General features: G+C 48.7%; 4 protein-coding genes across 8 annotated transcripts in view; 3 read left to right on the top strand and 1 right to left on the bottom strand.

Moving 5' to 3' along the window:
• Positions 1 to 116,527, bottom strand: part of ABLIM1 (actin binding LIM protein 1) — a 333,708-nt gene extending 217,181 nt beyond the window's left edge. Inside the window, exon 1 of one of the 2 annotated variants that reach the window (XM_077257935.1) lies at positions 116,376 to 116,527. In XM_077257935.1, the coding sequence (XP_077114050.1) occupies positions 116,376 to 116,388 (13 nt within the window). In that variant the 5' untranslated portion in view covers positions 116,389 to 116,527. Of the gene's footprint in view, positions 1 to 18,924; positions 19,116 to 116,375 lie in introns of those variants that run through there. The other variant, XM_077257934.1, reaches the window with a different exon arrangement.
• A 40,133-nt stretch (positions 116,528 to 156,660) lies between these two features.
• On the top strand, positions 156,661 to 196,592 carry FHIP2A (FHF complex subunit HOOK interacting protein 2A). Its single transcript, XM_077257922.1, has 17 exons — positions 156,661 to 156,924; positions 165,908 to 165,986; positions 168,033 to 168,202; positions 174,582 to 174,686; positions 175,812 to 175,934; positions 176,568 to 176,840; positions 176,922 to 177,118; positions 177,972 to 178,086; positions 181,463 to 181,539; positions 181,976 to 182,168; positions 187,761 to 187,930; positions 188,006 to 188,146; positions 190,119 to 190,209; positions 193,697 to 193,840; positions 194,149 to 194,289; positions 195,154 to 195,257; positions 195,633 to 196,592. Exons 1-17 carry the CDS (start codon positions 156,880 to 156,882, stop codon positions 195,736 to 195,738), a joined length of 2,274 nt encoding a protein of 757 aa, XP_077114037.1. The 5' UTR covers positions 156,661 to 156,879; the 3' UTR covers positions 195,739 to 196,592.
• A 28,417-nt stretch (positions 196,593 to 225,009) lies between these two features.
• On the top strand, positions 225,010 to 233,783 carry TRUB1 (TruB pseudouridine synthase family member 1). Of its 2 annotated transcripts, XR_013214393.1 has the most exons (10): positions 225,010 to 225,457; positions 225,955 to 226,047; positions 229,137 to 229,192; positions 229,367 to 229,448; positions 229,709 to 229,781; positions 229,939 to 230,078; positions 230,598 to 230,654; positions 232,550 to 232,777; positions 232,867 to 233,450; positions 233,537 to 233,783. XR_013214393.1 is itself a non-coding variant. In XM_077257921.1 (9 exons), the coding sequence occupies exons 1-8, from the start codon at positions 225,340 to 225,342 to the stop codon at positions 232,747 to 232,749; spliced, it is 819 nt and encodes a 272-aa protein (XP_077114036.1). In that variant the 5' UTR covers positions 225,010 to 225,339; the 3' UTR covers positions 232,750 to 232,777; positions 232,867 to 233,783. The 2 variants fall into 2 exon arrangements, 1 of the variants encoding a protein (XP_077114036.1); XM_077257921.1 differs by having other exon boundaries at positions 232,867 to 233,783.
• A 36,240-nt stretch (positions 233,784 to 270,023) lies between these two features.
• ATRNL1 (attractin like 1) lies at positions 270,024 to 1,037,592 on the top strand. 3 transcript variants are annotated; one of them, XR_013214392.1, is made up of 30 exons: positions 270,024 to 271,254; positions 363,160 to 363,243; positions 365,311 to 365,424; positions 378,809 to 378,937; positions 382,279 to 382,487; positions 433,251 to 433,425; positions 437,272 to 437,368; positions 462,492 to 462,747; positions 467,903 to 468,086; positions 474,475 to 474,629; positions 496,656 to 496,740; positions 501,418 to 501,629; positions 501,730 to 501,848; positions 504,543 to 504,675; positions 504,939 to 505,120; positions 510,859 to 511,072; positions 546,087 to 546,275; positions 556,081 to 556,299; positions 569,460 to 569,597; positions 630,378 to 630,471; positions 658,679 to 658,731; positions 669,292 to 669,386; positions 677,711 to 677,789; positions 684,747 to 684,904; positions 778,064 to 778,125; positions 805,347 to 805,425; positions 907,647 to 907,757; positions 1,004,303 to 1,004,417; positions 1,036,225 to 1,036,978; positions 1,037,051 to 1,037,592. XR_013214392.1 is itself a non-coding variant. In XM_077257919.1 (29 exons), the coding sequence occupies exons 1-29, from the start codon at positions 271,022 to 271,024 to the stop codon at positions 1,036,347 to 1,036,349; spliced, it is 4,098 nt and encodes a 1,365-aa protein (XP_077114034.1). In that variant the 5' UTR covers positions 270,878 to 271,021; the 3' UTR covers positions 1,036,350 to 1,037,592. The 3 variants fall into 3 exon arrangements, 2 of the variants coding, with proteins under 2 accessions (XP_077114034.1, XP_077114035.1); XM_077257919.1 differs by having other exon boundaries at positions 270,878 to 271,254; positions 1,036,225 to 1,037,592; XM_077257920.1 differs by lacking the exons at positions 778,064 to 778,125; positions 805,347 to 805,425; positions 907,647 to 907,757; ... (1 more) ...; positions 1,036,225 to 1,036,978; positions 1,037,051 to 1,037,592 and adding an exon at positions 708,374 to 709,289 and having other exon boundaries at positions 270,878 to 271,254.
• Positions 1,037,593 to 1,153,433: the final 115,841 nt, after the last annotated feature.

The following is a 1,153,433-nucleotide window of genomic DNA, read 5'->3' as shown; positions in this document are numbered from 1 at the left end:
TAGTGGTGGCTGCAGACAGGTTCTTATGTGTCTCTGTATACAGGGAGCTCCCCCTAGTGGTGGCTGCAGACAGGATCTTATCATGTATCTCTGTATACAGGGAGCTCCCCTAGTGGTGGCTGCAGACAGGATCTTATCATGTATCTCTGTATACGGGGAGCTCCCCCTAGTGGTGGCTGCAGACAGAATCTTATCATGTTACATAGTTATTAAGGATGAAGGAAGACTTTAAGTCCATCTAGTTCAACCCATAGCCTAACCTAACATGCCCTAACATGTTGATCCAGGGGAAGGCAAAAAAAACCCATGTGGCAAAGAGTAAGCTCCACCATGGGGAAAAAAATTCCTTCCCGACTCCACATACGGCAATCAGACTAGTTCCCTGGATCAACGCCTTATCAAGGAATCTAGTGTATATACCCTGTAACAGTATACTTTTCCAGAAAGGTATCCAGTCCCCTCTTACATGTAAGTAATGAATCACTCATTACAACATCATATGGCAGAGAGTTCCATAGTCTCACTGCTCTTACAGTAAAGAATCCGCGTCTGTTATTATGCTTAAACCTTCTTTCCTCCAGACGTAGAGGATGCCCCCTTGTCCCTGTCACCGGTCTATGATTAAAAAGATCATCAGAAAGGTCTTTGTACTGTCCCCTCATATATTTATACATTAACATAAGATCACCCCAAGTCTTCGTTTTTCCAAACTAAATAGCCCCAAGTGTAATAACCTATCTTGGTATTGCAGACCCCCCAGTCCTCTAATAACCTTGGTCGCTCTTCTCTGCACCCGCTCCAGTTCAGCTATGTCTTTCTTATACACCGGAGACCAGAACTGTGCACAGTATTCTAAGTGTGGTCGCACTAGTGACTTGTATAGAGGTAAAATTATGTTCTCCTCATGAGCATCTATGCCTCTTTTACTGCATCCCATTATTTTATTTGCCTTTGTAGCAGCTGCCTGACATTGGACACTGAATATGAGTTTGTCATCCACCCATACACCCAGGTCCTTTTCATTGACAGTTTTACCCAGAGTTTTAGAATTAAGCACAGTTATACATCTTATTACTTCTACCCAAGTGCATGACCTTACATTTATCCCCATTAAAGCTCATTTGCCATTTATCAGCCCAAGCTTCTAGTTTACATAAATCCTCCTGTAATATAAAATTGTCCTCCCCTGTATTGATTACCCTGCAGAGTTTAGTGTCATCTGCAAATATTGAAATTCTACTCTGAATGCCCCCTACAAGGTCATTAATAAATATGTTAAAAAGAAGAGGGCCCAATACTGACCCCTGTGGTACCCCACTACTAACCGCGACCCAGTTTGAGTGTGCTCCATTAATAACCACCCTTTGTTTCCTATCCCTGAGCCAGCTCTCAACCCACTTGCACATATTTTCCCCTATCCCCATTATTCTCATTTTATGTAACAACCTTTTGTGTGGCACCGTATCAAAAGCTTTTGAAAAGTCCATATACTCTACATCCACTGGGCTCCCTTGGTCCAGTCCGGAACTTACCTCTTCATAGAAGCTGATCAGATTAGTCTGACATGAGCGGTCCCTAGTAAACCCGTGCTGATACTGGGTCATGAGGTTATTCCTCCTCAGATACTCCAGTATAGCATCCCTTAGAATGCCCTCCAGGATTTTACCCACAGTAGAGGTTAAACTTACTGGCCTATAATTTCCGAGTTCAGTTTTTGCCCCTTTTTGAATATTGGCACCACATTTGCTATACGCCAGTCCTGTGGTACAGACCCTGTTATTATGGACTCTTTAAAGATTAAAAATAATGGTCTATCAATGACTGTACTTAGTTCCTGCAGTACTCGGGGATGTAGCCCATCCGGGCCCGGAGATTTGTCAATTTTAGTGATTTTTAGACGCCACTGTACTTCCTGCTGGGTTAAGCAGGTGACACTTAATGGGGAATTTTTATCACTAGTCATATTGTCGCCATGGGATTTTCTTTTGTAAATACTGATGAAAAAAAGTCATTTAGCATATTGGCTTTTTCCTCATCCTCATCCACCACTTCACCCAGACTATTTTTAAGGGGGCCAACACAGTCATTTTTTAGTTTCTTACTATTTATGTAGTTAAAGAATATTTTGGGATTATTTTTACTCAGGGCAGTTTCTAGCCCAAAAATGACACAGGGCGAGAGTAGGAAATTTCTCCCCCCCCCCCCCCCCCCCGGCACCGAAAATAATAAACATTATTTTTGTGGGCTTGAGTAATAAATAGAGAGCAGGCTTGTATCTTCCCTTTTTTTAATAAATTATAATTTGCCTTTAACTTATATAGAACTTGGGGAAAAGGGACAAGTATGCTAATTATTAACGGTGAGAACAAAGTTGTAGGTAAATAATATCTATTAATTATTTTGGAAACAGATCCTAAAAATTGTAGGTTGCAGATTTATGAGAAACTGACTCTTCTAGATTTAGCCGCTGCAAAAGCATTAATAGCTTCCGAATAATTCAGCTTTTCTGCCAGTTCATTTTCTAATTCCAGGTCACATTTACTAATCTCTTCTAAAAGGAGATTGGCGAGACTTTCCCCAGATGTATCAGTAGCAGGACGATAGCCAATAAAATGTTCCTTTATTGCTACGTGATCATCATCTATATCAACAAATCTTAAGGTGTATGACAACTGTTCAGTGTGACCTGCATCTTGTGTGCAGTCCAACATTATTGAAAAATACTTAGATCTTTTGGCTTTTTCTAGAATACATTTCTTCACCTGAGAGGCCATCAAGCAGATAATTTCATTTTGAATTAAATTTCCACAGTAATGTGTATGGATTTCCTGGGAAGTAATTCGTTTTAAATGATCTCTCATTACTGGTTCAAATTTTCCAAGAAGCTCTATAAGCCCAAGGAAATGTCCATTATTTGGTGTAAACAATGTATTTGACGATCCTCGAAAAGCTAAATTATTGGTTGCCAGGTATACAGTTACTGCCATAACTCTTTCCAACACTTCTCGCCTGGGTGAGGATGCCACCAGACTGCCAAAGATGAGGTAAGTCAGCTGGGCCCCCTCCCGGGTTTCATGCTGTGGGGCATGCCAAATCAGCATGCCCCAAGGGTGGTTGGGGGGGGGGCAGGTGTGGGGGTCCCCATCCAAAAAAAAAGGCTAGCCCAACCCATCCCATCCCTCAGACCCCCTCACCTGTTCAGTGTGTCAGTGCCCTCTGCCCTCTGAGTCTGAGCGCGCTCAGACTGCTAAATGGGGCTGCTGGGAAGGGAAGGACTAATCCATAGGCAGGGGGTGGGCATTTTTGCTATACTGCTACCACTGTCAGACTAGACTGCAGCCTGTCCTGTCCAGCATTGAAATTGGCAACAGCCAGGCAGCCTAGTCTGACAGTGATAGTGTGTGTGCTTAGCTCTTTGATCACTGTCTCAGGGAGCGCCCGTGCTCAGCCGAGAGCGCGGCGCCCCTGCTATCAGTGTGGGAGTGGCCGAGCTGCCTCATCCTGGCTGTTCATTCTCGCTGTTCATCCAGCGCGGAGCGGAGGTGAGTCATACCTCCCAACTTTTGAAGATGGGAAAGAGGGACAAAGTTTGCGGCGCGCTTTGCGCGCCGCGGCAAATTTTAGGCCACGCCTCTGACCACACCCATTCATAATTAGTCACACCCATATCCACATCCCAACCACACCCATTTAGCACTGCCGATCACACTGTTTCATATACAATAATTATAAACAAAAAAATATGGCCACACAGTGCCCCATACTGTATAATGGCCACACATGATGCTCCATACTGTATAATGAACACACATGACGCTCCATACTGTATAATGGCCACACATGATGCTCCATACTGTATAATGAACACACATGATGCTCCATACTGTATGACCGCACATGATGCTCCAGACTGTATAATGACCGCACATGATGCTCCAGACTGTATAATGACCGCACATGATGCTCCAGACTGTATAATGACCGCACATGATGCTCCAGACTGTATAATGACCGCACATGATGCTCCAGACTGTATAATGACCGCACATGATGCTCCAGACTGTATAATGACCGCACATGATGCTCCATACTGTATAATGGCCGCACATGATGCTCCATACTGTATAATGGCCACACATGATGCTCCATACTGTATAATGGCCGCACATGATGCTCCATACTGTATAATGGCCACACATGATGCTCCATACTGTATAATGACCGCACATGATGCTCCATACTGTATAATGACCGCACATGATGCTCCATACTGTACAATGACCGCACATGATGCTCCATATTGTATAATGACCGCACATGATGCTCCATACTGTATAATGACCGCACATGATGCTCCATACTGTATAATGGCCACACATAATGCTCCATACTGTATAATGACCACACATGATGCTCCATACTGTATAATGACATACAGGCACGCAGCTCACACACAGGCACGCAGCTCACACGCACGCAGCTCACAAACACATGCAGCTTTGACACAAATGCATCACACACGCAGCCATCACACACACACGCAGCCATCACACACACACACACGCAGCCATCACACACACACACACGCAGCCATCACACACACACACGCAGCCATCACACACACACACACACGCAGCCATCACACACACATGCAGCCATCACACACACACGCAGACATCACACACGCAGCCATCACACACACACACACGCAGCCATCACACACACACGCAGCCATCACACACACGCAGCCATCACACACACACAGCCATCACACACACACAGCCATCACACACACACAGCCATCACACACACACAGCCATCACACACACACAGCCATCACACACACACAGCCATCACACACACGCAGCCATCACACACACACAGCCATCACACACACACGCAGCCATCACACACACGCAGCCATCACACACACGCAGCCATCACACACACGCAGCCATCACACACACGCAGCCATCACACACACACACGCAGCCATCACACACACACGCAGCCATCACACACACAGCCATCACACACACACACGCAGCCATCACACACACACACACACGCGCAGCCATCACACATGCAGCCATCACACACACACGCAGCCATCACACACACACACGCAGCCATCACACACACACACGCAGCCATCACACACACACACACGCAGCCATCACACACACACACACGCAGCCATCACACACACACAGCCATCACACACACACACGCAGCCATCACACACACGCAGCCATCACACACACACACACGCAGCCATCACACACACACAGCCATCACACACACACACCCAGCCATCACACACACACACACGCAGCCATCACACACATCACACACACACAATCTCCTCTGTGATGCAGGGGCGGCTGATGTCCATGTGCAGCTCTCTGCTGAAGTCTTCAGTCTCCTGCTCACAGCTCTGCACTATCCCGGCACCTCCCCCGTCTCTCCTTCTCTGCCGGGATAGCAGCTAAGAGCAGAAGCCGGAGCTCCGTGCACACACAGCCAGAGGTAGTGAATCGCTGACCTTTCTTCTTGATTGCTGCAGGCTCTCTCCTTCAGCGTGGCAGCGCCGCACAGGGGGCGGGAGGGGGGGGGGGTGTTGCGCGGGCGGTCAGGAGGCAGCTTTTATATAAAAAAAAAAAAAAACAGGCTCTCTCTACGTCCCGGAAGTGGGCGGGGCTTCACCGGCGGCCGCAAATTCGGGATTTTAAATGCCCGAAGCGGGACAGCGGGACCCCGGTGCCAAAGCGGGACTGTCCCGCTGAAATCGGGACGGTTGGGAGGTATGGGTGAGTGGCGGCGCCGAGGTGGCCGCAACCATTATGTGCGGTGCGGGGGGGGGGGCGCGGCGACGCGAGGCGATGATCTGACCGCTCAGCTGTCAGATTTGCAGCTGAGTTCGGGCAGGGCGCGCCCGCGCTCAGCACTGAGCGCGGCATCCGCGCCCCTGACAGCCCTTAAACAGCAGCAGCAGCGGGCAGGGGACCACCGGGGCCCGAGGCCTCTCCTGCGCCCCCCGGCCCCACGGCGCCCCGTGTGGCCGCCCTGCCCGCCCTGTTGAAGAAACGGCCCTGTTTTTACTCTCTCTAGCAATGAGTCTCTCTGTCTCAATCTTTGCTGCCTTGATTTGCTTTTTACAGAATTTATTTAATTTTCTGTATTTATTTAATGCCTCCTCACTACCTACTTCCTTTAATTCTCTATATTCTTTTTGTCCCTTATTGCGCCCCTTACAGCTCTATTTAGCCATGTTGGTTTCCTCCTATTTCTAGTATGTTTATTCCCATACGGTATATACTGTGCACAGGTCCTATCCAGGATGCTAATAAACGTCTCCCATTTTCTTTGTGTACTTTTATGTCTCAGGATATCGTCCCAGTTAATTGCACCAAGATCCTCTCTCATCCGTTGGAAATTTGCCCTCCTGAAGTTTAGTGTCCTTGTCACCCCCCTACTACCCATCTTATTAAATGAGACATGAAAACGTATTATTTTGTGATCACTATTCCCCCAGTGACCCCCAACCCTTATATTTGATATGCGGTCTGGCCTGTTGGTTAATATTAGGTCTAGCAGTGCCCCCCTCCTTGTTGGGTCCTGAACCAGTTGTCAGAGGTAATTGTCTCTCATAGTTGTCAGACCCCGATCACCTTTGCTGGAACTGCAGGTTTCCGTTCCCCAATCTATTTCAGGGTAGTTGAAGTCCCCCATAATAATGACTTCTCCTTGAGTCGCAGCTTCATCTATTTGCTTTACGAGGATATTCTCCGTTGCTTCCATTAGTTTTGGAGATTTATAACAAATCCCTATCAGTAATTTATTATTTTTCCCCCTCCCCTTATCTCCACCCACAGGGACTCTACATTTTCATTAGATTCACCTATATTATCACGCAGGATGGGTTTTAAGGTCGATTTTACATACAGACACACCCCACCCCCTCGCTTATCTGTACGGTCATTTCTGAACAGGCTATAGCCCTGCAAGTTAACAGCCCAGTCATGGCTCTCATCCAGCCACGTCTCAGATATCCCCACCATGTCATCATTATGCTCCAACAACATTAGTTCTAATTCGTCCATTTTGTTGGCGAGGCTTCTGGCATTAGTATACATGCACTTGATGTTCCTCTCTGTACCTCTATTCTTTCTTAAATTACTAACTGTTCTAACCCCACCCCCCATGCCACCGCCACCCCCAACTTCCTTATTTGTGCCCAGGTCTCTATCTGCACTATCTTCCCCTCCTATAAAATGAATACCCTCCCCCCCAATCCCTAGTTTAAACGCTCCTCCAACCTTCTAGCCATTTTCTCCCCCAGCACAGCTGCACCTTCCCCATTGAGGTGCAGCCCATCCCTAGCGTAGAGCCTGTAGCCAACTGAGAAGTCGGCCCAGTTCTGCAGGAACCCAAACCCCTATCTCTGTATACAGGGAGCTCCCCCTAGTGGTGGCTGCAGACAGGATCTTATCATGTATCTCTGTGTACAGGGAGCTCCCCCTAGTGGTGACTGCAGACAGGATCTTATCATGTATCTCTGTATACAGGGAGCTCCCCCTAGTGGTGACTGCAGACAGGATCTTATCATGTATCTCTGTATACAGGGAGCTCCCCCTAGTGGTGACTGCAGACAGGATCTTATCATGTATCTCTGTGTACAGGGAGCTCCCCCTAGTGGTGGCTGCAGACAGGATCTTATCATGTATCTCTGTATACTGTAAATACACCATTGTAAATACACACCTGTGCTTTGTATCTCCCCACCTCATTGTAGATTGTAAGCTCTCACAAGCAGGGTCGTCTTATTTTGCCTTATTTTTGCTTTATTACTGTATTGTTAACGTTGTTACCTATGACTGTTGTGTTTGAAACTGTTAAACTGTAAAGCGCTGCGGAATATGTTGGCGCTATATAAATAAAGATTATTATTATTATTATTATTATACAGGGAGCTCCCCCTAGTGGTGACTGCAGACAGAATCTTATCATGCATCTCTGTATACAGGGAGCTCCCCCTAGTGGTGACTGCAGACAGAATCTTATCATGTATCTCTGCATACAGGGAGCTCCCCCTAGTGGTGGCTGCAGACAGGATCTTATCATGTATCTCTGTATACAGGGAGCTCCCCCTAGTGGTGGCTGCAGACAGGATCTTATCATGTATCTCTGTATACAGGGAGCTCCCCCTAGTGGTGGCTGCAGACAGGATCTTATCATGTATCTCTGTATACAGGGAGCTCCCCCTAGTGGTGACTGCAGACAGAATCTTATCATGTATCTGTATACAGGGAGCTCCCCCTAGTGGTGACTGCAGACAGGATCTTATCATATATCTCTGTATACAGGGAGCTCCCCCTAGTGGTGGCTGCAGACAGGATCTTATCATGTATCTCTGTATACAGGGAGCTTCTCCTAGTGGTGGCTGCAGACAGGATCTTATCATGTATCTCTGTATACAGGGAGCTCCCCCTAGTGGTGACTGCAGACAGGATCTTATCATGTATCTCTGTATACAGGGAGCTCCCCCTAGTGGTGGCTGCAGACAGGATCTTATCATGTATCTCTGTATACAGGGAGCTTCTCCTAGTGGTGGCTGCAGACAGGATCTTATGTATCTCTGAATAAAGCTAGCTCCCCCTAGTGGTGACTGTAGATAAAATTGTATCAAGTAACTGTCTATGCAGGAGATTTGGAGTTTTGATACTGAAAGCACTCACTTTTTGTAAAGATTTATTAACTAGCTTTTAATTAATTATCACAATCCATGTGTTCACCGCTACCATGTATCAGTTTAGGGCCAGGAAGGAACAAAGTACCTAGTCTAACCACTCTGCAGAGATTAGAAGCTCCATACTAGTTCCTATAAACTACAGTGTTAGTCGGGGAGGGGTCAGATCTATGGATTTTATTATGTGACCTTGCAACTATCAGCAGATGGAATATCATAGCGCGATTTATATTACAAAGTGCAGCAGATACTAAAACTACAGGGAATATACAATGTCACTAATAGACTAAACTACAACCTGCTCAGCTCTGCTAAAAAAGCCGCAACGCAGGCGTCTTACCCAGCGGAAAATCCGGCTCTATCCTGAATGCTGTGCAAGGAGACAAAAGCAGGTTACTCCCTGGAGATCTACATGACGTGCACACAATACACGGCACACGACGGTGGATCTGCGCTCCTCTGGAAGGGAACTTAATGGACAGGAGATTTCCATAAGACACTGTATCTGAAGCAGCAAAATGTGCAGCGTCAAAAACGCACCAAAAGCTGATGGTGGGAGCGTAGCCTTACAGATCCAGCAAAGTGGATGGGATTTATAGAAGTCTGGTGCCCACTCTGCACTTTTTAGTATTCAGCATAAACTGATCTGCGGTGCGGGTTTGAAATCTGCATTGTGAACTTGTCTTGCGGATACGCCGAGTTTTATGTGCAGTTTTTCCCCATAGACTTGCATTAGATGTGTAAAATCTACAGGTAAACCATGCACATGCTGCAGAAATGCGCTAAAAATTCATGTAATCTGCACATGATTGTATCAAAATTTTGTCAAAGCAAAATCCCAGGAAGTATCAAATACAAAGCAGCGTAAATTTACAACATATCCATTCTTAATTTAAAACAGGGCAGACAAAAAAAAAAAGAGAAAACCGCAAAAGATGCAATAAAAAAAAGGCACTCAAGCACACATTGAAAAACCTAATTTACCCAACAGGTGCAAAAATGCTGCAGAAAATCTGCAACATCAGATACTCATTGGCGTTTTGTGACCAATCAGGGAGAAGTTTGGACAATAAACCAAAATAAAATACGACGACATATATGCCTCCATTCATGAAACACTTTTCACCAGAGTTCTGGCATAAAACTATTTGAAATATTACATTTTGGCGCAAGTCACAGATGGAAAAAATGTTTCGACTTCGAGCCTTTACGTCGGTTCAGGACAGATCCTTGACCTTTTTGAAGAGTAGGAGAAGCTTATCTGGGAAGGTGTGTGGTCGAGTGTGGTCACAAAATGATCATTTACACCCCAAAAGGTGGCCGAAATTATGACAGAAATGGCTGGAGGACATTTATTATGGTGGGAGACGGCAGCTGAACACTGAGACAAATTCATATTACTCCTGCATTGTCTTCATGAGTCTAGAAGTATCGGGATAATAGCATATCCTGGTAAATAAGAGGGGATGAATAACATTATATACAGATATGGCCAAAAGTGTTGGAACCCTTGAAATTGTTGGAGAAAATGAAATATTTATCACAGAAAATTATTGCAATTACACATGTTTACTTCATATGTGTGTACTAGAACCACTCAAAAAAAAGAGAGAAATAAAAGGCAAATTGGACAACATTTGACACAAAACCCCCAAAATGGGTAGCAGAAAATTGTTGGCACCTTTCCAAAATTGTGGGTCAACAACTTTGTTTCAAGTTTGTGATGCTCGTTCACGCTCACCTGTGGCAAGTAACAGGTTTGGGGAATATGAAAATGACTCCTAAAACCAGATTAAAAGGGGAGAAGTTGTCTCAATCTTTGCATTGTGTGTCTGTGTGTGCCCCAACTAAGTATGGAGAACAGAAAGAGGGGAACAGAACTGTCTGAGGACTTAAGAACCAACATTTTTGAAAAATATTAACAATCTCAAGATTACAAGTCCATCTCCAGAGATCTTGATGTTCCTTTGACCATGTTCCCATGGCGCTGTAGCTAATCTTCCTGGACATGGACAGCAGAGAAAAATTGATGGCAGGTTGCAACGCAGGATAGTCTGGATGGTGGATAAGCAGCCCCAATCAAGGTCCAAAGAAATTCAAGCTGTCCTGCAGGCTCAGGTGCATCAGAGTCAGCGCCAACTCTCTGTCTACATGTGAGTTAAATGGAACGTTATGGCAGGAGATCCCGGAGGAACCCACTGCTGACACAGACATAAAAAAGCAAAACTGCAGTTTGCTAAGATGTAAGTGAGTAAGCCAAAATCCTTCTGGGAAAGCGTCTTGTGGATACATGGGACCAAGATAGAGCGTTTTGGTAAAGCACATCATTCTACTGTTTACCGAGAACAGAATGAGGCCTACAAAGAAAAGAGAACAGTACCTACAGTCAGATAAGGTGGAGGATCAGATGTTTTGGGGTTGTTTTGCTGCCTCTGGCACTGGGGGCCTTGATGGTGTGCAAGACATCATGAAATCTGAAGATTACCAAAGGATTTTGGGTGGCAATGTAGTGCCCAGTGTCAGAAAGCTGGGTTGGCTTCCTAAGTCATGGGTTTTCCAGCAGGATAATGACCCCAAAAATACTTCAAGAAGCCCCCAGAGATGGATGGAAACAAAGCGCTGGAGAGTTCTGAAGTGGCAGCAATGAGTCTGGATCTAAATCCCATTGATCTCCTGGATCTTACAATCGCTGTTGGGAGAAGGCGAAATATGAGACGGGAGCAGATTGTGAGAAGAGTCCAAGATCCTGACTGAGAGGAGTAAGAAGCTTGTGGATGGTTATAGGAAGCGATTGATTGCAGTTATTCATTCCAAAGGGTACAACCAAATATTAAGGGTACTGTCACACAGTGCAATTACGATCGCTACGACGGTACGATTCGTGACGTTCTAGCGATATCCATACGATATCGCAGTGTCTGACACGCAGCAGCGATCAGGGATCCTGCTGAGAATCGTACGTCGTAGCAGATCGTATGGAACTTTCTTTCGTCGCTTGATCACCCGCTGACATCGCTGGATCGTTGTGTGTGACACCGATCCAGCGATGTGTTCGCTTGTAACCAGGGTAAACATCGGGTAACTAAGCGCAGGGCCGCGCTTAGTAACCCGATGTTTACCGTGGTTACCAGCGTAAACGTAAAAAAAACAAACACTACATACTCACATTCCGGTGTCTGTCCCCGGCGTCTCAGCTTCTCTGCACTGTGTGAGCGCCTGCCAGCCGGAAAGCGAGCACAGTGGTGACGTCTGACGTCACCGCTGTGCTTTCCGGCTCTGCTGCTTACACAGTGGAGAGAAGCAGAACGCCGGGGGACAGACACCGGAATGTAAGTATGTACTGTTTGTTTTTTTTACGTTTACGCTGGTAACCACGGTAAACATCGGGTTACTAAGCGCGGCCCTGCGCTTAGTTACCCGATGTTTACCCTGGTTACCGGGGACTTCGGCATCGCTCCAGCGCCGTGATTGCAACGTGTGACCGCAGTCTACGACGCTGGAGCGATAATCATACGATCGCTGCGACGTCTCGGATCGTGCCGTCGTAGCGATTAAAATGGTACTGTGTGACGGTACCTTAAGTTGAGGGTGCTAAACAATTTTGTACAACCTACTTTTGGAGTTTTGTGCAAAATTATGTCCAATTTGCCTTTTATTGCTGTTTTTTTTGGGGGGGGATGTTCCAATACACACAAAGGTAATAAACCTGTGTATAACAAAACGTGTGTAATTTCAATAATTTTGGGGGAGAAATACTTCCTTTTCTGGAACAATTTCAAGGGTGCCAACACTTTCAGTCATGACTGCATAACCCCAATATCTGGAGAGTTGGAATTCTCCAAACTGACCCCCTTTCCTAAAGGGGAACCTCCCTATTGTCTGCGCTGGTTGGAGGTAGAAGTGTGGGACTTTCTATCATCTCCCCTTATCGAGTTATCATCAAACATTGTCCAATTATTAGTCCCTCTATTAATCCGGCGCCCGCTGCAGCCCGTACAAACATGTGACGGGAGCTTCTACGTGTCTGCGCACCACCACCCGGGGGCAGGAGGATGGAGGGTGGGTGCAGCATAGAGCTTCCTCTTATCAGCCACCGGGGTGCAAGGAAAACTCAAGTTCATTGTCAGGTATTTATCAACAAGGAGAAAGTGCAAAGGTGACACACGACAGCGCAGCCGCAGCAACGCACCCACTTCATAAACAGCGGCAATAATCCAGCTGGAATGTTATCACCACACACTGATTCAGAAATCACTCATCTGTCACTCTGCCCTACACAGATACCAGCGCCTGGCACCATCACTGGGCACCGAGCCCTGGAAACTGCAAGAGAGGGACACTGGGAAGCAACAATGTAACCGTCCATAGATGACAATGCAAACCCTGACAGACAACAATGTAACCTACAAAGGATGGCAACGTTTCCCGAGACAGAAGACAATATAACCCGGCATCAAGCAGAATGTAACCGGATACATGACAATGCAACCCCTAATAGATGACAGCGTACCCCACAGATAGAAGTCTAAGCCCTGATACATGACGGCGTACCCCACAGATACAAGTCTAAGCCCTGATAGATGACAGCGTACCCCACAGATACAAGTCTAAGCCCTGATGGATGACAGCGTACCCCACAGATAGAAGTCTAAGCCCTGATACATGAAGGCGTACCCCACAGATACAAGTCTAAGCCCCGGTAGATGACAGCGTACCCCACAGATACAAGTCTAAGCCCTGATAGATGACAGCGCACCCCACAGATACAAGTCTAAGCCCTGATAGATGACAGCGTACCCCACAGATAGAAGTCTAAGCCCCGATAGATGACAGCATACCCCACAGATACAAGTCTAAGCCCTGATAGATGACAGCGTACCCCACAGATACAAGTCTAAGCCCTAATAGATGACAGCGTACCCCACAGATACAAGTCTAAGCCCTAATAGATGACAGCATACCCCACAGATAGAAGTCTAAGCCCCGGTAGATGACAGCGTACCCCACAGATACAAGTCTAAGCCCTGATAGATGACAGCGTACCCCACAGATACAAGTCTAAGCCCTAATAGATGACAGCGTACCCCACAGATACAAGTCTAAGCCCTAATAGATGACAGCGTACCCCACAGATAGAAGTCTAAGCCCTGATACATGACGGCGTACCCCACAGATACAAGTCTAAGCCCTGATAGATGACAGCGTACCCCACAGATACAAGTCTAAGCCCTAATAGATGACAGCGTACCCCACAGATACAAGTCTAAGCCCTAATAGATGACAGCGTACCCCACAGATAGAAGTCTAAGCCCTGATACATGACGGCGTACCCCACAGATACAAGTCTAAGCCCTGATAGATGACAGCGTACCCCACAGATACAAGTCTAAGCCCTGATGGATGACAGCGTACCCCACAGATAGAAGTCTAAGCCCTGATACATGAAGGCGTACCCCACAGATACAAGTCTAAGCCCCGGTAGATGACAGCGTACCCCACAGATACAAGTCTAAGCCCTGATAGATGACAGCGCACCCCACAGATACAAGTCTAAGCCCTGATAGATGACAGCGTACCCCACAGATAGAAGTCTAAGCCCCGATAGATGACAGCATACCCCACAGATACAAGTCTAAGCCCTGATAGATGACAGCGTACCCCACAGATACAAGTCTAAGCCCTAATAGATGACAGCGTACCCCACAGATACAAGTCTAAGCCCTAATAGATGACAGCGTACCCCACAGATACAAGTCTAAGCCCTAATAGATGACAGTGTACACCACAGATAGAAGTCTAAGCCCTGATACATGACGGCGTACCCCACAGATACAAGTCTAAGCCCTGATAGATGACAGCGTACCCCACAGATACAAGTCTAAGCCCTGATGGATGACAGCGTACCCCACAGATAGAAGTCTAAGCCCTGATACATGAAGGCGTACCCCACAGATACAAGTCTAAGCCCCGATAGATGACAGCATACCCCACAGATACAAGTCTAAGCTCTGATAGATGACAGCGCACCCCACAGATACAAGTCTAAGCCCCGATAGATGACAGCATACCCCACAGATACAAGTCTAAGCTCTGGTAGATGACAGCGTACCCCACAGATAGAAGTCTAAGCCCCGATAGATGACAGCGTACCCCACAGATACAAGTCTAAGCTCTGATAGATGACAGCATACCCCACAGATACAAGTCTAAGCTCTGATAGATGACAGCGCACCCCACAGATACAAGTCTAAGCCCTGATAGATGACAGCATATCCCACAGATACAAGTCTAAGCCCTGATAGATGACAGCATACCCCACAGACTAAGCCCCGGTAGATGACAGCGTACCCCACAGATACAAGTCTAAGCCCCGATAGATGACAGCATACCCCACAGATACAAGTCTAAGCCCCGATAGATGACAGCGTACCCCACAGATACAAGTCTAAGCCCTGATAGATGACAGCATACCCCACAGATACAAGTCTAAGCTCTGATAGATGACAGCGCACCCCACAGATACAAGTCTAAGCCCTGATAGATGACAGCATATCCCACAGATACAAGTCTAAGCCCTGATAGATGACAGCATACCCCACAGACTAAGCCCCGGTAGATGACAGCGTACCCCACAGATACAAGTCTAAGCCCCGATAGATGACAGCATACCCCACAGATACAAGTCTAAGCCCCAATAGATGACAGCGTACCCCACAGATACAAGTCTAAGCCCTGATAGATGACAGCATACCCCACAGATACAAGTCTAAGCTCTGATAGATGACAGCGCACCCCACAGATACAAGTCTAAGCCCTGATAGATGACAGCATATCCCACAGATACAAGTCTAAGCCCTGATAGATGACAGCATACCCCACAGACTAAGCCCCGGTAGATGACAGCGTACCCCACAGATACAAGTCTAAGCCCCGGTAGATGACAGCGTACCCCACAGATAGAAGTCTAAGCTCTGATAGATGACAGCGTACCCCACAGATACAAGTCTAAGCCCTGATACATGAAGGCGTACCCCACAGATACAAGTCTAAGCCCTGATAGATGACAGCATACCCCACAGATACAAGTCTAAGCCCTGATAGATGACAGCGCACCCCACAGATACAAGTCTAAGGTCTGGTAGATGACGGCGTACCCCACAGATACAAGTCTAAGCTCTGATAGATGACAGCGCACCCCACAGATACAAGTCTAAGCTCTGATAGATGACAGCGCACCCCACAGATACAAGTCTAAGCTCTGATAGATGACAGCGCACCCCACATATACAAGTCTAAGCTCTGATAGATGACAGCGCACCCCACATATACAAGTCTAAGCTCTGGTAGATGACAGCGTACCCCACAGATACAAGTCTAAGCTCTGGTAGATGACGGCGTACCCCACAGATACAAGTCTAAGCCCTGATAGATGACAGCATACCCCACAGATACAAGTCTAAGCTCTGATAGATGACAGCGCACCCCACAGATACAAGTCTAAGCTCTGATAGATGACAGCGTACCCCACAGATACAAGTCTAAGCTCTGGTAGATGACGGCGTACCCCACAGATACAAGTCTAAGCCCTGATAGATGACAGCGTACCCCACAGATACAAGTCTAAGCCCTGATAGATGACAGCGTACCCCACAGATACAAGTCTAAGCTCTGATAGATGACGGCGTACCCCACAGATACAAGTCTAAGCCCTGATAGATGACAGCGTACCCCACATATACAAGTCTAAGCTCTGATAGATGACAGCGTACCCCACAGATACAAGTCTAAACTCTGGTAGATGACAGCGTACCCCACAGATACAAGTCTAAGCCCCGGTAGGTGACAGCGTACCCCACAGGTACAAGTCTAAGCCCTGATATATGACAGCGTACCCCACAGATACAAGTCTAAGCCCTGATAGATGACAGCACACCCCACAGATACAAGTCTAAGCTCTGATAGATGACAGCGCACCCCACAGATACAAGTCTAAGCTCTGGTAGATGACGGCGTACCCCACAGATACAAGTCTAAGCCCTGATAGATGACAGCGTACCCCACATATACAAGTCTAAGCTCTGATAGATGACAGCGTACCCCACAGATACAAGTCTAAACTCTGGTAGATGACAGCGTACCCCACAGATACAAGTCTAAGCCCCGGTAGGTGACAGCGTACCCCACAGATACAAGTCTAAGCCCCGGTAGATGACAGCATACCCACAGATACAAGTCTAAGCCCTGATAGATGACAATGTAACCTGCCCTTGATGAGAATCTACTACAGATGTCTATGGAGAATACAATATATAAGAATATATCTGATTAGATGACAATGTAATCTACAGAAGGTATAACTTGATCAATGTCGATCACCAACTTGAAACTTATGGGTCTTAATGCAAAATCTTCAACTATCAGAGGTGTTTAATAGTTATAGGGACCGATCCGGATGCAATTGTAACCCCTGCACCTGATGACAATGTAATATCCCTGACAGATGAAAATGTAACATGTCCTCCCCGCATCTAGAGGATACTGAACCCTGATACAGTAGATGTCAATGTCGCTCAGAGAAGACAATCTATCCCATCAGACTGTAATGCAACCTAAAATATGAGGCTATAACCCCGATAGATTCCAGTGTAATCCCTGATAAATGACAACCAGCAATACATAACAATGTAACCTCTGATAAAGGGAGTTCAACTCCTCATAGATGACAAAGTATCTTCTGAGATGACAATGTAAACCCACGGCAGATGACAATGTGCCTCCAAGAGACGCAGACAGTCACTTGTTTGCGCCAGTCACAAGGTCACCTGCTGTTATGTTTGTCCATAGAAAAACACTCAGGTTGCAGCTCTAATGTGGTTTTACGTCACCGCGTGAATGGCCATGTGTCTCCAAGTGGCAGCGACATAATGGGAACTTGGTTTTGTTCTCATTGTAATAAATATTCTGAACTTTTGAAAAGTCTTTCTAATGAACATTTCCATATTGAGTTTTCTCGCATCTTATTAACTCTTATCAGGTGTGCTTTTATTCCATTATGGGAAAGCTGAGTGACAAGCAATGTAGATGTAGCCATCACAGCGTTCCTGACCCAGCTCGCCATGGCTCATGAGTGGCAAGTCTACCCAGCTATGCACAAAGACCCCTTTGATTTGCTGCACATTGATTTTGTCATTCTGAAGCTTACAAAACTCCAACAAACACAAGACCATAAAAATAAATCATCCACAAAGACTGTAAGGAGACCCATGTCTATCAGACAGAGCTGCATTAATTCAAGAGAAAACACAACCCGGGGTGGATGCAGACCCAGGACAAATGGTTTCACTCCTGACACAGGGGCCACAGTCAACTGTATTTACAGAGGAGGTTGTCAGTTTCCACTTTTCCTCCCTGATGCTTTGTACAGGGAAAATTCCTGACATAGAACAAGAAGAAAACATTCCCCTACAGAAGCTCCGGCGACACATGGAGGGTCCACACAACACATGGAGGGTCCACACAACACAGGGGCCCCAACACGTGTGAGCCCAGCTGCTGTAACGTGAGCATCCCCGCTATGTGCACCGCCATCCCTCATATCTACTCCCCACAAATAGGAGGAAAAAAACCATCAGCGCTTCATCTACAGAACACCAACAATGTATCAGTGTTAGGAACCGTCAATATTTTACACTTCATATAGTGATCTTCTAACCTGAGGAAATCAGTGTAAAAAAATACTGATTATTAAAATGAAATATCAGAGCAAACAATAAATGAACAGAACAGCAAACGTTTAACTGAACAGTAACTAATAAAGAAAGGCAAATTCTCTTGTAAAGAGCAGAGTCTTTAATACGGGACAATTTCTTACAGGGGGCTGACATAGGAGACCCCTAATCTGGAAGAACTACACAGTCGGCTGAACTACACAGATCAGTGGCTCTGTGGGGGTCACTTTCTTGCAGGGGTAACCTCAGCTCATTGGGGGTCCTCACAATCATCTGATAAATGCGAAGCAAACTTTCCCCTCTAATTGAGAGAACGCATCTGTTCCTGGGAAAGTTGGGTGACCACCAGTATGGCACAATAGTGAAGAGTTCCCAGGACTCATGTTAGATATTGATCACTTCTCTGTGCTGGAGGTTGCTGGCAGTCAGCTGATGGCTGAGAATTACCTGTTTCGTCTTTCACCATGACGGCGGCCTCTTCCCCGGACACAGGGTGTTCTCTGGTCGGAGCAGGGACAGACCTGGAGCCCAGTGATCGCTGCTGCTCTGCGGACTCTGCTCTGCTGCTGCAGCTGCTGGGGACACATGGAGCATTCCAGAGCCGGCTGCCTCCACCCAGTGCTGGGCCACTGCTGCCTCCACCCAGTGCTGAGCCACTGCTGCCTCCACCCAGTGCTGAGCCACTGCTGCCTCCACCCAGTGCTGAGCCACTGCTGCCTCCACCCAGTGCTGAGCCACTGCTGCCTCCACCCAGTGCTGGGCCACTGCTGCCTCCACCCAGTACTGGGCATTCCTCCACTGCTGCCTCCACCCAGTACTGGGCCACTGCTGCCTCCACCCAGTACTGGGCCACTGCTGCCTCCACCCAGTGCTGGGCCACTGCTGCCTCCACCCAGTGCTGGGCATTCCTCCACTGCTGCCTCCACCCAGTGCTGGGCCACTGCTGCCTCCACCCAGTGCTGGGCCACTGCTGCCTCCACCCAGTACTGGGCATTCCTCCACTGCTGCCTCCACCCAGTACTGGGCCACTGCTGCCTCCACCCAGTGCTGGGCCACTGCTGCCTCCACCCAGTGCTGGGCATTCCTCCACTGCTGCCTCCACCCAGTGCTGGGCCACTGCTGCCTCCACCCAGTGCTGGGCCACTGCTGCCTCCACCCAGTGCTGGGCATTCCTCCACTGCTGCCTCCACCCAGTGCTGGGCCACTGCTGCCTCCACCCAGTGCTGGGCCACTGCTGCCTCCACCCAGTGCTGGGCCACTGCTGCCTCCACCCAGTGCTGGGCATTCCTCCACTGCTGCCTCCACCCAGTGCTGGGCCACTGCTGCCTCCACCCAGTGCTGGGCCACTGCTGCCTCCACCCAGTGCTGGGCCACTGCTGCCTCCACCCAGTACTGGGCATTCCTCCACTGCTGCCTCCACCCAGTACTGGGCCACTGCTGCCTCCACCCAGTACTGGGCCACTGCTGCCTCCACCCAGTGCTGGGCCACTGCTGCCTCCACCCAGTGCTGGGCCACTGCTGCCTCCACCCAGTGCTGGGCCACTGCTGCCTCCACCCAGTGCTGGGCATTCCTCCACTGCTGCCTCCACCCAGTGCTGGGCCACTGCTGCCTCCACCCAGTGCTGGGCCACTGCTGCCTCCACCCAGTGCTGGGCATTCCTCCACTGCTGCCTCCACCCAGTGCTGGGCCACTGCTGCCTCCACCCAGTGCTGGGCCGCTGCTGCCTCCACCCAGTGCTGGGCCGCTGCTGCCTCCACCCAGTGCTGGGCCGCTGCTGCCTCCACCCAGTGCTGGGCATTCCTCCACTGCTGCCTCCACCCAGTGCTGGGCCACTGCTGCCTCCACCCAGTGCTGGGCATTCCTCCACTGCTGCCTCCACCCAGTGCTGGGCCACTGCTGCCTCCACCCAATGCTGGGCATTCCTCCACTGCTGCCTCCACCCAGTGCTGGGCCACTGCTGCCTCCACCCAGTGCTGGGCATTCCTCCACTGCTGCCTCCACCCAGTGCTGGGCCACTGCTGCCTCCACCCAGTGCTGGGCATTCCTCCACTGCTGCCTCCACCCAGTGCTGGGCCACTGCTGCCTTCACCCAGTGCTGGGCATTCCTCCACGGCTGCCACACCAGGGGCCAAACTCCAGCCTGCACGTCACACACCTTCCCTGTACACACCAGGAGTGGGTGAGAAATGCAGGAGGGAGCTCTCAGTTCTAGATTTGGCTTACAAATACTGTAATATAGATACATTGTAACAATCCCGGCAGGAAATAGGCTTGTGCCGCAGCTGCGCTTATCTTACCGGGGATTGCCTAGAATGAAACACTGTAACAAACCAGCTGACTGAGAAGGACGGTTCGCACAGGTTTCTTGCCTCTGAATTAATAGACAAACGTGTTTCTATTAGGCTTTTCTTCTGATTGTTCCTCTCCTGGTTTTGGCTACAAATACTGATGATAATAATAATAATAACAATCATTATTTATATAGCGCCAACATATTCCGCAGCGCTTTACAGTTTAACAGTTTCAAACACTTATACTGATATAAAATACTGACCAAATACTGAATGTATAAACATGGCCTAAAACACAGAAGTGGAGATACTGGTGCAGCCACACAAGGGCCCAACAGGTAAAGGGGCCACTTTCACCTCCAAAGCTGCATGTAGACTCCATCACAGACACAACATACAGGGAACATACTGAGGACCTATTGGACACAAACAGACCATATACTTTTCTTACACAGCGGCCTCTTCTGTCAATATCAACCCCTTAATTAAAGTACGGTATATATAGAGAGCTAGAATGCACCACTAATTGCACAGACTATCCATTAGAGGGTGCTACATTATGTAGAGACACCACTAGTACTACCTAGTGAGGAGCAAATAGTGAGGGGCAAATACTGAGGGGCACCTCGTGAGCAGCACCTAGGAGGCACCTCGTGAGGGGCACCTCGTGAGGGGCACCTCGTGAGCGGCACCTCGTGAGCGGCACCTCGTGAGCGGCACCTCGTGAGCAGCACCTAGGAGGCACCTAGTGAGCGGCACCTCGTGAGCAGCACCTAGGAGGCACCTAGTGAGCGGCACCTCGTGAGCGGCACCTCGTGAGCGGCACCTAGGAGGCACCTAGTGAGCGGCATCTAGTGAGCAGCACCTAGGAGGCACCTCGTGAGCGGCACCTCGTGAGCGGCACCTCGTGAGCTGCACCTAGGAGGCACCTAGTGAGCGGCACCTCGTGAGCGGCACCTCGTGAGCTGCACCTAGGAGGCACCTAGTGAGCGGCACCTCGTGAGCGGCACCTCGTGAGCTGCACCTAGGAGGCACCTAGTGAGCGGCACCTCGTGAGCGGCACCTAGGAGGCACCTAGTGAGCGGCACCTCGTGAGCTGCACCTAGGAGGCACCTAGTGAGCGGCACCTCGTGAGCGGCACCTAGGAGGCACCTAGTGAGCGGCACCTCGTGAGCGGCACCTCGCGAGCGGCACTTCATGAGGAGCAATCAAGCGATGAGCACCTAGGTAGTTCTCTGCCTTAAACCCCTTATTTAGAACGCAGTCTTGCACGGCTCTCATATACCTGCACTGTGAATTTATCAACATGTTAATAGAGCTGCTTGCTGTCACCAAATAGGAGAATCATCATTTGCATCACGTGAGAAAACTCCATACCGACCTAGGAATTCTCACAGATGAAGGTTTCCTAACAATGTGTCATTGTAATCCAAGCTGTGAGACAGGACAGAACTTGGATTTGTGCAGCTCACAGAGGATTGTCCAAATCAGCGAGCAATGCTTTTAGGATTTACTTAGAATTTGACAAGAAAGATCATCAAACATTGACAGTGAATGAGACTGACACACAGTAATGATAGCAAAGGAGTCAGGACCGAAAAAGAAATGCGAGGTCAGAGAACACAAAGAGGTCGTGGGATTGTAACGACCCAACATGAAAAGCGGAAAGAAATAACTCACATCAAAGATGTCAGTAAAACTGCTAAAATGACATTCCACCAGACGAAATCTGGCTATTTATCAATTATTTGATTAAAGCTGCTCTTCTCAGTAATCTTTATTTTTCTGTATCTTAAATCTGCCATACAGCTCTAGAGACATGGACGTTTATATTTACTGCTAATTTTCATAGTCTTTACTAAAGAGAATTAGGTGAGCATTGGGGGATTATAAAATAGTCTACTTGTACAAATAACCAAATATATATCCTTATCCATAGCAGCAGTATTATAGTAGTTATATTCTTGTACATAAAGGCAGTATTAGGGTATGTTTCCACGGACAGGAAACGCTGCGGGTTTGACGCTGCGTCCAGATGTTACAGTATAGTGGAGGGGATTTCATGAAATCCCATGTCCACTATGCGTTCGAAGATGCAGGCGGCAGACCTGCGGAGACAGACATGCGGTGCGTCTTTAAAGACTGCAGCATGTCTATTTATGATGTGGAAACGCTCCATCCCCGCAGCGTAAATTTCCCATTGACTATCATTAGATGTGGTAAAAAATATTACTCATATGCGTAATAACTGCGGAAACGCAGCTTACTATGCATGTGAACTAATTTAAATAATCTCTTACCTTGTGACTGCCAGAAGTCCGTGTCCACTGCAGTTCTCGTGATGATTGAGTTCACCGCGAGAAGTGCCTTGCATGTGACCACCGGGGTTACCTCCGGTCACTAGGCTGGTTCTCCCAATCAGCTGATTGTGAGGACTGCAGTGCAGATGACCACCGGAGAGTTATCTCTCGCGATCATCTACAAGCTCTGCTATATCATGTCAGGCACCCAGATGTAGCAGAGCTGGACTCGTCGTGGGACACTTGTTATTAAGGACTACGTCGGAACAGGGAGTATTTGTGTTGGTTTATTATTTTATTTTTTTGCAGGAAATCGAGGGATTCTGGGAATTAGCAAAACAAAGATGGGAAAACTGTGTAGTGTTTTATTTCATTACAAGACTTTATTCTGGCTGTGTCTTTATTTAACCTGTAACAACTATAGGATTAGTAATGGATAGGCGTCTTATGGACGTCTCTCCATTGCTAAGCTGGGCTTGATGTCACCTTTTACAATACAAAGGTGACATTAACCCCCAAACTATTACCCCACTTGCCACCACTACAGGGCAAGTGGGAAGAGCGAGGCTAAGTGCCGGAATTGGCACCTCTTAGAGATGCGCCATATCTGGGGTGGCTGTGAGCTGGTGTTTGTAGCCGAGGGGGGGGGGGGTAATATCCATGGTCCCTTCCTAGGCTATTAATATCAGCCCGCAGCTGTCTGTCTAGCCTTTGCTGGTTATTAATTACTAGATGGTAGCCCGATTCGCACGCATCGGGTATTCTAGAATATGTGTGTAGTTTATTTATGAAGATTTTAGAATAATACATAGAATACACAGGATTCGGCCGGCCGCGACCAATTAGCAAAGCGTGGTTCAAATCCCGCGCCAATTCGTGGCCGGACTGCGCCTGTCGCTGATTGTTCGCTGCCGGACATGTAGTATATAACAGCCCATGTAGTAAATAGCACAGCCACGTAGTATATTGCACAGCCACGGAGTATATAGCACAGCCCACGGAGTATATAGCACAGCCCACGGAGTATATAGCACAGCCACGTAGTATATAACACAGCCACGTAGTATATGACACAGCCACGTAGTATATAGCACAGCCAAGGAGTATATAGCACAGCCCACGGAGTGTATAACAGCCCACATAGCATATAACACAGCCACGTAGTTTATAACAGCCCACGTAGCATATAACACAGCTCACGTATTATATAACAGCCCACACACCCAGTATATAACACAGCCCACGTAGTGTATAACACAGCCCACGTAGTGTTTAACACAGGCCACGTAGTGTATAACACAGCCCATGTAGTATATTGCACAGCCCACGTAGTATATAGCACAGCCCACGTAGTATATAGCACAGCCCACGTAGTATATTGCACAGCCCACGTACTATATTGCACAGCCCACATACTATATTGCACAGCCCACGCAGTATATAGCAATGTGGGCATCATATCCCTGTTAAAAAAAAAAGAACTAAAATAAAAAATAGTTCTATACTCACCTTCTGTTGGCCCCGGATCCAGGCGAAGCGGTTACCGATGCTCCTTGCGCGCTCCGGTCCCAAGAGTGCATTGCGGTCTCGCGAGATGATGATGTAGCGGTCTCACGAGACCGCTACGTCATCATCTCGCGAGACCGCAATGCATGGAGCGGTTACCGGAGCGTTGCGAGGAGCGGGAAAGGCTGGTTCTGGATACGAGGGGCCAACGGACGGTGAGTACATAACTATTTTTTTAATTATTTTTAACATTAGATCTTTTATTTATTGATGTCACATAGGCTGCATCAATAGTAAAAAGTTGGTCACACAGGGTTAATGGCAGCGGTAATGGAGTGCGTTACCCGCGGCATAACGCGGTCCGTTACCGCTGCCATTAACCCTGTGTGAGCGCTGACTGGAGGGGAGTATGGAGCGGGCACTGGCTGCGGGGAGTAAGGAGTGGCCATTTTGCCGCCGGACTGTGCCCGTCGCTGATTGGTCGTGGCCGTTTTGCCACGACCAATTAGCGACTTGGATTTCCATGACAGACAGAGGCTGCGATGAATGAATATCCGTGACAGACAGACAGAAGGACAGACGGAAGTGACCCTTTGAAAATTATATAGTAGATAAGGGGACCCCACAACATTTTTTGGGGGGTCCTCCTATTTTAAAAAGTATACAGCTGTGAGCTGATATTACTAGCCTGGGAAGATCCATGGGTATTAACCCCTTCCCAGGCTATAAACATCGGCCCCCAGTTGGTGGCTTTCCCTCTGCTAGTTTGAAAAATTGCGCAGAAGCCCACGTCATTTTTTTTTTTTAAATTTAGTAAAAAAAAGAAAAAAAAAAAGAAAGGACATTACATATTCCTGTGTGGCCGGTGTCACACTTGAGAGTGTGATGTGAGAAACTCGCGTGAGTCTTTCGCATCCACACCCGGCACCGGCGTACGCAGCTGCATGTATTTCTATGCAGTCGCACACGTCGGTCCCGAGTGCCAGCGGCAGCAACAGGTGTTGATGTGAGACACTCATGTGAGTTTCTCGCATCACACTCGCAAGTGTGACCCCGGCCTGTCACGTACTTCCAGATGTGACACAAGATTCGACATATATAAATTAATTCCCGCAGTTATTACGCATGCGACTAATAATTAGATGCGGTTTTACCTCATGTAATGATTGTCTATGGGAAATATATGCTGTGGGGACTGAGCGTCTCCGTATCGTAAATAGACATGCTGCGGTCTGGAAAGACGTGCCGCATGTGCATATACGCAGGTCTGCCGCCTGTGTCTCTGAACGCATAGTGGAGATGGGATTTCAAGAAATCCCATTCACTATGCTGTAACATCTGGACGCTGCGGGTTGGACGCTGCAGATGTACGCAGCGCCCAACCTGCAGCGTTTACTGACTGTGTGCACGTACCCCATCTGCAAACAGGAAATCACTTTTTTTTTTTCCTGCCCAGAAGCCAACTTCCAATAAGCTTTATTTCAAGTGACAAAAAAAAATGCATATGGGAAAAAAACACATAAAAAACGCAGGTGACCTGCCAGTGACCTCAGATGCAGATTTCACCTGCAAATCCTGAACAAATACTGAGCCAATCCTGACCGTGGAAACATACCCTTATAGCAGTTATATTCTTGTACATATATCAAAAGTTTCCACACACTAAGATGACTATGCCTTTAAACAATTCTGGACTGCCCATATGATGAGGTCATGTGTTTCGAAGCTTCAGATTTTTTTGGAACATCTGAGTTAATTAGAGACACACCTGTGGATGTATTTTAATGCACATCTGAAACACGCTGCTTCTTTGTGTAGCATCATGGGAAAGTCTCAATAAATCAGCCAAGATATCACGAAGAGAATTGTGGACTTGCACAAGTCTGGCTCATCCTTGGGTACAGTTTCAAAATACCTGTAGGTGCCTTGTCCATCTGTACAAACAATTATACACAAGGACAAACAAGATGGGAATGTCCAGCCAATATACCGCTCAGGAAGGAGATGGGTTCTGTGTCCCAGAGATGAACGTGCTTTGGGAAGACATATGCATATCGACCCAAGTACAAAAGCAAAAGAACTTGTGAAGATGATGGTGGAAGCTGGTAAGATTGTGTCACTGTCCACAGAGAAACGAGTACTGTATCAACATGGGCTGAAAGGCCATTCTGCCAGGAAGAAGCCATTACTCCAAAAGAAACATAAAAAAGCCGGATTCATATTTGTAAATGCACACAGGAATAAAGACAATTTCTGGAGACGTCCTGTTGTCTGATGAAACTAAAATTGAACTTTTTGGGCATAATGACCATTGTTACGTATGGAGGAAAAAGGGAAAAGCTTGGAAGCCTAAGAACACCATCCCCACTGTGAAACACGGTGGTGGCAGCATCATGTTGTGGGGTTGTTTTGCTGCAGGAGGGACTGGTGCACTTCACAAAATAGATGGCATCATGAGAAAAGAAGAGTATGTAGCTGTACTGAAGCAACATCAGACATCAGCCAGGAATTTAAAGGGAACCTGTGCTGCACTAAGAAAATCCCACCCCCCTGGCGATTTCACGGTATGAGGGACAAATTTCAAAAACGATTCTTTCAGCAGTGCCAGGGACCCGAACTATAAGAGCCACCTTGTCAGAATGCAGCATTAGTGCAGCACAAGGTGGCTCTTTTAGTTACAAACGCCAGGGGGGGGTGACAGGTTCCCTTTAAAGCTTGGGCGGAAATGGGTCCAAATGGACCTGAAGCATACTGCCAAAATGGTAACAAAGGGGCTTCCGTATAATAAAGTCAATGTTTTGGAGCGGTCATCACAAAGACTGAACTCAATACTATTGAAAATTTATGGGCAAAGCTGAAAAGTTCCGATGCCAGGAAGGGCCCTACAACCCTGGATCAGTTATACCAGTTTTGTCAGGAGGAATGGGCCCAGATTCCGACCAACTATTGTGAGAAGCTTGTGGAAGGAGATCCCAAACGTCTAACCCAAGTCATTCAGTGTAAGGGCAATGGCACCAAATACTAATGAAATGGATGGAAATTTCTGACTTTGCAGTAAGTAATAAAATGCCGTACAACCTTCTCTCTCTCTCATTATTACGGCATTTGGCAAATATTAATAATTATGGTAATCCTAATTGTCCTAAAACGGGAAAGGTTTATTCTGATTTCATGTCAGATATTGAGAGAAACCTGCAGAAGTGTCTTTATATAGTGGATGGAAACTTCTGGTTTCAAGAGTATCTAATGCTGCTTTATATGCACTGAGGATGGATCTCATAAACGGTAAAACAAGCCAATATATTGGATGTACTGCAGCACAACGCGATCACTATAAACAGCACGTTGTCATGCACTTGGAAATTGTGTTTCCCAAGAACCTACATATTGTACAACCTGAAAAAGTGCAAAACAAAAGGATTATCTCCTATATACATGTGGTGCTAAAAGTACGTACCCCAGCATCTACATTCAAATTATATATGATCAAGATGGCCAGAGATCATATAAAGGACACAAAACAAATATGTATACACGTCTGTAAAAGTGTCGGCACCAGTCACTCGATCACTTAACTGCTAATTGGTGCAGTGCACAGATCTCCTCTCTGTATCTGGTGCAGTGTACAGATCTCCTCTCTGTATCTGGTGCAGTGTACAGATCTCCTCTCTGTATCTGCTGCAGTGTACGGATCTCTCTGTATATGGTGCAGTGTACGGATCTCCTCTCTGTATCTGGTGCAGTGTACGGATCTCCTCTCTGTATCTGGTGCAGTGTACAGATCTCCTCTCTGTATCTGGTGCAGTGTACGGATCTCCTCTCTGTATCTGGTGCAGTGTACAGATCTCCTCTCTGTATCTGGTGCAGTGTACGGATCTCCTCTCTGTATCTGGTGCAGTGCACGGATCTCCTCTCTGTATCTGGTGCAGTGTACGGATCTCCTCTCTGTATCTGGTGCAGTGTACGGATCTCCACTCTGTATCTGGTGCAGTGTACGGATCTTCTCTCTGTATCTGGTGCAGTGTACGGATCTCCTCTCTGTATCTGGTGCAGTGTACGGATCTCCTCTCTGTTTCTGGTGCAGTGTACGGATCTCCTCTCTGTATCTGGTGCAGTGTACAGATCTCCTCCCTGTATCTGGTGCAGTGTACAGATCTCCTCCCTGTATCTGGTGCAGCACATGGATCTCCTCTCTGTATCTGGTGCAGTGTACAGATCTCCGCTCTGTATCTGGTGCAGTGCACAGATCTCCTCTCTGTATCTGGTGTAGTGTACAGATCTTCTCTCTGTATCTGGTGCAGTGCACAGATCTCTCTGTATCTGGTGCAGTATACAGATCTCTCTGTATCTGGTGCAGTGTACGGATCTTCTCTCTGTATCTGGTGCAGTGTACGGATCTTCTCCCTGTATCTGGTGCAGTGTACGGATCTCCTCTCTATATCTGGTGCAGTGCACAGATCTCCTCTCTGTATCTGGTGCAGTATACAGATCTCTCTGTATCTGGTGCAGTGTACAGTTCTTCTCTCTGTATCTGGTGCAGTGTACAGATCTCCTCTCTGTATCTGGTGCAGTGCACAGATCTCCTCTCTGTATCTGGTGCAGTGTACAGATCTCTCTGTATCTGGTGCAGTGTACAGATCTCCTCTCTGTATCTGGTGCAGTGCACGGATCTCCTCTCTGTATCTGGGGCAGTGTACAGATCTTCTCTCTGTATCTGGTGCAGTGTACGGATCTTATCCCTGTATCTGGTGCAGTGTACAGATCTCCTCTCTGTATCTGGTGCAGTGCACAGATCTCCTCTCTGTATCTGGTGCAGTGTACAGATCTCCTCTCTGTATCTGGTGCAGTGCACAGATCTCCTCTCTGTATCTGGTGCAGTGTACAGATCTTCTCTCTGTATCTGGTGCAGTGCACAGATCTCTCTGTATCTGGTGCAGTATACAGATCACTCTGTATCTGGTGCAGTGTACGGATTTTCTCCCTGTATCTGGTGCAGTGTACGGATCTTCTCTCTGTATCTGGTGCAGTGTACGGATCTTCTCTCTGTATCTGGTGCAGTGTACGGATCTTCTCCCTGTATCTGGTGCAGTGTACGGATCTCCTCTCTGTATCTGGTGCAGTGCACAGATCTCCTCTCTGTATCTGGTGCAGTATACAGATCTCTCTGTATCTGGTGCAGTGTACAGTTCTTCTCTCTGTATCTGGTGCAGTGTACAGATCTCCTCTCTGTATCTGGTGCAGTGCACAGATCTCCTCTCTGTATCTGGTGCAGTGTACAGATCTCTCTGTATCTGGTGCAGTGTGCAGATCTTCTCTCTGTATCTGGTGCAGTGTACAGATCTCCTCTCTGTATCTGGTGCAGTGCACAGATCTCCTCTCTGTATCTGGTGCAGTGTACAGATCTCTCTGTATCTGGTGCAGTGTACAGATCTCCTCTCTGTATCTGGTGCAGTGCACGGATCTCCTCTCTGTATCTGGTGCAGTGTACAGATCTCCTCTCTGTATCTGGTGCAGTGCACAGATCTCCTCTCTGTATCTGGTGCAGTATACAGATCTCCTCTCTGTATCTGGTGCAGTGTACGGATCTTCTCTCTGTATCTGGTGCAGTGTACGGATCTCTCTGTATCTGGTGCAGTGTACGGATCTTCTCCCTGTATCTGGTGCAGTGTACGGATCTCCTCCCTATATCTGGTGCAGTGTACGGATCTCCTCTCTGTATCTGGTGCAGTGTACGGATCTTCTCTCTGTATCTGGTGCAGTGTACAGATCTCTCTGTATCTGGTGCAGTGTACAGATCTCCTCTCTGTATCTGGTGCAGTGCACGGATCTTCTCTCTGTATCTGGTGCAGTGTACGGATCTTCTCTCTGTATCTGGTGCAGTGTACGGATCTTATCCCTGTATCTGGTGCAGTGTACAGATCTCCTCTCTGTATCTGGTGCAGTGCACAGATCTCCTCTCTGTATCTGGTGCAGTATACAGATCTCTCTGTATCTGGTGCAGTGTACAGTTCTTCTCTCTGTATCTGGTGCAGTGTACAGATCTCCTCTCTGTATCTGGTGCAGTGCACAGATCTCCTCTCTGTATCTGGTGCAGTGTACAGATCTCTCTGTATCTGGTGCAGTGTACAGATCTTCTCTCTGTATCTGGTGCAGTGTACAGATCTCCTCTCTGTATCTGGTGCAGTGTACGGATCTTCTCTCTGTATCTGGTGCAGTGTACGGATCTCCCTGTATCTGGTGCAGTGTACGGATCTCCTCTCCGTATCTGGTGCAGTGTACAGATCTCCTCTCCGTATCTAGTGCAGTGTACGGATCTCCTCCCTATATCTGGTGCAGTGTACGGATCTCCTCTCTGTATCTGGTGCAGTGTACGGATCTCCTCTCTGTATCTGGTGCAGTGTACGGATCTCCTCTCTGTATCTGGTGCAGTGTACGGATCTCCTCTCTGTATCTGGTGCAGTGTACGGATCTCCTCTCTATATCTGGTGCAGTGTACGGATCTCCTCTCTGTATCTGGTGCAGTGCACGGATCTCCTCTCTGTATCTGGTGCAGTGTACGGATCTCCTCTCTGTATCGGGTGCAGTGTACGGATCTCCTCTCTATATCTGGTGCAGTGTACGGATCTCCTCTCTGTATCTGGTGCAGTGTACAGATCTCCTCTCTGTATCTGGTGCAGTGTACGGATCTCCCCTCTGTATCTGGTGCAGTGTACGGATCTCCTCTCTGTATCTGGTGCAGTGTATGGATCTCCTCCCTGTATCTGGTGCAGTGTATGGATCTCCTCCCTGTATCTGGTGCAGTGTACGGATCTTCTCTCTGTATCTGGTGCAGTGTACGGATCTTCTCCCTGTATCTGGTGCAGTGTACGGATCTTCTCCCTGTATCTGGTGCAGTGTACGGATCTTCTCCCTGTATCTGGTGCAGTGTACGGATCTCCTCCCTGTATCTGGTGCAGTGTACGGATCTCCCCTCTGTATCTGGTGCAGTGCACGGATCTCCTCTCTGTATCTGGTGCAGTGTACGGATCTTCTCTCAGTATCTGGTGCAGTGTACGGATCTTCTCCCTGTATCTGGTGCAGTGTACGGATCTTCTCTCTGTATCTGGTGCAGTGTACGGATCTTCTCCCTGTATCTGGTGCAGTGTACGGATCTTCTCCCTGTATCTGGTGCAGTGTACGGATCTTCTCCCTGTATCTGGTGCAGTGTACGGATCTTCTCCCTGTATCTGGTGCAGTGTACGGATCTCCTCCCTGTATCTGGTGCAGTGTACGGATCTCCCCTCTGTATCTGGTGCAGTGCACGGATCTCCTCTCTGTATCTGGTGCAGTGTACGGATCTTCTCTCAGTATCTGGTGCAGTGTACGGATCTCCTCCCTGTATCTGGTGCAGTGTACGGATCTTCTCTCTGTATCTGGTGCAGTGTACGGATCTCCTCCCTGTATCTGGTGCAGTGTACGGATCTTCTCTCTGTATCTGGTGCAGTGTACATCTCCGGGGTGTCGCACGCACCGGTTGCGCCGTGTCCTCGCCGCCGGCAGCTGGAGGCACTCGGTGTTTGGATCTATTTTTAGCGACGCTGTGATTCAGGCTAATAATAGATGATTCTGCAGTTGTGCACGGAGAAGATTTGCGCATCCACAGCTGCAGGATGCAACGCCCAGTGCCCTGAATAGGAGGCTGGAGCCGTACAGGGGCTGGTGACTGTCAATGGGGACGGGGATAGTAATGGCGGATTACTAGCCCCCTCTCCATGTAACACAGCACTGCAATGTGGCGTCACACAGATATTACAGATATCTGACCCACTTCTGTCCAATCTTACAGACAATGACACTGCGCTGCCATTTACACCATTAGATGTTCTCATCACCATAAAGTACAACCTCCCGAGGTTTGTACTGAGCGGCGCAGACCCTCGTCTACATGAAGATTACAGCACCAAGAAGAAGTGCTAGAATATCAGCAATCACCGGATGGAGCCGTCACTCATCTGTAAATCCAGAGCCATGGTAAGAGGAACCTACGGCCTGGGGGTCGTCGTGTTGGGAGAATGGCTCCTGGGACATTTTTCCCGCTCCCTCCTGAAGGCATCTTCATGGAGTTGCCCACGTGGTCTCCTAACCAATCTCCGGATATCAGAGACCAGAGCCGGACTTATGGACAGAGAGGACAGACCTCCACTCCTGCCTGCGTCGCCATCTTGTTCTGCCCCATGATGGCCGCTGAGAGCGGTGGCGTGAGGTCAGTGGACACCTGTAGTCGGACGTCCGGCTCGTAGCCCGATGACGTGCTGACATCTCCTGGAGGTTTGTGTGGACACTGGAGTCTTAGGGTACCGTCACACAGTGCCATTTTGATCGCTACGACGGTACGATTCGTGACGTTCTAGCGATATCGTTACGATATCGCAGTGTCTGACACGCAGCAGCGATCAGGGATCCTGCTGAGAATCGTACGTCGTAGCAGATCGTATGGAACTTTCTTTCGTCGCTTGATCACCCGCTGACATCGCTGGATCGTTGTGTGTGACAGCGATCCAGCGATGTGTTCGCTTGTAACCAGGGTAAACATCGGGTAACTAAGCACAGGGCCGCGCTTAGTAACCCGATGTTTATCCTGGTTACCAGCGTAAACGTAAAAAAAACAAACAGTACATACTCACATTCCGGTGTCTGTCCCCGGCGTCTCAGCTTCTCTACACTGTGAGCGCCGGCCAGCCAGAAAGCGAGCACAGCGGTGACGTCTGACGTCAGACGTCACCGCTCTGCTTTCCGGCCGCTGTGCTTACACAGTGCAGAGAAGCTGAGACGCCGGAGGACAGACACCGGAATGTGAGTATGTACTGTTTGTTTTTTTTTACTTTTACGCTGGTAACCAGGGTAAACATCGGGTTACTAAGCGCGGCCCTGCGCTTAGTAACCCGATGTTTACCCTGGTTACCCGGGGACTTCGGCATCGCTCCAGCGCCGTGATTGCAACGTGTGACCGCAGTCTACGACGCTGGAGCGATAATCATACGATCGCTGCGACGTCATGGATCGTGCCGTCGTAGCGATCAAAATGGCACTGTGTGACGGTACCCTTAGGCTCAGTATGTGACATCTTATCTCACGAAGTAGAGATCGGATTGCTACGCATTCTTCTAATCTGACAAGACAACGTGGGACTCACCATGAATAGGCCTCCACGAAGGAACGTCACACCAGCTCTACTACCCTGGTGAGGGGGCACAATGCCCGGTAGCCGGACCCCTCCAGTCTTCATTCCCGGTCAGTAACAGCTGGGTGTCACATTGATTTGCTGATGGAACCAGTGGTGCCGTCACTTCTCCAAAGTGTCCTAGAAGCCATTTTTAAACTCAAGGCTGCATGTTCCTCGTACTACAGTGCTTAGCATAAATGAGTACACCCCCCCTATAAAAACTAAGATGTTAATCATTATCTTACTGATCACAAAACAATTCCCAAAATGTTGACAAAACAGAGTTTTATAGAATATTTTCCCCCCACAACATGACAGTGAGGTTATAATATAACTCTCAGTACACAATCCTCAGTTTTACTTAAATTATTTGATGAAAAAATGAGTACACCCCTCATCAATAACTCCTCCATCTGGTATTGTCTATGGCCTCCATGAAGTGCAAGGAAGCACCGAGTCTTCTAGGTCCCAGTTGCACACTTCCACCTGATGTTTTTGATGGACACCCAAACACAGGTCCGGACCTGAATGTTTATTTCCACCCATACGTTTGACACAAGACAGTGAATTCTGTGAGGAATTAACAGAAGGGTCACCCTGTGTCGCCACACTCACACACCCCCACAATGCTCAGAGGGAACCACCACCCTGCCCCGACCCCTCCTCCTAAGAGGACTCCGACACTCAGGGTTAGCTTGTGGTGAGGTTTGAGTAAAAATGGAGGAAATATACACTCCCTGGTCACCTCCCTCCACACGACCAGGGGGACGCGGCTTAGATGGTGCAGGTATATTGGCGCGAGCTGGGCCGACACCGATGAAATTACCAGTCTGTCCACAGTAAAGACATGCCCCCACTCCACGGCAAACCGCAAGCAAACCCGTTTGGGAACCAACTCCTCCCACCTGCATGGGTTCGTCCGCCTGCTCAGGTGTGTCCCCTTCCCTAGCTAGGACTGCCAGGGGCACGTTTGGTGTATGTCTTTCCCTCAGGCGTCTGTCTACCTGGATGGCAAGGGACATGGCGGCCTCCAACGACCTGGGGGCGGCATACTGCACTAGAGTATCCTGCAACCTTGGAGACACACCCTGCCTAAAATGGCTCCTAAGGGCCGGGTCATTCCACTGTGTGTCAGTGGCCCACCTCCTCAGCCGCCGGCCCCCCTTGCTTGATTTTACACAGTCGGGATTCTGCCAGGGTCAGACCATCAGGATCGCCATACACAAGCGCCAAGGCCGCAAAAAACTCATCCACCGACCGTAAAGATGGAGAACCGATCGGCAGGGTGAAAGCCCAGGATTGGGGATCACCCTTAAGAAGGGAGATTATAATCCCCACGAGCTGCTCCTCACTCCTGATGAACGAGGGCGGAGCCTGAAGTACAATTTACAGACCTCCTGAAAAACCAAAAATGTATCTCTCCCTCCAGAAAACCTGTCAGGACAAGATATCTTGGGTTCGGGTTGAGCCTGCACCTGGGCCGAAGCCCGAAACCCCAACTGCTACAGCTGCTGCACCACCTCACACTCCTCGGTGAGGCTCTGAAGCAGTTGAGCAAAGGCCTGCATTTGAGCCATGGCTCACCAGAAAAAATGGGATCATTGGTTATAATGTCACAAAGTGACTATCCTAGCGTGACCGGACGAATGGACGGTCACCAAACGGCGAAACACACAAGCGTTAAAGTGTCCCCAGTGTACAACAGTGAGCCCTGACGGCAGGGAACAGGGAATGGACACCTCCTGCACTCACCTGAGAATGTGCCCTGCTCTTACTATCGTCCCTATACGGTTTCTTTCACCCTGTCGCCGAGCAGGATACCTAATCCCTCACTTGCCCTATCCCTAAGTAGGGAACTGGCAGGTGAGAGCACTGGTCCCACCGCTGCACTAATACAACACAGGGGACAGTTACAGACAACAAAGGGACAAAGCAACAATTAACACCACACTTAGCTTTCTCTACTGCAATTCACCACACAGCAGAGTAAAGCACCTGGGTAGAAGTAATAAGATGTATAACTATGTGCTTAATTCTAAAACTCTGGGCAAAACCGTCAATGAAAAAGACCTGGGTGTATGGGTGGATGACAAACTCATATTCAGTGGCCAGTGTCAGGCAGCTGCTACTAAGGCAAATAAAATAATGGGATGTATTAAAAGAGGCATAGATGCTCATGAGGAGAACATAATGTTACCTCTATACAAGTCACTAGTGCGACCACACTTAGAATACTGTGCACAGTTCTGGTCTCCGGTGTATAAGAAAGACATAGCTGAACTGGAGCGGGTGCAGAGAAGAGCGACCAAGGTTATTAGAGGACTGGGGGGTCTGCAATACCAAGATAGGTTATTACACTTGGAAAAACGAAGGCTAAGGGGTGATCTTATGTTAATGTATAAATATATGAGGGGACAGTACAAAGACCTTTCTGATGATCTTTTTGATCATAGACCTGAGACAGGGACAAGGGGGCATCCTCTACGTCTGGAGGAAAGAAGGTTTAAGCATAATAACAGACGCGGATTCTTTACTGTAAGAGCAGTGAGACTATGGAACTCTCTGCCGTATGATGTTGTAATGAGGGATTAATTACTTAAACTTAAAGGTCCCGTCACACTCAGCGACGCTCCAGCGATATAGACAGCGATCCGACCTAAATTACAACGCTGCAGCGTCGCTGTTAGGTCGCTGTAGAGACGTCAAACACAGCAGCTCCAGAACGATGCAGGAGCGATCCAGTGACGTAATGGCGACTCACTTATCGCTCACGCTCCATGTAAAAACATTGCTGACATCGTTGCTTTTGCTGTCAAACATGATGATACACGCCGATCTAGCGACCAAATAAAGTTCTGGACTTCTAGCTCCGACCAGCGATATCACAGCGGGATCCAGATCGCTGCTGCGTGTCAAACACAACAAGATCGCTATCCAGGACGCTGCAACGTCACGGATCGTTGTCGTTCTTGTTGGAAAGTTTGTTTAGTGTGAAGGTACCTTAAGAGGGGACTGGATGCCTTTCTGGAAAAGTATAATATTACAGGGTATATACACTAGATTCCTTGATAGGGCGTTGATCCAGGGAACTAGTCTGATTGCCGTATGTGGGGTTGGGAAGGAATTTTTTTCCCCAATGTGGAGCTTACTCTTACCACATGGTTTTTTTTTGCCTTCCTCTGGATCAACATGTTAGGGCATGTTAGGTTAGGCTATGGGGTGAACTAGATGGACTTAAAGTCTTCCTTCAACCTTAATAACTATGTAACTATGTAACTATGAGTACGGCACCAGATATCAGTATTCAGCTGAAGAACCACAGCACTCAGCAAGCTCCTGTCTCCAAAAGGACCTGTAAAACCACCAGTCAGCTGATGCATCAGGTGACCTTTTAAAGGAAGGTGGGAGTGGTCACCAGCAACAGATCAGCAGACTACGCAGCAATGTAATTACACCAGGGGCCTCCGGGGAAAAACTGCATTAACCCCCAATGACCTGAAAGGAAAAAAGTTTTAAACTGAGAGGCCAGATCTGCCACAGATCCAAACATGGATCGGAACCGTGCCATTGCTGACAGCATGAAATGGAAAAGGGCTTTCTTTGTGAGGCTACTTTCACACTAGCGTTGTTTGCTGTCCATCGCTATGCGTAGTTTTGGAGAAACGCATCCTGCAAAGTTGCCCGCAGGATGCGTTTTTTCTCCATACACTTGCATTAGCGACGCATTGCGACGGATTGCCACACGTCACATCCGTCGTGCGACGGTTGCGTCGTGTTTTGTGCGTCGTGTTCACCATTTTCGACCGCGCATGCACGGCCGAAACTCCGCCCCCTCCTCCCCGGAACTCACAATGGGCAGCGGATGCGTCATAAAACTGCATCCGCTGCCCACGTTGTGCTACATTAACTCACTGTCCGTCGGTACCTCAGGCCGATGGTTTGCGACGGCCCATACCGACGGACTAGTGTGAAAGTAGCTTTAGTAATCGCCCTCTTATATCACCCATGTGTTGGACACTGGTGTTATGAAGAATGAGACCTGTGGCTGAATTCTTTTTAGAGATTTGAAGCCTAAACTTTGGCTTTGCTCCTAAAACCTTTATTGGGGTGTACTCCTCATGGCTGCATGGTCATTAATGAATTTGTTGTTAGCAAAATTACTTTTTGTGGGTGCAAAATAACATCTTGTTTGCAACCAATGGCTGATATTTGTGAGATTATTTTGTAGTAAGGCGTCCCATAGAAAATGTTGAGTTTCTGTAAACTAAAGGTTTTCTGACAAATCTGTTGGTGTGTACTGATTTATGCTGAGCACTGTATATATATATATATATATATTATATACACACACACACACACACACACATATACACTATAACAAAAGCAGCAACTGCAATGTATCCAGGTGCTGTGTCCCCCAGAAAAGTGCCAAACCTTCTATATATCAGAAAAAGCTAGAGATAAAGGAGGCAAGATTTGTACCCAAGTACTTTGTAGAATGTGGGCATACAGAAAAAAATATGAAATTTTGAATCATTGACCACATACCACCTCTCAGAGGGGGGACAGGATTAAAATTCCCAAAACTAAGCAATTAGGCAATTAGCGTGGATACGTAGATTGTAGGCTCTGAAACCCAATAGTTTAAATGGTGAATACAAATTGGATAGTATTCTATAGATGTTGTTTGCCCTCTTTATCTTCTTTGGGGCAGATTCCCCCCTTCCCTGTGGTGTAGTAGGATTACAAATTCTAGTATACATTATTTTTTTTCTTTATTTTATAGAGATTTTTGAGAGTGAAAATTGATCCCAAATTATGACTCATCCCATCCTTTTTGGCTCAGAAATTTAATAAAAGAATATAAAATTGTTTTTGTATTTTTCATTATTTTTTATGTTTTTTTGTGTTTTTCTTCTATATTTATTTGGGTATTTTTATACTCTGAATGGGTTAATGTGCTTGATTATTAGATAACACTGATATCATAGGACAGTTCCTTAGCGGCTTTTCTACTAAATGTACCAGCCTCATTTTTTAGGAGGGGACTGGGGGGTGTCTATGATCTTGTATTGGCAAATAGGTTCTTTGATACAATATTGAATTTACCTATTCAAGCCTTGTATCGTTTCATTAATTGTGTCCAATAAACTAATGGCCCTTTTGCTTTTTAATGTATTTTTGATATAATATCATTACAGATATGCTACGCGAGCACGGTAAAGGTTCATTCCTTTTACAAAGATGGCGTTTGTGACATCACAGAATGCATTATATGTTTTCTCCTGCACGAGGTGCACCAAAATGCACTTTATCTATGGAGTACTGTCAAGCTCTGATTTGCACTTTATGAATGTCCTGTATTATTTATGGTGATTTTTTGATATATTGAATTAATCCTGTATTGTAACTGATGCACCTAAAAAAGGTGGACATGTGTGTATGTCTGGTGCTTGAGAAAGGCTCCCACTAGGAGCTGAACGCCACCATTAAATAGCACTTTTTTCACCTTTACAAGCTGGTGTGCTGCCTCCATTTATATCTGATATATATAGTAGTATAGTGACCCCTGTGGCAGCTAGGGGGCGCTGTGTGTGCTCTTTGGGATATGCATGGAGGCTAGTGTTGAGCATTCCGATACCGCAAGTATCGGGTATCGGCCGATATTTGCTGTATCGGAATTCCGATACCGAGATCCGATACTTTTGTGGTATCGGGTATCGGTATCGAAACAACATTAATGTGTAAAATAAAGAATTAAAATAAAAAATATTGCTATACTCACCTCTCCGACGCAGCCTGGACCTCACCGAGGGAACCGGCAGCGTTGTTTGCTTAAAATTCGCGCTTTAACTTCCTTACGTGAAGTCCCGGCTTGTGATTGGTCGCGCGCCGCCCATGTGGCCGCGACGCGACCAATCACAGCAAGCCGTGACGTAATTTTAGGTCCTTCAGGATTTTAAAATTACGTTCCGGCTTTGTGATTGGTCGCGTCGCGGTCACATGGGCGACGCGACCAATCACAAGCCGGGACTTCACGTAAGGAAGTTAAAGCGCGAATTTTAAGCAAACAACGCTGCCGGTTCCCTCGGTGAGGTCCAGGCTGCGTCGGAGAGGCGAGTATAGCAATATTTTTTATTTTAATTCTTTATTTTACACATTAATATGGTTCCCAGGGCCTGAAGGAGAGTTTCCTCTCCTTCAGACCCTGGGAACCATCAGGAATACCGTCCGATACATGAGTCCCATTGACTTGTATTGGTATCGGGTATCGGTATCGGATTAGATCCGATACTTTGCCGGTATCGGCCGATACTTTCCGATACCGATACTTTCAAGTATCGGACGGTATCGCTCAACACTAATGGAGGCATATCTGTTGTGATAATGCAGGTGAAACAGTGACTGGCATTGTTGTGAATGGTCGATATATGTTGCAGAGGGCGTCTGCGTGGTAAGTCTGATGTAATGTGGTTGTTCTGGGACCTGTAGTCCCTCAAGAGTTGGTGTAGTGTTGTATAATAGTCAAGGGAGACTTACTAGGCTAGTTGTGTGAGATGGGCGGGACAAACTAGCCACACATCCACTCCCATCCAGGGGAGTGGTTAAGGGTATATGCAGCGCCCCAGCGTCCTGGTCGTTGCAGTACTGTGGCTCCGCCGCTAAGGGGGGCTATGGTACGTCTGATGGCACTGAAGGAGTTCATCTGACCAGGTATCACATACACCAATACATTTCACAGTCGGGCCTCCAGGGGGAGCTAAGGGTGCTATTTATTAGGCCACTCCTCACCACTGTGGGTAAACTGGGGGTCAGGCAGGAAGTTAGGAGAGAAAGCTGACTGGGTTGGACCAGGCAACACCTTGTGGCAGGGGGTGTTGTGGGGAAGATTTGGTAGGGTCCCTGTTAGGTTTGGGACCCTGACAGAGGCCTGGCAACAAGAAAGAACGTCACAGGACCGCGCCTGCTCAGCATAGCGGCGGTGCCCTAAGAAAGGATCAGAAGCGAGATAGATTGTGCTGAGTGAGAAACGAGATCAAAGCAAGAGGAGAAATACCAGTAGGAGTCGTGCTGTAAGACCGAGGCAACATCCTACTGAGGCGCGCAACCGGCGGCCGGAACGGCGAGGAAGTATTTGTATATCTAGCTCCAAGCAATACTTCAAACCAACGGCAGGACAGTCAGTCTCAGGCGGGCTGTCTCACCTAAATCACCTATGCAGACATAGGGGGCAACCTGTGGAGAGGGGCGACTCTAGGGTCCCGGAAGAGCTCCGAGCCTACCCGTCATAAGGGTGCGTCCCAACCATAACACCAGGGAGGGACGGAAGATTAGCAGAACATCATCTAATCGAGTTGTTGTGAGGGAACTTAAGAAACAGACACAACAGTTGTGGGGTACTATCCCGTAAGCACAGCAGGGAAGGACCACAACACATAGCGCTAGCAGGAAGGCACAGATTTCCACCTGCAAAGAGAACTCTGGAGGTGCCATTGGACCGGCCGGACTTGCGCTGCCTGGTGAACCGTATTCCGGACTGAGGACCCAGAGATCTTCAGTAAAGAGGTAAAGAGACTGCAACCTGGTGTCCTCGTTATTTACTGCACCGCACCACCACCACCACTACCATCATCTACATCTATTATTCAACTGTGCGCCCCTCGGCAGGGTCACGGACCGGGGCCTAGCCACCGTGACAACCCCAGAGCAGAGACTCAGAGGCCCGGTACCGGGTACCCCTCGGCCCTACGGCAGTGGGGGCGCTGCATATATAATGTGACCAGGGTGGGGGTCACATGTTCCTGTGTGGGTCCAGTGTTTGGACCTGAGTGGTGAAGGTCCTAGAAGTATGTGTTGGATTTCCTGGGAGTAGGAATCCTGAAGAGCACATGGTGAGGACCGGGATCTGCAGAGCCAGTGACAGCTACTGTGTGGGGAAGCTACTGTACAGTCCTTCGGTGGGTCTGGACTGACTAATGTGTGCCGGCCAGGCAAGTTGGTGATCCCTGTGAGGCAGCTTACCCGGAGGAGTGGACTGACAAGGAGTCAGCAGGTGGAGCAGGAGCTCCCGTCAGGTACTATACAGACTGTTGGTGCTTGTGTTGTTCTATGAACTGTGTGGTCTCCCACGGCAACTGAACGGAGTGAGGTTCAGCGTGTTTAGAGACCGCGACCCAGTGTCATATGCGCTGTATGTGACTTGGGACATTGGTGACCTGTTCGGCGTACGGACACCCATGGTAACTGGGCGACGTGAGAGGGCCAGCATGTTTAGTGTCCGTGAGTCAAAGCCGTAAATGAAGTGTTTGAGATAAAGCTGCAAGTTAATATCACCAGTTGGTGCCTATTGTGTTCTGTGGAATGTATATAATGAACTGTGCATAGCCCGGTTTATGACACTTTAATAAACCGTATAGACTGTGTTTAAGCAAAAAATTGTGCCTGACTACGTTAATTCCGAGCCAAGCGAGTGTCCCCCAATACACTCAGTAAGAGCAATTTTACATATGGTGCTCGAAGCGGGCAACGATCCAGGACGCACATGTGGAGTTAATTGCTGTGGCTCGGCGGGGCCACGAAGCTGACAAGTGTCTTGCTGAAGATCAGCGGGTCCACGAAGGTGACAAGCAGCTTGCTGTGGATCGGTGGGTCCACGAAGTTTGCAGTGGAGCCGTGCAGAGCCTTGTGGAGCGTAGCTGCAGTTGCAGCAAGAGGTTCCGCAGCAGGCGGAGCTGCAGTGGCAGTGACTTGAGGGTTCACCATGTTGTGAGGTGTGAGACAGACTATGGTGGTGACTCCCATTCAGATGATGACGCCAGTGGGAAATAGTGCAGTAAGGCTGATTCAGGTACAAAAGGCAAGTCTTCCTCCCGTCGCCGGAGACGTAAAAAAGGCAAAGGGGCGGAACCAGTTGCACCTTGTGAAGACTTGACGGAAGATGCTGAGGACCTGGAGTGTGTGAAGTACTCCGAAGTCCCTGTGAATCGGGACGAGGCTAAGGTTGTCACTACTGAAGCCCAAGAGAGGGTTGAACCTGTTAATGAAGAAATAGGTAAAACTCTGAAGCAGCAGAGTGTGGGTCAGCAAGTTGGCCCATCTGAAAATATATTTAAAGAAGTGATAATGCGACACGTGCTAGCCAAAAGAGAACAGGATCACAAAATAGAGCTGATTAAAGAGACAGTGAAAGAACATGTCAAACAAGAAAGGGGCCTGAGACAAGTGGCTGAGCACAGGGTGGATGAGCTGGAGAAGGAAGTCTCTGAGCTCAGAGATCACCTGTTCACGTGGCAAAGTGTGTATAAGACCTTAAGGGAAGATGTGGAAGTGCTCAGAGAAGCATTAAGAGGCCCTCTACCAGAGAAAGAGTTGGAGCTAAAAGTGGAACAAGATAGTCACCCGGTTGTGACAGGTGCCTTGATGGAAAGGTCCATGGCAAAGCAGGAGCCATCCATTCCTGAAGAGACTGAGACTCCGCTCTTCAAGTGCGTGATAGATGTACCCGAAGAGGCGCAAGATGCATGTACCCGCGAGGGTGTGCATGAGGCCTTTAAAAAGGCAGTGGAAGCGTCTAGTGTGCACTGGGCACTGGAGACGAAACAGTTGGTGATACTGTCGACTAAGGAAGTCACAGTGAAGCGGGTGGCTGTCCTGAGGGATATGCACCTACAGTGCCTCCGCACGAAACAGATGATCCTGTTGAGGAATAATGAGGCCACTCGACGTTTGGAGCAAGCCAGGAAAGCTCAAAGTCGTCTGGGCTTGGTGGAAGACACAGTCCAAGTGCCCAAGGCTCTGGTGGCGAAAGTCATTGGGAGATTTGGGAAAGTGATGCAGGAGATGGTGAATATATCCGGTGTGAAGAGACTGAGGATTCTGGCTGATGACGAGGCCCAGGTGGGTGAAGATAGGATGGTTCCATTCCTGGTTGTCGGGTCCAAGGAGAGTCTAGGAAATATCCGGATGCTCCTGGGGTATCGCGTGGCATACCTGAAAGAAATAGAGCAGCTAAGACTGTACAGACGGCAGGTCAATAAACAGCTGCAGAACATAAGGTGGCGGCCGCCTTCTTCCCAAGGAAAAGGGAACAAAAGGGACCCTCCAAATAATGGAATGGCTGACCGCCAAGGACATTCAGAGAGACAAAGTGGTCAAATATCTGAAAGTGGCAGTTCTACTCCCTGTACAAAGCTAAGGGACATGAACAGTAGTGGACGTAGTGATGGAGGGTCAGACTCAGATCAGTCGCTAGCCTCGACTGTAAGTGGGACTCATGACCGCACTAACTGTGGGTGGCGGCCATGGGGAGAAAGGCCGGGTAATGGGGCGCACTTGGAAAGTGTGGTGTCTAAAGGTTTGGTGACAAAGACAGACTGTGACTTAAAGACCAAAGCTCAAGGCCTACGTGTTGACCGCTGGGGGCGGGGTAAACCCAACAAGGGTGTGATTATGTGTGATGCTCAAAACCGACTGAGACGGTTCTCTCGACTGGTAGGGCAAGGTAACGTGTGTGATCTGTCTGGAGACCCCAGGTGTATGACAGGTGTTCAACCCCACAAGTTTGAACAGAGGGGGGGGGGTGCAGTGACCCCTGTGGCAGCTAGGGGGCGCTGTGTGTGCTCTTTGGGATATGCATGGAGGCATATCTGTTGTGATAATGCTGGTGAAACAGTGACTGGCAGGGAGTCTGCGTGGTAAGTCTGATGTAATGTGGTTGTTCTGGGACCTGTAGTCCCTCAAGAGTTGGTGTAGTGTTGTATAATAGTCAAGGGAGACTTACTAGGCTAGTTGTGTGAGATGGGCAGGACAAACTAGCCACACAGCCACACTCCCATCCAGGGGAGTGGTTAAGGGTATATAGTGTGACCAGGGTGGGGGTCACATGTTCCTGTGTGGGTCCAGTGTTTGGACCTGAGTGGTGAAGGTGCTAGAAGTATGTGTTGGATTTCCTGGGAGTAGGAATCCTGAAGAGCACGAGGTGAGGACCGGGACCTGCAGAGCCAGTGACAGCTACTGTGTGGGGAAGCTACAGTCCTTCGGTGGGTCTGGACTGACTAATGTGTGCCGGCCAGGCAAGTTGGTGATCCCTGTGAGGCAGCTTACCCGGAGGAGTGGACTGACAAGGAGTCAGCAGGTGGAGCAGGAGCTCCCGTCAGGTACTATACAGACTGTTGGTGCTTGTGTTGTTCTATGAACTGTGTGGTCTCCCACGGCGACTGAACGGAGTGAGGTTCAGCGTGTTTAGAGATCACGACCCAGTGTCATATGCGCTGTATGTGACTTGGGACATTGGTGAACTGTTCGGCGTACGGACACCCATGGTAACTGGGCGAAGTGAGAGGTCCAGCATGTTTAGTGTCCGTGAGTCAAAGCCGTAAATGAAGTGTTTGAGATAAAGCTGCAAGTTAATATCACCAGTTGGTGCCTATTGTGTTCTGTGGAATGTATATAATGAACTGTGCATAACCCGGTTTATGACACTTTAATAAACTGTGTTTAAGCGAAAAATCGTGCCTGACTACGTTAATTCCGAGCCAAGCGAGTGTCCCCCAATACACTCAATAAGAGCAATTATATATATATATATATATATATATATATATATATATATATATATATATATATATATATATATAATTACACACACACTGAGCAGCCCTCACACAATAGATGCTGGCAGATTTGGCTGGGACTCTTACTATACTGCAATCTTTCATACATGACGACTTCCAGTGAAAATATTAATCTTGATATCTGGTAAATGTTCCTATCATTTCTCAGGTCGGCATATTTCAGTATTTGGGAAAAAATTGGCAATAAATTGGTAAAAGATGGAGAAAGTTCTCAGCTATTTTGTATTATGAGTCATTATGTCATAAACATGTGATACAACTATTACAATGTATCATGTGCAGATCCTCCTCCGCAGTCGGCGCCGCTGACCTTCCCTCTGGCTTCCAGGTCACTTGCCTAAACCCATTACCTAACCCCGACCTTTATAACCTGCACTAATTCCTCAATGAGCTAAACATAGTCTGCGGACCTCATGTCGCACTGACCGCCAGCACGTTCCCCGCGGGCAGCAGCTCAGGCCTGAGACTATCGCAGCCCAGACGCAAACTGCGGACTATGGCTTGGTTCATTCTTGCATTTGATGATTTCTTTTGTCTGTTTTTTTTTCCTGTTTTTTAATTGGCGCAAAATTCTTTTCATTTATTCCTTTATCTATTTTAGGTGTTCACTTGTTTTTTATGGTCGTGAATGCAGGTGTGACTTTTGTTTCCTCAAAATTAATGTGCAAATGATCTACAGTCCCCATTAGTGATTTTTTTGCATGAATATTGCCACATTTCAGCAGGATATGCAATTCTTTGCTCTTAAAAAGTGCAAAACAGGTAAAAGACAAAAATAAAGAACATTTTGCCCTTTGCACAATATTTCTAAACCACATGAGGCAATTTGAAGAATTTGTTGCAAAAACCACCATTGAATACAACAAGACGGACAAAAAAGTGACTATAAAAATGCAAATGATAAAATCGATCCTTTTATGTCCATGAAGACTCCGGGAAGCTTGGCGGTGATGGATGTCGTAGGTCTGGCTCTGGACTGCACATTCCTGAGTTAGGCCGCCGTCACACTAGCAGTATCTGGTCAGTATTTTACATCAGTATTTGTAGCCAAAACCAGGAGTGGGTGATAAATGCAGAAGTGAAGCAGATGTTTCTATTAGACTTCTCCTCTGATTGTTCCACTCCTGGATTTGGCTACAAATACTGATGTAAAATACTGGCCACATACTGCTAGTGTGACGGCAGCCTTATAAGCCCTTAAAGCTCACTAACATATAGATCTGAAATGTTACACGGAGCAGAATCCTGCACCCGACTCCATCATGCTTTCCAATGTATTCACTTCAATCCTGGTATTCTGTACATGAACCAGGAGGCCCAGGCTGAGCAGGGATGTAGGCTCCTCTCATAAGGGAGTGCTGCAGACCAGAGCGTCTCGCAGACCTCACTATGGTGAACTGTGGGTCCCTGGCACTGCCGACATCGCACAAAGCACTAAAGTCATAGAGAATCACTAATTCTGCACCCTGGCACAACGGGGGCTCCATTCTTTTATGCCAGGACAGATTAGTAGTCCTGATGCACACTATCACTATCCCTCCCAACATTTATTCACACGATGAGGGATGCGGTGGACATGACTGTAGCGCTCAGGTGTGACTTTCATTTTTTACAGATCCTTGTACAGGGGTGCAAATATAAGGATGGCTACAAAACACCAAACCCCCAAATACAACCCGTTAAAGGGGTCATATCCACAGGAGAGATACAGGGCGCAAAAAAGGCTTCCCTGTCTGAGCTGGTGATGTGGTGACATGAAGAATGAAGTAAGGGTGGCTGGTGTATACAACTGGCTGCAGCACATTGTGCATTGTCGGCCCACATTTTCCTGGTGATATACACCGCTGGCAAAAATTAAGAGACCACTGCAAAATGTTCAGTTTCTCTGATTTCTCTCTTTATAGGTATATTTTTTAGTAAAATGTAAATTGTTATTTTACTCTATAAACTACTGACAACATGTCTCCGAAGTTCCAAGCAATAAATTTTGTATTTTTTTTCTGACAAAGAAAAATGGTCAAAATTAAAAACAAAAGGCATTGCTTTCGGACATCGAATATTGCAAAAGAAAACAAGTTCATAACCATTTAGAAACAACAGTACTAATGTTGTAACTCAGGAAGAGTTCAGAAATCAATATTTGGTGGAATAACCATGATTGCCGCTCCTGGTACAATAATGTCAGCCGTTCTTCTCTGTTTGATGGCTTGTGACTATCCATCTTCCTCCTGATTACATTCCAGAGGTTTTCAGTGGGGTTCAGGTCTGGAGATTGGGCGGCCATGACAGGGAATGATGTGGTGGTCTCTTATTTTTTGCCAGAGCTGTATGTTTGGTGATGGGGAGTACTAAGTGTTGTGGTTCAGCACTGTGCTCTTCGGTGTGGCTGGAGCGCCATGTTCTGCTGCACCAGTGGATTTGCAGCTGCTGGGGAGTTATTAAAGGCAATAAATAATAATAATAATAATAATAATAATTGTCAGTGATCGCTCTCCGGAGCCGTCTATACGGTCGCAGGTCAGTCATAGGAAGCTGAATAACATGACACCTTGTTATCTGCGATACGATGTCTTATTCCAGGAATATCAATGCTTTTCTTATATGTAAATAAACTGTTCAGAACTATTTACAATACTCTGTGAAGGCGGAGCCTCGGGGAGATCTATGACCGGCCCATAGTTCTTAACAGCTCATTTACATATAAGATAAACGTGGATTTCTCTGCAATTAGACATCGGATCGCAGATATCAAGGTGTCATGTTATTAAGCTTGCTATGACCTGCGGCCGCTATAAACGCTTGGGAGGACGATCACTGACAGATTTCCTTTAAGTGCTGCATTGTTTTGTTTGCTTCTGCGGCTTCTTCTGCCTTGATATACTGGTATCCTGGTTCATTTTTCCTTAGCGTGAGTTGGGAGCCCCCCAAAAGTGGCGGGAGTCTATAATAAACTGCCGGCAGCTTCAGGATTCACAGGAGCGGTCACATATCAGATCCAAATCACGGCCGAATTAACAGGCATGCCCTTTCCTCACAGAGCAAGGGGTTAATCTGCCAAGCATACGTAATTAGTTGTATACACTCCGCAGCGCAGGTATATGGAACTGTCACAAGACACGGCAGCCACTAGAGGCAGCATTTTCTTGCTGCACCCTCATACGACTTACAATAAACCAAATGATCTTCTATCATTCAGTTCCAACCACTGATCCGTACAGGTGACAGACAGATCCGTACAGATCAGGGGCGGACAATCCGCATGTGCAGCCGGTGCAGCTGCATCAGGGCCTGGAGGTGGAGGGGGGGCCCTGCAGGGCGGCTAATAATGAGGGAAATCTGTCCTGTTTATCCGGCCCTGAGGCTCCGGGGGTCCCCTGGCCAGACTGCCCTCATGTGCGGTGGGCAGGAGAGATCCCTGCAGCTCTGCTGCCTACAAGAGAAAATGGCAGTGGAGCGGAGCTGAGGCGATCTGTCCTGCTTCCTGCCAGTGCTTCCTGTCTCACACAGCACTCAGCAGCGGCTGGATGACATCATCATTCAGAGCGCGGCTGTGCCAGAGAGAGGAAGCAGCCGGAGACAGTAATGCTGTGGTGGCGGGAGAGCGCACAGAGATGTGAGAGGTGTTGTGTGTGTGTGTAGCACTGCGGGGGGAACGTGCAGAGAGGGCAATGATGGGGGTGGTGGGGGAGAAAGCAATGATGGGGATGATGGAAAGGACAATGATGGGGTGGTGGGGGAGAAAGCAATGACAGAGGTGGAATGGGCAATGATGGGATAGTGGAGGAAAAGGCAATAATGGTGGTGGAAAGGACAATGATGGTCGTGGTGGAAAGGGCAATAATGGGAGAGGAGGAAATGATGGAGGTGGTGGAATGCACAATGAAGGGAGTGGTGGGGAGAAGGCAATGATGGAGGTGGTGGAGAAGGTAATGATGGAGGTGAAGAGGGCAATGATGGGGGGTGGGGAGAGGACAATAATGGGATGTGGAAGGAGAACAATGAGGGGTGTGGGGGATTGGGATGGGAGGAAGGGGGATTTATAATGTATTTAGGAACAGGGGGAGGTGGAGGAAGACGTTATGTCTAACATAGTCCCTTAGTATATAGTGTACTCACTTAATATGTATAGCACAGTCCCTTAGTATATAGTGTACTCGCTTGTTAAGTATAGTGCCATCTCAGTATATAGTGTAGTCACTTTTTAAGTATAGCACAGTCCCTTAGTATATAGTGTACTCACTTATTATGTCTAACACAGTCCCTTAGTATATAATGTACTCGCTTATTATGTATAACACCATCCTTTGTTACATGGCTGTGGAGTCGGAGCTCATTTTGGTGGAGTCGGTATAAAATGGAACAACTCTGACTCCTAAAATATATAATAAATTGGGTACAGTAGTTCAATGCAGTTTGTGGGGAATATTTTTTCACAAGAATTTGGGAAAGTTATGAAATGTGTTATGATCTGGTGACCTTGGAGCCGCATTAAACTTTCTCTGGAGTCAGTGGAACCTGTACTGACCGCAAATCCTGAACTAACACCGCAACTAGAAGTAGCCGTGGGGTGTGCCTAACATACCCTAGACACCTCGACACAGCCGGAGGACTAAATACCCCTATAGATGGAAAGAGGAATGCTACCTTGCCTCAGAGCAGACCCCCAAAGGATAGGCAGCCCCCCACGAATAATTACTGTGAGTAGGAGAAGAATAGACACACGCAGGTAGAAAACAGGATTTAGCAAAAGAGGCCACTCTAGCTAAATAGGAAAGGATAGGACAGATTACTAGGCGGTCAGTATTAAAACCCTGAAAATATCCACAGCAGATAATACAAAAAGTTCCACAATCTAACTAAAGACATGGAATGTATATCTGCCACTCCAGAGAATCCAACAAGACTGAAAAAATACTGACACAATCTAAGCTGGACAAGAAAACACAAAGAATAGCACTGAATTGTGAAGCACACAACATGTGTGCCACAGGAAAAAAAAAAACAGACACTTATCTTTGCTGATTTGGCAGAAAGGCAGGAGGAACCAGGCAGAGGTCCAACACCTCCCAACAACAATTGACAGCTGGCAAGGACTAATGAATCCTGCATGCCTAAATACCCCAGTCAGAACTGCAATCAGCAGATACACCTGACCAGGACTGCAACTCAGGGGCAACTGCATTACCACCTACAACCACCGGAGGGAGCCCAAAAGCAGAATTCACAACAGAAATGTCCTATAAATGTTTGTCCTATTCCTGATCTAAGGTCTAGACTTTTAGCTGAGATGAATCTGTGCTGCAGTTTATGTTCATAATAAGTAGTGAAGCTCCTCCTCTACAGGTAAGGGAAAAATAACAAACACACAGGGAAGGAATGCCTGCATTCATCTCAGAACTTCTGGAGAGAACAGGAAAGCAAGATTAAGGTAAGTAATTCTTAAAGCATATCTAAACTTTAACTAAACTGTGCATAAATCAATAGTCCAGTATATGTTGTCGCTGTATGCTTGATGTTTTAGTTTGTTTTTCCTCTTAGCTCATGTTTGTAGAAATTAACTTCTCTGATGACTTATTTACAATATACATAGAATATAAGGGGAAAAACTTTTTCTAACATCTCAAATCCGGAAATACAGTAACAGGATCGATGAGGACATATATATGTGTGTGTGTGTGTGTGTGTGTGTGTGTGTGTGTGTGTGTGTGTGTGTGTGTGTGTGTGTGTGTGTGTGTGTGTGTGTGTGTGTGTGTGTGTGTGTGTTCTGGAATATGATTCAGCACAAACATGCTCCCTCCCTCCTCCCTTCTTCATAGACTATGAAGAAATATGATGTGAAGCATTAAGTGAGCTTTTCCCCGAGACAAGCCTAACATTGAAAGTTCAGAGTAAAGCTATCTAACAACATATTTTACAAACTTTATACTTATCTTTCCTATTGATTTATGCAAAGATTGTTTTATTTCTATCCTAAATTATAGGGTGCATGATTCCCTATTCTTGCAAGAATTACAATATATCTTTTTTAAAAAAAAAAAATAATAATGTTGACAGCGAATTTACATAAATACAATATGTTGAAGAAGCATCTTATGAAGTCAGCTGTATTTGAGCATTTCACAGTGACTCAAGATAAAAAAACATTTTGTGTCAGTGAACACGTGACCTAGATGAAAACAAATGCTGTGATGCCAAAATCAGTGCAGTGATAAAAATGCTCCTTCAAGTTCTTCCAATCTAAAAATACATTTACAATGCTGCCACCCAAAAGTTTACAAAGCTGTGATTGAAAAAGATCACAGCAGCGCCCAGAGACCAGCACTTACCACCAGGCAAAGGAGGAGGAAAGAGAGTCTCAAACATCAGTTACAAGATATTTTGTAAGTGACAATGTTAGTGTAACAATGACAGCAGATGCGTTTAAGAGACAGCTCATCGAGCTTGTTGTGAAGGACATTGTACCATTATCATTATATTTGCACAACCAGCTTTTACAGCTCTTAATGGAGAAATGGCCTGCAAACTTGGTGTTTTTCTGGAAAGAGAAATTATTAGAAAATTAGTGGTTGAAGAAGCCCTTAACCAAAAGGAAGATCTTAAAAAAGACGCTTTGTGTTTCTTAAAATGGATGCCTGCACACATCACAGAGTGAACTATTTTGCTATCAACGTTCGACATGTGACAACAAAAAAATTGTTACTAAGACGCTGGCAGTAAAAGATACTAAAGCTCATCACAGCAGCCAGTTTCTCCAGACCTTAATGGAAAAAGTTCTGCAAGATTATGAACTAAAAAAAGAACAGGTTCTTGCTATTGTAACTGATAATGCTTCAAACACGATAAGTACAATTAAACTGATGAATGAGAATAATGAAGGTGAACAGCAGCTAGAAGAACATTTCACATTCAGTATGTTGGAGATGGAAGGCCACAGTCCTGTCCCCATATCGGAGGAACAAACAGATATTATTACAGAAGAAAAACAAAATGATTCTTTACAATCAGTTGATCTTGTTGAAGCTGCTTCACACCTCTTTCCTATTCATCACATGCGCTGTGTTGTGCACACGCTGCAGCTGGCAATAAGAGATAGTCTGTAAGAGGGACATGCTGGAACTCTGATTAGCAAAGTGAGGAAATTGGCTATTGCTGCCAGAATCCCTAAAATGGATTCCATCTTTAAGAGACGTGCTGGAAAAGGGGCAATTGTGGATCAAGCCACTCGGTGGGGCAGCACATATTTAATGATTGAGCGATTACTTGAGCTGAAACCCTTCCTTGAAGATATGGCCAACCCTCAGGTAACACTACATGAAGGTCAATGGACACAGGTGGCTGAATTGAAGGAATTGCTTCATCACCCATTTACAGTGACTAAAAAGTTACAAGCTGAGGATTTAACTCCTGGCATTTTTATGAAGGAGTGGAAGAACTTATTGTTTTGCCTGTCCCAAAGAGGAGGTTTAATCGCAGATGGCATCAATGCTTCAATAAAACGGAGAGAGACACTGCTATTAGAAAATAAAATTCTTCTGGCAGCTGTTTATGTGGACCAGAGTCATCGTATATTGCTGGATGATCAACAGCTTACTAAAGGAAAAGAAGCTTTGATTGAGGTAGCAGTTAGGATGAGTGGCTACAGGACGGCCAAGAGCAAGGGAACTCGGGTCCTGCCAGTGCTGCTGCTGCCGTTCCTTCATCCTCATCAGATGAGGAGTTTGATTTTGACAAGTATTTGTATGACATGGAGCAGGCAAAGCGTTGCTGCAGGGAAAAGATTCCACTCCCATAGAAAACAGATTGACCATATTTCAGCAACATTTTTCACTTGCTCTCAAAGAAGTAGAAGAGATCAATCATTCATCACAACTGACTGTGCACGAGGCAATTCCTCTATACCCTGAAATTGTTAGAGATGTCACCCAGGTGGTCACTGCTTTACCCCAACCCAAGTTAGTGTAGAGAGGTTGTTCTCCAGCCTTAAAATAATTAGGTCAGATGTGAGGTCATCTATGGAGGAGGATCTGATGGAGGCGATACTATTTCTCAGAACAAATTCATAGACTTCACAAATGTTATTCAGTACGTTTTTGCTGAAAACTTTTTTCCACTTACTGCAAGTGTATAATAAATTGTAAATATGCAAAAAAAAATTGTTCTAAAGTTGTATTCCAATATATTTTACGTTCTATCTAAATGGCTTGATTATTGTATCATAATAATGATTAAAAGCCTGATGTTACCATTTTACCACAGTATATTTATCACTTAAACTTAAACTTAAACATGGGCCATGTATGAGGGAGTCAGTGTCATGGAAATTGAGGAGTCAGAGGTTTGGCTTACCTACTCCACAGCCCTGCTTAGTTACACTTTCCTCTTTTATTATGTATAACACTGTCCCTGCTGTAAATCATTCAGCTGCCATGATGAAAACTAAATCTCCGAGCAGTCATAAATAGTGATGAGTGAATATACTCGTTGCTTGAGATTTCTCGAGCATGCTCCAGGCAAGTATTTTTTAGTGCTCGGAGTTTTACTTTTTCTTGCCGCAGCTGAATGATTTACATCTGATAGCCAGCATAACTACATGTGGGGATTCCCTAGCAACCAAGCAACCCCCACATGTACTTATGCTGGCTAACAGATGTAAATCATTCAGCTGCAGCAAGAAAAACTAAATCTCCGAGCACTAAAAAATACTCGCCCGGAGCATGCTCGAGAAATCTCAAGCAACGAGTATATTCACTCATCACTATTTATGACTGCTCGGAGATTTAGTTTTCATCATGGCAGCTGAATGATTTACAGCTATTAGCCAGGCTGATTACATGTGGGGTTTCCCTAGCAACCAGGCAACCCCCGCATGTACTCAGCCTGGCTACTAGCTGTAAATCATTCAGCTGCTAAATCTCCGAGCAGTCATAAATACTCGGAGGTCACCCGAGCGTGCTCTTTTCCTGAGCAAGGAGTACATTCGCTCATCACTAGTAAGGAACGGTGCTGTACACAACAAGAGAGGGCACTGTATAATAAGGGATGGCAATATACATAATAAAGGAGACTGTGTAATATATATACATGTATGTGTTTGTGGATATACATATAGCCACACACACATACATGTATATATATTACATAGTCTCCTTTATTATGTATATTGCCATCCCTTATTATACAGTGCCCTCTCTTGTTATGTACAACTCCGTTCCTTACATATCGGATTATATAGAGCCCTGTCTTTATTACATACATATATATAGCTTTGTTGCCATAAAAGGAGGGGGGCCCGGACACATTTCTTGCACAGGAGCCTCAAGCTGTCAGTGTGTGCCCCGGTACAGATGGCGGCGGTGACGGACAGATCCGTATGTCACAAACTGACTCAGATTCCTCAAAACTTTTTCAATTAGATTTGCTTTTAAGAGTCTAGAAAAGTTGCATGCAATCCTGCTATGATGGCGGCCATAAGGGGCATCATCCAGCTTTCCTAGAAACATATTAAAAGTTCTGGGTTGTTACCCCACTTTTCTGGACTCCCGAATGGTAAATCGACTAATTCCCATATTGGAGAAAACACTGCACCGTTCCCACAACCAGAGATATTTGCTCTATTTAACCAAATCTTAGATCAAAGTAGAAGATTAAAATTGCCCAAAAGTTTAGTACCAGTTGCATGTGGTCGCCTATGTCTGGAGTGCGGCTGCGGCACACTCACCCAGTCCTGCCGGCAGGCGGCTCAGCTCCTCGCACAGGTAGTAGTCCTCGGGGTTGATGAAGGGCATGTGCTGGAGCATGCTCTGTTTGGGGATGAGATATAAAACCTCTGCAATCTCCCCGTCCTCGATGATGGACATGCGCTTGACAGCATTGGGGGGCTTGATCTTGGAGGGTGGGACATCCTTGCTGCGCCCAGAGGAGCAAAGTTTCCCAAGGGCATTCAGACTCCAGGGAAAGGTTGGCATCATGTGAAGCAGAGGAGAAGCCCGCAGGTCTGTGCCTTACAGGGGTCTGTCTATAAGGGGGGCACCATGTGAAGCAGAGGAGAAGCCCGCAGGTCTGTGCCTTACAGGGGTCTGTCTATAAGGGGGGCACCATGTGAAGCAGAGGAGAAGCCTGCAGGTCTGTGCCTTACAGGGGTCTGTCTATAAGGGGGGCACCATGTGAAGCAGAGGAGAAGCCCGCAGGTCTGTGCCTTACAGGGGTCTGTCTATAAGGGGGGCACCATGTGAAGCAGAGGAGAAGCCCGCAGGTCTGTGCCTTACAGGGGTCTGTCTATAAGGGGGGCACCATGTGAAGCAGAGGAGAAGCCTGCAGGTCTGTGCCTTACAGGGGTCTGTCTATAAGGGGGGCACCATGTGAAGCAGAGGAGAAGCCCGCAGGTCTGTGCCTTACAGGGGTCTGTCTATAAGGGGGGCACCATGTGAAGGAGAAGCCTGCAGGTCTGTGCCTTACAGGGGTCTGTCTATAAGGGGGGCACCATGTGAAGCAGAGAAGCCCGCAGGTCTGTGCCTTACAGGGGTCTGTCTATAAGGGGGGCACCATGTGAAGCAGAGGAGAAGCCCGCAGGTCTGTGCCTTACAGGGGTCTGTCTATAAGGGGGGCACCATGTGAAGGAGGAGAAGCCCACAGGTCTGTGCCTTACAGGGGTCTGTCTATAAGGGGGGCACCATGTGAAGCAGAGGAGAAGCCTGCAGGTCTGTGCCTTACAGGGGTCTGTCTATAAGGGGGGCACCTTGTGCGGACAGCGCCATTCTTTTGGGGCATAAGACCCCCTGTCTCCTCTGTGCCGGCTCTCTGGAGACAGGCAGGGCACCTGCGGCTGGATCCTGCCTCCTTGGTGAAAGAGATTAAGATGAGATAGAGATTACCAGCAGGAGATTACTGGCCGGGTCACCTGATCCCCACCCTAAGACCACCGTCCGACTGCAGCACCGCCTTGTTACAATGGACACACGACCTTCTCTTTTCTGCCATGCCCGATGAATTAAATGGATGGGAGCGCATGAGATTAGGATCTTGGAGATGCCGGGTGTAGGTAAAATTAAGTAAAAGGATTACACCCAAACGTCTTAAAATAAATTATGATACCCTTGAAGTCGGGGATGTCTGCAGCGGACGGAGACATCTGCGCTGATAATCCACATGGTGCTGCACAGAACTACACCGAGCAAAAATGGAATTCGGAGAAGACATTAAGAAGCCTCTGAGAACAGATCCCGCAGCGGAGCAGATGGAGCGGACTGTGGTGAACACGTCTACAGGATAACGGCACTTTATCAGCACACAAGTGCAGATTCTCCTCCTGTCCATCTTCACAGCAGCAGTGGATGGTGCAGGTCATACGAGAGTCACCGTCTGCGTTATTCAGCCCCAGCACTACTGTTTTCTGGTCTGCATGATCTACATATAATGGCGGCATCCAGGACCTCAGGTTTCATCATGATTTTTGACATTTCTTGCTGTCAGTGAATGAAGACCTTCTTTGTAAAGAGACAAAGTTCAGCTCTGCTGTACTGTGTTAGTTATAATGGCACACAGCTCTGCAGTGAGATCAGAAGAGCCGACTGTCAGCCATTACATGTCTCACACTGGTAAGGCCCCGTCATTTACAATAAGCTCTGGAGGCGGCGTCTCAGGAAGATCTATGCCAAGCCCATAGACCTTAACAGCTCATTTACATATAAGTAAAACGTGGATTTCTCTGGAATAAGACATTGGATCAGACATGAAGTCGTCCCTTTATTCCAGCAGCCCGTGTAGATGGCTCAGGAGGGACGATCACTGACAGATTTCCTTTAAAGGCTAAAAACCTTCAAGTAGAAATCTTAAAAACTGAGAATTCTTCCATTTACATCCAGTTATTTCCATTAATGCCATTTTGGGTTAAATCATTTTTACTATATTTTTGGGAAGGCGGTAACTGAAAACCATCAGTTCTGTTTTGATTTTTCTTTTCTATTTGGTGTTTAACATGCAGTTAAATCATTTTATACTTAGATTTTTATTTGTTTTCTTGATCTCTTACAACTAGTGAGAAGTGAAGCATATGTATTTGTATATTTTTGCATTCATACATTTTTGCATTCATACATTTTTTTTTATCTTTATTTTGATGGACTTGAACCTGCGATCGTTTGATCACTTGTACAATATACTGATCTATCGCGGTGTACGATGAAAATGAAGTTCTCCTATGACGCCAAGGACTGGGCTTCATAGAAGGACCAATATGGCAGCGACAGGGACCTTGAGCAATCACTCTCATGGTAGCCCGATATCACCCCGTCACCTCGTTTCACAGCAGCATTCAAATGGTTAAACAGCAGCAATCAAAGCGCAAATCAACACCTTGCCGCCAGTGTCAAATTCTTCACGTAGACGACCACAGACATATTTTGTAGGATTGCTAACAATTTGGGCATTTTAGAACAAAAGTCGTAAAAACATTGGTCTCTTTTTGCCAAAAATTAAAAATACGATGTGTAAAGGGGTCCCCCCCCATTAATCACATCATCAGGTATGGTGCCCCCCATTAATCACATCATCAGGTATGGTGCCCCCCATTAATCACATCATCAGGTATGGTGCCCCCATTAGTCACATGATTAGGTATGGTGCCCCCCATTAGTCACATCATTAGGTATGGTGCCCCCCATTAGTCACATCGTCAGGTATGGTGCCCCCCATTAGTCACATCATCAGGTATGGTGCCCCCATTAGTCACATGATTAGGTATGGTGCCCCCCATTAGTCACATGATTAGGTATGGTGCCCCCCATTATTCACATCATCAGGTATGGTGCCCCCCATTAGTCACATCGTCAGGTATGGTGCCCCCATTAGTCACATCGTCAGGTATGGTGCCCCCCATTAGTTACATCATCAGGTATGGTGCCCCCATTAGTCACATCATTAGGTATGGTGCCCCCCATTAGTCACATCATTAGGTATGGTGCCCCCCATTAGTCACATCATCAGGTATTGTGCCCCCCATTAGTCACATCGTCAGGTATGGTGCCCCCCATTAGTCACATGATTAGGTATGGTGCCCCCCATTAGTCACATGATTAGGTATGGTGCCCCCCATTAGTCACATCATTAGGTATGGTGCCCCCCATTAGTCACATCATCAGGTATGGTGCCCCCCATTAGTCACATCGTCAGGAATGGTGCCCCCATTAGTCACATCGTCAGGTATGGTGCCCCCATTAGTCACATCGTCAGGTATGGTGCCCCCATTAGTCACATCATCAGGTATGGTGCCCCCCATTAGTCACATCATCAGGTATGGTGCCCCCATTAGTCACATCAGGTATGGTGCCCCCATTAGTCACATCATCAGGTATGGTGCCCCCCATTAGTCCCATCATCAGGCATGGTGCTCCCCATTAGTCCCATCATCAGGTATGGTGCCCCCCCATTAGTCCCATCATCAGGTATGGTGCCCCCCCATTAGTCACATCATCAGGTATGGTGCCCCCCCATTAGTCACATCATCAGGTATGGTGCCCCCCATTAGTCACATCATCAGGCATGGTGCCCCCCATTATTCCCATCATCAGGTATAGTGCTCCCCATTAGTCCCATCATCAAGTATGGTGCCCCCCATTAGTCACATCATCAGGCATGGTGCCCCCCATTATTCCCATCATCAGGTATAGTGCTCCCCATTAGTCCCATCATCAGGTATGGTGCCCCCCATTAGTCCCATCATCAGGCATGGTGCTCCCCATTAGTCCCATCATCAGGTATGGTGCCCCCCATTAATCACATCATCAGGTATGGTGCCCCCATTAGTCACATGATTAGGTATGGTGCCCCCCATTAGTCACATCATTAGGTATGGTGCCCCCCATTAGTCACATCGTCAGGTATGGTGCCCCCCATTAGTCACATCATCAGGTATGGTGCCCCCATTAGTCACATGATTAGGTATGGTGCCCCCCATTAGTCACATGATTAGGTATGGTGCCCCCCATTAGTCACATCATTAGGTATGGTGCCCCCCATTAGTCACATCATCAGGTATTGTGCCCCCCATTAGTCACATCGTCAGGTATGGTGCCCCCATTAGTCACATGATTAGGTATGGTGCCCCCCATTAGTCACATGATTAGGTATGGTGCCCCCCATTAGTCACATCATCAGGTATGGTGCCCCCCCATTAGTCCCATCATCAGGCATGGTGCCCCCCCATTAGTCACATCATCAGGTATGGTGCCCCCCCATTAGTCACATCATCAGGTATGGTCCCCCCCCCATTAGTCACATCATCAGGTATGGTGCCCCCCATTAGTCACATCATCAGGCATGGTGCCCCCCATTATTCCCATCATCAGGTATAGTGCTCCCCATTAGTCCCATCATCAGGTATGGTGCCCCCCATTAGTCCCATCATCAGGCATGGTGCTCCCCATTAGTCCCATCATCAGGTATGGTGCCCCCCCATTAGTCACATCATCAGGCATGGTGCTCCCCATTAGTCCCATCATCAGGTATGGTGCCCCCATTAGTCACATGATTAGGTATGGTGCCCCCCATTAGTCACATCATTAGGTATGGTGCCCCCCATTAGTCACATCGTCAGGTATGGTGCCCCCCATTAGTCACATCATCAGGTATGGTGCCCCCCATTAGTCACATCATCAGGTATGGTGCCCCCCATTAGTCACATCGTCAGGTATGGTGCCCCCATTAGTCACATCATCAGGTATGGTGCTCCCCATTAGTCCCATCATCAGGTATGGTGCCCCCATTAGTCACATGATTAGGTATGGTGCCCCCCATTAGTCACATCATTAGGTATGGTGCCCCCCATTAGTCACATCGTCAGGTATGGTGCCCCCATTAGTCACATCATCAGGTATGGTGCCCCCATTAGTCACATCATCAGGTATGGTGCCCCCCATTAGTCACATCGTCAGGTATGGTGCCCCCATTAGTCACATCATCAGGCATGGTGCTCCCCATTAGTCCTATCATCAGGTATGGTGCCCCCCCATTAGTCACATCATCAGGTATGGTGCTCCCCATTAGTCCCATCATCTGGTATGGTGCCCCCCATTAGTCCCATCATCAGGTATGGTGCCCCCCATTAGTCACATCATCAGGCATGGTGCCCCCCATTATTCCCATCATCAGGTATAGTGCTCCCCATTAGTCCCATCATCAGGTATGGTGCTCCCCATTAGTCCCATCATCTGGTATGGTGCCCCCCATTAGTCCCATCATCAGGTATGGTGCCCCCCATTAGTCACATCATCAGGCATGGTGCCCCCCCATTAGTCCCATCATCAGGTATGGTGCCCCCCATTAGTCACATGATTAGGTATGGTGCCCCCCATTAGTCATATCATTAGGTATGGTGCCCCCCATTAGTCATATCATTAGGTATGGTGCCCCCCCATTAGTCACATGGTCAGGTATGGTGCCCCCCAATAGTCACATCATCAGGCCACCTGCAGCCTTCACATCCATGATCTGGGTGGATTCGCCCTGACGCGGCGTTTGCACGGATTCATTGTTGCACTTTGGCCCTAGATGACATGCATGCCAGTGACCATGGGGTGAACTGCGGCGAGCAGCGCAGAAGTGCAATTATTCCAATCAGATCTGCAATGCAGGAAGATGACACAATATTAATAGGAGCCATTCTTCCACCCGGACGCCGCCCTCCCTGGAGACGAGAGCTCAGATTTAAAGGGCAAGTAGCAGCCAGTTTTCCCAGGTCCCAGGCAGGAAACAAAGCAGGAGCAGAGGCGACAAATCATTTAATGATGCTGATCTATATGTAAAGGTCTAGAACAGCTCTGCCTGTCGTCACCCAGCTTTCCCAGACTCTGGAAAAACAACACTGCTGCCCTCCTGTGTCCTCATAAGCAGTGAGCCCACTGGGAGCCATACTAGTCGTCACCCAGCTTTTCCAGACTCCGGAATAACATTGCTGCCCTCCTGTGTCCTCATAAGCAGTGAGCCCATAGTGGCGGCAATAATGGTCATCACCCAGCTTTCCCAGACACCGGAATAACACCGCCACCGCCCTGCTGTGTCCTCATAAGCAGTGAGCTCGTAGTGGGAGCCATATTGGTTGTCACCCAGCTTTCCCAGAGTCCGGAATAACAATGCTGCCGCCCTGCTGCATCATCATAGGCAGTGAGCACATAGTGGGAGCCATATTGGTCGTCACCCAGCTTTCCCAGGAACAGATAGAACTAAAAGAAAATGAGACGACGCTGGGATTATGGGGACTTGTCATAATCCTGCAGCAACTACTAGAAGAGCAGTCACCAGAGACGTCACGGAGTAAAGAAGAGGCCAGGAGCCCCCGGACATCAGAAGAGAGAGGACAGCCAAGGCGGCCAGGGGCGGAACTGTGCCGGGTGCAGGGGCGGCACTGTGCCGGGTGCAGGGGCAGCAGTCACACACGGCCCAAAGGACAAGACTAACAGCTGAGGGAGCTCAGGTCCTTTCTGACTTGTTACTCGCAGCCCTCCAGCTTCGTATCGGGAGGAGGCGTCTGTGTCGCTCGGGGGACAAAGGAGGATGAAAAGAGGAACATGTCAGATACAGGAGTTCAAAGAAGACCCTCAGAAACACTGTCTACCATAGCAGCCAATTACAGCGCAGCTTTCATTTTACCAGAGCTGTTCAGACAATGAAAGCTGAGCTCTGATTGGTTGCTATGGGCAGCAGAGATTCTTTGCATTCACACAGTTTTCAAAATTGAGTCCAAGTGCGAAATATTCTTATATACAGAAAATGTGAGAGCGGACAACCGGAGGAGACCCGACAACCGGACGAGACCCGACAACCGGACGAGACCCGACAACCGGACGAGACCCGACAACCGGACGAGACCCGACAACCGGAGGAGACCTGACAACCGGAGGAGACGACCTGACAACCGGACGAGACCCGACAACCAGACGAGACCCGACAACCGGAGGAGACCCGACAACCGGACGAGACCCGACAACCGGACGAGACCCGACAACCGGACGAGACCCGACAACCGGAAGAGACCCGACAACCGGAAGAGACCCGACAACCGGAAGAGACCCGACAACCGGAAGAGAACCGGAGGAGACCCGACAACCGGAAGAGAACCGGAGGAGACCCGACAACCGGACGAGACCCGACAACCAGACGAGACCCGACAATCGGACGAGACCCGACAACCGGAAGAGAGCCGACAACCGGACGAGACCCGACAACCGGAAGAGAGCCGGAGGAGACCCGACAACCGGAGGAGACCTGACAACCGGACGAGACCCGACAACCAGACGAGACCCGACAACCGGAGGAGACCCGACAACCGGAGGAGACCCGACAACCGGAGAAGACTCGACAACCGGAGAAGACCCGACAACCGGAGAAGACCCGACAACCGGACGAGACCCGACAACCGGAGACGACCTGACAACCGGACGAGACCCGACAACCGGACGAGACCCGACAACCGGAGAAAACCCGACAACCTGAGGAGACCCAACAACTGAAGACGACCTGACAACCGGAGGAGACCCGACAACCGGAAGAGAACCGGAAGAGACCTGACAACCAGAAGAGACCTGACAACCAGAGGAGACCTGACAATTAGGGGAGACCTGACAATTAGGGGAGACCCGACAACCGGAGGAGACCCGACAACCGGAGGAGACCTGACAACCAGAGGAGACCTGACAATTAGGGGAGACCCAACAACTGGAGGAAACCCGACAACCGGAGGAGACCTGACAACTATGGGAGATCTGACAACCAGAGACGACCCGACAACCGGAGAAGACCCGACAACCGGAGGAAACCTGACATTATCTGTACTCAGTTATCGCTGTGTTTTCTGTGGTGTTACATAGGACTGCAGGTGACATCTACTACATTATCTGTACTCAGAGAGGTATCACTGTGTTATCTGTGGTGTTACATAGGACTGCAGGTGACACTCCTGCCCATGGAGGGATCATGAATCTCTCAGCAGTTCGCCTTGAGGTTATATATATATTCGGCTCTGCTACATCTGAGAACGACCAGTTTGTAATCAGATTATATACTTCCCCTGGAATGAAGTGTGGTTCTGGCCCCCAGTCTCACCTTTTCCGCAGCCCCCAGTCTCACCTTTTCCACACCCCCAGTCTCACCTTTTCCGCAGACCCCAGTCTCACCTTTTCCGCAGACCCCAGTCTCACCTTTTCCGCTGCCCCTAGTCTCACCTTTTCCACTGCTCCCAGTCTCACCTTTTCCGCTGCCCCCAGTCTCACCTTTTCCGCTGCCCCCAGTCTCACCTTTTCCGCTGCACCTAGTCTCACCTTTTCCGCTGCCCCTAGTCTCCCCTTTTCCGCTGCCCCCAGTCTCACCTTTTCCGCTGCCCCCAGTCTCACCTTTTCCGCTGCCTCCAGTCTCACCTTTTCCGCTGCCCCTAGTCTCCCCTTTTCCACTGCTCCCAGTCTCACCTTTTCCGCTGCCCCCAGTCTCACCTTTTCCGCTGCCCCCAGTCTCACCTTTTCCGCTGCCCCTAGTCTCACCTTTTCCGCTGCCCCTAGTCTCCCCTTTTCCGCTGCTCCCAGTCTCACCTTTTCCGCTGCTCCCAGTCTCACCTTTTCCGCTGCCCCCAGTCTCACCTTTTCCGCTGCCCCTAGTCTCACCTTTTCCGCTGCCCCTAGTCTCCCCTTTTCCGCTGCTCCCAGTCTCACCTTTTCCGCTGCTCCCAGTCTCACCTTTTCCGCTGCCCCCAGTCTCACCTTTTCCGCTGCCCCTAGTCTCACCTTTTCCGCTGCCCCTAGTCTCCCCTTTTCCGCTGCCCCCAGTCTCACCTTTTCCGCTGCCCCTAGTCTCACCTTTTCCGCTGCCCCCAGTCTCACCTTTTCCGCAGCCCCCAGTCTCACCTTTTCCGCTGCCCCCAGTCTCACCTTTTCTGCAGCCCCTAGTCTCACCTTTTCCGCTGCCCCTAGTCTCACCTTTTCCGCTGCCCCTAGTCTCCCCTTTTCCGCTGCCCCTAGTCTCACCTTTTCCGCTGCCCCTAGTCTCACCTTTTCCGCTGCCCCCAGTCTCACCTTTTCCGCTGCCCCCAGTCTCACCTTTTCCGCAGCCCCCAGTCTCACCTTTTCCGCTGCCCCCAGTCTCACCTTTTCTGCAGCCCCTAGTCTCACCTTTTCCGCTGCCCCCAGTCTCACCTTTTCCGCAGCCCCCAGTCTCACCTTTTCCGCAGCCCCCAGTCTCACCTTTTCCGCAGCCCCCAGTCTCACCTTTTCCTCTGCCCCCATGCTTTGCCCGGCCCTTCTTACCATTCACTCCAAAGCAAGCCGTGATCTTCTGGGCATACTGACACAGCCCATTGTGCGGCCGCCCATCCTCTACCTGGAGGTGCTCCGCCATGGCTGCACCCGGCCGGACGCTGCGCTCCGCTCGCACTGACTGGAGTCGTCTTCTCTTTCCAGTTTCTGCTTTGGGATCATGAATAATTGACGGGTGAAATCTGCTGAGTCTCCTGAAGCCACTTAAGGACGGAGCTCAATACCAGCGCCGGGGTCTCGGGTGCCGCCTGTCGCCCCCTGAGTCGTAGCCAGCTGCAATCAGATGGACTCAGGGCGCGGCCACGTGGGACACCAGTGATTGATCAGGCAGAAGACGCGTCTCTGAGGCTTCGCTGCGATTCCCGGGGCCAGACGATGCCGCAGCGCAGCCGCCCGGACACCAAACGACGAGGCAGACTTAATTACATCACGTAAAGGCGGCAGTAAGTCAAGAGGACAGCTTCAATAAAAAGGAAGGCTCTGCTCCATGCTCCGCTCCATGCAGCAAAGCGTCCTCGTCACCCCGTGGGACAGAGCGCTGTGGCCCATAGATCAGGACGCTGTGGCATCCTACAGACCTGGGTGATCAGCTCACAGCTGGTAACAATGGCCGGGCAGCCCTGTACACACAGAGAACCAGGTTATGTCCCATGTACGAGGCACTCCGACCAATGTACGGGACACGCCGACCACCTCGTTATATACAGTTGTGCTGAAAAGTTTACATACCCGGCAGAATTTTTGCTTTCTTGGCCTTTTTTCAGAGACTATGAATGATAACACCAAAGCTTTTTCTCCACTCATGGTCAGTGGTTGGGTGAAGCCATTTATTGTCAGACTACTGTGTTTTCTGCAGAGATTTCCAGACGTCCTCACTGTCCCCATTGGGGCTCACAATCTCCATCAGTCTCTGGAGTGTGGAAACCCACGCAAACGTGGGAAGAACATAAACTCTAGGCAGATGTCGCTCTTAGATGGGATTTGAACCCCGGACCCCAGCGCTCCAAAGTAAGAGTGCTAACCACTGAGCCACCGTCCTGCCCGTGTATCACATACACGAGACATGTATCCTTCTGGCAATGAAATAGTCACTAGTCAATAAATGAATCCTCAGGAGAAGCTCGGCTGCACCCGCACTTCCGGGCAGCGGCATTAAAGACTCATACCTTATTGATCGCCAGCGTCTGGAGATCGGAGCATTACCGGGGAACCAAGAATATCTCTGAATGAAAGAACGTACAGAAATCATCGTTTGCTGGAAGGTTCTTTCTAATTGACGGAGTGATAATTAAGTCCTTATTAGTCTCTTCCTAATACTACTCCGATATAAGTATTTTTTACATGACAGACAATCCTCTGTGAGCTAAATGCATCTGAAGCACAACTCTCCTCCTGCGCTGATAGTTTGTTACAATGTAGCAGTTTAGGTGAAGCCAATCGGTCTGAAGTCCAGGTTTACACTGTATACAATCGTAACAAACCCTCAGCTGTGATGAGGTCAGATACGTTTTCGGGTTCGGCCTTAGGGCTCGCTCACACCACCGTGTTATCGGACGAGGGCTATCCAATTATTTGTATCAGACAGCACTCGGACCAGCGTAATGTATTGGGTCAATTACCAGGTTTCCCAGATCCCCCTCACTCTCCCTCTTTCTCCACCAAATCCAAGAGGGAACCTAAAGGACATCATGTATCAGTGCACCCGATGCCGCCAGGTAGCAGCACAGACTGTGGCGGAGTACCATCACAGTATAGCTTACACCACTTCAGTGAATTACCATGAATTCGTAGGTGGATTTGGTCACGATCTGGGCCGCACCAGCTGCTCCCACTTTTCTTAAAGTTGGCAGAGCTGATGGGAAGTGGCATCAAAATGCAAAAAGTTGCAAAATATTTTCAAAATTTCAAGATGCGCAAACATTTAGCAATTTCCACGTGGTTGCAGCCATTGTAACTGCTGATCATCCATCTCTATTGATAGGTGGCCCAGCTGGCTGGCAGTAGGGAAGCAGCACAGATGCTCAGTGTAGCGCGCAGTGTCACCATATGGCACGTCACCCCCATGATGCCTAATTATCCTACACGACACTGTGCGGCTGACACTGCTCACACCTGACACACGGCAGACACCTGTAGTGACTGCCATCAATGTAACAAGGTTCGTTCGCCTCAGTAGAAAAGATGGAAACTGCTGTCTCCTGCTGAGCGCAGATATAAGGGGGGTGCAGATATAAGGGTGGTGCACAGGATGACCGTGCACAACGACAGTGCCAGGTATCGTTACAGGTGGACCCCACAAGAAGAGGCGCCACACACCATCCGGCAACTAAATCATGGAGTATACACCGCCACCACGATCCTGGAATGTGATAGCAGCCGCTCTGTTATACACCTGATTGACCCCCCGGAATCTACCGCAATTTCCTCTAGAGAACAGAGACCCCTCTAGCATAACCTGAAAATGCTGCAAACGGGGGTGTAATTAAATCCATAGGGCCCGCAGCAGTAATGCCCCCCAACCTTCTGACAAACTACTGCATAATAAAAACAGCAGCCACCAAGGGATGAAGCAGCACATATCAGATCTGCAGAGGTGAAGACACAAAGTGGCGAGACCCAAGAGGGCGAAGACATGAAAGGATCCAACACCAGCTCCCCTCTGAAATTACCAAAAAATGGTCCGGAGAATTTTTATGCAATGGCACTTCAAAGCAATTATCACATCAAAATGTCCAACTGTGATTAGACAGTGGACATAAACGAAGAGGACCATAAGATTCAATACATAGAGAAACCTTTATTAATAATCATTAAAATGTCAGTACAGAACAAATAAACACAGAAATACCCAGTAGGGGGCGCCGGACATAAATACTGACCAAAATTCAGGGCTAGGTTACTTGCTCAGGTGAAGATTAACGTAAATAATATAAATATTTAGTATAACAAGTATCCATAGGTTTACATTGAACTGTAAACTCATGGGAAACTGCTGGGGACCCGCAGCTGCAGAAACGCTGCGGATCCGCAGCAAAATCCGCAACGTGTGCACATACCCTAAGGCTGCTTTCACACTAGCGTCGGTACGGGGCCGTCACGCTGCGTCGGCCCGATGTACCGACGCATACTGTGAAAAAAAATGCCCGACGTGGGCAGCGGAAGCAGTCTTAGGACGCTTCCGCTGCCCATTGCAAGGTCCGGGGAGGAGGGGGCGGAGTTTCGGCCGCGCATGCGCGGTCGAAAATGGCGGTCTCGACGCACAAAAAAACTTTACATGTAACTTTTTTTGTGGCGGCGGTCCACCAAAACACGACGCAACCGTCGCACGACGGTTGCGACGTGTGGCACTGCGTCGCTAATAAAAGTCTATGGGGAAAAAACGCATCCTGCAGACAACTTTGCAGGATGCATTTTTTCTCCACAACGACGCATTGCGACGTGCAGTGCCCGACGCTAGCGTGAAAGTAGCCTAAGTGGGAGAACTTGCACAATTGGTGGCTGACTAAATACTTTTTTCCCCACTGTATATAAATGATTCACACACAGCCCTCCATACAATATAATGGGCTCCACATAGTGCTCCATACAGAATAATGGGCCCCAGATAGTGCTCTATAAAGAATAATGGGCCCCACATAGTCCTCCATACAGAATAATGGCCCCACATAGTGTTCCATACAGAATAATGGCCCCACATAGTGCTCCATACAGAATAATGGCCCCCACATAGTGTTCCATACAGAATAATAGGTCCTACATAGTAGCGTCCTCCCGTAGTGCTGAAAACTGCAGGCTGCCTGCCAGACACTGCAGCGGCGAGACTGGTGGGGTTTTCAGCACTACGGGAGGACGCTCCCCGGATGGTAGTGCATCGTTTACGTGGCTGCACTGTCTAATCACAGATCTTCCAAGATAGCAGAGGACGGTCTGCAGCAGCTCATTGTCCCAAGTGGACACATCAGTTCATAACAGTGAGGTAGGTGACTGAGATGTATTCCTAGTCACAGTTCCTCCTGCTAGCGCAGCACCTGTTTGTTCATTTTATTCTAATTTTAATATTGGTTGGCAGGGTTGCACACTACGTGCCAAGGTGCTTGCAGCTGAAGGTTCAGGCCAATACATAGCGCCAGTGTGTTACTTTACAGTGTTAGGTCCTACATAGTGCTCCATACAGAATAATGGGCCCTACATAGTCCTCCATACAATATAATGGGATTTACATAGTCACATAGTGCTCCATACAGAATAATGGGCCCCAGATAGTGCTCTATACAGAATAATGGGCCCCACATAGTCCTCCATACAGAATAATGGCCCCACATAGTGCTCCATACAGAATAATGGCCCCCACATAGTGCTCCATACAGAATAATAGGCCCTACATAGTGCTCCATACAGAATAATGGGCCCTACATAGTCCTCCATACAATATAATGGGATTCACACAGTCACATAGTGCTCCATACAGGATAATGGGCCCCAGATAGTGCTCTATACAGAATAATGGGCCACACATAGTGCTCCATACAGAATAATGGGCCCCACATAGGCCTCCATACAATATAATGGCCCCATATAGTCCTCCATATAGAATAATGGCCCCCACATAGTGCTCCATACAGAATAATGGGCCCCACATAGTACTCCATATAAAATAATTGCCCCCACATAGTGCTCCATATAGAATGATGGCCCCCACATAGTGTTCCATACAGAATAATGGCCCCACATAGTGCTCCATACAGAATAATAGCCCCCACATAGTCCTCCATACAGAATGGCCCCACAGTCCTCCATACAGAATAATGGGCCCCACATAGTCCTCCATACAGAATAATGGCCCCACATAGTGCTCCATATAGAATGGCCCCCACATAGTGCTCCCTATAGAATGGCCCCCACATAGTGCTCCATACAGAATAATGGCCCCACATAGTCCTCCATACAGAATAATGGCCGCACATAGTGCTCCATACAGAATAATGGCCCCACATAGTGCTCCATATAGAATGGCCCCCACATAGTGCTCCATATAGAATGGCCCCCCACATAGTGCTCCATACAGAATAATGGCCCCACATAGTCCTCCATACAGAATAATGGGCCCCACATAGTCCTCCATACAGAATAATGGCCCCACATAGTCCTCCATACAGAATAATGGCCCCACATAGTGTTCCATATAGAATGGCCCCCACACAGTGCTCCATACAGATAAATTGCACCACAGTCATCCATACAGAATAATAGCCCCCACATAGTGCTCCACACTGAATAATGGCCCCCACATAGTCCTCCATTCTACATAGAATAGCTCTATCTCCAGTAAAGAGCATAGCCCTAATTCTACACAGCGCAGAGCAGCCCTAATTCTACACAGCACAGAGCAGCCCTAATTCTACACAGCGCAGCGCAGCCCTAATTCTGCACAGCGCAGCACAGCCCTAATTCTACACAGCGCAGAGCAGCCCTAATTCTGCACAGCGCAGAGCAGCCCTAATTCTGCACAGCGCAGAGCAGCCCTAATTCTGCACAGTGCAGCACAGCCCTAATTCTACACAGCGCAGAGCAGCCCTAATTCTACACAGCACAGAGCAGCCCTAATTCTACACAGCGCAGAGCAGCCCTAATTCTACACAGTGCAGCACAGCCCTAATTCTGCACAGCGCAGAGCAGCCCTAATTCTACACAGCGCAGAGCAGCCCTAATTCTACACAGCGCAGAGCAGCCCTAATTCTACACAGTGCAGAGCAGCCCTAATTCTACACAGTGCAGCACAGCCCTAATTCTACACAGCACAGCCCTAAATCTACACAGCACAGCCCTAATTCTACACAGTGCAGCGCAGCCCTAATTCTACACAGCACAGCCCTAATTCTACACAGCACAGCCCTAATTCTACACGGCGCAGCCCTAATTCTACACAGTGCAGCGCAGCCCTAATTCTACACAGCGCAGCGCAGCCCTAATTCTACACAGCGCAGCGCAGCCCTAATTCTACACAGCACAGCCCTAAATCTACACAGCACAGCCCTAATTCTACACGGCGCAGCCCTAATTCTACACAGCACAGCCCTAATTCTACACAGCACAGCCCTAATTCTACACAGTGCAGTGCAGCCCTAATTCTACACGGCGCAGCCCTAATTCTACACAGCACAGCCCTAATTCTACACAGTGCAGCACAGCCCTAATTCTACACAGCGCAGAGCAGCCCTAATTCTACACAGCACAGCCCTAATTCTACACAGTGCAGCACAGCCCTAATTCTACACAGCGCAGAGCAGCCCTAATTCTACACAGCACAGAGCAGCCCTAATTCTACACAGCGCAGAGCAGCCCTAATTCTACACAGTGCAGCACAGCCCTAATTCTGCACAGCGCAGAGCAGCCCTAATTCTACACAGCGCAGAGCAGCCCTAATTCTACACAGCGCAGAGCAGCCCTAATTCTACACAGCGCAGAGCAGCCCTAATTCTACACAGCGCAGAGCAGCCCTAATTCTACACAGCGCAGAGCAGCCCTAATTCTACACAGCGCAGAGAAGCCCTAATTCTACACAGTGCAGCACAGCCCTAATTCTGCACAGCGCAGAGCAGCCCTAATTCTACACAGTGCAGAGCAGCCCTAATTCTACACAGCACAGCCCTAATTCTACACAGTGCAGCACAGCCCTAATTCTGCACAGCGCAGAGCAGCCCTAATTCTACACAGCGCAGAGCAGCCCTAATTCTACACAGCGCAGAGCAGCCCTAATTCTACACAGCGCAGAGCAGCCCTAATTCTACACAGCGCAGAGCAGCCCTAATTCTACACAGCGCAGAGCAGCCCTAATTCTACACAGTGCAGCACAGCCCTAATTCTACACAGCACAGCCCTAATTCTACACGGCGCAGCCCTAATTCTACACAGCACTAATTCTACACAGTGCAGCACAGCCCTAATTCTACACAGCACAGCCCTAATTCTACACAGCACAGCCCTAATTCTACACAGTGCAGCGCAGCCCTAATTCTACACAGCGCAGCGCAGCCCTAATTCTACACAGCACAGCCCTAAATCTACACAGCACAGCCCTAAATCTACACGGCGCAGCCCTAATTCTACACAGCACAGCCCTAATTCTACACAGTGCAGCGCAGCCCTAATTCTACACAGCGCAGCGCAGCCCTAATTCTACACAGCACAGCACCCCACCTCTGTGTACTTGCGCAGGGCTGAGGATATTTTGTCTTTAGTAGAATAGAACCTTTCTTTATGCGGCGCACCTCTCAGCCCGCCCTCATGCTACGGCTCTTCTCCATTATCTCAGACTGCGACTTACCAATGATGATGAAATATTTACTAGACATTACGAGATGCCCATCCCGCCGTGCAGGATAATAGTATACACTATATACACTCTATATACTCTTCCTCCCCCTCGGGCAGACCCCTCCGCACATATAGCCATTGGCTCAGTATGTAATTCTATACACCAAATATTATCAGAAGAAGAATCGCACGTTCAGCGTCACCTGCAATGATGGCTGCTCGGGCTCTAAACCGATGCCACAACTCAGAAGCTTGTGTTATTAGAGGGGCTGTCCAGTGTGAACGTCCCCTCCTCAGACACTGCTTTGTACCCCACCATAGGTTCCTCCGGCACTACGGCCCTCCAGAGCGGAGCTGTATGGGGAGACACTTCTATTACCCCGGGGTTAGTGGGGGACGTGACTTCACAGCCTTCCAGGCTAGCGGAGGATGGCTGACAACATCTGTGTCCATTGTAATGTGCACCATGACTAGTTGTCGCCAGGGACCTACAACTTCACAAGGGATGAAAGTATCCAGAGATTTCATGTAAGATTTACAACCAGAGAATAGAAAGTTTAGCAACTTTCTAGTATACATATTAGATTTCAATGACTTATTACATGTAAGATCTCTGCTTGCTGTCAGTGAATGTTTCGCTATGTCCTTTCAATGAAAAACCCATCCGACCGACAAGAGATGCAAGAAGCCCACACTGGTCTAAGCAGGACTTTCAGACCCAAGATATAAACATAACATTGTCCTTCCATTGACAGCAAGCAGAGATATAACAATAGTGGGAGAAAGAAGCGCGCACATATCTCAGGAACTTTCATTTAACAATCTATAAAGAGGTTTATTTGCTTTGATGTTATTGCAGATTATTCGCTGATCCAGTTTCCTAACATTCTGGGGAGATATTGAAGCACACAGTTTATTAGATCTCTGCTTGCTCTTAGTGAAGGTGAACAATCTCGTTTTCTTTCCCCGGCAGTCATCCTGTGCACCTCTAGTCCTGATCTCAGGTGAGGATGGGATACAATTGTATCCAGTGTAGACAATGCTCTGTGAGCTGAGCCGAGATGCAGATACAATTGTATCCAATGTAGACAATGCTCTGTGAGCTGAGCTGAGATACAATTGTATCGAGTGTAGACAATGCTCTGTGAGCTGAGCTGCAGATACAATTGCATCCAGTGTAGACAATGCTCTGTGAGCCGAGCTGCAGATACAATTGTATCCAGTGTAGACAATGCACTGTGAGCTGAGCTGAGCTGCAGATACAACAATTGTATCCAGTGTAGACAATGCTCTGTGAGCTGAGATGCAGATACAATTGTATCCAGTGTAGACAATGCTCTGTGAGCTGAGCTGCAGATACAACAATTGTATCCAGTGTAGACAATGCTCTGTGAGCTGAGTTGCAGATACAATTGTGTCCAGTGTAGACAATGCTCTGTGAGCTGAGCCGAGATGCAGATACAATTTTATCCAGTGTAGACAATGCTCTGTGAGCCGAGCTGCAGATACAATTGTATCCAGTGTAGACAATGCTCTGTGAGCTGAGCTGAGATGCAGATACAATTGTATCCAGTGTAGACAATGCTATGTGAGCTGAGCTGAGATGCAGATACAATTGCATCCAGTGTAGACAATGCTCTGTGAGCCGAGCTGCAGATACAATTGTATCCAGTGTAGACAATGCACTGTGAGCTAAGCTGAGCTGCAGATACAACAATTGTATCCAGTGTAGACAATGCTCTGTGAGCTGAGATGCAGATACAATTGTATCCAGTGTAGACAATGCTCTGTGAGCTGAGCTGCAGATACAACAATTGTATCCAGTGTAGACAATGCTCTGCGAGCTGAGCTGCAGATACAATTGTATCCAGTGTAGACAATGCTCTGTGAGCTGAGCTGCAGATACAATTGTATCCAGTGTAGACAATGCTCTGTGAGCTGAGCTGCAGATACAATTGTATCCAGTGTAGACAATGCTCTGTGAGCTGAGCTGAGATGCAGATACAATTGTATCCAGTGTAGACAATGCTCTGTGAGCTGAGCTGCAGATACAACAATTGTATCCAGTGTAGACAATGCTCTGTGAGCTGAGCTGCAGATACAATTGTATCCAGTGTAGACAATGCTCTGTGAGCTGAGCCGAGATGCAGATACAATTGTATCCAGTGTAGACAATGCTCTGTGAGCTGAGCCGAGATGCAGATACAATTGTATCCAGTGTAGACAATGCTCTGTGAGCTGAGCTGAGATGCAGATACAATTGTATCCAGTGTAGACAATGCTCTGTGAGCTGAGCTGCAGATACAATTGTATCCAGTGTAGACAATGCTCTGTGAGCTGAGCCGAGATGCAGATGCAATTGTATCCAGTGTAGACAATGCTCTGTGAGCTGAGCTGCAGATACAATTGTATCCAGTGTAGACAATGCTCTGTGAGCTGAGCCGAGATGCAGATACAATTGTATCCAGTGTAGACAATGCTCTGTGAGCTCAGCTGAGATGCAGATACAATTGTATCCAGTGTAGACAATGCTCTGTGAGCTCAGCTGAGATGCAGATACAATTGTATCCAGTGTAGACAATGCTCTGTGAGCTGAGCTGATATGCAGATACCAATTGTATCCAGTGTAGACAATGCTCTGTGAGCTGAGCCGAGATGCAGATACAATTGTATCCAGTGTAGACAATGCTCTGTGAGCTGAGCTGAGATGCAGATATTATTGTATCCAGTGTAGACAATGCTCTGTGAGAGAAGCCGCCGGACTCCAGCCTGATACATTGTATCACATGGGATTGATAATGACCTAATCAGCTCACAGAGTATTGTCTAGATGGGATACAATGGTAACAAACCCCCAGCTGAGTGTAGGACTCGCCGTGTGCGGGTTTAGGTTTCTGGATAAGGGCGGACATATGATTGGCGCAGCCGCACAGGGGCCCGAGAGGTCAGGGGCCCATTTCCACATACAAAACATTAGGATGAGCTATTGGACTGCGATGGGCCCATATACTGTTCTTACACAGGGGCCTCGCCTCTCGGGGTCCACCGCTGCTTCTGGATGGAAAACAATGTTCACATTCACTAACAGCAAACAGAGATCTTGAGAATCCTGCTACATTGACATATGGTCGCCCCAGCGGATCCAGTACCAGTGACTCCAGTGCGCTGCGTCCGCCCCGGAAGTGATGGCATACCTGTTCTGGGTCACCTGACCATGAGGCCTCTTATTGGCTGCAGTGATCAGGTGACTGGAATGGCGCACCACCGGATAAGCCTCTGAGGACCCACCGTTATGCTCACCTGACCCTGCAGAGACCACTGTAGTGACCGGCGGGGTCCTCGGGGGTGACCATTGGACACATAACAGCTTTTGCTCTTTTTAGGCCACACGTGTCGTCTGTAAGGCTTTGAGAAGGCTTTGATTTCATAAAACCAGTAGCCCCCTATAACTCCTCAGTGCACCCCCAGATGTTTAGGGGTGCCCACATCGCCTGCTTCTGTCTACAGGCTCCACAAGCCGCAGGCTGCATTCTGCTGGCAGAGACGACCTCCCCGGCAGTGCAGGTAGTCGGGCGACTGCCAGGGGCTTCATTACAGACATTGCTCTGGGGCCCAGGACAATGCGGAGCCACAGCTGCGGAGCATTGTGCCTGTGGGTTAAGTCCTGGTGTGAATTACCTTGTGCGTAGCGGTCACTTCTCATACAGACGCCTGCAGAGGCCTGAGGTCCGAGGGGCAAAGACCCCAGGAATTAGCCCAGATTCTATTAATGAGGCAGTGAGTGACCAGCAGGGGGCAGCAGTCACTGATCTCACGCTGCACAGCGCCAGCACCGCCACAGCACAGAATACACGCTGCTCCAGAATGACAACCGCCACATGTACACGGCCGCCACACGTACAGGCGGGCACCGGGAATACTGCCCAAACCCCTTCACAAGGCAATCATTCATTTTTGTGCTTTTGTTTTTTCCTCCCCATTTTCCAACCTTTTTATCTTTCTGCAGACATTGCCATTTGCAGGACAAGTTGCAGTTTTTACTGGCACCGTTCACTTCACCATATATTGTACAGGAAAACTAGTGGTGAAATGGTTAAAAAAAAAAAACACAATTCTGCCATTGTTTTTTGCAATTTGTTTTTATGTTGTTCGCGGCATGTCCAGGTCAGCACAGTTACAACGGTACGGAGAAATGTTTAGTAAAAATTCAGAACTTGGTGAAACACACATTGGTTTATGTCGCCATTTTCTGAGACCTGTAACATTGTGGAAGCAGCCGGGCGACGGCCTGTTTTCCATGCGGCAGTGCAATGTTTTTATTGGCACCACTCTGGGATACAGGTGATATTTTGATTGTGTCTTTTTTTGTGGAGATGCCACAACCAAGAAAAAACAATCCTGGGGTTTAGAATTTTTTCTCTTTATGTAATTGTGCAGGATAATTCCTTCTACAGTGGCATGTAAAAGTTTGGGCGCCCCTGGTCAAAATTACTGTAAGGCTTCCATCACACTATCAGTATTTGGTCAGTATTTTACATCAGTATTTGTAGCCAAAACCAGGAGTGGGTGATAAATGCAGAAGTGGAGCATATGTTTCTATTATACTTTTCCTCTATTTGTTCCACTCCTGGTTTTGGCTTACAGATACTGATGTAAAATACTGACCACATACTGCTAGTGTGACGGCAGCCTTATTGTGAGCAATGAAGAAACTTGAAGATGAAATGTATCTGTAAAAGACCTAAAGTTACAGATGACACATTTCCTTTGTATTTTAGGTGCAAAAAAAAAAAATACAGGGAACACTTAAACAACACACTGTAAGGCCTCTTTCACACGTCAGTGTCTCCGGTACGTGTAGTGACAGTTTTCTCACGTACCGGAGACACTGACACACGTAGACCCATTCAAATGAATGGATCTATGCACATGTCTCCGTGTTTTCACAGACCGTGTGTCCGTGTGCAAAACACGGAGACATGTCCGTGTTTCTCCGGCAGCACGTACAGCAATACGTCCTGCACACGTGCACACGAAGAACAGTGTGCACTCTCCTCCGTGTGCACGTACCGCCCGCAGGAGAGACAGCGCTACAATAAGCACTGTCCCCCCTGTGTGGTGCTGAAGGCGGCATTCATCTCTTCTCCCCCACAGGAGAGAAGAGATGAATGATCAATTTTTTGTTTTTTTTTGTTAAAAATAAAGTTGCTGGGACCTCCCGCCTCCCATCCCCAGTGCGCTGCCCGGCCCCTTGCAGAAGAAATACTCACCCGGCTCCCGCGATGTCTCCTCTCTCCTCTCAGCGCCGGCAGCCTGTCCTGTGTGAGCGGTCACGTGGGACCGCTCATTACAGTGAGGAATATGTGCATATTCCTCACTGTAATGAGCGGTCCCACGTGACCGCTCACACAGGAGAAGGGGCCAGCGCTGAGAGGAGAGAGGAGACATCGCGGGAGCCGGGTGAGTATTTCTTCTGCAAGGGGCCGGGCGGCGCACTGGGGATGGGAGGCGGGAGGCCCAGCAACTTTATTTTTAACAAAAAAAAACAAAAAATTGATCATTCATCTCTTCTCTCCTGCGGGGGAGAAGAGATGAATGCACCACACAGGGGGGACAGCGCTTAGTGTAGCGCTGTCTCTCCTGCAAGGTCCGTGTGGTCCTCAGGCGGCACGTGTGCCACACTGATGTGCCACGTGAGCACACGGACACACGTACACGGATAACTCCGGTACAGATTTCTCCGGTACCGGAATTATCTGGACGTGTGAAAGAGGCCTTACTCTGAGTCCATCCTGTCCAGTTCATCACCGACTATGAATTAATCTCTGCTGCTGTTGTGCAAGTGGAGCAGACAACAGGCAGAAATGATCGGCAATTAGTAAGACAACCCTATAAAGGAGCAGTTATGCTGGGGGGTGACCACAGGCCATTTCTCTGTTCTCATCCTTTGTGGCTGTTTCGATCACTTTTGCATTTGGTCATTGCGCTCAACCCTAGAGGTATTTTTTAGTAGCATGAGGTGGTGTCTATAACCCACAGACATTGCTCAGGTAGTGCAGCTCATCCAGGATGGCACATCAGTGTGAGCTGTGCCAAGAAGGTTTGCTGTGTCTGTCAGCACAGAGTCCAGAGCATGGAGCAGATAGGAGACAGGCCAGTACACCAGGAGACATGGAGGAGGCTGTAGGAGGGCAACAACCCAGCAGCGGAACTGCTACCTCAGCCTTTGTGCAAAGAGGATCAGAAGGAGCACTGCCAGAGCCCTGCAAAATGACCTCCAGCAGCCACTAACATCCATGTGTCTGCTCAAACTATCAGAAACAGACTCCATAAGGGTGGTATGAGTGCCCGAAGTCCACAAGTGGGTGCTGTGCTTACAGTCCAACACCGTGCAGTGCGACCGTCATTTGCCAAAGAACACCAAGACTGGCAGACTGGACATTGGCGCCCTGTGCTCTTAACGGATGAGCGCAGGTTCACACTGAGCACATGTAACAGACGTGACAGAGTCTGGAGACGCCGTGGAGAGCGATCTGCTGCCTGAACATCCTTCAGCATGACGTTTGGCAGTGGATCAGTAATGGTGTGCGGTGGCATTTCTTTGGAGGGCCGCGCAGCCCTCCATGTCCTATCCAGAGGTAGCCTGACTGCCATTAGGTACCGAGATGAGATCCTCAGACCCCTTGTGAGACCATATGCTGGTGCGGTTGGCCCTGGGTTCCTCCTAATGCAGGACAATGCCAGACCTCATGTGGCTGGAGTGTGTCAGCAGTTCCTGCAAGATGAAGGCATTGAAGCTATGGACTGGCCCGCCCGTTCCCCAGACCTGATTCCGATTGAACACATCTGGGACATCATGTCTCGCACCATCCACCAACGTCACGTTGCACCATAGACTGTCCAGGAGTTGGCGGATGCTTTAGTCCAGGTCTGGGAGGAGATCCCTCAGGAGACCATCAGCCACATCATCAGGAGCATGCCCAGGCGTTGTAGGGAGGTTATACAGGCACGTGGAGGCCACACACACTACTGAGCATCATTTCCTTGTCTTGAGGCATTTCCACTGAAGTTGGATCAGCCTGTAATTTGATTTTCCACTTTGATTTTGAGCATCATTCCAAATCCAGACCTCCATGGGATATTAACTGTTATTTACATTGATCATTTTTATTATTGTTCTCAACGCATTCCACTATGTAATGAATAAAGATTTGCAACTGGAATATTTCATTCAGTGATATCTAGGATGTGGGATTTTATGGTTAGATGCCACGTGTCATGTAAAGTTCTATTCTGACTCTGTATATCCTCCAAATATTTTGTGTGAATAAAAGAATCACAGTTCGTGGAGCTGGATTTCCCTCCTTTCTGCATTCTTCACACCTTGACAAGGCGTTTCCGTGCTCCGAACACCCTCAAGATGCAAACATGGTGAGCTGGATTTTACTTATTTTTTTGTATTTTAGAGTTCCCTTTATTTTTTTGAGCAGTGTACATTTTTATCTTTTACATTTTATAAATTACAAAATGGTAAATGTTTCAATTCAAAAGTTTGTGCACCCTGCATGGTTTCTGCCTAGTAGCGCCCCCTTTTGAAAGTATGACAGCTTGTAAACGCTTTTTGTAGTCAGACAAGAGTCTTCAATTCTTGCTTGAGGGATTTTCCTCCATTCTTCCATGGAGAATTCCTCCAGTTTTGTGAGATTCCTGGGGCGTCTTCCAGCCTCTGCTAATTTTAGGTCTTGCCACAGATTTTCAATGATTTTCAAATCAGGGAACTGTGAGGGCCATTGCAAAACCTTCATCTTGTGCTTTTTGAGGTCATCTATTGTGGATAGTGACGTGTGTTTAGGATCATTATCCTTGTGTTGAAGCCATAGAATCATAGAATGTTAGAGTTGGAAGGGACCTCCTGGGTCATCTGGTCCAACCCTCCGCTCAAAGCATGAGTCACTAAATTATCTCAGACAGATGTCTGTCCAGCCTCTGTTTGAAGACTTCCATGGAAGGAGAACTCACCATCTCTCGTGGCCGCCTGTTCCACTCATTGATCACCCTCACTGTCAAAAACTTTTTTCTAATATATAATCTGTGTCTCCTCCCATTCAGTTTCCTCCCATTGCTTCCCTTCTTTTCTTGTGCAAATGAGAATAATGATGATCCTTCTACAATGTGACAGCCCTTGAGATATTTGTAGACGGCTATTAAGTCTCCTCTCAGTCTTCTTTTTTGCAGCTAAACATTCCCAAATCCTGTAACCGTTCCTCATAGGACATGGTTTGCAGACTGGTAACCATTCTGGTCGTTCTTCTCTGAACTTGCTCCAGTTCCTCTTCCTCTTTTCACCTTCATCTTTTTACAGATGATGTTATGGTTGCATCAAAAATTTGTTGAAATTTAATTGAATCCATTATTTTCTCTTCCTGTAAAAAGTTCCCCGTGCCATTGGCTGCAACACAACCCCAAATCATGATTGATCCACCCCCATGCTTAATGGTTGGCGAGATGTTCTTTTCCTGAAATTCTGTGCCCTTTTTCTTCACACATAACTTTGATCATTGAGGCCAAAGAGTTCTATTTTAACCTCATTGGTCCACAGGACTTGATTCCAAAACAAAATATATCAGGCTTGTTTAGATATTTGTTTGCAGACTTATGATGCTGAATTTTATAGTGAGAACACAGGAGAGGTTTTCTTCTGATGACTTCCATGAAGGCCATATTTGCACAGGTGTCTCTGAACAGTAGAACAGTGTACCACAACTCCAGAGTCTGATAAATCTTTCTGAAAGTCTTTTGCATCGAAGCAGGGGTTCTGATTTGCCTCTCTAGCAATCCTACGAGCAGCTCTCACTGACACTTTGCTTGGTCTTCCAGACCTGATCTACACCTCCACTGTTCCTAGTTACTGCCATTTCTTAATAACGAACAGAGGAAAGGGAAACTTGAAAACACTTTGCTATCTCCTTACAGCCTTCTTCTGCTTTGTGGCCTCCACCGTTTTCAGAGTGCTAGACAGTTTCTTAGAAGAACCCATGGCTGCTGTTTTTGGCACAAGGTTAGAGGAGGCTGAGTTTTTATAAAACTGGGAAATTTTTGTCACCTGGCCTTTCCTACTGATGATAGTGAACAAGTCATAACCTGAACTGGGTAATTAAGGGCTGAAACTTTGGTCAAAGTTATCTGAACACACAAACCTTTGAATCGCTCCATTATCCTTTCCGTAATTTTTAAAATATAAAAAATTATATATATGTGTGTATATATACACATATATATATATACATACACACACACACACACACACACACACACACGCACACACACGCACACACACGCACACACACGCACACACACGCACGCACACACACGCACACACACACACGCACACACACTGTACCTATATTTTATTTTGCCCAAAACACAGAGGAAATTTGTCATCTGTAACTGTGACAGGCGAAAACGGAGACTTTGCAAAGGTATTTCGGCAACTTAGGTGGGTAATAAACGCATAACAAACACACTAATGTAATGCCCACCTCTGCCCCTATTTAACGCTATTTTTATCCCATCTTCCAAAAACATGGTGACAGGTTCCCTTTAACCAGGGGTGCCCAAACTTTTACATGCCACTGTACATTTGGATAGATTGTTTTAAAGACACGATGACGCTGAATAGGTTTCTTTCTTTTTTTTTTGCATTTATTTACTTATTTATATAAACTGGCAAAAGGGGAAGATTCAAACGTTCAGAATTTTTTAATAACTTTTTCTATTACTTTATTTTTTTATTCCACCTGTAATTATTTGCTTGCTCGTTCTATAAGGTGCAATACTTTAGCATTGCATAATATAGTGTAAATGAAGCCCACACAGGTGCACCAAGATGGCAGCAGGGCCACGGCGCACAAGGTAACTTGTCGGCACTGCGCAATCACATTGTGGGGGGAGAACATTGATGGGCACCCAAAGTAGTGCACCATCTGGATCACACTCCTTAAACAGGAAAGGGTTAAACAGCAGTGATTAATGAGTCACGCCATCACGCCTCTAGGCCACGCCCCTTTATCATAACAAACAAAACAAGAAAATAATAGCAACAACCACAACAATGAAATAATGGACGAGCATCATAATAATGGAACAATATAATAACATCACAAAATGTAACAATATATAACCTAATCGTAGTTGTCTGCTGATTTTGTGAGCGAGGATTGGCGCAGTGAGCAGAGATCAGCGGCACCGCCCCTCCGATGGCATTTTGTGCTCTCATCATTCTCCAGGATTAGAACAATGAAGCGCAGGGATAAATTATAGAGCAGGACGCGGAGCTGCTCCATAAGTAGCGGGGTGAGTAATGCTGCGGACGCCGGGCCAAGAGACGATCTGCAGGAAGCTTCCATCAGAGCAGAAGTCCTGCCGCTCCGGGCTCCTGGGGGCCCAGGTTATTCCAACTCATGACACGAAAGGTCATTTAATCCAAGTTCTCATTGTCCACAAATTCATATGTTGTAGAAAAAAGGAACAAAAATGTCCAAAATTGGCGCAAGGTTGTAATTATAGTTACTTACAGTGAATAATGCGAAGGGCGACATCTGGGTCACTTGTCTTCACTGGAGATTTGCTTGTAGCACAGATTTGTTTATTGCGCCGTATAAAGGAAACCATCAGCAAGCTGCTGTTCACTGCTGGAACCCTTATTCTAGTTCTCTATTCAGGGGTAAATCTGTCTGGTTAACCCCTGAAGTGCATGAAGTACCTTGTGCAGGTCAGTGGGGGCTGGCGCTGAACTTTGCTTTCATACAGGCAGAAAGCGGCCAAACGCCCCCCGGACTGCGACTCGTATCAATTCACATAGAAACTGAACTGCAATAAGGTCAGTCCCTATCCTGCTGCTGATTGTCCCCAAGTAGTAAGGGATTTCTAAACTAAAACCATCCACACATCAGTTTCTCACGTACAAGGAAAAAACGATCAATTATTTTGATCAGAATGCGATCCAAGTGTCATCATCATCATCAAAAAAAAAGTATATTCTCCACCTTCTCCTATATAACAGTCGGTGAAAATCAGACTTGTGTGAACCTACCCAAAGCTAAAGGGAAACATATAAGGAAGATGTCCCACAGAGGCGGGATACCATCATCATCACAGACGAGGCGCCTCCACACACACTGACTGATTGCAGGGGTTTCTGCAAATGTCCCATTCACCTGCTGCATAATCAGCCGCATTCACACGTACAGCAGCAGGAAACCACCAGTAATAAGCACCAACACCACAGAGAGACTGGGAAACAGAACGTAGGAGAACCCCAGAGGACGCTCAGCGAAACGCATAAATCACACTGGGGCTGCACACTAAGGGATCCTGGGGCTGAACTACTAAGGGATCCAGGGGCTGCACTACTGAGGGATCCTGGGGCTGCACTACTGAGGGATCCTGGGGCTGCACTACTGAGGGATCCTGCGGCTGCACTACTGAGGGATCCAGGGGCTGCACTACTGAGGGATCCTGGGGCTGCACTACTGAGGGATCCTGGGGCTGCACTACTGAGGGATCCTGCGGCTGCACTACTGAGGGATCCTGCGGCTGCACTACTGAGGGATCCTGGGGCTGCACTACTGAGGGATCCTGGGGCTGCACTACTGAGGGATCCTGGGGCTGCACTACTGAGGGATCCTGCGGCTGCACTACTGAGGGATCCAGGGGCTGCACTACTGAGGGATCCTGGGGCTGCACTACTGAGGGATCCTGGGGCTGCACTACTGAGGGATCCTGGGGCTGCACTACTGAGGGATCCTGCGGCTGCACTACTGAGGGATCCTGGGGCTGCACTACTGAGGGATCCTGGGGCTGCACTACTGAGGGATCCTGCGGCTGCACTACTGAGGGATCCTGCGGCTGCACTACTGAGGGATCCTGGGGCTGCACTACTGAGGGATCCTGCGGCTGCACTACTGAGGGATCCTGCGGCTGCACTACTGAGGGATCCTGCGGCTGCACTACTGAGGGATCCTGGGACTGCACTACTGAGGGATCCTGGGGCTGCACTACTGAGGGATCCTGGGGCTGCACTACTGAGGGATCCTGGAGCTGCACTACTGAGGGATCCTGGGGCTGCACTACTGAGGGATCCTGGGGCTGCACTACTGAGGGATCCTGGGGCTGCACTACTGAGGGATCCTGGGGCTGCACTACTGAGGGATCCTGCGGCTGCACTACTGAGGGATCCTGGGGCTGCACTACTGAGGGATCCTGGAGCTGCACTACTGAGGGATCCTGGGGCTGCACTACTGAGGGATCCTGCGGCTGCACTACTGAGGGATCCAGGGGCTGCACTACTGAGGGATCCTGGGGCTGCACTACTGAGGAATCTAAGGTCGCACTACTGAGGGATCCTAAGGCCGCACTACTGAGGGATCCTAAGACTGCACTACTGAGGGATCCTAAGACTGCCCTACTGAGGGATCCTAAGACGGCACTACGGAGGGATCCTATGACTGCACTACTGAGGGAGCCTAAAGTTGCACTACTGAGGGATCCTAAGACTGCACTATTGAGGGATCCTAAGGCTGCACTACTGAGGGATCCTAAGGCTGCACTACTAATGACTGCACTACTGAGGGATCCTAAGACTGCACTACTGAGGGATCCTAAGGCTGCACTACTGAGGGATCCTAAGGCTGCACTACTGAGGGATCCTAAGGCTGCACTCCTGAGGGATCCTAAGGCTGCACTACTGAGGGATCCTAAGGCTGCACTACTGAGGGATCCTAAGGCTGCACTACTGAGGGATCCTAAGGCTACACTACTGAGGGATCCTAAGGCTGCACTACTGAGGGATTCTAAGACTGCACTATGGAGGGATCCTAAGACTGCACTACGGAGGGATCCTAAGGCTGCACTACGGAGGGATCCAGAGGCTGCACTATGGAGGGATCCTAAGACTGCACTACGGAGGGATCCTAAGACTGCACTACTAATGATTGCACTACTGAGGGATCCTATGACTGCACTACTGAGGAATCCTAAGGCTGCAATACTAATGATTGCACTACTGAGGGATCCTAAGACTGCACTACTGAGGGATCCTAAGGCTGCACTACTAATGGCTGCACTACTGAGGGATCCTAAGGCTGCACTACTGAGGGATCCTAAGGCTGCACTACTGAGGGATCCTAAGGCTGCACTACTGAGGGATCCTAAGGCTGCACTACTGAGGGATCCTAAGGCTGCACTACTGAGGGATCCTAAGGCTACACTACTGAGGGATCCTAAGGCTGCACTACTGAGGGATTCTAAAGCTGCACTACTTAGGGATCCTAAGGCTGCACTACGGAGGGATTCTAAGACTGCACTATGGAGGGATCCTAAGACTGCACTACGGAGGGATCCTAAGGCTGCACTACGGAGGGATCCAGAGGCTGCACTATGGAGGGATCCTAAGACTGCACTACGGAGGGATCCTAAGACTGCACTACTAATGATTGCACTACTGAGGGATCCTATGACTGCACTACTGAGGGATCCTAAGGCTGCAATACTAATGATTGCACTACTGAGGGATCCTAAGACTGCACTATGGAGGGATCCCATGACTGCACTACTGAGGGAGCCTAAGGCTGCACTACTAATGATTGCACTACTGAGGGATCCTAAGACTGCACTATGGAGGGATCCTAAGGCTGCACTACTGAGGGATCCTAAGGCTGCACTACTGAAGGATCCTAAGGCTGCACTATGGAGGGATCCCATGACTGCACTACTGAGGGATCCTAAGGCTGCACTACTAATGACTGCACTACTGAGGGATCCTAAGGCTGCACTACTGAGGGATCCTAAGGCTGCACTACTGAGGGATCCTAAGGCTGCACTACTGAGGGATCCTAAGGCTGCAATACTAATGATTGCACTACTGAGGGATCCTAAGACTGCACTATGGAGGGATCCTAAGGCTGCACTACTGAGGGAGCCTAAGGCTGCACTACTAATGATTGCACTACTGAGGGATCCTAAGACTGCACTATGGAGGGATCCTAAGGCTGCACTACTGAGGGATCCTAAGGCTGCACTACTGAAGGATCCTAAGGCTGCACTATGGAGGGATCCCATGACTGCACTACTGAGGGATCCTAAGGCTGCACTACTAATGACTGCACTACTGAGGGATCCTAAGGCTGCACTACTGAGAGATCCTAAGGCTGCACTACTGAGGGATACTAAGGCTGCACTACTGAAGGATCCTAAGGCTGCACTATGGAGGGATCCCATGACTGCACTACTGAGGGATCCTAAGGCTGCACTACTGAGGGATCCTAAGGCTGCACTACTGAGGGATCCTAAGGCTGCACTACTAATGACTGCACTTGATGTGTCGTCATCGATATCAGGTGCAGTGTCGCCTCGTCTGGATCCAAGCGACCATCCTCATCAATATATACATACTGCCTGGATACAATTGGCTGCAGTCATCTGTGTGTGGACATTGATGTGGACGGTGAACTCTTTACAAACATCCTAGTAAAAAACAGAAAAACGAAAAGAAGAAGGAGCAGAGTGCAATCACACGGCGAGTACTAACCAATCCGTGATTATAATGAGATTAGTTGTGATGATTTCCCAGCTGCTTCTCCGATACATCCCCGGGACTCCTCACATCCAGGACAGACCGTAATAACAGCGTCCGTCTGATGATGTCACAGCGCCGGCCGCGAAGCTCTCTCAGTAATTTGTACATAACAAGGTCTCAAGGATCATTATTGATATAGACCAGGAGAAACGCTACATATCCCCCTCACCAGCGCCAAAAGAGCAAACGACATTAACCCTGAAAATCAGAGAACTAAATATAGGACAATACAAATATATCCAGAGATCGGGGACTTATTCTGCCAATGATCATTGGATATTTATTCCATCATTCGCAGCCGCACAAAATTATCAACTTGAAAATGATCCTGCGATATTTGGTCAAACAACTAATTAACTCGCTCCTAATACAATGGCTGTGGTGAGGTGTGATGTGGTATGGCTGAGGTTACTACTCAGAGCTGCTCTTCCAGCTTTATGTCGGTCTGGATTGCTGGCGACTCTGCAATGATAAGATGTGAAAAGAACTTACAGCAGTAACTTGTACCGAACACATATGTATATTTACTGCAGGTCTGCAGGTCTCTTCACAGGGGGAAACCCAATACTTCTCATATTTCATTTATAGAACTCAAGCAGTGGGTGGTCTACAGCACACATCACATGGGACACCGAGACTGCTGTATATACATCACATTGGGGACATTGAGACTGCTGTATATACATCACATAGGAGACACTGAGACTGCTATGTATACATCACATAGGAGACATTGAGACTGCTGTATATACATCACATAGGAGACATTGAGACTGCTGTCTATACATCACATAGGAGACACTGAGACTGCTATGTATAGATCACATAGGAGACACTAAGACTGCTATGTATACATCATATAGGAGACACAGAGTTTGCAGTATTTATATCACATAGGGGACACCAAGACTGCTGCATATACAACACATAGGAGACACTGATACTGCTGTATATACATCACATAGGAGACACCGAGACTGCTGTCTACTATACATCACATAGGAGACACCGAGACTGCTGTATATACATCACATGGGGACACCAAGACTGCTGTATATACATCACATAAGGGACGCCAAGACTGCTGTATATACATCACATAAGGGACATTGAGACTGCTGTATGTACACATCACATAGGGGACATCGAGACTGCTGTATATACATCACATAGGAGACATTGAGACTGCTGTCTATATATCACATAGAAGACAGATACTGCTATGTATACATCACATAGGGGACACGAGACTGCTGTTTATACATCACATAGGAGACACCGAGACTGCTGTATATGCATCACATAGGGGACATCGAGACTGCTGTATATACATCACATAGGAGACATCGAGACTGCTGCACATACATCACATAGGAGACACCGATACTGCTGTATATACATCACATAGGAGACACCGAGACTGCTGTATATATATCACATAGGAGACATCGAGACTGCTGTATATACACATCACGAAGGGGACACAGAGACTGCTGTATAAACATCACATAGGGGACATCGAGACTGTTGTATCACATAGGAGACATTAAGACTGCTGTCTGTACATCACATAGGAGACACCGAGACTGCTGTCTATGCATCATATAGGGGACACAGAGACTGCTGTATATACATCACATATGGGATACCAAGACTGCTCTATATACATCACATAGGAGACATCGAGACTGCTGTGTATACATCACACAGGGGACGAGACTGTTGTATATATATCAAACAGGGGATAACAAGACTGCTGTATATAAATCACATAGGAGACACCGAGACTGCTGTATATGCATCACATAAGGGGCATCCCTTATGCAGCCCTACTGAATAAGGCCTCTGGAGGCAACCTACGTAAGCGCCAGACTACACTCTGGGGTGGAGATAAGGTGGGCATCCTCCCACCTGCTCTATGGATGTCCACATAAAATCTAGTCCATTAAAGAAATTAGATGCTAATCCATTGCAGCACTTGTGCTGGAGGAAAAATCTCTGGGTCTTACGTCACTGACGCCATTAAGCACAGTGAAACATATTTCCTCCAAAGCTTTACCAATGACTTTGTCACAGTATATACAGTACCCAATATAAAAAGACACACTTAGGCCCCAATTCATCAAAGCCAGAATACTAGTGGAAAGAGATTTTAAATGTCACAATGTTTACACAGCGCAGCATTGCACCAAAATGTTGCGACTTTTGATGTTTCCACCACTGGTGACACAGACAGAAGAGGATCCCTGTGCAAGAACAATACATGGCCCCTTTGTAGTATAATGGATCATTATAAAGCACAATTCTACTTGCTTTGTAGGTGAAAATGGAGCCTTGTACCTCTTGGGCCTCTGTGCAGCAGTACAGGTCGCACCAATTATGTCCGCCCCTGGTTTTCACGTCAGTTTTAAACAACTCCACCAAAATGATCGGAGGGGGGAGCGAGGCATGGCTTCACCCAAGTCTCAAATTATTATTATTATTATTATTTATTATTATAGCGCCATTTATTCCATGGCGCTTTACATGTGAGGAGGGGTATACATAATAAAAACAAGTACAATAATCTTGAACAATACAAGTCACAACTGGTACAGGAGGAGAGAGGACCCTGCCCGCGAGGGCTCACAATCTACAAGGGATGGGTGAGGATACAGGAGAGAGGACCCTGCCCGCGAGGGCTCACAATCTACAAGGGATGGGTGAGGATACAGGAGGAGAGAGGACCCTGCCCATGAGGGCTCACAATCTACAAGGGATGGGTGAGGATACAGGAGGAGAGAGGACCCTGCCCATGAGGGCTCACAATCTACAAGGGATGGGTGAGGATACAGGAGGAGAGAGGACCCTGCCCATGAGGGCTCACAATCTACAAGGGATGGGTGAGGATACAGGAGGAGAGAGGACCCTGCCCATGAGGGCTCACAATCTACAAGGGATGGGTGAGGATACAGGAGAGAGTACCCTGCCCGCGAGGGCTCACAATCTACAAGGGATGGGTGAGGATACAGGAGGAGAGAGGACCCTGCCCATGAGGGCTCACAATCTACAAGGGATGGGTGAGGATACAGGAGGAGAGAGGACCCTGCCCATGAGGGCTCACAATCTACAAGGGATGGGTGAGGATACAGGAGGAGAGAGGACCCTGCCCATGAGGGCTCACAATCTACAAGGGATGGGTGAGGATACAGGAGAGAGTACCCTGCCCGCGAGGGCTCACAATCTACAAGGGATGGGTGAGGATACAGGAGGAGAGAGGACCCTGCCCGCGAGGGCTCACAATCTACAAGGGATGGGTGAGGATACAGGAGGAGAGAGGACCCTGCCCATGAGGGCTCACAATCTACAAGGGATAGGTGAGGATACAGGAGGAGAGAGGACCCTGCCCGCGAGGGCTCACAATCTACAAGGGATGGGTGAGGATACAGGAGGAGAGAGGACCCTGCCCGCAAGGGCTCACAATCTACAAGGGATGGGTGAGGATACAGGAGGAGAGAGGACCCTGCCCATGAGGGCTCACAATCTACAAGGGATGGGTGAGGATACAGGAGGAGAGAGGACCCTGCCCGCGAGGGCTCACAATCTACAAGGGATGGGTGAGGATACAGGAGGAGAGAGGACCCTGCCCGCGAGGGCTCACAATCTACAAGGGATGGGTGAGGATACAGGAGGAGAGAGGACCCTGCCCGCGAGGGCTCACAATCTACAAGGGATGGGTGAGGATACAGGAGGAGAGAGGACCCTGCCCATGAGGGCTCACAATCTACAAGGGATGGGTGAGGACACAGGAGAGAGTACCCTGCCCGCGAGGGCTCACAATCTACAAGGGATGGGTGAGGATACAGGAGGAGAGAGGACCCTGCCCGCGAGGGCTCACAATCTACAAGGGATGGGTGAGGATACAGGAGGAGAGGGGACCCTGCCCGCGAGGGCTCACAATCTAAATTCAGCAAGAAAGTCAGTGATTCTTATGCCTAAAATATTGTTCCAGTCCCTGACTAGAGTAACATTTATGGAGAGGGGCAGGCCACTGAGATGATGGGTTGAATTCATTAAGTGTTGTGCGCTTCTTAAAGGGAATGTGTCAGTAGGATCGTCCCTCTTGAGCCATTTAAATGGGCTGCAGGTGATAGGAAGCTGAATACCATGATACCTTAATATCTGTGATCCAATGTCTTATTCCGGAGAGATTCATGTTTTTCTGATATGTATACAAGATGCTAAGATCTATGGGCTGGACATAGATCTACCCGATACTGCGCCTCCCTGCCTGTAGTGCACATGGTGCTATTTTCCCTGCCTGTAGTGCACATGGTGCTGTTCTCCCTGCCTGTAGTGCACATGGTGCTGTTTTCCCTGCCTGTAGTGCACATGGTGCTGTTTTCCCTGCCTGTAGTGCACATGGTACTGTTTCCCCTGCCTGTAGTGCACATGGTACTGGTTTCCCTGCCTGTAGTGCACATGGTGCTGTTTTCCCTGCCTGTAGTGCACATGGTGCTGTTTCCCCTGCCTGTAGTGCACATGGTGCTGTTTTCCCTGCCTGTAGTGCACATGGTGCTGTTCTCCCTGCCTGTAGTGCACATGGTGCTGTTTTCCCTGCCTGTAGTGCACATGGTGCTGTTTTCCCTGCCTGTAGTGCACATGGTGCTGTTTTCCCTGCCTGTAGTGCACATGGTGCTGTTTTCCCTGCCTGTAGTGCACATGGTGCTGTTTCCCCTGCCTGTAGTGCACATGGTGCTGTTTTCCCTGCCTGTAGTGCACATGGTGCTGTTTTCCCTGCCTGTAGTGCACATGGTGCTGTTTTCCCTGCCTGTAGTGCACATGGTGCTGTTTTCCCTGCCTGTAGTGCACATGGTGCTGTTTTTCCTGCCTGTAGTGCACATGGTGCTGTTTTTCCTGCCTGTAGTGCACATGGTGCCGTTTTCCCTGCCTGTAGTGCACATGGTGCTGTTCTCCCTGCCTGTAGTGCACATGGTGCTGTTTTCCCTGCCTGTAGTGCACATGGTGCTGTTTTTCCTGCCTGTAGTGCACATGGTGCTGTTTTTCCTGCCTGTAGTGCACATGGTGCTGTTCTTTCAGCATTGAGTGTGGATAAAGATAATTTCTGGGGATGTTCTGCTGGAAATAAACAGCTCCAAGTACGACTAATCACTTGAAATCAGAAGAAGCGTGGCATACACTGAAAAAATAAATAATGGAAATCACGAGAGGTGGTGAGTTCTCCTTCAATGGAAGTCTTCACACAGAGGCAGGACAGACATCTGTCTGAGATGGTTCAGTGACTCCTGCAGGGGGTTGGACCCTGGAGGTCCCGATGACCCTGGAGGTCCCATCCAACTCTACCTTTCTAGGATTCTATGAAGCACGTCGCTAAAATTAGAAAAATCTTTTAAGAATTTTTTATGTGGATATTTTCACTCAGAAAAATCGATGTGAACAAATTCTGTGTGAATAAACCCATACAGTTACATAAACTGCACGATCCCTTTCAAGCTAAACCTTGGCTGTGGAGAATCTTTGCTGTGACAGGAGAGAAGTAGCAGGGACAGTCCTCCTGATGAGCTGGACCTCGCCCCGCTTATTCGGATGACACCACATTAGTGAATTGTTAGTTTAGCGATTGTCTGATATTCCCAGGATTATAGGATCAGCAGTCATTATTGCTCTGTATGCCCTGAATAATGGCCGTCAGGCTGCCAGCACTGCGAGGGTTAATGCTCATCCCAGACTGGCAGCAATAAGTTGTGCCAGCTCCCGGAGGCCTCAGGTAATGATGGGCTGCAGTGTGCGGAGCAGGGTGCCGCCTGTCCTCTGGGTGTTTTTCCACAGACGGCTCTTTATTGCCGTCTCAGGGTGTGTGAGGAGGCAGGCCAATCCCTACAAGAAGCGTGGGCCAAAGAGCCGACACCCCACCCAGCGAGGGTCCGGAAGATGACGGGCGGGGGCCTCGTGTAATATCAGCTATCATTTACTGCAACATTCTGCCCGCAGCCAGCAAGGAAGAATGGTCCTCTATATAGTGTCGTGACCTCTATATAGCGCCGTGTCCTCTATATAGCGCCGTGTCCTCTATATAGCGCCGTGTCCTCTATATACCGCCGTGTCCTCTATATACCGCCGTGTCCTCTATATACCGCCGTGTCCTCTATATAGCGCCGTGTCCTCTATATAGCGCCGTGTCCTCTATATAGCGCCGTGTCCTCTGTATACTGCCGTGTCCTCTATATAGCGCCGTGACCTCTGTATACTGCCATGACCTCTATATAGTGCCGTGACCTCTATATAGCGCCGTGTCCTCTATATAGCGCCGTGACCTCTATATAGCGCCGTGACCTCTGTATAGCGTCGTGTCCTCTATATAGCGCCGTGTCCTCTATATAGCACCGTGACCTCTGTATACTGTCGTGTACTCTATATAGTGCCGTGTCCTCTATATAGTGCCGTGACCTCTGTATACTGCCGTGACCTCTACATAGTGCCGTGACCTCTACATAGTGCCGTGACCTCTACATAGTGCCGTGACCTCTACATAGCGCCGTGTCCCCTATATAGCAATGTGTCATCTATATACCGCCGTGTCCTCTATATGCCACCATGTCCTCTATATACCGCAGTGTCCTCTATATAGCGCCGTGTCCTCTATCTACCGCCGTGTCCTCTTTATACCGCTGTGACCTCTATATAGTGCCTTGACCTCTAAATACCGCCGTGTCCTCTATATAGTGCTGTGACCTCTATATACCGCAGTGTCCTCTATATACCGCAGTGCCCTCTATATGCCACCATGTCCTCTATATACCACCCTATATTATATACTGCACGGTGCCGTGTCCTCTATATACTGCCATGTCCTCTATATACCTCCCCATATTATATACTGCATGGTGCCGTGTCCTCTATATACTGCCATGTCCTCTATATACCTCCCCATATTATATACTGCATGGTGCCGTGTCCTCTATATACTGCCATGTCCTCTATATACCTCCCTATATTATATACTGCACGGTGCCGTGTCCTCTATATAGCGCCGTGACCTCTATATAGTGCCGTGACCTCTATATAGCGCCGTGTCCTCTATATAGCGCCGTGACCTCTGTATACTGCCGTGTCCTCTATATAGTGCCGTGTCCTCTATATAGCGCGTGTCCTCTATAGAGCGCCGTGACCTCTACATAGCGTCATGAAATCTATATAGTGCCGTGACCTCAATATAGTGCTGTGACCTCTATATAGTGCCGTGACCTCTACATAGTGCCGTGACCTCTATATAGCGCCGTGTCCCCTATATAGCGAGGTGTCATCTATATACCGCCGTGTCCTCTATGTCACCATGTCCTCTATATACCGCAGTGACCTCTATATACCGCAGTGTCCTCTATATACCGCAGTGCCCTCTATATGCCACCATGTCCTCTATATACCACCCTATATTATATACTGCACGGTGCCATGTCCTTTATATACTGCCATGTCCTCTATATACCTCCCCATATTATATACTGCACGGTGCCGTGTCCTCTATATAGCGCCGTGTCCTCTATATACCTCCCCATATATACTGCACGGTGGCGTGTCCCCTATATACTGCCATGTCCTCTGTATACTGCCGTATCCTCTATATACTGCAGTGTCCTCTATTTACTGCAGTGTCCTCTATATAGCACCGTGTCCTCTATATACAGTACAGACCAAAAGTTTGGACACACCTTCTCATTTAAAGATTTTTCTGTATTTTCATGACTATGAAAATTGTACTTTCACACTGAAGGCATCAAAACTATGAATTAACACATGTGGAATTATATACAAAAAAGTGTGAAACAACTGAAATTATGTCCTATATTCTAAGTTCTTCAAAGTAGCCACCTTTTGCTTTGATGACTGCTTTGCACACTCTTGGCATTCTCTTGATGAGCGTCAAGAGGTAGTCACCGGGAATGATTTTCACTTCACAGGTGTGCCCTGTCAGGTTTAATAAGTGGGATTTCTTGCCTTATAAATGGGGTAGGGACCATCAGTTGTGTTGTGCAGAAGTCTGGTGGATACACAGCTGATAGTCCTACTGAATAGACTGTTAGAATTTGTATTATGGCAAGAAAAAAGCAGCTAAGTAAAGAAAAATGAGTGGCCATCATTACTTTAAGAACATGAAGGTCAGTCAGTCCAAAAAATTGGGAAAACTTTGAAAGTGTCCCCAAGTGCAGTTGTAAAAACCATCAAGCTCTACAAGGAAACTGTGTCACATGAGGACCGCCCCAGGAAAGGAAGACCAAGAGTCACCTCTGCTTCTGAGGATAAGTTTATCCAAGTCACCAGCCTCAGAAATCGCAGGTTAACAGCAGCTCAGATTAGAAACCAGGTCAATGCCACACAGAGTTCTGGCAGCAGACACATCTCTACAACAACTGTTAAGAGGAGACTTTGTGCAGCAGGCCTTCATGGTAAAATAGCTGCTAGGAAACCACTGCTAAGGACAGGCAACAAGCAGAAGAGACTTGCTTGGGCTAAAGAACACAAGGAATGGACATTAGACCAGTGGAAATCTGTGCTTTGGTCTGATGAGTCCAAATTTGAGATCTTTGGTTCCAACCACCGTGTCTTTGTGCGGCGCACAAAAGGTGAACAGATGGACTCTACGTGCCTGGTTCCCACCGTGAAGCATGGAGGAGGAGGTGTGATGTGTGGGGGGGCTTTGCTGGTGACACTGTTGGGGATTTATTCAAAATTGAAGGCATACTGAACCAGCATGGCTACCACAGCATCTTGCAGCGGCATGCTATTCCATCCGGTTTGCGTTTAGTTGGACCATCATTTATTTTTCAGCAGGACAATGACCACAAACTCACCTCCTGGCTGTGTAAGGGCTATTTGACCAAGAAGGAGAGTGATGGGGTGCTACGCCAGATGACCTGATGGTTTGGGGAGAGCTGGACCGCAGAGTGAAGGCAAAAGGGCCAACAAGTGCTAATCTGGTGTTATCTTTTTACTGGGGGAAACATAGGATTCAGAAAGAGTTGTCCAAGATGTGGGCAGCCCCTTGCTTATGAAAAGCGAACAGATGACATTCAATATATTACAGTCAGAAAACAAACTTATTCCTAAAACCTAATTTTCTGCCACAAAATGACATTATTCTGTGATCCTCTCGTCATCCCAGGGGAAAGTGTTATCAAGGAAAAGGCAGCTGATTGAATTATAAGAGTGGACTGGTGGCTTTAAAAGGGGCTGGTGCTTGAAATCATTGACCCTGATTCATCAAAGGGTTTATGACAGTTTAGAAAATAGGAAAATCAGGAAATGCACTTTGAAAAGTGATGTTACGCAAATATTTTCAGAGTTTTGGCTTTTTCACACCAGAATTTGACATTCTCCGATAAGATTCTTCAAAAGCGACAGCAGTTCATATATACCAGAAGTCTTAGGCTATGTGCACACGTTGCGGATTGGCCGCTGCGGATTCGCAGCTGTTTTCCATGCGGTTTACAGTACCATGTAAACCTATGGAAAAACAAATCCACAGTGCATACTGCGGAAAATACAGTGCGGAAACGCTGCGTTGTATTTTCCGCAGCATGTTAATTCTTTGTGCGGATTCCGCAGCGTTTTACACCTGTTCCATAATTGGAATCCGCAGGTGTAAAACCGCAGGAGAAATCTGCACAAAAACCACAGGAAATCCACGGTAAATCCGCAGATAAAACGCAGTGTGGATTTTGCAAAAACCGTGAGGAAAAATCCACACACGGATCCGCAACATGGGCACATAGCCTAACTCCCGTCCCTGACACATGAAGGCGCTCACCAGTGATAAGACACATCGCCTCTTAAGCAATTTGGCTCTCAGGCTATGTGCACACGGTGCGGATTGGTGTGCGGATTTTTCCGCACTGTTTTTGCAAAATCCGCAGGTAAACCGCACTACGGATTACCCGCGGATTTGCCGCGGTTTTTGTGCAGATTCCACCTGCGGTTTTACACCTGCGGATTCCTATTGAGCAGGTGTAAACCGCTGCGGAATCCGCACAAAGAATTGACATGCTGCAGAAAAAACAATGCTACGTTTCCGCCCATTTTTTTCCGCAACATGTGCACTGCGGATTTTGTTTACCATATGTTTACATAGTACTGTACAACGCATGGAAAACAGCTGCGAATACGCAGCAAAATCCGCAACGTGTGCACATAGCCTTCTTATTCCTGTGCGCCCCTTATTAAGACTGTGCATGAAACACCAGTAATTAACTGAGCCCATTGTCTTCTACTCTTAACCACAATAACCTGCAGGAAAATGCGCTTTTATCATTGCATTGCAACACAAGGGCTTTACAGGCAAGGACATTGCTGCTTGTAAAACTGCCCCTAAATTAACCATTTATCGGGTCACAAAATTTAAAGGAAAAGTGAGAAGTAAGCAGCTCCTGCGCAAACTCTGATAATTTGGGTCCATGGTCAGGAAACTCTCAGAAATCAGTCCAATTGAGAATCTGTGGTCAATCCTCAAAAAGCAACAAAACCTTGAAACTGTGATAAACTCCGAGCTCTGATGAGACAAGAATGGGCGGCCATCAGTCAGGCTCAGCCTAGAAACTGATATCCAGCTGCTGGGGGAAGGGAAGAAGTGTGCAGAATAATAGGCATAAGTATGGGGGATAAGGGGCAGGAGTGTGGAGAATAACGGACATAAGTGCGGGGGATAAGGGGCAGAAGTGCGGGGGATAAGGGGCAGAAGTGCGGGGGATAAGGGGCAGAAGTGCAGGGGATAAGGGGCAGAAGTGCAGGGGATAAGGGGCAGAAGTGCGGGGGATAAGGGGCAGAAGTGCGGGGGATAAGGGGCAGAAGTGCGGGGGATAAGGGGCAGAAGTGCGGGGGATAAGGGGCAGAAGTGCGGGGGATAAGGGGCAGAAGTGCGGGGGATAAGGGGCAGAAGTGCGGGGGATAAGGGGCAGAAGTGCGGGGGATAAGGGGCAGAAGTGCGGGGGATAAGGGGCAGAAGTGCGGAGGATAAGGGGCAGGAGTGCGGAGAATAAGGGGCAGGAGTGCGGAGAATAAGGGGCAGGAGTGCGGAGAATAAGGGGCAGGAGTGCGGAGAATAAGGGGCAGGAGTGCGGAGAATAAGGGGCAGGAGTGCGGAGAATAAGGGGCAGGAGTGCGGAGAATAAGGGTCAGGAGTGCGGAGAATAAGGGGCAGGAGTGCGGAGAATAAGGGTCAGGAGTGCGGAGAATAAGGGGCAGAAGTGCAGAGAATAAGGGGCAGGAGTGCGGAGAATAAGGGGCAGGAGTGCGGAGAATAAGGGGCAGGAGTGCGGAGAATAAGGGGCAGGAGTGCGGAGAATAAGGGGCAGGAGTGCGGAGAATAAGGGGCAGGAGTGCGGAGAATAAGGGGCAGGAGTGCGGAGAATAAGGGGCAGGAGTGCGGAGAATAAGGGGCAGGAGTGCGGAGAATAAGGGGCAGCGATGGGAATATTGAGGAGTCACAGAAGAGCGAAAAACACAGAAGTGTGAAAAACAAAACTTGTGTCAGTCTCAGAACTTTTAGCTCAGCCATATCTTCCTCCCAGATGTAGTGCAGTGTACTGTGCCAAGTCCTGCTGTAGCCCAGTATACAATGACCGGGAGGGTCCCAGTACCCGCTCCTGGGCACCAGTCTCCACTTCCTGGAAAACCTCTGACTTTAGCACAGATCCTGCAATCAGGGGCCGGAGTTCCTGGCATTGTTGATGGAGCTGAGATTTGTGCTTATCAGAGGGGTCGGCTCCAACATTCACCACAAGTAGCGACCACAATATGGGGAAATGCCGCAGACTGGATCCGACCCATACAGGGCTGAGTCCTCCAGTGCTGGCGGATGGAGGAAGACAGGTCAGATGTTTTTGGATTTAGTTCACATTCTCCAGATCTCCGCTGCTCAGTCCAGTACTCAATAATAAGAAGGCAGAGAGAAAAATAACAAAAATGTCTACAGACGCAATAAAGCATTATTAATCCTAACAGGGAAACATGGTGGTTATTAGTCACAGGCTTCACACCACCATGATTGTTATCACATGTAAAACCACGCTCCATTGTTCAGTGAGTGGCCAGTTGTCAGCCACCAGTGAGTGGCCAGTTGTCAGCCATCAGTGAGTGGCCAGCTGTCAGCCATCAGTGAGTGGCCAGTTGTCAGTCATCAGTGAGTGACCAGTTGTCAGTCATCAGTGAGTGGCCAGCTGTAAGCCATCAGTGAGTGGCCAGTTGTCAGCCATCAGTGAGTGGCCAGTTGTCAGTCATCAGTGAGTGGCCAGCTGTCAGCCATCAGTGAGTGGCCAGTTGTCAGCCATCAGTGAGTGGCCATTTGTCAGTCATCAGTGAGTGACCAGTTGTCAGCCACCAGTGAGTGGCCAGTTGTCAGTCAGTGAGTGGCCAGTAGTCTGCCCTTACCATCAGTTTCATCAGTCATTTTCACATATAAAAAAAAATAGGAAATTGCAAAACTTCTCCTACTCATTGCCCTGCTAATCACGGACAGTATTCTGATACCGTCTGTGAGCAGTCCATCATTTTAAAGGGAACCTGTCACACCCCCCCCCAGGCGTTTGAAACTAAAAGAGCCACCTTGTGCAGCAGTGATGCTGCATTCTGACAAGGTGGCTCTTTTAGTTCTGGGTGCTGTAACTGCAGAAATAATCCGTTTTGTAATTTGTCAGAAATACCTTTCTTCAGTCCTGGAGGCAGGCGTTTCCCCCCTGCTGCAGACACAACACAGCCATCACTCACATCTTCTTGGCGCCGGGCGCCGCCTCCTCAGCGCTGTTTTGAAAATAGCCTGTGCTCTTTTTTCCTGCCTGGTGCAGGCGCAGTGAGCGCTGCCCGTCCGTCCTCATATGCAGTCCAGCTGACTGCGCCTGCGCGGCCGCCCTGCCTGTGAATCCCAGCCCCGCAGTATGAATAAATCAGAAGACACTGTGGGGCTGGGATTCACAGGCAGGGCGGCCGCGCAGGCGCAGTCAGCTGGACTGCATATGAGGACGGACGGGCAGCGCTCACTGCGCCTGCACCAGGCAGGGGAAAAGAGCGCAGGCGCCGGATCATTTCAAAACAGCGGTGAGGAGGCGGCTATGCTGCCAAGAAGATGAGAGTGACGGCTGTGTGGCGTCTGCAGCAGGGGGGAAAGGCCGGCCTCCAGGACTGAAGACAAGTTATTTAGGACAAATTACAAAACGGATTATTTCTGCAGTTACAGCACCCAGAACTAAAAGAGCCACCTTGTCAGAATGCAGCATTACTGCTGCACAAGGTGGCTCTTTTAGTTTCAAACGCCTGGGGGGGGGGGGGGGGGGGGGACACACGTTCCCTTTAAAGGACCCATACAATTGTACTTTTTATCTGAAACTGAAAAATGGACCAGTCTCCGTGATTTTTTGGATCCGCTAAAAGCCACAGACATGTGAACAGTCCAATAGGTTATAATGGGCACGTGTTCTAAAAATCACAACAAGAACAAAGACATGACTCACGGCGTCCGAATGAGGCCATGATTGAACCATGAAGTCACCCTAGCTGGGGACCACAGCAAACACCCCGGGGCTCCTGTGCATGTCCGCCGTCCATGGAGGACCCGTATATTACAGATTATTGACTTGGCTCGGTGTAATGCTCCAGAACTACTGTTGGAGGCGATGCAAGGAACTGAACATTTGCTCTGTCTACAGATTACAGCTGATCGTTGGGAAATCTCATAAGCAGGGAAAGTCCAAAGTGGAGTCCCCAACTGTCCAAGAATTATTCAGGAAGTTCTGCAACCTTATAACATAGTTTGTATTTCATTGTCTCACCATTTTATAGATCACTCTTGTCTAAACCCAAAGGCAAGAAACCTGGGCAATGCAGTCCTTCACAAGCAGCAGCTGGTTTGTTACAATGTTTCATTCTAGACAATCCCCTATAAAAAAGCAGAGCTGTGGCACAAAGCTTTTTCCTGCTGGGATTGCTACATTTTGTAGGGTCACTTTAGGCTATATTCACATGTTGCTTTCTTGATGCCTGTTTTGTTTTTGGTTTTTTTTGCAAACAGCAGCATGTCACTTCTTTCAGCGTTTTTGCAGTTTTTTCACCCATAGAAAGTAATTGCAAAAACACAGCAAAAACTGCAGGTATCAGGTTTTGCTGTTCTTGGTGCAAAAGCCTTATGGAAGTTCCATCAAAAATTTTTGGGGGGGCAATATACTTTATCAGCATGGAAAAGAGACAACAAAAATGCAGCAAATACGCAGCAAAATCTGCTTTTTGTAAGCAGCTTGTTTACTGCCAAGAGAGCAGGTTTTGACTGCGAAATAGAAACAGCAAAAACACAATGTGTGAACATAGCCTTACACTTCAGTATTTTACATCAGTATTTGTAGCCAATATCAGGAGAGGAACAATCAGAGGAAAAGTCTAATAGAAACTCGTCACCACTTCTGTATTTAGCACCCACTCCTGGTTTTGGCTACAAATACTGATGTAAAATACTGACCGTGTGAACATGGCCCATCAGTGCAGGTAGGAATTGTGAGCCCAGACAGGGCCGCCATCAGGGCATTACTGCCCTTACTGCTGTATGGGGCCCGGTGAGCAGCAGTACAGAGGATGGCCCGGGCTCCCCCTCTTGTGCTTCTCCTCACCAGGCCCCATCGTACAATGAAGATCTGTGTGCGGTGCACACCTCGGAGGTGGGAGCATTCTCGGAGCTCCAACTCCCTCTGCCCTCTGAACTTCCGGTCAGGTGACGGCGCGTACGCACCATCCTGTACTATGACACCAAAAGCAGAGCTTTTGTTTTTTTATTTTCTTCATAAAATGCATTAAATGGGTGACGGTAGAGGTGGAGGGGGGACTGCAAATGATGATGTGTTTGGGGGACTGCAAATGATGAAGTGGAGGGAAGGTGACTGCAAATGATGAAGTGAGTAGGGGGACTGCAAATGATGAAGTTGGCGGGAGCGGGACTGCAAATGATGAATTGGGGCAAGTGGGACTGCAAATTAAAAAGTGAGTGGGGGACTGCAAATCATTAAATGAGTGGGGGGTGGCAAATGTTGAAGAGTGGGGGGAGGGGGACTGCACATGATGAAGTGAGGGTCGGGGAGGGGGACTGCACATGATGAATCAAAGGTAGGAGGGTGGGGAGAGCAAATGATGACTTTGGGACGGGCAAATAATGATGAATCTTGAGGGTGGGGGGAGTAAATGATGATGTAATGAGACTTGTCAATGGGGAGAGTAAATGATGTATTGAATGTGGGGGAGAGAAGTTGATAATGAATAGAGGGTGGAGATGGGAGAGAGAAGACATGACAATGAACTGTGGCTGAAGGATAATGTAAATATAATGAATCGTGGGTACAGGAGGAACATAATGGGGGCGTTGAGGATGACTGAGTGTGACTTATTGAATTGGGAGAAAGAGTACAGGGCCGAATTAATTTATATATTTATTAGGTGAGGGAAGTGGCTATGTACAGATAGTGGGGGCACAGTGATGGATTATAATTTTAATTTGGAATGGTGGGTTGCATAATAACTAATTATATATTAATGGTGGGTGCAAATCTATTTAGCTGCGTACTGTAGAATAAAGGGAAAAAGTGGGCAATGGGCTCTGGAAGCGGGGCTCTAGATAACTGTGTGTTATTTTATGCAGAGATGAGTCCTGACTGGAAGAAGTGATGGCGGTCTGCTCTGGATGAAGAAAAGAAAGATGAAGGACTTCAAGGACAAACGTCACTGATATATCAGTGTGTTATCTGTACAACGACAGTATATACTGTATACTATGTAGCGAGCTCCTGTGTATAATGTCACTGGTGATCCCTGTATTACCTGTACACTGACACTATATACAGATGTCCTGTGTATAATGTCACTGGTGATCACTGTATTACCTGTAAACTGACACTATATACAGAGCTCCTGTGTATAATGTCACTGGTGATCACAGCGTTACCTGTACACTGACACTATATACAGAGCTCCTGTGTACAATGTCACTAGTGATCCCTGTATTACCTGTACACTGACACTATATACAGAGCTCCTGTGTATAATGTCACTGGTGATCACAGCGTTACCTGTACACTGACACTATATACAGAGCTCCTGTGTACAATGTCACCAGTGATCCCTGTATTATCTGTACACTGACACTATATACAGAGCTCCTGTGTATAATGTCACTGGTGATCACTGTATTACCTGTACACTGACACTATATACAGAGCTCATGTGTATAATATCACTGGTGATCACTGTATTACCTGTACAGTCTGTATTCAGCTGCGTAGTGTAGAAAAAAGGGAAAAAGTGGGCAATGGGCTCTGGAAGCGGGGCTCTAGATAACTGTGTTATTTTATGCAGAGACGAGTCCTGACTGGAAGAAGTGATGGCGATCTTCTCTGGATGAAGAAAAGAAAGATGAAGGACTTCAATTAGAGACGTCCCTGATATGTCAGTGTGTTATCTCTACAACGACACTATACACTCACCGGCCACTTTATTAGGTACACCATGCTAGTAACGAGTTGGACCCCCTTTTGCCTTCAGAACTGCCTCAATTCTTCGTGGCATAGATTCAACAAGGTGCTGGAAGCATTCCTCAGAGATTTTGGTCCATATTGACATGATGGCATCACACAGTTGCCGCAGATTTGTCGGCTGCACATCCCAAAGATGCTCCATACAAGGCAGGATGGATCCATGCTTTCATGTTGTTTACGCCAAATTCTGACCCTACCATCCGAATGTCGCAGCAGAAATCGAGACTCATCAGACCAAGCAACGTTTTTCCAATCTTCTACTGTCCAATTTCGATGAGCTTGTACAAATTGTAGCCTCAGTTTCCTGTTCTTAGCTGAAAGGAGTGGTACCCGGTGTGGTCTTCTGCTGCTGTAGCCCATCTGCCTCAAAGTTCGACGCACTGTGCGTTCAGAGATGCTCTTAGGCCTACCTTGGTTGTAACGGGTGGCGATTTGAGTCACTGTTGCCTTTCTATCAGCTCGAACCAGTCTGCCCATTCTCCTCTGACCTCTGGCATCAACAAGGCATTTCCGCCCACAGAACTGCCGCTCACTGGATTTTTTTTCTTTTTCGGACCATTCTCTGTAAACCCTAGAGATGGTTGTGCGTGAAAATCCCAGTAGATCAGCAGTTTCTGAAATACTCAGACCAGCCCTTCTGGCACCAACAACCATGCCACGTTCAAAGGCACTCAAATCACCTTTCTTCCCCATACTGATGCTCGGTTTGAACTGCAGGAGATTGTCTTGACCATGTCTACATGCCTAAATGCACTGAGTTGCCGCCATGTGATTGGCTGATTAGAAATTAAGTGTTAACAAGAAGTTGGACAGGTGTACCTAATAAAGTGGCCGGTGTGTGTATACTGTATACTATATACAGAGGTCCTGTGTATAATGTCATCGGTGATCCTGTAATACCTGTACACTGACACTATATACAGAGCCCCTGTGTATGTCACTGCTCATCACTGTATTACCTGTACACTGACACTATATACAGAGGTCCTGTATAATGTCACCGGTGATCCCTGTAATACCTGTACACTGACACGATATACAGAGTTCCTGTGTATAATGTCACTGGTGATCCCTGTAATACCTGTACACTGACACTATATACAGAGTTCCTGTGTATAATGTCACTGGTAACCACTGTATTACCTGTACACTGACACTATATACAGAGCTCCTGTGTATAATGTCACTGGTGATCATTGTATTACCTGTACATTGACACTATATACAGAGCTCCTGTGTATAATGACATCGATGACCACTATATTACCTGTACTCTATATACTATATACAGAGCTCCTGTGTATAATGTCACTGGTGATCACTGTATTACCTGTACACTGACACTATATACAGAGCTCCTATGTATAATGTCACTGGTGATCACTGTATTACCTGTACACTGACACTATATGCAGAGCTCCTGTGTATAATGTCATCGGTGATCACTGTATTGCCTGTACACTGACACTATATACAGAGCTTCTGGGTATAATGTAATTGGTGATCACTCTATGATCTGTACAGTGACATTATATACAGAGTTCATATGTGTAATGTCATCGGTGATCACTGTATTATCTGTACACTGACAGTATATACCAAGCTCCTGTGTATAATGTCACTGGTGATCACTGTATTACCAGTACACTGACACTATATACAGAAGTCATGTGAATAATGTCACTGGTGATCACTGTATTACCTGTACACTGACACTATATACAGAGCTCCTGTGTATAATGACATCGGTGATCACTATATTACCTGTACACTATATACTACATACAGAGCTCCTCTGCATAATGTCAATGGTGATCACTGTATTACCTGTACACTGACACTACACAGAGCTTCTGTGTATAATGTCATTGGTGATCACTGTATTGCCTGTACACTGACAGTATATACCGAGCTCCTATGTATAATGTCACTGGTGATCCCTAAATTACCTGTACACTGACACTATATTCAAAGCTCCCGTGTATAATGTCACTGGTGATCACTGTATTACCTGTACACTGACACTATACAGATCTCCTGTGAATAACGTCACTGGTTATTCCTGTATTACCTGTACACAAACTATATACAGAGCTCCTGTATATAATGTCACTTAGTATTCTGTTCTTTTATTAATGATCAGTATTCTATTATTCGGTCACTATGTGGTGGTAATATGTGGTCTGGTCATGATATGATGGTATTTGTTCCTTGTACATGGTATTATTCGGTCACTATGTGGTAGTAATATGTGGTCTGGTCATGGTGTGTTTTTTTCCCCTTTTATGTGGTAATATTTGGTCACTGTGATTTTAATATGTTGTCTGGTCATGGTGTGGCAGTATTTGTGCCTTGTATGTGATATTATTTGGTCACTATGTGGTGGTAGTATGTAGTCAGGCCATGGTGTGGCTGTATTTGTCCCATGTACATATTCAAAAATATATGTGATTCATTCTCTTAAAGAAAAATATATAAAAGTATTTCTCAAAAGAGTATTGACTATTTTAAGAAATGTTTAATAGGTGAGAGTAGAGTAGGGTCCGGCCAAAAGAGTCTACCTTGTTGTTGTGTGTTTTTAGCCAAAAACAAAAGCTGCTGGCTATATGTGTGATCTGGTGATGAGAATGTGTGATTGGTGAGGATGTGGTGCAGAAGTGGAGTTTTCGCTAGAGTGGGCGATGGGAGTGGAAGGTTCGGGGGTGGAGCCTGGGTGGAGTCTTGGGTGGGTCCGGAAATGTTGCCAGCATGGGGCCCAGATATTCCTAGTGTCAGCCACAAGTCTAGAGTCCAGGGCAGCAGAGGGGTTTGTGTTGCTGTGAGCAGATGCAGGGTTGAGGCCGCAGATCAGTTCTTGTCAAACCAAGTGCAAAAGGTGAAATCCATTTAAAGGAGCTACGATAAATACCAGTAAAATGCACATTTGTTTTATTAGTTACTGGAGACAAAACCCAGGATTATAACAAAACATTCCCCCACCCATCCAACGACACGAGGAATGCAGAATTTCCACAAAAACATCCACAAACGCAAATAAGAGAAACCAAAGTACACATCCTATAGAAAACGGCAAGCACACAGCCGCGAGCTGCACTGGGGCTGTGCGTCCTGTGACTCCATATTAGCCAATGCCCCTCAGGACACAAATCCCTGGCCTGCGGACCCCTCTTCTGTCACTATAAATTATTTTCTACCTTTTGAGAGTTATTTCTCATCCTGTAAAAGCTTTTCCAGACTTTACTAAAACAAGAGGGGATATTCACATCATGTGTTTGTGACTCCATCAGGGATTCCAACCGAACCCCCCCAAAACAGGATGGGAACATGTCCCCCAATCATCAGACAGGGTCCACAGATGTTACTTTTTTTTCTGCCGTATCCATCTTTGAAGTCAGAAACAATGTAGTTTACTCCGCTATTGTTTCCAACTTCAAAGACAGATACAGCAGAAATAGGCCGTAGACAATTCATGTGCTGCTCCATATGGCAAAGCAGCGCAGACATATTCCCCCATAGTATCATTGCCAGTAATACCGCCATGAAATCGCAGCTATACATAAGGTGCCACACTACGGCTGCAAATAATGCAGAGATAATATGGCGGCATGCATGCGGTTCTCCTGGTCACACATATTGGTGACATAAGCGCCTATTGTACGACTGTCGCACCCTTAGAATTATAACCAAGTTACAGCTCGGTCAGTTACACTGCTGGATACAATGTAACGCTTTATTCTCGAGTTCATGAACAGATAAGGCTGCAAACTGCTTGTATAGAAGAAATAAACAAGCCACTTTGCAATTTGGTTATTAAACATAACTCCATTTTCCGCTACTTTTTTCCTAACTTAGCAGCCACTGCTGCAGTCTGTGAAAGTTTTCTGGTCTCCTGAGTGCAGCACTTACAAGCTCTTTGCTGTAAAGCTTGTAAACGCTGCTGTGGAGCTGGCTGGATCGTGCAGCCTGTGACTTCAGAAACCCCTACGCTCCTCCGTTGGTACAGAGGTAATACTTCCTGTGCTTCTACATCCATGGTCCGAACTGTCAATCATCATCAGTGCCCTGCCCCCGAGCAGGCAGGAAGCAGGGAGGCAGGTGAGCGCCGTGCTCCAGCTCAGGTAACATATAGGTAAGGTAAGCTATAGGCTGGACCACGGTGAGTCATTGGACGTGGTATATCTCGATTTTTCCAAAGTGTTTGATACCGTGCCGCACAAGAGGTTGGTACACAAAATGAGAATGCTTGGTCTGGGGGAAAATGTGTGTAAATGGGTTAGTAACTGGCTTAGTGATAGAAAGCAGAGGGTGGTTATAAATGGTATAGTCTCTAACTGGGTCGCTGTGACCAGTGGGGTACCGCAGGGGTCGGTATTGGGACCTGTTCTCTTCAACATATTCATTAATGATCTGGTAGAAGGTTTACACAGTAAAATATTGATATTTGCAGATGATACAAAACTATGTAAAGCAGTTAATACAAGAGAAGATAGTATTCTGCTACAGATGGATCTGGATAAGATGGAAACTTGGGCTGAAAGGTGGCAGATGAGGTTTAACAATGATAAATGTAAGGTTATATACATGGGAAGAAGGAATCAATGTCATCATTACACACTGAACGGGAAACCACTGGGTAAATCTGACAGGGAGAAGGACTTGGGGATCCTAGTTAATGATAAACTTACCTGGAGCAGCCAGTGCCAGGCAGCAGCTGCCAAGGCAAACAGGATCATGGGGTGCATTAAAAGAGGTCTGGATACACATGATGAGAGCATTATACTGCCTCTGTACAAATCCCTAGTTAGACCGCACATGGAGTACTGTGTACAGTTTTGGGCACCGGTGCTCAGGAAGGATATAATGGAACTAGAGAGAGTACAAAGGAGGGCAACAAAATTAATAAAGGGGATGGGAGAACTACAATACCCAGATAGATTAGCGAAATTAGGATTATTTAGTCTAGAAAAAAGGGGCGATCTAATAACCATGTATAAGTATATAAGGGGACAATACAAATATCTCGCTGAGGATCTGTTTATACCAAGGAAGGTGACGGGCACAAGGGGGCATTCTTTGTGTCTGGAGGAGAGAAGGTTTTTCCACCAACATAGAAGAGGATTCTTTACTGTTAGGGCAGTGAGAATCTGGAATTGCTTGCCTGAGGAGGTGGTGATGGCGAACTCAGTCTAGGGGTTCAAGAGAGGCCTGGATGTCTTCCTGGAGCAGAATATTGTATCATACAATTATTAGATTCTGTAGAAGGATGTAGATCTGGGGATTTATTATGATGGAATATAGGAATATAGGTTGAACTGGATGGACAAATGTCTTTTTTCGGCCTTACTAACTATGTTACTATGTTACTATGTTACTATGACACAAACCCTTTAGCGGTGATCCAGATATAATTAGTTTTGGCGTCGCGGCCGGGCGCTTTATGGGACGATATTTGTCATTCTTCCTGCTTCTTGAGATTAGGGAAAGCATTTATCAGCACAGATTATAGACGGTGTTTCCTTCCTGCTTTATGCTGCAGCCTACGAGGTGTGAGCTGTTAATGTGGCGTCTGATGAAGCTGAATCGTGGCAGCAGGTGTTAGGGGGTAATTGAAAAACAAGTGAGGAGACACCTAATTCCTAATGATCAGCCGTGATAATCACTCTGCCTCCATTATAAATTAAGGATGGGAAATAACGGGAAGCAGAAATACAAGAGTGGAAGCTGCTGCGGCTTGTATCCCGCCATGCAACCACTGCCTGAGAAATGAGCAAAATCCCACAGGTTCCATAAATGTAAACAGTCGCTACACTTAATTATTATTTTGTCCAGTGTGAAAAGTTCTGAAACTTTGCAAATCATTTTATTAGGAGATTTGTCTTCATCACTGTAAAAAAAAAAAAAAAAATTGCATGGAAATGGCTTCTAATCCCCGGCATCAGCTCCATTCTTATCAGATCACACTCACTTGGGGTACTGTCGCTGGCAGTGATTGTCAGCAGCGGCTTCCTCTGTTTACAGTTGGGCTTATCAGAACAATCTGTAGCAGCAGATTGTCCCCACAGAAAGTGAGACCCCGGTGCTGCCCCATCACTGCCAGGGTCTGTACTCCTAAGGCTTCTTTCACACTAGCATCGGGCTCGGCCCGTCGCAGTGCGTCGGGCCGAGGTTACCGACGCTAGCGTTGTATATGCCGCACAACGGGGGCAGCGGATGCATTTTTCCAGCGCATCCGCCGCCCCATTGTGAGGTCCGGGGAGGTGGGGGCGGATGCACTGTCGGAAAAAGCGGACACGTCGCACAAAAATAGTTACATGTAGCGTTTTTTGTGCCAACGGTCCACCAAAGCACGACTCATCCGTCGCACGACGGTTGCGACGTGTGTCAATACGTCGCAATGCGTCGCTAATGTTAGTCAATGGGGAAAAAACGCATCCTGCAGACAACTTTGCAGGATGCGTTTTTTCGCCAAAGCGATGCATTGCAAAAAAACACTAGTGTGAAAGTAGCCTTATGAGCACGTTCTGGTATCAATGCAGCTAAAGACAAACAGACTGGAGAAAAGCCGAAGTTTGGAAGCCACTTGCATAAAATTTTTCCAAGAATGAAGATAAGCCCTCTAAGCAAATGATTTGCAATTTTTCATCATTTTCTTTCCTAGACAAAATTATATAAAAAAAAAGTTGAGTTACTCTTTGACTATGTGCACACGGTGCAGATTTGCAGCAGTTTTCCATTCAGTGTACAGTACCATGTAAACCTATGGAAAAGCAAATCCGCTGTGCCCGTGGTATGGAAAATACAGCGCGGAAACGCAGCATTGAATTTTTCTGCAGCATGTCAATTCTTTGCTTGATTCGTTGATTCCGCGTTTTACACCTGCTCCTCAATAGGAATCCGCAGGTGTAAAACCGCAGGTGGAATCCGCACAAAAACGCACAAAATCCGTGGTAAATAAAAAATGGTGCAGAAAAATCTGCACACGAATCCGCAACGTGTGCACATAGCCTAAAATGCAATCTTAATGGGTAAAGTTCTGAGCAGCGGTACCGGTTCTGACCACTAGGTGCAGATGATGCGACTTTTCCAGAGACTCCACCATGGAAACCATTGCAACAAATGCCACAGCAAATACACACTGTGTAAGCCCCACCCTAACCCCACCCCTAATTATCCTAACCACACCCCCGAAGCAAACTTTAGTGATAACTTCAGGACAATCCTGTGCTCTAGAGCTTGTAAACGCTGTGCTCATTGCCTAGGTAACTGGACACTTCTGATAAAGTGGCTGATAAACTTGGCAACTAGCCGCAAACTATAAAATTAAAATTCAAATATAAATACAAAACCACACTGGCGCTACACCCAATAGAGGAAGAGAAAGCTGCTGTATGAGACACTCTGCCAATTTCCGTCAATAGATCAATTAAAATTAAAATCCAATCCTTTCTTTGGCACAGCCAGGATTTTTAATATCCGGTAAAAATCAAAGTAAGATTCTTGTTTTTTTCACAAGTACTCTGTGATTTTCTCCATTACGGCTATGTGCCCACGTTGCGGATTTGCCTCAGGAATTTCTTGTGCCGATTCTGCATCACTTGGCAGAAAACGCAGGTGCGGATTTGAAGCATTTTTTTGTGCGGATTTTGTGCAGATTTGCTGCGGATTTTCAGCATTTTTTACCCCTGCGGATTTCTATAATGGAATGGGTACAAAAACGCTGCAGATCTCCAAAAAAGAAGTGACATGCTCCTTCTTTTAATCCGCAGCCTTTCCGTGTGGAATTTTCCGCACCATTTAGCACATTAGCATTTTTTTTTCCTATTGATTTACATTGTACTGTAAATCACTTGCGGATCTGCAGCTTTTCTGCAAGGCAAAAAACGCTGCGGATCGGCAGGAAATCCACAACGTGTGCACATACCCTAAGAAGCTGAAATGATCTCTTAAAGGGAACCCGTCAGGTCCCGGCGCCCTCCAGCAGTATTCACCTATGCAGGACTGCATTCCCTGCCTCTCTAGCCCTGGATAGCCTTATTCAGTGAAAACGAGGTTTAGGAAAGTATTAATATTGTCCCCGCTTGCTCTACTAATTAGGGCTTTGACTAGTCGGTGTGGCGTTAGTTTCCCCAGACTGGTCAGCCCTCGCTCCATGTTATGTTTCCCCTGCAGCGCCCCAGAGTCCTGGTCGTTGCAGTAATGTTATTCTTCCACCAGGGGGAGTGATGTTATGTCTGAAGGCAATAAAGGAGATCTCTTTACCAGGTATCACAAGACACACTACACTTCACACTCCAGGCACCAGGGGGAGCTATGCTTCTATCTATTAGGGCACTCCTCACAATTAGGTAAAACTGGGAGTCTGGACAGGAAGTGAGGCAGAAGCGAGCTGGGTTTCACCCAGTCAGCACCAGTCTGGCGGAGGCTGGCTGGGCTGGACCTGGTGAGCTGCTATCTGGGCTCCGCTCAGGTAGTGGGTCCCTGACAAGGGTGGGATCCTGTCAGAGGCCAAGACAGAAGGCCACGGAGCTGCACCTGCCCCACGTGCGGCAGCATCCTTTGCGTTGCAGAGAGTGAGAAACAAAGTCGTAGCAAAAGGAGAGGAAACCAGAAGGAGTTCTGCCCTGCAAAAGGCTGCCTCCTTTCTGAGGCGCAGGACTCCAGTAGCCAGAACACAGAGGGAGTAAGGATCTCTACGCTTTACTTCAGAGACCGGCAGGACAGTTAATTCCTCGTTGGCTGCCCGACCTTGTACACAGGAGGCACGGTGGCAACTTGTGGGGGCCGGGGCGTGATAGAGTCCCTGTAAAAAACCTCAGGCCATCAGTCATACGGGTTTGTCCTATCCTATCCATCAGGGGGACAGAGAGAAAGAGACATAACATCTACAATAGTTGTGAGGACCTTACCGAGAAGCTCAGCAGGGAGGTACTACAACACCCAGGCACTAGAGGAAGGCTACTGATTTCCACCTGGATAAGGGGACTCTGGATTTTCCTCCCAACCGGCCGGACTGCCTGCCCTGTGATCTGTACCCTGGACTGTGGATGCTGAAGCCTTTAGTAAAGGTAAAGAGACTGCAACCTTGTGTCCTCGTTCTTCTCTGCGCCTCTCACCATCCACCACCTACACAATGGGAAGCCCTGGGGATACACTTCACCTGTGGGAAGGTATACCATCTAGCTGCCATAACATCACCCCAGTGGACCGTAGGTCACCCTGACCGAATACCACAGATGGTGTCAACCAACATTATCCCTTTAAAGACCATTCCCCCATTTCTTAACGGACGTCCCTAGGGCCACGGACCGGGTCAGCCACCGTGACATCCCCGCCGAGAACCGAAGGACCCGGCTCCGAGTACCCCACAGCCCTACTGGGGGCGATCCACCCCTATGGGGTGTGATAACATAATCTGTAAGAGCCGGTATCATCGTCAGCCCTGCATATATCGCGCATGCGCATCGCTCATTTCGGCAGGGTCACTGCGCCTCTGTCGCTGGGTGCACATGACCAGAAGTGCAGAAGAAGGCTCTTATCCATGGAGGAGCCGAAGAACAGCCGGAATCAGCAGGAACAAGACGCAGCTGGCACAATGACGCCTGTGACACAAGTGGCACACACAAGATTTGACGTTGTGGCCTGCAAGTGTTATCACGCCCACAGGGGTACGATAACATGGAGAGAGGGCTGAGAAGTCTGGGGAACCAACGTCCCATCGACTAGTCAAAGCCCTGCTTAGCATAGCAAACGGGGACAATATAAATGCTTGTTTTCACTGACTAACGCTATACAGGGCTGGAGAGGCAGGGAATAGACTCATACATAGGCTGCTGGGTTGGAGGGCGCGGGGGCCTGATGGGTTCCCTTTAAAGTGCAGCAAAAACCACAACCCCAGATGCCTGTGTGTATATAGATATAAACATATTGCACATGTACAATAACAGCACATGTGAAGGAGGCTTTACAGGAAAAATAAAATCACTCAGGCTCTGAAATATAAAATTACAAGAGATAAATAGTTTATGTAACAAAAACTATAAATAGAGAATCTAAATAATAAATATAAGAAATAACAAAGGTAAAAAGTAAATACAAATATTGATAATAGCAGCTTTCACCCCAAGCCTAGCCGTGCCGAGCTGATACAAGTCCCGCGGCCGCCGTCTTGTTAAGTAGTTGAAGATTTTCTTCTGAAGTTCCTGGATTTGGTAGTTATTATAATGACGCTGCCGGCTTTCCCAGACTCCAGAATTTCCAGTCTGCAGTTATAAGGAATCCCATCCCCCTTCTTAATATCTGTGTGTAACTAAACAGGGATCTAGAGAAGTGGCCATGAGGTGTCAGAGACCGTACTGCTTGTCACTCAGCTTTCCCAGATCCTGATAATAAATAAGAAGCAGCTAAATTCCAGGACGAAGAGGGCGACTCAAGACCTGATATAGAGGCAGTGACCGGCGCTGCCCCTTACCCGGGGGTAGGTACAGCTCCTGGTCTGTGCACAGCTGGAAGCAAAGCCGGATATTGTTACTATAAAGAAAGCTGGAAACACCTAGAGGCTCAGGATCACAAAATGGGGCAACCTCCAAAAATAAAAGGGAGTCCAAAAAAAACATCAAACACCAACAGACAGTCTAGAGCTGCGGCTGCACCGTCAGTGGGAGAAGGACGTGGAGCCCCCACTGCATGTAACATGGATGGAAGGGTATGTGACGGTCAGGAACTGGCAGCGCTTTGGACACAGCGCAGGTGAATCCGCATGTGATCACTGAACCGCCCGCATTCACCGTGTCCAATACATTGTATGGGTGTCTCCGCAAAAGAAATACACATGCTGCAGTCTGGAAAGATGCACCACATGTCCGTCTCTGGGCTCATAATGGCCATGGGATTCCCTTAGTGTTTCATTCATTAACGTTGGCTAAATTTTTGTTCTGCAAAAAATGAATGTAATTCTGAGGTTTATTACATATTCACTGCTCCTGGGTGACACTAGCCTTGTACACCACTGTATAAGCCATAATTCAGTCACCCCAAGGACCACACTGGACACAATGCCAGGAGCGTAATCTACCAACAGCAAAACTACAAGATGCTCAGAACATAAAAGGCAGAAGCCTGGAGGCTATAATAGTGCGAGGGTCACACGAGCGACTGATATCGATGAGAAATGGTTCAAAATGTCTGGAGAATCTCAGGACTAAGGACGCATGACACGAAGGAGAGATCACGGAGGCAGCGAGGTGCGTGTCTAATATTCCCAACCCACAGCCACCTCTCTGCAGCCTGACATGGCTGATACCAGGGAGTAATAGCTTGTACTTAGTCACCTCCCCCAGTGATGGCTGATACCAGGGAGTAATAGATTGTACTTAGTCACCTCCCCCCAGTGATGGCTGATACCAGGGAGTAATAGATTGTACTTAGTCACCTCCCCCAGTGATGGCTGATACCAGGGAGTAATAGATTGTACTTAGTCACCTCCCCCCAGTGATGGCTGATACCAGGGAGTAATAGATTGTACTTAGTCACCTCCCCCAGTGATGGCTGATACCAGGGAGTAATAGATTGTACTTAGTCACCTCCCCCCAGTGATGGCTGATACCAGGGAGTAATAGCTTGTACTTAGTCACCTCCCCCAGTGATGGCTGATACCAGGGAGTAATAGATTGTACTTAGTCACCTCCCCCCAGTGATGGCTGATACCAGGGAGTAATAGATTGTACTTAGTCACCTCCCCCCAGTGATGGCTGATACCAGGGAGTAATAGATTGTACTTAGTCACCTCCCCCAGTGATGGCTGATACCAGGGAGTAATAGATTGTACTTAGTCACCTCCCCCCAGTGATGGCTGATACCAGGGAGTAATAGATTGTACTTAGTCACCTCCCCCCAGTGATGGCTGATACCAGGGAGTAATAGCTTGTACTTAGTCACCTCCCCCAGTGATGGCTGATACCAGGGAGTAATAGCTTGTACTTAGTCACCTCCCCCAGTGATGGCTGATACCAGGGAGTAATAGCTTGTACTTAGTCACCTCCCCCAGTGATGGCTGATACCAGGGAGTAATAGATTGTACTTAGTCACCTCCCCCCAGTGATGGCTGATACCAGGGAGTAATAGCTTGTACTTAGTCACCTCCCCCAGTGATGGCTGATACCAGGGAGTAATAGCTTGTACTTAGTCACCTCCCCCCAGTGATGGCTGATACCAGGGAGTAATAGATTGTACTTAGTCACCTCCCCCCAGTGATGGCTGATACCAGGGAGTAATAGATTGTACTTAGTCACCTCCCCCCAGTGATGGCTGATACCAGGGAGTAATAGATTGTACTTAGTCCCCTGTCCTAAAGTCACCTCCCCCCCCAGTAATGGCTGATACCAGAGAGTAATAGCTTGTAGTCACCTGTCCTACAGTTGCCTCTTCCCAGGCTGTATTCCTATCACTTACAATAACCCTACCATGAAATGGCTGACAACAGAGAACAATAGATTGTAGTCTGTCATACACTAAGCCTCTTCCCAGTTCGCAATGGCTGATAACAGAGGACAATGGAGTGCAGGTAGCACTACCCCACACATGGTCAGTAGTGAGTGAGCCCAGGTGCACTGTCCTTGTACCAGGGATGGTTTAGTTCAGTGTGAGGACAGCACCTGTCAATCACCAGACCCCGATAGTGGCAGCGGCTGATGAGGGGCTGTGAGCAGCGCAGGAGGGTCAGCAGCTGGACAGAGCACACTGGCGGCAGCCTACAGTGTCCACACACCTGTGCTCAGCACACTGCAGCAGCCAGTGCACAGGAGCAGAGCTGGTGGGGGGCATGCATTGCTCTGCAGCCCCTTCTCCTGCTCATCACTGCACACAACTGCACACAACTGCAGCAGAAGAGCCGCGCACCGGGCACATTGCACTGATCTGCAGAGCCCCAGGGTCCCCGCTCACCGCCCGCTGCTCTGCACCAGGGTCCCCGCTCACCGCCGGCTGCTCTGCCCCAGGGTACCCGCTCACAGCCGGCTGCTCTGCCCCAGGGTCCACGCTCATAGCCGGCTGCTCTGCCCAGGGTACCCGCTCACCGCCGGCTGCTCTGCACCACGGTCCCCGCTCACAGCCGGCTGCTCTGCCCCACGGTCCCCGCTCACAGCCGGCTGCTCTGCCCCACGGTCCCCGCTCCTACCTTTAGCGGACATGTCGGGTGATGTGTGGATGTGGCCGCAGCCTCCCCTGGATGGATGGTGCCCGCACCGCCGGGATCCCCAGCACTGGAGGGAGGCTCTGCCCAGCCTGTGTCCTCCCGTGCCTGCCTAATGTGACACTGAACCGGGAGGAGGAGGCCTGGAGGAAGCTGCAGGAGGAGGAGGACGGGGCGAGAGCTGCGGCCGGGGAGACACCGCAGATCATCTGCCCCATGTATACAATGTATCAGTGCAGCTGTCACTCATCCCAGACACCTGCACCGAGCCCCCACCCCACTGTACCACCTCACCGGCTGAGATACACCTCTACACTGTACCACCTCACCGGCTGAGATACACCTCTCCACTGTACCACCTCACCTGCTGAGATACACCTCTCCACTGTACCACCTCACCGGCTGAGATACACCTCTACACTGTACCACCTCACCTGCTGAGATACACCTCTCCACTGTACCACCTCACCGGCTGAGATACACCTCTCCACTGTACCACCTCACCGGCTGAGATACACCTCTACACTGTACCACCTCACCTGCTGAGATACACCTCTCCACTGTACCACCTCACCGGCTGAGATACACCTCTCCACTGTACCACCTCACCGGCTGAGATACACCTCTCCACTGTACCACCTCACCGGCTGAGATACACCTCTACACTGTACCACCTCACCTGCTGAGATACACCTCTCCACTGTACCACCTCACCGGCTGAGATACACCTCTACACTGTACCACCTCACCTGCTGAGATACACCTCTACACTGTACCACCTCACCGGCTGAGATACACCTCTCCACTGTACCACCTCACCGGCTGAGATACACCTCTACACTGTACCACCTCACCTGCTGAGATACACCTCTCCACTGTACCACCTCACCGGCTGAGATACACCTCTACACTGTACCACCTCACCGGCTGAGATACACCTCTACACTGTACCACCTCACCGGCTGAGATACACCTCTCCACTGTACCACCTCATCGGCTGAGATACACCTCTACACTGTACCACCTCACCTGCTGAGATACACCTCTCCACTGTACCACCTCACCGGCTGAAATACACCTCTACACTGTACCACCTCACTGGCTGAGATACACCTCTACACTGTACCACCTCACCTGCTGAGATACACCTCTACACTGTACCACCTCACCGGCTGAGATCCACCTCTACACTGTACCACCTCACCTGCTGAGATACACCTCTACACTGTACCACCTCACCTGCTGAGATACACCTCTACACTGTACCACCTCACCGGCTGAGATACACCTCCACACTGTACCACCTCACCGGCTGAGATACACCTCTCCACTGTACCACCTCACCGGCTGAGATACACCTCTCCACTGTACCACCTCACCTGCTGAGATACACCTCTACACTGTACCACCTCACCGGCTGAGATACACCTCTACACTGTGCCACCTCACCGGCTGAGATACACCTCTACACTGTACCACCTCATTGGCTGAGATACACCTTTACACTGTACCACCTCACCGGCTGAGATACACCTCTACACTGTACCACCTCACCGGCTGAGATACACCTCTACACTGTACCACCTCACCTGCTGAGATACACCTCTACACTGTACCACCTCACCGGCTGAGATCCACCTCTACACTGTACCACCTCACCTGCTGAGATACACCTCTACACTGTACCACCTCACCTGCTGAGATACACCTCTACACTGTACCACCTCACCGGCTGAAATACACATCCACACTGTACCACCTCACCGGCTGAGATACACCTCTCCACTGTACCACCTCACCGGCTGAGATACACCTCTCCACTGTACCACCTCACCTGCTGAGATACACCTCTACACTGTACCACCTCACCGGCTGAGATACACCTCTACACTGTACCACCTCACCGGCTGAGATACACCCCTACACTGTACCACCTCACCGGCTGAGATACACCTCTACACTGTACCACCTCATTGGCTGAGATACACCTTTACACTGTACCACCTCACCGGCTGAGATACACCTCTACACTGTACCACCTCACCGGCTGAGATACACCTCTACACTGTACCACCTCACCGGCTGAGATACACCTCTCCACTGTACCACCTCACCGGCTGAGATACACCTTTACACTGTACCACCTCACCGGCTGAGATACACCTTTACACTGTACCACCTCACCGGCTGAAATACACCTCTACACTGTACCACCTCACCGGCTGAGATACACCCCCACACTGTACCACCTCACTGGCTGAGGTAAACCCCCACACTGTACCACCTCACTGGCTGAGATACTCCTCTACACTGTACCACCTCACCGGCTGAGATACACCCCCACACTGTACCACCTCACCGGCTGAGATACACCTCTACACTGTACCACCTCACTGGCTGAGATACACCCCCACACTGTACCACCTCACTGGCTGAGGTACACCCCCACACTGTACCACCTCACTGGCTGAGATACTCCTCTACACTGTACCACCTCAACTGCTGAGATACACCTCTATACTGTATCACCTCACCGGCTGAGATACAGCTCTACACTGTACCACCTCACCGGCTGAGATACACCTCCACACTGTACCACCTCACCGGCTGAGATACAGCTCTACACTGTACAACCTCACCGGCTGAGATACACCTCTACACTGTACCACCTCACCGGCTGAGATACACCTCTACACTGTACCACCTCACCGGCTGAGATACACCTCTACACTGTACAACCTCACCGGCTGAGATACACCTCTACACTGTACCACCTCACCGGCTGAGATACACCTCTACACGGTACCACCTCACTGGCTGAGATACACCCCCACACTGTACCACCTCACTGGCTGAGATACACCTCTACACTGTACCACCTCACTGGCTGAGATACACCTCTACACTGTACCACCTCACCTGCTGAGATACACCTCTACACTGTACCACCTCACTGGCTGAGATACACCCCCACACTGTACCACCTCACCGGCTGAGATACACCTCTACACTGTACCACCTCACCGGCTGAGATACACCTCTCCACTGTACCACCTCACCTGCTGAGATACACCTCTACACTGTACCACCTCACTGGCTGAGATACACCTCTACACTGTACCACCTCACTGGCTGAGATACACCCCCACACTGTACCACCTCACCGGCTGAGATACACCTCTACACTGTACCTCCTCACTGGCTGAGATACACCCCCACACTGTACCACCTCACTGGCTGAGATACTCCTCTACACTGTACCACCTCAACTGCTGAGATACACCTCTATACTGTATCACCTCACCGGCTGAGATACAGCTCTACACTGTACCACCTCACCGGCTGAGATACACCTCCACACTGTACCACCTCACCGGCTGAGATACAGCTCTACACTGTACAACCTCACCGGCTGAGATACACCTCTACACTGTACCACCTCACCGGCTGAGATACACCTCTACACTGTACCACCTCACCGGCTGAGATACACCTCTACACTGTACAACCTCACCGGCTGAGATACACCTCTACACTGTACCACCTCACCGGCTGAGATACACCTCTACACGGTACCACCTCACTGGCTGAGATACACCCCCACACTGTACCACCTCACTGGCTGAGATACACCTCTACACTGTACCACCTCACTGGCTGAGATACACCTCTACACTGTACCACCTCACTTGCTGAGATACACCTCTACACTGTACCACCTCACTGGCTGAGATACACCCCCACACTGTACCACCTCACCGGCTGAGATACACCTCTACACTGTACCACCTCACCGGCTGAGATACACCTCTCCACTGTACCACCTCACCTGCTGAGATACACCTCTACACTGTACCACCTCACTGGCTGAGATACACCTCTACACTGTACCACCTCACTGGCTGAGATACACCCCCACACTGTACCACCTCACCGGCTGAGATACACCTCTACACTGTACCTCCTCACTGGCTGAGATACACCCCCACACTGTACCACCTCACTGGCTGAGATACACCTCTACACTGTACCACCTCACTGGCTGAGATACACCTCTACACTGTACCACCTCACTTGCTGAGATACACCTCTACACTGTACCACCTCACCGGCTGAGATACACCTCTACACTGTACCACCTCACTGGCTGAGATACACCCCCACACTGTACCACCTCACCGGCTGAGATACACCTCTCCACTGTACCACCTCACCGGCTGAGATACACCTCTCCACTGTACCACCTCACCTGCTGAGATACACCTCTACACTGTACCACCTCACTGGCTGAGATACACCTCTACACTGTACCACCTCACTGGCTGAGATACACCCCCACACTGTACCACCTCACCGGCTGAGATACACCTCTACACTGTACCTCCTCACTGGCTGAGATACACCCCCACACTGTACCACCTCACTGGCTGAGATACACCTCTACACTGTACCACCTCACTGGCTGAGATACACCTCTACACTGTACCACCTCACTTGCTGAGATACACCTCTACACTGTACCACCTCACCGGCTGAGATACACCTCTACACTGTACCACCTCACCGGCTGAGATACACCCCCACACTGTACCACCTCACCGGCTGAGATACACCTCTACACTGTACCTCCTCACTGGCTGAGATACACCCCCACACTGTACCACCTCACTGGCTGAGATACACCTCTACACTGTACCACCTCACTGGCTGAGATACACCTCTACACTGTACCACCTCACTTGCTGAGATACACCTCTACACTGTACCACCTCACCGGCTGAGATACACCTCTACACTGTACCACCTCACTGGCTGAGATACACCCCCACACTGTACCACCTCACCGGCTGAGATACACCTCTCCACTGTACCACCTCACCGGCTGAGATACACCTCTCCACTGTACCACCTCACCTGCTGAGATACACCTCTACACTGTACCACCTCACTGGCTGAGATACACCTCTACACTGTACCACCTCACTGGCTGAGATACACCCCCACACTGTACCACCTCACCGGCTGAGATACACCTCTACACTGTACCTCCTCACTGGCTGAGATACACCCCCACACTGTACCACCTCACTGGCTGAGATACACCTCTACACTGTACCACCTCACTGGCTGAGATACACCTCTACACTGTACCACCTCACTTGCTGAGATACACCTCTACACTGTACCACCTCACCGGCTGAGATACACCTCTACACTGTACCACCTCACCGGATGAGATACACCTCTACACTGTACCACCTCACAGGCTGAGATACACCTCTACACTGTACCACCTCACAGGCTGAGATACACCTCCACACTGTACCACCTCACTGGCTGAGATACACCTCCACACTGTACCACCTCACCGGCTGAGATACACCTCCACACTGTACCACCTCACCGGTTGAGATACACCTCCACACTGTACCACCTCACCGGCTGAGATACACCTCCACACTGTACCACCTCACCGGTTGAGATACACCTCCACACTGTACCACCTCACCGGCTGAGATACACCTCTACACTGTACCACCTCACCGGCTCAAATACTCCTCTATACTGTATCACTGTACCATGTCACAGGCTCAGATACACCTCCACACTGTACCACCCCACTGCCTGACATATATCTCTCCACTGTACCGACTCACTGGCTGAGAAACACCTCCACACTGTACCACCTCACTGAGAGTCACCTCTACAATGTGCCATGTCACAGGCTGAGGTACACCTCTACACTGTATCTCATCAAAGACTGAGTTACAGACAGCTCTACACTGGATCACATCATACTCTGTCATACAGGCGCCTCAAAACTGTATCAAATCTCAGGATGAGATACAGACACCTCGACAAAGTATCACATCACAAGTTTAAATACAGAGACACCCCTACAATGTATCACTCGAGCTGTCAATCATCTCCAGGCCCCGGTGACTTACACTTGCAGAATGTATCACATCACAGGCTAAGACACAGGCACTTGTAGGTATCACATGCATGCTACAGAATGTATACTCTTATGGGGTACAATGTATCCCTGCAGCTGTCAATCATATCCAGGCCCCATTGTCTGACAATGCAGGGAGCCTCAGACACCTCTACAGTGTATCATAGACTGAGATACAGTCACCTTCACACTGTATCACTTCATAGTCTTAGATAAAGACGCATCTACAATGAATCACATCACAGGCTTAGATACAAAATGAATGTATGACTGCTGCAGCCAATCATGAACAGTCCTCAGTAACTGACACCTGCACAATGTATCACATTGCAGAAGCACCACTTCCATTTATTACATTAAGGCTATGTTCACACGTTGTGGTTTTTTCTCTAAGGCAAAACTTGCTCTCTTGTTAGTAAGAAACTTGCCTCAAAAAAGCAGATTTTGTTTATTTTTCGTAACGTTTTTTTTCTTTTTCTGCAGCATTTTTTCAGGGTACATTTGTCTCTTCTGCATGCTAATAAAGTTTATTGCAAAAAGAAAATCTGATTCCACTTCGTCAGGTTTTGGCAGAAAAAAGGCAGCAAAAACTGATACCTGCATTTTTTCAGTGTTTTTTGCACCACCCATTGCTCTCAATGGGTGAAAAACGCTAAAAAAAAGCTGAAAGAAGCGGCATTCTGCAGAACAGTTCAACACATGATAAGATTAGATACAATCCACAGCTCAACAGAAAATATCAGTCTCCATAGGATTAAAGGGACTCCGTCCTCCCTCATAAACTATGGGCACACAGAGGCCGAGCAGAGTCCTCCCTCATAAACTATGGGCACACACAGAGGCCGAGCAGAGTCCTCCCTCATAAACTATGGGCACACAGAGGCCGAGCAGAGTCCTCCCTCATAAACTATGGGCACACAGAGGCCGAGCAGAGTCCTCCCTCATAAACTATGGGCACACAGAGGCCGAGCAGAGTCCTCCCTCATAAACTATGGGCACACAGAGGCCGAGCAGAGTCCTCCCTCATAAACTATGGGCACACACAGAGGCCGAGCAGAGTCCTCCCTCATAAACTATGGGCACACAGAGGCCGAGCAGAGTCCTCCCTCATAAACTATGGGCACACAGAGGCCGAGCAGAGTCCTCCCCACATCACATGTCTTGTTGAGAAATAATAACTTTTAGCACTTTCTAAAAATTACCTCTTACAGGCTCTGGGCGGAACGCTGCCTGGAATATAACTCCGCCTCCAGAGCTTACTTTACATGAAGGGGGAGTTGCCAATGTGATGTGTGATGGTTACCATACCTCCCAACTTTTGAGTTGCGCGGCGCGGCAAATTTTAGGCCACGCCTCTGACCACACCCATTAATAACTAGTCACACCCTTATCCTCGTCCCAACCACACCCATTTAGCACTGCTGATCACAGTTTCATAAAGAATAATTCTAAACCAAAAAATATGGCCACACAGTGCTCCATACTGTATAAGGGCCACACATGATGCTCCATACTGTATAATGGCCACATATGACGCTCCATACTGTATAATGGCTACACATGATGCTACATACTGTATAATGGCCACACAGTGTTCCATACTGTATAATGGTCACACATTATGCTACATACTGTATAATGGTCACATATGATGCTCTATACTGTTTAATGGCCACACAGTGTTTCATACTGTATAATGGCCACACAGTGCTCCATACTGTATAATGGCCACACATGATGCTCCATACTGTATAATGACCACACATGATGCTCCATACTGTATAATGGCCACACAGTGCTCCATACTGTATAATGGCCACACATAATGCTCAATACTGTATAATGGCCACACATGGTTACCCTACCACCATCATTGCCTTCTCTATCACTACACACACCTTTCACCGCGCTCCCTCACAACAGCTGGCAGCTTCCACTCCCGCGGCACTGAATTATGTCATCCAGCTGCGCCGCTGACTGCTCACGTCGCTGCAGCTGTGATACGCCACTGATAAAGACCCTCCGTGTCTCCTGTGCCAGTCAGTGTCAGAGCAAGGAGCAATATCTGCTCCAATCCGACACAGCCAGCGTAAGCTCCTTACACCTTGTACACACACGACTCCGCTCTATACACCTCGTGCACACACGGCTCCGCTCCGTACACCTCGTACACACACGGCTCCGCTCCGTACACACACGGCTCCTCTCCATACACCTCGTACACACACACACACACGACTCCACTCCGTACACACACGGCTCCTCTCCATACACCTCGTACACACACACACACACACACACACGACTCCACTCCGTACACACACGGCTCCTCTCCATACACCTCGTACACACACGACTCCACTCCGTACACACACGGCTCCTCTCCATACACCTCGTACACACACACGACTCAGCTCCGTACACCTCGTACACACACACGACTCAGCTCCGTACACCTCGTACACACACACGACTCAGCTCCGTACACCTCGTAAAAACACACACGACTCAGCTCCGTACACCTCGTACACACACACACACGACTCAGCTCCGTACACCTCGTACACACACACGACTCAGCTCCGTACACCTCGTACACACACACGACTCAGCTCCGTACACCTCGTACATACGACTGTGCTCCATACACATTGCACACTCTGCTCCGCTCCGTATACCTTGTACACTCACAACTCCGCTCCGTACACACGTGGCTCTGCTCCGTACACCTCGTACACACGCAGCTCCGCTTCGTACACCTCGTACACACACAACTCCGCTCCATACACCTTTCACACGCTGCTCTGAACCGTACACCTCGTACACACATGGCTCCACTCTGTACACCTTACAAACACGGCTCCGCTCCATACAACTTTCACATGCTGCTCCGATCCGTAGACGTTGTACACACGCAGCTGCGTTCCGTACACCTCATACACACGGCTCCGTACACATCTCACACACACACAACTTCGCTCCATACACCTTTCACACGCTGCTCCGATCCATACACCTCGTACACACACGGCTATGCTACATCCACACTGTAAACACCTCCTGACCTCACATATACGCTTAACCTCGTCCAGCACCATGACAGCCAGCAGAGTCCTGTACACGAAGGTCCTCCCGATCATGTGACCCCTGACTCCTCCCATCCTGTGACCTCATTACAGGTCCTGTGCGCACAGAGTAGCCAATATGTGGTGTGCTACTCTGTGGGTGCAGGGACTCAGGGAGCTGACCGGGTGATATTACACACCTCCCAACCAGTGCGGGACAACTAATGTCCTGCCCGGGATCGCGGGGCTGACTGTCAAAATCGGGACAGTCCCGCTGGATCCGGGACGGTTGGGAGGTGTGGGTTACCAGTGTTACCAGTGTGATGTGTGATGGTTACCAGTGTTACCAGTGTGATGGTTACCAGTATTACCAGTGGGATGTGTGATGGTTACCAGTGTTAGCAGTGTGATGTGTGATGGTTGTGTGTGATAGTCTCTAGCATCACGTGATGAAAAACAGATGAAGTGAATCCCTCTAAATTCTATGTAGAAACAGGAAGTCTCTTTTCCCTGCATGAGTCATCCCCCTCTTCATCTCCTGACCCAGCTGCTTCCTCCTTCCCCCTGCCAGGGACTTTGCCATTATGTAGGATTGTAGTTCTAGTGCTTACTCATACAGGGAAAAGAGACTTCCTGTTTCTACATAGAGTTTATGATAATTGCAATATATGAAGATAAAACATTGATGGAGGAGGAGTGCTTCTTTATGGTATGTGCACACGTAGGTGGGATATCTGCGGATTTTTCCGCACCTGTTTTTGTAAATCCGCAGGTAAACTGCACTGCGGATTACCTGCAGATTTACTGCGGAATTACCGTGGATTTACCGCAGTTTTTGTGCAGATTCCACCTGCGGTTTCACACCTGCGGATTCCTATTGTGGAGCAGGTGTAAACCACAGCGGAATCCGCACAAAGAATTGACATGCTGCGGAATAAACAATTCTGCGTTTCCACGCGTTTTTTTTCCGCAGCGTGAGCACAGCGGATTGTTTTTTCCATAGGTTTACATGGTACTGTAAACTCATGGAAAACAGCTGCAGAGCCGCAGCGTCAAAACCGCTGCGGATCCGCAGCAAAATCCGCACCGTGTGCACAATCCCTTACTAGCTTTGCCATGCCATGATGCAGTGAGCGCCTGTACTGTGACGGCCTCTCAGACATGATATACAGGTACGCCGTCAGTAGTAATGTGGGCAGTACAGTGGTTCAGTCGCTAGCACTGTATAATGTATAGAGCAGCACAGTGGCTAGTACTGTACTATACAGTGCCTTGAAAAAGTATTCATGCCCCATTAACATTTAGGCTATGTGCACACGTCAGGATTTCTTGCAGATTTTTTTGCGTTTTTTTTTTCCCGGAGATTTCCCAATGCAATAATATAGTGGGAAATCCACAAAAAATCCGCAAAATTATTGAACATGCTGTGTTTTTTACCGCGATGCAACATATGCACAAAAATTGCAGAATGCATTATAAATGATGGGATGCATATGTATGAATTTTTTAATCGTTTTTATCACATTTTAAGGCCGGCGTCACACTAGCGAGTTTTACGGACGTATGAGCGCAGAAAATACACCTGTAAAATACGCATAGCACACGGCCCAATGATTTTCTATTGCCCAGCTCCTATCTGCCGTATTTTACGGATCCGTATTATACGGTCTTGTACGGCCGTACAAAACCGCAGCATGCTGCGTTTGTCACTGTATTGCGCAAAAAAATCCCCAATGAAAGTCTATGGGGGCGAGAAAAATACGGATTCCACATGGACCAGCAGTGTGACTTGCGAGAAATACGCACCGGTGTTCTATAGAAAAGCCGGTAATTTAATTGCCGGCTTTTCCTATCTCCTTCACAAACCCGACAGGATATGAGACATGATTACATACAGTAAACCATCTCATATCCCTTTTTTTTTGCATATTCCACACTACTAATGTTAGTAGTGTGTATGTGCAAAATTTGGGCGCTGTAGCTTGTAAAATAAAGAGTTAAATCGCGGAAAAAATTGGCGTGGGCTCCCGCGCTATTTTCTCCGCCAGAGTGGTAAAGCCAGTGACTGAGGGCAGATATTAATAGCCTAGAGAGGGTCCATGGTTATTGACCCCCCCTGGCTACAAACATCTGCCCCCAGCCACCCCAGAAAAGGCACATCTGGAAGATGCACCTATTCTGGCACTTGGCCACTCTCTTCCCACTCCCGTGTAGCGGTGGGATATGGGGTAATGAAGGGTTAATGTCACCTTGCTATTGTAAGGTGACATTAAGCCAGATTAATGGAGAGGCGTCAATTATGTCACCTATCCATTATTAATCCAATAGTACGAAATGGTTAATAAAACACACACACATTATTTACAAGTATTTTAGTGAAATAAAGACACAGGGTGTTGTAATATTTTATTATACTGGTAATCCACCTGAAGACCCTCATTCCGTAACAAAGGAAAAATAAAAAAACAACAATATCATACCTTCCGTCGCTCAGGTCAAGTCCCACGAAGTAAATCCATCTGAAGGGGTTAAATCATTTTACAGCCAGGAGCTCTGCTAAAGCAGTGCTCCTGCCTGTAAAACCCCCGGGGAATGAATGGAAAGCAGAGTGACCTGTAGTTACCTTGAGTCGCGGTGAGGCGCCCTCTGCTGGATGTCCTCATATGAACTCGAGCGTGGTAACTTTTACCAGGCTCCAGTTCATGAGGACATCCAGCAGAGGGCGCCTCACCGCAACTCAAGGTAACTACAGGTCATTCCCCTGCAATCCATTCATTTCTGGGGGTTTTACAGCCACGAGCACTGCTTTAGCACAGCTCCTGGCTGTAAAATGATTTAACCCCTTCAGATGGATTTACTTCGTGGCACTTGACCTGAGCGACGGAAGGTATGAGATATTGTTGAGTTTTTATTTTTCCTTTGTTACAGGACGAGGGTCATCAGGTGGATTACCAGTATAATAAAATATTACAACAACCTGTGTCTTTATTTCATTAAAATACTTGTAAATAATGTGTGTGTGTTTTATTAACCATTTCGTACTATTGGATTAATAATGGATAGGTGTCATAATTGACACCTCTCCATTATTAATCTGGCTTAATGTCACCTTACAATAGCAAGGTGACATTAACCCTTCATTACCCCATATCCCACCGCTACAGGGAGTGGGAAGAGAGTGGCCAAGTGTCAGAATAGGCGCATCTTCCAGATGTGCCTTTTCTGGGGTGGCTGGGGGCAGATGTTTGTAGCCAGGGGGGCCCAATAACCATGGACCCTCTCTAGGCTATTAATATCTGCCCTCAGTCACTGGCTTTACCACTCTGGTGGAGAAAATTGCGCGGGAGCCCACGCCAATTTTTTCCGCCATTTAACCCTTTATTTTACAAGCTAGAGGGCCCACATTTTGCACATACACACTACTAACATTAGTAATGTGGAATATGCAAAAAAAAAAGGGATAAGAGATGGTTTACTGTATGTAAACCATGTCTCATATCCTGTCGGGTTTGTGCAGGAGAAATGAAAAGCCGGCAATTGAATTACCGGCTTATCACAGATATCGCGCTGAATGAAATCTAAATACAGAATATATATATATCTGTCTCAATGATATATATATATATATATATATATATATATATATATATATATATGTACTGTATATATGTTTTAACGAACATTTGAGCACATAAATCCATTAGATGTCGGTTTTGCAAGCCTGCGAGAAAATATCGCAGTACGGATGCCATACGGATTACATACGGAGGATGCCATGCGCAAAATACGCTGCCACACTGTGCCTACGGATGACATACGGATCACTATTTTGGAAACATTTCTGCGTATTACGGCCGTAAAAAACGGACCGTATTTACATACGCTGAGTGTGACGCCGGTCTTACAGCGAAAAAAACGCAAAGAATCCTGAACGGGTGCACACAGCCTTACACTTTTTTTCACTTTACTCCCATAAAACTTAAAGATATTTTATTGGGATTTTCTGTGCTATCTTTTTTAGTAACTTATTAATAAAGAGTAGCTTTTTAAAGGGTTGTATATACGCACTATTTTCCTTCCCTATTTAGTATATTTTCTTTTTAGTTATCAACACAACATAGCAAGTATTTGTAACGAAAAGAAATGCTACATTTTGTAATTATTTTATAAATAGAGATCTGAGAATTGTGCCGTGCATTTGCATTTAGCCCCCTGAGTCAGTAATTTGCAGGACCACCTTTCACTGCAATTACTGCTGGGATCTTTAGGGGTCTGTCTCTCCAGTTTTGCACATCTAGAGGTGACATTTTGCCCCTTCTTTGCCCCCTCGCTGTCGCTCAGTGAGATTGGATGGAGATGTCTTTGGGTCTGGACGGTGACTGCGCCGTTCACACACACACAGGAATATGCTCTGATTAAACCCTCCATTGTAGCTCTGGCAGGATGTTTAGGGTTGTTGACCTGCTGGAGAGTGAACTTACATCCCAGTCTTAAGTCTTTTGCAGCTTCTACAAGGTTTTCCTCCAGAATTGTCATGCATTTAGCTTCATTAATCTTCCTATCACCTCAGACCAGCTTCCCTGCCCCTGCTGAAGAAAAGCCCCTCCACAGCAGGATACTGCCACCACCATGTGTGACAGTGTGGATGGTATTTTCAGGGTGATGTGCAGTCTTAGTTTATCACCACAGATAGCGTCTTGCATTTAGCCCAAAAAGTTCTCCTTTGGTCTCATCTAACCAAATGCTCGCTTTCAACGCGTTTCAAGGTTCAAATGACCTCTTCCTCAGGACATAACCACAAATTATGAGGAAGAGGTCATATGAACCTTGAAACGCGTTGAATTAAACCATTTTCATTTATTGAACACCTTGACTTTTTATCATTATCGGCAGCGCGGATTATATCCACAGACACCGCTACCCTTCTTGCCACAGCTCACATTGATGTGCCATCCTGGATGAGCTGCACTACCTGAGCCACTTCTGTGGGTTGTAGACACCACCTCATCCTACTGTACAGTACCTCTAGGGGTGAGAGCAATGACCAAATGCAAAAGTGACCAAAACAGCAGCCAAAAAGGATGAGAACAGAGAAATGGTCTGTGGTCACCCCATGCAGAATAGCTTCCTTATAGGGTTGTCTTACTAATTGCCTATCATTTTTACCTGTTGTCTGCTCCACCTGCACATACAGTATGTATATGATTAAACGGGCACAGTCAATCAATGCAAGAATACTGGGATCACCCAATGCATACAAAACAACAGAGCACAAATAAAAAAAAAAGTGTATGCTTAACCCCTTTCTGACATTGGACGTACTATCCCGTCGAGGTGGGGTGGGCCCGTATGACCACCGACGGAATAGTACGTCCAGCGCGATCGGCGGCGCTCACGGGGGGAGCGTGGCCGATCGCGGCCGGGTGTCAGCTGACTATCGCAGCTGACATCCGGCACTATGTGCCAGGAGCGGTCACGGACTGCCCCCGGCACATTAACCCCCGGCACACCGCAATCAAATATGATCGCGGTGTGCCGGCGGTACAGGCAAGCATTGCGCAGGGAGGGGGCTCCCTGCGTGCTTCCCTGAGACCGCCGGAGCAACATGATGTGATTGCGTTGCTGCGAAGGTCTCTTACCTCCTCCTCGCTGCAGGTGCCCGGATCCAAGATGGCCGCGGCATCCAGGTCCTGCAGGGAGGGAGGTGGCTTACCAAGTGCCTGCTCAGAGCAGACGCTTGGTAAGCCTGCAGTTCTGTAAGTCAGATCGGTGATCTGACAGAGTGCTGTGCAAACTGTCAGATCAGCGATCTGTGATGTCCCCCCCTGGGACAAAGTAAAAAAGTAAAAAAAAAAACATTCCACATGTGTAAAAAATAAATAAATAAATAAAATAAAAAAATTCCTAAATAAAGAAAAAAAAATATTATTGCCATAAATACATTTCTTTATCTAAATAATAATAAAAAAAACAATAAAAGTACACATATTTAGTATCGCCGCGTCCGTAACAACCCCATCTATAAAACTATATCACTAGTTAACCCCTTCAGTGAACACCGTAGGAAAAAAAAAAAAACGAGACAAAAAACAACGCTTTATTATCATACTGCCGAACAAAAAGTGGAATAACACGCGATCAAAAAGACGGATATAAATAACCATGGTACCGCTGAAAACGTCATCTTGTCCCGCAAAAAACAATCTGCCATACAGCATCATCAGCGAAAAAATAAAAAAGTTATAGTCCTCAGAATAAAGCGATACCAAAATAATTATTTTTTCTATAAAATAGTTTTTATCGTATAAAAGCGCCAAAGCATAAAAAAATAATATAAATGAGGTATCGCTGTAATCGTACTGACCCGTTGAATAAAACTGTTTTATCAATTTTACCAAACGTGGAACGGTATAAACGCCTCCCCCAAAAGAAATTCCTGAATAGCTGTTTTTTTGTCATTCTGCCTCACAAAAATCGGAATAAAAAGCGATCAAAAACTGTCACGTGTCCAAAAATGTTACCAATAAAAACGTCAACTCGTCCCGCAAAAAACAAGACCTCACATGACTCTGTGGACCAAAATATGGAAAAATTATAGGTCTCAAAATGTGGAGACGCAAAAACTTTTTTGCTATAAAAAGCGTCTTTTAGTGTGTGACGGCTGCCAATCATAAAAATCCGCTATGACAAATGCTATAAAAGTAAATCAAACCCCCCTTAGTTAGGGAAAAATAATAAAATAAAAAAATGTATTTATTTCCATTTTCCCATTAGGGTTAGGGTTAGGGCTAGGGTTAGGGTTAGGGCTAGGGTTAGGGCTAAGGTTAGGGCTAGGGTTAGGGTTGGGGCTAGGGTTGGAGCTAAAGTTAGGGTTAGGGTTTGGATTACATTTACGGTTGGGATTAGGGTTGGGATTAGAGTTAGGGGTGTGTTAGGGTTAGGGGTGTGGTTAGGGTTACCGTTGGGATTAGGGTTAGGGGTGTGTTTGGATTAGGGTTTCAGTTAGAATTGGGGAGTTTCCACTGTTTAGGCACATCAGGGGCTCTCCAAACGCGACATGGCATCCGATCTCAATTCCAGCCAATTCTGCATTGAAAAAGTAAAACAATGCTCTTTCCCTTCCAAGCTTTCCCGTGCGCCCAAACAGGGGTTTACCCCAACATATGGGGCATCAGCGTACTCGGGACAAATTGGACAACAACTTTTGGGGTCCAAGTTCTCTTGTTACCCTTGGGAAAATATAAATTTGGGGGGCTAAAAATCATTTTTGTGGGAAAAAAAAGATTTTTTATTTTCACGGCTCTGCGTTGTAAACTGTAGTGAAACACTTGGGGGTTCAAAGTTCTCACAACACATCTAGATAAGTTCCTTGGGAGGTCTAGTTTCCAATATGGGGTAACTTTTTGGGGTTTCTACTGTTTGGGTACATCAGGGGCTCTGCAAATGCAACGCGACGCCTGCAGACCAATCCATCTAAGTCTGCATTCCAAATGGCGCTCCTTCCCTTCCGAGCTCTGCCATGCACCCAAACAGTGGTTCCCCCCCACATATGGGGTATCAGCATACTCAGGACAAAATGGACAACAACTTTTGGGGTCCAATTTATCCTGTTACCCTTGTGAAAATACAGAACTGGGGGCTAAAAAATCATTTTTGTGAAAAAAAAAAAGAATTTTTATTTTCACGTCTCTGCGTTATAAACTGTAGTGAAACACTTGGGGGTTCAAAGCTCTCAAAACACATCTAGATAAGTTCCTTAGGGGGTCTACTTTCCAAAATGGTGTCACTTGTGATGGGGTTTAATGTTTAGGCACATCAGGGGCTCTCCAAACGCAACATGGTGTCCCATCTTAATTCCAGTCAATTTTGCATTGAAAAGTCAAATGGCGCTCCTTCCCTTCCGAGCTCTGCCATGCACCCAAACAATGGTTTACCCCAACATATGGGGTATCGGCGTACTCAGGACAAATTGCACAACAACTTTTGTGGTCTAATTTCTTCTCTTACCCTTGGGAAAATAAAAAATTGGGGGCGAAAAGATAATTTTTGTGAAAAAATAAGATTTTTTATTTTTACGGCTCTGCATTATAAACTTCTGTGAAGCACTTGTTGGGTCAAAGTGCTCACCACACATGTAGATAAGTTCCTTAAGGGGTCTACTTTCCAAAATGGTGTCACTTGTGGGGGGTTTCAATGTTTAGGCACATCAGCGGCTCTCCAAACGCAACATGGCGTCCCATCTTAATTCCAGTCAATTTAGCATTGAAAAGTCAAATGGCGCTCCTTCCCTTCCGAGCTCTGCGGTGCGCCCAAACAGTGGTTTACCCCCACATATGGGGTATCGGCGTACTCAGCACAAATTGTACAACAACTTTTGGTGTCCATTTTCTCCTGTTACCCTTGGTAAAATAAAACAAATTGGAGCTGAAATAAATTTTGTGTAAAAAAAAATTAAATGTTAATTTTTATTTAAACATTCCAAAAATTCCTGTGAAACACCTGAAGGGTTAATAAATTTCTTGAATGTGGTTTTGAGCACCTTGAGGAGTGCAGTTTTTAGAATGGTGTCACACTTGGGTATTTTCTATCATATAGACCCCTCAAAATGACTTCAAATGAGATGTGGTCCCTAAAAAAAAATGGTGTTGTAAAAATTAGAAATTGCTGGTCAACTTTTAACCCTTATAACTCCCTAACAAAAAAAAATGTTGGCTCCTAAATTGTGCTGATGTAAAGTAGACATGTGGGAAATGTTACCTATTAAGTATTTTGTGTGACATATCTCTGTGATTTAAGGGCATAAAAATTCAAAGTTGGAAAATTGCGAAATTTTCAAAACTTTCGCCAAATTTCCTTTTTTTTCCACAAATAAACGCAAGTTATATCGAAGAAATTTTACCACTATCATGAAGTACAATATGTCATGAGAAAACAATGTCAGAATCGCCAAGATCCGTTTAAGCGTTCCAGAGTTATAACCTCATAAAGGGACAGTGGTCAGAATTGTAAAAATTGGCCCGGTCATTAATGTGCAACCCAAAAGTTGTTGTACAATTTGTCCTGAGTACGCCGATACCCCATATGTGGGGGTAAACTACTGTTTGGGCACATGGCAGAGCTCGGAAGGGAAGGAGTGCCGTTTGACTTTTCAATGCAAAATTGACTGGAATTGAGATGGGACGCCATGTTGCGTTTGGAGAGCCCCTGATGTGCCTAAACATTGAAACCCCCCACAAGTGACACCACTTTGGAAAGTAGACCCCCGAGGAACTTATCTAGATTTGTGGTGAGCACTTTGACCCATTAAGTGATTCACAGAAGTTTATAATGCAGAGCCGTAAAAATAAAAAATCATATTTTTTCACAAAAATGATCTTTTCGCCCCCAATTTTTTATTTTCCCAAGGGTAAGAGAAGAAATTGGACCCCAAAAGTTGTTGTCCAATTTGTCCTGAGTATGGTGATACCCCATATGTGGGGGTAAACCACTGTTTGAGCGCAAGGGAGAGTTCGGAAGGGAAGGAGTGCCGTTTGACTTTTCAATGCAAAATTGACAGGAACTGAGATGGGACGCCATGTTGCATTTGGAGAGCCCCTGATGTGCCTAAACATTGAAACCCCCCACAAGTGACACCATTTTGGAAAGTAGACCCCTTATGGATCTTACTAGATGTCTGGTGAGCACTTTGACCCATTAAGTGATTCACAGAAGTTTATAATGCAGAGCCCTAAAAATAAAAAATATTTTTTCACAAAAATGATCTTTTCAACCCCAATTTTTTATTTTCCCAAGGGTAAGAGAGGAAATTGGACCCCAAAAGTTGTTGTACAATTTGTCCTGAGCACGCCGATACCCCATATGTGGGGGTAAACCACTATTTGGGCGCATGGGAGAGCTCGGAAGGGAAGGAGTGCCGTTTGACTTTTCAATGCAAAATTGACAGGAATTGAGATGGGACGCCATGTTGCGTTTGGAGAGCCACTGATGTGCCTAAACATTGAAACCCCCCACAAGTGACCCCATATTGGAAACTAGACCCCCCCGAGGAACTTATCTGGATGTGTGGTGAGCACTTTGAACCCCCAAGTGTTTCATACAGTTTATAACACAGAGCCGTGAAAATAAAAAATCTTTTTTTTTTTTTTACACAAAAATTATTTTTTAGCCCCCAGTTTTGTATTTCCCCAAGGGTAACAGGAGAAATTGGACACCAAAAGTTGTTCTCCAATGTGTCCTGAGTACACTGATACCCCATATGTTGGGGTAAACTCCTGTTTGGGCGTACGGGAGAGCTCGGAAGGGAAGGAGCACTGTTTTACTTTTTCAACGCAGAATTGGCTGGAATTGAGATCGGACGCCATGTCGCATTTGGAGAGCCCCTGATGTGCCTCAACAGTGGAAACCCCCCAATTATAACTGAAACCCTAATCCAAACACATCCCTAACCCTAATCCCAACGGTAACCCTAACCACACCCCTAACCCTGACACACCCCTAACCCTAATCCCAACCCTATTCCCAACCGTAAATGTAATCCAAACCCTAACCCTAACTTTAGCCCCAACCCTAACCCTAACTTTAGCCCCAACCCTAACTGTAGCCTTAACCCTAGCCCCAACCCTAGCCCTAACCCTTGCCCTAACCCTTTCCCTAACCCTAACCCTTTCCCTAACCCTAACCCTTTCCCTAACCCTAGCCCTAACCCTAACCCTAGCCCTAACCCTAATGGGAAAATGGAAATAAATACATTTTTTTAATTTTTTTATTTTTCGCTAACTAAGGGGGTGGTGAAGGGGGGTTTGATTTACTTTTATAGCGTTTTTTTAGCGGATTTTTATGATTGGCAGCCGTCACACACTGAAAGATGCTTTTTATTGCAAAAAATATTTTTTTGCGTTACCACATTTTGAGAGCTATAATTTTTCCATATTTTTGTTCAGAGTCATGTGAGGTCTTGTTTTTTGCGGGACGAGTTGACGTTTTTATTGGTAACCTTTTCGGGCATGTGACAGTTTTTGATCGCTTTTTATTCCGATTTTTGTGAGGCAGAATGACCAAAAACCAGCTATTCATGAATTTCTTTTGGGGGAGGAGTTTATACCGTTCTGCGTTTGGTAAAATGGATAAAGCAGTTTTATTCTTCGGGTCAGTACGATTACAGCGATACCTCATTTACATAATTTTTTCTATGTTTTGGCGCTTTTATACGATAAAAACTATTTTATATAAAAAATAATTATTTTTCCATCACTTTATTCTGAGGACTATAACTTTTTTATTTTTTCTTTGATGATGCTGTATGGCTGTATGATCGCGTGTTATTCCACTTTTTGTTTGGCGGTATGATAATAAAGCGTTGTTTTTTGCCTCTTTTTTTTTATGATGTTCACTGTTCACTGAAGGGGTTAACTAGTGGGACAGTTTTATAGGTCGGGTCGTTACGGACGCGGTGATACTAAATATGTGTACTTTTATTGTTTTTTTTTATTTAGATAAAGAAATGTATTTCTAGGAACAATATATATATATATATTTTTTTTTTTTTTTTGGGGGGGGGGGATTTTTTTTTATTTTTTTTTACACATGTGAATATTTTTTTTTACACTATAACATTGCCCCAGGGGGGGACATCATGTTATAGTGTAAGATCGCTGATCTGACACTTTGCTGTGCACTGTGTCAGATCGGTGATCTGACGTGCACAGCTCCTGGCTTCCCGGCGCCTGCTCTGAGCAGGCGCTGTGAAGCCACCTCCCTGCAGGACCCGGATGCCGTGGCCATTTTGGATCCGGGCCTGCTGCAGCGAGGGGGAGGTAAGAGACCCTCGGAGCAACGCGATCACATCGCGTTGCTCCGGGGGTCTCAAGGAAGCACGCAGGGAGCCCCCTCCCTGCGCGATGCTTCCCTATACCGCCAGAGCACTGCGATCATGTTTGATCGCAGTGTGCCGGGGGTTAATGTGCCGGGGGTGGTCTGTGACCGCTCCTGGCACATAGTGCCTGATGTCATCTGCGATAGTCAGCTGACACCCGGCCGCGCTCCCCCGTGAGCGCGGCCGATCGCATATGTCGTACTATCCCGTCGGTGGTCATACGGGCCCACCCCACCTCGACGGGATAGTACGTCAGATGTCAGAAAGGGGTTAAATTAATGAAGCTAACAAGTAGTGTGTAAACCGCTGACACATAAGCAACATAATACCCTCATCACAATCACCAGATAATAATTTAGACCCATGTGGGTTTAATGGTCCATAAAAAGTGCAAAAAAAGGCAAAATGAGGCATAAAGATAGAGAGACTGCCACTGGAGATACCAATGAACCAGTAAGACCAAATACTTTACCCTATTCTGAGGTCATGGTCGCCCCCCATGTGGCAGAACTGTCAGGCAGAGTAGGTGCTAGACCACCTAGACTGCTCCACCTGCACAACAGCAGCAGAAATTGATGCACAATCGGTGCTGCTTCATAACGGGGATGTATATATACTGTATATATTTATTATGCCCTCCATGCTGGTATTTATCTCCCTCATTCTGGCCCCATCCTGATATATAGATATATAGTTTTTATTTTTTTCCTAGGATGGGGGCCTTGGTCCAAATCTTGTGCCGAGGCGGCCCATCAGACTCTAGTTCCGCCACTGCTGACAACCTCTCACACACTATATACCGGCTGGTTGTCAGCAGTGATACTTGTAGGTGTAGGGGTTTAGTAGATGCATTCTTGTTTTTTAGAGTCAGTCTTTATCCCTATGAATCTTTATGGATGGAGCGTTGCCCGCCGGCCTGTAATACTCCGGGATATGGTGTTATGTGAGTTATTACAGTGGCAGGTTGTATCCTGCTCCCCAATTCTGAGAGATGAAGAGGCGACTCTCCGCCAATCAGGAGGCTGCGCTGTGACACATCAGTGCTAGTAATGAGCGGATTACCGCTCATCATCCGATCACAGCCGTGGAGCCGGTCTGGTCACGTCCCATCTTTTGTAGGATTGATCGCTGCTGTCATTGAAGGGGAAGCTGCTCCTGATTGTGGGGATTACAGTCATTGTCTGCCCTGGATCGCGATGACATCAGGGGCCGCTCCCCCAAAACGACTTTTCTATGAAAGTGCTGATTTTGGCCATTGCCCTTATAGTCAACTTTAGGGGACTCATGTATAGAAGCCCCCGAGCCCTTCTCTCCCAACCAGCTGGAAACAACATCCACCCTTTTCAGTCATATCTGTTAGTTGTTGGCTATAGCAGCTCCTGCATTCGGTTGCCATCAGCTTTCCCAAACCCCTGAATGGCAACTATACTTGCTGATATGGCGCTACACAAGAGCTTCATTCTTCTGATACACAAATCCCCTTCATAGACAGTAATAGGAAACCCTCCTCACTGCCTGCAGCCACCACTAGAGGGCGCTCAGTAGGTATGTACAGTATACTGACAGCTCCCTCTAGTGGCTGCTGCAGGCACATTGAGCTACTGTGCTATTCCTTGTCTATGTCATCCAGATCATTTCTCCAGCTCCTCTCCTCTGTCTCTCCAAATCATTGTTCCAGCTCCTCTCCTCTGTTTCTCCAGAGCATTGCTCCAGCTCCTTTCCTGCAGCACCTGTCCTCTGTCCATCCAGATTATTGCAACAGCTCTTTTCCTTTATCCCTGTAGATAATTACATATATTCCTCCTCTACTATCTCTAGAGAGCATAGTTGCAGCTCCTCTCTTCTGTCTTTGTGGGACATTGCTGCAGCTTCCCTCCTCAGTTTCTCCAGGCCATTACAGCAGTTTCTCTTCTCTGTCTCTCTATGCCATTGCTGCAGCTTCTCTCCTCTGTCTCTCCAGGCCATTACAACAGCTTCTCTCCTCTGTCCAGGCCATTGCTGCAGCTTCTCTACTCTGTCTCTCTAGGCCATTGCTGCAGCTTCTCTCCTGTCTCTCCAGGCCATTGCTGCAGCTTCTCTCCTCTGTCTCTCCAGGCCATTGTAGCAGCTTCTCTCCTCTATCTCTCCAGGCCATTGCTGCAGCTTCTCTCCTGTCTCTCCAGGCCATTGTACAGCTTCTCTCCTCTGTCTCTCTATGCCATTACTGCAGCTTCTCTCCTCTGTCTCTCCAGGCCATTACAACAGCTTCTCTCCTCTGTCCAGGCCATTGCTGCAACTTCTCTCCTCTGTCCCTCTATGCCATTGCTGAAGCTTCTCTCCTCTGTCTCTCCAGGCCATTGTGCAGCTTCTCTCCTCTGTCTCTCAAGGCCATTGCTGCAGCTTCTTTCCTCTGTCTCTCTATGCCATTGTGCAGCTTCTCTCCTCTGTCCAGGCCATTGCTGCAGCTTCTCTCCTCTGTCCCTCTATGCCATTATGCAGCTTCTCTCCTCTGTCCCTCTATGTCATTATGCAGCTTCTCTCCTCTGTCTCTCTATGCCATTGCTGCAGCTTCTCTCCTCTGTCTCTCAAGGCTATTGCTGCAGCTTCTTTCCTCTGTCTCTCTATGCCATTGTGCAGCTTCTTTCCTCTGTCTCTCAAGGCCATTGCTGCAGCTTCTTTCCTCTGTCTCTCTATGCCATTGTGCAGCTTCTCTCCTCTGTCTCTCTATGCCATTGCTGCAGCTTCTCTCCTCTGTCCCTCTATGCCATTATGCAGCTTCTCTCCTCTGTCCCTCTATGCCATTGCTGCAGCTTCTCTCCTCTGTCCCTCTATGCCATTGCTGAAGCTTCTCTCCTCTGTCTATGCGAACCATTGCTGTATCTTCTATATCCTTTTTGATCGTTATATACACTGCTGCCTTTTCCAACTTCCCAGACCTGCAGCTCCTCTCCTGTGTCACTCCACACCATGGCAGATATCCCCTCCCCTGTGGTTGGTATTAAACCTTCACACAATTTTTTGTGGCCTTCATCAAACAGAGATGAAATAAGTTTGACAGCAATTAATTAACCCGGCCAAAATTACAGGAGGTTGTAAAACTAGTCCAAAGAATTCCACAATGTAGGAGCGGCTGATGCAGAACGGAATGCCGTCCACAGGGCACCATTATAATTAGATGTAACAAATGAAACACATTCATGGGTGAAAGCATGTCCCTGTTAGGCCATGTGCACACGTTGCGGATTTGCCTCTGGAATTTTTTGTGCGGATTCTGCATCTCTTGGCAGAAAAAGCAGGTGCGGATTTGATGCGTTTTTTTATGCGGATTTTGTGTGGATTTGCTGCGGATTTACTGAGTATTTTGTGTGGATTTCATGCGTTTTTTACCCCTGCGGATTTCTATAATGGAGTGGGTACAAAAACGCTGCAGATCCGCACAAAAGAAGTGACATGCTCCTTCTGTTAATCCGTAGCGTTTCCGCACTGAATTTTCTGCACCGTCAGCACAGCATTTTTTTTTATTGATTTACACTGTACTGTAAATCACTTGCAGATCTGCAGCGTTTCTGCAAGGTAAAAGTAAGGTAAAAAACACTGCGGATCCGCAGGAAATCCGCAACGTGTGCACACAGCCTAAGAGAAAACCTGCAGTCGTACTCTTTGGTCAAGGAATGTAATCGTCTCTTTAGAAGATCTATCAGTGTTCGAGAAAGCTGAGTGACTCCCGGATAATCGAAATAAGAGATTTCAGCTTTCTCAGACTCCAGAATGAATTCCTTTGAAAGTTGGTGTATCAGGCGAAGTAGCTGGCTGCAGAATGTGCTAACTGAGAACTCATCAGTGAGCTCGACTTTACGGGCGAGATTGTAAAGCTAAATGCACACAGAGCTTTCTAGGGCCATGAAGAACTACCAGTTTTAGGGCGGTATAGGAGATATCAGTGTGTCCGTGTGCTCACGTGGTACATCCGTAGGTAGCGTGGTAGCATCCATATGCTGTCCACGTGTCTGTGTCTTGAAACAATTTGTTTCAATGTTAACCCTATGAATGGAAAGCAGTGGAACGTAGCTACCTAGACTTGCGGTGATGCGCCCCCTGCTGGCATAAACTCATATGAACTCGAGCGTGGGAATTTTTCAGAATATTTTCTCACGCTCGAGTTCATTTGAGGTTATACCAGCAGGGGGCGCAGCTCTGCAAGTCTAGGTAGCTACGATCCCCTGCTTTCCATTCATTCCCCACTTTTTACAGTCAGGAGCACAGCTGCATTAGCACAGCTCCTGGCTGTAAAATTATTTAACCCCTTCTGATGGATATACAGCGTGGGACTTGACTGTAACGCCGGAGAGGTATGCGATATTGTTGTTTTTTTATTTTAACTTTGTTTCAGGTGACAAGGGTCTTCAATTGGATTGAGAGTATAATAAATTATTACAACACCCTGTGTCTTTATTTAATTAAAATACTTTTTTCCCCTAATGTGTGTGTGTTTTTTTTAACCCTTTATGAACATAGGATTAATAATGGATAGGTGTCTTATTGACATCATTCCATTATTAATCTGGCGTAATGTCACCTTACAATAGCAAGGTGACATTAACCCTTTATTACCCCATATCCCACCGCTACACGGGAGTGGGAAGAGAGAGGCCAAGTGCCAGAATAAGCGCATCTTCCAGATGTGCCTTTTCTGGGGTGGCTGGGGGCAGATGTTTTTAGCCAGGGGGGGCCAATATCCATGGACCCTCTCTAGGCTATTAATATCTGCCCTCAGTCACTGGCTTTACCACTCTGGCGGAGAAAATTGCGCGGGAGCCCACGCCAGTTTTTTCCATGATTTAACCCTTTATTTTAACAGCTAGAGCCTCCAAATTTTGCACATACACTTCTAACATTAGTAGTGAGGAATATGTAAAAAAAATAAGGGATATGAGATGGTTTACTGTATGTGACCATGTGTCATATCCTGTTGGGTTTGTGAAGGAGAAATGAAAAGCCGGCAACTGAATTACCTGCTTTTCTGCTATCTGGCGCTATATGAAATATAAATATATGTATATATATGTGTCTCAATTACATATATATATATATATATATATATATATATGACTGTATATATGTTGTTACGAATATTTGAGGCTATGGATCAATTCTATGTCCATTTTGCAAGCCGTCGCCGTATGGATGCCATACGGATGACACACGGATAATTTTTGGAGAAAAAAATCGCATCCTCGCATTGAATACGGATCACTGTTCAGGAGATTTTCTGAGTATCTTGGCCATCAAAAACGGACCGTTTTTTTTATACGTTGTGTATGACTCCGGCCTTATGGTGGAATTATGAACAATGACCTTAACTGAGGCAAGAGCAGTCCTTTCAATGTTGTTGTGGGTCTTTGTGACCTTTTGGATGAGTCATCACTGCGCTCTTGGGCTATGTGCACACGTTGCGGATTTGTGTGCGGATTTTTCCGCACCGTTTTTGAAAAATCCGCAGGTAAAACGCACTGCGTTTTACCAGCGGATTAACCCCGGATTTCCTGCTTTTTTTGTGTGGATTTCATCTGCGGTTTTACACCTGGGGATTCCTATACAGGAGCAGGTGTAATCCGCTGCGGAATCCACACAAAGAATTGACATGCTGCGGAATAAACAACGCAGCGTTTCTGCATGGTATTTTCTGCACCATGGGCACATCGGATTTGGTTTTCCATAGGTTTACATGGTGCTGTAAACCGGATGGAAAACTGCTGCGAATCTGCACCGTGTGCACATAGTCTCAGAGTAATTTTGGTCGGCCGGCCACTCCTGGGAAGGTTCGCCACTGTTCCATGTTTTTGCCATTTGTGCATAATGGCTCTACTGTGGTTTGCTCAAGTCACAAAGATTTAGAAATGGCTTTATAACCTTTTCCAGACTGATAGATCTCAATTACTCAGATTATCAGATAGGCAAATGAGCGGCACATCCGTCCACAATGTGTAAAAATTAATTCATGCTTTATTAAAGATTCATTAAAAACATGGAATCCAAAAGATATATATATATATATATATATATATATATATATAAACCTGACGCATTTCTAGCATCCAAGCCGACTGAGCTCAAGTGAGGAGACTCGCAGCCAGTCTGACCCGAACTCAGCAGCCACATAGGCAAATACAGGTCCTTCTCAAAAAATTAGCATATAGTGTTAAATTTCATTATTTACCATAATGTAATGATTACAATTAAACTTTCATATATTCTAGATTCATTATCCACCAACTGAAATTTGTCAGGTCTTTTATTGTTTTAATACTGATGATTTTGGCATACAACTCCTGAAAACCCAAAAAACCTGTCTCAATAAATTAGCATATTTCACCCGGCCAATCAAATAAAAGTGTTTTTTAATACCAAACAAAAAAACCATCAAATAATAATGTTCAGTTATGCACTCAATACTTGGTCGGGAATCCTTTGGCAGAAATGACTGCTTCAATGCGGCGTGGCATGGAGGCAATCAGCCTGTGACACTGCTGAGATGTTATGGAGGCCCAGGATGCTTCAATAGCGGCCTTAAGCTCATCCAGAGTGTTGGGTCTTGCGTCTCTCAACTTTCTCTTCACAATATCCCACAGATTCTCTATGGGGTTCAGGTCAGGAGAGTTGGCAGGCCAATTGAGCACAGTAATACCATGGTCAGTAAACCATTTACCAGTGGTTTTGGCACTGTGAGCAGGTGCCAGGTCGTGCTGAAAAATGAAATCTTCATCTCCATAAAGCATTTCAGCCGATGGAAGCATGAAGTGCTCCAAAATCTCCTGATAGCTAGCTGCATTGACCCTGCCCTTGATGAAACACAGTGGACCAACACCAGCAGCTGACATGGCACCCCACACCATCACTGACTGTGGGTACTTGACACTGGACTTCAGGCATTTTGGCATTTCCTTCTCCCCAGTCTTCCTCCAGACTCTGGCACCTTGATTTCCGAATGACATGCAAAATTTGCTTTCATCAGAAAAAAGTACTTGGGACCACTTAGCAACAGTCCAGTGCTGCTTCTCTGTAGCCCAGGTCAGGCGCTTCTGCCGCTGTTTACCTGGGGAATGCGGCACCTGTAGCCCATTTCCTGCACACGCCTGTGCACGGTGGCTCTGGATGTTTCCACACCAGACTCAGTCCACTGCTTCCTCAGGTTCCCCAAGGTCTGGAATCGGTCCTTCTCCACAATCTTCCTCAGGGTCCGGTCACCTCTTCTCGTTGTACAGCGTTTTCTGCCACATTGTTTCCTTCCAACAGACTTACCATTGAGGTGCCTTGATACAGCACTCTGGGAACAGCCTATTTGTTGAGAAATTTCTTTCTGGGTCTTACCCTCTTGCTTGAGGGTGTCAATGATGGCCTTCTTGACATCTGTCAGGTCGCTAGTCTTACCCATGATGGGGGTTTTGAGTAATGAACCAGGCAGGGAGTTTTTAAAAGCCTCAGGTATCTTTTGCATGTGTTTAGAGTTAATTAGTTGATTCAGAAGATTAGGGTAATAGGTCGTTTAGAGAACCTTTTCTTGATATGCTAATTTATTGAGACAGGTTTTTTGGGTTTTCAGGAGTTGTAGGCCAAAATCATCAGTATTAAAACAATAAAAGACCTGACAAATTTCAGTTGGTGGATAATGAATCTATAATATATGAAAGTTTAATTGTAATCATTACATTATGGTAAATAATGAAATTTAACACTATATGCTAATTTTTGGAGAAGGACCTGTACAAGCCGATTGATGCAGAAGGACCCGATCAAGTACTGAGGGCATTTACTGAACAGACATTTCAGTAGGGAACATTTCATTTTTTCAAGCTGGTGTTATAGAGTATTCTAATTTACTGAGATAATGACTTTTGGGTTTTCATTGGCTGTAAGCCATAATCATCAACATTAACAGAAATAACCACGTGAAGGAGATCACTCTGTGTGTAATGACTCTATAGAATATAGGAGTTCACTTTTTGTATTGAAGAACTGAAATAAATTCACTTTTTGATGATATTCTAATTTTCTGAGAAGCAGCTGTTTATATGCCACTGACATCTATATATCTATTTATTCTATATGTATACATCAATTCTGTCACTCTGTGGTTTAACTCTACACATGAATTGCCAGCTTTTATTATATATATATATATATATATATATATATATATATATATATATGTGTGTGTGTGTGTGTGTGTGTGTGTGTTTTGACGAATATTTCCTTTGAAAACGATGTGTAAATGACAGAGAATTTCTCTATGAAAAAGCTCAGGTTAAAATTGCATTGCAGTCGGATGTAAGTTGGATGCTAGGTGTGAAAACTCGTATTGTACTCGCGTTACACTTGCATTACACTCGAGTGACTCTCGCAGGGAGACTCGAGCGATTTTCCATGGCTTTAGTGTGACTACGGCCTTATACTGAGGCTTCATGAAGCGCCAAAGAGAAGGTAGAGGAAGGTCAACACTGACACCTACAGGCAGGACTGGGAATGACCACATGATAAGCAGCCGCCAACCAGAGACCACAGGAGGTTCCCCTATATCTGTAGGGCAGCGTTCCCCAACTCCGGTCCTCAAGGTCCACCAACAGGTCGTGTTCTCAGGATGTCCTTAGTATTGCCAGGTGATAATTGCATCACCTGCACAGGCAATAATTCCATCACCTGTGCAATACAAGGAAATCCTGAAAACATGACCTGTTGGTGGGCCTTGAGGACTGGAGTTGGGGAACACTGCTGTAGGGTCTCTGTCAGCACAGAACGACTGTTCACACCAAGCACACATGTGACCATTTACAGTGCACCTTCCCGCCGGCTTGTTTCCTACCTGTTCCTGCCCTCCTCTTCTTGGATTGACATCTCTGGTGTCATAGAGCCAGAGAAAGGCAGCGACAGATAGAAAACAAGCCGGTGGGAAGGTGCATATAAATGACTGGTCGCCATGAGGCCATGAGGCCCTGAGCGTCTGTGCTTGGTGTGAACAGCCATAGACCCCACACTACTCCCAGGGGGCTCAGGTGATGGGTGACTGCAGCGGCTCCAGTCAATAATGGGGGGAACTTTTCTGCTGTGGATCCTTGTATGCTGAACACTTGGCGTTATGGCACCACTGACATGGAGGAGTCTGGTATAGAATTAGTACAGTAATGGTGCTGACCACAGGGCGCTCACATTAATGGTGGCACTCCTCTTACAGAGTGTTGTACTCTAATAGACCAGAATGGGAACCTCTGAAGTTTCTCTCAGTGTCACCACTATTTGTGATGCGCAATGATGGATGCCAACAGATGTGAAGAATAAAGAGCAAGAAGCATGGCAGCTAAGTATATATCCTGGTCTGGGGTCCGAATTAAGGTATTGGTCTTTTACATCAGCCACAAAATACTGAAAAGTCACTCACCCTGTAAAGAGCATCATCAGGTTAGTGTCACTAGATGTGTAGCCTTGTATCTGAGGTAACGCTTGGTGGGCAGCGTTATATCTGAGGTAATTCTCGGTGGGCAGCCTTGTATCTGAGGTAACACTCTGTGGGCAGCGTTATATCTGAGGTAACGCTCGGTGGGCAGCATTGTATCTGAGGTAACACTCGGTGGGCAGCCTTGTATCTGAGGTAACGCTGGGTGGGCAGCCTTGTATCTGAGGTAACGCTTGGTGGGCAGCGTTATATCTGAGGTAACACTCGGTGGGCAGCGTTATATCTGAGGTAACACTCGGTGGGCAGCCTTGTATCTGAGGTAACACTCTGTGGGCAGCGTTATATCTGAGGTAACACTCTGTGGGCAGCATTATATCTGAGGTAACGCTGGGTGGGCAGCCTTGTATCTGAGGTAACACTCGGTGGGCAGCCTTGTATCTGAGGTAACGCTGGGTGGGCAGCATTGTATCTGAGGTAACGCTCGGTGGGCAGCCTTGTATCTGAGGTAACACTCGGTGGGCAGCCTTGTATCTGAGGTAACACTCGGTGGGCAGCATTGTATCTGAGGTAACACTTGGTGGGCAGCCTTGTATCTGAGGTAACACTCGGTGGGCAGCATTGTATCTGAGGTAACGCTTGGTGGGCAGCATTGTATCTGAGGTAACGCTCGGTGGGCAGCCTTGTATCTGAAGTAACACTCGGTGGGCAGCATTGTATCTGAGGTAACACTCTGTGGGCAGCATTATATCTGAGGTAACGCTGGGTGGGCAGCCTTGTATCTGAGGTAACACTCGGTGGGCAGCCTTGTATCTGAGGTAACGCTGGGTGTGCATTTCCCTGTATGTCCTGTAGGTGGAGCAGTGTACACACCGTGTTGTAGGTGCAGTTCCCTGTGTGTCCTGTAGGTGGAGCAGTGTACACGCCGTGTTGTAGGTGCAGTTCTCTATATGTCCTGTAGGTGGCAGCAGTGTACACACCGTGTTGTAGGTGCAGTTCCCTGTGTGTTCTGTAGGTGGAGCAGTGTACACACCGTGTTGTGGGTGCAGTTCCCTGTATGTACTGTAGGTGGCAGCAGTGTACACGCCATGTTGTGGGTGCAGTTCCCTGTATGTCCTGTAGGTGGAGCAGTGTACACACCGTGTTGTGGGTGCAGTTCCCTGTGTGTCCTGTAGGTGGAGCAGTGTACACGCCGTGTTGTGGGTGCAGTTCTCTATATGTCCTGTAGGTGGCAGCAGTGCACACGCCGTGTTGTGGGTGCAGTTCCCTGTGCATCCTGTAGGTGGAGCAGTGTACATACCGTGTTGTAGGTGCAGTTCCCTGTGTGTCCTGTAGGTGGAGCAGTGTACACGCCGTGTTGTGGGTGCAGTTCTATATATGTCCTGTAGGTGGAGCAGTGTACACGCCATGTTGTGGGTGCAGTTCCCTGTATGTCCTGTAGGTGGAGCAGTGTACACACCGTGTTGTGGGTGCAGTTCCCTGTGTGTCCTGTAGGTGGAGCAGTGTACACACCGTGTTGTGGGTGCAGTTCTCTATATGTCCTGTAGGTGGAGCAGTGTACACGCCGTGTTGTGGGTGCAGTTCTCTATATGTCCTGTAGGTGGCAGCAGTGTACACGCCGTGTTGTGGGTGCAGTTCCCTGTACATCCTGTAGGTGGAGCAGTGTACACGCCGTGTTGTAGGTGCAGTTCCCTGTATGTCCTGTAGGTGGCAGCAGTGTACACGCCGTGTTGTGGGTGCAGTTCCCTGTATGTACTGTAGGTGGCAGCAGTGTACACGCCGTGTTGTGGGTGCAGTTCCTTGTATGTCCTGTAGGTGGCAGCAGTGTACACGCCGTGTTGTAGGTGCAGTTCCCTGTATGTCCTGTAGGTGGCAGCAGTGTACACGCCGTGTTGTAGGTGCAGTTCCCTGTATGTCCTGTAGGTGGAGCAGTGTACACACCGTGTTGTGGGTGCAGTTCCCTTATGTCCTGTAGGTGGAGCAGTGTACACGCCGTGTTGTAGGTGCAGTTCTCTATATGTCCTGTAGGTGGCAGCAGTGTACACGCCATGTTGTGGGTGCAGTTCCCTGTACATCCTGTAGGTGGAGCAGTGTACACGCCGTGTTGTGGGTGCAGTTCTCTATATGTCCTGTAGGTGGCAGCAGTGTACACGCCATGTTGTGGGTGCAGTTCCCTGTACATCCTGTAGGTGGAGCAGTGTACATACCGTGTTGTAGGTGCAGTTCCCTGTGTGTCCTGTAGGTGGAGCAGTGTACACGCCGTGTTGTAGGTGCAGTTCCCTGTATGTCCTGTAGGTGGCAGCAGTGTACACGCCGTGTTGTGGGTGCAGTTCCCTGTATGTACTGTAGGTGGCAGCAGTGTACACGCCGTGTTGTAGGTGCAGTTCTCTATATGTCCTGTAGGTGGAGCAGTGTACACACCGTGTTGTGGGTGCAGTTCTCTATATGTCCTGCAGGTGGAGCAGTGTACACGCCGTGTTGTAGGTGCAGTTCCCTGTATGTACTGTAGGTGGCAGCAGTGTACACACCGTGTTGTGGGTGCAGTTCTCTATATGTCCTGTAGGTGGAGCAGTGTACACACCGTGTTGTGGGTGCAGTTCTCTATATGTCCTGTAGGTGGAGCAGTGTACACGCCGTGTTGTGGGTGCAGTTCTCTATATGTCCTGTAGGTGGCAGCAGTGTACACGCCGTGTTGTAGGTGCAGTTCCCTGTATGTCCTGTAGGTGGCAGCAGTGTACACGCCGTGTTGTAGGTGCAGTTCCCTGTATGTACTGTAGGTGGCAGCAGTGTACACGCCGTGTTGTAGGTGCAGTTCTCTATATGTCCTGTAGGTGGAGCAGTGTACACGCCGTGTTGTAGGTGCAGTTCTCTATATGTCCTGTAGGTGGAGCAGTGTACACACCGTGTTGTGGGTGCAGTTCCCTGTATGTACTGTAGGTGGCAGCAGTGTACACACCGTGTTGTAGGTGCAGTTCTCTATATGTCCTGTAAGTGGAGCAGTGTACACGCCGTGTTGTGGGTGCAGTTCTCTATATGTCCTGTAGGTGGAGCAGTGTACACACCGTGTTGTGGGTGCAGTTCCCTGTATGTCCTGTAGGTGGCAGCAGTGTACACGCCGTGTTGTGGGTGCAGTTCCCTGTGTGTCCTGTAGGTGGAGCAGTGTACACGCCGTGTTGTGGGTGCAGTTCCCTGTGTGTCCTGTAGGTGGAGCAGTGTACACGCCGTGTTGTGGGTGCAGTTCTCTATATGTCCTGTAGGTGGAGCAGTGTACACGCCGTGTTGTGGGTGCAGTTCTCTATATGTCCTGTAGGTGGCAGCAGTGTACACGCCGTGTTGTAGGTGCAGTTCCCTGTATGTACTGTAGGTGGCAGCAGTGTACACACCGTGTTGTAGGTGCAGTTCTCTATATGTCCTGTAGGTGGAGCAGTGTACACACAGTGTTGTGGGTGCAGTTCCCTGTGTGTCCTGTAGGTGGAGCAGTGTACACACCGTGTTGTAGGTGCAGTTCTCTATATGTCCTGTAGGTGGAGCAGTGTACACACCGTGTTGTGGGTGCAGTTCCCTGTGTGTCCTGTAGGTGGAGCAGTGTACACACCGTGTTGTGGGTGCAGTTCTCTATATGTACTGTAGGTGGAGCAGTGTACACGCCGTGTTGTGGGTGCAGTTCTCTATATGTCCTGTAGGTGGCAGCAGTGTACACGCCGTGTTGTAGGTGCAGTTCCCTGTATGTACTGTAGGTGGCAGCAGTGTACACACCGTGTTGTAGGTGCAGTTCTCTGTATGTCCTGTAGGTGGAGCAGTGTACACGCCGTGTTGTAGGTGCAGTTCTCTATATGTCCTGTAGGTGGAGCAGTGTACACGCCGTGTTGTAGGTGCAGTTCTCTATATGTCCTGTAGGTGGAGCAGTGTACACACCGTGTTGTGGGTGCAGTTCTCTATATGTCCTGTAGGTGGCAGCAGTGTACACGCCGTGTTGTAGGTGCAGTTCCCTGTATGTACTGTAGGTGGCAGCAGTATACACACCGTGTTGTAGGTGCAGTTCTCTATATGTCCTGTAGGTGGAGCAGTGTACACACCGTGTTATGGGTGCAGTTCTCTATATGTCCTGTAGGTGGAGCAGTGTACACGCCGTGTTGTGGGTGCAGTTCTCTATATGTCCTGTAGGTGGCAGCAGTGTACACGCCGTGTTGTAGGTGCAGTTCCCTGTATGTCCTGTAGGTGGCAGCAGTGTACACGCCGTGTTGTGGGTGCAGTTCCCTGTATGTACTGTAGGTGGCAGCAGTGTACACACCGTGTTGTAGGTGCAGTTCTCTATATGTCCTGTAAGTGGAGCAGTGTACACGCCGTGTTGTGGGTGCAGTTCTCTATATGTCCTGTAGGTGGAGCAGTGTACACACCGTGTTGTAGGTGCAGTTCCCTGTATGTCCTGTAGGTGGCAGCAGTGTACACACCGTGTTGTGGGTGCAGTTCCCTGTATGTCCTGTAGGTGGAGCAGTGTACACTCCGTGTTGTGGGTGCAGTTCCCTGTGTGTCCTGTAGGTGGAGCAGTGTACACACCGTGTTGTGGGTGCAGTTCCCTGTGTGTCCTGTAGGTGGAGCAGTGTACACACCGTGTTGTGGGTGCAGTTCCCTGTGTGTCCTGTAGGTGGCAGCAGTGTACACGCCGTGTTGTGGGTGCAGTTCCCTGTGTGTCCTGTAGGTGGAGCAGTGTACACGCCGTGTTGTGGGTGCAGTTCCCTGTATGTCCTGTAGGTGGCAGCAGTGTACACGCCGTGTTGTGGGTGCAGTTCCCTGTGTGTCCTGTAGGTGGAGCAGTGTACACACCGTGTTGTAGGTGCAGTTCCCTGTATGTCCTGTAGGTGGAGCAGTGTACACGCCGTGTTGTGGGTGCAGTTCTCTGTACATCCTGTTGGTGGAGCAGTGTACACGCCGTGTTGTGGGTGCAGTTCCCTGTATGTCCTGTAGGTGGCAGCAGTGTACACACCGTGTTGTGGGTGCAGTTCTCTGTACATCCTGTAGGTGGAGCAGTGTACACGCCGTGTTGTGGGTGCAGTTCTCTGTACATCCTGTTGGTGGAGCAGTGTACACACCGTGTTGTGGGTGCAGTTCCCTGTATGTCCTGTAGATGGAGCAGTGTACATTCCGTGTTGTAGGTGCAGTTCTCTGTACATCCTGTAGGTGGAGCAGTGTACATTCCGTGTTGTAGGTGCAGTTCTCTGTACATCCTGTAGGTGGAGCAGTGTACACACAGTGTTGTAGGTGCAGTTCCCTGTATGTCCTGTAGGTGGAGCAGTGTACACCGTGTTGTGGGTGCAGTTCCCTGTATGTCCTGTAGGTGGAGCAGTGTACACGCCGTGTTGTGGGTGCAGTTCCCTGTGTGTCCTGTAGGTGGAGCAGTGTACACCGTGTTGTGGGTGCAGTTCCCTGTATGTCCTGTAGGTGGAGCAGTGTACACTCCGTGTTGTGGGTGCAGTTCCCTGTATGTCCTGTAGGTGGAGCAGTGTACACGCCGTGTTGTGGGTGCAGTTCCTTGTATGTCCTGCAGGTGGAGCAGTGTACACACCGTGTTGTGGGTGCAGTTCCCTGTGCGTCCTGCAGGTGGAGCAGTGTATACGCCGTGTTGTAGGTGCAGTTCCCTGTATGTACTGTAGGTGGAGCAGTGTACACGCCGTGTTGTGGGTGCAGTTCCCTGTATGTCCTGTAGGTGGAGCAGTGTACACGCCGTGTTGTGGGTGCAGTTCCCTGTATGTCCTGTAGGTGGAGCAGTGTACACACCGTGTTGTGGGTGCAGTTCCCTGTATGTACTGTAGGTGGCAGCAGTGTACACGCCGTGTTGTAGGTGCAGTTCTCTGTATGTCCTGTAGGTGGAGCAGTGTACACACCGTGTTGTGGGTGCAGTTCCCTGTGTGTCCTGTAGGTGGAGCAGTGTACACACCGTGTTGTAGGTGCAGTTCTCTATATGTCCTGTAGGTGGAGCAGTGTACACGCCGTGTTGTGGGTGCAGTTCCCTGTATGTCCTGTAGGTGGAGCAGTGTACACGCCGTGTTGTGGGTGCAGTTCTCTATATGTCCTGTAGGTGGAGCAGTGTACACGCCGTGTTGTAGGTGCAGTTCCCTGTATGTCCTGTAGGTGGAGCAGTGTACACACCGTGTTGTGGGTGCAGTTCCCTGTATGTACTGTAGGTGGCAGCAGTGTACACGCCGTGTTGTAGGTGCAGTTCTCTGTATGTCCTGTAGGTGGAGCAGTGTACACGCCGTGTTGTGGGTGCAGTTCCCTGTATGTCCTGTAGGTGGTAGCAGTGTACACGCCGTGTTGTGGGTGCAGTTCGCTGTATGTCCTGTAGGTGGCAGCAGTGTACACGCCGTGTTGTGGGTGCAGTTCCCTGTATGTCCTGTAGGTAGAGCAGTGTACACACCGTGTTGTGGGTGCAGTTCCCTGTATGTCCTGTAGGTGGAGCAGTGTACACACCGTGTTGTAGGTGCAGTTCTCTATATGTCCTGTAGGTGGAGCAGTGTACACACCGTGTTGTGGGTGCAGTTCCCTGTATGTCCTGTAGGTGGCAGCAGTGTACACTCCGTGTTGTGGGTGCAGTTCCCTGTATGTCCTGTAGGTGGCAGCAGTGTACACGCCGTGTTGTGGGTGCAGTTCCCTGTATGTCCTGTAGGTAGAGCAGTGTACACACCATGTTGTGGGTGCAGTTCCCTGTATGTCCTGTAGGTGGAGCAGTGTACACACCGTGTTGTGGGTGCAGTTCCCTGTGTGTCCTGTAGGTGGAGCAGTGTACACACCGTGTTGTGGGTGCAGTTCCCTGTGCGTCCTGTAGGTGGCAGCAGTGTACACACCGTGTTGTGGGTGCAGTTCCCTGTATGTCCTGTAGGTGGAGCAGTGTACACGCCGTGTTGTGGGTGCAGTTCCCTGTATGTCCTGTAGGTAGAGCAGTGTACACACCATGTTGTGGGTGCAGTTCCCTGTATGTCCTGTAGGTGGAGCAGTGTACACACCGTGTTGTGGGTGCAGTTCCCTGTATGTCCTGTAGGTGGCAGCAGTGTACACACCGTGTTGTAGGTGCAGTTCCCTGTATGTCCTGTAGGTGGCAGCAGTGTACACGCCGTGTTGTGGGTGCAGTTCCCTGTATGTTCTGTAGGTGGAGCAGTGTACACGCCGTGTTGTGGGTGCAGTTCCCTGTATGTCCTGTAGGTGGAGCAGTGTACACGCCGTGTTGTGGGTGCAGTTCCCTGTATGTCCTGTAGGTGGAGCAGTGTACACACCGTGTTGTAGGTGCAGTTCCCTGTATGTCCTGTAGGTGGAGCAGTGTACACACAGTGTTGTAGGTGCAGTTCTCTATATGTCCTGTAGGTGGCAGCAGTGAACACACCGTGTTGTAGGTGCAGTTCCCTGTATGTCCTGTAGGTGGAGCAGTGTACACACCGTGTTGTGGGTGCAGTTCCCTGCATGTCCTGTAGGTGGCAGCAGTGTACACACCGTGTTGTAGGTGCAGTTCTCTGTACATCCTGTAGGTGGCAGCAGTGTACACACCGTGTTGTAGGTGCAGTTCTCTATATGTCCTGTCGGTGGAGCAGTGTACACGCCGTGTTGTGGGTGCAGTTCCCTGTGCGTCCTGCAGGTGGAGCAGTGTACACACCGTGTTGTAGGTGCAGTTCCCTGTATGTCCTGTAGGTGGAGCAGTGTACACACCGTGTTGTAGGTGCAGTTCCCTGTACATCCTGTAGGTGGCAGCAGTGTACACACCGTGTTGTAGGTGCAGTTCTCTATATGTCCTGTCGGTGGAGCAGTGCACACGCCGTGTTGTGGGTGCAGTTCCCTGTGCGTCCTGCAGGTGGAGCAGTGTACACACCGTGTTGTAGGTGCAGTTCCCTGTATGTCCTGTAGGTGGAGCAGTGTACACGCCGTGTTGTAGGTGCAGTTCCCTGTGTGTTCTGTAGGTGGAGCAGTGTACACACCGTGTTGTGGGTGCAGTTCCCTGTATGTAAAACAAAAAAGTAAAATCTTCCATTTGAAATTAAGCTTTGAATTTTCCAATTTCCAATTTTTGTTGTTTAACACTTATTTATAAGTGTATTGTGATAGATATAAATGTGAAATTATGCAAGATTATATCTTGTACCTAAAGGTTTATGATTATTTTGTATTGTATAAAGGTAATTTAGTGTTTAATAATAATATTTCTCTTTCTATAAAAAAATAATACTGCTAAATATAAGTGGCTAAACAAAAACTAAATGTTGTAGGGGAAAAAACATGAATGCGACGTACATATAACCCCTAAAATTCACTTTTATTAATACAATATAAAAACCCCGACCCCAAAAAAAATTGTCACAAAAAATGTTAATTAACCTATTATGGTCCTAGATACCACTGATACTCAAAACTGCCTTACTGTGGAGGTTGGCACCCTAAGAGACGATTTTTTGGCGCCCCCACTCAACGCAGACTGTCCCTATCTCCCCTGCACTGTCCCTTAAAGTGCAGGCAGTGGAGCAGTGTACACGCCGTGTTGTGGGTGCAGTTCCCTGTATGTCCTGTAGGTAGAGCAGTGTACACACCGTGTTGTGGGTGCAGTTCCCTGTATGTCCTGTAGGTGGAGCAGTGTATACACCGTGTTGTGGGTGCAGTTCCCTGTACATCCTGTAGGTGGAGCAGTGTACACGCCGTGTTGTGGGTGCAGTTCCCTGTACATCCTGTAGGTGGAGCAGTGTACACGCCGTGTTGTGGGTGCAGTTCCCTGTACATCCTGTAGGTGGAGCAGTGTACATACCGTGTTGTAGGTGCAGTTCCCTGTGTGTCCTGAAGGTGGAGCAGTGTACACACCGTGTTGTAGGTGCAGTTCTCTATATGTCCTGTAGGTGAAGCAGTGTACACGCTGTGTTGTGGGTGCAGTTCCCTGTGTGTCCTGTAGGTGGAGCAGTGTACACACCGTGTTGTAGGTGCAGTTCTCTATATGTCCTGTAGGTGAAGCAGTGTACACCGTGTTGTAGGTGCAGTTCCCTGTATGTCCTGCAGGTGGAGCAGTGTACACGCTGTGTTGTGGGTGCAGTTCCCTGTGTGTCCTGTAGGTGGAGCAGTGTACACACCGTGTTGTAGGTGCAGTTCTCTATATGTCCTGTAGGTGAAGCAGTGTACACGCTGTGTTGTAGGTGCAGTTCTCTGTACATCCTGTAGGTGGAGCAGTGTACACGCCGTGTTGTGGGTGCAGTTCCCTGTGTGTCCTGTAGGTGGAGCAGTGTACACACCGTGTTGTGGGTGCAGTTCCCTGTATGTACTGTAGGTGGCAGCAGTGCACACGCCGTGTTGTAGGTGCAGTTCTCTATATGTCCTGTAGGTGGAGCAGTGTACACACCGTGTTGTGGGTGCAGTTCCCTGTGTGTCCTGTAGGTGGAGCAGTGTACACGCCGTGTTGTGGGTGCAGTTCCCTGTATGTCCTGTAGGTGGAGCAGTGTACACTCCGTGTTGTGGGTGCAGTTCCCTGTATGTCCTGTAGGTGGAGCAGTGTACACACCGTGTTGTGGGTGCAGTTCCCTGTATGTACTGTAGGTGGCAGCAGTGCACACGCCGTGTTGTAGGTGCAGTTCTCTATATGTCCTGTAGGTGGAGCAGTGTACACACCGTGTTGTGGGTGCAGTTCCCTGTGTGTCCTGTAGGTGGAGCAGTGTACACGCCGTGTTGTGGGTGCAGTTCCCTGTATGTCCTGTAGGTGGAGCAGTGTACACGCCGTGTTGTGGGTGCAGTTCCCTGTACGTTCTGTAGGTGGAGCAGTGTACACACCGTGTTGTGGGTGCAGTTCCCTGTGTGTCCTGTAGGTGGAGCAGTGTACACGCCGTGTTGTGGGTGCAGTTCCCTGTGTGTCCTGTAGGTGGAGCAGTGTACACTCCGTGTTGTGGGTGCAGTTCCCTGTATGTCCTGTAGGTGGAGCAGTGTACACACCGTGTTGTGGGTGCAGTTCCCTGTGCGTCCTGCAGGTGGAGCAGTGTTCCGTGCGGTGTGTCGGGCCGGCTGTGCGCCTGTCACTGTGTCCCCGGTGTGTTGTGTTTCCCTGTGTGTTGTCGTCCGTGTGTCGCGGTGTCCGTGTAGTTTGCACTCTGGAGCGGCGCCGGCAGAAGATCTCGGATTTCTCCAGGTCCTCCCGGGAGAAGCTGCAGCAGCAGAGGGAGAAGATGTTCTCCAAGTTCACGTCGATCCTGCAGCAAGCGGTGGAGGCGGTGAGTGACCGGCGGCGGCCACAACTCCAGCCCGGGGTCTCGACCGAGGCCTATACACAGCTAGGCCGCAGGCCGGGGTCTCTCCTGCGGGTGGGCCCGGGATCAGAGCAGGATTCCCGAGAGCAAAGAGACGCCAGGGGGCGACACTGAGCGATGATGTGGCCGGAACTGAGGCCGAGGCCAATGGCAGCTGCTTCCTACTCACCGAACCGCGGAGCACAACACTGCGGTATATAAGAGCAGTGTGGTAATATAAGAGCAGTGCGGTGTGTACAGTGCGGTATATAAGAACAGTGCGGTGTGTACAGGGCGGTAATATAAGAGCAGTGCGGTAATGTAAGAGCAGTGCGGTGTGTACAGGGCGGTAATATAAGAACAGTGCGGTGTGTACAGGGCGGTAATATAAGAACAGTGCAGTGTGTACAGGGCGGTAATATAAGAACAGTGCGGTGTGTACAGGGCGGTAATATAAGAGCAGTGCGGTAATGTAAGAGCAGTGCGGTGTGTACAGGGCGGTAATATAAGAACAGTGCGGTGTGTACAGGGCGGTAATATAAGAGCAGTGCGGTAATATAAGAGCAGTGCGGTGTGTACAGGGCGGTAATATAAGAGCAGTGCGGTGTGTACAGGGCGGTAATATAAGGACTGCGGTGTGTACAGGGCGGTAATATAAGAACAGTGCGGTAATATAAGAGCAGTGCGGTGTGTACAGGGCGGTAATATAAGAGCAGTGCGGTGTGTACAGGGCGGTAATATAAGAACAGTGCGGTGTGTACAGGGCGGTAATATAAGAACAGTGCGGTGTGTACAGGGCGGTAATATAAGAGCAGTGCGGTAATGTAAGAGCAGTGCGGTGTGTACAGGGCGGTAATATAAGAACAGTGCGGTGTGTACAGGGCGGTAATATAAGGACTGCGGTGTGTACAGGGCGGTAATATAAGAGCAGTGCGGTAATATAAGAGCAGTGCGGTGTGTACAGGGCGGTAATATAAGGACTGCGGTGTGTACAGGGCGGTAATATAAGGACTGCGGTGTGTACAGGGCGGTAATATAAGAACAGTGCGGTAATATAAGAGCAGTGCGGTGTGTACAGGGCGGTAATATAAGAGCAGTGCGGTGTGTACAGGGCGGTAATATAAGAACAGTGCGGTGTGTACAGGGCGGTAATATAAGAACAGTGCGGTGTGTACAGGGCGGTAATATAAGAGCAGTGCGGTAATGTAAGAGCAGTGCGGTGTGTACAGGGCGGTAATATAAGAACAGTGCGGTGTGTACAGGGCGGTAATATAAGGACTGCGGTGTGTACAGGGCGGTAATATAAGAGCAGTGCGGTGTGTACAGTGCGGTAATATAAGAGCAGTGCGGTGTGTACAGGGCGGTAATATAAGAGCGGTGCGGTGTGTACAGGGCGGTAATATAAGAACAGTGCGGTGTGTACAGTGCGGTAATATAAGAGCAGTGCGGTGTGTACAGAGCGGTAATATAAGAGCAGTGCGGTGTGTACAGGGCGGTAATATAAGAACAGTGCGGTGTGTACAGGGCGGTAATATAAGGACTGCGGTGTGTACAGGGCGGTAATATAAGAGCAGTGCGGTGTGTACAGTGCGGTAATATAAGAGCAGTGCGGTGTGTACAGGGCGGTAATATAAGAGCGGTGCGGTGTGTACAGGGCGGTAATATAAGAACAGTGCGGTGTGTACAGTGCGGTAATATAAGAGCAGTGCGGTGTGTACAGAGCGGTAATATAAGGACGGTGCGGTGTGTACAGTGCGGTAATATAAGAGCAGTGCGGTGTGTACAGAGCGGTAATATAAGGACGGTGCGGTGTGTACAGGGCAGTAATATAAGAACAGTGCGGTGTGTACAGTGCGGTATATAAGAGCAGTGCGGTGTGTACAGGGCGGTAATATAAGAGCAGTGCGGTGTGTACAGAGCGGTAATATAAGGACGGTGCGGTGTGTACAGGGCGGTAATATAAGAACAGTGCGGTGTGTACAGTGCGGTAATATGAGAACAGTGTGGTAATATAAGAACAGTGCGGTGTGTACAGGGCGGTAATATAAGGACAGTGTGGTGTGTACAGGGCGGTAATATAAGAGCAGTGCGGTGTGTACAGTGCGGTAATATAAGAGCAGTGCGGTGTGTACAGGGCGGTAATATAAGAGCAGTGCGGTGTGTACAGGGCGGTAATATAAGGACTGCGGTGTGTACAGGGCGGTAATATAAGAACAGTGCGGTGTGTACATAGCGGTAATATAAGAACAGTGCGGTAATATAAGAGCAGTGTGGTGTGAACAGGGCGGTAATATAAGAACAGAGCGGTAATATAAGAGCAGTGCGGTGTGAACAGGGCGGTAATATAAGAGCAATGCGGTGTGTACAGGGCGGTAATATAAGAACAGAGCGGTAATATAAGAGCAGTGCGGTGTGAACAGGGCGGTAATATAAGGACTGCGGTGTGTACAGGGCGGTAATATAAGAACAGTGCGGTGTGTACAGAGCGGTAATATAAGAACAGTGTGGTGTGTACAGAGCGGTGTGTACAGGGCGGTAATATCACAACTATTGTAACAAACTGTTTGCGTTTGCCTTAAAGGAGTAAAGGCTTTATATGTTCATAGATCATAGTTTGATGGCTGCCTTCATGCAGATTTTTTTTTTATTGTTATTATTTATTACTTTTTCAGTTGGTTTATTTCCCCAGTGTACTTGTATATGTGCAGTAATACTGGGGGAAGGGTTTCCTGTGCACCCTGGCTCCTCATAGTCCTGTGTGTGGATGATCCCTTCCTGGCAGGCTGGTGGGGGGCAGTGATGGTGGGGAAGGGTTTTTCGGTGCACTGTGATACATGAGGATGGAGCTGTTGACAGCGCGTCGTACCAGGCCGTGTGGTCGTTCATCCCTCCCTGGCACAAGTGGTGATAATCCAGACATGCGAGCGTGTAATATACCGGTACATATACTGTATATACTCGAGTATAAGCCGAGGCCCCTAAATTTGCCACAAAAAACTGGGAAAACGTAATGACTCGAGTATAAGCCTAGGGTGGGAAATGCAGCAGCTACCGGTAAATGTCAAAAGTAAAAATAGATACCAATAAAAGTAAAATTAATTGAGACATCAGTAGGTTAAGTGTTTTTGAATATCCATATTGAATCGGGAGCCCCATATAATGCTCCATACAAAATACGCCCCATAAAGGATAATGATGGCCCCATATAATGCTCCATATAAGATATGTCCCATAAAGGATAATAATGATGGCCCCATAAGATGCTCCATATAAGATATGTCCCATAAAGGTTAATGATGGCCCCATTAGATGCTCCATATAAGATATGCCCCATAAAGGTTAATGATGGCCCCATAAGATGCTCCATATAAGATATGCCCCATAAAGGTTAATGATGGCCCCATAAGATGCTCCATATTAAAATATGCCCCATATAATGCTGCTGCTGCAATTTAAAAAATAAAATGACATACTCGCCTCTCGTCGCTGCGGGCTTCTCCTCGGTGTCTCCGGCTCTCTGCAGTGACTGTTCAGGTCAGAGGGCGGCACACACACTAACCACGTCATGGCGCCCTCTGACCTGAACGTCACAGCCAGAGGACCCGCAAGACACAGCGCAGCGGTGGAACGAGGACAGGTGAATATCACATGGCTCACCCTCCCCCGTTATACTCACCCTCCTGGCGCTGCATATCAGTCCCTGCATCTCGGGCGCCGGCATCTCTCTTCCTGTCCTCCTTCCTGTGTTCAGTGGTCACATGGTACCGCTCATTAAAGTAATGAATATGCGCTCCGCCTATGGGAGTGGAAACTCATGCATATTCATTACTTTAATGAGCGTTACCATGTGACCACTGAACACAGGAAGAAAGAGAGATGCCGACACCCGAGATGCAGGGACTGATATGCAGGGATGACACCAGGACGGTGAGTGTGATGTCTTCTGCCCCCCCTCCCCTGCCAGCAATGACTCGTGTATAAGCATACCTCCCAACCATCCCGGATCCAGCGGGACTGTCCTGATTTTGACAGTCAGCCCCCCGATCCCGGGCGGGACATTAGTTGTTCCGCACTGGTTGGGAGGTGTATATATCTCCCGGTCAGCTCCCTGAGCCCCTGCACCCGCAGACTCTCTGTGCACACAGGACCTGTGATGAAGTCACAGGATGGGAGGAGTCAGGGGGTCACATGATCGGGAGGACCTCCGTGTACAGGACTCTGCTGGTTGTCATGGCGCTGGAGGAAGGTAAGGGTATGTGTGAGGTCAGGAGGTGTTTACAGTGTGGATGTAGCAGAGCCGTGTGTGAGCGAGGTGTATGGAGCGGAGCAGCGTGTGAAAGGTGTACGGAGCAGAGCCACGTGTGTACGAGGTGTGCGGAGCAGAGCCATGTGTATACAAGGTATACGGAAGTGGAGCTGTGTGTGTACGAGGTGTATGGAGCAGAGCCGTGTGTGTACGAGGTGTATGGAGCGGAGCCGTGTGTGTACGAGATGTATGGAGCGGAGCAGTGTGTGTATAAGGTGTATGGAGCGGAGCCGTGTGTGTACGAAGTGTACGGAGTGGAGCCGTGTGTGTACGAGATGTATGGGGAGGAGCCGTGTGTGTAATGAGGTGTACGGAGTGGAGCTGTGTGTGTATAAGGTGTATGGAGCAGAGCCGTGTGTGTACGAGATGTATGGGGAGGAGCCGTGTGTATAAGGTGTATGGAGCAGAGCCGTGTGTGTACGAGGTGTACGGTGCGGAGCCGTGTGTGTACGAGGTGTACGGAGCGGAGCCGTGTGTGTACGAGGTGTACGGAGCGGAGCCGTGTGTGTACGAGGTGTACGGAGCGGAGCCGTGTGTGTACGAGGTGTACGGAGCGGAGCCGTGTGTGTACGGAGCGGATCCGTGTGTGTGCGGAGCCGTGTGTGTACGGTGTGTACGGAGCAGAGCCGTGTGTGTACGAGGTGTACGGAGCGGAGCCGCATGTGCAAGGTGTGTGTGTACGAGGTGTACGGAGCAGAGCCGTGTGTGTACGAGGTGTACGGAGCGGAGCCGCATGTGCAAGGTGTGTGTGTACGAGGTGTACGGAGCGGAACCGCATGTGCAAGGTGTGTGTGTACGAGGTGTACGGAGCAGAGCCGCATGTGCAAGGTGTGTGTGTGTACGAGGTGTATGGAGCGGAGCCGTGTGTGTACGAGGTGTACGGAGCGGAGCCGCATGTGCAAGGTGTGTGTGTGTACGAGGTGTATGGAGCGGAGCCGTGTGTGTACGAGGTGTACGGAGCGGAGCCGCATGTGCAAGTTGTACGGAGCGGAGTCGTGTGTGTACGAGGTGTATGGAGCGGAGTCGCATGTGTACGGAGCGGACGCTGGCTGTGTCGGATCGGAGCAGATATTGCTCCTCGCTCTGACACTGACTGGCACAGGAGACACGGAGGTCTTTATCAGTGGCGTATCACAGCTGCAGCGACGTGAGCAGTCAGCGGCGCAGCTGGATGACACCATTCAGCGCCGTGGGAGTGGAAGCTGCCGGCTGCTGCGAGGGAGCGCAGTGAAAGGTGTCTGTGTGTAGTGATGGAGAAGGCAATGATGGAGAAGGCAATGATGGGGGTGGGGTAACCATGTGTGGCCATTATACTGCACCCAGCATTGTGTGGGGCCATTATACTGTATGGAGCATCGTGAGGGGCCATTATACTGTACTCAGCATTATGGTGGCCATTATACTGTACCCAGCATCGTGTGGGCCATTATACTGTACAAAGCATCATGTGGGGCCATTAAACTGTATGGACCATCACGTGGGGCAAGTATACTGTACGCAGCATCATGTGGGGCCATTATACAGTATGGAGCATTATGTGTGGCCATTATACAGTATGGAGCATTATGTGTGGCCATTATACAGTATGGGGCACTGTGTGGCCATTATACAGTATGGAGCATCATGTGGAGCCATTATACAGTATGGAGCATCATGTGGAGCCATTATACAGTAAGGAGCATCATGTGTGGCCATTATACAGTATGGAGCATCATGTGTGGCCATTATACAGTACAAAGCATCATGTGGAGCTATTATACAGTATGGAGCATAATGTGGCCAATGGCATTATACAGTATGGAGCGTCATGTGTGGTCATTATACAGTATGGAGCATCATGTGGCCATTATACAGTATGGAGCATCATGTGTGGCCTTATACAGTTTGGAGCATCATGTGTGGCCATTATACAGTATGGAGCGTCATGTGTGGCCATTATACAGTATGGAGCGTCATGTGTGGCCATTATACAGTATGGAGCACTGTGGCCAATATACCGTGTGGAGCATCATGTGGAGTCATTATACAGTATGGAGCATCATGTGTGGTCATTATACAGTATGCAGCATCATGTGGGCCCATTATACAGTATGGAGCATCACGTGGGGCCAGTACACTGTACGCAGCATCATTTGGGGCCAGTATACAGTATGGAGCGTCATGTGGGGCCATTATACAGTATGGAGCGTCATGTGTGGCCATTATACAGTATGGAGCTTCATGTGTGGCCATATTTTTTTTTGTTTATAATTATTGTTTACGAAACAGTGTGATCAGAAGTGCTAAATGGGTGTGGTTGGGGCGTGACTAGTTGTGAAATGGGTGTGGTCAGAGGTGTGGCCTAAAAGTTGCCGCGAAAGTTGAGAGGTATAGTATAAGCCTCGAGGGGTGTTTATAGCACCAAAAAAATGTGCTGAAGAGCTCGGCTTATACACGAGTATATACGGTATATACAGCTAGTGTTACATTGTCACCGTGATTTCAGATAACTTCTGACGTGTTACATGAATGAGGCGCCCACTGATCGCGGACACCGAGGTGCAGCCGCCGAGCCTTGTGCCCCTCGGGTGCTCTATTAGGCTACGTTCACATTTGCGTTGTGCGCCGCAGCGTCGGCGCCGCAACGCACAACGCAAACAAAAACGCATGCACAACGCTGCGTTTTGCGCCGCATGCGTCCTTTTTTTCATTGATTTTGGACGCAGCAAAAATGCAACTTGCTGCGTCCTCTGCGCCCGGACGCGGGCGCCGCAGGGACGCATGCGGCGTAAAACGCAAGTGCGACGCATGTCCATGCGCCTCCATGTTAAATATAGGGGCGAATGACGCATGCGGCGACGCTGCGGCGCCCACCGCAAATGTGAACGTAGCCTTAACCCTTACACCACTGTGGAGGGAATCTCAGCCCGTTTTGTTGCCATTTTCTGTAGCATTTTTTCGTGCAAGTTTTCGATCTCTTTAACATCCATGAAATAAATCATTAAAATGCTGAACTAACCAGAGAAATCTTCCCGGCATCTTCTCATTGACTCTGTAAGTGTGGAGCGGCTTCATGGCAGAGAACGGCAGAAACTATGGGCAGCCATCGAAATGGAGAGACACATGATAGTGAGGGATAGTGCTTCTATGTAGCAAACGAACGCCGAAACCCAGTTATTCCGGACACTGAAAGGACCAGGAACAGTTTTCCCACGCATTCTTTATATTTATTGAAAGATTTTTATGTTTTAAAAAATATAAACTTGAAGAAAAGAAAAGATAAAAAGACTTAGGGCTCATACTCATCTGCGAGAAACTCTGATGAGTCTCGCACATCAATAGTGGAGCGTGCGGCTGCCGGCACTCAGGAGTGGAGCGTGCGGCTGCCGACACTCAGGAGTGGAGCGTGCGGCTGCCGGCACTCAGGAGTGGAGCGTGCGGCTGCCGGCACTCAGGAGTGGAGCGTGCGGCTGCCGGCACTCAGGAGTGGAGCGTGCGGCTGCCGGCACTCAGGAGTGGAGCGTGCGGCTGCCGGCACTCAGGAGTGGAGCGTGCGGCTGCATGTGTTCCTATTCCGATCTGAGTGCCGGGTATTAACATGCGAGACTCATCTGAGTATGAGCCCTTATATAATATCAGATGACAATGAAAGCAGAATAAACTGGATACATAATAAACATGTAATAAATGATTTATATACCTAACAATCTGAAAGAGAGGGAGGATGTACAAGACCGACAATAGATAGGAGGGGAAGGGTAAGGGTATGTGTCCATGTTCAGGAAACGCTGCGTTTTTGACGCAGCGCTGAGCCGCAGCGTCAAAAACGCAGCGTCCAGATGTTACAACATAGTGGAGGGGATTTAATGAAATCCCGTCTCCACTGTGCAGGAAAAAACGCATGTGTTTTTCCTGCGAAAACGCACATGCGGTGCGTTTTTTAAGAACGCAGCATGTTGCTACAATGAGCAAAACATGCAGGAACACCGCAGGTGACCTGCCAGTGACCTCAGGTGCATTTTTGGTCAGGATTTTACCTGCATAAAATCATGACCAAAGCCTGAAGCAAACCTGAACATGGACACATACCCTAACTGTAGGTACTGGGGAGTGAAGAGGACGGGAAAATGAATGACTTAGCAAACAAGACTCTTAGATATTCAGGAGTGTCCAAAAATTATCCCAACGATCCAAAAGTTATCCCAAGGAGACCAGATAAGATTGAACCTCTCGAGTGTTTCAGAGCGGTGCGACATTCACCATTTCTAATGTTTCTGACCCCGACATTAGGTCATATGAAGACAGGGGAGACGTTTATTTCCAGGGAGAAGCTATCAGGCATCTTGCAGTCGTGGATATTTGCAGAGAAGTCTCCTAGCTCTCCTGGATATATTCTGTGGGAAGACATCAGTAAGAGCTGAGGTCCTAATGATGGGGTCATATCCAAGTCCTGTTTAATTAGGGTTTGTACATAACTCCATTCTGGACTAATCAGGTAACAGCCTGAAATGTTTCTGTCACTTTTGTCGTTTTTTTCAGGATGGTGGACACTAATTTTGAGAAAAGGGGATAAATATCCAGTAATGGAGCAGATTAGAGGGATCTACTATGGGATGCTGGAGTAACGGAATGTCGCCGCCTGCGTCTGTAGCGCTGATCACAGCTTTGCTCTTTCTCTTGCAGCTCGCCCCCTCTCTGCCGTTACAAGAAGACTTTGTGTATCACTGGAAAGCCATCACCCATTATTACATCGAGACATCCGGTGAGTATTTACTCCTCTTCACTTACACTTATGGTGGGGTGATCGTCCTGTATGTGGAGCCAATGTCCAGCACAGGGGACGTGCATACACTTGGTGGAGCCCGTGTCCAGCACAGAGGACGTGCATACACTTGGTGGAGCCCGTGTCCAGCACAGATGACGTGCATACACTTGGTGGAGCCAGTGTCTGGCACAGATGACGTGTATACACTTGGTGGAGCCCGTGTCCAGCACAGAGGACGTGCATACACTTGGTGGAGCTCATGTCCGGCACAGAGGACGTGCATACACTTGGTGGAGCCCATGTCCGGCACAGAGGACGTGCATACACTTGGTGGAGCCCGTGTCCAGCACAGAGGACGTGCATACACTTGGTGGAGCCCGTGTCCGGCACAGAGGACGTGCATACACTTGGTGGAGCCCGTGTCCAGCACAGAGGACGTGCACACACTTGGTGGAGCCCGTGTCCAGCACAGGGGACGTGCATACACTTGGTGGAGCTCGTGTCCAGCACAGAGGACGTGCATACACTTGGTGGAGCCCGTGTCCAGCACAGAGGACGTGCATACACTTGGTGGAGCCCGTGTCCAGCACAGGGGACGTGCATACACTTGGTGGAGCCCGTGTCCAGCACAGGGGACGTGCATACACTTGGTGGAGCTCGTGTCCAGCACAGAGGACGTGCATACACTTGGTAGAGCTCATGTCCGGCACAGATGACGTGCATACACTTGGTGGAGCTCATGTCCGGCACAGAGGACCTGTATACAGTTTTTGGAGCCCGTGTCTGGCACAGAGGACGTGCACACACTTGGTGGAGTCTGTATCCGGCACAGAGGACTTGCACACACTTGGTGGAGCCAGTGTCCGGCACAGTGGACATGCGTTCACCTTGAGCCCACAGTGCCGTAGCGTGGCAACACGGTCGCCCCAACATTTTTTGCCCCGTGTTTGTTTTCCCGTAGAGGATTTGTCATGAGAACTATTAGGACACATAGAAGTGAATAGTGACCATGAAACACTAGATCGCCCCTGCAGTGTGGAGGCGCTGCCTCTGATAAAAGAACTCATCACTGTGTGAAACATCAGCTCATTTCCCAATAGAGTTATACCGGACAGACAATGGCCCCCACTAATAATAACAATAATAATAATAATTTTATTTATATAGCGCCAACATATTCCGCAGCGCTTTACAACTTATAGAGGGGACTTGTACAGACAATAGACATTACAGCATAACAGAAATCACAGTTCAAAATAGATACCAGGAGGAATGAGGGCCCTGCTGCTCGCAAGCTTACAAACTATGAGGAAAAGGGGAGACACGAGAGGTGGATGGTAACAATTGCTTTAGTTATTGGGACCAGCCATAGTGTAAGGCTCGGGTGTTCATGTAAAGCTGCATGAACCAGTTCACTGCCTAAGTATGTAGCAGTACAGACACAGAGGGCTATTAACTGCATAAAGTGTATGAGAACATGATGGAGGAACCTGATTATGGTTTTTTTGTTTGATTTTTTTTTTTTTTATAGGCCACACAGGGATAATTAGGTTAATGTGTTGAGGCAATAGGCCAGTCTGAACAAATGCATTTTTAGGGCACGCTTAAAACTGGGGATTCATCGTATTATCCTGGGCAGTGCATTCCAAAGAATTGGCGAAGCACATGAAAAGTCTTGGAGACGGGAGTGGGAGGCTCTGATTATTGAGGATGCTAACCTCAGGTCACCAATCAGACCCTCTATCAGCTAAAGGGGGTTGGTGTAAGGAAACTCTGGGGAGAGGCACAAGATGGGTTACTGGATCCCTCTTAGTTAGGCAGCAACTCTGAAAAGAATCAAGTGACGTATACTTTCTGGTTTCCGCAGACACATCGTGCTGTGACCTTATCATAGTGATTACACCTCTCCTGTAGGGAATGTAAGGAGGGAAGGTGTAAAAAAGGCTCTGAGATTTTATTAATCAGTTTGTGTGTTTTGCTGTTGACATGTAGCGGAGGAATAAACCTTTATAACCCGGAATTGTCTTTCGTTTCCTGGATCAGATGACAAAGCTCATGTGACGGACACCAACATCCCGTCCCATCTGGAGCAGATGCTGGAGATTCTGGTGCAAGAAGAAAATGAGCGCGAGTCTGGAGAGACGGGGCCCTGTATGGAATACCTACTGCACCATAAAGTGCTGGAGACGCTGTACACGCTGGGGAAAGCAGACGTGAGTCTCCTGTGTGCGTGGTGTAATGGTGGATCAGGATGTATTGGTGTGAGTCGCCTGTGTGCGTGGTGTAATGGTGGATCAGGATGTATTGGTGTGAGTCGCCTGTGTGCATGGTGTAATGGTGGATCAGGATCTCAGTGTGAGTCGCCTGTGTGCATGGTGTAATGGTGGATCAGGATCTCGGTGTGAGTCGCCTGTGTGCATGGTGTAATGGTGGATCAGGATCTCAGTGTGAGTCGCCTGTGTGCATGGTGTAACGGTGGATCAGGATCTCAGTGTGAGTCTCCTGTGTGCATGGTGTAACGGTGGATCAGGATCTCAGTGTGAGTCGCCTGTGTGCATGGTGTAACGGTGGATCAGGATGTATTATTGTGAGTCTCCTGTGTGCATGGTGTAATGGTGGATCAGGATCTCAGTGTGAGTCGCCTGTGTGCATGGTGGATCAGGATCTCAGTGTGAGTCTCCTGTGTGCATGGTGTAACGGTGGATCAGGATCTCAGTGTGAGTCTCCTGTGTGCATGGTGTAACGGTGGATCAGGATCTCAGTGTGAGTCTCCTGTGTGGTGTAATGGTGGATCAGGATCTCAGTGTGAGTCTCCTGTGTGCATGGTGTAACGGTGGATCAGGATCTGTGTGAGTCTCCTGTGTGCATGGTGTAACGGTGGATCAGGATGTATTGGTGGGAGTCGCCTGTGTGCGTGGTATAACGGTGGATCAGGATCTCAGTGTGAGTCTCCTGTGTGCATGGTGTAACGGTGGATCAGGATCTCAGTGTGAGTCTCCTGTATGCATGGTGTAATGGTGGATCAGGATCTCAGTGTGAGTCACCTGTGTGCATGGTGGATCAGGATCTCAGTGTGAGTCGCCTGTGTGCATGGTGTAATGGTGGATCAGGATCTCAGTGTGAGTCGCCTGTGTGCGTGGTGGATCAGGATGTATCTGTGAGTCGCCTGTGTGCATGGTGTAATGGTGGATCAGGATCTCAGTGTGAGCCGCCTGTGTGCATGGTGTAATGGTGGATCAGGATCTCCGTGTGAGTAGCCTATGTGCATGGTGTAATGGTGGATCAGGATCTATCGGTGTGAGTCGCCTGTGTGCGTGGTGTAATGGTGGATCAGGATCTATCGGTGTGAGTCGCCTGTGTGCATGGTGTAATGGTGGATCAGGATCTATCGGTGTGACTCGCCTGTGTGCGTGGTGTAATGGTGGATCAGGATCTATCGGTGTGAGTCGCCTGTGTGCGTGGTGTAATGGTGGATCAGGATGTATCGGTGTGAGTCGCCTGTGTGCGTGGTATAAAGGTGGATCAGGATCTATCGGTGTGAGTCGCCTGTGTGCGTGGTGTAATGGTGGATCAGGATCTATCGGTGTGAGTCGCCTGTGTGCGTGGTGTAATGGTGGATCAGGATCTATCGGTGTGAGTCGCCTGTGTGCGTGGTGTAATGGTGGATCAGGATCTATCGGTGTGAGTCGCCTGTGTGCGTGGTGTAATGGTGGATCAGGATGTATCGGTGTGAGTCGCCTGTGTGCGTGGTATAAAGGTGGATCAGGATCTATCGGTGTGAGTCGCCTGTGTGCGTGGTGTAATGGTGGATCAGGATCTATCGGTGTGAGTCGCCTGTGTGCGTGGTGTAATGGTGGATCAGGATCTATCGGTGTGAGTCGCCTGTGTGCGTGGTGTAATGGTGGATCAGGATCTATCGGTGTTAGTCGCCTGTGTGCGTGGTGTAATGATGGATCAGGATCTATCGGTGTGAGTCGCCTGTGTGCGTGGTGTAATGGTGGATCAGGATCTATCGGTGTGAGTCGCCTGTGTGCGTGGTGTAATGGTGGATCAGGATGTATCGGTGTGAGTCGCCTGTGTGCGTGGTATAACGGTGGATCAGGATCTATCGGTGTGAGTCGCCTGTGTGCGTGGTATAACGGTGGATCAGGATCTATCGGTGTGAGTCGCCTGTGTGCGTGGTGTAACGGTGGATCAGGATCTATCGGTGTGAGTCTCCTGTGTGCATGGTGTAATGGTGGATCAGGATCTATCGGTGTGAGTCGCCTGTGTGCGTGGTGTAATGGTGGATCAGGATCTATCGGTGTAAGTCTCCTGTGTGCATGGTGTAATGGTGGATCAGGATCTCAGTGTGAGTCGCCTGTGTGCATGGTGTAATGGTGGATCAGGATCTCAGTGTGAGTCGCCTGTGTGCATGGTGTAACGGTGGATCAGGATCTCAGTGTGAGTCTCCTGTGTGCATGGTGTAACGGTGGATCAGGATCTCAGTGTGAGTCGCCTGTGTGCATGGTGTAACGGTGGATCAGGATGTATTATTGTGAGTCTCCTGTGTGCATGGTGTAATGGTGGATCAAGATCTCAGTGTGAGTCATCTGTGTGCATGGTGTAATGGTGGATCAGGATCTCAGTGTGAGTCACCTGTGTGCATGGTGTAACGGTGGATCAGGATCTATCGGTGTGAGTCGCCTGTGTGCGTGGTGTAATGGTGGATCAGGATCTATCGGTGTGAGTCGCCTGTGTGCATGGTGTAACGGTGGATCAGGATCTATCGGTGTGAGTCGCCTGTGTGCGTGGTGTAATGGTGGATCAGGATCTATCGGTGTGAGTCTCCTGTGTGCATGGTGTAACGGTGGATCAGGATCTCAGTGTGAGTCTCCTGTGTGGTGTAATGGTGGATCAGGATCTCAGTGTGAGTCTCCTGTGTGCATGGTGTAACGGTGGATCAGGATCTGTGTGAGTCTCCTGTGTGCATGGTGTAATGGTGGATCAGGATGTATTGGTGTGAGTCGCCTGTGTGCGTGGTATAACGGTGGATCAGGATCTCAGTGTGAGTCTCCTGTGTGCATGGTGTAACGGTGGATCAGGATCTCAGTGTGAGTCTCCTGTGTGCATGGTGTAATGGTGGATCAGGATCTCAGTGTGAGTCACCTGTGTGCATGGTGTAACGGTGGATCAGGATCTCAGTGTGAGTCGCCTGTGTGCATGGTGGATCAGGATCTCAGTGTGAGTCACCTGTGTGCATGGTGTAATGGTGGATCAGGATCTCAGTGTGAGTCGCCTGTGTGTGTGGTGGATCAGGATGTATCGGTGTGAGTCGCCTGTGTGCGTGGTGGATCAGGATGTATCTGTGAGTCGCCTATGTGCATGGTGTAATGGTGGATCAGGATCTCAGTGTGAGCCGCCTGTGTGCATGGTGTAATGGTGGATCAGGATCTCCGTGTGAGTAGCCTATGTGCATGGTGTAATGGTGGATCAGGATCTATCGGTGTGAGTCGCCTGTGTGCGTGGTGGATCAGGATGTATCTGTGAGTCGCCTATGTGCATGGTGTAATGGTGGATCAGGATCTCAGTGTGAGTCGCCTGTGTGCATGGTGTAATGGTGGATCAGGATCTATCGGTATGAGTCGCCTGTGTGCATGGTGTAACGGTGGATCAGGATCTATCGGTGTGAGTCGCCTGTGTGCGTGGTGTAATGGTGGATCAGGATGTATCGGTGTGAGTCGCCTGTGTGCATGGTGTAATGGTGGATCAGGATCTATCGGTGTGAGTCGCCTGTGTGCGTGGTATAACGGTGGATCAGGATCTATCGGTGTGAGTCGCCTGTGTGCGTGGTGTAATGGTGGATCAGGATCTCCGTGTGAGTAGCCTATGTGCATGGTGTAATGGTGGATCAGGATCTATCGGTGTGAGTCGCCTGTGTGCGTGGTATAACGGTGGATCAGGATCTATCGGTGTGAGTCGCCTGTGTGCGTGGTGTAATGGTGGATCAGGATCTATCGGTGTGAGTCGCCTGTGTGCGTGGTGTAATGGTGGATCAGGATCTATCGGTGTTAGTCGCCTGTGTGCGTGGTGTAATGGTGGATCAGGATCTATCGGTGTGAGTCGCCTGTGTGCGTGGTGTAATGGTGGATCAGGATCTATCGGTGTGAGTCTCCTGTGTGCATGGTGTAACGGTGGATCAGGATGTATCGGTGTGAGTCGCCTGTGTGCGTGGTGTAATGGTGGATCAGGATCTCAGTGTGAGTCGCCTGTGTGCATGGTGTAACGGTGGATCAGGATCTATCGGTGTGAGTCGCCTGTGTGCATGGTGTATTGGTGGATCAGGATCTCAGTGTGAGTCGCCTGTGTGCATGGTGTAACGGTGGATCAGGATGTATCGGTGTGAGCCGCCTGTGTGCATGGTGTAATGGTGGATCAGGATCTCAGTGTGAGTCGCCTGTGTGCATGGTGTAATGGTGGATCAGGATCTATGCATGGTGTAGCGGTGGATCAGGATCTATCGGTGTGAGCCGCCTGTGTGCATGGTGTAATGGTGGATCAGGATCTCAGTGTGAGTCGCCTGTGTGCATGGTGTAACGGTGGATCAGGATGTATCGGTGTGAGTCGCCTGTGTGCATGGTGTAATGGTGGATCAGGATCTATCGGTGTGAGTCGCCTGTGTGCATGGTGTAATGGTGGATCAGGATCTCAGTGTGAGTCGCCTGTGTGCATGGTGTAATGGTGGATCAGGATCTAACGGTGTGAGTCGCCTGTGTGCGTGGTGTAACGGTGGATCAGGATCTATCGGTGTGAGTCGCCTGTGTGCGTGGTGTAACGGTGGATCAGGATGTATCGGTGTGAGTCGCCTGTGTGCATGGTGTAACGGTGGATCAGGATCTATCGGTGTGAGTCGCCTGTGTGCATGGTGTAATGGTGGATCAGGATCTCAGTGTGAGTCGCCTGTGTGCATGGTGTAATGGTGGATCAGGATCTATGCATGGTGTAGCGGTGGATCAGGATCTATCGGTGTGAGCCGCCTGTGTGCATGGTGTAATGGTGGATCAGGATCTCAGTGTGAGTCGCCTGTGTGCATGGTGTAACGGTGGATCAGGATCTCAGTGTGAGTCAACTGTGTGCATGGTGTAACGGTGGATCAGGATCTCAGTGTGAGTCGCCTGTGTGCATGGTGTAACGGTGGATCAGGATGTATCGGTGTGAGCCCGCCTGTGTGCATGGTGTAATGGTGGATCAGGATCTATCGGTGTGAGTCTCCTGTGTGCATGGTGTAATGGTGGATCAGGATCTCGGTGTGAGTCGCCTGTGTGCATGGTGTAATGGTGGATCAGGATCTCAGTGTGAGTCGCCTGTGTGCATGGTGTAACGGTGGATCAGGATGTATCGGTGTGAGTCGCCTGTGTGCATGGTGTAATGGTGGATCAGGATCTCAGTGTGAGTCGCCTGTGTGCATGGTGTAACGGTGGATCAGGATGTATCGGTGTGAGTCTCCTGTGTGCGTGGTGTAACGGTGGATCAGGATCTATCGGTGTGAGTCGCCTGTGTGCGTGGTGTAACGGTGGATCAGGATCTATCGGTGTGAGTCGCCTGTGTGCATGGTGTAACGGTGGATCAGGATCTCAGTGTGAGTCGCCTGTGTGCATGGTGTAATGGTGGATCAGGATCTATCGGTGTGAGTCGCCTGTGTGCATGGTGTAACGGTGGATCAGGATGTATCGGTGTGAGTCGCCTGTGTGCGTGGTGTAATGGTGGATCAGGATCTATCGGTGTGAGTTGCCTGTGTGCGTGGTGTAACGGTGGATCAGGATCTATCGGTGTGAGTCGCCTGTGTGCGTGGTGTATTGGTGGATCAGGATCTATCGGTGTGAGTCGCCTGTGTGCATGGTGTAACGGTGGATCAGGATCTCAGTGTGAGTCGCCTGTGTGCATGGTGTAACGGTGGATCAGGATCTATCGGTGTGAGTCGCCTGTGTGCGTGGTGTAACGGTGGATCAGGATCTATCGGTGTGAGTCGCCTGTGTGCGTGGTGTAACGGTGGATCAGGATCTCAGTGTGAGTCGCCTGTGTGCATGGTGTAATGGTGGATCAGGATCTATCGGTGTGAGTCGCCTGTGTGCATGGTGTAACGGTGGATCAGGATCTATCGGTGTGAGTCGCCTGTGTGCATGGTGTAACGGTGGATCAGGATCTCAGTGTGAGTCGCCTGTGTGCATGGTGTAACGGTGGATCAGGATCTCAGTGTGAGTCGCCTGTGTGCGTGGTGTAACGGTGGATCAGGATGTATCGGTGTGAGTCGCCTGCGTGCATGGTGTAGCGGTGGATCAGGATCTATCAGTATTTACTCCCTTTGCTGTAATTATGTGCATGTAATAAAGCACCTTAGTGATCGCGACCTTCCCCCGTTTCCAGTGTTTCTCTGGTGCTTTTTTGTGTGACCACAGTTCTGATTTGCTTGCTCGGTAAGTGTATGATCCCAGGCGCTGTACACACCACGACTATGGTGAAGAGAGTCAATAATAAAATGGAGGATGACTTAGTGGCTTAGAGAAATAATGATGGATTTTGTGTTCTGCCTCAATGTCTTGTGCTTCTCCCCAGTGTCCTCCAGGTATGAAGCAGCAGGTGCTGGTCTTCTACACCAAACTTTTGGGACGAATTAAGCAGCCTCTGCTCCCACATATCAATGTTCACCGCCCCGTCCAGGTAACCAGAGCCTGATTATGTGTCATTCTATATTAGTGTTTGCAGCTACTGTCGCTCTACTCCTTTATCGTTCCAAAAAACGTTCCCCTGAAATGGAACCTGATATCTTTCCTAGGCTGCCACCATGTATGTATTGATTACTACGTAATCCAAAAAAAACAATGGACATGAGTGACATTCTTGGCGATTGCAGTGTCACCCTTTGCAAAGCTTCGCCTCCATTACTGTATGCCAGTAGGCGGGTGTACGCACGCCCACAGGGAAAACAGAACCTGATCCGGGGATGTACGCACGCCCACAGGGGAAACAGAACCTGACCCGGGTGTACGCACGCCCTCAGGGGAAACAGAACCTCATCCAGGTGTACGCCTACTGGGGAGACAGAACCTGATCTGGGTGTACCCCCACTGGGGAGACAGAACCTGATCTGGGTGTACGCACACCCTCGGGCGACAGAACCTGATCCGGGGGTGTACGCACGCCCACAGGGGAAACAGAACCTGATCCGGGGATGTACGCATGCCCACAGGGGAAACAGAACCTGATTTGGGGATGTACGCACGCCCTCAGGGGAAACAGAACATGATCCAGGTGTATGCCCACTGGGGAGACAGAACCTGATCCGGGGGTGTATGCACGCCCTCAGGGGAAACCGAACATGATCCAGGTGTATGCCCACTGGGGAGACAGAACCTGATCCGGGGGTGTACGCTCGCCCACAGGGGAAACAGAACCTGGTCAGCGGGATAACTAGCACGGAGGAATCCATGACCCCACGATTAGTCACCCACTAATTGATATATCGCCACCGCAGATGTAAATTGTTAGGATGGGTACATTGAAAGCAATCAGTACATGGTGGCAGTTTGGGGGCCTGGGAAGCTTTCAGGTTCCCTATAAAGGACTCCAGCACATAATTCTTTCCTAGCATACAATGAAGGTTTTTCAGCTTTGTGGCATTTTGTGTTTTCTGCTGCTTGCTGTCAGTGAATGGAAATGCTGAAATCGGAGTGATCACCCCTGATAGCTGACCCCGAGCACAGAATAGTGGCAGAAATACGACTTTTATCCTCTGACTCTTTCATAAAAATCATTTTTATTCTTTACCTCTTGTCTTCATGATAGAAACTTATCCGTCTGTGTGGAGAAGTCCTCGCCAATCCGACAGAGAATGAAGAGATCCAGTTCTTGTGTATCGTGTGCGCCAAGCTGAAGCAGGATCCGTATCTCGTCAACTTCTTTCTAGAAGTAAGGCACAGATGGTGCGGGCCGTGCCGGTGTTTGGGGGCGGGCCGTGCCGGTGTTTGGGGGCGGGCCGTGCCGGTGTTTGGGGGCGGGCCGTGCCGGTGTTTGGGGGCGGGCACTGCCGGTGTTTGGGGGCGGGCCCTGCCGGTGTTTGGGGGCGGGCTCTCGCCGTGTTCAGCGCAGGGTTTTCTCGTGCTCAGTGCAGCCTCTCTGCTGCTGCTCTGTGTATTGGCTGCAGTGGTGACGACATGACTACAGTGCAAATCACAGCTGCAGCCAATCATTAATCTCAGAGGTTCTGCTGATGAGAATGACACAAGCTGCTGTGTTCAATGATTGGCTGCAGCAGTGATTTGCTCTGCAGCCAATACATAGAGACTGGAGCACTGGCGTAGAGCCAGCGATGGACCTGGGGAGGGTGACAGTGCTCTGTTTCTTATTCTACCAGAACAGAAGCCTCTGTAGGCCGCTTGTGGTAAAGTGGAGACCCCCGATTAGTAAAGCCTCTGATAGATTTATTTCTTCTCATAATGGGGAGATTTCCTAATTCTTCACGTCGTTCTGGTTGACTTTTGCCTTCTTGTTAGGCTGGTGAAATATTTTTCCGCTTTTTGAATTTCTTCTTTGTCTTTTCAGAGCAAGCTGAAGCCATGTGCCGGAGCGGCTAATAACCTGGCGTCAGTCTCTGGAGGCGGCACGGAGGAGGTTGTGGCTAATGACACGGGGCAGGCTCAGTCTCCAGGGTCAGCAGGCAGTGGGGCACATGAAGGAGTACATACGAGCCCTGCCCTCCCTAAAAATCCCCCCACGGACCAGCTGGAAGCCTGCGCAGCCCCCGGACTCTCCACTAATCACATCCTGCAAGACTATAATCTGGTCAATTCCTTGTTGAACCTGACGAAGAGCCCGGTGGGTGCGATGTCTGCGGATCTGCCCGTCACGTCTATGTGATGGACGTCGGGGTGTAATGTCTGATGTCTTCCATTCCAGGATGGACGGATAGCGGTCAAAGCCTGTGAAGGGTTAATGTTGCTGGTGAGTCTTCCAGAGCCGGCAGCTGCAAAGTGCCTGACCCAGAACACGGCCCTGTGCGAGCTGCTGACCGCCCGGCTGACCTCTCTGTACCGCGCGCTGCCACAGTCCATCGACCCCCTGGACATCGAGACTGTAGAGGGAATTAATTGGGGGTAAGATCGTTACATCTGATTCTTTCCATTGTGGTAAGACATTACTATATGAAGGTGAACATGCTGCGCTGTCTGAGCCTCCTCCATGGCGCGGCGGCTGCACAACAATGAAGTCTCCGATGTATAGGATATGTCCACAGGCCAAGATATGGCTCATTGATGCAGAGTTCTCCTCCAGGACCCTTGCCCGTCTCCATAAAAGGGGTTTGTGAACCTCCCCCCCCCCCCCCCCATAGTGCTTACAAGCTCCTCACCAAAGATCTTGTAAGCCCTAATCATGTTCTGCTTCTGCCAGTGGTGGTCGGTCTCCAAGGCAACGAGCAGAACATAAAAGGGCAAACTATTTATAAGAACTATCCAACAAGATCCATTTATGAAGATGAGAATACCACTAAAGGGGCAGCAATGAAGTAAACCTCAGATGTCGTGCATGGCGAGCTGCAGGGTATTCAGGTAAAAGGCTCGTCCAGTGATGGGAGACCAGAGATTCCTGACGGTGGGCTGAATGTGGCGTGTGGGGGCACAGGGTCCAGCGTCACATCGTCACTTTCACTGCTGGATTTGTGGCTGTTCTGTCCAGACAAGGAGGCAAGAGTCAGATGTGGCCCATGGGCCGTGATTTGCCCGGTCTGAGGTCCGGAGACTATTTAGCAGCTGTTCTTTGCTGCAGGTTAATAGGGGTGTCTGCGCCTTGTCTGCATCCTAGACCCTAATTGCTGTCTACACCGCGTCACTTGTGAGATTTCATTGTGCAGCTTTTATGTTACATTTTCTTCATCTCCATTTTGGACATTCAGACAGAAGCTTCAGCACGTTGCACCAGAATTGACTTGTCCCCCTTTATTCTCCGCAGGCTGGACGCATACAATGTGAAGGAGGACGCTTCTGCCTTCCCTGGGAAAAGGGCCCTGATCTCCTTCCTGTCCTGGTTTGATTACTGCGATCAGCTTATTAAAGAAGCGCACAGGGTGAGGCATCATTCCACCTCCGCGACCTGCTGATGACTGGTGTCATAGGGATATAAAGAGAAGCAGGGGTCGGACCCTTGCAGAGACCGCACATTAGTGGTCCGGGGGTCAGACCCTCGCAGAGCGCACATTAGTGGTCCGGGGGTTGGAGCCTTGCAGAGCGCACATTAGTGGTGTATTCAGCATAAGTGGTCAGCGGTGGAGCACATGAGAGGATCTTTTATCGTTTTGTTTCTGAGAATAGTAATAAATGTTTGATTTTACTTTTCACTTTGACATTCGATTCTCATAAGCAAAATATGTTTTCACATTATCCAGAGTCCATAATGTTCACGGGTGTGAATACATTTTGTAGACATCTTCACCTTCTCTTGTCATCGTTTGTGGGTCCATTCCCATTTATGGAGAGTGACGGTCCAGCACTAGGACGTCCTGAAGACTGATGAGGGCCCCGAGCTCTGTCCTGTCCGATATAAAATCTGCCAGGTTTCATCACCGGACAGGATTATCTGAGCATTGTGCAGTAATTCACCTTACTCAGAGACGGGGTTCAGCTCAGGGGGCGAAACATCTGAGTGTCCCTAACATGGAGCTCTGACTACACCTACGGTGTCACACCCTGAGTACAGGGGAACCTCAGGAGATGACGCGCTGTTATCGAAAATAATCTCTATACAAAGACCAGCTCTGATATTACCGCCATATGGCGACCATGTAGTGGTAGATACCAGTCCTGCAGAATATATAGAGATCACCGCACAGTTATAGATGGTGATTTACAGCTGATGGTCCTTCTTATGGAGTCACTTTTCACGTCTTTCCATATTGCCCAGACCGACATGACGACTTCTCCAGCCAGAACTCAACTGCAGAGAATACAGCACAGACACATCGGACTTCTCACATTTCCTGCCCCATCACCATCTATCCCCAATCTGCACAAACTCCTTATCCTGCTGATACCCCAATACTGAGCCGCTGCTGCCGTATGTGTCCTTATTACTGCCCCTGATAACCCAATACTGAGCCGCTGCTGCCGTATGTGTCCCTATTACTTCCCCTGATACCCCAATACTGAGCCGCTGCTGCCGTATGTGTCCCTATTACTGCCCCTGATACCCCAATACTGAGCCGCTGCTGCCGTATGTGTCCCTATTACTGCCCCTGATACCCCAATACTGAGCCGCTGCTGCCGTATGTGTCCTTATTACTGCCCCTGATACCCCAATACTGAGCCTCTGCCGTATGTGTCCCTATTACTGCACCTGATACCCCAATACTGAGCCTCTGCCGTATGTGTCCCTATTACTCCCTGATACCCCAATACTGAGCCTCTGCTGTCGTATCAGGGGCAGTAATAGGGACACATACGGCAGCAGAGGCTCAGTATTGGGGTATGTGTCCCTATTACTGCCTTTGATACCCCAATACTGAGCCTCTGCTGCCGTATGTGTCCCGATTACTGCCCCTGATACCCCAATACTGAGCTGCTGCTGCCGTATGTGTTCCTATTACTGCACCTGATACCCCAATACTGAGCCTCTGCTGCCGTATGTGTCCCTATTACTGCCCTTGATACCCCAATACTGAGCCGCTGCTGCCGTATGTGTCCCTATTACTGCCCCTGATACCCCAATACTGAGCTGCTGCTGCTGCCGTATGTGTCCCTATTACTGCACCTGATACCCCAATACTGAGCCGCTGCTGCCGTATGTGTCCCTATAACTGCCCCTGATACCCCAATACTGAGCCGCTGCTGCTGTATGTGTCCCTATTACTGCCCTTGATACCCCAATACTGAGCCGCTGCTGCCGTATGTGTCCCTATTACTGCACCTGATACCCCAATACTGAGCCGCTGCTGCCGTATGTGTCCCTATTACTGCCCCTGATACCCAAATACTGAGCCGCTGCTGCCGCATGTGTCCCTATTACTGCCCCTGATACCCCAATACTGAGCCGCTGCTGCCATATGTGTCCCTATTACTGCCCCTGATACCCCAATACTGAGCTGCTGCTGCCGTATGTGTCCCTATTACTGCACCTGATACCCCAATACTGAGCCGCTGCTGCCGTATGTGTCCCTATTACTGCCCCTGATACCCCAATACTGAGCCGCTGCTGCCGTATGTGTCCCTATTACTACACCTGCTGTGTGGAACAAAAACAGCGACCCTTACATAGTAATAATAAGAACACTGTGGCCCCACATAATGCCTCCACAGCGACCCTTACATAGTAATGCCACCACTGTGCCCCCACATAATGCCCACCATTGTCTCCCCATACATAGTAATAATGCCACCACTGTTCCCCCACATAATAATGCCACCATTGTCTCCCCATACATAGTAATAATGCCACCACTGTTCCCCCACATAATAATGCCACCATTGTCTCCCCATACATAGTAATAATGCCACCACTGTTCCCCCACATAATAATGCCACCATTGTCTCCCCATACATAGTAATAATGCCACCACTGTTCCCCCACATAATAATGCCACCATTGTCTCCCCATACATTGTAATAATGCCTCCTTTGTGCCCTATTGATGGTAAAATTCACCCCTTGAAATTATTAATGCCCTGTGCTAGTGCCCTATATAACTGTCCACACTGTGCCCCCAAAAAGTTTTAATGCCCTCTGTGCACCGATGACGTCCCCGGGACGCTGACATTGTGCGTGCGCCTAGACCAGTGTATCACCCGGCCGTTCTGTAGACCACAGACATAAAGTGACCGCAGAATGGAGAGCGGCTCTACCACAGAGCTCATCTATATTGAGTAGAGAGAGGCAGTAACTTTGGGAGGTCTCCTCTGGCCAGGGGCCCTGGACAGCCGCATCCTCTCCCACCATTCCTTCCCCCCCGGGAGCTACGCTACTGACTGTACATACAACAGCTGTCAGCACGATTCTGTAAAGTGAAGGCTCGGCTCTAGGGACGCAGTAATACTGTGTGTACGTCGGCTTTGTGGCTCTTCAATTACAATTTCAAGTTTCCTGCTAATTAGATTTTGGTGCACGGGGGCCGGACTGTACTGGGGGGACTGGACTGTTCTGGAGGGGGGGGGGGGGGGGACGGGTGTCGGACTGCTCATTGGGGGCCGGACCGTTCTCTGGGGGGGGGGGGGGGGGGGGGGGAGTCGAGCTGTTCTGGGGGGGGGGGGGGGCGGACTGTTTTTTGGGGGGGCAGACTGTACTGGGGTCTTCTTCTCCCTGTCTGTGACTCTCTGGCCCCGGGCTTTTCAATAACCTGCCTTTTTTCTGTTATACTTTGCACCGGCGCCGTCGTTGCCGTGTGCACAGAGTGAGTTCTCTGCTCACATTATATCCAGGTAGTGATTTACGGTTCTCCGTGTTGGTTTTCTGTAGACGGCGGCCACCACCTTGGCTCGGTCGGTGACAGAGAGGTTCCTGGTCAGCGTGTTGGAGCCGCAGCTCATGCAGACGTAAGTATTAGTAGCGCAGTAGGGGCAAGATCCTCGTAATTTGGGGGAAAAATGAATAGTTTCATTGTAATAATACAATTATAGGAAGGATATGGATTATTCAGAGGCTTTTCAGATGCCACATAAATATATCGGACTCCTGTCATAGCTCTACTCTTATAATAAATGAGCACAGGTCATGATTTGTATTAAGATTATTGTACTTGTCTTTTATTATTTATACCCCTCCTCACATGTAAAGCTCCATGGAATAAATGGTGCTCTAATAAATAATAATAACCAGTGCAGCGATCCCGAGGCTGAACCCTTGTCCTGACCGTGTCAGTCTTGTTTTCACTACTTTTTTACGTTTGTTTTTTTAATCCTCCCAGACGTGAACTGCTTTGGCTCTTACTGGTAGTGTTGAGATTCTCATCCTCCTTTTTCACTTTCCCAGGTCAGAGATTGGGATCCTCACGGCGACCTCCCTACTTCATCGAATTGTGCGGCAAGTGACATCCGAGGCTTTGCTGGAAGAGATTGTTCATTTCCTAGTGGGGGATCAGCGAGAGCCGGAGACGCTGAGCGGCGTTCAGGGGGCCCCATTACGCCATCGCCTCATAGAGCACTGTAACCACATATCGGACGAGGTGAGGCTGCGCCCGTGGTCACCGCTCCCAGGACAACTCGGCTGGGGGTCACAATAATAATGGTCACTCTTCAGTGATGAATGTGCCGCTAATGATGTGTATAAAGATGGAAAAATAAGCCCAAAATGGAGGGTAAAATTCCAATTTTCTCTACCATGCTCTACACCACAGTAGGGAGAGCTTACAGAGGAGAGACTAAATCAATCAAAAGTATTTAGGACACTCCTAAACAGCTAGATACACAACGAAAGACAATGGAGTCCATGTCCATGAATAACAAAATACAGTTTTATTAGAACAAAAGATCACAAAATACAAATATGTACAGATCAGTCAGACACAGTACTCATTCAGATTGAGAAGGACCGGGTAGCACAGACCAAAAACAAGTGTGAATCCCGAAAGACATCATATACCGCCATAAAGTGCATAGTGCAATAGTACAAGGATATTGAACCAGGGGTGTATTAAAGAAATAAGGGACAATAGATGAGCCCTGTACACAGGCTCAAACACATATCACAATCGTAACAAATTACCCTCCCGGTTCTCACCCAGATGCTGTCAGACGCCAGCATCTGGGTGAGAACCGGGAGGGTAATTTGTTATGATTGTGATATGTGTTTGAGCCTGTGTACAGGGCTCATCTATTGTCCCTTATTTCTTTAACCCCTTCCCGACCCATGACGCCACGTAGGCGTCATGAAAACCCGTGCCAATCCGACCCATGACGCCTATGTAGCGTCATGGAATGATCGCGTCGCTGCAGAGCGGGTGAAAGGGTTAACTCCGATTTCACCCGATCTGCAGGGAGAGGGGGAGTGGTACTTCAGCCCGGGGGGTGGCTTCACCCCCCCCGTGGCTACGATCGCTCTGATTGGCAGTTTCACTTTCAACAGCCAATCGGAGCGATTTGTAATATTTCACCTAAAAAACTGGTGAAATATTACAATCCAGCCATGGCCGATGCTGCAATATCATCGGCCATGGCTGGAAATACTGAAGTGACACCCCCCACCCCCCCGATCGACCCCCCAAGCCACCGATCTGTCCCGTAGTCCCCTCCGTCCTGTGCTCCGCTCCCCCCGTCCTCCTGTCCGCTCCCCCCGTGCTCCTATGTCACCCCCCCGTGCTCCGACGCCCCCCCGTGCCCCGATCTCCCCCCCCCTTATACTTACCGAGGCTCCCGGTGCCCGTCCGCCTCCTCCATGGGCGCCGCCATCTTACAAAATGGCGGGCGCATGCTCAGTGCGCCTGCCGAATCTGCCAGCCGGCAGATTCATTACAAAGTACATTTTGATCGCTGTGGTAGGTTCTATCACAGCGATCAAAATAAAAAAAATAATAAATAACCCCCCCCCCCTTTATCACCCCCATAGGTAGGGACAATAATAAAATAAAGAAAATATTTTTTTTTTCTTTTTCCACTAGGGTTAGGGTTAGAACTAGGGGTAGGGTTAGAGTTACGGGTAGGGTTAGGGTTATGGCATGTGCAGTCAGTGCGGATTTGGCTGCGGATCCGCAGCGGATTGGCCGCGGATCTGCAGCGGATTGGCCGCGGATCCGCAGCGGATCTGCAGCGGATTGGCCGCGGACCCGCAGCGGATTGGCCGCGGACCCGCAGCGGATTGGCGGCTGCGAATTCGTAGCAGTTTTCCATCAGGTTTACAGTACCATGTACACCTATGGAAAACCAAATCCGCTGTGCCCATGGTGCGGAAAATTCCGTGCAGAAACGCTGCGTTGTATTTTCCGCAGCATGTCAATTCTTTGTGCGGATTCCGCAGCGTTTTACACCTGTTCCTCAATAGGAATCCGCAGGTGAAATCCGCACACAAAAAACACTGGAAATCTGCTGTAAATCCGCAGGTAAAACGCAGTGCCTTTTACCTGCAGATTTTTCAAAAATCGTGCGGAAAAATCTCACACGAATCCGCAACGTGGGCACATAGCCTTAGGGTTAGGGTTGGAATTAGGGCTAGGGTTGGAAATAGGGTTAAGATTAGGCTTGTGGTTAGGGTTACAGATAGGGTTAGGGGTGCGTTGGGGTTACAGTTGTGGTTAGGGTTGGGATTAGGGTTACGGTTGGGATTAGGGTTAGGATTAGGGTTGGAATTAGGGTTACGGGTGTGTTGCGGTTAGGGTTGTGGTTAGGGGTGTGTTGGGGTTAGGGTTGTGATTAGGGTTATGGCTACAGTTGGGATTAGGATTAGGGGTGTGTTGGGGTTAGTGTTGAAGTTAGAATTGAGGGGTTTCCACTGTTTAGGCACATCAGGGGTCTCCAAACGCAACATGGCACCACCATTGATTCCAGCCAATCTTGCGTTCAAAAAGTCAAATGGTGCTCCCTCCCTTCCAAGCCCCGACGTGCGCCCAAACAGTGGTTTACCCCCACATTTGGGGTACCAGCGTACTCGGGACAAACTGGGCAACAACTGTTGGGGTCCAATTTCTCCTGTTACCCTTGCAAAAATAAAAAATTACTTGCTAAAACATAATTTTTGAGGAAAGAACAATTATTTTTTATTTTCACGGCTCTGCGTTATAAACTTCTGTGAAGCACTTGGGGGTTGAAAGTGCTCAGCACACATCTAGATAAGTTCCTTCGGGGGTCTAGTTTCCAAAATGGGGTCACTTGTGGGGTGTTTCTACTGTTTAGGCACATCAGGGGCTCTGCAAATGCAACGTGATGCCCGCAGACCATTCCATCAAAGTCTGCATTTCAAATGTCACTACTTCCCTTCCGACAGTGGTTTACCCCCACATATGGGGTACCAGCACACTCACAACAAACTGGGCAACAAATATTGGGGCCCAATTTCTCCTGTTACCCTTGTGAAAATAAAAAATTGCTTGCTAAAACATCTTTTTTGAGGAAAGAAAAATTATTTTTTATTTTCACGGCTCTGCGTTGTAAACTTCTGTGAAGCACTTGGGGGTTGAATGTGCTCACCACACATCTAGATAAGTTCCTTAGGGGGTCTAGTTTCCAAAATGGGGTCACTTGTGGGGGGTTTCTACTGTTTAGGCATATCAGGGGCTCTGCAAACGTAACATGATGCCCGCAGACCATTCCATCAAAGTCTGCATTCCAAAACGTCACTACTTCCCTTCCGAGCCCCGGCATGTGCCCAAACAGTGGTTTACCCCCATATATGGGGTATCAGCGTACTCAGGAGAAACTGGACAACAACTTTTGGGTCCAATTTCTCCTGTTACTCTTGCAAAAATAAAAAATTCTGGGCTAAAAAAATATTTTTGAGGAAAGGAAACACATTTATTATTTTCACGGCTCTGCGTTATAAACTTCTGTGAAGCACCTGGGGGTTATAAGTGCTCACTATGCATCTAGATAAGATCCTTGGGGGGTCTAGTTTCCAAAATGGGGTCACTTGTAGGGGATCTCCAATGTTTAGGCACACAGGGGCTCTCCAAACGCAACATGGTGTCCGCTAACGATTGGAGCTAATTTTCCATTCAAAAAGTCAAATGGCACGCCTCCCCTTCCGAGCCTTGCCGTGCACCCAAACAGTGGTTTACCCCCACATATGAGGTATCGGCGTACTCAGGAGAAATTGCCCAACAAATTTTAGGATCCATTTTATCCTGTTGCCCATGTGAAAATGAAAGAATTGAGGCTAAAAGAAATTTTGTGTGGAAAAAAAGTACTTTTTCATTTTTGCGGATCAATTTGTGAAGCACCTGGGAGTTTAAAGTGCTCACTATGCCTCTAGATAAGTTCCTTGGGGGGTCTAGTTTCCAAAATGGGGTCACTTGTGGAGGAGCTCTAATGTTTAGGCACACAGGGGCATTCCAAAAGCGACATGGTGTCCGCTAACAATGGAGATAATTTTTCATTCAAAAAGTCAAATGGCGCTCCTTCCCTTCCGAGCCTTACCATGTGCCCAAACAGTGGTTTACCCCCACATATGAGGTATCGGCGTACTCAGGAGAAATTGCCCAACAAATTTTAGGATCCATTTTATCCTGTTGCCAATGTGAAAATGAAAAAATTGAGGCTAAAATAATTTTTTTGGGAAAAAAAAGTACTTTTTCATTTTTACGGATCAATTTGTGAAGCACCTGGGGGTTTAAAGTGCTCACTATGCTTCTAGATAAGTTCCTTGGGGGGTCTAGTTTCCAAAATGGGGTCACTTGTGGGGGAGCTCCAATGTTTAGGCACACGGGGGCTCTCCAAACGCGACATGGTGTCCGTTAAAGATTGGAGCCAATTTTTCATTGAAAAAGTCAAATGGCGCTCCTTCCTTTCCGAGCCCTGCCGTGCGCCCAAACAGTGGTTTACCCCCACATATGAGGTATCAGCGTACTCAGGACAAATTGGACAACAACGTCCGTGGTCCAGTTTCTCCTTTTACCCTTGGGAAAATAAAAAAATTGTTGCTAAAAGATCATTTTTGTGACTAAAAAGTTAAATGTTCATTTTTTACTTCCATGTTGGTTCTGCTGCTGTGAAACACCTGAAGGGTTAATAAACTTCTTGAATGTGGTTTTGAGCACCTTGAGGGGTGCAGTTTTTAGAATGGTGTCACTTTTGGGTATTTTCAGCCATATAGAACCCTCAAAATGACTTCAAATGTGAGGTGGTCCCTAAAAAAAATGGTTTTGTAAATTTTGTTGTAAAAATGAGAAATCACTGGTCAAATTTTAACCCTTATAACTTCCTAGCAAAAAAAAAATGTTGTTTCCAAAATTGTGCTGATGTAAAGTAGACATGTGGGAAACGTTATTTATTAACTATTTTGTGTCACATAACTCTCTGGTTTAACAGAATAAAAATTCAAAATGTGAAAATTGCTAAATTTTCAAAATTTTTGCCAAATTTCCGTTTTTTTCACAAATAAACTCAGAAATTATCAACCTAAATTTACCACTAACATGAAGCCCAATATGTCACGAAAAAACAGTCTCAGAATCGCTAGGATCCGTTGAAGCGTTCCTGAGTTATTACCTCATAAATGGACACTGGTCAGCATTGCAAAAAACGGCAAGGTCATTAAGGCCAAAATAGGCTGGGTCATGAAGGGGTTAATACACCCCTGGTTCAATATCCTTGTACTATTGCACTATGCACTTTATGGCGGTATATGATGTCTTTCAGGATTCACACTTGTTTTTGGTCTGTGCTACCCGGTCCTTCTCAATCTGAATGAGTACTGTGTCTGACTGATCTGTACATATTTGTATTTTGTGATCTTTTGTTCTAATAAAACTGTATTTTGTTATTCATGGACATGGACTCCATTGTCTTTCGTTGTGTGTATAAAGATGGCAGGAGGCATGATCTAAAGCACAATACATGAGGACGGTCTCTACACCCCGTCCAGATGCCGTCTGCTGATCTCCAGCACCATTCATCGTCCTTTGCTCAGTGACACGTGGAGGATTTTCTTTGCATATTTTGTGGATTTTTGGTGAAATCTGTGACACAAAAACATTTTCCACAATGTGTAGTTGATAAAATGATGATTTTTTAAATTCTGTTTGATCCGAGGGGAAATCTTGTCCCAAGCAAACAAATGTGAACCAGTCCTGAATGTTCATGGGTAATACTTGTCATCTCGGTGCCCACAGATCAGTATTATGACCTTGCGGCTGTTCGAGCATCTGCTCCAGAAACCCAATGAGCACATACTTTATAACTTGATCCTGCGAAACCTGGAGGAGAGGAACTACACGGAGTACAAGCCCCCGTGTCTGGAGGACAGAGACATCGTGGAGAACGGGCAGATCCCCGGGGCGGTGTATGTACGATGGACGCCTGCTGTTCTTATGGTCTCGTCACTGCAGATCTCATTCACTGTTGTCTCCTTCTACAGAGACCTTGAAGAAGATCCGATATTTACAGACATCTCTCCAGACAGCGCTCTGTCTAAAGAATGGCTGAGCGCCTCTCCTCCCATCACGCCCGATCATCAAAGAACCGATGGTAAAACCGAAGTTCACAAAATTGTTAACAGGTGAGTCTGGAAAGTTTGTGCCCCCATGTAACCTATAGAAAGTAGCATATGGGCTCCCGTGTATGAGCATACGTATAGGCATCTTGCTTACACAGGAGAAAAAAATGATGGACTGATCATGAATTAATGTGCACCATTGCAAAACATATAAGGATAGATTAAAGGGGTTGTCCATGGAAAATAAGTTACTACCTGTCCACAGGATTGGTAAAAACTGACTGACCACTGAGATCCGCATCAATCAGCACAATGCAAAACTTTTATCGCCCTTATAATGGCAGGGATGTGTCGGACCGCCGCTCCATTCACTCTCTGTGGCTGGTTCAGTTCTTCTATGTGTAGCCCCTTAGAAAGTCAATGAAGCGGAGGTCAGGCATGCACATTCTCATTATCAAAGGGATAAAAGTACAGGTGACAGCAGTCAGACTCCTCTGAACCATAGATAGATGACAACTTCACTGGACAGTTCCATTTAAAAGTATCCATCATGGGGTTAATTACTTTATAGGGGATTCCGCAATTTATTATTTTAGTTCAAAACCCGGCCCCTCCCACCCCAGCCGATCCCTCCCCAAAGACCCGGCCCCTCCCACTCCTGCCAATCCCTCCTATAATACCCGGCCCCTACACTCTTGCCGATCCCTCCCCTAATACCCGGCCCCTCCACCCCTTCCGATCCCTCACCTAATACCCGGCCCCTCCACTCCTGCCGATCCCTCACTTAATACCCGGCCCCTCCACTCCTGCCGATCCTTCACCTTATACCCGGCCCCTCCACTCCTGCCGATCCCTCCCCTTATACCCGGCCCTTCCCACCCCTGCCGATCCCTCCCCTAATACCTGGCCCCTCCACTCCTGCCGATCCCTCACCTAATACCCGGCCCCTCCACCCCTGCCGATCCCTCACCTAATACCCGGCCCCTCCACTCCTGCCGATCCCTCACTTAATACCCGGCCCCTCCACTCCTGCCGATCCTTCACCTTATACCCGGCCCCTCCACTCCTGCCGATCCCTCCCCTTATACCCGGCCCTTCCCACCCCTGCCGATCCCTCCCCTAATACCTGGCCCCTCCACTCCTGCCGATCCCTCACCTAATACCCGGCCCCTCCACCCCTGCCGATCCCTCACCTAATACCCGGCCCCTCCCACCCCAGCCGATCCCTCCCCAGCCAATCCCTCCCCAAAGACCCGGCCCCTCCCACTCCTGCCAATCCCTGCTATAATACCCGGCCCCTCCACTCTTGCCGATCCCTCCCCTAATACCCGGCCCCTCCACCCCTGCGGATCCCTCACCTAATACCCGGCCCCTCCACTCCTGCCGATCCCTCCCCTTATACCCAGCCCCTCCACTCCTGCCGATCCCTCACCTAATACACGGCCCCTCCACAACTGCCGATCCCTCGTCTAATACCCGGCCCCTCCACCCCTGCCGATCCCTCCCCTAATACCCGGCCCCTCCACCCCTGCCGATCCCTCACCTAATACCCGGCCCCTCCACTCCTGCCGATCCCTCCCCTTATACCCGGCCCCTCCACTCCTGCCGATCCCTCACCTAATACATGACCCCTCCACAACTGCCGATCCCTCGTCTAATACCCGGCCCCTCCACCCCTGCCGATCCCTCCCCTAATACCCGGCCCCTCCACCCCTGCCGATCCCTCCCCTCCACCCCTGCCGATCCCTCACCTAATACCCGGCCCCTCCACCCCGCTGATCCCTCCCCTAATACCTGGCCCCTCCACCCCTGCCGATCCCTCACCTAATACCCTGCCCCGCCACTCCTGCCCATTTCTCCCCTAATACCCATGTTACCTGCTTACTATGGGGCGTGGAGTGTATGGGGAATAAGCCGCAGCTGACGTCACAAGTGTAACAGCTGTACTACAACCCCCAGCGTCCGAGTAGCTTCAGGGTAAAGGCTTCATCAGCGCGTTCTTAAGGCCTCAGCGTGTTTTTTCTGTTCTTTGTAGTTTTCTCTGTCTTGTTCCTGATGAAGCGAAATCTTCATATCAAGTAGAAGGCAGCGGCTATGACACCTACCTCCGAGACGCCCACCGGCAGGTAACCGGACAGAAGGGGGGCTTCAGTGCTGGACCTTTTTATAGACTTCGTACTTCCGGTCCTAATTATTTGCAAGTTCTCTGCTTGCTGTCAGTGACTGGGAACATTGTTAGACACAATGCCAGGAATAATTAATTCAGAAAAACCCAGTAACTTGTTAGTCCCTTGTAATCAGGAAGTCTCGCGTCTCATCTCTGCTGATTGGAAGTAAAGGAAGCGCCGAGGCCTGTACATAAGTATCTGTTTTATGGCAGGAAGATCATTGTAAGAAGAAAACTTCTGCAACTTTTTAGTGGACTTTTTTGTTGTTTTAATTCTGGTCCTCAAGACGTCTCCTTGTTGACGTGTGATGGGTGGGAGGCGGGCCGTTCTCTGATAAGATGCACGGCACATGTCTGATACTCGTCTGGACTGCAGGCCGTTCTCTGATAAGATGCATGGCACATGTCTGATGAGTGGGACGCAGGCCGATCTCTGATAAGATGCACTGCACATGTCTGATGAGTGGGACGCAGGCCGATCTCTGATAAGATGCATGGCACATGTCTGATGAGTGGGACGCAGGCCGATCTCTGATAAGATGCACTGCACATGTCTGATGAGTGGGACGCAGGCTGTTCTCTGATAAGATGCACTGCACATGTCTGATACTCGTCTGGACTGCAGGCCGTTCTCTGATAAGATGCACGGCACATGTCTGATGAGTGGGACGCAGGCCGATCTCTGATAAGATGCACTGCACATGTCTGATGAGTGGGACGCAGGCCGTTCTCTGATAAGATGCATGGCACATGTCTGATGAGTGGGACGCAGGCTGTTCTCTGATAAGATGCATGGCACATGTCTGATACTCGCCTGGACTGCAGGCCGTTCTCTGATAAGATGCATGGCACATGTCTGATACTCGCCTGGACTGCAGGACGTTCTCTGATAAGATGCATGGCACATGTCTGATGAGTGGGACGCAGACCGGTCTCTGATAAGATGCATGGCACATGTCTGATTAGTGGGACGCAGACCGGTCTCTGATAAGGCTACTTTCACACTAGCGTCGGGCTCGGCCCGTCGCTGTGCGTCGGGCCGACGTTCCCGACACTAGCGTTGTCTCCGCCGCACAACGAGGGCAGCGGATGCATTTTTCCAGCGCATCCGCTGCCCCATTGTGAGGTGCGGGGAGGTGGGGGCGGACCGTCGTGAGCAAAAAACATTACATGTAGCGTTTTTTGCTCCCGACGGTCCGCCACTGCACGACGCATCCGTCGCATGATGGGTGCGACGTGTGGCAATCCGTCACAATGCGTCGCTTAATGTTAATCAATGGTGAAAAAACGCATCCTGCAAACACTTTTGCAGGATGCGTTTTTTCGGCAAAACAACGCATTGTGACGGAATGCAGTTAACGCTAGTGTGAAAGTAGCCTAAGATGCACTGCACATGTCTGATACTCGCCTGGACTGCAGGCCGATCTCTGATAAGATGCATGGCACATGTCTGATACTCGCCTGGACGCAGGCCGATCTCTGATAAGATGCACTTCACATGTCTGATACTCGCCTGGACTGCAGGCCGTTCTCTGATAAGATGCATGGCACATGTCTGATACTCGCCTGGACTGCAGGCCGTTCTCTGATAAGATGCATGGCACATGTCTGATACTCGCCTGGACTGCAGGCCGTTCTCTGATAAGATGCATGGCACATGTCTGATACTCGCCTGGACTGCAGGCCGTTCTCTGATAAGATGCATGGCACATGTCTGATACTCGTCTGGACTGCAGGCCGTTCTCTGATAAGATGCATGGCACATGTCTGATACTCGCCTGGACTGCAGGCCGTTCTCTGATAAGATGCATGGCACATGTCTGATACTCGCCTGGACTGCAGGCCGTTCTCTGATAAGATGCATGGCACATGTCTGATACTCGCCTGGACTGCAGGACGTTCTCTGATAAGATGCACTTCACATGTCTGATACTCGCCTGGACGCAGGCCGATCTCTGATAAGATGCACTTCACATGTCTGATACTCGCCTGGACTGCAGGCCGTTCTCTGATAAGATGCATGGCACATGTCTGATACTCGCCTGGACTGCAGGCCGTTCTCTGATAAGATGCATGGCACATGTCTGATACTCGCCTGGACTGCAGGACGTTCTCTGATAAGATGCATGGCACATGTCTGATATTCGCCTGGACGCAGGCTGATCTCTTATGAGATGCACGGCACATGTCTGATACTCGCCTGGACGCAGGCCGATCTCTGATAAGATGCACTGCACATGTCTGATACTCGCCTGGACTGCAATGATAAGATGCATTGCACGTGTCTGATACTCGCCTGGACGCAGGCCGATCTCTGATAAGATGCATTGCACATGTCTGATGCTCACTCGCCTGGATTCAGGCCGATCTCTTATGAGATGCACGGCACATGTCTGATACTCGCCTGGACTGCAGGCCGATCTCTTATGAGATGCATGGCACATGTCTGATACTCGCCTGGACGCAGGCCGATCTCTGATAAGATGCATTGCACATGTCTGATTAGTGGGATGCAGGCCGATCTCTGATAAGATGCATTGCACATGTCTGATGAGTGGGACGCAGGCCGGTCTCTGATAAGATGCATAGCACATGTCTGATTAGTGGGACGCGGGCCGATCTCTGATAAGATGCATTGCACATGTCTGATTAGTGGGACGCGGGCCGATCTCTGATAAGATGCATTGCACATGTCTGATTAGTGGGACGCGGGCCGATCTCTGATAAGATGCATTGCACATGTCTGATTAGTGGGATGCGGGCCGATCTCTGATAAGATGCATTGCACATGTCTGATTAGTGGGATGCAGGCCGATCTCTGATAAGATGCACTGCACATGTCTGATTAGTGGGATGCAGGCCGATCTCTGATAAGATGCATAGCACATGTCTGATTAGTGGGACGCGGGCCGATCTCTGATAAGATGCATTGCACATGTCTGATTAGTGGGACGCGGGCCGATCTCTGATAAGATGCATTGCACATGTCTGATGCTCACTCGCCTGGATTCAGGCCGATCTCTTATGAGATGCATGGCACATGTCTGATACTCGCCTGGACTGCAGGCCGATCTCTGATAAGATGCACGGCACATGTCTGATACTCGCCTGGACTGCAGGCCGATCTCTGATAAGATGCATGGCATATGTCTGATTAGTGGGACGTGGGCCGATCTCTGATAAGATGCACGGCACATGTCTGATATTCGCCTGGACTGCAGGTCGATCTCTTATGAGATGCATGGCACATGTCTGATACTCGCCTGGACTAGTGCCCTGTGCAGTTTGTGGCAGAGTTGCTCTTTCAGTCTTATTTGCAGAACCCTGGACCGGCCTCTTTATTATTGTGACTGGGAATATTCCCTTTTCTCCGCTGAGAAGATAACGATGCTTCTTCCCCGTCTCCAGATTCCACAAATGTCTCACGCTTCTCCTCTTTTCCTTAGTTCCGGGATTACTGTGCAATCTGCCTGCGCTGGGATTGGCCCAGCACCGCAAAACCTATTGAAAAGTGCAATTTAGAGGCTCCTTTCTTCGAGGGACACTTCCTGAAAGTTCTGTTTGACAGAATGGGCCGGATACTGGACCAGGTGCACTTTATACTCCCTTCCTTGTATAAACAGGTGACGGGTGGCTCCCGACTCCCAACCACTAAATACGACTGGTGTGATCCTTACTGAGTGACATGGGCGTTCCCACTCAGAGGAATCCCACTGATTGTCTGGGGTGCGGCCATGATGAAGGGGTGAGGGTATAGGAGGGCCTATAATATTATTATTATTATCATTTATTTATATAGCACCGTTGAAAAAAAAAAAATATATATATATATATATTATCTCGCACGTCGATGGTCGAGCTCGTTGCTGACACCTACTAATCCGATTCTCTCCCGCAGCCTTACGACGTGAACTTACAGGTGACGTCCGTGCTGTCCAAGCTTTCCCTCTTCCCTCACCCTCACGTACATGAATTCCTTCTGGACCCCTACGTGAACTTGGCCCCCGGGTGCCGCTCCCTCTTCTCGGTCATCGTCAGGGTGAGTTCTTCTCTGTTAACTTACAATAATCCTGATGGACATTATTATATCACGGGGCAAGAATTTACCTGTGACACAGGACCCCCAGATCAGCCCCAGTGTATAAGGAAACCCCTGAAGAAGGGCTTTCCCTAATGAGCCCCTGCGACCTGCCCTTAATGCTGGGGATGTCTGCACCCATAAGGTTATGTGCACATTTAAGTATATGGTGCGGAAATTTCTGCATCTATTGGCAGGAAAACCGCAGTGGTAAAAATGCTTTTACCGTGTTTTTTAGGCTATGTTCACATTAGCGTTGTGCGGCGCAGCGTCGGGTGCAGCCACGGCTACGCATGTGTCATGCGCCCCTATATTAAACATGGGGGGTGCATGGACATGCGTTGTCTTGCGTTTTGTGACGCATGCGTCATTTTGGCGCAACTGTCAGGGCGCAGAGGACGCTGCATGATGCAGTTTTTTCTGCGCCAAAAATCATGCAAAAAATGAACGCATGCGTCACAAAACGCTGCGTTGTGCATGTTTTTTGTGTGCGTTGCGTCGCCGACGCTGCGCCGCATAACGCAAATGTGAACGTAGCCTTACTTGTATTTTTTGTGCAGATTTTCCCCACTTTTAGTTATGGGTGAAATCTGTAAAACCGCTGAAAGAACTGTGACTGCAGAGATAAATGTGCAGGTCACAAATCAGCACCGTCTGCACGAGACCGCAGGATTCTCCTTCGCTTTGCTGCATCAGAAAATCCTTCAGGTTTTGTGACAAATCGAAAAAATGCAAAGTGTGCACACAGCCTAACAATTCAAAGGATTTATATCCGTACAATCCGAGAGGACGATTCCTTTGTACTGTCGATCTTCTCCTTTCCAGGTGGTTGGAGATCTTATGGTGAGAATTCAGCGGATCCCAGACTTCACCCCTAAGCTCCTGCTTGTGAGGAAGAGACTGCTGGGCCTGGAGCCTGACGGTCCCATGTAAGTGTGTGCGGTTGGATCATTAGTAGCCATCAGCAGTCACGATCAGTCTCTGGGAAAGCTGGGTGATCGTCACTGTGAGCACCACTGGGAAAGAGGATCTGATCAGCAAATCTGCACAATCACTCAATGCGTTGTCATTCCAAGAAACTTGGTGACAACTCGTGCGGGAGCTGTTGGGATAAACATGAGTTGTGCATCTTTTCTGGGCTCCTGATTCCACCTCTTTAAATTGAGGGGTTTTATTTCTTCTATAAAGCTGGGTGGCCACGATTACCGCTGCGGAGGGAGCCGTTCAGGAGCCGGGGTAAGCTGGGCTGTAAGATCCTTCAATCCTCGGCATGTTGTCACCTCCTGTGTCTTCTCTTCCCGCAGCGTTGACCACATGACGTTGTTGGAGGGGGTCATCGTTCTTGAGGAGTTCTGCAAAGAACTGGCTGCCATTGCCTTTGTCAAGTACCACAGCTCCGCCACACCATGACGCTGCCCCCTGTCACTTCATCTGCGAGACCAAAATTTTATTAATTTTAATTTGTTTTTTTATTTTTTGGGCAAAGACTTTTTATTGGAAAGAAGGGAAACCAGACGGTGACGTCTCCAGGCTGTAGCCGCTCGCACAGGAGATGTCGGACGTGGATTTATTTTCTGTTCTCCGTTACCTTATGTGTTTTACAGAAACTCTTAATCATGTGGGATTTTTCAGCGGGATGATTAAATTTCGCATGCATTTTAAAAAAAGAAAAAACCTCACCCGAATGTCTGCGTCGTACAGCGGGGGACGGAGTCTGCTCATTCGGAGAAAGTTTACACAAAAAAAAGTATTTTACCATGAACAATTTCAGACACGGCAGCAGAAGCCGGCACCGCTCCGTCCCGCCATTCACCACCTTGAGGAGGACACGACCCGGGATCTTTCATGTCCGACTCAAAGAAGAAGCAAAAAGAAACCACTTCTCCGCTTTTTATATTAAGGAACTAAATTAGGATTAAATTTGACGCGTTTCATGATTATTGTCTGTTATTCTGGAAGGAGTTTGTGGCCCCCGGCTTTGTGTGAGGAGCAGTGGCCCCCGCATGTCACCTGCCATCGCCCCATCGTCAGACGCTTGTGTGACCCGATGCCGCCCTCACTGCGTCCCACATGCTGCTACTTCACCCCATTGTTTTATTTTGTCTTTATAATGTTATTGGAGCAAATGTTATCGATGGACACGAAGCTTGTAAGAAATTAATATATTTCATGACTGGATGTTGTTATCTTAATGGTATATTTGCTTTGTGTATATATGTAATGTATAAATTGTATTATACATGCATATAAAGCCATTATCGGGACCCCCGGCTCATTCCTATGTGTCCATTATATAGACCGTCATTTGTCTCATTGGGGGACACAGAACCATGGGGTAGTTTGCTGCCACCTGGAGGCCTACACTGTTATTGCATCTAAATACCTGTCTCCCACCTGCAGGCTGCACCTCTCCTCCTGGAGTCGGCGTCCTCAGTACAGTGTCAGTGGGAGTTACCAGTGTACAGCTCTGGGGGAGGGAAGGGGACGGTGCTGGTGTGGGGGGCCCAGTTCTGGTGTATGGCGCCTGGTCCCGGTGCAGGGGGGCCCTGTCCCGGTGTAGGGGGGCCCGGTCTTGGTGTATTGCGCCTGGTCCCAGTGCAGGGGGGCCCTGTCCCGGTGTGGGGGGGCCCAGTAGTAGTGTAGGAGGGCCCGGTCCTGGTGTATCGCGCCTGGTCCCGGTGTAGGGGGGCCCTGTCCTGGTGTATTGTGCCTGGTCCCAGTGTATTGCGCCTGGTCCCAGTGCAGGGGGGCCCTGTCCCGGTGTAGGGGGGCCCAGTCCTAGTGTATGGCGCCTGGTGCAGGGGGGCCCTGTCCCGGTGTAGGGGGGCCCAGTCCTAGTGTATGGCGCCTGGTCCCAGTGTAGGGGGGCCCTGTCCTGTTGTATGGGGCCTGGTCCCGGTGTAGGGGGGGACCCGGTCCTGGTGTAGGGGGCCAATGCTGCTGGCGCATCTGAGCTCCTATTGGCCTTCGTTGGTTGGGGTTACACAAGTCGGTGGGCTGCAGTGGGTCTGTGCCATGCGGCTACCTGTGTATCTGCAGGTGTCTTTCTCTACGCGGGCCGGATGGTAGCAGGCCAGATGCTGGTTAAGGCCATGTTCACACTTCGCGGTTTTTACCGCGGATCCGCGGCGATTTTGATGCTGCGGGTCCGCAGCAGTTTCCATAGCGTTTCCATTAACATGTAAACCCTATGGAAACCGCAAACCGCTGTGCACATGCTGCGGGAAAAACCGCGCAGAAACGCAGCGGTTTAAAACCCGCAGCATGTCACTTCTTTGTGCAGAATCGCTGCGATTCTGCACACATAGAAATGCATTGAACCGCTTACTTCCCGCATGGGGCTGTGCCCACGTTGTGGGAAGTAAGCGGATAATGCGCGGTTGCTACCCGGGGTGGAGAAGAGGAGACTCTCCTCCAGGCCCTAGGAAGCATGAATAGTGTAAAAAAAAAAAAGAATTAAAATAAAAAATAATGCTATACTCACCTCTCAGCGCTGCCCGCGGCCGTCCGGTCAGAGTTGCTGTGCGAGCAGGACCTGTGGTGACGTCGCGGTCACATGACCGTGACGTCACGAAGGTCCTTCTCGGCACAGCAGCTTTGGAATCGGACCGCCGAGTGCAGCGCCGAGGAGATCGCGACGTCAGAGGGTGAGTATAACCAATTTTTATTATTTTTATCATTACTATTGATGCTGCATATTGCTGCATATGCAGCATCAATAGTACAGGAGTAAACCCGCAGCGGAAACCGCGGAACAAACCGCGATAAATCTGCAGGGATAACCGCAGCAGTTTTGCCCTGCAGATTTATCAATTCCGCTGCGGGATAAACCCGCAGAGCACACCGCAAAGTGTGAACCCGGCCTAAAAGACATAACCAAGAAGAAAAAAGGAGCACATAACGTAAAATAGTATCAAAATTTATTCAAGAAGACGTAAAACACAACAAAATCTAATAGTAAACAAGTCAAAGACAAAGTTGAATAAATGACATCTCAGGTGTAAAACACAGGGTCCACCTATATTATAGTGGTAGGAAGCAGCAGAAAATAGCAGCAGGGTAAAAAGTACAAGTGCTTAGAATCTGTTTTTTTGTTACCAAAAAGTCTATAAAACCTCTGCATAGACTGAAAAATATACCACCCCAGGCTACCCACCACAGAATCGAGTAGTAAATCAAATAAAGGTGCAGCACAAAAATAACATTTGATCCAAGTAGAACACACGTGTACCCAACTGGATCACTCTGCTACATGCTAAAAACTGCTCTTACCCATAATCTCCTTTTATTCAGTCGCCATGACAGCACAACGAGAGAGGGGATCCGCCCTTCAGGGACAGGAAACCTACAGACACAAAAGGGCGGTACCTCTCCCCCGCATCAGTTGGTTTCCTGTCCCTGACAGCGGAACCTCTTCAGACAGGCCTTATGAAGAAGGTCGAAGACTAGGAAGAAATCCCACTCCTGACAGGCCGATTCAGGTGGCGGGGGTCCCCCACCTCGGCTTAGTCAGGAAACTGGAAGCACCACACGGCAGGGGAACTGTTAGTGTTGGTGGCGGCAGGAGGAAGCAGCCTACAGGTCGGGGCTGGCTTCTATGGTGGTCTACAGAGCCGTGTACCTGGTGAGTATGGAGGCTCCTCCTGGGTAACTGCGTCTGCTGCGACTCTGCCGTCTGTCCGCGTTTTCCGGGAAGCGTGTGTGTCGGTCTGGAGGACCGCTCGCATCCTCAGTCGCGTCTCACTGTGCTAGCTGCAGCCGTGGCCGGAAGTGACGCTGCTGTGCGCGGTGTGATGACGCGACGGGGCATGCGCAGTTGCGTCCTTCCGGCCAATGGCGGCGCTCCGGCGTTTCTGCCGGCTAGATCCCGGGGGAAGCAGCAATTGTGGCGGTCGGCGGCGGGGGCAGGGCCCAGGGGTAGAGCGGACCCTATTGGTGGTACCGGTCTCGCCACTTCTTCTCCCTGCTGACCCCCATCCGGGGGTGGTACCTTTTCGGGGGCATTATTTAAGTGCTGCAGGTGGGCCACATGGTGTTCCTGGCCATCTCCCTGCATGATGGAATCGCCAGACGGAACTTCACAGCAGCAGCAGCACAACGTGGAATCGGAGGAGCCTGTGGTGATTTCCCAGTGTCGATCCAGTGGCAGCTGTCGCGCTGGTGGAGCTAGAAAGGCTCAAAAGTCGGATAAGTCCTCAGGCCGTAAAGAAAACCCGGCTAGAAAGGACCCCCCGTCTACGGTACCATTCACTGCAAGGCTGGGTAAGGGAGCTACTTGAAAGTTCGCTTGCTGATTATTGTCCTCCCTTGTATTCCCTCTCTCCTTACTAGGGGAGGAAATGCCTAACTAAAGCCAAGCATAGGCAGTTTGCCGAGTGTGCGGAACCACTCCCGGATGGCCATAAAAAAACACTGTGTAGATCTTGCATACAGCACCTTGTTGAGGAGGAAGTCCCTAACCTCACTTCTACGCTAAGACAGTTGGTTAGGCAAGAAGTGAGAGGTTCCATGAAGTCACATAAAATGGAGACCAAAAAGAAAAAAGAAGTGTTATCCCCGGTCTCGGTGACGGATTCGGACTCGAATGGACCGAGTTCTGACTCTCTCCCATCATCGGTCTCATCAGAGGACATAGAGTCTAGTCGAGCCTGTTTATCGCTCGACAGAATCAACAAAAAACTATAGGGAGAAAAATACTTTATCTAAAAAACTAATTAAAGCTGCCAAAAAGGAAACAGAGAAGCACATTGCTAAGGAGAGTAAAACTAATCCCAAACTGTTCTTCAACTATATCAATAGTAAAAGAATAAAAACTGAAAATGTAGGCCCCTTAAAAAATAGTGAGGAAAGAATGGTTGTAGATGACGAGGAAAAAGCTAACATATTAAACACCTTCTTCTCCACGGTATTCACGGTGGAAAATGAAATGCTAGGTGAAATCCCAAGAAACAATGAAAACCCTATATTAAGGGTCACCAGTCTAACCCAAGAAGAGGTGCGAAACCGGCTAAATAAGATTAAAATAGATAAATCTCCGGGTCCGGATGGCATACACCCACGAGTACTAAGAGAACTAAGTAATGTAATAGATAAACCATTATTTCTTATTTTTAGGGACTCTATAGCGACGGGGTCTGTTCCGCAGGACTGGCGCATAGCAAATGTGGTGCCAATATTCAAAAAGGGCTCTAAAAGTGAACCTGGAAATTATAGGCCAGTAAGTCTAACCTCTACTGTTGGTAAAATATTTGAAGGGTTTCTGAAGGATGTTATTCTGGATTATCTCAATGAGAATAACTGTTTAACTCCATATCAGCATGGGTTTATGAGGAATCGCTCCTGCCAAACCAATCTAATCAGTTTTTATGAAGAGGTAAGCTATAGGCTGGACCACGGTGAGTCATTGGACGTGGTATATCTCGATTTTTCCAAAGCATTTGATACCGTGCCGCACAAGAGGTTGGTACACAAAATGAGAATGCTTGGTCTGGGGGAAAATGTGTGTAAATGGGTTAGTAACTGGCTTAGTGATAGAAAGCAGAGGGTGGTTATAAATGGTATAGTCTCTAACTGGGTCGCTGTGACCAGTGGGGTACCGCAGGGGTCGGTATTGGGACCTGTTCTCTTCAACATATTCATTAATGATCTGGTAGAAGGTTTGCACAGTAAAATATTGGTATTTGCAGATGATACAAAACTATGTAAAGCAGTTAATACAAGAGAAGATAGTATTCTGCTACAGATGGATCTGGATAAGTTGGAAACTTGGGCTGAAAGGTGGCAGATGAGGTTTAACAATGATAAATGTAAGGTTATACACATGGGAAGAAGGAATCAATATCACCATTACACACTGAACGGGAAACCACTGGGTAAATCTGACAGGGAGAAGGACTTGGGGATCCTAGTTAATGATAAACTTACCTGGAGCAGCCAGTGCCAGGCAGCAGCTGCCAAGGCAAACAGGATCATGGGGTGCATTAAAAGAGGTCTGGATACACATGATGAGAGCATTATACTGCCTCTGTACAAATCCCTAGTTAGACCGCACATGGAGTACTGTGTCCAGTTTTGGGCACCGGTGCTCAGGAAGGATATAATGGAACTAGAGAGAGTACAAAGGAGGGCAACAAAGTTAATAAAGGGGATGGGAGAACTACAATACCCAGATAGATTAGCGAAATTAGGATTATTTAGTCTAGAAAAAAGACGACTGAGGGGCGATCTAATAACCATGTATAAGTATATAAGGGGACAATACAAATATCTCACTGAGGATCTGTTTATACCAAGGAAGGTGACGGGCACAAGGGGGCATTCTTTGCGTCTGGAGGAGAGAAGGTTTTTCCACCAACATAGAAGAGGATTCTTTACTGTTAGGGCAGTGAGAATCTGGAATTGCTTGCCTGAGGAGGTGGTGATGGCGAACTCAGTTGAGGGGTTCAAGAGAGGCCTGGATGTCTTCCTGGAGCAGAACAATATTGTATCATACAATTATTAGGTTCTGTAGAAGGACGTAGATCTGGGGATTTATTATGATGGAATATAGGAATATAGGCTGAACTGGATGGACAAATGTCTTTTTTCGGCCTTACTAACTATGTAACTATGTAACTATGTAACAACTTAGTTAAAGCAGTCAACAACACGATGGGGATTGAGGAGCCTCAATCGGAATGTTCCATTCGGGATATTATGTTCAGAGGTCTGGATCGGAAATCCCGGAGATCCTTTCCTGTAGTGGATAAGGTCAAATCATTGATTTCAAGGGAATGGAAGAAACCCGAAAGGAAAGGGTCACTTCCTCCAGCCTTCAAAAGGAGGTACCCCTTTGAGGAAGAAGCATCAGCCTCATGGGACAAAGTTCCGAAGCTGGACGCGGCTGTAGCCAAGGCATGTAAGGCTACGTTCACATTTGCGTTGTGCGCCGCAGCGTCGGCGATGCAACGCACAACGCAAACAAAAACGCAACAAAACGCACGCTAAAATGCTGCGTTTTGCGACACATGCGTCCTTTTTTGCCGAAAGTTGGATGCAAAAAAAATGCAACTTGCTGCGTTTTCTCCGCCCAACGCTTGCGGCCAAAAAAACGCATGCGTCGCAAAACACAACACAACGCATGTCCATGCGCCCCCATGTTAAATATAGGGGCGTATGACGCATGCGGCGACGCTGCGGCACCCGACGCTGCGGCGCCGAACGCTAATGTAAACGTAGACTAAGAAAACATCTCTTCCGTTTGAGGATTTGGGGAGTCTGAAGGACCCTTTAGATAGGAAAGCTGACGTTTTCCTTAAGGGTGCTTGGGAAACATCAGCAGGTTCCCTGAGACCAGCAGTCGCAGCCACTTGCACAGCTTGGTCGTTGATGGTGTGGCTCGGACACTTGGAAGATCAACTCAAGGACAAAGTCCCCAGGAGCGAGATCTTAGCCTCTATGCCTATTATACAGGACGCCGCTGCTTTCCTTTCTGATGCATCGGCGGATTCCGTTAAATTTGCCGCCAGATCTTCTGCCTTGTCTAACGCAGCCCGAAGAGCGCTGTGGATTAAGTGTTGGCCGGGAGATTTAAAGGCCAGGTCGAAGCTGTGTAACATTCCCTGCGAAGGATCGCATTTGTTTGGGCCAGTACTGGACGATCTACTGGATAAGGCCGGAGATAATAAAAAACGCTTTCCTTTCCTAAAGAGACCCTTCTTTAGACGGGACTATAATAGAGGATGGTCTAACCGTAGAAGATCTAACCGAGAGTCAAATAGAGAGATTACCAGATTTGACAACACCAGAAGAAGAGGTAGAGGATACATGTTTAATTCCTCCCGAGACTATAAAAAGCCCCAATGACTGGCGGACCAGGTGGGGGGTAGGCTTTTGGCCTTCTACTCTACCTGGATACAAATCACTAATAGTCCTTGGATTCTGAGCATCATAGAAGCAGGTCTAAGATTCGAATTCCATCAGATCCCTCGAGACAAATTCAAGCTGACACCCATCCGTTCTTCTCCTGCAGAACAATTGGCTTTGGAATCAGAAGTTCGGGAGCTTCTACAGAAAAAGGTTCTAATCAAGGTGCCTGTAGAAGAAAGAGGTAAGGGGTTCTATTCCCCTTTGTTCCTGATCAAAAAACCTGACAGATCCTTTCGCACCATTATTAACTTGAAAGGCCTCAACAATTTTCTGTTAGTTCCGTCCTTCAAGATGGAATCTGTGAAGACGGCAATAAAGCTTCTTTTTGAAAACTGCTTCATGGTTGTCTTGGACCTTAAAGACGCCTACTACCATGTCCCAATACACGCAGATCATCAGAAATTCCTTAGGGTGGCGGTTTCACTTGCTGGCACAATAGAGCACTTTCAATATCGGGCACTTCCCTTTGGTGTCGCAGTCGCACCCCGTGTATTTACTAAAATCATGGTAGAGGTTATGGCGCACCTGCATGAGCAGAACATAATAATAATTCCTTATCTGGATGACTTATTGATTGTGGGTCACTCAGAATTACATTGTAAAGTCCAGCTAGAAAGAGTGATTGCGGTATTGCAAAATTTAGGATGGATTATTAACCGTAAAAAATCCCGTTTAAAGCCCTTAAAAACGCAGGAATTTCTAGGTCTAGTTATAGATTCCAGTTGGCAAGAATGTCGCCTTCCAGATTAGAAGGTCGATAGTATATTTCAGCTCGTCACGAGGGTAATCAATAATCCTTTAGTCTCTGTAAGAAGTGCCATGTCACTCTTGGGTTCTCTCACATCTTGTATTCCGGCGGTTCTTTGGGCCCAATACCACACCAGAACACTGCAGTGGGATGTCCTACATAACTCACGCCGACTAGGGGTTCATCTTGACAGCAAATTCTTGTTATCCATTGAGTCCATCCGTTCACTAAATTGCTGGTCTCGCGTTTCAAACTTATGTAGAGGAGTTCCCTGGACTAACCATGTAACTAAAATAATTACTACTGATGCTAGCCCCAAGGGATGGGGGGCGCACTTAGAGAATAACTGGGCCCAGGGGCTTTGGTCCCATTCGGAACAAGACTCGTCTTCCAACCTAAAAGAATTTTTGGCGGTAGAGCGTGCTTTAAACAGCTTTCTTATACCCTTACAGGGTCATCACGTCAGGCTGTTCTCGGATAACCAGGTAACCGTGGCCTACATTAATCATCAAGGGGGTACGCGGTCCAGTTCACTAATGGAGGTCGTTGATCGTATTTTCCAGGTGGCCGAAAATCACCTGCTTTCCCTCACAGCACTTCATATAAAAGGGAAATTGAACACCATGGCTGACTATCTGAGCCGCAACAAACTCAGACAGGGGGATTGGTCTTTAACCCCTTAAGCCCCGAGGGTGGTTTGCACGTTAATGACCGGGCCAATTTTTACAATTCTGACCACTGTCCCTTTATGAGGTTATAACTCTGGAACGCTTCAACGGATCTTGGCGATTCTGACATTGTTTTCTCGTGACATATTGTACTTCATGTTAGTGGTAAAATTTCTTCGATATAACTTGCGTTTATTTGTGAAAAAAACGAATATTTGGTGAAAATTTTGAAAATTTCGCAATTTTCCAACTTTGAATTTTTATGCCCTTAAATCACAGACATATGTCACACAAAATACTTAATAAATAACATTTCCCACATGTCTACTTTACATCAGCACAATTTTGGAACCAAAATTTTTTTTTGTGACGGAGTTATAAGGGTTAAAAGTTGACCAGCAATTTCTCATTTTTACAACACCATTTTTTTTTAGGGACCACATCTCATTTGAAGTCATTTTGACGGGTCTATATGATAGAAAATACCCAAGTGTGACACCATTCTAAAAACTGCACCCCTCAAGGTGCTCAAAACCACTTTCAAGAAGTTTATTAACCCTTTAGGTGTTTCACAGGAATTTTTGGAATGTTTAAATAAAAATGAACATTTAACTTTTTTTCACACAAAATTTATTTCAGCTCCAATTTGTTTTATTTTACCAAGGGTAACAGGAGAAAATAGACCCCAAAAGTTGTTGTACAATTTGTCCTGAGTACGCTGATACCCCATATGTGGGGGTAAACCACAGTTTGGGCGCATGGCAGAGCTTGGAAGCAAAGGAGCGCCATTTGACTTTTCAATGCAAAATTGACTGGAATTGAGATGGGACGCCATGTTGCATTTGGAGAGCCCCTGATGTGCCTAAACATTGAAACCCCCCACAAGTGACACCATTTTGGAAAGTAGACCCCCTAAGGAACTTATCTAGATGTGTGGTGAGCACTTTGACCCAACAAGTGCTTTACAGAAGTTTATAATGCAGAGCCGTAAAAATAAAAAATCATATTTTTTCACAAAAATTATCTTTTCACCCCCAATTTTTTATTTTCCCAAGGGTGAGAGAAGAAATTGGACCCCAAAAATTGTTGTGCAATTTGTCCTGAGTACGCTGATACCCCATATGTGGGTGTAAACCATTGTTTGGGCGCAGGGCAGAGCTCGGAAGGGAAGGAGCGCCATTTGACTTTTCAATGCAAAATTGACTGGAATTGAGATGGGACGCCATGTTGCATTTAGAGAGCCCTTGATGTGCCTAAACATTGAAACCCCTAACAAGTGACACCATTTTGGAAAGTAGACCCCCTAAGGAACTTATCTAGATGTGTGGTGAGCACTTTGACCCAACAAGTGCATTACAGAAGTTTATAATGCAGAGCCGTAAAAATAAAAAATCATATTTTTTCACAAAAATGATCTTTTCACCCCCAATTTTTTATTTTCCCAAGGGTAAGAGAAGAAATTGGACCCCAAAAATTGTTGTGCAATTTGTCCTGAGTACACTGATACCCCATATGTGGGCGTAAACCATTGTTTGGGCGCAGGGCAGAGCTCAGAAGGGAAGGAGCGCCATTTGACTTTTCAATGCAAAATTGACTGGAATTGAGATGGGACGCCATGTTGCGTTTGGAGAGCCCCTAATGTGCCTAAACATTGAAACCCCTAACAAGTGACACCATTTTGGAAAGTAGACCCCCTAAGGATCTTATCTAGATGTGTGTTGAGCACTTTGACCCAACAAGTGCTTCACAGAAGTTTATAATGCAGAGCCGTAAAAATAAAAAATCATATTTTTTCACAAAAATGATCTTTTCACCCCCATTTTTTTATTTCCCCAAGGGTAAGAGAAGAAATTAGACCACAAAAGTTGTTGTGCAATTTGTCCTGAGTACGACGATACCCCATATGTGGGTGTAAACCATTGTTTGGGCGCATAGCAGAGCTCAGAAGGGAAGAAGCGCTATTTTACTTTTCAATGCAAAATTGACTGGAATTAAGATGGGATGCCATGTTGCGTTTGGAGAGCCCCTGATGTGCCTAAACATTAAACCCCCCCACAAGTGACACCATTTTGGAAAGTAGACCCCCTAAGGAACTTATCTAGATGTGTTTTGAGAGCTTTGAACCCCCAAGTGTTTCACTACAGTTTATAACGCAGAGCCGTGAAAATAAAAATTATTTTTTTTTTTCACAAAAATGATTTTTTAGCCCCCAGTTTTGTATTTTCACAAGGGTATCAGGATAAATTGGACCCCAAAAGTTGTTGTCCAATTTGTCTGGAGTACGCTGATACCCCATTTGTGGGGAGGGACCACTGTTTGGGCGCATGACAGAGCTCGGAAGGGAAGGAGCGCCATTTGGAATGCAGACTTAAATGGATTGGTCTGCAGGCGTCACGTTGCATTTGCAGAGCCCCTGATGTACCCAAACAGTACAAACCCCCCACAAGTGACCCCATATTGGAAACTAGACCTCCCAAGGAACTTATCTAGATGTGTTGTGAGAACTTTGAACCCCCAAGTGTTTCACTACAGTTTACAACGCAGAGCCGTGAAAATAAAACATATTTTTTTTCCCACAAAAATGATTTTTAGCCCCCCAAATTTTTATTTTCCCAAGGATAACAAGAGAACTTGGACCCCAGAAGTTGTTGTTCAATTTGTCCCTAGTACGCTGATACCCCATATGTTGGGGTAAACCCCTTTTTGGACGCACGGAAGAGCTCGGAAGGGAAGGAGCACTGTTTTACTTTTTCAACGCAGAATTGGCTGGAATTGAGATTGGACGCCATGTCGCGTTTGGAGAGCCCCTGATGTGCCTAAACAGTGGAAACTCCCCAATTCTACCTGAAACCCTACCCCTAACCGTTTACTGAACATTTTCTGACAGTCATAAGTGCCACGTATATAAGTGCCACGTATTTAAGTGCCACGTATTTAAGTGCCACGTATTTAAGTGCCACAATATTTCAGTGCCACAATATTTCAGTGCCACAATATTTCAGTGCCACGTGTTTCAGTGCCACGTATTTCAGGCACTGAAAAATACGTGGCACGTAAATACTTCAGTGCCACGATATTTCAGTGCCACGATATTTCAGTGCCACGATATTTCAGTGCCACGTATTTCAGGCACTGAAAAATACGTGGCACGTAAATACGTGGCACGTAAATACGTGGCACTTAAATACGTGGCACTTAAATACGTGGCACTTAAATACGTGGCACTTAAATACGTGGCACTTAAATACGTGGCACTTATATACGTGGCCACTGAAATATCGTGGCACTTATATACGTATATACGTATATAAACGTATATTTCAGTGCCACGTATTTCAGTGCCACGTATTTCAGGTTAGGGGTAGGGTTAGGGTTTTTTGTTTTTTTCTTGTTTTCTTGTGTTTTTCTATAAAAACGCATGCGTTTTACCGCGTTTACATGCATTTTTTCACACATGCGGTTTTTTTAAAAAACGCATGCAGATAAAAACGCAAGTGTGAAACCAGACTAAAAGACGCTTTTTATAGCAAAAAAGTTTTTGCGTCTCCACATTTTGAGACCTATAATTTTTCCACATTTTGGTCCACAGAGTCATGTGAGGTCTTGTTTTTTGCGGGACGAGTTGACGTTTTTATTGGTAACATTTTCGGACACGTGACCATTTTTTATCACTTTTTATTCCGATTTTTGTGAGGCAGAATAACCAAAAACCAGCTATTCATGAATTTCTTTTGGGAGAGGCGTTTATACCGTTCTGCGCTTGGTAAAATTGATAAAGCAGTTTTATTCGTCGGGTCAGTACGATTACAGCGATACCTCATTTATATCATTTTTTTATGTTTTGGCGCTTTTATACGATAAAAACTATTTTATAGAAAAAATAATTATTTTGGCATCGCTTTATTCTGAGGACTATAACTTTTTTATTTTTTTGCTGATGATGCTGTATGGCGGCTCGTTTTTTGCGGGACAAGATGACGTTTTCAGCGGTAACATGGTTATTTATATCTGTCTTTTTGATCGCGTGTTATTCCACTTTTTGTTCGGCGGTATGGTAATAAAGCGTTGTTTTTTGCCTCGTTTTTTTTTTTTTTTCTTACGGTGTTTACTGAAGGGGTTAACTAGTGGGCCAGTTTTATAGTTTGGGTCGTTACGGACGCGGCGATACTAAATATGTGTACTTTTATTGTTTTTGTTTGTTTTTTTTAGATAAAGAAATGTATTTATGGGAATAATATTTTTTTTTTTATTATTATTTATTTAGGAATTATTATTTTTTTTTTTTTACACATGTGGAAATTTTTTTTTTTACTTTTTTACTTTGTCCCAGGGGGGGACATCACAGATCGCAGATCTGATAGTGTGCACAGCACTCTATCAGATCTGCGATCATACTTTCATCGGAGCAGGCTGCAGCTTTCATCTGCAGCCTGCTCCGACCCGGAAGTGCTCCCTGCAGGACCCGGATACAGCCCCTCGGCCATTTTGGATCCGGGGCCTGCAGGGAGAAGACGTTCGGTACGAGGTGAGTACATCACCTTGTACCGATCGTCTCAGGGAAGCCCGCAGGGAGCCCCCTCCCTGCGCGATGCTTCCCTGTACCGCCGGTACACCGCGATCATGTTTGATCGCGGTGTGCCGGGGGTTAATGTGCCGGGGGCGGTCCGTGACCGCTCCTAGCACATAGTGCCGGATGTCAGCTGCGATATGCAGCCGACACCCGGCCGCGATCGGCCGCGCTCCCCCCGTGAGCGCGGCCGATCGCGTATGACGTACTATCCCGTCACCGGGAATTAAGGCCCACCCCACCTCGACGGTATAGTACGTCATATGGGATTAAGGGGTTAAGCTCGACTGTCTTCAATCAGATCGTACACTTATGGGGATGTCCGGAAATAGACCTCTTTGCCAGCCAAGAAAACAAAAAACTACCTAAATTCTGCTCCCTAAATCCCAGAGACAACCCGTATGCGGTGGACGCTCTCCTAATACCATGGCACTTCGGTCTCGCATATGCGTTTCCCCCTCTGAACTTAATACCAATCTTGATAGCCCCGTTTTGGCCCAGGAGATCATGGTTTCCTTGGCTGAGGAAGATGTCCGTCACTCAGCCATGGGTTCTCCCAGAATTGACAGATCTCCTCTCTCAGGGCCCAATACTCCATCCACGAGTAGCCAACCTACACCTAGCAGCGTGGAATTTGAGAGGTCGCTGCTAAGGGGGAAGGGGTTCTCTAAACATCTGGTAAATACACTTCTTAAAAGTAGGAAAACCTCTACCACTAACATCTATGTCAGGGTCTGGAAGAAAGTTCTTGTCAGTTTCAGGGGCACAAATTGACCAAGAACCTTGTATTAATCAAATTCTAGAATTTCTACAAAAAGGTTTAGAATTAGGCTTAGCCACTAGCACTCTTAGAGTCCAAGTATCAGCTCTAGGAGCACTATACAATTCTAACTTGGCCAGCAATTACTGGATTTCTGGGTTCTTCAAGGCGGTTACTAGATCCAGACCTATTATTAAGCAAAAGATAGTTCCGTGGGATCTAAATCTGGTTCTTTCAGCTTTAACACAAACCCCGTTTGAACCTATTGATATTATTCCAATCAAAATCCTATCGATTAAAACAGCCCTCTTAGTTGCTCTTACGTCTGCAAGAAGAGTTAGTGATCTACAAGCGTTATCTAGACAACCGCCATACTTGCAGTTTAGAGAGGATAGAGTTATGAAACCTGATCCCCTTTATCTTCCTAAGGTTGCTACAAAATTTCATAGGTTACAGGAGGTAGTTTTGCCGTCATTCTGCTCCAATCCCACTAATGATAAAGAACGCAGATTTCATTCCCTAGATGTGAGAAGATGCCTCCTTAAATACATTTCAGTTACAGATTCCTGGAAAAAAGATAACTCCCTTTTTATATCTTATCAGGGGGTTAGGAAGGGTCTTAGGGTACGTTCACACAGGACTTTTTTGCTGCTTTTTTTTTGCTGCTTTTTTTTATGCTAATTTTCAGCTGTTTATAGGTGCGTTTTTGGTGCGTTTTTTGGGTGCGTTTTTGTGCGTTTTTGGTGCGTTTTTTTTCATGCTTTTTTTGTGGTATATGGTGAATCAAACATGTTTGATGACTACACCAAAGACACTCAGTTAGTACTCAAGCACGCAGGTATTTACCTACTACCTGGTCATTTAATTTGTTAGAAAAGGACACCTCACAATGGCTCTTCACACCTGACAATGGCTCACAATGGCTCTTCACACCTCACTACCAGGAACTCCCTCACAATAGATCACAATCAGGACACCTCACAATGGCTCTCCACACCTGACAATGGCTCACAATGGCTCTTCACACCTCACTACCAGGAACTCCCTCACAATAGATCACAATCAGGACACCTCACAATGGCTCTTCACACCTGACAATGGCTCACAATGGCTCTTCACACCTCACTACCAGGAACTCCCTCACAATAGATCACAATCAGGACACCTCACAATGGCTCTCCACACCTGACAATGGCTCACAATGGCTCTTCACACCTCACTACCAGGAACTCCCTCACAATAGATCACAAACAGGACACCTCACAATGGCTCTTCACACCTCACAATGGCTCACAATGGCTCTTCACACCTCACTAACCACACCCCTAAGCTCTTGGCTGTGAGATCCCTTCCTGCTGGCCATGATTTTCTGCACAAAAAAAGCAGCAAATAATGCTACATGCGTTTTTTCAGCGTTTTTGCAGCGTTTTTTTCATCACCCATTCAAGTCAATGGGTGAAAAAACGCTGCAAAAACGCAGCAAAAACGCTGAAAGAAGTGACATGCCCTATGTCCAAAAAAAGCAGCAAAGCAGAAAAAACTGATCAAACAAAAAACCAACGTGTGTGCATGAGATTTCTGAAATCTCATAGGCTTTACTGGTACTGTAAAAAGCAGCTGAAAATTAGCATAAAAAAAAGCAGCAAAAAAAAGCAGCAAAAAAGTCCTGTGTGAACGTACGTTCACACAGGACTTTTTTGCTGCTTTTTTTTTGCTGCTTTTTTTTATGCTAATTTTCAGCTGCTTATAGGTGCGTTTTTTGTGCGTTTTTATGGTGCGTTTTTTGTGCGTTTTTGGTGCGGTTTTTTTTCATGCTTTTTTTGTGGTATATGGTGAATCAAACATGTTTGATGACTACACCAAAGACACTCAGTTAGTACTCAAGCACGCTCACATAACACGTTATCAGAGCACGTTCACATCACTAGTATTTACCTACTACCTGGTCATTTAATTTGTTAGAAAAGGACACCTCACAATGGCTCTTCACACCTGACAATGGCTCACAATGGCTCTTCACACCTTACTACCAGGAACTCCCTCACAATAGATCACAATCAGGACACCTCACAATGGCTCTCCACACCTGACAATGGCTCACAATGGCTCTTCACACCTCACTACCAGGAACTCCCTCACAATAGATCACAATCAGGACACCTCACAATGGCTCTTCACACCTCACAATGGCTCACAATGGCTCTTCACACCTCACTAACCACACCCCTAAGCTCTTGGCTGTGAGATCCCTTCCTGCTGGCCATGATTTTCTGCACAAAAAAAGCAGCAAATAATGCTACATGCGTTTTTTCAGCGTTTTTGCAGCGTTTTTTTCATCACCCATTCAAGTCAATGGGTGAAAAAACGCTGCAAAAACGCAGCAAAAACGCTGAAAGAAGTGACATGCCCTATGTCCAAAAAAAGCAGCAAAGCAGAAAAAACTGATCAAACAAAAAACCAACGTGTGTGCATGAGATTTCTGAAATCTCATAGGCTTTACTGGTACTGTAAAAAGCAGCTGAAAATTAGCATAAAAAAAAGCAGCAAAAAAAAGCAGCAAAAAAGTCCTGTGTGAACGTACGTTCACACAGGACTTTTTTGCTGCTTTTTTTTTGCTGCTTTTTTTTATGCTAATTTTCAGCTGCTTATAGGTGCGTTTTTTGTGCGTTTTTATGGTGCGTTTTTTGTGCGTTTTTGGTGCGTTTTTTTTTCATGCTTTTTTTGTGGTATATGGTGAATCAAACATGTTTGATGACTACACCAAAGACACTCAGTTAGTACTCAAGCACGCTCACATAACACGTTATCAGAGCACGTTCACATCACTAGTATTTACCTACTACCTGGTCATTTAATTTGTTAGAAAAGGACACCTCACAATGGCTCTTCACACCTGACAATGGCTCACAATGGCTCTTCACACCTTACTACCAGGAACTCCCTCACAATAGATCACAATCAGGACACCTCACAATGGCTCTTCACACCTGACAATGGCTCACAATGGCTCTTCACACCTCACTACCAGGAACTCCCTCACAATAGATCACAATCAGGACACCTCACAATGGCTCTTCACACCTCACAATGGCTCTTCACACCTCACTACCAGGAACTCCCTCACAATAGATCACAATCAGGACACCTCACAATGGCTCTTCACACCTGACAATGGCTCACAATGGCTCTTCACACCTCACTACCAGGAACTCCCTCACAATAGATCACAATCAGGACACCTCACAATGGCTCTTCACACCTCACAATGGCTCTTCACACCTCACAATGGCTCACAATGGCTCTTCACACCTCACTAACCACACCCCTAAGCTCTTGGCTGTGAGATCCCTTCCTGCTGGCCATGATTTTCTGCACAAAAAAAGCAGCAAATAATGCTACATGCGTTTTTTCAGCGTTTTTGCAGCGTTTTTTTCATCACCCATTCAAGTCAATGGGTGAAAAAACGCTGCAAAAACGCAGCAAAAACGCTGAAAGAAGTGACATGCCCTATGTCCAAAAAAAGCAGCAAAGCAGAAAAAACTGATCAAACAAAAAACCAACGTGTGTGCATGAGATTTCTGAAATCTCATAGGCTTTACTGGTTCTGTAAAAAGCAGCTGAAAATTAGCATAAAAAAAAGCAGCAAAAAAAAGCAGCAAAAAAGTCCTGTGTGAACGTACCCTTAGAGTATCTAAAAACACTTTAGCCAGGTGGATCAGGGAGGCGATTTCTCTCGCTTATACGGCAGGTGGCGTGGAGATCCCAGAGGGTATAAAAGCTCATTCCGCTCGAGCTGTATCAACATCCTTGGCAGAGAGATCCGAAGTGTTGATTGAAGACATATGTAAGGCGGCCACATGGTCTTCTCCATCTACCTTTCTTAGACACTATAGGCTAGATCTGGGTAGCTCCTCTGACCTCACGTTTGGGAGAAGGGTACTTGAGGCTGTTATCCCTCCCTAATCTTCCTTACTTCTCTGAAAGTCTCTCGTTGTGCTGTCATGGCGACTGAATAAATACGTACGCTACTTACCTGGTAGCAGTGTTTTTTTCAGGAGCCATGACAGCACCCTTATATTCCCTACCCTATTCTTTTTCGGATAAGCTCAAACACTTTCGTTTTTTCCCTTTTTTAATAATATGTTCACTTACTTAATTGTATCAAAGTGTATGCTGTTTCTGTGTTAGTAACCAAGGTGGTCCTCTCGTGCTCTGGAACTAACTGATGCGGGAGAGAGGTACCGCCCTTTTATGTCTGTAGGTTTCCTGTCCCTGAAGGGCGGATCCCCTCTCTCGTTGTGCTGTCATGGCTCCTGAAAAAACACTGCTACCAGGTAAGTAGCGTACGTATTTCCATGTGCCCAGTCGGCCGAGCTGCAGACCGTCCCCTCGGATTCCTGTGGGATCCCCTTTCAATGCTTCATCTTCGCCTTTGACTAGGTGAGTGCAATTATATAAGTGTGCAATTTACACCTAGTTTCTACTGCACTTAGATCGGGCGCGGCGTTGGTCCCTCTTTTTTTTTTCCCCCTATCCTCAGGGTTGTTTGGATTCCTATTACGAGGGACGCAGGCTTCTCCTATATTACACGGGACGCAGGCTTCTCCTATATTACGCGGGACGGAGGCCTCTCCTATATTACACGGGACGCAGGCTTCTCCTATATTACGCAGGACGGAGGCCTCCTATGTTACACGGGACGGAGGCCTCTCCTATATTAGGGCAGTCCCACACGTCCAGATAATTTCGGTACCGGAAAAATAGGTACCGGAATTATCCGTGTCCGTGTGCCCGTGCGTTTCTGTGACACATCAGTGTGGCACACGTGTGCTGCCCGTGTGCCGACTGGGTACCACACGCACCGTGCAGGAGACAGCGCTAGAGATAAGCGCTGTCCCCCCCACGTGGTGCTGAAGCCGCCATTCATTTCTTCTCTGCAGCAGCGTTTGCTGTAGAGAAGATATGAATAATCCTTTTTTTTGTTTGTTTCTCGTGTTTAACATAAAGATCCCTGTCCCCACCCCCTGTGCGCCCACCCGCTGTTATTAAAATACTCACCCGGCTCCCTCGCTGGCGCTGCTTCCTGTCCTGGCCGCACCTTCTACTGTATGAGCGGTCACGTGGGGCCGCCGATTACAGTCATGAATATGCGGCTCCACCTCCCATAGGGGTGGAGCCGCATATTCATTTCTGTAATGGGCGGCCCCACGTGACCGCATACAGGAGAAGCTGCGGCCGGGACAGGACACTGCGAGGGAGGCAGGTGAGTGTTTTAATAACAGCGGGCGGGCGCACAGGGGGTGGGAGGGGGGTGGGGACATGGATCTTTATGTTAAACACGAGAAACAAAAAAAAAAAAAAAGGATTATTCATATCTTCTCTACAGCAAACGCTGCTGCAGAGAAGATATGAATCGCGGCGTCAGCACCATGTGGGGGGGACAGCGCTTACTGTAGCGCTGTCTCCTGCACGGCACATGGACTGCACACGGACAACGTCCGTGTGCGGTACGTGTTTTACACGGACCCATTGACTTTAATGGGTCCGTGTAATCCGTGCGCTCCCACGAACACTGACATGTCTCCGTGTTTGGCACACGGAGACACGGTCCGCAAAAAATCAATGACATCTGCACAGATGCATTGATTTCAATGTAATAACAAAATTAGGCAACATCCTAGATACTGGGAGAGGTAAGATAGTGCTGGATAGTGCAAAACTACCCCTCACCATAAGAACCCAACTCCATATGAGCCATGGAAGAAAAAGGAGAGACTAAGGAGCATATGGGTAATAGATACTTTATTAAATACAAATACAAAACAATTTATCCATACAAAAATCCGTATAAAATACACAACCAGGATGGTTAAAAGGAGTGAGTGGGGATCACCAGGTGTGTACCACCTTATGGAGCCAGCATGCAAACCGTACAGGGTAAGAAGCCTATAGCTATAGTAGCACATAAGTCTATGGGCCAAAAACTGGCATGAAGATAACGAGTAATGAAGGTAATTCTTACCGCTGCTGAGCCCCACAGTGGCACACACCCGGACAGATCCTAGGCACGGTCCCCGACGCGCGTTTCGCCCACGATATTAGGTAGCTTTATCAAGGGGAGATTTCTCCCCTTGATAAAGCTACCTAATATCGTGGGCGAAACGCGCGTCGGGGACCGTGCCTAGGATCTGTCCGGGTGTGTGCCACTGTGGGGCTCAGCAGTGGTAAGAATTACCTTCATTACTCGTTATCTTCATGCCAGTTTTTGGCCCATAGACTTATGTGCTACTATAGCTATAGGCTTCTTACCCTGTACGGTTTGCATGCTGGCTCCATAAGGTGGTACACACCTGGTGATCCCCACTCACTCCTTTTAACCATCCTGGTTGTGTATTTTATACGGATTTTTGTATGGATAAATTGTTTTGTATTTGTATTTAATAAAGTATCTATTACCCATATGCTCCTTAGTCTCTCCTTTTTCTTCCATTGATTTCAATGTGTCTACGTGTGTCAGTGGCTCCGGTACGTGAGGAAACTGTCACCTCACGTACCGGAGCCACTAATGTGTGAAACTGGCCTTACACAGGATGGAGGCCTCTCCTATATTACAGGGGATGGAGGCCTCTCCTATATTACGTGGGACGGAGACCTCTCCTATATTATGCGGGACGGAGGCCTCTCCTATATTACAGGGGATGGAGGCCTCTCCTATATTACAGGGGATGGAGACCTCTCCTATATTACGTGGGACGGAGACCTCTCCTATATTACGGGGGATGGAGACCTCTCCTATATTACGTGGGACGGAGGCCTCTCCTATATTACGGGGGATGGAGACCTCTCCTATATTACGTGGGACGGAGGCCTCTCCTATATTATGGGGGATGGAGACCTCTCCTATATTACGTGGGACGGAGGCCTCTCCTATATTACGGGGGATGGATACCTCTCCTATATTACGTGGGACGGAGGCCTCTCTGTTGTGAATCTGCTTTTGGGCTCCTTCTGGTGGTGGCTAGTGGTACTGGTGACTCGGGTGTGTTTTCTTTCTCAGTTCACCTGTTTTCATCAGTAGTGGGGAGTTCCTATTTATTCCTGCTCTTCAGTCATTGCCTTGCCGGCCATCAATGTAACCAGACCCTTTCTGTTGCATGTTCCTGCTCCTAGACTACTGATCAGCTAAGTTGGACTCTTTGTCCTAAGTTTGTTTGCATTTTTTGTTCCAGTTTACAGTTATGTCATTCTCTGTAGCTGGAAGCTCTTGTGGGCTGAAATTACCACTCCGGTGTCATGAGTTGACACTTGAGTTTTAAAGTAATTTCAGGATGGTATTTTAAAAGGGTTTTCAGCTGACCGTGCAGTTCCCTTTTGTATCTTTCTACTATCTAGTAAGCGGACCTCGCTTTGCTGAACCTACCTTCATACTGCGTATGTCTTTTCCTCTGAACTCACCGTCAATATATGTGGGGGGCTTCTGTCTCCTTTTTGGGGGAATTTCCCTAGAGGTAAGCCAGGTCTGTTTTTTCCTCTACTAGGGTAAGTTAGTTCTCCGGCTGGCGAGAGACGTCTAGGGATAAAACTTAGGCACGCCCCCCGGCCACTATTAGTTGTGTGGTAGGTTTAGCTCACGGTCAGCTCGAGATTCCATCACCCAAGAGCTCATTCGTTATTTATGTGTCCTGACGTTCCCTTGCCATTGGGAACCATGACAGTATGGCCGGCCACGTGTTAAAACTGTTGGCAGAAGAAAGGAGAGAAAAAGAAGTCTGCAATTTTTATTTTTTTTTTCTCCCTCTGTGTTTGCTCTATAGTTGAATCAGTTGCATTTCAGCTCTAATTGCAGTCTTTGTCTTCCTCTCCTTCTAACCCTTGAATGGCTCTGATCTCACCTGCTTAAAATGGATCCTCAGAGTTTGGCTACAGGTTTGAATAATCTTGCCACAAAAGTTCAAAATTTACAGGATTTTGTTATACATGCTCCTATATCTGAACCTAGAATTCCTATACCAGAGTTTTTCTCCGGAGATAGATCTCGTTTTCTGAATTTCAAATATAATTGTAAATTATTTCTTTCTCTGAGACCTCGCTCCGCTGGAGATCCCGCACAGCAGGTTAAGATTGTAATTTCCTTGCTGCGAGGTGACCCTCAAGATTGGGCATTTGCATTGGCGCCAGGGGATCCTACGTTGCTCAATGTGGATGCGTTTTTTCTGGCCTTGGGGTTGCTTTATGAGGAACCTAATTTAGAGATTCAGGCTGAAAAAGCCTTGATGGCCCTATCTCAAGGGCAAGATGAAGCTGAAATATACTGCCAAAAATTTCGTAAATGGTCTGTGCTTACTCAGTGGAATGAGTGCGCTTTGGCGGCGAATTTCAGAGAGGGTCTCTCTGATGCCATTAAGGATGTTATGGTGGGGTTCCCTGCGCCTGCAGGTCTGAATGAGTCCATGACAATGGCTATTCAGATTGATCGGCGTTTGCGGGAGCGTAAACCTGTGCACCATTTGGCGGTGTCTTCTGAGAAGGCGCCTGTCACGCAGATGCAGAAGACAAGAGTGGACCCACTGGTCCGTAATACCGAACCTCCCTCGAGCGAGCAAACCAGATTGGACAACCCCTATACAGGGATAGTTAGGGAGCAGGCTCGAAGGTAACTAGTACTACGGATGCCTGGACCAGGGATCGGCTCAGGAAGGGAAAATAAACAAAGGAGAGGACAAAAGGAGAAGGTGGAGGGAGAACCAAAGAGACGGTAGTGACTGGGGAACTACTAGGGAGGAGAGGAACGGAGAACAGAGCAGGAAGGCAGGGAACAGGACTAGACGGGCTAGTAATGGACCTGAGTGCAGAGCCAAAGACACAGAGAACCTCTGGTAAGATTAACTAAACAATCAGGCGCCTTCACAAAGGAAGGGCGGCCTGAAATACTAAGTGACTGCCTCCCATTGGCCAGGTAACCCTGCCGGGTCAGGTCGCAGCCAGGGATAAAGGGAGGGAGTGTGCGCGCGCCCGGTCCCTAAGGAGAAGATGGGAGGAGACTGGGCGCGTGACAGGCAGCAGTGGGGAGGCGCGCCGACGCGCACGCCGAGACACACGCCGGGACCCGGACCAGGAAGGAGCCGGGAGTGACGAGGGAGCGCCGGCTGAAGAGAGGGACGCCGCGGTGACTGAGGCGCCGACAGGGGTGAGTATAGATGTAACAGCGCCAGAGAATATGCAATGTGATAGAATTCTGTCCAGAAGCGAACGGCAGAATTTTAGGCGAAAAAATGGGTTGTGCTTCTATTGTGGTGATTCAACTCATGTTATATCAGCATGCTCTAGACGCACAAAGAAGGATAAGTCTGTTTCAATTGGCACTTTACAGTCTAAGTTTATTCTATCTGTGACCTTGATTTGTTCATTATCGTCAATTACCGCGGACGCCTATGTCGACTCTGGCGCCGCTTTGAGTCTTATGGATTGGTCCTTTGCCAGGCGCTGTGGGTTTAATCTAGAGCCTCTGGAAGTCCCTATACCTCTGAAGGGTATTGATTCTACGCCATTGGCTAGTAATAAACCACAATACTGGACACAAGTGACTATGCGTATGACTCCAGACCATCAGGAGGTGATTCGCTTCCTTGTGTTGTACAATCTACATGATGTTTTGGTGCTCGGATTGCCATGGTTACAATCTCATAACCCAGTCCTTGACTGGAAAGCAATGTCTGTGTTAAGCTGGGGATGTCAGGGGGCTCATGGGGATGTACCTTTGGTTTCCATTTCATCATCTATTCCCTCTGAGATTCCGGCATTTTTGTCTGATTATCGTGATGTTTTTGAGGAGCCTAAGCTTGGTTCACTCCCTCCTCACAGAGATTGCGATTGTACCATAGATCTGATTCCAGGCAGTAAATTTCCAAAGGGTCGTTTGTTTAATTTATCCGTACCTGAACATGTTGCTATGCGAGAGTATATTAAGGAGTCCCTGGAAAAGGGACATATTCGTCCTTCTTCATCTCCCTTAGGAGCCGGTTTTTTCTTTGTGTCTAAAAAAGATGGCTCTTTGAGGCCGTGTATTGATTATCGACTCTTGAATAAAATTACAGTCAAATATCAGTATCCTTTGCCACTGCTGACTGATTTGTTTGCTCGAATAAAGGGGGCTAAGTGGTTCTCTAAGATTGATCTTCGTGGGGCGTATAATTTGGTGCGAATTAAGCAGGGGGATGAGTGGAAAACCGCATTTAATACGCCCGAGGGCCATTTTGAGTATTTAGTAATGCCTTTTGGTCTTTCAAATGCCCCTTCAGTCTTTCAGTCCTTTATGCATAACATTTTCCGTGAATATTTGGATAAATTTATGATTGTGTATCTGGATGATATTTTGATTTTTTCGGATGACTGGGACTCTCATGTCCAACAAGTCAGGAGGGTTTTTCAGGTTTTGCGGGCTAATTTCTTGTGTGTGAAGGGTTCTAAGTGTATTTTTGGGGTTCAAAAGATTTCTTTTTTGGAGTACATTTTTTCCCCGTCTTCCATTGAGATGGATCCTGTCAAGGTTCGGGCTATTTGTGATTGGATGCAACCTACTTCTCTTAAGAGCCTACAGAAATTCTTGGGCTTTGCTAATTTTTATCGTCGATTTATAACTGGTTTTTCGGATGTTGCTAAACCTTTGACTGATTTGACTAAAAAGGGTGCTGATGTTGCTGATTGGTCCCCTGCTGCTGTGGAGGCCTTTCGGGAGCTTAAGCGCCGCTTTTCTTCTGCCCCTGTGTTGCGTCAGCCTGATGTTGCTCTTCCTTTTCAGGTTGAGGTCGACGCTTCCGAGATCGGAGCTGGGACGGTTTTGTCGCAGAAAAGTTCCGACTGCTCCGTGATGAGACCTTGTGCGTTCTTTTCTCGAAAATTTTCGCCCGCCGAGCGAAACTATGATATTGGTAATCGGGAGCTTTTGGCTATGAAGTGGGCTTTTGAGGAGTGGCGTCACTGGCTTGAGGGGGCTAGACATCAGGTGGTGGTATTGACCGATCACAAGAATCTGATTTATCTTGAGTCTGCCAAGCGCCTGAATCCTAGACAGGCGCGCTGGTCGTTGTTTTTCTCTCGGTTTAATTTTGTGGTCTCATACCTACCAGGTTCTAAAAATGTGAAGGCAGATGCCCTTTCTAGGAGTTTTGAGCCTGATTCCCCTGGTGATTCTGAACCTATAGGTATCCTTAAGGATGGGGTGATATTATCTGCTGTTTCCCCAGACCTGCGACGGGCTTTGCAGGAGTTTCAGGCGGATAGACCTGATCGTTGCCCGCCTGGTAGACTGTTTGTTCCTGATGATTGGACCAGCAGAGTCATCTCGGAGGTTCATTCTTCTGCATTGGCAGGTCATCCTGGAATCTTTGGTACTAGGGATTTGGTGGCTAGGTCCTTCTGGTGGCCTTCCCTGTCTCGAGACGTACGAGATGGATTTTATTTCTGATCTCCCTGCTTCTCAGAAAATGTCTGTCATCTGGGTGGTGTGTGACCGTTTTTCAAAGATGGTTCATTTGGTACCCTTGCCTAAGTTGCCTTCCTCATCCGAATTGGTTCCTCTGTTTTTTCAAAATGTGGTTCGCTTGCATGGTATTCCGGAAAATATCGTTTCTGACAGGGGGACCCAGTTCGTGTCTAGATTTTGGCGGGCATTCTGTGCTAGGATGGGCATTGATTTGTCTTTTTCGTCTGCTTTCCATCCTCAGACTAATGGCCAGACTGAGCGAACTAATCAGACCTTGGAGACTTATTTGAGGTGTTTTGTGTCTGCGGATCAGGATGACTGGGTTGCCTTTTTGCCGTTGGCAGAGTTTGCCCTCAATAATCGGGCTAGTTCTGCCACTTTGGTTTCTCCTTTCTTTTGCAATTCGGGGTTTCACCCTCGTTTTTCTTCCGGTCAGGTGGAGTCTTTGGATTGTCCGGGGGTGGATACTATGGTGGATAGGTTGCATCGGATTTGGGGACAGGTGGTGGACAATTTGAAGTTGTCCCAGGAGAAGACTCAGCATTTTGCTAACCGCCGTCGTCGTGTTGGTCCTCGTCTTTGTGTTGGGGACTTGGTGTGGTTGTCTTCCCGTTTTGTCCCTATGAGGGTTTCTTCTCCTAAGTTTAAGCCTCGGTTCATCGGTCCTTATAGGATTTTGGAGATTCTTAACCCTGTATCCTTTCGTTTAGACCTTCCGGCATCTTTCGCTATCCATAATGTCTTCCATCGGTCGTTGTTGCGGAGGTATGAGGTGCCGGTTGTTCCTTCTACCGAGCCTCCTGCTCCTGTGCTGGTGGAGGGTGAATTGGAGTACGTCGTAGAGAAGATCTTGGACTCCCGTATTTCCAGACGGAGACTTCAATATCTGGTTAAGTGGAAGGGTTATGGTCAAGAAGATAATTCTTGGGTAACTGCTTCTGATGTTCACGCCTCTGATTTGGTTCGTGCCTTTCATAGGGCTCATCCGGATCGCCCTGGTGGTTCTTGTGAGGGTTCGGTGCCCCCTCCTTGAGGGGGGGGTACTGTTGTGAATCTGCTTTTGGGCTCCTTCTGGTGGTGGCTAGTGGTACTGGTGACTCGGGTCTGTTTTCTTTCTCAGTTCACCTGTTTTCATCAGTAGTGGGGAGTTCCTATTTAATCCTGCTCTTCAGTCATTGCCTTGCCGGCCATCAATGTAACCAGACCCTTTCTGTTGCATGTTCCTGCTCCTAGACTACTGATCAGCTAAGTTGGACTCTTTGTCCTAAGTTTGTTTGCATTTTTTGTTCCAGTTTACAGTTATGTCATTCTCTGTAGCTGGAAGCTCTTGTGGGCTGAAATTACCACTCCGGTGTCATGAGTTGACACTTGAGTTTTAAAGTAATTTCAGGATGGTATTTTAAAAGGGTTTTCAGCTGACCGTGCAGTTCCCTTTTGTATCTTTCTACTATCTAGTAAGCGGACCTCACTTTGCTGAACCTACCTTCATACTGCGTATGTCTTTTCCTCTGAACTCACCGTCAATATATGTGGGGGGCTTCTGTCTCCTTTTTGGGGGAATTTCCCTAGAGGTAAGCCAGGTCTGTTTTTTCCTCTACTAGGGTAAGTTAGTTCTCCGGCTGGCGAGAGACGTCTAGGGATAAAACTTAGGCACGCCCCCCGGCCACTATTAGTTGTGCGGTAGGTTTAGCTCACGGTCAGCTCGAGATTCCATCACCCAAGAGCTCGTTCGTTATTTATGTGTCCTGACGTTCCCTTGCCATTGGGAACCATGACACCTCTCCTATATTACGGGGGATGGAGGCCTCTCCTATATTACGTGGGACGGAGACCTCTCCTATATTACGGGGGATGGAGACCTCTCCTATATTACGTGGGACGGAGGCCTCTCCTATATTACGGGGGATGGATACCTCTCCTATATTACGTGGGACGGAGGCCTCTCCTATATTACGGGGGATGGAGGCCTCTCCTATATTACGTGGGACGGAGGCCTCTCCTATATTACACAGGACGGAGACTCCTATATTACACGGGACGGAGGCCTCTCCTATAATACGGGGGATGGAGGCCTCTCCTATATTACACAGGACGGAGACTCCTATATTACACGGGACGGAGGCCTCTCCTATATTACACGGGACGGAGGCCTCTCCTATATTACACGTTACGGAGGCCTCTCCTATATTACACGGGACGGAGGCCTCTCCTATATTACACGGGACGGAGGCCTCTCCTATATTACACGGGACAGAGGCCTCTCCTATATTACACGTTACGGAGGCCTCTCCTATATTACACGGGACGGAGGCCTCTCCTATATTACACGGGACAGAGGCCTCTCCTATATTACACGGGACGGAGGCCTCTCCTATATTACACAGGACGGAGACTCCTATATTACACGGGACGGAGACCTCTCCTCTATTACACGGGATGGAGGCCTCACTATTACACGGGATGGAGGCCTCTCCTCTATTACACGGGATGGAGGCCTCTCCTAAATTACACGGGATGGAGGCCTCACTATTACACGGGACGGAGACCTCTCCTCTATTACACGGGATGGAGGCCTCACTATTACACGGGACGGAGGCCTCTCCTCTATTACGTGGGACAGAGGCTTCTCCTCTATTACACGGGACGGAGGCCTCTCCTATATTACACAGGACGGAGACTCCTATATTACACGGGACGGAGACCTCTCCTCTATTACACGGGATGGAGGCCTCACTATTACACGGGACGGAGGCCTCTCCTCTATTACACGGGATGGAGGCCTCTCCTAAATTACACGGGATGGAGGCCTCACTATTACACGGGACGGAGACCTCTCCTCTATTACACGGGATGGAGGCCTCACTATTACACGGGACGGAGGCCTCTCCTCTATTACGTGGGACAGAGGCTTCTCCTCTATTACATGGGACGGAGACCTCTATTACAGGGGACGGATGCCTCCTATATATCCAATAATGCCTGCATCATACAATTAGTGTGAACAAAGAGTTGCAGCCCCTAATAAACAGATTCCCTGGATCTATGCGCCGCTTCCCAAATGTAGTGCCGAGTGCCGCACCTCCGAGAAACCCAACGCGCGATGGCGAGTGCTTCTTCCCCAGGTTGCAACTCTTTGTTCTCGCTAATTGTCTGAGTTGTCATGGTGGATTATCCCTTGTAATTGACTATTTCGGTGCCATGTGACTTGGATATTGAGGCATTGATGCTTCCGCACTTTAGATCACAACCTGCTTCACCCATCAGGGATATTCCCGTCTGAATCTGGAAGAGTTGGGGGAGGATACGCTGTGAGCGCCATCTTCACTATCCATAGCCAGCAAGTCACGTTTTTCCAGAGCATCATGGAGTCTGCAGATTTCATCTCTGTTTGGATATTCCTATGTCTGTGCTTCAGCCGACCTCTTAGGCATAATTGTGCTGGGTTTAGAGGCGCGATTTTAATTTTGTGTATATTTTATATATATATATCAAAATAAAGGTTTAACTTTTTATTCAAAAAGACACTTTATGATTTAATACAGTTTAATGACTATTTGATCAGTTTGTTTCTATACTGCTGTGACCATGGCCGGAGCTGCCGGAATCATCTGATGACAGGATGCAGCGGAAGCCCCCACCAAGAGAATTAAAAGGAATTAGACCCGCAGTGCTGGGACCAGTAGTCCTCCACTGGCCACACTAGTCCTGAGGGCTCTCAGAGCCCAAGAGCTTCCAGCGCACGCGCAGACAGACACAGGGCAGGAGAACGTGATCTGCGCACATCTCTGCGCACATCACCGTCACAACTACATCTCCCAGAATCCCCCGGAGTGAGCGGCGCTCAGTGATGACGTCACCCGATTCTCCGAAGGTGTGAGCATGGCTGCAGAGAAAGCTTCCAGGCTGCTATCGCTGAACGGTCTGTTCCCGGTGTATAAGCCCCCGGGAGCCACGTCCGCCCAGACCCTGAATGATCTGAAGAGCCGCCTGCTGAGAGGTGAGAGTCGGGGCCGACGTTAGTGCCGCAGTTTGCGCACACGTAGGGCGCCATGACAGTAGAGTCTTGCGTAACGTGACATGTGACCCGCAGTGACCAATCAGATTGTTGTATTCATATCGTAATCTCTGCTGGGAAAGTGAAATCTGCATTTTGATTGGTTGCCATTGACAGCGCCGTTGTCTGTACTGTGATTTTCGTGGGTAAATGTCAGTTGGTCGTCAGCGTCTGTGAGGAGCGTTCATAGCAGTAGCCGCAGTGCAGCGACGAGCAGTGAGGACGGGACGTGCGGGGATCTCCGCGCTATGTACGGCCGCATCAGCAGATGTCAGAATGTACCTGGACACTCACCTGTGCAGCTTCCCGCACCTGTGCAGCTTCCCGCACCTCTGCTTGCTGTCAGTGACTGGGGCAGTACCTAATCGGCTGCACTGTTAACCTGTCGTGTGCCGGGGCGGGAGGTCGTTCGGTGTTTTACATTTTCTTCTCGTCCGCAGAAGCCGGATTAAAGGAATTTACCAAGAAACGGAAGCAGACGCTGAAAATCGGCCACGGAGGAACTCTGGACAGCGCCGCGTCCGGACTGCTGGGTAATCACACGGCACAGAGCCGAGCCATCCACGGGGCGGGGGTGTCCTACGCGGTGATCGTGGGGGGGCATCTCCCATACGGTCATCACGGGGCGGGGGTGTCCTACGCGGTGATCGTGGGGGGGCGTCTCCCATACGGTCATCGCGGGGGTGTCCTATGCTGTTATCACAGGGGGTGCATCCTATGTGGTGATTGTGGGGGGCATCTCCCATACGGTCATCAGGGGGGTGTCCTATGCTGTTATCACAGGGGGTGTCCTACGCGGTGATCGTGGGGGGCGTCTCCCATACGGTCATCACGGGGGTGTCCTATGCTGTTATCACAGGGGGTGCATCCTATGTGGTGATTGTGGGGGGCGTCTCCCATACGGTCATCAGGGGGGGTGCTACGCTGTTATCACAGGGGGTGCGTCCTACGTGGAGATCGTGGGGGGGCATCTCCCATATGATCATCACGGGGGGTGTCCTATGCTGTTATCACAGGGGGTGCATCCTATGTGGTGATTGTGGGGGGCGTCTCCCATAGGGTCATCGCGGAGGTGTCCTATGCTGTTATCACACGGGGGTGCATCCTATGCGGTGATCGTGGGGGGCATCTCCCATACAGTCATCGCGGGGGTGTTTTATGCTGTTATCACAGGGGGTGCATCCTACGTGGTGATTGTGTGGGGGGGCGTCTCCCATACGGTCATCAGGGGGGTGTCCTATGCTGTTATCACAGTGGGTGCATCCTACGTGGTTATTGTGGGGGGGCATCTCCCATACGGTCATCACGGAGGGGGGGGGGGCGTCCTACGCTGTTATCACACGGGGTGCATCCTACGTGGTGATTGTGGGGGGCGTCTCCCATACGGTCATCACGGAGGTGTCCTATGCTGTTATCACACGGGGGTGCATCCTATGCGGTGATCGTGGGGGGCATCTCCCATACGGTCATCACGGGGGGGGTGTCCTACGCTGTTATCACACGGGGGTGCATCCTATGCGGTGATCGTGGGGGGCGTCTCCCATATGATCATCACGGGGGTGTCCTATGCTGTTATCACACGGGGTGCATCCTACGCGGTGATTGTGGGGGACGTCTCCCATACGGTCATCAGGGGGGGTGTCCTATGCTGTTATCACAGGGGGTGCATCCTACGCGGTGATCGTGGGGGGCGTCTCCCATATGATCATCACGGAGGTGTCCTATGCTGTTACCACACGGGGTGCATCCTACGCGGTGATTGTGGGGGACGTCTCCCATACGGTCATCACGGGGGTGTCCTATGCTGTTATCACACGGGGTGCATACTATGCTGTTATTACACGGGGTGCATCCTACGCGGTGATTGTGGGGGGCATCCCATATGATCATCACGGGGGGTGCATCCTATGCGGTGATCAGAGGTGTCCACCTTGTGCATCAATTTTCTTGTTTTTATTTTGGGATTTTGGGTGATAATTATTTTTTTAATTTGTTTTCATTACAAATTTTTAACCATTTCTATTCTCCAGCCGCCGCTGTGCTGCAGTGTCAATTGCTCGCCAAGGAATGAGTTAACGGAGAATCTGTCAGTGAGCTCCTTCTGACAGGAAAGTTTGTAACTCTCATCTGGCGTTTTCTGAGCTCCTCTCAGCTGATTTATGACCACATTAAAGTGGAAAGTGCAGGAAACAAACGGCCAAAACAGCAAAACGGTGCAAAATGTGTGATGAGACCCAATTGCAGAAATGCTTTTGATCCCCATAAAGAGGAAGGTCCTGTATAAGAGGCGGAGGAATGGGGCCAGTCCTGGGCGACTTGTCCTGTGCTGCTCCCAACTGAGTGGTTTTTCGCTATGTATTGGGCATAAGGAGAATCCTGCCAGTCATAGGGAAAAAGACGGACGGGGACTGCACCGAAGTAGAAATCTGGCCTTTCAAAGTTTTTCTCTTCAGCATAAAAAATCCATGGTAACGCCACCAGACTCGGACAGCGGCCATCTCCTGCCATCGTTACAAGTGATGAGCGGATATACTCGTTACTCGATATTTCTCGAGCATGCTCGGGGGTCCTCAGAGTATTTTTTAGTGCTCGGAGATTTAGTTTTTTTCGCTGCAGCCTGCTTCATTACATGTGGGGATTTCCTAGCAACCAGGCAACCCCCACATGTACTCAGCCTGGCTAATAGCTGTAAATCATTCAGCTGAAGCGATGAAAACTAAATCTTCGAGCACTAAAAAATACAAGGAGGACCCCCGAGCGTGCTGGAGACATCTCGAGTAACGAGTAGATTTGCTCATCACTAATATTTACATTAAAAAGAGAAAACCAAAAATGGTGACTCGGCTGCCGGAGATCGTGCAGATTAGTGGTAAATGGAAACCTCGCTGTAGTGTGTGATCCTGTCGCTGTGCAGTAGGTGGCGCCACCACGGAGAGCCACGATTCCCTCTGACACCGTTGGTGTTCTCAGCTGTCAGCCTCCTTCTCCCCTGTATATCTGGTGATGAAAGTTTCTGGCAGAAATCTCTAATGTTTCCAGAGAAGTTGTGTTTTACGACTCCTCTTTGCCACCACACATCAGATTTACTACTGTGTGGGCAACAAAATACGGTCATTGTGAAAAAATAAAAAAAAATCTCAGTATTAATGAAGCATCTATCGTTCTGCTTGTGACGCATGCTGATGACTTTGGTGCAGTGTCGGCCGCTCCTCTGTGGTTTTATCATATCTGACCTGTGTTCCAGATCCGATTCTTAGCACAGTCCTGGACTCCATGGTCTTACACACTATGAAAAATGACAGCAAGAGTGAGGTCAGGGTGAGAATTCAGCCTCTGGACGTTCCCATTCAGTGAGGAGCAGTGATCTTAAGATTGGCGAGGAATTGAAAGTTTGTTAGAAAGTTGCAGAACGTATTCACAGGAGACTGCGCCGGCCCTTTAAGTCATCCACCACTAGTCCTAATATTGGGAAGCTGGTGGGGGGTGCAAGCGCCCCACGATTCGTTCAGCTGTCAGCGGTGTCTCATTAGAGCATCTAATACAAGTGAGCGTCGCCGGGTCTTACGGGGATCGGGGCTATGATGTCATGTGACTGACACCCTGCTCTACATTTTTCCTTTAGTGGTCGGTATCGGGGACGGCACCAAGATGTTGGGGGCTATGCTGACCGGGAGTAAGGTAACCGCCTGCGCCTCCAGTCTTGGGGTGATTCTACACATTGTATTGTTTGTTTTTTAACTTGTCAGCTGTATTATCCTTCAGTCGTCGCCCTGATCTGCGGGTAAATACCTGTTTTTAGAGATTTTCAGATGCAAATGACGCAATGTGAACAAACCTTATCCTCTCCGGCAGAAATACACCACCACCGGGCAGCTGGGCAAAGCCACCGACACGCTGGATGCTTCTGGGTCCGTGACAGAAGAGAAGCCTTACGGTAAGTACTCGTGATGCAGACCACCACGTTCTGCGAGTCCAGCGGGGGATGTTACCGGCGGGAGATGCTACCGACCACCACATGGCTACCGCCCATAGTCTGCAATGTGACAGCCACATCTTTGTCAGCCTCTCCCTAGCCTGAAATGGCTGATAACCAGGAGTAATAGACTCGCGTGTACAGCCCCGCTTCAGTGGTCGCAGCTGAGGTCGCCATGTCATCCCTTCCTTATAACGGGCGTTTTCTCGTCTCCTCCTCAGATCACATCACCAGAGAAGCCGTGGAGGCCGCGCTCGGCACGTTCACCGGGAACATCCTGCAGGTTCCTCCGCTGTAAGTATCTCGCCATCCAGCAGACAGTGCCGCTCCCTTTCTGGGTCAGTATTTGGGACCCCTTTATTACATATCGCGGGAAGGACAGGGGCACAAAGGGTTAATACTGTAAGTCAGGAGACCTGGACCTCAAAGGGCTATTTGTTTTATGTTTCAGCTTCTCGGCCTTAAAGAAGAACGGGAAAAGACTGTCGTGTCTGGTGAGAGAGGGGGCGGAGGTGGAAGCCAAGCCGGCGCGGCCCGTGGTGGTCTACAAGCTGTCACTGACCGACTTCCAGCCTCCGCTATTTACACTCGGTGCGTGGGCCTCTCACATTGGTCTCCCCTAAAAGCAAGTAGCCCCCAAAACCCTATGACGTTAACCTGGAGGATAAATCATTCCAGATCTGTGTGTGGGAGAGCGGGGGGCTCTCGGTATGGCCGCCTCGATTCCTCACCCAGAACTCTGCTGATGTGCAGAGACGTTCACCCGCCGGCTGTGGATGTATCTGCTCCAGAGAAAAACGTAGCTGCTGTCAGGGTGTAGGATAAGTTGAGGGGTTTCTGGGACTAAGACCCCGCATATCAACAGTGATGGTGTCAGACCCCCAACGATCAGATACTGATCTTGTGTCCTAAGGAAAGGTCACTAATACCTTACTCAAGAAAAGCACCAGAGTCCGGATCCAGCGGAGACATGTTACTTACGTCTCCGCCATCTTGGTTATGGGGGAGGGGCTGTATGTAGTAGACCTGTGTGTGTATAGTGAGGCTTATAAGAAGATGCTGCTCTTCATTGCTTGTGTCGTCCACTCATCTCTCTCTTTTCTGTCACAGACGTGGAGTGCGGAGGCGGCTTCTACGTCCGGAGTCTCATCAAAGACATTGGAGAAGGTAATTTCACTGCTTGTCCCTGTGTGCCCGACCATCCAGTGCAGTCACTATTGGGATCTCCTTGTGCGTACTGACTGTGTGCGATCCCTTCCTCCTCATCCTGTGCGGCCTCTGCATGTTGGTGACGTCTCCTCCAGCGCGACGTCTGCGCCCGGTTTACTTCTCCTCCTCCTGCATGGCCCTCGTCTCCTCCTCCTGCACAGCCTCTGTGTGCAGTCATAGTCCCTGCTGTGCGGCTTTCGTCTCCTCCTCCTTCGCGGCCTCTGTGTGCAATCATAGTCTCCTCTTCCTCCTGATAAGCCGTCGTCTCCTCCTCCTGCGCAGCAGTCGTCGTCTCCTCCTGCGCAGCCTCTGTGTGCAGTCATATAGTCCCTACTGTGCGGCCGACATCTTCTCCTCCTGTACGGCGTCCTTGTCCTCCTTTCCAGCCTCTGTGTGCAATCATAGCCGCCTCCTCCTCCTCCTGCGCCGCCTTGGTGTGCAATCATAGCCGCCTACTCCTCCTGCGCCGCCTCTGTGTGCAGTCATAGCCTCCTCTTCCTCATGCGCGGCCTCTGTGTGCAATCATAGCCTCCTCCTCCTCCTGCGCGGCCTCTGTGTGCGGTCATAGCCTCCTCCTCCTCCTGCGCTGCCTCTGTGTGCAATCGTAGCTTCCTCCTCCTGCGCGGCCTCTGTGGGCAATCACAGCCTCCTCCTGCGCGGCCTCTGTGTGCAATCACAGCCTCCTCCTCCTCCTGCGCTGCCGTCGTCTTCTCCTCCTGTACGACGTCTTTGTCCTCCTATCCTGCCTCTGTGTGCAGTCATAGTCCCTACTGTGCGGCCGTCGTCTCCTCTTCCTGCGCGGCCTCTGTGTGCAATCATAGTCTCCTCTTCCTACTGTGCGGCCGACATCATCTCCTCCTGTACGGTGTCCTTGTCCTTCTATCCAGCCTCTGTGTGCTATTATAGCAGCCTCCTCCTGCGCAGCCTCTGTGTGCAATCGTAGCTTCCTCCTCCTGCGCGGCCTGTGTGCAATCATAGCCTCCTCCTGCGTGGCCTCTGTGTGCAATCACAGCCTCCTCCTCCTGCGCTGCCGTCATCTTCTCCTCCTGTACGACGTCTTTGTCCTCCTATCCTGCCTCTGTGTGCAGTCATAGTCCCTACTGTGCGGCCGTCGTCTCCTCTTCCTGCGCGGCCTCTGTGTGCAATCATAGTCTCCTCTTCCTACTGGGCGGCTGTCGTCTCCTCCTCCTGCGCGGCCTCTGTGTGCAATCATAGTCTCCTCTTCCTACTGTGCGGCCGACATCATCTCCTCCTGTACGGTGTCCTTGTCCTTCTATCCAGCCTCTGTGTGCGGTCATAGCCTCCTCCTCCTGCGCAGCCTCTGTGTGCAATTATAGCAGCAGCCTCTGTGTGCAGTCATGGTCTCCTCCTCATCCTCCTGCGCAGCCGTCGTCTTCTCCTCCTGTACGACGTCTTTGTCCTCCTATCCTGCCTCTGTGTGCAGTCATAGTCCCTACTGTGCGACCGTCGTCTCCTCTTCCTGCGCGGCCTCTGTGTGCAATCATAGTCTCCTCTTCCTACTGTGCGGCCGACATCTTCTCCTCCTGTACGGTGTCCTTGTCCTTCTATCCAGCCTCTGTGTGCGGTCATAACCTCCTCCTCCTCAGCCTCTGTGTGCAATTATAGCAGCTGCCTCCTCCTCCTGCGCAGCCTCTGTGTGCAGTCATAGCCTCCTCCTCCTGCGCAGCCTCTGTGTGCAGTCATGGTCTCCTCCTCATCCTCCTGCGCAGCCGTCGTCTTCTCCTCCTGTACGGCCTCTGTGTGCGGTGGTTTCCAACCCTTCCCTCTGTGCTGTCACTTTCACCCCTCCACCTCCCGGTCACTGGACTCGATACCTTCTCCCCATCTCACAGCGTTGTCCAGTGTCGCCAGTGTGATGGATCTGATCCGCACCAAGCAGGGGCCGTTCACACTGGACGAGGAGACCCTGAGGGAGGATCGGTGGGACATTGAGCACATCGCCCAGGCTCTGCAGACGAGCGCCACACTGCCAGAACAAGCGTGCAAGCGGCTAAAGACCGCGGAGGACGGGGAGGCTGTGGTCCAGTCCTGAGTGTCCGGTTCTGGTGATGACACAGATGGTAAATATCTGCCACCCCGCGACACTCGCCCCTCAGGACATCACAGGGGTCTCATTTTTTTCACTTCACTCAATAATTTGGATTCTCAGCTTATTAAATCCTGAGGACGACGTCTGAGATGAAGGAACCTCAGAAATTACCGCAGACGAAGCTGGGGACCCCGACAACACAGAGGAAGCTCGATGAGACCCCCCAACATTACATAGAAGAATGGTCTAATGTAACGCCCAGCACAATCAGAGACTGTATGGAGTATGCTGAAACTGGAGAGGGTGGTCTCTGCAAACATCATGGTGGTCTTCTATAGATGGCGAACATGAGACCCTCGGCCACTGACTAGTGACTGCGGGCACACAAGTCTACAGGCGGCTGCGGTGGGCTGCTCCGTGTGTGTGAACTCTGCAGACCCCCTCGCTCCACGAGACACTTTTCCATGTGACATTTGCATTTTTGTTTTTCCTTTGGGCGTTTCTCACATCTTTATAGGATCGACGTTTCTTATGTTTTACTTCTTTTCCTCCATTTCTGTTCATTGTCTTCTTTTCCTTGTCGTCTCCTGAGATTGGAGGTTTCTTCTGGGAGTTGATAACCTCATGTTTTTCCCATATTAACACAAATGAATGTTTTATTACAAGTATCCAATCACAAATTCACCCTCGCGGGGTCCTGCATTGTCATCACCGCTGCAGCCAATCATTGAGCACAGTGACTTGTGCTATCTACAGCAGCAGACTGGCAGAGCTCAGTGATTGGCTGCAGCGGCGGACAAACAGCGCAGGAGCCAGGGAGGCCGAGTAAGATCTGTGCTATGTTACGTGTCTGAAAACATTTGGCCACTGGTTTCTTTAAAATGGGAAAAACCCCTTCATTGCTTATGTTTTTTGTTTTTTTTTCCATCATTTCATAAAACCCCGTGTTTTTTGTGTGTTCCTGTTATTTTCTGGGCGTTTTGCCTGCACTGCTCCTCATCCTTTTTTATGCACCGTTTATTACAAATCTGCAGAATCTTTTTGTGTAATTGGTTTGTTACAATGTATCAGTCTAGACAATTCTGAGTTTGTCCCTGTTCACATGTCCTGTTGTCATCCAGTATCCAGGACTGAATGAATCGGCCACTGCTTTATCATTGATGACCAGTCCTTAGGAAAGGTCAATGTGTGATCGGGGGGGTCCGGCGCCTCTGCCGATCAGCTGTTCCCAGTGTTGGTGGCGGCAGGCATCGTGCGGAACCGCGCTATAGCAGAGCGGCTCCGTCCTCTGACAGTGACCACAGCCGTGTTCTGCAGAGCCGCTCCGTCCTCTGACAGTGACCACAGCCGTGTTCTGCAGAGCCGCTCCGTCCTCTGACAGTGACCACAGCTGTGTTCTGCAGAGCCGCACCGTCCTCTGACAGTGACCACAGCCGTGTTCTGCAGAGCCGCTCCGTCCTCTGACAGTGACCACAGCCGTGTTCTGCAGAGCCGCTCCGTCCTCTGACAGTGACCACAGCCGTGTTCTGCAGAGCCGCTCCGTCCTCTGACAGTGACCACAGCCACTTTCTGCAGGTCCGCCTCTTATATCAATGGTGGGCAGGTGTGTAGAGCCCGGCCGCGGTCACAGAAGACGGAGCAGCTCCGCCATAGAGCAGAGCCAGTCGCCAACACCGATTACAGCTCATCGATGGGGGAGCTGGGTATTGGACCCGAACCGATCTGACCGTGTCCTATCTGTAAACCAAAAAGAAAACCCTTAAAGTTAAATTTTAAATACTCAATGTTATTAAAAACAATTCATTCACAATTTTTTGAAAATGAGCATAAAAGCAGCGCCTCGCAGGCCCTTGAAATAAGGGAATATTGTATAGATATTGGGCCCGGTGTGATGTAGCAATCCTATAATGGCCCTAAGGGCTCCTTCTCACTTGCAAGAAATACGTCCGAGTCTTGCAGGTTAAAACTAAGCTCTGGCGCCAGCACTGCAGAGCGGAGTGTGCAGCTCCATGTATTGCTATGCAGCCGCACGCTCCGCTCTGGAGTGCCGGTGCCAGAGCTTGGTTTTAACCTGCAAGACTCGGATGTATTTCTCGCAAGTCAGAAGGAGTCCTAAGGGGTCCTGTATACGCTGATGGCCTACCTAGCATCGGAGGGTGGAATCCCTAAAATTCAATATTTCGCCCCCGCTCAACGCCGGCAGTCCCTGCGTACCCCTATTCTACACCTGTCCCCATAGACCAACATGCACTCCGTGTACAGCTTGTTGTCTATGATGGCGCTAGGCTGTGTCTATAAGAACAATGTCTCTGGTAATTGGAGACCCGAGAGTCCGAGGTTAATGTGGCTGTAGATAACCTTTCCCTAATTAGCAGAATACCTCCAGATCTAGATCACAGCGTCATTAGTGCATAGTCAGGTGCGTGGGTGCTGAAATATAGATGGTGTGGTGCAGTGACCAATGTTACAGCCAGGGGGCGCTGTGTGTGCACTTCAAGATGCACTTGGAGGCATAATTGTGGTGAAACAGTGACTGGCAGCGTTGTGAATGGCCGATATGTATCGCAGAGGTGGGAGGCCCTGTGATGGAAGCCTCGGTATGTTTTGCTCAAGCAGATCTACTGCTGAGGGTTTTGTTTACATTGGGAAGGCTTCCAGGTGATTGGAGAGATGGGTGGGTCCAGTCACCTACAAACCCACCCAAAGAGGTGTGTCTGAACACCTAAGATGGTTTTGTGTTTAAGGACCTGTGGTGATGTCACGCTCACCTGACTGGCCATGTGACAGGTACCTGGGTGTGGTTACACCTATGTAAAGAGGTGTGTGTAGCACATGGTGGGAGTGCTTGGTAGTCTGCAAGTGTGGACAGACTTCCATGTGTCCTGGCTGGACACTGCTGAGTGGCCTGTGTGCTGTAGGTCCTGGATGGTCAGTGTTGGAGGCTCCTGGGAGTGGAGTCGTCCTGGAAGCACCTAGAGACCGTAGACCTGGTCGGACTGTGTTGAGGACCTGGGACTGACGTGAAGTCAGCATGAGGAGTGGAACTCCTGAAAGGTAACCCCGGTCAAGGGGATTGTAATATATGGCAGAGAAGTTTATCTGCTGCATGAACAGACTGGTGGTCGTGATAAGTTCATGGACATAATGAAATAGACTGTATGTCATGTGGTTTACGAAGTTTAATAAACCAGATTTAACCAGATTTGTGTGAGGTACCGTGCCTGAGTGCTTGAATCCTATGCCAAGCGAGTGTCCCCCAACACACCCCGGGTAGCGTATCACCACAATGGATATATAGTGAATTTAGTACAGATGGATGTAGGTCGCCTTCAGGGCTCCGTGCAGGCAGTAAAGTGCTGTGTCCGTTCTCATAGACCATGTGAAAAGCCATATAGATACAAAAAACGATCACAATGGATCACATAGGTGGTTGTAGTAATTTCCAGTATTCATGTGTTTCGCCCCCTCTTATCGGGGCTCATCAGGGGACCACAAATAGGAGGGTGCCATAACAGGAAAAAGAGATGGGCATGGGCGGACGCACATGCCTCGATTTATTGTGAGACTGCCTTAACCCCTTCACCCCCGGAGCTTTTTCCGTTTTCGTTTCTCGCTCCCCTCCTTCCCAGAGCCATCACTTTTTTATTTTTCCGTCATTATGGCCATGTGAGGGCTTATTTTTTGCGGGACGAGTTGTACTTTTGAACGACATCATTGGTTTTAGCATGTCGTGTACTAGAAAACGGGAAAAAAATTCCAACTGCAGTGAAATTGCAAAAAAGTGCAATCCCACACTTGTTTTTTGCTTGTCTATTTTGCTAGGTTCACTAAATGCTAAAACTGACCTGCCATTATGATTCTCCAGGTCAGTACGAGTTCATAGACACCTAACATGATTAGGTTATTTTTCACCTAAGTGGTGAAAAAAAATTCCAAACTTTGCAAAAAACAAAACAAAATTGCGCCATTTTCCGATACTCGTAGCGTCTCCATTTTATTGATAGATCGGGCGATTCTGAACGCGGCGATACCAAATATGTGTAGGTTGGGTTTTTTTTTTATTGATTTATTTTGATTGGGGCGAAAGGGGGGTGATTTAAACTTTTATATTTTTTTTATTTTTTTCACATTTTTAAGAACTTTTTTTTTTTACTTTTGCCATGCTTCTATAGCCTCCATGGGAGGCTAGAAGCAGGCACAGCACGATCGCCTTTGCCACATAGCAGCGATCATCAGATCGCTGTTATGTAGGAGAATTGCAGGTGTGCTGTGAGCGCCGACCACAGGGTGGCGCTCACAGCCACCGGCGATCAGTAACCATAGAGGTCTCCAGGACCTCTATGGTTACAATGGAGGAGCATCGCCGACCCCCGATCATGTGACGGGGGTTGGCGATGCGCTCATATCCGGCCGCACGGCCGGATGCGGTAGTTAAATGCCGCTGTCTGCGTTTGACAGCGGCATTTAACTAGTTAATAGCGGCGGGTGATCGCGATTTCACCCGCCGCTATTGCGCGCACATGTCAGCTGTAAAAAAACAGCTGACATGTCGCGACTTTGATGTGCGCTCACCGCCGGAGCGCACATCAAAGCGGGGGTCCCGACATGTGACGTACTATACCGTCACATGTCGGGAAGGGGTTAAAGGGACCCCCCCCAGGCGTTTAAAACTAAAAGAGCCACCTTGTGCAGCAGTAATGCTGCATTCTGACAAGGTGGCTCTTTTAGTTCTGGGTGCTGTAACTGCAGAAATAATCCGTTTTGTAATTTGTCCTAAATACCTTTCTTCAGTCCTGGAGGCCGGCCTTTCCCCCCTGCAGCAGACGCCACACAGCCGTCACTCAAATCTTCTTGGCACCGGCTCCTCGCTGCTGTTTTGAAATGATCCGGCGCCTGCGCTCTTTTCCCCTGCCTGGTGCAGGCGCAGTGAGCGCTGGCCGTCTGTCCTCGTATGCAGTCCAGCTGACTGCGCCTGTGCGGCCGCCCTGCCTGTGAATCCCAGCCCCACAGTGTCTTATGATTTATTCATACTGCGGGGCTGGGATTCACAGGCAGGGCGGCCGCGCAGGCGCAGTCAGCTGGACTGCATACGAGGACGGACGGGCAGCGCTCACTGCGCCTGCACCAGGCAGGAAAAAAGAGCGCAGGCGCCGGATCATTTCAAAACAGCAGCGAGGAGCCGGTGCCAAGAAGATTTGAGTGACGGCTGTGTGGCGTCTGCAGCAGGGGGAAAGGCCGGCCTCCAGGACTGAAGACAAGTTATTTCTGACAAATTATAAAACGGATTATTTCTGCAGTTACAGCACCCAGAACTAAAAGAGCCACCTTGTCAGAATGCAGCATTACTGCTGCACAAGGTGGCTCTTTTAGTTTGAAACGACTGGGAAGAGGGGGTGACAGGTTCCCTTTAATTACCTCGTCCGGTTTTTTGTTTTTTTTGGAGGGGGGGAGGTGCCTGTATTATTTACCTACATGTGCCCCTTATCCTCCAACGGCACTTGTATATGCGCTGGTATCAAATCCCGGTTGGTGTAACGCACGCGCTGTGGCCTTGGTTCCGGCCGCGTCCACGTTCGGTTGGTGTAACGCACGCGCTGTGGCCTTGGTTCCGGCCGCGTCCACGTTCGGTTGGTGTAACGCACGCGCTGTGGCCTTGGTTCCGGCTGCGTCCACGTTCGGTTGGTGTAACGCACACGCTGTGGTCTTGGTTCCAGCCGTGTCCACTTCTGGTTGGTGTAACGCACGTGCTGTGGCCTTGTTTCTGGCCATGTCCCCTTCTGGTTGGTGTAACGCACGCGCTGTATTCTTGGTTCCGGCCACGTCCACGTTCGGTTGGTGTAACGCACACACTGTATTCTTGGTTCCGGCCGCGTCCACTTCCGGTTGGTGTAACGCATGCGCTGTGGCCTTGTTTCTGGCCATGTCCACTTCTGGTTGGTGTAACGCACGCGTTGTGTTCTTGGTTCCGGCCGCGTCCACGTTCGGTTGGTGTAACGCACGCACTGTGGTCTTGGTTCCGGCCGCGTCCACTTCCGGTTAGTGTAACGCACGCGCTGTGGTCTTGGTTCCAGTTGCATCTACTTCCGGTTGGTGTAACGCACGCGCTGTGGCCTTGGTTCCAGTTGCGTCCACTTCTGGTTGGTGTAATGCACGTGCTGTGGCCTTGGTTCCGGCCGCGTCCACTTCCGGTTAGTGTAACGCACGCGCTGTGGTCTTGGTTCCAGTTGCATCTACTTCCGGTTGGTGTAACGCACGCACTGTGGTCTTGGTTCCGGTTGCGTCCACTTCGGTTGGTGTAACGCACGTGCTGTGGTCTTGGTTCCGGCCGTGTCCACGTTCGGTTGGTGTAATGCACGCCCTGTGGCCTTGGTTCCGGTTGCGTCTACTTCCGGTTGGTGTAACGCACGCTCTGTGGTCTTGGTTCCGGTTGCGTCCACTTAGGTTGGTGTAACGCACGCGCTGTGGTCTTGGTTCCGGCCGTGTCCACGTTCGGTTGGTGTAACGCACGCGCTGTGGTCTTAGTTCCGGTCGTGTCCACGTTCGGTTGGTGTAACGCATGTGCTGTGACCTTGGTTCCGGCCGTGTCCACGTTCGGTTGGTGTAATGCACGTGCTGTGGCCTTGGTTCCGGCCGCGTCCACGTTCGGTTGGTGTAACGCACGCGCTGTGGCCTTGGTTCTGGTTGCGTCCACTTCCGGTTGGTGTAACGCACGTGCTGTGACCTTGGTTCCGGTTGCATCCACTTCCGGTTGGTGTAACGCACGCGCTGTGGTCTTGGTTCCGGTTGCGTCCACTTCCGGTTGGTGTAACGCACACGCTGTGGCCTTGGTTCCGGTTGCGTCCACTTCCGGTTGGTGTAACGCACGCGCTGTGGCCTTGGTTCCGGTTGCGTCCACTTCCGGTTGGTGTAACGCATGTGCTGTGACCTTGGTTCCGGTTGCGTCCACTTCCGGTTGGTGTAATGCACGTGCTGTGGCCTTGGTTCCGGCCGCGTCCACGTTCGGTTGGTGTAACGCACGCGCTGTGGCCTTGGTTCCGGTTGCGTCCACTTCCGGTTGGTGTAACGCACGTGCTGTGACCTTGGTTCCGGTTGCATCCACTTCCGGTTGGTGTAACGCACGCGCTGTGGTCTTGGTTCCGGTTGCGTCCACTTCCGGTTGGTGTAACGCACACGCTGTGGCCTTGGTTCCGGTTGCGTCCACTTCCGGTTGGTGTAACGCACGCGCTGTGGCCTTGGTTCCGGTTGCGTCCACTTCCGGTTGGTGTAACGCATGTGCTGTGACCTTGGTTCCGGTTGCGTCCACTTCCGGTTGGTGTAACGCACGCGCTGTAACCTTGGTTCCGGTTGCGTCCACTTCCGGTTGGTGTAACGCACGCGCTGTGACCTTGGTTCCGGTTGCGTCCACTTCCGGTTGGTGTAACGCACGCGCTGTGACCTTGGTTCCGGCCGCGTCCACGTTCGGTTGGTGTAACGCACGCGCTGTGACCTTGGTTCCGGTTGCGTCCACTTCCGGTTGGTGTAACGCACGTGCTGTGACCTTGGTTCCGGTTGCATCCACTTCCGGTTGGTGTAACGCACGCGCTGTGGTCTTGGTTCCGGTTGCGTCCACTTCCGGTTGGTGTAACGCACACGCTGTGGCCTTGGTTCCGGTTGCGTCCACTTCCGGTTGGTGTAACGCACGCGCTGTGGCCTTGGTTCCGGTTGCGTCCACTTCCGGTTGGTGTAACGCATGTGCTGTGACCTTGGTTCCGGTTGCGTCCACTTCCGGTTGGTGTAACGCACGCGCTGTAACCTTGGTTCCGGTTGCGTCCACTTCCGGTTGGTGTAACGCACGCGCTGTGACCTTGGTTCCGGTTGCGTCCACTTCCGGTTGGTGTAACGCACGCGCTGTGACCTTGGTTCCGGTTGCATCCACTTCCGGTTGGTGTAACGCACGCGCTGTGACCTTGGTTCCGGTTGCGTCCACTTCCGGTTGGTGTAACGCACGCGCTGTGGTCTTGGTTCCGGTTGCGTCCACTTCCGGTTGGTGTAACGCACGCGCTGTGACCTTGGTTCCGGTTGCGTCCACTTCAGGTTGGTGTAACGCACGCGCTGTGACCTTGGTTCCGGTTGCGTCCACTTCCGGTTGGTGTAACGCACGCGCTGTGGTCTTGGTTCCGGTTGCGTCCACTTCCGGTTGGTGTAACGCACGCGCTGTGACCTTGGTTCCGGTTGCGTCCACTTCCGGTTGGTATAACGCACGCGCTGTGGTCTTGGTTCCGGTTGCGTCCACTTCCGGTTGGTGTAATGCACGTGCTGTGACCTTGGTTCCGGTTGCGTCCACTTCCGGTTGGTGTAACGCATGTGCTGTGACCTTGGTTCCGGTTGCGTCCACTTCCGGTTGGTGTAACGCACGCGCTGTGGTCTTGGTTCCGGTTGCGTCCACTTCCGGTTGGTGTAATGCACGTGCTGTGACCTTGGTTCCGGTTGCGTCCACTTCAGGTTGGTGTAACGCATGTGCTGTGACCTTGGTTCCGGTTGCGTCCACTTCCGGTTGGTGTAACGCACACGCTGTGGCCTTGGTTCCGGTTGCGTCCACTTCCGGTTGGTGTAACGCACGCGCTGTGGCCTTGGTTCCGGTTGCGTCCACTTCCGGTTGGTGTAACGCACGCGCTGTGGCCTTGGTTCCGGTTGCGTCCACTTCCGGTTGGTGTAACGCATGCGCTGTGACCTTGGTTCCGGTTGCGTCCACTTCCGGTTGGTGTAACGCACGCGCTGTAACCTTGGTTCCGGTTGCGTCCACTTCCGGTTGGTGTAACGCACGCGCTGTGGCCTTGGTTCCGGTTGCGTCCACTTCCGGTTGGTGTAACGCACGCGCTGTGGCCTTGGTTCCGGTTGCGTCCACTTCCGGTTGGTGTAACGCACGCGCTGTGGCCTTGGTTCTGGCTATATCAGTAATCTCTCACTGACTGATGGTCACATTAGAGCGCAGTTTTCTCTTTTTTTTATCACAGGTATTGGTCAGAGTCCACCATACCTGTAGATAAAGGTGCATATCGGGTTAACGTGGAGTGGGGGCCCCCCAGGTGGGATTAAATTAACCCCTTAACGACCGCCAATACGCCTTTTAACGGCGGCAGTTAAGGGTAAATATGCCTCAGTCCCGCTTTTTACACAAATCTGGTGGGAAAAAAAGAAGGGCGAGTATGTTTGTTTATTATTTTAAAACCATCCATGATGGGATGGATCAGGAAGCAGAAACGCCATAATTTATCACTGAGCTCCAGCAAAGGTGTGGTGTTATCTGTAACCTATCCTGAAGAAAACCAAAGCATCATAACGTTTTTTAGTTGCTAAAATCCCAGATTCCTGCTAGGATGGAAAAAGTAAAATGTGGGACCCTGACACCAAAACCCACCTGGTTTATAAAACATGAAAAACAGATTGTGGCGTCATTTTAATGAACATTGCAGTTTTCATACTGAGCACTAGATGGCAGCACATTAGTGATCACTAGTGATGAGCGAGTGTACTCATTGCTCGGGTTTTCCAGAGCGTGATCGGGTGATCTCCGAGTATTTGTAACTGCGCGGAGATTTAGTTTTTTTGCTACAGCTGATAGACAGCTTGATTACATGTGGGGATTTCCCTAGTAACCAGGCAACCCCCACATGTACTCAGCCTGGCTAATAGCTGTAAATAATTCCGCTGCCGTGATGAAAACATAATCTCCGAGCACCAACAAATACTCGAAGACCACCCGAGTAACGAGTATATTCGCTCATCACTAGTAATCACTGATTCCGCTCAGTCCCTGGAGAAGTCGGTGAACAGTGGAGAAAATAAGTAATTGATCCTCGGCCGATTTTGCAGTTTTCCCACCTACACACAATGGAGAGATCTGTAATTTTTATGGTAGGTCGTAGATACACTTCACCTGTGAGAGACAGAATATAGCAATAAAATCCAGAAAATCACATTGTAGGATTGTTACATAATTTTCATTTTATTGCATGAAATAAGTATTTGATCACCGACCATCATGGATTAAACTCCTGCCGGACACACAAGGTCCCCCGCTCACACCAGCACATGGCCAGGCCTGGTAGAAGATCACCAATGACCATCTGGATAATTCTAGAGGAGGCATGGGAGAAGGTCATGTGGTCAGAGGAGACCAAAGTAGAACTTTTTGGTATCAACTCCACTCGCGGTGTTTGCAGGAAGAAGAGGGATGATTACAACCCCAAGAACAACGTCCCTACTGTGAAGCATGGTGGGGGAAAAAAAAAAATCATAGTTTGGGGGGCTTTTCTGCAAAGTGGACAGAATGACTGCACCATACTGAATTGAGGATGGATGGGGTCATATAGTGTGAGATTTTGGCCAACAACCTCCTACCCTCAGTAAGAGCATTGAAGATGGGTCGTGGCTGGTTCTTCCAGTATGACAATGACCCGAAACACACAGCCAGGACAACTAAGGAGCGGCTCCGCAAGAAGCATTTCACGGTCCTAAATTGGCCTAGCCAGTCTACAGACCTGAACCCAATAGAAAATGTTTGGAGGAAGTTGAAACTCAAAGTTGCCCAGCAACAGTTATTCCCCGTCCCCCCCCCCCCCCCCCCACACCACCACCATCATAATCCCTGGTGTAGGACTGATGCAACATTTCCTTGTGATGCGTCTTCATTGCGCTGTCCATGTCATCTGCAGATGAGGCTGGAGGAGAGGGCCGAGCTCCTCAGTGAGGACTGCAGCTCATGTACTGGCTACAGTGAAAGGTCTGGAGACCACGGGGGCCACACCTGTCCATACACAGTATCACACAAGACAGGATTAGATACACAGCTCAGCAGTCAGTACCACACAGGATAGGATTAGATACACAGCTCAGCAAACAGCATCACATAGGAGAGTATTAGATACACAGCTCAGCAGTCAGTATCATACAGGAGAGGATTAGATACACAGCAGTCAGTATCACACAGGAGAGGATTAGATACACGGCTCAGCAGTCAGTATCACACAGGAGAGGATTAGATACACGGCTCAGCAGTCAGTATCACACAGGATAGGATTAGATACACAGCTCAGCAAACAGCATCACATAGGAGAGAATTAGATACACAGCTCAGCAGGCAGTATCATACAGGAGAGGATTAGATACACAGCAGTCAGTATCACACAGGAGAGGATTAGATACACAGCTCAGCAGTCAGTATCACACAGGAGATGATTAGATACACGGCTCAGCAGTCAGTATCACACAGGAGAGGATTAGATACACGGCTCAGCAGTCAGTATCACACAGGAGAGGATTAGATACACGGCTCAGCAGTCAGTATCACACAGGATAGGATTAGATACATGGCTCAGCAGTCAGTATCACACAGGAGAGGATTAGATACACGGCTCAGCAGACAGTATCACACAGGAGAGGATTAGATACACGGCTCAGCAGTCAGTATCACACAGGAGAGGATTAGATACACGGCTCAGCAGTCAGTATCACACAGGAGAGGATTAGATACACGGCTCAGCAGTCAGTATCACACAGGAGAGGATTAGATACACAGCTCAGCAGTCAGTATCACACAGGAGAGGATTAGATACACGGCTCAGCAGTCAGTATCACACAGGAGAGGATTAGATACACGGCTCAGCAGACAGTATCACACAGGATAGGATTAGATACACGGCTCAGCAGTCAGTATCACACAGGATAGGATTAGATACACGGCTCAGCAGTCAGTATCACACAGGATAGGATTAGATACACAGCTCAGCAGTCAGTATCACACAGGATAGGATTAGATACACAGCTCAGCAGTCAGTATCACACAGGAGAGGATTAGATACACGGCTCAGCAGACAGTATCACACAGGATAGGATTAGATACACGGCTCAGCAGTCAGTATCACACAGGATAGGATTAGATACACGGCTCAGCAGTCAGTATCACACAGGATAGGATTAGATACACGGATCAGCAGTCAGTATCACACAGGAGAGGATGAGATACACGGATCAGCAGTCAGTATCACACAGGAGAGGATGAGATACACAGCTCAGCAGACCGTATCACACAGGATAGGATTAGATACACGGCTCAGCAGTCAGTATCACACAGGATAGGATTAGATACACAGCTCAGCAGTCAGTATCGCACAGGATAGGATTAGATACACAGCTCAGCAGTCAGTATCACACAGGAGAGGATTAGATACACGGCTCAGCAGTCAGTTACAAAATAGATCAATGGCCACATTTGTCTGTGCTAAAAACTAAGGAAATGTGAAATATGTGAAATGTGAATAGCATACTGGGTTATGAACTTTATGAACAAACACATGAGATTTTTAGCACAAGATTTGCAAACGTTGTGAGCCCATTCACCAAAACATCAAGGTAATCTCAGATCGAATGGGTAACTACACTGACTGTCTGGTGTGAACACTTACCTATGGTATCTGAGCTGAATGCCTAATGTGAACACTTACTTGTGGCTAATGACAGGATAAAGCCTACTTATATAGGAGGCTCAGAACCAACTGTGTTGAGATGTAATTAAAGCAGTCAGTATCACACAGGAGAGGATTAGATACACGGCTCAGCAGACAGTATCACACAGGAGAGGATTAGATACACGGCTCAGCAGTCAGTATCACACAGGAGAGGATTAGATGCTCAGCAGACAGTATCACACAGGATAGGATTAGATACACGGCTTAGCAGACAGTATTACACAGGATACGATTAGATACACGGCTCAGCAGTCAGTATCACACAGGAGAGGATTAGATACACGGATCAGCAGTCAGTATCACACAGGAGAGGATGAGATACACAGCTCAGCAGACAGTATCACACAGGAGAGGATTAGATACACGGCTCAGCAGTCAGTATCACACAGGAGAGGATTAGATACACGGATCAGCAGTCAGTATCACACAGGAGAGGATGAGATACACAGCTCAGCAGACAGTATCACACAGGATAGGATTAGATACATGCTCAGCAGACAGTATCACACAGGAGAGGATTAGATACACAGCTCAGCAGTCAGTATCACACAGGAGAGGATTAGATACACTCTCAGCAGTCAGTATCACACAGGATAGGATTAGATACACGGCTCAGCAGTCAGTATCACACAGGAGAGGATTAGATACACGGATCAGCAGTCAGTATCACACAGGAGAGGATGAGATACACAGCTCAGCAGACAGTATCACACAGGAGAGGATTAGATACACGGCTCAGCAGACAGTATCACACAGGATAGGATTAGATACACGGCTCAGCAGACAGTATCACACAGGAGAGGATTAGATACACGGATCAGCAGACAGTATCACACAGGAGAGGATTAGATACACGGATCAGCAGTCAGTATCACACAGGATAGGATTAGATACACGGCTCAGCAGACAGTATCACACAGGATAGGATTAGATACACGGCTCAGCAGACAGTATCACACAGGAGAGGATTAGATACACAGCTCAGCAGACAGTATCACACAGGAGAGGATTAGATACACGGATCAGCAGACAGTATCACACAGGAGAGGATTAGATACACGGCTCAGCAGTCAGTATCACACAGGATAGGATTAGATACACGGATCAGCAGTCAGTATCACACAGGAGAGGATGAGATACACAGCTCAGCAGACAGTATCACACAGGAGAGGATTAGATACACGGCTCAGCAGACAGTATCACACAGGATAGGATTAGATACACGGCTCAGCAGACAGTATCACACAGGAGAGGATTAGATACACGGATCAGCAGACAGTATCACACAGGAGAGGATTAGATACACGGATCAGCAGTCAGTATCACACAGGATAGGATTAGATACACGGCTCAGCAGACAGTATCACACAGGATAGGATTAGATACACGGCTCAGCAGACAGTATCACACAGGAGAGGATTAGATACACAGCTCAGCAGTCAGTATCACACAGGATAGGATTAGATACACAGCTCAGCAGTCAGTATCACACAGGAGAGGATTAGATACACGGCTCAGCAGACAGTATCACACAGGAGAGGATTAGATACACGGATCAGCAGTCAGTATCACACAGGATAGGATTAGATACAGCTCAGCAGACAGTATCACACAGGACAGGATTAGATACACGGCTCAGCAGTCAGTATCACACAGGATAGGATTAGATACACGGCTCAGCAGTCAGTATCACACAGGATAGGATTAGATACACGGCTCAGCAGTCAGTATCACACAGGATAGGATTAGATACACGGCTCAGCAGTCAGTATCACACATGATAGGATTAGATACAGGGCTCAGCAGTCAGTATCACACAGGAGAGGATTAGATACACGGCTCAGCAGACAGTATCACACAGGATAGGATTAGATACACAGCTCAGCAGTCAGTATCACACAGGATAGGATTAGATACACGGCTCAGCAGTCAGTATCACACAGGAGAGGATTAGATACAGCTCAGCAGACAGGATCACACAGAAGAGGATTAGATACACAGCTCAGCAGTCAGTATCACACAGGAGAGGATTAGATACACGGCTCAGCAGTCAGTATCACACAGGATAGGATTAGATACAGCTCAGCAGACAGGATCACACAGAAGAGGATTAGATACACAGCTCAGCAGACAGGATCACACAGGAGAGGATTAGATACACGGCTCAGCAGTCAGTATCACACAGGATAGGATTAGATACAGCTCAGCAGACAGGATCACACAGGAGAGGATTAGATACACAGCTCAGCAGTTTTCTGACCTTTCTAGGAACTAGACAAGGAACAAGCCGATGATTTGTGTAGATATATAAAGTCTTTGTCAGTCTTTGTATATTGTAATGTGGAACTGAGAACCCTCACAAATATTTGCTGGAATAAGTTCTGGGATCAATCGCTATAAATATATACAAGAGCCAAAGGGGAAAAAATCCGACAAGTGATCAATAATAAGAATGGTCGTATGAAGATATAAAGCATTACTGGGAGCCGTGCAGGAGACACAGACAGAAAACCAAGCGCTCGATACTTTGTGACTCTTCGCTCTTCTGCTCTCGCACAGATCGTCTTCAAGGCACTGATCCGTGTTTTCTGTTCGGCACGTTCTCTCCGGTCGTAGATATTAGACTACAGCAGACGAGTCCATGTGTCACTATAGGGCAGTCACTGTGTTATCGCTATTATCCACACATTCAGGCCTTGTAGCGGTCACTTCTCAGGTTTGCTCGTTTCTCTCCATTACACTGCACACACTTGTGTTCTCACTAATGCTTTTTACTATCTTTATACAACCATTCTTATTATTGACCGTTCTCATTATTGACCATTTTTTGATTTTTCCTGTTTTGGTTCTAGTATTCTGTCATTATATGTCGCCTCTCGTGTCTCCCCTATTTCCCCATAGATTGTAGCTTGCGAGCAGCAGGGCCCTCACTCCTCCTGTATCTGGTGATCGGGGCCCTCACTCCTCCTGTATCTGGTGATCGGGGCCCTCACTCCTCCTGTATCTGGTGATCGGGGCCCTCACTCCTCCTGTATCTGGTGATCGGGGCCCTCGCTCCTCCTGTATCTGGTGATCGGGGCCCTCACTCCTCCTGTATCTGGTGATCGGGGCCCTCACTCCTCCTGTATCTGGTGGTCGGGGCCCTCACTCCTCCTGTATCTGGTGATCGGGGTCCTCACTCCTCTTGTATCTGGTGATCGGGGCCCTCACTCCTCCTGTATCTGGTGATCGGGGCCCAAACTCCTCTTGTATCTGGTGATCGGGGCCCTCACTCCTCCTGTATCTGGTGATCGGGGCCCTCACTACTCTTGTATCTGTTGATCGGGGCCCTCACTCCTCCTGTATCTGGTGATCGGGGCCCTCACTCCTCTTGTATCTAGTGATCGGGGCCCTCACTCCTCCTGTATCTGGTGATCGGGGCCCGAACTGCTCCTGTATCTGGTGATCGGGGCCCTCACTCCTCTTGTATCTGGTGATCGGGGCCCTCACTCCTCCTGTATCTGGTGATCGGGGCCCGAACTGCTTCTGTATCTGGTGATCGGGACCCTCATTCCTCCTGTATCTGGTGATCGGGGACCTCACTCCTCCTGTATCTGGTGATCGGGGCCCTCACTACTCTTGTATCTGGTGATCGGGGCCCTCACTCCTCTTGTATCTGGTGATCGGGGCCCGAACTGCTCCTGTATCTGGTGATCGGGGCCCTCACTCCTCCTGTATCTGGTGATCGGGGCCCTCGCTCCTCTTGGTATCTGGTGATTGGGGCCCTCACTCCTCCTATATCTGGTGATCGGGGCCCTCACTCCTCCTGTATCTGGTGATCGGGGCCCTCACTCCTCCTGTATCTGGTGATCGGGGCCCTCGCTCCTCTTGGTATCTGGTGATCGGGGCCCTCACTCCTCCTATATCTGGTGATCGGGGCCCTCACTCCTCCTGTATCTGGTGATCGGGGCCCTCACTCCTCCTGTATCTGGTGATCGGGGCCCTCAATCCTCCTGTATCTGGTGATCGGGGCCCTCACTCCTCCTGTATCTGGTGATCGGGGCCCTCACTCCTCTTGTATCTGGTGATCGGGGTCCTCACTCCTCCTGTATCTGGTGATCGGGGCCCTCACTCCTCCTGTATCTGGTGGTTGGGATCCTCACTCCTCTTGTATCTGGTGATCGGGGCCCTCATTCCTCCTGGTATCTGGTGATCGGGGCCCTCACTCCTCCTGTATCTGGTGATCGGGGCCCTCACTCCTCCTGTATCTGGTGATCGGGGCCCTCACTCCTCCTGTATCTGGTGATCGGGGCCCTCACTCCTCCTGTATCTGGTGATCGGGGCCCTCACTCCTCCTGTATCTGGTGATCGGGGCCCTCACTCCTCTTGTATCTGGTGATCGGGGTCCTCACTCCTCCTGTATCTGGTGATCGGGATCCTCACTCCTCCTGTATCTGGTGATCGGGGCCCTCACTCCTCCTGTATCTGGTGATCGGGGCCCTCACTCCTCTTGTATCTGGTGATCGGGGTCCTCACTCCTCCTGTATCTGGTGATCGGGGCCCTCACTCCTCCTGTATCTGGTGATCGGGGCCCTCACTCCTCTTGTATCTGGTGATCGGGGCCCTCATTCCTCCTGTATCTGGTGATCGGGGCCCTCACTCCTCCTGTATCTGGTGATCGGGGCCCTCACTCCTCTTGTATCTGGTGATCGGGGCCCTCATTCCTCCTGTATCTGGTGATCGGGGCCCTCACTCCTCCTGTATCTGGTGATCGGGGCCCTCACTCCTCCTGTATCTGGTGGTCGGGGCCCTCACTCCTCCTGTATCTGGTGATCGGGGCCCTCACTCCTCCTGTATCTGGTGATCGGGGCCCTCACTCCTCCTGTATCTAGTGATCGGGGCCCTCACTCCTCTTGTATCTGGTGATCGGGGCCCTCACTCCTCTTGTATCTGGTGATCGGGGCCCTCACTCCTCTTGTATCTGGTGATCGGGGCCCTCACTCCTCCTGTATCTGGTGATCGGGGCCCTCACTCCTCTTGTATCTGGTGATCGGGGCCCTCACTCCTGTATCTGGTGATCGGGGCCCTCACTCCTGTATCTGGTGATCGGGGCCCTCACTCCTCTTGTATCTGGTGATCGGGGCCCTCACTCCTCCTATATCTGGTGATCGGGGCCCTCACTCCTCCTGTATCTGGTGATCGGGGCCCTCACTCCTCCTGTATCTGGTGATCGGGGCCCTCACTCCTCCTGTATCTGGTGATCGGGGCCCTCACTCCTCTTGTATCTGGTGATCGGGGCCCTCACTCCTCTTGTATCTGGTGATCGGGGCCCTCACTCCTCTTGGTATCTGGTGATCGGGGCCCTCACTCCTCCTGTATCTGGTGATCGGGGCCCTCACTCCTCCTGTATCTGGTGATCGGATCCCTCATTCCTCTTGTATCTGGTGATCGGGGCCCTCACTCCTCCTGTATCTGGTGATCGGGGCCCTCACTCCTCCTGTATCTGGTGATCGGGGCCCTCACTCCTCCTGTATCTGGTGATCGGGGCCCTCACTCCTCCTGTATCTGGTGATCGGGGCCCTCACTCCTCCTGTATCTGGTGATCGGGGCCCTCACTCCTCTTGTATCTGGTGATCGGGGCCCTCGCTCCTCCTGTATCTGGTGATCGGGGCCCTCACTCCTCCTGTATCTGGTGATCGGGGCCCTCACTCCTCCTGTATCTGGTGATCGGGGCCCTCACTCCTGTATCTGGTGATCGGGGCCCTCACTCCTGTATCTGGTGATCGGGGCCCTCACTCCTCTTGTATCTGGTGATCGGGGCCCTCACTCCTCCTATATCTGGTGATCGGGGCCCTCACTCCTCCTGTATCTGGTGGTCGGGGCCCTCACTCCTCTTGTATCTGGTGATCGGGGCCCTCACTCCTCCTGTATCTGGTGATCGGGGCCCTCACTCCTCCTGTATCTGGTGATCGGGGCCCTCACTCCTCCTGTATCTGGTGATCGGGGTCCTCACTCCTCCTGTATCTGGTGATCGGGGCCCTCACTCCTCCTGTATCTGGTGATCGGGGCCCTCACTCCTCCTGTATCTGGTGATCGGGGCCCTCACTCCTCCTGTATCTGGTGATCGGGGCCTTCACTCCTCTTGTATTTGGTGATCGGGGCCCTCACTCCTCCTGTATCTGGTGATCGGGGCCCTCACTCCTCTTGTATCTGGTGATCGGGGCCCTCACTCCTCCTGTATCTGGTGATCGGGGCCTTCACTCCTCTTGTATCTGGTGATCGGGGCCCTCACTCCTCCTGTATCTGGTGATCGGGGCCCTCACTCCTCCTGTATCTGGTGATCGGGGCCCTCACTCCTCTTGTATCTGGTGATCGGGGCCCTCACTCCTCTTGTATCTGGTGATCGGGGCCCTCACTCCTCTTGTATCTGGTGATCGGGGCCCGAACTGCTCCTGTATCTGGTGATCGGGACCCTCACTCCTCTTGTATCTGGTGATCGGGGCTCACTCCTCCTGTATCTGGTGATCGGGGCCCTCACTCCTCCTGTATCTGGTGATCGGGGCCCGAACTGCTTCTGTATCTGGTGATCGGGACCCTCACTCCTCCTGTATCTGGTGATCGGGGCCCTCACTCCTCCTGTATCTGGTGATCGGGGTCCTCACTCCTCCTGTATCTGGTGATCGGGGCCCTCACTCCTCCTATATCTGGTGATCGGGGCCCTCACTCCTCCTGTATCTGGTGATCGGGGCCCTCACTCCTCCTGTATCTGGTGATCAGGGCCCTCAATCCTCCTGTATCTGGTGATCGGGGCCCTCACTCCTCCTGTATCTGGTGATCGGGGCCCTCACTCCTCTTGTATCTGGTGATCGGGGTCCTCACTCCTCCTGTATCTGGTGATCGGGGCCCTCACTCCTCTTGTATCTGGTGATCGGGGCCCTCACTCCTCTTGTATCTGGTGATCGGGGGCCCTCACTCCTCCTGTATCTGGTGATCGGGGACCCTCACTCCTCTTGTATCTGGTGATCGGGGCACTCACTCCTCCTGTATGTGGTGATCGGGGCCCTCACTCCTCCTGTATCTGGTGATCGGGGCCCTCACTCCTCTTGTATCTGGTGATCGGGGCCCTCACTCCTCTTGGTATCTGGTGATCGGGGCCCTCACTCCTCTTGTATCTGGTGATCGGGGCCCTCACTCCTCTTGTATCTGGTGATCGGGGCCCTCACTCCTCTTGTATCTGGTGATCGGGGTCCTCACTCCTCCTGTATCTGGTGATCGGGGCCCTCGCTCCTCCTGTATCTGGTGATCGGGGCCCTCACTCCTCCTGTATCTGGTGATCGGGATCCTCACTCCTCCTGTATCTGGTGATCGGGGCCCTCACTCCTCTTGTATCTGGTGATCGGGGCCCTCACTCCTCTTCTATCTGGTGATCGGGGCCCTCACTCCTCCTGTATCTGGTGATCGGGGCCCTCACTCCTCTTGTATCTGGTGATCGGGGCCCTCACTCCTCCTGTATCTGGTGATCGGGGCCCTCACTCTTGTATCTGGTGATCGGGGCCCTCACTCCTCCTGTATCTGGTGATCGGGGCCCTCACTCCTCCTATATCTGGTGATCGGGGCCCTCACTCCTCTTGTATCTGGTGATCGGGGCCCTCACTCCTCTTGTATCTGGTGATCGGGGCCCTCACTCCTCCTGTATCTGGTGATCGGGGCACTCACTCCTCCTGTATCTGGTGATCGGGGCCCTCACTCCTCCTGTATCTGGTGATCGGGGCCCTCACTCCTCCTGTATCTGGTGATCGGGGCCCTCACTCCTCTTGTATCTGGTGATCGGGGCCCTCACTCCTCCTGTATCTGGTGATCGGGGCCCTCACTCCTCTTGTATCTGGTGATCGGGGTCCTCACTCCTCCTGTATCTGGTGATCGGGGCCCTCGCTCCTCCTGTATCTGGTGATCGGGGCCCTCACTCCTCCTGTATCTGGTGATCGGGATCCTCACTCCTCCTGTATCTGGTGATCGGGGCCCTCACTCCTCTTGGTATCTGGTGATCGGGGCCCTCACTCCTCCTGTATCTAGTGATCGGGGCCCTCACTCCTCTTGTATCTGGTGATCGGGGCCCTCACTCCTCTTGGTATCTGGTGATCGGGGCCCTCACTCCTCTTGTATCTGGTGATCGGGGCCCTCACTCCTCCTGTATCTGGTGATCGGGGCCCTCACTCCTCCTGTATCTGGTGATCGGGGCCCTCACTCCTCTTGTATCTGGTGATCGGGACCCTCCCTCCTCTTGTATCTGGTGATCGGGGCCCTCACTCCTCCTGTATCTGGTGATCGGGGCCCTCACTCTTGTATCTGGTGATCGGGGCCCTCACTCCTCCTGTATCTGGTGATCGGGATCCTCACTCCTCCTGTATCTGGTGATCGGGGCCCTCACTCCTCTTGGTATCTGTTTATGTGATTTCTGTTATGCTGTAATGTCTAGAGTCTGTACAAGTCCCCTCTATAATGTAAAGCATTGTGGAATATGTCGGCGCTATAGAAATAAAAATTATTATTATTATAGATTCTTTTCAGTTGTCAGAGATCACATTTTATTCTGCAAACAATGAGGCCGATGTCTTTACTACAAGGACTTTATTTCTGGATCCTCCACAGATTATTTAGAAAAACATTTCTAAAATTTGGGAGCCCAGAACCGGTGTGACCACATTCTCCCCCGGCCATCGCAGCTGTTTATTCCATGGCGCTTTACGTGTGAGGTGCGGTGTACCTTATGTTGGTGGGCAGATCACCGCTGAGTATTAGTTCGGTACGCTCGATTCCTACCTGTGCCACCACCATACTATGCCCGGCCCTGCTACAATTGTGCCACATGACAAATTCCCCTGCACGGTTCCTGAGCGCTCTGCTATTCTACAGACTGGTATCCACCAACTCAGCTCTACTATTCCTGAATGTCATACACACATCCAGGCCACCAGACCAGAGTGCCGCCAGACCAGAGTGCCGCCAGACCAGAGTGCCGCCAGACCAGACTGCCGCCTCAGCTCTGCTGTTCACGTTACCTGCACACTGAACTCTGCGGCATTACAATGCTTGCCTGCCTACCGGTCTCTGCTGTTCCAGGTGCTCTCTGCACTCTCATCTCTGCTGCTTTGAGCTCTTCTATTTCCACTGTTGCTTTTCCAGCTCTGCTGGTCTTGGCCATCCCCTGTGCCATGTGGCAAGTCCAGCTCTGCTGCATCATCGCCTCCGGTCTGTGCTCCTTACACCTATGGCTTAGTGAATCCACCTCACTAGGTCAGCCCACATAAGACATTGGATGAATCTGTGAGAATGTAAGCCCTGGCTGCTCTATTGGACATAGTTTCTCCAAAGTATCAACCCAAATACTGACATCATAAAATCTGAAAATTTGTACCGTGGTCTAGAGTAACTGGAGCTACAATTTATTAGGGTGGATCTCCTCCTTTTCCTCTCTGCATGTAGCACGGTCCGTTGGTTAATAACTGTCACGAATCGGGGGGACCTTTGGCCAGCACACGGCTTTCACATGTGCAGGGGGCTTATCTTAGTTTTCCCACCACTGCTACAATGTGATGAAACACACACACGGCTATTGACCTATCAATTTGCAGTAGGGGCTTATTTTCGTTATCCCACTGCTGCTACAATATATAACACGAACTGCAGGGATTTATGTATATCCCGCTTTCCAGTTCCACTTCAGAACTTGGAGCTCTCCGGCGACCCTCATACCCTCAGGTCAGTCAGGGAACTACACCTAGGATAATTGGTCATCGGATGGGCCGCTTCACTGTGGATGGGCTAGAAAGCACGCTGCAGCGAGGAAATTATAAATGCTCAGGCCGCAGCCAGACAATAACTTATAAAACCCCGTTCCGTCACTGCCAGCTCACCTACTGTTACGGAACCCCCCAGCACCCAGAATATGTTGTGCAGTCATATGTATGTATAATAGGTTCCATGTGAAATGCATCAGCCCACAGGCTGCGCCCCTGGGCAGAGGGGACAAGATATCCCCCTTCTGACCTCCCCCACCTTTGTAATTCCCACAGTAAATATCGGCAGGCTCCGGGCACCTGCGGCTATTGTAATGTATGTCTGGCCTGCTGCTTTTCAATGGGCCTGCCCTCTGTATCTGTGTGATATATTCTGTGTCCTGTGAGTAAAGTGTTGTCACACTGGAAATACGTGGAGAAGCAGTGATCTTTTATATGCGCCCATGTAACCCAGGAATTCCAGCCAGCGTCCTTCATTCAGACTCCAGCCAAAGCAGAGTGGACCTCCTGAACCACGGGGTGGTACTGAAAGAGATACTACAGCACAGCAGACCCCGTTACACCTACCTAGCCCATAACACACTCTGCTGCCACCAGCTCAGATTTCTCCACAGAGGGGTTCAGAGCTAACCCAAATTAGTAGCGTAATTAACTTCAGAAGACTTACGGTATGTTTTACAGCAAGTGAATGAAGCTAGTAAATATAACTTTTACTCCATAAAAAGATTATGCAGTGTTTATAAAAGGTATATCAAGATTTTACAAGATGAGGCAATTTAAAGTATGTACAGCAATTATAAAATAAACAGGGATTAAAGAAGGAAGTAACACTCACATGTGCTCAGATCATTTCAGCTAACCATGCTGGTGGGCGGAGCCAAATATCCCAGTTTATCAGGGAGTTTGGATAGTGTGAAGTCCCAGCACGAATGGAGGTTGGGTTGAGTGCCGTGCCTTATACTTGCAGGCTTGTGACATCACTACAGGGGTTGGCTTACCTGCACCCTCCCCTCTCCTCAAAGTTACAGATTTTTCCAGCAATACTTAAAATTCTCATAACTTGGCTCGAGAATCTAGCAGGGTGACAACACACACATCATTCATCTTATATTGAAATTAGCTATTCACAGAGTCTAGACTCGGGCTAGCTGTTCCACACAGTTCAGGAGAAATCCGCACTTTGTACTCATTGTGTTTAGCTGCTAGCGCTTACGGTGGTTGACAGATCTACCAATGGCAATTCGCAATATGTACTCCTTATTTTTCTAGCCCAAATCGGTGGCCCAATAGCTCCCTATAATAGAACAAAGAACCTCATGTCTTTTGAGAGCGACTATACCAGTTTCATCTGGTACTAGATGGGAGAATTGTCTACCGCAACTACAGGGGCCATAAACATTCTTGTGTGGAGAGGGAATGAGAAGTTTAGGATTCACACACACAGCAGCAGAAGCGAATAGAGGGGGGTCGGACTAGCCCACAGTGTGTGTGACAACAAGGAAAACTAAGTGAAATGTATACACTTTCATACATTAACGTGACAATAACGTAAAGTGCTGTGCATGTACAGCGCATGCACGGTGCAGGCTCAGGATCTGATCCTGCGCCATCCGCAACAGGTGACAGCTGCAACATATATCTGCTATCCTGTGCAGAGGTGGGATTAGTGTCAGCTCCAATCCCGGTTATACAGCCCCTTAGATGCTATAGTCAGTGTTCAGCACAGCATCTAAGGAGGTTGACAACAGGCACAGATCACTTCTCCGTGTACAGAGGACTATTGGGTGCATCCAGAGCATAATACACTATAATACTGTAATGCAATCAATTATGCCAGAGGTCAAAGGATCACAAGTTCAAGTCCTCTTGTACCGTCATATAAACACTTCAAAAATATGAAATAAAGAGTTTAGAAGTATAAACAATATAAGTAAAAAACACAATTTTTTTTAAATAATAATAATAATTAAGGAAAAAGAAAATACGCAAAAATGTAATTCCCGTATTCTCAACAATAAAATGATGATGTTGTTAAATGCTATAATAAAAAAGTGAAAAAAAAAAAATCAACTATTCATCTGTCCTCCAACTGGAATAAAACATGGTCAGAAAGTTGCATAGACATCAAATTGGAGCAACAGAAAAACAGAATCCTAGAATGGTAGAGTTGTAAGGGACCTCCAGGATCATCATGTCCAACCCCCTGCTCAATGCAGGAGTCACTAAATCATCCCAGACAGATGTCTGTCCAGCCTCTGTGTGAAGACTTCCATTGAAGGAGAACTCACCACCTCTCGTGGTCGCCTGTTCCACTCATTGATCACCCTCACTGTCAGAAAGTTTTTTCTAATATCTAATCTGTGCCTCCTCCCATTCAGTTTCATCCCATTGCTTCTAGTCTTTCCTTGTGTAAATGAGAATAATGATGATCCTTCTACAATGTGAGAGCCCCTCAGATATTTGTAGACAGCTATTAAGTCTCCTCTCAGTCTTCTTTTTTGCAGCTAAACATTCCCAAATCCTGTAACCGTTCCTCATAGGACATGGTTGCAGACTGGTCACCATTCTGGTCGCTCTTCTCTGAACTTGCTCCAGTTTGTTGTTGTCTTTTATATAACGTGGAGCCCAAAACTGGACACAGTATTCCTGATGAGGTCTGACCAAGGAGAAGTAGAGGGCAATAATGACTTCATGTGATCTAGACTCTATGCTTCTCTTAATACATCTTAGAACTTTGCCTTTTTTGCTGCTGCATCACACTGATGACTCCTGTGCAGTCTGTGATCTATTAGTATACCCAAGTCTTTTTCACATGTGCTGTTGCTCGATTCTTTTCCTCCCATTTTGAAGATGTAATTTTTACTTTTCTTGCCCAGATGTACAGGGTGGGCCATTTACAGACTACACCTAAATAAAATGGGAATGGTTGGTGATATCGACTTCCTGTTTGTGGCACACTAGTATATGGGAGGGGGAAAACTTTCCAAGATGGGTGGTGACCATGGCGGCTATTTTGAAGTCGGACATTTTGGTTCCAACTTTATTTTTTTCAATGGGAAGAGGGTCATGTGACACATCAAACTTACTGAGAATTTCACAAGAAAACAATGGTGTGCTTGGCTTTAATGTAACTTTAGTCTTTCATGAGCTATTTACAAGTTTCTCTTTATTTACAGCCATTGACATGTCGCAGAGGTTAACATGTGAGGAGCGAATAGAAATTGTGTTGATGTCTGGAGAAGGCAGTACCCGGGTCATTGCAGCAGATTTCAATGTAAAACACCCTACGAGACCACCCATCTCCCATACAGTTAGCAAACTGCTCGCTAAATTTCATGAAACAGGTTCAGTGTTGGATTTGCCAAATGTGGATGCAAGAAAACTGTCACTAATGAAGAAACAACTAATGGTTGAAGATGCACTAAAGATGGCACGTTCCCCGAGTTTGATGGTGCACCACCACATTATGGGTGTCATGTCTGAGCACTGCTACGTGAACAGTTTCCTGGAAAGTGGATTGGTCGTCGTGGGCCAGTTGAATGGCCACCAAGGTCTCCCGATCTGACCCCCTTAGACTTTTATCTTTGGGGTTATCTGAAGGCAATTGTCTATGCTGTGAAAATACGAGATGTGCAGCTTCTGAAACAACAGATACTGGCAGCCTGCGCTAGCATTTCTTCTGCGGTGTTGTTATCAGTGTGTTAAGAGTGGGAGAAGAGGGCTGCATTAACAATCCAACACAATGGGCAGCACTGTGAACACATTTTATAAGTGGTCATAAACTTGTAAATAACTCATGAAACAATAAAGTTACGTTAAATCCAAGCACACCGTTGTTTTTCTTGTGAAATTCTCAATAAGTTTGATGTGTCACATGACCCTCTCTTCCCATTGGAAAAAATAAAGTTGGATCCAAAGTGGCCGACTTCAAAATGGCCGCCATGGTCACCACCCATCTTGAAAAGTTTCCCCCTCCCATATACTAACGTGCCACAAACAGAAAGTTGATATCACCAACCATTCCCATTTTATTTAGGTGTATAAATATAAATGGCCCACCCTGTAGAATCTTGCATTTTCTCCCTGTTAAATATCATTCTATTAGTTGCTGCCCATTGTTCAGGCATATCTAAATCCTTCTGAATCCTTTCTCTGTCTTCTCTAGTGTTAGCTATCCCTCCTAGCTTTGCATCATCTGTAAATTTGATTAGTTTACCTTCAGTTCCCTTATCTAGATCATTTATAAAAATGTTGAACAACACTGGGGCCAGGACAGAGCCTTGTGGTCCCCACTTGAAACACTCTTCCAATTGGACGGGCAGCCATTTATTACCACTCTTTGAGTACGATCACTGAGCCAGTTATGAATCCACCTAACCGTAGCCTTGTCAATCCCATACTTGGACATTTTTTTAGTAAGGATAGTATGGGATACTGTGTTCACAGATCTTCCCTGGAATAAAAGTAAGGCTCACTGTCTTGTAATTTCCTGACTCCATCTTCTTTCCTTTTTTGAAGATCGGGACAACATTTGCCCTTCTCCAATCTTCTGGGACTTTTCCTGTGTTTCCGGATTTTTCAAAGATTCTGGTTAGTGGTTCTGCAATTTCCTCTCAGTATCCTAGGAAGTAATTCATCTGGACCAGGAAGTGTAAATTGATGTAAATCAGCTAAGTGTGCCCTCACCATTGCTCTGTTTATGGATAGTGTGGATTCTTTTATTCCTTCAATGGCTCCATGCAGATCAGTGGATGTTACATTCGCTTTCTTAGAGAACATGGATGCAAAATAGGAATTTAAAAGTTCGGCTTCTCAACATCATTTCTGACCACTTCACCCTTTTCATCCCCAAAAAATCCTATAGCATCTGTGACTTTTCTTTTGCTTTTGACATACCCCAAAATCCTTTTTTGCTGCTTTTGGTCTCCCTTACAAGCCTCACTTCAGTACTGGCTTTAGCTCTTCTAACTCTTGCCCTGCATTCCCTGCAGACAGCATTATATTCTTTAGATATGCCTCCTCTTTCCATTAATATACATTTCTTTTTTCCTTTTAACAAGTGATTAAGTTCTGTGTTCATCCATCCTGGTCCTTCTTTAAATGCTTCCAATTCCTCCTTCTTTTCGGGATTGTTACGGATTGTGCAGTGAGAATTTCATTTATTAATACAGCTAAAAAGGGGCAGCAATCCTAACCTGCCCAGGTCTCAGAACTTGAGAACTAATGCACTCTCAGGATGCAGCAAATCCTTGTCGTAAAGGTGGCGGCTACACAGGTGCAAAATACCGATGACACAACCACTCATAACCTACCAATTCATGGAGGGGGTGATTGCTTAGTATTAGACTGCACAAAATCGGCTTGTATAGGGCGCTGGTCAAACACAGGTAATGTGTTGTGATAGGACTTGATTTGGATAGGCGCACACCTGTCTATATAAGACCTCACAGCTCACGGTGCATGTCAGACCAAATGAGAATCATGAGGTCAAATGAACTGGCCAAGGAGCTCAGACGCAGAATTGTGGCAAGGCACAGATCTGACCAAGAGTACAACAGAATTTTTGCAGTACTCAAGGTTCCTTAGAGCACAGTGGCCTTAAATGGAAGAAGTTTGGGACCACCAGAAGTCTTCCTAGACCTTACCGAGCAATCGTGGGAGAAGAGCCTTGGTGAGAGGTAAAGAAGAACCCCAAGATCATTGTGGCTGAGGTCAAGAGATGCAGTAGGGAGATGGGAGAAAGTTCCACAAAGTCAACTATCACTGCAGCTCTCCACCAATCGGACCTTTATGGCAGAGTGGCCGACGGAAGCCTCTCCTCAGTGCAAGACATATGAAAGCCCACATAGAGTTTGCTAAAAAACACATGAAGGACTCCCAGACTATGAGAAATAAGATTCTCTGGTCTGATGAGATGAAGATAGACCTTTCTGGTGATAATTCTAAGTGGTATGTGTGGAGGAAACCAGGCCCTGCTCATCACCTGCCCAATACAATCCCAACAGTGAAACATGGTGGTGGCAGCATCATGCTATGGGGGTGTTTTTCAGCTGCAGGGACAGGACGACTGGTTGTCATTGAAGGAAACATGAATGTGACCAAGTACAGAGATATCCTGGATGAAAACCTCTTCCAGAGTGCTCTGGACCTCAGACTTGGCCGAAGGTTCACCTTCCAACAAGACAATGACCCTAAGCACACAGCTAAAATAACAAAGGAGCGGCTTCAGAACAACTCTGTGACCACTCCTGACCGGCCCGGCCAGAGCCCTGACCTAAACCCAACTGAGCATCTCTGGAGAGACCTGAAAATGGATGTCCACCAACGTTCACCATCCAACCTGAGGAGCTGGAGAGGATCTGCAAGGAAGAATGGCCGAGGATCCCCAAATCCAGGGGGGAAAACTTGTTACATAATTCCCAAGAAGACTCCTGGCTGTACTAGCTCAAAAGGTGCTTCTCCTCAATACTGAGCAAAGGGGCTGAAGACTTATGGCCATGGGATAGTTCAGGTTTTCTTTTTTAATAAATTTGCACAAATTTCTACATTTCTGTTTTTTCAGTCAGGATGTGGTGCAGAGTGTACATAAATGAGAAAAAAAAGAACTTTACGGAATTTACCAAATGGCTGCAATGAAACGAGGGAAAAATGTAAGGGGGTCTGAATACTTTCCGCACCCACTGTATATACACACACATTGTATATATGTATTTTATATCTTAGTGTTGAAAAATTTTCTGAATATTGGAATTAAAATGTTTCTGTCTTCTGCCATCATTTTTCTGTAACTTTTGTATTCCATCTTTGAAGTGTCGTGAGGGTTTGTGTTTCGTGTGTTGAGCTGTCATTTTTTATTCGTACCATTTCTGGGTATATTATTTTTTATTGTATTTTTTTCAGATGCGGCGACTAAAAATGGGAGTTCTGGGCTTTTTTTTCTCTTTACAGCAAGGGTTAAAGGGAACCTGTCACCCCCAAAATGGAAGTTGAGCTAAGCCCACCTGCAGTACTTTGCTCTGCCCTCAGCAGGGAGGATAAAGTACTCCGGAGCTGCGGCAAGAAGACAAGAAGAGGACGCCATCGTATGAAGATAGGAGGCCCCGGACCGTGACGCCCATCGGACCGGACCGCCCCTGGGTGAGTATAATCTAACCTCTTTTTCTCCTCTTTCAGGATACATCGGGGGCTTATCTACAGCATTACAGAATGTCCCTGATGCTGGTGGGCTTAGCTCACCTTCCATTTTGGGGGTGACAGGTTCCCTTTAAATAATTTAGTATTTTTCTAGGTCGGACATTTAAGGACGTGGCAAAGCAGATATGGATTTTTTTTCTTTTTTTTTAATAAAAAGGGAAAATGAAGGTAATATACATTTTCTTTTTTTTTTTTCTTACCCTTCACTCTGTTTTGTAGTCCCCTTAGGGTCCATGTGATCGCTTCATCTATACACTGCAGTATACGGAGGACATCCTCACGGTCTTCCACGGAGCTCGGCCTGTGGCTGCGTTTCAGTACCAAGATGGCGCTGATTGAGGTCTCCTGCAGACCCCGGCTGCCATGGTAACACACCAGCACTTTGTGATCACATTGTGGTGGTGATGGGGAGCATGGCGCCATCTAAATACCACAGCCAGTGGCATGTACGGGGTGACGCGGGCTGTGAACGCTGCGGCTTCATGTAGATGGTGGCAGTGTAATACAGACGGCGCAGGATCAGCTCCTGAGAGCCAGCCATACACCGCACCTGACGCAGGATGCAATAGTACACCCTGGGTGGTGAGGAGGTTAGTGATCTGCCTTGTTGCCCATGGCAACCAATAAGATAGCAGCTTTCATACCTTAATCTGTCCAGCCTTGTTGCACATAGCAACCAGATAGCAGCTTTCAATGTCTGTGGTTGCTATAGGCAACAAGGCCGGCTGTTCAGTCAGTCCATCAAGAAACGCGGCCTATCGGGGAGAGCTGATCAATGTATCGATGCCCTATGGGTAATGTTGACACCTGACATGACCGGGCCTGCGGTATCCATAAATCTCAGCCACATTTCCCATCTATAAATTAAGACACAAATGCAGCAAATTCGCCAAATTGTAAAAATCAAGTTATACCGAGCGGCGGCCTGCGCTTAATGGACGCCACATCTATCACACCACAGTGAAAGCTTCGGCTCAGTAATCTGCGCCATTACTGCAAGCGAGCGATGAGATAAAGGAAGACATGGAAGCCACTCCTATAACCGAGGGCCAGTGATGGGCGGCCACCAAGATGGCTGCCATCACTGCGCCTACTCCTGGACAGAAGCTGGGAATAATGGCGGAAAAGTGCCGGGGACGTCCGTGCCTGTCAGGGCTCTGGGAGAGCTGGGTGATGGCGCCTGGTGGCCGCCGCACAGCGATATTAGCCACAGATATCTAATGGCTTCTATTAGGAATGTTCCAGATCCCACAGGACAGAAGGATAATTATCTCAAGACGGGAAGTGGAGAAACCTCATTATAAAGTCGTTTCTGGTTTATTTTACTGCAGACAATGAGGGCCGGGAATCGTTGGTGTGTATTCTCCGGATATTCGAGGAGGCGCAGCCCGCCGCCATCATACAGAGCTGGGCGCTCCGCTGCTCTGCCCCCCACAGAACAATATTGTCTGGGAGCTGCCATTGACTTCTAACCAAAGATCCACAATTAAAGATAAAAACAAAAAAAATGAAAAAGTATAAAAATAAATAAAACGTTTAAGAAGTGTAAAATCCAAGAATAAAAGTAACAAATAACCATATTTGCCATCACAGCGTCCAAGAAAGTAAAAAATGATCTAAGCCTCAAGGTAAACAGAAAAAAAAAAAAACACACGAAGCAACAGAAATGTTGCTTTAGATTAAAAAAATGTACAATAAAAAGCTGTTAAAGTGTTTCCTAAAGTGGTAAAAACGTCAGCTCTCCATGCAGAAAATGCACTCAGCTCCATCACCTGAAAGATAAAAACGTTTCCGCTCCCAAAAATGGTGATCAGATTTTTTTTTTTTTTTTAAAGTTCTGAATTTTTTTTTTTAACCACTTACAAAACTTCCACATATTTGGTTTTGCGGTAATTGCGCTGAGCGGAGAATGACACTTTTACTACACACAAATGCCACAAGAACTAAACCTAAAAATAATGGCAGAATTGCAGATTTTTCGGAACATTTCATCGCACTTAAATATCTTTACAGTTTTCAGTACATTAAATGGTAAATTGAATGGTGTCATACAAAATTACAGCTCGTCCCACAATAAAGCATACTGCTATACTCGTCCCACAATAAAGCATACTGCTATACTCGTCCCACAATAAAGCATACTGCTATACTCGTCCCACAATAAAGCATACTGCTATACTCGTCCCACAATAAAGCATACTGCTATACTCGTCCCACAATAAAGCATACTGCTATACTCGTCCCACAATAAAGCATACTGCTATACGGACGCTATTTCAACATTTTTTTTATGTCAGTACCTCCTTTGGAAAAAGCTACCGCAAAACGCGCGTCAGGGGTCTGTGCAGTACATTATTATTATGTGGAAGAGATCTTTATAGATAGTGATGGAGTCACTTTGTTTTATGGTGCAGGATTGAATAGTAGCAATTTGCTTTAACATTTTTTAATCCACCATTGTAGTAAACCCTCTCTGGTGACCCGTACACCTGCTTTCCGGATTATCTATAAAATGTTTATTATGAAATGTTTGGACATGGATACTTACCCTGAATTTATCTATATATTGTAAACATATGGATATTTTACATTAGTTTGCGCACTGCTTGGGATGTTTTTATGGTCTTCTTGCATTAGCCTATTTTCACTGTATAGTTGTTATACATTTTTATGCTACTTGTAAACTATTCATTGTAATAAACTTAGATTTTTAGTTTGAATTCAAAGTTTCAATCTGTTTTGTTAGGTTTGATTTTTATTTTAATAGTGGCCAGAGATTTGTTTTTCTGACACAGAGATACAAATTCCCTGCATGGGGAAAAATAATCAGAATGTTCCTCTTTCAGTGACCACTGGGGGGAGCTCAAGAACACAGCAAGCAATAAGCTCCTGAGCTCCCTCTAGTGGATATCACAATCTGAAACGATCACGAAACCTGCACAAGACAATCGCAGAATATTTGACTCTTCTGGATTGAAAATAATAAAATGTTAGAGAGCAAGTGACTACCTAATTATTTCCTTGTCACAGACAGTAAAGGAGCTGCTACATCGAGTTGACAGTATAAGTGCCCTAAGAACAGCACTCCATAGATAATCTTGCTCAGAAGCCTTATGGTCTCCTGGTGGATACATCCTCAGATCAGAGCTGGCGCAATGACACTGACTTTCTAGATCAGCTACATACTTAAAACTGCTTGACCAATGACATTCTAGAGCAACTGCATCCTCAGACCTGAACTGGAACAATATATTTGCCACGCTAAATGGCTTCTTTTGGACAAACGGGAGGAATGCAGAGAAGCACAGCGAAGAACCGTCTAACTCAGAACTGATGGTACTGGAAGTGATGTTGAGGCTAGTTCCTAGAGACGCCGGTTCCTAGAGCGATGTAGATGATGATTCCTAGAGCGATGTAGACGCCGGTTCCTAGAGCGATGTAGACGCCGGTTCCTAGAGCGATGTAGACGCCGTTCCTAGAGCGATATAGACAGCGATTCCTAGAGCAATGTAGATGATGATTCCTAGAGCGATGTAGACGCCGGTTCCTAGAGTGATGTAGACGCCGGTTCCTAGAGTGATGTAGATGATGATTCCTAGAGTGATGTAGACGCCGGTTCCTAGAGCGATGTAGACGCCGGTTCCTAGAGTGATGTAGACGCCGTTCCTAGAGTGATGTAGACGCCGGTTCCTAGAGCGATGTAGACGCCGGTTCCTAGAGCGATGTAGACACCGGTTCCTAGAGCGATGTAGACGCCGGTTCCTAGAGTGATGTAGACGCCGGTTCCTAGAGTGATGTAGACGCCGGTTCCTAGAGTGATGTAGATGATGATTCCTAGAGTGATGTAGACGCCGGTTCCTAGAGCGATGTAGACGCCGGTTCCTAGAGTGATGTAGACGCCGTTCCTAGAGTGATGTAGATGATGATTCCTAGAGTGATGTAGACGCCGGTTCCTAGAGTGATGTAGACGCCGGTTCCTAGAGCGATGTAGACGCCGGTTCCTAGAGTGATGTAGACGCCGGTTCCTAGAGCGATGTAGACGCCGGTTCCTAGAGTGATGTAGATGATGATTCCTAGAGTGATGTAGACGCCGGTTCCTAGAGCGATGTAGACGCCGGTTCCTAGAGCGATGTAGACGCCGGTTCCTAGAGCGATGTAGACGCCGATTCCTAGAGCGATATAGACAGCGGTTCCTAGAGTGATGTAGATGATGATTCCTAGAGCGATGTAGACGCCGGTTCCTAGAGTGATGTAGACGCCGGTTCCTAGAGTGATGTAGACGCCGGTTCCTAGAGTGATGTAGACGCCGGTTCCTAGAGCGATGTAGACGCCGGTTCCTAGAGCGATGTAGACGCCGATTCCTAGAGCGATATAGACAGCGGTTCCTAGAGTGATGTAGATGATGATTCCTAGAGCGATGTAGACGCCGGTTCCTAGAGTGATGTAGACGCCGGTTCCTAGAGCGATGTAGACACCGGTTCCTAGAGCGATGTAGACGCCGGTTCCTAGAGTGATGTAGACGCCGGTTCCTAGAGTGATGTAGATGATGATTCCTAGAGTGATGTAGACGCCGGTTCCTAGAGTGATGTAGACGCCGGTTCCTAGAGTGATGTAGACGCCGGTTCCTAGAGTGATGTAGACGCCGGTTCCTAGAGTGATGTAGACGCCGGTTCCTAGAGTGATGTAGACGCCGGTTCCTAGAGTGATGTAGACGCCGGTTCCTAGAGTGATGTAGACGCCGGTTCCTAGAGTGATGTAGATGCCGGTTCCTAGAGCGATGTAGACGCCGGTTCCTAGAGCGATATAGACAGCGGTTCCTAGAGTGATGTAGATGATGATTCCTAGAGCGATGTAGACGCCGGTTCCTAGAGCGATGTAGACGCCGGTTCCTAGAGCGATGTAGACGCCGTTCCTAGAGCGATGTAGATGATGGTTCCTAGAGCGATGTAGACGCCGATTCCTAGAGCGATATAGACAGCGGTTCCTAAAGTGATGTAGATGATGGTTCCTAGAGCGATGTAGATGCCGGATGATGATGTACCCGGTGGTGTCGGTGCCGAACTCCTGATGCTGTATCCAGTGGTCTTGGTGCTATAACTGCTGGTGTCAGTGCTGTGCTCCCGATGCTGTATCTGGTGGTCTTGTTGCTGTACCCTATGGTGTCGGTGCTGTGCTCCCAGTGCTGTACCTGGTGGTCCTGGTGCTATACTTGGTGGCGTCAGTGCTGTGCTCCTGGTGCTGTATCTGGTGGTCTTGGTGCTGTACCCTGTGGTGTCGGTGCTGTGCTGTCGGTGCTGTCCTCTCTGTGCTGTACCTGGTGGTCTTGGTGCTGTGCCCGATGCTGTATCTGGTAGTCTTGTTGCTGTACCCTGTGGTGTCGGTGCTGTGCTCCCGATGCTGTACCTGGTGGTCTTGGTGCTGTACCCGATGCTGTATCTGGTAGTCTTGGTGCTGTACCATGTGGTGTCAGTGCTGTGGTCCCGATGCTGTATCCGGTGGTCTTGGTGTTGTACCCGGTGGTGTCGGTGCTGTACCCGGTGGTGTCAGCGCTGTGCTCCCGGTGCTGTACTCGGTGGTCTTGGTGCTGTACCCGGTGGTGTCGGTGCTGTACCCGGTGGTGTACCCGCTGGTCTTGGTGCTGTACCGCTGGTGTCAGTGCTGTGCTCCCGCTGCTGTACCCGGTGGTGTCAGTGCTGTGCTCCCGCTTCTGTACCCGGTGGTGTCAGTGCTGTGCTCCCGATGCTGTACCCGGTGGGGTCGGTGCTGTGCTCCCGCTGCTGTACCTGCTGGTTTCGGTGTTGTACCCGGTGGTGTCGGTGCTGTACCCGGTGGTGTCAGTCCGGTGCTCCCGCTGTTGTACCCGGTGGTGTCGGTGCTGTGCTCCCGGCGCTGTACCCGATGGTGTCGGTGCTGTACCCGGTGGTGTCGGTGCTGTGCTCCCGCTGCTGTACCCGCTGGTTTCGGTGTTGTACCCGGTGGTGTCAGTCCGGTGCTCCCGCTGTTGTACCCGGTGGTGTCGGTGCTGTGCTCCCGGCGCTGTACCCGATGGTGTCGGCGCTGTACCCGGTGGTGTCGGTGCTGTGCTCCCGCTGCTGTACCCGCTGGTTTCGGTGTTGTACCCGGTGGTGTCAGTCCGGTGCTCCCGCTGTTGTACCCGATGGTGTCGGTGCTGTACCCGGTGGTGTCGGTGCTGTGCTCCCGCTGCTGTACCCGCTGGTTTCGGTGTTGTACCCGGTGGTGTCAGTCCGGTGCTCCCTTCTGTTGTAACCGGTGGTGTCGGTGCTGTGCTCCCAGCGCTGTACCCGGTGGTGTCGGTGCTGTACCCGGTGGTGTCGGTGCTGTGCTCCCGATGCTGTACCCGCTGGTGTCGGTGCTGTGCTCCCGATGCTGTACCCGGTGGTGTCGGTGCTGTGCTCCCGCTGCTGTATCCGCTGGTTTCGGTCTTGTACCCGGTGGTGTCAGTCCGGTGCTCCCGCTGTTGTAACCGGTGGTGTCGGTGCTGTGCTCCCAGCGCTGTACCCGGTGGTGTTGGTGCTGTACCCGGTGGTGTCGGTGCTGTGCTCCCGATGCTGTACCCGGTGGTGTCGGTGCTGTGCTCCCGCTGCTGTACCCGCTGGTTTCGGTGTTGTACCCGGTGGTGTCAGTCCGGTGCTCCCGCTGTAGTAACCGGTGGTGTCAGTGCTGTGCTCCCAGCGCTGTACCCGGTGCTCCCGCTGTTGTACCCGGTGGTGTCAGTCCGGTGCTCCCGCTGTTGTACCCGGTGGTGTCGGTGCTGTGCTCCCGCTGCTGTACCCGGTGCTCCCGCTGTTGTACCCGGTGGTGTCGGTGCTGTGCTCCCGCTGCTGTACCCGCTGGTTTCGGTGTTGTACCCGGTGGTGTCAGTCCGGTGCTCCCGCTGCTGTACCCGGTGGTGTCGGTGCTGTACCCGGTGGTGTCGGTGCTGTACCCGGTGGTGTCAGTCCGGTGCTCCCGCTGTTGTACCCGGTGGTGTCAGTCCGGTGCTCCCGCTGTTGTACCCGGTGGTGTCGGTGCTGTGCTCCCGCTGCTGTACCCGGTGGTGTCGGTGCTGTACCCGGTGGTGTCGGTCCTGGTCCCGGCGCTGCTCCGCCTCCTCCTCCCGCGGCCTCTGCACATGCTCCTCGGCTCTTTGTGTCGGGAGGAGGCGGAGGAAGAGGCCGGACCAGCAGCCTCTCAGCCGCTCATCATCCTCCGCCGGTACCGGGGCCGCCATCCTCCAGGCCCAGCATCCTCCTCCGCTGTCATCCGGGGCATTGGCCGCTATCACGACACAGACCAGCCCGACGCGGGAGCGTCTGGGATATCAGGACATGACGGGAGCCTGCACCGTGTCCTGACATAACCGCAACCTCTGGAGGATGATATCACGACACAGCTGGAGATCACGGAGGAGCCCGGACACCGACCTCTGCTGCCGGGCCCTGTCATAGCCGGAGTCTATATAACAGACGCCAGGGCACTGTCCCGATATAAGAAGCCTATGAGCAGCCTGTATCCGGACCTGACAGCCAAGATCTGGATATATGGAGGGAGGCTGCTGACTGTCCTGACATAGAGGGTTCCTGTAGGAGGCTGCTGACTGTCGTGACATACATGGTTCCTGCAGGAGGTTGCTGACTGTCGTGACATAGAGGTTTCCTATAGGAGGTTGCTGACTTTTCTGACATAGAGGGTTCCTATAGGAGGCTGCTGACTGTCGTGACATACATGGTTCCTGTAGGAGGTTGCTGACTGTCCTGACATAGAGGTTTCCTATAGGAGGTTGCTGACTTTTCTGACATAGAGGGTTCCTGTAGGAGGCTGCTGTCGTGACATACATGGTTCCTGCAGGAGGTTGCTGACTGTCGTGACATAGAGGGTTCCTGTAGGAGGCTACTGACTGTTGTGACATAGAGGGTTCATGAAGGAGGCTGTTGACTTTTCTGACATGGAGGGTTCCTGTAGGAGGCTGCTGACTCTCGTGACATAGAGGGTTCCTGTAGGAGGCTGCTGACTCTCGTGACATAGAGGGTTCCTGTAGGAGGCTGCTGACTTTTCTGACATAGAGGGTTCCTGTAGGAGGCTGCTGACTATCGTGACATAGAGGGTTCCTGTAGGAGGCTGCTGACTTTTCTGACATAGAGGGTTCCTGTAGGAGGCTGCTGACTATCGTGACATAGAGGGTTCCTGTAGGAGGCTGCTGACTTTTCTGACATAGAGGGTTCCTGTAGGAGGCTGCTGACTATCGTGACATAGAGGGTTCCTGTAGGAGGCTGCTGACTTTTCTGATATAGAGGGGTCCTGTAGGAGGTAGTATATATCCCGGACAGATCCGGCCCCTGATGCCTGTATACATGGAGCCCAAACCTGGATCCACTATCCTGACATAACGGGAATCATCCACATCACAGCAGGGTCTAGAAAGCAGCCCCCCGGACCCTGTGTACCCGCAGCCTCACCCCACGCCGGGTCCGCCACCATGGACGTATTTAGTACAGAACCCCGGGCTACCACACTGGCATCACCGGAGCCCGAGTGCCCCAAGTGAGGACATCTACGCCGTATACCCCAAATCCCGGCCTGTATACACCACATCCCGGCGTGTGCACCGTATCCGGCCCTTTGTACACCTCTCGCCGCTGTATACCTGCACTGATGCCCTATTACACTACCTGTGTATAGGTGCCCGGCGACACGGCAGCACCGCGGAGCAGACTCATACATGCGGCACCCTGATTGCAGGTAGTCAGGTGGGCACGGTGCTGCACGGACACAGCGGCTGCGGTAACTCTTGGACTTGGCATGCTCACTATGCTTCACCGGACCGTGCTACAAGCTGCCATCATGTGCCCAGGCTGCCCGGGGGCTTCACTCCTGAGGTCTGGACTCTTCTACCTGCTGCTGTTTGCTCACAGCTCCCAGGGACGGGCCTGCGATAAGAGTCCATGCTTCTCCGGACGCTGCGTCAACTCCACCTGCGTGTGTGACCCGGGCTGGGTAGGAGAACAGTGCCACCACTGCCAGGGAAGGTTCAAGTAAGTGCAACCGAAATATATTACTATTCGTCATGTCCTACAAACCCGAACCGAATCTTGACCCCAACGATGACCCCGGTCATAGCGTACAACCTACACATAGAGCGGTTACTCATCAACAATCATACATTACCTCCTGTATTATACTCCAGAGCTGCACTCACAATTCTGCTGGTGCAGTCACTGTGTACATACATTACATTACTGATCCTGAGTTACATCCTGTATTATACCCCAGAGCTGCACTCACTATTCTGCTGGTGCAGTCACTGTGTACATATATTACATTACTGATCCTGAGTTACATCCTTATTATACCCCAGAGCTGCACTCACTATTCTGCTGGTGCAGTCACTGTGTACATACATTACATTTCTGATCCTGAGTTACCTCCTGCATTATACCCCAGAGCTGCACTCACTATTCTGCTGGTGCAGTCACTGTGTACATACATTACTGATCCTGAGTTACATCCTGTATTATACACCAGAGCTGCACTCACTATTCTGCTGGTGCAGTCACTGTGTACATACATTACTTTACTGATCCTGAGTTACATCCATTATTATACCCCAGAGCTGCACTCACTGTTCTGCTGGTGCAGTCACTGTGTACATACATTACATTACTGATCCTGAGTTACATCCTGTATTATACTGCAGAGCTGCTCTCACTATTCTGCTGGTGCAGTCACTGTGTACATACATTACATTTCTGATCCTGAGTTACATCCTGTATTATACTCCAGAGCTGCACTCACTATTCTACTGGTGCAGTCACTGTGTACATACATTACATTACTGATCCTGAGTTACATCCTGTATTATACTGCAGAGCTGCTCTCACTATTCTGCTGGTGCAGTCACTGTGTACATACATTACATTTCTGATCCTGAGTTACATCCTGTATTATACTCCAGAACTGCACTCACTATTCTGCTGGTGCAGTCACTGTGTACATTACATTACTGATCCTGAGTTACATCCTGTATTATACCCCAGAGCTGCACTCACTATTCTGCTGGTGCAGTCACTGTGTACATACATTACATTTCTGATCCTGAGTTACATCCTGTATTATACTCCAGAGCTGCACTCACTGTTCTGCTGGTGCAGTCACTGTGTACATACATTACATTACTGATCCTGAGTTACATCCTGTATTATACAACAGAGCTGCACTCACTATTCTGCTGGTGCAGTCACTGTGTACATACATTACATTACTGATCCTGAGTTACATCCTGTATTATACCCCAGAGCTGCACTCACTATTCTGCTGGTGCAGTCACGGTGTACATACATTACTGATCCTGAGTTACCTCCTGTATTATACTCCAGAGTTGCACTCACTATTCTGCTGGTGCAGTCACTGTGTACATACATTACATTACTGATCCTGAGTTACATCCTGTATTATACCCCAGAGCTGCACTCACTATTCTGCTGGTGCAGTCACGGTGTACATACATTACTGATCCTGAGTTACCTCCTGTATTATACTCCAGAGTTGCACTCACTATTCTGCTGGTGCAGTCTCTGTGTACATACAATACATTACTAATCCTGAGTTACATCCTGTTTTATACTCCAGAGCTGCACTCACTATTCTTTTGGTGCAGTCACTGTGTACATACATTACTGATCCTGAGTTACATGCTGTATTATACTCCAGAGCTGCACTCACTATTCTGCTGGTGCAGTCACTGTGTACATACATTACATTACTGATCCTGAGTTACATCCTGTATTATACTCCAGAGCTGCACTCACTATTCTGCTGGTGCAGTCACGGTGTACATACATTACATTACTGATCCTGAGTTACCTCCTGTATTATACCCCAGAGGTGCACTCACTATTCTGCTGGTGCGGTCACTGTGTACACACATTACATTACTGATCCGGAGTTACATCCTGTGTTATACTCTAGAGCTGCACTCACTGTTCTGCTGGTGCAGTCACTGTGTACATACATTACATTACTGATCCTGAGTTACCTCCTGTATTATACTCCAGAGCTGCACTCACTATTCTGCTGGTGCAGTCACTGTGTACATACATTACTGATCCTGAGTTACCTCCTGTATTATACCCCAGAGCTGCACTCACTATTCTGCTGGTGCAGTCACTGTGTACACACATTACATTACTGATCCTGAGTTACCTCCTGTATTATACCCCAGAGCTGCACTCACTATTCTGCTGGTGCAGTCACTGTATACATACATTACATTACTGACCCTGAGTTACATCCTGTATTATACCCCAGAGCTGCACTCACTATTCTGCTGGTGCAGTCACTGTGTACATACATTACATTACTGATCCTGAGTTACCTCCTGTATTATACCCCAGAGCTGCACTCACTATTCTGCTGGTGCAGTCACTGTATACATACATTACATTACTGACCCTGAGTTACATCCTGTATTATACCCCAGAGCTGCACTCACTATTCTGCTGGTGCAGTCGCTGTGTACATACATTACATTACTGATCCTGAGTTACATTCTGTATTATACCCCAGAGCTGCGCTCACTATTCTGCTGGTGCAGTCACTGTGTACATACATTACATTACTGATCCTGAGTTACATCCTGTATTATACCCCAGAGCTGCACTCACTATTCTGCTGGTGCAGTCACTGTGTACATACATTACATTACTGATCCTGAGTTACATCCTGTATTATACCCCAGAGCTGCGCTCACTATTCTGCTGGTGCAGTCACTGTGTACACACATTACATTACTGATCCTGAGTTACATTCTGTATTATACCCCAGAGCTGCGCTCACTATTCTGCTGGTGCAGTCACTGTGTACACACATTACATTACTGATCCTGAGTTACATTCTGTATTATACCCCAGAGCTGCGCTCACTATTCTGCTGGTGCAGTCACTGTGTACATACATTACATTACTGATCCTGAGTTACATCCTGTATTATACTCCAGAGCTGCACTCACTATTCTGCTGGTGCAGTCACTGTGTACACACATTACTGTTATGATCCCAATGGCAGGGGACCTCAAAGATTACAGCAAAGTCTGCAAAACATAAATACCAGCTCATAGGGACGTGGTAACTAGGCTGGCCATATACCTGATCCTAGCGCAAACACTAACAGCAGCCGGAGAACTAACTACCCTTATCAGGGAAAATAAGACCTCTCTTGCCTCCAGAGAAAAGACCCCAAAGTAATACAAGCCCCCAACAAATAATAACGGTGAGGTAAGAAGAAAAGACAAACGTAAGAATGAACTAGATTTAGCAAAGAGAGGCCCACTGACTAATAGCAGAATATAGTAAGAAGACTTATATGGTCAGCAAAACACCCTGCAAAATATCCACGCTGAATATCCAAGAACCCCCAAACCGACTGACGGTGTGGGGGGAGAATATCAGCCCCCCTAGAGCTTCCAGCAATAACAGGAATCACATATTGTACAAGCTGGACAAAAAATATGAACAATGCAAATGATCAAGAGTACGAAAGCAGAACTTAGCTTATCTTGCAAAGAACCAGGACCTGAAGACAGGAGCAAACAGAAGTGAACTGATTACAACGATGCCAGGCACTGGACTGAGAATCCAGGAAGTTTAAATAGCAACACCCCAGGCCTAACGAAGCAGGTGCGCACCAACCTGGTAAAAGACAATCCAAGTGCCAAATCACTAGTGACCACAAGAGGGAGCCAAAAAGTATAGTTCACAACACATTACATTACTGATCCTGAGTTACATTCTGTATTATACCCCAGAGCTGCGCTCACTATTCTGCTGGTGCAGTCACTGTGTACATACATTACATTACTGATCCTGAGTTACATCCTGTATTATACCCCAGAGCTGCACTCACTATTCTGCTGGTGCAGTCACTGTGTACATACATTACTGATCCTGAGTTACATCCTGTATTATACCCCAGAGCTGCGCTCACTATTCTGCTGGTGCAGTCACTGTGTACATACATTACATTACTGATCCTGAGTTACATCCTGTATTATACCCCAGAGCTGCACTCACTATTCTGCTGGTGCAGTCACTGTGTACATACATTACTGATCCTGAGTTACATCCTGTATTATACCCCAGAGCTGCGCTCACTATTCTGCTGGTGCAGTCACTGTGTACATACATTACATTACTGATCCTGAGTTACATCCTGTATTATACCCCAGAGCTGCACTCACTATTCTGCTGGTGCAGTCACTGTGTACACACATTACATTACTGATCCTGAGTTACCTCCTGTATTATACTCCAGAGCTGCACTCACTATTCTGCTGGTGCAGTCACTGTGTACATACATTACATTACTGATCCTGAGTTACATCCTGTATTATACCCCAGAGCTGCACTCAGTATTCTGCTGGTGCAGTCACTGTGTACATACATTATATTACTGATCCTGAGTTACATTCTGTATTATACCCCAGAGCTGCACTCACTATTCTGCTGGTGCAGTCACTGTGTACATACATTACATTACTGATCCTGAGTTACATCCTGTATTATACTCCAGAGCTGCGCTCACTATTCTGCTGGTGCAGTCACTGTGTACATACATTACATTACTGATCCTGAGTTACCTCCTGTATTATACCCCAGAGCTGCACTCACTATTCTGCTGGTGCAGTCACTGTGTACATACATTACTGATCCTGAGTTACCTCCTGTATTATACTCCAGAGCTGCACTCACTATTCTGCTGGTGCAGTCACTGTGTACATACATTACATTACTGATCCTGAGTTACATCCTGTATTATACCCCAGAGCTGCACTCAGTATTCTGCTGGTGCAGTCACTGTGTACACACATTACATTACTGATCCTGAGTTAGCTCCTGTATTATATATACTCCAGAGCTGCGCTCACTATTCTGCTGGTGCAGTCACTGTGTACACACATTACATTACTGATCCTGAGTTAGCTCCTGTATTATACCCCAGAGCTGCGCTCACTATTCTGCTGGTGCAGTCACTGTGCTCATACATTACTGTAATGGTCATTTTCAGGATGGTGCACATGTACTTGCCAGTCTTTGTTCTGTCTGTGATTTCCCGGCTCCTCTGTGAGCCGATCTCTGCTTGTCCTGACACTTTGTTACAATGTATCAGTTTGGAGTCCTGGCTGTGTATGGCCCAGAGGACGGATATAACAGGAGACTATGGCAGACCAGTGATCACAATGGTCCCCAGTTACTGTCCTCTCCGTTCCCACACTCAGTCGCCATTCTGCTCAGTTCACAGTAACATAATGGCCATTTCACTCTGATGTGTTTTAATCTCTCCCCTGGAGTGGTATTAGTCCATGAGCCAAGAACCAAATTTGACGATATCGGTACCAAGCGGAGTGACTAATTCTCTTTGGTATTTTTAGGTAGATGCATGTCTGTAGTTTATTTTTTGATATGATAGCCCTTACATATACGTAGCTTATTAACCCCTTCAGCCCTAGGCCTATTTGTACCCAAGTGCCTAAGCCAATCTGACCTGTGCCACTTCATGGGCTAATAACTTTGGAACGCTTTCACCTATCCAAGCCATTCTGAGATTGTTTTCTCGTGACATATTGTACTTCACGTCAGTGCTAAATGGGAGTCAATATATTTTACCTTTCTATATAAAAAAATGCTAAATATTCGGAAATTTTGGAAAAATCGGCAATTTTTTAACTTTGAAATTCTCTGCTTTTTACAAAAATACTGATACCCCCCATAATAGTTATTAATTTACACTCCCCACATGTTTACTTCATATTGGCATCATTTTGAAAATGAAACCTTATTGTTTTACGACGTAATAGGGCTTATAGTTTTATGCGCAATTTTTCACATTTACAGCAAAACCCACTTTTCAAAGGACCAAGTCACTTCTGAAGTCACTTTAAGGGGCTTACATAACAGAAACCACCCATAAATTACCCCATTTTGCAAACTACACCCCTCAAGCTGTTCAAAACTCATTTTTAAAAACTGTTAACCCTTTAGGTGTTCCACAGGAATTTTAGCATGAGCCAAGAACCAAATATGACGATATCGGTACCACCCGGAGTGACTAGATGTAGTATTTGTAACAAAATTTAATCCAAGTTATGTAAATACACACTGAACATGTCATGTGCATATATATATATATATATATATATATATATATATATATATATATATATATATATATATATATATGTTACTCCATAATATCTTCAACATCGGACTCTGAATCTGACTGTTGTTCTACTGGCTCGTCTTCAGTACCCTTGTTCTGGCATGTCTGTAATCTGCACATGTCTGTGCACTTCAGGCCATTGCTGAGGCAAGTACACTGAGGAAGTTCACATGACCGCACACACTTGCAGGACAGTAGCTGTATAATAGCTTCTGGTGCTGGTGCCCCTTGCATCCACTTGACAACAAGCTTTCCGTCGTTATCTATCATCCAACCGCAGTCTGTTGGGTTTGCAACCCATGGCTGGCTCTGCAGACTTCTCCTCCAGATCGCAGCCTGGTAGTTTGCACGCAGTGCATGCATGAAAAGGCAGTCCTGGCAAGGAGGGAGTTGACTTGACTCTACCACTCCACGTCTGGCACAGAACAGCTGATAACGGAGCCTGTTTACCTCAGTTGTTTGGGTAGTTGGCAGGTACATGTGGCAGGTGATTTCCTGTAACTTCTCAAAAAGTTCGGTAGACACTTCCCATGAACGACCAACTTCCTGAAAGGCATCCTGGTATGTCTTGTTCATCTTCAACTGCTTGAGTGTCGTCATCTTCCCACGGCCAGCGAATGCACTGACGGTGTCACAGCCTGTAAATGCATGCATACCAATCAATGAATCACATACGCTGCCTCCCAATGTTCGGCTCAGAGTGGTGATATCCAGGAATCTTGTCCGGTTCTGTGTACCGCATTTCTGGAACAGGTGGGATGGGATTTTGTGGCACATGCCCAGACACAGGACCATGACATCAGTATCCTCCGAAGTGATGATGACCGACTTGTAACCAGATTCTGCTGCATGAAGAGCATGGAGAAGGAGGCGTGTGTCTGCTTCTTCTTGATTTGACTTAAGGTCAGCAGCCTCTTCCCACTGTTCTTTGGTGATCTTAAAGCAGAGCTGCTCACATGTGACATACAGCTCCTTCTCCTCAAGCTTCTCCCTGTGGTGTTTCGCCTTCCATTCTTCTACCAGAAACTTTATGAGACTTGCCTTGTTGGAGGAACTACTTAGAAGCTTTTTCCACTGCTGGATGTTGTGCCCATGTTGAATGTTCTTGAAATGGATCCCTGTGCCTTCATATCTGTTGACTCTTTCTGTATCTTTGATGGATGTCTCCTTGTAGACGTCAAAGACAATATCAATGCGCTTGCTCTTAGCACCCTCATGGATAGCGCGACTCATTGCTGTGCCTGCTAGCTGGCCAAATGTTGCATTGTTTCCCTTCAGTTTCTGAACCAGGCTCATCCCATCAATGATGGTTGCAGAGGGCTCGGGGATCACTTCTGCAGGACGAGCATTCCTCTCCAACTCCCTTGCGAGGGCAGCCTTGTTGGTCTTGCGGATAGACCCATCACCATTGGCAAGTGCCCATGGCAATGGACCCAGGGGATGAGTCAAGACATCACTCATTTGTAGCTTTCTGTTCTCAGCTACAAGTATCATCTGGCCAAATAGGTTTCTGTCAGCCTTCAAAATTACCTCCTTGCCAAGACCTTGTCTGCGTGTCTTCATTTGGATGTTAGAGAACGTTTTAAGTTTGTTCTTCGTCATCTTGTCATGAAACAATGTAGTTGGCTTATCGGTACCCAAACGCTCATCCTTGAATGTTTGATATGCATCCTCTCCTATACTGTATGCCCCTTGAAGGTCTTTGGCTACATCTGGTGGTGCTACAGTCGCTGTTGACAAACTGATAAGTTCACCATTATGCTCTTTGTTGAAGGGGTTCACCCAACCTGTCTCCAGCAGTTGAACGAAAGATTGGACATCGGCTTCATCTCTTCTAATCCTAGACACCTGTAGGTCTGAATGGCTGAAGTCAGTATATTGTTGGCCTACCAGGGCCCTCAGCTGCCTCAAGTACATACTGCGGTACTCTGATGTCAGGTAGAACCTGGAAACAGCTCCAACTTTGAGGCTGAAGCCTTTTGTGCCCCCTGGTGTCTGGGTGTCTTTGTTGATTGTCTCTTCAATGGTCTGGTCCACAGGAATTCGTCCAAAAGGATTCTTGCTACCGATCTGGACCGAAAAGCCACCTTGCATGAAGTATTCATGGACCTCTGGGTGTTCTATGGGCAGCCGAGACATTGTGGCATAGTAATAGGTTAGGTATCGGGCATAGTTGACCTTGTCATAGGCAAAACACCATGGTATCATCTGTCGGATTGCTCCTAGGTGAAGCATCCAGTTGCCTTCTCTTGAAGCTCGAACCAGGGCCAGCATGGTCTCGACCATGTCCAAGTATGACATCCAGAATGCTGAGAGTTGTTCATTTCTGAGGGTCTCAAGATAAACTTGAAAGAGCTTCAGGGTAAGTGTGCAAGATTCATTATCCAAGAGCTTTTCGAAGGATCCCTGCGACACACTGATGCGAAAGTTTGTGATGTTCTTCAGTGTTTCATCCAGATGGTGAAGGTCCCTTGCATGGTTTTCTTCTAGCCATGGAAGGAAGTTTTTCCATGCAAGCCTCATAAGTGCTTCATAGACCAGCTTGTGTAGTCTCACTGCTCTGTTGTACCTCCGGCCGTCCATCACTCCAGACACTGATCCTTCAGCGATTACACCGGATTCAACACACAGATCTCTAAGGCCTGCATCCTGAAATCTGTTCCCTATGATAGAGAGGAGATTACAGATTGTGTGGAAGACACCCATTCTAATTATAATGTTCTTGAACTTCTCCTGTTTCCAGATAACCTCGGCAGCTTTGGCATAGAGTGCTTGATCAAACACACACACAATTCTGTTAAGCTTCAGGGTCTGCATGATGGCATGTGTTTGCTCCAAGACTTCATTCACAGTGGACATGGCTGTTGCAGGAGCATTGATAGTGGGCAGGTAGCTTACAGTGTCCTGGGCCACTACAATGTCGCTGCGGATTTTTATGTTGAACCCAGTCCAACTGCTGGTGGTCTGATCCTCATGGTCTGACATTCTAGCCAGAAGCCAGATATGGTTTTTGGTTTTTGAATCCTGGACCTCCTTGGTAGTGTTAACATTCGAAGTCTCAATCCTGGGTGGCTCTCCCCGCTGCCCAACATTGTATATCGGTAGCATTAATTCTGTCAGAGTTATGCTTCTTTTATGCTATGTGACATAGCCCCCTAGATTTCTTCCAGTAAAATTTGCACTCCAAAAGTCATTTGGCGCTCCTTCCCTTCCGAGGCCTGCCGTTCCCCAATACTGCAGTGTACGACAACATATCGGGTGTTGTTGTGTTCGGGAGAGATTGGTGAACAAATAGTGGGGTGCATTTTTTGCTGGTACACCTCTTAAAAATAAAAAAATGAGCCTAAAATGACACCTTCATGTAAAAAATGCACTTTTTCCATTTTCTCAACCAAGTGTTTCCAACTACTGTGAAACACTGGTTGGGTCAAAGTGGTCACTATACCCCCTAAAAGATTCCTTGGGGGTGTAGTTTCCAAAATAGGGTCACTTTTTGGGGTTTCCACTGTGGGGGTACCTCAGGCAGCCTTCAAATGTGACATGGCCCCCTAGATTTCTTCCAGTGAATCCGCCACCCAAAAACCACATAGCGCTCCTTCCGTGTTGAGCTGTGCTGTGTGCCCATACTTTAGTTTACGAGTACATGTGGGGTGTTTCTATAAACTGCAGAATTAGGGTAACCAAGTTTGGGTTTGCCGTTAACCCTTGCTAGGTTGCAGGTAAAATTGGATTACAATGTAATATCTGGAAAAAAAATGAAATTTTGAAATTTCGCCTTCATTCTGCTAAAATTCCTGTGGAACACCTAAAGGGTTAACAGTTTTTAAAAATGAGTTTTGAACAGCTTGAGGGGTGTAGTTTGCAAAATGGGGTAATTTATGGGTGGTTTCTGTTATGTAAGCCCCTTAAAGTGACTTCAGAAGTGACTTGGTCCTTTGAAAAGTGGGTTTTGCTGTAAATGTGAAAAATTGCGCATAAAACTATAAGCCCTATTACGTCGTAAAACAATAAGGTTTCATTTTCAAAATGATGCCAATATGAAGTAAACATGTGGGGAGTGTAAATTAATAACTATTATGGGGGGTATCAGTATTTTTGTAAAAAGCAGAGAATTTCAAAGTTAAAAAATTGCCGATTTTTCCAAAATTTCCGAATATTTAGCATTTTTTTATATAGAAAGGTAAAATATATTGACTCCCATTTAGCACTGACGTGAAGTACAATATGTCACGAGAAAACAATCTCAGAATGGCTTGGATAGGTGAAAGCGTTCCAAAGTTATTAGCCCATGAAGTGGCACAGGTCAGATTGGCTTAGGCACTTGGGTACAAATAGGCCTAGGGCTGAAGGGGTTAATAAGCTACGTATATGTAAGGGCTATCATATCAAAAAATAAACTACAGACATGCATCTACCTAAAAATACCAAAGAAAATTAGTCACTCCGGGTGGTACCGATATCTGGCCCGGCTCATGGACTATATCGCTAATGTAAAATACTTGCCAGCCGCCATCTCCTGCTCTTCCCCCCGGTGCCGCTGCTCCTGACCGATCGGACGTCAGCGGTAACGGTCATAATCTCTCAGTGTAAGTCTATGGGAGCCTCGTTGTGGCCTCGTTGTGGCTCTCATAGACTTACAGAGAGTAGTGAGTAGGACACTGGAGCGATGCGGCAGGTCACAAACTGCAGAAAACAACAGAAGTGACTGAGAACAGAAGAAGACGGCTCTGGCAAGTATTTTACTACAGGCAGGTAACAGACATTAGTGACACCTCTCCGGGGTGAAATAAAAAACAAAACGCCACTTTAGGGTATGTGTCCACGTTCAGGATTGCATCAGGATTTGGTCAGGATTTTCCATCAGTATTTGTAGCCAAAACCAGGAGTGGAACAATCAGAGGAAAAGTATAATAGAAGCATAGGCTCCACTTCTGCATTTATCACCCACTCCTGGTTTTGGCTTACAAATACTGATGGAAAATCCTGACCAAATCCTGATGCAATCCTGAACGTGGAGACATACCCTTAGGGTATGTGTCCACGGTCAGTTTTGCTTCAGGCTTTGGTAAGGATTTTATGCAGGTAAAATCCTGACCAAAACTGCACCTGAGGTCACTGGCAGGTCACCTGCGGTGTTCCTGCGTGTTTTACTCATTGTAGCAACATGCTGCGTTCTGAAAAAAACACAACGCATGTGCGTTTCTGCGGGAAAAACGCATGCGTTTTTTAATGCACAGTGGAGATGGATTTCATTAAATCCCCTCCACTATGCTGTAACATCTGGACGCTGCGTTTCCTGAACGTGGACACATAGCCTAACACTATTCTGTAAATGAAATTTCAGGATTGATTACAGATTGCATCAACCATAGACAGCAATACACTGGAGATATTCTATTATCTGTCTGCTATCTATTATCTATCTATTATCTATCAATTATTATCTATCTACAGTACAGACCAAAAGTTTGGACACACCTTATCATTTAAAGATTTAAACCAGCATGAACAAAATTGGAAAAAATACATGCAATAATGTATGGTGGTGAATAAGTGATATAAAAATAGTATTAAAAATAGCAAACTGTGCCAAGTATGAAAAGAGTGCAAAGTATGAAGTGCAAAAGCAATTAGGGCAGATGGAGGGGCCAGACTTGGCAAGAATAAATGCAAGAGTATGTCAACTGTGGCCAATAGTATACTGACAAAAGTAATGCAGTCCCTCACAATGGATGGCGTGCCAACCCGACGCGCGTTTCGGCTGTAGCCTTCGTCGGGGTGGTGCAGAAACAAAAACGCTGTGGTCTAAATACCTCCATAAACCAATCATGAGTCAAAGTGACAAAATGACAACCAATGGGAACTAAAAAGGGGGCGCGTAAAAAGTGTGATAAATGTGTCCAAATATCATAATCAAAAAATAAATGAACTAAATACTTATCCCAACATCAAGATAGTCAGGGACCGCAATGCTATATATAATGAAACATACCGCAGGAAAGGAAGACGAAGGCTACAGCCGAAACGCGCGTCGGGTTGGAACGTCATCCATTGTCAAGGCTTGAGAAAGGCTCATATGGAGCCGAAACGTCGCCCAGACATGTGGGTTGATTAAATCTTCCACGCTTTCACAGAAGAAATGGAGTGCTGCCTCTTTTTTTGAATACTTGTATATTGGTGTAATCATTAGACGGATCACCTGGGGGCCTTGCACCCGAAGAGAAGTAAAGAGTTGTGCTGTTCCTTTTTTGCGATAGTCTATCTATCTATCTATCTATCTATCTATCTATCTATCTATCTATCTATCTATCTATCTATCTATCTATCTATAGTCAGTCCATGTGGCTAATAAAGTCCACACTTTTTGCCTAATACTATAGAGCTGCCTCCTCTTATCTTTACGTATCTGGTGGATTGGAGGATTGTTAGTCCAGGACACTTGCACCCTGAGTTTTTTGCATGTTGTGCTGCTTCATTTTTTCTCTTCATCTTATCGCGTCTTAGAGGATTCATGCTGTTCTGGTCACTGCGGCCTCCCACACTTCCCTGCTTTGTGGTTCTCGCCTATGTGGGGCACGTTCCGTTCATACTAAACATTCAGATATGAGTAGAATGGCAGCACTGCAGTGAATACTGACACCAGGTACAGGAGGCCCCGGAGGAGCCTGTAGGTGCTGTGTTATATGTAGGCCGCTCATCATAGCAGTATACAGATAGGACGCAGTGTCCACATCTGACTAAGGCCGGCGTCACACTTGGCGTAAGACAATACGCCACGTATTATACGTCCGTACTACGGCCGTAATACGGAGAAATGTTCCCAAAATAGTGATCCGTAGTCAGGGTGTGTCAGCGTATTTTGCGCATGGCATCCTCCGTATGTAATCCGTATGGCATCCGTACTGCGAGATTTTCTCGCAGGCTTGTAAAACCGACATCTAATGGATTTATGTGCTCAAATGTTCGGTAAAACACATATACAGTATATATATATATATGTCATTGAGACACATATATATATATTCTGTATTTAGATTTCATTCAGCGCGATATCTGTGAACAGCCGGTAATTCAATTGCCGGCTTCTCATTTCTCCTGCACAAACCCGACAGGATATGACACATGATTACATACAGTAAACCATCTCATATCCCCTTTTTTTTTTGCATATTCCACACTACTAATGTTAGTAGTGTGTATGTGCAAAATTTGGGCACTGTAGCTGCTAATAAAGGGTTAAATGGCGGAAAAAATTGGCGTGGGCTCCCGCGCAATTTTCTCCGCCAGAATGGTAAAGCCAGTGACTGAGGGCAGATATTAATAGCCTAGAGAGGGTCCATGGTTATTGGCCCCCCCCCGTGGCTAAAAACATCTGCCCCCAGCCACCCCAGAAAAGGCACATCTGGAAGATGCGCCAATTCTGGCACTTGGCCACTCTCTTCCCACTCCCTGTAGCGGTGGGATATGGGGTAATGAAGGGTTAATGCCACCTTGCTATTGTAAGGTGACATTAAGCCAGATTAATAATGGAGAGGCGTCAATTATGACACCTATCCATTATTAATCCAATTGTATGAAAGGGTTAAAAAACACACACACATTATTAAAAAGTATTTTAATGAAATAAACACAGCGGTTGTTTTAATATTTTATTGCTCTCTCAATCCATCAGCAACACCCTCGCTTGGCAAAATAATAAACGCACAAGATACATACCCTCAGCTGAACCGTCACGTCCCACGAGGTAATCCATCTGAAGGGGTTAACTAATATTACAGGCACCAGCTGCGATAAACCACTCGCTCGTGCCTGTAATCCCCGGGTGCTGAAAGGAAAGCTGGATCTGTACTTACATTGAGTCGCGGTGATGCGCCCCTGCTGGATGTTCTCATGAACTGCAGCCTGGGAACTTTTTCCCACGCTCCAGGTCATATGAGGACATCCACCAGGGGGCGCATCACCGCGACTGAAGGAAATGTAGGTCAATGACCTACATTTCATTCATTCGCCGGGGAATTACAAGCACGAGCACAGCTGCATTAGCAGGGCTCCTGCTTGTAAATTATTTTAACCCCTTCAGATGGATTACCTCGTGGGACGTGACGGTTCAGCTGAGGGTATGTATCTTGTGCGTTTATTATTTTGCCAAGCGAGGGCCTGGAAATGGATTGAGAGAACAATAAATTATTAAAACAACCGCTGTGTTTATTTCATTAAAATCCTTTTTAATCATGTGTGTGTGTGTTTTTTAACCCTTTCCTACAATTGGATTAATAATGGATAGGTGACATAATTGACGCCTCTCCATTATTAATCTGGCTTAATGTCACCTTCCAATAGCAAGGTGGCATTAACCCTTCATTACCCCATATCCCACCGCTACAGGGAGTGGGAAGAGAGTGGCCAAGTGCCAGAATAGGCGCATCTTCCAGATGTGCCTTTTCTGGGGTGGCTGGGGGCAGATGTTTGTAGCCAGGGGGGGCCAATAACCATGGACCCTCTCTAGGCTATTAATATCTGCCCTCAGTCACTGGCTTTACCATTCTGGCGGAGAAAATTGCGCGGGAGTCCACGCCAATTTTTTCCGCCATTTAACCCTTTATTTTAGCAGCTACAGCGCTGAAATTTTGCACATACACACTACTAACATTATTAGTGTGGAATATGCAAAAAAAATGGGGATATGAGATGGTTTACTGTATGTAATCATGTCTCATATCATGTCGGGTTTAGGAAGGAAAAATGAGAAGCCGGCAATTGAATTACCGACTTTTCACTAACACCGCTGCGTATTTCTCGCAAGTCACACTGCTGGTCCGTGTGGAATCCGTATTTTTCTCGCCCCCATAGACTTTCATTGGCGATTTTTTTGCGCAATACGCTGACAAACGCAGCATGCTGCGATTTTGTACGGCCGTAGAAAGCCGTATATTACGGATCCGTAATATACGGCTGATAGGAGCAGCCCCATTGAGAATAATTGTGCCGTATGTAATGCGAGTTTTACGGACGTAGTTTCTGCGCTCTTACGTCCGTAAAACTCGCCAGTGTGACGCCGGCCTAATGGTGTATATGGGGTAGAATGCCCCCACAACGAGCACCCCCTCCCTCTATAATACACCTGTCCTACACACACACTAAACACATCACCCATCTCCTGTCCTGATAGCTCGTTACAAAGTATCAGTCTGGAGACCCAGTTGGATGTCACACAGAGAATTGTCTGGTCTGGAAACAATTGTAACAAAGCCTCAGCTGTGAGAAGTAAATCTCCCTAAAGTCTATCAGGAAGCTGCAGAACTTCTTAGTGATCAGGAGCAGTGATGATGTAGGTTCCGTAACGCGGTGATCTGAGTTCGGACCCCCGTTTCTTGTGAGTGATGTACATTTCAGTTTTGATTTCTATAAATGATATTTTAGTGTGTTTTTTGTAAGACCTCAGGGATCCTGCCGGACTCATCTTTTGTGCCTCAACTTCATTTTGCCAGAAACTATAAAATCTTTAAGTATCAGGGTAAAAGTGACGTTTATTGCTGATGAATGTTACACTTTGTGTTCCCTGTTTTCTGCCTTATTCATAGGTGTAAATAAATTGACACAGGTCCCTGATGCTTACACACCAGTGCTGAGGGTCTTCTCTGCTTTCTCACCCATCCGGTGCTCGTCCTCCTCTCTCTCACCCGTCCCGCGGCCATCCTCTGCTTTCTCACCCGTCCTGCTGTAGTCCACCTCCTTCACACCCATCCTGCGAATGTCCTCCGCTTTTTCACCCTTCCTGTGGTCGTACTCTGTTTTATCACACTTCCTACAGTTGTCCTAACATTTCTCACCCTCCTTGTGCTTGTCCTTCTTTTTCAGACATCTTGTAGTCATCCTCTGCTTTTTCACCCATCCTGCGGTCGTCGTCTGCTCTCTCACCCATCCTGTGGTCGTCCTCTGCTCTCACCCATCCTGCGGTCGTCCTCTGCTTTCTAACCCATCTTGCAGTCGTCCTCTGCTATCACCCATCCTGTGGTCGTCCTCAGCTCTCTCACGCATCCTGGAGTCGTCCTCTGCTCTCTCACCCATCCTGCGGTCGTCCTCTGCTCTCTCACCCATCCTGTGGTCGTCCTCTGCTCTCTCACCCATCCTGTGGTCATCCTCAGCTCTCTCACCCATCCTGCGGTCGTCCTCTGCTCTCTCACCCATCCTGCGGTCATCCTCAGCTCTCTCACCCATCCTGGAGTCGTCCTCTGCTCTCTCACCCATCCTGCGGTCGTCCTCTGCTCTCTCACCCATCCTGCGGTCGTCCTCTGCTCTCTCACCCATCCTGCGGTCGTCCTCTGCTCTCTCACCCATCCTGCGGTCGTCCTCAGCTTTCTCACCCATCCTGGAGTCGTCCTCTGCTCTCTCACCCGTCCTGTGGTCGTCCTCTGCTCTCTCACCCATCCTGCGGTCGTCCTCTGCTCTCTCACCCGTCCTGTGGTCATCCTCGGCTCTCTCACCCATCCTGCAGTCGTCCTCAGCTCTCTCACCCATCCTGGAGTCGTCCTCTGCTCTCTCACCCATCCTGTGGTCATCCTCTGCTCTCTCACCCATCCTGCGGTTGTCCTCTGCTTTCTCACCCATCCTGCGGTCATCCTCAGCTCTCTCACCCATCCTGGAGTCGTCCTCTGCTCTCTCACCCATCCTGCGGTCGTCCTCTGCTTTCTCACCCATCCTGCAGTCGTCCTCTGCTCTCTCACCCGTCCTGTTGTTGTCCTCAGCTCTCTCACCCATTCTGCTGTTGCCCGCCACTGTCACGTTTTCTTTTGGCCTTTCCTAGACGATCTCCTCAGCTGGTATATAAGGGCGGTGAAGACGCGGCGGCCGCTCTGTAATTCCGTTTTTTACTGACTTCTCTGCGTCCTCGGCGCTCGGATCCTTGTGTTTATAGAGCGCCATGGCGGTAGAAATGTGAGTGTATTGCTCCCCGTTCACACAAGGAGACAGGCAGCGATACGGAGGAACACTGAGGAGTAAATCTGGCACCTGGGAAAGCTGGGTGAGGACATGAGAACATAAATGTCAGCCATACTGGTCCCCACCCATCTTTCCCAGATCCTTCATGTGTCTGGTTATGTTGCGATATCGGAGCGGCAGATTTTACTTTATGTCACCAACAGATCCGAAAGTCAGGAATCTGGGGAAGAGGGGCAGCAAGGCAGCGATCGGGGGTCCAGAGGGGTCCAAAGTATTATATTATCGCAGATGGTATGTTGGGGGCTGATACTCTGGAGAACTGCCATCATCGTCATATTGATTGTCACCCAGCTTTCCCAGAGTCCTGAATTCTTACTGAGTGTAGTAGATTAAATTATCTGATGGGTCCCATGCAAACCTCCGGGGCCCGGTGTATGAGTGCGGGTGTGGAAGCCCCTCCGTGTGTCTTCAGCGTCGGCGCGGTCTCCACTTATTGGGGGGCGTCCTGATAAATTCAAGTCAGAAGCCGGTTTCCATGGAGATTGCTGATTTTTTGGTTCCTTATTGTGGGAAGATTTCTGGAAGAAGTGGATAATGAACTGCTGTCTGGGGGGTGTCACCTGGGAGGGTTGTGGGGACATCGGCCTCAATACTTTGCTGAATGGAGTCTGAAATTCACCTTCTGCCTCATCATAGACTCCTGTATGCCCCACACCATACTTTACACTGCAGCGCTGCTCCATAAAGCAATAGTGCTGAGCAGTGATTGGGAATCAGAGGCTCGGTGTGCTGCTCAGCCCCACACCATACTTTACACTGCAGCGCTGCTCCATAAAGCAATAGTGCTGAGCAGTGATTGTCGGGGAATCAGAGGCTCGGTGTGCTGCTCAGCCCCACACCATACTTTACACTGCAGCGCTGCTCCATAAAGCAATAGTGCTGAGCAGTGATTGTCGGGGAATCAGAGGCTCAGTGTGCTGCTCAGCCCCACACCATACTTTACACTGCAGCGCTGCTCCATAAAGCAATAGTGCTGAGCAGTGATTGGGAATCAGAGGCTCGGTGTGCTGCTCAGCCCCACACCATACTTTACACTGCAGCGCTGCTCCATAAAGCAATAGTGCTGAGCAGTGATTGTCGGGGAATCAGAGGCTCGGTGTTCTGCTCAGCCCCACACCATACTTTACACTGCAGCGCTGCTCCATAAAGCAATAGTGCTGAGCAGTGATTGTCGGGGAATCAGAGGCTCGGTGTGCTGCTCAGCCCCACACCATACTTTACACTGCAGCGCTGCTCCATAAAGCAATAGTGCTGAGCAGTGATTGTCGGGGAATCAGAGGCTCGGTGTGCGGCTCAGCCCCACACCATACTTTACACTGCAGCGCTGCTCCATAAAGCAATAGTGCTGAGCAGTGATTGTCGGGGAATCAGAGGCTCGGTGTGCGGCTCAGCCCCACACCATACTTTACACTGCAGCGCTGCTCCATAAAGCAATAGTGCTGAGCAGTGATTGTCGGGGAATCAGAGGCTCGGTGTGCGGCTCAGCCCCACACCATACTTTACACTGCAGCGCTGCTCCATAAAGCAATAGTGCTGAGCAGTGATTGGGAATCAGAGGCTCGGTGTGCTGCTCAGCCCCACACCATACTTTACACTGCAGCGCTGCTCCATAAAGCAATAGTGCTGAGCAGTGATTGTCTGGGAATCAGAGGCTCGGTGTGCTGCTCAGCCCCACACCATACTTTACACTGCAGCACTGCTCCATAAAGCAATAGTGCTGAGCAGTGATTGGGAATCAGAGGCTCGGTGTGCTGCTCAGCCCCACACCATACTTTACACTGCAGCGCTGCTCCATAAAGCAATAGTGCTGAGCAGTGATTGTCGGGGAATCAGAGGCTCGGTGTGCGGCTCAGCCCCACACCATACTTTACACTGCAGCGCTGCTCCATAAAGCAATAGTGCTGAGCAGTGATTGTCGGGGAATCAGAGGCTCGGTGTGCGGCTCAGCCCCACACCATACTTTACACTGCAGCGCTGCTCCATAAAGCAATAGTGCTGAGCAGTGATTGGGAATCAGAGGCTCGGTGTGCTGCTCAGCCCCACACCATACTTTACACTGCAGCGCTGCTCCATAAAGCAATAGTGCTGAGCAGTGATTGTCTGGGAATCAGAGGCTCGGTGTGCTGCTCAGCCCCACACCATACTTTACACTGCAGCACTGCTCCATAAAGCAATAGTGCTGAGCAGTGATTGGGAATCAGAGGCTCGGTGTGCGGCTCAGCCCCACACCATACTTTACACTGCAGCGCTGCTCCATAAAGCAATAGTGCTGAGCAGTGATTGGGAATCAGAGGCTCGGTGTGCTGCTCAGCCCCACACCATACTTTACACTGCAGCGCTGCTCCATAAAGCAATAGTGCTGAGCAGTGATTGTCGGGGAATCAGAGGCTCAGTGTGCTGCTCAGCCCCACACCATACTTTACACTGCAGCACTGCTCCATAAAGCAATAGTGCTGAGCAGTGATTGGGAATCAGAGGCTCGGTGTGCGGCTCAGCCCCACACCATACTTTACACTGCAGCGCTGCTCCATAAAGCAATAGTGCTGAGCAGTGATTGGGAATCAGAGGCTCGGTGTGCTGCTCAGCCCCACACCATACTTTACACTGCAGCGCTGCTCCATAAAGCAATAGTGCTGAGCAGTGATTGTCGGGGAATCAGAGGCTCAGTGTGCTGCTCAGCCCCACACCATACTTTACACTGCAGCACTGCTCCATAAAGCAATAGTGCTGAGCAGTGATTGTCTGGGAATCAGAGGCTCGGTGTGCTGCTCAGCCCCACACCATACTTTACACTGCAGCGCTGCTCCATAAAGCAATAGTGCTGAGCAGTGATTGTCTGGGAATCAGAGGCTCGGTGTGCTGCTCAGCCCCACACCATACTTTACACTGCAGCGCTGCTCCATAAAGCAATAGTGCTGAGCAGTGATTGTCTGGGAATCAGAGGCTCGGTGTGCTGCTCAGCCTCACACCATACTTTACACTGCAGCACTGCTCCATAAAGCAATAGTGCTGAGCAGTGATTGTCTGGGAATCAGAGGCTCAGTGTGCTGCTCAGCCTCACACCATACTTTACACTGCAGCGCTGCTCCATAAAGCAATAGTGCTGAGCAGTGATTGGGAATCAGAGGCTCGGTGTGCTGCTCAGCCCCACACCATACTTTACACTGCAGCGCTGCACCATAAAGCAATAGTGCTGAGCAGTGATTGGGAATCAGAGGCTCGGTGTGCTGCTCAGCCCCACACCATACTTTACACTGCAGCACTGCTCCATAAAGCAATAGTGCTGAGCAGTGATTGGGAATCAGAGGCTCGGTGTGCGGCTCAGCCCCACACCATACTTTACACTGCAGCGCTGCTCCATAAAGCAATAGTGCTGAGCAGTGATTGTCTGGGAATCAGCGGCTCGGTGTGCGGCTCAGCCCCACACCATACTTTACACTGCAGCGCTGCTCCATAAAGCAATAGTGCTGAGCAGTGATTGTCCGGGAATCAGAGGCTCGGTGTGCTGCTCAGCCCCACACCATACTTTACACTGCAGCGCTGCACCATAAAGCAATAGTGCTGAGCAGTGATTGGGAATCAGAGGCTCGGTGTGCGGCTCAGCCCCACACCATACTTTACACTGCAGCGCTGCTCCATAAAGCAATAGTGCTGAGCAGTGATTGTCAGGGAATCAGAGGCTCGGTGTGCTGCTCAGCCCCACACCATACTTTACACTGCAGCGCTGCACCATAAAGCAATAGTGCTGAGCAGTGATTGGGAATCAGAGGCTCGGTGTGCGGCTCAGCCCCACACCATACTTTACACTGCAGCGCTGCTCCATAAAGCAATAGTGCTGAGCAGTGATTGTCCGGGAATCAGCGGCTCGGTGTGCTGCTCAGCCCCACACCATACTTTACACTGCAGCGCTGCTCCATAAAGCAATAGTGCTGAGCAGTGATTGTCCAGGAATCAGAGGCTCGGTGTGCGGCTCAGCCCCACACCATACTTTACACTGCAGCGCTGCACCATAAAGCAATAGTGCTGAGCAGTGATTGGGAATCAGAGGCTCGGTGTGCTGCTCAGCCCCACACCATACTTTACACTGCAGCGCTGCTCCATAAAGCAATAGTGCTGAGCAGTGATTGGGAATCAGAGGCTCGGTGTGCGGCTCAGCCCCACACCATACTTTACACTGCAGCACTGCTCCATAAAGCAATAGTGCTGAGCAGTGATTGTCTGGGAATCAGAGGCTCGGTGTGCTGCTCACCCCCACACCATACTTTACACTGCAGCACTGCTCCATAAAGCAATAGTGCTGAGCAGTGATTGTCTGGGAATCAGAGGCTCGGTGTGCTGCTCACCCCCACACCATACTTTACACTGCAGCACTGCTCCCTAAAGCAATAGTGCTGAGCAGTGATTGTCGGGGAATCAGAGGCTCCTGTTCGGCTCAGCCCCACACCATACTTTACACTGCAGCGCTGCTCCATAAAGCAATAGTGCTGAGCAGTGATTGGGAATCAGAGGCTCGGTGTGCTGCTCAGCCCCACACCATACTTTACACTGCAGCACTGCTCCATAAAGCAATAGTGCTGAGCAGTGATTGTCTGGGAATCAGAGGCTCGGTGTGCGGCTCAGCCCCACACCATACTTTACACTGCAGCACTGCTCCCTAAAGCAATAGTGCTGAGCAGTGATTGTCTGGGAATCAGAGGCTCGGTGTGCGGCTCAGCCCCACACCGTACTTTACACTGCAGCACTGCTCCATAAAGCAATAGTGCTGAGCAGTGATTGGGAATCAGAGGCTCGGTGTGCTGCTCAGCCCCACACCATACTTTACACTGCAGCACTGCTCCATAAAGCAGTAGTGCTGAGCAGTGATTGTCAGGGAATCAGAGGCTCGGTGTGCTGCTCAGCCCCACACCATACTTTACACTGCAGCACTGCTCCATAAAGCAATAGTGCTGAGCAGTGATTGTCTGGGAATCAGAGGCTCGGTGTGCGGCTCAGCCCCACACCATACTTTACACTGCAGCACTGCTCCATAAAGCAATAGTGCTGAGCAGTGATTGGGAATCAGAGGCTCGGTGTGCGGCTCAGCCCCACACCATACTTTACACTGCAGCACTGCTCCATAAAGCAATAGTGCTGAGCAGTGATTGGGAATCAGAGGCTCGGTGTGCTGCTCAGCCCCACACCATACTTTACACTGCAGCACTGCTCCATAAAGCAGTAGTGCTGAGCAGTGATTGTCAGGGAATCAGAGGCTCGGTGTGCTGCTCAGCCCCACACCATACTTTACACTGCAGCGCTGCTCCATAAAGCAATAGTGCTGAGCAGTGATTGTCTGGGAATCAGAGGCTCGGTGTGCGGCTCAGCCCCACACCATACTTTACACTGCAGCGCTGCTCCATAAAGCAATAGTGCTGAGCAGTGATTGTCTGGGAATCAGAGGCTCGGTGTGCGGCTCAGTCCACACCATACTTTACACCGCAGGTCAGCCGCATTGTCTATTGGAGTGATGGGGGCGATGAAGAATTGGGGAGCTCCAGCGTCTCCCACATTCACGGTACAGTCGTTGGCATCACCAGCACTTCGGTCCTTATTACCTGGCACCAGCACCCAGCGGTAGAGGAGGGTGAGGTTCTGGACCACAAGGCTGACACTTCACTCACAGATACTGATAGTGAGATAGGACGATCCCCGGCAGATGCCAGGCCAGCGCCCGCATGTATCCCATCATGTCTGACCACCGGCACTATGTGTGGTAGAGGGGGCAGAGCGCCCCAGATCCCCGGCATATGAAGGACCCTGGATGTGGCAGAGCAGCGGGGGGCACTGATGGGTGTAACGTGCCCATTATACCCACCTATCGATGCCAGTCTGTACAGGAGCCTGTATATAGCCATCACGCAGTGGTAACAGGAGGCAGCCTGCTGATGACATCCTATTGATATGCTGAGCGACCATGGCAGCCTGGTGAAGATTACAAAGCAGTGCCCCCCGGCACAACGTTCTGTAACTGGCACTGACTAGTAGCACAGAGTATTTCAGGAGACCGATGTAGTGGAAGGAGTCGGGTCCACAGAGAATATCAGTTGTGGACTCTGCTGATCCTGTAGAAGGGGCAGGTTCCAGCAGCACAGAGTATTTCAGGAGAGGCATGTGATGATCTTGTGAGAGGTCGCAGGAGATACAGGCCCTGGCTCACAGCAGAACAGAGTATTTCAGGAGAGAAGAATGCCGATGAGGACAGGGGCAGCTGTGAAGATTGAGATGTCATCAGGCTGTTTCTGCCACTATCCCTGGGGGAGGGGCAGCATTCATCCTTGTGCCGCTCCGATGTCTGGGAAAGCTGGGTGATCCCCTGTGCGGGGCTGTATCCGGCGACATTCCACTTTCAGAGAAACAGATTAAAATAATTTGGAATTGAATTATAATGTCGAATGGATCCGATGTCCCAGAATTTTCTCTTCCCAGGATCACTTCATCCTCCATGTTGTTTGTAATGATCATGTCTGCTCATAATTAAAGAAACTGCACGTAATTACAGGGAGGGTTACTGGAGGGTTATGCTGCTCAGGGCTGGATATGTTCTCACAGGCCAGAGCATTTCCTGGCGAGGTCCATTATACTAGTCTTCTACTCCAGAAACATTCAGATCTGCCTGTGGCCTCATCACACGGTCGCAGAAAAGCAGCAGAATCGTGAGTGCAGCTCTGGCTGTGACAGAAGAGGATGTGATGCAACTGAGGACAAGGCAGATAGGTAGGGGGAGGCCATGGCCCCCTTTATAGTAAATAATTTATCATCTTCCAGTAATGTGACGTCTCCAGGGAGGATGTGCTGAACCAACCCTGATGACTTCCACATGTTCCACCTGTCACCATCCATCTAATTACTGCTCCTCCTGGGAGATAAGACGTTCCTCTGCGGCTGGGAAAGCAGTACTACTCCCATCAGGCAGCAAGAGTGGGATTCCAGCAGGAAAATGTGCAGGTGATGCACGTGTATGGCCCAGGAGAGGCCGGAGAGAGGCAGGAGTATGGCCCAGGAGAGGCTGGAGAGAGGCAGGTGTACGGCCCAGGAGAGGCCGGAGAGAGGCAGCTGTACGACCCAGGAGAGGCTGGAGAGAGGCAGGTGTACGGCCCAGGAGAGGCTGGAGAGAGGCAGCTGTACGGCCCAGGAGAGATGTCGGAGAGAGGCAGCTGTACGACCCAGGAGAGATGTCGGAGAGAGGCAGCTGTACGACCCAGGAGAGGCCGGAGAGAGGCAGGTGTACGGCCCAGGAGAGATGTCGGAGAGAGGCAGGTGTACGGCCCAGGAGAGGCTGGAGAGAGGCAGGTGTACGGCCCAGGAGAGGCTGGAGAGAGGCAGCTGTACGGCCCAGGAGAGATGTCGGAGAGAGGCAGGTGTACGGCCCAGGAGAGGCTGGAGAGAGGCAGGTGTACGGCCCAGGAGAGGCTGGAGAAAGGCAGGTGTACGACCCAGGAGAGGCCGGAGAGAGGGAGGTGTACAGCCCAGGAGAGATGTTGGAGAGAGGCAGGTGTACGGCCCAGGAGAGGCCAGAGAGAGACAGATGTACGGCCCAGGAGAGGCCGGAGAGAGGCAGGTGTACGGCCCAGTAGAGGCCGGAGAGAGGCAGGTGTACGGCCCAGGAGAGATGTTGGAGAAAGGAAGGTGTATGGCCCAGGAGAGATGTTGGAGAGAGGCAGGTGTACGGCCCAGGAAAGGCTGGAGAGAGGCAGATGTACAGCCCAGGAGAGATGTCAGAGAGAGGCAGGTGTACGGCCCAGGAGAGGCCAGAGAGAGGCGGGTGTACGGCCCAGGAGAGATGTCGGAGAGAGGCAGGTGTACGACCCGGGAGAGGCCAGAGAGAGACAGGTGTACGGCCAAGGAGTGGCCGGAGAGATGCAGGTGTACGGCCTAGGAGAGGCCGGAGACAGGCAGGTGTACGGCCCAGGAGAGATGTCGGAGAGAGGCAGGTGTACGGCCCAGGAAAGGCTGGAGAGAGGCAGGTGTACAGCCCAGGAGAGATGTTGGAGAGAGGCAGGTGTATGCCCAGGAGAGGCCAGAGAGAGGCGGGTGTACGGCCCAGGAGAGATGTCGGAGAGAGGCAAGTGTACGACCCAGGAGAGATGTCGGAGAGAGGCTGGTGTACAGCCCAGGAGAGGCTGGAGAGAGACAGGTGTACGGCCAAGGAGTGGCCGGAGAGATGCAGGTGTACGGCCTAGGAGAGGCCGGAGACAGGCAGGTGTACGGCCCAGGAGAGATGTCGGAGAGAGGCAGGTGTATGCCCAGGAGAGGCCAGAGAGAGGCGGGTGTACGGCCCAGGAGAGATGTCGGAGAGAGGCAGGTGTACGACCCGGGAGAGATGTCGGAGAGAGGCTAGTGTACGGCCCAGGAGAGGCTGGAGAGAGACAGGTGTACGGCCAAGGAGTGGCCGGAGAGAGGCAGGTGTACGGCTCAGGAGAGGCTGGAGACAGGCAGGTGTATGGCCCAGGAGAGATGTCGGAGAGAGGCAGGTGTACGGCCCAGGAGAGGCTGGAGAGAGGCATGTGTATGGCCCAGGAGAGATGTTGGAGAGAGGCCGATGTACAGCCCAGGAGAGATGTTGGAGAGAGGCAGGTGTATGGTCCAGGAGAGATGTCGGAGAGAGGCAGGTGTATGTCCCAGCAAAGGCTGGAGAGAGGCAGGTGTATGGCCAAGAAGAGATGTTGGAGAGAGGCAGGTGTACAGCCCAGGAGAGGCTGGAGAGACGCAGGTGTATGGCCCAGGAGAGGCTGGAGAGAGAGGCAGGTGTATGGCCCAGGAGGGATGTTGGAGAAAGGCAGGTGTATGGCCCAGGAGATATGTCTGAGAGAGGCAGGTGTATGGCCCAGAAGAAGCTGGAGAGAGGCAGGTGTACGGTCCAGGAGAAGCTGGAGAGAGGCAGATGTATGGCCCAGGAGAGATGTTGGAGAGAGGCAGGTGTACGGCCCAGGAGAGATGTCGGAGAGAGGCAGTTGTACGGCCCAGGAGAGATGTCGGAGAGAGGCAGGTGTACGGCCCAGGAGAGATGTCGGAGAGAGGCAGTTGTACGGCCCAGGAGAGATGTCAGAGAGAGGCAGGTGTACGGCCCAGGAGAAGCTGGAGAGAGGCAGATGTATGGCCCAGGAGAAGCTGGAGAGAGGCAGATGTATGGCCCAGGAGAGATGTCGGAGAGAGGCAGGTGTACGGCCCAGGAGAGATGTCGGAGAGAGGCAGATGTATGGCCCAGGAGAGATGTCGGAGAGAGGCAGGTGTACGGCTCAGGAGAGATGTCAGAGAGAGGCAGGTGTACGGCCCAGGAGAGATGTCGGAGAGAGGCAGATGTATGGCCCAGGAGAGATGTCGGAGAGAGGCAGGTGTACGGCCCAGGAGAGATGTCGGAGAGAGGCAGATGTATGGCCCAGGAGAGATGTCGGAGAGAGGCAGGTGTACGGCCCAGGAGAGATGTCAGAGAGAGGCAGGTGTATGACTTAGGAGAGATGTCAGAGAGACGGGTGTGCGGCCCAGGAGAGATGTCAGAGAGACGGGTGTGCGGCCCAGGAGAGATGTCAGAAAGACGGGTGTGTGGCCAGGGAGAGGCTCGAGACTGTGCTCCGTACAGCAGAGCGTCACAGGCAGTGTGTAAACTCCGCCCCCTGCAGAGAGGGACACAGGTGATTGGTGCGTTATACCCTCATACAGCGTTGGAGGGATTCTTCACACTCCAAACTGGAAAGTCACTAGAATTCCCTTAAGGCCGGGTGCACACGGTCCGGAAGTAGCAGCGCTTGGCACGCAGTCCATGTTCGCTACGACCAAATCGCTGCTGTCTATTGAACGCAGGTGAATCCTCTGTGTTTGCTGAATTTTGCAGATTAACTGCGTTCAATACATTGTATGAGTTAAATTTCTTCGCAAGAGAAATTGACATGCTGCGGTCTGGAAAGACGTGCCGCATGTCCGTGTCCGCGGGTGATCCGTGAACATCGTTGGACACATAGTGAAGTCCCATCCGCTATGCTCTAACACCTGGTCGCTGCTGGATTGATGGTGCACAAGCACGCAGCGTCACACCCGCAGCAATTACAGATTGTGTGCGCATACTCGTAAGGGTATTTACCCATGATCAGGAGCTGCTGTGGGTGTGACGCTGCGTATTTATGCAGCATGAAACCCGCAGCGGCCAGTGTGACAGCATAGCGAGTGGGATCTCTATAAATCCCATGTCCACTATGCGTGCATGTGCACCAGCGGATCGCCTGCTCGCTGACAATGGTCTCCACAATGTAAATTACATCAGTAGAATGTACAGAGCGCAGTAAGTCAGAGCCGTTCAGTGATCACATGCGGATTTACCTGCGTTCAGTAAAAGGCAGCGCATTGTCCGCAGTGAACATACGCTGCGCCCCAAGTGCTGCTAGTTCCGGATTGGGTGCACAAAGCCTAAGAAATTCCGCTGCTTTTTAACAAACTCTGATTTTCATTTCCTCTTCAGTTTCAAGATCTCCGGTCGCTTGTTCTTTGCAGACCATTAACATTTGGACTGATCTAGTCTTACACAGCTGATGGGATCGTTACAATGTGTCGTTGTGAGCTAATGACCGCGCTTCCAGCGTGCAACAAATCAGTTTTATTGACAAAAGGCTGTACAATGGATAACCCCTTTTAATTGTCACATGACTTGTAGGGAAGGAGAAAGTGGGTGGAGTTTTAATTTGCTGTACGTAGGATAATCGTCGTCATGGAGATAAGAAGCAGCAGCTGCTACAATGTATCCACCTGTATCCGGAGGCGGGGCAGAAGCTGCGCTCTTCTGGGGCGGGAATAATCATGATACTTGTATCTATATAGTGCCTACATATTCCACAGCACTGTACAATTCAGATTATCACCTGAACGTAGAAGCCTCTGTTTATTTTACCGTAAGTTTGTCGTTTATCAGGACTTTTTCTGACAATCCTCACTTTAATTTCCGCTTCTTTCTGCTGAAATGCATAAAAATAATTAATAGGCATTCTCACCCGCGTGTTACATGTGTGTCCGTCTCTCGTCCCATGAGTGATTACCATGGAAACCAGATTCCCAGCGCAGATCGGAGCTGTATAGTGATTCTGAGGCGAACGCCGGCGTCCTGACAGCGAACCCGAATTCTCTCCTGGTCCAGATCTGACATCCTGAGCAGGGAAACCGCCTCCATAACTGGAAATGGCGCCGTCGTCAGTAATAAGTTGTATTTGTTTCAATAATTGTTGGACTTTTTCCTTGTAGAACTGCGGAGCCGCAGGTAATAACCGCCAGCTATGAACACAGTGATGATTCACGAGCGGCAACCAGCAGTGAAGCGAAACATTCCTGCGTCTGTTGTAGGAAAATAAATGCACGTTTCATGTAATTCTCAACCCGGAAAGTGCAACATACTACCAGTGCATGGCAGCAAGGTTGCACCCCCGCTGTTCTCCCTGTGTTGCATTGTCCCTGCATTACCAGTGCGGGGGCGTGACTGGGAGCACTGGGCAGAAAGGGACGTATTATAAGGAGGCAGAAGGAATGTAGGCGCAGAAAACACAAACTTCTTGTGTTTTTTTCCTGAGGGTATGTGCACACGTCAGGATTTTGTCAGGATTTTGTCAGGATTTTTCCTCAGGATTTGTAGCCAAAACCAGGAGTGGAACAATTAGAGGAAAAGTATAATAGAAACATATGCACCACTTCTGCATTTATCACCCACTCCTGGTTTTGGCTACAAAACCTGATGTAAAAGCCTGACAAAATCCTGACAAAATCCTGACAAAATCCTGACAAAATCCTGACAAAATTCTGACGTGTGCACATAGCCTCAAGGACGAAGACAATTTTTTTTTCCATCTCGTTAATTGTTTCCTCGCCTTCTTCCAAGAGCCATATCTTTATCTTCCTGTCTGCAAAAACAAATGAGACTTGTTTTTTGCGGGACGAGTTGTGAACGACACCATTGAATTTAACGTATAATGTAGGATCATCGGGAAAAATCCCAAGTGAGGAGAAATTCTAAAAAAAAGATAAAATCTAATTCCACCTTCATTTTTTTTAGGTTTCCTCTTAACACTGCTGTGCAGTAAATAAGACCCGGTAACGAGATTCTCCAAATGCAATTACAGCAATATCTAACCGATACGTTTTTTTGGAAATTTCAGTGACTTAAAAAAAAATTTGAACTTTGAAAATTGGTTGTTGTCACCATTTTTCGAGTCTTTTCTGCAACGAGTGTTAGATTTACATGGATTATTTAGGGTACATACTGTGTCTTCCTTGCTTTTTATTGCATTTTGGGGCTAGTATGTGATCGGTAATATGTGACGCCATTATGCGTTGTCCTCCTTGGTTATTGGGCTCCTGTTCTGATTATATTTGGAGGTGTCTCTCCGGCTCCCGGCTCTGGTCCAATGCTCTGCGCTGTCATAATCCAGTAATGGTTACAGTAGTATCAATCATAGCCGTGTGATAACACACAATCTTATGCTAGTTTTTATTTCCAGCATTGGGAACATTGCACACTGTATTCTAATTCAGAACCTGAAGAGAAATGTAGATACTTTTTATCTACTTTACAGAAAACAACAAAAAATGAACATTGGGCCATTAGAAAAAATAGCAGTGTCCGCATGTGTCTTTACACGCTCACAATATGTATTTTTGTGTGGATTTATCCTTCCTGTGAATCACTGACCTAATATTTAGTTGTTACCGGCAGTTTTTTAGAACGGCTTCACATCCATCTTCTGCCCCTGTCACCTGTTATTCCAGCCCAGGACGCTCGGACGACATCCCACAATCGTTTGGCATTTCTTGGCTTTGCATTAGAAACGGCATTTTTGATGTCCCCCCACAAGTGTCTGTGGGATTAAGGTCCGAGGATTGGGCTGGCTGCTCCTAACCTCGATTTTTTTGGCCTGGAACCAAGATTTTGCTCATTTCCTGGTGCGTTTAGAGTCATTGTCTTGGTGAACCCCCCATTTCAAGGGCATATTATCATCACCATAAGGCAACATGACCTCTTCAGGTATTGTAATATCTGCAGACTGGTCCATGATCCCTGGTGTGCGGTAAATAGGCCGGCACCATAGTAAGAGAACCATGCCCAGATCATGATGCATCACCACCATGCTTCACTGTGTGCAGAGTGGATTGTGGCTGCAGAGTTTGGGGATCGTCTGATGAACTGTCTGCGGCTCTTGGACCCAAAAAGAACAATTTTACTTTCATCAGTCCACAGAATGTTTCTCCATTTCTCTTTAGACCAGTTGATGTGTTCTTTGGCACATTGTATCCGCTTCAATACATGTTCTTTATTAACAGTGGGACTTTGTGGGGACTTGTTGGTAGGAGATCAGCGTCACACCGGCGTCTTGTGTCACAGTCCTCACAGGTAACATGAGACTGTCTGTGATCCTCCTGGAGCCGATCACTGGCTGAGCCTTGGCCATTCTTCCATCATTACAATGGTCGTCTTCCGTTTTCTTCCTCGTCTCTCTGGTTTGGTTTCCATTATAAAGCATTGGAGATCATTGTAGCTGAGCGGCCGATCATTGTCTGCACTTCTCTATAAGTTTTACCCTCCAATCAACTTTATATTCAGAGTCCGCAGTTCTTCAGAATAATGTCTTGGATGACCCTTATTTCTCAGGCTTTCAAGGAGAAATGCATGGACAACATGTCCCGGCGTCACATAAGGGCCACCGGATTCACCCCTGTGTCTTCACTCAATGATTGATCTCCTCCCTGATATTATAATGTACTCTGTTGTGAATTAGACTTTTTGGCTCCCTCTTGTGGTTACTAGTGATATGACTCTGGGATTGTCTTTCCTCAGTTTGGCACCCACCTGGGTTGTTAGTCCAGGGGTGTTGCTATATAAACTTCCTGGATCCTTAGTCCAGTGCCTGGCATCGTTGTAATCAGATCCTTTCTGTTTACTCCTGTCTGCTGTTCCTGGTTCGTGCAAAATTAAGCTAAGTCCTGCTTCTTTGTTTTTTGGTTATTTGCTTTGCTCGTATTTTTGTCCAGCTTGTACTAAATGTGATTCCTGACTTTGCTGGAAGCTCTAGGGGGCTGGTGTTCTCCCCCCGGGCCGTTAGACGGTTCGGGGGTTCTTGAATATCCAGCGTGGATATTTTGATAGGGTTTTTGCTGACCATATAAGTTATCTTACTATATTCTGCTATTAGCTAGTGGGCCTCTCTTTGCTAAATACCTAGCTCATTCTTACGTTTGTCTTTTCCTCTTACCTCACCGTTATTATTTGTTGGGGGCTTGTATCCAACTTTCGGGGTCTTTTCTCTGGAGGCAAGAAGGGTCTTTCTTTTCCCTTCTAGGGTTAGTTAGTTCTCCGGCTGGCGCGAGACGTCTAGAACCAATGTAGGCACGTTCCCCGGCTGCTGCTATTTGTGGTGCTAGGATTAGATATATATGGTCAGCCCAGTTACCACTGCCCTATGAGCTGGTTTTTTGTGTTTGCAGACTTAGTAATTATTTCTGAGACCCTCTGCCATTGGGGTCATAACAGTACTCGCCCTTTAAATTAATAATTCTAATACACAGACTCAGAACCCTGCAGATCCTGAATGCGGAGTCTGGTGGTGCTCTTATCTACTGCACCGACTGGACACATGGATTCATCTGGTCAGTCATAGTGGACGGCTGGTGTTGTGAACTCTGCTGTATTTCCTTCTAGGAAAGGAAATGTTTTGTTATTTCATTGCAGGGAAACTCTCTGCCCGGCCCAGCGCCTGATAACCGTCCAATGTCACAAAAATATCGGAAAATCTTGTTCAGCTTCAAAGTTAAGCCAAGAAAACCGTGTAAAATAAAGATTAATATAAACAGATGTTCCCCGAAACCTTTATATTGGGAGGGCGGTGACGTCTCCTCTGTATATTGGGAGGGCGGTGACGTCTCCTCTGTATATTGGGAGGGCGGTGACGTCTCCTCTGTATATTGGGAGGGCGGTCACGTCTCCTCTGTATATTGGGAGGACGGTGACGTCTCCTCTGTATATTGGGAGGACGGTGACGTCTCCTCTGTATATTGGGAGGACGGTGACGTCTCCTCTGTATATTGGGAGGGCGGTGACGTCTCCTCTGTATATTGGGAGGACGGTGACGTCTCCTCTGTATATTGGGAGGACGGCGACGTCTCCTCTGTATATTGGGAGGGCGGTGACGTCTCCTCTGTATATTGGGAGGGCGGTGACGTCTCCTCTGTATATTGGGAGGGCGGTGACGTCTCCTCTGTATATTGGGAGGACGGTGACGTCTCCTCTGTATATTGGGAGGGCGGTGATGTCTCCTCTGTATATTGGGAGGACGGTGACGTCTCCTCTGTATATTGGGAGGACGGTGACGTCTCCTCTGTATATTGGGAGGACGGTGACGTCTCCTCTGTATATTGGGAGGACGGCGACGTCTCCTCTGTATATTGGGAGGACGGTGACGTCTCCTCTGTATATTGGGAGGACGGTGACGTCTCCTCTGTATATTGGGAGGGCGGTGACGTCTCCTCTGTATATTGGGAGGGCGGTGACGTCTCCTCTGTATATTGGGAGGACGGTGACGTCTCCTCTGTATATTGGGAGGACGGCGACGTCTCCTCTGTATATTGGGAGGACGGTGACGTCTCCTCTGTATATTGGGAGGACGGTGACGTCTCCTCTGTATATTGGGAGGACGGTGACGTCTCCTCTGTATATTGGGAGGGCGGCGACGTCTCCTCTGTATATTGGGAGGACGGTGACGTCTCCTCTGTATATTGGGAGGACGGTGACGTCTCCTCTGTATATTGGGAGGACGGTGACGTCTCCTCTGTATATTGGGAGGGCGGTGACGTCTCCTCTGTATATTGGGAGGACGGTGACGTCTCCTCTGTATATTGGGAGGGCGGTGACGTCACCTCTGTATATTGGGAGGACGGTGACGTCTCCTCTGTATATTGGGAGGGCGGTGACGTCTCCTCTGTATATTGGGAGGGCGGTGACGTCTCCTCTGTATATTGGGAGGGCGGTGACGTCTCCTCTGTATATTGGGAGGGCGGTGACGTCTCCTCTGTATATTGGGAGGACGGTGACGTCTCCTCTGTGTATTGGGAGGACGGTGACGTCTCCTCTGTGTATTGGGAGGACGGTGACGTCTCCTCTGTATATTGGGAGGGCGGTGACGTCTCCTCTGTATATTGGGAGGGCGGTGACGTCTCCTCTGTATATTGGGAGGGCGGTGACGTCACCTCTGTATATTGGGAGGACGGTGACGTCTCCTCTGTATATTGGGAGGGCGGTGACGTCTCCTCTGTATATTGGGAGGGCGGTGACGTCTCCTCTGTATATTGGGAGGGCGGTGACGTCTCCTCTGTATATTGGGAGGGCGGTGACGTCTCCTCTGTATATTGGGAGGGCGGTGACGTCTCCTCTGTATATTGGGAGGATGGTGACGTCTCCTCTGTATATTGGGAGGACGGCGACGTCTCCTCTGTATATTGGGAGGATGGTGACGTCACCTCTGTATATTGGGAGGGCGGTGACGTCTCCTCTGTATATTGGGAGGACGGCGACGTCTCCTCTGTATATTGGGAGGGCGGTGACGTCTCCTCTGTATATTGGGAGGGCGGTGACGTCTCCTCTGTATATTGGGAGGGCGGTGACGTCTCCTCTGTATATTGGGAGGGCGGTGACGTCTCCTCTGTATATTGGGAGGGTGGTGACGTCTCCTCTGTATATTGGGAGGGCGGTGACGTCTCCTCTGTATATTGGGAGGGCGGTGACGTCACCTCTGTATATTGGGAGGACGGTGACGTCTCCTCTGTATATTGGGAGGACGGCGACGTCTCCTCTGTATATTGGGAGGACGGTGACGTCTCCTCTGTATATTGGGAGGACGGTGACGTCTCCTCTGTATATTGGGAGGACGGCGACGTCTCCTCTGTATATTGGGAGGATGGTGACGTCTCCTCTGTATATTGGGAGGACGGCGACGTCTCCTCTGTATATTGGGAGGACGGCGACGTCTCCTCTGTATATTGGGAGGATGGTGACGTCTCCTCTGTATATTGGGAGGACGGCGACGTCTCCTCTGTATTTTGAGAGGGCGGTGACGTCTCCTCTGTATATTGGGAGGACGGCGACGTCTCCTCTGTATATTGGGAGGACGGTGACGTCTCCTCTGTATATTGGGAGGATGGTGACGTCTCCTCTGTATATTGGGAGGACGGCGACGTCTCCTCTGTATTTTGAGAGGGCGGTGACGTCACCTCTGTTTTTTGGGAGGATGTTTTGTTTCAAGCATATGATGCTTGTTCAAACTCATCTGTAGCAAGTAACAGGTGTGGGCAATATGAAAATCACATCTGACACCAGATAAAAAGGGGAGAAGTTGCCTCAATCTTTGCATTGTGTGTCTGTGTGTGCGACACTATTTATAGAGAACCGAAAGAGGAGAATAAAACTGTCTAAGGTCTTAAGAACCATAATTGTTGAAATAAGATCAATAATCTCAAGGTTACAAGTCCATCTCCCGAGATCTTTATGATCTTTTGTCCACGGTACACAACATAATCAACCCATGTCACTGCTTCTAATGTCCCTGGATGTTCACGGCAGAGAAAAATTGATGAAAAGTTGCAACACATTGTAGTCTGGTCTGTGGATAAGTAACCCCAAACAAGGTCCAAAGAAATCCAAGTTGTCCTTCAGGCTCAGGCTGCATCAGTGTCAGCGCCAACTGTCTGTCCTCATATGAATGAAATGAAGCTCTACGGCAGGAAACCCATGAGGACCCCAATACTGACACAGCAACATAAAAAAGCTAGAATGCAGATTGCCAAAATGTACGCAAGTCAAAATACTTCTGGGAAACGTCTTGTGGATAGATGAGACCAAGACAGGGCTTTTTGGTAAAGGACAGCGTTCTACTGTTTAAAAAAAACAAAATGAGACTTACAAAGAAAAGAACACAATACCTACAGTCAGATATGGTGGAGGGTCACAGATGTTTTGGGATTGTTTTGCTGCCTCTGGCACTGGGGGCCTTGACTGGGTGCATGGCATAATTAAATCTTTAGATTTCCAAAGGATTTTGGGTGGTAATGTAGTGTCTAGTGTCAGAAAGCTGGGTTTGCGTCCTAGGTCACGGGTCTTCCAGCAGGACAATGACCCCAAGCAGACTTCAAGAAGCCCCCAGAAATGGGTGGAAACAAAGCGCTGGAGAGTTCTGAAGTGGCAGCAATGAGTCCGGATCTACATTGCCTTCACATACGAGAGACTGGGAGCAGTTCGTAAGAAGAGTCGTCCAAAATTCCAGCTGAGAGGAGTAAGGAGTTTGATGGTGATAGGAAGTGATTGATCGCGGTTATTTATTCCAGAGCGTGCAACCAAATATTAAGTGGAGGGTGCCAACAGTTGTGTACTGACCATTTTGGGGGTTTTGTTTGAAATTTTTTCCACTTTTGCCTTTTTTGTGTTGTTCAAATACACACAATGGAAATAAACATGTGACTAATAAAACTTTTACTTGTAAGAATTTACTGGGAGAAATACCGGTACTTCATTTTCGGGACCAATTTCCATGGTGCTGGCACTTTCCGCCATGACTGTGTATACTATACACATAATTCTGCGTTCTGTGATCTGTATACTCCATGTATAACTACGATGCCCAGATGATCTGTTGTACGTCTCCCTTGGTCGTCCCCTTCGTTGTGAGTTTTGTCACTTTTTGTGAACACTTCTTGTTCCTTATTTTTTGGTTGAGAGATTTTGATTCCTGAGCAGCAGATCTCAGCTCATTGTTTCTGGCGTTGGGTGGCAGAGCAGGTGCTTTATGAAGGGCGAGAGGTCCTGAGAGCCGAGCATTTTGTCCGGGCAGAGCCCCAGATTCCTGCAGGTGGAGACACTCGACTCCTGTCGTCTGCCAAGCGTTCCAGCATATTCTCACCTCCTTCCTGACATGTGCAGCCTTCATGTCATTAAAACCTTCAGATCACTGCTAAATCCTCTGCTGCCTGGGTTACACTGAAAGCCATTCCCCCAGTGACCGGCGAGGAGCGGATTATCCCATCTGTGGATGGAACGTTAATCTCCCATTCATCCTCCATAGAGAAGGCTATCTGATGAGCCAGAAGCCACATTGACTGCTCCTCTATGGCCTCGCTCAGACCTCCGTATTGTACATACATCTAGCCACATATTTCATTGATAGACACTTACCCATTAGAATTTGTGCTATTCACATTTCCGTTTTTCTAAGCATCATGGATGAAAAGTAGCAACAGAAGCCTGATTAACATTGCAGTAAATATCAGACGCTTTCTCATTTACCGATTTATTTATGTATCATATGTAAGATGACACACGTACCACAAGCTCTGACATCTGAATACGTCTTAGGCCGAGGTCACACAAGCCTCTAACGCAGCCAAGTGCTATGTGTTGTTGTATCGGATAGCACTCGGCCCAGTGTTATTCTATGGGGCAATGCTGATTCGACATGAGAGAACAAGCGCAACATGCTGCAATTGGAAGAATTACAAGTGGGGACCACAAGGCTCTGTCCTGACCCCAGTATTACAAGTGAGGACCACAAGGCTCTGTCCTGGCCCCAGTGTTACAAGTGGGGTACTACAAGGCTCTGTCCTGGCCCCAGTGTTACAAGTGGGGTACTGCAAGGCTCTGTCCTGGCCCCAGTGTTACAAGTGGGGACCACAAGGCTCTGTCCTGGCTCCAGTGTTACAAGTGGGGACCACAAGGCTCTGTCCTGACCCCAGTATTACAAGTGAGGACCACAAGGCTCTGTCCTGGCTCCGGTGTTACAAGTGGGGACCACAAGGCTCTGTCCTGACCCCAGTATTACAAGTGAGGACCACAAGGCTCTGTCCTGGCTCCGGTGTTACAAGTGGGGACCACAAGGCTCTGTCCTGGCTTCAGTGTTACAAGTGGGGACCACAAGGCTCTGTCCTGGCTCCGGTGTTACAAGTGAGGACCACAAGGCTCTGTCCTGGCTCCGGTGTTACAAGTGGGGTACACAAGGCTCTGTCCTGGCTCCACTGTTACAAGTGGGGACCACAAGGCTCTGTCCTGGCTCCAGTGTTACAAGTGGGGACCACAAGGCTCTGTCCTGGCCCCAGTGTTACAAGTGAGGACCACAAGGCTCTGTCCTGGCTCCAGTGTTACAAGTGGGGGACCACAAGGCTCTGTCCTGGCCCCAGTGTTACAAGTGGGGTGCACAAGTCTCTGTCCTGACCCAAGTATTACAAGTGGGGACCACAAGGCTCTGTCCTGGCTCCGGTGTTACAAGTGGGGACCACAAGGCTCTGTCCTGACCCAAGTATTACAAGTAGGGACCACAAGACTCTGTCCTGGCCCCAGTGTTACAAGTAGGGACCACAAGGCTCTGTCCTGGCCCCAGTGTTACAAGTGGGGACCACAAGGCTCTGTCCTGGCTCCAGTATTACAAGTGAGGACCACAAGGCTCTGTCCTGGCTCCAGTGTTACAAGTGGGGACCACAAGGCTCTGTCCTGGCTCCAGTGTTACAAGTGGGGACCACAAGGCTCTGTCCTGGCCCCAGTGTTACAAGTGGGGACCACAAGGCTCTGTCCTGGCCCCAGTGTTACAAGTGGGGACCACAAGGCTCTGTCCTGACCCCAGTATTACAAGTGGGGACCACAAGCCTCTGTCCTGGTGTAATAATTATAGGGGATAATTCAGGAGACTCTTTGTGTGGAACAAGACAACTACAGGACAGTTTTATAAGTGGTAAAGTTTATATTATCACACGGTGATTCAAGCAGGTGCAGAGAGAAACTCAAGTCCACAACACTTGGTGCAAATAATAAACGCAGCTGAGCAGTCTATAGGAAACTTCAGAGGTAGATGCAAACAAGCAGAAAGTCTATGAAGCAGTTATTCTTGAGGAAACTTGACACGAATAGATCCTTGACTCAGTCAGACACAGATAGATATGCTATTAGGCAGTTCAAATCATATCTTAACTCAACCAGGGAGGCCTGGTTAATAGTCTCAGGTTTTGCAGAGCAGCAAACAGCTTACATGTCCAGCAAATGCAGATGGAAGTAACACGAGCAGCAGATGAAGGAGGGTTACTGAACACTGGTGTATGCAGCAGGAACTCAGAGCAGAGTGGCAGGATCTCCAACACAGGTTCACAGGAGCAGGTGCAGGTGCAAGGCCAGGGAGTAATCAGGAGCTGGATGCAAAGCAGAATAATCTAGCACAAACTGAAGGCTGGGGTGGAGTTTTATAGCAGGAAGACAAGTGCACATGAGACCAAAGATGCCATGTTGGAAAAGGGCAGTAATGCACAAAAGGTAAAAAATGTTCAGAGTCCTGACATTACTCCCTCCTTAGAAGTGGCCTCAGGACGATCCTGGACCTGGTTTCTCTGGGAATCTCTGATGAAAACGAGAAATCTTCTGTTGGGCATTGATGTTTTCCACAGGTTCCCAAGAGTCTTCCTCAGGGGGATATCCCTGCCATCTTATCAGATATTGGAGCCGATTCCTGCCAATCCTGGAATCAATAATTTCCTCCACCACAAATTGTTCTTGCCCATCAATCACCACAGGCTGCGGAGGTGGCACAACACGTTCCTGGAAGGTATTAGGAGATACAGACTTTAGTAAAGATACATGAAAAACTGGGTGTACCTTCATAGTCCTAGGCAGCTTCAGCCGGCAGGCCACAGAGCTCACAATACCGTTGATCTTGAACGGGCCAATGAATTTCTGTCCACGTTTTTGTGAAGGAACGTTTAACTTCAGATTCTTAGTTGCTAACCACACGGAATCTCCTACCTTGAACATGGGTGCAGGTTTATGGAATCTATCAGCCGATCTCTTATAACGTTCTTGAGCTGTGGTCAGGGATTCCTTCAGAACCTCCAGATTTTGCCTCATCGCAGTCAGCCTTTCCTCCACTGCCGGAACCGGAGGATTAATTGGAGACCTAGGTAAGATACACGGATGATAACCCAGATTGGCAAAGAAAGGTGTAAATTTAGTGGAGGCGCTCTGAGAATTATTATATGAAAATTCGGCTAACGGCAGCAACTCCAACCAATCATCCTGGAGATGGCTGACATAGCATCTTAGATATTGTTCCAGCTTCTGGTTGGTCCGCTCAGTCTGACCATTTGTCTGGGGATGGTAAGCAGAAGAGAGACAGACATTAATATTGAGTGCAGAGCAAAACCCCTTCCAGAATCTTGAAGTGAACTGTACTCCACGGTCAGAGATGATCTCATCCGGAACCCCGTGCAACCGAAAGACATTCTGTAGAACCAAGTTCACTGTATCTTTAGCAGAGGGGAGGCCGGTGCACGGAACAAAATGAGCAGCTTTAGTCAGGCGATCAACTACCACCATGATTGTATTCATGCCCCCCGATGTAGGCAGCTCCACAATAAAGTCCATTGATATAGACCCCCAAGGGCTGGACGGAACAGGTAATGGTTGTAGAAGACCCGTAGGTGCCACATGAGGAGTCTTGTAACTGGCACATACCTCGCAAGAGAGAACATAGTCCTTGGTATCCTTCAGGCAAGTTGGCCACCAGAAGAATCGGCTCAGGAACTCTTGTGTCTTCTGTACCCCCCTGTGACCAGCCAACTTGGAGTCATGTACCAACTTGAGGATCTGCAGACGGACGACCTCCAGGACGTAGATACGTCGATCTCTGAACCACATGCCACCCTTAAAGACAAGATTAATATCCACAGGTGGGTTGGCCAGAAATACATCACCTTCATAGGCCTCCCTGCTCTCCTTCCAGAAGTCCTGATCGTGGATAACTCCGATGTAATTGGCATCAGATAGAATGGTCTTGGACGGGCCTCCAGGTACGGAATCCGCAGCATGGATTCGGGATAAAGCCTTCCCATTACGAGAACCTGGACGGTACGAGATAACAAAGTTAAATTGATTTAAGAATAAGTTCCAACGAGCCCGACGAGGAGAAAGACATCTAGCGGATCCAAGGAACTCTAGATTGCGATGGTCAGTTAGCCCTATGATCTGTTGTGCAGCTCCTTGCAGATGATGCCTCCATTCTTTGAAAGCCGCAATAATAGCCAGCAATTCCTTGTCTCCCATGTCGTAATTCTTCTCTGCTGAGGTTAGTCTACGGGAAAAGAAAGCACAAGGATGTAGCAGACCCTTCTCTCCAGTTCTTTGGGAGAGAATAGCCCCCAAAGCATTATCAGAAGCGTCCACCTCCACAATGAAAGGAAGTGTTGGATCTGGGTGTATCAACAGCGGTGCTGAGGTGAAACAGTTAAGCCGATCAAAAGCTTCTTGAGCCTGTGATGACCACTTAAAGGGCTTTTCCTTCTTTGTCAAGGAAGTAATGAGACGGACAATATCAGAAAAATTTCGAATGAAGTGTCTGTAGAAATTTGCAAAACCAATAAAACGTTGGACCTCCTTAACGTTCTTGGGTGCCGGCCAGTCAAGGATAGCCTGAATCTTACCAGATTCCATGTTCAGCCCCTGGGGAGAGATGATATAACCCAAGAACTGTATCTCAGAACGATGGAACTCGCATTTCTCCGGCTTGATATACAGTTGGTTCTCTTTCAGACATCTTAAAACAGCTTTGACATGTTCTTCATGTTCCTGTAGAGAGTCAGAAAAGATTAGAATATCGTCCAAATAGATCACTACAAACTGGTCCAACAAATCTCTGAAAATGTCATTAGCAAGGTGTTGAAATTATGCAGGGGCATTACAAAGCCCGAAGGGCATTACAAGATATTCAAAGTGTCCATACCGGCATCGCTCGTCCCGCAAAAAATAAGCCCTCACATGGCCATACTGACGGAAAAATAAAAAAGTTATGGCTCTGGGAAGAAGGGGAGCGAAAAACGAACACGGAAAAACGGAAAATCCCAAGGTCATGAAGGGGTTAATACTGAGTAAATATTACTACTGTGCTGATAAGGAACAGCGCCCCCGGAGCCTGGGAGGTGCATGACCGAAAGTAAGAGGAAACACTGGATAGATCAATTCAAGTGCACTGCACACTGGAGACTGTGCTGGATAATGTAGGACTGGCATAGTAGTTATAGTCTTGTACATAGGAGGCAGTATTATAGTAGTTATATTCTTGTACGTGGGGGCAGTATTATAGTAGTTATATTCTTGTACATAGGAGCAGTATTATAGTAGTTATATTCTTGTACATGGGGGCCAGTATTATAGTAGTTATATTCTTGTACTTAGGAGCAGTATTATAGTAGTTATATTCTTGTACATGGGGGCCAGTATTATAGTAGTTATATTCTTGTACATAGGGCAGTATTATAGCAGTTATATTCTTGTACATAGGAGCAGTATTATAGTAGTTATATTCTTGTACATGGGGGCCAGTATTATAGTAGTTATATTCTTGTACATAGGGCAGTATTATAGCAGTTATATTCTTGTACATAGGAGCAGTATTATAGTAGTTATATTCTTGTACATAGGAGCAGTATTATAGTGGTTATATTCTTGTACATAGGAGCAGTATTATAGTAGTTATATTCTTGTACATAGGGGCAGTATTATAGTAGTTATATTCTTGTACATAGGGGTAGTATTATAGTAGTTATATTCTTGTACATAGGGTCAGTATTATAGTAGTTATATTCTTGTACATAGGGAGCAGTATTATAGTAGGTATATTCTTGTACATAGGAGCAGTATTATAGTAGTTATATTCTTGTATATAGGAGCAATATTATAGTAGTTATATTCTTGTACATAGGAGCAGTATTATAGTAGTTATATTCTTGTACATAGGAGCAGTATTATAGTAGTTATATTCTTGTATATAGGAGCAATATTATAGTAGTTATATTCCTGTACATAGGGGCAGTATTATAGTAGTTATATTCTTGTACATAGGGGCAGTATTATAGTAGTTATATTCTTGTACATAGGGGCAGTATTATAGTAGTTATATTCTTGTACATAGGGGCAGTATTATAGTAGTTATATTCTTGTACATAGGAGCAGTATTATAGTAGTTATATTCTTGTATATAGGAGCAATATTATAGTAGTTATATTCTTGTACATAGGGGCAGTATTATAGTAGTTATATTCTTGTACATAGGGGCAGTTGTTGTGAATTTGGATTCTGGGCTCCCCCGGTGGCCGCTTGTGGAATTGGACTTGTCATCCTCTTTCCTGTTTCACCTGGTTCCATCAGTAGTGGGTGTCGCTATTTAAGCTCATTTCTCTGGTGGTTTCTTGCCGGTCAACAATGTTATCTGATGCCTCTCAGTGCTTGTTCCTGCTTCTAGACAACTACTAGATAAGTTGGACTTTTGTCCATGTTTTGTTTTGCCTATTTGTTCCAGTTCACAGCTGAAGTTTTGTTACTGTGTCTGGAAAGCTCTCGTTGATCAGGGATTGCTACTCTGGCGTTATGAGTTAATGCCAGAGTTTAAGGTAATCTCTGGATGGTGTTTTGTTAGTGTTTTTCTGCTGACCATGAAAGTATACTATCTGTCTTCTGCTATCTAGTAAGCGGACCTCAAATTTGCTAAGACTATTTTCCTGCTGCGTTTGTTGTTTCATCAGAACTCACCGTCATTATATGTGGGGGGCTACTGTCTTCTTTGGAATATTTCTCTAGAGGTGAGCCAGGTCTTATATTTCCCTCTGCTAGTTATTTAGGTCTTAGGCCAGAGCTGGGCATCTAGCAATAAATAGGAAATGCTACCTGGCTATTTCTAGTTGCGCGGCAGGCTTAGTTCATGGTCAGTATAGTTCCATCTTCCGAGAGCTTGTCCCTCTATAGGCTTGCTATGATCTCTGCCTGCAGAGATCATGACAGTTTGACCGGCCCATAAAGTGTTAAAGACCCAGGTTGAGAAAGGAGAGTTATAAGAAGGCTGCTGGGATTTTTTTTTTTTTTTTTTTTTTTTTTTTTTCCTCCAGTCTGCCTGGCTGCAGTCTTTTTTCTCTCTCTCCTCCTAATCTCTGTATGGCTCTGTGTGCACCTGACAATCATGGATCTCCAGAGTGTAACTGCGGGTTTGAATAATCTCATCACGAAAGTACAAAATTTACAAGATTTTGTGGTACATGCTCCGGTATCTGAGCCGAGAATTCCTTTGCCGGAGTTCTTCACAGGGAATAGAGCTAGCTTCCAGAATTTCCGAAATAATTGTAAGCTTTATTTGTCCCTGAAGTCTCGTTCAGCTGGAGACCCTGCTCAGCAGGTTAGGATTGTGATTTCCTTGCTCAGGGGTGACCCTCAAGATTGGGCCTTCTCATTGCCAGCAGGGGATCCTGCGTTACGCGATGTGGATGCGTTTTTTCTGGCCTTGGGCTTGCTTTATGAGGAACCTCATTTGGAACTTCAGGCAGAAAAAACTTTGATGGCACTATCTCAGGGGCAAGACGAAGCTGAAGTTTTCTGCCAAAAATTCCGTAAATGGTCTGTGCTTACTCAGTGGAATGAGTGCGCCTTGGCGGCAACTTTCAGAGAAGGTCTCTCTGATGCCGTTAAGGATGTTATGGTGGGGTTCCCTGTGCCTGCAGGTCTGAATGAGTCCATGACAATGGCTATTCAGATTGATAGGCGTCTGCGGGAGCGCAAACCGGTGCACCATCTGGCGGTGTCTATGGAAAAGACGCCAGAAAGTATGCAGTGTGATAGAATTCTGTCCAGGAGCGAGCGACAGAATTTTAGACGGAAGAATGGATTGTGTTTCTATTGTGGGGATTCTACTCATGTTATATCAGCATGCTCTAGGCGTACAAAGAAGCTTGATAAGTCTGTTTCCATTGGCACCATTCAGTCTAAGTTTATTTTGTCTGTAACCCTGATTTGCTCTTTGTCATCCATTGCCACGGACGCCTATGTTGACTCTGGCGCCGCTCTGAGTCTTATGGATTGGTCCTTTGCCAATCGTTGTGGTTTTGATTTAGAGCCTTTGGAGACTCTTATTCCTCTGAAGGGGATTGACTCCACCCCATTGGCTAATAATAAACCACAATACTGGACACAAGTAACCATGCGTATCAATCCGGATCACCAGGAGATTATTCGTTTCCTGGTGCTGTATAATTTACATGACGATTTGGTACTGGGATTGCCATGGTTGCAGTCTCACAACCCAGTCTTGGACTGGAGAGCAATGTCTGTGTTGAGCTGGGGATGTAAGGGTATTCATGGGGACTTACCTTTGGTTTCTATTTCGTCGTCCATTCCCTCTGAAGTCCCTGAGTTCCTCTCTGATTATCAAGACGTCTTTGACGAACCCAAGCTTGGGTCGTTACCTCCGCACCGAGAGTGCGATTGTGCCATAGATTTGATACCGGGTTGTAAATATCCAAAGGGTCGTTTGTTTAATCTGTCTGTGCCGGAACATGCTGCTATGCGGGAATATATAAAGGAGTCTTTGGAAAAGGGACATATTCGTCCATCTTCTTCTCCCTTGGGAGCTGGGTTTTTCTTTGTCTCAAAAAAAGACGGCTCTTTGAGACCATGTATTGATTATCGGCTTCTGAATAAGATCACTGTTAAGTATCAATACCCATTGCCATTGCTTACTGATTTGTTTGCTCGTATAGAGGGTGCTAAGTGGTTCTCTAAAATTGATCTTCGTGGGGCGTATAATTTGGTGCGGATCAGGCAGGGGGATGAGTGGAAGACCGCATTTAATACGCCCGAGGGCCACTTTGAGTATTTGGTCATGCCTTTTGGTCTTTCTAATGCCCCTTCAGTTTTCCAGTCTTTTATGCATGATATTTTCCGCGATTTTCTGGATAAATTTATGATAATATATCTGGATGATATTCTGATTTTTTCTGATGACTGGGACTCTCATGTCCAGCAGGTCAGGAGAGTTTTTCAGGTTCTGCGGTCTAATTCTTTATGTGTGAAGGGGTCTAAGTGCGTTTTTGGGGTCCAGAAAATTTCCTTTTTGGGGTATATTTTTTCTCCCTCTTCCATTGAGATGGATCCCGTCAAGGTGCAAGCTATTTGTGACTGGACTCAGCCCTCCTCTCTTAAGGGTCTTCAGAGATTTTTGGGCTTTGCCAACTTTTACCGCCGATTTATTGCTGGTTTTTCGGATGTCGTTAAACCACTGACTGATTTGACCAGACAAGGCGCTGATGTTGCTAATTGGTCCCCTCATGCTGTAGAGGCCTTTCAGGAGCTTAAGCGCCGTTTTGCCTCTGCCCCTGTGTTGCGTCAGCCTGATGTGAATCTGCCTTTTCAGGTTGAGGTTGACGCTTCGGAGATCGGAGCTGGGGCAGTGTTGTCGCAGAAAGGTTCCGACTGCTCCGTCATTAGGCCTTGTGCCTTCTTTTCTCGCAAATTTTCGCCCGCAGAGCGGAATTATGATGTTGGGAATCGGGAGCTTTTGGCCATGAAGTGGGCGTTTGAGGAGTGGCGCCATTGGCTCGAGGGGGCTAGGCATCAGGTGGTGGTATTGACTGACCACAAAAATTTGATTTATCTTGAGACTGCCAGACGCCTGAATCCTAGACAGGCGCGCTGGTCTTTATTTTTTTCTCGCTTTAATTTTGTGGTGTCATACCTACCGGGTTCTAAGAATGTTAAGGCAGATGCCCTTTCTAGGAGTTTTGACCCGGACTCTCCTGGTAATTCTGAACCCACAGGTATCCTTAGGGAGGGAGTAATTTTGTCGGCCGTTTCTCCTGATCTGCGGCGGTCCTTGCAAGAGTTTCAGGCGGATAGACCGGATCGTTGTCCGCCTGATAGACTGTTTGTTCCGGATGATTGGACCAGCAGAGTCATCTCTGAGGTACATTCTTCTGCATTGGCAGGTCATCCCGGAATTTTTGGTACCAGGGATTTGGTGGCAAGATCCTTCTGGTGGCCTTCCCTGTCACGAGATGTGCGAGTCTTTGTGCAGTCATGTGACGTTTGTGCTCGGGCCAAGTCTTGTAGTTCTCGGGCTAGCGGACTGCTGTTGCCCTTGCCTATTCCTAAGAGGCCTTGGACACACATCTCGATGGATTTTATTTCAGATCTGCCTGTTTCCCAGAAGATGTCTGTCATCTGGGTGGTCTGTGACCGTTTCTCTAAAATGGTCCATTTGGTTCCTCTGCCCAAGTTGCCTTCTTCTTCTGAGTTGGTTCCTCTGTTTTTTCAGAATGTTGTCCGATTGCACGGTATTCCTGAGAATATTGTTTCTGACAGAGGTACCCAATTTGTGTCTAGATTTTGGCGGGCATTCTGTGCTAGGATGGGCATAGATTTGTCTTTTTCATCTGCTTTTCACCCTCAGACTAATGGCCAGACCGAGCGGACTAATCAGACCCTGGAGACATATCTGAGGTGTTTTGTCTCTGCTGACCAGGATGATTGGGTTGCTTTTTTGCCATTGGCAGAGTTCGCCCTCAATAATCGGGCCAGCTCTTCCACCTTGGTGTCCCCGTTTTTCTGTAATTCGGGGTTTCACCCTCGATTTTCCTCCGGTCAGGTGGAATCCTCGGATTGTCCTGGAGTGGATGCGGTGGTGGAGAGATTGCATCACATCTGGGGGCAGGTTATGGACAATTTGAAGTTGTCCCAGGAGAAGACTCAGCGTTTTGCCAACCGTCATCGTCGTGTTGGTTCTCGGCTTTGTGTTGGAGATTTGGTGTGGTTGTCTTCTCGTTTTGTCCCTATGAGGGTCTCTTCTCCTAAGTTTAAACCTCGGTTCATCGGCCCTTATAGAATATTGGAGATTCTTAATCCTGTTTCTTTCCGTTTGGACCTCCCTGCGTCCTTTTCCATTCATAACGTTTTTCATCGGTCGTTATTGCGCAGGTATGAGGTACCTGTTGTACCTTCAGTTGAGCCTCCTGCTCCGGTGTTGGTTGAGGGTGAGTTGGAGTACGTTGTGGAGAAAATTTTGGACTCTCGTGTTTCCAGACGGAGACTCCAGTATCTGGTCAACTGGAAGGGTTACGGCCAGGAGGATAATTCTTGGGTCAATGCATCTGATGTTCATGCTTCTGATCTTGTTCGTGCCTTCCATAGGGCTCATCCTGGTCGCCCTGGTGGATCTGGTGAGGGTTCGGTGCCCCCTCCTTGAGGGGGGGGTACTGTTGTGAATTTGGATTCTGGGCTCCCCCGGTGGCCGCTTGTGGAATTGGACTTGTCATCCTCTTTCCTGTTTCACCTGGTTCCATCAGTAGTGGGTGTCGCTATTTAAGCTCATTTCTCTGGTGGTTTCTTGCCGGTCAACAATGTTATCTGATGCCTCTCAGTGCTTGTTCCTGCTTCTAGACAACTACTAGATAAGTTGGACTTTTGTCCATGTTTTGTTTTGCCTATTTGTTCCAGTTCACAGCTGAAGTTTTGTTACTGTGTCTGGAAAGCTCTCGTTGATCAGGGATTGCTACTCTGGCGTTATGAGTTAATGCCAGAGTTTAAGGTAATCTCTGGATGGTGTTTTGTTAGTGTTTTTCTGCTGACCATGAAAGTATACTATCTGTCTTCTGCTATCTAGTAAGCGGACCTCAAATTTGCTAAGACTATTTTCCTGCTGCGTTTGTTGTTTCATCAGAACTCACCGTCATTATATGTGGGGGGCTACTGTCTTCTTTGGAATATTTCTCTAGAGGTGAGCCAGGTCTTATATTTCCCTCTGCTAGCTATTTAGGTCTTAGGCCAGAGCTGGGCATCTAGCGATAAATAGGAAATGCTACCTGGCTATTTCTAGTTGCGCGGCAGGCTTAGTTCATGGTCAGTATAGTTCCATCTTCCGAGAGCTTGTCCCTCTATAGGCTTGCTATGATCTCTGCCTGCAGAGATCATGACAGGCAGTATTATAGTAGTTATATTCTTGTACATAGGGCAGTATTATAGTAGTTATATTCCTGTACATAGGAGCCGTATTATAGTAGTTATATTCTTGTACATAGGAGCAGTATTATAGTAGTTATATTCTTGTACATAGGGGCGGTATTATAGTAGTTATATTCTTGTACATAGGAGCAGTATTATAATAGTTATATTCTTGTACATAGGGGCAGTATTATAGTAGTTATATTCTTGTACATAGGGGCAGTATTATAGTAGTTATATTCTTGTACATAGGAGCAGTATTATAGTAGCTATATTCTTGTACATAGGGCCAGTATTATAGTAGTTATATTCTTGTACATAGGAGCAGTATTATAGTAGTTATATTCTTGTACATAGGAGCAGTATTATAGTAGTTATATTCTTGTATATAGGAGCAATATTATAGTAGTTATATTCCTGTACATAGGGGCAGTATTATAGTAGTTATATTCTTGTACATAGGGGCAGTATTATAGTAGTTATATTCTTGTACATAGGGGCAGTATTATAGTAGTTATATTCTTGTACATAGGGGCAGTATTATAGTAGTTATATTCTTGTACATAGGAGCAGTATTATAGTAGTTATATTCTTGTATATAGGAGCAATATTATAGTAGTTATATTCTTGTACATAGGAGCAGTATTATAATAGTTATATTCTTGTACATAGGGGCAGTATTATAGTAGTTACATTATTGTACATAGGGGCAGTGTTATAGTAGTTATATTCTTGTACATAGGGGCAGTATTATAGTAGTTATATTCTTGTACATAGGAGCAGTATTATAGTAGTTATATTCTTGTACATAGGAGCAGTATTATAGTAGTTATATTCTTGTACATAGGGAGCAGTATTATAGTAGTTATATTCTTGTATATAGGGAGCAGTATTATAGTAGTTATATTCTTGTACATAGGAGCAGTATCATAGTAGTTATATTCTTGTACATAGGGGCAGTATTATAGTAGTTATATTCTTGTACATAGGAGCAGTATTATAGTAGTTATATTCTTGTATATAGGGAGCAGTATTATAGTAGTTATATTCTTGTACATAGGAGCAGTATCATAGTAGTTATATTCTTGTACATAGGGGCAGTATTATAGTAGTTATATTCTTGTACATAGGAGCAGTATTATAGTAGTTATATTCTTGTACATAGGGGGCAGTATTATAGTAGTTATATTCTTGTACATAGGAGCAGTATTATAGTAGTTATATTCTTGTACATAGGGGCAGTATTATAGTAGTTATATTCTTGTACATAGGGAGCAGTATTATAGTAGTTATATTCTTGTACATAGGAGCAGTATTATAGTAGTTATATTCTTGTACATAGGGGCAGTATTATAGTAGTTATATTCTTGTACATAGGAGCAGTATTATAGTAGCTATATTCTTGTACATAGGGCCAGTATTATAGTAGTTATATTCTTGTACATAGGAGCAGTATTATAGTAGTTATATTCTTGTACATAGGGGCAGTATTATAGTAGTTATATTCTTGTACATAGGAGTAGTATTATAGTAGTTATATTCTTGTACATAGGGGCAGTATTATAGTAGTTATATTCTTGTACATAGGGGCAGTATTATAGTAGTTATATTCTTGTACATGGGGGCAGTATTATAGTAGTTATATTCTTGTACATGGGGGCAGTATTATAGTAGTTATATTCTTGTACATGGGGGCAGTATTGTTGTGAATTAGACTTTTTGGCTCCCTCTTGTGGTTACTTGTGATATGACTCTGGGATTGTCTTTCCTCAGTTTGGCACCCACCTGGGTCGTTAGTCCAGGGGTGTTGCTATATAAACTTCCTGGATCCTTAGTCCACTGCCTGGCATCGTTGTAATCAGATCCTTTCTGTTTGCTCCTGTCTGCTGCTCCTTGTTCGTGCAATATTAAGCTAAGTCCTGCTTCTTTGTTTTTTGGTTATTTGCTTTGCTCTTATTTTTGTCCAGCTTGTACTAAATGTGATTCCTGACTTTGCTGGAAGCTCTAGGGGGCTGGTGTTCTCCCCCCGGGCCGTTAGACGGTTCAGGGGTTCTTGAATATCCAGCGTGGATATTTTAATAGGGTTTTTGCTGACCATATAAGTCATCTTACTATATTCTGCTATTAGCTAGTGGGCCTCTCTTTGCTAAATACCTAGCTCATTCTTACGTTTGTCTTTTCCTCTTACCTCACCGTTATTATTTGTTGGGGGCTTGTATCCAACTTTTGGGGTCTTTTCTCTGGAGGCAAGAAAGGTCTTTCTTTTCCCTTCTAGGGTTAGTTAGTTCTCCGGCTGGCGCGAGACGTCTAGAACCAACGTAGGCACGTTCCCCGGCTGCTGCTATTTGTGGTGCTAGGATTAGATATATGGTCAGCTCAGTTACCACTGCCCTATGAGCTGGTTTTTTGTGTTTGCAGACTTGGTATTTATTGCAGAGACCCTCTGCCATTGGGGTCATAACAGTATGCCAGGCCAAAGTTGAATGTTTAATGCATTGCAGAAGTGGGATAATAAGAAAGGAAATTCTGAGTTTTTTTTTTTTTTTCCTCTCTTCCTCCCCTTTACCTCAGAGTGGCTATGCTTGCTGCAGACATGAATGTCCAGACCTTGATTACAAGTGTAGACCAGCTTGCTGCTCGTGTGCAGGGCATACAAGATTTTGTTACCAGTAGTCCTATGTCTGAACCTAAAATACCTATTCCTGAACTGTTCTCTGGAGACCGATTTAAGTTTAGGATTTTCAGGAATAATTGTAAATTGTTTCTTTCTCTGAGACCCTGTTCATCTGGAGATTCTGCTCAGCAAGTTAAAATTGTTATCTCTTTCTTGCGGGGCGACCCTCAGGATTGGGCTTTCTCGCTAGCGCCAGGAGATCCGGCATTGGCAAATATTGATGCGTTTTTTCTGGCGCTCGGATTGCTTTACGAGGAACCCAATCTTGAAGTTCAGGCAGAAAAAGCCTTGCTGGCTATTTCTCAGGGTCAGGATGAAGCTGAAGTGTATTGCCAAAAATTTCGGAAATGGTCCGTGCTTACTCAGTGGAATGAGTGTGCTCTGGCCGCAAATTTCAGAAATGGCCTTTCTGAAGCCATTAAGAATGTGATGGTGGGTTTCCCCATTCCTACAAGTCTGAATGATACTATGGCGCTGGCTATTCAAATTGATCGGCGTTTGCGGGAGCGCAAAACCGCTAATCCTCTGGTGGTGTTGTCTGAACAGACACCTGATTTAATGCAATGTGATAGAATTCAGACCAGAAATGAGCGGAAAAATCATAGACGTCAGAATGGGTTGTGTTTTTACTGTGGTGATTCTACACATGTTATATCAGCATGCTCTAAACGCCTAACAAGGGTTGTTAGTCCTGTCGCCATTGGTAATTTGCAACCTAAATTTATTTTGTCTGTGACTTTAATTTGCTCTTTGTCTTCCTACCCTGTTATGGCGTTTGTGGATTCAGGTGCTGCCCTGAGTCTTATGGATCTGTCATTTGCCAAGCGCTGTGGTTTTGTTCTAGAACCGTTGGTAAATCCTATTCCTCTTAGGGGTATTGATGCTACGCCATTGGCGGAAAATAAACCGCAGTGTTGGACGCAGGTTACCATGTGCATGACTCCTGAACATCGGGAGGTGATTCGTTTTCTTGTTCTGCATAAAATGCATGATTTGGTCGTTTTGGGGTTGCCATGGTTACAGACCCATAATCCAGTCTTGGATTGGAGGGCTATGTCTGTGTCAAGTTGGGGCTGTCAGGGAATTCATGCTGATTCCCCGCCGGTGTCTATTGCTTCCTCTACTCCTTCGGAAGTTCCTGAGTATTTGTCTGATTATCAGGATGTATTCAGCGAGTCCAGGTCCAGTGCTCTTCCTCCTCATAGGGACTGTGACTGCGCCATAGATTTGATTCCAGGTAGTAAATTTCCTAAGGGAAGACTATTTAATCTGTCGGTACCTGAGCATGCCGCAATGCGTTCGTATATCAAGGAATCTCTGGAGAAGGGGCATATCCATCCATCCTCTTCCCCTCTTGGTGCGGGATTCTTTTTTGTGGCCAAGAAGGACGGATCTTTGAGACCTTGTATTGACTATCGGCTTCTGAATAAAATCACTGTTAAATTTCAGTATCCTTTGCCTCTGTTGTCAGACTTGTTTGCCCGGATTAAAGGTGCCAAGTGGTTCACCAAGATAGATCTTCGTGGTGCGTACAACCTTGTGCGCATTAAGCGAGGAGATGAATGGAAAACCGCGTTTAATACGCCCGAAGGTCATTTTGAGTACTTGGTGATGCCTTCTGGGCTCTCTAATGCTCCTTCAGTGTTTCAGTCCTTTATGCATGATATTTTCCGGAAGTATCTGGATAAATTTATGATTGTTTATCTGGATGATATTCTGGTTTTCTCTGAAGATTGGGACTCACATGTGGAGCAGGTCAGGATGGTGTTTCAGGTTTTGCGTGAGAATGCTTTGTTTGTTAAGGGCTCAAAGTGTCTCTTTGGTGTACAGAAGGTTCCCTTTTTGGGGTTTATTTTTTCCCCTTCTGCTGTGGAGATGGACCCAGTCAAGGTCCGAGCTATTCATGATTGGACTCAACCCTCGTCAGTTAAGAGTCTTCAGAAGTTCTTGGGCTTCGCTAACTTCTACCGTCGTTTTATCGCTAATTTTTCTAGCGTTGTTAAACCTTTGACGGATATGACCAAGAAAGGTTCTGATGTTGCTAACTGGGCTCCGGCAGCCGTGGAGGCGTTCCAAGAGTTGAAGCGCCGGTTTACTTCGGCGCCTGTTTTGTGCCAGCCTGATGTCTCACTTCCCTTTCAGGTTGAGGTGGATGCTTCTGAGATTGGGGCAGGGGCCGTTTTGTCACAGAGAGGCCCTGGTTGCTCGGTAATGAGACCATGTGCTTTCTTCTCTAGGAAGTTTTCGCCTGCTGAGCGGAATTATGATGTGGGCAATCGGGAGTTGTTGGCCATGAAATGGGCATTTGAGAAGTGGCGTCATTGGCTCGAGGGTGCTAAGCATCGTGTGGTGGTCTTGACTGATCACAAAAATTTGATGTATCTCAAGTCTGCTAAACGCCTGAATCCTAGACAGGCCCGCTGGTCATTGTTTTTCTCCCGTTTTGACTTTGTGGTCTCGTATTTACCAGGTTCAAAGAATGTGAAGGCCGATGCTCTTTCAAGGAGCTTTGTGCCTGACTCTCCTGGAGTCGCAGAACCAGTTGGTATTCTTAAAGAGGGAGTGATCTTGTCGGCCATTTCTCCTGATTTGCGACGTGTGTTGCAGAGATTTCAGGCTGGTAGACCTGACTCTTGTCCACCTGACAGACTGTTTGTTCCTGATAAGTGGACCAGCAGAGTCATTTCCGAGGTTCATTCCTCGGTGTTGGCAGGGCATCCGGGAATTTTTGGCACCAGAGATCTGGTGGCTAGGTCCTTTTGGTGGCCTTCCTTGTCACGGGATGTGCGGTCATTTGTGCAGTCCTGTGGGACTTGTGCTCGAGCTAAGCCTTGCTGTTCTCGTGCCAGCGGGTTGCTCTTGCCCTTGCCTGTCCAGAAGAGGCCCTGGACACACATTTCCATGGATTTCATTTCAGATCTCCCGGTGTCTCAGGGCATGTCTGTCATCTGGGTGGTGTGTGATCGCTTTTCTAAAATGGTCCATTTGGTACCTTTGCCTAAGCTGCCTTCCTCTTCCGATCTGGTTCCTGTGTTCTTTCAGAATGTGGTTCGTTTGCACGGCATTCCTGAGAATATTGTGTCTGACAGAGGATCCCAGTTTGTTTCCAGGTTCTGGCGATCCTTTTGTGCTAAGATGGGCATTGATTTGTCGTTTTCGTCTGCCTTTCATCCTCAGACTAATGGACAAACGGAGCGAACTAATCAGACTCTGGAGGCTTATTTGAGGTGTTTTGTTTCGGCAGATCAGGATGATTGGGTGACCTTCTTGCCGTTGGCTGAGTTTGCCCTTAATAATCGGGCTAGTTCCGCTACTTTGGTTTCGCCATTTTTCTGCAACTCTGGTTTCCATCCTCGTTTTTCCTCGGGACATGTGGAGCCTTCTGACTGTCCTGGGGTGGATTCCGTGGTGGATAGGTTGCAGCGGATCTGGAATCATGTGGTGGACAACTTGAAGTTGTCACAGGAGAAGGCTCAGCGTTTTGCCAACCGTCGCCGCGGTGTGGGTCCCCGACTTCGTGTTGGGGATTTGGTATGGCTGTCTTCTCGATTTGTTCCTATGAAGGTCTCCTCTCCTAAATTTAACCCCTTAACGACCGCCGATACGCCTTTTAACGGCGGCCGCTAAGGGTACTTAATCCACAGCGCCGTTAATTAACGGCGCTGTGGAAAAAGTGAATAGCGCCCCCCAGAGTCGGATTTTCTCTGGGGTCTCAGTTGCCGAGGGTAGCCGAGACCCCAGAGAACATGATTCGGGGGGTTTTTACCGACCCCCGAGTTGCGATCGCCGGTAATTAACCGTTTACCGGCGGTCGCAACAAAAAAAAAAAAAAACGCGATTTGCCGTTTAATTTCTCTGTCCTCCGATGTGATCGCACATCGGAGGACAGAGAAATGTGGTCCCCGATGGCCCCCAATAGCCCCCCAATACTTACCTACCTCCCCCGGTGCTCCTCGTGTCTCCCCATGGGCGCCGCCATTTTTTTTCCGGGAAAAAATGGCGGGCGCACGCGCAGTGCGCCCGCCGCCCGGCACCCGGATGTTCTTTGGGGTCTCGGCTGCCGGGGGTAGCCGAGACCCCAAAGAACATGATCGGGGTCGGTTTGCACCGACCCCTGCTTTGCGATCGCCGGTGATTAACAGTTTACCGGCGACCGCAAAAAAAAAAAAAAAAAAAAGCGATCAGTTATTTCTCTGTCCTCTGATGTGATCGCACATCAGAGGACAGAGAAATAGGGGGATTCGGGGACCCTATCATACTCACCCGGGGTCCCTGGGTCCTCTTCTGTCTTCTCCTGCCAGCCGGCTTTTTCATCATGGCGGGCGCATGTGCAGTGCGCCCGCCATCTGCCGGCCGGCAGGAGAAGACAGGTTGGGGCTAAAATTAGGGTTAGGGTTAGGGTTAGAGTTAGGGTTAGGGTTAGGGTTAGAGTTAGGGTTAGAGTTAGGGTTAGAGTTAGGGTTAGAGTTAGGGTTAGGGTTAAGGTTAGAGTTAGGGTTAGAGTTAGGGTTAGGGTTGGGGCTAAATTTAGGGTTAGGGTTAGGGCTAGGGTTAGGGTTAGGCTACTTTCACACTAGCGTTTTTTGGCTTCCGTCGCAATGCGTCGTTGGAGAAAAAACGCATCCTGCAAAAGTGCTTGCAGGATGCGTTTTTTCTCCATTGGCTTGCATTAGCGACGCATTGCGACGGATTGCCACATGTCGCATCCGTCGTGCGACGGATGCGTCGTGCTTCGGCGGACCGTCGACACAAAAAAAACTACATGTAACTTTTTTGTGCGACGTGTCCGCCATTTCCGACCGCGCATGCGCGGCCGGAACTCCGCCCCCGCCTCCCCGCACCTCACAATAGGGCAGCGGATGCGTTGAAAAAACAGCATCCGCTGCACCCGTTGTGCGGCGCTTACAACGCTAGCGTCGGTACGTCGGCCCGACACACTGCGATGGGCCGAGTACGACGCTAGTGTGAAAGTAGCCTTAGGCTTCTTTCACACTTGCGTCGGTACGGGGCGGTCGCAATGCGTCGGCCCGATGTACCGACGCACGTTGTGAAAATTGTGCACAACGTGGGCAGCGGATGCAGTTTTTCAACGCATCCGCTGCCCAGTCTGTGTCCTGGGGAGGAGGGGGCAGAGTTACGGCCACGCATCCGCGGAAATGGCGGACGCGACGTACAAAAAAAAGGTTACATTGAACTTTTTTTGTGACGACGGGGGCTAAAGTTATGGTTAGGGTTGGGGCTAAAGTTAGGGTTGGGGCTAAAGTTAGGGTTAGAGTTGGGATTAGGGTTAGGGTTTGGATTAGGGTTGGGATTAGTGTTACGTTTGGGATTAGGGTTGGGATTAGGGTTAGGGTTGGGATTAGGGTTAGGGGTGTGTTGGATTTAGGGTTTTGATTAGGGTTATGGTTAGGGTTGAGATTAGGGCTGTTTTGGGGTTAGGGTTGTGATTATCGTTAGGGTTGTGATTAGGATTATGGATCGGGTTGAGATTAGGGTTAGGGCTGTGTTGGGGTTAGGGTTGGAGTTAGAATTGGGGGGTTTCCACTGTTTAGGTACATCAGGGGGTCTCAAAACACGACAGCCAATTTTGCGCTAAAAAAGTCAAATGGTACTCCCTCCCTTCTGAGCTCTGCCGTGCGCCCAAACAGTGGTTTACCCCCACATATGGGGCATCAGCGTACTCGGGATAAATTGGACAACAACTTTTGGGGTCCAATTTCTCCTGTTACCCTTGTGAAAATAAAAACTTGGGGGCTAAAAATCTTTTTTGTTGGAAAAAAATATATTTTTTTATTTTCACTACTCTGCATTATAAATTTCTGTGAAGCACTTGAGCTTTCAAAGTTCTCACCACATATCTAGATAAGTTCCTTAGGGGGTCTAGTTTCCAAAATTTGGTCACTTGTGGAGGTTTCTACTGTTTAGGTACATTAGGGGTCTGCAAACGCAACATAACGCCCGCAGACAATTCTATCAAAGTCTGCATTCCAAAATGGCGCTCCTTCCCTTCCGAGCTCTGCCGTGCGCCCAAACAGTGGTTTACCCCCACATATGGGGTACCAGCATACTCAGGACAAATTGGACAACAACTTTTGGGGTCCAATTTCTCTTGTTACCCTTGTGAAAATAAAAATTTGGGGGCTAAAAAAATCTTTTTTGTGGGAAAAAAAATATTTTTTATTTTCACTACTCTGCATTATAAACTTCTGTGAAGCACTTGGGCATTCAAAGTTCTCACCACATATCTAGATAAGTTCCTTGGGGGGTCTATTTTCCAAAATGGGGTCACTTGTTGGGGGTTTCTACTGTTTAGGTACATTAGGGGTCTGCAAAGGCAACATAACGCCCGCAGACAATTCTATCAAAGTCTGCATTCCAAAATGGCGCTCCTTCCCTTCCGAGCTCTGCCGTGCGCCCAAACAGTGGTTTACCCCCACATATGGGGTACCAGCATACTCAGGACAAATTGGACAACAACTTTTGGGGTCCAATTTCTCTTGTTACCCTTGTGAAAATAAAAACTTGGGGGCTAAAAAATCTTTATTGTTAAAAAATATATATTTTCTATTTTCACGACTCTGCATTATAAACTTCTGTGATGCACTTGGGCATTCAAAGTTCTCACTACACATCTAGATAAGTTCCATGGGGGGTCTAGTTTCCAAAATGGGGTCACTTTTGGGGGGTTTCTGCTGTTTAGGCACATCAGGGGCTCTCCAAACGCGACATGGCGTCCGATCTCAATTCCAGTCAATTTTGCATTGAAAAGTCAAATGGCGCTCCTTTGCTTCCGAGCTCAGCCATGCGCCCAAACAGTGGTTTACCCCCACATATGGGGTGTCGGCGTACTCAAGACAAATTGTACAACAGCTTCTGGGGTCCATTTTCTCCTGTTACCCTTGGTAGAATAAAAATTTGGAGGCAAAAAGATCATTTTTGTAGAAAAAATGTGATTTTTTTATTTTCACGGCTCTACGTTATAAACTTCTGTGAAGCACCTGGGGGTTTAAAGTGCTCACCACACATCTAGATAAGTTCCTTAAGGGGTCTAGTTTCCAAAATGGGGTCATATGTGGGGGGTCTCTACTGTTTAGGCACATCAGCGGCTCTCCAAACGTGACATGGCGTCCGAACTCAATTCCAGCCAATTCTACATTGAAAAAGTCAAACGACACTCCTTCTCTTCCAAGCTCTGCGGTGCGCCCAAACAGTGGTTTACCCCCATATATGGGGTATCGACGTACTCAGGAGAAATTGCACAACAACTTTTGTGGTCTAATTTCTCCTGTTACCCTTGTGAAAATAAGAATTTGTGGGCGAAAAAATCATTTTTGTGAAAACAAATGCGATTTTTTATTTTCACGGCTCTACGTTATAAACTTCTGTGAAGCACTTGGGGGTTCAAAGTGCTCACCACACATCTAGATAAGTTCATTGGGGGGTCTAGTTTCCAAAATGGTGTCACTTGTGGGGGGTTTCCACTGTTTAGGCACATTAGGGGCTCTCCAAACGCGACATGGCGTCCGATCTCAATCCCAGCCAATTCTGCATTGAAACAGTCAAACGGTGCTCCTTCACTTCCAAGCTCTGCGGTGCGCCCAAACAGTGGTTTACCTCCACATATGGGGTATCGGCGTACTCAGGAAAAATTGCACAACAAAATTTGTGGTTAAATTTCTGTTTTTACACTTGTGAAAATTAAAAAAAATGGTTCTGAAGTAAAATGTTTGCAAAAAAAAGTAAAATGTTCATTTTTTTCTTCCACATTGTTTTAGTTCCTGTGAAGTACGTAAAGGGTTAATAAACTTCTTGAATGTGGTTTTGAGCAGCTTGAGGGGTGCAGTTTTTAGAATGGTGTCACACTTGGTTATTTTCTATCATATAGACCCCTCAAAATCACTTCAAAGGTGATGTGGTCCCTAAAAAAAACATGGTGTTGTAAAAATGAGAAATTGCTGGTCAAATTTTAACCCTTATAACTCCCTAACAAAAAAAAAAATTGTTTCCAAAATTGTGCTGATGTAAAGTAGACATGTGAGAAATGTTATTTATTAACTATTTTTTGTGACATATCTCTATGATTTAAGGGCATAAAAATACAAAGTTTGAAAATTGCAAAATTTTAAAAATTTTCGCCATATTTCCATTTTTTTCATAAATAATCGCAAGTAATATCGAAGAAATGTTACCACTAACTTGAAGTTCAATATGTCACGAAAAAACAATCTCAGAATCAGTGGGATCCGATAAAGCGTTCCAGAGTTATAACCTCATAAAGTGACACTGGTCAGAATTGTAAAAATTGGCTCGGTCATTAAGTACCAAATTGGCTCTGTCACTAAGGGGTTAAGCCTCGCTTCATCGGTCCTTACAAGATATTGGAAATCCTTAATCCTGTGTCCTTTCGCCTGGATCTTCCGGTGTCGTTTGCCATTCACAACGTGTTCCATAGGTCTTTGTTGCGGCGGTACATTGTACCTGTGGTTCCTTCTGTTGAGCCTCCTGCTCCGGTGTTGGTTGAGGGCGAGTTGGAGTACGTGGTGGAGAAGATCTTGGATTCTCGTCTCTCCAGACGGAGGCTTCAGTATCTGGTCAAGTGGAAGGGCTATGGTCAGGAGGATAATTCCTGGGTGGTTGCTTCTGATGTGCATGCGGCCGATTTAGTTCGTGCCTTTCACGCTGCTCATCCTGATCGCCCTGGTGGTCTTGGTGAGGGTTCGGTGACCCCTCCTTAAGGGGGGGGTACTGTTGTGAATTAGACTTTTTGGCTCCCTCTTGTGGTTACTTGTGATATGACTCTGGGATTGTCTTTCCTCAGTTTGGCACCCACCTGGGTCGTTAGTCCAGGGGTGTTGCTATATAAACTTCCTAGATCCTTAGTCCAGTGCCTGGCATCGTTGTAATCAGATCCTTTCTGTTTGCTCCTGTCTGCTGGTCCTGGTTCGTGCAAAATTAAGCTAAGTCCTGCTTCTTTGTTTTTTTGGTTATTTGCTTTGCTCTTATTTTTGTCCAGCTTGTACTAAATGTGATTCCTGACTTTGCTGGAAGCTCTAGGGGGCTGGTGTTCTCCCCCCGGGCCGTTAGACGGTTCGGGGGTTCTTGAATATCCAGCGTGGATATTTTGATAGGGTTTTTGCTGACCATATAAGTCATTTTACTATATTCTGCTATTAGCTAGTGGGCCTCTCTTTGCTAAATACCTAGCTCATTCTTACGTTTGTCTTTTCCTCTTACCTCACCGTTATTATTTGTTGGGGGCTTGTATCCAACTTTTGGGGTCTTTTCTCTGGAGGCAAGAAAGGTCTTTCTTTTCCCTTCTAGGGTTAGTTAGTTCTCCGGCTGGCGCGAGACGTCTAGAACCAACGTAGGCACGTTCCCCGGCTGCTGCTATTTGTGGTGCTAGGATTAGATATATGGTCAGCTCAGTTACCACTGCCCTATGAGCTGGTTTTTTGTGTTTGCAGACTTAGTAATTATTTCTGAGACCCTCTGCCATTGGGGTCATAACACAGTATTATAGTAGTTATAGTTATATTCTTGTATATAGGAGCAGTATTATAGTAGTTATATTCTTGTACATAGGAGCAGTATTATAGTAGTTATATTCTTGTACATAGGGGCAGTATTATAGTAGTTATATTCTTGTACATAGGAGTAGTATTATAGTAGTTATATTCTTGTACATAGGAGCAGTATTATAGTAGTTATATTCTTGTACATAGGGGCAGTATTATAGTAGTTATATTCTTGTACATAGGGGCAGTATTATAGTAGTTATATTCTTGTATATAGGAGCAGTATTATAGTAGTTATATTATTGTACATAGGGGCAGTATTATAGTAGTTATATTCTTGTACATAGGGGCCGTATTATAGTAGTTATATTCTTGTACATAGGGAGCAGTATTATAGTAGTTATATTCTTGTACATAGGAGTAGTATTATAGTAGTTATATTCTTGTACATAGGGGCAGTATTATAGTAGCTATATTCTTGTACATAGGAGCAGTATTATAGTAGTTATATTCTTGTACATAGGGAGCAGTATTATAGTAGTTATATTCTTGTACATAGGAGTAGTATTATAGTAGTTATATTCTTGTACATAGGGACAGTATTATAGTAGTTATAATCTTGTACATAGGGGCAGTATTATAGTAGTTATATTCTTGTACATAGGAGTAGTATTATAGTAGTTATATTCTTGTACATAGGGACAGTATTATAGTAGTTATATTCTTGTACATAGGGACAGTATTATAGTAGTTATATTCTTGTACATAGGGGCAGTATTATAGTAGTTATTATAGTAGTTATATTCTTGTACATAGGAGCAGTATTATAGTAGTTATATTCTTGTACATAGGAGTAGTATTATAGTAGTTATATTCTTGTACATAGGGACAGTATTATAGTAGTTATATTCTTGTACATAGGGGCAGTATTATAGTAGTTATTATAGTAGTTATATTCTTGTACATAGGGACAGTATTATAGTAGTTATATTCTTGTACATAGGAGCAGTATTATAGTAGTTATATTCTTGTACATAGGTGCACTATTATAGTAGTTATATTCTTGTATATAGGGGGCAGTATTATAGTTGTTATATTCTTGTACATAGGGACAGTATTATAGTAGTTATATTCTTGTACATAGGGGCCGTATTATAGTAGTTATATTCTTGTACATAGGAGCAGTATTATAGTAGTTATATTCTTGTACATAGGAGCAGTATTATAGTAGTTATATTCTTGTACATAGGGAGCAGTATTATAGTAGTTATATTCTTGTACATAGGAGTAGTATTATAGTAGTTATATTCTTGTACATAGGGACAGTATTATAGTAGTTATATTCTTGTACATAGGGGCAGTATTATAGTAGTTATATTCTTGTACATAGGGGCAGTATTATAGTAGTTATATTCTTGTACATAGGGGCAGTATTATAGTAGTTATTATAGTAGTTATATTCTTGTACATAGGAGCAGTATTATAGTAGTTATATTCTTGTACATAGTGGCAGTATTATAGTAGTTACAGTATATTCTTGTACATAGGGACAGTATTATAGTAGTTATAATCTTGTACATAGGGGCAGTATTATAGTAGTTACAGTATATTCTTGTACATAGGGGCAGTAGAATCCTAGATTCACATTATTTTTTAGCAGTATAATCTCTCAGCCTCTGGTCTTGTAGTTCATTGTTGTGGTTATTTCTTCTTTGATTTCCTCTGGTATATTTTACTGTAACATGTTGGGCTGTACACTATATCCCTTCATCCCATGGTATATATCGGTCTCTGGATTGAGAGTAACCGTGGTCCCATTGAGATCATTTATCTGGCAGTTCTGCTTCTCCAGACGACTCATTAAGATTTGATACAGAATAAACAATTTCGTAATTACTCTGTTGTACAGAACGTGCTGATCACTGGGGACACATCCAGATCCTGTGCTTGAGATCTGTGTGATGCCAGTGTCGTATTCATGGAAAATCGCACTTCGCAAATTGCAGATTATGATAGTCTTCTGACATTTGAACCCTTGTAAGGGGTAATAATCATGAAAACCCAGTGCAGTAAAATGAGATTGTAGTCTCCTGTCCTACAGTCCCCTCCCCCAGTAATGGCTGATAACAGGGAGTAATAGGTTGCATCAGTTATCAGTATAATTGATGGTGAGATGTTTCTTTAGTATATTTGATGCTTATTTGCATTTTCCCACCTACGTCGTCCCTGTAACATAGCCAGACTCATTTTACAATTTGGTCTGCGCCAAAATTAGCTTGTTTTTTTTTTTTTGAGTTTTTTTGACTGAGGCCAGGGATATATTTGAGGGGACATAGGTCCAGAGTCCAGTGGTACAGAAGACAGATATACACAGGGGTCGCGTGTTTGCGAGGAGCCCTTCTGCTCCACGGGAGGTTTCTGGCCTCCCCGAGCTCGCCTTATTGCGCAGGTTTCTGATGTCTGTATCTTTGTGTAATACATTGATACATTGTAACTAATCGCATAAACTTTGTAAATATCACTGGAAACATTGTATCTACTTCTAGCTGCTCCCCATTAGCTGCCGCTTGCTGTTTATTTAGCAACTAGATGGTGGCCTGATTCTAACGCATCGGGTATTCTAGAATATGTATGTCCACGTAGTATATTGCCCAGCGACGTAGTATATTGCCCAGCGACGTAGTATATTGCCCAGTCACGTAGTATATTGCCCAGCCACGTAGTATATTGCCCAGCCACGTAGTATATTGCCCAGCCACGTAGTATATTGCACAGCCACGTAGTATATTGCCCAGTGACGTAGTATATTGCCCAGCCACGTAGTATATTGCCCAGCCACGTAGTATATTGCACAGCCACGTAGTATATTGCCCAGCCACGTAGTATATTGCCCAGCCACGTAGTATATTGCCCAGCCACGTAGTATATTGCCCAGTTACATAGTATATTGCCCAGCCACATAGTATATTGCCCAGTGACGTAGCATACAGCACAGAGCCACGTAGTATATTGCCCAGTGATGTAGTATATTCCCCAGTGACGTAGTATACAGCACAGAGCCACATAGTATATTGCCCAGTGACGTAGTATATTGCCCAGCCACGTAGTATATTGCCCAGTGACGTAGTATATTGCCCAGCCACGTAGTATATTGCCCAGCCATGTAGTATATTGCCCAGTGACGTAGTATATTGCCCAGCCACGTAGTATATTGCCCAGTGACGTAGTATATTGCCCAGCCACGTAGTATATTGCCCAGCCACGTAGTATATTGCACAGCCACGTAGTATATTGCCCAGCCACGTAGTATATTGCCCAGCCACGTAGTATATTGCCCAGCCACGTAGTATATTGCCCAGTTACATAGTATATTGCCCAGCCACATAGTATATTGCCCAGTGACGTAGCATACAGCACAGAGCCACGTAGTATATTGCCCAGTGACGTAGTATATTCCCCAGTGACGTAGTATACAGCACAGAGCCACATAGTATATTGCCCAGTGACGTAGTATATTGCCCAGCCACGTAGTATATTGCCCAGTGACGTAGTATATTGCCCAGCCACGTAGTATATTGCCCAGCCATGTAGTATATTGCCCAGCCACGTATGTTACAGGTTAAAAAAATAAAAAATAAACATATACTCACCTTCCGCAGGCGCGTTGTAGTTCTGTCGCCTGTGTGGGGTGCAGGCGGCAGCTTCCGGTCCCAGGGTGTGATGATGTCGCGGTCACGTGACCGTGACTTCACGGCAGGTCCTTCTCCCAGACCATCCTTGCCACCGGAACGTGCTGCTTGCATGGACCGGCCGGAGCATCGCGAGGAGCAGGAAAGGCGGCGGAAGGTGAGTATCTAATGATTTTTTATTTTTTTTAATTATTTTTAACATTAGATGTTTTTACTATTGACGCTGCATAGGCTGCGTCAATAGTAAAAACTTGGTCACACAGGGTTAATAGTGGCGATAACGGAGTGAGTTACCCGCGGCATAACGCGGTCCGTTACCGCCGGCATTAACCCTGTGTGAGCGGTGACTGGGGAGACTGGAGCGGGCGCCAGGCACTGACTGCGGGGAGTAAGGAGCGGCCATTTTCTTCTGGACTGTGCGCGTCGCTGATTGGTCGTGGCAATTGTCATGGGCGTTTTGCCACGACCAATCAGCGACTTGGATTCCATGACAGACAGAGGCCGTGACCAATGAATATCCGTGACAGACAGACAGAAGGACAGACAGACGGAAGTGACCCTTAGACAATTATATATATATATATAGATGATAATTTCAGCTCTGCTGCACGTACAGGTCCCCTCTAATCCCACTCTATTGGGAGTAGTAGTTGTGAGCGCTGTAAATATTTATTGGCCAGGAAAAAAATGAAATATAGTGCTCAGCATAAATGAGTACACCCCAATAGACTGGTCAGAAAACATTTAGTTTCCTTTCAGAATCAACATCTTCTATGGTATACCATACTGCAAAATACTACAAATATCGGCCTTTGATTGCAAACTACATTTCTTATTTTGCACCCAAAAAATTAATTTTCTTAAATTCATTCCACGTCATGTTACCAAAATGAGTACACCTCAATGATTGTGTGGAAGTTTAGACTACGAAATTCTAGTTAATAAGAATTCACCCATAGGTCAGTTTAATTCTTAATTATCAGCAGACAGGGGACTATAAGGGGCGTTACCTTCCAATGAAAGCCACTCCCTATTTCATACTGCCAGCAATGGCACCTCATGGAAGAGAAATGCCACAAGACCAGAGAAAGAAAATCATTTGTGTACACAAGAAAGCTGAATCAACACAAAAAAACGGAGTAAAAAACTCCACAAAGACATAATTATGTATAAAAATGTATATAACGTTTTATTACAATAAATCCAACAATATATCAACAACACAATATAACTAGAACTGCAAAAGAGTGCTGTAGGCACTATGCAAATAAGAAGGGACAATAAGGAGGAGACATGACGGAAACTAAGTAGGGAGGGGAGTACTAAAATACATCCTTTTGGCAATGGATGTAAGCCAATACCATTTCTAAGGGTCCCGCAGGTATCCCATAACCATAAGTAGCAGAAGTTATGTGCAGCATATCGCAGGCTTACCCATTGCAGTCTCAGCCCCCGGGGGCGCTGAGAAGGTGGGGGTACTTTCCCTGATGACTGCAATGACTTTGAAAGCAAAGTGTTTTCAAGTTGCCCTTTCCTCAGTTCAAAATGTAATTAAGAAATAGCAGTTACCAGGAACAGTGGAGGTCAAGATAAGGTCTGGAAGACCAAGCAAAATTTCAGTGAGAGCTGCTCCTAGGATTGCTAGAGAGGGAGATCAGAACACCCGCTTGACTGCAAAAGACCTTCAGAAAGATTTATCAGACCTGGCGTTCATGGAAGAGTCATCAGAAGAAATCCTCTCCTTCGTCCTCACCATAAAACTCAGCGTCAGAAGTATGCAAAAAAAAAAACTGACTAAACGAGCCTGATATATTTTGGATACAAGTCCTGTGGACTGATGAGGTTAAAATAGAAATCTTTGGCCACGATGATCAAAAGGTAGAGAAAAAAGTGCACAGAATTTCAGGAAAAGAACATCATGCCAACCATTAAGCATGGGGGTGGATTAATCAGGCTTTGGGGCTGTGTTGTAGCCAATGGCACAGGGAACATTTCACAGGAAGAGTAAAGAATGGATTCAATGAAATTTCTACAAATTCTTGATGCAAACATAACACCATCTGTAAAAAAAAAAAGGGGAACGTGAAAAGAGGAAGAGGATGACTTCTACACATGCATAATGATCCTACACACGTCACAGTCCACAATAGACGACCTCAAAAGGCGCAAGCGAAAGACTTTACAATGGCCCTCACAGTCCCCTGATCTGAGCATCATTGAAAATCTGTGGCGAGACCTCAAAATAAGAGAGGATGGAAGACGCCCCAGGAATCTCACAGAAAGGGAGGAATTCTCCAAGGAGGAACAGAGGAAAATCCCTCAAAAAAGAACTGAAAGACTCTTGTCCGGCTACAAAAAGTGTTTACAAGTAGTGATACTTTCAAAAGGGCGCTACTAGGTAGTAACCATGCAGGGTGCACAAATATTTGCATCTGCCCATTTTCGATTTGCTTCATGTGAAATAAAAAAAAATGAAGCAACTTTTCTTCATCTGCATTAAAGTTCTTAATAATAATAATAATAATAATAATAATAATAATAATAATAATCTTCATTTATATAGCGCCAACATATTCCGCAGCGCTTTACAGTTTGTGCACATTATCCCCCTTGGAGGCTACAGCCCTCATGCAGGGCCATGTGTCGCCATAGTTACAGACCACAAACAATCCCTGATTCCTCGGTCTCTTTTTGCTCCCTCTGTTCTGTCCATCCTGAGCCTCCTAGTTCAGGAATAGAATTCCCGCAGTGCAGACTGACCATGAATAAGAGCAGCGTCGGCCCCTCCGATCTCGTGCAGAGGAATGACTGCGAGTCCGCGTACAGGCGACTCCGGAGGACACGGCATCATCCGCTGCGGAGAACACGCCGCAGTTACCATGGAGACGTCCGGGAATGCGGCCAGCCCGCCTGTTCTGTGGGCAGAATGTGGAGCGGGGGTCTGCAGGATGGGGGGGTCTGGATTAATTACACGTTGATTGGCGCCAGCACAGCGTCTGTATCCGCCACACGGGGTCCGACATTTTCTATGGAATCTCCAAATATTCCAAGTGTTTACTGGAGGCGCCCGACACAGATATCACACAGTGTATCACTACTCCCATCATCCCCGACCCCAGAGCTCACAATCTAATCTCCTATCACACAGTGTATCACTACTCCCATCATCCCCGACCCCGGAGCTCACAATCTAATCTCCTATCACACAATGTATCACTACTCCCATCCTCCCTGACCCCGGAGCTCACAATCTAATCTCCTATCACACAATGTATCACTACTCCCATCATCCCTGACCCCGGAGCTCACAATCTAATCTCCTGTCACACAATGTATCACTACTCCCATCATCCCCGACCCCAGAGCTCACAATCTAATCTTCTATCACACAGTGTATCACTACTCCCATCATCCCTGACCCCGGAGCTCACAATCTAATCTCCTATCACACAATGTATCACTACTCCCATCATCCCTGACCCCGGAGCTCACAATCTAATCTCCTATCACACAATGTATCACTACTCCCATCCTCCCTGACCCCGGAGCTCACAATCTAATCTCCTATCACACAGAGTATCACTACTCCCATCATCCCCGACCCCAGAGCTCACAATCTAATCTCCTATCACACAGTGTATCACTACTCCCATCATCCCCGACCCCGGAGCTCACAATCTAATCTCCTATCACACAATGTATCACTACTCCCATCATCCCTGACCCCAGAGCTCACAATCTAATCTCCTATCACACAATGTATCACTACTCTCATCATCCCCGACCCCAGAGCTCACAATCTAATCTCCTATCACACAATGTATCACTACTCCCATCATCCCTGACCCCAGAGCTCACAATCTAATCTCCTATCACACAGTGTATCACTACTCCCATCATCCCTGACCCCGGAGCTCACAATCTAATCTCCTATCACACAGTGTATCACTACTCCCATCATCCCTGACCCCGGAGCTCACAATCTAATCTCCTATCACACAGTGTATCACTACTCCCATCATCCCTGACCCCAGAGCTCACAATCTAATCTCCTATCACACAGTGTATCACTACTCCCATCATCCCCGACCCCGGAGCTCACAATCTAATCTCCTATCACACAGTGTATCACTACTCCCATCATCCCCGACCCCAGAGCTCACAATCTAATCTCCTATCACACAATGTATCACTACTCCCATCATCCCTGACCCCAGAGCTCACAATCTAATCTCCTATCACACAGTGTATCACTACTCCCATCATCCCTGACCCCAGAGCTCACAATCTAATCTCCTATCACACAGTGTATCACTACTCCCATCATCCCTGACCCCGGAGCTCACAATCTAATCTCCTATCACACAGTGTATCACTACTCCCATCATCCCTGACCCCAGAGCTCACAATCTAATCTCCTATCACACAGTGTATCACTACTCCCATCATCCCCGACCCCAGAGCTCACAATCTAATCTCCTATCACACAATGTATCACTACTCTCATCATCCCCGACCCCAGAGCTCACAATCTAATCTCCTATCACACAGTGTATCACTACTCCCATCATCCCCGACCCCGGAGCTCACAATCTAATCTCCTATCACACAATGTATCACTACTCCCATCATCCCCGACCCCAGAGCTCACAATCTAATCTCCTATCACACAATGTATCACTACTCCCATCATCCCTGACCCCAGAGCTCACAATCTAATCTCCTATCACACAATGTATCACTACTGCCATCATCCCTGACCCCAGAGCTCACAATCTAATCTCCTATCACACAGGGTATCACTACTCCCATCATCCCCGACCCCAGAGCTCACAATCTAATCTCCTATCACACAATGTATCACTACTCCCATCATCCCTGACCCCAGAGCTCACAATCTAATCTCCTATCACACAATGTATCACTACTCCCATCATCCCTGACCCCAGAGCTCACAATCTAATCTCCTATCACACAATGTATCACTACTCCCATCATCCCCGACCCCGGAGCTCACAATCTAATCTCCTATCACACAATGTATCACTACTCCCATCATCCCCGACCCCAGAGCTCACAATCTAATCTCCTATCACACAATGTATCACTACTCCCATCATCCCTGACCCCAGAGCTCACAATCTAATCTCCTATCACACAGTGTATCACTACTCCCATCATCCCTGACCCCGGAGCTCACAATCTAATCTCCTATCACACAATGTATCACTACTCCCATCATCCCCGACCCCAGAGCTCACAATCTAATCTCCTATCACACAATGTATCACTACTCCCATCATCCCTGACCCCAGAGCTCACAATCTAATCTCCTATCACACAGTGTATCACTACTCCCATCATCCCTGACCCCGGAGCCCACAATCTAATCTCCTATCACACAATGTATCACTACTCCCATCATCCCCGACCCCAGAGCTCACAATCTAATCTCCTATCACACAATGTATCACTACTCCCATCATCCCCGACCCCGGAGCCCACAATCTAATCTCCTATCACACAGTGTATCACTACTCCCATCATCCCTGACCCCAGAGCCCACAATCTAATCTCCTATCACACAGTGTATCACTACTCCCATCATCCCTGACCCCAGAGCTCACAATCTAATCTCCTATCACACAATGTATCACTACTCCCATCATCCCCGACCCCAGAGCTCACAATCTAATCTCCTATCACACAATGTATCACTACTCCCATCATCCCCGACCCCGGAGCCCACAATCTAATCTCCTATCACACAGTGTATCACTACTCCCATCATCCCTGACCCCAGAGCCCACAATCTAATCTCCTATCACACAGTGTATCACTACTCCCATCATCCCTGACCCCAGAGCTCACAATCTAATCTCCTATCACACAGTGTATCACTACTCCCATCATCCCCGACCCCGGAGCTCACAATCTAATCTCCTATCACACAGTGTATCACTACTCCCATCATCCCTGACCCCGGAGCTCACAATCTAATCTCCTATCACACAGTGTATCACTACTCCCATCATCCCTGACCCCGGAGCTCACAATCTAATCTCCTATCACACAGTGTATCACTACTCCCATCATCCCTGACCCCGGAGCTCACAATCTAATCTCCTATCACACAGTGTATCACTACTCCCATCATCTCCGACCCCAGAGCTCACAATCTAATCTCCTATCACACAGTGTATCACTACTCCCATCATCCCTGACCCCAGAGCTCACAATCTAATCTCCTATCACACAGTGTATCACTACTCCCATCATCCCTGACCCCGGAGCTCACAATCTAATCTCCTATCACACAGTGTATCACTACTCCCATCATCTCCGACCCCAGAGCTCACAATCTAATCTCCTATCACACAGTGTATCACTACTCCCATCATCCCTGACCCCAGAGCTCACAATCTAATCTCCTATCACACAGTGTATCACTACTCCCATCATCCCTGACCCCGGAGCTCACAATCTAATCTCCTATCACACAGTGTATCACTACTCCCATCATCCCTGACCCCGGAGCTCACAATCTAATCTCCTATCACACAGTGTATCACTACTCCCATCATCCCTGACCCCGGAGCTCACAATCTAATCTCCTATCACACAGTGTATCACTACTCCCATCATCCCTGACCCCGGAGCTCACAATCTAATCTCCTATCACACAGTGTATCACTACTCCCATCATCTCCGACCCCAGAGCTCACAATCTAATCTCCTATCACACAGTGTATCACTACTCCCATCATCCCTGACCCCAGAGCTCACAATCTAATCTCCTATCACACAGTGTATCACTACTCCCATCATCCCTGACCCCGGAGCTCACAATCTAATCTCCTATCACACAGTGTATCACTACTCCCATCATCCCTGACCCCGGAGCTCACAATCTAATCTCCTATCACACAGTGTATCACTACTCCCATCATCCCTGACCCCAGAGCTCACAATCTAATCTCCTATCACACAGTGTATCACTACTCCCATCATCCCTGACCCCAGAGCTCACAATCTAATCTCCTATCACACAATGTATCACTACTCCCATCATCCCTGACCCCAGAGCTCACAATCTAATCTCCTAACACACAATGTATCACTACTCCCATCATCCCTGACCCCGGAGCTCACAGTCTAATCTCCTATCACACAGTGTATCACTACTCCCATCATCCCTGACCCCGGAGCCCACAATCTAATCTCCTATCACACAGTGTATCACTACTCCCATCATCCCTGACCCCAGAGCTCACAATCTAATCTCCTATCACACAGTGTATCACTACTCCCATCATCCCTGACCCCGGAGCCCACAATCTAATCTCCTATCACACAGTGTATCACTACTCCCATCATCCCTGACCCCGGAGCTCACAGTCTAATCTCCTATCACACAGTGTATCACTACTTCCATCATCCCTGACCCCGGAGCTCACAATCTAATCTCCTATCACACAATGTATCACTACTCCCATCATCCCCGACCCCAGAGCTCACAATCTAATCTCCTATCACACAGAGTATCACTACTCCCATCATCCCTGACCCCAGAACTCACAATCTAATCTCCTATCACACAGTGTATCACTACTCCCATCATCCCCGACCCCAGAGCTCACAATCTAATCTCCTATCACACAGTGTATCACTACTCCCATCATCCCTGACCCCGGAGCCCACAATCTAATCTCCTATCACACAGAGTATCACTACTCCCATCATCCCCGACCCCGGAGCTCACAATCTAATCTCCTATCACACAGAGTATCACTACTCCCATCATCCCTGACCCCAGAACTCACAATCTAATCTCCTATCACACAGTGTATCACTACTCCCATCATCCCCGACCCCAGAGCTCACAATCTAATCTCCTATCACACAGTGTATCACTACTCCCATCATCCCCGACCCCGGAGCTCACAATCTAATCTCCTATCACACAGAGTATCACTACTCCCATCATCCCTGACCCCAGAGCTCACAATCTAATCTCCTATCACACAGTGTATCACTGCTCCCATCATCCCCGACCCCGGAGCTCACAATCTAATCTCCTATCACACAGAGTATCACTACTCCCATCATCCCTGACCCCGGAGCTCACAATCTAATCTCCTATTACACAATGTATCACTACTCCCATCATCCCCGACCCCAGAGCTCACAATCTAATCTCCTATTACACAATGTATCACTACTCCCATCATCCCCGACCCCAGAGCTCACAATCTAATCTCCTATCACACAGTGTATCACTACTCCCATCATCCCCGACCCCAGAGCTCACAATCTAATCTCCTATTACACAATGTATCACTACTCCCATCATCCCCGACCCCAGAGCTCACAATCTAATCTCCTATTACACAATGTATCACTACTCCCATCATCCCTGACCCCAGAGCTCACAATCTAATCTCCTATCACACAATGTATCACTACTCCCATCATCCCTGACCCCAGAGCTCACAATCTAATCTCCTATCACACAGTGTATCACTACTCCCATCATCCCCGACCCCAGAGCTCACAATCTAATCTCCTATCACACAGTGTATCACTACTCCCATCATCCCCGACCCCGGAGCTCACAATCTAATCTCCTATCACACAATGTATCACTACTCCCATCATCCCCGACCCCGGAGCTCACAATCTAATCTCCTATCACACAGTGTATCACTACTCCCATCATCCCCGACCCCAGAGCTCACAATCTAATCTCCTATCACACAGAGTATCACTACTCCCATCATCCCTGACCCCAGAGCTCACAATCTAATCTCCTATCACACAATGTATCACTACTCCCATCATCCCTGACCCCAGAGCTCACAATCTAATCTCCTATCACACAGTGTATCACTACTCCCATCATCCCCGACCCCAGAGCTCACAATCTAATCTCCTATCACACAGTGTATCACTACTCCCATCATCCCCGACCCCAGAGCTCACAATCTAATCTCCTATCACAGTTTATCACTACACCCATCATCCCTGACCCCGGAGCTCACAGTCTAATCTATCACACAGTGTATCACTACTCCCATCATCCCTGACCCCGGAGCTCACAATCTAATCTCCTATCACACAGAGTATCACTACTCCCATCATCCCTGACCCCGGAGCTCACAGTCTAATCTATCACACAGTGTATCACTACTCCCATCATCCCCGACCCCAGAACTCACAATCTAATCTCCTATCACACAGTGTATCACTACTCCCATCATCCCCGACCCCAGAGCTCACAATCTAATCTCCTATCACAGTTTATCACTACACCCATCATCCCTGACCCCGGAGCTCACAGTCTAATCTATCACACAGTGTATCACTACTCCCATCATCCCTGACCCCGGAGCTCACAATCTAATCTCCTATCACACAGAGTATCACTACTCCCATCATCCCCGACCCCGGAGCTCACAATCTAATCTCCTATCACACAGTGTATCACTACTCCCATCATCCCCGACCCCAGAGCTCACAATCTAATCTCCTATCACACAGTGTATCACTACTCCCATCATCCCTGACCCCAGAGCTCACAATCTAATCTCCTATCACACAATGTATCACTACTCCCATCATCCCTGACCCCAGAGCTCACAATCTAATCTCCTATCACACAATGTATCACTACTCCCATCATCCTCGACCCCGGAGCTCACAATCTAATCTCCTATCACACAATATATCACTACTCCCATCATCCCCGACCCCAGAGCTCACAATCTAATCTCCTATCACACAATGTATCACTACTCCCATCATCCCCGACCCCAGAGCTCACAATCTAATCTCCTATCACACAGTGTATCACTACTCCCATCATCCCCGACCCCAGAGCTCACAATCTAATCTCCTATCACACAGTGTATCACTACTCCCATCATCCCCGACCCCAGAGCTCACAATCTAATCTCCTATCACACAATGTATCACTACTCCCATCATCCCTGACCCCGGAGCTCACAATCTAATCTCCTATCACACAGTGTATCACTACTCCCATCATCCCTGACCCCAGAGATCACAATCTAATCTCCTATCACACAATGTATCACTACTCCCTTCATCCCTGACCCCGGAGCTCACAATCTAATCTCCTATCACACAGAGTATCACTACTCCCATCATCCCCGACCCCAGAGCTCACAATCTAATCTCCTATCACACAGTGTATCACTACTCCCATCATCCCTGACCCCGGAGCTCACAATCTAATCTCCTATCACACAGTGTATCACTACTCCCATCATCCCTGACCCCAGAGCTCACAATCTAATCTCCTATCACACAGTGTATCACTACTCCCATCATCCCCGACCCCGGAGCTCACAATCTAATCTCCTATCACACAGTGTATCACTACTCCCATCATCCCTGACCCAGGAGCTCACAATCTAATCTCCTATCACACAATGTATCACTACTCCCATCATCCCCGACCCCAGAGCTCACAATCTAATCTCCTATCACACAGTGTATCACTACTCCCATCATCCCCGACCCCGGAGCTCACAATCTAATCTCCTATCACACAATGTATCACTACTCCCATCATCCCCGACCCCGGAGCTCACAATCTAATCTCCTATCACACAATGTATCACTACTCCCATCATCCCCGACCCCAGAGCTCACAATCTAATCTCCTATCACACAGTGTATCACTACTCCCATCATCCCTGACCCCAGAGCTCACAGTCTAATCTCCTATCACACAGTGTATCACTACTCCCATCATCCCTGACCCCAGAGCTCACAATCTAATCTCCTATCACACAGTGTATCACTACTCCCATCATCCCTGACCCCGGAGCTCACAATCTAATCTCCTATCACACAATGTATCACTACTCCCATCATCCCTGACCCCAGAGCTCACAATCTAATCTATTATCACACAATGTATCACTACTCCCATCATCCCCGACCCCGGAGCTCACAATCTAATCTCCTATCACACAGTGTATCACTACTCCCATCATCCCTGACCCCGGAGCTCACAATCTAATCTCCTATCACACAGAGTATCACTACTCCCATCATCCCCGACCCCGGAGCTCACAATCTAATCTCCTATCACACAGTGTATCACTACTCCCATCATCCCTGACCCCGGAGCTCACAATCTAATCTCCTATCACACAGTGTATCACTACTCTCATCATCCCTGACCCCAGAGCTCACAATCTAATCTCCTATCACACAGTGTATCACTACTCCCATCATCCCCGACCCCGGAGCTCACAATCTAATCTCCTATCACACAGTGTATCACTACTCCCATCATCCCTGACCCCGGAGCTCACAATCTAATCTCCTATCACACAGTGTATCACTACTCCCATCATCCCCGACCCCAGAACTCACAATCTAATCTCCTATCACACAGTGTATCACTACTCCCATCATCCCTGACCCCAGAGCTCACAATCTAATCTCCTATCACACAATGTATCACTACTCCCATCATCCCTGACCCCAGAGCTCACAATCTAATCTCCTATCACACAGAGTATCACTACTCCCATCATCCCCGACCCCAGAGCTCACAATCTAATCTCCTATCACACAATGTATCACTACTCCCATCATCCCTGACCCCGGAGCTCACAATCTAATCTCCTATCACACAATGTATCACTACTCCCATCATCCCCGACCCCAGAGCTCACAATCTAATCTCCTATCACACAATGTATCACTACTCCCATCATCCCCGACCCCAGAGCTCACAATCTAATCTCCTATCACATAATGTATCACTACTCCCATCATCCCCGACCCCGGAGCTCACAATCTAATCTCCTATCACACAGTGTATCACTACTCCCATCATCCCCGACCCCGGAGCTCACAATCTAATCTCCTATCACACAATGTATCACTACTCCCATCATCCCCGACCCCAGAGCTCACAATCTAATCTCCTATCACATAATGTATCACTACTCCCATCATCCCCGACCCCGGAGCTCACAATCTAATCTCCTATCACATAATGTATCACTACTCCCATCATCCCCGACCCCGGAGCTCACAATCTAATCTCCTATCACACAGTGTATCACTACTCCCATCATCCCTGACCCCAGAACTCACAATCTAATCTCCTATCACACAGTGTATCACTACTCCCATCATCCCCGACCCCAGAGCTCACAATCTAATCTCCTATCACACAGTGTATCACTACTCCCATCATCCCCGACCCCGGAGCTCACAATCTAATCTCCTATCACACAGAGTATCACTACTCCCATCATCCCTGACCCCAGAGCTCACAATCTAATCTCCTATCACACAGTGTATCACTACTCCCATCATCCCCGACCCCGGAGCTCACAATCTAATCTCCTATCACACAGTGTATCACTACTCCCATCATCCCCGACCCCAGAGCTCACAATCTAATCTCCTATTACACAATGTATCACTACTCCCATCATCCCTGACCCCAGAGCTCACAATCTAATCTCCTATCACACAATGTATCACTACTCCCATCATCCCTGACCCCAGAGCTCACAATCTAATCTCCTATCACACAGTGTATCACTACTCCCATCATCCCCGACCCCAGAGCTCACAATCTAATCTCCTATCACACAGTGTATCACTACTCCCATCATCCCCGACCCCAGAGCTCACAATCTAATCTCCTATCACACAATGTATCACTACTCCCATCATCCCCGACCCCAGAGCTCACAATCTAATCTCCTATCACACAGTGTATCACTACTCCCATCATCCCTGACCCCGGAGCTCACAATCTAATCTCCTATCACACAATGTATCACTACTCCCATCATCCCTGACCCCAGAGCTCACAATCTAATCTCCTATCACACAATGTATCACTACTCCCATCATCCCCGACCCCAGAGCTCACAATCTAATCTCCTATCACACAATGTATCACTACTCCCATCATCCCTGACCCCAGAGCTCACAATCTAATCTCCTATCACACAATGTATCACTACTCCCATCATCCCTGACCCCAGAGCTCACAATCTAATCTCCTATCACACAATGTATCACTACTCCCATCATCCCCGACCCCAGAGCTCACAATCTAATCTCCTATCACACAATGTATCACTACTCCCATCATCCCTGACCCCAGAGCTCACAATCTAATCTCCTATCACACAATGTATCACTACTCCCATCATCCCCGACCCCAGAGCTCACAATCTAATCTCCTATCACACAATGTATCACTACTCCCATCATCCCCGACCCCAGAACTCACAATCTAATCTCCTATCACACAGTGTATCACTACTCCCATCATCCCCGACCCCAGAGCTCACAATCTAATCTCCTATCACACAATGTATCACTACTCCCATCATCCCCGACCCCAGAGCTCACAATCTAATCTCCTATCACACAGAGTATCACTACTCCCATCATCCCCGACCCCAGAGCTCACAATCTAATCTCCTATCACACAGTGTATCACTACTCCCATCATCCCCGACCCCGGAGCTCACAGTCTAATCTATCACACAGTGTATCACTACTCCCATCATCCCTGACCCCAGAGCTCACAATCTAATCTCCTATCACACAATGTATCACTACTCCCATCATCCCTGACCCCGGAGCTCACAGTCTAATCTATCACACAGTGTATCACTACTCCCATCATCCCTGACCCCAGAGCTCACAATCTAATCTCCTATCACACAATGTATCACTACTCCCATCATCCCCGACCCCAGAGCTCACAATCTAATCTCCTATCACACAATGTATCACTACTCCCATCATCCCCGACCCCAGAACTCACAATCTAATCTCCTATCACACAGTGTATCACTACTCCCATCATCCCTGACCCCAGAGCTCACAATCTAATCTCCTATCACACAATGTATCACTACTCCCATCATCCCCGACCCCAGAGCTCACAATCTAATCTCCTATCACACAATGTATCACTACTCCCATCATCCCCGACCCCAGAACTCACAATCTAATCTCCTATCACACAGTGTATCACTACTCCCATCATCCCCGACCCCGGAGCTCACAATCTAATCTCCTATCACACAGTGTATCACTACTCCCATCATCCCTGACCCCAGAACTCACAATCTAATCTCCTATCACACAATGTATCACTACTCCCATCATCCCCGACCCCAGAGCTCACAATCTAATCTCCTATCACACAGTGTATCACTACTCCCATCATCCCTGACCCCGGAGCTCACAATCTAATCTCCTATCACACAGAGTATCACTACTCCCATCATCCCCGACCCCGGAGCTCACAATCTAATCTCCTATCACACAGTGTATCACTACTCCCATCATCCCTGACCCCAGAACTCACAATCTAATCTCCTATCACACAGTGTATCACTACTCCCATCATCCCCGACCCCAGAGCTCACAATCTAATCTCCTATCACACAGTGTATCACTACTCCCATCATCCCTGACCCCAGAGCTCACAATCTAATCTCCTATCACACAATGTATCACTACTCCCATCATCCCCGACCCCGGAGCTCACAATCTAATCTCCTATCACACAGTGTATCACTACTCCCATCATCCCTGACCCCAGAGCTCACAATCTAATCTCCTATCACACAGTGTATCACTACTCCCATCATCCCCGACCCCAGAGCTCACAATCTAATCTCCTATCACACACTGTATCACTACTCCCATCATCCCTGACCCCAGAGCTCACAATCTAATCTCTTATCACACAATGTATCACTACTCCCATCATCCCTGACCCCAGAGCTCACAATCTAATCTCCTATCACACAATGTATCACTACTCCCATCATCCCTGACCCCAGAGCTCACAATCTAATCTCCTATCACACAATGTATCACTACTCCCATCATCCCTGACCCCGGAGCTCACAATCTAATCTCCTATCACACAGTGTATCACTACTCCCATCATCCCCGACCCCAGAGCTCACAATCTAATCTCCTATCACACAGTGTATCACTACTCCCATCATCCCTGACCCCAGAGCTCACAATCTAATCTCCTATCACACAATGTATCACTACTCCCATCATCCCCGACCCCGGAGCTCACAATCTAATCTCCTATCACACAGTGTATCACTACTCCCATCATCCCTGACCCCAGAGCTCACAATCTAATCTCCTATCACACAGTGTATCACTACTCCCATCATCCCCGACCCCAGAGCTCACAATCTAATCTCCTATCACACACTGTATCACTACTCCCATCATCCCTGACCCCAGAGCTCACAATCTAATCTCCTATCACACAATGTATCACTACTCCCATCATCCCTGACCCCAGAGCTCACAATCTAATCTCCTATCACACAATGTATCACTACTCCCATCATCCCTGACCCCAGAGCTCACAATCTAATCTCCTATCACACAATGTATCACTACTCCCATCATCCCTGACCCCAGAGCTCACAATCTAATCTCCTATCACACAATGTATCACTACTCCCATCATCCCTGACCCCGGAGCTCACAATCTAATCTCCTATCACACAATGTATCACTACTCCCATCATCCCTGACCCCAGAGCTCACAATCTAATCTCTCTATCACACAATGTATCACTACTCTCATCATCCCTGACCCCAGAGCTCACAATCTAATCTCCTATCACACAGTGTATCACTACTCCCATCATCCCTGACCCCAGAGCTCACAATCTAATCTATCACAGTGTATCACTACTCTCATCATCCCCGACCCCGGAGCTCACAATCTAATCTCCTATCACACAATGTATCACTACTCCCATCATCCCTGACCCCGGAGCTCACAATCTAATCTCCTATCACACAATGTATCACTACTCCCATCATCCCTGACCCCAGAGCTCACAATCTAATCTATCACAGTGTATCACTACTCTCATCATCCCCGACCCCGGAGCTCACAATCTAATCTCCTATCACACACTGTATCACTACTCCCATCATCCCTGACCCCAGAGCTCACAATCTAATCTCCTATCACACAATGTATCACTACTCCCATCATCCCTGACCCCAGAGCTCACAATCTAATCTCCTATCACACAATGTATCACTACTCCCATCATCCCTGACCCCAGAGCTCACAATCTAATCTCCTATCACACAATGTATCACTACTCCCATCATCCCTGACCCCAGAGCTCACAATCTAATCTCCTATCACACAATGTATCACTACTCCCATCATCCCTGACCCCGGAGCTCACAATCTAATCTCCTATCACACAATGTATCACTACTCCCATCATCCCTGACCCCGGAGCTCACAATCTAATCTCCTATCACACAGTGTATCACTACTCCCATCATCCCCGACCCCAGAGCTCACAATCATCTCCTGTCACACAGTGTATCACTACTCCCATCATCCCTGACCCCAGAGCTCACAATCTAATCTATCACAGTGTATCACTACTCTCATCATCCCCGACCCCGGAGCTCACAATCTAATCTCCTATCACACAATGTATCACTACTCCCATCATCCCCGACCCCGGAGCTCACAATCTAATCTCCTATCACACAATGTATCACTACTCCCATCATCCCTGACCCCAGAGCTCACAATCTAATCTATCACAGTGTATCACTACTCTCATCATCCCCGACCCCGGAGCTCACAATCTAATCTCCTATCACACAGTGTATCACTACTCCCATCATCCCTGACCCCAGAGCTCACAATCTAATCTATCACACAGTGTATCACTACTCCCATCATCCCCGACCCCAGAGCTCACAATCTAATCTCCTATCACACAGTGTATCACTACTCTCATCATCCCCGACCCCAGAGCTCACAATCTAATCTCCTATCACACAGTGTATCACTACTCCCATCATCCCCGACCCCGGAGCTCACAATCTAATCTCCTATCACACAATGTATCACTACTCCCATCATCCCCGACCCCAGAGCTCACAATCTAATCTCCTATTACACAGTGTATCACAACTCCCATCATCCCCGACCCCGGAGCCCACAATCTAATCTCCTATCACACAGTGTATCACTACTCTCATCATCCCTGACCCCAGAGCTCACAATCTAATCTCCTATCACACAGTGTATCACTACTCCCATCATCCCCGACCCCGGAGCTCACAATCTAATCTCCTATCACACAATGTATCACTACTCCCATCATCCCCGACCCCAGAGCTCACAATCTAATCTCCTATCACACAGAGTATCACTACTCCCATCATCCCCGACCCCGGAGCTCACAATCTAATCTCCTATTACACAGTGTATCACTACTCCCATCATCCCCGACCCCGGAGCTCACAATCTAATCTCCTATCACACAGTGTATCACTACCCCCATCATCCCTGACCCCGGAGCTCACAATCTAATCTCCTATCACACAGTGTATCACTACTCCCATCATCCCTGACCCCGGAGCTCACAATCTAATCTCGTATCACACAGTGTATCACTACTCCCATCATCCCTGACCCCGGAGCTCACAATCTAATCTCCTATCACACAGTGTATCACTACTCCCATCATCCCCGACCCCAGAGCTCACAATCTAATCTCCTATCACACAATGTATCACTACTCCCATCATCCCCGACCCCAGAGCTCACAATCTAATCTCCTATCACACAGTGTATCACTACTCCCATCATCCCTGACCCCAGAGCTCACAATCTAATCTCCTATCACACAGTGTATCACTACTCCCATCATCCCCGACCCCAGAGCTCACAATCTTATCTATCACACAGTGTATCACTACTCCCATCATCCCCGACCCCGGAGCTCACAATCTAATCTCCTATCACACAATGTATCACTACTCCCATCATCCCTGACCCCAGAGCTCACAATCTAATCTCCTATTACACAGTGTATCACTACTCCCATCATCCCCGACCCCGGAGCTCACAATCTAATCTCCTATTACACAGTGTATCACTACTCCCATCATCCCTGACCCCAGAGCTCACAATCTAATCTCCTATCACACAATGTATCACTACTCCCATCATCCCTGACCCCAGAGCTCACAATCTAATCTCCTATCACACAATGTATCACTACTCCCATCATCTCCGACCCCGGAGCTCACAATCTAATCTCCTATCACACAATGTATCACTACTCCCATCATCCCTGACCCCGGAGCTCACAATCTAATCTCCTATCACACAATGTATCACTACTCCCATCATCCCCGACCCCAGAGCTCACAATCTAATCTCCTATTACACAGTGTATCACTACTCCCATCATCCCTGACCCCAGAGCTCACAATCTAATCTCCTATCACACAATGTATCACTACTCCCATCATCCCTGACCCCAGAGCTCACAATCTAATCTCCTATCACACAATGTATCACTACTCCCATCATCTCCGACCCCGGAGCTCACAATCTAATCTCCTATCACACAATGTATCACTGCTCCCATCATCCCCGACCCCAGAGCTCACAATCTAATCTCCTATTACACAGTGTATCACTACTCCCATCATCCCTGACCCCAGAGCTCACAATCTAATCTCCTATCACACAATGTATCACTACTCCCATCATCTCCGACCCCGGAGCTCACAATCTAATCTCCTATCACACAATGTATCACTGCTCCCATCATCCCTGACCCCAGAGCTCACAATCTAATCTCCTATCACACAATGTATCACTACTCCCATCATCCCCGACCCCAGAGCTCACAATCTAATCTCCTATCACACAATGTATCACTACTCCCATCATCCCCGACCCCAGAGCTCACAATCTAATCTCCTATCACACAGTGTATCACTACTCCCATCATCCCCGACCCCGGAGCTCACAATCTAATCTCCTATCACACAGTGTATCACTACTCCCATCATCCCCGACCCCAGAGCTCACAATCTAATCTCCTATCACACAGTGTATCACTACTCCCATCATCCCTGACCCCGGAGCTCACAATCTAATCTCCTATCACACAGTGTATCACTACTCCCATCATCCCTGACCCCAGAGCTCACAATCTAATCTCCTATCACACAATGTATCACTACTCCCATCATCCCCGACCCCAGAGCTCACAATCTAATCTCCTATCACACAGTGTATCACTACTCCCATCATCCCCGACCCCGGAGCTCACAATCTAATCTCCTATCACACAGTGTATCACTACTCCCATCATCCCCGACCCCAGAGCTCACAATCTAATCTCCTATCACACAGTGTATCACTACTCCCATCATCCCTGACCCCGGAGCTCACAATCTAATCTCCTATCACACAGTGTATCACTACTCCCATCATCCCTGACCCCAGAGCTCACAATCTAATCTCCTATCACACAATGTATCACTACTCCCATCATCCCTGACCCCGGAGCTCACAATCTAATCTCCTATCACACAATGTATCACTACTCCCATCATCCCCGACCCCAGAGCTCACAATCTAATCTCCTATCACACAGTGTATCACTACTCCCATCATCCCCGACCCCGGAGCTCACAATCTAATCTCCTATCACACAATGTATCACTACTCCCATCATCCCCGACCCCGGAGCTCACAATCTAATCTCCTATCACACAATGTATCACTACTCCCATCATCCCCGACCCCGGAGCTCACAATCTAATCTCCTATCACACAATGTATCACTACTCCCATCATCCCCGACCCCAGAGCTCACAATCTAATCTCCTATCACACAATGTATCACTACTCCCATCATCCCTGACCCCAGAGCTCACAATCTAATCTCCTATCACACAATGTATCACTACTCCCATCATCCCTGACCCCAGAGCTCACAATCTAATCTCCTATCACACAGTGTATCACTACTCCCATCATCCCTGACCCCAGAGCTCACAATCTAATCTCCTATCACACAATGTATCACTACTCCCATCATCCCCGACCCCAGAGCTCACAATCTAATCTCCTATCACACAGTGTATCACTACTCCCATCATCCCCGACCCCGGAGCTCACAATCTAATCTCCTATCACACAATGTATCACTACTCCCATCATCCCCGACCCCAGAGCTCACAATCTAATCTCCTATCACACAATGTATCACTACTCCCATCATCCCCGACCCCAGAGCTCACAATCTAATCTCCTATCACACAGTGTATCACTACTCCCATCATCCCCGACCCCGGAGCTCACAATCTAATCTCCTATCACACAATGTATCACTACTCCCATCATCCCCGACCCCGGAGCTCACAATCTAATCTCCTATCACACAATGTATCACTACTCCCATCATCCCCGACCCCGGAGCTCACAATCTAATCTCCTATCACACAATGTATCACTACTCCCATCATCCCCGACCCCAGAGCTCACAATCTAATCTCCTATCACACAATGTATCACTACTCCCATCATCCCTGACCCCAGAGCTCACAATCTAATCTCCTATCACACAATGTATCACTACTCCCATCATCCCCGACCCCAGAGCTCACAATCTAATCTCCTATCACACAGTGTATCACTACTCCCATCATCCCCGACCCCGGAGCTCACAATCTAATCTCCTATCACACAATGTATCACTACTCCCATCATCCCCGACCCCAGAGCTCACAATCTAATCTCCTATCACACAATGTATCACTACTCCCATCATCCCTGACCCCGGAGCTCACAATCTAATCTCCTATCACACAATGTATCACTACTCCCATCATCCCTGACCCCAGAGCTCACAATCTAATCTCCTATCACACAATGTATCACTACTCCCATCATCCCTGACCCCAGAGCTCACAATCTAATCTCCTATCACACAATGTATCACTACTCCCATCATCCCTGACCCCGGAGCTCACAATCTAATCTAATCTATCACACAATGTATCACTACTCCCATCATCCCTGACCCCAGAGCTCACAATCTAATCTATCACACAGTGTATCACTACTCTCATCATCCCTGACCCCAGAGCTCACAATCTAATCTCCTATCACACAGTGTATCACTACTCCCATCATCCCCGACCCCAGAGCTCACAATCTAATCTCCTATCACACAGTGTATCACTACTCTCATCATCCCTGACCCCAGAGCTCACAATCTAATCTCCTATCACACAGTGTATCACTACTCTCATCATCCCTGACCCCAGAGCTCACAATCTAATCTCCTATCACACAGTGTATCACTACTCCCATCATCCCCGACCCCAGAGCTCACAATCTAATCTCCTATTACACAGTGTATCACTACTCCCATCATCCCCGACCCCGGAGCCCACAATCTAATCTCCTATCACACAATGTATCACTGCTCCCATCATCCCTGACCCCGGAGCTCACAATCTAATCTCCTATCACACAGTGTATCACTACTCCCATCATCCCTGACCCCAGAGCTCACAATCTAATCTCCTATCACACAATGTATCACTACTCCCATCATCCCCGACCCCAGAGCTCACAATCTAATCTCCGATTACACAGTGTATCACTACTCCCATCATCCCCGACCCCGGAGCTCACAATCTAATCTCCTATTACACAGTGTATCACTACTCCCATCATCCCCGACCCCAGAGCTCACAATCTAATCTCCTATTACACAGTGTATCACTACTCCCATCATCCCCGACCCCGGAGCTCACAATCTAATCTCCTATTACACAGTGTATCACTACTCCCATCATCCCTGACCCCAGAGCTCACAATGTAATCTCCTATCACACAGTGTATCACTACTCCCATCATCCCTGACCCCAGAGCTCACAATCTAATCTCCTATCACACAGTGTATCACTACTCCCATCATCCCTGACCCCGGAGCTCACAATCTAATCTCCTATCACACAGTGTATCACTACTCCCATCATCCCTGACCCCGGAGCTCACAATCTAATCTCCTATCACACAGTGTATCACTACTCCCATCATCCCTGACCCCAGAGCTCACAATATAATCTCCTATCACACAATGTATCACTACTCCCATCATCTCCGACCCCGGAGCTCACAATCTAATCTCCTATCACACAATGTATCACTGCTCCCATCATCCCCGACCCCAGAGCTCACAATCTAATCTCCTATCACACAATGTATCACTACTCCCATCATCCCTGACCCCAGAGCTCACAATCTCATCTCCTATCACACAATGTATCACTACTCCCATCATCCCTGACCCCAGAGCTCACAATCTAATCTCCTATCACACAATGTATCACTACTCCCATCATCCCCGACCCCAGAGCTCACAATCTAATCTCCTATCACACAATGTATCACTACTCCCATCATCCCTGACCCCAGAGCTCACAATCTCATCTCCTATCACAGTGTATCACTACTCCCATCATCCCCGACCCCAGAGCTCACAATCTAATCTCCTATCACACAATGTATCACTACTCCCATCATCCCTGACCCCGAAGCTCACAATCTAATCTCCTATCACACAATGTATCACTACTCCCATCATCCCCGACCCCGGAGCTCACAATCTAATCTCCTATCACACAATGTATCACTACTCCCATCATCCCTGACCCCAGAGCTCACAATCTAATCTCCTATCACACAATGTATCACTACTCCCATCATCCCCGACCCCAGAGCTCACAATCTAATCTCCTATCACACAGTGTATCACTACTCCCATCATCCCTGACCCCGGAGCTCACAATCTAATCTCCTATCACACAATGTATCACTACTCCCATCATCCCCGACCCCGGAGCTCACAATCTAATCTCCTATCACACAATGTATCACTACTCCCATCATCCCCGACCCCAGAGCTCACAATCTAATCTCCTATCACACAATGTATCACTACTCCCATCATCCCTGACCCCGGAGCTCACAATCTAATCTCCTATCACACAGTGTATCACTACTCCCATCATCCCTGACCCCAGAGCTCACAATCTAATCTCCTATCACACAATGTATCACTACTCCCATCATCCCTGACCCCGGAGCTCACAATCTAATCTCCTATCACACAATGTATCACTACTCCCATCATCCCTGACCCCGGAGCTCACAATCTAATCTCCTATCACACAGTGTATCACTACTCCCATCATCCCCGACCCCGGAGCTCACAATCTAATCTCCTATCACACAATGTATCACTACTCCCATCATCCCTGACCCCAGAGCTCACAATGTAATCTCCTATCACACAATGTATCACTACTCCCATCATCCCTGACCCCGGAGCTCACAGTCTAATCTCCTATCACACAATGTATCACTACTCCCATCATCCCCGACCCCGGAGCTCACAATCTAATCTCCTATCACACAATGTATCACTACTCCCATCATCCCTGACTCCAGAGCTCACAATCTAATCTCCTATCACACAGTGTATCACTACTCCCATCATCCCTGACCCCAGAGCTCACAATCTAATGTCCTATCACACAGTGTATCACTACTCCCATCATCCCCGACCCCAGAGCTCACAATCTAATCTCCTATCACACAGTGTATCACTACTCCCATCATCCCCGACCTCAGAGCTCACAATCTAATCTCCTATCACACAATGTATCACTACTCCCATCATCCCTGACCCCAGAGCTCACAATCTAATCTCCTATCACACAGTGTATCACTACTCCCATCATCCCTGACCCCGGAGCTCACAGTCTAATCTCCTATCACACAATGTATCACTACTCCCATCATCCCTGACTCCAGAGCTCACAATCTAATCTCCTATCACACAGTGTATCACTACTCCCATCATCCCCGACCCCAGAGCTCACAATCTAATCTCCTATCACACAGTGTATCACTACTCCCATCATCCCCGACCTCAGAGCTCACAATCTAATCTCCTATCACACAGTGTATCACTACTCCCATCATCCCTGACCCCGGAGCTCACAATCTAATCTCCTATCACACAGTGTATCACTGCTCCCATCATCCCTGACCCCGGAGCTCACAATCTAATCTCCTATCACACAATGTATCACTACTCCCATCATCCCCGACCCCAGAGCTCACAATCTAATCTCCTATCACACAATGTATCACTACTCCCATCATCCCCGACCCCGGAGCTCACAATCTAATCTCCTATCACACAATGTATCACTACTCCCATCATCCCCGACCCCAGAGCTCACAATCTAATCTCCTATCACACAATGTATCACTACTCCCATCATCCCTGACCCCAGAGCTCACAATCTCATCTCCTATCACACAATGTATCACTACTCCCATCATCCCTGACCCCGGAGCTCACAATCTCTTTTGTGACCTCAACCCCACAAATATGAACCCCATATTTGGGGGTCTTGGTTTTTGGATCCTACCCAGTTCCCGCTGCCCCACATTGGTAAGCGCTGTGCTGTACAATTTCGGCTTTGTGCTGTGGGGGATTTCTACCTACGAGCCAACACACAAACTGATTTCCGGCAGCCCTTTACCCTCCAATTATGCATGTTGGTCACTTGGGCCGCTCACACCGGGGGAGATCCGCTCTTACCATCCTTATGCACTTTACTGTATATTGTTTTTTGTATACTGGAGGCACTTTATATTTTTCTTGTAACGACTAATAAAATATTACTAATTTATACCTATATGCTCCCTTTGTACTCCTTCTTCTGTAGCATTCTACATGGAGTAGGTTTTTTGCTCTGGTTTGCGGTATTTCTGCACTACCTAGTGCTTTAATTTACCTGTTTGGTTAAATATGGTTCCTGGTTTTGAATCAAATATGAACCCCACTTGCCACCACTACAGGTCAAGTGCGAAGAGTGGGGCAAAGCGCCAGAATTGGAGCGTCTAATAGATGCACCTTTTCTGGGCAGCTGCGGGCTGCTGTTTTTAGGCTGGGGGGCTATATCCATGGCCCCTTACCCACTCCCAGCTGTGAGCTTTAGCAAGACTGGTTGTGAAAACTGGGGGGGCCGTCTATTCTTGATAGCCAACCTCGCTGAAGCTGACGGCTGAGGATTGCAGCCCCCAGCTGTGAGTTTTTTTCTGGTTGGTTAATAAAATAGGGGGGAACTCACATTGAGTTTTTCTTTCGTTTATTTCCGAACGATCGCAGCTGGTGGCTGTGGAATACCCCGATCATCCGCTCCTACTGTCACTGTTATTAGCTGTCGTGCCACCGACCACCGGCCTCCAGGAGAAGTGTCAGGGTCACACACCCCCAACATCGGTGTCACATACCCTCAACCTCAGGGTCACACCCCCCCAACCTCAGGATTAGACACCCCCAACCTCAGGGTCACATACCCCCAACCTCAGGATTAGACACCCCCAAAATCAGGGTCACATACCCTAAGCCTCAGGGTCACACACGCCCAACATCGGTGTCACATACCCTCAACCTCAGGGTCACATACCCTCAACCTCAGGGTCACATACCCTCAACCTCAGGGTCACATACCCTCAACCTCAGGGTCACATACCCTCAACCTCAGGGTCACATACCCCCAACCTCAGGGTCACATACCCTAAGCCTCAGGATCAGACAACCCAACCTCAGCACCTAGACACTACCTGTTACTTGCTGCTCTCATGTGCAGATCCAAGACTGGACATGACCCAGATAACAGCGGAGGAAGACACAGAAATAAGGCGCCCACTGCAGGCGAGGGTATGAGACACCCAGCGCAGGCGAGGGTATGAGGCACCCACCACAGGCGAGGGTATGAGGCGCCCACCACAGGCGAGGGTATGAGGCGCCCACCACAGGCGAGGGTATGAGGCGCCCACCGCAGGCGAGGGTATGAGGCGCCCACCACAGGCGAGGGTATGAGGCGCCCACCGCAGGCGAGGGTATGAGGCGCCCACCACAGGCGAGGGTATGAGGCGCCCACCGCAGGCGAGGGTATGAGGCGCCCACCGCAGGCGAGGGTATGAGGCGCCCACCACAGGCGAGGGTATGAGGCGCCCACCACAGGCGAGGGTATGAGGCGCCCACCGCAGGCGAGGGTATGAGGCGCCCACCACAGGCGAGGGTATGAGGCGCCCACCGCAGGCGAGGGTATGAGGCGCCCACCACAGGCGAGGGTATGAGGCGCCCACCGCAGGCGAGGGTATGAGGCGCCCACCACAGGCGAGGGTATGAGGCGCCCACCGCAGGCGAGGGTATGAGGCGCCCACCACAGGCGAGGGTATGAGGCGCCCACCACAGGCGAGGGTATGAGGCGCCCACCGCAGGCGAGGGTATGAGGCGCCCACCACAGGCGAGGGTATGAGGCGCCCACCGCAGGCGAGGGTATGAGGCGCCCACCGCAGGCGAGGGTATGAGGCGCCCACCGCAGGCGAGGGTATAAGGCGCCCACCGCAGGCGAGGGTATGAGGCGCCCACCACAGGCGAGGGTATGAGGCACCCACCGCAGGCGAGGGTATAAGGCGCCCACCGCAGGCGAGGGTATGAGGTGCGCACTGCGTATCCGCATGGAGAGGATCACTCCCACCTTCCTCACACAGGAGGGTCCCCAGGGACGACACAAACGGTAGATGACCCCTCACTGCCGGAGGACATACTACTCCCATCGTGCCACTATTGTAACCTGCTGTGTGACCTGGACCAGATCAGGACAGGTGGGCAGCACTGGGGGCAGCATTGGGGGAGCGCTGACACATTTCACGATCTTGATTTTACAGCAAATCGAGCAACCAAAGTCACTGCGACATCCTGACCATAAACTGCACATAACAATAAGCGCAGAAATCCTGAGAAAATGCGCAAATTCAGGAAAATGGTTTCTGGTCATTTACGGTCGAGAGCATCATGTGAATGGTGTCAGACGAGAGGTCACAAGGGAAAGCAGAAATACGTGACGTGACCACCATGAATATGAAGGCGAATCCCCTCCACAAACTGGAACAATAAATCCTGCGCACAATCCACAATGACCCAAGGAAGTCCCATCCAGCATGTAATAATATGGGGGCTGGGGTGGGGACGACCCCCCTCCCCGGAGACCCTACAGATGGGGATAATTACCGGACAGGATTACATGCGGCTTCTGCTCCGTACATTCCTGGCTATATTCATCCTGAGCTGCCTGATGCATGAATCCAATGCCAGCACTGCAGAGCAGACTGACACAAGTGGAGGTGGAAGGGCATGCAGTGTAGGCATTCAGGGTGTCTGGAAAGCTGTGTGACTCCTGTATGGGCACAAGTGTCGGCAGTTTGTGCCTGGTATCACATTTAAGCCTTATTCATTCCAGTGGGGATGAGCCGCAGTACCAGACTCGGCCTGTGCGCAGGGGAGGCGCTCTCTCTGGCAGACCTAGCCATGCCCTGTAACGACTGCTGTTCTTCAGTCTCCCGTCCTCCCTGTACGGAGATGTGTCCCCCATCATCAGCAGGCTGCTGCCAGTCCAGGGCGCTGCCGCCTGTCACTCAGCATTATGCATGTTCTGCCAGGAGGAAGTGCAGCCAGACTGTGGGGGCGCTATGGAGGACGGGAGCTGAATTATAAAGGAACGCTCAATATGCCGCCATCCGGGAAAAGGAAATCAAAGCCATTCAATGTATTCTTACAGGATGGAAATGGCTGATAACAGGGAGCACTAGAAGGCTGTGTGTTCAGCTGCGTTTCTGTAGGTCTGGTCCAGTGTGTCAGTGCAGACAATCTCTCCTGCAGAGCTCTGTTCACACCTGTGTGCGTCGGCTGTGTGAGCAGGACGGAGAGGGTCCTCGTGCTCCGGTGGTCTCGGCGCTGCTCTGGAGTAGGTGACACATTTTATAGATACACTGTATCGTCCGGTGGATGTAGTGTCCTGTAATGCGGATGATGAGGGTTATCCTCTTGGTTCTGCACCAGGTGGTGTCGGCCCTGGGCCGCTATTGGCCCCCCATGCTGTAGGCTGCCGCCGTCACCCCCTGGCGGGTCAGTGAGAGGCGCAGGAGCCCCCCTAACATTCTGTCCTCCTCCTGCCGATCGTTTCCTCGCTCATCGCTCTCCGGCTCTTGTGTTTTGCAGATTAACGGAACCATCCGGCTTCCTGACAGACGGACCCATCAACTACAAGTACAAGACCAAGTGCACCTGGCTCATCGAGGGCTAGTGAGTATCACCCCGGGGGCTGGTGACTGACCCCAGGGACCCCCACACCGGTATAACCCCAGGGACCCCCACAGTATAACCCCAGGGGCTGGTGACTGACCCCAGGGACCCCCACAGTATAACCCCAGGGGCTGGTGGATGACCCCAGGGACCCCCACATAGGTATAACCCCAGGGGCTGGTGGCTGACCCCAGGGACCCCCGCACTGAAGTATGACCCCGGGAGCTGGTGACTGACCCCAGGGACCCCCACACAGTATAACCCCAGGGGCTGATGACTGACCCCAAGGACCCCCACACTGTATAACCCCAGGGGCTGGTGACTGACCACAGGGACCCCCACACAGTATAACCCCAGGGGCTGGTGACTGACCCCAGGGACCCCCACACAGTATAACCCCAGGCGCTGGTGGCTGAGCCCTGGGACCCCCGCACTGAAGTATGACCCCGTGGGCTGGTGGCTGACCCCAGGGACCCCCGCACTGAAGTATGACCCCGGGGGCTGGTGACTGACCACAGGGACCCCCACACAGTATAACCCCAGGGGCTGGTGACTGACCCCAGGGACCCCCACACAGTATAACCCCAGGCGCTGGTGGCTGAGCCCTGGGACCCCCGCACTGAAGTATGACCCCGTGGGCTGGTGGCTGACCCCAGGGACCCCCGCACTGAAGTATGACCCCGGGGGCTGGTGACTGACCCCAGGGACCCCCGCACTGAAGTATGACCCCATGGGCTGGTGGCTGACCCCTGGGACCCCCCCACTGAAGTATGACCCCGGGGGCTGGTGGCTGACCGCAGCGACCCCCGCACTGAAGTATGACCCCGGGGGCTGGTGACTGACTCCAGGTACCCCCACGCTGAAGTATCGCCCCCTGGTGACAGTGCAGCCATTGCACCTGCAGAACATCCCGGGTATTTACAGTCCGACATCGTCCTCTTAGGCTACTTTCACACTAGCGTTGTGCACTGCACGTCGCTATGCGTTGTTTTGCAGAAAAAACGCATCCTGCAAAAGTGCTTGCAGGATGTGTTTTTTCTCCATAGACGTGTATTAGCCACGCATTGCCACACGTCGGACCATTGTGCGACGGTTGCGTCGTGTTGCGTCGGACCGTCGGCACAAAAAAAGTTGCATGTAACATTTTTTGGTGCGTCGTCTGCAGCATTTCCGACCGCGCATGCGCGTCCAGAACTCCGCCCCCGCCTCCCCGCACATCACAATGGGGCAGCGGATGCGATGAAAAACTGCATCCGCTGCCCCCGTTGTGCGGCGGTTTCAACGCTAGCGTCGATGCACCGCAACGTCTCATAGTGACATGCAGTGCACGACGCTAGTGTGAAAGTAGCCTTAGGCTTCTTTCACATTTGCGGTTTTAGCAATCCGTCGCAATCCGTCGTTTTGGGAAAAAAACGGATCCTGCAAATGTGCTCGCAGGATGCGTTTTTTACCCATAGACTTGTATTAGCGACGGATGGCCACACATCGCGTCTGTCATGCAACGGATCCGTCATGTTTTGGCGGACCGTCGGCACGAAAAAACGTTCAAGTGAACGTTTTTTTGTCCGTCGCGTCCGCCTTTTTCTACCGCGCATGCGCGGCCGAAACTCCACCCCCTCCTCCCCGGACTTCAGAATGGGCAGCGGATGCGTTGAAAAACTGCATCCGCTGCCCATGTCGTCCACAAATTTCACAGCATGCGTCGGAACGTCGGCCCGACGCATAGTGACGGACCTGTACCGACGCTAGTGTGAAAGAGGCCTTATTTTGATCATGTAGAGAGGGAATCAGGTTTTTACCGTTTCCTGCTCACATCTGAGGGTTTGTTACAGTGTATCAGTCTGCAGTATCGGCTGTTTAGCTCACAGAGGATTGTAAAGACTAGTTACAATATAACAGACCTTCAGCTGTGAGACGTCAGGGCTGGGAGCTGAGAGTCTGCAAGGGCGTTGCAGGACTTTAGTCCTAGGATGCAGGCGGGTGGTCGTGTGAGGAGAGGAATCTGATTGGCTGATGAGGTCGCGTCTTATAGCGTTAATTTAATCTTTTGTTTTTTCTCTTTTGCAGTTCGAACGCCGTCCTGAGGTTGCGCTTCAATCACTTCGCCACCGAATGCAGCTGGGACCACATGTACGTGTACGATGGAGACTCCGTGTACTCCCCACTCATTGCCGTCCTCAGGTGAGCAGCGGCACGTGAGACCCCGCCATCGATCACGTGATGTCTGTAATCAGCACCGCTAAGGATAGGGCCGCAAATAGCGCACTGTGTACGCGACATGAGACCAGAGCGAGCGTGACATGAGACCAGAGCGAGCGTGACATGAGACCAGAGCGAGCGTGACATGAGACCAGAGCGAGCGTGACATGAGACCAGAGCTAGAGTGACATGAGACCAGAGCGAGCGTGACATGAGACCAGAGCTAGAGTGACATGAGACCAGAGCGAGCGTGACATGAGACCAGAGCTAGAGTGACATGAGACCAGAGCTAGAGTGACATGAGACCAGAGCTAGAGTGACATGAGACCAGAGCTAGAGTGACATGAGACCAGAGCGAGCGTGACATGAGACCAGAGCGAGCGTGACATGAGACCAGAGCGAGCGTGACATGAGACCAGAGCGAGCGTGACATGAGACCAGAGCGAGCGTGACATGAGACCAGAGCTAGAGTGACATGAGACCAGAGCGAGCGTGACATGAGACCAGAGCTAGAGTGACATGAGACCAGAGCGAGCGTGACATGAGACCAGAGCTAGAGTGACATGAGACCAGAGTGAGCGCAACATGAGACCAGAGCGAGCGTGACATGAGACCAGAGCTAGAGTGACATGAGACCAGAGCGAGCGTGACATGAGACCAGAGCTAGAGTGACATGAGACCAGAGCGAACGCGACATGAGACCTGTGCGAGCGCGACATGAGACTAGAGCAAGCGCGACATGAGACCAGAGCAAGAGCGACATGAGACCAGAGCAAGCGCGACATGAGACCAGAGCGAACGCGACATGAGACCTGTGCGAGCGCAACATGAGACCAGAGCGAGCGCGACATGAGACCAGAGCAAGCGCGACATGAGACCTGTGCGAGTGCGACATGAGACCAGAGCGAATGTGACATGAGACCAGAGCGAGCGCAACATGAGACCAGAGCGAGCGTGACATGAGACCAGACCAAGAGCGACATGAGACAAGAGCAAGCGCGACATGAGACCAGAGCGAGGGCGACATGAGACCAGAGCGAGCGGGACATGAGACCAGAGCGAGCGCGACATGAGACCAGAGCGAGCGCGACATGAGACCAGAGCGAGCGCGACATGAGACCAGAGCGAGCGCGACATGGGACCAGAGCGAGCGCGACATGAGACCAGAGCGAGCGTGACATGAGACCAGAGCGAGCGCGACATGAAACCTGTGGTAGCGTGACATGGGACCAGAGCGAGCGGGACATGAGACCAGAGCGAGCGCGACATGAGACCAGAGCGAGCGCGACATGAGACCAGAGCGAGCGTGACATGGGACCAGAGCGAGCGCGACATGAGACCAGAGCGAGCGTGACATGGGACCAGAGCGAGCGCGACATGAGACCAGAGCGAGCGTGACATGAGACCAGAGCGAGCGTGACATGAGACCAGAGCGAGCGTGACATGAGACCAGAGCTAGAGTGACATGAGACCAGAGCGAGCGTGACATGAGACCAGAGCTAGAGTGACATGAGACCAGAGCGAGCGTGACATGAGACCAGAGCTAGAGTGACATGAGACCAGAGTGAGCGCAACATGAGACCAGAGCGAGCGTGACATGAGACCAGAGCTAGAGTGACATGAGACCAGAGCGAGCGTGACATGAGACCAGAGCTAGAGTGACATGAGACCAGAGCGAACGCGACATGAGACCTGTGCGAGCGCGACATGAGACTAGAGCAAGCGCGACATGAGACCAGAGCAAGAGCGACATGAGACCAGAGCAAGCGCGACATGAGACCAGAGCGAACGCGACATGAGACCTGTGCGAGCGCAACATGAGACCAGAGCGAGCGCGACATGAGACCAGAGCAAGCGCGACATGAGACCTGTGCGAGTGCGACATGAGACCAGAGCGAATGTGACATGAGACCAGAGCGAGCGCAACATGAGACCAGAGCGAGCGTGACATGAGACCAGACCAAGAGCGACATGAGACAAGAGCAAGCGCGACATGAGACCAGAGCGAGGGCGACATGAGACCAGAGCGAGCGGGACATGAGACCAGAGCGAGCGGGACATGAGACCAGAGCGAGCGCGACATGAGACCAGAGCGAGCGCGACATGAGACCAGAGCGAGCGCGACATGAGACCAGAGCGAGCGCGACATGGGACCAGAGCGAGCGCGACATGAGACCAGAGCGAGCGTGACATGAGACCAGAGCGAGCGCGACATGAAACCTGTGGTAGCGTGACATGGGACCAGAGCGAGCGGGACATGAGACCAGAGCGAGCGCGACATGAGACCAGAGCGAGCGCGACATGAGACCAGAGCGAGCGTGACATGGGACCAGAGCGAGCGCGACATGAGACCAGAGCGAGCGCGACATGAGACCAGAGCGAGCGTGACATGAGACCAGAGCGAGCGCGACATGAGACATGTGGTAGCGTGACATGGGACCAGAGCGAGCGCGACATGAGACCAGAGCGAGCGCGACATGAGACCTGTGGTAGCGTGACATGAGACCTGTGGTAGCGTGACATGAGACCTGTGATAGCGTGACATGAGACCTGTGATAGCGTGACATGAGACCTGTGGTAGCGTGACATGAGACCTGTGGTAGCGTGACATGAGACCTGTGGTAGTGTGACATGAGACCTGTGGTAGCGTGACATGAGACCTGTGGTAGCGTGACATGAGACCTGTGATAGCGTGACATGAGACCTGTGGTAGCGTGACATAAGACCTGTGATAGCGTGACATGAGACCTGTGGTAGCGTGACATGAGACCTGTGGTAGCGTGACATGAGACCTGTGGTAGCGTGACATGATGTTATGACCCCAATGGCGAGGGTCTCAGAGGAACGTGGAAGTCTGCAGAATACAAAAATCCAGCTCATAGGGCAGTGGTAACTGGGTTGACCATATATCTACTCCTAACGCCAACACTAGAAGTAGCCGGGGATCATTCCTACGTTGATTCTAGATGACACGCGCCAGCCGGAGAATCTAGCTACCCCTAGTAGAGGAAAACAAAGACCTTTCTTGCCTCCAGAGAAGGGGACCCCAAAGCTGGATAGAAGCCCCCCACAAATAATGACGGTTAGGTAAGAGGAAATGACAAACACAGAAATGAACCAGGTTTAGCACAGAGAGGCCCGCTTACTGATAGCAGAATAAAGAAAGGTAACTTATATGGTCAACAAAAACCCTATCAAAATCCACACTGGAAATTCAAGAACCCCCGAACCGTCTAACGGTCCGGGGGGAGAACACCAGCCCCCTAGAGCTTCCAGCAAAGATCAGGATATAGATTTGGAACAAGCTGGACAAAAATACAAAACCAAAACAAATAGCAAAAAGCAAAAGGCAGACTTAGCTGATATAACTGGAACCAGGATCAGTAGACAAGAGCACAGCAGACTAGCTCTGATAACTACGTTGCCAGGCATTGAACTGAAGGTCCAGGGAGCTTATATAGCAACACCCCTAACTAACGACCCAGGTGCGGATAAAAGGAATGACAGAAAAACCAGAGTCAAAAAACTAGTAACCACTAGAGGGAGCAAAAAGCAAATTCACAACAGTACCCCCCCCTTAGTGAGGGGTCACCGAACCCTCACCACGACCACCAGGGCGATCAGGATGAGCGGCATGAAAGGCACGAACTAAATCGGCCGCATGAACATCAGAGGCGACCACCCAGGAATTATCCTCCTGACCATAGCCCTTCCACTTGACCAGGTACTGAAGCCTCCGCCTGGAGAGGCGAGAATCCAAGATCTTCTCCACCACGTACTCCAACTCGCCCTCAACCAACACCGGAGCAGGAGGCTCAGCAGAAGGAACTACAGGCACAATGTACCGCCGCAACAAGGACCTATGAAATACATTGTGAATAGCAAACGACACAGGAAGATCCAGACGAAAAGATACAGGATTAAGGATTTCCAATATCTTGTAAGGCCCAATAAAACGAGGTTTAAATTTGGGAGAGGAGACCTTCATAGGAACAAAGCGGGAAGAAAGCCACACCAAATCCCCAACGTGTAGTCGGGGACCCACACCGCGGCGGCGGTTGGCAAAGCGCTGAGCCTTCTCCTGTGACAACTTCAAGTTGTCCACCACATTATTCCAGATCTGCTGCAACCTATCCACCACAGAATCCACCCCAGGACAGTCAGAAGGCTCCACATGACCCGAAGAAAAGCGAGGATGGAAACCAGAGTTGCAGAAAAAAGGCGAAACCAAGGTGGCGGAACTAGCCCGATTATTAAGGGCAAACTCAGCCAACGGCAAGAATGTCACCCAATCGTCCTGATCAGCAGAGACAAAACACCTCAAATAAGCCTCCAAAGTCTGATTGGTTCGCTCCGTCTGTCCATTAGTCTGAGGATGGAAAGCAGACGAAAACGACAAATCAATGCCCATCCTACTACAAAAGGATCGCCAGAACCTGGAAACGAACTGGGATCCTCTGTCTGACACAATATTCTCAGGGATGCCGTGCAAACGAACCACGTTCTGGAAAAACACAGGAACCAGATCGGAAGAGGAAGGCAGCTTAGGCAAAGGAACCAAATGGACCATCTTGGAGAAGCGATCACATATCACCCAGATAACGGACATGCCCTGAGATAGCGGAAGATCAGAAATGAAATCCATGGAGATATGTGTCCAAGGTCTCTTCGGGACAGGCAAGGGCAAGAGCAAACCGCTGGCACGAGAACAGCAAGGCTTAGCTCGAGCACAAGTCCCACAGGACTGCACAAATGACCGCACATCCCTTGACAAGGAAGGCCACCAAAAGGACCTGGCCACCAGATCTCTGGTGCCAAAAATTCCCGGGTGACCTGCCAACACCGAGGAATGAACCTCGGAAATGACTCTGCTGGTCCACTTATCCGGGACAAACAGTCTGTCAGGTGGACAAGACTCAGGCCTATCAGCCTGAAATCTCTGCAACACACGTCGCAGATCCGGAGAAATAGCTGACAAGATAATACCATCCTTAAGAATACCAACAGGTTCAGCGGCTCCAGGAGCATCAGGCACAAAGCTCCTAGAAAGAGCATCGGCCTTCACATTCTTTGAACCCGGTAAATACGAGACAACAAAATCAAAGCGGGAGAAAAACAATGACCAGCGGGCCTGTCTCGGATTAAGGCGTTTAGCAGACTCGAGATACATCAGATTTTTGTGATCAGTCAAGACCACCACACGATGCTTAGCACCCTCGAGCCAATGACGCCACTCCTCAAATGCCCATTTCATGGCCAACAACTCCCGATTGCCCACATCATAATTTCGCTCGGCAGGCGAAAACTTCCTAGAGAAAAAGGCACAAGGTTTCATAACAGAGCAACCAGGGCCTCTCTGCGACAAAACGGCCCCTGCCCCAATCTCCGAAGCATCCACCTCAACCTGAAAGGGAAGTGAGACGTCAGGCTGGCACAAAACAGGCGCCGAAGTAAACCGGCGTTTCAACTCCTGGAAAGCCTCCACGGCAGCAGGAGCCCAGTTAGCTACATCGGAGCCCTTCTTGGTCATATCCGTCAAAGGTTTCACAATGCTAGAAAAATTAGCGATAAAACGACGGTAGAAGTTAGCGAAGCCCAAGAACTTCTGAAGACTCTTAACTGACGAGGGCTGAGTCCAATCAAGAATAGCTCGGACCTTGACTGGGTCCATCTCCACAGCAGAAGGGGAAAAAATGAACCCCAAAAAGGGAACCTTCTGTACACCAAAGAGACACTTTGAGCCCTTGACAAACAAAGAATTTTCACGCAAAATTTTAAAGACCAACCTGACCTGCTCCACATGCGAATCCCAATTATCAGAAAAAACCAAAATATCATCCAGATAAACAATCAAAAATTTATCCAGATACTTCCGGAAAATGTCATGCATAAAGGACTGAAAAACTGAAGGCGCATTGGAGAGCCCAAAAGGCATCACCAAGTACTCAAAATGACCTTCGGGCGTATTGAATGCGGTTTTCCATTCATCACCTTGCTTAATGCGCACAAGGTTGTACGCACCACGAAGGTCTATCTTGGTGAACCACTTGGCACCCTTAATCCGGGCAAACAAGTCAGACAACAGCGGTAAAGGATACTGAAATTTGACAGTGATCTTATTTAAAAGCCGATAATCAATACAAGGTCTCAAAGATCCGTCCTTTTTTGCCACAAAAAAGAATCCCGCACCAAGAGGGGAAGAAGACGGACGAATATGTCCTTTCTCCAGAGACTCCTTGATATATGAACGCATAGCGGTATGTTCAGGTACCGACAGATTAAACAGTCTTCCCTTAGGAAATTTACTGCCTGGGATCAAATCTATAGCACAGTCACAGTCCCTATGAGGAGGCAGTGCACTGGACTCAGACTCACTGAAGACATCCTGATAATCAGACAAATACTCCGGAACTTCCGAAGGCGTAGAAGAAGCAATAGACACAGGCAGGGAATCCCCATGAATCCCACGACAGCCCCAACTTGAGACTGACATAGCCTTCCAGTCCAGGACTGGATTATGGGTCTGTAACCATGGCAGCCCCAAAACAACCAAATCATGCATTTTATGTAAAACCAGGAAACGTATCACCTCGCGGTGTTCAGGAGTCATGCACATGGTAACCTGTGTCCAATACTGCGGTTTATTTGCTGCCAATGGTGTAGCATCAATACCCCTAAGAGGAATAGGATTTTCTAATGGTTCAAGAGTAAAACCACAGCGCTTAGCAAATGAGAGATCCATGAGACTCAGGGCAGCACCTGAATCTACAAACGCCATGACAGGAAAAGACGACAGTGAGCAAATCAAAGTTACAGACAGAATAAATTTAGGTTGCAAATTACCAACGGTGACAGGACTAACAACCTTAGCTATACGTTTAGAGCATGCTGAGATAACGTGTAGAATCACCACAGTAGTAGCACAAGCCATTCCGGCGTCTATGAATTTTCCGCTCATTTCTAGTCAGGATTCTATCACATTGCATTAAATCAGGTGTCCGTTCAGACAACACCATGAGGGAATTTGCGGTTTTTCTATCACATTGCACCGAATTAGGTGTCTGTTCAGACAACACCATGAGGGAATTTGCGGTTTTGCGCTCCCGCAACCGCCGGTCAATTTGAATAGCCAGTGCCATAGTATCATTCAGACCTGTGGGAATGGGAAAACCCACCATAACATTCTTAATGGCTTCAGAAAGGCCATTTCTAAAATTAGCGGCCAGTGCACACTCGTTCCAATGTGTCAGCACGGACCATTTCCGAAATTTTTGGCAATACACTTCAGCCTCGTCCTGCCCCTGAGACATAGCCAGCAAGGCCTTTTCTGCCTGAATCTCAAGATTGGGTTCCTCATAAAGTAAACCGAGCGCCAGAAAAAACGCATCAAGATCAGCCAATGCCGGATCTCCTGGTGCCAGCGAAAAAGCCCAATCCTGAGGGTCGCCCCGTAAGAACGAAATAACAATTTTTACTTGCTGAGCAGAATCTCCAGATGAACAGGGTCTCAGGGACAAAAACAATTTACAATTATTCACGAAATTCCTAAACTTAAACCTGTCTCCGGAAAACAGTTCAGGAATCGGTATTTTAGGTTCTGACCTAGGATTTCTGATAACATAGTCTTGTATGCCCTGCACACGAGTAGCCAGCTGGTCCACACTTGTAATCAAGGTCTGGACATTCATGTCTGCAGCAAGCATAGCCACTCTGAGGTAAAGGGGAAGAAGAAAAAAAAAAAACTCAGAATCTTCTTTCTTATAATCCCTCTTCTGCAATGCATTAAACATTTAATACCGGCCTGGCAAACTGTTATGACCCCAATGGCGAGGGTCTCAGAGGAACGTGGAAGTCTGCAGAATACAAAAATCCAGCTCATAGGGCAGTGGTAACTGGGTTGACCATATATCTACTCCTAACGCCAACACTAGAAGTAGCCGGGGATCATTCCTACGTTGATTCTAGATGACACGCGCCAGCCGGAGAATCTAGCTACCCCTAGTAGAGGAAAACAAAAGACCTTTCTTGCCTCCAGAGAAGGGGACCCCAAAGCTGGATAGAAGCCCCCCACAAATAATGACGGTGAGGTAAGAGGAAATGACAAACACAGAAATGAACCAGGTTTAGCACAGAGAGGCCCGCTTACTGATAGCAGAATAAAGAAAGGTAACTTATATGGTCAACAAAAACCCTATCAAAATCCACACTGGAAATTCAAGAACCCCCGAACCGTCTAACGGTCCGGGGGGAGAACACCAGCCCCCTAGAGCTTCCAGCAAAGGTCAGGATATAGATTAGGAACAAGCTGGACAAAAATACAAAACCAAAACAAATAGCAAAAAGCAAAAGGCAGACTTAGCTGATATAACTGGAACCAGGATCAGTAGACAAGAGCACAGCAGACTAGCTCTGATAACTACGTTGCCAGGCATTGAACTGAAGGTCCAGGGAGCTTATATAGCAACACCCCTAACTAACGACCCAGGTGCGGATAAAAGGAATGACAGAAAAACCAGAGTCAAAAAACTAGTAACCACTAGAGGGAGCAAAAAGCAAATTCACAACACATGAGACCTGTGGTAGCGTGACATAAGACCTGTGGTAGCGTGACATGAGACCTGTGGTAGCGTGACATGAGACCTGTGGTAGCGTGACATGAGACCTGTGGTAGCGTGACATGAGACCTGTGGTAGCGTGACATGAGACCTGTGATAGCGTGACATAAGACCTGTGGTAGCGTGACATAAGACCTGTGGTAGCGTGACATGAGACCTGTGGTAGCGTGACATGAGACCTGTGATAGCGTGACATGAGACTTGTGGTAGCGTGACATGAGACCTGTGGTAGCGTGACATGAGACCTGTGGTAGCGTGACATAAGACCTGTGGTAGCGTGACATGAGACCTGTGGTAGCGTGACATAAGACCTGTGGTAGCGTAACATGAGACCTGTGGTAGCGTGACATGAGACCTGTGGTAGCGTGACATGAGCCCTGTGGTAGCGTGACATGAGACCTGTGGTAGCGTGACATGAGACCTGTGGTAGCGTGACATGAGACCTGTGGTAGCGTTACATGAGACCTGTGGTAGCGTGACATGAGACCTGTGGTAGCGTGACATAAGACCTGTGGTAGCGTGACATGAGACCTGTGGTAGCGTGACATAAGACCTGTGGTAGCGTAACATGAGACCTGTGGTAGCGTGACATGAGACCTGTGGTAGCGTGACATGAGACCTGTGGTAGCGTGACATGAGACCTGTGGTAGCGTGACATGAGACCTGTGGTAGCGTGACATGAGACCTGTGGTAGCGTGACATGAGACCTGTGGTAGCGTGACATGAGACCTGTGGTAGCGTGACATGAGACCTGTGGTAGCGTGACATGAGACCTGTGATAGCGTGACATGAGACTTGTGGTAGCGCGACATGAGACCTGTGATAGCGTGACATGAGCCCTGTGGTAGCGTGACATGAGCCCTGTGGTAGCGTGACATGAGACCTGTGGTAGCGTAACATGAGACCTGTGGTAGCGTGACATGAGACCTGTGATAGCGTGACATGAGACCTGTGGTAGCGTGACATAAGACCTGTGGTAGCGTGACATGAGCCCTGTGGTAGCGTGACATGAGCCCTGTGGTAGCGTGACATGAGACCTGTGGTAGCGTGACATGAGACCTGTGGTAGCGTGACATGAGACCTGTGGTAGCGTGACATGAGACCTGTGGTAGCGTGACATGAGCCCTGTGGTAGCGTGACATGAGCCCTGTGGTAGCGTGACATGAGACCTGTGGTAGCGTGACATGAGACCTGTGATAGCGTGACATGAGACCTGTGATAGCGTGACATGAGACCTGTGGTAGCGTGACATGAGACCTGTGGTAGCGTGACATGAGACCTGTGATAGCGTGACATGAGACTTGTGGTAGCGTGACATGAGACCTGTGGTAGCGTGACATGAGACCTGTGGTAGCGTGACATGAGACCTGTGGTAGCGTGACATGAGCCCTGTGGTAGCGTGACATGAGCCCTGTGGTAGCGTGACATGAGACCTGTGGTAGCGTGACATGAGACCTGTGATAGCGTGACATGAGACTTGTGGTAGCGTGACATGAGACCTGTGATAGCGTGACATGAGACCTGTGATAGCGTGACATGAGACCTGTGGTAGCGTGACATGAGACCTGTGGTAGCGTGACATGAGACCTGTGATAGCGTGACATGAGACTTGTGGTAGCGTGACATGAGACCTGTGATAGCGTGACATGAGACCTGTGATAGCGTGACATGAGACCTGTGGTAGCGTGACATGAGACCTGTGGTAGCGTGACATGAGACCTGTGGTAGCGTGACATGAGACCTGTGGTAGCGTGACATGAGACCTGTGGTAGCGTGACATGAGACCTGTGGTAGCGTGACATGAGACCTGTGGTAGCGTGACATGAGACCTGTGATAGCGTGACATGAGACCTGTGATAGCGTGACATGAGACCTGTGGTAGCGTCCCAGCGGCTGAGAGGCGACAGTGTGCTGCCATGTGGAGCGCTGGCGACATCTAGTGGTCAGATCCAGGAATGGCAGGTGCGTGATCCTCGGGTGATCCGCTCTCCACATCCCGACCCTCCTGTGCTCCAGATTTCTGCCCCAGAAAACAGAAATTAAATGGAAACAGCGGAAATGATTTTTCTCAGTCACCAGAAAGCCATTAATGGTGAACAAGTCATTGTTTCCCCCAAAGTAGCAGCAATAAAACCATCAGCGCGACACTGAGGAGCGAGCGAGCCCCGGCCGTCAGCGCGGAGGTCACTGGGGGTCTGTTCTAGAAATCCATAAATGTTTTTTACCACTAATCCATAAGAGTTCAGTGTCGCAGTGCCGGCAGCGGCCGAGGATCCTGCGCTCGGGATTTATTCGCCGATGCTCAGTGACGTGATGGAGACTCGTCCTGTAAGACGCCATCGTTACACCGAGGGGACGGCAATGTGAGAACTCCCGGGAGGGCAGGGGTTAAGGCCGCAGCTGTGTCCACATCTCCTCGACTTGTTACAATGTATCAGCCCACAGGTCACCATCCACTTTTGGTTTGTGGCCAATCTGGTTCCTCACGCTTTTTTCCTGGGTCAGCTGATGTAGGTGACCACGCCCACATCCTATAAGAGGTCACATGGTGCATCAGCTGACTGTTGGTGCCACAGGTCCTTTCTGGAGACCAGCCTGGCAGAGGCCGCTCTCTGGTGTCAGCCACGTCTGTGGTGTGGAGTTTAGCTGCGCTGTGCACAAGCTACGTGCTGAGGTTTTGTTACTTTGTTCCTTTGTAGTTGGTGTTGTCTCTTGCTGGTCGGCACAGTGTGGGGGGGGGCCGGGTCTCTTGCTGTCGGCACAGTGTGGGGGGGCCGGGTCTCTTGCTGTCGGCACAGTGTGGGGGGGGGGCCGGGTCTCTTGCTGTTGGCACAGTGTGGGGGGGGGCCGGGTCTCTTGCTGTCGGCACAGTGTGGGGGGGCCGGGTCTCTTGCTGTCGGCACAGTGTGGGGGGGCCGGGTCTCTTGCTGTCGGCACAGTGTGGGGGGGCCGGGTCTCTTGCTGTTGGCACAGTGTGGGGCGGCCGGGTCTCTTGCTGTCGGCACAGTGTGGGGGGGGGCCGGGTCTCTTGCTGTTGGCACAGTGTGGGGGGGGGGCGGGTCTCTTGCTGTCGGCACAGTGTGGGGGGGCCGGGTCTCTTGCTGTCGGCACAGTGTGGGGCGGCCGGGTCTCTTGCTGTCGGCACAGTGTGGGGGGGCCGGGTCTCTTGCTGTCGGCACAGTGTGGGGGGGCCGGGTCTCTTGTTTTCGGCACAGTGTGGGGGGGGGGCCGGGTCTCTTGCTGTCGGCACAGTGTGGGGCGGCCGGGTCTCTTGCTGTCGGCACAGTGTGGGGGGGCCGGGTCTCTTGCTGTCGGCACAGTGTGGGGGGGGGCCGGGTCTCTTGCTGTTGGCACAGTGTGGGGGGGGGCCGGGTCTCTTGCTGTCGGCACAGTGTGGGGCGGCCGGGTCTCTTGCTGTCGGCACAGTGTGGGGCGGCCGGGTCTCTTGCTGTCGGCACAGTGTGGGGGGGCCGGGTCTCTTGCTGTCGGCACAGTGTGGGGGGGGGGCCGGGTCTCTTGCTGTTGGCACAGTGTGGGGGGGGCCGGGTCTCTTGCTGTCGGCACAGTGTGGGGGGGCCGGGTCTCTTGCTGTCGGCACAGTGTGGGGGGGGGGCCGGGTCTCTTGCTGTTGGCACAGTGTGGGGGGGGCCGGGTCTCTTGCTGTCGGCACAGTGTGGGGGGGCCGGGTCTCTTGCTGTCGGCACAGTGTGGGGGGGGGGCCGGGTCTCTTGCTGTTGGCACAGTGTGGGGGGGGCCGGGTCTCTTGCTGTCGGCACAGTGTGGGGGGGGCCGGGTCTCTTGCTGTCGGCACAGTGCGGGGGCGGCCGGGTCTCTTGCTGTCGGCACAGTGTGGGGGGCCGGGTCTCTTGCTGTCGGCACAGTGTGGGCGGCCGGGTCTCTTGTTTTCGGCACAGTGTGGGGCGGCCGGGTCTCTTGCTGTCGGCACAGTGTGGGGGGGCCGGGTCTCTTGCTGTCGGCACAGTGTGGGGGGGCCGGGTCTCTTGCTGTCGGCACAGTGTGGGGCGGCCGGGTCTCTTGCTGTCGGCACAGTGTGGGGGGGCCGGGTCTCTTGCTGTTGGCACAGTGTGGGGGGGCCGGGTCTCTTGCTGTCGGCACAGTGTGTGGGGCTGCCGGGTCTCTTGCTGTCGGCACAGTGCGGGGGGGGCCGGGTCTCTTGCTGTCGGCACAGTGCGGGGGCGGCCGGGTCTCTTGCTGTCGGCACAGTGTGGGGGGGCCGGGTCTCTTGCTGTCGGCACAGTGTGGGGGGGCCGGGTCTCTTGTTTTCGGCACAGTGTGGGGCGGCCGGGTCTCTTGCTGTCGGCACAGTGTGGGGGGGCCGGGTCTCTTGCTGTCGGCACAGTGTGGGGGGGCCGGGTCTCTTGCTGTTGGCACAGTGTGGGGCGGCCGGGTCTCTTGCTGTCGGCACAGTGTGGGGCAGCCGGGTCTCTTGCTGTCGGCACAGTATGGGGGGGGCCGGGTCTCTTGCTGTCGGCACAGTGCGGGGGCGGCCAGGTCTCTTGCTGTCGGCACAGTGCGGGGGCGGCCGGGTCTCTCTGCCCATCCGCTGGCTCCGCACTGAACAGCTCTGCAGCTTTCTAGTAGACCTTTGCTAGATTTCTTCTTGCTGTCAGTGAATGGAAACATTGTTGTTTACAATCAGAGAAAACCCCCAGTGGTGACGCAGCTGAGGGGCTCGTTCCAGTGTATCGGTGCCGGACATTGTGGTAACCTCCGTGTGTTTTTCCTTGCAGCGGTCTGATCGTCCCTGAAGCGGCTGGAAATGAAACCGTCCCGGAGGTGGTCACCACGTCAGGTTACGCCCTCCTGCACTTCTTCAGCGACGCCGCGTACAACCTGACCGGATTCAATATCTTCTACTCGTACGTAGACACCGCGGGGTCGTCCATATCTCGGTATCTGGTGCAGCACCGCGCTGCGATGTGCCGGCATCTGTCACTGGTGTCACAAGACGTGGGAACGACCAGACCCCGCGGTGCTGTATAAAGGGGGCACTGGACTCCACTCTGCTGTATAAAGGGGGGACAAAAGGAGAGGAAACACCGAACTGTGAAGTCAGAAAATAAACACTGATACATATATGTAATCAAAATGTATATTGATAATAAATATGGACAAAGAAAATAGAAGAAAATGGCAATATGGTGCTAGTCACACAGCGTGTATCTGCCCATAAATAACCAACACCAACCAAAGCTGCAAAGAGTGAACATATATAGACACAGGAGTGAGCAGATACGCCTGTGCACAGAGATGGAAGAAAACTTATATATCGTAAAACTGTACAATGCAGCAAATATCAAAAATACTTATGTGCTTGTATCAAATATGACCTCGTACATGTGCACTATATGAGAAATAACAAATCATAAAGTATTACAAAAAAGAAAGGGAATCCAATAATCAATTAAAGCATGTGGATATTCAAGATCTCAGTATCAAATGCACAAGAGGCCAAGAAGTGACCACTGACTGCATTAGGAAGTCTGTAGACCTATGTAGCCGTAAAATAAAAGAGCTGCTGCTCAGAGATATAAAACTCCATAACCTAACGGGTAATACTCCGCATTTCAGAGAGAGATAATATCTGTATGTGCAGCGTATAGGAACAAGGGAAACCATGCCGACGAGTATAAAGAGATCATAGTGTTGGCGCTGCAGCCATCTCAGAGGAGTATAAAACACCAATAGACGCCAAAATCAGGAAGGTGCATTAACGAATATAAAGAGGCCTAAAGCATGGTTACCTGTATGGGGAGGTGAATATGGGCAGACACGCGCCCCGACGCGCTGTTCGGATCAGAATCCTTCGTCAGGATCTATTGGTCACAACAACATTGGTGTTTTATACTCCTCTGAGATGGCTGCAGCGCCAACACTATTATCTCTTTACACTCGTCGGCATGGTTTCCCTTGTTCCTATATGCTGCATATACAGATATTATCTCTCTCTGAAATGCGGAGTATTACCCGTTAGGTTATGGAGTTTTATATCTCTGAGCATCAGCTCTTTTATTTTACTGCTACATAGGTCTACAGACTTACTAATGTGTTGTGAATTCTGCTCTTGGGCTCCCTCTGGTGGTTGTAAGTGGTAGCGCTGCTGTCTCTGGATCGCAGCATTCATCAGGTGTGTCCACTTATAGCAATTCTGACTGGGCTATTTAGTCTTGCTTGACTCTTTAGTTAGTGCCAGTTGTCCATTGTTCCTGGAGGATTCACATCCCTGCCTGGTCTCTCTTGCTTGCTGTTCATTTCAACAAAGATAAGTTCTGGCTTTGTTTTTGCAGTCCACATGCTGTGGGCCTTATTGTTCAGTTATTTTCCATGTTTTGTCTTGTCCAGCTTGGTCTGTATAAGGATTTGTTCAGCCAAGCTGGTATCTCTGGAGATGCAGATATACCCTCCATATCTTTAGTTAGCTGTGGAGATTTAGTATTTTCTGTGGTGGATATTTTCTAGTGTTTAAATACTGACCGCATAGTTCTCTGTCCTATACTTTCTATTTAGCTAGAAGTGGCCTCCTTTGCTAAGTTCTCATTTCAGTCTGTGTATGTTTTTCCCTCTCCTCTCACAGTCAATATTTGTGGGGGGCTGCCTATCCTTTGGGAATTTTCTCTGAGGCAAGATAGTTTTCCCTTTTCTATCTCTAGGGGTAATTAGTCCTCCGGCTGTGTCGAGATGTCTAGGGAGTGTTATGTACATTCCACGGCTACTTCTAGTTGCGGTGTTAGGTTCAGGGTCTGCGGTCAGTACAGGTACCACCTTCTCCAGAGTACGTCTCATGCTGCTCTTAGGCCACAAGATCATAACACTAATGCAGTCAGTGGTCACTTCTTGGCCTCTTGTGCATTTGATACTGAGATCTGGAATATCCACATGCTTTAATTGATTATTGGATTCCCTTTCTTTTTTGTAATACTTTATGATTTGTTATTTGTCATATAGTGCACATGTACGAGGTCATATTTGATACAAGCACATAAGTATTTTTGATATTTGCTGCATTGTACAGTTTTACGATATATTCTGGATATATAAGTTTTCCTCCATCTCTGTGCACAGGCGTATCTGCTCACTCCTGTGTCTATATATGTTCACTGTTTGCAGCTTTGGTTGGTGTTGGTTATTTATGGGCAGATGATACACGCTGTGTGACTAGCACCATATTGCCATTTTCTTCTATTTTCTTTGTTTTATTATCAATATACATTTTGATTACATATGTGTATCAGTGATTATTTTCTGACTTCACAGTTCGGTGTTTCCTCTTCTTTTGTTCTTTCTATTTTGCCGAATGTTCTGCCATTTCTTCCCTATCAAGCTTTGTAGTATATGTTATTCTATGGGATACTTTACTTCTTACATTGCTTGTGAAGTGTGCGATTTTTCATTTTTTTTTTTTTTTGTATAAAGGGGGGACTGGGCCCCGCTCTGCTGTATAACGGGGGGGACTGGGCCCCGCTCTGCTGTATAACGGGGGGGACTGGGCCCCGCTCTGCTGTATAACGGGGGGGACTGGGCCCCGCTCTGCTGTATAACGGGGGGGACTGGGCCCCGCTCTGCTGTATAACGGGGGGGACTGGGCCCCGCTCTGCTGTATAACGGGGGGGACTGGGCCCCGCTCTGCTGTATAACGGGGGGGACTGGGCCCCGCTCTGCTGTATAACGGGGGGACTGGGCCCCGCTCTGCTGTATAACGGGGGGACTGGGCCCCGCTCTGCTGTATAACGGGGGGGACTGGGCCCCGCTCTGCTGTATAACGGGGGGGACTGGGCCCCGCTCTGCTGTATAACGGGGGGGACTGGGCCCCGCTCTGCTGTATAACGGGGGGGACTGGGCCCCGCTCTGCTGTATAACGGGGGGACTGGGCCCCGCTCTGCTGTATAACGGGGGGGGGACTGGGCCCCGCTCTGCTGTATAACGGGGGGACTGGGCCCCGCTCTGCTGTATAACGGGGGGACTGGGCCCCGCTCTGCTGTATAACGGGGGGGACTGGGCCCCGCTCTGCTTTATAACAGGGAAACTGGGCCCCGCTCCGCTGTATAACAGGGGAGTATTTCCCACATGATTATTGCATGGAGGGAGGTTTAGATCCGCGCTCCATAGTTATGTTTTGTGGCCGTTACATTCTGTTGCTGCCGTTCGCCCACAACATGGCGTCCACTGTATCGCTGTAATGGCTCTTCTTCTTCCTCCATAGAATAAACTCCTGTCCCAGTAACTGCTCCTCCCACGGCAAATGTGCGACCAGCATCTCCGTCCCCGGCCGCGTGTACTGCGAATGCGACAAATACTGGAAGGGAGAGGCCTGCGACATCCCCTACTGCAAGAATAACTGCGGCAGCCCCGACCACGGCTACTGTGACCTGACCGGAGAGAAGCTGTGTGTGTGCAACGACAGCTGGCAAGGTGAGCGGCACAAGGAGTCCTGCGCATGCTGCAGCACGGCAGACATCACCGCCGCACACACATTATACTGCCATCTAGTGGTGATTATAGTGTTATACTGACATCTAGTGGTGATTATAGTGTTATACTGACATCTAGTGGTGATTATAGTGTTATACTGACATCTAGTGGTGATTATAGTGTTATACTGACATCTAGTGGTGATTATAGTGTTATACTGACATCTAGTGGTGATTATAGTGTTATACTGACATCTAGTGGTGATTATAGTGTTATACTGACATCTAGTGGTGATTATAGTGTTATACTGACATCTAGTGGTGATTATAGTGTTATACTGACATCTAGTGGTGATTATAGTGTAATACTGACATCTAGTGGTGATTATAGTGTAATACTGACATCTAGTGGTGATTATAGTGTAATACTGACATCTAGTGGTGATTGTAGTGTAATACTGACATCTAGTGGTGATTGTGGTGTTATACTGACATCTAGTGGTGATTATGGTGTTATACTGACATCTAGTGGTGATTATAGTGTTATACTGACATCTAGTGGTGATTATAGTGTTATACTGACATCTAGTGGTGATTATAGTGTTATACTGACATCTAGTGGTGATTGTAGTGTAATACTGACATCTAGTGGTGATTGTGGTGTTATACTGACATCTAGTGGTGATTATAGTGTTATACTGACATCTAGTGGTGATTGTGGTGTTATACTGACATCTAGTGGTGATTATAGTATAATACTGACATCTAGTGGTGATTATAGTGTTATACTGACATCTAGTGGTGATTATAGTGTAATACTGACATCTAGTGGTGATTATAGTGTTATACTGACATCTAGTGGTGATTGTAGTGTAATACTGACATCTAGTGGTGATTATAGTGTAATACTGACATCTAGTGGTGATTATAGTGTAATACTGACATCTAGTGGTGATTATAGTGTAATACTGACATCTAGTGGTGATTATAGTGTTATACTGACATCTAGTGGTGATTATAGTGTAATACTGACATCTAGTGGTGATTATAGTGTTGTACTGAAATCTAGTGGTGATTATAGTGTTATACTGACATCTAGTGGTGATTATAGTGTTATACTGACATCTAGTGGTGATTATAGTGTTATACTGACATCTAGTGGTGATTATAGTGTTATACTGCCATCTAGTGGTGATTATAGTGTAATACTGACATCTAGTGGTGATTGTGGTGTTATACTGACATCTAGTGGTGATTATAGTGTTATACTGACATCTAGTGGTGATTATAGTGTAATACTGACATCTAGTGGTGATTATAGTGTTATACTGACATCTAGTGGTGATTATGGTGTAATACTGACATCTAGTGGTGATTATAGTGTTATACTGACATCTAGTGGTGATTATAGTGTTATACTGACATCTAGTGGTGATTGTGGTGTTATACTGACATCTAGTGGTGATTATAGTGTTATACTGACATCTAGTGGTGATTATAGTGTAATACTGACATCTAGTGGTGATTATAGTGTTATACTGACATCTAGTGGTGATTGTGGTGTTATACTGACATCTAGTGGTGATTATAGTGTTATACTGACATCTAGTGGTGATTGTAGTGTAATACTGACATCTAGTGGTGATTATAGTGTAATACTGACATCTAGTGGTGACTGTGGTGTTATACTGACATCTAGTGGTGATTATAGTGTAATACTGACATCTAGTGGTGATTATAGTGTAATACTGACATCTAGTGGTGATTATAGTGTTATACTGACATCTAGTGGTGATTATAGTATTATACTGACATCTAGTGGTGATTGTGGTGTTATACTGACATCTAGTGGTGATTATAGTGTTATACTGACATCTAGTGGTGATTATAGTGTTATACTGACATCTAGTGGTGATTATAGTGTTATACTGACATCTAGTGGTGATTATAGTGTTATACTGACATCTAGTGGTGATTATAGTGTTATACTGACATCTAGTGGTGATTATAGTGTTATACTGACATCTAGTGGTGATTATAGTGTTATACTGACATCTAGTGGTGATTATAGTGTTATACTGACATCTAGTGGTGATTATAGTGTAATACTGACATCTAGTGGTGATTATAGTGTAATACTGACATCTAGTGGTGATTATAGTGTAATACTGACATCTAGTGGTGATTATACTGTTATACTGACATTGTGGTGATTATAGTGTAATACTGACATCTAGTGGTGATTATAGTGTAATACTGACATCTAGTGGTGATTATAGTGTAATACTGACATCTAGTGGTGATTATAGTGTAATACTGACATCTAGTGGTGATTATAGTGTTATACTGACATCTAGTGGTGATTATAGTGTTATACTGACATCTAGTGGTGATTATAGTGTTATACTGACATCTAGTGGTGATTATAGTGTAATACTGACATCTAGTGGTGATTGTGGTGTAATACTGACATCTAGTGGTGATTATAGTGTTATACTGACATCTAGTGGTGATTATAGTGTTATACTGACATCTAGTGGTGATTATAGTGTTATACTGACATCTAGTGGTGATTATAGTGTAATACTGACATCTAGTGGTGATTGTGGTGTAATACTGACATCTAGTGGTGATTATAGTGTTATACTGACATCTAGTGGTGATTATAGTGTTATACTGACATCTAGTGGTGATTATAGTGTAATACTGACATCTAGTGGTGATTATAGTGTTATACTGACATCTAGTGGTGATTATAGTGTTATACTGACATCTAGTGGTGATTATAGTGTTATACTGACATCTAGTGGTGATTATAGTGTTATACTGACATCTAGTGGTGATTATAGTGTTATACTGACATCTAGTGGTGATTCTAGTGTAATACTGACATCTAGTGGTGATTATAGTGTTATACTGACATCTAGTGGTGATTATAGTGTTATACTGACATCTAGTGGTAATTATAGTGTTATACTGACATCTAGTGGTGATTATAGTGTTATACTGACATCTAGTGGTGATTCTAGTGTAATACTGACATCTAGTGGTGATTATAGTGTTATACTGACATCTAGTGGTGATTATAGTGTTATACTGACATCTAGTGGTAATTATAGTGTTATACTGACATCTAGTGGTGATTATAGTGTTATACTGACATCTAGTGGTGATTGTGGTGTAATACTGACATCTAGTGGTGATTGTGGTGTAATACTGACATCTAGTGGTGATTATAGTGTAATACTGACATCTAGTGGTGATTATAGTGTAATACTGACATCTAGTGGTGATTATAGTGTAATACTGACATCTAGTGGTGATTATAGTGTAATACTGACATCTAGTGGTGATTATAGTGTAATACTGACATCTAGTGGTGATTATGGTGTTATACTGACATCTAGCGGTGATTATAGTGTAATACTTACATCTAGTGGTGATTATGGTGTTATACTGACATCTAGTGGTGATTATAGTGTTATACTGACATCTAGTGGTGATTGTAGTGTAATACTGACATCTAGTGGTGATTATAGTGTTATACTGACATCTAGTGGTGATTATAGTGTTATACTGACATCTAGTGGTGATTATAGTGTTATACTGATATCTAGTGGTGATTATAGTGTAATACTGACATCTAGTGGTGATTATAGTGTAATACTGACATCTAGTGGTGACTATAGTGTTATACTGACATCTAGTGGTGATTATAGTGTTATACTGACATCTAGTGGTGATTATAGTGTTATACTGACATCTAGTGGTGATTATAGTGTAATACTGACATCTAGTGGTGATTATAGTGTAATACTGACATCTAGTGGTGATTGTGGTGTAATACTGACATCTAGTGGTGATTGTGGTGTTATACTGACATCTAGTGGTGATTGTGGTGTAATACTGACATCTAGTGGTGATTGTGGTGTTATACTGACATCTAGTGGTGATTGTGGTGTAATACTGACATCTAGTGGTGATTATAGTGTTGTACTGACATCTAGTGGTGATTATAGTGTTATACTGACATCTAGTGGTGATTATAGTGTTATACTGACATCTAGTGGTGATTATAGTGTAATACTGACATCTAGTGGTGATTATAGTGTAATACTGACATCTAGTGGTGATTATAGTGTTATACTGACATCTAGTGGTGATTATAGTGTAATACTGACATCTAGTGGTGATTGTGGTGTAATACTGACATCTAGTGGTGATTATAGTGTAATACTGACATCTAGTGGTGATTGTGGTGTAATACTGACATCTAGTGGTGATTATAGTGTAATACTGACATCTAGTGGTGATTATAGTGTAATACTGACACCTAGTGGTGATTATAGTGTAATACTGACATCTAGTGGTGATTGTGGTGTAATACTGACATCTAGTGGTGATTATAGTGTTATACTGACACCTAGTGGTGATTGTAGTGTTATACTGACATCTAGTGGTGATTATAGTGTTATACTGACATCTAGTGGTGATTGTGGTGTAATACTGACATCTAGTGGTGATTATAGTGTTATACTGACATCTAGTGGTGATTGTGGTGTAATACTGACATCTAGTGGTGATTATAGTGTTATACTGACACCTAGTGGTGATTGTAGTGTTATACTGACATCTAGTGGTGATTATAGTGTTATACTGACATCTAGTGGTGATTGTGGTGTAATACTGACATCTAGTGGTGATTATAGTGTTATACTGACATCTAGTGGTGATTGTGGTGTAATACTGACATCTAGTGGTGATTATAGTGTTATACTGACATCTAGTGGTGATTATAGTGTAATACTGACATCTAGTGGTGATTATAGTGTTATACTGACATCTAGTGGTGATTATAGTGTTATACTGACATCTAGTGGTGATTATAGTGTAATACTGACATCTAGTGGTGATTATAGTGTAATACTGACATCTAGTGGTGATTATAGTGTAATACTGACATCTAGTGGTGATTATAGTGTTATACTGACATCTAGTGGTGATTGTGGTGTTATACTGACATCTAGTGGTGATTATAGTGTAATACTGATATCTAGTGGTGATTATAGTGTTATACTGACATCTAGTGGTGATTATAGTGTTATACTGACATCTAGTGGTGATTGTGGTGTAATACTGACATCTAGTGGTGATTATGGTGTTATACTGACATCTAGTGGTGATTATAGTGTTATACTGACATCTAGTGGTGATTATAGTGTAATACTGACATCTAGTGGTGATTATAGTGTTATACTGACATCTAGTGGTGATTGTGGTGTTATGCTGACATCTAGTGGTGATTATAGTGTTATACTGACATCTAGTGGTGGTTATAGTGTAATACTGACACCTAGTGGTGATTATAGTGTTATACTGACATCTAGTGGTGATTATAGTGTTATACTGACATCTAGTGGTGATTATAGTGTAATACTGACATCTAGTGGTGGTTATAGTGTAATACTGACATCTAGTGGTGATTATAGTGTTGTACTGACATCTAGTGGTGATTATAGTGTAATACTGACATCTAGTGGTGATTATAGTGTAATACTGACATCTAGTGGTGATTATAGTGTAATACTGACATCTAGTGGTGATTATAGTGTAATACTGACATCTAGTGGTGATTATAGTGTTATACTGACATCTAGTGGTGATTGTGGTGTAATACTGACATCTAGTGGTGATTATAGTGTAATACTGACATCTAGTGGTGATTATAGTGTTATACTGACATCTAGTGGTGATTGTGGTGTAATACTGACATCTAGTGGTGATTATAGTGTAATACTGACATCTAGTGGTGATTATAGTGTTATACTGACATCTAGTGGTGATTATAGTGTTATACTGACATCTAGTGGTGATTATAGTGTTATACTGACATCTAGTGGTGATTATAGTGTTATACTGACATCTAGTGGTGATTATAGTGTAATACTGACATCTAGTGGTGATTATAGTGTTATACTGACATCTAGTGGTGATTATAGTGTTATACTGACATCTAGTGGTGATTATAGTGTAATACTGACATCTAGTGGTGATTGTGGTGTTATACTGACATCTAGTGGTGATTGTGGTGTAATACTGATATCTAGTGGTGATTGTAGTGTTATACTGACATCTAGTGGTGATTATAGTGTAATACTGACATCTAGTGGTGATTATAGTGTAATACTGACATCTAGTGGTGATTATAGTGTAATACTGACATCTAGTGGTGATTATACTGTAATACTGACATCTAGTGGTGATTATAGTGTAATACTGACATCTAGTGGTGATTATAGTGTAATACTGACATCTAGTGGTGATTATAGTATTATACTGACATCTAGTGGTGATTATAGTGTTATACTGACATCTAGTGGTGATTATACTGTTATACTGACATCTAGTGGTGATTATAGTGTAATACTGACATCTAGTGGTGATTGTGGTGTTATACTGACATCTAGTGGTGATTATGGTGTTATACTGACATCTAGTGGTGATTATAGTGTAATACTGACATCTAGTGGTGATTATACTGTAATACTGACATCTAGTGGTGATTATAGTGTAATACTGACATCTAGTGGTGATTATAGTGTAATACTGACATCTAGTGGTGATTATAGTGTAATACTGACATCTAGTGGTGACCATAGTGTTATACTGACATCTAGTGGTGATTGTGGTGTAATACTGACATCTAGTGGTGATTGTGGTGTTATACTGACATCTAGTGGTGATTGTGGTGTAATACTGACATCTAGTGGTGATTGTAGTGTAATACTGACATCTAGTGGTGATTATAGTGTTATACTGACATCTAGTGGTGATTGTGGTGTTATACTGACATCTAGTGGTGATTATAGTGTTATACTGACATCTAGTGGTGATTATAGTGTAATACTGACATCTAGTGGTGATTATAGTGTAATACTGACATCTAGTGGTGATTATACTGTTATACTGACATCTAGTGGTGATTATACTGTTATACTGACATCTAGTGGTGATTGTGGTGTAATACTGACATCTAGTGGTGATTATAGTGTAATACTGACATCTAGTGGTGATTATACTGTTATACTGACATCTAGTGGTGATTATACTGTTATACTGACATCTAGTGGTGATTATAGTGTAATACTGACATCTAGTGGTGATTATAGTGTAATACTGACATCTAGTGGTGATTATAGTGTAATACTGACATCTAGTGGTGACCATAGTGTAATACTGACATCTAGTGGTGATTATAGTGTAATACTGACATCTAGTGGTGATTATAGTGTAATACTGACATCTAGTGGTGATTATAGTGTTGTACTGAAATCTAGTGGTGATTGTGGTGTAATACTGACATCTAGTGGTGATTATAGTGTAATACTGACATCTAGTGGTGATTATAGTGTTATACTGACATCTAGTGGTGATTATAGTGTAATACTGACATCTAGTGGTGATTACAGTGTTATACTGACATCTAGTGGTGATTATAGTGTAATACTGACATCTGGTGGTGATTGTGGTGTTATACTGACATCTAGTGGTGATTATAGTGTAATACTGACATCTAGTGGTGATTATAGTGTAATACTGACATCTAGTGGTGATTGTAGTGTAATACTGACATCTAGCGGTGATTGTAGTGTAATACTGACATCTAGCGGTGATTATAGTGTAATACTGACATCTAGTGGTGATTATAGTGTAATACTGACATCTAGTGGTGATTATAGTGTAATACTGACATCTAGTGGTGATTATAGTGTAATACTGACATCTAGTGGTGATTATAGTGTTATACTGACATCTAGTGGTGATTGTGGTGTTATACTGACACCTAGTGGTGATTGTAGTGTTATACTGACATCTAGTGGTGATTGTAGTGTAATACTGACATCTAGTGGTGATTATAGTGTAATACTGACATCTAGTGGTGATTGTGGTGTTATACTGACATCTAGTGGTGATTATAGTGTTATACTGACATCTAGTGGTGATTGTGGTGTAATACTGACATCTAGTGGTGATTATAGTGTAATACTGACATCTAGTGGTGATTATAGTGTTATACTGACATCTAGTGGTGATTATAGTGTAATACTGACATCTAGTGGTGATTATAGTGTAATACTGACATCTAGTGGTGATTGTAGTGTAATACTGACATCTAGTGGTGATTGTAGTGTAATACTGACATCTAGTGGTGATTATAGTGTTATACTGACATCTAGTGGTGATTATAGTGTTATACTGACATCTAGTGGTGATTATAGTGTAATACTGACATCTAGTGGTGATTATAGTGTAATACTGACACCTAGTGGTGATTATAGTGTAATACTGACATCTAGTGGTGATTATAGTGTAATACTGACATCTAGTGGTGATTATAGTGTAATACTGACATCTAGTGGTGATTGTGGTGTTATACTGACATCTAGTGGTGATAGTGTAATACTGACATCTAGTGGTGATTATAGTGTTATACTGACATCTAGTGGTGATTATAGTGTAATACTGACATCTAGTGGTGATTATAGTGTTATACTGACATCTAGTGGTGATTATACTGTTATACTGACATCTAGTGGTGATTATAGTGTAATACTGACATCTAGTGGTGATTGTGGTGTTATACTGACATCTAGTGGTGATTATAGTGTTATACTGACATCTAGTGGTGATTATAGTGTAATACTGACATCTAGTGGTGATTATAGTGTAATACTGACATCTAGTGGTGATTATAGTGTTATACTGACATCTAGTGGTGATTATAGTGTAATACTGACATCTAGTGGTGATTATAGTGTAATACTGACATCTAGTGGTGATTATAGTGTAATACTGACATCTAGTGGTGATTATAGTGTAATACTGACATCTAGTGGTGATTACAGTGTAATACTGACATCTAGTGGTGATTATAGTGTAATACTGACATCTAGTGGTGATTATAGTGTAATACTGACATCTAGTGGTGATTATAGTGTAATACTGACATCTAGTGGTGATTATAGTGTTATACTGACATCTAGTGGTGATTATAGTGTAATACTGACATCTAGTGGTGATTCTAGTGTAATACTGACATCTAGTGGAGATAATAGTGTTATACTGACATCTAGTGGTGATTATAGTGTTATACTGACATCTAGTGGTGATTATAGTGTAATACTGACATCTAGTGGTGATTATAGTGTTATACTGACATCTAGTGGTGATTATAGTGTAATACTGACATCTAGTGGTGATTATAGTGTAATACTGACATCTAGTGGTGATTACAGTGTAATACTGACATCTAGTGGTGATTATAGTGTAATACTGACATCTAGTGGTGATTATAGTGTAATACTGACATCTAGTGGTGATTATAGTGTTATACTGACATCTAGTGGTGATTGTGGTGTTATACTGACATCTAGTGGTGATTATAGTGTTATACTGACATCTAGTGGTGATTATAGTGTTATACTGACATCTAGTGGTGATTATAGTGTAATACTGACATCTAGTGGTGATTATAGTATTATACTGACATCTAGTGGTGATTATAGTGTTATACTGACATCTAGTGGTGATTATAGTGTTATACTGACATCTAGTGGTGATTGTGGTGTAATACTGACATCTAGTGGTGATTATAGTGTTATACTGACATCTAGTGGTGATTATAGTGTTATACTGACATCTAGTGGTGATTATAGTGTAATACTGACATCTAGTGGTGATTGTGGTGTAATACTGACATCTAGTGGTGATTATAGTGTTATACTGACATCTAGTGGTGATTATAGTGTTATACTGACATCTAGTGGTGATTATAGTGTAATACTGACATCTAGTGGTGATTGTGGTGTAATACTGACATCTAGTGGTGATTATGGTGTTATACTGACATCTAGTGGTGATTATAGTGTAATACTGACATCTAGTGGTGATTCTAGTGTAATACTGACATCTAGTGGAGATAATAGTGTTATACTGACATCTAGTGGTGATTGTAGTGTAATACTGACATCTAGTGGTGATTATAGTGTAATACTGACATCTAGTGGTGATTATAGTGTAATACTGACATCTAGTGGTGATTGTAGTGTAATACTGACATCTAGTGGTGATTATAGTGTTATACTGACATCTAGTGGTGATTATAGTGTTATACTGACATCTAGTGGTGATTGTGGTGTTATACTGACATCTAGTGGTGATTATAGTGTTATACTGACATCTAGTGGTGATTATAGTGTTATACTGACATCTAGTGGTGATTGTGGTGTAATACTGACATCTAGTGGTGATTATAGTGTTATACTGACATCTAGTGGTGATTATAGTGTAATACTGACATCTAGTGGTGATTATAGTGTTATACTGACATCTAGTGGTGATTGTGGTTTAATACTGACATCTAGTGGTGATTATAGTGTAATACTGACATCTAGTGGTGATTATACTGTTATACTGACATCTAGTGGTGATTATACTGTTATACTGACATCTAGTGGTGATTATAGTGTAATACTGACATCTAGTGGTGATTATAGTGTAATACTGACATCTAGTGGTGATTATAGTGTTGTACTGAAATCTAGTGGTGATTGTGGTGTAATACTGACATCTAGTGGTGATTATAGTGTAATACTGACATCTAGTGGTGATTATAGTGTTATACTGACATCTAGTGGTGATTATAGTGTAATACTGACATCTAGTGGTGATTATAGTGTAATACTGACATCTAGTGGTGATTATAGTGTTATACTGACATCTAGTGGTGATTATAGTGTAATACTGACATCTAGTGGTGATTATAGTGTTATACTGACATCTAGTGGTGATTGTGGTGTTATACTGACACCTAGTGGTGATTATAGTGTTATACTGACATCTAGTGGTGATTGTAGTGTAATACTGACATCTAGTGGTGATTATAGTGTAATACTGACATCTAGTGGTGATTGTGGTGTTATACTGACATCTAGTGGTGATTATAGTGTAATACTTTCATCCAGTGGTGATTATAGTGTAATACTGACATCTAGTGGTGATTGTAGTGTAATACTGACATCTAGTGGTGATTGTAGTGTAATACTGACATCTAGTGGTGATTATAGTGTTATACTGACATCTAGTGGTGATTATAGTGTTATACTGACATCTAGTGGTGATTGTGGTGTAATACTGACATCTAGTGGTGATTATAGTGTTATACTGACATCTAGTGGTGATTATAGTGTAATACTGACATCTAGTGGTGATTATAGTGTAATACTGACATCTAGTGGTGATTATAGTGTAATACTGACATCTAGTGGTGATTATAGTGTTATACTGACATCTAGTGGTGATTATAGTGTAATACTGACATCTAGTGGTGATTATAGTGTTATACTGACATCTAGTGGTGATTATAGTGTAATACTGACATCTAGTGGTGATTATAGTGTTATACTGACATCTAGTGGTGATTATAGTGTTATACTGACATCTAGTGGTGATTATAGTGTAATACTGACATCTAGTGGTGATTATAGTGTAATACTGACATCTAGTGGTGATTATAGTGTTATACTGACATCTAGTGGTGATTATAGTGTTATACTGACATCTAGTGGTGATTATAGTGTTATACTGACATCTAGTGGTGATTATAGTGTAATACTGACATCTAGTGGTGATTATAGTGTTATACTGACATCTAGTGGTGATTGTAGTGTTATACTGACATCTAGTGGTGATTATAGTGTTATACTGACATCTAGTGGTGATTATAGTGTTATACTGACATCTAGTGGTGATTACAGTGTTATACTGACATCTAGTGGTGATTATAGTGTAATACTGACATCTAGTGGTGATTGTGTTGTTATACTGACATCTAGTGGTGATTATAGTGTTATACTGACATCTAGTGGTGATTATAGTGTAATACTGACATCTAGTGGTGATTGTGGTGTTATACTGACATCTAGTGGTGATTATAGTGTTATACTGACATCTAGTGGTGATTATAGTGTAATACTGACATCTGGTGGTGATTGTGGTGTAATACTGACATCTAGTGGTGATTATAGTGTTATACTGACATCTAGTGGTGATTATAGTGTAATACTGACATCTAGTGGTGATTATAGTGTTATACTGACATCTAGTGGTGATTATAGTGTTATACTGATATCTAGTGGTGATTATAGTATTATACTGACATCTAGTGGTGATTGTGGTGTTATACTGACATCTAGTGGTGATTATAGTGTTATACTGACATCTAGTGGTGATTATAGTGTTATACTGACATCTAGTGGTGATTATAGTGTTATACTGACATCTAGTGGTGATTATAGTGTTATACTGACATCTAGTGGTGATTATAGTGTTATACTGACATCTAGTGGTGATTATAGTGTAATACTGACATCTAGTGGTGATTATAGTATTATACTGACATCTAGTGGTGATTGTGGTGTAATACTGACATCTAGTGGTGATTATAGTGTAATACTGACATCTAGTGGTGATTATAGTGTTATACTGACATCTAGTGGTGATTATAGTGTTATACTGACATCTAGTGGTGATTATAGTGTTATACTGACATCTAGTGGTGATTATAGTGTTATACTGACATCTAGTGGTGATTATAGTGTTATACTGACATCTAGTGGTGATTATAGTGTAATACTGACATCTAGTGGTGATTATAGTGTTATACTGACATCTAGTGGTGATTATAGTGTAATACTGACATCTAGTGGTGATTATAGTGTAATACTGACATCTAGTGGTGATTGTGGTGTAATACTGACATCTAGTGGTGATTATAGTGTAATACTGACATCTAGTGGTGATTATAGTGTTATACTGACATCTAGTGGTGATTATAGTGTTATACTGACATCTAGTGGTGATTATAGTGTAATACTGACATCTAGTGGTGATTATAGTGTTATACTGACATCTAGTGGTGATTATAGTGTAATACTGACATCTAGTGGTGATTATGGTGTTATACTGACATCTAGTGGTGATTATAGTGTTATACTGACATCTAGTGGTGATTATAGTGTAATACTGACATCTAGTGGTGATTATAGTGTTATACTGACATCTAGTGGTGATTATAGTGTAATACTGACATCTAGTGGTGATTATAGTGTTATACTGACATCTAGTGGTGATTATAGTGTAATACTGACATCTAGTGGTGATTATAGTGTTATACTGACATCTAGTGGTGATTATAGTGTAATACTGACATCTAGTGGTAATTGTGGTGTTATACTGACATCTAGTGGTGATTATAGTGTAATACTGACATCTAGTGGTAATTGTGGTGTTATACTGACATCTAGTGGTGATTATAGTGTAATACTGACATCTAGTGGTGATTATAGTGTTATACTGACATCTAGTGGTGATTATAGTGTAATACTGACATCTAGTGGTGATTATAGTATTATACTGACATCTAGTGGTGATTATAGTGTAATACTGACATCTAGTGGTGATTATAGTGTTATACTGACATCTAGTGGTGATTATAGTGTAATACTGACATCTAGTGGTGATTATAGTGTAATACTGACATCTAGTGGTGATTATAGTATTATACTGACATCTAGTGGTGATTATAGTGTAATACTGACATCTAGTGGTGATTATGGTGTTATACTGACATCTAGTGGTGATTATAGTGTAATACTGACATCTAGTGGTGATTATAGTGTAATACTGACATCTAGTGGTGATTATAGTGTAATACTGACATCTAGTGGTGATTATAGTGTTATACTGACATCTAGTGGTGATTATAGTGTTATACTGACATCTAGTGGTGATTATAGTGTAATACTGACATCTAGTGGTGATTATAGTGTAATACTGACATCTAGTGGTGATTATAGTGTTATACTGACATCTAGTGATGATTATACTGTTATACTGACATCTAGTGGTGATTGTGGTGTTATACTGACATCTAGTGGTGATTATAGTGTTATACTGATATCTAGTGGTGATTATAGTGTTATACTGACATCTAGTGGTGATTATAGTGTTATTCTGACATCTAGTGATGATTATACTGTTATACTGACATCTAGTGGTGATTGTGGTGTTATACTGACATCTAGTGGTGATTATAGTGTTATACTGACATCTAGTGGTGATTATAGTGTAATACTGACATCTAGTGGTGATTGTGGTGTTATACTGACATCTAGTGGTGATTATAGTGTTATACTGACATCTAGTGGTGATTATAGTGTTATTCTGACATCTAGTGATGATTATACTGTTATACTGACATCTAGTGGTGATTATAGTGTAATACTGACATCTAGTGATGATTATACTGTTATACTGACATCTAGTGGTGATTATAGTGTTATACTGACATCTAGTGGTGATTATAGTGTTATACTGACATCTAGTGGTGATTATAGTGCAATACTGACATCTAGTGGTGATTATAGTGTTATACTGACATCTAGTGGTGATTGTGGTGTTATACTGACATCTAGTGGTGATTATAGTGTTATACTGACATCTAGTGGTGATTGTGGTGTTATACTGACATCTAGTGGTGATTATAGTGTTATACTGACATCTAGTGATGATTATAGTGTTATACTGACATCTAGTGGTGATTATAGTGTAATACTGACATCTAGTGATGATTATACTGTTATACTGACATCTAGTGGTGATTATAGTGTTATACTGACATCTAGTGGTGATTATAGTGTAATACTGACATCTAGTGGTGATTATAGTGTTATACTGACATCTAGTGGTGATTATAGTGTTATACTGACATCTAGTGGTGATTATACTGTAATACTGACATCTAGTGGTGATTGTGGTGTAATACTGACATCTAGTGGTGATTATAGTGTTATACTGACATCTAGTGGTGATTGTGGTGTTATACTGACATCTAGTGGTGATTATAGTGTTATACTGACATCTAGTGGTGATTGTGGTGTTATACTGACATCTAGTGGTGATTATAGTGTTATACTGACATCTAGTGATGATTATAGTGTTATACTGACATCTAGTGGTGATTATAGTGTTATACTGACATCTAGTGGTGATTATAGTGTTATACTGACATCTAGTGATGATTATAGTGTTATACTGACATCTAGTGGTGATTATAGTGTAATACTGACATCTAGTGATGATTATACTGTTATACTGACATCTAGTGGTGATTATAGTGTTATACTGACATCTAGTGGTGATTATAGTGTAATACTGACATCTAGTGGTGATTATAGTGTTATACTGACATCTAGTGGTGATTATAGTGTTATACTGACATCTAGTGGTGATTATACTGTAATACTGACATCTAGTGGTGATTGTGGTGTAATACTGACATCTAGTGGTGATTATAGTGTTATACTGACATCTAGTGGTGATTGTGGTGTTATACTGACATCTAGTGGTGATTATAGTGTTATACTGACATCTAGTGGTGATTGTGGTGTTATACTGACATCTAGTGGTGATTATAGTGTTATACTGACATCTAGTGATGATTATAGTGTTATACTGACATCTAGTGGTGATTATAGTGTAATACTGACATCTAGTGATGATTATACTGTTATACTGACATCTAGTGGTGATTATAGTGTTATACTGACATCTAGTGGTGATTATAGTGTAATACTGACATCTAGTGGTGATTATAGTGTTATACTGACATCTAGTGGTGATTATAGTGTTATACTGACATCTAGTGGTGATTATAGTGTTATACTGACATCTAGTGGTGATTGTGGTGTAATACTGACATCTAGTGGTGATTATAGTGTAATACTGACATCTAGTGGTGATTATAGTGTAATACTGACATCTAGTGGTGATTATAGTGTTATACTGACATCTAGTGGTGATTATAGTGTAATACTGACATCTAGTGGTGATTATGGTGTTATACTGACATCTAGTGGTGATTATGGTGTTATACTGACATCTAGTGGTGATTATAGTGTAATACTGACATCTAGTGGTGATTATAGTGTTATACTGATATCTAGTGGTGATTATAGTATTATACTGACATCTAGTGGTGATTATAGTGTTATACTGACATCTAGTGGTGATTATAGTGTAATACTGACATCTAGTGGTGATTATAGTGTTATACTGACATCTAGTGGTGATTATAGTGTAATACTGACATCTAGTGGTGATTATAGTGTAATACTGACATCTAGTGGTGATTATAGTGTAATACTGACATCTAGTGGTGATTATGGTGTTATACTGACATCTAGTGGTGATTATAGTGTTATACTGACATCTAGTGGCGATTATAGTGTAATACTGACATCTAGTGGTGATTATAGTGTAATACTGACATCTAGTGGTGATTATAGTGTAATACTGACATCTAGTGGTGATTATAGTGTTATACTGACATCTAGTGGTGATTGTAGTGTAATACTGACATCTAGTGGTGATTATAGTGTTATACTGACATCTAGTGGTGATTATAGTGTAATACTGACATCTAGTGGTGATTATAGTGTTATACTGACATCTAGTGGTGATTATAGTGTAATACTGACATCTAGTGGTGATTGTGGTGTTATACTGACATCTAGTGGTGATTATAGTGTTATACTGACATCTAGTGGTGATTATAGTGTAATACTGACATCTAGTGGTGATTGTGGTGTTATACTGACATCTAGTGGTGATTGTAGTGTAATACTGACATCTAGTGGTGATTATAGTGTTATACTGACATCTAGTGGTGATTATAGTGTTATACTGACATCTAGTGGTGATTGTAGTGTAATACTGACATCTAGTGGTGATTGTGGTGTTATACTGACATCTAGTGGTGATTATAGTGTTATACTGACATCTAGTGGTGATTGTAGTGTAATACTGACATCTAGTGGTGATAATAGTGTTATACTGACATCTAGTGGTGATTGTAGTGTAATACTGACATCTAGTGGTGATTATAGTGTAATACTGACATCTAGTGGTGATTATAGTGTAATACTGACATCTAGTGGTGATAATAGTGTTATACTGACATCTAGTGGTGATTGTAGTGTAATACTGACATCTAGTGGTGATTATAGTGTAATACTGACATCTAGTGGTGATTATAGTGTTATACTGACATCTAGTGGTGATTATAGTGTAATACTGACATCTAGTGGTGATTATAGTGTAATACTGACATCTAGTGGTGATTGTAGTGTTATACTGACATCTAGTGGTGATTATAGTGTTATACTGACATCTAGTGGTGATTATAGTGTTATACTGACATCTAGTGGTGATTGTAGTGTTATACTGACATCTAGTGGTGATTATACTGTTATACTGACATGTAGTGGTGATTATAGTGTTATACTGACATCTAGTGGTGATTATAGTGTTATACTGACATCTAGTGGTGATTATAGTGTAATACTGACATCTAGTGGTGATTATAGTGTTATACTGACATCTAGTGGTGATTGTAGTGTAATACTGACATCTAGTGGTGATTGTGGTGTTATACTGACATCTAGTGGTGATTATAGTGTAATACTGACATCTAGTGGTGATTATAGTGTTATACTGACATCTAGTGGTGATTATAGTGTAATACTGACATCTAGTGGTGATTATAGTGTTATACTGACATCTAGTGGTGATTGTGGTGTAATACTGACATCTAGTGGTGATTATAGTGTTATACTGACATCTAGTGGTGATAATAGTGTAATACTGACATCTAGTGGTGATTGTGGTGTAATACTGACATCTAGTGGTGATTATAGTGTAATACTGACATCTAGTGGTGATTATAGTGTAATACTGACATCTAGTGGTGATTGTGGTGTTATACTGACATCTAGTGGTGATTATACTGTTATACTGACATCTAGTGGCGATTATAGTATTATACTGACATCTAGTGGTGATTATAGTGTTATACTGACATCTAGTGGTGATTATAGTGTTATACTGACATCTAGTGGTGATTATAGTGTAATACTGACATTTAGTGGTGATTGTGGTGTAATACTGACATCTAGTGGTGATTGTGGTGTAATACTGACATCTAGTGGTGATTATAGTGTAATACTGACATCTAGTGGTGATTATAGTGTAATACTGACATCTAGTGGTGATTATAGTGTTATACTGACATCTAGTGGTGATTGTGGTGTTATACTGACATCTAGTGGTGATTATAGTGTAATACTGACATCTAGTGGTGATTATAGTGTAATACTGACATCTAGTGGTGATTGTGGTGTAATACTGACATCTAGTGGTGATTATAGTATTATACTGACATCTAGTGGTGATTGTGGTGTTATACTGACATCTAGTGGTGATTATAGTGTTATACTGACATCTAGTGGTGATTATAGTGTAATACTGACATCTAGTGGTGATTATAGTGTTATACTGACATCTAGTGGTGATTATAGTGTTATACTGACATCTAGTGGTGATTATAGTGTAATACTGACATCTAGTGGTGATTATAGTGTAATACTGACATCTAGTGGTGATTGTAGTGTTATACTGACATCTAGTGTTGATTATAGTGTTATACTGACATCTAGTGGTGATTATAGTGTAATACTGACATCTAGTGGTGATTATAGTGTAATACTGACATCTAGTGGTGATTATAGTGTTATACTGACATCTAGTGGTGATTATAGTGTTATACTGACATCTAGTGGTGATTATAGTATTATACTGACATCTAGTGGTGATTGTGGTGTAATACTGACATCTAGTGGTGATTATAGTGTTATACTGACATCTAGTGGTGATTATAGTGTTATACTGACATCTAGTGGTGATTATAGTGTAATACTGACATCTAGTGGTGATTATAGTATTATACTGACATCTAGTGGTGATTATAGTGTAATACTGACATCTAGTGGTGATTGTGGTGTTATACTGACATCTAGTGGTGATTATAGTGTTATACTGACATCTAGTGGTGATTATAGTGTAATACTGACATCTAGTGGTGATTGTGGTGTAATACTGACATCTAGTGGTGATTGTGGTGTAATACTGACATCTAGTGGTGATTGTGGTGTAATACTGACATCTAGTGGTGATTATAGTGTAATACTGACATCTAGTGGTGATTATAGTGTTATACTGACATCTAGTGGTGATTATAGTGTTATACTGACATCTAGTGGTGATTATAGTGTAATACTGACATCTAGTGGTGATTATAGTATTATACTGACATCTAGTGGTGATTATAGTGTAATACTGACATCTAGTGGTGATTGTGGTGTTATACTGACATCTAGTGGTGATTATAGTGTTATACTGACATCTAGTGGTGATTATAGTGTAATACTGACATCTAGTGGTGATTATAGTGTAATACTGACATCTAGTGGTGATTATAGTGTTATACTGACATCTAGTGGTGATTGTGGTGTAATACTGACATCTAGTGGTGATTATAGTGTTATACTGACATCTAGTGGTGATTATAGTGTAATACTGACATCTAGTGGTGATTGTGGTGTAATACTGACATCTAGTGGTGATTATAGTATTATACTGACATCTAGTGGTGATTATAGTGTAATACTGACATCTAGTGGTGATTATAGTGTAATACTGACATCTAGTGGTGATTATAGTGTTATACTGACATCTAGTGGTGATTATAGTGTTATACTGACATCTAGTGGTGATTATAGTGTTATACTGACATCTAGTGGTGATTATAGTGTTATACTGACATCTAGTGGTGATTATAGTGTAATACTGACATCTAGTGGTGATTATAGTGTAATACTGACATCTAGTGGTGATTATAGTGTAATACTGACATCTAGTGGTGATTATAGTATTATACTGACATCTAGTGGTGATTATAGTGTTATACTGACATCTAGTGGTGATTATAGTGTTATACTGACATCTAGTGGTGATTATAGTGTAATACTGACATCTAGTGGTGATTGTGGTGTAATACTGACATCTAGTGGTGATTATAGTATTATACTGACATCTAGTGGTGATTATAGTGTAATACTGACATCTAGTGGTGATTATAGTGTTATACTGACATCTAGTGGTGATTATAGTGTTATACTGACATCTAGTGGTGATTATAGTGTTATACTGACATCTAGTGGTGATTATAGTGTTATACTGACATCTAGTGGTGATTATAGTGTAATACTGACATCTAGTGGTGATTATAGTGTAATACTGACATCTAGTGGTGATTATAGTGTAATACTGACATCTAGTGGTGATTATAGTATTATACTGACATCTAGTGGTGATTATAGTGTTATACTGACATCTAGTGGTGATTATAGTGTTATACTGACATCTAGTGGTGATTGTAGTGTTATACTGACATCTAGTGGTGATTGTGGTGTAATACTGACATCTAGTGGTGATTATAGTGTAATACTGACATCTAGTGGTGATTATAGTGTAATACTGACATCTAGTGGTGATTGTGGTGTTATACTGACATCTAGTGGTGATTATAGTGTAATACTGACATCTAGTGGTGATTATAGTGTAATACTGACATCTAGTGGTGATTATAGTGTAATACTGACATCTAGTGGTGATTGTAGTGTTATACTGACATCTAGTGGTGATTATAGTGTTATACTGACATCTAGTGGTGATTGTGGTGTAATACTGACATCTAGTGGTGATTATAGTATTATACTGACATCTAGTGGTGATTATAGTGTAATACTGACATCTAGTGGTGATTATAGTGTAATACTGACATCTAGTGGTGATTATAGTGTTATACTGACATCTAGTGGTGATTATAGTGTAATACTGACATCTAGTGGTGATTATAGTGTTATACTGACATCTAGTGGTGATTATAGTGTAATACTGACATCTAGTGGTGATTATAGTGTTATACTGACATCTAGTGGTGATTATAGTGTTATACTGACATCTAGTGGTGATTGTGGTGTTATACTGACATCTAGTGGTGATTATAGTGTAATACTGACATCTAGTGGTGATTATAGTGTTATACTGACATCTAGTGGTGATTATAGTGTTATACTGACATCTAGTGGTGATTGTGGTGTAATACTGACATCTAGTGGTGATTATAGTGTTATACTGACATCTAGTGGTGATTGTGGTGTTATACTGACATCTAGTGGTGATTATAGTGTAATACTGACATCTAGTGGTGATTATAGTGTAATACTGACATCTAGTGGTGATTATACTGTTATACTGACATCTAGTGGTGATTATAGTGTTATACTGACATCTAGTGGTGATTATAGTGTAATACTGACATCTAGTGGTGATTATACTGTTATACTGACATCTAGTGGTGATTATAGTGTTATACTGACATCTAGTAGTGATTATAGTGTAATACTGACATCTAGTGGTGATTATACTGTTATACTGACATCTAGTGGTGATTATAGTGTTATACTGACATCTAGTGGTGATTATAGTGTAATACTGACATCTAGTGGTGATTATACTGTAATACTGACATCTAGTGGTGATTATACTGTTATACTGACATCTAGTGGTGATTATAGTGTTATATCTTTGGAATGCACTACCTAGGTTAATACAATTAATCCCCAATCCCCACAGTTTTAAGCGTGCCCTAAAAACTCATTTGTTCAGATTGGCCTACCGCCTCAACGCATTAACCTAATTATCCCTGTGTGGCCTATTAATAAAAAAACAACAACATAATCACGTTCCTCCATCATGTTCTCATACACTTTATGCAGTTAATAGCCTCTGTGTCTGTACTGTTACATACTTAGGTAGTTAACTGGTTCATGCAGCTTTACATGAACACCCGAGCCTTACACTATGGCTGGTCCAAATAACTAAAGCAATTGTTACCATCCACCTCTTGTGTCTCCCCTTTTCCTCATAGTTTGTAGCTTGCGAGCAGCAGGGCGCTCATTCCTCCTGGTATCTGTTTTGAACTGTGATTTCTGTTATGCTGTAATGTCTATTGTCTGTATAAGTCCCCTCTATAAGTTGTAAAGCGCTGCGGAATATGTTGGCGCTATATAAATAAAATTATTATTATTATTATTATTATTATACTGACATCTAGTGGTGATTATAGTGTAATACTGACATCTAGTGGTGATTACGGTGTTATACTGACATCTAGTGGTGATTATAGTGTAATACTGACATCTAGTGGTGATTATAGTGTTATACTGACATCTAGTGGTGATTATAGTGTTATACTGACATCTAGTGGTGATTATAGTGTAATACTGACATCTAGTGGTGATTATAGTGTTATACTGACATCTAGTGGTGATTATAGTGTAATACTGACATCTAGTGGTGATTATAGTATTATACTGACATCTAGTGGTGATTATAGTGTTATACTGACATCTAGTGGTGATTATAGTGTAATACTGACATCTAGTGGTGATTATAGTGTAATACTGACATCTAGTGGTGATTGTGGTGTTATACTGACATCTAGTGGTGATTGTAGTGTAATACTGACATCTAGTGGTGATTATGGTGTTATACTGACATCTAGTGGTGATTATAGTGTTATACTGACATCTAGTGGTGATTATAGTGTTATACTGACATCTAGTGGTGATTGTGGTGTAATACTGACATCTAGTGGTGATTGTGGTGTAATGCTGACATCTAGTGGTGATTATAGTGTTATACTGACATCTAGTGGTGATTATAGTGTTATACTGACATCTAGTGGTGATTATAGTGTTATACTGACATCTAGTGGTGATTATAGTGTTATACTGACATCTAGTGGTGATTGTGGTGTTATACTGACATCTAGTGGTGATTGTGGTGTTATACTGACATCTAGTGGTGATTATAGTGTTATACTGACATCTAGTGGTGATTATAGTGTAATACTGACATCTAGTGGTGATTATAGTGTAATACTGACATCTAGTGGTGATTATAGTGTAATACTGACATCTACTGGTGATTATAGTGTAATACTGACATCTAGTGGTGATTATAGTGTAATACTGACATCTAGTGGTGATTATAGTGTTATACTGACATCTAGTGGTGATTATAGTGTAATACTGACATCTAGTGGTGATTGTGGTGTTATACTGACATCTAGTGGTGATTATAGTGTAATACTGACATCTAGTGGTGATTATAGTGTAATACTGACATCTACTGGTGATTATAGTGTAATACTGACATCTAGTGGTGATTATAGTGTAATACTGACATCTAGTGGTGATTATAGTGTTATACTGACATCTAGTGGTGATTATAGTGTAATACTGACATCTAGTGGTGATTGTGGTGTTATACTGACATCTAGTGGTGATTATAGTGTTATACTGACATCTAGTGGTGATTATAGTGTAATACTGACATCTAGTGGTGATTATAGTGTAATACTGACATCTACTGGTGATTATAGTGTAATACTGACATCTAGTGGTGATTGTGGTGTTATACTGACATCTAGTGGTGATTATAGTGTTATACTGACATCTAGTGGTGATTATAGTGTTATACTGACATCTAGTGGTGATTGTAGTGTTATACTGACATCTAGTGGTGATTATAGTGTAATACTGACATCTAGTGGTGATTGTGGTGTAATACTGACATCTAGTGGTGATTATAGTGTAATACTGACATCTAGTGGTGATTGTAGTGTTATACTGACATCTAGTGGTGATTATAGTGTAATACTGACATCTAGTGGTGATTATAGTGTTATACTGACATTTAGTGGTGATTATAGTGTAATACTGACATCTAGTGGTGATTATACTGTTATACTGACATCTAGTGGTGATTGTGGTGTAATACTGACATCTAGTGGTGATTATAGTGTAATACTGACATCTAGTGGTGATTATAGTGTAATACTGACATCTAGTGGTGATTATAGTGTTATACTGATATCTAGTGGTGATTATAGTATTATACTGACATCTAGTGGTGATTGTGGTGTTATACTGACATCTAGTGGTGATTATAGTGTTATACTGACATCTAGTGGTGATTATAGTGTTATACTGACATCTAGTGGTGATTGTAGTGTAATACTGACATCTAGTGGTGATTATAGTGTTATACTGACATCTAGTGGTGATTATACTGTTATACTGACATCTAGTGGTGATTATAGTGTAATACTGACATCTAGTGGTGATTATAGTGTTATACTGACATCTAGTGGTGATTATAGTGTTATACTGACATCTAGTGGTGATTATACTGTTATACTGACATCTAGTGGTGATTATAGTGTTATACTGACATCTAGTGGTGATTATAGTGTTATACTGACATCTAGTGGTGATTATAGTGTTATACTGACATCTAGTGGTGATTATAGTGTTATACTGACATCTAGTGGTGATTATAGTGTTATACTGACATCTAGTGGTGATTATAGTGTTATACTGACATCTAGTGGTGATTATAGTGTAATACTGACATCTAGTGGTGATTATAGTGTAATACTGACATCTAGTGGTGATTACAGTGTAATACTGACATCTAGTGGTGATTATAGTGTTATACTGACATCTAGTGGTGATTGTGGTGTAATACTGACATCTAGTGGTGATTATAGTGTTATACTGACATCTAGTGGTGATTATAGTGTTATACTGACATCTAGTGGTGATTATAGTGTTATACTGACATCTAGTGGTGATTATAGTGTAATACTGACATCTAGTGGTGATGGTGGTGTTATACTGACATCTAGTGGTGATTGTGGTGTAATACTGACATCTAGTGGTGATTATAGTGTAATACTGACATCTAGTGGTGATTACAGTGTTATACTGACATCTAGTGGTGATTGTGGTGTTATACTGACATCTAGTGGTGATTATAGTGTTATACTGACATCTAGTGGTGATTGTGGTGTTATACTGACATCTAGTGGTGACTATAGTGTTATACTGACATCTAGTGGTGATTATAGTGTTATACTGACATCTAGTGGTGATTATAGTGTAATACTGACATCTAGTGATGATTATACTGTTATACTGACATCTAGTGGTGATTATAGTGTTATACTGACATCTAGTGGTGATTATAGTGTAATACTGACATCTAGTGGTGATTATAGTGTTATACTGACATCTAGTGGTGATTATAGTGTAATACTGACATCTAGTGGTGATTGTGGTGTAATACTGACATCTAGTGGTGATTGTAGTGTTATACTGACATCTAGTGGTGATTATAGTGTTATACTGACATCTAGTGGTGATTATAGTGTAATACTGACATCTAGTGGTGATTATGGTGTTATACTGACATCTAGTGGTGATTATAGTGTAATACTGACATCTAGTGGTGATTATAATGTAATACTGACATCTTGTGGTGATTATAGTGTAATACTGACATCTAGTGGTGATTATAGTGTTATACTGACATCTAGTGGTGATTATAGTGTTATACTGACATCTAGTGGTGATTATAGTGTTATACTGACATCTAGTGGTGATTATAGTGTTATACTGACATCTAGTGGTGATTGTGGTGTTATACTGACATCTAGTGGTGATTATAGTGTTATACTGACATCTAGTGGTGATTATAGTGTTATACTGACATCTAGTGGTGATTATAGTGTTATACTGACATCTAGTGGTGATTATAGTGTAATACTGACATCTAGTGGTGATTGTGGTGTTATACTGACATCTAGTGGTGATTATGGTGTAATACTGACATCTAGTGGTGATTATAGTGTTATACTGACATCTAGTGGTGATTGTGGTGTTATACTGACATCTAGTGGTGATTATAGTGTTATACTGACATCTAGTGGTGATTATAGTGTAATACTGACATCTAGTGGTGATTATAGTGTAATACTGACATCTAGTGGTGATTATAGTGTAATACTGACATCTAGTGGTGATTATAGTGTTATACTGACATCTAGTGGTGATTATAGTGTTATACTGACATCTAGTGGTGATTGTAGTGTAATACTGACATCTAGTGGTGATTATAGTGTTATACTGACATCTAGTGGTGATTATAGTGTTATACTGACATCTAGTGGTGATTGTAGTGTAATACTGACATCTAGTGGTGATTATAGTGTTATACTGACATCTAGTGGTGATTGTAGTGTAATACTGACATCTAGTGGTGATTATAGTGTTATACTGATATCTAGTGGTGATTATAGTGTAATACTGACATCTAGTGGTGATTATAGTGTAATACTGACATCTAGTGGTGATTATAGTGTTATACTGACATCTAGTGGTGATTATAGTGTTATACTGACATCTAGTGGTGATTATAGTGTTATACTGACATCTAGTGGTGATTATAGTGTAATAGTGACATCTAGTGGTGATTGTGGTGTAATACTGACATCTAGTGGTGATTATAGTGTTATACTGACATCTAGTGGTGATTATAGTGTTATACTGACATCTAGTGGTGATTATAGTGTAATAGTGACATCTAGTGGTGATTGTGGTGTAATACTGACATCTAGTGGTGATTATAGTGTAATACTGACATCTAGTGGTGATTATAGTGTTATACTGACATCTAGTGGTGATTGTAGTGTAATACTGACATCTAGTGGTGATTATAGTGTAATACTGACATCTAGTGGTGATTGTGGTGTTATACTGACATCTAGTGGTGATTATAGTGTTATACTGACATCTAGTGGTGATTATAGTGTTATACTGACATCTAGTGGTGATTATAGTGTTATACTGACATCTAGTGGTGATTATAGTGTAATACTGACATCTAGTGGTGATTATAGTGTAATACTGACATCTAGTGGTGATTATAGTGTTATACTGACATCTAGTGGTGATTATAGTGTTATACTGACATCTAGTGGTGATTATAGTGTAATACTGACATCTAGTGGTGATTGTGGTGTTATACTGACATCTAGTGGTGATTATAGTGTAATACTGACATCTAGTGGTGATTATAGTATTATACTGACATCTAGTGGTGATTATAGTGTAATACTGACATCTAGTGGTGATTATAGTGTTATACTGACATCTAGTGGTGATTGTGGTGTAATACTGACATCTAGTGGTGATTATAGTGTTATACTGACATCTAGTGGTGATAATAGTGTAATACTGACATCTAGTGGTGATTATAGTGTAATACTGACATCTAGTGGTTATTATAGTGTAATACTGACATCTAGTGGTGATTGTGGTGTAATACTGACATCTAGTGGTGATTATAGTGTAATACTGACATCTAGTGGTGATTATAGTGTTATACTGACATCTAGTGGTGATTGTGGTGTTATACTGACATCTAGTGGTGATTATAGTGTAATACTGACATCTAGTGGTGATTCTGGTGTTATACTGACATCTAGTGGTGATTATAGTGTAATACTGACATCTAGTGGTGATTATAGTGTAATACTGACATCTAGTCGTGATTGTGGTGTAATACTGACATCTAGTGGTGATTATAGTATTATACTGACATCTAGTGGTGATTATAGTGTTATACTGACATCTAGTGGTGATTATAGTGTTATACTGACATCTAGTGGTGATTATAGTGTTATACTGACATCTAGTGGTGATTATAGTGTAATACTGACATCTAGTGGTGATTATAGTGTAATACTGACATCTAGTGGTGATTATAGTGTAATACTGACATCTAATGGTGATTGTGGTGTTATACTGACATCTAGTGGTGATTATAGTGTTATACTGACATCTAGTGGTGATAATAGTATTATACTGACATCTAGTGGTGATTATAGTGTAATACTGACATCTAGTGGTGATTGTGGTGTAATACTGACATCTAGTGGTGATTATAGTGTAATACTGACATCTAGTGTTGATTATAGTGTTATACTGACATCTAGTGGTGATTATAGTGTTATACTGACATCTAGTGGTGATTATAGTATTATACTGACATCTAGTGGTGATTGTAGTGTTATACTGACATCTAGTGGTGACTATAGTGTTATACTGACATCTAGTGGTGATTATAGTGTAATACTGACATCTAGTGGTGATTATAGTATTATACTGACATCTAGTGGTGATTATAGTGTTATACTGACATCTAGTGGTGATTATAGTGTAATACTGACATCTAGTGGTGATTATAGTGTAATACTGACATCTAGTGTTGATTATAGTGTTATACTGACATCTAGTGGTGATTATAGTGTTATACTGACATCTAGTGGTGATTATAGTATTATACTGACATCTAGTGGTGATTGTAGTGTTATACTGACATCTAGTGGTGACTATAGTGTTATACTGACATCTAGTGGTGATTATAGTGTAATACTGACATCTAGTGGTGATTATAGTGTTATACTGACATCTAGTGGTGATTATAGTGTAATACTGACATCTAGTGGTGATTATAGTGTAATACTGACATCTAGTGGTGATTATAGTGTTATACTGACATCTAGTGGTGATTATAGTGTAATACTGACATCTAGTGGTGATTGTGGTGTAATACTGACATCTAGTGGTGATTATAGTGTAATACTGACATCTAGTGGTGATTATAGTGTAATACTGACATCTAGTGGTGATTGTGGTGTTATACTGACATCTAGTGGTGATTATAGTGTTATACTGACATCTAGTGGTGATTGTAGTGTAATACTGACATCTAGTGGTGATTATAGTGTAATACTGACATCTAGTGGTGATTATAGTGTTATACTGACATCTAGTGGTGATTGTGGTGTTATACTGACATCTAGTGGTGATTATAGTGTTATACTGACATCTAGTGGTGATTGTAGTGTAATACTGACATCTAGTGGTGATTATAGTGTAATACTGACATCTAGTGGTGATTATAGTGTTATACTGATATCTAGTGGTGATTATAGTGTTATGCTGACATCTAGTGGTGATTGTGGTGTAATACTGACATCTAGTGGTGATTATAGTGTTATACTGACATCTAGTGGTGATTATAGTGTTATACTGATATCTAGTGGTGATTATAGTGTAATACTGACATCTAGTGGTGATTATACTGTTATACTGACATCTAGTGGTGATTATACTGTTATACTGACATCTAGTGGTGATTATAGTGTAATACTGACATCTAGTGGTGATTATACTGTTATACTGACATCTAGTGGTGATTATAGTGTTATACTGACATCTAGTGGTGATTATAGTGTTATACTGACATCTAGTGGTGATTGTGGTGTAATACTGACATCTAGTGGTGATTATAGTATTATACTGACATCTAGTGGTGATTATAGTGTAATACTGACATCTAGTGGTGATTATAGTGTAATACTGACATCTAGTGGTGATTATAGTGTTATACTGACATCTAGTGGTGATTATAGTGTAATACTGACATCTAGTGGTGATTATAGTGTTATACTGACATCTAGTGGTGATTATAGTGTAATACTGACATCTAGTGGTGATTATAGTGTTATACTGACATCTAGTGGTGATTATAGTGTAATACTGACATCTAGTGGTGATTATAGTGTAATACTGACATCTAGTGGTGATTATAGTGTTATACTGACATCTAGTGGTGATTATAGTGTAATACTGACATCTAGTGGTGATTATAGTGTTATACTGACATCTAGTGGTGATTATAGTGTAATACTGACATCTAGTGGTGATTATAGTGTTATACTGACATCTAGTGGTGATTGTGGTGTAATACTGACATCTAGTGGTGATTATAGTATTATACTGACATCTAGTGGTGATTATAGTGTTATACTGACATCTAGTGGTGATTGTGGTGTTATACTGACATCTAGTGGTGATTATAGTGTAATACTGACATCTAGTGGTGATTATAGTGTTATACTGACATCTAGTGGTGATTATAGTGGTATACTGACATCTAGTGGTGATTGTGGTGTAATACTGACATCTAGTGGTGATTATACTGTTATACTGACATCTAGTAGTGATTATAGTGTAATACTGACATCTAGTGGTGATTATACTGTTATACTGACATCTAGTGGTGATTATAGTGTTATACTGACATCTAGTGGTGATTGTGGTGTAATACTGACATCTAGTGGTGATTATACTGTTATACTGACATCTAGTAGTGATTATAGTGTAATACTGACATCTAGTGGTGATTATAGTGTTATACTGACATCTAGTGGTGATTATAGTGTTATACTGACATCTAGTGGTGATTGTGGTGTAATACTGACATCTAGTGGTGATTATAGTGTTATACTGACATCTAGTGGTGATTATAGTGTAATACTGACATCTAGTGGTGATTATACTGTTATACTGACATCTAGTGGTGATTATAGTGTAATACTGACATCTAGTGGTGATTATAGTGTAATACTGACATCTAGTGGTGATTATAGTGTAATACTGACATCTAGTGGTGATTATAGTGTAATACTGACATCTAGTGGTGATTATAGTGTAATACTGACATCTAGTGGTGATTATAGTGTTATACTGACATCTAGTGGTGATTATAGTGTAATACTGACATCTAGTGGTGATTATAGTGTTATACTGACATCTAGTGGTGATTATAGTGTTATACTGACATCTAGTGGTGATTGTGGTGTAATACTGACATCTAGTGGTGATTATACTGTTATACTGACATCTAGTAGTGATTATAGTGTAATACTGACATCTAGTGGTGATTATACTGTTATACTGACATCTAGTGGTGATTATAGTGTTATACTGACATCTAGTGGTGATTGTGGTGTAATACTGACATCTAGTGGTGATTATAGTGTTATACTGACATCTAGTGGTGATTATAGTGTAATACTGACATCTAGTGGTGATTATAGTGTAATACTGACATCTAGTGGTGATTATAGTGTAATACTGACATCTAGTGGTGATTATAGTGTTATACTGACATCTAGTGGTGATTATACTGTTATACTGACATCTAGTGGTGATTATAGTGTAATACTGACATCTAGTGGTGATTATAGTGTAATACTGACATCTAGTGGTGATTATAGTGTAATACTGACATCTAGTGGTGATTGTGGTGTTATACTGACATCTAGTGGTGATTATAGTGTTATACTGACATCTAGTGGTGATTATAGTGTTATACTGACATCTTGTGGTGATTATAGTGTAATACTGACATCTAGTGGTGATTATAGTGTTATACTGACATCTAGTGGTGATTATAGTGTTATACTGATATCTAGTGGTGATTATAGTATTATACTGACATCTAGTGGTGATTGTGGTGTTATACTGACATCTAGTGGTGATTATAGTGTTATACTGACATCTAGTGGTGATTATAGTGTTATACTGACATCTAGTGGTGATTATAGTGTTATACTGACATCTAGTGGTGATTATAGTGTTATACTGACATCTAGTGGTGATTATAGTGTAATACTGACATCTAGTGGTGATTATAGTATTATACTGACATCTAGTGGTGATTATAGTGTTATACTGACATCTAGTGGTGATTATAGTGTAATACTGACATCTAGTGGTGATTATAGTGTAATACTGACATCTAGTGGTGATTATAGTGTAATACTGACATCTAGTGGTGATTATAGTGTAATACTGACATCTAGTGGTGATTATAGTGTTATACTGACATCTAGTGGTGATTATAGTGTTATACTGACATCTAGTGGTGATTATAGTGTAATACTGACATCTAGTGGTGATTATAGTGTTATACTGACATCTAGTGGTGATTATAGTGTAATACTGACATCTAGTGGTGATTATGGTGTTATACTGACATCTAGTGGTGATTATAGTGTTATACTGACATCTAGTGGTGATTATAGTGTTATACTGACATCTAGTGGTGATTATAGTGTAATACTGACATCTAGTGGTAATTGTGGTGTTATACTGACATCTAGTGGTGATTATAGTGTAATACTGACATCTAGTGGTAATTGTGGTGTTATACTGACATCTAGTGGTGATTATAGTGTAATACTGACATCTAGTGGTGATTATAGTATTATACTGACATCTAGTGGTGATTATAGTGTAATACTGACATCTAGTGGTGATTATAGTGTTATACTGACATCTAGTGGTGATTATAGTGTAATACTGACATCTAGTGGTGATTATAGTGTAATACTGACATCTAGTGGTGATTATAGTATTATACTGACATCTAGTGGTGATTATAGTGTAATACTGACATCTAGTGGTGATTATGGTGTTATACTGACATCTAGTGGTGATTATAGTGTAATACTGACATCTAGTGGTGATTATAGTGTAATACTGACATCTAGTGGTGATTATACTGTTATACTGACATCTAGTGGTGATTATAGTGTTATACTGACATCTAGTGGTGATTATAGTGTTATACTGACATCTAGTGGTGATTATAGTGTAATACTGACATCTAGTGGTGATTATAGTGTAATACTGACATCTAGTGGTGATTATAGTGTTATACTGACATCTAGTGATGATTATACTGTTATACTGACATCTAGTGGTGATTGTGGTGTTATACTGACATCTAGTGGTGATTATAGTGTTATACTGATATCTAGTGGTGATTATAGTGTTATACTGACATCTAGTGGTGATTATAGTGTTATTCTGACATCTAGTGATGATTATACTGTTATACTGACATCTAGTGGTGATTGTGGTGTTATACTGACATCTAGTGGTGATTATAGTGTTATACTGATATCTAGTGGTGATTGTGGTGTTATACTGACATCTAGTGGTGATTATAGTGTAATACTGACATCTAGTGGTGATTATAGTGTTATACTGACATCTAGTGGTGATTGTGGTGTTATACTGACATCTAGTGGTGATTATAGTGTTATACTGATATCTAGTGGTGATTGTAGTGTTATACTGACATCTAGTGGTGATTATAGTGTAATACTGACATCTAGTGATGATTATACTGTGATACTTACATCTAGTGGTGATTATGGTGTTATACTGACATCTAGTGGTGATTATAGTGTAATACTGACATCTAGTGGTGATTGTAGTGTAATACTGACATCTAGTGGTGATTATAGTGTAATACTGACATCTAGTGGTGATTGTGGTGTAATACTGACATCTAGTGGTGATTATAGTGTAATACTGACATCTAGTGGTGATTATAGTGTTATACTGACATCTAGTGGTGATTATAGTGTAATACTGACATCTAGTGGTGATTATAGTGTAATACTGACATCTAGTGGTGATTATAGTGTTATACTGACATCTAGTGGTGATTATAGTATTATACTGACATCTAGTGGTGATTATAGTGTTATACTGACATCTAGTGGTGATTATAGTGTAATACTGACATCTAGTGGTGATTGTGGTGTTATACTGACATCTAGTGGTGATTGTGGTGTAATACTGACATCTAGTGGTGATTATAGTGTAATACTGACATCTAGTGGTGATTATAGTGTTATACTGACATCTAGTGGTGATTATAGTGTTATACTGACATCTAGTGGTGATTATAGTGTTATACTGACATCTAGTGGTGATTATAGTGTAATACTGACATCTAGTGGTGATTATAGTGTAATACTGACATCTAGTGGTGATTATAGTGTTATACTGACATCTAGTGGTGATTATAGTGTTATACTGACATCTAGTGGTGATTGTGGTGTAATACTGACATCTAGTGGTGATTATAGTGTAATACTGACATCTAGTGGTGATTATAGTGTTATACTGACATCTAGTGGTGATTATAGTGTTATACTGACATCTAGTGGTGATTATAGTGTTATACTGACATCTAGTGGTGATTATAGTGTTATACTGACATCTAGTGGTGATTATAGTGCTATACTGACATCTAGTGGTGATTATAGTGTTATACTGACATCTAGTGGTGATTATAGTGTAATACTGACATCTAGTGGTGATTGTGGTGTAATACTGACATCTAGTGGTGATTATAGTGTAATACTGATATCTAGTGGTGATTATAGTGTTATACTGACATCTAGTGGTGATTATAGTGTTATACTGACATCTAGTGGTGATTATAGTGTTATACTGACATCTAGTGGTGATTATAGTGTTATACTGACATCTAGTGGTGATTATAGTGTAATACTGACATCTAGTGGTGATTGTGGTGTAATACTGACATCTAGTGGTGATTATAGTGTTATACTGACATCTAGTGGTGATTATAGTGTTATACTGACATCTAGTGGTGATTATAGTGTTATACTGATATCTAGTGGTGATTATAGTATTATACTGACATCTAGTGGTGATTGTGGTGTTATACTGACATCTAGTGGTGATTATAGTGTTATACTGACATCTAGTGGTGATTATAGTGTTATACTGACATCTAGTGGTGATTATAGTGTTATACTGACATCTAGTGGTGATTATAGTGTTATACTGACATCTAGTGGTGATTATAGTGTAATACTGACATCTAGTGGTGATTATAGTATTATACTGACATCTAGTGGTGATTATAGTGTTATACTGACATCTAGTGGTGATTATAGTGTAATACTGACATCTAGTGGTGATTATAGTGTAATACTGACATCTAGTGGTGATTATAGTGTAATACTGACATCTAGTGGTGATTATAGTGTAATACTGACATCTAGTGGTGATTATAGTGTTATACTGACATCTAGTGGTGATTATAGTGTTATACTGACATCTAGTGGTGATTATAGTGTAATACTGACATCTAGTGGTGATTATAGTGTTATACTGACATCTAGTGGTGATTATAGTGTAATACTGACATCTAGTGGTGATTATGGTGTTATACTGACATCTAGTGGTGATTATAGTGTTATACTGACATCTAGTGGTGATTATAGTGTTATACTGACATCTAGTGGTGATTATAGTGTAATACTGACATCTAGTGGTAATTGTGGTGTTATACTGACATCTAGTGGTGATTATAGTGTAATACTGACATCTAGTGGTAATTGTGGTGTTATACTGACATCTAGTGGTGATTATAGTGTAATACTGACATCTAGTGGTGATTATAGTGTAATACTGACATCTAGTGGCGATTATAGTATTATACTGACATCTAGTGGTGATTATAGTGTTATACTGACATCTAGTGGTGATTATAGTGTTATACTGACATCTAGTGGTGATTATAGTGTTATACTGACATCTAGTGGTGATTATAGTGTAATACTGACATCTAGTGGTGATTATAGTGTTATACTGACATCTAGTGGTGATTATAGTGTAATACTGACATCTAGTGGTGATTATAGTGTAATACTGACATCTAGTGGTGATTATAGTATTATACTGACATCTAGTGGTGATTATAGTGTAATACTGACATCTAGTGGTGATTATGGTGTTATACTGACATCTAGTGGTGATTATAGTGTAATACTGACATCTAGTGGTGATTATAGTGTAATATTATACTGTTATACTGACATCTAGTGGTGATTATAGTGTTATACTGACATCTAGTGGTGATTATAGTGTTATACTGACATCTAGTGGTGATTATAGTGTAATACTGACATCTAGTGGTGATTATAGTGTAATACTGACATCTAGTGGTGATTATAGTGTTATACTGACATCTAGTGATGATTATACTGTTATACTGACATCTAGTGGTGATTGTGGTGTTATACTGACATCTAGTGGTGATTATAGTGTTATACTGATATCTAGTGGTGATTATAGTGTTATACTGACATCTAGTGGTGATTATAGTGTTATTCTGACATCTAGTGATGATTATACTGTTATACTGACATCTAGTGGTGATTGTGGTGTTATACTGACATCTAGTGGTGATTATAGTGTTATACTGATATCTAGTGGTGATTGTGGTGTTATACTGACATCTAGTGGTGATTATAGTGTAATACTGACATCTAGTGGTGATTATAGTGTTATACTGACATCTAGTGGTGATTATAGTGTAATACTGACATCTAGTGGTGATTATAGTGTAATACTGACATCTAGTGGTGATTATAGTGTAATACTGACATCTAGTGGTGATTATAGTGTTATACTGACATCTAGTGGTGATTATAGTGTAATACTGACATCTAGTGGTGATTATAGTGTTATACTGACATCTAGTGGTGATTGTGGTGTTATACTGACATCTAGTGGTGATTATAGTGTTATACTGATATCTAGTGGTGATTGTAGTGTTATACTGACATCTAGTGGTGATTATAGTGTAATACTGACATCTAGTGATGATTATACTGTTATACTTACATCTAGTGGTGATTATGGTGTTATACTGACATCTAGTGGTGATTATAGTGTAATACTGACATCTAGTGGTGATTGTAGTGTAATACTGACATCTAGTGGTGATTATAGTGTAATACTGACATCTAGTGGTGATTGTGGTGTAATACTGACATCTAGTGGTGATTATAGTGTAATACTGACATCTAGTGGTGATTATAGTGTTATACTGACATCTAGTGGTGATTATAGTGTAATACTGACATCTAGTGGTGATTATAGTGTAATACTGACATCTAGTGGTGATTATAGTGTTATACTGACATCTAGTGGTGATTATAGTATTATACTGACATCTAGTGGTGATTATAGTGTTATACTGACATCTAGTGGTGATTATAGTGTAATACTGACATCTAGTGGTGATTGTGGTGTTATACTGACATCTAGTGGTGATTGTGGTGTAATACTGACATCTAGTGGTGATTATAGTGTAATACTGACATCTAGTGGTGATTATAGTGTTATACTGACATCTAGTGGTGATTATAGTGTTATACTGACATCTAGTGGTGATTATAGTGTTATACTGACATCTAGTGGTGATTATAGTGTAATACTGACATCTAGTGGTGATTATAGTGTAATACTGACATCTAGTGGTGATTATAGTGTTATACTGACATCTAGTGGTGATTATAGTGTTATACTGACATCTAGTGGTGATTGTGGTGTAATACTGACATCTAGTGGTGATTATAGTGTAATACTGACATCTAGTGGTGATTATAGTGTTATACTGACATCTAGTGGTGATTATAGTGTTATACTGACATCTAGTGGTGATTATAGTGTTATACTGACATCTAGTGGTGATTATAGTGTTATACTGACATCTAGTGGTGATTATAGTGCTATACTGACATCTAGTGGTGATTATAGTGTTATACTGACATCTAGTGGTGATTATAGTGTAATACTGACATCTAGTGGTGATTGTGGTGTAATACTGACATCTAGTGGTGATTATAGTGTAATACTGATATCTAGTGGTGATTATAGTGTTATACTGACATCTAGTGGTGATTATAGTGTTATACTGACATCTAGTGGTGATTATAGTGTTATACTGACATCTAGTGGTGATTATAGTGTTATACTGACATCTAGTGGTGATTATAGTGTAATACTGACATCTAGTGGTGATTGTGGTGTAATACTGACATCTAGTGGTGATTATAGTGTAATACTGACATCTAGTGGTGATTATAGTGTTATACTGACATCTAGTGGTGATTATAGTGTTATACTGACATCTAGTGGTGATTATAGTGTAATACTGACATCTAGTGGTGATTATAGTGTAATACTGACATCTAGTGGTGATTGTGGTGTAATACTGACATCTAGTGGTGATTATAGTGTAATACTGACATCTAGTGGTGATTATAGTGTAATACTGACATCTAGTGGTGATTATAGTGTAATACTGACATCTAGTGGTGATTATAGTGTAATACTGACATCTAGTGGTGATTATAGTGTTATACTGACATCTAGTGGTGATTATAGTGTAATACTGACATCTAGTGGTGATTATAGTGTTATACTGACATCTAGTGGTGATTATAGTGTAATACTGACATCTAGTGGTGATTGTGGTGTAATACTGACATCTAGTGGTGATTATAGTGTAATACTGATATCTAGTGGTGATTATAGTGTTATACTGACATCTAGTGGTGATTATAGTGTTATACTGACATCTAGTGGTGATTATAGTGTTATACTGACATCTAGTGGTGATTATAGTGTTATACTGACATCTAGTGGTGATTATAGTGTTATACTGACATCTAGTGGTGATTATAGTGTAATACTGACATCTAGTGGTGATTATAGTGTAATACTGACATCTAGTGGTGATTGTGGTGTAATACTGACATCTAGTGGTGATTATAGTGTAATACTGACATCTAGTGGTGATTATAGTGTAATACTGACATCTAGTGGTGATTATAGTGTAATACTGACATCTAGTGGTGATTATAGTGTAATACTGACATCTAGTGGTGATTATAGTGTTATACTGACATCTAGTGGTGATTATAGTGTAATACTGACATCTAGTGGTGATTATAGTGTAATACTGACATCTAGTGGTGATTATAGTGTAATACTGACATCTAGTGGTGATTATAGTGTAATACTGACATCTAGTGGTGATTATAGTGTTATACTGACATCTAGTGGTGATTATAGTGTAATACTGACATCTAGTGGTGATTATAGTGTAATACTGACATCTAGTGGTGATTATAGTGTTATACTGACATCTAGTGGTGATTATAGTGTAATACTGACATCTAGTGGTGATTATAGTGTAATACTGACATCTAGTGGTGATTATAGTGTTATACTGACATCTAGTGGTGATTATAGTGTAATACTGACATCTAGTGGTGATTATAGTGTAATACTGACACCTAGTGGTGATTATAGTGTAATACTGACATCTAGTGGTGATTGTGGTGTAATACTGACATCTAGTGGTGATTATAGTGTAATACTGACATCTAGTGGTGATTATAGTGTTATACTGACATCTAGTGGTGATTATAGTGTTATACTGACATCTAGTGGTGATTATAGTGTAATACTGACATCTAGTGGTGATTATAGTGTAATACTGACATCTAGTGGTGATTGTGGTGTAATACTGACATCTAGTGGTGATTATAGTGTAATACTGACATCTAGTGGTGATTATAGTGTAATACTGACATCTAGTGGTGATTATAGTGTAATACTGACATCTAGTGGTGATTATAGTGTAATACTGACATCTAGTGGTGATTATAGTGTTATACTGACATCTAGTGGTGATTATAGTGTAATACTGACATCTAGTGGTGATTATAGTGTAATACTGACATCTAGTGGTGATTATAGTGTTATACTGACATCTAGTGGTGATTACGGTGTTATACTGACATCTAGTGGTGATTATGGTGTTATACTGACATCTAGTGGTGATTATAGTGTAATACTGACATCTAGTGGTGATTATAGTGTTATACTGACATCTAGTGGTGATTATAGTGTTATACTGACATCTAGTGGTGATTATAGTGTAATACTGACATCTAGTGGTGATTATAGTGTTATACTGACATCTAGTGGTGATTATAGTGTAATACTGACATCTAGTGGTGATTATAGTATTATACTGACATCTAGTGGTGATTATAGTGTTATACTGACATCTAGTGGTGATTATAGTGTAATACTGACATCTAGTGGTGATTATAGTGTAATACTGACATCTAGTGGTGATTATAGTGTAATACTGACATCTAGTGGTGATTATAGTGTAATACTGACATCTAGTGGTGATTATAGTGTAATACTGACATCTAGTGGTGATTATAGTGTAATACTGACATCTAGTGGTGATTATAGTATTATACTGACATCTAGTGGTGATTATAGTGTTATACTGACATCTAGTGGTGATTATAGTGTTATACTGACATCTAGTGGTGATTATAGTGTAATACTGACATCTAGTGGTGATTGTGGTGTAATACTGACATCTAGTGGTGATTATAGTGTAATACTGACATCTAGTGGTGATTATAGTGTTATACTGACATCTAGTGGTGATTATAGTGTAATACTGACATCTAGTGGTGATTATAGTGTAATACTGACATCTAGTCGTGATTATAGTGTTATACTGACATCTAGTGGTGATTGTGGTGTAATACTGACATCTAGTGGTGATTATAGTGTTATACTGACATCTAGTGGTGATTGTGGTGTAATACTGACATCTAGTGGTGATTATAGTATTATACTGACATCTAGTGGTGATTATAGTGTAATACTGACATCTAGTGGTGATTATAGTGTAATACTGACATCTAGTGGTGATTATAGTGTTATACTGACATCTAGTGGTGATTATAGTGTAATACTGACATCTAGTGGTGATTATAGTGTTATACTGACATCTAGTGGTGATTATAGTGTAATACTGACATCTAGTGGTGATTATACTGTTATACTGACATCTAGTGGTGATTGTGGTGTTATACTGACATCTAGTGGTGATTATAGTGTTATACTGACATCTAGTGGTGATTATAGTGTTATACTGACATCTAGTGGTGATTGTGGTGTTATACTGACATCTAGTGGTGATTATAGTGTTATACTGACATCTAGTGGTGATTGTGGTGTTATACTGACATCTAGTGGTGATTATAGTGTAATACTGACATCTAGTGGTGATTATAGTGTTATACTGACATCTAGTGGTGATTATAGTGTTATACTGACATCTAGTGGTGATTATAGTGTTATACTGACATCTAGTGGTGATTGTGGTGTTATACTGACATCTAGTGGTGATTATAGTGTAATACTGACATCTAGTGGTGATTATAGTGTAATACTGACATCTAGTGGTGATTGTGGTGTAATACTGACATCTAGTGGTGATTATACTGTAATACTGACATCTAGTGATGATTATAGTGTAATACTGACATCTAGTGGTGATTATACTGTAATACTGACATCTAGTGGTGATTATAGTGTAATACTGACATCTAGTGGTGATTATACTGTAATACTGACATCTAGTGGTGATTATAGTGTAATACTGACATCTAGTGGTGATTATAGTGTAATACTGACATCTAGTGGTGATTATAGTGTAATACTGACATCTAGTGGTGATTATAGTGTTATACTGACATCTAGTGGTGATTGTGGTGTAATACTGACATCTAGTGGTGATTATAGTGTTATACTGACATCTAGTGGTGATTATAGTGTAATACTGACATCTAGTGGTGATTATAGTGTTATACTGACATCTAGTGGTGATTATAGTGTTATACTGACATCTAGTGGTGATTGTAGTGTTATACTGACATCTAGTGGTGATTGTGGTGTTATACTGACATGTAGTGGTGATTGTGGTGTTATACTGACATCTAGTGGTGATTGTGGTGTTATACTGACATCTAGTGGCGATTATAGTGTAATACTGACATCTAGTGGTGATTGTGGTGTTATACTGACATCTAGTGGTGATTATAGTGTTATACTGACATCTAGTGGTGATTGTAGTGTTATACTGACATCTAGTGGTGATTATAGTGTAATACTGACATCTAGTGGTGATTATAGTGTAATACTGACATCTAGTGGTGATTATAGTGTAATACTGACATCTAGTGGTGATTATAGTGTTATACTGACATCTAGTGGTGATTGTGGTGTTATACTGACATCTAGTGGTGATTGTGGTGTTATACTGACATCTAGTGGTGATTATAGTGTAATACTGACATCTAGTGGTGATTATGGTGTTATACTGACATCTAGTGGCGATTATAGTGTAATACTGACATCTAGTGGTGATTGTGGTGTTATACTGACATCTAGTGGTGATTATAGTGTTATACTGACATCTAGTGGTGATTGTGGTGTTATACTGACATGTAGTGGTGATTGTGGTGTTATACTGACATCTAGTGGTGATTATAGTGTTATACTGACATCTAGTGGTGATTATAGTATTATACTGACATCTAGTGGTGATTATAGTGTTATACTGACATCTAGTGGCGATTATAGTGTAATACTGACATCTAGTGGTGATTATAGTGTAATACTGACATCTAGTGGTGATTATAGTGTAATACTGACATCTAGTGGTGATTATAGTGTTATACTGACATCTAGTGGTGATTGTAGTGTAATACTGACATCTAGTGGTGATTATAGTGTTATACTGACATCTAGTGGTGATTATAGTGTTATACTGACATCTAGTGGTGATTGTGGTGTAATACTGACATCTAGTGGTGATTATAGTGTAATACTGACATCTAGTGGTGATTATAGTGTAATACTGACATCTAGTGGTGATTATAGTGTTATACTGACTTCTAGTGGTGATTGTAGTGTAATACTGACATCTAGTGGTGATTATAGTGTAATACTGACATCTAGTGGTGATTGTGGTGTTATACTGACATCTAGTGGTGATTATAGTGTTATACTGACATCTAGTGGTGATTATAGTGTTATACTGACATCTAGTGGTGATTATAGTGTTATACTGACATCTAGTGGTGATTGTAGTGTAATACTGACATCTAGTGGTGATTGTGGTGTTATACTGACATCTAGTGGTGATTATAGTGTAATACTGACATCTAGTGGTGATTATAGTGTTATACTGACATCTAGTGGTGATTATAGTGTAATACTGACATCTAGTGGTGATTATAGTGTTATACTGACATCTAGTGGTGATTGTGGTGTAATACTGACATCTAGTGGTGATTATAGTGTTATACTGACATCTAGTGGTGATAATAGTGTAATACTGACATCTAGTGGTGATTGTGGTGTAATACTGACATCTAGTGGTGATTATAGTGTAATACTGACATCTAGTGGTGATTATAGTGTAATACTGACATCTAGTGGTGATTGTGGTGTAATACTGACATCTAGTGGCGATTATAGTATTATACTGACATCTAGTGGTGATTATAGTGTTATACTGACATCTAGTGGTGATTATAGTGTTATACTGACATCTAGTGGTGATTATAGTGTTATACTGACATCTAGTGGTGATTATAGTGTAATACTGACATCTAGTGGTGATTATAGTGTTATACTGACATCTAGTGGTGATTATAGTGTTATACTGACATCTAGTGGTGATTATAGTGTTATACTGACATCTAGTGGTGATTATAGTGTAATACTGACATCTAGTGGTGATTGTGGTGTAATACTGACATCTAGTGGTGATTATAGTGTAATACTGATATCTAGTGGTGATTATAGTGTTATACTGACATCTAGTGGTGATTATAGTGTTATACTGACATCTAGTGGTGATTATAGTGTTATACTGACATCTAGTGGTGATTATAGTGTAATACTGACATCTAGTGGTGATTGTGGTGTAATACTGACATCTAGTGGTGATTATAGTGTAATACTGACATCTAGTGGTGATTATAGTGTTATACTGACATCTAGTGGTGATTATAGTGTTATACTGACATCTAGTGGTGATTATAGTGTTATACTGACATCTAGTGGTGATTATAGTGTTATACTGACATCTAGTGGTGATTATAGTGTAATACTGACATCTAGTGGTGATTGTGGTGTAATACTGACATCTAGTGGTGATTATAGTGTAATACTGACATCTAGTGGTGATTATAGTGTTATACTGACATCTAGTGGTGATTATAGTGTTATACTGACATCTAGTGGTGATTATAGTGTAATACTGACATCTAGTGGTGATTATAGTGTAATACTGACATCTAGTGGTGATTATAGTGTAATACTGACATCTAGTGGTGATTGTGGTGTAATACTGACATCTAGTGGTGATTATAGTGTAATACTGACATCTAGTGGTGATTATAGTGTTATACTGACATCTAGTGGTGATTATAGTGTAATACTGACATCTAGTGGTGATTATAGTGTAATACTGACATCTAGTGGTGATTATAGTGTTATACTGACATCTAGTGGTGATTGTGGTGTAATACTGACATTTAGTGGTGATTGTGGTGTAATACTGACATCTAGTGGTGATTGTGGTGTAATACTGACATCTAGTGGTGATTATAGTGTAATACTGACATCTAGTGGTGATTATAGTGTTATACTGACATCTAGTGGTGATTGTGGTGTTATACTGACATCTAGTGGTGATTATAGTGTTATACTGACATCTAGTGGTGATTATAGTGTTATACTGACATCTAGTGGTGATTATAGTGTTATACTGACATCTAGTGGTGATTGTGGTGTTATACTGACATCTAGTGGTGATTATAGTGTTATACTGACATCTAGTGGTGATTATAGTGTAATACTGACATCTAGTGGTGATTATAGTGTTATACTGACATCTAGTGGTGATTATAGTGTAATACTGACATCTAGTGGTGATTATAGTGTAATACTGACATCTAGTGGTGATTATACTGTAATACTGACATCTAGTGGTGATTATAGTGTAATACTGACATCTAGTGGTGATTATACTGTAATACTGACATCTAGTGGTGATTATAGTGTAATACTGACATCTAGTGGTGATTATAGTGTAATACTGACATCTAGTGGTGATTATAGTGTTATACTGACATCTAGTGGTGATTGTGGTGTTATACTGACATCTAGTGGTGATTATAGTGTAATACTGACATCTAGTGGTGATTATAGTGTTATACTGACATCTAGTGGTGATTATAGTGTTATACTGACATCTAGTGGTGATTATAGTGTTATACTGACATCTAGTGGTGATTGTACTGTTATACTGACATCTAGTGGTGATTATAGTGTAATACTGACATCTAGTGGTGATTGTGGTGTTATACTGACATCTAGTGGTGATTGTGGTGTTATACTGACATCTAGTGGTGATTATAGTGTAATACTGACATCTAGTGGTGATTATGGTGTTATACTGACATCTAGTGGTGATTGTGGTGTTATACTGACATCTAGTGGCGATTATAGTGTAATACTGACATCTAGTGGTGATTGTGGTGTTATACTGACATCTAGTGGTGATTATAGTGTTATACTGACATCTAGTGGTGATTGTGGTGTTATACTGACATGTAGTGGTGATTGTGGTGTTATACTGACATCTAGTGGTGATTATAGTGTTATACTGACATCTAGTGGTGATTATAGTGTAATACTGACATCTAGTGGTGATTATAGTGTTATACTGACATCTAGTGGTGATTGTGGTGTTATACTGACATCTAGTGGTGATTGTGGTGTTATACTGACATCTAGTGGTGATTATAGTGTAATACTGACATCTAGTGGTGATTGTGGTGTTATACTGACATCTAGTGGTGATTATAGTGTTATACTGACATCTAGTGGTGATTGTGGTGTTATACTGACATGTAGTGGTGATTGTGGTGTTATACTGACATCTAGTGGTGATTATAGTGTTATACTGACATCTAGTGGTGATTGTAGTGTTATACTGACATCTAGTGGTGATTATAGTGTTATACTGACATCTAGTGGTGATTATAGTGTTATACTGACATCTAGTGGTGATTATAGTGTAATACTGACATCTAGTGGTGATTATAGTGTAATACTGACATCTAGTGGTGATTATAGTGTAATACTGACATCTAGTGGTGATTATAGTGTTATACTGACATCTAGTGGTGATTATAGTGTTATACTGACATCTAGTGGTGATTATAGTGTAATACTGACATCTAGTGGTGATTATACTGTTATACTGACATCTAGTGGTGATTATAGTGTAATACTGACATCTAGTGGTGATTATAGTGTTATACTGACATCTAGTGGTGATTATACTGTAATACTGACATCTAGTGGTGATTATACTGTTATACTGACATCTAGTGGTGATTATAGTGTTATACTGACATCTAGTGGTGATTATAGTGTAATACTGACATCTAGTGGTGATTATAGTGTAATACTGACATCTAGTGGTGATTATAGTGTTATACTGACATCTAGTGGTGATTGTGGTGTAATACTGACATTTAGTGGTGATTATAGTGTAATACTGACATCTAGTGGTGACTGTGGTGTTATACTGACATCTAGTGGTGATTATAGTGTAATACTGACATCTAGTGGTGATTATAGTGTAATACTGACATCTAGTGATGATTATACTGTTATACTGACATCTAGTGGTGATTATAGTGTTATACTGACATCTAGTGGTGATCCAAGTTATCCCCCAAGTACCCTCACTTGTATTCCCTTCCTTTGAGGTCCATGCTGTCAGACTCTACGTCCCCTTCTCCATGCGAGTGGCGGTGGTGTATCGTCCTCCCGGCCCCTCTCACCAGTTCCTGGATCATTTTGCCACCTGGCTTCCACACTTTCTCTCTTATGACACCCCCACCCTTATCATGGGTGATTTCAATATCCCAATTGCTTCTCCCCTCTCCCCATCTGCTTCTCACCTTTTATCTCTAACCTCCTCTTTCGGCCTCTCGCAGCATACTAACTCTCCAACACATGATGATGGAAACTCCCTTGATTTGGTCTTCTCCCGGCTTTGCTCACTGGATGATTTCACAAACTCCCCTCTCCCGCTCTCTGACCACAACCTTCTTTCATTCTCTATCAAGAACTGCCACCCCGCTCAGGTCATCCCCACTTTCCACACTTATAGAAACATACAGGCCATTAACACCCAGAAACTTATGAAGAACTTGCAGTCTTCATTGGCCCCAATCTCCTCCATCTCATGTCCTGATTCTGCTCTGAACCATTACAATGAAACCCTGCAAAGTGCCCTGGAAGAAGCTGCACCTCCTATACATAGAACAACTCGGCACAGACGGCGACAACCGTGGCACACGCTGCAAACACGTTTCCTGCAGCGGTGCTCCAGGTGCGCCGAACGTCTGTGGAGAAAATCTAATCTGCCCGAAGATTTCATCCATTATAAGTTCATGCTAAAAACATACAACTCTGCCCTTCACCTCTCCAAACAAACCTATTTCAACACCCTCATCACCTCGCTGTCCAATAACCCTAAACGTCTCTTTGACACTTTCCAGTCCCTACTCAACCCAAGAGAGCAGGCCCCAACCACGGATCTCCGCGCTGACGATCTGGCCAATTACTTCAAAGAAAAAATTGACCACATTCGACAGGAAATCATTTCCCAATCTCTTCATACCAAGCACTGTCCTCCCTCCCCCACTGCATCTAGTTCACTCTCTGACTTCGAACCAGTTACAGAAGACGAAGTAATCAGGCTCCTTGCATCTTCTCGCCTGACCACTTGCACCAGCGACCCCATTCCGTCGCATCTCCTCCAGTCCCTTTCCCCGGCTGTCACCTCTCACCTAACAAAAATATTCAACCTTTCCCTCACTTCCGGTATTTTTCCCTCCTCATTTAAGCATGCCATCATACATCCACTACTTAAAAAGCCCTCCCTCGATCAAAATTGTGCCGCTAATTATAGACCTGTCTCTAATCTTCCCTTCATCTCTAAACTCCTCGAATGCCTGGTCCACTCCCGTCTTACCCGCTATCTCTCAGATAACTCTCTTCTCGACCCTCTTCAATCTGGCTTCCGCTCTTTACACTCTACTGAAACTGCCCTCACTAAAGTCTCTAATGACCTACTAACAGCTAAATCTAATGGTCACTATTCCATGCTAATTCTCTTGGATCTCTCCGCAGCATTCGACACTGTGGATCATCAGCTCCTCCTCACTATGCTCCGCTCCATCGGCCTCAAGGACACCGTTCTCTCTTGGTTCTCCTCCTATCTCTCTGGCCGATCCTTCACTGTTTGTTTTGCTGGTTCCTCCTCCTCTCACCTTCCCCTTACTGTTGGGGTTCCTCAAGGATCAGTCCTAGGCCCCCTCCTCTTCTCTTTGTATACTGCCCCTATTGGACAAACAATCAGTAGATTTGGTTTCCAGTACCATCTCTATGCTGACGACACCCAATTATACACCTCTTCTCCTGTTATCACGCCGACCTTTTTAGAAAACACCAGTGATTGTCTTACCGCTGTCTCTAACATCATGTCCTCCCTCTATCTGAAACTGAACCTGTCAAAAACTGAACTCCTCGTGTTCTCTCCCTCTACAAACCTACCTTTGCCCGACATTGCCATCTCTGTGTGCGGTTCCACCATTACTCCAAAGCAACATGCCCGCTGCCTTGGAGTCATCCTTGATTCCGAGCTTTCATTCACCCCCCACATCCGATCACTGGCTCGCTCTTCTTATCTGCATCTCAAAAACATTTCCAGAATTCGCCCTTTTCTTACTTTCGACTCTGCAAAAACTCTTACTGTCTCACTTATTCATTCTCGTCTGGACTATTGTAACTCTCTACTAATTGGCCTACCTTTTACCAGACTCTCCCCGCTCCAATCTGTCCTGAATGCTGCTGCCAGGATCATATTCCTCACCAACCGTTACACCGATGCCTCTACCCTGTGCCAGTCATTACACTGGCTACCCATCCAATCCAGAATCCAGTACAAAACTACTACCCTCATCCACAAAGCACTCCATGGCTCAGCACCACCCTACATCTCCTCTCTGGTCTCAGTCTACCACCCTACCCGTGCCCTCCGCTCCGCTAATGACCTCAGGTTAGCATCCTCAATAATCAGAACCTCCCACTCCCGTCTCCAAGACTTTACACGTGCGGCGCCGATTCTTTGGAATGCACTACCTAGGTTAATACGATTAATCCCCAATCCCCACAGTTTTAAGCGTGCCCTAAAAACTCATTTGTTCAGATTGGCCTACCGCCTCAATGCATTAACCTAATTATCCCTGTGTGGCCTATTAATAAAAAAACAACAACATAATCACGTTCCTCCATCATGTTCTCATACACTTTATGCAGTTAATAGCCTCTGTGTCTGTACTGCTACATACTTAGGCTGATAACTGGTTCATGCAGCTTTACATGAACACCCGAGCCTTACACTATGGCTGGTCCAAATAACTAAAGCAATTGTTACCATCCACCTCTTGTGTCTCCCCTTTTCCTCATAGATTGTAAGCTTGCGAGCAGCAGGGCCCTCATTCCTCCTGGTATCTGTTTTGAACTGTGATTTCTGTTATGCTGTAATGTCTATTGTCTGTATAAGTCCCCTCTATAAGTTGTAAAGCGCTGCGGAATATGTTGGCGCTATATAAATAAAATTATTATTATTATTATTATAGTGTTATACTGACATCTAGTGGTGATTATAGTGTAATACTGACATCTAGTGGTGATTATAATGTAATACTGACATTTAGTGGTGATTATAGTGTAATACTGACATCTAGTGGTGATTATAGTGTAATACTGACATCTAGTGGTGATTGTGGTGTTATACTGACATCTAGTGGTGATTATAGTGTAATACTGACATCTAGTGGTGATTATAGTGTTATACTGACATCTAGTGGTGATTGTGGTGTTATACTGACATCTAGTGGTGATTATAGTGTTATACTGACATCTAGTGGTGATTATAGTGTTATACTGACATCTAGTGGTGATTATAGTGTAATACTGACATCTAGTGGTGATTGTGGTGTTATACTGACATCTAGTGGTGATTGTAGTGTAATACTGACATCTAGTGGTGATTGTGGTGTTATACTGACATCTAGTGGTGATTATACTGTTATACTGACATCTAGTGGTGATTATAGTGTAATACTGACATCTAGTGGTGATTATAGTGTAATACTGACATCTAGTGGTGATTGTGGTGTTATACTGACATCTAGTGGTGATTATAGTGTTATACTGACATCTAGTGGTGATTATAGTGTAATACTGACATCTAGTGGTGATTGTGGTGTAATACTGACATCTAGTGGTGATTGTGGTGTTATACTGACATCTAGTGGTGATTATAGTGTAATACTGACATCTAGTGGTGATTGTGGTGTTATACTGACATCTAGTGGTGATTATAGTGTAATACTGACATCTAGTGGTGATTATAGTGTAATACTGACATCTAGTGGTGATTATAGTGTTATACTGACATCTAGTGGTGATTATAGTGTAATACTGACATCTAGTGGTGATTATGGTGTAATACTGACATCTAGTGGTGATTATGGTGTAATACTGACATCTAGTGGTGATTATAGTGTAATACTGACATCTAGTGGTGATTGTGGTGTTATACTGACATCTAGTGGTGATTGTAGTGTAATACTGACATCTAGTGGTGATTATAGTGTAATACTGACATCTAGTGGTGATTATAGTGTAATACTGACATCTAGTGGTGATTATAGTGTAATACTGACATCTAGTGGTGATTATAGTGTTATACTGACATCTAGTGGTGATTATAGTGTAATACTGACATCTAGTGGTGATTATAGTGTTATACTGACATCTAGTGGTGATTATAGTGTAATACTGACATCTAGTGGTGATTATACTGTTATACTGACATCTAGTGGTGATTATAGTGTAATACTGACATCTAGTGGTGATTGTGGTGTAATACTGACATCTAGTGGTGATTATAGTGTAATACTGACATCTAGTGGTGATTATAGTGTAATACTGACATCTAGTGGTGATTGTGGTGTTATACTGACATCTAGTGGTGATTATAGTGTTATACTGACATCTAGTGGTGATTATAGTGTAATACTGACATCTAGTGGTGATTATAGTGTAATACTGACATCTAGTGGTGATTGTGGTGTTATACTGACATCTAGTGGTGATTATAGTGTTATACTGACATCTAGTGGTGATTATAGTGTAATACTGACATCTAGTGGTGGATTACAGTATTTTGTAGTTATTTTCTCCTAACTTCTCTTTTGTTCTGTGGTTTTTCTCCCGTCATCTCTCTGTCCGCTCCATTCTTCTGTCCTCAGGTCCTGACTGTTCGCTCAGTGTCCCCTCCACCGAATCTTATTGGATCCTGCCCAATGTGAAGCCGTTCAGCCCCTCGGTCGGACGCGCCTCACACAAAGCCGTGATGCATGGAAAGTTTATGTGGGTGATCGGGGGCTATGCTTTCAATTACAGCTCCTTCCAGATGGTGTTAAAGTAAGTGACCCCCTTATGTCTGATTATGTCTATTTCTTGGGGACGTCCGCGTTTGTTATTATTATTATTATCATCATTATTATTATTATTATACATTTTTATAGCGCCATTTATTCCATGGCGCTTTACATGTGAACGGGGCAAATATAGACAAACAATAAACATGAGTAAAACAAGGCACACAGAAGTACAGTAGGAGAGAGGACCCTGCCCGCGAGGGCTCACAGTCTGCAGGGGATGTGTGAGGATACAGGAGGAGAGAGGACCCTGCCCGCGAGGGCTCACAGTCTGCAAGGGATGGGTGAGGATACAGGGGAGAGAGGACCCTGCCCGCGAGGGCTCACAATCTACAAGGGATGGGTGAGGATACAGGGAAGAGAGGACCCTGCCCGCGAGGGCTCACAATCTACAAGGGATGGGTGAGGATACAGGAGGAGAGAGGACCCTGCCCGCGAGGGCTCACAATCTACAAGGGATGGGTGAGGATACAGGGAAGAGAGGACCCTGCCCGCGAGGGCTCACAATCTACAAGGGATGGGTGAGGATACAGGAGGAGAGAGGACCCTGCCCATGAGGGCTCACAATCTACAAGGAATGGGTGAGGATACAGGAGGAGAGAGGACCCTGCCCGCGAGGGCTCACAATCTACAAGGGATGGGTGAGGATACAGGAGAGAGAGGACCCTGCCCATGAGGGCTCACAATCTACAAGGGATGGGTGAGGATACAGGAGGAGAGAGGACCCTGCCCGCGAGGGCTCACAATCTACAAGGGATGGGTGAGGATATAGGAGGAGAGAGGACCCTGCCCGCGAGGGCTCACAGTCTACAAGGGATGGGTGAGGATACAGGGGAGAGGACCCTGCCCGCGAGGGCTCACAGTCTACAAGGGATGGGTGAGGATACAGGAGGAGAGAGGACCCTGCCCGCGAGGGCTCACAATCTACAAGGGATGGGTGAGGATACAGGAGAGAGGACCCTGCCCGCGAGGGCTCACAGTCTACAAGGGATGGGTGAGGATACAGGAGGAGAGAGGACCCTGCCCGCGAGGGCTCACAGTCTAAAAGGGATGGGTGAGGATACAGGAGGAGAGAGGACCCTGCCCGCGAGGGCTCACAATCTACAAGGGATGGGTGAGGATACAGGGGAGAGGACCCTGCCCGCGAGGGCTCACAGTCTACAAGGGATGGGTGAGGATACAGGGGAGAGGACCCTGCCCGCGAGGGCTCACAATCTACAAGGGATGGGTGAGGATACAGGAGGAGAGAGGACCCTGCCCGCGAGGGCTCACAATCTACAAGGGATGGGTGAGGATACAGGAGGAGAGAGGACCCTGCCCGCGAGGGCTCACAATCTACAAGGGATGGGTGAGGATACAGGAGGAGAGAGGACCCTGCCCGCGAGGGCTCACAGTCTACAAGGGATGGGTGAGGATACAGGAGGAGAGAGGACCCTGCCCGCGAGGGCTTACAGTCTACAAGGGATGGGTGAGGATACAGGAGGAGAGAGGACCCTGCCCGCGAGGGCTCACAATCTACAAGGGATGGGTGAGGATACAGGAGGAGAGAGGACCCTGCCCGCGAGGGCTCACAATCTACAAGGGATGGGTGAGGATACAGGAGGAGAGAGGACCCTGCCCGCGAGGGCTCACAGTCTACAAGGGATGGGTGAGGATACAGGAGGAGAGAGGACCCTGCCCGCGAGGGCTCACAATCTACAAGGGATGGGTGAGGATACAGGAGAGAGGACCCTGCCTGCGAGGGCTCACAGTCTACAAGGGATGGGTGAGGATACAGGAGGAGAGAGGACCCTGCCCGCGAGGGCTCACAGTCTACAAGGGATGGGTGAGGATACAGGAGGAGAGAGGACCCTGCCCGCGAGGGCTCACAATCTACAAGGGATGGGTGAGGATACAGGAGAGAGGACCCTGCCCGCGAGGGCTCACAGTCTACAAGGGATGGGTGAGGATACAGGGGAGAGGACCCTGCCCGCGAGGGCTCACAATCTACAAGGGATGGGTGAGGATACAGGAGGAGAGAGGACCCTGCCCGCGAGGGCTCACAATCTACAAGGGATGGGTGAGGATACAGGAGAGAGGACCCTGCCCGCGAGGGCTCACAGTCTACAAGGGATGGGTGAGGATACAGGAGGAGAGAGGACCCTGCCCGCGAGGGCTCACAATCTACAAGGGATGGGTGAGGATACAGGAGAGAGGACCCTGCCCGCGAGGGCTCACAGTCTACAAGGGATGGGTGAGGATACAGGAGGAGAGAGGACCCTGCCCGCGAGGGCTCACAATCTACAAGGGATGGGTGAGGATACAGGAGAGAGGACCCTGCCCGCGAGGGCTCACAGTCTACAAGGGATGGGTGAGGATACAGGAGGAAAGAGGACCCTGCCCGCGAGGGCTCACAATCTACAAGGGATGGGTGAGGATACAGGAGGAGAGAGGACCCTGCCTGCGAGGGCTCACAATCTACAAGGGATGGGTGAGGATACAGGAGGAGAGAGGACCCTGCCCGCGAGGGCTCACAATCTACAAGGGATGGGTGAGGATACAGGGGAGAGAGGACCCTGCCCGCGAGGGCTCACAATCTACAAGGGATGGGTGAGGATACAGGAGGAGAGAGGACCCTGCCCGCGAGGGCTCACAATCTACAAGGGATGGGTGAGGATACAGGAGGAGAGAGGACCCTGCCCGCGAGGGCTCACAATCTACAAGGGATGGGTGAGGATACAGGAGGAGAGAGGACCCTGCCCGCGAGGGCTCACAATCTACAAGGGATGGGTGAGGATACAGTAGGTGAGGATAGAGCTGATCGTGCAGCGGTTGGTTGATCGGTGGTTACTGCAGGTTGTAGGCTTGTCGGAAGAGGTGGGTCTTCAGGTTCTTTTTGAAGGTTTCGATGGTAGGCGAGAGTCTGATGTGTTGTGGTAGAGGGTTCCAGAGTAGGGGTGATACGCGAGAGAAATCTTGTATGTGATTGTGGGAAGAGGAGATAAGAGGGGAGTAGAGAAGGAGATCTTGTGAGGATATCGTGTTGCGTGCAGGTAAGTACCGGGAGACGAGGTCACAGATGTATGGAGGAGACAGGTTGTGGATGGCTTTGTACGTCATGGTTAGGGTTTTGTACTGGAGTCTCTGGGTAATGGGGAGCCAGTGAAGGGATTGACAGAGGGGAGAGGCCGGGGAATAGCGGGGGGACAGGTGGATTAGTCGGGCAGCAGAGTTTAGAATAGATTGGAGGGGTGCGAGAGTGTTAGAGGGGAGGCCACAGAGCAGGAGGTTACAGTAGTCAAGGCGAGAGATGATGAGGGCATGGACTAGGGTTTTTGTAGTTTCATGGTCAAGGAATGCGTGGATCTGGGAAATGTTTTTGAGTTTGAGGACGGCAGGAGGAGGTAAGCGGTTGGATATGAGGCTTGAAAGAGAGATCAGTGTCAAGGATTACCCTGAAGCACTGAGCGTGTGGGACCGGGGAAGTGAGCAGTCATTGGCATTGATGGATAGGTCTGGTGGAGGGGCAGAGTGAGATGGGGGCAAGATGATGAATTCTGTTTTGTCCATGTTCAGTTTTAGAAAGCGAGCAGAAAAGAAGGATGAAATAGCAGACAGTGTGGGATTTTGGTTTGTTTCATTGCTGGCTGTGTGGGAAATGTTCTGTTCAGGTAATTATTGTTTCTATCCATTTTTTTTGGCTGCCACAAGTCCGCAGGGACGTTCAGTGAGCGCACACAATGCCGCCACATACCCGCACCCCCCGTCCATATATAACCCCCAGGTACTGTAATGTCTGACTCTGGAGACCCTCGGTGCCTGTGAATTTCATGTTTTTTGTGTTTTCCAGCTACAACGTGGAGAGCAGCATCTGGAACGTGGTCCCTGTGAGCCCAGCACAAACCGCCCCCCATCAGAGATACGGGCACTCGCTGGCGCTGCACCAGGTGAGCTCTGTCTCCGATTCTCTCCTTCTGTGTCTGTTCTGTGGCATCTTATGATAAGAATGTCGCCCTATAATCCGGGTCACAGAACAGCGCTGGTCCCGAACTATCAGCTACAAAGTGGATCCACATGTCATACCCAAAGTCAACCACAAGATGGCAGCAGTGCACGTCTGTACTCCACATCTCTGTATAACTGATCAGAGCGAGACAAAACGCAGTCGTGGCTGATAACAGGGAGTAATAGATTGTGGTCACCTCCCCAGTAATGGCTGATAACAGGGAGTAATAGATTGTGGGTCTTTTATTAAATAAAAAATACTTCACGTGACACAACTGTGATACATTACAAATAAAACACAGCAGAACAAAACAAAAGAACAAAGCTCCAATCAGACGGCAACAAACGACAAAAAAAGAAACCTACTAATCAGGGACAAGGAAGAAAAAATCCAATAAAATAAAGAAAGCAAAAACAAAAGACAACAAACAAAATACTCATAACTTACATGAATACCCCTGTACAAAATTATAAATAATAAATAGTATAAAATCATGTAAGACCCCCGGCCCAGCTTCATTCATACTACTATATACAACCCCAACTACATTCACACCGTCCTATATATAATATTATATACAATATATACACTATAAACACATTATATACAGATTTATACAACGCCGCAAACACAACAAAACCCTACTGGTCCCACTGCCTTACCTTACAGCCACCCCCTTACACCACCACATTCACCCCACAACAAACCTAAATACGATACACTGTACAAAATTATTATTATTATTTTTTTTATTTTTTTTTTATTTATTTTTTTTTATTTATTTATTTTATTATTTTTTAATATATTTATAAACACACACCTACACTAACTATCCCGCCACCCCTGATCCTGCTCTGGCCACAAAGTTCAGGAATTATCCGAGCTAGGATCAGGCCCCAAAGTTTTTCCCCAGGCGGGGCCTGGGCCAGGCCAGATCAGTCTCTTATCACCGCCGTTGAAACCCCCCAATCCCCCCACCCAACCTAACTAAGACCCTCTATTATACACACTATATACAATATATACAATATATACATAAACCAACTTCACAGAACACAACCTACATACTCACCACCCAAGGCTCAAGTTCGATGCCTGCAAACCTTCTATTCAGGGAACAGAAATACAAAACAAAAATCTAGGGTGTGAAGATATCAGCCCACCACCAGGATATAGGAGCGCTAACGGACTAAGGCACCCCGAAGGAGAAACCCCTCCAGAGATGGGCCGCCCTCCGGGCACCCAGTCTTTCACACTCCAGAGAACGCACCTTCACCAGGGCACCTAGGATGCTGCTACAAACTTCATCTACACGGAGGATTTTACTCTGCGTCGTAACTAAAACTCGTGCGTTCCACGTGAAGTACCTGACCACTGCGCTGACTAAGAATAAAGTGGCTCGGTCCCTTCTCCCGAGGTCTCTGAACGCTCCATAGGCCCACTCGGCATAGGACAGAGTGGCCAGCCGCGGCCAACCAATGGAAGCGCCCACCCTGCTGTACACCTCTGTATTAAAAGGACAATGAAGCAGGAAGTGCTCCATGCTTTCCAGCATGGTAGCACAAGCCTCACGGGGACAATTCCTGTCCTCGGAGCTCCTGTACTTCAAATTGTCCTTCACATACAACTTACCTTGGAAGCAGCGCCAAGTCAAGTCCCAATACTTCTTGGGGATCCTGCTAGAATTTAACAAACTTAACCCAACCTCTAGATCCCGACTTGGGCAGTCCTTGAGGACCAATGGTTTCTGAAAATGCGAAAGCAAGACCCGCATGTCGAGGAGTTTCCTCGGGAGGGACCTCACTTCCCACATTCCCAGACCCCACCGGCGCATCATTTTCAGAACCGGGGTAACATAAGCCGGGAGATGCCCGTGCGGTGTGCGGAGATCCTTCAATCTTCCCCCTGTCTCCCATTCCTGGAAGAAAGGCTGAAACCATCCCTTGCAGGAGAATACCCACGGAGGAGCCCTCTCTTCCCAGAGGTTTGCCACGTTAACTTTCAAAAAAGTGTTCACTAGGAACACCACGGGGTTCACCATATTCAACCCCCCTAGTCTCCTCGTGCGATAAGTGACCTCCCGTTTGACTAGGTTTAGTCTATTCCCCCATAACATCTGGAAGAACAGACTGTAGACCCGTGTCCAGAGAGGCTCCGGCAAGACACAGACGCTGCCCAGGTAGATTAACAAGGGGAGCAGGAAAGCTTTGCACAGGTCAACCCTTTCCCTCAGGGTCAAAGACCAACCCTTCCATTGGTCCACTCTTTGGGCGACACCTTTGATTCTGCCTTCCCAGTTTTTCGTGGGGTAATCACCCTGGCCAAATTCGATGCCTAGGACTTTGGCATGTTCTTGGGGTTCGGGGAGGGTGTCCGGAAGATCAAACGCGGGATCCCCGCCTCCCAGCCAGAGACTCTCACACTTGTCCTGGTTGACCTTGGACCCGGATGCCTCCGAGTAGCTCTCCACTTCTGACATCACCACCATCGCCTCCTCTTGCGAAGAAACAAAGACGGTGACGTCATCCGCGTAGGCCACTACCCTCAGGATAGCCTCCGGCGCCAACCCGCCCATCCCCACCCCCGCCAACGGTCCACAATCAACCCTTCTGAGGAAGGGATCGATCGCAAATGCGTAAAGCAAAGGGCTAAGAGGGCAGCCCTGGCGGACACCGGATCCTACCCCGAAAGGTTGTCCAATCCACCCGTTTACCAGAGGGAAAGTCTCAGCCCCTGCGTACAAGGTCTTAAGCCAGTCCACAAACCCTCCAGGCAGACCATACCTCAAAAGAGTGGACCAGAGGTACTCGTGGTCAACCCGATCAAAGGCTTTTGCCTGATCCAGGGTCAGCAAGAACCCCTTCCAAAGGCCCGCCCTGCCCCGCTCCACGGCCTCTCGGACACCCAGAACAGCACTGAAAGTGCTACGGCCAGGAACGCAACAGTGCTGGGCCTCCGAAAGGAGCCGTGGTGCAAACTTCACCAGCCTGTTGAAGAGTATCTTAGCCAAAACCTTCCTGTCCACATTGAGAAGTGATATGGGACGCCAATTCTCAATGCGTGACGGATCCTTACCCTTTTGATAAAATGATCAAAGCCGACCTCCTTAATGATCTCGGCAGAGTGCCCGAGGAGAGACACTCATTAAACACCTGAGTCAAGAGGGGGACCAAGGAGTCCCTAAAAGTCCTAAAGAACTCGGATGTTAAGCCATCCGGACCTGGCGATTTTTTTGGGCCGGAGCCCATCGATCGCCAGTCTCACTTCCTCTTCTTTGATCGCTTCTGCCAAACCGCCCAGCGAGAGGTCAGCCCCTGGCTCAGGAACAGCTTCAGCCAGGAAAGCCGACATCCTGTCACGATCCAGTTCCTTCCTTCCCAAGAGGTGCGAGTAGTATGAACTGACGACCTCCAAGATCCCTGATCTGGACCTTCTCAGGGATCCCGTACTGTCCATCAGCCCCATCACTATCTTACTACTCACTGACATCTTGCAGCTTCTGTAGGGGTCGGGCGAGTAGTACTTCCCGTAGTCCCTCTCAAAAACCAAAGATGCGTGCCTATCGTACTGACACCTCATTAGCAAGGATTTCACACTGGAGATCGCCTCGCGGCTACCCCCAGTCGAGACAAGTTGCTCGAGTTTCCTCCTCAGGCTCTGATACAGGCGATCCCTGTTCAGGCTTCTGAGGTTCGAGAGTTGCCGGAAGAATCTCGCCACCCGATGTTTGAACATCTCCCACCACTCCGACTTAGTGTTACTTAGGCCCAGCAGCGGTACCTGGCTCTGAAGAAATTCCTCGAAGGACCGTCTTACAGCTTCTTCCTCAAGGAGTGACGAATTCAGCTTCCAATAACCTCTTCCCATCCGAGGAGTCTCTGTAACGCTCAGAGAAAACATAATCAAACAGTGATTGGAGAATTCCACCTCCACAACCGACAACGGAGAGGAGACGGCCTCCTCCTTCAAATAAAACCTGTCTAACCTAGACCTGCACTGACTACCTCTAAAAAAGGTGAACCCCGCGTGGCCTGTGTTGTGCCGGATGTGGACATCCACCAGGCGTGCCTCACTTACTATTCTATTTAGCGTGACGCAATCGTAAGCCAGCCGGTCTCCGGAACCTCCTCTATCACAGGGTCTCGTGACATTGTTGAAATCCCCTCCAAAGACCACCTGCCGACTCGAAAATAAGAAAGGTTTGATCTTCATGAAGAGACACTTGCGGTCCCACTTGGACTGGGGACCGTAGATGTTAATGAGCCGAAGCTCCTGTCCCCCAATGGAGACATCTAGGATCAAGCATCTCCCCATTTCTAACTCGATCAATCGTCTGCATTCAACCGCTGCGGTCTTAAAAAGGACCGCCACCCCACTATACGGCTCGGCCGCAAGAGACCAGTAGGAGGGCCCGTGCCTCCACTCCCGCCTTGCTTTATGCATGGTTGATAGGTCGGTCAACCTGGTCTCCTGCAAAAACAAAATGTCGGCGTCAAGTTGGCCGAGAAAATGAAAGGCCGTGTACCTTGCCGCTTCTGACTTTATGCTGGCAACATTAATGGTTGCCAGCGTCAACGGGGTGGGTGCCGCCATCATGATTGATTGAGTTAGATAGCCTTTTTCTTCCCACCCCCAACAGTTTCACCCTCTTCCTCTGACAATGATCAGTTTTTAGTGCGCTTAAGACAAACTGACTCATCCATTCTCTCCTTACATACACTCTGGCCCTTGTCTGGTGGTCCTGAGGTAGTCCCCCCCCCCAGAAGGCTTTGTATTTGCCCCCTGAGAAGAAGACCCAGCGACCTCCTGAGCCCCAACAACCTTGTCCGCAACCTCCGGCCCCGGGTCCCCATCGCCCCCCTCTGGAGGGGAGTCCTGGAGGGCCCGGAACCGGTTAGAGAGATCCACCAAAGGGGGGGCGGCTGGACCTTCCAATGGCACCTGGATCAGGGCTACAGAGTCAGAGGGGTCGCACTCCAAGGAGGAGGCTCGAGGCCCGGACCCTCTCTTATCCTTAGTTGTTTTCCTGTTACCCTTTTTCTTTTGCTGTGACCACTCCCCATCTCCCTCATCCAGACTGTCACCGGATGAAGGTTCCTGGGCAGACATGGCGTCCTTTTGCTCCTCCCTTTCAAGTCTCTTGACTTCCTCGTTCAATTCGCTGTCTTTAGGATCCTCAGCTGCAAGTGAAGCACCCGGGTCAGAGTTTAGGGTCATTACTCCCTGCCCCCTGTTCCCATGGCGCTGCTCCTGCCGCCTGATATTGGATGGCGACAGCCTGCTCCTCACCGGTTCCCTGCCTCCTCCGCCTCTGCTGGTCCCTTCACCGGCGAGATTAGTCCTGGCTTTCGCCTGTCCCACACTCGCCGCTTTCAGGACCGCATTGGCAAAGGAACGCGGACAGCGACTGAACGGGTGACCGAGGTCACCACACAGGTTACACCTAATCCTGCCACAGGTAGCAGCAAGATGGCCGAGGTCCCCACACAGTGCGCATTTCTGGGTGGTACACTGCGCACTGAAGTGTGTGGGGCTGCCGCACCTGTGACAGACCTTAGGCTGCCCCCGGTAGAAAATCAAGATCCTGTCCCTCCCCAAAAATGTTGAGGAAGGGATATGGGTAACGGTGTTTCCTGAAACCTTCAATTTCACCATGAAGGTCCAGGCTCCTGACCAGATACCATGCTCGTCGAGGGTCTTCTCGGGAATACCGATGATGTCGCCGTATCGTCCAACCCAGGTGGAGATGTCGACACAGGAAAGTGACTCGTTACTGGTCAAAACGGTCACCCTCCTGACCGAGTTCTGGCGGGATATTGCCACAGTGTGGAAACCCCGCCATTCGGGGCGACCCCGAGCCAGCTCATGGCGAGACCAGAAAAGCTCAAGGCCCTCCGGTCTCACGAAGCTGACATCGAAGTAGGAGGTCCCATAGGGATGGATCAAGGCAAAGATGTCATATGCCACGAAGCCCATCCCCAGCAGGAGCTCAGCAACCTTTGACCGATCAGGACAGGCATCCTTGCTTACCCACTGGAGACGGGCCACGTTCCTACGGTTACTCCTCTGCCCCGGTGTCGGCAGAGACCAGACAGTCTCTGCCCCTCTGTCTCGGAAGGCGGAAAGACCGTGTCTCTCTATCCAGAAAGACAGATCAACCTCCCTCCCCTCTACATTGATGGAACTCTCCCCTCTCCTCAGGGCGTCCAGGAAGCGCTGCTGCAAGTCACCATCCTCGGGGTCACCAGACAAGGGCGCACTACTACCCCCAGCAGTGACAGCTCCTGAATAGCTTGGGGCTGAAGACCCCGCCACCGCTGGGGAGGCAGCGGGACCACTACCTGCTTCCCCTCCACCAACACCAGTAATGCTCTCCTCATTCGCTCCACCACTACTCCCATCATTTGCAACATCACTACTCCCATCATTCACTCCACCACTACTCCCATCATTTGCAACATCACTACTCCCATCATTTACTCCACCACTGCTCCCATCATTCATTCCACCACTACTCCCACCATTCACTCCACTACTACCATCATTTCCTGCACAGCTCCTTTCATTCCCCTTACCACTGTCACCACTTCCCATCACTTTATTACCAGTATTCTCACCACCATTTGTCCCAGTGTTCTCTGCACCTGCCACAGTCACATCCATTCCTTCCTCACTTGTGTCTGCTAGCTTCTCTGCACTCACACCTGCCGGACCGGGGGAGGGGTGCAGCACCACACCCGATTTCCCTTGATTGGTGCTGACTCTCTGTTGTGTCCTTGGAGCGCCTTGCCCCCCCACTGCAGCAGTTTGTACTTTATTATTTTGGGCCCGCTGCTTGTTGGAGGGCGCCGCCTGCCCCGCACCCACAGACTTCAGGGTCCCGGTGTCATGCTGGGGTGCTGGAGCACTCTGTCCCCCTGTCGCAGCAGGGCGCCTCGTGTTCCCTGCAGATGATTTATCCTTTTTCTGTCCTTTTTGGACTCGCTGCTCCCCTATCGCAGCCGCGTGCCTCTTCTCTGTTGAGGCGCACTGCGCCCCTGTCACAACAGTGCGCCCTCCTTTCGCCGCACCATGCTCCTCGGACCTGCCCCCCGCAGCCCCGGCGTCGGCCGGCTCAGCCGTAGCGAGCAGGGATGGAGTCTGCCCACACCGTCCCCCTTTCGCAACGGCGTGGACACCCACCTCACCCTCCTCAGCCCCGGTGATAACCGGCTTAGCCGCAGAGGGCAGAGAGGGAAACTCCTCGGGGTCCCCTATGTCCGGCGCCGTGAGTATCTCCACAGCCTCGCCCCCTGCACTGTTCCCCGCACAGACGGCAGCACCGCCGGACGTCCTCCTCCTCTCCCCACCTTGCCTATGCCCCGGACCCACTGCAGAGCCCGTGCCTTTAGGTTTGGTGGGGTTTACACAGGAGGTGGTAGGTGTAACATCATCCATCAGTACATATCTGTAACTCACCACCTCCCGTGCGGTCCCCTTCGTCGTCTTCTTCCTCTTCTTGGTTTCCTCTGCTGGCTCGTCCTCACCGAAGGAGAAGCGGTCCAGGTTCACTGGAGACTCCAGCTGTCGGATCTCCTGTAGCAGACCGCCCTCCTCCTCTTCCTCCGCTGAAACTGCAGCCTGTGCTGTCGGAGTCCTCTGCCGTGCCGGGAGGCCGCTTCCCTGTTGTCGGCTCTGCGACTCACTCTCCCGGCTGGTTCCAGCTTGTAGGACTCCAGTCACAGCCACGTCGTGGTCCTCCTCCTCCTCGTCGCTTAGGACGCCGGCTGGCGGCTCTCCTGAGGTATTTAACCCCTTCATTTCTGAGAACCGCCGCTGGTTCCTAAACCTCTCCAGGAAGGGACCTGCGCTTTTCTCAATCCCCTCCCGGAGGAGCACTAACCGGGCCACCTCATCTCTGAGGGCTCTGAACCTGTGGGAGGTCGCAGGTCTCTCCTTGCTAGAGGCTCGGGTGTTCAGGATTCGAGCCTCCTGCAGCTCCTCCTTCAGCCCGGTCAGTGCTTTGCCGGCGTCCTCGTACTCACGTAGCATGGCGACCACTCGGGAGGAGAAGGTACTCGTGGACACGCTGGAGCTCCTCTCCCCCCAGGATGTTCCTGGGCTCTCCTTCCTGGGGCCTGGGGTGCCCCTGTCTCCCTCTCTGGGCGGACGATGAGCCGTCTCAGGGTTGGAGTAGGTGGGTAAGGTTTTCTTCACCCGTCCTGACCTCCTCAGTCCTTCTTGGGCCGGTTGCTGCTGCTGCTGCTCTCTGTCCCCCGCCGGCACAGACCGGGGAACAGAAGCCTGGGAAGCCATGCCGGCCTCCCAGGAAGCCTGCCTCTCCCTGGGGAGAAGAGAGGCCGACTCTGGGCCTCCTGCTGGAAGTGCTGGAGCTCACAAGACAGGTGCTGCTCCTAGCAGGGTGTGACTGATTGTGGGCACCTGTCCTACAGTCATCTCCCCCAGTAATGGCTGATAACATAGAGTAATAGTCTCTAGTCTCCTGTCCTTCAGTCTCCTCCCCCAGTAATGGCTGATAACAGGGAGTAATAGATTGTAGTCTCCTGTCCTTCAGTCTCCTCCCCCAGTAATGGCTGATAACAGGGAGTAATAGATTGTAGTCTCCTGTCCTTCAGTCTCCTCCCCCAGTAATGGCTGATAACAGGGAGTAATAGATTGTAGTCTCCTGTCCTTCAGTCTCCTCCCCCAGTAGTGGCTGATAACAGGGAGTAATAGATTGTAGTCTCCTGTCCTTCAGTCTCCTCCCCCAGTAATGGCTGATAACAGGGAGTAATAGATTGTGGGTCTTTTATTAAATAAAAAATACTTCACGTGACACAACTGTGATACATTACAAAGTAAAACACAACAGAACAAAAACTCCAATGAGATGACAGAATCAGACACAAATCACAAAGAAATAAGCCAGAAACAGAAACAAAATGGAGAAAGTTCATGACAGGGACAGGAAAGAAAAATTGAAATAAAATAAAGAAAAAAACAAAATAACTAACTACATGAATATCTCCGTAAAATAATAAATAGTATAAAATCATGTAAGACCCCCGGCCCAGCGTCATTCATACTACTATATACAACCCCAACTACATCCACACCTTCCTATATACAATATTATATACATATATACACTATAAACACATTATATACCGAACACTATACAACACCGCAAACACAACAAAACCCTACCGGTCCCACTGCCTCACCTCACAGCCCCCCCTTACACCACCACATTCACCCCACAACAAACCTAAATACAATACAGTGTACAAAACTAACTATTTTTTTTACACTAATAAATTATATATATATATATATATATATATATATATATATATATATATATATATAAAACTAGATGGTGGCCTGATTCTAATGCATCGGGTATTCTAGAATATGCATGTCCACGTAGTATATTGGTCAGCCACGTAGTATTCAGCACAGAGCCACGTAGTATAAAAAAACTTGGTCACACAGGGTTAATAGCAGCGGTAACAGAGTTCGTTACCCGCGGCATTAACCCTGTGTGAGCGGTGAGCGGAGGGGTGTATGCGGGCGCCGGGCAGTGAGTGCGGAGAGTAAGGAGCGGCCATTTTCTTCCGGACTGTGCGCGTCGCTGATTGGTCGCGGCAGCCATGACAGGCAGCTAGCGAGACCAATCAGCGAACAAATAACCGCGACAGACAGAAGGACAGATGGAAGTGACCCTTAGACAATTATATAGTAGATAGATATATATATATATATATATATATACACACACACACACACACACACACACACACACACACACACACACACACACACACCTACACTAACTATCCTGCTCTGGCCACAAAGTTCAGGAATTATCCAAGCTAGGATCAGGCCCCAAATTTTTTCCCCAGTCGGGGCCTGGGCCAGGCCAGATCAGTCTCTTATCACCGCCGTTGAACCCCCCCAATCCCCCCACCCAACCTAACTAAGACCCTCTATTATACACACTATATACAATATATACAATATATACATAAACCAACTTCACAGAACACAACCTACATACTCACCACCCAAGGCTCAAGTTCGATGCCTGCAAACCTTCTATTCAGGGAACAGAGATACAAAACAAAAATCTAGGGTGTAAAGATATCAGCCCACCACCAGGATATAGGAGCGCTAACGGACTAAGGCACCCCGAAGGAGAAACCCCTCCAGAGATGGGCCGCCCTCCGGGCACCCAGTCTTACGCACTCCAGAGAACGCACCTTCACCAGGGCACCTAGGATGCTGCTACAAACTTCATCTACACGGAGGATTTTACTCTGCGTCGTAACTAAAACTCGTGCGTTCCACGTGAAGTACCTGACCACTGCGCTGACTAAGAATAAAGTGGCTCGGTCCCTTCTCCCGAGGTCTCTGAACGCTCCATAGGCCCACTCGGCATAGGACAGAGTGGCCAGCCGCGGCCAACCAATGGAAGCGCCCACCCTGCTGTACACCTCTGTATTAAAGGGACAATGAAGCAGGAAGTGCTCCATGCTTTCCAGCATGGTAGCGCAAGCCTCACGGGGACAATTCCTGTCCTCGGAGCTCCTGTACTTCAAATTGTCCTTCACATACAACTTACCTTGGAAGCAGCGCCAAGTCAAGTCCCAATACTTCTTGGGGATCCTGCTAGAATTTAACAAACTTAACCCAACCTCTAGATCCCGACTTGGGCAGTCCTTGAGGACCAATGGTCTCTGAAAATGCGAAAGCAAGACCCGCATGTCGAGGAGTTTCCTCAGGAGGGACCTCACTTCCCACATTCCCAGACCCCACCGGTGCATCATTTTCAGAACCGGGGTAACATAAGCCGGGAGATGCCCGTGCGGTGTGCGAAGATCCTTCAATCTTCCCCCTGTCTCCCATTCCTGGAAGAAAGGCTGAAACCATCCTTTGCAGGAGAATACCCACGGAGGAGCCCTCTCTTTCCAGAGGTTTGCCACGTTAACTTTCAAAAAGGTGTTCACTAGAAACACCACGGGGTTCACCATATTCAACCCCCCTAGTCTCCTCGTGCGATAAGTGACCTCCCGTTTGACTAGGTTCAGTCTATTCCCCCATAACATCTGGAAGAACAGACTGTAGACCCGTGTCCAGAGAGGCTTTGGTAAGACACAGACGCTGCCCAGGTAGATTAGCAAGGGGAGCAGGAAAGCTTTGCACAGGTCAACCCTTTCCCTCAGGGTCAAAGACCAACCCTTCCATTGGTCCACTCTTTGGGCGACACCTTTGATTCTGCCTTCCCAGTTTTTTGTGGGGTAATCACCCTGGCCAAATTCGATGCCTAGGACTTTGGCATGTTCTTGGGGTTCGGGGAGGGTGTCCGGAAGATCAAACGCGGGATCCTCGCCTCCCAGCCAGAGACTCTCACACTTGTCCTGGTTGACCTTGGACCCGGATGCCTCCGAGTAGCTCTCCACTTCTGACATCACCACCATCGCCTCCTCTTGCGAAGAAACAAAGACAGTAACGTCGTCCGTGTAGGCCACTACCCTCAGGATAGCCTCTGGCGCCAACCCGCCCATCCTCACCCCCGCCAACGGTCCACAATCAACCCTTCTGAGGAAGGGATCGATCGCAAACGCGTAAAGCAAAGGACTAAGAGGGCAGCCCTGGTGGACACCAGATCCCACCCCGAAAGGTTGTCCAATCCACCCGTTTACCAGAGGGAAAGTCTCAGCCCCTGCGTACAAGGTCTTAAGCCAGTCCACAAACCCTCCAGGCAGACCATACCTCAAAAGAGTGGACCAGAGGTACTCGTGGTCGACCCGATGAAAGGCTTTTGCCTGATCCAGGGTCAGCAAGAACCACTTCCAAAGGCCTGCCCTGCCCCGCTCCACGGCCTCTGACACCTACAAACACTTAAAAAGGACCGCCACCCCACTATACGGCTCGGCCGCAAGATACCAGTAGGAGGGCCCGTGCCTCCACTCCCGCCTTGCCTTATGCATGGTTGATAGGTCGGTCAACCTGGTCTCCTGCAAAAACAAAATGTCGGCGTCAAGTTGGCCGAGAAAATGAAAGGCCGTGTACCTTGCCACATCTGACTTTATGCTGGCAACATTAATGGTTGCCAGCGTCAATGGGGTGGGTGCCGCCATCATGATTGATTGAATTAGATAGCCTTTTTCTTCCCACCCCCAACAGTTTCACCCTCTTCCTCTGACAATGATCTGGTCAAAACGGTCACCTTCCTGACCGAATTCTGGCGGGATATTGCTACAGCGAGGAAACCCTGCCATTCGGGGCGACCCCGAGCCAGCTCATGGCGAGACCAGAAAAGCTCAAGGCCCTCCGGTCTCACAAAGCTGACATCGAAGTAGGAGGTCCCATAGGGATGGATCAAGGCGAAGATGTCATATGCCGCGAAGCATATGGGGTTTACACAGGAGGCGGTAGGTGTGACAACAGCCATCAGTACATATTTGTAACTCGCCACCTCCCGTGCAGTCTCCTTCGTCTTCTTCCTCTTTTTCTTCTCCTCTGGTTCTTCATCCCCAAAAGAAAACCAGTTTAGATCCACAGCTCTCTGATCTCCCTCAGCAGTCAACACTCCTCCTCTTCCTGCCCGACACTCCGGCCTCTGTTCTGGGAGTCCTCTGCCGTGTCGAGAGACCACTTCCCTGTTGTCGGCTCTGCCCCTGACTCTCCTGGCTTGTTCCAGCACATGAGAATCCAGTCATGACCTCATCCTCCTCCTGGGGAGAAGAGAGGCCGTCTGTGGTCCTCCTCCTTGGGAGAAGAGATGCCGTCTGTGGTCCTCCTCCTTGGGAGAAGAGAGGCCGTCTGTGGTCCTCCTCCTTGGGAGAAGTGAGGCCGACTGTGGTCCTCCTCCTTGGGAGAAGAGAGGCCGACTGTGGTCCTCCTCCTGGAAGTGCTGGATCTGCTGAGGCAGGTGCTGCTCCTAGCAGTGAGTAATAGAGTGCAGTCTCCTGCCCAGTAATGGCTGATAACAGGGAGTAGTAGCGCAGCTGTCCTCCTGCAGACGTGTCGCCTCTTCCTCCAGGTTTGCACATTTATGATTACACGCCTCTGTTGTTGGGGGAGATCATCGTGGCGCGCACACATAGGATCTGCCGGTCACACACATGTATGGGGGCGGCTGTGATCTTCGGGGTCCTGGCCGCTCTGTGTCCACACCTCATGAATTCGTCAGCTCGTCCCCTGTCTCTGATTTCTTTATGGAGTAAGAACTTGTTACAGTGGTTAATTCCAGGCAGATCTCGGACAGATCCCAGGCAGATCGTGGGCAGATCTCGGACAGATCCCAGGCAGATCTCAGACAGATCCCAGGCAGATCTCAGACAGATCCCAGGCAGATCTCGGACAGATCCCAGGCAGATCATGGGCAGATCTCAGATAGATCCCAGGCAGATCTCGGACAGATCCCAGGCAGATCTCGGACAGATCCCAGGCAGATCACGGATCATGAGACCTGACGCCTCCTTATTGTGTTTATAGGGAATTCATCCACACTGTTCCAGCGACTCTTCTTATCTGACAGATTCGCAGCGGATCATCAGCGGAGCGGCGCCAGGTGACACGATCTCCCGCGAGACGCTCGCTGTCACCGAGATGTAAATACATCCCAGAGACTGATACTAATCCCGGGACGACTGGCGGCCTCCGAGCACCGGCACTGATTTATGAGCTGCGTTCTCTGTCAGTTACAGATTATTCTCCTGTATGAGGAGTTATGATGGTGAGCGCCAAAGTGTGCGCATGACAGTGCGCTCCACCGTAAATCATGGCCGCACGACGGCGAGCAGCTCTGTGACTACTGATCAGTCGTGTCTTATCCGCCAGAGCTGCACTCACTATTCTGCTGTTACATTCTGTCTTATCCTCCAGGTCTTTTATTAAATAAAATAAAATACTTTACATGACAATAACCAAGGTACATTACAAATAAAACACAACAGAACAAAACATAAGAACAAAGCTCCAATCAGACGACAACAAACGACAATCACAAAGAAATAAACCAGAAATGGAACCAAAATGGAGAAAGTTCATGACCTACAAATCAGGACCAAGAAACAAAAATTCCAATAAAAATAAAGCAAAGCTAAAAGACAACAAACAAAATACTCATAATTACATGAATACCCCTGTAAAAATTTTACATAATAAATAGTATAAAATCATATAAGACCCCCGGCCCAGCTTCATTCATACTACTATATACAACCCCAACTACATTCACACCGTCCTATATACAATATTATATACAATATATACACTATAAACACATTATACTAAACCGAACACTATACAACACCGTAAACACAACAAAACCCTACCGGTCCCACTGCCTTACCTTACAGCCACCCCCTTACACCACCACATTCACCCACAACAAACCTAAATACAATACAGTGTACAAAATTTTTTTTTATTTTTTTTATTTATTTATTTATTTATTTATTGTCCTTTTTTAATATATATACACACCTACTCTAACTATCCCGCCACCCCTGATCCAGCTCTGGCCACAAAGTTCAGGAATTATCCGAGCTAGGATCAGGCCCCAAAGTTTTTCCCCAGGCGGGGCCTGGGCCAGGCCAGATCAGTCTCTTATCACCGCCGTTGAACCCCCCAATCCCCCCACCCAACCTAACTAAGACCCTCTATTATACACACTATATACACTATATACAATATATACATAAACCAACATCACAGAACACAACCTACATACTCACCACCCAAGGCTCAAGTTCGATGCCTGCAAACCTTCTATTCAGGGAGCAGAAATACAAAACAAAAATCTAGGGTGTAAAGACATCAGCCCGCCACCAGGATATAGGAGCGCTAACGGACTAAGGCACCCCGAAGGAGAAACCCCTCCAGAGATGGGCCGCCCTCCGGGCACCCAGTCTTTCGCACTCCAGAGAACGCACCTTCACCAGGGCACCTAGGATGCTGCTACAAACTTCATCTACACGGAGGATTTTACTCTGCGTCGTAACTAAAACTCGTGCGTTCCACGTGAAGTACCTAACCACTGCGCTGACTAAGAATAAAGTGACTCGGTCCCTTCTCCCGAGGTCTCTGAACGCTCCATAGGCCCACTCGGCATAGGACAGAGTGGCCAGCCGCGGCCAACCAATGGAAGCACCCACCCTGTTGTACACCTCTGTATTAAAGGGACAATGAAGCAGGAAGTGCTCCATGCTTTCCAGCATGGTAGCGCAATCCTCACGGGGACAATTCCTGTCCACGGAGCTCCTGTGCTTCAAATTGTCCCTCACATACAACTTACCTTGGAAGCAGCGCCAAGTCAAGTCCCAATACTTCTTGGGGATCCTACTAGAATTTAGCAAACTTAACCCAACCTCTAGATCCCGACTCGGGCAGTCCCTGAGGACCAATGGTCTCTGAAAATGCGAAAGCAAGACCCGCATGTCGAGGAGTTTCCTCGGGAGGGACCTCACTTCCCACATTCCCAGACCCCACCGGCGCATCATTTTCAGAACCGGGGTAACATAAGCCGGGAGATGTCCATGCGGTGTGCGAAGATCCTTCAATCTTCCCCCTGTCTCCCATACCTGGAAGAAAGGCTGAAACCATCCCTTGCAGGAGAATACCCACGGAGGAGCCCTCTCTTTCCAGAGGTTTGCCACGTTAACTTTCAAAAAGGTGTTCACTAGAAACACCACGGGGTTTACCATATTCAACCCCCCTAGTCTCCTCGTGCGATAAGTGACCTCCCGTTTGACTAGGTTTAGTCTATTCCCCCATAACATCTGGAAGAACAGACTGTAGACCCGTGTCCAAAGGGGCTCCGGCAAGACACAGACGCTGCCCAGGTAGATTAACAAGGGGAGCAGGAAAGCTTTGCACAGGTCAACCCTTTCCCTCAGGGTCAAAGACCAACCCTTCCATTGGTCCACTTTTTGGGCGACACCCTTGATTCTGCCTTCCCAGTTTTTCGTGGGGTAATCACCCTGGCCAAATACGATGCCTAGGACTTTGGCATGTTCTTGGGGTTCGGGGAGGGTGTCCGGAAGATCAAACGTGGGATCCCCGCCTCCCAGCCAGAGACTCTCACACTTGTCCTGGTTGACCTTGGACCCGGATGCCTCCGAGTAGCTCTCCACTTCTGACATCACCACCATCGCCTCCTCTTGCGAAGAAACAAAGACCGTAACGTCGTCCGCGTAGGCCACTACCCTCAGGATAGCCTCTGGCGCCAACCCGCCCATCCTCACCCCCGCCAACGATCCACAATCAACCCTTCTGAGGAAGGGATCGATCGCAAACGCGTAAAGCAAAGGACTAAGAGGGCAGCCCTGGCGGACACCAGATCCCACCCCGAAAGGTTGTCCAATCCACCCGTTTACCAGAGGGAAAGTCTCAGCCCCTGCGTACAAGGTCTTAAGCCAGTCCACAAACCCTCCAGGCAGACCATACCTCAAAAGAGTGGACCAGAGGTACTCGTGGTCAACCCGATCAAAGGCTTTTGCCTGATCCAGGGTCAGCAAGAACCCCTTCCAAAGGCCCGCCCTGCCCCGCTCCACGGCCTCTCGGACACCCAGAACAGCACTGAAAGTGCTACGGCCAGGAACGCAACAGTGCTGGGCCTCCGAAAGGAGCCGCGGTGCAAACTTCACCAGCCTATTGAAGAGTATCTTAGCCAAAACCTTCCTGTCCACATTGAGAAGTGATATGGGACGCCAATTCTCAATGCGTGACGGGTCCTTACCCTTTGACAAAATGATCAAAGCCGACCTCCTTAATGATCTCGGCAGAGTGGCCGAGGAGAGACACTCATTAAACACCTGAGTCAAGAGGGGGACCAAGGAGTCCCTAAAGGTCTTAAAGAACTCGGATGTTAAGCCATCCGGACCTGGCGATTTTTTGGGCCGGAGCCCATCGATCGCCAGTCTCACTTCCTCTTCTTTGATCGCTTCTGCCAAACCGCCCAGCGAGAGGTCAGCCCCTGGCTCAGGAACAGCTTCAGCCAGGAAAGCCGACATCCTGTCACAATCCAGTTCCTTCCTTCCCAAGAGGTGCGAGTAGTATGAACTGACGACCTCCAAGATCCCTGATCTGGACCTTCTCAGGGATCCCGTACTGTCCATCAGCCCAGTCACTATCTTACTATTCACTGACATCTTCCAGCTTCTGTAAGGGTCGGGCGAGTAGTACTTCCCGTAATCCCTCTCAAAAACCAAAGATGCGTGCCTATCGTACTGACACCTCTTTAGCAAGGATTTCACACTGGAGATCGCCTCGCGGCTACCCCCAGTCGAGACAAGTTGCTCGAGTTTCCTCCTCAGGCTCTGATACAGGCGATCCCTGTTCAGGCTTCTGAGGTTCGAGAGTTGCCGGAAGAATCTCGCCACCCGATGTTTGAACATCTCCCACCACTCAGACTTAGTGTTACTTAGGCCCAGCAGCGGTACCTGGCTCTGAAGAAATTCCTCAAAGGACCGTCTTACAGCTTCTTCCTCAAGGAGTGACGAATTCAGCTTCCAATAACCTCTTCCCATCCGAGGAGTCTCTGTAACGCTCAGAGAAAACATAATCAAACAGTGATCGGAGAACTCCACCTCCACAACCGACAACGGCGAGGAGACGGCATCCTCCTTCAAATAAAACCTGTCTAACCTAGACCTGCACTGACTACCTCTAAAAAAAGTGAACCCCGCGTGGCCTGTGTTGTGCCGGATGTGGACATCCACCAGGCGTGCCTCACTTACTATCCTATTTAGCGCGACGCAATCGTAAGCCAGCCGGTCTCCGGAACCTCCTCTATCACAGGGTCTCGTGACGTTGTTGAAATCCCCTCCAAAGACCACCTGCCGACTCGAAAATAAGAAAGGTTTGATCTTCATGAAGAGACACTTGCGGTCCCACTTGGACTGGGGACCGTAGATGTTAATGAGCCGAAGCTCCTGTCACCCATGGAGACATCTAGGATCAAGCATCTCCCCATTTCTAACTCGATCAATCGTCTGCATTCAACCGCTGCGGTCTTAAAAAGGACCGCCACCCCGCTATACGGCTCGGCCGCAAGAGACCAGTAGGAGGGCCCGTGCCTCCACTCCCACCTTGCTTTATGCATGGTTGATAGGTCGGTCAACCTGGTCTCCTGCAAAAACAAAATGTCGGCGTCAAGTTGGCCGAGAAAATGAAAGGCCGTGTACCTTGCCACATCTGACTTTATGCTGGCAACATTAATGGTTGCCAGCGTCAATGGGGTGGGTGCCGCCATCATGATTGATTGAATTAGATAGCCTTTTTCTTCCCACCCCCAACAGTTTCACCCTCTTCCTCTGACAATGATCTGGTCAAAACGGTCACCTTCCTGACTGAGTTCAGGTGGGATATTGCTACAGGGAGGAAACCCTGCCATTCGGGGCGACCCCGAGCCAGCTCATGGCGAGACCAGAAAAGCTCAAGGCCCTCCGGTCTCACAAAGCTGACATCGAAGTAGGAGGTCCCATAGGGATGGATCAAGGCGAAGATGTCATATGCCGCGAAGCATATGGGGTTTACACAGGAGGCGGTAGGTGTGACAACAGCCATCAGTACATATTTGTAACTCGCCACCTCCCGTGCAGTCTCCTTCGTCTTCTTCCTCTTTTTCTTCTCCTCTGGTTCTTCCTCCCCAAAAGAAAACCAGTTTAGATCCACAGCTCTCTGATCTCCCTCAGCAGTCAACACTCCTCCTCTTCCTGCCCGACACTCCGGCCTCTGTTCTGGGAGTCCTCTGCCGTGTCGAGAGACCACTTCCCTGTTGTCGGCTCTGCCCCTGACTCTCCTGGCTTGTTCCAGCACATGAGAATCCAGTCATGACCTCATCCTCCTCCTGGGGAGAAGAGAGGCCGTCTGTGGTCCTCCTCCTTGGGAGAAGAGAGGCCGTCTGTGGTCCTCCTCCTTGGGAGAAGAGAGGCCGTCTGTGGTCCTCCTCCTTGGGAGAAGAGAGGCCGTCTGTGGTCCTCCTCCTTGGGAGAAGAGAGGCCGTCTGTGGTCCTCCTCCTTGGGAGAAGAGAGGCCGTCTGTGGTCCTCCTCCTTGGGAGAAGAGAGGCCGTCTGTGGTCCTCCTCCTTGGGAGAAGAGAGGCCGTCTGTGGTCCTCCTCCTTGGGAGAAGTGAGGCCGACTGTGGTCCTCCTCCTTGGGAGAAGAGAGGCCGACTGTGGTCCTCCTCCTGGAAGTGCTGGATCTGCTGAGGCAGGTGCTGCTCCTAGCAGTGAGTAATAGAGTGCAGTCTCCTGCCCAGTAATGGCTGATAACAGGGAGTAGTAGCGCAGCTGTCCTCCTGCAGACGTGTCGCCTCTTCCTCCAGGTTTGCACATTTATGATTACACGCCTCTGTTGTTGGGGGAGATCATCGTGGCGCGCACACATAGGATCTGCCGGTCACACACATGTATGGGGGCGGCTGTGATCTTCGGGGTCCTGGCCGCTCTGTGTCCACACCTCATGAATTCGTCAGCTCGTCCCCTGTCTCTGATTTCTTTATGGAGTAAGAACTTGTTACAGTGGTTAATTCCAGGCAGATCTCGGACAGATCCCAGGCAGATCGTGGGCAGATCTCGGACAGATCCCAGGCAGATCTCAGACAGATCCCAGGCAGATCTCAGACAGATCCCAGGCAGATCTCGGACAGATCCCAGGCAGATCGTGGGCAGATCTCGGACAGATCCCAGGCAGATCTCAGACAGATCCCAGGCAGATCCCAGGCAGATCTCGGACAGATCCCAGGCAGATCATGGGCAGATCTCAGATAGATCCCAGGCAGATCTCGGACAGATCCCAGGCAGATCTCGGACAGATCCCAGGCAGATCACGGATCAGGAGACCTGACGCCTCCTTATTGTGTTTATAGGGAATTCATCCACACTGTTCCAGCGACTCTTCTTATCTGACAGATTCGCAGCGGATCATCAGCGGAGCGGCGCCAGGTGACACGATCTCCCGCGAGACGCTCGCTGTCACCGAGATGTAAATACATCCCAGAGACTGATACTAATCCCGGGACGACTGGCGGCCTCCGAGCACCGGCACTGATTTATGAGCTGCGTTCTCTGTCAGTTACAGATTATTCTCCTGTATGAGGAGTTATGATGGTGAGCGCCAAAGTGTGCGCATGACAGTGCGCTCCACTGTAAATCATGGCCGCACGACGGCGAGCAGCTCTGTGACTACTGATCAGTCGTGTCTTATCCGCCAGAGCTGCACTCACTATTCTGCTGTTACATTCTGTCTTATCCTCCAGTCACCTCCAGAGCTGCACTCACTATTCTGCTGTTACATTGTGTCTTATCCTCCAGTCACCTCCAGAGCTGCACTCACTATTCTGCTGTCACATCCTGTCTTATCCTCCATTCACCTCCAGAGCTGCACTCACTATTCTGCTGTCACATCCTGTCTTATCCTCCATTCACCTCCAGAGCTGCACTCGCTATTCTGCTGTCACATGCTGTCTTATCAATATATATGACCTTAATCCCCATTTGATATATAAGATAAAACAACTTTATTAAATGTCTATAAAAGCATGAAAAGACAACCACAGTCAAACCTACCACCCCACCGTGCTCACTAAGCACACCCCGGTCACAGTCCGTATATCACACTACTAGCAGCGGAGGTAGTGAGATTGGCGCCCCCGCTCCGCGCTGGCTGCCCCCGCTCAGCGTCCTGCAATCACCCAGAGCTGGTGTCTCACTTGGGCAGACAATTATACAACACTGGACAAATAGATGAAGTAGATGGTAGAGGATAATAGTCCTAATGGCTGATAATTACCAAATTTGAACTGTGGCCGGGTGAGAAATACAGACAAAAAAGTGCTAAAGTGCTCATGTGTCCATAAATGAATCCTCACTGTGCTGCTCCCTGCCTGGCTGTGGAGGTTGGCACCCTACTGTACAGCGGATATGCACCCCCACTCCTCGACGGCTGACCCTTAGATGCCCTGTGGGTAGCTAAATAGGCAGAGAGAAAAAAAACTACTGATAAGTTTAGCATTTATGCCTTAGCCTTCATATACTGCTAGGCACATCACTGCAGACCCAGACAAGAGTTATCTATTGATATCAAATGCTTATAAATCAATAATAGCAATTCATTATTAGATGTCAGAACCCGCCTCAACGCGTTTCACCTTCACGGATCATCAGGAGGCCATGATGTGTGGATGCTTCCTTAGTTTGGAAATATCGTGTCTTATCCTCCAGTCACCTCCAGAGCTGCACTCCTCATTCTGCTGGAGTTAGGTGACTAGTAGGTACTTTATATTCTGTCATGTACGGAGGCGTGTGTCCCCAGTGGGCCCCATAGCATTGAAGAAGGCCTGGGACCTCCCATATCAGCCACATAGTTTTCACTGGAACATTCACATTGTGGGGCGTCCATTATTCAGGTTTTCTATACTGCCTAAGGCAGGGGTGGGCAATTAATTTTCCCAAGGGGCCACATGAGACCGTGACTGTTGTGGAGGCCGAACCGATAGGCTGAAATTAATTAAGCTCAATAATATCAACATATTATTACCGTAATATTAATGATCACTCCTTATTGAGCAGAATTAAGTATTACCCTGTATATCGTCTGAACCTGAATACAGCCCCTTGTGTATATCGTATGAGGCCCACACAGCCCCCTATGTGCAGCATATAAGGCCCACAGCCTCCCCATGTCCACGGTAAGACCCCTATAGCCTCCCCATGTCTACGGTAAGACGCCCACAGCCTCCCAATGTCCACAGTAAGCCCCCCATAGCCTCTCCATGTCCACGGTAAGACCCCCATAGCCTCCCCATGTCCACGGTAAGACGCCCACAGCCTCCCAATGTCCACGGTAAGACCCCTATAGCCTACCCATGTCCACGGTAAGACCCTCATAGCCTCCCCATGTCCACGGTAAGACGCCCACAGCCTCCCCATGTCCACAGTAAGCCCCCCATAGCCTCCCCATGTCTACGGTAAGACGCCCACAGCCTCCCCATGTCCACGGTAAGACCCCTATAGCCTCCCCATGTCCACAGTAAGACCCCTATAGCCTCCCAATGTCCACAGTAAGACCCCTATAGCCTCCCAATGTCCACAGTAAGCCCCCCATAGCCTCCCCATGTCTACGGTAAGACCCCTATAGCCTCCCCATGTCTACGGTAAGACGCCCACAGCCTCCCAATGTCCACAGTAAGACCCCCATAGCCTCCCCATGTCCACGGTAAGACGCCCACAGCCTCCCCATGTCCACGGTAAGACCCCTATAGCCTCCCCATGCCCACGGTAAGACCCCTATAGCCTTCCAATGTCCACAGTAAGCCCCCCATAGCCTCCCCATGTCTACGGTAAGACCCCCATAGCCTCCCCATGTCTATGGTAAGACGCCCACAGCCTCCCCATGTTTACGGTAAGACCCCCATAGCCTCCCCATGTCTACGGTAAGACCCCCATAGCCTCCCCATGTCCACAGTAAGCCCCCCCATAGCCTCCCCATGTGCAGCCAAACATCCCATATACATAAATAGCTAAAACACCCACCACATACTCACCTCGGTTCCGTTCCCTGACACTGTGCTTCTGCTCCTGTCTCGGTGTCTCCCATGCGCTGACTGGAGGAAGTGGCCTGAGGCCCCTCAGCATGGATATACTGTATTTTTTGGACTATAAGATGCACTGAACCATGAGGCGCACCTAGGTTTTTAGAGGAGGAAATTAAGGAAAAAAAATTGAAGCAAAAAAGTGGTCAATTCTGTACTTAATATCCCCTATCCTGGTATATATTGTCCCCTCATCCCCATCCTGACGCACATGGGCCCCCTCATCCCAATCCTAGTATGCATGGTCTCATCCGTGTCGTGATATGATTGGCCCCATCAGAAAAATTAAACAAATCCCCAAACCATTACACTTACCTTCCCAGCGCTCCCTCGCAGCGTCATGTCCCGATGCCGGCAGCTGCTTTATGCTTGTAAGCAGCACATGGCAGGGACGTCAGGAGCTGCTCATAAGCAGAGCACAGCTGCCGGAATACTCAGTGCTCTGCACGCCGGGACTATGTGCGCAGAGATCAGTGAGTATTCATTGCTCTTCAGTAGCTTTTACTGTCAGCCGCCGGCTTCCTGAATATTCAGCTCCCTGGACGCACCGTCCCGGGGTGCAGAGCAGTGAGTATTCCGGCAGCTGTGCTCTGCTTACAAGCATGAAGCAGCTGCTGGCATGGGAACAAGATGCTGTGAGGGAGCGCCGGGAAGGTAAGTGTAATCTTATTTTATAAGGATCGGGCCATGCATATCAGGAACGGGATGTGGGCCAATCATACCAAGACACTATAAAGAGAAATGAATATTCATTGCTCTCCACGCCCATGGACGTGGAATGCAGTGAATATTCATTTCTCTTTAGCAGTGGGCACAGGAGTTAGTTGTGACCCTTCTGCATCGCTGATGCCGCTCCCCCACCTCCCCACCACAGCTAAAGCTGGTACATCCGGACTATGAGACGCTCCCCCAGCCACGTGCACGTTGCAGACCCCACCGTCCGGTGTGTAGCATTACACTCCCGCGCTCTGACTTTCCGTGTCCTCACTTTGTTCTGGGAATCGTCGCCCTGATGCGGAGCCGCCGCTCGCTGAGACCTAATGTTTAATATCAGATTATGGTGGATAAAAACCTGGTAATCCTCTGGCCGCCATCTGCCTGTAATTACCCTCCGCGGGGGGCTTCTATCCGACTTATCTCACCGCGTGCACCGCCTTCAGCTTCAGCGCCGTCACTCGTGGAGGAGACAGGCGCCACTGACACATTGTCACAATAAACCCAGAGAACGTGGATATGGAGAGGGAGGGCGACACTGGGGAAGCGGCCGGCGCCATAAATCAGCGCAGATACAAAGTAGCTAATAATCCGGGCCTGTGCTCCCAGAATCTCAGCGTCCGGTCCGAGCTGGCCACAGCGCACAACTACTACTCCAGTCCTCCTGGTGTTAGCAGTTCTGCCCCGGGGACACGGCCGGCGCCATAAATCAGCGCAGATACAAAGTAGCTAATAATCCAGGCCTGTGCTCCCAGAATCTCAGTGTCCGGTCCGAGCTGGCCACAGCGCACAACTACTACTCCAGTCCTCCTGGTATTGGCAGTTCTGCCCCGGGGAAGCGGCCGGCGCCATAAATCAGCGCAGATACAAAGTAGCTAATAATCCGGGCCTGTGCTCCCAGAATCTCAGTGTCCGGTCCCAGCTCACCCGTAGCACACGACTACTACTCCAATCCTCCTGGTGCTGGCAGTTCTGCCCCGCGGACGCGGCCGGCGCCATAAATCAGCGCAGATACAAAGTAGCTTATAATCCGGGCCTGTGCTCCCAGAATCTCAGCGTCCGGTCCCAGCTCACCCGCAGTGCACGACTACTACTCCAGTCCTCCTGGTGTTAGCAGTTCTGCCCCGGGGACACGGCCGGCGCCATAAATCAGCGCAGATACAAAGTAGCTAATAATCCGGGCCTGTGCTCCCAGAATCTCAGCGTCCGGTCCGAGCTGGCCACAGCGCACAACTACTACTCCAGTCCTCCTGGTATTGGCAGTTCTGCCCCGGGGAAGCGGCCGGCGCCATAAATCAGCGCAGATACAAAGTAGCTAATAATCCGGGCCTGTGCTCCCAGAATCTCAGTGTCCGGTCCCAGCTCACCCGTAGCACATGACTACTACTCCAATCCTCCTGGTGCTGGCAGTTCTGCCCCGCGGACGCGGCCGGCGCCATAAATCAGCGCAGATACAAAGTAGCTTATAATCCGGGCCTGTGCTCCCAGAATCTCAGCGTCCGGTCCCAGCTCACCCGCAGTGCACGACTACTACTCCAATCCTCCTGGTGTTGGCAGTTCTGCCCCGCGGACGCGGCCGGCGCCATAAATCAGCGCAGATACAAAGTGGCTAATAATCCGGGCCTGTGCTCCCAGAATCTCAGCGTCCGGTCCCAGCTCACCCGCAGCACACGACTACTACTCCAATCCTCCTGGTGTTGGCAGCTCTGCCCTGCGGACGTTGTGCCGCTATGTGATATGCTGTCCGCGTTCTTCTTCCTACAGGATGAAATCTACATGTACGGAGGGAAGATTGAGGCCGGCGGGGGGAACGTCACGAATGAGCTCTGGGTGTTTGACATCTCCAGTAAGTCGTGGAGCACGCGGACCCCACAGGTCCTGAATCACGGGCAGCATTACGCGGTGGAGGGACACACGGCGCACATCCTGGAGCTGGAGAGCCGCGAGGTGGCCATGGTCGTCATATTCGGGTATTCCTCCATCTACGGCTACATCAGCAACGTCCAGGAGTATTACCTGCGTGAGTTCTGCACTGACCGGGGGGTCCTGTGGGGGAGGGGATTGTGCTTCACCCCCCAGAGGAAGGGGAGGCGAGGGTTATACAAGTGCATTTACCATAGGTGAGATGGGGCAGCGCCATGCAGGTAAATGGCCGCTGATAGCAGGTAGCTGCACTCACTATTCTGCTGGTGCAGTCACTGTGTACATACATTACATTACTGATCCTGAGTTACCTCCTGTATTATACTCCAGAGCTGCACTCACTATTCTGCTGGTGCAGTCACTGTGTACATACATTACATTACTGATCCTGAGTTACCTCCTGTATTATACTCCAGAGCTGCACTCACTATTCTGCTGGTGCAGTCACTGTGTACATACATTACATTACTGATCCTGAGTTACCTCCTGTATTATACTCCAGAGCTGCACTCACTATTCTGCTGGTGCAGTCACTGTGTACATACATTACATTACTGATCCTGAGTGACATCCTGTATTATACCCCAGAGCTGCACTCACTATTCTGCTGGTGCAGTCACTGTGTACATACATTACATTACTGATCCTGAGTTACATCCTGTATTATTCTCCAGAGCTGCACTCACTATTCTGCTGGTGCAGTCACTGCGTACATACATTACATTACTGATCCTGAGTTACATCCTGTATTATACTCCAGAGCTGCGCTCACTATTCTGCTGGTGCAGTCACTGTGTACATACATTACATTACATTACTGATCCTGAGTTACATCCTGTATTATACTCCAGAGCTGCACTCACTATTCTGCTGGTGCAGTCACTGTGTACATACATTACATTACTGATCCTGAGTTACCTCCTGTATTATACCCCAGAACTGCACTCACTATTCTGCTGGTGCAGTCACTGTGTACATACATTACATTACTGATCCTGAGTTACATCCTGTATTATACCCCCGGAGCTGCTCTCACTATTCTGCTGGTGCAGTCACTGTGTACATACATTACATTACTGATCCTGAGTTACCTCCTGTATTATACCCCAGAACTGCACTCACTATTCTGCTGGTGCAGTCACTGTGTACATACATTACATTACTGATCCTGAGTTACCTCCTGTATTATACCCCAGAGCTGCACTCACTATTCTGCTGGTGCAGTCACTGTGTACATACATTACATTACTGATCCTGAGTTACATCCTGTATTATTCTCCAGAGCTGCACTCACTATTCTGCTGGTGCAGTCACTGCGTACATACATTACATTACTGATCCTGAGTTACATCCTGTATTATACTCCAGAGCTGCGCTCACTATTCTGCTGGTGCAGTCACTGTGTACATACATTACATTACATTACTGATCCTGAGTTACCTCCTGTATTATACTCCAGAGCTGCACTCACTATTCTGCTGGTGCAGTCACTGTATACATACATTACATTACTGATCCTGAGTTACCTCCTGTATTATACCCCAGAGCTGCACTCACTATTCTGCTGGTGCAGTCACTGTGTACATACATTACATTACTGATCCTGAGTGACATCCTGTATTATACCCCAGAGCTGCACTCACTATTCTGCTGGTGCAGTCACTGTGTACATACATTACATTACTGATCCTGAGTTACATCCTGTATTATACTCCAGAGCTGCACTCACTATTCTGCTGGTGCAGTCACTGTGTACATACATTACATTACTGATCCTGAGTTACATCCTGTATTATACTCCAGAGCTGCACTCACTATTCTGCTGGTGCAGTCACTGTGTACATACATTACATTACTGATCCTGAGTTACCTCCTGTATTATACCCCAGAGCTGCACTCACTATTCTGCTGGCGCAGTCACTGTGTACATACATTACATTACTGATCCTGAGTTACCTCCTGTATTATACACCAGAGCTGCACTCACTATTCTGCTGGTGTAGTCACTGTGTACATACATTACATTACTGATCCTGAGTTACATCCTGTATTATACCCCCGGAGCTGCTCTCACTATTCTGCTGGTGCAGTCACTGTGTACGTACATTACATTACTGATCCTGAGTTACCTCCTGTATTATACCCCAGAGCTGCACTCACTATTCTGCTGGTGGACACTTTGTGTCTTGATTTTGGCCGCTGTCCCTTTATTTCTGCAGTGTTCTCTGTTCTTCTCTGGTCCGTTCTCAGTAATGGATGAAGTCATTCAGTGGGAGCGCAGGGGGTTAATGGTTGGGGGGTCCCTACATTAGTGCGGACCCCCACCCTCTCGCTGTGGACGATGCCAGGGACGATGAGTGCCCTTTCTTCCTGCGCTCCCTGTAATGGCTGCCAGCGCCGTCATAAATCTCTGGAGGGGAATTATATGGAGAGTTTTACTCACTTGGATCATAAAGCTTTTCCTTTTTTTTCACTTCAGTCCAGAGGGAAATTTATTTTGGTTTCGGTTAGAAATACCTCATAAAATCTCCGCGGCGCTGAGTGAGAGGCTCAAGGTGACTCGTGGTGCGGCCGATCCTGCCAGGCGGAGGGTGGGGGTTATTACTGTGGACACACAGGCCTCCAATTCTCACACGTTACAATGTATCACAACAGAGGGCACAGCACGGGGCCACGGAGGGCACAGCACGGGGCTACGGAGGGCACAGCACGGGGCCACGGAGGGCACAGCACGGGGCTACGGAGGGCACAGCACGGTGCCACGGAGGGCACAGCACGGGGCCACAGGGGGCACAGCACGGGGCCACAGGGGGCACAGCACGGGGCTACGGAGGGCACAGCACGGGGCTACGGAGGGCACAGCACGGGGCTACGGAGGGCACAGCACGGGGCCACGGAGGGCACAGCACGGGGCTACGGAGGGCACAGCACGGGGCTACGGAGGGCACAGCACGGGGCTACGGAGGGCACAGCACGGGGCTACGGAGGGCACAGCACGGGGCTACGGAGGGCACAGCACGGGGCTACGGAGGGCACAGCACGGGGCCACGGAGGGCACAGCACGGGGCTACGGAGGGCACAGCACGGGGCCACGGAGGGCACAGCACGGGGCCACGGAGGGCACAGCACGGGGCCACGGAGGGCACAGCACGGTGCCACGGAGGGCACAGCACGGGGCCACGGGGGGCACAGCACGGGGCCACGGGGGGCACAGCACGGGGCCACGGGGGGCACAGCACGGGGCCACGGGGGGGCACAGCACGGGGCTACGGAGGGCACAGCACGGGGCTACGGAGGGCACAGCACGGGGCTACGGAGGGCACAGCACGGGGCTACGGAGGGCACAGCACGGGGCCACGGGGGGCACAGCACGGGGCCACGGGGGGCACAGCACGGGGCCACGGGGGGCACAGCACGGGGCCACGGGGGGCACAGCACGGGGCCACGGGGGGCACAGCACGGGGCCACGGGGGGCACAGCACGGGGCCACGGGGGGCACAGCACGGGGCCACGGGGGGCACAGCACGGGGCCACGGGGGGCACAGCACGGGGCTACGGAGGGCACAGCACGGGGCCACGGGGGGCACAGCACGGGGGGCACAGAGGGCACAGCACGGGGCCACAGAGGGCACAGCACTGTGGGCACACAGGCCTCCAATTCTCACACGTTACAATGTATCCCAACAGAGGGCACAGCACGGGGCCACTGGGGGCACAGCACGGGGCCACTGGGGGCACAGCACGGGGCCACTGGGGGCACAGCACGGGGCTACTGGGGGCACAGCACGGGGCCACTGGGGGCACAGCACGGGGCCACTGGGGGCACAGCACGGGGCCACAGGGGGCACAGCACGGGGCTACGGAGGGCACAGCACGGGGCCACAGGGGGCACAGCACGGTGCCATGGAGGGAACAGCACGGGGCCACAGGGGGCACAGCACGGGGCCACAGGGGGCACAGCACGGGGCCACGGGGGGCACAGCACGGGGCCACGGAGGGCACAGCACGGGGCCACGGAGGGCACAGCACGGGGCCACGGAGGGCACAGCACGGGGCCACAGGGGGCACAGCACGGGGCACAGCACGGGGCCACACAGGCCTCCATTTCTCACACGTTACTATGTATCCCAACAGAGGGCACAGCATGGGGCCACAGGGGGCACAGCATGGGACCACAGGGGGCACAGCATGGGGCCACAGGGGGCACAGCACGGGGCTACGGAGGGCACAGCATGGGGCTACGGAGGGCACAGCACGGGGCTACGGAGGGCACAGCACGGGGCCACAGGGGGCACAGCACGGGGCCACGGAGGGCACAGCACGGGGCCACGGAGGGCACAGCACGGGGCCACTGAGGGCACAGCACGGGGCCACAGGGGGCACAGCATGGGGGCACAGCACGGGGCCACAGAGGGCACAGCACTGTGGACACACAGGCCTCCATTTCTCACATGTATCCCATCAGAGGGCACAGCACGGGGGCTCAGCACAGGGCCACAGGGGGCACAGCACGGGGCTACGGAGGGCACAGCACAGGGCCACGGGGGGCACAGCACGGGGCCACGGGGGGCACAGCGCGGGGCCACGGAGGGCACAGCACGGGGCCACGGAGGGCACAGCACGGGGCCACGGAGGGCACAGCATGGGGCCACGGAGGGCACAGCACGGGGCTACGGAGGGCACAGCGCTGGGCTGGGCCACGAATGGCACAGCGCTGGGCCACAGAGTGCACAGCACAGGGCCACAAAGGGCACAGCGCCGGTCCACAGTAGGGCACAGTATGGGGCCACAGAAGGACCTGCACGGGGCCACAGAGGGCACAGCGCTGGTCCTCAGAACACAGCATCGGTCCACAGAGGGCACATTAGCTTTTCTCCATCGCCGTCCCTTGTGGTCTAGGGTAGTTAATGATATCGTCTGTGGTTTGAGATGATGAAGCTGTTAATGGGGACAGCTCTGGTGGTCTGGAAAGTGAAGGGGTTAATGATGGCTACTCTGGGGTGGTGATGACCTTTATGGGGTCATCGCTGGTGGTCTTTTGGTGGTTATCAGATCATGTCGCGCCACGTTCCAGTTTTACAATGATTACATGAAAATTTTCAGTAAAAGTGCAACACGAGACCCCAATTCTGTGCGGCAGGCGGCCAGTCTAAACATTTATAGGATTATAATCTCCGGTTCCACCTGCTTGCTGATGGATTCCTCGCTCCTAACACCTTCTTGACTGTTTCCTTTCTACGGCTATTTTTCAGGGTCCAACACTTGGCTGGTGCCGGAGACACGGGGGGCCATTGTACAAGGAGGTTACGGCCACACCAGCGTGTATGACCCCATCACCAAGTCTGCGTACGTGCATGGAGGATATAAGGCCCTGCCGGGGAACAAGTACGGCCTTGTGGACGACCTGTACCGATATGAAGTCAATACCAGGACATGGTGGGTTTAGTCACAGGACGGTGCATAGAGTACAAGCTCCTGTGCCCATAAAGTCACAGGACGGTGTATAGAGTGCAAGCTCCTGTGCCCATAAGTCACAGGACGGTGCATAGAGTACAAGCTCCTGTGCCCATAAAGTCACAGGACGGTGCATAGAGTACAAGCTCCTGTGCCCATAAAGTCACAGGACGGTGCATAGAGTACAAGCTCCTGGACCCATAAAGTCACAGGACGGTGCATAGAGTACAAGCTCCTGGACCCATAAAGTCACAGGACGGTGCATAGAGTACAAGCTCCTGGACCCATAAAGTCACAGGATGGTGCATAGAGTACAAGCTCCTGTGCCCATAAAGTCACAGGATGGTGCATAGAGTACAAGCTCCTGTGCCCATAAAGTCACAGGACGGTGTATAGAGTACAAGCTCCTGGGCCCATAAAGTCACAGGATGGTGCATAGAGTACAAGCTCCTGTGCCCATAAAGTCACAGGACGGTGTATAGAGTGCAAGCTCCTGTGCCCATAAAGTCACAGGACGGTGCATAGAGTACAAGCTCCTGGGCCCATAAAGTCACAGGACGGTGCATAGAGTGCAAGCTCCTGGACCCATAAATTCACAGGACGGTGCATAGAGTGCAAGCTCCTGGGCCCATAAAGTCACAGGACGGTGCATAGAGTGCAAGCTCCTGGGCCCATAAAGTCACAGGACGGTGCATAGAGTGCAAGCTCCTGGGCCCCTGCCTGACGCACAGTGTAGTCGGCTGATATTCTGTGTAACGACCTGCGCACCGACGTCTTGTGATTGTGGTCTTTGGAGGCTGCAGGATGGTTTGTTACAGTGTGTCAGGTTCCCCATACACAGTAATTACTGTCAATGCATTCATATTCCTCACAGCTGGGCGTTTGTTACAGTGTATCCAGTCTGGATGATTTAAACAGCGACAGTTTGTTACAATGTGTCAGTTCAGAGATATATTTTAGTCTGGAGTTCATACATCACAGGGGTTTGTGTAGACCGGATGTCATTGTAACAAACACTCAGAAGTGTGAATAGGACACTAGGGTTGTCCACCTTTTGGGGACATTATTATTATTATTATTTATTTATTTTTTTGCTTCAGTGTGTGAGTTTGGGGCTAAAATTCCTTTTTTCAGGCTCTTTATTTTGCTGCACACTTTGATGCGGTCATAATCTGGGAGAAGCTCAGAAAGGACCGACCAGGGTTACCGGCTGTAAAAGGAGCTCGCCGGCAGACCCTCAGTTTACTCATTCTGCAGCCAGTAATAGTCAGCGCAGCGGCTGTAGAAGGAGCTCGCCGGCAGACCCTCAGTTTACTCATTCTGCAGCCAGTAATAGTCAGCGCAGCGGCTGTAGAAGGAGCTCGCCGGCAGACCCTCAGTTTACTCATTCTGCAGCCAGCAATAGTCAGCACAGCGGCTGTAGAAGGAGCTCGCCGGCAGACCCTCAGTTTACTCATTCTGCAGCCAGCAATAGTCAGCGCAGCGGCTGTAGAAGGAGCTCACCGGCAGACCCTCAGTTTACTCATTCTGCAGCCAGTAATAGTCAGCGCAGCGGCTGTAGAAGGGGCTCGCCGGCAGACCCTCAGTTTACTTATTCTGCAGCCAGTAATAGTCAGCCAGCGGCTGTAGAAGGGGCTCGCCGGCAGACCCTCAGTTTACTTATTCTGCAGCCAGTAATAGTCAGCGCAGCGGCTGTAGAAGGAGCTCATCGATAGACCCTCAGTTTACTCATTCTGCAGCCAGTAATAGTCAGCGCAGCGGCTGTAGAAGGAGCTCGCCAGCAGACCCTCAGTTTACTCATTCTGCAGCCAGTAATAGTCAGCGCAGCGGCTGTAGAAGGAGCTCGCCAGCAGACCCTCAGTTTACTCATTCTGCAGCCAGCAATAGTCAGCGCAGTGGCTGTAGAAGGAGCTCGCCGGCAGACCCTCAGTTTACTCATTCTGCAGCCAGCAATAGTCAGCGCAGCGGCTGTAGAAGGGGCTCGCCGGCAGACCCTCAGTTTACTCATTCTGCAGCCAGCAATAGTCAGCGCAGCGGCTGTAGAAGGAGCTCGCCGGCAGACCCTCAGTTTACTCATTCTGCAGCCAGCAATAGTCAGCGCAGTGGCTGTAGAAGGAGCTCACCGGCAGACCCTCAGTTTACTCATTCTGCAGCCAGCAATAGTCAGCGCAGTGGCTGTAGAAGGAGCTCACCGGCAGACCCTCAGTTTACTCATTCTGCAGCCAGCAATAGTCAGCGCAGCATAGCGGCTGTAGAAGGAGCTCGCCGGCACACCCTCAGTTTACTCATTCTGCAGCCAGCAATAGTCAGCGCAGTGGCTGTAGAAGGAGCTCGCCGGCACACCCTCAGTTTACTCATTCTGCAGCCAGCAATAGTCAGCACAGCGGCTGTAGAAGGGGCTCGCCGGCAGACCCTCAGTTTACTTATTCTGCAGCCAGTAATAGTCAGCCAGCGGCTGTAGAAGGGGCTCGCCGGCAGACCCTCAGTTTACTTATTCTGCAGCCAGTAATAGTCAGCGCAGCGGCTGTAGAAGGAGCTCTCCGGCAGACCCTCATTTTACTCATTCTGCAGCCAGCAATAGTCAGCACAGTGGCTGTAGAAGGAGCTCGCCGGCAGACCCTCATTTTACTCATTCTGCAGCCAGCAATAGTCAGCGCAGCATAGCGGCTGTAGAGCGGAAACGCTGCAACATTATTAATGAGAACCAAATACAAAAAGACTTTGTAGCCTGAAATAAATCCATTCTAGTAAGAAAAAATCTTGGTCCTGATCTGTGGGACGTTCCGTTTTTCGGCCCCTGAGGGCCGACAGCAGAGATCCTGACAATCGTAGAGTCCGTTAGGAAGCTGCGAGGACCTCGGACCACACAGTATAATGGAGGGAGCGTGGAGTGATCAGGGGAAGCCGCCGCCGTCTTCTGTTTGCTGTGTGACCCCCTCTGTGAGCTGTACCGGGGTCCGGTTGTCACCTTGCTGCTGCTCTTAAAGGGAACACATCACATTGTACATGTGGGGCTTTCTGCAGGCGGCGTGTTAACGTTTAGGAGTCCAGTGGGCGGTCCTGCTCAGTGACAGCTACCTCTGCCCGCCCCCTGGACTCCTGGGCACAGAAGGAGCAGAGATATCATATGATATGATCATATGTAACCTGCGGAGCCGGATAATGTGGCAGGATCCCTTTAAGTTCCGGCTGTGCCGTGGTCCAGCAGCGCGGGGGTTAAGCAGGCTCACATCTGCGGTTTGCTTTGCAGACTTGGGATTAGATTGCACAAACACGGCCGGTAAGCTCCTGATCCCGCCGCTCCTGATCCCGCCGCTCCTGATGGGACGACTGTCCGCAGCGCTTCACGCCGCTCACATTGACCTTTTCTTCCCAGCGCCTCTTTGATTACTCTCCGTCTCTCGCTACATTCTCAATCACTGGTTTAATTTGTGCTTAGAGCGGCCAGACACCCCCACCTGACCGGGGGTCCGACTACTGGGGGAGGGGGATAGTGTCTGGGGGCCTCAGCTTGTATTTTCCTCTGCTTCATGATGTGTTAGGGTGCACTTCCCCTTTAAGAAGCGGTTGCAGGGCGCAGGCTTAAAGGTGCCGCACCGCTGGTCATCTGCAGATTGTGCGGCGTGTTCCCTGCTCATTTGGTGCAGGACTCCTGGACGCTGAACCCCCGGAGCAGCGCTCACTGACCGGAGGTTTATTCATAAGCCCCAGTGTAACGTGCGTCCACCGCGGGGCGAGAATTAAGCAAATCTGTTGCCCCAGAAAGGGCACCTCCGGCCGCGGGCACGCCGACCTTTCCACGAGCCGCACACATTCAGTGTCTCCTTATAGTTTGACCTTCTTGGTTGCGGTTTACGGTTTTCCGCACGGTGACGGGTCTGCGGCCTGACGGCGTCTCCTCCGGGGTCACAGCGTCCTCACATCTCACACGCAGAAGCTGCAGGTTTGGACTTAAGATTTCAACATTTCTGCTTGTTGTCAGTGAATGGGAAGTAAGCACCCCAACTGCCCTGTTACTTCTCACAGCTGAGGGTTTGTTACTGTCCTCTCCAGATAATCCTCAGTAGCAGCGGCTAATGACGACATCCCTGCTGCTCCAGGGTGTGGAAGGGGACAATGGTGACGGCGTCCCTGCTATCTATGCTGAACTCCAGACTCGTAACAGTAACAGCTGCTCTGGGGGTGACAGAAGATCTGTAACTGGAGAATTAAGAATGCTGCTCTGGAGGGACAGAAGATCTGTAACTGGAGAATTAAGAATGCTGCTCTGGAGGGACAGAAGATCTGTAACTGGAGAATTAAGAATGCTGCTCTGGTGGTGACAGAAGATCTGTAACTGGAGAATTTAAGAATGCTGCTCTGGTGGTGACAGAAGATCTGTAACTAGAGAATTAAGAATGCTGCTCTGGTGGTGACAGAAGATCTGTAACTGGAGAATTTAAGAATGCTGCTCTGGTGGTGACAGAAGATCTGTAACTAGAGAATTAAGAATGCTGCTCTGGTGGTGACAGAAGATCTGTAACTGGAGAATTTAAGAATACTGCTCTGGTGGTGACAGAAGATCTGTAACTGGAGAATTAAGAATGCTGCTCTGGTGGTGACAGAAGATCTGTAACTGGAGAATTAAGAATGCTGCTCTGGAGGGACAGAAGATCTGTAATTGGAGAATTAAGAATGCTGCTCTGGAGGTGACAGGAGATCTGTAATTGGAGAATTAAGAATGCTGCTCTGGAGGGACAGAAGATCTGTAACTGGAGAATTAAGAATGCTGCTCTGGTGGTGACAGAAGATCTGTAACAGGAGAATTAAGAATGCTGCTCTGGAGGTGACAGAAGATCTGTAATTGGAGAATTAAGAATGCTGCTCTGGAGGTGATGAGATCTGTAACATGAGAATTAAGAATGCTGCTTTGGAGGTGATGAGATCTGTAACATGAGAATTAAGATTGCTGCTCTCGAGGTGACAGAAGATCTGTAACATGAGAATTAAGATTGCTGCTCTCGAGGTGACAGAAGATCTGTAACAGGAGAATTAAGAATGCTGCTCTGGAGGTGATGAGATCTGTAACATGAGAATTAAGATTGCTGCTCTCGAGGTGACAGAAGATCTGTAACATGAGAATTAAGATTGCTGCTCTCGAGGTGACAGAAGATCTGTAACAGGAGAATTAAGAATGCTGCTCTGGAGGGACAGAAGATCTGTAACTGGAGAATTAAGAATGCTGCTCTGGAGGGACAGAAGATCTGTAACTGGAGAATTAAGAATGCTGCTCTGGTGGTGACAGAAGATCTGTAACTGGAGAATTTAAGAATGCTGCTCTGGTGGTGACAGAAGATCTGTAACTAGAGAATTAAGAATGCTGCTCTGGTGGTGACAGAAGATCTGTAACTGGAGAATTTAAGAATACTGCTCTGGTGGTGACAGAAGATCTGTAACTGGAGAATTAAGAATGCTGCTCTGGTGGTGACAGAAGATCTGTACCTGGAGAATTAAGAATGCTGCTCTGGAGGGACAGAAGATCTGTAATTGGAGAATTAAGAATGCTGCTCTGGAGGTGACAGGAGATCTGTAATTGGAGAATTAAGAATGCTGCTCTGGAGGGACAGAAGATCTGTAACTGGAGAATTAAGAATGCTGCTCTGGTGGTAACAGAAGATCTGTAACAGGAGAATTAAGAATGCTGCTCTGGAGGGACAGAAGATCTGTAACTGGAGAATTAAGAATGCTGCTCTGGAGGTGACAGAAGATCTGTAATTGGAGAATTAAGATTGTTGCTCTGGAGGTGATGAGATCTGTAACATGAGAATTAAGAATGCTGCTCTGGAGGTGATGAGATCTGTAACATGAGAATTAAGATTGCTGCTCTGGAGGTGATGAGATCTGTAACATGAGAATTAAGATTGCTGCTCTCGAGGTGACAGAAGATCTGTAACATGAGAATTAAGATTGCTGCTCTCGAGGTGACAGAAGATCTGTAACAGGAGAATTAAGAATGCTTTTTTGGAGGTGACAGAAGATCTGTAACAGAATGAAGAAAATAATGCTGTTATGAAGGTGAGAAAAGATTTGTAACAGTAGAATAAAGAATGCTGCTCAGGAGGTGATGGAAGGTATGTAATAGTAGAATTAGGAATGCTGCTCTGGGGGTGATGGATGAACAATAGAATATTAACAAGGGGAGAGGTGCGCTCGTGCTGTGTTTAGCTCTCTGGAACACTGTAACAAACCCCAAGCTGTGCGGTGTGTTGGATCAGGACAGGTTCCGACCTCCGGGCCGAGGCTGCATTCAGTGCCGGAGCAGAGATCTTGAGTGCTCCGAGGACGTGGTGTTGTGTCTGTGGTTACCTCTGACTTGTCCCTCTTTTTCCAGGATGATCCTGAAGGAGAGCGCTTTGTCGCGGTACCTGCACTCCTCGGTGCTGATCAGCGGCGCCATGCTGGTGTTTGGTGGGAATACGCACAATGACACGTCCCTGAGCAACGGCGCCAAGTGCTTCTCCGCTGACTTCCTGGCCTATGACATCGGTGAGTACCCCGGGCCCCAGATTAGCAGGGCCCAGAATTAACCCTTTCCCCGAGCGCATCTGTTCATCATAATCCAGGAAAATTCCTTTAATCCGGTATCTCTGTGGCCGGCTCCGGATTATCGGACAGGTGGAACAAGTGCTGCCTGAAGGCTGCCGGCGACTGTGCCGCAGATATTGGGATTATCAGTGCCGGATTACAGGAGTTCTGCAGGAACAGTGATGGGGATTTTGTGAGTTCTGCTCCGCAGGGTTAGTATTTTCCCAATATGTTTCCCCGTCCCTCAGACGACCGAGCGCCGCACATTTATCACCGTCACAGTCGTCTCCATAGCGGTGAGGACCCTGCGCTCTGTGTATAATAACGGGGGTTAGATCACGGCGACAGCGCCGAGAAACAATGGTGAAGCCCTGGTGTAAGAGCAAAACAGTGACCGCAGCTCTGGAGGTGACTGGAGGATAAGACACGGTATAACAGTAGAATAGTGAGTGCAGCTCTGGAGGTGACTGGAGGATAAGACACGGTGTAACAGTAGAATAGTGAGTGCAGCTCTGGAGGTGACTGGAGGATAAGGCATGATGTAACAGCAGAGTAGTGAGTGCAGCTCTGGAGGTGACTGGAGGATAAGACACGGTGTAACAGTAGAATAGTGAGTGCAGCTCTGGAGGTGACTGGAGGATAAGGCATGATGTAACAGCAGAGTAGTGAGTGCAGCTCTGGAGGTGACTGGAGTACGTGATGATTGGACTGGAGGGCTATAATTCAGCGCTCGGCTCTGGACCCTACAATCACAGCTGTGGGATTAGCTGTTGGCCACTTTGTGGTACTTGGTAGCCCCCCCGTTTCTCACGATGGCGGGGGGCAGTAATGGATGCTCTCGGACAATGGGGCTGTTGATTTCCCGCTCCTTTCTGTTGATACTAAATGACGGTGCACGTTTCCCTTGCGCCCGAGGAAGCAGCGAGCCGATGTTCTGTGCACGGCTTTCGGCTCCGCACTATTGTGCCGCTTCCTTCTGTCCATTATTAGGAGCTTTTCTCCGGCTCCGATCGGTAATGACCGTGTTCAGCGAGCACTCTGCCGCCATTAATGGGAGGCTGATTACCTGGGATTGGCGAGCCGAGCCGCCGTCAGGTGTCGGAGCGTCCGCGGCAATCAGCGCCAAGCGAAAGCCTCGTTCACCGCGCACTCCTCCGATAGCGGAGCACTTCATCCCATTAGCTCCGCGGAGCCGCCCTCATTTTACAAGCGCTATTCATCCCGGAGCACAAAGCCGCCCGGATTGTTATGTTCACAGATGAAGCCACTTTACCTCCGCGCCATTGTGTCCGGGAAAAGCAGGGCTCATTTACCAGCGAATCGTTACATGGGACTGCGGCTGTTTACAGAATGAATCATCGGTCGCCAACAGAACGGCGCTAAATAGGCGGATTCATTAGATTTAATAAGTCGCCATCGCTTCTCGATGAAAGGAGAGCGGCAGAAGCAGAATGTTGTGTCCCAGCAAAAAATAGAAGCAAGGAAAATACTGAAACACTGATTCCTCTTAAAGGGGAAATGTCTATTTATACGGCTGGTGAAGAGTAGGGGTTGCATTCTACACCAGTCCACCAGGGGGCATCACGTAATACAATGCAGTGCAGGCTCATGCCTCTGTGTGTGGGGGGTCGGTGCCCTGAAAGTTACTACTCCCATCATCCTCTTGTCACAAGCTGCAGGTTATATGAGGGAGCATCGGGCTGTGTTCACACTGAGATTGTTTAGGTTTTTTGGAACTGATCCTTCCCCCTAATCGCCATCAAAAACTGTTTGTAAAACTCTTCCAAGTCAAATCCACTCTGTGCTCCTAGGAGGAGACGTTGGAGATAGAAGAGAGAGCGTGGTCCATGGTGTGAAGCGGATCCTGCAGGAAACCTCTGCAGACCGGCAGTGTCCGACCGCACGGCGGCCAACGCCAAAACTCCCCCCAACGCCACGACCATGTGCACACGCCATCTACTGGACGAGAATTCTGTAATGGCTGCACCGGCGGTGGCGTCATCGTTTTTGTGGCAGCTCCACGACTGGCATCTTTTCCTTTCTGCTATTTCTATTAACTGCATGAAAGTTTCCTAAGCATGAAGTAGAGAAAAGACGCCACATGAGTGGGACATGAGCGCAGACATTTTTACATCGCTGTGCACTGTGCTGATTTTATGCAATGCTGTGGAGATTTTTCCAGTAGAATCCAGACAGAATCTGCCTTAAAAAGATGCGATGTGCGCATACCTTACCACCCTACTCGTCCTCTCCACAGTGCTGCACCGCCCTACATCTCCTCCTCATCTCTGTCAATCACTTACCCTTCTTCTCCACAGTTCTGCACAGCCCTCCATCTCCTCCTCATCTGTCTACCACCCTCCCCATCCTCTCCACAGTGCTGAACCACCCTCCATCTCCTCATCTGTCTACCACCTACCCGTCCTCTCCAGAGTGCTGCACCGCCCTCCATCTCCTCCTCATCTGTCTACCACCTACCCATCCTCTCCACAGTGCTGCACCACCCTACATCTCCTCCTCATCTGTCTACCACCTACCCATCCTCTCCACAGTGCTGCACCACCCTACATCTCCTCCTCATCTGTCTACCACCCTACCCGTCCTCTCCACAGTGCAGCACCACCCTACATCTCCTCATCTGTCTACCACCCTACCCGTCCTCTCCACAGTGCAGCACCACCCTACATCTCATCTGTCTACCACCCTACCCGTCCTCTCCACAGTGCAGCACCACCCTACATCTCCTCATCTGTCTACCATCCTACCCGTCCTCTCCACAGTACTGCACTGCCCTACATCTCCTCATCTGTCTACCAACTACCTGTCCTCTCCACAGTGCTGCACCACCCTACATTTACTCCTCCTCATCCTACCAACCTACCCGTTCTCTCCACAGTGCTGCACCGCCCTCCATCTCCTCCTCATCTGTCTACCACCTACCCGTCCTCTCCACAGTGCTGCACCGCCCTCCATCTCCTCCTCATCTGTCTACCACCTACCCATCCTCTCCACAGTTCTGCACAGCCCTCTATCTCCTCCTCATCTGTCCACCACCCTACCCGTCCTCTCCACAGTGCTGCACCGCCCTACATCTCCTCATCTGTCTACCACCCTACCCGTCTTCTCCACAGTGCTGCACCACCCTACATCTCCTCATCTGTCTACCACCCTACCCGTCCTCTCCACAGTGCTGCACCACCCTACATCTCCTCCTCATCTGTCTACCACCTACCCATCCTCTCCAGTGCTGCACCGCCCTCCATCTCCTCCTCATCTGTCTACCACCTACCCATCCTCTCCACAGTTCTGCACAGCCCTCCATCTCCTCCTCATCTGTCCACCACCCTACCCGTCCTCTCCACAGTGCTGCACCGCCCTACATCTCCTCATCTGTCTACCACCCTACCCGTCCTCTCCACAGTGCTGCACCACCCTACATCTCCTCCTCATCTGTCTACCACCCTACCCGTCCTCTCCACAGTGCAGCACCACCCTACATCTCCTCATCTGTCTACCACCCTACCCGTCCTCTCCACAGTGCAGCACCACCCTACATCTCATCTGTCTACCACCCTACCCGTCCTCTCCACAGTGCTGCACCACCCTACATCTCCTCCTCATCTGTCTACCACCTACCCATCCTCTCCAGTGCTGCACCACCCTACATCTCCTCCTCATCTGTCTACCACCTACCCATCCTCTCCACAGTGCTGCACCACCCTACATCTCCTCCTCATCTGTCTACCACCTACCTGTCCTCTCCACAGTGCTGCACCACCCTACATCTCCTCCTCATCTGTCTACCACCTACCCATCCTCTCCACAGTGCTGCACCACCCTACATCTCCTCCTCATCTGTCTACCACCCTACCCGTCCTCTCCACAGTGCAGCACCACCCTACATCTCCTCATCTGTCTACCACCCTACCCATCCTCTCCACAGTGCAGCACCACCCTACATTTACTCCTCCTCATCCTACCAACCTACCCGTCCTCTCCACAGTGCTGCACCGCCCTCCATCTCCTCCTCATCTGTCTACCACCTACCCATCCTCTCCACAGTTCTGCACAGCCCTCCATCTCCTCATCTGTCTACCACCCGACCCGTCCTCTCCACAGTGCTGCACCGTCCTACATCTCCTCATCTCTACCACCTACCCGTCCTCTTCACAGTTCTGCACCACCCTTCATCTCCTCCTCATCTCTGTCTACCACCTACCCGTCCTCTCCACAGTGCTGCACCGCCCTTCATCTCCTCCTCATCTGTCTACCACCTTCCCGTCCTCTTCACAGTGCTGCACCACCCTACATCTCCTCATCTGTCTACCACCTAGCCGTCCTCTCCACAGTTCTGCACCACCCTCCATCTCCTCCTCATCTCTGTCTACCACCTACCCGTCCTCTCCACAGTGCTGCACCGCCCTCCATCTCCTCCTCATCTGTCTACCACCTACCCGTCCTCTCCACAGTGCTGCACCGCCCTCCATCTCCTCCTCATCTGTCTACCACCTACCCATCCTCTCCACAGTTCTGCACAGCCCTCTATCTCCTCCTCATCTGTCTACCACCCTACCCGTCCTCTCCACAGTGCAGCACCACCCTACATCTCCTCATCTGTCTACCACCCTACCCGTCCTCTCCACAGTGCAGCACCACCCTACATCTCATCTGTCTACCACCCTACCCGTCCTCTCCACAGTGCAGCACCACCCTACATCTCCTCATCTGTCTACCATCCTACCCGTCCTCTCCACAGTACTGCACTGCCCTACATCTCCTCATCTGTCTACCAACTACCTGTCCTCTCCACAGTGCTGCACCACCCTACATTTACTCCTCCTCATCCTACCAACCTACCCGTTCTCTCCACAGTGCTGCACCGCCCTCCATCTCCTCCTCATCTGTCTACCACCTACCCGTCCTCTCCACAGTGCTGCACCGCCCTCCATCTCCTCCTCATCTGTCTACCACCTACCCATCCTCTCCACAGTTCTGCACAGCCCTCTATCTCCTCCTCATCTGTCCACCACCCTACCCGTCCTCTCCACAGTGCTGCACCGCCCTACATCTCCTCATCTGTCTACCACCCTACCCGTCTTCTCCACAGTGCTGCACCACCCTACATCTCCTCATCTGTCTACCACCCTACCCGTCCTCTCCACAGTGCTGCACCACCCTACATCTCCTCCTCATCTGTCTACCACCTACCCATCCTCTCCAGTGCTGCACCGCCCTCCATCTCCTCCTCATCTGTCTACCACCTACCCATCCTCTCCACAGTTCTGCACAGCCCTCCATCTCCTCCTCATCTGTCCACCACCCTACCCGTCCTCTCCACAGTGCTGCACCGCCCTACATCTCCTCATCTGTCTACCACCCTACCCGTCCTCTCCACAGTGCTGCACCACCCTACATCTCCTCCTCATCTGTCTACCACCCTACCCGTCCTCTCCACAGTGCAGCACCACCCTACATCTCCTCATCTGTCTACCACCCTACCCGTCCTCTCCACAGTGCAGCACCACCCTACATCTCATCTGTCTACCACCCTACCCGTCCTCTCCACAGTGCTGCACCACCCTACATCTCCTCCTCATCTGTCTACCACCTACCCATCCTCTCCAGTGCTGCACCACCCTACATCTCCTCCTCATCTGTCTACCACCTACCCATCCTCTCCACAGTGCTGCACCACCCTACATCTCCTCCTCATCTGTCTACCACCTACCTGTCCTCTCCACAGTGCTGCACCACCCTACATCTCCTCCTCATCTGTCTACCACCTACCCATCCTCTCCACAGTGCTGCACCACCCTACATCTCCTCCTCATCTGTCTACCACCCTACCCGTCCTCTCCACAGTGCAGCACCACCCTACATCTCCTCATCTGTCTACCACCCTACCCATCCTCTCCACAGTGCAGCACCACCCTACATTTACTCCTCCTCATCCTACCAACCTACCCGTCCTCTCCACAGTGCTGCACCGCCCTCCATCTCCTCCTCATCTGTCTACCACCTACCCATCCTCTCCACAGTTCTGCACAGCCCTCCATCTCCTCATCTGTCTACCACCCGACCCGTCCTCTCCACAGTGCTGCACCGTCCTACATCTCCTCATCTCTACCACCTACCCGTCCTCTTCACAGTTCTGCACCACCCTTCATCTCCTCCTCATCTCTGTCTACCACCTACCCGTCCTCTCCACAGTGCTGCACCGCCCTTCATCTCCTCCTCATCTGTCTACCACCTTCCCGTCCTCTTCACAGTGCTGCACCACCCTACATCTCCTCATCTGTCTACCACCTAGCCGTCCTCTCCACAGTTCTGCACCACCCTCCATCTCCTCCTCATCTCTGTCTACCACCTACCCGTCCTCTCCACAGTGCTGCACCGCCCTCCATCTCCTCCTCATCTGTCTACCACCTACCCGTCCTCTCCACAGTGCTGCACCGCCCTCCATCTCCTCCTCATCTGTCTACCACCTACCCATCCTCTCCACAGTTCTGCACAGCCCTCTATCTCCTCCTCATCTGTCCACCACCCTACCCGTCCTCTCCACAGTGCTGCACCGCCCTACATCTCCTCATCTGTCTACCACCCTACCCGTCCTCTCCACAGTGCTGCACCACCCTACATCTCCTCATCTGTCTACCACCCTACCCGTCCTCTCCACAGTGCTGCACCACCCTACATCTCCTCCTCATCTGTCTACCACCTACCCATCCTCTCCAGTGCTGCACCGCCCTCCATCTCCTCCTCATCTGTCTACCACCTACCCATCCTCTCCACAGTTCTGCACAGCCCTCCATCTCCTCCTCATCTGTCCACCACCCTACCCGTCCTCTCCACAGTGCTGCACCGCCCTACATCTCCTCATCTGTCTACCACCCTACCCGTCCTCTCCACAGTGCTGCACCACCCTACATCTCCTCCTCATCTGTCTACCACCCTACCCGTCCTCTCCACAGTGCAGCACCACCCTACATCTCCTCATCTGTCTACCACCCTACCCGTCCTCTCCACAGTGCAGCACCACCCTACATCTCATCTGTCTACCACCCTACCCGTCCTCTCCACAGTGCTGCACCACCCTACATCTCCTCCTCATCTGTCTACCACCTACCCATCCTCTCCAGTGCTGCACCACCCTACATCTCCTCCTCATCTGTCTACCACCTACCCATCCTCTCCACAGTGCTGCACCACCCTACATCTCCTCCTCATCTGTCTACCACCTACCTGTCCTCTCCACAGTGCTGCACCACCCTACATCTCCTCCTCATCTGTCTACCACCTACCCATCCTCTCCATAGTGCTGCACCACCCTACATCTCCTCCTCATCTGTCTACCACCCTACCCGTCCTCTCCACAGTGCAGCACCACCCTACATCTCCTCATCTGTCTACCACCCTACCCATCCTCTCCACAGTGCAGCACCACCCTACATTTACTCCTCCTCATCCTACCAACCTACCCGTCCTCTCCACAGTGCTGCACCGCCCTCCATCTCCTCCTCATCTGTCTACCACCTACCCATCCTCTCCACAGTTCTGCACAGCCCTCCATCTCCTCATCTGTCTACCACCCGACCCGTCCTCTCCACAGTGCTGCACCGTCCTACATCTCCTCATCTCTACCACCTACCCGTCCTCTTCACAGTTCTGCACCACCCTTCATCTCCTCCTCATCTCTGTCTACCACCTACCCGTCCTCTCCACAGTGCTGCACCGCCCTTCATCTCCTCCTCATCTGTCTACCACCTTCCCGTCCTCTTCACAGTGCTGCACCACCCTACATCTCCTCATCTGTCTACCACCTAGCCGTCCTCTCCACAGTTCTGCACCACCCTCCATCTCCTCCTCATCTCTGTCTACCACCTACCCGTCCTCTCCACAGTGCTGCACCGCCCTCCATCTCCTCCTCATCTGTCTACCACCTACCCGTCCTCTCCACAGTGCTGCACCGCCCTTCATCTCCTCCTCATCTGTCTACCACCTACCTGTCCTCTGTTTTCTGACTGATCTATAAATATTATGATTATTATTACCTTTTTCCCTGCAGTCTGTTGCTCGGCTTGCAGTTTTTTGGTTTTTTTCAGGATCCGCTGCAGAGCAATCGGCTGCACTATTATTTTTCCACAAAATATTTTTCTAGGCCTCTTTAGAAAAAAAAAATCTTAAAAATGGTTGGAACGAGCTTTAAAGGGACCGTGTCCCCTTGTAAGCGCCGTCCAGTCTGCGGCCCCTTGTTCTAGAGTCGGGGTAACGCGGGGTCGTAATTCTACATAACGAGATGTGGCACACCGCGGCCTGGAGACGCCTGCGCGTCGTGCCAGGGAGATACTGCCGGTCCTGTCTGCATGTCAGGCCTGGGGTAGACCCATGATCTCACATCCTTGCCGCCCCTTTAAGAACAATGGTGACCACTCTGACATTGGACGGAGGCGTCGCCGAAGCGCGAGTAACGCTGACCGTGTTATGTGCGGTGGAAAGCGGCCAGGAGGACATCACCGCAACAGATGTCGCTCTCGGGCCGACAGGTGCCGACTGTCAGGGATCGTTCTCATCACGAGAGTTTGATTGATGCACAAGGTGAAATAAAACCCGCGGTCACAGCCCCAGGTGATCGCAGAGCGCAGCGAAGAACGCGGCACGTACAGCGGAGGTCACCCCGAACACGCGAGGAACAGAGAGAAGAAGCAAAAGTACAGCAACCTGATGCCGCCATCTGGGGTCCTCGACTCCACTCACATCCAGAGCTGCGCTGACCATTCTGCTGACTGATGTTCGGAATCTATCCGCACTGTCGCTAAAACAGCAGCCGAGTGATGACTACAACTCCCAGTGCAGAGACCACTGTTCCCACACTGCAGCTTTACCCACGAGTGCGGGCTGCTCCTGCAGAGTGTCATAGTGGAGTGTCATAAATGGTGGCTGGATGTGTTATCCTGCAGAGCGGACATTTACTCATCACTTCATCTTCATCTACGCTTGTAAAATACTTTACAAGCGTTTTGGGGCAGGAGCAGAGTAATGAACGCGGCTGATCCCTCATTAGTAAGAATGGCGCGCTCTGGGAAAATGGCTGTAAATCACCGGCGATTTATCACCAAGAAGATCCGAAGAAGCAGCAACGTACAGCGGATACGGACTGTACGAGACCAGAACAAGGACGCCGAGCGAGGGGTTAAATGTACAGCACAGCAGTGGATGTTACCTGCAGTCCTATGTAACAGAAGAAAAGAGAAATATCGGTATCTGGTGACCGCCCGTCCCCTCCATCATCAGTATCTGGTGACTGCCCGTCTCCTCCATCATCAGTATCTGGTGACTGCCTATAACCTCCATCATCAGTATCTGGTGACCACCTGTCCCCTCCATCATCAGTATCTGATGACCGCCCGTCCCCTCCATCATCAGTATCTGGTGACCGCCCGTCCCCTCCATCATCAGTATCTGGTGACCGCCCGTCCCCTCCATCATCAGTATCTGGTGACCGCCCGTCTCCTCCATCATCAGTATCGGGTGACCGCCCGTCTCCTCCATCATCAGTATCTGGTGACCGCCCATCACCTCCACCATCAGTATCTGGTGACCGCCCGTCCCCTCCATCATCAGTATCTGGTGACCGCCCGTCTCCTCCATCATCAGTATCGGGTGACCGCCCGTCTCCTCCATCATCAGTATCTGGTGACCGCCCATCACCTCCATCATCAGTATCTGGTGACCGCCCGTCTCCTCCATCATCAGTATCTGGTGACCGCCCGTCACCTCCATCATCAGTATCTGGTGACCGCCCGTCTCCTCCATCATCAGTATCTGGTGACCGCCCGTCTCCTCCATCATCAGTATCTGGTGACCGCCCGTCTCCTCCATCATCAGTATCTGGTGACCGCCCGTCCCCTCCATCATCAGTATCTGGTGACCGCCCGTCCCCTCCATCATCAGTATCTGGTGACCGCCCGTCTCCTCCATCATCAGTATCTGGTGACCGCCCGTCACCTCCATCATCAGTATCGGGTGACCGCCCGTCTCCTCCATCCTCAGTATCTGGTGACCGCCTGTCACCTCCATCATCAGTATCTGGTGACTGCCCGACCCCTCCATCATCAGTATCTGGTGACCGCCCGTCCCCTCTATCATCATTATCTGGTGACCGCCCGTCCCCTCTATCCTCAGTATCTGGTGACCGCCCGTCACCTCCATCCCTTCTCCTCACTTGTACGCTGGTTGGAGGCTCTCGGCCGGCGGTGGCTCCCGACATCTTGGACACCGGACCTCCTGTGTGTGAGGCTGGAGCGGATCCTTCCTGTGACCCCAGACAGGCGGGCTGATGTGAGTCCTCGCTCTTGATGGCTGATCAGACTCCTCCTGATTCCATGGTGGATCTTTGTTACATTTCTCTTTTCTTCAGATACTTTTGATAAATAAACTATTAACCCTTCCATTTCTGGCCACGTTCTTTCTGTGCAGCCTTTTTTCGGTACCTGCCTGTCACATTTGCGCTGTGCTGGCTGCAGCCCCTTGGTCCTGTGTCCTGGTGGTCTGATTATGGGGGGACGTGACGCCGTGGTCCTGGGTGGAGACGGCGGCGCTGATCAATCTTGTGCTCATGTTTCACTGGACACTGAAGTCAATGAGAGTTGCAGTTCCCGGCCCCCCGCAGCCAGCGCTGCGCCCCCCGGGATCACGACCCTCTGAGCATATTGCACTGGAGCTTCCAGCGGCTGATAACTGCGAATCATAGAGGGTTTCCTACGCCCGTCATGCGGCTGAGCGGCCATGATATTTCTCCTGCTCTGTAGTTGGGCATCTTCCTGGTATTTCTTATTATTTAGGTAGTATCCTCCCCGGGCTCCTCTCCTGCGGCGGCCGCTGTCCTCACCCCCCGCCCTCACTGCTGGTGCCGCCATTGCTCTGACTTTGGCGTCTGTGGGAACGTTGGCTGTGGTCATTGTGAATCTCCGGTGATCCGTGGCATCCAGCAGATTGTCAGGTGCGGAGCCATCTGTTATAATGTACTGTGCCCATGGACGGCGGGTGGAGCGGAGGCATCGGCCCCCCAGATGCCAGGACGAATGGCGGAAAGTAGAGGCAGGACCGCTCTGTGGACAGGACACGTATCGCCGCATTCTGGGGCCATGATGGTTACAATAGAATTGTAATAAAGCTTTTGTTTCACTTCCTCTGCGTTCTCAGCATCTCTGCTTGCTGTCAGTGAATGGGGCATGCTCTTACACCTTGTGCTGGCCATGGAGGGTTAGTTTTGTCACAATTGTATCCTCCCTGGTGAGTCCTCTGTGAGATAAAGAACCTGGATTCCGGTCTGATACATTGTAACGACCGGTCCACGAGGCAGCTGTGTGTATTGTCTTCACCATGGAGATTGACTTCACTATGGATCCTCAGTTTTACCTGCAAGAAGAATTTAATTTCTGGGCATCACCATTGTCCGAAGGTCATGGCACCACGGAAAAACATGTAACCGGGGTCTGAACTGCACTGATACATTGTGACGAACCTCTCCGCACTTTCTGTTGTGATGTCAAAGCCAATCAGCTCCTGCACTGCTGCTCCTCCCCTCCCACAGACGCAGAGAGAAGCTGCAGCTGCATCCCCCTCCTCCCCTCCATCCACTGCTTTATATTAGATGGATTCTTGGAGTCGGAGTCACTTTGATGAATCCTGAGCAGATACATTTCCTATAATCTGATGTGCGACTTCCATGGGCGTTACATAATCCAGGACATCTGATAATCCGGCACAGATCAGCATCGGATTGGAGGAACCTCAGAGAGCTTGTGTCTGTCCAGGGAATCCCGGGGACGGCTGCCGGCACGGACAATGCTCACAGATTGATGCAATCAATTCCCTCTCTCGTCCCCAGAACCTTCATTAGTTCTTAACATTAATGGACTTTTAATGAACATAAAACTTCTATTTATAGAATGATTCCGCGGAATAAAAGACGCTGATTTCAGAGCGGCGACCATCGCACGGTAAACGCCACTGCCAACCGTCGCTGAATAATGCACTCTGATGAGCGATAATTGTATCTTCAAAGAATATTAATCATTTGATGTCCGTGAATCAGCAGCACACGGAACTGACACCGGGGGGCGTTCAGTAATCTGTGCCCCAGTGTTGTGGCGGCCATGATGGTCCTCATATTCTGTAGTCTTGGCCCCCATGATAAAGCGATTGTAGTCTCCTGTCCTACAGTCACCTCCCCCAGTAATGGCTGATAACAGGGAGTAATAGATTGTAGGTCTTTTATTAAATAAAAATACTTTCACATGACACTAACTATGATACATTACAAATAAAACACAACAGAACAAAACATAAGAACAAAGCTCCAATCAGACGGCAACAAACGACAAAAAAAGAAACCTACTAATCAGGGACAAGAAAGAAAATTCCAATTAAATAAAGAAAGCAAAAACAAAAGACAACAAACAAAATACTCATAACTACATGAATACCCCTGTAAAAATTATAAATAATAAATAGTATAAAATCATACAAGACCACCGGCCCAGCTTCATTCATACTACTATATACAACCCCAACTACATTCACACCGTCCTATATACAGTATTATAAACAATATACACTATAAACACATTATATACAGATTTATACAACGCCGCAAACACAACAAAACCCTACTGGTCCCACTGCCTTACCTTACAGCCACCCCCTTACACCGCCACATACACCCTACAACAAACCTAAATACGATACACTGTACAAAATTATTATTATTATTATTTTTTTTTTTTTTATTATTATTTATTTATTTTTTTTTTTATTTATTTTTTTAATATACTTATAAACACACACCTACACTAACTATCCCGCCACCCCTGATCCAGCTCTGGCCACAAAGTTCAGGAATTATCCGAGCTAGGATCAGGCCCCAAAGTTTTTCCCCAGGCGTGGCCTGGGCCAGGCCAGATCAGTCTCTTATCACCGCCGTTGAAACCCCCCAATCCCCCCACCCAACCTAACTAAGACCCTCTATTATACACACTATATACAATATATACATAAACCAACTTCACAGAACACAACCTACATACTCACCACCCAAGGCTCAAGTTCGATGCCTGCAAACCTTCTATTCAGGGAACAAAAATATAAAACAAAAATCTAGGGTGTAAAGATATCAGCCCACCACCAGGATATAGGAGCGCTAACGGACTAAGGCACCCCGAAGGAGAAACCCCTCCAGAGATTGGCCGCACTCCGGGCACCCAGTCTTTCGCACTCCAGAGAACGCACCTTCACCAGGGCACCTAGGATGCTGCTACAAACTTCATCTACACGGAGGATTTTACTCTGCGTCGAAACTAAAACTCGTGCGTTCCACGTGAAGTACCTGACCACTGCGCTGACTAAGAATAAAGTGGCTCGGTCCCTTCTCCCGAGGTCTCTGAACGCTCCATAGGCCCACTCGGCATAGGACAGAGTGGCCAGCCGCGGCCAACCAATGGAAGCGCCCAGCCTGCTGTACACCTCTGTATTAAAAGGACAATGAAGCAGGAAGTGCTCCATGCTTTCCAGCATGGTAGCGCAAGCCTCACGGGGACAATTCCTGTCCTCGGAGCTCCTGTACTTCAAATTGTCCTTCACATACAACTTACCTTGGAAGCAGCGCCAAGTCAAGTCCCAATACTTCTTGGGGATCCTGCTAGAATTTAGCAAACTTAACCCAACCTCTAGATCCCGACTTGGGCAGTCCTTGAGGACCAATGGTTTCTGAAAATGCGAAAGCAAGACCCGCACGTCGAGGAGTTTCCTCGGGAGGGACCTCACTTCCCACATTCCCAGACCCCACCGGCGCATCATTTTCAGAACCGGGGTAACATAAGCCGGGAGATGCCCGTGCGGTGTGCGGAGATCCTTCAATCTTCCCCCTGTCTCCCATTCCTGGAAGAAAGGCTGAAACCATCCCTTGCAGGAGAATACCCACGGAGGAGCCCTCTCTTTCCAGAGGTTTGCCACGTTAACTTTCAAAAAAGTGTTCACTAGGAACACCACGGGGTTCACCATATTCAACCCCCCTAGTCTCCTCGTGCGGTAAGTGACCTCCCGTTTGACTAGGTTCAGTCTATTCCCCCATAACATCTGGAAGAACAGACTGTAGACCCGTGTCCAGAGAGGCTCTGGTAAGACACAGACGCTGCCCAGGTAGATTAACAAGGGGAGCAGGAAAGCTTTGCACAGGTCAACCCTTTCCCTCAGGGTCAAAGACCAACCCTTCCATTGGTCCACTCTTTGGGCGACACCTTTGATTCTGCCTTCCCAGTTTTTCGTGGGGTAATCACCCTGGCCAAATTCGATGCCTAGGACTTTGGCATGTTCTTGGGGTTCGGGGAGGGTGTCCGGAAGATCAAACGTGGGATCTCCGCCTCCCAGCCAGAGACTCTCACACTTGTCCTGGTTGACCTTGGACCCGGATGCCTCCGAGTAGCTTTCCACTTCTGACATCACCACCATCGCCTCCTCTTGCGAAGAAACAAAGACGGTGACATCATCCGCATAGGCCACTACCCTCAGGATAGCCTCCGGCGCCACCCCGCCCATCCTCACCCCCGCCAACGGTCCACAATCAACCCTTCTGAGGAAGGGATCGATCGCAAACGCGTAAAGCAAAGGGCTAAGAGGGCAGCCCTGGCGGACACCGGATCCTACCCCGAAAGGTTGTCCAATCCACCCGTTTACCAGAGGGAAAGTCTCAGCCCCTGCGTACAAGGTCTTAAGCCAGTCCACAAACCCTCCAGGCAGACCATACCTCAAAAGAGTGGACCAGAGGTACTCGTGGTCAACCCGATCAAAGGCTTTTGCCTGATCCAGGGACAGCAAGAACCCCTTCCAAAAGCCCGCCCTGCCTTGCTCCACGGCCTCTCGGACACCCAGAACAGCACTGAAAGTGCTACGGCCAGGAACGCAACAGTGCTGGGCCTCCGAAAGGAGCCGCGGTGCAAACTTCACCAGCCTGTTGAAGAGTATCTTAGCCAAAACCTTCCTGTCCACATTGAGAAGTGATATGGGACGCCAATTCTCAATGCGTGACGGATCCTTACCCTTTGACAAAATGATCAGAGCCGACCTCCTTAATGATCTCGGCAGAGTGCCCGAGGAGAGACACTCATTAAACACCTGAGTCAAGAGGGGGACCAAGGAGTCCCTAAAGGTCTTAAAGAACTCGGATGTTAAGCCATCCGGACCTGGCGATTTTTTGGGCCGGAGCCCATCGATCGCCAGTCTCACTTCCTCTTCTTTGATCGCTTCTGCCAAACCGCCCAGCGAGAGGTCAGCCCCTGGCTCAGGAACAGCTTCAGCCAGGAAAGCCGACATCCTGTCACGATCCAGTTCCTTCCTTCCCAAGAGGTGCGAGTAGTATGAACTGACGACCTCCAAGATCCCTGATCTGGACCTTCTCAGGGATCCCGTACTGTCCATCAGCCCCGTCACTATCTTACTACTCACTGACATCTTGCAGCTTCTGTAGGGGTCGGACGAGTAGTACTTCCCGTAGTCCCTCTCAAAAACCAAAGATGCGTGCCTATCGTACTGACACCTCATTAGCAAGGATTTCACACTGGAGATCGCCTCGCGGCTACCCCCAGTCGAGACAAGATGCTCGAGTCTCCTCCTCAGGCTCTGATACAGGCGATCCCTGTTCAGGCTTCTGAGGTTCGAGAGTTGCCGGAAGAATCTCGCCACCCGATGTTTGAACATCTCCCACCACTCAGACTTAGTGTTACTTAGGCCCAGCAGCGGTACCTGGCTCTGAAGAAATTCCTCAAAGGACCGTCTTACAGCTTCTTCCTCAAGGAGTGACGAATTCAGCTTACAATAACCTCTTCCCATCCGAGGAGTCTCTGTAACGCTCAGAGAAAACATAATCAAACAGTGATCGGAGAATTCCACCTCCACAACCGACAATGGAGAGGAGACGGCCTCCTCCTTCAAATAAAACCTGTCTAACCTAGACCTGCACTGACTACCTCTAAAAAAAGTGACATCCACCAGGCGTGCCTCACTTACTATTCTATTTAGCGCGACGCAATCGTAAGCCAGCCAGTCTCCGGAACCTCCTCTATCACAGGGTCTCGTGACATTGTTGAAATCCCCTCCAAAGACTTCCTGGCGACTCGAAAATAAGAAAGGTTTGATCTTCATGAAGAGACACTTGCGGTCCCACTTGGACTGGGGACCGTAGATGTTAATGAGCCGAAGCTCCTGTCCCCCCATGGAGACATCTAGGATCAAGCATCTCCCCATTTCTAACTCGATCAATCGTCTGCATTCAACCGCTGCGGTCTTAAAAAGGACCGCCACCCCGCTATACGGCTCGGCCGCAAGAGACCAGTAGGAGGGCCCGTGCCTCCACTCCTGCCTTGCTTTATGCATGGTTGATAGGTCGGTCAACCTGGTCTCCTGCAAAAACAAAATGTCGGCGTCAAGTTGGCCGAGAAAATGAAAGGCCGTGTACCTTGCCGCTTCTGACTTTATGCTGGCAACATTAATGGTTGCCAGCGTCAACGGGGTGGGTGCCGCCATCATGATTGATTGAATTAGATAGCCTTTTTCTTCCCACCCCCAACAGTTTCACCCTCTTCCTCTGACAATGATGAGTTTTTAGTGCGCTTAAGACAAACTGACTCATCCATTCTCTCCTTACATACACTCTGGCCCTTGTCTGGTGGTCCTGAGGTAGTCCCCCCCCCCCGGAAGGCTTTGTATTTGCCCCCTGAGAAGAAGACCCAGCGACCTCCTGAGCCCCAACAACCTTGTCCGCAACCTCTGGCCCCGGGTCCCCATCGCCCCCCTCTGGAGGGGAGTCCTGGAGGGCCCGGAACCGGTTAGAGAGATCCACCAGAGGGGGGGCGGCTGGACCTTCCAATGGCACCTGGATCAGGGCTACGGAGTCAGAGGGGTCGCACTCCAAGGAGGAGGCTCGAGGCCCGGACCCCCTCTTATCCTTAGTTGTTTTCCTGTTACGCTTTTTCTTTTGCTGTGACCACTCTCCCTCTCCCTCATCCAGACTGTCACCGGATGAAGGTTCCTGGGCAGACATGGCGTCCTTTTGCTCCTCCCTTTCAAGTCTCTTGACTTCCTCGTTCAATTCGCTGTCTTTAGGATCCTCAGCTGCAAGTGAAGCACCCGGGTCAGAGTTTAGGGTCATTACTCCCTGCCCCCTGTTCCCACGGCGCTGCTCCTGCCGCCTGATATTGGATGGCGGCAGCCTGCTCCTCACCGGTTCCCTGCCTCCTCCGCCTCTGCTGGTCCCTTCACCGGCGAGATTAGTCCCGACTTTCGCCTGTCCCACACTCGCCGCTTTCAGGACCGCATTGGCAAATGAACGCGGGCAGCGACTGAACAGGTGACCGAGGTCACCACACAGGTTACACCTAATCCTGCCACAGGTAGCAGCGAGATGGCCGAGGTCCCCACACAGTGCACATTTCTGGGTGGTACACTGCGCACTGAAGTGTGTGGGGCTGCCGCACCTGTGACAGACCTTAGGCTGCCCCCGGTAGAAAATCAAGATCCTGTCCCTCCCCAAAAATGTTGAGGAAGGGATATGGGTAACGGTGTTTCCTGAAACCTTCAATTTCACCATGAAGGTCCAGGCTCCTGACCAGATACCATGCTCGTCGAGGGTCTGTTCAGGAATACCGACGATGTCACCGTATCGTCCCACCCATGTGGAGATGTCGACACAGGAAAGTGACTCGTTACTGGTCAAAACGGTCACCCTCCTGACCGAATTCTGGCGGGATATTGCCACAGTGTGGAAACCCCGCCATTCGGGGCGACCCCGAGCCAGCTCATGGCGAGACCAGAAAAGCTCAAGGCCCTCCGGTCTCACGAAGCTGACATCAAAGTAGGAGGTCCCATAGGGATGGATCAAGGCGAAGATGTCATATGCCACGAAGCCCATCCCCAGCAGGAGCTCAGCAACCTTTGACCGATCAGGACAGGCATCCTTGCTTACCCACTGGAGACGGGCCACGTTCCTACGGTTACTCCTCTGTCCCGGTGTCGGCAGAGACCAGACAGTCTCTGCCCCTCTATCTCGGAAGGCGGAAAGACCGTGTCTCTCTATCCAGAAAGACAGATCAACTTCCCTCCCCTCTACATTGATGGAACTCTCCCCTCTCCTCAGGGCGTCCAGGAAGCGCTGTTGCAAGTCACCATCCTCAGGGTCACCAGACAAGGGCGCACTACTACCCCCAGCAGTGACAGCTGCTGAATAGCTTGGGGCTGAAGCCCCCGCCACCGCTGGGGAGGCAGCGGGACCACTACCTGCTTCCCCTCCACCAACACCAGTAATGTTCTCCTCATTCACTCCACCACCACCACTATTCCCATCATTTGCAACATCACTACTCCCACCATTCACTCCACTACTACTCCCATCATTTCCTGCACAGCTCCTTTCATTCCCCTTACCACTGCCACCACTTCCCGTCACTTTATTACCAGTATTCTCACCACCATTTGTCCCAGTGTTCTCTGCACCTGCCACAGTCACATCCATTCCTTCCTCACTTGTGTCTGGCTTCTTTGCACTCACACCTGCCGGACCGGGGGAGGGGTGCAGCACCACACCCGTTTTCCCTTGATTGGTGCTGACTCTTTGTTGTGTCTTTGGAGCGCCTTGCCCCCCCACTGCAGCAGTTTGTACTTTATTATTTTGGGCCCGCTGCTTGTTGGGGGGCGCCGCCTGCCCCGCACCCACAGACTTCAGGGTCCCGGTGTCATGCTGGGGTGCTGGAGCACTTTGTCCCCCCGTCGCAGCAGGGCGCCCAGTGTTCCCTGCAGATGATTTTTCCTGCTTTTTTTGTCCTTTTTGGACCCGCTGCTCCCCTGTCGCAGCCGCGTGCCTCTTCTCTGTTGAGGCGCACTGCGCCCCTGTCACAACAGTGCGCCCCCCTTTCGCCGCACCATGTTTCTCGGACCTGCCCCCCACAGCCCCGGCGTCGGCCGGCTCAGCCGTAGTGAGCAGGGATGGAGTCTGCCCACACCGTCCCCCTTTCGCAACGGCGTGGACATCCCCCTCGCCCCCCTCAGCCCCGGTGATAACCGGCTTAGCCGCAGAGGGCAGAGAGGGAAACTTCTCGGGGTCCCCTATGTCCGGCGCCGTGAGTACCTCCACAGCCTCGCCCCCTGCACTGTTCCCCACACAGACGGCAGCACCGCCGGACGTCCTCCTCCTCTCCCCACCTTGCCTGTGCCCCGGACCCACTGCAGAGCCCGTGCGTTTAGGTTTGGTGGGGTTTACACAGGAGGTGGTAGGTGTAGCATCAGCCATAGGTACATATTTGTAACTCACCACCTCCCGTGCCGTCTCCTTCGTTTTCTTCTTCCTCTTCTGGGTTTCCTCTGCTGGCTCGTCCTCACCGAAGGAGAAGCGGTCCAGGTTCACTGGAGACTCCAGCTGTCGGATCTCCTGTAGCAGACCGCCCTCCTCCTCTTCCTCCGCTGACACTCCAGCCTGTGCTGTCGGAGTCCTCTGCCGTGCCGGGAGGCCGCTTCCCTGTTGTCGGCTCTGCGACTCACTCTCCCGGCTTGTTCCAGCTTGTAGGACTCCAGTCACAGCCACGTCTTCATCCTCCTCCTCCTCGTCGCTTAGGACGCCGGCTGGCGGCTCTCCTGAGGTATTTAACCCCTTCATTTCTGAGAACCGCCGCTGGTTCTTAAACCTCTCCAGGAAGGGACCTGCGCTTTTCTCAATCCCCTCCCGGAGGAGCACTAACCGGGCCACCTCATCTCTGAGGGCTCTGAACCTCTGGGAGGTCACAGGTTTCTCCTTGCTAGAGGCTCGGGTGTTCAGGATCCGAGCCTCCCGCAGCTCCTCCTTCAGCCCGGTCAGTGCTTTGCCGGCGTCCTCGTACTCACGTAGCATGGCGACCACTCGGGAGGAGAAGGTACTCGTGGACACGCTGGAGCTCTTCTCCCCCCAGGATGTTCCTGGGCTCTCCTTCCTGGGGCCTGGGGTGCCCCTGTCTCCCTCTCTGGGCGGATGATGAGCCGTCTCAGGGTTTGAGTTGGTGGGTAAGGTTTTTCTCACCCGTCCCGACCTCCTCAGTCCTTCTTGGGCCGGTTGCTGCTGCTGCTCTCTGTCCCCCGCCGGCACAGACCGGGGAACAGAAGCCTGGGAAGCCATGCCGGCCTCCCAGGAAGCCTGCCTCTCCCTGGGGAGAAGAGAGGCAGACTCTGGGCCTCCTGCTGGAAGTCCTGGAGCTCTCAAGACAGGTGCTGCTCCTAGCAGGGAGTAATAGATTGTAGTCTCCTGTCCTACAGTCACCTCCCCAGTAATGGCTGATAACAGGGAGTAATAGATTGTGGTCTCCTGTCCTACAGTCTCCTCCCCCAGTAATGGCTGATAACAGGGAGTAATAGATTATTGTCATCTGTCCTCAAAGAATCCTAGAATATTAGAGTTGTAAGGGACCTCCAGGGTCGTTGTGTCCAACCCCCTGCTCAATACAGGAGTCACTGAACCATCTCAGACAGATGTCTGTCCAGCCTCTGTGTGAAGACTTCCACTGAAGGAGAACTCACCACCTCTTGTGGCCGCCTGTTCCACTCATTGATCGTTCTCACTGTCAAAAACTTTTTTCTAATATCTAATCTGTATCTTCTCCCTTCAGTTTCATCCCGTTGCTTCTCGTCTTTCTATGTGTAAATGAGAATAATGATGATCCTTCTACAATGTGACAGCCCTTCAGATATTTGTAGACAGCTATTAAGTCTCCTCTTATCCTTTTTTTGCAGCTAAACATTCCCAGATCCTTTAACCGTTCCTCGTAGGACATACTTTGCAGTCCGCTCACCATCCTGGTAGCTCTTCTCTGAACTTGCTCCAGTTTTTCAATGTCTTTTATATAATTTGGTGCCCAGAACTGGACCCTGTATTCCAGATGAGTTCTGACCAAGGAGGAGGAGAGGGGGAGAATTACTTCACACGACCTAGACTCTATGCTTCTCTTAATACATCCTAGAACTGTATTTGCCTTGTTTGCTGCTGCATCACACTGATGACTCCTGTGCAGTCTGTGATCTATTACTATACCCAAGTCTTTTTCACACGTGCTGTTGCTTAGTTCTATTCCTCCCATTCTGTAGATGTAATTTTCATTTTTCTTGCTCAGTTGTAGAATCTTGCATTTTTCCTTTTTAATTACCATTCTATTAGTCGCTGCCCATTGTTCAGGCTTATCTAGGTTCTTCTGAATTCTTTCTCTGTATTCTCTAGTGTTAGCTATCCCTCCTAGCTTTGCATCGCCTGCAAATTTGATTACTGTAGTTTACCTTCACTTCCCTTATTTAGATCATTTATAAAAATGTTAACACTGGGGCCAGCACAGAGCCTTGTGGTAGCCCAAATGAAACACTCTTCCTCTTGGATGTGCATCCATTTATTACTACTTTTTGAGTATGATCGCTGAGCCAGTTATGAATCCACCTAATCGGAGCCTTGTCAATCCCATACTTGGTCATTTTCTCAATAAGGATAGTATGAGATACTTTATCAAATGCTTCGCTGAAGTTGAGATATACTTTATCTACCGCATTTCCCTAATCCACCCAGTCAGTGATTCCATCATAGCAGGAAATTAGATTAGTCTGGCATGACTTGTTTTCTACAAACCCATGCTGGATCTGGTTAATTACTGTATTCTTATCCAAGTACTTACATACATGCTGTTTAATAATTTGTTCCCAGATCTTCCCTGGTATAGAAATAAGGCTCACTGGCCTGTAATTTCCTGGCTCTGTCTTCTTTCTTTGCCTTCTTGTCGGCCCGGTTCTAGGTACCAGTGTAGAAACTCTGGTGTTCTTGTCGGCCCGGTTCTTGGAGCCAGTGTAGAAGCTCTGGTGTTCTTGTTGGACCAATCCTCTTCTGTCGCCACTTGATCTGTTCTTGTCTTTGACCTTCTCTTTTTCTTTTCTCTTCAGCTTGTGATGAGTGGAAAGTTCTGCAGAATCCAAATCTGCACCGAGATGTCAACCGGTTTGGCCACTCTGCTGTAGTCAGTAATGGGTAAGATTTCATGCTTCACATACAAATAAAGTGTGTCTGACATTCCTGTAACATTAAAGAATCCCTCCCATCAGTTTAATGTCAGTCAGATATTTCTATATGGTAGTCTTATTAAAACCTCATTAAGCTCGTATGTGGTGAAGAATCACACCCAACCCTTTTTGAATGCATCTACAGTGTAACTTCCATCGGTTACTCCTCTTACAGTAAAGAATCTTTGAAACAATAACATTCAAGAGTTCAATTATGTGATCTAATCCGCTGTAATGATACAACAGAAGCCAGGAAATATCACTGTGCTTAGTCCGGGAGATATCATTGTGCTTAGTCCAGGAGATATCACTGTGCTTAGTCCGGGAGATATCATTGTGCTTAGTCCTGGAGATATCATTGTGCTTAGTCCAGGAGATATCACTGTGCTTAGTCCAGGAGATATCACTGTGCTTAGTCCAGGAGATATCACTGTGCTTAGTCCAGGAGATATCATTGTGCTTAGTCCTGGAGATATCACTGTGCTTAGTCCAGGAGATATCATTGTGCTTAGTCCAGGAGATATCACTGTGCTTAGTCCAGGAGATATCATTGTGCTTAGTCCAGGAGATATCACTGTGCTTAGTCCAGGAGATATCACTGTGCTTAGTCCAGGAGATATCACTGTGCTTAGTCCAGGAGATATCACTGTGCTTAGTCCAGGAGATATCACTGTGCTTAGTCCAGGAGATATCACTGTGCTTAGTCCAGGAGATATCATTGTGCTTAGTCCAGGAGATATCACTGTGCTTAGTCCAGGAGATATCATTGTGCTTAGTCCAGGAGATATCACTGTGCTTAGTCCAGGAGATATCACTGTGCTTAGTCCGGGAGATATCACTGTGCTTAGTCCAGGAGATATCACTGTGCTTAGTCCAGGAGATATCACTGTGCTTAGTCCAGGAGATATCATTGTGCTTAGTCCAGGAGATATCACTGTGCTTAGTCCAGGAGATATCATTGTGCTTAGTCCAGGAGATATCACTGTGCTTAGTCCTGGAGATATCACTGTGCTTAGTCCAGGAGATATCATTGTGCTTAGTCCAGGAGATATCATTGTGCTTAGTCCAGGAGATATCATTGTGCTTAGTCCAGGAGATATCATTGTGCTTAGTCCAGGAGATATCACTGTGCTTAGTCCAGGAGATATCACTGTGCTTAGTCCAGGAGATATCACTGTGCTTAGTCCAGGAGATATCATTGTGCTTAGTCCAGGAGATATCACTGTGCTTAGTCCAGGAGATATCATTGTGCTTAGTCCAGGAGATATCATTGTGCTTAGTCCGGGAGATATCACTGTGCTTAGTCCGGGAGATATCTCTGTGCTTAGTCCGGGAGATATCACTGTGCTTAGTCCAGGAGATATCACTGTGCTTAGTCCAGGAGATATCACTGTGCTTAGTCCAGGAGATATCATTGTGCTTAGTCCAGGAGATATCATTGTGCTTAGTCCAGGAGATATCATTGTGCTTAGTCCAGGAGATATCACTGTGCTTAGTCCAGGAGATATCTCTGTGCTTAGTCCAGGAGATATCATTGTGCTTAGTCCAGGAGATATCACTGTGCTTAGTCCAGGAGATATCACTGTGCTTAGTCCAGGAGATATCACTGTGCTTAGTCCAGGGGATATCATTGTGCTTAGTCCGGGAGATATCACTGTGCTTAGTCCAGGAGATATCACTGTGCTTAGTCCAGGAGATATCACTGTGCTTAGTCCGGGAGATATCACTGTGCTTAGTCCGGGAGATATCACTGTGCTTAGTCCAGGAGATATCACTGTGCTTAGTCCAGGAGATATCACTGTGCTTAGTCCAGGAGATATCATTGTGCTTAGTCCAGGAGATATCACTGTGCTTAGTCCGGGAGATATCATTGTGCTTAGTCCAGGAGATATCACTGTGCTTAGTCCAGGAGATATCACTGTGCTTAGTCCAGGAGATATCATTGTGCTTAGTCCTGGAGATATCACTGTGCTTAGTCCGGGAGATATCATTGTGCTTAGTCCGGGAGATATCATTGTGCTTAGTCCAGGAGATATCACTGTGCTTAGTCCAGGAGATATCATTGTGCTTAGTCCGGGAGATATCATTGTGCTTAGTCCTGGAGATATCACTGTGCTTAGTCCGGGAGATATCATTGTGCTTAGTCCGGGAGATATCATTGTGCTTAGTCCAGGAGATATCACTGTGCTTAGTCCGGGAGATATCATTGTGCTTAGTCCGGGAGATATCATTGTGCTTAGTCCAGGAGATATCATTGTGCTTAGTCCAGGAGATATCACTGTGCTTAGTCCAGGAGATATCTCTGTGCTTAGTCCAGGAGATATCACTGTGCTTAGTCCGGGAGATATCACTGTGCTTAGTCCAGGAGATATCACTGTGCTTAGTCCGGGAGATATCATTGTGCTTAGTCCAGGAGATATCACTGTGCTTAGTCCGGGAGATATCATTGTGCTTAGTCCGGGAGATATCATTGTGCTTAGTCCGGGAGATATCTCTGTGCTTAGTCCGGGAGATATCATTGTGCTTAGTCCAGGAGATATCACTGTGCTTAGTCCAGGAGATATCTCTGTGCTTAGTCCAGGAGATATCACTGTGCTTAGTCCAGGAGATATCACTGTGCTTAGTCCAGGAGATATCATTGTGCTTAGTCCAGGAGATATCTCTGTGCTTAGTCCAGGAGATATCACTGTGCTTAGTCCAGGGGATATCATTGTGCTTAGTCCGGGAGATATCACTGTGCTTAGTCCAGGAGATATCACTGTGCTTAGTCCAGGAGATATCACTGTGCTTAGTCCGGGAGATATCACTGTGCTTAGTCCGGGAGATATCACTGTGCTTAGTCCAGGAGATATCACTGTGCTTAGTCCAGGAGATATCACTGTGCTTAGTCCAGGAGATATCATTGTGCTTAGTCCAGGAGATATCACTGTGCTTAGTCCGGGAGATATCATTGTGCTTAGTCCAGGAGATATCACTGTGCTTAGTCCAGGAGATATCACTGTGCTTAGTCCAGGAGATATCATTGTGCTTAGTCCTGGAGATATCACTGTGCTTAGTCCGGGAGATATCATTGTGCTTAGTCCGGGAGATATCATTGTGCTTAGTCCAGGAGATATCACTGTGCTTAGTCCAGGAGATATCATTGTGCTTAGTCCGGGAGATATCATTGTGCTTAGTCCTGGAGATATCACTGTGCTTAGTCCGGGAGATATCATTGTGCTTAGTCCGGGAGATATCATTGTGCTTAGTCCAGGAGATATCACTGTGCTTAGTCCGGGAGATATCATTGTGCTTAGTCCGGGAGATATCATTGTGCTTAGTCCAGGAGATATCATTGTGCTTAGTCCAGGAGATATCACTGTGCTTAGTCCAGGAGATATCTCTGTGCTTAGTCCAGGAGATATCACTGTGCTTAGTCCGGGAGATATCACTGTGCTTAGTCCAGGAGATATCACTGTGCTTAGTCCGGGAGATATCATTGTGCTTAGTCCAGGAGATATCACTGTGCTTAGTCCGGGAGATATCATTGTGCTTAGTCCGGGAGATATCATTGTGCTTAGTCCGGGAGATATCTCTGTGCTTAGTCCGGGAGATATCATTGTGCTTAGTCCAGGAGATATCACTGTGCTTAGTCCAGGAGATATCTCTGTGCTTAGTCCAGGAGATATCACTGTGCTTAGTCCAGGAGATATCACTGTGCTTAGTCCAGGAGATATCATTGTGCTTAGTCCAGGAGATATCATTGTGCTTAGTCCAGGAGATATCACTGTGCTTAGTCCAGGAGATATCACTGTGCTTAGTCCAGGAGATATCATTGTGCTTAGTCCAGGAGATATCATTGTGCTTAGTCCAGGAGATATCACTGTGCTTAGTCCAGGAGATATCATTGTGCTTAGTCCGGGAGATATCACTGTGCTTAGTCCAGGAGATATCACTGTGCTTAGTCCGGGAGATATCATTGTGCTTAGTCCAGGAGATATCACTGTGCTTAGTCCGGGAGATATCACTGTGCTTAGTCCGGGAGATATCATTGTGCTTAGTCCAGGAGATATCACTGTGCTTAGTCCAGGAGATATCACTGTGCTTAGTCTCAGAGTGTAAAGAAGCCTTCCCTACAATGGAACAACTTTCTGCATCCGATATTATCATTGTTATGATCCAAGTGTCATCTGGACTGGGAGTGTTTCTTTTGTAGGAAAATGTCCAACCAATGTTGTGAAAGTGTATACAAAATCTGGTTTTATTGTTTCCTTCCTTACTGCTCTTACAGTAAAAAATCCTTTTTTTAGATGACCTTTTTTGTTGAGCTCCTAGTTGTCGTGTTCATGTAGCGTCCCCATGTTTTTGAGCTCGGCTGTTTTACCTCTATGACATGTATAGTCCAAAACATTAAGGCTTTGTCTATTTTTGTCTCACAGTAAACAATCCTCTCCTGATGGGGACAGACATTTCTAGATCTTTTCTTTACGGTCAGGTCCTTGACTTTGCTTTTCTATTTTATAAGTGGATCTGACCCATTGGTAAATATCTCTACAGTTTATCTTACTGCTCTGACTATAAAGAATCCTGTCATAAAATGAATCTCTTTGTGTTCGAATCCACTTGCATGTCCACATTGTAATGGCGGCTGATTTCCCCCCATCAGGTCTATGTTCATATTTGGTGGGTTCTCCAGCGTCCTCCTGAACGACATCTTGGTGTACAAACCTCCGAGCTGCGAGGCTTTCCACACCCAGGAGCAGTGCACCAGCGCGGTACAAGGCATCAGTTGTGTGTGGGACCAGGGTTATTGTGTGTCATGGGAGACTGCGCACCCCAGCAGCAGCCTGTCCCACGCCCACTGCCCCAACAAATCTGGTAAGCCTGCCACACCCAGAGCTACGGTCAGCTCCGCCCTGTTGTCAGTCATGTTACACGGCATCGTGGGATAAAACCTCCTGTCACGTTCCCTCCGCAGCGCCAGCAGATGACAGGTGCTACAAGAACACGGACTGCGCCAGCTGCACCGCCAACACCAACGGCTGCCAGTGGTGTGACGACAAGAAGTGCATGTCCCTCAGCAGCAACTGCAGCATGGTGAGGGTCTGCTCCGGGGGTCTGCTGAGGGTTCTCTGAAGGGTCTGCTGAGGGGTGTGCTCGGGAGTCTGGCGAGGGTCTGGAGAAGGTCTACTAATGTTCTGGTGAGGGTCTGCTCAGGGACCTCGTGTGAGGGTCTGGTGTGGATTTGCTGAGGGTCTGGTGAGGGGTCTGGGAAGGATTTGTTCAAGGGTCTGCTGAGGGTCTGGGGAAGGTCTGCTCAGGGGTCTGGAGAGAGTTCTCTGAAGGGTCTGGTGAGGGTGTGCTCAGGGGTCTGCTTAGGGTTTAGTGAAGGTCTACTGATGGTCTGGTGAGGGTCTGCTCGGGGACCTCGTGAGGGTCTGGTGTGGCTTTGCTGAGGGTCTGCCCTGGGGTCAGGTGACGGGTGTGGGAAGGATCTGTTTAAGGGTCTGCTGAGGGTCTGGGGAAGGTCTGTTCAGGGGTCTGGAGAGAGTTCTCTGAAGGTTCTTATGAGGGTCTGCTGAAAGGTCTGCTAAGGGGGTGCTCGGGAGTCTGGCAAGGGGCTGGAGAACGTCTACTAATGTTATGGTGAGGGTCTGCTCGGGGACCTTGTGAGGGTCTGGGGAAGGTCTGCTCAGGGGTCTGGAGAGAGTTCTCTGAAGGGTCTTGTGAGGGTCTGGTGAGGGTGTGCTCAGGGGTCTGCTGAGGTTTTGGTGAAGGTCTACTGATGGTCTGGTGAGGGTCTGCTTGTGGGTGAATTGTGAGAGTCTGCTGAGGGACTGGGGTGGGTCTGCTTCGGGATCTTGTGAGGGTCTGCTTTGAGATCTGGGTAGGGTGCTGAGGGTCTGCTCCAAGGTTTAGGGGAGGGTCTGCTCAGTGTTCTGTATTCATTGGTCTGGTGAGGGTCAGGGGAGGGTAAGCTGAGACTAAAGGTCTGTTATCTAATGGTCTGCTCAGGGGTCTGGTGTGCTCCTGGAGAGGGTCTGCTCAGGGGTCTGGTATGCTCCTGGAGAGGGTCTGCTCAAGGGTCTGGTGTGCTCCTGGAGAGGGTCTGCTCAGGGGTCTGGTGTGCTCCTGGAGAGGGTCTGCTCAGGGGTCTGGTGTGCTCCTGGAGAGGGTCTGCTCAGGGATCTGGTGTGCTCCTGGAGAGGGTCTGCTCATGGGTCTGGTGTGGTCCTGGAGAGGGTCTGCTCAGGGGTCTGGTGTGCTCCTGGAGAGGGTCTGCTCAGGGGTCTGGTGTGCTCCTGGAGAGGGTCTGCTCAGTGGTCTGGTGTGCTCCTGGAGAGGGTCTGCTCAGGGGTCTGGTGTGCTCCTGGAGAGGGTCTGCTCAGGGGTTTGGTGTGCTCCTGGAGAGGGTCTGCTCAGGGGTCTGGTATGCTCCTGGAGAGGGTCTGCTCAGGGGTCTGGTGTGCTCCTGGAGAGGGTCTGCTCAGGGGTCTGGTGTGCTCCTGGAGAGGGTCTGCTCAGGGGTCTGGTGTGGTCCTGGAGCGGGTCTGCTCAGGGGTCTGGTGTGCTCCTGGAGAGGGTCTGCTCAGGGGTCTGGTGTGCTCCTGGAGAGGGTCTGCTCAGGGGTCTGGTGTGCTCCTGGAGAGGGTCTGCTCAGGGGTCTGGTGTGCTCCTAGAGAGGGTCTGCTCAAGGGTCTGGTGTGGTTTTGGAGAGGGTCTGCTCAGGGGTCTGGTGTGCTCCTGGAGAGGGTCTGCTCAGGGGTCTGGTGTGCTCCTGGAGAGGGTCTGCTCACGGGTCTGGTGTGCTCCTGGAGAGGGTCTGCTCAGTGGTCTGGTGTGCTCCTGGAGAGGGTCAGCTCAGGGGTCTGGTGTGCTCCTGGAGAGGGTCTGCTCAGGGGTCTGGTGTGGTCCTGGAGAGGGTCTGCTCAGGGGTCTGGTGTGGTCCTGGAGAGGGTCTGATCAGGGGTCTGGTGTGCTCCTGGAGAGGGTCTGCTCAGGGGTCTGGTGTGCTCCTGGAGAGGGTCTGCTCAGGGATCTGGTGTGGTCCTGGAGAGGGTCAGCTCAGGAGTCTGGTGTGGTCCTGGAGAGGGTCTGCTCAGGGGTCTGGTGTGCTCCTGGAGAGGGTCTGCTCAGGGGTTTGGTGTGGTCCTGGAGAGGGTCTGCTCAGGGGTCTGGTGTGGTCCTGGAGAGGGTCTGCTCAGGGGTCTGGTGTGCTCCTGGAGAGGGTCTGCTCAGGGGTCTGGTGTGGTCCTGGAGAGGGTCTGCTCAGGGGTCTGGTGTGGTCCTGGAGAGGGTCTGCTCAGGGGTCTGGTGTGCTCCTGGAGAGGGTCTGCTCAGGGGTCTGGTGTGGTCCTGGAGAGGGTCTGCTCAGGGGTCTGGTGTGCTTCTGGAGAGGGTCTGCTCAGGGGTCTGGTATGCTCCTGGAGAGGGTCTGCTCAGTGGTCTGGTGTGCTCCTGGAGAGGGTCTGCTCAGGGACACCATCAACATTAGACGGTCGTGCATCCCGCTGGTGTACAGACTGGTCACCTGGGCCAGTGGTCTGCACTCTGCTGCTCCCCAGGACCCTGGCATGCTGGGTCTTGTGGTTCTATATTTGTAGAGCTGCAGGTTGTGGACCCCTGTGCTAGATGATTAGCGGCGCCCCTTGATGCATGCACCCCAGGAGCGGATATCCTATCTATAATAGCATTGCTGCTGTATACCGACCCTGGTAGTATATATTCAGCATCGCTCGCAGTTATCAGCCGTCTTCTCACTGGTTGTTTCTCTGATTGCTCTTTTTCCAGTCTGTGAAGAATTATGTGAAATGTTATGTAAGAAACGAGCAGATCTGCCATAAGCTGACGAGCTGCAAAAGCTGCTCCCTCAACCTGAACTGCCAGTGGGACCAGCGGCAGCAGGAATGCCAGGCTCTGCCCGGTGAGTGCCCGCGCCACGTGTGACCCCTTGTGTGTGCCGTGTGTGACCCCTTGTGTGCCACGTGTGACCCTGTGTGTGCCACGTGTGACCCTGTGTGTGCCACGTGTGACCCTGTGTGTGCCACGTGTGACCCTGTGTGTGCCACGTGTGACCCTGTGTGTGCCATGTGTGACCCTGTGTGTGCCATGTGTGACCCCAATGTGTGACACAGTGTGTGCCCCTTACACTGAGCAGGAGGCGCTGACTCTGTTCTCTTGTCACAGCTCATCTCTGTGGAGAAGGATGGAACCACGTGGGGGACGCCTGTCTGCGCATCAACTCCAGCCGCGACAGCTACGACAATGCCAGGGTGTACTGCCACAATCTAAGCGGCAGCCTCGCCTCCCTCACCACCCCAAAAGAGGTGGACTTTGTACTGGACGAGATGCAAAAATACACAGTACAGGTGAGGCTCCTCTATCGTCATCCTCCAGGCTCCACTGTCGTCCTCCTCCAGACTCATCTGCCCTCCTCCTCCTGGCTCCTCTGTCCTCCAGGCTCCTCTATCCTCCTTCTCCAGGCTACTCTGTCCTCATCCTCCTCCTCCAGGCTCCTCTGTCCTCACTCCTCCAGGCTCCTCTGTCCTCACTCCTCCAGGCTCCTCTGTCCTCACTCCTCCAGGCTCCTCTGTCCTCACTCCTCCAGGCTCCTCTGTCCTCACTCCTCCAGGCTCCTCTGTGCTCACTCCTCCAGGCTCCTCTGTCCTCACTCCTCCAGGCTCCTCTGTCCTCACTCCTCCAGGCTCCTCTGTCCTCACTCCTCCAGGCTCCTCTGTCCTCACTCCTCCAGGCTCCTCTGTCCTCACTCCTCCAGACTCCTCTGTCCTCCTCCTCCAGACTCCTCTGTCCTCACTCCTCCAGGCGCCTCTGTCCTCACTCCTCCAGGCTCCTCTGTCCTCACTCCTCCAGGCTCCTCTGTCCTCACTCCTCCAGGCTCCTCTGTCCTCACTCCTCCAGGCTCCTCTGTCCTCACTCCTCCAGGCTCCTCTGTCCTCACTCCTCCAGGCTCCTCTGTCCTCACTCCTCCAGGCTCCTCTGTCCTCACTCCTCCAGGCTCCTCTGTCCTCACTCCTCCAGGCTCCTCTGTCCTCACTCCTCCAGGCTCCTCTGTCCTCCTCCTCCAGGCTCCTCTGTCCTCACTCCTCCAGGCTCCTCTGTGCTCACTCCTCCAGGCTCCTCTGTCCTCACTCCTCCAGGCTCCTCTGTCCTCACTCCTCCAGGCTCCTCTGTCCTCACTCCTCCAGGCTCCTCTGTGCTCACTCCTCCAGGCTCCTCTGTCCTCACTCCTCCAGGCTCCTCTGTCCTCACTCCTCCAGGCTCCTCTGTCCTCACTCCTCCAGGCTCCTCTGTCCTCACTCCTCCAGACTCCTCTGTCCTCCTCCTCCAGACTCCTCTGTCCTCACTCCTCCAGGCGCCTCTGTCCTCACTCCTCCAGGCTCCTCTGTCCTCACTCCTCCAGGCTCCTCTGTCCTCACTCCTCCAGGCTCCTCTGTCCTCACTCCTCCAGGCTCCTCTGTCCTCCTCCTCCAGGCTCCTCTGTCCTCACTCCTCCAGGCTCCTCTGTCCTCACTCCTCCAGGCTCCTCTGTCCTCACTCCTCCAGGCTCCTCTGTCCTCACTCCTCCAGGCTCCTCTGTCCTCACTCCTCCAGGCTCCTCTGTCCTCACTCCTCCAGGCTCCTCTGTCCTCACTCCTCCAGGCTCCTCTGTCCTCACTCCTCCAGGCTCCTCTGTCCTCACTCCTCCAGGCTCCTCTGTCCTCACTCCTCCAGGCTCCTCTGTCCTCACTCCTCCAGGCTCCTCTGTCCTCACTCCTCCAGGCTCCTCTGTGCTCACTCCTCCAGGCTCCTCTGTCCTCACTCCTCCAGGCTCCTCTGTCCTCACTCCTCCAGGCTCCTCTGTCCTCACTCCTCCAGGCTCCTCTGTCCTCACTCCTCCAGGCTCCTCTGTCCTCACTCCTCCAGGCTCCTCTGTCCTCACTCCTCCAGGCTCCTATGTTTCTATTCACTGACAGCAAATATATACAGTTATGGCGGAAAGTGTTGACACCCCTGAAATTATTCCAGAAAATTCCCCTTGTTTTGTTATACACAGGTTCATCCCCTTTGTGTATATTGGAACAACATAAATAAAGCTGAGAAAAAAAAGGCAAATTGGCCAAAATTTCACACAAAACCCTGCAAATGGTCCGGACACAATTGTTGGCACCCTCAACTTAATATTTGGTTGCACCCGTAGGAATAAATAACTCTGATCAATCGCTTCCCATAACCACCCACAAGCTTCTTACTCCTCTCAGCCGGCATCTTGGACGACTCTTCTCTCGGTCTTATATGTGAAGGCGTCTTCTCCCGATAGCGATTGTAAGATCTCTCCACAGGGGATCAATGGGATTTAGATCCAGACTCATTGCTGCCGCTTCAGAACTTGTATTATGGGGTCACTGTCCTGATGGAGGACCCATGACCTAGAAGGCAAACCCAGCTTTATGACATTGGGCACTACATTGCCACCCAAAATCCATTGGTAATCTTCAGATTTCATGATGTCTAGCACACAGTCAAGGCCCCCAGTGCCAGAGACATCAACCCAAACACAAAACATCTGACCCTCCACCATATCTGACTGTAGGTACGGTGTTTTTTTTTTTTTTGTAGGCATCATTCTGTTTCCCATAAACAGTAGAATGATGTGCTTTACCAAAAAGCTCTAAGTCGGTCTCCTCTGTCCACAAGACGTTTTCCCAGAAGGATTTTGGCTCACTCATATATATTGTGGCAAACTGCAGTCTAGCTTTTTATGTCAGTGTCAGCAGTGGGGTCCTCTGGGGTCTCCTACCATAGCGCCTCATTTCATTCACATGTGGACGCTGACTTTGATACACCTGAGCCTGCAGGACAGCTTGGATTTCTTAGGACCTTGACTGGGGCGCTTATCCTCCATCCGTATTATCCTGCGTTGCGACCTTCAATTAATTTTCTCTGCTGTCCATGTCCAAGGAGATAAGCTGCAGTGCCATGGGAACATGGACAAAGGAACATCAAGATCTCTGGAGATGGACTTGTAACCTTGAGATTGTTAATAATTTTGGTTCTAAAGTCCTCAGACTGTTGTCTTCTCCTCGTTCGGTTCTCCAGACGTAATGTCGCACACACAATGCAATTATTGAGTTAGCTTCTCCAATTTTTATCTGCTTTCAGATGGGATTTTCATTTTGTCATTTTGCCCATACCTGTTACTTGCCACAGGTGAATGTGAATGAGCATCACATGCTTGAAACAAAGTTGTTTACCCACAATTTTGGGAAGGTGCCAACAATTTTGTCAGACCCATTTTGGGGGTTTTGTGTGAAATTATGTCCAATTTGTCTTTTTCCTCTACACAAAGCGTGTAATGGCAGTAACTTTCTGGGAGAAATACTAGCACTTTCGGCCATGACTGGATCTGGAAATGGCGAGAAATTGAAGCTTAATAATAATGTGAGTCCTTGCCATCCGACCCCTCAGAGGTGTGTGGAGAAGCCGAGGATCTTTCCCGGGTCACCGTGGAGGTTTACGTCTCCTTGTTCTGCGCCCAGCGGACGGGCGTGGTGCCCCTGGCGCTCTGACCTCCATTAATAAGGCTCGTTGTGTCCCAATAAATGATTGACGGGCCGCGTCTGTCCACCTGATCTTTACATCTGAATGAAGAGCAGCTGTCAGTTCGGGGGCAGCGGACAATGAAAGTCGTAACTCGCATTTTACCGCCGCAGTAAATGGACATCATTACCCGCAGCCTCACGCCGAGAACAACACCGATCATCATTCCCGAAATCGCCTTCATCTGGCGGCAGCGGCTGAACCGTCCGTCTGGATGATGACGCAGCGCCGAGATGTCAGGAAGCAGAAGCGCCAGCAGCGGCAATGTTCTGAAAATGATGGAAATATTCTGCTATCCTGTGCGGTAAATGTAGGAGGTTTGCCACCCAGGAGCCTGGGAAAGCTGGGTGTGCAGTGTGCAGTCACCCAGCTTTCCCACAATGTTACGCTCATGGACAGACCATTACTCCCTGCTAGTCGCCGCCATCACGGATCATTTCTACAAGGTCAGCAGGAATATGGCGGCCACACGAGACCTGGAAAACGTGGATTTACTCAGTTTTCCTATTTTTGTATATAATCAAAATAAAAAAATTGATTACAGAAGCAAAATTGCAATAAACAGAAAAAATCATGATGCACAACGTGAGTTGGGCCCCGCGGTCACCAGACGCTCAGGGGCCACTTAGTGACTACAGAGGGGGCATACTGCCTGATTTCTGGTGACACCGTCCCTTTAATTGCTCCCGACGCCTCGCACCGCTCTGACGGTAATTTCTGTGATTCGCTTTGTGAGACGTCCGGGGTCCGCGCATTTCACCACTGAATTTAAGGTTTATTAAGAATTTAGAAATGAAATTATCACATTAATAATAGACGGAGTCTAATGAGAAGAAGCACGGCGGGGAACTGCTGCAGCGACGCGCGCCACGAGGGATGTCAGACGGCGGAACCACGGAACCATGGAATGTTCTCCGGATAAAATGATTCTCAGCAGGAAGTGAAGAGCGGCTGATTAGCTGCAGCATCAACAACGGGGCGTACAGAGCTGGACATTATATGTATGATGTATCGCACCGAGCGGTGATGTCACTGCTGTATAATATAACTGATATCTGGGGAGCGGTGATGTCACTGCTGTATAATATAACTGATATCTGGGGAGCGGTGATGTCACCGCTGTATAATATAACTGATATCTGGGGAGCGGTGATGTCACCGCTGTATAATATAACTGATATCTGGGGAGCGGTGATGTCACCGCTGTATAATATAACTGATATCTGGGGAGCGGTGATGTCACCGCTGTATAATATAACTGATATCTGGGGAGCGGTGATGTCACCGCTGTATAATATAACTGATATCTGGGGAGCGGTGATGTCACCGCTGTATAATATAACTGATATCTGGGGAGCGGTGATGTCACTGCTGTATAATATAACTGATATCTGGGGAGCGGTGATGTCACTGCTGTATAATATAACTGATATCTGGGGAGCGGTGATGTCACTGCTGTATAATATAACTGATATCTGGAGGGCGGTGATGTCACTGCTGTATAATATAACTGATATCTGGGGAGCGGTGATGTCACTGCTGTATAATATAACTGATATCTGGGGAGCGGTGATGTCACTGCTGTATAATATAACTGATATCTGGGGAGCGGTGATGTCACTGCTGTATAATATAACTGATATCTGGGGAGCGGTGATGTCACCGCTGTATAATATAACTGATATCTGGAGAGCGGTGATGTCACTGCTGTATAATATAACTGATATCTGGGGAGCGGTGATGTCACTGCTGTATAATATAACTGATATCTGGGGAGCGGTGATGTCACCGCTGTATAATATAACTGATATCTGGGGAGCGGTGATGTCACCGCTGTATAATATAACTGATATCTGGGGAGCGGTGATGTCACTGCTGTATAATATAACTGATATCTGGGGAGCGGTGATGTCACTGCTGTATAATATAACTGATATCTGGAGAGCGGTGATGTCACCGCTGTATAATATAACTGATATCTGGGGAGCGGTGATGTCACCGCCGTATAATATAACTGAGATCTGGAGAGCGGTGATGTCACCGCTGTATAATATAACTGATATCTGGAGAGCGGTGATGTCACCGCTGTATAATATAACTGATATCTGGGGAGCGGTGATGTCACTGCTGTATAATATAACTGATATCTGGGGAGCGGTGATGTCACCGCTGTATAATATAACTGATATCTGGGGAGCGGTGATGTCACCGCTGTATAATATAACTGATATCTGGGGAGCGGTGATGTCACCGCTGTATAATATAACTGATATCTGGGGAGCGGTGATGTCACTGCTGTATAATATAACTGATATCTGGGGAGCGGTGATGTCACTGCTGTATAATATAACTGATATCTGGGGAGCGGTGATGTCACTGCTGTATAATATAACTGATATCTGGAGAGCGGTGATGTCACTGCTGTATAATATAACTGATATCTGGGGAGCGGTGATGTCGTTCTTGTCTCTTTATTGTTTTCTAATTACCTTTCTCCTCTCATTGACAGAAGCTCTCCCCGTGGGTTGGGTTGCGAAAGATCAATGTTTCGTATTGGGGCTGGGAGGACATGTGCCCGTTCACTAACACCACCTTGCAGTGGCTTCCCGGAGAGCCCAGCGACTCTGGATTTTGTGCCTACCTAGAGAGGGCAGAGGTGGCAGGACTGAAGGCAAATCCATGTACTGCCATGACGGACGGCCTGGTGTGCGAGAAGCCAGTAGGTGGGTGACATCCGTCCATTGTTGAGTGTCAGTAATATACATGTATGGAGCCAACCTGAAAGTATAATGTGTTTGTACAGTGACTGCACCAGCAGAATAGTGAGTGCAGCTCTGGAGTATAATACAGGATGTAACTCAGGATCAGTAATGTAATGTATGTACACAGTGACTGCACCAGCAGAATAGTGAGTGCAGCTCTGGGGTATAATACAGGATGTAACTCAGGATCAGTAATGTAATGTATGTACACAGTGACTGCACCAGCAGAATAGTGAGTGCAGCTCTGGAGTATAATACAGGATGTAACTCAGGATCAGTAATGTAATGTATGTACACAGTGACTGCACCAGCAGAATAGTGAGTGCAGCTCTGGGGTATAATACAGGATGTAACTCAGGATCAGTAATGTAATGTATGTACACAGTGACTGCACCAGCAGAATAGTGAGTGCAGCTCTGGGGTATAATACAGGATGTAACTCAGGATCAGTAATGTAATGTATGTACACAGTGACTGCACCAGCAGAATAGTGAGTGCAGCTCTGGAGTATAATACAGGATGTAACTCAGGATCAGTAATGTAATGTATGTACACAGTGACTGCGCCAGCAGAATAGTGAGTGCAGCTCTGGGGTATAATACAGGATGTAACTCAGGATCAGTAATGTAATGTATGTACACAGTGACTGCACCAGCAGAATAGTGAGTGCAGCTCTGGAGTATAATACAGGATGTAACTCAGGATCAGTAATGTAATGTATGTACACAGTGACTGCACCAGCAGAATAGTGAGTGCAGCTCTGGGGTATAATACAGGATGTAACTCAGGATCAGTAATGTAATGTATGTACACAGTGACTGCACCAGCAGAATAGTGAGTGCAGCTCTGGAGTATAATACAGGAGGTAACTCAGGATCAGTAATGTAATGTATGTACACAGTGACTGCACCAGCAGAATAGTGAATGCAGCTCTGGAGTATAATACAGGATGTAACTCAGGATCAGTAATGTAATGTATGTACACAGTGACTGTACCAGCAGAATAGTGAGTGCAGCTCTGGGGTATAATACAGAATGTAACTCAGGATCAGTAATGTAATGTATGTACACAGTGACTGCACCAGCAGAATAGTGAGTGCAGCTCTGGAGTATAATACAGGATGTAACTCAGGATCAGTAATGTATGTACACAGTGACTGCACCAGCAGAATAGTGAGTGCAGCTCTGGAGTATAATACAGGAGGTAACTCAGGATCAGTAATGTAATGTATGTACACAGTGACTGCACCAGCAGAATAGTAAGTACAGCTCTGGAGTATAATACAGGATGTAACTCAGGATCAGTAATGTAATGTATGTGCACAGTGACTGCACCAGCAGAATAGTGAGTGCAGCTCTGGAGTATAATACAGGATGTAACTCAGGATCAGTAATGTAATGTATGTACACAGTGACTGCACCAGCAGAATAGTGAGTGCAGCTCTGGGGTATAATACAGGATGTAACTCAGGATCAGTAATGTATGTACACAGTGACTGCTCCAGCAGGATAGTGGGTGCAGCTCTGCTCAGCTGCTACTCACTGTGCTGATTGTGGGTGCGGTCGCTGCTGAACCTGCAGTGTGCTCCTGAGCTCCTGAGAACCACCACCTCTCCACCCGGGGACCTGCTCTCTCTCTTACCCAGGGAGGGAGTGGGTTTCCTGGGATGAATGAGGGGGCCAAGTCCCAGGCTTCTGCTTCCCGGACCAGGCTGGCGGGGGGCAGAAGGAACCAGCAACCAGCCTGCACATCAGAGGATTCGGGGGTGAGACGCTCCACCAGGAGTCGCAGCAATGTGGCTCCTACTCCCCCCAGGTCTGCAGAGACCCAGAGAAGCCGCAAGGCTTCCATGGAGGAGAAGCCTGCTAGTGTGCAAGATGGCGGTCCTTCTGGAGGAAAGCTGAGTGCTCACGGAGGTGAAGCCGACCTCACTGAAGAGGGTTGGGCGCTGCAGAGCCCCCGGGAGTCTGTGTCCACCTATGCCTCCCGGGTCATGAGCCACCTCCGTGAGTATGAAGACGCAAGCAAGACCATCACGAGGCTCCGAGAGGAGCTGCGCTGCACAAGCAACAAAGCTGCAGGTTCCTCCAAACCGAGGAAGAATCAGCTCCAGGCGGAGGTAAGGAGGCTGAAGGATGACATCAATGAGCTTGAAGTCAGAAAAGCTCTCATCAGAGAAAAAAGTGGACCATTTAAGGAAAAACTTATTAATGAAGATCGATTCAGAGAAATGGCTGATAACAGAGAGCAAAGGCAGATGGGGCTGCAGCCTGAGTGCCAGGTGGATGATGATGATGAGGAGGAGGAGGATGACCAGCAGAAAGCCCCACCTGGCAGCCTGCTTAGTCACTCACAGGCCACGTGCAGCGAGCTCCCTGCTGGACAGGCGACAATGACATCTCGTCGCAGTTCTGCTGGCTCTGGGGAGGACAGTGACATCGGCCAGGGAGGGGCGCTAATGGCAGAGATCAAGCTCCTGGAGTCCCCAGTGTGCCTTCAGAACTTCCATCTTGGTGATGATTTGCCAGAGGAGGCACCTGGGGGCCGGAAAAAAAAGGTGAAGAAGATCAAACCTAAGCTGCAGGAAGCGGTAAGCTATGTATATGCCCCCCTCCCTGTACCCCCTGAGTCGGCTGCAGGGTCAGCTCGCTGTATAAGCCCCGTTGCCCAGCCCAGCCCGGGTTCTGCTGTGGATCCGGTGCAAAGGCGCGGGGAGACTACAAAGCAATGTAGTGAGGCGCAGAGCTCCGTTTCTGCTTGTAGTAGCGGGGACGTAGCAGCAGGTGCATCAGCCGAGAGGCTGGACAGTGAGGGCGGCCCGGCGGCGGGCGAAAAATCAGGCCACGATACTGTGGTGCGCTCCCCAGTGGGAGGGGGGAGCAGCCCGGTGTCAGGGGCAGCTCCGGTAGCCTCGGTGCCCCTGAATGCTGTTGCCGCTGATCACTTAGTTGAGAAGCGGCGGCAGTGTGAGGGGGTTACCGGGGCTGGGCGTTCCGGTCCTCCCACCAAAGTCCTCTTCTGTGTTGGCGCCGCAGGTCAACAAGATCCTGATGCTAAGGATCAGCGGTGCCTCACAACAGCGAAAGATCAGCGGCGCCTGGTAGCAACCATGAAGCAGCGGAAAATATCAACTGATGATGCGGAGGGCACACATAAAACCAGGGGTGAGGTCACCTCCAGTTCTGTGGAGGAGACTCAGCCCCTTGTGCCTGATGATGCGGAGGCCAAAATGTCACCCCCTGTTGTCACTGGTCCAGCAGGAGTGAATGTGGTGGTGGGTATGGATGAGGAAAACTCTTTGTCTAGTGGTGTGGTTGCTGGTTTGGTAGAGGGTGAGGGGGTTATGGAGGTGGGTAATGGTGATGCTGTTGGTGTGGATGTGGTCACTGGTCCGGTTGCCCCCCCGGTGGTGGCAGCACCTGTCAGGAGTTTTGCCGCTGTCACCTCCGGGGGAAATAGGGCGTCCTCCTCGTCTCTGGGCTCTGGGGACGGCATGTTGCAACGGCGTCTCCTGGAGGCTCTAAAGAAGGGAGAGAGATCACTAATGGTAGAGGGTCGAGAGGTTGATCTATCCTTCTGGATAGAGAGGCATGGCCTCGGGGCCTTCCGAGAGCAAAGAGGGGGGGATACAGTGTGGTCCCTCCCAACAGTCGGGCCGGGTAGTGTGCGTAGGAATGTGGTCCGTCTTCGGTGGAGGGGCAGTGATGCGTGTCCTCCAAGGTCGAAGGTTGTGGAGCTCCTGCTGAGGATGGGCTTCAAGGCGATTGACATCTACGCCTTGATACATCCCTATTCCACACCTGAGTTTGATGTCAGCTTTGTTCGGCCGGAGGGGCTTGAACTTTTCTGGTCGAACTATGAGTTGGCAAAAAATGAGCCCGGCTGGCGAGACTTTGCCGTTCAGGCGGTGTCTCGCCAAAATCAAGTCAAGAAAGTGACCGTGATGACATGTAACGAGTCGCTTTCTTGTTATGACATCATGACGTGGCTTGGCCGGTATGGAGAGGTAGTGGAGATGCCAAAGAAAAACCGTGACGAGTTTGGTATCTGGTCAGGGGCCTGGACGTTTATGGTAAAACTTAAGCGTTCAGGTGGTACGGTTGCCCACATACCATCATCTGCCTTCCTGGGTAGGGATCGTATCCTGGTCTTCTACCAGGGGCAACCGAAGCTCTGTCACAAGTGCGGCGACCCCACACACTTCAGCGCAAACTGCACTGTGCAGAAGTGTGCATTGTGTGGGGATGTCGGCCATCTTGCTGCATCTTGTGTGGAGATTAGGTGCCACCTGTGTGGTGAGTTAGGTCACCCATTCAGCCGTTGTCCTCGCTCCTTCGCTAACGCAGTCGTGACCCCGGTGGGAGAAAGCCGTGAGGCTGATTCTGCTGGGGAAGGGACTAGCAAGGGTGAGGGAGCTGAGGGGCCAAGGAAGAAAAGCAATAAAAAGACGCCTGCCCAGCTAAGGCGTCTAGACAAGCGCAGACAGGATAGGGAGCTGGGTGAGCCTCGGGCTACTGGGGCGGCCCCTGTCCTGGATGCCAGTCTTGCTGCTGAGGCCCCAAGGGATGATGAGTTGGATGAGGAGGTCAGGAGGATCCACAGGGAGGAGAGTGCCACTGCCTCAGAGTCCTCCCATTATGAAAGTATGGATGAGGATAATAGGCAGTGGCTAGAGGACAAGCGTAAGCTCGGCACCAAAAAGAAGAGAAAGAAGGGAGATAAAAAATCTTCTCTCACTCTGACCAAGGTACCTAAGGAAGAAAAAACCGACTCCCCTCTGGTTGGTCTTTCTAACCGGTTCCAAGCCCTTGAAAACATCTCTTCCTCTGAGGAGGAAGCTGAGGGTGAGGTTCTGGCTTCGGCGGGGCTCACAGGGGGCGCCGAGTCTCCTCCTTCTGGGAACATAAGATCCTTGGAGGGAGGGACTGGCCCAGAGTCCGGAGACGAGGACGAAAAAAATAAAAAACGCGTGGAAATGGATACCTCCATGTCATTAAAGAGGGGGAAGGATTCCTCCTCTGAGGCAGAGGATAAGGGGAGTGGGAAAAAGAAAGCCATCTAACTCAATCACCAATGATGGCGGAACCCACTCCGTTGACGCTGGCGTCCATTAATGTCGCCAGCATAAAGTCAAATACAGCTAGATTTGCGGCCTTTGATTTTCTCAGCTGGGTTGAAGCTGACATTTTCTTTTTGCAAGAGACCAGGCTGCCAAACATGGCAGATGTGTTTAAAGCTAAGAGGGAGTGGAGACTCGGGCCCTCCTATTGGTCTCTTGCGGCCGAGCCGTATAGCGGAGTGGCGGTCCTTTTTACCGCACCGGTCGAATGCCGACGGGTTATTGAGTTAGAAATGGGGAGGTGCCTGATCTTAGATGTCCTCATGAAGGGACAAGAGCTCCGGCTCATTAACATCTATGGTCCCCAATCTAAGTGGGACCGGAAGTGTCTCTTTATGAGGATCAAGCCCTACCTTTTTACAAGTCGGCAGGTTGTCTTTGGAGGGGACTTCAATGCTGTCACGAGGCCCCGAGATAGAGGAGGTTCCAGAGACAAGCTGACTTATGATAGCGTCGCCCTTAATAGTATAGCTAGTGAGGCTCGCCTGGTGGATGTCCACATTCGGCACACCCCAGGCCACGAGGGGTTCACCTATCATAGAGGTAACTGTAGGTCCAGAATAGATAGGTTTTATTTAAAGGAGGAAGCTGTCTCTTCAGCAGTGTCTGTTGTTGAGGTGGAGTTCTCCGACCACTGTTTAATTTTGTTTTCTCTGAATGTTACAGAGACCCTCCGGATGGGAAGAGGCTTTTGGAGGCTCAATTCGTCTCTCTTGGAAGAAGCGGAGATAAGACAGTCCTTTGAGGATTTTCTTCAGAGCCAGGTACCCTTACTGGATCTTTGTAGTAGTAGGTCAGAGTGGTGGGAGATGTTCAAGGAAAGGGTGGCGAGATTCTTCCGCCAGCTCTCGAGCCTCAGGAGTCTGAGCAGGTACCGCCTGTATCAGGGTCTGAGGAGGAAACTCGAGCATCTTGTCTCAACTGGAGGTAGCCGCGAGGAGATCTCCAGAGTGAAATCTTTGCTTATGAGGTGTCAGTACGATAGACACGCATCTTTGGTTTTTGAGAGGGATTACGGGAAGTACCGCTCACCCGACCCTTACAGAAACTGCAAGATGTCAGTGAATAGTAAAGTGGTTACAGGACTGGTCGACACTACGGGGTCCCTGAGGCGATCCAGATCAGGGATCCTGGAGGTTGTCAGATCCTTCTACTCGCACCTCTTGGGGAAGAGGGATCTTGATTGGGATGAGATGTCGGCTTTCCTGGCAGAAGCTGTCCCCGAACCAGGGGTAGACCCCTCTCTTGACGTTTTGACAGAAATGATCAGGGAAGAGGAAGTTCAGTTGGCGATTGAAGGGCTTGCTCCCAAAAAATCGCCTGGTCCAGATGGCTTAACATCTGAATTCTATAAGACCTTTAAGGACGTTTTGGTTCCCCTCTTGACTGAGGTATTCAATGAGTGTCTTTCCTCGGGCACTCTGCCGAAGTCAATGAGGAGGTCTGCTCTGATCATCTTGTCAAAGGGTAAGGACCCGTCTTGCATTGAGAATTGGCGTCCCATAGCGCTTCTCAATGCAGACAGGAAGGTTCTAGCAAAGGTGCTGTTTAATCGGCTGGTGAAATTTGCACCCCGACTCCTTTCGGGGGCCCAGCATTGCTCTGTTCCAGGCCGCAGCACATTTAGTGCTGTGCTCTGTGTCCGAGAGGCAGTGGAGCAGGGTAGGGCTGGTCACTGGAAGGGGTACATGCTGTCACTGGACCAGGCAAAAGCGTTTGATCGGGTTAATCACGAGTACCTCTGGTCCGTCCTTCTGAGATATGGCCTGCCGGGGGGGTTTGTTGATTGGCTTAAGACCTTGTACAGTGGGGCAGAGAGTTTCCCGCTTGTGAATGGTTGGATTGGTAGCTCTTTTGAGGTTGGGTCCGGTGTTCGCCAGGGTTGTCCCTTGAGCCCCCTGCTGTACGTGTTTGCGATTGACCCTCTTCTTAGGAGGGTGGAGCGTGGACCGTTGGCCGGGATCAGGATGGATCAGGCAGCACCGGAAGCCACTCTGAGGGTGGTGGCATATGCCGATGATGTCACTGTGTTTGCTTCCTCTCACGAGGAGGCAGGGTGGCTGATGTCAGAGGTAGATCGCTACTCGGAGGCATCCGGGTCCAAGATCAACCGGGATAAGTGTGAGAGTCTCTGGCTGGGAGGAGGAGATCCTGGTTTTGATCTCCCGGACACCCTTCCAGGACCCAAAGTCTCTGCAAAAGTCCTTGGCATCGAATTTGGCCAGGGGGATTACCCCAAACAAAATTGGGACAGCAGGCTAGAGATCGCCACTCAGAAGGTGAACCTATGGAAGGGTTGGTCTTTGACCCTAAGGGAAAGGGTAAACCTGAGCAAAACTTACCTGCTCCCTTTACTGATTTATCTGGGCAGTGTGTGCATCTTGCCGGAATCTCTCTGGACTCGGGTCTACAGTTTGTTCTTCCAACTGTTATGGGGGAATAGACTGAACCTGGTCAAGAGGGAGGTTACTTACCGTACGAGGAGACTAGGAGGGTTGGGTATGGTCAACCCTGTGGTATTCCTTGTGGATACCTTCATTAAGATCAATATCGCAAACCTCTGGAAAGAGAGGGCTCCTCCGTGGGTATTCTCCTGTAGGGGATGGTTTCAGCCTTTCTTCCAGGAATGGGAGACAGGAGGGCAAGTGAAGGATCTTCGCACACCGCATGGACATCTTCCGGCTTACGCTACCTTGGTTCTGAAGGTAATTCGTCGGTGGGGTCTGGGAATGTGGGAGATCAGGACTCTGCCAAGGAAACTACTTGACAGTAGGGTTCTGTTGACCCATTTCCAGAGGCCTCTGGCGCTCAGGGACTGCCCAAGTCGGGATCTTGGGGTGGGTTTGCATCTTTTGAATTCTATCAGGATCCCCTCGAAGTTTTGGGACTTGGCTTGGCGCTGCTTCCATGGGAAACTGTGTGTGAGGGACAATCTGAAGTGTAGGAGCTCTGAGGACAGGAATTGTCCTCGGGAGCATTGTGGTACCTTGCTGGAAAGCATGGACCACTTCCTGCTTCATTGTCCCTTCAACACAGAGGTGTACAACAGGGTGGGCGCCTTCATTGGCTGGTCTCGGCTGGCCGGTCTCTCCTATGCGGAATGGGCCTATGGAGCATTCGGAGACCTGGGTGGTCGGGACCGCTGCACCTTATTTCTAGTTAGCGCAGTGGTTAGGTATCACACGTGGAACGCACGGTGCTTAGTATCGACGCAACGAAAAATCCTCCCAGTGGACGATGTGTTTAGGACCATACTCGGTGACCTGGTGAAGGTGCGCTCTCTGGAGTATGGGCGACTGGGCGCACGGAGGGCCGCGCTCCTCTGGAGGGGCTTTTCTTTTAGTGTGCCCTAGTCTGGTCATCTCCTTTCCTGGTGGTGGGCTGCTGCTGACACTGTAGATTTTTGTTTTGTTTGATCATTATACAGTGATGTAGGGCTGCAGGCGCCGAACTTGGGCTTCGTGTTTTGTAATTATTGTGGTGTGTGCTGCTGTATATAATGTATATATTGTATATGGGGATATAGAATTGGGTGTAGGTGTTAGGTTGGGTGGTGGGAAAAGGGGGGAGGTGGGATTATCTTGTGGGACTATGGGACACCGGGTTGTTTGGGGGAAAAACTGGCACTGCCTGATCTGGCCTATGGACGTGGACATGGACTGAGGCATGAGACGCAGGACCAGCTCTCAGGTCAGTGCGGGGGGTTGGGAATGGAGGATAGCTTGTAGTATTGTATATATTTGTTTAATTTGTAGTTATTTTATTTAAAACTTAAAAAAAAAAAAAAAAAAAAAATTCATGTATATAGTCTTTGTTTTCCATTGTTTATTTTATTTGTTATTATTATTTTGTTTGGTGACCGGACCTGAAGTTATTGTTCTGTATATACTGTATAATATGTGTGAGAGGAGAGAATGAGCGGCTGGACCAGTGTTCAGTATACTGATTATTTTCTGGCTAATATTTTTGTTATGTTTTCTGCTATTATTGTTGTTATGTTTTTCATTTTTATAATAAAAGATCTACAGGAGGTAACTCAGGATCAGTAATGTAATGTATGTACACAGTGACAGCACCAGCAGAATAGTGAGTGCAGCTCTGGAGTATAATACAGGATGTAACTCAGGATCAGTAATGTCTGCACTGGTACATTACATGCAGAGATGTTGAAAACAATGAAGTGAATACAAAGTCTTATGGAAAGTTGATATTTAGCTCTCTGCTCTGATTTTGTGGATGTTAACCCTGCGCTGGCTGTCTTCCCGTGTCTTGCTGTGCTCCCCTCCCCCATCTCAGGTATTATTGCAGGGCTCTGGAGAGCTGTTCTGGATCTTTTCCGCAGCGTCTTTTGCGGTGCACATGTAATGAAGGCTGTGGTGAGCTCTGGTGCACTCTGTCTTTGGCTTTTTTTCTTCCTCAGTTGTCGCTATAAATTGCCTTTTTGTCCCTTTCCCGTGTCCCGCCTCCTCCGGGGTCACTCACCTTTTGTTATGTGCGGTGTCCCTCTGGGCATTATTAAATCTGCTACAAGTCCATTACATGCTCGGATCTTGGAGACGACTTTTTGCTACTTCAGAAAGACATAAAACCTGCTCTGTTATTTTGGATGTTGGGAGTTTTGTGATCAGAGATAGAGCGGAGGCGAGCAGCCCAGACCATCCTCAGAACTCCGAATACAGCTGCAGATGTGACCCTGGACCTCACGGGAATCCTCTCAGAGAAGCCTTGAAATCCGTTTAGTCTGTGGGAAACTTTTGCCGGTTCATATGTTCGAGGGAGGAGGATGGCGCCGGGTTCACGGAGGAACAGACCCCTTAGAACCTGTGCTAAAAAGAAGAAAGTGAAGCACTTGCCCTGCCGGGCGAGGCTCTGCTGGATGCTGAGGTGGAAGCATCAGAGACGGTGTTCCCAATTCTGTCCTAAAAAAAAAAAGCCGTTACTTGTGAAATCTGGTAGAACACTGGCATTCTCTCTGCAGGAATCATCCTCAAATACCCTCTAATCCTGTCATCATGCTCCATTCATTCTTCCATCGTCCTCTGTGCCTCCTCCCATCATCGCTTAATACCCTCTCATCAACTTCTGATACTATCGCAGTCCTCTACCCATCCTATCATTATCCGCTACACCTTCTCTTATGCTGTATACCTCCTCTCATGATCCTCTATCCCTTCACTTATCGTCCTCTATCCCTCCTTTCATCGTCTTCTATCCCTCCTCCCATCGTCCTCTATCCATCCTCTCATCGTCCTCTATCCATCCTTCCATCGTCCTTGGTCCCTCCTCCCATCGTCCTCTATCCCTCCTCTCAGCGTCCTCTATTCCTCCTCGCATCGTCCTCTATCCCTCCTCTCATTGTCCTCTATCCATCCTCTCATCGTCCTCGGTCCCTCCTTCCATCGTCCTCGGTCCCTCCTCCCATCGTCCTCTATCCCTCCTCTCAGCGTCCTCTATTCCTCCTCCCATCGTCCTCTATCCCTCCTCTCATTGTCCTCTATCCCTCCTCTCATTGTCCTCTATCCATCCTCTCATTGTCCTCTATCCATCCTCTCATTGTCCTCTATCCATCCTCTCATTGTCCTCTATCCATCCTCCCATCGTCCTCTATCCATCCTCTCATCGTCCTCTATCCATCCTTCCATCGTCCTCGGTCCCTCCTCCCATCGTCCTCTATCCCTCCTCTCAGCGTCCTCTATTCCTCCTCGCATCGTCCTCTATCCCTCCTCTCATTGTCCTCTATCCATCCTCTCATCGTCCTCGGTCCCTCCTTCCATCGTCCTCGGTCCCTCCCTCCATCGTCCTCTATCCCTCCTCTCAGCATCCTCTATTCCTCCTCCCATCGTCCTCTATCCATCCTCTCATCGTCCTCTATCCATCCTCTCATCATCCTCTATCCCTCCTCTCATTGTCCTCTATCCATTCTCTCATTGTCCTCTATCCATCCTCTCATTGTCCTCTATCCATTCTCTCATTGTCCTCTATCCATCCTCTCATTGTCCTGTATCCATCCTCTCATCGTCCTCGGTCCCTCCTCTCATCGTCCTCGGTCCCTCCTCCCATCGTCCTCGGTCCCTCCTCCCATCGTCCTCGGTCCCTCCTCCCATTGTCCTCTATCCCTCCTCCCATTGTCCTCTATCCCTCCTCCCATTGTCCTCTATCCCTCCTCCCATTGTCCTCTATCCCTCCTCCCATTGTCCTCTATCCATCCTCTCATCGTCCTCGGTCCCTCCTCCCATCGTCCTCGGTCCCTCCTCCCATTGTCCTCTATCCCTCCTCTCATTGTCCTCTATCCCTCCTCTCATTGTCCTCTATCCCTCCTCTCATTGTCCTCTATCCCTCCTCTCATCGTCCTCTATCCCTCCTCCCATCGTCCTCGGTCCCTCCTCCCATTCAGTTTCCTCCCATTACTTCTCGTCTTTCCTTGTGCAAATGAGAATGATGATCCCTCTACACTGTGACAGCCCTTCAGATATTTGTAGACCGCTATTAAGTCTCCTCTTAGCATTCTTTTTTGCAGCTAAAGATTCCCAGATCCTTTAACTGTTCCGCGTAAGACATACTGTGCAGTTTGCTCACCATCCTAATCTCTCTTCCCTGAACTTGCTACAGTTTTTCAATGTCTTTTTTAAAATGTGGAGCCCAGAACTGGACCCAGTATTCCAGATGAGGCCTGACCAAGGCGGAGTAGAGGGGGAGAATTACTCCACGTGAACTAGACTCTTTGCTTCTCTTAATACATCCTAGAACTGTATTTGCCTTTTTTGCTGCTGCATTACACTGTTGACTCATGTGCAGCCTGTGATCTATTACTATACCCAAATATTTGTCACATGTTCTGTTGCTTAGTTCTATTCCTCCCTTTCTGTGGATGTAATTTTCGTTTTTCTTGCTTAGATGTAGAATCTTGTATTTCTACCTGTTAAATACTATTGTATTAGTCTTTGCCCATTGTTCAAGCTTTTCTAGATTCTTCTGAATCCTTTCTCTGTGTTATCTAGTATTAGCTATCCCTCATAGCTTTGCATTGTCTTCAAATTTAATTAGTTTACCTTCAGTTCTATTTATCTAGATCATTTATAAAAATGTTGGACAGCTCTGTGGCCAGTATAGAGCCTTGTGGTACCCCACTTGAAACACTCTTCCAATTGGATGTGCAACCATTTATCATCACTATTTGAGTACGATCACTGAGCCAGTGATAAATCCACCTAATCGTAGCCTTGTCAATCCCATGCTTGGTCATTTTTTCAATAAGGATAGTATGAAATACTTTATCAAATGCTTTGCTGAAGTTGAGATATACAATATCTACTGCATTTCCCTGATCCACCCAGTCAGTGATTCCATCATAGAATGAAATTAGATTAGTCTGGCATTACTTCTTTGCAACAAAACCAATCTGTCTCTGGTTAATTACTGTATTCTTATCCGAGTACTTGCATACATGCTGTCTAATAATTTATTCAAAGATCTTTACTGGTATAGAAGGAAGGCTCACTGGCCTGTAATTTCCTGGCTCCGTCTTCTTTCCTTTTTTGAAGATCGGGACATTTGCCCTTCTTCAAGCTTTTGGAACTTTTCCTGTTTTCCAGGATTTTTCAAAGATTCTGGCTAGTGGTTTCCTCTGCTAACTTTTTCAGTCCCCTAGGATGTAATTCATTTGGTCCAGGAGGTGTAAGTTTATGTATATTGTGATGCTAGTCACAACCCATGGCCAGGCCGTGAATCAGCACAGTCAGACGTTCCGGGGTCAACACCAAAAGAGCACGTAGTAAACCAAGGGAAAATATGAAGTCATAAGTCAGGTCACATACCAGGGTCAGAATATCAGCGAAAAAGCAGAGAAGCAAAGGGGCAATAATAAATGGGTAGTCTGAACATGGTCCAATGGTCGACAGCAGGAGAAGATCAGAACTTACAGCACAGGGTACAAGCGAACACGCCAGAGAGCACAAGCTTAAATCAAGCTTTTGACTGGCAATGATCTGGGCCAGACAGCTCACCTAAATAGCAGGGCAATTACCAAAAACATGGAGAACCTGAGGAAATATCTGCACCTTCTAGTCAGATAGGTCAACCCAGCTGTCAATCAAAGAACTGACAGCTCAGCACGCCCCAGCACCGGATAGGATGACAGAGCTGTCCATCACAGGATCCCAGATACACTGAGCAGAGGAATCGTGACTAATTAGCTGAGTGTCCCCTCACCATCTCTCTGTTTATGGGTAGAGTGGATTATTTTATTCCTTTGATGGCGCGGTGGAGATCAGTTGATGTTACATTCGCTTTCTTAGAGAACACAGATGCAAAATAGGAATGGAATAGTTCGACCTTCTCAACATAATTTCTGACCACTTCACCCTTTCCATCCTGTAAAAATCCTATAGCATCTGTGACTTTTCTTTTGGTTTTGACATATCTCCAAATCCTTTTTTGCTGCTTTCGGTCTCCCTTACAAGCCTCACTTCATTACTGGCTTTAGCTCTTCTAACTCTTTCCCTGCATTCCCTGAAGACAGCATTATACACTGTGTGCAGAATTATTAGGCAAGTTGTATTTTGATCCCATGATACTTTTTATACATGTTGTCCTACTCCAAGCTGTTCAGGCTGAGAGCCAACTACCAATTAAGTAAATCAGGGGATATGCATCTCTGTAATGAGGAGGGGTGCTGTCTAATGACATCAGAACCCTATATAAGGTGTGCGTAATTATTAGGCAACTTCCTTTCCTCTGGCAAAATGGGTCAGAAGAGAGATTTGACGGCTCTGAAAAGTCCAAAATTGTGAGATGTCTTGCAGAGGATGCAGCATAGCCAACAGGGTCGCAAGAAGTGTGTTGGGCAAAAAAGGCGCAAAATATCTGCCCATGAATTGAGGAAAATCAAGCGTGAAGCTGCCAAGATGCCATTTGCCACCAGTTTTGTCATATTTCAGAGCTGCGACATTACTGGAGTAACAAAAAGCACAAGGTGTGCGACACTCAGGGACATGGCCAAGGTAAGGAAGGCTGAAAAACGACCACCTGTGAACAAGAAACATAAGATAAAACGTCAAGACTGGGCCAAGAAATATCTGAAGACTGACTGTTCAAAGGTTTTATAGACTGTGTCAGGACTCTGAACATTTTTATTACCTTTTTGTGCATTACTGCCCTTTTCCAAGATGGCGTCTTTGGTCTCATGTGCACTGTGTCTTCCTGCTATAAAACTCCACCCCAGCCTTCAGTCTGTGCTAGAGTATTCTGCCTTGCATCCAGCTCCTGACCTCTGGTTACTCCCTGGCTATATACCTGCTCCTGTGAACCTGTGGGGTGATCCTGCTACTCTGCTCTGAGTTCCTGCTGCATACACCAGTTCCAGTAATCCTCCTTCATCTGCTGCTCGTGTTTACTTCATCTGCATTTGCTGGACATGTAAGCTGCTGCTTTGCTATAACCTGAGACTATTACCCAGACCTCCCTGGTTGAGCGAAGATATGATTTGAACTGCCTTATAAGCATATCTATCTGTGTCTGGACTAAGACAAGGATTTATTCGTGTCAAGTATCCTCAAGAATAACTGTGCTTCATAGACTTTCTGCTTGATTCCTCTGAAGTTTCCTATAGACTGCTAAGCTGCGTTTATTATTTGCACCAAGTGTTGTGGACTTGAGTTTCTTTCTGCACCTGTTTGAATCACCGTGTGATAATATAGACTTTACCACTTATAAAACTGTGTCCTGCAGTTGTCTTGTTCCACGCAAAGAGTCTCCTGAGTTATCCCCTATAATTATTACAGACTGATGAGATGAGAGTGACTCTTGATGGGCCAGATGGATGGGCCAGAGGCTGGATCAGTAAAGGGCAGAGAGCTCCACTCCGACTCAGACGCCAGCAAGGTGGAGGTGGGGGACTGGTATGGGCTGGGATCATCAAAGATGAACTTGTGGGACCTTTTCAGGTTGAGGATGGAGAGAAGCTCAACTCCCAGACCTACTGACAGTTTCTGGAAGACAACTTCTTCAAGCAGTGGTACAGGAAGAAGTCGGTATCGTTCAAGAAAAACATGATTTTCCTGCAGGACAAAGCTCCATCACATGCCTCCAACCATACCTCCCAACCATCCCGGATCCAGCGGGACTGTCCCGATTTTGACAGTCAGCCCCGCAATCCCGGGCGGGACATTAGTTGTCCTGCACTGGTTGGGAGGTGTGTATATCACCCGGTCAGCTCCCTGAGTCCCTGCACCCGCAGAGCAGCATATTGGCTGCTCTGTGCACACAGGACCTGTGATGAAGTCACAGGATGGGAGGAGTCAGGGGGTCACATGACCGGGACCTCCGTGTACAGGACTCTGCTGGATGTCATGGCGCTGGAGGAACTTAGGTAAGTGTATGTGTGAGGTCAGGAGGTGTTTGTAGTGTGGATGTAGCAGAGCCGTGTGTGTACGAGGTGTATGGAGCGGAGCAGCGTGTGAAAGGTGTATGGAGCGGAGCCGTGTGTGTGCGAGGTGTATGGAGCGGAGCCGTGTGTGTGCGAGGTGTATGGAGGGGAGCCGTGTGTGTACGAGATGTATTGGAGGAGCCGTGTGTGTATGAGGTGTATGGAGCGGAGCCGTGTGTGTAAGAGGTGTACGGAGCGGAGCTGTGTGTGTACGAGATGTATGGAGCGGAGCAGCGTGTGAAAGGTGTATGGAGCAGAGCCGTGTGTGTATGAGGTGTATGGAGCAGAGCCGTGTGTGTACGAGGTGTACGGAGCGGAGCCGTGTGTGTACGAGGTGTACGGAGTGGTGCCGTGTGTGTACGAGGTGTATGGAGCGGAGCCGTGTGTGTACAAAGTGTACGGAGTGGAGCCGTGTGTGTACGAGATGTATTGGAGGAGCCGTGTGTGTATGAGGTGTATGGAGCGGAGCCGTGTGTGTACGAGATGTATGGAGAGGAGCCGTGTGTGTGCGAGGTGTATGGAGCGGAGCCGTGTGTGCGCGAGGTGTATGGAGCGGAGCCGTGTGTGCGAGGTATATGGAGCTGAGCCGTGTGTGTACGAGGTGTACGGAGTGGTGCCGTGTGTGTACGAGATGTATTGGAGGAGCCGTGTGTGTATGAGGTTTATGGAGCGGAGCCGTGTGTGTACGAGATGTATGGAGAGGAGCCGTGTGTGTACGAGATGTATGGAGAGGAGCCGTGTGTGTGCGAGGTGTATGGAGCAGAGCCGTGTGTGTACGAAGTGTACGGAGTGGTGCCGTGTGTGTACGAGATGTATGGAGAGGAGCCGTGTGTGTACGAGATGTATGGAGCGGAGCCGTGTGTGTACGAGATGTATGGAGAGGAGCCGTGTGTGTATGAGGTGTACGGAGCGGAGCCGTGTGTGTGCAAGGTATATGGAGCGGAGCAGCATCTACAATGTGTATGGAGCGGAGCTGTGTGTGTATGAGGTGTACGGAGCGGAGCCGTGTGTGTACGAGATGTATGGAGAGGAGCCGTGTGTGTGCGAGGTGTATGGAGCGGAGCCGTGTGTGTATAAGGTGTATGGAGCGGAGCCGTGTGTGTACGGGATGTATGGAGAGGAGCCGTGTGTGTGCGAGGTGTACGGAGCGGAGCCGTGTGTGTACGAAGTGTATGGAGTGGAGCCGTGTGTGTACGAGATGTATGGAGAGGAGCCGTGTGTGTACGGAGCGGAGCCGTGTGTGTGTAAGGTGTATGGAGTGGAGCCGTGTGTGTACGAGATGTATGGAGAGGAGCCGTGTGTGTACGAGGTGTATGGAGAGGAGCCGTGTGTGTACGAGGTGTACGGAGCGGAGCCGTGTGTGTGTAAGGTGTATGGAGCGGAGCCGTGTGTGTACGAGATGTATGGAGAGGAGCCGTATGTGTATGAGGTGTACAGAGTGGAGCCGTGTGTGTGCAAGGTATACTGAGCGGAGCAGCTTGTGCAATGTGCATGGAGCGGAGCCGTGAGTGTACGAGGTGTACGGAGTGGTGCCGTGTGTACGAGATGTATGGAGCAGAGCCATGTGTGTATGAGGTGTACGGAGCGGAGCCGTGTGTGCAAGGTATACGGAGCGGAGCAGAGTGTGCAATGTGTACGGAGCGGAGCTGTGTGTGTACGATGTGTACGGAGTGGAGAAGTGTGTGTACGAGATGTATGGAGAGAAGCCGTATGTGTATGTGGTGTACGGAGCAGAGCCGTGTGTGTGCAAGGTATACGGAGCGGAGCAGCGTGTGCAATGTGTATGGAGCGGAGCCGTGAGTGTACGAGGTGTACGGAGTGGTGCCGTGTGTGTACGAGATGTATGGAGCGGAGCCATGTGTGTATGAGGTGTACGGAGCGGAGCTGTGTGTGTACGAGGTGTACGGAGCGGAGCCGCATGTGCAAGGTGTATGGAGCGCAGTCGTGTGTGTACGAGGTGTATGGAGCGGAGCCATGTGTGTACGGAGTGGAGCCGTGTGTGTACGAGATGTATGGAGAGGAGCCGTGTGTGTAATGAGGTGTACGGAGCGGAGCCATGTGTGTACGAAGTGTATGGGGAGGAGCCGTGTGTGTATGATGTGTACGGAGCGGAGCCGTGTGTGTACGAGGTGTACGGAGCAGAGCCGCATGTGCAAGGTGAGCGGAGCCGCATGTGCAAGGTGTATGGAGCGGAGTCGTGTGTGTACGAGGTGTATGGAGCAGAGTCACATGTGTACGAGGTGTACGGAGCGGACGCTAGCTGTGTCGGATTGGAGCAGATATTGCTCCTTGCTCTGACACTGACTGGCACAGGAGACACGGGGGTCTTTATCAGTGACGTATCAAAGCTGCAGCGACGTGAGCAGTCAGCGGCGCAGCTGGATGACACCATTCAGCGCCGTGGGAGTGGAAGCTGCCGGCTGCTGCGAGGGAGCGCGGTGAAGGGTGTGTGTGGGTAGTGATGGAGAAGGCAATGATGGGGGTGGGGTAACCATGTGTGGCCATTATACTGCACCTAGCATTGTGTGGGGCCATTATACTGTACTCAGCATTATGTGGGGCCATTATACTGTATGGACCATCACGTGGGGCAAGTATACTGTACGCAGCATCATGTGGGGCCATTATACAGTATGGAGCATAATGTGGCCATTATACAGTATGGAGCATCATGTGTGGCCATTATACAGTATGGAGCATCATGTGTGGCCATTATACAGTATGGAGCATCATGTGGAGCCATTATAAAGTAAGGAGCATCATGTGTGGCCATTATACAGTACGCAGCATCATGTGTGGCCATTATACAGTGCGAAGCATCATGTGGGGCTATTATACAGTATGGAGCATAATGTGGCCAATGGCCATTATACAGTATGGAGCATCATGTGTGGCCATTATACAGTATGGAGCATCATGTGTGGCCATTATACAGTATGGAGCATCGTGTGGCCATTATACAGTATGGAGCATCATGTGGCCATTATGCAGTATGGAGCATCATGTGTGGCCATTATACAGTATGGAGCATCATGTGTAGCCATTATACAGTATGGAGCACTGTGTGGCCATTATACAATATGGAGCACTGTGTGGCCAATATACAGTATGGAACATCATGTGGAGCCATTAGAATGTATGGACCATCACGTGGGGCAAGTATACTGTACGCAGCATCATGTTGGGCCATTATACAGTATGGAGCATAATGTGGCCATTATACAGTATGGAGCATTATGTGTGGCCATTATACGGTATGGAGCATCATGTGTGGCCATTATACAGTATGCAGCATCATGTGTGGCCATTATACAGTACGAAGCATCATGTGGGGCTATTATACAGTATGGAGCATAATGTGGCCAATGGCCATTATACAGTATGAAGCATCATGTGTGGCCATTATACAGTATGGGGCATCATGTGTGGCCATTATACAGTATGGAGCATCATGTGTAGCCATTGTACAGTATGGAGCATCATGTGGCCATTATACAGTATGGAGCATAATGTGTGGCCATTATACAGTATGGAGCACTGTGTGGCCATTATACAGTATGGAGCACCGTGTGGCCAATATACAGTATGGAGAATCATGTGGAGCCATTATACAGTATGGAGCATCATGTGGGCCCATTATACTGTATGGAGCATCACGTGGGGCCAGTACACTGTACGCAGCATCATTTGGGGCCATTATACAGTACGGAGCGTCATGTGTGGCCTTATACAGTATGGAGCATCATGTGTGGCCATTTTTTTTTATTATAATTATTGTTTACGAAACATTGTGATCAGAAGTGCTAAATGGGTGTGGTTGGGGTGTGACTAGTTGTGAAATGGGTATGGTCAGAGGTGCGGCCTAAAATTTGCCGCGGCGCGCTCAGGGCGCCGCTGACTTTGTCCCTCTTTCCCTTCCTCGAAAGTTGGGAGGTATGCTCCAACTTCTCCACAGCGTGGCTGGCCAGTAAAGGTGTCAAAGAAGAACAAATAATGACATGGCCCCTTGTTCACCTGATCTGAACCCCATAGAGAACCTGTGGTCCCTCATAAAATGTGAGATCTACAGGGAGGGAAACAGTCCACCTCTCGGAGCAGTGTCTGGAGGCTGTGGTGGCTGCTGCACGCAATGTTGGTCGTAAACAGATCAAGCAGCTGACAGAATCTATGGATGGAGGCTGCCAAGTGTCATCATGAAGAAAGGGGGCTGTATTGGGCACTCATTATTGGGGGGTTTTGTTTTTGCATGTCAGAAATATTTATTTCTAAATTTTGTGCAGATATATTGGTTTACCTGGTGAAAATGAACAAGTGAGATGGGAATATATTTGGTTTTTATTAAGATGCCTAATAATTCTCCACAGTAATAGTTACCTGCACAAACAGATATCCTCCTAAGATAGCCAAATCTAAAAATAACCCACTCCAACTTCCAAAAATATTAAGCTTTGATATTTGAGTCTTTTGGGTTGATTGAGAACATAGTTGTTGATCAATAATAAAAATAATCCTCTAAAATACGACTTGCCTAATAATTCTGCACACAGTGTATTCTTCTTTAGATATGCCTCCTCTTTCCATTTAATATTTTGTTTTTCCTTTCTAACAAAGTGATTAAGTTCTGTGTTCATCCACCCTGGTCTCTTAAAATGCTTCCAATTCTTCCCTCTTATAGAGATTTTTACTGATTGTGCGGTGAGAATTTCATTTAGAAAAATCTCCCGTCCTTCCTAGACATTTCCTACCTTCTTTCGGAGTCCATTAAAAGCTGTCTTTCTAAAGTCCAGTCTTAAAGTTTGATTCTCGCTGGTCTTCCTCCTCTTTTAATCCACAATTTGAGGATAGCATGATCACTGTTTTCTAAATTCCCAGTCACCTTTACTTCCTCAACCATTTCCTCCCTATTGGTAAAAATTGGGTCCAAGATTGCAGATCTTCTTATTCTCTCTTCTACCTCTTGAAAGATGAAGTTGTCACCAAGAGAAAAGAATTTCCTGGACCCATTACTTTTGCCTGAGAGAGATTCCCAACAAATATCTGGACAGTTGAAATTTCTCATGATTACTTTGTCATACTTTTTTGAGAACAAAGACATCTGATGTAAAAAGAGTTCATCCATATCTTCATTCTTTCCAAGTGGCCTATAATAGACACACCTACAATAGTGTTCTTTCTGTTCTTCTCTCCTTATGTTCTTAGCCAAACAGTTTTTACAGAGCTACCATTCTCTGAAGCTTGGATCTCTGTGGAGATATACGTTTTTCTAACATACAATGCACCACCTATTACCTTATTGTTAATCCTTTTTCTAATAAATAAGTTGTAGCCTTCAAGATTTGTATTCCAATTATGTGTATCATCCCACCAAGTTTCAATGATGCCTATGACATCATATCTTTCTTCCTGTGTTAGCAGCTCCAATTATCCTTGTTTGTTTCCCATGCTCTGTGCATTTGTATAGACACATTTTAGTATGTAGTCGGTTTCTCTTGCTCCACCATTTTCATTCAGAGTTTGTTGTTTTTGTTTTTACTTTCTACTTCTCTTAGCGCGGTTCTCACAAGAATTCATTAGCTGCATTTTTTTTTTCTGGCCGTATGTTTCCCATCCCATATTGCTCTAGTTTAAAGCTCTCCTGATGATTGCAGCAAGGTGTCTACCAAATGTGTTTTCCTAATTTTGTAAGATGCAACCCATCTCCAGGAAGGAGTCCATCATACAGGTAATTCACTCCATGGTCGAGGAACCCAAATCATTGCTGATGGCACCATCGACATAGCCAGTTGTTCACCTGTAGAATCCTGTTCAATCTCCTTGGTCCATGTCCATCTACTGGGAGGATGGATGAGAAGATGACCTGCGCTCCCAGATCCTTTACTTTCCGGCCTAGGTCTTCAAAGTCTCTGCCTATAGTCCCCAGGTCCTTTCTTTCTGTGTTTTCTTTGTTCCTACATTTATTAGTAGACGTGGGTGGTCGTCTGTAGCACTGAGGACTCTTGATACCCTATCAGACACATCTGGACCACCTCGGGAGTGTCCAACTATTTCTTAAATTTTTCCATATTTGTGTCTTGCATTTCGTGTTTTATAAACTGATTTCTCAAGTCTTATTATATTATTTATGAATTCTGCAATTCCTACCAGTATAAATATATTAGAGAGAATGATGAAGTCATATAATGCTGTAGGTGACACGTCTGTCACGGCCGCCATCAAATGTGTTTCCGGAGTGCTTGCATAAACCTATGGGGAGGGCCCAAAACACCATTATAGTACCTTTACCAACCAGTCCCCCTGGGCTGGCACCATACAGCCATAGCTGCAAAATTGTACAGGGTCTCAGCACCCACTACGGAAGTGGATGCGACCATCCAGGAGTCTTTCTCTCCAGGAGCCGCATAGGTCTGCAGCCCTGTGGTCGGTCTCTGTGGCACATACAGATTTGGCGCTGTGTAAAAGAAAGGCATCCATAGGATAAGTGTGTGTGTGTGTGACCAGTTTGCAGACACTGCAGCAGGGATTTTGGCCCCCTCCTTCATACAGATCTTCTCCAGATCTTTCAGGTTTCGGGGCTGTCGCAGGGCAACATTGAGTTTCACCTCCCTCCAAAGATTTTTTATTGGGTTCAGGTCTGGAGACTGGGCAGGCCACTCCAGTACCGCGAAATGCTTCTTATGGAGCTGCTCCTTAGTTGCCCTGGCTGTTTATTTCAGGTTATTGTCATGCTGGAAGACCCAACCACGAACCATCTTCAATGCTCTTACTGAGGGAAGGAGGTTGTTGGCCAAAATCTCACGATACATGACCCCATCCATCCTCCGTTCAGTATGGTGCAGTCGTCCTTTCCACTTTGCAGAGAAGCACCTCCAAAGTGTGATGTTTCCCCCACTATGCTTCACGGTTGGGTCTTTGTTCTTGAGATTGTACTCATCCTTCTTCTTCCTCCAAACACGGCGAGTGAAGTGGATGCCAAAAAGTTATATTTTGGTCTCATCTGACCACATGACCTTCTCCCATGCCTCCTCTGGATCATTCAGATGGTCATTGAGAAACCTCAAACGGGCCTGGACATGTGCTGGTGTGAGTAGGGGGACCTTGTGTGTCCTGCAGGATTTTACTACATAATGGTAATGTTGAGACTGTGGTCCCAAATCTCTTCAGGCCATTGACCAGGTCCTCTCAAGCGGGGGAGGGCAAAGGTCGTAACCGCTCGTTGGGCCAATTCGCCTGTCGATCAGGGACAGGAGCTTGGCGTGAGCCACCCATTACGAAATGTAAGTGCCTTTCTCTGCTTATTTAATTAATAAACTGTGACCGACCTGTTCAACCCACCAAGGACTGTGTGTGTTTCATTACGGGATTGATGGGAGGGGGGAAGGCACTGGTTACAACACCCAGGTCTCTACTGTCTGGCAGGCGCGGTACTGTATAAGGTGCGCGCCTCTGACTGGGGAGCACACGGAGAGAGCAACATTAAATAATGTCAGTGCCCAGTTCCCCCATAGCATCGATCCCCTTGGTGAAGCACTAAGTAGGAGGCCCCCAGCCGGCCAGTGGTCACTAGAGGGGAGGGGGTCCTACGGCCACTCCTACAGGGGTTAAATCCAGGTGTCCGGCCGGGAACTTCCTCTTTTCCTCCCGGCGGACACCTGGAAGCTTTTGTCCCACCCTCCCTCCCTTTCGTGGCTAATGGCCATACTAAGTGTAGTTCTGGGCTGATTCCTGACCTTTCTAGAATCACCAGACCCAGGAAGGTTGACAGACATCTTGGGTTTCTGTCATTTTCTAATAATTGTGCCAACAGTTGTTGCCTTCTCACCAAGTTGATTTCCTATTGTCCTGTATCCTTGTGCAAGTCTACAATTTTGTCCCTGGTGTCCTTAGACAGGTCTTTGGTCTTGGCCATGGTGGAGAGGTTGGAGTGTGATTCTGTCTCACAGATGAAGTGTACCTGCGATAAAAATTACAGACCTCTTCATTCTGTGTAGGTGGGAAAAGTTGCAAAATCATCAGCGTATCAAATGCTTATTTTTTTCGTGTGTGTGTAAATATACAGTCATGGCCAAAAGTATTCACACCTAAATGATTGCGAACACAAATTCTTTGTTATTATTATCTTCATATAATTTGTCTTAAATGAAAAACCACAAAAGAGAATGAAGCAAAAAGCAAAACATTGATCATTTCACACAAAACTCCAAAAATGGGTCAGACAAAAGTATTGGCACCCTCAGCCTAAAGGCCCCGTCACACATAGCGAGATCGCTAGCGAGATCGCTGCTGAGTCACAAGTTTTGTGATGCAACAGCGACCTCAGTAGCGATCTCGCTATGTGTGACACGTACCAGCGACCCGGCCCCTGCTGCGAGATCGCTGGTCGTGTCAGAATGGCCTGGACCTTTTTTTCTTCGTTGAGGTCCCGCTGACATCGCTGAATTGGTGTGTGTGACACCGATCCAGCGATGTCTTCACTGGTAACCAGGGTAAACATCGGGTTACTAAGCGCAGGGCCGCGCTTAGTAACCCGATGTTTACCCTGGTTACCAGCGTAAATGTAAAAAAAACAAACGGTACATACTCACCATCTGATGTCCGTCAGGTCCCTTGCCGTCTGCTTCCTGCTCTGACTGAGTGCCGCCGTAAAGTGAAAGTACAGCACAGCGGTGACGTCACCGCTGCGCTCTGCTCTCACTGTACGGCCGGATCTCAGTCAGAGCAGGAAGCAGACGGCAAGGGACCTGACGGACATCAGATGGTGAGTATGTACTGTTTTTTTTTTCTTTACATTTACGCTGGTAACCAGGGTAAACATCGGGTTACTAAGCGCGGCCCTGCGCTTAGTAACCCGATGTTTACCCTGGTTACCCGGGTGCTGCAGGGGGACTTCGGCATCGTTGAAGACAGTTTCAACGATGCCGAAGTCGTTCCCCTGATCGTTGGTCGCTGGAGAGAGCTGTCTGTGTGACAGCTCCCCAGCGACCACACAACGACTTACCAACGATCACGGCCAGGTCGTATCGCTGGTCGTGATCGTTGGTAAATCGCTATGTGTGACAGGGCCTTAATACTTGGTTGCACACCCTTTAGCCAAAATAACTGCAACCAATCGCTTCCGGTAACCATCAATGAGTTTCTTACAATGCTCTGCTGGAATTTTAGACCATTCTTCTTTGGCAAACTGCTCCAGGTCCCTGATATTTGAAGGGTGCCTTCTCCAAACTGCCATTTTTAGATCTCTCCACAGGTGTTCTATGGGATTCAGGTCTGGACTCACTGCTGGCCACCTTAGAAGTCTCCAGTGCTTTCTCTCAAACCGTTTTCTAGTGCTTTTTGAAGTGTGTTTTGGGTCATTGTCCTGCTGGAAGACCCATGACCTCTGAGGGAGACCCAGCTTTCTCACACTGGGCCCTACATTATGCTGCAAAATTTGTTGGTAGTCTTCAGACTTCATAATGCCATGCACAGGTCAAGCAGTCCAGTGCCAGAGGCAGCAAAGCAACCCCAAAACATCAGGGAACCTCCGCCATGTTTGACTGTAGGGACCGTGTTCTTTTCTTTGAATGCCTCTTTTTTTCTCCTGTAAACTCTATGTTGATGCCTTTGCCCAAAAAGCTCTACTTTTGTCTCATCTGACCAGAGAACATTCTTCCAAAACGTTTTAGGCTTTTTCAGGTAAGTTTTGGCAAACTCCAGCCTGGCTTTTTTATGTCTCGGGGTAACAAGTGGGGTCTTCCTGGGTCTCCCACCATACAGTCCCTTTTCATTCAGACGCCGACGGATAGTACGGGTTGACACTGTTGTACCCTCGGACTGCAGGGCAGCCTGAACTTGTTTTGGATGTTAGTCGAGGTTCTTTATCCAACATCTGCACAATCTTGCGTTGAAATCTCTTGTCAATTTTTATTTTCCGTCCACATCTAGGGAGGTTAGCCACAGTGCCATGGGCTTTACACTTCTTGATGACACTGCGCACGGTAGACACAGGAACATTCAGGTCTTTGGAGATGGACTTGTAGCCTTGAGATTGCTCATGCTTCCTCACAATTTGGTTTCTCAAGTCCTCAGACAGTTCTTTGGTCTTCTTTCTTTTCTCCATGCTCAATGTGGTGCACACAAGGACACAGGACAGAGGTTGAGTCAACTTTAATCCATGTCAACTGGCTGCAAGTGTGATTTAGTTATTGCCAACACCTGTTAGGTGCCACAGGTAAGTCACAGGTGCTGTTAATTACACTAATTACAGAAGCATCATATGATTTTTCCAACAGTGCCGATACTTTTGTCCACCCCCTTTTTTATGTTTGGTGTGGAATTATATCCAATTTGGCTTTAGGACAATTCTTTTTGTGTTTTTTTTCATTTAAGACAAATTAAATGAAGATCATAATACCAAAGAATTTGTGTTTACAATCATTTTCAGGAAGAAACTGAGTATTATCTGACAGAATTGCAGGGGTGTCAATACTTTTGGCCATGACTGTACATATATACATGTGTATATATACATTATATACATATATACCCTTGTCCTATTGACGCCTTTCTTTTACACACATATATATCCTAGATAGAGGCCCAATGTTATCACATCGGGGGTGGGGGGGGCGGTAATGTCACGATGGGGGCAGGCTTTGCAGTGTTGAGAATCTCCCCCCATGGGCTCACCCACCTGTCCACTCTCTCTCTCCCCATGTGCTGTCTTCTCCCGTCTCTGCTCTCTTCTTTGACCTGTCTACCCCATGTGCTTATATACATTGATTTTGTCCCAGCGATGCTGTTGCTCTTCAAGAGTCTCATTTGCCCTTTGTTGTCTTCGACGTTGTGCCTTTGATGCTTTCCTTTCATTGTTATTGGCGTACTTTTTAGGAGGAGCCATGTTGGCGTTGATGTTTCCTTTTTAAAGGGCTTTTCCCACAAATGAAAGATCATTTTAAAAATTGTCTGTGTCTGACCGTGTACAGAACATACCACATCTCCTGGGCAGGGGAGGAAGCAAAAGACAATACTGACATTACAGCAGGAGATCGCAGAGGACACATTTTGTGAGGTAAAATATTGTTTAAAAACAGTCAGTGAAATATTTTACCTCACAAAATGAATCCACTGTGATCTCCTGTAATGTCAGTATTGTCATTTGTTTCCTCCCCTGCCCAGGAGATGTGGTGTGTTCGGTACACGGTCAGACACAGACAATTTTTAAATTGAACTTTGGTTCGTGGGAAAACCCCTTTAATGTGACCGGCTTCCTCTGCCTGTAGACACATCGCGCATCTGCTGCCAGGATCAGCCGAATCATTGACTGCACCTGCGTGGAATTCGCGCAGGCGCAATAAATCAGGCCGCCGCCATCTTTGTGCAGAGAGATAGTGGTGGTCACATTAAAACTGTGCATGCGCACCTCCTGTTCAAAGATGGTGGCAGTCAGTGAATCATTCGGCTGATCCCAGGGACGGCGTGTTTGCGACGGTGTTCTGCTGGTGGTACCGTGCAAGAGGCTGCGTACGGTGTATACAGTGTGTGTGTGGTGCGTACGGCGTATACAGTGTGTGTGGTGTATACGGTGTGTGTGTGTGGTGCGTACGGCGTATACAGTGTGTGTGGTGTATACAGTGTGTGTGTGGTGCGTACTGCGTATACAGTGTGTGTGGTGTATACGGTGTGTGTGTGTGGTGCGTACGGCGTATACAGTGTGTGTGGTGTATACAGTGTGTGTGTGTGGTGCGTACTGCGTATACAGTGTGTGTGGTGCGTACGGCGTATACAGTGTGTGGTGTATACGGTGTGTGTGTGGTGTATACGGTGTGTGTGTGGTGCGTACGGCGTATACAGTGTGTGTGTGGTGTATACGGTGTGTGTGTGGTGCGTACGGTGTATACAGTGTGTGTGGTGTATACGGTGTGTGTGTGGTGCGTACGGCGTATACAGTGTGTGTGGTGTATACGGTGTGTGTGTGGTGCGTACGGCGTATACAGTGTGTATGGTGTATACGGTGTGTGTGTGGTGCGTACTGCGTATACAGTGTGTGTGGTGTATACGGTGTGTGTGGTGCGTACGGCGTATACAGTGTGTGTGGTGTATACGGTGTGTGTGTGGTGCGTACGGCGTATACAGTGTGTGTGGTGTATACGGTGTGTGGTGCGTACGGCGTATACAGTGTGTGTGTGGTGTATACGGTGTGTGTGTGTGGTGCGTACGGCGTATACAGTGTGTGTGGTGTATACGGTGTGTGTGGTGCGTACGGCGTATACAGTGTGTGTGGTGCGTACGGCGTATACAGTGTGTGTGGTGTATACAGTGTGTGTGTGGTGCGTACGGCGTATACAGTGTGTGTGGTGTATACGGTGTGTGTGTGGTGCGTACGGCGTATACAGTGTGTGTGGTGTATACGGTGTGTGTGTGGTGCGTACGGTGTATACAGTGTGTGTGGTGTATACGGTGTGTGTGTGGTGCGTACGGCGTATACAGTGTGTGTGGTGTATACGGTGTGTGTGTGGTGCGTACGGCGTATACAGTGTGTGTGGTGTATACGGTGTGTGTGTGGTGCGTACGGCGTATACAGTGTGTGTGGTGTATACGGTGTGTGTGTGGTGCGTACGGCGTATACAGTGCGTGTGGTGCGACGGTATTCCGCGGCTGGTACCTCCAGCAGTTTCCATATTGAGACACCCATCACTTGGGTGTCCCAATATGGCGGTCGGGGAACTTCCGCCGCTTGGAATTCTGGGATCCGGACACATCTGGATGGAACAAGATGTGAAGACATTACAAGGTGAGTATATAGTAAGATATATAATGTGGATGCCCCCAGCTGTTTAGCTTTTCCTATACATTAGATTATTGGTTGCAGACGTGCCAGATTTTAGGAATTTATAACAATATTAGGGTTTTGTTTTCTCCACATTTTGTCTTTTCATCTGCGATTTTTGCGCAGTTTCGCTATGTTTGATGCAGAGGATGGGAATAATATTATTATTCAGTGGCTGCACCAGGAATCCTGAGGATCACACACCGGCCATTAGCTAATGACAGGAGAGCGTCTGACGGCCGCCCCTCCCCCGCAGGCCTGCCATAGAAAAATATATCTGACACAGGGACATAAGTGAGTTATCTGCAGCCGCTCCCCTGTAATTGTGATTAGGGGGTCCTTATAATGGCCGACACCAGCTGCTCCCACCATATATTTATAAGCTCCACAGTACGGCTGCCACAAGCCTCTGAGAAAAAAAAAAAATACGGTAGGTGTGTAATATATATATATAAGTTCTATGGAGGTTGTGTGGTGAGAGTACATACAGGCCATGGAGGATGTGTGGTGAGAGTACATACAGGACGTGGAGGTTGTGTGGTGAGAGTACATACAGGACGTGGAGGTTGTGTGGTGAGAGTACATACAGGACATGGAGGATGTGTGGTGAGAGTACATACAGGACATGGAGGATGTGTGGTGAGTGTACATACAGGACGTGGAGGTTGTGTGGTGAGAGTACATACAGGACGTGGAGGTTGTGTGGTGAGAGTACATACAGGACATGGAGGATGTGTGGTGAGAGTACATACAGGACATGGAGGATGTGTGGTGAGTGTACATACAGGACGTGGAGGTTGTGTGGTGAGAGTACATACAGGACGTGGAGGTTGTGTGGTGAGAGTACATACAGGCCATGGAGGTTGTGTGGTGAGAGTACATACAGGACATAGAGGATATGTGGTGAGAGTACATACAGGACGTGGGAGTTGTGTGGTGAGAGTACATACAGGACGTGGAGGTTGTGTGGTGAGAGTACATACAGGCCGTGGAGGTTGTGTGGTGAGAGTACATACAGGACATGGAGGATGTGTGGTGAGAGTACATACAGGACGTGGAGGTTGTGTGGTGAGAGTACATACAGGACGTGGAGGTTCTGTGGTGAGAGTACATACAGGACATAGAGGATATGTGGTGAGAATACATACAGGACGTGGAGGTTGTGTGGTGAGAGTACATACAGGCCATGGAGGATGTGTGGTGAGAGTACATACAGGACGTGGAGGTTCTGTGGTGAGAGTACATACAGGACATAGAGGATATGTGGTGAGAGTACATACAGGACATGGAGGTTGTGTGGTGAGAGTACATACAGGCCATGGAGGTTGTGTGGTGAGAGTACATACAGGACGTGGAGGTTGTGTGGTGAGTACATACAGGACGTGGAGGTTGTGTGGTGAGAGTACATACAGGACGTGGAGGTTCTGTGGTGAGTACATACAGGACGTGGAGGTTGTGTGGTGAGAGTGCATACAGGCCGTGGAGGTTGTGTGGTGAGAGTACATACAGGACATGGAGGTTGTGTGGTGAGAGTACATACAGGACATGGAGGTTGTGTGGTGAGAGTATATACAGGACGTGGAGGATGTGTGGTGAGAATACATACAGGCCGTGGAGGATATGTGGTGAGAGTATATACAGGACATGGAGGTTGTGTGGTGAGAGTACATACAGGACATGGAGGTTGTGTGGTGAGAGTACATACAGGACATGGAGGTTGTGTGGTGAGAGTACATACAGGACATGGAGGTTGTGTGGTGAGAATACATACAGGCCGTGGAGGTTGTGTGGTGAGAGTACATACAGGACATGGAGGATATGTGGTGAGAGTACATACAGGCCGTGGAGGTTGTGTGGTGAGAGTACATACAGGACATAGAGGATATGTGGTGAGAGTACATACAGGACATGGAGGATGTGTGGTGAGAGTACATACAGGACATAGAGGATGTGTGGTGAGAGTACATACAGGACGTGGAGGTTCTGTGGTGAGAGTACATACAGGACATGGAGGTTGTGTGGTGAGAGTACATACAGGACATGGAGGTTGTGTGGTGAGAGTACATACAGGACATGGAGGATGTGTGGTGAGAGTACATACAGGACATAGAGGATATGTGGTGAGAGTACATACAGGACGTGGAGGTTCTGTGGTGAGAGTACATACAGGACATGGAGGTTGTGTGGTGAGAGTACATACAGGACATGGAGGTTGTGTGGTGAGAGTACATACAGGACATGGAGGATGTGTGGTGAGAGTACATACAGGACATGGAGGATGTGTGGTGAGAGTACCTACAGGACATGGAGGATGTGTGGTGAGAGTACCTACAGGACATGGAGGATGTGTGGTGAGAGTACATACAGGACATAGAGGATATGTGGTGAGAGTACATACAGGACATGGAGGATGTGTGGTGAGAGTACATACAGGACATAGAGGATATGTGGTGAGAGTACATACAGGACGTGGAGGATGTGTGGTGAGAATACATACAGGACATGGAGGATGTGTGGTGAGAGTACATACAGGACGTGGAGGATGTGTGGTGAGAGTACATACAGGACGTGGAGGATGTGTGGTGAGAGTACATACAGGACGTGGAGGTTGTGTGGTGAGAGTACATACAGGACATGGAGGTTGTGTGGTGAGAGTACATACAGGACATGGAGGATGTGTGGTGAGAGTACATACAGGACATGGAGGATGTGTGGTGAGAGTACCTACAGGACATGGAGGATGTGTGGTGAGAGTACCTACAGGACATGGAGGATGTGTGGTGAGAGTACATACAGGACATAGAGGATATGTGGTGAGAGTACATACAGGACATGGAGGATGTGTGGTGAGAGTACATACAGGACGTGGAGGATGTGTGGTGAGAGTACATACAGGACGTGGAGGATGTGTGGTGAGAATACATACAGGACATGGAGGATGTGTGGTGAGAGTACATACAGGACATGGAGGATGTGTGGTGAGAGTACATACAGGACGTGGAGGATGTGTGGTGAGAGTACATACAGGACGTGGAGGTTGTGTGGTGAGAGTACATACAGGACGTGGAGGATGTGTGGTGAGAGTACATACAGGACATGGAGGATGTGTGGTGAGAATACATACAGGACATGGAGGATGTGTGGTGAGAGTACATACAGGACATGGAGGATGTGTGGTGAGAGTACATACAGGACGTGGAGGATGTGTGGTGAGAGTACATACAGGACGTGGAGGTTGTGTGGTGAGAGTACATACAGGACGTGGAGGTTCTGTGGTGAGAGTACATACAGGACATAGAGGATATGTGGTGAGAATACATACAGGACGTGGAGGTTGTGTGGTGAGAGTACATACAGGCCATGGAGGATGTGTGGTGAGAGTACATACAGGACGTGGAGGTTCTGTGGTGAGAGTACATACAGGACATAGAGGATATGTGGTGAGAGTACATACAGGACATGGAGGTTGTGTGGTGAGAGTACATACAGGCCATGGAGGTTGTGTGGTGAGAGTACATACAGGACGTGGAGGTTGTGTGGTGAGTACATACAGGACGTGGAGGTTGTGTGGTGAGAGTACATACAGGACGTGGAGGTTCTGTGGTGAGTACATACAGGACGTGGAGGTTGTGTGGTGAGAGTGCATACAGGCCGTGGAGGTTGTGTGGTGAGAGTACATACAGGACATGGAGGTTGTGTGGTGAGAGTACATACAGGACATGGAGGTTGTGTGGTGAGAGTATATACAGGACGTGGAGGATGTGTGGTGAGAATACATACAGGACATGGAGGTTGTGTGGTGAGAGTACATACAGGACATGGAGGTTGTGTGGTGAGAGTACATACAGGCCATGGAGGTTGTGTGGTGAGAGTACATACAGGACGTGGAGGTTGTGTGGTGAGTACATACAGGACGTGGAGGTTGTGTGGTGAGAGTACATACAGGACGTGGAGGTTCTGTGGTGAGTACATACAGGACGTGGAGGTTGTGTGGTGAGAGTGCATACAGGCCGTGGAGGTTGTGTGGTGAGAGTACATACAGGACATGGAGGTTGTGTGGTGAGAGTACATACAGGACATGGAGGTTGTGTGGTGAGAGTATATACAGGACGTGGAGGATGTGTGGTGAGAATACATACAGGACATGGAGGTTGTGTGGTGAGAGTACATACAGGACATGGAGGTTGTGTGGTGAGAGTACATACAGGACATGGAGGTTGTGTGGTGAGAATACATACAGGCCGTGGAGGTTGTGTGGTGAGAGTACATACAGGACATGGAGGATATGTGGTGAGAGTACATACAGGCCGTGGAGGTTGTGTGGTGAGAGTACATACAGGACATAGAGGATATGTGGTGAGAGTACATACAGGACATGGAGGATGTGTGGTGAGAGTACATACAGGACATAGAGGATGTGTGGTGAGAGTACATACAGGACGTGGAGGTTCTGTGGTGAGAGTACATACAGGACATGGAGGTTGTGTGGTGAGAGTACATACAGGACATGGAGGTTGTGTGGTGAGAGTACATACAGGACATGGAGGATGTGTGGTGAGAGTACATACAGGACATAGAGGATATGTGGTGAGAGTACATACAGGACGTGGAGGTTCTGTGGTGAGAGTACATACAGGACATGGAGGTTGTGTGGTGAGAGTACATACAGGACATGGAGGTTGTGTGGTGAGAGTACATACAGGACATGGAGGATGTGTGGTGAGAGTACATACAGGACATGGAGGATGTGTGGTGAGAGTACATACAGGACATGGAGGATGTGTGGTGAGAGTACCTACAGGACATGGAGGATGTGTGGTGAGAGTACATACAGGACATAGAGGATATGTGGTGAGAGTACATACAGGACGTGGAGGTTCTGTGGTGAGAGTACATACAGGCCATGGAGGTTGTGTGGTGAGAGTACATACAGGACATGGAGGATGTGTGGTGAGAGTACCTACAGGACATGGAGGATGTGTGGTGAGAGTACCTACAGGACATGGAGGATGTGTGGTGAGAGTACATACAGGACATAGAGGATATGTGGTGAGAGTACATACAGGACATGGAGGATGTGTGGTGAGAGTACATACAGGACATAGAGGATATGTGGTGAGAGTACATACAGGACGTGGAGGATGTGTGGTGAGAATACATACAGGACATGGAGGATGTGTGGTGAGAGTACATACAGGACATGGAGGATGTGTGGTGAGAGTACATACAGGACGTGGAGGATGTGTGGTGAGAGTACATACAGGACGTGGAGGTTGTGTGGTGAGCAATGAGCATACATACAGGACATGGGGGTTGTGTGTGTTCTCCATAGGTGACCTTGGCTCTTGGACAACTCTTCTGATAATTTTCACTCCTGGGTCTGGGATTTAATGAGTAAGGTTTCTCCTTGTGGAGAGTGGCATACCAGGTCGGGCACTCCAGTATGAGGAGACTTATAGGCCATGCACGCTCCTCTGTGAAATTAACTTTGCTAAATATGTCTTCAGAGAGGAAGAAGACTAGAGCTCTAGCGCCACCTATTGGAAGTAGCGGTCCTACAAGTCATTATTGACCCTTTTAGGAGCCTTTAAATAGGACTTACAATAAAAGCCAAACCAGAATCTTAATTTGTAGGCACAGTGTTTCGGGTTATTGCCTCTCCTCACTGCAAAGTATCATATTTGTAGGCTCGTCTAAGAGTCCATAATGACTTGTAGGATCGCTACTTCTAGTAGGTGGCACTAGAGTTCTAGTCCTCTTCATCCCTGAAGACGTATTTTGCATAGTTAATTTCCCAGAGAAGCGTGCAAGGTGTTTAAGTCTCCTCATACTGGCATGCCCGACCTGGTATGTCGTTCTACAAAAGGACACACTTTACCCCTTAGATCCCGGTCTTAGCCTCTCACCCAGCCAAATCAATCGTGGCAGGATTATGGTGAAATTATGTTCTTTCCACGCCTGGATTATGGCCACCTGCAGCGCTCACTGGAACCTTCAGTAGTTCAGAAATTCTTCTGTAACCAATGACATCGGGATGTTTTACAACAATAAGGTTGTGAAGGTCTTGAGACATCTCACTGGTGTTACCCATCATGAGCTGTTTCCTGTGTGGTAATGAGGCCCTTCTTCTAGACATCAGGTGACCCAGCTGATATTATTGGTCACTAGTAGCAGGGTTGCTTCCTAATTCCTGATAGATCTCGGCCGGTGTCAGGACTTTCCAGGGCTTTTTCCTCTTTATTCATTTCTTCAGTCCTTTTCCCGATGTCATTACACATAATTTATGGACACCTACAGGGATTTCTATCTTGTGTGGATTAGATGTTTATCTGGGGAGAATTTCATGTCAATAGCAGCTTTACAAATAGACTTACTTAGAAAATTGACATGTTCAATATTCATTACATGTGATTTCCTATATACAGCTGTGTGCAAAGTGGTCTGCAGCGTGTGACCCCCTATATACTGCTGTGTGTGGAGGGGTCTGCAGTGTGTTACCCCCTATATACTGCTGTGTGGAGGGGTCTGCAGTGTGTTACTTCCTATATAGTGCTGTGTGGAGGGGTCTGCAGTGTGTGACCCCCCATATACTGCAGTGTGTGACCCCCTTTGCTTTTGTCTCCACAGTCAGCCCCAACCAGAACGCCCGGCCGTGTAAGGTTCCCTGCTCCCTGCGCTCCTCCTGCGCCAACTGCACCAGTAACGGCATGGAGTGCATGTGGTGCAGCAGCACCCGGCGCTGTGTGGACTCCAACGCCTACATCATCTCCTTCCCGTACGGCCAGTGCCTGGAGTGGCAGACCAACACCTGCTCCCGTGAGTATCCTCTGTGTACACTGCAGTGTAAAGCATGGTGGACGGACACATTGGCCTTGTAGTGGCAGTGCTGCCCTGCAGCTCTGGATGTGACTAGAGCACAGCACATGGGGTCACCCAGGACCCCCCTGTATAAAGCTGTGGGCTGTAAGTCCTGAGCTCCTGCCCCGCCATTACCGCTCCTGGTCGGATCCGCCGCCTGTCCCAGCGCACTCAGGACTGAAGTGATTGGAGACAGATGGGAAATTGATATAAAAGAGGCTGCGAACAAATGGGAACAAAGTGTCTGCTGGTGCAGGGCGGCATTATGTGTCCGCAGAAGAGAGGCGTGGAGTCCGCTTTATGAGGGATCGTAGAGGACTGCGGCCGTGGTGGGGGAGGATGGAGGAGGATGGCGGCAGTGGAGGAGGATGGCGGCGGTGGGGGGAGGATGGAGGAGGATGGCGGCAGTGGAGGAGGATGGCGGCGGTGGGGGGAGGATGGCGGCGGTGGGGTGAGGATGGAGGAGGATGGCGGCAGTGGAGGAGGATGGAGGAGGATGGCGGCAGTGGGGGGGAGGATGGAGGAGGATGGCGGCAGTGGAGGAGGATGGCGGCGGTGGGGTGAGGATGGAGGAGGATGGCGGCAGTGGAGGAGGATGGCGGCAGTGGAGGAGGATGGAGGAGGATGGCGGCAGTGGGGGGGGAGGATGGAGGAGGATGGCGGCGGTGGGGTGAGGATGGAGGAGGATGGCGGCAGTGGAGGAGGATGGCGGCAGTGGGGGGGAGGATGGAGGAGGATGGCGGCAGTGGGGGGGAGGATGGAGGAGGATGGCGGCAGTGGAGGAGGATGGCAGCGGTGGAGGAGGATGGCGGCAGTGGGGGGAGGATGGCAGCGGTGGGGGGAGGATGGCAGCGGTGGTGGGGGAGGATGGAGGAGGGGGGAGGATGGAGGAGGATGGCGGAAGTGGAGGAGGATGGCGGCAGTGGGGGGGAGGATGGCAGCGGTGGTGGGGGGGAGGATGGCGGCGGTGGGGGGAGGATGGCGGCGGTGGAAGAAGATGGCTGCAGTGGAGGAGGACAGCGATGCTGGGGTAGGACGGCGGCGGTGGGGGAGGATGACAGCGGTGGGGGAGGATGGCGGTGGAGGAGGATGGCGGCGGTGGGGGGAGGATGGCAGCAGTGGAGGAGGATGGCGGCGGTGGGGGGAGGATGGCAGCAGTGGAGGAGGATGGCGGCGGTGGAGGAGGATGGCGGCGGTGGAGGAGGATGGCAGCAGTGGAGGAGGATGGCAGCGGTGGAGGAGTATGGCGGTGGAGGAGGATGGCGGCGGTGGGGGGAGGATGGCAGCAGTGGGGGGAGGATGGCAGAGGTGGAGGAGGATGGTGGTGGGGGGAGGATGGCGGCGGTGGGGGGAGGATGGTGGCGGTGGAAGAAGATGGCTGCAGTGGAGGAGGACAGCGATGCTGGGGTAGGACGGCGGCGGTGGGGGAGGATGACAGCGGTGGGGGAGGATGGCGGTGGAGGAGGATGGCGGCGGTGGGGGGAGGATGGCAGCAGTGGGGGGAGGATGGCAGCAGTGGAGGAGGATGGCGGTGGAGGAGGATGGCGGCAGTGGAGGAGGATGGCGGCAGTGGAGGAGGATGGCAGCGGTGGGGGGAGGATGGCAGCAGTGGAGGAGGATGGCGGCGGTGGGGGGAGGATGGCAGCAGTGGAGGAGGATGGCGGCGGTGGAGGAGGATGGCGGCGGTGGAGGAGGATGGCAGCAGTGGAGGAGGATGGCAGCGGTGGGGGGAGGATGGCGGTGGAGGAGGATGGCAGCGGTGGGGGGAGGATGGCGGTGGAGGAGGATGGCGGCGGTGGGGGGAGGATGGCAGCAGTGGGGGGAGGATGGCAGCGGTGGAGGAGGATGGTGGTGGGGGGAGGATGGCGGCGGTGGGGGGAGGATGGTGGCGGTGGAAGAAGATGGCTGTAGTGGAGGAGGACAGCGATGCTGGGGTAGGACGGCGGCGGTGGGGGAGGATGACAGCGGTGGGGGAGGATGGCGGTGGAGGAGGATGGCGGCGGTGGGGGGAGGATGGCAGCAGTGGGGGGAGGATGGCAGCAGTGGAGGAGGATGGCGGTGGAGAAGGATGGCGGCAGTGGAGGAGGATGGCGGCGGTGGAGGAGGATGGCAGCGGTGGGGGGAGGATGGCAGCAGTGGAGGAGGATGGCAGCAGTGGAGGAGGATGGCAGCAGTGGAGGAGGATGGCGGCGGTGAGGGGAGGATGGCAGCAGTGGGGGGAGGATGGCAGCGGTGGAGGAGGATGGCGGCGGTGGGGGTAGGATGGCGGCAGTTGAGGAGGATGGCGGTGGTGGAGGAGGATGGCAGCAGTGGAGGAGGATGGTGGCAGTGGAGCAGGACAGCAATGGTGGGGTAGGACGGTGGCAGTGGGGGAGGATGGCGGCGGTGGAGGAGGATGGCGGCAGTGGAGGAGGACAGCGATGGTGAGGTAGGACGGTGGCAGTGGGGGAGGATGACAGCGGTGGGGGACGGGTGACCTTGCTGCAGACCTGGGGCAGGTGAACAGCGGAGGTGCAGCAGGAACCTACAGAGAACCCCACACCCGCATTATCCCACTGTGATAGCTGCAGATACACACAATGTCAGGCCGCCGTGACGCTGGAGATTAATTCGCTTCACATTCTGCCGCATAAAATAAAAAAAATATTTTTATTAAATAAACATAATAGAATTTTCTATCCTTCCGATCATCTTTGCATGGGCGCCGCACGTTCCCAGATTGTGGAGCATTGCTCCATTGTCCGGACACAAAACAATTTCCATAAGTTTAAGGACGAAGAAACAAAAAGAGAGAGAGAGCGAGAGCGCGGCGGAGAGTAATGAGATTACGGGGCACTCCGCTCTCCCCGCTGGAGAATTCACTATTACATGCGGCATTGAGATTTACTGTCTTTATGGGCAGTAATTATGTGCATTGTAAAATGAAAGGCGTTCGGCCCGGCAGACCTTGGTGATGTGGCCCCGTGCCACTGCCACATGCCAGCGCCGGGGGAAAGAGGAGACAGCGCTGAACTCCCCAATAATAACCGTAACACTGCACCTACAAGGCAACAAATCTGTCAGGAGCTGCTCTCTCCCCAGAAAAAGGGCATTGTGACGTTCCCGAAAGTCTGCAACCCTGACACGGGATTTGCACAGGATACTGCTACATCATATGCAAGATACCACAGCACTGCTATAATACTGCCTCTATGTACAAGAATATAACAACTATAATACTGCCCCTATGTACAAGAATATAACTACTATAATACTGCCCCTATATACAAGAATATAACTACTATAATACTGCCCCCTATGTACAAGAATATAACTACTATAATACTGCCCCTATATACAAGAATATAACTACTATAATACTGCCCCTATGTACAAGAATATAACTACTATAATACTGCCCCTATGTACAAGAATATAACTACTATAATACTGCCCCTATGTACAAGAATATAACTACTATAATACTGCCCCTATATACAAGAATAGAACTACTATAATACTGCCCCTATGTACAAGAATATAACTACTATAATACTGCCCCTATGTACAAGAATATAACTACTATAATACTGCCCCTATGTACAAGAATATAACTACTATAATACTGCCCCTATGTACAAGAATACAACTGCTATAATACTGCTCCTATGTACAAGAATATAACTACTATAATACTGCTCCTATGTACAAGAATATAACTACTATAATACTGCCTCTATGTACAAGAATATAACAACTATAATACTGCCCCTATGTACAAGAATATAACTACTATAATACTGACCCTATGTACAAGAATATAACTACTATAATACTGCTCCTATGTACAAGAATATAACAACTATAATACTGCCCCTATATACAAGAATATAACTACTATAATACTGCTCCCTATGTACAAGAATATAACTACTATAATACTGCTCCTATATACAAGAATATAACTACTATAATACTGCCCCTATGTACAATAATATAACTACTATAATACTGCCCCTATGTACAAGAATATAACTACTATAATACTGCTCCTATGTACAAGAATATAACTACTATAATACTGCCCCTATGTACAAGAATATAACTACTATAATACTGCTCCTATGTACGAGAATATAACTACTATAATACTGCCCTATGTGCAAGAATATAACTACTATAATACTGCTCCCTATGTACAAGAATATAACTACTATAATACTGCCCCTATGTACAAGAATATAACTACTATAATACTGCCCCTATGTACAAGAATATAACTACTATAATACTGCTCCTATGTACAAGAATATAACTACTATAATACAGCTCCTATGTACAAGAATACAACTACTATAATACTGCTCCTATGTACAAGAATATAACTACTATAACACTGCTCCTATGTACAAGAATATAACTACTATAACACTGCTCCTATGTACAAGAATATAACTACTATAATACTGCTCCTATGTACAAGAATACAACTACTATAATACTGCTCCTATGTACAAGAATATAACTACTATAATACTGCCCCTATGTGCAATAATATAACTAATATAATACTGCCCCTATGTACAAGAATATAACTACTATAATACTGCTCCTATGTACAAGAATATAACTACTATAATACTGCCCCCTATGTACAAGAATATAACTACTATAATACTGCTCCTATGTACAAGAATATAACTACTATAATACTGCTCCTATGTATAAGAATATAACTACTATAATACTGCTCCTATGTACAAGAATATAACTACTATAATACTGCCCCTATGTACAAGAATATAACTACTATAATACTGCTCCTATGTACAAGAATATAACTACTATAATACTGCTCCTATGTACAAGAATATAACTACTATAACACTGCTCCTATGTACAAGAATATAACTACTATAATACTGCCCCCTATGTACAAGAATATAACTACTATAATACTGCTCCTATGTACAAGAATATAACTACTATAATACTGCTCCTATGTACAAGAATATAACTACTATAATACTGCCCCCTATGTACAAGAATATAACTACTATAATACTGCTCCTATGTACAAGAATATAACTAGTATAATACTGCCCCCTATGTACAAGAATATAACTACTATAATACTGCCCCTATGTACAAGAATATAACTACTATAATACTGCCCCTATGTACAAGAATATAACTACTATAATACTGCTCATATGTACAAGAATATAACTACTATAATACTGCCCCTATGTACAAGAATATAACTACTATAATACTGCTCCTATGTACAAGAATATAACTACTATAATACTGCCCCTATGTACAAGAATATAACTACTATAATACTGCCCCTATGTACAAGAATATAACTACTATAATACTGCCCCTATGTACAAGAATATAACTACTATAATACTGCTCCTATGTACAAGAATATAACTACTATAATACTGCTCCTATGTACAAGAATATAACTACTATAATACTGCTCCTATATACAAGAATATAACTACTATAATACTGCCCCTATGTATAAGAATATAATTACTATAATACTGCTCCTATATACAGGAATATAACTACTATAATACTGCTCCTATGTACAAGAATATAACTACTATAATACTGCTCCCTATGTACAAGAATATAACTACTATAATACTGCCCCTATGTACAAGAATATAACTACTATAATACTGCTCCTATGTACAAGAATATAACTACTATAATACTGCCCCTATGTACAAGAATATAACTACTATAATACTGCCCCCATGTACAAGAATATAACTACTATAATACTGCTCCTATGTACAAGAATATAACTACTATAATACTGCCCCTATGTACAAGAATATAACTACTATAATACTGCTCCTATGTACAAGAATATAACTACTATAATACTGCCCCCTATGTACAAGAATATAACTACTATAATACTGCTCCTATGTACAAGAATATAACTACTATAATACTGCTCCTATGTACAAGAATATAACTACTATAATACTGCTCCTATGTACAAGAATATAACTACTATAATACTGCCCCTATGTACAAGAATATAACTACTATAATACTGCCCCCATGTACAAGAATATAACTACTATAATACTGCCCCTATGTACAAGAATATAAACTACTATCTACTATAATACTGCCTGTTGTGAAATTGGATTCTGGGCTCCCCCGGTGGCCACTTGTGGAATTGAACTTGTGTGCATCATCCCCTCTGTTCACCTGCTCCTATCAGGATGTGGGAGTCGCTATATAACCTTGCTCCTCTGTCAGTTTCTTGCCGGTCAACAATGTAATCAGAAGCCTTCTGTGCTTGTTCCTGCTACTAGACAACTCCCAGCTAAGTTGGACTTTTGTCCTTGTGTGTTTTTGCATTTTGTTCCTGTTCACAGCTGCTGTTTCGTTACTGTGTCTGGAAAGCTCTTGTGATCGGAAATTGCCACTCTGGTGTTATGAGTTAATGCTAGAGTCTTAAAGGAATTTCTGGATGGTGTTTTGATAGGGTTTTCTGCTGACCATGAAAGTGTCCTTTCTGTCTTCCTGCTATCTAGAAAGCGGACCTCGATTTTGCTAAACCTATTTTCATACTACGTTTGTCATTTCATCTAAAATCACCGCCAATATATGTGGGGGCCTCTGTCTGCCTTTTGGGAAAATTTCTCTAGAGGTGAGCCAGGACTGTCTTTTCCTCTGCTAGGATTAGGTAGTTCTCCGGCTGGCGCTGGGCATCTAGGGTTAAAAAACATAGGCATGCTACCCGGCTACTTCTAGTTGTGCGGCAGGTTTAGTTCATGGTCAGTATAGTTTCCATCTTCCAAGAGCTAGTTCTCATATATGCTGGGCTATGTTCTCTCGCCATTGAGAATCATGACAACTGCCCCTATGTACAAGAATATAACTACTATAATACTGCCCCTATGTACAAGAATATAACTACAATAATACTGCTCCTACGTACAAGAATATAACTACTATAATACTGCTCATATGTACAAGAATATAACTACTATAATACTGCCCCTATGTACAAGAATATAACTACTATAATACTGCTCCCTATGTATAAGAATATAACTACTATAATACTGCTCCTATGTACAAGAATATAACTACTATAATACTGCTCCTATGTACAAGAATATAACTACTATAATACTGCCCCTATGTACAAGAATATAACTACTATAATACTGCTCCTATGTACAGGAATATAACTACTATAATACTGCCCCTATGTACAGGAATATAACTACTATAATACCGCCTCTATGTACAAGAATATAACTACTATAATACTGCTCCTATGTACAGGAATATAACTACTATAATACTGCCCCTATATACAAGAATATAACTACTATAATACTGCTCCCTATGTACAAGAATATAACTACTATAATACTGCCCCTATATACAAGAATATAACTACTATAATACTGCCCCTATGTACAAGAATATAACTACTATAATACTGCTCATATGTACAGGAATATAACTACTATAATACTGCCCCTATGTACAGGAATATAACTACTATAATACTGCTCCCTATGTATAAGAATATAACTACTATAATACTGCTCCTATGTACAGGAATATAACTACTATAATACTGCCCCCTATGTACAAGAATATAACTACTATAATACTGCTCCTATGTACAAGAATATAACTACTATAATACTGCTCCTATGTACAAGAATATAACTACTATAATACTGCTCCTATGTACAGGAATATAACTACTATAATACTGCCCCTATATACAAGAATATAACTACTATAATACTGCTCCCTATGTACAAGAATATAACTACTATAATACTGCCCCTATGTACAAGAATATAACTACTATAATACTGCTCCCTATGTATAAAAATATAACTACTATAATACTGCCCCTATGTACAAGAATATAACTACTATAATACCGCCTCTATGTACAAGAATATAACTACTATAATACTGCTCCTATGTACAAGAATATAACTACTATAATACTGCTCCTATGTACAAGAATATAACTACTATAATACTGCCCCTATGTACAAGAATATAACTACTATAATACTGCCCCTATGTACAAGAATATAACTACTATAATACTGCTCCTATGTACAAGAATATAACTACTATAATACTGCTCCTATGTACAAGAATATAACTACTATAATACTGCTCCTATGTACAAGAATATAACTACTATAATACTGCCCCTATGTACAAGAATATATCTACTATAATACTGCTCCTATGTACTAGAATATAACTACTATACTGCTCCCTATGTACAAGAATATAACTACTATAATACTGCTCCCTATGTTCAAGAATATAACTACTATAATACTGCCCCTATGTACAAGAATATAACTACTATAATACTGCTCCCTATGTATAAGAATATAACTACTATAATACTGCCCCTATGTACAAGAATATAACTACTATAATACTGCCTCTATGTACAAGAATATAACTACTATAATACTGCTCCTATGTACAAGAATATAACTACTATAATACTGCTCCTATGTACAAGAATATAACTACTATAATACTGCCCCTATGTACAAGAATATAACTACTATAATACTGCCCCTATGTACAAGAATATAACTACTATAATACTGCTCCTATGTACAAGAATATAACTACTATAATACTGCTCCTATGTACAAGAATATAACTACTATAATACTGCTCCTATGTACAAGAATATAACTACTATAATACTGCTCCTATGTACAAGAATATAACTACTATAATACTGCCCCTATGTACAAGAATATAACTACTATAATACTGCCCCTATGTACAAGAATATAACTACTATAATACTGCTCCTATGTGCAGGAATATAACTACTATAATACTGCACCTATGTACAAGAATATAACTACTATAATACTGCTCCTATATACAAGAATATAACTACTATAATACTGCTCCTATGTACAAGAATATAACTACTATAATACTGCTCCTATGTACAAGAATATAACTACTATAATACTGCCCCTATGTACAAGAATATAACTACTATAATGCTGCCCCCTATGTACAAGAATATAACTACTATAATACTGCCCCTATGTACAAGAATATAACTACTATAATACTGCCCCTATGTACAAGAATATAACTACTATAATGCTGCCCCCTATGTACAAGAATATAACTACTATAATACTGCTCCTATGTACAAGAATATAACTACTATAATACTGCTCCTATATACAAGAATATAACTACTATAATACTGCTCCTATGTACAAGAATATAACTACTATAATACTGCTCCTATGTACAAGAATATAACTACTATAATACTGCCCCTATGTACAAGAATATAACTACTATAATACTGCTCCTATGTACAGGAATATAACTACTATAATACTGCTTCTATGTACAAGAATATAACTACTATAATACTGCTCCTATGTACAAGAATATAACTACTATAATACTGCTCCTATATACAAGAATATAACTACTATAATACTGCTCCTATATACAAGAATATAACTACTATAATACTGCTCCTATGTACAAGAATATAACTACTATAATACTGCCCCTATGTACAAGAATATAACTACTATAATGCTGCCCCCTATGTACAAGAATATAACTACTATAATACTGCCCCTATGTACAAGAATATAACTACTATAATACTGCCCCTATGTACAAGAATATAACTACTATAACACTGCTCCCTATGTACAATAATGTTCGTACTTTTCTCTTTCTATAGCTCAGAATTGCTCCGGCTTCCGCACCTGCTCCCAGTGCTTGGAGCACCCCGGCTGTGGTTGGTGTAATGACCCCAGTAACACTGGGAAGGGCAGTTGTATAGAAGGTTCGTCCCGTGGACCGATGAAACCTCAGAGCAAACAGTCGAGTGAAATGGTTCTGGATTCCAGTTTGTGCCCACGGGACAAGAACTACGAGTGGTCATTCATCCACTGTCCAGGTGAGAAGAACGACGTCCGGTGTCATTTGTGTGATAGTTCCATCTACATTTTGTACAGGTGACCACACAGGAGCAGGGGAAGTCATGGTGTTCATCATTGGTGTGTGTGTGTGTGTGTGTGTGTGTGTGTATATATGTATGTATATATCTATCTATATATATGAGGCATCATGATTACTTGCTAATCCCGCCCCCTGCACAGTAGCTCCGCCCCCACATCACCACACATAATCCCGCCCCCCACCACATTACCACACTATTGTCATTAACTTCATTTTAAGTTAATTTACCACCTGTGTAAGATCTATTGAATGTTGTCATTATTTACTTTAGTTTAATCACCAGCAGCGTTAATTAGATAGCAGTGAGCGTGCCGAGCGTTAGCTGGCTGGAAACAGCTAGTGTGTATGTGTGTGTGTATGTGTGTGTATATATATATATATATATATATATATATATATATATATATATATATATATATATATATATATATATATATATATATATATATATATATATATATATATATATATACTAGATGGCAGCCCGATTCTAAAGAATCGGGAGTCTAGAATCCATATATACTTTATTTATTCAAATGTAAGAATAATACAATTAATAAATAATAGTAAGAAAGAACAAAAAATGGCTGCACTCACCAGCTCTTGACAATTCTTGACAGTACGGCACATTTCTGATTGGTCGCTCGCGGCAGGCGGCAACCAATCAGAAAAGTGCCGCGCACCACGAAGGCATATATCTTTGTCCACCCTGAGCGGGTGTAGGACGCTGGTGACGTCACTTATCTCCGGACATTATCTCCGGACAAAGCCACGGAAGTTGGCACAAATTGCCGGAAGTAGTATTCTAGGCAATTATATATTAGATTTTAATGTTATCAGTGTTTACCTTTGAACGTTTATATTGTATTGTCCTGTCACCAGCCATGTGTACGATTATCGGCCGAAAGCCTCTCTGGAACCAATAATCACCTCATGTAAAGGTATCTTTATAAGTTAAAGATTCAGAATACTATGACTTTTATCATATCCTGAACAGTCAAGTTTTTTATGAACCGTTAAGGTTTTCTGGTTGAAGTAAAAAAAACTCTGAGTGTTTACAGTTTGAAACCATAAAATGTTGAAAAATTATGTCATTCTTGAGTATATCACTCAATGGTGCTCCTAAACGTGTCAAATTTGATCTATAATATACTTTAATATACGTTACTTTAATCTTTAATATACTTAAGAACAGGGCCCCAGACATCACACAGGGGGTCTGAAACACCGCACAGTGGTCCAAAATATCGCTGTGCTCTGCCTGGGGCCCCATATGCTGCCTGGGGCCCCTGTGCTCTGCCTGGGGCCCCATATGCTGCCTGGGGCCCCGTGCTCTGCCTGGGGCCACATGTTCTGCCTGGGGCCCCTGTGCTCTGCCTGGGGCCACTGTGCTCTGCCTGGGGCCCCATATGCTGCCTGGGGCCCCTGTGCTCTGCCTGGGACCCCATAGGCTGCCTGGGGCCCCTGTGCTCTGCCTGGGGCCCCATAGGCTGCCTGGGGCCCCTGTGCTCTACCTGGGACCACTGTGCTCTGCCTGGGGCCCCATATGCTGCCTGGGGCCCCTGTGCTCTGCCTGGGGCCCCTGTGCTCTGCCTGGGGCCCCATGTTCTGCCTGGGGCCACTGTGCTCTGCCTGGGGCCCCATAGGCTGCCTGGGGCCCACTGTGCTCTGCCTGGGACCACTGTGCTCTGCCTGGGGCCCCATATGCTGCCTGGGACCACTGTGCTCTGCCTGGGGCCCCATATGCTGCCTGGGGCCCCTGTGCTCTGCCTGGGGCCACTGTGCTCTGCCTGGGGCCCCATATGCTGCCTGGGGCCCCATATGCTGCCTGGGGCCCCTGTGCTCTGCCTGGGGCCCCATATGCTGCCTGGGGCCCCTGTGCTCTGCCTGGGGCCCCTGTGCTCTGCCTGGGGCCCCTGTGCTCTGCCTGGGGCCCCATGTTCTGCCTGGGGCCACTGTGCTCTGCCTGGGGCCCCATAAGCTGCCTGGGGCCCCTGTGCTCTGCCTGGGACCACTGTGCTCTGCCTGGGGCCCCATATGCTGCCTGGGGCCCCTGTGCTCTGCCTGGGGCCACTGTGCTCTGCCTGGGGCCCCATATGCTGCCTGGGGCCACTGTGCTCTGCCTGGGGCCCCATATGCTGCCTGGGGCCCCTGTGCTCTGCCTGGGGCCCCATATGCTGCCTGGGGCCCCTGTGCTCTGCCTGGGGCCCCTGTGCTCTGCCTGGGGCCCCATGTTCTGCCTGGGGCCACTGTGCTCTGCCTGGGGCCCCATATGCTGCCTGGGGCCCCTGTGCTCTGCCTGGGGCCCCATATGCTGCCTGGGGCCCCTGTGCTCTGCCTGGGGCCCCTGTGCTCTGCCTGGGGCCCCATATGCTGCCTGGGGCCCCTGTGCTCTGCCTGGGGCCCCTGTGCTCTGCCTGGGGCCCCATGTTCTGCCTGAGGCCCCTGTGCTCTGCCTGGGGCCACTGTGCTCTGCCTGGGGCCCCATATGCTGCCTGGGGCCCCTGTGCTCTGCCTGGGGCCCCATATGCTGCCTGGGGCCCCTGTGCTCTGCCTGGGGCCCCATATGCTGCCTGGGGCCCCTGTGCTCTGCCTGGGGCCCCTGTGCTCTGCCTGGGGCCCCATATGCTGCCTGGGGCCCCTGTGCTCTGCCTGGGGCCCCTGTGCTCTGCCTGGGGCCCCATGTTCTGCCTGAGGCCCCTGTGCTCTGCCTGGGGCCACTGTGCTCTGCCTGGGGCCCCATATGCTGCCTGGGGCCCCTGTGCTCTGCCTGGGGCCCCATATGCTGCCTGGGGCCCCTGTGCTCTGCCTGGGGCCACTGTGCTCTGCCTGGGGCCCCCTAGGCTGCCTGGGGCCCCTGTGCTCTGCCTGGGATCACTGTGCTCTGCCTGGGGCCCCATATGCTGCCTGGGGCCCCTGTGCTCTGCCTGGGGCCCCTGTGCTCTGCCTGGGGCCCCATGTTCTGCCTGGGGCCACTGTGCTCTGCCTGGGGCCCCATATGCTGCCTGGGGCCCCTGTGCTCTGCCTGGGGCCCCATATGCTGCCTGGGGCCCCTGTGCTCTGCCTGGGGCCCCTGTGCTCTGCCTGGGGCCCCATATGCTGCCTGGGGCCCCTGTGCTCTGCCTGGGGCCCCTGTGCTCTGCCTGGGGCCCCATATGCTGCCTGGGGCCCCTGTGCTCTGCCTGGGGCCCCTGTGCTCTGCCTGGGGCCCCATATGCTGCCTGGGGCCCCTGTGCTCTGCCTGGGGCCCCTGTGCTCTGCCTGGGGCCCCATATGCTGCCTGGGGCCCCTGTGCTCTGCCTGGGGCCACTGTGCTCTGCCTGGGGCCCCATATGCTGCCTGGGGCCCCTGTGCTCTGCCTGGGGCCCCATATGCTGCCTGGGGCCCCTGTGCTCTGCCTGGGGCCACTGTGCTCTGCCTGGGGCCCCCTAGGCTGCCTGGGGCCCCTGTGCTCTGCCTGGGATCACTGTGCTCTGCCTGGGGCCCCATATGCTGCCTGGGGCCCCTGTGCTCTGCCTGGGGCCCCTGTGCTCTGCCTGGGTGTAGGACACTGGTGACGTCACTTATCTCCGGACATTAGCTCCGGACATTAGCTCCGGACATTAGCTCCGGACATTAGCTCCGGACATTATCTCCGGACATTAGCTCCGGACAAAGCCACGGAAGTTGGCACAAATTGCAGGAAGTAGTATTCTAGGCAATTATATATTAGATACACTCACCGGCCACTTTATTAGGTACACCATGCTAGTAACGGGTTGGACCCCCTTTTGCCTTCAGAACTGCCTCAATTCTTCGTGGCATAGATTCAACAAGGTGCTGGAAGCATTCCTCAGAGATTTTGGTCCATATTGACATGATGGCATCACACAGTTGCCGCAGATTTGTCGGCTGCACATCCCAAAGATGCTCCATACAAGGCAGGATGGATCCATGCTTTCATGTTGTTTACGCCAAATTCTGACCCTACCATCCGAATGTCGCAGCAGAAATCGAGACTCATCAGACCAAGCAACGTTTTTCCAATCTTCTACTGTCCAATTTCGATGAGCTTGTACAAATTGTAGCCTCAGTTTCCTGTTCTTAGCTGAAAGGAGTGGTACCCAGTGTGGTCTTCTGCTGCTGTAGCCCATCTGCCTCAAAGTTCGACGCACTGTGCGTTCAGAGATGCTCTTAGGCCTACCTTGGTTGTAACGGGTGGCGATTTGAGTCACTGTTGCCTTTCTATCAGCTCGAACCAGTCTGCCCATTCTCCTCTGACCTCTGGCATCAACAAGGCATTTCCGCCCACAGAACTGCCGCTCACTGGATTTTTTTTCTTTTTCGGACCATTCTCTGTAAACCCTAGAGATGGTTGTGCGTGAAAATCCCAGTAGATCAGCAGTTTCTGAAATACTCAGACCAGCCCTTCTGGCACCAACAACCATGCCACGTTCAAAGGCACTCAAATCACCTTTCTTCCCCATACTGATGCTCGGTTTGAACTGCAGGAGATTGTCTTGACCATGTCTACATGCCTAAATGCACTGAGTTGCAGCCATGTGATTGGCTGATTAGAAATTAAGTGTTAACAAGAAGTTGGACAGGTGTACCTAATAAAGTGGCCGGTGAGTGTGTGTATGTATATATATATATATATATATATATATATATATATATATATATATATATATATATATATAATGTGTGTATATAGTGTTATTATACACGATAAAGATAGAATATATATAATCTATATCGTGTATAATAACATTTTATATATATATATATATATATATATATATATATATATATTGTAAATCTCAATAATGTAAATTGTTTATTCTAATACAGTCATGGATGAAAGTGTTGGCACCCTTGAAATCGTTACAGAAATTGAAATATTTATCCCAGAAATTTATTGCAATTACACGTTTTGTTATACACATGTTTATTTCTTTTTTGTGAGTTGGAACAACACAAAGAAAACTGAGAAAAAGGGAAACTGGACATAATTTCACACAAAACGCCAATAATGGGCCCCAAAAAATTCTTGGAACCATTCCAAAAATTTGGGTAAACAACTTTGTTTCCAGCATGTGATGCTTGTTCACATTCACCTGTGGCAAGTAACAGTTGTGGGCAATATGAAAATCACACCTGAAACCTTTTAAAAAGGGGAGAAGTTGCCTCAGTGTTTGCATTGTGTGTCTGTGTGTTCCACTGTTAGCATGATGAACAGAAAGAGGAGAAGAGAACGGTCTGAGGACTTGAGAACTAAAATTGTTGAATAATACCAACAATCTCAAGGTTACAATTCCATCTCCAAAAAAATCTATACTGCAGATTGCCAAAATGTGAGTAAGTCAAAATCCTTCTGGGAAAACGTCTTGTGGACAAATGAGACCATGATAGAGCTTTTTGGTAAAGCACATCATTCTACTGTTTACCTAAAACAGAATGAGGCTTACAAAGAAAAAGAACACAATACCTACAGTCAGATATGGTGGAGGGTCAGATGTTTTGTGGTTGGTTTGATGTCTCTGGCACTGGGGGCCTTGACTGTGTGTTGGGCATCATGAAATCTGAAGATTACCAAAGGATTTTGGGTGGCAATGTAGTGTCTAGTGTCATAAAGCTGGGTTTGCATCGTAGGCCATAGGTGTTCCATCAGGACAATGACCCCATAATACGAGTTCTGAAGTGGCAGCAATGAGTCCGGATCTAAATCCCATTGATCCCCTGTGGAGAGATCTTACAATCGCTGTTGAGAATCACATATGAGACCGAGAGAAGAGTCGTCCAAGATGCCGGCTGAGAGGAGTAAGAAGCTTGTGGGTGGTTATGGGAAGCGATTGGCTGCAGTATTTATTCCAAAGGGCACAACCAAATATTAAGCTGAGGGTGCCAACAATTGTGTGCGGACTATTTTTAGAGTTTTGTGTGAAATTTTGACGAATTTGCCTTTTTTCTTTGTTTTTTTTTTGTGTTGTTCCAATATACACAATGGAAATAAACCTGTGTATGAGGAACGTGTGTGCATGAGGAACGTGTGTGTATGAGGAACGTGTGTGTATGAGGAACGTGTGTGTATGAGGAACGTGTGTGTATGAGGAACGTGTGTGTATGAGGAACGTGTGTGTATGAGGAACGTGTGTGTGTATGAGGAACGTGTGTGTGTATGAGGAACGTGTGTGTGTATGAGGAACGTGTTGTGAAATTGGATTTTGGGCTCCCCCGGTGGCCACTGGTGGAATTGAACTGGTGTGCATCATCCCCTCTGTTCACCTGTTTCCATCAGGATGTGGGAGTCGCTATTTAACCTTGCTCCTCTGTCACTTCCATGCCGGTCAACATTGTAATCAGAAGCCTTTCTGTGCATGTTCCTGCTGCTAGACAACTCCCAGCTAAGTTGGACTTAGTCCTTGTTTGTTTTTGCATTTTGTTCCAGTTCACAGCTGTAGTTTCGTTTCTGTGTCTGGAAAGCTCTTGTGATCTGAAATTGCCACTCTGATGTTATGAGTTAATACTAGAGTCTTAAAGTAATTTCAGGATGGTATTTTGATAGGGTTTTCAGCTGACCATGAGAGTGCCCTTTCTGTCTTCCTGCTATCTAGTAAGCGGACCTCAATTTTGCTAAACCTATTTTCATACTACGTTTGTCATTTCATCTAAAATCACCGCCAATATTTGTGGGGGCCTCTGTCTGCCTTTCGGGGAAATTTCTCTAGAGGTGAGCCAGGACTATATTTTCCTCTGCCAGGATTAGTTAGTCCTCCGGCCGGCGCTGGGCGTCTAGGGATAAAACGCAGGCTACGCTACCCGGCTACTGTTAGTTGTGCGGCAGGTTTAGTTCATGGTCAGTTTAGTTTCCATCCTTCCAAGAGCTAGTTCTTATGTTTGCTGGGCTATGTTCTCTTGCCATTGAGAACCATAACAGTTTGACCGGCCTAAAAGGGTTAAATTAATTGACAGAGAAAGGAGAGAAAAGAGAAGTCTGCTGAAGATTTTTTTTTTTTTTTCTCAGTTCTGAGTGTGCTTGTAATTGAATCTCTTGCAAGTCTGCCTATATTGCAGCCTTTCTCTCTCTCTCTCCTTCTAATCCTGGAATGGCTCTGTGTTCACCTGTTTAAAATGGATATTCAGAGTTTAGCTGCAGGTTTGAATAATCTCACCACGAAAGTTCAAAACTTACAAGATTTTGTTGTTCATGTTCCTATATCTGAACCTAGAATTCCTTTGCCTGAATTTTTCTCGGGGAATAGATCTTGCTTTCAAAATTTCAAAAATAATTGCAAGTTGTTTTTGTCCCTGAAATCTCGCTCTGCTGGAGATCCTGCTCAGCAGGTCAGGATTGTGATTTCTTTGCTCCGGGGCGACCCTCAGGATTGGGCTTTTGCATTGGCTCCAGGGGATCCTGCATTGCTCAATGTGGATGCGTTTTTTCTGGCCTTGGGGTTGCTTTATGAGGAACCTCAGTTAGAACTTCAGGCGGAAAAGGCCTTGATGTCCCTATCTCAGGGGCAAGACGAAGCTGAAATATACTGCCAGAAATTCCGTAAATGGGCTGTGCTTACTCAGTGGAATGAGTGCGCCCTGGCGGCGAATTTCAGAGAGGGTCTCTCTGATGCCATTAAGGATGTTATGGTGGGGTTCCCTGTGCCTGCGGGTCTGAATGAGTCCATGACAATGGCTATCCAGATCGATAGGCGTCTGCGGGAGCGCAAACCTGTGCACCATTTGGCGGTGTCTACTGAGAAGACGCCAGAGAATATGCAATGTGATAGAATTCTGTCCAGAAGTGAACGGCAGAATTTTAGACGAAAAAATGGGTTGTGCTTCTATTGCGGTGATTCAACTCATGTTATATCAGCATGCTCTAAGCGTACTAAGAAGCTTGATAAGTCTGTTTCAATTGGCACTTTACAGTCTAAGTTTATTCTATCTGTGACCCTGATTTGTTCTTTATCATCTATTACCGCGGATGCCTATGTCGACTCTGGCGCCGCTTTGAGTCTTATGGATTGGTCCTTTGCCAAACGCTGTGGGTATGATTTGGAGCCTCTTGAAACTCCTATACCCCTGAAGGGGATTGACTCCACCCCATTGGCTAGCAATAAACCACAATACTGGACACAAGTAACTATGCGGATTAATCCGGATCACCAGGAGATTATTCGCTTTCTTGTGCTGTATAACCTACATGATGTGTTGGTGCTTGGATTGCCATGGCTGCAATCTCATAACCCAGTCCTTGACTGGAAAGCTATGTCTGTGTTAAGCTGGGGATGTAAGGGGACGCATGGGGACGTACCTGTGGTTTCCATTTCATCATCTATTCCCTCTGAGATTCCTGAATTCTTGACTGAATATCGTGACGTTTTTGAAGAACCTAAGCTTGGTTCATTACCTCCGCACCGGGAGTGCGATTGTGCCATAGATTTGATTCCGGGTAGTAAATACCCTAAGGGTCGTTTATTTAATCTGTCTGTGCCTGAACATGCTGCTATGCGAGAATATATAAAGGAGTCCTTGGAAAAGGGACATATTCGTCCTTCGTCATCTCCCTTAGGAGCCGGTTTTTTCTTTGTGGCTAAGAAAGATGGCTCTTTGAGGCCGTGCATTGATTATCGGCTTTTGAATAAAATCACGGTTAAATATCAATATCCGTTGCCACTGCTGACTGATTTGTTTGCTCGCATAAAGGGGGCCAAGTGGTTCTCTAAGATAGATCTCCGTGGGGCGTATAATTTGGTGCGAATTAAGCAGGGGGATGAGTGGAAAACCGCATTTAATACGCCCGAGGGCCACTTTGAGTATTTGGTGATGCCTTTTGGTCTTTCAAATGCCCCTTCAGTCTTTCAGTCCTTTATGCATGACATTTTCCGTGATTATTTGGATAAATTTATGATTGTGTATCTGGATGATATTTTGATTTTTTCGGATGACTGGGACTCTCATGTCCAGCAGGTCAGGAGGGTTTTGCAGGTTTTGCGGTCTAATTCCTTGTGTGTGAAGGGTTCTAAGTGCGTTTTTGGGGTTCAAAAGATTTCCTTTTTGGGATATATTTTTTTCCCCCTCTTCCATCGAGATGGATCCTGTCAAGGTTCAGGCTATTTGTGATTGGACGCAACCCTCTTCTCTTAAGAGTCTTCAGAAATTTTTGGGCTTTGCTAACTTTTATCGTCGATTTATTGCTGGTTTTTCTGATGTTGTTAAACCATTGACTGATTTGACTAAGAAGGGTGCTGATGTTGCTGATTGGTCCCCTGCTGCTGTGGAGGCCTTTCGGGAGCTTAAGCGCCGCTTTTCTTCCGCCCCTGTGTTGCGTCAGCCTGATGTTGCTCTTCCTTTTCAGGTTGAGGTCGACGCTTCTGAAATCGGAGCTGGGGCGGTTTTGTCGCAGAGAAGTTCCGATTGCTCCGTGATGAGACCTTGTGCTTTTTTCTCGCGTAAATTTTCGCCCGCCGAGCGGAATTATGATGTTGGGAATCGGGAGCTTTTGGCCATGAAGTGGGCTTTTGAGGAGTGGCGTCATTGGCTTGAGGGGGCTAGACATCAGGTGGTGGTATTGACTGACCACAAAAATCTAATTTATCTTGAGTCCGCCAGACGCCTGAATCCTAGACAGGCGCGCTGGTCGTTGTTTTTCTCTCGGTTTAATTTTGTGGTGTCCTACCTGCCGGGTTCTAAGAATGTTAAGGCAGATGCCCTTTCTAGGAGTTTTGAGCCTGACTCCCCTGGTAATTCTGAACCTACAGGTATCCTTAAGGATGGAGTGATATTGTCTGCCGTTTCTCCAGACCTGCGGCGGGCCTTGCAGGAGTTTCAGGCGGATAGACCTGATCGTTGCCCACCTGGTAGACTGTTTGTTCCTGATGATTGGACCAGTAAAGTCATTTCTGAGGTTCATTCTTCTGCGTTGGCAGGTCATCCTGGAATCTTTGGTACCAGGGATTTGGTGGCAAGGTCCTTCTGGTGGCCTTCCCTGTCTCGAGATGTGCGAGGCTTCGTGCAGTCTTGTGACGTTTGTGCTCGGGCCAAGCCTTGTTGTTCTCGGGCTAGTGGATTGTTGTTGCCCTTGCCTATCCCGAAGAGGCCCTGGACGCACATCTCGATGGATTTTATTTCGGATCTTCCTGTTTCTCAGAAGATGTCTGTCATCTGGGTGGTGTGTGATCGTTTCTCTAAGATGGTCCATTTGGTTCCCCTGCCTAAGTTGCCTTCTTCTTCCGAGTTGGTTCCTCTGTTTTTTCAAAATGTGGTCCGTTTGCATGGTATTCCGGAGAATATCGTTTCTGACAGAGGTACCCAATTCGTGTCTAGATTTTGGCGAGCATTCTGTGCTAGGATGGGCATAGATTTGTCTTTCTCGTCTGCTTTCCATCCTCAGACTAATGGCCAGACCGAGCGGACGAATCAGACCTTGGAGACATATTTGAGGTGTTTTGTGTCTGCAGATCAGGATGATTGGGTTGCTTTTTTGCCTTTAGCGGAGTTTGCCCTCAATAATCGGGCCAGCTCTGCCACCTTGGTGTCTCCCTTTTTCTGTAATTCGGGGTTTCATCCTCGATTTTCTTCTGGTCAGGTGGAATCTTCGGATTGTCCTGGAGTGGATGCTGTGGTGGAGAGGTTGCATCAGATTTGGGGGCAGGTAGTGGACAATTTGAAGTTGTCCCAGGAGAAGACTCAGCTTTTTGCCAACCGCCGGCGTCGGGTTGGTCCTCGGCTTTGTGTTGGGGACTTGGTGTGGTTGTCTTCTCGTTTTGTCCCTATGAGGGTTTCTTCTCCCAAGTTTAAGCCTCGGTTCATCGGCCCGTACAAGATATTGGAGATTCTTAACCCTGTGTCCTTCCGTTTGGACCTCCCTGCATCTTTTTCTATTCATAATGTTTTTCATCGGTCATTATTGCGCAGGTATGAGGTACCGGTTGTGCCTTCCGTTGAGCCTCCTGCTCCGGTGTTGGTTGAGGGCGAGTTGGAGTACGTTGTGGAAAAAATCTTGGACTCCCGTGTTTCCAGACGGAAACTCCAGTATCTGGTCAAATGGAAGGGATACGGTCAGGAGGATAATTCTTGGGTGACTGCCTCTGATGTTCATGCCTCCGATTTGGTCCGTGCCTTTCATAGGGCTCATCCTGATCGCCCTGGTGGTTCTGGTGAGGGTTCGGTGCCCCCTCCTTGAGGGGGGGGTACTGTTGTGAAATTGGATTTTGGGCTCCCCCGGTGGCCACTGGTGGAATTGAACTGGTGTGCATCATCCTCTCTGTTCACCTGTTTCCATCAGGATGTGGGAGTCGCTATTTAGCCTTGCTCCTTTGTCACTTCCATGCCGGTCAACATTGTAATCAGAAGCCTTTCTGTGCATGTTCCTGCTGCTAGACAACTCCCAGCTAAGTTGGACTTAGTCCTTGTTTGTTTTTGCATTTTGTTCCAGTTCACAGCTGTAGTTTCGTTTCTGTGTCTGGAAAGCTCTTGTGATCTGAAATTGCCACTCTGATGTTATGAGTTAATACTAGAGTCTTAAAGTAATTTCAGGATGGTATTTTGATAGGGTTTTCAGCTGACCATGAGAGTGCCCTTTCTGTCTTCCTGCTATCTAGTAAGCGGACCTCAATTTTGCTATACCTATTTTCATACTACGTTTGTCATTTCATCTAAAATCACCGCCAATATTTGTGGGGGCCTCTGTCTGCCTTTCGGGGAAATTTCTCTAGAGGTGAGCCAGGACTATATTTTCCTCTGCCAGGATTAGTTAGTCCTCCGGCCGGCGCTGGGCGTCTAGGGATAAAACGCAGGCTACGCTACCCGGCTACTGTTAGTTGTGCGGCAGGTTTAGTTCATGGTCAGTTTAGTTTCCATCCTTCCAAGAGCTAGTTCTTATGTTTGCTGGGCTATGTTCTCTTGCCATTGAGAACCATAACAGGAACGTGTGTGTGTATGAGGAACGTGTGTGTGTATGAGGAACGTGTGTGTGTATGAGGAACGTGTGTGTATGAGGAACGTGTGTGTATGAGGAACGTGTGTGTGTATGAGGAACGTGTGTGTGTATGAGGAACGTGTGTGTGTATGAGGAACGTGTGTGTGTATGGGGAACGTGTGTGTATGGGGAACGTGTGTGTATGGGGAACGTGTGTGTATGGGGAACGTGTGTGTATGGGGAACGTGTGTGTATGAGGAACGTGTGTGTATGAGGAACGTGTGTGTATAGGGAACGTGTGTGTATAGGGAACGTGTGTGTATAGGGAATGTGTGTGTATAGGGAACGTGTGTGTATAAAAGGAACTTGTATAAGGAATGTGTGTATAAGGATTCAGGAACCTGTGTATAAGGAACCTGTGTATAAGGAACCTGTGTATAAGGCAGCCAGCGCTTTCGGCCATGACTGTAGATGCTCATCAGTATCTGGAGCAGATCCGGGTAATACGGAGAACCTGTCACCCTGTGCGACCCCCGAGCAGCAGTGATCAGAGACTGCAGGATTTCAGAGAAAACACAGGGTGGACTCCTCACCGGTGACAGTGTTGTTATCGAGGGTCCGCACAAGAGTCAGTCCCCCTGATTGGCTGTAAGGTGTGAATCTGGGGCATCTGGTGAGTCTTGTGCGCCCCGGCAGGAATCTTTCTGCCATCAGGTACCAGGGGGAGGTTTCTGGCGTGCGGACCCCCACAGCTCATCTTGTCCGCTCCTCACCGGAAGGACATTTCTTGTTACATTTCTGTATCACGTTATATTCCCACTGGATGACGTGCACTGTTAGTAATAATCTCTGTGCCGCCATATCCTGCCGTGCGCTATTAGGTGCAGCTGTGAATGGCCGCAGAAACTCCGCACATTATTATATGGCTGCACAGTGTAATACCGCCATATGACGTGGACTGTGTAAAACCGCCATATAACCTGGACTGTGTAATACTGCCATATAATGTGCACTGTGTAATACCATCATATAATGTGCACTGTGTAATACCGCCATATAATGTGCACAGTGTAATACCGCCATATAACGTGCACAGTGTAATACCGCCATATAATGTGCACTGCGTAGTACCGCCATATAACATGCTGTGATGTGTGCTATACTCCTCCCTGCTCTGTAACGTTCTGCTCTTCTTGCAGCGTGCCAATGTAACGGGCACAGCACCTGCACCAGCAGCAACGTGTGTGAGCAATGCAAGAACCTGACTACAGGGAAGCACTGCGAGGCCTGCATGCCGGGGTACCACGGGAACCCCACCAACGGGGGCGAGTGCGAAGGTAAGACATACTGGGGCCAAACTCACCGGTGCTGGGAGATACAGGGAATGTATCATTATACTGGGACCGTACTGACCTCTGGACATCTTGGAGCCCGGACCTCCTGTGTATGAGGCTGGTGCGGACCCTTCTGCCTCCTCCTGTGATGTTACTGGGGGTCTCTGCTCCTGCGGACCCTCATCTCCTTCTGTTACCACTGACTATTTCACATTCTCCTCCTCCTTCCAGGGTTCTGCCGCCATTTTCTGCACCCGGTTCCTGTGTTTCAAAATAGCATGTTTTTGGCCACAATTGTTCTATGACTTCTGGCCAGAATTCTCTGCACCTCAGAGCTGTGTTTGACTTCTGTAATTTTTACTGGTTCCCTCTCTTGTCCCCTCGCACCCCCCTCCCTCCCTCCCGTTTCTTTCCCCTTTGTCCATTTATTTACAAAATTCAATAAAAATATTTAAAAACAATTCTCTGCATGGTACAGAGGGGGAAATAAGTGTTTGATCCCCGGCTGATTTTGCAGGTTTTCCCACCTGCACAGAATGCAGAGATCTGTAATTGTTATCGTAGGTTTCACTTCACCTGTGAGAGACAGAATCTAAAGATAAAATCCAGAATATCACATTGTAGGATCGTTACATAATTACTTTGCCTTTTATTGCATGAAATAAGTATTTGATCACTGACCAACCAGCGAGAATTCTGCTCTCACAGACCTGTTAGTGTTTCTGTAAGAAGCCTCCTACTCTGCACTCATTACCTGGATTAATTGCTCCTGTTTGACCTCGTTACCTGTATAAAAAGACACATGTCCACACACTCAATCACACTCCAACCTCTCCACCATGGCCAAGACCAAAGAGCTGTCTAAGGACACCAGGGACAAAATTGTAGAGCTGCACAAGACTGGGATGGGCTACAGGACAAGCAGCTTGGTGAGAAGACAACAACTGTTGGCACAATTATTAGAAAATGGAAGAAACACAAGATGGCTGTCAATCTTCCTCGGTCTGGGGCTCCATGCAAGATCTCGCCCCGAGGGGTAAGGATGGTTCTGAGAAAGGTCAGGAATCAGTCCAGATCTACACAGGAGGACCTGGTCAATGACCTGAAGACTGAAGAGAGCTGGGACCACTCTCACCATTACCATTAGTAACACACTGCACCTTCATGGAGTAAAATCCTGCAGGCACACAAGGTCCCCTGCTCACACCAGCACATGTCCAGCCTCGTCTGAAATTTGCCAGTGACCATCTGGATGATCCAGAGGAGGCATGGGAGAAGGTCATGTGGTCAGATGAGACCAAAATAGAACTTTTTGGTATCAACTCCACTCGGCGTGTTTGGAGGAAGAAGAACAATGAGTACAACCCCAAGAACATAGACCCAACCATGAAGCATGGTGGAGGGAAAAAAACAGTTTGGGGGTGCTTTTCTTCAAAGGGAACAGGACGACTGCACTATATTGAACTGAGGATGGATGGGGTCATATATTGTGAGATTTTGGCCAACAACCTCTTTCCCTTAGTAAGAGCATTGAAGATGGGTCGTGTCTGGGTCTTCCAGCATGACAATAACCCGAAACACACAGCCAGGACAACTAAGGAGCGTCTCCGTAAGAAGCATTTCACGGACCTGGAGTGTCCTAGCCAGTCTCCAAACCTGAACCCAATAGAAAATCTTTGGAGGAAGCTGAAACTCAATGTTACCCAGAGACAGCCCCGAAACCTGAAAGATCTGGAGAAGATCTGTATGAAGGAGGGGGCCAATATCCCTGCTGCAGTGTGTGCAAACCTGGCCAGGAACCACAGGAAACATCTGACCTCTGTAATTGCCAACAAAGGTTTCTGCACCAAATATTTAGTTCTGTTTATCTATTGTATCAAATACTTATTTCAAGCAATAAAATGCAAATTAATTATCGTATTTTGTGGATTATAAGACGCACCCCAAATTTTGAGGAGAAAAATAGAGAAACTTTTTTTTTTTAATAAAATGGTGGTGCTTCTTACAATCCATGCGTCTTATTGCTTATCAGGGTGGTGGCTGCGGAGAAGCGGGGTCGCTGCTGGCGGAGGCAGGAGTGGGGCGATGCTGCTGACCCCAGACTGGGAGAAGGGGTGTTCGAATCTTCGACGCTCCGGGGGGCTCCCCCGACACTTTATGAAAGCCCGGAGCCCCCGCACTTCAGCATCCGGCGCTGCTCTTCACGGCCTGATCCTACTGATACAATGTCGCGATCTGCAGAATCCCCGGATTCATCTTCCTATTGACAGGTGGACGCGTTCTGCAGATTGTGGCGCTTTCCGTGCTTCCTGAGCGCGGCGTATAGTGTGCAGTTGGCAGAACGCTGCTCCGCGCTCTGCGGCCGCTCTGTCACCGTGATCTATGGGTCTGCTTGTTATTCTGTGGGGACACATTACAGAACTCACCGAATAAGCTCTCCTGTCACCGCCACTAAATTATGTGCGGAGCCCTAATGGCCTGAATCAATCCCATATATATATATATATTGTACCCAGAGGTTCTGCGGCCCATCCTGCGCCCCGGACGGAGAAATGAGATGAATCCCAGAACACGGCCATTACACATTCAGGAATGGATTCCGCGCCGACCTCGCTGCTTGATCCGACGCTTCCGAGAAAAGCAGGGTCAAATATTCCATTGGAGCCGGGCCATGAGCAGAATTAAAGGGACGGTCCAGACTGCGTCTTCTCTCTGTGAATAGAGCCTAGTGTGGGTGCAGCGAGGCCGCGATGACACCAGCCCGCAGAGAATTGGTCACATCTTATTCCTGCATCTGATCAGTGGTGATCAGGGATCGCCGGCACTTCTCGCCTCCCCAGCGCCGACCTCAACTACGAGCTTTCTGCTATAAACACATAGAGGGATCTGGACCTCTGAGCGTCAGGTTCTCACCATTTTTCAGATTTCTGCTTGCTGTAAGTGAATGAAGACGTCGTACACTCAGTAATATCCCCGTATCCATCCAGTATTGCTCTCAGCCGAGAGTGGACACATCTGTATCCAATCTACAGACTGCCATCAGTAGCTGCTGCAGAACCTCTCTGGTAGTTTTGTTACAATGTATCAGACTGCAGTGCAGCTCTTTAGCTCACAGAGGATTGTCTGCAGTGCGGCTCTTTAGCTGACAGGGGATTGTCTGTAGTGCGGCTCTTTAGTTAACGGGATTGTCTGCAGTGCAGCTCTTTAGCTCACAGAGGATTGTCTGCAGTGCGGCTCTTTAGCTGACGGGATTGTCTGCAGTGCAGCTCTTTAGCTCATAGAGGATTGTCTGCAGTGCGGCTCTTTAGCTCACAGAAGATTGTCTGCAGTGCGGATCTTTAGCTCATAGAGGATTGTCTGCAGTGCGGCTCTTTAGCTGACGGGATTGTCTGCAGTGCAGCTCTTTAGCTCATAGAGGATTGTCTGCAGTGCGGCTCTTTAGCTCACAGAAGATTGTCTGCAGTGCGGATCTTTAGCTCATAGAGGATTGTCTGCAGTGCGGCTCTTTAGCTGACGGGATTGTCTGCAGTGCAGCTCTTTAGCTCACAGAGGATTGTCTGCAGTGCTGCTCTTTAGCTCACAGAGGATTGTCTGCAGTGCTGCTCTTTAGCTCACAGAGGATTGTCCGCAGTGCTACTCTTTAGCTCACAGAGGATTGTCTGCAGTGAAGCTCTTTAGCTCACAGAGGATTGTCTGCTCAGGTCAGGACTAGCGAAGTGCAGAGATATCTAGGCACGTTCTGCACAATGTTCAAGAACTCTGCTTGCTGTCTAAATAAATGTGAACATTTTTTCTCTTTTTTCATCTCTTCCCGATTTAATGATTCTGACAGCAGTGATTCCGTTACAGTGTATTCAGTCTTGACACTCGAATTTCTCTCTCTCATCATGGACTATGAGCTGTCAGCTGTTACAGACGCAGATACAGTGTAACAAACCCTCAGCCATGAGAAGTAATAGATGTGGAGCTCAAACATAAGACGTATTGCTAAGTTGTGTAATATTTTGTTTAAAGGGGCTGTCCATGACTCGGGGTCCGGCGCCCTCAGCGATCGGCTGTTTGCAGCTCTGGGCGGTTAGTCTCTCCGGTGCGACAGTGTCTCGTATTCTGTTCCATGCCCGTAATGGTGTAATCTGAGAAAAGCTACGCCGTGAGGTCACCGCCGAGATCAGAGCAGTTGTGATGACATCATAGAGCCACGGATGATACATATGGATGGACACATAGTGGCGGTGACTCCGGTGCGGCCGGGACGTGTCTGTATATACAGTCACCGGTCCGAGTTATTGGCGTCTCCTCCGCTGTCATCGGCTCTGCAGCTTTCAACGGAGCGCGGTGTGTCACTGTCACAGCGCAGCGGTAATTGACTGTGTACAGAGCGCTGCGCACTATTGGTTTATTGGGATTTCCCACCTTGTACTTATCAATAATCCAGGATCAGCGAGGCGCTCGGATATTTATCTCTGGCAGCAAAATCCCAGGAATCAGCAAATCTCCGTGTATTGACTGCGCTGCATTAGTTACATAAAGCCTGGAAAATGGGGTGACAGGACGAGAGAAAGTCAGGGGGTCATTGTAAAAAATGGGGCGACCCCGTAACAGAGGCTGAGACTAGTAGAATGGGGCGGCCCCATAACAGAGGCTGAGACTAGTAGAATGGGGCGACCACATAACAGAGGCTGAGACTAGTAGAATGGGGCGACCCACGTAACAAAGGCCGAGACTAGTAGAATGGGGCGACCCCGTAACAAAGGCTGAGACTAGTAGAATAGGGCGACCCCCGTAACAGAGGCTGAGACTAGTAGAATGGGGCGACCCCGTAACAGAGGCTGAGACTAGTAGAATGGGGCGACCCCATAACAGAGGCTGAGACTAGTAGAATGGGGCGACCCCGTAACAAAGGCTGAGACTAGTAGAATGGGGTGACCCCGTAACCGAGGCTGAGATTCGTAGAATGGGGCGACCCCATAACAAAGGCTGAGACTAGTAGAATGGGGCGACCCCGTAACAAAGGCTGAGATTAGTAGAATGGGGCGACCCCGTAACAAAGGCTGAGACTAGTAGAATAGGGCGACCCCCGTAACAGAGGCTGAGACTAGTAGAATGGGGCGACCCACGTAACAAAGGCCGAGACTAGTAGAATGGGGCGACCCCGTAACAAAGGCTGAGACTAGAGAATAGGGCGACCCCCGTAACAGAGGCTGAGACTAGTAGAATGGGGCGACCCCGTAACAGAGGCTGAGACTAGTAGAATGGGGCGACCCCATAACAGAGGCCGAGACTAGTAGAATGGGGCGACCCCGTAACAGAGGCTGAGACTAGTAGAATGGGGTGACCCCGTAACAGAGGCTGAGACTAGTAGAATGGGGCGACCCCGTAACCGAGGCTGAGATTCGTAGAATGGGGCGACCCCATAACAAAGGCTGAGACTAGTAGAATGGGGCGACCCCGTAACAAAGGCTGAGATTAGTAGAATGGGGCGACTCCGTAACAAAGGCTGAGACTAGTAGAATAGGGCGACCCCCGTAACAGAGGCTGAGACTAGTAGAATGGGGCGACCCCGTAACAAAGGCCGAGACTAGTAGAATGGGGTGACTCTGTAACAGAGGCTGAGACTAGTAGAATGGGGCGACCCCGTAACAGAGGCTGAGACTAGTAGAATGGGGCGACCCCGTAACAAAGGCTGAGACTAGTAGAATGGGGCGACCCCGTAACAAAGGCCGAGACTAGTAGAATGGGGCGACTCTGTAACAGAGGCTGAGACTAGTAGAATGGGGCGACCCCGTAACAGAGGCTGAGACTAGTAGAATGGGGCGACCCCATAACAGAGGCCGAGACTAGTAGAATGGGGCGACCCCGTAACAGAGGCTGAGACTAGTAGAATGGGGTGACCCCGTAACAGAGGCTGAGACTAGTAGAATGGGGCGACTCTGTAACAGAGGCTGAGACTTGTATAAGGGGGCGACCCCGTAACAAAGGCTGAGACTAGTAGAATGGGGCGACCCCGTAACAAAGGCTGAGACTAGTAGAATGGGGCGACCCCGTAACAAAGGCTGAGACTAGTAGAATGGGGCGACCCCGTAACAAAGGCTGAGACTAGTAGAATGGGGCGACCCCATAACAGAGGCTGAGACTAGTAGAATGGGGCGACCCCGTAACAAAGGCTGAGACTAGTAGAATGGGGCGGCCCCGTAACAAAGGCTGAGACTAGTAGAATAAGAGCGACCCCGTGACAAAGGCCGAGACTAGTAGAATGGGGCGACCCCATAACAAAGGCCGAGACTAGTAGAATGGGGCGACCCCATAAGAGGCTGAGACTAGTAGAATGGGGCGACCCCGTAACAGAGGCTGAGACTTGTAGAATGGGGCGACCCCGTAACAAAGGCTGAGACTTGTAGAATGGGGCAACCCCATAAGAGGCTGAGACTAGTACAGGTTCATCTGAAAACACAACTAATGTATCACAGACGCGGAGACAGTAGGACGGAACGTATCATTAGGTTACTGAGGAAATCTATTGGTAAAGGAGCTACTGACATGAAATTCTCCCCAGGTCTCGGGAACATCCGACCCACACAGGAAAGATATCACCATAGATGTCCATAAATGATGTGTAATAATAAGAAATGTCACAAAGTACTGAACACATGAAGAAAGATAGGAGAAAAAAGCCCTGAAAAGTCCTGCCACCGGCCGAGATCTATCAGGAATTAGGAAGCAATCCTGCTACTTAGTGACCAATAATATCAGCTGGGTCACCTGATGTCTATAAGAAGGGCCTCATTACCACACAGGAAACAGCTCATGATGGGTAACACCAGTGAACCATCTCAAGACCGTCGCAACCTTATTGTCGTAATACATCCTGATGTCATTGGTTACAGAGTACGGTGGGGGATTTGTAAGGTACAGAGGTGCATTATCAGGGTCAGCTATATGTGTTTTGTAGGGTACGGCGGGGGATTTGTAGGGTACGGCGGGGAATTATTGGGGTCAGTTGTACGTCTTTTGTAGGATACGCCGGGTAATTTGTAGAGTACAGTAGTGGATTATCGGGGTCAGTTGTACATTCTGTTATGTTGTGGCCTCCAGTGTCACTGCGCTCCGGATTGTGCTCCCGGATGAGCGCTGATTCCGCTCTCGTCCGCCCTCCGAGGTGACAGGTGCTGCTGCTTTTTGCCTCATGTGCCCCCTGATCCTGTCGGAGCAGTAACGAGCCCCTCTCTCCCTCCTCTGGACTCGGCCTCCGGTGACCGCCACCTCCACCTGACGCTCGGCCTCCGGTGACTGCCGCCTCCACCTGACGCTCGGCCTCCGGTGACCGCCGCCTCCACCTGACACTCGGCCTCTGGTGACCGTCGCCTCCACCTGACGCTCGGTCTCTGGTGACCAACGCTTCCACCTGACGCTCGGCCTCCGGTGACCGTCGCCTCCACCTGACGCTCGGCCTCCGGTGACCGTCGCCTCCACCTGACGCTCGGCCTCCGGTGACCGTCGCCTCCACCTGACGCTCGGCCTCCGGTGACCGTCGCCTCCACCTGACGCTCGGCCTCCGGTGACCGTCGCCTCCACCTGACGCTCGGCCTCCGGTGACCGTCGCCTCCACCTGACGCTCGGCCTCCGGTGACCGTCGCCTCCACCTGACGCTCGGCCTCCGGTGACCGTCGCCTCCACCTGACGCTCGGCCTCCGGTGACCGTCGCCTCCACCTGACGCTCGGCCTCCGGTGACCGTCGCCTCTACCTGACGCTCGGCCTCCGGTGACCGTCGCCTCCACCTGACGCTCGGCCTCCGGTGACCGTCGCCTCCACCTGACGCTCGGCCTCCGGTGACCGTCGCCTCCACCTGACGCTCGGCCTCCGGTGACCGTCGCCTCTACCTGACGCTCGGCCTCCGGTGACCGTCGCCTCCACCTGACGCTCGGCCTCCAGTTACCGACGCGCCGATGCTCAGTCAATTAGCCATAAAGAAGCGACTTTTAGAGAGCTGATAGGAAAACTCATTAACATCCGACGTCGCTGTGACTGCACATTGTGGACCCCGCGAGGAGCCGCCAGAGATGGCGTTTGTCGTGCAAGACGAGCGGTAAATGGCGGGCAGTGCGCCGGGCGGCCTCTTTACTGCTGTCGGATCTGCACCGGTGATTTTAGTTGTCATGTCCCCCAGACGCGGCTCTGCTGCTCTGCAGACTGATGCTCTGTAGGATTTCTTTTCTCTGCTTGCTGTTGGGGAATAAGATTTTGGTTTACAGCCCCAGAATCTTTCAGCTGAGGGTTTGTTTCAGTGCTTTAGTGAAGGCCAGCAGCAGTGCACAGTCCGGTGCTCCTATTCACTGACAGCAAGCAGAGCTGTTCAGAATGTCCGGACATGTAAGTAACAGTCTGTTGTCTGAGAACCATTGCTGTATTCTCTCATCGCTCCCTTTCTATGTTAGATCTCTGCTTGCAGTCAGTGAATGGCAGCTGAATCCTCCTGGCTGGGCCTGTTTCCACTTCTGATGGTTGTTACAATGTATCATTCCCATGAGGATCCCTTGTTGCAATATGTGGGGTTCTCGGAGGTATGAGGGGCCCGCTCTGGCCGGCAGGTTGTGCTGTAGGGGGCGCACTCTCTCGGGGGTCTCTGGAGACGCTCTGCGGTAATGATCCCCCCAGGCTCCGCTTGTAATGAGACTTTAGTGGCGTCATTAGGATCTCACCGGCGGCTGCCACCACAGATGCTTCATATCCCATAAAACGAATGTGAGCGCCGCTCTCCGCCATCATTACGGCCGACGGGACGAGCTGCGAATGTACAAGGTGACACTGGCGGCCGGTGGGACTCCTCCATCCTCCCAGACGAGACACCGATCGCTCCTCACCTGGCCGAAACGGGTTCTGTGCAGATGATCAATATCTTGTACCGCGACGTCTGATAATCCAGAAGTCCGATAATCCGGCATGGGAGGCATTTCATCCAGCTCTGGGCGGTCTCCCCCATCGTGTGATCCACGGGCAGTGGCTCCAGATCCGTCTGTCATAGAACAAAGGGATCATCCGACGGGCCCCGGACCCAGCAAGTGCCCCTAGCAGATGGGGGTCCCGGAAGAAGCATTTAAGGGGCTCCGTCTCTTTTCCCCTGATGGGGAGGTGAATAAATGTTAATTTCTGTAAAAGATCTGCCATTGTTCTTCAGTCCCTCGCCAACGTTAAGATCTGTTTCCTGTCAGTAATCAGGCGCGCTCTCAGCTGAAGGTTTGTTCCACTTGTATCCAGTGTAGACAATGTATCTCCATCAGCTGCACAAAGCCCTGATGTTTCGCTACAATGTGTCAGTCTGGAGTGGCTCACAGAGGATTATCTGCATTGGATACAGTGGTGTCGTCCCCTGAGGGCTGGAGCAAATATCTGCAGGGTACGTCTGGGACATCGACCGTGTGTGAGCGGAGACAATCCTCTGTGCGCCAAATCTTGTGTGCACCTAATCCTCTGTGTGCTCCAAATCCTCTGTGTGCGCCTAATCCTCTGTGTGCACCTAATCCTCTGTGTGCGCCTAATCCTCTGTGTGCGCCTAATCCTGTGTGTGCGCCTAATCCTGTGTGTGCGCCTAATCCTCTGTGTGCGCCTAATCCTCTGTGTGCGCCTAATCCTCTGTGTGCGCCTAATCCTCTGTGTGCGCCTAATCCTCTTTGTGCACCTAATCCTCTGTGTGCTCCTAATCCTCTGTGTGCTCCTAATCCTCTGTGTACCCCTAATCCTCTGTGTGCGCTGAATGCAGCGACTTCCCATCCTGCACTCCACACTGATTGCTGTGATCTGTGACACATTGTAACAAACCCTTCCTGGTGAGAAGTAGGAGGCCTGGATGTGTCTTGTCTGGGTGGAAACAATACACTTTTCCATTCACTGACAGCAAGCAGACATTTAGAAAATGAGCCGGTTAGGACCTGAGCCCTAAACTTCAGCATTGTCTACAGACAGTGTCCTCACCTGAGAGCAGGACGAGTGCTGGACTGGATGACTGGATTCACTGACAGCAAGCGCCATCTGGAAGCCACTGAGGAATCTCTTAGGCTATAAATGTCCGCAGTATTTCCTCAACTCCCTGCCAATGTTAAAACACAAACGAATTCTATGGCGGAGGAATCGCCGCGATTCTGCAGAAATAATGAGCATGCTGCGGATTTTACCGCTATGCGATTCTGCAGCATGGGCACAGCAACCGCAGAATCCTATAGGATTGCATGGGAATGCGTTTTTAAGCATTTTTTAAGCGTTTCCGCTGTGGGCGCACAGTCTAAAGCTCTTTTCTTTGTTGTCGTCTTTTTGTTGCTCTTTTCTTGTGACAGATTCTCCATATTAGCGATTCATGAACTTTTCACAAAGGCAAAAAGGATTTTTATTTTTGTGTTTTGTTTTGTGACTTTTCCAGCTTGTTCCTCTGCACCCAGCACTCGGACCATCACTTTGGGGGCCGGGGAACATTTGCACCAACTTTTTAAAAAGTTGCAATTGATGAAGCTGAAAATATCTGGAAACTCTGAACCCCCTGAGTGGGGACCATAAAACACCAGAGGAGCAGAAAGGCACAAATTCTGAGAGAAAGAGGCGCAAAAACTCCGAAAACCAGGGAAAAAAGCCACAATGGAGCGGCCCAAAGAACTTGTCATGGCGCACGTGTACGCAGGCCTACCTGCCCCTCACCCACAAATAACCATCTGTCTGGATTACTGGTGCGGCCCCTCTGATAATCCGGCACCTGGTGCGGCCCCTCTGATAATCCGGCACCTGGTGCAGACCCTCTGATCATCCGGCACCTGGTGCAGACCCTCTGATAATCCGGCACCTGGTGCCGACCCTCTGATAATCCGGCACCTGGTGCCGACCCTCTGATAATCCGGCACCTGGTGCAGACCCTCTGATAATCCGGCACCTGGTGCAGACCCTCTGATAATCCGGCACCTGGTGTAGACCCTCTGATCATCTGGCACCTGGTGCAGACCCTCTGATCATCTGGCACCTGGTGCAGACCCTCTGATAATCCGGTACCTGGTGCTGCCCCTCTGATAATCCGGCACCTGGTGCGGACCCTCTGATAATCCGGCACCTGGTGCGGCCCCTCTGATAATCCGGCACCTGGTGCAGACCCTCTGATAATCCGGCACCTGGTGCTGCCCCTCTGATAATCCGGCACCTGGTGCAGCCCCTCTGATAATCTGGCACCTGGTGCGGCCCCTCTGATAATCCGGCCCCTCTGATAATCCGGCACCTGGTGTAGACCCTCTGATAATCCGGCACCTGGTGCAGCCCCTCTGATAATCCGGCACCTGGTGCAGCCCCTCTGATAATCTGGCACCTGGTGCGGCCGCTCTGATAATCTGGCACCTGGTGCGGCCCCTCTGATAATCCGGCACCTGGTGTAGACCCTCTGATAATCCGGCACCTGGTGCAGCCCCTCTGATAATCCGGCACCTGGTGCAGCCCCTCTGATAATCTGGCACCTGGTGCTGCCCCTCTGATCATCTGGCACCTGGTGCAGACCCTCTGATCATCCGGCACCTGGTGCAGACCCTCTGATAATCCGGCACCTGGTGCAGACCCTCTGATAATCCGGCACCTGGTGCAGCCCCTCTGATAATCCGGCACCTGGTGCTGCCCCTCTGATAATCCGGCACCTCCGCTCTCCTGTCCAGATGATCGGTCGCAGCGTCTGACGATCGCCCCTCCCTCGCTGGTTTGCACCATCTTCTTTCCCCCGTATGACGCTTCGCTTGTGTTTTTCATCAATAATTGAGCAGATTTTCCGCCGTTTTCTCGCACTCTGTTTCTTTCTGGGTAATTTAATCTGTAATGTGGGATTTTCATTCCTTTCCTGCCGCTGTTCGGCCGTGCTCCCCGGTGACACCGATATTGGATTGTGCAGGAGGTGCCACCACGAAATGTCGCCTCCTCGCTCTCTGCTGTGCGTTGTACAGCTGCCTCGCCGGTCGCGGTCAGTGGTGTGGGCGGCCATGTCTGGCGCTGAGGCGCGCGCCTGCACACCGACTCTGTGCAGTGTTACATTGCTGCATTTTCTGAATTCTCACTTCTGTCTCCTCGGACAATGCGGCCACATCCTATTCATACGCTGCGTGTGCTGCGCTGCATTGTGTTCTGTGCACATAAAGTGCTCTGCAGCAAAGTGTGCGCTGTGCAGACACTGAACCAGCAGCAAGGGCGGAAGAAAGTGCGCAGAGCTACTAGGACATCAGCCGTGTCTGCAGCTCTGGATGTGAGTGGAGGGAAAGACGTTATGGGACTAGGGATTTACATGGAGATTTTATCTGGATGGAGGTCAGTCCGATCGCTGAGTCCGAGCGGCAGCGTCCAGTACCACCTACAGCTGTGGGCCAGGTCTGGTCGTAATCCTGCAGGTCTGGACTGACATTGTTCCGTGTCCGCTCTGGCCAACCTTCCATGTCTGGTCTTTCCACGCTCCGTGTCCACTCTGGCCGCGCTCCGTGGCTGCGCTCTGTGTCTGCTCTGGCCACGCTCTGTGGCTGCTCTCTGTGTGTGCTCTGGCCGCGCTCCGTGGCCGCTCTCTGTGTCCCCTCTGGCCGCGCTCCGTGGCTGCGCTCTGTGTCCGCTCTGGCTGCGCTCCGTGGCTGCGCTCTGTGTCTGCTCTGGCCACGCTCCGTGGCTGCGCTCTGTGTGCGCTCTGGCTGCGCTCCATGGCCGCTCTCTGTTCCCTCTGGCCGCGCTCCGTGGCTGTGCTCTGTGTGTGCTCTGGCCGCGCTCCGTGGCTGCGCTCTGTGTCCGCTCTCACCACGCTCCGTGGCTGCGCTCTGTGTCTACTCTGGCCGCGCTCCATGGCTGCGCTCTGTGTCCGCTCTGGCTGTGCTCCGTGGCTGCGCTCTGTGTCTACTCTGGCCGCGCTCCATGGCTGCGCTCTGTGTCCGCTCTCACCGCGCTCCGTGGCTGCGCTCTGTGTCCGCTCTGGCCGTGCTCCGTGGCTACGCTTTGTGTGCGCTCTGGCTGCACTCTGTGTCCGCTCTGGCCGCGATCCATGGCTACGCTCTGTGTGTGCTCTGGCTGCACTCTGTGTCCGCTCTGGCCGCGCTCCATGGCTGCGCTCTGTGTCTACTCTGGCCGCGCTCTGTGTCCGCTCTGGCTGCGCTCTGTGTCCGCTCTGGCCGTGCTCCGTGGCTACGCTCTGTGTGCGCTCTGGCTGCACTCTGTGTCCGCTCTGGCCGCGCTCCATGGCTACGCTCTGTGTGTGCTCTGGCTGCACTCTGTGTCCGCTCTGGCCGCGCTCCATGGCTGCGCTCTGTGTCTACTCTGGCCGCGCTCTGTGTCCGCTCTGGCCGCGCTCCGTGGCTGCGCTCTGTGTCTGCTCTGGCCACGCTCCGTGGCCGCTCTCTGTGTCCGCTCTGGCCGCGCTCCGTGGCTGCACTCTGTGTCCGCTCTGGCCGCGCTCCATGGCTACGCTCTGTGTGTGCTCTGGCTGCACTCTGTGTCTACTCTGGCCGCGCTCTGTGTCCGCTCTGGCCGTGCTCCGTGGCTACGCTCTGTGTCCGCTTCGGCCGCTCTCCGTGTCCGCTTTGGCCGCGCTGGATGTTCTTCGCGTCTGGTCTTGTGTAAGCCTCGATTTCCTCTATTCCCGCTCCCGAGATGATGGGAGTTAATGTCCCGCTCTGCGCCGTCCTGTGCCGGATAATAAACTCGGATTTGCGCTGTGGTTACGACTCTGCGCTGTAAAGAGAAATGAGTTTGTTACTGGTTTAATTGCGGCTGTGACACTTTTATGTTGCTGCGCGGCTTCCGCATGGATTTTACCAAATGAGATGAATATCTCAGGCCGCGCTTTATATGGGGCGCAGTAAACGTCGTCACGTAATATAACGCCATAACCATCGCCACTCGCGTCACCGGCGCAGAACTCCACGGTGACGATGATGGCCTGAGAGCAGCGCGGTGCTGCAGACACGAGTCAGTAACGGTGCAGCGCAGGAGCGACACTGCGCCATATTGTGTGCTCCGCATATTTACCGCGTGAGAAAGCGGTGAACGTCTCGTAACGAGTGCGCCATCTCCCCCAGGTCGTGTAACCGCGGTCGAGCAGCGTTTCTTGGAAGGATCTGCGCCATTTTCCTTTCTACACGTGAAGAAGTGAATATCCGCTGACTCCGTATAACGGGAGCTGTCGTCGCTGGTGGGGTCCGATAGGGTCTATTCTCCCTCAGGGGCGTCCAGGGCGCAGTTTCGGCGCATTGTTCGTGGCGCGGTTCCTGCCGGTGCCCAATTTTCAGCAGGAGCCGATCGCTCGCACTAATGGCCGATCTTCCTTCACATCCACAAGTGTAATGCAGTAGTCGCTGATTTCCAGAGACGAGCGCCAGTCATCATCCAAGATGGTGGTCACTTCCTAACTCTTATATCCACTGTAACGTGATGCATTATGCTCCAGTCACAGCCAAAGCTGCACTTACAAAACTGCTTCATATCTTCTTACCGTCCCCTGCAAGTTGAGTACAGAACATCGCTGTGGTGCATTGTGGAAGTTGTAGTCCGCCACAAAATCTCTGCGTTATCCAGCAGAATCCAGTACAAAGATAGGAAGAAGAAGCAAATTAGTGTCTGCAGCTCTGGAGGTGAATGGAGGATAAGACCTAATATAATATCAGAATAGTGAGTGCAGCTCTGGAGGTGACTGGAGGATAAGACACAATGTAACAGCAGAACAGTGAGTGCAGCTCTGGTGGTGACTGGAGGATGGCACGTGATGTAACAGCAGAACAGTGAGTGCAGCTCTGGAGGATTAGACTTGCTCTTATCCGTACAGGGTGGTAATGAGGATTGTTCTGTGCTGTTTCCTCTTTCTCCTCTTCCATGAAGGTGTTTTTTGTGCGCTCCTCTTGCTGCCATAGATTTGGTGGACGCTCGTGATAACGGACCGTCTGCTCATTGATCTCGTCTGCAGGATCGACACCCGATCCAGAATCTGGTAAATTCTCTCTCTCACCCCCAGCCCTGCACAGAAATATCCATCTATTAATCATTTCAGGAGTTTTCCCCCTTTAAAGTCATAATCTGTACAAATCTATTGAGATACAAACACATTTTATTGGGTAACAAAAACTTATAAAATAAAAATGTCGTTGCATAAATCTGCACACCCGTACACTAATACTGTGTTGCAGTCCCTGGGAATTTCTGGCAGTGTTCAGTGTTTTTGGGTCGGGGCGTCGATCTTTGCCACCTCCTCCGTGCAGCAGCTCCACATCTGTCGGATAGCGGGGACATCTCCTGTGTACAGCGTCCTCCTCCGGTCACCACAGATTGCGGGGACATCTCCTGTGTACAGCGTCCTCCTCCGGTCACCACAGATTGCGGGGGCATCTCCTGTGTATAGCGCCCTCTTCAGGTCACCACAGATTGCGGGGACATCTCCCGTGTACAGCGTCCTCTTCAGGTCACCACAGATTGCGGGACATCTCCTGTGTGCAGCGTCCTCTTCAGGTCACCACAGATTGCGGGGACATTTCCTGTGCACAGCGCCCTCTTCAGGTCACCACAGATTGCGGGGACATCTCCTGTGTACAGCGTCCTCTTCAGGTCACCACAGATTGCGGGGACATCTCCTGTGTACAGCGCCCTCTTCAGGTCACCACAGATTGCGGGGCATCTCCTGTGTACGGCGCCCTCTTCAGGTCACCACAGATTGCGGGGACATCTCCTGTGTACAGCGCCCTCTTCAGGTCACCACAGATTGCGGGACATCTCCTGTGTGCAGCGTCCTCTTCAGGTCACCACAGATTGCGGGGACATCTCCTGTGTATAGCGCCCTCTTCAGGTCACCACAGATTGCGGGGACATCTCCTGTGTACAGCGTCCTCTTCAGGTCACCACAGACTGCGGGGACATCTCCTGTGTACAGCGCCCTCTTCAGGTCACCACAGATTGCGGGGGCATCTCCTGTGTACAGCGTCCTCTTCAGGTCACCACAGATTGCGGGGACATCTCCTGTGTACAGCGTCCTCTTCAGGTCACCACAGATTGCGGGGACATCTCCTGTGTACAGCGCCCTCTTCAGGTCACCACAGATTGCGGGGACATCTCCTGTGTACAGCGTCCTCTTCAGATCACCAAAGATTGCGGGGACATCTCCTGTGTACAGCGGCCTCTTCAGGTCACCACAGATTGCGGGGACATCTCCTGTGTACAGCGTCCTCTTCAGGTCACCACAGATTGCGGGGACATCTCCTGTGTACAGCATCCTCTTCAGGTCACCACAGATTGCGGGGACATCTCCTGTGTACAGCGCCCTCTTCAGGTCACCACAGATTGCGGGGACATCTCCTGTGTACAGCGCCCTCTTCAGGTCACCACAGATTGCGGGGACATCTCCTGTGTACAGCGCCCTCTTCAGGTCACCACAGATTGCGGGGACATCTCCTGTGTACAGCGTCCTCTTCAGGTCACCACAGATTGCGGGGCATCTCCTGTGTACAGCGTCCTCTTCAGGTCACCACAGATTGCGGGGGCATCTCCTGTGTACAGAGCCCTCTTCAGGTCACCACAGATTGCGGGGACATCTCCTGTGTACAGCGTCCTCTTCAGGTCACCACAGATTGCGGGGACATCTCCTGTGTACAGCGCCCTCTTCAGGTCACCACAGATTGCGGGGACATCTCCTGTGTACAGCGCCCTCTTCAGGTTACCACAGATTGCGGGGACATCTCCTGTGTACAGCGTCCTCTTCAGGTCACCACAGATTGCGGGGACATCTCCTGTGTACAGCGTCCTCTTCAGGTCACCACAGATTGTGGGACATCTGTGTACAGCGTCCTCTTCAGGTCACCACAGATTGCGGGACATCTCCTGTGTACAGCGCCCTCTTCAGGTTACCACAGATTGCGGGGACATCTCCTGTGTACAGCGTCCTCTTCAGGTCACCACAGATTGCGGGGACATCTCCTGTGTACAGCGTCCTCTTCAGGACACCACAGATTGTGGGACATCTGTGTACAGCGTCCTCTTCAGGTCACCACAGATTGCGGGACATCTCCTGTGTACAGCGTCCTCTTCAGGTCACCACAGATTGCGGGGACATCTCCTGTGTACAGCATCCTCTTCAGGTCACCACAGATTGCGGGGACATCGCCTGTGTACGGCGTCCTCTTCAGGTCACCACAGATTGCGGGGACATCTCCTGTGTACAGCGCCCTCTTCAGGTCACCACAGATTGCGGGGACATCTCCTGTGTACAGCGTCCTCTTCAGGTCACCACAGATTGCGGGGACATCTCCTGTGTACAGCGCCCTCTTCAGGTCACCACAGATTGCGGGGACATCTCCTGTGTACAGCGTCCTCTTCAGGACACCACAGATTGTGGGACATCTGTGTACAGCGTCCTCTTCAGGTCACCACAGATTGCGGGACATCTCCTGTGTACAGCGCCCTCTTCAGGTCACCACAGATTGCGGGGGTCTCTCCTGTGTACAGCGCCCTCTTCAGGTCACCACAGATTGCGGGGGCATCTCCTGTGTACAGCGTCCTCTTCAGATCACCACAGATTGCGGGGACATCTCCTGTGTACAGCGCCCTCCTCAGGTCACCACAGATTGCGGGACATCTCCTGTGACCAGCGTCCTCTTCAGGTCACCACAGATTGCGGGGGCATCTTCTGTGTACAGCGTCCTCTTCAGATCACCACAGATTGCGGGGACATCTCCTGTGTACAGCGCCCTCCTCAGGTCACCACAGATTGCGGGACATCTCCTGTGTACAGCGCCCTCTTCAGGTCACCACAGATAGCAGGGACATCTCCTGTGACCAGCGTCCTCTTCAGGTCACCACAGATTGCGGGGGCATCTCCTGTGTACAACGTCCTCTTCAGGTCACCACAGATTGCGGGGACATCTCCTGTGTACAGCGTCCTCTTCAGGTCACCACAGATTGGGGAGCATCTCCTGTGTACAGCGTCCTCTTCAGGTCACCACAGATTGCGGGACATCTCCTGTGTACAACGTCCTCTTCAGGTCACCACAGATTGCGGGGACATCTCCTGTGTACAGCGCCCTCTTCAGGTCACCACAGATTGGGGAGCATCTCCTGTGTACAGCGTCCTCTTCAGATCACCACAGATTGCGGGGACATCTCCTGTGTACAGCGCCCTCTTCAGGTCACCACAGATAGCGGGGGCATCTCCTGTGTACAGCGTCCTCTTCAGGTCACCACAGATTGCGGGGGCATCTCCTGTGCACAGCGCCCTCTTCAGGTCACCACAGATAGCGGGGGCATCTCCTGTGTACAGCGCCCTCTTTAGGTCACCACAGATTGCGAGGACATCTCCTGTGTACTGCCTCCTCTTCAGGTCACCACAGATTGCGGGGACATCCCCTGTGTACAGCGTCCTCTTCAGGTCATCACAGATTGCGGGGGTCTCTCCTGCGTACAGCGTCCTCTTCAGGTCACCACAGATTGCGGGGTAATCTCCTGTGTACAGCGCCCTCCTCAGGTCACCACAGATTGCGGGGACATCTCCTGTGTACAGCGTCCTCTTCAGGTCACCACAGATTGTGGGGACATCTCCTGTGTACAGCGTCCTCTTCAGGTCACCACAGATTGCGGGGGTCTCTCCTGCGTACAGCGTCCTCTTCAGGTCACCACAGATTGCGGGGACATCTCCTGTGTACAGCGCCCTCTTCAGGTCACCACAGATTGCGGGGGTCTCTCCTGCGTACAGCATCCTCTTCAGGTCACCACAGATTGCGGGGACATCTCCTGTGTACAGCGCCCTCCTCAGGTCACCACAGATTGCGGGGACATCTCCTGTGTACAGCGTCCTCTTCAGGTCACCACAGATTGCGGGGACATCTCCTGTGTACAGCGCCCTCTTCAGGTCACCACAGATTGCGGGGACATCTCCTGTGTACAGCGCCCTCCTCAGGTCACCACAGATTGTGGGGGCATCTCCTGTGTACAGCGTCCTCTTCAGGTAGCCACAGATAGCGGGGACATCTCCTGTGTACAGCGCCCTCTTCAGGTCACCACAGATTGCGGGGACATCTCCTGTCTACAGCGCCCTCTTCAGGTCACCACAGATTGCGGGGCATCTCCTGTGTACAGCGCCCTCTTCAGGTCACCACAGATTGCGGGGGCATCTCCTGTGTACAGCGTCCTCTTCAGGTCACCACAGATTGCGGGGACATCTCCTGTGTACAGCGCCCTCTTCAGGTCACCACAGATTGCGGGGACATCTCCTCTGTACAGCGCCCTCTTCAGGTCACCACAGATTGCGGGGACATCTCCTGTGTACAGCGCCCTCTTCAGGTCACCACAGATAGCGGGGACATCTCCTGTGTACAGCGTCCTCTTCAGGTCACCACAGATTGCGGGGACATCTCCTGTGTACAGCGTCCTCTTCAGGTCACCACAGATTGCGGGGACATCTCCTGTGTACAGCGCCCTATTCAGGTCACCACAGATTGCGGGGACATTTCCTGTGTACAGCGCCCTCTTCAGGTCACCACAGATTGCGGGGACATCTCCTGTGTACAGTGTCCTCTTCAGGTCACCACAGATAGCGGGGACATCTCCTGTGTACAGCGTCCTCTTCAGGTCACCACAGATTGCGGGACATCTCCTGTGTACAGCGTCCTCTTCAGGTCACCACAGATTGCGGGGACATCTCCTGTGTACAGCGTCCTCTTCAGGTCACCACAGATTGCGGGGACATCTCCTGTGTACAGCGCCCTCTTCAGGTCACCACAGATTGCGGGGACATCTCCTGTGTACAGCGTCCTCTTCTGGTTACCACAGATTGTGGGGACATCTCCTGTGTACAGCGCCCTCTTCAGGTCACCACTGATTGCGGAGACATCTCCTGTGTACAGGGCCCTCTTAAGGTCACCCCAGATTGCGGGGACATCTGTGTACAGCGCCCTCTTCAGGTCACCACAGATTGTGGGGGCATCTCCTGTGTACAGCGTCCTCCTCCGGTCACCACAGATTGCGGGGGCATCTCCTGTGTACAGCGTCCTCTTCAGGTCACCACAGATTGCGGGGGCATCTCCTGTGTACAACGTCCTCTTCAGGTCACCACAGATTGCGGGGGCATCTCCTGTGTACAGCGTCCTTTTCAGGTCACCACAGATTGCGGGGCATCTCCTGTGTACAGCGTCCTCTTCAGGTCACCACAGATAGCGGGGACATCTCCTGTGTACAGCGTCCTCTTCAGGTCACCACAGATTGCAAGGACATCTCCTGTGTACAGCGTCCTCTTCAGGTCACCACAGATTGCCCCTTGGTTCAGGTGTGGGCTTCTACTCTCCAGAACTTCCATCTTCTCCTGGAGAAGCCGTTCTTTTCGTGATATGGAGGTCACTTAGGGTCTTTGTCACTGAAAGGTGAAATTCCTCCTCATCTTCAGCTTTTTACAGAGGTCGGAAAGGTCTGATGTGAAATTCTGTTTGTTCTGTTCATAATCCCCTTGGCTAAAGCCCCAGATCCAGGTGCCGAAAACCTGCCCCAGAGCATAATGCTGCCCCCACCATGACTCACTGTGGGGATGGGGATCTTCTGGTGTCTGCTTTGTGCCTTTTGGGAATTATGACCACAAAGTTTGGTCTCATCAGACAGAACTTGTTTCTGCTTCTGGCTGACGTGATGGAGGACCTGGAAACATATCGCCAGGCCTAGATGATTCTCTTGTTAAGAAAATTCTTCTGTTGTGTCCCCGACCCCAGAGGCCGGACATATGAAGAATATGGGAGATTGTGGTCACATTCAGGACACAACCAGGACAGGCCAGAAGCTCCTGCAGCTCCTCTAATGTTGCTGTCGGCCTCTTGCAGCCTCACATGACAATTTTCTTCTTGTCTTTTCACCAATATCTGAGGGACGTCCAGTTCTCGGTAATATCACTGTTGTCAGATTTCAGGCACTTCATGATGCCCTCACAGTGTCCATGGTAGATCTGATGACTGGGTAACGTTTTTGTCCCTTCTCCTGACTGTAAACTTTCCACACTGAGATCCTCTGCTGTGTTGTCAGCTGTTTACAAACCAGAAAATGTCAGGAAAATCCTCCTAGAGCAAAAAACACTTTCTCTGGGGTTAATCAGAATGACTGCACATAACGGCGGCCGAGCACTGATTACTATGTAACATGGGGAAATGTGTTCAGCTGATACTGAACACAACCACAGCCTCATTATAAGAGGGCGCTCACACTCGTAAATGGATTTCAGTTTGTTTCTCAGTGGATTTCTACAAATTATGGCGACATCAAAGGGGAAATCTGTTTCTCTGTCTGTCTCTTTCTCTCTCTGTGTCTCTGTTTCTCTCTGTCTGTCTCTTTCTGTCTGTTTTTCTCTGTCTCTGTCTCTGTTTGTCTGTCTCTGTCTGTCTCTGTTTCACTCTGTCTGTCTCTGTCTCTCTCTGTCTGTTTCTCTGTCTGTCTGTCTGCTGCAGTTACCATTTTCTCCACCGTTTCGCTTTCAGCTCTGGAATACTTTCCAGCCATTTACTACAGTAATGATTTCCCGTCAGTCTCAGACTTTTCTTCTCGCGGTAAAATGATGCGTATTAATCAGAAATGACATTGAATTTTGGGCTCTTTCTGTGGCAATTTGTAAAATGAAGGATAATTTTCCCAGTGACTGGTTCATCTACCAGACGTTAATGCTACGTGCGCAGAGCGCGGTCCGGGGATTGAATATCGCAGGATGATCCGTCACTCCCCGGAATAAACAATGGCACTGATTTAGTTTCACGGAAAGTTCAAGTTCATTTTACCAACCTGATATCCATCACAGAGGAGCGCATCACCGACGGGCAACAGACACTGGGCACCATCCACAATACTGACCAGTAATGTCACCCAGCTTTCCACATTCCCTGAATGACACATCATCCTATCCTATGCTTCATAATTAGCACATTACGTTATATAGTACCAATCCTATTATACTACATTACTGCTCCTGAGTTACCTCCTGTTTTATACACCAGAGCTGTGCTCACTATTCTGCTGGTGCAGTCACTGTGTACATACATTACATTACTGATCCTGAGTTACCTCCTGTAGATCTTTTATTATAAAAATGAAAAACATAACAACAATAATAGCAGAAAACATAACAAAAATATTAGCCAGAAAATCAGTATACTGAACACTGGTCCAGCCGCTCATTCTCTCCTCTCACACATATTATACAGTATATACAGAACAATAACTTCAGGTCCGGTCACCAAACAAAATAATAATAACAAATAAAATAAACAATGGAAAACAAAGACTATATACAGGAACTTTTTTTTTTTTTTTTTTTTTTAGTTTTAAATAAAATAACTACAAATTAAACAAATATATACAATACTACAAGCTATCCTCCATTCCCAACCCCCCGCACTGACCTGAGAGCTGGTCCTGCGTCTCATGCCTCAGTCCATGTCCAACGTCCATAGGCCAGATCAGGCAGTGCCAGTTTTTCCCCCAAACAACCCGGTGTCCCATAGTCCCACAAGATAATCCCACCTCCCCCCTTTTCCCACCACCCAACCTAACACCTACACCCAAATCTATATCCCCATATACAATATATACATTATATACAGCAGCACACACCACAATAATTACAAAACACGAAGCCCAAGTTCGGCGCCTGCAGCCCTACATCACTGTATAATGATCAAACAAAACAAAAATCTACAGTGTCAGCAGCAGCCCACCACCAGGAAAGGAGATGACCAGACTAGGGCACACTAAAAGAAAAGTCCCTCCAGAGGAGCGCGGCCCTCCGTGCGCCCAGTCGCCCATACTCCAGAGAGCGCACCTTCACCAGGTCACCGAGTATGGTCCTAAACACATCGTCCACTGGGAGGATTTTTCGTTGCGTCGATACTAAGCACCGTGCGTTCCACGTGTGATACCTAACCACTGCGCTAACTAGAAATAAGGTGCAGCGGTCCCGACCACCCAGGTCTCCGAATGCTCCATAGGCCCATTCCGCATAGGAGAGACCGGCCAGCCGAGACCAGCCAATGAAGGCGCCCACCCTGTTGTACACCTCTGTGTTGAAGGGACAATGAAGCAGGAAGTGGTCCATGCTTTCCAGCAAGGTACCACAATGCTCCCGAGGACAATTCCTGTCCTCAGAGCTCCTACACTTCAGATTGTCCCTCACACACAGTTTCCCATGGAAGCAGCGCCAAGCCAAGTCCCAAAACTTCGAGGGGATCCTGATAGAATTCAAAAGATGCAAACCCACCCCAAGATCCCGACTTGGGCAGTCCCTGAGCGCCAGAGGCCTCTGGAAATGGGTCAACAGAACCCTACTGTCAAGTAGTTTCCTTGGCAGAGTCCTGATCTCCCACATTCCCAGACCCCACCGACGAATTACCTTCAGAACCAAGGTAGCGTAAGCCGGAAGATGTCCATGCGGTGTGCGAAGATCCTTCACTTGCCCTCCTGTCTCCCATTCCTGGAAGAAAGGCTGAAACCATCCCCTACAGGAGAATACCCACGGAGGAGCCCTCTCTTTCCAGAGGTTTGCGATATTGATCTTAATGAAGGTATCCACAAGGAATACCACAGGGTTGACCATACCCAACCCTCCTAGTCTCCTCGTACGGTAAGTAACCTCCCTCTTGACCAGGTTCAGTCTATTCCCCCATAACAGTTGGAAGAACAAACTGTAGACCCGAGTCCAGAGAGATTCCGGCAAGATGCACACACTGCCCAGATAAATCAGTAAAGGGAGCAGGTAAGTTTTGCTCAGGTTTACCCTTTCCCTTAGGGTCAAAGACCAACCCTTCCATTGGTTCACCTTCTGAGTGGCGATCTCTAGCCTGCTGTCCCAATTTTGTTTGGGGTAATCCCCCTGGCCAAATTCGATGCCAAGGACTTTTGCAGAGACTTTGGGTCCTGGAAGGGTGTCCGGGAGATCAAAACCAGGATCTCCTCCTCCCAGCCAGAGACTCTCACACTTATCCCGGTTGATCTTGGACCCGGATGCCTCCGAGTAGCGATCTAACTCTGACATCAGCCACCCTGCCTCCTCGTGAGAGGAAGCAAACACAGTGACATCATCGGCATACGCCACCACCCTCAGAGTGGCTTCCGGTGCTGCCTGATCCATCCCGATCCCGGCCAACGGTCCACGCTCCACCCTCCTAAGAAGAGGGTCAATCGCAAACACGTACAGCAGCGGGCTCAAGGGACAACCCTGGCGAACACCGGACCCAACCTCAAAAGAGCTACCAATCCAACCATTCACAAGCGGGAAACTCTCTGCCCCACTGTACAAGGTCTTAAGCCAATCAACAAACCCCCCCGGCAGGCCATATCTCAGAAGGACGGACCAGAGGTACTCGTGATTAACCCGATCAAACGCTTTTGCCTGGTCCAGTAACAGCATGTACCCCTTCCAGTGACCAGCCCTACCCTGCTCCACTGCCTCTCGGACACAGAGCACAGCACTAAATGTGCTGCGGCCTGGAACAGAGCAATGCTGGGCCCCCGAAAGGAGTCGGGGTGCAAATTTCACCAGCCGATTAAACAGCACCTTTGCCAGAACCTTCCTGTCTGCATTGAGAAGCGCTATGGGACGCCAATTCTCAATGCAAGACGGGTCCTTACCCTTTGACAAGATGATCAGAGCAGACCTCCTCATTGACTTCGGCAGAGTGCCCGAGGAAAGACACTCATTGAATACCTCAGTCAAGAGGGGAACCAAAACGTCCTTAAAGGTCTTATAGAATTCAGATGTTAAGCCATCTGGACCAGGCGATTTTTTGGGAGCAAGCCCTTCAATTGCCAACTGAACTTCCTCTTCCCTGATCATTTCTGTCAAAACGTCAAGAGAGGGGTCTACCCCTGGTTCGGGGACAGCTTCTGCCAGGAAAGCCGACATCTCATCCCAATCAAGATCCCGCTTCCCCAAGAGGTGCGAGTAGAAGGATCTGACAACCTCCAGGATCCCTGATCTGGATCGCCTCAGGGACCCCGTAGTGTCGACCAGTCCTGTAACCACTTTACTATTCACTGACATCTTGCAGTTTCTGTAAGGGTCGGGCGAGCGGTACTTCCCGTAATCCCTCTCAAAAACCAAAGATGCGTGTCTATCGTACTGACACCTCATAAGCAAAGATTTCACTCTGGAGATCTCCTCGCGGCTACCTCCAGTTGAGACAAGATGCTCGAGTTTCCTCCTCAGACCCTGATACAGGCGGTACCTGCTCAGACTCCTGAGGCTCGAGAGCTGGCGGAAGAATCTCGCCACCCTTTCCTTGAACATCTCCCACCACTCTGACCTACTACTACAAAGATCCAGTAAGGGTACCTGGCTCTGAAGAAAATCCTCAAAGGACTGTCTTATCTCCGCTTCTTCCAAGAGAGACGAATTGAGCCTCCAAAAGCCTCTTCCCATCCGGAGGGTCTCTGTAACATTCAGAGAAAACAAAATTAAACAGTGGTCGGAGAACTCCACCTCAACAACAGACACTGCTGAAGAGACAGCTTCCTCCTTTAAATAAAACCTATCTATTCTGGACCTACAGTTACCTCTATGATAGGTGAACCCCTCGTGGCCTGGGGTGTGCCGAATGTGGACATCCACCAGGCGAGCCTCACTAGCTATACTATTAAGGGCGACACTATCATAAGTCAGCTTGTCTCTGGAACCTCCTCTATCTCGGGGCCTCGTGACAGCATTGAAGTCCCCTCCAAAGACAACCTGCCGACTTGTAAAAAGGTAGGGCTTGATCCTCATAAAGAGACACTTCCGGTCCCACTTAGATTGGGGACCATAGATGTTAATGAGCCGGAGCTCTTGTCCCTTCATGAGGACATCTAAGATCAGGCACCTCCCCATTTCTAACTCAATAACCCGTCGGCATTCCACCGGTGCGGTAAAAAGGACCGCCACTCCGCTATACGGCTCGGCCGCAAGAGACCAATAGGAGGGCCCGAGTCTCCACTCCCTCTTAGCTTTAAACACATCTGCCATGTTTGGCAGCCTGGTCTCTTGCAAAAAGAAAATGTCAGCTTCAACCCGGCTGAGAAAATCAAAGGCCGCAAATCTAGCTGTATTTGACTTTATGCTGGCGACATTAATGGACGCCAGCGTCAACGGAGTGGGTTCCGCCATCATTGGTGATTGAGTTAGATAGCTTTCTTTTTCCCACTCCCCTTATCCTCTGCCTCAGAGGAGGAATCCTTCCCCCTCTTTAATGACATGGAGGTATCCATTTCCACGCGTTTTTTATCTTTTTCGTCCTCGTCTCCGGACTCTGGGCCAGTCCCTCCCTCCAAGGATCTTACGTTCCCAGAAGGAGGAGACTCGGCGCCCCCTGTGAGCCCCGCCGAAGCCAGAACCTCACCCTCAGCTTCCTCCTCAGAGGAAGAGATGTTTTCAAGGGCTTGGAACCGGTTAGAAAGACCAACCAGAGGGGAGTCGGTTTTTCCTTCCTTAGGTACCTTGGTCAGAGTGAGAGAAGATTTTTTATCTCCCTTCTTTCTCTTCTTTTTGGTGCCGAGCTTACGCTTGTCCTCTAGCCACTGCCTATTATCCTCATCCATACTTTCATAATGGGAGGACTCTGAGGCAGTGGCACTCTCCTCCCTGTGGATCCTCCTGACCTCCTCATCCAACTCATCATCCCTTGGGGCCTCAGCAGCAAGACTGGCATCCAGGACAGGGGCCGCCCCAGTAGCCCGAGGCTCACCCAGCTCCCTATCCTGTCTGCGCTTGTCTAGACGCCTTAGCTGGGCAGGCGTCTTTTTATTGCTTTTCTTCCTTGGCCCCTCAGCTCCCTCACCCTTGCTAGTCCCTTCCCCAGCAGAATCAGCCTCATGGCTTTCTCCCACCGGGGTCACGACTGCGTTAGCGAAGGAGCGAGGACAACGGCTGAATGGGTGACCTAACTCACCACACAGGTGGCACCTAATCTCCACACAAGATGCAGCAAGATGGCCGACATCCCCACACAATGCACACTTCTGCACAGTGCAGTTTGCGCTGAAGTGTGTGGGGTCGCCGCACTTGTGACAGAGCTTCGGTTGCCCCTGGTAGAAGACCAGGATACGATCCCTACCCAGGAAGGCAGATGATGGTATGTGGGCAACCGTACCACCTGAACGCTTAAGTTTTACCATAAACGTCCAGGCCCCTGACCAGATACCAAACTCGTCACGGTTTTTCTTTGGCATCTCCACTACCTCTCCATACCGGCCAAGCCACGTCATGATGTCATAACAAGAAAGCGACTCGTTACATGTCATCACGGTCACTTTCTTGACTTGATTTTGGCGAGACACCGCCTGAACGGCAAAGTTTCGCCAGCCGGGCTCATTTTTTGCCAACTCATAGTTCGACCAGAAAAGTTCAAGCCCCTCCGGCCGAACAAAGCTGACATCAAACTCAGGTGTGGAATAGGGATGTATCAAGGCGTAGATGTCAATCGCCTTGAAGCCCATCCTCAGCAGGAGCTCCACAACCTTCGACCTTGGAGGACACGCATCACTGCCCCTCCACCGAAGACGGACCACATTCCTACGCACACTACCCGGCCCGGCTGTTGGGAGGGACCACACTGTATCCCCCCCTCTTTGCTCTCGGAAGGCCCCGAGGCCATGCCTCTCTATCCATAAGGATAGATCAACCTTTCGACCCTCTACCATTAGTGATCTCTCTCCCTTCTTTAGAGCCTCCAGGAGACGCCGTTGTAACATGCCATCCCCAGAGCCCAGAGACGAGCAGGACGCCCTATTTCCCCCGGAGGTGACAGCGGCATAACTCCTGACAGGTGCTGCCACCACCGGGGGGGCAACCGGACCAGTGACCACATCCACACCAACAGTATCACCATTACCCACCTCCATAACCTCCTCACCCTCCACCAAACCAGCAACCACACCACTAGACAAAGAGTTTTCCTCATCCATACCCACCACCACATTCACTCCTGCTGGACCAGTGACAACAGGGTGTGACATTTTGGCCTCCGCATCATCAGGCACAAGGGGCTGAGTCTCCTCCACAGAACTGGAGGTGACCTCACCCCTGGTTTTATGTGTGCCCTCCGCATCATCAGTTGATATTTTCCGCTGCTTCATGGTTGCTACCAGGCGCCGCTGATCTTTCGCTGTTGTGAGGCACCGCTGATCCTTAGCATCAGGATCTTGTTGACCAGCGGCGCCAACACAGAACAGGACTTTGGTGGGAGGACCGGAACGCCCAGCCCCAGTAACCCCCTCACACTGCCGCCGCTTCTCAACTAAGTGATCAGCGGCAACAGCATTCAGGGGCACCGAGGCTACCGGAGCTGCCCCTGACACCGGGCTGCTCCCCCCTCCCACTGGGGAGCGCACCACAGTATCGTGGCCTGATTTTTCGCCCGCCGCCGGGCCGCCCTCACTGTCCAGCCTCTCGGCTGATGCACCTGCTGCTACGTCCCTGCTACTACAAGCAGAAACGGAGCTCTGCGCCTCACTACATTGCTTTGTAGTCTCCCCGCGCCTTTGCACCGGATCCACAGCAGAACCCGGGCTGGGCTGGGCAACGGGGCTTATACAGCGAGCTGACCCTGCAGCCGACTCAGGGGGTACAGGGAGGGGGGCATATACATAGCTTACCGCTTCCTGCAGCTTAGGTTTGATCTTCTTCACCTTTTTTTTCCGGCCCCCAGGTGCCTCCTCTGGCAAATCATCACCAAGATGGAAGTTCTGAAGGCACACTGGGGACTCCAGGAGCTTGATCTCTGCCATTAGTGCCCCTCCCTGGCCGATGTCACTGTCCTCCCCAGAGCCAGCAGAACTGCGACGAGATGTCATTGTCGCCTGTCCAGCAGGGAGCTCGCTGCACGTGGCCTGTGAGTGACTAAGCAGGCTGCCAGGTGGGGCTTTCTGCTGGTCATCATCCTCCTCCTCATCATCATCATCCACCTGGCACTCAGGCTGCAGCCCCATCTGCCTTTGCTCTCTGTTATCAGCCATTTTTCTGAATCGATCTTCATTAATAAGTTTTTCCTTAAATGGTCCACTTTTTTCTCTGATGAAAGCTTTTCTGACTTCAAGCTCATTGATGTCATCCTTCAGTCTCCTTACCTCCGCCTGGAGCTGATTCTTCCTCGGTTTGGAGGAACCTGCAGCTTTGTTGCTTGTGCAGCGCAGCTCCTCTCGGAGCCTCGTGATGGTCTTGCTTGCGTCTTCATACTCACGGAGGTGGCTCATGACCCGGGAGGCATAGGTGGACACAGACTCCCGGGGGCTCTGCAGCGCCCAACCCTCTTCAGTGAGGTCGGCTTCACCTCCGTGAGCACTCAGCTTTCCTCCAGAAGGACCGCCATCTTGCACGCTAGCAGGCTTCTCCTCCATGGAAGCCTTGCGGCTTCTCTGGGTCTCTGCAGACCAGGGGGGAGTAGGAGCCACATTGCTGCGACTCCTGGTGGAGCGTCTCACCCCCGAATCCTCTGATGTGCAGGCTGGTTGCTGGTTCCTTCTGCCCCCCGCCAGCCTGGTCCGGGAAGCAGAAGCCTGGGACTTGGCCCCCTCATTCATCCCAGGAAACCCACTCACTCCCTGGGTAAGAGAGAGAGCAGGTCCCCGGGTGGAGAGGTGGTGGTTCTCAGGAGCTCAGGAGCACACAGCAGGATCAGCAGCGACCGCACCCACAATCAGCACAGTGAGTAGCAGCTGAGCAGAGCTGCACCCACTACCCTGCTGGTGCAGTCACTGTGCACATACATTACATTAGTGATCCTGAGTTACATCCTGTATTATACTCCAGAGCTGCACTCACTATTCTGCTGGTGCAGCCACTGTGTATGTACATTACATTACTGATCCTGAGTTACATCCTGTATTATACTCCAGAGCTGCACTCACTATTCTGCTGGTGCAGCCACTGTGTATGTACATTACATTACTGATCCTGAGTTACATCCTGTATTATACCCCAGAGCTGCACTCACTATCCTGCTGGTGCAGCCACTGTGTATGTACATTACATTACTGATCCTGAGTTACATCCTGTATTATACCCCTGAGCTGCACTCACTATTCTGCTGGTGCAGTCACTGTGTACATACATTACATTTCTGATCCTGAGTTACCTCCTGTATTATACCCCAGAGCTGCACTCACTATTCTGCTGGTGCAGTAACTGTGTACATACATTACATTACTGATCCTGAGTTACATCCTGTATTATACCCCAGAGCTGCACTCACTATTCTGCTGGTGCAGTCACTGTGTACATACATTACTGATCCTGCTTTACATCCTGTATTATACTCCAGAGCTGCACTCACTATTCTGCTGGTGCAGTCACTGTGTACATACATTACATTACTGATCCTGAGTTACATCCTGTATTATACTCCAGAGCTGCACTCACTATTCTGCTGGTGCAGTCACTGTGTACATACATTACATTACTGCTCCTGAGTTACCTCCTGTTTTATACACCAGAGCAGTGCTCACTATTCTGCTGGTGCTGTCACTGTGTACATACATTACATTACTGATCCTGAGTTACCTCCTGCATTATACACCAGAGCAGTGCTCACTATTCTGCTGGTGCAGTCACTGTGTACATACATTACATTACTGATCCTGAGTAACCTCCTGTATTATACCCCAGAGCTGTACTCACTATTCTGCTGGTGCAGTCACTGTGTACATACATTACATTACTGATCCTGAGTTACATCCTGTATTATACTCCAGAGCTGCCCTCACTATTCTGCTGGTGCAGTTACTGTGTACATACATTACATTACTGATCCTGAGTTACATCCTGTATTATACCCCAGAGCTGCACTCACTATTCTGCTGGTGCAGTCACTGTGTACATACATTGCATTACTGATCCTGAGTTATATCCTGTATTATACCCCAGAGCTGCACTCACTATTCTGCTGGTACAGTCACTCTGTACATACATTACATTACTGATCCTGAGTTACATCCTGTATTATACTCCAGAGCTGCACTCACTATTCTGCTGGTGCAGTCACTGTCTATACATTACATTACTGATCCTGAGTTACTCCTGTATTATACTCCAGAGCTGCACTCACTATTCTGCTGGTGCAGTCACTCTGTACATACATTACATTACTGATCCTGAGTTACATCCTGTATTATACCCCAGAGCTGCACTCACTACTCTGCTGGTGCAGTCACTGTGTACATACATTACATTACTGATCCTGAGTTACATCCTGTATTATACTCCAGAGCTGCACTCACTATTCTGCTGGTGCAGTCACTGTGTACATACATTACTGATCCTGAGTTACATCCTGTATTATACCCCAGAGCTGCACTCACTATTCTGCTGGTGCAGTCACTGTGTACATACATTACTGATCCTGAGTTACATCCTGTATTATACTCCAGAGCTGCACTCACTATTCTGCTGGTGCAGTCACTGTGTACATACATTACTGATCCTGAGTTACATCCTGTATTATACCCCAGAGCTGCACTCGCTATTCTGCTGCTGCAGTCACTGTGTACATACATTACATTACTGATCCTGAGTTACCTCCTGTATTATACCCCAGAGCTGCACTCACTATTCTGCTGGTGCAGTCACTGTGTACATACATTACTGATCCTGCTTTACATCCTGTATTATACTCCAGAGCTGCACTCACTATTCTGCTGGTGCAGTCACTGTGTACATACATTACATTACTGCTCCTGAGTTACCTCCTGTTTTATACACCAGAGCAGTGCTCACTATTCTGCTGGTGCTGTCACTGTGTACATACATTACATTACTGATCCTGAGTTACCTCCTGCATTATACACCAGAGCAGTGCTCACTATTCTGCTGGTGCAGTCACTGTGTACATACATTACATTACTGATCCTGAGTTACATCCTGTATTATACTCCAGAGCTGCACTCACTATTCTGCTGGTGCAGTCACTGTGTACATACATTACATTACTGATCCTGAGTAACCTCCTGTATTATACCCCAGAGCTGTACTCACTATTCTGCTGGTGCAGTCACTGTGTACATACATTACATTACTGATCCTGAGTTACATCCTGTATTATACTCCAGAGCTGCACTCACTATTCTGCTGGTGCAGTCACTGTGTACATACATTACATTACTGATCCTGAGTTACATCCTGTATTATACCCCAGAGCTGCACTCACTATTCTGCTGGTGCAGTCACTGTGTACATACATTGCATTACTGATCCTGAGTTATATCCTGTATTATACCCCAGAGCTGTACTCACTATTCTGCTGGTGCAGTCACTCTGTACATACTTTACATTACTGATCCTGAGTTACATCCTGTATTATACTCCAGAGCTGCACTCACTATTCTGCTGGTGCAGTCACTGTCTATACATTACATTACTGATCCTGAGTTACTCCTGTATTATACTCCAGAGCTGCACTCACTATTCTGCTGGTGCAGTCACTCTGTACATACATTACATTACTGATCCTGAGTTACATCCTGTATTATACTCCAGAGCTGCACTCACTATTCTGCTGGTGCAGTCACTGTGTACATACATTACATTACTGATCCTGCGTTACCTCCTGTATTATATCCCAGAGCTGCGCTCGCTCTGTATACGGATGCAGTATTATGGCGGCTTGCGCTGTGCACTTTGGCCCAGTAGCCCCGGGGTGTGAGCGCCCCCAGGTGGATGCATCGGCTGCCATGATTCCCGCCTCCTATATTCAGACAGATGAATCGCTGGGATCTCGGCTCCGTCTCGGCAGAATCTCGTCTTGTCTGGATGTGAACTGTGTTGCGTCTTTCTTAATAACTGATCTCGCCGTGTGTCACTTTTCGAAACAAATGGCGGCAGAATGTGGCTGCAGCGGGCGGAGGGTGTGTTGAGCGCAGCGGGCAGATGAGGTTTGACGTCCATAATTCATGGCGGCATCTGACAGCGCAGAACAAGAAGCACAGTTACACATTAGACAGAGTCATCAACCGGCCGCTGCGCAGAGACGCCGCGACCGTGAGCCGCGCAGTGAACGTGCAGCTCTGACAGCTCCCTCTCCTGGGAGCGGTGGATTAATGGCTCCGCGACGCTGATGAGGGGAGAACTACCGGCACCAGAACCAGGATCCTGGCGGACGGTCCATCACAGCGCTGCCGTGTACCGACGGCTGTAAAAATGGTGGACGGGCGCGGTACCGGAGCAGATCGTCTCACAGGACCCCGGCGAGCTCAAACATAACGAGTACATTGCGGCAAAACCGCAGCTGTGCGAACAGGAGCCGTTCCTGGCTTTCAAGTAGATCATCTTGTAATGTGAAGTATCGCAAGATCTCCTGCTTGCTGTCAGTGAACGAGAACACAATCATTCCCTATAGATGGCAGCCACCAAGATCTAATCTTCCTCAGGGATTCCCACATCTGTGGGTTTATGATGTGGCAGCTCAGCTCCAGCACATCCGTGGGAGGGACGACCCTGGGGGGACGGGAGCTCAGCGTCTACTGCTCCAATCACATGTGTGAGGCAGTGGAGGCTCTCACATTCACCAGTGTGTAGTAGAACCCCAACTACACTAGTATACAGGGAGCTCCCCCTAGTGGTGGCTGCAGACAGGATCTTATCATGTATCTCTGTATACTGAGAGCTCCCCCTAGTGGTGGCTGCAGACAGGATCTTATCATGTATCTCTGTATACAGGGAGCTCCCCCTAGTGGTGGCTGCAGACAGGATCTTATCATGTATCTCTGTATACAGGGAGCTCCCCCTAGTGGTGGCTGCAGAGAGGATCTTATCATGTATCTCTGTATACAGGGAGCTCCCCCTAGTGGTGACTGCAGACAGGATCTTATCATGTATCTCTGTATACAGGGAGCTCCCCCTAGTGGTGGCTACAGACAGGATCTTATCATGTATCTCTGTATACAGGGAGCTCCCCCTAGTGGTGGCTGCAGACAGGATCTTATCATGTATCTCTGTATACAGGGAGCTCCCCCTAGTGGTAGCTGCAGACAGGATCTTATCATGTATCTCTGTATACAGGGAGCTCCCCCTAGTGGTGGCTACAGACAGGATCTTATCATGTATCTCTGTATACAGGGAGCTCGCCCTAGTGGTGACTGCAGACAGGATCTTATCATGTATCTCTGTATACAGGGAGCTCCCCCTAGTGGTGGCTGCAGACAGGATCTTATCATGTATCTCTGTATACAGGGAGCTCCCCCTAGTGGTGACTGCAGACAGGATCTTATCATGTATCTCTGTATACAGGTAGCTCCCCCTAGTGGTGGCTGCAGACAGGATCTTATCATGTATCTCTGTATACAGGGAGCTCCCCCTAGTGGTGACTGCAGACAGGATCTTATCATGTATCTCTGTATACAGGGAGCTCCCCCTAGTGGTGACTGCAGACAGGATCTTATCATGTATCTCTGTATACAGGTAGCTCCCCCTAGTGGTGGCTGCAGACAGGATCTTATCATGTATCTCTGTATACAGGGAGCTCCCCCTAGTGGTGGCTGCAGACAGGATCTTATCATGTATCTCTGTATACAGGGAGCTCCCCCTAGTGGTGACTGCAGACAGGATCTTATCATGTATCTCTGTATACAGGTAGCTCCCCCTAGTGGTGGCTGCAGACAGGATCTTATCATGTATCTCTGTATACAGGTAGCTCCCCCTACTGGTGACCGCAGACAGGATCTTATCATGTATCTCTGTATACAGGTAGCTCCCCCTAGTGGCGACCGCAGACAGGAACTTATCATGTATCTCTGTATACAGGTAGCTCAAGTGGTGACCGCAGACAGGATCTTATCATGTATCTCTGTATACAGGGAGCTCCCCCTAGTTGTGACCGCAGACAGGATCTTATCATGTATCTCTGTATACAGGGAGCTCCCCCTAGTGGTGACCGCAGACAGGATCTTATCATGTATCTCTGTATACAGGGAGCTCCCCCTCGTGGTGACTGCAGACAGGATATTATCATTTATCTCTGTATACAGGGAGCTCCCCCTAGTGGTGACCGCAGACAGGATCTTATCATGTATCTCTGTATACAGGGAGCTCCCCCTCGTGGTGACTGCAGACAGGATATTATCATGTATCTCTGTATACAGGGAGCTCCCCCTCGTGGTGACTGCAGACAGGATATTATCATGTATCTCTGTATACAGGGAGCTCCCCCTAGTGGTGGCTGCAGACAGAATCTTATCATGTATCTCTGTATACAGGGAGCTCCCACTAGTGGTGACTGCAGACAGGATCTTATCATGTATCTCTGTATACAGGGAGCTCCCCCTAGTGGTGGCTGCAGACAGAATCTTATCATGTATCTCTGTATACACGGAGCTCCCCCTAGTGGTGGCTGCAGACAGGATCTTATCATGTATCTCTGTATACAGGGAGCTCCCCCTAGTGGTGGCTGCAGGCAGGATCTTATCATGTGTCTCTGTATACAGGGAGCTCCCACTAGTGGTGACTGCAGACAGGATCTTATCATGTATCTCTGTATACAGGGAGCTCCCCCTAGTGGTGGCTGCAGACAGGATCTTATCATGTGTCTCTGTATACAGGGAGCTCCCCCTAGTGGTGACTGCAGACAGGATCTTATCATGTATCTCTGTATACAGGGAGCTCCCCCTAGTGGTGGCTGCAGATAGGATCTTATCATGTATCTCTGTATACAGGGAGCTTCCCCTAGTGGTGACTGCAGACAGGATATTATCATGTATCTCTGTATACAGGGAGCTTCCCCTAGTGGTGACTGCAGACAGGATATTATCATGTATCTCTGTATACAGGGAGCTTCCCCTAGTGGTGGCTGCAGATAGGATCTTATCATGTATCTCTGTATACAGGGAGCTCCCCCTAGTGGTGGCTGCAGACAGGATCTTATGTATCTCTGTATACAGGGAGCTCCCCCTAGTGGTGGCTGCAGACAGGATCTTATCATGTATCTCTGTATACATGGAGCTCCCCCTGGTGGTGACTGCAGACAGGATCTTATCATGTATCTCTGCATACAGGGAGCTCCCCCTGGTGGTGACTGCAGACAGGATCTTATCATGTATCTCTGTATACAGGGAGCTCCCCCTAGTGGTGACTGCAGACAGGATCTTATCATGTATCTCTGTATACAGGGAGCTCCCCCTAGTGGTGGCTGCAGACAGAATCTTATCATGTATCTCTGCATACAGGGAGCTCCCCCTAGTGGTGACTGCAGACAGGATCTTATCATGTATCTCTGCATACAGGGAGCTCCCCCTGGTGGTGACTGCAGACAGGATCTTATCATGTATCTCTGTATACAGGGAGCTCCCCCTAGTGGTGACTGCAGACAGGATCTTATCATGTATCTCTGTATACAGGGAGCTCCCCCTAGTGGTGGCTGCAGACAGAATCTTATCATGTATCTCTGCATACAGGGAGCTCCCCCTAGTGGTGACTGCAGACAGGATCTTATCGTGTATCTCTGCATACAGGGAGCTCCCCCTAGTGGTGTCTGCAGACAGGATCTTATCGTGTATCTCTATATACAGAAAGCTCCCCCTAGTGGTGGCTGCAGACAGGATCTTATCATGTATCTCTGCATACAGGGAGCTCCCCCTAGTGGTGGCTGCAGACAGGATCTTATCATGTATCTCTATATACAGGGAGCTCCCCCTAGTGGTGGCTGCAGACAGGATCTTATCATGTATCTCTGTATACAGGGAGCTCCCCCTAGTGGTGGCTGCAGACAGGATCTTATCATGTATCCCTATATACAGGGAGCTCCCCCTAGTGGTGGCTGCAGACAGGATCTTATCATGTATCTCTGTATACAGGGAGCTCCCCCTAGTGGTGGCTGCAGACAGGATCTTATCATGTATCTCTGTATACAGGGAGCTCCCCCTAGTGGTGACTGCAGACTGGATCTTATCATGTATCTCTGTATACAGGGAGCTCCCCCTAGTGGTGACTGCAGACAGGATCTTATCATGTACCTCTGTATACAGGGAGCTCCCCCTGGTGGTGGCTGCAGACAGGATCTTATCATGTATCTCTATATACAGGGAGCTCCCCCTAGTGGTGGCTGCAGACAGGATCTTATCATGTATCTCTGTATACAGGGAGCTCCCCCTAGTGGTGGCTGCAGACAGGATCTTATCATGTATCTCTGTATACAGGGAGCTCCCCCTAGTGGTGACTGCAGACTGGATCTTATCATGTATCTCTGTATACAGGGAGCTCCCCCTAGTGGTGACTGCAGACAGGATCTTATCATGTACCTCTGTATACAGGGAGCTCCCCCTAGTGGTGGCTGCAGACAGGATCTTATCATGTATCTCTGTATACAGGGAGCTCCCCCTAGTGGTGACTGCAGACAGGATCTTATCATGTATCTCTGTATACGGGGAGCTCCCCCTAGTGGTGACTGCAGACAGGATCTTATCATGTATCTCTGTATACAGGGAGCTCCCCCTGGTGGTGACTGCAGACTGGATCTTATCATGTATCTCTGTATACAGGGAGCTCCCCCTAGTGGTGGCTGCAGACAGGATCTTATCATGTATCTCTGTATACAGGGTGCTCCCCCTAGTGGTGGCTGCAGACAGGATCTTATCATGTATCTCTGTATACAGGGAGCTCCCCCTAGTGGTGACTGCAGACTGGATCTTATCATGTATCTCTGTATACAGGGAGCTCCCCCTAGTGGTGACTGCAGACAGGATCTTATCATGTACCTCTGTATACAGGGAGCTCCCCCTGGTGGTGGCTGCAGACAGGATCTTATCATGTATCTCTGTATACAGGGAGCTCCCCCTAGTGGTGACTGCAGACAGGATCTTATCATGTATCTCTGTATACAGGGAGCCCCCCATAGTGGTGGCTGCAGACAGGATCTTATCATATATATCTGTATACAGGGAGCTCCCCCTAGTGGTGACCGCAGACAGGATCTTATCATGTATCTCTGTATACAGGTAGCTCCCCCTAGTGGCGACCGCAGACAGGAACTTATCATGTATCTCTGTATACAGGTAGCTCAAGTGGTGACCGCAGACAGGATCTTATCATGTATCTCTGTATACAGGGAGCTCCCCCTAGTGGTGACCGCAGACAGGATCTTATCATGTATCTCTGTATACAGGGAGCTCCCCCTAGTGGTGACCGCAGACAGGATCTTATCATGTATCTCTGTATACAGGGAGCTCCCCCTCGTGGTGACTGCAGACAGGATATTATCATGTATCTCTGTATACAGGGAGCTCCCCCTCGTGGTGACTGCAGACAGGATATTATCATGTATCTCTGTATACAGGGAGCTTCCCCTAGTGGTGGCTGCAGACAGGATCTTATCATGTATCTGTATACAGGGAGCTCCCCCTAGTGGTGGCTGCAGACAGGATCTTATCATGTATCTCTGTATACAGGGAGCTCCCCCTAGTGGTGGCTGCAGACAGGATCTTATCATGTATCTCTGTATACAGGGAGCTCCCCCTAGTGGTGGCTGCAGACAGAATCTTATCATGTATCTCTGTATACAGGGAGCTCCCACTAGTGGTGACTGCAGACAGGATCTTATCATGCGTCTCTGTATACAGGGAGCTCCCCCTAGTGGTGACTGCAGACAGGATCTTATCATGCATCTCTGTATACAGGGAGCTCCCCCTAGTGGTGGCTGCAGTCAGAATCTTATCATGTATCTCTGTATACACGGAGCTCCCCCTAGTGGTGGCTGCAGACAGGATCTTATCATGTATCTCTGTATACAGGGAGCTCCCCCTAGTGGTGGCTGCAGATAGGATCTTATCATGTATCTCTGTATACAGGGAGCTTCCCCTAGTGGTGACTGCAGACAGGATATTATCATGTATCTCTGTATACAGGGAGCTTCCCCTAGTGGTGACTGCAGACAGGATATTATCATGTATCTCTGTATACAGGGAGCTTCCCCTAGTGGTGGCTGCAGATAGGATCTTATCATGTATCTCTGTATACAGGGAGCTCCCCCTAGTGGTGGCTGCAGACAGGATCTTATCATGTATCTCTGTATACAGGGAGCTCCCCCTGGTGGTGACTGCAGACAGGATCTTATCATGTATCTCTGTATACAGGGAGCTCCCCCTAGTGGTGACTGCAGACAGGATCTTATCATGTATCTCTGTATACAGGGAGCTCCCCCTAGTGGTGACTTCAGACAGGATCTTATCATGTATCTCTGTATGCAGGGCGCTCCCCCTAGTGACTGCAGACAGGATCTTATCATGTATCTCTGTATACAGGGAGCTCCCCCTAGTGGTGGCTGCAGACAGGATCTTATCATGTATCTCTGTATACAGGGAGCTCCCCCTAGTGGTGGCTGCAGACAGGATCTTATCATGTATCTCTGTATACAGGGAGCTCCCCCTAGAGGTGGCTGCAGACAGGATCTTATCATGTATCTCTGTATACAGGGAGCTCCCCCTAGTGGTGGCTGCAGACAGGATCTTATTATGGATCTCTGTATACAGGGAGCTCCCCCTAGTGGTGACTGCCGACAGGATCTTATTATGTATCTCTGTATACAGGGATCTCCCCCTAGTGGTGACTGCAGACAGGATCTTATCATGTATCTCTGTATACAGGGAGCTCCCCCTAGTGGTGGCTGCAGACAGGATCTTATCATGTATCTCAGCATACAGGGAGCTCCCCCTAGTGGTGACTGCAGACAGGATCTTATCATGTATCTCTGCATACAGGGAGCTCCCCCTAGTGGTGTCTGCAGACAAGATCTTATCATGTATCTCTGTATACAGGGAGCTCCCCCTAGTGGTGGCTGCAGACAGGATCTTATCATGTATCTCTGTATACAGGGAGCTCCCCCTAGTGGTGACTGCAGACAGGATCTTATCATGTATCTCTGCATACAGGGAGCTCCCCCTAGTGGTGTCTGCAGACAGGATCTTATCATGTATCTCTGTATACAGGGAGCTCCCCCTAGTGGTGTCTGCAGACAGGATCTTATCATGTATCTCTATATACAGAGAGCTCCCCCTAGTGGAGGCTGCAGACAGGATCTTATCATGTATCTCTGTATACAGAGAGCTCCCCATAGTGGTGGCTGCAGACAGGATCTTATCATGTCTCTCTGTATACAGGGAGCTCCCCCTAGTGGTGGCTGCAGACAGGATCTTATCATGTCTCTCTGTATACAGGGAGCTCCCCCTAGTGGTGGCTGCAGACAGGATCTTATCATGTATCTCTGCATACAGGGAGCTCCCCCTGGTGGTGACTGCAGACAGGATCTTATCATGTATCTCTGCATACAGGGAGCTCCCCCTGGTGGTGACTGCAGACAGGATCTTATCATGTATCTCTGTATACAGGGAGCTCCCCCTAGTGGTGACTGCAGACTGGATCTTATCATGTATCTCTGTATACAGGGAGCTCCCCCTAGTGGTGGCTGCAGACAGAATCTTATCTTGTATCTCTGTATACAGGGAGCTCCCCCTAGTGGTGGCTGCAGACAGAATCTTATCATGTATCTCTGTATACAGGGAGCTCCCCCTAGTGGTGGATGCAGACAGGATCGTATCATGTATCTCTGTATACAGGGAGCTCCCCCTAGTGGTGGATGCAGACCAGGATCTTATCATGTATCTCTGTATACAGGGAGCTCCCCCTAGTGGTGGCTGCAGACAGGATATTATCATGTATCTCTGTATACAGGAAGCTCCCTCTAGTGGTGGCTGCAGACAGGATCTTATCATATATCTCTGTATACAGGGAGCTCCCCCTAGTGGTGGCTGCAGACAGGATCTTATCATGTATCTCTGTATACAGAGGGCTCCCCCTAGTGGTGGCTGCAGACAGGATCTTATCATGTATCTCTGTATACAGGGAGCTCCCCCTAGTGGTGGCTGCAGACAGGATCTTATCATGTATCTCTGTATACAGGGAGCTCCCCGTAGTGGTGGCTGCAGACAGGATCTTATCATGTATCTCTGTATACAGGGAGCTCCCCCTAGTGGTGACTGCAGACAGGATCTTATCATGTATCTCTGTATACAGGGAGCTCCCCGTAGTGGTGGCTGCAGACAGGATCTTATCATGTATCTCTGTATACAGGGAGCTCCCCCTAGTGGTGACTGCAGACAGGATCTTATCATGTATCTCTGCATACAGGGAGCTCCCCCTAGTGGTGTCTGCAGACAGGATCTTATCATGTATCTCTGTATACAGGGAGCTCCCCCTAGTGGTGTCTGCAGACAGGATCTTATCATGTGTCTCTGTATACAGGGAGCTCCCCCTAGTGGTGTCTGCAGACAGGATCTTATCATGTATCTCTATATACAGAGAGCTCCCCCTAGTGGTGGCTGCAGACAGGATCTTATCATGTCTCTCTGTGTACAGGGAGCTCCCCCTAGTGGTGGCTGCAGACAGGATCTTATCATGTATCTCTGCATACAGGGAGCTCCCCCTGGTGGTGACTGCAGACAGGATCTTATCATGTATCTCTGCATACAGGGAGCTCCCCCTGGTGGTGACTGCAGACAGGATCTTATCATGTATCTCTGTATACAGGGAGCTCCCCCTAGTGGTGACTGCAGACTGGATCTTATCATGTATCTCTGTATACAGGGAGCTCCCCCTAGTGGTGGCTGCAGACAGAATCTTATCTTGTATCTCTGTATACAGGGAGCTCCCCCTAGTGGTGGCTGCAGACAGAATCTTATCATGTATCTCTGTATACAGGGAGCTCCCCCTAGTGGTGGATGCAGACAGGATCGTATCATGTATCTCTGTATACAGGGAGCTCCCCCTAGTGGTGGATGCAGACCAGGATCTTATCATGTATCTCTGTATACAGGGAGCTCCCCCTAGTGGTGGCTGCAGACAGGATATTATCATGTATCTCTGTATACAGGAAGCTCCCTCTAGTGGTGGCTGCAGACAGGATCTTATCATATATCTCTGTATACAGGGAGCTCCCCCTAGTGGTGGCTGCAGACAGGATCTTATCATGTATCTCTGTATACAGGGAGCTCCCCGTAGTGGTGGCTGCAGACAGGATCTTATCATGTATCTCTGTATACAGGGAGCTCCCCCTAGTGGTGACTGCAGACAGGATCTTATCATGTATCTCTGTATACAGGGAGCTCCCCGTAGTGGTGGCTGCAGTCAGGATCTTATCATGTATCTCTGTATACAGGGAGCTCCCCCTAGTGGTGACTGGAGACAGGATCTTATCATGTATCTCTGTATACAGGGAGCTCCCCCTTGTGGTGACTGCAGACAGGATCGTATCATGTATCTCTGTATACAGGGAGCTCCCCCTAGTGGTGGCTGCAGACAGGATCTTATCATGTCTCTCTGTATACAGGGAGCTCCCCCTAGTCGTGACTGCAGACAGGATCTTATCATGTATCTCTGTATACAGGGAGCTCCCCCTAGTGGTGGCTGCAGACAGGATCTTATCATGTATCTCTGCATACAGGGGGCTCCCCCTAGTGGTGGCTGCAGACAGGATCTTATCATGTCTCTCTGTATACAGGGAGCTCCCCCTAGTGGTGACTGCAGACAGGATCTTATCATGTATCTCTGCATACAGGGAGCTCCCCCTAGTGGTGTCTGCAGACAGGATCTTATCATGTATCTCTGTATACAGGGAGCTCCCCCTAGTGGTGACTGCAGACAGGATCTTATCATGTATCTCTGCATACAGGGAGCTCCCCCTAGTGGTGTCTGCAGACAGGATCTTATCATGTATCTCTGCATACAGGGAGCTCCCCATAGTGGTGTCTGCAGACAGGATCTTATCGTGTATCTCTATATACAGAGAGCTCCCCCTAGTGGAGGCTGCAGACAGGATCTTATCATGTCTCTCTGTATACAGGGAGCTCCCCCTAGTGGTGGCTGCAGACAGGATCTTATCATGTATCTCTGCATACAGGGAGCTCCCCCTGGTGTTTACTGCAGACAGGATCTTATCATGTATCTCTGTATACAGGGAGCTCCCCCTAGTGGTGGCTGCAGACAGAATCTTATCATGTATCTCTGTATACAGGGAGCTCCCCCTAGTGGTGACTGCAGACAGGATCTTATCATGTATCTCTGTATACAGGGAGCTCCCCCTAGTGGTGGCTGCAGACAGAATCTTATCATGTATCTCTGTATACAGGGAGCTCCCCCTAGTGGTGGCTGCAGACAGAATCTTATCATGTATCTCTGTATACAGGGAGCTCCCCCTAGTGGTGACTGCAGACAGGATCTTATCATGTATCTCTGTATACAGGGAGCTCCCCCTAGTGGTGACTGCAGACAGGATCTTATCATGTATCTCTGTATACAGGGAGCTCCCCCTAGTGGTGGCTGCAGACAGAATCTTATCATGTATCTCTGTATACAGGGAGCTCCCCCTAGTGGTGGCTGCAGACAGGATCTTATCATGTATCTCTGTATACAGGGAGCTCCCCCTAGTGGTGACTGCAGACAGGATCTTATCATGTATCTCTGTATACAGGGAGCTCCCCGTAGTGGTGGCTGCAGTCAGGATCTTATCATGTATCTCTGTATACAGGGAGCTCCCCCTAGTGGTGACTGGAGACAGGATCTTATCATGTATCTCTGTATACAGGGAGCTCCCCCTTGTGGTGACTGCAGACAGGATCGTATCATGTATCTCTGTATACAGGGAGCTCCCCCTAGTGGTGGCTGCAGACAGGATCTTATCATGTCTCTCTGTATACAGGGAGCTCCCCCTAGTCGTGACTGCAGACAGGATCTTATCATGTATCTCTGTATACAGGGAGCTCCCCCTAGTGGTGGCTGCAGACAGGATCTTATCATGTATCTCTGCATACAGGGGGCTCCCCCTAGTGGTGGCTGCAGACAGGATCTTATCATGTCTCTCTGTATACAGGGAGCTCCCCCTAGTGGTGACTGCAGACAGGATCTTATCATGTATCTCTGCATACAGGGAGCTCCCCCTAGTGGTGTCTGCAGACAGGATCTTATCATGTATCTCTGCATACAGGGAGCTCCCCATAGTGGTGTCTGCAGACAGGATCTTATCGTGTATCTCTATATACAGAGAGCTCCCCCTAGTGGAGGCTGCAGACAGGATCTTATCATGTCTCTCTGTATACAGGGAGCTCCCCCTAGTGGTGGCTGCAGACAGGATCTTATCATGTATCTCTGCATACAGGGAGCTCCCCCTGGTGTTTACTGCAGACAGGATCTTATCATGTATCTCTGTATACAGGGAGCTCCCCCTAGTGGTGGCTGCAGACAGAATCTTATCATGTATCTCTGTATACAGGGAGCTCCCCCTAGTGGTGACTGCAGACAGGATCTTATCATGTATCTCTGTATACAGGGAGCTCCCCCTAGTGGTGGCTGCAGACAGAATCTTATCATGTATCTCTGTATACAGGGAGCTCCCCCTAGTGGTGGCTGCAGACAGAATCTTATCATGTATCTCTGTATACAGGGAGCTCCCCCTAGTGGTGGATGCAGACAGGATCGTATCATGTATCTCTGTATACAGGGAGCTCCCCCTAGTGGTGGATGCAGACCAGGATCTTATCATGTATCTCTGTATACAGGGAGCTCCCCCTAGTGGTGGCTGCAGACAGGATCTTATCATGTATCTCTGTATACAGGAAGCTCCCTCTAGTGGTGGCTGCAGACAGGATCTTATCATATATCTCTGTATACAGGGAGCTCCCCCTAGTGGTGGCTGCAGACAGGATCTTATCATGTATCTCTGTATACAGGGAGCTCCCCCTAGTGGTGGCTGCAGACAGGATCTTATCATGTATCTCTGTATACAGGGAGCTCCCCCTAGTGGTGACTGCAGACAGGATCTTATCATGTATCTCTGTATACAGGGAGCTCCCCCTAGTGGTGACTGCAGGCAGGATCTTATCATGTATCTCTGTATACAGGGAGCTCCCCCTTGTGGTGACTGCAGACAGGATCGTATCATGTATCTCTGTATACAGGGAGCTCCCCCTAGTGGTGGATGCAGACAGGATCGTATCATGTATCTCTGTATACAGGGAGCTCCCCCTAGTGGTGGCTGCAGACAGGATCTTATCATGTATCTCTGTATACAGGAAGCTCCCTCTAGTGGTGGCTGCAGACAGGATCTTATCATGTATCTCTGTATACAGGGAGCTCCCCCTAGTGGTGGCTGCAGGCAGGATCTTATCATGTATCTCTGTATACAGGGGGCTCCCCCTAGTGGTGGCTGCAGACAGGATCTTATCATGTATCTCTGTATACAGGAAGCTCCCCCTGGTGGTGACTGCAGACAGGATCTTATCATGTATCTCTGTATACAGGGAGCTCCCCCTAGTGGTGACTGCAGACTGGATCTTATCATGTATCTCTGCATACAGGGAGCTCCCCCTGGTGGTGACTGCAGACAGGATCTTATCATGTATCTCTGCATACAGGGAGCTCCCCCTGGTGGTGACTGCAGACAGGATCTTATCATGTATCTCTGTATACAGGGAGCTCCCCCTAGTGGTGACTGCAGACTGGATCTTATCATGTATCTCTGTATACAGGGAGCTCCCCCTAGTGGTGGCTGCAGACAGAATCTTATCTTGTATCTCTGTATACAGGGAGCTCCCCCTAGTGGTGGCTGCAGACAGAATCTTATCATGTATCTCTGTATACAGGGAGCTCCCCCTAGTGGTGGATGCAGACAGGATCGTATCATGTATCTCTGTATACAGGGAGCTCCCCCTAGTGGTGGATGCAGACCAGGATCTTATCATGTATCTCTGTATACAGGGAGCTCCCCCTAGTGGTGGCTGCAGACAGGATATTATCATGTATCTCTGTATACAGAGGGCTCCCCCTAGTGGTGGCTGCAGACAGGATCTTATCATGTATCTCTGTATACAGGGAGCTCCCCCTAGTGGTGGCTGCAGACAGGATCTTATCATGTATCTCTGTATACAGAGGGCTCCCCCTAGTGGTGGCTGCAGACAGGATCTTATCATGTATCTCTGTATACAGGGAGCTCCCCCTAGTGGTGACTGCAGACAGGATCTTATCATGTATCTCTGTATACAGGGAGCTCCCCGTAGTGGTGGCTGCAGACAGGATCTTATCATGTATCTCTGTATACAGGGAGCTCCCCCTAGTGGTGACTGCAGACAGGATCTTATCATGTATCTCTGTATACAGGGAGCTCCCCGTAGTGGTGGCTGCAGACAGGATCTTATCATGTATCTCTGTATACAGGGAGCTCCCCCTTGTGGTGACTGCAGACCGGATCGTATCATGTATCTCTGTATACAGGGAGCTCCCCCTAGTGGTGGATGCAGACAGGATTGTATCATGTATCTCTGTATACAGGGAGCTCCCCCTAGTGGTGGCTGCAGACGGGATCTTATCTTGTATCTCTGTATACATGGAGCTCCCCCTAGTGGTGGCTGCAGACGGGATCTTATCTTGTATCTCTGTATACAGGAAGCTCCCTCTAGTGGTGGCTGCAGACAGGATCTTATCATGTATCTCTGTATACAGGGAGCTCCCCCTAGTGGTGGCTGCAGGCAGGATCTTATCATGTATCTCTGTATACAGGGAGCTCCCCCTAGTGGTGGCTGCAGTCAGGATCTTATCATGTATCTCTGTATACAGGGGGCTCCCCCTAGTGGTGGCTGCAGACAGGATCTTATCATGTCTCTCTGTATACAGGGAGCTCCCCCTAGTGGTGACTGCAGACAGGATCTTATCATGTATCTCTGCATACAGGGAGCTCCCCCTAGTGGTGTCTGCAGACAGGATCTTATCGTGTATCTCTGCATACAGGGAGCTCCCCATAGTGGTGTCTGCAGACAGGATCTTATCGTGTATCTCTATATACAGAGAGCTCCCCCTAGTGGAGGCTGCAGACAGGATCTTATCATGTCTCTCTGTATACAGGGAGCTCCCCCTAGTGGTGGCTGCAGACAGGATCTTATCATGTATCTCTGCATACAGGGAGCTCCCCCTGGTGTTTACTGCAGACAGGATCTTATCATGTATCTCTGTATACAGGGAGCTCCCCCTAGTGGTGACTGCAGACAGGATCTTATCATGTATCTCTGTATACAGGGAGCTCCCCCTAGTGGTGGCTGCAGACAGAATCTTATCATGTATCTCTGTATACAGGGAGCTCCCCCTAGTGGTGGCTGCAGACAGAATCTTATCATGTATCTCTGTATACAGGGAGCTCCCCCTAGTGGTGGATGCAGACAGGATCGTATCATGTATCTCTGTATACAGGGAGCTCCCCCTAGTGGTGGATGCAGACCAGGATCTTATCATGTATCTCTGTATACAGGGAGCTCCCCCTAGTGGTGGCTGCAGACAGGATCTTATCATGTATCTCTGTATACAGGAAGCTCCCTCTAGTGGTGGCTGCAGACAGGATCTTATCATATATCTCTGTATACAGGGAGCTCCCCCTAGTGGTGGCTGCAGACAGGATCTTATCATGTATCTCTGTATACAGGGAGCTCCCCCTAGTGGTGGCTGCAGACAGGATCTTATCATGTATCTCTGTATACAGGGAGCTCCCCCTAGTGGTGACTGCAGACAGGATCTTATCATGTATCTCTGTATACAGGGAGCTCCCCCTAGTGGTGGCTGCAGACAGGATCTTATCATGTATCTCTGTATACAGGGAGCTCCCCCTAGTGGTGACTGCAGACAGGATCTTATCATGTATCTCTGTATACAGGGAGCTCCCCCTAGTGGTGGATGCAGACCAGGATCTTATCATGTATCTCTGTATACAGGGAGCTCCCCCTAGTGGTGGCTGCAGACAGGATCGTATCATGTATCTCTGTATACAGGAAGCTCCCCCTAGTGGTGGCTGCAGACAGGATCTTATCATGTATCTCTGTATACAGGGAGCTCCCCCTAGTGGTGAGTGCAGACAGGATCTTATCATGTATCTCTGTATACAGGGAGCTCCCCCTAGTGGTGACTGCAGGCAGGATCTTATCATGTATCTCTGTATACAGGGAGCTCCCCCTTGTGGTGACTGCAGACAGGATCGTATCATGTATCTCTGTATACAGGGAGCTCCCCCTAGTGGTGGATGCAGACAGGATCGTATCATGTATCTCTGTATACAGGGAGCTCCTCCTAGTGGTGGCTGCAGACAGGATCTTATCTTGTATCTCTGTATACAGGAAGCTCCCTCTAGTGGTGGCTGCAGGCAGGATCTTATCATGTATCTCTGTATACAGGGAGCTCCCCCTAGTGGTGGCTGCAGGCAGGATCTTATCATGTATCTCTGTATACAGGGAGCTCCCCCTAGTGGTGGCTGCAGGCAGGATCTTATCATGTATCTCTGTATACAGGGGGCTCCCCCTAGTGGTGGCTGCAGGCAGGATCTTATCATGTATCTCTGTATACAGGAAGCTCCCCCTAGTGGTGACTGCAGACAGGATCTTATCATGTATCTCTGTATACAGGGAGCTCCCCTTAGTGGTGACTGCAGACAGGATCTTATCATGTATCTCTGTATACAGGGAGCTCCCCCTAGTGGTGGCTGCAGGCAGGATCTTATCATGTATCTCTGTATACAGGGGGCTCCCCCTAGTGGTGGCTGCAGACAGGATCTTATCATGTATCTCTGTATACAGGAAGCTCCCCCTAGTGGTGACTGCAGACAGGATCTTATCATGTATCTCTGTATACAGGAAGCTCCCCCTAGTGGTGACTGCAGACAGGATCTTATCATGTATCTCTGTATACAGGGAGCTCCCCCTAGTGGTGACTGCAGACAGGATCTTATCATGTATTTCTGTATACAGGGAGCTCCCCCTAGTGGTGACTGCAGACAGGATCTTATCATGTATCTCTGTATACAGGGAGCTCCCCCTAGTGGTGGCTGCAGACAGGATCTTATCATGTATCTCTGTATACAGGGAGCTCCCCCTAGTGGTGGCTGCAGACAGAATCTTTTCATGTATCTCTGTATACAGGGAGCTCCCCCTAGTGGTGGCTGCAGACAGAATCTTTTCATGTATCTCTGTATACAGGGAGCTCCCCCTAGTGGTGACTGCAGACAGGATCTTATCATGTATCTCTGTATACAGGGAGCTCCCCCTAGTGGTGGCTGCAGACAGAATCTTTTCATGTATCTCTGTATACAGGGAGCTCCCCCTAGTGGTGGCTGCAGACAGAACCTTATCTCTCTTTCATTTTTGGGGTGACTGCTGTCTCTTTTCGTGGTCATTGTCAGCCCCTTGCTTTCTTTGCCTCTCGCTCCATCATCATGCTGACTATTATATTCATCATTCTCCTATATTCCTCTCTGATCGGACATCTTCCAAATAATGAGAATATTAGGATGATGCAATCTGAGCTTTGATGCCAGGGATTCTGGTTCTGGCGGAGGACGTGTGCGTGTTGTCAGCAGTGCGGGGCCCAGCAGAATTTGGGGTCTTGTAATTGATGAGTCCGTCCTGCCCATTCTCGGAGCGTTGAGGTTTGGCGCGGTGATTTATGGCGCGATGCTTTATCTCGCTCATAGTTATTTGATTTCATGCCGAGGATTAATGATAATCTTATAATTGCCTCCGTTGGTACCGGCGCTGTGCTGCGGCGTGCGCTGTGCTGCGGGGTCTCTGGCAGTGATGAATGGGCGCCGCGCACACTTCTTCCCTCTCTCCGTGTCTCGTCTTATTACTCCAGTCTATGTGCCGCAGACTTTCCGCTGTAATCATGGGATGTAAATCTTATCTGCCCCATCAGTGCCCGCGCCGCCGTTTATGGCAGCCATGATGTCGTTAACGATCCGTTCAGTTCTAATAAGGAAGATAATAAGTGGCTGCTGGATAAGGAGCGATGGCAGCAGGCGTGTCATGTGAACGGCCCAGGAGTCAGGAATAGAACGCAGATATCGCAGTGAAGACTGACACATAGGAGCAGATCAAAATAATATCTCAGCTAAAAGCGCAGGGAGGAAATTATATCAAAAAGAATCGCTGTGCCCCATACAAGTAGCATTCCGGTGGTTCTGGTAGTGCTGGAGGTTCTTCTCCTCAGTTCTGGTAGTGCTGGAGGTTCTTCTCCTTGGTTCTGGTTGTGCTGGAGGTTCTTCTCCTTGGTTCTGGTAGTGCTGGAGGTTCTTCTCCTTGGTTCTGGTAGTGCTGGAGGTGCTTCTCCTTGGTTCTGGTAGTGCTGGAGGTTCTTCTCCTTGGTTCTGATAGTGCTGGAGGTGCTTCTCCTTGGTTCTGGTAGTGCTGGAGGTTCTTCTCCTTGGTTCTGGTAGTGCTGGAGGTTCTTCTCCTTGGTTCTGGTAGTGCTGGAGGTGCTTCTCCTTGGTTCTGGTAGTGCTGGAGGTTCTTCTCCTTGGTTCTGGTAGTGCTGGAGGTTCTTCTCCTTGGTTCTGGTAGTGCTGGAGGTTCTTCTCCTTGGTTCTGGTAGTGCTGGAGGTGCTTCTCCTTGGTTCTGGTAGTGCTGGAGGTTCTTCTCCTTGGTTCTGGTAGTGCTGGAGGTTCTTCTCCTTGGTTCTGGTAGTGCTGGAGGTGCTTCTCCTTGGTTCTGGTAGTGCTGGAGGTTCTTCTCCTTGGTTCTGGTAGTGCTGGAGGTGCTTCTCCTTGGTTCTGGTAGTGCTGGAGGTTCTTCTCCTCGGTTCTGGTAGTGCTGGAGGTGCTTCTCCTGTGGTTCTGGTAGTGCTGGAGGTGGTTCTCCTTGGCTCTGGTAGTGCTGGAGGTTTTTCTCCTCAGTTCTGGTAGTGCTGGAGGTGCTTCTCCTTGGTTCTGGTAGTGCTGGAGGTGCTTCTCCTTGGTTCTGGTAGTGCTGGAGGTTCTTCTCCTTGGTTCTGGTAGTGCTGGAGGTGCTTCTCCTTGGCTCTAGTAGTGCTGGAGGTGCTTCTCCTTGGTTCTGGTAGTGCTGGAGTTACTTCTCCTTGGCTCTAGTAGTGCTGGAGGTGCTTCTCCTTGGTTCTGGTAGTGCTGGAGGTGCTTCTCCTCAGTTCTGGTAGTGCTGGAGGTTCTTCTCCTTGGCTCTAGTAGTGCTGGAGGTGCTTCTCCTTGGTTCTGGTAGTGCTGGAGGTGCTTCTCCTCGGTTCTGGTAGTGCTGGAGGTGCTTCTCCTCGGTTCTGGTAGTGCTGGAGGTTCCTCTCCTTGGTTCTGGTAGTGCTGGAGGTTCCTCTCCTTGGTTCTGGTAGTGCTGGAGGTTCCTCTCCTCGGTTCTGGTAGTGCTGGAGGTGCTTCTCCTTGGTTCTGGTAGTGCTGGAGGTGCTTCTCCTCAGTTCTGGTAGTGCTGGAGGTTCTTCTCCTTGGCTCTAGTAGTGCTGGAGGTGCTTCTCCTTGGTTCTGGTAGTGCTGGAGGTGCTTCTCCTCGGTTCTGGTAGTGCTGGAGGTGCTTCTCCTCGGTTCTGGTAGTGCTGGAGGTTCTTCTCCTTGGCTCTGGTAGTGCTGGAGGTGCTTCTCCTTGGCTCTAGTAGTGCTGGAGGTGCTTCTCCTTGGTTCTGGTAGTGCTGGAGGTTCTTCTCCTTGTTTCTGGTAGTGCTGGAGGTTCTTCTCCTTGGTTCTGGTAGTGCTGGAGGTTCTTCTCCTTGGTTCTGGTAGTGCTGGAGGTGCTTGTCCTTGGTTCTGGTAGTGCTGGAGGTGCTTCTCCTTGGTTCTGATAGTGCTGGAGTTTCTTCTCCTTGGTTCTGGTAGTGCTGGAGGTGCTTCTCCTTGGTTCTGGTAGTGTTGGAGGTTCTTCTCCTTGGTTCTGGTAGTGTTGGAGGTGGTTCTCCTTGGCTCTGGTAGTGCTGGAGGTTTTTCTCCTCAGTTCTGGTAGTGCTGGAGTTACTTCTCCTTGGCTCTAGTAGTGCTGGAGGTGCTTCTCCTTGGTTCTGGTAGTGCTGGAGGTGCTTCTCCTCAGTTCTGGTAGTGCTGGAGGTTCTTCTCCTTGGCTCTAGTAGTGCTGGAGGTGCTTCTCCTTGGTTCTGGTAGTGCTGGAGGTGCTTCTCCTCGGTTCTGGTAGTGCTGGAGGTTCTTCTCCTTGGCTCTGGTAGTGCTGGAGGTGCTTCTCCTTGGCTCTAGTAGTGCTGGAGGTGCTTCTCCTTGGTTCTGGTAGTGCTGGAGGTTCTTCTCCTTGTTTCTGGTAGTGCTGGAGGTTCTTCTCCTTGGTTCTGGTAGTGCTGGAGGTTCTTCTCCTTGGTTCTGGTAGTGCTGGAGGTTCTTCTCCTTGGTTCTGGTAGTGCTGGAGGTGCTTGTCCTTGGTTCTGGTAGTGCTGGAGGTGCTTCTCCTTGGTTCTGATAGTGCTGGAGTTTCTTCTCCTTGGTTCTGGTAGTGCTGGAGGTGCTTCTCCTTGGTTCTGGTAGTGTTGGAGGTTCTTCTCCTTGGTTCTGGTAGTATTGGAGGTGCTTCTCCTTGGTTCTGGTAGTGCTGGAGGTGCTTCTCCTTGGCTCTGGTAGTGCTGGAGGTTCTTCTCCTTGGTTCTGGTAGTGCTAGTAATGCTTCTCCTTGGTTCTGGTAGTGCTGGAGGTGCTTGTCCTTGGTTCTCGTAGTGCTGGAGGTGCTTCTCCTTGGTTCTGATAGTGCTGGAGGTTCTTCTCCTTGGTTCTGGTAGTGCTGCAGGTGCTTCTCCTTGGTTCTGGTAGTGCTGGAGGTGCTTCTCCTTGTTTCTGGTAGTGCTGGAGGTTCTTCTCCTTGGTTCTGGTAGTGCTGGAGGTTCTTCTCCTTGGTTCTGGTAGCGCTGGAGGTTCTTCTCCTTGGTTCTGGTAGTGCTGGAGGTGCTTCTCCTTGGTTCTGGTAGTGCTGGAGGTTCTTCTCCTTGGTTCTTGTAGTGCTGGAGGTGCTTTTCCTTGGCTCTGGTAGTGCTGGAGGTGGTTCTCCTTGGTTCTGGTAGTGCTGGAGGTGCTTCTCTTTGGTTTTGGTAGTGCTGGAGGTGCTTCTCCTTGGTTCTGGTAGTGCTGGAGGTGCTTCTCCTTGGTTCTGGTAGTGCTGGAGGTTCTTCTCCTTGGTTCTGGTAGTGCTAGTAATGATTCTCCTTGGCTCTGGTAGTGCTGGAGGTGCTTCTCCTTGGCTCTGGTAGTGCTGGAGGTGCTTCTCCTTTGCTCTGGTAGTGCTGGAGATGGTTCTCCTTGGTTCTGGTAGTGCTAGTAATGCTTCTCCTTGGTTCTGGTAGTGCTGGAGGTGGTTCTCCTTGGTTCTGGTAGTGCTGGAGGTGCTTCTCCTCGGTTCTGGTAGTGCTGGAGGTGCTTCTCCTTGGTTCTGGTAGTGCTGGAGGTGCTTCTCCTTGGTTCTGGTAGTGCTGGAGGTGCTTCTCCTCAGTTCTGGTAGTGCTGGAGGTTCCTCTCCTCGGTTCTGGTAGTGCTGGAGGTTCTTCTCCTTGGCTCTAGTAGTGCTGGAGGTGGTTCACCTTGGTTCTGGTAGTGCTGGAGGTTCCTCTCCTCGGTTCTGGTAGTGCTGGAGGTGCTTCTCCTTGGTTCTGGTAGTGCTGGAGGTTCCTCTCCTCGGTTCTGGTAGTGCTGGAGGTGCTTCTCCTTGGTTCTGGTAGTGCTGGAGGTTCTTCTCCTTGGTTCTGGTAGTGCTGGAGGTGCTTGTCCTTGGTTCTGGTTGTGCTGGAGGTGCTTCTCCTTGGTTCTGATAGTGCTGAAGTTTCTTCTCCTTGGTTCTGGTAGTGCTGGAGGTGCTTCTCCTTGGTTCTGGTAATGTTGGAGGTTCTTCTCCTTGGTTCTGGTAGTGTTGGAGGTGCTTCTCCTTGGTTCTGGTAGTGCTGGAGATGCTTCTCCTTGTTTCTGGTAGTGCTGGAGGTGCTTGTCCTTGGTTCTCGTAGTGCTGGAGGTGCTTCTCCTTGGTTCTGATAGTGCTGGAGGTTCTTCTCCTTGGTTCTGGTAGTGCTGGAGGTGCTTCTCCTTGGTTCTGGTAGTGTTGGAGGTGATTCTCCTTGGTTCTGGTAGTGCTGAAGGTTCTTCTCCTTGGTTCTGGTAGTACTGGAGGTTCTTCTCCTTGGTTCTGGTAGTGCTGGAGGTTCTTCTCCTTGGTTCTGGTAGTGCTGGAGGTGCTTCTCCTTGGTTCTGGTAGTGCTGGAGGTTCTTCTCCTTGGTTCTTGTAGTGTTGGAGGTGCTTCTCCTTGGCTCTGGTAGTGCTGGAGGTGGTTCTCCTTGGTTCTGGTAGTGCTGGAGGTGCTTCTCTTTGGTTCTGGTAGTGCTGGAGGTGCTTCTCCTTGGTTCTGGTAGTGCTAGTAATGCTTCTCCTTGGTTCTGGTAGTGCTGGAGGTGCTTCTCCTTGGTTCTGGTAGTGCTGGAGGTTCTTCTCCTTGGTTCTTGTAGTGTTGGAGGTGCTTCTCCTTGGCTCTGGTAGTGCTGGAGGTGGTTCTCCTTGGTTCTGGTAGTGCTGGAGGTTCTTCTCCTTGGTTCTGGTAGTGCTGGAGGTGCTTGTCCTTGGTTCTGGTTGTGCTGGAGGTGCTTCTCCTTGGTTCTGATAGTGCTGGAGTTTCTTCTCCTTGGTTCTGGTAGTGCTGGAGGTGCTTCTCCTTGGTTCTGGTAATGTTGGAGGTTCTTCTCCTTGGTTCTGGTAGTGTTGGAGGTGCTTCTCCTTGGTTCTGGTAGTGCTGGAGATGCTTCTCCTTGTTTCTGGTAGTACTGGAGGTTCTTCTCCTTGGTTCTGGTAGTGCTGGAGGTGCTTGTCCTTGGTTCTCGTAGTGCTGGAGGTGCTTCTCCTTGGTTCTGATAGTGCTGGAGGTTTCTCTCCTTGGTTCTGGTAGTGCTGGAGGTGCTTCTCCTTGGTTCTGGTAGTGTTGGAGGTGATTCTCCTTGGTTCTGGTAGTGCTGGAGGTTCTTCTCCTTGGTTCTGGTAGTACTGGAGGTGCTTCTCCTTGGTTCTGGTAGTGCTGGAGGTGCTTCTCCTTGGTTCTGGTAGTGCTGGAGGTGCTTCTCCTCAGTTCTGGTAGTGCTGGAGGTTCCTCTCCTCGGTTCTGGTAGTGCTGGAGGTGCTTCTCCTTGGTTCTGGTAGTGCTGGAGGTTCCTCTCCTCGGTTCTGGTAGTGCTGGAGGTTCTTCTCCTTGGCTCTAGTAGTGCTGGATGTGGTTCTCCTTGGTTCTGGTAGTGCTGGAGGTTCCTCTCCTCGGTTCTGGTAGTGCTGGAGGTGCTTCTCCTTGGTTCTGGTAGTGCTGAAGGTGCTTCTCTTTGGTTCTGGTAGTGCTGGAGGTGCTTCTCCTTGGTTCTGGTAGTGCTGGAGGTTCCTCTCCTCGGTTCTGGTAGTGCTGGAGGTGCTTCTCCTTGGTTCTGGTAGTGCTGGAGGTTCCTCTCCTCGGTTCTGGTAGTGCTCGAGGTGCTTCTCATTGGTTCTGGTAGTGCTGGAGGTTCCTCTCCTCGGTTCTGGTAGTGCTCGAGGTGCTTCTCATTGGTTCTGGTAGTGCTGGAGGTTCCTCTCCTCGGTTCTGGTAGTGCTGGAGGTGCTTCTCCTTGGTTCTGGTAGTGCTGGAGGTGCTTCTCCTTGGTTCTGGTAGTGCTGGAGGTGCTTCTCCTTGGTTCTGGTAGTGCTGGAGGTGGTTCTCCTTGGTTCTGGTAGTGCTGGAGGTGGTTCTCCTTGGTTCTGGTAGTGCTGGAGGTGGTTCCTCTCCTCGGTTCTGGTAGTGCTGGAGGTGCTTCTCCTTGGCTCTGGTAGTGCTGGAGGTGCTTCTCCTTGGTTCTGGTAGTGCTGGAGGTGGTTCCTCTCCTCGGTTCTGGTAGTGCTGGAGGTGCTTCTCCTTGGTTCTGGTAGTGCTGGAGGTGGTTCTCCTTGGTTCTGGTAGTGCTGGAGGTGGTTCTCCTTGGTTCTGGTAGTGCTGGAGGTGGTTCTCCTTGGTTCTGGTAGTGCTGGAGGTGGTTCTCCTTGGCTCTGGTAGTGCTGGAGGTGCTTCTCCTTGATTCTGGTAGTGCTGGAGGTGGTTCCTCTCCTCGGTTCTGGTAGTGCTGGAGGTGCTTCTCCTTGGTTCTGGTAGTGCTGGAGGTGCTTCTCCTTGGTTCTGTTAGTGCTGGAGGTTCTTCTCCTCGGTTCTGGTAGTGCTCGAGGTGCTTCTCATTGGTTCTGGTAGTGCTGGAGGTTCCTCTCCTCGGTTCTGGTAGTGCTCGAGGTGCTTCTCATTGGTTCTGGTAGTGCTGGAGGTTCCTCTCCTTGGTTCTGGTAGTGCTGGAGGTTCCTCTCCTCGGTTCTGGTAGTGCTCGAGGTGCTTCTCATTGGTTCTGGTAGTGCTGGAGGTGCACCTTATCTAATGGCGTCTCTCTCTGTTTTTTTCCTACTAACATAAGATGTGAATGATCCCTGGTAATGATATATTTGTCTATAGCGCTGGCGTATACCGCAGCCCTGTACACACCAGGGGGGACACGTACAGATGATATATCGGCCGTTAGAGCAGCGCAGACATTACGGGGGTGTAATATACCGGGACCCCCGAGTCCTCGCTGCCTGTGACTCCCTCCTGACGGCTTCCCGTCCCCCACACGCCGCCATTACCAGACTGTTAGTTTTAACACTCAGAGATATTTTAATAGAGACTCTAAAAATCAATGTCGCAGATCAATGGCGAAGGCTGCGCTGCTACAGCTGCCACCATCCTGTCATCTGTGCTGGCGCTCAGCCAAGGCCGCTGTGCTGCTAGCTAATGCGACTGCTCTGCTCATGTGTCTGTCCCTGGGAAAGCTGGGTGGCGCCAAATACAGGGTCATGTGTCCGTCCCTTGGAAAGCTGGGTGACGCCACATACAGGGTCATGTGTCCGTCCCCGGGAAAGCTGGGTGACGCCACATACAGGGTCATGTGTCTGTCCCCGGGAAAGCTGGGTGACGCCAAATACAGGGTCATGTGTCCGTCCCCGGGAAAGCTGGGTGATGCCAAATACAGGGTCATATGTCCGTCACTGGGAAAGCTGGGTGACGCCAAATACAGGGTCATGTGTCCTTCACTGGGAAAGCTGGGTGACGCCACATACAGGGTCATGTGTCCGTCCCCGGGAAAGCTGGGTGACGCCACATACAGGGTCATGTGTCCGTCCCTGGGAAAGCTGGGTGACGCCACATACAGGGTCATGTGTCCGTCCCTGGGAAAGCTGGGTGACGTCACATACAGGGTCATGTGTCCGTCCCTGGGAAAGCTGGGTGATGCAACATAAAGGGTTAGATTCCACACGTCCACATTCATCATTTATCAGGATAAGTCCTCACGCCCTCTGCACAAGTCCTCACGCCCTCTGCACAAGTCCTCACCCCCCTCTGCACAAGTCCTCACGCCCTCTGCACAAGTCCTCACCCGCTCTTCACAAGTCCTCACCCCCTCTGCAGAAGTCCTCACGCCCTCTACACAAGTGCTCACCCCCTCTACACAAGTGCTCACACCTTCTGCACAAGTCCTCACGCCCTCTGCACAAGTCCTCACGCCCTCTACACAAGTGCTCACCCCCTCTACACAAGTGCTCACACCTTCTGCACAAGTCCTCACGCCCTCTGCACAAGTCCTCACCCCCTCTTCACAAGTCCTCACCCCCACTGCAGAAGTCCTCACGCCCTCTACACAAGTCCTCACCCGCTCTTCACAAGTCCTCACCCCCTCTGCAGAAGTCCTCACGCCCTTTGCAGAAGTCCTCACGCCCTCTACACTAGTGCTCACCCCCTCTACACAAGTGCTCACGCCTTCTGAACAAGTCCTCACGCCCTCTGCAATTGCATTCTGACCAGGAAAAGGTTATAATTACCAAATACTTAATATATCCTCCATCCGTAGGAAATGTGGATATGGAGTTAATTGTTGGGGATCCAGAGCCCCGAGTTTGGGGTCAGGATTGACGTGGAGGTGAGCACTCGCTGCCTGTGCTCCACTGATTGTCTGCAGCGCTCGTCTGTTTCCGGCAGTGCCATAGACATTGCACGGAGCAGAGGCCGAGCACCCACCCCCGACGATCCCAGCAGTCAGCACGTGACCCCGCATCCTATAGATGGAGAATTACCTGACTATTTGGGGTGTCCCTTACAGCGCCGGCACAGGGTGTAGTTTGGGCTTTTCTCCGTGTCCGGCACCGCCCGTGCAGACGGCAGCAGGTTTTCCCCAGTATTTTGCTACCATCTCAGTATGGGCTGTGGACACCTATAGAGGAAGGAATGATGAAGACCCCGGCACAGCCTCCACCATGCCTCATGGTAGGAGCTGTCTCCTCCAGGCAGATCTGAGGGGTGTAAATGCTTTCTGTGCTCCTTGTATCTATATCTGGGCGTTAGTCGCCCTATAAATATTCCACACGGCAGACGCGGCCTTGTTGTACCGGCGGCGTATAATCAGAGCGGCGGCCGCCCCCGTGTTCCGGTGCTGCGGGCAGGTGCGCTCCTTCGCTGTATAGAAAACATCCATCAGTTTCGGCCTCCAGTCATTAACCACAATCTGAAGGCTCAAACTGATTGCTCGGCATTTCCTGATTTCCTGAGAAAAAGCCATTTCCTCTGCGTCCTGCAAATCACCGGTTTACAAAATGCCGCCGGAGTGAATTAATCTGGGGCCGCGCAGCTTGACCTGTGCTAAACCCTTCACCCCGGGATTTATGGCCCTTGGGGCCTGTACACAAAGAAAGCCGAGAAATGTACTTCTCCGCCGAGCGAGTTTTGTTACAATGTGCCGGTGGCCTGGACTCAGTGTGCGTGGCAGGAGCCGCCACATGACCCTCCTCCTGCACCGTGACCCTCCGCCTGCACCGTGACCCTCCGCCTGCACCGTGACCCTCCGCCTGCACCGTGACCCACTTGCCTGCACCGTGACCGACTGTCTGCCCCCTGACCCTCCTCCTGCACTGTGACCGACTGCCTGCACCGTGACCCCCTGCCTGCACCGTGACCCTCCCCCTGCACCGTGACCCTGCACCGTGACCGACTGCCTGCACCGTCACCCCCCCGCCTGCACCGTGACCGATTGCCTGCACCATGACCGACTGCCTGCACAGTGATCGACTGCCTGCACCATGACCCCCCGTCTGCACCGTGACCCCTGCCTTCACCGTGACCCTCCGCCTGCACCGTGACCGACTGCCTGCACCGTGACCCCCCCGCCCGCACCGTGACCCCCCCCTGCACCGTGACTGACTGCCTGCACCGTGACCGACTGGCTGCACCGTGACCCCTCCCCCTGCACCGTGATCGACTGCCTGCACCGTGACCCCCCTGCCTGCACCGTGACCCACTGCCTGCTCCATGACCCCTGCCTGCCCCGCACACTCAGCGCCTGCACCACAAACACCCCGCGCCTGCACAGCACCCTCCGCGCCTGCACCGCACACTCCACGCCTGCACCGCACACTCCACACCTGCACTGTACATTCTGTGCCTGCACCGCACACTCCACGCCTGTACCGCTCCCATCGTGATGTAATCATGATTTGCCACCTGAAAATTAACAAGGAAAAGGAGAAAAGAAGAGTTAACCCTTCATATAACACACAGAACAGATTCGCACGGCTCCTTGTTCTGATGGTTTGTCACAATGTATCAGTCCGGGATCCAGAAAGAGGATTGTCTGGACTGAATACAACTGTACCAAACATCAGCTGTGAAAAATATCAGATCAGGACTAGAGGAATTTAAAGAGAACCTGTCAGTGGACTAACACTGGTCAGAGCCCGGCGCTCCACTGCAGACAAGTGTGTTGTTCTCCATCCCAATCCCGGTGATTGACAGGCATTTGTCATGTGTACATCAGGAGACGTGTTATCACAGGATAACACATTTGGCCTTACTTATTCGCCGATCTCTGCCTTGTGGCTGTGGTCGTGCTCCAGACTCTGCCTTGTGACTGGGGTCGTGCTCCGGGCTCTGCGTTGTGGCTGTGGTCGTACTCCGGGCTCTGCCTTGTGGCTGTGGTCATGCTCCAGACTCTGCCTTGTGACTGGGGTCGTGCTCCGGGCTCTGCGTTGTGGCTGTGGTCGTACTCTGGGCTCTGCCTTGTGGCTGTGGTCGTGCTCCAGACTCTGCGTTGTTGCTGGGTTCGTGCTCCGGGCTCTGTCCTGTGGCTCTGGTCATACTCTGGACTCTGTCTCGTGTCTGTGGTCATACTCCGAGCTCTGCCTTGTGGCTGTGGTCGTGCTCCGGGCTCTGCCTTGTGACTGCGGTCGTGCTCCGAGCTCTGTCCCGTGGCTGCTGTATATAGTAATTTACAGTGTGGAGTCTCATCCTCCCCTCCATATATTCTGATGGGTATGTAGTACTCTGCGGTGCGTAGTCTTGTCCTCCCCTCCGTATAGTCTGATGGGTATGTAGTACTCTGCGGTGCGGAGTCTCGTCCTTCCCTCCGTATAGTCTGATGGGTATGTAGTACTCTGCGGTGCGGAGTCTCATCCTCCCCTCCGTATAGTCTGATGGGTATGTAGTACTCTGCGGTGCGGAGTCTCGTCCTCCCCTCCGTATAGTCTGATGGGTATGTAGTACTCTGCGGTGCGGAGTCTCATCCTCCCCTCCGTATAGTCTGATGGGTATGTAGTACTCTGCGGTGCGGAGTCTCATCCTCCCCTCCGTATAGTCTGATGGGTATGTAGTACTCTGCGGTGCGGAGTCTCGTCCTCCCCTCCGTATAGTCTGATGGGTATGTAGTACTCTGTGGTGCGGAGTCTCATCCTCCCCTCCGTATAGTCTGATGGGTATGTAGTACTCTGCGGTGCGGAGTCTCGTCCTCCCCTCCGTATAGTCTGATGGGTATGTAGTACTCTGCGGTGCGGAGTCTCATCCTCCCCTCCGTATAGTCTGATGGGTATGTAGTACTCTGCGGTGCGGAGTCTCGTCCTCCCCTCCGTATAGTCTGATGGGTATGTAGTACTTTACTGTGCGGAGTCTCGTCCTCCCCTCCGTATAGTCTGATGGGTTTGTAGTCTCATCCTCCCCTCTCTTCTCTTCCAGCCTGTGAATGTAATGGACACGCCAGTATCTGTGAGATGCAGACCGGGAAATGCCACTGTACCACCAAGGGGATCAAAGGAGACCACTGCCAGCTGTGAGTACCCCATCATTGTGTGCCGTCACTCCTGGACTACTCCCCATCTCCTAGGAATCTGCAGCAGTCACCCCTTTACCATCCTGATCTGCAGAAGACCCTCACACGCCGTGTAACTAAAAAGTGCCAAAAATGTAATAACTCTGCAAACTGTCTGCTCTTTACTACATTGTCATACTCCAATCACATCTAGAGCTGCAGTCACATGACAAGACATTGCCTGTTAGCATTGTACCAGCCCACAGCATAGTGAGCGCCGCTCTGGAGGTGACTGGAGGACAGGTGCCCACAATCAGTCACACCCTGCTAGGAGCAGCACCTGTCTTGTGAGCTCCAGCACTTCCAGCAGGAGGCCCAGAGTCGGCCTCTCTTCTCCCCAGGGAGAGGCAGGCTTCCTGGGAGGCCGACATGGCTTCCCAGGCTTCTGTTCCCCGGTCTGTGCCGGCGGGGGACAGAGAGCAGCAGCAGCAACCGGCCCAAGAGGGACTGAGGAGGTCAGGACGGGTGAGAAGAACCTTACCCACCTACTCCAACCCTGAGACGGCTCATCGTCCGCCCAGAGAGGGAGACAGGGGCACCCCAGGCCCCAGGAAGGAGAGCCCAGGAACATCCTGGGGGGAGAGGAGCTCCAGCGTGTCCACGAGTACCTTCTCCTCCCGAGTGGTCGCCATGCTACGTGAGTACGAGGACGCCGGCAAAGCACTGACCGGGCTGAAGGAGGAGCTGCAGGAGGCTCGGATCCTGAACACCCGAGCCTCTAACAAGGAGAGACCCGCGACCTGCCAGAGGTTCAGAGCCCTCAGAGATGAGGTGGCCCGGTTAGTGCTCCTCCGCGAGGGGATTGAGAAAAGCGCAGGTCCCTTCCTGGAGAGGTTTAAGAACCAGCGGCGGTTCTCAGAAATGAAGGGGTTAAATACCTCAGGAGAGCCGCCAGCCGGCGTCCTAAGCGACGAGGAGGAGGACGACGAAGTGGCTGTGACTGGAGTCCTACAAGCTGGAACCAGCCGGGAGAGTGAGTCGCAGAGCCGACAACAGGGAAGCGGCCTCCCGGCACGGCAGAGGACTCCGACAGCACAGGCTGGAGTGTCAGCGGAGGAAGAGGAGGAGGGCGGTCTGCTACAGGAGATCAGACAGCTGGAGTCTCCAGTGAACCTGGACCACTTCTCCTTTGGTGAGGACGAGCCAGCAGAGGAAACCCAGAAGAGGAAGAAGAAAACGAAGGAGACCGCACGGGAGGTGGTGAGTTACAGATATGTACTGATGGATGATGTTACACCTACCACCTCCTGTGTAAACCCCACCAAACCTAAAGGCACGGGCTCTGCAGTGGGTCCGGGGCATAGGCAAGGTGGGGAGAGGAGGAGGACGTCCGGCGGTGCTACCGTCTGTGCGGGGAACAGTGCAGGGGATAAGGCTGTGGAGGTACTCACGGCGCCGGACATAGGGGACCCCGAGGAGTTTCCCTCTCTGCCCTCTGCGGCTAAGCCGGTTATCACCGGGGCCGGGGAGAGTGAGGTGGGTGTCCACGCCGTTGCGAAAGGGGGACGGTGTGGGCAGACTCCATCCCTGCTCACTACGGCCGAGCCGGCCGACGCCGGGGCTGTGGGGGGCAGGTCCGAGAAACATGGTGCGGCGAAAGGAGGGCACACTGTTGTGACAGGGGCGCAGTGCGCCTCAACAGAGAAGAAGCACGCGGCTGCGACAGGGGAGCAGCGTGTCCAAAATGGAAAAAAAAAGCAGGAAAAATCATCTGCAGGGAACACTGGGCGCCCTGCTGCAACGGGAGGACAGAGTGCTCCAGCACCCAAATGTGACACCAGGACCCCGAAGTCTGTGGGTGCGGGGTAGGCGGCGCCCCCCAACAAGCAGCAGGCCCAGAATAATAAAATACAAACTGCTGCAGTAGGGGGGCAAGACACTCCAGAGACACAACAGAGAACCAATCAAGGGAAACCGGGTGTCGTGCTGCACCCCTCCCCCGGTCCAGCAGGTGTGAGTGCAGAGAAGCCAGACACAAGTGAGGAAGGAATGGATGTTACTGTGGAAGGTGCAGAGAACACTGGGACAAATGGTGGTGAGAATACTGGTAATAAAGTGATGGGAAGTGGTGAGGGGAATGATGGGAGTAGTGGTGGAGTGAATGGTGGGAGTAGTGGTGGAGTGAATGGTGGGAGTAGTGGTGGAGTGAATGGTGGGAATAGTGGTGGAGTGAATGGTGGGAGTAGTGGTGGAGTGAATGGTGGGAGTAGTGGTGGAGTGAATGGTGGGAATAGTGGTGGAGTGAATGGTGGGAGTAGTGGTGGAGTGAATGGTGGGAGTAGTGGTGGAGTGAATGGTGGGAGTAGTGGTGGAGTGAATGATGGGAGTAGTGGTGGAGTGAATGATGGGAGTAGTGGTGGAGTGAATGATGGGAGTAGTGGTGGAGTGAATGATGGGAGTAGTGACGTTGCCAATGGTGGGAGTAGTGGTGGAGTGAATGATGGGAGTAGTGGTGGAGTGAATGATGGGAGTAGTGGTGGAGTGAATGATGGGAGTAGTGGTGGAGTGAATGATGGGAGTAGTGACGTTGCCAATGATGGGAGTAGTGACGGAGTGAATGAGGAGAGCATTACGGGTGTTGGTGGAGGGGAAGCAGGTAGTGGTCCCGCTGCCCCCCCCAGCGGTGGCGGGGGCTTCAGCACCAAGCTATTCAGGAGCTGTCACTGCTGGGGGTAGTAGTGCGCCCTTGTCTGGTGACCCTGAGGATGGTGACTTGCAACAGCGCTTCCTGGACGCCCTGAGGAGAGGGGAGAGTTCCATCAATGTAGAGGGGAGGGAGGTTGATCTGTCTTTCTGGATAGAGAGACACGGTCTTTCCGCCTTCCGAGATAGAGGGGCAGAGACTGTCTGGTCTCTGCCGACACCGGGGCAGAGGAGTAACCGTAGGAACGTGGCCCGTCTCCAGTGGGTAAGCAAGGATGCCTGTCCTGATCGGTCAAAGGTTGCTGAGCTCCTGCTGGGGATGGGCTTCGTGGCATATGACATCTTCGCCTTGATCCATCCCTATGGGACCTCCTACTTCGATGTCAGCTTCGTGAGACCGGAGGGCCTTGAGCTTTTCTGGTCTCGCCATGAGCTGGCTCGGGGTCGCCCCGAATGGCAGGGTTTCCTCGCTGTGGCAATATCTCGCCAGAACTCAGTCAGGAAGGTGACCGTTTTGACCAGTAACGAGTCACTTTCCTGTGTCGACATCTCCACCTGGGTTGGACGATACGGCGACATCGTCGGTATTCCCGAGAAGACCCTCGATGAGCATGGTATCTGGTCAGGAGCCTGGACCTTCATGGTGAAATTGAAGGTTTCAGGAAACACCGTTACCCATATCCCTTCCTCAACATTTTTGGGGAGGGACAGGATCTTGATTTTCTACTGGGGGCAGCCTAAGGTCTGTCACAGGTGCGGCAGCCCCACACACTTCAGTGCGCAGTGTACCACCCAGAAATGCGCACTGTGTGGGGACCTCGGCCATCTTGCTGCTACCTGTGGCAGGATTAGGTGTAACCTGTGTGGTGACCTCGGTCACCCGTTCAGTCGCTGTCCGCGTTCCTTTGCCAATGCGGTCCTGAAAGCGGCGAGTGCGGGACAGGCGAAAGCCGGGACTAATCTCGCCGGTGAAGGGACCAGCAGAGGCGGAGGAGGCAGGGAACCGGTGAGGAGCAGGCTGCCGCCATCCAATATCAGGCGGCAGGAGCAGCGCCATGGGAACAGGGGGCAGGGAGAAATGACCCTAAACTCTGACCCAGGTGCTTCACTTGCAGCTGAGGATCCTAAAGACAGCGAATTGAACGAGGAAGTCAAGAGACTTGAAAGGGAGGAGCAAAAGGACGCCATGTCTGCCCAGGAACCTTCATCCAGTGACAGTCTGGATGAGGGAGAGGGGGAGTGGTCACAGCAAAAGAAAAAGGGTAACAGGAAAACAACTAAGGATAAGAGGGGGTCCGGGCCTCGAGCCTCCTCCTTGGAGTGCGACCCCTCTGACTCCGTAGCCCTGATCCAGGTGCCATTGGAAGGTCCAGCCGCCCCCCCCTCTAGTGGATCTCTCTAACCGGTTCCGGGCCCTCCAGGACTCCCCTCCAGAGGGGGGCGATGGTGACCCGGGGCCGGAGGTTGCGGACAAGGTTGTTGGGGCTCAGGAGGTCGCTGGGTCTTCTTCTCAGGGGGCAAATACAAAGCCTTCTGGGGGGGGGACTACCTCAGGACCACCAGACAAGGGCCAGAGTGTATGTAAGGAGAGAATGGATGAGTCTGTTTGTCTTAAGCGCACTAAAAACTCATCATTGTCAGAGGAAGAGGGTGAATCTGTTGGGGGTGGGAAGAAAAAGGCTATCTAACTCAATCAATCATGATGGCGGCACCCACCCGTTGACGCTGGCAACCATTAATGTTGCCAGCATAAAGTCAGTTGCGGCAAGGTACACGGCCTTTCATTTTCTCGGCCAACTTGACGCCGACATTTTGTTTTTGCAGGAGACCAGGTTGACCGACCTATCAACCATGCATAAAGCAAGGCGGGAGTGGAGGCACGGGCCCTCCTACTGGTCTCTTGCGGCCGAGCCATATAGCGGGGTGGCGGTCCTTTTTAAGACAGCAGCGGTTGAATGCAGACGATTGATCGAGTTAGAAATGGAGAGATGCTTGATCCTAGATGTCTCCATGGGGGGACAGGAGCTTCGGCTCATTAACATCTACGGTCCCCAGTCCAAGTGGGACCGCAAGTGTCTCTTCATGAAGATCAAACCTTACTTATTTTCGAGTCGGCAGGTGGTCTTTGGAGGGGATTTCAACAACGTCATGAGACCCTGTGATAGAGGAGGTTCCGGAGACCGGCTGGCTTACGATTGCGTCGTGCTAAATAGGATAGTAAGTGAGGCACGCCTGATGGATGTCCACATCCGGCACAACACAGGCCACGCGGGGTTCACCTTTTTTAGAGGTAGTCAGTGCAGGTCTAGGTTAGACAGGTTTTATTTGAAGGAGGAGGCCGTTTCCTCGCCATTGTCGGTTGTGAAGGTGGAATTCTCCGATCACTGTTTGATTATGTTTTCTCTGAGCGTTACAGAGACTCCTCGGATGGGAAGAGGTTACTGGAAGCTGAATTCGACACTCCTTGAGGAAGAAGCTGTAAGACGGTCCTTTGAGGAATTTCTTCAGAGCCAGGTACCGCTGCTGGGCCTAAGTAACACTAAGTCTGAGTGGTGGGAGATGTTCAAACATCAGGTGGCGAGATTCTTCCGGCAACTCTCGAACCTCAGAAGCCTGAACCGGGATCGCCTGTATCAGAGCCTGAGGAGGAAACTCGAGCATCTTGTCTCGACTGGGGGTAGCCGAGAGGCGATCTCCAGTGTGAAATCCTTGCTAAAGAGGTGTCAGTATGATAGGCACGCATCTTTGGTTTTTGAGAGGGACTACGGGAAGTACTACTCGCCCGACCCTTACAGAAGCTGCAAGATGTCGGTGAATAGTAAGATAGTGACCGGGCTCATGGACAGTACGGGATCCCTGAGAAAGTCCAGATCAGGGATCTTGGAGGTCGTCAGGTCATACTACTCGCACCTCTTGGGAAGGAAGGAACTGGATCGTGACAGGATGTCGGCTTTCCTGGCTGAAGCTGTTCCTGAGCCAGGGGCTGACCTCTCGCTGGGCGGTTTGGCAGAAGGGATCAAAGAAGAGGAAGTGAGACTGGCGATCGATGGGCTCCGGCCCAAAAAATCGCCAGGTCCGGATGGCTTAACATCCGAGTTCTTTAAGACCTTTAGGGACTCCTTGATCCCCCTCTTGACTCAGGTGTTTAATGAGTGTCTCTCCTCGGGCACTCTGCCGAGATCATTAAGAAGGTCGGCTTTGATCATTTTGTCAAAGGGTAAGGATCCGTCACGCATTGAGAATTGGCGTCCCATATCACTTCTCAATGTGGAAAGGAAGGTTTTGGCTAAGATACTCTTCAACAGGCTGGTGAAGTTTGCACCGCGGCTCCTTTCGGAGGCCCAGCACTGTTGCGTTCCTGGCCGTAGCACTTTCAGTGCTGTTCTGGGTGTCCGAGAGGCCGTGGAGCAGGGCAGGGCGGGCCTTTGGAAGTGGTTCTTGCTGACCCTGGATCAGGCAAAAGCCTTTGATCGGGTCGACCACGAGTACCTCTGGTCCACTCTTTTGAGGTATGGTCTGCCTGGAGGGTTTGTGGACTGGCTTAAGACCTTGTACGCAGGGGCTGAGACTTTCCCTCTGGTAAACGGGTGGATTGGACAACCTTTCGGGGTGGGATCTGGTGTCCGCCAGGGCTGCCCTCTTAGCCCTTTGCTTTACGCGTTTGCGATCGATCCCTTCCTCATAAGGGTTGATTGTGGACCGTTGGCGGGGGTGGGGATGGGCGGTTTGGCGCCAGAGGCTATCCTGAGGGTAGTGGCCTACGCGGACGACATTACCGTTTTTGTTTCTTCGCAAGAGGAGGCGATGGTGGTGATGTCAGAAGTCGAAAGCTACTCGGAGGCATCCGGGTCCAAGGTCAACCAGGACAAGTGTGAGAGTCTCTGGCTGGGAGGCGAGGATCCCACGTTTGATCTTCCGGACACCCTCCCCGAACCCCAAGAACATGCCAAAGTCCAAGGCATCGAATTTGGCCAGGGTGATTACCCCACGAACAACTGGGAAGGCAGAATCAAAGGTGTCTCCCAAAGAGTGGACCAATGGAAGGGTTGGTCTTTGACCCTGAGGGAAAGCAAAGCTTTCCTGCTCCCCTTGCTGGTCTACCTGGGCAGCGTCTGTGTCTTGCCGGAGCCTCTCTGGACACGGGTCTACAGTCTGTTCTTCCAGATGTTATGGGGGAATAGACTAAACCTAGTCAAACGGGAGGTCACTTATCGCACGAGGAGACTAGGGGGGTTGAATATGGTGAACCCCGTGGTGTTTCTAGTGAACACCTTTTTGAAAGTTAACGTGGCAAACCTCTGGAAAGAGAGGGCTCCTCCGTGGGTATTCTCCTGCAAGGGATGGTTTCAGCCTTTCTTCCAGGAATGGGAGACAGGGGGAAGATTGAAGGATCTTCGCACACCGCACGGGCATCTCCCGGCTTATGTTACCCCGGTTCTGAAGATGATGCGCCGGTGGGGTCTGGGAATGTGGGAAGTGAGGTCCCTCCCGAGGAAACTCCTCGACATGCGGGTCTTGCTTTCGCATTTTCAGAGACCATTGGTCCTCAAGGACTGCCCGAGTCGGGATCTAGAGGTTGGGTTAAGTTTGTTAAATTCTAGCAGGATCCCCAAGAAGTATTGGGACTTGACTTGGTGCTGCTTCCAATGTAAGTTGTATGTGAGGGACAATTTGAAGTACAGGAGCTCCGAGGACAGGAATTGTCCCCGTGAGGCTTGCGCTACCATGATGGAAAGCATGGAGCACTTCCTGCTTTATTGTCCCTTTAATACAGAGGTGTACATCAGGGTGGGCGCTTCCATTGGTTGGCCGCGGCTGGCCACTCTGTCCTATGCCGAGTGGGCCTATGGAGCGTTCAGAGACCTCGGGAGAAGGGACCGAGCCACTTTATTCTTAGTCAGCGCAGTGGTCAGGTACTTCACGTGGAACGCACGAGTTTTAGTTACGACGCAGAGTAAAATCCTCCGTGTAGATGAAGTTTGTAGCAGCATCCTAGGTGCCCTGGTGAAGGTGCGTTCTCTGGAGTGCGAAAGACTGGGTGCCCGGAGGGCGGCCCATCTCTGGAGGGGTTTCTCCTTCGGGGTGCCTTAGTCCGTTAGCGCTCCTATATCCTGGTGGTGGGCTGATATCTTTACACCCTAGGTTTTTGTTTTGTATTTCGGTTCCCTGAATTGAAGGTTTGCAGGCATCGAACTTGAGCCTTGGGTGGTGAGTATGTAGGTTGTGTTCTGTGATGTTGGTTTATGTATATATTGTATATATTGTATATAGTGTGTATAATAGAGGGTCTTAGTTAGGTTGGGTGGGGGGATTGGGGGGTTCAACGGCGGTGATAAGAGACTGATCTGGCCTGGCCCAGGCCCCGCCTGGGGAAAAACTCTGATCCTAGCTCGGATAATTCCTGAACTTTGTGGCCAGAGCTGGATCAGGGGTGGCGGGATAGTTAGAGTAGGTGTGTATATATATTAAAAAAGGTAAAAAAAAAAAAAAAAAAAAAAAAAAAATGGAAATATAATAATAAAAAAAAAATGTTAATGTTGTACACTGTATTGTATTTAGGTTTGTTGTGGGTGAATGTGGTGGTGTAAGGGGGTGGCTGTAAGGTGAGGCAGTGGGACCAGTAGGGTTTTGTTGTGTTTGCGGTGTTGTATAATATTTGGTTTAGTATAATAGTATAATGTGTTTATAGTGTATATATTGTTTATAATATTGTATATAGGACGGTGTGAATGTAGTTGGGGTTGTATATAGTAGTATGAATGAAGCTAGGCCGGGGGTCTTATATGATTTTATACTATTTATTATGTAAAATTTTTACAGGGGTATTCATGTAGTTATGAGTATTTTGTTTGTTGTCTTTTAGTTTTGCTTTATATTTATCGGAATTTTTCTTTCACGTCCCTGATTTGTAGGTCATGAACTTTCTCCATTTTGGTTCCATTTCTGGTTTATTTCTTTGTGATTTTTGTCGTTTGTTGTCGTCTGATTGGAGCTTTGTTCTTATGTTTTGTTCTGTGGTGTTTTATTTGTAATGTATCTTGGTTATTGTCATGTAAAGTATTTCTATTTTATTTAATAAAAGACCTGGAGGATAAGCTGTGTCGCCCTGTGCTGGCTTCTTGTGATCTTAGGTGTGATCTCGCTCGTCTCCCCCTGACATTAAGCCCCTGTGTCGGTGTGAGCTGTGGGGGCTCCTCTGACTCTCCCCAGAGGGGTAGCGTTGGCCTCACACGTCGCAGCGAGCGGTGCTGACACCCCGTCTAATGAGCGATTTATAATTAATATGATGAAATGACTTTTCACAATTTTGAGGCTCGTCCCCCGGCGAGTAACACGTGGGCGGAAAAAATCCCCCAAAAAGTTGAATGCCAGAACGATTCCACATAATCTTATCCGGAGCCGAGGAAAATCCCCCCGGATGGGAACAGAGGAGAAATGACTGCGATTAGTGATTCAGCCGTGGAAACGGAGCAAGATCTTGGGAAGGTCGATATATACCGGCGCCCGAGACCCACCGGGATGGACAGCAGCGCCCGGCAGTGCCCGAGGCCTCCCAGGATGGACAGCAGCGCCCAAGAGACCCCCCGAGATGGACGGCAGCCTCCGAGAGACCCTGGGATGGATGGCAGCCTCCGAGAGACCCCAGGATGAATGGCAGCGCCTGAGACCCCCCGAGATGGACGGCAGTGTCTGAGACCTCCCCCCCCCCCCAGAGATGGACAGCAGCACACAACAGTCCCCGGGATGGATGGCAGCGCTCGAGAGACCCCCGGGATGGACATTAATGTCCGTTCACTTGCACAAAAGATTGCTAGAAAATGTGTGATGGCTGACAACAGAAAGCAGTAGAATGCATTGATGTATACTCCCAGTGCAGCGCTCCCTTCTTGTTCAGTATCTGCTCGGACCTTGTGCCACCTCCAGTCACTGAGGGGCAGGATCCGCCATGAGAGCGATCAGCGAGACGCATTTATTAGCGGGTTATTATAGGAGGTGAGGAAAGTCGCGGGTTTTGTGCCGAGCGTCACCTTTTTATAGGCGCCAAGTCTGAACTCGTCGCTAAATACGGTAATGAGCTCCGGATAGAATAACGTCCCCCCGAGACGCGAGAAGTGATGACAGTGTGATCCTGCCGCCCCCTGGGAGAGCTGAGGAGCCGGCGCAGTGTATCAGAGAGGGGTCTGGAGCTCGGTGGGGCCCCAGGGCACAATGGGAAGGACCCCTTGTCTTTTTATAGGCCAATCTCTCCCCATTGGAATACCGCCATACTGAGCACCAGAGCTGGAGTCATGGCGTGGGTGGCGGACCCCCGGGGCAGAGGTCCGCTGTACCGATAGAAGGAGGGGAAACAAAGAGGCGCTCAGCAGCTCTGATATATTCACCGGGCGGACACACTGATGGAGTTTTGTTACTATGTTTCTTTTCATTATTACACTGTTCACAATGTGTGTCCTGCTGCCACAGCGGCTGATAACAGCGAGACGATGCTGCCGTGGGCACAGCACATCACATACCGCTCCAGCTCTGCTACATCATCCTGAGAACCAGGTGTGAGCGAGGCCATTAAAGGCTGCCGCGAGGTCTGAGGAGAGGAACTACAACTCCCAGCCAGAGATCCAGACATTGGGAAAGTTGGGTGATAGGTATAACGTCCGCCAATATGGCGTCCCCCAGCAGCAGACACGACTGGTGGAGGAGACGACCTACAGACGTGTGTCTCCCCGGGGTCTGAGCCATAAATGCCGGATAAGTGCAGATCCTAAATGATGGGGGTCCGATCAACGCAAGACCCCCAGAGCTGCTCACATGGTCCTTTCCACAACCCATAGACCTCAGTAGAGAGCGCGGATATTGGGGGTTATCCTTCTCCTCCGCCGGTGGAGAGCGCGGATATTGGGGGTTATCCTCCTCCGCCGGTGGAGAGCGCGGATATTGGGGGTTATCCTCCTCCTCCTCCGCTGGTGGAGAGCGCAGATATTGGGGGTTCTCCTCCTCCTCCTCCGCTGGTGGAGAGCGCAGATATTGGGGGTTATCCTCCTCCGCTGGTGGAGAGCGCAGATATTGAGGGTTATCCTCCTCCGACGGTGGAGAGCTAAGATATTGGGGGTTATCCTCCTCCGCCGGTGGAGAGCGTGGATATTGAGGGTTATCCTCCTCCTCCTCCGCTGGTGGAGAGCGCAGATATTGGGGGTTATCCTCCTCCGCTGGTGGAGAGCGCAGATATTGAGGGTTATCCTCCTCCTCCGCTGGTGGAGAGCGCAGATATTGAGGGTTATCCTCCTCCTCCTCCGCTGGTGGAGAGCGCAGATATTGAGGGTTATCCTCCTCCTCCTCCACTGGTGGAGAGCGCAGATATTGGGGGTTATCCTCCTCCGCTGGTGGAGAGCGCAGATATTGAGGGTTATCCTCCTCCTCCTCCGCTGGTGGAGAGCGCAGATATTGGGGGTTATCCTCCTCCGCCGGTGGAGAGCGCAGATATTGGGGGTTATCCTTCTCCGCCGGGGTAGAGCGCGGATATTGGGGGTTATTCTCCTCCTCTGCCGGGGGAGAGCGCGGATATTGGGGGTTATCCTCTGTCGATGGAGAGCGTGGATATTGGGGGTTATCCTCCTCCGCCGGTGGAGAGCGCGGATATTGGGGGTTATCCTCCTCCTCTGCCGTGGAGAGCTCGGATATTGGGGGTTATCCTTCGCCGGTGGAGAGCGCGGATATTGGGAGTTATCCTCCACTGGGGGAGAGCGCGGATATTGGGGGTTATCATCCTCCTCTGCCGGGGGAGAGCGCAGATATTGGGGGTTATTCTCCTCTGCCGGGGGAGAGCGCGGATATTGGGGGTTATTCTGCGCTGGGGGAGAGCGCGGATATTGGGGGTTATCCTGCGCTGGGGAGAGCGCGGATATTGGGGGTTTTCATCCTCCTCTGCCCGGGGAGAGCGCGGATATTGGGGGTTATCCTCTGCTGGGGGAGAGCCCGGATATTGGGGGTTTTCATCCTCCTCTGCCGGTGGAGAGTGCGGATATTGGGGGTTATTCTCCTCCTCTGCCCGGGGAGAGCGCGGATATTGGGGGTTATCCTCCGCTGGGGGAGAGCGCGGATATTGGGGGTTTTCATCCTCCTCTGCCGGGGGAGAGCACGGATATTGGGGGTTATCCTCTGCTGGGGGAGAGCGCGGATATTGGGGGTTATCATCCTACTCTACCAGTGGAGAGCGCAGATATTGAGGTCTATCCTCCTCTGCTGGGAAGAGGGTGGATATTGGGGGTTATCCTCTGCTGGGGGAGAGCGCGGATATTGGGGGTTTTCATCCTCCTCTGCCGGTGGAGAGCGCGGATATTGGGGGTTATCCTCTGCCAGCAGCATCCCGTGAAGCCGGTGATCTGCCGTCGGTGGCGCTGGTAATTAGCGCTCGGCGGGGCTCATCAGTGTAAAGATGTCACCGCCATCAGCGATGCGAATATTACCGCCGGTGAAGCAGGTGCGCGGTTACTGCTGCGCGATAAAATCCTCGTCCTGAAATCGCAGATTTATTGCATTTGTTCTTTTCTGGGCGGTTAATTACCCAGCGAGGCGCTGCTGAACACCCCCTCCCCGGCACCGCCGCAGCCCCCCGGTGACATCAGTGCACGTCCATGTACTGACGTACGCGACTGACACGGCGCTAATCAGGAGATAAAACCCCGTAATGGCACCGCTGCTCCCCATCACCGAGCGCTTTACGGTCCCCCGTATATTAGCGCAGCACCGACAGCGACACAGCACTGTTACATTGTAACAGAAAGGAAAGAAAACGGTTCAAGTAAAGGTCACAGAGAAAACGGCGGGCGCAGCGACCGAACATGAGAAACCGCCAACAACCTCCGTCTGTCCTCCACCTGCAAAGATTGTATTATCTCGTGTCACGCCAAGTTCATAAACTCCAGAGCTGCACTCACTCTTCTGCTGTTACACCAGGTCTTATCCTCCAGTCACCTCCAGAGCTGCAGTCACTATTCTGCTGTTACACCAGGTCTTATCCTCCAGGTCTTTTATTAAATAAAATAGAAATACTTTACATGACAATAACCAAGATACATTACAAATAAAACACCACAGAACAAAACATAAGAACAAAGCTCCAATCAGACGACAACAAACGACAAAAATCACAAAGAAATAAACCAGAAATGGAACTAAAATGGAGAAAGTTCATGACCTACAAATCAGGGACGAGAAAGAAAAATTCCAATAAAAATAAAGAAAGCAAAACTAAAGGACAACAAACAAAATACTCATAACTACATGAATACCCCTGTAAAAATGTTACATAATAAATAGTATAAAATCATATAAGACCCCCGGCCCAGCTTCATTCATACTACTATATACAACCCCACCTACATTCACACCGTCCTATATACAATATTATATACAATATATACACTATAAGCACATTATACAACACCGCAAACACAACAAAACCCTACTGGTCCCACTGCCTCGCCTCACAGCCACCCCCTTACACCACCACATTCACCCCACAACAAACCTAAATACAATACAGTGTACAACATTAACATTTATTTTTTTTTCCCCCTTTTTTTTTTTTTTTTTTAAATATATACACACACACACACACACACACACACACACACACACACACACACACACACACACACACACCTACTCTAACTATCCCGCCACCCCTGATCCAGCTCTGGCCACAAAGTTCAGGAATTATCCGAGCTAGGATCAGGCCCCAAAGTTTTTCCCCAGGCGGGGCCTGGGCCAGGCCAGATCAGTCTCTTATCACCGCCGTTGAACCCCCCAATCCCCCCACCCAACCTAACGAAGACCCTCTATTATACACACTATATACAATACACTATATACAACATATACATAAACCAACATCACAGAACACAACCTACATACTCACCACCCAAGGCTCAAGTTCAATGCCTGCAAACCTTCTATTCAAGGAACAGAAATACAAAACAAAAACCTAGGGTGTAAAGATATCAGCCCACCACCAGGATATAGGAGCGCTAACGGACTAAGGCACCCCGAAGGAGAAACCCCTCCAGAGATGGGCCGCCCTCCGGGCACCCAGTCTTTCACACTCCAGAGAACGCACCTTCACCAGGGCACCTAGGATGCTGCTACAAACTTCATCTACACGGAGGATTTTACTCTGCGTCGAAGCTAAAACTCGTGCGTTCCACGTGAAGTACCTGACCACTGCGCTGACTAAGAATAAAGTGGCTCGGTCCCTTCTCCCGAGGTCTCTGAACGCTCCATAGGCCCACTCGGCATAGGACAGAGTGGCCAGCCGCGGCCAACCAATGGAAGCGCCCACCCTGTTGTACACCTCTGTATTAAAGGGACAATGAAGCAGGAAGTGCTCCATGCTTTCCAGCATGGTACCGCAATCCTCACGGGGACAATTTCTGTCCACGGAGCTCCTGTGCTTCAAATTGTCCCTCACATACAACTTACCTTGGAAGCAGCGCCAAGTCAAGTCCCAATACTACTTGGGGATCCTGCTAGAATTTAACAAACTTAACCCAACCTCTAGATCCCGACTCGGGCAGTCCTTGAGGACCAATGGTCTCTGAAAATGCGAAAGCAAGACCCGCATGTCAAGGAGTTTCCTCGGAGGGACCTCACTTCCGACATTCCCAGACCCCACCGGCGCATCATTTTCAGAACCGGGGTAACATAAGCCGGGAGATGCCCGTGCGGTGTGCGAAGATCCTTCAATCTTCCCCCTGTCTCCCATTCCTGGAAGAAAGGCTGAAACCATCCTTTGCAGGAGAATACCCACGGAGGAGCCCTCTCTTTCCAGAGGTTTGCCACGTTAACTTTCAAAAAGGTGTTCACTAGAAACACCACGGGGTTCACCATATTCAACCCCCCTAGTCTCCTCGTGCGATAAGTGACCTCCCGTTTGACTAGGTTCAGTCTTCCCCCATAACATCTGGAAGAACAGACTGTAGACCCGTGTCCAGAGAGGCTCCGGCAAGACACAGACGCTGCCCAGGTAGACCAGCAAGGGGAGCAGGAAAGCTTTGCACAGGTCAACCCTTTCCCTCAGGGTCAAAAACCAACCAATCCATTGGTCCACTTTTTGGGCGACACCCTTGATTCTGCCTTCCCAATTTTTCGTGGGGTAATCACCCTGGCCAAATTCGATGCCTAGGACTTTGGCATGTTCTTGGGGTTCGGGGAGGGTGTCCAGAAGATCAAACGTGGGATCCCCGCCTCCCAGCCAGAGACTCTCACACCTGTCCTGGTTGACCTTGGACCCGGATGCCTCCGAGTAGCTTTCCACTTCTGACATCACCACCATCGCCTCCTCTTGCGAAGAAACAAAGACAGTAACGTCGTCCGCGTAGGCCACTACCCTCAGGATAGCCTCTGGCGCCAACCCGCCCATCCTCACTTCGCCAACGGTCCACAATCAACCCTTCTGAGGAAGGGATCGATCGCAAACGCGTAAAGCAAAGGGCTAAGAGGGCAGCCCTGGCGGACACCAGATCCCACCCCGAAAGGTTGTCCAATCCACCCGTTTACCAGAGGGAAAGTCTCAGCCCCTGCGTACAAGGTCTTAAGCCAGTCCACAAACCCTCCAGGCAGACCATACCTCAAGAGTGGACCAGAGGTACTCGTGGTCGACCCGATCAAAGGCTTTTGCCTGATCCAGGGTCAGCAAGAACCCCTTCCAAAGGCCCGCGCTGCCTTGCTCCACGGCCTCTCGGATACCCAGAACAGCACTGAAAGTGCTACGGCCAGGAACGCAACAGTGCTGGGCCTCCGAAAGGAGCCGCGGTGCAAACTTCACCAGCCTGTTGAAGAGTATCTTAGCCAAAACCTTCCTGTCCACATTGAGAAGTGATATGGGACGCCAATTCTCAATGCGTGACGGGTCCTTACCCTTTGACAAAATGATCAAAGCCGACCTCCTTAATGATCTCGGCAGAGTGCCCGAGGAGAGACACTCATTAAACACCTCAGTCAAGAGGGGGACCAAGGAGTCCCTAAAGGTCTTAAAGAACTCGGATGTTAAGCCATCCGGACCTGGCGATTTTTTTGGGCCGGAGCCCATCGATTGCCAGTCTCACTTCCTCTTCTTTGATTGCTTCTGCCAAACGGCCCAGCGAGAGGTCAGCCCCTGGCTCAGGAACAGCTTCAGCCAGGAAAGCCGACATCCTGTCACGATCCAGTTCCTTCCTTCCCAAGAGGTGCGAGTAGTATGAACTGACGACCTCCAAGATCCCTGATCTGGACCTTCTCAGGGATCCCTGTTGTGATTTTGCTTTTTGCTCCCTCTAGTGGTCATTAGTGATTTTACTCTGGAGCGTCTGTCTTTTCCTATATCCTCACCTGGGCCGTTAGTTCAGGGGCGTTGCTATATAAGCTCCCTGGACCTTCAGTTCTATGCCTGGCATCGTTGAAATCAGAGCTAATCTGTTGTGCTCTTGTCCTCTGATCCTGGTTCCTGTTTTTCAAGCTAAGTCTGCTTCTTTGCTTTTTGCTTTTGTTTTGTTTGGTATTTTTGTCCAGCTTGTTCCTATCTGTATCCTGACCTTTGCTGGAAGCTCTAGGGGGCTGGTGTTCTCCCCCCGGACCGTTAGACGGTTCGGGGGTTCTTGAATCTCCAGCGTGGATTTTTATAGGGTTTTTGTTGACCAGATAAGTTATCTTGCTATATTCTGCTATTAGTAAGCTGGCCTCTCTTTGCTGAACCTGGTTCATTTCTGTGTTTGTCATTTCCTCTTACCGCACCGTTATTATTTGTGGGGGGCTTGTATCTTGCTTTGGGGTCCCTTTCTCTGGAGGCAAGAGAGGTCTTTGTTTTCTTCTCCTAGGGGTAGTTAGATTCTCCGGCTGGCGCGAGTCATCTAGCGATCACCGTAGGCATGATCCCCGGCTACTTCTAGTGTTGGCGTTAGGAGTAGCTATTTGGTCAACCCAGTTACCACTGCCCTATGAGCTGGATTTTTGTATCTTGCAGACTTACACGTTCCTCTGAGACCCTGTCCACTGGGGTCATAACAGTATGCCAGGCCAGTATTAAATGTTTAATGCATTGCAGAAGTGGGATTATAAGAAAGAAAATTTTGAGGTTTTTTTTTCCTTCTCTCATTTTTTTTTTTCTTTTCCCCTTTACCTCAGAGTGGCTTAAGCTTGCTGCAGACATGAATGTCCAGACCTTGATTACAAGTGTGGACCAGCTTGCTGCTCGTGTGCAGGGTATACAAGATTATGTTACCAGAAATCCTAGGTCTGAACCCAAGATTCCGATTCCTGAACTGTTTTCAGGAGACCGATTTAAGTTTAGGAATTTCAGGAATAATTGTAAATTATTTTTGTCCCTGAAACCTTGTTCGTCTGGAGACTCTGCTCAACAAGTAAAAATTGTTATTTCATTCTTACGGGGTGACCCTCAGGATTGGGCTTTTTCGTTGGCGCCAGGAGATCCGGCATTGGCTGATATTCATGCATTTTTTCTGGCGCTCGGTTTACTTTATGAGGAACCCAATCTTGAGATTCAGGCAGAGAAAGCCTTGCTGGCTATGTCTCAGGGCCAGGACGAGGCTGAGGTGTATTGCCAAAAATTTCGGAAATGGTCCGTGCTGACACATTGGAACGAGTGTGCACTGGCCGCTAATTTTAGAAATGGCCTTTCTGAGGCCATTAAGAATGTTATGGTGGGTTTTCCCATTCCCACAGGTCTGAATGATACCATGTCCCTGGCTATTCAAATTGACCGGCGGTTGCGGGAGCGCAAAACCGCAAATTCCCTCATGTTGTTGTCTGAACAGACACCTGATGTGATGCAATGTGATAGAAAAACCGCAAATTCCCTCATGGTGTTGTCTGAACGGACACCTGATTTGATGCAATGTGATAGAATCCTGACTAGAAATGAGAGGAAAATTCATAGACGCCGGAATGGCTTGTGCTACTACTGTGGTGATTCTACACATGTTATCTCAGCATGCTCTAAACGTATAGCTAAGGTTGTTAGTCCTGTCACCGTTGGTAATTTGCATCCTAAGTTTATTCTGTCTGTAACTTTGATTTGCTCACTGTCATCTTATCCTGTCATGGCGTTTGTAGATTCAGGTGCTGCCCTGAGTCTTATGGATCTCTCATTTGCTAAGCGCTGTGGTTTTATTCTTGAACCATTAGAAAATCCTATCCCTCTTAGGGGTATTGATGCTACGCCATTGGCAGAAAATAAGCCGCAGTATTGGACACAGGTTACCATGTGCATGACTCCTGAACACCGCGAGGTGATACGTTTTCTCGTTCTACATAAAATGCATGATTTGGTTGTTTTGGGGCTGCCATGGTTACAGACCCATAATCCAGTCCTTGACTGGAAGGCTATGTCAGTGTCTAGTTGGGGCTGTCGTGGTATTCATGAGGATTCCCTGCCTGTGTCTATTGCTTCTTCTACGCCTTCGGAAGTTCCGGAGTATTTGTCTGATTATCAGGATGTCTTTAGCGAGTCCAGGTCCAGTGCACTGCCTCCTCATAGGGAATGTGACTGTGCAATAGATTTGATTCCAGGCAGTAAATTTCCTAAGGGAAGACTGTTTAATCTGTCGATACCTGAACATACCGCTATGCGTTCATATATCAAGGAGTCTCTGGAGAAAGGACACATCCGTCCGTCTTCTTCCCCTCTTGGTGCGGGATTCTTTTTTGTGGCTAAAAAGGACGGATCTTTGAGGCCTTGTATTGACTATCGGCTTTTAAATAAGATCACTGTCAAATTTCAGTATCCTTTGCCGCTGTTGTCTGACTTGTTTGCCCGGATTAAAGGTGCCAAGTGGTTCACCAAGATAGACCTTCGTGGTGCGTACAACCTTGTGCGCATTAAGCAAGGGGATGAATGGAAAACCGCATTCAATACGCCCGAAGGTCATTTTGAGTACTTGGTGATGCCTTTTGGGCTCTCTAATGCCCCTTCAGTTTTTCAGTCCTTTATGCATGACATTTTCCGGAACTATCTGGATAAATTTCTGATCGTTTATCTGGATGATATTCTGTTTTTTTCTGATAATTGGGACTCGCATGTGGAGCAGGTCAGGATGGTCTTTAAAATTTTGCGTGAAAATTCTTTGTTTGTCAAGGGCTCAAAGTGTCTTTTTGGTGTACAGAAGGTTCCCTTTTTGGGGTTCATTTTTTCCCCTTCTGCTGTGGAGATGGACCCAGTCAAGGTCCGAGCTATTCTTGATTGGACTCAGCCCTCGTCAGTTAAGAGTCTTCAGAAGTTCTTGGGTTTCGCTAACTTCTACCGTCGTTTTATCGCTAACTTTTCTAGCATTGTGAAACCTTTGACGGATATGACCAAGAAGGGCTCCGATGTGGTTAATTGGGCTCCTGCTGCCGTGGAGGCTTTCCAGGAGTTGAAACGTCGGTTTACTTCGGCGCCTGTTTTGTGCCAGCCTGATGTCTCGCTTCCCTTTCAAGTTGAGGTGGATGCTTCAGAGATTGGAGCAGGGGCCGTTTTGTCGCAGAGAGGCCCTGGTTGCTCTGTTATGAGACCTTTCGCCTTTTTCTCTAGGAAGTTTTCGCCTGCGGAGCGAAATTATGATGTGGGCAATCGGGAGTTGTTGGCCATGAAATGGGCATTTGAGCAGTGGCGTCATTGGCTCGAGGGTGCTAAGCACCGTGTGGTGGTCTTGACTGATCACAAAAATCTGATGTATCTCGAGTCTGCTAAACGCCTGAATCCTAGACAGGCCCGCTGGTCATTGTTTTTCTCCTGTTTTGACTTTGTTGTCTCGTATTTACCAGGTTCAAAGAATGTGAAGGCCGATGCTCTTTCCAGGAGCTTTGTGCCTGATGCTCCTGGAGTCGCTGAACCTGTTGGTATTCTTAAGCATGGTATTATCTTGTCAGCTATTTCTCCTGATCTGCGACGTGTGTTGCAGAGATTTCAGGCTGATAGGCCTGATTCTTGTCCACCTGACAGACTGTTTGTGCCTGATAAGTGGACCAGCAGAGTTATTTCCGAGGTTCATTCCTCGGTGTTGGCAGGTCACCCAGGAATTTTTGGCACCAGAGATCTGGTGGCCAGATCCTTTTGGTGGCCTTCCTTGTCTAGGGATGTGCGGTCATTTGTACAGTCCTGTGGGACTTGTGCTCGAGCTAAGCCTTGCTGTTCTCGTGCCAGCGGGTTGCTCTTGCCCTTGCCTGTCCCTAAGAGACCTTGGACACATATCTCCATGGATTTCATTTCTGATCTTCCGGTGTCTCAGGGCATGTCTGTTATCTGGGTGATATGTGATCGCTTCTCCAAGATGGTCCATTTGGTTCCTTTGCCTAAACTGCCTTCCTCTTCCGATCTGGTTCCTGTGTTTTTCCAGAACGTGGTTCGTTTGCACGGCATCCCTGAGAATATTGTGTCAGACAGAGGATCCCAGTTCGTTTCCAGATTCTGGCGATCCTTTTGTAGTAGGATGGGCATTGACTTGTCGTTTTCGTCTGCTTTCCATCCTCAGACTAATGGACAGACGGAGCGAACTAATCAGACTTTGGAGGCTTATTTGAGGTGTTTTGTCTCTGCTGATCAGGATGATTGGGTGACCTTCTTGCCGTTAGCTGAGTTTGCCCTTAATAATCGGGCTAGTTCCGCCACCTTGGTTTCGCCGTTTTTCTGCAACTCTGGTTTCCACCCTCGTTTTTCTTCGGGTCATGTGGAACCTTCTGACTGCCCTGCGGTGGATTCTGTGGTGGATAGGTTGCAGCGGATTTGGAATCTTGTGGTGGACAACTTGAAGTTGTCACAGGAGAGGGCTCAGCGCTTTGCCAACCGCCGCCGCGGTGTGGGTCCCCGACTACGTGTTGGGGATTTGGTGTGGCTTTCTTCCCGCTTTGTTCCTATGAAGGTTTCCTCTCCCAAATTTAAACCTCGTTTTATTGGTCCTTACAAGATATTGGAAATTCTTAATCCTGTATCCTTTTGCCTGGATCTACCTGTGTCGTTTGCTATCCACAACGTGTTTCATAGGTCCTTGTTGCGGCGGTACGTTGTGCCTGTGGTTCCTTCTGCTGAGCCTCCTGCTCCGGTGTTGGTTGAGGGCGAGTTGGAGTACGTGGTGGAGAAGATCTTGGATTCTCGTCTCTCCAGGCGGAGGCTTCAGTACCTGGTCAAGTGGAAGGGCTATGGTCAGGAAGATAATTCCTGGGTGGTCGCCTCTGATGTTCTTGCGGCCGATTTAGTTCGTGCCTTTCATGCCGCTCATCCTGATCGCCCTGGTGGTCGTGGTGAGGGTTCGGTGACCCCTCACTAAGGGGGGGGTACTGTTGTGATTTTGCTTTTTGCTCCCTCTAGTGGTCATTAGTGATTTGACTCTGGAGCGTCTGTCTTTTCCTATATCCTCACCTGGGCCGTTAGTTCAGGGGCGTTGCTATATAAGCTCCCTGGACCTTCAGTTCTATGCCTGGCATCGTTGAAATCAGAGCTAATCTGTTGTGCTCTTGTCCTCTGATCCTGGTTCCTGTTTTTCAAGCTAAGTCTGCTTCTTTGCTTTTTGCTTTTGTTTTGTTTGGTATTTTTGTCCAGCTTGTTCCTATCTGTATCCTGACCTTTGCTGGAAGCTCTAGGGGGCTGGTGTTCTCCCCCCGGACCGTTAGACGGTTCGGGGGTTCTTGAATCTCCAGCGTGGATTTTTATAGGGTTTTTGTTGACCAGATAAGTTATCTTGCTATATTCTGCTATTAGTAAGCTGGCCTCTCTTTGCTGAACCTGGTTCATTTCTGTGTTTGTCATTTCCTCTTACCGCACCGTTATTATTTGTGGGGGGCTTGTATCTTGCTTTGGGGTCCCTTTCTCTGGAGGCAAGAGAGGTCTTTGTTTTCTTCTCCTAGGGGTAGTTAGATTCTCCGGCTGGCGCGAGTCATCTAGCGATCACCGTAGGCATGATCCCCGGCTACTTCTAGTGTTGGCGTTAGGAGTAGCTATTTGGTCAACCCAGTTACCACAGCCCTATGAGCTGGATTTTTGTATCTTGCAGACTTACACGTTCCTCTGAGACCCTGTCCACTGGGGTCATAACAGATCCCGTACTGTCCATCAGCCCGGTCACTATCTTACTATTCACTGACATCTTGCAGCTTCTGTAAGGGTCGGGCGAGTAGTACTTCCCGTAATCCCTCTCAAAAACCAAAGATGCGTGCCTATCGTACTGACACCTCTTTAGCAAGGATTTCACACTGGAGATAGCCTCGCGGCTACCCCCAGTCGAGACAAGATGCTCGAGTTTCCTCCTCAGGCTCTGATACAGGCGATCCCTGTTCAGGCTTCTGAGGTTCGAGAGTTGCCGGAAGAATCTCGCCACCCGATGTTTGAACATCTCCCACCACTCAGACTTAGTGTTACTTAGGCCCAGCAGCGGTACCTGGCTCTGAAGAAATTCCTCAAAGGACCGTCTTACAGCTTCTTCCTCAAGGAGTGACGAATTCAGCTTCCAATAACCTCTTCCCATCCGAGGAGTCTCTGTAACGCTCAGAGAAAACATAATCAAACAGTGATCGGAGAATTCCACCTCCACAACCGACAACGGCGAGGAGACGGCATCCTCCTTCAAATAAAACCTGTCTATCCTAGACCTGCACTGACTACCTCTAAAAAAGGTGAACCCCGCGTGGCCTGTGTTGTGCCGGATGTGGACATCCACCAGGCGTGCCTCACTTACTATACTATTTAGCGCGACGCAATCGTAAGCCAGCCGGTCTCCGGAACCTCCTCTATCACAGGGTCTCGTGACGTTGTTGAAATCCCCTCCAAAGACCACCTGCCGACTCGAAAATAAGAAAGGTTTGATCTTCATGAAGAGACACTTGCGGTCCCACTTGGACTGGGGACCGTAGATGTTAATGAGCTGAAGCTCCTGTCCCCCAATGGAGACATCTAGGATCAAGCATCTCCCCATTTCTAACTCAATCAATCGTCTGCATTCAACCGCTGCGGTCTTAAAAAGGACCGCCACCCCACTATACGGCTCGGCCGCAAGAGACCAGTAGGAGGGCCCGTGCCTCCACTCCCGCCTTGCTTTATGCATGGTTGATAGGTCGGTCAACCTGGTCTCCTGCAAAAACAAAATGTCGGCGTCAAGTTGGCCGAGAAAATGAAAGGCCTTGTACCTTGCCACATCTGACTTTATGCTGGCAACATTAATGGTTGCCAGCGTCAATGGGGTGGGTGCCGCCATCATTATTGATTGAATTAGATAGCCTTTTTCTTCCCACCCCCAACAGATTCACCCTCTTCCTCTGACAATGATGAGTTTTTAGTGCGCTTAAGACAAACAGACTCATCCATTCTCTCCTTACACACACTCTGGCCCTTGTCTGGTGGTCCTGAGTTAGTCCCCCCCAGAAGACTTTGTTTTTGCCCCCTGAGAAGAAGACCCAGCGACCTCCTGAGCCCCAACAACGTTGTCCGCAACCTCCGCCCCGGGTCCCCATCGCCCCCCTCTGGAGGGGAGTCCTGGAGGGCCCGGAACCAGTTAGAGAGATCCACCAGAGGGGGGGCGACTGGACCTTCCAATGGCACCTGGATCAGGGCTACGGAGTCAGAGGGGTCGCACTCCAAGGAGGAGGCTCGAGGCCCGGACCCCCTCTTATCCTTAGTTGTTTTCCTGTTACCCTTTTTCTTTTGCTGTGACCACTCCCCCTCTCCCTCATCCAGACTGTCACCGGATGAAGGTTCCTGGGCAGACATGGCGTCCTTATGCTCCTCCCTTTCAAGTCTCTTGAGTTCCTCGTTCAATTCGCCGTCTTTAGGATCCTCAGCTGCAAGTGAAGCACCCGGGTCAGAGTTTAGGGTCATTACTCCCTGCCCCCTGTTCCAATGGCGCTGCTCCTGCCGCCTGATATTGGATGGCGGCAGCCTGCTCCTCACCGGTTCCCTGCCTCCTCCGCCTCTGCTGGTCCCTTCACCGGCGAGATTAGTCCCGACTTTCGCCTGTCCCGCACTCGCCGCTTTCAGGACCGCATTGGCAAAGGAACGCGGACAGCGACTGAACGGGTGACCGAGGTCACCACACAGGTTACACCTAATCCTGCCACAGGTAGCAGCAAGATGGCCGAGGTCCCCACACAGTGCACATTTCTGGGTGGTACACTGCGCACTGAAGTGTGTGGGGCTGCCGCACCTGTGACAGACCTTAGGCTGCCCCCGGTAGAAAATCAAGATCCTGTCCCTTCCCAAAAATGTTGAGGAAGGGATATGGGTAACGGTGTTTCCTGAAACCCTCAATTTCACCATGAAGGTCCAGGCTCCTGACCAGATACCATGCTCATCGAGGGTCTTCTCGGGAATACCGACGATGTCGCCGTATCGTCCAACCCAGGTGGAGATGTCTACACAGGAAAGTGACTCGTTACTGGTCAAAACGGTCACCTTCCTGACCGAGTTCTGGCGGGATATTGCTACAGTGTGGAAACCCTGCCATTCGGGGCGACCCCGAGCCAGCTCATGGCGAGACCAGAAAAGCTCAAGGCCCTCCGGTCTCACGAAGCTGACATCGAAGTAGGAGGTCCCATAGGGATGGATCAAGGCGAAGATGTCATATGCCACGAAGCCCATCCCCAGCAGGAGCTCAGCAACTTTTGACCGATCAGGACAGGCATCCTTGCTTACCCACTGGAGACGGGCCACGTTCCTACGGTTACTCCTCTGCCCCGGTGTCGGCAGAGACCAGACAGTCTCTGCCCCTCTATCTCAGAAGGCGGAAAGACCGTGTCTCTCTATCCAGAAAGACAGATCAACCTCCCTCCCCTCTACATTGATAGAACTCTCCCCTCTCGTCAGGGCGTCCAGGAAGCGCTGCTGCAAGTCACCATCCTCAGGGTCACCAGACAAGGGCGCACTACTACCCCCAGCAGTGACAGCTGCTGAATAGCTTGGGGCCGAAGCCCCCGCCACCGCTGGGGGGGCAGCGGGACCACTACCTGCTTCCCCTCCACCAACACCAGTAAAGCTCTCCTCATTCACTCCGCCACTACTCCCATCATTGGCAACGTCACTACTCCCATCATTGGCAACGTCACTACTCCCATCATTCACTCCACCACTACTCCCACCATTCACTCCACCACTACTCCCACCATTCACTCCACCACTACTCCCATCATTCACTCCACCACTACTCCCATCATTCCCCTCACCACTTCCCATCATTCACTCCACCACTACTCCCATCATTCCCCTCACCACTTCCCATCACTTTATTACCAGTATTCTCACCACCATTTGTCCCAGTGTTCTCTGCACCTTCCACAGTAACATCCATTCCTTCCTCACTTGTGTCTGGCTTCTCTGCACTCACACCTGCTGGACCGGGGGAGGGGTGCAGCACCACACCCGTTTTCCCTTCATTGGTGTTTTGTTGTTTCTCTGGAGCTCCTTGCCCCCCTACTGCAGCAGTTTGTATTTTATTATTCTGGGCCCGCTGCCTGTTGGGGGGCACCGCCTGCCCCGCACCCACAGACTTCGGGGTCCCGGTGTCACATTTGGGTGCTGGAGCACTCTGTCCTCCCGTCGCAGCAGGGCGCCCAGTGTTCCCTGCAGATGATTTATCCTTTTTCTGTCCTTTTTGGACCCGCTGCTCCCCTGTCGCAGCTGCGTGCCTCTTCTCTGTTGAGGCGCACTGCGCCCCTGTCACAACAGTGCGCCCCCCTTTCGCCGCACCAAGTTTCTCGGACCTGCCCCCCACAGCCCCGGCGTCGGCCGGCTCAGCCGTAGTGAGCAGGGATGGAGTCTGCCCACACCGTCCCCCTTTCGCAACGGCATGGACATCCCCCTCGCCCCCCTCAGCCCCGGTGATAACCGGCTTAGCCGCAGAGGGCAGAGAGGGAAACTTCTCGGGGTCCCCTATGTCCGGCGCCGTGAGTACCTCCACAGCCTCGCCCCCTGCACTGTTCCCCGCACAGACGGCAGCACCGCCGGACGTCCTCCTCCTCTCCCCACCTTGCCTATGCCCCGGACCCACTGCAGAGCCCGTGCCGTTAGGTTTGGTGGGGTTTACACAGGAGGTGGTAGGTGTAACATCATCCATCAGTACATATCTGTAACTCACCACCTCCCGTGCGGTCTCCTTCGTCTTCTTCTTCCTTTTCTGGGTTTCCTCTGCTGGCTCGTCCTCACCAAAGGAAAAGCGGTCCAGGTTCACTGGAGACTCCAGCTGTCGGATCTCCTGTAGCAGACCGCCCTCCTCCTCTTCCTCCGCTGACACTCCAGCCTGTGCTGTCGGAGTCCTCTGCCGTGCCGGGAGGCCGCTTCCCTGTTGTCGGCTCTGCGACTCACTCTCCCGGCTGGTTCCAGCTTGTAGGACTCCAGTTACAGCCACATCGTCGTCCTCCTCCTCGTTGCTTAGGACGCCGGCTGGCGGCTCTCCTGAGGTATTTAACCCCTTCATTTCTGAGAACCGCCGCTGGTTCCTAAACCTCTCCAGGAAGGGACCTGCGCTTTTCTCAATCCCCTCCCGGAGGAGCACTAACCGGACCACCTCATCTCTGAGGGCTCTGAACCTCTGCGAGGTCGCAGGTTTCTCCTTGCTAGAGGCTCGGGTGTTCAGGATCCGAGCCTCCCGCAGCTCCTCCTTCAGCCCGGTCAGTGCTTTGCCGGCGTCCTCATACTCACGTAGCATGGCGACCACTCGGGAGGAGAAGGTACTCGTGGACTCGCCGGAGCTCCTCTCCCCCCAGGATGTTCCTGGGCTCTCCTTCCTGGGGCCTGGGGTGCCCCTGTCTCCCTCTCTGGGCGGACGATGAGCCGTCTCAGGGTTGGAGTAGGTGGGTAAGGTTCTTCTCACCCGTCCCGACCTCCTCAGTCCCTCTTGGGCCGGTTGCTGCTGCTGCTGCTCTCTGTCCCCCACCGGCACAGACCGGGGAACAGAAGCCTGGGAAGCCATGCCGGCCTCCCAGGAAGCCTGCCTCTCCCTGGGGAGAAGAGAGGCCGACTCTGGGCCTCCTGCTGGAAGTGCTGGAGCTCACAAGACAGGTGCTGCTCCTAGCAGGGTGTGACTGATTGTGGGCACCTGTCCTCCAGTCACCTCCAGAGCTGCGGTCACTATTCTGCTGTTACATCACGTCTTCTCCTCCAGTCACCTCCAGAGCTGCGGTCACACTTCTGCTCAGACATGATGTAACAGCAGAACAGAGACTTCAGCTCTGGAGATGACTGCTAAGAACCACTGATTGACTGTATTGATTGGAAACCATTGTGAGACGCCTCGTTAGTGATGGAGCTCTCGGGATACTCCTTGTGCGGACAGTAATGGCGGCGCTCGTATCTCATCCACCGCTCGTCATTCTTTGCCTTCACGTTACTTTGCTTCTCTGTGCCGCCATATATCGGGGTAAAGGCCGGTCCGTATATCGGGGAGATTGATACCGCGTGATATTTACGAGGCTCCTTTTATCTGGAAATTGCAGGAATTGTGCGCGGCTCCTCTCCATCCTCCGTCCTCACCGCGCCGCAAATATTATGTCTCCAGCCGCTACTGGAAAAAGTCAATTACAAACATTGTAAATTATCAGATGTCACTGAGAAAACTTCCATCATCCACGGCCTGGTGTCCTCACCGCAGATCGCGGAGTTCAGCAGAGATTGTCTACACATCAGAATCAGTGTTCTCCGGACTCTTCCTCTGTCCCCCTCCTCCGGACTCTTCCTCTGTCCCCCTCCTCCGGACTCTTCCTCTGTCCCCCTCCTCCAGACTCTTCCTCTGTCCACCTCCTCCAGACTCTTCCTCTGTCCCCCTCCTCCAGACTCTTCCTCTGTCCCCCTCCTCCAGACTCTTCCTCTGTCCCCCTCCTCCAGACTCTTCCTCTGTCCCCCTCCTCCAGACTCTTCCTCTGTCCCCCTCCTCCAGACTCTTCCTCTGTCCTCCTCCTCCGTAATCTACCTCTGTCCCCCTCCTCCTGACTCCTCTCCCTCCTGCTGGCACTAACTCTATCCCCCTCCTCCGGACTCTTCCTCTGTCCCCCTCCTCCCGATTCTTCCTCTGTCCCCCTCCTTCCAGACTCTTCCTCTGTCCCCCTCCTCCGGACTCTTCCTCTGTCCCCCTCCTCCGGACTCTTCCTCTGTCCCCCTCCTCCGGACTCTACCTCTGTCCCCCTCCTCCGGACTCTACCTCTGTCCCCCTCCTCCGGACTCTTCCTCTGTCCCCCTCCTCCGGGCTCTTCCTCTGTCCCGCTCCTCCAGGCTCTTCCTCTGTCCCGCTCCTCCGGGCTCTTCCTCTGTCCCCCTCCTCCGGGCTCTTCCCCTGTCCCGCTCCTCCGGACTCTTCCTGTGTCCCCCTCCTCCGGGCTCTTCCTCTGTCCCGCTCCTCCGGGCTCTTCCTCTGTCCCGCTCCTCCGGGCTCTTCCTCTGTCCCGCTCCTCCGGGCTCTTCCTCTGTCCCCCTCCTCCGGGCTCTTCCCCTGTCCCCCTCCTCCGGACTCCTCTATATTCAGTGCACTGGTGGATATGACCCCGGATGTTATGACATTTTCTGATTTTTCTGTGTTGTTTTCCACAGATGTGATTCTGAGAACCGTTACTTGGGGAACCCGCTGCGAGGAACCTGCTATTGTAAGTACTAATGTGCACACACTGGGTGGGGTGCGGGTCTATACTGGCACACGCGGGGTGGGGTGCGGGTCTGTACTGGCACACGCGGAGTGGGGTGCGGGTCTATACTGGCACACGCGGGGTAGGGTGCGGGTCTGTACTGGCACACGCGGAGTGGGGTGCGGGTCTATACTGGCACACGCTGGGTGGGGTGCGGGTCTGTACTGGCACACGCGGGGTGGGGTGCGGTTCTATACTGGCACACGCGGGGTGGGGTGCGGGTCTATACTGGCACACGCTGGGTGGGGTGCGGGTCTGTACTGGCACACGCGGGGTGGGGTGCGGTTCTGTACTGGCACACGCGGAGTGGGGTGCGGGTCTATACTGGCACACGCTGGGTAGGGTGCGGGTCTGTACTGGGACACGCGGAGTGGGGTGCGGGTCTATACTGGCACACGCTGGGTGGGGTGCGGGTCTGTACTGGCACACGCGGGGTGGCGTGCGGGTCTGTACTGGCACACGCGGAGTGGGGTGCGGGTCTATACTGGCACACGCTGGATGGGGTGCGGGTCTATACTGGCACACGCTGGGTGGGGTGCGGGTCTGTACTGGCACACGCTGGGTGGGGTGCGGGTCTGTACTGGCACACGCGGGGTGGGGTGCGGGTCTGTACTGGCACACGCGGGGTGGGGTGCAGTTCTGTACTGGCACACGCTGGGTGGGGTACGGGTCTACCTGGCACACGCGGGGTGGGGTGCGGGTCTGTACTGGCACATGCGGGGTGGGGTACGGTGTGTCATAGCTTTGGCTTCTTCAGGACTGTGGACGCTGTCCGGTGGCTTAGAGAACGTTAAATAGAAACAATGGTGTCTACTGGAATAATCTATAATAATCTACTCTTTTTCTTCGTCATGCTTTACACTGCAGCTCTGCTTGTTCAGTGTATGGAGAGCGGCCCGTTATACACTATGTTCCAAATTATTATGCAAATGACATTTTTCTCGGATTTTCCTAAATGGTCGGTGTAAATGGCAGTCAGTCTAATAAAAGTCATCACCCGTTAGATTATACATCGAATTTTATTGGAGAACCCTCCCAATGATAACAGTATAATCTCCACAATGAATAAAACCCCACAATGCACTGCTCCAAATTATTAGGCACAGTAGAATTTCTAAACATTTGATATAAAGAACTGAAAAGTCTAATTTGTGGAATTTGCAGCATTAGGAGGTCACATTCACTGAACAAAAAGCTATTTATCTCCAGAACCTCCTAACAGGCCAAGTTACATGTAACATAGGACCCTTCTTTGATATCACCTTCACAATTCTCGCCTCCATTGAACTTGTGAGTTTATGGAGAGTTTCTGCTTGTATTTCTTTGCCTCCCAGAGCTGCTGTTTTGATGTGAACTGCCTCCCACCCTCATAGATCTTTTGCTTGATGATCCTCTAAAGGTTTTCTACAGGGTTGAGGTCAGGGGAAGATGGTGGCCACACCATGAGTTTATCTCCTTTTATGCCCATAGCAGCCAATGACTCAGGTTCTTTGCAGCATGAGATGGGGCATTGTCAGCATGAAGATGATTTTGCTCCTGAAGGCACATTTCTGCTTTTTAGACCATGGAAGAAAGTTGTCAGTCAGAAACGCTATATACTTTGCTGAGGTCATTTTCACACCTTCAGGAACTTTAAAGGGCCCTACCAGCTGGTTCCCCATGATTCCAGCCCAAAACATGACTCCTCCACCTACTTGCTGACGTCCGCAGCCTTGTTGGGACATGGTGGCCATCCACCAACCATCCACTACTCCATCCATCTGGACCGTCCAGAGTTGCTCGACACTCATCAGTAAACAAGACTGTTTGAAAATTAGTCTTCATGTATGTCTGAGCCCACTGCAACCATTTCTGCTTGTGAACACTGTTTAGGAGTGGCCGAATAGTAGGTTTATGCACCACAGCAAGACTTTGAAGGATCCTACACCTTGAGGTTCAAGGGACTCCAGACGCACCAGCAGCTTCAAATAACTGTTTGCTGCTTTGTAATGGTATTTTGGCAGCTGCTCTCTTAATCCAATGAATTTGTCTGGCAGAAAACTTCCTCATTATGCCTTTATTTGCATGAACTCTGTCTGTGCTCTGTTTCAGTCACAAATCTCATCAGAGTATGATGATCACTCTTAAGTGTTCGTGAAATATCTAATTTTTTCATACCTTGTCCAAGGCATTGCACTATTTGAGGCTTTTCAGCAGCAGAGAGATCCTTTTTATTTCCCATATTGCTTGAAACCTGTGATCTGCATAATAATGTGGAACATCATTTTTGAGTAGTTTTCCTTTAATTAGAATCACCTGGAAAACTAATTATCACATGTGTTTAAGATTGATTTCAGTGATTCATTGAGCCCTGAGACACAATACCATCCACGAGTTTATTTGAAAAACAAAACAATTAAATCTTTAAGACACTTAAATCCAATTTGCATAATAATTTGGAACACAGTGTAGAAAGAAGTGACTGACGCAGCAAGAAGCAGCTCATAGACTGAGGGCAGGACGGCAGTAGGGAGGAGCTAAACATATGGGGGAGGGACCTCACTGGGGAGGAGCTAAACTTATGGGGGAGGGACCTCACTGGGGAGGAGCTAAACATATGGGAGAAGGCCCTCACGGGGAGGAGCTAAACATGGGGGATGGACTAACTGGGGAGGAGCTAAACATGTGAGGGAGGGACCTACTGGGGAGGAGCTAAACATATGAGGGAGGGACCTACTGAGGAGCTAAACATGAGGGAGGGACCTACTGGGGAGGAACTAAACATGGGGGAGGGATCTCACGGAGAGGAGCTAAACATGAGGGAGGGACCTACTGGGGAGGAGCTAAACATGAGGGAGGGACCTACTGGGGAGGAGCTAAACATATGAGGGAGGGACCTACTGAGGAGGAGCTAAACATGAGGGAGGGACCTACTGGGGAGGAACTAAACATATGGGGGAGGGATCTCACGGAGAGGAGCTAAACATGAGGGAGGGACCTACTGGGGAGGAGCTAAACATATGGGGGAGGGACCTACTGGGGAGGAGCTGAACATAAGGGAGAAGGACCTACAGGGAGGAGATAAACATGAGGGAGGGACCTCACTGGGGAGGAGCTAAACTTATGGGGGAGGGACCAACTGGGGAGGAGCTAAACATATGAGGGAGGGACCTACTGGGGAGGAGCTAAACATGGGGGAGTGACCTCACTAGGGAGAAGCTAATAATATGGGGAGAGACCTCTGGGGCGGAGCTAAACATGAGGAAGGGACCTACTGGAGAGGAGCTAAACATATGGGCGAAGGACCTACTGGGGAGGAGCTAAACATATGGGGAGAGACCTCTGGGGCACAGCTAAACTTATGGGGGAGGGCCCGACTGGGGAGGAGCTAAACTTATGGGGGAGGGACCTACTGGGGAGGAGCTAAACTTATGGGCAGGACCTCTGGCGAGGAGCTAAACATATGAGGAAGGGACCTTCTGGGGAGGAGCTAAACATATGGGGGAGGGACCTCACTAGGAAGGAGCTAAACATATGGGGAGAGACCTCTGGGGTGGAGCTAAACATATGGGGGAGGGACCTACTGGGGAGAAGCTAAACATATGGGGAGGGGCCTCACTGTGGAGGAGAAAAATATATGGGGGAGGGCCTCACTGGGGAGGAGCTAAAAATATGGTGCAGCACCTCTGGGGAGAAGCTAAACATATGGGGGAGGGACCTCACTGGGGAGGAGCTAAACAAGGAGGAAGGGAACTACTGGGGAGGAGCTAAACATGGGGAAGGGGCCTCACTGGGGAGGAGCTAAACATAAGGGGGAGAGCTCTACTGGGGAAGAGCTAAACATATGAGGAAGTGACCTACTGCGGAGAAGCTGAACATGAGGAAAGACCTACTGGGGAGGAGCTAAACATATTGGGGAGGGACCTCACTGGGGACGTGCTAAACATTTGGGGGAGGGGCCTACTGGGGAGGAGCTAAACATATGGGGAAAGATCTACTGATCTACTGGGGAGGAGCTAAACATATTGGGGAGGGGCCTCACTGGGGAGGAACTAAACATAATGGGGATAGATCTACTGATCTACTGGGGAGGTGCTAAACATATGGTGGAGGGCCTCACTGGGGAGAAGCTAAACTTATGGGGAGGGGCCTCACTGGGGAGGAGGGGATAGTTAGCCGATTTATTACCAATCAGCCTGCGATCGACCGCTGACAGCTGGATGTAAGTGGTGATCACTGTCTATTATATACCGGCCCCCCGGGGTCTTCAGCTGTAATTATCCAGGCCCCGCCCACCGCCTTTCTGGAGACCTGGCTGCTGCAGAGCTTCTTGTTGGTTTTGCTTCCTGTCTGTTGTCACTAGAGGGCAGTCCGGTCCTTCCTGCAGCCTCAACCCAAACAATCCATACATTATGGAAGATCAGAACGTATCCGGATCCGGCGCATAGAATCCTGAAACCAAAAGTAAAGCAATATACTGACTCCCCGTCTCGTGAGGCGCACTGCACGTTTTGCTGTCCTTCTGGGGTCCTCTCCTGACGCCCTGCGCCTCCTGTCCTTCTGGGGTCCTCCACTGATGCCCTGTGCCTCCTGCTGCCCTCTTGGGGTCCTCCACTGACCCCTTGTGCCTTCAATCCTGGGATCCTCCACTGACTCCCTGCGCCTCCTACTGCCCTCCTGGAGTCCTCCACTGACGGCATGCGTCTTTCTGTCCTCCTGGGGTTCTCCACTGATGCCCTGCGCCTTCTGGGGTCCTCCACAGACATCCTCCCTCCCAGGGTCCTCCGCAGACACCCTGTGCCTCATTCCTCCCTCCCGGGGTCCTCTGCAGACTCCCTGTGCCTCCTGCCTCTCTTCCAGGGTCCTCTGCAGATGTCCTGTTCCTCATTCCTTCCTCTCGGGATCCTCTGCAGATGCCCTGTGCCTCATTCCTTCCTCCCGGGGTCCTCTGCAGATGCCCTGTGCCTCATATCTTCCTCCCGGGGTCCTCTGCAGATGTACTGTTCCTCATTCCTCCCTCCCGGGGTCCTCTGCAGATGCCCTGTGCCTCATTCCTCCCTCCCAGGGTCCTCTGCAGATGCCCTGTGCCTCATTCCTCCCTCCCGGGGTCCTCTGCAGATGCCCTGTGCCTCATTCCTCCCTCCTGGGGTCCTCCGCAGATGCCCTGTGCCTCATTCCTCCCTCCTGGGGTCCTCTGCAGATGCCCTGTGCTGCCTGCCTCCCTCTCGGGATCCTCTGCAGATGCCCTGTTCCTCATTCCTCCCTCCCGGGGTCCTCTGCAGATGTCCTGTTCCTCATTCCTCCCTCCCGGGGTCCTCTGCAGATGTCCTGTGCCTCATTCCTCCCTCCCGGGATCCTCTGCAGATGTACTGTTCCTCATTCCTCCCTCCCGGGGTCCTCTGCAGATGCCCTGTGCCTCATTCCTCCCTCCCAGGGTCCTCTGCAGATGCCCTGTGCCTCATTCCTCCCTCCCGGGGTCCTCTGCAGATGCCCTGTGCCTCATTCCTCCCTCCTGGGGTCCTCCGCAGATGCCCTGTGCCTCATTCCTCCCTCCCGGGGTCCTCTGCAGATGCCCTGTGCTGCCTGCCTCCCTCTCGGGATCCTCTGCAGATGCCCTGTTCCTCATTCCTCCCTCCCGGGGTCCTTTGCAGATGTCCTGTTCCTCATTCCTCCCTCCCGGGGTCCTCTGCAGATGTCCTGTGCCTCATTCCTCCCTCCCGGGGTCCTCTGCAGATGTCCTGTGCCTCATTCCTCCCTCCCAGGGTCCTCTGCAGATGTCCTGTTCCTCATTCCTCCCGGGGTCCTCTGCAGATGCCCTGTGCCGCCTGCCTCCCTCCCGGGGTCCTCTGCAGATGCCCTGTGCCGCCTGCCTCCCTCCCGGGGTCCTCTGCAGATGTCATGTGCCTCATTCCTCCCTCCCTGGGTCCTCTGCAGATGCCAAGTGCCTCATTCCTCCCTCCCGGGGTCCTCTGCAGATGCCCTGTGCCTCATTCCTCCCTCGGGGGTCCTCTGCAGATGCCCTGTGCCTCATTCATCCCTCCCGGGATCCTCTGCAGATGTCCTGTGCCTCATTCCTCCCTCCCGGGGTCCTCTGCAGATGCCCTGTGCTGCCTGCCTCCCTCCCGGGGTCCTCCGCAGATGCCCTGCGCCTCATTCCTCCCTCCCGGGGTCCTCTGCACATGCCCTGTGCCTCATTCTTCCCTCCCGGGGTCCTCTACAGATGCCTTGTGCTGCATGCATCCCTCCCGGGGTCCTCTGCAGATGCCCTGTGCCTCATTCCTGGCGGGGTCCTCTGCAGATGTACTGTTCCTCATTCCTCCCTCCCGGGGTCCTCTGCAGATGCCCTGTGCCTCATTCCTCCCTCCCAGGGTCCTCTGCAGATGCCCTGTGCCTCATTCCTCCCTCCCGGGCCCCTCTGCAGATGTCCTGTGCCTCATTCCTCCCTCTCGGGGTCCTCTGCAGATGCCCAGTGCCTCATTCCTCCCTCTCGGGATCCTCTGCAGATGCCCTGTGCCGCTTGCCTCCCTCCCGGGCTCCTCTGCAGATGTCCTGTGCCTCATTCCTCCCTCCCAGGGTCCTCTGCAGATGTCCTGTGCTGCCTGCCTCCCTCCCGGGCTCCTCTGCAGATGTCCTGTGCCTCATTCCTCCCTCCCAGGGTCCTCTGCAGATGCCCAGTGCCTCATCCCTCCCTCCCAGGGTCCTCTGCAGATGTCCTGTGCCTCATTCCTCCCTCCCGGGGTTCTCTGCAGATGCCCTGTGCCTCATTCCTCCCTCCCGGGGTCCTCTGCAGATGCCCTGTGCCTCATTCCTCCCTCCTTGGGTCCTCTGTAGACGCCCTGTGCCTCCTGCCTCCCTACCGGGGTCCTCCGCGTTTCTTTAGCTACTGGTGATTGATCAGATGATCGCTTCTCACTGGATACAATGTGACAATAATGTATGAAGAGCTGCGATATCCGTGGTGCAGAATGCTGCAGCCGAGCGATTATCAATGTCTAAGTGCCGGCAGATACGAGGATGTGTTTGTCCGCAGCGTTGATGCGCAGCTGATAGAACTGTCTGTTGTCCTGTGGAGACAGATGGGTCGAGTCAGGATAATGTCATCCAATGTGAGATAAACCAGATGTGCAGCATGGAATGTGCCGGCGACGGAGTGTCAGCTCATCGCAGTAATGAGCGCCGGCAGCGGTGTCCCTACAGCTTCCGTGTCCTCTTACATGTCCCCACCATACCCCGACATTTTACCCTCCACGACTGCTACATCCCAGCTATAAACGCCTGACATCTCCCCTCCAAGTCTCCACCACATCCCCCTCTATGTCCTCAGCCATATTGCCCTCCACTTCAATTCTCATGTCCTCCTCCACATCCATTCTCTTGTCCACCTCCACATTTGTTGCCACTTCTCCCTCTGTCACGGTTCACGGGGAGGATACCTTTATCATCCCCACCACTCACATCAATTTGTCGTGAACCGGGGTTGTTTGGTTGCCCCTGGCTCTTTCTGAAGGAGATTTATCTATATCCCACTTCCCAGTTCCGGTTTGGAACTTGCAGCTCTCTGGCGCCCCCCTTACCCTCAGGTCAGACCGGATACTGCACCTAGGATAATTAGTCACCAGAAAGGCTGCCTTACTTTGTACTGGCTAATGGGCACACTGCAGTGAGGGCGATAGAACTACTCCCACTCAGGCGGGAACAATAATTATCAACGCCGCCAGTCGCTACAAAGCCTCCCAAATGCACAGGACAAATCCCGCTGCCACCAGCTCCGATTTCTTCATTAATAACGGGTCCGGAGCCAACCCAGATCAGTAGCGTATTTCACCTTCGAGGAAGTTACAGTTCATTATAGAGCAAGGAGAGACAAGCTAGTAATTGTATATTTTACTCTAAAAAAGGTAGGCAGTGTTTACAGAAGTATAAAAAGATGTTATAAAGAAGACAAGTATCGTATGTACAGTATAATTACAAATAAAATGGGATTAAAGTTGAAAAGAACACTTAAATTTCTTTGTCATCTCATCTCATGGCTGACACTGTGCTGTGGGGGATGAGCAATACATCTAGATGCAGATCGCACATCTGTACAGCAGCTAGACCCCGGACAAAAGACACATGAAGACTGCTGCTTCACTCACTTATTCCCAGCCTAAAACCAAGGCACTCCCCCTGTGGTGACCTCACTTAGAGGCTGAATTCTCCCCTTTTCTTAGAGTTATGGCAACCATTTTTATACCTAGCTCGCTGTATGAACCTTGAATACGAAAGACACAATGATCAGGAGGTGCACCACGTCGGGGGGGGGGGTTCTTTTAAGTGTAAACACGGCGCAGTTACATGACCCGCTTGCTGAGAAACCTGCTCCTTGCACTCAGGTTTAGCTCCTAGCGATTTCAGGGGGTTATAGATCTCTCAATGGACATCCGGAATATATAATCCTTATATCTCTAGCCCTGATCGGTGCCAATATACATAACCTTAAAAGCACAGTATCAGGTGGGAGGGGGGATGAGTGGTTTAAGGAGACCTGCTTTTGCAACTCAAAGCCATAAAAATTCTTGCGGGAGAGTAAATGAGGGGTTTAGGATTCCAGCCTTCTGCTGGTAGGCACAGGAAACTGCAGCTGAGAGCACTTTATGTGTAATTGAAGTAATCAGAACTTCCTATTTCCTGACACCTTCCATGTCCTTTGCCACGTCCCTCTCCACGTTTGTTGCCAAGTCCCTGTTCACGTTTGTTGCCACGTCCCCCTCCACATTTGTTGCCATGTCCACCTCCACATTTTTTGCCATGTCCCCTGCACGAATCACAGGGAGGATATTTTTATCATCCCCACCACTGACACCAATATGTCATGAACCGGGGTTGTTTGGTTGCCCCGATTCTTTTCTGAAGGGGATTTATCTATATCCCACTTCCCAGTTCTGGTTTGGAACTTGCAGCTCTCTGGCGCCCCCTTACCCTCAGGACAGACAGGGTACAGCACCTAGGATAATTAGCCGCCGAAAGGCTGACTTACTATGTACTGGCTAATGGGCACACTGCAGCGAGGGCGATTTAACTACTCCCACTCAGGCAGGAACAATAATTATGAACATTGTCCCTCGCTACAAGGTTTCCCAAAGGCTCATGACAAATCCGCTGCCACCAGCTCCAATTTCTTAATTAATAACGGGTCCGGAGCCAACCCAACTAGTAGCGTAGTTCACTTCAGAGGACGTGACAGTACGTTATAGAGCAAGGAAAAACAAAGCTAGTAATTTTATATATTTTACTCCAAAAGATAGGCAGTGTTTACAACAGTGTAAAAAGATATTATAAAAGGAGACAATTATATATATGTACAGAACGATTACAAATAAAAAGGGATTAATGGAAGAAAATAGACTTAAGTTCTCTCATATCATTTCATAGTAGACCATGTAGCTTAGGGGAATGGCGACACATCAAGATGCATTACAGATGTGTCTCGCAGCTGGACCCTGGACAAAAAGACTAGTGAAAAAGGAGGTCTCACTCACTTATCTCTGTGCCCAAAACCAAGGCACTCCCCCTGTGGTGACCTGACTCAGAGGCTGAATACTCCCCTTTCTTAAAGTTATGACAAGCCATTTCTATACATATCTTGGTGTACGAACCTCGTAGAAGAAAGACAAAGTTATCACTATGTCCACAGAGAACAAAAATGTATACCCGCACTGCTGCCTACGCGATCACCTATCTGCGTGCTGTGAAATGCTGTACCAGTACCTTTACCTCCTACTCAATTGCATGGGCACTAGGGGTGCGTAACCAAAAAAGTGCATGACATCCAAAAAAGAAAAAAAGTAGTTAGCACTCACCAAGCCCGTTGCTGTAAAAGTCTTTATTAGGACATGGACAGGGAGAACATGATGTCTATAGGATAACGTTAAACGATAAAGTTATCACTATGCTCATCGAGACCTGGGGGTTCATTTAAGTATAAACACATCTTGGCTATGAGCCCCGGTTAAGCAGTAATGCATTTCTCAAATTTTGCTAAGCGCTGAGCTCCAAAAACCCACCAGCTGAGAGCCCTGTCCCTGCGGTTTCCAGAAATATGAACTGCCTATTTCTGTGAATATCTTGTTTTGATATATTTGGTCTTTAAAGGACCACTGTGGCTACAAAAACTGATTGACATGCACTGATACCCTTTACTTTCGGTTTCACAGCTACAAACAAAAGCATTCCTGAGGGAGGGGGGAAAGAGTGGCTTAGAATTCCACCATGCTGACAGGCAGAGAGGAGAAGAGGGTCAGAGAGCCCACAGCGTGTGTCTGCCACCATGGTACTGTACCTTCTAAAAAAAATTAATTCAGAACATGGCATTTTTACATTATCATGACATCCCCCTCCACGTTTGTTGCCATGTCCCCCTCCACGTCCGTTGCCACAGCCCCCTCCAGAGCACAGACTGACAGTTTCACAGTGGAAGGAGCAGGTTCCCAGCAGCACAGAGGATTTCATGGGTGTGTATGGTTACATGTGTGTCATATCCGTCCTGTGCTCTCCCCGCAGACAGCCTCCTCATCGACTATCAGTTCACCTTCAGCCTCATCCAGGAGGATGATCGTCACCACACGGCCATCAACTTCATCGCCAACCCCGAGCAGGTGAGCCGCCATGTTTACGTCTGCTGCAGACACCATTCTCCCTCGTTTTCGTCTCTCCCCCCCTCCCCCCCGTTTTCGTCTCCCCCTCGTTTTCATCTCCCCCTCGTTTTCATCTCCCCCTCGTTTTCGTCTCCCCCTCGTTTTCGTCTCCCCCGTTTCCGTTTCTCTCTTTTTTCATCTCTCCCCGTTTTCGTGTCCTCCCCCACCCGTTTTGTCTTCCCCCCCATTTTCGTCTCCCCCAGTTTTTGTCTCCCCTCCCCCCTGTTTTTGCTTCCCCCCATTTTCGTCTCCCCCCGTATTCGTCTCTCTGTTTTCGTCTCCCTCCGTTCCCACCTCCCCGTTTCCGCACCCCCTCGTTTTCGTCTCCCCCAGTTTTTGTCTCCTCTCCCCCCCGTTTTCGCCTCCCTCTCCCGTTTTCGTCTCCCCCGTTTTCATCTCCCCCGTTTTCATCTCCCCCGTATTCGTCTCCCTCCGTTTTCGTCTCCCTCCGTTCTCGCCTCCCCCATTCTCGCCTCCCAGTTTCTGCCTCCCCCGTTTCCGCCTCCCCGTTCTCGCCTCCCGTTCTCGCCTCCCGTTCTCGTCTCCTGTTTTCGCCTCCCTCGTTTTTGCCTCACCCGTTTTTGCCTCCCCTGTTCTCGCCTCCCCAGTTTCTTCCTCATCTGTTTTCATCTCCCCCATTTTCGTCTCCCCCTTCTTCCTTCCATTTTTCTCGCCTCTCCCGTTCTCGCCCCACCCGTTCTCGCCCCACCCTTTCTCGTCTCCCCCCGTTTTCATCTCCCCCCATTTTCGTCTCTCCATTTTCGTCTCCCCGTTGTCGTCTCCCTCCGTTGTCGTCTCTTCCCATTCTCGTCTGCCCCCCCTGTTCTCGTCTCCCCCCGTTCTCGTCTCCCCCCGTTCTCGTCTCCCCCCGTTTTCGTCTCTCCCGTTCTCGTCTCTCCCGTTCTCATCTCCCCGTTTTCGTCTCCCCCCGTTCTCATCTCCCCCTGTTCTCGTCTCCCCCTGTTCTCATCTCCCACTGTTATCGTCTCCCCCGTTCTCGTCTCACCCCGTTTTCATCTCCCCCTGTTCTCGTCTCCCCCCGTTATCGTCTCCCCCTGTTCTCGTCTCCCCCTGTTCTCGTCTCCCTCTGTTATCGTCTCCCCCGTTCTCGTCTCACCCCGTTCTCGTCTCCCCCTGTTATCGTCTCCCCCTGTTATCGTCTCCCCCTGTTATCGTCTCCCCCTGTTCTCGTCTCCCTGTTATCGTCTCCCCCGTTCTCGTCTCCCCCCCCCGTTTTCGTCTCTCCATTTTCGTCTCCCCGTTGTCGTCTCCCTCCGTTGTCGTCTCTTCCCATTCTCGTCTGCCCCCCCGTTCTCGTCTCCCCCCGTTCTCGTCTCCCCCCGTTCTCGTCTCCCCCCGTTCTCATCTCCCCCTGTTCTCGTCTCCCCCTGTTCTCGTCTCCCTCTGTTATCGTCTCCCCCGTTCTCGTCTCCCCCGTTCTCGTCTCCCCCCGTTATCGTCTCCCCCTGTTCTCGTCTCCCCCTGTTCTCGTCTCCCTCTGTTATCGTCTCCCCCGTTCTAGTCTCACCCTGTTTTCGTCTCCCCCTGTTATCGTCTCCCCCTGTTATCGTCTCCCCCTGTTCTCGTCTCCCCCTGTTCTCGTCTCCCTCTGTTCTCGTCTCCCTCTGTTATCGTCTCCCCCGTTCTCGTCTCTCCCCCGTTTTCGTCTCCCCCCATTTTCGTCTCCCCGTTGTCGTCTCTCTCCGTTGTCGTCTCTCCCCATTCTCGTCTGCCCCCCCCGTTCTCGTCTCCCCCCGTTCTCGTCTCGCCCGTTCTCGTCTCTCCCGTTCTCGTCTCCCCCCATTCTTGTCTCTCCCGTTCTCGTCTCGCCCGTTCTCGTCTCCCCCCGTTTTCGTCTCCCCCCGTTTTCGTCTCCCCCCGTTCTCGTCTCCCCCTGTTATCGTCTCCCCCGTTCTCGTCTCAGCCCGTTCTCGTCTCCCCCTGTTCTCGTCTCCCCCCGTTATCGTCTCCCCCTGTTCTCGTCTCCCCCTGTTCTCGTCTCCCTCTGTTATCGTCTCCCCCGTTCTCGTCTCACCCCGTTTTCGTCTCCCCCTGTTCTCGTCTCCCCCCGTTATCGTCTCCCCCGTTCTCGTCTCACCCCGTTTTCGTCTCCCCCTGTTCTCGTCTCCCCCCGTTATCGTCTCCCCCCGTTATCGTCTCCCCCTGTTCTCGTCTCCCCCTGTTCTCGTCTCCCTCTGTTATCGTCTCCCCCGTTCTCGTCTCACCCCGTTTTCGTCTCCCCCTGTTCTCGTCTCCCCCCGTTCTCGTCTCCCCCCGTTCTCGTCTCCCCCCGTTCTCGTCTCCCCCCGTTTTCGTCTCCCCCCGTTTTCGTCTCCCCCCGTTTTCGTCTCCCCCCGTTCTCATCTCCCCCTGTTCTCGTCTCCCCCTGTTCTCGTCTCCCTCTGTTATCGTCTCCCCCGTTCTCGTCTCACCCCGTTTTCGTCTCCCCCCGTTATCGTCTCCCCCTGTTCTCGTCTCCCCCTGTTCTCGTCTCCCTCTGTTATCGTCTCCCCCGTTCTAGTCTCACCCTGTTTTCGTCTCCCCCTGTTATCGTCTCCCCCTGTTATCGTCTCCCCCTGTTCTCGTCTCCCCCTGTTCTCGTCTCCCTCTGTTATCGTCTCCCCCGTTCTCGTCTCTCCCCCGTTTTCGTCTCCCCCCATTTTCGTCTCCCCGTTGTCGTCTCTCTCCGTTGTCGTCTCTCCCCATTCTCGTCTGCCCCCCCCGTTCTCGTCTCCCCCCGTTCTCGTCTCACCCGTTCTCGTCTCTCCCGTTCTCGTCTCCCCCTCATTCTTGTCTCTCCCGTTCTCGTCTCGCCCGTTCTCGTCTCCCCCCGTTCTCGTCTCCCCCTGTTATCGTCTCCCCCGTTCTCGTCTCAGCCCGTTCTCGTCTCCCCCCGTTCTCGTCTCCCCCCGTTATCGTCTCCCCCTGTTCTCGTCTCCCCCTGTTCTCGTCTCCCTCTGTTATCGTCTCCCCCGTTCTCGTCTCACCCCGTTTTCGTCTCCCCCTGTTCTCGTCTCCCCCCGTTATCGTCTCCCCCGTTATCGTCTCCCCCGTTATCGTCTCCCCCATTCTCGTCTCCCCCCGTTATCGTCTCCCCCTGTTCTCGTCTCCCCCTGTTCTCGTCTCCCTCTGTTATCGTCTCCCCCGTTATCGTCTCCCCCGTTCTCGTCTCACCCCGTTTTCGTCTCCCCCGTTCTCGTCTCCCCCCGTTCTCGTCTCCCCCCGTTCTCGTCTCCCCCCGTTCTCGTCTCCCCCCGTTCTCGTCTCCCCCTGTTCTCGTCTCCCCCTGTTCTCGTCTCCCTCTGTTATCGTCTCCCCCGTTCTAGTCTCACCCTGTTTTCGTCTCCCCCTGTTATCGTCTCCCCCTGTTATCGTCTCCCCCTGTTCTCGTCTCCCCCTGTTCTCGTCTCCCTCTGTTATCGTCTCCCCCGTTCTCGTCTCTCCCTTGTTTTCGTCTCCCCCCATTTTCGTCTCTCCATTTTCGTCTCCCCGTTGTCGTCTCTCTCCGTTGTCGTCTCTCCCCATTCTCGTCTGCCCCCCCCCCGTTCTCGTCTCCCCCCGTTCTCGTCTCGCCCGTTCTCGTCTCTCCCGTTCTCGTCTCCCCCCATTCTTGTCTCTCCCGTTCTCGTCTCGCCCGTTCTCGTCTCCCCCCGTTTTCGTCTCCCCCCGTTTTCGTCTCCCCGTTGTCGTCTCTCTCCGTTGTCGTCTCTCCCCATTCTCGTCTGCCCCCCCCCCCCGTTCTCGTCTCCCCCCGTTCTCGTCTCGCCCGTTCTCGTCTCTCCCGTTCTCGTCTCCCCCCATTCTTGTCTCTCCCGTTCTCGTCTCGCCCGTTCTCGTCTCCCCCCGTTTTCGTCTCCCCCCGTTTTCGTCTCCCCGTTGTCGTCTCTCTCCGTTGTCGTCTCTCCCCATTCTCGTCTGCCCCCCCCGTTCTCGTCTCCCCCCGTTCTCGTCTCCCCCCGTTCTCGTCTCGCCCGTTCTCGTCTCTCCCGTTCTCGTCTCCCCCCATTCTTGTCTCTCCCGTTCTCGTCTCGCCCGTTTTCGTCTCCCCCCGTTTTCGTCTCCCCCCGTTTTCGTCTCCCCCCGTTTTCGTCTCCCCCCGTTCTCGTCTCCCCCTGTTCTCGTCTCCCCCTGTTATCGTCTCCCCCGTTCTCGTCTCAGCCCGTTCTCGTCTCCCCCTGTTCTCGTCTCCCCCTGTTATCGTCTCCCCCTGTTCTCGTCTCCCCCTGTTCTCGTCTCCCTCTGTTATCGTCTCCCCCGTTCTCGTCTCACCCGGTTTTCGTCTCCCCCCGTTATCGTCTCCCCCGTTCTCATCTCACCCCGTTTTCGTCTCCCCCGTTCTCGTCTCCCCCCGTTCTCGTCTCCCCCCGTTCTCGTCTCCCCCTGTTCTCGTCTCCCTCTGTTATCGTCTCCCCCGTTATCGTCTCCCCCGTTATCGTCTCCCCCGTTATCGTCTCACCCCGTTTTCGTCTCCCCCGTTCTCGTCTCCCCCCGTTCTCGTCTCCCCCCGTTCTCGTCTCCCCCCGTTCTCGTCTCCCCCCGTTCTCGTCTCCCCCTGTTCTCGTCTCCCTCTGTTATCGTCTCCCTCTGTTATCGTCTCCCCCGTTCTAGTCTCACCCTGTTTTCGTCTCCCCGTTATCGTCTCCCCCCGTTATCGTCTCCCCCTGTTCTCGTCTCCCCCTGTTCTCGTCTCCCCCTGTTCTCGTCTCCCTCTGTTATCGTCTCCCCCGTTATCGTCTCCCCCCGTTTTCGTCTCCCCCTTTCTCGTCTCGATCTACATGGGCATTCCCGCCGGAGTCCGGGTTCCTGATTTTGCCGCCATCATACGGAGCTGTCTGCCATGTTTATGGCCTCCATGCAGATGTGACGCTGTCGCTCAGCCGCTCACACCGTCCTCCAATAGTAGGGACAGCGACAATCCCGTCTGCGTCAAACCTATATGTGGCGCCAAGTAGGAGCGTCACGGTCCCCGGGGCCACGCTGAGCTCCTGTGACACCGGCTGTGTACACAGGGTCAGGACACCAGGCGACATGTGTAATTGTATTAATAAATATCCCTGCGGATATCGCAAATGGTTCATTTCCGTCGTGTTACCATAGATACGCGGACAATCGGCTCAGGCGCTCGTTATCTGGATCTGTAATGACTGCCACTGTCCCTGCGCACAAATCCACATAGTGAATCCCGGGGTGTAAAATCTATACATCATGTCCTATGCAAAAAGTCACCTCCAGAGCTGCAATCCCAATTCTGCTTGGTAATGTGCAGTTATTTCCCCTCACTTTCCTGTGACTCGTCTGATCCAATAGACTTTTTTTTGTCATGTTTCATGTACAGCTCTGTGCAAAAGTCTTAGGCGGGCAAGGAATAAATGCTGCAGAGGAAGAAGCTCACAGGAAGAGTAGGGTTAATGGTTTATTTTTATTAATTAGCAAAATGCAAAGTGACTGAAGAAAAGAAAAATGTAAATCCACCATAATCAGATTCTAGTGAACCCACATCTTCTCCATCATCAGTATCTGGTGACCGCCCGTCACCTCCATCATCAGTATTTGCTGACCGCCCGTCACCTCCATCATCAGTATCTGCTGACTGCTCGTCTCCTCCATCATCAGTATCTGGTGACCGCCCGTCTCCTCCATCATCAGTATCTGGTGACGGCCCGTCTCCTCCATCATCAGTATCTGGTGACCGGCCATCACCTCCATTATCAGTATCTGGTGACCGCCCGTCACCTCCATCATCAGTATCTGGTGACCACCCGTCTCCTCCATCATCAGTATCTGGTGACGGCCCGTCTCCTCCATCATCAGTATCTGGTGACCGCCCGTCACCTCCATCATCAGTATCTGGTGACCGCCCGTCACCTCCATCATCAGTATCTGGTGACCACCCGTCTCCTCCATCATCAGTATCTGGTGACGGCTCGTCTCCTCCATCATCAGTATCTGGTGACGGCCCGTCTCCTCCATCATCAGTATCTGGTGACCGGCCATCACCTCCATTATCAGTTTCTGGTGACCGCCCGTCTCCTCAATCATCAGTATCTGGTGACTGCCCATCACCTCCATCATCAGTATCTGGTGATCGCCCGTCACCTCCATCATCAGTATCTGTTGATCACTCGTCACCTCCATCATCAGTATCTGGTGACCGCCCGTCCCCTCCATCATCAGTATCTGGTGACCGCCCATCACCTCCATCATCAGTATCTGGTGACGGCCTGTCCCCTCCATCATCAGTATCTGGTGACCGCCCATCACCTCCATCATCAGTATCTGGTGACCGCCCATCACCTCCATCATCAGTATCTGGTGACGGCTCGTCTCCTCCATTATCAGTATCTGGTGACCGCCCATCACCTCCATCATCAGTATCTGGTGACCGCCCATCACCTCCATCATCAGTATCTGGTGACGGCTCGTCTCCTCCATTATCAGTATCTGGTGACCGCCCATCACCTCCATCATCAGTATCTGGTGATCGCCCGTCACCTCCATCATCAGTATCTGGTGATCACTCGTCTCCTCCATCATCAGTATCTGGTGACCGCCCATCACCTCCATTATCAGTATCTGGTGACCGCCCGTCGCCTCCATCATCAGTTTCTGGTGACCGCCCGTCGCCTCCATCCTCAGTATCTGGTGACGGCCCGTCGCCTCCATCATCAGTATCTGGTAACGGCCCGTCGCCTCAATCATCAGTATCTGGTGACTGCCCATCACCTCCATCATCAGTATCTGGTGATCGCCCGTCACCTCCATCATCAGTATCTGTTGATCACTCGTCACCTCCATCATCAGTATCTGGTGACCGCCCGTCCCCTCCATCATCAGTATCTGGTGACCGCCCATCACCTCCATCATCAGTATCTGGTGACCGCCCGTCTCCTCCATTATCAGTATCTGGTAACCGCCCGTCTCCTCCATCATCAGTATCTGGTGACTGCCCATCACCTCCATCCTCAGTATCTGGTGACAGCCCGTCTCCTCCATCGTCAGTATCTGGTGACTGCCCGTCTCCTCCATCGTCAGTATCTGGTGACGGCCCGTCGCCTCCATCCTCAGTATCTGGTGACGGCCCGTCGCCTCCATCATCAGTATCTGGTGATGGCCCGTCGCCTCCATCATCAGTATCTGGTGACCGCCCGTCGCCTCCATCATCAGTATCTGGTGACCGCCCGTCGCCTCCATCCTCAGTATCTGGTGACCGCCTGTCGCCTCCATCCTCAGTATCTGGTGACGGCCCGTCGCCTCCATCATCAGTATCTGGTGACTGCCCGTCGCCTCCATCCTCAGTATCTGGTGACCGCCTGTCGCCTCCATCGTCAGTATCTGGTGACCGCCCGTCGCCTCCATCCTCAGTATCTGGTGACGGCCCGTCGCCTCCATCATCAGTAACTGGTGACAGCCCGTCGCCTCCATCATCAGTATCTGGTGACCGCCCGTCGCCTCCATCCTCAGTATCTGGTGACGGCCCGTCGCCTCCATCATCAGTATCTGGTGACTGCCCGTCCCCTCCATCCTCAGTATCTGGTGACGGCCCGTCGCCTCCATCATCAGTATCTGGTGACCGCCCGTCGCCTCCATCATCAGTATCTGGTGACCGCCCATCGCCTCCATCCTCAGTATCTGGTGACCGCCCGTCGCCTCCATCATCAGTATCTGGTGACCGCCCGTCGCCTCCATCCTCAGTATCTGGTGACCGCCTGTCGCCTCCATCCTCAGTATCTGGTGACCGCCCGTCGCCTCCATCCTCAGTATCTGGTGACGGCCCGTCGCCTCCATCATCAGTATCTGGTGACTGCCCGTCCCCTCCATCCTCAGTATCTGGTGACGGCCCGTCGCCTCCATCATCAGTATCTGGTGACCGCCCGTCGCCTCCATCATCAGTATCTGGTGACCGCCCGTCGCCTCCATCCTCAGTATCTGGTGACCGCCCGTCGCCTCCATCATCAGTATCTGGTGACCGCCCGTCGCCTCCATCATCAGTATCTGGTGACCGCCTGTCGCCTCCATCATCAGTATCTGGTGACCGCCCGTCGCCTCCATCATCAGTATCTGGTGACCGCCCGTCGCCTCCATCATCAGTATCCGGTCATCATTTACATTTCTCTTTTTTCCAGTTACTTTGTATTTTGTTAATTGTTACAGACTTTTAACCCTTCTCTCCCCCGCTGCAGCGTTTTCCCCACCTGCCTATGACTTTCGCACAGCGCTGGGTGTCACTCGTACATTATTATATTTTCTATCACTTTATTATCTTTTTTCTCTTTTGCATTTTTCAGTCTAATAAGAATCTGGACATCTCCATTAACGCTTCCAACAACTTCAACCTCAACATCACGTGGTCGATCGGATCTACAGGTGAGACCAGGAATGGACGGAGGCCGTCACTCGGGGCCACATCCTAATGCTGGGGAGTCACATGATGCTGGCGGGACGGTGGGAACCTCAGTGTTTCCGTATCCTAAGTACAATGACGCTCGGGTCGTGTGATGGAGACTCAGGGGTCACGGGGTCATCAGTCGTTCTGGGGTTTTCCACATTATCCAGCATCTGAATACAAGATGTCTAATAATCAGGAACTGAAAACTCCGGGAGGTGACGGGACAGTAGGAAAGCATGAGGTATGGTGAAAAGGGTGGTGTGGAGGCTGGCCACGCCACGTGGAGGCTGAGAGCGTGACGTGGAGGCTGAGAGTGTGACGGTGGAGGCTGAGAGCGTGACGTGGAGGCTGAGAGCGTGACGTGGAGGCTGAGAGCGTGACGTGGAGGCTGAGAGCGTGACGTGGAGGCTGAGAGCGTGACGTGGAGGCTCGCCACGCCACGTGGAGGCTGAGAGCGTGACGTGGAGGCTGAGAGCGTGACGTGGAGGCTGAGAGCGTGACGTGGAGGCTGAGAGTGTGACGTGGAGGCTGAGAGCGTGACGTGGAGGCTGAGAGCGTGACGTGGAGGCTGAGAGCGTGACGTGGAGGCTGAGAGCGAGACGGTGGAGGCAGAGAGTGTGACGGTGGAGGCAGAGAGTGTGACGTGGAGGCAGAGAGTGTGACGGTGGAGGCAGAGAGTGTGACGTGGAGGCTGAGAGCGTGACGTGGAGGCTGAGAGCGTGACGTGGAGGCTGAGAGTGACCGTGGAGGCTGAGAGCGTGACGGTGGAGGCAGAGAGCGTGACGGTGGAGGCAGAGAGTGTGACGTGGAGGCTGAGAGCGTGACGTGGAGGCTGAGAGCGACGGTGGAGGCAGAGAGTGTGACGTGGAGGCAGAGAGTGTGACGTGGAGGCTGAGAGTGTGACGTGGAGGCTGAGAGTGACGGTGGAGGCAGAGAGTGACGTGGAGGCTGAGAGCGTGACGTGGAGGCTGAGAGCGTGACGTGGAGGCTGAGAGCGTGACGGTGGAGGCTGAGAGCGTGACGGTGGAGGCAGAGAGTGTGACGGTGGAGGCAGAGAGTGTGACGGTGGAGGCAGAGAGTGTGACGTGGAGGCAGAGAGTGTGACGGTGGAGGCTGAGAGTGTGACGGTGGAGGCAGAGAGCGTGACGGTGGAGGCAGAGAGTGTGACGGTGGAGGCAGAGAGTGTGACGTGGAGGCTGAGAGTGTGACGGTGGAGGCTGAGAGTGTGACGTGGAGGCTGAGAGTGTGACGTGGAGGCTGAGAGTGTGACGTGGAGGCTGACTAGAGGGTGACATTGGGACTTGCAGGTAATATGGTGTTTACTCCGGGGTCTTCTCTCCCCTCTTTCCGTACTTCTTTCTTTTGCAGCTCATTTCATTCCTTTTTTCTAACCCTTTGTGTCCCTTCCTGCCTCATTTCTTTTTTTTTTCTTTCATGTTCTGTTCACCACCATTCATACCATTCCTCGGACCCCTATTATCAGGTTATGTCCTCCCATTATGATATGATGTCCCCTCACTCCTTGGACCCCCATTATCAGGTGACGTCCCCCCACTCCCCGGACCCCATTATCAGGTGACGTCCCCTACTCCCCGGACCCCATTATCAGGTGATGTCCCCCCACTCCCCGGACTCCCATTATCAAGTGACGCCCCCCACTTCCCGGACCCCATTATTAGGTGATGTCCCCCCACTCCTCGGACCCCCATTATCAGGTGAGTCCCCCACTCCCCGGACCCCCATTATCAGGTGACGTCCTCCCACTCCCCGGACCCCCATTATCAGGTGACGTCCCCCCACTCCTCGGACCCCCATTATCGGGTGACGTCCTCCCACTCCCCGGACCCTATTGTGAGGTGACGTCCCCCCACTCCCCGGACCCCATTTTCAGGTGACGTCCCCCACTCCCCGGACCCCATTGTGAGGTGATGTCCCCCCACTCCCCGTACTCCCATTATCAGGTGACGTCCCCCCACTCCCCGGACCCCATTATCAGGTGACGTCCCCCCACTCCCCGGACCCCATTATCAGGTGACGTCCCCCCACTCCCTGGACCCCATTATCAGGTGACGTCCCCCCCACTCTCCGGACCCCATTATCAGGTGACGTCCCCCCCACTCTCCGGACCCCATTATCAGGTGACGTCCCCCCCACTCTCCGGACCCCATTATCAGGTGACGTCCCCCCACTCCCCGGACCCCATTATCAGGTGACGTCCCCCCACTCCCTGACCCCATTATCAGGTGACGTCCCCCCCACTCTCCGGACCCCATTATCAGGTGACGTCCCCCCCACTCTCCGGACCCCATTATCAGGTGACGTCCCCCCCACTCTCCGGACCCCATTATCAGGTGACGTCCCCCCACTCCCCGGACCCCATTATCAGGTGACGTCCCCCACTCCCCGGACCCCCATTATCAGGTGACGTCCCCCCCACTCTCCGGACCCCATTATCAGGTGACGTCCCCCCACTCCCCGGACCCCATTATCAGGTGACGTCCTCCCACTCCCTGACCCCATTATCAGGTGACGTCCCACCACTCCCTGACCCCATTATCAGGTGACGTCCCACCACTCCCCGGACCCCCATTATCAGGTGACGTCCCCCCACTCCCCGGACCCCATTATCAGGTGACGTCCCCCCCACTCTCCGGACCCCATTATCAGGTGACGTCCCCCCCACTCTCCGGACCCCATTATCAGGTGACGTCCCCCCCACTCTCCGGACCCCATTATCAGGTGACGTCCCCCCACTCCCCGGACCCCATTATCAGGTGACGTCCCCCACTCCCCGGACCCCCATTATCAGGTGACGTCCCCCCCACTCTCCGGACCCCATTATCAGGTGACGTCCCCCCACTCCCCGGACCCCATTATCAGGTGACGTCCTCCCACTCCCTGACCCCATTATCAGGTGACGTCCCCCCACTCCCCGGACCCCATTATCAGGTGACGTCCTCCCACTCCCCGGACCCCATTATCAGGTGACGTCCCCCCACTCCCCGGACCCCATTATCAGGTGACGTCCTCCCACTCCCCGGACCCCATTATCAGGTGACGTCCCCCCACTCCCCGGACCCCCATTATCAGGTGACGTCCCCCCACTCCCCGGACCCCCATTATCAGGTGACGTCCCCCCACTCCCCGGACCCCATTATCAGGTGACGTCCTCCCACTCCCCGGACCCCATTATCAGGTGACGTCCTCCCACTCCCTGACCCCATTATCAGGTGACGTCCCCCCACTCCCCGGACCCCATTATCAGGTGACGTCCTCCCACTCTCCGGACCCCATTATCAGGTGACGTCCCCCCACTCCCCGGACCCCATTATCAGGTGACGTCCTCCCACTCCCCGGACCCCATTATCAGGTGACGTCCCCCCACTCCCCGGACCCCATTATCAGGTGACGTCCCCCCACTCCCCGGACCCCATTATCAGGTGACGTCCCCCCACTCCCCGGACCCTATTATCAGGTGACGTCCCCCCACTCCCCGGACCCCATTATCAGGTGACGTCCCCCCACTCCCCGGACCCCCATTATCAGGTGACGTCCCCCCACTCCTCGCGCTGACATGATATAATTACAGTCGTTTTTATGGAATGTTGCGATTGTTAATTAAGATAAAAGCTTGTTGCGAGCGAGAGACAAAGATCCGGGGTCCGCGCCTAATTACCAACCCCTGCACTGATAATAAAGGGGCGGTGTTATCTGCGCTCGCTCTGGGGCCCGGCCGCGCTTCCCTCCTCTCCTGGGATCCAGACTCTTTATCTGGAAAGTTTTTCCTTTCGGCGCCGTTGACTTTAGAAAGAGACGTCGGTGGAGGACGCCGCGCCGGTGGGAAATAACGTGACTGAGAAGACGGAGGATGTGCGCGGCGCTCCCGGTGCCTCCATTGTGTCCCGTCCTGCCGCCAGCAGCTGCCACAATGATATTACCATATATTAATGAACTCAGAGAAAAGCGGAATCTTCAAAGATAAAGAAAGTTCTCATGTGGGAACGGATGGAATCTGAGGACGCGAGCGAGCGCCGCCATTAATAAAGTGCGCAGACGTTGTAGCGAGATTAATGCAGGAAGTGACAATCGGGGAGGATCGGCGGCTCGGAGGGCGACGTCTGCTGCAAACATCCCAAGGTCACATATAGGTCATCATCTTCCTGAAGCTCGTCCTAGACGTGGCGGTACGGCGCGCGCTGTAATCGTGCGGTGATATCATTACATGTACACGGACCCTCGCCGCTGACACTGTGCGTCCAAAGATGAAGAAAACATATAAGTATGCAGTTATAAATGGCCAGGGAGTTTGTGTTTCCGGATCCTATGCAGACCTATGCATCTCCATGGTAACAGACTGCAAACAACCCCTGTGTAGTCAGAGCCGTCACTAACAGTGCGCTCTCACCGTCCTGCACTTCATGTGAGGGCTGATCGGAGGCAGAACCTCATAGGTTGTAGTGTTACCGTGGTTACGCATTGTTCTGTATAAGAGCTGAACACACTAAACAATACAGTTATTTTAGGTAAAACTTAAGGGGAAACAAATGTGATCAGGCTGCAGCAAGGAGGTGTCAGGAATAATGGATGACGCTTGCACTCCAGTCTCATCCAGAGCTGCAATAACACTTTATACACTCCAGTCACATCCAAAGCTGCAATAACACTTCTTGTACTCCAGTCGCATTCAGAGCTGCAATAACACTTCATACACTCCAGTCACATCCAAAGCTGCAATAATGCTTCTTGTACTCCAGTCACTTTCAGAGCTGCAATAACGCTTTATACACTCCAGTCACATTCAGAGCTGCAATAACACTCCAGTCACATCCAGAGCTACAATAATGCTTCATGCACTCCAGTCACATCCAGAGGCTACAACACCATTAACAAGAGGCTCCACTAACCAAACAACACCATGAAGACCAAGGAGATTTCCAAACAACACCATGAAGATCAAAGAGATTTTCACACAACACCACAAAGACCAAAGAGATCTCCAAACAACACCATGAAAACCAAGGAGATCTTCACACACCACCAACAAGACCAAGGAGATCTCCAAACAACACCATGAAAACCAAGGAGATCTTCACACACCACCAACAAGACCAAGGAGATCTCCAAACAACACCATGAAAACCAAGGAGATCTTCACACACCACCAACAAGACCAAGGAGATCTCCAAACAACACCATGAAGACCAAGGAGATCTCCACACACCACCAACAGGACCAAGGAGATCTCCAAACAACACCATGAAGACCAAGGAGATCTCCACACAACGCCACGAAGACTAAGGAGATCACCACACAACACCACGAAGACCAAGGAGATCTCCACACAACACCACAAAGACCAAAGAGATCTAAACACAGCATCACGAAGGCCAAGGAGATCTACAAACAACACCACGAAGACCAAGAATGACCGAATGACCTATCACGATTAAGAGTTAGTGTAGCTCGAAACGCGTTGTCCGTTATCATGTTTTTTAAACTTTTCCTTTTCATGTTTTAATTTACTAATAAATGGGATTTTTATGACTTTTGCGGTTGCTGGATTTTCCCATTTTTTTCAAGACTCCCCAAATGTATGGCGGGAGGTGCTGTAGTGAGGCGAGACCAAAATTTATGGTAGCTTTTTGGCCACCAAGATTAGCACTATATCTGGCGCCAACCAACACAGCTCATCATTCCAATAACACCATCCCCACAGAGAAACACGGCGGTGGCAGCATCATGCTGTGGGAAGGTTTTTCAGTAGCAGGGACAGTGAAAATGATCTGAGTCAAGGAGAAGGATGATGCAAAATACAGGAATATTCAGTGATTTGAGACTGGGACGGAGGTTCACCTTCCAACAAGACAATGACCCAAAGCCTACTGCTAAAGCGACTCTCGAGTAGTGTAAGGGGAAACGTGGAAATGTTCTGGAGCGGCCGAGTCACAGCCCAGACCTTAATCCACTGGAGAATCTGTAGTCAGTTGTGAAGATCACTGTTCACTAGAGCAGTTTTGCATTGAGGAATAAGCAAAAATCCCTGTGGTCAGATGTGGAAAGCTCAGAGACTTATCCATATAATAGTGGCGTGGAACTGTAATTGCCACAAAAGGAGGCTCTGCAAAGTACTAGGGGTGTGAATATTTTTACACACTGAAGTTTTTTATTTTGTCCTAATTGTTGTTTGCTTTACAATAAAAAGACAATGTTCACAGTTATCGGCATGTTCTTTACACGAACTGATGCAAATCTGCAAAAAAATCCAGATTGTTAGGTAGCAAAACACAAAAAATGCCAAGGGAGGTGAATACTTCCTCAAGCCACGCTAACTCCTCTCTAGTCCCATCCTGGTCGGTATAACGTCATAGTGCGGTCAGTATAACGTCATAGTGCGGTTGGTATAATGTCACAGCATAGTCAGTATGATGCCATTGAGCGATTGGTGTAACGTTATAGTGAGGTCGATATAACGTCATAGTGCGGCAAGTATATAACGTCACAACGTGGTCGGTATAACGTCACACCGCGGCTAGTATAAGGTCACGGTGCGGTCGTATAACGTCATAGTGCAGTCGGTATAATGCCATTGAGCAATTGGTATAATGTCATAGTGAGGTCGATATAACTTCATAGTGCGGTTGGTATAATGTCACAGTGTGGCAAGTATATAACGTCACCATAAGTATATAACGCCATAGAGCGATCCGTATATCGTCACGGCGTGGTCAGTATAACGTCAGTGCGGTCAGTATAACGCCATCGAACGATCCATATAATGTCACGGCGTGGTTGGTTTAATGTCACGGTGCGGTCAGTATAACGTCATAGTGCGGTCAGTATAACGCCATCGAGCGAGCGGTATAACGTCACGGCCACAGCTGGTATAACTAACGCCGTGCCGCGGATCATCTAACGCTTCTGTCATCTTCTTGCAGCCGGCACCATCTCCGGAGAGGAGGTTCCGCTCGTGGCCAAGTCTCACATCAAGGAATATCGCGACAGTTTCTCCTGCGAGAAGTTTAATTTCCGGAGTAACCCAAACATCACCTTCTACGTCTACGTCAGCAACTTCTCGTGGCCAATCAAAATCCAGGTCAGTCCCTGCCCCCATGAGCTGCAGCCCACCAGTGTCCGTGACCCGACCGTGTGCACACACTCTGTGCCAAATCCACCGAAGGAAAGCAGTCCCATGTAAATACAGCTCTGTATAATGCAAAGCTCTGATTCAGTTTGTCAGTAAGATCTCTGCTTGCAGTCAGTGAATTGAAATCTCCGTTGTTTGTATGAGGGTGATAATGTCCAGAGGGGATTTTGTCACAGTGTGTCAGATACATGGGGCGTTGGTGAGGGATTTGTGCCGCAGACACATTGTGACAAACCTGGGCGCTTAGAGACCAGAAGATCGAGATATGTTTTTAGGATTTTGTGTTTATCATCACTTCTTGCTGACAGTGAATGGGAACACTTGACGTCCAGTCTGAGCAGCAGCACAGTCTGGACTTCTCACAGCTGACGGTTTGTTACAGTGTAGAAGTATTAGGTCTGGAGAGGTTTTCAGTCATTTGCTGTCATAAGTTCATGTTTCCATTCAGTGACAATAACCAGAGATACTGAACATAGAGGAACTGTAAAGTGAGTCTTAGAAATTTGCAGTAAAAGAGGATGATGTGAAGATACAGCGAGTGGTCCCCGGGGTCCCTGGTGGGTGCAGTGTACATGGGTGCTGATCCGCGTCTGTTTGTGTCTCCGCACAGTTCCGCCGCCGCTTTTCCTCCATGTTTTGCTCCTATTTACCGCTCTCACCGCTGCAGCATCAATCAGGAGGCACCGGATCAGCACCAGCACTGACCCAGCGCGCGTCCGTGTCCTCAGCGACTAGTTCATCAGTCTGAGTGGATTCCTGGCTCTGTCCCCCCATCGCCGGTGCCGCTCTGTCCCCCCATCGCCGATGCTTCTCTGTCCCCCCATCACCCGTGCCCCTCTGTCCCCCCATCGCCAGTGCCGCTCTGTCCCCCCATCACCCATGCTGCTCTGTCCCCCCATCACCCGTGCTGCTCTGTCCCCAATCACCGGTGCTGCTCTGTCCCCAAATCACCCATGCTGCTCTGTCCCCCCATCGCCGCTGCCGCTCTGTCCCCCCATCACCCGTGCCGCTCTGTCCCCCCATCACCCGTGCCGCTCTGTCCCCCCATCACCCGTGCTGCTCTGTCCCCCCATCACCCGTGCTGCTCTGTCCCCCCATCACCCGTGCTGCTCTGTCCCCCCATCACCCGTGCTGCTCTGTCCCCCCATCACCCGTGCTGCTCTGTCCCCCCATCGCCGCTGCCGCTCTGTCCCCCCATCACCCGTGCTGCTCTGTCCCCCCATCACCCGTGCTGCTCTGTCCCCCCATCACCCGTGCTGCTCTGTCCCCCCATCACCCGTGCTGCTCTGTCCCCCCATCACCCGTGCTGCTCTGTCCCCCCATCGCCAGTGCCCCTCTGTCCCCCCATCGCCAGTGCCGCTCTGTCCCCCCATCACCCATGCTGCTCTGTCCCCCCATCACCCGTGCTGCTCTGTCCCCCATCACCGGTGCTGCTCTGTCCCCAAATCACCCATGCTGCTCTGTCCCCCCATCGCCGCTGCCGCTCTGTCCCCCCATCACCCGTGCTGCTCTGTCCCCCCATCACCCGTGCTGCTCTGTCCCCCCATCACCCGTGCTGCTCTGTCCCCCCATCACCTGTGCTGCTCTGTCCCCCCATCACCGGTGCTGCTCTGTCCCCCATCACCCGTGCTGCTCTGTCCCCCCATCGCCGGTGCCGCTCTGTTCCCCCCCATCGCCGGTGCCGCTCTGTTCCCCCCCATCGCCGGTGCCGCTCTGTTCCCCCCCATCGCCGGTGCCGCTCTGTTCCTCCCCATCGCCGGTGCCGCTGCCGCTCTGTTCCCCCCCATCGCCGGTGCCGCTCTGTTCCCCCCCATCGCCGGTGCCGCTCTGTTCCCCCCCATCGCCGGTGCCGCTGCCGCTCTGTTCCCCCCCATCGCCGGTGCCGCTCTGTTCCCCCCCATCGCCGGTGCCGCTCTGTTCCCCCCCATCGCCGGTGCCGCTCTGTTCCCCCCCATCGCCGGTGCCGCTCTGTTCCCCCCCATCGCCGGTGCTGCTCTATTCCCCCATCGCCGGTGCCACGGTGTCTCTCCTCATAGGTGTTTATTAGATGGAGGCGCTTCATCCTGAGGCAACAATTTTCCATAATAGGAATGATCGGGTGGTAATCGGCATTAGTGGTCGCCCGACGCTTGCTCAGTGGTCACATGATCGAGGTCTCCAGTTGCTTGCTCATTGGTCACATGATCGCTGTTGCTCACTGCTTGCTCATTGGTCACATGATCGGGGTAAATCGCCACTTGCTCATTGGTCACATTATCCCTGTTGCTCGCTGCTTCCTCATTGGTCACATGGTTGCTGTCACTCGCTGATTCCTCAGTGGTCACATGATCGCTTTTACCCGCCGCTTACTCATTGGTCACATAGTTACATAGTTATTAAGGTTGAAGGAAGACTGTAAGTCCATCTAGTTCACCCCATAGCCTAACCTAACATGCCCTAACATGTTGATCCAGGGGAAGGCAAAAAAAACCCATGTGGTAAGAGTAACTCCACCATGGGGAAAAAATTCCTTCCCGACTCCACATACGGCAATCAGACTAGTTCCCTGGATCAACGCCTTATCAAGGAATCTAGTGTATATACCCTGTAACATTATACTTTTCCAGAAAGGCATCCAGTCCCCTCTTAAATTTAAGTAATGAATCCCTCATTACAACATCATACGGCAGAGAGTTCCATAGTCTCACTGCTCTTACAGTAAAGAATCCGCGTCTGTTATTATGCTTAAACCTTCTTTCCTCCAGACGTAGAGGATGCCCCCTTGTCCCTGTCACCGGTCTATGATTAAAAAGATCATCAGAAAGGTCTTTGTACTGTCCCCTCATATATTTATACATTAAAATAAGATCACCCCTTAGTCTTCGTTTTTCCAAGTGTAATAACCTATCTTGGTATTGCAGACCCCCCAGTCCTCTAATAACCTTGGTCGCTCTTCTCTGCACCCGCTCCAGTTCAGCTATGTCTTTCTTATACACCGGAGACCAGAACTGTGCACAGTATTCTAAGTGTGGTCGCACTAGTGACTTGTATAGAGGTAAAATTATGTTCTCCTCATGAGCATCTATGCCTCTTTTACTGCATCCCATTATTTTATTTGCCTTAGTAGCAGCTGCCTGACACTGGCCACTGAATATGAGTTTGTCATCCACCCATACACCCAGGTCTTTTTCATTGACGGTTTTGCCCAGAGTTTTAGAATTAAGCACATAGTTATACATCTTATTACTTCTACCCAAGTGCATGACCTTACATTTATCCCCATTAAAGCTCATTTGCCATTTATCAGCCCAAGCTTGTAGTTTACATAAATCATCCTGTAATATAAAATTGTCCTCCCCTGTATTGATTACCCTGCAGAGTTTAGTGTCATCTGCAAATATTCAAATTCTACTCTGAATGCCCCCTACAAGGTCATTAATAAATATGTTAAAAAGAAGAGGGCCCAATACTGACCCCATGATCGCTTTTACCCGCCGCTTGCTCATTGGTCACATGATCATGGTCACCAGCTGCTTCCTCATTGGTCACGTGATCGTAGTCACTTGCTCATCGGTCACATGATCGCGGTCGCTCGCTGCTTGCTAATTGGTCACATGATTGCACTCGCTCGCCGCTTGCTCATTGGTCACATGATTGCGGTCTCCTGTCGCTTGCTCAGTGGTCACATGATCGCAGTCTCCTGCCGCTTGCTCAGTGGTCACATGATCGCAGTCACTCGCCGCTTGCTCAGTGGTCACATGATCGCAGTCGCCCGCCGCTTGCTCAGCGGTCACATGATTGCGGTCACTCGACACTTACTCAGTGGTCACATGAAAAGCAGTCTCCCGCCGTTTGCTCAGTGGTCACATGATCGTGGTCTCCTGTCGCTTGCTCGTCACATGATCGCAGTCGCTTGCTCAGTGTCCACATGATCACAGTTTCTCGCCTCTTGCTCAGTTGTAACATGATCACAGTCACTTGCCTCTTGCTCAGTGGTCACATGATTGAAGTCGATCACCACCTTCTCAGTGGTCACATGATCGAAGTCGCTCGCCGCTTGCTCAGTGGTCACTTGACCGCAGTCGCTCGCTGATTGCTCAGTGGTCACATGATCACAGTCGCTCACCGCTTGCTCAGTTGTCACATGATCGCAGTCTCCCGCCGCTTGCTCAGTGGTCACATGATCGCAGTCGCTCGCCACTTACTCAGTGGTCACATGATCGCTGTCTCCCACTGCTTGCTCAGTGGTCACATGATCGTGGTTTCCTGCTGCTTGCTCAGTGGTCATAAGATTGCAGTCGCTCGCCACTTACTCAGTGGTCACATGAAAGCAGTCTCCCGCCGTTTGCTCAGTGGTCACATGATCGTGGTCTCCTGTCACTTGCTCGTCACATGATCGCAGTCGCTTGCTCAGTGTCCACATGATCACAGTTGCTCGCCTCTTGCTCAGTTGTAACATGATCACAGTCACTTGCCTCTTGCTCAGTGGTCACATGATTGAAGTCGATCACCACCTTCTCAGTGGTCACATGATCGAAGTCGCTCGCCGCTTGCTCAGTGGTCACTTAACCGCAGTCGCTCGCCGATTGCTCAGTGGTCACATGATCGCAGTCGCTCACTGCTTGCTCAGTTGTTACATGATCGCAGTCGCTCACTGCTTGCTCAGTGGTCACATGATCACAGTCGCTCGCCTCTTGCTCAGTGGTCACATGATCGCAGTCGCTCGCCACTTACTCAGTGGTCACATGATCGCTGTCTCCCACTGCTTGCTCAGTGGTCACATGATCGCGGTCTCCCACTGCTTGCTCAGTGGTCACATGATCGTGGTCTCCTGCCACTTGCTCAGTGGTCACATGATTGCAGTCGCTTGCCACTTACTCAGTGGTCACATGATCACGGTCTCCCGCCGCTTGCTCAGTGGTCACATGATCGTGGTCTCCTCCCGCTTGCTTGTCACATGATCGCAGTCGCTCGCCGCTTGCTCAGTGGTCACAAGATCGCGGTTTCTCGCCGCTTGCTCAGTGGCCACATGATCACAGTCGCTCGCCTCTTGCTCAGTGGTCACATGATCACAGTTGCTCGCCTCTTGCTCAGTTGTAACATGATCAGTCGCTCGCCTCTTGCTCAGTGGTCACATGATTGAAGTCGATCACCACCTTCTCAGTGGTCACATGATCGCAGTCGCTCGCCGCTTGCTCACGGGTCACATGATCGCACTCGTTCACCGATTGCTCAGTGGTCACATGATCGCAGTCACTCGCCGCTTGCTCATTGGTCACATGATCGCAGTTTCCCGCCGCTTGCTCAGTGGTCACATGATCGCAGCCGCTCGCCGCTTGCTCAGTGGTTACTTGATCGCAGTCGCTCGCCGCTTGCTCAGTGGTCACATGATCGCAGCCGCTTGCTCAGTGGTCACATGATCGCAGCCGCTCGCCGCTTGCTCAGTGGTCACATGATCGCAGCCGCTCGCCGCTTGGTCAGTGGTCACATAATCGCAGCCGCTCGTCGCTTGCTCAGTGGTCACATGATCGCAGCCGCTCGCCGCTTGCTCAGTGGTTACATGATCGCAGTCGCTCGCCACTTGCTCAGTGGTCACATGATCGCAGTCTCCTGCCACTTGCGTCCTTGTATCTGTAGATATCCCTTCTTCGGTTCAGACTCGGCAGGTTTTCTACTAGCTGCAGTCCCTGGATCGCCGCCATCTTCTCTGCCACCTGGCACCGGTCCCATTACCCTTCCCCCATTGTGTGGTTTGAGTCCATAAACCCAAAGTCTTCCCGGAATCTGCCCCGGCGCCCGGAGCTCACATGGCCGTCATCAGTATTCACCATACACACCCGGCGGCGGATCGCGTCTCTGTTACGGGGGGGAGTTGGCCGCCATCGCTCTTCCCTTATACTATGTCATAAATTAGCTCTTCTTCCAGAATGACCGGAGCAGAAATTCCCCGGAGACGCCGACATTACCGGGCTTTCATTATTTAATTTGTGGACGCGGCTAATAAATGTCTCCGGGATAAAATGCAAAATTGTGATCAGCGGAAAAAATTGATGGGCGCCAAAGTGTCAGAACATTTACCCCAGAAAATCAGAAATCCTGGGTGCGGGTGTCTGGTCCTGGGACACCGGCTGAGAACCACTATGGCCCCTTACCGCCCCACAGGGGGTGTCAGCTCTCCTACAGACCTGCTCCTGAACCAGGAGGCGCAGGATGAGATGCGGTTATCTGTGGGTCCTGAGGTGGTCTATGTGTGGTCTGCTGGCCGGCAGACTATGCTGTATGAGAATTTCTTGGGGAGCATTATTTGGGGGCCTTGGCTGGACCCCTCCCCCGCAGTCGCCCCCTTGTGAGCGTCTCGTTGATAACTGACGGTTTGCAGTGATCGCTCTTTGCCGCTCATCATCCTAAGAGCCGCAATAAATCCATCGCCGTCTGGTTCTCGCTGATGTCAGCACTTGGCCGCCGCGGCCCCTCCGGGAGCTCTCGTGTCAGTCACCTTGGGACGGACATCTGTCACTGTCCTGCACCTGAGCTACAGCAGAGGGAACACTGCAATCATCATCATCATCAATGTCATCATCCTGACATCACCCCCCATTACTACAGATTCCCGGGATTGTCTGTCCTCACTCTGACACTGAACCTGTCAAAGACTGAATCCCTCCCGTTTCCTCCTCCACTAACCGACCTATGCCCGATATTGTCATCACCATGTGTGGTTCCACCATTACTCCTCAGCAGCATGCCCGCTGTCTTAGGCTTATATTTGATAGAGAACCTTCCTTTATTCCCCACATCCAATCACTCACTGATGTCACTTGCACCTAAAAAACATCTCCAGAATCCAACCTTTTCTCATCCTTGATAAAGCAAAAACTCTGACTGTCGCTCTTATTCATTCACATCTGAACTATTGCAACTCTCTACTGATCGCTCTCCCTCTTACTAAACTCTCTCCTCTCCAATCTGTCCTGAATGTGGCAGCCAGGGTTGTATTTCTGTCCAGCCACATCACCGATGCCTCCACCCTGTGCCAGTGATTACACTGGTTACCCGTCCACTACCAAGTTCAATATTAACTTATCACTCTCACCCTCAAAGATCTCCTCAGTTCTGCACCACCCTACCCATCCTCTCCACAGTGCTGCACCACCCTACATCTCCTCATCTGTCTACCACCCTACCTGTCCTCTCCACAATGCTGCACCGTCCTACATCTCCTCATCTCTACCACCTACCCGTCCTTCCACAGTGCTGCACCGGCCTTCATCTCCTCCTCATCTCTGTCTACCACCCTATCCGTCCTCTCCACAGTGCTGCACATCCCTATATCTCCTCATCATCTCTGTCTACCATCCTACCTGTCCTTTCCACAGTGCTGCACACCCTACATCTCCTCATCTGTCTACCACCCTACCCGTCCTCTCCACAGTGCTACACCATCCTACATCTTCTCATCTTTGCCTACCACCCTGCCCATCCTCTCCACAGTGCTGCACCACCCTACATATCCTCCTCATCTCTCTGTACTATCTTACCCATCCTCTCCACAGTGCTCCTACATCTCCTCCTCATCTCTGTCTACCACCTACCCATCCTCTCCACAGTGCTGCACCACCCTACATCTCCTCATCTTTGCCTACCACCCTACCCGTCCTCTCCACAGTGCTGCACCACCCTACATCTCCTCCTCATCTCTACCACCCTACCCGTCTTCACCACAGTGCTGCACCGCCCTACATCTCCTCCTGATCTGTCTACCATCCTACCTGTCCTTTCCACAGTGCTGCACCACCCTACATCTCCTCCTCATCTGTCTACCACCCTACCCGTCCTCTCCACAGTGCTGCACCACCCTACATCTCCTCCTCATATGTCTACCACCCTACCCGTCCTCTCCACAGTGCTACACCATCCTACATCTCCTCATCTTTGCCTACCACCCTACCCGTCCTCTCCACAGTGCTGCACCACCCTATATCTCCTCCTCATCTCTACCACCCTACCCGTCTTCACCACAGTGCTGCACCGCCCTACATCTCCTCCTGATCTGTCTACCATCCTACCTGTCCTTTCCACAGTGCTGCACCACCCTACATCTCCTCCTCATCTGTCTACCACCCTACCCGTCCTCTCCACAGTGCTACACCATCCTACATCTCCTCATCTTTGCCTACTACCCTACCCATCCTCTCCACAGTGCTGCACCACCCTACATCTCCTCCTCATCTGTCTACTATCCTACCCATCCTCTCCACAGTGCTGCACCACCCTACATCTCCTCCTCATCTCTGTCTACTATCCTACCCGTCCTCTCCACAGTGCTGCACCCACCCTACATCTCCTCCTCATCTCTGCCTACCACCCTACCCATCCTCTCCACAGTGCTGCACCACCCTACATCTCCTCCTCATCTCTGTCTACTATCCTACCCGTCCTCTCCACAGTGCTGCACCGCCCTACATTTCCTCATCTCTGTCTACCACCTACCTGTCCTCTCTCTTTCAACCTGCATGTGGTTTCTGTTCTGCTAATTACCTAAAATTAACATCCTCGATAATCCACTTCTGTCTCCAGGACTTCTCATGTGCTGCACCAGTTTTCTAGAATGCACTACTCAGGACTATCCAGTTAATTCTCAGTACCCTGTTTCAAGCTTGCCCTAAAACACCTTTCTTTAGACTGGCCGAGTAGTGCACTAATCTCACTAACGCTCCGCTCGTCTCTTTCACACTCAGCAGCACTTTGTACTGTACACACGCTGGCCAATGACTGGGTCATGCCGCATTATGTGATGCTCCTATTTATTATCCCGATGGCCGGTCCTTACACGTTGACACTTGTTATTTTTACCAGAACCTGAAATCTGCACGATCTGTGACCGGATAAGGATATCCGCCATATGACACTAATCCGATGCGGTGGTCTAAGACTTAGGTTACATTTAAAGGGCCTTTGTCAACACAGAACGACTGTTCACACCGAGCGCAGGTGCTCGGGGCATTATGGCAGCCAATTATTTATATACAGAGGCTTTCCTTTGTATTTTAGGCACAAAAAAAATATTTATTTTCATCTTTTACACTTTGAACATTAGAAAAAGGAAAATGGACCAATGCAAAAGTTTGGGCACCCTGCATGCTTGGTAACTAGTAGCACCTCCTTTTGAAAGTATCACAGCTTGTAAACGCTTTTTGTAGCCAGACAGGCTTGTTTAGATGTTCTTTTTCATACTTCTGACTCTGAATTTTATGGTCAGAACGCAGGAGAGGTTTTCTTCTGATGTCTCTTCCATGATGGCCATATTTCTGCAGGTGTCTGAACAGTAGAACAATGTACCACCGCTGCAGTGTCTGCTAAATCTTTCTGTAGGCCTTCTGCAGTCAAGCGGGTGTTCTGATTTCCCTCTCTAGCAATCCTACGAGTAGTTCTCATTGAAATTTTGCTTGGTCTTCCATACCTTATCCTGACCTGGCCACTGTTCCTGGTAACTGACATTTCTTAATAATATTAATAATTATAATAATAATTATAATAATAATAATTATTATTATTATTAATAATTACATTTTGAACTAAGGAAAGGGCAACTTGAAAACGCTTTGCTATCTTCTTATAGCCTTCTCCTGCTTTGTGGCCTCCACCATTTCCATTCTCCGATTGCTTTGTGGCCTCCACCATTTCCATTCTCCGAGTGCTCGGCACCTGATTAGAAGAACCCATGGCTGCTGGTTTTGGCACAAGGTTAGAGGAGGCTGGCTTTTTATAAAGGTGGGAAATTTGCATCACCTGGCCTTTCCTAACGATGATGGTGAACAAACCATAACCCGAACAGGGTAATTAAGATCTGAAACCTTGGTCAAACTTACCTGAGCGCACAAATCTACAAGGTCACAAACTTTTGCATCGGCCCACTTTACTTTTTCTAATTTTTAAAATGTAAAATATATATGTATATTTTTGTTAAAAATACAAAGGAAATGTCATGTGTAACTTTAGGCCTTTTAGATCATTTCATCTTCAACCAGGGGTGCCCAAACTTTTACATGTCACTGAACACCTCCCACCTGATTGTTTCCCTGTATCTCCTCCTCTTTGATTGACAGCTGCGGCTTCATAGAGCCAGAGAAAGGCGGAGCTAGAGGGTAATAATCAGGTTGTCACGCCTCCTTCTCTGCTGCAGATCCGCGGGCGCCCACACCTCCTCCTCTGCTGCAGATCCGCGGGCGCCCACGCCTCCTTCTCTGCTGCAGATCCGCGGGCGCCCACACCTCCTCCTCTGCTGCAGATCCGCGGGCGCCCACACCTCCTCCTCTGCTGCAGATCCGCGGGCGCCCACACCTCCTCCTCTGCTGCAGATCCGCGGGCGCCCACGCCTCCTTCTCTGCTGCAGATCCGTGTGCGCCCAGCCTCCTCCTCTGCTGCAGATCCGCGGGCGCCCACACCTCCTCCTCTGCTGCAGGTCCGCGGGCGCCCACGCCTCCTCCTCTGCTGCAGATCCGCGGGCGCCCACGCCTCCTCCTCTGCTGCAGGTCCGCAGGTCCGCGGGCGCCCACGCCTCCTCCTCTGCTGCAGGTCCGCGGGCGCCCACGCCTCCTTCTCTGCTGCAGATCCGAGTGCGCCCAGCCTCCTCCTCTGCTGCAGATCCGCCGGCGCCCACGCCTCCTTCTCAGAGACGATGATTTGTGGATTAAATCCGCGCTGTCGCAATGATACAGATTCAGATATAATGATGGTGGTTTATTCACTGCGTTACGAGGTCGATCTGACCCTTCATCAGGATAAAACCGCAGGGACTTACAGACATGACGTGATACACTCAAAAACGGGCGCGAAAAGGAACTGCTGACATGTGACGTCCCTGTATCATTGTGGCAGCGCGGATGTAATCCACAAATGATCCTTTACTAGAGATCTACACTTCCACATTGCAGGGAATCTTCTGGGTAACGAGATCCACTTATCAGCCACGAGCCAGAGTGATGGTGAGAGATCAGCGCATGTACCGTCATGGAGGCTCCGGCCCCCCGGGCAGCGCTGGAGGGTCCTGTGCTCCCCCAGAGTGCCGCAGCTCAGGCTGGTTATCGGATAACAGTTATCCCCCTGGGATTCATCACCCTTCATGGTAATGCTGACTGACCCCCGTCTCACAGTGCGCTGCCCCTCCAGGCCGCACAGACTTGTTTTAGGAGAGGATTACAGCTTTAGTGTAAAAGCCAGAAAGATGAGCGGAAAAGTGCAGGATGAAGACGATGTGTTTGATGGATGATGATGATGATGAAGAAGATTATGGTGATTGATGGATGATGATGACAATGGTGATTGATGGATGATGAAGACAATGGTGATTGATGGGTGGTGATTGATGGATGATGAAGACAATGGTGATTGATGGGTGGTGATTGATGGATGATGATAACAATGGTGATTGATGGATGATGATGGCAATGGTGATTGATGGGTGATGAAGATAACAATGGTAATTGATGGATGATGATGACGATTGATGATTGGCTGCAGCTCCTCCTTTGTTCAGCGGATGCTTTGCTCCCTTGATCCTCTTGGTTTTGATCTGCAGCATTAACCTTCTTGCTGCTCTGGATGTGACCAGAGTATTATAGGGGCATCACACACATTCCTGTACTGTGCAGACCCTGGAGCAGCAGGGGCTGTGCTGACGTGTGAGGTCTTGTGGGGTCCGCGTGTCGCACCCGTATCTCACTGTAGTGGTGACCTGGGTGGGTAACACAGAATCACCCTGGCGGCCCCCACAATTTTGTCCGGGCAGAATGGACACAATGTATGGAATATATACACCCTCCATACGTGTACATTGGGGGGCCGCCACGGGGGGGGAGGGGGGCGATTATAAGAGCATGGCAGAACCAAAGACTCTGTGAATCCGGCGCTATATAAGAAAAGTGACTGCTGCTCCTGACTGATTGTGACCGCGTTATTCGGCCATTGTAGTAGTGAAGGCTCCGAGGTCGCGTCACAAGGGCCACAACGTACCCAGCCATCCACAGCCTCACAGTATTGTGTCCTGGAAGTCAGGAGGATGGGAGCCCTATGGATCCTGCCTTCATCCAGGGTTATAGCATCTGTTCTCCTCTAGTCACACCCGGAGCTGCAGCCGCAGTTCTGTCATGTCAGGATTTTATCCATCAGAAAGAGCCGACAATACTTCAGTCATGTTGAACCAGAGTTAAAGTGGATCACTAACTTATAGAACTTTTCATTCCTCAGTGATGAAGTTCTCGATTCCGTCGTGACCTGCGCTGCATCCTGTGACCGATGTGGCTCGTCCCCACACAGCGTCACGTTCCTCGGTCCCCGCTCAGTGTTACGTTCCTTGGTCCCTGCACAGCTGTCACATACCCTGGTCCCCACTCAGCGTCACCTTCCTCAGTCCCCACGCAACGTCATCTTCCTCAGTCCCCACGCAGCATCACCTTCCTCAGTCCCCACGCAGCATCACCTTCCTCAGGCCCCACGCAGCATCACCTTCCTCAGGCCCCACGCAGCGTCACGATCCTCGGTCCCCGCGCAGCATTACGTTCCTCGGTCCCTGTGCAGCTGTCATGTTCCTCGCTCCCTGCTCAGCTGTCACCTTCCTAAGTCCCCACGCAGCGTCACGTTCCCCAGTCCCCACGCAGCGTCACGTTCATCAGTCCCCACGCAGCGTCACGTTCCTGTCTCCACGCAGCGTCACGTTCTTCAGTCTCCACGCAGCATCACATTCCTCAGTCCCCACGCAGCGTCACGTTCTTCAGTCTCCACGCAGCGTCACGTTCCTCAGTCCCCATGCAGTGTCACATTCCTCAGTCCCCATGCAGCGTCACATTCCTCAGTCCCCACATTCCTCAGTCCCCACGCAGTGTCACGTTCCTCGGTCCCCACGCAGCGTCACGTTCCTCGGTCCCCACGCAGCGTCACGTTCCTCAGTCCCCACGTTCCTCAGTCCCCACGCAGTGTCACATTCCTCAGTCTCCACGCAGCGTCACGTTCTTCAGTCCCCACGCAGCGTCACGTTCTTCAGTCTCCACGCAGCGTCACGTTCCTCAGTCTCCACGCAGCGTCACGTTCCTCATTCTCCACGCAGCGTCACGTTCTTCAGTCCCCACGCAGCGTCACGTTCTTCAGTCTCCACGCAGCGTCACGTTCCTCAGTCCCCACGCAGCGTCACGTTCCTCAGTCCCCACGCAGCGTCACGTTCCTCAGTCCCCACGCAGCGTCACGTTCCTCAGTCTCCACGCAGCGTCACGTTCTTCAGTCCCCACGCAGCGTCACGTTCTTCAGTCTCCACGCAGTGTCACGTTCCTCAGTCTCCATGCAGCGTCACGTTCCTCAGTCTCCATGCAGCGTCACGTTCCTCAGTCCCCACGCAGCGTCACGTTCTTCAGTCCCCACGCAGCGTCTCGTTCCTCAGTCCCCACACAGCGTCACATTCCTCAGTCCCCACAGTCCTCAGTCCCCTGTTATGGTCTGGTGATTAAGGAGCGACATGCGACTAGCTCTGAGCAGGTGGTAACTATACCGACCGCAGTTCCTAATCTTAACACAGACACTAGCAGTAGCCGTGGGATGTTCCTGTCACTCCCTAGACACCTCGTCACAGCCGGAGATCTAGCTACCCCTAAAGGTAGAAACAGGAAAGCTATCTTGCCTCAGAGAAAATCCCCAAAGGATAGGACAGGACAGCCCCCCACAAATAATGACTGTGAGAGGAGAAGGAAATGACATACGTAGTATGAAACAAGATTTAGCAAAGGAGGCCACTACTAGCTAGACTAAACTGTGCGGTCAGTAATAAAAACTAGAAAAAGTCCACCACAGAGAAATGCAAAAATCTCCACACCTGACTAAAGGTGTGGAGGGCAAACTCTGCTGCCCAGAGCTTCCAGCTTAGCTAAATAGATCCATACTGATAAGCTGGACAAATGAGCAAAACATAGAAAATGCCAAACAACAAAGTCCACAACAAGTGAACTGCAAAAAGACAAGCAAGGACTTAGCTTTGCTGAAATGGTCAGAGTGGCAGGGAAATCCTCAGAGAGCCATGACTCCAAGCTCAACAATTGACAACTGGCATTGAATTAGGAATAAGGCCAGACTAATATAGCCGAGCCAGAAAGACGATCAGTGAGAACAGCTGCTGATGCTAAATCCAAGAAGCAGCCATACCACTCAAAACCACAGGAGGGAGCCCAAGAGCAGAATTCACAAAAATGCTACTTATAACCACCGGAGGGAGCCCAAGAGCGGAATTCACAACAGTACCCCCCCCCTTGAGGAGGGGTCACCGAACCCTCACCAGAGCCCCCAGGCCGATCAGGACGAGCCAAATGGAAAGCACGAACCAAATCAGCGGCATGGACATCGGAGGCAACCACCCAAGAATTATCCTCCTGGCCATAACCCTTCCACTTGACAAGATACTGAAGCCTCCGCCTCGAAAAACGAGAATCCAAAATTTTCTCAACCACATATTCCATCTCCCCTTCATCCAACACCGGGGCAGGAGGATCAACAGATGGAACAACGGGTACCACATATCTCCGCAACAAAGATCTATGGAAAACATTGTGGATGGCAAAAGAGGCTGGAAGGGCCAAACGAAAAGACACTGGATTGATAATCTCAGAAATCTTATAAGGACCAATAAACCGAGGCTTAAACTTAGGGGAAGAAACCTTCATAGGAACATGACGAGAGGATAACCAGACCAAATCCCCCACACGAAGCCGAGGACCAACACACCGACGGCGGTTAGCAAAACGCTGAGCCTTTTCCTGGGACAATGTCAAATTGTCTACCACATGAGTCCAAATCTGCTGCAACCTGTCCACCACAGAATCTACACCAGGACAGTCAGAAGGCTCAACCTGCCCTGAAGAAAATCGAGGATGGAAACCAAAATTACAAAAAAAATGTGAAACCAAAGTAGCCGAACTGGCCCGATTATTAAGGGCAAACTCGGCCAACGGCAAGAAAGCCACCCAATCATCCTGATCAGCAGACACAAAGCATCTCAAATAGGTTTCCAAGGTTTGATTAGTTCGCTCAGTTTGGCCATTTGTCTGAGGATGGAACGCCGAAGAAAAAGATAAATTAATGCCCATCTTCGCACAAAAGGCCCGCCAAAACCTGGAAACAAACTGGGAACCTCTGTCAGACACAATATTCTCTGGAAGCCATGCAAACGAACCACATGCTGAAAAAATAATGGAACCAAATCAGAGGAGGAAGGCAATTTAGGCAAAGGTACCAAATGGACCATTTTAGAGAACCGGTCACAAACCACCCAGATAACAGACATCCTCTCGGACACAGGAAGATCCGAAATAAAATCCATGGAAATATGCGTCCAAGGCCTCTCAGGGACTGGCAAAGGCAAAAGCAACCCACTAGCGCGGGAACAGCAAGGCTTAGCCCGGGCACAAGTTCCACAGGACTGCACAAAAGAACGCACATCCCGCGACAAGGAAGGCCACTAAAAGGACCTAGCAACCAAATCTCTGGTACCAAAAATCCCAGGATGACCGTCCAACACAGAACAATGGACCTCAGAAATTACCTTACTTGTCCATCTATCAGGAACAAACAGCTTCCCCACAGGACAGCGGTCAGGTTTATCAGCCTGAAATTCCTGAAGCACCCGCCGCAAATCAGGGGAGATGGCAGACAGAATCATCCCTTCCCTAAGAATGCCAACCGGCTCAAGGACTCCAGGAGAATCAGGCAAAAAACTCCTAGAGAGGGCATCAGCCTTAACATTCTTAGATCCTGGAAGATATGAGACCACAAAATCAAAACGGGAGAAAAACAGGGACCACCGAGCCTGTCTAGGGTTCAGCCGCTTGGCCGACTCGAGGTAAATCAGATTCTTATGATCGGTCAAGACCACAATGCGGTGCTTGGCTCCCTCAAGCCAATGTCGCCACTCCTCAAATGCCCACTTCATAGCCAACAACTCCCGATTGCCGACATCATAATTGCGTTCCGCAGGCGAAAACTTTCGGGAAAAGAAGGCACATGGCTTCATCAAGGAACCATCAGAATTCCTCTGTGACAAAACGGCTCCTGCCCCAATCTCAGAAGCGTCAACCTCAACCTGAAATGGAAGAGAAACATCCGGCTGACGCAAGACAGGGGCAGAAGTAAATCGGCGTTTAAGCTCCTGAAAGGCCTCAACCGCCTCAGAGGACCAATTCGCCACATCAGCGCCCTTCTTCGTCAAATCGGTCAGGGGTTTAACCACACTAGAGAAGTTGGCAATGAAAAGGCGATAAAAATTAGCAAAGCCCAAAAATTTCTGAAGGCTCTTCACAGATGTGGGTTGAATCCAGTCATGAATGGCTTGGACCTTAACAGGATCCATTTCTATAGACGAAGGAGAAAAAATAAACCCCAAAAAAGAGACCTTCTGAACTCCAAATAGGCACTTAGACCTCTTCACAAATAGAGCATTATCACGAAGGATCTGGAATACCATCCTGACCTGCTTCACATGAGACTCCCAATCATCGGAAAAAATCAAAATATCATCCAAACACACAATCAAGAATTTATCAAGATAATTGCGGAAAATGTCATGCATAAAGGACTGAAATACAGAAGGAGCATTAGAAAGCCCGAAAGGCATCACCAGGTATTCAAAATGGCCTTCGGGCGTATTAAATGCAGTTTTCCATTCGTCACCCTGTTTAATACGAACAAGATTATATGCCCCTCGAAGGTCAATCTTGGTAAACCAACTAGCCCCCTTAATCCGAGCAAACAAATCAGAGAGCAAAGGTAAAGGGTATTGGAATTTGACCGTGATCTTATTAAGAAGGCGATAATCAATACAGGGTCTCAAGGAGCCATCCTTCTTGGCAACAAAAAAGAATCCCGCTCCCAATGGTGACGAAGACGGCCGAATTTGCCCCTTCTCCAAGGACTCCTTAACATAACTCTGCATGGCGGCATGCTCTGGCACAGACAGATTGAAAAGTCGGCCCTTAGGGAACTTACAGCCAGGAATCAAGTCAATAGCACAATCACAGTCCCTATGCGGAGGAAGGGAACTGGACTTGGGCTCATCAAATACATCCTGGAAATCTGACAAAAATTCAGGAACATCAGAAGAGGGGGAAGAGGAAATTGACATTAAAGGAACGTCACTATGTACCCCTTGACAACCCCAACTAGTCACAGACATTGATTTCCAATCCAGCACAGGATTGTGCACTTGTAACCATGGAAAACCCAGTACAACAACATCATGTAAATTATGCAACACCAGAAAACGACAATCTTCCTGATGTGCTGGAGCCATGCACATAGTCAGCTGAGTCCAATACTGAGGTTTATTCTTGGCCAACGGTGTAGCATCAATACCCCTTAAGGGTATGGGACTCTGCAAAGGCTGCAAAGAAAAACCACAGCGCCTGGCGAATTCTAAGTCCATTAAGTTCAGGGCAGCGCCCGAATCCACAAATGCCATGACAGAAAAAGATGACAATGAGCAAATCAGGGTCACAGACAGGAGAAACTTAGGCTGTACAGTACTAATGGTAACAGATCTAGCGACCCTCTTAATACGCTTAGGGCAATCAGAGATAGTATGAGCAGAATCCCCACAGTAAAAACACAGCCCATTCTGACGTCTGTATCCCCTCTGTTCCGCTCTAGTCAAAATCATATCACATTGCATGGGCTCAGGACTCTGCTCCGAGGACGCTGCCATATGGTGCACCACTTTGCTTTTGCGCAGGCGCCGATCAATCTGAATGGCCAGAGACATAGACTCGCTCAAACCAACAGGCGTGGGGAACCCCACCATAACATCCTTAAGGGCTTCAGAAAGACCCTTTCTGAAAATTGCTGCCAGAGCGTCCTCATTCCATTTAGTGAGCACCAACCATTTTCTAAATTTCTGGCAGTATAATTCTGCCGCTTCCTGACCCTGACACAGGGCCAACAGTGTTTTCTCAGCATGCTCTACAGAGTTAGGTTCATCATACAATAATCCGAGCGATTGAAAAAATGCATCTACATTAAGCAATGCCGGATCCCCTGACTCAAGGGAGAATGCCCAGTCCTGAGGGTCACCACGCAGCAGAGAAATAACTATTTTTACTTGCTGAATGGGGTCACCAGAGGAACGGGGTTTCAGAGCAAAAAACAATTTGCAGTTATTTTTAAAGTTCAGAAACTTAGATCTATCCCCGTAAAACAAATCCGGAGTAGGAATTCTAGGCTCTAAGGCCGGAGTCTGAACAACATAATCTTGAATACTCTGTACTCTTGCAGCAAGCTGATCCACACGAGAAAACAACCCATGAACATCCATGCCCGCATCCAAATCCTGAATCACCCAGAGATTGAGGAAGGAAAAAAACAAAACAGACTAAAGAAAAAAAAAATGGCTCAGAACTCTTTTTCTTTTCCTTCTTTTGAGATGCATTCAGCTCATTTTTGGCCAGTTGTACTGTTATGGTCTGGTGATTAAGGAGCGACATGCGACTAGCTCTGAGCAGGTGGTGACTATACCGACCGCAGTTCCTAATCTTAACACAGACACTAGCAGTAGCCGTGGGATGTTCCTGTCACTCCCTAGACACCTCGTCACAGCCGGAGATCTAGCTACCCCTAAAGGTAGAAACAGGAAAGCTATCTTGCCTCAGAGAAAATCCCCAAAGGATAGGACAGCCCCCCACAAATAATGACTGTGAGAGGAGAAGGAAATGACATACGTAGTATGAAATAAGATTTAGCAAAGGAGGCCACTACTAGCTAGACAGAATTAGTACAGGACAGAAAACTGTGCGGTCAGTAATAAAAACTAGAAAAAGTCCACCGCAGAGAAATGCAAAAATCTCCACACCTGACTAAAGGTGTGGAGGGCAAACTCTGCTGCCCAGAGCTTCCAGCTTAGCTAAATAGATACATACTGATAAGCTGGACAAATGAGCAAAACATAGAAAATGCCAAACAAAGTCCACAACAAGTGAACTGCAAAAAGACAAGCAAGGACTTAGCTTTGCTGAAATGGTCAGAGTGGCAGGGAAATCCTCAGAGAGCCATGACTCCAAGCTCAACAATTGACAACTGGCATTGAATTAGGAATAAGGCCAGACTAATATAGCCGAGCCAGAAAGACGATCAGTGAGAACAGCTGCTGATGCTAAATCCAAGAAGCAGCCATACCACTCAAAACCACAGGAGGGAGCCCAAGAGCGGAATTCACAACAGTCCCCACGCAGTGTCACGTTCCTCAGTCTCCACGCAGCGTCACGTTCTTCAGTCCACACGCAGCGTCACGTTCTTCAGTCTCCACGCAGTGTCACGTTCCTCAGTCTCCACGCAGGGTCACGTTCTTCAGTCCCCACGCAGCGTCACGTTCTTCAGTCCCCACGCAGCGTCACGTTCTTCAGTCTCCACGCAGCGTCACGTTCCCCAGTCCCCACGCAGCGTCACTTTCCTCAGTCCCCATGCAGTGTCACGTTCTTCAGTCCCCACGCAGCGTCACGTTCCTCAGTCCCCACGCAGCGTCTCATTCCTCAGTCCCCACGCAGCGTCACATTCCTCAGTCCCCACGCAGCATCACGTTCCTCAGTCCCCACGTTCCTCAGTCCCCACGCAGTGTCAGTTCCTCGGTCCCCACGTTCCTCAGTCCCCACGCAGTGTTACGTTCCTCAGTCCCCACGCAGCGTCACGTTCCTCAGTCCCCACGCAGCGTCACGTTCCTCAGTCCCCATGCAGCGTCACGTTCCTCAGTCCCCACATTCCTCAGTCCCCACGCAGCGTCACGTTCCTCAGTCCCCACGCAGCGTCACGTTCCTCAGTCCCCACGCAGCGTCACGTTCCTCAGTCCCCACGCAGCGTCACGTTCCTCAGTCCCCACGCAGCGTCACGTTCCTCAGTCCCCACGCAGCGTCACGTTCCTCAGTCCCCACGCAGCGTCACGTTCCTCAGTCCCCACGCAGCGTCACGTTCCTCAGTCCCCACGCAGCGTCACGTTCCTCAGTCCCCACGCTGCGTCACGTTCCTCAGTCCCCACGCAGCGTCACATTCTTCAGTCTCCACGCAGCGTCACGTTCCTCAGTCCCCACGCAGCGTCACGTTCTTCAGTCCCCACGCAGCGTCACGTTCTTCAGTCCCCACGCAGCGTCACGTTCCTCAGTCCCCACGCAGCGTCTCGTTCCTCAGTCCCCACGCAGCGTCACATTCCTCAGTCCCCACATTCCTCAGTCCCCACGCAGTGTCACGTTCCTCGGTTCCCACGTTCCTCAGTCCCCACGCAGTGTCACGTTCCTCAGTCCCCACGTTTCTCAGTCCCCACGCAGCGTCACGTTCCTCAGTCCCCACGTTCCTCAGTCCCCATGCAGTGTCAGTTCCTCGGTCCCCACGTTCCTCAGTCCCCACGCAGTGTCACGTTCCTCAGTCCCCACGCAGTGTTACGTTCCTCAGTCCCCACGCAGCGTCCTGTTCCTCAGTCCCCATGCAGCGTCACGTTCCTCAGTCCCCACGTTCCTCAGTTCCCACGCAGCATCACGTTCCTCAGTCCCCATGCAGCGTCACGTTCCTCAGTCCCCCGCAGCGTCACGTTCCTCAGTCCCCACGCAGCGTCACATTCCTCAGTCCCCACGCAGCGTCACGTTCCTCAGTCCCCACGCAGCGTCACGTTCCTCAGTCCCCACGTTCCTCAGTCCCCACGCAGCGTCACGTTCCTCAGTCCCCATGCAGCGTCACGTTCCTCAGTCCCCCGCAGTGTCACATTCCTCAGTCCCCACGCAGCGTCACGTTCCTCAGTCCCCACGCAGCGTCACGTTCCTCAGTCCCCACACAGCGTCACGTTCCTCAGTCCCCACGCAGCGTCACTTTCCGCCGTCCCTGAACTTTCTATGTAATGTTATCTGGGAAGAGTCTGCTCTTTGTGGTCAGTAATCCGGTAACATCCATCCGAGCCACGATCGCTCATGAGCGTCCCCCGAGACTGCGGCAGACACCCGAACCCTGACACTACATATACACATCTCGTCATGGTGTATATTTACATCCCACCACTGTCACGCGCACCGCAAGAGTCTGTAGTCACATAGCAATCTGCAGCGACACACACAGAGGAACGCAATGAGAAAAATCTATCACAGGTGCATCTCACAATATTACAATATCTCCAAAAGTGAATTTATTTTAGTTCTTCAATAAAAAAAGTGAACCTCATATATTCTATAGAGCCATTACACACAGAGCGATCTCTTTCACGTGTTCATTTCTGTTAATGTTGATGATTATGGATTACAGCCAATGAAAACCCCAAAGTCATTATCTCAGTAAATTAGAATACTTTATAACACCAGCTTGAAAAATGATTGTAATATCTAAAATGTTCCCTACTGAAATGTGTGATGGAAATATATAACATATAGATCTCACTTGCATATATACTCCTATATAATTATATATACTCATGTATACTCATATATCCACAGCTAACATATACACTATAATCAATTGCTTAAAATGGCTGACATAAACTGATATAAGCCAGACAGACTGTTCGGGACTTCCAGTCAAAAGCGGAACAGCACCAGATGTATTAAATGGTGATCAGATTTCTCAACTTGTCCTAGATGCAGAGCTACATTTTAGTTGCTTAATCAGCATTCATATGTGCAATAATCACAATATTCCATATATATTTAGATAACCAATAACAGAGGAGCTAGACAATATGGTAATTAACTAACCACCCCTAACCACCTCCTTTCTATATGCAATTATAAAATCATGTATGTATAATAAATCAGTTTTGGTGGAATGTTATTGTCACAATGGTGTGCAGTCTCATTCTCAACCAAACCAAGCCAAAACATCTTTCCACCGCCAGGCATCTTCGCCTCCAGTGCTCTCTACTCATGCCCGACAATGTCACCATCTCCAGATGCACAGTCCTCAACCCGTTCACTTTACTCCCACTCCCAAGGGGGGATACAGATATGGACCCTCAGATCAAAATCTGCATGATACCTTCCGCAGGGATCTGGATTTGCTCCGGACGGATGACCATGATTGCTTCAGCATCATGCTACCGGAAAAAGCAGGAATACCCAAGGTGGCAGAAGAGCCACTGACCAACCCAGAGTTGATCCTCTACGTGGATGACTCCAGATTTGCAGATGATGAAGGAAGATTCCACATGGGATGTGCAGTGACCAGCAATCAAGAGATCCTGTGGTACAGAAGTCTGCCTCCTAGTCTGTCAGCCCGGGAAGCAGAACTGATAGCATTCACGAAGGTCTTCCAGATGGCAGAAGACAAGACTGCGAACATATATACCGATTCAAGGTACTCGCATGGCATAGCACACGACTTTGGACCCATCTGGGCTGCAAGAGACTTCATCACAGCAAGCGGAACAACCATGAAGCATCATGGAGCCATCAAGGACCTGCTGAACGCACTCCAACTTCCAAAAATGGTGGCAGTACTAAAAGTCAAAGCACATGGAAAATTGAACACAGTAGAGGCATGGGGCAACAACATGGTGGATATGGCATCCAAAGAAGCAGCCAAAGGAAGACAATACGGAGAGGTGGAAGAGGTCGTAGAGCCCGGACGGCTACTACATGGCAACTGAGGACAAGGCACCTGACCAGATGATGTCCTGGGATCTGCTCAAAAAGCTGCAAGAGCAAGCCCCAAAGGACAAGAAGGAATGCTGGATGCGGAAGGGAGCAACACATGAAGAAGGAAGGGTATACGCAATGGACTACAAACCCTGTTTACCCCAAAGCATGTACCCTATGGTGGTCCAGTGGGCACATGGGCCCACACACAGATTAAAGACACAGATGAATGATCTGATTGGTGCTTACTGGTTCGCTCCAGGGATCTCCAACCTAACAGCCAAGTTCACTAGCAGCTGTTTGACCTGCGGCAAATGCAACCCTGGAACAATGGAGAAGGTTCCCACATATCATCTTGCCAGACCACTGTACCCCTTGTAGAGGATCCAGATAGACCACATCGAGATGCCGCCAAGTGGATGTTTTGAATACGCTCTTGTGGTTGTGGAGGTATTTTCAGGATGGCCAGCAGCTTTCCCAGCAAGAAACCAGTCAGCAAAGACTACTGCAGAGAACCTACTCTCAGAGATAGTGTGCAGATATGGGGTCCCAGAAGTGATAGAGACCAGGGACCTGCATTCACAGCAAATCTCACACAGGAGATCTGGTCAGCAGTAGGGTCAGACCTAGTGTTAGGCACACTCCCAGAGGCCCAGAAAAGCTGTCACCATATGAAATTTTGTTTGGGTCTAGTCCCAGGTTAGGGGTATTCTTCCCTCAGCAGCTGACTATGCAATATGATACTTTGTCTGCTTATGTAATTGAACTCACCAAGAAACTTGCTAACATCCATTCTCGAGGTTTTTTTCTTCATTGCCAGATCCAGACTCAGTATCCAGTACGCACTCCCTGAAGCCAGGAGACTGGGTGTTGGTGAAAAAGCTTGTAAAGAGAACACCACTCGATCCCAGATTTGATGGTCCTGTCCAAGTGCCGCTGATGACACCAACCTCTATGAAGCTGGAGGGAAGACCCACTTGGATCCACTCATCGTATTGCAAGAAAGCTCCCCTACCAGAAGATGACACCCAAGCCAGAATGATGATGTGGATGCCCTGCCTGACCGGATAGATGACCTACCTGATAAAGAATACACACCGCTCACTACACATGCTGTTGACTAAGAGACTGATTGCAACGAACCCCCGTTAGGGACAGATCTCCTGACCGCCCATTTGCGAAAAGTCTGTACGGAGGGGGGTGTATGTGCTAAGCATGCGTCAGCTCACCGGCAGCATAAAAGAGTTGCAGTGCTCTGGGACAGGAGGTTAGGATTAGGGCAAGTGATATCTAAGGGGGGATTGTGATGGAAATATATATCATATAGATCTCACTTGCATATATACTCCTATATAATTATATATACTCATGTATACTCCTATATCCACAGCTAATATATACACTATAATCAATTACTAAAAATGGCTGACATAAACTGATATAAGCCAGACTGACTGTTCGGGGATTTCCAGCCAAAAGCGGAACAGCACCAGATGTATTAAATGGTGATCAGATGTCTCAACTTTGTCCTAGATGCAGACAGCTACATTTTAGTTGCTTAATCAGCATTCATATGTGCATTAATCTCAATATTCCATATATATTTAGATAACCAATAACAGAGGAGCTAGACAATATGGTAATTAACTAACCACCCCTAACCACCTCCTTTCTATATTCAATTATAAAACCATGTATGTATAATAAATCATCAGTTTTGGTGGAATATTACTGTCACAATGGTGTTCAGTCTCATTCTTGAGCGCTCAAAATACTCAGTCTAAAGGTACCGTCACATTAAGCGACGCTGCAGCGATATAGACGATGCCGATCGCTGCAGCGTCGCTGTTTCGACGTTGTGTGGTCGCTGGACAGCTGTCACACAGACAGCTCTCCAGCGACCAACGATGCCGAAGTCCCCGGGTAACCAGGGTAAACATCGGGTTACTAAGCGCAGGGCCGCGCTTAGTAACCCGATGTTTACCCTGGTTACCAGTGTAAATGTAAAAAAAAAAAACACTACATACTTACATTCCGGTGTCTGTCGCATCCCCCGGCGTCCTCTTCCCTGCACTGTGTAAGCGCCGGCCCTAAAGCAGAGCGGTGACGTCACCGCTGTGCTCTGCTTTACGGCCGGCGCTGACACAGTGCAGGGAAGAGGACGCCGGGGGATGCGACAGACATCAGAAGGTGAGTATGTAGTGTTTGGTTTTTTTTTTACATTTACAATGGTAACCAGGGTAAATATCGGGTTACTAAGCGCGGCCCTGCGCTTAGTAACCCGATGTTTACCCTGGTTACCAGTGAAGACATCGCTGGATCAGTGTCACACACACCGATCCAGCGATGTCAGCGCGTGATCAGCGACGAAATAAAGTTCTGGACTTCTAGCTCCGACCAACGATGTCACAGCAGGATCCAGATCGCTGCTGCGTGTCAAACACAACGATATCGCTATCCAGGACGCTGCAACGTCACGGATCGCTAGCGATATCGTTGTTAAGTTGTTGAGTGTGAAGGTACCTTAATTGGGAACGGCCGCAGCACACACAGAGATAGATTTATCCAAACCAAATTTACATAACAAATGTATGATCAGTAAATGCACTCAATACTTGGTCGTGGCTCCTTTTGCTTCAATTACTGCATCAATGCAGCGTGGCATGGAGGCGATCAGCCTGTGGCACTGCTGAGGGGTTATGGAAGCCCAGGTTGCTTTGATAGCAGCCTTCAGCTCGTCTGCATTGTTGGGTCTGGTGTCTCATCTTCCACTTAACAATATCCCATAGATTCTCTATGTGGTTAAGGTCAGGCGAGTTTGCTGCCAATCAAGCACCAACATTTCAGATTTTACAATAATTTTTCAAGCTGGTGTTATAAAGTATTGTAATTTACTGAGATGATGACTTTTGGGTTTTCATTGGCTATAAGCCATAATCATCAACATTAACACAAATAAATTGTATTGAAGAACTGAAATAAATTAACTTTTTGATATTTTAATTTTGTGAGAAGCACCTGTATATAAATAAACCAAAGAATATGTGGTACTGTGCACTGTATATATACAGGAGGAGTGGTACTGTGCAGTGTATATATACAGGAGGAGCGGTACTGTGCAGTGTATATAAATAAACCAAAGAATATGTGGTACTGTGCAGTGTATATATACAGGAGGAGTGGTACTGTGCAGTGTATATATACAGGAGGAGCGGTACTGTGCAGTGTATATATACAGGGGAGAGGTACTGTGCAGTGTATATATACAGGAGGAGCGGTACTGTGCAGTGTATATATACAGGACAGGAGAAGTGGTACTGTGCAGTGTATATATACAGGAGGAGTGGTACTGTGCAGTGTATATATACAGGAGGAGTGGTACTGTGCACTGTATATATACAGGAGGAGTGGTACTGTGCACTGTATATATACAGGACAGGAGGAGTGGTACTGTGCACTGTATATATACAGGAGGAGTGGTACTGTGCAGTGTGTATATACAGGAGGAGCGGTACTGTGCAGTGTATATATACAGGACAGGAGGAGTGGTACTGTGCAGTGTATATATACAGGAGGAGTAGTACTGGGCAGTGTATATATACAGGACAGGAGGAGCGGTACTGTGCAGTGTATATATACAGGACAGGAGGAGCGGTCCTGTGCAGTGTATATATACACGAGGAGTGGTACTGTGCAGTGTATATATACAGGACAGGAGGAGTGGCACTGTGCAGTGTATATATACAGGACAGGAGGAGCGGTACTGTGCAGTGTATATATACAGGACAGGAGGAGCGGTACTGTGCAGTGTATATATACAGGACAGGAGGAGTGGTACTGTGCAGTGTATATATACAGGACAGGAGGAGTGGTACTGTGCAGTGTATATATACAGGACAGGAGGAGCAGTACTGTGCAGTGTATATATACAGGACAGGAGGAGTGGTACTGTGCAGTGTATATATACAGGAGGGGTGGTACTGTGCAGTGTATATATACAGGACAGGAGGAGTGGCACTGTGCAGTGTATATATACAGGACAGGAGGAGTGGTACTGTGCAGTGTATATATACAGGAGGAGTGGTACTGTGCAGTGTATATATACAGGACAGGAGGAGCGGTCCTGTGCAGTGTATATATACACGAGGAGTGGTACTGTGCAGTGTATATATACAGGACAGGAGGAGTGGCACTGTGCAGTGTATATATACAGGACAGGAGGAGCGGTACTGTGCAGTGTATATATACAGGACAGGAGGAGCGGTACTGTGCAGTGTATATATACAGGAGGAGTGGTACTGTGCAGTGTATATATACAGGAGGATCGGTGCTGTGCAGTGTATATACAGGACAGGAGGAGTGGTACTGTGCAGTGTATATATACAGGAGGAGTGGTACTGTGCAGTGTATATATACAGGAGGAGTGGTACTGTGCAGTGTGTATATATACAGGAAGACGGGTACTGTGCAGTGTATATATACAGGAGGAGGAGTACTGGGCAGTGTATATATACAGGAGGAGTGGTACTGTGCAGTGTATATATACAGGAGGAGTAGTACTGGGCAGTGTATATATACAGGACAGGAGGAGTGGTACTGTGTAGTGTATATATACTGGACAGGAGGAGTGGTACTGTGCAGTGTATATATACAGGAGGAGTGGTGCTGTGCAGTGTATATATACAGGACAGGAGAAGTGGTACTGTGCAGTGTATATATACAGGACAGGAGGAGTGGTACTGTGCAGTGTATATATACAGGACAGGAGGAGTGGTACTGTGCAGTGTATATACAGGACAGGAGGAGTGGTACTGTGCAGTGTATATATACAGGAGGAGTGGTACTGTGCAGTGTATATATACAGGAGGAGTGGTACTGTGCACTGTATATATACAGGAGGAGTGGTACTGTGCACTGTATATATACAGGACAGGAGGAGTGGTACTGTGCACTGTATATATACAGGAGGAGTGGTACTGTGCAGTGTGTATATACAGGAGGAGCGGTACTGTGCAGTGTATATATACAGGACAGGAGGAGTGGTACTGTGCAGTGTATATATACAGGAGGAGTAGTACTGGGCAGTGTATATATACAGGACAGGAGGAGCGGTACTGTGCAGTGTATATATACAGGACAGGAGGAGCGGTCCTGTGCAGTGTATATATACACGAGGAGTGGTACTGTGCAGTGTATATATACAGGACAGGAGGAGTGGCACTGTGCAGTGTATATATACAGGACAGGAGGAGCGGTACTGTGCAGTGTATATATACAGGACAGGAGGAGCGGTACTGTGCAGTGTATATATACAGGACAGGAGGAGTGGTACTGTGCAGTGTATATATACAGGACAGGAGGAGTGGTACTGTGCAGTGTATATATACAGGACAGGAGGAGCAGTACTGTGCAGTGTATATATACAGGACAGGAGGAGTGGTACTGTGCAGTGTATATATACAGGAGGGGTGGTGCTGTGCAGTGTATATATACAGGACAGGAGGAGTGGCACTGTGCAGTGTATATATACAGGACAGGAGGAGCGGTACTGTGCAGTGTATATATACAGGACAGGAGGAGCGGTACTGTGCAGTGTATATATACAGGAGGAGTGGTACTGTGCAGTGTATATATACAGGAGGATCGGTGCTGTGCAGTGTATATACAGGACAGGAGGAGTGGTACTGTGCAGTGTATATATACAGGAGGAGTGGTACTGTGCAGTGTATATATACAGGAGGAGTGGTACTGTGCAGTGTGTATATATACAGGAAGACGGGTACTGTGCAGTGTATATATACAGGAGGAGGAGTACTGGGCAGTGTATATATACAGGAGGAGTGGTACTGTGCAGTGTATATATACAGGAGGAGTAGTACTGGGCAGTGTATATATACAGGACAGGAGGAGTGGTACTGTGTAGTGTATATATACTGGACAGGAGGAGTGGTACTGTGCAGTGTATATATACAGGAGGAGTGGTGCTGTGCAGTGTATATATACAGGACAGGAGAAGTGGTACTGTGCAGTGTATATATACAGGACAGGAGGAGTGGTACTGTGCAGTGTATATATACAGGACAGGAGGAGTGGTACTGTGCAGTGTATATACAGGACAGGAGGAGTGGTACTGTGCAGTGTATATATACAGGAGGAGTAGTACTGTGCAGTGTGTATATACAGGAGGAGTGGTACTGTGCAGTGTATATATACAGGACAGGAGGAGTGGTACTGTGCAGTGTATATATACAGGAGGAGTGGTACTGTGCAGTGTATATATACAGGACAGGAGGAGCGGTACTGTGCAGTGTATATATACAGGAGGAGTGGTACTGTGCAGTGTATATATACAGGAGGAGCGGTACTGTGCAGTGTATATATACAGGAGGAGTGGTACTGTGCAGTGTATATATACAGGACAGGAGGAGTGGTACTGTGCAGTGTATATATACAGGACAGGAGGAGCGGTACTGTGCAGTGTATATATACAGGAGGAGTGTTACTGTGCAGTGTGTATATACAGGAGGAGTGGTACTGTGCAGTGTATATATACAGGACAGGAGGAGTGATACTGTGCAGTGTATATATACAGGACAGGAGGAGCGGTACTGTGCAGTGTATATACAGGACAGGAGGAGTGGTACTGTGCAGTGTATATATACAGGACAGGAGGAGTGGTACTGTGCAGTGTATATATACAGGAGGAGTGGTACTGTGCAGTGTATATATACAGGAGGAGCGGTACTGTGCAGTGTATATATACAGGAGGAGTGGTACTGTGCAGTGTATATATACAGGACAGGAGGAGTGGTACTGTACAGTGTATATATACAGGACAGGAGGAGTGGTACTGTGCAGTGTATATATACAGGACAGGAGGAGTGGTACTATGCAGTGTGTATATACAGGAGGAGTGGTACTGTGCAGTGTATATATATACAGGACAGGAGGAGTGATACTGTGCAGTGTATATATACAGGACAGGAGGAGTGGTACTGTGCAGTGTATATATACAGGACAGGAGGAGTGGTACTGTGCAGTGTATATATACAGGAGGAGTGGTACTGTGCAGTGTATATATACAGGACAGGAGCAGTGGTACTGCGCAGTGTATATATACAGGAGGAGTGGTGCTGTGCAGTGTATATACAGGACAGGAGGAGTGGTGCTGTGCAGTGTATATATACAGGAGGAGCGGTACTGTGCAGTGTATATATACAGGACAGGAGGAGTGGTAATGTGCAGTGTATATATACAGGACAGGAGGAGTGGTACTGTGCAGTGTATATACAGGACAGGAGGAGTGGTGCTGTGCAGTGTGTATATACAGGACAGGAGGAGTGGTACTGTGCAGTGTATATATACAGGAGGAGTGGTACTGTGCAGTGTATATATACAGGACAGGAGGAGCGGTACTGTGCAGTGTATATATACAGGACAGGAGGAGTGGTACTGTGCAGTGTATATATACAGGAGGAGTGGTACTGTGCAGTGTATATATACAGGACAGGAGGAGTGGTACTGTGCAGTGTATATATACAGGACAGGAGGAGTGGTACTGTGCAGTGTATATATACAGGAGGAGTGGTACTGTGCAGTGTATATATACAGGAGGAGCGGTACTGTGCAGTGTATATATACAGGAGGAGTGGTACTGTGCAGTGTATATATACAGGACAGGAGGAGTGGTACTGTGCAGTGTATATATACAGGACAGGAGGAGTGGTACTGTGCAGTGTATATATACAGGACAGGAGGAGTGGTGCTGTGCAGTGTATATATACAAGAGGAGTGGTACTGTGCAGTGTATATATACAGGACAGGAGGAGCGTTCCTGTGCAGTGTATATATACAGGAGGAGCGGTACTGTGCAGTGTATATATACAGGAGGAGTGGTACTGTGCAGTGTATATATACAGGACAGGAGGAGCGTTCCTGTGCAGTGTATATATACAGGAGGAGCGGTACTGTGCAGTGTATATATACAGGACAGGAGGAGTGGTACTGTGCAGTGTATATATACAGGAGGAGTGGTACTGTGTAGTGTATATATACAGGACAGGAGGAGTGGTACTGTGCAGTGTATATATACAGGACAGGAGGAGTGGTACTGTGCAGTGTATATATACAGGACAGGAGGAGTGGTACTGTGCAGTGTATATATACAGGAGGAGTGGTACTGTGCAGTGTATATATACAGGAGGAGTGGTACTGTGCAGTGTATATATACAGGAGGAGTGGTACTGTGCAGTGTATATATACAGGACAGGAGGAGTGGTACTGTGCAGTGTATATATACAGGAGGAGTGGTACTGTGCAGTGTATATATACAGGACAGGAGGAGTGGTACTGTGCGGTGTATATATACAGGACAGGAGGAGTGGTACTGTGCAGTGTATATATACAGGACAGGAGGAGTGGTACTGTGCAGTGTATATATACAGGTGGAGTGGTACTGTGCAGTGTATATATACAGGAGGAGTGGTACTGTGCAGTGTATATATACAGGAGGAGTGGTACTGTGCAGTGTATATATACAGGAGGAGTGGTACTGTGCAGTGTATATATACAGGAGGAGTGGTACTGTGCAGTGTATATATACAGGACAGGAGGAGTGGTACTGTGCAGTGTATATATACAGGAGGAGTGGTACTGTGCAGTGTATATATACAGGACAGGAGGAGTGGTACTGTGCGGTGTATATATACAGGACAGGAGGAGTGGTACTGTGCAGTGTATATATACAGGACAGGAGGAGTGGTACTGTGCAGAGCTTGTAGTTTAGTTTTGGTGCCTGTATTCCCCATATTCGCCCCCTCGTCCCCCCAGGTGTGATGGATTGGGGGGTTTGGGCTCCAGTCTCGCCTGCAGTGAGACTCTCTCGGCAGATTGGGCAGATGGCGCTCGGGTACATGACGTCCTGCGGTGCCATCATCTCGGCGCAGTACATGGAGGGGGTGCGTCTTACTCTAATGAAGGATCCATCTCGCCCCATGTCGCAGCCGTGCTCCAGTTAGCAGCTCGGGTCGGCGTTGATCAGGGCTCTTGAATCAGACTTGGGAAGAAGCTTTCTCAGCAGCCAAGGAGCTGATTGCTGACGAGGGGGCATTGTCTCTGGGTGTTGCAGGACTCCTTGCAGTGGGGGCCGCAGTTATGGGGGCGGCTTTTACAGCTGTTGGCAGCTCTCAGTCTGGTGTGATTGCTGCAGCCCTGAGACGACGCTCCAAGCTGCTGATCAATGATGGACTCTGTATGGTCCTTCTTCCAATTCACTTTTTGATACTTTTTTTCCATCCTTGCTTTGAACGGTGGTGACCGTCTCCACTGTCATCTTTTAAGGATACTTGGGACTACAATCCTCAGCATGGCCTTTGATAGAGAAAAAGTCATTATGTAAAATTTCAGCAATTGACTGCCAACCAATGATGACCGCCATGACAGCATCAACCAGGGAGTCATCCAGCTTTACGAGGAACCTGATTTATATAGGTCCACTTCCCCTCAGTGCCAGGTCTCAGCGATGTCTCAGGGTCAGTCTGCAATATAGTTATTATACTCCTACACCTGGAAGGAAAGCACCAACCATTCTCCAAGGAAGGAGAATAAGAAACCGACAGAAAGCTCATTGGCGCCCAAGTCTCAATGGTAAATAGAGGGTTAATACTGACATGGCCGCACCAATCCAACCAGAGAGCAGCTGAGCCGCAAATTACTATAATGGAGAAGTATCAGAGCGCGGAGAGAAAGCTCCTGCAATGGAAATACGAGGATGAGAACTGGATCACACAAGACACCAACTTACAATCTGTATTATTCTCCAGAGCTGCACTCACTATTCTGCTGGTGCAGTCACTGTGCACATACATTACATTACTGATCCTGAGTTACCTCCTGTATTATACTCCAGAGCTGCACTCACTATTCTGCTGGTGCAGTCACTGTGTACATACATTACATTACTGATATTGAGTTACCTCCTGTATTATACCCCAGAGCTGCACTCACTATTCTGCTGGTGCAGTCACTGTGTACATATATTACATTACTGATCCTGAGTTACCTCCTGTATTATACCCCAGAGCTGCACTCACTATTCTGCTGGTGCAGTCACTGTGTACATACATTACTGATCCTGAGTTACATCCTGTATTATACCCCAGAGCTGCACTCACTATTCTGCTGGTACAGTCACTGTGTACATACATTACATTACTGATCCTGAGTTACATCCTGTATTATACTCCAGAGCTGCACTCACTATTCTGCTGGTGCAGTCACTGTGTACATACATTACATTACTGATCCTGAGTTTCATCCTGTATTATACCCCAGAGCTGCACTCACTATTCTGCTGGTGCAGTCACTGTGCACATACATTACATTACTGATCCTGAGTTACCTCCTGTATTATACTCCAGAGCTGCACTCACTATTCTGCTGGTGCAGTCACTGTGTACATACATTACATTACTGATCCTGAGTTACCTCCTGTATTATACCCCAGAGCTGCACTCACTATTCTGCTGGTGCAGTCACTGTGTACATATATTACATTACTGATCCTGAGTTACCTCCTGTATTATACCCCAGAGCTGCACTCACTATTCTGCTGGTGCAGTCACTGTGTACATACATTACATTACTGATCCTGAGTTACATCCTGCATTATACCCCAGAGCTGCACTCACTATTCTGCTGATGCAGTCACTATGTACATACATTACATTACTGATCCTGAGTTACATCCTGTATTATACTCCAGAGCTGCACTCACTATTCTGCAGGTGCAGTCACTGTGTACATACATTACATTACTGATCCTGAGTTACATCCTGTATTATACCCCAGAGCTGCACTGTCACGAATCCTCACCGCTGCCACCAATTTGTCACGATTCCCACCGTGACCGTCCCCCCTACGTCACGGATCGGGGGACTTTAGGCCAACAGACGGCTATCACATGTGCAGGGGGGCTTATCTTGGGTAACCCTCCACTGCTACAATGTGATGAAAAACCCACACAAGGCTATTGACCTCCCAGTTCACAGCAGGGGCTTATTTTAGGTATCCCACTGCTCTTCAATATACCATGAACTGCAGGGATTTATGTATATCTCGCTTACAGTTCCACTTGAAACTTGCAGCTCTCTGGCGCCCCCCTTACTCTCAGGTCAGAGTAGGTACTGCACCTAGGGTAAGTAGTCGCTGCAGCGAGGCGATATAAATACTCCCACACAGACAGGAACAATAATTATCAACGCCGCAGTCGCTACAACAACACCCAAAGGCCCCGCACACGATATGCTGCCACCAGCTTCGATTAAACGGGTCCGAAGCTAACCCAAAACAGTAGCGTAATTCCCTTCAGAAGACTTAGGGTATGTTTTAGAGCATGAAGAACGAAACTAGTACTTTAGATATTTTACTCCGAAGATAAGGCAGTGTTTATAGAAAAATATTACAAGGATGTTACAAAAGAGACAATTGAGATATACAAGGTAATTATAAAATAAAGGGATTAAATGAGAAAAGGTAACACTCATGTTCTCAGGACATTGCAGGCAACCAGGCTAGTGGGGGGGGGGATGTTCCCATATGTCCCAATGCATCAGGAGGTCTGGATAGAAACAGCTCCTCCAGTAAAACTCTGCTGACTCCGTGGGCTGGGTTAAGAGTAGAGACTTATATACTCTAGCCTCGGGGCATCACTAAGGGCTGGTTAATTATATGCACTGAGGTCAGAGATCTTTACGTTTTCAGACCGTGGAGACAAAGAAATTGACTGAGAGGGAGGAACCACAGTTGGCTTTGCAGGATTGGTCACCTGCAGGTTAAAGCCACACCCTGCTCACACACTAGCTTCAAATTACCCAGTGTCTGCCACGTGTTTTTGGGACCATGGTTAGAAGTGCAAAAATCAGCTATGGTTTTTACATTATCGTGACATACATTTTCCTCACAGCTCCCCCTTCTGGTGTGCGCTACGGAGGCAGGACCGCTCGGTGCTCCTCCATGCGCACCTCAGCAGGTTCACCCCGGCAGGACAGTCTATCTGCATTTCCATGCTCCCTGCCCCTTTTGTGTTCAATGGTGAAGTCAAACTGCTGAAGGGCAAGGCTCCAGCGTAGCAACCTGCCGTTGGTTCCACACATGATGTTTAGCCAGCGCAGAGGGTCGTGGTCGGTCACCACGGTGAAGGTGCGACCGTACAAGTAGGGCTGCAAGCGCTGCAGGGCCCAGACTATGGCCAGGCACTCCTTCTCAATGGTGGAGTAGGCCACTTCCCTCGGCAAAAGTTTCCGGCTCAGGTACAACACGGGGTGCTCTTGATCCTCCGAGTCAACCTGGCTGAGCACAGCACCAAGGCCAAACTCGCTGGTGTCGGTCTGTACCAAGAACGGTCGACTGCTGTTGACTGCTTTCAACACAGGGGCGTTGCACAGTGCTGTTTTCAGCGCCTGGAAGGCCCCCTCACAGCCGTCGGTCCAGTTGACGATGTGGGGTAGCTTCTTCCTGGTGAGGTCCATCAAGTGTTTTCCAGGCTACTATAGTGCTGTACGAAGCGCCTATAGTACCCTGCAGTGCCCAGGAAGGACATCACCTGTTTCTTTTTCCTGGGAGTGGGCCAGTTCACGATCGCTCCCACTTTCTCAGGCTCTGGCTTTAGGGTGCCCCCGCCTACCCAGTGCCCCAGGTAGTGGACCTCACTCATGCCCATCTGGCACTTTCCCGGCTTGATAGTCAGTCCAGCTCGGTGAATTCGCCTGATCACCTCCTCGAGATGCTGCAGGTATTCCTCCCAGGAGGAACTGAAGATGGCAATGTCATCCAAGTATGCCACTGCGTACTCCTCCAGTCCCCGAAGCAGGAGGTTGACCATCCGCTGGAAAGTGGCAGGGGCATTCTTCATGCCGAAGGGCATGACCGTGGACTCGTACAGTCCAAAGGGTGAGATAAAGGCGGACTTCTCCTGCGCCTCGGGGCTCAGGGGAATCTGCCAGTATCCTCGACTCAGATCCATTATTGTCAGGTATTTTGCGCCAGCTAACCTCTCAAGCAGCTCCTCGATGCGCAGCATTGGGTGCGCGTCAGGCTGTGATGGCGTTGAGCCGTCCTTCTTTGGCACGAGAACTACAGGTGAGGCCCACGCGCTCTTTGACCGTCAAATCACCCCCAGCTGTAACATCTCATCGATCTTTTGGCGCATAACCTGCTGCACCTGGACAGAGATTCGATAGGGTGTTCGCCGTAGTGGGGCATGATTCCCGGTGTCCACCTCGTGGACTGCTAACTCAGTCCTTCCAGGTCAGTTGGAGAACACGACCCGAAAGGGTTCCAGTGAGGTTTGCAACTGCAAACGCTGGGGTTCAGTTAACGAGGTGCTTACCTCCATTTCCTCAATGGACCCACTGGCCTTGGCTTGGGCCAGCATGTCCAGGAGGGTGTCTTCCTCCCCGTCTTCAGGTAAGCTGCAGACCGGTAGGACGAAAGGTTCACGTTCATGATGAGCCTTCATCATGTTGACGTGAAAGGCCTTTCGCCTAACCCGAGCGTGGTCAAGCGTGACCACGTAGGTGACCGGGTTGAGCTGTTGGTGGACAACGTACGGGCCCTCCCAGGCTGCCTGAAGCTTATCCTTTGGTACGGGAACCAGCACCCACACCTTTTGATCCACGTGGTAGGTCCGCTCCTGGGCGTTCTGGTCTTACCAGTGCTTCTGGTCAGCCTGAGCCTGCGTCAGGTTGTCATGCACCAACTGCGTCAAGGTCTGCATCTTGTCACGGAAGCCCATGACATACTCCACTATGGACACTTCAGAAGGGTTCAGCTCCTCTTCCCAGGACTCTCTGACCCACCCAAGGGGTCCCCGGACTCGCCTGCCATACAGGAGCTCGAAGGGGGAGAACCCCGTCGAGCCCTGCGGAACCTCTCGTTAAGCGAATAGCAGGTGTGGGAGGTACTGCTCCCAGTTGCGCCTGTTATGGACCTGGTGGTTAGGAGCACCCGAAATGACCTGATGGTTAAAATGGAAAAACCTGAGACAAGCTCTGAGGAAGTGGTAACTCTACTGACCGCAATCCCTAATCCTATCACCCACACTAGAAATAGCCTAAGAGCTAACTACCCCTAAAGATAGAAAGAGTAGCCTACCTTGCCTCAGAGAAATTCCCCAAAGTAAAGGTAGCCCCCCACAAATATTAACTGTGAGTTAAGAGGAAGTAACAAACACAGGAATGAAACAGATTTTAGCAAAGGAGGCCGAATCTTCTCTAGACAGACAGAGGATAGGAAAGGGAACTATGCGGTCAGTATTAAAAACTACAAAAGCCACGCAGAGTGTGCAAAAAGACCTCCACACCGACTCACGGTGTGGAGGTGCAGCTCTGCACCCCCAGAGCTTCCAGCTAGCAAGGAAATATCATAATAGCAAGCTGGACTAGAAACATAGCATGTACTGAGAAATATATTCAAAAACCAATAAACAGCAAATGGACTAGCGAGGACTTAGCTTCTGCTGGAGTAGACAGGTCATCTGAGAAATCCAAGAGAGATCTGAACCAGTACTGAGACATTGACAGCTGGCATGAATTAACGACCTGGGCAGAGTTAAATAGGGAAGCCAGCAGCAGCAATAAACGAGGGCAGCTGAGAAAGCCAACCTCAAAGATCAGCAGTTCCACTTAAAGCCACCAGAGGGTGTCCAAGGACAGAACTCACCAAAGTACCATTCACGACCACAGGAGGGAGCCCGAGAACGGAATTCACAACAGTTCCCCCCCCCCCCCCCCCCTTGAGGAGGGGTCACCGAACCCTCACCAGAGCCCCCGGGCCGATCAGGACAAGTCAAATGAAAGGCACGAACCAAATCGGCAGCACGGACATCGGAGGCAACAACCCAGGAATTATCCTCCTGACCATAGCCCTTCCACTTAACCAGGTACTGAAGCTTCCGTCTCGAAATACGAGAATCTAAAATCTTCTCCACCACATACTCCAACTCCCCCTCAACCAACACCGGAGCAGGAGGATCAACGGAAGGAACCATAGGCGCCACATATCTCCGCAACAACGACCTATGGAACACATTATGGATGGCAAAAGAAGCTGGAAGGGCCAAACGTAATGACACAGGATTGATAATTTCAGAAATCTTATAAGGACCAATGAAACGAGGCTTAGACTTAGGAGAAGAAACCTTCATAGGAACAAAACTAGAAGACAACCAAAGCAAATCCCCAACACGAAGTCGGGGACCAACACAGCGACGGCGGTTAGCAAAACATTGCGCCTTCTCCTGAGACAACGTCAAATTGTCCACCACGTGAGTCCAAATTTGCTGCAACCTGTCCACTATAGAATCCACACCAGGACAGTCAGAAGGCTCATCCTGCCCTGAAGAAAAACGAGGATGAAAACCAGAATTACAAAAAAAAGGCGAAACCAAGGTAGCAGAACTAGCCCGATTATTAAGGGCGAACTCGGCCAATGGCAAGAAGGTCACCCAATCATCCTGATCAGCAGAGACAAAGCATCTCAGATAGGTCTCCAAGGTCTGATTAGTTCGTTCGGTTTGGCCATTTGTCTGAGGATGGAACGCTGAAGAAAAAGACAAATCAATGCCCATCTTAGCACAAAAGGACCGCCAAAACCTAGAAACAAACTGGGAACCTCTGTCCGACACAATGTTCTCCGGAATGCCATGCAAACGAACCACATGCTGAAAAAATAATGGAACCAAATCAGAGGAGGAAGGCAATTTAGGCAAGGGTACCAAATGGACCATCTTAGAAAACCGATCACAAACCACCCAGATAACAGACATCCTTTGAGAGACAGGAAGATCAGAAATGAAATCCATGGAAATATGCGTCCAGGGCCTCTTCGGGACAGGCAAAGGCAAAAGCAACCCACTGGCACGAGAACAGCAAGGTTTGGCCCGAGCACAAGTCCCACAGGACTGCACAAAAGAACGCACATCCCGTGACAAGGAAGGCCACCAAAAGGACCTAGCAACCAAATCTCTGGTACCAAAAATCACAGGATGACCCGCCAACACTGAACAATGAATCTCAGAAATAACCCTACTAGTCCTTCTATCAGGGACAAACCGTTTCTCCACAGGACAGCGGTCAGGTCTATCAGCCTGAAACTCCTGCAGCACCCGCCGCAAATCAGGGGAGATGGCAGACAAAATCACCCCCTCTTTGAGAATACCAGCCGGCTCAGAGACTCCCGGAGAATCAGGCAAAAAACTCCTAGAAAGGGCATCAGCCTTCACATTCTTAGATCCCGGAAGGTATGAGACCACAAAATCGAAACGGGAGAAAAACAGTGACCATCGAGCCTGTCTAGGATTCAACCTCTTGGCGGACTCGAGGTAAGTCAGATTCTTGTGATCAGTCAAGACCACCACGCGATGTTTGGCTCCCTCAAGCCAATGTCGCCACTCCTCGAATGCCCACTTCATAGCCAACAACTCCCGATTGCCGACATCATAATTACGCTCAGCAGGCGAAAACTTTCTAGAAAAGAAAGCACACGGCTTCATCAAAGAGCCATCAGAACTTCTCTGAGACAAAACAGCCCCTGCCCCAATTTCAGAAGCATCAACCTCGACCTGAAAAGGGAGCAAAACATCTGGCTGACGCAACACAAGGGCCGAAGTAAAACAGCGTTTAAGCTCCTGAAAAGCCTCAACGGCCGCAGGGGACCAGTTCACCACATCAGCGCCCTTCTTCGTCAAGTCAGTCAAAGGCTTAACCACACTAGAAAAATTAGTGATGAAGCGACGGTAAAAATTAGCAAAGCCCAGGAACTTCTGAAGACTCTTCACAGATGTAGGTTGAGTCCAATCATAAATGGCCTGAACTTTGACAGGATCCATCTCGATAGTAGAAGGGGAAAAAATGAAGCCCAAAAAGGAAACCTTCTGAACTCCGAAGAGGCATTTAGACCCCTTCACAAACAACGCATTAGCACGAAGGACCTGGAACACCATCCTGACCTGTTTCACATGAGACTCCCAATCATCCGAAAAGACCAAAATATCATCTAAATATACAATCATGAACCTATCCAGATACTTCCGGAAGATGTCGTGCATAAAGGACTGAAACACAGATGGGGCATTAGAAAGCCCGAATGGCATCACCAGGTACTCAAAATGGCCCTCGGGCGTATTAAATACTGTTTTCCATTCATCGCCCTGTTTAATACGCACAAGATTATACGCCCCTCGAAGGTCAATCTTGGTAAACCAACTAGCCCCCTTAATCCGAGCAAACAAATCAGACAACAGAGTCAAAGGGTACTGAAATTTGACCGTGATTTTATTGAGAAGGCGGTAATCTATACAGGGTCTCAGAGAGCCATCCTTCTTGGCCACAAAAAAGAACCCTGCTCCCAACGGTGACGAAGACGGGCGAATATGTCCTTTCTCCAAGGACTCCTTTACATAACTCCGCATAGCGGCATGTTCTGGCACAGATAAATTAAACAGTCGGCCCTTAGGGAACTTACTACCAGGAATCAAATTAATAGCGCAATCACAGTCCCTATGAGGAGGTAGGGCACTGGACTTGGGCTCATCAAATACATCCTGGTAATCCAGCAAAAACTCAGGAACTTCAGAAGGAGTGGAAGAAGAAATTGACATCAAAGGAACATCAGTATGAATCCCTTGACAACCCCAACTAGACACAGACATTGATTTCCAATCCAGTACTGGATTATGAACCTGTAACCATGGCAAACCCAACACGACAACATCATGCAAATTATGCAACACCAAAAAGCGAATATTTTCCTGATGTGCGGGAGCCATGTACATGGTCAGCTGACTCCAGTACTGAGGTTTATTCTTGGCCAATGGCGTAGCATCAATCCCCCTTAAGGGAATAGGAATCTGCAAAGGCTCCAAGAAAAAACCACAGCGCCTGGCAAACTCCAAGTCCATCAAATTCAGAGCAGCGCCCGAATCCACAAATGCCATAACAGAGTAGGACGACAATGAGCAAATCAGAGTAACAGATAAGAGAAATTTAGGCTGCACAGTACTAATGGTGACAGACCTAGCGAACCTCTTAGTGCGCTTAGGACAATCAGAGATAGCATGAGAAGAGTCACCACAGTAAAAACACAGCCCATTCTGACGTCTATGTTCTTGCCGTTCAGCTCTGGTCAAAGTCCTATCACATTGCATAGGCTCAGGCCTTTGCTGAGAGGACACCGCCAAATGGTGCACAACTTTGCGCTCGCGCAAACGCCGATCAATCTGAATGGCCAAAGACATTGATTCATTCAGACCAGCAGGCGTGGGGATCCCCACCATAACATCTTTAAGGGCTTCAGAAGGACCCTTTCTGAAAATTGCTGCCAGGGCACACTCATTCCATTGTGTAAGCACAGACCACTTTCTACACTTCTGGCAATATACTTCTGCTTCATCCTGACCCTGACACAGAGCCAGCAAGATCTTTTCTGCCTGATCCACAGAATTAGGTTCATCATAAAGCAATCCAAGCGCTAGAAAAAATGCATCTACATTAAGCAATGCAGGATTTCCTGGCTCAAGGGAGAATGCCCAGTCTTGCGGGTCACCACGCAACAAAGAAATAACAATCTTTACTTGCTGAATGGGGTCACCAGAAGAGCGGGGTTTCAGAGCAAGAAACAGTCTGCAATTATTTTTGAAATTCAAAAATTTGGATCTATCCCCAGAAAACAAATCAGGAATTGGAATTCTAGGCTCTAACATCGGATTCTGAACTACATAATCTTGAATACTCTGTACCCTAACAGCGAGTTGATCCACACAAGAGGACAAACCCTGAATATCCATATCTACACCTGAGTCCTGAACCACCCAGAGGTTAAGGGGAAAAGAAAGACGAAAGAAGCAGCAAAGAAAAAAAAATTGACTCAGAACTTCTCTTTTCCCTCTTTTGAGATGCATTAACACTTTGTTGGCCAGCTGTACTGTTATGGACCTGGTGGTTAGGAGCACCCGAAATGACCTGATGGTTAAAATGGAAAAACCTGGGACAAGCTCTGAGGAAGTGGTAACTCTACTGACCGCAATCCCTAATCCTATCACACACACTAGAAATAGCCGTGGAGTGTACCTAACTCTCCCTAGACGCCTCTTCACAGCCTAAGAGCTAACTACCCCTAAAGATAGAAATAGTAGCCTACCTTGCCTCAGAGAAATTCCCCAAAGTAAAGGTAGCCCCCCACAAATATTAACTGTGAGTCAAGAGGAAGTAACAAACACAGGAATGAAACAGATTTTAGCAAAGGAGGCCGAATCTTCTCTAGACAGACAGAGGATAGGAAAGGGAACTATGCGGTCAGTATTAAAAACTACAAAAACCACGCAGAGTGTGCAAAAAGACCTCAACACCGACTCACGGTGTGGAGGTGCAGCTCTGCACCCCCAGAGCTTCCAGCTAGCAAGGAAATATCATAATAGCAAGCTGGACTAGAAACATACAGTAGCATGTACTGAGAAATATATTCAAAAACCAATAAACAGCAAATGGACTAGCGAGGACTTAGCTTCTGCTGGAGTAGACAGGTCATCTGAGAAATCCAAGAGAGATCTGAACCAGTACTGAGACATTGACAGCTGGCATGAATTAACGACCTGGGCAGAGTTAAATAGGGAAGCCAGCAGCAGCAATAAACGAGGGCAGCTGAGAAAGCCAACCTAAAAGATCAGCAGTTCCACTTAAAGCCACCAGAGGGTGTCTGTCATGATTCCCCAATGGCATGGGAACATCAGAAACACAAAAATAACAGACTAGCTCTTGGGTGATGGAAACTCAAGCTGACCGTGACCTAAATCTACCACACAACTAACAGTAGCCAGGAAGCATACCTACGGCTGCCTAGATGCCATGCACCAGCCGGAGAACTAACTACGCCTGGAAGAGGAAGGAACAGACCTGGCTTACCTCTAGAGAAATTCCCCAAAGATGATAGTAGCCCCCACGTATATTAACGGTGAGTTCAGAGGAAAAGACATACACAGTATGAAGGTAGATTTAGCAAAGCGAGGTCCACTTACTAGATAGAGGAAGGATACAAAAGAGGACTTCACGGTCAGCTGAAAAACCCTTTCAAAAACCCATCCTGAAATTACTTTAAGACTCCTGTGTCAACTCATGACACAGGAGTGGCAATTTCAGTCCACAAGAGCTTCCAGTAACAGGAAATGACAAAACTGTAAACTGGACAAGAAAAACAAAACAATAAGGACAAGAGTCCACTTAGCTGATCAGCAGACTAGTAGCAGGAACAAGCAACTGAATGACTCAGGTTACAATGATGACCGGCAAGGAAGTGACTGGAGAGCAAGGCTAAATAGGGAACTCCCAAAACTGATGGAAGCAGGTGAGCTGAGGCAGAAAAGCACACACAAGTCTCCAGTACCACCAGCCACCACCAGGGGAGCCAAAAAGCGGATCACAACAGTACCCCCCCCCTTAAGGAGGGGGCACCGAACCCTCACAAGAACCACCAGGGCGACCTGGATGAGCCCTATGAAAGGCACGAACCAAATCCGAGGCATGAACATCAGAGGCAGTTACCCAAGAATTATCTTCCTGACCATAGCCCTTCCATTTAACCAGGTACTGGAGTCTCCGCCTGGAAATACGGGAGTCCAAGATCTTCTCTATAACGTACTCCAATTCACCCTCAACCAGCACAGGAGCAGGAGGCCCAGCAGAAGGAACCACCGGCACCTCGTATCTCCGCAACAACGACCGATGGAACACATTATGGATAGCGAAAGATGCCGGAAGGTCCAAACGAAAGGAAACAGGGTTAATAATCTCCAAAATCCTATAGGGACCGATGAACCGAGGCTTAAATTTAGGAGAAGAAACCCTCATTGGGACAAAACGGGAAGACAACCACACCAAGTCCCCAACACGAAGGCGAGGACCAACCCGACGCTGGCGGTTAGCAAACCGCTGAGTCCTCTCCTGGGACAAATTCAAATTGTCCACCACTTGTTCCCAAATCCGATACAACTGATCCACCACAGCATCTACTCCAGGACAATCCGAAGACTCCACCTGACCAGAAGAAAAACGGGGATGAAACCCCGAATTGCAAAAGAAAGGGGAAACCAAAGTGGCAGAACTGGCCCGATTATTAAGAGCAAACTCCGCCAACGGCAAAAAGGCAACCCAATCATCCTGATCCGCAGACACAAAACACCTCAAATACGTCTCCAAAGTTTGATTAGTTCGCTCCGTCTGGCCATTAGTCTGAGGATGGAAGGCAGACGAAAAAGACAAATCAATGCCCAACCTGGCACAGAATGCCCGCCAAAATCTAGAAACGAACTGGGTACCCCTATCAGAAACGATATTTTCAGGAATACCATGCAAGCGAACCACATTTTGAAAAAACAAAGGAACCAACTCAGACGAGGAAGGCAACTTCGGCAATGGCACCAAATGAACCATCTTAGAAAAACGGTCACACACCACCCAGATAACAGACATCCTCTGAGAGACAGGAAGATCAGAAATAAAGTCCATCGAGATGTGCGTCCAAGGCCTCTTCGGAATAGGCAAGGGCAACAACAACCCGCTAGCCCTAGAACAACAAGGCTTGGCCCGAGCACACACATCACAAGACTGCACAAAAACACGCACATCACGAGACAGAGATGGCCACCAGAAGGATCTAGCCACCAAATCCCTGGTACCAAAAATTCCAGGATGACCCGCCAGCGTAGAAGAATGAACCTCCGAGATGACTCTACTGGTCCAATCATCAGGAACAAACAGTCTACCAGGTGGACAGCGATCAGGTCTATCCGCCTGAAACTCTTGCAAAGCACGTCGCAGATCTGGGGAAATAGCGGATAATATCACCCCATCCTTAAGGATACCTGTAGGTTCCGAATCACCAGGGGAATCAGGCTCAAAACTCCTAGAAAGGGCATCCGCCTTCACATTCTTAGAACCTGGTAGATATGAGACCACAAAATTAAACCGAGACCAGCGCGCCTGTCTAGGATTCAGGCGCCTGGCAGACTCAAGATAAATCAGATTCTTGTGATCAGTCAAAACCACCACCTGATGTCTAGCACCCTCAAGCCAATGACGCCACTCCTCAAATGCCCACTTCATGGCCAAAAGCTCCCGATTACCAACATCATAATTTCTTTCGGCGGCAGAAAATTTTCGAGAAAAGAACGCACAAGGTCTCATCACTGAGCAATCGGAACTTTTCTGCGACAAAACCGCCCCCGCTCCGATCTCGGAAGCATCGACCTCAACCTGAAAGGGGAGAGAGACATCGGGCTGGCGCAACACAGGGGCAGACGAAAAGCGGCGCTTAAGTTCCCGAAAGGCCTCCACAGCGGCAGAGGACCAATTGGCAACATCAGCACCCTTCTTAGTCAAATCCGTAAGAGGCTTAGCAACACCAGAAAAACCAGTTATAAATCGACGATAAAAATTAGCAAAGCCCAAGAACTTCTGAAGACCCTTTAGAGAAGTAGGCTGCATCCAGTCACAAATAGCCCGAACCTTGACAGGGTCCATCTCAACAGAAGAAGGGGAAAAAATGTACCCCAAAAAGGAAATCTTTTGAACCCCAAAAACACACTTAGAACCCTTTACACACAGAGAATTCTCCCGCAAGACCTGAAAAACCCTCCTGACCTGCTGAACATGAGACTCCCAGTCCTCAGAAAAAAATCAAAATATCGTCCAAATACACAATCATAAATTTATCCAGATATTCACGGAAAATATCATGCATAAAGGACTGAAAAACTGAAGGTGCATTAGAAAGGCCGAAAGGCATTACTAAATACTCAAAGTGGCCCTCAGGCGTATTAAATGCGGTTTTCCACTCATCCCCTTGCTTAATTCGCACCAAATTATACGCCCCACGGAGATCAATCTTGGAGAACCACTTAGCCCCCCTTATGCGAGCAAACAAATCAGTAAGCAGCGGCAACGGATACTGATATTTGACAGTAATTTTATTCAGGAGTCGATAATCAATACAAGGCCTCAGCGAGCCATCCTTTTTAGAGACAAAGAAAAACCCAGCTCCTAAAGGTGATGAAGAAGGACGAATATGTCCCTTTTCCAGGGACTCCTTAACATATTCTCGCATGGCAGCATGCTCAGGTACAGATAGGTTAAACAAACGACCCTTTGGAAATTTACTGCCTGGAATCAGATCTATGGCGCAATCACACTCTCTGTGGGGAGGGAGAGAACCAATTTTAGGCTCTTCAAAAATATCCCCAAAATCCGACAAAAATGCAGGAATCTCAGAGGGAATAGATGACGAGATAGGAACCAAAGGTATGTCCCCATGAGCCCCCCGACATCCCCAGCTTAACACAGACATAGTTTTCCAGTCCAGTACTGGGTTATGAGATTGTAACCATGGTAATCCAAGCACTAAAACATCATGTAAATTATACAACACGAGGAAGCGAATCATCTCCTGATGGTCTGGAGTCATACGCATAGTCACTTGCGTCCAGAACTGTGGTCTATTACAAGCCAGAGGTGTAGAATCAATACCCTTCAGAGGTATAGGAACTTCCAGAGGCTCCAAATCAAACCCACAGCGCCTGGCAAAGGACCAGTCCATAAGACTCAGAGCGGCGCCAGAGTCCACATAGGCATCCACGGTAATAACTGATAATGAACAAATCAGAGTTACAGACAGAAATTTAGACTGTAAAGTGCCAATAGAAACAGACTTGTCAACCTTCCTAGTACGTTTAGAGCATGCTGATATAACATGCGCGGAATCACCACAGTAGAAGCACAAGCCATTTTTGCGCCTATAATTCTGCCGCTCGCTTCTTGACAGAATTCTGTCACATTGCATTTTCTCTGGCGTCCCTTCAGAAGATACCGCCAAATGGTGCACGGGTTTGCGCTCCCGCAAACGCCGATCAATCTGAATCGCCATTGTCATGGACTCATTCAGACCTGTGGGCGTAGGAAACCCCACCATGACATCCTTAACGGCATCAGAAAGGCCCTCTCTTAAATTTGCCGCTAGGGCACACTCATTCCACTGAGTAAGCACAGACCATTTACGAAATTTTTGGCAGTATATCTCAGCTTCATCTTGCCCTTGAGACAGGGCTATTAAAGCTTTTTCAGCTTGAATCTCCAAATTAGGTTCCTCATACAGCAACCCTAAAGCCAGAAAAAACGCATCCACATTGAGCAACGCAGGATCCCCTGGTGTCAATGAAAATGCCCAATTTTGAGGGTCACCTCGCAGCAAAGAAATCACAATCTTAACCTGCTGAACAGGATCTCCAGAGGAGTGAGGTCTGAGAGAAAGGAATAATTTACAATTACATTTGAAATTCAGAAACCGAGATCTATCTCCGGAAAATACCTCTGGTGTAGGAATCTTAGGTTCAGAAATAGGAGTACGTATAACATAATCTTGTAAATTCTGAACCTTCATAGCAAGATTATTTAAACCTGCAGCCAAACTCTGAGGGTCCATCCTTAAACCGGAGAGATCAGAGCCATTCAAGGATTAGAAGGAGAGAAAGGCAAGGCTGTAAATAGAGCAGAAATACAACTGAGCCAACTAAGTAGCAAACATGAGAGGAAAAAAAAAAAAAATCTACAGACTTCTTTTACTCTCCTTTCTTCTGCCAATTACTTAACAGTGGCCGGTCATACTGTCATGATTCCCCAATGGCATGGGAACATCAGAAACACAAAAATAACAGACTAGCTCTCGGGTGATGGAAACTCAAGCTGACCGTGACCTAAATCTACCACACAACTAACAGTAGCCAGGGAGCATTCCTACGGCTGCCTAGATGCCATGCACCAGCCGGAGAACTAACTACGCCTGGAAGAGGAAGGAACAGACCTGGCTTACCTCTAGTGAAATTCCCCAAAGATGATAGTAGCCCCCACATATATTAACGGTGAGTTCAGAGGAAAAGACATACACAGTATGAAGGTAGATTTAGCAAAGCAAGGTCCACTTACTAGATAGAGGAAGGATACAAAAGAGGACTTCACGGTCAGCTGAAAAACCCTTTCAAAAACCCATCCTGAAATTACTTTAAGACTCCTGTGTCAACTCATGACACAGGAGTGGCAATTTCAGTCCACAAGAGCTTCCAGTAACAGGAAATGACAAAACTGTAAACTGGACAAGAAAAACAAAACAATAAGGACAAGAGTCCACTTAGCTGATCAGCAGACTAGTAGCAGGAACAAGCAACTGAATGACTCAGGTTACAATGATGACCGGCAAGGAAGTGACTGGAGAGCAAGGCTAAATAGGGAACTCCCAAAACTGATGGAAGCAGGTGAGCTGAGGCAGAAAAGCACACACAAGTCTCCAGTACCACCAGCCACCACCAGGGGAGCCAAAAAGCGGATCACAACAGTACCCCCCCCCTTAAGGAGGGGGCACCGAACCCTCACAAGAACCACCAGGGCGACCTGGATGAGCCCTATGAAAGGCACGAACCAAATCCGAGGCATGAACATCAGAGGCAGTTACCCAAGAATTATCTTCCTGACCATAGCCCTTCCATTTAACCAGGTACTGGAGTCTCCGCCTGGAAATACGGGAGTCCAAGATCTTCTCTATAACGTACTCCAATTCACCCTCAACCAGCACAGGAGCAGGAGGCCCAGCAGAAGGAACCACCGGCACCTCGTATCTCCGCAACAACGACCGATGGAACACATTATGGATAGCGAAAGATGCCGGAAGGTCCAAACGAAAGGAAACAGGGTTAATAATCTCCAAAATCCTATAGGGACCGATGAACCGAGGCTTAAATTTAGGAGAAGAAACCCTCATTGGGACAAAACGGGAAGACAACCACACCAAGTCCCCAACACGAAGGCGAGGACCAACCCGACGCTGGCGGTTAGCAAACCGCTGAGTCCTCTCCTGGGACAAATTCAAATTGTCCACCACTTGTTCCCAAATCCGATACAACTGATCCACCACAGCATCTACTCCAGGACAATCCGAAGACTCCACCTGACCAGAAGAAAAACGGGGATGAAACCCCGAATTGCAAAAGAAAGGGGAAACCAAAGTGGCAGAACTGGCCCGATTATTAAGAGCAAACTCCGCCAACGGCAAAAAGGCAACCCAATCATCCTGATCCGCAGACACAAAACACCTCAAATACGTCTCCAAAGTTTGATTAGTTCGCTCCGTCTGGCCATTAGTCTGAGGATGGAAGGCAGACGAAAAAGACAAATCAATGCCCAACCTGGCACAGAATGCCCGCCAAAATCTAGAAACGAACTGGGTACCCCTATCAGAAACGATATTTTCAGGAATACCATGCAAGCGAACCACATTTTGAAAAAACAAAGGAACCAACTCAGACGAGGAAGGCAACTTCGGCAATGGCACCAAATGAACCATCTTAGAAAAACGGTCACACACCACCCAGATAACAGACATCCTCTGAGAGACAGGAAGATCAGAAATAAAGTCCATCGAGATGTGCGTCCAAGGCCTCTTCGGAATAGGCAAGGGCAACAACAACCCGCTAGCCCTAGAACAACAAGGCTTGGCCCGAGCACACACATCACAAGACTGCACAAAAACACGCACATCACGAGACAGAGATGGCCACCAGAAGGATCTAGCCACCAAATCCCTGGTACCAAAAATTCCAGGATGACCCGCCAGCGTAGAAGAATGAACCTCCGAGATGACTCTACTGGTCCAATCATCAGGAACAAACAGTCTACCAGGTGGACAGCGATCAGGTCTATCCGCCTGAAACTCTTGCAAAGCACGTCGCAGATCTGGGGAAATAGCGGATAATATCACCCCATCCTTAAGGATACCTGTAGGTTCCGAATCACCAGGGGAATCAGGCTCAAAACTCCTAGAAAGGGCATCCGCCTTCACATTCTTAGAACCTGGTAGATATGAGACCACAAAATTAAACCGAGACCAGCGCGCCTGTCTAGGATTCAGGCGCCTGGCAGACTCAAGATAAATCAGATTCTTGTGATCAGTCAAAACCACCACCTGATGTCTAGCACCCTCAAGCCAATGACGCCACTCCTCAAATGCCCACTTCATGGCCAAAAGCTCCCGATTACCAACATCATAATTTCTTTCGGCGGCAGAAAATTTTCGAGAAAAGAACGCACAAGGTCTCATCACTGAGCAATCGGAACTTTTCTGCGACAAAACCGCCCCCGCTCCGATCTCGGAAGCATCGACCTCAACCTGAAAGGGGAGAGAGACATCGGGCTGGCGCAACACAGGGGCAGACGAAAAGCGGCGCTTAAGTTCCCGAAAGGCCTCCACAGCGGCAGAGGACCAATTGGCAACATCAGCACCCTTCTTAGTCAAATCCGTAAGAGGCTTAGCAACACCAGAAAAACCAGTTATAAATCGACGATAAAAATTAGCAAAGCCCAAGAACTTCTGAAGACCCTTTAGAGAAGTAGGCTGCGTCCAGTCACAAATAGCCCGAACCTTGACAGGGTCCATCTCAACAGAAGAAGGGGAAAAAATGTACCCCAAAAAGGAAATCTTTTGAACCCCAAAAACACACTTAGAACCCTTTACACACAGAGAATTCTCCCGCAAGACCTGAAAAACCCTCCTGACCTGCTGAACATGAGACTCCCAGTCCTCAGAAAAAAATCAAAATATCGTCCAAATACACAATCATAAATTTATCCAGATATTCACGGAAAATATCATGCATAAAGGACTGAAAAACTGAAGGTGCATTAGAAAGGCCGAAAGGCATTACTAAATACTCAAAGTGGCCCTCAGGCGTATTAAATGCGGTTTTCCACTCATCCCCTTGCTTAATTCGCACCAAATTATACGCCCCACGGAGATCAATCTTGGAGAACCACTTAGCCCCCCTTATGCGAGCAAACAAATCAGTAAGCAGCGGCAACGGATACTGATATTTGACAGTAATTTTATTCAGGAGTCGATAATCAATACAAGGCCTCAGCGAGCCATCCTTTTTAGAGACAAAGAAAAACCCAGCTCCTAAAGGTGATGAAGAAGGACAAATATGTCCCTTTTCCAGGGACTCCTTAACATATTCTCGCATGGCAGCATGCTCAGGTACAGATAGGTTAAACAAACGACCCTTTGGAAATTTACTGCCTGGAATCAGATCTATGGCGCAATCACACTCTCTGTGGGGAGGGAGAGAACCAATTTTAGGCTCTTCAAAAATATCCCCAAAATCCGACAAAAATGCAGGAATCTCAGAGGGAATAGATGACGAGATAGGAACCAAAGGTATGTCCCCATGAGCCCCCCGACATCCCCAGCTTAACACAGACATAGTTTTCCAGTCCAGTACTGGGTTATGAGATTGTAACCATGGTAATCCAAGCACTAAAACATCATGTAAATTATACAACACGAGGAAGCGAATCATCTCCTGATGGTCTGGAGTCATACGCATAGTCACTTGCGTCCAGAACTGTGGTCTATTACAAGCCAGAGGTGTAGAATCAATACCCTTCAGAGGTATAGGAACTTCCAGAGGCTCCAAATCAAACCCACAGCGCCTGGCAAAGGACCAGTCCATAAGACTCAGAGCGGCGCCAGAGTCCACATAGGCATCCACGGTAATAACTGATAATGAACAAATCAGAGTTACAGACAGAAATTTAGACTGTAAAGTGCCAATAGAAACAGACTTGTCAACCTTCCTAGTACGTTTAGAGCATGCTGATATAACATGCGCGGAATCACCACAGTAGAAGCACAAGCCATTTTTGCGCCTATAATTCTGCCGCTCGCTTCTTGACAGAATTCTGTCACATTGCATTTTCTCTGGCGTCCCTTCAGAAGATACCGCCAAATGGTGCACGGGTTTGCGCTCCCGCAAACGCCGATCAATCTGAATCGCCATTGTCATGGACTCATTCAGACCTGTGGGCGTAGGAAACCCCACCATGACATCCTTAACGGCATCAGAAAGGCCCTCTCTTAAATTTGCCGCTAGGGCACACTCATTCCACTGAGTAAGCACAGACCATTTACGAAATTTTTGGCAGTATATCTCAGCTTCATCTTGCCCTTGAGACAGGGCTATTAAAGCTTTTTCAGCTTGAATCTCCAAATTAGGTTCCTCATACAGCAACCCTAAAGCCAGAAAAAACGCATCCACATTGAGCAACGCAGGATCCCCTGGTGTCAATGAAAATGCCCAATTTTGAGGGTCACCTCGCAGCAAAGAAATCACAATCTTAACCTGCTGAACAGGATCTCCAGAGGAGTGAGGTCTGAGAGAAAGGAATAATTTACAATTACATTTGAAATTCAGAAACCGAGATCTATCTCCGGAAAATACCTCTGGTGTAGGAATCTTAGGTTCAGAAATAGGAGTACGTATAACATAATCTTGTAAATTCTGAACCTTCATAGCAAGATTATTTAAACCTGCAGCCAAACTCTGAGGGTCCATCCTTAAACCGGAGAGATCAGAGCCATTCAAGGATTAGAAGGAGAGAAAGGCAAGGCTGTAAATAGAGCAGAAATACAACTGAGCCAACTAAGTAGCAAACATGAGAGGAAAAAAAAAAAAAATCTACAGACTTCTTTTACTCTCCTTTCTTCTGCCAATTACTTAACAGTGGCCGGTCATACTGTCATGATTCCCCAATGGCATGGGAACATCAGAAACACAAAAATAACAGACTAGCTCTCGGGTGATGGAAACTCAAGCTGACCGTGACCTAAATCTACCACACAACTAACAGTAGCCAGGGAGCATTCCTACGGCTGCCTAGATGCCATGCACCAGCCGGAGAACTAACTACGCCTGGAAGAGGAAGGAACAGACCTGGCTTACCTCTAGTGAAATTCCCCAAAGATGATAGTAGCCCCCACATATATTAACGGTGAGTTCAGAGGAAAAGACATACACAGTATGAAGGTAGATTTAGCAAAGCGAGGTCCACTTACTAGATAGAGGAAGGATACAAAAGCGGACTTCACGGTCAGCTGAAAAACCCTTTCAAAAACCCATCCTGAAATTACTTTAAGACTCCTGTGTCAACTCATGACACAGGAGTGGCAATTTCAGTCCACAAGAGCTTCCAGTAACAGGAAATGACAAAACTGTAAACTGGACAAAAAATACAAAACAAAAAGGACAGGAGTCCACTTAGCTGATCAGCAGACTGGTAGCAGGAACAAGCAACTGAATGACTCAGGTTACAATGATGACCGGCAAGGAAGTGACTGGAGAGCAAGGCTAAATAGGGAACTCCCAAAACTGATGGAAGCAGGTGAGCTGAGGCAGAAAAGCACACACAAGTCTCCAGTACCACCAGCCACCACCAGGGGAGCCAAAAAGCGGATCACAACAGGTGTCCAAGGACAGAACTCACCAAAGTACCATTCACGACCACAGGAGGGAGCCTGAGAACGGAATTCACAACACGCGCCCTTGAGTCTCAACCAGCATGCATAGCATCTGTTTGAGGGTACCATTGAAGCGTTCACACAAGCCATTGGTCTGTGGGTGATACGCACTCGATACCAGGTGCTTCACCTGCATTCTCTTACAGAGAGCCTCCATTAGGCGAGACATAAATTGGGTCCCTTGATCAGTAAGCATCTCCCTGGGAAACCCTACACGTGAAAAGATAGCCAACAGGGCATCCGCCACCTTATCTGCCCTAGTTGACGACAGAGCTACTGCCTCTGGGTACCGGGTAGCGTAGTCTACCACAGTAAGAATAAATCGCTTTCCAGAGCTGCTGGGGACGGCCAGCGGGCCCACAATGTCCACCGCAATCCTCTGGAAAGGCTCCTCTATCACTGGCAAAGGGATCAGGGGAGCCTTAAGAGCTGGCCCCGCCTTCCCCACTCTTTGACAGGTGACACAGGAGCGGCAGTAGTTTGACACATCTGTCCCCATCTTAGGCCAATAGAAGTGTTGAGACAGCCGGGCCTTAGTTTTGCTGATCCCCAAGTGTCCAGCTAGCGGGATCTCATGGGCAATCCGCAACAACTCACCCCGGAATTGCTGCGGGACGACCAGCTGTCTTTCCCTCAACCACTCCTTTTGTGATTCTCCGGGTACTGTCTCCCGGTACAACCTTCCTCCTTCCCAGAACACCTTCTCCTTATCAGTCTCGGAGAATGACGTCCCGGCGAGTTGTCTCAAACTCTCTAGGCTCGCATCTGTGTACAGAGCGGCCTGAAACTCCTGGCTAGGGGAAGCCAGAAGCGATGTCAGGGTCCCTTCCCCACGGGAACCCTCTTGGACCTGCTCTGGGTCCACCTCTGGTTCAGTCATACTGATGACTGAGGAGGGTCCGGGAGGCAGACAGTTATCTGCGTTCCGGGCACTCTGACTGCGGGTGACAGCAGCTACGTAGGCTGTCTCCCCGGGGCTTTCTACAGACCCATCAGCCGGCGCTGCTATGGGCTCTACCTCCCCATCCACCCCCATTACCTCAGGAGCAGTACTACTGATGGGCCAGTTACCTTCCTCGGTGGCACTGGTCAATTGCATGGCATCACCTTCCTCACGGTTCCCATGTATCTCCCCATTTCCGGTAGCACCGACACTTGCCCCTGCCAGGGGTTCCTCAGCCGTCTCACTCCGCAGAGCGATGTGGCTGAGCGCTCCTGTACCTATGGACACATCAACTTGCACAGAAAAATCATTATCAGGTTCAGCTGGCACAGGTACAACATTTTCACCATCGATCCTAGGGATAAAATGGTTATCAGATGCATCATTACAAGATAAAGCATGGTCAGGTAACACATGCGATTTCCCATCATCATCATCATCATCAGGGTTAACGTTACCCTTATTAGCAGATTGGGGAGGGGTGTCAGGGACGTAGTATGCAACCAACCTCCCCAAATCAGTCCCCAACAAAACATCAGTGGGCAAATTATCAGACAGCCCCACTTCCTTCACCCCGCTCCCGGCACCCCAATCAATATAAACCCGGGCCATCGGTAAGGGACAGCTGATGCCCCCAATCCCCGTGACAGTTAGGGTTTTCCCCGGAATGATTTCTTCAGGGGCCGCCAGTTCGGGTCGGATGAGGGTTCGTTCAGCCCCGGTGTCCTTGAGGCCTGTAGCAACATGGCCTCCCACGGTGACGTGCTGTACGTTGTCACACACCCTCCCAGCCACACCACCCACCAAAAGAACTGCTGCATTAGGCTCTGGGGCCTTGGATTGGGAGTTCTTCGGCCTGACTGGACACTGGGGACTGATATGACCAGTCCGGTTGCAGACGAAACACTGGCGAGGTTCGGTGGTAGGTCTGGTGCTGTGAGGACCTCTGGTGTGTTGGCTGGCAGGGGTACTGGTGTTGGTTGCAGGCTTACCCCCTCTCCAGCTGGCGGTGACTGGCTTCCGCACTTCTGATCTACGGTTGGCCTCATAGGCATCGGCAATCTGCGCTGCTTTCGTCAAGTCTTTGGGTTCTCTGTCCGTCATGAACTGTCGCACCTCAGCTGGACAAAGATGTAAGAACTGGTCTTTGATCATCAGGTCTCGCAGCTGTGCAAAGGTGGTCACTGACAGTCCTTGGGTCCACTGGTCAAAGTGGGTCCCCAGTCCATGCGCCACATTGCCGTAGCTGTCATGTGGGCCACGTTGGAGCTTCCAGAACTTTCTACGGTAATCCTCAGGTGTAAGCTGGTACTTGGCTATGAGGGCCTGCTTGATGGCCTCATAGTCACCATCTTGTTCTTGAGAGAGGGCAGCAAACGCCTCCCGAGCTTTGCCTCTCAGCCCTGGGGTCAGGTATCGTGCCCATTTGTCTCTAGGCAGCTGGTACTGCCTGCAGGCTTTCTCAAAGGCCCGCAGAAAAGTGTCCAAGTCCCCGTCCTTTTCCATAACAGGAAAGTGCTCTAGCCGGGGCTTCGGTATCTGAGCGCTGCTGGGCTCACGGCTGGACTGGGACGACCCCTGCATTTGCAGTCGGACTAACTTTAGCTGGTACTCTCGCTCCGCTTGCTGCTCAGCTCGGGCCTGGGCCTCCTGCCGGTATTGCTGAATCAGCTGCCGACATCCCTCATGGTCGTCAGTGGGGAATTCTTCCAAGCAGGTGGGGGTCCAATCTGCCCTGGTTGCTAATCGGGCCAGCATTCAGTGGTTGGACCTCTGCTGCAGCACCATGTTCACTGGTGCTGGCTTCTGCGGCTTCTGGGCTCTGTGAGTGGTCTAGAGCGGCTTCCCATTGCACCAGAACTGCGACCAATTGGGCTTTGTTTTTGCCTGCAAAGTCAATGCGCTGTGACTTGCATAAGGCAACAAGGGTGTCTCTGGTCTGCTGCTCATAAAAGATTTCTCCCAGCCCAACCATGGTTGCCAAATAAAAGATAGGATAGAAAAATGAAGAGAAAGGGAGGGGATAATTACCAGTACACAATTGTCTCAAGACTAATAAACACTGAGTTCGTTCTCCAAACTTATTTGCGTGGAGTCGTCGCAAGAACTTTGCAAGTTTTTAGTGAGAGGAATGATTGCTCAAACCAAATCACTAATGCTCTAAGATCCCACCGCCTTGCCACCAATTTGTCACAAATCCTCACCGCTGGCACCAATTTGTCACGAACCCCTGACCGCTTCCACCAATTTGTCACGATTCCCACCGTGACCGTCACCCCTACGTCATGGATTGGGGGACTTTCGGCTAACAGACGGCTATCACATGTGCAGGGGGCTTATCTTAGTTATCCCTCCAGTGCTACAATGTGATGAAAAAACACACACAAGACTATTGACCTCTTAGTTTACAGCAGGGGCTTATTTTAGGTATCCCACTGCTCTTCAATATACCACGAACTGCAGGGATTTATGTATATCCCGCTTACAGTTCCACTTGAAACTTGCAGCTCTCTGGCGCCCCCCCTAACCCTCAGGTCAGAGTAGGTACTGCACCTAGGGTAATTAGTCGCCAGAAAGGCTGCCTTCTATGTACTGGATATTGGGCACGCTGCAGCGAGGCGATATAAATACTCCCACACAGACAGGAACAATAATTATCAACGCCGCAGTCGCTACAACAACACCCAAAGGCCCCGCACACGATATGCTGCCACCAGCTTCGATTAAACGGGTCCGAAGCTAACCCAAAACAGTAGCGTAATTCCCTTCAGAAGACTTAGGGTACCGTCACACATTGAAATTTTCATCGCTGCGACGGTACGATTCGTGACGTCGCAGCGTCGTATAATCATCGCTCCAGCGTCGTAGACTGCGGTCACACGTTGCAATCACGGCGCTGGAGCGATGCCGAAGTCCCCGGGTAACCAGGGTAAACATCGGGTAACTAAGCGCAGGGCCGCGCTTAGTAACCCGATGTTTACCCTGGTTACCAGCGTAAACGTAAAAAAACAAACAGTACATACTCACCCGTCGGTGTCCTTCAGGTCCCTTGCCGTCTGCTTCCTGCTCTGAGTGCAGCCGTACAGTGAGAGCAGAGCGCAGCACCGCTGCGCTCTGCTCTCACTTTCCGGCCGGCACTCAGAGCAGGAAGCAGACGGCAAGGGACCTGAAGGACACCGACGGATGAGTATGTACGGTTTGTTTTTTCACGTTTACGCTTGTAACCAGGGTAAACATCGGGTTACTAAGCGCGGCCCTGCGCTTAGTTACCCGATGTTTACCCTTGTTACAAGCGAAAACATCGCTGGATCGCTGTCAAACACAACGATCCAGCGATGTCAGCGGGTGATCAAGCGACGAAAGAAAGTTCCAAACGATCTGCTACGACGTACGATTCTTAGCAGGGTGTCTGATCGCAGTAGCGTGTCAGACACAGCGATATCGTAACGATATCGCTAGAACGTCACGAATCGTAACGTCGTAGCGATGGAAATTTCAATGTGTGACGGTACCCTTAGGGTACGTTTTAGAGCAAGGAGAATGAAACTAGTACTTTAGATGTTTTACTCCGAAGATAAGGCAGTGTTTATAGAAAAATATTTCAAGGATGTTACAAAAGAGACAATAGAGATATACAAGGTAATTATAAAATAAAGGGATTAAATGAGAAAAGGTAACACTCACATGTTCTCAGGACATTGCAGGCAACCAGGCTAGTGGGGGGGGGGGGGGGGAGTTCCCATATGTCCCAATGCATCAGGAGGTCTGGATAGAAACAGCTCCTCCAGTAAAACTCTGCTGACTCCGTGGGCTGGGTTAAGAGTAGAGACTAAAGGTACTGTCACATTAAGCGACGCTGCAGCGATATAGACAACGATGCCGATCGCTGCAGCGTCGCTGTTTCATCGTTGTGTGGTCGCTGGAGAGCTGTCACACAGACAGCTCTCCAGCGACCAACGATGCCGAAGTCCCCGGGTAACCAGGGTAAACATCGGGTTACTAAGCGCAGGGCCGCGCTTAGTAACCCGATGTTTACCCTGGTTACCAGCGTAAAATGTAAAAAAAACCCCACTACATACTTACATTCCGGTGTCTGTCGCGTCCCCCGGCGTCCGCCGGCGGGGGACGTGACAGACATCAGAAGGTGAGTATGTAGTGTTTGTTTTTTTTTTACATTTACAATGGTAACCAGGGTAAATATCGGGTTACTAAGCGCGGCCCTGCGCTTAGTAACCCGATGTTTACCCTGGTTACCAGTGAAGACATCGCTGGATCGATGTCACACACACCGATCCAGCGATGGCAGCGGGAGATCCAGCGACGAAATAAGGTGCTGGCCTTCTAGCTCCGACCAACGATGTCACAGCAGGATCCTGATCGCTGCTGCGTGTCAAACACAACGATATCGCTATCCAGGACGCTGCAACGTCACGGATCGCTAGCGATATCGTTGTTAAGTTGTTCAGTGTGAAGGTACCTTTATATACTCTAGCCTCGGGGCATCACTAAGGGCTGGTTAATTATGCACTGAGGTCTGAGATCTTTACGTTTTCAGACCGTGGAGACAAAGAAATTCCTGACTGAAAGGGAGGGACCACAGGTGGCTTTGCAGGATTGGTCACCTGCAGGTTAAAGCCACACCCTGCTCACACACTAGCTTCAAATTACCCAGTGTCTGCCACGTGTTTTTGGGACCATGGTTAGAAGTGCAAACATCCGTCAGCTATGGTTTTTACATTATCGTGACATACATTTTCCTCACATGCACTCACTATTCTGCTGGTGCAGTCACTGTGTACATACATTACATTACCGATCCTGAGTTACATCCTGTATTATACTCCAGAGCTGCACTCACTATTCTGCTGGTGCAGTCACTGTGTACATACATTACATTACCGATCCTGAGTTACATCCTGTATTATACTCCAGAGCTGCACTCACTATTCTGCTGGTGCAGTCACTGTGTACATACATTACATTACTGATCCTGAGTTACATCCTGTATTATACTCCAGAGCTGTACTCACTATTCTGCTGGTGCAGTCACTGTGCACATACATTACTGATCCTGAGTTACATCCTGTATTATACTCCAGAGCTGCACTCACTATTCTGCTGGTGCAGTCACTGTGTACATACATTACATTACTGATCCTGAGTTACATCCTGTATTATACCCCAGAGCTGCACTCACTATTCTGCTGGTGCAGTCACTGTGTACATACATTACATTACTGATCCTGAGTTACCTCCTGTATTATACCCCAGAGCTGCACTCACTATTCTGCTGGTGCAGTCACTGTGTACATACATTACATTACTGATCCTGAGTTACATCCTGTATTATACCCCAGAGCTGCACTCACTATTCTGCTGGTGCAGTCACTGTGTACATACATTACATTACTGATCCTGAGTTACCTCCTGTATTATACCCCAGAGCTGCACTCACTATTCTGCTGGTGCAGTCACTGGGTACATACATTACATTACTGGTCCTGAGTTACCTCCTGTAGATCTTTTATTATAAAAATGAAAAACATAACAACAATAATAGCAGAAAACATAACAAAATTATTAGCCAGAAAATAATCAGTATACTGAACACTGGTCCAGCCGCTCATTCTCTCCTCTCACACATATTATACAGTATATACAGAACAATAACTTCAGGTCCGGTCACCAAACAAAATAATAATAACAAATAAAATAAACAATGGAAAACAAAGACTATATACATGAACTTTTTTTTTTTTTTTTTTTTTTTTTTTTTTTAAGTTTTAAATAAAATAACTAAAATTAAACAAATATATACAATACTAAGCTATCCTCCATTCCCAACCCCCTGCACTGACCTGAGAGCTGGTCCTGCGTCTCATGCCTCAGTCCATGTCCAACGTCCATAGGCCAGATCAGGCAGTGCCAGTTTTCCCCCAAACAACCCAGTGTCCCATAGTCCCACAAGATAATCCCACCTCCCCCCTTTTCCCACCACCCAACCTAATACCTACACCCAATTATATATCCCTATATACAATATATACATTATATACAGCAGCACACACCACAATAATTACAAAACACGAAGCCCAAGTTCGGCGCCTGCAGCCCTACATCACTGTATAATGATCAAACAAAACAAAAATCTACAGTGTCAGCAGCAGCCCACCACCAGGAAAGGAGATGACCAGACTAGGGCACACTAAATGAAAAGCCCCTCCAGAGGAGCGCGGCCCTCCGTGCGCCCAGTCTCCCATACTCCAGAGAGTGCACCTTCACCAGGTCACCGAGTATGGTCCTAAACACATCGTCCACTGGGAGGATTTTTCGTTGCGTCGATACTAAGCACCGTGCGTTCCACGTGTGATACCTAACCACTGCGCTAACTAGAAATAAGGTGCAGCGGTCCCGACCACCCAGGTCTCCGAAAGCTCCATAGGCCCATTCCGCATAGGAGAGACCGGCCAGCCGAGACCAGCCAATGAAGGCGCCCACCCTGTTGTACACCTCTGTGTTGAAGGGACAATGAAGCAGGAAGTGGTCCATGCTTTCCAGCAAGGTACCACAATGCTCCCGAGGACAATTCCTGTCCTCAGAGCTCCTACACTTCAGATTGTCCCTCACACACAGTTTCCCATGGAAGCAGCGCCAAGCCAAGTCCCAAAACTTCGAGGGGATCCTGATAGAATTCAAAAGATGCAAACCCACCCCAAGATCCCGACTTGGGCAGTCCCTGAGCGCCAGAGGCCTCTGGAAATGGGTCAACAGAACCCTACTGTCAAGTAGTTTCCTTGGCAGAGTCCTGATCTCCCACATTCCCAGACCCCACCGACGAATTACCTTCAGAACCAAGGTAGCGTAAGCCGGAAGATGTCCATGCGGTGTGCGAAGATTCTTCACTTGCCCTCCTGTCTCCCATTCCTGGAAGAAAGGCTGAAACCATCCCCTACAGGAGAATACCCACGGAGGAGCCCTCTCTTTCCAGAGGTTTGCGATATTGATCTTAATGAAGGTATCCACAAGGAATACCACAGGGTTGACCATACCCAACCCTCCTAGTCTCCTCGTACGGTAAGTAACCTCCCTCTTGACCAGGTTCAGTCTATTCCCCCATAACAGTTGGAAGAACAAACTGTAGACCCGAGTCCAGAGAGATTCCGGCAAGATGCACACACTGCCCAGATAAATCAGTAAAGGGAGCAGGTAAGTTTTGCTCAGGTTTACCCTTTCCCTCAGGGTCAAAGACCAACCCTTCCATTGGTTCACCTTCTGAGTGGCGATCTCTAGCCTGCTGTCCCAATTTTGTTTGGAGTAATCCCCCTGGCCAAATTCGATGCCAAGGACTTTTGCAGAGACTTTGGGTCCTGGAAGGGTGTCCGGGAGCTCAAAACCAGGATCTCCTCCTCCCAGCCAGAGACTCTCACACTTATCCCGGTTGATCTTGGGCCCGGATGCCTCCGAGTAGCGATCTAACTCTGACATCAGCCACCCTGCCTCCTCGTGAGAGGAAGCAAACACAGTGACATCATCGGCATACGCCACCACCCTCAGAGTGGCTTCCGGTGCTGCCTGATCCATCCTGATCCCGGCCAACGGTCCACGCTCCACCCTCCTAAGAAGAGGGTCAATCGCAAACACGTACAGCAGCGGGCTCAAGGGACAACCCTGGCGAACACCGGACCCAACCTCAAAAGAGCTACCAATCCAACCATTCACAAGCGGGAAACTCTCTGCCCCACTGTACAAGGTCTTAAGCCAATCAACAAACCCCCCCGGCAGGCCATATCTCAGAAGGACGGACCAGAGGTACTCGTGATTAACCCGATCAAACGCTTTTGCCTGGTCCAGTGACAGCATGTACCCCTTCCAGTGACCAGCCCTACCCTGCTCCACTGCCTCTCGGACACAGAGCACAGCACTAAATGTGCTGCGGCCTGGAACAGAGCAATGCTGGGCCCCCGAAAGGAGTCTGGGTGCAAATTTCACCAGCCGATTAAACAGCACCTTTGCCAGAACCTTCCTGTCTGCATTGAGAAGCGCTATGGGACGCCAATTCTCAATGCAAGACGGGTCCTTACCCTTTGACAAGATGATCAGAGCAGACCTCCTCATTGACTTCGGCAGAGTGCCCGAGGAAAGACACTCATTGAATACCTCAGTCAAGAGGGGAACCAAAACGTCCTTAAAGGTCTTATAGAATTCAGATGTTAAGCCATCTGGACCAGGCGATTTTTTGGGGGGCAAGCCCTTCAATCGCCAACTGAACTTCCTCTTCCCTGATCATTTCTGTCAAAACATCAAGAGAGGGGTCTACCCCTGGTTCGGGGACAGCTTCTGCCAGGAAAGCCGACATCTCATCCCAATCAAGATCCCTCTTCCCCAAGAGGTGCGAGTAGAAGGATCTGACAACCTCCAGGATCCCTGATCTGGATCGCCTCAGGGACCCTGTAGTGTCGACCAGTCCTGTAACCACTTTACTATTCACTGACATCTTGCAGTTTCTGTAAGGGTCGGGCGAGCGGTACTTCCCGTAATCCCTCTCAAAAACCAAAGATGCGTGTCTATCGTACTGACACCTCATAAGCAAAGATTTCACTCTGGAGATCTCCTCGCGGCTACCTCCAGTTGAGACAAGATGCTCGAGTTTCCTCCTCAGACCCTGATACAGGCGGTACCTGCTCAGACTCCTGAGGCTCGAGAGCTGGCGGAAGAATCTCGCCACCCTTTCCTTGAACATCTCCCACCACTCTGACCTACTACTACAAAGATCCAGTAAGGGTACCTGGCTCTGAAGAAAATCCTCAAAGGACTGTCTTATCTCCGCTTCTTCCAAGAGAGACGAATTGAGCCTCCAAAAGCCTCTTCCCATCCGGAGGGTCTCTGTAACATTCAGAGAAAACAAAATTAAACAGTGGTCGGAGAACTCCACTTCAACAACAGACACTGCTGAAGAGACAGCTTCCTCCTTTAAATAAAACCTATCTATTCTGGACCTACAGTTACCTCTATGATAGGTGAACCCCTCGTGGCCTGGGGTGTGCCGAATGTGGACATCCACCAGGCGAGCCTCACTAGCTATACTATTAAGGGCGACGCTATCATAAGTCAGCTTGTCTCTGGAACCTCCTCTATCTCGGGGCCTCGTGACAGCATTGAAGTCCCCTCCAAAGACAACCTGCCGACTTGTAAAAAGGTAGGGCTTGATCCTCATAAAGAGACACTTCCGGTCCCACTTATATTGGGGACCATAGATGTTAATGAGCCGGAGCTCTTGTCCCTTCATGAGGACATCTAAGATCAGGCACCTCCCCATTTCTAACTCAATAACCCGTCGGCATTCCACCGGTGCGGTAAAAAGGACCTGTTGTGAATTTGCTTTTTGCTCCCTCTAGTGGTTACTAGTTTTTTGACTCTGGTTTTTCTGTCATTCCTTTTATCCGCACCTGGGTCGTTAGTTAGGGGTGTTGCTATATAAGCTCCCTGGACCTTCAGTTCAATGCCTGGCAACGTAGTTATCAGAGCTAGTCTGCTGTGCTCTTGTCTACTGATCCTGGTTCCAGTTATATCAGCTAAGTCTGCCTTTTGCTTTTTGCTATTTGTTTTGGTTTTGTATTTTTGTCCAGCTTGTTCCAAATCTATATCCTGACCTTTGCTGGAAGCTCTAGGGAGCTGGTGTTCTCCCCCCGGACCGTTAGACGGTTCGGGGGTTCTTGAATTTCCAGTGTGGATTTTTATAGGGTTTTTGTTGACCATATAAGTTACCTTTCTTTATTCTGCTATCAGTAAGCGGGCCTCTCTGTGCTAAACCTGATTCATTTCTGTGTTTGTCATTTCCTCTTACCTCACCGTCATTATTTGTGGGGGGTTTCTATCCAACTTTGGGGTCCCCTTCTCTGGAGGCAAGAAAGGTCTTTGTTTTCCTCTACTAGGGGTAGCTAGATTCTCCGGCTGGCGCGTGTCATCTAGAATCAACGTAGGAATGATCCCCGGCTACTTCTAGTGTTGGCGTTAGGAGTAGATATATGGTCAACCCAGTTACCACTGCCCTATGAGCTGGATTTTTGTATTCTGCAGACTTCCACGTTCCTCTGAGACCCTCGCCATTGGGGTCATAATAGTTTGCCAGGCCAGTATTAAATGTTTAATGCATTGCAGAAGAGGGATTATAAGAAAGAAGATTCTGAGTTTTTTTTTTTTTTTTTTTTTCTTCTTCCCCTTTACCTCAGAGTGGCTATGCTTGCTGCAGACATGAATGTCCAGACCTTGATTACAAGTGTGGACCAGCTGGCTACTCGTGTGCAGGGCATACAAGACTATGTTATCAGAAATCCTAGGTCAGAACCTAAAATACCGATTCCTGAACTGTTTTCCGGAGACAGGTTTAAGTTTAGGAATTTCGTGAATAATTGTAAATTGTTTTTGTCCCTGAGACCCTGTTCATCTGGAGATTCTGCTCAGCAAGTAAAAATTGTTATTTCGTTCTTACGGGGCGACCCTCAGGATTGGGCTTTTTCGCTGGCGCCAGGAGATCCGGCATTGGCTGATCTTGATGCGTTTTTTCTGGCGCTCGGTTTACTTTATGAGGAACCCAATCTTGAGATTCAGGCAGAAAAGGCCTTGCTGGCTATGTCTCAGGGGCAGGACGAGGCTGAAGTGTATTGCCAAAAATTTCGGAAATGGTCCGTGCTGACACATTGGAACGAGTGTGCACTGGCCGCTAATTTTAGAAATGGCCTTTCTGAAGCCATTAAGAATGTTATGGTGGGTTTTCCCATTCCCACAGGTCTGAATGATACTATGGCACTGGCTATTCAAATTGACCGGCGGTTGCGGGAGCGCAAAACCGCAAATTCCCTCATGGTGTTGTCTGAACAGACACCTAATTCGGTGCAATGTGATAGAAAAACCGCAAATTCCCTCATGGTGTTGTCTGAACAGACACCTGATTTAATGCAATGTGATAGAATCCTGACTAGAAATGAGCGGAAAATTCATAGACGCCGGAATGGCTTGTGCTACTACTGTGGTGATTCTACACATGTTATCTCAGCATGCTCTAAACGTATAGCTAAGGTTGTTAGTCCTGTCACCGTTGGTAATTTGCAACCTAAATTTATTCTGTCTGTAACTTTGATTTGCTCACTGTCATCTTATCCTGTCATGGCGTTTGTAGATTCAGGTGCTGCCCTGAGTCTCATGGATCTCTCATTTGCTAAGGGCTGTGGTTTTACTCTTGAACCATTAGAAAATCCTATTCCTCTTAGGGGTATTGATGCTACACCATTGGCAGCAAATAAACCGCAGTATTGGACACAGGTTACCATGTGCATGACTCCTGAACACCGCGAGGTGATACGTTTCCTGGTTTTACATAAAATGCATGATTTGGTTGTTTTAGGGCTGCCATGGTTACAGACCCATAATCCAGTCCTGGACTGGAAGGCTATGTCAGTCTCAAGTTGGGGCTGTCGTGGTATTCATGGGGATTCCCTGCCTGTGTCTATTGCTTCTTCTACGCCTTCGGAAGTTCCGGAGTATTTGTCTGATTATCAGGATGTCTTCAGTGAGTCTGAGTCCAGTGCACTGCCTCCTCATAGGGACTGTGACTGTGCTATAGATTTGATCCCAGGCAGTAAGTTTCCTAAGGGAAGACTGTTTAATCTGTCGGTACCTGAACATACCGCTATGCGTTCATATATCAAGGAGTCTCTGGAGAAAGGACATATTCGTCCGTCTTCTTCCCCTCTTGGTGCGGGATTCTTTTTTGTGGCAAAAAAGGACGGATCTTTGAGACCTTGTATTGATTATCGGCTTTTAAATAAGATCACTGTCAAATTTCAGTATCCTTTACCGCTGTTGTCTGACTTGTTTGCCCGGATTAAGGGTGCCAAGTGGTTCACCAAGATAGACCTTCGTGGTGCGTACAACCTTGTGCGCATTAAGCAAGGTGATGAATGGAAAACCGCATTCAATACGCCCGAAGGTCATTTTGAGTACTTGGTGATGCCTTTTGGGCTCTCCAATGCGCCTTCAGTTTTTCAGTCCTTTATGCATGACATTTTCCGGAAGTATCTGGATAAATTTTTGATTGTTTATCTGGATGATATTTTGTTTTTTTCTGATAATTGGGATTCGCATGTGGAGCAGGTCAGGTTGGTCTTTAAAATTTTGCGTGAAAATTCTTTGTTTGTCAAGGGCTCAAAGTGTCTCTTTGGGGTACAGAAGGTTCCCTTTTTGGGGTTCATTTTTTCTCCTTCTGCTGTGGAGATGGACCCAGTCAAGGTCCGAGCTATTCTTGATTGGACTCAGCCCTCGTCAGTTAAGAGTCTTCAGAAGTTCTTGGGCTTCGCTAACTTCTACCGTCGTTTTATTGCTAATTTTTCTAGCATTGTGAAACCTTTGACGGATATGACCAAGAAGGGCTCCGATGTAGCTAACTGGGCTCCTGCTGCCGTGGAGGCTTTCCAGGAGTTGAAACGCCGGTTTACTTCGGCGCCTGTTTTGTGCCAGCCTGACGTCTCACTTCCCTTTCAGGTTGAGGTGGATGCTTCGGAGATTGGGGCAGGGGCCGTTTTGTCGCAGAGAGGCCCTGGTTGCTCTGTTATGAAACCTTGTGCCTTTTTCTCTAGGAAGTTTTCGCCTGCCGAGCGAAATTATGATGTGGGCAATCGGGAGTTGTTGGCCATGAAATGGGCATTTGAGGAGTGGCGTCATTGGCTCGAGGGTGCTAAGCATCGTGTGGTGGTCTTGACTGATCACAAAAATCTGATGTATCTCGAGTCTGCTAAACGCCTTAATCCGAGACAGGCCCGCTGGTCATTGTTTTTCTCCCGCTTTGATTTTGTTGTCTCGTATTTACCAGGTTCAAAGAATGTGAAGGCCGATGCTCTTCCTAGGAGCTTTGTGCCTGATGCTCCTGGAGTCGCTGATCCTGTTGGTATTCTTAAAGATGGAGTTATCTTGTCAGCTATTTCTCCGGATCTGCGACGTGTGTTGCAGAGATTTCAGGCTGATAGGCCTGAGTCTTGTCCACCTGACAGACTGTTTGTCCCGGATAAGTGGACCAGCAGAGTCATTTCCGAGGTTCATTCCTCGGTGTTGGCAGGTCACCCGGGCATTTTTGGCACCAGAGATCTGGTGGCCAGGTCCTTTTGGTGGCCTTCCTTGTCAAGGGATGTGCGGTCATTTGTGCAGTCCTGTGGGACTTGTGCTCGAGCTAAGCCTTGCTGTTCTCGTGCCAGCGGTTTGCTCTTGCCCTTGCCTGTCCCGAAGAGACCTTGGACACATATCTCCATGGATTTCATTTCTGATCTTCCGCTATCTCAGGGCATGTCCGTTATCTGGGTGATATGTGATCGCTTCTCCAAGATGGTCCATTTGGTTCCTTTGCCTAAGCTGCCTTCCTCTTCCGATCTGGTTCCTGTGTTTTTCCAGAACGTGGTTCGTTTGCACGGCATCCCTGAGAATATTGTGTCAGACAGAGGATCCCAGTTCGTTTCCAGGTTCTGGCGATCCTTTTGTAGTAGGATGGGCATTGATTTGTCGTTTTCGTCTGCTTTCCATCCTCAGACTAATGGACAGACGGAGCGAACCAATCAGACTTTGGAGGCTTATTTGAGGTGTTTTGTCTCTGCTGATCAGGACGATTGGGTGACATTCTTGCCGTTGGCTGAGTTTGCCCTTAATAATCGGGCTAGTTCCGCCACCTTGGTTTCGCCTTTTTTCTGCAACTCTGGTTTCCATCCTCGCTTTTCTTCGGGTCATGTGGAGCCTTCTGACTGTCCTGGGGTGGATTCTGTGGTGGATAGGTTGCAGCAGATCTGGAATCATGTGGTGGACAACTTGAAGTTGTCACAGGAGAAGGCTCAGCGCTTTGCCAACCGCCGCCGCGGTGTGGGTCCCCGACTACGCGTTGGGGATTTGGTATGGCTTTCTTCCCGCTTTGTTCCTATGAAGGTCTCCTCTCCCAAATTTAAACCTCGTTTTATTGGGCCTTACAAGATATTGGAAATCCTTAATCCTGTATCTTTTCGTCTGGATCTTCCTGTGTCGTTTGCTATTCACAATGTATTTCATAGGTCCTTGTTGCGGCGGTACATTGTGCCTGTAGTTCCTTCTGCTGAGCCTCCTGCTCCGGTGTTGGTTGAGGGCGAGTTGGAGTACGTGGTGGAGAAGATCTTGGATTCTCGCCTCTCCAGGCGGAGGCTTCAGTACCTGGTCAAGTGGAAGGGCTATGGTCAGGAGGATAATTCCTGGGTGGTCGCCTCTGATGTTCATGCGGCCGATTTAGTTCGTGCCTTTCATGCCGCTCATCCTGATCGCCCTGGTGGTCGTGGTGAGGGTTCGGTGACCCCTCACTAAGGGGGGGGTACTGTTGTGAATTTGCTTTTTGCTCCCTCTAGTGGTTACTAGTTTTTTGACTCTGGTTTTTCTGTCATTCCTTTTATCCGCACCTGGGTCGTTAGTTAGGGGTGTTGCTATATAAGCTCCCTGGACCTTCAGTTCAATGCCTGGCAACGTAGTTATCAGAGCTAGTCTGCTGTGCTCTTGTCTACTGATCCTGGTTCCAGTTATATCAGCTAAGTCTGCCTTTTGCTTTTTGCTATTTGTTTTGGTTTTGTATTTTTGTCCAGCTTGTTCCAAATCTATATCCTGACCTTTGCTGGAAGCTCTAGGGAGCTGGTGTTCTCCCCCCGGACCGTTAGACGGTTCGGGGGTTCTTGAATTTCCAGTGTGGATTTTTATAGGGTTTTTGTTGACCATATAAGTTACCTTTCTTTATTCTGCTATCAGTAAGCGGGCCTCTCTGTGCTAAACCTGATTCATTTCTGTGTTTGTCATTTCCTCTTACCTCACCGTCATTATTTGTGGGGGGCTTCTATCCAACTTTGGGGTCCCCTTCTCTGGAGGCAAGAAAGGTCTTTGTTTTCCTCTACTAGGGGTAGCTAGATTCTCCGGCTGGCGCGTGTCATCTAGAATCAACGTAGGAATGATCCCCGGCTACTTCTAGTGTTGGCGTTAGGAGTAGATATATGGTCAACCCAGTTACCACTGCCCTATGAGCTGGATTTTTGTATTCTGCAGACTTCCACGTTCCTCTGAGACCCTCGCCATTGGGGTCATAATAGTTTGCCAGGCCAGTATTAAATGTTTAATGCATTGCAGAAGAGGGATTATAAGAAAGAAGATTCTGAGTTTTGTTTTTTTTTTTTTTTTTCTTCTTCCCCTTTACCTCAGAGTGGCTATGCTTGCTGCAGACATGAATGTCCAGACCTTGATTACAAGTGTGGACCAGCTGGCTACTCGTGTGCAGGGCATACAAGACTATGTTATCAGAAATCCTAGGTCAGAACCTAAAATACCGATTCCTGAACTATTTTCCGGAGACAGGTTTAAGTTTAGGAATTTCGTGAATAATTGTAAATTGTTTTTGTCCCTGAGACCCTGTTCATCTGGAGATTCTGCTCAGCAAGTAAAAATTGTTATTTCGTTCTTACGGGGCGACCCTCAGGATTGGGCTTTTTCGCTGGCGCCAGGAGATCCGGCATTGGCTGATCTTGATGCGTTTTTTCTGGCGCTCGGTTTACTTTATGAGGAACCCAATCTTGAGATTCAGGCAGAAAAGGCCTTGCTGGCTATGTCTCAGGGGCAGGACGAGGCTGAAGTGTATTGCCAAAAATTTCGGAAATGGTCCGTGCTGACACATTGGAACGAGTGTGCACTGGCCGCTAATTTTAGAAATGGCCTTTCTGAAGCCATTAAGAATGTTATGGTGGGTTTTCCCATTCCCACAGGTCTGAATGATACTATGGCACTGGCTATTCAAATTGACCGGCGGTTGCGGGAGCGCAAAACCGCAAATTCCCTCATGGTGTTGTCTGAACAGACACCTAATTCGGTGCAATGTGATAGAAAAACCGCAAATTCCCTCATGGTGTTGTCTGAACAGACACCTGATTTAATGCAATGTGATAGAATCCTGACTAGAAATGAGCGGAAAATTCATAGACGCCGGAATGGCTTGTGCTACTACTGTGGTGATTCTACACGTTATCTCAGCATGCTCTAAACGTATAGCTAAGGTTGTTAGTCCTGTCACCGTTGGTAATTTGCAACCTAAATTTATTCTGTCTGTAACTTTGATTTGCTCACTGTCATCTTATCCTGTCATGGCGTTTGTAGATTCAGGTGCTGCCCTGAGTCTCATGGATCTCTCATTTGCTAAGCGCTGTGGTTTTACTCTTGAACCATTAGAAAATCCTATTCCTCTTAGGGGTATTGATGCTACACCATTGGCAGCAAATAAACCGCAGTATTGGACACAGGTTACCATGTGCATGACTCCTGAACACCGCGAGGTGATACGTTTCCTGGTTTTACATAAAATGCATGATTTGGTTGTTTTAGGGCTGCCATGGTTACAGACCCATAATCCAGTCCTGGACTGGAAGGCTATGTCAGTCTCAAGTTGGGGCTGTCGTGGTATTCATGAGGATTCCCTGCCTGTGTCTATTGCTTCTTCTACGCCTTCGGAAGTTCCGGAGTATTTGTCTGATTATCAGGATGTCTTCAGTGAGTCTGAGTCCAGTGCACTGCCTCCTCATAGGGACTGTGACTGTGCTATAGATTTGATCCCAGGCAGTAAGTTTCCTAAGGGAAGACTGTTTAATCTGTCGGTACCTGAACATACCGCTATGCGTTCATATATCAAGGAGTCTCTGGAGAAAGGACATATTCGTCCGTCTTCTTCCCCTCTTGGTGCGGGATTCTTTTTTGTGGCAAAAAAGGACGGATCTTTGAGACCTTGTATTGATTATCGGCTTTTAAATAAGATCACTGTCAAATTTCAGTATCCTTTACCGCTGTTGTCTGACTTGTTTGCCCGGATTAAGGGTGCCAAGTGGTTCACCAAGATAGACCTTCGTGGTGCGTACAACCTTGTGCGCATTAAGCAAGGGGATGAATGGAAAACCGCATTCAATACGCCCGAAGGTCATTTTGAGTACTTGGTGATGCCTTTTGGGCTCTCCAATGCGCCTTCAGTTTTTCAGTCCTTTATGCATGACATTTTCCGGAAGTATCTGGATAAATTTTTGATTGTTTATCTGGATGATATTTTGTTTTTTTCTGATAATTGGGATTCGCATGTGGAGCAGGTCAGGTTGGTCTTTAAAATTTTGCGTGAAAATTCTTTGTTTGTCAAGGGCTCAAAGTGTCTCTTTGGGGTACAGAAGGTTCCCTTTTTGGGGTTCATTTTTTCTCCTTCTGCTGTGGAGATGGACCCAGTCAAGGTCCGAGCTATTCTTGATTGGACTCAGCCCTCGTCAGTTAAGAGTCTTCAGAAGTTCTTGGGCTTCGCTAACTTCTACCGTCGTTTTATTGCTAATTTTTCTAGCATTGTGAAACCTTTGACGGATATGACCAAGAAGGGCTCCGATGTAGCTAACTGGGCTCCTGCTGCCGTGGAGGCTTTCCAGGAGTTGAAACGCCGGTTTACTTCGGCGCCTGTTTTGTGCCAGCCTGACGTCTCACTTCCCTTTCAGGTTGAGGTGGATGCTTCGGAGATTGGGGCAGGGGCCGTTTTGTCGCAGAGAGGCCCTGGTTGCTCTGTTATGAAACCTTGTGCCTTTTTCTCTAGGAAGTTTTCGCCTGCCGAGCGAAATTATGATGTGGGCAATCGGGAGTTGTTGGCCATGAAATGGGCATTTGAGGAGTGGCGTCATTGGCTCGAGGGTGCTAAGCATCGTGTGGTGGTCTTGACTGATCACAAAAATCTGATGTATCTCGAGTCTGCTAAACGCCTTAATCCGAGACAGGCCCGCTGGTCATTGTTTTTCTCCCGCTTTGATTTTGTTGTCTCGTATTTACCAGGTTCAAAGAATGTGAAGGCCGATGCTCTTTCTAGGAGCTTTGTGCCTGATGCTCCTGGAGTCGCTGATCCTGTTGGTATTCTTAAAGATGGAGTTATCTTGTCAGCTATTTCTCCGGATCTGCGACGTGTGTTGCAGAGATTTCAGGCTGATAGGCCTGAGTCTTGTCCACCTGACAGACTGTTTGTCCCGGATAAGTGGACCAGCAGAGTCATTTCCGAGGTTCATTCCTCGGTGTTGGCAGGTCACCCGGGAATTTTTGGCACCAGAGATCTGGTGGCCAGGTCCTTTTGGTGGCCTTCCTTGTCAAGAGATGTGCGGTCATTTGTGCAGTCCTGTGGGACTTGTGCTCGAGCTAAGCCTTGCTGTTCTCATGCCAGCGGTTTGCTCTTGCCCTTGCCTGTCCCGAAGAGACCTTGGACACATATCTCCATGGATTTCATTTCTGATCTTCCGCTATCTCAGGGCATGTCCGTTATCTGGGTGATATGTGATCGCTTCTCCAAGATGGTCCATTTGGTTCCTTTGCCTAAGCTGCCTTCCTCTTCCGATCTGGTTCCTGTGTTTTTCCAGAACGTGGTTCGTTTGCACGGCATCCCTGAGAATATTGTGTCAGACAGAGGATCCCAGTTCGTTTCCAGGTTCTGGCGATCCTTTTGTAGTAGGATGGGCATTGATTTGTCGTTTTCGTCTGCTTTCCATCCTCAGACTAATGGACAGACGGAGCGAACCAATCAGACTTTGGAGGCTTATTTGAGGTGTTTTGTCTCTGCTGATCAGGACGATTGGGTGACATTCTTGCCGTTGGCTGAGTTTGCCCTTAATAATCGGGCTAGTTCCGCCACCTTGGTTTCGCCTTTTTTCTGCAACTCTGGTTTCCATCCTCGCTTTTCTTCGGGTCATGTGGAGCCTTCTGACTGTCCTGGGGTGGATTCTGTGGTGGATAGGTTGCAGCAGATCTGGAATCATGTGGTGGACAACTTGAAGTTGTCACAGGAGAAGGCTCAGCGCTTTGCCAACCGCCGCCGCGGTGTGGGTCCCCGACTACGCGTTGGGGATTTGGTATGGCTTTCTTCCCGCTTTGTTCCTATGAAGGTCTCCTCTCCCAAATTTAAACCTCGTTTTATTGGGCCTTACAAGATATTGGAAATCCTTAATCCTGTATCTTTTCGTCTGGATCTTCCTGTGTCGTTTGCTATTCACAATGTATTTCATAGGTCCTTGTTGCGGCGGTACATTGTGCCTGTAGTGCCTTCTGCTGAGCCTCCTGCTCCGGTGTTGGTTGAGGGCGAGTTGGAGTACGTGGTGGAGAAGATCTTGGATTCTCGCCTCTCCAGGCGGAGGCTTCAGTACCTGGTCAAGTGGAAGGGCTATGGTCAGGAGGATAATTCCTGGGTGGTCGCCTCTGATGTTCATGCGGCCGATTTAGTTCGTGCCTTTCATGCCGCTCATCCTGATCGCCCTGGTGGTCGTGGTGAGGGTTCGGTGACCCCTCACTAAGGGGGGGGTACTGTTGTGAATTTGCTTTTTGCTCCCTCTAGTGGTTACTAGTTTTTTGACTCTGGTTTTTCTGTCATTCCTTTTATCCGCACCTGGGTCGTTAGTTAGGGGTGTTGCTATATAAGCTCCCTGGACCTTCAGTTCAATGCCTGGCAACGTAGTTATCAGAGCTAGTCTGCTGTGCTCTTGTCTACTGATCCTGGTTCCAGTTATATCAGCTAAGTCTGCCTTTTGCTTTTTGCTATTTGTTTTGGTTTTGTATTTTTGTCCAGCTTGTTCCAAATCTATATCCTGACCTTTGCTGGAAGCTCTAGGGAGCTGGTGTTCTCCCCCCGGACCGTTAGACGGTTCGGGGGTTCTTGAATTTCCAGTGTGGATTTTTATAGGGTTTTTGTTGACCATATAAGTTACCTTTCTTTATTCTGCTATCAGTAAGCGGGCCTCTCTGTGCTAAACCTGATTCATTTCTGTGTTTGTCATTTCCTCTTACCTCACCGTCATTATTTGTGGGGGGCTTCTATCCAACTTTGGGGTCCCCTTCTCTGGAGGCAAGAAAGGTCTTTGTTTTCCTCTACTAGGGGTAGCTAGATTCTCCGGCTGGCGCGTGTCATCTAGAATCAACGTAGGAATGATCCCCGGCTACTTCTAGTGTTGGCGTTAGGAGTAGATATATGGTCAACCCAGTTACCACTGCCCTATGAGCTGGATTTTTGTATTCTGCAGACTTCCACGTTCCTCTGAGACCCTCGCCATTGGGGTCATAATAGTTTGCCAGGCCAGTATTAAATGTTTAATGCATTGCAGAAGAGGGATTATAAGAAAGAAGATTCTGAGTTTTTTTTTTCTTCTTCCCCTTTACCTCAGAGTGGCTATGCTTGCTGCAGACATGAATGTCCAGACCTTGATTACAAGTGTGGACCAGCTGGCTACTCGTGTGCAGGGCATACAAGACTATGTTATCAGAAATCCTAGGTCTGAACCTAAAATACCGATTCCTGAACTATTTTCCGGAGACAGGTTTAAGTTTAGGAATTTCGTGAATAATTGTAAATTGTTTTTGTCCCTGAGACCCTGTTCATCTGGAGATTCTGCTCAGCAAGTAAAAATTGTTATTTCGTTCTTACGGGGCGACCCTCAGGATTGGGCTTTTTCGCTGGCGCCAGGAGATCCGGCATTGGCTGATCTTGATGCGTTTTTTCTGGCGCTCGGTTTACTTTATGAGGAACCCAATCTTGAGATTCAGGCAGAAAAGGCCTTGCTGGCTATGTCTCAGGGGCAGGACGAGGCTGAAGTGTATTGCCAAAAATTTCGGAAATGGTCCGTGCTGACACATTGGAACGAGTGTGCACTGGCCGCTAATTTTAGAAATGGCCTTTCTGAAGCCATTAAGAATGTTATGGTGGGTTTTCCCATTCCCACAGGTCTGAATGATACTATGGCACTGGCTATTCAAATTGACCGGCGGTTGCGGGAGCGCAAAACCGCAAATTCCCTCATGGTGTTGTCTGAACAGACACCTAATTCGGTGCAATGTGATAGAAAAACCGCAAATTCCCTCATGGTGTTGTCTGAACAGACACCTGATTTAATGCAATGTGATAGAATCCTGACTAGAAATGAGCGGAAAATTCATAGACGCCGGAATGGCTTGTGCTACTACTGTGGTGATTCTACACGTTATCTCAGCATGCTCTAAACGTATAGCTAAGGTTGTTAGTCCTGTCACCGTTGGTAATTTGCAACCTAAATTTATTCTGTCTGTAACTTTGATTTGCTCACTGTCATCTTATCCTGTCATGGCGTTTGTAGATTCAGGTGCTGCCCTGAGTCTCATGGATCTCTCATTTGCTAAGCGCTGTGGATTTACTCTTGAACCATTAGAAAATCCTATTCCTCTTAGGGGTATTGATGCTACACCATTGGCAGCAAATAAACCGCAGTATTGGACACAGGTTACCATGTGCATGACTCCTGAACACCGCGAGGTGATACGTTTCCTGGTTTTACATAAAATGCATGATTTGGTTGTTTTAGGGCTGCCATGGTTACAGACCCATAATCCAGTCCTGGACTGGAAGGCTATGTCAGTCTCAAGTTGGGGCTGTCGTGGGATTCATGGGGATTCCCTGCCTGTGTCTATTGCTTCTTCTACGCCTTCGGAAGTTCCGGAGTATTTGTCTGATTATCAGGATGTCTTCAGTGAGTCTGAGTCCAGTGCACTGCCTCCTCATAGGGACTGTGACTGTGCTATAGATTTGATCCCAGGCAGTAAGTTTCCTAAGGGAAGACTGTTTAATCTGTCGGTACCTGAACATACCGCTATGCGTTCATATATCAAGGAGTCTCTGGAGAAAGGACATATTCGTCCGTCTTCTTCCCCTCTTGGTGCGGGATTCTTTTTTGTGGCAAAAAAGGACGGATCTTTGAGACCTTGTATTGATTATCGGCTTTTAAATAAGATCACTGTCAAATTTCAGTATCCTTTACCGCTGTTGTCTGACTTGTTTGCCCGGATTAAGGGTGCCAAGTGGTTCACCAAGATAGACCTTCGTGGTGCGTACAACCTTGTGCGCATTAAGCAAGGGGATGAATGGAAAACCGCATTCAATACGCCCGAAGGTCATTTTGAGTACTTGGTGATGCCTTTTGGGCTCTCCAATGCGCCTTCAGTTTTTCAGTCCTTTATGCATGACATTTTCCGGAAGTATCTGGATAAATTTTTGATTGTTTATCTGGATGATATTTTGTTTTTTTCTGATAATTGGGATTCGCATGTGGAGCAGGTCAGGTTGGTCTTTAAAATTTTGCGTGAAAATTCTTTGTTTGTCAAGGGCTCAAAGTGTCTCTTTGGGGTACAGAAGGTTCCCTTTTTGGGGTTCATTTTTTCTCCTTCTGCTGTGGAGATGGACCCAGTCAAGGTCCGAGCTATTCTTGATTGGACTCAGCCCTCGTCAGTTAAGAGTCTTCAGAAGTTCTTGGGCTTCGCTAACTTCTACCGTCGTTTTATTGCTAATTTTTCTAGCATTGTGAAACCTTTGACGGATATGACCAAGAAGGGCTCCGATGTAGCTAACTGGGCTCCTGCTGCCGTGGAGGCTTTCCAGGAGTTGAAACGCCGGTTTACTTCGGCGCCTGTTTTGTGCCAGCCTGACGTCTCACTTCCCTTTCAGGTTGAGGTGGATGCTTCGGAGATTGGGGCAGGGGCCGTTTTGTCGCAGAGAGGCCCTGGTTGCTCTGTTATGAAACCTTGTGCCTTTTTCTCTAGGAAGTTTTCGCCTGCCGAGCGAAATTATGATGTGGGCAATCGGGAGTTGTTGGCCATGAAATGGGCATTTGAGGAGTGGCGTCATTGGCTCGAGGGTGCTAAGCATCGTGTGGTGGTCTTGACTGATCACAAAAATCTGATGTATCTCGAGTCTGCTAAACGCCTTAATCCGAGACAGGCCCGCTGGTCATTGTTTTTCTCCCGCTTTGATTTTGTTGTCTCGTATTTACCAGGTTCAAAGAATGTGAAGGCCGATGCTCTTTCTAGGAGCTTTGTGCCTGATGCTCCTGGAGTCGCTGATCCTGTTGGTATTCTTAAAGATGGAGTTATCTTGTCAGCTATTTCTCCGGATCTGCGACGTGTGTTGCAGAGATTTCAGGCTGATAGGCCTGAGTCTTGTCCACCTGACAGACTGTTTGTCCCGGATAAGTGGACCAGCAGAGTCATTTCCGAGGTTCATTCCTCGGTGTTGGCAGGTCACCCGGGAATTTTTGGCACCAGAGATCTGGTGGCCAGGTCCTTTTGGTGGCCTTCCTTGTCAAGAGATGTGCGGTCATTTGTGCAGTCCTGTGGGACTTGTGCTCGAGCTAAGCCTTGCTGTTCTCATGCCAGCGGTTTGCTCTTGCCCTTGCCTGTCCCGAAGAGACCTTGGACACATATCTCCATGGATTTCATTTCTGATCTTCCGCTATCTCAGGGCATGTCCGTTATCTGGGTGATATGTGATCGCTTCTCCAAGATGGTCCATTTGGTTCCTTTGCCTAAGCTGCCTTCCTCTTCCGATCTGGTTCCTGTGTTTTTCCAGAACGTGGTTCGTTTGCACGGCATCCCTGAGAATATTGTGTCAGACAGAGGATCCCAGTTCGTTTCCAGGTTCTGGCGATCCTTTTGTAGTAGGATGGGCATTGATTTGTCGTTTTCGTCTGCTTTCCATCCTCAGACTAATGGACAGACGGAGCGAACCAATCAGACTTTGGAGGCTTATTTGAGGTGTTTTGTCTCTGCTGATCAGGACGATTGGGTGACATTCTTGCCGTTGGCTGAGTTTGCCCTTAATAATCGGGCTAGTTCCGCCACCTTGGTTTCGCCTTTTTTCTGCAACTCTGGTTTCCATCCTCGCTTTTCTTCGGGTCATGTGGAGCCTTCTGACTGTCCTGGGGTGGATTCTGTGGTGGATAGGTTGCAGCAGATCTGGAATCATGTGGTGGACAACTTGAAGTTGTCACAGGAGAAGGCTCAGCGCTTTGCCAACCGCCGCCGCGGTGTGGGTCCCCGACTACGCGTTGGGGATTTGGTATGGCTTTCTTCCCGCTTTGTTCCTATGAAGGTCTCCTCTCCCAAATTTAAACCTCGTTTTATTGGGCCTTACAAGATATTGGAAATCCTTAATCCTGTATCTTTTCGTCTGGATCTTCCTGTGTCGTTTGCTATTCACAATGTATTTCATAGGTCCTTGTTGCGGCGGTACATTGTGCCTGTAGTGCCTTCTGCTGAGCCTCCTGCTCCGGTGTTGGTTGAGGGCGAGTTGGAGTACGTGGTGGAGAAGATCTTGGATTCTCGCCTCTCCAGGCGGAGGCTTCAGTACCTGGTCAAGTGGAAGGGCTATGGTCAGGAGGATAATTCCTGGGTGGTCGCCTCTGATGTTCATGCGGCCGATTTAGTTCGTGCCTTTCATGCCGCTCATCCTGATCGCCCTGGTGGTCGTGGTGAGGGTTCGGTGACCCCTCACTAAGGGGGGGGTACTGTTGTGAATTTGCTTTTTGCTCCCTCTAGTGGTTACTAGTTTTTTGACTCTGGTTTTTCTGTCATTCCTTTTATCCGCACCTGGGTCGTTAGTTAGGGGTGTTGCTATATAAGCTCCCTGGACCTTCAGTTCAATGCCTGGCAACGTAGTTATCAGAGCTAGTCTGCTGTGCTCTTGTCTACTGATCCTGGTTCCAGTTATATCAGCTAAGTCTGCCTTTTGCTTTTTGCTATTTGTTTTGGTTTTGTATTTTTGTCCAGCTTGTTCCAAATCTATATCCTGACCTTTGCTGGAAGCTCTAGGGAGCTGGTGTTCTCCCCCCGGACCGTTAGACGGTTCGGGGGTTCTTGAATTTCCAGTGTGGATTTTTATAGGGTTTTTGTTGACCATATAAGTTACCTTTCTTTATTCTGCTATCAGTAAGCGGGCCTCTCTGTGCTAAACCTGATTCATTTCTGTGTTTGTCATTTCCTCTTACCTCACCGTCATTATTTGTGGGGGGCTTCTATCCAACTTTGGGGTCCCCTTCTCTGGAGGCAAGAAAGGTCTTTGTTTTCCTCTACTAGGGGTAGCTAGATTCTCCGGCTGGCGCGTGTCATCTAGAATCAACGTAGGAATGATCCCCGGCTACTTCTAGTGTTGGCGTTAGGAGTAGATATATGGTCAACCCAGTTACCACTGCCCTATGAGCTGGATTTTTGTATTCTGCAGACTTCCACGTTCCTCTGAGACCCTCGCCATTGGGGTCATAACAGGACCGCCACTCCGCTATACGGCTCGGCCGCAAGAGACCAATAGGAGGGCCCGAGTCTCCACTCCCTCTTAGCTTTAAACACATCTGCCATGTTTGGCAGCCTGGTCTCTTGCAAAAAGAAAATGTCAGCTTCAACCCAGCTGAGAAAATCAAAGGCCGCAAATCTAGCTGTATTTGACTTTATGCTGGCGACATTAATGGACGCCAGCGTCAACGGAGTGGGTTCCGCCATCATTGGTGATTGAGTTAGATGGCTTTCTTTTTCCCACTCCCCTTATCCTCTGCCTCAGAGGAGGAATCCTTCCCCCTCTTTAATGACATGGAGGTATCCATTTCCACGCGTTTTTTATCTTTTTCGTCCTCGTCTCCGGACTCTGGGCCAGTCCCTCCCTCCAAGGATCTTACGTTCCCAGAAGGAGGAGACTCGGCGCCCCCTGTGAGCCCCGCCGAAGCCAGAACCTCACCCTCAGCTTCCTCCTCAGAGGAAGAGATGTTTTTAAGGGTTTGGAACCGGTTAGAAAGACCAACCAGAGGGGAGTCGGTTCTTCCTTCCTTAGGTACCTTGGTCAGAGTGAGAGAAGATTTTTTATCTCCCTTCTTTCTCTTCTTTTTGGTGCCGAGCTTACGCTTGTCCTCTAGCCACTGCCTATTATCCTCATCCATACTTTCATAATGGGAGGACTCTGAGGCAGTGGCACTCTCCTCCCTGTGGATCCTCCTGACGTCCTCATCCAACTCATCATCCCTTGGGGCCTCAGCAGCAAGACTGGCATCCAGGACAGGGGCCGCCCCAGTAGCCCGAGGCTCGCCCAGCTCCCTATCCTGTCTGCGTTTGTCTAGACGCCTTAGCTGGGCAGGCGTCTTTTTATTGCTTTTCTTCCTTGGCCCCTCAGCTCCCTCACCCTTGCTAGTCCCTTCCCCAGCAGAATCAGCCTCACGGCTTTCTCCCACCGGGGTCACGACTGCGTTAGCGAAGGAGCGAGGACAACGGCTGAATGGGTGACCTAACTCACCACACAGGTGGCACCTAATCTCCACCCAAGATGCAGCAAGATGGCCGACATCCCCACACAATGCACACTTCTGCACAGTGCAGTTTGCGCTGAAGTGTGTGGGGTCGCCGCACTTGTGACAGAGCTTCGGTTGCCCCTGGTAGAAGACCAGGATACGATCCCTACCCAGGAAGGCAGATGATGGTATGTGGGCAACCGTACCACCTGAACGCTTAAGTTTTACCATAAACGTCCAGGCCCCTGACCAGATACCAAACTCGTCACGGTTTTTCTTTGGCATCTCCACTACCTCTCCATACCGGCCAAGCCACGTCATGATGTCATAACAAGAAAGCGACTCGTTACATGTCATCACGGTCACTTTCTTGACTTGATTTTGGCGAGACACCGCCTGAACGGCAAAGTCTCGCCAGCCGGGCTCATTTTTTGCCAACTCATAGTTCGACCAGAAAAGTTCAAGCCCCTCCGGCCGAACAAAGCTGACATCAAACTCAGGTGTGGAATAGGGATGTATCAAGGCGTAGATGTCAATCGCCTTGAAGCCCATCCTCAGCAGGAGCTCCACAACCTTCGACCTTGGAGGACACGCATCACTGCCCCTCCACCGAAGACGGACCACATTCCTACGCACACTACCCGGCCCGGCTGTTGGGAGGGACCACACTGTATCCCCCACTCTTTGCTCTCGGAAGGCCCCGAGGCCATGCCTCTCTATCCAGAAGGATAGATCAACCTCTCGACCCTCTACCATTAGTGATCTCTCTCCCTTCTTTAGAGCCTCCAGGAGACGCCGTTGCAACATGCCGTCCCCAGAGCCCAGAGACGAGGAGGACGCCCTATTTCCCCCGGAGGTGACAGCGGCATAACTCCTGACAGGTGCTGCCACCACCGGGGGGGCAACCGGACCAGTGACCACATCCACACCAACAGTATCACCATTACCCACCTCCATAACCTCCTCACCCTCCACCAAACCAGCAACCACACCACTAGACAAAGAGTTTTCCTCATCCATACCCACCACCACATTCACTCCTGCTGGACCAGTGACAACAGGGGGTGACATTTTGGCCTCCGCATCATCAGGCACAAGGGGCTGAGTCTCCTCCACAGAACTGGAGGTGACCTCACCCCTGGTTTTATGTGTGCCCTCCGCATCATCAGTTGATATTTTCCGCTGCTTCATGGTTGCTACCAGACGCCGCTGATCTTTCGCTGCTGTGAGGCACCGCTGATCCTTAGCATCAGGATCTTGTTGACCAGCGGCGCCAACACAGAACAGGACTTTGGTGGGAGGACCGGAACGCCCAGCCCCGGTAACCCCCTCACACTGCCGCCGCTTCTCAACTAAGTGATCAGCGGCAACAGCATTCAGGGGCACCGAGGCTACCGGAGCTGCCCCTGACACCGGGCTGCTCCCCCCTCCCACTGGGGAGCGCACCACAGTGTCGTGGCCTGATTTTTCGCCCGCCGCCGGGCCGCCCTCACTGTCCAGCCTCTCGGCTGATGCACCTGCTGCTTCGTCCCTGCTACTACAAGCAGAGACGGAGCTCTGCGCCTCACTACATTGCTTTGTAGTCTCCCCGCGCCTTTGCACCGGATCCACAGCAGAACCCGGGCTGGGCTGGGCAACGGGGCTTAGACAGCGAGCTGACCCTGCAGCCGACTCAGGGGGTACAGGGAGGGGGGCATACACATAGCTTACCGCTTCCTGCAGCTTAGGTTTGATCTTCTTCACCTTTTTTTTCCGGCCCCCAGGTGCCTCCTCTGGTAAATCATCACCAAGATGGAAGTTCTGAAGGCACACTGGGGACTCCAGGAGCTTGATCTCTGCCATTAGTGCCCCTCCCTGGCCGATGTCACTGTCCTCCCCAGAGCCAGCAGAACTGCGACGAGATGTAATTGTCGCCTGTCCAGCAGGGAGCTCGCTGCACGTGGCCTGTGAGTGACTAAGCAGGCTGCCAGGTGGGGCTTTCTGCTGGTCATCCTCCTCCTTCTCATCATCATCATCATCATCATCATCATCCACCTGGCTCCCAGGCTGCAGCCCTATCTGCCTTTGCTCTCTGTTATCAGCCATTTCTCTACATCGGTCTTCATTTTGCAATTTTTCTTTAAATGGTCCACTTTTTTCTTGGATAAAAGCTTTTCTTACCTCTAGGTCATTAATTTCCAGCTTCAGCCTCTTTACCTCAGCCTGGAATTGCGTCTTCCTGGGTCTGGAGGCACCTGCAGCTTTTGCGCTTGTGCAGCGCAGCTCCTCCCGCAGCCTTCTCAATCTCTTGCTTGCTTCTTCATACTCACGAAGGTGGCTCATGACCCGGGAGGCATAGGTGGACACAGACTCCCGGGGTCTCTGCAGCGCCCAACCCTCCTCAGTGAGGTCGGCCTCACCTCCGTGAGCACTCAGCTTTCCTCCAGAAGGACCGCCATCTTGCACGCTAGCAGGCTTCTCCTCCATGGAAGCCTTGCGGCTTCTCTGGGTCTCTGCAGACCTGGGGGGAGTAGGAGCCACATTGCTGCGACTCCTGGTGGAGCGTCTCACCCCCGAATCCTCTGATGTGCAGGCTGGTTGCTGGTTCTTTCTGCCCCCTGCCAGCCTGGTCCGGGAAGCAGAAGCCTGGGACTTGTCTCCTTCACTCATCCCAGGAAACCCACTCACTCCCTGGGTAAGAGAGAGAGCAGGTCCCCGGGTGGAGAGGTGGTGGTTCCCAGGAGCTCAGGAGCACACAGCAGGTTCAGCAGCGACCGCACCCACAATCAGCACAGTGAGTAGCAGCTGAGCAGAGCTGCACCCACTATCCTGCTGGTGCAGTCACTGTGCACATACATTACATTACTGATCCTGAGTTACATCCTGTATTATACGCCAGAGCTGCACTCACTATTCTGCTGGTGCAGTCACTGTGTACATACATTACATTACTGATCCTGAGTTACATCCTGTATTATACTCCAGAGCTGCACTCACTATCCTGCTGGTGCAGTCACTGTGTACATACATTACATTACTGATCCTGAGTTACATCCTGTATTATACCCCAGAGCTGCACTCACTATTCTGCTGGTGCAGTCACTGTGTACATACATTACATTACTGATCCTGAGTTACATCCTGTATTATACTCCAGAGCTGCACTCACTATTCTGCTGGTGCAGTCACTGTGTACATACATTACATTACTGATCCTGAGTTACCTCCTGTATTATACCCCAGAGCTGCACTCACTATCCTGCTGGAGCAGTCACTGTGTACATACATTACATTACTGATCCTGAGTTACCTCCTGTATTATACCCCAGAGCGGCACTCACTATTCTGCTGGTGCAGTCACTGTGTACATACATTACATTACTGATCCTGAGTTACCTCCTGTATTATACCCCAGAGCTGCACTCACTATTCTGCTGGTGCAGTCACTGTGTACATACATTACATTACAGATCCTGAGTTACATCCTGTATTATACTCCAGAGCTGCACTCACTATTCTGCTGGTGCAGTCACTGTGTACATACATTACATTACTGATCCTGAGTTACATCCTGTATTATACTCCAGAGCTGCACTCACTATTCTGCTGGTGCAGTCTCTGTGTACATACATTGCATTACTGATCCTGAGTTACATCCTGTATTATACCCCAGAGCTGCACTCACTATTCTGCTGGTGCAGTCACTGTGTACATACATTGCATTACGGATCCTGAGTTACATCCTGTATTATACCCCAGAGCTGCACTCACTATTCTGCTGGTGCAGTCACTGTGTACATACATTACATTACTGATTCTGAGTTACATCCTGTATTATACTCCAGAGCTGCACTCACTATTCTGCTGGTGCAGTCACTGTGTACATACATTACAGATCCTGAGTTACATCCTGTATTATACCCCAGAGCTGCACTCACTATTCTGCTGGTGCAGTCACTGTGTACATACATTACATTACAGATCCTGAGTTACATCCTGTATTATACTCCAGAGCTGCACTCGCTATTCTGCTGGTGCAGTCACTGTGTACATACATTACAGATCCTGAGTTACATCCTGTATTATACCCCAGAGCTGCACTCACTATTCTGCTGGTGCAGTCACTGTGTACATACATTACATTACTGATTCTGAGTTACATCCTGTATTATACTCCAGAGCTGCACTCACTATTCTGCTGGTGCAGTCACTGTGTACATACATTACAGATCCTGAGTTACATCCTGTATTATACCCCAGAGCTGCACTCACTATTCTGCTGGTGCAGTCACTGTGTACATACATTACATTACAGATCCTGAGTTACATCCTGTATTATACTCCAGAGCTGCACTCGCTATTCTGCTGGTGCAGTCACTGTGTACATACATTACAGATCCTGAGTTACATCCTGTATTATACCCCAGAGCTGCACTCATTATTCTGCTGGTTCAGTCACTGTGTACATACATTACATTACTGATTCTGAGTTACCTCCTGTGTTATACTCCAGAGCTGCACTCACTATTCTGCTGGTGCAGTCACTGTGTACATATATTACATTACTGATCCTGAGTTACCTCCTGTATTATACCCCAGAGCTGCACTCACTATTCTGCTGGTGGAGTTCATGTGTAGATGGTTTCCCCTTTATTCCCTCCTCGTTCTGCTTTGTTCCTCCGCGGTGAAATCTTCCTCAGGATATAATATTAGTAAATATAATATTTATGCTTTTCCTTCTGGTTGTAGATAGTAGAAATGATCTGAGAACTTCGTGTTCTGCTGAATTATTATTTATGGAATTTTCTTAACTCTTCTGAAAATTGTGAAATTACTGATGTAAATGTAAGAAAGTCATAGAAGAAAGCAATAAATAATGAAGGAACGAAAACCGGAATGAAAGAACCGGATGATCCCCTGCTCCATTGCTGCATGATAGCGGGGTCCGCCACTCTATACTGCATGATAGCGGGGTCCGCCACTCTATACTGCATGATAACGGGGTCCGCCACTCTATACTGCATGATAACGGGGTCCGCCACTCTATACTGCATGATAACGGGGGTCCTCCCCTCCATTGCTGCATGATGAAGGGGGTCCGCCACGCTATTACTGCATGATAGCGGGGTCTGCCACTCCATTGCTGCATGATGACGGGGGTCCGCCACTCCATTGCTGCATGATGACGGGGGTCCGCCACTCCATTGCTGCATGATGACGGGGGTCCGCCACTCCATTGCTGCATGATAACGGGGGTCCGCCACTCCATTGCTGCATGATGAAGGGGGTCCGCCACTCCATTGCTGCATGATGAAGGGGGTCCGCCACTCTATTGCTGCATGATAACGGGGGTCCGCCACTCTATTGCTGCATGATAACGGGGGTCCGCCACTCTATTGCTGCATGATAGCGGGGTCCGCCACTCCATTGCTGCATGATAACGGGGGTCCGCCACTCTATTGCTGCATGATAACGGGGGTCCGCCACTCTATTGCTGCATGATAACGGGGGTCCGCCACTCTATTGCTGCATGATAACGGGGGTCCGCCACTCTATTGCTGCATGATAGCGGGGTCCGCCACTCTATTGCTGCATGATAACGGCGGTCCACCACTCCATTGCTGCATGATAAGGCTATGTGCACACTTTGCGAATGTTGCTGCGGATCCGCAGCAGTTTCCTATGAGTTTACAGTACAATGTAAACCTATGGGAAACAAAAAATGCTGTGCACATGCTGCGGAAAAAACCGCGCGGAAACGCAGTGGATTACATTCCGCAGCATGTCACTTCTTTTCTGCGGATTTTCACCTGCTCCAATAGGAAAATGCAGATGAAAAACCGCAGAAGAATCCGCAGTAAAAACCGCGATAAATCCGCAGTAAAAACCGCGACGGGTTTTCACTGCGGATTTTGGAATTCCGCTGCGGAAAAATCCGTAGTGGAATCCGCAAAGTGTGCACATAGCCTAACAGGGGTCCGCCACTCCATTGCTGCATGATGAAGGGGGTCCGCCACTCCATTGCTGCATGATGAAGGGGGTCCGCCACTCTATTGCTGCATGATAACGGGGGTCCGCCACTCCAGCATGCTTTGTAAGCCATAAGGGGCCCCCTTGCACATTCCATTAATTTGAGCTCTGCCCTTGGACCCTGTAGTCGCTGCCTGTATTGTACACACATCCTTGGCCCCTATATTCTCTGACTACTACCTGTAGTTTTGGGACCCCCTCACCTCCATAGTAACGCACACTTCTCCTGTGACACGGCTACACAATGTGGGGCAGCGCCCCCTGATATTAACATTTAGATCTCATCAGAAGAAATAAATAAATCACCAGCAACTGCCTGAAATGTCACTGAGTTACAGGGGAGCGGCCGGAGCGCCGGGAACCTATGACCTGAGTGGGCCGACGCTTCTGCAGAACTCATTACTTCCAGAGCTGAAGAGCGAAAAGTAATATTCCCTCTACTCCACAGAAACCAATAAAGCTGGAGGTTACCAGCGAAAACAGCTCCCCCAGTACTGGCTGATAACAGGGAGTAATAGATTGTAGGTCTTTTATTATATACTAGATGGTGGCCCGATTCTAACGCATCGGGTATTCTAGAATATGTATGTATGTACGTCGCGCTTAGCACAGCCAAGTAGTATATAACACAGACAGCCACGTAGTATATAGCACAGCCCACGCAGTATATAGCACAGCCACGTAATATATAGTACAGCCCACGCAGTATATAGCACAGCCCACGCAGTATATAGCACAGCCACGTAGTATATAGCACAGCCCACGCAGTATATAGGACAGCCCACGCAGTATATAACACAGCCCACGCAGTATATAACACAGCCACGTAGTATATAGCACAGCCACGTAATATATAGCACAGCCCATGCAGTATATAACACAGCCCACGCAGTATATAGCACAGCCCACGTAGTGTATAGCACAGCCCACGCAGTATATAGCACAGCCCACGCAGTATATAGCACAGCCACGTAGTATATAGCACAGCCCACGCAGTATATAGCACAGCCACGTAGTATATAGCACAGCCCACACAGTATATAGGACAGCCCACACAGTATATAACACAGCCCACGCAGTATATAGCACAGCCACGTAGTATATAGCACAGCCCACGCAGTATATAACACAGCCCACGCAGTATATAACACAGCCCACGCAGTATATAGCACAGCCACATAGTACATAGCACAGCCCACTTAGTATATAGCAGTGTGGGCACCATATCCCTGTTAAAAAAATAAAATTAAAATAAAAAATAGTTATATACTCACCCTCTGGCGTCCACCGAAGCTGTCCCGATGCCCGCGATGCTGCCGCCAGCTTCCGTTCCCAGTGATGCATTGTGAAATTACCCAGATAGGCAGCATCAATAGTAAAAAGTTGGTCCGACATTGGCACTGACTGGAGGGGAGTAGGGAGGGGCCAATTCACGGCCGGACTAAGCCTGTAGCTGATTGGTCGCGGCCTGTCTGGCAGACAGACAGACAGACAGACGGAAGTACACCTTAGATGATTATATAGATAGAAATGACTTCACGTGACACAACTACGATATATTACAAAATAAAACACAACAGAACAAAACATAAGAACAAAAGTCCAATCAGACGACAAAAAACAACACAAATCACAAAGAAATGAACCAATAAAAAGCTGGAAGGAAAGTAAAAGCGCAATAGGGTGTTATCTGGGTATTAGGAGATACCTCTAATCAGATTTTACTCACCAGATAGAGCCCAAACACCGGCTCATAGAAATATTAGCTGCGGCAGATCCACCGGTGACCAGCCAGAGTAAAGAAAGCATAAAGGGATAAAAAGGTGGATTAACTCCGCGCTGCTTGAAAGATAGAAGTCCAAATGGAGATTCAGATGAAAAGTGGCTTTATTCAACGCGTTTCAGAGTACTATGACTCCTTCATCAGGAAACCAGAAAAGTATATCGATACACAGATATAGCCTTACTTTGTACTGGCTAATGGGCACACTGCAGCGAGGGCGATATAACTGCTCCCACTCAGGCGGGCACAATAATTATCAACGCCGTCCATTGCTACAAAGCCTCCCAAATGCACAGGACAAATCCGCTGCCACCAGCTCCGATTTGTTAATTAATAACGGGTCCGAAGCCCCCTCACATTAGTAGTGTAAAGGACGTGACAGTACGTTATAGAGCAAGGAGAAAAAGCTAGTAATTTTATTTATTTTACTCCAAAAAGGTAGGCAGTGTTTACAAAAGGGTAAAAGGATATTATAAAAGAAGACAAGTATCGTATGTACAAACAATTACAAATAAAAAGGATTAACGGTGAAAATCGACTTACGGTTCTTTCATATCATTCAATGGTACACTGTGTGGTGGCAGGGGAGGGGACCTTCCCCACTTATCTTCAGGTCAGACTGCACAGCCTGTCGTAGCTGAATCCCCCGGCAAAAGACCCCCCTTTGTCTGGGCATCTGAGTTTTATACCTTTGACCAAAACTAAGGGTCTCTCCCCCTGGATGACCTCATGGGGTGGGCAGAGCTATGAATGCACTCCTCTCTCTTGAGTATATGAAAAACCATCATCCCGCCTATCTTGGCGTATTAACCTCCTAGAAAGACGACACAGTGATCATGATGCTCCCCACGTCATGGGGGTCCCTTTATGTGTAAACAAGAGGTAGATATATGACCACTTAAACTGCAATCCGTCTCTCGGTCCCTGCGATGCGCTGCGCTCAGAAAACGCACCGGCGTGTAGCCCTATTGTCGCACGTCCCAAATGTATAACTTTCATATCTCTGTGACTGATTGGGGTCGAGTTATGCCTTACTATTAAATAATGAGAGAAAAAGCATCACTCCAAATATGCACACCACATACACAAAAATAAGAGACATGATAATAAATCATATATGAAAAAACAAGATTTTTATTGACACACAACACACAATATATGGTTAAATATATTTTTATTAAAGAGAAGAGAATTTTACAAGAAAAACAGTAGTTGAAAACTACGTCAATGATCAAAGTACTTTTTCTTATAATATACAATTCGAGAAGAGTAACACAAAAAAACACTCATTCACAAACCTTGCATAAATCTTACAAAAAAGAGAGAAAAAAAAAAAATTAGAGGGAGTAAACCCTCAAGAATGACTACGGTATCTTTAACATATAAGCAATAACTCCTTGCCCCCGCAACAGGCGAGGACTTTCATTACCGTAAATAAAGTAAAGCATACCTAAAATCAGTGCGCCCATGTCCCCTAAAGCGAGACATGCACGCAGATAGTATCATTGTAAAAGTAACTGGTAAATCATGGTACAGACCTATCACACCGAGCTGGTGGAAGGTGAACAGCTCACCCAGGGGGGAGATAGAAGAAAAAATAGAGGGGGGAGCCCAATTAGGTGGGGCTCAAGAAAAGATATATAAAATGAGAACACGAAAAGAAAGGAAGAGTAGCTTAGTAATCGACTGTAGAATAGACAGGTGTATTCAGGTACACAGGTCAGGGAAACGAGCAGAATCTTTAAATAGAATCCATTCAGTCCAGGTACCTAAGAAGGAGACCCTTGTCTGTGAAAGGTCTGCTTCAATTTCCTCCATCCTAAAGATGGTTTCAAATTCTGAAAACCACTCCACAACATCGGGGGGAACCGGGTCTCGCCATCGGCGGGGGATGACCGTTCTAGCAGCTGCTAGGCAAAATTTAAGGATGTCCTTTTTTTGGGATCTCACCGAACCGGGAATCATGGAGAGCAATGCTATCTCTGGAGTACCGGTGATGTGCTTGCCTGTGATCAAACCATAATTTCGGAACACTTGGTCCCAGAATGTTCTAATCAAGGGGCAGCCCCACCAGATATGCAAAAGGGAGCCAATGCCATTTCCACACCTCCAGCAGCAGTTTGAAATTGAGGGAGAAAATTTGTGTAACCTGTCAGGTGTGAGGTACCACCTATATTGCAGTTTATACCCCTTCTCCGAGGCCTCACTGGAACTCGGGAGTTTATGGTTCATCAGGAAGCAACGCTCCCAATCCTCATCCGACAGAGTCCGCCCTAAATCCTTCTCCCAAGCAGACTGGAAATAGAGCCTTGCGTCAGAGTCAGGTGTTGAAAAAATTGAGTAGAGGGAAGAGATTCCCCTGCTCGGGGGGTCTCCACCGGCAAACAACAGTTCCAAGGGAGAGAGTCTACAGTTCGAACCCCTTGGCAAATTCAAAGAGGCCAGGAAGGACCGGACCTGCAAGTACTCCCACCAAAGAAGTTTAGTGGAGGGAGATTGGGTTTGGAGGGAACAGAGGGTGGGAGTCTCGCCACGCTGTAAGATATCACCAACCCGTATGTCATCCTCGTATTTCCATCCCATGAAGGCTTTCCTGTGAATGCCCGGAGGAAATGCCGGGTTGCAAAAAATAGGTGTAAGAAGGCTGGCCCCAGAAGGAGCGGACCCCTTCACCCCACTGCAGTGCCATGCCCTCATAGCCTCTGAGGTTAGGAAGGAAAATCTCCCCTGTTGAAGAGCATATTGCTTTGGGATCCACTGAAGATACTGAAGAGGCAAATCGGACCATTCTTGTTCCAACTCTACCCATTTTTTAAATTTAATTTTATATTTCCAGTCCAAGAGGCGAACTAATATGGCCGCCCTGCAATAGTTTCGGAGGTTGGGTAGACCAACCCCACCAAACTGGCGTGGCCTAGATAAAACCTTGTAACTCACCCTCGACAACACACAATATAAGACATAATTAAAAACAGCAAAGAGCCTTGTCCATACACAATCATATAAATCTGAGTATAAGAGTGAATACTCAGCAAAATAGTGTGATGAGGACTACCTGAATGCAAGCCTGTGCAGCTATAGGCAAAAAGGGGTTAATAGAAGCAAGCCAGAAAACAGTCCTTCAGGCTAGCAATATAAAGCCCCCTAGCAACCATGATAGTAACCCACTGGGCAATATAACAAGTCAATACCTAGATGGCAAAAGACTGCACCTATGTGGCTCATGGGATAAAAATACACTACGCTATCTAGCAAATAAGAGTGACCAAAGGGACTCCAGCATAAGTCCCAAGGTCACCATGAATATGGTGAGGAGATGCAGCAATACATAATGAAAGACCCCAGAAAATGCTGAGGCCAAGTTACCCAGTGCGAGGTAGCAACCCAAAAGCAGATCCCCTGATGAAGCCCTATCAGTGGGGGCGATACGCGTGGGGCTGCACTGGGCCTTGTCCTCTCCACCTGCTTTCCTGTGGATCTGCTTTTGGGTTGCTACCTCGCACTGGGTAACTTGGCCTCAGCATTTTCTGGGGTCTTTCATTATGTATTGCTGCATCTCCTCACCATATTCATGGTGACCTTGGGACTTATGCTGGAGTCCATTTGGTCACTCTTATTTGCTAGATAGCGTAGTGTATTTTTATCCCATGAGCCACATAGGTGCAGTCTTTTGCCATCTAGGTATTGACTTGTTATATTGCCCAGTGGGTTACTATCATGGTTGCTAGGGGGCTTTATATTGCTAGCCTGAAGGACTGTTTTCTGGCTTGCTTCTATTAACCCCTTTTTGCCTATAGCTGCACAGGCTTGCATTCAGGTAGTCCTCATCACACTATTTTGTTGAGTATTCACTCTTATACTCAGATTTATATGATTGTGTATGGACAAGGCTCTTTGCTGTTTTTAATTATGTTTTATATTGTGTGTTGTGTGTCAATAAAAATCTTGTTTTTTCATATATGATTTATTATCATGTCTCTTATTTTTGTGTATGTGGTGTGCATATTTGGAGTGATGCTTTTTCTCTCATTATTCATTTGATTTATCACTCACTTGCACCCCATACTATTTTGTGTACACCTTTGTAGAGCGCCTAGGGCTTTTTTGGTTACATGCCTTACTATTAAGTCTCTACAGGAACAAGAGCACATGGGACTATGGCTGCCTTTCCCAGCTTAAAGCCATAAAGTGCTCAGTGAAGGTTGCTGGCACGCTGGTCTCACATTACAGCTGTATAGCAGAGGGGAGGGAGGGGGAAGGTGAAATCGCACACAGGCACATGCAGGCAGAGGAAACTGCAGCTGAGAGCTCTGTATGTGTAATTGAAGTAATAAGAAATTCTTCCTATTTCCTTACACTCCAGTACTGATATAACCCCCAGACATTACACCGTTTGTGACTGATATCAGCCCCTCTTATAACGCTCCAGTACTGATATAACCCCCAGACATTACATCATATGTGACTGATATTAGCCCCTCTTATAACGCTCCAGTACTGATATAACCCCCTTGTATGTGTAGATAGTGGATGTTGGTCCCTTTCCCCGCAGGTAAGATTTGCGCGGACCCTTCGCCGCCTCCTTCTCGCTGCTGTCGCTTCACTTAATTAAAGCAATTTCCAATTTGTCTCCGATGAGGTGAAATTACTTCCTGATTCCAGAGCGGAGAAATAATTACACGAGAATTAACAGTCTGCAAATATACATAAGATGTATGGAGGATGACAGGCGGCAGGGGCCCCGGGGGCCACAGGACCGCAGCCATAGAGGAGAGAATGGCAGCTATTCATTATTGTGGCTGCAGTCACTAGTCTGCTCTTACATCCTGTCTTATCCTCCAGTCTCCTCCAGAGCTGCACTCACTGTTCTGCTCTTACATCCTGTCCCCATAGTTAGTGTGTACATGGCAGAGTGGTCCTTCTTTGCCGCCTTTAGTCTCTTGTTTTGGGCCCAGAGATGTTCCCCTCTGAAGGTCACCTTTCTGTCAGGTGGACCGTATCCGGGGGTCTTGCCGTCTTCCTCAGCATATGTTCTGCTCGGTGTGGAGGAGCCGGGCCCCGCGGAGAAGCTGAAAGACGCAGGAAGGTCGCAGGAAACCTCCAGATTCTCCTCCAGTCTTCACCAACAGAAAGTGCAATATTCTGCAGCCGGGAGCTCTGGGGTTAATCCCGGTTTCTGCTTTTGTCTTTCAGATCGCGTTCTCGCAGCACAACACCATCATGGACCTGGTGCAATTCTTCGTCACCTTCTTCAGGTAAAAGAAGAAGAAATGCAGAATAATGTCACTTTCCATAATAAACCTGCAAATGAGAAGTCCCATAATGCACCTGCTTATTGGGGGCTGAAGGCCAGTGTGCACGTATAGCCCCTCAGCCTCCTGCCAGTCCTGACACACAGGGTCTCTGGGGTGACTGGCCCTTTAACACTGGATACAATGTTTCATTGTCGCTTCCTCTGAGGTCATGTGACCTTGTATTCGGATCAGTGAAACCAATGGGAGAGAAGCGTCAGAGGGCGCCGCTGATTATATCTAGTAATGCTGGGACGGGCGTGCTCAGTCCACCTCTGACTGTGTGCCCAGTCCACCTCTGACTGTGTGCCCAGTCCACCTCTGACGGCGTGCCCAGTCCACCTCTGACTGTGTGCTCAGACCACCTCTGACGGCGTGCCCAGTCCACCTCTGACGGCGTGCCCAGTCCACCTCTGACGGCGTGCCCAGTCCACCTCTGACTGTGTGCTCAGTCCACCTCTGACAGCGTGCTCAGTCCACCTCTGACTGTGTGCCCAGTCCACCTCTGACGGCGTGCTCAGTCCACCTCTGACGGCGTGCCCAGTCCACCTCTGACTGTGTGCTCAGACCACCTCTGACGGCGTGCCCAGTCCACCTCTGACGGCGTGCCCAGTCCACCTCTGACGGCGTGCCCAGTCCACCTCTGACTGTGTGCTCAGTCCACCTCTGACAGCGTGCTCAGTCCACCTCTGACTGTGTGCCCAGTCCACCTCTGACGGCGTGCTCAGTCCACCTCTGACGGCGTGCCCAGACCACCTCTGACGGCGTGCCCAGTCCACCTCTGACTGCGTGCCCAGTCCACCTCTGACTGCGTGCTCAGTCCACATCTGACGGCGTGCCCAGTCCACCTCTGACTGCGTGCCCAGTCCACCTCTGACGGCGTGCCCAGACCACCTCTGACGGCGTGCCCAGTCCACCTCTGACTGTGTGCCCAGTCCACCTCTGACGGCGTGCCCAGACCACCTCTGACGGCGTGCCCAGTCCACCTCTGACTGTGTGCTCAGTCCACCTCTGACGGCGTGCCCAGTCCACCTCTGACTGTGTGCTCAGACCACCTCTGACGGCGTGCCCAGTCCACCTCTGACTGTGTGCTCAGACCACCTCTGACGGCGTGCTCAGTCCACCTCTGACAGCGTGCTCAGTCCACCTCTGACAGCGTGCTCAGTCCACCTCTGACTGTGTGCCCAGTCCACCTCTGACGGCGTGCTCAGTCCACCTCTGACGGCGTGCCCAGACCACCTCTGACGGCGTGCCCAGTCCACCTCTGACGGCGTGCCCAGTCCACCTCTGACGGCGTGCTCAGACCACCTCTGACGGCGTGCTCAGACCACCTCTGACGGCGTGCCCAGTCCTCCTCTGACGGCATGCCCAGTCCACCTCTGACGGCGTGCCCAGTCCACCTCTGACGGCGTGCCCAGTCCTCCTCTGACGGCATGCCCAGTCCACCTCTGACGGCGTGCCCAGTCCTCCTCTGACGGCATGCCCAGTCCACCTCTGACGGCGTGCCCAGTCCACCTCTGACGGCGTGCCCAGTCCACCTCTGACTGTGTGCTCAGTCCACCTCTGACGGCGTTCCCAGTCCACCTCTGACTGTGTGCCCAGTCCACCTCTGACAGCGTGCCCAGTCCACCTCTGACGGCGTGCCCAGTCCTCCTCTGACGGCATGCCCAGTCCACCTCTGACGGCGTGCCCAGTCCTCCTCTGACGGCGTGCCCAGTCCACCTCTGACGGCGTGCCCAGTCCACCTCTGACTGCGTGCTCAGTCCACATCTGACGGCGTGCCCAGTCCACCTCTGACTGTGTGCTCAGTCCACCTCTGACGGCGTGCTCAGTCCACCTCTGACGGCGTTCCCAGTCCACCTCTGACTGTGTGCCCAGTCCACCTCTGACGGCGTGCTCAGTCCACCTCTGACGGCGTGCCCAGTCCACCTCTGACTGTGTGCTCAGTCCACCTCTGACGGCGTGCCCAGTCCACCTCTGACTGTGTGCTCAGACCACCTCTGACGGCGTGCCCAGTCCACCTCTGACTGTGTGCTCAGACCACCTCTGACGGCGTGCTCAGTCCACCTCTGACAGCGTGCTCAGTCCACCTCTGACTGTGTGCCCAGTCCACCTCTGACGGCGTGCTCAGTCCACCTCTGACGGCGTGCCCAGACCACCTCTGACGGCGTGCCCAGTCCACCTCTGACGGCGTGCCCAGTCCACCTCTGACGGCGTGCCCAGTCCACCTCTGACGGCGTGCCCAGTCCACCTCTGACGGCGTGCTCAGACCACCTCTGACGGCGTGCTCAGACCACCTCTGACGGCATGCCCAGTCCACCTCTGACGGCGTGCCCAGTCCACCTCTGACGGCGTGCCCAGTCCTCCTCTGACGGCGTGCCCAGTCCTCCTCTGACGGCGTGCCCAGTCCACCTCTGACGGCGTGCCCAGTCCACCTCTGACGGCGTGCCCAGTCCACCTCTGACTGTGTGCTCAGACCACCTCTGACGGCGTGCCCAGACCACCTCTGACGGCGTGCCCAGACCACCTGTGACGGCGTTCCCGGTCCACATCCGATGCAGTGCCCAGTCCACCTCTGACGGCGTGCCCAGTCCACCTGACGGCGTTCCCAGTCCACATCTGATGACGTTCCCAGACCACCTCTGTGTTCCCAGACCACCTCTGATGGAGTGCTCAGTCCAACTCTGACGACCGCCGCCGTCTGTAATAGTCCGTGGGATTATGGCGGCGTGCAGGCATCATCAGTCTTTTCTGCAGCTTGGTGCTCGCTGTCCCTCCATTAGCGGCTGTTTACATTGCAGATGACCACCGTGGGCTGCAGAGAATGACTGCGGCTCAGCGGCCCCTCGTCTAATGACGCTGATGAGGGTAAACGCGCTGATTTTCCGCACCGCCGGATTTTCCCCAGGATTTGCTTTCTTTGCCCATTTTCCATGTTCGGCCGCGGCGCCCGGCGAAGTCCTGTTGGCGCAGCTAAGCGAACATGACGTGAGATGTCGCCTGATGAACCATCAGCCCCAGGACGTCAGCCATGAAGGGCGAGCGCGAGATTGTGGGAGGGCGATGAATTCTCCAGCTTATTATTTCATGGGTGAGATACATTGTGTCTTCCCTGCGGCCTCATCCCGTCCCGGACGATCACGATCCGCTGCGACGTGTGAATGTAACGCAACGACGGAATGTAACGAACCGCCGACCACAGTGTACAGGTAATGAGGGGGTGCACAAACTTATGTCATACCCAGAGGCAGTGAGCTGTGTATCTAAGTCAGGTGTGATACTGTCTGCTGAGCTATGTATCTAAGTCAGGTGTGATACTGTCTGCTGAGCTGTGTATCTAAGTCAGGTGTGATACTGTCTGCTGAGCTGCTGTATCTAAGTCAGGTGTGATACTGGCTGCTGAGCTGTGTATGTAATCCTCTCCTGTGTGATACTGACTGCTGAGCTGTGTATCTAAGTCAGGTGTGATACTGTCTGCTGAGCTGTGTATCTAAGTCAGGTGTGATACTGGCTGCTGAGCTGTGTATCTAAGTCAGGTGTGATACTGTATGCTGAGCTGTGTATCTAAGTCAGGTGTGATACTGTATGCTGAGCTGTGTATCTAAGTCAGGTGTGATACTGTCTGCTGAGCTGTGTATCTAAGTCAGGTGTGATACTGGCTGCTGAGCTGTGTATCTAAGTCAGGTGTGATACTGGCTGCTGAGCTGTGTATCTAAGTCAGGTGTGATACTGTCTGCTGAGCTGTGTATCTAAGTCAGGTGTGATACTGTCTGCTGAGCTGTGTATCTAAGTCAGGTGTGATACTGTCTGCTGAGCTGTGTATCTAAGTCAGGTGTGATACTGTCTGCTGAGCTGTGTATGTAATCCTCTCCTGTGTGATACTGACTGCTGAGCTGTGTATCTAAGTCAGGTGTGATACTGTCTGCTGAGCTGTGTATCTAAGTCAGGTGTGATACTGTCTGCTGAGCTGTGTATCTAAGTCAGGTGTGATACTGTCTGCTGAGCTGTGTATCTAAGTCAGGTGTGATACTGTCTGCTGAGCTGTGTATCTAAGTCAGGTGTGATACTGTCTGCTGAGCTGTGTATCTAAGTCAGGTGTGATACTGTCTGCTGAGCTGCTGTATCTAAGTCAGGTGTGATACTGGCTGCTGAGCTGTGAATCTAAGTCAGGTGTGATACTGGCTGCTGAGCTGTGTATGTAATCCTCTCCTGTGTGATACTGACTGCTGAGCTGTGTATCTAAGTCAGGTGTGATACTGTCTGCTGAGCTGTGTATCTAAGTCAGGTGTGATACTGTCTGCTGAGCTGCTGTATCTAAATCAGGTGTGATACTGACTGCTGAGCTGTGTATCTAAGTCAGGTGTGATACTGGCTGCTGAGCTGTGTATCTAAGTCAGGTGTGATACTGTCTGCTGAGCTGTGTATCTAAGTCAGGTGTGATACTGTCTGCTGAGCTGTGTATCTAAGTCAGGTGTGATACTGTCTGCTGAGCTGTGTATCTAAGTCAGGTGTGATACTGTCTGCTGAGCTGTGTATCTAAGTCAGGTGTGATACTGTCTGCTGAGCTGTGTATGTAATCCTCTCCTGTGTGATACTGACTGCTGAGCTGTGTATCTAAGTCAGGTGTGATACTGTCTGCTGAGCTGTGTATCTAAGTCAGGTGTGATACTGTCTGCTGAGCTGTGTATCTAAGTCAGGTGTGATACTGTCTGCTGAGCTGTGTATCTAAGTCAGGTGTGATACTGTCTGCTGAGCTGTGTATCTAAGTCAGGTGTGATACTGTCTGCTGAGCTGTGTATCTAAGTCAGGTGTGATACTGTCTGCTGAGCTGTGTATCTAAGTCAGGTGTGATACTGTCTGCTGAGCTGTGTATCTAAGTCAGGTGTGATACTGTCTGCTGAGCTGCTGTATCTAAGTCAGGTGTGATACTGGCTGCTGAGCTGTGAATCTAAGTCAGGTGTGATACTGGCTGCTGAGCTGTGTATGTAATCCTCTCCTGTGTGATACTGACTGCTGAGCTGTGTATCTAAGTCAGGTGTGATACTGTCTGCTGAGCTGTGTATCTAAGTCAGGTGTGATACTGTCTGCTGAGCTGCTGTATCTAAATCAGGTGTGATACTGACTGCTGAGCTGTGTATCTAAGTCAGGTGTGATACTGGCTGCTGAGCTGTGTATCTAAGTCAGGTGTGATACTGTCTGCTGAGCTGCTGTATCTAAGTCAGGTGTGATACTGGCTGCTGAGCTGTGTATGTAATCCTCTCCTGTGTGATACTGACTGCTGAGCTGTGTATCTAAGTCAGGTGTGATACTGTCTGCTGAGCTGTGTATCTAAGTCAGGTGTGATACTGTCTGCTGAGCTGCTGTATCTAAGTCAGGTGTGATACTGGCTGCTGAGCTGCTGTATCTAAGTCAGGTGTGATACTGTATGCTGAGCTGTGTATCTAAGTCAGGTGTGATACTGTCTGCTGAGCTGCTGTATCTAAGTCAGGTGTGATACTGGATGCTGAGCTGTGTATCTAAGTCAGGTGTGATACTGTCTGCTGAGCTGTGTATCTAAGTCAGGTGTGATACTGTCTGCTGAGCTGTGTATCTAAGTCAGGTGTGATACTGTCTGCTGAGCTGCTGTATCTAAGTCAGGTGTGATACTGGCTGCTGAGCTGTGTATGTAATCCTATCCTGTGTGATACTGACTGCTGAGTTGTGTATCTAATCCTCTCCTGTGTGATACTGACTGCTGAGCTGTGTATCTAAGTCAGGTGTGATACTGTCTGCTGAGCTGTGTATCTAAGTCAGGTGTGATACTGGCTGCTGAGCTGTGTATGTAATCCTCTCCTGTGTGATACTGACTGCTGAGTTGTGTATCTAATCCTCTCCTGTGTGATACTGACTGCTGAGCTGTGTATCTAAGTCAGGTGTGATACTGTCTGCTGAGCTGTGTATCTAAGTCAGGTGTGATACTGGCTGCTGAGCTGTGTATCTAAGTCAGGTGTGATACTGTCTGCTGAGCTGCTGTATCTAAGTCAGGTGTGATACTGGCTGCTGAGCTGTGTATCTAAGTCAGGTGTGATACTGGCTGCTGAGCTGTGTATGTAATCCTCTCCTGTGTGATACTGATTGCTGAGCTGTGTATCTAAGTCAGGTGTGATACTGTCTGCTGAGCTGTGTATCTAAGTCAGGTGTGATACTGTCTGCTGAGCTGTGTATCTAAGTCAGGTGTGATACTGTCTGCTGAGCTGCTGTATCTAAGTCAGGTGTGATACTGTCTGCTGAGCTGCTGTATCTAAGTCAGGTGTGATACTGTCTGCTGAGCTGTGTATCTAAGTCAGGTGTGATACTGTCTGCTGAGCTGCTGTATCTAAGTCAGGTGTGATACTGTCTGCTGAGCTGCTGTATCTAAGTCAGGTGTGATACTGGCTGCTGAGCTGTGTATCTAAGTCAGGTGTGATACTGGCTGCTGAGCTGTGTATGTAATCCTCTCCTGTGTGATACTGACTGCTGAGCTGTGTATCTAAGTCAGGTGTGATACTGTCTGCTGAACTGTGTATCTAAGTCAGGTGTGATACTGTCTGCTGAGCTGCTGTATCTAAGTCAGGTGTGATACTGGCTGCTGAGCTGTGTATCTAAGTCAGGTGTGATACTGGATGCTGAGCTGCTGTATCTAAGTCAGGTGTGATACTGGCTGCTGAGCTGTGTATCTAAGTCAGGTGTGATACTGTCTGCTGAGCTGCTGTATCTAATCCTCTCTTGTGTGATACTGACTGCTGAGCTGCAAAACCAACTAGACCCTCCTAATAGTGATGGGCGAGCGTGCGCTATCCGCGGCTGCAGGGCTCGCGGCCATTAGCTGCAGCACATGCGGGGATTGTCGGTTTGTTAGACGATCCCCGCATGTTTTGCTTCTATCGAGCAGCCGCTGGGAAACGGACATATTATTCGAGCTGAAGACCCTCGGTTATCACACGAGCAAGACCACACCTTATCCGAGCACGCTCGCCACTAACTTATAACTGAGTCAGTATGACCCCCGCTCTCCCCATAGTCAGTGTGTGACCTCCGCTCTCCCCGTAGTCAGTGTGTGACCCCCGCTCTCCCCATAGTCAGTGTGTGACCTCCGCTCTCCCCATAGTCAGTGTGTGACCTCCGCTCTCCCCATAGTCAGTGTGTGACCCCCGCTCCCCCCGTAGTCAGTGTGTGACCCCCGCTCCCCCCGTAGTCAGTGTGTGACCCCCGCTCCCCCCGTAGTCAGTGTGTGACCTCCGCTCTCCCTGTAGTCAGTGTGTGACCCCCGCTCTCCCTGTAGTCAGTGTGTGACCCCCGCTCCCCCGTAGTCAGTGTGTGACCCCCGCTCTCCCCATAGTCAGTGTGTGACCCCCGCTCTCCCCATAGTCAGTGTGTGACCTCCGCTCTCCCCATAGTCAGTGTGTGACCCCCGCTCTCCCCGTAGTCAGTGTGTGACCCCCGCTCTCCCCGTAGTCAGTGTGTGACCCCCGCTCTCCCCATAGTCAGTGTATGACCCCCGCTCTCCCTGTAGTCAGTGTGTGACCCCCGCTCTCCCCATAGTCAGTGTATGACCCCCGCTCTCCCTGTAGTCAGTGTGTGACCCCCGCTCTCCCCATAGTCAGTGTGTGACCTCCGCTCTCCCCATAGTCAGTGTATGACCCCCGCTCTCCCTGTAGTCAGTGTGTGACCCCCGCTCTCCCCATAGTGTGTGACCCCCGCTCTCCCCGTAGTCAGTGTGTGACCCCCGCTCTCCCCATAGTCAGTGTGTGACCTCCGCTCTCCCCATAGTCAGTGTGTGACCTCCGCTCTCCCCATAGTCAGTGTGTGACCCCCGCTCCCCCCGTAGTCAGTGTGTGACCCCCGCTCCCCCCGTAGTCAGTGTGTGACCCCCGCTCCCCCCGTAGTCAGTGTGTGACCCCCGCTCCCCCCGTAGTCAGTGTGTGACCCCCGCTCTCCCTGTAGTCAGTGTGTGACCCCCGCTCCCCCGTAGTCAGTGTGTGACCCCCGCTCTCCCCATAGTGTGTGACCCCCGCTCTCCCCGTAGTCAGTGTGTGACCCCCGCTCTCCCCATAGTCAGTGTGTGACCTCCGCTCTCCCCATAGTCAGTGTGTGACCTCCGCTCTCCCCATAGTCAGTGTGTGACCCCCGCTCCCCCCGTAGTCAGTGTGTGACCCCCGCTCCCCCCGTAGTCAGTGTGTGACCCCCGCTCCCCCCGTAGTCAGTGTGTGACCCCCGCTCCCCCCGTAGTCAGTGTGTGACCCCCGCTCTCCCTGTAGTCAGTGTGTGACCCCCGCTCTCCCCATAGTCAGTGTGTGACCCCCGCTCTCCCCATAGTCAGTGTGTGACCCCCGCTCTCCCTGTAGTCAGTGTGTGACCCCCGCTCTCCCTGTAGTCAGTGTGTGACCCCCGCTCTCCCTGTAGTCAGTGTGTGACCCCCGCTCCCCCCGTAGTCAGTATGTGACCCCCAAAGTCATTGGTACTGGTGGGCACTTGGCACCCCAGCCCGGCACTGTGCAGGGGAGCTGTGTGCACAGAACGGTGGCAGGTTTGGCTGCGGAGTTGCTTCACTTCCTATTTTTCTTGCACTGGAGAAATGACGAGATATTGGCTGTGATGCGGCCCCCGCCGTGACCCCACGATTCTATCACATCTGTCACCGACCCCTGATTAATCCGGAATACGCTCCGGTTACTTTCCTCTGCAGGTAATTACTCCGATCCTCGAGAGACGCGGCCTCCTACCATGGTCAGAAAGTGGGGAGCGGGCAAGAAATGTCACCCATAGCAAAGCAGTGATATGTGACCGAGGGGAGATAAGGGGAGCAGCCTGGACCCCCCATCTGTCACATTACCATGGAAGGAATAGGTGATAGTGCTGACAGTCTATGTGGAGTCTGGAGGGAGGAGGATAGAGGAGTCCTGGAGGAGGGGAGGAGGATAGAGGAGTCCTGGAGGAGGGGAGGAGGATAGAGGAGTCCTGGAGGAAGGAGGAGGATTGAGGAGTCCTGGAGGAGGATAGAGGAGTCCTGGAGGAAGGAGGAGGATAGAGGAGTCCTGGAGGAGGATAGAGGAGTCCTGGAGGAGGATAGAGGAGTCCTGGAAGAGGGGAGGAGGATAGAGGAGTCCTGGAGGAGGATAGAGGAGTCCTGGAGGAAGGAGGAGGATTGAGGAGTCCTAGAGGAAGGAGGAGGATTGAGGAGTCCTGGAGGAAGGAGGAGGATAGAGGAGTCCTGGAGGAAGGAGGATAGAGGAGTCCTAGAGGAAGGAGGAGGATTGAGGAGTCCTGGAGGAGGGGAGGAGGATTGAGGAGTCCTGGAGGAAGGAGGAGGATTGAGGAGTCCTGGAGGAGGGGAGGAGGATTGAGGAGTCCTGGAGGAGGGGAGGAGGATAGAGGAGTCCTAGAGGAAGGAGGAGGATTGAGGAGTCCTGGAGGAGGATTGAGGAGTCCTGGAGGAGGATAGAGGAGTCCTAGAGGAGGATAGAGGAGTCCTGGAAGAGGGGAGGAGGATAGAGGAGTCCTAGAGGAGGATAGAAGAGTCCTGGAGGAAGGAGGAGGATAGAGGAGTCCTGGAAGAGGGGAGGAGGATAGAGGAGTCCTGGAGGAGGATAGAGGAGTCCTGGAGGAAGGAGGAGGATTGAGGAGTCCTAGAGGAAGGAGGAGGATTGAGGAGTCCTGGAGGAAGGAGGAGGATAGAGGAGTCCTGGAGGAAGGAGGATTGAGGAGTCCTGGAGGAGGATAGAGGAGTCCTAGAGGAAGGAGGAGGATTGAGGAGTCCTGGAGGAGGATTGAGGAGTCCTGGAGGAAGGAGGAGGATTGAGGAGTCCTGGAGGAGGGGAGGAGGATTGAGGAGTCCTGGAGGAGGGGAGGAGGATAGAGGAGTCCTAGAGGAAGGAGGAGGATTGAGGAGTCCTGGAGGAGGATAGAGGAGTCCTGGAGGAGGATAGAGGAGTCCTAGAGGAGGATAGAGGAGTCCTGGAAGAGGGGAGGAGGATAGAGGAGTCCTAGAGGAGGATAGAAGAGTCCTGGAGGAAGGAGGAGGATAGAGGAGTCCTGGAAGAGGGGAGGAGGATAGAGGAGTCCTAGATGAAAGAGGAGGATTGAGGAGTCCTGGAGGAGGATAGAGGAGTCCTAGAGGAAGGAGGAGGATAGAGGAGTCTTGGAGGAGGATAGAGGAGTCCTAGAGGAAGGAGAAGGATAGAGGAGTCCTGGAAGAGGGGAGGAGGATAGAGGAGTCCTGGAGGAGGATAGAGGAGTCCTGGAGGAGGGGACGAGGATAGAGGAGTCCTAGAGGAAGGAGGAGGATTGAGGAGTCCTGGAGGAGGATAGAGGAGTCCTAGAGGAGGATAGAGGAGTCCTGGAAGAGGGGAGGAGGATAGAGGAGTCCTGGAGGAGGGGAGGAGGATAGAGGAGTCCTGGAGGAGGGGAGGAGGATAGAGGAGTCCTAGAGGAAGGAGGAGGATTGAGGAGTCCTGGAGGAGGATAGAGGAGTCCTGGAGGAAGGAGGAGGATAGAGGAGTCCTGGAGGAGGATAGAGGAGTCCTGGAGGAGGATAGAGGAGTCCTGGAAGAGGGGAGGAGGATAGAGGAGTCCTGGAGGAGGATAGAGGAGTCCTGGAGGAAGGAGGAGGATTGAGGAGTCCAAGAGGAAGGAGGAGGATTGAGGAGTCCTGGAGGAAGGAGGAGGATAGAGGAGTCCTGGAGGAAGGAGGATAGAGGAGTCCTAGAGGAAGGAGGAGGATTGAGGAGTCCTGGAGGAGGGGAGGAGGATTGAGGAGTCCTGGAGGAAGGAGGAGGATTGAGGAGTCCTGGAGGAGGGGAGGAGGATTGAGGAGTCCTGGAGGAGGGGAGGAGGATAGAGGAGTCCTAGAGGAAGGAGGAGGATTGAGGAGTCCTGGAGGAGGATTGAGGAGTCCTGGAGGAGGATAGAGGAGTCCTAGAGGAGGATAGAGGAGTCCTGGAAGAGGGGAGGAGGATAGAGGAGTCCTAGAGGAGGATAGAAGAGTCCTGGAGGAAGGAGGAGGATAGAGGAGTCCTGGAAGAGGGGAGGAGGATAGAGGAGTCCTGGAGGAGGATAGAGGAGTCCTGGAGGAAGGAGGAGGATTGAGGAGTCCTAGAGGAAGGAGGAGGATTGAGGAGTCCTGGAGGAAGGAGGAGGATAGAGGAGTCCTGGAGGAAGGAGGATTGAGGAGTCCTGGAGGAGGATAGAGGAGTCCTAGAGGAAGGAGGAGGATTGAGGAGTCCTGGAGGAGGATTGAGGAGTCCTGGAGGAAGGAGGAGGATTGAGGAGTCCTGGAGGAGGGGAGGAGGATTGAGGAGTCCTGGAGGAGGGGAGGAGGATAGAGGAGTCCTAGAGGAAGGAGGAGGATTGAGGAGTCCTGGAGGAGGATAGAGGAGTCCTGGAGGAGGATAGAGGAGTCCTAGAGGAGGATAGAGGAGTCCTGGAAGAGGGGAGGAGGATAGAGGAGTCCTAGAGGAGGATAGAAGAGTCCTGGAGGAAGGAGGAGGATAGAGGAGTCCTGGAAGAGGGGAGGAGGATAGAGGAGTCCTAGATGAAAGAGGAGGATTGAGGAGTCCTGGAGGAGGATAGAGGAGTCCTAGAGGAAGGAGGAGGATAGAGGGGTCTTGGAGGAGGATAGAGGAGTCCTAGAGGAAGGAGAAGGATAGAGGAGTCCTGGAAGAGGGGAGGAGGATAGAGGAGTCCTGGAGGAGGATAGAGGAGTCCTGGAGGAGGGGACGAGGATAGAGGAGTCCTAGAGGAAGGAGGAGGATTGAGGAGTCCTGGAGGAGGATAGAGGAGTCCTAGAGGAGGATAGAGGAGTCCTGGAAGAGGGGAGGAGGATAGAGGAGTCCTGGAGGAGGGGAGGAGGATAGAGGAGTCCTGGAGGAGGGGAGGAGGATAGAGGAGTCCTAGAGGAAGGAGGAGGATTGAGGAGTCCTGGAGGAGGATAGAGGAGTCCTGGAGGAAGGAGGAGGATAGAGGAGTCCTGGAGGAGGATAGAGGAGTCCTGGAGGAGGATAGAGGAGTCCTGGAAGAGGGGAGGAGGATAGAGGAGTCCTGGAGGAGGATAGAGGAGTCCTGGAGGAAGGAGGAGGATTGAGGAGTCCTAGAGGAAGGAGGAGGATTGAGGAGTCCTGGAGGAAGGAGGAGGATAGAGGAGTCCTGGAGGAAGGAGGATAGAGGAGTCCTAGAGGAAGGAGGAGGATTGAGGAGTCCTGGAGGAGGGGAGGAGGATTGAGGAGTCCTGGAGGAAGGAGGAGGATTGAGGAGTCCTGGAGGAGGGGAGGAGGATTGAGGAGTCCTGGAGGAGGGGAGGAGGATAGAGGAGTCCTAGAGGAAGGAGGAGGATTGAGGAGTCCTGGAGGAGGATTGAGGAGTCCTGGAGGAGGATAGAGGAGTCCTAGAGGAGGATAGAGGAGTCCTGGAAGAGGGGAGGAGGATAGAGGAGTCCTAGAGGAGGATAGAAGAGTCCTGGAGGAAGGAGGAGGATAGAGGAGTCCTGGAAGAGGGGAGGAGGATAGAGGAGTCCTGGAGGAGGATAGAGGAGTCCTGGAGGAAGGAGGAGGATTGAGGAGTCCTAGAGGAAGGAGGAGGATTGAGGAGTCCTGGAGGAAGGAGGAGGATAGAGGAGTCCTGGAGGAAGGAGGATTGAGGAGTCCTGGAGGAGGATAGAGGAGTCCTAGAGGAAGGAGGAGGATTGAGGAGTCCTGGAGGAGGATTGAGGAGTCCTGGAGGAAGGAGGAGGATTGAGGAGTCCTGGAGGAGGGGAGGAGGATTGAGGAGTCCTGGAGGAGGGGAGGAGGATAGAGGAGTCCTAGAGGAAGGAGGAGGATTGAGGAGTCCTGGAGGATTGAGGAGTCCTGGAGGAGGATAGAGGAGTCCTAGAGGAGGATAGAGGAGTCCTGGAAGAGGGGAGGAGGATAGAGGAGTCCTAGAGGAGGATAGAAGAGTCCTGGAGGAAGGAGGATAGAGGAGTCCTAGAGGAAGGAGGAGGATTGAGGAGTCCTGGAGGAGGATTGAGGAGTCCTGGAGGAGGATAGAGGAGTCCTAGAGGAGGATAGAGGAGTCCTGGAAGAGGGGAGGAGGATAGAGGAGTCCTAGAGGAGGATAGAAGAGTCCTGGAGGAAGGAGGAGGATAGAGGAGTCCTGGAAGAGGGGAGGAGGATAGAGGAGTCCTAGATGAAAGAGGAGGATTGAGGAGTCCTGGAGGAGGATAGAGGAGTCCTAGAGGAAGGAGGAGGATAGAGGAGTCTTGGAGGAGGATAGAGGAGTCCTAGAGGAAGGAGAAGGATAGAGAAGTCCTGGAAGAGGGGAGGAGGATAGAGGAGTCCTGGAGGAGGATAGAGGAGTCCTGGAGGAGGGGACGAGGATAGAGGAGTCCTAGAGGAAGGAGGAGGATTGAGGAGTCCTGGAGGAGGATAGAGGAGTCCTAGAGGAGGATAGAGGAGTCCTGGAAGAGGGGAGGAGGATAGAGGAGTCCTAGAGGAGGATAGAGGAGTCCTGGAAGAGGGGAGGAGGATAGAGGAGTCCTAGATGAAAGAGGAGGATTGAGGAGTCCTGGAGGAGGATAGAGGAGTCCTGGAGGAAGGAGGAGGATAGAGGAGTCCTGGAAGAGGGGAGGAGGATAGAGGAATCCTAGATGAAAGAGGAGGATTGAGGAGTCCTGGAGGAGGATAGAGGAGTCCTAGAGGAAGGAGGAGGATTGAGGAGTCTTGGAGGAGGATAGAGGAGTCTTGGAGGAGGATAGAGGAGTCTTGGAGGAGGATAGAGGAGTCTTGGAGGAGGATAGAGGAGTCCTGGAGGAAGGAGGAGGATAGAGGAGTCCTGGAGGAAGGAGGAGGATAGAGGAGTCCTAGAGGAAGGAGGAGGATTGAGGAGTCTTGGAGGAGGATAGAGGAGTCTTGGAGGAAGGAGGAGGATAGAGGAGTCCTGGAAGAGGGGAGGAGGATAGAGGAGTCCTAGAGGAAGGAGGAGTCCTGGAGGATGGAGGAGTCCTGGAGGAGGATAGAGGAGTCCTAGAGGAAGGAGGAGGATAGAGGAGTCCTGGAGGAAGGAGGAGGATAGAGGAATCCTGGAGGAGGATAGAGGAGGATAGAGGAGTCCTAGAGGAGGATAGAGGAATCCTAGAGGAAGGAGGAGGATTGAGGAGTCCTGGAGCAGGATAGAGGAGTCCTAGAGGAGGATAGAGGAGTCCTAGAGGAAGGAGGAGGATTGAGGAGTCCTGGAGGAGAATAGAGGCGTCCTGGAGAAGGATAGAGGAGTCCTAGAGAAAGGAGGAGGATTGAGGAGTCTTGGAGGAAGATGGAGGATAGAGGAGTCCTGGAAGAGGGGAGGAGGATAGAGGAGTCCTAGAGGAGGATTGAGGAGTCCTAGAGGAAGGAGGAGGATTGAGGAGTCCTGGAGGGAGGAGGAGGATAGCATAGCCATGGATGAGGATAGAGGAGTCCTGGAGGAGAGGAGGAGGATAGAGGAGTCATGGGTGTTATGACCCCAATGGCGAGGGTCTCAGAGGAACGTGGAAGTCTGCAGAATACAAAAATCCAGCTCATAGGGCAGTGGTAGCTGGGTTGACCATATATCTACTCCTAACGCCAACACTAGAAGTAGCCGGGGATCATTCCTACGTTGATTCTAGATGACACGCTCCAGCCGGAGAATCTAGCTACCCCTAGTAGAGGAAAACAAAAGACCTTTCTTGCCTCCAGAGAAGGGGACCCCAAAGCTGGATAGAAGCCCCCCACAAATAATAACGGTGAGGTAAGAGGAAATGACAAACACAGAAATGAACCAGGTTTAGCACAGAGAGGCCCGCTTACTGATAGCAGAATAAAGAAAGGTAACTTATATGGTCAACAAAAACCCTATCAAAATCCACACTGGAAATTCAAGAACCCCCGAACCGTCTAACGGTCCGGGGGGAGAACACCAGCCCCCTAGAGCTTCCAGCAAAGGTCAGGATATATATTTGGAACAAGCTGGACAAAAATACAAAACCAAAACAAATAGCAAAAAGCAAAAGGCAGACTTAGCTGATATAACTGGAACCAGGATCAGTAGACAAGAGCACAGCAGACTAGCTCTGATAACTACGTTGCCAGGCATTGAACTGAAGGTCCAGGGAGCTTAAATAGCAACACCCTTAACTAACGACCCAGGTGCGGATAAAAGGAATGACAGAAAAACCAGAGTCAAAAAACTAGTAACCACTAGAGGGAGCAAAAAGTAAATTCACAACAGTACCCCCACCTTAGTGAGGGGTCACCGAACCCTCACCACGACCACCAGGGCGATCAGGATGAGCGGCATGAAAGGCACGAACTAAATCGGCCGCATGAACATCAGAGGCGACCACCCAGGAATTATCCTCCTGACCATAGCCCTTCCACTTGACCAGGTACTGAAGCCTCCGCCTGGAGAGGCGAGAATCCAAGATCTTCTCCACCACATACTCCAACTCGCCCTCAACCAACACCGGAGCAGGAGGCTCAGCAGAAGGAACCACAGGCACAACGTACCGCCGCAACAAGGACCTATGAAACACGTTGTGGATAGCAAACGACACAGGAAGATCCAGACGAAAAGATACAGGATTAAGGATTTCCAATATCTTGTAAGGCCCAATAAAACGAGGTTTAAATTTGGGAGAGGAGACCTTCATAGGAACAAAGCGGGAAGAAAGCCATACCAAATCCCCAACGCGTAGTCGGGGACCCACACCGCGGCGGCGGTTGGCAAAGCGCTGAGCCCTCTCCTGTGACAACTTCAAGTTGTCCACCACATGATTCCAGATCCGCTGCAACCTATCCACCACAGAATCCACCCCAGGACAGTCAGAAGGCTCCACATGACCCGAAGAAAAGCGAGGATGGAAACCAGAGTTGCAGAATGTCACCCAATCGTCCTGATCAGCAGAGACAAAACACCTCAAATAAGCCTCCAAAGTCTGATTGGTTCGCTCCGTCTGTCCATTAGTCTGAGGATGGAAAGCAGACGAAAACGACAAATCAATGCCCATCCTACTACAAAAGGATCGCCAGAATCTGGAAACGAACTGGGATCCTCTGTCTGACACAATATTCTCAGGGATGCCGTGCAAACGAACCACGTTCTGGAAAAACACAGGAACCAGATCGGAAGAGGAAGGCAGCTTAGGCAAAGGAACCAAATGGACCATCTTTGAGAAGCGATCACATATCACCCAGATAACGGACATGCCCTGGGATAGCGGAAGATCAGAAATGAAATCCATGGAGATATGTGTCCAAGGTCTCTTCGGGACAGGCAAGGGCAAGAGCAAACCGCTGGCACGAGAACAGCAAGGCTTAGCTCGAGCACAAGTCCCACAGGACTGCACAAATGACCGCACATCCCTTGACAAGGAAGGCCACCAAAAGGACCTGGCCACCAGATCTCTGGTGCCAAAAATTCCCGGGTGACCTGCCAACACCGAGGAATGAACCTCGGAAATGACTCTGCTGGTCCACTTATCCGGGACAAACAGTCTGTCAGGTGGACAAGACTCAGGCCTATCAGCCTGAAATCTCTGCAACACACGTCGCAGATCCGGAGAAATAGCTGACAAGATAACTCCATCTTTAAGAATACCAACAGGATCAGCGACTCCAGGAGCATCAGGCACAAAGCTCCTAGAAAGAGCATCGGCCTTCACATTCTTTGAACCTGGTAAATACGAGACAACAAAATCAAAGCGGGAGAAAAACAATGACCAGCGGGCCTGTCTCGGATTAAGGCGTTTAGCAGACTCGAGATACATCAGATTTTTGTGATCAGTCAAGACCACCACACGATGCTTAGCACCCTCGAGCCAATGACGCCACTCCTCAAATGCCCATTTCATGGCCAACAACTCCCGATTGCCCACATCATAATTTCGCTCGGCAGGCGAAAACTTCCTAGAGAAAAAGGCACAAGGTTTCATAACAGAGCAACCAGGGCCTCTCTGCGACAAAACGGCCCCTGCCCCAATCTCCGAAGCATCCACCTCAACCTGAAAGGGAAGTGAGACGTCAGGCTGGCACAAAACAGGCGCCGAAGTAAACCGGCGTTTCAACTCCTGGAAAGCCTCCACGGCAGCAGGAGCCCAGTTAGCTACATCGGAGCCCTTCTTGGTCATATCCGTCAAAGGTTTCACAATGCTAGAAAAATTAGCGATAAAACGACGGTAGAAGTTAGCGAAACCCAAGAACTTCTGTAGACTCTTAACTGACGAGGGCTGAGTCCAATCAAGAATAGCTCGGACCTTGACTGGGTCCATCTCCACAGCAGAAGGGGAAAAAATGAACCCCAAAAAGGGAACCTTCTGTACACCAAAGAGACACTTAGAGCCCTTGACAAACAAAGAATTTTCACGCAAAATTTTAAAGACCAACCTGACCTGCTCCACATGCGAATCCCAATTATCAGAAAAAACCAAAATATCATCCAGATAAACAATCAAAAATTTATCCAGATACTTCCGGAAAATGTCATGCATAAAGGACTGAAAAACTGAAGGCGCATTGGAGAGCCCAAAAGGCATCACCAAGTACTCAAAATGACCTTCGGGCGTATTGAATGCGGTTTTCCATTCATCACCTTGCTTAATGCGCACAAGGTTGTACGCACCACGAAGGTCTATCTTGGTGAACCACTTGGCACCTTTAATCCGGGCAAACAAGTCAGACAACAGCGGTAAAGGATACTGAAATTTGACAGTGATCTTATTTAAAAGCCGATAATCAATACAAGGTCTCAAAGATCCGTCCTTTTTTGCCACAAAAAAGAATCCCGCACCAAGAGGGGAAGAAGACGGACGAATATGTCCTTTCTCCAGAGACTCCTTGATATATGAACGCATAGCGGTATGTTCAGGTATCGACAGATTAAACAGTCTTCCCTTAGGAAATTTGCTGCCTGGGATCAAATCTATAGCACAGTCACAGTTCCTATGAGGAGGCAGTGCACTGGACTCAGACTCACTGAAGACATCCTGATAATCAGACAAATACTCCGGAACTTCCGAAGGCGTAGAAGAAGCAATAGACACAGGCAGGGAATCCTCATGAATACCACGACAGCCCCAACTTGAGACTGACATAGCCTTCCAGTCCAGGACTGGATTATGGGTCTGTAACCATGGCAGCCCCAAAACGACCAAATCATGCATTTTATGTAAAACCAGGAAACGTATCACCTCGCGGTGTTCAGGAGTCATGCACATGGTAACCTGTGTCCAATACTGCGGTTTATTTGCTGCCAATGGCGTAGCATCAATACCCCTAAGAGGAATAGGATTTTCTAATGGTTCAAGAATAAAACCACAGCGCTTAGCAAATGAGAGATCCATGAGACTCAGGGCAGCACCTGAATCTACAAACGCCATGACAGGATAAGATGACAGTGAGCAAATCAAAGTTACAGACAGAATAAATTTAGGTTGCAAATTACCAACGGTGACAGGACTAACAACCTTAGCTATACGTTTAGAGCATGCTGAGATAACATGTGTAGAATCACCACAGTAGTAGCACAAGCCATTCCGGCGTCTATGAATTTTCCGCTCATTTCTAGTCAGGATTCTATCACATTGCATTAAATCAGGTGTCTGTTCAGACAACACCATGAGGGAATTTGCGGTTTTTCTATCACATAGCACCGAATTAGGTGTCTGTTCAGACAACACCATGAGGGAATTTGCGGTTTTTCTATCACATAGCACCGAATTAGGTGTCTGTTCAGACAACACCATGAGGGAATTTGCGGTTTTTCTATCACATTGCACCGAATTAGGTGTCTGTTCAGACAACACCATGAGGGAATTTGCGGTTTTGCGCTCCCGCAACCGCCGGTCAATTTGAATAGCCAGTGCCATAGTATCATTCAGACCTGTGGGAATGGGAAAACCCACCATAACATTCTTAATGGCTTCAGATAGGCCATTTCTAAAATTAGCGGCCAGTGCACACTCGTTCCAATGTGTCAGCACGGACCATTTCCGAAATTTTTGGCAGTACACTTCAGCCTCGTCCTGCCCCTGAGACATAGCCAGCAAGGCCTTTTCTGCCTGAATCTCAAGATTGGGTTCCTCATAAAGTAAACCGAGCGCCAGAAAAAACGCATCAATATCAGCCAATGCCGGATCTCCTGGCGCCAGCGAAAAAGCCCAATCCTGAGGGTCACCCCGTAAGAACGAAATAACTATTTTTACTTGCTGAGCAGAATCTCCTGATGAACAGGGTCTCAGGGACAAAAACAATTTACAATTATTCACAAAATTCCTAAACTTAAACCTGTCTCCGGAAAACAGTTCAGGAATCGGTATTTTAGGTTCTGACCTAGGATTTCTGATAACATAGTCTTGTATGCCCTGCACACGAGTAGCCAGCTGGTCCACACTTGTAATCAAGGTCTGGACATTCATGTCTGCAGCAAGCATAGCCACTCTGAGGTAAAGGGGAAGAAGAAAAAAAAAAACTCAGAATCTTCTTTCTTATAATCCCTCTTCTGCAATGCATTAAACATTTAATACTGGCCTGACAAACTGTTATGACCCCAATGGCGAGGGTCTCAGAGGAACGTGGAAGTCTGCAGAATACAAAAATCCAGCTCATAGGGCAGTGGTAACTGGGTTGACCATATATCTACTCCTAACGCCAACACTAGAAGTAGCCGGGGATCATTCCTACGTTGATTCTAGATGACACGCGCCAGCCGGAGAATCTAGCTACCCCTAGTAGAGGAAAACAAAGACCTTTCTTGCCTCCAGAGAAGGGGACCCCAAAGCTGGATAGAAGCCCCCCACAAATAATAACGGTGAGGTAAGAGGAAATGACAAACACAGAAATGAACCAGGTTTAGCACAGAGAGGCCCGCTTACTGATAGCAGAATAAAGAAAGGTAACTTATATGGTCAACAAAAACCCTATCAAAATCCACACTGGAAATTCAAGAACCCCCGAACCGTCTAACGGTCCGGGGGGAGAATACCAGCCCCCTAGAGCTTCCAGCAAAGGTCAGGATATAGATTTGGAACAAGCTGGACAAAAATACAAAACCAAAACAAAATAGCAAAAAGCAAAAAGCGGACTTAGCTGATATAACTGGAACCAGGATCAGTAGACAAGAGCACAGCAGACTAGCTCTGATAACTACGTTGCCAGGCATTGAACTGAAGGTCCAGGGAGCTTATATAGCAACACCCCTAACTAACGACCCAGGTGCGGATAAAAGGAATGACAGAAAAACCAGAGTCAAAAAACTAGTAACCACTAGAGGGAGCAAAAAGTAAATTCACAACACATGGGTGAGGAGAGGAGTCCTGGAGGGAGGAGGATTGGGGAGTCCTGGAGGGAGGAGGATTGGGGAGTCCTGGAGGGAGGAGGATTGGGGAGTCCTGGAGGGAGGAGAAGGTTAGGAGAGTCCTGGAGGAGGATAGAGTAGTCCTAGAGGGAGGAGGATTGAGGAGTCCTAGAGGGAGGAGGAGGATAGCATAGTCATGGATGAGGGGATGAGGATAGAGGAGTCTTGGAGGGAGGAGGATAAAGGACTCCTGGAGGAGGCGAGAAGAAGGATAGAAGAGTTCTAGAGGGAGGAGAAGGATAGAGTTGTCATGGATGAGGGGAGGAGGATAGAGGAGTCTGGAGGGAGGAGAGGGCAGAGAATTCTGGAGAGAGGAGGACATATGGGTCCTAGAAGAGGGTTAGAGGATGGCAGTGTCCTGGAGAACAGGGTACAGATGGAGTCCTGGAAGAGAGGACCCCTAGAGGAGTTTGAGGGGGAGGATAAGAGGGGTCTTGAAGTGGCTTAGGCTGGGTTCACATTGCGTTCAGTGACTCCGTTAAACGGACTACGTTACACCGTGGCATAACATGGTGTAACGTAGTCCGTTAACGCCGCCATTGAATGCAATGTCGGACGCATCGCTAGCGCATGACCACAATGGGCGTGCGCTAGCGATGTGCCGTCATTGAGTGACGGACCCGAGACGCGGGCTGCAGCGTTTCCGGGTCCGTCACTGCTAGCGCGATGGAACGTTGGCACTTGCGTTCACAGCAGCCCGTTAGTGTATGTGCTGAACGGGCTGCTATTAACGCAATGTGAACCCAGCCTTAGGCTACTTTCACACTAGCGTTTTTCGGCGGACGTCGCAATGCGTCGTTTAGGAGAAAAAACGCATCCTGCAAAGTTGCCTGCAGGATGCGTTTTTTCCCCATAGACTTACATTACCGACGCATTGCGACGTATGGCCACACGTCGCAACCGTCATGCGACGGTTGCGTCGTGTTTTGGCGGACCGCCGGCACATGTAACGTTTTTTTGTGCGTCTAGTCCGCCATTTTCGACCCCGCATGCGCGGCCGAAACTCCGCCCCCTCCTCCCCGGACCTTACAATGGGGCAGTGGAAGCGTCCTAAGACTGCTTCCGCTGCCCCCGTTGAGCTTTTCTTTCATAGCCTGCGTCAGTACGTCTGCCCGATTCACTGCGTCGGCCCAACGCACTGCGACGCTAGTGTGAAAGCAGCCATACCTTGCTCTGCTATTGAGACTGCTTCTGCATGTTCTGCTGACTCCTGTGAACATGGGGTCTGGAGAATAGAAAGTTAACCAGATTTAACCAGGAATGCACAATATCATCCAACATAATCTGTACAGTCCTGGCTTCAGTGTTTTTGCTCTTTTAGTTGCTGTTTCTATGGTTACTGGCGGACAATTATAAACATTCTGTACGTTGTTACATTTTATTGACAAATCCATGAAGTTTCTGTGACACCTCAATATTCCCAGCACTGCCTGTTCTTCCCCGCACTCCTGCCCCTTTTTCTCCGCTCTTCCTCCCCTTCTTCTTCACACTTCTGCCCCTTCTTCTCTGCACTTCTGACCCTTTTTCTCCGCTCTTCTGCCCCTTTTTCTTCGCATTTCTGACCCTTTTTCTCTGCACTCCTGCCCCTTCTTCTCTGCACTTCTGCCCCTTTTTCTCCGCACTCCTGCCCCTTCTTCTCTGCACTTCTGCCCCTTTTTCTCCGCACTCCTGCGCCTTCTTCTCTGCACTTCTGCCCCTTCTTTTTCGCACTTCTGCCCCTTCTTCTCTGCATTTCTGCCCCTTCTTCTCTGCACTTCTGCCCCTTTTTCTCCGCTCTTCCTCCCCTTCTTCTTCGCACTTCTGCCCCTTCTTCTCTGCACTTCTGCCCCTTTTTCGCCGCACTCCTGCCCCTTTTTCTCCGCTCTTCTGCCCCTTTTACTTCGCACTTCTGCCCCTTCTTCTCTGCACTTCTGCCCCTTTTTCTCCGCACTCCTGCGCCTTCTTCTCTGCACTTCTGCCCCTTCTTTTTCGCACTTCTGCCCCTTCTTCTCTGCATTTCTGCCCCTTCTTCTCTGCACTTCTGCCCCTTTTTCTCCGCACTCCTGCCCCTTCTTCTCTGCACTTCTGCCCCTTTTTCTCCGCACTCCTGCGCCTTCTTCTCTGCACTTCTGCCCCTTCTTTTTCGCACTTCTGCCCCTTCTTCTCTGCATTTCTGCCCCTTCTTCTCTGCATTTCTGCCCCTTCTTCTCTGCACTTCTGCCCCTTTTTCTCCGCTCTTCCTCCCCTTCTTCTTCGCACTTCTGCCCCTTCTTCTCTGCACTTCTGCCCCTTTTTCGCCGCACTCCTGCCCCTTTTTCTCCGCTCTTCTGCCCCTTTTACTTCGCACTTCTGCCCCTTCTTCTCTGCACTTCTGCCCCTTTTTCTCCGCACTCCTGCGCCTTCTTCTCTGCACTTCTGCCCCTTCTTTTTCGCACTTCTGCCCCTTCTTCTCTGCATTTCTGCCCCTTCTTCTCTGCACTTCTGCCCCTTTTTCTCCGCACTCCTGCCCCTTCTTCTCTGCACTTCTGCCCCTTTTTCTCCGCACTCCTGCGCCTTCTTCTCTGCACTTCTGCCCCTTCTTTTTCGCACTTCTGCCCCTTCTTCTCTGCATTTCTGCCCCTTCTTCTCTGCACTTCTGCCCCTTTTTCTCCGCTCTTCCTCCCCTTCTTCTTCGCACTTCTGCCCCTTCTTCTCTGCACTTCTGCCCCTTTTTCGCCGCACTCCTGCCCCTTTTTCTCCGCTCTTCTGCCTCTTTTACTTCGCACTTCTGCCCCTTCTTCTCTGCACTTCTGCCCCTTTTTCTCCGCACTCCTGCGCCTTCTTCTCTGCACTTCTGCCCCTTCTTTTTCGCACTTCTGCCCCTTCTTCTCTGCATTTCTGCCCCTTCTTCTCTGCACTTCTGCCCCTTTTTCTCCGCTCTTCTGCCCCTTCTTCTCTGCATTTCTGCCCCTTCTTCTCTGCACTTCTGCCCCTTTTTCTCTGCACTCCTGCCCCTTCTTCTCCACTCTTCTGCCCCTTCTTCTTCGCACTTCTGCCCCTTCTTCTTCGCACTCCTGCCCCTTCTTCTCCACACTTCTGCCTTTTCTTCTCCGCACTTCTGCCTTTTCTTCTCCACACTTCTGCCCCTTCTTCTCCGCACTTCTGCCCCTTCTTCTCCGCACTTCTGCCCCTTCTTCTCCGCACTTCTGCCCCTTCTTCACCGCACTTCTGCCCTTCCCCCGCCAGCTGAATATTGGCTTCTGTGCAGATCATGACTGATGGCCGCCTGTTCTTGTCTCATCCCAAGTTCTGGGTTTTGGCACTTCTTCTCGATTGACTGCAGCTTCTCGATGGGATGAGATCTGGGAGTCTCCTGGACCCAGAATGTAATTGTTTTGTTCCCGAGCCACTTAGTTATCACTTTTACCGTGTATCATGGTCTCCATCATGGGGGGTAAAGCATCATCACCACATTGTTCTGGTTGATGGGAGAAGTTGTTCTTGTCCTCTGTAGTCCGATCCCTGTGCTCTGGTGAAAAAAAGAAAAAGGTGAGCGCTGCCATCAGTCCTGTGTCTGCCAACAGAAAAGCCTCCTGAGATCATCCATGTGCGGGGGCTTCTCCTCCATGTTTGGGGGCTTCTCCATGTGCGGGGCTTCTCCTCCATGTGTGGGGGTTTCTCCATGTGCGGGGGCTTGTCCTCCATGTGTGGGGGCTTCTCCATGTGTGGGGGCTTGTCCTCCATGTGTGGGGGCTTCTCCATGTGTGGGGGCTTCTCCATGTGTGGGGGCTTCTCCATGTGCGGGGGCTTCTCCATGTGTGGGGGCTTCTCCATGTCTGGGGGCTTCTCCTCCATGTCTGGGGGCTTCTCCTCCATGTGTGGGGGCTTCTCCTCCATGTGTGGGGGCTTCTCCATGTGTGGGGGCTTCTCCATGTGTGGGGGCTTCTCCATGTCTGGGGGCTTGTCCTCCATGTGTGGGGGCTTCTCCTCCATGTGTGGGAGCTTCTCCATGTGTGGGGGCTTGTCCTCCATGTGTGGGGGCTTCTCCATGTGTGGGGGCTTCTCCATGTGCGGGGGCTTCTCCATGTGCGGGGGCTTCTCCATGTGTGGGGGCTTCTCCATGTGTGGGGGCTTCTCCTCCATGTGTGGGGGCTTCTCCATGTGTGGGGGCTTCTCCATGTGTGGGGGCTTCTCCATGTGCGGGGGCTTCTCCATGTGCGGGGGCTTCTCCATGTGCGTGGGCTTCTCCATGTGTGGGGGCTTCTCCATGTGCGGGGGCTTCTCCATGTGCGGGGGCTTCTCCATGTGCGGGGGCTTGTCCTCCATGTGCGGGGGCTTCTCCTCCATGTGTGGGGGCTTCTCCTCCATGTGTGGGGGCTTCTCCATGTGCGGGGGCTTCTCCATGTGTGGGGGCTTGTCCTCCATGTGTGGGGGCTTCTCCATGTGCTGGGTGCTTCTCCATGTGTGGGGGCTTCTTCTCCATGTGTGGGGGCTTCTCCTCCATGTGTGGGGGCTTGTCCTCCATGTGTGGGGGTTCTCCTCCATGTGTGAGGGCTTCTCCATGTGTGGGAGCTTCTCCATGTGCGGGGGGCTTGTCCTCCATGTGCGGGGGCTTCTCCATGTGCGTGGGCTTCTCCTCCATGTGTGGGGGCTTCTCCATGTGCGGGGGCTTCTCCTCCATGTGTGGGGGCTTCTCCATGTGCGGGGGCTTCTCCATGTGTGGGGGCTTCTCTTCTCCATGTGCGGGGGCTTCTCCTCCATGTTTGGGGGCTTCTCCATGTGTGGGGGCTTCTCCATGTTTGGGGGCTTCTCCTCCATGTGCGGGGGCTTCTCCTCCATGTGTCGGGGCTTCTCCATGTGTGGGGGCTTCTCCTCCATGTGTGGGGGCTTCTCCTCCATGTGTGGGGGCTTCTCCACATGCGGGGGCTTCTCCATGTGCGGGGGCTTCTCCTCCATGTCTGGGGGCTTCTCCATGTGTGGGGGCTTCTCCTCCATGTTTGGGGGCTTCTCCTCCATGTGTGGGGGCTTCTCCTCCATGTGTGGGGGCTTCTTCTCCATGTGTGGGGGTTCTCCTCCATGTGTGGGGGCTTCTCCTCCGTGTGGGGGCTTCTCCTCCATGTGTGGGGGCTTCTCCATGTGTGGGGGCTTCTCCACATGCGGGGGCTTCTCCTCCATGTGTGGGGGCTTCTCCATGTGCGGGGGCTTCTCCTCCATGTTTGGGGGCTTCTCCATGTGTGGGGGCTTCTCCTCCATGTTTGGGGGCTTCTCCTCCATGTGTGGGGGCTTCTCCTCCATGTGTGGGGGCTTCTTCTCCATGTGTGGGGGTTCTCCTCCATGGGGCCTCACTCACTATAAGGCCGGCGTCACACTCGGCGTAAGACAATACGGTCCGTATTTTACGGCCGTAATACGGCCGAAATACGGTGAAATGTTCCCAAAATAGTGATCCGTAGTCAGGGTGTGTCAGCGTATTTTGCGCATGGCATCCTCCGTATGTAATCCGTATGGCATCCGTACTGCGAGATTTTCGCGCAGGCTTGCAAAACCGACATCTAATGGATTTATGTGCTCAAATGTTCAAGAAAACATATATACAGTATATATATATATATGTCATTGACCTACATTTCATTCATTCGCGGTGATGCGCCCCCTGGTGGATGTCCTCATATGACCTGTAGCGTGGGAAAAAGTTCCCAGGCTGCAGTTCATGAGAACATCCAGCAGGGGCGCATCACCGCAACTGAATGTAAGTATAGATCACTGCTTTCCTTTCAGCACCCGGGGATTACAGGCACGAGCGAGTGGTTTATCGCAGCTCTGCCTGTAATATTAGTTAACCCCTTCAGATGGATTACTTCGTGGGACGTGATCTGACATCAGAAGGTATGTATCTTGTGTGTTTATTATTTTGCCAAGCGAGGGCCTGGAAATGGATTGCGAGAACAATAAATTATTACAACAACCGCTGTGTTTATTTCATTAAAATCCTTTTTAATCGTGTGTGTGTGTTTTTTAACCCTTTCATACAATTGGATTAATAATGGATAGGTGACATAATTGACGCCTCTCCATTATTAATCTGGCTTAATGTCACCTTCCAATAGCAAGGTGGCATTAACCCTTCATTACCCCATATCCCACCGCTACAGGGAGTGGGAAGAGAGTGGCCAAGTGCCAGAATAGGCGCATCTTCCAGATGTGCCTTTTCTGGGGTGGCTGGGGGCAGATGTTTTTAGCCACGGGGGGGCCAATAACCATGGACCCTCTCCTGGCTATTAATATCTGCCCTCAGTCACTGGCTTTACCACTCTGGCGGAGAAAATTGCGCGGGAGCCCACGCCAATTTTTTCCGCCATTTAACCCTTTATTTCAGCAGCTACAGCGCTGAAATTTTGCACATACACACTACTAACATTAGTAATGTGGAATATGCAAAAAAAAAGGGGATATGAGATGGTTTACTGTATGTAATCATGTCTCATATCCTGTCGGGTTTGTGCAGGAGAAATGAAAAGCCGGCAATTGAATTACCGACTTTTCACTAACACCGCTGCGTATTTCTCGCAAGTCACACTGCTGGTCCGTGTGGAATCCGTATTTTTCACGCCCCCATAGACTTTCATTGGCGATTTTTTTGCGCAGTACGCTGACAAACGCAGCATGCTGCGATTTTGTACGGCCGTAGAAAGCCGTATATTACGGATCCGTAATATACGGCTGATAGGAGCAGCCCCATTGAGAATAATTGTGCCGTATGTTATGCGAGTTTTACGGACGTAGTTTCTGCGCTCTTACGTCCGTAAAACTCGCCAGTGTGACGCCGGCCTTATACCCACACTGATGGTCTGCCTCTGATTTCTCCCCTGCAGCTGCTTCCTGTCGCTCCTCCTGGTGGCCGCCGTGGTTTGGAAGGTTAAGCAGACATGTTGGGCGTCCCGGCGGAGAGAGGTATGTCTGCTAAATCCTGGCCCTGTTGCCTGTCACCTGTGGAATTTCACCATGACATCCTATATGGTTAGACTGTGCTGCGCCCCCCGGACTGTGGATTGTGTGGAGAATCCCTGATACAATCCCTGATAGAATGTTGCTGTGTTTTATCTGTAGTTTGGATTGATGCTACTGTCAATATTTCACATGGGAAAAGTCATAAAGAAAATGCTCACCCCAGTGCGGTATAATGTCATCCATGCTGCTGATTCTGTCAAGTGTTTTATATTTTCCCAGTGATGAATTCACAGCTACACTGCTCAGTACAGCTGTATAATGTGCTCCATGCTTCTGTATTCCAATAAGTGTTTCTCTCACAGCTACAAAGCTCAGTACTACTATTTAACGTCCTCCAGACTACTGGTACTTTCTTATACGTTTCTTGCATCACTCCAGTGCCGGATTCACTGCTGTACTGCTCAGTGCTGCTGATTTCCAGTAATTGTTTCTCACTTACTGTTGTATTCATTTCTACACTGCTCTGTACTGCTATGCAAGGTTTACTTTGTTGCTTCTAGTAAGTGTTTTATCTTACCCCAATGTTAAATTCAGAGCTATACTGCTCAGTACCGCTGTGCAATGTCTTCAGTGCTGCTGATTTTCACTGTTTCTCACCCTACTGCTGTATTCACAGCTACACCACTCAATACTGCTGTAAAATGTCCTCCATGCTGCTGCTTATGAACAAATCCTATACACACAGAACAGCAGGAACCCGTCATGTGTGTGTTCTGTGTATGGACATTGTAGCAGCTTGTCCTCACCCACCAGCTCAGAGACAACTGAGAATTAGGGCTCATACTCATCTGCGTTTAAGACGGACGCGCACAAACCGATAAATACTCGTATTGCACTCTGACTACTGTTATTGAATGATTTTGTGTTCATCTGCAATTTTTTCTCAGCTCGGATCAGACTGAGAAAAAGTCATGGCATGCTGCGAGTGGCTGCGTATATCGTCAGAGACTCACCAATGGAAAGCAATGGGTGCGACAAAAAAATCTCATGGCACACTGACCATGCGTACGCCGTGCAATTTTTACGCACCCATCTCAGCAGAAACCCGACATTTCCTCAGCCGAGTACAGTAAATCCACAGTGTGAACCCATATTTTTCTTAACCAGCTAAAGGAAAGCGGACAGCTGGAGGCTGCTGTTTATAGTCTGGGAAGGGGGTAATAAACATGGAGCTTCCTAGGCTATTAATATCAGCACACAGCTGTCTAACAAGCCTTTACTGGTTATGAAAGAGGGGTTACCCCCCACCCACTGAAAAAAAAATCCCCCCCATTATTAATAACCAGCAAAGGCTAGTCAGACTGCTGCGGGCTGATATTAATAGCCTAGGACTAAGGACATCAGCCCTCAGCTGCCCCAGAAATGGCGCATCCATTATATTTACCAAATCTGGCTCTTAGCCTCCTTCCAATTGCCTCTTCACTTGCCGTGGTGCCGTGGCAAGTGGAGTAATAGTTGTGGGGTTGATGACAGCTTTGTATTGTCAGCTGACATCAAACCCAGGGGTGAGTTTCTGGGGGATATCTACGGTAGCTATTATCTCTCTGGTCTCTGTCTTCTGTCTCTGGCCTTGGTCTCTGTCTCCGGCCTCTGTCTCTGGTCTCTCTCTCTGTCTTCGGCCTCTGTCCCTGGCCTCTGTCTTCGGCCTCTGTCTGTGGCCTTGGTCTCTGTCTCCGGTCTCTGTCTCTGGTCTCTGTCTTCGGCCTTTGTCTCCGACCTCTGTCTTCAGTCTCTGTCTCTGGCCTCGGTCTCTGTCTCCGGCCTCTGTCTCTGGTCTCTCTCTCTGTCTTCGGCCTCTGTCCCTGGCCTCTGTCTTCGGCCTCTGTCTGTGGCCTTGGTCTCTGTCTCCGGCCTCTGTCTCTGGTCTCTGTCTTCGGCCTTTGTCTCCGACCTCTGTCTTCAGTCTCTGTCTTTGGCCTCGGTCTCTGTCTTTGGCCTCTGTCTCCGGCCTCTGTCTTCGGTCTTTGGCCTCGGTCTCTGTCTTTGATCTCTGTCTCTGGCTTCGGCCTATGTCTCCGGCCTCTGTCTTCGGTCTCTGTCCTCGGTCTCTGTCCTCGGTCTCTGTCCTCGGTCTCTGTCTTTGGCCTCTGTCTCTGTCTTCGGCCTCTGTCTTTGGCTTTGGCCTCTGGCTTCGGTCTCTGTCTTTGGCCTCAGTCTCTGTCTTTGGCCTCTGTCTCTGGCTTCGGCCTCTGGGTTCGGTCTCTGTCTCTGGCCTCCGTCTCTGTCTTCGGCCTCTGTCTCTGGCTTCGGCCTCTGTCTTCGGTCTCTGTCCTTGGCCTCAGTCTCTGTCTTTGGCCTCTGTCTCTGGCTTTGGCCTCTGGCTTTGGTCTCTATCTTTGGCCTGTGTCTCTGGCTTCGGCCTCTGGGTTCGGTCTCTGTCTCTGGCCTCCGTCTCTGTCTTCGGCCTCTGTCTCTGGCTTCGGCCTCTGTCTTCGGTCTCTGTCCTTGGCCTCTGTCTCTGGCTTCAGTCTCTGTCTTGAAATGACAGAGAACTATATGTAAAAGCTGATTGCATACGGATGTCCTACACTAACATGATGCTCGTCCGACTGTTCAGGAACAACATCGGAGCGATTTTATCGATGCTGAGGAGTGCAAGCTCTAAGGGTATGTGCACACGTTGTGGATTTGCTGCGGATCCGCAGCGTTTTTTGAGGTGCAGAAACGCTGCAGATCTGCAATTGATTTACAGTTCAATGTAAATCAATGGAAAAAAAAATGCTGTGCACACTTTGCGGAAAATCCGCTGCAGAAACGCTGCGGTTTTTAAGAAATAGCATGTCAATTCTTTTTTGTGAATCTGCAGCGTTTTTGTACCCATTCCATTATAGAAAACCGCAGGGGTAAAAACCGCAGCAAATCCGCAAGAAAACCGCAGCAAAAACACACAAAAAAATGCTGCGGAACTGCACAAAAAACCGCAGGTGCGTTTTCTGCCAGGAGAGCCGAATCCGCAACGTGTGCACATAGCCTAAATCACAGTGCAGTTCTGCAGCGTTTCTGCTGCAGAAAACCGTGCTCCACAGTCCTCCACGGACTGGGCACCATATAATTGGTAAAAAAAAAAAGAATTAAAATAAAAAATAGTCATATACTCACCTTCGATGGCCCCCGGAGTCTTCCCGCCTCAGCGGTGCATGCTGCCGCTTCCGTTCCTATAGATGGTGTGTGTGAAGGACCTGCGATGACGTCGCGGTCACATAACCACGATGACGTCGCGGTCACGTGACCGCGACGTCATCGAAGGTCCTGCACACACATCATCTATAGGAACGGAAGCCGCTGAGGAGATCGGCTGTCTGCAGGTGAGTATAACCATGTTTTTTATTTTTTTTATTATTTTTAACATTCTATCTTTTACTATAGATGCTGCATAAGCGGCATCAATAGTAAAAAGTTGGTCACACTTGTCAAACACTATGTTTGACAAGTGTGACCAACCTGTCAATCTGTTTTCCAAGCGATGCTACAGATCGCTTGGAAAACGCAAGCATTCTGCAAGCTAATTATGCTTGCGAAACGCTAGTTTTCTGCGGGAATATGCATGCCAATTCCGCATGCGATATACTCACAACAGGAGCTTCAGAATTGCCGCGGAAATTTCCGCGGCAATTCTGCAACGTGTGCACTTAGCCTAAATCACAGTGCAGATCTGCAGCGTTTCTGCAGCAGATAAATCCGCTGCAGATCTGCTCTAATTCTCCACTAAATCTGCATCGTGTGCACAGGCCCTTTAGGGTATGTGCACACGTTGCGGTTTTCACTGCGGATTTTCATGCGGTTTCTTCTGCGGATTCCTCTGCGGGTTTTCAACTTTTCAACTTTTCAACTTTCCTATTGGTGCAGGTTGAAAACCGCTGCGGAATCCGCAGAAAGAAGTGACATGCTACTTCTTTTTTTCCGCTGCGTTTCCGCGCGGAATTTTCCGCAGCATGTGCACTGCGGTTTTTGTTTTCCATAGGTTAACATTGTACTGTACACCGCATGGAAAACTGCTGCTGATCCGCAGCGTCAAATCCGCTGCAGATCCGCAGCAAAAACCGCAACGTGCACATAGCCTTAAACCTGCAGTCCTATAGTGTCCAGAAGCAGTTGTGCCGCTCCTGAGCACAGACAGGCGGTGTACTCTGAAGTCTCTTCCAGCTGGAGCTGTGTCAGGATTCTCTGCAGTTACTGTGAATGGTCAGGATTCTCTGCAGTTACCGTGAATGGTCAGGATTCTCTGCAGTTACCGTGAATGGTCAGGATTCTCTGCAGTTACCGTGAATGGTCAGGATTCTCTGCAGTTACTGTGAAGGGTCAGGATTCTCTGCAGTTACTGTGAAGGGTCAGGATTCTCTGCAGTTACTGTGAATGGTCAGGATTCTCTGCAGTTACTGTGAAGGGTCAGGATTCTCTGCAGTTACTGTGAAGGGTCAGGATTCTCTGCAGTTACTGTGAATGGTCAGGATTCTCTGCAGTTACTGTGAAGGGTCAGGATTCTCTGCAGTTACTGTGAAGGGTCAGGATTCTCTGCAGTTACTGTGAAGGGTCAGGATTCTCTGCAGTCACTGTGAAGGGTCAGGATTCTCTGCAGTCACTGTGAATGGTCAGGATTCTCTGCAGTCACTGTGAATGGTCAGGATTCTCTGCAGTTACTGTGAATGGTCAGGATTCTCTGCAGTTACTGTGAAGGGTCAGGATTCTCTGCAGTTACTGTGAAGGGTCAGGATTCTCTGCAGTTACTGTGAAGGGTCAGGATTCTCTGCAGTTACTGTGAAGGGTCAGGATTCTCTGCAGTTACTGTGAATGGTCAGGATTCTCTGCAGTTACTGTGAAGGGTCAGGATTCTCTGCAGTTACTGTGAAGGGTCAGGATTCTCTGCAGTTACTGTGAATGGTCAGGATTCTCTGCAGTTACTGTGAAGGGTCAGGATTCTCTGCAGTTACTGTGAAGGGTCAGGATTCTCTGCAGTTACTGTGAAGGGTCAGGATTCTCTGCAGTCACTGTGAAGGGTCAGGATTCTCTGCAGTCACTGTGAAGGGTCAGGATTCTCTGCAGTCACTGTGAATGGTCAGGATTCTCTGCAGTCACTGTGAAGGGTCAGGATTATCTGCAGTCACTGTGAAGGGTCAGGATTCTCTGCAGTTACTGTGAATGGTCAGGATTCTCTGCAGTTACTGTGAAGGGTCAGGATTCTCTGCAGTTACTGTGAAGGGTCAGGATTCTCTGCAGTTACTGTGAAGGGTCAGGATTCTCTGCAGTTACTGTGAAGGGTCAGGATTCTCTGCAGTTACTGTGAAGGGTCAGGATTCTCTGCAGTTACTGTGAATGGTCAGGATTTTCTGCAGTCACTGTGAAGGGTCAGGATTCTCTGCAGTCACTGTGAAGGGTCAGGATTCTCTGCAGTCACTGTGAAGGGTCAGGATTCTCTGCAGTCACTGTGAAGGGTCAGGATTCTCTGCAGTCACTGTGAATGGTCAGGATTCTCTGCAGTCACTGTGAAGGGTCAGGATTCTCTGCAGTCACTGTGAAGGGTCAGGATTCTCTGCAGTTACTGTGAAGGGTCAGGATTCTCTGCAGTTACTGTGAAGGGTCAGGATTCTCTGCAGTCACTGTGAAGGGTCAGGATTTTCTGCAGTCACTGTGAAGGGTCAGGATTCTCTGCAGTCACTGTGAAGGGTCAGGATTCTCTGCAGTCACTGTGAAGGGTCAGGATTCTCTGCAGTCACTGTGAAGGGTCAGGATTCTCTGCAGTCACTGTGAAGGGTCAGGATTCTCTGCAGTCACTGTGAATGGTCAGGATTCTCTGCAGTCACTGTGAAGGGTCAGGATTCTCTGCAGTTACTGTGAAGGGTCAGGATTCTCTGCAGTTACTGTGAAGGGTCAGGATTCTCTGCAGTTACTGTGAAGGGTCAGGATTCTCTGCAGTCACTGTGAAGGGTCAGGATTTTCTGCAGTCACTGTGAAGGGTCAGGATTCTCTGCAGTCACTGTGAAGGGTCAGGATTCTCTGCAGTCACTGTGAAGGGTCAGGATTCTCTGCAGTCACTGTGAAGGGTCAGGATTCTCTGCAGTCACTGTGAAGGGTCAGGATTCTCTGCAGTCACTGTGAAGGGTCAGGATTCTCTGCAGTCACTGTGAAGGGTCAGGATTCTCTGCAGTCACTGTGAAGGGTCAGGATTCTCTGCAGTCACTGTGAAGGGTCAGGATTCTCTGCAGTCACTGTGAAGGGTCAGGATTCTCTGCAGTCACTGTGAAGGGTCAGGATTCTCTGCAGTCACTGTGAAGGGTCAGGATTCTCTGCAGTCACTGTGAAGGGTCAGGATTCTCTGCAGTCACTGTGAAGGGTCAGGATTCTCTGCAGTCACTGTGAAGGGTCAGGATTCTCTGCAGTCACTGTGAAGGGTCAGGATTCTCTGCAGTCACTGTGAAGGGTCAGGATTCTCTGCAGTCACTGTGAAGGGTCAGGATTCTCTGCAGTCACTGTGAAGGGTCAGGATTCTCTGCAGTCACTGTGAAGGGTCAGGATTCTCTGCAGTCACTGTGAAGGGTCAGGATTCTCTGCAGTTACTGTGAAGGGTCAGGATTCTCTGCAGTTACTGTGAAGGGTCAGGATTCTCTGCAGTTACTGTGAAGGGTCAGGATTCTCTGCAGTTATTGTGAAGGGTCAGGATTCTCTGCAGTTACTGTGAAGGGTCAGGATTCTCTGCAGTTACTGTGAAGGGTCAGGATTCTCTGCAGTCACTGTGAAGGGTCAGGATTCTCTGCAGTTACTGTGAAGGGTCAGGATTCTCTGCAGTTACTGTGAAGGGTCAGGATTCTCTGCAGTTACTGTGAAGGGTCAGGATTCTCTGCAGTTACTGTGAAGGGTCAGGATTCTCTGCAGTTACTGTGAAGAGTCAGGATTCTCTGCAGTCACTGTGAAGGGTCAGGATTCTCTGCAGTCACTGTGAAGGGTCAGGATTCTCTGCAGTTACTGTGAAGGGTCAGGATTCTCTGCAGTTACTGTGAAGGGTCAGGATTCTCTGCAGTTACTGTGAAGGGTCAGGATTCTCTGCAGTTATTGTGAAGGGTCAGGATTCTCTGCAGTTACTGTGAAGGGTCAGGATTCTCTGCAGTTACTGTGAAGGGTCAGGATTCTCTGCAGTCACTGTGAATGGTCAGGATTCTCTGCAGTTACTGTGAAGGGTCAGGATTCTCTGCAGTTACTGTGAAGGGTCAGGATTCTCTGCAGTTACTGTGAAGGGTCAGGATTCTCTGCAGTTACTGTGAAGGGTCAGGATTCTCTGCAGTTACTGTGAAGGGTCAGGATTCTCTGCAGTTACTGTGAAGGGTCAGGATTCTCTGCAGTTACTGTGAAGGGTCAGGATTCTCTGCAGTTACTGTGAAGGGTCAGGATTCTCTGCACTCACTGTGAAGGGTCAGGATTCTCTGCAGTTACTGTGAAGGGTCAGGATTCTCTGCAGTTACTGTGAAGGGTCAGGATTCTCTGCAGTTACTGTGAAGGGTCAGGATTCTCTGCAGTCACTGTGAAGGGTCAGGATTCTCTGCAGTCACTGTGAAGGGTCAGGATTCTCTGCAGTCACTGTGAAGGGTCAGGATTCTCTGCAGTCACTGTGAAGGGTCAGGATTCTCTGCAGTTACTGTGAAGGGTCAGGATTCTCTGCAGTTACTGTGAAGGGTCAGGATTCTCTGCAGTCACTGTGAAGGGTCAGGATTCTCTGCAGTTACTGTGAAGGGTCAGGATTCTCTGCAGTTACTGTGAAGGGTCAGGATTCTCTGCAGTTACTGTGAAGGGTCAGGATTCTCTGACTCCCCTGATGATTGTTGTGCTGTGTAGAGTCGCAGCCTTGATGTGAGGCACATGGCGGCGGCCATTGTCGTGGCTGGCAGCGCCGTACAGGAGGTAAATGTGATATAAAGTAGCAGTGCGCCGATCAGGGTCTATGGAGAGCTGGGTGACCGGCGACACAGCATTCGGCTCCGGCAGTCTGGTGTGTAATTCTCTATGAAATGGAAAGCAGACGTTTGATCTCTGAGCTGGTAATAAGGTGGACGGGCGCTGCGGGATGTTCTCCGACAGGCAGACAAGCTGCCGGGCGCTGCGTAGTCGCCCCAAGAGCCAGGGTCGGGGGAGGGTAACAAGCCGCGGCCGAGCATCCATGATACTGATCGCGCCACAGTCTGTGCAGCCGGAATGGCCGGAATTACAGGGCTCCTGTGACAACGAGGCAAACGGACGGCGCACAAAATACGACCCCCCAACGTCTGCCAATAGGGGGGCGCCATCATTACCTCGCACAGTCAATGCTGCGTCCATCATTGACAGCAGAATATTATGGTATTTACCAGTCCGGGGTCTTGTAAACGTCAAAGTGTTCAGTGGCCCGACAGTGCGATATATCGGGATGAGAACCAGTGTGGCCATCTATAGAGGTTGCACCCAGCTTTCCCAGACCCTGCATGGTCGAGTCTACCCAGTCATTCTGGGACCACCCCTGACCTCCCCCTTTCCATACTGTCACATCAGTCTGATGCCTTTTACCCTCTTCTGATTTGCCATTCAGGAGTCTGGGAAAGCCGACACCCCCCATAATCATTCCCAGCTTTCCCGGATACGGCAGCGGGGTCTTGTGTTCGCTGGGACTCTGCTGATTGCATCAAGAAATGATTTTTAATGTTGAATCTAAATGTTACGATGTGACATTTTGGCTGTGTTTTCCCATCCATAATCCTCGGGGTGGCCCCCGCAGCAGCAGAGCGATCCTCGGGGTGGCCCCCGCAGCAGCAGAGCGATCCTCGGGGCCCCCGCAGCAGTAGAGCAATCCTCGGGGTGGCCCCCACACAGCAGCAGAGCGATCCTCGGGGCCCCCGCAGCAGTAGAGCAATCCTCGGGGTGGCCCCCCCTCCGCAGTAGAGCGATCCTCGGGGTGGCCCCTGCAGCAGTAGAGCGATCCTCGGGGGCCCCGCAGCAGTAGAGCGATCCTCGGGGTGGCCCCCGCACAGCAGTAGAGCGATCCTCGGGGTGGCCCCCCCTCCGCAGTAGAGCGATCCTCGGGGGCCCCGCAGCAGTAGAGCGATCCTCGGGGTGGCCCCCGCAGCAGTAGAGCGATCCTCGGGGGCCCCGCAGCAGTAGAGCGATCCTCGGGGTGGCCCCCGCACAGCAGTAGAGCGATCCTCGGGGGCCCCGCAGCAGTAGAGCGATCCTCGGGGTGGCCCCCCCTCCGCAGTAGAGCGATCCTCGGGGTGGCCCCCGCACAGCAGTAGAGCGATCCTCGGGGGCCCCGCAGCAGTAGAGCGATCCTCGGGGTGGCCCCCCCTCCGCAGTAGAGCGATCCTCGGGGGCCCCTCCGCAGTAGAGCGATCCTCAGGGTGGCCCCCCGCAGCAGTAGAGCGATCCTCAGGGGCCCCGCAGCAGTAGAGCGATCCTCAGGGGCCCCGCAGCAGTAGAGCGATCCTCGGGGTGGCCCCCCCTCCGCAGTAGAGCGATCCTCGGGGTGGCCCCCCCTCCGCAGTAGAGCGATCCTCAGGGTGGCCCCCCGCAGCAGTAGAGCGATCCTCAGGGTGGCCCCCCGCAGCAGTAGAGCGATCCTCAGGGGCCCCGCAGCAGTAGAGCGATCCTCAGGGGCCCCGCAGTAGTAGAGCGATCCTCAGGGGCCCCGCAGTAGTAGAGCGATCCTCAGGGCCCCCGCAGCAGTAGAGCGTGGCCTCTCATCCAGTCGGACAGGAGATATTATCGCAGCGATTCCTGTAGATCTCAACCTTCATCCCTAATCTTTAGGCAGAGTTTCCATCCCCTCCCAGATTTTGCCGCACTGTCACCATCTCCTCCTTTAATTGTATCCCATTACACCGATGCGCGCCTGCCTGGTGCTCGCTGCTACCTGACCAGCACCTGCCAATGGGGGGGCCTGCCTGGTGCTCGCTGCTACCTGACCAGCATCTGCCAATGGGGGGACCTGCCTGGTGCTCGCTGCTACCTGACCTGCATCTACCAATGGGGGGACCTGCCTGGTGCTCCCTGCTATCTGACCAGCACCTGCCAATGGGGGGACCTGCCTGGTGCTCACTGCTACCTGACCACCACCTGCCAATGGGGGGACCTGCCTGGTGCTCGCTGCTACCTGACCAGCACCTGCCAATGGGGGGGCCTGCCTGGTGCTCGCTGCTACCTGACCAGCATCTGCCAATGGGGGGACCTGCCTGGTGCTCGCTGCTACCTGACCTGCATCTACCAATGGGGGGACCTGCCTGGTGCTCCCTGCTATCTGACCAGCATCTGCCAATGGGGGGACCTGCCTGGTGCTCCCTGCTATCTGACCAGCATCTGCCAATGGGGGGACCTGCCTGGTGCTCGCTGCTACCTGACCACCACCTGCCAATGGGGGGACCTGCCTGGTGCTCGCTGCTACCTGACCAGCACCTGCCAATGGGGGGACCTGCCTGGTGCTCACTGGTACCTGACCAGCACCTGCCAATGGGGGGACCTGCCTGGTGCTCACTGGTACCTGACCAGCACCTGCCAATGGGGGGACCTGCCTGGTGCTCGCTGGTACCTGAGCTGCATCTGCCAATGGGGGGGGCTGCCTGGTGCTCGCTGGTACCTGAGCTGCATCTGCCAATGGGGGGACCTGCCTGGTGCTCACTGGTACCTGACCAGCACCTGCCAATGGGGGGACCTGCCTGGTGCTCGCTGCTACCTGACCAGCACCTGCCAATGGGGGGACCTGCCTGGTGCTCACTGGTACCTGACCAGCACCTGCCAATGGGGGGACCTGCCTGGTGCTCACTGGTACCTGACCAGCACCTGCCAATGGGGGGACCTGCCTGGTGCTCGCTGGTACCTGAGCTGCATCTGCCAATGGGGGGGACCTGCCTGGTGCTCGCTGCTACCTGACCAGCACCTGCCAATGGGGGGACCTGCCTGGTGCTCGCTGGTACCTGACCAGCACCTGCCAATGGGGGGGACCTGCCTGGTGCTCGCTGGTACCTGACCAGCACCTGCCAATGGGGGGGACCTGCCTGGTGCTCGCTGCTACCTGACCAGCACCTGCCAATGGCATTTGGAGTAGATTTTGTTTCTGCAGACGACCTGGGTACATTTCTATCACCATGGACATTGGGAATGTGATCGGCTCCCAGTAAAAGCGCCTCCACGTACACGTATAATTCTATCCTTTACTATGGTGCCCTAGACTTAGAGCAAACAGTCCTGCTGCTGCAGAACTTCTTTTTTAAAGGAGAGTGAGGAGGTGGGTGCTGGTCAGATAGCAGGGAGCACCATGCAGGTCTCCACCCATTGGCAGGTGCTGCTCAGGCATCTATGACGTAATAAAATGCCAAAACCACGGTGAAGCCTGACACTGTGATACACAAAGCAGTAAGGAAGAGGATCTGCTGTTTTGTGCCCACAGCCTGTATGCAGATCTATGTGTCTCCATGGTTACAGACTGCTACAAACCCTGATCTGCCTGTTCGGACTGCAGGATCAGGGTACACAAGGGCTGTTTGTAGACTGTAACCATAGAAACACATAAGTCTGCATAGGAGCTGCATACATGACACGAGTGAATATCGTTATTATTTATTTTGTTTTTTTCTTTCTTCATTGATCGCCCGACGTTTCCTCACCGCTCTGCTGGTCGCCATGTTTGCGCTGTGGATCACCGCGGCCTGGAGGATTTCTCGCCGTCACCGGTGTCAGACCTCATTTCTGCTGTGAGCAGAGATGACTGACACCGTTTTGCTAATCACTTTCTTCATAATGAGACTTTTAGCCGCAGAAGGTCCTTAAACACACAAATTACGCAGAAGTGGATGTCGCCACCGCCGCGCCGAGCGCCACGACATTCCCATTAGCAGAGAAGTGTTTGCTTTAGTAACATTAGCAGATGGATCCAGCGGAGCCTCCGGGAGCCGCTCCATAATGGCACATTAATGACTGCAGTGTGCACAGCGGCGAGTGTGTGCACAGCGGCGAGTGTGTGCACAGCGGCGAGTGTGTGCACAGCGGCGAGTGTGTGCACAGCGGCGAGTGTGTGCACAGCGGCGAGTGTGTGCACAGCGGCGAGTGTGTGCACAGCGGCGAGTGTGTGCACAGCGGCGAGTGTGTGCACAGCGGCGAGCGCACTACAACTCCCATCATCCTCCAATCCTAATCCTACAAGGGGGGAAGAGTTCTACACCTCCTAGTAAAAGTTCTCCCCTTCCCGGAGTTTATCTTACCCCCTGCGCCACTTATATGGGGGTAAAAAGCTGCAAACTCCAGCGCCCGTCTGATCGGATGAGAAAAGGGGCATAAAAGGCGGCGACCTGGGGATGCAGGAGCCCAGACAGGCGCGTTCTCCGGAGCCGGGCACCGTGCTAGAACCCGAATATTCAGCTGCAGGCTCGTACACAGCGGCGTCCATTGTCGGCAGCACCAGCTCTCCGCCATGGTGTCCGGCTTTGTGCCCTTGGTTTCCACTTCTCTCCTAGATCCCCGGTGTAACTATGTAACTATGAATAAGGACCCGTGTTACATCCCTAGTCCTGCTCACAGCTGAAGGTCCGCTACACTCTGTGAGTCTCTGATACATTGTAACAAACCATGTGTTCCGCTCACAGAGCATTGTCCACACTGGACATCGTTGTATCATGGCTGCCCAGACGTCCATCCAATGACGGCACGCAGAGGTGTTCGGAGACTTCTGAGGAAGAAGTTGTAGCAGAGATGACGAGCGCTCGTCGGATACCGCGACGTCTCGCCCGCATGGAGCCGGGTCGTGTCAGACATTTACGGTCTGTGTGCGGCCATATTACCGGCGCTATCTCATGGCGCTGGCGCTGAGCTCCTGCGCACCTCTCCTGTTGTGGCTTCCTTTATGTCATTAATCATTTACACTGAACCTTCGCCTCGCGCTTTTATCTCCGCGCACTGATGGAAGTCGCCGAGAATTAAAAGTCTCGTGTAGAAAAGAAAAAGCTTTGAAATGCAAAATGAAATTAAAATGACTGTGCGGATATTCGGGGCGGCGTCAGCGCGGCGACGAGCGGGGACTTGATGAATATTTCAGCAGACTATTATTTTAATCAGCTGTGTTTAATTAATACGTACGGCGCCCAGTAAAACGCTGAGACAGTTCCCGAGATTTTTTTTATGTATCTAGTTTGACGGCCAAGAAAGCTAAATTATAATGCGGGGAAATTACCCCGGACTCCGCCACAATCAATTTACACATGTAATTAACCAAAATGAAGCTGCCACAAACACAATTCTCTTGCACCGTCGCTACTTTATGTTTATTTAAGAAGCTTCAGAGCAAACGAAATAACCCGACGACTGCTACTTAACGAGAAGACACTCGGGTGGATTGGAAGCAGACGCCGCCGAGTAATCACATCATGGCGGCAGCTGGAACATCCGCACAGACGGAGAATCGTCCCTAGTGAGAAATCGCAGAGACCCAGGGCCGTCTGTGCACAGGGGTCACCCGTCACACAGGGGTCACCCGTCACACAGGGGTCACCCGTCACACAGGGGTCACCCGTCACACAGGGGTCACCCGTCACACAGGGGTCATCCGTCACACAGGGGCCATCCGTCACATAGAAGCACTGGGGTCACCCGTCACACGGGTCAACTGTCACACAGGGGTCATCCGTCACACAGGGGTCATCCGTCACACAGGGGTCATCCGTCACACAGGGGTCGCCCGTCACACGGGTCAACTGTCACACAGGGGTCATCCGTCACACAGGGGTCAACTGTCACACAGGGGTCATCCGTCACACAGGGGCCATCCATCACATAGAAGCACTGGGGTCACCCGTCACACAGGGGTCACCCATCACACAGGGGTCACCCGTCACGCAGAGGTCACCCGTCACATAGAAGCACAGGGGTCACCCATCACATAGAGGTCACCCGTCACACAGGGGTCACCCGTCACGCAGAGGTCACCCGTCACACAGGGGTCACCCGTCACGCAGAGGTCACCCGTCACAGAAGCACAGGTGTCACCCGTCACATAGAAGCACAGGGGTCACCCAACACACAGATGTCACCCGTCACACAGTGGCCACCCGTCACATAGAAGCACTGGGGTCACACGGACAGTTTCATTACCAAGGCCAAGCTGCTGACCAGCAAAGATTTACTATAGCTAGCCTTCATATACAGTGGGGCAAAAAAGTATTTAGTCAGTCAGCAATAGTGCAAGTTCCACCACTTAAAAAGATGAGAGGCGTCTGTAATTTACATCATAATTAGACCTCAACTATGGGAGACAAACTGAGAAAAAAAAAATCCAGAAATTCACATTGTCTGATTTTTTATCATTTTATTTGCATATTATGGTGGAAAATAAGTATTTGGTCAGAAACAAACAATCAAGATTTCTGGCTCTCACAGACCTGTAACTTCTTCTTTAAGAGTCTCCTCTATCCTCCACTCATTACCTGTAGTAATGGCACCTGTTTAAACTTGTTATCAGTATAAAAAGACACCTGTGCACACCCTCAAACAGTCTGACTCCAAACTCCACTATGGTGAAGACCAAAGAGCTGTCAAAGGACACCAGAAACAAAATTGTAGCCCTGCACCAGGCTGGGAAGACTGAATCTGCAATAGGCAACCAGCTTGGAGTGAAGAAATCAACAGTGGGAGCAATAATTAGAAAATGGAAGACATTCAAGACCACTGATAATCTCCCTCGATCTGGGGCTCCACGCAAAATCCCACCCCGTGGGGTCAGAATGATCACAAGAACGGTGAGCAAAAATCCCAGAACCACGCGGGGGGACCTAGTGAATGAACTGCAGAGAGCTGGGACCAATGTAACAAGGCCTACCATAAGTAACACACTACGCCACCATGGACTCAGATCCTGCAGTGCCAGACGTGTCCCACTGCTTAAGCCAGTACATGTCCGGGCCCGTCTGAAGTTTGCTAGAGAGCATTTGGATGATCCAGAGGAGTTTTGGCAGAATGTCCTATGGTCTGATGAAACCAAACTGGAACTGTTTGGTAGAAACACAACTTGTCGTGTTTGGAGGAAAAAGAATACTGAGTTGCATCCATCAAACACCATACCTACTGTAAAGCATGGTAGTGGAAACATCATGCTTTGGGGCTGTTTCTCTGCAAAGGGGCCAGGACGACTGATCCGGGTACATGAAAGAATGAATGGGGCCATGTATCGTGAGATTTTGAGTGCAAACCTCCTTCCATCAGCAAGGGCATTGAAGATGAAACGTGGCTGGGTCTTTCAACATGACAATGATCCAAAGCACACCGCCAGGGCAACGAAGGAGTGGCTTCGTAAGAAGCATTTCAAGGTCCTGGAGTGGCCTAGCCAGTCTCCACATCTCAACCCTATAGAAAACCTTTGGAGGGAGATGAAAGTCCGTGTTGCCAAGCGAAAAGCCAAAAACATCACTGCTCTAGAGGAGATCTGCATGGAGGAATGGGCCAACATACCAACAACAGTGTGTGGCAACCTTGTGAAGACTTACAGAAAACGTTTGACCTCTGTCATTGCCAACAAAGGATATATTACAAAGTATTGAGATGAAATTTTGTTTCTGACCAAATACTTATTTTCCACCAGAATATGCAAATAAAATGATAAAAAAACAGACAATGTGATTTTCTGGATTTTTTTTTCTCAGTTTATCTCCCATAGTTGAGGTCTACCTATGATGTAAATTACAGACGCCTCTCATCTTTTTAAGTGGTGGAACTTGCACTATTGCTGACTGACTAAATACTTTTTTGCCCCACTGTATACTGTACACATTGTTAGGCTCACTACGGCAGGTGGATCCTCAAAGCTCAAGGTCGGGGAGGGCACAAGGATTACTGGCGATGGTGCAGGAAGAAGTTGGGGCACGCGGGAAATGGGTAGCAGACGTCCTGGAGACCGGGAACACTTAGCCGAAGCCCTGGAAGCCACAGGCGGACACGTAGCCAGGTCCTGGAAGCCACTGGCAGACACGTCCTCTGCACTGTGGTAGGGTTCATATATACCATATACACATCCTGCACCGCGGCTAGGCGTCATATATACCGTATTCTCATCCTGCACCGTGGCTAGGTGTCATATATACCGTATAGACGTCCTGCACCGCGGCTAGGCTTCATAAATACCGTATACACATCCTGCACTGTTGCTAGGCTTCATATATACCGTATACTTATCCTGCACCATGGCTAGGCTTCATATATACCGTATACGTGTACTGCACCATGGCTAGGCTTCATATCATAGAATGTTAAGAGTTGGAAGGGACCTCCTGGGTCATCTGGTCCAACCCTCTGCTCAAAGCATGAGTCACTAAACCATCTCAGACAGATGTCTGTCCAGCCCCTGTGTGAAGACTTCCATTGAAGGAGAACTCACCATCTCTCGTGGCCGCCTGTTCTACTCATTGATCACCCTCACTGTCAAAAACTTTTTTCTAATATCTAATTTGTGTCTCCTCCCATTCAGTTTCATCCCATTGCTTCTCGTCTTTCCTTGTGCAAATGAGAATAAAGATGATCCTTCTGCAATGTGACAGCCCCTCAGATATTTGTAGATGGCTATTAAGTCTCCTCTTAAGGTACCGTTACACTAAACGACTTACCAACGATCACGACCAGCAATACGACCTGGCCGTGATCGTTGGTAAGTCGCTGTGTGGTCGCTGGGGAGCTGTCACACAGACCGCTCTCTCCAGCGACCAACGATCAGGGGAACGAATTCGGCATCATTGAAACTGTCTTCAACGATGCCGAAGTCCCCCTGCAGCACCCAGGTAACCAGGTTACTAAGCACAGGGCCGCGCTTAGTAACCCGATATTTACCCTGGTTACCATTGTAAAAGTAAAAAAAAAAAAAAAACAGTACATACTCACATTCCGATGTCTGTCACGTCCCCCGCCGTCAGCTTCCCGCACTGACTGTGTCAGCGCCGGCCGTAAAGCAGAGCACAGCGGTGACGTCACCTCTGTGCTCTGCTTTACGGCCAGCGCTGACACAGTCAGTGCAGGAAGCTCTGAGCAGCAGCGCGTAACCCTGTGGACGCCGGGGGACGTGACAGACATCAGAATGTGAGTATGTACTGTTTTTTTTCTTAACTTTTACAATGGTAAGCAGGGTAAATATCGGGTTACTAAGCGCGGCCCTGCACTTAGTAACCCGATGTTTACCCTGGTTACCAGTGAACACGATGGACAGCGGGTGATCAGCGACGAAATAAAGTTCTGGCCTTCTAGCTCCGACCAGCGATATCACAGTGGGATCCAGATCGCTGCTGCGTGTCAAACACAATGAGATCGCTATCCAGGACGCTGCAACGTCACGGATCATCGTCGTTCTCGCTGCAAAGTCGCTTAGTGTGAAGGTACCTTTAGGCTTCTTTTTTGCAGCTAAACATTCCCAAATCCTGTAACCGTTCCCCATAGGACATGGTTTGCAGACCGGTCACCATTCTGGTCGCTCTTCTCTGAACTTGCTCCAGTTTGTTGATGTCTTTAAAATATGGTGCCCAAAACTGGATACAGTATTCCAGATGAGGTCTGATCAAAGAGGAGTAGAGGGCAATAATGAATTCATGTGATCTAGACTGTATGCTTTTGTTAATACATGCCAGAATTGTATTTGCCTTTTTTTGCTGCTGCATCACACTGTTGACTCCTGTGCAGTCTGTGATCTATTAGTATAAGCAAGTCTTTTTCACATGTGCTGTTGCTTAGCCCTATGCCTTCCATTCTGTAAGTGCTTTTTTCATTTTTATTGCCCAGATGTAGTACTTTACATTTTTCCTTGTTAATAACTATTCTATTAGTTGCTGCCCACTGCGCCAGTTTATTTATTTCTTTTTGAATCCTCTCTCTTCTCTAGTATTAGCTATCCCTCCTAGCTTTGTGTCATCAGCAAATTTAATTAGTGTACCCTCAATTCCTTCATCTAAATCATTGATAAAGATGTTGAACAATACAGGGACCAGGACAGAACCCTGTGGTCCCCACTTGAGACATTCTTCCAACCAGATGTGCAGCCATTTACGACCACTCTTTGTGTCCGATCACTAAGCCAGTTATGAATCCACCTAATCGTAGCCTTGTCCATTCCATACTTAGTCATTTTTTCAATAAGGATAGTATGAGATACTTTGTAAAATGCTTTGCTGAAGTCAAGATATACTATATCTACAGCATTTCCCTGATCCACCCAGTCAGTGATTCTGTCATTGAAGGAAATTAAGTTAGTCAGACATGACTTATTAGTTACAAACCCATGCTGAATCTGGTTAATCACTTCATTCTTATCCAGATACTTACATACATGTTGTTTAATAATTTGTTCAAAGATCTTTCCTGGTATAGACGTCAGACTCACCGGCCTATAGTTCCCTGGGTCCACCCTCTTCCCCTTTTTCAAGATAGGAACAACATTTGCTCTTCACCAGTCTTCTTGGACTTTTCCTGTTTTCCAAGAATTTTCAAAGATTATGGAGAGTGGTTCAAAAATTTCTTCTGCTATCTCCTTCAGTACTCTGGGGTGTAATTCATCTGGACCCGGAGACTTGTATTCATTTATTTTAGCTAAGTGTTTCCTCACTATCTTTCTGTTTATAGATATCTTGGATTCTTCTATTCCTTTAATAGGACAGTGAAGATCAGTTGATGTTACATTTCCTTTCTCAGAGAAAACAGATGCAAAATAGGAATTTAAAAGTTCAGCTTCTCAACATCCTGTCCTACCATTTCATAATTTTCATCCTGTAAAAATCCTATAGCATCTTTGACTTTCCTTTTACTTTTGACATATCCCCAAAATACAAATATACCGTATACACGTCCTGCACCGTGGCTAGGCTTCATACATACCATATATACGTCCTGCACCGTGGCTAGGCGTCATATATACCGTATACATATCCTGCACTGTGGCTAGGCTTCATATATACCGTATACACGTCATGTACCGTGGCTAGGCTTCATATATACACCTATACACGTCCTGCATCGTGGCTAGGCTTCACATACAGTATAGAGCAAAAGTTTGGACACACCTTCTCATTTAAAGATTTTTCTGTATTTTCATGACTATGAACATTGTACATTCACACTGAAGGCATCAAAACTATGAATTAACACATGTGGAATTATATACTTAACAAAAAAGTGTGAAACAACTGAAATTATGTCTTATATTCTAGGTTCTTCACAGTAGCCACCTTTTGCTTTGATGACTGCTTTGCACACTCTTGGCATTCTCTTGATGAGCTTCAAGAGGTAGTCACCGGGAATGGTCTTCACTTCACAGGTGTACCCTGTCAGGTTTAATAAGTGGGATTTCTTGCCCTATAAATGGGGTTGGGACCATCAGTTGTGTTGTGTAGAAGTCTGGTGGATACACAGCTGATAGTCCTACTGAATAGACTGTTAGAATTTGTATTATGGCAAGAAAAAAGCAGCTAAGTAAAGAAAAGAGTGGCCATCATTACTTTAAGAAATGAAGGTCAGTCAGTCCGAAAAATTGGGAAAACTTTGAAAGTGTCCCCAAGTGCAGTGGCAAAAACCATCAAGCACTACAAAGAAACTGGCTCACATGAGGACCGCCCCAGGAAAGGAAGACCAAGAGTCACCTCTGCTTCTGAGGATAAGTTTATCCGAGTCACCAGCCTCAGAAATCGCAGGTTAACAGCAGCTCAGATTAGAGACCAGGTCAATGCCACACAGAGTTCTAGCAGCAGACACATCTCTACAACAACTGTTAAGAGGAGACTTTGTGCAGCAGGCCTTCATGGTAAAATAGCTGCTAGGAAACCACTGCTAAGGACAGGCAACAAGCAGAAGAGACTTGTTTGGGCTAAAGAACACAAGGAATGGACATTAGACCAGTGGAAATCTGTGCTTTGGTCTGATGAGTCCAAATTTGAGATCTTTGGTTCCAACCACCGTGTCTTTGTGCGACGCAGAAAAGGTAAACGGATGGACTCTACATGCCTGGTTCCCACCGTGAAGCATGGAGGAGGAGGTGTGATGGTGTGGGGGGGCTTTGCTGGTGACACGGTTGGGGATTTATTCAAAATTGAAGGCATACTGAACCAGTATGGCTACCACAGCATCTTGCAGCGGCATGCTATGCCATCCGGTTTGCGTTTAGTTGGACCATCATTTATTTTTCAACAGGACAATGACCCCAAACTCACCTCCAGGCTGTGTAAGGGCTATTTGACCAAGAAGGAGAGTGATGGGGTGCTACGCCAGATGACCTGGCCTCCACAGTCACCAGACCTGAACCCAAGAGATGGTTTGGGGTGAGCTGGACCGCAGAGTGAAGGCAAAAGGGCCAACAAGTGCTAAGCATCTCTGGGAACTCCTTCAAGATTGTTGGAAGACCATTCCCGGTGACTACCTCTTGAAGCTCATCAAGAGAATGCCAAGAGTGTGCAAAGCAGTCATCAAAGCAAAAGGTGGCTACTTTGAAGAACCTAGAATATAAGACATAATTTCAGTTGTTTCACACTTTTTTGTTAAGTATATAATTCCACATGTGTTAGTTCATAGATTTGATGCCTTCAGTGTGAATGTACAATTCTCATAGTCATGAAAATACAGAAAAATCTTTAAATGAGAAGGTGTGTCCAAACTTTTGCTCTGTCCTGTATACCGTATACATGTCCTGCACTGCGGCATTTTTGATCACGGCCCCCATTTCTCGTCAGTCTGGTGCGCTGTCCCCAGGACAGGATATATTTTGGGGTCACCTGTGACATCTCCGCCCCTGGTTTCGGCTGTAGCCGCTCCTGCTTTGTCCCGGTCTCTCCAGTTTCCGGCCGGTAGATGATAATTGGCGCACCGAGCATTGTAAGGCTGGTGATGAAAGTGTCATAAAGCGCGCCAGGCTCCGGGCCGCCATCAATATTCTGTACAGAGCACCGCACAATCCTCAGCTGGATCACAAATATGGGGCTGCAGAGATGTGAGGTCCGGGCGCCCCAAGTGCAGGGTCTCCCGTCCGTGGCTATTAACAAGGATTGATGGCAGCAGACGGCTGTTGCCCCCATGACTGTGAGGATCTTCTGCTGCCCGCTGGCTCGACGACGGGCTCAGCACCTGCAGTATAGCGCTGCATTGTCCACCAGGGACGGTCAGCACTCCGGCTCCTCGTCTAATGACTTTCCTGGCTGAGACATTTGTAGGATAATTACTTCAGTGACTGATTGTGCTTAGTCCTACAGAACGGAGAGGACAGAACCATTACACAGGGCTGCACGGTGCAGCCAGGACACCACGCCAGCAGCCGGCACAACCCGGCCCAGCACAGAAATCCGAGCCGAGTGCCTACAGTCACCAAATGTCGCATCCTAACAGTAATGTAATGTATGTACACAGTGACTGCACCAGCAGAATAGTGAGTGCAGCTCTGGAGTATAATACAGGATGTAACTCAGGATCAGTAATGTAATGTATGTACACAGTGACTGCACCAGCAGAATAGTGAGTGCAGCTCTGGAGTATAATACAGGATGTAACTCAGGATCAGTAATGTAATGTATGTACACAGTGACTGCACCAGCAGAATAGTGAGTGCAGCTCTGGAGTATAATACAGGATGTAACTCAGGATCAGTAATGTAATGTATGTACACAGTGACTGCACCAGCAGAATAGTGAGTGCAGCTCTGGAGTATAATACAGGATGTAACTCAGGATCAGTAATGTATGTACACAGTGACTGCACCAGCAGAATAGGGAGTGCAGCTCTGGGGTATAATACAGGATGTAACTCAGGATCAGTAATGTAATGTATGTACTCAGTGACTGCACCAGCAGAATAGCGAGTGCAGCTCTGGAGTATAATACAGGATGTAACTCAGGATCAGTAATGTAATGTATGTACACAGTGACTGCACCAGCAGAATAGTGAGTGCAGCTCTGGAGTATAATACAGGATGTAACTCAGGATCAGTAATGTATGTACACAGTGACTGCACCAGCAGAATAGTGAGTGCAGCTCTGGAGTATAATGCAGGAGGTAACTCAGGATCAGTAATGTATGTACATAGTGACTGCACCAGCAGAATAGTGAGTGCAGCTCTGGGGTATAATACAGGATGTGACTCAGGATCAGTAATGTATGTACACAGTGACTGCACCAGCAGAATAGTGAGTACAGCTCTGGGGTATAATACAGGATGTAACTCAGGATCAGTAATGTAATGTATGTACACAGTGACTGCACCAGCAGAATAGTGAGTGCAGCTCTGGAGTATAATACAGGATGTAACTCAAGATCAGTAATGTAATGTATGTACACAGTGACTGCACCAGCAGAATAGTGAATGCTGCTCTGGGGTATAATACAGGATGTAACTCAGGATCAGTAATGTAATGTATGTACACAGTGACTGCACCAGCAGAATAGTGAGTGCAGCTCTGGAGTATAATACAGGATGTAACTCAGGATCAGTAATGTAATGTATGTACACAGTGACTGCACCAGCAGAATAGTGAGTGCAGCTCTGGGGTATAATACAGGATGTAACTCAGGATCAGTAATGTAATGTATGTACACAGTGACTGCACCAGCAGAATAGTGAGTGCAGCTCTGGAGTATAATACAGGATGTAACTCAGGATCAGTAATGTATGTACACAGTGACTGCACCAGCAGAATAGTGAGTGCTGCTCTGGGGTATAATACAGGATGTAACTCAGGATCAGTAATGTAATGTATGTACACAGTGACTGCACCAGCAGAATAGTGAGTGCAGCTCTGGGGTATAATACAGGATGTAACTCAGGATCAGTAATGTAATGTATGTACTGTTATGTTGGGCTGGTGGTTAGGAGCACTAGGAATGACCAGATGAGCAAACTAGCAATACAGGACGAGCTCTGGGAAGTGGGAGCTCTGCTGACCGCAAGCACTAATCCTATCAACAACAACTAGAAATAGCCGTGGAGCGTTCCTGACTCTGCCTAGACGCCTCTTCACAGCCTAAGAGCTAACTACCCCTAAAGATAGAAAATACAGCCTACCTTGCCTCAGAGAAATTCCCCAAAGAAATAGGCAGCCCCCACATATATTGACTGTGAGTTAAGATCGAAGTCACAAACACAGGAATGAAATAGGTTTCAGCATAGGAGGCCAGACTGAACTAAACAGACTGAGGATAGAAAAGGTATCTTTGCGGTCAGCATAAAAACTAACAAAAAACCACGCAGAGTGTGCAAAAGAAACCACCGCACCGACTCACGGCGCAGTGGTGCCACTCTGCATCCCAGAGCTTCCAGCTAACAAGATTAAATATAATAGCAAGCTGGACAAAAACACAGTGGTAACAAATAAGCTAGCAGGGACTTAGCTTTTGCTGAAGTAAACAGGTCATCTGAAAGATCCAAGAGAACTGAACCAGTACTAGGACATTGACAGCTGGCATCAAGTAACGATCTGAGTGGAGTTAAATAGAACAGCCAGCCTAGGACTAAACGAGATCAGCTGGAGAAGGAATCTCAGAACCAGCAGCGCCACTCACAGCCACCAGAGGGAGTCCATGAACAGAACTCGCCGAAGTACCATTCATAACCACAGGAGGGAGCTCGAGAACAGAATTCACAACAATGTACACAGTGACTGCACCAGCAGAATAGTGAGTGCAGCTCTGGGGTATAATACAGGATGTAACTCAGGATCAGTAATGTAATGTATGTACACAGTGACTGCACCAGCAGAATAGTGAGTGCAGCTCTGGGGTATAATAGAGGATGTAACTCAGGATCAGTAATGTAATGTATGTACACAGTGACTGCACCAGCAGAATAGTGAGTGCAGCTCTGGGGTATAATACAGGATGTAACTCAGGATCAGTAATGTAATGTAATACACAGTGACTGCACCAGCAGAATAGTGAGTGCAGCTCTGGGGTATAATACAGGAGGTAACTCAGGATCACTAATATAATGTATGTACACGGTGACTGCACCAGCAGAATAGTGAGTGCAGCTCTGGAGTATAATACAGGAGGTAAGTGAGGATTAGTGCTGGATAAGTAATAAAATGTCCACCTACCTCCCAGCAGGGACATCTTGATTTGTGAATCTTTTTGTTATCTTGCATTAATATTTCTTCCCTTTATTTCTAATACTTCAGACTCCTGCGGAGCTGCATTCACAGTTTTGCGAGTTGCCATTGCATACACATTGGCGTTTCTCTGCAGTGTGCTGTCGTCCTGTATTCTGACACGTGAATGTTAGGCTACTTTCACACTTCAGGATTTTTCCCTCCGGCCCAATCCGCCTCTTTTTTTAAAAAATGGAACCGAATAAATCAAAAGCCGGATCCGTTTTTTCCTCATTGACTTGTATTAGCGCCGGATTGCGACCCATGGCCTACTATTCCTTCCGTTTTTTTCCGGATCCGGCTAAAATTTCAATTCCGGCGTCTAGAAGAAACGTCTACAGTAACGTTTTTTGTCTGCGGCGAAAAACTGGAAAACACCGGATTCAGAAAATGTCAGATTCCGGTGCCGGATTCCGTTTTTTTAAACTGAGCATGCTCCAATTTTTTTTTAATTCAATTATCTGGATATGCTATTCTGATCCATTGAAAAAAACGGATCCGTCGCATCAGTTTTTCACAATCTGCGACGGATCCGGTTTTTTTAACAGTCAACGGCAAAAACCTGATGTGTGAAAATAGCCTTACAGAATAGACTTTGGCCAGGTCTCAGGTTTTCTTCCTGGCTGCAGATCCCGATGTTGGAAATGACGGAGACGCGTTATCACGTGGTTGTATTATTCGTGTGTGGAGCTTGCGGACATTTTCTGGAGTAAACCGCAGTCAGTTTGGAGTCATTGGAGGAGAAAACATTTGTCCCTCAAACTTTGAAGCCATCCTGGCAGCCTCGGGTATGTGCATTGCACGTCCTGCACACCGTGTGTGTCTGAGCCTTGTTATCGCCCCCGGACATCTGCTCTGTACGTCCCACACACGGTGCGTGTCTGAGCCTTGTTATCGCCCCCGGACATCTGCTCTGTACGTCCCACAAACAGTGCGTGTCTGAGCCTTGTTATCCCCCTGGGCATCTCCTCTGTACGTCCCACACGGTGCGTGTCTGAGCCTTGTTATCGCCCCCGGACATCTGCTCTGTACGTCCCACAAACAGTGCGTGTCTGAGCCTTGTTATCGCCTCGCCCCCGGACATCTGCTCTGTACGTCCCACAAACGGTGTGTGTCTGAGCCTTGTTATTGCCCCCGGACATCTCCTCTGTACGTCCCACACACGGTGCGTGTCTGAGCCTTGTTATCCCCCTGGGCATCTCCTCTGTACGTCCCACACGGTGCGTGTCTGAGCCTTGTTATCGCCCCCGGACATCTGCTCTGTACGTCCCACACACGGTGTGTGTCTGAGCCTTGTTATCACCCCCGAACATCTCCTCTGTACGTCCCACACATGGTGCGTGTCTGAGCCTTGTTATCCCCCCGGGCATCTCCTCTGTACGTCCCACACACAGTTATTGTGAATTCCATTCTGGAGCTCCCTCCTGTGGTTGCTAATGGTATTTTTGTGAGTTCTGCCCTTGGGCTCCCTCTGGTGGTTTCGAGTGGAACTGCTGCTCCGTTAGGTAGCTGTAGCAGCTGCCTTCACTAATCGCCTTGCCTGGGTTTGTTATTTAAACCTGCTCTGGGCTTTAGTTCATGCCAGCTGTCAATGTTCTTGGTTGGATTTGGTTCTCTCCTTGGATTTTTCATATGGCCTGTCCTTGTCAGCAAAAGATAAGTTTTTGCTAGTTCTTGTTTGTCCATTTGCTTGGACTCTATTGCTCTGCAAATATGTCTCTTTTTGTCCAGCTTGTCATTATGTCATATTCAAGCCAGCTGGAAGCTCTGGGAAAGCTGATTTGCCCCTCCACACCGTGAGTCGGTGTGGATTTCATTTTTGTAAACTCTGCGTGGATTTTGTAGTTTTTAATACTGACCGCACAGTATCCTTTTCTCTCTGTCTATCAAGTTTAGTATTGGCCTCCTTTGCTGAAATCTGATTTCATTTCTGTGTACGTCATTTCCCTCTCCATTCACAGTCAATATTTGTGGGGGGCTATCTTTCCTTTTGGGGTTTTCTCTGAGGCAAGATAGCTTTCTATTTCCTTCTTTAGGGGTAGTTAGTTCTTAGGCTGTGAAGAGGTGTCACGGCTATTACTAGTGTTGTTGCTAGGATTAGGGACTGCGGTCAGTAGAGATACCACCTACTCAGAGCTCGTTCCATGTTGCGTTTTAGCCACCAGGTCATATCAGTGTGGCCTCTTAACCACCAGGTCATAACACACAGTGCGTGTCTAAGCCTTGTTATCGCACCCGGACATCTGCTCTGTACGTCCCACACACGGTGTGTGTCTGAGCCTTGTTATTCCCCCGGACATCTCCTCTGTACGTCCCACACCCGGTGCGTGTGTGAGCCATGTTATCCTTAAATGAATTTTGGTCCCCTTTTTGCAGATCATCTTTAAATCATTAAGATTTTGAAGCTGTCGCTTGGCAACTTGGAGCTTCAACTCCCTCCATAAGTTTTCTATGGGATGAAGGTGTGGAGACTGGCTAGGCCACTCCATTACCTTAATGTGCTTCTTTTTGAGCCACTCCTTTGTTGCCTTGGCTGTATGTTTTGGATCATTGTCTTGCTGGACGACCCATTTTTAATGTCCTGGCGGAGGGAAGGAGGTTGTTACTCTGGATTTTACGGTACATGGCTCCATCCATTCTCCCATTGATGCGGTGAAGTAGTCCTGTGCCCTTAGCAGAGAAACACCCCAAAAACACAATGTTTCCACCTCCATGCTTGACAGTGGGGATGGTGTTCTTTGGGTCATAGGCAGCATTTCTCTTCCTCCAAACATGGTGAGTTGAGTTAATGCCAAAGACCTCAATGTTTGCCTCATCTGACCACAGAACCTTCTCCCAATCACTCACAGAATCATCCAGGTGTTCATTGGTAAACTTCAGACGGGCTGCACATGAGCCTTCTGGAGCAGGGGAACCTTGCAGACTCTGCAGGATTTTAAACCTTTACGGCGTAATTTGTTACCAATGGTTTTCTTGGTGACTGTGGTCCCAGCTGCCTTGAAGATCATTAACAAGTTCCCCCCGTAGTTTTAGGCTGATCTCTCACCTTCCTCATGATCAAGGATACTCCACGAGGTGAGATTTTTCATGGTGCCCCAGATTGATGTCGAATGACAGTCATTTTGTGTTTCTTCCATTTTCTTACTATTACACCAACACTTGTCTCCATCTCACCCAGCGTCTTACTTATGGTTTTGTAGCCCATTCTTTGTGCAGGTCTATGATCTTGTCCCTGACATCCTTATAAAGCTCTTTGGTCTTGCCCATGTTGTAGAGGTCAGAGTCTGACTGAGTCTGTGGACAGGAGTCTTTTATAAAGGTGATTATGTAAGACAGCTCTCTGTAATGCAGGTAACGAGGTGATTAGAGCGTCTAACTGGTCTGTAGGAGCCAGAACTCTTAGGCCGGCGTCACACTAGCGAGTTTTACGGACGTATGAGAGGTGCAGAAAATACGGATTGCATACGGTACAATGATTCTCTATGGTCCAGCTCCTATCTGCCGTATTTTACTGATCCGTATTATACGGTCTTGTACGGCCGTAGAAAATCGCAGCATGCTGCGTTTGTCACCGTATTGCGCAAAAAAATCGTCAATGAAAGTCTATGGGGGGCGAGAAAAATACGGATTCCACACGGACCATGCGTGTGACTTGCGAGAAATACGCAGCGGTGTTATAGAGAAAAGCCGGTAATTCAGTGCGGTGTACAGTAAAATCACACTGACAGAATAGAATAGGTAGAATAAATGTCTACACATATATATATATATATATATATATGTCAGTGAGACACACACGTGTGTATATATATATATATATATATATATATATATATATATATATATATATATATATATATATATATATATATATATTTCATACAGCGCTAGATATCATAAAAGCCGGTAATTTAATTGCCGGCTTTTCATTTCTCCTTCCCAAACCCGACAGGATATGAGACATGATTACATACAGTAAACCATCTCATATCCCCCTTTTTTTTGCATATTCCACACTACTAATGTTAGTAGTGTGTATGTGCAAAATTTCAGCGCTGTAGCTGCTAAAATAAAGGGTTAAATGGCGGAAAAAATTGGCGTGGGCTCCCGCGCAATTTTCTCCGCCAGAGTGGTAAAGCCAGTGACTGAGGGCAGATATTAATAGCCAGGAGAGGGTCCATGGTTATTGGCCCCCCCTGGCTACAAACATCTGCCCCCAGCCACCCCAGAAAAGGCACATCTGGAAGATGCGCCTATTCTGGCACTTGGCCTCTCTCTTCCCACTCCCTGTAGCGGTGGGATATGGGGTAATGAAGGGTTAATGTCACCTTGCTATTGTAAGGTGACATTAAGCCAGATTAATAATGGAGAGGCGTCAATTATGTCACCTATCCATTATTTTCGAACAATACATTTTTTATTGAAGTTTGCAAAAATAAATGGTACAGGAAAGGAAGGAACTTTAACGTTATCCAATAGTACATTGCATCATAAAAAGTATAACAGTCCTTCGCTTATGTTCCAGTTACCAGCAATAAACATAACACAAGTCATAGCGAAGGACGAGTGTAACAACAAAGACAAAAACAAACATAAAATGTGGGACCAGGGTTCAGGGGGGGGGGGAAGGGAAAGGGGAACCCGAGAAGGGATTATAGCAAATCTGTATCCGTTTGGGTAGTTTAGTCAGGCGCCTGAGGACTAGGGTTAGACAGTCGGGATACCGGATCCGCAAAAGGGGTGTGGCTTGTATATTCTGCCCAGGGGAGCCAAATAAGTTCAAATCTGTCGACTCTGTCAGTTAGTATAGCAGTTAATTTTTCATTTACCATATACCAGGATAGGCGAGATTTAACTCCCGATGCTTGATAAAGGTCTCAGGACCGAAACGTTGCAGATGGCAGAATAAACACGTAAGCTGTTCTGTCACAATTGCTGTGGTGCTGTCCGTTTCTTCTTTTGCATTTGGACTTTATACTGGGATGGATCCCCTGGTGTGGACGGGCACACTGTTGTCCATAGAGACGTTATTAATTTAGGGTGCGGCCTGACTTTCAATTTTTTATTTTAACTCCCGATAAGTCCAAGCCTGGTTTTTTCCATGCCGAAGCTATAGTTTGTTTAGCTGCTAAGAATATAAATGTGATAAGGGCCCGGGAATATCTAGGAATATTAGGAATACGCTTATTTAATAGAGCTTCCCAGGGGTTTTTCCTAAGGTTAATATTCGTAATTGAAAGAATCAAGAAATAAACTCTGGTCCAGAACCTTCGAACTATTGGACATAGCCACCAGATATGGAGCATATCTCCTATGGAGTTACATCTCCGAAAGCAGTTTGGGGAATAGTTAGCCACAGCCTTTGCTACTCTGGCAGGGGTCAGGTACCATCTGGTTAACACTTTGTAGTTAGTCTCCAACATGAGGGTATTGAGCAAACCCCCGGTGGAGGAAGACCAAATTTGGGTCCACTCCGAGTCCGTCAGCGTTGAACCTATGTCAGACTCCCAGCGAACGGTATAACCCAGGGACCTCCTCTGGGTTGGGGAATTAATATGTGAATAAAGAAGGGATATGATACCTGGGGCATATGGGTTTTGGCGGCATCTCTGTTCAAAGGGGGTGAAGGAATTAGGGGGGGCAGAGTTTCTTAGTAAGGATTGAACAAAATTTTTAAGTTGCAAGTATCGAAATATTTCTCTCGATGGGAGATGGTATTTCTCACTCAATGCAGAAAATGGGATAATTCCATCCACGTTGAAGAGGTGATGAACTCTCGTTATTCCCGCAGCTACCCATAATCGGAAGTCCTTAAGGGAATCCACTCCCGGAGGGAACTGGGCATTATCCCACAGGGGGGCCAAGGGCAAAAATGGTGAAATTAAGTGTGAGGAGTATTTTAATGAGTCCCAGATTCTGAGAGAATGAACCATGATGGGGTTAGTAATTTCTCTCCGGTTTACTGGGAGAGTCCAGAGTATCGTATCGAGGGTACTTGAGTGAAGTTCCGAGGCCTCTAGAGCTAGCCACAGGGGGGGTTCGGAGTAGGCGTGGTACAACGTCAGTTAACCTAGTTGAGCTGCTTGATAGTATTTCGAAAGGTTTGGGACCCCCAATCCCCCTTTTAGACGATGGCGGTAAAGGGTGGCTCTATTAACCCTAGGGAGACCCCCCATCCAAACAAAAGAATTAATTGCTCGTTGGGCTATTTTAAGATATTGTGTGGGGACCGAGACCGGGAGGACCCGGAATAGATAAAGTAGTTTAGGGAGAATAGTCATCTTTAGTGCGCGTATTCTGCCGAGCCAAGAAAGATGAAGTTTACCCCATGACTGGAGTATTAGGCGGATTTTACGGAGCATATGAGGGTAGTTAGCCGCGTATAGCGAACCGTATTCCGATGTAAGTTTCACTCCTAAGTAGTCCAAATGGTTAGAGGTCCACTGAAACGGGAATTCTTGTTTTAACAATGTGGTGACAGAGGAGGGGAGATTGATATTCACAGCGTAGGACTTAGAGGGATTAATTTGTAGACCCGAAATGCGCTCAAAGTTATTAAGAGTTTGCAGTAGAGCTGGGAGGGATGAACGAGGTGATGTTAAGAGGAGCAGCATGTCGTCAGCAAAAAGGAAGAGTTTATGGGGAACTGATGCTATAGTGGCTCCCTGGATGGATGAATTGAGCCGAATGTGTATCGCCAAGGGTTCAAAGGCTAAAAGAAATAATATGGGTGATAAGGGACAGCCTTGGCGAGTGCCTCTTTGAATAGGGAAGCGTGGGGAGGAGAAGCCGTTGTATCTAACATATGCAGAAGGGGAGCTATAAAGGGCCTGAATCATTGTAAGAAAGCAAGGAGGGAAACCCCATCTCCGCAAGACCGCAAACAGATAAGGCCAAGAAACGGAGTCAAAGGCTTTTTTAATATCAAGCGATAATAACATGCTTGGTAAATTGCGCTGTCTGCAATGATGCAGCAGGTGAGAGACTCGTCTTATGTTATCTGATGCTTGTCTATTGGGAACAAAACCCACCTGATCTCTATGTATTATGGTCCCCAGCCCCGAGTTTAACCGTTGAGATAGGATTTTAGCCAATATTTTAAGGTCTATGTTAATTAGAGATATTGGTCTGTAGTTGGACCATGCTAACTGATCAGAATTAGGCTTAGGTATCATAGACACAGCTGCTATCAACGATGCTTCTCCGGGTTTATTTCCGTCTCTCAAGGAATTAAAATACCGTATTTTCCGGCGTATAAGACGACTGGGCGTATAAGACGACCCCCCAACTTTACCAGTTAAAATATAAAATCTTCTTAAAAGTCGGGGGTCTTCTTATACACCCTATGTCGTCTTATAGGGCCGGTGAATATGTGCCTTTTGGGGGGGGGGGGGAGTGATCCTGATGACGAGGGGGCGTCTCACAGGAAAGTGAGTATCCCCCATTACCTTATCGTAGCGGTGCAGCGTGGGGGTCTCAGTGCTGGGAGTGGCGGCGGCGGCTGCTGTGCTCTGGTGCGGCGGCTGCTGTGCTCTGGTGCGGCGGCTGCTGTGCTCTGGTGCGGCGGCTGCTGTGCTCTGGTGCGGCGGCTCCTCTTCTGTGTGGGGCCTCTGTGCTGTGCGGTGGCGGTGGCGGCGGCATATCTTTATCCAGTTGGGGCTCCTCCGGCATCTCCTTAGCCCTGGAGGCCCCGCCGCAACTCCATGAGTGCAATGCAGCGGCCATTTTCCCGGAGGCAGCTCAATAGGTGCGATGCGGTGGCCTCCGGGAAAATGGCCGCTGCTCAGATTCAGATCTCGTCCCGAAATCTCGGGACACGAGATCTGAATCTGAGCAGCGGCCATTTTCCCGGAGGCCACCACATTGCACCGATGGAGTTGCGGCGGGGCCTCCAGGGCTAAGGAGATGCCGGAGGAGCCCCAACTGGATAAAGATACGCCGCTGCCGCCGCCACCTCACAGCACAGAGGCCCCACACAGAAGAGGAGCCGCCGCACCAGAACACAGCAGCTGCCGCCGCTCCCAGCACTGACACCCCCACGCTGCACCGCTAGGATAAGGTAATGGGGATTACTCACTTTCCTGTGAGACGCCCCCTCGTCATCAGGATCACTCCCCCTCCCCACCCACCATATACACCGGCGTACAAGTCGATTCCCGGCGTATAAGACGACCCCCGACTTTTAAGAAGATTTTCGGGGGTTAAAAAGTCGTCTTATACGCCGGAAAATACGGTAATTAGTAAGGTGGGGTATCAAGAGTGGGGCATATTTTTTATAGTATAAGGCTGTAAAACCGTCCGGGCCGGGTTTTTTATTGACTTTCAATTGTTGAATAGCTAACTCTATGTCGTTGGAGGAAATGGGTTGGTTTAACAGGTCAATCAGACCTGGTCCCAGCGCCGGGAGTGGGACAGAGTCCAAAAAGGCATCAAGCTCTCCGGGATCGACGGTTGAAGTGGCACTATATAATTGTATTAATTTCTGCTGGAACAATTGAGTGATCTTCAGTGGGTTGGACGTGATTCCTGAAGGAGTACGTAGTCTTACTGGGGGACGGGGTTGAGGTAAACATTTTAGCCGTCGCGCTAGGTTAGAATTATTTTTATTATTGAGGGTATAAAACCGTTGTTGGGACCAATGCAAGGCTCGGTCAGCATTTTCAGATAGACAGAGGTCAAGCTCAGTTCGGGCGTGGGCGAGATTTCTGTATATGTCCGGGGATGGTGAGTTTTTCAATTGAGTCTCAAGCACTGATACCCTATCTTCCAATTCAGCCTCTCTCGCGAGTCTCTCTTTTTTCCTGCGGGAGGCTACTTGGATGCACAGGCCTCTCAGTACTGCCTTGTGCGCTTCCCACAAAGAAATCGGAGAAGAGGCCGACTGAAGATTGAGAGAAAAATATTCTTCTAGGTGGCCTTTTAAAGCGATCTCGGGGTAGGAGAGCAGAGAATCATTCAGGGTCCAATTAAATGAATATGGTTTAGGGTGCAGCGCGGAACATATAAGCAAGATTGGGGAGTGGTCAGACCATGGGGTGGAGAGGATGGAAATGTTAGAGATGTTAGGGATGAAGGATGGATGGGCAAATATGTGATCTATTCTAGTGTGGACTAGGTGTCGCTGGGAAAAATACGTATAATCCCTTTGAGAGGGGTGCAAGTCCCTCCATAGGTCTACCCACTGGTATTGGGAGAGGAGTTTATTGAGGGAGGGCAAGTCCGTCGACGGGAGTGGTGATGGGATAATAAGGGATTGTGCAGTAGTTGACCTATCCAAATGGGGTTTGAGCATACAGTTAGTCACCGCAAAGTATCGTGGCTCCCTGGGCATGCTCGGTGATTAGTTCACATAATTTAGAGAAAAAGGCTGTTTGGTGGGTGTTAGAGGCATAGTATGAGACGATGGTGACCAGTTCGTCTGAAATAGTGCCTGTAACTATCAAATAACGCCCTTCCTTATCAGCTACTAAAGATTTAAAGACGAAGGGAATGGACCTCTTAAAACAAATGGCCACAGCTTTAGTTTTATTAGAGGCGGTGGCTAAATAATATAATGGGTAGGAAGCGGATAAGAACTTTGGATAAGAACTGGCAGAGAAGTGTGTCTCTTGGAGACAGACCACGTCAGCCCGCTGAGACCTATAATAGCGAAAGGCCTTGGTACGTTTGTGTGGGGAGTTCAAACCTCGAACATTGTGTGAGATGATCGTTAGCGGCATGGTAAAGGGATATGGGGATCGCCTATGTTGGCTATCCTTCGCAACTCCGTGCTGGGAAAGAGGGAGTCTTCCCGCCTCAGGCGAGATGAGCTGCATTTACTCGGGTGGGAGATGAGGGGGAAGGATTGGGCAGTCGGGACATCACTAGTAAGGAGACTCGGGTACAACAGGGGTAAAGGAGTAACAAAGGAAACTATAACATTTGCTGAGCACAACATGCTGAGCGGCAGTGTATAGGGACACTGTAAGGGCATAAGGACAGTTCAGGGACAACGCAATTTAGAGTAAACCTAATAATTAGGTGTATAGGAAGGGTAGGGTAGATGGGGGAAGCTGGGTATGTGAAACACCAATAAGGCCTAGCAGTATATCAGGGCTATATGTGTGTTGCTAACTGTGCCAGACCTGTCGTGGCGGCTATGAAGGGAAAACCCACAGCCACAATAACTCACCAAAAACAATACATGGTGGAAAGTCCATATCAGTAACCTGAAAACGGAACGGAACATTGCAAGAAAAATAGACCCTCCCTGGCGTTCATAGCTGGTGGAATAACAAATCGGAACTGAATTCCAACAAAACGAGCAATAGAGGCCATAAACACCAAAGAGTCATAGAAAGGAAGCTGAAAAACAACCTTAAAATGTAAAGTGATGAAACACTAAGATGCATCAATATTATTAACACGAACTTTCTGTCTGCTAAAAAGAAGCCAAAAGAAGGAGAAAAAAAAAAAATGTCTAGGTGTGGAACCAAGCTCTATGTAAAGCTATAGTAATCACTGAGTCTCAAGGGGGCCCAATGAGGCCTTCGGCTCCGGTCGTCTATCCCCTGACCGCGGCAATGACGATGGCGGCAGTGAGGCAGGTGAGGGGGGATTCATAAGTTGTAGCTTGGTGAGGCAGCGGCTTGCTCCTTCTGGGGAAAGGACTGTATGAACCATCTCACCGTGGCTAAACATCAGCTTAAAGGGGAATCCCCAGCGATACTTAATGTTTTTGGAGCGTAAAACTTCTAAATATGGTCTCATTGCCCGTCTCTTCGCAATAGTAGTGGGGGCCAGGTCCGGGAGCAGTTCGTAGGAGTGCCCCTGGAAAACCAAAGAAGTAGTCACCTATCCATTATTAATCCAATAGTGCGAAATGGTTAAAAAAACCACACACATTATTAAAAAGTATTTTAATGAAATAAAGACACAGGTTGTTGTAATATTTTATTAGACTCTTAATCCACCTGAAGACCCTCGTTCTGTAAAAAAGGAAAAATAAAAAAACAACAATATCTCATACCTTCCGTCGTTCTGGTCACGTCCCACGATGTAAATCCATCTGAAGGGGTTAAATCATTTTACACCCAGGAGCTGTGCTAAAGCAGCTGTGCTCGTGGTTGTAAAAAGACGGGGAATGAATGGAATGCAGGGGAATGACCTGTAGTTACCTTGAGTCGCGGTGAGGCGCCCTCTGCTGGATGTCCTCATATGAACTCGAGCGTGGGAACTTTTCCCAGAAAGATGTCGGTTTTGCAAGCCTGCGAGAAAATATCGCAGTACGGATGCCATACGGATTACATACGGAGGATGCCATGCGCAAAATACGCTGACACACCCTGACTACGGATGACAAAAAAACGGACCGTATTTACATACGCCGAGTCTGACGCCGGCCTTAATGGTTGGTAGGGGATCAAATACTTATTTCTCACTGCAAAATGCAAATAAATATATATAATTTATAGAATGTGATTTTCTGGATTTTAATTTTGATATTCTATCTCTCAATGTTAAAATTAACCGTCCCTTAAAATTATAGACTGTTCATGTCTTTATCAGTGGGCAAACTTACAAAATCAGCAAGGGATCAAATTCTTTTTTCCTCCACTGCAGATAGATAGATAACAGATAAATAATAGATAATAAATAATAGATATATTGATTAATAGATAGATTAAAAATAATAGATGATAGAATAGATAGATGACAGTTATTAGATAGATAATAGATAAACAGATCGTCCGTGAGATTTATGATTAGTGCAGCATAAGCGTATTTGTATTTAGCAAAAAATAAATAAAAAAATGCCGTTGGACCCCCTTATGTTTAATAACCAGCTAAGGGAAAGCTGACAGCTGGGGGCAGACATTATCAGACTGGGAAGGGCCCGATATCCATGGACATCTCAACCTTTTAATATCAGCCCGCAGTTGTGTGCTCAGCCATTGCTGATTATTAAAAATAGGCTGAGCCCTTTCTGATAGCCAGTAAAGGCTAAGCAGACAGCTGTGAGCTGTTATTTAATAGGCTGGGAAGGTCCATGGTTATTTTTCCTTTCCAGCATAATAATATCAGCGCCCAACTGTCTGCTTTCCCTTAGCTGGTTATTAAAAATAAGGGGACTCAACAGCATTTTTTCGTATATTTATTTTTTTGTTAAATATAAATACAGTAAAATACACACGCTGCAAAACATGTTGCATTCACCGGACACCGTGAGATGACGCACGTGATGCATCCGCATACAATCTGCATGTCCCTGCGTACACAATGTTAAAGATAGGTACGCAAGACGCATGCGGACAGTACGCAGGACTGCGCTGCGCAAAAAAGGCTAATGTGAAACCGGCCTAAGAGAGACAGCCAAAGTTATTGCCAAGTCAAAGGTAAGAAAAGGTTGAATTCTAGAAATGACCCCTCTCCCCCCAAGATACTTGTAAATGCTCAGACAGGAGGAAAGGGTTACTGAGTGCTGCAGAGGAGTAACAGCAGTGACATCACCGCTCCCCAGATATCAGTTATATTATACAGCGGTGACATCACCGCTCCCCAGATATCAGTTATATTATACAGCAGTGACATCACCGCTCCCCAGATATCAGTTATATTATACAGCAGTGACATCACCGCTCCCCAGATATCAGTTATATTATACAGCAGTGACATCACCGCTCCCAGATATCAGTTATATTATACAGCAGTGACATCACCGCTCCCCAGATATCAGTTATATTATACAGCAGTGACATCACCACTCCCCAGATATCAGTTATATTATACAGCAGTGACATCACCGCTCCCCAGATATCGTGTTCTGATCTGAGCTGTATACAGTTTGGGGGCTGTCGGGGGTCCGCCTTCTATTTCTTCCATCTGTCAGCGGGTTGCTTGTCAGCCTTTATCGTGATGGGCCCCTCTGGTGAGAATTGGGCTCTGAGCTGCTGGAAACGATCAGGTTGTAGCGGGATGTCGGCACATAATGCTACAAATCTCTATAATTTCTCAGTCAATTAGGTCTAATGGAAATCCTTTTCTCTGGAAGTGTTTAGCTCTATGACATGTTGTACGGAGGCGTTCTCCGCAGCGCCACGTTATCGGACGCCGTACACACGTCAGAGATCACTGTGCACCCACTAATGGGCAGTCACAGGGTCAGTGCCCCGGAGGGTGAGCAGAGCTCGGCCGCAGCTCATCAGACATTCTGCAAAATGGGTCCGAATGGAGACAATGGTGACTTGTAAGAACAGATGATGGAAAAAGAAACATCTGAGCGACGTTCCATCACTCCCAGAGCAAGAAGGCGCAATCACCCCGGCCGAGGTCTCGGGGGCTTCTTATCAGCTGCAAGGACCACCCTTCTCTAGAGGGAATGACCCCCTGGTCCCTCAAGTTACTCAGAGTCCCCAAGAATATCCACTTTGTGTAACCTAGACAACACCAAAAGGGATTTAGAATGTGCGCAGATAAAGAGATAGTGACAGGAGGAGGACGGAGGAGTCAGGAGGAGGACGGAGGGGGGACGGAGGAGTCAGGAGGGGGGACGGAGGAGTCAGGAGGAGGACGGAGGAGTCAGGAGGGGGGACGGAGGGGGGACGGAGGGGGGACGGAGGAGTCAGGAGGGGGGACGGAGGAGTCAGGAGGGGGGACGGAGGGGGGACGGAGGAGTCAGGAGGAGGACGGAGGAGTCAGGAGGGGGGACGGAGGGGGGACGGAGGAGTCAGGAGGGGGGACGGAGGAGTCAGGAGGGGGGACGGAGGAGTCAGGAGGGGGGACGGAGGAGTCAGGAGGAGGACGGAGGAGTCAGGAGGAGGACGGAGGAGTCAGGAGGAGGACGGAGGAGGAAGGAGGAGTCAGAAGGGGGGACGGAGGAGGAAGGAGGATGAAGGAGTCAGGAGGGGGGACAGAGGAGAACAGAGGAGTCAGGAGGAGGACGGAGGAGTTAGGAGGAGAAGGGAGGAGTCAGGAGGAGAAGGGAGGAGTCAGGAGGGGGGACGGAGGAGTCAGGAGGGGGGACGGAGGAGTCAGGAGGGGGAAGGAGGAGTCAGAAGGGGGGACGGAGGAGTCAGTAGGAGGATGAAGGAGTCAGGAAGGGGGACGGAGGAGTCAGGAAGAGGACAGAGGAGTCAGGAGGGGGGACAGAGGAGTCAGGAGGGGGGACAGAGGAGAACAGAGGAGTCAGGAGGAGGACGGAGGAGTTAGGAGGAGAAGGGAGGAGTCAGGAGGAGAAGGGAGGAGTCAGGAGGGGGGACGAGGAGTCAGGAGGGGGGACGGAGGAGTCAGGAGGGGGAAGGAGGAGTCAGAAGGGGGGACGGAGGAGTCAGTAGGAGGATGAAGGAGTCAGGAAGGGGGACGGAGGAGTCAGGAAGAGGACAGAGGAGTCAGGAGGGGGGACAGAGGAGTCAGGAGGGGGGACAGAGGAGGAGTCAGGAGGGGGGACAGAGGAGGAGTCAGGAGGGGGGGACAGAGGAGGAGTCAGGAGGGGGGGACAGAGGAGGAGTCAGGAGGGGGGGACAGAGGAGGAGTCAGGAGGGGGGAAAGATGAGTCAGGGGGGACAGAGGTGGAGTCAGGAGGAGGACGGAGGAGTCAGGAGGAGGACGGAGGAGTCAGGAGGAGGACGGAGGAGTCAGGAGGAGGGGGACAGAGGAGGAGTCAGGAGGGGGGACAGGAGTCATGAGGGAGGACAAAGGAGGAGTCAGGAGGGGGGACAGAGGAGGAGTCAGGAGGGGGGGACAGAGGAGGAGTCAGGAGGGGGGGACAGAGGAGGAGTCAGCAGGTGGGACAGGAGGAGTGAGGCAGGGGGGACAGAGGAGGAGTCAGGAGGGGGGGACAGAGGAGGACGGAGGACTTAGGGGGACAGAGGAGTCGGGGGGAGGAAGAGTAAGTGACACAAAGTGACTGTCCTAGTGTGACACGACCCAACCCAACGAGTGGATGGTCACAAAACACAAAAGGGTACACTGGGGACACTTTAACAACGGTGGGCCCTGACAATAGGGAACGGGGAATGAACACCTCCTGCACTCACCTGAGAATGTGCCCTGCTCTTACTACCGTCCCTATACGGGTTCTTTTGCCCCGTCACCGACCAGGATACCTTGTCCCTCACTTGCTCTGCTCTAATCCCTATGTAGGGAACTGGCAGGTGAGAGCACTGGTCCCACCGCTGCACTAAAATAACACAGGGGAAAGGTACAGACTACAAAGGGATAAAGAAACAATAACAGCACACTTAGCTTTCTCTACTGCAATGCACCGCACAGCAGAGTAAGGCACCTGGAATGAGTATTCAGCTGTAGAACCACAGCACTCAGCAAGCTTCTTTCCCCAGCTAGGCTGGTCTCCAGAAGGACCTGTATAACCAACAGTCAGCTGATGCACCAGGTGACCTTTTAAAGGAAGGTGGAAGTGGTCACCAACAACACATCAGCAGAACAAGCTGCAATGCAATTACACCAGCGGCCACCAGGGGAAAAACTGCATTAACCCCCGATGACCTGAAACGAAAAAAGGTTTTAATCTGAGGGAAACCAGATCTGCCATTGATCCAAACATGGATCGTGACGGTACCCTCCTTTCAATGAGTGGCCTCTGGACCCTCAACACCGGACCTCACCAGCCAACAACCTATGGTGAGGCCTCCTCGTTCCACCAGAGCTCACCTCGGCAGTCACCTGACCCTCAGGTTTATGGCAAACGTGGCGTGATGGAAATGCCAACAACGTAGGCTCCGGAGGCGCCACAAATCTGCAGAGCGCCGACCTGGGAGTTGTGTACATCCATAACTGGGGGTAACTCCAACTGAAAAGACCCCGAGCTGAGAATGGCCGACACCCGATATGGCCTGAATACCTTTGAACTCCAGGACCCAGTTGCACACTTCCACCTGATGTTTTTGGTGGACACCCATACGTACTCATTCACACACAGGTCCGGACCTGAACGTTTATTTCCACGCAGGCATCTGCCTCAAGACGGTGAACTCTTTGAGGAATTGACAACAGAGGCGTCCCCCTGTGTCGCCACACTCACACCCCCACAGTGCTCAGAGGGAACCACCACACTGCCCTGACCCCTCCTCCTAAGAGGACTCCGACATTGAAGGTTAGCTTGTGGTGAGGGATGAGTCCTGCCCCTACTCCCTGGCTGCACCTCTGCTGCCCCCACTGGAGAAGAAGGGGTGGGTTGTAGAAGGACGGCAGAGATCGTAGCCCCGGGCAGCAGCCCTCACACGACTGATCCCAGCTGACCACTTCCCTGGACCGCCAATCTATGACCGGGTTGTGTCTCTTCAACCAAGGGAGTCCCAAAACAATGGGTGTTGGCATTGCCCTCAAGATGTAGCACAACAGGAACTCCTCATGACGAGTCCCTATATGCAGGTGTGTATCATCCACGACTTGGGTCACCCACCCCTGGCTGAGTGGTACGGAGTCAATGGCCTGGACGCTTAGGGGTTTAGTGTCCTACACCTCAGGCCATGGGTCTGGACAAAATGAGCATCCACCAGATTGACACCTGCTCCACTGTCCACAAGCACCGGTATACACTCAGTGACCCCGCCAACCACTACTTCAGCTGACTGGGTACTCTGAGGAGAAGAAATGGAGGAAATATGCACTCCCTGGTCACCTCCCTCCACACGACCAGGGGGACGCGGCTTAGATGGTGCAGGTATATTGGCGCGAGCTGGGCCGACACCGATGAAATTACCAGTCTGTCCACAGTAAAGACATGCCCCCACTCCACGGCAAACCGCAAGCAACCCCGTTTGGGAACCAACTCCTCCCACCTGCATGGGTTCGTAAAGCCTGCTCAGGTGTGTCCCCCTCCCTAGCTAGGACTATAGGGGGCACGTTTGTTGTATGTCTCCCTCAGGCGTCTGTCCACCCGGATGGCAAGGGACATGGCGGCCTCCAACGACCCGGGGGCGGCATACTGCACTAGAGTATCCTGCAACCTTGGAGACACACACTGCCTAAAATGGCTCCTAAGGGCCGGGTCATTCCACTGTGTGTCAGTGGCCCACCTCCTGAACTTCGAGCAGTACTCCTCAGCCGCCGGCCCCCCTTGCTTGATCTTACGGAGTCGGGATTCCACCAGGGAGACGCCATATGGATCCCCATACACAAGCGCCAATGCCGCAAAAAACTCGTCCACCGACCGTAGAGATGGAGAAGGCCCAGGATTGGGGATAGGGGATCACCCTTAAAAAGGGAGATTATAATCCCCACACGCTGCTCCTCACTCCCTGATGAACAAAGGCGGAGCCTGAAGTACAATTTACAGACCTCCTGAAAAAAAAAATTCTCTCTCCCTCCAGAGAACCTGTTAGGCCAAAGCCCAAATCCCCACCAACTGATGCAGCTGCTGCACCACCTCACCACCCAGCACCTCAAACTCCTCAGTGTGGGTCTGAAGCAGTTGGTCAAATGCCTGCATTTCAGTCATGGCTCACCAGAAAAAATGGGTCTGTTGGTTATAATGTCACAAAGTGACTGTCCTATTGTGACACGACGAGGGGCGGTCACAAAACGGCGAAGCACAAAAGGGTACACAATAACAACGGTGGGCCTTGACAATAGGGAACGTAATGGACACCTCCTGCACTCACCTGAGAATGTGCCCTGCTCTTACTATCGTCCCTATATGGGTTCTTTCACCCCATCGCCAAGCAGGATACCTAATCCCTCACTTGCTCTGCTCCTATCCCTAAGTAGGGAACTGGCGGGTGAGAGCACTGATCCCACCGCTGCACTAATACAACACAAGGTAAGGTAAGATAACCACCACAGGGAAAAGGAAACACAAAATAACACTTAGCTTTTCTCTGCTGAAATGCACCGCGCAGCAGAGTAAGGCACGAAATTACAGCATTCAACTGAAGCACCACTGCACCAGCAACCTCCAGTCTTCATCACGGTTGGTATCCAAAAGGACCTGTATAACCAACAGTCAGCTGATGCATGAGGGACCTGCAGGAGCCTCTGAGGGAGGTGCGCTGGAACCTGCAAGAGCCCCTGAGGGAGGTGCGCTGGAACCTGCAAGACCCCCTGAGGGAGGTGTGCTGGAACCTGCAAGAGCCCCTGAGGGAGGTGCGCTGGGACCTGCAAGAGCCCCTGAGGGAGGTGCGCTGGGACCTGCAAGAGGCTCTGAAGGAGATGTGCTGGAACCTGCAAGAGCCCCTGAGGGAGGTGAGCTGGGACCTGCAAGAGGCTCTGAAGGAGGTGTGCTGGAACCTGCAAGAGCCCCTGAGGGAGGTGTGCTGGAACCCGCAAGAGTCCCTGAGGGAGGTGCGCTGGGACCTGCAAGAGGCTCTGAAGGAGGTGTGCTGGAACCTGCAAGAGCCCCTGAGGGAGGTGTGCTGGAACCCGCAAGAGTCCCTGAGGGAGGTGCGCTGGGACCTGCAAGAGGCTCTGAAGGAGGTGTGCTGGAACCTGCAAGAGCCCCTGAGGGAGGTGTGCTGGAAACCACAAGAGCCCCTGAGGGAGGTGCGCTGGGACCTGCAAGAGGCTCTGAAGGAGGTGTGCTGGAACCTGCAAGAGCCCCTGAGGGAGGTGAGCTGGGACCTGCAAGAGGCTCTGAAGGAGGTGTGCTGGAACCTGCAAGAGCCCCTGAGGGAGGTGTGCTGGAACCCGCAAGAGTCCCTGAGGGAGGTGCGCTGGGACCTGCAAGAGGCTCTGAAGGAGGTGTGCTGGAACCTGCAAGAGCCCCTGAGGGAGGTGTGCTGGAACCCGCAAGAGCCCCTGAGGGAGGTGCGCTGGGACCTGCAAGAGGCTCTGAAGGAGGTGTGCTGGAACCCGCAAGAGCCCCTGAGGGAGGTGCGCTGGGACCTGCAAGAGCCCCTGAGGGAGGTGCGCTGGGACCTGCAAGAGGCTCTGAAGGAGGTGTGCTGGAACCCGCAAGAGCCCCTGAGGGAGGTGCGCTGGAACCTGCAAGAGCCCCTGAGGGAGGTGTGCTGGGACCTGTAAGAGCCCCTGAGGGAGGTGCGCTGGGACCTGCAAGAGCCCCTGAGGGAGGTGTGCTGGATCCTGCAAGAGCCCCTGAGGGAGGTGCGCTGGGACCTGCAAGAGCCCCTGAGGGAGGTGTGCTGGAGCCTGCAAGAGCCCCTGAGGGAGGTGAGCTGGGACCTGCAAGAGCCCCTGAGGGAGGTGCGCTGGAACCTGCAAGAGGCTCTGAGGGAGGTGTGCTGGAGCCTGCAAGAGCCCCTTAGGGAGGTGAGCTGGGACCTGCAAGAGCCCCTGAGGGAGGTGTGCTGGCACCTGCAAGAGGCTCTGAGGGAGGTGTGCTGGAGCCTGCAAGAGCCCCTGAGGGAGGTGAGCTGGAGCCTGCAAGAGCCCCTGAGGGAGGTGAGCTGGGACCTGCAAGAGCCCCTGAGGGAGGTGCGCTGGAACCTGCAAGAGCCCCTGAGGGAGGTGCGCTGGGACCTCTACAGGTGGTTCTTGTTCCCGCTCGGTCAGTTAGCACCATCATCACCCCTGCCTGCTTCTTGTTACCCATGTCCTGTCAGTCCACAGACAGCCGTCATGTTGAGCAGCTCAGATCTGGAAACTATCCGAGAGCTTTACAGCAATAGGACCCGACTCAGGAGCAAATTGCAGCACATGCAGGTGATCGTCTCAGGAGCAGCGCTCGTCTGCGCCAGGAACATTTTTCGAGAATTTAATGTGACTTTTGCAAATAAAATTAGTCTCCAGGGCCTGAATGTCGCTGGGCAGGGACAACACTGCGCAGGCTATGGATCCTCGGGGTCTGTCTATACCGGCGGTTGAGGCGCAGATTGCAGGAAGACGCATCTTGGCTCTTGTATCTCAGCATCATGTATAGGAAACAGGTGAAAAGACGATAAATAAGCCCCGCAGAGACCGCGCTGCCCTCCCAATACGGCGGAGCCCCCAAAGAGACCGAGCAACACCGATATGTATATGTATCAGTGTGCAGCAGGAAGAGCAATGCTCTGCAGCCCTCTAAAGGAGTCAGTGCTGTAATAGGAGGAGCGATGCTCTGCAGAGGTCAGTGGTGTAACAATCTGCAGGATATATCACTGTCTATCTGTCAGGAGGTGGAGGAGCGATGCTCTGCAGAGAGGTCAGTGGTTTAATAATCTGCAGGATAGATCGCTGTGTATCTGTCAGGAGATGGAGGAGCGATGCTCTGCAGAGAGGTCAGCGGTGTAATAATCTGCAGGATATATCACTATGTATCTCTCAGGAGGTGGAGGAGCGATGCTCTGCAGAGAGGTCAGAGGTGTAATAATCTGCAGGATATATCACTATGTATCTGTCAGGAGGTGGAGGAGCGATGCTCTGCAGAGGTCAGTGGTGTAATAATCTGCAGGATATATCACCATGTGTCTGTCAGGAGGTGGAGGAGCGATGCTCTGCAGAGAGGTCACTGGTGTAATAATCTGCAGGATATATCACTATGTATCTGTCAGGAGGTGGAGGAGCGATGCTCTGCAGAGAGGTCAGTGATGTAATAATCTGCAGGATATATCACTATGTATCTGTCAGGAGGTGGAGGAGTGATGCTCTGCAGAGAGGTCAGTGGTGTAATAATCTGCAGGATATATCACTATGTATCTGTCAGGAGGTGGAGGAGCGATGCTCTGCAGAGGTCAGTGGTGTAATAATCTGCAGGATATATCACTATGTATCTGTCAGGAGGAGGAGGAGCGATGCTCTGCAGAGAGGTCAGTGATGTAATAATCTGCAGGATATATCACTATGTATCTGTCAGGAGGTGGAGGAGTGATGCTCTGCAGAGAGGTCAGTGGTGTAATAATCTGCAGGATATATCACTATGTATCTCTCAGGAGGTGGAGGAGCGATGCTCTGCAGAGAGGTCAGAGGTGTAATAATCTGCAGGATATATCACTATGTATCTGTCAGGAGGTGGAGGAGCGATGCTCTGCAGAGGTCAGTGGTGTAATAATCTGCAGGATATATCACTATGTATCTGTCAGGAGGTGGAGGAGCGATGCTCTGCAGAGGTCAGTGGTGTAATAATCTGCAGGATATATCACCATGTGTCTGTCAGGAGGTGGAGGAGCGATGCTCTGCAGAGAGGTTACTGGTGTAATAATCTGCAGGATAGATCGCTGTGTATCTGTCAGGAGGTGGAGGAGCGATGCTCTGCAGAGAGGTCAGTGGTGTAATAATCTGCAGGATATATCACTATGTATCTGTCAGGAGGTGGAGGAGCGATGCTCTGCAGAGAGGTCAGTGGTGTAATAATCTGCAGGATATATCACTGTATCTGTCAGGAGGTGGAGGAGCGATGCTCTGCAGAGAGGTCAGTGGTGTAATAATCTGCAGGATATATCACTATGTATCTGTCAGGAGGTGGAGGAGCGATGCTCTGCAGAGAGGTCAGTGGTGTAATAATCTGCAGGATATATCACTAGGTATGTCAGGAGGTGGAGGAGCGATGCTCTGCAGAGAGGTCAGTGGTGTAATAATCTGCAGGATATATCACCATGTATCTGTCAGGAGGTGGAGGAGCGATGCTCTGCAGAGAGGTCAGTGGTGTAATAATCTGCAGGATATATCACTATGTATCTGTCAGGAGGTGGAGGAGCGATGCTCTGCAGAGAGGTCAGTGATGTAATAATCTGCAGGATATATCACTATGTATCTGTCAGGAGGTGGAGGAGTGATGCTCTGCAGAGAGGTCAGTGGTGTAATAATCTGCAGGATATATCACTATGTATCTGTCAGGAGGTGGAGGAGCGATGCTCTGCAGAGGTCAGTGGTGTAATAATCTGCAGGATATATCACTATGTATCTGTCAGGAGGAGGAGGAGCGATGCTCTGCAGAGAGGTCAGTGATGTAATAATCTGCAGGATATATCACTATGTATCTGTCAGGAGGTGGAGGAGTGATGCTCTGCAGAGAGGTCAGTGGTGTAATAATCTGCAGGATATATCACTATGTATCTCTCAGGAGGTGGAGGAGCGATGCTCTGCAGAGAGGTCAGAGGTGTAATAATCTGCAGGATATATCACTATGTATCTGTCAGGAGGTGGAGGAGCGATGCTCTGCAGAGGTCAGTGGTGTAATAATCTGCAGGATATATCACTATGTATCTGTCAGGAGGAGGAGGAGCGATGCTCTGCAGAGAGGTCAGTGGTTTAATAATCTGCAGGATAGATCGCTGTGTATCTGTCAGGAGGTGGAGGAGCGATGCTCTGCAGAGAGGTCAGCGGTGTAATAATCTGCAGGATATATCACTATGTATCTCTCAGGAGGTGGAGGAGCGATGCTCTGCAGAGAGGTCAGAGGTGTAATAATCTGCAGGATATATCACTATGTATCTGTCAGGAGGTGGAGGAGCGATGCTCTGCAGAGGTCAGTGGTGTAATAATCTGCAGGATATATCACCATGTGTCTGTCAGGAGGTGGAGGAGCGATGCTCTGCAGAGAGGTTACTGGTGTAATAATCTGCAGGATAGATCGCTGTGTATCTGTCAGGAGGTGGAGGAGCGATGCTCTGCAGAGAGGTCAGTGGTGTAATAATCTGCAGGATATATCACTATGTATCTGTCAGGAGGTGGAGGAGCGATGCTCTGCAGAGAGGTCAGTGGTGTAATAATCTGCAGGATATATCACTGTATCTGTCAGGAGGTGGAGGAGCGATGCTCTGCAGAGAGGTCAGTGGTGTAATAATCTGCAGGATATATCACTATGTATCTGTCAGGAGGTGGAGGAGCGATGCTCTGCAGAGAGGTCAGTGGTGTAATAATCTGCAGGATATATCACTAGGTATGTCAGGAGGTGGAGGAGCGATGCTCTGCAGAGAGGTCAGTGGTGTAATAATCTGCAGGATATATCACCATGTATCTGTCAGGAGGTGGAGGAGCGATGCTCTGCAGAGAGGTCAGTGGTGTAATAATCTGCAGGAGATATCACCATGTATCTGTCAGGAGGTGGAGGAGCGATGCTCTGCAGAGAGGTCAGTGGTGTAATAATCTGCAGGATATATCACCATGTATCTGTCAGGAGGTGGAGGAGCGATGCTCTGCAGAGAGGTCAGTGGTGTAATAATCTGCAGGAGATATCACCATGTATCTGTCAGGAGGTGGAGGAGCGATGCTCTGCAGAGAGGTCAGTGGTGTAATAATCTGCAGGATATATCACCATGTATCTGTCAGGAGGTGGAGGAGCGATGTTCTGCAGAGAGGTCAGTGGTGTAATAATCTGCAGGATATATCACCATGTATCTGTCAGGAGGTGGAGGAGCGATGCTCTGCAGAGAGGTCAGTGGTGTAATAATCTGCAGGAGATATCACTATGTATCTATCAGGAGGTGGAGGAGCGATGCTCTGCAGAGAGGTCAGTGGTGTAATAATCTGCAGGAGATATCACCATGTATCTGTCAGGAGGTGGAGGAGCGATGCTCTGCAGAGAGGTCAGTGGTGTAATAATCTGCAGGAGATATCACCATGTATCTGTCAGGAGGTGGAGGAGCGATGCTCTGCAGAGAGGTCAGTGGTGTAATAATCTGCAGGATATATCACCATGTATCTGTCAGGAGGTGGAGGAGCGATGTTCTGCAGAGAGGTCAGTGGTGTAATAATCTGCAGGATATATCACCATGTATCTGTCAGGAGGTGGAGGAGCGATGCTCTGCAGAGAGGTCAGTGGTGTAATAATCTGCAGGAGATATCACTATGTATCTATCAGGAGGTGGAGGAGCGATGCTCTGCAGAGAGGTCAGTGGTGTAATAATCTGCAGGAGATATCACCATGTATCTGTCAGGAGGTGGAGGAGCGATGCTCTGCAGAGAGGTCAGTGGTGTAATAATCTGCAGGATATAGCACTATGTATCTGTCAGGAGGTGGAGGAGCGATGCTCTGCAGAGAGGTCAGTGGTGTAATAATCTGCAGGATATATCACCATGTATCTGTCAGGAGGTGGAGGAGCGATGTTCTGCAGAGAGGTCAGTGGTGTAATAATCTGCAGGATATATCACCATGTATCTGTCAGGAGGTGGAGGAGCGATGCTCTGCAGAGAGGTCAGTGGTGTAATAATCTGCAGGATATATCACTATGTATCTATCAGGAGGTGGAGGAGCGATGCTCTGCAGAGAGGTCAGTGGTGTAATAATCTGCAGGAGATATCACCATGTATCTGTCAGGAGGTGGAGGAGCGATGCTCTGCAGAGAGGTCAGTGGTGTAATAATCTGCAGGAGATATCACTATGTATCTGTCAGGAGGTGGAGGAGCGATGCTCTGCAGAGAGGTCAGTGGTGTAATAATCTGCAGGATATATCACCATGTATCTGTCAGGAGGTGGAGGAGCGATGCTCTGCAGAGAGGTCAGTGGTGTCTCCCCCGAGCACTCTGAGGTGTCGGCGGGTTTACTGTCCTCCATGGACCCCGTTTGTCAGGACGTATCCGGCCGTGCAGTGTGAGCGATGAGCTCAGTGATTTGGCTCCTGATGTTGGGGCCCCGGAGGCCCCTGCACATATGTCAGGTGGCTGCAGAACAGGACACGTGAGACTGTGTTTCCGGCCGTGATCATCCGTGGGCCTCAGTCCAGCACGACATATGGTGATGAGTGTACGGGGCTCCGACTGCAGAGACCCCAGAACCCTGCGCAGTCCGTCACAGCGATCCCCTCCGTGCGCTCAGCCCAGAGATGGGGCACAGTGCAATATTCCTGTGTATCTGTCAGGACCACGATCTCCGGAGAGCTCAGCGGTGTCCTGCAGGGGAGGCGGCTGTGGGGGGACGAGTCTCTGTGTTTGGGGGAATCCTCATGGGGGTTTTTATTTCTGTCTCGTGTAATCAAACTTGTGTGGACTGAGCAGCAATGGGTTAATGGTTCCAGGACATCTGTGGTAAGGAGAGGAGGAAACTGTGGACAGACAGATCTACGGAATCTCCAGAAAACAACATGGCGTCCTGGGGAGAAACAAAGTAAGGCCAGCGTCACACTAAACGTATGGAAAAACGGCCCGAGTCTCCCTGCGAGAGTAACGCGAGTACAATGCGATTCTCACACCTAACATCCGATGTACATCCGACTGCAATTCTGTCATTGACACATCGTTGTCAAAACACACAGTATGTATATATATATATATATATATATATATATATATATACTGTATAGTAGATAAATAGATTAAAAGCTGGCAATTCATGTGCCGCAAACAGTTAAATCACAGTGACAGGATAGAATAGATAGAATAAATATATACACATAGAATAGATGTATATATATATATAGATGTCAGTGACCCATATATATATGTATTTATATTACATAGGTACAAAAGCCGGCAATTCATCTGCTGTGTTCTGTAAAATCACTGCAGGAGCCGACAGGATAGAAGATGTGGATTACATACAGTAAATACACATAGATTAGGTAGATATATACGTAGATGTCAGTGACAAATATAATTACTGCAGTGTGTGTGCAAATTACTGGACATGCCTTTAATTAATAAAAGATTATTTTTCGGAAAAAAATGGCGTGGACTCCCGTGTAATTTTCATAACCAGTAGAGGGAAAGCCGACGGCTGGGGGACGATGTTTATAGCCTAGGAAGGGAGTAATACCCATGGAGCTTCCCAGGCTATTAATATAAGCTCACAGCTGTTTAATTAGCCTTTACTGGCTATTAAAATGGGGGACCCCCCCAAAAAATGACATGGGGTCCCCCTATAATTAATAACCAGCAAAGGCTAGGCAGACAGCTGCTGGCTGATATTAATAGCCTAGGAAGGGGCCATGGATACTGCCCCCCCCCCCCCCCGGCTAAAAACATCAGCTCCCAGCCACCCCAGAAAAGGCGTTTCTCTAAGATGCAATAATTCTGGCACTTAGCCTTGCTCTTCCCACTTGCCCTGTAGCGGTGGCAAGTAGGGTGATAGTTGGGGGGGTTGATGTCACTTTTGTATTATCAGGTGACATCAATCCCCGAGGTTAGTAACGGAGAGGTGTCAATAAGACACCCCATTACTAACCCCATAATGATACAGGAAACATATATATCTTGGTGCCGTGTTTGCCAGTGGATAGAAAAATATTTAGAATTGAGATTCCTCAGTGGTTGATACCTTTTAATGGCTAAGGGTCCCTTTCCACTTGCGAGATAAAAAACGGTCCGTAATCTGGACCGAAAAAACGGATGGAACGTATGCGATTGTCATGCGAGTGTCATGCGAGTGTTATGCGAGTGCCATGCGATTTTTTAATCGCACCATCCGTATGACATCAGTATGACATCCGTATTGCTGTCCGATTTTTACGCACCAGTGTCCTTTGAAAAGCCGGCAATTCAGCGCTGTGTACAGTAAAATCACACTGACAGGTTAGAATAGAGTAGATATATGCACATAGAATGTGTATATATACATATATACATGTCAGTGAGACACCTATATATGTATATTTATATTTAATGCAGCGCTAGATAGCATAAAAGCCTCTAATTCAATTGCCGGCTTTTTCCTTCTCCTTCACAAACCCGACAGGATATGAGACATGGTTTACATACAGTAAACCTTCTCATATCCCCATTTTTTTTGCATATTCCACACTACTAATGTTAGTAGTGTGTATGTGCAAAATTTGGCCGCTGTAGCTGCTAAAATAAAGGGTTAAATGGCGGGAAAAATTGGCGTGGGCTCCCGCGCAATTTTCTCCGCCAGAGTGGTAAAGCCAGTGACTGAGGGCAGATATTAATAGCCAGGAGAGGGTCCATGGTTATTGCCCCCCCCCCGTGGCTAAAAACATCTGCCCCCAGCCACCCCAGAAAAGGCACATCTGGAAGATGCGCCTATTCTGGCACTTGGCCACTCTCTTCCCACTCCCTGTAGCGGTGGGATATGGGGTAATGAAGGGTTAATGCCACCTTGCTATTGGAAGGTGACATTAAGCCAGATTAATAATGGAGAGGCGTCAATTATTACACCTATCCATTATTAATCCAATTGTTTGAAAGGGTAAAAAAACACACACACACGTGATTAAAAAGTATTTTAATGAAATAAACACAGCGGTTGTTTTAATAATTTATTGCTCTCTCATTCCATTTTCATACCCTCGCTTGGCAACATAATAAACGCACAAGATACATACCTTCTGATGTACTGTCAGGTCCAACGATGTAATCCATCTGAAGGGGTTAACTAATATTACAGGCAGAGCTGCGATAATCCACTCGCTCGTACCTGTAATCCCCCGGGTGCTGAAAGGAAAGCAGTGATCTGTACTTACATTCAGTCGCGGTGATGCGCCCCTGCTGGATGTTCTCATGAACTGCAGCCTGGGAACTTTTTCCCACGCTCCAGGTCATATGAGGACATCCACCAGGGGGCGCATCAACGCGACTGAAGGAAATGTAGGTCAATGACCTATAGTTACCTTCAATCGCGGTGATGCGCCCCCTGGTGGATGTCCTCATATGACCTGGAGCGTGGGAAAAAGTTCCCAGGCTGCAGTTCATGAGAACATCCAGCAGGGGCGCATCACCGCGACTGAATGTAAGTACAGATCACTGCTTTCCTTTCAGCACCCGGGGATTACAGGTACGAGCGAGTGGATTATCGCAGCTCTGCCTGTAATATTAGTTAACCCCTTCAGATGGATTACTTCGTGGGACGTGACAGTTCATCAGAGAGGGTATGTATCTTGTGTGTTTATTGTTTTGCCAAGCGAGGGTATGAAAATGGAATGAGAGAGCAATAAATTATTAAAACAACCGCTGTGTTTATTTCATTAAAATACTTTTTAATCATGTGTGTGTGTGTGTTTTTTAACCCTTTCCAACAATTGGATTAATAATGGATAGGTGTAATAATTGACGCCTCTCCATTATTAATCTGGCTTAATGTCACCTTCCAATAGCAAGGTGGCATTAACCCTTCATTACCCCATATCCCACCGCTACAGGGAGTGGGAAGAGAGTGGCCAAGTGCCAGAATAGGCGCATCTTCCAGATGTGCCTTTTCTGGGGTGGCTGGGGGCAGATGTTTTTAGCTATGGGGGGGCCAATAACCATGGACCCTCTCCTGGCTATTAATATCTGCCCTCAGTCACTGGCTTTACCACTCTGGCGGAGAAAATTGCGCGGGAGCCCACGCCAAGTTTTTCCGCAATTTAACCCTTTAATTTAATAGCTAGATCCCCCAAATTGTGCACACAGACACTTGTTACATTAGTGAAGAGGAATATGTAATAAAAAAAGGGATATGAGATGGTTTACTGTATGTAAACCATGTCTGATATCATGTCGGGTTTGTGAAGGAGAAGGAAAAAGCCGGCAATTGAATTAGAGGCTTTTAAGCTATCTAGCGCTGCATTAAATATAAATATACATATATAGGTGTCTCACTGACATATATATATGTATATATACCTATTCTATGTGTATATATCTTCTCTATTCTAACCTGTCAGTGTGATTTTACTGTACACCGCACTGAATTGCCGGCTTTTCAAAGGACACTGGTGCGTAATAATCGGACAGAACTCGCATGTTGCGAGTGCTGTGCGATTTTTTTCTCGCACCCATTGACTTGCATTGGCGAGTCTTGTCCGAGAATCGCAGCAATACGCAGCATGCTGCGATTTTTTTCTCAGCCGATCCAGATTTTTCTCAGTCCGATTTCGGCTGAGAAAAAAATCGCAAATCAAAAGACACCTATTAACTAACATTGGTCCGAGTGCAATCCGATTTTTTATCGGATTGCACGTGTCCGTTTTCCTCGCAAGTGGAAAGGGACCCTAATTGAAAAGATGGCAACAAATTACAAGCTTTCCAGACTACTCCTCTCTTCATCAGGCATAGACTAATACAAATTCTGAAAAAACACATATTTATGCACAACATAGCCCAGAAAAAATGCCATAGATAAGACAGGTGACGTGAAGCAGAACCACCATTATGTGAGAGTGCTAAAATGTTTATGTCCATAAATATTGGAACAGTTCATAGATAAGGAGTGTGAATGTTTTATTGTCCTCTGATTGGGGTCTGATTCTGTTATGATGACCCCACATGGTCTTAGGAGCTAATTCCTTAATTGATGTAAAAAGACATAAATCCATGCGACACATTCATTCCTGCACTGACAGTGTCAAAGGTCGTCATCAGCTTATATTCCCAGACTCTCCTGTCCCTCAGAGATTTGAAGCTACCTTTTAATACAAGTAATTTCATGTCCATAATGCTGTGATCGGGGAGACAGAAATGTATTGCCACAGGTAGATCCATTCTTGTTTTCTCGTATTGTGTGATTAGAATTCATCCTTGTTCTCAGTTTCTGCCCTGTCTCCCCCACATACAGACCCCCAGTTGGACATTTAGTACATATAATTAAGTACACCACATTAGAAGTGACGCAGCTGAAAGTACCTGGGATCTTGTAGTCCTGATGTGAGTTGTGATCTTTATCTTGTCCGTGGTCATTATAAATGGAAGGTTTTACATTTTTTCTGGTTGCAAGGAAAGGTACCTGCAGCTGTGGGAGAGGACAGGGAGCTTCTGACAATGATGCTTCTTAGATTTGGGGGCTGCCTAAAACACAGTAGTGGGGGGTCTGGAGGATTGTAGTCGGGCATCTTTTTGTAGTAAAGGTTGTAATTTCCGTGCAGCTCCCCTTAGCGCCTCCAGATTTGGATTGTGGCAATACATGTTTGTCTCCCGGATCACAGCATTAGGGCTCATACTCACTTGCGCGAGACTCGGATGAGTCTCGCACGGCAATACCCGGCACTGCTCCTGGCACAGAGGAGCGGAGCTGCACGGCAGCAGCGCCGGGTATTGCCGTGCGAGACTCATCCGAGTCTCGCTCAAGCGAATATGAGCCCTTATGGACATGAAATTACTTGTATTAAATAGTAACTTCAAATCTCTGAGAGACAGAGGAGTCTGGGAGTATAAGCTGATGATGACCTTTGACACACTCAGAGCAGGAATGAATGTGTCACATGGATTTATGTATTTTTACATCAATTAAGGAATTTGCTCCTCAGACCCTTGGGGTCATCACAACATAGAACCAGACCCCACTCAGAGGACAATAAAACATTCACACTCCTTATCTATGAACTATTCCAATATTTATTAATATTATTATTTATTGTTATAGCGCCATTTATTCCATGGCGCTTTACATGTGAGGAGGGGTATACATAGTAAAAACAAGTACAATAATCTTAAACACTACAAGTCACGACTGGTACAGGAGGAGAGAGGGCCCTGCCCGCGAGGGCTCACAATCTACAAGGGATGGGTGAGGATACAGGAGGAGAGAGGACCCTGCCCGCGAGGGCTCACAATCTACAAGGGATGGGTGAGGATACAGGAGGAGAGAGGACCCTGCCCACGAGGGCTCACAATCTACAAGGCATGGGTGAGAATACAGTAGGAGAGAGGATGGGTGAGGATACAGTAGGTGAGGATAGAGCTGGTCGTGCAGTGGTTTGGTCGATCGGTGGTTACTGCAGGTTGTAGGCTTGTCGGAAGAGGTGGGTCTTCAGGTTCTTTTTGAAGGTTTTGATGGTAGGCGAGAGTCTGATATGTTGGGGTAGAGAGTTCCAGAGTAGGGGTGATGAGCGAGAGAAATCTTGTATGCGATTGTGGGAAGAGGAGATAAGAGGGGAGTAGAGAAGGAGATTTTGGAAGGATTTATGGACATAAACATTTTAGCACACTCACATAATGGTAATTCTGCTTCACATCACCTGTCTTATCTATGTCATTTTTTTCTGGGCTGTGTTGTGCATAAATATGTGATTCTTCAGAAATTGTATTAGTCTATGCCTGATGAAGGGACCTGAGTAATCTCGAAAGCTTGCAATTTGTTACCATCTTTTCAGTTAGCCATAAAAGGTATCAACCACTGAGGACTCTCAATTCTAAATATTTTTCTAACCCCATAGTGACATTGTAAGAAAACATGGACACCCTGAAAAAAGTCCTTTAATTGAAAGAATAACACGGACTCCTTTAATATTCTTAATTAAGCCATAATTACGACCTTGCCTATTCCCCCGATGCCCTCGTCATCTGCAAAAGAGGTACAAAACCCCACAAACAACAGTATTCCTCACCTTTCTGCAGATATGCTTTTAATCCATTTGTCCCACAACGGGTCCAGCTCTGCTACATCTAGATGGCAGGCTGCATGGTTGTATGATGCGACCATACAGCCTGTCATACAGCAGACACTGAGCACCGTGTGCCCAGTGTCTCCCTGTGAACTGCTATTCCTTGTCTGATGGCAACGCAAGCGTGAGAAAGTTCTCCTGCCTGCCATATAGATGTAGCAGAGTTGAACTCGTCGTGGGACAAATGGATTAAAAGCATCTCTGCAGAAAAATGAGGAATACCGTTGTTTGTTTTTTTATGGAATTAACAAAGGAAAATAAAGCCAGCTCACCACCTTCCAGGTGCACAGAACCTCCGTCCTGATGAGACGATATGCAACATAGAAAAAAAAGTCCTTGTTCCAGCTCCTTGAGTAAAATCTTCAAAATTTATTTTCTTGAATTAAAAATGACAAGACAAGCTCCAAGACCGCACCAACCGTGCATACAGAGACAGCAGGGACGCGTTTCGATCGCAACAGTGATCTTTATCAAAGGAATACTGTTGTTTGGTTTTTTTTACCTCTTTTGCAGATGACAAGGTCGTAAGTATAGTTTAATTAAGAATATTAAAGGAGTCTGTGTCATTCTTTCAAATACATGACTTTTTTCTAGGTGTCTATTTTCTTACCATGTGACTATGGGGTTAGTAAAGGGGGTGTCTTATTGACACCTCTCCATTACTAACCTCGGGGCTTGATGTCACCTGACAATACAAAGGAGACATCAACCACCACCCCAACTATCACCCCACTTGCCACCACTACAAGGCAGGTGGGAAGATTGAGGCTAACTGCCAGAATTAGCGCATCTTAGAGATGCGTCTTTTCTGGGGCGGCTGAACTGATGTTTTTTGCTGGGGGGGGCAGTATCCATGGACCTTCCTAGGCTATTAATATCAGCCCACAGCTGTCTGCATAGGCTATGTTGGTTATTATAGGGGGACCCCATGTCATTTTTTGGGGGGTGTCCCCCATTTTAATAGACAGTAAAGGCTAGTTATGCAGCTGTGAGCTTATATTAATTTTCTGGGAAGCTCCATGGGTATTACCTTCTCAGGCTATAAACATCGGCCCCCAGCCGTCAGCTTTCCCTCTGCTGGTTAAGAAAATTACACTGGAGCCCACGCCATTTTTTTTCAGAAAAATAATCTTTTATTAAATAAAGGCATGTCCAGTAAGCTGCACTCACACTGCACTAATTGTATTTGTCACTGACATCTATATATCTACCTATTCTATGTGTATTTAGTGTATTTACTGTATGTAATCCATTTCTTCCATCCTGTCGGCTCCTGCAGTGATTTTACAGAACACAGCAGATGACTTGCCGGCTTTTCTTCTATCTATCTATGTATGACATCTATATATCTATGTGTATATATCTATTCTATCTATTCTATTCTAACCGGCCAGTGTAATTTTACTGTATGCGGCACATGAATTGTCGGATTTCCAAAGGACACCGGTGTGTAAAAATCGGACAGCAATGGCATGGTCCGAGTCCTGTGCGATTTCTTTTTTTTTTCTCGCAACCATAAGCTTCCATTGGCGAGTCTCGGTGACAATCGCAGCATGCTGCGCTTTTACACGCACGCTGAATACGCCTGAGAAAATAAACGGTGATGTGAGCTGCCCCATAGATTAACACTGGGCCAAGTGCTATGTGATGATTTCTCGCATAGCATTCTCCCATATTCTACGTTAGTCTGACGCCGGCCTTACGTCCCAGATTCCCACCATCCTGAGGAGAAATAATGTAACGTCCCAGATTCCCACCATCCTGGGGAGATACAATGTAACGTCCTAGATTCCCACCATCCTGAGGAGATACAATGTAATGTCCCAGATTCCCACCATCCTGAGGAGATACAATGTAATGTCCCGGATTCCCACCATCCTGGGGAGATACAATGTAATGTCCCAGATTCCCACCATCCTGAGGAGATACAATGTAATGTCCCGGATTCCCACCATCCTGGGGAGATACAATGTAACGTCCCAGATTCCCACCATCCTGAGGAGATACAATGTAACGTCCTGGATTCCCACCATCCTGAGGAGATACAATGTAACGTCCCGGATTCCCACCATCCTGAGGAGATACAATGTAACGTCCTGGATTCCCACCATCCTGAGGAGATACAATGTAACGTCCCGGATTCCCACAGTCCTCGGGAGGAGCAATGTAACGTCCCTGATTCCCGCCGTCCCTTGGGAGGAGCAATGTAACGTCCCGGATTCCCACCATCCTGGGGAGATACAATGTAACGTCCTGGATTCCCACCATCCTGAGGAGATACAATGTAATGTCCCGGATTCCCACCATCCTGAGGAGATACAATGTAACGTCCCGGATTCCCACAGTCCTCGGGAGGAGCAATGTAACCTCCCTGATTCCCACCATCCTGGGGAGATACAATGTAACGTCCCTGATTCCCGCCGTCCTTGGGAGGAGCAATGTAACGTCCTGGATTCCCACCATCCTGAAGAGATACAATGTAACGTCCCAGATTCCCACAGTCCTCGGGAGGAACAATGTAACGTCCCGGATTTCCGCCGTCCTTGGGAGGAACAATGTAACATCCTAGACTCCTGCTATCCTGGGGAGAACAAATGTAACTGCCCGGACTCTCATCATCCTGGGAAGAAACGATGTAAAGTTCCGAATTCCTGCCATACTGGAGAGAAACAATGTATTGTCCTGGTTTCCAGCCATCTTGGGGAGAAACAATGTTTTGTCCCAGATTCTGGCCATCCTGGGGAGAGACAGCGTATTGTCCCGATTTCCAGCCATCCTGGGGAGAAACAATGTATCATCCCTGATTCCGGCCATTCTGGGGAGAAACAATGTATCGTCCCAGATTCCCACTGTCCTGGACAGAAACAATGTTTCCTTCTCTCAGAGACTAAAGGTACCGTCACACTAAGCGACGCTGCAGCGATACAGACAACGATGCCGATCGCTGCACCGTCGCTGTTTAGTCGCTGGAGAGCTGTCACACAGACGATGCCGAGGTCCCTGAGTAACCAGGGTAAACATCGGGTTGCTAAGCGCAGGGCCGCGCTTAGTAACCCGATGTTTACCCTGGTTACCAGTGTAAAATGTAAAATAACAAACAGTACATACTCACCTTCGCGTCCCCCGGCGTCCGCTTCCTGCACTGACTGAGCGCCGGCCCTAACAGCAGGCCGGTTCTCAGTGCAGGAAGCGGACGGCGAGGGACGTGTGACAGACATCAGAGGGTGAGTATGTACTGTTTGTTTTTTTACATTTTACACTGGTAACCAGGGTAAACATCGGGTTACTAAGCGCGGCCCTGCGATGTTTACCCTGGTTACCAGTGTAAAATATCGCTGGTATCGTTGCTTTTGCTGTCAAACACAACGATACACGCCGGTCTGACGGCCAAATAAAGTTCTGGACTTTAATCAACGACCAGCGATATCACAGCAGGATCCTGATCGCTGCTGCATGTCAAACACAACGATATCGCTAGCCAGGACGCTGCAACGTCACGGATCGCTAGCGATATCGTTTAGTGTGAAGGTACCTTAAGATTGACGCGGTGCGTGGTGGCACTGTAATGGCGCTGGCCTGGCGGTGAGATGACGGACAGAGATGTGCTCTGATTACGATTGATCACAGAGTCATTTAGCAGAGATTACTCTCAATGATCAATAAATTGTTATTAAAGGGCCGGCGCGGGATGTCGGGGATTATGAATTCAGCCGTCCGGGCCGATCCGCCTTATTCATACAATCAATGTTTTCTCTTGTTCCACTGACGATCATCAGTAATTGTCATGTGACCGGCACGTTCATCGACCACGACATTTCGTTAATTCATTTGAGAAGTTGGAAAAATGTTTATTATAAATCAAGGGACTGGAGATGGCACAGCGACCAGCAGTGAGCGGGACCCTCAGTGTTGCCCCCAGCGTCGACGCTCCCCCACTAGCACGTGGTAATGCAGCTCAGCTCTATTAATAGTAATTTAATAATAATAATAATTTTTATTTATATAGCGCTTCAGTGCAATGTCAGATACATGAGGGCGCTATTTACCGAAGAAAGCAAATGTGTTTTTAATCAACCACTTTAGGATCATCAGTTTGGCCTCCCCCCAGGACCCCAAAGATCCCAGCCCAATCCCACCACCCCCAGTTGTAAAGGCCCATCCCCACCACCCTCATTAATAAAGTGATAACAGCCAATCCCCCAAGCCCTGTGATATGCATCCTGTGGGGGGCTGTGATAGCATCCTTTGGGGGGCTGTGATAGCATCCTGTGGGGGGCTGTGGTATGCATCCTGTGGGGCCTGTGATCGCATCCTGTGGGGGGGCTGTGATATGCATCCTGTGGGGGGCTGTGGTATGCATCCTGTGGGGGGCTGTGGTATGCATCCTGTGGGGGCTGTGATCGCATCCTGTGGGGGGCTGTGATAGCATCCTGTGGGGGGCTGTGATAGCATCCTGTGGGGGGCTGTTATAGCATCCTGTGGGGGGCTGTGATCGCATCCTGTGGGGGGGCTGTGATATGCATCCTGTGGGGGCTGTGATCGCATCCTGTGGGGGGCTGTGATATGCATCCTGTGGGGGCTGTGATCGCATCCTGTGGGGGACTGTGATAGCATCCTGGGGGGGGCTGTGATATGCATCCTGTGGGGGGCTGTGGTATGCATCCTGTGGGGGCTGTGATCGCATCCTGTGGGGGGGCTGTGATATGCATCCTGTGGGGGCTGTGATCGCATCCTGTGGGGGGCTGTGATAGCATCCTGTGGGGGGCTGTGATAGCATCCTGTGGGGGGCTGTTATAGCATCCTGTGGGGGGCTGTGATCGCATCCTGTGGGGGGCTGTGATCGCATCCTGTGGGGGGGCTGTGATATGCATCCTGTGGGGGCTGTGATCGCATCCTGTGGGGGGCTGTGATATGCATCCTGTGGGGGCTGTGATCGCATCCTGTGGGGGACTGTGATAGCATCCTGGGGGGGGCTGCTATAGCATCCTGTGGGGGGCTGTGATCGCATCCTGTGGGGGGCTGTGATATGCATCCTGTGGGGGTGTCACGAATCACAGGGAGGATATCTTTATCATCTCCACCGCTCACACCAATTTGTCATGAACCGGGGTTGTTTGGTTGCCCAGTTCTTTTCTGAAGGGGATTTATCTATGTCCCCTTTCCCAGTTCTGGTTTGGAACTTGCAGCTCTCTGGTGCCCCCGTACCCTCAGGTCAGACAGGGTACAGCACCTAGTTTAATTAGTCGCCAGAAAGGCTGCCTTAATTTGTACTGGCTAATGGGCACACTGCAGCGAGGGCGATATAACTACTCCCACTCAGGCGGGAACAATAATTATCAACGCCATCCGTCGCTATCAGGTTTCCCAAAGGTACAGGACAAATCCGCTGCCACCAACTCCGATTTCTTAATTAATAACGGGTCCGGAGTCAACCCAATTAGTAGCGTAATTCACTTCAGAGGACGTGACAGTACGTTATAGAGCAAGGAGAAACGAAGCTAGTTAATTTATATATTTTACTCCAAAAGATAGGCAGTGTTTACAAAAGTGTAACAAGATATTATAAAATGAGACAATTGTGTATATATACAGAACGATTACAAATAAAAAGGCATTAGACTTACGGTTCTTTCATATCATGGTGGACCATGCGGCTCGGGGGAAGTTTGACACATCAAGATGCATTACAGATGTGTCTCGCAGCTAGACCCTGGACTAAAGACTAGTGAAGACTCAGATCTCGCTCACTTATCCCTGTGCCCAAAACCAAGGCACTCCCCCTGTGGTGACCTCACTCAGAGGCTGAATACTCCCCTTTCTTAAAATTATGAAAAGCCATTTTTACTCATATCTTAGCGTATGAACCTCGTAGAAGAAAGACAAAGGTATCACTATGCTCAGCATCTATGCTCCATTAACCTGGAGGTTAATTTAAGTATAAACACGTCTTGGCTATGAGCCCCAATTAAGTAGTAATGCGTTTCTCACTTTCTGATAAGCGCTGAGCTCCCAAAACCCAACAGTTAGGAGCCCTGTCCCTTCCATAAATATGAACTGCCTATTTCTGAGAAGATCCTGTTTTGATTATATTTGGTTTTAAATGACCATTGTAGCTACATAAAGGGATTGCCATGCGTGGCTACTCTTTACTTTTGTTTTACAGCTGTAAACATAAACATTCCTGAGGGAGGGGGGAAAGAGTGGCTTAGAATTCCACCGTGCTGACAGGCAGAGAGAAGAGGGGGGTCAGAGAGCCCACAGCGTGTGTCTGCCACCATGGTACCTTCTAAAAAATTACTCAGAACATGGCATTTTTACATTATTGTGTCACAGGTCTTTGATAGCATCCTGTGGGGGCTGTGATAGCATCCTGTGGGGGCTGTGATATGCATCCTGTGGGGGGCTATGATCGCATCCTGTAGAGGGTTGTGATAGCATCCTGTGGGGCTTTGATAGCATCCTGTGGGGGGCTATGATTGCATCCTGTAGAGGGTTGTGATAGCATCCTGTGGGGCTGTGATATGCATCCTGTGGGGGCTATGATTGCATCCTGTGGGGGGCTGTGATGGCATCCTGTGGGGGCTGTGATAGCATCCTGTGGGGGGCTGTGATCGCATCCTGTAGAGGGCTGTGATATGCATCCTGTGGGGGGCTATGATTGCATCCTGTAGAGGGTTGTGATAGCATCCTGCGGGGCTTTGATAGCATCCTGTGGGGGGCTATGATTGCATCCTGTGGGGGGCTGTGATAGCATCCTGTGGGGGGCTATGATTGCATCCTGTGGGGCTTAGATAGCATCCTGTAGAGGGCTGTGATATGCATCCTGTGGGGGGCTATGATTGCATCCTGTAGAGGGTTGTGATAGCATCCTGCGGGGCTTTGATAGCATCCTGTGGGGGGCTATGATTGCATCCTGTGGGGGGCTATGATCGCATCCTGTGGGGGGCTATGATCGCATCCTGTGGGGGGCTATGATCGCATCCTGTAGAGGGCTGTGATAGCATCCTGTGGGGCTTTGATAGCATCCTGTGGGGGGCTGTGATAGCATCCTGTGGGGGGCTGTGATAGCATCCTGTGGGGGGCTATGACCGCATCTTGTGGGGACTTTGATAGCATCCTGTAGAGGGCTGTGATAGCATCTTGTGGGGGGCTGTGATAGCATCCTATGAGGGGCCATGATTGCATCCTGTGGGGGCTATGATTGCATCCTGTGGGGGGCGCTGCCTCATTTCTGTCGCAGATAATGTCCTCTGATCAGTCACTCGGATCCTTTGATGTCAGACCACCACAGATCACAGCACTGTATAAAGGACCTGTTATAATTGTTGGGGGAGGGAAGGGTCCGCTGCTGACCTGAGGGGGCTTACAATAGTTTGGAGGATTCTACACTGTGACTATATGGCAGGAATCTGCGTTACCTGTGACACTGTGACGCCGCCACCGCTCTTATTAGTAAGTGAGGCGCAGGTCACACGTGTCCATGGTCGTACTGTATGGGCTCGCACTGTATGTGCAGGCAGCATATGGCGGCACACAGAGGATAGTACCCCATAGACAGAGGCCTGGGCGCGACGCCTAAACCCGCAGGGTCTGTTTGTTACAATGTATCGGTCTTTGCAGCAGATTTTCTTCCTCGTTGAGGCTTATAGATTGTAACAAAACTCTGACATTAAACCACAAATATTCCGAAATCCTGAAATATTCAGTGAAGCTGTTACTGCCGGCACCGGACATGTGACCTTCGCCGCCGCGGTAATCTCCCCATCCCCCCTATTGTGAAGCGACTTTTCTATGGCGTCCAGATTGGGGATCACCCTCATCATCCTACTCTGAGAGATCATAAGAAGCTTCCGTCACTTCTCACTTAGCTGTCACTATACATGAAGACCACCGGGGCACCGCACAATGGCCGCTCTTATGGGGGATTATGGGACAATTGACATCCCAGGAGACGATGCAGGACACTGGAGAAGTTTATTTCCTCGTCCTCGTTGTGGCGACCTTCCAGGCTCCCCGTTTCCTCCATTCTGTGTGGGCTCTTCCTGGTTCCACTTTATTTTGGGGTCCTTAAGGGCAATGGGGGGCGATCCTGAAAGGGGGGCACCGATGCAAATTACTGAAGCCACTTAGCAACTGCTACAATGTATCAGTGCAGAGAGGCGGACACTCCTGCAGCGCACGTCTCATGTCCTGATGGTTTGTTACAATGTATCAGTGCAGAGACCCCTCAGAGAGGCGGACACTCCTGCAGCGCCTGTCTCATGTCCTGATGGTTTGTTACAATGTATCAGTGCAGAGACTCCTCAGAGAGGCGGACACTCCTGCAGCGCTCGTCTCGTGTCCTGATGGTTTGTTACAATGTATCAATGCAGAGACCCCTCAGAGAGGCGGACACTCCTGCAGTGCACGTCTCATGTCCTGATGGTTTGTTACAATGTATCAGTGCAGAGACCCCTCAGAGAGGCGGACACTCCTGCAGCGCACGTCTCATGTCCTGATGGTTTGTTACAATGTATCAGTGCAGAGACCCCTCAGAGAGGCGGACACTCCTGCAGCGCACGTCTCATGTCCTGATGGTTTGTTACAATGTATCAGTGCAGAGACCCCTCAGAGAGGCGGACACTCCTGCAGCGCTCGTCTCGTGTCCTGATGGTTTGTTACAATGTATCAATGCAGAGACCCCTCAGAGAGGCGGACACTCCTGCAGCGCACGTCTCATGTCCTGATGGTTTGTTACAGTGTATCAGTGCAGAGACCCCTCAGAGAGGCGGACACTCCTGCAGCGCACGTCTCGTGTCCTGATGGTTTGTTACAATGTATCAATGCAGAGACCCCTCAGAGAGGCGGACACTCCTGCAGCGCACGTCTCGTGTCCTGATGGTTTGTTACAGTGTATCAGTGCAGAGACCCCTCAGAGAGGCGGACACTCCTGCAGCGCACGTCTCATGTCCTGATGGTTTGTTACAGTGTATCAGTGCAGAGACCCCTCAGAGAGGCGGACACTCCTGCAGTGCACGTCTCATGTCCTGATGGTTTGTTACAATGTATCAGTGCAGAGACCCCTCAGAGAGGCGGACACTCCTGCAGCGCACGTCTCATGTCCTGATGGTTTGTTACAATGTATCAGTGCAGAGACCCCTCAGAGAGGCGGACACTCCTGCAGCGCTCGTCTCATGTCCTGATGGTTTGTTACAATGTATCAGTGCAGAGACCCCTCAGAGAGGCGGACACTCCTGCAGCGCCTGTCTCATGTCCTGATGGTTTGTTACAGTGTATCAGTGCAGAGACCCCTCAGAGAGGCGGACACTCCTGCAGCGCACGTCTCATGTCCTGATGGTTTGTTACAATGTATCAGTGCAGAGACTCCTCAGAGAGGCGGACACTCCTGCAGCGCACGTCTCATGTCCTGATGGTTTGTTACAATGTATCAGTGCAGAGACCCCTCAGAGAGGCGGACACTCCTGCAGCGCACGTCTCATGTCCTGATGGTTTGTTACAATGTATCAGTGCAGAGACCCCTCAGAGAGGCGGACACTCCTGCAGCGCCTGTCTCATGTCCTGATGGTTTGTTACAGTGTATCAGTGCAGAGACCCCTCAGAGAGGCGGACACTCCTGCAGCGCACGTCTCATGTCCTGATGGTTTGTTACAATGTATCAGTGCAGAGACTCCTCAGAGAGGCGGACACTCCTGCAGCGCACGTCTCATGTCCTGATGGTTTGTTACAATGTATCAGTGCAGAGACCCCTCAGAGAGGCGGACACTCCTGCAGCGCACGTCTCATGTCCTGATGGTTTGTTACAATGTATCAGTGCAGAGACCCCTCAGAGAGGCGGACACTCCTGCAGCGCACGTCTCATGTCCTGATGGTTTGTTACAATGTATCAGTGCAGAGACCCCTCAGAGAGGCGGACACTCCTGCAGTGCACGTCTCATGTCCTGATGGTTTGTTACAATGTATCAGTGCAGAGACCCCTCAGAGAGGCGGACACTCCTGCAGCGCCTGTCTCATGTCCTGATGGTTTGTTACAGTGTATCAGTGCAGAGACCCCTCAGAGAGGCGGACACTCCTGCAGCGCCCGTCTCATGTCCTGATGGTTTGTTACAATGTATCAGTGCAGAGACTCCTCAGAGAGGCGGACACTCCTGCAGCGCACGTCTCATGTCCTGATGGTTTGTTACAATGTATCAGTGCAGAGACCCCTCAGAGAGGCGGACACTCCTGCAGCGCACGTCTCATGTCCTGATGGTTTGTTACAATGTATCAATGCAGAGACCCCTCAGAGAGGCGGACACTCCTGCAGCGCACGTCTCGTGTCCTGATGGTTTGTTACAATGTATCAGTGCAGAGACCCCTCAGAGAGGCGGACACTCCTGCAGCGCACGTCTCGTGTCCTGATGGTTTGTTACAATGTATCAATGCAGAGACCCCTCAGAGAGGTGGACACTCCTGCAGCGCACGTCTCATGTCCTGATGGTTTGTTACAGTGTATCAGTGCAGAGACCCCTCAGAGAGGCGGACACTCCTGCAGCGCTCGTCTCGTGTCCTGATGGTTTGTTACAATGTATCAATGCAGAGACCCCTCAGAGAGGCGGACACTCCTGCAGCGCACGTCTCGTGTCCTGATGGTTTGTTACAGTGTATCAGTGCAGAGACCCCTCAGAGAGGCGGACACTCCTGCAGCGCACGTCTCATGTCCTGATGGTTTGTTACAATGTATCATTGCAGAGACTCCTCAGAGAGGCGGACACTCCTGCAGCGCACGTCTCATGTCCTGATGGTTTGTTACAATGTATCAGTGCAGAGACTCCTCAGAGAGGCGGACACTCCTGCAGCGCGCGTCTCGTGTCCTGATGGTTTGTTACAATGTATCAGTGCAGAGACTCCTCAGAGAGGCGGACACTCCTGCAGCGCACGTCTCGTGTCCTGATGGTTTGTTACAATGTATCAGTGCAGAGACCCCTCAGAGAGGCGGACACTCCTGCAGCGCCTGTCTCATGTCCTGATGGTTTGTTACAGTGTATCAGTGCAGAGACCCCTCAGAGAGGCGGACACTCCTGCAGCGCACGTCTCATGTCCTGATGGTTTGTTACAGTGTATCAGTGCAGAGACTCCTCAGAGAGGCGGACACTCCTGCAGCGCACGTCTCATGTCCTGATGGTTTGTTACAATGTATCAATGCAGAGACTCCTCAGAGAGGCGGACACTCCTGCAGCGCACGTCTCATGTCCTGATGGTTTGTTACAATGTATCAATGCAGAGACTCCTCAGAGAGGCGGACACTCCTGCAGCGCACGTCTCATGTCCTGATGGTTTGTTACAGTGTATCAGTGCAGAGACTCCTCAGAGAGGCGGACACTCCTGCAGCGCACGTCTCATGTCCTGATGGTTTGTTACAATGTATCAGTGCAGAGACCCCTCAGAGAGGCGGACACTCCTGCAGCGCCCGTCTCATGTCCTCATGGTTTGTTACAGTGTATCAGTGCAGAGACCCCTCAGAGAGGCGGACACTCCTGCAGCGCACGTCTCATGTCCTGATGGTTTGTTACAATGTATCAATGCAGAGACCCCTCAGAGAGGCGGACACTCCTGCAGCGCACGTCTCGTGTCCTGATGGTTTGTTACAATGTATCAATGCAGAGACCCCTCAGAGAGGTGGACACTCCTGCAGCGCACGTCTCATGTCCTGATGGTTTGTTACAGTGTATCAGTGCAGAGACCCCTCAGAGAGGCGGACACTCCTGCAGCGCTCGTCTCGTGTCCTGATGGTTGGTTACAATGTATCAATGCAGAGACCCCTCAGAGAGGCGGACACTCCTGCAGCGCACGTCTCGTGTCCTGATGGTTTGTTACAGTGTATCAGTGCAGAGACCCCTCAGAGAGGCGGACACTCCTGCAGCGCACGTCTCATGTCCTGATGGTTTGTTACAATGTATCATTGCAGAGACTCCTCAGAGAGGCGGACACTCCTGCAGCGCACGTCTCATGTCCTGATGGTTTGTTACAATGTATCAGTGCTGAGACTCCTCAGAGAGGCGGACACTCCTGCAGCGCGCGTCTCGTGTCCTGATGGTTTGTTACAATGTATCAGTGCAGAGACTCCTCAGAGAGGCGGACACTCCTGCAGCGCACGTCTCGTGTCCTGATGGTTTGTTACAATGTATCAGTGCAGAGACCCCTCAGAGAGGCGGACACTCCTGCAGCGCCTGTCTCATGTCCTGATGGTTTGTTACAGTGTATCAGTGCAGAGACCCCTCAGAGAGGCGGACACTCCTGCAGCGCACGTCTCATGTCCTGATGGTTTGTTACAGTGTATCAGTGCAGAGACTCCTCAGAGAGGCGGACACTCCTGCAGCGCACGTCTCATGTCCTGATGGTTTGTTACAATGTATCAATGCAGAGACTCCTCAGAGAGGCGGACACTCCTGCAGCGCACGTCTCATGTCCTGATGGTTTGTTACAATGTATCAATGCAGAGACTCCTCAGAGAGGCGGACACTCCTGCAGCGCACGTCTCATGTCCTGATGGTTTGTTACAATGTATCAGTGCAGAGACTCCTCAGAGAGGCGGACACTCCTGCAGCGCACGTCTCGTGTCCTGATGGTTTGTTACAGTGTATCAGTGCAGAGACTCCTCAGAGAGGCGGACACTCCTGCAGCGCACGTCTCGTGTCCTGATGGTTTGTTACAATGTATCAATGCAGAGACCCCTCAGAGAGGCGGACACTCCTGCAGCGCACGTCTCGTGTCCTGATGGTTTGTTACAGTGTATCAGTGCAGAGACCCCTCAGAGAGGCGGACACTCCTGCAGCGCACGTCTCATATCCTGATGGCTTGTTACAGTGTATCAGTGCAGAGACTCCTCAGAGAGGCGGACACTCCTGCAGCGCCCGTCTCATGTCCTGATGGTTTGTTACAGTGTATCAGTGCAGAGACCCCTCAGAGAGGCGGACACTCCTGCAGCGCACGTCTCATGTCCTGATGGTTTGTTACAGTGTATCAGTGCAGAGACCCCTCAGAGAGGCGGACACTCCTGCAGCGCACGTCTCATGTCCTGATGGTTTGTTACAGTGTATCAGTGCAGAGACTCCTCAGAGAGGCGGACACTCCTGCAGCGCACGTCTCGTGTCCTGATGGTTTGTTACAATGTATCAATGCAGAGACTCCTCAGAGAGGCGGACACTCCTGCAGCGCTCGTCTCGTGTCCTGATGGTTTGTTACAATGTATCAATGCAGAGACCCCTCAGAGAGGCGGACACTCCTGCAGCGCACGTCTTGTGTCCTGATGGTTTGTTACAGTGTATCGGTGCAGAGACCCCTCAGAGAGGCGGACACTCCTGCAGCGCACGTCTCATGTCCTGATGGTTTGTTACAGTGTATCAGTGCAGAGACCCCTCAGAGAGGCGGACACTCCTGCAGCGTACGTCTCATGTCCTGATGGTTTGTTACAGTGTATCAGTGCAGAGACTCCTCAGAGAGGCGGACACTCCTGCAGCGCACGTCTCATGTCCTGATGGTTTGTTACAATGTATCAGTGCAGAGACCCCTCAGAGAGGCGGACACTCCTGCAGCGCCCGTCTCATGTCCTGATGGTTTGTTACAGTGTATCAGTGCAGAGACCCCTCAGAGAGGCGGACACTCCTGCAGAGCACGTCTCATGTCCTGATGGTTTGTTACAGTGTATCAGTGCAGAGACTCCTCAGAGAGGCGGACACTCCTGCAGCGCACGTCTCGTGTCCTGATGGTTTGTTACAATGTATCAATGCAGAGACTCCTCAGAGAGGCGGACACTCCTGCAGCGCTCGTCTCGTGTCCTGATGGTTTGTTACAATGTATCAATGCAGAGACCCCTCAGAGAGGCGGACACTCCTGCAGCGCACGTCTCATGTCCTGATGGTTTGTTACAATGTATTAGCAGAACTCAGCTCTTTTGTTTGCAGCCGTGCACTTTATGGTTTGTGTGAGAGTTATTCAAGATGAAATAATTCGACCCCAGGTAGTGATAGAGATATAAAAGTTGCATATTCCAAATGTCCACCGTTAGATGTATGACCCACTGAAATCTCTAGGATCCAACTCCAACGAAACTCAAGGAACCGAATTTTCCGTAAGCAGGTCATGTATCCACTCCGTTTTTTTATACTTAAATGAACCCCCATGTCATGCTGATTCTAATGGTAATTTTGTCTTTCTTCTACAAGGTTCACCCTAAGAGATATGGTTAATAGCAGGATTTCATAACTTTCAGGAAGGGGAGTATTCAGCCACCCAGTGAGGTCAGCACAGGGGGAGTGCCTTGGTTTTGGGCACAGGTATAAGATAGTGGGAGGTCATTTTGCACTAGTCTTTTGTCCAGGGAGCTTGCTGAGAGACGTTCTGTGATGCATTTTGACGTATCGCCCCTCACCCACACCGCATGGTCTGCCAGGAAATGAAATGAAGCAACTATAAGTGTATTTTCATCTTTAATCCCTTTTTATTTTGTAATTGTCTGTACTTACGATAATTGTATCCTTTTATAATATCTTTTTATATACTTTTGTAAACACTGCCTAACCTTTTTTGGAGTAAAAGTTATAATATTTACTAGCCTTGTTTTCCTTGTTCTAAAACTTATCCTAAACCCTCTGACCTAAGCCATTACTACTAATTGGGTTGGCTCCTGACCCATGATTAAATAAGAAATAGAAGCTGGTGGCAGCGGAAGTGTCCTGAGCTTTTGAGGAAATTGGCAGCGACGGACGGCGTTGATAATTATTTTTCCTGCCTGAGCGGGAGTAGTTAGATGACCCTCGCTGCAGTGTGCCCAGTAGCCAGTACAAAGTAAGGCAGCCTTTCTGGTGACTAAATATCCTAGGTGCAGTGCCCTGTCTGACCTGAGGGTAAGGGGGGCCCCAGAGAGCTGCAAGTTCCAAACCGGAAGTGGGATATAAATAAATCCCCTTCAGAAAGGAACTGGGAGCAACCAAATAACCAGAGGCGGACACTCCTGCAGCGCACGTCTCCTGTCCTCTTGGAGATGGATACAGCAGCGACATATATGGTGCCTGTTTACAAATTGTCTGGAAAGAGAGGAAGAGGAGGGAGATCTAGAGCCACCTGTCAGGACATTTTTTACCTTTTGTGCATTACTGCCATTTTCCAAGATGGCGTCTTTGGTCTCATGTGCACTGTGTCTTCCTGCTATAAAACTCCACCCCAGCCTTCAGTCTGTGCTAGAGTATTCTGCCTTGCATCCAGCTCCTGACCTCTGATTACTCCCTGGCTATATACCTGCTCCTGTGAACCTGTGTGGTGATCCTGCTACTCTGCTTTGAGTTCATGCTGCATACACCAGTTCCAGTAATCCTCCTTCATCTGCTGCTCGTATTTACTTCCATCTTCATTTGCTGGACATGTAAGCTGTTTGCTGCTCTGCAAAAACCTGAGACTATTAACCAGACCTCCCTGGTTGAGCTAAGATATTATTTGAACTGCCTTATAAGCATATCTATCTGTGTCTGGACTAAGACAAGGATTTATTCGTGTCAAGTGTCCTCAAGAATAACTGCACAGTACCACTCCTCCTGTCCTGTATATATACACTGTACAGTACCACTCCTCCTGTATATATACACTGCACAGTACCACTCCTCCTGTCCTGTATATATACACTGCACAGTACCACTCCTCCTGTATATATACACTGCACAGTACCACTCCTCCTGTCCTGTATATACACACTGCACAGTACCACTCCTCCTGTATATATACACTGTACAGTACCGCTCCTCCTGTATATATACACTGCACAGTACCACTCCTCCTGTCCTGTATATATACAATGCACAGTACCACTCCTCCTGTCCTGTATATATACACTGCACAGTACCGCTCCTCCTGTCCGGTATATATACACTGCACAGTACCTCTCCTCCTGTCCTGTATATATACACTGCACAGTACCACTCCTCCTATATGTATACACTGCACAGTACCACTCCTCCTGTCCTGTATATATACACTGCACAGTACCGCTCCTCCTGTCCTGTATATATACACTGCACAGTACCGCTCCTCCTGTCCTGTATATATACACTGCACAGTACCACTCCTCCTGTCCTGTATATATACACTGCACAGTACCACTCCTCCTGTCCTGTATATATACACTGCACAGTACCACTCCTCCTGTATATATACACTGTACAGTACCACTCCTCCTGTCCTGTATACATATATACTGCACAGTACCGCTCCTCCTGTATATATACACTGCACAGTACCACTCCTCCTGTCCTGTATATATACACTGCACAGTACCGCTCCTCCTGTCCTGTATATATACACTGCACAGTACCACTCCTCCTGTATATATACTGCACAGTACCACTCCTCCTGTCCTGTATATATACACTGCACAGTACCACTCCTCCTGTATATACACACTGCACAGTACCACTCCTCCTGTCCTGTATATATACACTGCACAGTACCACTCCTCCTGTATATACACACTGCACAGTACCACTCCTCCTGTCCTGTATATATACACTGCACAGTACCACTCCTCCTGTATATACACACTGCACAATACCACTCCTCCTGTCCTGTATATATACACTGCACAGTACCACTCCTCCTGTCCTGTATATACACTGCACAGTACCGCTCCTTCTGTATATATACACTGCACAGTACCACTCCTCCTGTCCTGTATATATACACTGCACAGTACCACTCCTCCTGTCCTGTATATATACACTGCACAGTACCACTCCTCCTGTCCTGTATATATACACTGCACAGTACCACTCCTCCTGTCCTGTATATACACACTGCACAGTAGCACTGCTCCTGTCCTGTATATATACATTGCACAGTACCACTCCTCCTGTCCTGTATATATACACTGCACAGTACCACTCCTCCTGTCTTGTATATATACACTGCACAGTACCACTCCTCCTGTCCTGTATATATACACTGCACAGTACCACTCCCCCCTGTATATATACACTGCACAGTACCACTCCTCCTGTATATATACACTGCACAGCTTCACTCCTCCTGTCCTGTATATATACACTGCACAGTACCACTCCTCCTGTCCTGTATATATACACTGCACAGTACCACTCCTCCTGTCCTGTATATATACACTGCACAGTACCACTCCTCCTGTATATATACACTGCACAGTACCACTCCTCCTGTCCTGTATATATACACTGCACAGTGCCACTCCTCCTGTATATATACACTGCACAGTACCACTCCTCCTGTCCTGTATATATACACTGCACAGTACCACTCCTCCTCTCCTGTATATATACACTGCACAGTACCACCTCCACGTTCTGTATATATACACTGCACAGTACCACTCCTCCTCTCCTGTATATATACACGGCACAGTACCACTCCTCCTGTATATATACACTGCACAGTACCACTCCTCCTCTCCTGTATATATACACTGCACAGTACCACTCCTCCTGTATATATACACTGCACAGTACCACTCCTCCTGTCCTGTATATATACACTGCACAGTGCCACTCCTCCTGTATATATACACTGCACAGTACCACTCCTCCTGTCCTGTATATATACACTGCACAGTACCACTCCTCCTGTATATATACACTGCACAGTACCACTCCTCCTGCCCTGTATATATACACTGCACAGTACCGCTCCTCCTGTCCTGTATATATACACTGCACAGTACCACTCCTCCTGTCCTGTATATATACACTGCACAGTACCACTCCTCCTGTCCTGTATATATACACTGCACAGTACCACTCCTCCTCTCCTGTATATATACACTGCACAGTACCACTCCTCCTGTATATATACACTGCACAGTACCACTCCTCCTCTCCTGTATATATACACTGCACAGTACCACTCCTCCTGTGTATATACACTGCACAGTACCACTCCTCCTGTATATATACACCGCACAGTACCACTCCTCCTGTATATATACACCGCACAGTACCACTCCTCCTGTATATATACACTGCACAGTACCACTCCTCCTGTATATATACACTGCACAGTACCACTCCTCCTGTATATATACACTGCACAGTACCACTCCTCCTGTATATATACACCGCACAGTACCACTCCTCCTGTATATATACACTGCACAGTACCTCTCCTCCTGTCCTGTATATATACACTGCACAGTACCGCTCCTCCTGTCCTGTATGTATACACTGCACAGTACCACTCCTCCTGTATATATACACTGCACAGTACCACTCCTCCTGTCCTGTATATATACACTGCACAGTGCCACTCCTCCTGTATATATACACTGCACAGTACCACTCCTCCTGTCCTGTATATATACACTGCACAGTACCACTCCTCCTCTCCTGTATATATACACTGCACAGTACCACTTCTCCTCTCCTGTATATATACACTGCACAGTACCACTCCTCCTCTCCTGTATATATACACGGCACAGTACCACTCCTCCTGTATATATACACTGCACAGTACCACTCCTCCTCTCCTGTATATATACACTGCACAGTACCACTCCTCCTGTATATATACACTGCACAGTACCACTCCTCCTGTCCTGTATATATACACTGCACAGTGCCACTCCTCCTGTATATATACACTGCACAGTACCACTCCTCCTGTCCTGTATATATACACTGCACAGTACCACTCCTCCTGTATATATACACTGCACAGTACCACTCCTCCTGCCCTGTATATATACACTGCACAGTACCACTCCTCCTGTCCTGTATATATACACTGCACAGTACCACTCCTCCTGTATATATACACTGCACAGTACCACTCCTCCTGTATATATACACTGCACAGTACCACTCCTCCTGTATATATTCACTGCACAGTACCACTCCTCCTGTCCTGTATATATACACTGCACAGTACCACTCCTCCTGTATATATACACTGCACAGTACCACTCCTCCTGTATACTGTATATACACTGCACAGTACCACTCCTCCTGTATATATACACTGCATAGTACCACTCCTCCTGTCCTGTATATATACACTGCACAGTACCACTCCTCCTGTCCTGTATATACACACTGCACAGTACCACTCCTCCTGTCCTGTATATATACACTGCACAGTACCACTCCTCCTGTATATATACACTGCACAGTACCACTCCTCCTGTCCTGTATATACACACTGCACAGTACCACTCCTCCTGTCCTGTATATACACACTGCACAGTACCACTCCTCCTGTCCTGTATATATACACTGCACAGTACCACTCCTCCTCTCCTGTATATATACACTGCACAGTACCACTCCTCCTCTCCTGTATATATACACTGCACAGTACCACGTTCTGTATATATAACAAATGTCTCTATTTTTCCATTTGTTCTAACAATAATTTGTCTCACAGATGCAGATCAAAAGGGAGAAAAAAAGTCTTTAAAAAACTGAACGAAAGAAGAACCTGGTGTAAATATTCAGTGCGAGGATGTGAGGACAGATCTGTGGAAATATCTGCAGCTCAATGTGTTTTAGAGATTCTCGCTAAAATCCCACCTGGAGTCTCACAGCGACTGATTAAATGCTATTAGGAGAACGGTAAAAATCCCGCTGGGAAGGAACGTCTCACAGGAGAGGAAAAGTGAGAAGAAAACGCAACTTAATGTTTTCACTGAAATAATGAGAATCGAGATAATATAATATTACTGAAAAATGCTGATAAAAGCATATAGGACAGGAGGAGTGGTACTGTGCAGTGTATATATACAGGGCAGGGGGAGTGGTACTGTGCAGTGTATATATACAGGACAGGAGGAGTGGTACTGTGCAGTGTATACATACAGGACAGGAGGAGCGGTACTGTGCAGTGTATATATACAGGACAGGAGGAGAGGTACTGTGCAGTGTATATATACAGGAGGAGTGGTACTGTGCGGTGTATATATACAGGAGGAGTGGTACTGTGCAGTGTATATATACAGGAGGAGTGGTACTGTGCAGTGTATATATACAGGAGGAGTGGTACTGTGCAGTGTATATATACAGGAGGAGTGGTACTGTGCGGTGTATATATACAGGAGGAGTGGTACTGTGCGGTGTATATATACAGGAGGAGTGGTACTGTGCAGTGTATATATACAGGAGGAGTGGTACTGTGCAGTGTATATATACAGGAGGAGTGGTACTGTGCGGTGTATATATACAGGAGGAGTGGTACTGTGCAGTGTATATATACAGGAGGAGTGGTACTGTGCAGTGTATATATACAGGAGGAGTGGTACTGTGCAGTGTATATATACAGGGCAGGGGGAGTGGTACTGTGCAGTGTATATATACAGGAGGAAGGGTACTGTGCAGTGTATATATACCGGACAGGAGGAGTGGTACTGTGCAGTGTATATATACAGGAGGAGTGGTACTGTGCAGTGTATATATACAGGAGGAGTGGTACTGTGCAGTGTATATATACAGGAGGAGTGGTACTGTGCGGTGTATATATACAGGAGGAGTGGTACTGTGCAGTGTATATATACAGGAGGAGTGGTACTGTGCAGTGTATATATACAGGAGGAGTGGTACTGTGCAGTGTATATATACAGGGCAGGGGGAGTGGTACTGTGCAGTGTATATATACAGGAGGAAGGGTACTGTGCAGTGTATATATACCGGACAGGAGGAGTGGTACTGTGCAGTATATATATACAGGAGGAGTGGTACTGTGCAGTGTATATATACAGGAGGAGTGGTACTGTGCAGTGTATATATACAGGAGGAGTGGTACTGTGCAGTGTGTATATACAGGAGGAGTGGTACTGTGCAGTGTATATATACAGGAGGAGTGGTACTGTGCAGTGTATATATACAGGAGGAGTGGTACTGTGCAGTGTATATATACAGGAGGAAGGGTACTGTGCAGTGTATATATACCGGACAGGAGGAGTGGTACTGTGCAGTGTATACAGTGGGGCAAAAAAGTATTTAGTCAGTCAGCAATAGTGCAAGTTCCACCACTTAAAAAGATGAGAGGCGTCTGTAATTTCCATCATAGGTAGACCTCAACTATGGGAGACAAACTGAGAAAAAAAAATCCAGAAAATCACATTGTCTGTTTTTTTTTCATTTTATTTGCATATTATGGTGGAAAATAAGTTTTTGGTCAGAAACAAAATTTCATCTCAATACTTTGTAATATATCCTTTGTTGGCAATGACAGAGGTCAAACGTTTTCTGTAAGTCTTCACAAGGTTGCCACACACTGTTGTTGGTATGTTGGCCCATTCCTCCATGCAGATCTCCTCTAGAGCAGTGATGTTTTTGGCTTTTCGCTTGGCAACACGGACTTTCAACTCCCTCCAAAGGTTTTCTATAGGGTTGAGATCTGGAGACTGGCTAGGCCACTCCAGGACCTTGAAATGCTTCTTACGAAGCCACTCCTTCGTTGCCCTGGTGGTGTGCTTTGGATCATTGTCATGTTGAAAGACCCAGCCACGTTTCATCTTCAATGCCCTTGCTGATGGAAGGAGGTTTGCACTCAAAATCTCACGATACATGGCCCCATTCATTCTTTCATGTACCCGGATCAGTCATCCTGGCCCCTTTGCAGAGAAACAGCCCCAAAGCATGATGTTTCCACCACCATGCTTTACAGTAGGTATGGTGTTGGATGGATGCAACTCAGTATTCTTTTTCCTCCAAACACGACAAGTTGTGTTTCTACCAAACAGTTCCAGTTTGGTTTCATCAGACCATAGGACATTCTCCCAAAACTCCTCTGGATCATCCAAATGCTCTCTAGCAAACTTCAGACGGGCCCGGACATGTACTGGCTTAAGCAGTGGGACACGTCTGGCACTGCAGGATCTGAGTCCATGGTGGCGTAGTGTGTTACTTATGGTAGGCCTTGTTACATTGGCCCCAGCTCTCTGCAGGTCATTCACTAGGTCCCCCCGCGTGGTTCTGGGATTTTTGCTCACCGTTCTTGTGATCATTCTGACCCCACGGGGTGGGATTTTGCGTGGAGCCCCAGATCGAGGGAGATTATCAGTGGTCTTGAATGTCTTCCATTTTCTAATTATTGCTCCCACTGTTGATTTCTTCACTCCAAGCTGGTTGGCTATTGCAGATTCAGTCTTCCCAGCCTGGTGCAGGGCTACAATTTTGTTTCTGGTGTCCTTTGACAGCTCTTTGGTCTTCACCATAGTGGAGTTTGGAGTCAGACTGTTTGAGGGTGTGCACAGGTGTCTTTTTATACTGATAACAAGTTTAAACAGGTGCCATTACTACAGGTAATGAGGGGAGGAAAGAGGAGACTCTTAAAGAAGAAGTTACAGGTCTGTGAAAGCCAGAAATCTGGATTGTTTGTTTCTGACCAAATACTTATTTTCCACCATAAAATGCAAATAAAATGATAAAAAAACAGACACTGTGATTTTCTGGGTTTTTTTTTCTCAGTTTGTCTCCCATAGTTGAGGTCTACCTATGATGTAAATTACAGACGCCTCTCATCTTTTTAAGTGGTGGAACTTGCACTATTGCTGACTGACTAAATACTTTTTTGCCCCACTGTATATACAGGAGGAGTGGTACTGTGCAGTGTATATATACAGGACAGGAGGAGTGGTACTGTGCAGTGTATATATATAGGACAGGAGGAGTGGTACTGTGCAGTGTATATATATAGGACAGGAGGAGTGGTACTGTGCGGTGTATATATACAGGAGGAGTGGTACTGTGCAGTGTATATATACAGGAGGAGTGGTACTATGCAGTGTATATACAGGACAGGAGGAGTGGTACTGTGCAGTGTATATATACAGGACAGGAGGAGTGGTACTGTGCAGTGTATATATACAGGACAGGAGGAGTGGTACTGTGCAGTGTATATATACAGGAGGAGTGGTGCTGTGCAGTGTATATATACAGGACAGGAGGAGTGGTACTGTGCAGTGTATATATACAGGAGGAGTGGTACTGTGCAGTGTATATATACAGGACAGGAGGAGTGGTACTGTGCAGTGTATATATACAGGAGGGGTGGTACTGTGCAGTGTATATATACAGGACAGGAGAAGTGGTACTGTGCAGTGTATATATATAGGACAGGAGGAGTGGTACTGTGCGGTGTATATATACAGGACAGGAGGAGTGGTACTGTGCAGTGTATTTATACAGGACAGGAGGAGTGGTACTGTGCAGTGTATATATACAGGAGGAGTGGTACTGTGCAGTGTGTATATATACAGGAGGAGTGGTACTGTGCAGTGTATATATACAGGACAGGAGGAGTGGTACTGTGCAGTGTATATATACAGGAGGAGCGGTACTGTGCAGTGTATATACAGGACAGGAGGAGTGGTACTGTGCAGTGTATATATACAGGACAGGAGGAGTGGTACTGTGCAGTGTATATATACAGGACAGGAGGAGTGGTACTGTGCAGTGTATATATACAGGACAGGAGGAGCGGTACTGTGCAGTGTATATATACAGGAGGAGTCGTACTGTGCAGTGTATATACAGGACAGGAGGAGTGGTACTGTGCAGTGTATATATACAGGAGGAGTGGTATTGTGCAGTGTATATATACAGGACAGGAGGAGTGGTACTGTGCAGTGTATATATATAGGACAGGAGGAGTGGTACTGTGCGGTGTATATATACAGGACAGGAGGAGTGGTACTGTGCAGTGTATATATACAGGACAGGAGGAGTGGTACTGTGCAGTGTAAATATACAGGAGGAGTGGTACTGTGCAGTGTGTATATATACAGGAGGAGTGGTACTGTGCAGTGTATATATACAGGACAGGAGGAGTGGTACTGTGCAGTGTATATATACAGGACAGGAGGAGTGGTGCTGTGCAGTGTATATATACAGGACAGGAGGAGTGGTACTATGCAGTGTATATATACAGGAGGAGTGGTACTGTGCAGTGTATATACAGGACAGGAGGAGTGGTACTGTGCAGTGTATATATACAGGAGGAGTGGTATTGTGCAGTGTATATATACAGGACAGGAGGAGTGGTACTGTGCAGTGTATATATATAGGACAGGAGGAGTGGTACTGTGCAGTGTATATATACAGGAGGAGTGGTACTGTGCAGTGTATATATACAGGACAGGAGGAGTAGTACTGTGCGGTGTATATATACAGGACAGGAGGAGTGGTACTGTGCAGTGTATATATACAGGACAGGAGGAGTGGTACTGTGCAGTGTATATATACAGGAGGAGTGGTACTGTGCAGTGTGTATATATACAGGAGGAGTGGTACTGTGCAGTGTATATATACAGGAGGAGTGGTACTGTGCAGTGTATATATACAGGACAGGAGGAGTGGTACTGTGCAGTGTATATATATAGGACAGGAGGAGTGGTACTGTGCAGTGTATATATACAGGAGGAGTGGTACTGTGCAGTGTATATATACAGGAGGAGTGGTACTGTGCAGTGTGTATATATACAGGAGGAGTGGTACTGTGCAGTGTATATATACAGGACAGGAGGAGTGGTACTGTGCAGTGTATATATACAGGACAGGAGGAGTGGTGCTGTGCAGTGTATATATACAGGACAGGAGGAGTGGTACTATGCAGTGTATATATACAGGAGGAGTGGTACTGTGCAGTGTATATACAGGACAGGAGGAGTGGTACTGTGCAGTGTATATATACAGGAGGAGTGGTATTGTGCAGTGTATATATACAGGACAGGAGGAGTGGTACTGTGCAGTGTATATATACAGGACAGGAGGAGTGGTACTGTGCGGTGTATATATACAGGACAGGAGGAGTGGTACTGTGCAGTGTATATATACAGGACAGGAGGAGTGGTACTGTGCAGTGTATATATACAGGAGGAGTGGTACTGTGCAGTGTGTATATATACAGGAGGAGTGGTACTGTGCAGTGTATATATACAGGAGGAGTGGTACTGTGCAGTGTATATATACAGGACAGGAGGAGTGGTACTGTGCAGTGTATATATATAGGACAGGAGGAGTGGTACTGTGCAGTGTATATATACAGGAGGAGTGGTACTGTGCAGTGTATATATACAGGAGGAGTGGTACTGTGCGGTGTATATATACAGGAGGAGTGGTACTGTGCAGTGTATATATATACAGGAGGAGTGGTACTTTGCAGTGTATATATACAGGACAGGAGGAGTGGTACTGTCAGTGTATATATACAGGAGGAGTGGTACTGTGCAGTGTATATATATACAGGACAGGAGGAGCGGTACTGTGCAGTGTATATATATACAGGACTGGAGGAGTGGTACTGTGCAGTGTATATATATACAGGACTGGAGGAGTGGTACTGTGCAGTGTATATATACAGGACAGGAGGAGTGGTACTGTGCAGCGTATATATACAGGACAGGAGGAGTGGTACTGTGCAGTGTATATATACAGGACAGGAGGAGTGGTACTGTGCAGTGTATATATACAGGAGGAGTGGTACTGTGCAGTGTATATATACAGGACAGGAGGAGTGGTACTGTGCAGTGTATATATACAGGAGGAGTGGTACTGTGCAGTGTATATTAACAGGAGGAGTGGTACTGTGCAGTGTATATATACAGGACAGGAGGAGTGGTACTGTGCAGTGTATATATACAGGAGGAGTGGTACTGTGCAGTGTATATACAGGAGGAGTGGTACTGTGCAGTGTATATATACAGGAGGAGTGGTACTGTGCAGTGTATATATACAGGACAGGAGGAGTGGTACTGTGCAGTGTATATATACAGGAGGAGTGGTACTGTGCAGTGTATATACAGGAGGAGTGGTACTGTGCAGTGTATATACAGGAGGAGTGGTACTGTGCAGTGTATATATACAGGAGGAGTGGTACTGTGCAGTGTATATACAGGACAGGAGGAGTGGTACTGTGCAGTGTATATATACAGGAGGAGTGGTACTGTGCAGTGTATATATACAGGAGGAGTGGTACTGTGCAGTGTATATACAGGAGGAGTGGTACTGTGCAGTGTATATATACAGGAGGAGTGGTACTGTGCAGTGTATATACAGGACAGGAGGAGTGGTACTGTGCAGTGTATATATACAGGACAGGAGGAGTGGTACTGTGCAGTGTATATATACAGGACAGGAGGAGTGGTGCTGTGCAGTGTATATATACAGGACAGGAGGAGTGGTACTATGCAGTGTATATATACAGGAGGAGTGGTACTGTGCAGTGTATATACAGGACAGGAGGAGTGGTACTGTGCAGTGTATATATACAGGAGGAGTGGTATTGTGCAGTGTATATATACAGGACAGGAGGAGTGGTACTGTGCAGTGTATATATATAGGACAGGAGGAGTGGTACTGTGCGGTGTATATATACAGGACAGGAGGAGTGGTACTGTGCAGTGTATATATACAGGACAGGAGGAGTGGTACTGTGCAGTATATATATATACAGGAGGAGTGGTACTGTGCAGTGTGTATATATACAGGAGGAGTGGTACTGTGCAGTGTATATATACAGGACAGGAGGAGTGGTACTGTGCAGTGTATATATACAGGACAGGAGGAGTGGTGCTGTGCAGTGTATATATACAGGACAGGAGGAGTGGTACTATGCAGTGTATATATACAGGAGGAGTGGTACTGTGCAGTGTATATACAGGACAGGAGGAGTGGTACTGTGCAGTGTATATATACAGGAGGAGTGGTATTGTGCAGTGTATATATACAGGACAGGGGGAGTGGTACTGTGCAGTGTATATATACAGGACAGGAGGAGTGGTACTGTGCGGTGTATATATACAGGACAGGAGGAGTGGTACTGTGCAGTGTATATATACAGGACAGGAGGAGTGGTACTGTGCAGTGTATATATACAGGAGGAGTGGTACTGTGCAGTGTGTATATATACAGGAGGAGTGGTACTGTGCAGTGTATATATACAGGACAGGAGGAGTGGTACTGTGCAGTGTATATATATATAGGACAGGAGGAGTGGTACTGTGCAGTGTATATATACAGGAGGAGTGGTACTGTGCAGTGTATATATACAGGAGGAGTGGTACTGTGCGGTGTATATATACAGGAGGAGTGGTACTGTGCAGTGTATATATATACAGGAGGAGTGGTACTTTGCAGTGTATATATACAGGACAGGAGGAGTGGTACTGTCAGTGTATATATACAGGAGGAGTGGTACTGTGCAGTGTATATATACAGGAGGAGTGGTACTGTGCAGTGTATATATATACAGGACAGGAGGAGCGGTACTGTGCAGTGTATATATATACAGGACTGGAGGAGTGGTACTGTGCAGTGTATATATATACAGGACTGGAGGAGTGGTACTGTGCAGTGTATATATACAGGGGAGAGGTACTGTGCAGTGTATATATACAGGGGAGAGGTACTGTGCAGCGTATATATACAGGACAGGAGGAGTGGTACTGTGCAGTGTATATATACAGGACAGGAGGAGTGGTACTGTGCAGTGTATATATACAGGAGGAGTGGTACTGTGCAGTGTATATATACAGGACAGGAGGAGTGGTACTGTGCAGTGTATATATACAGGAGGAGTGGTACTGTGCAGTGTATATATACAGGAGGAGTGGTACTGTGCAGTGTATATATACAGGACAGGAGGAGTGGTACTGTGCAGTGTATATATACAGGAGGAGTGGTACTGTGCAGTGTATATACAGGAGGAGTGGTACTGTGCAGTGTATATATACAGGAGGAGTGGTACTGTGCAGTGTATATATACAGGACAGGAGGAGTGGTACTGTGCAGTGTATATATACAGGAGGAGTGCTACTGTGCAGTGTATATACAGGAGGAGTGGTACTGTGCAGTGTATATACAGGAGGAGTGGTACTGTGCAGTGTATATATACAGGAGGAGTGGTACTGTGCAGTGTATATACAGGACAGGAGGAGTGGTACTGTGCAGTGTATATATACAGGAGGACTGGTACTGTGCAGTGTATATATACAGGAGGAGTGGTACTGTGCAGTGTATATACAGGAGGAGTGGTACTGTGCAGTGTATATATACAGGAGGAGTGGTACTGTGCAGTGTATATACAGGACAGGAGGAGTGGTACTGTGCAGTGTATATATACAGGACAGGAGGAGTGGTACTGTGCAGTGTATATATACAGGACAGGAGGAGTGGTGCTGTGCAGTGTATATATACAGGACAGGAGGAGTGGTACTATGCAGTGTATATATACAGGAGGAGTGGTACTGTGCAGTGTATATACAGGACAGGAGGAGTGGTACTGTGCAGTGTATATATACAGGAGGAGTGGTATTGTGCAGTGTATATATACAGGACAGGAGGAGTGGTACTGTGCAGTGTATATATATAGGACAGGAGGAGTGGTACTGTGCGGTGTATATATACAGGACAGGAGGAGTGGTACTGTGCAGTGTATATATACAGGACAGGAGGAGTGGTACTGTGCAGTATATATATATACAGGAGGAGTGGTACTGTGCAGTGTGTATATATACAGGAGGAGTGGTACTGTGCAGTGTATATATACAGGACAGGAGGAGTGGTACTGTGCAGTGTATATATACAGGACAGGAGGAGTGGTGCTGTGCAGTGTATATATACAGGACAGGAGGAGTGGTACTATGCAGTGTATATATACAGGAGGAGTGGTACTGTGCAGTGTATATACAGGACAGGAGGAGTGGTACTGTGCAGTGTATATATACAGGAGGAGTGGTATTGTGCAGTGTATATATACAGGACAGGGGGAGTGGTACTGTGCAGTGTATATATACAGGACAGGAGGAGTGGTACTGTGCGGTGTATATATACAGGACAGGAGGAGTGGTACTGTGCAGTGTATATATACAGGACAGGAGGAGTGGTACTGTGCAGTGTATATATACAGGAGGAGTGGTACTGTGCAGTGTGTATATATACAGGAGGAGTGGTACTGTGCAGTGTATATATACAGGAGGAGTGGTACTGTGCAGTGTATATATACAGGACAGGAGGAGTGGTACTGTGCAGTGTATATATATAGGACAGGAGGAGTGGTACTGTGCAGTGTATATATACAGGAGGAGTGGTACTGTGCAGTGTATATATACAGGAGGAGTGGTACTGTGCGGTGTATATATACAGGAGGAGTGGTACTGTGCAGTGTATATATATACAGGAGGAGTGGTACTTTGCAGTGTATATATACAGGACAGGAGGAGTGGTACTGTCAGTGTATATATACAGGAGGAGTGGTACTGTGCAGTGTATATATACAGGAGGAGTGGTACTGTGCAGTGTATATATATACAGGACAGGAGGAGCGGTACTGTGCAGTGTATATATATACAGGACTGGAGGAGTGGTACTGTGCAGTGTATATATATACAGGACTGGAGGAGTGGTACTGTGCAGTGTATATATACAGGGGAGAGGTACTGTGCAGTGTATATATACAGGGGAGAGGTACTGTGCAGCGTATATATACAGGACAGGAGGAGTGGTACTGTGCAGTGTATATATACAGGACAGGAGGAGTGGTACTGTGCAGTGTATATATACAGGAGGAGTGGTACTGTGCAGTGTATATATACAGGACAGGAGGAGTGGTACTGTGCAGTGTATATATACAGGAGGAGTGGTACTGTGCAGTGTATATATACAGGAGGAGTGGTACTGTGCAGTGTATATATACAGGACAGGAGGAGTGGTACTGTGCAGTGTATATATACAGGAGGAGTGGTACTGTGCAGTGTATATACAGGAGGAGTGGTACTGTGCAGTGTATATATACAGGAGGAGTGGTACTGTGCAGTGTATATATACAGGACAGGAGGAGTGGTACTGTGCAGTGTATATATACAGGAGGAGTGCTACTGTGCAGTGTATATACAGGAGGAGTGGTACTGTGCAGTGTATATACAGGAGGAGTGGTACTGTGCAGTGTATATATACAGGAGGAGTGGTACTGTGCAGTGTATATATACAGGAGGAGTGGTACTGTGCAGTGTATATACAGGTCCTTCTCAAAAAATTAGCATATAGTGTTAAATTTCATTATTTACCATAATGTAATGATTACAATTAAACTTTCATATATTATAGATTCATTATCCACCAACTGAAATTTGTCAGGACTTTTATTGTTTTAATACTGATGATTTTGGCCTACAACTCCTGATAACCCAAAAAACCTGTCTCAATAAATTAGCATATTTCACCCGTCCAATCAAATAAAAGTGTTTTTTAATACCAAACAAAAAAACCATCAAATAATAATGTTCAGTTATGCACTCAATACTTGGTCGGGAATCCTTTGGCAGAAATGACTGCTTCAATGCGGCGTGGCATGGAGGCAATCAGCCTGTGACACTGCTGAGATGTTATGGAGGCCCAGGATGCTTCAATAGCGGCCTTAAGCTCATCCAGAGTGTTGGGTCTTGCGTCTCTCAACTTTCTCTTCACAATATCCCACAGATTCTCTATGGGGTTCAGGTCAGGAGAGTTGGTAGGCTAATTGAGCACAGTAATACCATGGTCAGTAAACCATTTACCAGTGGTTTTGGCACTGTGAGCAGGTGCCAGGTCGTGCTGAAAAATGAAATCTTCATCTCCATAAAGCATTTCAGCCGATGGACCCTGCCCTTGATGAAACACAGTGGACCAACACCAGCAGCTGACATGGCACCCCACACCATCACTGACTGTGGGTACTTGACACTGGACTTCAGGCATTTTGGCATTTCCTTCTCCCCAGTCTTCCTCCAGACTCTGGCACCTTGATTTCCGAATGACAGTTCTTGATTTCCAGTGCTGCTTCTCTGTAGCCCAGGTCAGGCGCTTCTGCCGCTGTTTACCTGGGGAATGCGGCACCTGTAGCCCATTTCCTGCACACGCCTGTGCACGGTGGCTCTGGATGTTTCCACACCAGACTCAGTCCACTGCTTCCTCAGGTTCCCCAAGGTCTGGAATCGGTCCTTCTCCACAATCTTCCTCAGGGTCCGGTCACCTCTTCTCGTTGTACAGCGTTTTCTGCCACATTGTTTCCTTCCAACAGACTTACCATTGAGGTGCCTTGATACAGCACTCTGGGAACAGCCTATTTGTTGAGAAATTTCTTTCTGGGTCTTACCCTCTTGCTTGAGGGTGTCAATGATGGCCTTCTTGACATCTGTCAGGTCGCTAGTCTTACCCATGATGGGGGTTTTGAGTAATGAACCAGGCAGGGAGTTTTTAAAAGCCTCAGGTATCTTTTGCATGTGTTTAGAGTTAATTAGTTGATTCAGCAGATTAGGGTAATAGGTCGTTTAGAGAACCTTTTCTTGATATGCTAATTTATTGAGACAGGTTTTTTGGGTTATCAGGAGTTGTATGCCAAAATCATCAGTATTAAAACAATAAAAGACCTGACAAATTTCAGTTGGTGGATAATGAATCTATAATATATGAAAGTTTAATTGTAATCATTACATTATGGTAAATAATGAAATTTAACACTATATGCTAATTTTTTGAGAAGGACCTGTATACAGGACAGGAGGAGTGGTACTGTGCAGTGTATATATATAGGACAGGAGGAGTGGTACTGTGCAGTGTATATATACAGGAGGAGTGGTGCTGTGCAGTGTATATATACAGGACAGGAGGAGTGGTACTGTGCAGTGTATATATACAGGACAGGAGGAGTGGTACTGTGCGGTGTATATATACAGGAGTAGCGGTACTGTGCAGTGTATATATACAGGACAGGAGGAGTGGTACTGTGCAGTGTATATATACAGGAGGAGTGGTACTGTACAGTGTATATATACAGGACAGGAGGAGTGGTACTGTGCAGTGTATATATACAGGAGGAGTGGTACTGTGCAGTGTATATATACAGGAGGAGTGGTACTGTGCAGTGTATATATACAGGACAGGAGGAGGGGTACTGTGCAGTGTATATATACAGGAGTAGCGGTACTGTGCAGTGTATATATACAGGACAGGAGGAGTGGTACTGTGCAGTGTATATATACAGGAGGAGTGGTACTGTACAGTGTATATATACAGGACAGGAGGAGTGGTACTGTGCAGTGTATATATACAGGACAGGAGGAGTGGTACTGTGCAGTGTATATATACAGGACAGGAGGAGTGGTACTGTGCGGTGTATATATACAGGAAGAGCGGTACTGTGCAGTGTATATATACAGGAGGAGTGGTACTGTGCGGTGTATATATACAGGAGGAGTGGTACTGTGCAGTGTATATATACAGGACAGGAGGAGTGGTACTGTGCAGTGTATATATACAGGACAGGAGGAGTGGTACTGTGCAGTGTATATATACAGGACAGGAGGAGTGGTACTGTGCAGTGTATATATACAGGAGGAGTGGTACTGTGCAGTGTATATATACAGGACAGGAGGAGTGGTACTGTGCAGTGTATATATATAGGACAGGAGGAGTGGTACTGTGCAGTGTATATATACAGGACAGGAGGAGTGGTACTGTGCAGTGTATATATACAGGAGGAGTGGTACTGTGCAGTGTATATATACAGGACAGGAGGAGTGGTACTGTGCGGTGTATATATACAGGAGGAGTGGTACTGTGCGGTGTATATATACAGGAAGAGCGGTACTGTGCAGTGTATATATACAGGAGGAGTGGTACTGTGCAGTGTATATATACAGGAGGAGTGGTACTGTGCAGTGTATATATACAGGAGGAGTGGTACTGTGCAGTGTATATATACAGGACAGGAGGAGTGGTACTGTGCAGTGTATATATACAGGGCAGGAGGAGTGGTACTGTGCAGTGTATATATACAGGAGGAGTGGTCCTGTGCAGTGTATATATACAGGAGGAGCGGTACTGTGCAGTGTATATATACAGGAGGAGTGGTACTGTGCAGTGTATATATACAGGGCAGGAGGAGTGGTACTGTGCAGTGTATATATACAGGAGGAGTGGTACTGTGCAGTGTATATATACAGGAGGAGCGGTACTGTGCAGTGTATATATACAGGAGGAGTGGTACTGTGCAGTGTATATATATACAGGAGGAGTGGTACTGTGCAGTGTATATATACAGGAGGAGTGGTACTGTGCAGTGTATATATACAGGACAGGAGGAGTGGTACTGTGCAGTGTATATATACAGGGCAGGAGGAGTGGTACTGTGCAGTGTATATATACAGGAGGAGTGGTACTGTGCAGTGTATATATACAGGAGGAGCGGTACTGTGCAGTTTATATATACAGGAGGAGTGGTACTGTGCAGTGTATATATACAGGGCAGGAGGAGTGGTACTGTGCAGTGTATATATACAGGAGGAGCGGTACTGTGCAGTGTATATATACAGGAGGAGTGGTACTGTGCAGTGTATATATACAGGAGGAGTGGTACTGTGCAGTGTATATATACAGGACAGGAGGAGTGGTACTGTGCAGTGTATATATACAGAACGAGGAGGTGGTACTGTGCAGTGTATATATACAGGAGGAGCGGTACTGTGCAGTGTACATATACAGGAGGAGTGGTACTGTGCAGTGTATATATACAGGAGGAGTGGTACTGTGCAGTGTAAATATACAGGAGGAGGAGTGGTACTGTGCAGTGTAAATATACAGGAGGAGTGGTACTGTGCAGTGTATATATACAGGACAGAAGGAGTGGTACTGTGCAGTGTATATATACAGGAGGAGTGGTACTGTGCAGTGTATATATACAGGAGGAGTGGCACTGTGCAGTGTATATATACAGGAGGAGTGGCACTGTGCAGTGTATATATACAGGAGGAGTGGTACTGTGCAGTGTATATATACAGGAGGAGTGGTACTGTGCAGTGTATATATACAGGAGGAGTGGTACTGTGCAGTGTATATATACACAGGAGGAGTGGTACTGTGCAGTGTATATATACAGGACAGGAGGAGTGGTACTGTGCAGTGTATATATACAGGACAGGAGGAGTGGTACTGTGCAGTGTATATATACAGGAGGAGTGGTACTGTGCAGTGTATATATACAGGAGGAGTGGTACTGTGCAGTGTATATATACAGGACAGGAGGAGTGGTACTGTGCAGTGTATATATACAGGAGGAGTGGTACTGTGCATTGTATATATACAGGAGGAGTGGTACTGTGCAGTGTATATATACAGGAGGAGTGGTACTGTGCAGTGTATATATACAGGAGGAGTGGTACTGTGAAGTGTATATATACAGGACAGGAGGAGTGATACTGTGCAGTGTATATATACAGGACAGGAGGAGTGGTACTGTGCAGTGTATATATACAGGGCAGGAGGAGTGGTACTGTGCAGTGTATACACAGGAGGAGTGGTACTGTGCAGTGTATACAGGAGGAGTGGTCCTATGCAGTGTGTATATACAGGAGGAGAGGGACTGTGCAGTGTATATATACAGGACAGGAGGAGTGGTACTGTGCAGTGTATATATACAGGACAGGAGGAGTGGTACTGTGCAGTGTATATATACAGGAGGAGTGGTACTGTGCAGTGTATATATACAGGAGGAGTGGCACTGTGCAGTGTATATATACAGGAGGAGTGGCACTGTGCAGTGTATATATACAGGAGGAGTGGCACTGTGCAGTGTATATATACAGGAGGAGTGGTACTGTGCAGTGTATATATACAGGAGGAGTGGTACTGTGCAGTGTATATATACAGGACAGGAGGAGTGGTACTGTGCAGTGTATATATACAGGACAGGAGGAGTGGTACTGTGCAGTGTATATATACAGGAGGAGTGGTACTGTGCAGTGTATATATACAGGAGGAGTGGTACTGTGCAGTGTATATATACAGGAGGAGTGGTACTGTGCAGTGTATATATACAGGAGGAGTGGTACTGTGCAGTGTATATATACAGGAGGAGTGGTACTGTGCAGTATATATACAGGACAGGAGGAGTGGTACTGTGCAGTGTATATATACAGGAGGAGTGGTACTGTGCAGTGTATATATACAGGAGGAGTGGCACTGTGCAGTGTATATATACAGGACAGGAGGAGGGGTACTGTGCAGTGTATATATACAGGAGGAGTGGCACTGTGCAGTGTATATATACAGGAGGAGTGGTACTGTGCAGTGTATATATACAGGATAGGAGGAGTGGTACTGTGCAGTGTATATATACAGGAGGAGTGGTACTGTGCAGTGTGTATATACAGGAGGAGTGGTACTGCAGTGTATATATACAGGAGGAGTGGTACTGTGCAGTGTATATATACAGAACAGGAGGAGTGGTACTCCTCCCCGTGTTTGGGGCTCCTCCCAGTGTTTGGGGGTGCACCCAGTGTTTGGAGATGTTCCCATTGTTTGGGGCTGTGTCTGGGTTACGGATCTGAATAATTTAGTGCAGGATAAATAGTCAGCCCGAACTCCACAGAGTGTTTGTGTCACGATAATGTAAAAATGTCATATTGTGAGCTTAGTTCCAGAAGGTTCCATGGCAGACACAGGCTGTGGGCCATTCCGACGCCCCCTCTTCTCACCCTTCCTGCTGCCTGTATGTGTGTGAATCCAAAACCCCTCATTTCACCCCTCCCACAAGAATTTTTATGGTTCTATGCTGCAGGCAGACCAGTCTCCCTAAAACTACTCATTCCCTCCTCCCGCATAATACCAGCCAAAATTTGTATAGCCACTTCCAAACTGCATGGGTCTCTTTGTTCTACTGAAAGAATATATATTGGCACTGATCCGGACTAGAGATATAAGAATTATATATTCCGGATATCCATCGATAGATCTATCACTCACTGAAACCGCTAGCAGCTAAACGCAACGAGTGCAAAGAGTGGATATCTCCTTTTGCGGGTCATGTAATTACTCCGTATTTACACTTAAAAGAATCCCCATGATGTGGGGCACATTCTGATGATCGTGTCTTTCATATACGATATTCATACAGTGAGCTAGGCATAAAAATAGTTTTCATAATTCTAAGTAAAGGGAAGGTTTCAGCCTCTCAGTGAGGTCACCACAGGGGGAGGGCTTTGGTCTTAGGCTAGGAAATAACTGTGTGATGCAGGAGTCTTCAGTGTCTTCATGTCCGGGGTCCAGCTGCTACACAGATGTGATATGCATGTTGATGTGTCTCCTGAGCACATGGGCAACCAGGAGGTGATATGATCTGAACGCTATGTAAGTGTTTTTTCAACTTTAATCCTATTTTATTTGTAATTGTATTGTACATATGATATTTGTCTCCTTTAGAATTTATAATTGCAACGGATTTGTCCTGTGCGTTTGGGAGGCTTTGTAGCGACGGCGGCGTTTTTAATTATTGTTCCTGGCCGAGTGGGAGTAGTTATATCGCCCTTGCTGCAGTGTGCCCATTAGCCAGTACATAGCAGGCAGCCTTTCTGGCGACTAATTACCCTAGGTGCAGTACCCTGACTGACCTGAGAGTAAGGGGGCGCCAGAGAGCTGCAAGTTCCAAACTGGGAAGTGGGATATAGATAAATCCCCTTCAGAAAGAACCAGGGGCAACCAAACAACCCCGGTTCATGACAAATTGGTGTGAGTGGTGGGGACGATAAAGATATCTTCCCCGTGAACCGTGACATATTGGTGGGATCCCTGACAAACGCTGGGATTCGTGACAGTTTGTTTTGGGGTTTGGAAGAGCTGAGGGATGTTGTATTGCGGCATGTGACTTGTACGGACTGGCACGTCTGGGTCCTGGCCTAAGTGGTGGAAACAAGCTGGACTTGTGCTTTTTCTGATGTATCACTGTGTGTTTTTCTGTCGGTGTGAATAAACACTGAGCCTGGACTGAAAACCTTCATGTGCCTCTTGACTGCGTTCGTGCCGTTGCCTACCAGAGCGAATGCCCACAATATATATAGATACGGCGCTGTAGGAGCCGGTGTGTCCTCCTGGGCCGTCCGCCATTGATCTCTGTATATTGCACAGTTCCCTCTCATTCCCCTCAGTTTTGTCTCTCGTTTCTCCAGTTCTCTGTATAATAAATCATCCTGATAATCGGTCACTGTCAGATTACGATGCCATGTAGATATATATATATATACGCTGGAGTTGTGCGTCACGTCATGCTGAGCATTTCTGTGTCGTTATCGCAGCGACATCTCCAGGCCTGAGCGCGTCTGCAGATTATTACATAAGATTCAGTTAGTAATGTGACAGGGGACTGGTGCTGCTGACAGATGGCGGATTACTGCTGACAGATCCTGGATTATATCTCGTGTATAATCCTCCAGCTAATGAGCATAATCAGGAGCGTATGGCCAGCGCGCTCGCTGCACCACGGATGTATGACTGGTTCTCGCCCTTCCGTTGAGTTCCACCCTTGGATACTCCGCTCTCACCAGCTCCTCAGTTTGTCATGGTTTCGGTCAGTTTCTTGATGTTCATTCCTCATGGTTTCCATCCTTTGGGCTCTGGGAATCTCCTTTTCCAGTGAATGTGCTCTCATCTCGTGTCCAGTACAGGTCAGTCTCCACCTGGTGATCTCACCTGCCAAGGACAACGATGGGTCTCTATGAAGAAGAACATCTCTGTCCATGGGATTCATGGTCGACTTCTCCAGTAATTCTTCTATCTACTTGTGTGGGTGTCCGCGTCTCGCAGCCATGTGTCACAATTGAGAGCACAACTACCCTGATCAGTCCTTGTTCGCTGATGACTGGGACGTTCTTGCACTTCCATACTTGGTCCACGTTCACCATGGCTGCCCCAGAGCTAATCCACACTTGATCTCTGCTGTTGAACTGCCATTGTGATTAATGAGGGCCCACTTCCATTTCTTCATTGTTGATCTTTATGTGGGCCCCCTTCCACCTCTGCCTGATGTCCCTGATTTCTTTCCCATCAGTCTTTTATGGTTGTTCGGTGCAGTAAGGAAGGCTCCTTTACTTCTTCCACCATGTTGTGACCCTTCTTGTAGGCTTCTTCAAGGGTCGGCACTCAGGAATCTGTACTGGTCTTTCCTGGTTTCTCTTTAGATGTTGGCATTGACTGTAACCTTCTGCAACCTGCCCTCAGCCTTGGCCTCTCTTACTGCCGATCCCACCAAGTGTTGACTTCTTGCATGGCACATGCTCTTCAACAGGTTCAGTTATGGTTCCTTTTATTTGGACCTGTGAGCTGAAGTCCCCAATGTCTTGCTCTGACTCATCGGCTGTTGGTGCACAGACTTAAGCCTCTTTCACACTTCCATCTTTTGTCTCACGTCGAAATACGTCAATTTTTGAAAATGCAGGATCCTGTATTAGCAACGGATTGTGACGGATGGCCTTCCGCTTCATCCGTCGGACAATAGCGGTCTCTCTCTCTCGCTCTCTCTCTCGCTCGTCCCCGGGCGACACATCCGTCATTACACTGGATGCTTTCCCTCCGTTGTATCACTATTTTATCAACATCCATCGGCACGTCTTCTCGACGCATTAGGACGGGACACTGCCGACGGTAGTGTGAAAGAAGCCTTAGATGACGGTCATATGTAGAAGTTTCCCACTGATGAGGCAGGACATGATCCCATGAACTGGGGTCTCCTGTACGCGCCTTGTGATCCTTTTGTTGGTCACAATGGGAACATCCTTTCTCCCTTTCGGTCTCATTATCTGAGTTATAAATGGTGAAATCATCTGAGCTGAAGTCTCCAGATTAAAAAAAGAACAGATCATCGACTCCCGTAGGTGAAGGTTTCATGGGAAAGGTCACCAGACCATAGTAGTTATATTCTTGTACATAGGAGCAGTATTATAGTAGTTATATTCTTGTACATAGGGGCAGTATTATAGTAGTTATATTCTTGTACATAGGAGCAGTATTATAGTAGTTATATTCTTGTACATAGGAGCAGTATTATAGTAGTTATATTCTTGTACATAGGGGGCAGTATTATAGTAGTTATATTCTTGTACATAGGGGCAGTATTATAGTAGTTATATTCTTGTACATAGGAGCAGTATTATAGTAGTTATATTCTTGTACATAGGAGCAGTATTATAGTAGTTATAATCTTGTACATAGGGGCAGTATTATAGTAGTTATATTCTTGTACATAGGAGGCAGTATTATAGTAGTTATATTCTTGTACATAGGGGCAGTATTATAGTAGTTATATTCTTGTACATAGGAGCAGTATTATAGTAGTTATATTCTTGTACATAGAAGCAGTATTATAGTAGTTACATTATTGTACATAGGGGCAGTATTATAATAGTTATATTCTTGTACACAGGAGCAGTATTATAGTAGTTATATTCTTGTACATAGGAGCAGTATTATAGTAGTTATATTCTTGTACATAGGGGGCAGTATTATAGTAGTTATATTCTTGTACATAGGGGCAGTATTATAGTAGTTATATTCTTGTACATAGGGGGCAGTATTATAGTAGTTATATTCTTGTACATAGGGGCAGTATTATAGTAGTTATATTCTTGTACATAGGAGCAGTATTATAGTAGTTATATTCTTGTACATAGGAGCAGTATTATAGTAGTTATAATCTTGTACATAGGGGCAGTATTATAGTAGTTATATTCTTGTACATAGGAGGCAGTATTATAGTAGTTATATTCTTGTACATAGGGGCAGTATTATAGTAGTTATATTCTTGTACATAGGAGCAGTATTATAGTAGTTATATTCTTGTACATAGAAGCAGTATTATAGTAGTTACATTATTGTACATAGGGGCAGTATTATAGTAGTTATATTCTTGTACACAGGAGCAGTATTATAGTAGTTATATTCTTGTACATAGGAGCAGTATTATAGTAGTTATATTCTTGTACATAGGAGCAGTATTATAGTAGTTATATTCTTGTACATAGGGGGCAGTATTATAGTAGTTATATTCTTGTACATAGGGGCAGTATTATAGTAGTTATATTCTTGTACATAGGAGCAGTATTATAGTAGTTATATTCTTGTACATAGGGGGCAGTATTATAGTAGTTATATTCTTGTACATAAAGGCAGTATTATAGTAGTTATATTCTTGTACATAGGAGCAGTATTATAGTAGTTATATTATCGTACATAGGGGCAGTATTATAGTAGTTATATTCTTGTACACAGGAGCAGTATTATAGTAGTTATATTCTTGTACATAGGGGCAATATTATAGTAGTTATATTCTTGTACATAGGAGCAGTATTATAGTAGTTATATTCTTGTACATAGGAGCAGTATTATAGTAGTTATATTCTTGTACATAGGGACAGTATTATAGTAGTTATATTCTTGTACATAGGAGCAGTATTATAGTAGTTATATTCTTGTACATAGGAGCAGTATTATAGTAGTTATATTCTTGTACATAGGAGCAGTATTATAGTAGTTATATTCTTGTACATAGAAGCAGTATTATAGTAGTTATATTCTTGTACACAGGAGCAGTATTATAGTAGTTATATTCTTGTACATAGGAGCAGTATTATAGTAGTTATATTCTTGTACATAGGGGCAGTATTATAGTAGTTATATTCTTGTACATAGAAGCAGTATTATAGTAGTTACATTATTGTACATAGGGGCAGTATTATAGTAGTTATATTCTTGTACATAAGAGCAGTATTATAGTAGTTATATTCTTGTACATAGGGGCAGTATTATAGTAGTTATATTCCTGTACATAGGGGCAGTATTATAGTAGTTATATTCTTGTACATAGGAGCAGTATTATAGTAGTTATATTCTTGTACACAGGGGGCAGTATTATAGTAGTTATATTCCTGTACATAGGGGCAGTATTATAGTAGTTATATTCTTGTACATAGGAGCAGTATTATAGTAGTTATATTCTTGTACATAGGGGCAGTATTATAGTAGTTATATTCTTGTACATAGGGGCAGTATTATAGTAGTTATATTCTTGTACATAGGGGCAGTATTATAGTAGTTACATCCTTGTACATAGTGGGCAGTATTATAGTAGTTATATTCTTGTACATAGAAGCAGTATTATAGTAGTTACATTATTGTACATAGGAGCAGTATTATAGTAGTTATATTCTTGTACATAGGAGCAGTATTATAGTAGTTTTATTCTTGTACATAGGGGCAGTATTATAGTAGTTATATTCTTGTACATAGGGGCAGTATTATAGTAGTTACATTATTGTACATAGGGGCAGTGTTATAGTAGTTATATTCTTGTACATAGGGGCAGTGTTATAGTAGTTATATTCTTGTACATAGGGGCAGTATTATAGTAGTTATATTCTTGTACATAGGAGGCAGTATTATAGTAGTTATATTCTTGTACATAGGGGCAGTATTATAGTAGTTATATTATTGTACATAGGGGCAGTATTATAGTAGTTATATTCTTGTACATAGGGGCAGTATTATAGTAGTTATATTCTTGTACATAGGGGCAGTATTATAGTAGTTATATTCTTGTATATAGGGGCAGTATTATAGAAGTTATATTCTTGTACATAGAAGCAGTATTATAGTAGTTACATTATTGTACATAGGGGCAGTATTATAGTAGTTATATTCTTGTACATAAGAGCAGTATTATAGTAGTTATATTCTTGTACATAGGGGCAGTATTATAAGTATTATAGTAGTTATATTCTTGTACATAGGGGGCAGTATTATAGTAGTTATATTCTTGTACATAGGAGCAGTATTATAGTAGTTATATTCTTGTACATAGGGGCAGTATTATAGTAGTTATATTCTTGTACATAGGGGCAGTATTATAGTAGTTATATTCTTGTACATAGGGGCAGTATTATAGTAGTTATATTCTTGTACATAGGGGCAGTATTATAGTAGTTATATTCTTGTACATAGGAGCAGTATTATAGTAGTTATATTCTTGTACATAGGGGCAGTATTATAGTAGTTATATTCTTGTACATAGGGGCAGTATTATAGCAGTTATATTCTTGTACATAGGGGCAGTATTATAGTAGTTATAGTCTTGTACATAGGGGCAGTATTATAGTAGTTATATTCTTGTACATAGGAGCAGTATTATAGTAGTTATATTCTTGTACATAGGGGCAGTATTATAGTAGTTATATTCTTGTACATAGGAGCAGTATTATAGTAGTTATATTCTTGTACATAGGGGCAGTATTATAGTAGTTATATTCTTGTACATAGGGGCAGTATTATAGTAGTTATATTCTTGTACATAGGAGCAGTATTATAGTAGTTATATTCTTGTACATAGGGGCAGTATTATAGTAGTTATATTCTTGTACATAGGGGCAGTATTACAGTAGTTATATTCTTGTATATAGGGGCAGTATTATAGTAGTTATATTCTTGTACATAGGGGCAGTATTACAGTAGTTATATTCTTGTACATAGGGGCAGTATTATAGTAGTTATATTCTTGTACATAGGAGCAGTATTATAGTAGTTATATTCTTGTACATAGGGGCAGTATTATAGTAGTTATATTCTTGTACATAGGGGCAGTATTACAGTAGTTATATTCTTGTATATAGGGGCAGTATTATAGTAGTTATATTCTTGTACATAGGGGCAGTATTATAGTAGTTATATTCTTGTACATAGGAGCAGTATTATAGTAGTTATATTCTTGTACATAGGGGCAGTATTATAGTAGTTATAGTCTTGTACATAGGAGCAGTATTATAGTAGTTATATTCTTGTACATAGGGGCAGTACTTTTTCTCTTTCTGTGGCTTATTTTACTGTCTTGTACTTGAGTTGCCGCTATCTTTTTATTATTTATCATGGATGTGAGTGAAATGATCTTGCAGGATTATGATTCGCCTCCATGCGCTGATTAATGGCCTCGGTGTGGCGGTGGCGGCCCTGGATGGGAGCGTTTCATACATCGGTAAGGGTAACTGTGCGATCATCTGTTTGCGATTAGACTTTTACAATAATTAAATGATGTTAATGGTTTTCTTTTGCTTGTTACAATTTATCAGTGGCCGTGTAATTATTTTCTGCACGTGTCATTATTGTAAATTGTGAAGGGGCTGGGACTGCATAGTTATCATGTTCGTCCGGATAATCTGGATATAGACCCCTGACGTTCAGTCAGGGATCAGATGACTTGAGCCTCGGCCCCTGACTCCGGCCTCTTCTGCGTTTTCTGGGTCGGTTTCCCTTTAATATTGCCTCCTGTCCCATTACTCCTCATCTCATCCTTCCAGTTAATTCCTGGGAAGACTTGGACGCGCGCAGTTGAACAGTCAATGATGAAGTCGCCGTCCTGACTCTGGTCGGATAATAAAAGGCGCGGTAAACGAGCGGGCGGCTGCGGCTTTCCAAAGAGACACTCGAGGCCGCTGCTCTTTAATGGCTGCCGACAACAAGCGGCTCTGACCGCGCTCACAAACACTTAAGATTCATCAACGCGCCAAATGACCCAAGTGCTGCCGCTCGGAGACGTGGAATTGCCGGCACAATGTGATTACCGCACTATTAGCTCGATGAGCTCGGCCATTTTCATCTTCATTAAGGAACATCCAGCGAATAGCGCGGCCGCTAACGCTGCGAGCGACACCTGTTCCTCCGCCGCTCCAGGTGATTCAGGCTCGGAAAATGCGCGGCGTAAGTCAGGAAGCGATGACTCCTCGCCCCGCGCAGGACATTAGCCCGAGGCGATGAGCGCCAAAGTGCCGCTTGTCTGATCTGGCGCCAGATGGCAGTACAGTGCGCAGGACCGGCCACATTTACCGCCTGCGTTCAGACCTTCGCGGTTTTGTTGGCTTCAGTATAAGGCTATGTGCACACGGTGCGGATTCGTGTGCGGATTTTTCAGCACCGTTTTTTAAAAATCTGCAGGTAAAACGCACTGTGTATTACCTGCGGATTTAGTGCGTTTTTTGTGCAGATTTGACCTTCAGTTTTACACCTGCGGATTCCTATTAAGGAACAGGTGTAAAACGCTGAGGAATCCGCACAAAGAATGGACATGCTGCGGAATAAACAACACGGCGTTTCTGCGCGGTATTTTCTGCACCACGGGCACAGCGGATTTGGTTTTCCATACGTTTACATGGTACTGTACACCTGATGGAAAACTGCTGCGAATCCGCACCGTGTGCACATACCCTTATGCTCAGTTTTTAGTTAGTTGTGGTTCCTGGGAAAGCTGGGAACGATCCCGGGGCTCCTGCCTGTACAGCGCTTCTGCATATGTTGGCGCCATGTTCTTCATCTCCCGCCGTGTCGGATCCTGTGCTGAGCGGCTGCAGCTGTTCTCTAGATGAAGCAATGCTCACAAGAAAGCAGAGGATCAATTAACAGGCAGATAATGATTTTGTGCCTCGCGCCTCATTAATGCCGCTCAATACTGGATACTTAGTAACTTCATACCCACAGAACTGGACTGGATTTAAAGGGGCAGTGCGCTGTCTCTTGATAAAGGAGAGATGTGGTAACGGTGGTCGGGTCGGTGTTTAGGGACCCCCCTGAGAAGAATGGGCCACAGTGGTGATAGATTTACCAAAATTCTGAATCAGGTGCATTATTTGGAGCTTTTATAATGTTATGGGTGACTTCCCCTTTAATGCCGTGTTTTCGGCTTCTTCGTCATCTAAGTTCCAATCACTATTGATATGTATCCATACTGTTTTGTATCTTAAAGCTACAGCGTCGTACTTTTCATAGACTGAGATGGCCTCTCTACTCTGGATATTTTGGAGATAGTTGAGCCTGACCCCCGAGTCGTGGCCTCTCTGTTGTTTGGACAGAGACCCAATTTATCCATGTGAAGATACAGGGAGTCGGTGGGCGCCTCCTCATGCCAGCTCTTCTTTTACCGTGAGGGTAACACTACTCAGGCAACACAGGGTGAGGGTAACACAGTGCGACAATGCTTTATTGAACCACAAAACAGGCAGATAACATGTTGAACAGTACCACAATATGGTAAACATTACAGAATCTCACCCTTCCACTGACCTGCCGGGATAATGGCAGCTGTTACTTCAGAGCTTCCAGGTCCGACTACCCCACCTGTGGCACGCACAGATAGGAAGTAACGACAAGCTTAGGGAGATGACAGTACATTCAGGTACAAGGGCCAGGTGACCGGAGGGTCACAACCTGGCTTCTCCGAACATCTTCATGGAGCCAGGCGACCACCAGGTCCCAATCGTGGCTTTCTCCAAATGTATTCATCATTTAGCGATGTTCAATGGAGCAGATCTGTATTCTTCCAACAGGGGCCAAGGTCTCCTAGGTTGTTTCCTGTAGAATGATGGATCAATGTCCCTCATGATGAAGCCATGATGTATTGGCTGCTGTCCTGTAGGGTTCCCTAGGTGTTTGGATGTCTTGGCAGAATCTCTGGCTGTCTCTCTCTCTCTGTGTCTCTCTATAGAGTACAATATGTTATATGAAATGTCAATATTACCGGCTTACAAAAGCAAAAGTCTGTTTTCTTGACCAACACATAAAATCAAACGCCAACATAGAGATAAGTCTATTCTTCTTGGTTTGCTAAAAATAGTCGTCTGGTTAATTAAGATACAATGCTGTGTCTCCACATCTAGAAAGTGCTTGTTATATAATGGGGAACATCTTGTGTGGCGTCCAGCATTACTGGTGTCCATCTCCGACCCTTCCTATCACCACGGCTTTCATGTTGGGCTACCGGTGGCCAGTGTCAGATAAGCCCTGTGACTCGTAATGTGATCACGTGGCTACCAGCGACTTGTCACACACAAAATGATTGCTCAGGACCCAAGTGCCCCCTGCACACTGATGACACAGGCCGTACACTGATGACTCCTGAGCCGCACACAGATGACACATGGACCGTACATTGATGACACCTGGGCCGTTTACTTATGACACATGGACCGTACCCTGATGACACCCGGGCTGTATACTGATGACACAGGCCGCACACTGATGACACCCAGACCGTACACTGATGGCACAGGCTGTACACTGATGACACCCGGACCATACACTGATGACACCTGGGCCGTATACTTATGACACACGGACCGTACACTGATGGCACAGGCTGTACACTGATGACACCCGGACCATACACTGATGACACCTGGGCCGTATACTTATGACACACGGACCATACCCTGATGACACAGGCTGTACACTGATGACACAGGCCGCACACAGATGACACCCAGACCGTACACTGATGGCACCTGGGCCGTATACTTATGACACACGGACCGTACCCTGATGACACAGGCCGTACCCTGATGACACCCGAACCATACACTGATGACACCCGAACCATACACTGATGACACAGGCCGTACACGGATGACACAGGACGCACACAGATGACACCCAGACCGTACACTGATGGCACAGGCTGTACACTGATGACACCCGGGACGTACACTGATGACACCTGGGCCGTATACTGATGACACCCGAACCGTACACTGATGACACCCGGACCATACACTGATGACACCTGGGCCGTATACTTATGACACACGGACCGTACCCTGATGACACCCAGACCGTACACTGATGACACACGGACCGTACCCTGATGACACAGGCCGTACCCTGATGACACCCGAACCATACACTGATGACACCTGGGCCGTATACTGATGACACACGGACCGTACCCTGATGACACAGGCCGTACCCTGATGACACCCGAACCATACACCGATGACACAGGCCGTACACTGATGGCACAGGCTGTACACTGATGACACCCGGGACGTACACTGATGACACACGGACCATACCCTGATGACACAGGCTGTACACTGATGACACAGGCCGCACACTGATGACACACGGACCGTACCCTGATGACACAGGCCGTACCCTGATGACACCCGAACCATACACTGATGACACAGGCCGTACACGGATGACACCTGGGCCATACACTGATGACACTTGGACCTACTATTCGGCGGCCATATTGCGGACCCCCAGCTTTCCCTGCGATACCCGGGGTCCGCCCTGCGCCCATATTCCTGATGTCTCCTTTCTGTTAATAGAACAATGTAACAATTGATCTTTCTTCTCCGCAGCAACTTATGCGCGAGCGACAGCAGATGGCGAGCCGACCGTTTGCCTCGGTGGATGTGACGCTAGAAGTGGGAGGAGCCGAGCAGACGGAGTTCCTGCGCGGACCGGCGGAGGTAAGACGCCAGATTACCTGTAACGTCACTACTTAAAGTGACAGTACTGAATAATTGTGCCACGAGACGTCGCGTGCCTCGCGCCTCACAACGGCGACCTTACAGGATAAATCTCTAGCATATTAAATAGCTGGGAATCGTGTGCTTTACTTATCCTGGGTTACTCTAGTCACATCCAGAGCTGCATCCATAACTCTTCCACATTCCAGTGTTTCTCATCCTTTGTCTTTCCTGCTGTTGCAGAAATACAACTTCCATCATTCCATGATAACTGTGAGCAGTCAGGTCATGATGGGAGTTGTAGTTTTGCAGTAGCTGGAGGGCCACAGCTTGGGGGCCACTGGTGTAAACGGACACATCCATGAGTGTCGGAGTCTTGGTCCCCCACCTGTCGGCCGATGTTGTGGTCTTGTCCATGTGGATCTGCTGTACATGTGCCGTCCTGCTATCAGACCCAGCGGGATGGAGGATGCAGCTCTGGATGTGACTGGAGTATAAGGTGCGATGTCTGAGTATCAGCAGGAGGCCGAGGATTCAGAGCCCTGGTAGGTTACTGATGATGGGGCGCGTAACACTGGATTACAGCGGTTATTAGTTATTGTGCAAATTGCCTCTTCAGAGAAAAAGGGGACTTGAACTCTATAGCGCCACCTGTTGGAGGTAGCGCCATCATATTCCGCAGCATTTACTGTCCGGGAGCCTTCAGAGCTGCAATCCGGAGGATCGGCTCCCAGTGATGCTCCATTTGCGGCTAATGGCCGCGCTGCTGACTGCCGAGTGTCGTAATGAAGGAGAAGGACTGAAACAGCGGTGCGCGAGATAGGCTCAGCTGGAAAGTGGAGCTGCCAGTGTACCGCACCTCGCTCCTTAACCTCTCACCGCACCGCCCCACACCTCGCACCGCCCCATACCTTTCACCGCACCATGCCCCCCGCATGTCTCACAGCACCACACCTCTCACTGCCCCGCGCTCCTCCACGCACCTCTCACCGCACCTCTCCTCACTGCACCACGCCCAGCACCTCACCCAGCACCTCTCACTGCACCTCGCCCAGCACCTCGCCCCACACCTCTCATTGTACGGCGCCCAGCACCTCGCCCTACACCTCTCTTCACTGTATGGCGCCCAGCACCTTACCTTGCACTGCGCCCAGCACTACTTCCTGCATCACACCTCGCACCGCCCCATACCTTTCACCGCACCATGCCCCCCGCACGTCTCACAGCACCACACCTCTCACTGCCCCGCGCTCCTCCGCGCACCTCTCACCGCACCTCTCCTCACTGCACCATGCCCAGCACCTCGCCCCACACCTCTCACTGCACCTCGCCCAGCACCTCGCCCCACACCTCTCACTGCACCACGCCCAGCACCTCGCCCCACACCTCTCACTGTACGGCGCCCAGCACCTCGCCCAGCACCTCTCTTCACTGTATGGCGCCCAGCACCTTACCTTGCACTGCGCCCAGCACTACTTCCTACATCACACCTCGCCCCACACCTCTCACTGCACCATGCCCAGCACCTCGCCCAGCACCTCGCCCCACACCTCTCACTGCACCACGCCCAGCACCTCGCCCCACACCTCTCACTGCACCACGCCCAGCACCTCGCCCCACACCTCGCCCCACACCTCTCACTGCACCACGCCCAGCACCTCGCCCCACACCTCTCACTGCACCACGCCCAGCACCTCGCCCCTCACCTCTCACTGCACCTCGCCCAGCACCTCGCCCCACACCTCTCACTGCACCACGCCCAGCACCTCGCCCCACACCTCTCACTGCACCACGCCCAGCACCTCGCCCCACACCTCTCACTGCACCACGCCCAGCACCTCGCCCCACACCTCTCACTGCACCACGCCCAGCACCTCGCCCCACACCTCTCACTGCACCACGCCCAGCACCTCGCCCCACACCTCTCACTGCACCTCGCCCGACACCTCGCCCCACACCTCTCACTGCACCACGCCCAGCACCTCGCCCCACACCTCTCACTACACCACGCCCAGCACCTCGCCCCTCACCTCTCACTGCACCTCGCCCAGCACCTCGCCCCACACCTCTCACTGCACCACGCCCAGCACCTCGCCCCTCACCTCTCACTGCACCTCGCCCAGCACCTCGCCCCACACCTCTCACTGCACCACGCCCAGCACCTCGCCCCACACCTCTCACTGCACCACGCCCAGCACCTCGCCCCACACCTCTCACTGCACCACGCCCAGCACCTCGCCCCACACCTCTCACTGCACCACGCCCAGCACCTCGCCCCACACCTCTCACTGCACCACACCCAGCACCTCGCCCCACACCTCTCACTGCACCTCGCCCGACACCTCGCCCCACACCTCTCACTGCACCACGCCCAGCACCTCGCCCCACACCTCTCACTGCACCTCGCCCCACACCTCTCACTGCACCACGCCCAGCACCTCGCCCCACACCTCTCACTGCACCACGCCCAGCACCTCGCCCCACACCTCTCACTGCACCACGCCCAGCACCTCGCCCCACACCTCTCACTGCACCTCGCCCCACACCTCTCACTGCACCACGCCCAGCACCTCGCCCCACACCTCTCACTGCACCTCGCCCGACACCTCGCCCCACACCTCTCACTGCACCACGCCCAGCACCTCGCCCCACACCTCTCACTGCACCACGCCCAGCACCTCGCCCCACACCTCTCACTACACCACGCCCAGCACCTCGCCCCACACCTCTCACTGCACCACGCCCAGCACCTCGCCCCACACCTCTCACTGCACCACGCCCAGCACCTCGCCCCACACCTCTCACTGCACCACGCCCAGCACCTCGCCCCACACCTCTCACTGCACCTCGCCCGACACCTCGCCCCACACCTCTCACTGCACCACGCCCAGCACCTCGCCCCTCACCTCTCACTGCACCTCGCCCAGCACCTCGCCCCACACCTCTCACTGCACCACGCCCAGCACCTCGCCCCACACCTCTCACTGCACCACGCCCAGCACCTCGCCCCACACCTCTCACTGCACCACGCCCAGCACCTCGCCCCACACCTCTCACTGCACCTCGCCCGACACCTCGCCCCACACCTCTCACTGCACCACGCCCAGCACCTCGCCCCACACCTCTCACTACACCACGCCCAGCACCTCGCCCCTCACCTCTCACTGCACCTCGCCCAGCACCTCGCCCCACACCTCTCACTGCACCACGCCCAGCACCTCGCCCCTCACCTCTCACTGCACCTCGCCCAGCACCTCGCCCCACACCTCTCACTGCACCACGCCCAGCACCTCGCCCCACACCTCTCACTGCACCACGCCCAGCACCTCGCCCCACACCTCTCACTGCACCACGCCCAGCACCTCGCCCCACACCTCTCACTGCACCACGCCCAGCACCTCGCCCCACACCTCTCACTGCACCACACCCAGCACCTCGCCCCACACCTCTCACTGCACCTCGCCCGACACCTCGCCCCACACCTCTCACTGCACCACGCCCAGCACCTCGCCCCACACCTCTCACTGCACCTCGCCCCACACCTCTCACTGCACCACGCCCAGCACCTCGCCCCACACCTCTCACTGCACCACGCCCAGCACCTCGCCCCACACCTCTCACTGCACCACGCCCAGCACCTCGCCCCACACCTCTCACTGCACCTCGCCCCACACCTCTCACTGCACCACGCCCAGCACCTCGCCCCACACCTCTCACTGCACCTCGCCCGACACCTCGCCCCACACCTCTCACTGCACCACGCCCAGCACCTCGCCCCACACCTCTCACTGCACCACGCCCAGCACCTCGCCCCACACCTCTCACTACACCACGCCCAGCACCTCGCCCCACACCTCTCACTGCACCACGCCCAGCACCTCGCCCCACACCTCTCACTGCACCACGCCCAGCACCTCGCCCCACACCTCTCACTGCACCACGCCCAGCACCTCGCCCCACACCTCTCACTGCACCTCGCCCGACACCTCGCCCCACACCTCTCACTGCACCACGCCCAGCACCTCGCCCCACACCTCTCACTACACCACGCCCAGCACCTCGCCCCTCACCTCTCACTGCACCTCGCCCAGCACCTCGCCCCACACCTCTCACTGCACCACGCCCAGCACCTCGCCCCTCACCTCTCACTGCACCTCGCCCAGCACCTCGCCCCACACCTCTCACTGCACCACGCCCAGCACCTCGCCCCACACCTCTCACTGCACCACGCCCAGCACCTCGCCCCACACCTCTCACTGCACCACGCCCAGCACCTCGCCCCACACCTCTCACTGCACCACGCCCAGCACCTCGCCCCACACCTCTCACTGCACCACGCCCAGCACCTCGCCCCACACCTCTCACTGCACCTCGCCCGACACCTCGCCCCACACCTCTCACTGCACCACGCCCAGCACCTCGCCCCACACCTCTCACTACACCACGCCCAGCACCTCGCCCCACACCTCTCACTGCACCACGCCCAGCACCTCGCCCCACACCTCTCACTGCACCACGCCCAGCACCTCGCCCCACACCTCTCACTGCACCTCGCCCCACACCTCTCACTGCACCACGCCCAGCACCTCGCCCCACACCTCTCACTACACCACGCCCAGCACCTCACCTTGCACTGCGCCCAGCACTACTTCCTACATCACACCTCGCCTTGCACCGCACTCAGCACCAGTCAGCCATCCCTGCATCCGCACCAGATTCCTTTAATCTGCCAGATGTGGGACCTTTTATGTGCTGGATTATCAAATGTTCCGGAATATCTGACAGTCACAGAAAGGACTGAGTGATGTGTAAATGTAGAGATGGAAATCTGAGCCCGGCCACCAGTGCACATACAGCATTAGGACTGCAGTCACTGAGGACCTGATGGGAGCAGTAGTCCTCTCCAGGCTCCTCCACATCCGTCACCGTCATCCACTTCTGCTTCAGGTCTCAGGTTTAGTTTATCATATGGAGGAGGAGTCGGCGGCCATCAGCGATGGGGGATTATATTGTCTGAGACCTCCTGACGTTCTCCCATCACAGTTCAGAGATGATTAATGCTCAGTGTGAAGCACAAGATAATCTTGTAGTTATGAGACCTTATAATGGTGAACAACAATAAATGATGTTTCGGGGCAGCTTTCTGCACTTCTGAGGCCCCTTCCTCAGGCGTCGGGTGTAACAAAGTACAGTTGAAACCAGAAGATTCCATCCACTATATAAAAAGACACGTCTGCATGTGATAGATCCTATCACAGTGATCAAAATAATAAATTAAACCCCCCTTCATCACTCCCTTAGGGAAAAATAATACAATTAATAAAATGTATTTTTTTCCTTTAGGACTGGGATTAAGGTTAGGGGTGTGTTGGAGCAGGAATTGGGGTTTTCCAGATTGTAACTGGTCAAAGAGGGAGCAGGAGGAGAGGGAGGAGGATAGTTCAAGATGGACGTGTTGTTCCAGTAGTGGAACATAAGGTGTAAGGGAGAAGACATATCGGGCGATAGCTGGACACAGAGGATGGGTCGAGGGAGGGCTTTTTGAGGATAGGTGTGATTGAGGCATGTTTGAAGGATGAGAGGAAGACACCAGTTGTGAGTGAGACGATGAAGAGGTGCGTTAGGGTTGGGATGAAGCCTGTGGCGAGGATAGGGATTAGGTGGGACAGGAGCGGGTCAAGCGTGCAAGTGGTGAGATGTGATCTTGACAGGAGGGTGGAGAGCTGATCTTCTGCCATGGTGGAGAAGCTGGTTTTGGAGGAGCAGGATTGAGCAGCTAAGAGGGGCATTGTGGGCTCCGGGCCAAAGCTGATCGTATCAATCTTCTGCTTAAAGAAAGAGGCAAATTCTTCAGCAGAAATGAGAGGAAAGGGAGGTGGTGCTGGGGGATGGAGTAGAGAATTGAAAGTGTTGAAAAGCTTTTTAGGGTTGTGAATCAGGGAGGATATGAGAACTAAGTTTCTTTTGCGGCAGTGAGTGTGGACTTGAAGCTGGCGAGGGACTGCTTGTATGCAGTGAATTGGTCGGCAGAGCGGCATCGCTTCCATCTCCACTCAGCGACCCTGGAAGCCCGTCTCAGGTCTTTTATCAGGCTGGTCAGCCAGGGCTGTCTGTTGATTGTACGAGCTTTGCTATGCGTGAGTGGGGCAGCCGAATCAAGTGTTGCTGTTATAGTGGTGTTATAAAAAGTGGCAGCAGCATCTCTGTCATGAAGGGAAGCTATGTCTGTAAGAGGGAGAAGGGACTCAGAGAGTGAGTGTATGCCACGATATTGTAAAAATGCCATGTCCTGAGTAATTTTCTAGAAGGTTCCATGGTTCCAGACACACGCTGCAGATTCAACCCCTCTCTTTTTCCCCCACAGCAGCAGCTAGCAGCTATGCCGCTCTGCCTGTCAGCACGGTGAAATTCTAAGCCACTCTTTTCCCCCCTCCCTCAGGAATGTTTTTGTTTGCAGCCATGCGTCTTCTAAGTTGTGTGAGAATTATTCATGATGAATAATTCTACCTCAGGTGGTGACAGAGATATGAAAGTTATATATTTGGGATGTGCGACAATAGGGCTACACGCCAGTGCGTTTTCTAAGCGCAGCACCTAGCAGAGACGGATTGCTGCTTAACCAGAGCTCATATCCAATCCGTGTTTATACTTAACTGAACCCCCATGTCTTGCTGAGCACAGTGATAACTTTGTCTTCTACGAGGTTCATACGCCTAGATATGTGTAGAGATTGCTTTTCATAACTTTAAGAAAGGGGAGTATTCAGCCTCTGAGTGAGTTCACCACAGGGTCAGTGCCTTAGTTTTGGGCCCAGAGATAAGATAGTGAGACATCCTTTCTTCAGTAGTCTTTGTCCAGGGTCTAGCTGAGAGTCACATCTGTGATGCACTGGGACATATGCCCCTTCCCCCCACCGCATGGTCTGCTATGAAATTATATGAAAGAACTGTAAGTCTATTTTCTACTTTAATCCCTTTTTATTTGTAATCGTTCTGTACATATATAATTGTCTCATTTTATAATACCTTTTTATACTGTTGTAAACACTGCCTACCTTTTGGAGTAAAGTATGTAAAATTACTAGCTTCGTTTCTCCTAGCTCTATAACGTACTGTCACGTCCTCTGAAGTAATTACGCTACTAATTGGGTTGGCTCCGGACCCGTTATTAATTAAGAAATCGGAGCTGGTGGCAGCAAAATTGTCCTGTGCTGGTGCGTAACGCTGGCAGTAACGGATCGGGATTTTTATAGTGTATTCCTTGGCTGCGGCTGGGAATAATTACATCACCCTCACTGCAGCGTGTGCCCCACAGCCAGGACATAGCAGGCAGCCTTTCTGGCAACTAATTATCCTAGGTGCAGTTCCCTGACTGACCTGAGGGTAAAGGGGGCGCCAGAGAGCTGCAAGTTCCAAACTGGAACTGGGAAGTGGGATATAGATAAATCCCCTTCAGAAAAGAATCGGGGCAACCTAACAACCCCGTTTCATGACATATTGGTGAGAGCGGTGGGGATGATAAAAATATCCTCCCTGTGATTCGTGACAGTGTAAATTGAGGTGTTTGAGGTTTCTGTGAGGGTGAGTGAGTTTGTGGAGTGAGGGTTGCACACTAGGAGAGGAGAGGGAAGAGAATGTCAGTAGGTTTTGGTCAGACGGGGGAGGGGTGAGTTAGGGAGATTAGGGAGGGAACAGAGGCGGGTGAAGATGAGGTCCAGCCTGTGACCATCTTTGTGAGTGGCCTCAGAGGACCATTGAGTGAGGCTGAAGGAGGCAGTGAGCGATAAAAGTTTAGAGGCAGCTGAGGTGGAAGTGTCAATGGGGGTATTGAAGTCACCCATGATGATAGTGGGGATGTCGGCGGAGAGGAAGTGAAGTAGCCAGGTGGTGAAGTGGTCCAGAAAGGTGGAGATGGCTAGGGATAATGCACACAGTGGTGTCACAGTAGAACAGGCTGCAGCTAGGTAGAATTCTCCATTCTCTCGCTGATAAGCCATCACATCATCACTATCTGCACATCGTGACCCCCTTAGATGTTGGGCTCTTTAGCCAGCTACAGCACTGACCTCACACTTCTCACAGATGAGGGTTTGTTACAGTTTATCAGTGTTTGACCTTTCTCACTTTTACATCCAGCACTTCTCCACCGTATCAGGTGACTCCAGAGCTGCGCTCCTGAAATGTGATAATGTAAATATGATTCATGATTGATCACGTATAAAGACTGATCGATCAACGGCATGTAATTACCGGAATAAGAGCCGAACTCTGACTTATATGTTTACTAATTAGGACTAATTACTGAATGTAGTAATCCATAAACCTAAGAAAACACTTCACCGGTACTAAACCCATAGTATTAACTCACACTGCACAGTACCACTCCTCCTGTATATATACACTGCACAGTACCACTCCTCCTGTATATATACACTGCACAGTACCACTCCTCCTGTATATATACACTGCACAGTACCACTCCTCCTGTATATATACACTGCACAGTACCACTCCTCCTGTCCTGTATATATACACTGCACAGTACCACTCCTCCCGTATATATACACTGCACAGTACCACTCCTCCTGTATATATACACTGCACAGTACCACTCCTCCTGTATATATACACTGCACAGTACCACTCCTCCTGTCCTGTATATATACACTGCACAGTACCACTCCTCCTGTATATATACACTGCACAGTACCACTCCTCCTGTATATATACACTGCACAGTACCACTCCTCCTGTATATATACACTGCACAGTACCACTCCTCCTGTATATATACACTGCACAGTACCGCTCCTCCTGGATATATACACTGCACAGTACCACTCCTCCTGTCCTGTATATATACACTGCACAGTACCACTCCTCACACTGCACAGTACCACTCCTCCTGTATATATACACTGCACAGTACCACTCCTCCTGTATATATACACTGCACAGTACCACTCCTCCTGTATATATACACTGCACAGTACCACTCCTCCTGTATATATACACTGCACAGTACCACTCCTCCTGTATATATACACTGCACAGTACCACTCCTCCTGTCCTGTATATATACACTGCACAGTACCACTCCTCACACTGCACAGTACCACTCCTCCTGTATATATACACTGCACAGTACCACTCCTCCTGTATATATACACTGCACAGTACCACTCCTCCTGTATATATACACTGCACAGTACCACTCCTCCTGTATATATACACTGCACAGTACCACTCCTCCTGTCCTGTATATATACACTGCACAGTACCACTCCTCACACTGCACAGTACCACTCCTCCTGTATATATACACTGCACAGCACCACTCCTCCTGTATATATACACTGCACAGTACCACTCCTCCTGTATATATACACTGCACAGTACCACTCCTCCTGTCCTGTATATATACACTGCACAGTACCACTCCTCCTGTCCTGTATATATACACTGCACAGTACCACTCCTCCTGTATATATACACTGCACAGCAACACTCCTCCTGTATATATACACTGCACAGCACCACTCCTCCTGCCCTGTATATATACACTGCACAGTACCGCTCCTCCTGTATATACACACTGCACAGTACCACTCCTCCTGTATATATATACACTGCACAGTACCACTCCTCCTGTCCTGTATATATACACTGCACAGTACCGCTCCTCCTGTATATACACACTGCACAGTACCACTCCTCCTGTATATACACTGCACAGTACCACTCCTCCTGTATATATATACACTGCACAGTACCACTCCTCCTGTATATATACACTGCACAGTACCACTCCTCCTGTATATACACTGCACAGTACCACTCCTCCTGTATATATACACTGCACAGTACCACTCCTCCTGTATATATACACCGCACAGTACCACCCCTCCTGTATATATACACCGCACAGTACCACTCCTCACACTGCACAGTACCACTCCTCACACTGCACAGTACCACTCCTCCTGTATATATACACTGCACAGTACCACTCCTCCTGTCCTGTATATATACACTGCACAGTACCACTCCTCCTGTCCTGTATATATACACTGCACAGTACCGCTCCTCCTGTATATACACACTGCACAGTACCACTCCTCCTGTATATACACTGCACAGTACCACTCCTCCTGTATATATATACACTGCACAGTACCACTCCTCCTGTATATATACACTGCACAGTACCACTCCTCCTGTATATATACACTGCACAGTACCACTCCTCCTGTATATATACACTGCACAGTACCACTCCTCCTGTATATACACTGCACAGTACCACTCCTCCTGTATATATACACCGCACAGTACCACCCCTCCTGTATATATACACCGCACAGTACCACTCCTCCTGTATATATACACTGTACAGTACCGCTCCTCCTGTCCTGTATATATACACTGTACAGTACCACTCCTCCTGTATATATACACTGCACAGTACCACTCCTCCTGTATATATACACTGCACAGTACCACTCCTCCTGTATATATACACTGCACAGTACCGCTCCTCCTGTCCTGTATATATACACTGTACAGTACCACTCCTCCTGTATATATACACTGCACAGTACCACTCCTCCTGTATATATACACTGCACAGTACCACTCCTCCTGTATATATACACTGCACAGTACCACTCCTCCTGTATATATACACTGCACAGAACCACTCCTCCTGTATATATACACTGCACAGTACCATTCCTCCTGTATATATACTCTGCACAGTACCACTCCTCCTGTATATATATACACTGCACAGAACCACTCCTCCTGTATATATACACTGCACAGTACCACTCCTCCTGTATATATACACCGCACAGTACCACTCCTCCTGTATATATACACCGCACAGTACCACTCCTCCTGTATATATGCACTGCACAGTACCACTCCTCCTGTATATATACACCGCACAGTACCACTCCTCCAGTATATATACACTGCACAGTACCACTCCTCCTGTATATATACACCGCACAGTACCACTCCTCCTGTATATATACACCGCACAGTACCACTCCTCCTGTATATATACACTGCACAGTACCACTCCTCCTGTATATATACACCGCACAGTACCACTCCTCCTGTATATATACACCGCACAGTACCACTCCTCCTGTATATATACACCGCACAGTACCACTCCTCCTGTATATATACACTGCACAGTACCACTCCTCCTGTATATATACACTGCACAGTACCACTCCTCCTGTATATATACACTGCACAGTACCACTCCTCCTGTATATATACACTGCACAGTACCACTCCTCCTGTATATATACACTGCACAGTACCGCTCCTCTTGTATATATACACTGCACAGTACCACTCCTCCTGTCCTGTATATATATATATATATACTGCACAGTACCACTCCTCCTGTCCTGTATATATACACTGCACAGTACCACTCCTCCTGTATATATACACTGCACTGCACCACTCCTCCTGTCCTGTATATATACACTGCACAGTACCACTCCTCTTGTATATATACACTGCACAGTACCACTCCTCCTGTCCTGTATATATACACTGCACAGTACCACTCCTCCTGTCCTGTATATATACACTGCACAGTACCACTCCTCCTGTCCTGTATATATACACTGCACAGTACCACTCCTCCTGTCCTGTATATATACACTGCACAGTACCACTCCTCCTGTCCTGTATATATACACTGTATATATACACTGCACAGCACCACTCCTCCTGTATATATACACTGTACAGTACCACTCCTCTTGTGTGTATATATACACTGCACTGTACCACTCCTCCTGTCCTGTATATATACTCTGCACAGTACCACTCCTCCTGTATATATACACTGCACAGTACCACTCCTCCTGTATATATACACTGCACAGTACCACTCCTCCTGTATATATACACTGCACAGTACCACTCCTCCTGTATATATACACTGCACAGTACCACTCCTCCTGTATATATACACTGCACAGTACCGCTCCTCCTGTCCTGTATATATACACTGCACAGTACCACTCCTCCTGTATATATACACTGCACAGTACCACTCCTCCTGTATATATACACTGCACAGCTCCACTCCTCCTGTCCTGTATATATACACTGCACAGTACCACTCCTGTATACAGTCATGGCCAAAAGTATTGACACTCCTGCAATTCTGTCAGATAATGCTCAGTTTCTTCCTGAAAATGATTGCAATCACAAATTCTTTGTTATTATTATCTTCATTTAATTTGTCTTAAATGAAAAAAACACAAAAGAGAATGAAGCAAAAAGCAAAACATTGATCATTTCACACAAAACTCCAAAAATGGGCCCGACAAAAGTATTGGCACCCTCAGCCTAATACTTGGTTGCACAACCTTTAGCCAAAATAACTGCGACCAACCGCTTCCGGTAACCATCAATGAGTTTCTTACAATGCTCTGCTGGAATTTTAGACCATTCTTCTTTGGCAAACTGCTCCAGGTCCCTGATATTTGAAGGGTGCCTTCTCCAAACTGCCATTTTTAGATCTCTCCACAGGTGTTCTATGGGACTCAGGTCTGGACTCATTGCTGGCCACCCTTAGAAGTCTCCAGTGCTTTCTCTCAAACCGTTTTCTAGTGCTTTTTGAAGTGTGTTTTGGGTCATTGTCCTGCTGGAAGACCCATGACCTCTGAGGAGACCCAGCTTTCTCACACTGGGCCCTACATTATGCTGCAAAATTTGTTGGTAGTCTTCAGATTTCATAATGCAATGCACACGGTCAAGCAGTCCAGTGCCAGAGGCAGCAAAGCAACCCCAAAACATCAGGGAACCTCCGCCATGTTTGACTGTAGGGACCGTGTTCTTTTCTTTGAATGCCTCTTTTTTTCTCCTGTAATCTCTATGTTGATGCCTTTGCCCAAAAAGCTCTACTTTTGTCTCATCTGACCAGAGAACATTCTTCCAAAACGTTTTAGGCTTTTTCAGGTAAGTTTTGGTAAACTCCAGCCTGGCTTTTTTATGTCTTGGGGTAAGAAGTGGGGTCTTCCTGGGTCTCCTACCATACAGTCCCTTTTCATTCAGAGGCCGACGGAAAGTACGGGTTGACACTGTTGTACCCTCGGACTGCAGGGCAGCTTGAACTTGTTTGGATGTTAGTCGAGGTTCTTTATCCAACATCCGCACAATCTTGCGTTGAAATCTCTTGTCAATTTTTCTTTTCCGTCCACATCTAGGGAGGTTAGCCACAGTGCCATGGGCTTTAAACTTCTTGATGACACTGCGCACGGTAGACACAGGAACATTCAGGTCTTTGGAGATGGACTTGTAGCCTTGAGATTGCTCATGCTTCCTCATAATTTGGTTTCTCAAGTCCTCAGACAGTTCTTTGGTCTTCTTTCTTTTCTCCATGCTCAATGTGGTACACACAAGGACACAGGACAGAGGTTGAGTCAACTTTAATCCATGTCAACTGGCTGCAAGTGTGATTTAGTTATTGCCCACACCTGTTAGGTGCCACAGGTAAGTTACAGGTGCTGTTAATTACACTAATTAGAGAAGCATCACAGGATTTTTCGAACAGTGCCAATACTTTTATCCACCCCTTTTTATGTTTGGTGTGGAATTATATCCAATTTGGCTTTAGGACAATTCTTTTTGTGTTTTTTCATTTAAGACAAATTAAATGAAGATAATAATAACAAAGAATTTGTGTTTGCAATCATTTTCAGGAAGAAACTGAGTATTATCTGACAGAATTGCAGGGGTGTCAATACTTTTGGCCATGACTGTATATACACTTCACAGTACCACTCCTCCTGTATATATACACTGCACAGTATCACTCCTCCTGTATACTGTATATACACTGCACAGTACCACTCCTCCTGTATACTGTATATACACTGCACAGTACCACTCCTCCTGTATATATACACTGCACAGTACCACTCCTCCTGTCCTGTATATACACACTGCACAGTACCACTCCTCCTGTCCTGTATATACACACTGCACAGCTCCACTCCTCCTGTCCTGTATATAAACACTGCACAGTACCACTCCTCCTGTATATATACACTGCACAGTACCACTCCTCCTGTCCTGTATATACACACTGCACAGCACCACTCCTCCTGTCCTGTATATATACACTGCACAGCACCACTCCTCCTGTCCTGTATATATACACTGCACAGTACCACTCCTCCTGTATATATACACTGCACAGTATCACTCCTCCTGTATACTGTATATACACTGCACAGTACCACTCCTCCTGTATACTGTATATACACTGCACAGTACCACTCCTCCTGTATATATACACTGCACAGTACCACTCCTCCTGTCCTGTATATATACACTGCACAGTACCACTCCTCCTGTATATATACACTGCACAGTACCTCTCCTCCTGTATATATACACTGCACAGTACCACTCCTCCTGTCCTGTATATACACACTGCACAGCTCCACTCCTCCTGTCCTGTATATAAACACTGCACAGTACCACTCCTCCTGTATATATACACTGCACAGTACCACTCCTCCTGTCCTGTATATACACACTGCACAGCACCACTCCTCCTGTCCTGTATATATACACTGCACAGCACCACTCCTCCTGTCCTGCATATACACTGCACAGTACCACTCCTCCTGTCCTGTATATATACACTGCACAGTACCACTCCTCCTGTATATATACACTGCTCAGTACCACTCCTCCTGTCCTGTATATATACACTGCACAGTACCACTCCTCCTGTCCTGTATATATACACTGCACAGTACCACTCCTCCTGTATATATACACTGCACAGTACCACTCCTCCTGTCCTGTATATATACACTGCACAGTACCTCTCCCCTGTATATATACACTGCACAGTACCACTCCTCCTGTCCTGTATATATACACTGCACAGTACCACTCCTCCTGTCCTGTATATACCTGCAGAACATCTCGCATCTCTCTGCAGAGCACTGCTCTTTCTCCCTGGTATCTGCTGCAGTACTTGCCTGATATGTCCCGTCACTGCAGAGCATTGCTCTGATCTCCTGATAGTTGGAGTTGCACCTGCATGAATTGTCACGTCTCTCTGCAGAGCATTGCTCTGCGCCACTGGTTGCTGCGCTCTGCAGGTGTCAGCCGCTGGGGTGATTATCTCACTTTCTGGCAGATGTAATGAAGATGAAGCTTCTCCTTGTTGTATCGGCGGCTGCTAATTGTTCCTGGATTCTAGAAGTGATCAAATGTTCATATTCATTATTCCCTATTAATCCCCTCCCCCACTTTTGTAGTGAGGACCAATTATCCGCACAGCACACGGCCCAATAAACAGTAAAACTTATTTCTTCTGTACAGAACTTTCCGCAGCTCCCGGAGTTTTTTCACAGCTGCCACGAATAGTCTGTGGAAAATGTCGGAGCCGCCCAATAGAGATACATGACAGAGTTCTGCTCTCTGATTTCTTTTGGAAAGTTCTCGATCATTTCTGAGCAGTCTTCTGTAGAAGTGTTGTGCATCTTCTCTGTGGGAAGCTGTGTCATTTCTGAGCGCTCTGCTGAGCACTGCAGACTCTGCTGCGTAATGTCATTCAGAGGTTCTAGGTCTCAGCGGAATGTTCTCTCCTCTATGTGTTAGTGCCAGGCTTCCTTCTATAGTTTGTTCTAGGTTCCACTGACAGCTCTGCCTTTCTCTGCGGACTCTGCTGTGTGAGCATCAGACAGTTCTCAGTCTCCTCTGCAGACTCTGTGATGAGTATCTGACAGTTCTCGGTCTCCTCTGCAGACTCTGTGATGAGTATCTGACAGTTCTCAGTCATCTCTGCAGACTCTGTGATGAGTATCTGACAGTTCTCGGTCTCCTCTGTGGACTCTGTGATGAGTATCTGACAGTTCTGTCTCCTTTGTTGACTCTGTGATGAGTATCCAACAGTTCTCAGTCTCCTCTGCGGACTCTGTGATGAGTTTCTGACAGTTCTCAGTCTCCTCTGCAGACTCTGTGATGAGTATCTGACAGTTCTCGGTCTCCTCTGCAGACTCTGTGATGAGTATCTGACAGTTCTCGGTCTCCTCTGCAGACTCTGAGATGAGTATCTGACAGTTCTCAGTCTCCTCTGCAGACTCTGTGATGAGTATCTGACAGTTCTCAGTCTCCTCTGCAGACTCTGTGATGAGTATCTGACAGTTCTCAGTCTCCTCTGCAGACCTGCAGACTCTGTGATGAGTATCTGACAGTTCTCGGTCTCCTCTGCCTACTCTGTGATGAGTATCAGACAGTTCTCAGTCTCCTCTGCAGACTCTGTGATGAGTATCTGACAGTTCTCAGTCTCCTCTGCAGACTCTGTGATGAGTATCTGACAGTTCTCAGTCTCCTCTGCAGACTATGTGATGAGTATCAGACAGTTCTCGGTCATCTCTGCAGACTCTTTGATGAGTATCTGACAGTTCTCAGTCTCCTCTGCAGACTGATGAGTATCTGACAGTTCTCGGTCTCCTCTGCAGACTCTTTGATGAGTATCTGACAGTTCTCAGTCTCCTCTGCAGACTCTGATGAGTATCTGACAGTTCTCAGTCTCCTCTGCAGTCTCTGTGATGAGTATCTGACAGTTCTCAGTCTCCTCTGCAGACTCTGTGATGAGTATCAGACAGTTCTCGGTCATCTCTGCAGACTCTTTGATGAGTATCTGACAGTTCTCAGTCTCCTCTGCAGACTCTGATGAGTATCTGACAGTTCTCTGTCTCCTCTGCAGACTCTGTGATGAGTATCTGACAGTTCTCTGTCTCCTCTGCAGACTCTGTGATGAGTATCTGACAGTTCTCAGTCTCCTCTGCAGACTATGTGATGAGTATCAGACAGTTCTCGGTCATCTCTGCAGACTCTTTGATGAGTATCTGACAGTTCTCAGTCTCCTCTGCAGACTCTGATGAGTATCAGACAGTTCTCGGTCTCCTCTGCAGACTTTGTGATGAGTATGTGACAGTTCTCAGTCTCCTCTGCAGACTCTGTGATGAGTATCTGACAGTTCTTGGTCTCCTCTGCAGACTCTGTGATGAGTATCTGACAGTTCTCAGTCTCCTCTGCAGACTCTGTGATGAGTATCTGACAGTTCTCGGTCTCTGCAGACTCTGTGATGAGTATCTGACAGTTCTGTCTCCTTTGTTGACTCTGTGATAAGTATCTAACAGTTCTCAGTCTCCTCTGCGGACTATGTGATGAGTATCAGACAGTTATCGGTCATCTCTGCAGACTCTTTGATGAGTATCTGACAGTTCTCTGTCTCCTCTGCAGACTCTTTGATGAGTATCTGACAGTTCTCGGTCTCCTCTGCAGACTCTGTGATGAGTATCAGACAGTTCTCGGTCTCCTCTGCAGACTTTGTGATGAGTATCTGACAGTTCTCAGTCTCCTCTGCGGACTCTGTGATGAGTATCTGACAGTTCTCGGTCTCCTCTGCAGACTCTGTGATGAGTATCTGACAGTTCTCGGTCTCCTCTGCAGACTCTGTGATGAGTATCTGACAGTTCTCAGTCTCCTCTGCAGACTCTGTGATGAGTATCTGACAGTTCTCGGTCTCCTCTGCAGACTCTGTGATGAGTATCTGACAGTTCTCGGTCTCCTCAGCAGACTCTGATGAGTATCTGACAGTTCTCGGTCTCCTCTGCAGACTCTGTGATGAGTATCAGACAGTTCTTGGTCTCCTCTGCAGACTTTGTGATGAGTATCTGACAGTTCTCGGTCTCCTCTGCAGACTCTGTGGTGAGTATCTGACAGTTCTCAGTCTCCTCTGCAGACTTTGTGATGAGTATCTGACAGTTCTCAGTCTCCTCTGCGGACTCTGTGATGAGTATCTGACAGTTCTCAGTCTCCTCTGCAGACTCTGTGATGAGTATCTGACAGTTCTCGGTCTCCTCTGCAGACTCTGTGATGAGTATCTGACAGTTCTCGGTCTCCTTTGCAGACTCTGTGATGAGTATCTGACAGTTCTCAGTCTCCTCTGCAGACTCTGTGATGAGTATCTGACAGTTCTCGGTCTCCTCTGCAGACTCTGTGATGAGTATCTGACAGTTCTCGGTCTCCTCAGCAGACTCTGATGAGTATCTGACAGTTCTCGGTCTCCTCTGCAGACTCTGTGATGAGTATCAGACAGTTCTCGGTCTCCTCTGCAGACTTTGTGATGAGTATCTGACAGTTCTCGGTCTCCTCTGCAGACTCTGTGATGAGTATCTGACAGTTCTGTCTCCTCTGCGGACTCTGTGATGAGTATCTGACAGTTCTCAGTCTCCTCTGCTCTGTCTGTAGATGATTTCTTTGATACAGTAACAGCTTTTGTTTTATCACAGAATTATAAAGTTCTAGTTCTTGCTTGAGAGATCTGCTCAGTAATGTTCCTCCAGGTGCAGTAATGTCTCCGCACACTTCTAGCTTTCACCATGATTCACGTCTCTTGGAAAGTTCTAAGTCTTCTCTTATCTGGAATATGGATTAGAATGTTCTAGATGTTTTCTGGCCATCGATATTTGTCAGAGCAGCGGTCCTTCAGCTGTATCACGTCTCAGAAAGTTCTAGCTCTAAGTCTATTTTTTTGTGGTATTCGTTGGTGGATCATGACTTTTCCTCAAGTTAAAAAAAATTTTCTTTATTTTTGTCCTTACATTTTTGCAACTTTTTAGCTCGTAAAGTTGCTTGTTCCAGTAAAATGACACAAAATGTGCACAAAGTACTAATGTACATAAAAATCCGCAGCACAGAGGTGTCCAGCTCTGCGCAGTGCAGAGGTGTCTGGCTCCGCGCAGCGTGCCGATGCTCTTTGCGCAGAGGTCCTTGTGGAGCAGCGTAAAGGCTACAATTCTTGCACGGTTCGTTGCGCACCTGGACGGAACACGGATAGAAAAGGCGTTTGTCTGATCACCCGCCTCTCGCACACCCGCTTCTGCTGTTTCACATCTTTGGATGCTTTTTCCCCCTTTTTGTATGCCCGCTTCTCGCACACCCGCTTCTCACCCACCTGCTTCTGCTGTATCACATCTTTAGATGTTTTACCATGCTTCTCGCACACCCGCTTCTGCTGTGTCATGTCTTTGAATGTTTTTTCCCCACTTCTCACACACCCGCTTCGGCTGTGTCATGTCTTTGGATGTTTTCCCCACTTCTCGCACACCCGCTTCTGCTGTATCATGTCTTTGGATGTTTTTCCCCACTTCTCACACACCCGCTTCTGCTGTATCATGTCTTTGAATGTTTTTCCCAACTTCTTGCACACCCGCTTCTGCTGTATAACGTCTTTGAATGTTTTTCCCCACTTCTCACACACCCGCTTCTGCTGTATCACGTCTTTGAATGTTTTTCCCCACTTCTCGCACACCCGATTCTGCTGTATCACATCATTGGATGTTTTTCCCCACTTCTCGCACACCCGCTTCTGCTGTATCACGTCTTTGGATGTTTTTCCCCATTTCTCACACACCCGCTTCTGCTGTACCACGTCTTTGAATGTTTTTCCCCACTTCTCACACACCCGCTTCTGCTGTATCACGTCTTTGAATGTTTTTCCCCACTTCTCACACACCCGCTTCTGCTGTGTCATGTCTTTGGATGTTTTTCCCCACTTCTCACACACCCGCTTCTGCTGTATCACATCATTGGATGTTTTTCCTCATTTCTCGCACACCCGATTCTGCTGTATCATGTCTTTGAATGTTTTTCCCCACTTCTCACACACCCGCTTCGCCTTTGTCATATCTTTGGATGTTTTTCCCCACTTCTCGCACACCCGCTTCTGCTGTATCATGTCTTTGGATGTTTTTCCCCACTTCTCACACACCCGCTTCTGCTGTATCACATCTTTGAATGTTTTTCCCCACTTCTCACACACCCGCTTCTGCTGTATCACGTCTTTGAATGTTTTTCCCCACTTCTCACACACCCGCTTCTGCTGTATCACATCTTTGAATGTTTTTCCCCACTTCTCGCACACCCGCTTCTGCTGTGTCATGTCTTTGGATGTTTTTCCCCACTTCTCACACACCCGCTTCTGCTGTATCACATCATTGGATGTTTTTCCTCATTTCTCGCACACCCGCTTCTGCTGTATCATGTCTTTGGATGTTTTTCCCCACTTCTCACACACCCGCTTCTGCTGTATCACATCTTTGAATGTTTTTCCCCACTTCTCACACATCCGCTTCGCCTTTGTCATGTCTTTGAATGTTTTTCCCAACTTCTCTCACACCCGCATCTGCTGTATCATGTCTTTGGATGTTTTTCCCCACTTCTCATACACCCGCTTCTGCTGTATCACGTCTTTGAATGTTTTTCCCCACTTCTCGCACACCCGATTCTGCTGTATCACATCATTGGATGTTTTTCCCCACTTCTCGTACACCCGCTTCTGCTGTATCACATCATTGGATGTTTTTCCTCATTTCTCGCACACCCGCTTCTGCTGTATCATGTCTTTGGATGTTTTTCCCCACTTCTCACACACCCGCTTCTGCTGTATCACATCTTTGAATGTTTTTCCCCACTTCTCACACACCCGCTTCGCCTTTGTCATGTCTTTGAATGTTTTTCCCAACTTCTCTCACACCCGCATCTGCTGTATCATGTCTTTGGATGTTTTTCCCCACTTCTCATATACCCGCTTCTGCTGTATCACGTCTTTGAATGTTTTTCCCCACTTCTCGCACACCCGCTTCTGCTTCATCACGTCTTTGGATGTTTTTCCCCATTTCTCACACACCCGCTTCTGCTGTATCACATCATTGGATGTTTTTCCTCACTTCTCGTACACCCGCTTCTGCTGTATCACATCTTTGGATGTTTTTCCCCGCTTCTCACACACCCGCTTCTGCTGTATCATGTCTTTGGATGTTTTTCCCCACTTCTCACACACCCGCTTCTGCTGTATCACGTCTTTGAATGTTTTTCCCCACTTCTCACACACCCACTTCTGCTGTATCATGTCTTTGAATGTTTTTCCCAACTTCTCTCACACCCGCTTCTGCTGTATAACGTCTTTGGATGTTTTTCCCCACTTCTCATACACCCGCTTCTGCTGTATCACGTCTTTGAATGTTTTTCCCCACTTCTCGCACACCCGCTTCTGCTGTATCACGTCTTTGGATGTTTTTCCCCATTTCTCACACACCCGCTTCTGCTGTATAACGTCTTTGGATGTTTTTCCCCATTTCTCGCACACCCGCTTCTGCTGTATCACGTCTTTGGATGTTTTTCCCCATTTCTCACACACCCGCTTCTGCTGTATAACATCTTTGAATGTTTTTCCCCACTTCTCGCACACCCGATTCTGCTGTATCACATCATTGGATGTTTTTCCCCACTTCTCGTACACCCGCTTCTGCTGTATCACATCTTTGGATGTTTTTCCCCGCTTCTCGCACACCCGCTTCTGCTGTATAACGTCTTTGAATGTTTTTCCCCACTTCTCGCACACCCGCTTTTGCTGTATCACGTCTTTGGATGTTTTTCCCCACTTCTCACACACCCGCTTCTGCTGTATCACGTCTTTGAATGTTTTTCCCCACTTCTCGCACACCCGCTTCTGCTGTATCACGTCTTTGGATGTTTTTCCCCACTTCTCGTACACCCGCTTCTGCTGTATCACATCTTTGGATGTTTTTCCCCGCTTCTCACACACCCGCTTCTGCTGTATAACGTCTTTGAATGTTTTTCCCCACTTCTCGCACACCCGCTTTTGCTGTATCACGTCTTTGGATGTTTTTCCCCACTTCTCACACACCCGCTTCTGCTGTATCACGTCTTTGAATGTTTTTCCCCACTTCTCGCACACCCGCTTCTGCTGTATCACGTCTTTGGATGTTTTTCCCCATTTCTCACACACCCGCTTCTGCTGTATAACGTCTTTGAATGTTTTTCCCCACTTCTCGCACACCCGCTTCTGCTGTATCACATCTTTGGATGTTTTTCCCCACTTCTCGTACACCCGCTTCTGCTGTATCACATCTTTGGATGTTTTTCCCCGCTTCTCGCACACCCGCTTCTGCTGTATCACATCTTTGGATGTTTTTCCCCGCTTCTCGCACACCCGCTTCTGCTGTATCACATCTTTGAATGTTTTTCCCCACTTCTCGCCCACCCGCTTCTGCTGTATCACGTCTTTGGATGTTTTTCCCCATTTCTCACACACCCGCTTCTGCTGTATAACGTCTTTGAATGTTTTTCCCCACTTCTCGCACACCCGCTTCTGCTGTATCACATCTTTGGATGTTTTTCCCCACTTCTCGTACACCCGCTTCTGCTGTATCACATCTTTGGATGTTTTTCCCCGCTTCTCGCACACCCGCTTCTGCTGTATCACATCTTTGGATGTTTTTCCCCACTTCTCGCACACCCGCTTCTGCTGTATCACGTCTTTGGATGTTTTTCCCCATTTCTCACACACCCGCTTCTGCTGTATAACGTCTTTGAATGTTTTTCCCCACTTCTCGCACACCCGATTCTGCTGTATCACATCATTGGATGTTTTTCCCCACTTCTCGTACACCCGCTTCTGCTGTATCACATCTTCGGATGTTTTTCCCCACTTCTCACACACCCGCTTCTGCTGTATCACGTCTTTGGATGTTTTTCCCCATGGACGGCGCTGAGTGACATCTAGGGAATAATGAGCTTTACTTGCTCGGCCGCTAATTGCTGCTGACACATTGTGACAGGCCGGCCTTGGTGTTAATGGTGCTGGTCCAGCGCTCGGCGGCGAGGTCTCGTGTTTGTTACTGCAGAGGATGATAAATCTCCGGCATCACGTGCGCAGTCGCTGCTTAATTGTCGACTTCTTACTAACAAACCTTGGTAATTGGCGGAATAACCTTGACACATTTCATTGGAGTGTCCTTCCTCGCTGGCCGGTCTGCGGCATGCACATTCAGCGGTCACACAACGGAGCTGGGGCGGGGAGAGGAAAACGGACACGCTGAGGAGGAGAAACCGCAGATCCCGGGGAGAGCGCGGCGCAGAGACACTGATAATGAAGCTTTGTCATCGGCTCTGTGTGACCACGACCAGGGCGGTGTTAGGCTGCTTTCACACATCAGTTTTTTGCATTCAGTCACAATCCTTCGAATGCTAAAAAAAAAAGGATCCGTCGCAGATTGTGAAAAACTGATGCAACGGGTTCGTTTTTTCGACGGATCCAACTAGCTGATCCAGTTAATTGGATCATAAAAAAATCGGAGCATGCTCAGTTAAAAAACGGAATCCGTCGCCTTAGGGTTCAATTCTAGCAAACGACGGATGGTGACGGATCCGTCGCTGTATGTTTTATCTATGGACACAAAAAACGTTACTATGTCTGGCCGCCAGAAAAACAATTTTCAACGGATCCAGCGAAAAACGGATGAAACGTGAGGCCATCCATCACAATCCGTCGCTAATACATGTCTATGAGAAGAAAACGGATCCAGCGGCAACTTTTGCCGGATCCATTTTTTTTCAAAATTCCCTGGATTGTGCCTGACGGCAAAAAACTGATGTGTGAAAGAGGCCTTAGACAAAGTGGGGCCTGAATGCTGACACATTGCGCCACACACAGAAACATTTCGGTTGTATTTCCATGCGCTCAGGCCGTTAAATGAGCAATTGACAATATAGCAGTCGTTCGATGCTTGATTGCCGGCCTCATTACACAGGATGAAGATCAATCACTAGTAGATCAATCTGCCCCATACATATCATGTCATCAGCAGCACATCTGCAGCTTACACCGGGCAATGTGCTGCCGAGAACAATTATTTCAGTTCCGCCATAAACAATCCAATCGCCCAATGAATGAGCAGCATTTCACTAATACAGCGGTGACAGAAGGATGGAACGTATCATTAGGTTATTGAGGAAATCTATTGGTAAAGGAGCTGCTGACATGAAATTCTCCCCAGGTCTCGGGAACATCTGACCCACACAGGAAAGAAATCCCCATAGATGTCCATAAATGATGTGTAATAATGAGAAATGACACCGGAGAAAGCAGTGAACACGTTAATGACATGTAATTAATCCTTCATACTTATCCCTTTGTTGGTGAAGAAGCTTCCAGACGCCTTCTGTATGGAGAAACTAGTTGCAGGCATTGCTCAGGTGGGATTTTGGCCCATTCTTCAACACAAACACTCGTCACATCCTGAAGCTTCTGTGGCTCCTTCTATGATCTCTGAGCTGTAGTTCCTTCCATACATTTTCTCTAGGACTCAGGTCCGCTGATCGGCTCCGCAGTTCTAAGGGTAAGTTCACACAGGGCGTTTTTGCTGCTTTTTATATTAATTTTCAACTGCTTTTTACAGTACCAGCAAAGCCTATGAGATTTCATAAATCTCATGCACACACATTGGGTTTTTGTGTCATCATTATTTTGTGCTTTGCTGCATTTTTTGGACATAGAGCATGTCACTTCTTTCAGCGTTTTTTCAGCGTTTTCACCCATTGACTTGAATGGATGGTGAAAAACGCTGCAAATACGCAAGGTTGACTTTTCTTGCCACGAATTTGCTGCAGAAAAGTCAAGTAGAGCCGCATGTGATGTCACACCCGGCTCTGCTACATCTAGATGGCTGAATGCATGATGCGTCCATACAGCCTGTCATCCAGCAGTGGACCCCCCATTCACTTGAATGAGGGGTCCGACATTAGTGTTTGACACGCTGTCATATGCATGAAATCCTCCCCGCCAGTCAGAGAGCCGCGGTTCCCACGCTGTCAGAAGACAGTGAGCGCTCAGCTGTGATCGAAAGTGTAAACTTCACCTCTGATCACTGGTGTCAGCTGATGGGACTACAGCTCCCATCATCCGACACCTGCTGCCGCCAATAACAGTGACAGCAGGAGCGGCGGATGGGAGTTTTCATCTGCCGCTCCTGCGCTATGAATAAATAATTAAAAAACAAAACAGCGTGGGTTCCCTCTTCTTTTGATAACCAGCCAGACAAAACTCACAGCTGGGGGCTGCAACCCTGAGCTGTCAGGTTCAGCAAGGCTAGTTATCAAGAATAAAGGGGTCACCACCCTTTTTAAAAAAAAAAAAAAATTAAATAAATAATGTTAAAAAACGGCGTTGGGTTCCCCCCATTTTTGACAACCAGCCTTGCTAAAGCAGACAGCTGGGGGCTGCTATTCTCAGGCTGGTAAGGGGCCATTGATATTGTCCCCCCAGTCTAAAAACAGCAGCCCAGAAAAGGAGCATCTATTAGATGTGCCAATTCTGGCGCTTTGCCCGGTTTTTCCCACTGCCCTGTAGCAGTGGCAAGCGGGGTAATGAGGGGATTAATGTCACCTTGCTATTGTAAGGTGACATTAAGCCGGCTTAGTAATGGAGAGGCGTCAATAAGACACCCATCCATTACTAATCCTATAGTAATTAAAGGGTTGAATAAACACACACACATGCAGAAAAAAGTCTTTTAATGAAATAAAACACAGTTTTCACCATCTTTTTATTGTTCTGCCATTCCAAAATGAAGCCCTCGATCTTCTGTAATAAAAATACAATAAAAAAGCAAACATACAGTATACTGTACTTCCTGATCCATCGTAGTCTGATATAACGAGTGTCCCACGCAGAATCTGGGGGAGATAAAGCACCGGGAGCGATGCTAATGCGACCGCTGCTAATGCGACCGCTGCTAATGCGACCGCTGCTAATGCGACCACTCCCAGCTGTAAGCGACTGGGGAATGAAGAGACGCAGCGGGCGCAAGGTCAGTAACAAGCGGTGACGTCACCGAGCCTGCGCTCCCTCACTGCCTGACCGGAGGAAACCTCTGCACCGTGGGAAAATGCCAGGGAAGAGGATACTGCAGGTAATGTATCTAGTCTATTCTGTCTACCTATTCTATCTACAGGAAGTTGTTTTTTTTTCTTTGTGTGCACTCAATTTTATTGGCATGCACAGAGAGAAAAAAAACGCATGAAAACACCAAAAACGCCGCAAAAAACACACACCAAAAATGCACCTAAATCTGTGTTTTTGGCGCTTCTTTCCTGCCAAGATGATCAGGTTTTGCTTCAGAAAAAAAACGCCCTGTGTGAACTTACCCTAATGATCAGATAGAAATCCTCAGTCATCAGCGGCTGCAGATCAGGAGCGGGAGATGATGGCGCCGGCACGGACCTCAGTGTAGTCCACACGTTCTTGGCCTCCAGGTTTTATATCTTTCCTCCCACCATCTCCATGATCCGTCATCTGTCGCAGGATTTCGCATAGTCAGGGGAGATCAGCGGCGCCCGCAGAGATCAGGAGCTGGAGATGATGGCGCCGGCACGGACCTCAGTGTAGTCTACACATTCTTGGCCTCCAGGTTTTATATCTTTCCTCCCATCATCTCCATGATCCGTCATCTATTGCAGGATTTCGCATAGTCGGGGGAGATCAGCGGCGCCCGCAGAGATCAGGAGCTGGAGATGATGGCGCCGGCACGGACCTCAGTGTAGTCCACACGTTCTTGGCCTCCAGGTTTTATATCTTTCCTCCCATCATCTCCATGATCTGTCGTCTGTCGCACGATTCCCCATAATCGGGGGAGATCAGCGGCGCCCACACTGTGCCGATACTACACGTTCCACAATGACGACATCAGTGCTTTTTATTGCCAGCACCTCTGATTGCTGCGAATCAATCAGATCAATTCTGATTTACACCAAGCGTGAAAAGCTGCCTTAACTGAGTCCTGAGGATTTGTTACAATGTGTCAGTCTGATAGTCAGCAAATATTGGTGCTTCTGTTCCTTGTGTTGAATGGATACAATTGTAGCAAACCTTCAGCCATGAGAAGTGTTGGGTGAGGACGGGTTGTAATCAGTCACTGCCAATGATGGGAAATTGTCACATAGAATGTATAGGAAATTACTGGATAAGGAGGACGAGGTCATGAGGGGCAGAGAGGTCAGAGGTCATGACCCCGGGTCTCAGGACAGGATCCTAAGCCTCCATCACTTCCATGTCTGTCCTACAAGGAAGAAAACCTTCTGTTCAGTGGCCATATGGCCGCCATCACTGCTGCCACCACTGCCTCCTTTATAGGAGATCACTGCTGATAACGGAGGCCGCCCCTTTATAGGAGATCACTGCTTATAACGGAAGCCGCCCCTTTATAGGAGATCACTGCTGATAACGGAGGCTGCCCCTTTATAGGAGATCACTGCTGATAACGGAGGCCGCCTCTTTATAGGAGATCACTGCTGATAACGGAGGCCGCCCCTTTATAGGAGATCACTGCTGATAACGGAGGCTTCCCCTTTATAGGAGATCACTGCTGATAGCGGAGGCCGCCCCTTTATAGGAGATCACTGCTGATAACGGAGGCCGCCCCTTTATAGGAGATCACTGCTGATAACGGAGGCCGCCCCTTTATAGGAGATCACTGCTGATAACGGAGGCCGCCCCTTTATAGGAGATCACTGCTGATAGCGGAGGCCGCCCCTTTATAGGAGATCACTGCTGATAGTGGAGGCCGCCCCTTTATAGATCACTGCTGATAACGGAGGCCACTTTTTTATAGGAGAACACTGCTGATAGCGGAGGCCGCCCCTTTATAGGAGATCACTGCTGATAACGGAGGCCGCCCCTTTATAGGAGATCACTGCTGATAGTGGAGGCCGCCCCTTTATAGGAGATCACTGCTGATAACGGAGGCCACTTTTTTATAGGAGAACACTGCTGATAGCGGAGGCCGCCCCTTTATAGGAGATCACTGCTGATAGCGGAGGCCGCCCCTTTATAGGAGATCACTGCTGATAACGGAGGCCGCCCCTTTATAGGAGAACACTGCTGATAACGGAGGCTGCCCCTTTATAGGAGAACACTGCTGATAACGGAGGCCGCCCCTTTATAGGAGCTCACTGCTGATAACAGAGGCTGCCCCTTTATAGGAGAACACTGCTGATAACGGAGGCCGCCCCTTTATAGGAGATCACCGCTGATAACGGAGGCCGCCCCTTTATAGGAGATCACTGCTGATAACGGAGGCCGCCCCTTTATAGGAGAACACTGCTGATAACGGAGGCTGCCCCTTTATAGGAGAACACTGCTGATAACGGAGGCTGCCCCTTTATAGGAGAACACTGCTGATAACGGAGGCCGCCCCTTTATAGGAGATCACTGCTGATAGCAGAGGCTGCCCCTTTATAGGAGAACACTGCTGATAACGGAGGCCGCCCCTTTATAGGAGATCACCGCTGATAACGGAGGCCGCCCCTTTATAGGAGATCACTGCTGATAACGGAGGCCGCCCCTTTATAGGAGAACACTGCTGATAACGGAGGCTGCCCCTTTATAGGAGAACACTGCTGATAACGGAGGCCGCCCCTTTATAGGAGCTCACTGCTGATAACAGAGGCTGCCCCTTTATAGGAGAACACTGCTGATAACGGAGGCCGCCCCTTTATAGGAGAACACTGCTGATAACGGAGGCCGCCCCTTTATAGGAGATCACTGCTGATAACGGAGGCCGCCCCTTTATAGGAGATCACTGCTGATAGCGGAGGCCGCCCCTTTATAGGAGATCACTGCTGATAGCGGAGGCCGCCCCTTTATAGGAGATCACTGCTGATAGCGGAGGCCGCCCCTTTATAGGAGATCACTGCTGATAACGGAGGCCGCCCCTTTATAGGAGAACACTGCTGATAACGGAGGCTGCCCCTTTATAGGAGATCACTGCTGATAGCGGAGGCCGCCCCTTTATAGGAGATCACTGCTGATAGCGGAGGCCGCCCCTTTATAGGAGATCACTGCTGATAGCGGAGGCCGCCCCTTTATAGGAGATCACTGCTGATAGCGGAGGCCGCCCCTTTATAGGAGATCACTGCTGATAACGGAGGCCGCCCCTTTATAGGAGATCACTGCTGATAGCGGAGGCCGCCCCTTTATAGGAGATCACTGCTGATAGCGGAGGCCGCCCCTTTATAGGAGATCACTGCTGATAACGGAGGCCGCCCCTTTATAGGAGAACACTGCTGATAGCGGAGGCCGCCCCTTTATAGGAGATCACTGCTGATAGCGGAGGCCGCCCCTTTATAGGAGATCACTGCTGATAACGGAGGCCGCCCCTTTATAGGAGATCACTGCTGAACTGCACTCACTGTTCTGCTCTTACATCGTGTCTTATCCTCCAGTCACCTCCAGAGCTGCGCTCACTATTCTGCTGCTACATCACGTCTTATCCTCCAGGTCTTTTATTAAATAAAATAAAAATACTTTACATGACAATAACCAAGATACATTACAAATAAAACACAACAGAACAAAACATAAGAACAAAGCTCCAATCAGATGACAACAAACGACAAAAATCACAAAGAAACAAGCCGGAAATGGAACAAAAACGGAGAAAGTTCATGACCTACAAATCAGGGACGTGAAAGAAAAATTCCAATAAAAATAAAGAAAGCAAACCTAAAAGACAACAAACAAAATACTCATAACTACATGAATACCCCTGTAAAAATTTTACATAATAAATAGTATAAAATCATATAAGACCCCCGGCCCAGCTTCATTCATACTACTATATACAACCCCAACTACATTCACACCGTCCTATATACAATATTATAAACAATATATACACTATAAACACATTATATACAGATTTATACAACGCCGCAAACACAACAAAACCCTACTGGTCCCACTGCCTCACCTTACAGCCACCCCCTTACACCACCACATTCACCCCACAACAAACCTAAATACAATACAGTGTACAAATTTTTTTTTTTTTTTTTTTTTTTTTTTTATATATATATATTTTATTTTTTTTTAAATTATATTTTCATTTATTTTTATTTTTTTTTTATTTTTTTTTTAAATATATATATATACACACACACACCTACTCTAACTATCCCGCCACCCCTGATCCAGCTCTGGCCACAAAGTTCAGGAATTATCCGAGCTAGGATCAGGCCCCAAAGTTTTTCCCCAGGCGGGGCCTGGGCCAGGCCAGATCAGTCTCTTATCACCGCCGTTGAACCCCTCAATCCCCCCACCCAACCTAACTAAGACCCTCTATTATACACACTATATACAATATATACAATACACTATATACAATATATACATAAACCAACATCACAGAACACAACCTACATACTCACCACCCAAGGCTCAAGTTCGATGCCTGCAAACCTTCTATTCAAGGAACAGAAATACAAAACAAAAATCTAGGGTGTAAAGACATCAGCCCACCACCAGGATATAGGAGCGCTAACGGACTAAGGCACCCCGAAGGAGAAACCCCTCCAGAGATGGGCCGCCCTCCGGGCACCCAGTCCTTCGCACTCCAGAGAACGCACCTTCACCAGGGCACCTAGGATGCTGCTACAAACTTCATCTACACGGAGGATTTTACTCTGCGTCGTAACTAAAACTCGTGCGTTCCACGTGAAGTACCTGACCACTGCGCTGACTAAGAATAAAGTGGCTCGGTCCCTTCTCCCGAGGTCTCTGAACGCTCCATAGGCCCACTCAGCATAGGACAGAGTGGCCAGCCGCGGCCAACCAATGGAAGCACCCACCCTGTTGTACACCTCTGTATTAAAGGGACAATGAAGCAGGAAGTGCTCCATGCTTTCCAGCATGGTAGCGCAATCCTCACGGGGACAATTCCTGTCCACGGAGCTCCTGTGCTTCAAATTGTCCCTCACATACAACTTACCTTGGAAGCAGCGCCAAGTCAAGTCCCAATACTTCTTGGGGATCCTACTAGAATTTAACAAACTTAACCCAACCTCTAGATCCCGACTCGGGCAGTCCCTGAGGACCAATGGTCTCTGAAAATGCGAAAGCAAGACCCGCATGTCGAGGAGTTTCCTCGGGAGGGACCTCACTTCCCACATTCCCAGACCCCACCGGCGCATCATTTTCAGAACCGGGGTAACATAAGCCGGGAGATGCCCGTGCGGTGTGCGAAGATCCTTCAATCTACCCCCTGTCTCCCATTCCTGGAAGAAAGGCTGAAACCATCCTTTGCAGGAGAATACCCACGGAGGAGCCCTCTCTTTCCAGAGGTTTGCCACATTAACTTTCAAAAAGGTGTTCACTAGAAACACCACGGGTTTCACCATATTCAACCCCCCTAGTCTCCTCGTGCGATAAGTGACCTCCCGTTTGACTAGGTTTAGTCTATTCCCCCATAACATCTGGAAGAACAGACTGTAGACCCGTGTCCAGAGAGGCTCCGGCAAGACACAGACGCTGCCCAGGTAGATTAACAAGGGGAGCAGGAAAGCTTTGCACAGGTCAACCCTTTCCCTCAGGGTCAAAGACCAACCCTTCCATTGGTCCACTCTTTGGGCGACACCCTTGATTCTGCCTTCCCAGTTTTTCGTGGGGTAATCACCCTGGCCAAATTCGATGCCTAGGACTTTGGCATGTTCTTGGGGTTCGGGGAGGGTGTCCGGAAGATCAAACGTGGGATCCCCGCCTCCCAGCCAGAGACTCTCATACTTGTCCTGGTTGACCTTGGACCCGGATGCCTCCGAGTAGCTCTCCACTTCTGACATCACCACCATCGCCTCCTCTTGCGAAGAAACAGACAGTAACGTCGTCCGCGTAGGCCACTACCCTCAGGATAGCCTCTGGCGCCAACCCGCCCATCCGCACCCCCGCCAACGGTCCACAATCAACCCTTCTGAGGAAGGGATCGATCGCAAACGCGTAAAGCAAAGGACTAAGAGGGCAGCCCTGGCGGACACCAGATCCCACCCCGAAAGGTTGTCCAATCCACCCGTTTACCAGAGGGAAAGTCTCAGCCCCTGCGTACAAGGTCTTAAGCCAGTCCACAAACCCTCCAGGCAGACCATACCTCAAAAGAGTGGACCAGAGGTACTCGTGGTCGACCCGATCAAAGGCTTTTGCCTGATCCAGGGTCAGCAAGAACCCCTTCCAAAGGCCCGCCCTGCCCCGCTCCACGGCCTCTCGGACACCCAGAACAGCACTGAAAGTGCTACGGCCAGGAACGCAACAGTGCTGGGCCTCCGAAAGGAGCCGCGGTGCAAACTTCACCAGCCTATTGAAGAGTATCTTAGCCAAAACCTTCCTGTCCACATTGAGAAGTGATATGGGACGCCAATTCTCAATGCGTGACGGATCCTTACCCTTTGACAAAATGATCAAAGCCGACCTCCTTAATGATCTCGGCAGAGTGCCCGAGGAGAGACACTCATTAAACACCTGAGTCAAGAGGGGGACCAAGGAGTCCCTAAAGGTCTTAAAGAACTCGGATGTTAAGCCATCCAGACCTGGCGATTTTTTGGGCCGGAGCCCATCGATCGCCAGTCTCACTTCCTCTTCTTTGATCGCTTCTGCCAAACCGCCCAGCGAGAGGTCAGCCCCTGGCTCAGGAACAGCTTCAGCCAGGAAAGCCGACATCCTGTCACGATCCAGTTCCTTCCTTCCCAAGAGGTGCGAGTAGTATGAACTGACGACCTCCAAGATCCCTGATCTGGACCTTCTCAGGGATCCCGTACTGTCCATCAGCCCTGTCACTATCTTACTATTCACTGACATCTTGCAGCTTCTGTAAGGGTCGGGCGAGTAGTACTTCCCGTAGTCCCTCTCAAAAACCAAAGATGCGTGCCTATCGTACTGACACCTCTTTAGCAAGGATTTCACACTGGAGATCGCCTCGCGGCTACCCCCAGTCGAGACAAGTTGCTCGAGTTTCCTCCTCAGGCTCTGATACAGGCGATCCCTGTTCAGGCTTCTGAGGTTCGAGAGTTGCCGGAAGAATCTCGCCACCCGATGTTTGAACATCTCCCACCACTCAGACTTAGTGTTACTTAGGCCCAGCAGCGGTACCTGGCTCTGAAGAAATTCCTCAAAGGACCGTCTTACAGCTTCTTCCTCAAGGAGTGATGAATTCAGCTTCCAATAACCTCTTCCCATCCGAGGAGTCTCTGTAACGCTCAGAGAAAACATAATCAAACAGTGATCGGAGAACTCCACCTCCACAACCGACAACGGCGAGGAGACGGCATCCTCCTTCAAATAAAACCTGTCTAACCTAGACCTGCACTGACTACCTCTAAAGAAGGTGAACCCCGCGTGGCCTGTGTTGTGCCGGATGTGGACATCCACCAGGCGTGCCTCACTTACTATCCTATTTAGCGCGACGCAATCGTAAGCCAGCCGGTCTCCGGAACCTCCTCTATCACAGGGTCTCGTGACGTTGTTGAAATCCCCTCCAAAGACCACCTGCCGACTTGAAAATAAGAAAGGTTTGATATTCATGAAGAGACACTTGCGGTCCCACTTGGACTGGGGACCGTAGATGTTAATGAGCCGAAGCTCCTGTCCCCCAATGGAGACATCTAGGATCAAGCATCTCCCCATTTCTAACTCGATCAATCGTCTGCATTCAACCGCTGCGGTCTTAAAAAGGACCGCCACCCAACTATACGGCTAGGCCGCAAGAGACCAGTAGGAGGGCCCGTGCCTCCACTCCCGCCTTGCTTTATGCATGGTTGATAGGTCGGTCAACCTGGTCTCCTGCAAAAACAAAATGTCGGCGTCAAGTTGGCCGAGAAAATGAAAGGCCGTGTACCTTGCCACATCTGACTTTATGCTGGCAACATTAATGGTTGCCAGCGTCAATGGGGTGGGTGCCGCCATCATGATTGATTGAATTAGATAGCCTTTTTCTTCCCACCCCCAACAGTTTCACCCTCTTCCTCTGACAATGATGAGTTTTTAGTGCGCTTAAGACAAACAGACTCATCCATTCTCTCCTTACATACACTCTGGCCCTTGTCTGGTGGTCCTGAGGTAGTCCCCCCCCCAGAAGGCTTTGTATTTGCCCCCTGAGAAGAAGACCCAGCGACCTCCTGAGCCCCAACAACCTTGTCCGCAACCTCCGGCCCCGGGTCCCCATCGCCCCCCTCTGGAGGGGAGTCCTGGAGGGCCCGGAACCGGTTAGAGAGATCCACCAGAGGGGGGGCGGCTGGACCTTCCAATGGCACCTGGATCAGGGCTACGGAGTCAGAGGGGTCGCACTCCGAGGAGGAGGCTCGAGGCCCGGACCCCCTCTTATCCTTAGTTGTTTTCCTGTTACCCTTTTTCTTTTGCTGTGACCACTCCCCCTCTCTCTCATCCAGACTGTCACCGGATGAAGGTTCCTGGGCAGACATGGCGTCCTTTTGCTCCTCCCTTTCAAGTCTCTTGACTTCCTCGCTCAATTCGCCGTCTTTAGGATCCTCAGCTGCAAGTGAAGCACCCGGGTCAGAGTTTAGGGTCATTACTCCCTGCCCCTTGTTCCCATGGCGCTGCTCCTGCCGCCTGATATTGGATGGCGGCAGCCTGCTCCTCACCGGTTCCCTGCCTCCTCCGCCTCTGCTGGTCCCTTCACCGGCGAGATTAGTCCCGGCTTTCGCCTGTCCCGCACTCGCCGCTTTCAGGACCGCATTGGCAAAGGAACGCGGACAGCGACTGAACGGGTGACCGAGGTCACCACACAGGTTACACCTAATCCTGCCACAGGTAGCAGCAAGATGGCCGAGGTCCCCACACAGTGCGCATTTCTGGGTGGTACACTGCGCACTGAAGTGTGTGGGGCTGCCGCACCTGTGACAGAACTTAGGCTGCCCCCCGGTAGAAAATCAAGATCCTGTCCCTCCCCAAAAATGTTGAGGAAGGGATATGGGTAACGGTGTTTCCTGAAACCTTCAATTTCACCATGAAGGTCCAGGCTCCTGACCATATACCATGCTCATCGAGGGTCTTCTCGGGAATACCGACGATGTCGCCGTATCGTCCAACCCAGGTGGAGATGTCTACACAGGAAAGTGACTCGTTACTGGTCAAAACGGTCACCCTCCTGACTGAGTTCTGGCGGGATATTGCTACAGCGAGGAAACCCTGCCATTCGGGGTGACCCCGAGCCAGCTCGTGGCGAGACCAGAAAAGCTCAAGGCCCTCCGGTCTCACGAAGCTGACATCGAAGTAGGAGGTCCCATAGGGATGGATCAAGGCAAAGATGTCATATGCCGCGAAGCCCATCCCCAGCAGGAGCTCAGCAACCTTTGACCGATCAGGACAGGCATCCTTGCTTACCCACTGGAGACGGGCCACGTTCCTACGGTTACTCCTCTGCCCCGGTGTCGGCAGAGACCAGACAGTCTCTGCCCCTCTATCTCGGAAGGCGGAAAGACCGTGTCTCTCTATCCAGAAAGACAGATCAACTTCCCTCCCCTCTACATTGATGGAACTCTCCCCTCTCCTCAGGGCGTCCAGGAAGCGCTGTTGCAAGTCACCATCCTCAGGGTCACCAGACAAGGGCGCACTACTACCCCCAGCAGTGACAGCTCCTGAATAGCTTGGGGCTGAAGACCCCACCACCGCTGGGGGGGCAGCGGGACCACTACCTGCTTCCCCTCCACCAACACCAGTAATGCTCTCCTCATTCACTCCACCACCACCACTATTCCCATCATTTGCAACATCACTACTCCCATCATTTACTCCACTACTACTCTCATCATTTGCAACATCACTACTCCCATCATTTACTCCACCACTGCTCCCATCATTCATTCCACCACTATTCCCACCATTCACTCCACCACTACTCCCATCATTCACTCCACTACTACTCCCATCATTTCCTGCACAGCTGCTTTCATTCTTCTTACCATTGCCACCACTTCCCGTCACTTTTTTTCCAGTATTCTCACCACTATTTGTAAAACTGTTCTCTGCACCTTCCACAGTAACATCCATTTTCTCCTCACTTGTGTCTGGCTTCTCTGCACTCACACCTGCTGGACCGGGGGAGGGTTGCAGCACCACACCCGTTTTCCCTTGATTGGTGCTGGCTCTCTGTTGTGTCTCTGGAGCTCCTTGCCCCCCTACTGCAGCAGTTTGTATTTTATTATTCTGGGCCCGCTGCCTGTTGGGGGGCACCACCTGCCCCGCACCCACAGCCTTCGGGGTCCCGGTGTCACATTTGGGTGCTGGAGCAATCTGTCCTCCCGTCGCAGCAGGGCGCCCAGTGTTCCCTGCAGATGATGTTTCCTGCTTTTTTTTTCCTTTTTGGACTCGCTGCTCCCCTATTGCAGCCGCGTGCCTCTTCTCTGTTGAGGCGCACTGCGCCCCTGTCACAACAGTGCGCCCCCCTTTCGCCGCACCATGTTTCTCGGACCTGCCCCCCACAGCCCCGGCGTCGGCCGGCTCAGCCGTAGTGAGCAGGGATGGAGTCTGCCCACACCGTCCCCCTTTCACAACGGCGTGGACATCCCCCCCGCCCCCCTCAGCCCCGGTGATAACCGGCTTAGCCGCAGAGGGCAGGGAGGGAAACTCTTCGGGGTCCCCTATGTCCGGCGCCGTGAGTACCTCCACAGCCTCGCCCCCTGCACTGTTCCCCGCACAGACGGCAGCACCGCCGGACGTCCTCCTCCTCTCCCCACCTTGCCTGTGCCCCGGACCCACTGCAGAGCCCGTGCCTTTAGGTTTGGTGGGGTTTACACAGGAGGTGGTAGGTGTAACATCATCCATCAGTACATATCTGTAACTCACCACCTCCCGTGCGGTCTCCTTCGTTGTCTTCTTCCTCTTCTGGGTTTCCTCTGCTGGCTCGTCCTCACCAAAGGAGAAGCGGTCCAGGTTCACTGGAGACTCCAGCTGTCGGATCTCCTGTAGCAGACCGCCCTCCTCCTCTTCCTCCGCTGACACTCCAGCCTGTGCTGTCGGAGTCCTCTGCCGTGCCGGGGAGGCCGCTTCCCTGTTGTCGGCTCTGCGGCTCACTCTCCCGGCTGGTTCCAGCTTGTAGGACTCCAGTCACAGCCACGTCGTCATCCTCCTCCTCCTCGTCGCTTAGGACGCCGGCTGGCGGCTCTCCTGAGGTATTTAACCCCTTCATTTCTGAGAACCGCCGCTGGTTCTTAAACCTCTCCAGGAAGGGACCTGCGCTTTTCTCAATCCCCTCCCGGAGGAGCACTAACCGGACCACCTCATCTCTGAGGGCTCTTAACCTCTGGGAGGTCACGGGTCTCTCCTTGTTAGAGGCTCGGGTGTTCAGGATCCGAGCTACCCGCAGCTTCTCCTTCAGCCCGGTCAGTGCTTTGCTGGCGTCCTCATACTCACGTAGCATGGCGACCACTCGGGAGGAGAAGATACTCGTGGACTCGCCGGCATACCTCCCAACTTTAGGGGAAGGGAAAGAGGGAGAAAGTCAGCGGCGCGCTACGCGCGCCGCGGCAAATTTTAGGCCACACCCATTTCACAACTAGCCACGCCCCAACCACACCCATTTAGCACTTCTGATCACAATGTTTCGTTAACAATAATTATGAACAAAAAAATATGGCCACACACGACGCTCCATACTGTACAATGGCCATTGGCCACATTATGCTCCATACTGTATAATGGCCCCACATGATGCTGCGTACAGTATACTTGCCCCACGTGATGGTCCATACAGTATAATGGCGCCACATGATGCTTTGTACAGTATAATGGCCCCACACGATGCTGGGTATAGTATAATGGCCACACAATGCTGGGTACAGTATAATGGCCCCACACAATGCTGGGTGCAGTATAATGGCCACACATGGTTACCCCACCCCCATCATTGCCTTCTCCATCAGTACACACAAACACCTTTCACCGCGCTCCCTCGCAGCAGCCGGCAGCTTCCACTCCCACGGCGCTGAATGGTGTCATCCAGCTGCGCCGCTGACTGCTGTATCCAGCATTACAGCTCAGTCCCCATAGAATGTAATACAGCACAGCCCCCATAGAATGTAATACAGCACAGCCCCCATAGAATGTAATACAGCACAGCCCCCATAGAATGTAATACAGCACAGCCCCCATAGAATGTAATACAGCACAGCCCCCATAGAATATAATGCAGCACAGCCCCATAGAATATAATGCAGCACAGCCCCATAGAATATAATGCAGCACAGCCCCATAGAATATAATGCAGCACAGCCCCATAGAATATAATGCTGCACAGCCCCCATAGAATGTAACGCAGGCAGGTGGCAGCCCCCATAGAATGTAACGCAGGCAGGTGGCAGCCCCCATAGAATGTAACGCAGGCAGGTGGCAGCCCCCATAGAATGTAACGCAGGCAGGTGGCAGCCCCCATAGAATGTAACGCAGGCAGGTGGCAGCCCCCATAGAATGTAACGCAGGCAGGTGGCAGCCCCCATAGAATGTAAGGGGTGCTGCACCAGGTTGGTGGAGAATCCGATGGATGGGTACCAGGGGGAGAGTGGGAGCGGGGTGCGCGCACCATGGGGAGACAAAGTTTAGTTTGTCAGTCCTCCTATGCTGTCAGAGTCTCTGCTGTAACCGCAGCAGGGCAGCGCTGCATGGAGAGGGGGAGAGACACATACATTCACTTACAGTCTGGAGATCCGCTCGCTGCTCCCGCGGTCACACAGACACGGAGTGTCTCACAACTCTGCCCCCGTGCCAGAAACCAGTCCGGGTGCTGCCGCTCTGTCCTCAGAGTCCGCCCACGTCTATAGTTGAGGAGGAAGCCGGAGGCGGGCGGTGAGGCAACTCAAGGGGGCGTGGCTACAACGCAGTCCCAGGGAACGGAACGAACAGCGGGTACTAATCGGGCTCTCTCTACGTCCCGGAAGTGGGCGGGGCTTCACCGGCGGCCGCAAATTCGGGATTTTAAATGCCCGAAGCGGGACAGCGGGACCCCGGTGCCAAAGCGGGACTGTCACACTGAAATCGGGACGGTTGGGAGATATGTATATACTTACTTGCCCGGGTGCTGACGCCGGTCCTGGCTGTCGCTGCCCCCTCCTCCCTGATGTGGGTAGTAGTTGTGGTTGCTCCCGCCCCTGCTTCTCTTCCTCCCTCTCTTTGTCATTCTCTCACTTTCCTGTCTAAAGTTTGTCATGGACCCGGCTGAGCTGTCTGTAACTTTGCTGGGATCTGCAGTGAAGGTGGGTGCGGGGCACAGGCGACTCTGCCTGTGCAGGAGCTGGAAGGGTTAACAGCAAGACTTCTTTAAGGAATTCCATAAGGTGAATGATTAACACTGCAAGAATGATTTCTAAAGGAATGTGACCTTCTGGATAAGGAGTGCAGGCTGGGGGGCAGTGAGGCCGGCTGCTGGAGTCACACACATCCCCATTCATTCATTCCCATGATGTAATATAACAAGCCAGTGGCTGCTCACAGAGGACAATAGCTGCACACACGTGTTATTTAGAGGGATACCTGTCTCCTCCGCGCAGTAATATCCGGACACCAGCAGGGATTGAGGAATGTACAGCTCTGATGCCGGGTCCCCGCTCTACAGCGGCTGAGACAAGCTCTGCCCTCACTTCTGGTCCATCTCTTCCTGCTCCTCTGTATAAAGCAACGCTGGTGACTCACAGTGACGCTCTGTACACGAGGTACCCGCTCTATGGTAAAACAAGACGCGGTGCAGGGTTGTCTGCTTACTGCGCAGGCGCAATGCTCTGTCCCTCAGTAGTTGTGCGCAGGCGCAGTGTCCTTATTAGCTCTGTCTTGTGTAGTGTGTGCTTATATCAATCGGGCTCTCTCTACGTCCCGGAAGTGGGCGGGGCTTCACCGGCGGCCGCAAATTCGGGATTTTAAATGCCCGAAGCGGGACAGCGGGACCCCGGTGCCAAAGCGGGACTGTCCCGCTGAAATCGGGACGGTTGGGAGGTATGCTCGCCGGAGCTCTTCTCCCCCCAGGATGTTCCTGGGCTCTCCTTCCTGGGGCCTGGGGTGCCCCTGTCTCCCTCTCTGGGCGGACGATGAGCCGTCTCAGGGTTGGAGTAGGTGGGTAAGGTTTTCTTCACCCGTCCCGACCTCCTCAGTCCCTCTTGGGCCAGTTGCTGTTGCTGCTGCTCTCTGTCCCCCGCCGGCACAGACCGGGGAACAGAAGCCTGGGAAGCCATGGCGGCCTCCCAGGAAGCCTGCCTCTCCCTGGGGAGAAGAGAGGCCGACTCTGGGCCTCCTGCTGGAAGTGCTGGAGCTCACAAGGCAGGTGCTGCTCCCAGCAGGGTGTGACTGATTGTGGGCACCTGTCCTCCAGTCATCTCCAGAGCTGCACTCACTATTCTGCTGTTACATCGTGCCTTATCCTCCAGTCACCTCCAGAGCTGCACTCACTATTCTGCTGTTACATCGTGTCTTATCCTCTAATAAGCGATAACCAGCAGAGTTCGTGACTAAAGCTTTGGGTGTGACTGGAGTATTTTGGGGACTTTTTAGTGGCTTTCTGCCTGGTTGCTGACATGCCGTTTTCTGCACATTTTTGCGCCACTTTTTGTGCGGAGCGTGCAGAGTTCTAACGTTTGTTAGCGATTACATTGGCGCAGGTGATGGCGCACACATATGCCGGCTCCCGGTGGATTCATGGAAACAGTGCATCGTTCAATCAGCCAGCTAGCCCCTCTCCCCATTAGTGCCGCAGATCCCGCGAGATCCGAGCCCCATAAGGAGGGTCTCTCCATAAGAATGGGCTCCTGCTACAGCTCATCCGAGAGAGAACACAAGCTATTGTTATCTGCTATCAGCCACTCTTCTTAGGTTGTGTTCACATGCAGAGATTTTACTAACAGTTTTTTTTCTTAAATTGAAAAGGTGAAAAACGGCTAAAACCGCTGAAAGATTAAATATAAAAATGCCGAGTGTGAATGAGCATCTAAAATAACACATCGATCTCGTCACATAAAAAGCGGCTGCAGAAAGGCGACATGTGAACACACCTTGATAGTGCGGCGTTCTGCGCCTCTTTATTTGGAAGGTTCCTGTCGATGATATCTCTGTGCCGTCCATTATAAGGCAACGTTATTACTGGGGTCCTGCGGCCCCCATTAGTCTTGCGCCCTGTCACCCCGATCTTTGCTGCTTTATGACAAGTAATTACCGGAATGAGTGGAGTACAGCGGATCCGCGTATGAGGCGCCTTGCGGGGTCACTTTTTTGCACGTGCTGTGGTTTCTTTGCGCATCTCTTTGTGGTCGAATGAATGACACCATCTCGATTGTCTGCGGTCTCTTCATGGTCGGCTCGTATGAATGACACCATCTCGATCGTCTGCTGTCTCTTCGTGGTCGTATGAATGACACCATCTCGATCGTCTGCGGTCTCTTTGTGGTCGTATGAATGACACCATCTCGATTGTCTGCGGTCTCTTCATGGTCGGCTCGTATGAATGACACCATCTCGATCGTCTGCTGTCTCTTCGTGGTCGTATGAATGACACCATCTCGATCGTCCGCGGTCTCTTCGTGGTCGAATGAATGACACCATCTCGATTGTCTGCGGTCTCTTCATAGTCGGCTCGTATGAATGACACCACCTCGATTGTCTGCGGTCTCTTCATGGTCGGCTCGTATGAATGACACCATCTCGATCGTCTGCGGTCTCTTCGTAGTCGTGTGAATGACACCATCTCGATCGTCCGCGGTCTCTTCGTGGTCGTATGAATGACAACATCTTGATCGTCTGCGGTCTCTTCGTGGTCGGCCTGTATGAATGACACCATCTCGATCGTCCGCGGTCTCTTCGTGGTCGTATGAATGACACCATCTCGATCGTCTGCGGTCTCTTTGTGGTCGCATGAAGGACACCATCTCGATCGTCCGCGGTCTCTTTGTGGTCGTATGAATGACGCATCTCGATCGTCAGCGGTCTCTTCGTGGTCGTATGAATGACACCATCTCGATCGTCCGCGGTCTCTTTGTGGTCGTATGAAGGACACATCTCGATCGTCCGCGGTCTCTTTGTGGTCGTATGAATGACACCATCTCGATCGTCCACGGTCTCTTCGTAGTCGTGTGAATGACACCATCTCAATCGTCCGCGGTCTCTTCGTAGTCATATGAATGACACCATCTCGATCGTCCGCGGTCTCTTCGTGGTCGGCTTGTATGAATGACACCATCTCGATTGTCCGCGGTCTCTTCGTGGTCGTATGAATGACACCATCTCGATCGTCCGCAGTCTCTTCGTGGTCGGCTTGTATGAATGACACCATCTCGATCGTCCGCGGTCTCTTTGTGGTCGTATGAATGACACCATCTCGATCGTCCACGGTCTCTTCGTAGTCGTGTGAATGACACCATCTCAATCGTCCGCGGTCTCTTCATAGTCATATGAATGACACCATCTCGATCGTCCGCGGTCTCTTCGTGGTCGGCTTGTATGAATGACACCATCTCGATCGTCCGCGGTCTCTTCGTGGTCGTATGAATGACACCATCTCGATCGTCCGCGGTCTCTTCGTGGTCGGCTTGTATGAATGACACCATCTCGATCGTCCGCGGTCTCTTCGTGGTCGTATGAATGACACCATCTCGATCGTCCACGGTCTCTTCGTAGTCGTGTGAATGACACCATCTCGATCGTACGCAGTCTCTTCGTTGTCATATGAATGACACCATCTCGATCGTCCGCAGTCTCTTCGTGGTCGGCTTGTATGAATGACACCATCTCGATCGTCCGCGGTCTCTTCGTGGTCGGCTTGTATGAATGACACCATCTCGATCGTCCGCGGTCTCTTCGTGGTCGTATGAATGACACCATCTCGATCGTCCACGGTCTCTTCGTAGTCGTGTGAATGACACCATCTCAATCGTCCGCGGTCTCTTCGTAGTCATATGAATGACACCATCTCGATCGTCCGCAGTCTCTTCGTGGTCGGCTTGTATGAATGACACCATCTCGATCGTCCGTGGTCTCTTCGTGGTGGTATGAATGACACCATCTCGATCGTCCGCGGTCTCTTCGTGGTCGTATGAATGACACCATCTTGATCATCCGCGGTCTCTTCGTGGTCGGCTTGTATGAATGACACCATCTCGATCGTCTGCGGTCTCTTCGTGGTCGTATGAATGACACCATCTCGATCGTCTGCGGTCTCTTCGTGGTCGGCTTGTATGAATGACACCATCTCGATCGTCTGCGGTCTCTTCGTGGTCGTATGAATGACACCATCTTGATCATCCGCGGTCTCTTCGTGGTCGTATGAATGACACCATCTTGATCGTCCGCGGTCTCTTCGTGGTCGGCTTGTATGAATGACACCATCTCGATCGTCTGCGGTCTCTTCGTGGTCGTATGAATGACACCATCTCGATCGTCCGCGGTCTCTTCGTGGTCGGCTTGTATGAATGACACCATCTCGATCGTCCGCGGTCTCTTCGTGGTCGTATGAATGACACCATCTCGATCGTCCGCGGTCTCTTCGTGGTCGGCTTGTATGAATGACACCATCTCGATCGTCCGCGGTCTCTTCGTGGTCGTATGAATGACACCATCTCGATCGTCCACGGTCTCTTCGTAGTCGTGTGAATGACACCATCTCGATCGTCCGCAGTCTCTTCGTTGTCATATGAATGACACCATCTCGATCGTCCGCAGTCTCTTCGTGGTCGGCTTGTATGAATGACACCATCTCGATCGTCCGCGGTCTCTTCGTGGTCGGCTTGTATGAATGACACCATCTCGATCGTCCGCGGTCTCTTCGTGGTCGTATGAATGACACCATCTCGATCGTCCGCGGTCTCTTCGTGGTCGGCTTGTATGAATGACACCATCTCGATCGTCCGCGGTCTCTTCGTGGTCGTATGAATGACACCATCTCGATCGTCCACGGTCTCTTCGTAGTCGTGTGAATGACACCATCTCGATCGTCCGCAGTCTCTTCGTTGTCATATGAATGACACCATCTCGATCGTCCGCAGTCTCTTCGTGGTCGGCTTGTATGAATGACACCATCTCGATCGTCCGCGGTCTCTTCGTGGTCGGCTTGTATGAATGACACCATCTCGATCGTCCGCGGTCTCTTCGTGGTCGTATGAATGACACCATCTCGATCGTCCACGGTCTCTTCGTAGTCGTGTGAATGACACCATCTCAATCATCCGCGGTCTCTTCGTAGCCATATGAATGACACCATCTCGATCGTCCGCAGTCTCTTCGTGGTCGGCTTGTATGAATGACACCATCTCGATCGTCCGTGGTCTCTTCGTGGTCGTATGAATGACACCATCTCGATCGTCCGCGGTCTCTTCGTGGTCGTATGAATGACACCATCTTGATCGTCCGCGGTCTCTTCGTGGTCGGCTTGTATGAATGACACCATCTCGATCGTCTGCGGTCTCTTCGTGGTCGTATGAATGACACCATCTCGATCGTCTGCGGTCTCTTCGTGGTCGGCTTGTATGAATGACACCATCTCGATCGTCTGCGGTCTCTTCGTGGTCGTATGAATGACACCATCTTGATCATCCGCGGTCTCTTCGTGGTCGTATGAATGACACCATCTTGATCGTCCGCGGTCTCTTCGTGGTCGGCTTGTATGAATGACACCATCTCGATCGTCTGCGGTCTCTTCGTGGTCGTATGAATGACACCATCTCGATCGTCCGCGGTCTCTTCGTGGTCGGCTTGTATGAATGACACCATCTCGATCGTCCGCGGTCTCTTCGTGGTCGTATGAATGACACCATCTCGATCGTCCGCGGTCTCTTTGTGGTCGCATGAAGGACACCATCTCTATCGTCCGCGGTCTCTTTGTGGTCGTATGAATGACACCATCTCGATCATCCGCGGTCTCTTCGTGGTCGTATGAATGACACCATCTCGATCGTCCGCGGTCTCTTTGTGGTCGTATGAATGTCACCATCTCGATCGTCCGCGGTCTTTTCATGGTCGTATGAATGACACCATCTCGCCCGTCCGAGGTCTTCTCTCCCTGCTCTGCTGCTACCAGTGCTGGATTATCAGACTTTCTGGATTATCAGATGCCGGATTCACAGTAAATTACCCCGTGGTTGTGACTGCGGCTGTTCAGGGTCATTTTTCTCACCACTGATATTCTCATGACCATTTAATGATGGGGGAGGGTAACGATTTTCTCCAGAATTTATTGTCATGTGATCGGCGCTGAGATTATGCTGTCTCCAATAATTAGCAGACTCTCATCAATCCATCGACCCTGTACTCCAATGTCTGCAATAACGTCCCCAGAGGCAGCCATAGCATGGGGGGTTTACTTATTTAATGAAGCTGGCACCAAGGTCCGGTGCCGATCAGTTGATGTAGAGTAGACATACAGTTTCCTCTTTGGGTTTTATCACTTCTTATTCTCCAGTCACATCCAAAGCAACAAATATTCTGCTGCTTGGACGTCAACGCTCCGCTCCCACAATGCACTGGAGTCCGAGTACAGAAAACTATTTCTGGTTCAGCTTTGGTTGTGATTGGAGAAGAATATAAGTGACACAGGAGGTTCTGACGGAAAATACTGAATATTGTACAAAAGGGCGGAGCTTTGTGTGACTGTGTAGTTGCCCTTCCCACATCTGTCAACACCTTGCACATATATGCTGATGCCCCGCCTCTATGTATTAATGTCCCTCCTCTATGTATTGATGCCCCACCTCTGTGTATTGATGCCCCACCTCTGTATATTGAATCCCCACCTTTGCATGTCCCGCCTCTATGTATTGATGCCCCGCCTCTATGTATTGATGCCCCTCCTCTGTATATTGACTGTATATTGATGCCTTGCCTCTGTATTGATGCCCCACCTGTGTTGTTGGTCCACCTCTGCTTGATGCCCCGCCTCAATGTATTTATGCCCCATCCATATGTATTGACACCCCACCCTTATGTATTGACGCTCCGCCTCTATGTACTGATACCTTGCCTCTGTATTGATGCCGCACCTCTGTGTATTTTTGCTCCTCCTCTGTATTGAAGCCCCACCCCTATGTATTGATGCCCCGCCTCTGTATATTGATGCCCCACCTCTGTATATTGATGTCCCACCCATATGTATTGATGCTCCGCCTCTATGTATTGATGCCTTGCCTCTGTATTGATGCTACGCCTCTATATATTGATGCCTTGCCTCTTTATTGATGCCCCGCCTCTGTATATTGATGTCCCACCCCTATGTATTAATGCGCCACCTCTGTGTATTGTTGCTCCGCCTCTAGGTATTTATGCCCCACCCTTATGTATTGATGCCCTACCCTTATGTATTGATGCCCCGCCTCTGTATATTGATGTCACACCCCTATGTATTAATGCCCCGCCTTTGTGTATTGTTGCTCCGCCTCTAGGTATTTATGCCCCACCCTTATGTATTGATGCCCTACCCTTATGTATTGATGCCCCGCCTCTGTATATTGATGCCCCGCCTCTCTTTATGCCCCACCTTTTTAGCTGTCATATTACAGGGAGCACCGGGCCTTCTAGCGCCCCCTACAGCTGCGCCCTGGACCTGCGTGCTGCCGTCACTGACGGCTGGGATCCAGACAGCGGCCGCCATGTTTTTTGACATTGATGTCCTACTTAATAATTCATGAACTTGTCGCCCTGAAATCTCGGCTCCTGACGCCCTGACAGCTGTGTTAATAAAACTTGCTGAGGAGTGCGAGGAATTAAGATATATTAAAATCGTAAGCAGCGACAACATTATCATAAATTATCAAACATTTCCATAAATCATCAGCCAGATAATTAACTATTCAGATAAACGAGGCTCCGGTTACATCTCCATAATGATTCTGAAGTCTTGATGTCGCTGTATGTGGCGGAGTGTGACACAAGTAATTACACCGCCATCCTCTGATTGGCGTCTCACCGCCATACACTAGTAACGTGGACTGGTAACGTCTGCCGCCGCGAGAAATCCCGAAGTGTTGCCTTCCGTCAAGATGCTAAAATCTGTTATTTATACCTGTTCATGGGAAAGTGGCGTGATAACCAATATGGCCGCCACATTCCCAAACACAAGCTGATACAATGTAGACGTCAGTGAGAGTTACATTGTTGCAGGGTCTGGTCACATGACATTTTCCTCATCATCCACCGTGGACCTGTAGCTTTAAGGCTCTGTTATGAAGAAACATCTGTTTTTCAGCTGCTGTTTTGCATTTTTCTGAACGTTATGATCTTCCCGTATGATCCGCGATCGTGGAGACGACATTAGTACTCGCCCTGCGCTTGTCTTCAGCTGTTAATTATCTATGTTTGTTGTGTTTGCTTCGGGCTGTGCAAAAGCCGACAAAAAGAATGTGACGGCTGGAGTTTACTTACAAGTTGTGATCACTTAGGTTCATTATTACTTTATTATGGATTCTGATAACGATCCGGATGAAATGAAAGAAAATTATAATCTGACTATAAAAGATGGGCAGAACGGAGAAGGGTAGTATAGGAAGCAGAGTATAGGAAAAGGAAGGGCAGGAATGAGCGGAGTATAGGAAGAGGAAGGGTAGGGATTGAGTGGAATATAGGAAGATGAAGGGTAAAGAATGAGCGGAGTATAGGAAGAGGAATGGTAGGGAATGAGCGGAATATAGGAAGGGTAAGGTATGAGCTGGGTATAGGAAGAGGAAGGGTAAGGAATGAGTGGAGTATAGGAAGAGGAATTGTAAGGAATGAGAGAAGTATAGGAAGAGGAATGGTAGGGAATGAGCGGAGTATAGGAAGGGTAAGGTATGAGCTGGGTATAGGAAGAGGAAGGGTAAGGAATGAGTGGAGTATAGGAAGGGGAAGGGTAGGGAATGAGTGGAATATAAAAAGGGGAAGGGGAAGGAATGAGCGGAGTATAGGAAGAGGAAGGGTAAAGAATGAGCGGAGTATAGGAAGAGGAAGGGTAAGGAATGAGCGGAGTATACGAAGATGAAGGGTAAAGAATGAGCTGAATATAGGAAGAGGAAGGGTAGGGAATGAAAGGAGTAGAGGAAGAGAAATTGTAAGGAATGAGCGGAGTATAGGAAGAGGAAGGGCAGGAATGAGCGGAGTGGAGGAAGAGTAAGAGGTTGTGGTGTCGAGATTGAGTGCTCTTAGTAGAGGACCGGTCGGGTGAGGACTTCTGGGCTGAGCGCTGCTTTATCAGGTCTCTGCCTGTATCCTGCACCTCCTGGTAAATTATCCTGTGCCCCCCACCCCTGTCCGATCGCTTCTTGCTGTAATCTGGCTCCACGTTGCGTGGCCGGGGTGTGCGGGGCTCAGTCTTCTTTCTTGCTTCTTTCTTAGTAACATATTGCATTCTGGCACTGTAAATGAGGCCGTCGCCCCCAAAGCGTTGCTGATAGCACACGGAGCGCAGAGAACCCCGGCTTTCTGGCAGACGATTCTCATGAATACCTAATACCCAGCGAGGGTTGGGGGATGCTGCAATCTCTGTAGGTCACTCTCAGCTTGTAGCTCATCACATCGGTAAATGCAGCGAAGATACAAAGTCTCCATCACGATTCATTGCGTTTCTTACCTTTTAGTACTTTGTGATTTGCTGCTTTTTGCTCTGTTTTCTCCCCTTTGGATGCCAGCTAATTTTACAATGCATCGAAGAGGAACTGCAGAGCGTCATGGCGTCCACAAGACTTCGGTGAAGAGTAATTACGCCGTCCGCTGGTGTCGTTTTCCAGTTCAGTGAGGAGCGGCTTATAACCCACCATGAAGGCTCTCCGATAAGCCTACATCCTCCTTCGGCAGCCATTTTTCATGAGGGCTCATAGTAACGGAGGGCCCATAACTTAACCTGGGATTGTTAGGACTCCAGGACAACGGTGCAGATCTATGTCCTCCTCCCGCCCGTGGCTGATGACTCCATAAAAGCAGTTTATGGCCTGGAGAGTTAATTGGATTATGGGGAAGGCCGTGTACATCCATCCGAGTGGACTCATCTATGTCGCAAGTTACACAATCATTTTCCGGCCTTACTAGATAGAAGCCTTGCAAGGTGATAGTTGTGATCTCCTACTTCCTCATCATTGATGGTCGGGTCTCTGGAGACGTTGGGGCTTTTCTCCTTTTCTCCTCTCCATACGGTGTTGCTGGGTCACTTTACATCCAAGGACCACGACCTTCAGCTTGTAGATCAGGAATGGACAACACAGAAATCACAAGGGAAGATCTAGAATGCATTGTGTTCTAGTGCCGGCTCCTCTGAGGACCAACCCAAGGATAGACTTCTGGACCTCGTGGAAGTGGTTGTGGCCAACATCCTACAGATCTTCATGTGCACCAGCCCGAGCATCTCTGTACACAACAAAGGAGTGTCGGACAACAGGAGACGTTTGGCCGATGTTCAGAGCGTGCTCTTCTCCAGCCATCGCTCTGGATCAGTGGCCCCTGGTCCTACTCTCAGCAGTGTGATCAGTTATTGGAGACTGATATAACGAGACGGGCGCCTCACTCCAAGGAGGCTGCAGTGGAGGATCACTATCGGGTGGGCTCCAGTGACTAAAGATGGCCACACACATGGAATCACTGTCGGCCAAGCCCATTGACCAGCCGACCAGCTAATGGGGATCAAGAGTTTGGCTGACATTTATTTGGCAAATGTCAAAGCAAAAAAAGAACTTGGACATATTTTAATATGTCTGGTGTTTGTTCTCAATGCAGAGAAGTCTGGAGGAGAAGGACAGGGGTCAGGAGGACACAGGGATATGGAAAGGGAAAGAGGAGTCTGCATGAGGAAGCAAGAGTCCTGGGAGAGGAGGACAGAGGAGTGTGGAAGAAGACAGAGGAAGGAGGACAGAGGAAGGAGGAGGACAGGAGTGTGGAGGAAGAGGAGGACAGAGGAGTCTGGAGGAAGAATGAGGAGTGTGGAGGAAGAGGACAGAGGAGTCTGGAGGAAGAATGAGGAGTGTGGAGGAAGAGGACAGAGGAGTCTGGAGGAAGAATGAGGAGTGTGGAGGGAGACAGAGGAAGGAGGAGGACAGATGAGTCTGGAGGAGAAGGACGGGGGTCAGGAGGACACAGGGATGTGGAAAGGGAAAGAGGAGTCTGCACGAGGAAGGAAGAGAGTCCTGGGAGAGGAGGACAGAGGAGTGTGGAAGAAGACAGAGGAAGGAGGACAGAGGAAGGAGGAGGACAGAGGAGTGTGGAGGAAGAGGAGGACAGAGGAGTCTGGAGGAAGAATGAAGAGTGTGGAGGAAGAGGACAGAGGAGTCTGGAGGAAGAATGAGGAGTGTGGAGGAAGAGGAGGACAGAGGAGTCTGGAGGAAGAATGAGGAGTGTGGAGGAAGACAGAGGAAGGAGGAGGACAGATGAGTCTGGAGGAGAAGGACGGGGGTCAGGAGGACACAGGGATGTGGAAAGGGAAAGAGGAGTCTGCACGAGGAAGAAAGAGAGTCCTGGGAGAGGAGGACAGAGGAGTGTGGAGGAAGAATGAGGAGTGTGGAAGAAGACAGAGGAAGAGGAGGGCAGAGGAGTGTGGAGGAAGAATGAGGAGCGTGAAAGAAGACAGGAAGGAGGAGGACAGAGGAGTCTGGAGGAAGGAGGAGGACAGAAGTCTGGAGAATGAGGAAGACAGAATTGTTGAGGCAGGAGGAGGACAGAAGCATGGATGGAGGAGGACGGTGGAGTGTTGAGGGAGGAGGACAGAAGAGTCTGTAGAATGAGGAAGACAGAGGAGTCTGGAGGGAGGAGGACATATGAGTGAGAGTTTTGTCTCTAGGTCCCTCTCTCCTCCTTTGTGGTTGGAGCCACACTTGACGATCGCTATTTTGTCACTTCTCACTGATTCTTTTCCTGATCTCTGACAATTCCTGAACTGCTGGAATGATAAATCCGACGGCGGATCCTTGTTATGTGCGGGTGGAGTTCTGCCGCCGGTCACTCTCCGGCCCGGTGACTCTCCGGCCCGGTGACTCTCCGGCCCGGTGTCTGTGACCCCACATTTGGCTTTGATACTGAGTGCTCTGGAGACGAGCGGCCGCCATGTTCATCAGCACACTGTACCTTCTGAGCAGGCCGCGCTCGCTGATCAGCGGGAGAAGCGCGGGGGTTTATCAGACGTTTTCCTGATTTTTCCTTTTGCCTAGGAATCATGTGTCGGCCCATTTATTGGGGTGTTTGTGCCCCGGTGTACACGTGACGTGTGCGAGATCCATTTGCCTCCAGCGGCGGTTTCATAGCTCTCTGGAAGTGTTGTATGTGCTGCGGCTGCGTCGCAGTGTGGCAGGCAGCAATCATCCAGTCACTTAGTGGCACGCAGCAGATTATAGACATTATCACCGGTTCTATACGGTGATCCGGGGGACGGCGCCAGCTGACAATTACACCGAACCTGTGGGTGTCAGGAAAGTGAATAACTGAGGAAGACGCGATTCCGTAATCCAGAGGAGCCTGCAGGGGGCGCAGCAGCGGCGTCACCAAAACTCATTGTCTAACTTAGGGGATGTGGTCAGGATTGCATCAGGATTTGGTCAGGATTTTACGCAGGTAAAATCTGCACCTGAGGTCACTGGCAGGTCACCTGCGTTGTTCCTGCATTGTAAGGACATGCTGTGTTCTTAAAAGACGCGCCGCATGTCCGTTTCCGCGGGTCTGCCGCATGCGTCTTTTAATGCATAGTGGAGACGAGATATAATGAAATCTGCTGTAACATCTGGATGTTTGACTCTGCGGCTCTACATAGCAACAAACACGCAGCGTTCCCTGAACGTGGACACATAGCCTTAGAATTGTCCCTATGTGTGAGATCCGCCCTGAATAGAGCAACATCTTATGTACAGCAGCAATAGCTAATGCCACAGCGATCACTGGCGCTCCTGACCTAAGAGCCATGGCCCAGCTCATACCAGGGTCTGCTACTGGGAAAGTTGGGTGGCTGCGCGTGTGACCGCCATATTACCAAGTGATTTCCGCCTCCTCTGAGGGCAGCCATGCTGCTGATTTCTGCCTCCTCTGTGGGCTGCCAAGTGGCTGATTTCCGCCTCCTCTGAGGGCTGCCATGCTGCTGATTTCCGCCTCCTCTGAGGGCTGCCATGTGGCTGATTTCTCCCTCCTCTGTGGGCTGCCATGTGGCTGATTTCTGCTTCCTCTGAGGGCTGCCATGTGGCTGATTTCCGCCTCCTCTGAGGGCTGCCATGTGGCTGATTTCCGCCTCCTCTGAGGGATGCCATGCAGCTGATTTCCGCCTCCTCTGAGGGCTGCCATGCTGCTGATTTCTCCCTCCTCTGAGGGCTGCCATGCTGCTGATTTCCGCCTCCTCTGAGGGCTGCCATGCTGCTGATTTCCGCCTCCTCTGAGGGCTGCCAAGTGGCTGATTTCTGCCTCCTCTGTGGGCTGCCATGTGGCTGATTTCTGCTTCCTCTGAAGGCTGCCATGTGGCTGATTTCCGCCTCCTCTGGGGGCTGCCATGTGGCTGATTTCCGCCTCCTCTGAGGGCTGCCATGTGGCTGATTTCCGCCTCCTCTGGGGGCTGCCATGTGGCTGATTTCCGCCTCCTCTGAGGGCTGCCATGTGGCTGATTTCTGCTTCCTCTGAAGGCTGCCATGTAGCTGATTTCCGCCTCCTCTGTGGGCTGCCATGTGGCTGATTTCCGCCTCCTCTGTGGGCTGCCATGTGGCTGATTTCCGCCTCCTCTGAAGGCTGCCATGTGGCTGATTTCTGCTTCCTCTGAAGGCTGCCATGTGGCTGATTTCTGCCTCCTCTGGGGGCTGCCATGTGGCTGATTTCCGCCTCCTCTGGGGGCTGCCATGTGGCTGATTTCCGCCTCCTCTGAAGGCTGCCATGTGGCTGATTTCCGCCTCCTCTGAAGGCTGCCATGTGGCTGATTTCTGCCTCCTCTGAGGGCTGCCATGTGGCTGATTTCTGCCTCCTCTGAAGGCTGCCATGTGGCTGATTTCCGCCTCCTCTGAAGGCTGCCATGTGGCTGATTTCTGCTTCCTCTGTGGGCTGCCATGTGGCTCATTTCCGCCTCCTCTGAAGGCTGCCATGTGGCTGATTTCCGCTTCCTCTGTGGGCTGCCATGTGGCTGATTTCTGCCTCCTCTGAAGGCTGCCATGTGGCTGATTTCCGCCTCCTCTGAAGGCTGCCATGTGGCTGATTTCTGCTTCCTCTGAGGGCTGCCATGTGGCTGATTTCTGCTTCCTCTGAAGGCTGCCATGTGGCTGATTTCTGCTTCCTCTGAAGGCTGCCATGTGGCTGATTTCCGCCTCCTCTGGGGGCTGCCATGTGGCTGATTTCCGCCTCCTCTGAAGGCTGCCATGTGGCTGATTTCCGCCTCCTCTGAAGGCTGCCATGTGGCTGATTTCTGCCTCCTCTGAGGGCTGCCATGTGGCTGATTTCTGCCTCCTCTGAAGGCTGCCATGTGGCTGATTTCCGCCTCCTCTGAAGGCTGCCATGTGGCTGATTTCTGCTTCCTCTGAGGGCTGCCATGTGGCTGATTTCTGCCTCCTCTGAAGGCTGCCATGTGGCTGATTTCCGCCTCCTCTGAAGGCTGCCATGTGGCTGATTTCTGCTTCCTCTGTGGGCTGCCATGTGGCTGATTTCCGCCTCCTCTGAAGGCTGCTATGTGGCTGATTTCTGCTTCCTCTGAGGGCTGCCATGTGGCTGATTTGGAGCTGACAACCTATATGGTTGCAATGTTATATCGTGAGTGTCAGATTTGCCCGCCAAGTCCTTGGGGGCTCGTGTTGGGGTTCGCATAGTTTCTGCGCACACGTGTGATGTCTGCATACGCCGGGGTCTCGCATCCCTCGGTAATTACATGTTCGGGGTTTTATCGCCGCCTCTGTATAAGTTGTAAGGAGTCTGAGAGCCGTAATTAACACGCGGCCTGTAAACTCCATTGTCTGGTAAGGATTTCTCCTCTTCTCCATTTACAACCTGCAGTATAATCGCTAATTACCATCCAGTTCATCTAATTATCTGTCCCAATAAAGAGGAGAACGTTAACAAGAAGGGACCCAGAGCGTCCATTATGTAACAACCACACCGTATACTACTGCTGACAACCTGCCTGTATACATGTGAGAGGTTGTCAGCCCCCGGTGGGGACATCGCTGGTATAATGCCATGTGATCAGACATGAGACCCCCGAGCGGCTTCTCTCCGGCGGTGATACATTTTCTCAGCGTTGCGCCCTCGGCGGTTAATTGTTGCCTTTTTCTGTATTATTTCTGCCATTTCCGTGGATTGTTACAATGTTGTTTTCGCCGCTCTAACAATCACTTACAGTTCAATCCAACTCGTCAGCGAGAGACCTGACAGCAAAACGAGCAGCAAATATTAATCTATTGTCAAGGAAAATACAAGTCCCGGATCTTTCCATCTCATGGCGCATTTTACAGCGAGAACGCGCAGCTGAAATTATAGAGTGTTGTCTGAAACCGGTGATAATGACACAGGAGAGTCCATCGCCTGCGACAATTACCGCTAAAAGGGTTCACGTATCGCCGCGCCGAAGACAGAAAAGCTGCAGCCCTGAGAAACCGTGCAAAAGTCAGATACAAAGCATGCAAATCCACCAACCCTCCACATGTAGGATGGTGGGAGTTATTGTGTGCAAGAGGAGGAATGGATCTCCGGGGTCGGGGATGATGGGAGTAGTGATACATTGTGTGACAGGAGATGAGATTGTGAGCTCTGGAGTCAGGGATGATGGGAGTAGTGATACACTGTGTGATAGGAGATTAGATTGTGAGCTCTGGGGTCGGGGATGATGGGAGTAGTGATACACTGTGTGATAGGAGATTAGATTGTGAGCTCCGGGGTCAGGGATGATGGGAGTAGTGATACACTGTGTGATAGGAGATTAGATTGTGAGCTCTGGGGTCGGGGATGATGGGAGTAGTGATACACTGTGTGATAGGAGATTAGATTGTGAGCTCTGGGGTCAGGGATGATGGGAGTAGTGATACACTGTGTGATAGGAGATTAGATTGTGAGCTCCGGGGTCAGGGATGATGGGAGTAGTGATACATTGTGTGACAGGAGATTAGATTGTGAGGTCCGGGGTCAGGGATGATGAGAGTAGTGATACACTGTGTGATAGATTAGATTGTGAGCTCTGGGGTCAGGGATGATGGGAGTAGTGATACATTGTGTGATAGGAGATTAGATTGTGAGCTCCGGGGTCAGGGATGATGGGAGTAGTGATACATTGTGTGACAGGAGATTAGATTGTGAGCTCCGGGGTCAGGGATGATGGGAGTAGTGATACATTGTGTGATAGGAGATTAGATTGTGAGCTCTGGGGTCGGGGATGATGGGAGTAGTGATACATTGTGTGATAGGAGATTAGATTGTGAGCACTGGGGTCGGGGATGATGGGAGTAGTGATACATTGTGTGATAGGAGATTAGATTGTGAGCACTGGGGTCGGGGATGATGGGAGTAGTGATACATTGTGTGATAGGAGATTAGATTGTGAGCTCTGGGGTCGGGGATGATGGGAGTAGTGATACACTGTGTGATAGGAGATTAGATTGTGAGCTCCGGGGTCGGGGATGATGGGAGTAGTGATACATTGTGTGATAGGAGATTAGATTGTGAGCTCCGGCGTCAGGGATGATGGGAGTAGTGATACACTGTGTGATAGGTGATTAGATTGTGAGCTCTGGGGTCGGGGATGATGGGAGTAGTGATACACTGTGTGATAGGAGATTAGATTGTGAGCTCTGGGGTCGGGGATGATGGGAGTAGTGATACATTGTGTGATAGGAGATTAGATTGTGAGCTCTGGGGTCAGGGATGATGGGAGTAGTGATACACTGTGTGATAGGTGATTAGATTGTGAGCTCTGGGGTCGGGGATGATGGGAGTAGTGATACACTGTGTGATAGGAGATTAGATTGTGAGCTCCGGGGTCAGGGATGATGGGAGTAGTGATAAACTGTGATAGGAGATTAGATTGTGAGCTCTGGGGTCGGGGATGATGGGAGTAGTGATACACTGTGTGATAGGAGATTAGATTGTGAGCTCCGGGGTCAGGGATGATGAGAGTAGTGATACACTGTGTGATAGGAGATTAGATTGTGAGCTCTGGGGTCGGGGATGATGGGAGTAGTGATACACTGTGTGATAGGAGATTAGATTGTGAGCTCCGGGGTCGGGGATGATGGGAGTAGTGATACATTGTGTGATAGGAGATTAGATTGTGAGCTCTGGGGTCGGGGATGATGGGAGTAGTGATACATTGTGTGATAGGAGATGATTGTGAGCTCCGGGGTCAGGGATGATGGGAGTAGTGATACACTGTGTGATAGGAGATTAGATTGTGAGCTCTGGGGTCGGGGATGATGGGAGTAGTGATACATTGTGTGATAGGAGATTAGATTGTGAGCTCCGGGGTCGGGGATGATGGGAGTAGTGATACATTGTGTGACAGGAGATGATTGTGAGCTCCGGGGTCAGGGATGATGGGAGTAGTGATACATTGTGTGATAGGAGATTAGATTGTGAGCTCCGGGGTCGGGGATGATGGGAGTAGTGATACATTGTGTGACAGGAGATGATTGTGAGCTCCGGGGTCAGGGATGATGGGAGTAGTGATACATTGTGTGATAGGAGATTAGATTGTGAGCTCTGGGGTCGGGGATGATGGGAGTAGTGATACATTGTGTGACAGGAGATGATTGTGAGCTCCGGGGTCAGGGATGATGGGAGTAGTGATACATTGTGTGATAGGAGATTAGATTGTGACTGCTGTTACATCGTGTCTTATCCTTCAATCACCTCCAGAGCTGCACTCACTGATCTGCTGGCTTCTAAGATGCATTGCCTGTGAATGTTTTGCTCCCCTCCTCCTCATCACTTATTACAGGACAGTCGTATATGACATATTTTGTTACATGGGGGTCCGCTCCGCCCTGCACTAGGCGCTGGGGGGTGTTATTAGGAGGATTGATGATATTTCCCAGCATCCCCAGCTCAGGATACACTTCCCAGTATGAGACGTATTGATCACTGCTCTGTTACTCAGTATTTACTAATTAAATGTCATTCACTTTGCATTGATTGTTCCCATCATCCGCGCAGGAGGACCACACTGGGAGTATTAGTTAAGTGATCTCTGTGCCCGGTATTTAAAGGAGAACTCCGGTCATTTCTACAATACGACCCCGTGGCTGACCAGTGGTCAATGTCTGCGTTCCCTTGTAACTTGTCTCACTTAATGCAGAACTGCCAGTTGTCCTAGATCCTTCACGCTCTGGTGAGAACATCAGTGTAATGAAGCTATGGAGGACATCCTGCAGCAGTACTGAGAAGGGTAGCCTTGAATCCAGCTCCTGCGTGAGAAAAAACAGCAAAAAAACAGCAGCAGCATGAAGGAGATTATAAAGTAGCACTGAGCAGTAAATCTGTGAATCCAGCTCTGGAATGAAATAAAGCTCTTACTGAAAAGCAGCAGAACGGAGGACAGTATACAGCAGTACTGAGCAGTGTAGCTGAGATTGCAGTTCGGGGGGAGATAAAATACTTATTAAAAATCTGTTCTGGTCATGTATGATCTGCTCTGGGTGATCTTGCAGTGAAGTATGATCTGCTCTGACTGGTCACTCGGTCATGGATAATCTGCTCTGGGAGTTCTCGGGGTCGATCTGCTCTGGGTGATCTCGCTGTGACGTATGATCTGCTCTGGATGATCACTCCGCGAAGTATGAACCGCTCTGGGTGATCATTCGGTCGTGGATGATCTGCTCTGGGTGATCTCGAGGTGACATATGATCTGCTCTGTGTGATCTCATGGTCGATCTGTTCTGGGTGATCTCGCGGTGACATATGATCTGCTCTGGGTGATCTCGAGGTGACGTATGATCTGCTCTGGGTGATCCTGAGGTGACGTATGATCTGCTCTGGGTATTCTTGCGGTCGATCTGCTCTGGGTGATCACTCCGTGAAGTATGAACCCTCTGATTGTAATAATTATAGGGGATAACTCAGGAGACTCTTTGCGTGGAACAAGACAACTACAGGACACAGTTTTATAAGTGGTAAAGTCTATATTATCACACGGTGATTCAAACAGGTGCAGAGAGAAACTCAAGTCCACAACACTTGGTGTAAATATTAAATGCAGCTTAGCAGTCTATAGGAAACGTCAGAGGAAAATGCAATCACGCAGAAAGTCTATGAAGCACAGTTATTCTTGAGGATACTTGACACGAATAAATCCTTGTCTTAGTCCAAACACAGATAGATATGCTTATAAGGCAGTTCAAATCATGTCTTAGCTCAACCAGGGAGGTCTGGGTAATAGTCTCAGGTTTTTGCAGAGCAGCAAACGCTTACATGTCCAGCAAATGCAGATGAAGTAAACACGAGCAGCAGATGAAGGAGGATTACTGGATCTGATGTATGCAGCAGGAACTCAGAGCAGAGTAGGAGGATCACCACACAGGTTCACAGGAGCAGGTATATAGCCAGGGAGTCACCAGAGGTCAGGAGCTGGATGCCAGGCAGAATACTCTAGCACAGACTGAAGGCTGGGGTGGAGTTTTATAGCAGGAAGACACAGTGCACATGAGACCAAAGACGCCATGTTGGAAAAGGACAGTAATGCACAAAAGGTAAAAAATGTTCAGAGTCCTGACATTACTCCCTCCTTAGAAGTGGCCTCAGGACGATCCTGGACCTGGTTTCTCAGGGAATCTCTGATGAAAACGAGAAATCTTCTGTTGGGCATTGATGTTGTATCATACAATTTTGTATCATACAATTATTAGGTTCTGTAGAAGGATGTAGATCTGGGGATTTATTATGATGGAATATAGGAATATAGGCTGAACTGGATGGACAAATGTCTTTTTTCGGCCTTACTAACTATGTTACTATGTTACTATGTTTTCCACATGTTCCCAAGAGTCTTCCTTAGGGGGATATCCCTGCCATCTTATCAGATATTGGAGCCGATTCATGCGAATCCTGGAATCAATAATTTCCTCCACCACGAATTGTTCTTGCCCATCAATCACCACAGGCTGCGGAGGTGGCACAACAAGTCCCTGGAAGGTATTAGGAGATACAGGCTTTAGTAAAGATACATGAAAAACTGGGTGTACCTTCATAGTCCTAGGCAGCTTTAGCCGGCAGGCCACAGAGCTCACAATACCGTTGATCTTGAAAGGGCCAATGAATTTCTGTCCAAGTTTTTGTGAAGGAACGTTTAACTTCAGATTCTTAGTTGCTAACCACACGGAATCTCCTACCTTGAACATGGGTGCAGGTTTACGGAATCTATCAGCCGATCTCTTATAACGTTCTTGAGCTGTGGTCAGGGATTCCTTCAGAACCTCCAGATTTTGCCTCATCGCAGTCAGCCTTTCCTCCACTGCTGGAACCGGAGGATTAATTGGAGACCTAGGTAAGATACACGGATGATATCCCAGATTGGCAAAGAAAGGTGTAAATTTAGTGGAGGCGCTCTGAGAATTATTATATGAAAATTCGGCTAACGGCAACAACTCCAACCAATCATCCTGGAGATGGCTGACATAGCATCTTAGATATTGTTCCAGCGTCTGGTTGGTACTCTCAGTCTGACCATTTGTCTGGGGATGGTAAGCGGAAGAGAGACAGACATTAATATTGAGTGCAGAGCAAAACCCCTTCCAGAATCTTGAAGTGAACTGTACTCCACGGTCAGAGATGATCTCATCCGGCACCCCATGCAACCGAAAGACATTCTGTATAACCAAGTTCACTGTATCTTTAGCAGAGGGGAGGCCGGTGCACGGAACAAAATGAGCAGCTTTAGTCAGGCGATCAACTACCACCATGATTGTATTCATGCCCCCCGATGTAGGCAGCTCCACAATAAAGTCCATTGATATAGACCCCCAAGGGCGGGACGGAACAGGTAATGGTTGTAGAAGACCCGTAGGTGCCACATGAGGAGTCTTGTAACTGGCACATACCTCGCAAGAGAGAACATAGTCCTTGGTATCCTTCAGGCAAGTTGGCCACCAGAAGAATCGGCTCAGGAACTCTTCTGTCTTCTGTACCCCCCTGTGACCAGCCAACTTGGAGTCATGTACCAACTTGAGGATCTGCAGACGGACGACCTCCGGGACGTAGATATGTCGATCTCTGAACCACATGCCACCCTTAAAGACAAGATTAATATCCACAGGTGGGTTGGCCAGAAATACATCACCATCATAGACCTCCCTGCACTCCTTCCACAAGTCCTGATCGTGGATAACTCCGATGAAATTGGCATCAGATAGAATGGTCTTGGACGGGGCTCCAGGTACGGAATCTGCAGCATGGATTCGGGATAAAGCATCAGCCTTCCCATTACGAGAACCTGGACGGTACGAGATAACAAAGTTAAATTGATTTAAAAATAACTTCCAATGAGCCTGACGAGGAGAAAGACATCTAGCAGATCTAAGGAACTCTAGATTGCGATGGTCAGTTAGTACTATGATCTGTTGTGCAGCTCCTTGCAGATGATGCCTCCATTCTTTGAAAGCCACAATAATAGCCAGCAATTCCTTGTCTCCCACGTCGTAATTCTTCTCTGCTGAGGTTAGTCTACGGGAAAAGAAAGCACAAGGATGTAGCAGACCCTTCTCTCCAGTTCTTTGGGAGAGAATAGCCCCCAAAGCATTATCAGAAGTGTCCACCTCCACAATGAAAGGAAGTGTTGGATCTGGGTGTATCAACAGCGGTGCTGATGTGAAACAGATCTTAAGGTACCTTCACACGAAACGACTTTGTAACGATATCGCTAGCGATCCGTGACGTTGCAGCGTCCTCGCTAGCGATATCGTTTAGTTTGACACGCAGCAGCGATCAGGATCCTGCTGTGATGTCGCTGGTCGCTGAATAAAGTCCAGAACTTTATTTGGTCGTCCGATCGCCGTGTATCGTTGTGTTTGAAAGCAAAAGCAACGATACCAGCGATGTTTTACACTGGTAACCAGGGTAAACATCGGGTTACTAAGCGCAGGGCCGCGCTTAGTAACCCGATGTTTACCCTGGTTACCAGCGTAAAAGTAAAAAAAAAAAAAAAACAGTACATACTCACCTGTGCATCCCCCAGCGTCTGCTTCCTGACACTTACTGAGCGCCGGCCCTAAAGTGAAAGTGAAAGCACTGTGCTGTTAGGGCCGGAGCTCAGTCAGTGTCAGGAAGCAGACGCTGGGGGACGCGCAGGTGAGCATGTACTGTTTGTTTTTTTTACTTTTACGCTGGTAACCAGGGTAAACATCGGGTTACTAAGCGCGGCCCTGCGCTTAGCAACCCGATGTTTACCCTGGTTACCCGGGGACCTCGGCATCGTTGGTCGCTGGAGAGCGGTCTGTGTGACAGCTCCCCAGCGATCAAACAGCGACGCTGCAGCGATCGGCATCGTTGTCGCTATCGCTGCAGCGTCGCTTCGTGTGAAGGTACCTTTAAGCCGATCAAAAGCTTCTTGAGCCTGTGATGACCACTTAAAGGGCTTTTCCTTCTTTGTCAAGGAAGTAATGGGACGGACAATATCAGAAAAATTTCAAATGAAACGTCTGTAGAAATTTGCAAAACCAATAAAAAGTTGGACCTCCTTAACGTTCTTGGGTACCGGCCAGTCAAGGATAGCCTGAATCTTACCAGATTCCATGTTCAGCCCCTGGGGAGAGATGATATAACTTAAGAACTGTATCTCAGAACGATGGAACTCGCATTTCTCCGGCTTGATATACAGATGGTTCTCTTTCAGACGTCTTAAAACAGCTTTGACATGTTCTTCATGTTCCTGTAGAGAGTCAGAAAATATTAGAATATCGTCCAAATAGATCACCACAAACTGGTCCAACAAATCTCTGAAAATGTCATTAGCAAGGTGTTGAAACGTTGCAGGGGCATTACAAAGCCCGAAGGGCATTACGAGATATTCTAAGTGTCCATACCGGCATCGGAATGCTGTCTTCCACTCATCCCCTGGACGAATACGCACCAAATTATAAGCCCCACGAAGATCCAGTTTAGAGAACACCTTAGCATGGCGGACTCTTTCCAGTAATTCAGGAATCAGAGGCAAAGGGTAACGGTTTCGTACGGTTACCTTATTGAGTTCCCGATAGTCAACAGAGGGTCTCAGGGTCCCATCCTTCTTTTTTACAAAAAATATAGGTGCCCCTGCTGGTGAGGAAGAAGGACGTATGAAGCCTTTGGCCAGATTTTCATCAATATACTCCTTTAAGGCTTGAAGCTCAGGTGCCGCCAAAGGATATATGTTACCAAAAGGAATATCTGCCCCAGGAAGCAACTCAATGGGACAGTCATAATGCCTGTGTGGAGGAAGCTGATCTGCATTCTTCTTGTCACAGATGTCAGAGAACTCTTTATAAGCTGGAGGTAAAGAAGATACCTGTACACGTGGTTCCGTAGCCGTGGACTCAGGGACAGCTTCTGTTAACGCTGAGTTGCTCCTTGTTGGGAAGATAATCTCCTTGGTCTCCCAGTTGATAATTGGGTTCTGAGAACCCAACCAAGGAATGCCTAAAATCACAGGAAAATGAGGAGAAGAAATTAGCAAGAAAGAAAGTTGCTCCTGATGATTAGGCTCCAACAAAATTTCAAGGGGTACGGTCTCCTGATCCACAGGCCCAGAGATTAAAGGTGACCCATCCACTGTTTCCATGGTAATTGGAGAGGCTCTTTGCTGAATTTTAATACCATGTTCCTTGGCAAATGCGATATCCATGAAATTGCCACCTGCACCAGAGTCAATCATAGCTGCACTGGAAATCCACTGTCCTGAACACAGGATCTTAATAGGGAGAGAACAGTGAGAGTTCTTTTCCTTCAGCTCCTTGGGGGGTGAAGTCATAGAAAGTGAATGGAATACAGCGTTTAAAGGCAGGCTACATTCAGAGATGTCAGATTCATCATCACAGTTGTCATACTCCCCTATTGCTGCTAGCACCTTGTTAGGCCGTCTGGGACACTTAGAACAATTGATCAAGAAGTGGTCAGACTGGCCGCAGTAGAAACATAGACTTTCATGAAGGCGATGCTCCCGGCGCTCATTGATCTCGCGCCTCTGAACGGAATCAATTTGCATGGGCACCTCCTCCACCTCCCGAGAGGTTTTACCTGCAGGCTCTTTGGAAGGAAGGGAAAAGTTAGAAACACGGTTATATGCAGCAAACTTCTGCCTATGCTCAGTAAGGCGAATGTCTATGCGCACACAATGCTGTATAAATGTCTCTAGCTCTTGTGGTGACTCAGAGCGGGCTAGTTCATCTTTTACAATACTAGACAGCAGTGGCGTAGGAAGGGGGGGGGCGGGGGATTCGGGCCGCCCCGGGCGGCACAATGCCGGGGGCGGGTCCGACCCAGAGAGGAGGAGGAGGAAGAAAAAAGAAAAAAAAAGATAGACGCGGGCCCTTTAAATCTTCGGGCGGCGCCGACCGCTGCCACGACCAGGCCCCCCCCCCCCCGATACCAGCGCTGGCATCGGGCCCCCGTTCTAATACTCACCTCTCCTGGTTCCTGCGGCAGCTGCAGCGTCTTCAGCGCCCTCTGACTCTGCGACGTCTCAGGGCAGAGGGTGCGATGACATCATCACTGCGCGCTCAGCCTCTCTGTCCTGAGCGTTGCAGAGCCGGAGAGACGCTGAGTGCACCGGACCTGAGCTGGGAACGGGAGAGGTGAGGATTTTACTTTTTTTTTTTTCTTTATGTCTGACTCAGACACACTGGGGGCAATGCTGGACACTGGGGCAGATTGCTAGACACACTGGGGGCAATGCTGGACACTGGGGCAGATTGCTGGACACACTGGGGGCAATGCTGGACACTGGGGCAGATTGCTGGACACACTGGGGGCAATGCGGACACTGGGGCAGATTGCTGGACACACTGGGGGCAATGCTGGACACTGGGGCAGATTGCTGGACACACTGGGGGTAATGCTGGACACTGGGGCAGATTGCTGGCCACACTGGGGGCAATGCTGGACACTGGGGCAGATTGCTGGACACACTGGGGCAATGCTGAACACTGGGGCAGATTGCTGGAGACACTGGGGCAATGCTGGAGACACTGGGGCAGATTGCTGGAGACACTGGGGCAGATTGCTGGAGACACTGGGCAATGCTGGAGACACTGGGGCAGATTGCTGGACACACTGGGGCAGATTGCTGGACGCACTGGGGCAATGCTGAACACTGGGGCAATGCTGGACACTGCGCCTGTGCGGCCGCCCTGCTTGTGAATCCCAGCCCCGCACTCTGCATAATGCATAACACACTGCGGGGCTGGGATTACCAAGGTGGGTGGCCGCACAGGCGCAGTCTGCAAGCCTGGCTGTGACGTCAGACGGCCAGAGCTCTCTGCGCCTGCACCAAACAGCGATACACAGCGCAGGCGCCGGATTTCATGGGTAAACAGCGCTGAGGGGGCGGCGCCCTGCGTTGAGTGACGGCAATGGGGGGGGCGCCAAACTCGGGAACAGCCCCGGGCGGCAAAAGCTCTAGCTACGCCAGTGCTAGACAGACCCCTTTTAAAAATAGGCAATTGTGCATAACTGTCCCAATTGGTATCTACCGCCAATCTCCTGAATTCAGTGGCATACTCAATAACAGAACGTTTAGGCTATGTGCACACGTTCATGAATTCATGCAGAAAATTCTTGTGAAAATCCGGACATTTCTGCCAGATTTCCACAAGAAATCCGCATGCGGTTTTTTGCGCGGTTTTTGCGCGGTTTTGACGCGTTTTTTTGCGCGTTTTTTTCCGGACATTTCCCAATGCATTAGACAGTGGGTAATCCACGAAAAAAACCGCTAAATTAATTAACATGTTCATTATTTTTCCGCAATGCGTTTTTAGTGCGGAAAAACGCACATCATGTGCACAAAACCTGCGGATTCCATTATAAATGATGGGATGCTTAATGTATGCAGATTATTTGCGGTTTTATAGCGTTTTTATAGCGCAAAAACACTAAAAAAACGCAAATAATCTGCAACGTGTGCACATAGCCTTAGCCTGGCGTAAAGACAACAAAGCAGATTCAGCGGTTGCACGGCGATTAGGATCATCAAACATTAATGCCATAGCGGCCAAGAAATCATCCAAGTCATTTAACCATGGGTCACGAAACTCAATCATCGGATTCGCCCAGGCGAGCGCTCGTGAGGTCAGTAGCATTATTACACACAATACTTTGGATCTATCAGTAGGAAAACGGTCAGCATGCACAACAAAATATAGCATACATTGATTCACAAAGCCACGAAATTTGTCGCGATCACCATTAAATCTGAATGGGGGCAACTTAGGTGGGCTAGCTGGTGGCGGTTGCCCAGAGGGTAAAGTCACTTGTGCAGCTATTTGCGTGCTTATGTCCTGAAAAGCCCATCCATACTGGGACTCTATGCCAGCAAGTTTGTTTTCCTGGGCTGCCATGCGGGTGCTTAAGTCCTGCAAAGTCTGTCCAAACACTTGTTGATTGTGTTCAAAGCTTCCAAACTTCTTTTGCAGACCTTCCACATCTTTCTGCAGTGATCTAATTATGGAAAACACCTGCTCTAATCTGCTTTCTGCAGTCATTGTTCCAGCAGTCTCCTTTTTTTATGGCTAGAGTATCCTGTAATAATTATAGGGGATAACTCAGGAGACTCTATGCATGGAACAAGACAACTACAGGACACAGTTTTATAAGTGGTAAAGTCTATATTATCACACGGTGATTCAAACAGGTGCAGAGAGAAACTCAAGTCCACAACACTTGGTGTAAATATCAAATGCAGCTTAGCAGTCAATAGGAAACTTCAGAGGAAAATGCAATCACGCAGAAAGTCTATGAAGCACAATTATTCCTGAGGATACTTGACAAGAATAAGTCCTTGTCTTAGTCCAAACACAGATAGATATGCTTATAAGGCAGTTCAAATCATATCTTAGCTCAACCAGGGAGGCCTGGTTAATAGTCTCAGGTTAATGCAGAGCAGCAGCAGCTTACATGTCCAGCAAATGCAGATGGAAGCAAACACGAGCAGCAGATGAAGGAGGATTACTGGAACTGGTGTATGCAGCAGGAACTCAGAGCAGAGTAGCAGGATCACCACACAGGTTCACAGGAGCAGGTGTATAGCCAGGGAGTAATCAGAGGTCAGGAGCTGGATGCAAGGCAGAATACTCTAGCACAGACTGAAGGCTGGGGTGGAGTTTTATAGCAGGAAGACACAGTGCACATGAGACCAAAGACGCCATCTTGGAAAAGGGCAGTAATGCACAAAAGGTAAAAAATGATCAGAGTCCTGACACTGGGTGATCACTCGGTCGTAGATGATCTGCTGTGGGTGATCTCGAGGTGACGTATGATCTGCTCTGGGTGATCTCGAGGTGACGTATGATCTGCTCTGGGTGATCTCGAGGTGACGTATGATCTGCTCTGTGTGATCTCGTGGTCGATCTGCTCTGGGTGATCCTGAGGTAACGTATGATCTGCTCTGGGTGTTCTTGCGGTCGATCTGCTCTGGGTGATCTTGCGGTCGATCTGCTCTGGGTGATCTCGTGGTCGATCGGCTCTGGGTGATCTCGCTGTGACGTATCATCTGCTCTGGGTGATTTTGCGGTGACGAATGATTTGCTCTGGGTGATCTCGAGGTGACGTATGATCTGCTCGGGGTGATCTCGTGGTCGATCTGCTCTGGGTGATCTCGTGGTCGATCGGCTCTGAGTGATCTCACTGTGACGTATGATCTGCTCTGGGTGATCTCGAGGTGACGTATGATCTGCTCGGGGTGATCTCGTGGTCGATCTGCTCTGGGTGATCTTGTGGTCGATCTGCTCTGGGTGATCTTGTGGTCGATCGGCTCTGGATGATCTCACTGTGACGTATGATCTGCTCGGGGTGATCTCGTGGTCGATCGGCTCTGGGTGATCTCACTGTGACGTATGATCTGCTCTGGGTGATCTCGAGGTGAAGTATGATCTGCTCAGGGTGATCTCGTGGTCGATCTGCTCTGGGTGATCTTGTGGTCGATCGGCTCTGGGTGATCTCACTGTGACGTATGATCTGCTCTGGGTGATCTCGAGGTGACGTATGATCTGCTCTGGGTGATCTCGTGGTCGATCGGCTCTGGGTGATCTCACTGTGACGTATGATCTGCTCTGGGTGATCTCGAGGTGACGTATGATCTGCTCAGGGTGATCTCGTGGTCGATCTGCTCTGGGTGATCTTGTGGTCGATCGGCTCTGGGTGATCTCACTGTGACGTATGATCTGCTCTGGGTGATCTCGAGGTGACGTATGATCTGCTCTGGGTGATCTCGTGGTCGATCTGCTCTGGGTGATCTTGTGGTCGATCTGCTCTGGGTGATCTTGTGGTCGATCGGCTCTGGGTGATCTCACTGTGACGTATGATCTGCTCTGGGTGATCTCGAGGTGACGTATGATCTGCTCAGGGTGATCTCGTGGTCGATCTGCTCTGCGTGATCTCGTGGTCGATCGGCTCTAGGTGATCTCACTGTGACGTATGATCTGCTCTGGGTGATCTCGAGGTGACGTATGATCTGCTCTGGGTGATCTCGCGATCGCGGATGTTTCCTGTTCTTGTTCTCTTCTACGCCGCCACGTTTAGCTGTAATGTCTGTGGCGGTTTGGGATCGGTTGATCCGCTGCGTTGCCCTTACATCCTGCGGTGGCTTCAGCTCTGCTGGGTGTAAGGTCCGGAGAGCACACTGCCGACCGTGAGGCCGAGCCGGAGCCGACGCGTCTTCTTCCCGCATTGTTCTTAGATTTCAGCCATCTTGCTGATTTTGGCGCTCGCCTGACGACGTTTCCGGACGCCGCCGGCCGCTCGTGATCGTCTGCAGCGCTCTCCTCGGACAGGACACGGTTAATGGCTGACCCAGTTGTTAACTTTGATCTGTGATTTTTCTTGAAGAAATCTCGTCTTCCCAACGGAAATTCTCCGCCTGATTACCATCTTCGCTGAGACGCGGCGGCTGCTAATAAGAAAAAGCCAATTAGCATCTTTGTGTTACTCAGCAATTCCGAGAAGGATCTTACCTGAACCAAATTAAGGGGGTCACCTGGGACCCCCGGCCCGGAACAATGGAGGCAAGCGGACGTGCCGAGCTTCCAGGGGGATCAGCGCCACATCCGAAAACGTGATCACATTGTGTCCCCTCTACACAGCCAAGCACAGGAATACAAGCTACTGCTCCCTGGTATCAGCCACGTCACACTGGAGAAGAGACGGACTGCAGGGTAGAAACAGCGACCACAGGGACTGTCTGCAGCGAGGAGACCCTGCTATACCAGACCGAAGACTTATAATGCTCCAGTACTGATATAACCCCAGACATTACACCATATGTGACTGATATCAGCCCCTCTTATAACGCTCCAGTACTGATATAACCTCCAGACATTACACCATATGTGACTGATATCAGCCCCTCTTATAACGCTCCAGTACTGATATAACCCCCAGACATTACATCATATGTGACTGATATCAGCCCCTCTTATAACGCTCCAGTACTGATATAACCCCAGACATTACACCATATGTGACTGATATCAGCCCCTCTTATAACGCTCCAGTACTGATATAACCCCCAGACATTACACCATATGTGACTGATATCAGCCCCTCTTATAACGCTCCAGTACTGATATAACCCCCGACATTACATCATATGTGACTGATATCAGCCCCTCTTATAACGCTCCAGTACTGATATAACCCCCAGACATTACACCATATGTGACTGATATCAGCCCCTCTTATTACGCTCCAGTACTGATATAACCCCCAGACATTACACCATATGTGACTGATATCAGCCCCTCTTATAACGCTCCAGCACTGATATAACCTCCAGACATTACATCATATGTGACTGATATCAGCCCCTCTTATAACGCTCCAGTACTGATATAACCTCCAGACATTACACCATATGTGACTGATATCAGCCCCTCTTATAACGCTCCAGCACTGATATAACCCCCAGACATTACACCATATGTGACTGATATCAGCCCCTCTTATAACGCTCCAATACTGATATAACCCCAGACATTACATCATATGTGACTGATATCAGCCCCTCTTATAACGCTCCAGTACTGATATAACCCCCAGACATTACACCATATGTGACTGATATCAGCCCCTCTTATAACGCTCCAGCACTGATATAACCTCCAGACATTACACCATATGTGACTGATATCAGCCCCTCTTATAACGCTCCAGCACTGATATAACCCCCAGACATTACACCATATGTGACTGATATCAGCCCCTCTTATAACGCTCCAGCACTGATATAACCCCCAGACATTACATCATATGTGACTGATATCAGCCCCTCTTATAACGCTCCAGTACTGATATAACCCCCAGACATTACATCATATGTGACTGATATCAGCCCCTCTTATAACGCTCCAGTACTGATATAACCCCCAGACATTACACCATATGTGACTGATATCAGCCCCTCTTATAACGCTCCAGTACTGATATAACCCCAGACATTACACCATATGTGACTGATATCAGCCCCTCTTATAACGCTCCAATACTGATATAACCTCCAGACATTACACCATATGTGACTGATATCAGCCCCTCTTATAACGCTCCAGCACTGATATAACCCCCAGACATTACATCATATGTGACTGATATCAGCCCCTCTTATAACGCTCCAGTACTGATATAACCCCCAGACATTACACCATATGTGACTGATATCAGCCCCTCTTATAACGCTCCAGTACTGATATAACCTCCAGACATTACACCATATGTGACTGATATCAGCCCCTCTTATAACGCTCCAATACTGATATAACCTCCAGACATTACACCATATGTGACTGATATCAGCCCCTCTTATAACGCTCCAGCACTGATATAACCCCCAGACATTACATCATATGTGACTGATATCAGCCCCTCTTATAACGCTCCAGTACTGATATAACCTCCAGACATTACACCATATGTGACTGATATCAGCCCCTCTTATAACGCTCCAATACTGATATAACCCCAGACATTACACCATATGTGACTGATATCAGCCCCTCTTATAACGCTCCAGTACTGATATAACCCCAGACATTACACCATATGTGACTGATATCAGCCCCTCTTATAACGCTCCAGTACTGATATAACCCCCAGACATTACACCATATGTGACTGATATCAGCCCCTTTTATAATGCTCCAGTACTGATATAACCCCCAGACATTACACCACATGTGACTGATATCAGCCCCTCTTATAACGCTCCAGTACTGATATAACCCCCAGACATTACACCATATGTGACTGATATCAGCCCCTTTTATAATGCTCCAGTACTGATATAACCCCCAGACATTACACCACATGTGACTGATATCAGCCCCTCTTATAACGCTCCAGTACTGATATAACCCCAGACATTACACCATATGTGACTGATATCAGCCCCTCTTATAACGCTCCAATACTGATATAACCCCAGACATTACACCATATGTGTCGGATATCAGCCCCTTATAACGCTCCAGTACTGATATAACCTCCAGACATTACACCATATGTGACTGATATCAGCCCCTCTTATAACGCTCCAGTACTGATATAACCCCAGACATTACACCATATGTGACTGATATCAGCCCCTCTTATAACGCTCCAGTACTGATATAACCCCAGACATTACACCATATGTGACTGATATCAGCCCCTCTTATAACGCTCCAGTACTGATATAACCCCAGACATTACACCATATGTGACTGATATCAGCCCCTCTTATAACGCTCCAGTACTGATATAACCTCCAGACATTACATCATATGTGACTGATATCGGCCCCTCTTATAACGCTCCAGTACTGATATAACCTCCAGACATTACACCATATGTGACTGATATCAGCCCCTCTTATAACGCTCCAGTACTGATATAACCCCAGACATTACACCATATGTGACTGATATCAGCCCCTCTTATAACGCTCCAGTACTGATATAACCCCCAGACATTACACCATATGTGACTGATATCAGCCCCTCTTATAACGCTCCAGTACTGATATAACCCCAGACATTACACCATATGTGACTGATATCAGCCCCTCTTATAACGCTCCAGTACTGATATAACCCCCAGACATTACACCATATGTGACTGATATCAGCCCCTTTTATAATGCTCCAGTACTGATATAACCCCCAGACATTACACCACATGTGACTGATATCAGCCCCTCTTATAACGCTCCAGTACTGATATAACCCCAGACATTACACCATATGTGACTGATATCAGCCCCTCTTATAACGCTCCAGTACTGATATAACCCCCAGACATTACACCATATGTGACTGATATCAGCCCCTCTTATAACGCTCCAGTACTGATATAACCCCCAGACATTACATCATATGTGACTGATATCAGCCCCTCTTATAACGCTCCAGTACTGATATAACCCCCAGACATTACACCATATGTGACTGATATCAGCCCCTCTTATTACGCTCCAGTACTGATATAACCCCCAGACATTACACCATATGTGACTGATATCAGCCCCTCTTATAACGCTCCAGCACTGATATAACCTCCAGACATTACATCATATGTGACTGATATCAGCCCCTCTTATAACGCTCCAGTACTGATATAACCTCCAGACATTACACCATATGTGACTGATATCAGCCCCTCTTATAACGCTCCAGCACTGATATAACCCCCAGACATTACACCATATGTGACTGATATCAGCCCCTCTTATAACGCTCCAGTACTGATATAACCCCCAGACATTACACCATATGTGACTGATATCAGCCCCTCTTATAACGCTCCAGCACTGATATAACCTCCAGACATTACACCATATGTGACTGATATCAGCCCCTCTTATAACGCTCCAGCACTGATATAACCCCCAGACATTACACCATATGTGACTGATATCAGCCCCTCTTATAACGCTCCAGCACTGATATAACCCCCAGACATTACATCATATGTGACTGATATCAGCCCCTCTTATAACGCTCCAGTACTGATATAACCTCCAGACATTACACCATATGTGACTGATATCAGCCCCTCTTATAACGCTCCAATACTGATATAACCCCAGACATTACACCATATGTGACTGATATCAGCCCCTCTTATAACGCTCCAGTACTGATATAACCCCAGACATTACACCATATGTGACTGATATCAGCCCCTCTTATAACGCTCCAGTACTGATATAACCCCCAGACATTACACCATATGTGACTGATATCAGCCCCTTTTATAATGCTCCAGTACTGATATAACCCCCAGACATTACACCACATGTGACTGATATCAGCCCCTCTTATAACGCTCCAGTACTGATATAACCCCAGACATTACACCATATGTGACTGATATCAGCCCCTCTTATAACGCTCCAATACTGATATAACCCCAGACACTACACCATATGTGTCGGATATCAGCCCCTTATAACGCTCCAGTACTGATATAACCTCCAGACATTACACCATATGTGACTGATATCAGCCCCTCTTATAACGCTCCAGTACTGATATAACCCCAGACATTACACCATATGTGACTGATATCAGCCCCTCTTATAACGCTCCAGTACTGATATAACCCCAGACATTACACCATATGTGACTGATATCAGCCCCTCTTATAACGCTCCAGTACTGATATAACCCCAGACATTACACCATATGTGACTGATATCAGCCCCTCTTATAACGCTCCAGTACTGATATAACCTCCAGACATTACACCGTATGTGACTGATATCAGCCCCTCTTATAACGCTCCAGTACTGATATAACCTCCAGACATTACATCATATGTGACTGATATCGGCCCCTCTTATAACGCTCCAGTACTGATATAACCTCCAGACATTACACCATATGTGACTGATATCAGCCCCTCTTATAACGCTCCAGTACTGATATAACCCCAGACATTACACCATATGTGACTGATATCAGCCCCTCTTATAACGCTCCAGTACTGATATAACCCCCAGACATTACACCATATGTGACTGATATCAGCCCCTTATAACGCTCCAGTACTGATATAACCTCCAGACATTACATCATATGTGACTGATATCAGCCCCTCTTATAACGCTCCAATACTGATATAACCCCAGACATTACATCATATGTGACTGATATCAGCCCCTCTTATAACGCTCCAGCACTGATATAACCCCAGACATTACATCATATGTGACTGATATCAGCCCCTCTTATAACGCTCCAGTACTGATATAACCCCAGACATTACACCATATGTGACTGATATCAGCCCCTCTTATAACGCTCCAGTACTGATATAACCCCCAGACATTACATCATATGTGACTGATATCAGCCCCTCTTATAAGGCTCCAATACTGATATAACCCCAGACATTACATCATATGTGACTGATATCAGCCCCTCTTATAAGGCTCCAATACTGATATAACCCCAGACATTACATCATATGTGACTGATATCAGCCCCTCTTATAACGCTCCAGCACTGATATAACCCCAGACATTACACCATATGTGACTGATATCAGCCCCTCTTATAACGCTCCAGTACTGATATAACCCCCAGACATTACACCATATGTGACTGATATCAGCCCCTCTTATAAAGCTCCAGTACTGATATAACCCCCAGACATTACACTATATGTGACTGATATCAGCCCCTCTTATAACGCTCCAGTACTGATATAACCTCCAGACATTACACCATATGTGACTGATATCAGCCCCTCTTATAACGCTCCAGTACTGATATAACCCCCAGACATTACACCATATGTGACTGATATCAGCCCCTCTTATAACGCTCCAGTACTTATATAACCCCAGACATTACACCATATGTGACTGATATCAGCCCCTCTTATAACGCTCCAGTACTGATATAACCCCAGACATTACACCATATGTGACTGATATCAGCCCCTCTTATAACGCTCCAGTACTGATATAACCCCCAGACATTACATCATATGTGACTGATATCAGCCCCTCTTATAACGCTCCAGTACTGATATAACCCCAGACATTACACCATATGTGACTGATATCAGCCCCTCTTATAACGCTCCAGTACTGATATAACCTCCAGACATTACACCATATGTGACTGATATCAGCCCCTCTTATAACGCTCCAGTACTGATATAACCCCCAGACATTACACCATATGTGACTGATATCAGCCCCTCTTATAACGCTCCAGTACTGATATAACCCCCAGACATTACATCATATGTGACTGATATCAGCCCCTCTTATAACGCTCCAGTACTGATATAACCCCAGACATTACACCATATGTGACTGATATCAGCCCCTCTTATAACGCTCCAGTACTGATATAACCCCCAGACATTACACCATATGTGACTGATATCAGCCCCTCTTATAACGCTCCAGTACTGATATAACCCCCAGACATTACATCATATGTGACTGATATCAGCCCCTCTTATAATGCTCCAGTACTGATATAACCCCCAGACATTACACCATATGTGACTGATATCAGCCCCTCTTATTACGCTCCAGTACTGATATAACCCCCAGACATTACACCATATGTGACTGATATCAGCCCCTCTTATAACGCTCCAGCACTGATATAACCTCCAGACATTACATCATATGTGACTGATATCAGCCCCTCTTATAACGCTCCAGTACTGATATAACCCCAGACATTACACCATATGTGACTGATATCAGCCCCTCTTATAACGCTCCAGTACTGATATAACCCCCAGACATTACATCATATGTGACTGATATCAGCCCCTCTTATAACGCTCCAGTACTGATATAACCTCCAGACATTACACCATATGTGACTGATATCAGCCCCTCTTATAACGCTCCAGCACTGATATAACCCCCAGACATTACACCATATGTGACTGATATCAGCCCCTCTTATAACGCTCCAATACTGATATAACCCCAGACATTACATCATATGTGACTGATATCAGCCCCTCTTATAACGCTCCAGTACTGATATAACCCCCAGACATTACACCATATGTGACTGATATCAGCCCCTCTTATAACGCTCCAGCACTGATATAACCCCCAGACATTACACCATATGTGACTGATATCAGCCCCTCTTATAACGCTCCAGCACTGATATAACCTCCAGACATTACATCATATGTGACTGATATCAGCCCCTCTTATTACGCTCCAGTACTGATATAACCCCCAGACATTACACCATATGTGACTGATATCAGCCCCTCTTATAACGCTCGAGCACTGATATAACCTCCAGACATTACACCATATGTGACTGATATCAGCCCCTCTTATAACGCTCCAGCACTGATATAACCCCCAGACATTACACCATATGTGACTGATATCAGCCCCTCTTATAACGCTCCAATACTGATATAACCCCAGACATTACATCATATGTGACTGATATCAGCCCCTCTTATAACGCTCCAGTACTGATATAACCCCCAGACATTACACCATATGTGACTGATATCAGCCCCTCTTATAACGCTCCAGCACTGATATAACCCCCAGACATTACACCATATGTGACTGATATCAGCCCCTCTTATAACGCTCCAGCACTGATATAACCTCCAGACATTACACCATATGTGACTGATATCAGCCCCTCTTATAACGCTCCAGCACTGATATAACCCCCAGACATTACACCATATGTGACTGATATCAGCCCCTCTTATAACGCTCCAGCACTGATATAACCCCCAGACATTACATCATATGTGACTGATATCAGCCCCTCTTATAACGCTCCAGTACTGATATAACCTCCAGACATTACACCATATGTGACTGATATCAGCCCCTCTTATAACGCTCCAATACTGATATAACCTCCAGACATTACACCATATGTGACTGATATCAGCCCCTCTTATAACGCTCCAGTACTGATATAACCCCCAGACATTACACCATATGTGACTGATATCAGCCCCTTTTATAATGCTCCAATACTGATATAACCCCCAGACATTACACCACATGTGACTGATATCAGCCCCTCTTATAACGCTCCAGTACTGATATAACCCCAGACATTACACCATATGTGACTGATATCAGCCCCTCTTATTACGCTCCAGTACTGATATAACCTCCAGACATTACACCATATGTGACTGATATCAGCCCCTCATAACGCTCCAATACTGATATAACCCCAGACATTACATCATATGTGACTGATATCAGCCCCTCTTATAACGCTCCAGTACTGATATAACCCCCAGATATTACACCATATGTGACTGATATCAGCCCCTCTTATAACGCTCCAGCACTGATATAACCCCCAGACATTACACCATATGTGACTGATATCAGCCCCTCTTATAACGCTCCAGCACTGATATAACCTCCAGACATTACACCATATGTGACTGATATCAGCCCCTCTTATAACGCTCCAGTACTGATATAACCCCAGACATTACACCATATGTGACTGATATCAGCCCCTCTTATAACGCTCCAATACTGATATAACCTCCAGACATTACATCATATGTGACTGATATCAGCCCCTCTTATTACGCTCCAGTACTGATATAACCCCCAGACATTACACCATATGTGACTGATATCAGCCCCTCTTATAACGCTCCAGCACTGATATAACCTCCAGACATTACATCATATGTGACTGATATCAGCCCCTCTTATAACGCTCCAGTACTGATATAACCTCCAGACATTACACCATATGTGACTGATATCAGCCCCTCTTATAACGCTCCAGCACTGATATAACCCCCAGACATTACACCATATGTGACTGATATCAGCCCCTCTTATAACGCTCCAATACTGATATAACCCCAGACATTACATCATATGTGACTGATATCAGCCCCTCTTATAACGCTCCAGTACTGATATAACCCCCAGACATTACACCATATGTGACTGATATCAGCCCCTCTTATAACGCTCCAGCACTGATATAACCCCCAGACATTACACCATATGTGACTGATATCAGCCCCTCTTATAACGCTCCAGCACTGATATAACCTCCAGACATTACACCATATGTGACTGATATCAGCCCCTCTTATAACGCTCCAGTACTGATATAACCCCAGACATTACACCATATGTGACTGATATCAGCCCCTCTTATAACGCTCCAGCACTGATATAACCCCCAGACATTACACCATATGTGACTGATATCAGCCCCTCTTATAACGCTCCAGTACTGATATAACCTCCAGACATTACACCATATGTGACTGATATCAGCCCCTCTTATAACGCTCCAGCACTGATATAACCCCCAGACATTACATCATATGTGACTGATATCAGCCCCTCTTATAACGCTCCAGCACTGATATAACCCCCAGACATTACACCATATGTGACTGATATCAGCCCCTCTTATAACGCTCCAGCACTGATATAACCCCCAGACATTACATCATATGTGACAGATATCAGCCCCTCTTATAACGCTCCAGTACTGATATAACCTCCAGACATTACACCATATGTGACTGATATCAGCCCCTCTTATAACGCTCCAATACTGATATAACCTCCAGACATTACACCATATGTGACTGATATCAGCCCCTCTTATAACGCTCCAGCACTGATATAACCCCCAGACATTACATCATATGTGACTGATATCAGCCCCTCTTATAACGCTCCAGTACTGATATAACCTCCAGACATTACACCATATGTGACTGATATCAGCCCCTCTTATATCGCTCCAATACTGATATAACCCCAGACATTACACCATATGTGACTGATATCAGCCCCTCTTATAACGCTCCAGTACTGATATAACCTCCAGACATTACACCATATGTGATTGATATCAGCCCCTCTTATAACGCTCCAGTACTGATATAACCCCCAGACATTACACCATATGTGACTGATATCAGCCCCTTTTATAATGCTCCAGTACTGATATAACCCCCAGACATTACACCACATGTGACTGATATCAGCCCCTCTTATAACGCTCCAGTACTGATATAACCCCAGACATTACACCATATGTGACTGATATCAGCCCCTCATAACGCTCCAATACTGATATAACCCCAGACATTACATCATATGTGACTGATATCAGCCCCTCTTATAACGCTCCAGTACTGATATAACCTCCAGACATTACATCATATGTGACTGATATCAGCCCCTCTTATAACGCTCCAGTACTGATATAACCTCCAGACATTACATCATATGTGACTGATATCAGCCCCTCTTATAACGCTCCAGCACTGATATAACCTCCAGACATTACATCATATGTGACTGATATCAGCCCCTCTTATTACGCTCCAGTACTGATATAACCCCCAGACATTACACCATATGTGACTGATATCAGCCCCTCTTATAACGCTCCAGCACTGATATAACCTCCAGACATTACATCATATGTGACTGATATCAGCCCCTCTTATAACGCTCCAGTACTGATATAACCTCCAGACATTACACCATATGTGACTGATATCAGCCCCTCTTATAACGCTCCAGCACTGATATAACCCCCAGACATTACACCATATGTGACTGATATCAGCCCCTCTTATAACGCTCCAATACTGATATAACCCCAGACATTACATCATATGTGACTGATATCAGCCCCTCTTATAACGCTCCAGTACTGATATAACCCCCAGACATTACACCATATGTGACTGATATCAGCCCCTCTTATAACGCTCCAGCACTGATATAACCCCAGACATTACACCATATGTGACTGATATCAGCCCCTCTTATAACGCTCCAGTACTGATATAACCCCAGACATTACACCATATGTGACTGATATCAGCCCCTCTTATAACGCTCCAATACTGATATAACCCCAGACATTACATCATATGTGACTGATATCAGCCCCTCTTATAACGCTCCAGTACTGATATAACCCCCAGACATTACACCATATGTGACTGATATCAGCCCCTCTTATAACGCTCCAGCACTGATATAACCCCAGACATTACACCATATGTGACTGATATCAGCCCCTCTTATAACGCTCCAGTACTGATATAACCCCAGACATTACACCATATGTGACTGATATCAGCCCCTCTTATAACGCTCCAGTACTTATATAACCTCCAGACATTACACCATATGTGACTGATATCAGCCCCTCTTATAACGCTCCAGCACTGATATAACCCCCAGACATTACACCATATGTGACTGATATCAGCCCCTCTTATAACGCTCCAGCACTGATATAACCTCCAGACATTACACCATATGTGACTGATATCAGCCCCTCTTATAACGCTCCAGTACTGATATAACCCCCAGACATTACACCATGTGACTGATATCAGCCCCTCTTATAACGCTCCAGCACTGATATAACCCCCAGACATTACACCATATGTGACTGATATCAGCCTCTCTTATAACGCTCCAGTACTGATATAACCTCCAGACATTACATCATATGTGACTGATATCAGCCCCTCTTATAACGCTCCAGTACTGATATAACCCCCAGACATTACACCATGTGACTGATATCAGCCCCTCTTATAACGCTCCAGCACTGATATAACCCCCAGACATTACACCATATGTGACTGATATCAGCCTCTCTTATAACGCTCCAGTACTGATATAACCTCCAGACATTACATCATATGTGACTGATATCAGCCCCTCTTATAACGCTCCAGTACTGATATAACCCCAGACATTACACCATATGTGACTGATATCAGCCCCTCTTATAACGCTCCAGTACTGATATATCCCCAGACATTACACCATATGTGACTGATATCAGCCCCTCTTATAACGCTCCAGCACTGATATAACCCCAGACATTACACCATATGTGACTGATATCAGCCTCTCTTATAACGCTCCAGTACTGATATAACCCCAGACATTACACCATATGTGACTGATATCAGCCCCTCTTATAACGCTCCAGCACTGATATAACCTCCAGACATTACACCATATGTGACTGATATCAGCCCCTCTTATAACGCTCCAGCACTGATATAACCTCCAGACATTACATCATATGTGACTGATATAGGCCCCTCTTATATCGCTCCAGTACTGATATAACCTCCAGACATTACACCATATGTGACTGATATCAGCCCCTCTTATAACGCTCCAATACTGATATAACCCCAGACATTACACCATATGTGACTGATATCAGCCCCTCTTATAACGCTCCAGCACTGATATAACCTCCAGACATTACATCATATGTGACTGATATAGGCCCCTCTTATATCGCTCCAGTACTGATATAACCTCCAGACATTACACCATATGTGACTGATATCAGCCCCTCTTATAACGCTCCAGTACTGATATAACCCCAGACATTACACCATATATGACTGATATCAGCCCCTCTTATAACGCTCCAGCACTGATATAACCTCCAGACATTACACCATATGTGACTGATATCAGCCCCTCTTATAACGCTCCAGCACTGATATAACCTCCAGACATTACACCATATGTGACTGATATCAGCCCCTCTTATAACGCTCCAGTACTGATATAACCTCCAGACATTACATCATATGTGACCGATATCAGCCCCTCTTATAACGCTCCAGCACTGATATAACCCCCAGACATTACACCATATGTGACTGATATCAGCCCCTCTTATAACGCTCCAGCACTGATATAACCTGTGGACTGTGGGGTCTCTGCCCCCTTAAATGTCTGCGCATTGTTGCAGATTGCTGGATGTATCTCCGCTGCGGCTGTGGAACAATGGACATAAAATATTAACGTTTTCTGTTTCTTCTTTGAGCAAAGATTATAAAGTCAGATGAAATGTGAGACGAGAGCATTAAAAAAGCATCCAAACAAAAAGATCGCAGCCGCAGCCGGATTTATGGGCCTCAGATGTTCCCCGCAGTGCGCGGCCCCTAAAGGAAGCGGAGAGCAAGGCGGCGGACCCCTCTAATGTGTCTGTGCGACTGAGTGTAGAGGTGACTGGCGGATAAGACACGATGTAACAGCAGAATAGTGACTGCAGCTCTGGAGGTGACTGGCGGATAAGACACGATGTAACAGCAGAATAGTGAGTGCAGCTCTGGAGGTGACTGGCGGATAAGACACAATGTAACAGCAGAATAGTGAGTGCAGCTCTGGAGGTGACTGGAGGATAAGACACAATGTAACAGCAGAATAGAGAGTGCAGCTCTGGAGGTGACTGGAGGATAAGACACAATGTAACAGCAGAATAGAGAGTGCAGCTCTGGAGGTGACTGGAGGATAAGACACAATGTAACAGCAGAATAGTGAGTGCAGCTCTGGAGGTGACTGGCGGATAAGACACGATGTAACAGCAGAATAGAGAGTGCAGCTGTGACTGGAGGATAAGACACGATCTAACAGCAGAATAGTGAGTGCAGCTGTGACTGGAGGGTAAGACACGATGTAACAGCAGAATAGTGAGTGCAGCTGTGACTGGAGGGTAAGACACGATGTAACAGCAGAATAGTGAGTGCAGCTGTGAGTGGAGGATAAGACGCGATGTAACAGCAGAATAGTGAGTGCAGCTGTGACTGGAGGGTAAGACACGATGTAACAGCAGAATAGTGAGTGCAGCTGTGAGTGGAGGGTAAGACACGATGTAACAGCAGAATAGTGAGTGCAGCTGTGACTGGAGGGTAAGACACGATGTAACAGCAGAATAGTGAGTGCAGCTGTGAGTGGAGGGTAAGACACGATGTAACAGCAGAATAGTGAGTGCAGCTGTGAGTGGAGGATAAGACGCGATGTAACAGCAGAATAGTGAGTGCAGCTGTGACTGGAGGGTAAGACACGATGTAACAGCAGAATAGTGAGTGCAGCTGTGAGTGGAGGATAAGACGCGATGTAACAGCAGAATAGTGAGTGCAGCTGTGAGTGGAGGATAAGACGCGATGTAACAGCAGAATAGTGAGTGCAGCTGTGACTGGAGGGTAAGACACGGTGTAACAGCAGAATAGTGAGTGCAGCTGTGAGTGGAGGGTAAGACACGATGTAACAGCAGAATAGTGAGTGCAGCTGTGACTGGAGGGTAAGACACGATGTAACAGCAGAATAGTGAGTGCAGCTGTGACTGGAGGGTAAGACACGATGTAACAGCAGAATAGTGAGTGCAGCTGTGAGTGGAGGATAAGACGCGATGTAACAGCAGAATAGTGAGTGCAGCTGTGACTGGAGGGTAAGACACGATGTAACAGCAGAATAGTGAGTGCAGCTGTGAGTGGAGGGTAAGACGCGATGTAACAGCAGAATAGTGAGTGCAGCTGTGAGTGGAGGATAAGACGCGATGTAACAGCAGAATAGTGAGTGCAGCTGTGACTGGAGGATAAGACGCGATGTAACAGCAGAATAGTGAGTGCAGCTGTGAGTGGAGGGTAAGACGCGATGTAACAGCAGAATAGTGAGTGCAGCTGTGACTGGAGGATAAGACGCGATGTAACAGCAGAATAGTGAGTGCAGCTGTGACTGGAGGGTAAGACGCGATGTAACAGCAGAAGAGTGAGTGCAGCTGTGAGTGGAGGATAAGACGCGATGTAACAGCAGAATAGTGAGTGCAGCTGTGACTGGAGGATAAGACGCGATGTAACAGCAGAATAGTGAGTGCAGCTGTGACTGGAGGACATTATGTGATGTTGGCCTTGGATGGTCCCTGCAGACATCTCCTAGTTGTAGCAGGGGTCTGTAGATGGATATTTGGGGACACAGTTTACTGGAGGTCGGGGCCACGGTTGTCGGATATTTCGGGGGCCATGGTTGTCGGATGTGTCGGGTTGGTTGGGATTGCTGGATGATGGCTGCACTGGATCCACATGAGGGTGACATTTTGTGCAGCAGTCTGTTTTTTCCCTAGTATTGGTGTAAAATCCCCAACGCAGAAGAGCGGAACACTGAATCCTCCAGCACACTGCGTCCTCCCATACATTGCGGCCTCCCGAACACTGCAGCCTCCCGTACACTGCGTCCTCCCGAACACTGCGTCCTCCTGTACACTGCGGCCTCCCATACATTGCGGCCTCCTGTACCCTGCGTCCTCCAGCACACTGCGGCATCCCGTACACTGCGGCCTCCCAAACACTGCGTTCTCCTGTACACTGCGGCCTCCAGCACACTGCGTCCTCCCATACATTGCGGCCTCCTGTACCCTGCGTCCTCCTGTACACTGCGTCCTCCAGCACACTGCGGCATCCCGTACACTGCGGCCTCCCAAACACTGCGTTCTCCTGTACACTGCGTCCTCCAGCACACTGCGGCATCCCGAACACTGCAGCCTCCAGCACACTGCGGCCTCCAGCACACTGCGGCATCTCGAACACTGCAGCCTCCAGCACACTGCGGCCTCCAGCACACTGCGGCATCTCGAACACTGCAGCCTCCTGTACACTGCATCCTCCTGTACACTGCATCCTCCTGTACACTGTAACAGCAGTGTACAGGAGGATGCAGTGTACAGGAGGATGCAGTGTACAGGAGGCTGCAGTGTTCGAGATGCCGCAGTGTGCTGGAGGCCGCAGGACACTGCGGCCTCCAGGACGCTGCAGCCTCGAGTACACTGCATCCTCCCATACACTGTGGCCTCCAGCACACTGCAGCCTCCAGCACACTGCGGCCTCCCATACGCTGCAGTCTTCCGTACACTGCGTCCTCCAGCCCACTGCATCCTCCCAGACACTGCGTCCTCCAGCACACTGCGTCCTCCCGTACACTGCGTCCTCCCACACACTGCAGCCTCCAGGACTCTGCGGCCTCACATACACTGCGGCCTCCAGGACACTGGTCTCCCATACACTGCGGCCTCACATACACTGCAGCCTCCAGGACACTGCGGCCTCCAGGACACTGCAGCCTCCAGGACACTGTGGCCTCCCATACACTGCGGCCTCCCATACACTGCGGCCTCCCATACTCTTCAGCCTCCCATACACTGTGGCCTTCAGGACACTGCGGCCTCCAGGACACTGCGGCCTCCAGGACACTGCGGCCTCCCGTACACTGCAGCCTCCAGCACACTGCAGCCTCCAGCACACTGCGGCCTCCCATACGCTGCGTCCTCCCATACGCTGCAGTCTGTCGTACACTGCGTCCTCCAGCCCACTGCATCTTCCCAGACACTGCGTCCTCCAGCACACTGCGTCCTCCAGCACACTGCGTCCTCTCATACACTGCAGCCTCCAGGACTCTGCGGCCTCCAGGACACTGCAGCCTCCAGGACACTGCGGCCTCCAGGACACTGTGGCCTCCCGTACTCTTCGGCCTCCCATACACTGCGGCCTCCAGGACACTGCGGCCTCCCATACTCTTCGGCCTCCCATACACTGCGGCCTCCAGCACACTGCGGCCTCCCATACGCTGCAGTCTTCCGTACACTGCGTCCTCCAGCCCACTGCATCCTCCCAGACACTGCGTCCTCTCATACACTGCAGCCTCCAGGACTCTGCGGCCTCCAGGACACTGCAGCCTCCAGGACACTGCGGCCTCCAGGACACTGTGGCCTCCCATACACTGCAGCCTCCAGCACACTGCGGCCTCCCATACGCTGCAGTCTTCCGTACACTGCGTCCTCCAGCCCACTGCATCCTCCCAGACACTGCGTCCTCCAGCACACTGCGTCCTCCCGTACACTGCGTCCTCCCATACACTGCGGCCTCCTGGAACCTGCATCCTCCCACACACTGCAGCCTCCAGGACTCTGCGGCCTCACATACACTGCGGCCTCCAGGACACTGTGGTCTCCCATACACTGCGGCCTCACATACACTGCAGCCTCCAGGACACTGAGGCCTCCAGGACACTGCAGCCTCCAGGACACTGCAGCCTCCAGGACACTGCAGCCTCCAGGACACTGCGGCCTCCTGCACACTGCGGCCTCCCATACGCTGCAGTCTGTCGTACACTGCGTCCTCCAGGACACTGCATCCTCCAGCACAGTGCGTCCTCTCATACACTGCAGCCTCCAGGACTCTGCGGCCTCCAGGACACTGCGGCCTCCAGGACACTGTGGCCTCCCGTACTCTTCGGCCTCCCGGACACTGCGGCCTCCCGGACACTGCGGCCTCCCGGACACTGCGATCTCCCATACACTGCGGCCTCCTATACACTGTGGCCTTTGACTATCACATTTTCTAGATTTCTCTGCCACAGCTGGATGATTCTGGCAGTGTGGAGCACGGCCAGACCCCAACATCTGCATATGATTCCCGCGTCCTCCGTGACTCCGCTGCAGCCGGACCCCCTCCCCCTCCGCGTCGTCTCGCATATTATCTCTTTATTTGACTGATTTTACTGATCGGTGCAGTAAATGCATCACACGAGCCGCCGCGCCGCAGCCGCATGCCAAGAAAGCAATTAGGAGATTGGATGGAGAAATTTAGGATTGATGCGTCTCTCGCCTCCTCAACGGACAAAATCATTATTATTGGGGGGGGGGGAGGGGAGGACATGGGTGAGGAGCCGAGATGTGAGATCCAATGGGGCGCGCTCACCGCTAATGGGGGGGACGACGCGAGCGCTGCACCATGAGAGCCACAGCTTAGGAACTGCCACAGCACGGGAACCGCACCACAGGAGCCGCACCACGGGAGCCGCACCACGGGAGCCGCACCACGGGAACCGCACCACAGGAGCCGCACCACGCTAACCGCACCACAGGAGCCGCACCACGGGAGCCGCACCACAGGAGCCGCACCACGGGAACCGCACCACAGGAGCCGCACCACGGGAACCGCACCACAGGAGCCACACCATGGGAGCCGCACCACGGGAGCCGCACCACGGGAGCCGCACCACGGGAACCGCACCACGGGAACCGCACCACAGGAACCGCACCACGGGAACCGCACCACGGGAACGCACCACAGGAGCCGCACCACGGGAACCGCACCATGGGAACGCACCACAGGAGCCTCACCATAGGAACCACACCACAGGAGCTGTACCACGGGAGCCGCACCACAGGAGCCGCACCACGGGAGCCGCACCATGGGAAAGCACCACAGGAGCCTCACCATAGGAACCACACCACAGGAGCTGTACCACGGGAGCCGCACCACGGGATCGCACCACAGGAGCCGCACCACGGGAGCCGCACCACGGGAACCGCACCACGGGAGCCGCACCACGGGAACCGCACCACGGGAACGCACCACAGGAGCCTCACCATAGGAACCACACCACAGGAGCTGTACCACGGGAGCCGCACCGCGGGAACCGCACCACAGGAGCCGCACCACGGGAACCGCACCACAGGAGCCGCACCACAGAGGCCATACCACGGGAGCTGCACCACAGGAGTCGCACCACGGGAGCCTCACCACAGGAGCTGTACCACAGGAGCCGCACCACGGGAGCCGCACCACGGGAGCCGCACCACAGGAGCCGCACCACAGGATTTTGCTGCCGGACTGTGCCCGTCGCTGATTGGTCATGGCTGTTTTGCCGCGACCAATCAGCGACTTGGATTACTATGACAGACAGAGGCAGCGACTAATGAATATCCGTGACAGACAGACAGAAGGACAGACGGAAGTGACCCTTAGACAATTATATAGTAGATATTTTGTGGGGGTTCACTCTCTCTGGTAGGCATTAGGTCTTAGGTAGCGTTCACACAGCCTATACAGTTTTTGTTGCTTTCTACAGGTTCTACAGAACCAAAACAATCTCGTAAATCCCGGCTGTGTCCAGGCGCTGACTAAACAGACCAGACCCTGAGTGTTCGCACATGGCTGAGCTAGCCCCGGCTCGGTCACACATACAGTTATCATCCATAACAACCAGTGATACTTGTGGTTCTCTGTCACGACCTGTGCAGTCTCTTCTCACAGAGAGGGATTCCAGCCTGTCTCTTCAGCTCCATGACACATCCAGTCTGGTCGGCGTCCCTGAGCTGACTTGCATTGGCACCATACCTGGAGTGGGATTCCACTACTTCCTTGTGCTGTACTTCATACAAGTTTTCTCATCTTATTGTCTGACATACTCTATATATCTGTTAGTCTGAAGAAGGTTTTCAACAGAGTGAAACATCAAATTTTACTGTGGAAAGCAATTACAATTATTTTCTTGAATTATGCTTGAGTGACAATTTCTTCATACACTGCTCCAAAAAATAAAGGTAACACTAAAATCTCACATCCTAGATATCACTGAATGAAATTTTCCAGTTGCAAATCTTTATTCATTGCATAGTGGAATGAAATAAGAACAATATAACATAAAAATGATCAATGTAAATCAAAATGAATATCCCATGGAGGTCTGGATTTGGAATGATACTCAAAATCGAAGTGGAAAATCAAATTACAGGCTGATCCAACGTCAGTGGAAATGCCTCATGACAAAGAAATGATGCTCAGTAGTGTGTGTGGCCTCCACGTGACTGTATGACCTCCCTACTGTACAACGCCTGAGCATGCTCCTGATGAGGCGGCGGATGGTCCCTGAGGGATCTCCTCCCAGACCTGGACTAAAGCATCCGCCAACTCCTGGACAGTCTATGGTGCAACGTGACGTTGGTGGATGGTGCGAGACATGATGACCCAGAAGTGTTCAATCGGATTCAGGTCTGGGGAACGGGCGGCCAGTCCATAGCATCAATGCCTTCATCTTGCAGGAACTGCTGACACACTTCAGCCACATGAGGTCTGGCATTGTCCTGCATTAGGAGGAACCCAGGGCCAACCGCACCAGCATATGGTCTCACAAGGGGTCTGAGGATCTCATCTCGGTACCTAATGGCAGCCAGGCTACCTCTGGCGAGCACATGGGGGGCTGTGCGGCCCTCCAGAGAAATGCCACCCCACATTATTACTGACCCACTGCCAAACCGGTCATGCTGAAGGATGTTGCAAGCAGCATGTCGCTCTCCACGGCGTCTCCCGACTCTGTCACGTCTGTCTCATGTGCTCAGTGTGAACCTGCTTTCATCTGTGAAGAGCACAGGGCACCAATGTCTAGTCTGCCAATCCTGGTGTTCTCTGGCAAATGACGGTCGCACTGCATGTGCTTACAGCCCAACACCCAATGTAGACGCCGGGCCCTCATACCACCCTCATGGAGTCTGTTTCTGACAGATTGAGCAGACATGCTGCTGGAGGTCATTTTGCAGGGCTCTGGCAGTGCTCCTCCTGTTCCTCCTTGCACAAAGGAGGAGGTAGCGGTCCTGCTGGTGGGTTGTTGCCCTCCTACAGCCTCCTCCATGTCTCCTGGTGTACTGGCCTGTCTCCTGCTATCTGCTCCATGCTCTGGACTCCGTGCTGACAGACACAGCAAACCTTCTTGGCACAGCTCACACTGATGTGCCATCCTGGATGAGCTGCACTACCTGAGCCACTTATGTGGGTTGTAGATATCACATCATGCTACTGTACAGTACCTCGAGTGGTGAGAGCAATGACCAAATGCAAAAGTAACCAAAACAACAGCCGAAACGGATGAGAACAGAGAAATGGTGTGTGGTCACCCCCTGTAGAACCGCTCCTTTATAGGGTTGTCTTGCTAATTCCTGATCATTTCTGCCTGTTGTCTGCTCCACTTGCACAACAGCAGCAGAGATTGATTCACAATCGGTGATGAACTGGACGGGATGATTTCACAGAAGTGATTGACTCGGAGTTACATTGTGTTGTGTAAGTGTTCCCTTTAGTTTTTTCTGCAGTTTATATACCGTATATATTTACCCACATCAGGGACATGAGACAGACTGCTGATAATTCTTCACACAGTGTCGCTACACATAGAAGCGCTCACACTGGCGGACACAGACAGATGTGGCCCCTCACCTCTTGGGCCCCTGTGGGGCCGCACAGGCTGCACCACTGATATGTCCGCCGAGTGCTCACAATGTGACTATATATATATATATATATGTATATATATATATATATATAGTGCATTTATATAACGGGGTCTCTATGTATCAGGGTCTCCTGCAGTGACACAAGCCCCGGAAGGTCACATTGTGTTACTGAACACGTCTGCAGCTCGTTTCCTTCTGCAAATACTGTAGCTCTGCTAATTATTGTGCCGCGCTCCCATATAACTGTCTGCGCGCAGCCATAACCGCTGATATACGAGCGCGCTCTCTATTATAATTTGCTTCCATAAAAATAGGTTTGAAAAACAAATGAAAATCAGTAAAACTGGTTTTAAAAGCTTTTACTAACAAACGGCTTATTAAGAGAAGATCGTTCCTCACGGCAATCCTGCGATTCCAAACCATCCAAAAACCCTATAACCCCCAGTGTAGTCACCGGATCAGGACTGCACAGGGATCACTCTCCGGACGTCGCCCGTAACGTCTCTGTGCTGCTGTATGTACAGGATGGAACTAGGACCAGGAGCCAGAAATACCAGACACAGAATCAGTAATGAAGTCCCCATCCAGGACCCCCGGAATAACCATCTGCCAATCTGAGGAGGCCGAGGACAGAGGATAGGCCAACCTGAACCAGTGAGACAGGAAGCGTGTCTCTGACTACTGCAGGCTCCCTGTACACCCTGATACAGGGAAGGATTAACTCTCATCGCCACACAATAAGAGAAACAAGAATGGCTCTACCTGTGGCAATACATTTCTGTCTCCCCAATCATAACATTATGGACATGAAATTACTTGTATTAAAAGGTAACTTTAAATCTCAGAGAGTCTGGGAGTATAAGCTGATGATGACCTTTGACACACTCAGTGCAGGAATGAATGTGTCGCATGGATTTATGTCTTTTTACATCAATTAAGAAATTTGCTCCTCAGACCTTGTGGGGTCATCATAACAGAACGAGACCCCAATCAGAGGACAATAAAACACTCCTTATCTATGAACTCCTCCAATATTTATGGACATAACTGTTTATCACTCACATAATGGTAATTCTGCTTCACCTCACCTGTCTTGTCTATGGCATTTATCTGGGCTGTATTGTGCATAAATATGTGATCCTTCAGAATTTGTATTAGTCTATGTCTGAGAAGTCTCGAAAGCTGTAATTTGTTACCATCTTTTCAATCTGCCCTCTCCTAGTGTATCCTCACCCATCCCCTGCAGATTGTGAGCCCTCGCGGGCAGGGTCCTCCCTCCTTATGTACCCGTGTGCCTTGTTTTTTTGCTCATGTCTAATGTATTTGTCTATATTTGCCCCGTATTTCACATGTAAAGCGCCATGGAATAAATGGCGCTATAAAAATGAATAATAATAATAATAATAATTAGGCTACTTTCACACTAGTGTCGTGCACTGCGTCGCTATGCGTCGTTTTGTAGAAAAAACGCATCCTGCAAAAGTGCTTGCAGGATGCGTTTTTTTCTCCATTGACTTGCATTAGCGACGCAGTGCGATGCATTGCCACACGTTGCAACCGTCGTGTGATGGTTGCGTTGGACCGTCGCCACCAAAAAACGTTGCTTGTAACGTTTTTTGGTGCGTCGTTCCCGTCTTTTCCAACCGTGCATGCGTGGTCGGAACTCCGCCCCCGCCTCCCCGCACCTCACAATGGGGCAGCGGATGCGTTGAAAAACAGCATCCGCTGCCCCCGTTGTGCGGCGCATTCACTGCAAGCGTCGGTACGTCGCAACGACGCAATTCGTCGTGCGTCGTCCGACGCTAGTGTGAAAGTAGCATTAGCCATTAAAAGGTATCAACCACTGAGGACTCTCAATTCTAAATATTTTTCTGTACGCACTCAAAGCTCGGCTGCAACGGGGAGGAGAGAAAAAGTATTATCCTGTACTGATCCTGAGTTACCTCCTGTATTATAGCCCAGAGCTGCACTCACTATTCTGCTGGTGCAGTCACTGTGCACATACATTACATTACTGATCCTGAGTTACCTCCTGTATTATACCCCAGAGCTGCGCTCACTATTCTGCTGGTGCAGTCACTGTGTACATACATTACATTACTGATCCTGAGTTACATCCTGTATTATACTCCAGAGCTGCACTCACTATTCTGCTGGTGCAGTCACTGTGCACATACATTACATTACTGATCCTGAGTTACCTCCTGTATTATACTCCAGAGCTGCACTCACTATTCTGCTGGTGCAGTCACTGTGTACATACATTACATTACTGATCCTGAGTTACATCCTGTATTATACCCCAGAGCTGCACTCACTATTCTGCTGGTGCAGTCACTGTGTACATACATTACATTACTGATCCTGAGCTACATCCTGTATTATATTTCAGAGCTGCACTCACTATTCTGCTGGCGCAGTCACTGTGTACATACATTACATTACTGATCCTGAGTTACGTCCTGTATTATACTCCAGAGCTGCACTCACTATTCTGCTGGTGCAGTCGCTCTGTACATACATTACATTACTGATCCTGGTTTACCTCCTGTATTATACCCCAGAGCTGCACTCACTATTCTGCTGGTGCAGTCACTGTGTACATACATTACATTACTGATCCTGAGTTACATACTGTATTATACCCCAGAGCTGCACTCACTATCCTGCTGGAGCAGTCACTGTGTACATACATTACATTACTGATCCTGAGTTACATCCTGTATTATACTCCAGAGCTGCACTCACTATTCTGCTGGTGCAGTCACTGTGTACATACATTACATTACTGATCCTGAGTTACATCCTGTATCCAGAGCTGCACTCACTATTCTGCTGGTGCAGTCACTGTGTACATACATTACATTACTGATCCTGAGTTACATCCTGTATTATACTCCAGAGCTGCACTCACTATTCTGCTGGTGCAGTCACTGTGTACATACATTACATTACTGATCCTGAGTTACATCCTGTATTATACCCCAGAGCTGCACTCACTATTCTGCTGGTGCAGTCACTGTGTACATACATTACATTACTGATCCTGAGCTACATCCTGTATTATACTTCAGAGCTGCACTCACTATTCTGCTGGCGCAGTCACTGTGTACATACATTACATTACTGATCCTGAGTTACCTCCTGTATTATACTCCAGAGCTGCACTCACTATTCTGCTGGTGCAGTCACTGTGTACATACATTACATTACTGATCCTGAGTTACGTCCTGTATTATCCTCTGGAGCTGCACTCACTATTCTGCTGGTGCAGTCACTGTGTACATACATTACATTACTGATCCTGAGTTACGTCCTGTATTATCCTCTGGAGCTGCACTCACTATTCTGCTGGTGCAGTCACTGTGTACATACATTACATTAATGATCCTGAGTTACCTCCTGTATTATACCTCAGTGCTGCACTCACTATTCTGCTGGTGCAGTCACTGTGTACATAGATTACATTACTGATCCTGAGTTACATCCTGTATTATACTCCAGAGCTGCACTCACTATTCTGCTGGTGCAGTCACTGTGTACATACATTACTGATCCTGAGTTACCTCCTGTATTATACCCCAGAGCTGCACTCACTATTCTGCTGGTGCAGTCACTGTGTACATACATTACATTACTGATCCTGAGTTACGTCCTGTATTATCCTCTGGAGCTGCACTCACTATTCTGCTGGTGCAGTCACTGTGTACATACATTACATTACTGATCCTGAGTTACGTCCTGTATTATCCTCTGGAGCTGCACTCACTATTCTGCTGGTGCAGTCACTGTGTACATACATTACATTAATGATCCTGAGTTACCTCCTGTATTATACCTCAGTGCTGCACTCACTATTCTGCTGGTGCAGTCACTGTGTACATAGATTACATTACTGATCCTGAGTTACATCCTGTATTATACTCCAGAGCTGCACTCACTATTCTGCTGGTGCAGTCACTGTGTACATACATTACATTAATGATCCTGAGTTACCTCCTGTATCATACCTCAGTGCTGCACTCACTATTCTGCTGGTGCAGTCACTGTGTACATACATTACATTACTGATCCGGAGTTACATCCTGTATTATACTCCAGAGCTGCACTCACTATTCTGCTGGTGCAGTCACTGTGTACATAGATTACATTACTGATCCTGAGTTATATCCTGTATTATACTCCAGAGCTGCACTCACTATTCTGCTGGTGCAGTCGCTCTGTACATACATTACATTACTGATCCTGGTTTACCTCCTGTATTATACCCCAGAGCTGCACTCACTATTCTGCTGGTGCAGTCACTGTGTACATACATTACTGATCCTGAGTTACATACTGTATTATACCCCAGAGCTGCACTCAATATCCTGCTGGAGCAGTCACTGTGTACATACATTACATTACTGATCCTGAGTTACATCCTGTATTATACTCCAGAGCTGCACTCACTATTCTGCTGGTGCAGTCACTGTGTACATACATTACATTACTGATCCTGAGTTACATCCTGTATTATACCCCAGAGCTGCACTCACTATTCTGCTGGTGCAGTCACTGTGTACATACATTACATTACTGATCCTGAGTTACATCCTGTATTATACCCCAGAGCTGCACTCACTATTCTGCTGGTGCAGTCACTGTGTACATACATTACTGATCCTGAGTTACATCCTGTATTATACCCCAGAGCTGCACTCACTATTCTGCTGGTGCAGTCACTGTGTACATACATTACATTACTGATCCTGAGTTACATCCTGTATTATACCCCAGAGCTGCACTCACTATTCTGCTGGTGCAGTCACTGTGTACATACATTACTGATCCTGAGTTACATCCTGTATTATACCCCAGAGCTGCACTCACTATTCTGCTGGTGCAGTCGCTGTGTACATACATTACATTACTGATCCTGAGTTACATCCTGTATTATACCCCAGAGCTGCACTCACTATTCTGCTGGTGCAGTCACTGTGTACATACATTACTGATCCTGAGTTACATCCTGTATTATACTCCAGAGCTGCACTCACTGTTCTGCTGGTGCAGTCACTGTGTACATACATTACATTACTGATCCTGAGTTACCTCCTGTATTATACCCCAGAGCTGCACTCACTATTCTGCTGGTGCAGTCACTGTGTACATACATTACATTACTGATCCTGAGCTACATCCTGTATTATACTTCAGAGCTGCACTCACTATTCTGCTGGCGCAGTCACTGTGTACATACATTACATTACTGATCCTGAGTTACGTCCTGTATTATACTCCAGAGCTGCACTCACTATTCTGCTGGTGCAGTCACTGTGTACATACATTACATTACTGATCCTGAGTTACATCCTGTATTATACTCCAGAGCTGCACTCACTATTCTGCTGGTGCAGTCACTGTGTACATACATTACATTACTGATCCTGAGTTACATCCTGTATTATACCCCAGAGCTGCACTCCCTATTCTGCTGGTGCAGTCACTGTGTACATACATTACATTACTGATCCTGAGTTACATCCTGTATTATACCCCAGAGCTGCACTCACTATTCTGCTGGTGCAGTCACTGTGTGCATACATTACATTACTGATCCTGAGTTACGTCCTGTATTATACCCCAGAGCTGCACTCACTATTCTGCTGGTGCAGTCGCTCTGTACATTGCCTGTATAGCTGTGGGTCCGCGCTCTGTTTGGTGCAGTATATACTTTGTTGCTTTTTGTTCTCAGACATTCCCTGGTGACTTTCTTCTTCTCTCGTTCATATCGTGTCTCTTTTTGCTGCCGGTTGGCGGATAATGCTGCAGTTTCATCGTATCGGGAGTTTGCAGGATGTTTGGGCGTGAGAACTTTTTATAGTCACATTCATCTTGTCGGTGTTTACAGAAATCAGTGGATTCATTTGTCATTTTTTCTGTCGCCGGTGCGCTGACATAACTGTAATTACACCGTGCCGAAAATGTCAGAGCCGATATCAGAGCTGCAATCAGCGGGAACTTTCTCTAAGGGAGTTAAAACTTAAGCAAACCCCCCCCCTGCTGAAGCGCAGAGTCCCGGCCGCCGGTTCTGGTGCAAGATACCTTGGTCCTATAATTCTGGTTTCTGACATCCCGGTGCTTTATACCTATGCGCTGACATCCTGGACCTATAATTCTGGTGCTGACATCCTAGTCCTACAGACCTGGTTCTGGACATCCTGGTCCTACAGACCTGGTTCTGGACATCCTGGTTCTACAGACCTGGTTCTGGACATCCTGGTCCTACAGACCTGGTCCTGGACATCGTGGTCCTATAATTCTGGTGCTGACATCCTAGTCCTACAGACCTGGTTCTGGACATTCTGGTCCTACAGACCTGGTTCTGGACATCCTGGTCCTACAGACCTGGTTCTGGACATCCTGGTCCTACAGACCTGGTTCTGGACATCCTGGTCCTACAGACCTGGTCCTGGACATCATGGTCCTATAATTCTGGTGCTGACATCCTAGTCCTACAGACCTGGTTCTGGACATCCTGGTCCTACAGACCTGGTTCTGGACATCCTGGTTCTACAGACCTGGTTCTGGACATCCTGGTCCTACAGACCTGGTTCTGGACATCCTAGTCCTACAGACCTGGTTCTGGACATCCTGGTCCTACAGACCTGGTTCTGGACATCCTGGTCCTACAGACCTGGTCCTGGACATCGTGGTCCTATAATTCTGGTGCTGACATCCTAGTCCTACAGACCTGGTTCTGGACATTCTGGTCCTACAGACCTGGTTCTGGACATCCTAGTCCTACAGACCTGGTTCTGGACATCCTGGTCCTACAGACCTGGTCCTGGACATCATGGTCCTATAATTCTGGTGCTGACATCCTAGTCCTACAGACCTGGTTCTGGACATCCTGGTCCTACAGTCCTGGTTCTGGACATCCTGGTCCTACAGACCTGGTTCTGGACATCCTGGTCCTACAGACCTGGTTCTGGACATCCTGGTCCTACAGACCTGGTTCTGGACATCCTGGTCCCACAGACCTGGTTCTGGACATCCTGGTCCTACAGACCTGGTCCTGGACATCGTGGTCCTATAATTCTGGTGCTGACATCCTAGTCCTACAGACCTGGTTCTGGACATCCTAGTCCTACAGACCTGGTTCTGGACATCCTGGTCCTACAGACCTGGTTCTGGACATCCTGGTCCTACAGACCTGGTCCTGGACATCGTGGTCCTATAATTCTGGTGCTGACATCCTAGTCCTACAGACCTGGTTCTGAACATCCTGGCTCTATTCTATAATTCTGGTGCTGACATCCTGGTCCTATAATTCTGGTGCTGACATCCTGGTCCTACAGACCTGGTTCTGGACATCCTGGTCCTACAGACCTGGTTCTGGACATCCTGGTCCTACAGACCTGGTTCTGGACATCCTGGTCCTACAGACCTGGTTCTGGACATCCTGGTCCTACAGACCTGGTTCTGGACATCCTGGTCCGACAGACCTGGTCCTGGACATTGTGGTCCTATAATTCTGGTGCTGACATCCTAGTCCTACAGACCTGGTTCTGGACATCCTGGTCCTACAGACCTGGTCCTGGACATCGTGGTCCTATAATTCTGGTGCTGACATCCTAGTCCTACAGACGTGGTTCTGGACATTCTGGTCCTACAGTCCTGGTTCTGGACATTCTGGTCCTACAGTCCTGGTTCTGGATGTCCTGGTGCTACAGTTCGGTTACTTGACTTATTGGTTCTATAGTTCTTAATGTTAAAGGGCCATGCTCACTACCGGATGTTCGGACAGGCCCTCATTTGTGGTCTTGATCTCTCGTCTACCCCTAGAAATATATCTTCATGTAAGTGTCATGGATACGTTGTAACCGTCTCCTTTCTCTCCTGCAGGGCGTGCCAAAACCAATTGCCATCGAGCCATGTTCCGGGAACAAAGCCGCTGTCCTCACCGTCTTCCTCTGTCTGCCAAGAGGATTGGCCGGAGTTCCTCCACCAGGACAATCAGGTGAGACTCCGACATCCTGGCACATAGATTCCATGTGCTGTCTGCTGGTTTGTTACAATGTGTCAGTCTGGAGTGCAGGCACCCACTGTCTGCACTGGATACATTGTGTGCCTGAGGACGATTATTGCTCTTAATGTAAAGAGTGTTCTCATTCATTGACAGCAAACAGAGATCTGAGATGATGAGAAATGAACACGTAAAGGCTAATAGAAAGTTGTGAAACTTTTCCTGCATAGGATCGAAACCCTAGAGGTCGCTATGGGCAACAGTTTCCATGGTGCAGAATTGATACATTGTAGCAGAAGGGATCAGATCCGGGAGAACTGATACATTGTTGTCGGCATTGAGTGTCATCTTCTGTTTTCTGCTTAGCAATTCCTCACCATGTAGCCATTAATGTACGGTATATGAGCTGGAAACGATGAAGCGCCCCCGTGATGTACCGATCAATACCCCGCTGACTGCAGATGACGTGATATTCCATTACTCTGACACCGGAGGTCCAGGAATAGTGCTGTGTCGGATTGGCAGGTGCGCAGTTGATGCCCGGCGCCAGTTTTACAGCATGACCACTGGTGACATATATAGTAAACTTCTGATAATCCGGAATGTCTTCTTCCTTGATATTCCAGGTGATCAGAACCTCGCTGTATTATAGAATCACATTCCTCTTAGGCTACTTTCACACTTGCGTCGTTTGGCCTCCGTCGCAATGCGTCGTTTTGGAGAAAAAACACATCCTGCAAAGTTGCCCGCACTGGATGCTTTGGTATTTGGCGGACCGTCATAGCGAAAAAACGTTCAAGGGAACGTTTTTTCGTACGTCGGGTCCTGCATTTTGAACTGCACAGGCGCGTCCGGAACTCCACCCGCTCCTCCCTGGGACTTCACAATGGGCAGCGGACGCGTTGAAACACTGCGTCTGCTGCCCACGTTGTGCAAAAAATCACCACTGTCCGTCGGTACGTTGTGTGGACGCTTTGTGACGGCCCCGTACCGACGGAAGTGTGAAAGAAGCCTTACATCTGTGTATAAACCGCAGGGTCCACGGCCTCCAATAGGGGGCCCCGTCTTCTCTGGCTCCATGTAAGGGGTTAATTTGAGTTCAGGCCTCGGAATCTGTCATTTTACCGGGAATTTGCTGTAAATCGTCGTCTTCCCGAGCGTCCGGACAGGAAACAGCGACTTAATATAAATTAATGCTCATTATCATGAAACGAGGAAAGAACCGATAAATCCAATGAAGCTGTTATGGTAATGAAGGCTGGAGCTGCGCCCGCGACACGGACGGACCGACGGACACCACCGACCTCACAAACATTCGGTGAGACGCTGCAGGAAGTCCAAAAATCTCTACACTCTGACGAGTCTGAATATGGCTGATAACAGAGAGGAATAGATTGTAGGTGTTTTATTATATAAAAACACTTCACGTGACACAACTACGATACATTACAAAATAAAACACAACAGAACAAGAACAAAACTCCAATCAGACACAAATCACAAAGAAATAAACCAGAAACGGAAACAAAATGGAGAAAGTTCATGACCTACAAATCAGGGAAAAAAAGAAAAATTCAAATAAAATAAAGAAAACAAAAACTAAAAGGGGAAAAAAAAACAAAAAAACCCATAAGTACATGAATACCCCCATAAAATAATAAATAGTAAATAGTATAAAATCATGTAAGACCCCCGGCCCAGCTTCATTCATACTACTATATACAACCCCAACTACATTCACACCGTCCTATATACAATATTATATACAATATATACACTATAAACATATTACACTAAACCAAATATTATACAACACCACAAACAGAACAAATGCCCACTGGTCCCACTGCCTTACCTTACAGCCACCCCCTTACACCACCACATTCACCCCACAACAAACCTAAATACAATACAGTGTACAACATTATTATTATTTTTTTTAAATATATGCATATATTGTTTATATATATATATATTTTTTTTAACTATGTATAAACGCACACCTACTCTAACTATCCCGCCACCCCTGATCCAGCTCTGGCCACAAAGTTCAGGAATTATCCGAGCTAGGATCAGGCCCCAAAGTTTTTCCCCAGGCGGGGCCTGGGCCAGGCCAGATCAGTCTCATATCACCGCCGTTGAGCCCCCCAATCCCCCCACCCAACCTAACTAAGACCCTCTATTATACACACTATATACAATATATACAATACACTATATACAATATATACATAAACCAACATCACAGAACACAACCTCCATACTCACCACCCAAGGCTCAAGTTCGATGCCTGCAAACCTTCTATTCAAGGAACAGAAATACAAAACAAAAACCTAGGGTGTAAAGATATCAGCCCACCACCAGGCTATAGGAGCGCTAACGGACTAAGGCACCCCGAAGGAGAAACCCCTCCAGAGATGGGCCGCCCTCCGGGCACCCAGTCCCCTTCACTCCAGAGAACGCACCTTCACCAGGGCCCAGAAAGCGAGCTAACAACAGCTCAGCAAAGCTGTTCCGTGCATCTGGATGTATTTATCCTCCTCAGCCACAGACCAGCCAAGATGATACCATGACATAACGACCTGTAAGTGTTCTCTTTTCAACATTAGTCCTATTTTATTTTGTAATCTGTAATGTACATATGAATTGTCTCCTTTATAATATCTTTTTATACCTTGTAAACACTGCCTACCTTTTTTATGGAGTAAAATATATAATCTACTAGCTCGTCTCTTCATGCTCTATAAACGAACTGTCGCTTCCTCTGAAGTGAATTACGCTGCTGATTTGGGTTGGCTCCGGACCCGTTACTCCTTGTAGAATCAGAGCTGGTGGCAGCATACTTTGTTCTGTGCGATTGGGAATCTTTGTAACGATGACGGCGTTGATAATTATTGTTCCCGCCTGTGAGGGAGTAGTTATATTGCCCTCGCTGCAACGTGCCCAAAGCCAGTACATAGCAGGCAGCCTTTCTGGATTCTAATTACACTAGGTGCAGTACCTAATCTGACCTGAGTGTAGGGGGGTGCCAGAGAGCTGCAAGTTCCAAAACGGAACTGGGAAGTGGGATATAGATAAATCCCCTTTAGAAGGAACCAGGGGCAACCAAACAACCCCGGTTCGTGACAAATTGGTGTGAGTGGTGGGGACGATAAAAATATCCTCCCCGGGATCCCTGACATATTGTTGGGATCCGTGACATATTGTTGGCAGCATGGTGTGAATCCTGACAGGTCCATAGGCCCACTCGGCATAGGACAGAGTGGCCAGCCGCGGCCAACCAATGGAAGCACCCACCCTGATGTACACCTCTGTATTAAAGGGACAATGAAGCAGGAAGTGCTCCATGCTTTCCAGCATGATAGCACAGTCCTCACGGGGACAATTCCTGTCCTCGGAGCTCCTGTGCTTCAAATTGTCCCTCACATACAACTTACCTTGGAAGCAGCGCCAAGTCAAGTCCCAATACTTCTTGGGGATCCTGCTAGAATTTAACAAACTCAACCCAACCTCTAGATCCCGACTTGGGCAGTCCTTGAGGACCAATGGTCTCTGAAAATGCAAAAGCAAGACCCGTATGTCGAGGAGTTTCCTCGGGAGGGACCTCACTTCCCACATTCCCAGACCCCACCAGCGCATCATTTTCAGAACTGGGGTAACATAAGCCTGAGGGTGTCAGGAAGATCAAACCCAGGATCCCCGCTGTTGTGAACTCTGTTTTCAGGCTCCCTCTTGTGGTCACTGGTGGTATGTTGTGACTTTTGCTTTGGCTCCCCCTGGTGGCTTTGTTTGTTATCCTGCTGGTCTCTGGCTATCAGCTGGTTCGTTATCCTCTGGGAGGTTCCTATATAGCTCTGTTTCACTTACACTTGTTGCCGGCTGTCGATGTAATCAGTGCTACTCAGATTCCTTCTGACTACCTTGCTCCCAGTCCATCCAGGATAAGCTAAGTTTTGTTTGCTCATTTTTTGATCAGCAGTGTTTATCATGTTTTCTGTTCCAGCTTGCTAAAATGTAATTCCCTCGCTTGCTGGTTGCTCTAGTGGGCTGAGTTTCTCCCCACACACCGTTAGTTGGTGTGTGGGTTCTTGAAATCTCAGGATGGATATTTTGTAAGTTTTTTATTGATCGCATAGACCCCTGCTCTATTTTCTGCTTTCTAGTACTAGTGGGCCTCTTTTGCTGAATCTGATTTCATCCCTATGTATGTGCCTTCTTCTTACTTCACCGTTAATATTTGTTGGGGGCTTCTATATCTTTGGGGATTATTTCTCTGGAGGCAAGCGAGGTCTTTCTTTCTCTTTAGGGGTAGCTAGTTCCTCAGGCTGGCTCGAGACGTCTAGGAATTTTTTAGGCACGTTCACCAGCTACCTCTAGTTGTTTTGGATAGGTTCAGATTTGCGATCAGTCCAGTTACCATCTCCCTAGAGCTTGTCCTTAGTTTATTCACTTGCTGGTCTATTCGTGATCCTCAGCCACTAAGGATCATAACACCCCGCCTCCCTGCCATAGACTCTCACACTTGTCCTGGTTGACCTGGACGCCTCCGAGTAGCTCTCCACTTCTGACATCACCGCCATCGCCTCCTCTTGTGAAGAAAGAAAGACGTGACATTGTCCGCGTAGGCCACTACCCTCAGGATAGCCTCCGCTCATCCTCAGCCCGCCCATCCTCACCCCCACCAACGGTCCACAATCAACCCTTCTGAGGAAGGGATCGATCGCAAACGCGTAAAGCAGAGGGCTAAGAGGGCAGCCCTGGCAGACACCAGATCCTACCCCGAAAGGTTGTCTAAGCTATCCGTTTACCAGAGGGAAGGTCTCAGCCCCTGCATACAAGGTGTTAAGCCAGTCCACAAACCCTCCAGGCAAACCATACCTCAAAAGAGTGGACCAGAGGTACTTGTGGTCGACCCAATTAAAGGCTTTTGCCTGACCAAGGGACAGCACAATCCCCTTCCAAAGAACCGCCCTGCCTTTCTGCCCCCAGGGAGGCAGTATAGTGACATGTGGGGTCTCCCTGCTATCCCCCAGGGACACGGTATAGTGACATGTGGGGTCTCCCTGCTGCCCCCCAGGGACGCAGCATAGTGACCCTCCTGGGCCACGGGCTGCGCTCTTTATAAGCTAATATCTAGATTACATCTTGTCCATGACAAGGCGACAGCAATCTACAATTATTCTATAAAGCTGGCAGCACTCTGCTCGGTATGATCGCTTGTCTCTGTGGGGCCTGTTTGCTGTCTCTGTGTGGCCTTCGCTTCCTCTGTTGGGCCTTCGCTCCCTCTGTGGGGCCTTTGCTGCTTCTGTGGGGCCTTCGCTGTCTCTGTGGGGCCTTCGCTGCTTCTGTGGTGCCTTTGCTTCCTCTGTGGGGCCTTTGCTACTTCTGTGGGGCCTTCGCTCCCTCTGTGGGGCCTTCGCTGGTTCAGTGGGGCCTTTGCTGCCTCTGTTGGGCCTTTGCTGTCTCTGTTGGGCCTTCGCTTCCTCTGTTGGGCCTTCGCTCCCTCTGTGGGGCCTTTGCTGTCTCTGTGGGGCCTTCGCTGCTTCTGTGGTGCCTTTGCTTCCTCTGTGGGGCCTTCGCCACTTATGTGGGGCCTTCACTCCCTCTGTTGGGCCTTCGCTGTTTCTGTGGGGCCTTTGCTGCCTCTGTTGGGCCGTCGCTTCCTCTGTTGGGCCCTCGCTTCCTCTCTGAGGCCTTCGCTGCCTCTCTGGGGCCTTTGCTGCCTCTGTGGGGCCTTCGCTGCCTCTGTGGGCCTTTGCTGGCTCTGTGGGCCTTTGCTGACTCTGTGGGCCTTTGCTGCCTCTGTGGAGCCTTCGCTGCCTCTGTGGAGCTTTCGCTGCCTCTGTGGGGCCTTCGCTGCCTCTGTGGGGCCTTCGCTTCCTCTGTGGAGCCTTTGCTGCCTCTGTGGGGTCTTTGCTGCCTCTGTGGAGCTTTCGCTGCCTCTGTGGAGCCTTCGCTGCCTCTGTGGAGCTTTCCCTTCCTCTGTGGGGCCTTCGCTTCCTCTGTGGGGCCTTCGCTGCCTCTGTGGAGCCTTTGCTTCCTCCGTGGAGCCTTTGCAGCCTCTGTGGGGCCTTCGCTTCCTCTGTGGAGCTTTCGCTTCCTCTGTGGGGCCTTCGCTTCCTCTGTGGGGCCTTCGCTGCCTCTGTGGAGCCTTCGCTGCCTCTGTGGAGCTTTCTCTGCCTCTGTGGGGCCTTCGCTGCCTCTGTGGGGCCTTCGCTTCCTCTGTGGAGCCTTTGCTGCCTCTGTGGGGTCTTTGCTGCCTCTGTGGAGCTTTCGCTGCCTCTGTGGAGACTTCGCTGCCTCTGTGGAGCTTTCACTTCCTCTGTGGGGCCTTCGCTTCCTCTGTGGGGCCTTCGCTGCCTCTGTGGAGCCTTTGCTTCCTCTGTGGAGCCTTTGCAGCCTCTGTGGGGCCTTCGCTTCCTCTGTGGAGCTTTCGCTTCCTCTGTGGGGCCTTCGCTTCCTCTGTGGGGCCTTCGCTGCCTCTGTGGAGCCTTTGCTTCCTCTGTGGAGCCTTTGCAGCCTTTGTGGGGCCTTCGCTTCCTCTGTGGGGACTTTGCAGCCTCTGTGGGGCCTACGCTGCCCCTGTGGAGCTTTCGCTGCCTCTCTGGGGCCTTCGCTGCCTCTGTGGAGCTTTTGCTGCCTCTCTGGGGCCTTCGCTGCCTCTGTGGAGCCTTCGCTGCCTCTGTGGGGCCTTTGCTTCCTCTGTGGAGCCTTCGCTGCCTCTGTGGAGCTTTCGCTACCTCTCTGGGGCCTTCGCTGCCTCTGTGGAGCTTTTGCTGCCTCTCTGGGGCCTTTGCTTCCTCTGTGGAGCCTTTGCTTCCTCTGTGGGGCCTTTGCTTTCTCTGTGGAGCCTTCGCTGCCTCTGTGGAGCCTTCGCTGCCTCTGTGGAGCTTTCGCTGCCTCTCTGGGGCCTTTGCTTCCTCTGTGGAGCCTTTGCTTCCTCTGTGGGGCCTTTGCTTTCTCTGTGGAGCCTTCGCTGCCTCTGTGGGGCCTTCACTGCCTCTGTGGAGCCTTTGCTTCCTCTGTGGAGCCTTTGCAGCCTCTGTGCGGCCTTCGCTTCCTCTGTGGGGACTTTGCAGCCTCTGTGGGGCCTTCGCTGCCCCTGTGGAGCTTTCGCTGCCTCTCTGGGGCCTTCGCTGCCTCTGTGGAGCTTTCGCTGCCTCTCTGGGGCCTTCGCTGCCTCTGTGGAGCCTTTGCTTCCTCTGTGGGGCCTTTGCTTTCTCTGTGGAGCCTTCGCTGCCTCTGTGGGGCCTTCGCTTCCTCTGTGGAGCCTTCGCTGCCTCTGTGGAGCTTTCGCTGCCTCTCTGGGGCCTTCGCTGCTTCTGTGGGGCCTTTGCTGCCTCTCTGGGGCCTTTGCTGCCTCTCTGGGGCCTTTGCTTCCTCTGTGGAGCCTTCGCTGCCTCTGTGGAGCTTTCGCTGCCTCTCTGGGGCCTTCGCTCCCTCTGTGGAGCCTTTGCTTCCTCTGTGGGGCCTTTGCTTTCTCTGTGGAGCCTTCGCTGCCTCTGTGGGGCCAAAGGAGGTCAAAGGACAAGGTGTCATTTCTGCTCTATGATAGGGGGACCTGGATAGGATCATGTGCTGCTCAGGCTCCTCCCCTGCGGGACTAATTTCTTGTTAGAAGCAATCAATACATATAATGTAAATCATATAACACACACTGAGGGCCACAGTTATAGAGTCTGAGATCTGATAATGGACCCCCTGATGGGTAATACAATGACCATATGCAATTTCTGCTCAGCATTCATATACTGGTGGGGAGGTGGCCGCACTGGGAATAAACCCTCCTCTCAGGCTCCTCCCTTGCGGAGCCCCTACTGCTGTAGCTGGTTCTGCGCTGTGGGGGACACTGGAATGGACCATCCGGTCTCAGGCTCCTCCCCTGAGGAGCATACAGAGGTACATAAAGCAAGCTAACTCATTCATTCCATGGTGGCGCCCGTAATGTAAGTCATATCGCCATTAAGGGACAGGATTAGAGACCCCCCCCCTGCTGGCGCCTCCCTGTGACTGCCGGGCAGTGGATGATGGGTGATTTCTGCTCTGCAGCCCATATATTATACTGGGGGTCTCATGCATTATCTATCTTTCTTTATAAGTCACATAAAAGCTACTTGCATTAGGAATGAGGCTCTGAAGACGAATGTGCACTTTATCTTTATGCCTCCTGAAAGCCGCTGTCAGCGCTCCAGATGTTGGCAATAAACGTGTGATGGTGGAGTGCGGAGGAGGCCGGGCGCGCACATCCCCGCGCACATCCCCGCGCACATCCCCGCGCACATCCCCACGCTGCGGCCCATCAGTCATTACACCATGGCTGTAACTCGCCTATAGACATAGATCGCGGCGGTGGCGGTGTGCCGGATCAATGGCAGCGTGCCGTTATACGACCCGTATAAAACCTCTGATTGCTGCAGTAAACGCACAATGAGATTTATCATTTGTCTCCGGCGCGAAGTCTCATCAGGAAGAAGCAGAAATAAAACCCCCGTCACCCCGAGCACAAATGTGAGAAAGGGCGATGCCCCCCAGTATCCACCATGTTTAAAGGGCCGGCGTCCAGTCTGCTGTACATACGGGTCAGAGACTTTCTCATTTTCAAGTCCTTTTCGACATCTCTGCTTGCTGTGACTGAATGCGAACCGTCACTGTTACCTCCACAGCTGCAGTTACCATTGCACCCAGTGCAGACATTCAGCAGAACTCTCTCCTCTGCACTCATAGTTTGTTACAATGTGTCAGTGCGGCTGTTCATCTCACAGAGGCTGGATACAAGTGTGACGACCCCTCAGCTGTGGGATGTGGTTGGGTCTCATTGGGTTTTTTAGCTTGTTTGCCCTTCATTGACAACAAGCAGAGATCTCGACAATGGACGGGAGCGGCAGAAAGTCGCATAGATAGGAATCCCTTCTCTTCATCAGATACGTATAACTGCAGCACTGACATCTGACCGGGGGGTAACATAAGTGCCCCCCGCAGCGTCACATGTCAGGGTGGTGGCTTCCTCCTCTTCCATTGCTCCATCCGGCCCCTGCGGAGCCGAAACCCCCCCCTGCAGAGCCATCCCCCCCTGCGGAGCCGAAACCCCCCCCTGCAGAGCCATCCCCCCCCCGCGGAGCCGCCCCCGTGATCATGTGACTGTACCGCATCCTCTGTAGGCGAGGGCTGCGAATCCCCCGCACGCACTCTGGGGATTTATTGTCTGGGACTTGTGGTTCTCCCGCAACTGTTGCAGGGCTGTCGTCAGCAGGATGCCGGACTCCAGGTAGCGGCCGCCAGCTCTGCTACATGTGTAATGTACATCTGGCCGGCTGCCCGCGACCTGCTGGAAAGCTGCATTATAGGGAAGCAATAAAGGCCCAACCCCACCCCGGGCGACGGGAAGCGGGACACACAAGTATCATATGCTGCAGATTATTACACCCCCTGCAGAGCATCGCTCCCTCCTGACTGGTACAGTCCTATATCCTGCAGATTATTACACCCCCTGCCTCCCTGCAGAGCATCGCTCCCTCCTGACTCGTACAGTTCTATACCCTGGAGATTATTACACTCCCTGCAGAGCATCACTCCCTCCTGACTCGTACAGTTCTATATCCTGGAGATTATTACAACCCCTGCCTCCCTGCAGAGCATCACTCCATCCTGACTCGCATAGTCATATCCTGCAGATTATTACACCACATGCCTCCCTGCAGAGCATCACTCCCTCCTGACTCGTACAGTCCTATATTCTGCAGATTATTACACCACCTGCCTCCCTGCAGAACATTGCTCCCTCATGACTCGTACAATCATATCCTGCAGATTATTACACCCCCGGCCTCCCTGCAGAGCATCGCTCCCTCCTGACTCGTACAATCATATCCTGCAGATTTTTACACCACCTGCCTCCCTGCAGAGTATCGCTCCCTCCTGACTCAAACAGTCCTATATTCTGCAGATTATTACACCACCTGCCTCCCTGCAGAACATTGCTCCCTCATGACTCGTACAATCATATCCTGCAGATTTTTACACCACCTGCCTCCCTGCAGAGTATCGCTCCCTCCTGACTCAAACAGTCCTATATCCTGCAGATTATTACACCACCTGCCTCCCTGCAGAGCATCGCTCCCTCATGACTCGTAGTTGTATATTCTGCAGATTACACCACATGCCTCCATGCAGAGCATCGCTCCCTACTGACTCATATAGTCCTATATCCTGCAGATTGTTACACCTCATGTCTCCCTGCAGAACATCGCTCCCTCTTGTCTCATACTGTCCTATATTCTGCAGATTAATACACCACCTGCCTCCCTGCAGAGCATCACCCCACAGTCGTATATCCTGCAGATTATTACACCTCATGTCTCCCTGCAGAACATCGCTCCCTCTTGTCTCATACTGTCCTATATTCTGCAGATTATTACACCACCTGCCTCCCAGCAGAGCATCACCCCCTCCTGACTCATACAGTCGTATATCCTGCAGATTATTACACCTCATGTCTCCCTGCAGAGCATCGCTCCCTCTCCCTCCTTCAGTAGAGGCTTGGGTATTTGGTCCTTGAGAGCTAACAGCAAATCAGCAGAATTGTGCTTGCAGCTTTGGATGTGACTAGAGCTGGTGGGGTGTCAGGAGGACTGCTGTGACCTGTAGCCCTCTGTGGTCAGTATGGCGGTGGACGCCGGTGTGATGGCGGGCGGTGCGCTCACAGCATTCCCACCGCAGATTCCTGTAATTACACCTCCGTTTCCGCCCTTTCCTGACCGGTCGTCGGTCGCTTACTTTCTGCACGTTTCTATAGTAACTAAGGCGAACACCCGTGGGGTGAGCCAGACTCGGACTGGCCCACAGGGTAACAGGGGAATCCCCCGGTGGACCCTGTGCAGATCTGGGCCCCATCCCCCCTGTATGGGCAGTGCGTGGCATAATTCACATGATTCACTCTGTACAGAAATAAAGCAGCGTCTCATCATCCATTAACCAAACTGCCAGTGTATTATTATATACTAGATGGTGGCCCGAATCTAACGCATCGGGTATTCTAGAATATGTATGTATGTATGTATATAGCAGCCACATAGTATATAGCACAGGCCACGTATATAGCAAATATTATGTGGCCTGTGCTATAAACTATGTGGCTGCTATATACATACATACATATTGTAGAATACCCGATGCGTTAATACAGGCCACGCGGTATACAACAGTGGCCACGCGGTATATAACACAGCCCAAGCAGTATATAACACAGGCCATGCGGTACATAGCAGCCACGCAGTATATAACACAGGTCACCTAGTATATAACACAGGCCACGCAGTATATCACACAGCCCACGGAGTATATAACACAGCCCACGTACTATATAACACAGCCCACGTACTATATAACACAGCCCACACAGTATATAGCAGCCACGCAGTATATAACACAGGCCACGTAGTATATAACACAGCCCAGGTACTATATAACACAGCCCACCCAGTATATAGCAGCCACGCAGTATATAACACAGGCCACGTAGTATATAACACAGCCCAGGTACTATATAACACAGCCCACCCAGTATATAGCAGCCACGCAGTATATAACACAGGCCACGTAGTATATAACACAGCCCACGTACTATATAACACAGCCCACGCAGTATATAGCAGCCACGCAGTATAACACAGGTCACGCAGTATATAACACAGGCCATGTAGTATATCACACAGCCCACGGAGTATATAACACAGCCCACGTACTATATAACACTGCCCATGCAGTATATAACACTGCCCACGCAGTATATAACACTGCCCATGCAGTATATAACAGAGCCCACGCAGTATATAACACAGCCCACGTACTATATAACACAGCCCACGCAGTATATAGCAGCCACGCAGTATATAACACAGGCGACGCAGTATATAACACAGGGCACGTAGTATATAGCACAGCCCACACAGTATATCACACAGCCCACGGAGTATATAACACTGCCCATGTAGTATATAGCAGCCACGCGGTGTATAACACAGCCCACGCAGTATTTAGCAGTGTGGGCACCATATCCCTGTTAAAAAAATTTATTAAAATAACAAATAGTTATATACTCACCCCCTGAGATCCAGCGAAGCTGTGCCGAGAAGCGCGGCTACCGCCATCTTCCATTCCCAGGATGCATTACGAAATTACCCAGATGACTGAGCGGTCTCGCGAGACCGCTAAGTCTTCTGGGTAATTTCGCAATGCATCTCTGGGAACGGCAGACGGCGGCCGGCGCGAGCGCATCGTCGGACTACGGAAGGTGAGAATAGCAGGTTTTTTGTTTTTTTATTATTTTTAACATTACATCTGTTTACTATTGATGCTGCATAGGCAGCCTCAATAGTAAAAAGTCCCGCGCCAATGTCAGCTGGGCGCGACCAATCAGCGAAGCGGGATTTAAATCCCGCGGCAATGCGCTGATTGGTCACGCGGTGTATTGCAGTCTCGCGAGATGATGACGTAGTGGTCTCGTGAGACCGCTACGTCATCATCTCGTGAGACTGCAATGCATGGAGCGGTCAAGGCCGGTTCTGGATCCGAGGGGCCGACGGACGGTGAGTATAAAACTATTTTTTTTTTTTATTATTATTTTTAACATTAGATCTTTTAACTATTGATGCCGCATAGGCAGCATCAATAGTAAAAAGTTGGTCACACAGGGTTAATAGCAGCGGTAACGGAGTGCGTTACCCGTGGCATAACGCGGTGTAACGCAGCCATTAACCCTGTGTGAGCGGTGACTGGAGGGGAGTATGGAGCAGGCCCTGACTGCGGGGAGGAAGGAGCAGCCATTTTTCCGCCGGACTGTGCCCGTCGCTGATTGGTCGTGGCTGTTTTGCCGCAACCAATCAGCGAGTTGGATTTCCGTGACAGACAGAGGCCGCAACCAATGAATATCCGTGACAGACAGAAGGACAGACAGATGGAAGTGCCCCTTAGACAATTATATAGTAGATAGAGGTAAATGTGAGATGGAGGGTCGTGTAATGTATGCAGGTGAACAGTGCCCCCCCCTAAAGTCAGTGTCACTGGTGGCCCGTGCGGAGCGGCCATGGCTGTGCTGACATTTGTGGGCCGGTGACATGGCAGCTGCTGATTATTCGGGGTGCTATTGTCACCGCCGCCCTCGTATCTCAGCGTCGCCCCCGCTTCCTGCTCTGGAGGACGGACAGAGGCTCCTTGTGCTGGGACATGAATGGGGTGAAGTATGTGACCCCGGTGCGATCCCACCACAGCGTGCAGGGATGGTGAGGGCGGCATGTGCACGGCATAGAAAGTCTACACGCCCGGGGAAGGGCCAGGTTCTTCTGCAGGAATCATTTCATAAACGATAAAGAAGTAAAATAATGTGGTTGCATAACTCTACACACCCGTACACTAATACTGTGTTGAAGTCCCTGTGAATTTCTGGCAGCGTTCAGTGTTTTGGGGTCGGGGTCAATCGCTCGGCACTTCAGGTCACCACAGATAGCGGGGACATCTCCTGTGTACAGCGCCCTCTTCAGGTCACCACAGATGTAATGTATGTACACAGTGACTGCACCAGCAGAATAGTGAGTGCAGCTCTGGAGTATAATACAGGATGTAACTCAGGATCAGTAATGTAATGTATGTACACAGTGACTGCACCAGCAGAATAGTGAGTGCAGCTCTGGGGTATAATACAGGAGGTAACTCAGGATCAGTAATGTAATGTATGTACACAGTGACTGCACCAGCAGAATAGTGAGTGCAGCTCTGGGGTATAATACAGGAGGTAACTCAGGATCAGTAATGTAATGTATGTACACAGTGACTGCACCAGCAGAATAGTGAGTGCAGCTCTGGAGTATAATACAGGATGTAACTCAGGATCAGTAATGTAATGTATGTGCACAGTGACTGCACCAGCAGAATAGTGAGTGCAGCTCTGGAGTATAATACAGGATGTAACTCAGGATCAGTAATGTAATGTACGTACACAGTGACTGCACCAGCAGAATAGTGAGTGCAGCTCTGGAGTATAATACAGGATGTAACTCAGGATCAGTAATGTAATGTACGTACACAGTGACTGCACCAGCAAAATAGTGAGTGCAGCTCTGGAGTATAATACAGGATGTAACTCAGGATCAGTAATGTAATGTATGTACACAGTGACTGCACCAGCAAAATAGTGAGTGCAGCTCTGGAGTATAATACAGGATGTAACTCAGGATCAGTAATGTAATGTATGTACACAGTGACTGCACCAGCAGAATAGTGAGTGCAGCTCTGGAGTATAATACAGGATGTATCTCAGGATCAGTAATGTAATGTATGTACACAGTGACTGCACCAGCAGAATAGTGAGTGCAGTTCTGGAGTATAATACAGGATGTAACTTAGGATCCGTAATGTAATGTATGTACACAGTGACTGCACCAGCAGAATGGTGAGTGCAGCTCTGGAGTATAATACAGGATGTAACTCAGGATCAGTAATGTAATGTATGTACACAGTGACTGCACCAGCAGAATAGTGAGTGCAGCTCTGGGGTATAATACAGGAGGTAACTCAGGATCAGTAATGTAATGTATGTACACAGTGACTGCACCAGCAGAATAGTGAGTGCAGCTCTGGAGTATAATACAGGATGTCACTCAGGATCAGTAATGTAATTTATGTACACAGTGACTGCACCAGCAGAATAGTGACTGCAGCTCTGGAGTATAATACAGGATGTCACTCAGGATCAGTAATGTAATTTATGTACACAGTGACTGCACCAGCAGAATAGTGACTGCAGCTCTGGAGTATAATACAGGATGTAACTCAGGATCAGTAATGTAATGTATGTACACAGTGACTGCACCAGCAGAATAGTGAGTGCAGCTCTGGGGTATAATACAGGATGTAACTCAGGATCAGTAATGTAATGTATGTACACAGTGACTGCACCAGCAGAATAGTGAGTGCAGCTCTGGAGTATAATACAGGAGGAGGTAACTCAGGATCAGTAATGTAATGTATGTACACAGTGACTGCACCAGCAATATAGTGAGTGCAGCTCTGGAGTATAATACAGGATGTAACTCAGGATCAGTAATGTAATGTGTCATGATTCCCCAATGGCATGGGAACATCAGAAACACAAAAATAACAAACTAGCTCTCGGGTGATGGAAACTCAAGCTGACCGTGACCTAAATCTACCACACAACTAACAGTAGCCAGGAAGCATTCCTACGGCTGCCTAGATGCCATGCGCCAGCCGGAGAACTAACTACGCCTGGAAGAGGAAGGAACAGACCTGGCTTACCTCTAGAGAAATTCTCCAAAGATGATAGTAGCCCCCACGTATATTAACGGTGAGTTCAGAGGAAAAGACATACACAGTATGAAGGTAGATTTAGCAAAGCGAGGTCCACTTACTAGATAGAGGAAGGATACAAAAGAGGACTTCACGGTCAGCTGAAAAACCCTTTCAAAAACCCATCCTGAAATTACTTTAAGACTCCTGTGTCAACTCATGACACAGGAGTGGCAATTTCAGTCCACAAGAGCTTCCAGTAACAGGGAATGACAAAACTGTAAACTGGACAAAAAATACAAAACAAAAAGGACAAGAGTCCACTTAGCTGATCAGCAGACTAGTAGCAGGAACATGCAACTGAATGACTCAGGTTACAATGATGACCGGCAAGGAAGTGACTGGAGAGCAAGGCTAAATAGGGAACTCCCAAAACTGATGGAAGCAGGTGAGCTGAGGCAGAAAAGCACACACAAGTCTCCAGTACCACCAGCCACCACCAGGGGAGCCAAAAAGCGGATCACAACAGTACCCCCCCCTTAAGGAGGGGGCACCGAACCCTCACAAGAACCGCCAGGGCGACCTGGATGAGCCCTATGAAAGGCACGAACCAAATCCGAGGCATGAACATCAGAGGCAGTTACCCAAGAATTATCTTCCTGACCATAGCCCTTCCATTTAACCAGGTACTGGAGTCTCCGCCTGGAAATACGGGAGTCCAAGATCTTCTCTATAACGTACTCCAATTCACCCTCAACCAGCACAGGAGCAGGAGGCCCAGCAGAAGGAACCACCGGCACCTCGTATCTCCGCAACAACGACCAATGGAACACATTATGGATAGCGAAAGATGCCGGAAGGTCCAAACGAAAGGAAACAGGGTTAATAATCTCCAAAATCCTATAGGGACCGATGAACCGAGGCTTAAATTTAGGAGAAGAAACCCTCATTGGGACAAAACGGGAAGACAACCACACCCAGTCCCCAACACGAAGGCGAGGACCAACCCGACGCTGGCAGTTAGCAAACCGCTGAGTCCTCTCCTGGGACAAATTCAAATTGTCCACCACTTGTTCCCAAATCCGATACAACCGATCCACCACAGCATCTACTCCAGGACAATCCGAAGACTCCACCTGACCAGAAGAAAAACGCGGATGAAACCCCGAATTGCAAAAGAAAGGGGAAACCAAAGTGGCAGAACTGGCCCGATTATTAAGAGCAAACTCCGCCAACGGCAAAAAGGCAACCCAATCATCCTGATCCGCAGACACAAAACACCTCAAATACGTCTCCAAAGTTTGATTAGTTCGCTCCGTCTGGCCATTAGTCTGAGGATGGAAGGCAGACGAAAAAGACAAATCAATGCCCAACCTGGCACAGAATGCCCGCCAAAATCTAGAAACGAACTGGGTACCCCTATCAGAAACGATATTTTCAGGAATACCATGCAAGCGAACCACATTTTGAAAAAACAAAGGAACCAACTCAGACGAGGAAGGCAACTTCGGCAATGGCACCAAATGAACCATCTTAGAAAAACGGTCACACACCACCCAGATAACAGACATCCTCTGAGAGACAGGAAGATCAGAAATAAAGTCCATCGAGATGTGCGTCCAAGGCCTCTTCGGAATAGGCAAGGGCAACAACAACCCACTAGCCCTAGAACAACAAGGCTTGGCCCGAGCACACACATCACAAGACTGCACAAAAACACGCACATCTCGAGACAGAGATGGCCACCAGAAGGATCTAGCCACCAAATCCCTGGTACCAAAAATTCCAGGATGACCCGCCAGCGTAGAAGAATGAACCTCCGAGATGACTCTACTGGTCCAATCATCAGGAACAAACAGTCTACCAGGTGGACAGCGATCAGGTCTATCCGCCTGAAACTCTTGCAAAGCACGTCGCAGATCTGGGGAAATAGCGGATAATATCACCCCATCCTTAAGGATACCTGTAGGTTCCGAATCACCAGGGGAATCAGGCTCAAAACTCCTAGAAAGGGCATCCGCCTTCACATTCTTAGAACCTGCTAGATATGAGACCACAAAATTAAACCGAGAGAAAAACAACGACCAGCGCGCCTGTCTAGGATTCAGGCGCCTGGCAGACTCAAGATAAATCAGATTCTTGTGATCAGTCAAAACCACCACCTGATGTCTAGCACCCTCAAGCCAATGACGCCACTCCTCAAATGCCCACTTCATGGCCAAAAGCTCCCGATTACCGACATCATAATTTCTTTCGGCGGCAGAAAATTTTCGAGAAAAGAACGCACAAGGTCTCATCACTGAGCAATCGGAACTTTTCTGCGACAAAACCGCCCCCGCTCCGATCTTGGAAGCATCGACCTCAACCTGAAAGGGGAGAGAGACATCGGGCTGGCGCAACACAGGGGCAGACGAAAAGCGGCGCTTAAGTTCCCGAAAGGCCTCCACAGCAGCAGGGGACCAATTGGCAACATCAGCACCCTTCTTAGTCAAATCCGTAAGAGGCTTAGCAACACCAGAAAAACCAGTTATAAATCGACGATAAAAATTAGCAAAGCCCAAGAACTTCTGAAGACCCTTTAGAGAAGTAGGCTGCGTCCAGTCACAAATAGCCCGAACCTTGACAGGGTCCATCTCAACAGAAGAAGGGGAAAAAATGTACCCCAAAAAGGAAATCTTTTGAACCCCAAAAACACACTTAGAACCCTTTACACACAGAGAATTCTCCCGCAAGACCTGAAAAACCCTCCTGACCTGCTGAACATGAGACTCCCAGTCCTCAGAAAAAATCAAAATATCGTCCAAATACACAATCATAAATTTATCCAGATATTCACGGAAAATATCATGCATAAAGGACTGAAAAACTGAAGGCGCATTAGAAAGGCCGAAAGGCATTACTAAATACTCAAAGTGGCCCTCAGGCGTATTAAATGCGGTTTTCCACTCATCCCCTTGCTTAATTCGCACCAAATTATACGCCCCCCGGAGATCAATCTTGGAGAACCACTTAGCCCCCCTTATACGAGCAAACAAATCAGTAAGCAGCGGCAACGGATACTGATATTTGACAGTCATTTTATTCAGGAGTCGATAATCAATACAAGGCCTCAGCGAGCCATCCTTTTTAGAGACAAAGAAAAACCCAGCTCCTAAAGGTGATGAAGAAGGACGAATATGTCCCTTTTCCAGGGACTCCTTAACATATTCTCGCATGGCAGCATGCTCAGGTACAGATAGGTTAAACAAACGACCCTTTGGAAATTTACTGCCTGGAATCAGATCTATGGCGCAATCACACTCTCTGTGGGGAGGGAGAGAACCAATTTTAGGCTCTTCAAAAATATCCCCAAAATCCGACAAAAATGCAGGAATCTCAGAGGGAATAGATGACGAGATAGGAACCAAAGGTATGTCCCCATGAGCCCCCCGACATCCCCAGCTTAACACAGACATAGTTTTCCAGTCCAGTACTGGGTTATGAGATTGTAACCATGGTAATCCAAGCACTAAAACATCATGTAAATTATACAACACGAGGAAGCGAATCATCTCCTGATGGTCTGGTGTCATACGCATAGTCACTTGCGTCCAGAACTGTGGTCTATTACAAGCCAGAGGTGTAGAATCAATACCCTTCAGAGGTATAGGAACTTCCAGAGGCTCCAAATCAAACCCACAGCGCCTGGCGAAGGACCAATCCATGAGACTCAGAGCGGCGCCAGAGTCCACATAGGCATCCACGGTAATAACTGATAATGAACAAATCAGAGTTACAGACAGAAGAAATTTAGACTGTAAAGTGCCAATTGAAATGGACTTGTCAACCTTCCTAGTACGCTTAGAGCATGCTGATATAACATGCGCGGAATCACCACAGTAGAAGCACAAGCCATTTTTGCGCCTATAATTCTGCCGCTCGCTTCTTGACAGAATTCTGTCACATTGCATTTTCTCTGGCGTCCCTTCAGAAGATACCGCCAAATGGTGCACGGGTTTGCGCTCCCGCAAACGCCGATCAATCTGAATCGCCATTGTCATGGACTCATTCAGACCTGTGGGCGTAGGAAACCCCACCATGACATCCTTAACGGCATCAGAAAGGCCTTCTCTGAAAATTGCCGCTAGGGCACACTCATTCCACTGAGTAAGCACAGACCATTTACGAAATTTTTGGCAGTATATCTCAGCTTCATCTTGCCCTTGAGACAGGGCTATTAAAGCTTTTTCAGCTTGAATCTCCAAATTAGGTTCCTCATACAGCAACCCTAAAGCCAGAAAAAACGCATCCACATTGAGCAACGCAGGATCCCCTGGTGTCAATGAAAATGCCCAATTTTGAGGGTCACCTCGCAGCAAAGAAATCACAATCTTAACCTGCTGAACAGGATCTCCAGAGGAGTGAGGTCTGAGAGAAAGGAATAATTTACAATTACATTTGAAATTCAGAAACCGAGATCTATCTCCGGAAAATACCTCTGGTGTAGGAATCTTAGGTTCAGAAATAGGAGTACGTATAACATAATCTTGTAAATTCTGAACCTTCGTAGCAAGATTATTTAAACCTGCAGCCAAACTCTGAGAGTCCATCCTTAAACCGGAGAGATCAGAGCCATTCAAGGATTAGAAGGAGAGAAAGGCAAGGCTGTAAATAGAGCAGAAATACAACTGAGCCAACTAAGTAGCAAACATGAGAGGAAAAAAAAAAAAAAAATCTACAGACTTCTTTTACTCTCCTTTCTTCTGCCAATTACTTTAACAGCGGCCGGTCATACTGTCATGATTCCCCAATGGCATGGGAACATCAGAAACACAAAATAACAGACTAGCCCTCGGGTGATGGAAACTCAAGCTGACCGTGACCTAAATCTACCACACAACTAACAGTAGCCAGGAAGCATTCCTACGGCTGCCTAGATGCCATGCGCCAGCCAGAGAACTAACTACGCCTGGAAGAGGAAGGAACAGACCTGGCTTACCTCTAGTGAAATTCCCCAAAGATGATAGTAGCCCCCACATATATTAACGGTGAGTTCAGAGGAAAAGACATACACAGTATGAAGGTAGATTTAGCAAAGCGAGGTCCACTTACTAGATAGAGGAAGGATACAAAAGAGGACTTCACGGTCAGCTGAAAAACCCTTTCAAAAACCCATCCTGAAATTACTTTAAGACTCCTGTGTCAACTCATGACACAGGAGTGGCAATTTCAGTCCACAAGAGCTTCCAGTAACAGGAAATGACAAACTGTAAACTGGACAAAAAATACAAAACAAAAAGGACAAGAGTCCACTTAGCTGATCAGCAGACTGGTAGCAGGAACATGCAACTGAAAGACTCAGGTTACAATGATGACCGTCAAGGAAGTGACTGGAGAGCAAGGCTAAATAGGGAACTCCCAAAACTGATGGAAGCAGGTGAGCTGAGGCAGAAAAGCACACACAAGTCTCCAGTACCACCAGCCACCACCAGGGGAGCCAAAAAGCGGATCACAACAGTAATGTATGTACACAGTGACTGCACCAGCAGAATAGCGAGTGCAGCTCTGGAGTATAATACAGGATGTGACTCAGGATCAGTAATGTAATGTATGTACACAGTGACTGCACCAGCAGAATAGTGAGTGCAGCTCTGGAGTATAATACAGGAGGTAACTCAGGATCAGTAATGTAATGTATGTACACAGTGACTGCACCAGCAAAATAGTGAGTGCAGCTCTGGAGTATAATACAGGATGTAACTCAGGATCAGTAATGTAATGTATGCTCACACACAGTGACTACACCAGCAGAATAGTGAGTGCAGCTCTGGAGTATAATACAGGATGTAACTCAGGATCAGTAATGTAATGTATGTACACAGTGACTGCACCAGCAGAATAGTGAGTGCAGCTCTGGAGTATAATACAGGAGGTAACTCAGGATCAGTAATGTAATGTGTGTACACAGTGACAGCACCAGCAGAATAGTGAGTGCAGCTCTGAGGTATAATGCAGGAGGTAACTCAGGATCAGTAATATAATGTATGTACACAGTGACTGCACCAGCAGAATAGCGAGTGCAGCTCTGGAGTATAATACAGGATGTGACTCAGGATCAGTAATGTAATGTATGTACACAGTGACTGCACCAGCAGAATAGTGAGTGCAGCTCTGGAGTATAATACAGGAGGTAACTCAGGATCAGTAATGTAATGTATGTACACAGTGACTGCACCAGCAAAATAGTGAGTGCAGCTCTGGAGTATAATACAGGATGTAACTCAGGATCAGTAATGTAATGTATGCTCACACACAGTGACTACACCAGCAGAATAGTGAGTGCAGCTCTGGAGTATAATACAGGATGTAACTCAGGATCAGTAATGTAATGTATGTACACAGTGACTGCACCAGCAGAATAGTGAGTGCAGCTCTGGAGTATAATACAGGAGGTAACTCAGGATCAGTAATGTAATGTATGTACACAGTGACTGCACCAGCAGAATAGTGAGTGCAGCTCTGGAGTATAATACAGGAGGAGGTAACTCAGGATCAGTAATGTAATGTATGTATACAGTGACTGCACCAGCAGAATAGTGAGTGCAGCTCTGGGGTATAATACAGGAGGTAACTCAGGATCAGTAATGTAATGTATGTACACAGCGACTGCACCAGCAGAATAGTGAGTGCAGCTCTGGAGTATAATACAGGATGTAACTCAGGATCAGTAATGTAATGTATGTACACAGTGACTGCACCAGCAGAATAGTGAGTGCAGCTCTGGGGTATAATACAGGATGTAACTCAGGATCAGTAATGTAATGTATGTACATAGTGACTGCACCAGCAGAATAGTGAGTGCAGCTCTGCCATATAATACAGGATGTAACTCAGGATCAGTAATGTAATGTATGTACACAGTGACTGCACCAGCAGAATAGTGAGTGCAGCTCTGGAGTATAATACAGGATGTAACTCAGGATCAGTAATGTAATGTATGTACACAGTGACTGCACCAGCAGAATAGTGAGTGCAGCTCTGGAGTATAATACAGGATGTAACTCAGGATCAGTAATGTAATGTATGTACACAGTGACTGCACCAGCAGAATAGTGAGTGCAGCTCTGGAGTATGATACAGTGTAGCTTAGGATAGTACAGCAATCAGTAGCTGTTATTACAGGCCACTAGTCGGGGGTGTACTATATACTCCTGGTGTTGTGTTGGGCTCGTTAGTTCCATTCCTTTGCCCCTGTGGGGGGGTACGAGCTGCGGCCTTTCCTGCTAGGAGACATCGCACGTTTCTGTCTTTTTAGTCACTGCAGAACTAACGTATTTCATGTGTAAATAATGTAATTATCTCGTCTCCTGCAGTGATACGGATCTGCAGAAAATCAGATGAACTACAGACTCCAGCATCACAACCCTTCCAGAACAAACAGTGGCATTGAATTGTGGTACTCTTAAAGGGCCAGCGACCATATACTAGAAGCGATGACATCAGTCATATACAGAGTTCTCGGCAATGGAGAGATGTGATGCACGGGAGTTATTGTGGGGGCCAGAGGGGGTAGAGGTTTCAGTGCTGATACCAGAGAACAATAGATCGGGTGCTTTCATTTTTCTGTAGAAGCTGTTAACCCCTTGGGTCTCAATGCAGTTGATGCTTCCCCCTGTTTCTTTTTGGCTTTTATCTTGTTGTTTGCAGATAATGCAGCGTTTCTCCTGTCTCTGCGCCTTATTTTATGATTTATTTTCTTCCTAGAAGATTCGCTCACCGATGATTTTAGGACTCAACTGAAATCGTTAAAAAAAGGAAGAATTACCTGTGACGCCGCCGAAGGTGTCCAGAACCTGAGGTTTATAACTTCTGTATAGAACATGAAATCAGGACATAAATCCGCAGCATCGCCCTATAAACCCCATAATACAGACTCCCTGCAGTGCACCGACACAATGCTATCACTTTAAGAGCGCTGCAGGCATCACCAGGGGCCAGGACCCCATCAGCAATGTCTGCAATATGTAAGAATGTACCTGATGTTGATTTTTTATTGAAGAGTAGGTGGTGGCACCTGGTGATGGTGACGTTTTTTAAGAGGGATGGTGGTGGGTGGTATTGTACTGTAGGTGGTGTTGTAAGTCATGGTGGTGGTGGCATCATAGGTTACGATGGTGGTGGTGTTGTAAGTCATGGTGGTGGTGGCATCATAGGTTACGATGGTGGTGGTGTTCTAAGTCATGGTGGTGGTGGCATCTTAGGTTACGATGGTGGTGGTGTTCTAAGTCATGGTGGTGGTGGCATCTTAGGTTACGATGGTGGTGGTGTTGTAAGTCATGATGGTGGTGGCATCATAGGTTACAGTGGTGGTGGTGTTGTACGTGAGGATTTCATAGGTGGTGGTTGTCAGGAAATAGGAAAGTTCTGATTACTTCACTTACACATTCAGAACTCTCAGCTGCAGTTTCCTCTGCCTGCCAGCACAAGGCTGGAATTGTGAGACGCTCTTTTTCCCTCTGCTGGTGTGTGTAATCCTAAACCCATCATTTCCCCCTCCCTTAAGAATTTATATGGCTCTATGCTGGGACAGACAAGTCTCCCTACCCTCCTCATTCCCCCCCCCCCTCCCACCTGGTACTGGCTAGAATTGGTACAGAAACATGGGATTCTATTGTTCTTTTAAGGGTATGTCTATTGGCACCGATCACGGCTAGAGATATAAGGATTATATATTCCGGATGTCCATCAAGGGATCTATAACTCCCTGAAATCACTAGAAGCTAAACCCAACGAGTGCAAAGAGCGGGTTTCTCCATAAGCGGGTCGCGTAACTACGCCGTGTTTACACTTAAAAGAATCGCCCCGATGTGGTACACCTCCTGATCATTGTGTCTTTCATGTACGAGGTTTGTACAGCGAGCTAGGCATAAAAATGGGTTCCATAACTCTAGGAAAAGGGTAGGATTTAGCCTCTAAGTGAGGTCACCACAGGGGGAGTGCCTTGGTTTTAGGCTAGGAAATAAGTGAGTGAAGCAGGAGTCTTCACGTGTCTTTGGGGTCTAGCTGCTGTACAGGGGTGATGCATCTGGATATATGCTCGCTCTTCCCCCACAGCACACGGTCAGCCATAAGATAAGATGAGATAACGAAATGTAAGTATTCTTTTCAACGTTAATCCCATTTTATTTGTAATTGTACGGTACATATAATATTTGTCTTCTTTATAATATCTTTTTATACCTCTGTAAACACTGCCTACCTTTTTTGGAGTAAAATATAAAATTACTAGCTTGTTCCTCCTTGCTCTATAACGTACTGTCACGTCCTCTGAAGTGAATTACGCTACTAATCTGGGTTGGCTATGGACCCATTAATAATTAAGAAATCGGAGCTGGTGGCAGCAGATTTGTCCTGTGCGGTTGGAAGGCTTTGCGTGGGAGTAGTTATATCGCCCTCGCTGCAGTGTGCCCATTAGCCAGTACAAAGTAAGGCAGCCTTTCTGGCGACTAATTATCCTCGGTGCAGTACCGTGTTTGACCTGAGGGTAAGGGGGGGGGGGCGCCAGAGAGCTTCAAGTTCCAAACCGGAACTGGGAAGTGGGATATAGATTAATTCTTCTTCAGAATGAACCAGGGGCAGCCAAACAACCCCGATTCATGACAAATTGGTGTGAGTGGTGGAGATGATAAAGGTATCCTCCCCGTGAACCGTGACAGTGGTGTTATAGGTGTTGGCTTCGTATGTTGTGTTGTAGGCAGTGGTGGCATTGTAGGTCACAGTGGTAGTGTAGGTGATGGCATTGTTGGTGTAGTCGTAGGTGATGGTACTTATGGTTAAGTTGTAGGTGGCGGTACTGGTGGTGGTGTTGTAGGTCACAGTGGTGGCATCGTAGGTAAAGGAGGCGTTTTCCGTGGTGGAGTCATAGGTGGTGGTACTGGTGGTGGCATTATAGTAGACTAGTTGTGTTGTACTGGTGGCGTGGTGGTGTTGTAGGTGGTGGCATTGTATATTATGGTTTTGGTAGCGTTGTAGGTGAATGTACTGGTGGTGGCGGTGTTCTAGATCACGGTGGTAGTGGTGCTGGTGGTATTGTTGTAAGTGGTGTATGCAATGGCATTGTAGGTGGTGATGTAGGCAGTGTTGGTGTATGTTTTGGTGTTGTAGGTCGCGGTGGTCGTATTGGCGGTGGTGTTGGTGATGGTGACATTGTAGGTGGTTGTGTTGTAGGTGGTGCTATTGTTGGTGGAGTGGTAGTTGAGGGTACTTGTGGTGTTGTGGGTTATGGTATTATTGTCATTGTGGTGTTGTATATCATGGTGGTGACGTAGGTGTGGTGTTATTGTAGACAGCGGTGTTGGAGGTGGTGTAGGTTTTGGTGTTGTTGGTAATGGTGGTGGCAGCGTAGGTGGTGGTGTTGTAGGTGTTCTTCTAGATCACGGTGTTGGCATCATAGGTGGTGTAGCTGGTGGTCCTGGTGGTAGTGTTGTATGTATTGGCGTTGTAGTTGGTGACGTAGGTAATCGCAGGGTAGGTGGTATTGTAAGCAGTGGTGTTATAGTTGGTGTATGTTTTGGTGCTGTAGGTCATGGTGGTACTGTTGTTGGGGTTGTAGGTGGTGTAGGTTTTGGTGTTGTAGGTCATGGTGGTACTGTTGTTGGGGTTGTAGGTGGTGTAGGTTTTGGTGTTGTAGGTCATGGTGGTGGCATTTTAGGTGGTGGTGTTCTAGGCCACCGTCGTGGCATCATAGATAGTGGTGTTGTAGGTAGTGGTACTGGTGGTAGTGTTGTACGTCTTGAAATTGTAGGTGGTGTACATTTTGGTGTTGTAGGTCACGGTGAAGGTGGTGACTGAGCGCAGCTCTTCATTTCTGACTTTAATGATAACAGACAATGCTATGTGTCTCATAATGGGGCGGCGCGTCCCCTCGGAGTGCGACATCATGTGATCACACCATGCAGCCGGCAGATTCCAATTAATCAATGGCAATTTCATCGTCTCCTTCTCCTTAATTAGCCTCGTCCTCTGGAGAGATGGGAGATCGCGTTACGTATGGGGCTAAAAGCTTAAGTACGCATGAAACCAGAACCCCCTCGCCGCAAGATCGAATCTCGCCATCTGCAAAATGTGTCTGAGCCCCGATGGAGGCAACGGTGCCTTATACGCCGCCATTACAGCATCCGTCACCCAACTTTCTCCACACGGACGCGACTACGATCTCCTTGTGGATTGTCGGGGTTTTGATATTTTTAGAAGTTCTTCTTGTTCCTCAAAAATTCACTAAAATAAGTGTATTTCTGGGCAGTCTTGGGCCTGAGCACGAGCGCCCCGCCAGCATTTGCCGTCAGGGTCCCGCGGCTGCGCCCCTCCTTGGTGCTCAGACCGTGTATTCTTGTAGGTTGCGCTATCACCTGACGAGGGAATATTGCGGAGTTTCACTGGTCGGCGACACAAATTATAAAAGAAATGGATTTCTGACCAGGACGTCGCATTTGTCACTTTTCCATCAGCGCTCGGTGACAGGATGATTAGGGGCCGCCGCTCGCCGCTCCTCTCATCGATTGTTCCGCAATGTACATTCATAATCATCGTACATCCGCCATATTGATCAGCATATTGCGCCATTTTTCTTCCTGTTGATTTCGTCCTCTCAGGAGTTACATTGTAGCAGAACTCTGATACGTGACCTGTGACCCGTGCGATTGGTCGTATTCCACCAGTCTATGCCCCTCCCCAATCTGCTCATCGTTTAATTAAAAGAACATTAATTTCTATAGTTATTATAGTCATGTCCCGCTAGAATTTGGCACCGTTGCTCCCCCATGTATCTGCAGATCACACACAATATCTATTTTAAAGGGATCACTGTGTCTCTGCGGATGTGTACAGGGGTAGTCATGGGCTCTGGGCTGAAGGACACAACCTTGAGGGATCGACTGTAAGAGCGTAGCCAATTACATGACAGAAAACGGATGGATCCAAGCAGAATTGACCAGAATGTCCAAATATGTGGAGTACTGATGCTAAGACCGGTGGTGGCACAGATCTCCTTCGCTCTGCTCCATCTGCATCTACTGATGACTTCACACACATCCTGGTCACACTGTATCACCTCTATAAAGGATACATTGTATCCGGACGTACACAGGCAATCCTCTGAGAGCTGAGCGCAGCAGCACAAAGAGCTCCTGTCCTGGCTCCTGGCCTATATGCTGATAGCGACAGTGGGTACGAAAAGTATTCAGACCCCTTTACATTTTTCACTCTTTGTTTCATTGCAGCCATTTGGTAAATTGAAAAAAGTTCATTTTTCCTCGTTAATGTACTCTGCACCCCATCTTGACTGAAAAAAAACACAGAAATGTAGAAATTTTTGCAAATTTATTAAAAAAAGAAAAACTGAGGAGAAGCACCTTTTGACCTAGTACAGCCATGAGTCTTCTTGGGAATGATGCAACAAGTTCGGAGTGGTTTCCCTGGTTTGGTGTAATTTCCCTGATGGGGCATTGTTTACCTGGTGGGGTTTCCATAGTGAGGTGTGGTTACCCTAGTGGAGTGTGAGTTTAGTAGTGAAGCATGGTTTCTCTGGTTTGGCCTGGTTTACCTGGTTGGGCGTGGTATCCCTGGTTGGGTGTGGTTTCCCTGGTGGGGCATGGTTTCCCTGGTTGAGCGTGGTTTACCTGGTGGGGCGTGGTTTACCTGGTGGGGCGTGGTTTACCTGGTCGGGTGTGGTTTCCCTGGTCGGGTGTGGTTTACCTGGTCGGGCGTGGTTTCCCTGGTCAGGTGTGGTTTACCTGGTCGGGCGTGGTTTCTCTGGTGGGGCGTGGTTTCCCTGGTTGGGCGTGGTTTACCTGGTGGGGCGTTGTTTACCTGGTTGGGCGTTGTTTACCTGGTGGGGCGTTGTTTACCTGGTTGGGCGTGGTTTACCTGGTCGGGCGTTGTTTCCCTGGTCGGGTGTGGTTTACCTGGTCGGGTGTGGTTTACCTGGTCGGGCGTGGTTTCCCTGGTGGGGGCGTGGTTTCCCTGGTGGGGCGTGGTTTCCCTGGTTAGATGTAATTTCCCTGGTGGGGCATGGTTTACCTGGTTGGATGTCATTTCCCTGGTTAGGTTTTTTTTCCTGGTTGGGCGTGGTGTCTCTGGTGGGGTGTGGTTTCCTTGGTGGGGTGTCATTTCCTTCATGAGGCAGGGTTTTCCTGAGGGATCGTGGTTTCCTTGATAGGGTGGTGTTTTCCCTGGTGAGGACGTGGTTTCCCTGGTGGCCTGTGCTTTTCCCTGGTGATGGAGTGGTTTCCCTGCTGGTGGGTCCTGGTGGGGTGGGGTTTCCTGGTGGGGTTTCCCTGGTCGGGTGTGGTTTACCTGGTGGGGCGTTGTTTACCTGGTCGGGCGTGGTTTCCCTGGTGGGGCGTGGTTTCCCTGGTGGGGCGTGGTTTCCCTGGTTAGATGTCATTTCCCTGGTGGGGCGTGGTTTCCCTGGTTAGATGTCATTTCCCTGGTGGGGCGTGGTTTCCCTGGTGGGGCGTGGTTTACCTGGTTGGATGTAATTTCCCTGGTTAGGGTTTTTTTTCCTGGGTGGGCGTGGTGTCTCTGGTGGGGTGTGGTTTCCTTGGTGGGGTGTCATTTCCTTCATGAGGCATGGTTTTCCTGAGGGATCGTGGTTTCCTTGATAGGGTGGTGTTTTCCCTGGTGAGGACGTGGTTTCCCTGGTGGCCTGTGCTTTTCCCTGGTGATGGAGTGGTTTTCCTGCTGGTGGGGTTTCCTGGTGGGGTTTACCTGGTCGGGTGTTGTTTCCCTGGTCGGGTGTGGTTTACCTGGTGGGGCGTTGTTTACCTGGTGGGGCGTTGTTTACCTGGTGGGGCGTGGTTTACCTGGTTGGATGTCATTTCCCTGGTTAGGGTTTTTCTTCCTGGTCGGGTGTGGTGTCTCTGGTGGGGTGTGGTTTCCTTGGTGGGGTGTCATTTCCTTCATGAGGCAGGGTTTTCCTGAGGGATCGTGGTTTCCTTGATAGGGTGGTGTTTTCCCTGGTGAGGACGTGGTTTCCCTGATGGCCTGTGCTTTTCCCTGGTGATGGAGTGGTTTCCCTGCTGGTGGGTCCTGGTGGGGTGGGGTTTCCTGGTGGGGTTTACCTGGTCGGGTGTTGTTTCCCTGGTCGGGTGTGGTTTACCTGGTGGGGCGTTGTTTACCTGGTCGGGCGTGGTTTCCCTGGTGGGGCGTGGTTTCCCTGGTGGGGCGTGGTTTCCCTGGTTAGATGTCATTTCCCTGGTGGGGCGTGGTTTCCCTGGTGGGGCGTGGTTTCCCTGGTTAGATGTCATTTCCCTGGTGGGGCGTGGTTTCCCTGGTGGGGCGTGGTTTACCTGGTTGGATGTAATTTCCCTGGTTAGGGTTTTTTTTCCTGGGTGGGCGTGGTGTCTCTGGTGGGGTGTGGTTTCCTTGGTGGGGTGTCATTTCCTTCATGAGGCAGGGTTTTCCTGAGGGATCGTGGTTTCCTTGATAGGGTGGTGTTTTCCCTGGTGAGGACGTGGTTTCCCTGGTGGCCTGTGCTTTTCCCTGGTGATGGAGTGGTTTCCCTGCTGGTGGGTCCTGGTGGGGTGGGGTTTCCTGGTGGGGTTTACCTGGTCGGGTGTGGTTTACCTGGTGGGGCGTTGTTTACCTGGTGGGGCGTTGTTTACCTGGTGGGGCGTGGTTTCCCTGGTGGGGCGTGGTTTACCTGGTGGGGCGTTGTTTACCTGGTCGGGCGTGGTTTCCCTGGTTGGGCGTGGTTTACCTGGTGGGGCGTTGTTTACCTGGTCGGGCGTGGTTTCCCTGGTTGGGCGTGGTTTACCTGGTGGGGCGTGGTTTCCCTGGTTAGATGTCATTTCCCTGGTGGGGCGTGGTTTACCTGGTTGGATGTCATTTCCCTGGTGGGGCGTTGTTTTCCTGGTTGGGCGTGGTGTCTCTGGTGGGGCGTGGTTTCCCTGGTTAGATGTCATTTCCCTGGTGGGGCGTGGTTTCCCTGGTGGGGCGTGGTTTCCCTGGTGGGGCGTGGTTTCCCTGGTTAGATGTCATTTCCCTGGTGGGGCATGGTTTCCCTGGTGGGGCGTGGTTTACCTGGTTGGATGTCATTTCCCTGGTGGGGCGTTGTTTTCCTGGTTGGGCGTGGTGTCTCTGGTGGGGTGTGGTTTCCCTGGTGGGGCGTGGTTTACCTGGTTGGATGTCATTTCCCTGGTGGGGCGTGGTTTCCCTGGTGGGGCGTGGTTTACCTGGTTGGATGTCATTTCCCTGGTGGGGCGTGGTTTACCTGGTGGGGCGTGGTTTCCCTGGTTAGATGTCATTTCCCTGGTGGGGCGTGGTTTCCCTGGTGGGGCGTGGTTTACCTGGTTGGATGTCATTTCCCTGGTGGGGCGTGGTTTACCTGGTGGGGGCGTGGTTTCCCTGGTTAGATGTCATTTCCCTGGTGGGGCGTGGTTTCCCTGGTGGGGCGTGGTTTACCTGGTTGGATGTCATTTCCCTGGTGGGGCGTGGTTTACCTGGTGGGGCGTGGTTTACCTGGTGGGGGCGTGGTTTCCCTGGTTAGATGTCATTTCCCTGGTGGGGCGTGGTTTCCCTGGTGGGGCGTGGTTTACCTGGTTGGATGTCATTTCCCTGGTGGGGCGTGGTTTCCCTGGTGGGGCGTGGTTTACCTGGTTGGATGTCATTTCCCTGGTGGGGCGTGGTTTCCCTGGTGGGGCGTGGTTTCCCTGGTTAGATGTCATTTCCCTGGTGGGGCGTGGTTTCCCTGGTGGGGCGTGGTTTCCCTGGTGGGGCGTGGTTTCCCTGGTTAGATGTCATTTCCCTGGTGGGGCATGGTTTCCCTGGTGGGGCGTGGTTTACCTGGTTGGATGTCATTTCCCTGGTGGGGCGTTGTTTTCCTGGTTGGGCGTGGTGTCTCTGGTGGGGTGTGGTTTCCTTGGTGGGGTGTCATTTCCTTCATGAGGCAGGGTTTTCCTGAGGGATCGTGGTTTCCTTGATAGGGTGGTGTTTTCCCTGGTGAGGACGTGGTTTCCCTGGTGGCCTGTGCTTTTCCCTGGTGATGGAGTGGTTTCCCTGCTGGTGGGTCCTGGTGGGGTGGGGTTTCCTGGTTTGGGTGTGGTTACTCTGGTGGGGGCGTGGTTTCCCTGCAGGGGCGTGGTTTCTGGGGGGGGTCTTGGTGGGGTGTAAAACTTTTAGATGGATTAATCCTAAAGCGTTGATACAAATCTGCTCCGAACTGAAGAAGTTTGTTTCCTTTTTATCTTTTTATTCTTCTGGTCCGGAGTCTTTTTTTGTGGACTTTGCCCTGAAGTTTTTTGAACTATTGCAGAAATGTCCATGATATAAATATTTACAGATTATCCATAAATAGTAAGAATGTTGCAGTTACTGGAAACAATCAGCAAGCCTGCCACTCAGGCATTCTGCACTGTCCAGGCACTGAACAAGCAGGGGATGCTGGGGGATTTCTGCTGGTGATGTGGGCTTCATTCTGCATTTCTCCCAGGTTATTATTAACCCTTTCCCTCTGTCTTCTAGGCCTTGCCATCGCCAGCGCGCTCATCGACATATCACAACAGAAATCCTTGGACTGCAAAGACAAAAGTTCATGCGTCCGAAACAGGAAGCCGCATCCTCCGACCAGACAAGGGACGTGTGTCTGAGACGTCTGCGGAGCTGCAGGGCTGTGACAATGTATCGTTTTTGTTTTTTTCTTTTTTGAAAAAAAAATTCATTTTGTATTAAATATCTAACGGCTTCCAAGAAGAGACGAGATCCAGTCGCCAACGTGGATGTGGCGCCGATGTCTGCCAGCGACCGCGTCCTTCCAGGAGCCATAGAAGGTGGAGAATGACTGCATGAGAAGTTCAATGGACCGGGGTGGGGGAGGGGCAAGGTTGGAGGACCGGACCGGAGCGTGTCTAGAACCGCGCCAGGAATGCGTGGAGGAAGAAGCTGGCCACTGCGAGAATGAAAGGGACAGTGCTGGAATCAGACCTCCGTGTACATAACATGTGGAGTTGGGCTCCACGCTACGTGGATTAAGGGTTTGCAGCATGTCCGTAACCAGTGCGGGTTTTCTGTGGGAGGATTCGGGGACAAACGGGCACAAAGTAGAAGTCTTTGATATTTTTTTTTATATTATAAAGAGACACAATGAAGGCACCAAATGTATTTACTGTGTAGGGTCAATGTCAGGACAGGGATGACCACTCGGCCAGCGGCGATGCCAGGATGGGGGACGACCACTCGGCCAGCGGCGATGCCAGGATGGGGGACGACCACTCGGCCAGTGGCGATGCCAGGACGGGGGACGACCACTTGCCCGCGGCGATGCCAGGACAGGGGACGACCACTTGGCCAGCGGCAATGCCAGGACAGGGGACGACCACTTGGCAAGCGGCACTTTATTTTTTCTATATTTTTACGTTTCTCAGTTTTCTTCCTGTCGGTGGAGGATGGGCTTGTGCAATGATCCGCAGCCATCAATAATAATAATAATCCTGGAGATTGTGCCAGACGTCAGCAGGACACTTCGTGCTAGTGGCAGCCGACATCGCTGCGTCTCCCGGGCAGCTGCCGAGCCTGACGCAGCTCTGTGTGTACAGAGGGTCAGGAGATAGTGGCAGCACGTGGAGCCAGTGTGATGCCGCTGTGTGCACATGCCCTGGTTGTGCGGTGCTGCATTGTGTGCCCCATAGAGGGCGCTCTTCTTCTCTGTGTCGGTGATGCATGCCGCGCTGCTGCAGACTCCTATATTTCTGTGTTTTCTTCTTTTGTAATTCAGCTTTGTGGTGCTGAACATGTACAATACCCAATATATATAGACACCATGTACAGTTTATAACAGCGCAGAACTCCGCCTGGAAGGCGCCGAGTTCTAATAAATGCCTCTCTGAATATCCACTGCTTGTCTGTGTCCAGTGGACCGACCCTCAATGTAAACACAGATCAGCTGATATAACAGCAGAAAGTGACTGCAGCTCTGGAGGATGAGACAGTGTAATGGCAGAATAGTGACTGCAGCTCTGTATGTGACTGGAGGATAAGACAATAAATTAAGGCTTGCAAGAGATATCAAAAGCAATAAGAAAGGATTTGGGGGATAAGTCAAAAGCAAAAGAAAAGTTACAGATGCTATAGGATTTTTACAGGATGAAAAGGGTGAAGTGGTCAGAAATGATGTTGAGAAGCCAAACTTTTAAATTCCTATTTTGCATCTGTGTTCTCTAAGAAAACAATTGTAACATCAACTGATTTGCACAGTGCCATCAAAGGGATAAAAGAATCCACACTGTCCATAAACAGAGAGAGATGATGAGGGAATACTGAGCTAATTTACATGAATTTACATCTCCTGGTTCAGATTAATTATATCCTAGGTTACTGAAAGAGTTAGCAGAGGAAATTGCAGAACCACTAGCCAGAATCTTTGAAAAATCCTCGAAAACAGGAAAACTAAAAAAGGAAAGAAGATGGAGCCAGGAAATTACAGGCCAGTGAGTCTTACTTCTACTGTATATCCGGAAAGATCTCTGAAATTATTAAACATCATGTATGTAAGTACTTGGATAAGAATACAGTAATTAACCAGAGCCAGCATGGGTTTGTAGCAAACAAGTCAATGCTTACTAATCTAATCTCCTTCTATGATGGAATCACTGACTGGGTGGATCAGGGAAATGCAGTAGATATATTATATCTCGCCTTCAACAAAGCATTTGATAAACTATCTCATACTATCCTTATTGAGAAAATGACCAAGTATGGGATTGACAAGGCTACAGTTAGGTGGATTCATAACTGGCTCAGTGATCGTATTTAGAGAGTGGTAATTGCACATTCAATTAAAAGAGTGTTTCAAGTCAGGTCCCCAAGGCTCTGTCCTGGCCCCAGTGTTACAAGTGGGGTACCACAAGGCTCTATCCTGGCCCCAGTATTGAAAGTGGGGTATCACAAGGCTCTGTCCTGGCCCCAGTATTGAAAGTGGGGTATCACAAGGCTCTGTCCTGGCCCCAGTGTTACAAGTGGGGTACCACAAGGCTCTGTCCTGACCCCAGTGTTACAAGTGGGGTACCACAAGGCTCTGTCCTGACCCCAGTGTTACAAGTGGGGACCACAAGGCTCTGTCCTGGCCCCAGTGTTGTTCAACATTTTATAAATTATTTAGATTTAAGCAGAGTTTTTGAAAATGTTCATGAATAAATTTGCAGACATTCAGGAAGCTCCAGAACATCTGCTCATGCGATAGTCGGCACATTTGTGGCTACCGGTGTTTCGGCTTTGATGTGTAACACTCGTATGCGGCTGCCGGTGATGCAGCTCTGGTGTGTGACACTTGTGTCCGGCTGCCGGTGATGCGGCTCTGGTGTGTGACATTTGTGTCCGGCTGCCGGTGATGCGGCTCTGGTGTGTGACATTTGTGTCCGGCTGCCGGTGATGCGGCTCTGGTGTGTGACATTCATATGTGGCTGCCGGTGATGCGGTTCTGGTGTGTGACATTTGTGTCCGGCTGCCGGTGATGCGGCTCTGGTGTGTGACATTTGTGTCCGGCTGCCGGTGATGCGGTTCTGGTGTGTGACATTCATATGTGGCTGCTGGTGATGCGGTTCTGGTGTGTGACATTTGTGTCCGGCTGCCGGTGATGCAGCTCTGGTGTGTGACACTTGTGTCCGGCTGCCGGTGATGCGGCTCTGGTGTGTGACATTTGTGTCCGGCTGCCGGTGATGCGGTTCTGGTGTGTGACACTTGTGTCCGGCTGCCGGTGATGCGGCTCTGGTGTGTGACACTTGTGTCCGGCTGCCGGTGATGCGGCTCTGGTGTGTGACACTTGTGTCCGGCTGCCGGTGATGCGGTTCTGGTGTGTGACACTTGTGTCCGGCTGCCGGTAATGCGGCTCTGGTGTGTGACATTCATATGTGGCTGCCGGTGATGCGGTTCTGGTGTGTGACATTCCTATGTGGCTGACGGTGATGCAGCTCTGGTGTGTGACATTCATATGTGGCTGACGGTGATGTGGTTCTGGTGTGTGACACTCGTATATGGCTGCCGGTGATGCGGCTCTGGTGTGTGACATTTGTATGTGGCTGACGGTGATGCGGCTCTAGTGTGTGACACTTGTGTCCGGCTGCCGATGATGCGGCTCTGGTGTGTGACATCCGTATGTGGCTGCCGGTGATGTGGTTCTGGTGTGTGGCATCCGTATGTGGCTGCCGGTGATGTGGTTCTGGTGTGTGACATTTGTGTCCGGCTGCCGGTGATGCGGTTCTGGTGTGTGACATTTGTGTCCGGCTGCCGGTGATGCGGTTCTGGTGTGTGACACTTGTGTCCGGCTGCCGGTAATGCGGCTCTGGTGTGTGACATTCATATGTGGCTGCCGGTGATGCGGCTCTGGTGTGTGACATTCATATGTGGCTGCCGGTGATGCGGCTCTGGTGTGTGACACTTGTGTCCGGCTGCCGGTAATGCGGCTCTGGTGTGTGACATTCATATGTGGCTGCCGGTGATGCGGCTCTGGTGTGTGACACTTGTGTCCGGCTGCCGGTGATGCGGCTCTGGTGTGTGACACTTGTGTCCGGCTGCCGGTGATGCGGCTCTGGTGTGTGACACTTGTGTCCGGCTGCCGGTAATGCGGCTCTGGTGTGTGACATTCCTATGTGGCTGACGGTGATGCGGCTCTGGTGTGTGACACTCGTATGTGTCTGCCGGTGATGCGGCTCTGGTGTGTGACATTTGTATGTGGCTGACGGTGATGCGGCTCTGGTGTGTGACATTTGTATGTGTCTGCCGGTGATGTGGTTCTGGTGTGTGACACTTGTATATGGCTGCCGGTGATGCGGCTCTGGTGTGTGACATTCGTATGTGGCTGACGGTGATGCGGCTCTAGTGTGTGACACTTGTGTCCGGCTGCCGGTGATGCGGTTCTGGTGTGTGACATTCGTATGTGGCTGACGGTGATGTGGTTCTGGTGTGTGACACTCGTATATGGCTGCCGGTGATGCGGCTCTAGTGTGTGACATTTGTATGTGGCTGCCGGTGATGCGGTTCTGGTGTGTGACATTCGTATGTGGCTGCCGGTGATGCGGCTCTGGTGTGTGACATTTGTATGTGGCTGACGGTGATGCGGCTCTGGTGTGTGACATTTGTATGTGTCTGCCGGTGATGTGGTTCTGGTGTGTGACACTCGTATATGGCTGCCGGTGATGCGGCTCTGGTGTGTGACATTCGTATGTGGCTGACGGTGATGTGGTTCTGGTGTGTGACATTCGTATGTGGCTGACGGTGATGCGGCTCTAGTGTGTGACATTTGTATGTGGCTGACGGTGATGTGGTTCTGGTGTGTGACACTCGTATATGGCTGCCGGTGATGCGGCTCTGGTGTGTGACATTTGTATGTGTCTGCCGGTGATGCGGTTCTGGTGTGTGACATTCGTATGTGGCTGCCGGTGATGCGGCTCTGGTGTGTGACATCCGTATGTGGCTGCCGGTGATGTGGTTCTGGTGTGTGACATTCGTATGTGGCTGACGGTGATGCGGCTTTGGTATGTGACACTTGTGTCCGGCTGCCGGTGATGCGGCATCTCACCACCTGTGCACTTGACCCGCTCCCATCCCACTTCATCCCAAACCTCACCACAGTCTTCATCCCAACCCTAACCCATTTCTTCAACCTATCACTAACAACTTGTGTTTTCCCCTCAAGCTTTAAACATGCCTCCATCACACCTATCCTCAAAAAGCCCTCTCTTGACCCATCCTCTCTATCTAGCTATCGCCCTATATCACTTCTCCCTTTTGCCTCCAAACTACTGGAACAACACGTCTACCTTGAACTGTCCTCCCATCTCTCTTCTTGCTCCCTCTTTGACCGCTTACAATCTGGGTTCCGGTCACACCATTCCACTGAAACTGCCCTAACTAAGGTCACCAATGACCTCTTAACCGCCAAGAGCAAGCGACACTACTCTGTCCTCCTCCTCCTCGACCTGTCGGCTGCCTTTGACACAGTGGACCATTCCCTATTATTATTATTATTTATTGTTATAGCGCGATTTATTCCATGGCGCTTTACATGTGAGGAGGGGTATACATAATAAAAACGAGTACAATAATCTTAAACAATACAAGTCATAACTGGTACAGGAGGAGAGAGGACCCTGCCCGCGAGGGCTCACAATCTACAAGGGATGGGTGAGGATACAGGAGGAGAGAGGACCCTGCCCGCGAGGGCTCACAGTCTACAAGGGATGGGTGAGGATACAGGAGGAGAGAGGACCCTGCCCGCGAGGGCTCACAATCTACAAGGGATGGGTGAGGATACAGGAGAGAGGACCCTGCCCGCGAGGGCTCACAATCTACAAGGGATGGGTGAGGATACAGGAGGAGAGAGGACCCTGCCCGCGAGGGCTCACAGTCTACAAGGGATGGGTGAGGATACAGGAGGAGAGAGGACCCTGCCCGCGAGGGCTCACAGTCTACAAGGGATGGGTGAGAATACAGTAGGTGAGGGTAGAGCTGGTCATACAGCGGTTTGGTGGATCGGTGGTTACTGCAGGCTGTAGGCTTGTCGGAAGAGGTGGGTCTTCAGATTCTTTTTGAAGGTTTTGATGGTAGGCGAGAGTCTGATGTGTTTTGGTACAGAGTTCCAGAGTAGGGGTGATACGCGAGAGAAATCTTGTATGCGATTGTGGGAAGAGGAGATAAGAGGGGAGTAGAGAAGGAGATCTTGTGAGGATCGGAGGTTGCGTGCAGGAAAGTACCGGGAGACGAGGTCACAGATGTATGGAGGAGACAGGTTGTGGATGGCTTTGTACGTCATGGTTAGGGTTTTGTACTGGAGTCTCTGGGTAATGGGGAGCCAGTGAAGGGATTGACAGAGGGGAGAGGCCGGAGAATAGCGGGGGGACAGGTGGATTAGTCGGGCAGCAGAGTTTAGAATAGATTGGAGGGGAGCAGAGTGTTAGAGGGGAGGCCACAGAGCAGGAGGTTACAGTAGTCAAGGCGAGAGATGATGCGGCTCTGGTGTGTGACATTTGTATGTGGCTGCGGTGATGCGGCTCTGGTGTGTGACATTCGTATGTGGCTGCGGTGATGCGGCTCTGGTGTGTGACATTTGTATGTGGCTGCGGTGATGCGGCTCTGGTGTGTGACATTTGTATGTGGCTGCGGTGATGCGGCTCTGGTGTGTGACATTTGTGTCCGACTGCCGGTGATGCGGTTCTGGTGTGTGACACTTGTGTCCGGCTGCCGGTGATGCGGCTCTGGTGTGTGACATTCGTATGCGGCTGCCGGTGATGCGGCTCTGGTGTGTGACATTTGTATGTGGCTGCGGTGATGCGGCTCTGGTGTGTGACACTTGTGTCCGACTGCCGGTGATGCGGTTCTGGTGTGTGACATTTGTATGTGGCTGCGGTGATGCGGCTCTGGTGTGTGACATTTGTATGTGGCTGCGGTGATGCGGCTCTGGTGTGTGACATTTGTATGTGGCTGCGGTGATGCGGTTCTGGTGTGTGACATTTGTATGTGGCTGCGGTGATGCGGCTCTGGTGTGTGACATTTGTATGTGGCTGCGGTGATGCGGCTCTGGTGTGTGACATTTGTATGTGGCTGCCGGTGATGCGGCTCTGATGTGTGACATTTGTATGTGGCTGCGGTGATGCGGCTCTGATGTGTGACATTTGTATGTGGCTGCGGTGATGCGGCTCTGGTGTGTGATACTTGTGTCCGGCTAACGGTGATGCGGCTCTGGTGTGTGACATGAAAGTGTAGGCTCCTTAAAAAATAGTGAGGAAAGAATGGTTGTAGATGACGAGGAAAAAGCTAACATATTAAACACCTTCTTCTCCACAGTATTCACGGTGGAAAATAAAATGCTAGGTGAAATCCCAAGAAACAATGAAAACCCTATATTAAGGGTCACCAATCTAACCCAAGAAGAGGTGCGAAACCGGCTAAATAAGAATAAAATAGATAAATCTCCGGGTCCGGATGGCATACACCCACGAGTACTAAGAGAACTAAGTGATGTAATAGATAAGCCATTATTTCTTATTTTTAGGGACTCTATAGCGACGGGGTCTGTTCCGCAGGACTGGCGCATAGCAAATGTGGTGCCAATATTCAAAAAGGGCTCTAAAAGTGATCCTGGAAATTATAGGCCAGTAAGTCTAACCTCTACTGTTGGTAAAATATGTGAAGGGTTTCTGAAGGATGTTATTCTGGATTATCTCAATGAGAATAACTGTTTAACTCCATATCAGCATGGGTTTATGAGAAATCGCTCCTGTCACCAATCTAATCAGTTTTTATGAAGAGGTAAGCTATAGGCTGGACCAAGGCGAGTCATTGGACGTGGTATATCTTGATTTTTCCAAAGCATTTCATACCGTGCCACACAAGAGGTTGGTACACAAAATGAGAATGCGGGTTCTGGGGGAAAATGTGTGTAAATGGATAAGTAACTGGCTTAGTGATAGAAAGCAGAGGGTGGTTATAAATGGTATAGTCTCTAACTGGATCACTGTGACCAGTGGGGACCACAGGGGTCCTTGCTGGGACCTGTTTTCTTCAACATATTTATTACCGATCTGGTAGAAGGTTTACACAGTAAAATATTGATATTTGCAGATGATACAAAACTATGTAAAGCAGTCAATACAAGAGACGATAGTAAACTCCGACAAGCATCCAGGGTCGCTAAGAGGCGTTGGAAAAAAACACGCCTGCCAGACGACTTCACCACTTTCAAACAAGCTACACTTGCCTTCAAACTAGCCCTCACTTCTGCTAAACAGACCTATTTCATTCACTAACCTTGTATTTTCACTATCCTACAACCCAAAACAACTGTTCAGCACATTTAACTCTCTCCTCCGCCCACCACTGCCACTTCCAACTCCCCTAATCTCTTCTGAGGACTTTGCCACCTACTTCAAAAACAAGATCGACCAAACAAGGCAAACCTTTACTGTTCCACCACCCCAACCACTCCATATACCAGACCTCTGCCCTTCCCTAATAACCTCCCTCTCCAACATCACTGAAGGAGAGCTTACTCGCCTCCTTTCCAAATCGCACCTCACCACCTGTGCACTTGACCCCATCCCTTCCCACCTGTTCCCCAACCTCACTAATACACTCATTCCAGCCCTATCCCATCTCTTCAACCTATCGCTATCTTCTGGTACTTTCCCCTCTGCCTTCAAACATGCCACCATTACACCCATCCTCAAAAAAACTAACCTTGACCCAACTGCTATGCCCAGCTATCGCCCCATATCACTGCTCCCATTTGCTTCCAAACTCCTTGAGCAGCATGTCCATGCCCAACCTCCCTCCCACCTCTCATCTAACTCTCTCCTTGACAACCTCCAATCTAGCTTCCGCCCCCACCATTCCACCGAAACTGCTCTGACCAAAATTACTAATGACTTACTCACAGCCAAAGCTAACAGACAGTTCTCCATCCTCCTCCTTCTTGACCTGTCCTCTGCTTTCGACACAGTCGATCACTGCCTACTGCTACAGATTCTTTCTTCCCTCGGCATCAAAGACCTTGCCCTGTCCTGGATTGCCTCATACCTTTCCGACCGCACATTTAGCGTTTCCTACTCCCACACTACCTCCTCACTACGGCCCCTCTCTGTCGGAGTCCCTCAAGGCTCTGTCCTAGGACCTCTACTTTTTTCCATCTATACCCTTGGCCTAGGACAACTCATAAAGTCCCATGGCTTCCAGTACCACCTATATGCGGACGACACTCAGATCTACCTCTCTGGCTCAGATGTCGCCTCTCTTCTGTCCAGAATCCCGGAGTGTCTGTTAGACATATCCTCCTTCTTCAACTCAGTGTAGACAAAACCGAACTCATCATCTTTCCCCCATCTCGCGTATCTCCCCTACCTGATCTATCTATTATAGTAAACGGCATCACGCTCTCTCCCACACCTGAAATCCGCTGCCTCGGGGTAACTCTCGATTCTGCCCTGTCCTTCAAACCGCACGTCCAAACTCTTGCCACCTCCTGTCGCCTCCAGCTCAAAAATATTGCCAGAATCTTTCCCTTCCTCAGCCCACAATCTACTAAAACTCTTGTGCATGCCCTCATCATCTCCCGCCTCGACTACTTCAACACCCTCCTCTGTGGCCTCCCCGCTAACTCCCTTGCACCACTCCAGTCTGTCCTCAACTCTGCTGCCCGCCTAATCCACCTCTCCTCGCTACTCCCCTGCTTCACCCCTCTGCAAATCCCTCCACTGGCTCCCAATTCCCCAACGAATCCAGTTCAAACTACTAACACTGATCTACAAAGCCATCCACAACCTGTCCCCTCCCTATATCTCTGAACTAATCTCCCACTATCTTCCCTCACGTAATCTTTGATCCTCCCAAGACCTCCTACTCTCCTCCACACTGATTCGTTCCTCACACAACCGCCTCCAAGATTTCTCCCGAATATCCCCCATCCTCTGGAATTCCACGCCTCAACACGTCCGATTATCCACCACCCTCGGATCCTTCAGGCGGAACCTGAAAACCCATCTCTTCAGGAAAGCCTACAGCCTACAATAACCATTCTGCCGCCTCACCAACCGCCCGAGCTGCCGCCACGTCACCGACCACCCGAGCTGCCGCCACGTCACCGACCACCCGAGCTGCCGCCACGTCACCGACCACCCGAGCTGCCGCCACGTCATCGACCACCCGAGCTGCCGCCACGTCACCGACCACCCGAGCTGCCGCCACGTCACCGACCACCCGAACTGCCGCCACATCACCGACCACCCGAGCTGCCGCCCCGACCATCCGAGCAGCCGCCTCACCACCACCAGTGCTGCAGCACACCAACCTCCTGTCTCTTCCCCATTATCCTGAAGAATGTAAGTCCGCAAGGACAGGGTCCTCTCCCCTCTGTACCAGTCTGTCACTGTAAATTTGTTACATTATGTAACCCCTTTTCACATGTACAGCACCATGGAATTAATGGTGCTATATAAATTAATAATATTCTGCTTAATAATATTCTGCTACAGATGGATCTGGATAAGTTGGAAACTTGGGCCGAGAGGTGGCAGATGCAGTTTAATAATGATAAATTTAAGGTTATACAAGAAGAAGAAGAAGGAAGAAGGAATCAATATCACCATTACACACTAAATGTGAAACCACTGGGTAAATCTGACATGGAGGAGGACTTGGGGATCCTAGATAATGATAAACTTACCTGGAGCAGCCAGTGCCAGGCCTCGGCTGCCAAGGCAAACAGGATCATGGGGTGCATTAAAAGAGGTCTGGATACACATAATGAGAGCATTATACTGCCTCTGCACAAATCCCTGGTTAGACCGCACATGGAGTAATGTGTACAGTTTTGGGCACCGGTGTTCAGGAAGGATATAATGGAACTAGAGCGAGTACAAAGGAGGGCAACAAAATTAATAAAGGGGATGGGAGAACTACAATACCCAGATAGATTAACAAAATTAGGATTATTTAGTCTAGAATAAAGATGACTGAGAGGGCGATCTAATAACCGTGTATAGGTATATAAGGGGACAATACAAATATCTCTCCGAGGATGTTTATACCAAGGAAGGTGACTGTCACAAGGGGGCATTCTCTGCGTCTGGAGGAGAGAAGGTTTTTCCACCAACATAGAAGAGGATTCTTTACTGTTAGGGCAGTGAGAATCTGGAATTCCTTGCCTGAGGAGGTGGTGATGGCGAACTCAGTAGAGGGGTACAAGAGAGGCCTGGATGTCTTCCTGGAGCGTAATAATATTGTATCTTACAGTTACTAGGTTCTTTAGAAGGACGTAGATCTAGGGATTTATTCCGAGGAAATATAGGTTGAACTGGATGGACAAATGTCTTTTTTTGGCCTTGCTAACTATGATGAAAAAAGAGGAGGTAATAGTTACTGCGCTGTTCCTATCCAGATATTCTGTCTCAACAGCTCCCATTCGGTTCCGGGAGCAAACAGTTCTTTAGAGGGCACTTGCTCAGTCCTAGTGCTTGTTCCCACTGCCTGGAGTTCTGTGGCAGCACCTTTTCCCCTCCAGGTGTATATTCTGCTCCCAGCAGTGGAGCACGTCCTGCCACAGGCAAGCCTGCCCGGGCTTGCTTCAGAAGCTGACACTTCTGGCTTCTTTGAGACTGCTAACCCAGCCCCCTTTTATTAACCTGTTCAAACCATGAACTAATTACATACATGTTGTACAATACAGTACACTCACATTAGTAAACAGTAGAAGTACAATCTCAGACATACAGACACATTAATAAAACAGCAATACACAATGTCTACATATTGACTTATAGCCAAACTGTCAGGGCACCGCATGGGGCACACATGCCCGGAATATAGGAGAGAGGTGGCAACTGAGGGTCTTCACTACCTCCTTACACCCCTCCCTCCTAGAATATGGTCGTCCCCAACCATAACGGCTCTGTAAGCTTTAATACAACAGGTATAAAACCAATCAGTCAAGTTAATGAGTTCAAATTCTCTTAGCGCGGGTTCGACTGACCCCGGTCCCTCTGTTCCTGGAACCTATGAACAAATGCACTGGCCCGACGGCCAACTTATTCATGGTCCTTATAGTCCTGACCCAGCTCGCTCCTCGGGTCCTCTGCACAAAGCTCTCCCTCTTAGGGAATCACAGGCTCTCCAATGGTGGTGGGCTGCATTTAACAGGGGGCCAGTCCAGAGTTAAAAGTAGGGCAATGTCCAAGGGTAAAATAGTCCAGTTCCTTTAGCAGCCACGCATAAGGTCCACCATAGCCAACCCTCATAGGGTTTCAGCACCATGATCCAGCAGGGGATGCACAACTTAAACTTAGGAGGGGAAAACAACATTGTCCATCCATGGTGACCGTATTGGCCACCACTGGCACCCAGTCTGTGGTGCTATACAGGGCCCACTGCCCTCACAAGGACGCGGAACAGTCCCATAATTTTCCTAGCACAACTTTTTAGTTTCATGACAGGGTCATATCAGTCTACACACGGCTGCTGATTGGTGTAATGGGTCGCATGGTCCCTGTACAACGATATACCGGTACGTATGGGATGAGAATCAGCTGGAGGAGGAGTCTCCACTATTTCTTCTGCTCCGCACCCCCTCCAGCGGTGGCCCCATACCTTCCAGAGCTTCAGGTTCTGATGCTGTACCTGTGGTCGCCATATGTTGTTCAGGCGCCACTTTCTCCAGTTTGGCTGCAACCGTTGCAATCGGCCGCTCACCATGCGGAGCCTCCTGCGGTGGCTCCCGACCGGAGGCCACTCTCACATCCACTGCATATGGCCCCCGGGCCCCTGCTCTGTTGTGAATTCTGTTCTCGAGCTCCCTCCTGTGGTTATGAATGGTACTTCGGCGAGTTCTGTTCATGGACTCCCTCTGGTGGCTGTGACTGGAGCTGCTGGTTCGAGATTCCTTCTCCAGCTGATCTCGTTTAGGCCTTGGCTGGCTGCTCTATTTAACTCCACTCAGATCGTTACTTGATGCCAGCTGTCAATGTCCTAGTACTGGTTCAGTTCTCTTGGATCTTTCAGATGACCTGTCTACTTCAGCAAAAGCTAAGTCCCTGCTAGCTTATTTGTTACCACTGTTTTTTTGTCCAGCTTGCTATCATGATTTTGTCCTGTTAGCTGGAAGCTCTGGGATGCAGAGTGGCACCACCGCGCCGTGAGTCGGTGCGGTGGTTTCTTTTGCACACTCTGCGTGGTTTTTTGTTAGTTTTTTATGCTGACCGCAAAGATACCTTTTCTATCCTCAGTCTGTTTAGTTAAGGCTGGCCTCCTTTGCTGAAACCTATTTCATTCCTGTGTTTGTGACTTCCATCTTAACTCACAGTCAATATGTGTGGGGGGCTGCCTATTTCTTTGGGGAATTTCTGAGGCAAGCTAGGCTGTATTTTCTATCTTTAGGGGTAGTTAGCTCTTAGGCTGTGAAAAGGCGTCTAGGCAGAGTCAGGAACGCTCCACGGCTATTTCTAGTTGTTGTGATAGGATTAGGGGTTGCAGTCAGCAGAGCTCCCACTTCCCAGAGCTCGTCCTGTATTACTAGTTTGCTCATCTGGTCATTTCTAGTGCTCCTAACCACCAGTTCAATCATAACACTGCTCCTTGACAAACGTGACACCATCCTGTTGCTGAAGGGGACCTCCAGAGACAACAAATTCAGCATTAACATAGACCTTTGCTCCAGTATTAGCCTCTTGGATAAAGCCATATCCCCTCGCAGGGTCAAGGTGTCGAATCATTCCCCAGGTCATCGTCCAGCCATAGCTCCCCCCGCCGGGGTGCTGCAGTTCTTTGACAATGCGGCGCCCTTGCCGCTTCTTTTCTCTGATTACACCTCGGATCCACTGAGCCTCTCCAGCAGTAGGCCCCCGAGGCTCCTCCACGCACGCGCTGCTGGTGCTAGACGAAACAGGTGCGGGCCAAGAGGTCACAGGAGCTACCAACACCGGGGATGACGGTGGAGTCGGGATGCAACCGGAGAGGATGGCTGGGCCACAGGAGGTGAAGGAGCAGGGGTTGATGTGACAGGTCGGTCGGACGGGAGCTTCCTACTCACCGCTGCTGTATCTGGAGTTAATCCTCTTGCAGCGCTGCAGGAGTCAGAGATCACGGCCACAACAATCCCCCTCAGGGCAGCCTCCAGGGTCTTTGAGCTCCTTTCGGTTCTGGTTTGGGCGCCGCCAGTCCCGTGCGTTCTTCATCCTCCTCCAGCCACTTGTCCGGCCGCTGGAAAGGGTGCCACTCCTCTAGCTCCTCCGACCACCAGGCCTTGAAACGCAGGCCCATCTCCGCCTGGGCCACAGATTGCCTCCAGTCCTGGTGGCCGATGCTGCAGCGGAAAGACATGCCCCGTCTCTGCATTGTGTCAGGTAATGGCGTCTCTCCTTCTGGGTTCCACCCATTCGTGGGTGGAGTCACTTTCCGCCACTCCACCCATTTCTTCTGATCAGACTGGGAGGGCGGCAGCTTCTTCTCCCTCACCCATTTTGGGCGGGCACTATTCACAGGGGGATGTGGCCTCCTTCCTTTTGGCGCCAAATTTCCTCTTTGACGCTCACGAAAGGCAGCTCCATCCTCAGCTTTTGCACCAACGGCCACCATCTTCTCAGCAGCGGTCGGCGCCATGTTTAAATATTCAACATCCTCCATCTTTAACTCTTTCACGGTAGTCAACAATTCACAAATCTCGGGAATCTTCTCTGTCAGTCTTGTCGCAGGGCTGCTGGGTTCGATCCTGCCAACTACACCGAATATAACAAGGCGGCACGGGGTGGTAGTCCTGACTGAGTCCATTAAAGCAACAGTCCATAAGCACCCTGGCCCCTTGCACATCAAAAAGACAGATAAAGTCCCAGCCCTGTAGCACAGTCAATTACCTCCAGCACAAGGATGTTCTCCACACAGCTACGGCGTCCTCTGGATGCACAACGCTTCACACTTTGGTTCCAACAGTGGCAAAACTTAAATAACGATGAAAAAAGAGGAGATAGTTCCTGTGCTGTCCCTATCCAGATATTCTGTTTCAACAGCTCCCGTCTGTTTCCGGGAAGCAAACAGTCCTTTAGTGGGCACTTGCTCAGTCCTAGTGCCTGTTCCCACTGCCTAACCCTGAACTAAATTACATACATGTTGTACAATACAGTACACTCACATAAGTAAACAGTAGTACAATCTCAGACACACAGACATATTAATAAAATAGCAATACACAATGTTTACATATTGACTTATAGCCAAACCACCAGGGCACCGCATGGGGCACACATGCCCGGCATATAGGACAGCGGAGGCAACTGAGGGTTCTCGCCACCTCCTTACAACCGGACTGTGGCATCTGATTTTTTTTCTGCACCCATAGACTTGAATTTGTGAGTCTCATCCGATTTTACTGAAGAAATGCGCGCATGCGGCCATTTATGTCACGCACAGATTCAATTCAAGATAAAATTTGGTCATCTGCACGGCCCCACTGAATGACATTGATCAATTTTTTTATGGGCAACACCGGGAACGATAATCCAGTAGTGTGAATGAGCCCTAAGGTGACAACGGGACCAGGTATGTGCAGGGTTAAAGCCTCTGGGGACTGTACTGCCCCTACTCTGCATCTGGCACTTATGACCGCTTGTGTGATGCATTGAAGTGATTGAGATCCGGAGTTTGTGCTGTTTTATCATTTGGTGAAGATGCATCACACATCAGTGATGTATCCGGATTAGGCTACTTTCACACTAGCATCGTATGACGCACGACGAATTGCGTTGTTGCGACGTACTGACGCTAGCAGTGAATGCGCCGCACAACGGGGGCAGTGCATGCTGTTTTTCAACTCATCCGCTGCCCCATTGTGAGGTGCGGGGAGGAGGGGGCGGAGTTACATGCAACGTTTTTTGGTGGCGACGGTCCGACGCAACCGGTGCACGACGGTTGCGACATGTGGCAATGCGTCGCACTGTGTTGCTAATGCTAGTCTATGGAGAAAAAACACATCCTGCAAGCACTTTTGCAGGATGCGTTTTTTCTACAAAACGACGCATAGCGATGTGCAGTGCACGACACTAGTGTGAAAGTAGCCTTAGACAGAAGTGGTGAAAGGCTGCTTCGGGCGCCTGCTCCTGACCTCCTCATGAGGGGGAGGGTGAGTTCAACTCCAGGACTCCTTGTCAGGTGAGGGGAGTTATACCAGGTTCCAGCTCCTGACCTCCTCATGAGGAGGAGAGCAAGTTCAGCTCCAGTGCGCCTCACCAGGTGGGGGGGAGTTATACCAGGCTCCAGCTCCTGACCTCCTCATGAGGAGGAGAGCAAGTTCAGCTCCAGTACGCCTCACCAGGTGGGGGGAGTTATACCAGGCTCCAGCTCCTGACCTCCTCATGAGGAGGAGAGCAAGTTCAGCTCCAGTATGCCTCACCAGGTGGGGGGAGTTATACCAGGCTCCAGCTCCTGACCTCCTCATGAGGAGGAGAGCAAGTTCAGCTCCAGTACGCCTCACCAGGTGGGGGGAGTTATACCAGGCTCCAGCTCCTGACCTCCTCATGAGGAGGAGAGCAAGTTCAGCTCCAGTACGCCTCACCAGGTGGGGGGAGTTATACCAGGCTCCAGCTCCTGACCTCCTCATGAGGAGGAGAGCAAGTTCAGCTCCAGTACGCCTCACCAGGTGGGGGGAGTTATACCAGGCTCCAGCTCCTGACCTCCTCATGAGGAGGAGAGCAAGTTCAGCTCCAGTACGCCTCACCAGGTGGGGGGAGTTATACCAGGCTCCAGCTCCTGACCTCCTCATGAGGAGGAGAGCAAGTTCAGCTCCAGTACGCCTCACCAGGTGGGGGGAGTTATACCAGGCTCCAGCTCCTGACCTCCTCATGAGGAGGAGAGCAAGTTCAGCTCCAGTACGCCTCACCAGGTGGGGGGAGTTATACCAGGCTCCAGCTCCTGACCTCCTCATGAGGAGGAGAGCAAGTTCAGCTCCAGTACGCCTCACCAGGTGGGGGGAGTTATACCAGGCTCCAGCTCCTTACCTCCTCATGAGGGTGAGGGCGAGTTCAGTTCTTGGACTCCTCGTCAGGTGGGGGGAGTTATTCCAGGCTCCGGCTTCTGACCTCATGAGGGGGAGGTCGAGTTCAGCTTCTGGAATCCTCGCCAACTGGGGGAAGTTATTCCAGGCTCCGGCTTCTGACCTCATGAGGGGGAGGGCGAGATCAGCTCGAGAACTCCTTGTCAGGTGGGGGGAGTTATACCGGGCTCCAGCTCCTGACCTCCTCATGAGGGTGAGGGCGAGTTCAGTTTCTGGACTCCTCCCAAGGTGGGGGGATTTATACCAGGCTCCAGCTCCTGACCTCCTCATGAGGAGGAGGGCGAATTCAGCTCTTGGACTCCTCATCAGGTGGGGGGAGTTATTCCAGGCTCCGGCTTCTGACCTCATGATGGTGAGGGCAAGTTCAGCTCCAGGACTCCTCATCAGGTGGGGGGAGTTATAGCAGGTTCCAGCTCCTGACCTCCTCATGAGGGGGAGGGTGAGTTCAGTTCCTGTGGACTCCTCACAAGGTGGGGGGTGTTATACCAGGCTCTGGAAACTGGTCTCCTCTTGACGTTGGTGAGTGTAAGTTCAGCTCCAGGAGTCCTCGCCAGAAGCGTTCACCTTGTCCTGGACCTCCATTATTTCCCATACCTTTCATGCAGTTGTTCAGAGTCTCGTTCTCCATGCAGAACATTACTTATTTGTATTTCCTACATGACTCCGGGCCAAGGTGACAACACGAAGAAATTCCGCAGAAATAAAACAAGTCCAATCTACTTCCAGCGCGGCGCGGCTCCCGGTTGTCAGGCGGCACACGTTAGCTCAGTGACATTCAAGTTGATGGAAAAGAAATTCAATTACACAGAACAACAAGGAAACCGGAAAATAGACTCCTGTAAACAATGGCACCTGGAACGAGGGCGCGAAAAGGCGAGACCCTGAGAAGTAGCAGCAGAGGCCAAGGCCATAAGAGCCCAATGTATCTTTCCCCTTGTGTAGGAAACCACTGTACCCTCCCAACACAGGAGATCAACATCATGGGCTTGAGCCCAGCTGAACAGGGCTGGACCCCATCTACATTGCACTGTGCAGGACCCAGTATGATATTAGGGGCCCAGGTGTCAGAGTTCTTCTCCGATCAGAGAGTCAGCACCCAGATGGTTCATTCTGGTAACTTTTATAGAGCTCAGTTTTGAGGACACCGACCTGATATTTGACAACTATTATTGTGATTCAGAAACAAGCTCAGAGTAGTTCTCACTGCACCTCCCCCACTTCCCATGACAGCTCATACACATTATTCAGTGGGGGAGTGGGTGATACTGAGCACAGGAGAGAGCTGAACCCTGCACTCTAAGGTTAGACTGTAAGGATGGAGTCCCTTATGTGACTAAGGAATGGTTCCTGCAGCAGGTGGGGATGTTATCAACAGGACTTGCCCTTTCTGCTTCGTCTTCCCCCCAGCGTTGGTAGGGTTGAGGCCGCGGTCCCATCCGGCATTGCTATTGCTGGGGCTGAGTCCATGTTCCCATCTAGGGTCGAGGTCGCAGTTTCTCCTCTGTTGCTGAGGTTGAGGTAACTGTTCCTCTAGGGTTGGTAGGGCCGAGGCCTCCGGTGTTTCTGAGATGAGACCATGGTTCCCTCTGCTGTTTCTGGGGTCAAGACCATGGCTCCCTGCGGTGTTGCTGGGGCGTAGGCCACGGTACCGGTTGCTGGAGCTGAGGCCGCTGCCCCAGCCAGCATTGCTGGGTCCGAGGTCGCCGTCCCATCCGACGTTGCTGGGGCCGAGGTCACCGCCCCATCCGACGTTGCTGGGGCTGAGGTCGCCACCCCATCCGTCGTTGCTCGGACCGAGGCTGCCACCTCATCCGGCGTTACTGGGGCCCACGCCGCCGCCCCATCCGGCATTGCTGGGGCCCAGGCCGCTGCCCCATCCAGCATTGCTAGGGCCCAGGCCGCCGCCCCATCTGGCATTTGCTGAGGCCCAGGCCGCCACCCCATCCGGCGTTGCTGGGGCCCAGGCCGCCGCCCCATCCGGCACTGCTGGGGCCCAGGCCGCCGCTCCATCCGGCGTTGCTGGGGCCGAGGCTGTGATTCTCCACATTCAGGTTTTTGAAGTAATTTCTTTACAAGGTTGAGTGCCTCATTGAGAAACATGGCGCCAACTGAGAATGTGAAATCTCCTGTGAAGTGGAGATGAAACCATCGTCCGCAACCACCTAGAATCCGATGAATTGTTTAAGTCGGCGGCCGCCTGGAAAAACACTTCACAAAGCCGCATTAGCATCAAGCGTGAGCGCATCGGCGGACACTGTGAAGTCTGTGAGGGAGAGAAGCGGCCGCCTGGGATTACACAAGAACCACTGGATTCACCCAGAAAGGCCGGCGTTAACCCTTTCTGTGATTTACTCAGGTACGGGCAGTAGCAGACACAGACGGAGGAGGGCCCCAGTGCAAGAGCAGTTTATGGGCCCCTTCTTTTGTCTGTAGGCCCTGCTTGCTGACCTGAAGGCAGTATTGGCCCTCTTACTTCTTGGGCCCCTGCTCGGCTGCACATGTTGCACCAATGATACAGGTGCTTCTCACAAAATTAGAATATCCTCAAAAAGTGAATTTATTTAAGTTCTTCAATACAAAAAGTGAAACTCATATATTCTATAGAGTCATTACACACAGAGTGATTTATTTCTGTTAATGTTGATGATTATGGCTTACAGCCAATGAAAACCAAAAAGTCATTATTTCAGTAAATTAAAATACTTTATAACACCAGCTTAAAAAAATCCAAAATGTTGGCCTACCGAAATGTCTGTTCAGTAAATGCCCTCAATACTTGGTCGCGGCTCCTTTTGTATCAATTAAAGCATCAATGCAGCGTGGCATGGAGGCGATCAGCCTGTGGCACTGCTGAGGGGTTATGGAAGCCCAGGTTGCTTTGATAGCAGCCTTCAGCTCATCTGCATTGTTGGGTCTGGTGTCTCTCATCTTCCTCTTGACAATACTCCATAGATTCTCTATGGGGTTAAGGTCAGGTGAGTTTGCTGCCAATCAAGCCCAGTGATACTGTTGTTTTTACACCAGGTATTGGTAATTTTGGCAGTGTGGACAGGGGCCAAGTCCTGCTGGAGAATGACATTTCCATCTCCAGAAAGCTTGTCAGCAGAGGGAAGCATGAAGTGCTCTAAAATGTCCTGGTAGACGGCTGCGCTGACTTTGGTCTTGATAAAACACAGTGGACCTACACCAGCAGATGACATGGCTCCCCAAACCATCACTGATTGTGGAGACTTCACATTAGACCTCCAGCAGCTTGGATTGTGGCCTCTCCACTCTTCATCCAGACTCTGGGACCTTGATTTCCAAATGAAATGCAAAATTTACTTTCATCTGAACACAACACCTTGGACCACTGACAACAGTCCAGTTCTTGTTCTCCTTGGCCCAGGTAAGACGGTTCTGGTGTTGTCTATTGGTCATGAGTGGCTGACACAAGGAATGTGACACTTGTAGCCCATGTCCTGGAGACGTCTGTGTGTGGTGAAGCAATGACTCCAGCAGCAGTCCGCTCCTTGTGAATCTCCACCACAATTTTGAATGTCCTCTTCTTAACCATCCTTTCCAGGCTGCGGTTATCCCGGTTGCTTGTGCGCCTTTTTCTACCACACTGTTTCCTTCCACTCCACTTTAGATTAATCTGCTTGGATACAGCACTCTGTGAACAGCAAAACTTCTTTACCAATGACCTTTTGTGGCTTCCCCTCCTTGTGGAGTGTGTCAATGACGCCTTCTGGACATCTGTCAGGTCAGCAGTCTTCCCCATGATTGTGGAGCTACTGAAACAGACTAAGGACCTTTATAAACACTTATGAGCCTTTGCAGGTGTTTTTTGTGAATCATTCTAATATACTGAGATAATGACTTTTGCGGTTTTATTGGCTGTAAGCCATAATCATCAACATTAACAGAAATAAACACGTGAAATAGATCACTCTGTGTGTAATGACTCTATATAATATGAGATTCCCTTTTTTGTATTGAAGAACAAATAAATTCACTTTTTGATGATATTCTAATTTTGTGAGAAGCACTTGTATGTCCGCCTCTGGGACACATCAGCAGCACAAGAGTCCAGGAGACCCTTCCTGTGCAGAGCTGACCTTGCTGGGTACCCTGGGCAGTGCTACGGACGCCCCCCTCATTGCATTGTGCCCATCACACCCCAGCTCATGTATCCTATATGGCCACCGCTCTATAGATTTAGGCACCACATGTGACAAGTACAAGCTGCGGGTGCTCACGGGGCCATGCGAAGCACTGTGCCCGGTCCGCATTAAAGTCATATGACGTCATTGTGACTTTTCATTGTGGCGGTGAAGGCAGAGGACATTTCCTTTCATGCTGGATGACTGTTGGGGTATCTAATATTGTTACAAACCCCTTTAATGAGATTGAACTTTCCAGGTTGTTGTAGCAGGACTGGAATCCGTGAAACGGCCCAGAATAATTGGGGGGACGGTACTCTGAATCCGGACCTTCCTTAATTGCAGACGCAGGGGCGGACATACCGCCGGTTCAGCCTGTGCAGCTGCACAGGGGCCCCGAAGGAGAGGGGGCCCGATCAGCTGCTGAAATGTCTTGTTCTGTCATAGAGCCAGCGGCAGCATCTCCAGTAAGTGGAGAGGAAGGTGGCCGGTACCGGAGTCATTTGCCGTTAGAAAGGGCCCTGCAATCTGCAGCAGACGCTGTAGGGGGCCGCTTCCTCTCCTCTTGATGCTGCTGCTGGCTCTATGATGCAGGTCAGGAGAATCGCAGCATTGCTTTCAGTTCCACTTGCAGGGGCGTGGCTAGGCAGTAAATACATTATTTACTGCCTAGCCACGCCCCTGCAAGTGGCCCCTGCAAGGGAGGCTATGGAATCAAACTCTAATTTAGTATAGTTTAGTATAGTTTGATTGCAAACTTCCATAGCGTCCCTTGTGCACACACGCTGAGCTGGTCCGCGAAGCTCCTCGTCTGGGTCCTCTCTGCTTGTTGTCACATGCCTGCTGCTCCAGCATCCATCCTGTGCAGAGCGTGTCTCCTGCAGCTGCTACAGACCTCTTGGGGCACAAGGTGAGGGATGGCTGGGAGTTAAAACTGCTGCTGGTTAGTATCTGCAGAGCTGCAGTGTCAGGAGGCACTGTGTCCATGACAGCAGTGACTGAGTGACTGTGCGCTCGGTGCTTCCTGGTCGGTGCTGTGAATGGCTGAGAAACCTGATCCTGCACCGATCAGATAGCAGGGAGCTGCATCACAGGCACTAATTCACTGCTTGTATTCACTGACCCCAGACACCTCCTGCCATTACTGATGCAATATCTCCAGGCTCAGAGTGACCAATGACCCCAGCCTTCCTCCTGTTCTGTATTTTGTATTGCTGCACTTAATATATACAGTATAATTCTGTATAATATGCGCACACAAACAATATAGTACACAGATGTGTATTTTATGAGTATATTCCACTTGTGTATTAAATATAGAGGTATATACTGGCTCATTGATAAAGGCAACCACTGTATGTCCCTTTTGCCTAAAGGTACCTTCACACATAACGATTTTGTTAACGATATCGTTGCAACGTCACGCTTTTTGTGACGTAGCAACGATCCCGCTAACGATCTCGTTATGTGTGACAGCGACCAACGATCAGGCCCCTGCTGGAAGATCGTTGGTCGATGGGAATGATCAGGACCATTTTTTGGTCGCTGATCACCCACTGTCATTGCTGGATCGGCGTGTGTGACGCCGATCCAGCGATGTGTTCACTTGTAACCAGGGTAAACATCGGGTTACTAAGCGCAGGGCCGCGCTTAGTAACCCGATATTTTCCCTGGTTACCATTGTAAAAGTAAAAAAAAAAAACCACACTACATACTCACATTCCGATGTCTGTCACGTCCCCCGCCGTCAGCTTCCCTGCACTGTGTAAGTGCCGGCCGTAAAGCAGAGCAGTGACGTCACCGCTGTGCTCTGCTTTACGGCCGGCGCTGACACAGTCAGTGCGGGAAGCTGACGGCGGGGGACATGACAGACATCGGAATGTGAGTATGTAGTGTGTTTTATTTTTTTTACTTTTACAATGGTAACCAGGGTAAATATCAGGTTACTAAACGTGGCCCTGCACTTAGTAGCCCGATGTTTACCCTGGTTACCCGGGTGCTGCAGGGGGACTTCGGCATCGTTGAAGACAGTTTCAACGATGCTGAAGTCGTTCCCCTGATCGTTGGTCGCTGGAGAGAGCGGTCTGTGTGACAGCTCCCCAGCGACCACACAACGACTTACCAACGATCACGGCCAGGTCGTATCGCTGGTCGTGATCGTTGGTAAGTCGTTTAGTGTAACGGTACCTTAACAAAAGAGGACGGTATGAAATAAAGACCATGGCACTGTAAATAACAGTACTGTATATAACAAGAAAGCACTGTGTAATAAGAGATCGTGTTACACATAACAAGAGAGGGCACTGTGTAATAAGGGACTGGTGCTCTTTATAACAAGAGAAGGCACTGTAATAAGGGACTGTGCGTTATATAACAAGAGAGGGCACTGTGTAATAAGGGGCGGCAATATACCTGAGAGGATACTATGTAATACATGTATACTGTATATCTGTACATTGGTAGCCATAAAAGGAGGGGGGCCCAAACACATTTCTTGCACAGGGGCCCCAAATCGTCTGTGTCCGCCCCTGTGCAGACGGGCACAAAAATCCCAGAATCTCGGCCATTCCTGGAGGGCATCGGCCCCTGAAGTCTCCACCTCACCAGCCCTGGTCTAGTAGAAGCTGATCCTGACGATCACCAGCTTCCATGATCTCAGTGAGTGGGTCCTATGACAGTTCTTACTGTCCTTCACGGAAGAACTAAGAGCTAGGAGTGGACTGATTTACTGTCATTGTAGGAACAAAGGGATAACATATAATTGTCATTACACTTCACCTGGATGAACACAGAACTTAATCACTTCTTAAAGAGGAAAAAAGAAATGTATATCAAATGGAAAGATTGGACATATCTAAAGAAGAATATAATGCTGTCTGCAGGGAATGCAGGGCAAGAGAAGAGCTAAAGCCAGTAATAAAGTGAGGCTTGCAAGGCAGACCAATAGCAGCAAAAAAGGATTCTGGGGTATGTCAAAAGCAAAAGAAAAGTCACAGATGCTATAGGATTTTTACAGGATGAAAAGGGTGAAGTGGTCAAAAATGAGGTTGAGAAGCCAAATTTTTACATTCCTATTTTGCATCTGTGTTCTCTAAGAAAACAATTGTAACATCAACTGATCTCCACGGTGCCATCAAAGGAATAAAAGAATCCACTCTACCCATAAACAGAGATGGTGATGGAACACTTAGCTAATTTACAGGAATTTGCATCTCCTAGTCCAGATGAATTACATCCTAGACCAGAATCTTTGAAAAATCCAGAAGTTCCAGAAGATTGGAGAAGTGAAAATGTTGTCACTGTCTTCAAAAAGTAAAAGAAGACGGAGCCAGTAAATTACAGGCCAGTGAGTCTTACGTCTATACCAGGAAAGATCTCCGAACAAATTATTAAACAGCATGTATGCAAGTACTTGGATAAGAATACAGTAATTGACCTGAGCCAGAATGGGTTTGTAGCAAACAAGTCATGCCAGACTAATCTAATTTCCTTCTATGATGGAATCACTGACTGGGTGGATTGGGAAATGCAGTAGATATAGTATATCTTGACTTCAGCAAACCATTTGATAAAGTATCTCATACTATCCTTATTAAAAAAAATGACCAAGTATGGGACTGACAAGGCTACAGTTAGGTGGATCAGTGATTGTACTCATCAGAGTGCTAATAAATGGCTGCACATCCAATTGGAAAAGTGTTTTATGTACCACAAGGCTCTGTGCTGGCCCCAGTTTTGTTCAATATTTTTATAAATGATCTAGATAAGGGAACTGAAGGTAAACTAATTAAATTTGCAGACGATGCAAAGCTAGGACTAGCGAAGACAGAGAAAGGATTCAGAAGGATCTAGATATGCCTGAACAATGGGCAGCGACTAATAGAATGGTATTTAACAGGGATAAATACAAGATTCTACATCTGGGCAAGAAAAACGAAAATTACATCTACAAAATGGGAGGAATAGAACTAAGCAACAGCACATGTGAAAAAGACTTGGGTATACTAATAGATCACAGACTGCACAGAAGTCAACAGTGTGATGCAGCAGCAAAAAATGCAAACAGTTCTAGGATGTATTAAGAGAAGCATAGAGTCTAGATCACGTGATGTAATTATCCCCCTCTACTCCTTGGTCAGGCCTCATCTGGAATACTGGGTCCAGTTCTGGGCTCCACATTATATAAAAGACATTGGAAAACTGGAGCAAGTTCAGAGAGGAGCTACCAGGATGGTGAGCGGACTGCAAAGTACCGTATATACTCGAGTATAAGCCGACCCCCCCTAATTTTGCCACAAAAAACTGGGAAAACTTATTTACTCGAGTATAAGCCTAGGGGGGAAAATGCAGCAGCTACCGGTAAATGTCAAAAGTAAAAATAGATACCAATAAAAGTAAAATTAATTGAGACATCAGTAGGTTAAGTGTTTTTGAATATCCATATTGAATCAGGAGCCCCATATAATGCTCCATAAAATTTATGATGGCCCCATAAGATGCTCCATATTAAAATATGCCCCATATAATCCATATAATCCTGCATAAAGGTTAGTAATGGCCCCATAAGATGCTCCATAGACACAATTGCCCAATATAATGCTGCACAAATGTTAATTATGGCCCCATAAGATGCTCCACAAAGATATTTGCCCCATATAATGCTCCACAAATGTTAATTATGGCCCCATAATAATAATAATAATGTTTTATTTATATAGCGCCAACATATTCCGCAGCACTTTACAATTAAGTAAATTAATTGGTCACCGTTACCGCTCATTACAGTAATTAATATGCGGCTCCACCCCCCATGGGAGGTTGAGCCGCATATTCATTACTGTAATGAGCGGTACCATGTGACCGCTCAGTACAGGAAGAAGCTGCGGCGCCGGGGAACCAGGGACCTGCAGGGACCGCACCAGGAGTAGGTGAGTATAATTAGACAGCCCCCGCTCCCCCTCCCCTGCCGACCCCTGGGTATGACTCGAGTATAAGCCGAGAGGGGGACTTTCAACCAAAAAAAATGGGCTGAAAATCTCGGATTATACTCGAGTATATACGGTATGTCCTATGAGGAACGGTTAAAGGATCTGTGAACGTTTAGTTTGCAAAAAAGAAGACTAAGAGGAGACTTTACACTGTGTTCCAAATTATTATGCAAATTGGATTTAAGTGTCATAAAGATTTAATTGTTTTGTTTTTCAAATAAACTTGTGGATGGTATTGTGTCTCAGGGCTCAATGGATCACTGAAATCAATCTTAAACACATGTGATAATTGGTTTTCCAGGTGATTCTATTTAAAGGAAAACTACTTAAAAATGATGTTCCACATTATTAAGCAGGTCACAGTTTTCAAGTAACATGGGAAAGAAAAAGGATCTCTCTGCTGCCGAAAAGCATCAAATAGTGCAATACCTTGGTGAAGGGATGAAAACATTAGAAATTTTCCAAAAACATAAGCGTGATCATCGTACTGTTAAGAGATTTGTGGCTGTATCTGAGCACAAATGTGTTTGTGCTGATAAAGGCATAATGAGGAAGATTTCTGCCAGGCAAGTTCATCGGATTAAGATAGCAGCTGCTAAAAAGCCATTACAAAGCAGCAAACAGATAGTTGAAGCTGCTTGTGCCTCTGGAGTCCCTCGAACCTCAAGGTGTAGGCTCCTTCAAAGGCTTGCTGTGGTGCATAAACCTACTATTCGGCCACCTTAAACAGTGTTCACAAGCAGAAATGGTTGCAGTGGGCCCAGACATACATGAAGACTAATTTCCAAACAGTCTTGTTTACTGATAAGTGTTGAGCAACCCTGGATGGTCCAGATGGATGGAGTAGTGGATGGTTGGTGGATGGCCACCAAGTCCCAACAAGGCTGTAACGTCAGCGAGGAGGTGGAGGAGTCATGTTTTGGGCCAGAATCATGGGAAACAGCTGGTAAGGCCCTTTAAGGTTCCTGAAGGTGTGAAAATGACCTCAGCAAAGTATGTAGAGTTTCTGACTGACAACTTTCTTCTATGGTCTAAAAAGCAGAAACGTGCCTTCAGGAGCAAAATCATCTTCATGCTGACAATGCCCCATCTCATGCTGCAAAGAATACTTCTGAGTCATTGGCTGCTATGGGCATAAAAGGAGATAAACTCATGGTGTGGCCGCCATCTTCCCCTGACCTCAACCCTATAGAGAACCTTTAGAGGATCATCAAGCAAAAGATCTATGAGGGTGGGAGGCAGATCACATCCAAACAACAGCTCTGGGAGGGAAGAAATGCAAGCAGAAACTCTCCAAAAACTCACAAGTTCAATGGATGCAAGAAATGTGAAGGTGACATCAAAGAAGGGTCCTATGTTAATATGTAACTTGGCCTGTTAGGATGTTTTGGAGGTAAATAGCTTTTTAGTTCAGTGAATGTGACCTATGAATGCTGCAAATTCCACAAATGAACATTTTCAGTTCTTTAAAACATAACAAATGTTTAGAAATACTACCGTGCCTAATAATTTGGAACAGTGCATTTTGAGTTTTTATTCATTTTTGAGATTATACTGTTATCATTGGGAGGTTTCTTCAATAAAATTTGATGTATAATCTAACAGGTGATGACTTTTATTAGACTGACTGTCATTTGCACCGACCATTTAGGAAAATCTGATAAAAATGTAATTTGCATAATAATTTGGAACATAGTGTATAGCTGTCTACAAATATCTGAAGGACTGTGACTGTGTAGAGGGATCATCGTTATTCTCATTTGCACAAGGAAACACGAGAAGCAATGGACTGAAACTGAAAGGGAGAAGATACAGATTAGATATTGGAAAAACTTTTTGACTGTGAGGGTGATCAGTGAGTGGAACAGGTGACCATGTGAGGTGGTGAGTTCTCCTTCAGTGGACGTCTTCAAACAGACACTGGACAGACATCTATCTGAGATGGTTTAGTGACTCCTTCATTGAGCAGGGGGTTGGACACAACGACCATGGAGGTCCCTTCCAAGCTAACATTCTAAGATTCTATGAGAACGGCCAGCTTCTTGTACCACACCTTGGCTTTTCTCAAGGCACTGTATGGCTGGAGGACTTGATCAGAGAGATCAACTTCCCCCATGCTCTTATTGTACCCCATTAGACAGTCCAGTTTGCAGACCTGTGTAAAGGTACCTCGTACAGTTCTGGGCGTGCTGCCATCACCATGTATCGGGGTCAAGAAAAGGATATCCCTTTTGTCCTTGTACTTGACCACCATCATGTTGTCTCTACATAAGGCTCTGCTCTCACCCTCTGACCCTCTCAGGCCTCTGACTTTTGCAGACAGCACTGCAGGCTGCGGTACCTCACGCAGAGAGGGACTTGAAGAGTGGGACGCTGGTATAAAAGTTATCTACTTTGCGATTATAACCTTGATCCAGTAGTGGGTTCACTAAATCCTACACAATTTTCCCACTCAATTCCAGGGCAGGGGGGCATTCAGGGGGTTCAATGCGTGTGTCCTTCATAAACCCTCAACTTGTAGGTGTACCCTAAGGGTATGTGTCCACGTTCAGGATTGCATCAGGATTTGGTCAGGATTTTTCATCAGTGTTTGCAAGCCAAAACCAGGAGTGGAACAATTAGAGGAAAAGTATAATAGAAACATATGCTCCACTTCTGCATTTATCACCCACTCCTGGTTTTGGCTACAAATACTGATGGAAAATCCTGACCAAATCCTGATGCAATCCTGAACGTGGACACATACCCTAAGGCTCTCTCGCACAGCTTGTAGAGTTGAATTCCGTACCTGGCCCTCTTACTGGGTAGGTACTGACGCAAATTGAGCCTCCCCTTGAAATGTATTAGGGACTCATCCACCTTTGGGGGATGCACACCTCAGCAAACTAGTTTCTGAAGTGCTCAATGACCAGCCGAACTGTGAAAAGACGGTCAAAATTCGGGTCACCTCGAGGAGGACATCATATATTACCATGATAATGCAAGAATTTTTGGATGGTCTCAAAACGTTTACGGGTCATGGCAATGCGGATCACTGGAGTGTTATTCAAAACGTCAACACTCCAATATTGCCAAAGTTCTGGCTTCTTCAGTAGCCCCATGTGAAGGATCAGGCCCCAAAACGCCATAATTTTTACTGTGTCTACATGAGTCCAGTTAGAAAATAATGAAGAGCAGTTTGATGCCAAATATTGCCAAGCATACAAATTTGTTTAGTCCTCCATGAGGTTTACAAAATCCTCAGAGAGAAAGACTTTTAAAAAGGCTGATGGTGTCAAATTTAATTCCTAATTACGCCACGACATCAATAATAAGTGGCTCATAATCTTTGGGGGGTGAGGTCCATACGGGGTCAGTAACGGTGAGTGCTGGTTCAGTTTCTGTCCTGGGGCATCAGCGTGGCAGTCCAGTATCACTTGAGGAGGGAAAATAAAGCAAGGTGGAATTCTCTTCTTCACTATCAGTGTTGGAGGCAAGATAGGTGTATGCCTCTTCCAATGAATACAGTGATTGGGACGAGCCGGACTTTTTTTGCATATGTGGTGTTTATGTGAGTACTAATAATAATAATCTTTATTTTTATATAGCGCTAACATATTCTGCAGCGCTTTACAGTTTTGCACACATTATTATCGCTGTCCCCGATGGGGCTCACAATCTAAATTCCCTATCAGTATGTCTTTGGAATGTAGGAGGATACCGGAGTACCCGGAGGAAACCCACGCAAACACGGGGAGAACATACAAACTAGATACAAACTAAATTTTATTCAGTTGTATGTGTGTGAATGCTTGGTGTAAACTGTTTTTTAATGAGAAAAGAATAGATAAATTAAAAAAGCAACAGTCGGAGGTTGATCACTGATATGTGTCAGTGATCAGCACTCGACGGCTGTAAAGCGGATGCCCGGATGATTGTTTTTTTCCGTGCTGACACAAACTCAATTCAGTAAAAAATACCACAGTAGCTGACAATTACTACGGTATATTTTTACCATCCCTAACTAATCTGGTCCTATCCATTAATCTAAGTGTCTTTTTAAAATTCATTTTTCACACAGAAACAACTGGAGGCCGATCGGTGATGTTCGTCACTGACCAACGCTAGACGGCTGTAGAACACAAGCACGGATGTGTTGCAAATAGAGATACAAAAAAATATAAGAAAAAGTCCTTGCTAAAAAAGAAGCATGAGTGCTATTTGGTGGTGTACGTCTGATCAGCAGCTCGACAGCTGCAGGACTCACAGATGGAGGTGGTACAAAGGAGGGAGGGAGAAAAAAATCATCAGTGAAATAAAAAAGTTGTGGAAAACAGCGAGCACGACTGCGGATCAGTGGTTTGCGACACTAATGAATGCTCAGCAACTACAAGATGCATGCATGGAAGTGGTGCAAAGGAGTGGGGAGAAAAATGGACAAGAACAAAAAAAAGTCCAGGAAAACAGCAAACAAGAATGTTGATCAGTGATTTCCATCACTTATCAACGCTCAGCGGCTGCAGGATGCACAGAAAAGAAAAAAACTATCAAAAATCGAGTGACTAAGTACTGATCAGCACTCAGTGCCAGAGGGTGGGATGGTACGAGAGGGGGTAGGAGAGAGGTACAAGGTGAGAAAAAGGGGAGCAAGGGGATTGCAGTGGGTAAAGACAGATCAGGCAAGGATTAGGGATCAGGCAGTCTTTTCAGCAGCATAGCGATGATCAGGCAGCAACAGCAGCAGCAAGATCTATGATGACGTAGGCTTCTGTCGCACCACAAGGCTCAGCACAGTCCACAGAAGGATAGAGTGACAGCCCTGTACAAATCGAAGCTAGACTGAGGATGCACAGGGCACTTGCAGGTCTGTACGCTATGATGGGTGCGATTGATGTCATCGTCAGAGCTGGGCCTGGTGGCGCCATGGATGCCAGTCTTCAGCCTATGATCACTGCTCTTACAGCACCAATCCTGGGCAGAACATCAGTGATCAGACAATTTGATTGCCTGAAACACCGAGATATGCTGCTATTAGCTGTTCAGAATTGAATAGCCAATCGCAGCAATTGTAGTTGTGGGGGGCAATGCCGCACCTCGGGCCACTGCCGCCATGTACCCTGAGGTAAGATGACACTGTAACTTTATGTGAACAGCACGATTGTCGTCGTGGCGCCACATTAACGATTTCATGTTTCCATAGGTCCAAGCTTGTTAACTACCAGTCGACCTGGACGTATGGATAAATCTAGGGTCGTAAGGGGTTAATTCCGCTCTAACATCTACATCAAGGAAAACTGGGTGACCGTGTGTAATAATGCAGGGGAGTGACCCTGCAGCTTTCCCAGCCCTCTGAATGGCGGGACACTCTCACTGTGCGGAAGTTTCTGCCCCACTCCGGTGTTCTTGCCTGTCAGGATTTTCTCCCATCAGGCCACCATCCAGCCAAGCAGGTGTAACGTGGCACGGGGCGCAGTCGTGGGTGAGGTACTGTGCTTCACGCCCCAGTACGGTACCTGAAAAGGGGGATCCTGGATGGGTGTGTGGACTCTAGCTTTAGGGACGCTCCACCCTTGCAGACCGCCAGGACCAGATGTCGTACAGCTCAATGAGTTAGACCACCACCCAAAAGTAAATTGTCCTTTACTGAACAATAACGTAAGGAGAAGTATTGAGAGCTGGACAGAGCAGTGTTGAACTGTGAGCCGCAGCTCAAAATATATGATGGGGGCCACCCCCTGTTCTGGTGCCACCCCTCCTACTAAGGACTGGCTGCATTCTACATCGACACCGCCAGCGCTTAGCACATGGAGCTGACGCCAACTTTAATGCTGAGCATATGTAGTGTGCAGAAAAAAGAGGGGGTGTCAGCACAAGGAGCAGGTGCCATCTTTGTCAGAGTGAACAGTGCCCGCTATGAATGCAGTTTAATTTCTGTTGGTATATGGTTTATTAAAAATGAACTCCCATACACTAGTTCCACCCCATATTGTGGTGTGCTATGAACGCAGTTAGCCTACTCAAACAGTGAATGCAGTGATCGCAATCAACCAGAACAGACAGTGAACGCAGAGAGCACAGTCATTCAGCACAAATGGAGAACGCACTCAGTCAGCACAAAAAATGAACACAGTCAGCCAGCACTTGTGTGGTTCTATCTTTGAATCAGAGTAGACACAGCCAGTATTTGGCATAGGGAGCAGTCCATCTTGGACTAAGAGAACTGGCATAGCGCTCTTTGCTCAATTACCCAGAAACAGTTCTCCTACTCCTACTACCCAGGAACAGCCCTCTTACTCCTACTACCCAGGAACAGCTCTTTTACTCCTACTACCTAGGAACAGCTCTGTTACTCCTGCTACCCAGGAACAGCTCTCTTACTCCTACTACCCAGGAACAGCTCTCATACTCCTACTAAACAAGAACAGCTCTCTTACTCCTACTACCCAGAAACAGTTCTCTTACTCCTACTACCCAGGAACAGCTCTCTTACTCCTACTACCCAGGAACAGCTCTCTTACTCCTACTACCCAGGAACAGCTCTCTTACTCCTACTACCCAGGAACAGCTCTCTTACTCCTACTACCCAGGAACAGCCCTCTTACTCCTGCTAAACAGGAACAGCTCTCTTACTCCTACTACCCAGGAACAGCTCTCTTACTTCTACTACCCAGGAACAGCTCTCATACTCCTACTAAACAAGAACAGCTCTCTTACTCCTACTACCCAGGAACAGCTCTCTTACTCCTACTACCCAGGAACAGCCCTCTTACTCCTACTAAACAAGAACAGCTCTCTTACTCCTACTACCCAGGAACAGCTCTCTTACTCCTACTACCCAGGAACAGCTCTCTTACTCCTACTACCCAGGAACAGCTCTCTTACTCCTACTACCCAGGAACAGCTCTCTTACTTCTACTAAACAAGAACAGCTCTCTTGCTCCTACTACCCAGAAACAGTTTTTTTACTCCTACTACACAGGAACAGCTCTCTTACTCCTACTACCCAGAAACAGCTTTCTTAGTCCTACTACCCAGGAACAGCCCTCTTATTGCTACTAAACAGGAACAGTTCTTTTAGTCGTACTACCCAGGAACAGCTCTCTTACTCCTACTAAACAAGAACAGCTCTCTTACTCCTACTACCCAGGAACAGCTCTCTTACTCCTACCCAGGAACAGCTCTCTTACTCCTACTACCCAGGAACAGCTCTCTTACTCCTACTAAACAAGAACAGCTCTCTTACTCCTACTACCCAGAAACAGTTCTCTTACTTCTACTACCCAGGAACAGCTCTCTTACTCCTGCTACCCAGGAACAGCTCTCTTACTCCTACTACCCAGGAACAGCTTTCTTAGGGTACTGTCTCACAGTGGCACTTTTGTCGCTACGATGGTACGATCCGTGACATTCCAGCGATATCCATACGATATCGCTGTGTCTGACACGCAGCAGCGATCAGGGACCCTGCTGAGAATCGTACGTCGTAGCAGATCGTTTGGAACTTTCTTTCGTCGCTGGATCTCCCGCTGTCATCGTTGGATCGGTGTGTGTGACACCGATCCAACGATGCGTTCGCTTGTAACCAGGGTAAACATCGGGTTACTAAGCGCAGGGCCGCGCTTAGTAACCCGATGTTTACCCTGGTTACCATCGTAAAAGTAAAAAAAAAAAAACAGTACATACTCACATTCCGGTGTCCGTCAGGGTCCCTCGCAGTCTGCTTCCCGCTCTGACTGAGTGCCGCCGTAAAGTGAAAGCAGATCACAGCGGTGACGTCACCGCTGTGCTCTGCTTACTTTCCGGCCGGCAGTCAGTCAGTGCGGGAAGCAGACTGCGAGGGACTCTGATGGACACCGGAATGTGAGTATGTACTGTTTTTTTTTTTCTACTTTTACGATGGTAACCAGGGTAAACATCGGGTTACTAAGCGCGGCCCTGCGCTTAGTAACCCGATGTTTACCCTGGTTACCCGGGGCCCTCGGCATCGTTGGTCGCTGGAGAGCGGTCTGTGTGACAGCTCCCCAGCGACCACACAATGACTTTCCAACGATCACGGCCAGGTCGTATCGCTGGTCGTGATCGTTGGAAAGTTGCAGAGTGTGACAGTACCCTTAGTCCTACTACCCAGGAACAGTCCTCTTATCACTACTAAACAGGAACAGCTCTTAGTCATACTACCCAGGAACAGCTCTCTTACTCCTGCTAAACAAGAACAGCTCTCTTACTCCTACTACCCAGAAACAGTTCTCTTACTCATACTACCCAGGAACAGCTCTCTTACTCCTACTACCCATGAATAGCTCTCTTCCTCCTACTACCGAGGAACAGTCCTCTTATTGCTACTAAACAGGAACAGCTCTCTTAGTCCTACTATCCAGGAACAGCTCTCTTACTCCAACTACCCAGAAACAGTTCTCCTACTACTAAACAGGAACAGCTCTCTTAGCCCTTCTACCCAGGAACAGCTCTCTTACTCCTACTACCCAGGAACAGCTCTCTTGCTCCTACTACCCAGAAACAGTTTTCTTACTCCTACTACACAGGAACAGCTCTCTTACTCCTACTACCCAGAAACAGCTTTCTTAGTCCTACTACCCAGGAACAGCCCTCTTATTGCTACTAAACAGGAACAGCTCTTTTAGTCGTACTACCCAGGAACAGCTCTCTTACTCCTACTAAACAAGAACAGCTCTCTTACTCCTACCACCCAGGAACAGCTCTCTTACTCCTACCCAGGAACAGCTCTCTTACTCCTACTACCCAGGAACAGCTCTCTTACTCCTACTAAACAAGAACAGCTCTCTTACTCCTACTACCCAGAAACAGTTCTCTTACTTCTACTACCCAGGAACAGCTCTCTTACTCCTGCTACCCAGGAACAGCTCTCTTACTCCTACTACCCAGGAACAGCTTTCTTAGGGTACTGTCTCACAGTGGCACTTTTGTCGCTACGACGGTACGATCCGTGACATTCCAGCGATATCCATACGATATCGCTGTGTCTGACACGCAGCAGCGATCAGGGACCCTGCTGAGAATCGTACGTCGTAGCAGATCGTTTGGAACTTTCTTTCGTCGCTGGATCTCCCGCTGTCATCGTTGGATCGGTGTGTGTGACACCGATCCAACGATGCGTTCGCTTGTAACCAGGGTAAACATCGGGTTACTAAGCGCAGGGCCGCGCTTAGTAACCCGATGTTTACCCTGGTTACCATCGTAAAAGTAAAAAAAAAAAAACAGTACATACTCACATTCCGGTGTCCGTCAGGGTCCCTTGCAGTCTGCTTCCCGCTCTGACTGAGTGCCGCCGTAAAGTGAAAGCAGATCACAGCGGTGACGTCACTGCTGTGCTCTGCTTACTTTCCGGCCGGCAGTCAGTCAGTGCGGGAAGCAGACTGCGAGGGACTCTGACGGACACCGGAATGTGAGTATGTACTGTTTTTTTTTTTTTACTTTTACGATGGTAACCAGGGTAAACATCGGGTTACTAAGCGCGGCCCTGCGCTTAGTAACCCGATGTTTACCCTGGTTACCCGGGGCCCTCGGCATCGTTGGTCGCTGGAGAGCGGTCTGTGTGACAGCTCCCCAGCGACCACACAACGACTTTCCAACGATCACGGCCAGGTCGTATCGCTGGTCGTGATCGTTGGAAAGTTGCAGAGTGTGACAGTACCCTTAGTCCTACTACCCAGGAACAGTCCTCTTATCACTACTAAACAGGAACAGCTCTTAGTCATACTACCCAGGAACAGCTCTCTTACTCCTGCTAAACAAGAACAGCTCTCTTACTCCTACTACCCAGAAACAGTTCTCTTACTCATACTACCCAGGAACAGCTCTCTTACTCCTACTACCCATGAATAGCTCTCTTCCTCCTACTACCGAGGAACAGTCCTCTTATTGCTACTAAACAGGAACAGCTCTCTTAGTCCTACTATCCAGGAACAGCTCTCTTACTCCAACTACCCAGAAACAGTTCTCCTACTACTAAACAGGAACAGCTCTCTTAGCCCTTCTACCCAGGAACAGCTCTCTTACTTATACTACCCAGGAACAGCTCTCTTACTCCTACTACCCAGGAACAGCTCTCTTACTCCTACTACCCAGGAACAGCCCTCTTACTGCTACTATCCAGAAACAGCTCTCTTACTTATACTTCCCAGGAACATCTCTCTTACTTATACTACCCAGAAACAGCTCTCTTACTCCTACTAAACAGGAACAGCTCTCTTACTCCTACTACCCAAAGACAGCTATCTTACTCCTAGTACCAGGAACAGCCCTCTTACTCCTACTACCCAGGAACAGCTCTCTTACTCCTACTACCGAGGAACAGCCCTCTTACTCCTACTAAACAAGAACAGCTCTCTTACTCCTACTAAACAGGAACAGCTCTCTTACTCCTACTACCCAGGAACAGCTCTCTTACTCCTACTACCCAGCAACAGCTCTCTTACTCCTACTACTCAGAAACAGCCCTCTTACTCCTACTACCCAGGAACAGCTCTCTTACTCCTACTACCCAGGAACAGCTCTCTTACTCCTACTACCCAGCAACAGCTCTCTTACTCCTACTACTCAGAAACAGCCCTCTTACTCCTACTACCCAGGAACAGCCCTTTTACTCCTACTACCCATGAACAGATCTCTAACTAAACAGAAACAGCTCACTTTCTCTTACTACCCAGGAACAACCCTCTTACTCCTACTACCCAGGAACAGCCCTCTTACTCTTACTAAACAGGAACAGCTCTATTACTCCTACTACCCAGGAACAGCCCTCTTACTCCTACTACCCAGGTACAGCTCTCTTACTCTTACTAAACAGGAACAGCTCTCTTACTCCTACTACCCAGGTACAGCTCTCTTACTCCTACTACCCAGGAACAGCTCTCTTACTCCTACTACCCAGGAACAGCTCTCTTACTTCTACTAAACAAGAACATCTCTATTAATCCTACTACCCAGGAACAGCTCTCTCAGCCCTACTACCCAGGAACAGCTCTCTCAGCCCTACTACCCAGGAGCAGCTCTCAGCCCTACTACCCAGGGACAGCTCTCTTAGCCCTACTACCCGGGGACAGCTCTCTTCACCCTACTACCCAGGGACAGCTTTCTTAGCCCTACTACCCAGGGACAGCTCACCTAGCCCTACTAACCAAGAGCAGCACTTTTTGTCCTACTACCGAGGGACAGTGCTCTTCGACCTTAAACATCTTTTCTTGCCCTACTATTTTTGCCCTACTGCTCAAGAACATCTCTCTTAGCTCTACTACCCACGGACAGCTCTTTTCGGCCTTAGCTTTTTTTTTTTACTCAGCTACCCAGGGACAGCACTTATAGGGCTCATTCCCACTTGCAATGAAATAGGATGAATGCAATTTGATTAAAAATCAGATTGCGTTTGGACCAATGTTATTCTATCATTTTGTGTTCATCTACGTTTTTTTCCACCTCGGACCGGATCTCAAAAAATCTCGCAGCATGCTGCGATTGTAGTTGGAAATCAGATAGCATCACGCAATAGAAGTCAAAGGATGCGAGAAAAAAATTGCACAGCTCTCGGAGCATGCGAGTGCTGTTTGATTTTTACACACCAATCTCCTTGGAAAAGTCGGCAATTCATGTGCCGTGTACTGTAAAATCACAGTGTGACAGGTAAAGTAAAGTAGATAGAATAGATATATATGCATAGAATACATAGGTACATAAATGTCAGTGACACACATATACAGTATATATAAAGTATATGTATGTATATTACATAGATAGAAAGAAGAAAAGCCGTCAATTCAGCAGACGCATACTGTAAAATCACAGTAGGAGTCGACAGGATAGAAGAGATGGATTACATACAGTATACTGTATAAACAAAGAATAGGAAGATATATATATAGATGTCTGTGACATATAGAATTAGTACAGTGTGTGCAGCTTACTGTACATGTGTTAAATTAATAAAAGTTTATTTTTCAGAAAAAAAATAGCGTGGCCTTTGCTGGTTATGGGAGACCGCCTATCATTTAGTTTTGGGGTGTCCCCCATTTTAATACCCACTAAACGCTAATTATACAGCTGTCAGCTGATACTAATAGCCTGGGAAGCTCCATGGGTATTACCCCTTCCCAGGCTATAAGCGTTGGCCCCCAGCCATCGGCTTTTATTCTATCTATTATATATACATACATATATGTGTGTGTGTGTTTTGAAGAATATTTCCTTTGAAAGCCATGTGTAAATGACAGAATTTCTCGATGTAAAAGCTCGTGTTAAAAATCGCATTGCAGTCGGATAGCAATCACACTGCATTCAGATGTACAGTACATCGGATGCTAGGTGTAAAAAATGGATTGCACTCGCATGAAAAATGCATGACACTAGCATTACACTCGTCCGGCTTTTGCAGGAACTAAATTGAACCGATTTTAATATTGCTAATGTGACTCCAGCCTTTGCCCTACCCAGAGACAGTGCTCTTATCTCTACTACTGAAGGGCAGTGCTCTTAGCCCTACTACCCAGGGACAGTGCTCTTATCTCTAATACCAAAGGGCAGTGCTCGTATCTCTACTACCAAAGGGCAGTGCTCTTAGCAATACTACCCAGGGACAGTGCTCTTATCTCTAATACCAAAGGGCAGTGCTCTTAGCCCTACTACCCAGGGACACTGCTCTTATCTCTACTACCAAAGGGCAGTGCTCGTATCTCTACTACCAAAGGGCAGTGCTCTTAGCCCTACTACCCAGGGACAGTGCTCTTATCTCTACTACAGAAGGCAGTGCTCTTAGCCCTATGACCCAGGGACAGTGCTCTTAGCTCTACTACCGAAGGGCAGTGCTCTTAGCCCTACTACCCAGGGACAGTGCTCTTATCTCTAATACCAAAGGGCAGTGCTCTTAGCCCTACTACCCAGGGACCGTGCTCTTAGCTCTACTACCGAAGGGCAGTGCTCTTAGCCCTACTACCCAGGGACAGTGCTCTTAGCTCTATTACCGAATGCAGTGCTCTTAGCCCTACTATCCAGGGACAGTGCTCTTAGCTCTACTACCGAATGCATAGCCCTACTACCCAGGAACAGTGCTCTTAGCTCTACTACTGAAGGCCAGTTCTCATAGCCCTACTACCCAGGGACAGTGCTCTTAGCTCTACTAACGAAGGGCAGTTCTCTTAGCTCTACTACAGAAGGGCAGTGCTCTTAGCTCTACTACTGAAGGGCAGTGCTCTTAGCTCTACTACAGAAGGGCAGTGCTCTTAGCTCTACTACAGAAGGGCAGTGCTCTTAGCTCTACTACTGAAGGGCAGTGCTCTTAGCTCTACTACCGAAGGGCAGTGCTCTTAGCTCTACTACCGAAGGGCAGTGCTCTTAGCCCTACTACCCAGGGACAGTGCTCTTAGCTCTACTACCGAAGGGCAGTGCTCTTAGCCCTACTACCCAGGGACAGTGCTCTTAGCTCTACTACCGAAAGGCAGTTCTCTGTCATGAATCCCCAATGGCTAGGGATAGCACAGGACAAGCAAAGTACAAATAAATAACGGACGAGCTCTAGGGTGATGGAACCTGGGCTGACCGCTGCCCTACGCCTGACAAACGAAACTAGAGATAGCCAGGGAGCGTGCCTACGTTGGTTCTAGACGCCACGCACCAGCCTAAGAGCTAACTAGTACTGCAGAGAAAATAAAGACCTCACTTGCCTCCAGAGGAATGAACCCCAAAAGATATAGTTGCCCCCTCACATGTATTGACGGTGAAATGAGAGGAAGGCACACACATAGAGATGATATATATAGATTTAGCAAATTGAGGCCCGCTGTAAACTAGAAAGCAGAAAGATACAAAAGGGGACTGAGCGGTCAGCAAAAAACCCTAATCAAAAAAACCATCCTGAGATTACAAGAACCCATGTGCCAACTCATGGCACAAGGGGAGAACCTCAGTCCACTAGAGCTACCAGCTAGCATAGAGACATAATAAGCAAGCTGGACAAAAAACCAAACAACTGAAAATCAGCACTTAGCTTATCCTGAAAGATCTGGGAGCAGGTAGGCAGGAACCAAACAGAGCACATCTGAATACATTGATAGCCGGCAAGGGAATGACAGAAAGGCCAGGTAAAATAGGAAACACCCAGCCTCTGATGGACAGGTGGAAACCAAAGGCCGCAACCCACCAAAGTCACCCAGTACCAGCAGTAACCACCAGAGGGAGCCCACAAACAGAATCCACAACAGTACCCACCCCCTTGAGGAGGGGTCACCGAACCCTCACGAGAACCCCCAGGGCGATCAGGGTGAGTTCTATGGAAGGCACGGACCAAATCAGTCGCATGAACATCGGAGGCGACCACCCAGGAATTATCCTCCTGACCATAACCCTTCCACTTAACCAAATACTGGAGTTTGCGTCTGGAAACACGAGAATCCAAGATCTTCTCAACAACATACTCCAATTCTCCCTCCACCAGCACCGGAGCAGGAGGCTCAACCGAAGGAACAACGGGCACCTCATACCTCCGCAACAACGACCGATGGAACACATTATGAATAGCAAACGATGCTGGGAGATCCAAACGAAAAGATACAGGGTTAAGAATCTCCGAGATCCTATAAGGACCGATGAACCGAGGCTTGAACTTAGGAGAAGAGACCTTCATAGGGACAAAACGAGAAGACAACCACACCAAATCCCCAACAAGAAGTCGGGGACCCACGCGGCGACGGCGATTAGCAAACTGCTGAGTCTTCTCCTGAGATAACTTCAAATTGTCCACCACCTGATTCCAAATGTGATGTAGCCTGTCCACCACCACGTCCACTCCAGGACAATCCGAAGACTCCACCTGACCAGAGGAAAAACGAGGATGAAACCCCGAATTACAAAAAAAAAGGAGAGACCAACGTGGCAGAACTAGCCCGATTATTAAGAGCAAATTCGGCCAGTGGCAAAAACGCAACCCAGTCATCTTGGTCAGCAGAAACAAAACACCTCAAATAAGTTTCCAAGGTCTGATTAGTTCGCTCCGTCTGGCCATTCGTCTGAGGATGGAATGCAGACGAGAAAGACAAATCAATGCCCATCTTGGCACAAAACGTCCGCCAAAATCTAGACACAAACTGGGATCCCCTGTCAGAAACGATATTCTCCGGAATCCCATGCAAACGAACCACGTTCTGAAAAAATAAATGGACCAACTCAGAGGAGGAAGGCAACTTAGGCAAGGGCACCAAATGAACCATCTTAGAAAAGCGGTCACACACAACCCAGATAACGGACATTTTCTGTGAAACCGGGAGATCAGAAATAAAATCCATGGAAATGTGCGTCCAAGGCCTCTTCGGGATGGGCAAGGATAACAACAACCCACTGGCCCGAGAACAGCAAGGCTTAGCTCGAGCACACACTTCACAAGACTGCACAAAGGTACGCACATCCCTAGACAAGGAAGGCCACCAAAAAGACCTGGCCACCAAGTCTCTAGTACCAAATATTCCAGGATGACCAGCCAACACAGAAGAATGGACCTCGGAGATGACTCTACTGGTCCAATCATCCGGAACAAACAGTCTTTCTGGTGGACAACGATCCGGTTTATCCACCTGAAACTCCTGCAATGCACGTCGCAAGTCTGGGGATACGGCGGACAATATTACCCCATCCCTAAGGATACCAGTAGGCCCAGAGTCTCCAGGAGAGTCAGGCACAAAACTCCTGGAAAGAGCATCTGCCTTCACATTCTTTGAACCTGGCAGGTATGAAACCACGAAATTGAAACGAGAAAAAAACAACGACCAACGAGCCTGTCTAGGATTCAAACGCCTGGCAGACTCAAGGTAAATGAGATTCTTGTGATCAGTCAAGACCACCACATGATGTTTAGCACCCTCAAGCCAATGACGCCACTCCTCAAATGCCCACTTCATGGCCAAAAGCTCCCGATTACCCACATCATAATTGCGCTCGGCGGGCGAGAATTTTCTAGAGAAGAATGCACATGGCTTCATCACCGAGCCATCAGAACTTCTCTGTGACAAAACCGCCCCCGCTCCAATCTCGGAAGCATCAACCTCAACCTGAAAAGGAAGTGAAACATCTGGTTGACACAACACAGGAGCAGAAGAAAACCGGCGCTTAAGTTCCTGAAAGGCCCCCACAGCCGCAGGAGACCAATTAGCAACATCAGCACCCTTTTTAGTTAAATCAGTCAAAGGTTTAACAATACTGGAAAAATTTGCAATGAACCGACGATAAAAATTAGCAAACCCCAAGAACTTCTGTAGGCTCTTAACAGATGTAGGTTGTGTCCAGTCACAAATTGCCTGAACCTTAACGGGATCCATCTCAATAGTAGAAGGAGAAAAAATGTACCCCAAAAAAGAAATTTTCTGGACTCCGAAGAGACACTTTGAGCCCTTCACAAACAGAGAATTGGCCCGCAGAACCTGAAACACCTTCCTGACCTGTAGAACATGAGACTCCCAGTCATCAGAAAACACCAAAATATCATCCAAATACACAATCATAAACTTATCCAGATATTCACGGAAAATATTGTGCATAAAGGACTGAAAGACTGACGGAGCATTGGAGAGTCCAAAAGGCATTACCAAATACTCAAAATGGCCCTCAGGCATATTAAATGTGGTCTTCCACTCATCACCTTGTTTTATCCGCACCAGATTATAAGCACCGCGAAGATCTATCTTAGTGAACCACCTAGCCCCCTTAATGTGAGCAAACAAGTCAGTCAATAATGGCAATGGATACTGATATTTGACTGTAATCTTATTCAGAAGGCGATAATCTATACAAGGCCTCAGGGAACCATCTTTTTTTGCCACGAAAAAAAAAAACCTGCTCCCAGAGGGGACGAAGATGGACGGATATGTCCCTTTTCCAAGGACTCCTTAATATAATTCCGCATAGCAGTATGCTCTGGCAGTGACAGATTAAATAAACGACCCTTAGGGAACTTACTGCCAGGAATCAATTCTATAGCACAGTCACAATCTCTATGAGGAGGGAGCGAATTGAGCTTAGGCTCCTCAAAAACATCCCTATAATCCGACAAAAACGCAGGGATCTCAGAAGGAGTAGATGAAGCGATTGAAATCGGAGGTGCATCATCATGAACCCCCTGACATCCCCAGCTTAACACAGACATTGTTTTCCAGTCCAGGACAGGATTATGAGCCTGTAACCATGGCAGACCCAGCACTAGTACATCATGTAAATTATACAGTACAAGGAAGCGAATCACCTCCTGATGAACGGGAGTCATGCGCATGGTCACTTGTGTCCAATACTGCGGTTTATTCATAGCCAATGGTGTAGAGTCAATTCCCTTCAGAGGAATAGGAACTTCCAGAGGCTCCAGACTAAAACCGCAGCGTTTAGCAAATGACCAATCCATAAGACTCAGGGCAGCGCCCGAATCCACATAGGCATCAACGGAAATGGAAGACAGTGAAAAAATCAGAGTCACAGACAAAATGAACTTAGGCTGCAGAGTACCAATGGCAAAAGATTTATCAAGCTTTTTTGTGCGTTTAGAGCATGCTGATATAACATGAGCTGAATCACCACAATAAAAACACAATCCATTTTTCCGCCTATAATTTTGCCGTTCACTTCTGGACTGAATTCTATCACATTGCATAGTCTCAGGTGCCTGTTCAGAAGACACCGCCAACTGGTGCACGGGTTTGCGCTCCCGTAAACGCCGATCAATCTGAATGGCCATAGCCATCGACTCATTCAGACCTGTAGGCGTAGGGAACCCCACCATAATATCCTTAATGGCCTCAGAAAGACCATTTCTGAAGTTTGCAGCCAGGGCGCACTCATTCCACTGAGTAAGCACCGACCATTTCCGAAATTTTTGACAATATATTTCCGCTTCATCATGCCCCTGAGAGAGGGCTAATAAAGCCTTTTCAGCCTGAATCTCCAGGTTGGGTTCCTCATAGAGCAATCCCAATGCCAGAAAAAACGCATCCACACTGAGCAATGCAGGATCCCCTGGTGCCAATGCAAATGCCCAACTCTGAGGGTCGCCCCGCAGGAAAGATATTACAATCTTGACCTGTTGAGCAGGGTCTCCAGAGGAGCGAGATTTTAAAGAAAGAAACAATTTACAATTGTTCCTGAAATTCAGGAAGGTAGATCTATCTCCAGAGAAGAACTCTGGAATAGGAATTCTAGGTTCAGACATGGGAGTGTGAACAACAAAATCCTGTATGTTTTGAACTTTTGCCGCCAGATTACTCAGGCTGGAAGCCAAACTCTGGACATCCATGTTAAACAGCTAAGATCAGAGCCATTCAAGGGTTAAGAGGAGGTAAGAAGCAGCTAGACAGCAATTAAGGGCTAGGCAGCAAAACTCTGAAGGGAAAAAAAAAAAAAAAAAAATTTCCCTTAAACACTTCTTTTTCTCCTGCTTCAGCCCAAACAATTAACACTTTGTGGGCCGGCTATACTGTCATGAATCCCCAATGGCTAGGGATAGCAAAGGACAAGCAAAGTACAAATATATTACGGACGAGCTCTAGGGTGATGGAACCTGGGCTGACCGCTGCCCTACGCCTGACAAACGCAACTAGAGATAGCCAGGGAGCGTGCCTACGTTGGTTCTAGACGCCACGCACCAGCCTAAGAGCTAACTAGTACTGCAGAGAAAATAAAGACCTCACTTGCCTCCAGAGGAATGAACCCCAAAAGATATAGTTGCCCCCTCACATGTATTGACGGTGAAATGAGAGGAAGGCACACACATAGAGATGATATATATAGGTTTAGCAAATTGAGGCCCGCTGTAAACTAGAAAGCAGAACGATACAAAAGGGGTCTGAGCGGTCAGCAAAAAACCCTAATCAAAAAACCATCCTGAGATTACAAGAACCCATGTGCCAACTCATGGCACATGGGGAGAACCTCAGTCCACTAGAGCTACCAGCTAGCATAGAGACATAATAAGCAAGCTGGACAAAAAAACAAACAACTGAAAATCAGCACTTAGCTTATCCTGAAAGATCTGGGAGCAGGTAGGCAGGAACCAAACAGAGCACATCTGAATACATTGATAGCCGGCAAGGGAATGACAGAAAGGCCAGGTAAAATAGGAAACACCCAGCCTCTGATGGACAGGTGGAAACCAAAGGCCGCAACCCACCAAAGTCACCCAGTACCAGCAGTAACCACCAGAGGGAGCCCACAAACAGAATCCACAACAGTTCTCTTAGCTCTACTACCAAAGGGCAGTGCTCTTAGCCCTACTACCCAGGGACAGTGCTCTTAGCCCAACTGTCGAGTGACAGAGTTGTTAGCCCTACTACCCAAGGACAGTGGTCTTATAGCCCACGGCAGTCTATGCATTGCAGGCCATGCTCTTACCTTGTGGCATGGATGTCTGTATGAGCCCATACAATTTCAATTGTCCCTTTGAAAGAAACCAGAATATTGATGTGGCCCTTGGTGAAAATGAGTTTGATACCCCTGTCTTAGGAGATATGACATTTTCATACACTTTCTGTTGCTGAGTTCGCTGTGACTCAATCTCTGTAGCTTCACCACCACCCAGCTCAGCACTTCAGGAGCTTTTCTAGTCTTCAACAGCAGCACCGCTAACCAGTAAGCGAGAGTCGTATCCTGCAACCCTCGGCTCTGTGTCCTTTTCCGCTTAGGAGAGCTCCTCGCACCATTATGGCCATTACTTAACTTCTCTGCTAGCCGACGCCTTGGAGCTACTACATGGTGCTCTGTCCCCCTTTCCTTCTTACTGCTGCTCCGTCTCTTGACTGTTATGCAACTTCGTACCATCTTGCTAGGTTTCCTGCCCCAGACTTTGTCTCCTGAGAATCGCTCTCTCCTTCCAATGCTTTTCCCTGTTTTCCCTTTGGATCATGCTATCTGTTATCTCAGTCTCCGCTCACATTTGTGACACCCAATCCATGTGTCTCTGCTGAGTTCTCAAGCCATAGGTCTTCTCTAGCTGCTCGCTGAGCCCTATCTGCCTTTCTAACAGGTAACTCCCTATATCTCTTAGCCCTTCCCACTCTGGGCTAGTGCCAACTGTTAACCCTTACTGTCCTTAGTAACTACCCGTGACTGGGCAGAACACATCTCTATTACTAATAATGCACATCACTAAACACCCTACACGTCACATCGATACACGTCTTCAAGGGGAACGTGGGCTTCCATCTTCTTACACAGGCAGCCGCCTGTTGCAGGGCATGCAACACCTGGCTGAGCTTTCTCGCCACAATGGGGGGGTCTGGACATTTTTCATTAGCAGCGGGCAGCAGAGGTGACGCGACCTGCGCTCTCCACTCGCTTCTCTGCGCAGTCACATAATTGAGAGAGATTTATCTGGGTCAGGTGCTGTAGATGTGACTCCGAGCGCTTATCGCGTCTGATGGCGGCGGCGGCGGATCCTGCAGATAATCCGCTCGCTCCTGACATTTCAGGAGAAATTGCAATAAGAATCAGCAGAGTGGCGGCAGCGCCTTTTATCATTTCACCAGGTCTCGTGTTAGCGGCGCTGACACCTGGAGGACCGGGATAAAGATTAATATTTCTCTATTTATCTTCACATCCATCTGGAAGCGTCTCCCCCCAGGACCGTCTCTGCCTGATAAGAAACACGCCGCGGATCTGACATCTGCATCTCGTGTGCGCTGCACATTGCACGGCCGCGGGCCACACTGGGTCGGCACCACCAGGGAAGACGCACAATGTGGCGCCAACAAACGTCACCTATAGATATAAATGACACAATGATGAGGATTCAGAAATACAGAATTTCCTACACAATTTGGGTGTGAACGAGGCCGATCATCAGAGATCAAACCCGCGATTATCCAGAGGTCCGGACCGTCTGCTCTGAGACTGAGCACAACTACACCCAGCAGATCCCGTCCACCACAACATCTCTGCTGCTTCAGTAAAAGTGGGGCGCTGAAATATCGTACACACAAAAGAAAGGCCAAGAAAACTGGCACATCGTAAGCGTCACCCCTGAATAATACCGCCACACTGTCACTGACATCCGCTGCACACAGCGCCTGCTGCACTACACACTGTGCATACAGTCATGATGACAACTCGTTATGTAGGTTATATCGGGTCAGGTGGGACAGCGGGACCTCCCAGCACTGCAGGATCATCACATGCAGCAGAGTCGAGTGCACTGAAGCTGGTGAGTGACCAGCCATAATGTGAGCTGCAGGTGGGAGAGAGACTAGCTGGAGTCTGACTGCATGGGTCAGCTGGGACAGCTAAGCAGTTTGTGGGTTGGAGGTGCAGAGTAGCACGTGGAAGCTGCAGCCTGTTCAGTGTGAACTGTGCACAAACCTGAACACTTGTGTTTGGTGCTGGAAGATGCTGGAGCTCAGAGTGAAGGGGATAATGATATGATACAGATGGGATTCTGTGTGTAAAGTCTGCTCTGGGAGAAAGGACTGGACTCTTAGGGTACGTGTCCACTTTCAGGATGGCCGGCGGTTTGGACGGAGCAGCAAACCCGCTCCGCCCTAAGCCCCGCCCCCTTCTGTGTCGCGATGATGCCGGATGTGTTCATTGCACACATACGGCATCATCGCACCCCACACATAGGGCCCTGTGATATACCTTGCGGAGGCGCAGAGTCGCCGCCAGGTACACGGACATGCTGCGATCTTAAAAGGTGCGCAGCATGTCCGGAATCGCAGGGCCGCCGGGTGCGTGTTACCATGCATAGTGGACATGGGATTTCATAAAATCCCCTCCACTATGCTGGAACATCTGGACGCTGCATGTTTGACGCTGCAGCTCTGCGCAGCGCAGCGTCAAACACGCAGTGTTTCCTGAACGTGAACACATACCCTTACAGGGTGAGCCGCACTCACACAGGTGCTGCGTAAACACTGCCTAATGCTTACCTGAGAGCATACACAGTGACTGCACCAGCAGAATAGTGAGTGCAGCTCTGGAGTATAATACAGGATGTCACTCAGGATCAGTAATGTAATGTATGTAAACAGTGACTGCACCAGCAAAATAGTGAGTGCAGCTCTGGAGTATAATACAGGATGTAACTCAGGATCAGTAATGTAATGTATGTACACAGTGACTGCACCAGCAGAATAGTGAGTGCAGCTCTGGGGTATAATACAGGATGTAACTCAGGATCAGTAATGTAATGTATGTACACAGTGACTGCACCAGCAGAATAGTGAGTGCAGCTCTGGAGTATAATACAGGATGTAACTCAGGATCAGTAATGTAATGTATGTACACAGTGACTGCACCAGCAGAATAGTGAGTGCAGCTCTGGAGTATAATACAGGATGTCACTCAGGATCAGTAATGTATGTATGTACACAGTGACTGCACCAGCAGAATAGTGAGTGCAGCTCTGGAGTATAATACAGGATGTAACTCAGGATCAGTAATGTAATGTATGTACACAGTGACTGCACCAGCAGAATAATGAGTGCAGCTCTGGGGTATAATACAGGAGGTAACCCAGGATCAGTAATGTAATGTATGTACATAGTGACTGCACCAGCAGAATAGTGAGTGCAGCTCTGGGGTATAATACAGGATGTAACTCAGGATCAGTAATGTAATGTATGTACACAGTGACTGCACCAGCAGAATAGTGAGTGCAGCTCTGGAGTATAATACAGGATGTAACTCAAGATCAGTAATGTAATGTATGTACACAGTGACTTCACCAGCAGAATAGTGAGTGCAGCTCTGGGGTATAATACAGGAGGTAACTCAGGATCAGTAATGTAATGTATGTACACAGTGACTGCACCAGCAGAATAGTGAGTGCAGCTCTGGAGTATAATACAGGATGTAACTCAAGATCAGTAATGTAATGTATGTACACAGTGACTTCACCAGCAGAATAGTGAGTGCAGCTCTGGGGTATAATACAGAATGTAACTCAGGATCAGTAATGTAATGTATGTACACAGTGACTGCACCAGCAGAATAGTGAGTGCAGCTCTGGGGTATAATACAGGATGTAACTCAGGATCAGTAATGTAATGTCTGACTGCGGCTCCTGGATGTGGTCACTTGTCTGGACCCCCAGGCAGCCTTGATCTGCTGTCCTGTGGGAGCCGGGATGTCGCGTGTCGTCATCATCCAGCTTTATTAGATATAGATATATGATTGGGTGGGATCTGACCAATAAGGAAGTTGTGCTGAAGATTATTGGGCGGAGCACAGGTGATGAGGATACTCATGGGTGGAGTGATAGATGTGAAAAAGGGTTGGAGCTAATGATGTTTCTGCTGGTGAAGTAAAGGGGAATTGCACCCCAGTAACCTGTTATAATCATTATCACAGCCTTCTGCAGAATGCTGGTGTTTGTGGTCCTCCTCAGTGCACCCTGCAGGTTGTGGTCATTGAATGATGGAGGTGACAGGCGGTCACCAGATACTGATGAAGGAGGTGATGGGCGGTCACCATATACTGATGATGGAGGAGACGGGCGGTCACCAGATACTGATGATGGAGGAGACGGGCGGTCACCAGATACTGATGATGGAGGAGACGGGCGGTCACCAGATACTGATGATGGAGGAGACGGGTGGTCACCAGATACTGATGATGGAGGGTACGGGCGGTCACCAGATACTGATGATGGAGGGGACGGGCGGTCACCAGATACTGATGATGGAGGGGACGGGCGGTCACCAGATACTGATGAGGGAGGAGACGGGCGGTCACCAGATACTGCTGATGGAGGGGACGGGCTGTCACCAGATACTGATGATGGAGGAGACGGGTGATCACCAGATACTGATGAGGGAGGAGACGGGCGGTCACCAGATACTGATAATGGAGGGGACGGGCGGTCACCAGATACTGATGATGGAGGAGACGGGCGGTCACCAGATACTGATGAGGGAGGAGACGGGCGGTCACCAGATACTGATAATGGAGGGGACGGGCGGTCACCAGATACTGATGATGGAGGAGACGGGCGGTCACCAGATACTGATGATGGAGGAGACGGGCGGTCACCAGATACTGATGATGGAGGGGACGGGCGGTCACCAGATACTGATGATGGAGGGGACGGGCGGTCACCAGATACTGATGAGGGAGGAGACGGGCGGTCACCAGATACTGCTGATGGAGGGGACGGGCGGTCACCAGATACTGATGATGGAGGAGAAGGGCGGTCACCAGATACTGATGATGGAGGTGACGGGCGGTCACCATATACTGATGATGGAGGAGACGGGCGGTCACCAGATACTGATGATGGAGGGGACGGGCGGTCACCAGATACTGATGATGGAGGAGACGGGCGGTCACCAGATACTGATGATGGAGGGGACGGGCGGTCACCAGATACTGATGATGGAGGTGACGGGCGGTCACCAGATACTGATAATGGAGGAGACGGGCGGTCACCAGATACTGATGATGGAGGGGACGGGCGGTCACCAGATACTGATGATGGAGGTGACGGGCGGTCACCAGATACTGATGATGGAGGTGACGGGTGGTCACCAGATACTGATGATGGAGGAGACGGGCGGTCACCAGATACTGATGATGGAGAGGATGGGCGGTCACCAGATACTGATGATGGAGGTGACGGGCGGTCACCAGATACTGATGATGGAGGGGACGGGCGGTCACCAGATACTGATGATGGAGGTGACGGGCGGTCACCAGATACTGATGATGGAGGGGACGGGCGGTCACCAGATACTGATGATGGAGGGGATGGGCGGTCACCAGATACTGATGATGGAGAGGATGGGCGGTCACCAGATACTGATGATGGAGGTGACGGGCTGTCACCAGATACTGATGATGGAGGGGACGGGCGGTCACCAGATACTGATGATGGAGGTGACGGGCGGTCACCAGATACTGATGATGGAGGGGACGGGCGGTCACCAGATACTGTTGATGGGGGATTTACATTTCTCTTTTCTTCAGTCACTTTGCATTTTGTTAATTAATAAAGATAAACCATTAACCCTTCTTTCTCTGCAGTGTTGGTTCCCCACCTGCCTAAGACTTTTGCTCACTGCTGTCTATGATGTAATATATACATTTCGTCTCATTGCTGAGGTTTCTTTCGGGGTCTCAGGTGGTCTTCATACATTGTGATGAGGCACCAGGTGACGCTTCGCCTTTCCCATCTCTTTTTCTGATATTACGCCCGGTATCGGGGCGGCCTCGTTATTACAGACACAATATCACATCATGTGCCGGGGGGCCGCGTACCACCAGGTATTGTCTTCCCATTTATATTTCAATTCTGGTTTGATAAATTACAACATCTGATGTGATTTCTGCTTCTTCTGGATGAGGGTCAGAGACCCCCGCACACAGGAGCGAGTGCACATTTTCTCCTGCCATTGAGTTATATTGGAAATGGTTTTCTGCATTTGCGCCTCTTCCCTTATATTGTGTATTCCTGTATTGGGGGGCTTTTATACTAGTGGGGGCTACTGCAAAGATCTCACCAATTCTTGGTGATGGCTCCTGTAGTATAGGGGGTGCATAGTTTGCAGTCAGATTCAGCCCCCCGTATCTGAGGGTCCCGAGGCCCCTCATGTAAGAGAACAGCAGTTGTATCATCAGATAGTGATGATGGGAGTGACGTGCGGCCATTAGATATTGGGAAGAACGTTGGACATTTTGCATTGGGCCCGACCTCAGCGTTATCAGCCACGAAAATGTCAACATTACCCCTTACATACAAATACTAAGGAAGCAGCGACATCGCAGAACATGCGGGATCCGACTAATCTCACTAACGCTCAGCTCTTACTATATTCAGGGTCAGAGGCTTCTGTAGGGGTCAGTGGGACCTTCTGGTCCTAGGACTTTTCTTGATCTCCCCCAATAAGACCCCATTTATGGGTTTCGCTCAGGCACAAGGTAGTGGAGCACCCTAGATGGCGGCTCGCTCCGCTGACTCCCAGTCTTGGAATAAGGAGACAATTCCTGACAGCCATTCCCCTGTGGAGAAGCCCCTCCGCCCAAAAGATTCAGACAGTAATCCCCCTATAACAGAGCTGGTAATATCCACCCCCGAGTCTCCTCCGCAGGGTCATCCACATCCCCACAAATATCTGAAAGACCCAGTTGTAGATTTGCACCCGGAGGAACATGAACACACTGAGAGTGGGAACCAAAGCGCTGCCAGGATCCTAAACGCTGCTGGGATCCTAACCGCTGCCGGGATCCTAACCGCTGCCGGGATCTTAAACGCTGCCGGGATCCTAACCGCTGCCGGGATCTTAAACGCTGCCAGGATCCAAAACGCTGCTGGGATCCTAAACACTGCCGGGAACCAAAACGCAGCCGGGATCCTAAACGCTGCCGGGATCTTAAACGCTGCCGGGATCCTAACCGCTGCCAGGATCCTAAACACTGCCAGGATCCAAAACGCTGCCGGGAACCTAAACGCTGCCAGGATCTTAAACGCTGCCGGGATCCTAACCGCTGCCGGGATCCTAACCGCTGCCAGGATCTTAAACGCTGCCGGGATCCTAATCGCTGCCGGGATCTTAAACGCTGCCGGGATCCTAATCGCTGCCGGGATCCTAACCGCTGTCAGGATCCTAACCGCTGCCGGGATCCTAACCGCTGCCAGGATCTTAAACGCTGCGGGGATCCTAACCGCTGCCGGGATCCTAACCGCTGCCGGGATCTTAAACGCTGCCGGGATCCTAATCGCTGCCGGGATCTTAAACGCTGCCGGGATCCTAATCGCTGCCGGGATCCTAACCGCTGTCAGGATCCTAACCGCTGCCGGGATCCTAACCGCTGCCGGGATCTTAAACGCTGCCGGGATCCTAACCGCTGCCGGGATTTTAAACGCTGCCGGGATCCTAATCGCTGCCGGGATCTTAAACGCTGCCGGGATCCTAACCGCTGCCAGGATCCTAAACGCTGCCGGGATCCTAACCGCTGTCGGGATCCTAACCACTGCCGGGATCCTAACCGCTGCCGGGATCTTAAACGCTGCCGGGATCCTAACCGCTGCCGGGATCTTAAACGCTGCCAGGATCCAAAACGCCGCCAGGATCCTAAACACTGCCAGGATCCAAAACGCTGCCGGGAACCTAAACGCTTCTGGGATCCTAAACGCTGCCGGGAACCTAAACGCTGCCGGGAACCTAAACGCTTCTGGGATCCTAAACGCTGCCAGGATCTTAAACGCTGCCGGGATCCTAACCGCTGCCGGGATCCTAACCACTGCCGGGATCCTAACTGCTGCCGGGATCTTAAACGCTGCCAGGATCCTAAACGCTGCCAGGATCCTAAACACTGCCAGGATCCAAAACACTGCTGGGATCCTAAACGCTGCCGGGATCTTAAATGCTGCCGGGATCCTAACCGCTGCCAGGATCCAAAATGCTGCCGGGATCCTAACCGCTGCCGGGATCTTAAACGCTGCCAGGATCCAAAACGCTGCTGGGATCCTAAACACTGCCGGGATCCAAAACGCAGCCGGGATCCTAAACGCTGCCGGGATCTTAAACGCTGTCGGGATCCTAACCGCTGCCAGGATCCTAAACACTGCCAGGATCCAAAACGCTGCCGGGAACCTAAACGCTTCTGGGATCCTAAACGCTGCCGGGATCTTAAACGCTGCCGGGATCCTAACCGCTGCCAGGATCCAAAATGCTGCCGGGATCCTAAACACTGCCAGGATCCAAAACGCTGCTGGGATCCTAAACGCTGCCGGGATCTTAAACGTTGCCGGGATCCTAACCGCTGCCGGGATCCAAAACGCTTCTGGGATCCTAAACGCTGCCAGGAACCTAAACGCTTCTGGGATCCTAAACGCTGCCAGGATCTTAAATGCTGCCGGGATCCTGACCGCTGCCGGGATCCTAAACGCTGCCGGGATCCTAACTGCTGCTGGGATCTTAAACGCTGCCAGGATCCTAAACGCTGCCAAGATCCAAAACACTGCCGGGATCCCGCCTCATTTCCCTGCTGTGAAAGCATGTGACTGGATGCAACACGCAGACAAGGACAAGGCAGAAGTAACCACTGAAACTCTTTATTTCCCTAGTGTGGTGGAAAATTGTGGAAGCTTTAGTAACGTTTAAACAATGCAAAGCCGATAATTACAGATGAAGTATACAATATCAGAAATACAATGAATCCTCGGGTTCACTCTACTATTATAACGGTTGTCAGGAAATAGGAAGAATTTCTTATTTAGTCCAGTTACACTTACAGGGTTCTCAGCTGCAGTTTCCTCTGCCTGCAGCACAAGGCTGGAATTCTAAGCCTCTCTTCCTCTCTCCCCCCTACTATATGGCTGTAATGTGAGACCAGCTTGCTAGCAACATCCATGGAGGAATTTTTATGGCTCTGTGCTGCGAAAGCCAGTCTCTGTCTAAACCCTTCATCCCCCATCCCGCCTGATACCAGCTAAAACTGGTGTACAGCAACTTTGCCAAACTTCATGGGACTTTTTTGTTCTTGAAAAGTTATGTATACTGGCACCGATCAGGGATAACGAGATAAAAGTTACATATTCCGGATGTCCACCGAGAGATCTATAACTCACTGATATCGCTAGGATCTAAGCCCAATGAAATGGCAGGAACGGATTTCTCCATAAGCGGGTCATATACCTACGTCGTGTTTATACTTAAACGAACCCCCAACGTGGTGAGCATCTTGATCCTTGTGTCGTTCTTCTATGAGGTTCATACAGCGAGTTATGTATAGAAATGGTTTGTCATAACTGTAAGAAAGGGGAGGATTCAGCCTCTGAGCGAGGTCACCACAGGGAGAGTGCCTTAGTTTTGGGCTCGGAGATAAGTGAGGGAGACATCAGTCTTTATTAGTCTTTTGTCCTGGATCTAGCTGCGAGACAGATCTAAGATGCATCTAGATGTGTGCCCATCCTCCACAGCACATGGTCAGCCATGAAATGAAACGACATAACGAACTGTGTTTTTCAACTTTACTCCCATTTTATTTGTAACTGTACCGTACATATGATACTTGCCTACTTTTATAATACATTTTTATACTTCTGTAAACACTGCCTACCTATTTGGAGTAAAATATATAAAATTACAAGTTTTGTTTCTCCTTGCTCTATAACTGTCACGTCCTCTGAAGTGAATTACACTACTAATCTGAGTTGGCTCCGGACCTGTTATTAATTAGGAAATCGGAGCTGGTGGCAGCAGATTTGTCCTGTACGTTTGGGAGGCTTTGTAGTGATGGATGGCGTTGATAAATATTGTTCCCGCCTGAGTGGGAGTAGTTATATTGCCCTCACTGCAGTGTGCCCATTAGCCAGTACATAGCAGGCAGCCTTTCTGGCGTCTAATTATACTAGGTGCAGTACCCTGTCTGACCTGAGGGTAAGGGGGGCGCCAGAGAGCTGCAAGTTCCAAACCAGAACTGGGAAGTGGGATATAAATAAATCCACTTCAGAAAGAACCAGGGGCAACCAAACAACCCCAGTTCATGACAAATTGGTGTGAGCGGTGGGGAACATAAACATATCCTCCCCATGAACCGTGACAGCGGTCTCTTGTTACATGTACTTATAACTTTCTAACAAGGGTTATACTCCTGGTATAACGAGTCACAGGACTATCTTGTCCTATAGCACAGGCCCAGTGGGGATTTGCGGTTATTCCTGCTAGGTTGCAAGTCCTCCTGACAAAGTCTAACGAGGCTCTCTGGGCCTCCTTTGCTTCAATCGATCCCCCTGTCTGTTGTCCTAGCCCAGGCCAACCCCTGTACTGAACATCAGTGCTGAAAGCAATGACCTGGCTCACTCGTGCCTCCGGCCCATCACTGTAGGCATCTACCCCCGGGCGGAGTCGCCTCACACGTCTTCGGTGATGGACCGATGGTAGATGTCTGGTATTTGGGTCTCAACTGGTGTATTCTGGGTTCCATGACGTGCCTGGCACTGCTTGGGTTCTGCTCTCAAGCGCCCCAAAACCAGCTGGCTCACGCTTCCTGCTGCTGCCTTTCACCTCGCCCTTAACTTATTCTCCAGCACACCTACAGACCGCCCTTCTCTTGGTGCTGAAACCAGCTTAGTTTTGGTGCTCTAGCTTTTTATACCAGGGAACTGCGCCATCAAGGTTACCTAACCCGCTGCTCCATCCAAATTTATCCCAACTAAAACACTTCCTCTTCCTGTTGGTTCCACATGGACCAGTTTGGACGGTAGATGGCAGTCCTCCTGCACCAATGCCAGACAGTGCTTGGATCTAACACCTGATCCTGGTGACCCTGGACCTCACCTTAATGCCCCAGCATCCTGCAGCTGGAGGCTCAGATACATCAGCTCAGTGCTGTGTGGTGCCGCGAGATAGTATCACAAACGGAAGATTAGATACCCCAGCTGGTCATCACCTTCTAATCGTGTGCATCACATCTTCTCCGGTAATCTCAATCTCCCGTCACATGAGGATAAGCGATTTCTTCACCAGCGCTGCCGACCTTGAACATCGTAAATCAAATCTGGATGCGATTACCGGCGGCCGCTGTGAATTTTTTGGCATTTAGGTTTGTGGCCAAAGACTTTACTGAAAGTGACAAGAATCTCCTTGAGCAGCAAAGAAAGACGTCTCCTCCCCGGACATCACAGCTTTACAGGAACAGAATAAATGGGAGGAAATCAATCCGGATACATTGTAACAACCAGGGAAATAAAAAACTCCACCGCAACGATACATTCAGACCAGGACCGAAGCCGAAATGTCACCACCCAAACTCTACTCAGATTTGTGACCACCCACACCTGAATAAAGGGGCTGATTGGGGTATTAAAGGGAACCTGTCATCCCCAACATCAAAGGTGTGCTAAGCCCACCAGGATTAGGGGTTTATCTAGAGCATTCTGGAATGCTGTAGATAAGCCCCCGATGTATTCTGAAAGATGAGAAAAAGAGTTAAATTATACTCACCTGGGGGCGGTCCCGATTCGGTCTGGTCCGATGGGCGTGGCGGTCCGATCCGGGTCCTCCTATCTTCATAGGATGACGTCCTCTTGTCTTCATGCTGTGGCTCTGGCACAGGCGCACCTTGTCTGTCCTGTTGAGGGCAGAGCAAAGTACTGCAGTGCGCTGGCGCCGGGCCTCTCTGTACTATAAGAGCGGTCACACTATAGAGCTCGGTACTGTAAGAGCGGTCACACTATAGAGCTCTGTACTGTAAGAGCGGTCACACTATAGAGCTCTGTACTGTAAGAGCAGTCACTATAGAGCTCTGTACTGTAAGAGCAGTCACACTATAGAGCTCTGTACTGTAAGAGCGATCACACTATAGAGCTCTGTACTGTAAGAGCGGTCACACTATAGAGCTCTGTACTGTAAGATCGGTCACACTATAGAGCTCTGTACTGTAAGAGCGATCACACTATAGAGCTCTATACTGTAAGAGCGGTCACACTATAGAGCTCTGTACTGTAAGAGCGGTCACACTATAGAGCTCTGTACTGTAAGAGCGGTCACACTATAGAGCTCTGTACTGTAAGAGCGGTCACACTATAGAGCTCTGTACTGTAAGAGCGGTCACACTATAGAGTTCTGTACTGTAAGAGCGGTCACACTATAGAGCTCTGTGCTGTAAGAGCGGTCACACTATAGAGCTCTGTACTGTAAGAGCGGTCACACTATAGAGCTCTGTACAGTAAGAGCGGTCACATTATATAGCTCTATACTGTAAGAGCGGTCACACTATAGAGCTCTGTGCTGTAAGAGCGGTCACACTATAGAGCTCTGTACTGTAAGAGCGGTCACACTATAGAGCTGTGTACTGTAAGAGCGGTCACACTATAGAGCTCTGTACTGTAAGAGCGGTCACACTATAGAGCTCTGTACTGTAAGAGCGGTCACACTATAGAGCTGTGTACTGTAAGAGCGGTCACACTATAGAGCTCTGTACTGTAAGAGCGGTCACACTATAGAGCTCTGTACTGTAAGAGCGGTCACAATATAGAGCTCTGTACTGTAAGAGCGGTCACACTATAGAGCTCTGTACTGTAAGAGCGGTCACACTATAGAGCTCTGTACTGTAAGAGCAGTCACACTATAGAGCTCTGTACTGTAAGAGCGGTCACACTATAGAGCTCTGTACTGTAAGAGCGGTCACACTATAGAGCTCTGTACAGTAAGAGCGGTCACACTATAGAGCTCTGTACTGTAAGAGCGGTCACACTATAGAGCTCTGTACTGTAAGAGCGGTCACACTATAGAGCTGTGTACTGTAAGAGCGGTCACACTATAGAGCTCTGTACTGTAAGAGCGGTCACACTATAGAGCTCTGTACTGTAAGAGCGGTCACACTATAGAGCTCTGTACAGTAAGAGCGGTCACACTATAGAGCTCTGTACTGTAAGAGCGGTCACACTATAGAGCTCTGTACTGTAAGAGCGGTCACACTATAGAGCTGTGTACTGTAAGAGCGGTCACACTATAGAGCTCTGTACTGTAAGAGCGGTCACACTATAGAGCTGTGTACTGTAAGAGCGGTCACACTATAGAGCTGTGTACTGTAAGAGCGGTCACACTATAGAGCTCTGTACTGTAAGAGCGGTCACACTATAGAGCTGTGTACTGTAAGAGCGGTCACACTATAGAGCTCTGTACTGTAAGAGCGGTCACACTATAGAGCTGTGTACTGTAAGAGCGGTCACACTATAGAGCTCTGTACTGTAAGAGCGGTCACACTATAGAGCTCTGTACTGTAAGAGCGGTCACACTATAGAGCTCTGTACTGTAAGAGCGGTCACACTATAGAGCTCTGTACTGTAAGAGCGGTCACACTATAGAGCTCTGTACTGTAAGAGCGGTTACACTATAGAGCTCTGTACTGTAAGAGCGGTCACACTATAGAGCTCTGTACAGTAAGAGCAGTCACACTATAGAGCTCTGTACTGTAAGAGCGGTCACACTATAGAGCTCTGTACTGTAAGAGCGGTCACACTATAGAGCTGTGTACTGTAAGAGCGGTCACACTATAGAGCTCTGTACTGTAAGAGCGGTCACACTATAGAGCTCTGTACTATAAGAGCGGTCACACTATAGAGCTCTGTACTGTAAGAGCGGTCACACTATAGAGCTGTGTACTGTAAGAGCGGTCACACTATAGAGCTCTGTACTGTAAGAGCGGTCACACTATAGAGCTCTGTACTGTAAGAGCGGTCACAATATAGAGCTGTGTACTGTAAGAGCGGTCACACTATAGAGCTCTGTACTGTAAGAGCGGTCACACTATAGAGCTGTGTACTGTAAGAGCGGTCACACTATAGAGCTCTGTACTGTAAGAGCGGTCACACTATAGAGCTCTGTACTGTAAGAGCGGTCACACTATAGAGCTGTGTACTGTAAGAGCGGTCACACTATAGAGCTCTGTACTGTAAGAGCGGTCACACTATAGAGCTCTGTACTGTAAGAGCGGTCACACTATAGAGCTCTGTACTGTAAGAGCGGTCACACTATAGAGCTCTGTACTGTAAGAGCGGTCACACTATAGAGCTGTGTACTGTAAGAGCGATCACACTATAGAGCTCTGTACTGTAAGAACGGTCACACTATAGAGCTCTGTACTGTAAGAGCGGTCACACTATAGAGCTCTGTACTGTAAGAACGGTCACACTATAGAGCTCTGTACTGTAAGAGCGGTCACACTATAGAGCTCTGTACTGTAAGAGCGGTCACACTATAGAGCTCTGTACTGTAAGAGCGGTCACACTATAGAGCTCTGTACTGTAAGAGCGGTCACACTATAGAGCTCTGCACTGTAAGAGCGATCACACTATAGAGCTCTGTACTGTAAGAGCGGTCACACTATAGAGCTCTGTACTGTAAGAGCGGTCACACTATAGAGCTCTGTACTGTAAGAGCGGTCACACTATAGAGCTCTGTACTGTAAGAGCGGTCACACTATAGAGCTCTGTACTGTAAGAGCGGTCACACTATAGAGCTCTGTACTGTAGGAGCGGTCACACTATAGAGCTCTGTATTGTAAGAGCGGTCACACTATAGAGCTCTGTACTGTAAGAGCGGTCACACTATAGAGCTCTGCACTGTAAGAGCGATCACACTATAGAGCTCTGTACTGTAAGAGCGGTCACACTATAGAGCTGTGTACTGTAAGAGCGGTCACACTATAGAGCTGTGTACTGTAAGAGCGGTCACACTATAGAGCTCTGCACTGTAAGAGCGATCACACTATAGAGCTCTGTACTGTAAGAGCGGTCACACTATAGAGCTCTGTACTGTAAGAGCGGTCACACTATAGAGCTCTGTACTGTAAGAGCGGTCACACTATAGAGCTCTGTACTGTAAGAGCGGTCACACTATAGAGCTCTGTACTGTAAGAGCGGTCACACTATAGAGCTCTGTACTGTAAGAGCGGTCACACTATAGAGCTCTGTACTGTAAGGGCGGTCACACTGTAGAGCTCTGTACTGTAAGAGCGATCACACTATAGAGCTCTGTACTGTAAGAGCGGTCACACTATAGAGCTCTGTACTGTAAGAGCGGTCACACTATAGAGCTCTGTACTGTAAGAGCGGTCACACTATAGAGCTCTGTACTGTAAGAGCGGTCACACTATAGAGCTGTGTACTGTAAGAGCGGCCACACTATAGAGCTGTGTACTGTAAGAGTGGTCACACTATAGAGCTCTGTACTGTAAGAGCGGTCACACTATAGAGCTCTGTACTGTAAGAGCGGTCACACTATAGAGCTCTGTACTGTAAGAGCGGTCACACTATAGAGCTCTGTACTGTAAGAGCGGTCACACTATAGAGCTCTGTACTGTAAGAGCGGTCACACTATAGAGCTCTGTACTGTAAGAGCGGTGACACTATAGAGCTGTGTACTGTAAGAGCGGTGACACTATAGAGCTCTGTACTGTAAGAGCGGTCACACTATAGAGCTGTGTACTGTAAGAGCGGTCACACTATAGAGCTCTGTACTGTAAGAGCGGTCACACTATAGAGCTCTGTACTGTAAGAGCGGTCACACTATAGAGCTCTGTACTGTAAGAGCGGTCACACTATAGAGCTGTGTACTGTAAGAGCGGTCACACTATAGAGCTGTATACTGTAAGAGCGGTCACACTATAGAGCTCTGTACTGTAAGAGCGGTCACACTATAGAGCTGTGTACTGTAAGAGCGGTCACACTATAGAGCTCTGTACTGTAAGAGCGGTCACACTATAGAGCTCTGTACTGTAAGAGCGGTCACACTATAGAGCTGTGTACTGTAAGAGCGGTCACACTATAGAGCTCTTTACTGTAAGAGCGGTCACACTATAGAGCTGTGTACTGTAAGAGCGGTCACACTATAGAGCTCTGTACTGTAAGAGAGGTCACACTATAGAGCTCTGTACTGTAAGAGCGGTCACACTATAGAGCTGTATACTGTAAGAGCGGTCACACTATAGAGCTCTGTACTGTAAGAGCGGTCACACTATAGAGCTGTATACTGTAAGAGCGGTCACACTATAGAGCTCTGTACTGTAAGAGCGATCACACTATAGAGCTCTGTACTGTAAGAACGGTCACACTATAGAGCTCTGTACTGTAAGAGCGGTCACACTATAGAGCTCTGTAGTGTAAGAGCGGTCACACTATAGAGCTCTGTACCGTAAGAACGGTCACACTATAGAGCTCTGTACCGTAAGAGCGGTCACACTATAGAGCTCTGTACCGTAAGAGCGGTCACACTATAGAGCTCTGTACTGTAAGAGAGGTCACACTATAGAGCTCTGTACTGTAAGAGCGGTCACACTATAGAGCTGTGTACTGTAAGAGCGGTCACACTATAGAGCTCTGTACTGTAAGAGCGGTCACACTATAGAGCTCTGTACTGTAAGAGCGGTCACACTATAGAGCTGTGTACTGTAAGAGCGGCCACACTATAGAGCTGTGTACTGTAAGAGCGGTCACACTATAGAGCTCTGTACTGTAAGAGCGGTCACACTATAGAGCTCTGTACTGTAAGAGCGGTCACACTATAGAGCTCTGTACTGTAAGAGCGGTCACACTATAGAGCTCTGTACTGTAAGAGCGGTCACACTATAGAGCTCTGTACTGTAAGAGCGGTCACACTATAGAGCTCTGTACTGTAAGAGCGGTCACACTATAGAGCTGTGTACTGTAAGAGCGGCCACACTATAGAGCTGTGTACTGTAAGAGCGGTCACACTATAGAGCTCTGTACTGTAAGAGCGGTCACACTATAGAGCTCTGTACTGTAAGAGCGGTCACACTATAGAGCTCTGTACTGTAAGAGCGGTCACACTATAGAGCTGTGTACTGTAAGAGCGGTCACACTATAGAGCTCTGTACTGTAAGAGCGGTCACACTATAGAGCTCTGTACTGTAAGAGCGGTCACACTATAGAGCTGTGTACTGTAAGAGCGGTCACACTATAGAGCTCTGTACTGTAAGAGCGGTCACACTATAGAGCTCTGTACTGTAAGAGCGGTCACACTATAGAGCTGTGTACTGTAAGAGCGGCCACACTATAGAGCTGTGTACTGTAAGAGCGGTCACACTATAGAGCTCTGTACTGTAAGAGCGGTCACACTATAGAGCTCTGTACTGTAAGAGCGGTCACACTATAGAGCTCTGTACTGTAAGAGCGGTCACACTATAGAGCTGTGTACTGTAAGAGCGGCCACACTATAGAGCTGTGTACTGTAAGAGCGGTCACACTATAGAGCTCTGTACTGTAAGAGCGGTCACACTATAGAGCTCTGTACTGTAAGAGCGGTCACACTATAGAGCTCTGTACTGTAAGAGCGGTCACACTATAGAGCTCTGTACTGTAAGAGCGGTCACACTATAGAGCTGTGTACTGTAAGAGCGGCCACACTATAGAGCTGTGTACTGTAAGAGCGGTCACACTATAGAGCTGTGTACTGTAAGAGCGGTCACACTATAGAGCTCTGTACTGTAAGAGCGGTCACACTATAGAGCTCTGTACTGTAAGAGCGGTCACACTATAGAGCTCTGTACTCTAAGAGCGGTCACACTATAGAGCTCTGTACTGTAAGGGCGGTCACACTGTAGAGCTCTGTACTGTAAGAGCGATCACACTATAGAGCTCTGTACTGTAAGAGCGGTCACACTATAGAGCTCTGTACTGTAAGAGCGGTCACACTATAGAGCTCTGTACTGTAAGAGCGGTCACACTATAGAGCTCTGTACTGTAAGAGCGGTCACACTATAGAGCTGTGTACTGTAAGAGCGGCCACACTATAGAGCTGTGTACTGTAAGAGTGGTCACACTATAGAGCTCTGTACTGTAAGAGCGGTCACACTATAGAGCTCTGTACTGTAAGAGCGGTCACACTATAGAGCTCTGTACTGTAAGAGCGGTCACACTATAGAGCTCTGTACTGTAAGAGCGGTCACACTATAGAGCTCTGTACTGTAAGAGCGGTCACACTATAGAGCTCTGTACTGTAAGAGCGGTCACACTATAGAGCTCTGTACTGTAAGAGCGGTCACACTGAAAATGTCCTGGAGTACGGATTAAATGACTTTTATTTCGAGGATCTGCTGCCTTTTGTTTTTTTCCACTGTTCCATTATGTATTCAAGTCTTTGCTTGTCCACTATAACAAATCATGTAGAAATTGTTTAATACTGTTGGATATAAATTAGTGCATGAGAAGACTGGTGGCCATATACTTCTAGTCTCTTGTTTGAATAACTACTCCAAACCTACAGGAGTCTGAAAACAGGAGATGTCCAGCAGTGCCATCAGCTCAGAATTTGCAAAGATAAGACCACATCTGCTGGGCAGTTTCTCTGGTCGACCATGACATCTAGAGTCCTCAGTGTTGCCCATTTTATGGCGATTCTTCTTCTATGAAGACTTTTAGAGCACGTCATGAATCCCCAGTAGTTGAGAAACCTTTCTCTGGGAGACTCCTCGCTGATGCAGTACAACTGCCTGGTGTCTTGTTCCTGCACTCAGTCTTACAATAGTCTATGACCTGAAGCGATGGCCTGGGGACCACCACGGTGCAGGAAGACTACTGTACACAAGATGAGGTGCAAACAACAAAGGGTAGATTTATTGGAAGGCAAGGAATGAAGTGGATGAGGAAGATGCAAACAGGGGTATGCAATGGCAAAAGTTAATTTACAAGAGTTATATTCTTTAGCTTGTCTGTAAAGTAGCACGATGCTCCAACTGGTATAGACTCAATATACACTCACCGGCCACTTTATTAGGTACACCTGTCCAACTTCTTGTTAACACTTAATTTCTAATCAGCCAATCACATGGCGGCAACTCAGTGCATTTAGGCATGTAGACATGGTCAAGACAATCTCCTGCAGTTCAAACCGAGCATCAGTATGGGGAAGAAAGGTGATTTGAGTGCCTTTGAACGTGGCATGGTTGTTGGTGCCAGAAGGGCTGGTCTGAGTATTTCAGAAACTGCTGATCTACTGGGATTTTCACGCACAACCATCTCTAGGGTTTACAGAGAATGGTCCGTAAAGGAAAAAAAATCCAGTGAGCGGCAGTTCTGTGGGCGGAAATGCCTTGTTGATGCCAGAGGTCAGAGGAGAATGGGCAGACTGGTTCGAGCTGATAGAAAGGCAACAGTGACTCAAATCGCCACCCGTTACAACCAAGGTAGGCCTAAGAGCATCTCTGAACGCACAGTGCGTCGAACTTTGAGGCAGATGGGCTACAGCAGCAGAAGACCACACCGGGTACCACTCCTTTCAGCTAAGAACAGGAATCTGAGGCTACAATTTGTACAAGCTCATCGAAATTGGACAGTAGAAGATTGGAAAAACGTTGCTTGGTCTGATGAGTCTCGATTTCTGCTGCGACATTCGGATGGTAGGGTCAGAATTTGGCGTAAACAACATGAAAGCATGGATCCATCCTGCCTTGTATGGAGCATCTTTGGGATGTGCAGCCGACAAATCTGCGGCAACTGTGTGATGCCATCATGTCAATATGGACCAAAATCTCTGAGGAATGCTTCCAGCACCTTGTTGAATCTATGCCACGAAGAATTGAGGCAGTTCTGAAGGCAAAAGGGGGTCCAACCCGTTACTAGCATGGTGTACCTAATAAAGTGGCCGGTGAGTGTATGTCACACAAGTAAATGCAAACAATAAACAAATAATGATGCTACTCTACGTATAACCTCCCTGGCCTTTACTAAGCAAGCCTCACGGCTGCCGTGTTCTGACTATTGAAGCCTACACTAGGCCCTGACATGTGCACAAAACAAGAACAAACTCACGGTGATGTTGGGGACTCAGATCCAGTCCCATGGTGCCCCCTACAGTCTAGTACAGTGGTGCGCACGGCTTTCTGCCAGCTCCGTGAAAACGTGGTCTTCTCCTTGCTTCGGGGTCCTGGAGGTGCTCCTGGAAACTGTAAATCCCTCTCTCGGTATCTTCGTGGCTCCTTGAACTAACACAGGACAGCCACCCTCGCTGCACCCGGAAAAGTCTGTGAAATCTCACAAGTCCACTCCGTTACAGGCTGGGGGTCCTCTTCTGCAGCTATATCAGGACACAGTTATCCTCTCTTGCAGCTATAAGCACACAGTTCTCTCTGCAGCAGCTTCAGCTCAAACACGCTGTTCAGGCTCCACCCCTGCCATTTGCACAGTCCAGTTCATTCACACAGTATATCCCAGGGGAGAAGCAGAACATTCCATCCTGCCAGACAAGGGGTGCAGTCTCTTAAAGTAACAGCGTGTTCCTTACTGTCCATAACAGCACCACCCTCCTATACGCCTCCCTTCTTAAAGATGGTCGTCCTCGGCCAACACAGCATCAAGGTTAAAGTGTAATGAAGGAACGTGCAATGCGGAAACAGCACCTACAGAGGAGGCAACAAGGTTGTAAAAACAGACAGAGCACACTGTTCTACATATTGGACTGGTGGAACACCTGCATCAGACCTGTGGGATCTCCGAAGCTCTTGGCTGTCAGGCAAGGCTTGACTATCTTCCAGAGCAACACTTGCTGCAGGAGTCATCGTGGGCTCTTGTCTGGTCTCGACCTCACGTGGCGGTACTGGTACATCCATGGTATTACCGTCTCTGTGCGGCTGAGGACCCCCTACTGTGTCAGGGACAGTCCACCACTCGTCATCGATTTCACCATCAGGCATGACAGATTCAGGAAGTGGAGTAGCACCTTCAGGCGACAATGGCGTAGAACAGACCTCAGACCGGGAGGGCTGCATCATATTTCTGTGAAGTACTCTAGTGGCGGACGCACCACTCTCAATCTGCAGACAGGGCCGTTAGCATACACTCGCTCGATTACTCTGTAAGGCTGTACTTCCCATCTCTCACTTAGTTTTCCCTTGGGGCGTTTCTCTCTGACTAATACTCGGTCTCCAGGTTGGAGCGGTAACTCTTGAGTCGGTTTGCGGCCCGTATGTTCTGTTTCTTGCAGCTGCTGACCCGCCAACCACTGTATTGTTTGTAATCGTTGCTGATGCTCTTTCACCCATGAGGTGACAGTTCGCTCCATCAGCTCCTCTGGCTGTTCCAAATTCAGCTCAATGATCTCTCGTCCAGCTCTTCCAAACAGCAGTAGATAGGGGGTATAACCCGTGGTGGAGTGGACCTGATTGTTGTAGGTCCAGACCAACTCTGGCAGGTAGTCTGGCCAACATGCCTTCTTATCCTCCTCCAACATTCTCAGCATTTGAAGTAAGGTTCGGTTGAAGCGTTCACATGCTTCGTTACCTTGAGGGTGGTAAGGGGTGGTCTGGGACCGCTCAATGCCATACATACGATACAATTCTTCCATCACCTTGCCTTGGAAACATGCGCCTTGGTCAGAGTGGATGCGCTTTGGGCACCCATACACCCGGATGAAGTCTTGACAGATGGCTCACGCCGCCGATTCCGCAGTCTGATCTCTAGTCGGGGTGACTACTGCGAATTTAGAGAAATGATCGGTCATCACCAAACATTACTGTAGCCCCCGGGCCGAGTGTCCCACGAGGAGATAGTCGATCATCAAGACTTCTAGCGGTTCCTTAGTTTGTATGGTCTCGATGGGTGCGCTCTGTTCGGTACTCTTAATGAGGTCACATACTCGACATTGCTGGCGAACCTCTTCCTTCTTTAGCTACTTCTTGAGCCATTCTTCCTGGGATGACCACCTGCCACCTTACTTCCATATCTTTTGGCTGTTGTCTCTTACAATATAGCACTGACTCTCGCACTTCCAGTCTATCCCACTGGTGTAACACGCTCTTCATTTCAGAGTCCAGATCATCTCTCTCTTGTTTGCCAGGCTTCCGCTTCTGAGTCACCCACCATTTAATCTGTCTCAGCCCTTCATCTTCATCCTGAACATGTCCCCATTCCTCATTGGTTCTCCCCAGGAACCGGGGTAAAGTGCAAGCCTCCCTTCTTGACTGGGCCGGAACCACTGGGGGCTTAAACTTACGAAAGTCTGGAGTTTCCTCCTCTTCGAGTTGCTCAGCGAGATCCCCCGTTGGAGTCTTCACAGTCACTCTGGACAGCCCATCAGCATTTGCGTTTTCTGTAGCAGAGCGATAACGGATGGTAAAGTCAAATTTGGCTAGGCGAGCCACCTACCGTTGTTCTAAGGCCCCCAATTTAGCATTCTCAAGGTGGGCCAGGGGATTATTGTCTGTTCGAACTTGAATCATGGTACCTTTCAGGAAGCCCGCAAACTTCTCTGTCATGGCCCACACCAGGGCCAGGAGCTGTAACCGGAAGGAGCTGTAATTGTGAGGGTTTCTTTCGCTGTCTCGCAGGGACCTGCTGGCATACCTGATGACTAGGGTTGAGCGAAATGGATCGGACAAATTCAAAAATCGCCGACTTTCGACAAAGTCGCAAAGTCGGGTTTCATGAAACCCGACCCGATCCTAATGTGGGATCGGCCATGAGGTCGGCGATCTTCGCGCCAAAGTCGCGTTTCATATGACGCGTTCAGCGCCATTTCTCAGCCAATGAAGGAGGACGCAGAGTGTGGGCAGCGTGATGACATAGGTCTCGGTCCCCACCCTCTTAGAGAAGGGCATGGCAGTGATTGGCTTACTTTCTGCGGCGTCACAGGGGCTATAAAGGGGCGTGCACACCGACCGCCATCTTACTTCTGCCGATCTGAGCATAGGGAGAGGTTGCTGCAGCTTCATCAGAAGAAGGGATATAGTTAGGGAGGGAAGATTAACCCCCAAACCGCTTGTGCTGTAGCGATTTCCACTGTCCAACACCACCTTTTCTTTGCAGGGACAGTGGAGGCTAGATTTCTGTGCATCAGCTCTGTAGCTTATTAGGCTGCCTTATAAGGCTCCCTGATAGCTGCATTGCTGTTTGCACGCTGCTGTGCAAACCAACTGCTTTTTTAAAAGCAAAAATCCTGTTGATCCTTTCTGCAGTTATCTTGTTTATTGGTCCACACTTTTGTGTGCAGTAGTCCTTTTTATTGCTGCCATACTTGTCCTGAGATCACTGTAGGGAGATTGAAATTGTACTACAGTCCTTGGATTTCTTCAGATATCTTCCAGCCACGTTCTGCCACTTACATTGTGTTGTGTTATACACTGGGCCTGAGTTGTGGTGCAGTCTCCCCCCAAAAAAGTGAGATTCAAATTGTCACAAAGTGGATATACGTCAGTTCTGTTAGTTTGTCGTATATCAGCCAGCCACGTTCTGCCACTTACATTGTGTAGTGTTATACAGTGGGCCTGAGTTTTGGTTCCTTCTCCCCAAAATAAAAAGGGAGATTTAAATTCTCGACAAGTTTATGTACACCTTCTACCTTGGTTTACAGTACCATATAACAGTTGTTATTTTGGTTAGATTTTCCCAAAAATGAGGAAGTCTGCTGGAAGAGGCCGTGGGCGGTCGTTGCCAGCTGGTACTGATGGTGGTGGTGGTGGTGGTGGAGAATCTGGTGGTAGTGGGAAAAGCACAATAGCACCTAAGGATGGAGGTGTTGAGCCAGCGTCATCGTCTGGCTACACAAGGCTTCGAAGGCTCCCTTATCTTGGAGTAGGAAAACCGCTTTTAAAGCCGGAGCAGCAGGAAAAAGTTTTTGCTTTCCTTGCTGACTCAGCCTCTAGCTCTTTTGCCTCCTCTTATGAAAGTTCCAAATATAAAAGCAGCGAGTCGTCAGTGGATGCTCCCAGTCAGGAACAAGTCGCTTCCTTGTGTCCTTCACCCAAACCAAAAGTGAAGGATGCGTCAGGCAACACTACAGTTTACTCCATGGAGGTTTTTACACATACCGTGCCTGGGTTAAAAAGGGAAATTGTTAACAGCCCATTACAAGATGAATCGGACATGGAGTGCACTGAAGCACAGCCACAGCTCGATTATTATGCTGTTCCATTGACTCAGATCAGTACATTGCCCTCGCAGTGTACTGAGCCAGAATCTGACCCTGATGAGACTATGGTGCCCCGTCCCGAATGCTATAGCACCTTACATGGTGACACAGAGGAAGGTGCACATGACATTGAAGAGGTGATAGATGACCCAGTTGTTGACCCAGATTGGCAGCCATTGGGGGAAGAGGGTGCCGCTGCCAGTAGCTCAGAAGCGGAGGAGGATGATCCGCAGCAGCCATCTACATCGCAACAGCTGTCATCTGGCAGGCCCGTATCAGGCCAAAAACGTGTGTCAAAAACAAAAACAGTTTTAGGACAGCGTGGCCATCCGGTGAAAGTAGCACAGCGTGCAATGCCTGAAAAAATATTCGATAGTAGGAAGAGTGCAGTGTGGCAATTTTTTAACCAAGATCCAAATGATCAGTCAAAAGTTATCTGTAAGAAATGCTCAAAGACCTTTAGCAGAGGGAAGAATCTTCAAAATTTAAATACAACGTGCATGCGTAGACATTTAACCAGCATGCACTTGCAAGCCTGGACTAACTACCAAACGTCCCGTAACGTTGGTGCACCTGCTCAGAATGAAGGTAGTCAGCAACGCTACATTGCTTCCCTCACTGTAAGCCCACCGGTTAGGACACCACCAGCAGCAAATGTGGAGGTATCGTCGCAAGGCCAAAGCAGTCAGAGAATCACAAGGTTATTGGTAGGAAACACTGTATGTAGGCCAACATCAAGAATACCATCACCAACCCTCTCGCGATCCGCCATGTCCACCATCACCACCACCGCTAGTTCCACCATATGCAGCTCTCCAGTCCAGCTCACCCTACAAGAGGCTCTCCTTAGGAAAAGAAAGTACTCATCCTCTCATCCGCATACACAGGGTTTGAACGCCCACATTGCTAGACTAATCTCGTTAGAGATGATGCCCTACCGGTTGGTTGAAAGCGAAGCTTTCAAAGCCCTGATGGCCTACGCAGTACCACGCTGTGACCTACCCAGTCGGCACTTCTTTGCGAGAAAAGCCATCTCAGCCCTCCACCAGCATGTCAAAGACCGCATTGTCCATGCACTCAGGCAATCAGTCAGTAGAAAGGTGCACCTCACAACAGATGCCTGGACCAGTAGGCATGGCCAGGGACGTTACGTGTCCATCACGGCGCACTGGGTTAATGTGGTGGATGCAGGGTCCACTGGGGACAGCCATAGTTGGATAGTTCTGCTTAGCCCACAGTCTAGGAAACAGTTGGCTGTAGGCGTTCGCCACCCGTCCTCCTCCTCCTCCTCCTCCTCCAGAAGCGAAAGCTCGTCCACAGAGCGCAATCGCATGACCACTCCATCCGCAGCTGCCAGTGTTGCACACGAGGTGTCCCATTATCGAACAGCTAGTGGTAAGCGTCAGCAGGCAGTGTTACAAATGAAGTGTTTGGGCGACAACAGACACACCGCGGAAGTACTGGCCGAGTACTTGCAGCAAGAAACTCAGTCATGGCTGGGCACGGTACATCTTGAGGCAGGCAAGGTAGTCAGTGATAACAGAAGGAATTTTATGGCTGCCATAGCCCTTTCAGAACTGAAACACATACCTTGCCTGGCTCACACCTTGAACCTGGTGGTGCAGTGCTTCCTGAAAAATTATCCGGGGTTACCAGCCCTGCTCTTCAAGGTGCGAAGACTTTTCTCGCACATCCGCCGGTCGCCCGTACACTCCAGCCGTTAGCAGAACCATCAGCGATCGCTGAATCTTCCTCAGCATCGCCTAATAATCGACGTTGCAACAAGGTGGAACTCCACACTGCACATGGTTCAGAGGCTGTGCGAACAGAGGCATGCTGTAATTTATTTGTGGGAGGATACACATGGACGGGCAGGCAGTTGGATGGCAGACATGGAGTTGTCTGGTGTGCAGTGGTCGAAGCTACAAGACCTCTGTCACATGAGAACCTTGAGCAAATATTGGCTACCAAACAAGCAACTCTTGTAGACCGTTTGGTTCAGGCCTTCCCAGCACACAGCGGGGGTGATGGTTCTCACACGAGCTGTAGGGGGCAACATGGCAGAGGTGTTAGAGGTGCACAAATCAGAAGTGGCGTTGGACAGAGGGGTTTTCTGACCAGGTTGTGGAGTGATTTCGCAATGACCGCAGACACGACAGGTACTGCAGCATCGATTCAAAGCGACAGGAGACAACATTTGTCCAGTATGGTTACAAACTACTTTTCCTCCCTTATCGATGTTCTCCCTCACAGGTCATTCCCATTTGATTACTGGGCATCTAAAATAGACACTTGGCTTGAATTGGCAGAATATGCATTACAGGAGCTCGCTTGCCCAGCTGCTAGTGTGCTATCAGAAAGAGTCTTCAGTGCTGCTGGTTCAATACTGACCGAAAAAAGGACTCGTCTGGCTACCCAAAATGTGGATGATCTCACCTTCATTAAAATGAACCAATCATGGATTTCAAATTATTTGGCCCCACCTTCCCCTGCTGACACGTAGCTTGCCTGGAAAATGTCTTGCTTTTGGCCTCCTCTTACTGACTTCTCCAATTCCTCCATTTGCAGCTGCTGAATGTCCACCATAGGCCATTTTTATACCTCCCTAAATGGGCTGACTCCCCCCACGGGGCCGTGGTCACCACTTGGCACAAGCACCCATGAGAGTGCCGTTTGCCTGGACAGGTGGGTGTGCCCACTCTTGGGCGACGGCATTGGCACAGGGTCCCTCATAGTACAATGAAGTGTCTCTGACAGTGGTGGTGCACAACCAAGGTCAGACATACCGTCGTAATATGAGGGGCCCTGTGCCAGTACCGCCGCCCACGAGAGAGTGTTCCCCCCCTGGTCGAACAGTGCTCTACCACTGGCAAAACTTACCTCTCCCTGCTCCACCACTGTGTAGTCTGTGCTGTTAAATCCTTCAATGGCACTGCCAATACAAATTTGTTGAAATGATAGATGATAGTTAAAATATACAGGGGTCCTGGCCTCCATTTAGACCAGTTAATACTTTGCGCCTACTACCACTGTCTGCTACTCAGCAGATGAGCCCACCCCTGTACCTAGCTATGCCACCTGTTTATTTATGAACAATTTTTTGGCAGACATTTAGCCCACTTTATTATTTTGGCCTACTAACTGTGTCTGCCGCTCATAACAGTTTTCCTCCGCTGAACAAAGCAATGCCGCCTGTTTAGTCCTGTTACCAATTTTGAACTGCATTTAGCCTACTTATGTTAGGACTCTGAACATTTTTTACCTTTTGTGCATTACTGCCCTTTTCCAAGATGGCGTCTTTGGTCTCATGTGCACTGTGTCTTCCTGCTATAAAACTCCACCCCAGCCTTCAGTCTGTGCTAGAGTATTCTGCCTTGCATCCAGCTCCTGACCTCTGATTACTCCCTGGCTATATACCTGCTCCTGTGAACCTGTGTGGTGATCCTGCTACTCTGCTCTGAGTTCCTGCTGCATACACAAGTTTCCAGTAATCCTCCTTCATCTGCTGTTCATGTTTACTTCCATCTGCATTTGCTGGACATGTAAGCTGTTTCTGCTTTGCAATAACCTGAGACTATTAACCAGGCCTCCCTGGTTGAGCTAACATATGATTTGAACTGCCTAATAAGCATATCTATCTGTGCCTGGACTAAGACAAGGATTTATTCGTGTCAAGTATCCTCAAGAATAACTGTGCTTCATAGACTTTCTGCTTGATTGCATTTTCGTCTGAAGTTTCCTATAGACTGCTAAGCTGCGTTTATTATTTGCACCAAGTGTTGTGGACTTGAGTTTCTCTCTGTACCTGATTGAATCACCGTGTGATAATATAGACTTTACCACTTATAAAACTGTGTCCTGTAGTTATCTTGTTGCACGCAAAGAGTCTCCTGAGTTATCCCCTATAATTATTACAGGATACTCTAGCCTTAAAAAAAAAAGGAGACTGCTGGAACAATGACTGCAGAGAGCAGACTAGAGCAGGTGTTTTCCATAATTAGATCACTGCAGAAAGATGTGGAAGGTCTGCAAAAGAAGTTTGGAAGCTTTGAACACAATCAACAAGTGTTTGGACAAACTTTGCAGGACTTGAGCAATCGCATGGCAGCCCAGGAAAACAAACTTGCTGGCATAGAGTCCCAGTATGGATGCGCTTTTCAGGACATAAGCACGCAAATAGCTGCACAAGTGACTTTAGTCTCTGGGCAACCGCCACCAGCTGGCCCACCTAAGTTGCCCCCATTCAGATTTAATGGTGATCGTGACAAATTTTGTGGCTTTGTGAATCAATGTATGCTATATTTTGATGTGTATGCTGACTGTTTTCCTACTGATAGATCCAAAGTATTGTGTGTAATAATGCTACTGACCTCACGAGTGCTCGCCTGGGCGAATCCGATGGTTGAGTCTCGTGACCCATGGTTAAATAACTTGGATGATTTCTTGGCCGCTATGGCATTAATGTTTGATGACCCTAATCGCCGTGCAACCGCTGAATCTGCTTTGTTGTCTTTACGCCAGGCTAAACGTTCTGTTATTGAGTATGCCACTGAATTCAGGAGATTGGCGGTAGATACCAATTGGGACAGTTATGCACAATTGCCTATTTTTAAAAGGGGTCTGTCTAGTATTGTAAAATATGAACTAGCTCGCTCTGAGGCACCACAAGAACTAGAGACATTTATACAGCATTGTGTGCGCATAGACATTCGCCTTACTGAGCGTAGGCAGGAGAAATTTGCTGCATATAACCGTGTTTCTAACTTTTCCCTTCCTTCCAAAGAGCCTGCAGGTAAAACCTCTCGGGAGGTGGAGGAGGTGCCCATGCAAATTGATTCCGTTCAGAGGCGCGAGATCAATGAGCGCCGGGACCATCGCCTTCGTGAAAGTCTATGTTTCTACTGCGGCCAGTCTGAACACTTCTTGATCAATTGTCCTAAGTGTCCTAGATGGCCTAACAAGGTGCTAGCAGCAATAGGGGAGTATGACAACTGTGATGATTAATCTGACATCTCTGAATGTAGCCTGCCTTTAAACGCTGTATTCAATTCACTTTCTATGACTTCACCCCCCAAGGAGCTGAAGGAGAAGAACTCTCACTGTTCTCTCCCTATTAAGATCCTGTGTTCAGGACAGTGGATTTCCAGTGCAGCTATGATTGACTCTGGTGCAGGTGGCAATTTCATGGATATCGCATTTGCCAAGGAACATGGTATTAAAATTCAGCAAAGAACCTCTCCAATTACCATGGAAACAGTGGATGGGTCACCCTTAATCTCTGGACCTGTGGATCAGGAGACCGTACCCCTTGAAATTTTGTTGGAGCCTAAGCATCAGGAGCAACTTTCTTTCTTGCTAATTTCTTCTCATTTTCCTGTGATTCTAGGCATTCCTTGGTTGCGTTCTCAGAACCCAGTTATCAACTGGGAGACCAAGGAGATTATCTTCCCAACAAGGAGCAACTCAGCGTTAACAGAAGCTGTCCCGGAGTCCACGGCTACGGAACCACATGTACAGGTATTTTCTTTACCTCCAGCGTATAAAGAGTTCTCTGACATCTGTGACAAGAAGAATGCAGATCAGCTTCCTCCACACAGGCATTATGACTATCCCATTGAGCTGCTTCCCGGGGCAGCCATTCCTTTTGGTAACGTATACCCTTTGGTGGCACCTGAGCTTCAAGCCTTAAAAGAGTATACTGATGAAAATCTGGCCAAAGGCTTCATACGTCCTTCTTCCTCACCAGCAGGGGCACCTATATTTTTTGTAAAAAAGGATGGGACCCTGAGACCCTGTGTTGACTATCGGGAACTCAATAAGGTAACCGTACAAAACCATTACCCTTTGCCTCTGATTCCTGAATTAATGGAAAGAGTCCGCCATGCTAAGGTGTTCTCTAAACTGGATCTTCGTGGGGCTTATAATTTGGTGCGTATTCGTCCAGGGGATGAGTGGAAGACAGCATTCAGAGGCCGGTATGGACACTTTGAATCTCTTGTGATGCCCTTCGGGCTTTGTAACGCCCCTGCAACGTTTCAACACCTTGCTAATGACATTTTCAGAGATTTGTTGGACCAGTTTGTAGTGATCTATTTGGACGATATACTAATCTTTTCTGACTCTCTACAGGAGCATAAAGAACATGTCAAAACTGTTTTAAGACGTCTGAAAGAGAACCATCTGTATATTAAGCTGGAGAAATGCGAGTTCCATCATTCTGAGATACAGTTCTTAGGTTATATCACCTCTCCCCAGGGGCTGAACATGGAATCTGGCAAGATTCAGGCTATCCTTGACTGGCCGGTACCCAAGAACGTTAAGGAGGTCCAACGTTTTATTGGTTTTGCAAATTTCAACAGACACTTCATTCGAAAATGTTCTGATATTGTCCATCCCATTACTTCCTTGACAAAGAAGGAAAAGCCCTGTAAGTGGTCATCACAGGCTCAAGAAGCTTTTGATCGGCTTAAGATCTGTTTCACATCAGCACCACTGTTGATACACCCAGATCCAACACTTCCTTTCATTGTGGAGGTGGACGCTTCTGATAATGCTTTGGGGGCTATTCTCTCCCAAAGAACTGGAGAGAAGGGTCTGCTACATCCTTGTGCTTTAATTTCCCATAGACTAACCTCAGCAGAGAAGAATTACGATGTGGGAGACAAGGAATTGCTGGCTATTATTGCGGCTTTCAAAGAATGGAGGCATCATCTGCAAGGAGCTGCACAACAGATCATAGTGCTAACTGACCATCGCAATCTAGAGTTCCTTAGATCCGCTAGATGTCTTTCTTCTCCTCAGGCTCGTTGGAACTTATTTTTAAATCAATTTAACTTTGTTATCTCGTACCGTCCAGGTTCTCGTAATGGGAAGGCTTTATCCCGAATCCATGCTGCGGATTCCGTAACTGGAGCCCCATCCAAGACCATTCTATCTGATGCCAATTTCATCGGAGTTATCCATGATCAGGACTTGTGGAAGGAGTGCAGGAAGGCCTATGAAGGTGATGTATTTCTGGCCAACCCACCTGTGGATATTAATTTTGTCTTTAAGGGTGGCATGTGGTTCAGAGATCGACGTATCTACGTCCCGGAGGTCGTCCGTCTGCAGATCCTCAAGTTGGTACATGACTCCAAGTTGGCTGGTCACAGGGGGATACAGAAGACACAAGAGTTCCTGAGCCGATTCTTCTGGTAGCCAACTTGCCTGAAGGATACCAAGGACTATGTTCTCTCTTGCGAGGTATGTGCCCGTTACAAGACTCCTCATGTGGCACCTACGGGTCTTCTACAACCATTACCTGTTCCGTCCCGCCCTTGGGGGTCTATATCAATGGACTTTATTGTGGAGCTGCCTACATCGGGGGGCATGAATATAATCATGGTGGTAGTTGATCACCTGACTAAAGCTGGTCATTTTGTTCCGTGCACCGGCCTCCCCTCAGCTAAAGATACAGTGAACTTGGTTATAAAGAATGTCTTTCAGTTGCACAGGGTTCCGGATGAGATTATCTCTGACCGTGGCGTACAGTTCACTTCAAGATTCTGGAAGGGGTTTTGCTCTGCACTCAATATTAATGTCTGTCTCTCTTCTGCTTACCATCCCCAGACAAATGGTCAGACTGAGCGTACCAACCAGACGCTGGAACAATATCTAAGATGCTATGTCAGCCATCTCCAGGATGATTGGTTGGAGTTGTTGCCGTTAGCTGAATTTTCATATAATAATTCTCAGAGCGCCTCCACTAAATTTACACCTTTCTTTGCCAATCTGGGTTATCATCCGTGTATTTTACCTAGGTCTCCAATTAATTCTCCGGTTCCAGCAGTTGAGGAAAGGCTGACTGCGATGAGGCAAAATCTGGAGGTTCTGAAGGAATCCCTGACCACGGCTCAAGAACGTTATAAGAGATCGGCTGATAGATTCCATAAACCTGCACCCATGTTCAAGGTAGGAGATTCCGTGTGGTTAGCAACTAAGAATCTGAAGTTAAACGTTCCTTCACAAAAACTTGGACAGAAATTCACTGGCCCTTTCAAGATCAACGGTATTGTGAGCTCTGTGGCCTGCCGGCTGAAGCTGCCTAGGACTATGAAGGTACACCCAGTTTTTCATGTATCTTTACTAAAGCCTGTATCTCCTAATACCTTCCAGGGATGTGTTGTGCCACCTCCGCAGCCTGTGGTGATTGATGGGCAAGAACAATTCGTGGTGGAGGAAATTATTGATTCCAGGATTCGCAGGAATCGGCTCCAATATCTGATAAGATGGCAGGGATATCCCCCTGAGGAAGACTCTTGGGAACCTGTGGAAAACATCAATACCCAACAGAAGATTTCTCGTTTTCATCAGAGATTCCCTGAGAAACCAGGTCCAGGATCGTCCTGAGGCCGCTTCTAAGGAGTAATGTCAGGACTCTGTACATTTTTTACCTCTTGTGCATTACTGCCCTTTTTCAAGATGGCATCTTTGGTCTCATGTGCACTGTGTCTTCCTGCTATAAAACTCCACCCCAGCCTTCAGTCTGTGCTAGAGTATTCTGCCTTGCATCCAGCTCCTGACCTCTGGTGACTCCCTGGCTATACACCTGCTCCTGTGAACCTGTGTGGTGATCCTGCTACTCTGCTCTGAGTTCCTGCTGCATACACCAGTTCCAGTAATCCTCCTTCATCTGCTGCTCGTGTTTACTTCCATCTGCATTTGCTGGACATGTAAGCTGTTTCTTCTTTACAATAACCTGAGACTATTAACCAGGCCTCCCTGGTTGAGCTAAGATATGATTTGAACTGTCTAATAAGCATATCTATCTGTGCCTGGACTAAGACAAGGATTTATTCGTGTCAAGTATCCTCAAGAATAACTGTGCTTCATAGACTTTCTGCGTGATTGCATTTTCCTCTGAAGTTTCCTAAAGACTGCTAAGCTGCGTTTATTATTTGCACCAAGTGTTGTGGACTTGAGTTTCTCTCTGCACCTGTTTGAATCACCGTGTGATAATATAGACTTTACCACTTATAAAACTGTGTCCTGTAGTTGTCTTGTTCCACGCAAAGAGTCTCCTGAGTTATCCCCTATAATTATTACAACTTACTTATTTGGGCACATCAAATTTGAGAAAATGGAAGCATTTAGCCATGGGATATATAAGAAAATTTCCTTTATTTAAATATATATTTATTTTATTTTAAACAACATGTGTAATTCTCAACAAATAGATAAAAAATGGGGGTAAAACTGCACAGAGAAACGCCACCAAATGCTACACAGGTAAGTAAATGACAAATGAAAATAAATATAAAGGGATGTGTGTTCCTTGAAAGTGAGTAATAAATAAATATATAAGTATTTTTCATCAATTATTGCACATATTCCCTACTTGCTTTATAGTGTTGTTGCATCAGTATGCCAAGATTTTAAGCCTTCATCCATATAACCATAAAGGTTTTTAGCAAAGTGAAAAGCAGAGTAAGGGCCCTAGTGCCCAAAGGAAGGTCTAACAATAGCCTTATTTTACTGAGACATGAGTAGGTGAATATGTGAAAACAAATACCTGTGCGCAGTGGTGGTGACCCGACCCGGACGCGCGTTTCGCCTGTGGCTTCGTCTGCGGGGAAAGTGTATGGTACTTTGGAATATGTGGTTGCTTAAATAACGCCGGAGAAGTTGTGGGCGGCAGCTGAGTGGTGGCGCTTCCGCCGGCTACACCGCACGGCGTCACCACTGATTGGCGTCATGTGATCCCGGGCCGCTCCTCCTCCCGACGCGTCAAGGAGGGGGGCGTGCCCGGGACCAGCCGAGACGCTTCTTCACGGCAACCCCGAAGCACAGAGTCGGCGCAAGCGCACGCTGCGCACTGGTAAGTTTATCCCTTATTGATGACCTAAAAGATCTGACCTTTCACGGCTGAATTATATGGAAAGCTTCTTTGTAACCATTTCATGTAACTTATATATGTTTAAACCAGCTAATTCTCAATTACCATTTATAAACCATTATGACAGTGTAATTTTCATATATAATATTTAAATTAGATAGGGTGATATATACCTTTGATGTAAGATATACTGGATATTAAATTATTAATTTTAGTCTTGAACAATATCTTCATTAACTTTTAATTAGACGGCATAATTAAATTTGATAATGTTATATACTATTTTTAGTATATATACTATATTATTATTATTATTATTATATTATCAATACTGTCATATATATTGCGTATTTATTGTTCTCAGCTCTTGATTTCTGCACTTTATTTGATCTATTATATGTACCGCACTGTACTTTCTATACTATGTATTTTGGACATGCATTATTATTTTTAGTTTTGAATAATGTCTCTTATCTTTCATTTCATTAACTACATAGAGTAATTTAAAATTGATAATGTTACACATATAAATTGTTTCTTTAGGTCACATGCATTGTAAATTTATTATTTAAATAATGATTCTCATTTTTTCACTCCATTATTATAGGTTCCACATGGTTTATGCACATTTTTCTTATTGTATTAACCCCTTCATGACCCAGCCTATTTTGGCCTTAATGACCTTGCCATTTTTTGCAATTCTGACCAGTGTCCCTTTATGAGGTAATAACTCAGGAACGCTTCAACGGATCCTTGTGGTTCTGAGATTGTTTTTTCATGACATATTGGGCTTCATGTTAGTGGTAAATTTAGGTCGATAATTTCTGAGTTTATTTGTGAAAAAAACGGAAATTTGGCAAAAAATTTGAAAATTTTGCAATTTTCACATTTTGAATTTTTATTCTGTTAAACCAGAGAGTTATGTGACACAAAATAGTTAATAAATAACATTTCCCACATGTCTACTTTACATCAGCACAATTTTGGAAACAAATTTTTTTTTTGCTAGGAAGTTATAAGGGTTAAAATTTGACCAGTGATTTCTCATTTTTACAACAAAATTTACAAAACCATTTTTTTTAGGGACCACCTCACATTTGAAGTCAGTTTGAGGGTTCTATATGGCTGAAAATACCCAAAAGTGACACCATTATAAAAACTGCACCCCTCAAGGTGCTCAAAACCACATTCAAGAAGTTTATTAACCCTTCAGGTGTTTCACAGCAGCAGAAGCAACATGGAGGGGAAAAATTAACATTTAACTTTTTAGTCACAAAAATGATTTTTTCGCAACAATTTTTTTATTTTCCCAAGGGTAAAAGGAGAAACTGGATGACGAATGTTGTTGTCCAATTTGTCCTGAGTACGCTGATACCTCATATGTGGGGGTAAACCACTGTTTGGGCGCACGGCAGGGCTCGGAAGGGAAGGAGCGCCATTTGACTTTTTGAATGAAAAATTGGCTCCAATCTTTAGCGGACACCATGTCGCGTTTGGAGAGCCCCCGTGTGCCTAAACATTGGAGCTCCCCCACAAGTGACCCCATTTTGGAAACTAGACCCCCCAAGGAACTTATCTAGAAGCATAGTGAGCACTTTAAACCCCCAGGTGCTTCACAAATTAATCCGTAAAAATGAAAAAGTACTTTTTTTTCACACAAAATTTCTTTTAGCCTTAATTTTTTCATTTTCACATGGGCAACAGGATAAAATGGATCCTAAAATTGGTTGGGCAATTTCTCCTGAGTACGCCAATACCTCACATGTGGGGGTAAACTACTGTTTGGGCACATGGTAAGGCTCGGAAGGGAAGGAGCGCCATTTGACTTTTTGAATGAAAAATTATCTCCATAGTTAGCGGACACCATGTCAGGTTTGGAGAGGCCCTGTGTGCCTAAACATTGGAGATCCCCCACAAGTGACCCCATTTTGGAAACTAGACCCCCCAAGGAACTTATCTAGATGCATAGTGAGCACTTTAAACCCTCAGGTGCTTCACAAATTGAGCCGTAAAAATGAAAAAGTACTTTTTTTTCACACAAAATTTTGTTTAGCCTCAATTTTTTCATTTTCACATGGGCAACAGGATAAAATGGATCCTAAAATTTGTTGGGCAATTTCTCCTGAGTACGCCGATACCTCATATGTGGGGGTAAACCACTGTTTGGGTGCACGGCAAGGCTCGGAAGGGAAGGCGCGCCATTTGACTTTTTGAATGGAAAATTAGCTCCAATCGTTAGTGGACACCATGTCGCATTTGGAGAGCCCCTGTGTGCCTAAACATTGGAGCTCCCCTACAATTGATCCCATTTTGGAAACTAGACCTCCCAAGGAACTAATCTAGATGTGTGGTGAGCACTTTGAACCCCCAAGTGCTTCACAGAAGTTTATAACGCAGAGCCATGAAAATAAAAAATTATTTTTCTTTCCTCAAAAATGATTTTTTAACCCACAATTTTTTATTTTCCCAAGGGTAACAGGAGAAATTGGACCCCAAAAGTTGTTGTGCAGTTTCTCCTGAGTACGCTGATACCCCATATGTGGGGGTAAACCACTGTTTGGGCACATGCCGGGGCTCGGAAGGGAAGTAGTGACGATTTGGAATGCAGACTTTGATGGAATGGTTTGCGGGAATCATGTTACGTTTGCAGAGCCACTGATGTGCCTAAACAGTAGAAACCCCCCACAAGTGACCCCATTTTGGAAACTAGACCCCCCAAGGAACTTATCTAGATGTGTGGTGAGCACGTTCAACCCCCAAGTGCTTCACAGAAGTTTACAACGCAGAGCCGTGAAAATAAAAAATCATTTTTCTTTCCTCAAAAAAGATGTTTTAGCAAGCAATTGTTTATTTTCACAAGGGTAACAGGAGAAATTGGACCGCAATATTTGTTGCCCAGTTTGCTGTGAGTATGCTGATACATCATATGTGGGGGTAAACCACTGTTTGGGCGCACGTCAGGGCTCGGAAGGGAAGTAGTGACATTTGAAATGCAGACTTTGATGGAATGGTCTGCGGGCATCACGTTGCATTTGCAGAGCCCCTGATGTGCCTAAACAGTAGAAACCCCCCTTAAGTGACCCCATATTGGAAACTAGACCCCCCAAAGAACTTATCTAGATGTGTAGTGAGCACGTTCAACCCCCAAGTGCTTCACAGAAGTTTACAACGCAGAGCCGTGAAAATTAAAAATCATTTTTCTGTCCTCAAAAAAGATGTTTTAGCAAGCAATTTTTTTTTCACAAGGGTAGCAGGAGAAATTGGACCCTAATATTTGTTGCCCAGTTTGTTGTGAGTATGCTGGTACCCCATATGTGGGGGTAAACCACTGTTTGGGCGCACGTCAGGGCTTGGAAGGGAAGTAGTGACATTTGAAATGCAGACTTTGATGGAATGGTCTGCGGGCGTCACGTTGCATTTGCAGAGCCCCTGATGTGCCTAAACAGTAGAAACACCCCATAAGTGACCCCATTTTGGAAACTAGACCCCAAAAGGATCTTATCTAGATGTGTGGTGAGCACTTTCAACCCCCAAGTGCTTCACATAAGTTTATAACGTAGAGCCATGAAAATAAAAAATAATTGTTCTTTCCTCAAAAATTATGTTCTAGCAAGTAATTTTTTATTTTTGCAAGGGTAACAGGAGAAATTGGACCCCAATAGTTGTTGCCCAGTTTGTCCTGAGTACGCTGGTATCCCATATGTGGGGGTAAACCACTGTTTGGGCGCACGTCGGGGCTTGGAAGGGAGGGCGCACCATTTGACTTTTTGAACGCAAGATTGGCTGGAATCAATGGTGGCGCCATGTTGCGTTTGGAGACCCCTGATGTGCCTAAACAGTGGAAACCCCTCAATTCTAACTTCAACACTAACCCCAACACACCCCTAACCCTAATCCCAACTGTAGCCATAACCCTAATCACAACCCTAACCCCAACACACCCCTAACCACAACCCTAACCCCAACACACCCGTAACCCTAAATCCAACCCTAACCCTAATCCTAACCCTAATCCCAACCCTACCCACAACTGTAACCCCAACACAACCCTAACCCTATCCTTAACCCTAACCACAAGCCTAATCTTAACCCTATTTCCAACCCTAGCCCTAATTCCAACCCTAAGGGTATGGCTCCACGGTCCGGAGGGGCGGCGGTATCGCCGCAGCGGCGAAGCCGCTCGGCGCTAAGCCCCGCCCCCTTTCTGGGACGCGATGGTGCCGGATGTGTACAGTACACATCCGGGATCATCGCACCCCTCGCCGTAGGGCCCTGTGATATGCCTTGCGGGGACGCTGCGTCCCCGCAAGGTGTACGGACATGCTGCGATCTGAAAAGACGCGCAGCATGTCCGGAGTCGCAGGGCCGCCGCGTGCGGGTTTCCACGCATAGTGGAGATGGGATTTCATTAAATCCCCTCCACTATGCTGGAACATCTGGACGCTGCTTGTTTGACGCTGCAGCGTCAAACAAGCAGCGTTTACTTACCGTGGAAACATACCCCAAGGGTACCGTCTCACATAACGATTTACCAACGATCACGACCAGCGATACGACCTGGCCGTGATCGTTGGAAAGTCGTTGTGTGGTCGCTGGGGAGCTGTCACACAGACCGCTCTCCAGCGACCAACGATGCCAAGGTCCCGGGTAACCAGGGTAAACATCGGGTTACTAAGCGCAGGGTCGCGCTTAGTAACCCGATGTTTACCGTGGTTACCAGCGTAAAAGTAAAAAAAAAAAACCGTACATACTCACATTTCGGTGTCCTTCAGGTCCCTTGCCGTCTGCTTCCCGCTCTGACTGAGTGCCGCCGTACAGTGAGAGCAGAGCGCAGCGGTGATGTCACTGCTGTGCTGTGCTCTCACTTTCCGGCCGGCAGACAGTCAGAGCGGGAAGCAGACGGCAAGGGACCTGAAGGACACCGAAATGTGAGTATGTACGTTTTTTTTTTTTTTACTTTTACGCTGGTAACCACGGTAAACATCGGGTTACTAAGCGCTGCCCTGCGCTTAGTAACCCGATGTTTACCCTGGTTACAAGCGAACGCATCGCTGGATCGCTGTCACAACGATCCAGCGATGACAGCAGGAGATCCAGCGACGAAAGAAAGTTCCAAACGATCTGCTACGACGTACGATTCTCAGTGGGGTCCCTGATCGCTGCTGCGTGTCAGACACAGCAATATCATATGGATATCGCTGGAACGTCACGGATCGTACCGTCGTAGCGATCAAAGTGCCACTGTGTGACGGTACCCTAACTCTAATTCCAACCCTAACCCTAAGGCTATGTGCCCACGTTGCGGATTCGTGTGAGATTTTTCCGCACAATTTTTTAAAAATCTGCAGCTAAAAGGCACTGCGTTTTACCTGCAGATTTACAGCAGATTTCCAGTGTTTTTTTGTGCGGATTTCACCTGCGGATTCCTATTGAGGAACAGGTGTAAAACGCTGCGGAATCCGCACAAAAAATTGACATGCTGCAGAAAATACAACGCAGCGTTTCTGCACGGAATTTTCCGCACCATGGGCACAGCGGATTTGGTTTTCCATAGGTGTACATGGTACTGTAAACCTGATGGAAAACTGCAACGAATTCGCAGTGGCCAATCCGCTGCGGATCCGCAGCCAAATCCGCTGCGGATCCGCGGCCAATCCGCTGCGGATCCGCGGCCAATCCGCTGCGGATCCGCAGCTAAATCCGCACATGCCATAACCCTAACTTTACCCCTACCCGTAACTCTAACCCTACCAATAACCCTAACCCTAGTTCTAACCCTAACCCTAGTGGAAAACGAAAAAAAAAATATATATATATATTTTCTTTATTTTATTATTGTCCCTATGGGGGTGATAAAGGGGGGGCGGTATTTATTATTTTTTTTATTTTGATCGCTGTGATAGAACCTACCACAGTGATCAAAATGTACTTGTAAGGAATCTGCCGGCTGGCAGATTCGGCGGGCGCACTGTGCATGCGCCCGCCATTTTCCAAGATGGCGGCGCCCAGCGAGGAGACGTACGGACACCGGGAGGATCGGTAAGTATGAAGGGGTGGTGGGGGGGTGGATTGGAGCACAGGGGGGGTGATCGGACCACAGGGGGGGTTTATTCAAAAAGGAGGGAGCGGGCAGGAGGACGGGGGAGCCGGCATGCGGACGGAGGGGACCGGACCCCATAACGGAGCACTGGGGGGGCGATCGGTGGGTGTGGGGGGGGACATATTAGGTTTTCCAGCCATGGCCGATGTTATTGCAGCATCGGCCATGGCTGGATTGTAATATTTCACCAGTTTTTTAGGTGAAATATTACAAATCGCTCTGATTGGCAGTTTCACTTTCAACAGCCAATCAGAGCGATCGTAGCCACGGGGGGGTGAAGACACCCCCCCTGGGCTGAAGCACCACTCCCCCTGTCTCTGCAGATCGGGTAAAATGGGAGTTAACCCCTTCACCCGATCTGCAGGGATGCGATCCCTCCATGACGCATACGCTGCGTCATAGGTCGGGAAGGCACAGACTTTCATGACGCAGCGTATGCGTCAAAGGTCGGGAAGGGGTTAATATTATGCTGGTAATGCACAAACATCCACTAACCCTGAATTCCCCTTTATTTATTTATTTAATCTAATGTACAATTTCTGGTATTCTTCATCACTTGTTGCACATCGCACCACTGCATTATAAGAACTGATAAAGATATTCTTACCCAACAAGTAAACATATTAATAGGTACAATCCAGTCTTTCTTCAGCTCGATACTGATCTTTTAGGTCATCAATAAGGGATAAACTTACCAGTGCGCAGCGTGCGCTTGCGCCGACTCTCTGCTTCGGGGTTGCCGTGGAGACGCGTCTCGGCTGGTCCCGGGCACGCCCCCCTCCTTGACGCGTCGGGAGGAGGAGCGGCCCGGGATCACATGACACCAATCAGTGGTGACGCCGTGCGGTGTAGCCGGCGGAAGCGCCACCACTCAGCTGCCGCCCACAACTTCTCCGGCGTTATTTAAGCAACCACATATTCCAAAGTACCATACACTTTCCCCGCAGACGAAGCCACAGGCGAAACGCGCGTCCGGGTCGGATCACCACCACTGCGCACAGGTATTTGTTTTCACATATTCACCTACTCATGTCTCAGTAAAATAAGGCTATTGTTAGACCTTCCTTTGGGCACTAGGGCCCTTACTCTGCTTTTCACTTTGCTAAAAACCTTTATGGTTATATGGATGAAGGCTTAAAATCTTGGCATACTGATGCAACAACACTATAAAGCAAGTAGGGAATATGTGCAATAATTGATGAAAAATACTTATATATTTATTTATTACTCACTTTCAAGGAACACACATCCCTTTATATTTATTTTCATTTGTCATTTACTTACCTGTGTAGCATTTGGTGGCGTTTCTCTGTGCAGTTTTACCCCCATTTTTTATCTATTTGTTGAGAATTACACATGTTGTTTAAAATAAAATAAATGTATATTTAAATAAAGGAAATTTTCTTATATATCCCATGGCTAAATGCTTCCATTTTCTCAAATTTGATGTGTGCTGTTTCTTGAAGCATGCCATAAATACTAGGCGATATCTTCCTCTTTCTTTGAAGTATTTATTACTTATTTGGGCCTCTATCTCTGTGTTTCCTCCTCATCCTGCCCATTGCCCAGCCACTGCTAGATGAGTCTGCTGGTACATTGATCCAGACCACTACATTCCCCTTGCACTCTACACAGCCAGAATCTGACCCTGCTGAAAGTAAGGTTCCCCTTCCCGCATGTTATACCACCTTACACAGGGACAAAGAGGAAGGTGCAGAGGAAAGTGCAGGTTCCTTCATCAGGTGGGGGGGCATACTCGTTGGCGACGTCACTGGCACAGGGCCCCTCAGAGTACGCAAAAGTGTCTCTGCTGGTGGGAGGCACCACCCGCTGTCAAACACACCGCTGTACTTTGAGGGGCCCTGTGCCAGTGCCAACTAGTGGGCCCCAACTGCTTGCTCAGGATCACAGCACTTGCAAAGTTGAAATACTTACCTCTCCCGGCTCCACTGCCGTGACGTATTCCACGTTTCCTGGGCCCACGAAAAACTTGAGCCAGCCCTACCCCCCCACAACTTTAGCCAAATGACCCCCAGTTTTCAATGCCTAACTATTATTATAAAGTAAATTAAGATTGACAAGCTTCAGTAATAAGAATTGATATTTTTGGCATTAAAATGGGCACTGTAGGTGTTTTCCTGTCCTCCACTCACTGCCAACTTTGATTCCCCATTGACTTGCATTGGGTTTCGTGTTTCAGTCGGCCCCCAACTTTACGCAATAATCGGCCGATTTCACCCAACCTGACTTTTGACAAAGTCGGGTTTCGCGAAACCTGACTCGATCCGAAAAAAGTAAAAGTCGCTCAACTCTACTGATGACTCGCTCATGTCCATCCTGTATCTGAGAAAGTACTGCACCGAGTCCATGAAGGCTACCATCGGTGTACAACAGGAATGGTTGATTGAAATCTGCATAGGCCAAAATCGGGGCTGAGGTAAGGGCATTCTTTATAGCCTGGAAGGCCTCGCATTGTCTCTGGGCCCAAGGGATGTACTGGGTCTTCGGCACTCCAGCGGTCCCCCTCAGCAGCTCATTGAGAGGACCCGCCACCTTTGCAAAGTCTTTAACAAACCTGTGGTAGTACCCGGCGAGCCCCAGAAAGCCCTGGAGTTCTGTCACTGTTCGAGGGACTGGCCACTTCTGGATAGCAGCCACTTTTTCTGGTGAGGTATCGTTCTTGAGACACTATGTGGCCCAGGTATTCGATCTCTCTCTTGAAGAGGTGGCACTTCTTTGGCTTCACCTTTAGGTTATGAGCCCGCAGTCTTCCGAGTACCCTTTCCAAGCGGGGCAAGGTGTTCTTCAAATGAGGCCGAAAACACAATGATGTCATCCAGATAGATCAGGGTAGCCTCAAAATTAAAATCTCCCAAACACTTTTCCATCAGCCGTTGAAACGTGCCCGGAGCATTGGAGAGCCCGAAGGGCATCCGGTTAAACTCGAACAGCCCCATAGGGAGGATGAAGGATTTCTCTTTATCTTTCTCTGCCACGGCTACGTACATGCCAGTATCCGCTTGCTAGGTCCAGGGTGGAGAAGTACTTAGCTTTCCCCAACGCTGTCAAGGATTCCTCGATGCGAGGCAACGGATACGAGTCTCGAACAGTGCAGGCATTGAGTTTCCTGTAATCTACACAGAACCAGATGGTCCCATCCTTTTTCTTGACGAGCACCACCGGGGCTGCCCAAGGACTCTGACTACTCTGCACCACTCCTGAATCCAGCATCTGCCTCAGTAATGTTTTCACCTCTTGATACATCTTGGGTGGGATCTGCCAGTATCGTTCTTGAATTGGACGAGCTTCCCTGGTCGGTATCTCATGCGTGATGGCTTCAGTACAGCCGAAATCCTCGGCGTGACGGGCAAATTTTGCCTGATTTTCCCGCAGCATAGTTTCTATTGCTTGCACACACTCAGGGCCCTGAGCCTTCACATCCACTTCCATTTGATCAAGGATGACCTGTCCACTCCACTCCGGGGATGGCGTCTGTTCGGCCATCTGCAGCTGCTAGGGTCCACCCCGCACCTTCTTTCGGATATAAAGACATCTCCTTCTGACTCACCACTTCACTCGTGGCAAGGTGACCTCCCCGGGGCCCACATTCAAAGCTCTTATGGGGATGTGTCCTCGCTGGACCACAGCTATCGTATGAGCTATCATGACTTCTTGGTCTACTCCTCCGCCTACCAAAGGCTGAACAATCACTTCCAACCCATCAAGGTTGCGGTGAGTCCTCACTGGAAGGTATACTATAGTTTCTCGCTTGGGAGGCAGGATTACAGGGTCTTTACCAGGAGCCCTGATGACCCCTACCATTTGATAAGATGGCACACTCTTCTGCGTCCCACAGACGCGGATCAGTCGTTGTAGGGCTTCTTGAGTAGGCTTATGTGTAGTAGCCTTCTTCCAATATCCAGGTCCCCGTTTGGTAAACATAATCTGATCGAGTTCATGTAGGATATTCATTCCCAGTACTACAGGCACATCTTCTTTGATAGGCTAAGGGACTAGCAGGATCCCTTTTCTCCCCACTTCTTGCCCAGAGATTCGAATATTCATCCATACGACCCCTGTGACCGGGATCGGTTGTTGGTTGGCAGCAAACAACCGGATCAATGTCTCTTTTTCTGGTTTGGCCGGGCCCTGGAAATGCTGCCTGAAATCTGTTTCTGACATCGTTGTCACTTGTGACCAGGTATCTATCAGGCAATCCACTAGAACTCCCTCGAATTCAGCACGTAGAATGGGACACCCAGCAATCAAGTGTTCGTTATGATATGGAGCGGCCTCTATCCTCGCCTCCCCCGCAAAGTGTCGCACTACTGCGGGGGTTGGTAGTTTAACGGCGGCTTCCACTGGCCTTGAGTATAGTTCCGACTGTCTCTGGCAAGGTGCCCCCGTCCTCCACATTCCCAGCAGTGGATGCCTCCTCCTCGCCAGGGGGCACCTCGAGCCTGTCCTCGTGCCTCCAATGCCAGATGGGAGGGGGCTTGCTCCCACTGATCCCGTATCGGTCGGGTTGAAAAATAGTTGCATGAGTACGGCGCGTCAGACTGTTGTAGTTCCCCCACTCTTCGCTCCATCTGGGTCAGTTTCTCTTGCACATTGACAAGGGACTGCTGCAAGTGTTGCACCACCTGGACCAGCACCTCCTGATGGTTTGGGTCCCCTCTGGTATTGGCACCCTGGACACGCATCACCCCAGACGCATAGCTTTCTTCTTTACTTCGGGCAACTGTTTCCCCCAGGATTTGACGAAGCGTAAGAGCCGGATCTGCCCGGACCGTTCTGACAGTGCTTGCCTCAAGGATGTGCTGTGCAGTCCCAGAATGAATTGCTCCAGGAGTATCCGGTCTTTAGAGCCCATGCTGCCAAATCCATCCGCCTCCTTTCTCTGCACCTCTGCTAACACTTCTTGCAGTGCTGTTGCTTACTGAGAAATTCCTTCTTCTTCCCGCTGCAGCCTAGAGAAAAATTTGGCGCGAAGGTGTCCGGCGCTAGCAGTCTCGCCGTAGATCTCTTGCAGGAACTTCACTAGCTCCTTCAGGGTACTACGGGTGAGTTCTGGTTGTAGGCAGACATTTCTACGGGCTTCTCCCTCTAGGGCAGTTAACGCAATGTCCACTTCAAGGTCTGGGCTGATGTTATAAATCTTCAGGGTGCTTTGCAGCCGGGACACCTAGTTGGAAAGTTACATATTATTGCCGTCAAACTTTGGTATCACACTAAATATGGTGCCCATAGGGAGTGTCCTTGCAGGGGTTCCACCAATGCCCACAGCATCTCCATTAACATTAGCATTCCCGCCATTGCTGTCTGCTGCCTCCATCTTGGTGACAGTACCCTGCTCGCAGCGCCACTTGAAGCGATGGCCGGGGGACCACCACGGTGCAGGAAGACTACTGTACACAAGATGAGGTGCAAACAACAAAGGGTAGATTTATTGGAAGGCAAGGAATGAAGTGGACGGGGAAGATGCAAACAGGGGTATGTAATGGCAAAAGATAATTTACAAGAGGTATATTCTTTAGCTTGGCCATAAAATAGCACGGTTCTCCAATCTGTTACAGAATCAATAATGTCACACAAGTAAATGCAAACAATAAACAAAGAATGATGCTACTCTACATATAATCTCCCTGGCCTTTACTAAGCAGGCCTCACAGCTGCCGTGTTCTGACTATTGAAGCCTACACTAGGCCCTGACGTGCACAAAACAGGAACAAACTCACGGTGATGTTGGGGACTCAGATCCAGTCCCGGGGGCCCCCTACAGTCTAGTACGGTGGTGCGCATGGCTTTCTGCCAGCTCCATGAAACGTGGTCTTCTCCTTGCTTCGGGGTCCTGGAGGTGCTCCTGGAAACTGTAAATCCCTTTCTCGGTATCTTCGTGGCTCCTCAAACTAACACAGGACAGCCACTCTTGCTGCACTCGGGAAAGTCTGTCAAATCTCACAAGTCCATTCCGTTACAGGCTGTGGGTCCTCTCTTGCAGAAAACAGCACAAGGTTCTCTCTGCAGCAGCCTCAGCTCACACACGCTGTTCAGGCTCCACCTGCCATCTGCACAGTCCAGTTCATTCACACAGTCTATTGCAGGGGAGAAGCAGAACATTCCATCACACCAGACAATGGGGTGCAGTCTCTTAAAGTAACAGCGTGTTCCTTACTGTCCATAACAGCACCACCCTCCTACAGACCTGTGACAAGAAACTTTTTTCCACATCTTCCCCTTTGTGGCAGAGTTTGTCTTTCACGTCCAGACTGCAGCCTCTTACACGACTCTTTCTATTTCCGTTCATCACTGAGTTTCTCCACTTGAAGTTGATCATTGTTATCTCCAGCCTGATAGATGCAGAGTCACAGACCCCACTATACTCCTACAAAATCCCTACATGTACAAGTGACGAGAAGCAGTGATGGAGGCAACGGACGGTCACCAGAGAGTGATGTTGGAGGTGATGGGCGGTCACCAGATATTGATGATGGAGGGGACGGGCGGTCACCAGATACTGATGATGGAGGTGACGGGCGGTCACCAGATACTGATGATGAAGGTGACGGGGGGGTCACCAGATACTGAGGATGGAGGAGACGGGCGGCCACCAGATACTGATGATCGAGGGGACAGGCAGTCACCAGATACTGATGATGGAGGTGACTGGTGGTGACCATATACTGATAGGAATTAGATTTCTCTTTTCTTCTATTATTGGACGTTTCTTACTTTGCGGCATTTTTCGTGTCTCTTATCATTTTCTTTTGCGTTTCTTTCTGTTTCATTTTCACATTTCTTCGAGGAGACGATGTTGACCTCCATGACTGCCATCATAAGTGTTTATGGTACCTCCACCTCTGAGACCGTCACCTGTAAGAGTCCATCACCCAAGTTTGCCATTTCCCACTTGCTGTATTAACCCCTTCCTGACATAGGCCCTATTACATGCTGGTTACAGGTGTATGGTGTGATGTTATAGAGCCGACACCTGCCTCCACCAGCAGTGACCGGAGCGAGCTGCTGAACCCCTTAAATGCTGCTGGGTAGCTCTCCTGTGACATGATCTCCGGTGCTGATGGGTGGCCATTACATGAAGATGGATGTGCAGCACTGCACCCTCCCTGCCTTCAATACACGCCAGTAGAGCGTCAGTGAACTGGAGGGGTCAATGGACCCCACTCTCCTGGTAGCTGTGGGTCTCAGAGGTGGGTCCTGTGGATTTGTCCTCATGGCCTAGGTCTGGAGTTGCTCTTTAAGTCCTGTCTTCTTTAGTATGCCATTTCCTCAGATTGTCTCCATCCCCTTCTCACGTTGCGGCCGTGGTTGCGGCCGTGGCCCCAGGATCCCGCGTGTCGGCGCAGACCTCGTGTCTGGATCACTCTGACATAATCAACGACGGTTTGATTCGCCCGGCAGAAGGCGATGAGATCGGGCCGTTCTCCATTTCCCGGATCTTTAACGTATTTCTGAGTCTTCCAGAAGTTTCCGGAGTTTTGATGAGATTTTAACGACTTTCCTCCCCACCTGGGAAATCATCGGAGGGTCTGCGAGTGGCGATCAGAAAGCACTTTACCTTGTGCTCACGTCACCCGCATCCTCCTTACTCCATCTCTTATCTCTTCGCCTTTAAGTTTCACAATTTATTTTGATAACTAAAGAAACACGAAGAGTAAATGTCACGGACGCTGCGAGCGGCGCTCATCGGGGGACAGGAGGACATGATACCTGGTGACCCCACACAACCACACCGGGGTCTCTACAGACCACTAGCGTACTAGCGGAAAGGATGCATTGCTTCGTACACTACACATCTGCTGTTCAGGAGTCTGGGAAAGTGGGGTACTCCCGTCTGATACCTCCGGGTACCCAGTGGTTATTCTGGGTATGGTGGGCAATGATGGAGAGCGGCTGCACCATGTGCCATGGGGAGGACCCCCCTACTATCCTCCGGCTTATGGCTGTGGTGGCTCTCCCTCTGCGAGACGGCCCTCATCAGAATGGCGCAGGGAAATACGACTTCAGACGTAAGGGAGTAATATAAGAATGCACCGGATCGGGGGACACGGCAATCAGGCTGCACCGATTGCTAAGTGTGGGGGTCCAGTGTATGAAGATTATACGTTAGTATTATGTGGACATTATATGGTATTATTATATGGGCACTGTATGATAGTATTGTGTGGACATTATATACACTGCTCAAAAAAATAAAGGGAACACTTATACAACAGAATATAACTGCAAGTAAATCAAACTTCTGTGAAATCAAACTGTCCACTTAGGAAGCAACACTGATTGACAATCAATATCACATGCTGTTGTGCAAATGGAATAGACAACAGATGGAAATTATTGGCAATTATCAAGACCCCCTCAATAAAGGAGTGGTTCTGCAGGTGGGGACCACAGACCACATCTCAGTACTAATGCTTTCTGGCTGATGTTTTGGTCACTTTTTGTTGGTTGTGCTTTCACACTCGTAGTAGCATGAGACGGACTCTACAACCCACACAAGTGACTCAGGTAGTGCAGCTCATCCAGGATGGCACATCAATGTGAGCTGTCAAGAAGGTTTGCTGTGTCTGTCAGCGTAGTGTCCAGAGGCTGGAGGCACTACCAGGAGACAGGCCAGTACACCAGGAGACGTGGAGGGGGCTGTAGGAGGGCAACAACCCAGCAGTAGAACCCCTACCTCAGCCTTTGTGCAAGGAGGAACAGGAGGAGCAGTGCCAGAGCCCTGCAAAATGACCTCCAGCAGGCCACAAATGTGCATGTGTCTGCACAAATGGTTAGAAACCGACTCCATGAGGATGGTCTGAGGGCCCGACATCCACAGATGGGGTTGTGCTCACAGCAGGACACTTGGCATTTACCACAGAACACCAGGATTGGCAAATTCGCCACTGGCGCCCTGTGCTCTTCACAGATGAGCGCAGGTTCACACTGACCACATGAGACAGACGTGACAGAGTCTGGAGACGCCGTGGAGAGCGATCTGCTGCCTGGAACATCATTCAGCATGACTGGTTTGGCAGTGTGTCAGTAATGGTGTGGGGTGGCATTTCTTTGGCGGGCCGCACAGCCCTCCATGTGCTCGCCAGAGGTAGCCAGACTGCCATTAGGTACCGAGATGAGATCCTCAGACTCCTTGTGAGACCATATGCTGGTGCGGTTGGCCCTGGGTTCCTCCTAATGCAGGACAATGCCAGACCTCGTGGCTGGAGTGTGTCAGCAGTTCCTGCAAGATGAAGGCATTGATGCTATGGACTGGCCGCCCATTCCCCAGACCTGATTCCGATTGAACACTTCTGGGTCATCATGTCTCGCACCATCCACCAATGTCACATTGCACCACAGACTGTCCAGGAGTTGGTGGATGCTTTTGTCCAGGTCTGGGAGGAGAACCCTCAGGAGATCATCTGCTGCCTCCCTCATCAGGAGCATGCCCAGGCATTGTAGGGAGGTCATACAGGCACGTGGAGGCCACACACACTACTGAGCATCATTTCCTTGTCTTGGTGCATTTCCACTGAAGTTGGATCAGCCTGTAACTTAATTTCCCACTTTGATTTTGAGCATCATTCCAACTCCAGACCTCTGTGGGATATTAGTTGTGATTTATGTTGATCATTTTTAGGTTTTATTGTTCTCAACACATTCCGCTATGTAATGAATAAAGATTTACAACTGGAAATTTTAATTCAGTGATATCTAGGATGTGGGATTTTAGTGCTCCCTTTATTTTTCTTGAGCAGTGTAGTATTATTATGTGGACACAGTATGATAGTATTATCTGGACACTGTATCATAATATTATGTGGGCACTGTATGATAGTATTATGTGGGCTCTGTATGATAGTATTATGTGGGCTCTGTATGATAGTATTGTGTGGGCACAGTGTGATAGTATTATGTGGGCACTGTATGATAGTATTGTGTGGGCTCTGTATAATAGTATTATGTGGGCTCTGTATGACTTTATTATGTGGTCACTGTATGATAGTATTATGTGGGCACTGTATGATGGTCTTGTGTGGGCACTGTATGATGGTATTATGCGGGCACTGTATGATAGTATTATGTGGGTACAGTATGATAGTATTATGTGGGCACTGCATGATGGTCTTGTGTGGGCACTGTATGATGGTATTTTGTGGGTACAATAGGATAGTATTATGTGGGCACTGTATGATGGTCTTGTGTGGGCACTGTATGATGGTCTTATGCGGGCACTGTATGATAGTATTATGTGGGTACAGTATGATAGTATTATGTGGGCAGTGTATGATAGTTTTATGTGAGCACTGTATGATGGTCTTATGTGGGCACTGTATGATAGTATTATGTGGTCATTGTATGATAATATGTGGGCACAGTATGATAGTATTATGTGGGGACTGTATGATAGTATTTTGTGGAGACTGTATGATGGTCTTGTGTGGGCACTGTATGATAGGACTTTTGTGGGCACAGTATGATAGTTTTATGTAGACATTAAATGGTAGTATTATGTGGACACTGTATGATAGTATTGTGTGGGCACTGTATGATAGTATTATGCGGGCACAGTATGATATGTGGGCACAGTATGATAGTATTATGTGGGTACTTTAAGATGGTCTTGTGTGGGCACTGTATGATAGTATTATGTGGGTACAGTATGATAGTATTATGTGGGCACTGTATGATAGTATTATGCGGGCATTGTATGATAGTATTATGTGGGGGCTGTATGATGGTCTTGTGTGGGCACTGTATGATGGTCTTGTGTGTGCACTGTATGATAGTATTATGTGGGCACAGTATGATAGTATTATGTGGGCTCTGTATGATAGTATTTTGCGGGCACTGTATGATAGTATTATTTGGGCACAGTATAATAGCATCATGTGGGCACAGTATGATGGTCTTGTGTGGTCACTGTATGATAGTATAATAATAATAATAATAATTTTTACAATTATAGAGGGTATTTGTACAGACAATAGACATTACATCATAACAGTAATCACAGTTCAAAACAGATACCAAAAGGAATGAGGGCCCTGCTCACAAGCTTACAATCTATGTGGGCACAGTATGATAGTATTATGTGGGGGCTGTATGATTGTCTTGTGTGGGCACTGAATGATAGTATTATGCATACACAGTATGATAGTATTATGTGGTCACTTTTTGATGGTATTATGTGGCGGCTGTATGATAGTTTTATGTTGGCACTGTATGATAGCATTATGTGGGCACACTATGATATTATGTAGGCACAGTATGATAGTATTATGTGGGCACTGTATGATGGTCTTGTGTAAGCAGTGTATGAAAGTATTATGTGGGTACAGTATTATGGTATTGTGTGGTCACTGAATGATAGAATTATGTGGGCACAGTAAGATAGTATTATGTGGGCACTGTATGGTCTTGTGTGGGTACTGCATGATAGTATTATACGGACACTGAATGATAATATTATGTGGGCACAGTATGATAGCACTGTCTGATGTTCTTGTGTGGGCACAGTATAATGGTGTTATGCGGGCACTGTATGATGGTCTTATGTGGGCTCAGTATGATAGTATGCACACTGTATGATAGTATTATGTTGGCACTGTATGATAGTATTTTGCGGGCACAGTATGGTAGTATTTTGGCACCATATGATAATATTGCGTGGACATTATATGGCAGTACTGTGTGTATGATAATATTATGTGGGCTCTGTATGATAGTATGTGGGTTCTGTATGATAGTATTATGTAGGCTCTGTATGATAGTATTATGTGGGTTCTGTAGGATAGTATTGTGCGGGCACTGTATGATAGTACTATGTGGGTTCTGTATGATAGTATTATGTGGGTTCTGTATGATAGTATTGTGCGGGCACTGTATGATAGTACTATGTGGGTTCTGTATGATAGTATTATGTAGGCTCTGTATGATAGTACTATGTGGGTTCTGTATGATAGTATTATGTAGGCTCTGTATGATAGTACTATGTGGGTTCTGTATGATAGTATTATGTGGGCTCTGTATGATAGTACTATGTGGGTTCTGTATGATAGTATTATGTGAGCACTGTATGATAGTATTATGTGAGCTCTGTATGATAGTATTATGTGGGCTCTGTATGATAGTATTATGTGGGCACTGTATGGTAGTATTATGTGGGCTCTGTATGATAGTGTTATGCGGGCACTGTATTATAGTTTTGTGTGGGCTCTGTATGATAGTATTATGCGGACGATGTATGATAGTATTGTGTGGGCACTGTATGATAGTATTATGTGGGCACTGTATGATAGTATTATGCGGACACTGTATGATAGTATTATGTGGGCACTGTATGATAGTATTATGTGGGCACTGTGTGATAGTATTATGTGGGCACTGTATGATAGTATTGTGTGGGCACTGTATGATAGTATTATGTGGGCACTGTATGATAGTATTATGTGGGCTCTGTATGATAGTATTATGTGGGCACTGTATGATAGTATTATGTGGGCTCTGTATGATAGTATTATGTGGGCACTGTATGATAGTATTATGTGGGCTTTATGTTTTAGTGTAATGTGGGCACTGAATTATCATATATGTATTATGTGTGTATATATATATATATATATATATGTATTATGTGGGCTCTGTATGATAGTGTTATGCGGGCTCTGTATGATAGTATTATGTGGGCACTGTATGATAGTATTATGTGGGCACTGTGTGATAGTATTATGTGGGCACTGTATGATAGTATTGTGTGGGCACTGTATGATAGTATTATGTAGGCTCTGTATGATGGTATTATGTGGGCTCTGTATGATTTTATTATGTGTGCACTGTATGATAATATTATGTAGGCTCTGTATGATAGTATTATGTGGGCTTTATGTTTTAGTGTAATGTGGGCTCTGTATGATTTTATTATGTGGGCACTGTGTGATAGTATTGTGTGGACATTATATGGTCCTATTTTGTGGGCACTGTATGATAGTATTATGTGGGCACTGTATGATAGTATTATGTGGGCTCTGTATGATAGTATTGTGTGTGCACTGTATGATAGTATTATGTGGACACTGTATGATATTATGTGGGCACTGTATGATAGTATTATGTGGGTTCTGTATGATAGTATTATCTGGGCTCTGTATGATAGTATTATGTGTGCACAGTATGATAGTATTATGTGGGTTCTGTATGATAGTATTATGTGGGCACAGTGTGATAGTATTATGTGGACACTGTATGATATTATGTGGGCACTGTATGATAGTATTATGTGGGCTCTATATGATAGTATTATGTGTGCACAGTATGATAGTATTATGTGGGTTCTGTATGATAGTATTATGTGGGCTCTGTATGATAGTATTATGTGTGCACAGTGTGATAGTATTATGTGGACACTGTATGATATTATGTGGGCACTGTATGATAGTAATATGTGGGCACAGTGTGATAGTATTATGTGGGTTCCGTATGATAGTATTATGTGTGCACAGTATGGTAGTATTATGTGGGTTCTGTATAATAGTATTATGTGGGCTCTGTATGATAGTATTATGTGTGCACAGTATGATAGTATTATGTGGGTTCTGTATGATAGTATTATGTGGGCACAGTGTGATAGTATTATGTGGACACTGTATGATATTATGTGGGCACTGTATGATAGTATTATGTGGGCTCTATATGATAGTATTATGTGTGCACAGTATGATAGTATTATGTGGGTTCTGTATAATAGTATTATGTGGGCTCTGTATGATAGTATTATGTGTGCACAGTATGATAGTATTATGTGGGTTCTGTATGATAGTATTATGTGGGCACAATGTGATAGTATTATGTGGACACTGTATGATATTATGTGGGCACTGTATGATAGTAATATGTGGGCACAGTGTGATAGTATTATGTGGGTTCCGTATGATAGTATTATGTGTGCACAGTATGGTAGTATTATGTGGGTTCTGTATGATAGTATTATGTGGGCACAGTGTGATAGTATTATGTGGGCACTGTATGATATTATGTGGGCACTGTATGATAGTAATATGTGGGCACAATGTGATAGTATTATGTGGGCACTGTATGATATTATGTGGGCACTGTATGATATTATGTGTGCACAGTGTGATAGTATTATGTGGACACTGTATGATATTATGTGTGCACAGTATGATAGTATTATGTGGGTTCCGTATGACAGTATTATGTGGGCACAGTGTGATAGTATTATGTGGGCACTGTATGATATTATGTGGGCACTGTATGATAGTAATATGTGGGCACGGTATGTTAGTATTATGTGGGCTCTATGCTTTAGTGTAATGTAGGCTTTCATGGGCAGTATTATTTGGACACTGCATGGCTGTATATTGCATACGGGTCTTGCATGTCACTGCACTGACTTTAGACCTCCATACACACTCGGTGGAGGCTGGGTGATTTTGGTTGGGTGGGCAGACCATTAGACAGTGTATGGGGGCTTCCGACTCCCTCTGAACAGATGATGTCAGCGGATAGAAGGAGCGGCTGCTGGTTTTCATCGTCGATCCGTTTGTTTTCGGGGGAATCAGCCGCGTCTTTCTCTTCTGTCGGCATCATCTCCTACTTATGGGGAGTGAGCGGCCACCAAACCTGCACTGGGCACCGCCATCTCGTGTAGGCCAGGTTAACCCTCGGAGGGTCTGGAGTAATTTGCACGTTTTCCGCCTCTCTCTCATTATTAGCGCTGCGGGCTGTTTCGCGTCTCTGGGCTCCGCCGGCTCGAGGTGCGATATTTGCTTTTCTTTCATCCTCTTCAGTTTAGTCGGAAGAACAAAAGCGTGGAGCGATTAGTTGTGCTGTGGCGGCGGCTCCCCCACCCGCCTTGTTAGCAGCACTTAATGAACTCCTTGACGAGTCATTGACAGCTTTTAAATGAGTTCAGAAACTCCTAATTAATAGCCGGTATCGGCACCATATAATTATGTTATGTTCTGCTAATATGGAAATGCAATCCCACCGCGCCGAGGAGGCTGCAAACACAAATAAACCCGCGGCGGCCGGGACCGCGGCGGCGTCATTTACTGGCCCGAAATCAGCAACTCTGCATTCAGCTGCTTTGTAGCCTTTGTCCACCCTTTCACTGCCAAATAAGTGGCAGGTTGTAGTGTATGTGCATAAGAACATTTCTCAGCATAAATGAGTACACCCATCAGATTTGTCAGACTTCACTTTGTTTCCCTTCAGAATCTCCATTCTCTACGAGACACCACACTTCTAAATAGAGTTGCTATTTCGCATCCTCAAAAAAAGTAAATTTTCCTAACAAAGTAATTCAGGACCATGCTGCAAAAATGAGTACACCCCAATGAAAGACGTAAGCTAAGGTTTAGGCAACAAAATACTAATAATTAACTAGAATTCATCCCCAGAGCATTCTAACTGTACATTACACCGGTGTTCAGCACACGGGGGAGATTATTAACAGAGAAAGACACTTTCCATTTCATGCTGTTAGCAATGGCACCACATGGAAGAGAAATGTCACAACTGAGAAAGAACATCATTTCTGTACATGAGAAAGGTGAAGGCTACAAGAGGAATGGCAGGTGACAGTGACTCAGTGGCCAAATGTCTCCTGACAACCACACTCTTATGGGTGTTCTGGAGACAAGTTGTCAGCCCTCCTTATCCGGCATCCATTCCCTAGAGGACGTTCTGGAGATGGAGAAAGATGGACGCTGTAATATGTCGCCACCTTACTTTTCCAGGCCTAGAAGACTCGGTGCCTCCTTACACATTATGGAGGTCACACACAACACTAGATACAGGAGTTACTGATGGGGGGTGTACTCATTATTCAACTAATTTGACTAAAACTGATGAAAGTTATAACCTCACTGTCTTGTTATAGGGGAAAATACTCTCTGAATCTCAAAATTGTCAGAATGTGGAAATTGTTCTTGTGTTCAGTGAGATGTTGATTACAATGTTACTTTTCATAGGGGGTGTACTCTTTTTTTGCACTTAGCAATGAATGTCTCTGTATGTAAATAAGTATACAGTACTTACGTACATTACCATGTGTGCATAAATTTCTGTTTCCGTATAAGTATTCTAGTATATATGTATCTGTGTGTTTATGTACAGGTGCATCTCACATAATGAGAATATCATGAAAAAGTGAATTTATTTCAGTTGTTCAATAGAAAAAGTGAATCTCCTATATTCTATAGAGTCATTACACACAGAGTGATCTCCTTCACGTGTTTATTTCTGTTAATGTTGATGGTTATGGCTTACAGCCAATGAAAACCCAAAAGTCATTATCTCAGGAAATTAACAATAATCACCTGTAAAGCTTTGCTAAGCGTTTATAAAGGTCCTTAGTTTGTTTCAGTAGCTCCACAATCATGGGGAAGACTGCTGACCTGACAGATGTCCAGAAGGCGTCATTGACACACTCCACAAGGAGGGGAAGCCACAAAAGATCATTGGTAAAGAAGCCGGCTGCTCACAGAGTGCTGTATCCAAGCAGATTAATGGAAAGTTGAGTGGAAGGAAACAGTGTGGTAGAAAAAGGCGCACAAGCAACCGGGATAACTGCAGCCTGGAAAGGATGGTTAAGAAAAGGCCATTCAGTAATGTGGGAGAGATTCACCAGGAGTGGACTGCTGCTGGAGTCATAGCTTCACCACACACAGACGTCTCCAGGACATGGGCTACAAGTGTCACATTCCTTGTGTCAGCCACTCATGACCAATAGACAACGCCAGAAGCGTCTTATCTGGGCCAAGGAGAAAAAGAACCGGACTGTTGTCGGTGGTCCAAGGTGGTGTGTTCAGAGGAAAGTAAATTTAGCGTTTCATTTGGAAATCCAGGTCCCAGAGTCTGGAGGAAGAGTGGAGAGGCCACAATCCAAGCTGCTGGAGGTCTAGTGTGAAGTCTCCACAATCAGTGATGGTTTGGGGAGCCATGTCATCTGCTGGTGTAGGTCCACTGTGTTGTATCAAGACCAAAGTCAGCGCAGCCGTCTACCAGGACATTTTAGAGCATTTCATGCTTCCCTCTGCTGACAAGCTTTTTGGAGATAGAAATGTCATTCTCCAGCAGGACTTGGCCCCTGTCCACACTGCCAAAAGTACCAATACCTGGTGTAAAAACAACAGTATCACTGGGCTTGATTGGCAGCAAACTCACCTGACCTTAACCCCATAGAGAATTTATAGAGTATTGTCAAGAGGAAGATGAGACACCAGACCCAACAATGCAGATGAGCTGAAGGCTGCTATCAAAGCAACCTGGGCTTCCATAACCCCTCAGCAGCGCCACAGGCTGATCGCCTCCATGCCACGCCGCATTGATGCAGTAATTGATGCAAAAGGAGCCGCGACCAAGTACTGAGGGCATTTACCGAACACACATTTCAGTAGGGAACATTTCAGATTTTATAATCATTTTTCAAGCTGGTGTTATAAAGTATTCTAATTTACTGAGATAATGACTTTTGGGTTTTCATTGGCTGTAAGCCATAATCATCAACATTAACGGAAATAAACACGTGATATAGATCACTCTGTGTGTAATGACTCTATATAATATAGGAGATTCACTTTTTGTATTGAAGAACTGAAATAAATTCACTTTTTCATGATATTCTAATTTAGTGAGAAGCACCTGTATGTATCCGTGTGTGTATATGTATCCGTGTGTATATGTATCCGTGTATATATGTATCTGTGTGTATGTGTATCCGTGTGTATATATGTATCCGTGTATATATGTATCCGTGTGTATATATGTATCAGTGTATATATGTATCCATGTGTATATGTATCCGTGTGTATATATGTATCCGTATGTTTGTGTATCCGTGTGTTTGTGTATCTGTGTGTATATGTATCCGTATGTATATATGTATCCGAATGTATATATGTATCCGTGTGTATATATGTATCCGTGTGTATGTGTGTCCGTGTGTGTATATGTGTCCACTATTTCATCCTTCTTCTCCGCTAGATTTCTAAAACTTAACATGGACAAAACAGAATTCATCGTCTTTCCCCCATCTCACGCGACCCACTGGCTGCCCACTCTCCCCAGTCCCACAAGCTCGCTGTCTCGGGGTAATCCTCGACACTGATCTCTCCTTCAAACCACATATCCAAGCCCTTTCCACTTCCTGCCGACTTCAACTCAAAAATATTTCATGGATCCGTACATTCCTCAACCAAGAATCTACAAAAACCATAGTCCATGCCCTCATCATCTCCCGCCTCGACTACTGTAACCTCCTGCTCTGTGGCCTCCCCTCTAACACTCTCGCACCCCTCCAATCTATTCTAAACTCTGCTGCCCGACTAATCCACCTGTCCCCCCGCTATTCCCCGGCCTCTCCCCTCTGTCAATCCCTTCACTGGCTCCCCATTACCCATAGACTCCAGTATAAAACCCTAACCATGACGTACAAAGCCATCCACAACCTGTCTCCTCCATACATCTGTGACCTCGTCTCCCGGTACTTTCCTGCACACAACCTCCGATCCTCACAAGATCTCCTTCTCTACTCCCCTCTTATCTCCTCTTCCCACAATTGTATACAAGATTTCTCTCGCACTTCACCCCTACTCTGGAACCCTCTACCACAACACATCAGACTCTCGCCTACCATCGAAACCTTCAAAAAGAACCTGAAGACCCACCTCTTCCGTCAAGCCTACAACCTGCAGTAACCACCGATCGACCAAACCGCTGCATGACCAGCTCTACCCTCACCTACTGTATCCTCACCCATCCCTTGTAGATTGTGAGCCCTCATGGGCAGGGTCCTCTCTCCTCCTGTATCCTCACCCATCCCTTGTAGACTGTGAGCTCTCGCGGGCAGGGTCCTCTCTCCTCCTGTATCCTCACCCATCCCTTGTAGATTGTGAGCCCTCGCGGGCAGGGTCCTCTCTCCTCCTGTATCCTCACCCATCCCTTGTAGATTGTGAGCCCTCGCGGGCAGGGTCCTCTCTCCTCCTGTATCCTCACCCATCCCTTGTAGATTGTGAGCCCTCGCGGGCAGGGTCCTCTCTCCCCTGTATCCTCATCCATCCCTTGTAGATTGTGAGCCCTCGCGGGCAGGGTCCTCTCTCCTCCTGTATCCTCACCCATCCCTTGTAGATTGTGAACCCTCGCAGGCAGGGTCCTTTCTCCTCCTGTATCCGCACCCATCCCTTGTAGATTGTGAGCCCTCGCGGGCAGGGTCCTCTCTCCTCCTGTATCCTCACCCATCCCTTGTAGATTGTGAGCCCTCGCGGGCAGGGTCCTTTCTCCTCCTGTATCCGCACCCATCCCTTGTAGATTGTGAGCCCTCGCGGGCAGGGTCCTCTCTCCTCCTGTATCCTCACCCATCCCTTGTAGGAGTGATATGGCAATATGATGTGAAAACTATTTATTACACAATGGCGCTATATGTGAGCGCTGCATTCTGCTGTCACTGTATGGCAGGTTTCTGTAGACACAGTACGGCACTGATACAACAGATATGGTTCTGATATTAATAGTCCAGCAGTACTGTATGGCACAGTATTATAGGATTTGCGATCATATGATGGTATAGTTATGTCACTATCTTGCAGCAATACAGTAATCTGTCACTGTATGGCAGCATTATGCACCATAGAGCGGTATTATATGAGTGCTGTATTGTATTTTTACGTGTAATATGGCAGTGTAGTAATGTTGCACTGTATGGCGGTATTATTTGGCCGCGCAGGTTGCAGATAATTCTCATATTTGATTTGTGACCCTTTTACTCTATGTCGCTCCCCCTCTGATTTTCTGGGGTCATTCCACCCTCCCCCGCCTTTGATTTTGGCGGTTTCTGTGATACAGAACAATGTCACATTCAGGGAGGAGAACGAGTCGTGAATTTCTCATTCTTGTCCACAAATATGAGGCATTTAATTCTAATGTTACAGAATGCGGACGGCCTGGAAATCGTCAACGAGGGTCCGGCGAGCAGAACGCAGAGTCTGCCGTTGCGACACACAAATCCCATCTGACGCCCTATTATAGCAGCTTGACAAGCAGCAGGATTATGGCTGGATTTATCCCTGCAGGATTCATTTCTGCCTTTTGTTCTTGTGTTTTCTGCGCCAGGTCGTGTGAATGTTCCCCCCGCAGCGATCACCATTATATCCCCCTGTCTGGAGAACAGAGCCGCTACAAGTAATGCCCTCTGACCGGTGCCAGCTCACGAACAGAGACTCGGAGCCCAGCAATCAATGCAATGTGCCAGCTCGGATTTGCGCTGCAAGGATCCCGGCGCTGCCGCCACGTCACGCAGCAGAACGGAGCGCAGTCAGGGTCTTGGGGACGAGACGTCTCCTTATCTTGGGCTCAGATGGACAATGCTCTCTCCACATTTCAAAGTGTTTCTGTGTCTCGCTTCTTCAGGCTTTGTGCATTGATCTGAGGCGCCGCCATCGCTGCAGCGGAGGGGAGACAAGAGCCACCATTAATAAGCCGCCGGATTCTTCGTGGAGCGGCCCCCAGACGCAGGGCAGCGGGGTACCCGGTACCGGGTCTCTCGGTTCTGGGAATGTCACGGTGGCCCGACCCGGTCCGTGGCCCGACCCGATCCGTGGCCCGACCCGGTCCGTGGCCCGACCCGGTCCGTGGCCCGACCCGGTCCGTGGCCCGACCCGGTCCGTGGCCCTGCTAAGGGGCGCCCAATAAAAGGTGCAGGTGATGGTGTAGGTCGCAGTAAATAACGAGGACACAAGATTGCAGTCTCTTTACCTCTTTACTGAAGGCTTCGGCATCCGCAGTCCAGAGCACTGCTAACAGGGCTGGCTGAGACCGGCCGGTCCGAAGGCACATCCAGAGTTCCCTTTGCAGGTGGAAATCAGTAGCCTTCCTACTAGCGCCTGTGTGTTGTAGTACCTCCCTGCTGAGCACCACGGGATAGTCCTCACAACTGTCGTGTATGTTTCTGTTCTTTCTCTCCGTCCCCCAGATGATATGGATAGGACGCACCCGTATGACGGGGTAGGCCTGGAGTTATTTTATAGGGACCCTAGAGACGCCCCTCTCCCACAATTGCCTCCGTTGTCTTCATTAGGTGTAAAAGGTGAGACAGCCAACCTAGAGTTAACTGCCATGCCGTAGTTCAAGTAATGCGTAGAGTCTATTACTTCCTCGGTGTTCCGGCCACCGGCTACGCGCCTCAGTAGGATGTTGCCGATCTCGGGGCACGACTCCTACTGGTTCTATCTCCTTAGTGCTGTGATCTCGTTTCTCACTTCTCCACAATATCCTTCGCTTCGTGTCCTTTCTTAAGATGCCGCCGCAATGAGGTGCAGGCGCAGCTCCGTAACGATCTGTCCTGTTCACTAGGCCACTGTCAGGATCCCACCCCTGACAGGGACCCCCCTGAATCTTCCCAAGTAACGCTCTCTCTCACTAGATGTTACCTGGGCAAAACCCAGTCAGCTTCTCCCTAACCTCCTATCCAACCCCCAGTTTTACCAGAGTGTGAGGAGAGGCCTAAAACATAGAACCCTTTGCTCCCCCTGGTGGCCGGAGTGTGAAGTGTAATGTGTGACTGTGATACCTGGTTAGGTGAACTCTTTTAGTGCCATCAGACGTACCATCACTCCCCTTAGCGATGTTACTGCAATGACCAGGACTCTGGGGCGCTGCACTCCCCGCCCCCCCCGTTAAATCCAGTACTCCCGGACTGGGAAAAGAACAACAACAATACATGTTAGCAAAAGACATACAAAATTTTGAAATGCAATAAACAAGTAAATTTAACAGTGCTTCCCTTTATGGGAGGTGAGGACACTTGAACGTTACAAACTGAAACATATTTACATGGTGTTTAGATTTTAAATAGCACTTATTAAATAAATAACCATAAATAACTATCATTACCCAGCCGGGCATTCTATCTACTAAGTGCAAATTCTGAACAATAATTTAACTCTTCCTTTAAGGGCGTAAGGGCAGGTACCCACTAAAGGCATACTATAAACCACTATAGTACAAATTAACTTTTTCTTTATCTTCCTAAGTACAGATTCACCAACCATCTTCTTATGGCTTCCCGGAGGACTCACTAACCCCTACGGTTTCACTTTATTGAAACTCGATTTTCAACTCCCTGGTCCTCAATTTTCAAAGAACATCATTAAACGTTTCTTATTACTATCTGACCAACTACATATTATTCCTATGTAAACATTATTAATATTTAACTTTCTTAAGGCAACATTATACTCTGGCTAAGTGCAACAATAAACATTCCCTTTAAGAGGGACATCTCAAGTCTCTTTGAGGTAGTGCAAACTATCAATTTGCAAGTCTGATAAAGCAAGAACTTCTGCTCTGTAATCTGGAACAGTCTCTTCAAAAAGCTCTTCTTTTTGTAAAACCAGTAGGGGGCACCTTTAAGAAGGTGCAAACTATATACAATGACAGTTTGTGAACCATTCACCGTCCATGATTCGGCAGTCTTTTAGAACACTGATGAGCTTGTGCAAAAACAAAACATAAAACAATAGGGATCCCGGGTCAACAAAGGGATCCCTTTAAGAATAACCCTGGTCGGGTTTTAAGCAGCAAAACAGGAAAAACAAACTTGCCCGCTAAAAATGGTTAAAAGATACGCCGCAATAAGACACGCTGGTAGATTTTTTTTCACTCATACAGACGGGTCCCCTCTGACCAAGTACCAATTCCAGGTAAAGTTCAAGCTAGGCTAGGAAAAAACCGGCGCAAATCCAAAGGAGTACGGAACACATTCGTTCCGGATAGGGGCGGCCACAGAGGCAGCTAGGGCAGGAGTGCCAGAGGCCGAAGTGCAGAGAATGGGTAGGTGGAAGTCCGCATGCTTCGCCAGATACATAAGACCCGACTTGCTTAATTAACATGTATTGTCTCTTACAGGGGTTGAAGTTTGGGTTGTAGGAGATTCCTACGTATACTGGGCCGAAGAGAGGGCCAAACTGCGGCCAGGAGGAACAAATCTCTACATCCCGGGAATAAAAGTTAACTGGAGGGGTATCAGAGGCCTCCGGTGGAAACAGGTGTTTAAGGAGATGGTTGGCATAGCAAGGATGGCGGAACGCCCGGTGATAATGGTGGTACACGCTGGTGGCAATGAACTAGGAAAACAAAAGGTGGCCGAGCTGTACAAATGGGTGACAACTGATATGGAACGTTTGGCGCGGTGCAAGAGATAAAAAAGCCATAGAGTGGACAAGGGTGAAATTCAATGCTCGGATTGGAAAATATGTGAGAGGAAGAGGCGGTATCGCGATTCGTCACCAATACCTACAAAGGAATAACACGCCACAATTAAGACCGGACGGAGTTCACCTAACGGACATTGGCCTCGATATTTTTCTGTCTGGTTTACAGGACGGGGTTGAACAGGCCCTAACATTGATGGGTGGGGTTGGAGTCCCGCGTAGGTAATACACGGGATCCTCCGTGGCGGAAGAAGCGGAGGAGGGCAAAGGTCGTAACTGCTCGTTGGGCCAATTCCCCTGTCGATCACGGACAGGAGCTCGGCGCGAGCGGCCGTTACGATATGTAATTGCCCTTTCTCTGCTTATTTAATTAATAAACTGTGACCGACCTGTTCAACCCACCTAGGACTGTGTGTGTTTCATTACGGGATGGATGGGAGGGGGGAAGGCACTGGTTACGTCACCCAGGTCTCCACAGTCTAGGAAAAACAAACAACTATTTACATCCTCATGGTTCTGAAGTCTATTCTCACAATAAGTTGCAAGGCATCAGTCGGTAGCGGACGCTTCCTGACTGGGAAAGCTTCGATTCCGTGTCCTCATCTGATGCGGTGTCAGTATCAGTGGTTCATCTCTCAGGTGCAGCCAGGTCACCAGGGGTCTGAATTCGAGTGTCAGCTTTGGTAGCAAGTTCAGTAGCGGCAATAATACACACAGTGGTGATAGTAGTAGAATTTGTCAGGTCAGAGTTGGTCGTAGTCAGGGCAGCAGGTGGCGCCACTGCAGGCTCGCATCGTTGGACGTTCCGAGCGCACCATCCTTGCGCACTCCGATGGCGAGTGTAGGTCACCTGGTCCCCTTTACATAGTAGTGGATTGTCACATCTGTTGCGGAACGGGGTCTTCACATTGTAGCTGGTAAAGAAGACTTCAGTCGGCAGTCCCGGCTCCTGTATAGAGCCCCAACCCCGTTTCGGGTGAAAGGCTAGCACAGTCCCCTGTTTTACCAAGTTTTTCTTACCGCGTTCAGTCTTTGAGTTTTGTACTTTCGGTGGGTCACTTTGTTCTGTCTCTTTTCGGTTTTTCCAGTGTAGAATTAAGCATTGTTTATATTGTTCCCAGGTGAGCACAGCAATGCTGAGGCCCTCCTGCCTGGCCCCGTCTGGTCCAATCCTCGGGGTATCCCATTGGAAGATCACCCCCTCTGAGCTCACATCTAGTGGTTCTCCCATAGTTGTCGGTAACAGAGGCACCAGCTTCTCCATAGTGTCGGGGGTTATCACTACCAGCTCAGCGGCGAGGAATCGGTCACTGTCAGGACGGGGAGCGGTCACGGGAGCAGGATCGGTCGGTAGAGCAGGGGCGCTTTCCATACCTGTGTCTGATGTGGTTCCACCGATGCCGGTCTGTTCCACTGATGAGGACACTGGAGTCGGCAGCGGCTCGGACCGCGGTTCTTCCGATGCGACCCTCTGGGACAGTTCCGACCTCCATTGCTTCACATCTGCTGGCTCCGTGTTCAGAATAGGTTGACTCGGCTCCTCCGCCGGCGGCTCCAAGAAGTTCGGGTCCTCCAGCTGCGGTGGGTTCGGATCCGCTTCCGATCGGTGGGGATAATCCGGGATCACTTCGTCGTCGTTCGGGTACTCGCTGGTCACCCTCGCTGTCTCGAGGTCGGCAGCTGCACACGCACCTGGCTCCGCCATTTTCCAGGGGTGGAGCTCCTTCTTGTCTTGGCTCCCGCTGCAGCACATCAGGGGGCAGTTCTCCTCTGCTTCGAGGAAGGTTGTCTTCTTGCAGCAGTAGTCAGAGGGGGCGGTCGTCACATAGTCTCCTCCCATGGCACGCCCTTCTTCTTTCTCTGCGCTCCTCGTGGCACTGTAATGGCGGCGGTTTTGGCGGGAAACACACAGTCTGCAATAAATCACGGTTCCAGCACAATTCAATCACAGTTCCAAGGCACACATGACCTGATTCTCAGGCTTAAGTAGATCCTGTTCGTGACGCCAAAATTGGAGAGGCCCCCAGACGCAGGGCAGCGGGGTACCCGGTACCGGGTCTCTCAGTTCCGGGAATGTCACGGTGGCCCGACCCGGTCCGTGTCCCTGCTAAGGGGCGCCCAATAAAAGGTGTAGGTGGTGGTGTAGGTTGCAGTAAATGACGAGGACACAGGGTTGCAGTCTCTTTACCTCTTTACTGAAGGTTTCGGCATCCGCAATCCAGAGCACTGCTAACAGGGCTGGCTGAGACCGGCCGGTCCGAAGGCACATCCAGAGTTCCCTTTGCAGGTGGAAATCAGTAGCCTACCTACTAGCCCTGGGTGTTGTAGTACCTCCCTGCTGAGCACCACGGGATAGTCCTCACAACTGTCGTGTATGTTTCTGTTCTTTCTCTCCGTCCCCCAGATGATATGGATAGGACGCACCCGTATGACGGGGTAGGCCTGGAGTTATTTTATAGGGACCCTAGAGACGCCCCTCTCCCACAATTGCCTCCGTTGTCTTCATTAGGTGTAAAAGGTGAGACAGCCAACCTAAAGTTAACTGCCCTGCCGTAGTTCAAGTAATGCGTAGAGTCTATTACTTCCTCGGCGTTCCGGCCACCGGCTACGCGCCTCAGAAGGATGTTGCCGATCTTGGGGCACGACTCCTTCTGGTTCTATCGCCTTTGTGCTGTGATCTCGTTTCTCACTTCTCCACAATATACTTCGCTTCGTGTCCTTTCTTAAGATGCCGCCACAATGAAGTGCAGGCGCGGCTCCGTAACGATCTGTCTCTTGCTAGGGCACTGTCAGGATCCCACCCCTGACAGGGACCCCCCTGAATACTCCCAAGTAACGCTCTCCTCTCACTAGATGTTACCTGTGCAAAACCCAGTCAGCTTCTCTCTAACTTCCTATCCAACCCCCAGTTTTACCCGAGTGTGAGGAGTGGCCTAATACATAGAACCCTTTGCTCCCCCTGGTGGCCGGAGTGTGAAGTGTAATGTGTGACTGTGATACCTGGTCAGGTGAACTCTTTTAGTGCAATCAGACGTAACATCGCTCCCCTTAGTGGCAGAGCGACATTACTGCAACGACCAGGACTCTGGGGCGCTGCACTCGCACCGGTTTACAAGTCATGAGATTGTAGGTAATAAATGTCCACAGCACAGGATCCTGATCTCCGACATCGGCCGCCGTCACTGACCCTGGAAATGTGGAGAATCACCACCACAATCATGTGGAGAATCACCGCCACAGTCATCTGCACAATCACCAGCACAATCACTGGACAATCATTTGCACAATCACTGGACAATCATCTGCACAATCATCGGGACTATTATCTGCACAATCACCAGCACAATCATCTGCACAGTCACCGGCATAATCACCGGCACAATCATCTGCACAATCACTCGGACAATAATCTGCAGTCATTTGCACAATCATCTGTACAATCACCAGCAGAATCATCGGCACAATCATCTGCACAATCACAGGAACAATCAACGGCATAATCATCTGCACAATCACTGGCACAATCATCTGTACAATCACTGGGACAATCACTCTGACAATCATCTGCACAATCACAGGAACAATTACCATCACAATCAATGGCACAATCATCTGCACAATCAATGGCACAATCACAGGAACAATCAATGGCATAATCGTCCGCATAATTACCGGCACAATCATCTGCACAGTCACCGGCACAATCACGGGCACAATCATCTGCACAATCACCATCACAATCATCTGCGCAATAACCGACAATCGCTAGAAAACCATCTGCACAATCACTGGGACAATCATCTGCACAATCACGGGAACAATCACCATCACAATCACGGGCACAATCATCCGCACAATCACCATCACAATCTTCTGCATAATTACCGGCACAATCATCTGCAAAATCACCGGGACAATCATCTGGACAATAACTGGGACAATCATCTGCACAATCACCATCACAATCATCTGCACAAACAACAGCCAAATCATCTGCACAATCACCGGCACAATCATCTGCACAATCACCAACACAATCATCTGCACAATCACCGGCACAATTATCGGCACAATCAGTGGCATAATCATCTGCACAATCAATGGCACAATCATCTGCACAATTACCGGCACACTTATCTGCAAATCACCAGCACAGTCATCTGCAAAATCATCGACACAATCATTTGCACAATCGCTAGCAAAATTATCTGCACAATCACCAGCACAATTATCTGCACAATCACTGGGACAATAATCTGCATAATCACCGGCACAATCACCACGACAATAATCTGTACAATCAATGGCATAATCATCTGCACAATCACCTATCTGCACAATCACCAGTACAATCACCGGGACAATCATCTGCACAATCAATGGCATAATCATCTGTACAATCACCAGCACAATCATCTGCACAATAAACGGCACTATTACCGACACAATCACTGGGACAATCATCTACACAATCACCGGCACAATAACCAGGAAAATAATCTGCACAATCAATGGCATAATCATCTGCACAATCAGCAGCACAATTATCTGCACAATCACCGGGACAATCATCTGCACAATCATCTGAACAGTCAATGGCATAATCATCTGCACAATCACCAGCACAATCATCTGCATAATAAACGGCACTATCACTGGGACAATCATCTGCACAATCACCTGCACAATCACCATCACAATCATCTGCATAATCACTGGCACAATCATCTGGAAAATCACCGGGACAATCATCTGGACAATCACTGGGACAATCATCTGCCCAATCACATCACAATCATCTGCACAATCAATGGCACAATCATCTGAACAATCACCGAGATAATCATCTGCACAATCACCAGCACAATTATCTTCACAATCACTGGGACAATAATCTGCATAATCACAGGCACAATCACCACGACAATAATCTGCACAATCAATGGCATAATCATCTGCACAATCACCAGCACAATTATCTGCACAATCACCAGTACAATCACCGGGACAATCATCTGCACAATCAATGGCATAATCATCTGTACAATCACCAGCACAATCATCTGAATAATAAACGGCACTATCACCGACACAATCACTGGGACAATCATCTGCACAATCACCGGCACAATCACCAGGACAATAATCTGCACAATCAATGGAATGATCATCTGCACAATCACCAGCACAATTATCTGCACATTCACCAGCACAATCACCGGGACAATCATCTGAACAATCAATGGCATAATCATCTGCACAATCACTCTGACAATCATCTGCACAAACACAGGAACAATTACCGGCACAATCATCTGCACAATCAATGGCACAATCATCTGCACAATCACCGGAACAATAAATGGCATAATCACCGGCACAATCATCTGCACAGTCACCGGCACAATCACAGGCACAATAATCTGAACAATCACCATCACAATCATCTGCACAATCACCGGGACAATCATCTGGACAATAACTGGGACAATCATCTGCACAATCACCATCACAATCATCTGCACAATCACCGGCACAATCATCTGCACAATCAACTGCACAATCACTGGAACAATCATCTGCACAATCAATGGCACAATCATCTGCACAATTACTGGCATACTTATCTGAAAATCACCGGCACAGTCATCTGCAAAATCACCGACACAATCATTTGCACAATCACCAGCAAAATTATCTGCACAATCACCGGCACAATCACCAGGACAATAATCTGCACAATCAATGGAATGATCATCTGCACAATCACCAGCACAATTATCTGCACATTCACCAGCACAATCACCGGGACAATCATCTGAACAATCAATGGCATAATCATCTGCACAATCACCAGCACAATCATCTGCATAATAAACGGCACTATCACCGGCACAATCACTGGGACAATCATCTGCACAATCACTCTGACAATCATCTGCACAAACACAGGAACAATTACCGGCACAATCATCTGCACAATCAATGGCACAATCATCTGCACAATCACCGGAACAATAAATGGCATAATCACCGGCACAATCATCTGCACAGTCACCGGCACAATCACAGGCACAATAATCTGAACAATCACCATCACAATCATCTGCACAATCACTGGAACAATCATCTGCACAATCAATGGCACAATCATCTGCACAATTACCGGCATACTTATCTAAAAATCACCGGCACAGTCATCTGCAAAATCACCGACACAATCATTTGCACAATCACCAGCAAAATTATCTGCACAATCACTGGGACAATAATCTGCATAATCACCGGCACAATCACCACGACAATAATCTGCACAATCAATGGCATAATCATCTGCACAATCACGAGCACAATTATCTGCACAATCACCAGGACAATCATCTGCACAATCAATGGCATAATCATCTGTACAATCATTAGCACAATCATCTGCACAATAAACGGCACTATCACCGACACAATCACTGGGACAATCATCTGCACAATCACCAGGACAATAATCTGCACAATCAATGGCATAATCATCTGCACAATCACCAGCACAATTATCTGCACAATCACCAGCACAATCACTGGGACAATCATCTGCACAATCAATGGCATAATCATCTGCACAATTACCAGCACAATCATCTGCATAATAAACGGCACTATCACCGGCACAATCACTGGGACAATCATCTGCACAATCACCTGCACAATTATCTGCACAATCACCTGCATAATCACCGGCACAATTATCTGCACAATCACCATCACAATCATCTGGACAATCACTGGGACAATCATCTGCCCCATCACATCACAATCATCTGCACAATCAATGGCACAATCATCTGAACAGTCACCGAGACAATCATCTGCACAATCACTGGCACAATTATCTGCACAATCACCATCACAATCCTCTGCACAATAATCGACAATCAATAGCAAACCATCTACACAATCACTGGCACAATTATTTGCACAATCACTGGCACAATTATCTGCACAATCACCGGCACAATCATCTGTACAATCACTGAGACAATCACCGGCGCAATCATCTGCACAGTTACTGGCAAAATCATCTGCACAACCACAGGCACAAGCATCTTAACAATCATAGGCACAATCACAATCACAGTCACAATCATCTATACAATCATTTGCACAATCACCGGCACAATCGTCTGCACTATCAGAGGCACAATTACACTGGCACAATCACTGGCACAATCATCTGCACAATTACCATCATCACAATCATGGGCACAATCACCGGCGCAATCTGCACAGTCACCAACTCAATCATCTGCACAATCACCGGCGCAATCACCGTAACAATCATCGGTACGATCATCTTAACAATCACCGGCACAATTATTTGAACTATCATGTGCACAATCACCGACACAATCAAAGGCCACAGGAAGGACAGTATTAAGTTTTGCTACCACTGTGACAGCCGTGATCGGAGAACTCTCATCTAGTCCCTTACATATCACAGACAATGGTCCCTGCTCTGAGTCTCAGGGAGCCTGGGGGTCTGGGAGTAGGGATGAGTGGACCAGTTGAAGTTTGGGTTCGGCCAAACTTTAGTCCAACATTCGGTTCGGATACCAGACCTTGACCTGAATTTGACGCCGAACCCTAACCCCATAGAAGTCTGTGGGGACCCAAACTTTAGTGCTGTAAAATGGCGATAAAGTGGTCATAATAAGGGCTATGGGGCTGCAAAAGGAAGCAAAATGGAGGTAAATGCAGGACAATTGCCCTGCAAACAAATGTGGATATTTAGATTATTTAAAATAACATAGGATAAAAACCTGTCTTATAGGTAATTAACTCTATAAGTAGCAGAACATGTGTGAATAGTAGTCAGCACCAATTGTGGTCCCCGGTGGGCATCTGGTGGTCCGCACTCACATGGACTCCCAGCTGCTCTCGATCACTTCTAACACTTGGATTCGGCTCTCTATACAATGTATACTGACTGTAATAGGAGCTATAATCAGGGGTCTCTGTGTCCTGCATTGGGGTCTCTTCAGCCATTAATCTTCCCAGCTCTTTCCACACCACATAGGATGAGACGGAATAAATATTGTTGTTGTCCTTCGCCCGCTGGAGACCAATCACGTGAACACGACGGATTCTCCGCTCTCTTCTGTTTTCAGCAAACACCAATTTGCAGATTTTTTTTAATTACGTTTCAATGCAATTATTTTGTTGCAGAACTATTATCTGTCCCTAATTATAACAGTGATATGAATAGTAATTAGTCGTCTACCGGCTGCTGTTCATGGAGAACAATGTGCAGGTGTCTGTCACTGCGCGGATGCAGGTGACTTTCCTGGTGAACTTTGTGCAAAATATGAAGAGCTGTATATGGAGGCGGCAGAAGCCGGCGAGACGTCATTGTCACATTACAGAGATAACATTGTATCACTCCTGGATACATTGGCTGAAACCATCCTCCGACCCTGCGCTGTAAGGTCATGTTCA

The sequence above is a fragment of the Ranitomeya variabilis genome, chromosome 4 (genome assembly GCF_051348905.1).
Source record: "Ranitomeya variabilis isolate aRanVar5 chromosome 4, aRanVar5.hap1, whole genome shotgun sequence".
In the NCBI taxonomy this organism is placed as follows: Eukaryota; Metazoa; Chordata; class Amphibia; order Anura; family Dendrobatidae; genus Ranitomeya; species Ranitomeya variabilis.
This window is presented reverse-complemented; position numbering and strand designations above follow the sequence as displayed.

Excerpts from the sequence above, each read along its gene's own strand:
- FHIP2A (XM_077257922.1), top strand. The coding sequence starts at position 156,880 with ATGTTCTCCAAGTTCACGTCGATCCTGCAGCAAGCGGTGGAGGCG. Across the intron at positions 177,119-177,971 it reads GTAGAGGGAATTAATTGGGG|GCTGGACGCATACAATGTGA; the intron begins GTAAGATCGTTA and ends TATTCTCCGCAG. Across the intron at positions 193,841-194,148 it reads TGGGCCGGATACTGGACCAG|CCTTACGACGTGAACTTACA; the intron begins GTGCACTTTATA and ends TCTCTCCCGCAG.
- TRUB1 (XM_077257921.1), top strand. The coding sequence starts at position 225,340 with ATGGCTGCAGAGAAAGCTTCCAGGCTGCTATCGCTGAACGGTCTGTTC. Across the intron at positions 229,782-229,938 it reads ATCCTGCAGGTTCCTCCGCT|CTTCTCGGCCTTAAAGAAGA; the intron begins GTAAGTATCTCG and ends TTTATGTTTCAG. Across the intron at positions 230,655-232,549 it reads CATCAAAGACATTGGAGAAG|CGTTGTCCAGTGTCGCCAGT; the intron begins GTAATTTCACTG and ends CCCATCTCACAG.
- ATRNL1 (XM_077257919.1), top strand. The coding sequence starts at position 271,022 with ATGCTCACTATGCTTCACCGGACCGTGCTACAAGCTGCCATCATGTGC. Across the intron at positions 504,676-504,938 it reads GGAATGCCAGGCTCTGCCCG|CTCATCTCTGTGGAGAAGGA; the intron begins GTGAGTGCCCGC and ends CTCTTGTCACAG. Across the intron at positions 778,126-805,346 it reads TTCTTCGTCACCTTCTTCAG|CTGCTTCCTGTCGCTCCTCC; the intron begins GTAAAAGAAGAA and ends TCTCCCCTGCAG.